We start from the raw sequence: 1,005,736 nt of genomic DNA, 5'->3' as shown, positions 1-1,005,736 counted from the left end.
GCTGAACTGTGTTATTTTTATGAAATTCCTGGGAAAAGATATTATTTTTGGAAATGCAAAATGTACATTAATCTGGCGCATATATGCCAGTTTGTGCTCCTTCCTTTTACATGACAAAATGATTCCGTTGACATGAATGAGAGCTGTATTGTTATGTTCTATTTTCACATGGGTTTATTATAACTATTTTTATGTTGTGAGCCATATTTTAAACTTGATGGATTTGAATATGGCTCTTTCTATCGACATTAATAACAAATTGAGCCAAACAAAACTTACGTGCAGCTTCATGGAAATTCCCATTATAGTCTTCATGTTCAGGTCTGTGTCTGTCTGTGTGTGTGTGTGTGTGTGTGTGTGTGTGTGTGTGTGTGTGTGTGTGTGTGTGTACACACGTACATGCATGTGTGTATTTTTAGAGAGACCTATATTTTCCAGGCTTTTCTGCAGTAACCAAAAATACAGTGATTTCACTGTTTAAAAACATGCATACCGTAATTTTAAAATCAGCATTTACTTTATTCTGAGACGTTTTCTAAACTGTCGTGCTGCTTTACCCATTAGTGTTTCCCTTGCGTGGCTCCATGTATCCTGGTCCTAACAGTCGATGACATCCATTTCCAAAAACTGCAATATCTTGTTTGCCATACAGATGACTTACCAGGGTCATGAGATGAAGCTTGAGTCATTCATGGCATTTTTCCTTCAGGCCTGATGGAATAGGAACTGTAACCGTAGAAGAGAAAGAACGTTTTGAAGAAATCAAGGAGCGCCTCCGCTTGCTTCTGGAGAATCAGATCACCCATTTTAGGTAAAGACAGAGGCTCCTGTTTTACAGTGGAAAAGGTTGCATTTCCTCACGACTCCATCCCATAAAAGATGAGTCTTTTAGCTTGTAAAGGCTGCAGCCTGTTGTAATTCTGCATAAGTAATATGCACTGTGCAAAATAACTTGGTCCAATAGGATGCCAAAACTTGCAGCTGCAGAAGGCATGAATATGTTCGTAGATGATAAACAGCTAAGTATTTCAACTCAACTTGCCCCCACAGTCACAGCAACAAGGAGAGGTCCCATATTTGACAAATAAATAATTGTGGGCAAGTAATTAAACACCCTGTGGTCTTATATCTTCCTCTTTCCCATTCCTTCTGCTTCATGCATTTTGCTATCAACTCCCATCTCTTCCTAGCACCAAGAAAGGCAGGTTTAACTTTGGGAATAATGGATTTCACCATCCTCAAAGCAGGGAGGTGAGCTGCCTCCTATCAATCTAGTCTTTTCATACAGTGGTCAGCCTCCAGTTCTCAAGATGAGACACGATGTAGCTCTCAATGCAAAGTCAATACCAGAGAGAATTTTTAGCTGCAATTCTCTCAAATAAAACAATGGAATTAATTAGTTATGCTCTGTGATTAGCATGGGATTATTAATTTCCCATCTTGAAATAAGTGGTCGTATATTGGTGAGTTCTCCTTTCCCCTCTGTTGCAAGGAGATGATCTTTAACCCTTCCTGATAGATGTAGTCACTCCCCCTCCCATCTGCCAGACAGATTTCACAAAATGGCAGGTCTGCCTGGCCCTTACAAGTCATCCTGCATTTATTTTTCGCTGTGGTTGAAGCATAGGGGTGGGTATCTACTCAGGCTTTGGAGCACATCACGAAGAATATTTCTGAGATTTCCTAACCATCCTGCTGAGGCACCTAATCCAAATGACTCTTTCAGGCTTTGATCCAGACTCTTGGCCCCCATGCAGCCACTTGAAGGATAGGGGCTTAATTTGAGGAAGTGAGAACAAAGCCTGTGCCTCTCGGTCTTGCTTATCGTCTCACTCTTGATTGTATTGGTATATTGGCCCATGTGCATTTGAGTTAATCTTTACAAATGGGTGTTTTTTCTAGGTATTGCTTTCCATTTGGCCGGCCCGAAGGCGCTTTGAAAGCTACTCTGTCCCTATTGGAAAGGGTAAGCATCCCACTAACAAAAGCAGGATAAAATTCCTTTGTTCATATTCAGCCATGCAGTAGCGTTTACACAGCGTTTAGATGTATGCATAGTTATATTAGATAATGTTAGAGTATCTGTTATTTCATGGGCATGAGTAGATTTTTGGTGTTATACAAAGTGAAGTCTAAATATTATGAATCATGGTCCTAATTCTCCATTCAGTTAGACCGATTTCTGTCCCAAGATGATGAAACAAGGGAACTAGGATTCAGTGGAATCGTGGTGGCATAAAACCGGTCCAATGGGACAGTGAATATGACTCTTTGAATTTAATGTTGGAAACTTGTCTGAATGTTCTAAAAAGCTTCATGTCACTGAATAAAGTAGTTGCTTGCAGAAATAGTACATGAATTAACTCTACAGTGACACCTTTGGTGGAGTCATCGGTGGGGTCTGAAGCTACAACTTCTGGATCCAAAAGCGTGAGTTTCTATTGCTTGATCTAAAGGATCAAGTCCATTGAGACTTTTAGACTTTGCTGCATAGGCTGGCCACTAGAGGCGGACAAAGAGCTACACTGTGTTAGTGTTGGGTACACATTCGTTTTTCGAATAACGATCAAAGATGTTTGTGCCTAGTGCCACAATAAATCGTTTTTTCTCGTGTCCAGGTTCTAATGAAAGACATAGTTACTCCTGTCCCTCAAGAGGAGGTAAAAACAGTCATCCGTAAATGCTTGGAGCAAGCTGCTTTAGTCAACTATACTAGACTATCAGAGTATGCCAAAATTGAAGGTAAGGCAATTTCTTTATGATATTAACACTTTTACTATGTTTCTGTATGGAAACTATGGCTAGCAATGATTTAAAACAATGAAGAAACTATTTTTTTGCTTGACAATAAAACTGAAGTCAAAGGAAATATGGAATTGGCTAGGAAATGTTTGTGTGGTGTTTGTTTTTGGGGGGATTTAAGAACAGAGGTTAGGTGAAATATTTCTTATTCTAGGAAAAAGGTGAAATGGTTAACAGAATCATAACTTCTTCTGAGTATTAGTGCGTTTGGCTAGTGGTACAGCATTCATTCTCGTGTCTTTGTTTTAAAAAATTGAGAAATATGTGGGATGTCATGTTTGTAGCTGAAACGGATAATGCTGCTGGCAGTAGAGTTCAGGGAAGAATCAAAATATAAGAAGCCAAGAAATGTTTTATTTCTGCTTCCTTGTTTGTAGCCAACTTAAAATGTCTTTTTCTGGGTTTTGTTTCACTGCCTTTGCTTTGTGCATAGTGGAAGTCATCGGTTGATCCCATTCTTGCATCAGATTTCTTTCTTGTCACTCTAAATCCAGCATGGCTGATATTATTGACCTTTTAAATTAGGGGGGAATAATAACTGGTGACCAGAGACACATGTAGCCATCAAAAAGACATTTTAAAATTTGCTGGAGGATATGTGTTTTGTTGGAGCTATGTAATCAGCTAGTTCCTTACATGTTAATTGGATTTCATTGTTACCTTGTTGGCTGCTATACAGCAATTTGAAACTCCTACACAACTTTATACGTGCTTGTAACTGAAAGCTGTATGTTCAAAAAGAATTTTCTCCCCTGGATTTTGGTTTTTTGTCATGTGTGAAATAGAAAGCTTTACTAAAGCTAGATTCACATTGTACGCCTTGAAGACATTACTGAAAGAAAAAAAATCACTGTCTGATTTGTTCCTTGCCCTTGTTTACATGAGGGTCTTGGTTATTATATGTCAAATTTTCCAGGTTCTGTACATATGTCCTCTCTTTTTCTATTTTTTCTGTCTGACAATGCAAATTGTGTACCAGTGGTAATGAATTCATTGTTATGCATCCAGTGAGAAACACTTAAGAATTGGGCACTAAAAGGATGTTTATCAACTCTTGACTTGGTAATGAGTGACAAAAATAGAGAAGGATTGAAGGTTTAATAAGCACTGTATTATCAGGCAATTTATCGAAGTACTCAACTTCACAGGATATGGTAATTGGTGTATTTTGTAAAATGCAATGTTGAAATATACTTGACGAGGATGGAGAAGGACTCAGAATCAAAAAGCAACTTTTGTTTTGATGGATGCTTCTACCAAATGCTGGCTTCCCTAGGTCCCTGTGTAAATATCGCTAACCTGTTGGTAAGATTTGCTCTCTTCTTTCAGATAAATCTATGCAAAAACAAACTTTATGATCTGTAAGTAAAAATGCATTCACTTCCAAAGTAGAACAGTTAGTGTGTACTTTCCTTTTGTGCCTCAATTCTTCTTGGTTCTGTTGATTATCTGCCCTCTTTTTCGCACTGTGACTTTTAGGTCTGGGAATACTTTGAAGCAACAAACTTTTTTTTTTCCAGCTCCCTTTTCAGAGAAATACTTCATTCCACACTACCTGCTCTTCTCTGCTTCTCTCCTCCCTTATTCGTGATTGGCCACAGCCACTTTTCTGTATTGCCTCTCTAAAAGTGGTTGTGACACCAATTTCAAAGCATGCTGGGATTGTTAATTCAAACAACCCAACATCCGCCAGCTGCATGCATCAGGTTTTCGCTCATGAGCATAGTCCACATCAAGCTACAATAGTCTGTAAAAACTAAATTACGTACATGTGATGCATTTCTCGATACAAATGTGATTTTGATGTTAAAAAGCTTCTATTTGAATATCCAGGCATTTAAGAAATACTTGTAACAGATGAGGAAATATTAGACGCAGCATTGCTTGAGGCTATGTTTATGAAGAAATACCTGTAAAAGCCTTAGATACTGAAGGCTAAAATCCTTAGTATCTTGGAGCCTTAAATCAGTAGAATTCTATTTCCCTCTATTCATGATGTTTCGATCATTATATTCTTGCAAACAATTCAAAACAAACCTTTAGAATCATGGTCGCAACCTCTTTTGTGACTCATGGGCATGCTGAATGGTTAATCCAGTAGATCTCCAATTTTAAATCTCCTTTTTTTCTTTTATCCTGTGTGTATCCCAAAATACTCTACAGCTATTTTCTTTTTAAGCTAATGTAACGTTTTCCTCTAACCTATGACCTATAACCTCTTTACCTCTGACCTAAGCCTCTTGCATGCCCAAATCCTCTTTTATAGGAAAAAAGAGAGAAATGTATGAGCATCCTGTCTTCTGCTTGGCCTCTCAAGTGATGGATTTAACCATTCGTGAGTACCTACCACCCTCCTCCCCATCCTGTCTTCACTCTTTCTGTTTTCATTACTTCAAGAAAATCCAGATCCAAACCAACTCACTTTCCTTGCTTCAAGTCTTTTAGCATTGGCTTGTCTGTTGCTTCTGTCTGTGAAACCCAGTGTGAGAAGTCCAGTCACTTTTTATCAGCCCGAAACAGGTTAGACAATACAGCCATTTGTTTGTGGTAAACTCAGATTGTCTGTAAGTTTTTTCAGTTATTCTTTATGTCTGTGACCTGAATGCATTTTTACTTTGCTTCTGTGTAACCCCAATTTGTAAAGTGCTTGTCACTGGTACACAATCAAAAGGTAGCAGCTACACTGGGGAACAATGAGCTAGAGGTCAGATAAAGGACATTTGGAAAAAGCCATCCCTTTTCCGGTGTATACGATTTTTAAACAAACCTGTGTATAAGATCATATGAAGCTGTCCTTTCTCTGTACATCAGATCTTACATGTCTTCTGTCTGTTATCTCTCAAGCAGAAATGCTCTACTTGTTCTCTTTCTAGATTTTATTTATTCTTTTACGCCAAGCTCTGGAGGGAACATACAAACCTGGTGCTTGGTGAGCTCTTGTATGTTCTCGGAGCTTAGTTCACTAAGTTTACTAATTTTCTATTTGTGCAGCATTTTCTTTCACCTCTGTGAAAGGAGCCTTTTTTGGTGATACCATGCTTCTGGGTGGTGGGAATCGCTGGGCAACTTTATTTTCTTTTCAAATGTCATATATCACGCATAACTAGGGGCATTTTGGTCCACTTGCTCATTAATCTTGCATATCTGTTCTTGTTTCTCTCTCTTCTCTCCTTGTTGCTCTCTCTCTTTCATATAGAGAATCAAAAGGATGCAGGTGAACAATTGTATATGCATTATAAATTGCTAGGACTGTTGAGTTTATATTTATCTTTGTTTTCTTTTCTAGCTCCTTAAGATATGTACTCCTATAGACTGAAGATGGAGTTGCAATAATACTTAAGGAGTTAATTTGTGCTGTCTCAACATACATAATATCTTTTACTTCTTCTTAAGACATAGGATAGATCAGAAGTATTTTATAGTGAAGATACAACCTGATATGGAGGGTTATTTATAGCAAAGATACATTTTCTCATTTTCCAAAGGAACTAAAACAAATTTTTGGCACAAAAAAGTTTGAATGATTTGGCCTTTAATGTAAATCACCGAATAAGCACACTTATAACTAAACTAATCTTCATTTTTGTTTTTCATATCTTCTGTTTTATGCCCTATCTGGGGGGGGAGGGGAATGGTTTCTTTGTTACTGTGTAACTAACACGACAGTCAGACAGAAGTTGTGTTTGTCTTTTTTGTCCGTAACATGTTAGTAACATGTAATGAAACAGGAGTGCAGTTCAGATAAATGCAACTCAAATGGGCTTCTTTTCAGAAGTGATTTTGGAATCGCAACCTGCCAGCAGTTTAATTACTGTTGCATACAAGGGCCTTTAGTTGGAAAGTTTTTGAAATCGGAACTGTTAGGGAAAAAAACCCTAAGTCATTATTCATTTGTTGTGAGGATATACTTGATTTCAAAACCTGTTTCCAGAAAGAAATTGGTTTGAAAAAGAAATACAGCCTCTGGGCTGCATGGGGGCCTCTTTCAGTAATATCATTAGGAGCGGCCCTTCTATAACTTCGGCCCAATATCTTTTTAGTTTTTGTTATGTTTGTCGTATTGGTAACAGGCCCTAGTCACAACCGCAAAAAGAATTAATTGTTCAGAAAACAAAGCGTGCATTTGCTTTTTACGTAAGTCCACAAGAAGCACCCAGAAATTGTATGTAATATTTCCAGGTGCATCCATTACTAATAATTACATTGGATTTAATTAAGCATAGATCCCAGTGGATCGGTAAAATAAGGACAATGGCCAACATCTTGTTAAAATCAGACACTGACTTATGACATGTTTAACATCAGGGAAAATAGGTGGGGTGTTTCAGAAGGTCCCATTTATCTAAAACACAACAGGATGGACATGCAGAGCCAAATCCTTTTGGCTTTACAGAAACCTCATCTATTTTGAGTAAACGGGGGTTAAATGTGAATGCTACTGCTCTAAAAGGTGTTTCTTTGTCTCAAGCAAGAATAAAATTGGGATGCAGCTATATTCAGTATAACACCCCCCGTGACACCCTCTTTCACTGCCTGACTCCTTCCCAAAGTGCACTTACATTCTCCCTTTCCCTTCAGAAATAATTTGTGGTCTTCATAGAACATTAAAGAGAATCATAGACTAAAGCCATTCAGGATTAATGACCTGTGTTAAATATTAATAAAACAAAAACTATCAACACTCAGGTTAAGGAATGTAAAAGGCTGGAAGAGTTTCCCTCTGGATACTTAGGGAAATTGAGGACTCACTGTTCTTTAGAAAAGAATAAATACTGAAGACTTACATCCCGAAAATACAGCAATTGTGAAATGCCGGGCAGTCATCAAAACGTCTCTGAGGATTTAAAGGGCCTGATTCCCATTTACACCAATACAGTGTTCATTGTTAGAGAGATGCAAAAGTAGCTTTTATTGCACATGCAAATCCAGCCCAGGGTGTTTAGATTATTTGACTTGGCAATTCATAGTTTGCAGTAAACGTGCTTCTCCAGCATGGTTGGACACAAGCACTCGTTTTACCCTCCTGCTTCCATGTGGGCTTTGGTACTTGGTTTCTCTGAGGAGAACAGTGAAGGTAAGAAAAGGAGCGGAGGAGGTAGCAGCCATAAATAGTAACAAGTGTGTTTGATGCAGATTCAGCCAGAGAATGAGACATGGGCATAAATGAATCAGTTTAAGGTCAGCCACAACTTTGTGACTGTAGCAGCACAGCCACAGCCCAAGGAAGCCAGGTTCCAATGAATGGGTTCTTGGCTGCGTCCGCAGTTTGCAAACACCCTCCCAGTGCCCGAACCAGTCCCCGTCCAGAGGTGGCGCATATTGTCAATGGTCCCCGCAACCAGACTCCTGGGCTGGCTCACCTCCAGAGCAGTAGCTATGGGAGATCAGCTGTGAACAAGACAGGGAGAAGATTGGCCCCACCCCAAATGGGACCAAGGGCCAAGAGCGTCCTTTTAATGCCTCATTTCCCTCCAGGTGGGGCAACGGGGGAGCCAGTGGTGGCCCCGACAGAGCATTCAAACTGCCCAGGCAGCGCCTCCTGGTGGAGAGAAAGCGGTTCCCCAGGGCAGCCAAGAGGAGAAATGAACAACATGGAAAGACAAGCAGCTCTGCTCTTCCTTCCCCACGTCCAGCGAGATCCTGGGGGAGGGAGTGACACTCTTGCTGGTCTCATCAGACCTCCCCACCCCTACACAGAGTAGATATTTTGCTTTCTGCTCGTGGGCGGGAGCAGAGTAGAAATGACGCGAGGAGTCCATGTTCCAAATTGCTGGGCAGGCTTTCTGCTATCATGGCACCTGTTTCTCTGCCCGTGATCTTGCTGTACAGGGCTGTTTCATACCTGAGTCAAGGCAAAGTCTTCAGTGCCCAGTGGAGTTGATCCGTAGCTAATAGAAAGGGTGCCCGTCAGCGTCCATGGGCTTCGGCTCTGGCCCCACACCTGGAGATGACATACAAATGGATGCCCCTTATCTGCAGCCTTGGACCAGCCTTTGCCAGGGTTCTTAACAGCAGCACTGCATCCTCCTATCTCCAAGCCATAGACCAGTACCAATTTATAATCCAACTCCTAATTTGTTTTTTTGTACTTAAAAATTCTCCCAGACTCCACGCAGCAGAAGAAATCCCATTCCCTGCCCCAGTGCCGTGCTGTGATTGAGTCTATTCCTCACTCTTCAAATTCTGCTCTGGTGATCCATGGATCTGAAGTTCAGTTTCCTCATGTCCCCATTCTCCTAATGGGCAAGGCTCCCCAGCGGATCTAGGTCTTGTAGGAGGCATCTCCGTACCCATGAGTAGGGGACACGGCGGAGCGTCACGTGAGGTGTAGGCTGAAAAAGGGGCCTGGCCTATAGAAGAGAATTGGGTCACGATGAAGCCAAAGTTATAAGACCACCCTGAACTGCAAAGGAGTATGGCGGACTCTAAGCATTATTGGTCTCCACTAGAGTGAGTCCTGGAACATCTTGCCATTCAGTGCTCAGTCAGTCAAATGTGAAAGGCATTCATTTGAGAGAAATCCAGCCACTCAGTTGCCATTTTGCTAAGCCCATTTTTGTATAATTACAGCAGGATGGATAACATGCAATGTTTAACAAATACTAACACTTTTAAATGAATTCCCTTAAGCCATTCTCACGCCCCTTCTTTAGTCGCTAAGTGATTCGGTTTTACCAGGATGGCTGTTCATGGATCTCGTACTCAAAAGTTGCACGCACGCGTTCATCATAACTGAGTTTTAAATTGGTGCGCTGACAGACTTACCCTGGAAGTGCTTGTTTGTGAATCCAGTTAGTGACCAGAAAAGTTGCTTTTGTGGTTTAGCGGATCAGCAACATAGTTTACATTTTTTAATATTCATGATCAATCCATAGAGTAAAAACATTGAAAAGAAGTTCCTCAGATAAAAGGGAATAACAAATAAATAAGGAAATTGCAATATGCAATTACATAACTTTACTAAGTAATTCCCTCAACAGTAATAGATATCCTTTTCCATTGTACGATTCAATCCTGTGATATGTACTACTACTTAATTCCCTTTGTTCTTTGAAATGGCATTATTGTATTTAATTGTTCACGTTATAAAGCCACCTGTAACTCATCTTACCTTATGATTACTAAAAGTTATTAAGACAGAACCAGAAAGGTCCAAATGGGTCATATTGTTCATCTTTCTGCAAAAGTCCCTTCCACTTCCGTGGGTGGAAAATGGCACACTGAATGTTAAAATGCTTCATTACTGAGCCTCAAAAGGGAGACAGTTATCCTTTGCCGCCATGGTGTCCAACCTGTTCTTGACTGGCCAAGTGGCTAGCATGTTGGATACCATGGCTTTACTTCCTTCTCCAAAGCACTGTGAATCTGATGAACAGTGCTCTCTAAGATATAAGTTTTATTTACTTACTTATTGGCCAAGATAATAATGTTTAGAAGTCAGGTTACATGTTGTGCTCTTGACCCATTGGGCTCTGGGCGTTAAGTTAGATAATAAGCACCTCCATCATCGAACTGAAAAAAAAGTTTCTGTAGGTTTCTAATTTCTTTCAATTTAGGAAACTACATTTTCTTTCGTAATAAAGTCTCTTTGGCTCATTGAGCGTCTTTTTTGACACATGGTAATTCACTTTCCCAATTTGTTAAAAGGTTCCTGTGCTATCTCCCCAGCTTAAATCAATTCTTATCTATATTTATCCTAACAGTGGCAGCTCTTTTTAACATGGCTCCAAGTTACTGTATGTACTAAAATAGTATTAAAAAAACCCTCAGCTTGTCAGGGCTGGAATATTTGTTGATGACTGCAAGATGTTCACCATAGTTATGCCTACAATATACAGGTCAATAATAGTTGTTTCCCATCTTTCACTCCAATTAAAATACCCACTGTTGTAGCTATTTTTATTAGTACTACAGGTTGGACCTCCCTGGTCTGGCACCCTCAGGACCTGGCCAATCCCGGATGAGAGATTTTGCTGGACCAGGGGAAGTCATTTTTGGACTTCTGCCACTGGCCCAGCAGCAGGCCTCCTGACATCCCACCTCTTGCCGGCCCCACTGCCCTGCCAATCCTGCTGGGCAACTATCGCTGCCCTGGCTCTGGGACCCACTGGGTAGCTGTGCACCCAGGCTCTCTGGGCAGCCACGCACACAAAGGCAGCCACATGCCAGGCCTCCCAACCCCGCTGGGAGCCCTGCTGTCATGCACTTGGCAGCCTTTCTGTCAGCTCTCTGTGGGTAGCCCACTGCCGTGCCTGCCCAGCAGGGGTCCTTGCTGCTCGCCCTCCACTAGGACCCTCTGGTTCTGCAACATTTGTGCCAAACTATGGACGTTGCCAGACCAGAGAATCCTGGTTAAGTACTTGTAGTACCATAAATCTGTGGTGTATTGTAAGTTTACATGATGTTTACTGAGTAAGGACACACCCAGCTTTGAAGAGTTTACCGTGTTTAGTGCGTAGCGCCCAAGAAATACTATCCAAACTATTGGTGCTTTTTTGTTTCTCAGTTAATATGTGTGTTTGCTTCAGCTTACTGGAAGCAAATGCTGCAAACTTTACTCATCTGAGTAATTAATACTCTTCCAAGTATTCCAGTTGCCAGACTATACCCTGATGCTAATTGTACAATTTTCTTACTTGTTCCACTGATAGCTGGGAGGCAACAATTTGCCAGATAGTGAGTGAGTAACAGGTAGCTGCTGCCATTCTGTTAATCATTCAGATTTTTAAGTCTCACCAGTTAGACGCACTTTAATGAACACGGTTCGCCAACCGGCGTCAAGCCCCGCTCGCCAGCCACGCGGTTCTGCGCTCTGCGCCAGCTCTTCCGGGGCGTAATCTACTCCCCATGGGCGAGTAGATTACATTATTTGTCTAGCCCTGTTAATGAACAATATAAAATATTTCCCAGATTGCTGCTAGACTAGAATAAAAAACAAAGGGGAAGAAAAGGCGTAAGATGGAAATCAAAGTGAAACTATACCTGCCCCACTAAATAAAAAATTGTAATAGTACTGTTAAATTTAGTAAAAATTGTAATATCAAGGTATCCATAAGTGTTCTTTTGGGAGATTACTGGCACTAAACGTTAACCCAAAACCGTAAAGAAACGAAATAATAATGTAGATAAATAACTATCTGGGACCACATCCAGCAAAGCACTTAGACTCCTGTGTAACTTTAACTGCCTGAGTGTCATTGAAAGTGGTAGGACTGCTTGTGTGTCTAAAGTTTAGCATGCGGGGTTTCTTTTTTTAATTCAGGGCCAATTTTTTTTTAAGTTTCTTTACATGACAATGATGAGGTCAGCAGAGACGGAAGTAACCCAGAAAGTATCAGTCCAGATGAGAAGTAGCAATTAGATTTCTTCCTGCTGATCCAAAAGGCAAGAGAAACAGCTACAGCTGGTTAATTCCCAGCAGCTGGTATACTCAGACTTCAAGCAAAACCCCAGGATTTGGCTCTTAACAAGTAAAAGAAATGAAAGCATCCAATGCTTGATGACTCAGTGAATTGTTTGGTCTCCTCATGATGAACCTGCCTTCATACATGGCACACTCCATCATGTGTTATGACTGGGCATGACAGTTTCTCCCGAAGAGAAGGCTGTACTAGGGGGGAAGCTGGGAAGGATTCAAGTGTATTCAGTGGGGCTGCATGAGGAATCTCTCTCACATCCTCAGATGGATGGAAACCACAATTTGCTGACAACTACACAACAGAAGTTCTCTTTTACACTATCTCCTGTACAGTTTTAAGTGACTTGCTCTGGCCTGCAGCATTAGCTGTCCTTTTGGACTCTGCGTTCATTCTTTTCCCCTCTTCAGCTTCTGATGCTTCCACCAAAAAAGAGAAAACCATGGAGGCTGCACTAGGCAGTCTTGTTCAACAGCTGCAGGATCCAGATGCCAATAAATCCCGAGAGATATTTTTCATCTGGGTCATTGTAGCCATTTAGGTCTGGAGCAATCTGTAGATATTTCAGCTCCTGGCAGTGCAGTAGCTGGAAACATATTTAGGCTGATGTAGGGTCAGATACCTTCAGGGCCTCTCCTGAATGAATTTTCCTTTGGCTTTGGTACTGTTTTGAGGAGCTCTCTCTCTGACACGCCAGTCACATTACAACACTATTTGGGAGGCAAACAGATTAAATTGTGTAGAGCGGCGTTGCCATAAGATGGCTAGTGGAAGCATCTGGGAGTCAAGATATAATAACTAGATATGAGAATTACTTCCCATCCTGGGGTCCTTACGCAAACTTACTTTTATAATATTTTGCTGTGAAATAGTCTCTACCTCTGTCAGTTGAATTTGAGGGCCATCAGTATGTAGCCGAGTTGAGTTCCTATTTAAATTTTGAATCACAATGAAAATCTGTAGCCTCATTCCCTAAAAGCATATAAATTCATTAGGTGGGGGTGTAAGGAATGGTTTTGAGAGAGAAGCCTCTCTGGTAGATGACATATGAAGACCAGGTTGTTTCTGGAGTTGATTGAATAGATTTGTTTCAGCTGTTAGCAGAAAAAAAAACCCTAATTTTTTAAGCTGAAGTTCTATATGAAAGCATTTTACATCTTAAAGGAATGCAGGGCATGTGGGTCTCAAACTGCTACTCTTTTAATGGATGGTTTATCAGAATAGATTTTTTGACACACTGATCATTTCTACAACGCTATCAGAACTGAAAACAACAAAAAGATCCACTTTGTGTAAACCAGCAGCCAAAGCCAAACTAACCCCCCTCCCAAAGCTTGGAAAATGCAAGCAAAATGGAAAGAACTTTTGGCAACAGAATGTCCAGATAAATATGCCAGATTCTGTACAAACAAAATTATTAAAATAGTCACAATACAGTACTTGGGTATTAAAAAGATGTCATTAAATATAACAGTAACGATAGCACCAATATATTCATCATATATGATTTGTCTATGCATATGCAGAAGGAAAGGCTATTTTCATAGAATTTTTGCTATGCTGATATTGTAAACTATATGACAGATGGGTCAAGTCCTGATTGCAGTATTCTAACATTTGGAATAGCAAGTAACATATTTGATAAAGCTGGCAAGTTTTATATATGATTCAACCCAGAATATAAAAGCCACTAGAATTCCAACTTGAAAATAATTAAATGAGCTGGAAACAATCAGAAGCCACACATTTTTTAAAGTGACAGATTTTTTTACATGTTTAAATTACACGAAGCATGCAAGAATATTTTATAGCTCCATTTTACCCACAGGGGTATTTAAGTCCAAAATCTGTAATTGATCTTTGCAAAGCAATTAATTCCTATGTTCATTGTTTCTATATTAAACCTCACAATAGGCACTGGGGTACCTTCCATGGGTAACCTTTCTTACCGTGGTGGGGTGCAAAAATCAGGCAATACTAGTTCAGGTTTCTCACCCACACCTAGACATTTCAAATTACTTCTTTTTTGCACTTGGCTACATGAAATACAATTAGCATTCAATTGAATGTTAAGCAACCCGATTACAAAGCAGTAGAATCTGCTGACTTCTAAAAGGCTATGTCTACACTTGCGTCTTCTTGCGCGAGTAATATGCAAATGAGGCTAAGCACTGAATATCGCCGAGCCTCATTTGCATAACTAATGAGCCACCATTTTTTTCAGAAGAGGCTCTTGCGCAAGAAGTAGCGTCTACACTGCCCCTTCTTGCACAAGAAAAACCCTCTTGCGCAATGCCGTCCTTCCTCTAAAGGAATAGGTGTAACGGCATTGCGCAAGAGGGTTTTTCTTGCGCAAGAAGGGGCAGTGTAGACATCTCCGTCTTGCGCAAGAACCTCTTCCACAAAAATGGCGGCTCATTAGTTATGCAAATGAGGCTTGGTGATATTTAACTCTTAGCCTCATTTGCATATTACTCGCGCAAGAAGACGTGAGTGTAGACATAGCCAAAATGTTTGTTGTCAAATGGTGTTATAATTGTGTAATACGTTAAGTAGCAATAAGCAGCTTATTCCGTTTATATTTTATCATTTCTGCTTTCTTTTCTTTCAAAGTTTGCATCTTTTAGTCACTGTTTATGAAGTCATATGTCTGTTTACTTTTGGTGTGTCTCTCTCCATCGCTCACAAACAGCTCGTCCATCTAAGCCTAAGCCACCGGCTGGGCCATCACGAGTCTCTCAAACACAGCCTAACATGATAAATCAGATACTCAAAGGCATGCCTAGACAAACACCAAGTACTGTAACAGTTTTTCTTTTCTTTTATTCAACCGTCTTATAGTTTAGTGGCTTTTCATTGGTTTAGTTTAGTTTAATATTAGGAAGCTTAGATCTACCTTGAGGATTCCTTAAACTATCTAGCGCGACCATATAGGCTTTTTAGAGCCGTAGAAATAGTAGTATTTATTTCAGAATGTCCACATTTTTTGTCTAGCAATGTCTGACATATGCAACATTTTCAAATATCAACGTCAGCACAAAATAACATTGTTGTTGCATAACATTTTGCATGATAACGATGAATATGTATGAGCTTTAAACAATGTTGTATGAAATGTTTGATAAGTATACGGTATACGTTTCACTTAACTGTCAGTGCTCCAGCTATCTCAACAGAATATTCTGATGTATAGTAACTTACCCAGAGAAATATTTAAAATAAGAAAAAAAAAGATTGACATCTGTTGGCTGCCAAAGTTGATAAAGCAAAATATTTTCTTTAAAGACAGCATCTCTGAGCAGTTGTTCTTATTAACACTTTTGTCTTTTAGCTGTGTTTGAGAACAGATCACTGCCATGAATGAGAGAACAAACTTACTGGGGTATCTAATGCTCCCTATACAGTCTATGTTAAAGCTCCCCTTGACTTCGGCAGGGTGGGAAGAGCACCCGTTTATTTTGGGAGGTCGTTGTAGCCTGTTGTTGCACAAAAGAAAAACACTGCCTCTGCTGAGGCACTTGCATGGATAAAAGAGAGAAGGACAAATTAATAATCAGCTCTCTAGTCAGTATTTGGCTTGATAAAATATTTGAAGGGAAACCGGGGACAAACTTTTCAAACTAGGGAAGAAGATAACCCTTAAGTTTGTATTTAGGGCCCAATACATCACAACGTCTGCCCAAAAAATACTTTCCTAGACTGGGGACGTTAGCACCGCATAAATAGCAATGATCTGATTTTTAAAGGAACCAAACCTCTATCGTGCCCATCACTTTCTGGTTTTATGCTCATCACTTTTTTAAAAATCCAGGACATAGATAGAGATCCTAACTGGACTTAGGTCCTTAATTTTAGGATTCCGATATTGAAAATGTTGTCCATTGTTTTTAATTAGAAACCATTTAATTGTAGAGATATGTTCAAAAACAGTTTCTGGTGAAATTCTGATCCTGAGACCATCAACATCAAAACACTCTTAGGCTTCCGAGAGGCCAAAATGGCATCCATAATGCTTGCAGGCCCTGATCCAGCAAAGCACTTACATTTGTGCTTAACTTTCAGATCATGCTTAAGTCAGTCGGGAATGATTAGAATTGTCAGTGGCGGGTGAAGGAGTTAGGTACCCAGCTCCAGTTGAATTTCAGCTGATTGCCCCGGTGCCTTTGAAAATCCAAGTCCCATGCCTTGCTGAACAGGGATGGACCTAAACAACTGTATACGGCATGCTTTGCTGAATTGGGCCATGAAGTGCAGCTCAATGACAGTTATTCCTAATTCTAGCAGCCTACCTTCCATTTTTTTTCTTTGTACTCCACATCTTTTGTTTAAAAGAAACCCATGTTGCTGTAATTTGGAGGCTGTAGCCCACAGATAATGTTCATAGGCTGTGGGTAGAGGGAATTTTGTTTTCAAATTAGAAATAGTTAATTTCATTATGAAGATAAAGTCACATCTTTGGGTCTTAGATATTTAATTCAATATCTGTAAGCCTTTGGTCCATGGTAGTCATCCATTTGCAAAATAATTTTATCACTCAATTGTAGGAGGAGACAGCTGAACTTGAGTTCATTTACAAGTTTAGTACTATCAACGTAGGCTTGAATCAAGATCTTAACTAGTTAACACACTAGAAAGGAAACTTCCCCACCTCTGATATCCACATCTCCTTATCCAATGCTGTGAATGAGACACATCCACTCTGACTTAATTAGCTTCATTAATACTGGTCCTACAATTAACAGGTAACTTCTTTTGTTGTTGTATATTCCCCAGATTCTGCAATTTCCACTCCAATTTTGGATGAGGTAGATTTTACCCATGAAAGCTCATGACCTAATAAATTTGTTAGCCTCTAAGGTGCCAAAGGACTGCTTGTTGTTTTTACAGTTACAGACAAGCATGGCTACCCACTGAGACTAATTCACTTTAAATTCACATGTTCAGTGAATTAAGATTAACTTTCCCGCGTGTTCTCATGGCGACACGCCCAAAGTCAGTTTTTTCCCCAGCTGTAAGCCACCAGTTTCTGTTCTTAGGGACCTATCTTGCTGGCTATGACTACACTACAGACTTGCAATGGCCTAGCTATGGCACTGCAAGGGTACGTCTACACTGTGGAGCTCTTTCGGGATACCGGAAATATCCCGAAACAGCTATTCTGCATCAATTGAAGCAGCCTGTTATTTCAAAATAAATTTTGAAATAAAGGGTGGCTTATTCCAACATCCCAGTAAGTTATTTTGAAATTTGGCGCTGTGTCCATGGATAAGCTATTTTGAAATACCATTGAAATAAGCAACTTATTTCAAGCTAAGGGACACACCCTTAGGTCTCCCCTGGTAGCTGCTCTACGCTATGAGAGAGCTTGGCATAATTAAAGCAACCGTAATTGGCAGCGGTAGTGATAGCAGCAGGAGAGCGCTCTCCACGCTGGTGCTTTTCTCTGTGAAACTTATGTCAGGCAGGGAGGAGTCTTTTCACACCCCTGACTGACAAAAGTTTTACCAACAAAAGTGCTAGTGTAGGAATAGCCACTGTTACATTTGGCCAGCTCCATGGAATCTTTCATTGATAGCTGGATGTTATTTAACGAATGATGGAATTTATATATGTATTTTGATTTCTAATGAAATATTCCAAAAGGCATTTCTCTACTGTATAGAAGACAGACTATATCGACGTATAAGTCTTAGTATGAGATGCACAGAAGCATTAATTTGGCTTCGTTGTAGAAGGATTGGAATTACTGCAGGATAGTTTGAAATATCTGTGTGTTTTCTCTGCCTTGCTTCAGTATTTGAACTATGTGAATCCTTTAATGGATTTTATGCTTTAAAGCAGTATGTTCCCATAAAACTGTACTTATAAACACGTATTCTCATCTGCTCTGTGTCTTTTCAACTTTTCTCAAGCATAAATCCCTTGTTTCCAGTAGAATTGTATTCAGGAGTAACCAGTCGTGAATTGGGCCTACAATTTTTATTTTATAGAGTTGGGTCCACTTACAAAGTTTCTACAAATTCAACATGTTATTACTGATTCCAGCGTTCCCCATTAAATAAATAAATATTATCTCTTAAATCTTTCTGAATAGGATCTTTTCAAGTGCATCCACTGCATATGATTGAAATTAATGTATCCATATTCTGTTGAACAGCTTATTTTTTTAAAACTCCATTTAAACAAAACTCTGAAAATTGTATGTACATGAAATATCTAAGAGTACAGTCTACCCAGAGAGATACATATTGTCAACAATTAACAGATCGATGCTGTCTCTAGGGAATTTGCTATTCTCATTTGAATGAATCAAGTGTCACCAACTCAAAATGGAAAGTAAAGCAATGCATCTAGTATTTTGAAAATCGAAGCTGGAGCACTGTGTTTTTATAATATAAATAACAAATGTGGCTTTACGGTTTGCTCGGTACTAATTATAGAGCATTTAACATTTGCATGAAAAGATTTTTTTTTTTAGTGTAATTAACTATTATGGGACGTTTTAAACCACTTAACCTAATGGCCATTCATCTAGCCTCTCCTATTTCACTCCATTTTAACTCAAGTTCTTGTACTACAGAAAATGTAGGCCGGTTAGTCACTCCTGCCAAAAAGCTAGAAGACGCAATACGTCTGGCAGAACTGGTAATTGAAGTTCTACAGCAGAATGAAGAACACCATGCAGAGGTGAGCAGCGGTGTTCCAACCTGTCTTTGGACAGGGGCGTGTTGGTTTGGGATAGCTGTGTCCATTTTGCTGTATCCCCCATGGGGTGAATGTTGAAGCACGCCACCTGGTTTCATATTCCTGTTAAAGCCATCTGGTCTTCTTAAATAACAGTTTCAAAATATATTTAGAGAAGAAATAAACCGGGGGAAGCCCGTTTTTAGCAGAGGGCAAGGGTAAAGCAAAGTTGACCAAATTCTGCTCGTGTCTCTGTTTCTGCATCTTTGCATATAGATGTCACTGAGAGCGGAAGCTGGCCAACTCACCTGACTAGTCACAATATAAAGTTTATCCACTATCAAGAAGGATCATGGGTTTCCAAAAAGTCCTAGGTCTCTACCTCCAAGCTTAACGAAATGAGTCCGTTTTAACGACCACTCAAACAGCATACACTTCTCACCATTCCACATGGTCGAAAGAATAAGCACCACAAATGTTCGAGCTGGTTTTGGCCTGTTTCTTTTAACAATTTTGGTTGTTTTGTTTTGTTTTTTACTTGTGTTCCTGGATGCGACAATTATCTCAAGTGCTTCTTTTGCTTGCTGTGGCTTTTCAGACAGCCACTCCTTTCTCAGCTTGTTTGGAGCATCCTGGCTGTAAGTTGCTGTGGCTGAAATAAATTGTTCCCTGCTGCTGATTATATGGGTGATCCAACACTTAGCCAAATAAGTAATAGCTTTCTTCTTCAAAGACTTCTACCAGAAAGATTCTTGTTTTTAATGGGACTTTCAAGCAGGAAATGCCTATCTCACTAAGTCCAAAATAGGTGAGGATTTCAGTAGCATAGGTCCTGATTCTGTGACCACTTAAACATGTGAGTGATTTCACTGGGACACACAGCCTCACTGAGGAGAATTTCATCTTGGTGGGACTACCCACATGACTAAAGTTACCTTTGTGTGTGTATAGCATCAGGCCCATAGTTCACTGCAAATCCAGTACTCTTTGATAAGTATTGTCAAGCTGAAAGTTTAAAGTTTAAAACTCCTACTTAGCAATGATTTGTTTGTAAGTTTAGTATTGTTATAATCATTCGCTATTTTCTTTTCTCCTTCACGTTTTTATATTGCATTAAATAAATTTGATACTTAATGTCACAGTCACCTAAAAAAATCATTCCGATGTATATTAAATTTATAGTACAATCTAACTTATTTCTACAACACAACCGTCCACAAGTCCCAACTAATGCCTGATTGCATATTTAAATTTCCTCCCTGTTTTTCTACTGTTCATTCAATCTTGGATGATCCTGGCAGGGGAAAGAGGTATGTGACTAACCTGAATGAAACGAGTCACCTCCTGTCATATTTCGTGCATGCCCTCTCGGTGCCATGTTTCCTAATGGGATTTTACCTGGGCTATCCTTGCTTTGTAACTTTGATCCAAGGAATGTAACAGCAACTTCAGAAAGACTGCTTGTGGAATTGGTAGCCCTCCATAGAGGGGTGAACGTGGGACAATATCCAGTCCACGCATGTAACAATGAGTCTATTTTACAAGCACTGCAGTTACATCCCCACACAACCCTACCTGCCTGGAATCTTTCCTCAGCCTGTTGTTACCTATGTTGTTCTGCATTTACCTGATCTATAGCACAGCACTGCAATAATGAAATAAGTAATAAACAGTTAGGATAATAATAGTCTTCCTTTCATTTTGTCTGTATGTAAACTGTGCTGGATATACAGTATTTATATATAGAGAGAGAATATACTGTGGAGAAGAGTGAAATAACCTTTATTTTCATTTATTTGGGAGGCTAGCTGTATGAGTTGGAAAGAGCAGAATGCCACAGAGCGACATGTGAATTGGGATAGTCTGTCGATAGAAAATGATACTTTATTCCACTCATTATCGACACTTCTGATCGTTCTTTCCTCGCAGTGTGTAGCTGTCTTTTCTCTCTCTTTTTTAAATTCTAGTTATTTTCAGAATGGCAGCAAGTTTTGAGGCAAGTGGCTATGATGCAGGGCACCCGTTCTGTGTGCTACATTGAGAAGATAAAAATATATTTCCTGGCATGGGTGGTGGGTGGAAGGCATGCCAAGCCCCACCCCTTCTGCCCAAGGCCCCGCCCACGTCAGCCCGTCCTTCCTGGCCCCGTGTAAAGATGGCCTGGCCCCCCCTGAAGGCTGGGGAAGCTAAGCGGCCACGCCGCAGCCCTAGCCTTCTCCACCAGCGGCCCTAGACTTAGGCAGTCGGACTTAGGCAGGTAGTTTTGGGAAAGTTGTGCCTTCCCTTGCCTATATTACCAACTGCCCATGCTTCCTGGTTCAGAACAGGAGGGTTTTGTTGGTGGCAGCGTGTTTGTGGCAATAGGGGGAAAGCACGTAGGCTCTGCTCCTACTTCTGATGGTGATCTGAAAGGGTGACATTCATCTCCGTCCAGAGGGCCAACACTGTCCTATTTTGAGAGGTCTAAAGGTATGTCTGCACTGCCATTAGACACCCGCATCTGCCCCATGCCAGCTGACTTGGGCTCATGCAGTTACACCCTCCACCCCCTTCATCCAAGGCCCAAGCCAACTTGCATTGCCAAGACGTGGGTGTTTAATGGCAGTGCAGACATACCTTAGGTGGGATTTAAACGGTGCAACGGAATTGTGCTAACCCCTGCCGATAGGGTGAATTTCTCCCCTGGGAGGGAAAACAGTCGATTGAATGTGGTTTTATCATGTGACTTTTATGGTATGTGCAATTATATCCACATTATTTCTTTTGTTATTGTGCAATATCTTGTTGAGATTTCATGAGATTTTGCAAAATAACTGCATTTTGCTCAAAGGAGACACCTGCAGGGATATTTATATGGAAGCTCAATTAGCAGGTGTGTTACACATGGTGACATTTTAATGTCTTGCCAGTATTGTGTATATATCATCATAAAAAATCTTTATGGTTAAGTTCATCATCTACTTAGGTTTTCCATGTTTTCTGCTTATATCAATGTAACTAAGTCTACCTTGTGGGATTAATTACTCCACATGAGTTTTCACATATGTTTTCTAGTCACCTGGAGTTAGTAAAGACCACCCGCAACCTGAGAGAGATGGCTCGTATGTCCCATTGGCTATTCCTCAAGAAAACAAAATTGTCACTTACTGGAGAAATTCCATCATGAGTGGCATTTGCACATTGGAATTAGCTTGCTTTGTTCTCGCATGTGTATGCACGTAAACATGCCAACGGCACACATTAAAAACTCATCAAACAAATCTGATCCGCCCCCCCCTCCATGGCCATTAATCTATGAGCAACGTTTTAAAAATGTTGGAGAAATTATTTCATTAGGTGGTTTTTCTTAGTCACAATAAGAAATAAAATTGCCCAGACAACAGTGCAGAAGAAACCTCCATTGTACATTATGTACACAACTATAATACATGAGCGCTATCGACTCATGTCTTTTCACTCATCAAGTGTCTCCCAAGTTGATTCTTCTCCGCCTGGAAGAATGAGTGTAAATGTCATAAGACCTAAGCCTTCATGTATTTTTAATCTTGGTCTCTCTCTATGTATATGTATGTATATGTATATATGTATTTTAATTCTTTGAAGATATGCATATATACATGTGTACTAGTGTGTAAGATATACGGTATTAGGTGTGTTTGTCAAGAAAGCACACTTTTTTTCCCCCTTAAATCACACATGAAACAGAGCAGGTAAGTAGATGGTTGCTAACATTGAAAGAGATTTTTGAATAATGAAATGTTACTGCTTTCATTGCAAGAAATTAACTGCCTCTCTATGGAAAGGGGAGGGTGGATCCCAGACATGAGTTGGAGAATTATGAAAGTAGAGCTTGATCATGCCAGCAGAAATTAAAGTATGACTGTGTTTTTTCGGAAGGATCACGTAATTTCTTTGTTCATTTCTTTTTAAAAAAATTCTCTCTCATGAAAGCAGGTTTTCTTGCAGGAATAAACATCCTGGGATTTGTTGGAGAAAAGATTATTTTTCTCCTCCCAAAATACACTTGACCCTCTTTAATCTGGCATCCCTGGGAAACAAGCTATGCCAGGTTAAAGATTTTGCTGGGCCAGGGAGGGCTCTGCGGGGGCTAGGTGTGAGGGAGGGATGAGGTGTTGAGACTGGGCATGATAGGGATGGGGTGCTTACCTGGCACCCTGCTCCTAGGGGCACATGTAGCTCCACCCTCTCACCCCCACCCACCCCCCGGCACCACTCTGCCACTATGGAAGCAGCAGAGAAAAGCCACAGGGGAAGCGTGTTGCTGCGCTGCCGTTCCCCCAGCGGGGGGCGAGAGAGCGGCAGTGCGCATAGCTGTTTCCTCCTCCATACCAGAGGTGTTCCCAGATTAGGGACACCCAGAGTAAGGAGGTTCAAGTGTAGTGATTTTGTTCCTCTTCCTGGACAGCATTCCTAGCACTCAGCTCCCTTTGATAAAAACTTAGCAAAGAGACAGCATTTTACATTCTTCAGAAACAAAGGACTCGTCAGGAAAAAGTAGCCTCATAAGTGTCAAACTCTTCTAAATTAGGGTGTGGGGTTTTTTTATATAATTTGCTTTAAAGGGACACTGGCAGCCACCATAGCCTTTATATTTTTTTTACCTTTTGGATCTAATTTGAGCAGAGGTTGAAATGAAAATTGATTCCTGCCATTTTTGCTTCAAAGGCGCTTGCTGTTCAAGAGTATTGTGTAAAAATACCGTGGCATCAAAGCGGCATTTTCACACTTTTCCTCCTTCCCCTTTTGGACACAAATCCCATAGAGAGACGCTCACAGCCCTCATTCACACTCAGCTGGGCTGAGCTACCTCACATTGTGCTGGGCAGTGTTGAGTAACAACAGGTTGGACCTCCCTGGACATCCAGACCACCAATGAGCCGGTCTAGAGAGTTTCCAGGGCTGGCTTACCATGAGGTGAACTGAGGCAGCCACCTCAGGTGTCAGACTGTGGGGTGGGGAGGGGGGGTGCCACTAGGACCCAGAGTGTAGAAAATTGTGTCTGCTGCTGGTGCATATGTATTCTCTCTGCTCTAGATGCACAGAGATGGTGGAGTGCCATGAGAGGAGTAGAACAGGAAGGAGGCAGAATTGAGACCTTTCAAAGTTTTGGCCCAAGCAAGGAGGCATGGGGGCATCATTTAAGCTCCCTGCTTCAGGTGCCAAAATGTTGTGGGCCGGCCCTGAGAGTTTCAGCCTGTACTCTACAAACATGTTAGCAAAAGTCCACGACTGCCTTTGCAGCTGACCCTGGGCTCCCTGAACATCCAGGGGAGCAGATTTTTTATTTATATATATATTTTTAGCAGTGATGCCTGACAGTTGTCAGTCTCCAGTCGGCCCAGACTAGGGCTGTGTGTTGCTATGTCGGGGAATTTTCTTTGTGCTGCTTCAGGGAGGAAATAAAACTGCCCCCAGGTCACTATCCAGGGTAGCATGAGGCCCTCCCCACAGTGCCAGCACAGAAACGCTACTGGGCCTGGTGAGGGAGATGGAGCCACAGTTTTTCCCATTCTCTGCCCTTTCCCCCCCTCATCCTGCCCACTTGAGCAATGGGGTGGAGCTACTCTGGCCGGGCCTGCTTCCCTCCACAGGCAGAGTGCGGTCCTGCACCGTGCCAGGGCCTGCCCTACGGGTCCTCCTGCTAGCACACGAGGCAGGCCTCGCCTACACAGTTAGGACTGTACCAAAAAAGTGGTTTTTGTTTATGCTCCCTCTAGAGTCCGGCTGAACTCTCCACCCCGCACTCTCCCACGGGGCGGGGGCTGATTCTTGGCTCTTTTCCGCTGGTTTTATGTTGGTGTGACTCTGAGGTCAGTGGAGACAGAGCCACATAACACTGGGAGAATGAAACGGAGACTCGGCCTCGTGGCTGTTCTGCTTGTGTAGTTAGAAGCTGAGCACCAGGGAGGGATTCTACCGCTGGCAGTAATGTTGTGAGGTACAGGTATCGGAATATGGCAAAATACCTTCCTTACTCTCATGGTGGGTTAATGTTAAGCTCCGCCCCATCCTAAACCAAGTGAAATAATAAGGCTTAATGAGCAAATGCTGCTGTCATTGTGCCCTAAGAAAAATAAACGTCCAGTCAGGTCTACTAGAAACTTCTTTTCAGGAGGCAAAAATACATATTCCTGGCTGACAGGTTCTCTTTAAACTGGCATGTTTATTCTCAGTCGTCTTTGTTTCATCTTTCTAGTCCAGTGCCTATTTTTTAGGTTTCCTTCTCTTGGAAATATGGGTGCTATTTCTTAGCTAGCTACCTTAAATCTTTGAGGAGTTTCCTATCACCTAAAAATTACTGCACACAGTCCTATTGGCAGCACCGCTCATACTGCATGTTCCCAGCCAGAAGCGATGACTAAACACGCATGCATGTGTTTGAAACACATTCACATCTGAGCCATGTATGATGTGAATGTCACTTCAGAGAACCTGTCCGGTGAATTTCAAAGTCCCATGTGCATGACAATGAGTTACTTCACTGATATTTTTTGGTTTTCAAGTGTATATATGTTTCCTGTCTCAGTAAGGTCCTGGCTTGATTTTGATGTTTTAATCTTGGTATCCTGACATGTCTATCTCACAGTTCTGAAAATGGTTAAAAACACATTCATAATAAGTGGCATTGTAAACTATGCTAATAAGTTTAAAGAGCTTTATACCTAACCATGTAAAATCACAGGTGCTGTAGTAATTTTTACTGGTGATGCTATTTCTAAATAAGAGTGAGAGATTTTAGGGCAGAGTATAAAAGTGTAGGCTTCTAGCATTTCAAGATGAATAGTCTTAGTGATTCCAAATAAATTTTAAAACCATTGAAAAACAGAGCAGAAAACCCACAAACACAGTGAAGAAACTCCCAGATTTCTATACCTTAGAATAAGAACTAGTTGACTTCTCCAGTAAACAGCATGATTCAAGACTCTTTTTCAGTGGGTTATTGTAAATTGAACAGACACTTTCTTTGTCATGTTACAACTGATTATTCTTAGAGTGCAAGTTCTGAATATACGCTCTGAGACATTGGTGTATCAAAATGGTAGGTGAATAACTTATGTCATATGCACTGTATGTGCAGGGTCTAATTGGAAGCACTGTTCTCTTTACAATAAAGCTAGTATGATGGGTTGCACTGTTTCTTTAAGGTAAATGGTCTCCTCTCATTTTCTGTGCTTTAATAAGACTAATACATTTCTAATACATTTATTATTGTTTTTTTCTACCAAATTTTAAGGCCTTTGCTTGGTGGTCAGACTTAATGGTTGAACATGCGGAAACCTTCCTGTCATTGTTTGCAGTGGATACAGATGCTGCCTTAGAGGTGCAACCCCCAGACACATGGGACAGCTTTCCACTATTTCAGCTCCTAAATGATTTCCTCCGCAGTGACTGTATGTATTGTATTTTGACCATTTATTTTTGATAGGGCAAGTCTGACAGATTATTGATGCTATTTCTGGCCTTTCCATTCTGTACAGATAACCCATCTTGTGGGATGGGCCTTTAAAACTGTTTAACTTTGTGATTGCCTTTGCGGGGGAAATGCTGCTTATATCCTTTATTAATTTGATTTTAATATAAAATCCAAAAACTTCTTTTCCTGCCTTTCATTTGCTCAGGCATTTGTTTAAAGTAAAGAGAAATTCTTGTTCAAAGTCAGGGAGTGGAACTTCTTTACTGTCCTATTCACTCAGGTCCATTCTGGTGAGTGCATTATTGATGGTTAGTAAATTACAGTTATTTTGATTAAGCATCTCTACATGCACCATATTTTACAAAATATGGGCCCCCATCCTAAAGCGTTTAATAAAAGGAAAGGAAAGACATCCAGGTTTTATATTAACTACAATAAATTAAATAAAATAGCCTTATATGCAAAAAAAATGCAAACAAGCCAGGATTGAAATGTTATGTTGCATGCTGGTAGGGCAGGTAACAATAGTTTCTTACTATACTTTTATTTATCTATTCTAGATAATTTGTGCAATGGAAAATTCCACAAACACCTTCAAGACCTGTTTGCTCCACTTGTTGTTAGATATGTCGATCTGATGGAGTCCTCAATTGCACAATCAATTCACAGGGGCTTTGAGCGGGAATCATGGGAGCCAGTAAAGTAAGGAAATCTCCTTTGATACAATCGGCGTTTGGGTGCAAATGGATGGAGATTCATACAGAGATGAATTAGTAAACGCTAGATTGGGCATTCAGCAAATGCCTTATATTTTCTAGTACAATCCTAAAAATATAAGGCCGAATTTGTTACAGGTTTTAAAGGTTTATGAAAGAAGCAATATGTGGGGGGCGGGCGGGTTTAGTGCCATGCTGACTTAAGTTGAACTCTCCACCTATACAAATGGAAAGATGAGAAACGTGAAATCCTCTCGTTTTGCATGGCTTTTTAGCTCTTATTGCCCAGTCTAAAAAGCCTTTTCCAATGCTGCTCTTAAATGCAACAAAAACCTTGCTTTACTGTGTTCGATCCAGCCCTATGCATTGGGTGGGTCACTATTACATTTTTTTATTTAAAAATTCACTTTTTTCCACCCACCCTGTGAAGGGATAGTGCAGAGATGTGCTTCGTCAGTTGAGCGCTACTGCTGATTTGCTGGATTGCTTTTTTTTTTAAATGCAATCTGTGAAGGGCCCCTGCGCAAGAGACTGCCGTAAAGTTATGTGCTTTCAGAAATACACGTCTTTAAACTGGGCTGGGGGAGATCCTGAAGGTACTTATCCTAAAGGTGTGCTATAAAACTACCATAGAGCAGAAATTAGTGCAAAAAGCATAAGAGACGATTTGAGCGGAATCGTTTATTGATCTCAAAGAACTGACAGCTTAAAACTAAGGAATGAATGTAACGAGAGCTCAAGCTCCTAGCCTAAGATCTGTGCAATTTTTAAAATATAAAGTCCTTTAAAACAATGCCAATTTTATAGTATAAATGATTATTCCTTAAATTTCTAAGTGTTAAGAGAATATTGTCCTCTTCCAAAAAGACATGGTTAGGTACTAGGAAGGAAATGTATCCTTTAAAAAAGTGGAGAGAGATTGATCTTCTCTGAAAAGTTATTAAGTAAAAGGGTGTGTTGTCTTTCAGTGTTTTCCATATCAAAAAGATTCCATATCGGCAAACAGATTTTGTGCTGAGAGTCAACCCTCCAAACACAATCTGAAATATGAGTATCCAGGATGGTTCGTTCTTTCTAGTACATCACCATCAGCAGTAAAGGTTCTGTGTGCCGAATAAGGCCCTCATTTACACACATGCAATCCCTCTTTTCAGTGGGGCTGCACCATTCCATTAGGTTAATACGTGAGAAGAAGTAGAATCCAGATCAAAGCCCTTTCCTGTCTTGGCTTTGCAGTGTTAACAGGGTTAAAAACACTAAAAAATCATTTTTGTCACAAAAATAAACAGATGTAACCCTGAAAATGCACAGAATGCTGATCTATTGAGTGGCCAAATGATGTGTTTTAAATGCATTTTAAAGCTAGCATTAGTTTTCATTTTACAGCATGACTTTAGTAATAGTTCCCTTATAAAATAGGTGCAGTCACCTCATTTAACCATAGTACATAACCCTGCATTTTTGTTGTTTTATTTGGTTTTAAATCAAATGTTTGAATATTTTTTAAAATAATGAATATTCTTGGCTTTAACTAACCTAAGACTCCAAACAGAGATGTATTTAAATGCATGTTTTTGTATCAATGATTTGGGGTTTCAAATGTTACATTAATTTTTTGGATATGTGGAACGTTATCACTTTCAAAATTCAAGCGGGGAGTTTCTGATTTATTAACACTGTAATTTTAATGTATCCTTAAAGTTGTGAAAACTTCTTCTCTTAGTCTAACGATGCACTTTGAGCAACCTTTATTAGTGAGTGCTGCGTAACTTACATGAACCAACTAAATAAGTATCTGTGTTCTAGGGTGGACTGGGATATTTAAAAATGCTTTGTCAAGGTGTATGTGTGATCTGTTCATGGAAAACTTATGTTCCTTTAAAGAAAACAATCATTTTTTAATAATTTTTTTCACTAACAAATATTTCATTCTTAATTTACCGGAGAGAGTTGAGAAAGATACCTCACTGGGATTTGACATAAGGGCATTTGGAACGTATCTGGGCAAACCACAGGGTACAAAAAGCACCATGTGAAGGAAAATATGGAATCTCATTCCAATCATTCGGATGATATCTGGGACATGGTTCAGAGCTAGATGTTAAGGAATCTTCGTTCTTCGGCTCCAGGGCAGACAGTGTGCTATTCTTCACCATATTGGATGTTTTCCCAAAAGCATTTTTTGGGGCTGTTCTCTGGCTTACGTTGTGCAGGAGACCAGACCAGATAATCACAAAGGTCCCTTTTGGCCCTAGAATCTATGAACCCACAGTCAGCCTTTGAGCAGACTCAATGTATTTAACTCTTTCTCCCCAGCTCCACCACGTACCTCCTCTTTCCGCCACCCATTCACAGTATGAGAGAGTTGATTTCTTTGGGCTATTTGTCCTGCTTTGCGGCTCTGCGAAGGTGACAATGCGTCACCACCACTACATAGTTCCCAGATGAACTTACGATAATGTTTACACACTGATATTTGCCCCTTTTTTTAACATTCACGGGAATCACTGCCCGGCATCTTGAGCTGGGGCCAATTGAGCTGGCCAGCCAGCTGAGAGAGGAGAATGATGCTTGGCAGCTGGGGGAAAGAGGAGCCGTAAACATCCTAGAAAAGGAGTCAATGCAGAGGCTGACTCATCGCCCATGAATGAGGAGTTTAAAAAGGCCAGCTTGTGGTTGGACCCTCCCCTTTGCACGGATCAGGCTTGGCAGCATATTTGCCTTTTTTTTTTTCCTTTGTACATCCACAAGAAAGACTGAACAAAACAGCATTCTAACACTGCAACAGTGCAAAAGGCAACTCACTTGACCTTCTCCTGTTACACCAATGAATGGTAATGTGGCAGCTACCGTGGAAATGATATTGCTAAAAACAAACCATCTTTGCCCTTGGAAATTCTGCACTGCTTTTACTCAGCTGTGAAGAAGGGCTTCCCACTTGGTCGGAAGAGGTGAAGCAGAAGATATGTCTCCTGCTTTAGATCTTTACATCAGATTATGAGAGTGAAATTTCATTACTTCAGGACAGCCAGGAAATAACTCAACAGTAGCCTTTTAAAAAGGCTTCTTTCTGCTCCTGATTACACTGAAATACGTGATCCTCTCTAACCTAACCTGATAGTGGCCTACAAGCATGTTGTTTTTATCTATTCATGGCTGGATGCTGTTCACCTAAGGCTACCTTAACTTGCTGTAGACTCATATCAACAGTAAAATAGAGGCCAAGTGATTAAATGTTGAAAACACTGAGGGAAAATATCCGTCAGGGCTGTGTATTGACTCTTGTGTACAAGCTCTGTGTAACTGTAGATCTTATACACAGGTGACCTACCCTGTACCAGTTTATGTGACTGGTAGGTGTGTGGAACACTAGGCACAGAACATGAAATAGCAAATCCAATCCTAGAGTGTGCTAGTTAGCTCTGATCCCAGGTTGGTTGTATATAAAGTCAGGTGAAAGGAAGGTTTATGCCATTAGCCTTTTTTTTTTCACTAGCTTCTCAGTGAACTCTGAAATCCATAGGTCCTACCAGATAGCTAAATGTGTCCTACATACAGAGCTGTTGGCAACTGAGGGTCTGTTGAGCAGACTGTCTGGTAATGATCACTGGTGCCCTTTTGAGTTGGTTTGGGAGGAAAATTCTACAGATCTCTTCTGGGAAACCTGAATGCTCAGAAAAGTATCTACTGTAACACTGTAAAAGTCAATGTATTTTAGTACAAGAAGGTCATTCTCCGCACTTCTTTTCAAGTTGAATTTTTAACCAAATGGCCATGCTTTCTTATGGATTAGTTGGTAAGCATGTTATAAAAGGAAAATAAAATGCTGTAATAAATTGTCCATCAGTTAATATAGATTGTTAGAGTCCAACAGGTTGCTTATAACTTAATCTCTCTGTGCGTCTGTTTCCATCTATAAAACGGGACTAATAACCTGAAAGAGTGGTCCAGTAGTGGGATAGATCACTGGATTGTGACTCAAGAGATCCGGTTTTTGTTCCCAGCTCAGCCACTGACCCAGTGGGTGAACTTGGACAAGTCACTTCCCTTCTCCATGCCTCAATGTCCCTCTTTAAATTGGGGATAATGGTACTGACCCCCTTTGTAAAATGCTTTGAGATCTACTGAGGAAAGATGGGCTATACAAGAGCCAGGTGGTATTGTCATAATCATGGCTTATACCTGTTTTCAACACTTTATATTCCTGTACCTAGAACCATCCAAAACACAGTCTGCTCATAACATTTGTTAATCATTCATAAACTATTTATAATATAGTAATATAACATGTGACCTGTTGCAAGTTGGACCAAATAGGTGAGGTTGTCCTGCCAGGAAGATGATCCTGGGGCAAAAAATGGCCTGCCAGGTAAAAGTCCTTGTAAGTTATTTACTGTTACGTACTGGACAACAAGCCACAGAGAACCAGTGCAGATTTTACTTCCAACCTCTCTGAGCAGTCTGGGGCTTCATAGGAAAACTGCTCCTTGAATTGGCGTAGCATTTACAGTCATCAAATAGACTTTCTAGAGGAATTAAAGGAACAAGTGATCTAAGTGATTGCAGGATACCGATGGGAACTGAAGGTTTACGCCCCACCAAGTCGCTTGATTTATTTATATGATCTGTACCTACGTGGGCTAACTCAGTAAAAGCTCCAGGATTTCTGCCCACTCTATGCTATGTCAATGGCATAGTCTGGCATTTATGATGTAGTTTCTTATGCATTTTTACTTGTTTTCTGTGGTCAATGCTACAACAGGGAAAGAGAACTTTTTAACGTGTTTTCATAAGGTACATTACCGAGAAGCCATTAGTCACTTCACACCATGACTGCGATGGGGTTTTGATCGCTAGACAATGGAGGGATGAATTGTAGAAGGTACAAGAAATGGGTGCAAATAGAAGAACAATGCACAGTGAACTGTGCAATCTGACAGAACTCCCCTTTCCACATAATGACTCCCCAAAGACCCAACCCAGCCTCCACCACTAATGTGTCATTACACTATTGAATTGGGGCCACAGTTAGCATCTTGTATTAAATAGCTATGGGATGATTTTTAGACGCAGCTTCCCATTTTGTAGGTATCGTTTTATGGTTTGAATAAACGCAGGCACAAATATTTACAGGTGATATTGCTGTCATGTACAGCTCTAGCTACCTGATTGCAGCTACAAATAAGATAATTAAATGTATAAATGTGAAAACAGTTGCACCTGCAACTTGTGAATGGAAAAGAGACTCTTTTCAAAATCAGACCCAGTGTGTTAACATTACGCAACATGCAGTACATTATTTTGCTGTTAAAAATTGTAACTTACATTTGCAAGGGCCACAAAGTATCAGCAAAATAATGTTTTGTATAAAAAACATATGTTTAAATGTTGAATACAGTATAGTTTTTTTTCTCTGGGAAATCATACATTACTAATACAATGTTTTAATGAATGACACCAGTATCTTGAATTTTTAGTATTAAAAACAAAGGTCTTTTTTATTTGTGTATTCACCATTTGGCTAATCTGTTTCAGTTGCTCTTCCTTATACATTTATATGTGATCCATTTCTTGCTATTTTTGATTTATTCAATATCAATATTAATTACATTGTCATACCATTCCTAAAGCTCAAACAATTTCTCAAACATTATGAAATGTGTGTATCATTTGAAAATCATATTCACCTTAAGAGGCATATACATGTCTGAATGGAAACGAGATAGTTTTGTTACACGAGAAGAGCGCTGGCGTAGGTTTCTTCATTCTTAAAGAGAACAAGCAGATAGTGTGAAGTCCAATTTACCAGTAACATAAATAAATCAGAAAGTATCTTTTTCACCCCACATTATTCCACAGAGAGCGGACTTTATTCAGAAGCTAAGAATGAAAATCCAAATCATTCTGCCTCTTGGCTATTTAACCAATGCCTTGAAATGCAAATATTAAGTCTTGTAATGATGCAGTTTAAAAGTATTAATGCATTACCCATTTTATATCCAGTATTGATAGAATTATGTTTACCTTTGTTTTCTGATATAATAGATTTATAATAAGAAATTAAGCTCAAAAATGTATTTTCACCTATAGAAAATTGCTAATCCATTGGAAGAGTAGAACGTGAGATTACACAGTTCTGCAGGATTGCTGTTAAAGTTGCCTAATAGACAATAGTTATGAAGGAAGTAGAAAAGACCTTCCAAAGCAGAGTTCTGGAACAACTATCCTATGTGTTCATGTTCCTGAACTAGATGGTTAAGGCTGGATTAATTTCTAAAACATCACATATTGTTTGAAAGCTAAGTGCCTGAAACTGTATTAATTCCAGTCAACACTACAGAATTAAGCACTAAATCTAGTGTCCTAACTCAGTTTTTACTGTCTCAAACTCCAAGTGGAAATAAAGGCACAGTGAAAATTGTGGCAGGACTCTTGGATTTGTCTCTGAAATGAGACTGGAAAGAATTTTCATTGTCTATGCCACACTATGTTATGTAAAGACAGAAAGCGAGAGATTTCTGAAGATGACTTGTTCATCAAAGAGCTCAAGGAATAAACTTCCCAAATTCTACAGCTTCCAGATACCAAAGGTCCATGAATGTTTTATTTGACATGTAAAATATCGTTATGATGAGATGCTTTTAAACCATGGTGATAGCGATTTCACCGATGTAGGGACCTAGTACATTAAAATATTTGAGATGTTTTGAAAATCATGGGCATGCAGTATTATTTTACTGCATATTGTTTCTGGAAGGCATATTGCATTAAATCATTTTGAGAGACTAAATCATTTTTGAAAGTTCTTTCATATAATAATTGTGCATCTTGAGACTGCTATTAAATTCATTTTTACATTCTTCAGAATTAACCACTGAGTACATCTCATAGCCCCATTTCTGACTATAAAGCATGCACATACAAATCTCATGCTTATTATTCAAGATCTGTTCCTGATTCTCTGCATACCACACTGAAAATGTACACCTAGATATCTGTGCACACCGTTAGATAGATGCTCCTCCTCTCTGAGGGTCTAGCAATCATGAACCTGTGGGGCTCCACAAAGGTCTGCATGCGTGGATACAGTTGCGAGATTGGGATTTTTCTCTTCCAGTTCATGTAACTGCATTCACATGCTCCAAATACAAACATTTCTGTCAAATTAGGATAAAGCAGGATCAATGGGGAGGTTCCATTAAGGATAAAATCCTGGCTTGACCGAGTACAATGGTAAAATCCCCATTGATTTCAGTGGCGCTGGATTTTACCCTCGATGTTTACTATTTTGAACCCCGATTCCAAGACACAAACCTTTAAAATTCCTGATAGGTCTTTCAGTGTAGCGGTTTCCTATATCCCTCCAATCTAAATGTTGGTATAAGAATTCAGATTTGCTTGCTCGTGGTATCGATTTTTTTAATTAAAAGCTACTTCCTGTGCTCTGAAATTGTATCAGGACCTGCAAATTAAGTTATTTGGTGTGGGTGTTTGAGTAGTTTGTTAATTTGCAGCTTTGTGATTTTTCTTCGTTGGTTGATTTTGTTTTTGTTTAAGTAACTTGCTTTTTATTGCAGACTAAACAAAACACCACACTTAAGCCTTCCATACCCATGCTTCTTTCTGAGATGTTTTTGCTTTAGTTTTTTGACTGTTGTCTCGCTGTGAACTTTGCAGATTTGTTTATGAGTGTCACGTGCTTCTGCTACATCTGCATTGTCACTGTTACGGTATTTTTCTTTCTGTCTGTTTCTTCCACAGGAGTTTAACAAGTAATCTGCCCAATGTGAATCTACCCAATGTGAATCTCCCTAAAGTACCAAACCTACCAGTTAACATCCCACTAGGCATTCCACAAATGCCTAGCTTTTCTGCACCGTCATGGATGGCTGCTATATATGATTCTGAGTGTGTATTGAGTTCACATTAGATCTCATTTAAATTTAAAGTAATCTTGGCATGGATATGTGTTGTTTGTTTCTGTGCATTATATATAACTTTAAAAGAGTGACAGAGATGGGTAATTAGCTATTTTACTAAATGAGGCAGCCCCTTATGTATTTCTGGCATGTACATTATACGTTTTTATAAATATTGAGACTTTGTCGTACGCCCGCTGGAAGCCTGAGCAAGCGTCTCACTTCACAAAATAATTGTTGACAATGGGGCGCAGTCCTGTTGGAATGTGAACTATCAGACCTAGAACCTGAGGTGACATGTCTCAAAAGATAGGAAGAACAAACTGCCGTGCAAATTGACTCATGTCCATGGACCAGATGTAGATCTAAAAGTGAGTTTTATTTTTCTGGATCTTCCTTATTGCCTGGAATCCTTGTGCAGCATCACAAACAAAGTCAGGGAAGGGCATCGAAAAGGGTTCATATGCATGATATCGGGAGCCTAATTGGGAATGGAATTCTAGCACCGCCATCCAAGCCGCGATGCTTCCCAATCATGTTGAATGTCCTGGACCAAATGTAGGAAATCAAACAGGGCCCGAGTCTCTACTAAGGAATCGTGAGAGCTTTACATTCCTCCGCCTCACACAAACCGGGTGACTGCCCTGTGACACTCAGTGGAGAGGCATTCCAGATGCCTGCTCTTCACTGTAGCGCGTGTGACTCGCACAGTGACGGCACCAATGGTCACAGCCGTTGAGCGGCGCCAGAGATTGGAACCAAAAGGGATAAATAAAGCCAGCAGGGAGGGTCGGGCGGTCATTCTAATCACATTTACTAGCACAACAACTGAGACTTCCTAAATTCTCGCCTCAGATTGCTGAGCAGTGACCGTGCAATGTTACACTGCACAAGGATCGTCTCAGCCAGGCACAGGGGCACTGGACAGTTACTGGGGCACATATCTCCTGTTGACAAGCCCTGTAGTATGGACACACTGGTGCTTAGGCTTGGAAACGCACGTACACACACACACACACACACACACACACACACACACACACACACATACAGCTTCTCACAAACTCCCACCACTCTCCGACTCCTTATAAACCCCCTCCCTGCTGCAGAAAGGCCCAACTCACCAGCACCACCCCAGGGGGTCACTTTGTTTTAACAGACGATACTTGTCTTCTCTCCCCACTCCTCCTGTCACTATCCCCTCCCCATCCTTCCATCCCTCCTAGCCTCTGGATGGGGAGAAATGCCATGCCATGCCAGCCCTGCAAAGCGCCACGGTCCCACAAAAGGACCACACTGCCAGGTTAACTTTAAACACATTCTTTGCGTGCTCCCCTGACTTGTGGCCTGCGACCTGCTGAAGCACATGAGCACCATGGCAGTCTGTAAAGGTCCACAGGTGCTTAATATGAAGCATATCATTTCAGCAAAGCTTTGGTGTAGCTCAGGGTTGCAATGCCCAGAATAACCTGTCAAGCGGCAGCGCCTCGGGGTACATCTGCACATCAGTTGGAAGGCAGAATTCCCAGCTTGCATAAACACACAAGCACTACATATAGCAGTGTGTCTGTAGTGGCACAAGCAATGACTTAGGATAGCCACCCAAGTAGTCTCCCTCGCCCCTCATTCCGCTGGCTATGTGCTTTCCCCCAGTGGGTGTGTTAAAACTGCTGCTTAGTTCACTCGCCTGTGAAGTGTGCTACACACAGCCTGGTAATTTAGCACTCTGGGTACTCTCAATTAAACTTGAAAACAAATGAAGTCTGATCTGCTTTTATCATCTTCTTATACCAGAATTGAGGACAGGCTGACATGCTTACTGATGTAACTATTTGTATTTAGGAATACATTGACACTTTACCCCAAAATGGAAAGTCTCCCATTAACAATAAATGTAGACCTTTTGTTCAGCAGGAAGGCGGGGGGGGGGGGGGGCAAATGTCCAGGTATAGGAAACTACACTTAATTTACATCTACACCTGGATTCTATGCACAGGTATCCTTTTAGAAAGCAATACTACAGAACTGGAGACAACACAAATGGCTTTTTATTTTAAAAAAAGGAAACATTAGGAGTAATTTATATTTCAAAGAAATACAACTCATATTCATGCTAAGTTGGCTGTATTAAAGGTTAGATTAGGCAGTATCTGTAAATAATACTTGAAAGTTTGTATTACTTTTTTTCTCTGTGCATGCTCTGTGATCTTGTTTTTGAAAAGATAAGAATCAAGACATGACAGTTAAAAGTTGACAATCTTCTTTAATAAAACTAAAGGTCAGGTGTGAAAGGCATTTTGCAAATTTCTAGCTGATCAAAGTGATGTTGGTGGTTTTGCACTAACAATTAACAGTTCATTTTGGACATAACATGGAATATTATTTTCCTCCCAGGAAAACCTAATTATGAGCTGTTGAAAAGAAGGAAAAAAAAATACTGAGAGTATTTTTTTTGAAAATTCTGAAACCAGATGGGTGTCATAATGTTGTTGTAATAAATACCAATTATTGCATTCATGTGTATTTAATTATTTAAAACATAAATTCATGCCATTCCAAAACTGGGATTAGATTAGAAAAAGTTTAATTATTCCCAAGCATAGGTCTCAAACTGAAGAAACCACAAATTTCGATAGGTTGACTCCCGGGGCTGTGCTATTGAAGTGACACAAAACAGTGTTTTGACTCAAGGTACCATGTAAGGAAATGCCTGATTCTCTATCTTTTCAGTGTCCCAGTTCCCTTGTACCCACTCGCCGTTCATTATTACGGACTTGTTTCAGTGTTCCCTCTCCCTTAGTGTCAGATACATCTGTTCCTACTTCTGAGCTGATGCGTTCTTTAAATTGTTACCTTCGTTAGCGCAAGCCCCCCTCCCCCCCAGGTCCCCTCTAGCATGTTGAGAGTATGGTTTTCACCTGGCGGTTGCCATGTATGCATCAGCTGTACTTCCCTCTGTAGCATTAACTCAATGCAGCTGGCATCTGTCACAATAGAAACACCCTTCCTCATCTGTTTCTATAGACGATGTCAGCACAAGTGGTAATGCATGGTGTGTTAAACATCTTATCAATTACTGTGTTAGCAATAGTGGTATGCGAGGAGGGGGTTGAAGCTCTTGAAGATCTCTTGGTAATTACCATGAAAAAAAAAAGAGAGAGAGGAGAAAAGGGTTATAGATAAATTTTTCTGCACCAACAAAACACAATCCAGGCCTGTATTTTATTCTGTAAGTGGAGGCTTTCGACACAATTCTAGTTGAAAAGAACCAAAGTAGCGACACACGACGAGCCCGAAGCACCCCATCTGTGCAGAGGAGTGGGTAAGACTATGCACTTTGAAAAGAATTCAGACTTTTGCAACAGACCCGAGACATTGCCAAAAAAATAAAATTAAAAAAAAAAGACAGAAATCTGTTGTCCGTAGATGCCTTCAAAAGAGGCTGATTTGCGAGAGGTGGAATAGTCGACCTAACCAAAACTCTTTCATTTGAGATGTCTAGTGTTCTTAGTTCAATTGATTTACCCTGATTTTTTTCCAGCTGTTCAAGAGATAAGGCGTGTCCTCGCTCACCACTTGTTAGCACTGTCCTTTATCTGGTATCCTTGGGGGGAAAATTTGGAATATATCATTTGAAGAGAAAAAATGCATGAAACCCTACATTTGAATAACTGCATACATTCATGTACTGTAGTTATTATCAGTCAAGGGTTTTCTGCTGCAAATTTGAGCCTTAATTTTGAATAATCACATATGCCCATGTGGTTATTAGCTAAGGCTGATTTTTACCATACACACTTTCTCCAGTTACTGTGTGTAATTCATAATTTTGTCTTCTCATCTGGTCTGGAAAGATTTGTGAGTTTTAACAGCAAGATAGATTAGGCAAATGTATGGTAAACCTCAAAAGCCTGATGATGGAGATTATCCAGCATTGTTCTGTGTATTAAGCCACTGTACGCCCTAAACTTGTACAAGAATGGTCTCCACATCAGGTTTCCAATAGCATGAGCCGGGATATGACTTCTGTTTTCATTTTACCCTGCCAGCAATGGATCAGGGACCTCTGAAGATTTGTTTTGGAAACTTGATGCCCTGCAGACCTTCATTCGGGATTTACACTGGCCTGAGGAAGAATTTGGAAAGCACCTAGAACAGCGTCTAAAACTTATGGCAAGTGACATGATCGAGTCTTGTGTTAAGAGGTACGTCCAGACAGCGGAATTGGAAGGGTTTCTTGTAGCATCTCATAAGAAATTCGGGGAGGGAGGAGGGAAGAGTTTCCCTCTCATTAAAAATGAGATGGTCATACTGTCTCTTTTGACTTGACCTCAGCCATCTTTCTTGTAAAACCCTTATTTATTCTCATCCAGTTTACCATCCGGTTGGTGGTAGCACGCTTTTTAGCTGTGCAAATATTTCCTCTAAAAGGCAACATCTTTCACATGTAGACTCTAGAGAAGGCTTATTCACAATAAGTCCGCAAGCTCCCCTCATTTCTGGCTTTCTCTGCTGTTATTTAATGTGTGCCTCCTTTGGAGTCAGTCTGTGTGACACATTTAAGCACAGGAGAATTGAATGCCGTAGAAGTAGCCACGCGAATGCAAACAGAATGTGAGGAATCATTAAAAAAGGGATAGAGGATAGGACAAAGACTATCTTATTGCCTCGATACAAATCCAGGGTACGCCCACATCTTGAATACTGCCTGCAGATGTGGTCACCTCATCTCAAAAAAGGTATTTTAGCACTGAAAAAAGTTCAGAAAAGGGCAACAAAAATGATTAGAGGTTTGGAACAATTGCCAAATGAAGAGAGATTAATAAGACTGGGACTTTTCTTCTTGGAAAAGAGATGACTGCAGGGGGATGTGATAGAAGTCTATAAAATCATGACTGCTAAACAGAAAGTGAATACGGAGAAGTTATTTACTTGTTCCCCGTAACACAAGAACTAGGGGTCACCAAATGAAATTAATAGGTAGCAGGTTTAAAACAAAGAAAAAGGGAAGTATTTCTTCACACAACTCGCAGTCAGCCTGTGGAACTCCTTGCCAGAGGAGGTTGGGAAGATCAGAACTTTAACAGGATTCAAAAAATAACTAGATAAACTCATGGAGGATAGGTCCATCATTGGCTATTAGCCAGGATGGTTGGAATGGTTCCCGTAACTTCTGTCAGAAGCTGGGAATGAGTGACAGGGGATGGATCTCTTGATGGTTACCTGTTCTGTTCATTCCCTCTAGGGCAGCTGGCATTGGTTACTGTCAGACAACAGGATATTGGGTTAGACAGACCTTTGTTCTGACCCAGTATCACCATTTTTATGTTCTTGTGGGCTCTCTCAGCACACTTGTGAAAACCACAGCTGCATTCTAGAAAAATACAGAAACTGACGGGCAAGGGAGATTGTACAATGAACCATTCAGGCTTAACGGCCGCCTTCGAAAAAAATCACCACAGCAAATGACGTATGTACCTTAAAGGAGCTCTTCCGAATATGTTAAGAGCTGTCATGTTGGTTAGGAAATATCAAGACTAAATTGTAACATTGCCCATAATTGTTTGCCTTTGGTTGGCTGGTTTCAGAGAGAAGTGATGGAGGCTGGGGGGGGGGAGAAATGAAATTTGCATCCTCTGTTATGAAAAGAAGTGAATGGCCAAAGAATAGGCAGAGAGGCAGGCGAAAGCCACCACAGGCATGAGCTAGGTCGGGGGACTCTCAGCCTCCATGGACTCCTGGGCAGGTGCCCATTCCCCTGGAAGGGGTGGGACCTCAGGTGGAAGGGGCGGGGCCAGGGGAATGGGCGGGACCTCAGGAGGAAGGGGCGGGGCCAGGCAGCCAGCTCTCAATGCTGCCCGCATCGAGGCACTTCGCCCCCCACCTCATCCTTCAGAACCATACAGAGCGGTGGTCTGGCAGCAATTTCAGGGGCCGCTGCTGCCCCGGTGGCAGCCAGGAGCCCCAGACCCCTTTGAATCACCATGTCCCGGGGCTACTGTCCCTTTTACCCCCCTGTTGGCAGGTCTGGGGCTCGGTTCATGGGCTCTGTGCAACCTTTTTTTGTCTTCCCTATTTTGGGACCACAGCCTCGCCCTCCACAAAGTGCCAAGGTCTGGGCTCAGTAATTGGCGCTCAGAACCAGTGACCATTCTCTGGAGTAAAGGCCAGCCCTATGGCTCCTGTAGAAATGCAGTGACTCCAGTGGCTGGATTCCAGGCAGCCAATCAGACCTGCAGCGTCCTGTCATGGACATCGACGAGATGCATTTTCCCACACGGGCTGCTTCTGCCTTCCCAAGCAGAGCTTGGTCGGGAACCTTTCAAGTTGCTTGCATGCTCCACAACCCCCTTCCCTCCCCCGCTGTCTTTGTAGAATCGTGCAAGGGAATTCAGCCATTGCAGGCCATGGGGCTGACGTCCCATTGTAGGCCTGCTTTTGTGCATTGGTGCTTCATCCTCCTTTGCCTGCTGGACCTCTCTGCAGGAGGTTGCAGGCAAAGGCAGTGGATAAAACACAGCAGTGCTCTAGCAGGTATAACCTTTTCACCATTCCTCCTGAGCATGAGACTGAGGGCCAATCTGGATAATCCCAGACTGGTGAAATTGCTCATCCCCAAGCACTCAGCTTCCCTTATACGAATCCTGTTTTCCGACCCTCTTGGAGGGCAAGTAGGAAGCGCCGTGTGCTGCCAGCGAGGGATACGAATGGCCTATGCTCTCAGCAGAAGCCTCTTGTAGCCTTGTCAGCTTGGTGGGAAGCAATTTGCATCCATGTGCGCAAGGGCCAGACAGCACCAGTCTCTTGCTACTGATTCCCTATACTACTCCATGGAGCAGGAAAGCCATGGCAGCCAGCAAGGTCAGCTTCCCACTGCCATCACAAAACAAACAAGGGAAAGGGAGCAAGAGAGGAAGACATGGGCAATGCCAACAGCCGGCATCCGTTTCCCAACACTGCCCCCAACCGGTCACAGCAAGATTTTCTCCCAGGCCATGTCTACACTCGGTGACTATTTCGAATTTACTAAGTTCGAATTCTGGGCACCCGATTTTACAAATTCGAACTTCCGTGACCTCACAATGGGGAAGAATCGAACATCGTCTGAGGCAGGCTCTGTTAATGGGGATATGCTACCTCGGACTCAGAGCCCCAGCAAGCACTCTGGGGAGCTGCGGGAGACCTACCGGGGGCCAATTAGTTTGAATTAGTGGCACCAGAGCATCCACAAATGTTATTTTGAATTTACATATTCAGTGTTACTCCTCATGAAAAGCAGGACCTAGAGTTCCAATTCCACAGTCCCTTATTCTGGAATAATGGGCTTGGTACTGTGGACGCATCACTTACAAATTTGATCTTGGGGGGGGGTGTTATTTTGGACTAAGGTCCTAGTGTAGACCAAGCCCCAGAGAGGTACAGACCTTCACTCACATGTAAACCTTTGCGTGTTGATAAAGAATCCTTCCTGATAACCCAAAAGGCATGTTTATTAAAGGAATTGGATTATGGATGCAGGTGGCTGGCGTAGTAATGGAGATTATTTCCTCTTGCACACTGCGTAAAATAACATTCGTTAACATTAGCCTTCGTTAAGATACTGTCAAACTAGGGAAATCCCTTATTCTATCTTGTCCTGTAGACCACACAGTAAGTCATAAAGATTTGTTAATTATGCTGTGCCTTCTTTAAAGATCTTGAGGTGATTGGGATACCTGTGGCATTAGAAAAGCTACCCTTTCATGCTTTGCCGGTGTACTGTCTGATCAAAATGTTGAATGTCTTCATTTGTTCCATTGTTTGACTCTGTTCTCGAGGCGCAAACTGAAAACAAATGTACCCATCTGAATCTCTAGGTTGCATTATGTAAACTGTAAATATTATATCAAGCTAATAACTAGCTGGAGTTGAGTGGTTCTACACCACAAAAAAATCGGATGTTATTCCTGAATTCGGATTGCTGCTGGCCTACTGCTAAATCCTTTTAGAAGTAAAGAGAATTCTTCAATGCTTGGGTTGGATTTCTGTGCTTCTCCATGCTTGGGCTTTGACGTAACTCACCTCCCAGTATGTGTCCATACAATACATCCAATGTGCCTCTCAACCCCATGAATTGTCTTTTCTTTTAACATAAATAAACCTTGCATTTATGTACTTTGGGGAGTACCTTGGGGTATTCTCTACCTCAGAGTACTTATATTGTATACTTCGGTTGCCCTTTTAAATAAATGTACTGTAATTAGAGACAAGTTCATGAGGATGCTTGAACATCTGTAGGACAGATCACGCTCCTCTCTCCAGGGAGACCCAGAAACCATGGTCCTGATCGTTTAAAGATTCCATTGCATTGTGTCTCCATCAGGGTGCTAACTGCTGTGCTCTAGCTAACATCTGGAGTAATGGTAATTACATCAGGCCCAATCCACAGCTGGCACAAGCCAAAGATATTGTGCTCCCTGGTCACAGCAACCGGGAATTTGGCTCACTCTACCCACCTCTATTTTCCCAGAAGTTCCACTTTGATGTGGTATTTTTCTTCACTCCTTCCTCTAACCTAGAGCTTACTCTTGCCCTGAACTGTTGGACAGCTGCCCCATTTCACAAGTGGCTGCATCTCAGTGTGTGGGAAATGAGTTCTCCTGCCAAGACCCTGACTCGGCTATCAGAGTCAAGCTGGCAGGCCCATGTGCTCCTACAGATCTGATTACAGAATTGGGAGCATCATTTCTAGATATCAGCCTACATTTGTGTAGCCCCTTCTGATCCTTGAAAGTCAAAGATATTAGGTGTCATTGATATTATTTGTTGTTTCTAATTCCAGGTTTCTATATTTGTTGGTACAGGCCAACTGATATACCAATTCTGTGTTGTATTTCTCGTAATTAACATTGTACTCCCTTAACTACAAGGTCCCTCTAACATTTTGCCTACAGAGAATTTAGGAAAGAGGAATCACTTCTCATTACACTAAAAGTATTACTGAAATATGAAATACCAGAGCTACTTGTGGCTAAGTATTTCAAAATTATTGTCGGCCAATCCTACTGTCTTTAATCGGACAATACTCTGATGAAAAAATTTTAAAAACTCGTTTAACTGAGTAAAATTTGGCAAGGAGAAGGGTGTGTGTGTGTGTGTGTGTGTGTGTGTGTGTGTGTGTGTGTGTGTGTAATTATACACATGCACTATTTTACAACTGACTTTTTGTAAAGGTATCTTGATAGGTATGGATTTGTTTTTCAAAGAATCGACTTATAGGAACATTTGTGAAAATTAAACAGAGATTCAGGCAAGCAGTAACATTGTGAAAAGATAGAATTGCCATAATCTAATAATGGACTTCCAGCTAAGCAGTTAAGAGGTTTGCAATCATCTGTTTTTAGTATCGTGTACCAATCGAGAGAATTTCCTTTAATTCATCATGTTTACGGTCTGATTGCATTTCAGCTGTAGGTATAAATTAGCCAAAACAGTCCAAATTACAGGTGTACATTTTTAACACTTCTTTTTGTAATCTCATCACACTGTTTACCAAGTATGAGAAAGCAGTAGTTTCTCTGAGACCGTTCCACACTTCCTCTGTAGCACTTTCTACACAGCGTGTGTGTGGTTTTTTTTAAATTGGTAAGTCCTTTGTAGTCAAACACATTTGAAGTAATTGTATTCTACCATTTATGGTAGCATTCGGTTTTCTCTTTCGCTAAGTGTTGTGTTCTGCATATTATTAGCTACTGTATCTAAAATGGTCTTTTCCTACTTTCTTTAATAGGACCAGGATTGCATTTGAAGTAAAGCTGCAAAAAACTAGTCGATCAACGGATTTCCGAGTCCCCCAGTCAATATGCACCATGTTTAATGTTATGGTTGATGCCAAAGCTCAGTCAACAAAACTTTGCAGTATGGAAATGGGCCAAGAGGTAACAATGCAGATTATTTTTATAAAATTTAGAAAAAACGTAATGAATTTTCCCATCTCCTATTCTGCTAGTCTCAGAAACATTCTCACAATTGTGGATTTTTACCCTACCATATAGAGTAGGCAGATGAATATTCAGGGTCTCTCCAGCAAATAAATCTATCTAATGGATATGGGCATTCAGAATTCCAGTCATTTAGTAGTGATTGTTGGCAAAGAACGTGATGTGTGTCAGGTAACTTTAAAGCCTGCTGATCCATGATGAATGTGTTTATTGAGTCTTAGCTCCACCTTGGAGCCAGGCAGATCTTTGCCAAAAAGATGAATGCTTACGTGTAGTCACCAGATTTGTAAGATAAGACTTTTGAGTAGACAAAAAGGAGGAAAACAAAAGTATGAAACTGTTTGTTTTATTAAAAAGACAACTTTCTAAAATATATTTAAATTCCACTTAATTTGACTTCCCCGAATATTGGCTGTAATCACCAAGTTTTATGATCCCAGTCGTCCAGATTCTTAATGACTCAAGGTTTCTGAAACAATCCAGTTTTAATCACTTGCTGATCCATCTTGTTCCTTGTAAAGACATTGTTGCAGCTTGAAATTTCCATATTTAATATTCAAAGTAGAGAGACATGCTAAACTGGGCTAGATTAAATGCATCATCATGATCATTGTGCTCCAGTGGCTTTAAGCTAAGTTAAATATTCATATACCAGGCTCAAATCAATTCAGAAATATTGCTTAGATCTCCTATCTTGTTGCCAGTGGGTGTCTCCGAGATAAGATCTTCCACTCTAGCTTTACAAGTTCAGAATTGATAATAAATCATTGCGAGTTGTTTATTCTTTTTAATTATCTTGTTCTGATCAATAATCCTCTTTCAGGGTGTGACCCAAAGCTCATTCGAATCAGTGGGAGTTTGGATTTGGGTCAGGCCCTTTCATTTATTTATTTTTAATGTTTTCAGTTGTAACATTTTGTTTGTAATATTCTTTTGGGGGGCAAGAGGAGACCCAAGCTTCTGATTGTTGAGTTTGTTTCCTTAGCCTATTTAGGGCACGTACTAAATGGATTCTCATCGGCCCAAGGCATGACTATAAGGCTGGTTGGTGCAATCACATGTCTACTCCCAAGTTTTTCTTCATTCTTGCCCTCCATCTCCACTTTTATCCCCCAGTTTTCCAACCCCACAACAGCCATAATAGCCCCTTCCTTATCACCCAGTAAGGTGAGGGTTGCAATGCTAATATTTTAATCTACTCTCCAACACACTGCAAATCAAGCATTAACCCTTAAGCCATGTCCTCACAATGGGGAAAATCGACACTGCTGCGATGTATCTTCCGGAGTTCAATTTAGCGGTTCTAGTAAAGACCCACTAAATCAAACTCAGAAGGCACTCCTGTCTGCACCAACACTCCTGCTCCTTGCAAGGAGTAAGGGAAGCAGATGGAAGCATTTGCTTTCATCGGTCTCCCACTGTGGAGATGGCGAAAAACTTGAATTAAGGTACATTGGCTCCAGCTACATAATTAACCTGGCCATAGTGGGTTGAATTGGTGGTAGAGGTGACATTTGTAAGATCAGGCAGACTCCCACAGAACATGGGATACGACAGGGCTAGCAAGTTAAGTTAATAAAAATGGTCAGGGTCTGTTGTTACCCAATAACATGAGGATCTGACAGCACTGGCAAAATCCAGAAGTAATGCTGGCGGGAGCTGCGTGAATTTCCTCATCTATCCTTAAGTCCTGCCGTTTCCATTGAACTATGTTTCAAGTGCATGGTGGAGACTACCAGATCCATTTTGCATTTGGCCTGGAGAAATCTAAAACCTTCAGAAATCAAAGCTCGACATTCACCCCCCTTAACCACTCAGCTATTCTCAGTTGCACCAAGAGTGAGCATAAGTCCCAGGAAATCTTTGTGTGCTTCTTTAAGAAAGTGTTTGGCATAGTAGCTCGGAGATAACTGAACTGTGGTGTGAAATTGCAGTTGCTGTGGTATGATAATTTTAACAAATAGCTGAACTAATAGACCTGTAAATCAGATGTAAATTATCAGTGCATAAGTTACTGTTTAGGGCTGCAGTACTCAGTACTCCTTTTGCTTTGCTTTGCTTTTTTTAATAAACATTCCTACCCTCATCTTGACTTTCACTGCTCATGCCACTCCATGTTTTTGCTTCTTCCCCTCCTCTCTGAGTTGTCTGAATGTCTGGGTTGAAACATTTTTATTTGGCAGATGAAAAGGATTGATAAAGATTCAGATAGAAGAGAGTGCGAGTGTGTACGTTTGTAATTATTGTGTTCAGAAATGCTAATCCAGGTATTGCATTCCAATTTTTAGCTAAAATTAGAGATGGTCATCAAATAAATTAAAAACATGTAACTAGTGAATTGAAAACCAGCTATTAATTTAGCCTCCTCAACTCCCTTTAACTCACTGGAGTGAGGCTCACCCCAATGCACATGGTCATATAAGGTTAGTGCTTCACTTAAGTCTTTCTTAATTTCTTAAAAATAGGACTTTAAATTATTCATATGTTTCAATTTCACTTCATGGGCCTTTCATGATTATCCCTCGTGTTCAAATGTGTATGCAAAATCTATTCTTCAAGCAACAAACAGCAAAGTGTTGGCAGGCAGTTCATGAACAAGAAAAAGGGCTAAAATTGTCAAAGAACTGTTCACTTGTCATAGTTTGCCCAATTCTAGTCAAAGTAGACACTACTTGGAAATATACCATCAATTTTTATCACAGTGAAAGCCACACACTAGTACAGAGAGTCTCTTTTGATCTATGATTTGACCTAACTTTTAACATTTTTACCTACAAGCCCTTTCTTTTAAAACTGTCTTCAGTTGTATCACTTTTCATTTACAGACATGAATTGTTTGATGCGTTTTAAAAGTATTACTCCACTGAACACATACCATCATCTCATTTCCATGTCTTTATATCTAAAGGCAGCTGTTAAAACATTTGGTAAACATACTTTACCATCTTAAATATTTATTTTTCCTCTGAATTTTTAATACCTCAATGGGTATAAATTTATGTATTAAATGTTTCTCAGTTGGTCTAGTATGTTTTTATTTAATATCCAAGGTCAGATGGTCCTAACAGAAATGCAACATACACACAATCTGTTACATGACAAGGCAAATATGCATCACGTGAAGTCAAGTTGAGTAATTTTAATATAGGGATTGTGGATTTTATTTAGTTGTCTAATAGCTAATTTTGATTAACTCTCTCAAAAGTTTTTGTTAAATTGAATGAAAAAGATCAATTCTCTGACTCAGATCACATGAATTCTACAAATCCTTCCTTTTCTTATGCCACTATGAAACAGACTTGTACAAAATAAGGATTTTCTTAGAAATCCTTTTGCCTCCAATTCACAGCACAAACTTTTCCTAGGTGGGTAATTATTTCAAGAGGAATGTCAAATGGATTTCATTTTCAGTGTAAAGATTGATCTCTAGTAGGTAAAAGTAATGCAAGAGCTTTGGCAGGAGAGCTGTGCCTATCTATTACATGCATAAAATTAAGCAGGTGATATTACCCAATCGTTTGTGCCAAGTTTCTCAGAAACGCTTTGCAGTCCCAGGCTTGGACAGCACTGCAGCCCACTGCATGACCAGCACAAAGCAGCTCTAAGGTCTTGTCTAAGCTAAAAGGAAGATCGACACTGCCACGATCAATCTTCCAGAGTTTGATTTAGCAAGTCTAGTTAAGATAGACTCATAGACTTTAAGGTCAGAAGGGACAACTATGATCATCTAGTCTGAACCCCTGCACAGTGCAGGCCACAGAATCTCACCCACCCACTCCTGGAATAATCCTCTCACCTGTATCTCAGATACTGAGTCCTCAAATGATGGTTTAGAGACCCCAACATGCAGAGAATCCTCCAGCAAGTGATCCGTGCCCCATGCTACAGAGGAAAACAAAAAACCTCCAGGGTCTCTGCCAATCTACCGTGGAGGAAAATTCCTTCCTGACCTCAAATATGGTGATCAGCTGAATCCTGAGCATGTGGGCAAGACTCACCAGCCAGACACCCAGGAAAAAGTTCTCTATAGTAACTCTTATCATCCCACCATTGGCCTATTTACCACTGATAGTGAAAGGTCAATTAGTTGCCAAGATCATGTTACCTCATCAAACCATCCCCTTCATAAACCCATCTAGCTTAATCTTGAAGCCAGATAGGTCTTTTGCCCCCACTACTTCCCTTGGAAGACTCCCTTAATCGAACTCAGAGAATGCCCCCCGCCAGCATTTGGTACTCCTCCTTTTGCAAGGAGTAACGGAAGCCACCTTCCGCTGTTGGGCTGCCGCCAAGCTCAGCTTAAGGTAAGCCAACTCCAGCTACGTAGTCTACATAGCTGGAGTTGCTAACCTTAAGCCAAGTTGCTGGGTCTAGTGTAGGCCTGGCCTAAGTCTAGCTTTGCCTGCCTTGTAACAAATACCAGAGGGAGCTTCCTTATACACACCCTTCCTCATACACACCCTTCCTTTACATGCACCCTTAGAAAGCATGGCCAGGAGAAAGGTGACCTGGCCAAAGCCTTTTTGTGTTCCCATCATGCCCCCTTGGGAACACTGGCTGTTTGAGAGCAGGAGACCAGCCAGAAGTATGGCCTCTCCAGAAGCAGAGGAGGGCAAAACATTCCCCTCTGCGATTTGCGGCCAACCAGAGCTGCAATCCTCGGATGCCTGCTGAGGCACCGGGACCTTCCCTGCGGACTGCAGGATGTTTTATTGCCGACCCCTGGGGTGTGTCTAGACTGCATCTCTCTGCCGACAGAGAGGCAGATTAGGCACATCAAAATTGCTAATGAAGCAAGGATTTAAATATCCCGCACTTCATTAGCATAAAAATGGCAGCCACTTTTTTTCGGCACGGAGCTTTGGCAGAGAAAAGCGGCAGTCTGGAGGCTGATCTTTCAAGAAATAAAGCCTTTTTCAAAAGATCCCTTATCCCTCATGAAATGAGGTTTACAGGATCTTTTGAAAAAGGCTTTATTTCTCGAAAGATCAACCTCTTGACTGCCTCTTTTCTCCGACAAAGCTCCATGCCGAAAAAAAGTGGTGGCCATTTTTATGCTAATGAAGCATGGGATATTTAAATCCCTACTTCATGAGCAATTTCAATACTTCTAATTTACATCCCTTTTCTGAAAAAGGGATTTAGTCTAGACTTATCCCTGATGTACGTACTCAAAATGGTTACACCCTCCCAGCTGCTTCTGTTAGGGGGTGCTGAAGACACTACTTGCAACGTGTCTTTCATCCACTGGCACGGACTCCCCACCATGTGGCCTGCGTCCCACCGGTCATCTATCATCCTGACCAAATTTCTGCAAACGCGGCACATCCAGAGATTCCTTGTGGGGCAGTTGGAGCAGAAAGGAAAACATCAGCTCCAGCAAGAAAGAGATGGAGAAACTTGCACCTCAGGTGGAAGGACACCCAGAGGAGTGGACAAGTCTCCACCCTCAGGAATGAAACTGAGCCCTCGTAGTAATTCTGAAGAGCACAAACGAGTGCACCACCACCTCCAGCAAGCGAGGCAAGAACTGCTCAGATTCCACCTCTGACCCTCACTGCTTGACGCCCTCCTCCCAGAGAGTCGCTGGCCCCTGCTCAGAGGAGTGCAGATGCCACACTGCATTCTGGGTGTCAAAGGGCTCCCACACGGCTGTCAAACGGGGGATGTTTGGGACAGATCGGTGGACCTAGGTCAGCCGCCACCTTGCCAACCTATAGCTGTAGCAGACAGGTACAAGCAGACATTACTGCTGTCTGTGGCTTTAATTCAGATACCTTCCCTTCTCCCAACCTTCAGCACCGGCACCCCGACTCCGCTCAGCCACTTCCTCTTCTGCCTCTACTCTCCCACCTCACTCCACTCTGTTGGGCCCTCAGCTGCGGTTCCCAGCTTCATCATCCTCCCGCTACCATGTGACACCTACCCCAGCTCTCCCTCCCAGATGAGAGAGCAGTCTTCCCCACCGGCGTGGGAGTCGTCACCTTCCACAGGTGCCTTCTGCTCTGTTTCCAGGGCTTCCCTACAGACAGAAGATGCTGTCGGAGGCGAGGTGAACGTGGACAAAATGCCACCTCTCCAGATACGTGCTGAGTTCCGTTACTATTCCTCGTCTCTTCCTACAGGTCCTGACCAAGGTGCCAGATGCACCCCCCATAATGCAGCCCAGCCCCTCTGGGTGCACCCTGGGTCTCAGCAGCTGCAGCTGCCTTTCCTAACTCTTGTGAGTTCTGCAGATTGTTGAAGTGCTGCCAAATGAGTACATATAATGTAGCTACATATATAAGAATATTTGTCGTGTAACTATGGTTACTATAAGGCATTGGAACAAGTTTTTGACCTACAAAGCAGGACTTTGAAACAAACATTTTTCAAGAAACAAATGGTGGTTTATATAAAAATAGCTTTTGCTACAGAACAGCCCCAACCTATGGAAGTGGGCGAGCTACATCCTGGTATTGGGGGCTCTCACCTTTCCTTGGTCTGTCTGCAACAGGCCTGGGCAAAATATGGCCCATGAGCCAGATCCGGCCCATCAAGCCACAGCATCTGGCCCACGGATGCAGCAGGGAGCCCCAGGCAGACTCCTCTGCTTGCCCCGCACACCACTCAGAAAAGCAGCTGTGGGGCTATTTCTCTTTCAAACCTGTGATCCCAGAGGGAAGGCGGGGAAGGTTTCAGGCGTAGCCCCCCCCCGCCCCTAACACAATCCCATTGGCCAGTTTCTGTCTGAATAACAGGCAGCATACACAGCACTATGCCCCCCTCAGCCTTCAGCTCAGTTATTCACACAAGCTCATGGCCCTGCAGCCTGTGCAGGCATGGGGCAGGCAGACAGGCTGGCTGAGAATCGTTTTAAGCTCTGTGGGCATTTAGCTCTGTAGGCAGGCAGGCTGGTTGGGCTGCTAGCTGGTAAGTCTCCTGGCCAGAGCCTGCCTCTGCCCCTCGCCTGCACCCATACCCCCTCCCAGATCTGGCACCCCAATCCTCTGCTCCAGGTCACAATCCCCTCCTACCCTAAGTCACAACCCAAACTCCTGCACCCCAGTCCCCTGCCCTTCTTCACCCAAACTCCCTCCCAGACCCCTCTCTCCTTCCTGCAACCCAATCCTTTACCTCAAGCTCCCTTCTACACCCAACCCCTACCCCAGATCCCGCACCTCCTCCATTAATATCATGGAAGAGTGCGGCCCTCGACCACTTTCCAGATTCTTGGAGTACCTTCCCCATCAAAAATTATTGCCCACCCGTGGTCTACAAGGTTCAGCCAAATGCTAATTCCATTATGCTTATTAAGGATCAATGTTCCCTCTAAGATTTTCCATATATACATGTTTGTGTGCAGCAGGAACAAGAACAACCCCATTTAAATTGTTCAGCTATTAAAAAAAAAAGTAGTTAAGATCAGATGGCTGAAACAAGGAAGGAAAAGATGGAACTAAACATTGCTAAAATACTGCAGTTAACAAAGCCCAGGCCAAAAAAGACCTCACCTGGGGAAAAAAAAACAGCCTTGGTCAAAGCGTAAATATAAAAATGAATCGCAGTATATAAATATAAGCAACTTAAATGTGTCATTTGTTCATAACTTGAAATTTACACACATGTACCCCAAAGCTCTTTGAAAGTGTAAAATCATTTTAAAAACAAAAAAGTTCAAAACCTCAGCTAGCAAAAGAGAAGCCAAGAAAGTTTAAAATAGTCTCTCATAATAAACACAGCAAAGGACCTCACATTTTCAAAAAAAAACTTTAAAAAAAATTATATATATATAAATTAGCTTTTTAAAAATTACACTGAAAATCCATTCAAATATTTTATTCAAGGTTGCAAAACTGACAGCTCCCCTTTATCTGGCCGTGAGCATCTATTGACAGCCTTCACTTCATTAGTTCTCTTCAAGTGTCCTGAGGCTCTCACAAAGCTGAACTTTTTTTCCTTAAGTGATTCATATTAAATGTAAATTAAATGAACATAAAAAGAGAAACCCAAAATAAACACCCTAAATCCCTTTGTCAATACTAAAGCAACTAAAACCATAAAAAATTATCATTAAAATAAAAATTTAAAAATAATTATGGATAGTCCTATAAAATACAAAAAATAATACTGTTTACTTTTTTTTTAAGCTCAAAAAAGGACACCAGTTGGGTGGTTTAAAAACAAAAACCAACTTAGTGCACACACACACACACACACACACACACACACACACACACACACACACTCTCAATATAAAACAATAAAGCCCAACTATTAAACTCCTACTCAAAATAGGGGTGGGAATGGCTAACATCTCCCTTACTAGGTGATGCTTATTCCTTACTGTCAGTGGCTGCTCCAGCTCCGTGGGGCCTGATGCGCCATAGACAGGGATGCTCCAGCCTGGCAGGATCGACCCCCACCCCAGCAGGGGCTGCCAGTGCAGCTGCTGCCCGCCACGTAGCTGCATGTGTGGCTCCTCCTCTGCTGCTGGATGAGCTGCTGCTGGCTGCCCATGACGTGGCTCCTGTTCTGGCCCCCGCTGGAGCTACCAGAATAGCAGCTGCCCACAACATGGCTCCAGCCCTGACCCCGGCCACGGCCGCCAAAGGAGCAGCCACTGGCTGCCCACAATGCAGCTCTGGCCCTGGAGGAGCAGCCATACCACGATGTGGCTCTGGCCACAGCTGGGGCCACTGGAGCAGCTGCCATGTGGCTGCACATGCAGCTCCGGCCCTGGCCCCAGCCGGGACTGCTGGCCACCTGCAATGCAGCTCCGGTTATGGCCCCGACTGGGGCTGCTGGAGGAGCTGCCTCCTGGCACATGACCCATAGTTCCAGCCCTAGGGAAGGGCTGAAGCTAGGGCCACAAGGTGGCTGCCCTGCTGCTCCTGGGGGGGGGCAGCTGCCCACCATATGGCCCCGCCCCAGAGCAGCTGAGCAGCCACTGCACAGCTCTTCTGAGGAGGTGGGCAGGAAGCAAATTTTTGGTGCATGACCCTGCAGGAGCACACCTTCGAGGGAACCCTGTTAAGGATGCTAACTTTTGGAGACCAGGGGCTGCACTACTTAACACACCTGCCCTAGTTCAATACCAAGACTAATAATCTCACATCCAGTTCTTAATTCAGGTCCCCCTATATTGAAACTGAGCTGTAAAATTGTACATATTGTTGCTGTCAGTCTTCCAGGTACAACGAAAACAAATCCTTATACTTTCTCATCAGAGACGTACAGTCGCTATCAACACACACCCTTTTACTGTCTATAAATATGAGATAGCAATCGCTGGTATTTCAGTTCAGGGTATTTTTTCATGTTTTGTTTTCCATTGCTTATCATTTCTGTGCATGCTGCTGCTTTTTTCATGAACCCATTGAATACACCCCACTTTTTTTTTGAAAATTTTATTTTATTTATTGCTTATCTTCATGTGTTCTTTTTCCTGTCTTCTGCACCTTCCTCTTAATTTCTGTCCCCAAACACCTGAAAGTTTGCTAAAGAGTGGGTAAGTGTGTCCTACATTTTATTTCTTTTTTCCAAGTACCTGTAATCATATGTTGTTGTTTTATTGCAAAATAACATGTAGAGCAGTTCAAACCGATAAAAACTATTTAGTAAATGTCAAGGAACCAACAGTTTGAATTGCCCTTTTGGTCTTTGTTTTCCCGAAGCATGACTAGTCTTTATAGCAGATTTCTCTCTTCCAATGTTATTTTATGTTAACATTTTAAAACAACATTAATGAAAATAGGGATGAAGATCAATACTTTAAAAATTATTTAAAAATCAAATGTTTTATGTTGGAAAACATATATTTTTCATTTCACTGAAAATAAGAATGTGGGTTTTGATGATTAAATCCTCTAGCTACAGTTTTTTCTAAATTAGCCCAAAAACGTTTTAGTATCTATTGTAGCCAGATCACACAGTTGCATCAGAGCTGAAAAGCTAAGTGAGGCTTGGTCCAGTGGGAGCCTGGAGGAGAGGTGCTATAGAAAAAGTAGGTGCTTCAAGTACTAGTACTGGTCAATCAGTAGGTGGCGCTCTTTCCCGTCAGCTAATGCTGGGCCAGAACAGTACTAGCAGCAGAGGGCGCTATACTGGTGGAGGTGCATGAGACGAAACCCGAGATATGTCAGGATCATAAAGGCATCAATTCCACAAGCATTTTAACGAGCACTTAACTTGAAGGACTTGTGTCTGTGCCTCTGACCTGGAACACATGCTAAATGGTCTGTGGCCACGGCATCTGGGAACGAGACTCCCAGCCCAGGCCTGCTGCCTTGTACTAGCAGGGCTTGAACGACTAGGCCAAAAATAGCAATGTAGACAGCCCAACACACCCCCTGGCTTCAGAGCCCAAGCTCCAGCCTGAACCACAATGTCAAAGTAACCACTATGCAGCTATTTTTAGCTCAAAGCCCCACTAATCCAAATCTCTGGAGCCAGGCTGGGAGCCCATCCCCAGAGCAGTACGGACACACCCTACGTGCATGGCTGAAACAGAGCCCAGCAGGTTCGGTGTCACTTTTTGCCAGTTTGGTGGGACTCCTCAAATGGTTCAAGATATTCCACTCGCTGCTCTGTCTGCAGAAATCCTTCTTCCCTGCCTTTCCTAAGGCCCCAGGCAGCATGACTGTCCAGGGTGGCGTTTTGGGAGAGCAGGGTGAGCAGCAGCCATTCATCCCGGGATGCCTTTTGCTTTTCTTCCCGTTCCCCCGATGATCAGGGAGCAAGGGGAAAGTACTTGGATTCCGTGAATTATTCCTCTGCTCCCTCCCTTCACCAGCCAGGAGTGAGGGGCATGCACGGAATCCAAGCACTTTCCTCTCGCTCTCTGATCGTCCGGTAAATGGAAAGAAAAGCAAGCCGCATCCTGGTAAGCACAGCCGCTGCTCCCCCACTCTCCCGAAATGATGCCTTGGATGGCTGTCCCCTTCGAAAATTGCCATGTACTCTCCCGGTGGTTGCTCTTTTCGGTAGGGAGTTAAATTATTCCATTATAAAATTAATTAGTCAACACTGGTGCAACACTGTAGAAAGCTCTAGAAGTGCTAAGTATTATATTAATATTTCTCATGGGATATGAGTGCCAAAGTCCTCCCCCTCTCTCCCGACACGTCCATTTAGCGCCTCTCAGTGCTTAATTTGTACCCGGGTTTCCCAGGGCTAAGCCCCGGCACCTCTAGGTTTGGCAGCTCATAGCCCTGCTACCTGTGGGCTTGCTGCATCAGTTATAAATGCTGCCTACGGAACCTCTTTCATTACAAATAAGTCACCAGCGTTGGTGTCCGCGGAGCTACATGCATACTGCAGAGGTTTGCCCACCTTTGAAAGTACAGACCGAGGCCCCTGAATTAAAAACCCTATGTATATGGCAGTAATTACTATCCACATCAGTGAGGCACAGAGTAATACACTGCATGTTTCTTAGCTAATACGATTACAAATTCTGCTTAGCATGGGAAGAGGCTAACAATCACAGTGCTGTCACTTGGATCAGTGCTAATATTTACCTCTGCCTTTCTCTTTTTTTTTTTCTTAGCACCAGTACCATTCAAAAATAGATGAACTAATTGAAGAAACCGTCAAAGAAATGATAACACTCTTAGTGGCAAAGGTAACCTTCGGCCGCAGGTGAAATGATTCGCTGTTAACATCGCTTTCTTTATGTAGGTGCATTTCCATTAAAATGTGACACATTAAGAAGTTAAATTGGTTTGTTGTTTCTCGCGGGGAAGATCGTGCATCACTCATTGCTTTCATCCTGACTCTCTGACGCTTGAGATGCAGTACGGCCATGGAACGGGATTAACAAATGGCGCCAAAAAGAAAAAGTATTCAGGAAACATCTATGTGTTTGCGTCCACCATCTTCTGTGCATAGAAACCCGCAGTCATGCACACAAGCTGTCCTCAGTTGTGGGCGTGATTAAATATAGCTAGAAATATTTCCTTCTGCATAGGCCATGGAGATAGCTGTCCGACAACACACGCAATGCATGCAAAAGTTGTGCCCATGAAAAGTTTGTAGGAGCAAGGTTGAGGTCCATGGCCTTGGGGTACCAGGAGACATTCCAAAATGTCTGTTTAGGTCATTAGCTCTTTAGGACTCTATGTGCATATACAGCACCTAGCATAGTCCTGACCTTGGGTGGGGCTGTCCATGGCAGTGTAGTATCACGTTCCCTTGTGTAGAAATTGAGTTTTAATGAGAGCGGTATGATATTTTAGATGCCTAAATTTAGCTCTGAAACCCTGTGGCTATGTCTACACTGCAAGGTTTTTGCGCAAAAATCTGTGGAGCGTCCACACCTCAAATGCGCTTTTGCGCAAGTAAATCAGCAGTAAAACGGCAGAACAGAGGGCTTTTTCTGGCGTAGGTAAATCTCCTTATACGAGACATAACTCCCTTTTGCGCTACAGCTATTGCGCAAAAAGGCAAGTGTGGACACTCCAGACGGGTTTCTTGCGCAAGAAACCGCTCTGGGAAAAAGCACAGGTGCTTTCATGGCCATTCTGTGACTAGAAAGCAGAGCTTTCTTGTGCAAGAGCATCCATGCAGCGTGGATGCTCTCTTGTGCAAAAGCACATCACTTTTGCGATGCGCTTTGAGGTGCGGACATGCTCTTGCACAAGAAGTTTTTGCGCAAAAACTCTTGCGCAAAAGGCTTCTTGCACAAGAAGCCTGCAGTGTTGACGTAGCCTGTGGCGATGAGTGCTAAAACAAATACGTAGATAGGTAGGGTGGATGTCCATACTGCTTGTTCTCTATTTTCAAACTGAGAACAGCACTGCAGCCCAGACGTCAGCCATCACTGGTACGCCATGTGAAGACCTTGAAATGTGGTCCCCCCAACTGATTCCAATCGGAGTATCCTGCAAGGCTGACCACTGGCACCTCCTTGTTCTCTCTCACTGGGAACATGAGCCATGTGACCTCCCTTCGTAGGAGCTGGTGTTCATGGACTCCCACGAGAGGGAGCATGAGTGCTCCAACATTACCCAGAAAGGAGGCAAGGTAACCAGTAGTACCCAGGTGATTGATAGCGTTAGAGGTAAGCTGTGTAGTGCCAAAAAAGGGGTGTGACATTTATTCCCTGCATAAATGCTCTGCAAGACTTAACCTGAACTTGAAATTCAGAATGATCGGTTACAGACAGTATGAGCTTGGTCCTGCTCTCACTTACATAACTGTAAACCTTGAGTTTGTTGGCATTGATCCAACAAACCCATTGTAAATCAGATCAGAATTTCTCCCTCTGAGTTTAAAAGTGATTGAAATCTTTTTCTTTTCAATAGTTTGTCACCATTCTGGAAGGAGTCTTAGCCAAACTGTCCAGATACGACGAAGGGACTTTGTTTTCTTCTTTTTTGTCATTTACTGTGAGTAGAGAAAACCTCTTTCTTGTTTTCATGATTGTTTGCTTACCTGTTTTTTACTGTTAATTCATTCAGCTCTTCTAATAGGTTACCTGGGGAAAAAGTCTTTCTCAATAAGCAAAGCTTGCTACGACCACACACAAAGCTTAATGTAAACAGCTGATAACCCTGGATTGCCATGCTGTAATAAAGTTAAAAGGCATTCAAACACCGAATTACAGTAGACAGAGAGAGCCTGGAGCACAGGACCTGGGGAAAGACCCTTACAGATTCACTCTCTGGTACCTGAAGTTGGCAACATTGTTGCTAGTGTTGCTAAAATACAGGCACTCCTAAGTACTACTAGGTACTACATATTTACATAAATACATTCCAGAAGGCTAGTACAAAAGGACACCCCTAGTCTCGCACAAAATAAGATGGTTTGACATGAATAGCCACGTTTTGTCCAAAACGTCTGGAACAAGGTACAAGGGGAGGTAACAAACAGATGTCATGGCGCATGTAAAGTGGTACGTAACTTGTTTGTCTCAATCTATATAACCGTGGGGGTACCTCACCGTAACCCTTTGTGTAGCCTGGGGACAGCGGAAACTTTTGCTGCTGACTGAGACTCACCTTACCACTGAGCACTCCTGTTGATAGACTTGCGTGTGCCGTTAGAGCTGTGTCTTGAGGACCACTCAACATGGCTGAGCGCCTTTGTCACTAAGCCATGCCCGTGGTCTTTCTGTGTGAGTAACATCAAGATCTGCTGAATTACCGGGCTGTGCTCTCTGCTGGGGCTACTAACTTTGGAGCTCCAAAGAAAGCAGCACTGAGCAGCAGTAACAGCTTAGAAGCCTTGACAGCAACAACATTCCAGCCTTCTCCATGTTAGGTGTTATAGCTACTCTTCTCAGCTGCAGCTGAAGCAGAGGAATTGCATCTTTTGTCTGACTTGCATCAAAGGGTTATCGTGCATTTCTTGCTTTATGTTTGTGCCATTAGCCTCTGTGGGGACGCCCATTTCAAGAAGCAAACGAATATGAAATGTGAACAGTCCCCTATTGTTTCTAAAAAAAAGAAGATAGGAAAAAATGACCTCTGGCTATACATTCTCAATGGACCTAGCCCCTGAAACCGTATTTGGTTTCTAAGTAAAATTGTAAAACTCAAATACTGCTCCTCCTACTAAGGGTATGTCTACACTGCAGCATTCTTTTGGGGAAACGGCCATTTTTCTGAAAAAACTTCACTTGCATCCACACTGCAATCGCGTTCTTTCGAAAAAAAATTCCAACATTGGTAAACCTTTCTACAAGGAAGAAGCCTTTTTCCGAAAGTACTCTTTCAGAAAAAGGCGTGTGTGATCAGGGAAGAGGGAGTTCTTTTGAAAGAAAAGGAAAGAGGAAAAAGCACAGGTGCCCTAGTGGCCACTCTGTCCATAGTAATCACAGCTGAAATGCGAGACAGCATCCATTCAGTGTGGACGCTAGCTTTCGAAAAAGCAGATTGCTTTTTCGATGCGCTTTTGCTATGTAGATGCTCTCTTTCAGAAGAAGGTTTTTTTTTTTTTTGGAAGATCTCTTCCAGGAAAACTTCTTTCGAAAGAAACCTGCAGTCTAGACATAGCCTAAATGTTGACCTGTGATGCTGACTGATTTGCTGGCAACAGAAAGGATGCGAATGGTATTCTTGTGTGAATACAGCTTGTAAACTTGTGTTCTGTTTCTACTCACAAACAGGTGCACAAAGTGCCAAGCTTTATTGTGGATTTATTTTGATAAGCCCAGAGAAAAGACACATAAAGATCAATTTTCCAAGGTCCTCTGAAAATGGACGCCATAAATTTTGGAAGCACATCTCTTTTTGCAACAGTAGAACTTTTCATCTGGGCTCAAAAATAGTTTGTTTGGTTTTTTACTCTGTGAGCTCTTGAGGTCCCTTCCAACCCTTCTTTTCTATTTTTCTGTTCTGTTTCTACTCACAAACAGGTGCACAAATACCTCTTTTGCCTCTGTCTGGGTGAATAATTTTGTGTGTGTGTTTGGAAACTGCTTTGAAAATTTGACCCATCAGGCCCCAATACAGAACATATGGAACCTCTGAATCTTCCGTTCACTAGGGATTGAACTGCTCCTGGGCAGGAGACAGGACTCCCATTACAGATACATGTTATCGATTGTCTCACCTGACCAAATAGCAGTGCTATGACCTCTCATTCTACCAGCCTCCATGAAACCATTTAAGTACGAATTACGTCTCGGTCCTGAACCAGGATTTGTATTCTCCTATTTCAAATTCCTGGGATTTTTAGAAGAGTGAGATCACGTACGACTCCCACTTATTTCATTGTCACCAGCACAGTGTCACGGACCTTGGTGAGACTGTAGTATCGTGGTCGCCAGGAAGAGCTCATCCGCAGTATCAAACTGATTGTCCCTATGAACTCGGCGTATGTGTCTTCAGCAGTCTCTTTGGTCTACCTCCATGAGATTAATCCCCCTTTGTGTTTTAGTGGTTCTTTATCCCACGTTCCCTTGTCCTTCTGCTTCCCCCTCACTGCCCCAGAATCCTCCTCAACACTCCAGTATTGTTAAAACCAAACAACAGGTCGTGCTCATTCCCAAGAGTTCCTCTCTTCCAGAGAGGGGTGAAGGGCTGAGGCTGGCTGCCTTCCTTCATCTTGGAGTGTCTTAGAGAAGATTCTGAGTGTGCTCTGGTGCCAACAGCAGCGGTTGTGGAGGCGGCAGCTTTTCAGGCATCGGAAGTGCCAGCATCAGCCTGGGTAGACCGTGTAATGTGCAATTCTTCCTTCTCTGTGACTCCAAGCTGTTCCTGGGAGGATGCTGCCTCTCTCACACCACCTCATGCTGTTTACAGTGAATGGTTTGACTTGTGCTGCTCCCTTCTACTGCTGTGTGAACAGAGTCCCTGTCTCCAGGCCTGAATCGTGAAGAGCAATGGGAGGCGGACGGAGATTGGGATTTCGACCTAGTGGCTACGGCTTGATTAAGCTGTGAAACTCTACCCAGAGTAACTCCTGACAGGCGACCTCTCTGGCCAGCTGTGGAAAGTAAATGACCACCCCACACTGTCACCAGCACCTCCCACCACAGGGCTTTGAATGGCACTTTCCAAGGACCCCAGCCCCATTGGTACCGCACCCAGGAATGCTCTGCCGAGCAAGACAATTTCCCACCCTATGAACATCGTCGTCTGTGTTTCGTGTCTACGGTGATACAGAGAGACGCCATCACTCACGACTCCCTGGGTGAACAAAGTGCTCTGGACCACGCCTTTTTAATTCTAGAAAGCCCTAATCCCCCTCCCCCTCCGACCGACTTCTTCCATTGCATGTTTTCCACTCAGAAACTACATGTACTCAAGGGGGGGGGGGGGTCTTCTGACAAGACAGTTTTATCACCCAGTAGGAAATCCTTCTTTTCAATTCTTGCCTTGAAATTCAATATTAAGGCACCGTGGTAAAGTTCTCACTAGCCCCTTCGTTATAAAGAGCATCGGAATGAAAATGCCCCTTTACATTTGGCCAGTCTTTTTTACAGTCGAATCTGTCTTGGGATCTCCAGTCCAGTCATGCAATGGGTGTCTGCCTGTGAAGTTCCACTGAGTCATAAGCAATGACAGTTGCGGAGGTGCTGTTTAATCTGGAGGGCCTCTTTCATTGAACAGCAAAGTATGACAATGACGTTAATTAAAAACAAAAGAGCAGACGTTACCCACGGGAGAGATGCAAAAGATCTTATCTTTGTTCTTCACAAATTTTTATGGTAAACTGAGACATTTCACAGGAAAGTCGCATCATTTGTGGAAAAACTGCAGCCTTGCAAAACTTACACAACGTCTGGTTGTTTGGAAACTTCACTACATGTAGCCAAATCTTACTTTAGAGAAAAAACAAATCATTATTCGCTTTGGGTTTCTTTGGGTTTTTTTAAAGAGGCTTCATTTTTTGTGGGTGAAGGGGAGACTGTGGAAGGAAGATGGAATTATTCTTGTTACATCTTTACTCACTGAGGAAGGATGGTCCCATAATGAGGTGCCAGGCTGGGATTTAAGAGAAGCAGGTTCAGTTCCCTGGTCTGCAGGAAACTCCCTATGGTATGTCTACACAGCCCGCATCCATGAGTCATTGAACCCACGTGGACAAAGTCAGGCTGGCGCTATTGTGCTAAAGGTAGCCATGTGGCAACTGTGGCTGTGCAACCCACCACGGTCTCCTGGGCTTCAGAACCCAAGATTGAGATCAATCCACAGTGTGTACGCTGCTATTTCTAGTGCTGCGACACAAGCTGATGACCCGGACTTGCTGACCTAGGCTGTGTAGACCTATCCTGTGTGACTTGGGCTTCCTTCTCCTCTCCAAGTCAATGGAAAAGCTTTCCTTCCACCAACAGGACAGAAGCCAGCTCGTTGACCGACTACCTGTCCACTTGGGGACAGCTGTGCTGTCTTACTTCCGCTGTGGGGTGTGAGGAGGAAAACCAGGAAGATTGTGAAGTCAGATGGGCCATCTCCTTACCACAGGGAGAATGAAACGTTTATTTTTCCTGCAGCTCTGTGTCTTGTCATGTCTAGCATTTCTTTTTCTGAGTTTTCATCCTGAAGGCTGGAAGGGATCATGATGCGCATCTGTTCTGAGTCTCCCGAGTGGTGCAGGCCAGAGAAAATCACTCAGTAATTCCTCCATCACGCCCACTGACTCATGGTACTGCCAGAGCTGTTCCACTCCTCTTTTTAAACCTTTCAGGTGTGACGCTTGTGGCCAGGGTAAGCTGCCGTGGGCTGGTTTTTTGTGCCCTTGCCCAATGAGTCGTAGACTCACTTGTTGCGTTTTTAAATATATCCAAGAATACATGATGGCTTCTCCCTGTTCCTTCACCCCAGTTTGGGGGGTCTCGGTGCTGGAACTACTTGAAATGGTACCTTCAGCCGTCGTCACCACTCTGGTCTTTTGTATCGCCTCATTTTGCTTAATTATTCGCACACACGCCCCCCTCCTCCTCCCCACGCACTCCATACAAATACATCCACCCACTCACACATTCTGTCTCACACATAGTCAGCCCCTCATTCAGGACACATAATTTATTCCTCCCAAGATGCAACTGTGCGCGTGTTATATTTAGCCTGTTTTAATGGTAGCTTTAGAAATATTTAGAAGCAGGTGAGCTTTTACACCCAAACAAGGATGGAGAGCTGTGCTTATCCTCATTAAAAAGCATAAGCTTCATGGAAGATTTCAGCTGTGAGCCTTCCAGATGGGCTGCATTCTGGTATGTTTGTAAGAAGGTCTCTCTCCATCCAGCTGGAAATGGCTCAGTTTGAAAAGTCAACCCTGGAACTCCTTTATGTATCCTTTGCTTGCTATGGCTGACACAGGCTTCTGTGTGATGTTTTAGGAAAGGCAACACAAAAGGAGAAAAGCTTTTGGTCAGGTAATTGTCAAAGATCTGTAAGCAGACCCTCGCCCCCAGATCATCAATACAATCACTAAGGCTACGTCTAGACGACTTTTTTTTTTTTTTTTGAAAAAAGATATGCAAATTCGGTGCTAATTTGCCTACCTGCTTCCGATCACTTTTTCAAAAGCGGGTTTTTCAAAAATGAAAGTAGTCTGGATGAGTGGGGGCTTTGGGGGGGGAAAAACACTTTTTCGAAAAAACCACTCTTCCTAAAAAAAGTTTACACGTTTTTTCAAAAAAGGGTTTTTTTTCCGAAACCCCCCCCCCCGCCTCCAGACTACTTTCACTTTTGAAAAACCTGTTTTTGAAAAAGCAATCAGAAGATATGCAAATTAGCGCTGGATTTGCATATTTCCTTTCGAAAAATATCCGTAGTCTAGACATACCCTAAGTGTGAACTTTGCAGCGAAGTCCATAAGAACGCTGTCAGTCGGGCTGTTGATCCCAGACAGGCAGGAATGCTCTTGTGTCATAGCCTCTTTTAGGGCAGTCCCCAGACTACAAAGGTTCTGCAGCCCATAGATCTGCCCTGTAATCTTTAACGTCAAGACCAGTGTGTGTGGTGGGAAGGGGGAGATCTCCCCATCCACACACCAGCAGCGAAAGCAGCGTTGAAAAATATGGGTGTCCCCTTTCTGCAGCTTGGGACCCTGCTCTTGCATTGTGTCCTGCCAATGGAAAAGCGCCCCCTGCTGAGAGGGACTAAGGATTGAGTGAATTCAGATACAAAGAGACGTTATTGCTCACTGATAGGTAGCTTTTGCCTCAGAGTTGTTCGTACTCGGACTGTTCTTCCTGGAATTGATTGTAAAATCTCTGAGGTTGAAGCTGAGGTTGAAGCTGTGGAATCTCCCTCTCTGGAGATATTTAAGAACAGGTTAGATAGACATCTGTCAGGGATGGTGTAGACGGAGCTTGATCCTGCCTTGAGGGCGGGGGGCTGGACTCGATGACCTCTTGAGGTCCCTTCCAGTCCTATTATTCTATGATTCTATGATTCTATGATTCATAGACTACTAGAACTGGAAGGAACCTCAAGAGATCATCAAGTCCTGTCCCCTGCCCTCATGGCGGGACCAAGCACCACCTAAATTGGGGTGAGGAACCTCAGGCCTGGGGGCCAGATGCGGCCCTCCGCTTGCCTGGATCTGGCCCCCGAGGCTTAGGGCCCTCCCCCAGCACTGAGGAGCCTGCGCTGGTGCTCCAGCCCCCCTGTTCCCCTTTTGGGGGCTGGAGCGCACAAAATCTACTAGGCTGGGCCCCCTCCCCCAGTCTCTGGTGTGTGAGGGGAATGTGGGGAGTGTCTTTCTTCTTCTCAGTCGGGGGCCACAGTGGGGAGGGGTTTGTGCGTCTCACTTGTGTGTGGGCCCCCTACTGATTTTTCTGTGGGTCAGCGGCCCCTGACCCAAAAAAGGCTCCCCCACCTCTGGTCTAGACCATCCCTGATAGATGTCTATGCAACCTGCTCTTGATGGAGCAATCCACAACCTCCCTAAGCAACTTATTCCAGTGTTTAACCACCCTGACCATTAGGAAGGTTTTCTTAATGTCCAACCTAAACCTCCCTTGCTGCAATTTAAGCCCATTGCTTCTTGTCTTGTGTTTTGAAAACAGCACAGAAATATATTTGCACCCTGAATAAACTTAGGAGAAACTGAGGTTTCCTGTTTGAGGGTGTTATCCAACACATGCCGAACAGAAGTCTGCAAACATAATCTTTCTAGCTTTGTTTGAAGAGAAATACTTGGAACCTGTTGAAATGGGAGCCGCACAAACTGAAGTTATTTGTGATGCGTTTTTGTCATTTTTCTGCCACTGTTTTTCCCGCAAAACTTGAATATAAATGTAACAGAAACATCTGAGCGAGCTCACTGCCATCGTGGTGGCCCTGAACTCTGGATGTAGAGGGCAGGAAGAGTGCATGCCTTCCCAGGCCTCCGCATCCTTGTGCCTCCATGGAGCATTGGATAGGGCACATTGGGGAGCCATGGCTGACTGTATTGGCTCCAGGGGTGATGGATTTCCTCATGATGTGGCTAGTTGTTTCCTCCAACTTGTCACGCTGTGGTAACAACTTCTGGAGACTCGGTTTGCATTGATTCCACTGCCGATCCCTTGAGCCATCTGTCCCCACCGCACCCCAATAACTGTTCACAAAAATACATTCCCCTAGCTTCTTTCCAGTCACATTAGGCGGCCAGCCTCCAGGACTCCTGTACGCACTCCAGCTTAACACCCCCGCGCTGCTCCGCTTGTAGGGGTCCAACCTCCTCAGTGATGTAAGCCTTGTAGAGCTGAGGATATCTGCAATAATAGATGCATTAGCAATGTATATTTAAAATCTGACTCCTGTGGCATGAGAGTTGAAAACAAGGCTCTGCTCATTGGCAGCATTAAGCCCCAGAGAAATAACGACATCTATATGTTTCTATTGGCTTTTTCCACAATCCCTGTACCTCCCCCTGCTCATGGGGAAAAAGGAGGAGAACTCCCACATCATCATCTGCTGCAATTTGTGCCCATAGCGACAGTAAAGCCACCTTTCTTCGGGGTGGAGGCGGGGGGGTAAAACCACCATTTCTTATACATTGAAATAGAAAAAAGGATGTTGGATTTCCTAACAGCATCAATTGTTCTAGTGTTATCTTTAGAGATCATTAAACATCAGTATTAGTCTAAAGTCTAGTTTTGTTTTGTTTTTCCTTTTCAGGTGAAGGCAGCTTCCAAATACGTGGACGTCCCCGTAAGCACAATTTAAACATTGCCTTCTGTCTTCATACTTTGCATTGTGTTTTGGTTGCACTGCACATGTAACAACCCCTCTGAGTGGGGTGTCGGTACTCAGGGCATTCCATGTGATCGGGATTCTAATGCTAGCACTGAAAGGAGGATGTGCGGCAGCCCCGTGCCAGTATTAAACATTGACCCCTGCAACTAGGCAGGAATCCGTAACCAATGGACTTCACCGAGTGTCGAACAGTTACTGTATTTACACTAGGGACTTGGGTCACTGCAAAAAATTAGTGACCGTGTAGTCTGTCTTTTTTTTTTTTTTTTTTTTGCATCCTATCATTTTTTTCCATTGAAACTTGTCTAGGTGAAATAGATTGTCATTTCAGCGAGAAAAATCCAGAACATGTTAGAGCTGAGCCAAAACATATCTCATGCACTTGCTAGCCTGTTTTATTTTTATTCTTCTAATTGCTGGCATATTTTACTCTTTCAGAAAGTATGTTTCATTTTAACTTTAGGGAAACGGTGGTAAGTTAACAATGTATGTATGGGAAAAAGCACTGATAAAAATAGAGCCACTTTGCTCATGTTTGCAGTTGTGGGGGGGGGGGAATGTGTGTCTATGTAGAGCTTGACACATAAGGAAGAGAGCCCTTCGAGTTCCTAGATAAAGTACTTACATTGCCAGAAATTCACATTTAAATTGAGTCAAAGAAGGGTGTACAAATGCTAGCTGGAGTAAGGGTTACTACTGGTAAACAAGGTTACATTTACAGACAGACTTTGAGCTGAGTATTTACAAATAAAAATGCGTAGACTTAAATACCCCAGCCCAAATTCTGCCCTCAGCTATACCAGTGAAAACAGAGAATAACTCCACTGATATGAATAAAATGTACTCATGGCCTTGAGCTAGAGAGGATTACTTCAATGTGTATGACACACGCCATTTCCCGCGGAAGTGATACCCACCTGATTGCTAGGATATGTGATAAATGTATCATGAACCTTGAACTTTGTCACCTGTGCTCCACCTGTGAATCAATAGCCCCAGGACTTACCTAGCATCCCAGCCTCTCCATCTTCAAAGAGACACCTTTTAAAAATCACCCTGGCCGAGGATCTGTCTGCACATGGAGGCGGGGTGTGTGATTCCCGGCTCAAGGAGACAAACTGGCTTTGGCATGAATCGAGCTAAAAACAGAATGGAGCAGTGGCAGCGCAAGCTGGCAGACGGGCTCACCAGCCCAAAGCCCGTCCCTAGAGTCTTGGGGTCAGGGCTAGCTCCTCCTGCCTCCCCCACTGCTACCACAGCCTGCTAGCTTGAGTGCGCTAGCTCAATCAGAACTAGCATGACGCATCCCCAGTTCCAAGTGTAGATCACCCCAGAGAAGTGTTTCCACCTCCTTACCCCAGATGGGGAATTTCCTCCCAAAAACGCCTTGGGTCCAGCGTGGGCAAGGTTCAGTCCCAAGCAAGGAAGAGCTTTTCTCTGAGTAAAAATGCCCTGGCTCTATAATTTGGTATCTCTTGGCCTTTGAGGGATGGACATGGGCCGTTTAGAATGCTGGGAAGGGGCTGCTTTTAGCTTCCCGGCCGGACTCAGCAGTCACACGCATGTGGAAGAGCTTGCGATGTTTGACCTTAAAGTCTGGGCTTGTAAGTCACTGAGGCACGTTTTGATCACTTTAGCTGATACGATGTTGCAAAGTTTTTTATTCGAGTCCCACAACTTGAACTCGTGTCCGACTTAAGTCGCCTAGGTGACTCAACTTGAGACTCGATTCGGGTTCATTGTTTGTGAGTTAAGACTCGACTTGAGACTTGCTAATCTTGTTAAATCGACTTGATGAAAAAATTGTCTGAAAATGCTGATACTGATGGCTTGTACAAAAGTAACTTGACATTTTTTAAATTAAGACTTGAGACTCAACTTGGGATTTGACTCGAAAGTGACTTTAGGGACTTGAGACTTGAACTGTAGTGACTTGAGACTCGACTTGGACTTGACAATGACGACTTGAAGACAACACTGCGACGTTGGGTACTGAAAAGCTATTGAGGGGGATGTAGGTTTCCCTTGCAGCCCTCCACAGTTGTCCTGCTACTGAGCATGGCATTTTGAGTCAGAAGGTTACAGGAAAGAATCCCAGTAGGATAGTATCTAACTCTCTCAGACATGTCCAAAATAATTTTTTTCCCTGTCGCAATTGGGACTGTGCAAAATAACCAATGCCGTTGTGTAGCGCGAAGGGTTTCTAGCATGTCTTGGGAAGATGCCTCGCTCCATGCTCATGGCTTACCTCATGTAAACTCCACCCTCACTCTAATAAACCCTCTCCACCCTGCCCTCAGCTGTTATACACACGCGTGCACGCACGCGCCTCCCAATAGACACATGCATGTGTGCCCACATCCCCAACTATCTGGACTCTGCTTGGTTTCAGTTCTATGAACACTCAGTAAATGTTCCAACTTGGTGACACACAACAGGGCATCTTGTCCCCAAAGCTTTCAAGTTGAATTCCTGTACCAATTGGTCTGACCAAGGTTGGTCCATGGTGAGATGGGTCTGGAGTCCATATTTCAACCTGTCCTTAAGTAGCTGTGAAGAATCTTTCTCATCACCAGAAAATTAAGAGGACAAAATGCTCCTTGAAGAGTTCAAACAGTCCATTTGCATGGTCAAAGTAGAGAATGGGAAAGAAACAACAGAGCTACAATACCTCTTACAATACTGTCCTTCATGCACATTTTATGTGATTGTATAGCAAAGCCAGCATCACATGGAGAGGACTGCACCATTCAGTAGGAAATACCTTAAAAATAACCCTTTTTCCATAGGTGTTTAGCTACAATATAGTAACTTTTTTTTTGTGAAACAAGTTGACATAATATATCTGGTTGGAAATATCAAAGAACAAAATGTAACTGAAAGAAAGCCTCAGGGGGGTAGCCATGTTAAAGTAGTCCTGTGGCAACTTAGGGTATGTCTACACTTGCTTCCTATCTCGAGATAGGGATGCAAATGTAGTGTACTGAAATTGCTAATGAAGCGCGGGACTTAAATCACCCATACAATGAGGTTTAACAGTTATTTCAGGCATTTTATTTCGCAATAATGAGATTTCAAAATGGCAGCCAGAGGCGATTATGCTAATTAAGCATGGAATATTTGAATCCCGCACTTCATTAGCAATTTCGGTACACTACATTTGCATCCCTATCTCAAGATAGGGAGCAAGTGTAGGCATACCCTTAGAGACTAATAAAAATATCAGGGCCTGATGAAATGCATCCTAGAATACTCAAGGAGAAGAGAGGGGTGGTATCTGAGCCTTTAGCTATCTTCTTTGAAAAGTCATGGAAGTCAGAAGAGATACCAGAAGATTGGAATAGGGCAAATATAGCACCCATCTATAAAAATGGAAATAAGAAAATCCCAGGAAACTACAAACCAGTCAGTTTAACTTCTATGCCAGGGTAGATAATGGAGCAAGTGATTAAGGAATTCATCTGCAAACACCTGGAAGATAATGCGATAGGTAAAAACCAGCATAGATTTATAAAGAACAAAATCATGTCAAACCAATCTGATAGCTTTCTTTGATAAGATAGCAAGCCCTGTGGATAAGGGAGAAGCAGTGGATGTGGTGTATCTAGACTTTAGTGAAGCATTTGACATGGTCTCCCATGATCTTCTTATGAATAACCTAGAGAAATACAACCTAGATGTGGCTACTATATGGTGGGTGCATAAATGGCTGGACAACCATTCTCAGAGTATTTATTAACAGTTCACAGTCATTCTAGAAGGGCATAACAAGTGGGGCTCCACAGGGGTCTGTTTTGGGACCGGTTCTGTTCGATATCTTCATTGATGATTTAGATATTGGCATATAGAGTATGATTATTATGTTGATACCAAGCTTGGAGAGGTTGCAAGTGCTTTGGAGGTTAGGATAGGGTCATAATTCAAAATGATCTGGGCAAACTGGAGAAATGGTCTGAGGTAAACAGGATGAAGTTTAATAAGGACAAATGCAAAGTGCTCCACTTAGGAAGAAACAATCCATTTCATACTTATGGAATGGGAAGTGACTATCTAGGAAGGAGTACTGCAGAAAGGGATCTAGGGGTCATAGCAGACCACAAGTTAAATATGAGCCAACAGTATGACAATGTTGCAAAAAAAGCAAACATGATTCTGGGATGCATTAACAGGAGTGTTGTGAGAAAAACCCAATAAGTCATTCTTCTGCTCTACTCTGCACTGATTAGGCCTCAACTGGAATATTCTGTCCAGTTCTGGGCACCACATTTCAAGAAAGATGTGGAAAAATTGGAGAAGATCCAGAGAAGAGCAACAAAAATGATTACAGGTCTAGAAAACACGAGCTACGAGGGAAGACTGAAAGAACTGGGCTTGTTTAATTTAGAAAAGAGAAAACTGAGAGGGGACATGATAGCCGTTTTCAAATATCTAAAAGGGTGTTACAAGGAGGAGGGAGAAAAAAAATCTCCTTGGCTTCTGAGGATAGAACAAGAAGCAATGGGCTTAAACTTCAGCAAGGGAGGTTTAGGTTGGACATTAGGAAAAACTTCCTAACTGTCAGGGTGGCTAAACACTGGAATAAATTGCATAGGGAGGTTGTGGAACCTCCATCACTGGAGATATTTAAGAGCAGGTCAGACAGACATCTATCAGAGATGGTGCTTGGTCCTGCCACTAGAGCAGGGAACTGGACTTGTTGATCTCCTGAGGCCCGTTCTAGTTCTAGTGTTCTATGATTCTATAGTTCTATTATATATATACTAGAGGGCTGCGCCGTCTGCTCGCTATACTTGCCTACACCCTCTCTGTGGCTGTTTTTGCATTGCTGAGAGAGCCTGTTGATGCTGATGATGTAAAGTCATCATTCTGTCACCCAGTGGGAACATTCTGTCATCCGACAGGAAAAACTTTTTTTATATAGAGGAAGAGATAGTATCATGAGCTTTAATTTGCAAAACCCAGTTCCTCAGATGAGATGATCTTCAGTGGAGAAAAAAACTCTAGATCATCTCATCTGAGGAAGTGGGTTTTGCCCACAAAAAAAGCTCATGATATTAGACATACATCTTTGTTAGTCTCTAAGGGTACGTCTACACTACAGAGAAGATTGAAGCTGCTGCTATCGATCTTCCAGAATTCAAATTAGCGGGGCTAGTGAAGACCGCTAATTCGTACTGAGAAGGGCACTCCAGTTGATGCCAGTCATCCTGCTTCCATGAGGAGTAAGGGAAGTCAAAGGGAGAGTGTTCTTCCCGCAACTTCCGGCAGTGTGGACAACGCCAAAAAGTTGAGTTAAGGTATTTCGACTTCAGCTACACAATTAATGTAGCTGAAGTTGCACAGCTTAACTGGACCTTCTCCCGTAGTGTAGACATACCATAAGGTGTCACAGGACTATTCGCTGTTTGTAATTTCTCAAAAAACAGCCTTTTTTTCAGAGTTCTCACTGACTATAGCCTGCCACCTGTATCACAATGTTTCCTGAAACCTGGAATCCATCAGTTAGCTGAGACAGGCCAGATTCTAATCGTACACAGGTTGAATGCTGGCATAACACCGTTAACTTACATGGAGCCAGCCTTCCTTTTCACCAGTGTAAGCGAAAGTACAATGGACAGTAACAGTGATTGAGCCAGTTTCTGTAGATGAAGTGCAAAGAAAACGATATTTGATTATGGCTTTTTTCTCTAGGGAAAAGAGACGCTACCCTGTTAGTGAGCAGAGACGCCATCTCTTACATCTAATTTCAGAAACTTGTATCCAAAAACTGCAACACTTTTAGTGCCACCATGAAACGGGCACAATCAGCATGCCGAACAGTGCTTCAAAGTATAGCTCTTGACTACTGCCGCATTTGTGTTGTCCTCATTGGTTTTCAAATTAATACCTTGTCATTGTTTCAATAGGTGTTAAGAAATCTTACTGGCATCCCAAAGGCTAAGCATTGGCCCTTTGCTTGATAATTGTTTGCTTTGTATTAAAAAACTACCTTCCTACTGCTTTCCAAACAGTCCTCATTTTCACCCTGGAAATTACACAGAAGTGTTAACTAACTTCAATTTACAGTGGCTGACAATCACATCTTAGAGAGAACCCATCCTTTGCAGTCTGAGGTAAATCACAGTAATGAAAACTAATGACACTCGTTATTAACCAACTTACAATGTGCCATGGAAACTTAAGGTTCTGTGGCAGGTCTCATAATGACTCACATTGCAGTATTTTAATGGGTTTCCTTTGAGATCAGTTTGATTTCAACATATCAAGCAGTGTGAACTCGAAGGGTTTTTTAATATATTTCTCCCTCTCCGTCTCTTTCAGTGACCGCTTCCTTTAAAGAAAAATATCAAAAGTAGCAGTGGCTTTCACAGATTTAATGTACTTATAAGTTAAGGTTTAATCCAAATGAATATATACGAAGATGTGTCACAGACATAACTACAGTTAAAAGTATCCTGGAAATGTAGCAATGATTTAGACATGTTGGGAAATTAGCTGATTTGTGATTTAACTAGTGTATTTTAAAATGTACATTTATGTTCCAGCTCAAGGCTAAGTTCTAAACAAAAAAATGTGAATTTGGTGTGAATAATAAAATGTTCATTGCTTACTACACACATTCTCACACCTTAGGAGAAGAAACAAGAGAGGAGTGTGGGGTGTTAGCTTTCTAACTTCATATAACAGAGGTTTTGCATATAGAAGGTGACACTGAAAAACCACAGCAGGATTTGTTGTTTCACTAATTAGGTCAACAATACCAAACATAGCACGAGAACTTCCTGGCATCAGTGTATCAAGGAAAGGCTTTATTCATCCGAGTGGCTTCCCTCTAGGCAAAACAAGCAAGAGAGATAGTGTGTTTACATGATCTTGTGCCGCACAAGCTGCATAGGCAGAGTGGCTGGCTGGCTTTGCGGCATACAAAGCAGCTAGCTGGGGTCTCTGATTCTGACACCCAAGTATTCTGTAGGTACCAAGCGGGAGAGTGGCACACGGTACCCGTTTAAGGACAAAAGGGAGCCTGAAGAGTGGAACAGCAGCAGGACTACAGAAAGGAGCTGCTGCATATGAAGATGTTCATGTTTTTCTTTCTCTCTCTTCTTTTCTCCCCTACAGAAGCCGGGGATGGATGTTGCTGATGCCTATGTGACGTTTGTTCGCCACTCTCAGGATGTCTTGCGTGATAAGGTCAATGAGGAGATGTATATAGAAAGGTTATTTGATGTAAGTAAATGCCTTCTCCTCCTTGGAAACCAAGCAGGAGACTCCTCCAAAATGTGACAAAATAAGACAGGAGGATAAGTCACATTTTGAGACAATTGATTGGTTATAGATTACAAAACCAAAAATCTTTCCTTTCCCTCTAAGTCTCTTATCTGCTGTCCGCCTGCTCTAACTCTGCACTCTGATCTACTGTGTCCTAGTCTTTCTGTGCGTGGTTTGTAAGATAACAGCATCTCGTAAGCCAACACTTACTATGTTAAGTCTGTGAGAAATCTTCCTATAAGAGGAACATCTTGGTCATTGTTCTTATCGTTAAAATCGGAGCCAGTTTTATGGCAGATGTGTTAGTCTGGGACCGTCTCTTAGGTATGTAAATTAATTGTTTCTGACTGTCCAGCATTCCAAACTTGGAACTGAATCTCTGTGCTAGATTTTTATTTTAAAAAAAAAAATGCCCAAAAGATAGCTGATGAAATCTGTATTTTCACGCTGCAGAAGGACTACGTTGTGGTGTCTAGCACCAGATGTAAAAGCTATAATATGGTCTCCTTGAGAAAAACGAAGTGGCGTTGCTGTAGTCAAAAGGACGGCGATATTTAGGAGTGTTGTTCCCTCCCCTTCCCCCTGCACCAAATTAATTGATAACTTGTAAAAGAGAACATTGACCTTGATGCCAACCAGCTACATTTATTTTAAATATGAATGCATGTTAACGGATGTACTCGTCTCTCTTTCTGTTGCTTTTGTCGTGTGACACACTTTCCATCCGTGTCGCTCTTGTTCGGTGAAGGTTTTATGTTTCTGGCAAGCACTTAACATGAATGTTTCAGTCCCTTATAGGATCTTTGTTTATATATTGATTTCTGTGACTCTGTAAAACAGCTTACATTCACACTTTCTTTTCTTTCACCTCTCAGCAATATCATTTTTCAGTCTTCTGGCTCTAGAATTTTAATAACTTTATATGCTTTGTTTACTTACTCGTTTGCTTCCCGAGTGTGTAGGGAAGGCTTTTTTTCCCAATCAAATGCCTTCTTTACTTGATATCCTTCTTTCTTCACACTACCTTTCCCTTAGAAGCCTCTTCTTACTTTATAATTCCCACTCTTTCTTTCACTGATCTCCTATCAGATTAAAATGGAACTTATCTCTCATGTCAAATGTTTTATCACATTATATCAAGTGGCATGAATTAGAGTCAAATAATCTTCCTGTGTACATCTACTAGCATGACCCATATCCACTGAGAATGCCTCATTCATGCATAAAGCACACTAGTGACTCCTTAATGCTCTATGCATGCTCGCTCTACAGAGAGTTGAAAGCACAGAATGGCAGAGATAAATCACCCATCCAGTAAGCACTGAAAAAAGGAGACAGTCATTTTCATTTTGCAGCAGGTCCATGAGTGCATGGCCCATCTATGCTGAATTTTATTCCATAAGCAGTAAATTGTCAGAGATCATCTGGGTTGTTCTTTTCAATGCCTTAGTTGCCTTTCCTTTGATCCGTTTCTTAAGACTGGCAGTTGTGTGGGGTTTAGAACTTTGTGTCATTAGTTCAAACCTCTAAAAATATGTAACTGACCTGAGGTTGTATTGTTTGATCTAATCATACATGGGTTCATAAGACCAATTTTTTGCTAAATTAGCAATAAAAAATAAGAATAACCTGATGAAAGGCGAAAATACAGAATTCCTACACACACACATGCATTTTTCATAATCTGTTCTTTCCCTACTCTGGTAGGCAGATAAATATGAAAATATTTATGAATAGTAATAATTCCTACAATATTTATTTTTAGACCTGTGTTTTTACATAGCTGTGTGCAGCCAGGACAGCATTGTGGAAGGGCAAGTCACTTTTTGTTCTAATATGTCAGCTTCAATTCTGGAACTAAATCCTGCCAGCTCAGTCCTCTGTGCCTCACTCAAATGATTCGCCTCATGTGAGTAAAGTGCCCAGGGATTGGCTCCTTTGTTTAGGTGCACAGGGTTGGAATGCACTGATTCCTTGGCTGTCAATAGTAGCAATCTTAATTATTTAAAACACTGTTTTAAACAGAACACTCTCACAATGGCCCAATCGTTTCTGAAATAAATGCGTATTTCCAAAATTCAGTCCTAAGATCAAGGAGAAGGTGCTTGGTGTACTGGTGAACTGGTAGCAACAGAGCAATTAAATTAGGGCCAAATCCTGCACACCCTTGATACTGGGCCCAGTGTTCAGGATTGGGCCTTTCGATATTAATTCACAACAATCGCCATCACCTAGAAAACGTTTGTCGCTGCCTGTAATTGAATTCTCCATGTGTTGGTTTTCTATACTCTAGCAGCACAGCATCAGTTTGTGAATGTTTTTTGATTGTTTCAGTCCGTTTTCCTCAATGTGCCCAACCCTGCTCCTATGGAAGTTAGTGGTCAACTCGTGTGGATTTGAATGGGTGCGGCATCACATCCATGTTTTTTGTTGTGTTTTTATATGCAGACATCTTGGTCTAGGTTTTATTCTCGGATATGCCCAGATTTTGGCCACTTCTGCCCACTGTATTGCTCGGAAGTTTGAGTAACAAAGCATACCAGTTGCATATTAAACCTGGAATATTCATAAAGCATTCATCCCGTAATTCCGTGGAGCTAAACATTGTGGCCAACTAGTTTTATCTTGCTTGTTAATCCCAGCAGCGGATTTCTATAAAACTGTTGCATTTTTCAAGGCAGTGTTGTAGGTTCAGCAGATATGGTTTTAAGAAAGATGGATATTGAATAATAAACATTCATATTTAGAACCTAGAAATATCCTTTTAAAAATACATATGAGCTGATTCTGCTCTCATTTACATCAGTCTGTTCTAGGGGTGATGCTCTTGCAGCCTAGAAGGGCAGAGAAGCGAGTGAGAATCCAGCTTTGCATTTTTAGTGTATCATGTTAATTCCCTTGCCATGTGTTGTAACCAGGCCAAAATCTTCCCTGTCACATGTATGCAACCTCATCGATCTCACTGCAATGGCAGGATTGTCAAAAATATAGGGCTAGGACATCCTCCCATGCAAGCCATTGGAAAAACGTTGGATTGATGCAAGACTAAGCCCATAATTTGGTCCATGAGGTGTTCTAGACTTTGTAGGTCCTGGGGCGGGGTTTACCCCTCCCTTTTCTCACCTGGTATTTCCGTGTATTTGCCTTATTTGGTTTCTACCGTAAGAAATGGCTGCATGCTATTAGTTACACCATGTTGCTGAAAATTTTTGCGCTAATATTCTCAGCGCTTGTTTTAGCTGTACTTGCATAGCAGGACTGTAGATATTGGTGCTTGCAGAAGATTAAAATGTAGACCACACAGCAGGATTAAGATAATCTCCTTTATTTTGTAAATTAGTCAGTTTTTTTCCCCTGGAATAAAGTCCTCGTCTTAATTTTTAATATCTGCATTCTCTGGGTCATTAAAGGAACAGATTGTGAAGTTCTCCGGGTAATCAAGAGCTAACTAGGATTTTTGAATATTATTTTATTTTTAAAGAGAGCTTATTTACTGCAGATTAACAGGAGGGCTTTATTTGGCCTGTCCCACTAAACTGATAATATTTTTAAAGAGGGAAGGTGGCTGAAGTAATATATTTTATTGGACCAACTCCTGTTGTGAAAGACACAAGCTTTTGAGCCACATAAAGGAGTTCTATGGCACTCAAAAGCTTGTCTCTATCAAATAAAAAAAAGTACTTCAGCCAACTTTCCCTCTTTAGTACCCTGAGACAAACACGGCTACAGTTACACCGCATCCAATATTTTTCAAGGTACAATACTATAACAAGGCCCACTGGTACCGAGAACTAGTAAGAGAAGAATTTAAGAACAGCTTCTTGGCGTGTGTTCATGTGTTGTTGATGGGCATGTCTCTGTGTGTGCATGTGGCTTGAAAAACTGTATAATGCTTTGAAAGCAGTTCTGCAAACTCAGCTCACTGTAACAGTTTGCAGCTTTGTCTCGGAAAAGGGATTTTTTTAAAAATACATTTGATTGTTTGAGATACAAACAAGCAGGGCCAGATGGGCTAGAGGTATGAATGCCATGGACCTGGAAAAAAGGGTCTTATCTTTCAGTCGTAGAGGCCAATCCTGTGTGGGTTTTGAAGCCACTCAGCCTTCTTACCTGAAGGCACTCAGCATCTTTCAGGATGGGCTTCTAAACAGCCAGAATTCCCTTTGAGGCCGAGGGAGATATGCCTGCAAAGATTAGTGCCTTCATGATAGTTTACAGATTTAGATCCACATATACAGCATATATATTTCCAGCCCATTTCGATTTAACCGACCACACAGCGATATGGTGGGCCTGTTGGTATTATAATTATAGTCTTGCTTTTTCCTAGCTAGCAACAAATTGATGTCTTGGTCACCGGAAAGTAGCTTGTACACAAAAGGCTGCCGAATGTCGAGAAAGCAGCTGAGGTTCTGGTGAATTTTGGACTATTGATGCAAACCTCTCAAATCCATAAATAGCGCAGATGGCATTTTTTTTTCTTTCTGATGATTAAGTCAATATCTTACAGAAACCCCCAAAACGTGCTTTTGATATGAGAGAATAAATCATCAAGAGAAGCTCCTAAGATTGCAAGAATCTAAACAAAAATTAATTTATTTTTTCCCTCCATGTACTTCTTGAAGACACAAGCTTGAGTAGAAGATAAGGATTAAAACAGATGTGCTTAGTGCTAGTTCATCTGCTTAAATCTAACAGTCTCTGAGATCAGTGATTAAAAAGCCATCTCTAACTTTGATGAAATCCACTGCAATGATGATATTCTGTCTTTGATAGCTTTCTTATGGGCCTCATGTCCGCTTAAACCGGACATAGAAAACATTTGACTGGAGATGATACAAGGATTATATGGGTCAATTATACACTTAATCTGCCTTCTGGGGATTAAATGTTCATAGATTGACTCTGTGTATTTGGCTTGTCCTTGGCAGTTATCAGATCAGTTAGGTTGCCCTTACTGAAAAGTCTGGGTAAGAACTTAATCATGCGGTGATACGGTCCTGAGGATGCAGTAGTAGTTACAGTGCTAACTGCTCTATACTTTTTGCAGAAGGCTTGACTTACCATTTCCCTGTCTCACTATACATTCAACTGTCGCCGAACTGTACGAGCAGACAGTAACAGCCTGATCAGTTTCAGAGGGGTAGCCGCATTAGTCTGTAATTTAAAAAAAATCTTAACCGAGTAGTCCTGTAGCACCTTAAGGTACGTCTAGACTACAAGCCTCTTTCGAAAGAGATCATCTAGACAGCCACAAAACTTTCGAAAAAGCGATCCGCTTTTTCAAAAGAGAGCACCCAATCTGGACACACTCTTTCAAAAAAGCCCAGTTTGCATTCAAGAACGTGTTTTTTTCAAAAGAGCTCTTTCAAAAAAAGGCATTCTTCCTCGTCAAATAAGGTTTACCGCTGTTGGAAAAAACGCCATGTTCTTTCAATTTAATTTGGAAAGAAAGTGACAGTAGTCTAGATGCAGGTGAATTTATTTTTTTGAAAAAAGGCTATTTTTTTTTTTAAAAAAACTCTGTCGTCCAGACATAGCCTTCGAGGCTAACTAATATATATGTAGTATCATGAGCTTTCAGAAGCAGGGTGTGCCCACGAAAGCTCATGATGACAGACAGAGAGAGAGAGACAAAGAGAGTCTCGAAAGTGCTACAGGACCACTCGCTTCTAAGGATAGTTGTTGTTAAATACCATCATGAAGCCACTTTGTATTTGCCAGGACAATTAGGGTGTTTTTTTATTTTGACACACGGAGCCAAATTGAAATGAGTGGGTTTGAGGAAGGTAGAGGAGGAAACTGGGAAGGGAAGGCAGATTAAGGCAGTCCTGACGGATGTTCTCCCCCATACTTGCCTGTAGGGGAGCTGGCCTTCAGTGTTGATAGGACAGTCATCCCAGCACTCGGTATCTGCATTGGGAGGCTATGATACAGCACTTTGAGATGGGGCCACGTGGCCCCTTCGCCTTCCCAACCTGCCATGGAGATCCCGAAGCACCTCCTGTTGGAACATCAGGGCAGGCACTGCCTCCCCCACATCCCTACCCTGGACCGGGCCCCAGAAGTGGGGATTAAGAGACCTGGCTCCTAGTCGCAGCCTTGCCATTGAATCCCTGTGTGGCCTTACTCCAAGTCAGCTCCGCTCCTTGCACCTCAACTTTGCCATCTCTCATACAAGCACTGGGCTTGCCACCTGGCCAGCCGCTTTATGCGACGTGTCCCCGTTAGATAGGGCAGCAGGGATAGGCAGCCATACCCAGGAGTCCAGCTGGAGCACAGTTCTGGAGAGCTCTGAGCTCTTGCGCATGCATGAGACAGAATTTGCTCCCATGTTTTCACAGTGCAAGTTATACTAAACATGAATGCCCTGCTGAATCAGCACTTAGTATATTTCCTAAATTTGTGGAAAAGAGCAAAGGTGATATGGACAGCACTAGAAGAAGCTAATGCAGCTGGCTGACTGAACCTTAGAAAAGGGCTACTTTTCTTCCTACATAGCAAGTCTGCTCAATGGGACATCAATTCTCCTACTTCCACTCTGAGACAGCCTCCATGCGCTGTTTCAGCTTTTCTCTAAAGAGTTAATCTGGAAGTGAATGAATAAAGCAGCTTGGCCTTGGGAAATGCTGCAGTTTGTTGTCGTTGTTGTTCTTTAAAAGAGATACTTTTAAAGCACCCTCAGTAGCCCTTGTGTTTCCTTCAATCAAGGCACAATGTTTGAATGAGTTGAAATCACATCAGCTGAATTTTTTATTCAGAGAGGTGCATCAGACTGGAAGCTCTGAGATTCATGGAAGTTGAGTAAAAACCGTAAAGTCCAGTGTGGTGGGAAATATTGTCCACATACAGTTATTGCTGCTATGGGAAAGGAAAACGTTATAGACTCTCCTTTATTACTGGGGGGGGGCATTAACCCAACAAAAAGACATGTGCCAAACCCGCATGCAGGGTCATGCTATTTCACAGCTGAGCCCTTCATCTTCTGGAGTTCATTTGCAAAGCGTGCTTAAAAAAAAAACAAGAGGTGTTTAATAGGCTTATTAATCACGGCGAAAGGGAAGCAAGGACTTATTTTCTTTCTGTTCCTGGCCACAAGCTGCCTAAGGTAGTGAGGACATGTTCTGGAACAGGGCCTAGCCTAGCAAATGTATTCCGTTAACAAGGTTTATTCTTTCATGAAGTATTCATTTAAGTAGGTTTCATTTAATTTATTGTAGGGGGACTCTTAATAAAATAAGTCCTAGATCTGTCACTGGATTTTACATGTGTGTAAGAGTTTTGCCTTCTAAATGTCTTTATCAGAACAGCTTTTCGTGTTGCAGGAGACATTTGGTGAAGACAGTTAATTTGTTTTCTCTTCCAGAGGAGATTGTTCCATTAATCATTCTAAGAAGTCAGACTGATTGCTCTGTTACTTTAAGGTCAGCATAGTCTTGCTAACATGATCTGCACGGTGCTTTTTAGTGTTGGAGAATTATTCTTTTTATGGCAGACTGTAAGCAACAGACTCTTTATTTTGCCATTAAAAAATACCCAAGGTACATTTTGTGGCAGGAACGTTGTCACGTTGCATTACCGAAGACAAATTGTTCTCAATTCTGAAACGAGAGGTCAGTTAGCTTAACAGAATAGTCTTTCCTGCTTAGCCAACCTAAACTGTTGGATTAGAGCTGAATGTATAGATTTGTCATTATGCAATACATACATGCGTGCCATAGAAGGCCCGCTTATTAAAGTTATACAGATAGTGGGATTTTCAAAAGTGCCTAGTACTAGGCACCTAACTCCTGTTGCCGGGGGCAACAGAGTGGGGTTAGGTGGCTGGCCACCTTAGGGACATAGTTGAACTTTCCAGAGAACCTGTTTGCATTTTCTAAGTACCTTTGAAAATCTGGCCCTTTGCACACTGTGCGCGATCTGCTGGTCTGTTCTTACTTCACAGTTGTTTTACCTGAGGTGAGCTTCCAGTTGATTATTCTAGAATGAGACCCTAAGGGCCCAATCGTCCATTTCTTGGGACTCTCCAAAAGCCCCACTGACTTCAACTGCTATTTGGGGGAGGGACAGCTCAGTGGTTTGAACATAAGCCTGCTAAACCCAGGGTTGTGAGTTCAATGCTTGAGGGGACCTTTTAGGGATTTGGGGCAAGTCTGTCAGGGATGGTGCTTGGTCCTGCCATGAGGGCAGGGGACTGGACTTGACTTGACTTGACTACCTCTCAAGGTCCCTTCCAGCTCTATGAGATAGGGGGGCACAAGGAAAGCACAACCGGATGAAAGGTTAAGGATGAAGGTAGCAGGAGTGCGGGGTGTAAGACACGGGAGTTAATTGTCCTGCTCTGTTCGGCCTTGGTACAGCTGAGTAAGAGTACCGTGTCGATTTCTGGGCACCATGCTTTAAGGGAAGAGGCAGACAAATTGGAGAAAAAGTCCAGAGGAGAGTGACAAAAATGACCAAAGGTTTAGAAAACCTGACCTGTGAGGAAAGGTTAAAACAATTGGGCATGTGTAGACTTGAGAAAAGGAGACTGAGGGGGACTCTGATGAGCCTTTAAATATATGAAAGGCTGCTATAAAGAGGATGGGAATCAGGCCCACCAGCGGTCTGCCCCAGGGCCTACTGATTCAGAAGGCCCAGGGTTCCCGATTGGTGCTGCTGCTACTATGGCAACCAGACCCCTTTAAATTGCCACCAGAGCCCAGGGCAGTGCACTCCAGGCAGTGCTGGGAACTGGTTGGGTGGGGCACAACATGGTCAGGGGAGCACTGAGGGCTGGCGGCCCCCCCAACTCCGCCCCTTCGGGGAGTGTAGAGCTGGCCTCCTCGACCTTGCCCAGGGGCTAGGCAATTCTGTCAGTCCCTCAATGGGAATCGATTGTTCTCTATGTCCACTGAAGCTAGGACACAAAGTAATGGCCTTAATCGACAGCAAAGGAGATCTTGGTTAGATGTTAATCAAAAACTTTCTGATTCTAAGGATAGTTAAGCTCTGGAATAGGCGTCCAAGGGAAGTTTTGGAATCTCCATCACCAGAGATTTTTTAAGAACAGGTTGGAGAAACCTCTATCAGGGATGGTCTAGGTTTGCTTGCTCATGCCCCAGAGAAGGGAGCAGGACTTGATGACCTCACTAGGTCCTTTCCTACCCTAGGGGTCTATGATTCTGCAGTCGATAGTTAGTTCTCACCTGACACCTAATAGTCATGATGCTCAGGTGAGAAAATATTTGAACATCAAAATCCAAGACTTTGTAGATAAGTCCATGGCAAAATGAACAATTCTGTTTCCCCCAAAAAATCCTATATTCCACTGGGCAAATCCTTTTTCCACCCCTTTGCGTGCATGGGCATCCCAGCATGCAGTGGGAGAGCTACACAAGATCCTGGTCACCACTAGGACTTTATTTTGAAATAACACCTCTTAGGTCAAATTAAGAAGTGGAGCGTCCAAACTAACAAGCCCGTTATTTTGAAATATCGGGCCAGAGAATTTGAAATCTGTTCTCCTGCTTTCCCCGGGGAATAACATTAATTTTGAAATAGTTATTTCGAAATAGCATGAGTGTGGAGACCCCGGTGCCACTATTTTGAAATAACGACTCCCCAGAATAATTCAAACTAATTACTCCCCAGTGTTTCCTGGAGCCCTAAGTCAAGACAGCACATCTACAATAACGGAGCCTGCCTCAGACTGATTTCGAGTCTTCCCCGTAATGTGGACGCGCTATTTTGATTTCAGTTATTTTGTGACATACTACACCGGTTTCAATTATTTTGGGAGTTATTAAATCAGTTTCAGTTATTTTGGGAGTTAGTAAATCGATTTTAGTTATTTTGAAATAGTTTCCTAGTATAGACATGCCCATGTGGAACAGGAGTCCCAAAGGCTCTAACTCTGTGGGTGCTCTGGGGCTGAAGCACCCATGGAGGAAAAACTGGTGGGAGTTGAGCACCTGCCAGCTGTTCCCCCATCAGCTCCTCCCCGTGCCTCCCACCCGCCATGATCAGCTGTTTTGCAGCATTCAGGATGTTCTGGGGGAAAAGGGGCAGAGCTAGGACACAGCATGCTCGGGGGAGCGGTAGAGAAGAGTGGGAAGAGGCGGAGCAAGGGTGGGAAGAGGCGGGATGGGTGGGGCCTTGAGGGAAAGGATGGAATGGAGGCAGGACCTGAGGCAGAGCCGGCAGTCTAGCACCCAGACACCCCAGCATTTTTGAAAGTCAGCACTTATGGGGCCTCCCCTTGTGGGTTTTTCCAAGGCAAGTCTGGGAAGAATTGGAGTAGGGGCTAAGCAGTTGGGTCTTTGATTGTCCAGATGTGCTGACCTAACCTCATGCACACTGGTCAGGACAGTAGGAGAAGGATCTGCGGAGCAGGGTTCCTTCTATCCCTGCTGTGAGCTGGGATGAGGGACGAGCCGTCGGCATTGACAGTAAAGAACTGTCTGATGTCCGACCGCTTCTTCGCGCCTCTCTCCCTTCTCTCTCTGCAGCCCAGTCCCCACAATTGCTCCCAGGGCAGTGGCACATGTTAGATTCGCAGCTGGAGGTCACTTTATTTCTCTTGATTGGTAGCTCTTTTCTTTCTCCAAGATTCCTTTAAGCCTTACCCTGCACTTATGATATCAGCCTACAAAAATGCTTACCAGGACCTGGGGGAGAAATGTCTTTTTTCTGTCCCGAAACCCCACGTCCAATACCAGGGGATCCTTTTCTCCCCATTCACTCTTTTCCCGTTCACAGTTAATACCTCGGCAGCCTTTAACTACACTTTTTGGAATGTGCAGGCTATACACGAGAACTCAATGAAAGGTTCCCAACTCCAGTTTGTGACGTCTGTTGATTCAGTTCTAGTGTTAAAATCTAAAAACCCCTGTACAATTAAAGTATTGTATAACATCCATTGCATCTTACTAATCAACATTACATCCAATTATACTGTCATTGTATTACACTGCATTGACAAACAAAAGGCTGGGTGCTTTACAAAAATGTTATGTAGCTATTATGTTTAACCAGGCTCTTTGGATGGGAACCTCGGTTTAAAATGTCAACATCTTTTCTTAAAAAAAAAAAATACAAATACAAGTGGAGACTCCTTTAAATGCAGAAACCAAGGTTGCAATATATTTTTCACCTTTTTATGCAAAAACTTTATCAAAATTGCAAATAATGCAACATTTGGGGGGTACAAAACCCTGGTGGGCAGTGATAACGTGTCAAAGGCCATGTCGCAAGCATGGTGCATTTTGTACATCTCTATCTGCCTGGGAGGAGGAAGTCCAAGTACCCCGGGGCAAAGTTTGCCCATACACCCATGCCAAATGAAGGGCCAGCGGCTATAAACACATATCACTTTACTCATCTGAGTCATCCTATTGACCAGAGTAGATAACCAGCATTGACTTCAGTAGGACTACACTTGAGTGGAGTGGTCTCGAGTTGCAGTGGGGGAGGTCTAGGTTGGATATTAGGTAAAACTATTTCCCTAGGAGGGTGATAAGGCACTGGGATGGGTTCCCTAGGAAGAGTGTGGAATCTCCATCCCTCAAGGTTTTTAAGTCCCGGCTTGACCAAGCCCTGGCTGGGATGATTGAGTTGGGGTTGGTCCTGCTTTGGGTGGGGGGCTGGACTCGATGACTCCTGAGGTCTCTTCCAGCCCTAGGATTCTACCAAAGGACATTTGGAGGGTTAGGGCCCAAACGAACCACTTGAAAAGGTGTAGGGTCTTTGGAATGAATTGCTGCATATGCTGAGTGGGGTTATAATTCATGAGTGAGGGGCTATATCCTACATCAGAAAATCCCCCGTTCCACCCTTCCGGGGCCAAAGGGCGACTGTAAGATCTCGTCCCCGAGAGGACCGCCCACACACAAACACAGGGGCTCCAGCTATTCCTTGGCTGTCATTACTCAGTCATGATCCAGAAGCAATTTAAGACCCAAATCATGCCACTGTCTCTACCTAGCAGAGCCCTGCCCCTACCAGGACCCTGTCTGGAGACAGCTGCAGTGTTTTGGGCCTGAGGCCGACGGGTGGCCGTGTCTTTTGCACCTCTGCACGGCTTCGTTTTTGAGCATTAAACCTGTATCCAACAGCATTCTTCTTGCATTGGACTCTTCCAGGCCCTGCTTTTCAGCCAGGAGAAGCATCATGAAACTTTAGTGGCCAGGGCTGCAGTTTTACATGTCATCAAAAAGTCAGCGTCGGTTTCAATGCAGCCACCCCGGGCGAAGGGATTGGTTCCATCACGTCTCAGGAAATGGCTGCCTCTCAGGCCCTGTTCCTACCAACGCACAAGCGCTTAACTTGGCCACGGCTGGACAGAGCCATTCCGGCGCCTCGGGCAGACAGGTTAATTGCGCCCCGGGTTGGGGGAGGGCACATGGCGCGAGAGGGAGGGCGCATGGAGCTGGCAGCGGCAGGATGCACGTGCCTGGCTCGACCCAGCCCGGCTACCACCGCAGGCACGAAGCCTGGGGCCACCTGGTGCAGGCCAAGCCTGGCCGTGCAGGGCCCCACAGCCGCGGGGGGACGGAAGCTGCTAGCCAGCCCGGTGCTGTGGGGTTTAACACAGCCCCCGCCCTGGGTGGCCGCTGCAGGGTGGCCACTGGGAGCTACTGCAGTCCGGGAGCCAGGTGCGCTGTGTGCCCCTTACAGCTGCCTTCAGGCGCCCCCCCATAGGTTGGCACTCTGGGCAGCTGCCCGGCTAGCCCATGCCTTAATCCGGTCCTGAACTCGGCTCGCCCAAGCCATCCCACCAACTTCAGCAGTGCTGTTCACCTGGGATGGGTTAAGCACATGCATAAGCATGTGCAAGGTCAGTTTCTTAAGCTCACTGAAGTCACAGAGGGTATGTCTACACTACCCCGCTAGTTCGAACTAGCGGGGTAATGAAGGCATACCGCACTTGCAAATGAAGCCCGGGATTTGAATTTCCCGGGCTTCATTTGCATAAGCGGGGAGCCGCCATTTTTAAATCCCCGCTGGTTCGAACCCCGGCGGCTCCCCGCTTATGCAAATGAAGCCCGGGAAATTCAAATCCCGGGCTTCATTTGCAAGTGCGGTATGCCTACATTACCCTCCTAGTTCGAACTAGGAGGGTAGTGTAGACATACCCAGAGTCTCTTTAGATGTCAAGGGGCTTTGGCTCAGGCCTGGCACATGGCGGGGGTTCCCCCTGTCCCGGATTCCTCACTGCCGGCAGTCTTCCCACACGCCTGAGTAGGTTCAGCTTTGTAAAAGTGCCATACGGATCCTTGTGTGTCCCGCTCTCCCCCTTTACCTTCTCTCTAGGCATAGAGAGATCTTCCCTCCTGGACAGCTGCCCTTCCCCTTCCTCTTATCAGGAGCTGAATCGCCTTGTTAATTGGTCAGTCACCAGGTGTTTATCCAATTACCTCCCCAGTTTGGCCCAAGTGAGGATGCAGGGTAGTGGGTCCACCGGGCGCCTTCCTACAGCCTCTTCATAGAATCACAGAATCCCCAGGCGGGTAGAGACCTCAGGAGTCATCGAGTCCAGCCCCCTGCCCAAAGCAGGACCAACCCCAACTCCATCATCCCAGCCAGGGCTTGGTCAAGCCTTTTCCTGTGATGTGCTGTTGAGACTGGAGACTGCTGCTTTTCCTGGCTCTAAAGAGGTGACAGCCCCAGGGGTTTGCTAAGCTAGACGGGACATGCGTGGTTAAATCCTGTGCAACTTTTTGGAAATGGAGAACCGGGGTGAGGAACCTACAGCGAGTGGCATGAGCAGAGCCATGGCACCCCACGTTAAGAATGAGCAAGGTGTCTTCTCCCTGCCCCCTCTCAGTGGGGAGCCAGGTCACTGAGTTTTGGGTTTGTTTTGCTTCTCACTTGGGGGCCAGCCAGTGAGGTTTTTTGGGTTTTATTTGCTCTTTGCTGCTCACTTGCTTGTGGCCCCCTGACTGATTTATCTGTGGGTTGGTGGCAAAGGTTCCCCATGCCTGCTGAAGAGGAAACTCTGTGGTTTACAAATTGCATGAATATGTAAAGCTCAGATTCCTTTCCCAACAGTCGCGCAACGGCTTGGCCCCGCTGCTGGGAAGGTGCAGGAGTTAATGCCTCCTGTGAGCGTTTTTTAAATTCTCTCCGTTAAAATCTGTGCTTGGATGATGCAAAGGAGCCGAATGGCTTCAAAGGCTCTATCGTTCCCAGTTAAGGATCCTTAACCCATCCCAGAGTGCTTAGCTGTTGCAGTACAAAATGTATTCTAATTGCCAGTTAATTGTATGCGGCACAGAGTCCTGAACAGGGAGGCTCTCTGTAAATGAAAGGATTAGGATGATTATGGTTTATTTATAATGTTAGTGCAAGACCAGCTATACACATACAAAATTCAAAGCACCTCCCACCCCCAAATTAGAGATGTCCTTTTCCATTAAAAATAATGGGAGTTACATAAGCACAGCACTGACGAGTCAATTTAATAGAGAATCCAGGAAGTTCTATATGGACCTTCCATTAGTGCTGACAGGAATGATATGCAAGAGACGCCTTCAAATCAAAGTCAAACCCAATTAAGGGTGAAACTGCATCCTTAACTCACCCTGTTAGTAGGGTTCCTAAAACAGTGGGTGATCCTCTCTTCCATGTGTACTGCAAAAAGCTGGCTGTACTGGAACACCGCTGCGTGTGAGTGTCAGCTTTCACTCTCTGAATTTCCTCCCTCGGTGTGGCTCAGGCAGACCATTCACATAATTCTCCCCCAAAAAAGTTTTTGTGGTTTCTTTTGAAAAAGATGATGTAATTCAATGCCATTTACATCTCAGACAGATGATTAATAGTTCAGGGTAGCGACTTGACCCTATTATGTAAGGCTGACACTGTGGTATTATTAAATAACAATACAAATGATTTTAATATCAAGACCCTTTGAGTTTATAACCTGCCCCCATAGTTAAAGTTTTCAATGTAAATGAGATTTCACAGCCAAGGAATAATACAGGAGGGAAAACAATCAGAAGTTACAGAGCCGCATGGTCGTACAGACTACTTGAAATGTAACCACAGTGAAATCATTATCGTAATATTTTTTTAAAATTGCTGAAAGGTAAATCTGTAGTCTTATGCTGTACCATAGATATTCATGGTGCTTTAACGATATAGTAGTAATAAATAAAAACCTAGCATGACTATTTAGCACTTACTTAGCTAAACATTAGCAAAAAAAAATTAAAGGGATATTGCTTATCAAGAAGAAAATTTGCCATTAACATAGGCCCCTATTCTGTAAAATCTTGACTTAATGAAGCCCTTCCCTTATGAGCAAGACACTGTTAGCTCTATTTTCTTAAATAGGGCATATATCCAAACTATTTCTGAAATGTGCAGTCTGTTTCTGAACATAACCAAGTTGGAAATTCCTAGGAGAAGGTAAGCTCCTATGCCACACATTGTTGCCAAAAAAGAAGTCATCGACTTTTATATTTTGAAAGACAAAATTCATAAAAGAATAGTGTGAGCGATAAAAAAACGTGTTTTGTAATAGAAAGACAGCTGTCTGCATACTCTGTAGGTGATGCCTTGTTAATGTGCAGTCTTATGGTGGTATACAGAAAGACAGCCACCTTTTTTAAGTATGCTTGTGGAATATGTAGTCACTCCGAGATCGGATACTTTATTGTATGGTCCATGTTGGTATAACAGAAAGAGAGCTATTTATATATTCTTTCTTGATACTGCCTGTGATTTTATAGCCTGTGGTGAGAGTAGTGGAGAATTTGATATAGACAATATTGGTGTATATCCGATTGTTTGTGAACATCAGAAGTTTTGAAACTTAGTTGTAATAGAGGAATATAAGCATAAGCTTGAAAGGCTAAAGAGTAGAAAGACCCACACATAAATGCTATTATGTACTTAATGAGGCAGGGTTTAAAAAAAAAATCAGCCACACAAGTTGGTTTTCTCAAAGAAAACGTATAAATAACAACCAGTGATTCAAACTGCTTTACAAAGAAAAATCAGGGGGAAATGAAGCCAGCACTTCACTTGTGGCATTCAGATAATAGTATTTACTCCACTAATCTTTTTGGCTTAGAGATTGACAATCAATATATTATTATCAACAAGCATTAACACACGCACAACACTCCCATTTCTCTTTTTCTTTCACCATGTCCCTAAGTCCTTTAAATTTAATTAAAACTGGACAGCCCTCTGAATAGTGCAAATTAAATTTAAAATAATATTAAATATTTGTACCAGGCAAAAATAAAAGCATTAGTTCGTGCCGTTGGTTGAAACACACACAAAGAGAGAGAGAGAGAAAAATTGAGCTAAAGTTAAAATAAAGTCTCTCTCCCGCTCTCTCTCCCAAGACTACTGTCTATAACATGTTGTTCCTTATAGAAAGTGGGATATGGTGGCATTTGCTTGATTAACTTGCTCGACAAAAGTGACAGCTGCTGTGGGTGCATGTAGATAAGCTGCACAGCACAGTTCCGCCTTTGTACATCTGTCAGCAAAAAAGGAAGACTAAAGAGTGAAAAGAGACAAATTGGTCCCAAAAGGCAATCCATTCAACTTAGGAGGTTTGCTCTATTCAAGCACTCACTGGGAATCTCAAGTACTAGGTAGCTTATTCAATTTCATTCATTCTTTAGAATGCGCCCACAAGTGTTTAATTTCTTACTCCGGCCTATAAAAGGGGCAGCTTTTTTTTTTTTATTGGAAGCACTCATTGTAAGACTAGCTGATCCATGCTTACAACATTAACGCATCGTTAATTTTCTGTTTAACTGGGGCGGCTGCCCCTCATCTTGGTACCTGTAATGAGGTAACTTCTCACTGACTTCTCAGATTGCTTTCTGCAAAACCCAGAACTATTCAGATCTGCAGCGCTGTGAACCTGAGCTGATGAGAGTAAGACGTGAAGGCCGGATCCTCAGCAGGGGTAAATGATCATAGCCCTGATGTTATAATTTGCATTGCCAGAGCCCCTACCAACCCTGTCACAAGCCAAGACACCTTTACGTTAGGTGCTGTACAAACACATGGAGCTTGATCGATTTACGTTAGCTGCAGGAGTTACCCCATGTCTGCCTGCTTACTTACGGTATGTCCTCAAACAATTTTTATTTTGGGAGAAGGATGCAAATACTGCGGCACATTTGCATACTTCCTCCGCTTTTTTTTCTGGAAGAGGCTCTTCCGGTATTTATCTGCATCTATACGCGGCCGAATTTCCTCATTGTAGGAGGAATAAGGGGTCTTTTGAAATAGGGGTTTATTTCAAAATTCAGCCGCGTATAGACATGGGTGAATACTGGAAGAGCCTCTTCCGGGGGAAGAAAAAAAAAAAAGCGGAGGAAGTATGCAAATGCGCCGCAGTATTTGCATCCTTCTCCCAAAATTAAAATTGTGTGTAGACATACCCATAGACAGGTTTCCTGGCTCAGAAAGGTAATCTTACTCTTCTGCAGAGCATTTAGTGCTAGTTTCTCAGAGATCAGCTTCCTAATGAAGCAAGAGACAGCCTTCAACCATGGCACCCCACAGTAATAATAACTAATAGCAGCAAAATATGATTTTCACTGAGAAAACAGCAAGAGAAGTTTATGAACAGGTGAGAAGGTGGGTCTAACATGTGGGTTGTGCTCAGCAGGGCAGAGACATTCCTCTTTCTGGGCATGTCTACACTAGGAAATTATTTAGAAATAACTACAATCAATTTAATAATTCCTGAAATAATAAAATCGAAACAGCATGTCCCCACTACGGGGAAGCCTTGAAAGTAGTCAGGGGCAGGCTCCGTTACAGTGGACACACTGCCTTCGACTTAGAGCCCCAGGAAGCACTGGGGAGTAATTACTTCAAATGACTCTGGGGAGTTGTTATTTTGAAATGGCAGCACAGGAGCATCCACACTACTGCTATTTCAAAATAACAAATTCAGAATTAGCGTTATTCCTCGAGGAAAGCAGGAGCACAGATTTCAAAATAATGAGCCCGTTCTTTCGAAATAACGGGCATGGTAGTGCGGACGCACCGCTTATTATTTCAAAATAAAGCCCTGGTGTAGACCAGGGCTCTGGGACGGTGGGAAAATGTCACCATCTGGGCAGTGGAGCAGACGACTGCCTGAGACACTTTGTCCAGAAGGACTATGATTCCCCAGAAGAGGAAAACGATAAGAACCTGTCTGGAAGGCCCCGCCATGAAGAGGGAGCCATCGAGTCAGAGAGAGGGAGACAGACCATGGAGAGTGCAACCAAAGAAGGGAGTATCTGACTGGTCAAGAGCGAATGCCTTGGTGAGCCACAAGGAGGCGCCCCAGTGGTGAGTAGTTACACTTCCATGGAAAATGACCGTTCTTTCCATAATGCTGTCGACTCCGCATAGAGCAGCCTTGATGCTGGTGTGGCTACGCTCTGTTCAGTGCAGGAGATGGGGAGGGGGAGGCCAGAGTCAGCACTGTACAACCTTTACCCACCCACTCCAACCAGGTTTGTACCCTGATGCCACATAGAGGTCCATGAGGACAAGCCAAGGGTTGCCAATCAAACCCAGATCTCTTGCATGGGAGTGCCCTGAATACCGACTGAGCCACAGGGCTGGCCCAGACCTGAACTTTATTAAAAGGAGAGAGTGTGAAATACAATGTTCCTGATTTTTCCACCTACTTGCGCCCATCTTCGTTATCGTCCCTGGGCAAAACAGGTGTAAACCTACCTCTGCCACTGGCAGTATTCTACATCCAGGTTGCATCGGTGTCAATGACCAGGCCAGGATGAAGGGCATGGGGACTCACTCTGCAGCTGAGAGATGCACGTCGGGTTTTAAAGGTTACCTGATACATTTTGCATGGGGGAAGCCTTCCACAGGAAGCCACGTGATTTTGCATGTGGAAGATAAAGGTGTGAAAGATGCACAAATCACTCCCTGGGCAGCGATCCTTTGGCTCAGTTGCCTTCACAAAGGTAGTACGTTCTGTCATTCCCGGAACACGTGGCCTGGGGGGTCATTTTTTTTCCTGTTCAGGTAGGAGAGCCAGGTCAGCTGTCTGGTGGTAGCGCATTGTGCTACTGTGCATAAGGCGGAGCATGAGACTCCAGCTCAGGCCTTCGCATCTGGGCTGGTGGGCTGAGGAGCAACATGGATCATGCATGTCCTGTCAGAGTGGATATGGGAAATGCCATGGTGTTCCCCTGTGGGAAGGAACCCTGAGAGACTCCACCAGGACCCCAGAGGATAGTATAGGAGCAGGAGGCTGGGATAATGAAGCAAGGTTGAGGGGAAACCCTTGAAGCCCAAGGGACTCCAGAGGGCCAGAAATGGCTTTACTCTTATGCCATTCTCTAGGTCGACTTTCCCAACGTTCCCTTGTACGATAAGCTGACTCACCTCATAGCATCAAACGCTGTGTTCTGCCTCTGACAATAGCACATGCTTGATGCTTCAGAAGTGGGTGAGCATCTCCCAGAATGCACCTGGCCGGTAGTGTATTTGGTAGTGTGGTGCAAAATCTTGCCTTCCCCTATAACGATCTACATGATGTTTTGCAGTCCCTCCCTTAGTATTCTTCACTAAGCCTGTGTGCATCTGTAGTGTGTGCAAATTGGCACCCTGCGTTGGCTGACTTCAGGTGGTAGGCTCCAAGTCATATGCTACATGTCCAGATAGGTGGGGTGTGAAGGAACAACTCGTGGATTGTGGTAAACTCATGTAACAAAGTAATGTGTATGCAAAGTCAGTTCTCAGTTGTGTGCCGTCTTGAGTACTAAAAGATTCGGGCATTATCCAGGATTGCAGACCTATGTTTCCTCAAAAGGAAAAACAACAAACCATCGTTTCCATGCACCGTGGTAACAGCCTAAAAGTAGAATTTGACCTCAGTCCCTTGTATTAATCAGAATGAGCATCTTTTCTCCCCTCCATACACTCGCTGCTATTGATTTCCATACTTCTATTCGATTGGCTCCTCAGCGGGTGTAAATCTGCCTAGCTCCTTTGACTTAAATGGAAGACCCTGGCCCAGTAAGTGGAGAGGAAGCGCACATGTGTGCATGGCAGGTCAAAGAAAACTGCCAAGCTACGTGGGAGGGGGCTGCTGTTTCACAGCCCGTTCCCGGGTCCGTTTAGCAATGAAATTCATGGCCGGCCGCGAGCATGTTCCCCCATGCGTGGCCTCTTCCTTTTACGTCGCCTTCGTGCCAGGCGGAGCGGGGGCAGCCTCCTGACGCCCAGCCCGTTACCTTCGGAACACCTTCCATTCAAGCCTCTTTTCAACGTTGCGAAACAAGTCCATGTGGCAGACAGAAAGGAGGGGGCAGCCTGTGCTTGTGTTTTCCAGGCACTGGCATGTCACAGTTTTAAACAAATTGGAATGGCTTGGCTTGATTCTGGTTGGCAAGGCAGGGCTGAAATCCGGGGTCATAGGGCAGAGTGGCTATGGTAATTGAGTCGTATCGCCCGTCGTTTGGCTCTCATGAGCATTAAAGCACATCATAATGGACAAACAACAGTGGTTAAAGCAAGCAGGTAGGATTACTATGTCCTTTTGTCAGAAGTATATAATGTCTTGTAGTCAGTTTTAAAGACTTCTCAACCCCCACTTCCCCCTCCCCCTCCAGCAGTCACCTGCTGAGTAATTTTGTATGCTTAATCTCTAGCCCTTAACTACAAGCTTTCTGCTAATTTGCGGCAAACGGGTCGTTTTGACACCAAACTGGGCAGTAAAGAATCCCTGACCTAGAAAACGCCATTCCGAGGCACTGAAGGCAGAAAAATATTCTTTCAGCCTCCTTGTAAGACATTTTGAATGAGACAAAATAGCTTGGACGAAACCCTGCTGCAGCCTGCGCTTAATGGTTTGCAAGGGAAAGAAAAAAAAAAAAACTTTCCGCACATCCCCGCTGCAACTTCCCCCATAAAACTTGTCACTTCGCATCGCCATCAGCCACCACAACAATCATCATTTCATGCCTATTGCTAATTGCGAGCACAGCTGAGACTCAGCGGGGTGCCCTTGCACAGTCGCAGGCCTTTATACCAGCCTCAATCTGTTCCATGGCACTTGTTCACACACAAAAAAACCTACCCGCAAAGGCAGAAAGAGGCAGAGTCACAGGTTTCTTGTAATCCCTCGGCTACCCCGCTGACAGCCCAGCCCCATACGCATTCCTGGTTTTGTCCTCCCCTTTACAAAAGCTGGAGTGACCTTAAGCTACTAGTATGGGAGCTTTTGAATGAAGAATACAACTCCTTCAGGTGCATTAAAAAGCAGCGCTGCATCTGGCTTCTGCGATGCTGTGTGCAGCACCCCTGGGGTGAACTGTGGCTTCCTGTAACATGTAAAATCTGAGTGTGAACTCAGGGTTCATGGCAAAGAACAGGAGGTCATGCCTCCCTTCAGACCTCGGCAAAGAAAACAGGCATTTGCAGATGTTCTTGGGGATGTGTAATGACACCACCTTCCCAAAAGCCCAGGCACCCAGCACGGGGTTTTGATCAAAACGTGCCACCGTCTGTGTGTGACTTGCAGGTTGATTCGTATCCATTTTTGCAATGTATAGGTTCAGAGGTGAGCCGGCTCCATAGCTCGGACTCAAAACGCTGCTCGTCCAGAAATGAAACCCCTCTTGCTCCGGCCGGCTGGGCGGTTGTCATGGTAATGTTGAAAGCCTACCAGGGGTCGTGCTTCGGCACCGTTTCCTGACTCTCTTCAAGAGATTCACGCTCTGCCTACTTCTGCCCTGGCAAAAGTAGCTGTCGGGTCTGGGGAAAGAAAGGGGAATGCTAGCCTGCCAGAGCAATTGGCATCCTTGGGATGCTTTCTGAAGATGCCAAGCGCCGTGTCCAGTCACTGCCGTTGGAGCGGTTCCTGAAATTCTTGCTGAGAAAAGAACTTAATTTTTAGTCCCTGCCTCGCTGGGGTAAAACTGCCCCTGAAGTTGGCAAGATCTGAGCAGAAACCAAGTTGGGACTCCAGGATCTGACTTGGTGGGAGTTTTGCTTAAGCAAGCAGCTCATGAAAGGGAAAAGCCCCATGGAGGTAAAGCTGGGATCCCAAAGGCCTGCCCTAAAATGGGCCACAGTTAGTTATGTCAAGGTTCAAATGGGTTCTTTACAGCAAAGCCAAATATTATAAATATATTCATGGTGGTGAGACCAACACGGTGCAGCTTTGCATTAGAAAATAAACGCGGCCTAACTGAAGGCTTGGCCTTGGTGAAACGGATCCATTTGAATGCACTTTAGAAATATGCCTGGGTGTTAGGAGCACAATTCCGTGCCGAAATCATTTCAATAAGCACCTACAAGCATTATTTGAACAGCGGTACCCCTGTTCCACTGGGTTATCTCCCACTCTTTGGATTCTGGGAGCATAAACGCATAGTGATAAACATAATTTGTTTGATTAGTTGTGTGTGTGTGTGTGTGTGTGTGTGTGTGTGAGAGAGAGAGAGAGAGAGAGAGAGCATATTAACATCTTTGGGTATGTCTAAACTACATGGCTCCATCGATGGAGCCATGTAAACTTGTTTACCCGACATAGTCAATGAAGCGGGGATTTAAATAATCCCCGCTTCATTAAAATAAAAATGGCCACCGCGCTGTGCCGACAATCAGCTGATCCGACACAGCGCATCAGTCTAGATGCGTTTCGGTCAACAAGGGAAGCCTTTGTCGACCACTCCCTTATGCCTCATGAAACTCCCTTCCTTCTACAGACACATTAACTCTAGCGATTGTTTCAGTATCAGTTTCACTTATAGCTCACTCTCTTTTATGCATATACACAGCTTAGATGCAACAACTGAAGAAGACTAATAAAAATCTAAAAAAATCGATATGATTTTTTTTTTAAATCAGAATAAGTATCTTAACCAGTGTCTCTTGAATTGTATCTGGTCTATTACTTACAGTATTGAAATCCTTGTGAAACTGATTGTTTAGAAATACACGAGACATTTAGGTATGTGTCCGTTGAAGTTTTATTAGCAAATGCTTTAAAGACTCGCATGACGGAAAGAGAGCGATCGAATGTAGGCTGGCAAACTCAACAGCAAAACTACCAACTCTGGGAGAAGAGTGTTGAAGTCGCTGGTAATTGGTGGTGATTGTATTGCCTGGACTGTAATGATGATTGGTTTGGAGAGTAAATATCTGATAGGTGGCTTTGTTTTTTCAAGATTGAATAAACTAGGAATTCACCTTCAGCAATGTTACGGTTCCATGCCTTGCTGGGAATCTAGCCGATCACTTTGGTCCTTCTGAGGGCTGCCATCTTGGATGGTCTGACTGTTTCCGTGGATACAAAGGATGTTCTATCCATTCAAGTCTGAGGTAGTTGTTTTTATGGGATAGTTAGACCCACAAAAGTTTGCATGGCACATTAACAGACAAAAGTAAAGACTGTTCTATGCCTCCAAGAGATTAACCTCTCAGTTAATGCATCAAGAGGCAGCAATAAACAAAGGAAGGTGGGTTGTGGATGGGAAGAATGAAATACAGCGGTGGAAGATCATAGACTGTTCTTATAGCTGCATACGCACCTGCTCTCTGACTGTTGTGTTTAATAGTTGAGTAAAACTTGGGGACAGTCTCCAAACAGGGCGAGTACGGAGAGCAGACATGGAACTGTAACTCAGAGGAAGGAGCCTTTTAAGGAGGATTTTATAGGAGGGGAGTGGTATTTTCTGGCATGCAGGCTCTTGGAAAAGAGAAGACTGAGGGGGGACATGATAGCAGTTTTCAAGTACCTAAAAGGGTGCTCTAAGGAGAAGGGTGAAAAATTGTTCTCCTTGGCCTCTGAAGATAGGACAAGAAGCAATGGGCTTGAATTGCAACAAGGGAGGTTGTTTAGGTTGGACATTAAGAAAACCTTCCTAGCTGTCCGAGTGGTTAAACACTGGAATAAGTTGCCTAGGGAGGTTGTGGAATCTCCATCACGGGAGCTATCTAAGAGCAGGTTAGATAGACATCGATCAGGGATGAGATGGATGGTGCTTGGTCCTGCCGTGAGGGCAGGGGACTGGACTCGATGACCTCTCGAGCTCCCTTCCAGTTCTAGTGTTCTAGGGTTCTGTGACAGCCATACGTCCTGGCTCATTTGAGCCAAGGGCATGGACCATTTGAAGAAATGAAACCTTTTTCCCAGTTTCTTTAGCGTCCTATTTGGGGCATTGGGTTGCAGTGAAGCCTGAGCAGATATCCCCTTTCTGTCAGGAACACAACATAAGCACAGATGCTTAGGGCGGGACCCTCGCCCCTCTCTGGCCACGGCACACCGGACAAAAGGGCCGGAGTGGCATCCAGCAAGAACTGCGCCATTGAAAGCACTGGGGAAGACAGCCCCAACGTTGCCTTCGGAGGCCCCCCTTCCAAAGCCTGGCATAGGACGCGTGCAGAGAATGGGAGTGTGGGCAGGAGGGGTGTGTTGGTGCCTAGCAGCACTGCAGTGCGTGACACAGCCAGGGGGATCCCAGAGTTGTCTGAAGCAGCCATCGATGTAGCCCAGGATTGTCAGGGCACAAATCTGGCTTGGTGCTCCATCACCTCCATTCCCTTGGGCGGTGAGACCTGTGCTGGGCTTCTCAGATCATCAGACACTCACCTGTAGATTTTAAGGCCCAAGACATCACTGTGATCACCCGTCTGACCTCCAGCATAGCAGTGGATTTTGCCTAGGGATCCATCAAGCCCATGCACTCTGAGCACCGGGACTAGAGGAAAACGTCCAATCTGATGTGCAGACTTCAGGTAACAAAGATGCCACCACATCCCTAGGTAAGTTGCTCTGATGGTTAATTACCCTCCCTGTAAACAATGTGTCTTATTTCCAGTCGGAAGGTTTAAAACAAACAAAATCAAGTATTTCTTCATGCAGCGCACAGTCAACCTGTGGAACTCCTTGCCAAAGGATGTTGTGAAGACTAGGACTTTAACAAGGTTCAAAAAAGAGCTAGATAAATTCATGGAGGAATTAGCCAGGCAGGTAGGAATGTCTGTCACGTAGGTTTGTTTGTTTGTCTCTAGCCTCTGTTTGTCAGAATCTGGAAATGGGTGACAGGAGAGGGATCACTGAGGATTACCTGTTCTGTTCACTCCCTCTGGGGCACCTGGCATTGGCCACTGTTGGCAGATAGGACACTGGGATAGATGGACCTTTGGTCTGACCCGGTATGACCGTTCTTATATTCTTAACTGGCCTAGCTTCCACTCCCAGACATTGGATCTTGTTAGCGCTTTCTCCACTAGATTAAAGCTCCCTCTACTGTCAGTAATCTCCTCCCCCAGTGGCATGGACTATAGATGCCAAGTGAAAAAGTAACTCCCCTTCCTTTTCACTGGCAGGTCTTCCGTTCCTTTATCCCGGACCTTTGTTAACAAGACGATTTATCAACCTCAGCCCCAAGAATCTCTGTGTTCTGGAGCCGCTCTTTGTCTGCCCTGGATCTCAGCTCTGTCCCACGAAAGCACACGGATCGTCCCCCTCAGCAGGGGGGTTGGAGCCTACTGCATGTAGAGCACAGAGTGCTGCGCTGGAGCTGTCCGCTGAGCGCCCACGGATGGCCCTCGTCCGGCTAGACAGTGCGACTTGGGGAGGAGGCGGAGCTGCACTTGTCATTCCCAGCTGATTCCAGGGCGAGCCGCATACCCTGCCAGTAGATAACGCTGCTTGAAGGATCACCTGGGAGAACCACTAACTCTTCTCCCCTGGCAAGGGCAGGCCGGCCCGGGGCCCAGGCAGTGAAACGGCCGTCCACACCATCCTCAGCATTGCGCTTCAGTCCTTACTCCTACCCTGGCTCATCTGCTTTCTCTGCTCCTGGGCTTTTCCCTGTTCCCTTGCATCAGGAACCTTCCTTGCAGGTCCCACTCAGACCCCCATCCCGTTCGCTCTCAGGAGCCCCAGCAGCTGTGTGTTTCTGTCCCCACTGAAAAGCAGAGACCTGCCTCTTATTTCCTGCTTCCCCTTCCCAGCAGGCCTTGTTCTCGGTCAATAGCCACATGCTCTGCAAGGAAACCTGGCACTTTGACTGGAGAAACCTTTTGGTCTAATTTTTTAATCCAGAAAATCACTTTCTGAAACCCAGGAGATTTGACTCCCCACCTGCTGATGGGGGCAGGAGCCAGGCGATCTTTGAAATCAGTCGAAAGGCTAGCGCCAGTGGTTTACAGTCCATAGATCAGACCAGTCCTGCTCCGGCTCACCCGTTTGTTCTCCCAGCCGTAGTAAAGGAACCAATTAAAACGAACCAGGGACCCTCGGCAGGGCAGCTCCCATGCACCACTTTTAGCCCGGTCCTCTGGGTCCAAACAGACTCCCTTGGGTCAGTCGGGCAATGTGCCAATCCTGTACTGTTTGTGCATTGCTGTGTGTGCAGGCCGCCTCACAAAACACACTACTAAGAAGGGGGAAAGGGGTTCCAACCATAAGTAGCCCATCGCATGTAACCTTACCACTAGTCTCTCGCACAATAAGCCTCTAGGCACCACACAATAAGCTTGAGTAGGAAAACTCTGGTTCTTTCTATAGAAGGCAGTAAATACAAACATTTACCGCACAGCAGGCAGGCAGGCTTGCTAAATGCTTTGTTAAACAGAGGAGGCTAAGTGTCTTACTGAAAAGCAGCTAAATCTGTAGTCCGTGGTGATCCTGGAGTAGGGTCATGCTACGTCGTAGGGGAGAGTGAAACAGGTGAGGTGTCTCTCTTAGGTCATGTCTACATTTCAAGGAAGATCGATGCTGCCATGATTGATTTTCCAGGGTTTGATTTAGCGTGTCTAGTGAAGACCTCCTAAATTGAACTCAGAGGGCTCTCCAGATGGCGCAGGTAATCCTGCTCCTCATGAGGAGTAAGGGAAGCCAATGGAGCATGTGCTCCCATTGACCTTCCGCTGTGTGGAGAGCATGAAAACGTGATTTAAGGTACATCAACTCCAGCTATGTAATTAGTTGCGTATCTTAAGTCGGCCTTCCCCATTAGCGTAGAGCTGGCCTCAGCTACTTCAGTGAGATCATAGGGCCCTGTCGAGCTAGCTAGAGGGCAGACTGGGAGCTGCTGGAAGCCGTTCATTGACTCAGCCAAATGAATGTGATCAGGAGTCCCGACAGGCAGTGCTGAATGTCACCCCGCTGACTAGACAGGAATAGGTGCAGTATAAGGAGCATTGAACACTGGGATTTGAACTACCTGGCGCTCTGGCTTTCAAGGGCTGAGGTAGGCTGTCACTTTGTGGGCGAGCTGCTGGGCCGTGTTTCTGAGCCTCGCCGGAGAGAAGACTCTTTCGTTATAAACAGTTAAAAGCAAAAAACAGGCCCTTTGCGTTCTTTCAGGTAGGTCTTCACCGAGTCCTGCTCGGCCCTCATTGGGGATTGTTGCTAATTGGCATGTTAATTACAAGCCAGCCTGATAACGGGCTGAAAAGTCACCTCTGCCGCGATGCCTATTAAACACTTGGCCTGAGTTAGGGTGCAGAAACCAAGTGGGAAGGGTGAGCTGGCCCCGAGGGTCCCAGGGAGAATGGGAAAGACCATCTGCAGGCTGGTCTGGAAGGGCAGAGCAGGAACAAAGTTTCAATTGACTTTGGACAGAAAACCTCCCCTGAGTCAGGGAAAAGAGGGGAGTCGGCCAGGAGTAGGTGGATTGCGAGAGCTCGGGAGCCCTTTTTTGGCTCCCTCTGAAAGCCTGCTGCAGACTAGGCAGCAGGGAAGTCGTACGGCTTCCCGGGTTAGGAAAGCAACGACTGGGCTGCACTGACCCCTTGCGAGGCTGGAGGGGACACTCAGATGCCACCGGGAAGGGTGCCCAGGACAGCACCTCGATAAGTCGGTGGGAGGAGCTAGCTGAGGGAATTTGCTGCATCAGCACAAGGAAATGTATTGAAAGAGACCCATTTAAAGGTGCATTCAGAGGCAGTTAGGGTCCAGGAAGCCCTTGAAAGCACAGAACCTGCAGCCATCTTCACCAGGCACCAATAGGCGGGGGGAGGGAACAGCGGCATGTGCATATATCCTGGAGAGAAACTAGTTGGTGAGGTTTAATTGTCCACTCTGACCTGTCTTCCCCATGAAGAGACATCCCCCTCCACGGCCCCTGCAGAGGGACTAGTCGCAGGACAGCATGCATTTGGGAGAAGGGGTAGCCAAGTCTGGAGTGGACGGCCAGAGCGAGACAGCAGGTTTAAGTCCGCACTTCTTCCCTCTAGCGACTCCCCCATCCCATAGCATGGCTAGGCTATGTCTCGGTTGTCTGCTGCTGGGCAGAAACAGATTTGCAAAATCCAACCCCAGCCAGATGCATTAGTACTAGAGAAGGAATGTTGTTAGTGCTGAAGCGTTATACCACCATGGGTCTGGCCAGCACTTTTTTGCACTAGTTTTACACCAGAGTAACTACACTGAAAGAAACAGAAGATGACTATGTAAAGCTGGTGGGACATCAATGCCTTGGCCAATTTTCATTTTTTTCCTTTGCAATTAACCTTTTGGGAGATGGGTGGGGACGGGGGAGGTTGAGTATCTAACTTAAAGATCTGATTGGCTGGAAGAACAGCACATCTCAAATGATGATCCCCAAAGAGGACTAAAAAAGACGCTTTCCCTGATGAGGATTTATACTGCCTCCTGCTTTACAAGAGAAATAAAAATAGCCCAAGTTTGAAGTGAAATTGACAAAAGAAGTGAACATCTAACAGACACAGGGCTGTCTTAGGGAGGGTGGGAGCGGCGCAGGGAGAGTATAAAAAGCATTTTTAACTAGCACTTCTTTCAATTTCCATTGGTCTCTGGGGCATGTATTGGCACATGTGAAGAAGGAATAGTATAGGAATGATGTGTGTGTGTGTGTGTGTGTGTGTGTGTGTGTGTGTGTGTGTGTGTGTGTGTGTGTGTGTGTGTGTGTGTGTGTGTGTGAGAGAGAGAGAGAGAGAGAGAGAGAGAGAGAGAAAAGTTGTGTGTGTACACACATCTCTGCCCAGGTATCTTTTGAATTCAATTTCAATTGTTGTGTTGATCATACAAAATGGAATGCAAACTGGTGATGTCGTAAGATTTGGTTCTCCCCTCCGTACCCTCCCCCCCCCCGGCCTTTTTTTATCCTGCCACTTCGGAGTGGTGCTGAGCTGTCCCTGAGGGAGATGGAGGAATATCTGAGCAGAGCTCTAACCCCATCGCCCAGCAGAGAGTCACCACGCTGCAGGGGCAGCCGTCTGCCAGGACACAGCTGTGAGCATTCTTCACAGGCAAGAAGCAAACTTTCAGCCCTTTGAGGAGAGCTATCATGTCAAGGTCTTGAAATGAGCTCTATTTGCTTTTACACCTTCCGTAATGGGGGGGGGGGGGCAAGTCTGGGGCAGATTGGGCAGCCAATTGTAGGTGCTGTATAAGCTCTTCTCTCCATGTAGCCTTGCCCTGCAGATACTCTGTATTAATATGATCAGGTTGCATTAGAATCCCCCTGGTCAGCTCCTCTTAGGGAATCCGAGTCTTCCGACGGCTGATTGGGTTTGAAATTTCCAAGAAGGTAAGTGGCAAAGAAATCTCCCCACTAGATATGGTTAGTGGCAGGGTCCTGCTCTTGGTGGAGGAGCTGTGAGAAATGCACTGGGATAAAGCTGACATCCTTGCTGGCAAATCAAATCACCGGCAAATGTGACAACGGCCTGACCGTACCGTGCATCGGCCAGAAGTGCTGTTGCTCTCCGTTACCATCCAGAGGTGTTCTCTGAACAAGCTGTGGATGGACAAGCTGTGCAAAAAGTCAGCCGTTCTGAGGTGCAGGTTTTATTTCATAATTCCCTTGCGGGGGGGGGGGGGGGAACCAGACAGGACGAACCTGATTAGAAATAAAGAAATGTTCATTCATTGAATTCTGCTTTTAAAAAATTCCCTAGTAATCCTGTCTAGTAATCTAACAGATTGGCAAATGGAAAAGGTCAGTCCTGATTGTCAGTGCCTGTTTGCAGCTTGTGTTTATTCATGATACTCAGGGGACGTGTTTGCTGGAGAACTCTTGTCTCTCTTTCAGCAATGGTACACCAGCACAATGAATGTCATTTGCACCTGGCTGACAGACCGCATGGACCTGCAGCTCCACATTTACCAACTGAAAACTCTTATTAGGATGGTAAAGGTAATATTTTTTATGTGATTTTGCAAATATCTTCACATTGGAAGCACTACGTGTGGTAGATTTTCTTAGAGGAAATGGTTTCTGCAGCCAAGCGATTAAATCATTAGTTCAAACAGTTTATATTGGATGCATATGATGATACTGCACGTACAAAAAATTAATCAAAAGGAATTTGAGAACTATATAGCTTATAAAAATACACCAAGCAACTATAAAGTAGTTATTTATACTGCAAGGGAAAAATACATTATTGACATTTAACCCTAATGGTGTAATAAGCATTCCAAAAAATAACTTTTTTATGAACAAACATATTGATCACACCAATTAATCCATTTTAACTGGGGTTTAATTAAAAAAATCCAACACTTGGTTGAAGGGAAATATTTACTCCCAGCAATATTTAAATATGTCGTATGCTTATTGTCAGAATGCAAATCATGATTGTTCTCGTAGTTAATTGAAGTCGTTTCTTTTACAATGGGTGTATACAATCAACTCTAAGGGATCACAAAGGTGAGATAACATACCCTGAAAGTAGCATTATTTTTCCTGTGCATGTGTGTGTGTCTTGGACTAATGATAATTATTTCAGTGTGAAATCACAGTGGTTTATGTGAAATAAGATCACAGAAGGGGGTAAATACGTTTTTTGATCATTTTAGGTTCTATTTGATGCTTTTTGGCCTAGTGTTTTAAAATGCTTGTATTTTCCAGTACACCAAGAACAAATCAAAGCGTAACTAAATTACAACTGAAATGTACTACATGTACTTTTCATAAATTGGAACAATAGGCACAAGCAAATAATCTCTTATTTGTTAATTAGCTGAAAATTTTTTTCTGGGTTTATTTTCTTGTAAAGCCAATATTGCTTTTGGGTAGCTGCTAGACCTAATTTGAGAATATTCTGATCCACAACTACTTGCTCCAGTTACTGTTTTATAGTGTGTTATTAAATTAATGGTATTAACGACAAGAGATTTATCTCGCGGTGATCAGTTAACGAGATTCTAAACCTAAATTCAGTTACCAAGAGGTTAATTTTAACTCTTAAGTACCCAGGAAACATTTATAACTTACCAACCGCTTCAGACTGTGGAAGGTATAAACTATTCACTCATGCACGGTGTTTTACAAACATAGTCAGTGTTTCTAATGTGCAGGACTCTACTTGTCTACAAGATTTGAATTTGGTAGATAGGAGTATTTAAAATATATGCATTTCCCTGGAATAAAGAGTTTAGGTGCCATGTAATCATGTCGCCTTTTTACGTGATGGTTAGTTTTCCTCATAAGATATAAACTATGTATGACAACAATACATTGCTAAAGGGAACTGGGTACATCCCAATTGACTTTGCAGCTTGTGCACCGTTAATACACTGGGCCCGATCCTGAAGGCCTTACTAAGACAAAACTCCCATGAAGGGGCCAGAATCTCATTTACACGGAGGCCACTTAACATCTCTCTTGCACCCCTTGTATTGAAAGTTCGGGTTATACCCTATATTGTGTATCTCTGCATTGCCACCGCGATGTACAATGTGCCCTTCGTGTGCGTGAGAATCAGGCTCTTTGATGTGAGTGGAGCGTGTCCAGTTCCAATAATGGCCCCGTGGGGCAGGCCCAGCTCCGCTGTTTGACTCTTGAAATGAAGCATGAGCAATCTCTCTTGGGGTGCGAAACGTGACTTTGCGCTGTTTGTCTCTCCCTCCCCACACGGCACTTCTCTCCTAGAAAACCTATAGAGACTTCCGATTGCAAGGAGTCCTGGACTCCACCCTAAACAGCAAAACCTATGAGACCGTGCGAAACCGGCTGACTGTAGAAGAAGCCACCGCGTCAGTGAGTGAAGGTGGAGGCCTTCAGGGAATCACCATGAAGGACAGTGACGAAGAAGATGAAGAGGATGATTAGATCGTTCTGCTGGTGGACTCGTAGCCAGTGCATGTACCTAGTCTATTGTTCAGTTAGCCACATTAGGAATTTTTCTGTCCGCTCTAAATACCCATGAGAAGTTTACCAATACAATTGCCATTTTAGCTGTGTGATAATAAGATTAGCACCTCTGTTTGATTCATTGGTTTCCTAATTTCATATCTATATGTCCATAAGCAATATGGAGCACCATTGTTTAATACTGTTAATGGAAAACTACATAAAATACGTGCTCGGTGTGTCCCTGTTATAATTAAAGTTTAAATGATGCTTCATTCATGTACTGTATATACATTGATGGTAAATTGTTGTGAAGATGAGTGAACCAAGTACTTTCATTTCTCTGTTTCTCTTCTGTGGATGCCAACTGCTTAAAATTAATAAAAACAGCTTTGTTTTTAAAAGAAAAGTGGGGCTATAAAAAATGAGTGTTTTGTTCTCTGTGCATTTTTTAAAAAAACAAACAAACAGCTGTTTGAATCATTCTGCATCCCTGTTAATAAACCATGCACTTCTCCTTAAAGATACCGTTAACTCGTATCGAGGGTGCATACCAATGGGTTAGTAATTCGGATTGCTATGACAGGTAAATCCTAGCATTATGGATATACCCATGCCATGATACAGTCCAAAGCAGTTGTTTTATGTCAACATTTGCCCCTCTAAGGCTCTGTCTACACTCGCGGCTTCTTGCATAATATGCAAATGAGGCAAAGCGTGCAATATCGCCGAGCCTCATTTGCATACCTAATGAGCCACCATTTTTTTCAGAAGAGGCTCTTGCGCAAGAAGGAGCGTCTACACTGCCCCTTCTTGCCCAAGAAAAACCCTCTTGGGCAATGCCGTTCTTCCTGAAAATTAATAGGTGTAACGGCTTTGTGCAAGAGGGTTTTTCTTGCGCAAGAAGGGGCAGTGTAGACGCTCCTTCTTGCGCAAGAGCCTCTTCTGAAAAAAATGGGGGCTCATTAGGTATGCAAATGAGGCTCGGCGATATTCCACGCTTAGCCTCATTTGCATATTACTCGCGCAACAAGCCGCGAGTGGAGACAGAGCCTAAATGTTACATCCTGTCAGTTTCAAATATCTGTGTTTGTAAAAAGGCGACTTTACCTACAATCTTAGACTATAAAAAGTGTTTATAACAACATAGGACCATTTAGTCCAGTAGATTGTTACCATAACTTAAATTCCTTCGTTTCACTATGTTTTTATATGTGTCATGTACATTGCATTTTGACCAGTAACTGCATGTCCTTGAGTTCCCCCCTCCAGAAGCTGTGTAAAATAGTGGTTCCATTTTGCTTTTGCCTTATACAAGCCAACAGTTGTAAAATGTGGGAACTGTGGCTTTTCAATAAATGACTATTCCGATGTCCTGAGAATAAACTATTGAGTCGTTTTATGTCTGCCTTAGATAAAAATGACAAGCTAAGATGTCAGAGCCCTTTCCCCGCCCTTCCGGAATAAAGGAGATTTGTTGTTTCTGTGCAGGTGTTTCTACGGTTTATTTAAGTAGGTTGTTTCCTGCTTCCCTTACGAAGATCAAGATGGGAAGGCATTGAAAAGGATACCGCTGCAGGCAAGGGCCAAACTGTATCTTCCCCAGATAACCAGGAAGGAAATTCACAAAGGTATTTAGATGCCCAGGTCCCATTGGTTTCAGTGGAAGTTGAGCCTAAATACTTTTGTAACTGACACTAGAGCTATGTCTACACTCGCGGCTTCTTGCGCAAGTAATATGCAAATGAGGCGAAGGGTGGAATATCACCGAGCCTCATTTGCATTCCTAATGAGCCACCATTTTTTTCAGAAGAGGCTCTTGCGCAAGAAGGAGCATCTACACTGCACCTTCTTGCGCAAGAAAAACCCTCTTGTGCAATGCCGTCCTTCCTGAAAAGTAATAGGGGTAATGGCATTGCGCAAGAGGGTTTTTCTTGCGCAAGAGCCTCTTCTGAAAAAAAATGGTGGCTCATTAGGTATGCAAATGAGGCTTGGCGATATTCCACGCTTAGCCTCATTTGCATATCATTCGCGCAAGAAGCGGCGAGTGTAGACATAGCCTAGGAGTTTCTGGCAGTTACCCTGCTTGTACCTGGGCACAACACTTTGTGATCCATTGTTGGTGGGGGGGACTCACCCAGCTTGTCACTTGCATTATTACTCTGCATACCTTGTTGTGGCACCATGCCCCTTGGCTGGCTTTGGTCCATGAAATCCCCTGGTCCAAGCCATTAAAAACAGGCATTCAGCCTCCGTGAGTACTTAAGGGGCCAGTGTCAAAAAGGAGGCGTAGACTCTGAACTGGACGGAGCGGGCCTTGCCATCCACGGCCGGGGCACTGAGTTTTGACAAGCTCCAATCTACAGGTGGGGATCAAAACTGGCTTATCAGACAGGTGAAGAGCTGGCGCTCGTGGCTGAGCCCCTAATAAATTCACCTGGGCCTTGGTTTCATGCTGTGCATTTTCCCATTGCCTTGGTAGGGAGTCACAGAAGCTAGCTCCCCCTCCGATCGCACCCGCACACAGAGGAGGTGCCCTAGGATGTAGCCAATGGCTCAGGATGTCGGAGGGGTGATTTCAGCCTTCCTCTAACCCCGTGGTTCTCAAACTTTTTGGCTCGGGGCCCACAACGCAGACCTTTCTGCAGACCACCATGCCGCAACTGGGGGGTCTGGGAGGGAGGGAAGGAGAGTGCAGGAGAGCTAAGGGGGTGGTGGGTCGGAGAGAGGGTGCAGGGGCAGGGTGGGGGTGCAAGTTCTTGCCAGGAGGCGGATGCAGAGTCAGGGAGTGAAGGTGATGGGGAGGGCGCTTGCCTGGTTGCATGCCCCTGCTGCTCCCAAGCACCGCCCCCCACTGCTCCCATTGGCTATGAGTCCAGCCAACGGGAGCAGCAGGGAAAGCCTCTAGGTGAGCAGTTTCCTACGCTGCTGTTTCCCCAGCCAGGGGAGGAAAACAGCAGCATGCGGAGCCGCTTCTTCCCCCCATGAGCCAGATCCGGCCCATGAGACTCACCCCCACCCCTACAGCCTTAAGCCTGCAGGACAGTCACACCCATGAGACTGGCCCCGTAGCCCAGGGGGTCAGGCTCGCCTGAGAGGTTGGCGAGTCACGCGGTGTCTGCGCCAATAAATGATCCAATGTGGAAAAGCTCCATGGCGACGGAGCCTCAGGCTGGGCGGGGCAAGGCCCCCCCCCTCCGCCCCCCCAACAGCCTGACACTGGGGCTTGGCCAGGGAACTGCTCTATGGCATCGGCCTCTTGGTGGCATTGCATAGAAATGTAGGGTACTTGAGCCAGTGGGAACTCAGCCACAGAGGAGCGATTGTATCTGGCCTCAGCAGAGAGGGCCTGGTACAGCCAGGGCCCACGCTGGCAATCCCCTAGTCCCCGTGTCATGCCCACCTAGGGCTGCGGCAGGGACTGACCCTGGAGCGCGTGTTCTAAGAGGCACAAGCCGCAACTGCCTGGCCTTAGCTCGACAGTGCAGACACACACCCCTCTCACCGCGGGACAGGCACTAGGCACGGCCAGAGCACTCCAGGCCATTCGTGTGGGTAATGGAGGGAACCTGTTAGGCACTGGGTAACACCTCTGAGGGCACGTCAAGAAGTTATTGTGAAATGACTTACTTGGGAATACTAACTGCTGAAATAGCTACTTCAAAAATAGCATGTCCCCGCTCCAGGGAAGTCTCAAACTCTGGCCGAGGCAGATACCGTCACCATGGACGTGCGCCCTTGACTTAGCGCCCCAGGAAGCACTGCGGAGTAATTACTTAAATGACTCTGGGGGATCGTCGTTTCGAAATAGCAGCAGCAGAGCGTCCACACGTCCCCATGTCGAACTATCATTATTCCTTGAGGCAAGCAGGAGTCAAGATATTGCCATAACCAGCCCGTTCTTTCGAAGTAATAGGCTGGGGCACGCGGACACGCTGCTTGTTCTTTCGAAGTACAGGGAGTGACTGTGTAGACCCGGACTCATTGGCTTTCTTTCTGAATGCCACAGAGCCAGGCTCCCGGAACGTGACGGGTGGAATTCCCATATTCCAGTGTTGCGGGGCTGAGCTGCCGTGGGCCTTGTTCAAACAACGGCAGGGGCTGTTCCTCCAGCCACGAGGGCAAAGCGCCGTAAGCTTGTTGGCAGCAGCCATGGAAGCTGGACTTGGGCTGGGTTGGCCTCTGAAGAACATGCCAGCACCTACCCCCGCCCTGCCACGGGACCCAGCTGGCCCTGTTCCTACCACTGCAGTGGAGAAACCAGCCTGGCTTCTACTCACTGGTGATTTACTCTGTGGGGCGCAGGAGCACGGCCCACGCAAAGGAACTGAGCACCGTGCTAGCTGCGGTTACTGCTCCGAACTGCTGTGGTCACCCAGGCCACTGTGGCAGCGGAATCGGGCAAAGGTGGCCGTGTGTATCCAATTTGCCTTGTTCCTGTTAATTATGCACAGCGGGGGGTGGGGAGGTAAGCACGTGGACTGGGGGCCTTGCTAACACCCACCTCCTGTAGCTCACTGCAAACACCCAGGCACAGAGACACTAGCAGTGCGGAATAGGGGTGGGTCCCTCAGCCCCCCCACCCTCTCCCCGGTGCGGCAGAAGTGGCCGGGTTCTAAACGGGCATGTTGGACTAGACCTCAAACCCCCGCAGCTTCAGGGTTTAGAAGCCTGAAGGGGGTTGCTAAACTGGCAAGCCCCACACACATGCATGTGCGCACCCCCACTTCTAAGGGGCATGCTGTGGGCCGTCTAGCTTAACCCAGTTCCCCACACAGAACACGCTGTTCGAGCTAAGGGCCTCTTTGTTTGCCTGGAGACACAGCACAGCTCACTCTGTCCATGGGGCAGAGGAGGCAGGAAGGGGGAGAACACCGAACCCCGCCCAACGGAGCTATGCCGGAAAACGTTTGAAGTGTAGACCCAGCCCAAAGCCCCCCCCCCTCCCCCCCGCGCATCCTTATGGAAAGGCGTCCGGCTCCCGGAGCCGTGTTTGGCACAGTAAATGCACGTGGCATGGAATCCACCATTTGTCTGACAAGTCTCAGCAGCTCGTCAGCCAATTTGTTCTACATTTCAGCAGCTAACAGTTGCCTTGCCTTCCTCGCCGGTATCCTGCATTTGTCCTCCTGCCCAGAAACATTGCTTTTCTGCCTCCCTGGGCACCAGAACAGCAGAGATTCCTAGTAAAAGAAAAAATGTGTCCCGGAGCATTACAAAAAAAGGCCTGGATGAAGCAACGAGTGTTGTGTCTCTTTAAACAAAATGACTTTTCTGGGCTTGCGTGAGCCACGTTGGGTTGTTTTTTGTTTGGCTGGAGGAGGGGGGGAGCTAATAAATAAAACAAATACACCCGCATGGGATTAAAGCATGCGCTACCAAAGCAGAAAAGGTCCATGGACCGACCATGCAAAAAGCGGCCCCGTGTAAAACCCAGCCTCGGCACCAACTGCTTTCATTTCACACGCGCTGCAGAGGCTTTCCTAGCGCCTGATATTAGCTCAGCTCAAGGCTGTAGAGGCCTGAGACGTTCCGATGGGGCGGTCGTCGGCCAAGTGACTGGACGGAGGCGGAATGCTGGAGCGCGTGGCAAGGTGACAACCATTCCCTTTTTCCCCGCCCCCCAAAAATAACCCTCCTTTGAGTTTCAGCAGAGGAGCCCGCGCTGCCTCAGAAAGGCGCTGCTGTCTCAGACTGCATGTGAAATGAGTATAATTATGCTTTGTTTATCAAGGCTAGCGCTGGATATGTTTAATAAATAAAAGATTGACTGTAGCACCTCAACCCACTGTGTTTCAACGTACCTCCTTCAGTTACGCTTGTGTAGTCGCTGTAGCTAAACATGCAGTGAGGTTCCCCCCACCACCCCATCCCCCACCTCCTTCATAGGCCACGTGGATTTCATCTAACATGGTAAAGCTGCGTTTGTTGAACTATGCAACGCATAGTGTGGGGCGGGAGGGAGGGAGTGCAGAGATTAGATGCAATCTGCCAGTAGAGTTCTGTGCCATGATAAAAATGCCTTGCAGGTCAAAACAAAGAAAAACACTGTGCAACAAATTAGTCGCAGGCAGTAGCTAATATGGAGCTCAAAAGATTAAAATTAATACATGCAACCACGAAAGAGTCGGAATAATGGGAACACGTAAGAAGATTAAGTCAATGACAGGGGCCAGAAGTCCAAAAATAAGATTGTGATTATATTGTAAAATTTGGTGGTGAGATGGCAAAAAGCAACTGTAAACATGGCAGATTTCACTCTGCCCATCACAGACATATTGGCTCATTTCCTATGCAATGAATACAGTTGTTGAAATAAACAAACATATTATGACTCAACTGTTCAATCTGAAAACAAACCAGGTGGTCAGAGGCTGACAAGATGGAGTTTTTGGAAGCGCAGACGTGCCGAGGAGCGTGCGGGAGTGTCCTGGCAGCTGTGGCCAATACGGCCATCTCGCCCGACGCGGCTGATAAAAGCTGTCCGGATATGGCTCTCGGCTACGTGGACGAGTCAAGGTGCAGGGGAGGCAGATGGGTTAAATGGCTCCGAAGCTGGACACCGATGAGGCCGTATCGATGGCCCTAGACCGAAAAGTGTTACAAAGAGGGTGCAAAAAGAGCGAGGTAGATTGATGGAGGACAGGTCCCTCAATGGCTGTGGGGCGGGATGGCCTGAGGCTGGGAATGGGCGCTAGGGGATGAATCACTTGATGATTCCCTGTTCTGTTCCATCCCTCAGGGGCGTGTGGCACTGGCCACTGTGGGCAGACAGGACGCTGGGCCTTTAGTCTGGCCGTTCTTATGTTACCAATTCTATGCAAGAATCAGCCTGTGGCTTTCTGGGTACATACAGACCGTTGGCTGAGGAGAGCAGCACATTCTGGGTACTAAGGTAATAACAAGGGTAAAATAATATTTTAAGAGGGATAAGGGATCTTTCGGAAAAGGCTTTATTTTCCGAACGATCCGCGTCCAGACTGGCGCTTTTTTCCGGCAAAGCTCCGTGCCGAAAAAAACCGGCAGCCATTTTTATGCTAATGAAGCGGGGGAGATTTAAATCCCCGCTTCATTAGCAATTGCGATACGTCTAATTTGCATCCCTTTTACGAAAAAGGGAAGCGATCTAGACGTAGCCCTGGGTTTGACGGCGCTGCGACGCAGCAACAGGCAGAAATGGTGGAAACACATGAACGCCCCATGGACCGATACAGCCATTGGTGCAAGGGCAATACCATTTCCCACCGCACCCCTCCACGTCCTACGGCTCAACATGTTGGTTTTACCGCCCCATCCACTGAGCTGCCCCCAGCATTGCCCAGGTGGGTTTTCTGAACGGTTCCTGCCATGGGCAGTTGATGATGCTGGGGAGTTCGATGAGGCAGACCCCCCACCCCCACCTACAGCTCCGCCCACTCTGCTGAGACCCCGCCCCCCCATGGGGAGGAGAAGAGATGCGAGGGGGCATGTGTGTGCCCCAACCTCCTTGGCCCTGGCGCACCGAGGGAGGGAGGGGGCCGTGCGACACGGCCCCTGGTTCTACAGCAGGTGGACTGTGCGTGGGGCTGTGCCTGGCGGTTTGGGACGGTTCTAGCACCGCGGGGTGTGACGGCGCGTTGGGGGTTCCCCGTCTCCTGCACCCCGAAATGGCACAAACAGACTGCACCAGCCGGTGGAATAGAGGAAGTTTATTGCCTCTCCAGGATACAGCACAGCACAGATGTAGTCTGGTCACAGAGCTGGGCTAGGATGCCTCAGGCCCCCTTGAGTTGGGGGGGAGACTGGGCCCTTAAACTCCAGCTCCTCTCCCTAGGCTGTCTCCTCCATCCTCACAGCCATCCAGCAACCAACTCACTCACCTCCAGCCCTGCCCCCCAGCCAGGGCAGCATCCACCTTCCTTTGTTCCTCTCCATGGGGGGTGTCTGGCCACTGGTTCAACAAGTTTGGCATTACCTTGGCCTAGTGAGGTTTTCCCTGCTGGGTCTTGCTCCAGACAGCAGAGGTCACCACATCCCAGCAAGTACCCCCACTACGTCACACGGGGACACAACGTCTGGTGTTAACTGACCGTTGTCGGTCGCCCGAGCACGTCCCTTTTGGCTCCATTTTAAACGTGCTCCCTCACTAATGGTCATCCGGCGCCATCCTCTGTGCCGCCAAGGGCCCTTCTTCCTTGCCTGTGCTAATAGAGTTGGCCAACTATAACCCCCTCTCCTTGGGAAAAGAAATGCAATGGCAGCCTCCACCCCCCCCGTCCCACCTTTTGCAGGCCCATGGATATTCACATCCTATGCGCTGGGCAGACTTAGCCGGCAGCCTCCCCAGGCAGTGCCCAGTTCATAGCACTATGGCTGTGATTGCTAGTATGCCTGTGTTCATGTAGCCATTGGCCTAGGGTGTGGGCTCTGGTGCAGGGCTGGGGATGAGTTTTGGGGGGTGGGGGGGGCTCAGAGCTGGGGCAGGAGGGGCTTAGCTTGAATGGCTCCCGGTCAGCGGTGCAGCGGGGGTCCTGAGGCAGCTCCCTGCTTCTCCTGGCACCGCAAACCCTGCCGCCCCGCAAACAGCCAGCACAAGGTTCCCAGTCAGTGGGAGTGTGGCGCTAGTGCTCAGGGTAGGGGCAGAGCATGGAGCCCTATGTGCGCGCACGCTTGCTCTCTCTCTCTCTCTCTCACACACACACACACACACACACACGAGCTGGCCCCACTGCCGGCCACCTCTGGGGCCCAGCTCAGTCTGCGGTGCCAGGACAGTCAGGGAGATGCCTTAGCCCCCCACTGCTCACCTGATCCCCCAGCAGCAACGCGACCTAGCGTCCGACATTCCACCCCCCAGTCCTGGGTCGCAACCCGTTGTTTGACGACCCTGCCTTAACCCCTAGGGCGCTGTGTCTGATTAAGAGAATTGCACAAGATCAGCCAGGAAAACTGTGGCAGAGCCCAGCCATCCTAAGACCTCGGCCATGGCTGTAACCACAAGGGACAGCCTTCTTCACCATCGCAGACAGCCAGGTGAGCACACCCCTGGGCCGAGCCCTAACACAGGACAGCACACTTTGTAATGCAGAGGATGCGACACCCATGCCCAGAAGCCTTGTTACGCTGGGGGCTGTACAAACACGCACTGGCCACCCCGCCCAATGAGCGTATGACACACGAGCCAGCCCACCCAAGCACGTCTCTAGGCTGTGGGCTCGCTGCTCGGGCCGGGCGTGAGTTTGTTTGAGTCACTGAGGAGAGACCAGCCCTGCTCTGCTCCCTTGTGCATGCAGCCGTTAGCTCTGTGAGCCACAAAGGCCCTGAACCTCCACGGTATTTCAGCTCCTATCTGCACACGACCTGGGAGTTAAAACGTGCCTTGCCGTGGCTGGTCTGTACCACACATGCCAAACGCTGGGAACGCGCTGCACTGTCCCCTTAACCCCGGGCTGCCATAGACCCAGGTGCTATGGAAAAGGAGTCACTGAGGTGGGCTCAGCATAAGACACGTTCCTCCCAACTTCGGCAGGGTCGGCGGCTTCCCCCCCCCCCACACACACACACAGCAGCACCCGCTGCAGGCAGGGCCCTGTGGGGACGGTTTCCCTCAGGCCTCCCACACGTGCGAAACTGAGTGCTTAGGCGCGGGAACTAGGATGTGGGGGCTGCTGCAACACTCCCCATTTTTGCATGGGTCCCAGGGCCCCGGTGCTGCCTTCTACCTCCATGCCTGGCCTTGCACCTGCAGCCCCAACTGCTGGACCAGCGCCTGGGGCTTTGGGCTCCAGCTACCTGTGCCTGCGGCTCTGCTCCCAGGGTCCCAGCCACCACTGGCTCCACACCAGGGCGATGTCTACACGCGCGGCTTCTTGCACGAGCAATATGCAAATGAGGCTAAGTGTGGAATATCGGCGCTCCTCATTTGCATACCAAATGAGCCACCATTTTTGCAGAAGAGGCTCTTGCGCCAGAAGGAGCTGTCTACACTGCCCCTTCTTGCGCCAGAAAACCCCTCTTGTGCAACGCTGCAACGCCGATTATTTTCAAGAATAACGGCATTGCACAAGAGGGTTTTTCTTGCGCAAGAAGGGACGTTGTAGCCAGCTCCTTCTGGCGCAAGAGCCTCCTCTGCAAAAATGGCGGCTCATTAGGTATGCAAATGAGGCACGGCGATATTCCACGCTTAGCCTCATTTGCATAGTTCTCGCGCAAGAAGCTGTGAGTGTCAACGTAGCCCAGGAGCTTTGCTCCTGGCCCTGTACACAGCATCCCAGCCTTCGCCTCCTTAACCCCATCCGTGGATCCCACACATCCACGCAGAGCCACAGCCCTGCTCCTGGCTCCATCCCCGGGGAGGGACACGGACTAAGGGGGAGGGAGGGAGAACCACTGGCTTCCAGCACCCCCCTCTGGAACCAATGCTCCAGCACCACTGCCGAGTGGTAGCGTAACCTGGCACGTGGTGGAGGGATCACCGGGCTACTGAGGCCTGGCACCCCTCTGTTATGCTGGGAGGGGTATACACTCTGCATGTGGGCATGGCCTGAGGGGCACTGTGACCCCTCCACACCCAGTCCCACACGCTCCCAGGTGGCCCCGCCCTGCTCCACCATGGGCGTGCCCCTCACTGCTCAAGCTGGTGGACCTGAGGGCGGGCGCTACTCCAGGGCTCCAAAAACCTCTGCATGGGCCCGCCTGCATTACCCCAACTAAAGCTGCCCCTACACCTGCTCTTCTCCGGCGTCCCAGCTGTCCTTGGGAGGCCTTTCTCGAGGCACGCTGCTGGGCAGCTTCCTGAACCGGGCCCTGAGAACGTAGCCATCACTGCGCCTACACAGCTGGACACTGCCGGGGCGTGCGGCTCTTATACCATGCTGCTCAGTACAGCAAGCACTAAACTAGTCCATCCGCCTCCCGCCCGCAAAAGTCATCAGGGGTTATAAAAATAACACACGTTGGCATCTCTTTGTTCCCTTTTAAGAGGCCAGCTCGGCCCAGACGCTGCACTCCATGCTGGGAGAAGGGGGGGTTCTTTCTGGCACATACACCGTCACAGTGGCAGCCCCACAAGTATGTGTCCGCAACCTTAAATTATTATCTGCGAGTAAATTGTACTTTGTAGGTAGGTCCCAATATGAGAGGGGTGTTATAAGATGTTTGCTTGCCCCGCGCAGCCGTTATGCACCCTTTTGACAGCCCACCTTGTGTCTGGGACGCTTGGCCGACATTGGGTGGTGATTGGGCCAAACGCGTGTTTAATTTCTCATTTCAAAATGGCTGTGTCTAGACTGGCCAGTTTTTCCAGAAAATCAGCCGCTTTTCCGGAAAAACTTGCCAGCTGTCTACACTCGCCGCTTGAATTTCCGCAAAAGCACTGACTTCCTACTGTAAGAAATCAGTGCTTCTTGTGGAAATACTACACTGCTCCTGTTCAGGCAAAAGTCCCTTTTGTGCAAAACTTTTGCGCAAAAGGGCCAGTGTAGACAGCTGAGATTTGTTTTGCGCAAAAACGCCCCGAAAATGGCGATCGGAAAAGCGTCCGTGCCAATCTAGATGCTCTGTTCCGAAAATGCTTTTAACGGAAAACTTTTCCGTTAAAAGCATTTCCGGAAAATCATGCCAGTCTAGATGTAGCTAATGTGTCCTGGACAAAGGGAACATGGACAAAAGTGAAAGAAAGTGGATTTCTTGCGCGCGCATTGTTTTGGGTTTTTTTTTTCATGCCACCTTTTCCCTTTTTAACCCTTTACCTGCCTTATCGCCCCATCCCCCCACAGAAAATTAGGAAGGTGGGGTGGAAGAATAAATACACTGAAAGAAGTGGGACCCGTCACACTCTCAAAAATTAAACTTTGCAACGATTCAAAGCATTATTAACAGGGTTTAAATACAACATTTTGAAATGTTTGCAATGGCAACAATTATTGACCATTGTGGTGGAGGTTCATTCTTCACCAATTTAAACATTCTTCCTAAAACAAAAGAGGCTTAGTACTCACCCACTCTGCTTGGTGGCATGAAGGGCTGAATCGTGGTCACCTGCTCGCCTTGCTATCCCAAACCCCTGCCAAGCACAGAGGCTACAATCGTAGCTGGGTCTTTTCTTGGGTCATTGCTAGAGAAAGAGGGGCTCCTTACTCCATGGATTATGGCTTCATTTTGGGCTCTCCACCTCCCCAACGCTGTTCTAGGTCCATGAAAGCCAGGTCAGCCTCTAGGCCTTCCGTACCACCGCTGTTGTTTTAGGCCAAACACGAGGCAAACCCAGTTTGCTTTCTCCCAGCTATAGTGGCCCAGCAAGATTAAGCAGAGCTGTCTGTTTTGCTCACTTGTCTGATGCCAGACACACCAAGCTCTTCTCGGTAAAAAGGTGCCATTTACATAGACCAATTGTACCCCATGCCGCTCACCTCATGGTATCCAGGGAGGCTGCTGTAGTGTGGACAGACTGCAGGGGATTTTACTGCCACATCATCCGCCGCCTCAGAAAATCATCTTCAGTGCAGGTGACAACCCCTGAACCAGTGTCCACGTCACCCGCACACCTACTGGGGTTTGCTGGCCCATGTAGTGGCACTTGGACCACTTACAGCAACAGGCAAGACCAGGAAAACCAGCTGCCTTTCTAGCTCGAGCTATAGAGGCTCCTAGCTAAGCTCCAGACATCCCAGGTTCAAATCTGCCCTGGGCAGTCACGGCCCCACTCCTGCAGGCACCACAAGGGAAGCATTAGGACACTGACTGGCCCCAGCTCCAGCATGGTTTAAATCCCCAAGCCATAGACTTTGAGGTGGACTCCAGCCCCCGGGGTAGCTGGCAGGGGGCGCCCTTGCAAGCGTCCCGGGCTGGACCTGCAGGCTCTGGGCAAGCGGGCACGTGGCTTTGAGAGAGCGCCTGGGCCTGCGGCCCCGCTTCGCGCACGTGCTGCGGCGGGGCGCGCGCCGCCCTGCAGGGAACCCGGGCGCCGCGCGCGCTGCAGGAGCCCGCGCGCGCTGTTCCCGGCGCAAAGCCCACGCGTGTCGCCCAGCGGATTGCACGCCCCGGGCACCCTGCGTCTGGCACAGCCCGGGGGCCGTCGAGTGACTGGCCTGGAGAAAACTTTGAACCCTCCAAGCCGAGGGGCGTCTCTCCCGCGGGACCCAGCACGTGGCCAGTCCGCGCCTGGCTGCACGTCTTATTTACAGCAGGGGCGAACGAATAGACACACGTGGCGCCCCCCCCCCCCCGGGCGCTTGCACCTCCCATGCAACCCGGCTGCTGTGGGTCTCCGTGGAGCCCAGCACAAAGCCGGCGAGCCTGGAAGCTCGAGTTGGGCCTCGCGGGCTGGTTGCGGGTCCCGCAGGGAAACGGGGTCGGTTCCAGGCGAGTTCCCGGCCCTGTTTTGGGAGGAGCAGGAGCCCGGGGTTTTCGCAGCAGGCTGGGGGCACGCGGCTAGTCCGGCCCGGCCCGGCGGCTCCTGGGAAGCCGGGTCAGCAGCCCAGCTTAATGGCCATTGCAAAAAATCAGGCAAACCGCCCCCTTCCCGCCCCGCTTTGCCTGCGATCTCGGGGCCCGTCCCGGGAACTGTCGGCAGCTCCCAGCGCGGAGTTTAAGACGCTGCCCCGTTCAAGGGGCTTCAAATGTCGCAACCTGCGGAGCCCACGGGCCGGCATCGGGAATTCACAGCGCGGATCCTCCGGGACGGGGAGGTCTCGGGAAGCCCGTGGGCGCCCGGCAAGCGAGGGGCGGGCGAGCCGGGTCCGTCTCCTCTCGCCGGCAAATTGCTGGCGCCGGGTTTTTAAACGACATTTCCCTCTAGCCTTGCGCTTCCCATCGACTTGTGGGGGCTGCCGCCTCCCTGAGCCTGTGAGTCAGCCCCGGGGAGGCCACGCGCGGGCCACGACTGCGGGACGAAGGAGATTTCGTTTGGGGGGCGAGAAGGGGCATCGAAGTGCAAAGCAAACGCGGCTTCGCAAGGCTGCGGGGGCGCTCCGGCTGCGGGAGCGGCGGGCCCCGCCTCTGATTAGCCCCCGTGTAAACGCGGAGCGCGCTGCGCCGCATTCCAGACGGGAGCGTGGCGGGCGGCCCCGCAATGAAGCCCTGTCGTGACTGGGGTTCTTGCTGCGCCGTCTCCCGAGCCTACGCGGGCTGCAGGGAAAAGCAGATGCGAGGGTGTTGCTTTTCCAGCCCGGGGCGGGGAGCAAGTCGCCGTGTGACCCCTTTCCAGCCAGGGACTCTAGCAGCGATCGGGGCGTTTCCCCCGCGGCTCGTTCCCACGGACAAGTGCAGGAAAACGCACCAGGAACAGGGCTGGTTGTGCCGAAAGAACCGGCTTCTCTGGACCCGGGGGTGCAGAGAGAGCTCAGTCCTAGCGCAGCGCTCAGCCCCCACCTTGGTGCCAGGTCGCTTCCTGCCCTTTCAGCACCTTTGCGAAGGAATCAAAACGCTTTTCTCCCTGTCCTGCCCTTCCCCACTTCGGCGGCTGCAAAGCTGGAAATAGTGTCCGCTGCGCGTTGCTAACGGGTGGGGCTCTGAAAATAGCCCTGGGTTGAAAATACCGCTGCGCCCGTTCTGCGCCGCGCGCCTTTTTTACACGGGCGGCGCAAGGACACTCCCGCTCCCGTTCGGAAAGTGAACGCGTGCAAAACACCCCAAAGAAACCCGCCCGGTGGTTTCCGTGGCTGAAATGACAGACGGGCTGATAATGCGCAGCGAGAAGGGCCTGAAAGAAAATAAGGGCCGCGAGGCAGCGCGTGGGCCCGGCTCAAATGCGCCCGGCTCGGGCTCTCCGGGTTGCGCTATAGAAGTTTTTCACAATTCAGTCGCGCAGGGCTCGGTCCCGGGGAAGGAGAGCCCAGTCGGCCGGCGCTTGCGGCAGGCGCAAATTGATACATCTCGGGAGGCCTTAAGGCGCACAGGGAACAGGCGGCCAGAGGGCGGCCGTGGGGTCCGGGCTGCGTCCCAGCCAAGCAGGTGGAATGTGCCTCCCAGCCCGGTGGCAGCAGCGTCCCTCCAAGCCGCCTCCCGCTGCGCTGAAACCCGCGCTTGGAATTCAACCCTGCGCGGGTGCGGACCCCACGTGGCGCGCTCGGGCCGGGCCGCACTGGTGGCCGAATCCAGGAGGCCTTGGGGGAGGGAGGTTACAATTGCCGGGGGGTAGGATCTTCTGCTCCTTGGATATCGTTCCCCAATGGGGCAGGCGGCAGCCTCTGGGCCAGGGTACAGCAGGTCTTCAAGTCGGGCCAGACACCCCTCCCTACCCTGGTTTCTTGGACAGCCGGGGGGGGGGGGCGATCAGCTGCCCAGGTTCCCTCCCACCCGGGGACTCTGCAGCGCCCGGCGCCAGGTCTCCTGCGCTGAGCTCCCCCCCACGCACACACCTCGGCTCAGCCAGGCCTGGGCGCGGAGAGCTGGGAGCCTTTACAAAGCCGGCTCCAAAGTGGCCCTGAGAAGGGGCGCAGTCCCGGCCAGGCGGAAGGGGGACAGGACAGCCCCAGCCAGCTCTGCGAGTCACCCCACCAGGCGGTTCAGGGTCCCCCGGCAAGATGCGCTGCGCATCAACCTGCCCCTCCCGCCCTTCCGTTGGGGGTCGACCCCGGGGGGTGCTGGGGCCCCAGCGAAGCCTCTTCGCCCTCGGTACAGGCTCCCTCTGTATTGGCTCTGCACTGCCCGGGGGGGGGGGGCAGTCTGTCTCTCCGAAGGTCATTCCTTGTGCTGGGCAAAGCCCCCTCCCCTCCGCCGGGCATCACTTTCGGCTTTGCAGCAACCCCGGGCGTGGGATGTTGTGACTTTCCCTTCCAGTCTCTCCGTGGGCCTGGGGTGGTTTGGGGGGCAGGGGGCAGGGGAGTCCGCGCTTATAGGACTCCCCGCCCCCGACAGCAAACAACCCAGAGGAGCGAGATGCGACCGGCCCTTTGCTTCCGCGGCCCAGCGAACCCCCGGTGCAGAAAGGCGGCAGGAGGTTACAACGAACACAAAACGCAGGAGAAAGTTGCGCGGGGCGGGGGACTGGGGAACGGGAAAGCGCAAAGCGAAAGCGCCCAAGAGCCGAGCTTGGTGCCCGGCAAGGGTGACCTGCAAAGCAGCCTCCGGTTCCTCGCCCCGGTTCCCAGCCCTCCTCTCTCCTGCCTGGAAATCAGCTCGTTTACAGAAAATATTTGTTTGCACTATTAGCTGGGACTGGAGTTAATTACTCGATGTGTGAGCGTGGAGTAAGCGGGATAAAAGTAGGCTCCGTGTTTATTGTGTGGGTGAGCTGCTGCGCGGCGCTTGAATAAGCTGCAATTAGGGTTAGATAGAGATTAATTAACATGTGAGTGGCAAGGTGTAAAATAGTTCCCAGCCCTCCGCTCGCTAGAAGCGGCAGGCGAGGGAAAGAAGTTTGCGAAGGCTAATTAAATACTTGGCCAAAGCCGGCGCGCTTTGGGGAGAGCGGCGCGTTAGCCCGCGCGTCTTTGGACCCAAATGTTTTCTTGCTGGCCGCTTCCTCGTAGGCAGAGGGCCCATTGTCATGCGGAGAAAGGCGGCTCATGGAGCAGGGACGGGAGGTGGAAGGTTGGCGGGGGGTGGAGAGTGGAAGAGGGCCCCGGGCCTCCAGGGAGGGTGCCCTTCCCACCGGTGGCTGGATTCGGGCTGCCTTCTCCCCAGGACTCAGTTTGTAAGGAGCCGGGAGGGGCTCACACAATTGTTACACACTCACAACTGAGGCCTGGAGCCCAGAGGGGCCAGGGAGCCGGCGTGGCACTCACTGAGCACCGCTTTTACCCCGGGTTCGCTGCCCAGCTGCTTTCAGAAATACCTGGGCCGGGAGGAGGGAGCATCCGGCTTTTCGTTTGGAAATCGACTTCCCTGTCTGCCTGCAGCCCCCGGCTCAGCTCAGCCTGCAGCCCCCTGGCCCCGGCTCTGGGTCTGCCTTTCGCCCAGCGGGCTGGCTGAAATGAACCAGGCGGCAGGGCGCCCCTTCCCCTGCCAGACCCCTTCAGGCCTCTGGGAGCGCCGGCGCCGCGTTGGGGACCGGCCCTCCAGCCCGATCGCCTCGCCCCCGGCCGTGCGCTCCCCGGGCTTGTTGTGGGTCGCAGGTGAAAGGGGCTGTCTGCAAACAGCCGGGTTCAAACGGCCCCGCCGGAGAAGGGGGCTTTTGTCAGCACGCCACAAAACGCTGAATTCCTCCCACCGGCTTAGGCGTGCGGGGAGGGGAGCGGGGGAGAGGCAGGGGCCTTTTCATGGCCGGCTTTCCCTCTGGCCAGGCCGCATCGCCCCCCTTCCCCAGCTCCCCCCGGCTAATCCTCCCCTTTCTTCGCGCGACGCACAAAACCAGGTTCCACGCCGCGCTATAGTGGCGGCCGGTGAAAGAGCCGGGGCCGGCTCTGAATCGGCGGAGGCAAATTGGTTCTGCTGAATAGCGCCGGGGAGGGGTCAGCGCTTAATCAAGCCCGGGGGGGGCTCTGCCAGGGCAGCCGGGCCCCCCCGCCCCAGGTGGTTCTCAATCAGACAAGCAGCCAGAGGTTGGTAAGCCCGGTCCCCTGCCCTCTGCCCCAAATCGTTGTCCGCTAACGCCCAGCCCGACAACCCCCCCGGCCCGCACTGGGGCTTCTCAACGAAACCCAGAGGAGCAAAGGGGAGCGGGTCCCCAGCCCCAGAGCAGAGGGGCCGTCGTGCCCAGGGGGCCCCGCTGGGAGCGCAAACTCCGGCTGGGGGACCCGGGGCAGCCCCCCGCCCTTCCTTGAGGCCTACGCCGCGGCGCACCCGTGCAGCGAAGGTGACTGGCCGGGGAAAAGGGGGGGGGGGGAGACTGAGTTTAATTAACATTAATACGCTGCCCTAATTAATGGGCTGCCGATTAATTGCTGCCCGCTGCCGAGGAGCGGCGGGTCGGTGCGGCTCGCGGCGGCGCCGAGCACAGATGGGCTGCACACAACTTGAGCGCGCTTGTGTGGCGGGGCTGGGGGGGGGTTGGGGTTTTTTTTTTCTTCCCAACAACCCTCCTCCTTTAAAAAAAACCCACCCCAGCCCCGCCGCTCCCTCCCAGCGGCTTTTCTAACCCGCGCCCGCTCCGCGGCGCGTCTTTCCGCCCGACTTGCCAGCCGCGCTCGCCTTCCAATTCGCCACATGCAACACGAGCCCTCGGCTGTGCCACTTGCTTTGGCTCCCCCCCTTAGAGGCTGGGAGCCCGGCAAGCGGGTGCCTCGGGCGAGCAGGAGGGGGGGCCGCGTCAGTCCGCTCCGAGGGACTCGCGGGGCGGCCGCCTGTCCCGGCCTGGCGCGGGGGAAGATGCGGGCTCTCCAGACGTGACTCCGCGCCGCTGGGACGCGCCTCGTCGGTGCTGGGCAAAGGTAACTGAGCACAGGCGGGACCCTGCCCAGGGAGAGCCGGGAGCGGAGCTGGAGAGCCCGCTGGGGTTGGGGGGCTCTGGGCTGCCCGTGCGGGGCTGGGAGGCCGCGGTGTGTAGGGGGGGGATGGGCATTAAGCGCCCCCCCTTGGGACTGTTGTGGGGCCTGGGCGTCGGACGGGGGAGGGGGCCACGGTGCTGCTCGCACTGATTTGTCTCCTGGCTTTTCTGGCCCGCAGAGCTGAGCCGGGGAGCGCCCAGCCGGGCTCGCGGCGAGCCTCCCCGCCATGGCGAGCTCGGCGGCGGTGGAGACCGTCATGCCCCCCTCCTGCCCGCGCCACGAGGCCCGAAGCGGCGCCGCCAACCCGGCCAAGACGCTGGCCTTCTCCATCGAGCGGATCATGGCCATGAGCGCCGAGCCCAAGCCCGCCTCGGAGCCCCGGCCGGGCGGGCTGGAGCCCGAGGCGGGCAAGAAAAGCCTCAGCCTGTGCCCGCCGCTGCCCTGCGCGCTGCCCCTGCCGCCGCTGCCCTTCGAGGGGCCGGCCAAGGCGCTGCTCAGCTACTCGGAGCTCTGGAAGAGCAGCCTGCGGGGCCCGGCCGGGCTGTGCAAAGCCAACTGCGGCGTGTGCTGCAAGGCGCCGCCGGGCCCGGCCCACGCGCTGCTGCCGGCCAGCCGGGTCATCAAGCCCCAGGCCATCAGCCAGGCGGCGGGGCTGCCGGCCAGCGGCTCCCTCTACTACTTCAACTACCTGGACGCCGCGTACCCCCCCTCGGACCTGCTGCCCGGGCCGCTCTTCCCCGCCGGCCTGCTGGGCGCGCAGCCCCCGGCCGCCGTCTCGGGCCCGCACAAACTCTTCCTGCTGGAGAGCGCCAAGCTGGCCGGGCTGGCGCCGGAGAAGTTCCCCAGCAGCCAGTACCCGCACAAGGAGCGGCTGCCCGGCCAGCTGGACCAGGTGATGAAGGAGAACACGGCGCTGGCCGGCGAGCGCAACGGCGTGAAAAGCCACGGGAAGGGCAGCGCCGCGCCGGACGGGAAGCCCAAGAACTTCACCTGCGAAGTGTGCGGCAAGGTAGGGCCAGGGGTCCCGGGGGGCGAGGGCAGAGCCGGCCTGGCTGGGGCTGGGGAGACAGGGCCTGCGCGCCCCTGGCCTGAGACGCCTCCCGTGTGCTTTCTCCTAGGTCTTCAATGCGCATTACAACCTAACGCGCCACATGCCGGTGCACACGGGCGCCAGGCCCTTCGTCTGCAAAGTCTGTGGCAAGGGCTTCCGCCAGGCCAGCACCTTGTGCCGGCACAAAATTATCCACACGCAGGTACGTGGCCCGCTCGCCACTCGTGTCCACACCCGGGCGATCTGCGGCAGAAGCGGCCCCCACGGGCCTGGGAGAGCGCTGGGGGGGGGGGGGGTATTCCCACGCGTTTCTGCAGACCCCGTGTCCTTCTCTTCCCCCAGGAAAAGCCCCACAAATGTAACCAGTGCGGCAAAGCTTTCAACCGGAGCTCCACGCTCAACACGCACATTCGGATCCACGCGGGCTACAAACCCTTCGTGTGCGAGTTCTGCGGGAAGGGGTTTCATCAGAAAGGTAGGGAGGGGACCCGCCGGGGCGGGGGCTTGTTTCGGTTCGGGGTTTCAGTGGGTCTGCTCGGGGGTCCAGCGGTGGGGAGGACGGCGAGGCCGCGGGGAGAGCTGATTGGGGGACGCAAAGTGTTTTCCCTGTGTCCACAACCGAGCGTGGCCCGGGCGCAGCAGAATAACGCCCAGCTGGCCACAGCGTTCGGGGCCGGGCTCAGCCCCATACACCGCGGCGCTCTCCGGGGGGAAAGGCAAATGGGGGGCCCAGTAGCCCCATCATTTGCGGTTCATACACACGGCGCTTGGTCTCGGGTCTCCCCGCGCCTAGCAGAGCGCACCAGGGGCAGGAGAGGCGGCCGGGGCCGGTGGCTGCCGATGGCCGGGGCCGGGGAGTTCCTGGCTGTCTTACCTCGCTGCTTTCTGCAGTGAGGTGCCGTCGTGCGGGTCCTTCTCCCGGCCCCTCCGTTTGCTCGGGGTCACCACGCTGACCCTGCCTCTCATTTTTGATCGTGTCAGTGGTAGGCGGCCCGGGTTTGACGCAAAGCGAGTTTGACAACTTCTTGACTCCCTTGCAGGACACTTCCTAATGAAGTCTTGCAAGTGCGGCCCTTTTCGGCGGCGGGGCTCCGCGGGGACAGCCGGGAGTCACCGCCTGCCCCTCTTCTCACTCTCCCTCTCTCCGGCAGGCAACTACAAGAACCACAAGCTGACCCACAGCGGCGAGAAGCAGTACAAATGCACCATCTGCAACAAAGCCTTCCACCAGATCTATAACTTGACTTTCCACATGCACACGCACAACGACAAGAAGCCCTTCACCTGCGGCACCTGCGGGAAAGGCTTTTGCAGGAATTTCGATTTAAAGAAGCACGTGCGGAAACTCCACGACAGCGCGCTGCCGGCCAAAGAGCTGCCCCGGAGTTTGCAAAGCTAATTCACGCCGCTTTCGGGGACTCGCCCGTCCTGTGCAAAGCGATCGAAAGCGGGTTCCAGCGAGGCCGAGCGATGTATCGGACCCAGCCGCCGGTTTCGCAGCCCGCTTAGCGGGGCGCTGGCGGACAGAATTCCGAGCCGCATTTGTATATAAGAGGAAATTTATTTAAAACTCCTTTGCCCCTGTGCGCCGGGGGATTTGGTTGTCTTGGGATGAGCGGGGAATAGCGGTTTTGTTTTAACCTAACTCCTCACAAGGGCCTCTCTGTAAACTATGTGCCAGCAGAGCCGTCTTTATATATGTCTGTACAATGAAAATTTTAATGTACAATCGAATAAGGAATATATCTATGGGATAATAAAAAGTCAATTAGTAAGGGGGCTTTTTTCCGACTTTCTACAACCACGGGCAGAGGTGTAAAAAAAAAAAATCTTATTCGATCGAGGTCCCCAAGCACGACGGCCCGTGTAAACTCGGATTTGCGTTCTGCCAGGGAAATGGCTGCGTGGTGTTGTTTTCGAGGCTGGCCCCGTTTCCAAGCCGCAGAAGCGTGAGAGCGAAAACTGGGCATGCGAAGGAGCCTTGTGAGACCGGCAAGGGGGGAAAAAAACCCAAAACAAGCGGCCTGGGAAAGGGCCCGAGTCTGAACTCAGTGTGTCGAGATGGGGGGGGGGGGAGATCACCTGTTTGCTTCACTGCTTCGTTCCTGGCTGGTCGCCGCTCGCCCTCTCCAACGCGAGAAGGGGGCGCGCCCCCTGGAAGCGGGGCCTGACCCAGCGGCTCGGGCCGCCCCTAGGAACGCGGCCGCAGAAGTCATCCCTTCCCACCCGCTCCTGCGCATTTGTCAGCGCGGGGCGACCCTGCTTCTCCCTGCCCCTTCCCGCTGCGCCGGGGTGTGGGGCGGCGCGGCCTTGGATCGTTCTCTCGGCGGCGGCGCCGGGGGAGGCGAAGGGGCGCAAGGAAACCCAGCGAGGGCGCAAGGGTGGGAGCGAATTCCTCTGCCCAAGGGGCCGCTTTCTGTCTCGGCCGGCCCCTCGCCTGCCCCAGCCCCGCTGCGTGGCTCGGTCCCTCGCTGGAAAAGCCCGGGGAAGGCGGCTGCCGGGGGCCGGGGCCGGTGACTTTCCAGGTCACCTTTGGGGCCTTTCAGGAGGGCGCAGTTAAGCCATTTCCCGACTGGCTCCCCTGCCCCCGCATGCTGATGAAATGAGCCCACGCTGGCTTCCCGAGTAATGACCCAAATGAAGAGCGAACACACAGCCCCTTCAACCCGCATTACATTAATCTAATCACTCCCAGCGGGGCCGCGCGACCCTTTTTGATCAGAATATGGATAATCAAGCGCTTGGATGCCACTGGCCGCTTCCGTCTCCGCTGCGCCCCCCCTCCCCCCAGCCTCCTAATAGGCGCGGGGCTATGCGGCCCACGTCCGGAGGACCAACATTATCCCAGCGGCGAAGGGACATGCAGCCGGCCGGGCATGTGCGTGCGGCTCCAGGCGTCCTTTCCCCCGCCTGAGTGAGGGGCTAATGCGGGCAGGCCAGCCCCCCCCCCCCCATACTGCTCCTTCCCCCAGCGCCCTTGCGCCAGAGGGGCCGGCTGACCAGAGTTCCAAGGGGGCTTGTCGTTTTTATTGGGGGGTGCAAAGTTTAACGCTGGGGCCAGGCCAGGGAATCCACCCACCGCAGGGCACAGCCTAGAGCGCCCCCCTCCCCCCGCAAAACACCCTGCGCTCCAACCCTGCCAAGCGCCCGCTGGGACGTAGCCTGGGGGCCGGGCTGTGCCCCTTCCCCGTCCGCAACCTCGGTGGGGCGGGCCCCGGCGAGCCCGCGCTGCGAGGCAGGCCTTGTGTGATGCTCCCTGTGCCCGACGGGGGGGGCCGATCCTGCCGTGGGCCCTAGTCCTAGCCCCTCGCTGCTCCGGGGGAGGTTTGGCGGGCAGGCCCAGGGCTTGGCGCCCGCCGAGAAAGGCTGGGAGACCACTTCCAACGGGGCCGCCTTGGGCAGCCCGGGCCGCACGCTGCCTTCCCCTGGGGGCTGCGGGGCAGGGCCCGGCTATTCATCGCCAGGCCCTGCAGTCAAATGAGCATCGCAACTGCTCCTTTCTGCCGCCTGGCCCCCAGCCCCGCGACGGGCCCCTGGGGCCTGGGTCCAGCCCCGCGACGAGCCCCTGGGGCCTGGCCCCCAACCCCGCGACGGGTCCCTGGGGCCTGGGTCCAGCCCCGCGACGGGTCCCTGGGGCCTGGGTCCAGCCCCGCGACGGGTCCCTGGGGCCTGGGTCCAGCCCCGCGACGGGCCCCTGGGGCCTGGCAGGAGGGCAGCGGGCAGGGGCCGTACGGGGCCCGCCGGGCCTGAACCCTGCCCGGGAAGGGAGGGGGGGGCGGCCCCAGGAACTGCCGGCGGTTCCCGCAGGTGTCACCTGGGCGTCTCGCTGCGCTTTGCCCGGCCCCTGCCTTCCCTGAGCGCCCGTCGCGGGGCGGCTGCCTTGCTCCCGGCCTGGCTCCGCGATCCCAACCAAGCGCGCGGCCCCAGCGGGATCGGGGGGGTTCGCTCCCTTAGAGGGATCCTGCCCGGGGCGAGCCTGGAGGCCGGCGAGCGAGCTCGGCAGGGGCAGGCTCTGCCGCGGGCCGAGGGACCCGGCCCTGTCCGGCCACACGCGGGCTGGATGGTCTAACACCCCCCTCCCCGGCTGGCTGGGGCTGCTCCCACCTCGGCAGCCCCCAGCGAGCCTCCCAGGAGCAGGAGGAGGGCGCTCACCCGCCGCCGCGCCCACAGCAGCTTGGGCAGGGCTGGTCGGCGGGATGGGGGGGGGGGGGGGTGGCGGTACCTCGCCATAAAAAGTGACATAAAGTTGCCAGCATTTCAGCCCCCCCCTTTGGGGTGCTCCCTTCGCCTGCCTGCCGGAGGGGCCCCCATCCGCTACCGCCAGCGTGTCCCCCGCATGAGCAGGAGGGGGCAGGTGTGCGGAGAAGCGGGGCGCCCCGCAGCGGGGGTTAGCCAGCGACCCCAAAGGCAGCCGCGTTGCCCTTTTCCCCGCACCGCGCTCTCCAAACGTCTGAGCAACCAGTCCGCTGCTCGAAACATGTTAATTGCCAGCGGAGCTCATTAAAGGCGCGCCCATGCAAACCCCGGCGAGGGAGATTACGGGGATAAAAGCGCAAGAATGAACTGTCAACAAGCGAGCCCATCTACACGACCAGCAGCACTCCAGAATGAGGCATTGGGAGGCAACAAAGGATTGTCTGGGACAGGAAGAAAGGCCGACCTAGACTTTTGTTTAGTCAACACAATTGATTACAAATGAGAGATTAACAGGATAGCCCCCGAGGTTTTTTTTTTTGAAGGAGGCAGAAGAGAAAAGTCCAATTAAGTCCACCGAATGTTAACTCCCTTGAGTTCCACGGCCAGCCCCGCAGAAATTCTCATTAAACCGTCCCTGGCGATCCCTTTTGGAAAGTAATTTGTCTCCCTGATGGAGCGGAGAAAGGGAGCCGGGGAAGGAGAAAGAAGCGCCAGTTCTTGGCACAAAGCGCTGCGGAGACACACGGGAAAGAGCCAAAGGGGGAGTTAATGAGCATCTGACAAGCCCGCTTGGATCCAGGCCTGGAGAGCAGCGCTGAAAAGATGGAATGGGCCAACAACTATTCTTTCTCTCAAACAGAAAAAGGCCAATCTGAAACAGGGCTGCACAGAGCTGGTGGGGAAGAAAAGAAAGCCCCCCCCCCTCCGCCCCAGAGGCTGGAGTGGAAAGCGCAACTGCCCCGTTGGGATGGAAAATGCATTGGCATGCCCTTGTTCAAACGCCTCTGGCTGGACAGTGGGGCCTTTAGCTAAGCTCTGCTACTCAGGAAGGAACAAGCCTTCCCAAGCTTTCCTGCCTCCTTCAGTAGTGCTTGGAGTGCAGGTAATGCAGGCTGGACCCTTCCTTTAGTTCAGAACTTTTGTAAGGCAGCAGACACAAGCCACCAGGCCACCCCTCCTCCCTTCCCCCAGCCACAGCAGGGCTCCTTTGCCAAGCAGCAGCTCCCAGCACACCAGCCTGGAGGGAGCCATTGTCACAGGCTGTCAAGACAAGGGGAAAGGTGAACAAGGAAGAGTTGTTTACTTGTTCCACTAGGGGGGGTCACCAAATGAAATGAATAGGTAGCAGGTTTCAAATAAACAAAAGGAAGTATTTTTTGTTGTGCAGTGCACAACCTGCGGAACTCCTTGCCAGAGGACGTTGTGAAGGTCAGGACTCTAACAGGGTTTCAAAAAGAACTAGATAACCATTGATGGACCTATCCTCCATGAATGTATTAGCCAGGATAGGGTCCCTAGCTTCTGTTTGTTGACAGGGGTGGGATCACTTGCTGATTCCCTGTTCTGTTCAGTCCCTCTGGGGCACCTGGCAGTGGCCACTGTCAGAAAACAGGATACCGGGCTAGATGGACCTTTGGTCTGACCCAGTTCTGTTTTAAACGCATTAGTAGACGTGTTCACATCCCAACGAAGGCAAAGTAGTTGCAGGTTTTAACATTTGTTAAAGCCCAGAGTTGACGTGCACCAGCTGACACCTGGTGGTGTCTTGTCTTCACTAGAATTTCAGCACCTCCGCTAAGGCAGTGGTGCGCAACCTTTTTTAATCCGCAACCCCCAGGGTTGAGAAGAAAAAAAAAGGCGCCAGGGCCATTTTGTTGCAGCTCCTTTAATTGAGAGTGCAAGTCTGCTCCCCTGCCACTCCCCTCACCCCCGTCGGGCACCTAGCCAGGAAAACAAAATGGAGGCTGGCCTGGCACTGTGACCTCCCCAGGAAGACAGCTGCGACCCCCAAAGAGGTCACACCCCATGGTTTGCGCACGGCTGAGCTAAGGCATTAATAAAATGCCTTGCTTCCCTAGTGAAGACATTTACCTGACATGGCACAATCACTGGTTCTCATTCAGCTTGCTAAAATGGGGCTTAACTGAGTCTACATTGGGGTAGAGTGGGGTTTGCAATTGAGTTAAGCTAGATCCAGGGAACAATTACAAATAAATAAGCTTTTTTCCTAGTCTAGACTAGTCCAGTGTGGGGCCCCTGACATCAGTTTGAAACTGGTTTATATTGATTTGGGCTTAAGTCAGTATTGACTTTGGTTTAGAAATGGCCTATCTAGTTAGCTGGAGTCAATAGGAGGCTCAAGTTATAAGCCTGTTAAGCCATTGTGTGTACACAGAGATTTCACTGTTGCAAACCCCAAATGTGTCTCTGGACAAATTGGTTTTAAAAGGGCACTTGTGTAATTTTCCATGAAGCATTTTGGTTTAAGACATATTTTTTTCTGAGTGCGTTACAATGAAACAGAAATCCAGAATTTGTGGCAGGTGTCTGTAACAAACCAATACTTATTTTTAATGCGGGTGTAACCCACACACCTGCTAGGTGTGGGGCACTGTCCCATCTAGTGGCACTGAGAACACACACAGACTAATAAGTGTGCCTCAGCCTTAGCTAATGGCAGCAGGAACTTTTAGCTCAAGCAGGAGAAGCTCATGCACAAAGTTCCAAAGGTCCCAGGTTCAATTCTGCCTGGCCACATTACATGGGGAAAGTTGCACTTTTGACTGCTTCATCTGTGCTCTGCCCACCTTAAAATTATGGAGTGAAATCCTGGCCCCACCAAGGGTACAGCTAGACAGCTGGGCTATTTTGGGATACCAGAGGTATCCCAAAATAGCTACCTGGCATCGTTTAAACGTGCCTGTTATTTCAAAATATTTTTCGAAATAATCAGTGTGCTATTTCGGCAACCCTGTAACCCTCGTTCCACGAGGGTTAAGGGATGTGTCAAAATAGCACAAGTTGCGCATCTTATTTCGAGTTTAGGGTGCTGTGTAGATGCACCCTGATATCCTGACCATTCAGTAACTTTAGCAAGTCACCAGGCCACAAACACTGGCAATACCAGATGCTTCAAGGCCACTATCGGTTACTGGGTTCAGGGCCAGACTGAGCCACATTGATGCCCTGGACCCTGGACTGCCTGGCCTGGCCATCATTGCTGGCGCGCGCGCTGGGCCATGCAGGGCCCCGCGGCTGTGGGGTGAAGGGCGCTGCTGGCCGGCGCTGCAGGGATGGGGGGGCCAGCGCTGGGTGCGCGGCGCCTGATGGCAGCTATAAGGGGCACCGCGCGCCCCTTACAACTGTCATCAGGTGCCCTCCATCGGTTGGCGCCCCGGGCAGCTGCCCAGCTCGCAAACCCCTCAGTCCGGCCCTGACTGGGCTAGATGGTGCGCTGGTTTTCATCTCATCCCCACACCGGTAACCCCTTTTATTGCCCAGCGACCACATCTTAAAAACAGGGTGACCAGAACCAAATAGGATACCAGGTAGGACACAAGATGGCTACTCACCTTTGGAACTGTTGTTCTTCAAGATGTGTTGCTCATCTCGATTCCAGTTGAGGTGCACGTGCCCTAGCTACTCCCCATTGGGTCAGATGCAGAGCCCCCTGAAGTGGTGTCGGGGCGGCGCCCTATATATGACCCTGCCGACCCAACCGCCCCTCAGGTCCTTCTTGCTGGCTGCGCCAGCAGCGGCGGAGGAGGGTGGCTAGAAGAACAGTGGCAAAGGTGAGTAATTGCCTTTTCTGCTCCGAGTGCTTGCTCATCCGTGTTCCAGCTGAGGTGATTCACAAGCCTTGCTGACTTGAGTCACGACCAGGGACATTGTGGGCTCCGGGGCGTGGAAGGGACCACCGACTAGTCCTGACCTGGGATCTAGCCACCAATGGAGGGTGTGAGTGACAGGGCGAGGCACTGTGAGCACGTCCTCTATCCTGTCCCATCCTAGGCGATATGACAATGCCAGCCAACGCTGGAGCAGTTGCAGGTAGAGCCGGGCGAAGGGTGCTATGTATGTGCATACTGGCCACAGTGACTGGAACGTCGGAAAGGGACGGTAATAGCCTGGTCAGAGTTGCAAAGCGGTGGTCTGGCTGACAAGAACAGCCCCATAGGAGCCAGTCATCCAGGTAAGGGCAAACCTGGCCCCCATGAAGCCGGAGGAATGCAGCCCCCACTGCCATACACTTGGTAAGCACCCTGGGCACTGTAGAGAGACTGAAGGGGAAGGCTGCTCACTTGGGGGGGGTGCAACAGTCTCACCAGGAATTGGCGATATCATCTGTGGGATGGTTTGATCACACTATGAAAATAGGTGTCCTTTAAGTTGAGGGCGGCATACCATTCCCCCAGCTCCAGGGCAGGAATGACAGAGCCCTGAGTGTCCATCCAAAACTTGGGACTTGTCACAAACTTGTGGAGCTCCCCAAGGTGGAGCATAGGGTAGAAGGCCCCCTTAGCTCTGGGGACAAGGGAATAACTGGAGTAGAAGCCCTTGCCTCTGAAGTCCCAAGGGAGCTCATCCACCGCGCCCACATCCAGGAGTGCACGCACCTTCTGAAGTAAAAGTTGCTTGTGAAAGGGGTCCCTGAAGAGGGGTGGGCAGGAGGGGCAGGAGGGAACAGAATGAGCTAGAGTAGCCCATTTCCACTGTCCAAAGGATCCAGTGGTCTAAGTGATGGGCACCCAGGTATGGTGCAAACAGGACAAACGGCTGAGGAAAGGCAGGGAAGGGTCCGGTGACGTTGCTGCTCCATCCTCGGGCATCCTTCAAGAGGCTCGTTTAGATGCTAACGGAGGTTTCGACTGGCCGATGGCACCAGAACAGCCTCTGGATGGTTTGTGGCCAGAGTTCCGTGGGTGCCGATTGGAGTCGTCGAGGCTGAGGAGGAAAGGCCTCTGTGGCAGAAGCTTGAAGAGCTTGTGCTGCAAAGCAGGAGTACGCATGCCCCAGGACTTCATAGTGTCCCTGCAGTGCTTAAGGCTATGGAGCCAGGAGACTGTCTGCTCTGCAAAAAGACCGATCCCATTGAAAGGAAGGCCCTGTATCATCTTCTGGGCCTTGGGAGGAAGGCCGGACGGTGGCTGCCAGGCGACCCACCGCATAGCAATACCCAACGCCAGGACGTGGGCTCTTGAGTCCCCAGCATCCAGGGAGGCTTGAAGGCAAGTCCTCGAAACAGCTTTGGCATTCCATCGGGCCAAGGGCAAGTTGTCTTCTGCCGCCTTCCCTTCCCAGTCCAGGGTCCCTACATCAGCTGCCAGTTACCTTCCACCTCAGGATCAGTAACCGCCTGCGACATCCCCTCCTGAGGATCCGACAGGCACCCCACCCACAGGACCAGTTGGGGGACTTGCAACTTGTGGGGCCTCCCCTGCTGGCCTCGAGTTCCTCCCCTGATGGAACGGTGGCAGGCATTTCCGTTTTGGGCCTCCCCTGCTATGTACTACTGGGCATTACAGGATCTCCTCCGCAAGGTGGTGATTTGTCTTAACCTCCCAGGAGAAGAGGTAGTGGAACAGGATGATCCTAGGGCAGACATGGCTTCTGAGGCCTCTTCCCAGGTGGACTTACCCACTAACAAGTTGTGGCAGCGTGTTGGGGTTCCTCCGATCCTGCAGCCATGTAGCAGCAAGAACAGATTCCACCAGCCAGTAGAATAGAGAGGGGTTTATTGCTTCTCCAGGATACAGCACAGCATAGGTGTGATGTGGTTACAGAAGGCTGGGCCAGGCTGCATCAGCCCCCTTGAGATGGGGGTCCCTTGGGCCCCTAGATTCCAGTCTCCTCCTTAGTCTGTTTCCTTCATGGTTCCAGCCCAAGACTCCTCGCTCCCAGACCCTGCCCCCAAACCAGGTGTTCGCCTCTGCCTCCCTTCCTTTGTCTCTCCCCTGGGGAAAGAGCCTTGTTATCAGGTGTCTGGGCTAATACACATGTGGGTGAGTCAGTGGAAATCACACATCACAGCACAGGGGGACACCGGATTACAGAGCAGACAGCACCCCCACTACGTCACACATATCTAGCTTGGTATCGTCCAACACTGTCTGGCAGACTCCCATCTCCGTTCCCCTGATGGCCAAGAGGGTGGAACAGGCGTACTTTGACCCTGTCAAGGGGTTTGAATGCCTTTTCACCCACCTCACACTATGCTCCCTGGTTGTGAAGGTGGTGAATAAAAAGGAGCATGCGGGACAGGCATAAGGCTCGTGTGCAAAACGGGGTTATTGTGCAACCCCCCCCCCCCCCCCCGCGTCCACACTGTTTCTTTTTCCGCAAAAAACTCCTTGTCCAAAAAGAAACAGCAGAAAATATGCTAATGAGATTGTGACTTATGCTAATGAGTCCCCCATTAGCATATTTTCTGCCGGAAGAACTGGCAGTGACGATGTAGCCGAACTGAAAAACTACTAATCTAATAATTTACGCAACAAAGAGCTGGAAGCAAAGCAAGAGAGCCACAAGTTCCAGCAGCTGTGTCTGGCGGTAAGAGGAACTGAGGAGTGGTTGGGCTGGCAGGGTAATATATAGTGCACAGCACCAGCACCACTCCAGGGGGTTCCACAACTGACCCAACGGGTAGTAGCTAGGGTAAAAACTGTCCGGCAATTGTGTATGTAGTGTGTGCACATCTCAACTGGACTATTGATGAGCAGGCACCTGGGCAAAGAATGGCCCATGGGCCAGATCCAATGGGAGCTGACTGTTTCAATAACAGGCAGCCATGAAGGGGCTCATAGTTATTCACAGAGCACATGGCTGCAGCTTGTGCGGAGGTGGGGCAGGCAGGGAGGCTGATTCAGGAACGGGCTGCTGGCTGGTAAGTCTCTTGGCTAGAGTCTGCCTCTGGCACCTCAGCCCCTCTCTTCCCCAACCCTCTGCCCCCACTCCACATATCCAAATCCTCTGCCCCGCCCCACTCCTACACCCATACCCCTTCCCTAGGGTTGTCAGGACAGTCCAATATTTGAGCTTTCTGTTCGGGAAACAAATTGAGAAAATATAAATATCCGGTATTTTCTAAATAAGATGTAATGTAAATTGTGATGTAATGTCAAGTGTGTCTGGCATTTTTGTTGAAACCATCTGGCAACCCCACTCCTCCCACATCCAGCACCCCAATCTCTGGCCCCTGATCACAGTCCTCTCTTGCCCTAGCTCACAACCCAAACCCCTGCACCTACTCTGTACCCCAATTCCCTTCCCCTAGGTCACACTCCAACCCCCACATCCCAGTCCAGTGCCCCAGGGCACAACTGCCTCCTTCCCCCAAACTCCCTCCTTTCCCCTAAACTCCCTTCTGTACCCCACCTCCATCCCAAACTCCGCATCTCCATTAATATCATGGAAGAGTGCGGCCCTCAACCACTTTCCAAATTCTTGGATTGGCCTCCCGTCAAAAATTATTGCCCACCCCAGAGTTACATAATGGACTTTTCAATACCATTACTTATGCGTCCTAGTATTTGGCTTACACTGAACAGCGCTGTTCACTGAACAGTCCACAGCTGGATTTTCTCCATGAGCGGTTACAGTGAGTTTAAGTTACTAACATTTTATCAAAGAAAAACAGAACGGTTTGCAAAACCCAACAAGGGGCATAAGTACCTGAAGCTGTGATCTCCAGTGTGTATTACCTTACATTTGTCGATGCAGCCACCTCACTTGGCTTGGTTAAGTCTCTCCCAAGTTCCTCAGAGGCTTCTATGCTCTTAGTAAATTTAAATAATTCAGGCCAGATCTACACTAAAGGGGAAAGTCGATGTAAGATGATCTAATCTGATCTCTCTCAGGCCATTCAATTTCCTCCAGAAGCCCCTATACAGAACACAGTGACTTCAGACAGACCAAAGCATTTCAGTCCTCAAAACACCAAACAGTTGTGTGCCACAAGCAGAGAGCAGGGGAGATGGTGATGCCAATGCACACTGAATGCTGCCGAATGAAATATGCCCCTGCATAAATTGTTTGAACAGCTTAAAAATTTCCCGTCAGTCAGGATCTTTGCCTGTCATAGGAACATAAGAACAGCCGTACTGGGTCAGACCAAAGGTCCATCTAGCCCAGTATCCTGTCTGCCGACAGTGGCCAGCACCAGGTGCCCCAGAGAGGGTGGACCAAAGACAATGTCCATCTTCCCCTCCCATGCCCCCAGCTTCCCTGCACACACCTCAATGCTTCTCTCAATCCCCTATACCGTCCATTTTCTCAGCCTCTCAATTCTAGGCATCCCTATACATCCTAGGCCCCTACCCCTCATTCAGCAGCTCCATCTCCTACCTCCATATGCATCCTCCTGTCTTCCCCACAACGGGCTATTCCAAGTCCAAGTAGCCAGAACCATGCCACTGACTCCCCTACACCTCACCCCCCAATAAATCCCTTTTTAACACCTCCTCCCATCTATGTCTGGTGTTGGGAGTGGGTCCGTTTCAAACCTTACTCTGCACACAAAGGAAAACAGATCTGGACAAGCATTGCCCAGGCTGTAGCCACAAGTAGAAGAGACAAAACACTGCATCCTGAAAACTACACAGAGATACCCTGTGGGCAGAGCATTTCTCCACTCTGGCTTCATGCACAGACAATCAGAGCTGGGGCTTCAGCCGGCTCGGCCCAACTCCCCCCATGCCCAGCAATCCACAGTTGAAGCTTTGTTTAGCCAATGAAGCAGCGTGGAAGGCGTAATCAACACACCTGTTCTAGTGCAGGCAGGATCATCTTCCCAGCTCTTCCTGATCCCATTTTCTTTTCTTTTGCCAACCCTCTGCCCCAGCTTTCTATTGGCCCTTTACAATCTGCTTTAATGATCTCATAGTAATCCACTTGCTACCTTCTTAATGCGGAACCTCACAGGTTATTTTAATGTTTTCATTATGAACATATAGCTTTGCAATTTTGCCACTAACCACAGCAACTAAAAGTCACTTCTCCTCAGCAAGGCTAACAAAACAAATCTACAGTTTCTAGGCTAAGCCAGTTGGGAAATATTTAGAGCCAAAGAAATTGAAGCATTTTCCAAAAGTGAATTTCAGGCAAATTTTCAAAACACTGAACTTCTGTTCAGCTTTTAGTTTGACTTCCCAGGAACAGAAATACAGGATGTGACAGTTTCTTTTTGGGGAGGCTGGTGTGCTTACCACTTTCTTAATACCAAATTTCAGAGATGTGGCAACTTGATTAGGCCCTGATCCTGCAAAATCTTCACACACTTTGGCTTTGTTTACACTGCAGGGTTTTTGCACAAGAAGCCTTTTGCGGAAGAGGTCTTCCGAAAAAACTTCTTGTGCGAAAGCGCATCCACACCTCAAAAGGCAATCGCAAAAGCCAAGTGCTTTTGCACATGAGAGCGTTCACACTGCATGGATGCTCTTGCACAAGAAAGCTCTGATTGCCATTAACTGAATAGCCCTTTGAGCACCTGTGCTTTTTCTGATTGGCTCTTTTTGTGCAAGAACCCACTCCGGAGTGTCCACATATGCCTTTTTGCACAAGAGCTATAGCACAAAAAGGAGTTATTCCTCCTGGGGAGAGGAATAACTCTATCAGCAAAAGCCCTCTGTCCTGTCAATTTACTCTATTTTTTTTTTTTTTGCACAAAAACACGCTTCAGGTGTGGAAGCTCCGCCAGTTTTTGCACTTTTGCGTAAAAACCTTGTAGTGTAGACATAGCCTTTATGAACTGTGAATCAATGGGACTGCTCACTGTGTTTAAAGATAAGCACAGGTACAAGCGTTGGCAGGACTGGTTCCTTAGTAACAGAAAGCATATTAAGGATAACTAATGTTCTCTGATGCTACTTTTGCTGGAAAGAAATTGCAGATGCCACTTTGAGTGACACAGAAGCAGGTGATTGGCCCTATTCCCAACTATTGAATGAAGATACCAAAAGAGTAGCAGGTTTCTAAAATCAGAATGAGATAATAAAAGAAGTTTTCATACAGGACACTGTGGTCTCACCACCCGTGTGTGTATGTAGGTGGCTAGAGGAGAATAGACTGGGTTAACGAGGAACCCAAAAAGTGATGTGCTCCTAGTAGATACAGGTATGTATATACAACAATGTCAACTCTATTAGAACATTGGAGGTCTATGTAGGAAAGGAGCACCGTCCAAAGAAAATCCTAGTCTTGATAGCTCAGATATATCAATTAGCTCTGGGCTAAATAACTAATGATTTAAGCTGTGACATCTTCATATATCAGCAGAAATTGGTATTTGTGCAATTCATACAAGAGGCTGCAGGTGGTTTGCCCTAGCACAATCAAAGAAAGTTAAAGACTTAGGTCCAGATCCTCAAAGGTTTTAATGCTCAATGGAAATTGTAAACAATGGAAGTTGAAAGCTTAACCACCTTTGATGAGCATCGTGTTCTAGGTTACAATGATATTGCATAGGTTAACCACTTGCAGGAGGTGGCCTTAAAGCATGCAGGTATTTTAAATTCACAGAGTGTACCTAGGAATCTTTACAATCATTCCTCCAAAATCCCATCAACTGTCACATAGTCTATTTCCTTCTCCACTGGTGCTCCTTGCCAAGATATTTTGCATAAATAGAAGCTTTCTGATTTATAAATCAGCCTCCTCCTCCTGATTCATTATGTTAATGATTCGGTATGTCACCAAGATTGGATTGTGGTATTACTGAATGAATCCAGCAGGAAAAAGCTGACTATAAAGGGGGAAAATAGCACAAATGTACTCAAAACACCTTGACAATCGGAAACTAACAGAAAGAAAACATGTGAAAAACCCAATATAAAGAGGCAGTGGCTCTTTAAACCATTCTAAATGCACTTCAGAGAAAAACGGCAAGAGACGTCATTCAGACACAAACCAGTTTGTATGGATTAGGTCTCACATTATTGTGGGCACTTATCTGCAGGGAAACACAATGACTAATTTATTGTTCCATTTGAATTATCATTGCTATTAAGTGATCACAACTATACAAAGATTTCTTTAGTTAGCGTTTTTGGCATATACTTTATGTCCGGCCCAGAACATTTAACCTTCCTTTGAAATATAAACATTCCCCTATTTTTCCATAGTTTAGACCTTGAATGAGCCTGTTCTGTCTCATTTCAAAGCTCCAGAAAAATGAAGGAGTAATGCTCCTTTTATAGCATCTTGGCTTTCGGCTTTCTTAAGCCTCATGTGTCTAACTTAAAGCAGCTCCATTGTCTCAGATAACCAGTTGCCTCTGTTTGTAAGAAAAGACTTTGAGCAGAAGCAAAACAACCATGTATTTTGAGGCCAAAGCAAGAAGAAGCATGCAGTCTGGATAGTAATTTAAACAAAGCTACAGGCATTCAATTCACTTAAGCAAATTATCCACCAGAACCTTTTACAGAACAAGAGTCAAAGAGCTTTGAATGATGTGATCGGGGACATATTCATGCCAATAATTGCAGATATAGAAATATAAGCCTAGAAACAAAACCTGTTTTGCAAAATAACCCAGCATATTTGACAGGTATTCATTGACTGTGGGCATAAACTGTAAACTGACCAAACAAGCAGTCATTTATTTAAAGGAGAATAAACATTATTTTTATTAATTTACAATATATTTACAAAACAATCTTATGAAATCTGGCTGTGGTTCTATTTCTGTCAAGAGCATGATGTAAACAAACTTCATGGTATTCCATGGCCTTTCAGATAGGGGCCTTTAATTCATATGAGAAGGAATCAGGAGAAAGAACAAACCAAATATTTTTTAAGCTTATAATTCCTGGGTGAAAAGTTATTGAAGGGGAGGATTATATTCCTTACTAACATATATGTAATATGGATGACAAATTTCTGTGATGTGGCTCACACAAAAGGCAATCAGAAAATGTGTGCCATGGGTGAAGTTTACAGCATTCTCAAGAGCTTTTTTAGCATTGTTTTTAGAAAGAATAACAAATCCCCCATTTGTATGTTACCACATGTTGCATGGACAAAAACTTCACATTGCACGTAGATCCAAAACGCATTTTTTTTTGCATCTGTCTCTTTCACAAGGGCACTTTAAAATCCATATGTTGCTGGTAATAAGATACCTTAGATAATCAACTACTTGATTGTGTCAATGTTGTGAAATAAAACCGTGAACACCAGACAGGTCACCTCCACTTTAGGTTTGACAGAATGTGATTTTTCTCAGCAATAAACTTCTGAAATTCCAATCTCCATACAAGACTTTAACTTCTTCAATTCAGTGTCTAATGAGAATTCAGGAGAAGAAATATTATTTTAAATTAGCAATTTTTTTGCAGATAGTCTCTTGTATTCTTGTACTCACTGGGCTAAATTCAGCACTGCATTGCACTTCAAAGAACCAATGTTAAATCAGTGGTGTTGCCATACTGGTCTTCTGAAGCCAGAGTAGCCCCTACCGTAAGCTATACATCTGATGTTACACAAAAATAATCATTGTGCCATGCGGCTCACACCTTACTTCAACTTCAAAAAATGGCAGCGCCACTTCAAATCTTTATAAGACTCGTAGGGACAAGTAACAGCTGTGTATCTTGTATAGTGGCTATAAATGTACTGATTAAAGTAAAAAATAATAATTTGTTCTCTAGTAAATAAATTCTAAGGAACACATTTTCCAGAAACAATATCTAAAATTACACTCAATTTCTAAAACTGTTTTTTAATGAACAGAAGTTCAAATGAGCATTTCTGACATCTCATTGACATCATTCACAAAAGCAGTTTGAGCACCCCACCTTGGTGTGTGAGGTTCTGTGTGTAAAACTGCAGCCTGAGGTGTAAAATTGAGCTCCCAGTCTCGATGGAAATATGGTATTGAATATAAACAACTGATGATACCATAAAAAGGATGAAATACAATTACAATTTAATAAAAATTCTTATTTTATAAATATTGTATCAAATTGGAAAATAACAAAAAGCTTGAGAAAGTATTCGGGAAAAAAAGGATTTTTCATCCAACAGAAATACCTAACTGCACTGCCTTCCCCGAACAGTGATCAAGAAGGTGTACAGCTAAGGAAATGTGGTGGTGGAGGTGATGACATGGGAATGAATCAGGCTGCGTTCTTAGGTTAGTATAATCGTTACTCATCAATGCATAGACTTAAAAAATAAAGTGATTCAGAATCCCTTCTTATGAGCACTCATCCGCACACAGTAAAGTCATTTGTTTTCCCCACCGCTTTTCTCAATATATTTCAGTAAGGAGCTTGGGGCCATGGACTATGTGGCTTAAGCTTTACTAGCACTAAAGGACATGCCAGGAGAACCTGAGAGAACAGGGGTAGTGCAGCATGTGCTGAGTGAAAAAAGCACTTAAAAATTTAAGAAAACTATATTAGCTAATTAAAAAAAGATGATGGTTACTCAGAGATGTGGATGGTTACTTGAAATTATATGCTTCAAATAATGGCCTGGGATCAGGAAAGCATCCCTATTCAGGACTGCATTTAAGCAAAGGCTTAAATCCCATTGGAGTCAGTAAGACTTAAGCACATGCTTAAAGTTAAGCAGATTTAAATGCTGTCTTTAATTAGAGCTGAGATACATGGCAATTTAAGACACTGATGACCAACAGTAACCCTAGCAAAATATCAACAGTGATTGACAATGTCTGTTAAATGCTGCATGAGCAAGCGTGATTGTCCTCAGTGCTGACAATAAGCCTTGAGCGCAGCACTCAAGTAAAGGAGGGCTTTAGTTCACTTCAGCTGCCTTGCAGTTTGTATTTCTGCCCCATTTCCTTTTGTTGTTCCACAGGCAGAGACATGCAGGCCCTTGCCATCTTTGCCTTCTCAGTTCAGGATGCTTTCCTTCTGTTCTTGTTCTATGGATTGTCCTGCATTGACTAGATATATTCCTTGACAATTTTCTATGCCCTAGAGTAGCTGTACTTCTGTTGCTTCCAAGGCCATAGCCTCTAAACAATCTGGAATTTCAATTTCCTCTGTCTCCAAAGGGAGGGTGAGTTTAGCATCATCAGTATTGTTTTCAATTTAAGCTTCAACATTCTGAACACTTAAAATCCTTACTGAATCACAACCCAAAAGACCTACAGAGGGGTAGCCCAGTTACAGACTAACTGGAACAACTTAAAAAAAACAACTTGAAGCACCTTAGACACTAACAAAACATGTAGATGGTATCATGAGCCTTCGTGGGTTGTGCCCACAAAAGCTCACGATACCATCTATGGATATGTCTACACTTGCACCCTCTTTTGAGAGAGGGATGCAAATGAAGACATTCGAAATTGCAAATGAAGCCGGGATTTAAATATCCCGTGCTTCATTTGCATATTCACGTTATGGCGCTATTTCGAAATAACAGATGCTGTTAAAATGTTGTTATTTCGAGAGAAAACCCTGCTCTCGAAATAACCCTAATTACTCATACAATGAGGTGTACCAGTTATTTCGAAAGAAGGGTTTTCTCTTGAAATAACCCCGTCTTAACAGCATCTGTTATTTTGAAATAGCGCCATAACACGAATATACAAATGAAGCATGGGATATATAAAACCCGGCTTCATTTGCAATTTCGAATGTCTTCATTTGCATCCCTCTCTCGAAAGAAGGTGCAAGTGTAGACATACCCTAAGGGTACGTCTAGACTACATGCCTCTGGCGACAGAAGAATGTAGATTAGGCTAACCGGCATAGGAAAATGAAGCGGTGATTTAAATAATCGCCGCTTCATTTAAATTTAAATGGCTCATCCCAGGAGGCATACCTGGGAGGTCAACAAATGCGTTTGATGTCGACCGCGGAGCATCCAGACTACTGCACTGAGCTGACAAACAGCTGATCGGCTCAGCACGGCAGCCATTTGAATTTAAATGAAGCGGCGATTATTTAAATCGCCGCTTCATTTTCCTATGCCGGGTAGCCTAATCTACATGCCTATGTTGCCAGAGGCATGTAGTCTAGACGTACCCTAAATGTTTTGTTAGTTGCTAAGGGTGTGTCTAGAGTTTTGTCGATAAAAGTGGACTTTCGTTGACAAAACTATACCTGCTTCTACACTACCGCCGAGTTCTGTCGACATAACGTCGACAGAACTCGGCAGTTTTGTTGATGGCAGTAAACCTCATTCTATGAGGAATAACGCCTTTTGTTGATAGAGTTCTGTTGACAGAAGGCGTTATTGCATCTACACTGTCCTTTGCGTCTACACTCTGTTGACAAAGCAGCTTGCTTTGTCGACAAAAGCCTGTAGTCTAGACGTACCCTAAGGTGCTGCAAGATGTTTACGTTTTTCCAAAAGACTGAATTGGGTTTAATTCAGCGATGGGGAACCTTTTTTGTGCCACTGCCTCACAGAAAAATCAGTCAGGGGCCATACACAAATATGAAAAAAAAAATCCTCACTGATGTGGCCCCCCAACTGAGGAGACAGACACTGGCTACATTCCCCTCACACACCAGAACCAGATGGAGCCCAGGCTAGTAAATTTTGTATGCTCCAGACCTGCAGGAAGATGGTGGGGGTGGGGGCCTTGAAGTGCCAGAGAAGGCTCCTCAGTGCTGGGGGGGCCAAATTCAGGCAAGCCGGGGACTGCATCTTTAGGTTCCCTACCCCACTTTTAATTGATTGAAATTAACTAAAATAAATAAATGTTAAAATATCTGAAGCTGTTAACTACATACAATCAAACACCCTTCATCTGGAAATACAATTCTTTCCCTGAATCAACATTTCACAATTTCAACATGTTTAGTTGTCATTTTCAGATGAACTGAAGCAAATACATTTCATGGGGTTTGAATACTACTTGGTTATTTTCACATTTTAGGGAGAGATTTTTCAAAAGCAAAAATCAGAATTAGGAACTTAACTCCCATTCTCTTTCATTGGGATCTTCTAAGGGGCCTTTGAGGATATGTGTACACAGTAGGGATGTTAAAAAGCAGGTAACTGGGTAACCATGTAACTGCTAAAATTTCAGTGGTTATACGGTTACATGCACCCACAGCATGGCGCTTATCGGCTTCTGGCTCTGCTCCTGCCCCATTCCTAGGGAACCAGCTGCTGCCCCACACTGCAGGCTCTGATATAGAACCAGCAGCACAGGGTGGCAGATGGCTCCCCAGGCGAGGCGGAAGCCTGCATGTGACCATTTATGATAACTGATAAGCCTAGGCTTATCAGTTAACCGTTAAACAGTTATCCTGTTACATCCCTAGTACACAGCAAAGAAAAACCTTCAGTTGGCCTGTACCAAGTGACTCGGACTCAGGGCTCTTTCACTGTTATGCAGACCTCTAGACATCCTTCCCATTGCAGGGTTTGTGCTCTATTCTGAGTCCAGATGTTTATGCAGCAATGAAACAGCCCTCAAGTCAGAGAGCACCAGCAAGCCCAAGTTTGCTGGTACAGCTAGTAATGAGTGTCTAGTTGCAGGGCAGACACACTCTGAGAATTGCTACCAGCTCAGGCAAGGGAAATGCTTATGTTGTGAATCCTGCTGGGATTTAAGCAGGAGCTTTCTGAACAGCATGATAGCATCTGGACTTAAGGTGGGCTTGAAAATGGGCACAACAGGATCTTCAGCACTCCTGGAATTCCGGCATCTACAGGACGGAATACCAGTTTTAAGGATCTCAATTTTCAAGTTGGGCACATGTAACTAGTCATTTAAATGCCTTTGTAGATGTTGCCCTGAAATCTTTGGCAGGATAGGGAATAGAATCTAGGTCTTTTCCTAGTAAATTAACCACTGAATAAAAATTGTTCCTTTCCCTCACACCTGCATCTGACTGGATTTACACTTTCAGAGCTCCAGAACTAGAAATCTGCATGCACTACTGTTAAATCAACTGTATGGCTCAGAACAACATTGTAATCTTAGAGAGCAAAATATTACCAATTTGTCTTTGTTGCAATTTTATACTTACTCATTGTTCTGTCTCAGTCTCTACGCTAGTTTTTTTTAAGCATTCTGCTTCTAAGATGAAAGCCTAATTTGATATTTTTGTAGTTATATAACGGTTCTAATATTTTGTGACATTTTGTATTGTGACACTATAGATGGAATTGTCATCGGACTGACACCCTTTACTGTTTATTCCTTAATTACAACTGTTAGCAACACTGCAGAGAAGCGTGCTAATCTGCCATCACATATTATGAAAACAACGTTATTGTTACAAACACCAACACCCACTCAACAGGATATTTCTAACATGGCAGTTTCTGTAAAAACTTATCAAATTAATGGACACTTCAATAAAAAAAGTTTCACATGAACTTTGAACATTTCCATGGAAAATGTAAAGTCATTTTAAAGTACAGCTGGAGGAAAAAATTTTTTGGCCAATCTTTAAGTGATTTAAATTCAGAAAATGAAGGGCCTGATCTAGCAGAAAATAGCTTCTGCAGGGGTTGGCCCTTGCAAACTGTTCAGACTTCCTGCGGTCTCCAGCTGAAGAGGCTGCTCCATATTCTGTGACAATGAATTCCTCACCACTAATCAGTCAGCAAAGGATAATTAAATCCTATTTGATTAATTAAATGCATGTAATGCTCTAGCGGCACATTTCAGAAGGTGCACCACTCAAGGAGCAATGCAAAGGCTGTGATCAGACTTGTTTGGGCTGTGACATTTTTGTAGAGGTTAGTAAGGGAGTAGAAGAAAGATGCTTCTAAATCATTCACTCATAATGCACAAAAAAAATAAGATAAAAGGATAGGACACCTCCCCCCATAAATACTTAACAGCAGGTGAGGGAAAGATAGACACCCCCCCCCACTAGCAAATAACAGGGTATGGGAGGCTCATAATTCCTAATAGTCTCTAGTAATTAATTTGGTTAGTCTGTATCTAACTGGAGTGGTTTGCACACCCCATTCCATATAACCATGTACATGAATTCTTCTTGACCGAGGGGAAAAGTAATCATCCTTTACTGAAATTGCTTTCTATTGAGCTTCTTTACTCAAGTCCCAATTTTGGAGGAACCCCGCCCCCCCGAATGTCCACCATGCATCTTCGCTATTGAAGAGTGAAAAAGCACAAAAACCTCCGAGTCATTTACTTGAAAGGATTTCATTCTGAATTGGGTCTTTCAGCATATGCAAAAAGCAATGGAAGTTGGCTCCTAGGCATACTAACTTATCAAGGGGTTGGCTTCAGACTGGGCAAGGACTGTCTTTTTTGTTGTGTTTTTACAGCACCTAGTACAATAGGGTCCTGGCCCATGATGAAGGCTCCTAGGCACTTAGCGAATACCAATAATTAACCATATGCAAACAAAAAACCACTTACTGGCCTTCCACATTTGTAGCACAAGGCTGAGAAACTGTCCTCAATCTGCCATAGAAAGCAAGCTCCCCACCTCCTTATTCCAGTATCTGCAATCTTTGGTGGGCTGCTCGACTGGGCTGGCTTTCTGCCTGGTTCTTCCCTACCTCCCATGGCCTAATCCATAAATGATGTCTGTTGCTTACATTAACAAAATGAAAGTGACACAAAGCGATGGCTTAAAACTACAAAGGAAACGTGTTAAAATATCACTTCAATGTCTACAAAATTAACTTCATGGCTGGATCCAACCCAGATTCACATTGGCTTTTGTTTTCACAAACCAGGCCTAGAACTTCATGTGGGAAGTCAGTCAGGGAAAGAGTGTGCAACAGCAGCTAGTGGAACAGAAACTGCAATTGCCTGTGGGGGAGACCAACACAGCCCCCACCTCCCAAATCAAGGTCACTGACATGATCAGAGAAAACTGGAAAACCTTTGCATCCTTCCACTGGGCTCCTATAGAGGATCCCAGCCATAAACTAAAGCTTCCCCCTCGACCTGGTGTAAATTGCTTGCCTCTGCCAGAATAAACTCCCACTGTGACAAAGGAGGTTAAAGAAAATAAAGGTGGAATCATATATAACATACTTAAATGTAAAAGTGAAGGATTATACATAGCCTAAGATTCCACTCATTTTAAAGAGGCAATTGTACTGGTGGGTTTCCACATACTAGTGTGTCTCACTTATGATCTTATAAAGTCATTTTCAAGAAGGATTGTTCCTCCCACCACAAGAATGTTATTCTGAGCTTCCTCGAGCTGGCAGACTATAGATAAGCTGAACTCTTCCATGCAGATACAACTAGAAAAATCCATCAAACATGATTAATTTTAATATACATAAATTTAAGTGCAATTCAATGGCCTTATATGCGGTTGTCTGTACTGGATTATTTTTCCCACTGAAGTCAAAAGGTAGTTTCTCTTTTGTTTCCTCTTCATCTTTGTGCAGCAACTTTTGCATGACTTATGTTATACTCTGAAGATTTCTTTTTCTTAAAACCAACAGGTGTTTGTGCTCTTCCTAAAAGAAACTGCTCCCACTTAGGAATAGATTCTTCTACTGATGCCCAATAGAGAGTCTAAGAAAGATATAATGCAACAATAAGTAATTTAATTTTGCTTCACAATTTAATCCATTTACCAGTTTATCACGAAACAGTACACACATGCAATGTGTTATTAAAGCCTGCCTTATGTGTGAAGCAATTAAAAAAAGACTAAACTATTTGGATACCAAATTTCCAATCCCTCACTTACACAATGAAACCGAAGTTGGCAGAATTTCACCTTCCAGAGTTAGTTATGCAGTGACTGAATCTGCCCTCTTGTGGTGGATACTATATTAGACAGGGAACTCATAATGGTAGCATCAATAGTCATGGAATTGTAGTCATGTTTCTGTAAACCATAAACATTTTCTCATGCCTAAATATTATCATTATAATTTTAGTTTAGCAAGGTTTTGAGATAAAAAATAAATTTATTGTTTAATGCTATAAACAAACAAATAATGTATTAATGCTGACAAAAATATTTGTGAGCTTAATTTTGCAATGAATAAATCCAGGATAATGTAATTGGTTCCAGTACTTAGCTCAAGAAAGAAAACATGCACAGCCAGCATTCTTGTGGTCTAAAAAACAGAGTAATAGCCAGAAGTTTCTGATTTCTAACCACAGCTCTGACATGCACTTGTTCTAGGGTCTTGGATAAAAGGTGTAACTTCTGTGTCAGTTTTTCCAACTGAAGAACAGAAAAAATACCCCATTTAACAGAGGCATCCTGAGCACATATTTTTAAATGTTTATGGATGAAATAATTGTAACTCCTAAATACAATTTATACTAATGGACCAAAAATACTTCAGTTAAGAGTCAGAGACTCAGGTCCAAAATTAGCAAATTATGTGCTTTACTTGAAGCGCTTCTTAAATGCTTTGTTCAATATGAGCTAGAAACTTCTTTTCTAGCAAAACATTTGTACATATCTTAAACATATAAATGTAGGCTTTTAAACAAAGAACAAACCATTTTTATTTACCTAGATAAATACATATTTTGGTGCCCACACGTGATACCTCGTAAATTACTCCTTTGGAAGTGCTGGACTATTTGGTAACTATTTTGGTTTATATGTATAACTCAGACATAGTTTCTATACATAATCTAAAAAGTATATTTACTCACTAGACTTTGTTTGAAATTTTATATGAAATCACATAAATCTATACTTGGACTGCTAAGTTAAAGACCCATTATAATCAATTGTAAAAATCACAGCGGGTATATGTACTAAGAGAGTGTCATATATATCCTCTGAAGGTTTTATTGGAAAGAATGTGGACAGCCAATTTTGTATATGAAAGATATTTTTCCTTTCTTGCTATTAAGTATCCTCTCCTTAAAATATATATGAAGATTAAATATGTGATTTTTCCCCTTGAAATAGTAACACAACTCTCCCATAACTCACACAATTGGGTGGGAAGGCTGAAGGCAAAAATCAATACTGCTTCTATCAGTAACCAATACGAATTGTCTGACTTTTATCCGTTTTATCCATACTTTAAAAGTATCTACACCATATTTTTTAAAATCTGTACCCATTTGGCGCAACTACTATCAAATTTTTCTGCAGAATTTGCTATGCCATGGTATACAGTTCTTCACAGTGATTGAACCAGTACTAGGAATGTCAAAACTCTCTAGTGTTGGGACTTCAGGCCTAATACAGACAGACGCTGCTAAAACCTTCCATGCATAGGTGACCATTTTAAATTATGAAGGACTAAAACTGTATTTGCAGCACACATGCAGGCATTTATGGCTTATGTAATAAGTATATCTTCAGAATACATTTAGGCCTTTTCCTGCAAACACTTAACTTTAGCATATGCATATTTCTACTGAACACTACAGAACTATTCATGTGCGTAAGTGCTTGCAGGACCATGCCCTGTTTTATAGACTCAGCTTAAATAGCTTGGTTCTATTTTTTTACTTTTAAGTAATTTGTCAGCCAGCACATTAACTTTATTTGCAAGTTGCAACTTAAAATATATTATAAACTTTTTAATACTATTTAATATTTTTACTAAAATAATCAGCTCATTGTAAACAGCTTCATTTCCCAAATTACTGTGCAGTATACATTATGTACATTTATATTTTGAGTCTGATTTTTATTTCAGTGAAGGGGGAAGGGCAGGACACGAGATAGGCCATATTTAGTACCCAACAAATTCAAAAAAGTCCCTATTTATTTTAAAGTTATATGGCCATTAAAAAAAAGCATGCTACCACCTTCATCACTATAACAAGAATTTTTAAAGTACAGTTTGGTTGATATAATTCTTTTCCTCTTCTAGGATATTCAGGACTTCAGGATATTAATTGAATGAAGGCACTAACTATAAGCAGCATCCTGTGTACTTAACCATGGCGGAAGTCACCCTTTTCTGTAGACTTATGCTCCAAAACAATCAATTCTAATTTTTTAAAAAATTATGCTTCTAGCCATAGTGGTTTGAAAGAAAATCCTGAAAATGTGAACCAACTGTGACTGCACAGTGATATCTTCACAAGTTCCCAACCATCCTTACACACAATAGCTCTGACAAGTGTGAACTTCCCCATTCATCTTAATAGGTTGTTGACTCAAACCTAAAGATGACAATCTGTGGTAAACTTACACTTTCAGTTTTTAGGATGGTATGAAATAAGCTGAGTTTAATATTGAAATAAAAACTACAAAGGTTCTGATTCTTGAATTATACATTTTCATATTTAAATAAATAAAACCTCAGGTAAAAAAATATTGGAAGCTGCTAGAGAATTTCCCTCAGGCTACTGCAAAATCTAGAGACTTTGACCCTGCATTTAGGTTCAGCCTACTGCACAATATACACCCCTTTGGCTATACAAGTCAATTTCACAATCAATTATTTTTACGTTATGAATATGCTTTAGAAAAAGGGAATTATTTTGTACATAGTAAATGAAAGGATGGAGTTTATTTCAGGACTCACTTCAATCTTAACAATATTGGGATGTGGCTGTAGATGTACTCCTGCTTGCAGCCTCTTTTCTGCTGCTTCTATATCCTGTTTAAAATAAGAGTTTGACAAGTTGCAGGTGACAATCAGGCAACATATACATTTCCTTGCCTTTTAAGTGAATTTAATTTACCTAAAAAGCACTGTATTGATATCTTTGGAAATTGAATTATGTTCAGCCATCAATCCTGTGGTCTCTTTGCTTTTGACAAGAACACTAATACAGTGGAAGCTTTGCAAAAGCCTGCTGAACTTTCTTACATTTCCTGGCTGTAAGAATTTTTTCTTTGCTAGATATGTTCCGATACATAGCTCCTACTACATATTTAATCTCGCTTCAAACAAAGATGATTTAGAGTTATACTATTTTTCTTATGACAATACAGAAAAAAGGAGAGTAGTTTTCACTGTGTTGCAGAGATTAATCAAAACATGTATTCTATCTACTGTAGCTATAAAGTAACTAAGCAAATTGTGTTCAAGATCTTGTCTTCCCCAAGACAAAGATGACTTGCTAATATGCATGCATAACATGTGCACAAAATTGTAGAGATGCAGCAAGCTGTTCACCAGACATTCAAACTCAGATGACAACACACCTCTCTTAGCTTTCTTATAAAATCTGCACATGGGGTTCCACTTGCCCAATAGACATGTGTTGGGTTCACAGAGGCCTAGATTCAATTTGAAAAGACACTTTTAAATTGTAACCCTTTCTTGTGGGCTTAGTTCCATAGCCAGGCACTGAAGGGATGGAGTGCAGGGCTTTTGGGCAGATGAAGAGATGGAAAGGGGCGTGGGAGATGGGTGAGAAGGAGCCAAGGAGAAGAGGGGGGTGGGGAGGAAAACATAGCAGATGGCAGAGTTGGGAGCACAAAGCAGGTGTGAAGAGCACACCATAAAAAAATAAATGAGTGAGGAAATTCCCCAAAGGGACTTCCCAAAGATATATTGCCACTGCTGCTCAGAACAGTGAGATTCTGGAGGAGCAGGTCTATAGGAGAACCCAAACACAATTACTCATACTGAGTAGTAGCCAACTGGAATACTTGTGTATGTGCTACTCAACATGAGTAAGGGTTGCAGAAACTGGCCTAAAATTCCTGCAGAACAAGATTAAAATAAAGTAATAGTTATTTCCTCTGCCCTCGCTTTGCTGTTGCTTATCATTTAATTCTACTATCTAATATGGCAAAATGTTTTGGACTATTATTTATATAAAAATTCTGTACACATTAAAATTACCTTTTTATCTCATGTGCAGCCAGAATGTCCTCCTGTGTTCAGTGGGACAAGAACTCATTTTTTTTTTACTCTATAAAGTGAAAACATCCATCTTTGTGGAAAAATTTTGGGCCAAGCTGTGCATTGTGGGGCAAGACTTGAAACATCTGCAGTTTGAATGAAACTCAATTCTGGTGCAAGACCCTCAATGCTACTTAGGTCCCAAACAGAGGCTGCACAATATGGGACTGCAAGCAAAATTGTCAGTCAGGCCTGTGTACCTGATACATGCTAAAGACAGGATCTCCATGCTGGTCCCATATAAGCGTGGAAGGTCACATTGGGGATAGGATAGGATGGGGCAGGACTGTGGGTCAAAGCCCTCTGGAGCAGATGTGCCTGCTAATGCCAGCCTTGGTCTGAAACAGTTGCTGTGCAGATTTTGCCTCCTTAGACTCTCTGTGCTCCACTCATTTAGGGCAATGTTTTCCCAACAGGGGTCCACAGATCATGGGGGTCCACAGGCCATACTCATCAACTCCTCCTCCTCCCTCCCAGGCAGACTCCTTACTTGCCCTGATTCTGTGTGGCTTGCAGAACTGATTACTAGCTCCGTCCCTGTGGCTCCTAGATGCATGGGTGGCCAGGGAGGATCCACGGACTACCCCCATCCAAGTGCTGGCTTCACAGATCCCAATGGGAACTGCGAGCAATGAGGGGTGTGTGGGTGGGGTGGTGGTGCTTACGGGCATGAGGGCAGTGAATGAAACTTCCCTGTCCACGCCTCCACCTAGGGGCCACAGGAACCTGGCTGTTGCTTTGTGGGAGTCACACTAAGTGCCATCAAGACTCGCACCCCTTCCTACCTCCTAACCTCCTGCTCTTGCCCAGAGTCCCCTTCCATAACCAAACACCCTCCCATATACTCCTGTGCCCCAAACCCCTCATCCATGGCCCCACCCCAAAGCCCATATCCCTAGCCGGAGCCTCAGCCCCCTACCCCAGCCTGGTGAAACTGAATGAGGATGGGAAAAAGCAAGTGACAGAGGAATGGGGATGGAGAGGATGGGGCCTAGGAGAAGGGATAGAGGGTCCCCAAATAAAAAAAGGGGGTCCTCTGTTTGCCAAAATCTGAGAACTGCTGATCTACAGCATGAATACCCAGCTTTTGTGCAGGTGTGGCAAATTTCACCCATTATATTCCCCCCATAACTCGTCTCCATATGTGTTTTTATAAACAAGGTTCAAATTAGCACTTATTTGTTGACAAGCATAATAAATGCAATTACATTTTTGCATACTGAAACAAGCTCATTATGATAGTAAATGTTATTGATATCTTACTGTAAACCTATAGTAAAGAGATGTAGTCTTGTAGTTATGCAGGATATTTGCCATCTACTATCATATTCCTCAAAATGATTTCTTTCAAGTGTCAAAAACATTAGTGTTCATAGAAGAAATAAAAACATATGTATGACCATCAAAACAAATAGTCTGGCAGGATAAAGCAGCATAAATAAGTCTAGATATATTAATTTTATACTAGCTTTAACAGACATACAGTACTGCAGATGCTTTCTGATAACAAAATAAAACAGGAAAGAGATCCATGCAGAATAATATATGAGAGCCTTGAAAAAACAGTTCATATTTATGTGCCAGCTTCAGAATATTGTTCCTGATACCAGGCACTGTACATTTCACAGTTACCATGTGGGGAGTTGTTGATTTGGCCTACTCAAAAATACACGGACATGATGAGGTGTTGATTTTTGCTTAAACTTAGAAAAAACAGAAATGCAAATAAAATTAATTCAGTTTTATGTGAGCTTAAAAAAAACCCTTCGCTTTCCCTCTCTGCCAATTGAAATTTTATGCTCACATAGCTCAAAAATGTCTGAAGCTAGAAATTTCAAACTTAGCTTGCTTTATAATCCATAAGAGAAAAAACGGAAATTTGAAAATACATTTTTTTTTACAAATAGGTTAGTATGTTTTCTCATAACACATTTAAAAAGCAGATATCAGGTTAAAATCCATATTTTAACAACAACACATTTCCTTTTCTGTGTTGTAAATTAACTAAAATTAACACAGCATTTGTACAATTTAATTTACAGTCTGTATATTTTTTATATTTCACCTATCTTGCAGAGTGAAAATAGACTGGGCATTTTCACATTTTGGTCTTTGTACGTTAGAAAAGAACGGAAAGGATTGGGTTGCAAACATTACTTGTAGAATGCTTGTTCCTTTTAAAAACATCTCTTTTCAATTGAAGGCTGTTACTGTCTTTAATCCAAGGCCTGAATGAACATTCTTAATCTTTATAGTCCACACTTAGATGCTTTACTTATTAAGTGCTGAGATAGCTCTGAAGACACTTCTGTAATGCTAGCTTGTTATTTATGAACAACAACAAGAAAGAAAACAGAAAACACTTGCACGTGCATAGTGTTTTGTTTTCTTGTTATTCATAAATCTTAATGTATTTGCTTTGCTATTTAATATATACCAGAAAATGTAAAGTGTGAAGTAACAGAATGAGCATTTTAGGAGAAAATCTGGGCCAACTACTATACTAACAATATTGTATACAAATGCTGAATTAACTCTTGACCAGTTTAAAATCTGATCTCATATATGGTGGTGTAACTCTGAAGTGACTGGCTTAAATGGAATTCTTCCAAGATTGTGCAAGTATAAATGACAGCTGAATTTGGCACCCTAAAATGATGTATGTATCAGAGCCTTCATTTTACTTTATCTCTGAGAAGGGACATGAACTGTTTTTCTTGTAGTCCTGGCCATTTTATTCAAAGTGTTACGGGATGGACTAGTGCTTAATATTATAGTATGCTAGATTCTGTCTTACTTGCCATAGGTTTTTGAACTGCTGACTTCAAATAAATTGGAGAGGGCTAGAAAAGAGAAATCTTCTACTCCTGTTTTTAAAAACAAAAATGCCAGACCAGGTCCCACCTAGCCACCAGCTATATGCAAAGGTACCATCTAATCTTTCAGTAGCCTCAATTTTTTTCCCAAGGCATACTGTACCTTTTAGTAAAAACATTATTTTGCTGTATGTCATTAAGTCAGTATTCTGGATGACAATAGACAGCAAATACACAAACAAGAGTGGAGCAACAAAAAGACACAATATCTAGGCCATGCCAATGTGATTTCCCTACTAAAATATTTGTACAACAGCTGCACTTGTCTGAAAGTAATTTATTTCCTAGTATAATAAACATTTATGTATCAAAATTAAATAGCTACAGAGATGACAATATTGGATTTGTTTTGCTCCCTTCTGTGTAAAATTCCTGTAGGAAGAAGTCAGAGTGGGAGGAAAATTCTCTGAGGGGAATGTAGCTCATAAAAACCCAAACAGATGCAAGTGAAAGGAGAATGATCCACCTTTTTGCCAAAACAGGTAATTTCTCCAGGCCATGACAAAGACATATTGGTGAAGTGGGGGAAAGCTTGCCTGGTGCTGTTAATGGTATACTTCTTGAGTGTTTATACACAGAGAACTCAACTTTCCAGTGTTGTCCAGCTTGTCCAATGTCCCATTCTCATTCTGATCCTATCACCTGCATGGCTGTTCCTGTTTGTTTGTTTTTTGCCCATTGTACTGTGGACCCTCCTTCATGAGAAAGGGCAGCCTTCATTTACTGTTATGTAATGGATATGGTGCCACCTATCAATCCCAAGATTTAAACAGGGCAGCACCTTATATCATTTTTCCACAGAGATCTGTTAGCCACCTCAAACCATCTATAGAAATACAAAACTAAAAACTGCTTGGATTATATTTTCAATCTTACTCTCTTCTATCTGAGTACTGTATACTCACTATAAATATGGTGTAAAACCAGTCCAAATACTAATATATTTTAATTTATTTTAAATAAAGATGAACATTGTAACTTGCTGGATTTTATCAAAGAACCTATTTTTAAGTGCTGTTCTGTGACGATATACTTAGTAATAGATGACCCCCTTTACAGTGTGCTCTTTCTTATGTTAGAAGTCTTCAGTTTCAAAATTCTAAGCTGACGGTTCAAGCAGCGGGTATCATATGTCATTTCCTGCAACCCAATTAAGAGCCTTCTATTGACCAAATTACCAGTTTTCTTTGAAGAAGCCAAGATATATGCAGAATTGAAAAGCATACAGGAAGGTTATAGCACCCCTAACTCTGAAAAGTACACAACGGATTAGTAGATGATCTGTCATAACATGCTCAATAAAAACAAATGAACAGAAATAGTTTGACCTTCTTCAAAGATAGAGGTGATGGATCCCCACTATTGGGGTGTGTCTAGATTACAGGGTTGTCTCGACAAAAGTGGACTTTTGTTGACAAAACTATACCTGCGTCTACACTACCACAGTAAGTCGACAGAAAACGGCAGTTTTGTCGACGGTGGTAAACCTTGTTTTACGAGGAATAACGCCTTTTTTCGACAGAGTTCTGTCGAAAAAAGGTGCTACTGTATCCACACTGTGCTTTTTCAAAAAAGAGCATCTACACTCTCTTTCGAAAAAATGGCTTGCTTTTTTGACAGATCTGTCGACAAAGCCTCTGTCGAAAAAGGCATGCAGTCTAGACATACCCTGGGAGACCAAAATGTTCCAGAGATGTGTCTATAAAACAAAGATACAAAGACACTGAAAAGATACTGCAACATCCAGTAGAAAAACAAGGTGAATATATCTTGAACAAGAATAAATATACCCTCTCATAAAAAAGAAGACATTAAAAGATTTTGAACAACCCAGAAAAATCAGACGACTCAAAAATAAAAAGTTGCTAACTGGAAAAAGGCTCTGGTCTATTCAGAGGCACCAACTTTCTCATTTCCCTGGGGGGGGTGCTTATCCCCTGCTCTGCCACAGGCGCTGCCCTCCCTCAATCCCTTCTCATAAGGCTCCACCCCATTCTGCTCCATGCCACTTTCTCATCCACACCACCTCTTCCTGCCCTGTTCTGCCCCCTTCCTCAAGAGCATCCCACCCTTGCTCTGCCTCTTCCTGCCCCTGCTTTCCCCCTATTCTCCTGCACTTCCTTTACACCACCAAACACCTGATCACTGATGGGTAGGAGGCAGAGTTGAGAGAAGGAGCTCATCGGCAGGGCCGCCAATGGGCACTGTGCACCCACTATTTTTTTCCACTGGTGTTCCAGCCCTGGAGCACCCACAGAGTTGGTGCCAGTCTATCAATCAAATTTTAACTCCAGCCTTGAGACTGAATCTAAGCAATGGTGTTTAATGATTATTTGGAAAAATGTGGATTTGATGAACAAATTCCCTGAATGGACATAGAACAAAGGTAGCAGGAAAAAAAAGACTGTTCTAGTTTCAAATGGGGTTTGGTTTGATCTTAGAACTGTCTGTCTGTCTGCAATGAAAGACTCAGTAATCAGACATTTAGAAGTTTGCTTGGGATAGGTCTACACAGCAATAAAACATTATATCAGCTGCCTTGGTCTCACAGGACTCTGGTTGCAAGACTATAAAACTGCAATATAGATGTTTGGCCTCAGGCTTGAGCCCAGATTCTGGAAACTCTACTATGGACCCCACCAGGCTCTCACGAGAAGGGTGTGAGGACTAGTTAGTGATGTCCTAGGTTATAAAGACTTCTTTAGTACATTTTGCACACATTCCAGAATCAGAACCCTAATATTTCAAATTTCACCTGAAAAACCAAGACACAAACGTAATCTCTGTAACACTACATTTCGGCATGCCACTTGACAGTCCCAGAAACTTACATTTAAAAGTGCTGTATTTCTTTTATAAGCTGCATCAGCTGCTAGCATTTGCAATGTCTTTTCAGTCTTTTTGTCCCCTAGATGAGTCTCCATCTGCTGTAGCAATACTGATCTCTGAGACAGTCTACAAAGGAAAATATTTTAATAAGTGGGCAGAACATTTTGCACAGTAGCTAGAATAACCTTTTACCTTAGCCAATTCTTTTGAAATTATGGGCCTAATTATGCCTGTTTCAGTGTGGGTGTGCTGCGGGAAGGAGAAAGTACTGGGAGACCCTTCCCGCTGTGCTCCTATGCAGTGAGACAGTCATAATGCTGCAATCAGCAATCCTCAAATAGGAAGGGGGCACACAAGCACTGAATATCTCCGATTAGGTATGCCAGGATGGGCTGAGGTAGTACAGGCATGGCAACACTTCTGAAAGTGCTCAGAAGCCAACACTGGGAGAAGAATGAGTAATATATTTTCTGAAAGAAATGTAGCAAGAGTCAAAGAACTCCCTGCAGCATCTCCAGAGACAACTATACCTCTTGCCCTATGCAGTCATATTTCCTCCAGCCCCCTCCACTCAGGTGGTACTTGGGAGCCATTCTTATGTGGGCCTTAGATTCTCAAGTGTCTCATTTTAAACATAAAATTCAACCCTGCTTACAAGTGCTAATCTAGATAAGACTATAGTCACATACATAACTAAATGATGGAAGTGGTATCATATGCATATGATCAAACATTTTTGTTTGTACTGCAGACTACCCCACCATTCTACATTGAATTCACTCAATGTAGCTGTATTTACTTACACTAGATATAAATATGACCCACGAATTTCAGAATAATTATTCTTTGTCAGCTTTCCCAGTCTGCAGCAACAATCCTCTGCTATACTAGTAGGCTGTGTCTACATTGGCACCCCTTTCCGGAAAAGGGATGCTAATGTAGACTTCGGAATAGCAAAATCCGCGGGGGATTTAAATATCCCCCGCGGCATTTACATTTACATTGCTGCCGCTTTTTTCCGGCTTGGGGATAAGCCAGAGAAAAGCGCCAGTCTAGACGTGATTCTCCGGAAAATAAGCCCTTTTCCGGAGGATCTCATTCCTTATTTTCCGGAGAATCACGTCTAGACTGGCGCTTTTCTCCGGCTTATCCCCAAGCCGGAAAAAAGCGGCAGCCATGTAAATGCAAATGCCGCGGGGGATATTTAAATCCCCCGCGGATTTTGCTATTCCGAAGTCTACATTAGCATCCCTTTTCCGGAAAGGGGTGCCAATGTAGACACAGCCATAAAGAATTAACTAATTTGCTAGGTATACTATCCAGTGAGAACTGGAAGATGAATATAATGGAGCTAACCAAACACCACACATTCTTTCATGCCAAGTGTTTATGAAAAGGCAGGTAACAGAGGTCAGAATTTTACAATCAACTTGTAAATATATGTTAATTATATTACTGTAGTCTTTATATACATAAAAACATGTACTTTCCCAAACAATATTTTCTGTCATAGTTCTCATACCCTGAGAGCTTAACTCTTAACAAATCTAATAAGAGGGTGGATTACTTTTCCTGACTAGTTTGTCAGAGTGTAGACAAACTTTTCTGACTCATTTTAATAAGATATTCATTTTAAAAGCTGAGTTTACAGTGAAGATAAACTGATATTTTAGAAGTCAATGTGAAGAAAATACTATATTGAATTGAAACCACAATTTGAGTTTTGAATGGCAGCAGAACCCAAGCTACTTGAATTGGAATTTAGATGATATATTGAGGTTAAATCTCAGGTCCTCAATTGTGCATCTCATCTGGAAGACAACAGTCTTGGAAGCCTATTGTCTGACTCAACAGTTTTTAAAGGAAGAGTGTCCCTTATCAAAATACCAACCTCTTGTTACAGGATTTAAATAGTGTAGGGGAGACCTCCACAGACTATCTCAACCAGCCAGTTCTTTGTAGTTTGAGAGATTTGGGAAGATCATAGCATAAGTTGCTACAACACAAGCCACAATCCTGAAACAGGTACTTACATCTCATCATGTCTTCTAGCAAGCTGAACTTCTTGAGCTAAGTAGGACGCCATCTTTGATTACTTATCTAAATGCCAACTTCACTCTACTGAAACAAAGTAAAATTAAAATTATTTCTCCAAAGAAATACATGAACACTTATCTTTTAAGTATTTAAGAATGCTGCATATTAGACAGACCTAGTTAGATGCAAGACACCTTCCTAAGTAACTTTAAAAAAAGTGAAATCAGAATTGTGAACGATAAAACACTATATAGACAATCACAATACTAGATACTTTATTTGTTCTAAATGCTGTATATACATTACTGACTCATGCTCACATCGTCTCTTGACTCTTATTACACCCATTTTATGTACTGGGGAATGGCAGCACAAGGGCTTGATTTTCAGCTATGTAACTGAATGTGTATTTACATGTCACTACTATACTAAAATTCTCATACAAACTGTGCATATACAAAGACCATTTAGATTAGACATGAAAATATGACTAGTTTAAAAACAAGAGAAAAAAGACAAGTCCCTATTTAAACATATATATTTAAAATGTTACTACGTTGCCTAAAAACCATCAGTGTCCATACTGAATGATCTGCATGGTGCTTAAAGACCTTATAGCAGTGGTGGGCTACCTGAGGCCCATTGGAGTTCTGTTTGTGGTCCATGAGCCATTTTGCTTATTGTCACCCACTTGCAGGGCTGCCAGATTCTGCTGGTTTTCGTCCAGCTTTTTTCCTAACAGTGTTACAAAAGTGACACACACATAAAGCAAGGGCACATGAAGTTATGTGCATGCTGATTGCACACAACATTGTTGTCAGAGCTTTGCGCTTCCTCTGCATCCAATCAAAGTGCTGCTACGATTCAATTCGCACACCCCGCTAATTCTAGGTTCGCACGTGCAGTTAGTAAAACTACCCTATCCCAGCAGACTGTCTTGGTTATGATAATTTTGAGGCCCACTGTGATGGAAGGCCACTCGTGCGGCCCACTCACTATCTTAAATTGCCCCCAAAGCATTCCCTGCCTCACTCCCAATAAAGGAGTGCCCTACCCTGTGGTTGGCTGTAAAACAAACACCACCTCAAAGGAGTCTGCATTCCTTTGGGTAGCCCACAAAATGAAAGTCACCCAGTTTACATGAAATTCGACTGCAACTGTGCACAGCGGATCTCTGGGGGAATAAAAATATCCAAAGTCTCAAACAGCTAGAACAGGGTGAGAGCAATCCTACTGCAGGTGGGCATGCACATGCGCACCATATACCCTGAACAACATGGGCAACATCAGTTGTATTCAGATAATGCAGTAACAAGAGATATTCAGCAGCAGTACCACTAACAGCTTGTCCTCCAATCCACAAGTCTGGTGTGTGTATGGGGCGGGAGGGGGAGGGAAATTTCACTTCTATTTAGGTCTCTGTATTGGGGATGTGACTAGTCGACAATCCGACGAGCATATGCTTTATCTGGTAACTGAGTAGTAACTTGATTAGTCCCTCCCCTCTGCAAGAGGCAGTGGGGGGGGGGGGGGAAGCAGGAGCCAACACTGGGGGGAGCTGGGTTAAAAGCCGGTTCCCCCAAAAACATCTCAGGGGGAAGAAGGGGAGAGGCAGAGGTGGATCCAGGGACCAGCGTGATCTGGGATTCAGCCGATTCCCAACTCAGACCCAGAAGCTGTGCCTCTGCCTTCTAAATGTATTAAGAGCCTGGTGGCTCTCAGGGCTGGCCTCACCACCAGGGCTACGTCTACACTGGCCCCTTTTCCGGAAGGGGCATGTAAATTTCACCAGTCGTCGTAGGGAAATCCGCGGGGGATTTAAATATCCCCCGCGGCATTTAAATAAAAATGTCCGCCACTTTTTTCCGGCTTTTAAAAAAGCCGGAAAAGAGCATCTACACTGGCCCTTTTCCGGAGGGTCTTATTCCTACTTCAAAGGGCACTTTTTCCGGAGGATCGGGGCCAGTGTAGACGCTCTTTTCCGGCTTTTTTAAAAGCCGGAAAAAAGCGGCGGACATTTTTATTTAAATGCCGCGGGGGATATTTAAATCCCCCGCGGATTTCCCTACGACAACTGGTGAAATTTACATGCCCCTTCCGGAAAAGGGGCCAGTGTAGACGTAGCCCAGGTGAACTGAGGCGACTGCCTCAGGTGCTAGACCGCCGCCAAGACAATAAAAGAACAAAAAGTCTCCCGTGGTGTGACAGGGGAGCGCACTGCTGACAGACATGTTTCAGATTAAACACAAACCTCCGCCACTCGTGATAGCACGTTTCACAAAAGCCCAATCCAGGCTCGTGGGGGCGCCACTAGGCCCCAGAGTGTAGGAAGTTGTGTCTGCGGCTGGGGCCGCTGTATTCGCTCCGCTCTATAGTCACAGAGATGGGGGAGCGCTGTGCGGGAGGGCGCAAGACACATCACAGGCAGGCGAGGGGCCCTGGGGGCGGCATTTGAGCTCCCTGCCTCAGGGGCCAATGTCGTCAGCCAGCCCCGGTTGACCTAACTTGAAATACCTCAACGTGCCCTTCCACCCTGCGCGCTCCGTTTTTTCCCTTCTTCTGAGGTTAAAAGAAATTAAAGCGTTTGCGTGGGCACCGCGCATCGGCCCTGGAGGCGCTCGGGGGCCCGGCGCTCCCCCAGACACTAATGGGCGGCGGACGGGAGGGAGATAAGCACCAGCTCCTGGCTGAGCCCCGCGCCCCGGCCGGAGCCTCCACACGCAGCGCCTCAGGGCGCTAACGGCCGCGCGGCGGAGCGGTTGGAGCCGCGCTTTCGTCACCCCTGCGGCCGTACCACCCTGTGCGGGATGGGGGGGGGGTGTGAGGCAGACCACTCCTCGCCGGGTCCTGTGGGCCGCCCGCAGGCACGTACCATTCGGCGTTGCCGGAGGGGAGGGCAGCTCCGACCCGGGCAAGCAGCGCCCCCCTTCGGCTCGTCCGCGACCGTCCGCGCGCCACGGTGGCCGCTCCGAGCGGTGGCGACCGCCGAGGAGGACGGGGGCGGGCGGGAGCCGAGCCGCTCCCTGCCATTGGTCCCTCCGCCTCGGTGGGCGGGGTCAGTCCCACCCTGATTGGAGGAGAGAGGGGTGGGGGGAACCAATCACACGCGGAGGGCGGTGGGCCACAGGGGCAGTTGGGGGGAGGGGCTAGAAGGCCCCTGTTTCCCGCCTAGAGAGGGTGGGGGGAGGGGACCAGGTAACTGTCTGTGAGGGGAACCCTGCCTCTCCCCTCCTGCAGCTCTCTGAGGGGCACGGAGATCGCAGACCAGGGCCCTCGCCACAGCCCGTCAAGCACAGTAAGTCGCCTGAGCGGGAGGGTCCCCTCCTGGGCGATGTCGACACGCGCGCCAGCAATATGCAAAAGAGGCGAAGCGTGGAATATCGCCGCGCCTCATTTGCATACCTAATGAGCCGCCATTTTTGCAGAAGAGGCTCTTGCGACAGAAGGAGCTGTCTACCCTGCCCCTTCTTGCGCCAGAAAACCCCTCTTTGCGCAACGCCGCCACGCTGCTTCGTTCCAGGAATAACGGCGTTGCGCAAGAGGGGTTTTCTGGCGCAAGAAAGGGCAGAGGAGACAGCTCCTTCGGGCGCAAGAGCCTCTTCTGCAAAAATGGCGGCTCATTAGGTATGCAAATGAGGCGCGGCAATATTCCACGCTTAGCCTCATTTGCACATTTCTCATGCAAAAAGCTGCGCGTGTCGACATAGCCCTGGACTGGTAACTGGTTAAAAGTCAGGAAAGGGAGGGTAGGGGTAAATGGTCAGCTCTCAGACTGCAGAAAGGTAAGGAGTGGTGTCCCCCAAGGTCCCTACTAGGACCAGTCCTATTCAACCTACTAATGATTTGGAGAAAAGGGGGTAAACAGTGAAGGGGCAAAAATGTGCAGATGACACTAAACTGCTCAACATACTTCAGACCAAAGCAGACTGTGAAGAGCTTCAAAATTATCTCTCAAAACTAGGTGATCGGGCAACAAAACGGCAAATGAATTTTAACACTGATAAATGCAAAGTAACGCACAATGGAAAACATAATCCCAGCTATACATACGAAATGGTGGAGACTAATGGAGCTATAACCTGTCAAGGGAGTGCTGTTGCTACACTTCAAAGGCGGAGGCACCCGATCAACTAATCGAATAGTCAATGCAAAATGCATCGACTATTCGTTTAGTCAGTTACTCGATATTTAACATCCTTGGGATATGATAGAGGTTGATAAAATCATGACAGGTGTGGAGAAGGTGAATATTTACTTGGTTCCATAACACAAGAACTAGAGGTCACCAAATGAAATTAATAGGTAGCAGGTTTAAAACAAAAGAAGTTTTTCTTCACGCAGTGCACAGTCAGCCAGTGGAACTCCTTGTCAGAGGATGTTGTGAAGACCAGGACTTTAATAGGGTTAAAAAAAACAAACCCCTAGATAAATCCACAAAGGTTAGGTCTATCAGTACTTATTATCTGGGATGGTTAGGAATGGTGTCCCTAGCCTCTGTTTGTCAGAGGCTGGAAATGGGTGACAGGGAAGGGATCATTTGATGATTCTGTGTTCTGTTCACTCCCTCTGGGGCACCTGGCACTGGCCACTGTTAGAAGACAGGATACTGGGCTAGATGGACCTTTGGTCTGACCCACTATGGCTGTTCTTCTGTTCCTATGAACTTGCTTGTTCTGTTCCTGCCACTCCCCGTCAGTCCTTCCCCCTCCATCCTTCACTCTTTCAGCTGGCTCAGGAGGGTTGGGTGCAGGCATGGGTCAAGGCTGGGGGGCTACAGGCTCTGTGGTGGAGGATGTGGGATCTGGAGTGGGGCCAGAAATGGGAGGTTCAGGGTGCAAGAGGGGGCTCCAGGCTGGGGGTGGAGCAGAAAGGTTTGGGGTATGGGAGGGGGTTCTAGCCTAGGGCATGGTGTTGGAGCATGGAGAGGAAATACAGGCTTTGGGGGGTTCAGAGTGCAAGAGAGGGCTTCAGGTTGGGTCATGGGCTTGTGGGGGAAGGGGGTGAGGCCTGCAACCCTAGCCAGGACCTCATTCCCTCACAACCCAACCACCAGTCCCAGCCCTGATTCACCTCCTGTCCTCCAAGGTCTTTTATCCCAGACTGGGGCACCTTCCCGCACCCCAAACCACTCATCCTCAGCCCCTACCCCAGAGCCTGAGCCCTCTCGCATGCTCCAACCCCTGTCCCAGCCCTAATTCCTCTCCCACCCTCAAAACTAGGGATGTGATCGAGTAGTTGACTAGTCAATTAACCAATAATCCTGTGCTTATTGGTTAATTTAGTTGACTACTCACATTTCCCCCTCCCCCTTGCTGCCTCTGTATCAGAGGCAGCAGCATGGGGGGAGGGCAGGAGAGGCTGTCATGAAGCAGCCGCTGTCCATGGCGGTGCTAGTGCTGGTAACAGACAGCATGGAATTGTAAAGGATAAATGATGTCAAACCAATCTGATAGATTTCTTTGATAGGATAACAAGTCTTGTGGATAGGGGAGAAGCAGTGGACGTGGTACACCTAGATTTTAGTAAAGCATTTGACACCGTCTCGCATGAACTTATCAGTAAACTAGGGAACTACAACCTAGATGGGGTGACTATAATTGGTGCATAATTGGCTGGATAAGCATTCTCAGAGAGTAATTATTAATGGTTCACAGTCATACTGGAAGGGCATAACAAATGGGGCTCTGTAGGGGTCTGTTTTGGGACCGGTTCTTTTCAATGTCTTTATCAACAATTTAGATATTGGCATAGAGTGTATGATTATTAAGTTTGCAGATGATACCAAGCTGAGAGAGGTTGCAAGTGCTTTGGAGATTAGGTCATAATTCAAAATGATTTGGACAAATTGGAGAAATGGTCTGAGTTAAATAGAATGAAGTTTAATGAGGACAAATGCAAAGTACTCCACTTAAGAAGGAACAATCTGTTTCACACTTATGGTATGGGAAGCAACTGTGTATGAAGGAATACTGCAGAAAGGGATATAGGAGTTATAGTGGACCACAAGCTAAATATGAGTCAACAGTGTGACACTGTTGCAAAAAAAGAAAACATGATTCTGGGATGCATTAACAGTAGCGTTGTGAGCAAGACACGAGAAGGCATTCTTCCAGTCTCCTCTGCACTGATTAAGCCTCAGTTCAAGTATAGTGTCCATTTCTGGACACTACATTTCAAGAGTGATGTGGAGAAATTGGAGAAAGTCCAGAGAAAACAACAAAAATGATTAAAGGTCTAGAAATCATGACCTGTAAGGGAAGACTGAAATAACTGGGCTTGGTTAGTCTAGAAAAGAGAAGACTGAGAGGGGAGATGATAGCTGTTTTCAAGTATCTAAAAGGGTGTCACAAAGAGAAGGGAGAAAAATTGTTCTTCTTGGCCTATGATGGTAGGACAAGAAGCAATGGGCTTAAATTGCAGCAAGGGAGATTTAAGTTGGACATTAGGAAAACCTTCCTAACTGTCAGGGTGGTTAAACACTGAAATAAATTGTCCGGCGAGATTATGGAATCTCCATCACTGGAGATATTAAAGAGCAGGTTGGATAGTCATCTATCAGGGATGATCTAGACCAGTGTTTCTCAAACTTTTTAAGACCGAGGAACACCAAACAATAATTTTTTTTATGGGGAACACCAAGGATTTTTGTTGAGAGAAAAAAAAAAGAAGCTTGCCCCTTTTAAGGACAGACATAACCCCACCATCCTCCTAACCACAAGGGATGAGTTTGCCCCCAACCCCCGAACTCTCTCTTCTCTGGTGCTGGTCTCTCCCCTGCAGGTGTCTGCCCTTCTGCTTCACCCCCAGAATCCCCTGGCATCTGCACCTTCCCTTACTCCTGCACCCTCCTGGTACTTCCTCCTTCCCTCACTGCCCCTACCCCTTGCCCTCTTTCTCCCTGATGCCCATCTCCTCACAAACCTCTGCCCCAGTTCCTCTCATGCCCGTCTGTGCCCTCACACGACTTGCTGCATCCCCACCTTCCTCATGCCCACCCCCCTTCAACCCTCCTCCCAGCATCTCCCCTTCCCCTTGCTTCCTCTTGCCCCCCATGCCCTTCCTCTCTCCTCTCCCAGCATCACCTTGTCCCCTCCACCCTCCCACCCGCACTGACACCTCCCTCCCTCCTGCCCTTTTCCTCATTGTCTCCATTAGCCACCCTGTCCCTTGGTGCCTTCCCCTTTCTTCTCCTGCCCTGCCCCCCTCCCCTCAGCACAAGTCCCTTCCTCTCCCACCCTCTTCTCCCTAATTCTCTCTGAGCCCCTCCCCTACCTTTTGCCTTCCAGTTTGTGGGGCTGGAGTCTGTGGTCGGGCCTACGAAGTCCCCACAGCCCTGGCCCCAGACGTTTCCAAGGCAGGACTGCTTCCCAGGCCTGGAGCTGGGCCGCCCACGGTGCTAATGTTAGTGCTGCATTCCAGTCCCCACACCAGCTTTTGCTCCTATTAGGAGGAGCGCTGGGGTGGGGGGGGGGGGGTGGGGGGAGAGGAGAAAGTCCCCACTCTCCCAGATCTGGCTTGCAGAGCACAGCAGAGAAAGCAGCTCTGTGCACTTCTGCTCCCCCAGCGGGGTGGGAAGGGGCAGGGGGAGAAAGGGCCATGCACAGAGCACACTGGCAGAGCCCAAATGTACCCCGCTCTGCAGTGCTCCAGCGGGCTCTACATGGTCTCTGCCAGGACACCAGTGGAAGCTCCCAAGAGCGGCTCACTGGCTTCGACCAGTGCCCCTTCTTCTCTGGCAGCGGTGGCAGCCGCCAGTGTATGGAGGAGGAGGTGTGACTGGGCTGGCGGTTGCGCACGGCAGAGGCAGTCCTGCAACTGGAGAGAAGGGCCACGCGATGGTGGGGGCTTGCCGGACAGCAGCGCGTACTGCATGGGAGCTCAGAGTTCTGGACAGTGCATGTCACTGTCAGCAGCCCTGGGTGCCTGTGCAAAGCACCAAGGGAGCCGCTTAGGTGCTGGGTGGAGGCGGGGAGTTGCTGCTGCGCCATGCTAGCGCTGGATGTCTTTAAATCCGTGACTGTCCCGGAAAGAAAGGGATGTATGGTCACCATATCTCTGCAGCACACCTCGGACTGCCTCGCGGCACACCGGTGTGCTGCAGAACACAGTTTAAGAAATGCTGATGTAGACAGTGCTTGGCCCTGCCGTGAGGGCAGGGAACTGGACTGGATGACCTCTGGACATCCCTTCCAGTTCTAGCGTTCTATGATCCCTACTCCAAACCCTTTGATTCCAGCTTGGAGAATCTTCCTGCACCTCAAATCCTCCAGCCCCACTCCAGATTTTACATCTCCAGTCAGAGCCCTACCCCACTCCTTGCACCCAACCCAGTCTGGAAACTCCTCTCATACTCTGAGCCTCTCAGTTTCACCCTCCCCCCAGCCCGGAGCCCCCTTCTGAATTCCAAACCCTGCACTCCCTCCCATACTCTGAGCCCCTGGCCCCCACCCCCAGAACCTGCACCCATCTGTTGGAGCCCGCACCCCTCTCACATCCCATCCCATTGCCACAGCCAAGAGTCCCCTCCTGTACCCTGAACTGTTCATTTCTGGCTCTACTCCAGAACCCTAACCCCCTTCCACAGCCTAACATCATTGAGCTAGCCCTGTGAAAATGAGCAAGTGATAGGGATGTGAGTGACTAATCGACTGGTCGGTTATTATCAGATAGTCGACACACTAGTCGACTAGTTGCTTCCCCCCCGCTATCTCTATCACAAAGAAGCATCAAGGGGGGGGGCAGAGGAGAGGGTGCTGGGCTCCCTCCAGCTTCAGCTCCATGGAAGGGGGCAGGGGCGCAGCAGTGGCGTTTCAGTCTTTGAAATTCAGAAGAACCCCAGCAGGGGCTCTTGTGCATTTCAAAGACTGAAACACTATGTGGATCATGGGTCTAGCAAGGACCCTTTGGCCTCGGGCTCATTTCAAAGGCAGAGCTCCAGTGGCACTTCCACCTTTGAAATGTAGCAACAGCTGGGTGGGGCTCTTGCTACATTTCAAAGCGAAAGCGCCCTTATCGACTAATCGAATAGTTGATTGAAATTCCATCGACTATTCGATTAGTTGATTAATCTAATTTTAACATCCCTAGTGAGTGACGATGGGGAGAGAGAGGGATGAGAGCTGAAATGAGTTGGAGGAGGGCCTTGGGGATGGGTCAAAGCCTTTTATGCAGGTTATCCCACATTTCTTTTCATGCACATTTTGTTTTATTTCATGGACGTAATAAAAGCAACAAGATCTAATCCATTGACTATTATATTTATACATATTTTCAGCTGCAAGTGATTTCCACAGTTGGTCTGCACAATTGAACCAGCTTGTTTTCTCAGTATCTTCTTTGCATGTTTTCTGAACCCCGTCTTTAAGCTATCTCATCACAAGCCTTTCTTAATGCATACGTTTTTTTTCTTATTTCTGCTTTGGTCTCTGTTTCTTTTCTGTTCTGTTCATTCAAATTCTGTTCTCTTCATTTAAGTAATTAAGTAGTTCTTTAAAGCAGTTGTTAATTTGCCCAACTCTATTACAACATTCTGGAAGAATAGTTAGATCTTAGTTTTATCTCTTTTATTCATTGCTGTCACTTGCAGTATGGAATTAGATGAAGACCTTTTTACAACATTTGAGGGAGGAGGAAGGGCCTGATCAGTTCTCATTAAATCAATGGCAAAACTCTCACTAAATTCAGTGAGAGAGCTGGATGAGACCCTACAAAATCTGCATCTTTATCTGCTTACAGCAATACCAGTTCTCTTCTTTAGGTGGCAGGGATCCTTCTTTGCTGTTTTGTTCAATGAATTTCAGAAACAATGCTGACAAAAGAGCTTTGATTTAAAAAAGCGCGAATGTCTTCTAATAAAATCAGAATAAATATGCCATTTATAGAAAGAATGCAAACAAGAATTTAAATGAATGAATGCTATTTTCTTATGTTATCCAGTGCTTCAGTGTAACAGCAGCAGAAACAAGATGAAAATAGTAATGTCCTAATTATTGCTTTGTAGTTGAAAATATATTTGTTTATAGCAGATGGGAATTTACTTTCACATTTAACATTTTTTTTTTTACTTAAATTGGACTTTTGCTATTAAAATGCTCTTTGTGAATCAAGGGACAATTTATCCAATATCTAAGCTTGTCAAGAATGCAAGCTTTAAACTGTGAGGCTGTTTATTATAATGAGAGAAAAAAAATGTTAGTAAAAAATAGAAGACCCAAATCCGTAAACTATTTTGAATGGGCAGTTCCTTCCACCTGCAAAAAGCATCACTGAAGTCAATGAGGCTCCCACACATAGCTCAAAATGTTCTTTAAGGCCCCAATTCAGCAAATGAAGCACCTAATTTTAAGCATATGAGTGACTACACTTACTTAAAGTTATGCACCTGCTTAAGAACCATACCTAGATATGTAAGATTCTTTTGCCTATGTTGTCTTTCATTTAAGTGTTCAATTATGCTTCATGGAATCACATCGACAAACAATGAAAAGTTTTAAAAGTTGTCACCAGGTTCTATTTTTGCAGAAAGATTGTCTTCTATTCATCTATACATATGTTTTCCCCAAGTGAATTTAGTGTTTATAGGAGGTACCATTTGGACAGTCCTGAAAATTAAACCCTCCATGCAAGGTCAGCAACACTGCTAGCTTCTGCACCCATCAGTATAGCTATGTCTACACTACAGAGTTTTTTCAGAAAAACGTCCGTTTTACTGAAAAAAACTCGCAGAGCGTCCACACCTCAAGCGTGTTTTTGTGCAAAAAAATCGAAAGAACAGAGGGGTTTTTCCGGTATAGGTATTCCTCATTCTATGAGGAAGAATGCCTTTTTGCAAAAGAGCTCTTTTGCAAAAAGCTGTGTGGGGAGAGGGAAGAGGGGTTTTTTTGCACAAAAAGAGGAAAGAGGAAAAAGCACAGGTGCCCTGGTAGCCATTCTGTGCATAGCAATCAGAGCTTACTTTTGAGAGAGCATCCATGCAGTCTGGACGCTCTCTTTCGCAAAAGCACATCACTTTTGCAGTGTGGACACGCTCTTGTGCAAGAAATTTTTGCAGAAGATCTCTTCAAATAAAAGCTTCTTGCGCAAGAAGCCAGAAGTCTAGACATAGCCTATGTCTCAGTTCTTAAAGTTAAGGTGCGGGTTAGGATCGGGGTTCCATTTCAGATTTTGGTAGTTGGGTAGCCCACCTCTTTATGCAATACACAGCGCCAAATTTCAAAATAAGCTGCTATTCTGAAATGTGCCTTAACCCTCGTGGAACGAGGGTTACGGGGACATCGGAATAGTGAGCCTGTTATTTCCAAAATCTATTTTGAAATAAAGGGCTGGTTCAAAATATGCGGAATAGCTATTTCGGGATACCAGAGGTATCCCGAAATAGCACCACAGTCTAGACATGCCCTCAGATGAGATTGCCAACAGGGGTGCAAATTGTGGGAATGGGATTTTTCTGTAGAGGCACCTGGTTTCACACAAGCAAAGCTGACACTATATATGCCAAGTTGAATTGCTATTACTTTACCACAATTTGATACTTACTTTATGTGAATGGATCTGATGAAAATATGAAAGTGTGTCAACTGTGTGTCAAAGTGTGTTCATTTGTTGGATACACTGAACCTCAACCAACTGATTTACCTTTGTGTTATGTGAATACTTGTTTAAATTAAAAAATCCTGGTGTTTGATTAAAGTAATAGATTAATTTTTTTAAATTTGGGTACTTAAAAGTTAGGCATTTATCTATACATTAGTGCCAAGTAACTAAATCAGTATTTACTGCCCAGCGAGCCACCGCTACCTGTAGTGTTTATTGATATGATAGTGTCATTGTAGTTTGCAGGATTGAGTCCTTAGGTACTATGATCCAGTCCCCACTAAAGTGCTTACATATGGAAAAAGGGGTTTAATTTTAGGCATCGAAATGTGAGCACATTGGCCACAGGTTGTCTCTCCACTTAATTTTTTCTCAATGTAAAAATCTTAGGTTGAGAAGGGGACCATTCAGAGAGAAATTGGTTAGGTTTAACACTAGATGGCACTTAAACACAACTAACAAGGGCACAGCTGTTTAAAATAATTGTAATACAAAAATAGTAAAATATTCTGTGGTAGCATGCAGTTAATTATAGTCTCAAAATGATGTTTTGGATTGATATTACTAAACAAACATGTATACAATGTAATTACAAACAAATGAAATAAATAGTATAGGCCCATAATTGCAAGATATGTTTTTGTTATAATAATAGTACACGCCTGTGTCAGTTTATATAGCTAGTATTTTATTTTGTCATTTTTACTAACTTTTAGTGAAATATAGTACAGTTTTATGAGCTTTTATTTATCAGTAACAATTTATATCGTCAGTTTTCAAAAATAATTTTTTTATGCATTTAGATTTCATTAAGAGGTTTGCAAAGGGAAAATCACTATAAAATGTGCTATATAAAAACCCAGTTTAAAATCTGCTTTAAATATTAATAAATATCTTAAGTATCTCTTTCATTGGTAGTTTTTCTTTTTCCTTACTTTTTTGCCCCTTTGGGATTGTTCATTTCTGTTGCTATAGTAGTTTTTAACATCTTATTGGCTGCCAAAAATCTATCTGTCCATATGCATTTCTAAAGAGCTGTCACTTTTAAAATATATCAGGCCTGTCGGACATTGACGGAACCATGGAATCCCATCACACCAGCTTGCAGCCATCATCTTGGATTCTGTCAGTTTTCCCCAACATCTGTTGGAGTGGATGAAGTTCCATAGCAGTTCAACAACCTGCACAAAGGCTTGCCCAAGGTTAGATGTATGATATTGCATTATCTGACCAATAATATGCAGCAGGCTGCTCTAATTTACCATAAGGGCTAGGGATACAAAGAATGCAGGAGTGCTTCAAGTGCAGGAGTGGAGTATGCCTGTAATGAGGAAACAAACACTGAGGCTACGTCTACACTGGCACGTTCTCATGGAAAAACTCTTTTGCAGAAGAGTTCTTCTGCAAAAACTCTTCCAGAAGAGAGCATCTACACTGGCATGTGCTTTTGCGCAAGAGATGTGCTTTTGCGCAAGAGCATCCATGCTGGTGTAGACGCTCTCTTGCGCAAGAAAGCTCCGATGGCCATTTTAACCATAGGGCTTTCTTGCGCAAGAAATTCATGTTGCCTGTCTACACTGGCCTCTTCTGGAAGAGCTCTTGCACAACAGGGCTTATTCCTGAGCGGGAGCGTCAGAGTTCTTGCGCAAGAAGCCCTGATTTTATACATTAGAATGTCAGTTTACTTGCGCAAGAACACGCAGCCAGTGTAGACAGGCAGCAAGTTTTTGTGCAAGAACGGCCGCTTTTGCACAAGACTGCGCCAGTGTAGACACAGCTTGAAGGTGCAAGAACTGACTCCTTACATCTGCCCCTTGCTTTTCACCTAACCTGGCACTTAATCTGCATGTTGAGATGGTTCACATCACATTACATTCAAGGTTAAGAATCCTTGGCATTTATTTTCAAGGAGAGATTATATTAATAAAGAAAAATTCAGGCTGAACATTAGGAAGATCTTTGACTGTGAAATTTTTTATGCTGTGTAATAGTCTCCCAAGAGTGTTGGTGCAAGTGGCTGTGAAATATAAACTAGATTGGACAATGCATGAGACATTCTGCTGTAAGGCCCATTGTCTGTTGTCAAGGGGATGTAATATGTAGCCTAGCAGTATTTTCTATCTTTTATTTCTCTGAAGTAGCTACCTCTGTTTTGAGGACTCCAACCAACCCTTGAGTAATAACATTAGGCGTTGCCTTTAAAAGAAAACTAAAAATCTATAGGCCTCAGTTGAATTTAACAGATGTACAGGTAGTAAAATGTTTTACAAGTAATTATGGAAAGTATTTACAGTAATTAGCTTGGATTTAATCACTTCTCAGCATGTTAGGATTGCAAATTACAGATTTATTTCAAACAACTCCTGTTGCCTGTTTCCCCTAACCTGATCATAGGAAACATAATACAAACAAATACTTGGAGATTCTCCATTTTCTGTTCATATTTTGAAGCATGTGGGATGGTGGTGATATTTAGCATGCCTCTTGGAAACAATGCTCATCTTACCAGCTTGGGCTGCTAAATACTGCTTACTTTATATGCCTGCAGGTCGTTAGTTTCATTGCACCCTGCAAGAGTGGCCACGTGAATGAGATAAGTAGCAGAGACCCATTAATTATAATTGCCCACAAACTTTACTGATGCATTGGTCTTTTTTTGTATTAGAACCCCAATGTGCTCATATACACTTTAAATTGCTATATTAAGGGTATATTTTAATATGCATGATGGGTAAGGTACTACTCTATTCATATAGAATAGGATTATACCTGACACGAGTAAGAGTATCATTGAATCATTATGGAATTATGACACACTTACAGAAATAGAAAGTACTTGATATTTTTTTAAAATATGCAAATATGGCTGTTCTGCTGTCCAATGTTAATAGCTTGACTTTTATTGTAAGTGGATCTGGAAAAAACAACATTTTCACACTTTGTTGCAATCCAGTTCTAAGCAGAATTCCCCAACTATTCCAGTCCCCACGTCTAGTTCTTATCTTTAGTCCTGACCAGGAATGCTCTTATTTTAGTTTGCCAGTTTAGTTTTTGAATGTTTTCAGTAGGAATTTCTTCAATCACTGAGAGAAATTACAGAAACAACAGAGTTTCTTATATTGTAATAACACATTTATGGATAATGAGTAAATGAACATGCAAAAACCAACCAACCAAACAAAACAAAACAAAAAAAACCCCAAAACAGTCAGCCTCCAATAAGTCTTTTAATTAGGTTGGTCTTATGGGAGTTTAGTTTTTCATTTTTTACCAAAAATGCCACTTTTTAAAGAGAGGTAAGTCAATCTTCTTAGAAAAGTTTAATACATGACTTTTCCCCTTACCAAACTTAGTTTTTTGTTGAATTATTTGAGTTCTCATTAAAGCTTCACAGAAATGTGCCTTCTATTGTATTTTCTCTAATAGATTTCTCAGACTTATGCCAATAATAAATTTGTCAGTTTAGCTTCATTGAATTCTAGACTCCTAGATTCTGCCACAGCAGATTATGAATCTAAGCATTTCTAAGCCCTTTCAAGTAGTTTTACCCCTTCTTTAAACACACTTTATGTACTCAGCAATTCAGTAGAAATAACTTGTCTTTCTGAGATAGTCTAATGGTTTGAGCAGGGGAGTTAGAAAACCTGGGTTCCATTCTTACCTTTGTTGCTGGCTGCTTAGCCTGGGCCAAATCATTTATGCCAGCATTTTAAAAAGTGTCTTTTAGTTGGAGATGCCCATCTTGAGACACTTAGATCCAGAGCCTTTTCTTGATTGAGACAAAGAGCAAAAACCAAGCCCACAGCATCTCATTTCTAGTATGTCCCAGTATTAGTTCAAAGGGAATTAGACACCTAATTCTCTTCATGAATTGCCCCCTGTATTTGTCCTAGTCTCTTCCTTTTAAGTCTGCCTGTAGACTGTAAGCTCTGCAGGAGAAAGACTATAGCTTAATCATTTGTCCATCAATATGCCCATTTATAGGACTAAATAAGTAACATAGAGTGATAGAATACAGCAAAAATGCACATTGTAGGACGGAGAATTGTCATGTTGTATTGTAGGTAGGAGCAGGGGCAAAGCAAGACAAGTGTGGCTTTAGTGTTTTATTAAAGCTAATCTGCACAACTTCCAAGTGTATTTAATCCTACAGATAATGCTTTCAGTGCTGCTCCTTTAGCTTTAAAAACACTTGAAAAGCCCAGTGCGGTCTAACCAGACATTTTGACAGAGAGGACTCCCTGAACCCCTCTGCTTGCTATGATAATTATTCTCCTGGTTGTCTGTTATCCTACAATATGCTTCTTTTTTATTCATTCATTCATCGTAGGCTTGATTTTTCAGCCTTATTCTCTTTGGGCATTTCTACACTGCAGCAAACTAACTTACATTATTTCAAAATAAGGAGAGCATCTATACAGCAAAACTGTTATTTGGAAATAATTTTGAAATAACGGGCTTCTTATTCCAAAATCTGTAACCCTCATTTCACAAGGAATAATGCCTATTTTAAATCATTATTTCAAAATAGGGTGTGTGTAGACAGTACAGCTGTGGTCATTTTGAAATAAGGGGCCTCCAAGGATTCTCACAGCTGCCCTGGTGGCCACGCTGTCCACACTCATCAGAACTCTATAGTTCCCCTTCCCCTGCAGCCCTTAAAGGTGCAGCCATAGGGGAAACAGTTTGTGGCATGACACGAGCCCTGCTAGCACCATGCCACACAGTAACACCCTGCTCTGCCATTCCTGCTGCCATGGCAGACACCAGTGCTCCATCTGAGCCTCCTACAGCTGCCAGCACAGCTGCAGCCAGCTCCCAAACCCCTGCCGGGGGGTGAAAGAGGAGGGCCCCATCCTGGCCTGGATCTCACTGAGGTCTGGAGAGGAGGCCAACGTCCAGGATCACCGCACCAGATGCAGGAATGTGGACATTTATGGATGGATGGCCGATGGCCCGGCCCAGAAGAGCCACATGCGCACTGAAGAACAGATGCACATGAAAGTCAAGGAGCTGAGGCAGGCCTACACAAAGGCCAGGGAGTGGACCTCCCGCTCAGGGTTGGTACCCGACTCTTGCCCATATTTCGAGCAGCTCCACTGCATCCTGGGGGGGGGGGGGGGGGGGGTTTCAGTCCCTTCTCCACCCCTTGTTGTGGACTCTGGGCTGGAGATGTCTGTCATCAGCCTCTCGGAGGGCAGGACTGTGGACAAGGAGGAGGAGGCCAGCACTGACAATACGCCTGCCAGCGAGGAGGTCAGTCTGTCCCTGGAGCTGGTACCCCGCTCCCAGGATGTCACCCAGGGCTCAGACGAGGCCAGGGAAGGCCGATCAGGTGAGTTCCATTACTTTCTGTAGACAAATGCCAGGGGAGGCGGAGGTTGGCGAGGGGCTGTGCGCTCCTCACGTGGCCTTTTCGACCTGGGGATCACATAGCAGCCTGTGCACGTGGAACACACAGCTGCAATGAGGCTGCCACAAAGGAACCTTGTGCTCCTGCTCACAGAGTTTCTGGAGAGGCCTGCCTTGCTCCCACTCCTCTGATGTAATGCCTTCCCACCACTAAGGCGGATGGGGTCATGGACACACACAGCATTGCCAGACACAGTGCAAGTTCATGCTGGCACTCCTGGGGCAGCATCTGCTCCCAGGCAAGCATGGCAAGGCGGAGAATGAGCTTGCTGGGAGGAAGGAAGAGGAAGGAACCCCAGTAACACCCTCCCCAGCAAGCGGCATCTGCCGCTCACACACATCTTCCCCAACACATTCCCCCCCTCCTCTCCCCATGGGATGTTGCCACTGCCAGACCCGGCGTGAGTGTGGCACAGAGGGAAGCCAGGTTGGCCCGTCACTCTCCTCCCACCTGCAGGCTCCTAACCTGGCTGGCACCTTCCCTTGTCTGCTTGTCCCGGGACGTGGAAGTAGTAAGGGTCCCCCAGGACATCTGTGCCTCTGCAGGAAAATGCCCACTGTCTAGGTAACATATGGCCTTGCTCGAAGCGCATCACCTCCGTCTGTACCGAAACCTTTCGGTGTCAGCTCACAAAACTAGGTAACTGGGCAAAAATATGGCAAATGAAATTTGATGTTAGTAAATGTAAAGTAATGCACATTGGAAAAAATAATCCCAACTACACACATAATATGATGGGGACTAATTTAGCTACAACTACTCAAGAGAGAGATCTTGGAGTCATTGTGGATAGTTCTCTGAAAACAACCACTCAATGTGCAGCAGCAGTCAGAAAAGCAAACAGAATGTTAGGAATAATTAAAAAAGGGATAGAAAATAAGATAGAGAACATCTTATTGCCTCTATATAAAACTATGGTATGCCCACATCTTGAATACTGCGTACAGATGTGGGTGCCTCATCTCAAAATATATATTGGCATTGGAAAAGGTTCAGAGAAGGCAACAAAAATGATTAGGGGTCAGGAATGGGTCCCATATGAAGAGAGATTAAAAAGACATGGACTTTTCATCTTAGAAAAGAGGAGATTAAGGGGATATGATAGAGATCTATAAAATCATGACGGGTGTGGAAAAAGTGAGCAAGGAAAAGTTATTTATTTGTTCCCATAACATAAGAACTAATGGTCACCAAATGAAATTAATAAGTAACAGGTTTAAAACAAACAAAAGCACATAGCACATAGCACACGGCCTGTGGAACTCCTTGCCAGAGGAGGTTGTGAAGACCAGGTCTTTAACAGGGTTCAAGAAAGAGCTAGATAAATTCATTGAGGTTGAGTCCATCAATGGCTATTAGCCAGGAAAGGTAGGAATGGTGTCCCTAGCCTCTGTTTGTCAGAGGTGACCGGGGGGGAGAGCGGGGAGAGTGTAGACATATGCCAGTGGTTCCCAAACTTTTTGGCATCATTCCCCCCCTTTTTGATTTTTTGAAAAACCCTCACGCGCCTCCTTCCCCCCCAAAATAGCAGCAAAACTTGTTGAGCAAAAAAAAAAAAAAACTGAGCGGGGCAGCAAAACTTAAGGAGGGGGGAGGCTGGGACACCTCGTGCTCCCCCTGGAATTTCTTCACTCCCCCCCCAGGGGGGCATGCCCCCCCCAGTTTGGGAAGTTTGGGAACCCATGACATACGCACCCATGACATACACTATGACTCCAACTTTAGCTTAGTTCTTCTGCTTGTTTTCTTTGACTAAGGACTAGTCCTTTCCCTGCTTATTGGCTTTAGTCCTTTCTGTCTCTCTCTCCGTCTCTCTCAACTTTTTGGCCTACAGATTGGCTCTTTTTTGCTCCTTGACTTTATTTTGCTTGTCATTCTTCTTCTGTGTTTAAAACAAACTACTCAAGAAAAATAAAGTATTTTCCTTCAGCTTTGTTGGGCCTTTCTCCTCCTGGGCTCCATCTCAGTATTTGGTTTGCAGCTGTTTTCTTGATTGCAACTGACTAAGTTGGAGTCTTTCTGGACTGCTTTAAAACTTTTCTATGCATCAAGCAGTTGCTTGTGTCAGTTCTTTAGAAGAGTTGTTTAGCTGGCTTTTCATGTGGTAGATACTTATGACTGGTGGTGGGATTGTTCTCTGGACACAGTATCTTCAAGAGATGTCTAATGCGTAATACCCTTCCATATGGGCCAAACTGCTCTCAATTGTATAGGCTAAATACAAAGCAGTAGCACGGAAGTAAATATTTTAATAAACTAACAGCGTTTGAACAATTTGAAAGGTGGAGTTTAAATTTACCTGACTTTCTGTGCCTCAAACTACAATGAGAGAGCGAGCGAGATAAACAATCAACAACAAATCACGTAACGTAGAAGTTTTACCATCAGCTTTGATTTATCTGTTAAGTCAGCCTGCTTGTGGCAGGCCCAGATGAAATGTAAGTGCATTATGTATAGATTCTGTTTAAACACAGGGAGTTGAATGGGATTGATGTTGTTTTTACCGTGTGTTGAAAGATCATTTTGGCCGCACGGGATGTATAATGTAAACTAGTGTTTGCGTGGATCACTATACGTGCTTTATAGTGCAAAATCCTACATTACATTATTTGTGGTTGGCTGTTTCTCTGAACCTCTGTCCAGAATAAAAGGCACTGAAAGGCAGGTTAAATGTAAGTTGTCTTTCAAATGCAATCAGTTTAAACTATTAAAATAACAGGAGGATGTAACAACATTTTCAGATTGCCCAATTGAATATATAAGACCTTTCATAGAATCATAGAATGCTAGAACTGAAAGGGACCTCGAGAGATCATCGAGTCCAGTTCCCTGCCCTCACTGCAGGACGAAGCATCATTTAGATCCCTGATCGGTGTCTATCTAACCTGCTTTTAAATATCTCCAGTGATGGAGACTCCACAACCTCCCTAGACAATTTATTCCAGTGTTTAGCTCTGTAAGTGATGAAAGATATGTACAGGATTATAGAACCAAAGCCTTAACATAGTTGGAAAGAGAATTAGTACTTCTACTGACACCAATGGGGTCAACAACAGGGCATACTTAAGATTTATTTTTCAATCCAGAGATGACCTAGTATTGGTGATTTTCTTTGCAAAAATGATGCAATCATTACATGAAGGGAATGGTAAAAAAGTAGGAGTATTCATTTAGGGTGTGTCTAGACTACAGGGTTTTGTCGACAAAACTAAACCTGCATCTACACTACCGCTGAGTTCTGTCGACATAACGTCGACAGAACTCAGCAGTTTTGTTGATGCTGGTAAACCTCATTTTACGAGGAATAACGCTTTTTGTTGACAGAATTCTGTCAACAGAAGGCATTATTGCATCTAAACTGTCCTTTGCGTCCACACTGTTATGTCGACAAAGCAGCTTGCTTTGTCGACAGAACTGAATGTAGTCTAGACGCTCTTTGTCGACAGAAGCTTTGTCGACAGTATCTGTCGACAAAACTTCTGTCGACAAAACCCTGTAGTCTAGACGTACCCTTATTGTCCACTGAACCATATTAGAGCAACAAATGATCAGATCCTTAGCTAGTGTTAAAGGGCATAGTTCAACAGAAGTTCTTGTAACATCTTCAATTTCCATCAGCTGAGGATTTGCCCAAAAGTTTTTAGCTAAAAAATTAATTATAGTTGAAGAAAGAGAAATGACACCTGTTTATATAGGCTACCAAGCAATTGGATTTAAAATGTGGGATTGTAATATAATTCAGGGTAGTTAGTAATACACACTGAACTTCACATTCAGGAGATATGGCATTTCTCTATGGGTGATTAATCTCTCAGAGTAATTTGTGATATCGTTTTAAGTCGTATATGCCTAATTAAAATGCTATATATCCAGTCCCAACTAAAATATATAACTCATAAATTTTATGTATTTTGAATTGAATTAAATTATTATATTTAGGGTCTTTTGAAGGGAAGATTATCTCTGGCCTAAAGGAGGCACAGACAAGTGAAGGAAACAGCTATCAAGTTCCTGGTCTTGCATGTGATATCTGCTCATAGGTGGTACCACAGAGTGTGTACAAAAATTCAGTACAGCAATTTGGAAGTAATGAGATACCACCATACAATGTAATCCTAAATGTAATTCACTTATTTATGTAAGCATAACTGTGTAATAAAGTGATCAAGTTATTAAATATAATTTAAATATAATCCTGACAACAAAAGGACATTTTTAATGTACCCTACAAATGTCACCTGATTATTTATCATATCTTCCTGAAAAATAATCTGGTTAGTTTTTGGCAAGTCTCCCATTATAGCTATGGAAAAGAACTGTGAGTGACAGAGTCATTTAAAATCAAGAAGGGGAAGTAGAACAGAAAGGAGTCAAGAGTCCATTACATAAAGCATTGTGTGTGTGTGTGTGTGTATGTGTGTGTTTAAAGCAAATTAAATTAATTTGATTTAATACAGATAGAATTACAAAATTCAGATCGTGGCTATACAGACAGTCAGCCCTTCTAGAACTAAGCTGAGTCATTAGGGACCTGCTTTATAAGACTTTAGAGACAATTGCTTGGCTTCAGTCAGCCAACTCCACCCATCCAGGGCACCCTGGCACCTTCTCCCTTTTAGTGCGTCTCTGTGGATTAAGGATGTTAAGGAATGGGTATTTTGCTAATTGTGTAGTTGATACAGTTTGTATCGACTACTAGGGATGTAAGCAACTAGTCGACTACTTGATAAACAAATGCTTATCGGGTAGTCGAGTAGGAACTCGACTAGTTGCTTCTCCCCCCACTTGTTGCCTCTATCAGAGAAAGGCAGCAAGTGGGGGAGCACAAGCCGGTGCTGGGAGGAGCCGACTTAAAAGCCGGTTCCCTCACCCCCCCCCCCAGCACTGTCTCTGTGGGGGGCAGGGGGCCAGTGGGGAAATGATGCGAGTGGGGATTGAAACAGTTCCGCTCGTGCTTGTCCCACTGCTGCTCCTCTCTCTTTGGAATGTACAAGAGCCACTTGCGGTTCTTGTACATTTCAAAGAAAGAAGCAGAGAGGGGAACCTGTGCCAGCGGGGACTGCTTTGCTCCCCACTGGTGTGGGTTCCTGCTGCCTTTCTCTCTTTGACATAAACAAGAGCCACGGGCAGCTCCTATACATTTCACAGGGAGAGAGGCAGGGGGAACCCACTGCGTCTCTCCCTTTGAAATGTACAAGAGGCACAGGCAGCTCTTGTACACTTCAAAGGGAAAGACGCAATGGGATAGCGAGTGTCCCCCTTATTGCCTAATCGAGTAGTTGATGGAAATTCCATCGACTACTCGATTAGCTGATTAATCAAAATTTAACATCCCTATCCACTACACCATTAATCGATAAGGGGAGGCTCGCTCCAGGACCACTGTGCCTCTGCATTTTAACTGTAGGAAGAGCCTGACAGCTCTTACCACATTTAAAATGCAGAGGCACAGTGATCCTGGACCTGCATGAGCAGGAACTACTCAGTCCCCACTTGTGCTGGGTCCAGGAGCCCCAGTTCACTATGGCTAGGAAGGCTGCGGGCAGGGGCTCGCAGCAAGCCCAGGCCACTGTAAACGGGATGCTGCCAATAGAGGCAGCGGGAAGGAGGGGCACATGGCACCATGGAGATGGTGCTGAGGGGAACCAGTTTTTCAGCTGGCTTCCCCCAGCACCATCTCCTGTTTCCACCCCTCTCTTGATGACTCTCATGCAGAAGCAGCAAGAGTAAGGGAAAGCAAGTAGTCGAGTACTCAACCACCCGATTATGTGTATTGGGTAATCGAATAGTTGACTACTTGCTAACATCCCCACTGTGGATACTTCTACCCTGCGTCTGGGAGCATGTTCCTTAGGTTAACTAAACAGCGAGAGAGAGGCTAGCTGTGCTCCAGCTAGCACCAAAAATAGCAATAGAACCTGTCGCTGCTTAGGGCAGCTATTTGCATACAAACCTGCCTAGACTACCTGGTTTATATTTGGGTGACTAGGCCCTGCCATCACCCATGCTCCCCTCCCCCAGCTACATTTTTGAACCACGCTAGGTTTGGCAGAGTTAGCGTATCTGTCTATCCAAGCTGGGGAGCCTGCTCCCAGCTGCAGTTTAGACATATCTTGTGTGTATTACACATTGAAAATAACGTACCCCTCTGGGTACTTAGCCTGCCACATCCTCTGCACAGAAGGCCCCGTGCACCTGTGAAGAGCCCTACTCAGTGGCAGTCTGCACAGGTGTCAAGTTCCATCAGCTCAGAGCTCATTGTGGGATCAGTACCTTCCATGTCCTGGCCAGGAGAAGGTACTCTGCTACATATTTAGAGAGTGTATGTGTCTGCCTGTGTCCATCTGGAAGTCTGCTTGTTCAAGAACTCCTTCTAAATGGTAAGAGATAGGCCCACAAAATTAGGTATGCAGCTTCCTCTTCTCCTAACTTAAATCAAGGCAATAGTTTGGTAGTGCCAGGACAATGAGATGTGCCTGGAGTGTGACCGTTTCTCATAAAAATGGAAAGGGTGGGGTTTGGTTGGAGAGACAGTTATACTGTAGAATGGCTACAGGGGAGCAGCCAAGGGACAGAGATGGGGACCGGGACAGCTATAACCCCATTGGGGTAGCAGTGGGCAGAAGTGGAGAAACACAGTTCTCTCACTATATATTTCAGATAATTTATCTCTTTGGGTATGTCTGCACTACCACCCTAGTTCGAACTAGGGTGGTAATGTAGGCAACCAGAGTTGCAAATGAAGCCCGAGATTTGAGTTTCACAAGGAGTAACGGTAGTTCGGACTAGGAAGCCTAGTCCGAACTAACTAGTCCGTGTCGCATGTAGCCGCGCGGCACGGAGTCCGCACTAGTGGACATTTAAAAATGGCGGCGCCCGGCTTTATGTAAATGAAGCTCGGGAAATTCAAATCCCGGGCTTCATTTGCAACTCCGGTTGCCTACATTACCACGCTAGTTCGAACTAGGGTGGTAGTGTAGACATACCCTCTGTGTGTCTGTCTCTCTCTGTCCACAAGCCAGGGGACATGCACCCCTCTCCCTGCTGCAGTTGCAGCAGCTATGGATGGGTGTTCCTCTGGCTGGGCTTGCCCTCTCTCTATGGGGCAGCCTGCTTCCTGAACCCCTCCTCCCCATCCCCATTCCAGAGCAATGATTTAACGTAGAAAAATAAAATGTATTTGAGTTGAGGACCCGAATAATGCTGCGTGAATCGTCTAGTAAATAAATATTTGGCAGTTTCCCACTCCTCAGTGAACAGCTGCTGCCCTGTATTCCTAGCATCAGGCGGTGCTGTGGATAGGTATAAATAACAGCACTTACATCGAGGACTGCTGGATTTCTGGATCTAAAGGCAATGGAGAACAGACAAAGAAGAAAACAAATGCTCCTCCTGAGATAAGAGTGCTTTGGTCTCTACTCTTTGTAATGGAAGGACAGAGGGACGTCAGCCCTGCAACATGCTTCTTTCACTCAGTTCCCTTTTGCACTTTCCCCATGGGATGTCTTGCCCTAAATAATGGAAGGCTCCCTCACAAGGAGGGAACGGAACAGGAGAATAATGTGAATCCTGAAAAGGCATTTGAGGTACCCACCTCTCTGTGCCTTGTGAAAATGCAAGAATCCCTCCATACTCTACCATGGAGGAAAAGAGAAGGCAAACATTGAGGCTACATCTACACTGGCGGCTTCTTGCGCAAGAACAGCTGTTCTTGCGCAAAAACTTGCTGGGTGTCTACACTGCCCGCACGTTCTTGCGCAAGTAAATTTACAGTACAGCGTCAGAAAACAGGGCTTCTTCTGGAAGAGTTATTCCTCTCCCCACGAGGAATAAGCCCTCTTGCACAAGAGGGCAGTGTAGACAGGCAACACGAGTTTCTTGCACAAGAAACCCCTATGGCTTAAAATAGCCATCAGAGCTTTCTTGCGTAAGAGAGCGCCCACACTGCCATGGATGCTCTTGTGCAAAAGCACATCTCTTGTGCAAAAGCACATGCCAGTGTAGACGCGTTTTTGTGGAAGACTTTTTGTCTTTTACAAAACAGTTCTTGCACAAGAAGCTGCCAGCGTAGATGTAGCCTGACTGAGTCACCTCTTTCATTAAACAGATCAGGAACTGGCTTTACCCTCTTAATGAGGGTGCCTCACTCTCACATTCTGAGGGGGCGGGTAATGAATGGGATGGATACTACCTTTTCTGGACATTCTAGCCATTCAGTTAACTGAAGTCTTTTCACAATGGTTAACTCTCCTGGCCAGTGGGTAAGCTAGGTGGGGGAAAGCATTGCCTTCCCAAACTGCCAGCCTGGTCCCACCCACATTCCACCCCGCAAAATGCCTACTGTAGGTGTACTGGGGATGGAGTGTTGCTGCCCGCAAGCACCCACCCTCCCTGTGCTCTGAGCCTGGACCGTGAGCCACCCGCCCTCCCCGTGCTCTGGAGCTGAGGAGGCTGGGGACGTGTGCTGCTCCAACTCCCCATGGTGCCATGGGAGAGCAGTTTGGCTCCTGTGGACGGGGCGGGGCCTGGGCAGAAGGGGTGGGGCTGGGGGTTTGCGTCCCCAGCCCTACCTTTACCCACCACCCACATTAACTCTTGAACCTAACCTTCGTTGGCTTGCCTGTAAGGGTTAAAAGCATAGAGAGTGGATCTTACAGAGTCTCCAGGAATGCTAGGGAAGCAGGAAGTGAGATGGCAGGAGGCCACGAGAGCCAATGGAAATAGTATGAATTTTTTAATTGGAAGCAGCAACCTTCTTGTACCAGTCTGTGTGTGACCAGAGCAGGGCAGGGAAATATGAACTGAGCCAGAGAGCAGAAGAATCCAGTATCCAGTGACATCCATGCTTTGGGAAGGACTAAATCTTGGAACAACCAATATGTGAGAAGAACAGTCAGACATGATCAGGTTATTTTCTTTATTTTTGGTGTAGTCCTTTTACTAAAGGGGCCTCTGACTTTTTTTTGGGAAGGATCCTGTGCGCTGCAATCTAGCCCTAGAGGCTACAACTCCCATCAGCCCTTGAGGTAAAAGGAGGAAGTGGGGCTTGTCCAGGCATGTTGGGAGAGGGACTCTCCATTTTTGGGGCAGGAACCAGGCTGCTGCAGAAGGGCCTTTGTTCCAGTCAAGGAGCTGTTGTGTTGCAGCTATAGCCTGGGATTGAGAGCCTGCGGGGCTTGGATTTAGCAGGCTGCTTCTGCGGCTGTTCATCGTCCTTAGAAGGGAGAGCCTCTGGCTGTGCCTGTGGCCGAGAAGGGCTACACATACCTGCACACAGGAGGAAACTGTAAGTAACTGGGCTCTTTGGGAAAGTGCTGCCTGGGACAGACCTCAGAGATACAGACTAACTCTGGGTCCAAAGGGAGACAGAGTGACCAGTCCAGGGAACAAGAGCTGCTGGCATTTGGTGGGCCTGCTCCAGTGGCAGAGGGGTTTTTGCAGGTGGCTGCTCAGCATGGACAGAGTACCTGAACATGGCTGTCTCCATTGCAACTGCAGATCTTCAAGCGTGCCCACGCCAGCAAGTGTCTGAGACTCTGAATCCAGAGGAGTGCACACTCTGGGGTGGGATAAATGGTGGCAGTGTAAATGGCAGATGGATAAATTTCCTTTCTTGCTGTGTATTTTTAATTGATTTTGTTCCATTTTAATCTGTTAAACCTGGTTTAAGTTGTTAAGTAAAGGTGTGTTAATTCTAATTTAATCAACTAGATATATCTTATTTATCATTGTTGTCTTGGAGTTAGTTCCAGGTTATTACTGGAATAATTTTATTCCTGGAGGCTCCCAAGGCACACCATAAGTGTGTACAGGGCCAGGTTGGTGGAGGCACCACCATTGTACATTCTTTGGGAGCAAGAGACTGCAGCAAGGGGAGTGATAGGGAATCCCCAACTAAACAACATATCCACTGGGGTACTCAGGATCTCCTTTTATGTTAAAAACATCAGGCGCCCGGGCACACACATGAGTGTGACCTGCTCCCAAGCAACTCTGGGAGGAAAAAGGGGAGTTACATTGGTTTGTTGGATTTCTCTGTGCTGAGCACTTGTTACTACTCCCCTTACACGGTAAGTCTCCAAACTGAATCCCAGGAAAGCAATTCTCTGTGTTTTAATCATTCTTTTTTAGTTGCTCGGACACACCTAGCAACCAAGTAAAGTTTCACCAAGTATATTTTCTTTGCTTTGTTAATAAAAATCGCCTTTTCAAGGCCATGATCTGATCTTTGTGTCCTAGATGGGAGGAGGTTTTGTGTGCATGGGCACTGCAAAGAGACTGCAAAGCCAACTATTAAGAAAAAAAATTATTTTTGTCAAGCTTTCTCCAGAGGGAGGGTTAAAGAGCTTGAGGGTACCCCACAGGAAGAAATTCCCAAGTGCATCTTTCTAGATTCACAAAGGGGTTTTTGCATTTGGGTGGTGGCAGCAATACCAATCCAAGTAAAGGAATCTGTAATCGTGGGGAGTTTTTAAACAGAAGCCTTTAGTGGCAAGGTATTTTAAAGTCTCTTGTGGGCCCCCACCTTCTGCACTCAAAGTGGCAGAGTGGGGAATAGTCTTGACAGGTGGCAAAGGCACTGTAAAAGGCACATTTTCCTATTTAGGGACCATGTGGCTGCTAAGTCCAGAGGAGCTGTGATAAGGCAGGAGAATTTCTTTCTGTTTTGATTGATCTTTGTTTTGCTCATGTGTTTTTGCCAAAGTATCGGGAAATACCTTCATATAAGAATCATCCTTGAACACTGGCAATTTATGATAGCACTGATGCGTTCTTCTTCACTTCTTGAAATAATCTGTGTTTCAGGCTTGCTTGGTGACATAATCCATTTACTTTTAGGAATGCAATCAGATTAGTTTTTTGGTAAACTGCTCTGAAGTGATACTCATAAAGCAAAAAAAAGTATGTAGAAGTCATGACATTTAGATTAAAAATACTGTAATCTGGGGAAATAACCTGTTTACTTTTGGTGAAAATCTTAAAAGGTAATTGGATTACTGGCTGCCTGCTAGTTCAAAATGTTTGAATGATTGGCAAACTACACTAAATGTAAAATAATATGTAATGATTTTCATTTTAGAGCACAGGAATCTTTTTTTCTATCAAGGACTGTTGACCTACAGGAAAAAAAATCAATTGTGGGTCACACACAAATAAAAAGCATTTAGTTTAGATTTAGAGAGAAATAGAAAATGTTCAGCTCACCTGCCCAGGAGGGCACAGAGGCTTAGGGCTTCCACCTGCAATGGGGAGAATTGGTGCTTTTGGTCTAGCTCAGTGGAGGCCTGCGGAGGCTCAGGGCTTCCCCCCACAAGTTGGGGCAAGTTGCTGCTCCTGATTCCAGCCCTGTGGGGAGCGGAGCATTGAGGTTTGGGGCTGCCCCTTACCCCCATAGTGGGCTGAGTTAGTATTTCTGGCTCCAGCCCATGGGGGAGGGCTGAGACTTGCCATGGGTTGGATGAAATTAAGCAATGGTCTAAATTTGGCCTGCAGGATGTAAGTCCCCAATCCCTCTCTTAGGGTATGTCTACACTACAAAGTTAATTCGAACTAACAGACGTTAGTTCGAATTAACTTTGATAGGCGCTACACATTCAAACCGCTAGTTCGAACTTAATTCAAACTAGCGGAGCGCTTAATTCGAACGAGGTAAACCTCATTCTACGAGGACTAACACCTAGTTCAAATTAACGAGTTCGAATTAAGGGCTGTGTAGCAACTTAATTCGAACTAGTGGGAGGCTAGCCCTCCCCAGCTTTCCCTGGTGGCCACTCTGGGCACCACCAGGGAAACTCTTCTGCCCCCCTCCCGGCCCCGGACCCTTTAAAGGGGCACGGGCTGGCTACGGTGCCTGTGCCAGGTGCAAGCCTGCCAGCACCCAGCCAGCAGACCCTGCACCTGGCACGGCACGAGCCAGCCACCCGCTGCCACCCAGCCCTCCGCCTCTTCCCGGGACCAGGCTGGCGGCTCCGGGGAGCATGCCCAGGGCCGCAAGAGGTGGGCGCCCGCCTGGTCTAGTGCAGACATCGTGGACCTCATCCACGACCTCCGCACTAGGCACAGGAAAGTGGCCGTCTAGGGCAGGAGAGCTGCCAGCCTAGCCACCCGGGAGCAGGTTGGCATGAAAATCAAGGTGGTCCACTGAGACCCCCGACCCTGAGCTTAGAATGGCTGTACTGGGTCAGACCAAAGGTCCATCTAGCCCAGTAGCCTGTCTGCCGACAGCGGCCAACACTAGGTACCCTGGAGGGGATGGACCGAAGACAATGACCAAGCCATTTGTCTCGTGCCATCCCTCTCCAGCCTTCCACAAACAGAGGTCAGGGACACCATTTCTACCCCCTGGCTAATACCACTCCATGGACCCATCCTCCATGACTTTATCTCACTTCTCTTTAAACTCTGTTCTAGTTGTAGCCTTCACAGCCTCCTGCAGCAAGGAGTTCCACAGGTTGACTATTTGCTTTGTGAAGAAGAACTTTCTGTTGTTAGTTTGAAGCCTGCTACCCATTCCTTTCCTTTGGTGTCCTCTAGTCCTTCTATTATGGGAACTAATGAAGAACTTTTCTTTATGCACCCTCTCCACACCACTCGTGCTTTTATAGACCTCTATCATATCCCCCCTCAGTCTCCTCTTTTCTAAGCTGAGAAGTCCCAGTCTCTTTAGCCTCTCTTCATATGGGACCTGTTCCAAACCCCTGATCATTTTAGTTGCCCTCCCCTCTCCCACCCTCTCTCTTCCCCTCTCCCACCTCCTTTTCCCAGTCTCCCCGAGTTTTGTTCAATAAAGAGAGTTTCTATTTTTGAACACACGTGTCCTTTATTTTGAACATCAGGAAGGGGGGCTAGGGAGGGGTAAGTGGAAGGAGGTGAGGGAGGAATGGGGTACGAGCCCCCGATGGGGAGGACTGGGCTGGCTCTGCGGGCTCCTCGGGGTGGAAACTCTCCTGAAGCCCCTTGATTGACCCCCCCCCCCCCTGGATGGCAGCCTGCGGCAAGTGCAGCCGGGCTGAGTGCTGTGATGTGCCGAGTGTGGGCACTCAGGGCACTCCAAGCCAGGACTGCTTTGCAAGCGGGGAACCCCTGAGAACTGTCTGTCCGGGGTGGGGGTCGGGTCCCTTTAAGCACAGCCCTCGGCTAGCCTCAGGCAGCAGCTCCACACTCTTAAGTCCTAATCTGATGCCCTGCCAGCAGTGCTTCTGGCCATCCTTAACCTCAGTTTAGGGTCCACTCAGTGTGGACATGCTAGTTCGAATTAGCAAAACGCTAATTCGAACTAGTTTTTAAGTCTAGATGCACTAATTCGAATTAGCTTAGTTCGAATTAGTGCTGTAGTGTAGACATACCCTCAGGGTTTGAAAATGCTTTACAGGGTAAATATTGTCTCCACTTTTAGATGCAAAATCGGTACCAAGTGGTCGAGTAGCTTGATTAGTGTCACACAGCCACTATCAGGTATAGCACCCAGCCTGAGTCCCAGGATGCTCCTGTAATTTCTAGGATTGCTGTCCCAGTAGAGCAGAAAAGGTCCAAATATATTACTTAGATTGTAAAGCCACTCAGGTCTGACACTGGCAAAGGAATCACGCTGGCAAACCTAAGACTGCAGGCATTCGCTAACAACTAAGCAACTCATAGCTGGAGACCAGGCCAGCACACCTGTATTTTAGTTTGGTCAAAATAGGTGTTAGCCTGGAATACAGCCATTGAAAGTGAGATAAATCCATGTAGCAATTTAGTTATTTTACAGAATCTAAATCTTAGAAGACTATTACAAAATAGGTAAGTTTTACTTGAGAACTTTGAAAATGTTGGTTCTGAACTTTTGAACCCAGGTGCAGGAATTGCCCCTCCTCTGCTCATCCAGAAGAAGGATCAAAATTAGATGGGCCACCAAAGAACATCAGAACACAAAGGACTAGTTTTATGTGCAAGGAAGATCATCCTGTGGACTTGGAAGCTGACTGAAGAAAATGAAACAAGTCACAGGAAAATCTTCCATCTCTCTTCGCTGTTTGAAATCTGACAGGACCAGGGACTTCCAGCTGAAGCCAGAGTCCCCATGGGGTTATCCCGAGTCTGCTCTGAAAGATACTTTGAATTGACAGCTCACTACAACTCAGTCACTCTGGGGATTTAGATGATATCTCATTAGTGTGTGAATGTTTGCTTGTTTTTGCTTGTAAATAACTCTCATTTCTTCCTTCTTGTTAATAAATCTTTTAAAATGTTTATTACAGGATTGACTACAGCTGTTGTTTTTGATGTAAGATCGAGGGTAACAGCTGATTTGAGGTAAGTAACCAGTCCATTGGGACTGGAAGCAGCTTGAATGTGGTGTGATTTGTGCTTAGGTAATCTCTTATCGTTAAATCTAGTTTGTGTGGGTGACAAGTTAGACTGGAGAATCTGAGGGGACTGTTTCTGACTCCCTGGTGAGTTCACACTCCCAGGAGTTCACACTTATTACTGGCTTAGTGAAATCTGATTATAGGACACACCCTAGATTTGGTTTTGACAGTTTGTGCAGAGGTTGGCACTTACCGGCATGAGTCACTCAAAACAGCATGACAGCAGGGTGTCTTGTGCTAGGTGGTGCCTGAACACATAACAAAAACGGGGCCCTCGTCCACCACTGCAGTCTGTAGGAATATAAGTAATTAGTATGAAACATAAACATATTTGACAGTGAAACAAAATTGGTAGCCTTAAAACTGCCTTTGAAAAATGCATGAACACCAAAAGCAATGTGATATACAGATAAGTCTAAGCAAAGTCCTGGCACCATTGAGGTCAGAGGGAGCATTGCCATTGACTTCACTGAGCACAGGATTTCAACCTAAGAAATCTTCCCTCTCTATTATGTATATGCACAGATATACCTTCATGTCAACAGGTAGTCTAAGGAAGAGTGTGCTAGTATGGATTGAGAATGCTAGACTCTTAAAAGTACACTTGCACTACAAACATTTGACTAAACTGGTATCATACCCACATGCTCCATTTCCCACTTTGTCATAACCATTGACCATGTCATTTCCTGGAGCAGCAAGCTTGTAACAGATGTTGTTCCCATTTATGTTCCATCTCTGGAATGAATAGTCTAGCAAATTAAAGGAGCCATATGAGTCTGGCAACAAACATTGAAATATACAGGATTGGCTTTGAAACTGTAGACAGGTTTGATGTATTAAGCATACTGGAAGGAAATACTGTTAATTGATAGTCCTGTGGCACCTTAAGGTACATCTAGACTACATGGCTCCGTCGATGAAGCCATGTAGATTAGTTTGTTCGGCAAAGGGAAATGAAGCCGTGATTTAAATAATTGCGGCTTCCTTTAAATTTAAATGGCTGCCCCGCTCTGCCGATCAGCTGTTTGTCGGCAGATCGGGGCAGTCTGGACACTCCGCCGTTGACATGAAAGCCCTTTATCGACCTCCCCGGTAAACCTCATCCTACGAGGCATAACGGGGAGGTCGATAAAGGGCTTTCAGGTCAGCGCAGGAGCGTCCAGACTAGCGTGCTGAGCTGACAAACAGGTGATCAGCTGTTTGTCGGCTCAGCGCGGCAGCCATTTAAATTTAAATGAAGCCGCGATTATTTAAATTGCGGCTTCATTTCCCTCTGCCGATCAGCCTAATCCACATGGCTCCATCAATGGAGCCATGTAGTTTAGACACACCCTAAGAGACTAGCAAAAATATATAGGATCATGAGCTTTCGTGGCAAAACCCACTTTCAGCTCATGATCCTATATATTTTGATTGGTCTCAAAAGGTACATCTACACAGCAGGACAAAAGTCAAATTAAGATACGCAACTTCAGCTATGTCAATTGCGTAGCTGAAGTCAAAATAGCTTAATTCGGCTTTTGGCTCTGTCTACACAGCAGGAAATCGAAGGAAGAACACTCTTCCTTTGACTTCCCTTACTCCTCGTAAAATGAGGGTTACAGGTGTCGGAATAAGAACTCCACCATCTCAACATTATTTCAAAATAATGGCTTGCTGTGTAGACACACATTTTGTTATTCCAAAATAACGCTGCTCTGTAGATGTACCCTAAGGTGTCACAGGACTACTCTTTGTTTTTAAGGTTACAGACTAACATGGCTACCCTCTGGGACTGTTAACTGGCATTGTTAAAGTAAATAAAAACATAAAACCCTTATTTTTCCCGATGGGCTCGTCTACACTGGCCCCTTTTCCGGAAGGGGCATGTAAATTTCATGAGTCGTAGTAGGGAAATGCGCGGGGGATTTAAATATCCCCCGCGGCATTTAAATAAAAATGTCCGCCGCTTTTTTCCGGCTTTTAAAAAAGCCGGAAAAGAGCGTCTACACTGGCCCCGATCCTCCGGAAAAAGCGCCCTTTTCCGGAGGCTCTTATTCCTACTTTGAAGTAGGAATAAGAGCCTCCGGAAAAGGGCGCTTTTTCCGGAGGATCGGGGCCAGTGTAGACGCTCTTTTCCGGCTTTTTTAAAAGCCGGAAAAAAGCGGCGGACATTTTTATTTAAATGCCGCGGGGGATATTTAAATCCCCCGCGCATTTCCCTACTACGACTCATGAAATTTACATGCCCCTTCCGGAAAAGGGGCCAGTGTAGACGTAGCCAAACTGTATAGCTATAACATATAGGCTGTGTCTACACTGGCATGAAGTTCCGGAACTGCTTAAAACGGAATACTATTCCGTTTTCAGTTTTTCCGGAAAAGGAGCGTCTACATTGGCAGGCTGCTTTTCCGGAAAAGCCCTTTTTCTGGAAAAGCGTCTGTGGCCAATGTAGACGCACTTTTCCGGAAAAGAGCCACGATCGCCATTTTTGCGATCGGGGCTTTTTTCCGGAAAAGAATGCTGGGCTGTCTACACTGGCCCTTTTCCGGAACAGTGTTCCGGAATAAGGACTTATGTCCGAGCGGGAGCAGAATAGTTTTTCCGGAATAGCGGCTGATTTTGTACAGTAGAGCATCGTTGCTTTTCCGGAAATTCAAGGGCCAGTGTAGACAGCTCGCAGCTTATTCCGGAAAAGCGGCTGATTTTCCGGAATAAGTGGCCCAGTGTAGACACAGCCATAGAGTTGTGTGCAGTGCTGGGGAGGAACAAGCAGTCATGGTACATGTAGATACTAATGACATAAGGAAGAATAGGAGACATGTCCTGGTGGCCAAATTTAGGCTGCTAGGTAAGAGATTAAAGTCCAGGACCTCCATGGTAGCATTCTCTAAGATGCTCACAGTTCCACGTGCAGGGCCAGTTAGATAGGCAGAACTGCAGGGTCTCAATTTGTGTCTGAGACAATCATGTAAGGAGAAGGGGTTCAGATTTATTAGGACCTGGGGAACCTTTTTTGGAAAGGGGGAGCCTATAAAGGAAGGATGGGCCCCACTTAAACCAAACTGGAACCAGATTGCTGGCACTTAGTTTAAAAACTGCTCTACGACCTTTTAAATATAAAGAGCTGGGAGAAGCCAAAGAGCATGGAAGAGCATATGGTTGGTATAGAGACATCCCAAAGGGATGATCTATTAATGGAGCATCTCTATGTCCTAGTAAGGAGTAAAGGATGGAAAATGATAAAATACAGGCAGAAACCGTCAAATGAAAAAGAGTCTCCATTCAATTGCATTATGTAATGGCAGACATTTACAAAGTGACATTTTTAAAGTGTTTATATACCAATGCTAAAAGTCTAACTAAGAAGATGGGTGAACTAGAGTACTTCATATTAAATAAGGATATTGATATAATAGGAGTCACAGAAACTTGGTGGGATGAGGCTAAACAATGGGACACCTTAATACCAGGGTACAAAATATGTTGGAAGGACAGAACAGGTCATGCTTATGTGGGAGTGTCACTATATGTGAAAGCGTAAAATCAAATGAGGAGAAAATCTTATGTGAACTACACTGAACTATACAATCTCTATGGATAGTATTTCCCTGCTATAATAAGAATATAGCAGGGATCTGTTACCGGCCATATGATCAGGATGGCAATAGTTACTGTGAAATGCTAAGGGAGATTAAAGAGGCTATTAAAAAAAAACAGTAATAATGGGGGATTTCAAATATTCCTATATTGATTGGATACATGCCACCTCAGCACTTGAAGCAGAGATAAATGATTGCTTCTTTGAGCAGCTGGTTCTGGAACCCACAAGAGGAGAGGCAATTCTTGTTTCAGTTCTAAGTGGAGCTCAGGATCTGGTGGTCCATGAGGAGGTTATAGCTGGACCACTTGGAAATAGTGAGCATAATATAATTACATTTAATATCCCTGTGGTGGGAAAAACATCACAGCAGCCAAACACTGTGGCATTTAATTTGAGAAAGGGGAGCTACACAAAAATGAGAAGGTTAGTTAAACAGAAATTAAAAGGTACAGTGCAAGTTTAACTGAGCAATGCAAGTGGTACCTAGACCACAGCAACAGTTAGGGTATGTCTACACTACCCTCCTAGTTCGAACTAGGAGGGTAATGTAGGCATACCGCACTTGCAAATGAAGCCCGGGATTTGAATTTCCCGGGCTTCATTTGCATAAGCGGGGAGCTGCCATTTTTAAAACCCCGCTGGTTCAAACCCCGTGCAGCGCGGCTACACGGGGCTCGAACTAGGTAGTTCGGACTAGGATTCCTATTCCGAACTACCGGTACACCTCGTTCCTCGTTCCACGAGGTGTACCGGTAGTTCGGAATAGGAAGCCTAGTCCAAACTACCTAGTTCGAGCCCCGTGTAGCCGCGCTGCACGGGGTTCGAACCAGCGGGGTTTTAAAAATGGCGGCTCCCCGCTTATGCAAATGAAGCCCGGGAAATTCAAATCCCGGGCTTCATTTGCAAGTGCGGTATGCCTACATTACCCCGCTAGTTGGAACTAGCGGGGTAGTGTAGACATACTCTAAAGACCAAGAGACCTCTATAGTACGGGCTGGGAGCCAGCTGACTTTTAGCTCAGAGGGTAGAGGCTCCTATACTCAGCTCCAGAGGTCCCAGGTTCAAATCCACCTGGTGGTGGTTATACAAGCTGCATGGAAACTTTTCAAAGACACCATAATAGAGGCTCAACTTAAATGTATACCGCAAATTAAAGAAAACAAAAACAAAAAAAGTGCCACCCTGGCTTGACAACCAAGTAAAAGAAGCAGTAAGAGGTGAAAAGGCAGAATTTAGAAAGTGGTAGTTAAATCCTAGAGAGGAAAATAGAAGGGAGCATAAATGTTGGCAAATGAAGTGTAAAAATGTAATTAGGAAGGCCAAAAAAAGAATCTGAAGAACAGCTAGCCAAAGACTCAAAAAGTAACAGCAGAAAAATGTTAGTACATCTGAAGCAGAAAGCCTGCTAAAAACCAGTGGGGCCACTGGAAAAATCAAGATGCTACAGGAGTACTCAGGGACAATAAGGCCATCGCAGAGAAACTAAATGAATTATTTGCTTTGGTCTTCATAGTTGAGGAAGAGGGAGATTTCCAAACCTAAACCATTCTTTTTAGGTGACAAAACTGAGAAATTGTCCCAGATTGAGAGGTCAGAGGAGGTCTTGGAACAAATTGATAAACTAAACAGTAATAAGTTCCCAGGACCAGATGGTATACACCCAAGAGTTCTGAAGGAACATAGATTTGAAATTGCAAAACTCCTTACTAACTGTTTTAACTTACAATTTAAATCACCTTCTGTACCCAGTGACTTGAGGATAGTTAATGTAATGCCAGTTTTTAAAAAGGACTCCAGAGGTGATCCAAACAATTACAGGCCAGTTAGTATGACTTCAGTACCGGGTAAACTGATTGACAATTATGTTCTTTCAATCACATAGATCAGTGTTTCTCAACCAGTGTTACGAGTATCCTTATGGGTACTTGAGAAAAATCTGGGTGGACTGAAATTTGGAGAAAACTGAATTTTTGTTTTAAGATTTACAGCGCTTTATTATTTTTGTACTTTTTACACCCAAAAATTTCATCACCCACCCGGCTACGATTAAGTTGTTTAAACAAATGTGTTGGAATGGTAGAAAAAATATTTGTGTGTCTGAAAACAGTAGGTCCTAGGGGTACTTATAATTTTTTTAAAAGGGGTACTTTATAAAAAAAGGATGCGAAACACTGACATAGATGACCATAATTTGTTGGGGAAGAGTCAACATGATTTTTGCAAAGGGAAGTCATGCCTCACCAATCTATTAGAATTCTCTGAGGAGGGTCAACAAGCATGTGGAGAAGGGGGATTCAGAGGATACTTAGATTTAGTATACCTAGATTTTCAGGAAGCCTTAGACTAGGTCCCTCACCAAAGGCTCTTACACAAAGTAAGCTGTAATGGGATAAGAGGGAACATCCTCTTATGGACTGATAACTGGTTAAAAGACAGGAAAGAAGGGGTAGGAATAAATTATCAGTTTTCGAATAGAGAGAGAACTAGTAGAGGTCCCCAGAGTTTGTACTGGGAAAATTTGAAGAGGGTACGTAATTACTCAAGATATTAAAGTTTGCAGGCAGACCTGAAAAGTTTCAAAAAGATCCCACAAAAACTGGGTGAGTGGGCAACAAAATAGCAGATGAAATTCAAATGATAAATGCAAAGTAATGCACATTGGAAAACAATCCCACCATATTAAATGATGGTGACTAAATTAGCTGTTACCACTCAAGAACGAAATCTTGGAGTCAATGTGGATAGTTCTCTGAAAACTTCCACTCAATATGCAGTGGCAGTCAAAAAAGCAAACAGAATGTTGGGAATCATTACGAAAGGAATAGTAATAAGACAGAGAATATCACATTGCATCTATATAAATCAATAGCATGCCCACCCACATCTTGAATATGGCATGCAGATGTGGTCACCCCATCTCAAAAAAGATGTATTAGTACTTAAAAAAGTTCAGAAAAGGGCAACATATAAATAGTTATGGGTGTGGGAAGGCTTCCATAGAGGAGAGATCAATAGGGCTGGAACATTTTAGCTTGGAAAAGAAACAGCTAAGTGGGAATATGACTGAGGTCTATGCATTCATTACTGGTGTGGAGAAAGATAAGGAAGTGCTATTTACTCCTTCTCATAACACAGAAGTTAGGGTCACCAAATGAAATTAATAGGGAGCAGGTTTAAAACAAACAAAAGGAAGCATTTCTTCACACAACAAACACACAGTCAACCTGTAGAACTCCTTGCCAGAGATTATTGTGAAAGCCAAGACTAAAAGGGTACGTCTAAACTACATGCCTCTGTCGGCAGAGGCATGTAGATTTGTTTTTTGGCAAAGGGAAATGAAGCCGCGATTTAAATGATCGCGGCTTCATTTACATTTACATGGCTGCCGCGCTGAGCCGACAAACAGCTGATCAGCTGTTTGTCGGCTCGCGCACTAGTCTGGACGTTCCCCCTGTCGACATCAAAGCCCTTTGTTGGCAGCCCCGGTAAACCTCATTCCACGAGGAATAACGGGGCTGCCGACAAAGGGCTTTGATGTCGACAGGGGGAACGTCCAGACTAGCGCGCGAGCCGACAAACAGCTGATCAGCTGTTTGTCGGCTCAGCGCGGCAGCCATGTAAATGTAAATGAAGCCGCGATTATTTAAATCGCGGCTTCATTTGCCTTTGCCTATGTGTCTAATCTACATGCCTCTGCCGACAGAGGCATGTAGTCTAGACACAGCCAAACAGGGCTCGAAAGAGAGCTATATAAATTCAGGGGGGATAGATCCATCAATGACTGTTAGCCAGGATGGGCAGAGATGGTGTCTCTAGGCTCTATTTGCTAGAAGCTGGATATGAGCAACAGAGAATGGATGATTCCCTGTTCTGTTCAGTCTCTCTGGGGCACCTGGCATAGGCCACTGTTGGAAGACAGGATACTGGACTAGAGGGACCTTTAGTCTGACACAGTACTGTCCTTATGTTCTATTGAGTTTTCAAAGTGCATTCATTAAATTGAAGCTAATATCCAAGATTATGACTGCTGAGAATGTACCATATTGGAATAAATTTAGCTTAAAAGGTGGGGGAAATAGTTGCTGTCTAGCCCATCCCTTTTAAGGTAGAGAATGGCTATTAGTAGCTTTATTGTAGAAAGTTTATTGTAGAAAGCATATAGGTTTTTTTTTTAAATAATGGGCATAAATTATTTGTCTGGCTGTGTTAAAAGCAAGATCTCCACTTCTGAAGGTCTGTGTTTGGATTAAAAAAACCCAACAAATGGTCTGGTAGCACTTTATAGACTAACAAAACATGTAGATGGTATCATGAGCTTTCGTGGGCATAGCCCACTTCTTCAGATGACTGGAGTTTTGAGTTTAGGATGTGCAGACCCAAAATAAATGGGCGGGGGGGGTGGGGAAGGAAGGGGTGAGAGACAGGGAGCAGAGGGTATAGAAAATTCAGTCCCTGTCTCCCAACCCTTCATTTTTTCCCCCCTCCCCCTTCTATCCTATTTATTTTGGGTCTGCACATCCTAAACTCAAAACTCCAGTCATCTGAAGAAGTGGGGTGTGCCCATGAAAGCTCATGATACCATCTACAGTACATGTTTTGTTAGTCTATAAAGTGCTACCAGATCATTTTCTTTTCTTATGTACAGACTAACTCAGCTACCCCCTGAAGCTTATTTTTGGCTTGTCAATCCATGAGAAACAAATGCCATGAAATGCAACTGAGAGCAGGCAATGTGAAATGGCAACACGGCATTAAGACACTGTATGCTTTTGAGTCCCTTTTATACACAGGTGTCTTTTAGAGCAAGAAATCAAACAGGAGTATTAATTATATGGAAATTTAATGCATCACACTTACCAGGCAGGAGAGTTGAGAGGTGGTTTAGGAAAATCAATTAAAATTGTGGCCTCTAATGCAGGCAAGATTTAGAATAACAGTGCTACAGACATTTAATCCAATGTCAAAAGATTAAGATGACCTTTCTAGAAAGTGCTCGTTGGACCTAAGAAGTAGGAAACAGAGTAACAGAGCTTTATATCTTGGCAAGGGAGCAGCGCAAGGACCGTGGCAGCCCCAGATATGTGGATGAAAGACAGTCTAGAAATCCATGGAGAATCTGTCAGGCTGACAGAGGCACTCATCTTGAAAGGAAGAGATGGGATTAGGAGGTGCCTCAGATAGAAAGCAGGGGGAATTGTACTACAGGCTGAAATTCACCCCTGTGCAGCAGGCTGGCACAAAGTTTGTGCATCACTAAGGTCCCACTTAAGCTCCTATGAGCTAAAGACTGGAGCACAGAAATTGGGATCATAGGCACAAAGACGACAAAACCTGGCTTATTTTCCTTACTTGAAGTTTCAAGTGTAATTTGCATAAATTCATGCCAATTGCATTTAACTGGCTTGCCCATTTGTATCCTGATACCTTTCTATTTGGCAAGCCTTTTATATAACAAAGGCTGTTTCATTTAATTTGGTTTATTGGTTGGAACACCCTCAATCTTCCTCATGTCAATGAAACAATGTGTATTTTCACTGTCGCCTCATTAGAACTGAAGATACAGCAAAGCCTCCCTAATTCACATGAACAACCGAAAGACCTGGTGTAAATAACTGAAATTTGTGAATTAGCGAGGAGTCCTACACAAAGCAGAGGTGCCACCTTGCAGAAGGTACTCTGTTCAGCTGACAAATTGAGTCCCAGTGCATTTACAGAGGTTCTCCCAGTGTATTTGGAAAGGTCACACAGCTGTAGCCATATGAGACTTTGCTAGATCAATCCACTATTAAAGTTGTGTGAAAATGTAGGGGGCTGTTTTCTGGGTCTGAATTCTGAGTAGTGCAGTTAGCAAAATTCATGGACGAAAACTCTTTCACTCCAGTACTCCACAAGGAACCAATTTAATATATTACTGTTGCTTCTAGAGACAATGTACAACAAAACAGACTGTTGCAAAACAGACAGAAGTGCCATGCATGGGCCCACTGGGAAAATATTGCTCTTGCAGATATTTGTTAGCTTTGTATAATTATAACACCTTTCACAAGATCAGTTTGGAAAAACATTCTGTTGTTGCATATTATTATTAACAACACTCTATTCTTAGATTTGTAAGGAAATACAATACTGATATGGTTATATATTTGAGGCAATATATTGCCATTAGGAGAATAGTAATGTTTTCCAGCTGTATACAAAACCTATATCCTGATACCAGACAACCACCATCCACTTCCTCTGAAAGAAAAGGTTTTCTTAGAGCCAATTTCACAGGCAGCAATGAATTTACAGTTCACTAAAAGACTTTCAGGCAAAGGCACAACATATGTCAAACTGGTTCCATGTAAGAGGTTATCTAGAAAATTGGATTTAAGTAATAAGGAAGCTTATTTGAAGCACTTAAATTCAGAAGGAAGATCTTTCTGTAACCCTACCTACTGAACTTTTAAGGACATTTATGAATGTTTTCCCCACTCATATCCTGTTTTGCAGTCAGAAGAGCTATTTTTAAGCATGCAGGAGGCTGCTTTCTCCACTTGTTAAAACTTCCGATAACCTTTTCTATGAGCAGAAGGGGAATGTGTGTGTTAAGTAACTGCCTTAACCCTTTCCTTGCGTGTCTTCTTTTCTGCATATAACTTGCAACTGTTAAAAACTAGACAAGATATAGTTTTGTTTTTGTTGTATTTTACGATCATGCACATAGCTGTTTAATAAACACTGATGGCCATTCTAAACTGGACGCTCTTCATACACATAGTAAATGTCCATTTTTCTAATAGCGTGGACTAAAATATCTCATCCCTTTAAAAGCTATATTCTATAAAGTATATTAAAACAATGAGTAGTCCTGTGGCACTTTAAAGACTAACAAATGTATTTGGACTTAAGCTTTTGTGGGCTGAAACCCACTTCGTCAGGTGCATCTGATGAAGTGGGCTCCAGCCCACGAAAATTTTTGCCCAAATAAACGTATTAGTCTTTAAAGTGCCACGTGACTCCTCATGGTTTTCACTGAAACTGTCTGACACAGCTACCCCTCTGAAATATTTATGTTTACACTCATGACATTTATATTAGGATGGATTACGGCAATAGGGAGGGAGCTGTTTTCTATATATATTCTATTTATGTTTAAGGTACCCGGGGTAGCTAGCATGGGATGGTGGCAGGGGTGGGGGTAGGGTGGAGTGCGAGAACACAGACAGCTAAATATATCTGTCAAATAGTTACAATCTCTTTTGAAAGGCTGCACTCCAGCACACATGGGGTGACTTTATTCACACCAGTGATACCAATATAAAACATGGGTGAGTTTTTCCTGTCTAATGCCTCTTTAGAATTGGTGGAAATTTAAATTTAAGCACTGGTTTTACATGGAACTAAATGGATACTTTGTTTGTGCTCAGACCAAGACAATTGGAAAGATGCTATGTAACACTTTCCACCAGTAGCTCTCGAAGTGTGTTATTAAAAAGGAGGGTAAAATATAATTATCTCCATTTTAAAGTTATTGCAGAAAAGTAAGCTTTTTCTGTGATGGCCTCAGTGCATCGCCACTTATGGGACATAGCACCTTTAGGCTACATCTAGACTACATCCCACTGTTGGCAGAGGGATGTAAACGAAGCACTTCGAAAGTGTAAATGAAGCTGGGTTTTAAATATCCCGTGCTTTATTTGCATAATAACGTAAAAGCGCTATTTCAAAATTGAAACTGCAGTCTAGACGTGGTTCTTTCGAAAACAGGGCGCTTTTTCGAAAGAGCCAGTAAACCTCACTTCATGTGCCCTTGCTTTACTGGCGTGTCACTGTAGCAATATCGGTAGGAAAAACAACTATCCTGATGGAAATCAGTGGAATCTGGCAACCCGGCCTGTGGGCAACAGTAAACAAAATGTGTCATGGGCAATGCACCCTGGACCGTAGGTTGTCCACCACTGCTGTAGCAGGTTCATAAGTTATGCAATCTGCTTATCCTCCTGTGCCTGGGGGAAGCTCCCATGGCTTCCCATGTCCTGCCTGACGTGCCTTCATCCCACAGGCAGAGAAGCAGTTGAAACTTCAAGTGCATTTGGCTTCCGTAAACCTTCTGACTGAGCCTCCTACCTTTGCGTTGGGTGCTTAAAAGCTCGGCCTCTGTGCCAACATCTATACAGAAACCTGAGCTACAACCGGACACTCCTGCCTCAGCTCCCTTCCTCGTGGTCACCCCTTGAAAGCTGTGAGCTTCAAGAGATCCCCATGACACTGCTCCAGAAACTAGAAAGGAAGGATTTGATTTGCCACAAGGGGTCTAAGGAGATGTATCTCCTTCTCCTTTTCTTCCCCAGACTCCAGTCTTACTCAGGATGGTCCTGCTTGCGCTTGTTAGCTGTAAGAAGAGCCTTGTCCTATCGCCACAAAAGGACAGTCTTTGAGAAGCTCAAGCAAATTATTTGTTGCCCGTTGGGAGCAGCCGGGGAACCCATTACTAAACAATCGCTTTCCCACTGGCTTGAGAGTTGTATTGTTAGTCCTTAGCTAGCAAAACATTCCCTCCAGTTTAAAGACACAGGCCAAGGCTACACTAGACCCTGCAGCTTGGCTTAAGGTACGTAACTTCAGTTATGTAAAATTCATAGCTGGGGTCGGCTTACCTCAAGCAGAGCTTAGCGCCATCTTCTCAGAGGGAGGCTGACTGGAGCAAACTCTTCCGTCAGCTTCCCTTACTCCTCACTGTGACAGAGCCGGAGGGGTCCGCACTGGCGGCCGGGGGAGAACCCCCCCCCGGCTAGAAAAACGGCCGCCGCGGCAGGCGAGCACACTGGCGCGGCGGCGCTGGGGTCCGGACGCCCCGCAACGCCAGCAGGAACCGGGAGCGGGAGGCGGGGCCGAACACGGGCGGCGGGGAAGCGGCCAGCTCTGCCGCCCCGGCTGACGCTCCAGCGTAGGGCACGGGAGCACGCCGGGGCAGCCACGGGGGTAGGGACGCCGACGGGGTGGGACTCACCGCCCAGATGTCATCCCCCAGCGACCACAAAGGCCGGGGACGCCCCGGCAGGGGGGGGAGAAGTGCAGCAGCAGACGCCCTGGCGTCCAAGAGCACCAGAACCCCGACCCCGTGGGCGGCGAGGAGAGACGGGCTCGGCATTTGGTGGCTCGCCTTGGGACGCGCCCGGCAACTCCAGCGCGGTGAGTGACCCCAGCCTTGCGCCGCTACCGGGGCAAGTCAGCGGGGAGTGGAAGGAGCCCGAGGCAGGGTCCTTTTGGCGCCCGTGGGTGGGCGAGTTGAGGGCAGCAGCCCCGTCCGCCGTGGAGGGCGACAGCTGGTCGCCAACAGCCACTTAGGGCCTCGGGCTGGGACCCGGAGGAGAGGGAGGGCCCAGGTCCCCCACTCCCCTTCCCCCGCATCAGCACTATCCACAAGCAATTCCCCGGAATCCTCAAACCCGCGCGGCCAAGACCGCAGGAGGACATTGGTCCAAGGTCAGGCCCCGCGCTGACGCGGCGACCCCCCCTCTCCCGTCAAAGCCAAGGAGGGGGGGCCCGACAAAGGGGTTGCCGAACCCCCTCAGTCGTTAGGGGCTGAGGGGTGATCGCCCCCTCACCTGGACACCAAGCAGAGGACCCCAGGTAGGGGCCAAAGAGACAAACCCAGACGGTGGGTTCGCAGGGCCTCGTCCCCCCCTCCAGACTTGCTCGGGGGCTGACGGGGGAGGGAGCGAGGAGGTTGCACCTGCACAAATCCGTCACACTCACCACTATGAGGAGTACAGGCGCTGGCCAGAGCTGCCCTCAGCGTTTGATTTACAGGTCTTCTCTAGACACGCTAAATTGAACACCAGAAGAGCGCGCTCTGGCGCATCGACTGAAGACATGCCCACTACAGTCACAGCTGCCTCTGTAGCTTGCCTGAGCCAGGTGCTCATGGCAGAGTGCTATGCCATGTGGCGTTGTGCTCAGACCTTTACTGAATATCACCCACTGGCCTTGGCATTATGCTCCCATAGTGCTATAGGCTATTCCTGACTAGAACGCCTCTCCCCCTATGCTCTCATGGGGACACTGATTGCTAATCTCCTCTCATAAGTGGAAACAGATGGGAGAAAGCAGAGTGACTTACCAGTATGTGTGGTGCCTCTGTGCATTCACACAATCCACCCACCACAGGAGTTCTTTGCAGGTCAGGACTCTGCAGGCATCAGAGAAGCATTCAGGTGTTCGGAGATGCCCTCCTTGATGCAGTTGGAACTGAGGGGAACATCTTAGCATGAGAGCGTTCCTGCATTCCCATGGCTTTTTATACCAGGCCACCACTTGATGCGAGAGGTCCTTGAAGTAACTCTCAGAGGACAGTTATTAATGGTCACTCCCCCCGATGTAAGAGGCAGTACAAGGATAGGGACAGGCTATGGCTAGGGATCTAGGCACTACAGTCATGCAAACAACAAGAAAGGAGAAAGATAAACCCAGATTTTTAGACACAGCTGAGCAAAGGTGTGCCTTATCATATGCCCACAGCTGCAGGCCCAGTTGCTGTAACTGTCCATGTGCAATGTAGTTGGGTCCCACCTGCAAACCTTGGATTTGAATTTGAATCTGCCTTTTGGCAATGTTAATGTCCGTTTGGACCTGGTCCGATCCTCTCACTGCATCAGCAGTTCTTGAGCAAGGTCAGATCTTATCAAAATTGACCAATCACTTTTCAAGGAGCACCCAAGAGATCCATAATCCATTCACCCAAAGAGTGTGCATCAAAGTCAGCCCGTAACAGCCTTGGTGCTAGTAGGCACATATTAATTAAGGGCTATACTGCCTGTGTAATGCTGTACTGAGGGGGTATGTAGGGCAGGGGTTTCAGGGCCAGTACCAGTCCTTAAATCCTTCTAGAGGCTCAGCAGACACCCCCTTTACTCCCTGATGCCTCCTGCACCACTGTCAATTACCATCACTCTGACTTAGTAAACCATTCATGGTTTAGATGCTTGTAGATGTGCCTGGTGTTAGAAGAGAATCCCACCTTCTTTTTCTTCTTTTTCCTTTATCTTTAAAGGAAGACATCAGGTCTCATGGGTTGTGTAGAAAAGCTAGAAAACTTGCCCCAAGTTCAGACAAAGACCTCAAACATGAGATGTCGAATAAAAAGATCCCCAAGTGTATTTTTAATCTGTGATTTCAAGAAGCCCTTCTCTTTTTGGTGGGCAGGGGAACTGATTCATGGGTTTTGAATGCTTGGGGTTGACAGTACAGCATATGCAAGTTGATAGTGAAACTTCCCCGTGACCAGGAGCCCAAACCGAGACTGTATCCTACAAAAGACATGAAACCGAGACCTCACCCTGGCACTGCCATGTCATAGCCTAAGGAGGCCGGGATATCCTTCCTCCTGCTAATATCCGCACCCTCGCACTGGGATTCTGCCCCCACCACTAACATCCGCGTCCTTGTGCTGGGATCCCCCGTCTCCAGCCAGGTATCTGAAAGTGAAACCTACCAGTTTTGCCCTGCTGGCTGCAGAAGCATGTCTGCTCGGTCAGCACGGTCGCATTGTGGTGGAGGCAGCCAGCATAGCTACTTGGACCAAGCATGCCCTCTGTGGCTGGGACTGTGTGAGCACTGGGGGCCTGGGTCCTGCTGGGTGAGTCCCCACACATCATCTGCCACCCGCCACCCTGGGCCAGCAAATAACTTTTCCAAACTTTTTTGCAGGCTGGATTGGGGAAGTGCTTGGGTCATAGATGACCCCCAGCCTGGGAGTTTGAGACTCCTGGTGCAGAGGGAGAAGGGGCATAAGATGATGCAACCCTCACCTACATGCAGAAGCAATGGGATAAGTAGTCTTCTTAATGCTCAAGACAGTGATGGAAAAGAAGCTTCTCAACTGTGTCACCCTGCATCCCATGAGCTTCTGCGGGGCCCAGCTTTGGAGGTATTTCCCCGAAGGAGCCCTTCCCTAGCAGGCAGAGGACTCACTGCAGAAGACATGCTGGGTGGCAGCTCTGTTTGCCTTTCCTGTGCCAGCCAGGGCAGGCTTTGTTTTAAGGAGTTAAATGATGAAAGATAAAAATCCAAGTTTGGGAGGAAAATTCCTCACTGTCTTGCTGAACCTCCCATCAGACAGAAGAAGCCATCAACTATTGTTTCATGACCTACCCCTATCAGTCTTTTGCTAAGGCAGTCCAACAAGTACATAATTGCAGGGAGTTGCCTTCTTCTACAGGACATTCACTACAGTCCATTCCCCCAGCTGAGTAACCACGCTGGCAGCCTCTTTCCAAGACTGGCCTGGCCGTTCTCATCCTCAGCCTGGCAGTGTGAGAGATCAGGACATTGCAGCTGTCACCTATCCTGCAGTTCAAGTCTGTCATGTCAGCTTTAGCGTTTCTCTCTCAGCAAACGTGCCGAAGAATCCCCTGGCCTCTCAAAGACAGGGTCTGCACAGAGCAACTCAGAACTCAGCAGATGCATTACAGAATTTGTCAGGCCATATGCTGAACTGATATTATTTCAGGAAGCAGGGAATGCCAAATTTATAACCAGTGTTATTTCCTGTAATGATAAAAACCATGGACCCAAATAAATTACCTTTCCCCTTGAAGGCACTCAATATTGTGAAGGCCTTTAAGACAGTACTAAGTGTGTACAGAAGAGAGCTCATGTCCCCTGCAGCTGGAATGCACAGCACAAAATAATGGCTCAGTTTTTTAGGAATGGAAGTGTAAAAAATGTAGGGAGATTTAGGCAAGTCATGCTGAATTACCCACAGTTGAATTTGGTCAATGCACAATCCAGGAATAATTGATATATGACTCTTCACTGCTTAAAGCGTTGCAGAGTCGGGAAAACATGACCAGTATGGACTAACAGCAGGCAGGAACCAGAAAGCAGGAGTGATCTGACGGCAGGTCTTGACATGTCAGTACAGCAAGCCCTGCGCAGTGCTCAATGTGTCTAAGTCACAAGATCAATATTTGTTTTACATTACAAATGAGCTAGGGGAGAAGAAAACCTTAATCTCATTTCATAAGAATGGCTCTATTATTGCTAAAAAGGACAGCCAGTAGGTGCTGGAGTTTTAAAAGGCTAAACTTATTAGCTCTGAGTACACAAGAAGTTGGGATTTCCTGATACTGTTATTTCAGGCTTAACGTTACTAGTGGGAAGTGTTGGTAAATCACTGCTTGTGGGGCCAAAGTCTCAATGAGTTACTGCGTGTTTCCCATTTCTGTAAGGTTCTGCAGCCATTTTCCTCCAGAACATGATGAAAACCCATAAAGTTCTCTCACGCTTTCCTTTCTCCCAGCCTCACCCTATTTTTTTCACATAATCTGATAGCAAAAGATATGCTGAACAAGGAAGTACAAGAACTCCACAGCACAACGGGGTCATTAATCTAAGGCCACGTCTACACTAAACCTGGAAGACCAGGTTAAGGTACACAACTACAGCTATGTAAAATATGTAGCTGGAGTTGGCTTACCTTAAGCTGAGTGTGGCGCTGTCTTCTCAGTAGGAGGCTGATGGAAGCAAACACTCCAATCAGCTTCCCTTACTCCTGGTGACTGGGAGGAGTACTGGTACTGACTGGAACTGCCCTCAGCATTCAATTTAGCTGGTCTTACCTAGACCTGCTAAATCAAACGTCAGACGATTGATCTCTGGAGTGGCAAATGGCTAAGGCTCAGTACTGAATTTGATTAGGAGATGGATAACTAGTAACGAAGGGCCCTCTCTCTCTCACTCTCTCTCTGCACATGCACAGCGCAGTTTACCCTGTATCCTGGCCTGCTCTGTGTGCACAGATCTGGCGGTGAGTGGGGTTTCTACAACCGTGCTTCTGTCACATATTCAAAGTATAACTTGTCCAGATGGGTCTCTGTTTAGCATTTGTTGTCTGTCATGTGCCTGATTCCATCTGTTCAATTCAGGATGGATTTCCTAGCCATTTCCTAGCCAAAGAGACTGTACAGCACAACAGTAACTGAGATTAGCATAATGGGACAAATGCCACCTCTTTTTCTAAAATTCCATGTTCCAAACAGCGCTGCTGAGATAGCTCCTAAGAAAGGAGAATCAGGCTTCTGTTTACTGTAAGGCTCCTTTATACCGTTCTGACCTGAAAAGGGGCCACTGGGCCACCATTTTTCCTCTCACCTGGGAGTGATGGTCACCAGTTTGCATGTGACTCACCAACAGATGCAGCAGCATTCTGTCACACCTTCCGGCAGGTCTTCTAGAACGGTGATTTTCAAACTTTTGTTCTCATGACACGGTTGAAGAAAATTGTAGATGCTCTCAACGTAACAATTTAACTTTTGACTAATGTGGGCTCGGGGAAGAATGAGGGGGCTGTGGCATAGGAGGGGGCTCTGGGTTCAGGGGGGCCGCAGGGCTAAGGCAGTGGGTTGGTTCTCATGGCTGGTCATGGGCTTACCTCCAGTGGCTTCTGGTCAGCGGCGCAGTGGGAGTGCTAAGTCAGGATTCCCGCCTCTTCTGGCACTGTGGACCATGCTGTGTCCCGGAAATGGCCAGCAGCAGGTCTGGCTCCTAGGAGGAGGCGCACAAGCAGCTCTGCATGCTGTTCTCGCCTGCAGATACAGACCCCCCCCCCCAGCTCCCATTGGCCAAGGACTGGCCATTGGGAGTGTGGAGCCAATGTTTAGGGTGGAGCCAACACATGGAGTCCTGTGCCCCCCTGCCTAGACTGGCTGCTGGCCTCTTGGTGATTCACAGTGCCAGGACAGTCAGGAAACCTGACTTAGCACCTCCACTAGTCATTGGGTTTCCCTGCAGCAAGGTGACCTAGTGCCCGATATTGTGTGACTCAGTCCTGGGTCACGACCCATAGGTTGAAAACCCCCTTACTAGGAGGTGTGATCAGGTGTCAAGAGATCTGGGCTTTATTCCCATTTCTGCCACTATTCCACAACAGTCCTGGAGGCAACTCCCATACCCTGCCTATCCCTCTGTTTTTCAGTCTGCTCCTCTCTAGGGCACGGAAATACAAATATTTGAGGCATAAATGCAGCAATACAAATATTTCTCAAAACCCCAGAGTCCTGAAAAGCTGGCAGCACACTGGGCTTTGAAAACAACAGACAGTAATTGTAGCGTATGCATGTGATTTCTCTGGGTATGTCTAGACTACATGGCTCTGTCGACAGAGCCGTGTAAACTAGCTTACCTGACATAGTCACTGAAGCGGGGATTTAAATAATCCCCACTTCATTAAAATAAAAATGGCCGCTGCGCTGTGCCGACAATCAGCTGATCCGGCACAGCGCGGGAGTCGAGACGCGGATCAGTCGACAAGGGAAGCCTTTGTCAACCACTCCTGTAAACCTCGTTTCACGAGGCATAAGGGATCGGTCGGCAAAGGCTTCCCTTGTTGACCGATCCGCGTCTAGACTCCCGCACTGTGCCGGATCAGCTGATTGTCGGCACAGTGTGGCGGCCATTTTTATTTTAATGAAGCGGGGATTATTTAAATCCCCGCTTCACTGACTATGTTGGGAAAGCTAGTTTACATGGCTCCGTCGACAGAGCCATGTAGTCTAGACATACCCTCTGACAGAGAGAAATCACCCTGGTGCTTGCATCAGAGGCTGCCCCTATAGTTTTTAACCTCTGTAATTCCAGAACAGCTGCAGTACTATGCTACCGCCAGCGGGGGAGCTGCTGAGCACTGTACCCACAAGCCCAAGCGATTGTTGTATGAGAATTAAAAAGGCAGTGCATGCACTGAATGGATGCAATCAGCAGAGAAGGCAAAATTCTGATATACAGAGATATGTTTGCAAAATATTTACAACTCCCAGATCCACTAATGGGAGCTATTGGCTCAAAAACACACCAACTGAAACAACCATTAACCATAAGGAGAGAAAGTTCTGCTGGGGGCAAAGCCTGAAGTCCTCACACTCTGATCAAGCCAACTCATTCATTAAGTCACTCACATGTGCAGTCTCATTGGCTTTGACAGGACTAGTCACATGAGTGAAGTTACTCTTGGGTGCAGTAGCGATGTGCTGGATCAGGGCCCTTATTCTTACTCACTGAAGTCAATGGAAATTTCATCTGAGTAGGGATAACATCATCAGGGCTTTGCATAGAGGAACATTCCTTCTCTAATGAAATGTACACCTGGACTTTAGTGTTGCATGCAAAGCTGGTAGAAGTAACAAATAAGTCTGTAAAATACATCAAAAACCATACTTTATTTTATGTATAGCAATACAATTTACATATTAAATAACACTATAATAGAATGATTTGATATAGTTTTAAACATAACAAAAAGGAGATTTTCAAGTTACCAAAAATCCCAAACCCAAAACAAACAACCCCCCCTTAAAATAAAAAACAAAATTAAAAGCAAACAAAAAATAATTTCCCTAAACCAAACATCAATTCTCTCCCTCCCACAATGAATCAATGAAACAAATTTCTCCAATGGCTGGCTAAATCTAATTCCTATTGCACACACTTTGACAATGGAATTGAAAGAAAATCCAACGTTCACAATCACTGCCTCCCCAAAAATTATGTGTGTTGAATTCTTTTTGGAATGTGATGATTGTGTTTCACTATTTCAATACACAGAAAATATGTATTCACATGTCCACCACAAAAAAAAACTATGAGGGAGTTGAAACTAGAAAAAAATTAGCTTTATATGAAAATATAAAATTCTATGATTATATACCATAGATACAAAGTTCCCAGAAGATGCTTACCCAAGCAACAAAATATTTACAGTTTTAATGCTTTCTGCTATTTAAAAATGAAGGAAAAGGAAATGTGAGTAGACATGAATGCTTAGTTCTTTAGAAACAATGGCTGCTAGCTAGTTTCAAATGTTCTAACAAAACAAACAAAAAGAGTCACTACCCCAAATGTTGGAGAGTTGTGACATTTTATAAAATTGACTATCTCCTCTTTTGGAGACATGTTTTTTCTTAAAACTCAAGACTTTTTTTTTAAATTATCATCTGTAGAAAATGCTTCCCGTTGCAAATATTTAACAAAAATACTAAAAACAGTTTAACAGCAAAGATAAAGTAGAGGCCAAATCTCTTCATTACTGTTCCTTCTCTTTCTCACTCCATTTTGTGTTTCTTCTCCTTAGCTATGCAAAGCCAATGCAGTTTACATTGTCAGAATGGCAACAAAGAGAAAGTGGGGGAAATTAAAGCCATGTAGTAGACTAACAATTACGCCTTTTTGCCTTCATATAAAAATTCACTGGCACCATTTGAACATAAACTGCAGAACACAGAAGTTGATGGCAGAAGAGAATGAATTTGAGAGCATGACGGCTAAATATTTTAAGATTCCTACATTTTATTATTTTTTCTTTAAGTTTTTGCTGACAATTAGTAATATGCATCTTTGGTAAAACTGATATCTATATTTTAACTTTTAAACAAAACTCATCTGTTTAAAAAACAGAAAAGGATTTACAACCAGGCAGTTGGGCTGTGTCATTAAAAATGTTGTTTTTCTAGTGTTCCAGTACGTCACTCTGGGCTGAAGCAATTCAAGCAGTCATATCTGAAGAAGAACTGAAACCTTGCTGATCCAATAAGTAAAGCCAGAAACACAGAATGGATCCACAATAGAGGAATAAAAGACCAGAATCAAACATAAAAAATAAACTTTAGCCTTTTTTTGTTTCCAAAATTCATATTTAGAAACAGACATTCTGAAATGCTGAGGACAAATGCTGCTTTAGAATGAAAGTTATTTAGCCCTGGGCCCTGCAAACACTCAATGTGCTCCACTGTACACTTGCGAGAACTGTCACTGACTTGACCAGACCTACTCCCCTGTGTAAAGTTTAACATACAGGTAAGTGCTTGAAGGATCAGGGGTTCTGGTGAACACCACTGATTTTTGGATGTTGTTAATAGACAGCAGCTTTTTCAGAAATTCTTGGTCAGTACTAAGGACTCAGTTCATCAGTGCTCTTCACTCACATGGTCTCCCAGCTGAACACACTTATAAAACATGGGGAACTATTTTCTAAAAAGCATATGTGCGTGCACTCACACAAACATCCCCATAGACACAGAGTTGTTTGCCATCCATTATTCCCCTTTCCCTCTGAGCGCAAGTGGTGAAGACCATAGCTTACAGCCAAGTAATGATTAAATTGTTCCTAATTCGCAGACTTGCACATCCTTTGAGAATTTCCAATGTTTGAAAGATATCACAACTCTACTGTAATAACGATTGAAATGTCATCACAATGCAGATAGGGACAGAGTGGTGACAGCAAAGATCTGTCAACTTGTTGCTCTGCACGTGTGGGATTTGCCGTTGGCGTGACAGACCAATGCCGGCATCTCATCATACCTCGGTAAGTAAGGATCTATTAACATATGTTCAGTCACATGCAGCCCCAGGTGCAAATCTTGTTAAGTCGGTAGAATAGCAGCTGTTTACAGTGGGGTCAATTTGGCCCATGCACTCTTAATCCTGACCATCACATGAAACTCCTAGCTCTACCCATCCTCCTAGCCAACAGGACACTACCATCCTTCTGGTTACTTACTTCACAGTTTTCTTGATTCTCATGAGAAAAAAAAATCCAGGGAAAAGTCAAGACATCTGTCTGAGATATTTCCCCATGGATTAAGACCTGTGTTAGTATTTCAGATATGGGAAAATGCTAATACAAATGCAGGGGTTTCAAAACCATCCACCACAATTCAACTCTGTTCCCACAGCTCATTGGACTTAGAAAAAAAAAGTGGTACAAATGTAAGGAATCATCCTAAGGAAAGTCATGCAGTGTATCATTAAAACAGCCCACTTCCACTGAGCTGCTACTTCCCCCAAAATGCAGAGTAACTGATTTCGAAATGGATTGAACAAATTCAGCTCTCTAAATACCTCTGTTAATTTGCAAGCCATTCTGTTCTTGTCAGGATTTGAATTATATTCCCCCTAGGAACTCAGATCTTTCAGATGTGAGCTGATCAAATCCAGTTCTGTGCCAAGAGTTAGAATTTCCTGGGGCAGCAGCCACTGCCAGCAGTGGGTGCATTGAAGGCTCTGGCATCAGCCCAGACTGGCAAATTAATGTCATTTGGAAGCTGCTTCAGCCCCAGCCCCCAGTGCAGACAGCAATGCTTGAAATGTGCTTGTAGGACTCCTGCTATTGAAGCAATCGGAAAGCCAATCTGAACTCTTAGGCCACCTCTCCACTTATCGTGCCGGAGACTGATCTTCTGGTGTTAGACCCGCTAAATCGAATGCTGAGGAGACCCTTAGTCAGCGCTTGTATGCCTCCATTTGTGAGGAGTAAGAGAAGCCATCGGGAGCAAATCTCCCTCTGCAAACAGGGTGCCAAGCTCAGCTTAAGGTATGTCGAGTCCAGCTACCTTATTTATGTAGTTGGAGTTGCATACCTTAAGGCAACCTTCTGGGTCTACTATAGACCTGGCCTTAGTGTATTAAACTGGCTGACCTTGGAGTGCCGAGCTGCCTAACTCTAACTATTGATGGTCCCACCAAAGCGTCATTTTGAGACCTCTTGACATTTTTTTATTGGAATTAGTTCCTTGCTGCTGGACATGGGATTTTCTGATAGAAAACACAAAGGTATTATTCATCGCTGTGAGCATCAGCAGTTATTTTGGACCACTAGTATCAAAAGGTTAAATACATTCAGATCAAATCAAGGTAAATGACATAGTTGTTATTGGGTGAAATCTTTCAAAGGCTCAGAAGTCTGGATTAACCAGGGCGGTCGCTATGAAGTGATCTCTCCATCACTACAGATAACAGGCCAGCTGCTCAGCCTGTGTGACGGAGCAGAGCTTCATTCATTTCAGTGAAGCTACACTGATTTACCCCAACTAACGATCGGGTCCCGTATATCTACTCTTAACATTATTTAAAAGTTCACTTTAAATGTCCTTTTGAATGCAAATGCACAGAATCACTAGCTTATCTCTAACCCTCCAGAAATCCAAATTAATAATTCAACGAAAGAAGTGGGGTTGCCTGGCAGATGCTTACATCCTAACAAGGGAATATTGGAAGCAGAGAAAAAAACAACATGGTTTTACATTTAAGTGAACAATATGCTGTAATATTTTGACAGCAAGTCCTGAAACAATACAGTGCCCTTTTTGTTTGATTGAAATTTAAAACTAATGAAAATAAACCTCTCTATAAGGGAGTATGCCTTTACATCTACACTAAACAGCTGAACTGTCAAATTAACATATCCAGTTTTAGAGCAAATCATACCTATTTAGCAAAGCTGTTAGGGATGTGCTTAGCTTTACGCAGGTACTTAAGGGTTTTGCTAGATAAGGTTGGACTTAAGTACTCTGCACAGGATTAGGGAACCAATGAGGGAATTACACCTAAATGCTCAAGATAACAACACTGTTTAAATAAATTAATTTGGGAAAAATTTTGGATTTATGTGGGAGGGAGAATGGAATCAAAAGGTTTGTACTAAATAATTAGCTTGGCAAAAAAATAAGAGGAAGAATGTACTTTTATAGGTAGTTATTTTTATTAGTTTGCTTCACCAGTAAATATGGATCAGTACTTTATGTTTTAGCACTAAAATATGAAAATTACACACCTGTAAAAATGGCATCTAACAGTTATGAAATTAAGAAACGTCTGTCTTCGCCATGTGACATACCAGTAGGTGTGAGGTCCTGTTCAAGAAATAGTAAGGAAATTAATGTGTTTAAAATATTGAATTGTTTAGTAATGTAAAATATTGTTACCTTTGTGTATCTGAAAACAGACCTTTTTTAGATTGTAGCACAGTTTTCGTTGAATTTGCTATGATGAAAATGAAAAATAAAACACTTTCCCATATGGCGGTTTTAAAACCTAAAACTGACATTTTTACTCTGAATAATTGGGGAAACTTTGAAGATGTAGTGTGACCATGTCGCAGGTCTGAGTTGTTCTGTGCATTTTTTTAATGTAATTTTATATGTTCTACGGAAAGCAATGCTTAGGCCTCAAAATATACAAAAGCAGAATCTGAAACAATACAAAAGCAATTGTTTCAGCTCTGTGAGGCTATTATACCTTCACCGTTGCTAGTAATCACCTGCCACATTGTATCAAGAAAAGATGACTATTGCTTATCCAATGAACTGGAATACAGAAAACCTACAACAATTAAAATGAAAGCAATAAACATTAGGTGTCTGAAGGGGTGCAGTATTTTTTGTAGAAAGAATCCATCTGGTCTAGCATTCAGGATTTAAGATTCAAGGGCCACTATCATTAACAAAACTTCACTGCATTTAAACTAAAAAGTAGCATGTTTGTTGTCATGGAATGTCACATCAGGGCTTGCTTTTGTGTTAGAGAATTAGAGGCAGTAACACTGATCAGATAGTGCAAACTAGGTAAAATTGCGGATCACTGTGTGAAATAAACAGAGGTGCAAATGCTCAGTAGGATACCATTAAGACATAAAATGGCAAAAAATAAATATCAAAACTTTTATCAGTGTAAAAAAGTAATTGGGTTATTGTATAACCTAGAGTCTGGCAAAAAAAGGCCTCAAAAAAGTTCACGCAGTCTTCAGAAGTTCTACAAATTAAGTGCCTTTTCAAGATTCCAATTAGACAAGAGACTCCATGCTTTCTGCAGGATCTGGTTCATCATTGGCCATCACAGCTCCATTTTTGTCCAGTGTCATGGGACCATTTCCATTTTCCTTAGTGCTCACCAAGCTTAGCATTGCCTTATAAAGAAACTGGTACTGTTCCTGGAATGAAAAGGACATATGGTGTCAATCCCCATGCTTTTTAAGAGAAGGCATTTCTACTTTGCATTTCCAGTATAGCTGATCATGAACAGTTATCAAAATGAAACCAGTATTTTCTCATGAATGTGGGAGGGCCAGTGAAATCACCAATATGGTTGCAACAATTAAATGTGGTCCCAAAACACAGGAATAGGTCATGCCCAACTAATGCACTTCACAGGCATGCTGCCATGCTTTCAAATTTACTTTCATCTTGCCGTTTTCTCCACCCAGCCAGTGCTACCATATCTGGCAAGTATTCAAACTATAGAGTTAAAATCCTCCCATTTTCAGGGGACATAACGAGAACTGTTGTTACCATGTGAAAGCATTCAGAAGTTATAGAATATGAAGCATTATTTTTGTCAGTTGTGTAGGGTTTTTTAAATCAATTTCATGCATACAAATTTGGATGCTTAAGACAGCAAAGTCTGGTCATGGCTAAGGGCTCAATTCATCAATGCACTGCACTTCATTCACATTGTCTCCCTGCTGAATACACTTATAAAACACTGGGAATATTTTCTAGAAAGCACATATAATACTGTGCTAATCGGGGTTCCTTCCAATTACACCAGTTTCTTTTTTTCCTCCATTTCACATAACAGTGTATTTTTACCAATGCTGCAGAATTTATAAGCAATGATTATGTAAAATGACAGAAAGAATGACAGAGACTTCATGGCCTTTGTGCATATTGGCTCTGAGTATATAATGGCCACTAACTACGTAGCTAGGCTAGATGCTCAGATGGTACTTTGGGTGAAGGAGCCCAATATGGCTACCTGATTCTGGATCTTAGTCTGGGGGATACTCTGAACTACACCAACTTGCTATGGTTTGGGGCCACCAGACAAGGACAGCTGAAGTACAGTGTATTATGGCCAAGTCCCACCTCTATCCCCTATGCTGGGATAGCATCGATACCCCCAGAGACTCTGACACATTTTCAGTACAGAGGGATTGGATTGGGCCCTGGAACCAGGCCCCTTCTTTCACTAGGGCTCATTCTCTTTGGTTCTCCTGAAGCAGTAGTAGCAGATTATTTTCAGAATGGGTTTAATGTAGCGGGGAGTCTGGGTGGGTTCATCTTCACTGCACCCTTATTTTATAACATTACATAGCTTATTTCGAGGTAACTGCATTGCAGAGCTTATTTTTTCAAAATAGCTTATTTCAAAACAATTTGGAAATAAAGCGCTATTCCGACAAATCCTTTAACCCTTGTGGAATGAGGGTTACAGGGACACCGGAATAGCGTGCCCATTACTTATGTCGGATCCGCACTTTACGAACGGGGCTTTCTCGTCCCGGAGCTCGCAGGCAGTGGGACTGCCCAAAGCGCAGCGGTCCCGCCACCTCGACCTCCGGGGCAAGAAAAGCTGCTCTGGGTGCCACTGGTCTGCTGGGGACCATCTCCAGCAGACCAGAGGCACCGGGAGCAAAGCCGCAGCGGCGGAGGGGTCCCGCGCCTCTCAGGCTTTGCCACAGCAAGGCCTCAGAGGCACGGGACCCCTCCGCCTCCCCGGCTTTGCTCCAGGTGTCCCTGGTCTGCTGGAGACCGTCTCCAGAAGACCAGGGAGACGGGGAGCAAAGCCAGGGAGCACGTGGGCAGCGGACAGCCCAGAAGCGCTGCGGCTGTCCCGCTGCCGGTGTGCTCCGGGGCTTTGCTCCCCATCTCCCTGGTCTGCTGGTCTCCAGCAGATCAGCAGACCAGGGAGATGCAGAGCAAAGCCGCGGAGGACCCGGGCGGCGGGACCGCGGTGCGTCTCGGTCCCCTGCCTGCGTCTCCCTGGTCTACTGGGGGGGGGGGGGCGCAGCTAGTACCCTCCCCCCCAGCAGTCCAGGCTTTTCTCCGGACGCCTGTGGTAGAGCAGCTGGGGCGCTGCCGGTTGGTCCCGCAGCGCCGCTCTGGGCGCTACTGGACCAACCCGGCAGCATCCCAGCTGCTCTGCCCCAGGCGTCCTGATTCAGCCGCTGCTGGTCAGTTTCAGCAGCGGCTGAATCAGGACGCCTGGGGCAGAGCAGCTGGGGTGCTGAAGGATTGGTCCAGTAGCGCCGAGGAGCGGCGCTACTGGAGCAACCCAGCAGCACCCCAGCTGCTCTGCCCCAGGCGTCCCCAAGTCAGCCGCTGCTGAAACTGACCAGCGCTGACTACAGGAAGCCCGAGGCAGAGTTGCTCTGCCCCGGGTTTCCTGGATTCAGCCACTGATCAGTTTTAGCAGCAGTTGACTTGGGGATACCTGGGGTTCTTAAGTTGAATCTGTATGTAAGTTGGAACTGGCGTCCAGATTCAGCCTGTTGAAACTGATCAGAGGCTGATTCCAGGAAGCCCGGGGCAGAGCAACTCTGCCTCAGGCTTCCTGTAGTCAGCCGCTGGTCAGTTTCAGCAGCGGCTGAATCTGGACGCCAGTTCCGACTTACATACAGATTCAACTTAAGAACAAACCTACAGTCCCTATCTTGTACGTAACCCGGGGACTGCCTGTATTTTGAAATAATGGCGCTTTTAAAGATGCAGATACCTACAGTATCCCAGAATAGCCCAGCTCTCTAGATGTAGCCTGTGAGAGCCTTGTAGCTGCATGAAAACACAAAGATACCCATTAAGCAACTTCCACTGCTTGACAGTAAAGGCATCAAGGCAAATGGACACCATGTTGGGTGAGGGATTTAATTCGAGTTTTACTTGTCAGCACAAGACTTATAAAGGACCAGTTTGATCCTTCACGGAAAGACTTACAATGTCCGTAAATACTCCAGGCCGCATAAGATTGATCATCTTTGCCACTTGGAAAACATCAACAGCATTTTCGTTCTCCAGCTGCTGGGACAGGGTGGTCAGGGCACACAGCGTTCCGGCTGACACAGCTCCATACCTGCAAACCATAACACCACCGTGTTCAGATGTGCAGAGGTGAACTGGGTGTGTTTGCAAACTGCCACAGAGCATGGCTCGAGGCTTACCCAAGTGCTACATATATGGTTTCCTTTATTTTTTAGAAATATTACATGTTCTATTCTAGATGGGCGAACAAGTCATTTGTAACCATTTTAATAAAAAAGCAGCATTAACCATGCTCTTGCTATCTTGAGCTAACTGCCGTTTCTCAGACAAAAGAATCATACCCAAATAATGTGAACCCTTTAAAAATACCCCACTTGGATGGCACAAAAGCAGAGTTACTTTTCATGTTCTTTTTGTGTAGCAGTGTTTCCATTATGTTGGAGCATATTTTATAGTATGTTTATGGGAACTCAAGCAAACCATACACCATTACAACAAAAACGAGGCTTAGTTCTTCCTCCTCCTCTGACAATTATGTAAGACAGTCTAACTCGGATGCTAAGTGGCCATGAGTCAATGACAAACATCTCATTAACACCCTTCTAAGGGGCTATGTCTTGTTTGTACGCAAATGGTTTAGCTCTTTATGGTGTGGCTCAAATACAAAGGCGTTTGAGAAATGCTACTGGGGCCAGTTCTACAGTAGGGGATAAGTTTGAATTAAATACGCAACTCCAGCTATGTTAACTGGACAGCTGAAGTCGACCCACCTTAATTTGAAGTTTGGCACTGTCCCCCCAGTGGGAGGTTGACTTCCCTTACTCCTTGCAAAAAGTCACAGTACTAGCGTCAATGAGGGTGCCCTCAGTGTTCAATTTAGTGGGTCTTTACTAGACCCGCTAAATCAAATGCCAGAAGACTGACCTCCAGACGTGGCCTGACACTGAGTCTCTGAGGCACCCAGTCAGAATTTTACCAAGGATTTGTGGCTCGAGAGCAATGTGGAATTTGTTGGTGTCAGGTAAAACGTCCATTCCAGGGATTGCTGGTATGCTGCTAGCTCCAGCCATGTCCATGGCAATAAGCTCACGGCAAAGAAATGCAAAAATGAGGTTAGAAGAATATTAAGGGTGCAAAGGATTCAAGCCAACTTTGAGTCTGCCTCCCCTTCCATGTTTGTATTGCAATATGGTCTTTAATTCCAGGACTACAAGTTATTATTTCCACGGGTTTCAGCCTCATTTCAATACGACGAAACGCAACACTGCCTCAACGTAGTGTATTTCTGACGACCACTGCAAACACAGTTTGGCCAAAAGTGAGGTATCCTTGCCTTTGTCAGCACAGGCCTTTCCTTATTTACTTACCAGATGAGACAGGGCTCCTGTGAGAACTGACCATCTTCATGGATTAGAGATGACATAGGAGCCTAAAGGAGACACCTAAGTGCCCGTGTAAGGCACGAATGGGCTGGTTTTCAGAAAGGCTGATTACCTGCAGCTCTCAATATCCTGAATTGATGCTCAACATCTTGGACAATCAGACCACAAGATCCTTAATTTGGTGCCTAAATAGAGGCAGCCATGTTTGAAAATTTGCATATAAACAGTCAGTGTTTAACATGTGCTATAAAGGTGGAGTTCTAGAACTTTTTAGAAAGTTTCTTCATCAAGTTGTCTACCAAGTACCTCTTAAATCCCACTTGCTGTTAGTATTTGCAAATCCATACAATTGGGATTAATCTGCAGTTGTAATTATTAGTGGATTATTGGATGCGGCTGTTGCACATACTAAAGAGAGATTTTCATTTTCAGCTACATTTGCTCAGCCTCCAAATCAAAGGTGCAATACACATTATATACTAGGCATAAAAATAAAAATCACTGACTACGACAAATAAGCCAAAAAAGCAATTTACAGAAGAATAACTCAGCACTTTTTGAAGCGCAGTTTTGAGGATTTGTTTTAGGCTTTTTTTTTTTCTGGGATGGAGAAGGAGAGGGGAGTCTAGCCTGAAATGCCCAAATCGATAATGGTTCTCATTTTGTACAGCACAATCTTGAATACTGCAAGAGCAGCAAAACTGCACTAGAGATTAGCCAAATCATTAATATTAATACTAATTCAACTCAAATTAATAAAAACTGCCCAAACCCCACAGAGCTTACACTATGCATTAGAGGCAGGCAGGGAGAAAATCCACTTGCCCCACCCAAACTATGCTTTGTAGAAGTTTGTCATGACAAACTATTGCAGTCACAACACAGGGATGTTAACAAAAAGGTTGCTTTGCAGCAGCAGAATGTTAAAAAGTGATTTTACATCTCAGTTATTAGCCTAGCTGTCCATGGCACAGCGTACGATAATGTTTTTGCAAACTAAGGACAACCTCAAAGATTTCCCCAGTAGCATTTCCCAGTGCTGGACACTGCCATGAATGTTTGCACAGCATCAGTAACAGTGACCGTGTGATGTAAAATTAGGACCCTCTATAATCAGCCTTTGAAATGTTACTGGGCACAGAAATGTTCGGTTGCTTTGCAAAACGACTTACGTGTGAGAAAGTAGCGATACCTCCTGTCCGAGGCAGGGAGGGGAAGAGGAGAAGAAGGGGAGTTTACGGCTCGCCCAGTTGATGTCAAAATGGCTACACAGAACAGTTTCAGGGAAGAGCAAAATAAACCCACTATAAACTAGGAACGTTAAACTGCATTTAATCAGCTAATCGAATAGTCGATGGAATTTCCATCAACTACTCGATTTATTGATAAGGGGAGAAACTGCAGAGCCACAGCGGGTGGCCAGGCATGTGTGGGGTATCAGCTGATTCCCAGCTTGCACCCGATCCCAGATGCTGTGCCTCTACTTTTAAAATGTATTAAGAGTCACTAGGTGCTTGGAGGAGCCACCAGGCTCTTAATACATTTAAAAAGAAGAGGTGCAACCAGGGGATCGGACACAAGTTGAGACAGCTGATTCCCAGTATAAACCCTGGTGTAGATCATCCTTGTAGATGTCTATCCAATCTGCTCTTAAATATCTCCAGTGATGGAGATTCTACAACCTCCCTATGCAATTTATTCCAATATTTAACCACCCCGACAGGAAGTTTTTCCCAATGTCCATCCTAAACCTCCCATGCTGAAGTTTAAGCCCATTGCTTCTTGTCCTATCCTCAGAGACCAAAGAGAAAATCTTTTCTCCCTCCTCTTTGGAACACCCTTTTAGGTACTTGAAAACTGCTACCATGTCCCCTCTCAGTCTTCTCTTTTCTAAACTAAACAAGCCCAATTCTTTCAGTCTTCCCTCATGAGTCATGTTTTCTAGGCCTTTAATCATTTTTGTTGCTCTTCTCTGGACCTTCTTCAGTTTTTCCACATTGCTCTTGAAATGTAGTGCCCAGAACTGGACACAGTACTCCAACTGAGGCCTAATTAGTTCAGAGTAGAGTGGAAGAATGACTTCTTGTGTCTTGCTCACAATACTCCTGTTAATGCATCCTAGAATCATGTTGGCTTTTTTTGCAACAGTGTCACACCGTTGACTCGTATTTAGCTTGTGGTCCACTATGACCCCTAGATCCCTTTCAGCAGTACTCCTTCCAAGACAATCACTTCCCGTTCTGTGTGTGTGAAACTAATTGTTCTTAAGTGGAGCACTTTACATCTTGCACAAGAAGCTTTTTTTGGATGAGATCTTCTGAAAAAACTTCTTGCGATAGAGAGCGTCCACACTGCAAAAGACCATCGAAAAAGCAATGCGCTTTTTCGAAAGATAGTGTCCAGACTGCCTGAACGCTATCTCGCATGTAAGCAGTGATTGCTATGGACAGAATGGCTACCAGGGCACCTGTGCTTTTTCTTCTTCCCTCTTCTTCCGAAAAATCTCCCTCTTCCCCATCCACACACGTCTTTTTGCAAAAAAGCTCTTTCACAAAAAGGCTTCTTCCTCATAGAATGAGGATTACCAATTGAGCAAAAAGCCCTCTGTTTTTTCAATTTACTGTTCAAAGAACGCGCTTGCAGTGTGGACGTAACTCAAGTTTTATCAGAAAAATGGCCGTCTTTCCGAAAAAACTGTAGTTTAGACATAGTAATTGTGAACTGTTAATAAGTACTCTCTGAGAACGGTTATCCAGCCAGTTATGCACCCACCTTATAGTAACCCCAGTCTAGAGCAATCTAACTCTGCATGTAGAGAAGACCTGACCTCAGATTTTAGGGTCTTGCCTGAAAGCTCCAAACATAATAAACTGCATTAAACTCAATGTATTTACCTTTGAAACATGATGATAACTGGTTGCAAGTTAGGGAGTACTTTGATCTTGGCGCTTAGCCCATGAAAACCCACCCCCTCCAGATGAGCGAGGACATTTTCCTCCATCTACCCCTTTATCCAGTGTACTATTTCTTCTGCAACCTGTACGTAAATGAGAAAAGGCAGATGACATACTCATCGTGAACAATGGTGGGGCCATCCCTTGTTAAGGCCTCTTCCTTGATTACATTGATAAGTTCAAAGGTGCTGCTTATGGGGGCATCTGGGTTTGGCCATTTGGGACACTGAAAGTGGCGTACTTCCAGAACGTAGTCATCCTGAAATGAAAAGCCATCCTGTTGTTAGCCACTGTAACGCCACATTCATACACTGAAGAATGCTGAGGTTTTATAGAATGACATTCCTCCCCATTCTGTTTGCCAATGAAAGAAACGAGAAGGGCCAGAAATGGAAATAGGAGTCTCATCTCAGGCAGGTGGGTAGCAACGATGGTATACACGTATGTGTGTATCATCCACACCTATGTGTCCCTAGCCTGTCTCTGCACCCCACACCACTGCATAGCCAGACAGGCTGGCCCACAGGCAGGGGCAGAAGAGAGATGCACAGCCCTTGTGTCCCAGATCTCTCTCTGAGTACCTGACTATGGAACCGACACTTTGTCTCTCTTCGAAGGATGGCATTAACCATGGTGCTCTTACAGAAGGAGAAAGCACAGCTGGCCAGCCAGCTGCAGCCCTTTCTTCTCCAGTTTCCAGCAGTGACTAATTGCAGCTGCTTTTATGGCCCTCTTGGGCCCCAATCGGCTGCTTTCCTTGCACGCACTCTAACCTGCTTGGAGGACCTTTCCAGGGATAGGTATGGCAAAACCATGAGGTTTCCAGTAGGGAGTCTTTGGGCGTAGGCCACTGCATTGCAAGACCCCTAGTACACTTTGAAAAGAGGTATGGAGCAAATAGTCTGCAGACCCGCAGGGATGCATGTACCACAGGTTGAGAACCACCAAGTTAGATCATAGAGCTCTTGGTGCTCCAGTTTATAGAGAGGACCAGGGTGTGTTGGTGTGTAGCATTTCTAGATGGGCTTCCATACAGGTTTTTTATACTAAGGTACAGCAAGTGCCTGTGTGATCCTTGCTCCTGCCTGATGGTAACACAATGCCACCTTCTCCCTGAATGCTGTGGAGGAACATCCTGCCTGCTGGACAATGCTCCTCTCCATCTCAGAGCCCACTGGCCATAAAGCCCTATGAGAAGCCACTTAGCTGCACAGAACCCTCCCCTGCACTCTGGCAGGCCATGTGTGTACTCAGCTATTCAATGGCTCTATTGTTGCCCATGCAGGAGTCAGTGAGGTCTGGGTGAATGCAGAGCTCAGCCAAGCTATGCAGCTCCGGCCTCTCTCAAGTTCCAGGAAGCCAAGTTTTGGTCCACAATTAATAATTTTGAATATATTTATACAATTAACTATGTTCCATTTCAATTCAGGGCCCACCTTCACATAGGTCTTTCTCTTCAGCGCCTCTCCCATTCAAAGGACAGCTCGTCAAACAAGAGAGGAGCAACTAAACATATCCAAACTAAAAAGGCTACCAAAGACAGGTATCAACATCTTCTCTGCAGCTAAATATACCTGCCATTGTAACCAAAGTCAAAGAACAGGCGTTCTCATACCATATAAATGTGGTTTAGCAAATCCAGAGCCAACAAGTTGGCTTCAAAACAGTTCATTTAGAAAATGTGAATTTCTAAAAGGGAAAATGAGACAGTGAATCTCAATGTCTTTTAAAAAATAAGTCATGTCAACCAATGTGACTGCTGCATGAAAAGCAAACCTCCTCACTCTTGAATCAGATAAGCAGAGATGAAATGCTCTAGCTCAGCCATCTACAGAACTGGAAGGCTGATAAGCAATCTTCCTGGAAATGAAACACTTGGAAAGTCAACTCTTGGGGAGTGAGAAGGAAAAGAAAATGGTAGCTGTAAATGACAGAATATTTTTTGCAAATTCTGTCTCACTGAAAGTTGAACTGATGGCAATAACACACTGTATGAAAGGCCTGGTCCAAATGATCTTATGTTGGGGGCAGGGGCGAGGGGAGGTTCTCTTTACCTGGGTAGCTTCAAGGATGAAATCATGGATGATAATTTGCTCTTCATTAGAGAGGCACAGTCTGTCTCTGCTGATAAGGGTCACGGTAAAAGTCTCACAGTTCATGGATTCCTCGCGACTTGGCCAGTACACAAACTCATCTTCTGCCTGGGGAAATGAAACAAACCGATCACTGCAGTCTTCCAAATTGCTTATTATGTATCGCTGAAAAATCCAGTGGATCCAAAACCTGATTTGATAGCTAGCTATGACCAGAAACTGATCTTTCAAAACTGCTTGTGTCTAAAAGAGATTCATTACAGTACTCAACAAGCCTCAAGTATCCCTCTGTGGCCTCCCAAATAATTCAAGTCTGCTTTTTAATTGGTTTCACAGGGAAATGATTATTTTAGTTAACTTAGACTTAACCTTTATGCAGACACAATCTTTCCCAAACTAGACCACCTGCTGTCTACCCATTACTCCCTTTCTTTTGCAGTCAGGCCAGGAACCTGTTTAGAAACACTCAGTGAACTTTAGAAATTGTTTGCTATTGTCTTTAATTATTATCTCGCTGTCAGGGGAGAGATTCTCACAGCTTTACTGTGCTTTGGATCAGCCGCTGATAGAACACTCATGGTTGTCATATCTAGGTGTTGACTGAAAAAAAGAAACACAAACATTCCTAGCCCTGAGGAAAACAGGTCAGCTTACTTCTGTGTAAACTTTATTCTGCTGAAAAAACCATCTACCGAAGGAGCAACAGTAAATTCTAAGTAAGGATAGCTCACTGATGGGAGGAAGAGGGTGGAAGGATTCAGAGTTTCGGTACTTTTACTGAGTAATCAGCTGTGGATTATACTCTCAAGAAAGTATATTTGAAAAAAGAATCAGGCATCCTAAGGCACTGGTCCAAAGAATGGAAGGAATAGTAGACCCAAGGTCCATGCCTGGTCTTGGATTTAAAGACATATGGGAGGCTGGCAAGAGCACAGAAGCTAATTGGACAGACTACATGGCATTACTTGTCTGTGTCTCTGAGGACAAGATCAGCAATTTGTTTTTCCTTTTGAAAGAACATGAGCCGTTATCTTCCGCAGCTATGAATCTATTGTCTCCCTCTGTGGCCAAGGGCAAGACTTTTGATGACGCTTTTGTTCCCACGTGCTTATGGGATTTAGGCTGGTCCTGCACTCACATCTGAAAATGTCTCCCTCAATCCACAGCAGTGGTTCCTGAAGTGTGGTCCGCAGGCTCGGGGCTTGCCCTACCCCTGCAGTGGAGAGCCTGCTCTGCTGCTTCAGCGTTATGCCCCATCTCACAGCAAAGTTGGCGCGCCAGCTTCATGCCATGAGGTAGGGGAGAGAAGTGAGCCCCACAGGCTGGATCCAGCTTGTGGGGAAAGGAAGCAGCTTTGCATGTTGTCACTCCCCTCTGCCCCCCAGCAGGGGGAACTGTCACCTGGAGGCTTTCCCCGCTGTTCCCACTGGTTGGAATTATGGCCAGCGGAAGCAGGGGGGGCAGTGCCTGGGAGCAGCAGGAGGCATGGAGCCAGTTAAGTGCCTCCCACCAAGACCCAGTGTTCCCACCCTGTTCCTGCACCCAACCTCCTGGCCAGACCCCCACTCCCAGTCCACTCTTGCACCCTATCTTTTGGCTAGACCCTGCACCTCCCCCACACTGCCTGCACCCATTTTGTCATCATGAGAGGCTGGCTGTTGATCTGCAAAAAGGTCTGCATTGAGCAGGGCAGGCTGTGGGCCAAAGTTTGAGCACCTCTGGTCTATAGAAGCGTATTCCAACAGTTCATAGTGATTTCACCCTTCTTCCTCAGACTGAGCTCACTCAACACAGCCATCAGTCTGCACTGTCATTCTTTCAGTGTCCGGCCCATAGGCACGAATTTCTGGGTGTGCCTTGCTTCTTTGTAAATGTGGCCTGCAAGGGTGTGAACGTACTTGCCATGGTCTCGCAAGTAAGTGGGGAAATCAGCCCCAGCCTTCCCCTGGCTGGTCAGAGCATTGGGGAGGAAGGGTTAGGCAGTGTGCTGCTCCTGACTTCCCCCGGCTGGCCAGAGCACGCTTAGTTGGAAGACCACGAGGATGCGTTTGCACCCTTCGCACCCCCCCGCCCCCGTACATACACGCCTGAGCGCTCTATGTTTGACTTCACCCACATGGACATTAACCATATCACAGAGTTTATGCCAATTTCTGGTGCCTGTTTCCAGGGCAACCCCCTCTACCCGCAACACAACTGAGGCAGAATCCAGCACCGTGTGCCTGCCAAGACGAGTTGCAAGGTATTTTCATATCGAGCCAGGAGTCACCTCTCCCATAGTCAGAACTGGTCAGCAGCCTTGCTTTCTGTGTTTTTAAAGGCTGGATCATCCTCTTCATTTTCACCGGACACATTCTCTCTTCATCTGTTCTTTTCCATTTGGCAGCACTTAGCTAAAATGCTTTCCCTTGGAATACCTGCTGATTGTCTTGAACCTCACTGCGCTGAAGAGGAGTACACAACCCTCACAACCTCTCTTTCCTTGGAACGAAGGCCATTCGCAGCCCTCACAACCTCTCTTGGAACGAAGGCCATTGTTTCCATGCCAATCTCAGCCACACGCCATTCACTTTTAGTCAGGCGCATATGAAAATAAATCCACTGCTCAGGCCTGAATCCCTTTCAGCACTCATTCTTCTTAAGCCTCTGCCAGTTAACCTGAAAGCTAGCATTAACACTTCACCCCTCTCACCTCCAGCACTTCAATTTTCTCTTTTATTTCCATCGGCACATACAACCACAACTGCTTTCGCCTTAATCAGAAACCATGTATTTATCCTCTCTTTGGTGTCCTTAACCCAAGGTCCCGTGCCCCCAGCAAACTAATTGCCTCTGTTACCACTTGATGGCCTTAACCTTCGCTTCTGGCACACAAATATCTTCACGGTCCCCACCCTTCATCACACAGGGCACAAACACACAGCAGTGAGGCATAAACAATCATTTTTGCTCTGCTCAGAGTGTGTTGTATGGTCTCCTTCAGTTCATTAGTAACTCAGTCCTGGCAGAGTACACTAGGCAGGCCCACCGATGGGCAGGGCAAAAGGGACAGTTGCCCTGGGGAACAGCGATTCAGAAGGGCCTGGGGCTCCCTGCTACAGCAAGGCGGCAGCTGGAACCCTGGGCCCTTTAAATCGCCGCTGGAGGGCTACACCACATGTTCCAGGCAGCTGCTCAAGGCTTGCTGGGGGAGGGCAGGGACCAGGGTGGCTCACTCCAGGAAGCGCTAATGGCTGGCTGGGATGGGGGGAGGGGAGGGGAGAGTAGAAGGGAGGGTGTGACACGGCCCGCTCTGAGCAGCGCTGAGTGCGGCTGCCTCCCAGACGTGCCCCTTCCACCTGAGGCCCTGCCCTTTCCAGGAGTGGAGCCGTCTCCCCCCACCTTGCTCAGGGGCCCAACAAATGTGTCAGCCCCACTGACACTAGTTGATGTTACCTATCCCCTCTAGGTTGAACCTTTCTAGTCCGGCACCCTCGGGACCTGACTGGTGCCAGACCAGAGAATTTCCCGGACTATGGGAGGTCAACATTGTCCAGCAGCATTACCAACATTTCCACAGCTGACTGGGCTCTTACAAGACATTGAGGGGCAAATTAGAGCTAAATAATGGCACAGAACACTGAGAGTCCGGACTGGTGGCTGTAAGAAATCTTTATGGGTGTCATGGCTCCTTCCCCACTCTGGCATGATAAATGCAGAAGTGGGGGCCAGCAAGTGTACCCCAAAGCCTTATCTACCAGGCTTTGGTATAAAACTTCCCCCAAAATCTTAAAAACCTAGATCTTGGGAATAACTTCCGCTGCCACCACCCAAATGTTGATAAAGAAATCAGGGGGAAGATCATTTGGGAAATCTCACCCCTAAGATAAAAATCAAGGCACACAATTAACCACTGCCAGGTTAATAAAAAGAAAAGAAAGAACTTTTATTATTACAACAATATTCCTGTTGCAAACATAATGACTAGATAGGGAGGTAACAAAATATACTCATGGAGAAACTCCATGGGCCTAGAACTTAGTTACAAAGAAAAGCCAAAACATCTTTTAAGCAGTGCCAGATCTCAGATCCCATACCCAATCCTTAAAACAATAAAACCTAACGAAACTACCTAAACTTTACCCTACTTACAGAAAATGAAGAATGGTGTCTTGGAGAGAGAGAGACATGCTTGTCCCTCTCTGTAGCTGCAGAGAACTCTTCCCGAGAGACAAAAGGAGAAAGGAAAAAACCCAAATTCCTTTGTCCCAGGTTGAAAGTCCCACCTACATTCCTACTGGTCACTCCACCTGGCTAGGTGTAGTTAACCCCTTAATCCCCAGGCTGCTGGCTAACCCTCATAATCATGACAATGGGACCCCGTGGAAACTTGGCCTCACCCATGATAAGTGGACATCTGGCTCACTCAAATCATGCCGGGCCACGGATGTTGCCAGACTAGAGCGTGCCGGACTAGAGAGGTTCAACCTGTATTAGATTTAACAGAAAGCAGCGACATGTTTGACTCTAACAAGTTTGTCGCATGAACCCAGGTTTATGCGTATGGCTCAAAAATGGCTACATTTGTAACAGAACCATAACCACATACATGAGTGACCCAATTCCTGCACACTGCTGTGCTCTGTAATTAAAGTATAGGATATAGGTAGTTACGTGTAAACACAGCAAGGAGCTGGTGGCACTTTAAAGACTAACACATTTATCAGTGTATTAGGGCATCAGCTTTCAGCACTTACCAAGCTCTGGTTGTCTGGCAGCATGACAATGATCTGCGCATTGTGATCCCAGATCATCCGCCAAAAGTCTTTAGTTGTGTGTGGAAGAGGATGCTGGGTTATGATGAACTCATTGCTCCTGAAGTAACCCTTATAAAGCAAAGACAAAACCACACAGTCCCTTATTGACACAGTACTTTTAAAACGTTAGGGTTTATTTATGGGAAGGGATCATGTTGTTTCAACTCCCACTGAAAACATCCAAGACAACTCTAATTTTTTCCGGTGCTATTATTAATATTTCTACACTTTCACTCCGAGTACACTTCCTCTTTTCAGAGTCCCTGTGGTTTTCATTTACTCCTAAGGCTCACATTTATTGGAGTGCATGCAATGGAAATATTCATTCCATAAAAAAATGTTTTGCATAATTTAAATATTTTAGACAATGAAATTTGACATTATGGAACTGTGTGAAAACTTCATCTTTCATACTCAACCATTATAAGCAAAGACAATTGTAGGACTCTGGTATTCAGCACCTTTCGGTTGATTTTGCTCTATAATTAAGTGCAGTTTTTCTCACCATGATATAAGAGGCATTAATGTAATCAGTTCCCTTCATTCCAGGCAGTGGTGCGAGACCCACCCTAGCACGTTCAGCTAGAAGATGAAAAAAAATGATCACAGTCTGGCCATGGCATGGTGCAGACAGCAGGAATTTCATGAGGTGGCTTTAACAAATCAGATCTAACACAACTCCCATCTCCCCCAGCAGCAGGGCTGCACTTTGACTGTGATAAAGCATTGCCAGCCAAAGCAGAATATAAAATGAAATGTTGTACAGTATTCCTACAAGGACAAAATAATTTCAGGAATCAGATTTTACTATAGCAAAAGATTTTCACAGCAGGCTGAATGATCAAATCACAGTATATACCATGGTGGCCGGGGATTTCAGATAATTCCTGACTACAGTGTTCCATTCGCCTCCAATTGCACACATAACCATCTCATTTATTTTGTTTCTCCGGTCTTTTTCCAGCACTGCTTTATGACTGTTTCTCTGACCTTGGGGCAGGCCGGCAGCTGTCTCTGCAGCTGAGGCAATCCCCATTGGATTAGTCACCCAGAAACATACACAATTCCCTCTACACATCTCATCTCCTCCAGAGGGCAGAAATGAGGTTTATATTCCCAGTCCCCAATTTTTTTTGAGTGCGCGCAAAATGTGCTACTAGGGTGAACTGAGCCATCCAAATGCAGTAATTTAATCTAGGGATGGGATAGTGTAAACGGTTCCAATGAGCCTGGGTTCATCAGTTAACCTTCATGGTTACACACAGTCCTCCCACCCACGCTGCTGCCTCTGCAGCAGAGGCAGCAGCTGGGAGTAAAGGGGAGGCAGTTCGACGAGAGCCAGTGATCATGGGGATCCTGCTTAAAAACCAGCTATCTGTGGAGCACTGGCTCACGCCTGACCGGGGCCAGCCCAAGCCATTCGTATGCCCTGGGCCCTGAGAGCGTGGCGCCGCCCCCGGAAGTGTGACGCATGTGCGTCTCTGCCCCCAGGAGCCCAGCGCATGCGTGGCCCCACCCCTGGGTGCGCGGCGCATGTGTGGTGCCACCCCGGGCGGGCAGAGCACGCGTGGTGCCGCCCCTGCCCAGCCTGGCAGCCCTGCACGGTGTCCTCTACAATAGGGCGCCCCGGGCGATAGTCCAGGTGGCCCGTATGTTGGGCCCGCTCTGCCCCTGCCCTACGCTGCTGCCTCTGATACAGTGAACTTTTCAGTGCTACATGTTTACCTTAATAAATGCATTAATATCCCTAATTTAATCATAGTCACTGCAAACAATCAACGTCAATCACACTGCGAGCTTTTACAGAGACGCTAACATGCATGTATGCCTGTGCTTCTGTAGATAACAAAGCCCCATATAATTATTCAAAAACTTTAACTCTGCAGATGAATATTTTGCTTGGACACTATCCCCAGGCCCTTTTGCCATAATCATTTCTAAAGACAGGACATCTTTGGCTGAACAAAACCTAACCATTCTCCTCTACTGGCAACTATGCCTCCTCATGCATAACAAACAGAATTCCACACAAAAAGTTATGCTAAGCAGTAATCAAACCAACGAGGTGAGCTTACATGGCACAACTGATGAGTTTCTGTTCTTCTCTTTGTTGCAGTCTTTTTGAGCGCTGAAGCATTCCACATACTTTGCGTTACACTGTGTGACCAGCTGAAAGAAAATAAGCAGGAATTGGTTGGATGTGGTTTTCACAGCCTTCAAAAAGAAGAGGAAAGTTTTTCCTTGGCAGTTTCTAGAAAAATACCATCACTGGAAGAACAAACTGTATGGTTAGATTTGTTTAAAGTACTCAAAATGCCAATAGGGATTATCCTCTTCCTAAAATACAGGACTTCTTATGGGATACAAAGGTCTCTACAGATCTCGCTTTGGCACACCTCAAAATGAAATTCCATTTCAAGTTGATTTTCACAGACCTCTCTAGATTTAGAAGCTTCAGGGGGTAGCCGATTTAGTCTGTACAGGATAAACTTAAAAAACAGAAAATGGTCTTGAAGCACTTTATAGACTAACAAAACATGTAGATTACAATTCATCCACAAATTCAATTCTCACACTGATGACCTCAATCAAGATAACGGATGGCTGGGACATTATCAACCTAACATACAAGGAAGGTGCCAACAACTCTTTGTCTGGGTAGATTCTTGCATTAGTACCCTTCCTATCTAATTGCTATCCTTTGATCCTTATCTGCTTCCTTTAACTATCTAATCTTTAGGTACTTATAGTTTACCAGTTCTGCTTCCTTGTTTTTCCCTTTGGGTATGTCTACACTTGCAGCCTAATTCGAACTAGGGCTGCAAATGTAGGCATTCGGAATTGCAAATCAAGCCCGGGATTTAAATATCCCGTGCTTGATTTGCATCTTCCTGGACGGGCGCCATTTTTGAAATTTACAAGCCCGAAGTAACTGCCCATGTCTACACGTGGCAGTGAAATGGGCGTTCGAAATAAAGTCCTAGTTCGAACTACCTGTTAAACCTCATTGCAGGGCAAAAAGAAAATTGTGCAGGCGCAGTGCACTCCTTTTGTGTCATTATACTCCTGAGAGGAGCACTTCTGATGGTACAGTTATTAGATCACGAGTAATTACAATGGGTTGATAACTGCTGGAAGCAGAAGTATGTTGTCAATATTGGAGCTGGTCCTAAACCTTTTTTTTCATACCACAAAAATAATTTCAAATGACCATTTCTCATTTTAAATGTTTATGGTAAAAACTCTAAAGAAAATTAAATGAATAATTCACTCAGTTTTTAATCAAAATTTATGTTTTGATTTGGTTCTTGAAAAAACAATTTAAAACTTCAATTTATTTTCTCTCTTTTCTTCCTGTTTATTTTGCCAGTGAAAGCAAAAGAATGCATCATAGTGAGAGACAATGTTTTGTTTTTTTCTTTCCGTTTTTTCCTCTACTTTGCCTTTTCCCACTCTTAACTTTTCAAAACTTCTTCAACTTCGAAACAGTTTGAGCGCCATAGCTCCAGAGTTATATTTTTCTCTTTATTCTTCTGTAATTTTGTCAGACATGGTGAAGATTTGAAATGTTGCAAAGTGGGGGGGGGGGGGGAAGGTAAAAAGAGAGTGAAAATTGTGGAATAAAACCTGTACATTATTAATTTTACTGCTCTGAGTGGGGAAAAAAGGGACAATAGGAGGGATACATTAAAATTACAAATTTTCACTGAAATGAAAAGTTTTGTTTTGAAACTTAGCACTAAAAAAAAAATTTAAAAAATCCAAAAACATTTTCATCTGATTTTGTTTTTAACAAAACCCCATTTTCAGCAGGAAAAGGTTCTAACTAAAAAATTTTGACCAGCTCTACTCATTAAAATAACAACAAGAGAAGAGCAGTTTAACAATTTCATCAAAGCTATCCCTCCCTCTATCAGCTATACAATGGACATTTGAGATGCAGGGGCTTGCCCAGCACCATCCAGCGCTCCTTCGGTGGTGCATGAGGGCTTCCTGAGCATGAATCCCCGTGCCCAGAGGCTAATCCACCATGCGTGGTAGCTCTAGTCATATGCGAAGTGGTGGACCCTTGGGACAAACTGTAGAACCTTGTAATAAAATAGCATTTAGCAACCTTCGTTACCTGCACTATTCCATCCCCATCAAGACTATTACAAACTGCTAAGCAAACTTGAAGCAGCCACTATTAAAAAAAAAAGAACTAGAAAAACACCCTATCAAAGGTTTCCTTCTTTGTTTAAAACTCACATCAAATGCTACGCCCCCCCCCCCCGACTTGCCAATTAATCCTTCCCTACTGATATTCCAAATCTCCAAGTAACTTTGAATAGCTGCCAGTATTTACCAAGGGTAACATTTTCAAATATACAAAAGTGCCGTATGCCTTGTCTGCACTTCCGATGGTGGGTAGAGTACAGATACTAGGCATGTCACTACACACCACTGGGGCAGGCAGCTGTGTCCACATTGATCACTACACTCTGTGGCTACATGCAGCAGCGGAAAGCTCCAGTGGGGGAAAGCAGTGGGAAAAGGCTCTACCAGAGCATTTTTCCTGGAGCCAGAGCCAGACTCTGCACTGCTAAAAGTACCAGTGTCAATATGAGAAGGGCTGCTAGAATGTGTAGAGAGCAGTGTAGGAGATACACACACCTACACCCACAGATCAGCTGTGTAGGGCATGCCACTCATTTAAGGTAGACCTCGCTGTCTACACTACCACTTAAGAGTGGTTGGGAATGCAGTATTTCTGCTCTTCATGCTACCTGAAGTGTAGCCATACCTTTAGGAGTCCCATTTTTAAAAGTTCCAAAGCAAGCTAGGTACCTAACTTATTGAAGTGTTTGAGACTCCAACTGACCCTTTGGAGTCTCAAAGCACCTAAGTCACTTTTGCAAATGGGAATTAGGTGGCAAAGACACTTGTGCCTACAGGAGGGGTTCTCAAACTTTTTGGCCCACAGCCCACTCTGCTCAACGCAGACCTTTCTGCAGACCACTCCTGATGATGAAGTGCAGGAAGTGGTGGAGAGGCAGGGTGCAGGAGTGGACTGGAGGTGGGGATTTGGCTGGGGGATAGGGTGCAGGAGCAGGATGGGGGGGAATCTGGGTGAAAGGGAGGGTGCAGGAGCAGGGTAGGGACATAGGGCCTTGGCTGAAGGCATTTACCTGGCTCTGGGCTTCCCCCTCCAGGTGACAGTTCCCTCAAGCAGGGGGAAGAGTGGCAGCACACGGAGCTGCTTCCTTCCCCCACTTGCCCTGCCCCCTACAGCAGGAAGCCAGCGCTGGTGCTCTAACCTCACTGTGAGAGGAGGAGTGCAGGGCTGGAGCGCCAGCGCAGATTCCCCGCTGCAGGAGTGGGATGAGCCCCGAGCCCATGGCCCACCTGCAAGATGGCTGTAGACCACTAATGGTCCATGGACTACACTTTGAGAACCACCAGTCTACACTAAACATGCACGGCTAGACCCGGTCAGCTGACTCGGGCTTGGGCTGTGGGGCTATAAAATGCAGTGCAGAGGTTCGGACTCACGTTGAAGTCTGGCCTTCGAGACACAGCAAGAAGTGAGGGTCCCAGAACCTTGGCTCCAGACCAAGCCCAAACATTTACACAGAAATTTTATAGGCCTGAAAACCAAGCCCCCTGTTCCTGAATCAGCTGACCCAGACCAGCCCTGGGTGTTTTATTGCATTGTAGACATACCCTTCAGTATTTTTGAATTTGTTGCCACCGCTCCCTAAAAACCAGTTTTATATTTATTATTTTGCACTTCAAAAAACATTGCACATTTGGAGAAAAAAAAAACAGACTTTTTCTATTTGGTTGTTAAGCATCTGGAATGTTGCAAATGCTACAGAAATCCAGGGAGTCTCACTAGTGAATTCCGAAAAAGGCCTATTCATTTTTTGAATCATTTGGCACCTGGTGTAATTTGTTTAACAGTTTCATGTCCTTAGCTGGTGTTTGTTTTAGGGAGCTTAATTGTGAAAGTAGGTTCTGCGCAGATTCACATAATGATACGCAATAGCGCAAAGTTTTAAATGTGTATCTAAAATGTAATCAGAAAATCTGAAATGACTGGAAGCATTTAATTCTTAAATGTGAGAAACTGGCAAACAGGGTTTTTTTTAGAGATACAAATTATCTGCAATGTATTACTGGAAAAGCAACAGCTATATGCAATGACAGAGTCACAGTTTCTTTTTAGAGTCTCAAGAAAACTAGTTTATCCCATATGTACAATACTGCGGTTTGTAATTGTGCTAATGTCACAATTTCCATTTGTTTTCACCAGAGATGGGTCTGAGACACCAAGTTTAGATCCGGATCTAGATCTAAAACTATTCAAATCTCAGAAGCGTTTGGAGTCAGCATTTTGGTTCGAGCTCCTTATAGAGCGAGGGGTCAGCAGCATAGTTCAATTGAGCATCCAATTCACGTCACACCAATGTTACACTAAAAAAACAAGTAACCCCGTGGCATCTTAGTGACTAACAAAAATATATGTAGTATCATGAGCTTTCATGTGCAAAACCTACTTCTTCAGATGAGCGGGAGTGGAAAAAATGGGAACCCAGAATTAATAACAGAAAAAGGAGAGAGCAAAAAAAGTACCTGTCAATCGTAGTGCCGGTGGTAATGAGACTAATTGAGTGGGCTAGAAGTGTCCCATACTTAGCTTTTGATATAAATGAGTGTTAAATGTATGGACGGCTGATTTTATAATGGGACACTTGGGCCATGTCTACACAAGGAAATTAGTAAATTCAACGTAACTCCCAATTTATAACAAAACTGAAATAGTGAGTCCATACAATGGGGATGCCTTGAAATCCATTTGAGGCAGGCTCTGTTAATATAGATAACACTACCTCAGACTTAGAGCCCCAGGAAGCACTGGGCTGTAATTAATTCCAATTACTCTGGGGAGTAGTTATTTTGAAATAGTAGCACCGGCACATCCACACTACTGCTATTTTGAAATAACTATTTCAGAATTAGTGTTACTCCTGAAAAGCAAAAAAAAAAAAAAAAAAAAAAAAAAGCAAAAGTACAGATTTCTAATTCCGCGGCCTGTTATTTCAAAAACATGGGCTTGGTAGTGTGGACGTTCCACTTATAAATTCAACTAGGGGAGGGAAAGTTATTTCAAAATAAAGTCTTAGACTAGACCAGGGCTTAGGGTTTTATGCTAGTATAACTCCACTGACTTCAATAGTGTTAGTCCCGATTTACATAATTGTAACAAATGTCATTCATTTTGAAACATCTACAAAATTCAGGGGTGTTGGAACCTAGCTATTTGGTTAGGTTCCTCCAGTTTTACTTATTAGATATGCTAGCAAAGACTCTCTATGTGACAAAAAGATAGAAGTGAGCGTGTGCATGAAATTACTCCTGGTGCCTGATAAACCATTACCTTGAATTGTTTCTCTAGTCGTGTCTTTCCCCCTATTCCAGGTATGAGAATGCTGTTAACATAACTATGCAGCTGGTTGGCAGATACTTCTGTCTCCTTCCCAAGGATGGCTTCCAACAAGGCATCATGAATAAAAATGTACTGCTCCTAGAAAGGCAAAAGCAAGCAGTTTAAGAGTTAGGAGAAAATTACACCAAGCAGAGTCATTAATGAAGGCGCATAGCACGTTTACGGAAAGAGTTACATTTCCTTTTTAAAACAAGCTCGGTCTATAAACACTGCTCAGGCTAGTGTATACATTCATGAGTATAATCTAGAAAACACTTAAAATGCCAAGAGAGGACTCAAAAGTTTACGGCCTTGAAAAAAGACATTCCAATTCACCAAACACCTGCTGAAATGTAATCCACATTTAGAGAGAAGTAACTGAAAACCCTATTTCCTTTTAGATCACACCATAAAAATGAACACTGCTTTAAATTCAGTATCACACCCATCTTTACCTCTGTCTGAACGAGGTAGTTGCGCTGTGTCCTGATGTGTTTCAGGAAACCTAGGACGTTAACTGTGCTTTTGTCTTTTATCTGTTGCAGCATGCTGTCTATCACAATGTAGGTACCAGTTCTGCCCACACCAGCACTACAAAGGACATGAAAGAAACACTGATAATTCATATGTATTAAATAAAACGTTAGCAATAGCAAATCAGAGTTCCTACATTTCTGTCCCCGAATTTTATTACAATATCTTGACCCTCCTGATCATTGAAGTCTTTAAGTAACATGCTACATGCATTCTAGGATTTTTATCACATTAAAATGTGTGCTTATTTTAGCTAGTTTTCCAAATATTTGTTTCCTTTCCCCTCTCTAGCTTCCTTCTGAGGGCATCTGTAACAATGCCCCCTGCTGAGTGCAATTGCTAACATCAGTGATTGTGGGTGAGATTCTGTGCAGGAAGTCAGACGAGTGGATCATTCTGGTCACATGATAGTTATTTTGACCTCAACATCTGTGAGAGTTCCCCCGTAACTAGCACTGGATGTGCTATTCATAGTGTAAACTGTAGCCACAGTGCTTTTTCTGTATGAAAAGTTATCTGCAAACAGGGTATTTGCCAATAACCGTTTGCCAAACTGTTGGGAGAAACATCTTTCAGTCCATGGGTGGTTTGCAAACTATTTCCCTGACTGGATCTTTGATTCATCTTCATTCATAGAGCAGGACTGGTCAGCCTACAGATCCATGATATCATTTCTACTCCCTGTTTGGACGGCTGGAACCTTTTAAACATACCTTAGTAATGTCCAGTGCAAACAGCAAGTACATGGTGTTGTACATACCATGGGCCAGCACCCTTGTTTGCACTTCAAGTTCATTCAATGCAGGCACACTGCATACGTGTTATGCATCACTTACACCCAATGGGATGAAGTGGTTCAAAAGCTTTGCACTGGGATGAGTTTCGTTCTGCTTTGAATTCGTGTGTGTAGTAAGCTATTGCATTTGCATGTTAATAAGAACCCACCTCTGGTACAAAGTGTGCCTCCCATGTCTTAGCTAGCCAGAGGGCCATACCTGCAGTGTACAAGCACGGGTCCCATTTCTGGGGTCCTGGCGGCTGACGATCTCCTCACAAAGGTTAGCACAGGCAGAGCGTATTCCGGCACGCCCATGTCAGGCCATTGCGTGTAGTGATACTGAATAACCGTTCTCTCGTTCTGCCGCCCTTTGGGGTTCCCCTTCTGACCCTGCACATCAAATGTACCCCACCAAGAGAGAAACATTAGGAGAGGAGAAGCATGGAACTATTTCAAACTCTAGCAACATGTCCCAGCCAGTGTCAGGCCAGGCTGACACGGAGAGTGGCCCTGCTCCCCCAGCTCTGCCTCCCATTCAACTCCAGGGCTCTGTTGCTATGCTGCTTGCACTCTACAATCCACACAAGAAATTAACATGAATGGAGGCTTGTGGTGGGGCAACTGCCTCACACTGGCAGGAAGGGGTTAAAGCAAGCTGGAGGGAGCCTGGCCAATCAGGGAGAGATTTTCAAAGAGCCAACCAGAGGATGGGTTGCTGAGGCAGCCCTGTATAAAAGGAGCTGCCAAGCAGAGAGTGAACAGTAAGGCCCTGACCAGGGAAGATGCAGGGCCATGTTCCCAGAGAAGCAGCTTTGATAGAGCAGTGCTAGGCAGGCTCGGGGGTTAGAGAGGGAGGCTCCAGCCTGATACCTGTCAGGTCGCTGGCCTTGCTACAAGGGCCAGGAGGGTGTAAAGAGTCACAGTGGAAGTGGCCAGGGAACTAGAGGCAGTGAAGGGGAGTAGAGGAGGGCAGGACAAGGCTGCTGCCAGAGGGTCCCTGAGTCAGGATCCAGAGTAGCGGGTGGACCTGGGATCCCCCTTGCTCCACACCTTGCCACCAAGGCGTGGTCAGTTGAGACCGTGGCTTGCTCCTGAGACATAGGGGCGGGGCTCGGATGCCACAGCGGCAGCAGAAACACAGGACAAGAGGCTACTTCAGTGAACACTGCTGGAGGGCAGTGTCCCGAGGAGGACGCCGTGGTCCGGGAGCGACACGGGTCCAGACTAAGGATGTTAAATTGGGTTTAATCAGCTAATTGACTAGGCAATGGAATTTCCATCGGCTGGTCGATTTGTTGATAAGGGGGGGAACTGCAGAGCCGCAGTGGGGTTAGCTTAGGAAACTGCAGAGCCAGCCCCCCTGCTGCGTTTGTGCTTTTAAAATGTTTTAAGAGGTGTTAGGCTCTTAATGCATTTAAAAAGCACAAGCACAGCGGGGGCGGAGGTGGAGGGGACTGGGCACGAGCCGGGAATCGGCTGATTCCCAGCTTGCGCCCAGTTCCCCAATGAGCCTCTGTCTCCCCCACCCGCCCGCAGAGATGGTACTGTGGGGGAAACAGCTTTTAAGCCGGCTCCCCGCAGCACTGGCTCCTGCTCCCCCCAACCCTTGCTGCCTCTCTCTGAGGGGGGCAGGGGAAGCGACTAATCGAGTCAGCAGTCGACTAGTTCCTTACATCCCTATCGTCCAGACTAGGAGTGTGGAGACCGGACGTGGGAGACACCGGCTCGAAGTAGGCACCCTGCTGATGAAAGGACTAATTCCCCGGAGCTACCAGCAGGAGGCGCCGCAGCAGTGAATCCAGCTCCATGACAAGGGGGTTTGCTCACCTTTTTCATTTTTGTATTTCTGACTGTGAAACGGCGGACGGTGTAGCAGGCATGTATTTTTGTGCTCTTCAGTGTGACTATAATGTTGCCGTATTCCTCACTATTCTCAGTTGGCCAGTACTGATCACATTTTCTCTGAATAAAGGGAGAATTAGATGGGTTGGGGTTATTTTGGTTCCAAAAACATACATAGAGATTATCAGGAAGGGTAAAAAATCACGACTCGTAATTTATATCTTTAGTGTGTTATTTATAAACTGTGTAGCAATACGTTATCTGTGCATTTAAAGCAAACGGGTCAAATTCTGTTTGTTTGTTAATCAGATGGCAGGATACAATGCATTGTATTAAATAAAAAGGGTAACCGTTAATAAGCTCCATGGTCCCTTACTCTTCCTTTTTCCACAAGGTTTGTAATCATGATAATGATTGCAGTATTTTGTTCCCAAATCATTCTCCAGAAATCTTCAAAGGTAGACTTTAACGGTCCCTGGGTAGCAATGTAGGCTTTTGCTTTGTTGTACCCCTTCAAAGAAAACCAAAATGCCAAGTAAGATGAAAGCAGCAGCATGGCAGACAGGTTAATAATTTACAGGCAACAAAGCGAGGTGACGTTCCTGTTCTGAATATTGGAAGCATTTGTAGCAGGAGTCCAGGAGAAGTCAGAAAACACAAACACTTCACAAGCAGCAATTGGTTAGATTTCCCCTTTATGAATGAATTTGCAATGAGAGAGGAGATACAATATTCAAACAACTTACATCAACATAGTTAGCATTAATATAGTCGCTGTGCTTAGAATCTTTTCCTGGTGAAGGCCTTAGTTTCACTCTACTGTGATCATCTAGGAGAAAAAAAACCAAAACAAAACAGTAGAGAAGCACTAAGGAAAAGAACATAAAAAAATCTGCAGGTAAACCATCCCATTTCCTTGATTATTATAGGTGATATTCACTTTGCTTGCATGTAATCCATTAGCGCAACAGTAAGGGGAAGAGTCTGCCCTCCTGTATCTGATGGCTTCAGACTACAAATGAGGGTTGTTTTTTGGTATATGACAGTTCCCTGTTAAAAAGTATGAAATTGGAAGACTAGGTGTGCTCTGAGTAGGGGGACCTATGTAAGGACAGCCCCTTTATTGTAGTATTGGCAAGGTCTTTATAAGGTGTCTCCATTCTCCTTTCTGTTGTTGTTTTACATATAATTCTTGCAACACTGGGCCTGTGCTATTAATCTCATTTTACAGATGGGGAACGAAGATATTGACATGGCCAAGGTCACACAGGAAATCGGTGGCGGAGCAGGGAATTGTACCTGTGTCTTCCAAGACCCAAATAGGCACCTTAATCACTGGGCCATTCCCCCTCTCAGAGGATGTAAGTCAGAGGGTTGTATTTTATATATAATTAAAATCAAGCTGGATTTGTCCCATTTGCATTTGGTGTTCTTGAGTGCAATGCTTTGCATTATGACCTTTACATGGGCAGCAATGCAGTACTGCTATAAAATAGGTGTTGACTGCTAGTCTCCCATCAGTTCTACATGAGAGATGACAACAGAGAAAGTTAATGCATCTCCCATCTCAGACCTCGAATAATTTGCAGTTCTGAAATGGACTTTGGCCTTACAGATCTCCAAAGGACGCTGAAAGTAACACCGACTGTCCACGTGGCTCTCTCCTTTGGAGCAGTTTGAAAGGTGACAGACATACCCATGCCGGCTTCAGCATATTTGGGAAGATAAAGAGATCCCAAGGATCATCAATAAAACACTTGGATCCACCACGAATCTCCCGTAATTCACTTTTTCAGAGATTAGCATATGGAGTTCTGGCAGTCATTTGATCTTAATTATTCAGTTGCATTGTCTTACGCAGACTGCTACATTTGTATACTAAATTTGCAATATCTAACACCAAAGAGTCAATATTCTTCCTGTAAAAAAGCGTGGATGAAACCCTGACCTCATTGAATTCAATGGCAAAACTCATACAGACTGCAACAAGACTAGAATTGTAATCGTTAATTGCTGTCCCTCTCCAATTACAATTATTTTTAAACAACCTGGCTTTTCCCACTCATGCGCTCACCCTCTTAGGAGAGAGGGCACTGTACAATTTAAGTACTGTATTTACTGCAAGTTCTTACTCACATGCTAAAATGTTGATGTATCTGTTTTTGTGCTTGTTATCGGGGTGATTGGAATGTTCTGCGGTGATGTTCATGTCGGCTGTACAGCGTTGCACTTCCTAGTGACAAAAGCAGTCAGACGAAAACCACATCAATGCAAAACCATTCTGTTTGTCTCATTTTACAGTAGGCCTGTGGAAATATGCTAGTGGTTTGATTTCTTTGTTGCAATCTTTCAGTGTAGTCCAGCAAGACACATTCTGATTAAATCAGGGATGTTAACTAAGTCCTGGTCTCTGATTACAGAATTAGGTCTCCAGAACAGGTGGAATTCACCCCGCTACAGAAGATCAGAGAAAGCCTTATGCACTAGAGCAGGTCAGATTAGGGTTTTCTCTCTCCCACAGAAAATGTTGACAAATTTAGTTTTCAAACAATATTTCAATTCAAAACGGCACCACTGGTCCTCACAGAAGTTATAGTATAGGTCAGGCCTGGGCACAATACGGCCCGCGGGCCGGATCCGGCCTACCAAGCCACAGGCAGGCTCCCTGCTTGCCTCACCCCACCCGCACGCTGCTCAGAAACGTGGCTGGGAGGTGGCTTTTCTTTAAAAACTGAGAGTGCTGAGGGGAGGAGGGAAGCTTTAGAAGCTGCTCCTGCCCGCAGCACAATCCCATTGGCTGGTTTGTGGCCAGGATCTGGCCAATGGGAGCTGACTGTTTCAATGACAGGCAGCCACTAAGCACAAAGGGTTCCAGAGCACATGGCTACAGCCTGTGCAGGGGGCGGGGCAGGAAGGGAGGCTGATTCGGGAACCACTGCTGGCTGGTAAGTCTCCTGGCAGAGCCTGTCTCTGGCATAACACCCCCTCCCTTCCCCAACCCTCAGCCCCCTCACTCCTGCCCCCTACTCCACACACACAAATCCTCTCCCCCTCCTGTACCCATATCCTCTCCCAGATCCGGCACCCCAAATCACAGTCCCCTCCTGCCCTAGCTCACAACCCAAATCCCTGCACCCCCTCCTGTACCTAGGTCACAATCCAACCCCCTGCACCCAGTCCAGTGCCCCAGGTCACAACTGCCTCCTTCCCCCAAACTCCCTCCCTTACCCCAAGCTCCCATCTGCACCCAATCTCTATCCCAGACCCCGCACCTCCTCATTAATATCAGGGAAGAGTGTGGCCCTCGACCGCTTTCCACATTCTTGGAGTGGCCCCCATCAAAAATGATCGCCCCCCGGTCTAGGTGTTATTCTCTATAAACTGAGCTCTCTCTTTAAAGGAACGTATCTTATGCACTGTTCTTTTGTTAGCTTTTTGCACAGGAATGACTTTCATAAAGAAAAAAAAGGTTCTGAAAAGTACATTAACTACAATTGACGGCAATGACTGAAGAGTAAAATAATTTTTTGAAAGAATAATGTCATGTTATCCATGTTTAGGCACATATATGTAGGCAATTCATCTCATTTACAAAACAGAACAAGGGTGGGAGGTACTAAGGGATTTATGCTCCTTAAAATACAGAGTTGTGCCCACTGGAGTTTTACAAAAATGTCTAAGCAGTTTAGAGACCTGACTCTTACTGACCTTCAATTCTCAGCATAATTCTAGCAAATGTAATTAAACCATACAATAGGGCTATGTCTAGACTGGCATGATTTTCCAGAAATGCTTTTAACGGAAAAGCACTTTTTGCGGAAAAGCATCCGTGCCAATCTAGACGCGCTTTTCCGCAAAAAAGCCCCGATCGCCATTTTCGCAATCGGGGCTTTTTTGCGGGAAACAAATCTGAGCTGTCTACACTGGCCCTTTTGCGCAAAACTTTTGCCTGAACGGGAGCAGCATAGTATTTCTGCAAGAAGCACTGATTTCTTACAGTAGGAAGTCCGTGCTTTTGCGGAAATTCAAGCGGCCAGTGTAGACAGCTGGCAAGTTTTTCCGGAAAAACTGGCCAGTCTAGACACAGCCTAGGGGTTTGTTAAAAAGGCAGAGTGGGTGTCTTCACCTCACAGCTTTAGCATTTACCTTCTGCCAGGCTCAGCTAAAGAGTGGCAAGGTTTGAGAGACTGTCTTGCAGAGTTTGCCAATCTGACATGTCCCTGTGCTAATAAGCAGCAATATGTAAATCAATGCATTCATACGCAATATCACCGTCAAGATAAACTTTCTTACATGTGCTCCATCACAACCTCAAAGCGTTATTACTCTTTCCCATCCAGAAAAAAGATCCTGAGTTAAGAGCTTAGCACCTTGGCATTAACATCATTATTTCATTTCTTTACACACTTTTTGAAGAAAAGTTCAGTGCCCCTTTGTTTAAATAGCTGTGGAAGAAACTATGTTGAGAAAGATTTTTGTGGGCCCCAAAATCCCTTCTCAAAAACCACTTCTCCCCAAGGTTATGGGGTGCCAAATTATTTTATACTAGAGGCTTAAAAAACAACAGTATAGAACCTGACTAATAAAGGAAGTCATTAGCAGTGCACAGCTGCTACAAAGATCAGGAGCTAAGGGACAGAGAAAATTATCAAGAGCAATGCTATACAAACAGCAGATGTAACGGAGTTCAGCATTATGCAGACATTTCACAAAGGGGCTGCACAGTAATTTTGATATTTTCCACAGCATTTACATTTTAAAAGTGCAAAGTCTACTAAAAGCAAGAACATTCTGTGGCTTTTATATGCACAAGGCGCTCCCCAGTGCACAGTTGCCTTTCTCTCTCTTCCATAGAGAGGAGAATACTACAGTCAAGGGGATGAGCTCAGCAAAGCCAAAGAAATCTGGCTGAATCCTAAGTGGACATAATTTCATTTCTAGCATGGAAAACATTTTTTCATAGCCATGTGCGTACCTGCTCTAATTCTGTCTGCCAGTGCCAGCGTGCAGAAGAGGGGAGGAACATGGCTCATTTCTAGTCATTGGTAAAACAAAAGGAGAAACGATGTAGCACTTTAAAAACTAACAAGATGGTTTAATAGGTGATGAGCTATTAAACCATGTTGTTAGTCTTTAAAGTGCTACATAGTTTTTCCTTTTGTTTTAGCAAGATCAGACTAACTCGGCTACCTCTCTCTTTCTAGTCATTGGGTTATACAATAGGAAATATCAGTTCAGTCAAAGCCACAATTGAAAAACTGATTATTAGTTTTAGGTGCATTTTAGAATTCAGCTTTTGCCGTTCTTCTGTAATGGTAGGGAACTTTAAAAAAAAGTCTTATGTTCATAATAAAGCTTTAAAAAAAGTCTCAGACAGGAAGCCATGTTGGTCTGTATTTGCCAAAACAAGGAGGAGTCCTGTGGCACCTTAGGGCATGTCTAAAAAAAGATCATTGTCATTTCAAATAACAAGGCGAGTGTCCACACTCCCAACCCTATTATTTCAAAATAATAATTCCGGCTTGTGAAGAGAAATAAACTTATTTCAAAATATTTATTTTGGGAGTTATTTCAAAATAACTTCTTTGGAAATAACCTGGTAGTGTAGACATATACTTAGAGATTTATTAGAACATAAGCTTTCGTGGGTAAACTCCTCATCAGTTTTGCAAATGAATTCTGGTTCAACTGTCTCCCTTTGTAATCAAAGTAACCAAAGTAGCCATCCTTCTGCAAAAGAATTTCAAAACCCGATTACAAAGGAAGACAGCTGAACTGGAATCCATTTGCAAATTCAGCATTATCAATTTAGAAATAAATAAGGATCTCAACTGGTTAATGCATTACAGAGGCAATTCCCCCTCTTTGGCTATTCACATCTCTGCACCAAATGCAGTGAATGACCCACATCCACCCTGACTTGATTAGCTTCAATCAACACAAGCAACTTCTTTGTTATATATTCTCCTGCTTCTGCAGGTCACCAAACAAAGACTTGATATGCCCAAGAGATAGCACTGGTATCAATGAAAGACTTCAACAGTTCTGGTTCTCTCTCTACACCAGGAACTCTGGCACAAGTTTGCCTAAGCTGCCTCAGTTACATCATCAAGATGGGACAGTTATAATCAGGGCTCGACAAATAATGTAATCTACTCACCCGTGGCAAGTAGATTACACCCCGGAAGAGCCGGCGCAGAGTGATCTGCACATGCGCAGACCCGCACGGCTGGAGAGCAGGGCTCGTTGCCACTTGGCGAGCCCTGGTTATAATTATTTTAATTCGCCACATTCACGTGTTTTCCAACATATAGCGAGACACAATCCCTGCCTCAAAGAGCTCACAGTCTCAGAAAACGTGGCAAAGGGATAATCAACTGTTTCTAAAACTATGATGATCATTTCTCTCTAAATGTTCCGCTTCAAAGGTGAACTTCCCACAGGATTCATGGTAGAGGTGGATCTTGAGCAAGTGTTTTATGCAGGACTGTTGCCTTATGATCTAGTTCAGGCAGGGTGTTCCCCAAAGAAGGGGCAGTGTAGAAAAAAGTACAAAACCATTTGTCTGAGGAGTGCACAGATAAGTTGGGGAGATCAAGGCTAACAAGAGCAGGTGGATAGGGAAACATGGTAAGAGATAACATCAAAAATATGGGGAGGAGCACAGTGATGAAAGGCCTGGAAGGAGAATATAAAAACCCAAAAATGTGGTGGAACAGCCAGTATCGAGAATCAAAGAGGAGTGTGCATTGTTGGAATGGCAGGTAAGAGCTCAGCAGCTATATTTCGTATTGGGTGTGGTGGGTATCAAAGAGGCCAGGAGCAGAAGTCTGTAGTCAACATTGACAGGAGACGATGTATTTAGATACAGTAGTACTCTAGTTACTTTCCCGCCCACAATGTCACTTTCTCTTCTATATATTCCACTGTGCAGTTGTAATGCATGCATGGTTCTGCTGCTTAATGTAAAACATGATTAATTTGGGACCAAAGAAATCCAGATATCTTTACTCTGTGCTTTTATTCAGGTAAACTCCACTATCAGCTTGACTGTGTATAACTAAGACCCTCAGGTTTTAAAAGGATTTGTGTTGGATTATTGCGGGCAATAGGGTTTGCAGTATTTTCTTTTCATTCTCCTTGGTCTCTTTTTAATTTATTTTAATTCAGGCTAGCTAGTGTACTGGTATCTTTTATGTTAACTTCTCAGAAGACACAGAAGATCAATGGATGCATGCTCTTGTTTTGTCCTTTTCAACTCATCATTGACAATTCAAGAACCCAAAATATCTGAGTTCAATCAACTGTCAGTTACTATAAGACGTGATATTCAGTACTAAAATGACTAACTTAGCTTTTAATGCTATGCTCTGTGCAAATGCTAATTGGGAACTAATACACCAAGGTTTAATGACTCGTTTTCATTGCTCTTCTGAAAGGAGTTACAGACTACTCTTAAAAAGTCAAAGAATTTTCACTAAATTTAAGTGCAAAATCAAATTGCTATATATTTGCCAATGTGAATTAATGAGCTAAAAATGTCACTGGAAGGACTGCTTGCAAACCCAGACTTTTGACGTGAATTTTGTAGGCATTACATGTCTCTCATTATTTATTGTCAGTTGCCTTCCTATCAGAAAATGAATAAGGAAAAGTTTTTACTTGTTCCCATAACATAACAACGATGGGTAGCAGGTTTAAAACAAACAAAAGAAAGTTTTTCTTCATGCAGCGCGCAGTCAGCCTGTGGAACTCCTTGCCAAAGGATGTTGTGAAGACCAGGACTTTAACAGGGTTCAAAAAAGAACTTGATGAATTCATGGAGGTTAGGTCAATTAATTGCTATTAGCCAGGATGGGTAGGAATGTTGTCCCTAGCCTCTGTCAGAAGCTGGAAATGATTAAAGGAGAGAGATCACTTGATGATTCCTTGTTCTATTCATTCCCTCTGGGGCATCTGGCATTGGCCACTGTCGGCAGGCAGAACCCTGGGCTAATGGATCTTTGGTTTGACCCAGTCTGGCCGTTCTTATGTTCTTATCAGCAGGTGAGTTGTAGGCATACAAACAGTGATTGGGAGGTTATGAGAGCGGATTAAAGGAGCTTTATTTACAGGCACATATTAAAAGATCAGTAGGTACAGTTGGATATTATTTCGCTATTTTCAGGATGAAAGCAGCCACTTCATTTATCACTAAGATCCAGGGGCCACAAAAAGGCTGGGGGAAAGGGGGCGTCAGTTGCCCTTTTAAAAGGGGGTGGTGAATTAAAAGGGCCCAGGGCCCCAGGATGCTGCTACTTCAGCTGTAGCCAGAGCCTTGGGCCCTTTAAATTGACACTGGAGCTCTGCAGGGTGCAGTCCAGGCAGTTACAGCTGGCCCTGCCTTTTCATGGGCAAGGCTAAGAGGATGTAGCCAGTAGCTTGCAAGGATCCACCGTAGCACAGAATCCCTTAAGAACCTAGCCCAGGTATAAATCCTTCAGTGTTATTCCACAGGAAGGGCAGCAGGGGGTGGGCTATACAGCAGCAGGGACCTGGTTGAGAAGAGAGCCTGGTGGTCCAGGTCAGCACTGCCGAGCTGTGCTGCAGGGCTAAGGCAGGTGGGTTCCCAGCTGCTCTAGCACTGCGCTGCACCCCAGACGCAGCCAGCAGGACCAGCTCTTTGGTGGGGAGGCCATGGTGTTTCATGCTCTATCCCTGCCCCGAACACCAGCTCCGTGTTCCCATGGCCGGGAACCAGTCAATCGGAGTAGGAGGGGTTAATGCCTGCTGGCCAGAGCAGCACACAGAGGCTCTTGCCCCTCCTCTGCCTACAAGCCAGACTTGCTGGCCACTTCTGGGGTGCAGCATGGTGCCAAGAAAGGTGGAGACTAGCCCGCCTTAGCCCTGCAGCACCTCTGACCTTTATCCGCCCAAGGTAAGCTTGCACCCCAACCCTGAGCCCCAATGCCCTACCCCAGCCCTCCCAAACCCAGAGCCCCCTCGTGCACCCCAGTTCCTCAAGCAGAGCCTGCACCCCCAGCTGGAACCCTCCCTCCCTGCACCCCATGCTCCTGCCCCAGCCCAGAGCCCCCTCCCACACTCTGAACCCCAACCCCACCTCAGAGCATTCACCCCTTACCATACCCCAACCTCCTCCCCTAGCATGGAGCCCCATCCTGCACCTCAAAACTCTTCATCCCCAGCCCCACCCAGAGCCTGCACAACAACTCACTGCCCCAGGCCATAGTCCTCTCCTGCACCCTGCACCTTTTCTTTCTGGTCCCAACCCATAGCCTACACCCCCAGTTTGAGCCCTCCCTCCTCCTGCACCGCAAGCCCAGTGAATGAGTGAGGGAAGGGGACAGTGAGCCACCAAGGGAGGGAGCTGTAGGGAGCGGGGCCTCACAGAAGCAGTGGGGCTAGGGTGTTCGGTTTTGTGCAGTTAGGAAGTTGGCAGCCCTACGCATCACAGTGTCTGCATCTTTGGTCTTTCCAGTCTCTCTTTCCCAAGATCAGTCCAATATGGAAATGCAGAGACTGGGATATTGCAGAGACTGGAGTAGCTTTTGGTCAGGTTTACACATAACACGTTTACAGGTACGTAAATATTAGTCAGGAGGGCGATTTTTCTTCTTTAATGACATTTTTGTATTGGCAAAGCCTTAGTGTTGATTCAAGTCTATGAGCAAAACCCTATCTTTGGCCCAGGTCTGTCCTAGGAGGCTGCGTCTGTGATAGCAGAGTGTGCCGATAGAATTATGCTAGCAGCATGGCTCTACTGGCAAACCTTTTCTCATGTACACTAGTCCTTAGGCCCAGATCCTCAAAGACAGGCGTGTCTACACTAAGGGGAACACTAACGCTGCCGCGGTTGATCATCTGGGGTTTAATTTAGCGAGCCTAGTATAGACCCACTAAATCAAACTCAGAGGGTGCCCCATCAGTGCTGGTACTCCTGCTCCTCATGTCAACCTCCTGCTGTGTGGATGGTGTGGAAATGTGATTGAAGATACATTTATTCCCACTACGTAATTTACGTAGTTGGATTTGCGTATCTTAATTCAACCTTCCGCTGCAGTGTAGGCCAGGCCTGAGTTGGCTAACTGCCACAGATGTCAGGAAAAGTTTGGAAACACAATGATTTCTCTACCTTCAACAGAGCTGTTCAGAACACAGAAACATTAGGGACAACCTTATAATAAAGATTCAGTGACACCCAAGTTGCAACAGCTGCCAGGGCAAAACAGATCCACGCCATGTCTCAGACGATATGGATTTATGCTGTTTGCTTATCTTTCAGAGCTTTCCGAGAAGGTGCCACTGGAGTATAAATATATTTTCAATTTGTGTGACGAGGGAGGTAGACAGCTTGTTTTCAGTTCAGCTGGCTGGCTCAGACTCCAAATTGGCAATGAATCACCATCCTCATGCATTCCTGGGCAGCAGACAGGTCTGAGAAGTTTACATTTACCCAATCTAATCAGTCCAGCAGCAGGGCTGACCCACCCACTAAAGAACTGGAGGTGGCAAATGAAATGATCTGATCTATGAAATCCAAATAGTGTGTTGTACTCTAAACATTCATAGCTGGCTCTTGAGAGATTTCCTGGCTTAACATTTCTCTCTTAGCGCCAAAGGACAAAGCTATCCAAACACAACTCACTCTCTTATTCTAGTAACATGCCCGAGGACAGAAAGAGTGGGTCTCCCTGGTGGGAGAAAGCTCTCTGCCTCCTCCAAGAGTGAAGCTCTATTGCCTTGTATGAACAGGAACATTCGGGGCCAAATCCAGCAACACCTCACAGAGTGACTGTGCAGACGGAGGTGGAAGATACCTCAGGTCCTGATTTTTTCCCTTCCTCCCACGTGGTCAGGAATGATCTTATGATGCACATACTTGCAGAAGCACCTTCCCAAATCCATGGCAGCGTTCCACAGAGCATTGCTGCTATGCACACAGGGTGTAGGACACCCAAATCCTACGCCAACGATGCAGTGTAGGCACAATGGACCAGATGCAATCCAGGAGCTCTGTGCCAGAGAAAAAAGTGCTGGAACAGTTTCTTAGCTAGCAATCCAATTGGATTTCATAGGACTTTTACTGTTATTCGTTTATATTCTTGGCGGGAGACCAGAAATACTACTTTAGAAATTGCAAGAGGAGGTTCAGAAAGCACTAGGGACAACCGTCCACTGTGGGCATTATTTTAAAAGGCAGTTTTGTTGGTCAATCAGGTTTTGAACTTGACTTACTAGTGACTTCAGAAATAATACATTTATTGTTCCCAAGGTTCATCGTACCCATTCTGCATGCCTTAGAAAGAAAGATGAGCTAACTAGACATAGGGTAGGTCTACACAACAGAGGGTTTTTTTGAAAAATGGCAGTCCACACTACAATCACGTTCTTTTGAAAGTAAATTGAAAGAACAGAGGGGTTTTTCCACTGGTGGTAATCCTCTTTTTGTGAGAAAGAAGCCTTTTCCGAAAGAGCTCTTTCGGAAAAAGGCATATGTGGACGGGGAAGAAGTTCTTTCGCAAGAAGAGGAAAGAGGAAAAAGCAATAAACTCAAAGCAAACTCCCCAAAACATAGGAGAGGATTTCTGCCAGAAAGATTAACCTAACAGAAGAGGACAAGAACCTACTACACAGGGCAGACCTCACTTGTTCCCAGCATGCTTGTTTCCCTCAAGTTTATTTCACAAACACACAAAGGGGAAAATTTCTTATTGCAGAATTTTTGAAGCTGCTTTGGGGCCTCCTCTCACACCCAAACGTCCCCATTCATTAATAGGGCTCTCTCTCTCTCTCTCTCTCTCGAAAACGGACTTTTTCTCTGTGCTGGGTCCAGGCTCCTGTTTTCTTTTTTCTACTTTCATTTTACAGACAGAAGGTAAAATTTTCAAAAATGCCTAAAAGACTTAAGAACATGAATCCTATTCACGAGGGTGAATCCCACGGACTGTTAATGGGATGTTGGCTCCTAAGGCCTTATCTACACTTACCGGGAGATAGGCGCTATAGGGATCAATAAAGAGAGTCAATGGGAGAGTTTCTTCACTGAGTTTCTTCTTCGAGGCACCGCAGTGAGGACGTCATGGTAATTCATATAGCTAGAGTTGCGTACCTTATTTCGACATTGCCCCCTAGTTTTGACCTGCCTAAGTTAGAAAGCCACTTTTGAAAATGCGACTGAAGGCTTCTCAGGCTGTGTCTACACTACAATAAAAAGTCAGAAAAAGATACGGAAATTGCGAACTGCAATTTACATATCTTTCTCCACTTTTCTTTCCAAAAAGGCTTTTCTGAAATTTGGCACGTCTACATGGAACCAAATTTTGGAAAAACTTCCTATTTCAGCATATCCCTTCTTCCTTGTACAACGAGGTTTACAGGGATGTCGAAAGAACGCATCTGCCTTTCCCAATTTTTTTTTGGAAAAGCGGACACATACCTTGGATGGGCATAGCTTTTCCGGGATACCTCCGGCATATCTTGTTATTATTGTTACAAGCATATCTTTACAAGCATATCGTTACAAGCATATCTCCGGCATATCTTGTTATTATCATTATTGTTATTTTCCGGCATATCTTGTTATCATCAATCCACCCAGGTCTCATTCTTCTCTTACACTGGTGTAAATCACAAGCAATTCCACTCATGTCTATAGGGTGAAACTGATGTGAGAGGAAAATCAGGTCACTCCAGGAGTCAACAAGAGTCCAATGTAACAAAAGGAAGCTGTGTTTCCTCACATATGTATCAATTCATTATCTTTACATGATGATCATTCTATTCATACTTCACTTCTCTTTTGGGACAAGAGATTTTATTTTTACTTGTTCTTAAGGAACCCTGTGCCAAATTCTGGTTTTTTTAATATCAGTATACATTTGGAGTAACTATACTGATTTTAAAGGAATTATTCCATCTGTAACCCGGTGGAGAGAGCTGAGTTTGGCCTACAGTTACTTCACAAAGAAAATTATTTCCCTTCATAGGGGATAGTGAACTCCTAAGAGGAGAACTAATTGGTTCTTTCTCCTGGTAAGTTCCCAGTAGCAGCAGTCACAGAGGGGACTTCCAGTATAAAGGGAAGAAGAGGATTATTACAGCAGTGTTTTCTGCTGCCGAAAACACAGGTGGAAGATGTCTAACGTTTGTTAATAGCAGTGATTTTGAGACAGCTGAAGCAAAGCCTATATTAAGTCAGATCAAGTTTACAGATGTGTAGCTGATTATTTTGAATAATTAAATGGTGTCAAAACCAGCTGTGATGAATAGCACTGGGGTCTCAATTCATAAATAATTGAGAAGACTGAGTCGCATTTGATCATTCTGATCAAATTTTGCTCTCTGGAGGATAAATGTTTGTCCTGAATACCATCAACATTGTTAAATGCCTCAATCTCCCTGCTCAGTCATCCAGCCAGCAGTCAATTGAACTAAATCACTTTAACACCTTGCACATTTGCTGTCCTCATGAATACAAAATGTTTATGACTTACACAATAGTTTTTGGGTATCAGACAATGCCGCTGATGCACAGACTGCAACCGAACCGCGGCAGTAAATGTTTTAAATGATCCCATAAAAGACGATTCCTGCATGTAGTCTTGTCTTTATTGCATTCAGCGACAAGGCTTTAGATATAGAAAACCAATTTTGTTTCGTTGTCGTGTTTGTAAATACAGTTGCCTTTATGATCCATCCATTACATTTTAAAATAGGCGTATCTTGATGAGTAGAACCCAAGCTGGTCTCCTTATGTCCTCAGTGAAGCCCATGGAGCAGCTGCATACCCTTTACCAGATTTCTCAGCTGAAAATCTCTCTGACATACCAAATCCCAGGGGTCGATATGCAGATCTAGTATAGACTCACTAAATTAACTGCTGATCGTGCTCCCGTCAACTACAGTACTCCACCAGGTAAAGAACAGTAAGGGACTGTTCAGTTTAGAAAAGAGGTGACTAAGGGGAGATATGATAGAGGTCTATAAAATCAGGAGTGGTGTGGAGAAAGTGAATAAGGAAAAGTTATTTACTTGTTCCCATTACACAAGAACTAGGGGTCACCAAATGAAATTAATAGGTAGCAGGTTTAAAAAAAAAGAGGAAGTTTTTCTTGATGCAGCACACAACCTGTGGAACTCTTTGCCAGAGGATGTTGTGAAGACCAGGACTTTAAAAAGGTTCAAAAAAGAGTTAGATACATTAATGGAGGTTAGGTCCATCAATGGCTATTAGCCAGGATGGGTAGGAATGGTGTCCCTAGCCTGTTTGTCAGAGGCTGGAAATGGATGACAGGAAAGGGATCTCTTGATGATTACCTCTTCTGTTCATTCCCTCTGGGACACCAGGAACTGGCCAGTGTTGGAAGGATACTGGGCTAGATGGACCTTTGGTCTGACTCAGTATGGCCATTCTCACGTTAATATTTCCAAACCTCAGTTATTAAAGGATTGAAAGACACTCCTGCTAGTGCTAGTTACTGAGTAACTATTCTCACTTCTTAGTTCCTGGGACTACCACCCTCACTCACACTGACAAGTGTTCATGAGCATCACTGAGGCTACCTATATTACTTGGCGTGCATGAGGATTACTTGTTCAATCGCTTATTGATCACTACGTTCCAAAACCTGTTTTTTATTAGGTGTGGAATACACTGAGTGTTGTGTACCTGTATTTGAAGAGATAAAGGGCTGTACTCTAATCTCAGGCACCATCTTCACAGAGGAAGGCCAAGAGGAGCATTCCTGTCAGCTTTCCTTATTCCTTACAACTGTAAGGAGTACCAGCACTGACCGGAGGCGCCCTCAATGTTCAATTTAGTGGGTTCTTAACTAGACCTGCCAAATCAAATGCCAGAAGATTGATCTCCAGTGCGGTAAATGGAAATAATAGAATAATAGAATACTAGGAGTGGAAGGGACCTCGAGAGGTCATCGAGTACAGTCTTCAGCCCTCATGGCAGGACCAAGTACTGACTAGCCCATCCCTGATAGACATTTATCTAACCTACTCTTAAATATCTCCAGAGATGGAGATTCCACAGCCCCTCTGGGCAATTTATTCCAGTGTTTGACCACCCTGACAGTTAGGAACTTTTTCCTAATGTCCAACCTCAACCTCCCTTGCTGCAGTTTAAGCCCGTTGCTTCTTGTTCTATCCACAGAGGCCAAGATGAACAAGTTTTCTCCCTCCTCCTCATGACACCCTTTTAGATACCTGAAAATTGCTATCATGTCCCCCCTCAATCTTCTCTTTTCTAAACAAAACAAACCCAATTCTTTCAGCCTTCCGTCATAGGTCAGATATTATAGGAATAACAGAAACATGGTGGAATACTAGGCATGACTGGAGTACAGGTATTGAAGAGTATGTGCTGTTTAGGAAAGACAGAAATAAAGGTAAAGGTGGCCGAGTAGCATTGTATATCAATGATGAGGTAGATTGCAAAGAATTAAAAAGTGAAGGAATAGAGAAGACAGAGTCTGTCTGGGCAAAAATCACATTGGGGAAGAAAACTATTAGATCCTCCCCTGGGATAGTGCTTGGGGTGTGCTATAGACCACCACGATCTAATTTGAATATGGATAGAGGCCTCTTTAATGTTTTTAAAGAAGTAAATACTAATGGAAACTGTAATCATGGGAGACTTCAACTTTCCAGATATAGACTGGAGAACAAATACTGGTAATAATAATAGGATTCAGATTTTCCTAGATGTGATAGCTGATGAATTCCTTCATCAAGTAGTTGTTGAACCAACAAGGGGGGAAGCCATTTTAGATTTGGTTTTGGTGAGTAGCGAGGACCTCATAGAAGAAATGGTTGTAGGGGACAACCTTGGCTCGAGTGATCATGAGATAATTCAGTTCAAACTAAATGGAAGGATAAACAAAAATAAATCTGAGACTAGGGTTTTTGATTTCAAAAGGGCTAATTTTAATAAATTAAGGATATTAGTTAGTGAAGTGGATTGGACTAAAGAATTTATGGATCTAAAAGTGGAGGAGGCCTAGGACTATTTTAAGTTAAAGTTGCAGAAGCTATCAGAAGCCGGTATCCCAAGAAAAAGGAAAAAATGTATAGGTAGGTGTTTTAGACCAAGTTGGATGAGCAAGAATCTTAGGGAGGTGATTAAGAAAAAGCAGAAAGCATATAAGGAGTGGAAGATGGGAGGGATCAGCAAAGAAAGATACCTTATTGAGGTTCGAGCATGTAGGGACAAAGTGAGAAAGGCTAAAAGTCAGGTAGAGAGTTGGACCTTGCAAAGGGAATTAAAACCAATAGTAAAAGGTTTTATAGCCATATAAATAGGAAGAAAACAAAAAAAGAGAAAGTGGGACCGCTAATCACTGAGGATGGACTGGAGGTTAAGGATAATCTAGGTATGGCCCAATATCTAAACAAATACTTTGCTTCAGTATTTAATTAGGCTAATGAAGAGCTTAGGGATAATGGCAACATAACAAATGGGAATAAGGATAAGGAGGTAGATATTACCAAATCCGAGGTAGAAGCCAAACTCGAACATCTTAATGGGAGTAAATCAGGGGGCCCAGATAATCTTCATGCAAGAATAGTAAAGGAACTGACACATGAAATTGCAAGTCCATTAGCAAAATTTTTTAATGAATCTTTAAACTCAGGGGTTGTACCATTTGACTGGAGAATTGCTAATATAGTTCCTATTTTTAAGAAAGGGAAAAAAAAAGTGACCTGGGTAACTACAGGCCTGTTAGTTTGACATCTGTAGTATGCAAGGTCTTGGAAAAAATTTTGAAGGAGAAAGTAGCTAGGGACAGTGAGGTTAATGGCAATTGGGACAAATTACAACATAGTTTTACAAAAGGTAGATCGTTCCAAACCAACCTGGTCTCCTTCTTTGAGAAAGTAACAGATGTTTTAGATAAAGGAAATGCAGTGGATCTAATCTACCTCGATTTCAGTAAGGCATTTTATACAGTACCACATGGGGAATTTTTGGTTAAATTGGAAAAGATGGGGATCAATATGAAAATTGAGAGGTGGATAAGAAACTGGTTAAAGGGGAGACTACAGCGAGTCACTGAAAGGTGAACTGTCAGGTTGGAGGGAGGTTACTAGCGGATTTCCTCAGGGGTCAATTCTGGGACCATTATTATTTAATCTTTTTATTACTGACCTCGGCACTAAAAGTGGGAGTGTGCTAATAAAGTTTGCGGATGACACAAAGTTGGGATGTATTGCCAATTCAGAAAAAGTTCAGGATATCATACAGGAAGATCTGGATGATCTTGTAAATTGGAGTAATAGTAATAGGATGAAATTTAATAGTGAGAAGTATAAGGTTCTGCATTTAGGGATTAATAACAAGAATTTTAGTTATAAGCTGGGGACACATCAGTTGGAAATAACGGAAGAGGAGAAGGACCTCGGAGTCCTGGTTGATCACAGGATGACTATGAGCTGCCATTGTGATATGGCTGTGAAAAAGGCTAATACGGTCTTGGGATGCATTAGGCGAGGTATTTCCAGTAGGGATAAGGAGGTGTTAGTGCCGTTATACAAGGCATTGATGAGACCTCATTTGGAATACTGTGTGCAGTTCTGGTTTCCCATGTTTAAGAAGGATGAATTCAAACTGGAACAGGTACAAAGAAGGGCCACTAGGATGATCCGAGGAATGGAAAACCTGTCTTATGAAAGGAGACTCAAGGAACTTGGCTTGTTTAACTTAACCAAAAGAAGGCTAAGGGGAGATATGATTGCTCTCTTTAAATATATTAGAGGGATAAATGCCAGGGAGGAAGAGGAATTATTTAAGATCAATACTAATGGGGACACAAGAACAAATGGATATAAGATGGCTATAAGGAAGTTTAGACTCGAAATTAGGCCAAGGTTTCTAACCATCAGAGGAGTGAAGGTCTGGAACAGCCTTCCAAGGGAAGTAGTGGGGGCAAAAGACCTATCTGGCTTCAAGGTAAAGGTAGATGGGTTTATGAAGGGGATGGTTTGATGAGGTAACATGATCTTGGCAATTAATTGACCTTTCACTATCAGTGGTAAATAGGCCAATGGTGGGAAGATAGGAGTTGCTACAGAGAACTTTTTTCTGGGTGTCTGGCTCCTGAGTCTTGCCCACATGTTCAGGGTTTAGCCGATCACCATATTTGGGGTTGGGAAGGAATTTTCCTCCATGGTAGATTGGCAGAGGCCCTAGAGGTTTTTCTCCTTCCTCTGTAGCATGGGGCACAGGTCACTAGCGGGAGGATTCTCTGCATCTTGGGGTCTTTGAATCATCGTTTCAAGAACTTCAATATATGAGATATAGGTGAGAGGATTATTCTAGCAGTGGGTGGGTGAGATTATGTGGCCTGCATTGTGCAGGGGGTCAGACTAGATGATCAAAATGGTCCCTTCTGACCTTAAAGTCTATGAGTCTATGAGGTCATATTCTCTAGACCGTTAATCATTCTTGTTGCTTTCTCTGGACCCTCTCCAATTTCTCCACATCTTTCTTGAAATGCGGTGCCTAGAACTAGACACGATACTCCAACTGAGGCCTAACCAGTGCAGAGTAAAGCGGAAGAATGACTTCTCGTGACTTGCTTACAACACATCTGTTAATGCATCCCAGAATCGTGTTTGCTTTTTTTGCAACAGCATCACACTGTTGACTCATATTTAGCTTGTGGTCCACTATAACCCCTAGATCCCTTTCTGCTGTACTCCTTCCTAGACAGTCGCTTCCCATTCTGTATGTGTGAAACTGATTGTTCCTTCCTAAGTGGAGCACTTTGCATTTGTCTTTATTAAACTTCATCCTGTTTACCTCAGACCATTTCTCCAATTTGTCCAGATCATTTTGAATTATGAACTTTTTATCCAGATTAGTCGCAACCCCTCCTACCTTGGTATCACCTGCAAACTTAATAAGTGTACTTTCTATGCCAATATCTAAATCGTTGATGAAGATATTGAACAGAGCCGGTCCCAAAACAGACCTCTGCGGAACCCCACTTGTTATACCTTTCCAGCAGGATTGAGAACCATTACTAACTACTCTCTGAGTACGGTTATCCAGCCAGTTATGCACCCACCTTATAGTAGCCCCATCTAAGTTGTATTTGCCTAGTTTATTGACAAGAATATCATGCGAGACCGTATCAAACGCCTTACTAAAGTCTAGGTATATCACATCCACCGCTTCTCCCTTATCCACAAGACTCGTTATCCCATCAAAGAAAGCTATGAGATTGGTTTGACATGATTTGTTCTTTACAAATCCATGCTGGCTGTTCCCTATCACCTTACTATCTTCCAAGTGTTTGCAGATGATTTCCTTAATTACTTGCTCCATTATCTTCGCTTGCACAGAAGTCAAACTAACTGGTCTGTAGTTTCCTGGGTTGTTCTTGTTTCCCTTTTTATAGATGGGCACTATATTTGCCCTTTTCCAGTCTTCTGGAATCTCTCCTGTCTCCCATGATTTTCCAAAGATGATAGCTAGAGAATCAGATACCTCCTTTATCAGCTTGAGTATTCTAGGATACATTTAATCACGCCCTGGTGACTTGCAGGCATCTAACTTTTCTAGGTGATGTTTAACTTGGTTTTTTTTTTCATTTTATCTTCTAAACTGCCCCCCTTCCCACTAGCATTCACTATGTTAGGTACTCCTACAGACTTCTTGGTGAAGACCGAAACAAATAAGTCATTGAGCATCTCTGCCATTTCCAAGTTTCCTGTTACTGTTTCTTCCTCCTCACTGACCAGTGGGCCTACCCTCTCCTTGGTCTTCCTCTTGCTTCTAATGTATTTATAAAAAGTCTTCTTGTTTCCCTTTATTCCCGTAGCTAGTTTGAGCTCATTCTGTGCCTTTGCCTTTCTAATCTTGTCCCTGCATTCCTGTGCTATTTGCCTATATTCATCCTTTGTAATTTGTCCTACTTTCCATTTTTTATATGACTCCTTTTTTATTTTTAGATCATGCAAGATTTCGTGGTTAAGCCAAAGTAGTCTTTTGCCTTATTTTCTATCTTTCCTACGCAGTGGAATAGCTTGCTTTTGGGCCCTTAATAATGTCCCTTTGAAAAACTGCCAACTCTCCTCAGTTGTTTTCCCCCTCAGTCTTGATTCCCATGGGACCTTACCTAAATGTGGCCTCAGTTTCACTTTGATGGAGGTGCTCCATATTTAAACTGCAATAACTCAGTAGTACCTTACTTCTCTTGGGCTACTCGAGAAGTAAGATATTATTCTGCGTGATTGATGTTAGCAAACCCTGGCCCATTCTGACTAGAAAAAAACAAAGCTGGCATACATCTTTGAAGGTGTCAGTAATAAGATGTAGCTGTTAAAATATCTGTATAATATGAATATTGTGGGCCAAACTGGAAGCCCTTACTCAGTTTTCAATCTGAAAAAAAGCCAATGACTTCAGTGGGGGCTTTTCCAAGTAAAGAGTATAAAACTGAATGGGGACTTTGCGATCTGGTCCAATATAATCAGGCAAGAGCAGAACTTTCCATTCCCATGTTTAACATTTCTTACTACGAGGCAAATTCTATTACCCGCTGTCACACTGAGTAGTACCCTTCTACTCTTGGGCTACTCAAAAAGTAAGGTATTATTCAGTGTGATCAATGGCAGCAAACTCTGGCCCTTTGTGACTCAGACGATTTGCTGTGAGTACACAGGATGTTTAGTTATTCTAGGAAAAGGCTACTTTATTAAAGGAAAATGAAACTTACCTCAAAGTCTTCTGAGAAGCCATGTTGGTTATTAGAATAGAGCTCACTGATGTGTTTAACAAACTGTTTGACAGGAATGGCTTCCATGTCATCTGTAGAAAGAGAAAGATATTCAGAGTTGCTAGATAATGTTTTTTTCTGTAAATACATCTGGTATTTTTCATATCTGAGACTGAGATCCACAACTCCAGCTACAACCTCAGGTCAGAGAATATTTTACTGATGACTCATCTGAGTTCTCTAGTGGCATGGTGTGTACTGTATATACTTACAACAAATCCTAGAATATCTACTACTGATATCTGTGTGCAAATGTTGACGCTATATACTTAAACCTAGCCATTTCAAATATGAATAGTATTTTTGGGCCTGTAAAGCATTTTTGCAAAGCTATTCTTCAGCAAAATCTAAGTTACAGTATTATTATACTTTTGGGAGTACCTTAATTAAAGGCATTTTAAAAATGAAAGTAGTTGTGAGTTCTCAAAGTGACAATAAAAACTGGAGCACTTTTGTGGCAACTCATTCTGTAAGAATCACGTAATGACCACCCAAAAGACAAAGTACACTTTAAAAAATAGGCCTTGTGTCACGGCTGACAGCTCCTGACTCAGCAGCGACACAGGTGCATTTCCTGTAGTGGAGACATTTCTCTTTTTAATGCACAGTACCAGTAGTATTCCAATGAATCGGTAATGAAATACTATACAAGCGTCATTAACATTCAATTGGAAACAAAGAACAGCTTGGATAGTGTCATTTGAGTTTTCACTTTACTCCAAACACTGTTCCTAGCATGGCACATTCATTCTGCTGGACTGCTAACGACAGAGCAATTTCGATTCAGTATGGCAATAAATCCTGCATGCTTTCAATGAAGAAGAAACTAAGCATTTTGACTGATGCCATAAAAGCCCACGGGACATTTCTCTTGAAAGAAGTTCCTCGGAAATCAAGACATCATGAAAAACCAGGAGAGAGCTGGTAAAGTTGGGATGTCTGGGGACCCACCTCTGACAGGGCTTGTTTAGAGGAACAATTAGCACGCAGCAAACCGGCTGTAAATCTGCAGCGCACTGAGGCTATGTCTAGACTACACTTCTCTGTTGACAGAGAGATGTAGATTAGGCACATCGAAATTGCTAATGAAGCAGGAATCTAAATATCCTGCTCTTCATTAGCATAAACATGGCCACTGCTTTTTTTCGAAACGGAGCTTTTTTGAAAAAAAAAAATGAAACAAAGAAACCAGCAGTCTATATGGGGATCTGTCGAAAAATAAACCCTTTTTCGAAAGATCCTGTAAACCTCATTTTTTGAGGAATACGGGATCTTTGAAAAACAGTGTGTGATATGGTTGAGTGCTACTGATTTTATAGAATTATAGAACACGAGAACTGGTATGGACCTCGAGAGATCATCAAGTCCAGTCCCCTGCCCTCACGGCAGGACCAAGGACCATTTAGATCATCTGTAATAGGTGTCTGTCTAACCCAGCAGTTCCCAACCTTTTCCAGATGGGGACCCATTTTGACAGTTCAGGAAGACTTGGTGACCCAAGGTAATTCAAAAATGGGCGGAAGAAGGGCGTCACAGCCACTTGGGGAGATACTTGGCGACCCTTTTGAAATGTAATGGCAACCCACGTTTGGGTCCCGACCGATAGGTTGGGAAACCCTGATCTAACCCATTCTTAAATATCTCCAGAGATGGAGATTTAACAATTTTTAGCACAGCTGCTCTGTTCATCTAGACAAGCCTTCTTATTTCCAGATTCTCAATATTGCTACATTAACTACTGCAACTGGTAAAATCACTTCATTTTCTGGGAGCAATCAGTTAACGTTTGCAGTATGACCCTTTGGAAAATGTAATGCACTACAACACAAGTGTGATTATTTTCAGCATGTGCAACTTACTGCCCGACAATTACTATTGTCTGATTGGATCATTCAAGGCACTATTCAGACATTTAATGTATTTTGCTGAAGATTATATGTGGCTTATGTTTACTTCAAGTACCTGTAAAATATTTTTCCTCCCATTCGATTTTGTGCTACCCCTGCATTTTTATCTGTATTCTCCTGCTTTTCAAAAATATCTACGTTATGATGGAAAGAAGTCCAAATATTTCTATAGATACTTAGCAAATTTTATAGAGAAACAAAGAGATATGTAACATTTATAGTATTCATAGAATCACAGAATACTAGAACTGGAAAGGACCTTGAGAGATCATCGAGTCCAGTCCCCTGCCCTCAGAGCAGGACCAAGCACTGTCTAGATCAGGGCTACTCAACTTTGGAAGCCCTGGAGGCCACAATGATACTCACAGCACATGCTGAGGGCTGCAACTTAAGTGTGGTTGCATGTACATGCAAATATATATGCAAATAGCTTCTTTCACACAATGCCCCGATGCTCCTGGCACCTCCTCTCTGGGGACTAGAAACACCGACACCCTGTACCCATCTGTTCCAGCCAGCTTGTCCGCTTGCATCTTTCAGTGTTCACCCTGACCGGGGGATGCCTCACCGTTGTGGAGCATCTTCCCAGTGGAGGCCATGTTCAAAGGATCCCACCTGCGGGCCACGTGTTGAGCCCTGTGTAAACCCAAACTGCACTGTGGGCCGCAAACAAATGGGCTGCGGGTCGCATGTGGCCCATGGGCTGCCTGTTGAGAAGCCCTGGTCTAGATCATCCCTGATAGATGATTTAGAGTGAAAGATTTTTGGCAACCTAATAAATCTCGAAGGGATCACTAGCACCCTAGTTCGAACTAGGGTGGCTAATGTAGGCATTCGAACTTGCAAATGAAGCCCAGGATTTAAATATCCTAGGCTTCATTTGCATGTTCCTTGGCGGGCGCCATTTTTAAATCCCCTTAGTTCGAACTGACTGCCCACGGCTACATGCAGCAGTCAGAAGTTAATCCGAACTAAGACGTTAGTTCAGATTCACCGTTACTCCTCCTGCAATGAGGCTAGTGTAGACATACCCTAAGATATCACATATGTTGTTTTTTAAGCAAAAGGTATGAATATGTGAGGTTCTAGTATGGGAAGAATTGCATAGATCCAGCACAGAAAGTGTGATTTTTCTCTGGTTTCTGGAAGTTACTAATGACTGTGTCATTAGTCCTCTATTTTCATTTTCTCGGGTAAGGTTTTGGGGACACATTTTGCATCTATTGGCAGTTTTAAACTTGAATCATCCTTAGAGAATAAATATTCTATTTCATCTACTTTATTTACAGAGGCAATTGTTAAAAATGTATTTGCAATCTGATCACCTCATCACAGTAATTTTGAACATTTAAAGAGAGTTTTAGTAAACAGCCTTACAATACAGATTCACTAGCATTTTAAAAGCTTACATAAAGTGATATTTTAGAATACAATAATATTTAATTAAGACACATTTATATTTTCCCAGCCAAGGCATTTATGAATTCATGGATCACAGGGACAGAAATACCAACGATATGTAAAAGAATTTTCCTCCCCCAAAAGCAATATATGTCCTGAGCTTCCGCAAAAATACCCAATGCCATGTTAAGAATTTCACATAACACACAAATCACAAGCAAATGCTATTAATTATTAATGGATTATTATTGTTTATTTGTCCTGCCTAGAGACCAAGCTGAGACCAGGAGCCTACTGCATTAGGTCGGGATGTCTACTTCAATTTTGCAGAGAGCAAAACTCCATTTTAATTATGGGTGTGGCCCCAGCATTAGGGATGTAAAAATGTAATTGGTTAACCAGTTACCCTGTAAGCCAGGCATGTCCAAAGTCCGGCCCGCGGGCCAATTGCGGCCCGTGTTCCGGTTTAATATGGCTCCACAGGTAATTTGGCAATATCTATCTTTTATGGCCCCCAACGAATCCATATGTATTGAGATGAATACATTGTAAAATCTCAGTTAATGTCAGTTGGTCTAAATCAGTTATAAATATATTTGGACACAACATGTATAGTTGGTGTTATGTTCCTGTTCATATTTTTTGAACTTAAAAGTTGACAGACAACCTTTATTACCAATAATATGTAATGTACTTTACAATGTTCCTGACATATATTTCAGCTTCTTGGATTTTTTTTTCATCTGGCCTTCAGATATGAAAGGCAGAGTGATTTAACACCTGTTTAGATTTGTCATCCATGTGACGAAATGAAAAGTATGCCGTTTGCAATAAACTTTGCATAAAATAGTTAATTTGCATTTAATTTTAATGGTTCAAAGAATGTCAGGCAAAATGGTCGGCCCTCACGCATGTTCACTTCATCAAATCTGGCCCTCTTTGAAAAAAGTTTGGACACCCCTGCTGTAAGCATTAGGCTTACCAGAATGCGTACGGTGTAACTGGTTAACCAGACCTTTCCCAATTTCCAGGGGATGGTCAGCAGCACCAGACCAGAACAGCCTTGTCTGAGTCTGGCCAGCCGGCGGGACTCTGGTCACGTTGGGGTGGGAGGCAGGGCCATGTGGTAGGCAGATGGGACCCTGGCCACAGCAGACAGGACCCCAGCTTCCCTAGAGTGGCCCCCTCCCCATCCATGAAAGGCAGGTTGGCCAGGAGCAGCCCCTAGCATGCCTACTCCACAGATCTAGCAGACCATAGCTCAGGTGGGACTCTAGCCCTGGTTGCCCTGCGCCGGCCCACCAATGGTTGACCAGTTAATGGGATCATTTTAATAGTTACCCGGTTAACTGTTTTGACCAATATTTGCATCCCTACCTGGCATACAATTACAATGACGAGCTCCCTTCAACCTATTGAATTCCCACTGACTGCAATGAGCATTTGGGACCAAAGATCAAGGACAGAATATGATCCTTGCGTATTAACTAAACTTTCAGCTATCATTATTGCTCAGTGACAATTATTGCTCAGTGACCTTTATACCCATAGCTAATTCTGCTCTCTCTTTTTTTCTTCCTTCCCCATGCTGCTTTCCATGCCTCTTCCCCCTTCTGTCTCTTTGGCTATGTCTAGACTACATGCCTTTTTCGAAAAAAGAGCATCTAGACTACAATCAGTACTTTCGAAAAAGTAAGCTGCTTTTTCGAAAGAGAGCACCCAGGCAGTCTGGATGCTCTCTTTCGAAAAAAGGCATTATTCCTACTAAAACGAGGTTTTCCGTGGTCGACAAAACCATCGTGTTCTTTCGATTTACTGTCGACAGAACACAGTGGCACTTTTTTCGAAAAATCCCTATGGTCTAGACAAACCCTTTGTCTCACTTCTCCTCTCTTTCCTCTGTATTTTCTCTGCCATAGCAACTCCTTAGTGACTCCATAGGCGTCCTCCCCATCCAGTTTCCCATCCCATTTGCTAAAAAGATCAGCAGTGAAATAATGAATAATGTTGACATGAAATTAATGGGTGACGGGGAGTTCACAGTTCTGGAGTGACTGTTTCTGCCTGCCTGTGGACTTGAGAAAACACCACTGTACCAGCCGTAACAAACACGTAGCATTTGAAAGCTTAACTTCTCCACCATGCAAGTTAGAAACTTCATAAACTAAAATGTTAAGATTCTACAGCATGTGAATATGCTATGGAGAGTCATAAATACATTGAGTGCTCTGGAATTAGCCAGATAGTTAGCATCTCTGTGGTAGGCACTGTACAGACACATGGCAAGACTCACTGGGTACGTCTACACAGCAACATCATTTCAAAATAAGTAGCTTTAATTTCAAAATAACTTAGTCCACATCTATACAGCAGGCAGTTATTTCAAAATAATGTCAAAATACTGCCAAGCTGGAGGACTTCTTACTCCGACTCCTGTAACCTTCATTGTATGAGGAATTAGGGAAGTCGGAGGAAGAGTGCTCTATTTCAAATAAGTGCCGTGTAGACGCTCTCAATTTCAATTTCAAAACAAGCTACGCAATTGACGAGGCCCAATTTGCATAACTTATTTTGAGTTAAGCCCTGCTGTGTAGACGTACCCTCAGTCTTAAAGGTCTCAGAACCATCATGATCATCTTGTCTGACCTTTTGCAGATTGAGAACCACATCTACCCACTCTTGTAACAGACCCATAACCTCTGGGCGAGTTATCTGAAGTACTGAAATCTTGATTTAAAGTTGTCAAGCTACAGAGAATCTAACATTTACTCTAGCTCAGACCAACAAGTGACCTGTTATTTATGCTGGAGAGGAAGGTGACCCCCCCCCCACCAGAGGTTTCCACCAACCTGTCCTGGGGGAAAATTTCTTCCCAGTCACAAATACGATGATCAGTTAAACTTTGAGCACGTGGCGAGCCTGGGAAAGAATTCTCTGCAGGAACTCAGAGCCCTCCCCGGTTTTTGGAGATATTTTTTAATGGCATATGCCATTGTGGGAACCCTTGTCATGTTATCCCGTCCATGAACGTATTGAGCTCTGTCTTGAAACAAACTACACCTTCCTTCCCGCTCCCTCTGAAAGTCTGTTCCAGAACTTCACTGCTCTTAGAAACCTTCATTTAATTTCAAGCCTGAACTTGTGGATGGACAGTGCATAGCCATTTGTTCCTTAGATTTCCTTGTAAGGCAGGTTCTCCATTCTTCTGATCATACTAGTAGCCCATCTCTGCACCTGTTCCAGTCCCTGCCTTGAAGAATTTATAATCTAAAAAGAAAGACAGACAAACTGACCCCAGAACCCTCCTCTCAGTCCATAAGTACATCTTCATTCTCCTTGACATACACAAGAGAGAAGTGATACTAAAGATATTTAAACCAATATGTCTTCAAGTACATTATCTAAATTGGATGCTGTGTGCTAGAAGGTATCCTGTTGATTTGCAGCTTTATTCTAAAATGTAGCTGGCACAAATTAATGTAAGTTGGAGCCATATTCTCGCCTCCCCCCCAATCTCCTAGTTAGGAGCACAAATGGACCTAGTTGAGGAGGGTGTGAATTTGGCCACAGCTAGCTTGGGAGATCTATGCTACCATACAGGCTGTACTAATATTGCACACTGTTGTCTGACAGCATGGACTCTGATGAGGTCTGTCTAAACTGAAGAATCCTTTCTGACCCTTTTCTAACTTAAAAGACGAATGTAGCTGGATACATGGAATGTAGTATTTTTTTCAGGTAGCTACAAGTGCATGGTTACGCTTCTCTCATCTTAAGACTAATGAGCCTCAGAGACCATAATTCTTCTAGTCAATGGAATCCTGTAATAGCTAATTAGGAGCCCTAATAGTTGCCCAGTGCATATTCCCTTTTGCACCGTTTACTTTTTCGCAGCCTAAAGCCACACCGACATTTGTTCGTGTCAGTATAGTATATACTTTCTACCAGACCTATAGCTTATTCAAAGGAAGGGAATAGTTTTAAACTGTGTCTTCATAACTAATTGCCAGTGCAAAGATGGCAGTTCTTTATGGCACAAACTCAGCCCTCTGTTACGCCATTGTGAACAGAACCAGCCCGTTTACACCAGTATGAAATGTGAGCACATTCTCTCGCCGTATTCATTTTCAGGAGGAAAACCATGCTTTCCATGGTGGTTTTCAACGTAGGTGAGCCTGGGGAAAGATCTCAGGGTTGGAAGGATTCATAATCAGAGATGGCTTCCAGTACTCTGATGTTACTTTGTGAGACATTCAAATAGGAAGCCAATTGACCAGCAGGATCTGGGATTGCTGCAGGTGAGACTTCTGATCTCTGTAGCGACCCTGTGGTCAACTGTGGGGTGATGGCGAGAGGCTCTGTAAGGAACTAAGATGTGCATGGGCAAAATTGTAACAATCTGGCTTTTCTGTAGCCATGTTGGAAGGCCTGTGCTAGGCCTGAACCAAAGCCGCCTTCTGTAGCCAGACTGAAGAGCAGCAGCCATTCCTGTAAGGTCTGGAGTCACATACTCACAGTTCCAGCTAAATTGTATTACAAAGTGTCACACCAGGCTGTGAGGAGGGACTTTGCCCTGATAGCTCCCCCACTGTCACCAGATAAAGAAGCAGATCTCAAGATGGGTAAAGAAATTTGTGCGTAACACCGTTCTGCCTGGCAAGAAACTGCTTATCAGTAGAGGATGTTGTGGAATCCTCATCCTATGAGCATTGTCATGACGCTTTCCTATTGTTTGACTGTGTGGTCTCTGTCTGGTTTGTAACTGTTTCTGTCTGCTGTATAATTAATTTTGCTAGGTGTAAATCAATTAAGGTGGTGGGGTATGATTGGTTAGGTAATTTTGTTATGATTGGTTAGTAAAATTATGCTAAAATAATTGGTTAAGGTCTAGCTAAGCAAGACTCAGGTTTCATTATATAAACTGGGGTTCAAGAAGGAAAAAGAGGAAGCAAGATCAGAAACAACAGAAGGAAGAAAAGACTGGAAGAAGACCAGGAGGAGGGGGGAAGACCTAGAAAAGAAGAACTCACCTCCAACATATAGCCTAAGACCAGAGAGACTGATATTGCCTGGCCAACAGAGGAAGTCTACCTGCCTTTATCAGGATTGGTGAGCATGACCCTGTGTGCTTAGCATGTGCATTCGGCTTGTTTGGGATTTGTCAATAAATAGAGTATAAGGACATTACTGTGTGAGGCTCTTTCAGTGGCTAAAGATCCTGCCAACCCATGGGTTGTTACACCCTGAGCCCTAGGAATTGGGTAAGGGTGGGTGTATAAATTAATAGGGTTGCACCTTGAGCCCTAGAAACTGGGATAGAGAAACTTGTGCGGGTAACAAAATGATGCAGAATGTATTTCAGAGGGGTGTAGTGCAACTCACTTCGCCCCCACAAAAGGAGAGTGCATTGCTAACGTCATGGGTCTGAGTGACATTCCCCTGCAGATCAAAAAAGAACCTGCATTTTTCACCCGGTTTCCTAAGAAATGGGAAGGGACAACCAACATAGCACATGAAGTAGATCCCTCCGGGAACTGATATGTCCAGTGTATTCTAACACTGTAACACTGGTACAGGCTGATATTTAAAGGCTGTCTAATTAACAGTGTGATTAGGAAGGAGTCTTCCATCTATGTCTGGCTTAATAAAGCTGCTCTGATGCGTACTCTAAAATAATCGGGGTCAATTGTCAGTTGTGCTTCCTGTCTCTCTGGTGTTCTTTTCAAAAGTCAGATACACTCTTTATTGTAGCTCATCAAAACTGTATTAATTTTGTTGGTTACCGATTCCATTTTGCTTTCCAATTTTCCAAACTTGACCTACGCTATGAAGGTCCCAGAATCCGCAAACCTCTGGAGATATGACCACTGGCTTGCATCACTGGCATGTCTCCTTTCGACTCACCTTGTGATACCTCCAGTGGAGGTCACCATTCATTCCCATAGCTTAGAAACTCCTCATTTCTCAGTGGTGCTGACTAGCCCAAAAAGGTGTCAGCATAGCGTCTAGCTTATACAAGAGAGTTTTACTGAGACACTGGAAAGAGGCACATCCACCGCTAGTCTCATAGTGGAAACCGGATTTAACGTCTAGCCAGATAATGGGGAAAATTCACCTCTCTAGTGAATGCTCCTTCTAGCCCTGAGACAGATTTCTATATTACAAAAGCCTCTTTCTGATCACATTTTATTTTAGGGCCATATGTCCCATGTTGGGGGGATGTCACATGATTTTTCCTCTTCTGCCTCTTTTTCCTGCCATCTGCTTTCCCTTCCATGTTCTATTGCCTTCTTCATGTTCCTCTCATTCTCCTTCCTCCTAAATTCTCACTTCGTAGAGATTGAGGGTGCTAATTGCACAGTGCTAAGCTACACTCCTCAATGGCGAGCTGCTCCCTTGTCTCACTTTCTATTGTGTGATAACCAGAAATTTTCAATGTTTCCCATTGGTTTCTGATGTCTCCTACATTGCCAGGTTTCTCTGCGTAGGCTCTCTCCCACCGGGAAACTTCTGTGAGCTGGTATACTGTACATTTGTGGGGAAAAAAAGGTAAACATTGCTATAATTTATTCTACACTACGTTGCTTGATCACAAAGTAAGTCCCCAATGCAGTCTCCTCTGAGAAGTATCTTGGTCTGATAGACTTTTTGTTTCATCGTTTTTTTATTTGGAGGGGCCATGACGCTAACATTGGGTGTAATTCCAGCAATCTTTTTGCTAAATCCTGGGTTTTCATGAAAATATGCTGGGGGCGTTACAGTGTTTAATTTTAAAAAGAAATGGGCAGAACAGCACTTGATAGTTCAGGATGTACCTATCTTGTATGACTGTATGTCAGAAAACTGTGTCCCTAAAAGTCATTTGGAGGAATGGGGGTAAACTACATTTCCACAATATATTACATAGTAAGTACATGACACAGAGCAATACTGAAAACTTGCTTTTATACATTCACCACAGTTGAATTAACTATGTAGCTTGCTGTTGAGATAGCTTCACAGTTAACTGTTTCACTGCCTGAATTGCATCTAATACAGGAAATGTTGCTGGTAAAAGAGAAATGTACAGGAGTGCTGATATACTGTAAATTATATACCTTGACACCCCCCTTGATTCTAATAAGGTCACGATTTCACCTCTTAGAACGGGGGCGGGCAAATTCCAGGCTGCGGGTCGGATCCGGTCTGCAAGGTTAGTCCCTGGTGCGCCCCCAACGATATGTTTACTTGCGCTTTTGCAGGTATTGGACAATGGCAGCTCTTTTTTGCCGTGAACGGTGATCCGTGGCCAATGAGAGCTGTGATCGTCTGATATCTACAAAAGCGGCAGTAGTCCACCAGGGAGTAACCCTGGTGAGCTGCTACTTTTTTATTGCCCACTCCTGCCTTCGAGAAACAAGAGCTTCTATAAAAAAATGTCTCAGTGTGACAGAGAGGTCTAGGCCTGAAGCCCCCTGCTGGAAGGGCCATACCCCGCCCCAGGAAAAAGAGCAGGAGAAATCCTCCAGGTGGGCTAGAGTGGCTGCTCCCCCCCGCCCAACCCTCAGTAGTTACTGAAGGGGGCAGGAAAAAACCTGGTCGTAGGCAATGTACAAGAAGGGGCACCTGAGATACCATCCACTCCCAGAGCCAGGAGAAAGAGTAGGAGCCAGTGGACACACACCCTCAGCCAGAGGGGGCGCTCGAGAGAGGGCGAGTCCTTTACACAGAGTCAACAAAATATCTTGGACTATTTTAGAAATACAACTATAGGAATGGAAGAATTTGCAACTAAGGCTATGAAGAGAGATGAGATTCGAAAGAGCCCAGGTCCTGCAACTGATGACTGAACTGTAAACCATACACACTGGGGAGCTGACACTCCACATGCACTCTTAATGTGAGCATTGCCTGAGTTTTGAGTGTGCAATCCGTCCCTGAATATTCTGTAAACCCTTCAGTTTTATATTTAAATTTAGTTGCAGCATATGTCTGTATGTGGGGTAGTGTTAGTTCAGCAACAGAAAGACCTTCCTTGTTAAAGCATTTAAAATAGGGATATATTAGAAGTGTTAGTGTATCCGGAAAAATTCATATTTTCTTGCAATACAAAAAAAAAAAAAAGTTGAAAAGATTAGGCAACTTGCTTAGGGTAGAATAAAGTCATAGAAGTGTCGTTAGTATTTCTAAGCTATCCGTAGATCTTTTCTAGACAGATCATATCTGCATAAATAATAAAAGTAGGGCAACACAGCTCGTGTCATCCCCAGAGTCTGAAATACATGCTGAAAACCCTTTCAACGTCCGCACCCTCCTGAAGTCAGTGACCTTAGAATTATTACAATAAATTGTAATTGTTGAGAGCCACATATCAGGGGGCACAATTCCTTTTTAACTTTTATGTTATTCAAACTGTATGCTTTCACAATTACGATTGGGTTTTAAACGATGTCTTTCAAACTGAAAGAGGAAAAAAGAAAAGATTTAATAAGAAAATATTCACACTCAGGGTAGTCCTGTTTCACCATATTAGAAAATCTGCACAAAATACCTTTCAGCAAAACTGTTGTGATCTACATTTTATTAATGAGATCAAATGAAGACTCGGGCAGATTTCTGACACTACAGTAATGCATAATAAAATAAAGAAAAGCAGAATATGTAAAATAAGGTGTGCTGTACTGCAGTTACATTAATCTCACTAATTTAAAGATTTAATCTAATCTAGCACTATTAACCATATGCCAATCAGAAACATGACGGACAATGTTAATGACAAACATTATACACATGTCATAATGAAATCTGAATTTTAAAACTGCATGTACAAATCTTAGATGAGGTCATCATTAATTAGAAAGAAAAAGCCATGCAACTGATCTCTTCCCCTTGAGCAGAAAGGAGCAACCAAACCCATTTTACTAACTTCTCTTCAACAGACTGAAATTGTGCAAGCTTTCTATTTGCATACACATTAAACATTATTTTATTAACTTTCTAAGCCTGTGACAGATCTCATTATTATTTATTATTTGCATTATTGTAGGATCTAGGACTACGACCCTATTGTGCCGGGCACTGCACAAACACTGAAATTGGACTACTCGTGCATTTAAAATTAAGCATGTGCATAAGTGTATGGAGGACTTGTGACTTAGTGTCTGAAAGCCAGTACTGAATTGTTTTTCCCAGCCTACCGTCATTTGCTGAATTTGTTTAAAGCGTTCATCACTAGTTGTGTTTTACATGTATATTCTTATTTGAACGTAATACAAAAGTTACACATGCTCTCCAAGGACTTGAGAATGCATTTCATGCACAACCAGAATTCCCACTGCCTTTCGGAGGGAGGGGGCTGCATGTGCAAGGAGTGCCGGATGAGGCCACAAACTGACTCTCCACAAAGAGATGAAGCAGCTTTCTCTACAACTGTACCCACAATGAAAAAGAGGAAGTAATGTCTGCGTTTCATAAAGCATTACGGGCTAGATTCTTAACCCCTTACTTACGCTGAGTGGCACATTCCCTCAGGTGTGATATTAATGTCAGCTGGACAACTTGTTGAGCAGCACCTTGCTAAGTGGGAGAAAGGCTGTGATTCAGGGAATTTGTGACTTCCAAAGACCTCTGTGACTTCAGCCCTGGTGGCTGGGAACAGCCGGGTCCCTCTTCCTCCCACAGTGTCAGAGAGCTGTGAGGTACCCCTCTGCCACGTGAGGGAGTGGGGCCCCCAACCTCTCATCTGCGTCGGGCGGGGGGGACCCTACAGCCCCCCAGCTGCCGGGGTGGCACAGGGTCCTGCTTGCAGTCCCTGGCCGCAGCGGGACCCCAGCAGCTCCCCACCATCATGTCAGGGCAGGGAGACCCAGCAGCTCACCGCCACGGTGTCAGCAAGGGATCCCTGCAGTTTCCCAGCTGCCACTCCCCACCATGTCAGCTGCAGGGGAAGCCCCACAGCTTCCCGCCACCAGGGAGGGGGAAGGGAGACCTTAGAGCTCTGAGCCCCCACAGTGAGGGAGGGGAGGGCTTGGAACTCCCAGCCCCCTGCATCTGCCCTGCACCTTCCCATTTTATCCTGGATTCTCTTAGTAACAGTCTAGGACAAGGCACCAGCTTCTGTGAATTCTTCTTTGTTGCCCATGACACATGGTGGCCGGTACGCTAAGTGGGAGAAGGCTTTGCCTTCCCAAACCACCATCTTAGCCCTGCCCACACTCTGCTGCCAGAACACCTATGGGTGCCGCCTGTCCTTCCTATGATGGAGCAGGGCTGGGGGCGGGGCTGGGGACTCCTCCCGCCCCGTTCTCCCACAACCCTACTTCACCAGCTGGCCATGCCGTGACCTGTCTCTGAGTTTTACTACAAACAGCCATAACAGAATCTGAGCCTTGAACATGAGTCATGGGATCAGAACGTGCTACCAAAGTATTTTTAAATGCAGAACTTCATTCACTACTGGAATAAATCTGTATTTTCATTTCTACCTGACATGTTTTCCAGGGATGGAAATCAAGAAGGAAGAAAAGTTTCAGTGGTGGCTTTACTGCTTCTAGAGTGGGTAGTAAGTTCTACACTGACTACAAAATCTGGAAGATCCACAGTTACTGAAGGTAAGTAACCGTGCTTTCTTCTGCAAACATAGGCCAACATGAATCCCACGGCAGGTCACTGGCCGGCAGTGTCTTCTCTGGATGGTGGAATTGAAGAGCTTCCACTGTCTCAACTGAACAGTGACTGTAGTATTGCTCTTCTAACCGTGGCCTGGCTGTCATGACACACACATAACGTTTACACAAGGGAGTGAGTCGCTCCACATTGCTGCCTGACACAGATCAGAGACAGGCACGCTTCTGAAGCAAGTGCTAGATGCAGTTTCTGTTATGAAGGAGGATGCCTTGATGTTCGAAGGAAAAGGCTCACTCGCCATTTTGGAGCAGATGAAAATGGCAGTGCATGATGCACTTCAAACTGTTGAGACAGAATGACGTAATCTTTGGGCGAGCCAAAAATGGTCACAGGGACAGCAATGTGGCTTGGTTCTGCTGTGGTAATAGCATAAAGCTCAGGATATATCCTGGGGTGTGAGTTTTTTCTCTCTCAGTATTGAGTGTGGCTTTGGGAAGACTAGCAAGGTAACCGAAAGGTTTAGGTGAAAGTCCAATACCACTCCCTAGGTGCACTTGAGTATCACCTGAGCAGCACCCTGTTCCTATGAGAGACTGCGTAAGGCGGTCCAGCCGTAAGAGCAAGTCAGGAGACATGGAGATGCCTGATGCTGTCAGCCGAGGTGATGGCCACCAGAAAGTGCATTTAATGGTACGTTAGTACAGGGAGCATTGACACAACTCCAAGTGCTTCAGCAAGATGGCACTGAAGTCCCATGAGGGAGCTGGGTCTCTGACTGTAAGGAGGCCTGTACAGAATTTAAATATCTTGAGTGTGAGAAGAACAAATGCAACCGAACCAGAGCAGGATGCATTAATATTGCTGCCAGGCGTATGATGGGAGAATTGAATGACATTCCCGCTTCTTCTAAGAGCATCTTTGGAATTGGCACCTTGACCGAGCCCAGACTGTTTTGCACGACACATACGTGAAATAATTTCCATTGTAGGGCACTAATTTTCCTGATGCAGAGATTCCAGCTCGGTACAAGAATGTTTTGGACCTGAAAGGAGCAGCCTCTCTCAGTGCCAACATCCAAGCCACCGTGTACAACTGCAGGCCTGGGAGCAGGTTCTAATCTTGGTTCTGAGCTATTGAGTCCAGGTAGGCCTGTAGGTTGGTAAGAAGAAGGTAGAAGGTTGGTTGGTCCAAAAACTCTCAGCCAGTAAGAGGTTAGCAAGATAACTGTACTCTAAGCCCTCTTGATCTTGGACACAACCCTGGGGATCAAAGATCAGTGGGAAAGCATACAGGAGTCCTTGAGACCACCCAAGAAGGAAGGCATCTTGCAACAAGCCCAGACTTGCACCTTTTCTGGAACAGAAGTTAATGCTTTGGTATTGTTCTTTACAATAAAAAAGTCTATCCCATGGAGTCCCCGTAGATAGAATAGGAAGTCCATGACAGTCTCCTTCAGTGGCCACTTAGGTTTGGTCACTGGGTGCCTGCTTAGGAACCTGGGCCCCAGGGAGGCGCAGAGCCAGTGGGGTTATCCCATGTCGATGTTACCACTTCTAAAACCTGATGGCCTCTGTCATGGCTCCTTCCCCACTCTGGCATGATAAATGCAGAAGTGGGGGCCAGCAAAAGTACCCCAAGGCCTTATCTACCAGACTTTGATATAAAACTTCCCCCCAAAATCTTAACAACCTAGATTTTGGGGATAAAATCCTGCTGCCACCACCCAAGTATTGATCAGAAAATCAGGGGAGAGATCACTTGGGAAATCTCACCCCTAAGTACTAACCAGGACACAAAAATTAACCAATGCAGGTTAAGAAAAGAAAAGGGAAAGAACTTTTATTATCACCACAATATTCCTGTTGCAAGCACAATGACTAGATGGTAGAGTCACAAAGTAATATACTCATGGGGAATTCCACCGTGGGCCCAAACTTAGTTGCAAAAGAGAGAAAAACCCATTTTAAATGCAGACATCAGCTCCCATTTCCCAAACCATAAAACAATAAAACCGGATTTATCTAAACTTTACCCTACTTACAGAAGAGTGAAGAGTCTATTCTGGAGGGAGATATTCTGTCTGTCCCCCTCAGTAGATGGAGAGAAATTGCCCAGGACAAAGGAGGGAAAAACTAATCATTCCTTTGTCCTAGTTTGAAATTCCTACCTACATTTCTATTGGCTGCCTGCCACCGGGTTTAGGTAAGGCACATAGTTAACTCTTTAGTCCCCAGGATGCTGGCTAACGCTCATGATCGTGACAGCCTCCCACGAAGGAGGTAATGAACAGGTGTGTCTCAGTTATATAATGCATCACTGATGGGTTTCTGTCAGGATTTACATCATGGAGTGATGCAGAACAAACAGGAACCCTGCGTAGGCTAGTCTGAAGGCTCTCGGCACCAGGATGCCCTGCGATCACATCCTTGTGTCTGCCAGTGGAATGAGGCAAGGTGGCTTTTGAACGCAAGGCAAACTGGATTTGATGCGCCTCCCAATCGCACCCTCATGTTGGCTGGCGTACCACGGGAGAGAGGTGTGTCGAGAAGCAGGCGGCAGGCTGGCATCTTTTACCATAACGTGATCTCTTCTTGGCCTGGTTGTCAGGGTGCCTGCATTGTGAGGATGGAACCCAGGATAATGTGCAGGTGTAATTTAAGCCTCACCCATTGCCTTGCAAAGCAGCAATGATAGACTCTCCAAGCATCTGCTAGGAACGAGCACTTCTCCTAAGCAGAAGAGGCACCAACTATGTCCAACCTTTAAGGGAATTGGTCCATCACAGAGGATGGGCAGGATGTGAAGCCTGAAAGTTTTGAGTTCTCCATGTTTGGGAGCTTTGGTACAGAGATTGTTTGTATCAGGTGAGAGAGGGGCAACTCGAGCCATCAATACGCTGTCAAGATGGGTTAACACGATCACAGCAATTGCAGATGGAGGTCATCAAAGGTGTGGTGGAGAAATTCAGAAGCTTTCACTGAAGCGAACAAAGGATATCACTCGGCCTTCACGCCCTCCTTCAGGGAGAAAAGGGAAAGCACAGAGCACAAGCACAGCCCTGACAGACCTTGCTACTCAGGAAGTCTCTGGTCTCATGTCCATAAGGCAGGCGTGCACCTCCTGTGTACTCTACACTGTTAGGGTATGTCTACAGTAGTGTAGACTAGGAGGGTAATGTAGGCATACCGCACTTTCAAATGAAGCCCGGGATTTGAATTTCATTTCCCGGGCTTCATTTGCATAAGCGGGGAGCCGCCATTTTTAAAACCCCGCTGGTTCGAACCCCGTGCAGCGCGGCTACACGGGGCTCGAACTAGGTAGTTCGGACTAGGATTCCTATTCCGAACTACCGGTACACCTCGTTCCTCGAGCCGAACTACCTAGTTCGAGCCCCGTGTAGCCGCGCTGCACGGGGTTCGAACCAGCGGGGTTTTAAAAATGGCGGCTCCCCGCTTATGCAAATGAAGCCCGGGAAATTCAAATCCTGGGCTTCATTTGCAAGTGCGGTATGCCTACATTACCCCGCTAGTTCGAACTAGCGGGGTAGTGTAGACATACCCTTACATACTTGAAGCACATTTACCTCAGAACCATATCCAATGATGACTTAAAAACCTGTTATGTTATCCAGAAAGTCTGACATGCATGGAAAAAACTCTAGTGCCATGCAAAGTACAGAATCAAGCAGAAAATGTCTGATTAGTAAATATCAATATAGTCTAAGGCCTGAGAACAATGTTGGTAATTACCATTGTTGGATTTCTTAAACCCTACCACATACATTCAACATGGGATACAAAGTGCCTGGCAACACAACAGACATTCCTGCTTAGACCAGAAACTCTCAAGAACCTCTGGCTCAATACATTTAGGCGAACTAAGAGCTTCATTGAGCCAGTCATTATGGTAAAATTGGTCAGAGTAGATAAAAACTCTTAAATTTGGCTATAGAGCCAATCATAACTGTATTAACCCTTCAGAGACTTTGGTAATGAGCTTGGAAACTACAATTTTTATCCTAACTCCTACAGAGACCAATGACAAAACTCCCATTTGGGGGATCCGAATTCTTACACTCCAGGGGCGCCTCAGGAGATCACTGAAGTCAGTTGAAGCCCTAGAAGAAGAACTCACTACACAGAATCATGCTGAGTTTAGATTCTTACATCACTTGTAACAGCCAGAGGGTGACTCAATTAATGGTCTCTCCTTTGTCCTGTTTTGCTCTAGATCAAACATACAGATAATTATGAATTATAATAAGGGCTTTAGCTTTCAGGGTAAATTTGCATAGATAAGAGCATGTCTATGGGCTAGGTTGTTTTATGCTCAATAATCAATGAAATTTCTGCAGAGTGAAGGGAGACAGACTATGGGTAAAATCACTCCTCTATTAGATGATTTTTCTGCTTGTGAACCTGCAAAACTGTTTTTTTCTGTTAGGAGCTACTGATGTTTTATTAAGAAGTTCTCAGAGCAGACGAAACGGTGGGTCTTGGCAAAGCCGTTACACATTTGAGCTAACTTACCTGCAATTGCACTCTGTGTGTAACTGGGTGGAATTTGGTCCACTAAACCCAAGGAAATAGCTGCATAGCTCACCAGGAACATATTGAAATACCTTAAGAGGGCACTGCTTAGGATGTGAGAAGCTAATAAGGTTACTTTGAAAGAACTCGCTTTTGTGAAAATGCCACTTTTTACTCTCAGGCTCAATATGGCAAGTAGGATTTTCTCGCGCTCTTGGGCAGCGTCCAGCAGAAAAAAGTTCAAAAGCAAAATCTTTTCATCAGAATTACAAGGGAATCAAAGGAAGATTTTGGTGTTCAACCTGTTTAAAGCATTTCAATGGGGACGGCTGCATAGAAGCGGCAACTGATATTAATAGAGAAATGACCCCGAAGAGCAAGTATATTGGGGTCTTTTCTATTTCTGTGGAAGGGAAAAAGTGTTTAGATGAGATCTGGACCATCCGAGCAGCCTAAGTAGCCATTTCCATGCTAAATTTCTATTTTTCTTTCGGAGGAAATGGGAGTCTAGTGGTTTGTGCACAGGGGTCAGCATCCCTAAGCTCTTCCCTCAGCTCAGCCCCTGACTTGCTGCATCACCTTAAATAGGTCACTTGGGGTCAGAGTCTCCATTATTTAGGCACCTAAATATGCTGATAGATGCTAACTCCCATTGATTTTAGTGGGAGTTGGGTGCCTATTTACATCTTTAAACATCTAAGAATCGTTTAAAATCTGGTCCCTATCTGTAATAGGCTTACTTTTTCCTTCTTCACTTACATGTCTGTGAGGATTAATTAATTCTAGAGCTGTCACGAGATTAAAAATATTAATTGGGATGAATTAATAGAACAATAGAATACCATATATTTAAATATAGTTGCATGGTTTCAAACATTTATTTCAATTACAATAAGTAGTATTAAGAATTATATTTAATACTTTAAATTTAAAGAAACAGTATTTTTCAAACTGAAGTGTAGGAGCATAAGCTTTCATGGGCAAAGACCCACTTCGTCAGATGCATGTCAAAGGTTAATTACTATTTACTCCTCCTAGGGGATAACTATTTTAACATCTGACGAAGTGGGTCTTTGCCCACGAAAGCTTGTGCTCCTACACTTCAGTTAGTCTATAAGGTGCCACAGGACTCCTTGCCGCTTTTGCAGATTCAGACTAACACGGCGACCCCTCTGACACTTGACAGTATTTTTCAATTCACCTAGTACAGCTGTGGTCAACCTGCGGCTCTTCCCCCCTTAAAGTGCGGCTTGTGAAGCCTCCCCCGCAGCTCATGAAGCAGCCCCTGTGCCCCTAGAAATGGCCCCCAGTTCCCTGAGCTCACAGGGTGCCGGGGAGCCATCCAGCATGGTGAAGCAAAATGGCTGGCCGACGGGAGCCTGATGTGACCAAAAAGCCAACCCTGAGGCTTTTTTAAAGGGGCAGTGTCTTTCTTTTTTCTTGAGTAAATGTGTCTGGGGCTTTTTTTTCCTTCTTGACAACACTTCTCCCCGGCTCTTTGCGCTATCTGCACAACTACTTTGGTTCTTTGCCTGTAACGGGTTGGCAGCCTCTGACCTAGTAAAAATACTGTAGTGCAATCTCTTCATCACGAAAGCTGAACTTACAAATGTAGAACTACATAGAAAAAATAATTGCATTAAAAAATAAAGCAGTATAAAACTTTGGAGTTGAAAACCCTCTCAGACCTACTTCTTGCTCTGTCAATCAAGTTTGGTTACCATTTGCTGTAGATAAAGCTGCCTGCTTGTTTAAAATGTCATCTGTGCTACAGATTCATATGTTCCTTCATGCTTCAGCCACTGTTCCCGAGGACAAATGTCAATACTATGATGGATTTTGCTGAATAATGATCCAAAACACAGTGGAAAACGAATGCATATTCATTTTCATCATCTGAGTCAGATGCCAGCTGCAGAAGGGTTTTTTGTTTTGTTTTTGTTTTGTGCTGGTTCGGGTTCTGTAGTTTCCATAGCTGAGTGTTGCTCTTTTAAAACTTCTGAAAGCAGGTTCCACACCTCAGCCCTCTCAGATTTTGGGTGGCACTTCACATTCTTAAACCTTATTCTTAAAACCATTCTTTGTGTTTTGTCATATCTGCTGTGAAAGTGTTCTTAAAATTAACGACATCTGCTGGGTCATCATCTGAGACAGCTGTAACATGAGGTATATGGCAGATTGTAGGTAAAAAAAAGAACAAGAGACATACAATTCTGCCCAAGGAGTTCAGTCACAAATTTAATTAATGCCCCGGTTGTTTGTTTTTTAACAAGCATCCTCAGCATCAGTGTTCCTTCGAATTATTTCCATCCATGCACGGAATACATTTTGTTATCTGCACCAAGGCATGTGTGGACGTGCACCACCAGTAAAAACATATGCTGCCTGCTGTAGGCAGCTGTTATCGCTCTGCTAATCAGCTAGGTGGCATTTGAATCTCTCCTGGGTGGCCACCCAAACCCTCAGTTTACAGGGAATACTGCTCAGTATGGAATGATGACCTCTGGTATGGTGCCTGAAGCATAAAGGGCCAACAAATGTTTACTATATCCGGCACCTAAATACCTTGCAACACACCTGCTACAGAAGTGCCAGGCAAACATCTGTTCTCACTTTCAGGTGACATTGTAAATAAGAAGTGGGCAGCATGATCTCCCCCAATGGCCAACAAACTTGTTTCTCTTAGCGATCGGCAGAAGAAGAAGTAGGACTGTGTGGACTTGTAGGCACTGAAATTTTACACTGTTTGTTTTTGAGTGTAGTTATGAAACAACCCCCGCAATCCCACACATTTGTAAGTTACACTTTCACGATAAAGAGATTGTACTACAGGACTTGTATGAGGTGAATTAAAAAATACTATTGCTTTTGTTTATCATTTCATAGTGCAAGTATTTGTAACCAAAAATAATATCAAGTGGCACTGTATCCTTTGTATTCTGTGTTGTAACAGAAATTAATATATTTGAAAATGTAGAAAAACATCCAAAATACTTAATACATTTCAAATGGTTTTCTATTGTTTAATAGTGCGATTAATTGTGATTTTTTTTTTAATGACAGTTTTCTGAGCTAATCATCGGAGTTACCTGCGATTAATCAACAGCCTTAATTAATCCATGTGCATAGAGTGCTTTAGCATCCTCTGGTGGAAGCCACTATTTAAAGTGCAAGTAATTAACATTATTATACCTAGTATACCCATGGTTGAACACATTCACTAAGATCTTCCCCCACCCCCATCAAAGGAGATCCCATTCTTCACCAAAGTACCAAACTCTCTTTATATTAATGCATTTGATTAAGAAAAGCATCAGCAGGTCGGGACAGATACTGAGAGAAGAATCCACTACAAATCAAGTGTCAAGGTATCTATCCTCTTGGTGGCTCCTGTGGCTTTAATGAAGCTTGAGTGTCTTTTCACAATTGCATTTTTGTAATGGACCCTTTCAGCTGTGACAGCAGGGGTCGGTTTTCAGTGCGTCAGGAAGTAAGACCAGCCTTCCTTGCTCTTTAGTGATGATGAAGCCAGTACCAAGTGGTCTAATAAGGACGCAGTTCATATACTGCATTAACTAGTATTATTTGTATTACCGTTATGCCAAAGAGCCCTAGTCGTGGGCCAGGAGCAATAGCTAACTAAATATGCTGGGCCCCCCGTTTTCAGCACCCTGCACCCAAGAGGGAAGTCAATGGTTAATCAGTAAGCATCACCTTATTGGGTGATGCTTACTGATTATGGTTAATGGGTGGGGCTGAAGCAGCCCCTTGTCCACTGCGGGCAGGTGGCTGCTCCAGCCCACAACAGGCAGGGGGCGCGTTAGCCCAGCTGGAGCAGGCCCCATCTGTGGCAGGCCCTGCTCCGACGGGCCGCAGGCAGCGGCACTCCAGGGCTATGTCTACACTTGCGGCTTCTTGCGCAAGTAATATGCAAATGAGACACAGCGTGGAATATCGCTGAGCCTCATTTGCATACCTAATGAGCCACCATTTTTTTTCAGAAGAGGCTCTTGCGCAAGGAGGAGCGTCTACACTGCCCCTTCTTGCGCAAGAAAAACCCTCTTGCGCAATGCCGTTATACCTATTCCTTTTCAGGAAGAGCGGCATTGCGCAAGAGGGTTTTTCTTGCGCAAGAAGGGGCAGTGTAGACGCTCCTTCTTGTGCAAGAGCCTCTTCTGAAAATAATGGTGGCTCATTAGACATGCAAATGAGGCTCAGCGATATTCCACACAGCCTCATTTGCATATTACTTGCGCAAGAAGCCGCGAGTGTAGACATAGCCCAGCAGTCCCGCACCTGCCTCCATCTAATTGGTTAACCGGTTAAACATAATGTTTGACAGGTTACCTTACTTAAATGTGATTTTATATCCCTAGCACTTATCACTCTATCAACCCAGATTCCAATCCAATCCTGCTTAGCCCCACTGTCACCCCAAAGTTATACTGATGCCCCTGCAAATCCCCCGTGGCCCTACATACCCTACCTCACTCTCCGTGCCTCTCTCAGCCACCAAGCCTCCCACCCCACCATGATATTGCCTGGTGCACCAAGGAGCCAAGACAGCCCGGCCAAGTCCTTTTTGTCCTCCTGTCTGCTCCTAGCTCCCCCCTATGTCATGTTCAAGTCTCCCTTTGTACGCCCCCAGTTTTCCATCTCTTCCACATCAGTCCGGCTGCCCAGCCTGTCTCAGGGGCTCTGTGCTGAGCAAAGGCAGTGAAAGAGGAGACAGGTTAGAAACTAGTCAGAACAGAACTAGCCTGCAGAAGCCCCAGGGCTTTTCCTAGCAGAGAACAAGTATTGAATGAAAAGAATGTGTCTCTTACTGCTAAACCAGGGGTTTGGAATCTCTACTCTCCCTGCGCCAGGATGCAAATGTCTTTGCGTTTGGAGCTGGTCAGGACTCTTGTTTTTTAGCCAGGGGGTCCCAACAGAACATGAGGCTGCCAGGGGGAATCTCAACAAGGTCTTATCTTCAAATGTTTCCTCTGCACAGTTATTAAATATTGGAGGCAACTCTACTCTCTCAGGTACTTAGCATTAGAAAAGGTACAGCGAAGAGCAACAGGAGCATGGAACAGCTTCTGGATGAGGAGAGATCAAACGCAAGTATTTTTTCATACTATGCACAGTCGACCCATGGAGATCATTGCCAGGGGGCGTTGTGAGGCCCAAAACTATAATGGGGTTAAGAAAAGAATTACTTAAATTCCTGGTGGATCAGTGGCTGTTAGCCAAGACGAGCAGGGATACAACGCCATGGGCAGCGGGTCCCTAAATCTCTGTCTGGTGGAAGCTGGAACTGGATGACTGGGAATGGATCACTCAGCAAACTGCTCTCTTCTGTTAATTCCCTCTGAAGCAGCTGGCATGGTCCCTGACCTAGATGCTGGACCTTTTGTCTGACCCAGTATGGCTGTTCTGATGCACTCATACAGCCCCCATTACCTCAGCCTCACAATCTTTAATGTATTTATTCTTGCAGCCTGCCAGTGAGGTAGGGAAATGCTATTATCCCCTTTAGAGAGTGCTAGCATACAAAAAACCAGAGATGAGTGTCTCTTCTTCTCTCATCCCCATCTCTTACAGTTCTTCGCTGTAACTGCGACTTAAAATGACTGACCAGCCTGTTCTGAAAGTTTCGCTCTCCTCGCCCTTTTGATCCTAATCCACCTTGTTCAGATGCTGCTTTGCACGGATGCCAACCCAGTACCCCTGCACAGCGCATCCCAGTCATGCTAAGAAGGCCCCACGTGGAGACTGGACAAGGCAGAGGAACAAGATCTAGACTAACATGGATACAAAGAGCTCTTTCTATTCGTACCTCAAATGCTGATGAGTTTGTTTCTGATCTGTAGAGGAGAGGGTGGATAAATCTCCTAGGTTATTCAGATTTGTGCATGATTTTCATCAGATGTGACATCCATGAGCTATCTAGGGTGGAAATGGCCACTACTAGAGAGGGAAGAGTGCCTCTTTGGTGGTGAAAGGACAGGACTCCACACCCATTTCCTACTGAATATGCCAGCGATGGAGACAGGTGGGTGTGACATGTTCTTTTGTTTATACAAGCAGAAGACACACGCTAATACTGTGACATATTCTGCATAAGGAAGGGATGGCCACGGTTCCATCTTAACATCCTCCAACTATCTCACTCGAGAAGGTTGGACACACATGTCCATGGACTGCAATTACAGAAAATGGAACTACAGCTTGAACCTCTCTAGTCCGGCACCCTGGGGACCTGACCGGTTCCGAACGAGAGAATTTTCCGGACCACAGGAGGTCAATATTGTCTAGTAGCATTACCAACACTTCCACTGCTTGCTAGGGTAAATTAGAACTAAATAATAGAACAGAACACTGAGCGCACATCTAGACTGCCTGCGGCTTTCGAAAGAAGATATGCAAATTGGGTGGGAATTTGCATATCTTCTTCCAATTCTGTTTTCAGAAGAGTTTTTTTTATTTAACAAAGCAGTCTAGATGCTTTTCTCCCCAAAAGAACTGTGTCTAGGCTGCTTTTGTTTTTTTGAAAAAACTCTTCCGAAAACGGGATCGGAAGAAGATACGCAAATTCCCGCCGATTTTGCACATCTTATTTCGAAAGCCGTGGGCAGTCTAGATGTGCCCTGAGGGGAAGACCTGGAGCCAATTTCGGCGCTCAGATTCACGTCAACGCAACTGGGAGAAAAAACTGGCCTTCTGGATGCTCTGCATTTCTCTTCTTAACAGATAACATTTTTGGTTTTGACATTAAAAAAGTTGTTCGGGGACCAACAGATTTATCCTGGGCAAGGTGTGAGTGTGTGTGTGTGTTTGTGTGTTGGGGAGGCGGGGTCCACGCTCCTGAAGGGGGCAGAGCTTTGGGCAGAAGGGACAGGTCTGGGGAGTGAGTCCTCAGCTCTGCCCGGAACATGCCAAGCCCCCCCCCTCCAAGCAGACATCAGAGCTGCCCGGAACTCACTGTGTGGCACACCAATTGCAATTTAAAGGGCCCAGGGCTGCACAGTGGCAGCTGATGGCTCCAGACCCGCCCCCCCACTTCCCATTGGCGGGCCCGGTTGAAACCAATGGGGTGAATTGTCTAATGAAGGCACAATATTTCACGGCGAGAGTCAAACTGCAGCATGATAATTGTCCCGAAGCAGCATGGACATTGCAAACCTCTCTGAAGACAAATCAGAATCTTGTGGCAAACACCCCTCGACAGCATCCCCCTCATTCAACCAGAGCCTGTCCACAAAACGCGTGACTTCATTCAATACTGAACAGGAGGCTGGGCCTGCCTTACCTGGGATAGGTATAATGGGAATACTCTCATTAGGGACCACTCGAGGTGAGCTGCTGTCCTCCACATAGAAATGAGCCGTCTGAAAACACTTTCTGTTAAAGGAACAGAAAAAAGTTAAGTGCTGTGAAAAATAGCATATAAAAATCCAGTCCACTGTTGCACATGTTCTACCTTGCCATTTCTAGTTACATACTGTCAGATGTTATAGCTCGTTAGTGAAAACATATGTAATCTGAATGTAATTATATTTGTGCTTTCCGTCTGAATTTAATTCACTGCTATCCGGCATATACCACCCTGTTTAGGAGCATACCATTGCTAAGTATTAGTCCACATTAAATTAAGCACTGAAAGTTTAGTGTTGGAGGTATACTACATTTCAAACACCCAATTCAGAAAGAAACACACACAATGCTATGGATCAGTTCTCCAATCAAAACTAAACCAAACCGTTCCAAGGGAATATGCACCTACTGTAAAACTTGACGCTGTGTAACAGTGGGCAGCATCTTTCACAGAATATGTAAGGCTGCGTGTTACCCCACTTCCGTTGCCGGCTCAACACAAACAAACTTTAGCTCTCTAAACCCCAATCCTCTTCACAACCTCCGGCTCACACTGAGTCCCAGATGCCGCTGTAGAAAAGCCAAGGGATGCTTAAGCGTGGGCCCCAGAAGCTGGCTCTTAAAAGGCCCAACAAGAAGTCAAATGCTAGAAATCCTGCAAGCAGAACTTGCATCGACTGTGCTGGTTTTACCTGTATTTAATGCAAAGCAGAGAGCACAGGCTGGTCATCCTAGAGAAGGCACTGAGCAGACGAGAAGCAAGAGATGCAAGGCGCTTCTGCATGGTGATGTTAACTGAGGCAGGGTTTTCCAACACCAGCGTCACTGCTCATTGCCGACTTAATGAGCTGCTTGAGGCTGGAACTGAATATTTAATGAGCCTTGCACCGTGTGAGCAGCTATTGTGACAAGAGAGGGGTCTGCTCTCTTCTGTCCGGGGCTCGTAACAATAGCCTGGCCCTACCCTACAGATCCCTCTCGCTGCAGCTTGGAACACACGACCAACCGGCTCCTCAGCACCTGTATAGCGTTAAAACACAGCCCTGATTAAACTTCCCCTTTCTGGGAATTGTTCCTCCTGCTGAAAAATATTTGCATGGAACTTTCTGCCCTGTCATGTGCGTGCCTCCAATTCTGGACATTGTGTTCTGCAGAGAAAGCCCACTCAAGATCGTCGGCTTTGCTGACATTGTCAAACTAATTTATGCTCCATTGTTTCATCCCAGATACAAACCGGAGTGCTCAAAAATCACTGACAAATTCCAACAAGGCTTCATGGCAAAAGAGGCCTCTAAAAGAATCTAAGAGCCCTCCAGATCCATGTTTGCACAGCAGTGTCATACTAGTTATGGCACTTTGTAAAGTATACAACAAGTAAGCTCACATAGGCAACCAGAAAGAGACATTTCACAGCATGGCGTGGTTGTTTTCTTGAAGTGGGCCTTTCTTTTCAAGGAGAGTGGCTTGTACTGTACTAGGGTTATTAATATGGTAAGCAAACTTTGCTAGGGAACACCATGGGGTGAAATCATATATGCGACTCCAAGATGCATGATATATTGCGTGACATTTAAAGAATTAGTTCATTTCCCTGCTCTCCTCAACTCTGCTGCTTTCTTTTTTCAGCAAAAAGGGAATTCCTTTATTTTTTGGCAGCCTTTTCTTTGGACAATGTGCACCCTGGGGGCACAGAGCAGAATAAATCAGTCACACACAAGGGGAGAAAGTATGAATATGAAACAGGCAAAATGTTCATGGTTTTGATGCATTCAGGACACTTTTCCCTTGAGTAAATTCTGCAGAAAATCCATGGAGATGTCTCCTGGTAATTGAGGGCTTAAAAATGCATACAGTTTCCCACATGGTAGTTTAATAAAGATAGACTTTTGTATTTATTGATCCTAGGGGTTTTTTTGGGAAGCGGGAGTTGGACTTAAAATACATATGAAATGATAGTCCTTTTTATTCATTTATTTATTCTCTTCTCACATATGCAAATTGTGTTGGGTTTTTATATCATCACAAGAGAATCATTTAATAAAAACACAAAATTACTGAATTCTACAGCATAATTACATTGTGTGATGTGCCTAATACACATACGCAATAATAGTGCAGTATAATATATACCTGTATTAGCAAAAATATATTAATCCTATGGTAAAGAGTTTGCTGGTCTAATTTCTGCAATAAACAAATACACATTTCTCTTTTTTGGATGTCTCTGTATAGCTGTCATTTAAAACATCATGATGACATAATCAGGTAGTGAGCCAAGTGCTTTGGCTAATTACAAATATATCCCACTACAACAAGTGTGTGTGAGTGTGCGTCTAGGCATGGTATTACACATACAGGCTTCCCTTGTAAATCCTTTTTTCAGATGCTCATAACTTTCTAAAAAACCTCCTTTTCGGCTTTAGATTTCTAATTAAGGTTGTGTCTACCCTTGAAACCCTCTAGCTCCACCAGAGCAGCAGTTCAGTGTAGAAGCTACCTACGCTCAATAGCGCTACTCCACCTTCATAAACGGTGGTTGCTCGACTTCGGAAGAATTCTTCTGTCAACCGAGTGCTGCCTACACCACTGCATCACTCAGGAGAGTAGATTTTTCACACCCATATGCACTATAGTGGAGTCAACCTAATTTTTTTTTAGTGGAGACCCGGCTTTGATGAAAGTCCATTCACCCATTTCAGGCAAGTAAAGGTGAGGCTGCTCTCCAGACTGATGGGTCCAAAAACCCATACAAAATAAGTGAGTCATTTCTAAAGAATGAGTTTTACAGACTCACAGTATGAACTTTCCTTAAAAATGAGGCTAGTAGGTCAGCTCCTTGGCATCCCTACAGTCTCCTTTATGGGGCTCAGCAAAGGGCTTGCGGTTTTTTAGTGCAGTCACCGACCCTCACCCCCACCACAGAGGCGTAGTCACCCATGGGGAGGATGTGGCAGGCCAGGATATATTCCAGTGATGTTGGCCAAAGGAGCAGCCATTTGGGGACGATTGTCCATCGCTGAACATTACAGTAGCTTAAAGCCTCCTCTATAATAAAGAGAGGGTCCCTGCACCCACCAATCAAAAGGTATATACAGCAAAGAAGGGTCAAATGACTTGCCCAAGGTCACACAGCAGGTCAGTGGCAGACTCATAGACTCATAGACTTTAAGGTCAGAAGGGACCATTATGATCATCTAGTCTGACCCCCTGCACAGTGCAGGCCACAGAATCTCACCCACCCCTAGAGTTAGGTATAAAACACAAGGCTCCTGAGTCGCAGGCCAAAGTCCTGGCCACAGTGTGTGCAGGATTGGGACCTATAATTGCCAACTGAATACTATACTACTTGTCTATTTGCTTGGGACATCAGGTGCAACTGATACAAAAGACTTACGCCAGACACTTCCTTGACAGCTCGAAGCAGTGTTTTGTGAATTAACAATTGAGCTTTGGCAGTGGCATAAATTATTGCTACAAGCTTACTGAAATACGGGTTCAGAATGACAGAAGCTATTTGACAGGGGTGATTTCAAGTAAATCCTGGTTTTGGTTTTATTGCCACCGAATATCCCTGCTGCAAAGTACCCAGGACTCTTTGTCTTTGAAAGAAAATCAGTGTGCAGTGAAGCAAACTCCTCCCCAGAGCCCCATATGCTTTTTAGGGCTGCTTTTCCCTGGGGTCATATAACCAGAGACCAGACACATAATTGTCACATATGGGGCAAAAATGGAGGAAATAATACTGTGAGATTACCATCGCCACAGAAGGGGAATGGTGGGAGTGTTCGCCAGTCTAAGATTATATTTTAGAAAGTTCTTCCCCCCCTAAGATCCTTTGGAAGAGAGCCACGGGCAAATATGATTAAAGCAAAGTAGCAGGATGCCATGTTTAGAGTCAGGGGAGGTGACTGCCTCCGCAGGACCCTGGGGGTTCATCTAGATCACGGGGAACGGTCGAAAGAAGATATGCAAATTCCACGGGAATTTCCATATCTTCTTCCCATCGCACTTTCGAAAGTAGAGCTCTCGAAAGTGAAAGTATTAAGATGTGGCTTTTTCGACGCAACCCCTTCCCCTTGTCAAAAAGCCATGTAAACCTCCTTTTTTGAGGAAGAGCGGCTTTTTGACAAGGGGGGGGAGTTCGCTGAAAAAGCCACGTCTTAACTACTTTCACTTTCGAAAGCTCTGCTTTCAAAAGTGTGATGGGAAGAAGATATGCAAATTCCCGGGGAATTTGCATATCGTTTTTCGACCGTTCCCCATAGTCTAGATGAGCCCTGGGCAAGATGTGGGAGGGCACTCTGCGCTCCTGCAAGGGGCAGGGCTGGGGGGAGCCAGCCCTCAGCACCGCCAGGACCACAGCTTGCACCCCCGTCAGCCCTCAAAGCTGTCTGGAGCGTGCAGCGCAGTGCTCCGGCGGTGATTTAAAGGGCCCAGGTCTCCGGTTACTGCCACAGTAGCAGCTGCTGGGAGCCCCGAGCCCCGTGGCACCTGCCCCCTTTTGCCCTTCCATCGGCAGGCCTGTTCAGGGCGATGCTGCCTTATCTTTGCACCACAGCATCAAAAGTCTGCCAAGGGACGAGCCTGAGCGGGTGTGTTAAAGGCGTGTCCCATCTTTGCTTAGCAAAATAAATGAGGGCTTGAAGCAGCTACTGTTCTAGTCTATTTTCGACTGAAAGCAAGATGGGGCACTTGGTCAGCATAAGGACCCAGAGGTAAGATGCTCCTGATTTTCATGCACGTGATTCAAGTTACCTAGCTAGGATCCTCCAGGACAAACGCCCAGCGCCCACTGAAATCAATGGGAGCCCAAGAAATAGATCCGAGGGCAAACTCTGGCTCTTAGTCCTTTGTCCTCTGAGCATCTTCGGCTCCTCACTGACGGCGAAGGGAGCGGCATTGCTCAGAGCCAGCCGGTCTGGGCGGAAGTGGGGGAGGCAACTGGCAGGCCTTGGAGTCGTTTGCCTCGGTCACAAGAATGGTGAGTGGCTGCAAACATGCAAACAAGCAGAATGGGGCTTCTCCAAATTCAGGGAGACCTGGCCCTGTGCGTTTTCAGTTTGGTTAGCGTCAGCCCGACTGGCTGTGGCCGTTAGGAGTTACTGCAATGTACCTCCTGAACAACAACCAGGACCCCTTGACTATTCTTAAAGCAGCTTCTGGCATTACTAGCTAGGCCGTTATCTGGCTTGTTGTACTTCTGCTGGGGACAGTGACCAGGTGAGGGGCAGTGTGTTAGTTGTGCACTTGATGTTGTTATTTGCATTACGACAGCATTTGAGAGCCCTAGTCACGGATCAAAACTCCACTGTGCTAGTTTACGCTCTGGACACTAAGTAGGAGGATGTGAGCAGCTTGGTCAGGACAGTCCAACAGGGTGGTGTTAGCAGACAGGCAGGTCTTACCCTGCTGGGGGTGATTATTACCCATAAGCACCCTTTCATTAATTGTGACTTTATAGAAACTACTTGGATTCATAAAGAAACTGCCAGTAAGTTACTGCAGCCCAGCCTCCTCCCACACTCGGACACTAACGTGTCTGGCTGCTACTGGGTGTGACATAGTGGGGGTACTTGCTGGGCTGTGGTGACCCCTGCTGTCTGGAGCAAGACCCAGCAGGGAAAACCTCACTATGCAAAGGTAGTGCCAAACTTGTTGAACCAGTGGCCAGACACCCCCCATGGAGAGGAACAAAGGAAGGTGGAAGGCTGCCCTGACTGGGGGGCAGGGCTGGAAGGGAATTTAGTTAGTTACTGTCTGGGAGATGGAGGAGAGCCTAGGGAAAGAGGCTGGAGTTTAGGGGCCCAGTCTCCCCCATCTCAAGGGGGCCTGAGGCATCCTAGCCCAGCTCTGTGACCAGACTACATCTGTGCTGTGCTGTATCCTGGAGAGGCAATAAACTTCCTCTAGCCCACCGGCTGGTGCAGTCTGTTTGTGCCATTTCGGGGTGCAGGAGACGGGGGACCCCAACGCGCCGTCACACTGGGAGATGGACCATACAGCCTAGAATGTATTTTCTGAGAAGCATCATGGTCTAGAAAGCAGAGAACATAGGAACGGCCACATTGGGTCAGACCAAAGGTCCATCCAGCCCAGTATCCTGTCTGCCGATAGTGGCCAATGCCAGGTGTCCCAGAGGGAGTGAACAGAAACAGGGAATCATCAAGTGATCCCTCTTGTCCCCCTTCCCAGCTTCAGGCCAACAGAGGCTGGGGACTGGTAGTCAAGAAACCTGAGACACATACCTAGCTCTACCATCACCCAGTGAGTGACCCAGACTGCAGAGAACAGGGCAGGGGTGGACTCCCGCTGGGTTTATTCATTTAACCTTGAAACTTGAATGTAAGACTTGCCACGCCATGGCAGGTTATCCCAATCTGCCTACAGCTGCGTTCTTTCCTTTTCTTTTGAAGTGTCTGGTTCTGGCTTCTCTTGAAAGCAATATGCTGGACTAGATGGCAGCTGGCTCCAAACCCTGACAGCAGTTCCTAAATTCTAGATCCCTATCTAGAGCGGAACACTGGAAGATGCATTTGTTTGTAATGAAGACAATAAATACTTATTCTGGAGGAACAAAGAGATGGAAAACTCCTATTCATAACACAGCATACACAACAGATGCTGAAGAACGACCGATGGAGAAATAGCTATAAAAATTCTTCATTCAAAATACAGTGGTAATGTTGCCATGAGTACAAAGGCGTTTGGGGTTTAGTCAACTGCTCACCTGTCCAGTGTTCGTGATTCAGGGAAATGAAATGTTTTTTTCTGTGCTGTATTGTCCTCCAGGAGCTTTGGTTGGTAGGACACATTTACCACACAGTTCAGAGTTCCACTCTATTTTTATTTTTGCTTTTCTGTTGTTGCCCTTGCATTTGCTCCTTCAAGTCTCCCAAGCTTTTAGAAACATTGCAAAAAGTATATGCTACATTTTCTCTCCATGACAGCTGCCCTCATCTTTGGGCATTTGTGACAGGGACAAAGTTTGTGTGTTTATGCACAAACACACACAAAAACTTATTTCACACTCTCAGGGTACATCTACACAACAACATTATTTCGAAAATAGTCCACGTCTACACAGCAGGCAGGTATTTCAAAATAATGTCAAAATACTGTCAAGCTAGAGGACTTCTTACTCTGGCTCCTGTAACCCTCAGGCTACATCTACACTGCGGGCTTCATGCACAAGAACTGTTTTGCACAAGAGTTCTTGCACAAAAGGTCTTGTGCAAGAGCGTGTCTACACTGGCATGTGCTTTTGCGCAAGAGCGTCCATGGCAGTGTGGACGCTCTCTTGCGCGAGACAGCTCTGATGGCCATTTTAGCCATTTGAGCTCTTGCACAAGAGGGCTTATTCCTCGTAGGGAGAGGAATAACTCTTGTGCAAAGAAGCCCTCTCTTCTGACGCTTTACTTTAATTTACTTGCACAAGAATGCATATGCAGTATAGATGCTCCTCAAGTTTTCCGACTGTTCTTGTGCAAAAAGCCTGCCGTGTAGACATAGCTTCATTGTACGAGGAGTAAGGGAAGTCAGAGGAAGAGTGCTCTATTTCGAAATAAGTGCTGTGTAGACGCTTTCAGTTTCGAAATAAGCTATTTCAAAGTAAGCTACACAATTGATGTAGCTCAATTTGCGTAGCTTATTTTGAGTTAAGCCCTGCTGTGTAGATGCACCCTAAAGGTGCAATTTTTGCATGTTTTCCAGCAAACAGAGTGCAGAGCCATGTCTGATGGAACACAGTACAGAGCATGCAGGAGGTTAAGCTTATCAGTTGTGCACCGCTCTGCCCTTTAAAGCAGGTTCACCGTTCCTCAGCGGACATTTGTCAGCATCAACATTGGCAACGACTTCTCAGCACAAGATCCAAAGACTGAAAGAGCAGAAATGCTGCAGATCAGAACGAAGTCACTGGCAGACCCGACTCTGGGAGTTTGGACAACAACTGCCAGCAGTGCGCAAAGCTCTAGCCAGGGTCATCAGTCACTGACTTTTATGAGCAATAAAACTGACTTCAGTATAAAAAGAAAATAGCGAGACAAAGAGAATATAGAAGCAGAACTGATGTGCTGAATATTAACAAGTGACTAGAGAGGAGCTATGAGATTACACACATCCTTTCCCCTTATGCTAAGAATTATTTGCATTCTCCTCCTTCATAAAGGGTACAATCGAGCTAAAATCTTCATCTTACGAGAGTATTTTGTTTCCAGTGTCTTCTTGGCTTAAAACCAACCAACAAACAAAAACCCCATCCTGCAGCACACTGGCAGAACGATATAAGAAGCTACAAGCACTCTTAAGAAACCTCCTCCAAATGGAAACAGACATCAGAGACAAGCAAATGCTAGAGATGTAATACCGAGAATGCTGCCTTCACACACAAACTGTGGAATTATGTAAACTTGGCAACATGTAAAGCAAAGAGCGAATGCGTTGCTGGAACAAGAGGAAAATTTCCCATTACATCTGTATAAGCTGGATTCTCCTGGGTCTGACTCATGAAGATGATTTTCCTTCTCCTCACAAACTAATTTCTGCCTGTTATCGTTTTCTTGTGCAAGGCAGTATTGTGGTAGTGTTAATCGCAGGATATTAGAGGGATAAGTTGGGTGAGGAATTATCTTTATTGAACTCACTTCTGTTGGTGATAGAGACAAGCTTCTGGGCTTACACAGAGCTCTTCAGGTCTGGAAACTCACCTTTGTTTTACAGCTCAGTGTAAACATAAAACTTGTCTCTCTCACCAACGGAAGTTGGTCCAATAAAAGATATTACCTCACCTACCTTGTCGTTCTTGTGCAGGGTAGGTCAGAAGAGCCAATACAGGACCTGAACAGATTTCAGAAGTTTCCGATGCTCTGCAATCTCTATCTGGTTATATTGGCATAAAAACAGACCATCCAATTCCACTTCAGTTCCTTTGGGTATTTCCTTACAGGAGCAAGTTATTACACACTCAATTAGTCCCTCTAACCATTCAGAATCACACAAGCTTTGCTAATCATCTTTTCACAGATGGAAAGAAAAACAGCACTTTTTCATAATCAGCTTTATGGAAAAGACAACCAACATTGAAAGATATTAAGCAATAATACTGAAGTAACCTAAAGAGTATTAGAATGCTCATTAACTGGGTACCCCTTATGCTGATATGAAAATTTCTTCCGTGCACGTTAACAATGTATCGCTACCTAATAATTAAAAACATGTTGGGGGTTCAATTAGCGTCTATGCCTTTACTGTCACTCTTCTTTCTATTCTAAAACAATCATAAAGTTGCTAAGCAGGTTAACATTTGGGGGTTTTAATGCAGAAATAACAGTATTTAAAGAGGCACCCAGATCCCGTTCTCTGTAGAGAAGTAGTTTATCATGCCATTTCCAAAGGCCAACAGGAACAAGCCAGCTGATGCCTATCAAATAGGTAAGCAAGGTAATGTTTTTCTTTCCCAAACAGGTTTGTGGTGTGTATATTCAAAATATGCACACGTGTTGTGAACAAGGAATTAGCCATATTAAATGCACCCCTGTTCCGCGTAGTGGTTAAGTGAAAGATTTATAGGGGTGCAGAATTCACTTCCTGTGAGTCTCTCATTCGACATGGGGCACACAAAGTAATTCATATTAACAGCACAAGTGTATTATGCTGAAATGATGTGTCCAGACTAGAGCTAATTTTACTGCATAACCTTTCTAAAAATAAGCTAAGCACAGAAGTGGCACTTATTTAAATATAAAGATACTGATTTCATGGATCACTCTACTCGCAATGCAGCAGCTTATAACACCCGTTTGGAGTGGGATGCTGCTTTTAGACCCAGTCGACAAGCTCCATGTAGTTTATACTTAAAGCTACAGAAGTGGAAAGTGGGGAAAAGCTTAGCATAGTTTGTGTCTGCTTAGCATAACTCTACTGTGCTCTGCCTCCGGCTCAGCTGCTCGTGGCTTTGCGGCACGAGGATGCTAGTGGGAAGAAGGGAAGGAATAAAATGAGGGGATAAAAGGAAGTAGGTGAGAATTAAAGACATGATCCCTATTAAAGAATACAAAGGGTTAAAACTGTCCACCTGCAAATCACTTTGTCTCTCAGGAGTTGTGACTTTTGGGTAGAGAAGGAGAGCTGAAGTAGTATGGTGCTGCCTGCTTGGAGTGGCACTCGGTCACTCCCTAGTGGCGGCTAGGCCAGCTAAAGATTGACATGCCTTCTCCAGCCTCGGCTAAGAAAAACAGGCCTATTAGCTCTGGTAGTAGAGGCTGGTGCATTAAGTTCAAGAGATTCTAGGTTTGAATCCCTCTGCTGACAGCCCCCCAAGGAGCATTGGTATTTTAAGTGGTGGTCTGTACTACGCCTCTTAAGTTACGTCTACATTGCGGAGCTATTTCAGGATACTTCCAGTATCCCGAAATAGCTATTCTGTGTCTTTTGAGCAAGCCCATTATTCTGAAATATAACGGGCTTGCTATTCGGATGTCTCCGTAAACCTCGTTCCACGAGAAGTAAGGGATGTTTTGGAATAGCGCTCTATTTCGAAATTTGATGCTGTGTAGATGAGCTATTTCGAAATTAATTAGAAATAAGCTCAAATTGCATAACTTATTTCGAGCTATGGGTGCAGTGTAGATGCACCCTTAGAGACTTGGGCAGAGTCCAGGGACTGGCGGGGAAAGTTGGTCAGGTTTTCACCTAGGATCATGTGCAGCTGCTCGTAGAAATGGTATGTGTGTGGTGAGGCACCAGACCATCCGTCTGTCTCCTTTGCTTTGTGGTAGGACTGCCTCAGCTCCTTGATTTTAATTTTGCACTGCTAGGGGTCCTATCTCCTCCATTGCCTTTGAGATCTTCATATGGCTATTGGCGTTTCTTTTGCAGGTTTGGAGCTTGGAGAGAATGGATTCCTCTCCCCATGCTTCGATGAGGTCCAAGACTTTCTTCACACTGCATGCTTGTGATCATGCCCCTGGGAATCGGAGCTCATGGGATGTCGTGGTCAGGTGCGGTGTCCTTGCAGTGCTGACCACACAGGAAATGAAATTCAAACTTTCCCAGGGTTTTTCCTGTTCACCTGGAGAGCAGTAAAGGTGCAAGTTCCAGCCAGAGCAGGGCACCTTCTGGAAGCCAAAAACCTCTACTTTTACCAACGTAAAGTCAACCAGGCAAGGCTGGGAATTGTGTTAATCCTCATGAAATCAGGAGTACCCAACATCGACTGCAGCAGCCCTTAAGGTTAGCAAGACACATCATTTAGAAAATCGACCTTATGCAGCTAAATTTGATCTAAGCTCCTAGCATAGACCAAGCCTTAGCCAAGGCTGTAGCCGACTTATCAGCCCCTAGTTGGCCTTGTCACCACGAGAAGGGGGCAAGTATTTTCAGTCTATATTCGTTGAAAACAAGGGATTCATTTGCAAACCTTGTTCCTCTGATGCCAAGAGATTGTACCAGACAGCCTTGGACTGTAATCTCCTTTGCTCAAAGGCTGTCTCCTTTTCTGCAGTGCACAGAGCCGAACAATGTGTGCAATAAACATTTACAAAAATGGTATTTATGTGGCTAAAGAGCTTTAGACATTATGACATGTGCATGGAAGATGATTTCACAACCCCCCCCTTCTTAACATCATCAGCTGTGCAACCAGAAAAAGTGCCCAGGTGGCCAATGATGTAATGCATTTACAAAGCCGCTCCACTGCAAATTGTAAGTGGCTAATTCTTAGTTTAACCCAGCATAAACATTTTCCATGCCCTTCTCCCATCTTCCGAGTGTCCCCTGAGAACAGCAAAGGCAATTGCAAAATCTTATTTGTGATGCCACTAGCTCCTGTAACACTTGGCAACTAATTATTCTCGTTGTGACCTTTGACAGTTACAAGAGTCAGAACCCCGCCTCCCCATCAATATCTTGTGTTGATGACACTTGGCAGTTTCACATGTGACTGAGGAGGTTTTTCCTTCAGTATTTTCCACCAAAAGAGAGTATGCTGTCAGGCATATGCATTGCCACCCAAATGACGTAGAGGAGAAAGCAAGGTATAAAAATCTATAGGCAGTATTTTAACATAGTCTTTAAAGATGAGGTATAGATGAGATACTAAAAAGCGTATCTGTATTCACGTTTTTCTCCATGAGCCAAACACGTATTTAGTGAAATGAATAGATGTGGAATGTTGCAAAGCTACAAATGTTGCAACAAATTACCTAGCTCAGGGGCAGGCAATAATTTTTGAGGGGGGGGGCCACTTCATGAATTTCAGAAGCGGTTGTGAGGCCACCCTGGAAGGGGCGGAACCAGGAGACTTTGCATGCTCCCCCACCCACAGACCCTGACTGGCCTGTGGGCACGGGGGCCTGGGAAGTCTTTGCCCCCTGCCCTGCCAGGGGCGCATGGCGCCTAGAGAGAATTGCCATCTGTTTTGAACATCTGGCAGTTCCTTCGGGTGCCGCGTGCCCCTGGTGGAGGGAGGAGACTTTGCATGCTCCTCCGCCCCAGGTCTCGATTGGCCTGGGGGCGGGAGGAGTAGCTGTAGACTGGATCGAAGGGCTTGGCAGGCTGGATGCAGCCCACGGCTGGATACTGCCTTGCCCACCCCAGCCTACCTAGTGCATTTTCTACTGTGTATCATGGGTTAAATTGGTAAGAGACTGATTTATCCAAGCAAATGATAGCTCAAGTAGTTTTATTAAAATGCTCACTTCCAACATGCTGAATACAACAGGCTATCAGAAAGAAGCTCAAAACTTTTCTAAGTAGGAACTGACTTTTCCTCCAAGTGCAGACTTGTATAGTAATTATCAGAACGCCTGTGATCAAAGTGATCTAACCAGACAAGCCATCAATAAATAGCAACACTATTCCATTGGTGCTCTGCGCAGGCCCCAAACACAGTATTGACAAGACTTGGATTTTATTTTGCATCAACAGCAATAGAAGGAGCATGCGTGATTCATACAGAGTAGCTAGTTTTATAAAGACATCCAACGAAACACACCTAAGAATAAGAGATAACCTACATCTAAATTTAAAGTACATGTGGTTGTGTTTTTAGTCCAGGTCCAAAAACTTAGTACAATCTTTTCCTGTTTTAATCCACAAACTGGGGACAGGAGCTTTCCTATAAAAATTGCAGTTCAGAAAAGATTTATATGAGAGTGAGCAGTCCACATTTCTTTTCTGCTTGGAAAATACACCTGAGCACAGTAAATGCTTTCAAAATACAAGGGTACATCTAGACTGCGGGGCTCTATCGGAAAAAGGTATGCAAATTGCACTCTGCAATTTGCGTACTTTTTTCCGATAGCTTTTTTGGAAGAGGCTTTTCCAAAATTTGGCCCATCTATACTAGGCCAAATTTTGGGAAAAAACCTCTTTCAGAAGAACCCTTCTTCCTTGTGGAATGAGGAAGACAGACTTCTGAAAGAGCGTGTCTGTTGTTCTGAAGAAAAAAAAAAAAAGCAGAAGAGCAAAAGCATTCTTTGGATGCGGCGGAGTTTTTTTGGGGATACCTCTGGTATCCTGAAACCGCCCCCCCACAGTCTAGGCGTACCCCAAGAGACCTGCTTTCCCCAGTGGTAGGTTTATATTCTCTTTAAATTTCAAGTAAGACGACAGAACAATTACTTGATATTTATTTGACGTCCTCTGAATGATCACCAAACCAGCTTTTGGCCCTAGACATATGTACAATTAAACGTATTTAACATTTAGGCTTAGTTTTCATCTCATTCTTGGGCACTGGCCATTTTTAGTTGGAACTCCAGACTCCTTAAAGATCCATTTGCTCTGGGGAGTCAAGACTGAGAGATAACTAGGAAAATCTTCCCAAGACTAATTTGGCCTATGTCATGTTCAAACTATTGAGGGCAGATTTTTCTTGTTAAATTTGTGGATAATGTGGAAAGTCTTTATTGATTGCATCTTTAAATAGGAAAAGGAATTTCAAGAATTTTGTGGAATATTCTATAGTGTCTTATTAAAAATTGGTTTCAAATGTATTGAGAAAACCCCTTCATCAACATAACACAAGATGCCAAAAGACAAGAGAAGCAGATGATGTACCTGACAGATAGAGTTGATGGGGTATGCAGGAAATACAATATTACTTCAGAAAAGAAATGTACAAAACCTGCGCCTCACAATAAAGGACAGAATTTTTGGTATCCAGATAGTCTTCTTTCTACGCCCATGCCTACGGGAGCTGAGATTTATGCAGGGACAGATAACAAACCTTATATGTTATATGTGTCTCTGAAGCAGAGGTCTGGGGAATCGTTAATCTCTTCAGTGATCAGTACATTTGGAGATTCAATTCCTAGTAGTCCTGGTGCCGATATATTATCGACTCTTCACAGTTCCAACTACGCCACAGCTATGTCTGGAGACTCACTTTTAATTAAGGCATTTCTTGTATGCTAAGGTTAATGAGTGTAATGAGGAGACACAAATACCAGACACATGACGATACATAAGTGATCAGAGAAACTGTAGAGAAATATTGAGCCTTGGTTTCAGCTGTTTTCAACCAGTTGAGCTTCACTGAAGCCAACAGACCTCTGCTAATTTACCACAACGAAGGGTCTCCCCAGTAACTTTAGCAGTCAATAGGGCAAATGCTCATTATATGGATTTTTCTATTCAAATAAACCCTACAAACAATAGCAACCCTCTGAAACAAATCCAAGAGTGTTTAGGCTCGTACACTAGAAAGATCAAATGAACACCGAAAAAGCTCACTGTAATTAATAAGCATGGGAAAATGAAGACAATGCTTATTTGGACTCACCCACTCTTCCTGACCTAATAGACACTGGCCAGATAATTTTTCAATTAAAAAAAAAGTCTAGAAATTTTACAACCAAATGTTGTTCCTGAGAATTTGATTCCTCAAGAGGCTTAGGTGACTGTGCTAGCTCAGTGGAAGATCAAGAATAATTTTGAAAGAGACAGGGCACAGAGGGAGAGCACAGAATACAAATTTTCAAACTATTTATAAAAAGGAAAAAAGAAACAAGAACATTTTTGAAGTCTGAGAGTTCAGTTCAAAATGCCTGGAATATTCCTGTCAAGGGAAAAGATGTTTGTTATGCAAAAGGACTGAAAGATCAAGGAACATCATTAAATGTTACAGTGAGAGTTAGAAATATGTATTAATAAGGCCCCTGATTGTACAGAAAGGTCACATTTTCATTTAGTAGCCAAGGATGGTCTGCTGTAGCAAATCACTTAAGCGTCACAATTCACTAAGAACCAGAAACTACCTTCATACCCAATTCTGTTCTGAGTAGACCTACAGCATGCACAGATAATGTATTGGCTTCCATTTGCCTCAACCTGTGTATTGAAACAGCTAACAAAATAATCATGTTGAAATGAATATCCTGCTTAAAGATAGAACTGAGTTTCAAATGAGTGAGATACAAGATAGGGAACTCACATCATTTACATTAATTACCAACAGGGCAGTTTGTGTCTTTAGATCTCTTACTAACTGATGATAGACTAGTTGGCTTTATTCTGTTTTATTTTGACTAATTTCTTAATGTTTTGCTCATTTAATTATAGCATTGGTTACTGTGGCACTGTCTGAAGATGGGTGGAGGAGATTAAAAAGCAGTAAACAATGAGGCTGCCTTTGAAGAAGATACAGGGGAATGTTTCTGAGTGCTGGTGTTAGAAAGAGAGCTGGAGGGACAAGTACCTCTTCATTGCTCTCTGCCAGGCAACAGGAAGCAGACACTCAGTTTCAGAAATCTTTTCCATTCAAGCCACATAAAGTGATCTCTGACCCCAAAGGCTGATATAATTTTATCCATGCTTTTTTGGGGGTCTGATCTTATTCTATTTTGTCATATCTATATCCCTAGTAAACCTGAAACAAAATACAGTAAAACTCCAATAGTCCGGCACTCCTGATAGTCCGGCATCAAAATGGCAAGAGCCTAGTGAGTGAGCCTCGGCAAAAAAAAGAGTCACAAGGTAACAGCATCAGCAGCTGAACTGAGCAAAAAGGGTAAAAAAGGTTTTAAAAAACTAAAACATTACAGTATACTGTATACAATATGTACAATAAAAAGGGTTAAAAACACTTTATATACAGTATATAATGTATACAGTATATATATAACCTGCTTATAGTACCTCCTGATAGTCTGGCATATCTGATAATCCGGCACCACCTAAGTCCCATAGGTTCCGGATTATCGGAAGTCTACTGTACAGGACTATGTAGCACTTTAGTAAACCTGTTTGTGACATCTTCCCCCTCATCTATATTTGCTTTCCACATTCTTATGTGACCTCTGGTAGCAATTTAATACAGATATGGTGGTGGGATTAGATTACAGCCCTGTGACCCACAGAGTGGTAACTATATAAAGGCTGTTACACCCATTCTAAGGGTACAGCTAGACTGCGGGGGTTTTTCAGTATACTGGAGGTATCCCGAAAAAACTCCGCCATGTCCAGGGAATGCGTTTGCTCTTCCACTTTTTTTTTACTAACCCATCCATTACATCCATTTCCACCTCTGTTGTGGTCTTGGAAACTCAGAAACATTTTCCCTCTGGTTTTAGTCCTGTGCCTTGAATTTGAAGTCTGTATAAAGTACAGATTAAACAGTGAAACATTTTGCCATTCTCTCTAGTAGCTGTGTCACAGACTTTTGGCTTCAGGTCTGTGATTTCTTGTCTAGATCACTCAAGTGCAAAATACCTGTTGACCCATTTATTTGTCTTCTAGCTGATTACAGCTTGACAGGATGGATAAATCAACTTGGTGATTTATGTCACATGCTTTATTTATAGCACAAAGTTATGCTCCCACAATGGACTCAAAAAAGCTGTCCAGAGACTGAACACTTGTATCCTATGGCTGCAAAGCTCATATGTTGGACCAGTTCTTTGCAGAGATCCAGGAAGCCTGAGAGTCCTTCCACGAACTCTTCTCAAAGGAATTCCAGCAATTCTCACTATTAATAAAACAAGCAGCAACTACAATACTTAAGAGGATTTTTAAAAATTTAATCTGGGTATATTTAATGTGTCACAGTTCTTAGCACTTTGCACCCACTTTGCATCCCTGTGTGGTGACCAATTTTTACTAGGGCGGGAATTCCACCACTGTTTATGACACCATTGTGTTTCACTCAGACACATTCAAAGGAGCTGCACCTACGTACTCCTGGTTGCAGTTAGCCAAATGCCCACCAATCCTTAGTTGCAGATCACAATTTATTTTTTTAAAACCATGAACAAACTCTGCAATTTGTAAAGGGAGCCACGTTTTATCATTCTCCCTCATAAAAGGGCAAATCGATCAGCTTTTGTAGGGCCAAGCAAGCCCTTTCACATCAGCACAAGACATTCAGTGCAAGATCATTTCAGCCGACTTAACAAAGGAGCCAGTTTTTCACAAGGGCGTGAGGCAGAATTCAGCATGTTTAATTGATATCATGGAAGAGTGCAGCCCTCAACCACTTTCCGAATTCGTGGAATAGCCCCCTATCAAAAATTATTCCCCCTCCCCCATCTTGGTGATCCCTGACAGATGTCTGTCTAAGCTGCTATTAAGAACCTCCAGTGATGGGAGATTTCAATTCCAGTGGAATTTGGGCACTTTGTTCCAGTGCCTACCCATGCTGACAGTTTGTTAAGGTTAACATTGGGCTTCAGAATTAAGCCTCTTTTGAGAAGGCTGCAGAGTAAAAGGGCTTTTGCCTCCAGAGATGCAGAAAGGGAATTTGCTCACACACTGAAGGAGATCTCCAAAACCAAACGAAAACTTAAATTCGGCAGACAACACCGAAATCCATAGGAACCTTCCCTCCATGATAAAACATGGAATTTTCATTTTCTAATGGTCCTGCCTCCAGGTTTATGTTCAAAATGAAAGTGAAATAGGAGAGTTACTCACTCCCTCAGATGTGCCCAGCTGTTTCGCATGTTGGATGCCACAGAGAAGATTACGTATTCAGATGCCGTGAGGTAAAGCAGCTGCTGCGAATGTGTATCAAATGGGATTCTTGTCCTCCGCTAGAATGCTCTGTGCATCCGGAATAAAGCTACCGGCAAGGAATACACGCTTCCTTTCTGGTAGACTCCACCTGTTGCTTCCAACTATACAATGGGGAACTTGTTCCATGTAGCTTTGTAGTGAACAATAACAGTGAGACTGAACTCTGAACCTCTGTTTCTACACATTCAAATGAATTCCCTTTTATACTTCATCGCAGGCCCATATGCCCCCAGAGCAGATGTAAATTAACATATAGGCCTTTCATGCCTCACACTAATGGCATAAGAACATTTTTTGCAGGGAATTTTTTTATTACTCAGAGCAGACATGGCACCTTCAAGTGTAACTCTCATTCAAGTGTCATCCCAATATAAAAACCTGCCAAGTCAACAGGCAACTGACATTATGTTACTCTAACACCACTTCCTAGTCCCTTCTTCCCATCGCATGCTATCATCTATCAAGGATGGCCTAGACGGTGCTTGGTCCTGCTGTGAGGCAGGGCACTGGACTTGATGACCCCTCGAGGTCCCTTCCAGTTCTAGGATTCTATGATCAACAAGTTGTTTCTACCTTTACTACAAGTGGTGGAAACAAGGACTCTGAAAATCTGCTTTCCTGAGACAAATTTATGATTCTGGTGTGAAGGCTAAAGATTCTCAGGTTCGGTGCAAAAACCTATCATGTTCTAGAGCAGGGGTCTCCAAACTACGGCCCGCGGGCCGGATGCGGCCCGCGAGGCCCTCTCATCCGGCCCGTGGAGACCTTTTTGTCTGGCCCCGCCTTCCGCGTGCCGGTGTGACGAGGCGACCCCCGCCCGTCCCTGGGGCGCCGCCGAACGGGCCCTTCTTGCCGCGGGGGGGGGCCCTGTCAGGGGTGTGCGGCGTGTACTCACGCCGCGCCGGGGCAGGAGAAGCGGGCCGCTCCGCTGACAAGCGGCCGCGCGGCGGCAAACGGCGCAGGGGGCGGGGGTTAGCACGGGCGGCGTTCCCCCGCCCAGACTGACAGGGCAGCCGGCCAATCAGGGGGCAGGATGGGCGGTGGTGGTAACGCCCGCCCGGCGACGTGTGGGGGAACGTGAACCCCGGCGAGAACTTTAAAAAGGTGACCCCTTCCGCCCGGGGGGGGGGGGGGGAAGGAGTGAGCGGTGGCAAGCAGGAGGGGAGGACAGCGTGCAGAGGAAGGGGAGAGCAGGGGGAAAAGCCCCCCCCCCCTTCTCAGGAGTCCAGACCCGACGGCCACCCAGACGGCAGGACCAGCTCCGGCGGGAGGGGTGGGCATCTGGATATACGACCGTCAGCCTGACGGACGAATCAAAGGTGACCGCCCCACGGTGGGGGGAGGTAGAGGGTCACACGAGGAGGGAAAGGAAGCAGCCCAGGGCAGAACTCGTTAGAGTTGGCGGGCTGATGAGTTACGGCAGGAGCCCCGTCAGCCGGACCGGAGCCAGCTGGTTCCGTGTCCTTAGGGCCCTGGGCTGGGGCCCGTGAGTGAGGGTGGGCCCGGGCCCCCCTTTCCCTCCCCTTCAGCACTGGAGGGAGTGCATGGTCAGAGTACCGGCCGCGCTGCGACAGAGGGCGCAATAGGCAACTGAAATTCCCCGTCGTGAAAGCGGCCCCCGAACTGCTGTTTGATAGTTAATGCGGCCCTCGGGCTGAAAAGTTTGGAGACCCCTGTTCTAGAGCAAGGAAGGAGGTCTCTGGCTGGGATGGGCCTGATGCATTATGGGACCCCACTGGAGGCATTACCATTGCTGCCCTCAGGAATGAAAAAAAATGTGGCGTTCTCGCTCCTTGAAGCAATCTGCATTATGGTTTGAATTGAGCCTCTCTTTTCCTGAGGAGCTGAATTGGCATTTGGAGCACATCGTGGGTGGAGTGGTTTCTGAAGTACCCAATCACCTCTGAAGAGACACTACGGGCCTGGTACCAACTACTTATTCAGCGACCATAATCATTACAATAAGCATCAGAAAGAAAGACTGGATTTATCCTACTGACTGGAGTCAAGTACTGCACGTAAGTTGGCTCAGTGGTGACAAATGTCACGTTTACAATAGGTTTTTTAACAGGAAAGTCCACAATTTATTTCCCAGGGACTGAAGCCTGATTATCTGGAGACTTAAATACGTTTACTGAAGCCTAATGAATAGAATTAACACATCATTTAAACAGGGACTAATATGTATGCAAATTAGAAAAAGTTAAAAAAAAATCACAGTTCAGCCCATAGTTTCAGAAAATGTACATTGAATCCTTACCAAATATGAATTTTTGCAATTCACATTCACAGTATCTTCAGATATATGTTGCTAAATAAGGTGCTTTGCCTAGGAACAATAGGTTGCATCAAATCCTGTTTTATATTTAAACTTGTGGAATTACACAATGGATTATATTGAAGCATGAATTGTATCAATGCTAATTGAATACTCCATTTAATGACCAAAATAAATAGGCAGACCAAGCCAGGCTAATTTCCATTTGCAAATATCCCTAATTACTATATATTCCTTTGGAAAATGGATATTGTATTTTATGACTGAGACAAACGAATCATTTATTCCTCACCCATTAATCTTCTTTTAATATTTTAATTTCTCTATGTATTAGATCTGATCTCAAAGTTACCCCTGGTAAATAGGCAGGGCTCGACAAATCGCTGTTTCTACTTTCCCATGGTGAGTACATTTCAGCCGGTCATCCCGTTTACTGGCGGCACGTGCATGCCCAATGTGGGTCTTGCGCATGCGCAGTGTGGGGCTGGCGAGTAGATTTTGCCGCCGTTTGTCAAGCCCTGTAAATAGGTATAATATTAACTATCACCAGAGTCAAATTATGGCTTATTTCCACATACAAATTATGTGAATAAAGTTCCTTTAACAAGAAAAAAAAAAGAATTGTTATGAAACATGAATAACTGCTATCAAAATGGAAGGGCGTGTATCACCCTGAGTATCCCAAAACATGTTCAAAACAGGTCTGCCTGGTATATGTATATTAAATGCCACTAGTGTTTTACAGGAGATTCCCAAAGGCGAAAAACAAAGACACAAGACAAGTATATTGTCATTAGGAAATGGAGGAAGTCAACCATTAGCTGAGACTATCAAAGTCCAAAAGGAGCTGGTTGAGGAAGACACAGATTGAAAGAAAAGCCCTGCAGGGTGAAGGACAGTGAAGAGAGTGACGAGAAATAGTTCATCTGAATGAAGATGAAGCCTGTAAGGATGCCAAGGTCTGGAGCGTCTTGGTTTGCTGCTGTGCAAATGACGGCCGTGCAAGATAAAGAAGCCGAGAGTCGGCTTTAACTTTCATACCCAGTTTTGCCAAGTTCTCTAAAATGCTGGGTACAAGAACAACCCCTCTGACATTGCAGATTCTGTTGTGGCTACATGGGCAAGAACGGCCATTTTAACTTCCCAAGATGGGCCTAAAAAGTGTCTTTATTCCCCTCCTGCAGGCTTGCAAAATGCTCATCTTCTGTTCAGAGCACAACGCCCCACGCTAACACTCCATATTTATAAACAGAGGCAGATTCAATTTTCCACACACTGTGAGTGACTCTCCCCAGTCCAGAGCCCATGAAAAGCCCTCCATAGCACTAGGCCAAGGGTAGGCGATAATTTTTGACAGGGGGCCACTCCAAGAATTTGGAAAGTGGTTGAGGGCCACACTCTTCCATGATATTAATGGAGGTGATACGGGGTCTGGGATGGAGGCTGGGTGCAGAATGGCGCTTGGGGTAAGGGACTGGAGTGCACGAGGAAGTGTGGGGTCTGGGAGGAAGTTTGGGTGACGGAGGCAATTGTGACCTGGGCCACTGGACTGGAGTGCAGGGAGTTGAGTTGTGACCTAGGGCAAGGAATTGGGGTACAGGAGGAGGTGCAAGGGACTGGGTTGTAAGCTAGCACAGTAGGGATTTGGGGTGCCGGATTTGGGAGGGGATATAGTTGCAGGAGGAGGCAGAGGGTTTGGGTATGTGGAGTAGGGGTAAAGAAGGGGAGGGCAGAGGGTTGGGGAAGGGAGGGGCTTAGGTGCCAGAGGCAGGGTCTAGCCAGGAGACTTACCCGGATGACTCCAGACCAGAAGGCCAGCACTTTTCAGACGCAGGCTCCCTGCCTGCCCCGCTCCTGCACAGGCTGTGGCCTTGTGCTCTGTGAATAACTACAAGCTCCCAGCGGGAAAGGGGCGTGGTGCTTCATGGCTGCCTGTTATTCAAACAGGAAACTCTCACTGGTCCGTTTCTGGCCAGAATCTGACTAATGGGATTGTGTTGAGGGTGGGAACAGCACCTGAAGCCTTCCCCCCTTCCCTCCTGGTCTCACATTTTTTAAAGTGAAACCGCCCCACAGCTGCTTTTCTGAGTGGCATGTGGGTGGGGCGAGGCAAGTGGGGAGTCTGCCTGAGGCTCCCTGCAGCATTCGTGGGTCTGATCCGGTGGTTTGGCGGGTCAGATCCAGCCCGCAGGCCATATTTTTCCCAGGCCTGCGCTAGGCCCATGTTAGCAAACAGAGGCTGGGGCAGGTAGTACTGCCAATGGTTCACAGCATTTTTATACCAAGGGGGTTCTACAGACCCACAGAACAGGGCCCTGCACAGGCCCAGAACAGGCCAACGTATTGGGGGCCATCAGAAGCAGACTAAGGATACAGGTGGTGCACTATGGTCTGGTGATGTTCCACTCTACTGGGATTGAGGGGACTCCTGTGCTAGTCCTGTCTCAGCCACTCAGCTGCTGTGGGACATTGAGGAATGTCCCTTTCCCCCTCTCCGTGCTTTCCTCTCCCACCCTGCATCTGTCTTCTCTGTTTGGACTGCAAGCTCTTTGGGACAGAGACCGTCTCTTGGTCTACGCATGCGCAGTGCCTGGAACAACAGGGCTCTGATCTCTGTGCGGCTTTTCGGTAATTCCGTATTACAAAACGACAACAACCAGGCCTACGGCTACTGTCCCAACCCATCTGTAGGAGTTTTGCCGGCTGTTTGTGGCTGGGGACAGTTCTATTCCCCGGGCCGCCTTTCAACCTGGTTCAATGGAGGATTTGTGCACAGAGGGGTGAATTAAGCCTTCTGTCTCTGTCAAGTAAGAGCATTTTTACTGGAAGCTAGTTGGAAATTTTCCAACCCAACGCTTTTCTGTCTGAGTCACAGACTTCAAGGTCAAGAGGGATAATTGTGATCATCTAGTCTGACCTGCACATTGCAGGCCACAGAACCTCAGCCACCTACTCATGAAATAGACTCGTAACCTCTGGCTGAGCAGCTGACATCCTCAAACCACGGTTAAAGGATGCCACGTTACTGAAAATCCACCATTTCCACTAGTTTGAACTAGGGATGTTAGAGTGTAACAGATCGACTGTTTACCCGATAAGCTAATACTTACTGGTTAATGATCTCAGCTGTAGAGCAGCGAAGTTACCTCCCCTGGAGCCAGTGGGCAAGGGTTGTCTGCTCCGCTTCCAGGTAGGTGGCTTCTCTGCTGCAGCAAAGCCTCCTCTTCAGGAGCCAGGCCAGCAGGCAGCTTAGCTGAGCTTTAACACAGCGCAGGTAACTGTGTTACTGCTGAGATTTTCACGGGTACCTTATTACACAATTTTTAATATCCCTAGTTTGACCCTGCAAGTGACCTGAGCCCCATGCTATATAGCAGGAAGGACAATAAGCGGACGTGGTTCGCCAGGGTCCATCCCAGATGCTTTATTTACCCGCGGCTCCCACTGGCTAGGAAGAGCGATCTGTGGTCACTAGAAATGCGAGTAACTTCCCTCCCAACCCCAAAAATGGCACAATCAGAACCTGAGCATGTGGCAAGACCCAACTGGCAGTTACCTGGGAAAGAATTCTCTGTAGTAATTCAGCCCTGGTCCACACTAGGAATTTATTTAGAAATAACTCCCCCTAGTTTGAAATAACAAGCAGAGCATCCACACTACCGAGCCCGTTATTTCAAAATAACAGGCTGCGTATTTAGAAATAACTCCTGCTTTCCACGAGGAATAACGCTTATTTGGAAATAGTTATTTTGAAATAGGAGTTGTGTGGACATTCCACTGCTGCTGTTTTGCAATAATGACTCCCTGGACTCATTCAGAGTAATTACTCCCCAGTGCTTCCTGGGACTCTAAGTGAAGGTGGAGAATCCTCATTAAGGAAGCCTGCCTCGGACTAGTTTTGAGGCTTCCCTGTAATGGGGACACGCTATTTTGAAATAGTTATTTCAGGAGTTATTATTTTGAAATAAGTTATTTTGAAATAATTTCCTAGTGTTGCCATGCCCTCAGAGCCCTCTATGGATTTTCTGTTTTAAAACAAACTTTTTGTTTCGGTGTGAAGAAGTTCAACTGAGAATGTGTGCACAGAAAGGTTACAATGTAATAAAGTCAAAATTGGGATGAAATAGCTCAATTTTTTTTCAAAATGAAACATTTAGATAGTCCTGAAATCAGTCTTTTTTTTCTAGAAATTCATTTTGCGTGAAATTTCATTTTTTGGTTCCGTTTTGGAAGAAATTTCAAAATTGGGAAATAACACAGGAAAGAAAAACAATCTGTTGTGAAGACCAGGACTCTAACAGGGTTCAAAAAAGAACTAGATAAATTCATGGAGGTTAGGTCCCTCAATGGCTGTTAGCCGGGATGGGTAGGAATGGTGGCCCTGGCCTCTGTTTTTTGGAGGCTGGAAATGGGTGAGAGGGAAGGGATCACTTGATGATTCCCTGTTCTGTTCACTCCCTCTGGGGCATCTGGCATTGGCCACTGTCGGCAGACAGGACACTGGGCTAGATGGACCTTTGGTCTGACCCAGTCTGGTCATTATGATGTTCTTATGTCTAACATTGACCTTAAAAGTAAAATTCAAATGGATTTTTCAATCATAAAATGCTGTTTGCTCTTTTTAAAAACAAAACAAACCCTTCCATATAATAAAATGCTGTTCTGTAGAGCAATCGGAGGAGCTCAGATATTAATAACATCTCACCGAAAGCCATGGAATTTGTGTGGTGCTGGAAATTTGCTCTTGGAAAAACTAGGATGATGTGGTCTGGTACTGTAGGTTAAGAAACGAGGCTTTATGAGAAGATCATCCCTGCTCCTTATTGTTTCATCGAGATGTCTGATCCATTTTATGGAGCCAGCCAGCTATACTGCTGGACTGATCTGAACATTCCTAATGCTATAATTTCATACCCAGAGTGTCTCATGTTGTGAAACTAACTAGTGTTAATATTGGTCCACATTTTGCTGTGGGAGTGAGAACATGGCCTTCTGGTTCCATGGAGAGGATGAAAACCTGATTTTTCTGGCAGCTTCTGGTATTTCACTGTTTTATAAGAAATGTATACTGGGCCCTTAGGATGCATCGACTTATATTATGGATATTTCATTCACAGTTCATCTGGGAGCGTCCTCTACAACTGAAACCAATCTCTTTATGAGAGACCATATCATACACATAGAGAGACTCTTCAGAGAATCCCATAAAAGTAGATAACCCAGCCACGGATCACACAAGGATAGAGTAATAAACCGTTCCTGGAAGCAAGGTAGAGCAAGAGACGATACTATTTTTTTTCTGATTTGCAAAATGTTTCAATTTTAAAAATTAAATATTTCACAAGAGTCATAATAATGACAGTTAATCCTCTTTTTTTTTAAATGGCTACTTTTCTCTTCACCCATTTAAAAAGTCTCATTTCATATTAAGGTTCCAAGGGTAAATAAGTGAGTAATGGATGTTTTTATAAATAACCAATGGATATACATTGTTAGAGTCCAATATGCTTATAACCATGCCTTATGTACGGCTGCAATGCCTTCTAACTACTGATGTGCTCAATCATCAGAATCACATATTATGCCTGACTGTCACACACTGTTTGCTTACCCTTTATAAACCAGCCATAAACAGAACCTTAATATGAAACATGATCATTTTAAGATAATGAACCAAACTGATCTGTGGTGCAACCCCTCTGACTTCAGGAGGGTTACTGCAGCGATGAATCTAGCATTTATAACAGGTGATTTCAGAATAAGAATTCTGAATGAACGAATGTGGTTAATTTCACATAATAAATAAGTAGGCAGGCAGTAAGTCACCCCACTCATTGGAAACTCCCCACCTGATCTGTACCGCCCTCACCTTCTCCCCTTCTCTGTTCTCTCCCCAGAAGATGGCGCTTCACGGAAACGTCGGGGTAAGCCCTTGGACTTTATTTTGTTACATTCTCTAAACAAAAAAAGACAAGAAGTGTATAAACAGGATTTTTCAGACTGGCTCACCAAAGTTCTGCATGAATTCAATTCCACTGGAAATGAATTGAGTGATCTACATGGAGGGAAAAAAAACCCCACATCCTCCCTTTCAAATCATACCTCTGAAATTCTCTGTACTTGATCCTCCCATTCAAATCATACCTCTGAATGTCTCTGTACTTGTCAGACTCATTTTTACACAACTAAGTTGAAAAGAATACACTTCAATATTTCACGCTGTCATAGTCTTTGGGGGAGATAAAAGGAATTCTACCTGGTTGTTAAAATCCTCTTCTACTGCTGAGATATTGACTATAATATTCACTTTGCATCCATGTCAAATATTTGATTATTTAAATATGCATCCACAACTTCTGTATCCAAAGCTAGCGAAGTCAATGGAAGAGCTCCCACTGACTTCAATGACCTTTGTCCTTAAGGTCCCTGTGCACTAGAAATTCACGTAAATGAACTAAGGTTCTGAAAGTCATAACAACATAAGAACAGCCAGGCTGGGTCAGACCAACAGTCTAGTTAGCTCAGTGTCCTGTCTCCTGACAGTGGCCAGTGCCAGATGATTCCAAAGAAATGAAAAGAACAGGACAGTTCTTGATTAATCCATCCCTTGTCATCCAGTCCCAAGTTTGGCAGCCAGAGGTTTAGGGACATCCTGAGCATGGGGTTGAATCCCTGGCCATCCTGGCTAATAGCCACTGACACCAAATCTATCTAATTCTTTCTGAATCCAGTTATTCCCCCTTTGGCCTTCATAGCATCCTCTTGCAACAAGTTCTGCAGGTTGATTGTGCATGGTGTGACAAAATACTTCCTTGTACTTGTTTAAAACCTGCTGCCTGTTACTTTCTGTAATTACTAGACTCACTTCTGTCGTTTCTGATTTGCCTGTTGTTTTACTCATTTTGTTTTGTTATTCAGTGTTCAAAAGGTTTCCAGTAAATTGATTTATACACAGGTATGCCTTCCATTCTCCCTTAACGCCCACATCACCTGTTTTGTCTATAAGCAAATCTTCTGCAAAACCACCTTTTTTGTATATATTTGTCTGCTCTTTCATTTGGGGTGGTAGACTGGTTTGAGTATGACATAATATAACTGAGGGTACGGCTAGACTGCGGGGGTTTTCGGGATACCAGAAAACTCCACCGCATCCAGGGAACATGTTTGCTCTTCCACTTTTTTTTTGCTGAAGAGCAAACACACTCTTTTGGAAGCCCCTGTATTCCTGGTTCTACGAGGAAGAAGGGGGTTTCCAAAATAGATTTTTTTCTCCCAACATTTGACCCAGTCTAGATGGGCCAAATGTCAGAAGAGCCTTTTCTGACAAAAGAATTGGAAAAAGGTAAATGCGGAGTACCCGCCCAGACCAAAGTAGCTTCCAGACACCTTAAGATAGTCTTTATTTGTAATTCTCCCCTTTCTTCCCCTTGGATTTTCAAGGAAAATATGCTAATCTTGTTCTTCCTATCCTATATCAAAATACGTATAAAGCTCAATCTAATATTATGGAATAGCTGTTAAAAGGAAATTCGATATAATGTTTTGGTAATTATTATGAACTAAGACTGCTAATATTCACGTGATCTAAGATTAGTTTATGCGAATGGAGTCTGCAAACATATTGTTTACAAGACAATCCTTGTGTGAGGAGACAGAATTTAAATGTGTAGGTTAATGGAGGAAAGTTTGTATATCCTGTTTCTTTTAAATAACTTCTTGTTACCTCAGCACAGGGCCCAGGCAGGTTTTACCATAAGGGACCCCAAGAGTTCATCTACTCCAGCTGGGGGAGGGTTTGTGAGAGGGCTATATACCAGAAGTTGGCTACTGAACATTCTGTAATATTAATTTTCTTTTTATTTGACTTCCTGTCAAAAGCATTTAAAGTCATGCACCTTGTTAATGATCCCTTGTTTTAGTATTCTTTCCTCCATAACATTTAAAAAAAAGATACTTGTTAATAACTTGAGTGACACAGTGGCACACATCCGAACAAGTGCGCATGACCTCAATATTGCTGCACAAGACAAAATTCACTCCACTCATGGATGGAAAATCTTAGAGGGAACACTGCTATTGAGATGAGTGAATAATAATTTCTGCACTTAAAATTCCTAAACAATTTTTTTTAAAACCTCTATATGCTTAACTAAAGATACCAGCTGCTAAATTTCTTAGACTTTTTTACAGTTCCAGAAATTTCCAGGAACCCGTTTTCTCTTTCTAAATTTCCTGATACCTTGGCTTGGCAAAGTCCTCTTTATCTCTTCTACCTTTTTTTTTAATTAGCAATTTTATTGATTAAATAAGCGAATCAACACCGCTCTGTCTAATGGGGAAATTGACTGTTCTTATATTTCTCATTTAAATATCTTGCATGGAAAAGTAAAACTAATGCTACTTAAATGTAGAAATGACAGAAGTGTAACAACAGATGGAAACAATTTTCCAGATCTCTCTCTCTGTCTCACACAGAATCAAGTCCTTAACAGATCATCTAGTATGTTTAAAAAGCAACTTTCAGCCAGTGAATCTCTCTTTCTCTCTCTCTCTTTTTTTCTTTTTGTGTCTAATGAGCATGAGTAAGTCTGTTCAAAAGCCTGAACATGCATCTCCAAGCCAATTCAGCAGCAGGGGGTCCATTACTATAACAACTGACAACTCCTGTGAATTCTCAACGGCCTTAAAGTAGCCATTTGGGAAATAGTTACCCAGTAAAAATTTGCAAAGGAATCGCTGTATTAGGTATCATGTGACAGGGCCCTCGCTGCACACAGCTGCACTTCGCTATGTTGGTCATTCAAGCAGAGAAAAAAACATGTCACCAGCATCACAGAACACCTGGGGTGCCAGAAGAGATCCTTTTTAGTTCCCCGCAGCAAGACCGGACCAAGCATCACAAGCTAACAATACACTGAAATAGCTGCGGCACACCGTACTTTGGAATTACAAGATTTTCCTCTAGACTTCACGTTGTTTTACTCTGAAAAGCCAAAACACAGAAAAGTATTTACACAGATTATCTTGTGTTAAAAGCATGAAGAGGGCCCAGGGAGTGATGCTAGAAGCTTGAACGAGTAACCAAAAGCTGCCCTGAGATTCAAACGTAAAACGCAACAAGGACCTGCCACGAGCACAATGAGACGATTTAGCTCTCCACCAAATACAAGAAGTAACCAGTCACAGAGCTCCTCCACCTTAGTGAGCATGAGCAGGACACCAAGATATGTCCTGAGTTCGCAAGTACACTATTTCTGTGCTGTTATATCTAATGACACCGAAACCAAACACAGGTCTTGCCTAAATTGGGGAGGGAGTTTGTGGTGGTGTAAACATACCCAACTCCCCAAAAAGTGAGGGCATGCATCGGATTCCTCAATTCCTCCTTAGAGCAGGTCTATATTTACTGGAAGATCGGAGCTGTGGTGATCAATCCCTCGGGGGTTGATTTATCCGGTCTAATAAAGACCCGCTACATTGATCACTGATCACGCTCCTGTTTATTCTGGCACTCCTTTGGAATAGAAGTGTAAGGGGGGGTGTCAACAGGAGAGCCCCGGCAGTGGAGCCCCTGTGTCAACTGGATTTAAGGTACACTGACCCCAGCTATGCTCCTAAGGTTGACATTGCCCTGTAGTGTAGATCTGCTCTTCTTTCAGTTGGCAGTAATGAGGTGGAAGGGCACTGCACATTCCCGCTGCTCCTTTGGTGAGGGATCACATGGACCAACCGAATCATGGGAAGGTGGACATGATGGACCGTGCAGCAGTGTGCATGGAGCAGTTGTAATGCATTCTCCCCATACCACGCAGCACTTTGTACCTTTAGACATGCAAAGTCCACAGGGTGCTCAGATACCCAGGTGAGGGGCTCCAATATAAGAACGTAGGTAGATGCTGTATTGACAGCCCTGCCTGCCAGTGCAGGAATGGAGAGAACATCTGGAAAAGTTGCTCAGGCTGGGAAAGGGGACGGCAAGGCAGAAAGATTGTTGCGGGGATGGGAAAGCAAGAGGCACGATGAATATAGGCATGGGGGGGGAGGACGGGGAAGAGGGGGAAGACAACACTATAAGGAGAGACTGAGCATAATTGGACATGGCTGCTTAGGAGTCCAACTGAGCTCACGGCTTTTCCCAAGAAGGTTTCCTCACCTCCAGCTTGTGAGGTCACATACCCTGGTCATGACCTACAGCTCCACTCTCTCCAGATTGCACCATCAGGGCTGCGGGAGGTTTTGTGCAGTCCCGATTGAACCATGCCCACATTTTTATTCCTTCCTGTACCAACACAGATGATTCTTGTTGGGGCTGGACTCAATGACCTCCAACCATAGTCTCTTCCAACCATAGGATTCTATGGTTTTCCAGGGCTTTCCTCATGCTCCTGCACATTTTTTTTGCATGTGCACCCACCATCCATGCTAATACCTGCACATCCATCTCAAACATAAGAACGGCCAGACTGGGTCAGACCAAAGGTCCATCTAGCCCAGTGTCCCGTCTGCCGACAGTGGCCAATACCAGATGCCCAGAGGGAGGGAACAGAACAGGTAACCCTCACATGATCCTTCCCCTGTCACCTACTTCCAGAGAAATAAGGACATGAGTGGAAGATACGTAGGTACAACTTTGTAAACCCTTTGAATACTTCTGTCCTAGGTTCTGCTGCTTCCTAACGTTTGTTAAAAATGCTAACGCTATACTTTTTACATGACAGGAATTCAGCCCTGAATTTGACCAATTACTTTTACTACACACATATGTGTAGTTTTCCTTTGAAAAATGATGTTTGGAAAGGTTGGTCGCAGACAAGATCTGGGTAATATGTATCTAGATAATATGTATGAAAAAGATATGTCAATATAACTGAGTCTTTAGTTGTAAACAAAGTCTCTAGTGAAGAAATATACCCACATGGCAAACTGAAAATCATACAGTAGCAGAACCCACACTAAAACAGATCTGTTGACCTGTATGATATCACACATGAAGAATTAAGTCCTTCAAGCACAAATAATGTAAAAATTAATTATAGTATTAACCATTAAGACTGTGATTCAGGAAAGCACATACATCTGTGCTTAAGTTCATCCCAATTAAAGACAACACTTAAATACAAGTGGCAAGTCTGAGAAACTGACCCACACTAAGGTGTCAATAGAAGTGGTTTTGGAACAAGCTGATCAATTACACAGTAATGTCGAGACCAGATGGTATTCCCACAAAAGGAATTCAGATGTGAAACTGCAGAACTACTAAGAGCGGTATGTAATCTTTCAGTTAATCAGACACCGCTTTCGAAAGTGAAATCGGAAGAAAATATGCAAAATTCAGAATTTGCATATCCTCTTTCAACACTTCTGCGTAGACTAGATGAGCCCTGGAATAATGAAAGGTATGGAGAAGTGAATAAGACACTGTTATTTACTCCTTCACGTAACACGAGAACCAGGAGCCAACCAACGAAAGGAATAGGCAGCAGGTGTAAAAAAACCAAAAGGAAGTATTTTTTCACATAACGCACAGTCAACCTGTGGAACTCCTTGCCAGAGAATGTGAAGGCCAAAACTATAACTGCATTAAAAAAAGAACTGGGTAAGTTTATGGAGGTCAAGTGCCTCAGAGGATATTAGCCAAGACTGTCAGGGATGCCACCTCATACTCTCTGTGCCTCGAGCCTCTGACTTCCAGAAGCTCGGACTGGACAGCAGGGGATGGACTGCTAGAAGATTGCCTATTCTGCTCATTCCTTCTGAAGCACCCAGTATAGGTCACAGTCAGAAACTGGGTTGCCAATTTTGCTTGGATGTATTCCTGGGGATTTAATCACATGACATAATTTTTAGGTAAAAATAATATTTTAATTCCTGGAAACTCCAGGCCAATCCTGGAGGGTTGGCAATCCTAGTCAGAAGATAGGATACTGGGTTAGATGGACCATTGATCTGATCCAGTGTGGCTGTTATGTTCTCAACATTAAGCATGTATTTTAATCTCATTGACTTCTGAGGAACTTAATCGCATGCTTAAGTGATACCCTCATAAAGGATCAGCATCAGTATTCCCTATAAGCTGTGTGCTTGTGTGGCCAATCAGAAGAGCTCCAAATGCTGCCCAGTAGATAAGCAGAGTACCCACAGCTAGTTTTTTTATTTCTGCAGGTGGTACACGTCAGCACATGCTTCGGTGCACGTAAAATTATTCTGCACATGAATGGAAAAAGCCACACATGTATGGAAAAGATTAGGGGGAACAATGATCAGCAACTCAAGTGTTGCAGTACTGCTGTACCTGCAACTTACTGCGTGTGAGTGCTCGCTTAAACCACTATTGTTTGAATTAATTAGAATCTAGTGAGGCTGACGTTTTAGACCAATCCAAGTAAGCCAATATTCTGCACATCAAGAATGACAGCGCGATTACATGGCCTTAGAATGCAAAGTTTCACAGGAAATGGAGCAGTAAAAACAGTTGCCATGTTCAAGCAGCCAGTTTTTAAAGTTCAATACAGAGCAACTTCAAAATAAAGTTTTTAATTAGAAGAAGAAAGTATTGTGGGTACTCCACTTTAAGGTCCAGCTGCCTGCCAAATTAATCTAGGAAGCTGGCAGAAAGGGAAGCCTGGAGAATTCTGCAGGTTTTATTGAAAGCCATTATTAATAGCGGCTGTGCCAATGCAAATTATATTTTGCGAAACAATAAATGGATCTCTCAGGTGATTGGCAGTGAGGCAGAGGCTCTATCCTCTCTAGGGAAATGATTCAACTCCATTTTGGAAACACTGAGCATTGTTACCATCTGGATGGAGGCCACCACAGAGTTTCTTGTGGAGAACAACTGACATCACAGAAATGAGCCTCTAATTAAACAGTCTCATTTCCTGGAAGATTCAGCAGCAGCAGCAAGAGCTAAATTACCCTTTCACTCCTAGAAGTGGCGTTTGGATGAATTGTGTCAGGGTAGCGCGGGAAAAGCTCGTAATGCTATTGCTCATTCAGCATCAGGGTGAGATTGGGCCTGCTGCCTCAGTGGGAGACAATGAATTAAGTCACCTGACAAGGAGTCACGTAACTAGGACCTGGTTGACTGACTGTAGTGAGTCTGTTCTGCTGGAAAGAAGGTGCCACTGCTGAAGAAGCCAAAGAAGTACCGTTGCTAAAAGGAGCATAGTGGCAGGGACAAGATACCCTGCAATGGGCTGACTTTTGGTTTCCAGCCACACGGCCAAGTTACTTGACTATGTAGCGATCTGGGAACAGCTCAGCTGGTTGTGTGCTGATTGACAGCACAGACTACCCAACAACTATGGATCCATCCCCCGTTCGTTTTGGAAAACATTGGAGCTGTACCAAAACCTTTCAGCTCTGACTCTTCTGTGGCCAAAACGTCAGTACTAGGTGCCATCAAGAGGGCAGGCAAAATTTTCCAAAGCATCTAAGTGACTTTTGACCGTACCTACATCCTATGGATTTCAGGAAGACTTAGATAACCAAGTCCCTTTGGAAAATGAGATTTGGGCACTTTCAGAATTTTGCCTAGCATCTTCCAAGAATGAGACATTCAACAGAGCCAGGAACATTGTTCAGTAAACTGAAAAGTAGGTTCTTTCATTAAACTAAGGAAGCCTTTTTAGAAATGATGTGAATTTGCAACAGAACAGTAATACTCACTTTTTAGCAAATGTAGCAGACAAAATACAATACCATGGCTACTCATAAGACAAAACCCATAAAATGATCAAATAATAGCTCCAGCACCGGTCAGACAGAAATTCCCCTCATTTCAGACAAGTTTAAAAACAGGCTGTGATGCAGAGTTTAATACTGACTGGTAGCTTTCCTAGAGAAAGTTCATTAGTAGTGATAATTAGGACAACTGTACTTGGCTCTTAGCACTTTTCATTTGTAGATTTACAGACACGGCTAAGTGCTTTATTACTAAGGCCTAGTCTACACTACAGCGGAAGGTTGAATTAAGATACACAACTCCAGCTATGCTAATTACTTAGCTGGAGTCGATATATGTTAAATTGTGTTTCTGCACCATCCTCACAGCGGGAGGTTGATGGAAGCAAATACTCCCATCGGCTTCCCTTATTCCTTGTGAGGAGCAGGAGTACCAATGCTGACAGAGGCATCCTCTGAGTTCAATTTAGTGGGTCTTTACTAGACTCACTAAATCGAACCCTGGAAGATTGATCGCAGCATACATGGCCTAATACACCAGTTGGGCAACAGGCACTGAGATATTAAGGGCCTAATCTTACTCCCACTGAAGTCAATGTGATCTCTGCCATGGAGTTCTACGACACTGCCACCAAATAGATAGTGGCTTGCCCAGGGTCACAGAATGATTCAGCAACACTATAGGAAAGAGAAGCAATCTCTTCTGACTCACTGTTAATGTCTGCAGGATGCCATTAAAAATCCATATTGAAAAAAGTTCCTATCAAACTTTTGCCTAAGGAAGTCACAATCTTTTCTTCCCCAAGCTACCTCAAAGCCCACACGATTACCAACAAGCTTCCTTTGCTCTCTGAAAGGCAGCAGCTGTGTTACTCCAGAAATCCCTCCTGAATGTAAACATATTAGCACTGTATAAGTAGCTTGATTTAATAAGAAAGGCAGTACAATATTCCTTCTTTGTCTTCAGGATCACAACGTTGACAACTGCAATAATTCAAAGGTGAATTATGGTATCCTCCAAAAAAGGGGGAAAAAAACTCTCAAGCTATACTTGTGAATTAATTTCCTCCTCGTAGCTGAAAATGAGAAATGGATATAATTTAGCTTCTATTTAAAAATTGCTGTTGGCTAAAACTCTAAAATGTTAATTGCTTCTTAATAGTGTCTCTGTATTTTACCCTTTTTAAACTGCTCTTGATAGCACCGTATTGTTTAGAATAAAAACAACAAACCAAAACATCAGACAAGACAATGAAAAGTCACCAGTCACACAAAATAGTTTCCTCCCCCCACCACTGCAAAGCAGAGACACGAGAACTCATTGCATATGTCAATATTTTATGTGTTCGTAGAATGCAGCCATCTCCCCAAACCCTACGACACAAAAATCCTAAGAGCAATCTGATATCAACATGCAGAACTAGTCACATCAACTCTTCACAGTCCTAATGACTAATAATACCAGTACCATCAGACAAAGGTTTAATCAGCAACCGGCTTTATTGACATCAGATCTCTAACCACAGATATGACTTGTACCATATCAGGACTCAGCAAGTACAGCAAATTGGCTTGCTGTATGAAAAGTTGTGTACAGTCTTTTGTGTGCATGTATACACACACACATCCTGGAGGCTGTATGTATGGAATACTTCCAGCAATTCTCAGTCTAAGTCCACACTTAACTTGCTGTGCTTGGAAAGGTGTTTGTCCATACTCCCGTGTGAGAAAGTTGTAGCGCAGTCAAGTGGCTGTGTAGATAGGGTTGCCAGATGGTTTCAACAAAAATACCGAACACTCTCCCCCCCCCCAAAATAAAACACCAGGGAAAAAATTCTGTTGGGGGGGGAAGGGGGGAGAAGAGGTGAGAGACCAAAGTTGTTGAGAAAAAAACCCCAAAACACCAAGAGTTATGCAAAAAAATAAATAAAATAAAACAGCATTGAAACAGCATGCGTGCAGAGTCAGAATCAGGATAGGAAGAGGAGGGGTTGAGCACTAAGACCCAGGAAAGGCATTGCTTCCCCTTGCTCAGGTCTTTAGGTTTTTTGCCAGCGGCCATCTTGTTTTCTTGGTCGAGCCAGAAGGGAGCTTCCCTGTGGAACCAGGTAAGCAGGGTGACGGGGGGCCAGGACCAGTTGCTAAGTGTGTCGTAGGGTTGCCAGGTCTCCGGTATTTTCGCCTCCTGGCTGGGAAAAAAAATCAGAAAATACTCGACATTTCAGGTGTCCGGTATTTTCTGAACTTTTTTACCAGACAGGAGGCGAAAATACCGGACTGTCTGAGTCAATACCGGACACCTGGCAACCCTACATGTAGACGAGCCCTCATAGCACAGAGAAAAGAAACCTGCTGGACACATAAGCATATCCAAATCTTTTGGTTTGTTCCCATCAGTACTTCTGTGAATAGCAATGAATTGCCTAGAGACCCTGTCTGCACGCCAGTGAGAGTATGTTCACAACTGGACTCTCGCTTTCCTTCAGTATTCCTGTGTGAACGGTCACTAGGGCACATCCTTTATGTAGCAGGAGTGGGCTCATGCAAGCACATAGTCCAGATAAGTGCTGTGATTGTTTTCCTTACCTGCTCTACTAACGCCCCTCATTCCAGGCATAAAACAAGGCGTCTGTTTTAGACCGTGTGTGAACAAGCCATTCCAGATCATTCCCCATTAGGGCTAAAGATCACGTGGCCAACCTCCTTCTCAAATGTGAATAAAGGGGTGAACAAGGCATACAATAGGGGAATGTGAAATGACGGACTCCTCATGCCTGCTACTCCAGCACCTAGAGATTCACAACCAATGCCAGCAAAGCCTCAAGCCAGTTCTGTTACAGTGCAAAGACGGGGTTTTGGTGGGGATGTAAAACGCCATTAAAAATGTAACCGTGTAACTCAGCCGTGGCCAACCCGAGGCTCATGAGCCGCATGCAGCTCTTCTCCCTCCTCCCCCCCGGGTGTGGCTCGCAAAGCTCCCTCCCGTGGCTTGTAAGCCTCCCCTGCGCCCCCAAACACGGGCCTCTCCTCTCGGCTCCCTGTGCTGACCTGGGTAGGGGAGCCGTCTGGTGCGGCCATGAAAGATGTAGAATTAAAGATGGCGGTGGGAGCCTGCTGTGGCCAAAAAGCCTCAAAACACGTTTAAATGAGTTTTCTTAAAGGGGCAGCTTTTTTTTTTTTACTTGACCAAACACGACCACGGGCTCCTTTTAAAGGGGCAGTTTTTTTTTATTTGCTTGACAACATTGCCCTGGCTCTTCGCGCTGGATCCACTGCTCTCTTGGCTCTTTGCCCAGAATGGGTTGGCCACCCCAGTGTAACTAAAAATCCTAGTGCACTGTGGGCTTTGCAGTATGAGGCTTATACATATAAGCAGAGGCCATTGGCCTTGCTCCCAGGCAGGCTTGGACTGCAGAGCCTGCAATGAAGCTGGCTCCCTGGGATCCTGGCCCCGCTCCTGGGCAGCCAGCATGTAACTGTAACAGAAACTGGTAAGCTGAGGCTCATCAGTTAACCGGGTAAACAATTACCCTTTTACATCCCTTGTTTCTGGTTGTCCTATGGCTAACCGAGGAAGCTACCAGCTCATTAGTCTGGGGTACCTAGCAATGGGATTTTTCTTTTTAGCTTCACTATGTTGACTCTTTATTTTCCCTTACAATAACATGCAAAAAAACCCAAAACTAAAACAAAAAATCCAACATAACCCTCTTTGCTGTGCAGCTTCATTAAAAATATGTTAAGCCTAAGAAACTGGGTGTAAAAAAGAGGCCAGAATTGCTGCATGCATGTTCCATTGTGTTTTCATGACTAGATGGTAGCAGTGCGGGCAAGAATAAAACGACCTGCACCTTCCAAGATCAATCACGTCACAGTCTCCTTCAGGCAAGGGGGGCAGGAAGCAGAACTTGCCCCCCACAAATCATACAGAAGTGGGACATGCCACACTGAAGAATCTGTAGCTGCAAAGATTTCCTACTGAGTACTCTACTGAAGTTCGATACCTTAGAACGTGAGAAAAGCTTGGAAAAACAGAGACTATCTTTTGCTCTTTTATTCTTCAAAGCATTCCCCTATATTTATATTAATATGAAACACTTAATTTACAGAACGTGAAATGACAGTTGCGAAGGATCAGAACAGTGTTAATTTTGTTATATATATATATATATATATTCACATACAAAAAAACCCTAAATAAACTAACTCCTTACTTGGACTGCTAGATACGAAGGCATCAATACAATACAAACAACCAGAAGGCTTTGCTCTGCTTCACTGTTCTATTTCTGTCACCTCTGTTCTCAAATCATCTAGTCTCTCAAATGCCCAAAAGTGCAAAAGTGAAAATATCAAGTTGTTTTACCCTCAAAATGCATTGCTAAAGGGTAATCTGTGTCTCGTCTGAATTCTCTAATTCTCAGTAGGAGTTTCCTGCTTTTCTCACACAAGAACAAAGAATTGCTGGACAGGAAAAGACCACTTGGACCAACATGCCTGTCCCCTTGAGGGTTATCTTCTCTCAACAACTGCTTTTTGTGCTGCATACTTCAATAGCATGTTTTCCCCTCCGTCTCCAACTGATTTTCATGCTTTTTGTGCGGATGACCTTATTTAGCAAGGTATTCCCTATGTTGCTTGTTTCACTAAGTACTTCTTTCTGAAGATCTAGTTTATCTTAATTTCTGAACTTTCAGAGTAGCTCTTGTGGGTGGTTTTATTTTATTTTAAATGCCCACCAAAGTAAACACGTTATTGTTCCTAAGGAAAGCAAAGACACTCAAAATGAAGTGTGGCCACTTCATTGCCAAGGCTCTGTACAGTCAGAAATATCACTGCATTCTAATGGCCCCGGAACATTTTTAAGAGTGGGGACAATCAAATCCAGCCCCCTTACCATTGTCCATCCCCACCACTCCCAGATGAGGCTGGGAGCAAAGCCCTGATATGCAGGGCCAGCAGAGCCCCTTGGTGCTAGACCAGGAACCTGGGGGTGCTGCAGCAACCCCCCACACCCCGAGTTCCCGCACCTATGCCACATACAATTGGTGTTATATACCTTGTTAACCTGTTTGCCTTTCTTATTACACTTAAGCCACGTCTCCACTATGGGGAAGATCAATGCTTCTGTGATCGATCATCTGGAGTTCGATTTAGTGGGTCTACTAAGACCCACTAAATCCAACTCAGCAGGCATCAATGTTGGCGTCAGTACTCCTGCTCCTTGCGAGGAGTAAAGGGAATCATTTGCTTCCATCAGCCTCCTATTGTGGAGACTGTGCAGAATCTCGAATTAAGGTACACTGACTCCAGCTACGTAATTAATGTAGCTGGAGTTACATAACTCATTTCAACCTTCCCCTTTAGTGTTGACTTGGCCTTACATACTAGTTTCTTAGCCTCAAGGATTTTCATACACACAATCTTAAATTAATTCTTACTTGGCATAGAGGGCAAGACTTTGGTTATTGACTCTGAATTTGTTATTTTATACTTGTTCATAAAACCTTAAGATTGCTCATTGTATGTTACTCTCTATCATACTGTTTCTGTCTGTAAAACCCCTTTTACTTCCATGGCGCTACATGGATGAGAAATTTGCCTCTTTGTGTATCTGGAGGAAAAACAGGTGAGATTTCAGCAATGTAAATAATGTAGTTGACGTTGAAGAACCTTAAGTTGAATGTTGGTGCCATTCCCACAGCAGGAGGTCAATGGTAGAAACGCTCCCATCGGCTTCCCTTACTCCTTGCAACAGCCAGGAGTCCCTGCTACATCGAACACTGGAAGAGGGACTGCCACAGCGTTGATCTTCCCACAAGTATGGATGTAAGTAAGGAACTTAAGTTCCTTTGAAATGACGTCAGTAATGAACACTGCACCCAAATCCAGTACCACTGATCATAGTTCCCACTAAGGTGCAAGCCGCGCAGAAAAAAATTCTTCGCCCACCCACCTCCTTTGCAGTGACATGTGGGGAGTAGCACTCACTTCTGGAAGGTGAGTGCCTCTAATATTGAGGCAGCAAAGCCGGGGAGGAGGGCAATGCGAGTGGTCGGCTCAACTACTCTTTCACATCCCTTGCTCCTGCCCCAGGGCTGGAGCTGTGCTTGGGGCCACAAAGTGGCTTCGCAACTGCCCAAAGCTGGAGCCAGGCTGTGGTGCGGCTTCTCCTGGGGCTGGGGCCCCCTGCTCCTCTCTCCCTCCCCACATCTCTCTTTTGCCCCTCAGAGCCACCCGCTCCCCAACCCTCTTTCTTCCCCATCTCCCCACATGTCACTGCCTCACCCCCAGCACCTCACTCCCTGAAAACCCTGGGCGCTGGCAGCAGCTTCCCTCGACCCTAAGTGGGGACTCTCAGCCAGCCCTGTGAGGAGCATCCAGGGGGCATTCCTGCCCTGCACACCGGCTGCCCCAGGGCACGTCTCACTTTCTCCCCATGACTTGTGGGGGGAGGTGCTACCTGGGAGAGTCTTTTGGGGAGCAGCGCCCCGGTGGGTGCCACGGCGGCACACGTCCGAACAAGCGCACATAACCTCATTGTTGGCTCAAAAGACAAAACTCACTCCGCTCAGGGATGGAAAACCGTAGCGGGAACTCTGCCCCTGAGGTGCGCTAGAACCTGAAACAGCCCTTTCCCGCTTCCCGCCTTGGTTACTCCAACAGAACACCTGGTCTAAAAGCCCCGGAGCTCTGGACTGGAGAGACAGAGATTTAACCAATAGAGAGCTGGTAGTTCCTGCCTTTCCGGACAGGCGCTCCAGGGCTTTCTGAACCAGCCAGTCCCCTTCTCCTTCAGAATCCAGATTCACTTCTAGAAAAAAACAAATGGTACATTCCACACCAGAAAAGCCCTGAGCTTCTCCTCAGAGCCTGTCTTGCACAGAAGTACCTGACCACGTAAACGCTATCCAAATCACTTCATCTCAACAGACCACAAAAGGTGCAGTGGCTTCAGGTATACCCAGAAAGATGCCTTAGAATCAAATCTGTCATTGGTCTAAAGTGAGATGAGTTCAGGGTTGCTAAACTATCATCCTCATTATCCAACCATCCCACCACTTAGCATACCCACCAGGATCTCTTCAAAAGAGGCAATCGGGAGGGTTTGGTTGCATTGTATTTTATTCCCATGGGCTTTACTATACATTTCATTACAGCAGTGTCTGGGCCCCTTCCTGATATTGCAGAGCTAATCTCCAAAACACTGTTATGAGGTAACAAGGAGGCCATTTTAGAGATGGCAAAACTGAGGCACAGGGTGCTAGAGGGACGTGTCCAAGCTCACACAGGGAGTCTGTGGCCAAGTCAGGCCTACAACTCAGAGCCCCAGTTCAGTGAAGCTTCTCCTCCGGAAGGTCACAACTGCCATGCACGTGTAAGCGATTTAAGGAGAGCTAATTGAGGAAACCCTTGCGAGTGCTACCACGAATCTCCTTTTCAAGACACATAAATCAATCCCTGAGACACTTGAAGATAGTTAACCCGTTCGGCTGCCCTAACACCTCTAGAGAGATCGAACGAACCCATCATCGTCACCGCCGGTAAAATAAAAAAGCACAGGGGCGTATGAAAAAGACAGTCCCCAAAGTCTTTCAAATCCCAATCGGAAGGAAACAGGCTCACCTCCAGTAAACCAGCACGGCAATAAGAAGAATGAGGCACACAAAGGTCAGGGCTGACACCACAATCAAGGGGATGATCCACTCCATTTTGCCAGGAGAAGGTCTGGTGGCCATACTGGAGCTATTCTTGTCTGCTGCACAGGAAGCATGGAAGGAATAGAATCAGTACCAGTAAAAGGAATGATGCTACAATGGATACATTTATACACAAAATTAAAACTGCCATCACTCCACTGTCACTCCAGTTTACATGACATGTAAATAATGGACCTTCAGTAAAGGGTATCACTCAATCCTTGACTTTCAGCTATGTGTTACAGCATGAAAGTATGGTACTTATACAACGCATCAAGTGGATTCTACTACTGCCCCCTAGTTCCAGTCTTAAGTTTACTTACCCACGATTTTAGGGCCAGATCCTGCAAACAGGATCCAAGTGTTACTCTTACCATCGTAAGTCACTTCCTCAGGTCAATAAACTAAGAGCTCTGCTTAGTGATTAAAGTTTGCAGGTCCATGTCCCTCATTTGTAATCACTTTGGGGCAGGGAATGTGCCTTAGAGCTTTGTAAACAGAGTAAGTAAAATTCATGTTAGTGTATGTATTAGCGTAATAATGGCACTAGGGAAAAAACCGAACACCCCGATCCAATAGCATGTCATAAAGTTTGGTGAACTGTTAAAATCTGTTGCATTAGTACATAGGAAGGAACTTTTAGAACGCTGATTATCAAAAAGAGTAGATAGATGGATTTTGTTGTAATTCACCGCAGAAATCCTTACCTCTCAGGTTTTACACAAAATAATACTATAGTAAGGTCCTGGCATCTGAGATCAAGGTGAGTCAGCAGAAATAACACTAGCATGATAGGGCCTTGCATACAAAGCCCTCCAATTTGCAAATTCACAAAATATTGAAAAGTAAAACTTTTTCACACAATAGCTTGAATGACAAGTTACTAGATGCCATTTCGGTCAATCATTCTGCCTTACTTAACGTACGTCTCCCTGGCTGCTCAGTAAATGGCCTCAGATCTGAACAAAGATAAAAAAAATACACACTTGACTTTTTGTTTATTGCCCCCCACCCCCCGCCATGTGTTTTCTTTGACTAGAGCAATTCCATGCCCTTGTTCTGTATTGTATTATCATCTCTTCTGAAACAGCAGCAAACCCTACCAGCCAAACATAATTGCCTTTTCCCCATAGGTAGGCAAAACACGGATAATTGGAAGTCACCAGATGTCACATAATATGAAGTCATACTCTATTTTAATAGCATTTAGATTATACTCCTCCATAGGCAGGAGTAAAATTCAAACAACATGGAAGTAAAGGTTAATTGTAAATGCTTTTGCCAGGCTGCTGAAAACAGAGCAAGACCATGGGCTGCTGCAAGCCCAGCAAGAAATCTCTCTGGCTTTAAGCAGTAGGCTGATGGAGGTAATGCCCTTTAGCAGGAAAGCCTAAATGAGGTGCTAATCAGAGGGATGTTGCAGGGGCAGCAAACGTGCACAGAGTGCAGAACTGATCACAAGAGAGATGAGTAGCCAGTATCATTCCCACACCTCTAACTTCAATGAATAAAGGTTGCAGAGGGTACCGGCTTTGTGCTTTGTCTCAGAAACATTATTGCCAGTTTTTATTTAGCACGTGTGTCCAATAGACATTAAAGCTTATCCATTTCACATCGTTTGCTTCAAATGCTGCAAAACATAAACGATGTGCCTCCGTGAAGACAAGCATTTCATTTCTTTTAATAGTCCAGAGTAAGAAAATCCTTTTCATCAGTGGAACTCTAATCGCCTTACCAACAATTAAGCACCACAACACATGGGGGGAGGGAAAGAAGTACTATTGATCCGAGTGGTAGAGAAGAGCAAATTAAAATAGATGGTCCCTTGCAACTTATTAGGTAAGTGAAGTATCACCAGCAACCAAAGACAATATTACTTCATCTCTTGCCAAGGACAGTATTACTTCATCTCTTTCATATGAGAGTTCCATACATGTCCCTCTCCTTATGCGCCAGTACAAAAATTTATATTTCAATTTGCATGAAAAAATTTACATCACTTAGCAAACACAGTCTGGCTTAGAGTTTTGACGTGCCAAATTAAGTACAATACCTCTGTAATATTCATGAGGGTTCTTTTACTTCTTCCACAGGGTGCCACAGCAAGCACAATTCACTTGTATTGAGGCAGAGATACCAAGTGGAAATGGCCAAGCAACACTACAGGTTGAACTTCTCTAGTCCTGCACTCTCTGGTCCGGCAACATCCATGGTCTGGCATGATTTGAGTGAGCCACGTGTCCAGTTATCATGCGTGTGGCCAAGTTTCCCGCAGTCCCGTAAAATTTGTTTACAGCCACCAGTCCTGTGCTGTTATTTAGCTCTAATTTACCCTTAAATGTCCTCTAACAGCCCAGTAACAGTGGAAGTATTGGTAATGCTGCTACACGCAGTTGACCTCCCGTGGTTTGGCAAATTCTCTGGATTGGCACCGGACAGGTCTTGTGGGCGCTGGACTAAAAAGGTTCAACGTGTAGAGAGAAAAACTCAGGTTCTTGCTTCTGAGGCGAAAGTCTAAGTGTTTTCCACTCCTTAAGCAATGTTTGGAGTGAACTGAACTAAAAACATCAGCAAAAGTCGCTATATGAGGACTGTTGATGCTAGAAGACGTTAGCAGTACATCTGGACTGCCAGCAGGTGTCTTCTTCGGGATAGGGGAAGAGAAGCAGATTAAAAGGCAGCATGCTGGGTACTGTGGAAAAATGTTGAAGAAACGATGCATGGAAAAGGAAGCTACACAGCTTTATCTTCTCTGCATCTATCAAAAATCAGCCTTTCAAGCTTTCGTCTTAAACTGAGAACTTCGAGCCGCGATAGAGCATATCCTTGTAACTGTGCCCAGGATATGCCTTACTTCGGCATTAAAAAAAAATCATGGACGAGAAAACTCCAATTTTGCTAAGAAATGTAAACAGTTTCCAGTGGCATATGTCATTGTTGAATTAATTCAGTTTGCCTTTTACTGGCTTGGAATTCATCCCAGTAGGAAGCAATACAAGCTACGAGAGCGTATCTGCTTCAGGAAGTCCTACACGAGCGCAGGCAGTTCACAATCTACTTCTCAGCGTGCCAAAGGGTGTAGGTGTCCACAACGGTCACTTTCCCGAGAAACACTTCTTCAGAGCTTTCATCTATGTCAGGAAATTGGGAAGGGTGCTCTGGCAGGGGGATTTACTGACAAAGGACACTGGGAGAAACAGGAATTCTACAATCAGAAAATTCTTGTCTCTAAAGCTTTCTCTGTGAGAATATCAAAATGTTTATTCTCCAAAAGGAATGCCACTTGTCACAATAAGCAATAGTGACCTGTAATATATTACCTGCCTTGCCTATGCCTTGCTGAAACTTTCCCTTCATCATCCCTTGACACTGCACAAACCTCCAGTGCAGAGGTTGTATTATACAACCCAGTCTGGTGGGTTGTATTAGTTTAGATACATATCGATCTGTTCTGATGCCAAAAAATGTGACTGTCCCAGCAGAGTTGTCTCCTACCATCCACTCATTCAAGTAGAAGGCAATTGTCAGTCGTTCCTTTGAGTAAATGAGATTGCAAACGATAGAGTATGGTCATTTAAGAACACTCCAAGATAACATCAGTCATTCTAAGGGCGGAAGTTTGAGAGACTTGAAAACGGCTTTAAAAACATCATTCCAGGGTTTTTTGAACTTATTTATTTATAGGCGTTTATTCAGTGCTCATTCCTCTAGACAACTATCACCCTGAAATGTCATTTCACTATTTAATAAACCGATGTTGATGATCCATAACCATAACGTCACATAATCAGGATTTACCCTGTTCTTCTGAACAAAATTTCTTTGTGTCATCTAGTTCTTCTATTTACCAGTGCTCAAACCCTATTACTGTATGCGTCTACAATTTGTCATGCAAAACAGCTCCTGAAAATATAACTTAATAATTCTTGCCACATATGGAGAAGCAGAATTACACAGATGTTTAATTATCCTAATGAGATTATCCCCAAAAGGCTTGTGTAACCTCAGCCCTGCTGAAGATTGGTCTGAAAAGCAAAACACTGGAGTCCTATATGGAGACTAAATAAGGTTTTGAATGCGTAACGTGATCTCACTCTAAAGCCCTCTTGTGAGCAAACTTGTGTGAAGTCTTGCAACCCAGTGGGAAATAGGGAGGAATTCCTATCAACTGGAATCCCACAGGGTCAGGATCTAGATCCATATTGTTTTCAAGCTATGCTCATAACCCAGTCAAAAGCACCACCAGAAAATATGTTCAATTTGTTGATGACAGGGGTGGAAAGTGAATACATTATCACACATCAAATAGTTTTTTATGTACGCTTCCAACATAGCAAATCAAAGTTCTGGGGATTAATATCAGCTGCTACCCCGTAGGAGTGAGTCATGCTTTTATGCGCAGAATATCACTATAACTGCAGCCCCTTTTAATTTCCAGATTTTTAAAAAATCACGAAGAATTCTGAACAGTGGTGTATTTCACAGTGGCAGATCCAGATACAATTAGGCGAATGCAAAAAAAAAAAAAACACAACAGAGAGGGCTGAACAAGAAACTGAAACCAGAGTGTGTGAGCAAGCCGGCAGGAGCAGAAGGAACCATTAACACTGGCAAATAACACCAGACAAGAGGGGACCGATGCCATTCGGAAAATAATGACATGGCCTCAGGAGAGGTATGTATGTGTGTGTGTGAAGTAAGTGCTAAAAGAAAATGAGCCTTCCTGCACTAATTGGCCTCTCGCTTTCCCCATAATTTCTCATGTGTTCCTATTCTCCTCCTGTCAACTGTGCCCAGGCGTGCTTCCCCTTTCAGTTATCTCCTTACGCACTGCTAATTTGGTTCCCTCTCATTAATTTTGCAAGTGTACATTGTTATAAAACAATGTTCTACTCTTTAAAAAGATGCAATCTCCACTCAAAACACCCAGCAAAATAACCTGACAGAAAATTTTGCTTTTCTGGTTCACTGGACAAATGAAGCATTGCTCCCCGCGCACACAAAAAAGGCTGCTTGGTCCTCTATAGCAGGGGTGGCCAACCTGTTACAGACGAAGAGTCAAAATAGTGGTGGATAGAGCGCAAAGAGCCGAGGGAAAAAAGTTGTTGAGCAAAAAAGAACCAAACAAACCACAAACCACCTTCCCCTCCCACCCCCGGACGCCACCCTTTTAAGAGCAGAGCAGGCATTGCCCTTTGAAGGTGGCCATTTTGAACTCTGCATGGGACACCGGCTCTGTGTCTCAGAGAAAAACATGCTGCCCCTTTCAGAGTCGCAAGCCATGGGTGCGAGAGCCGCAATTTTTTCTCTAAAGAGCCGCATGCAGCTCATGAGCTGCAGGTTGGCCGCCCCTGCTCTAGAGGCTATAATCAACTGCACAAACTTCCCTTGCTTGCACATCTTGGGAGTGCTGTGCACATTTCTTGGCCTGCGTTAGTTCTCAGAAACGCGTTAAGAGACACCCACCTGCACCAGCTACCTACGGATGCCAAATCTCGCAAAATTTGACCTAATGACATGTTCATCTCAATGTCCCAAACGCCACTTATGGCTTGAGACTGTAGTGTTGGCTCATGCAAGGAGTTTCATGGGAGACCACGACCTTCCTGCATGCACCAGTCATGAATGAAGGGTTTACCAAGATCAAGAGACAAACGAGGTAATGTTAGGGCATGACAGTAGTGTGACACGTGCACGGTCTATTGACATAACTGAGGGAAAGCTAAATGGAGTCTGTATTTAGTACTGGGAGGGAGTAGCTCCATCGTTGTGCTTCTCCCTAGAGGAAGCCCATTCCATAGCCTAGACCTCGGCCTGGGAAAGTTCCAACTCCCACACTCCAGCTGGGGCAAATGTAGCACTGACAGGTGGAACAGAACCTGGGACATCTGGAGCTTCGTGCATGAGCCAAAAGCCAGTTGGTTGATAGCTAAGGCTGGAGAGCAGACTCATTGTTCTATCTGTAAGGGGTCTCAGCGCCACTCAATGGCACCGTGCACCACTCCCAGGAGGTGTGAGGGTTACACTAAGTTCCATCAGGCCCCCAGGGTAGCTGTCATGGGAGGTGAGGTTATGACCTGCCTGTCCAGCAAGGGAAGAGCAATGCTCTAAGGATTCTGTGGTGTGGAAACCCAAAGCATCAGAGCACTCAGCTTCCACCTTTCACAGAATCCTAGGGCTGGAAAAGATCTCAGGAGTCATCGAGTCCAACCTCCTACCCATAGCGGGACCAACCCCAACTAAATTATCCCAGCCAGGGCTGGGTCAAACCGGGACTTCAAAAACTCTAGGGATGGAGATTCCACCCCCTCCCTAGGGAACCCATCCCAGTGCTTCACCACCCTCCAACTAAAACAGTTTTTCCTAATGTCCAACCTAGATCTCCCCCAGTGCAACTTGAGCCCATTGCTCCTCGTTCTGCCACCTGTCACCACTGAGAACAGCCTCTCTCCATCCTCTTTGGAACCTCCCTTCAGGAAGTTGAAGGCTGTTATCAAATCCCCCCTCATTCTTCTCTTCTGTAGACTAAATAAACCCAAATCTGTTAGCCTCTCATTGTAGGTCATGTGCTCCAGCCCCCTAATCATTTTTATTGCCTTTTGCTGGACTCTCTCAATACATTCACATCCTTTCTGTAATGGGCCCCCCAGAATTGGATGTAATACTTCAGATGTGGCCTCACCAGTGCTGAATGAAGGGAAATAATCACTTCCCAAGATCTGCTGGCAATGCTTCTTCTAATGCACCCTATATATGCCATTAGCCTTCTTGGCTACAAGGGCGCCCTGTTGACCCATATCCAGCTTTCATAGAACACTAGAACTGGAAGGGACCTCGAGAGGCCATCAAGTCCAATCCCCGGCCCTCACCACCAAAACACTACTCCGTCGCCCTAAAATTACCTTACTTAGACTCTTGATCTTGGCAAACCCTTCATTCGTGCACAGGGACTAGTACACGCCTCAGGACAGTTCATTAGAGCGTTCCCCACCCTGAGGCTGAGGGATGCTGTAACTCCCAATCTTCCACGCTTCCCCCACAGGAGTACCAGGGAACTGTCCTCTCAGGCCGGATGTGGTTCATCAGGGTTACCCCGGCAGGCTGCCAAATGCTTTATTTACCTGAGCGTCCACAGACACGGCCACTCGCAGCTGCTGCTCAGGTTAATAAAAGGTATGGCAACCCTCCAGGGATTACCCCTAACAAGCCATGTCCAGCCCGTGGGCCACTTATTGCTTACCCCTGTTCTCAGGGCTTAGCTAAGAGGGGCCTAAGTTGCCAAAGGGTTCTCCCCTCCTCCCCCCAAGGGAGCACAAGAAAGTTTCCTGGAAGGGATTTCTCCAAGGTTCTTTCATGGTAGGGCAGGGTGGTCTGGGTCCTTCCCACTCTCTTAGTTACCCTTCTTCCCTCATCCACAGCTGGTCACTGCCTTTCCATCCTCTAACCCTCCCATTCCTCACCTAAACAGCCCACGTGATCTATGTGCAAAACAGGATTAAAAAAAGCTTCCAAAGATGCAGAATCTCTTCCCGAGAGGAAGGGGAGCTCTCGTGGTTTCCTCTGCTGGTTTGAAAGAACCAGGTCTCCTCAGACATTTCAATTTCAACGATCTGAGTATAGTAAACAAATTCCTGGGGAACTTGCCCTTCTCAGCAAGCAGGGGTCTCTGCAGTCCTTGAAGGGGGCCACTGGACCCAAGATTCACATGATGACATGAAAGACTTCACTGAGGAGACACTGAAGGACAAGGCTTTTCCTCTCAGCCAAGACACAAAGATATGTAAAGGGATCCAGAGTCTAAGTCCTCCATCCTTCAGAGCTATAACAAGCACTGAAAAACTCTGGCACAGCAAAAAAGCCTTGGTCCTTCCTAAAGACTGATTCAATGGTCACTATGTTTGGAGAAATCCTCTGGTCTATTAGAGTACATCTAGAGTAGATCTGTTTGTCGGAAAAGGCTCCGCATTTTGCATAGCTTTTTCTGATTTTTGTTGGAAGAGGCTTTTCTGACATTTGGCCCGTCTAGACTGGGCCAAATGTCGGAACCCCCCCTTTCAAACACCCGCTTTTTCCTTGTAGAATGAGGACTACAGGTACTTCTGAAAGATGTGTTTGCTCTTCTGCAAAAAAACAGAAGAGCAAACGTGTTCCCTGGACGCGGCAGTTTTTTTTCAGGATACTGGAGGTATCCCGAACCCCTCCACCCCCGCAGTCTAGCCATATCCTCAGAGTCTAACATTTCTCCCCTGAGAGCCCAGGGACACAAAAGAGGACTCTACCTTAGAAAAGGTCTCTGCATGTCCCTTAAGGTTCATCTTCCACTTCCTCTTCTGCAGATTCAAGAATCTAGGAGCTTAACACCATCCATTTACGAAGCTGAAAAGAGGCTTGTTTTTGAACACAAGAGTGGCCATACTGGGTCAGACCAAAGGTCTATCTAAGCCCAGTATCCTGTTTTCCAACAGTGGCCAAAGGGGAGTGAACAGAACAGGTAATCATGAAATGATCCATCCTCTGTTGCCCATTCCCAGCTTCTAACAAACAGGCTAGGGACACCATTCCTACCTATCCTGGTTAGTAGCCATTGATGAACCTACCCTCTATGAATTTATCTAGTTCTTTTTTGAACCCTGTTAAAGTCCTGACCTTCACAACATCCTCTGGCAAGGAGTTCCACAGGTTGACTAATTTGTATGTGATGCCACCAGAGACTCAATTGCAGCAGATGTCAGAAAACGTTGTCACTCACATCTTGGTCTGGAGACTCTGGATCTAAGGTCTGACTTACAAACCTCTCCTTATCGCCTGTCTTGAGATAGCCTGAGCCAGAACATGAAGACCACAGCTGATCCAAATATGTCACGTCCCTCAGTCCAGCATGGAAAAACCTAGCACCATATTGGTTGTGACTTGTATAGGGTGACTGTCCTCTTGTTAGGTTTCCAGGATGATCCATTCCATGTTCTGTCTTTCCAGAAAGCCCACAGCCAACCTCCAAGTGAACAGTGCCCACAGACCTGATAACTGACTAGCAACAAGCCATGCTGGACTCCCGGGACTACACCTGATCTTCCTTCCTCTGCTCCCTCCAGAGATTGCTCAAGGCATATGGGCTCTCCATGTGTCAGACAGAGCGGGAGCAAGCCATGTCAGACTAGTGAGTCCCATCCATAATAAAATATGGCTGCGCATTAGCGTTTTCTCACCTTCCTCACACTCCGCAATGGGTCCCTTCTTTTCTTAACCCCCCTCCTTTACTCACACCCCAGAAAAATTGATGTGATAACAAACCATATGTCCTCTGATGGACATCGGAGCCATCTGTCCATTTCCTCTCTCATTTACATTACACTGGCAGTAAGCCATCAGTCGCTTTGCTAGAGCTTGCACAAAGGACATGAAATGTGGACAGCCAAGGAAACCAGAACATTAGGTACTGCTCAGCAGAGGGAGAGAAGAACCCAATGCCTCTGTTCAAGAGGCAGATTTGCCTTCACAGAGCAAGCTACTTGGATTCAAACTGAATTTCCACTATGTCCAATTCTTACGGCCTTACTCTCGGACACTGCACAGGAAAAAGTAGCCAGAGCACACAGACTCATCCCTGACAAAAAGCAGGCCTGGCTAACTGGGTCTTGCCGGCTGCCTACCAAGCGTTTTACACATGCATGGTGGGAAGAGCTGACTTTGAAGAAAACCATCAAGTGAGACCACGGACCAGAAGCAAGCAAGCTACAAAATCAGCAGCGTCGGCATAAAGAATGTCAGCAAAACTGGGGTTAGAGCACGACTGCTCCACTGCTGTTAATCTGTTTTCTTGCAGAACAGTTCTGAGTGGCAGCATTTGAGTTGGGTCAGCATTTCTATCGCAAACATCATTAAGAGTGGAGGGGGGTGATTTTTAGAAATTTGGCCGTGAAAATTGATTCTGAGCTGTAACTTAGCAGAAAAGGTCTGAATTTTAATCTTTATGACTGTAAAAAAGAAATAAATATTTAAGAGGCTTTGTCACGGTATTCTAAGTCCACACCAGCCTTGATGGAAAAACAAAATTATTCAACATAGTACAGTTCTGCAAAATGAAGTGATTTTTTTTAACAAACAAACTAACCAACCAACCAACCAAACATCACCCAGGTAAACCCAGTAATTGGATCCATGTGAGACTGCCTGTGCAGAATCCCTTTAACGTCCATGGATTCTGTCAAATGCAAAGGAGTATCTATATTGAGGTAGGCAATAATTTTTGTACGGGGGCCACTTAACGAATTTTAGTATGTGGTTGTGGGCAGGGCCTCATGTGGAAGGAGCAGGGCCTCAGGCAAAAAGGGCAGTTCCCTCTTGGTGCCCCCTCCCCACTCCTAGAGGGGGAGGAGACTTTGCGTGCTCCCCGACCCCGAAGGCCAAACAGGGCCTGGGGGCAGGGGAGTGCACGAAGTCATTCGCTGTTCAAAAATGGCTGGCGGCTCCCTCTAGTCTCAATTGACCTGGGGGTGGCAGAGTGGCAGGGTGAGCCGCAGGCTGGATCAAATGGTTTGGCGGGCCACATACGGCCCGTGGGCAGTATCTTGCCCACCCTTGATCTATACGAATCCATCGTCAGGACAGAGGCCTGTGTGGTGAGAAAGAAGCCATCCAGATACACTGGAGATCAGCTGTGAAAGCCTTATGCACAAATAACTTTACACCTCTGCCACAAACTTCGTATGAAAAACCGATGCCTACGACACAGAGGCCGTTGTTCAAAGAGAACGTCACATTTAGAGTGAGCTATATTAATTTCTAACAACAAAACTCCTCAAGCAGCCAACCATACTGGAGACTAATTTCTTGCCAAACTTCATTTTCCAGCTAGAAGCACACATTTTGAATTGCTGGCTGGGTAATTTCCTAACACAATAACCTCTCTCCCTTGGGTATTCCCCCCCCCCCCCAGAGTTCGAACAGCATTTATGGGCTGAGTCCTGCACCAATTTACCTTATTGCTGCTAATGGGATAAAGGAGGGGCAGGGGTCCAATCAGAGAGGACTCTGGTCTCTAAAACTTCAACAGATTCTGAAATAAGGTGGTAAATGCAGCTCCACCCCACCCCTCCCCAAGATCACTCACCGGGGTTAATGGTGATGAATCTGTTATCTGATGGATTTTCCTCTGGAAACCTGCGGTCACCAGGAAAAGCTTTTCTTGATGTTGTCTCTGGTCCCTTTGGGATTTTCTCGACGTACTGTTCCTTTGTGAATGCTGGTGGTGCTTGGGTGGAGGGGACAGGTTGGGGCTGAGTGTCTGGTTCAGTAATCCTCTCTTCGTCAGAACTCTGAGCTGTGGAGGAAACGTTTTGGGTTTCCTCTTGAGCAGGTATGGTTCTATTTCCTTCCTCCTCCACAGTTCTGTTAGGGGGAATGGTCGTTAGCGTGGGCTCCGTGTCATTTTGTACCTCAGCGGCCTCCGTCACTGCGCTCTTCTCTTTCTTTTCCGAATCTTTCTCCCCCTCTTCTTCGTGCTCCCTTTCGCCATCCTCGCTTTCGCTCTTCTCATCCTTCTCTCCTTCCTCCGCTCCCTCATTGTCTTTCGTCGGAGCGGAATCACTGTCCGGTCCTGGAGAAGATAAAGCCTCAGGAGTAGTGAGCACCGGCCTGACCGACTGTTTGCTGGTGGAAGCAGCAGTAGGAAGACGGGTCGGCCACACAGTGCTAGGAAAGGAGGAAATACCACCACCACTAAACCCAAGGCTGGCAAGCAATGTGCTGGTCACCACGGAGGCCACTGTTGCTTGGCTGCCACTGGAGGAAGGCCCCATTCCAGTTGCCATGGAAACAAAGGAGAAAGGAAGGCCAGAAGAAGTCCAAGTAGAAGATCCAGAACTGATGGGAGCCATGTCAGCAGAAGAAGCAGGAGAAGCTGTAGGCTTGAAGTGACCACCAGAAGGGACAAGGGAAGAAAACACACCAGAGAGAGCGTCAGTAGGGGTACCTGATATGCTACCTCGGCTCTTTTTTCCTTTTGTTTTCTTTTTCTTTCCAAACACTCCAGTCTGACCATTATTCTGTTCAAAACGAGACAAGGATATTTAGACACACTGGAGTCAAATCTCCCCAGAAACTTCACCAACACAAACATTGACGAGTCATACGGCAAAGGACACAGATTAGGCCTGCAATGCGTTCAGGTGCGATCACAGAACACGTACACGTACTCGAGGGAGCTTTGACGTAGCAGGTGCCAGGCGGACCCATGCCAGGCCGGCCTGCCAAGTGGAGGGAGGAGGGGAAGGAGGTAATTGCCCAGAGAACCATTGCCTGGGGTCCAGGTGATTTAAAAGGCCCCACGGGCCCTGAGCCGCCACCACCACTGCCGTGGTAGCAGTGGCCAGAAGCCCTGGGGCCTTTTCCAATGGCCTGGGCAGGTCTCAGAGCTCCTAGGTGCATATGGGGTGGTACTGGCAGCGGTGAAGGTTGCTGAGCAGGCACATGGAGGCTCTGGCCAGGCCGAAAGGGTGTACCTGGCAGTGCAGCCGGTAGCTTACTGGGCACCAGCCAGTGCAGGCGCAGCACCACCCAAATGTCATGTGGACGTGGCTTGGGGGGAGGGGGGGGTACTGACTTCCTCCCTGGGTCCAGAATTGCTATTGGAAGGCCTCGTGCCACGGCTTCACTGCTATTGTGCCTCACGCTCGCTTTAATCTACAGTGAACCCTTTGCTATCCGGCACTCTGTTAACCAGAAAACTTTGTTAACCGGCATTGCCCCCAGCCACAAAACTGTCACATCTTCAGGTGCACGGGCCTGGCTTGGTCTACCATGATTGGCTTCACAATTTTTTATTTAAGAAGCACTAATCATCTTTAATTCAAAATAGAAATATGAGACCAACTGCCTCACGCTACAAAACCACCAATATTAAAAACTCTAGTTTTTCTATTATTGTCCATTGGTTTTTCCTAGGTTGACGGAACCCTCAGATAACTGGAATTTTTAGATAACCGGAACGCCCTAATCCCCGAGTGTGCCAGATAACAGAGGTTTTACTGTAGTTAGCTCAAGTTATGTGTACACCAACAGCCGTCACACCTATGCCGTGCCTGCATTTGCCACTTCCCATCAATAACGAGAGTCATCGCTCATTACTCTGAGCTTCGTTTTGTACTCTGCCTCGCCCCTTCCATAGCAACTCCTGAAGGACATTTCCTGTCAGGTGGGGGAAGGAGCTTTTTTTTTTTTTTTTAACAAGTTTAATGAGTCTCAATAGATTAGTTCTCTAAACTGCCCACTAAAAAAAAACCTTTAAAATGTCCTATCACATTCATTTTACTTTGAAATAAAAGCTGCGTGGCAGCCACTACTATAATGCCCCTAATTTTGTAATAATGGCCCGGTTCCTGTAATCAGATCCAAACACGGGGCATAAAGAGCCCTGTGGTCCTTCCATAAGGATCCGATTGCAGGAGCAGGGCTTCCTTCTTTCCTAATTTTGCTATTTACCCTGCTCAGGTTGGCATTCCTCTACTAGGGTTTGGCACCATGGCACAGTCTGGAAAGATCTCAGCTCAGTACGAGGCATATGGGGCCTCCTTGTGGCCCCGAACTAGTGACCATCCCTGCCAGCCCTTTGTTGTTATCAGCACAAGTTGTTTCTACCCATCCTGCCCAGCTCACTTTGCCCCCACAACTCACCAGGAGGCGGGAGCTAGCTGTACCAGGAAAAGGGCTGGGCCAGTGTATTTTCCCAATGCAGCTGGGAGAGGCGGGGGCCGAACTGTGTCCCAGAGTAGCAGCTACTCGGGCTGGACTACAAGGTGATCAGCAGCCCTAAAACCATCAACTTCCTACACGCCCGATCTCGCCAGAATAAACACTGGCTTTACACCCGAAACCCATTCGATAACTTTAGCTGGTACGGTGCCTATAGTTATCATCCTAAAGGCACCAAAGTTCACTGATTTCTCCAAGGACACGGAACAAGGAGCTGGGATTAGAATTTAGTCCTGTGCGCAGGCTACTCCAGCATGCTGCACTTCTGCTTTGCCTTCCCACTTCAAGCCACAAAAATAAAGTGGGGGTGAGAGGCTGCAAATGTATTTATGAGGGACAGCAAACAAGGATAACAAGGATCTTCGCCCATGCCCTAACGTCTCTATAACCCCAAACATTTTTCGAATTCTAAAACCCTCAGTAAATTTAGACATGCTGCTTCTGCACCCGCGCCTCTCCCCGCCCCCCATTCCTGGTTTCAGCCAAAGCCAGGAAGTCGAAATGCTGCAGCAAACCAAGAAAGGCTGCTCTCATGTTATTTCTCGCCCAGCTGCCACCACAAAGCACCGGAGAGCTCAAGAGAGAGCCTGTTCTTCCGAGATCTCGAGTTCAAACTTTAAATAAGCCTCTGAACTTCAGGACGCTAATCAATTGGAACCTCTATAGCTTTGAGAAATTTGCTTTTCTCTGGCATTTGCTCTTAGCCTCAGAGCTGGGCTGAAGAATTGTATATTTAGTACATTTCTCCATTATCAGTGAAAAATGTTAAACATTCTTTTCTGAGGTCGGTGTTACCGGGGTGTTACCATTCAAAACATCTATTAGGGATCATCTAGATGGTGCTTGGTCCTGTCGTGAGGGCAGGGGACTGGACTTTCGAGGTTCTTTCCAGTTCTAGTGTTCTATGAAAATGGGACTGAGTGAAACCAGACATAAAGTACTTAGCAGCTTAAGTTCTCTAATATGAATTCATTCTGTATATTTGATTGACAATACCACACTGTACATAACTATGTTCTTTCAATAACTAAAACGGGGCATTCATTAGTGGTGTAAAATATATTCGCTTATTGCACTGGGTTTTTGGACTATTAATTTAGAAGAGCTGTTCAAAGTTCACCTTAGTTAATACTTACAGCCCTAAGGAACATGAAATAAAGGATTAAAATACATAATTTGCTAAGGCCTAATTTACACACAAGTATATATTTCCACAGCATTGGAAGACGGCAGATGCCATATGCCAAACCATTGTCTTGTACCTTCTGCATGAACCTCTGTTCATTTAGTTATTAAAAGAAATTAAGCATCTTCTCAGTCCTCATTAGGATTTGTCTATTTTCTCTACCATTTTCTCTGCAAAGAAAGCTTATAGAATCATGGAGCTATAAAGCTATTCCATGTGTGAAACAGGCTATTAAAGCTTTTGTTCAGGATTTAAATAAAATAACACCCTCCCAAATGATGGCAGTAGATTTACAACATTATGCTGCCACCTGGTGGGTATGACGGCTCAATTTACGACTGCTTTAAAATTTTTGGCAATGATTTATACCCACTACTTACCACTCCTGTTTTAACAATTCTGGTCCCCTCGAATATTCGAGTTGTGTTAGCTGAGAAATAAAGAAGGATAATTATTATGTGGCTTCAGAAGCTGAAAAATGCAGTTATTCTGCTAAACAACTTCTCATAAATTAAAAGCATATAAAAATTTCAAACTCTTGCTAGATAGGGTTGTCAAGCAATTAAAAATTAATCATAATTAACTGTGCTCTAATAAATATAATTTATTTAAATATTTTTGGATGTTTTCTTCCCTTTCAAATATTTTGATCTCAATTACAACACGGAATACAAAGTGTACAGCGTTCACTTTACATTTCATGTTTAATTACAAATATTTGCATCGTCTCAAACAAAAGAAATAGTATTTTTCAGTGCCCCTAATACAAGTAGGGGAGTGCAACCTCTTTATCATGAAAGGTGACATTATAAATGTAGAATTATGGTCAAAAACCAAATTCAAAAATAAAACCAGGTAAAACTTTAAAGTCTACAAGTCCACTCTGTCCTAACTCTTGTCGATTAAGGCAAACAAGTTTGTTTACATTTGCTGGAAATAAATAATGCTACCTGTCTCTTGTTTATAACATCCTCTGAAGGTGAAAACAGGCATTCACATGGCATTGTCCACCCTGTATCGCAAAATTTTTATGCCAGATCCACTAAAGATTCCTTTATGCTTCAACCACTATTCCAGAGGACACATGTCCATATTGCTAATGGGTTCTGCTCGATAACAATCCAAAGCTGCATGGACCAACGCGTATTCATTTTCGTCATCTGAGTCAGATGCCACCAGCAGAATCGATTTTCTTTTTTTTTTTTGGTGGTGGTTCAAGTTCTGTAATTTCCACATCAGAGTGTTGCTCTTTTAAGACATCTGAAAGCACGTTCCACACCTTGCCACTCAGATTTTGGAAAGCAACTTCAGATTTTTAAATCTTACGTTAAGTTCTGTAATTATCTTTAGAAATCTCACATTGGTACCTTCTTTGCGTTTTGTCAAATTTGCTGCGAAAGTGTTCTTAAAATGAACAACATGCGTTGGATCATCATCTGAGACCATTGTAACATGAACTATATAGCAGAATGTGGGTAAAACACAAAGCAGGAGAAAAACAATTCTCCTTCAAGGAATCCAGTCATAATTTTAATTATACTTAAAAAAAACCCCACCCTCAACATGGAAATATGTCCTCTGAAATGGAGTCAAAGCACAAACGGGCATATAAGTATTTAGTATATCGGGCATGTAAATACCTGCAATGCCTGTTACAAAAGTGCCATGTGAACACCTGTTCTCAAACTTGTTTTTCTTAGTGACTGGCTGAACATGAAATAGGACTGAGTGGACTGCAGGCTCGAAAGTTTTACACTGTTTTGTTTTTGAGTATAGTTATGTAACAATTTATATATTGCACTTTCATGATGACAAAATCACACTTCAGTACTTGTATGAAATAAATTGAAAAATACTATTTCTTTTTATCATTTTTACAGTTTAAATATTAGAAATAAAAATAATATAAAGTGAGCACTGTACACTTTGTAGAGTGTGCTGTAATAAAAAATATTGAAAAACATCCAAAATATACAATACATTTCAACTAGTATTCTATTGTTAAGCAGTGCAATTAAAACTGTGATTAATCACAATTTATTTTTTTTAAATTGTGATTATTTTTGAGTTAACTGGATGAGTGAACGGTGATTAACTGACAGCCCTACTACTGAGTGACAAGTATTAAGATGGTAACTACACACCAGTAAAAAACAAGTGACGTGAAGAAAATTCTGGTCCCAATTACCCCAGTGTAAAGTGCAAGTCAGGCCAATATTTCACCCTCTGGGGTGTCTGCAATTATTCATCTAAATCCATATTTGTGCCTAAATATGGATTTACAAAACCTATGTTGGCCTTTGACTACTGACCTATTAAATATATATTCTCGCTCAACCACAAGTTGGGTGAAAATATATGGCCCAGTTATACAGCAGGTCAGACTAAATGATAATAATAGCTACTGACCTTAAAACTTACTACATCTGTGTTCATTCCAATTTACGCTGGTACACATGAAGTCAGATTATAGTCCATGCTATTGAGAATTAATATTAGAGAGGCTAAACTTAAGGAATTGGGTTTATTGTAAGCAATGATACATCCCCAAGCTGTTGATTTGTGACAGTGGAGGAGAAATGTATTCCAGGTCCATTTGTCATGCCACATGCTGTGTACTGTTTGTAATTAGGTATGTGTTTATCGTTTGTTTAGAATACTTTATGTAAGTGAGAAATGTTTCAAATAAAACTTTAATACAATATTTTAAAACACTGCCTGCCATCATAAAACAGGTTTCTTCTGGTTTTTTATCTCTGTATAATTACTAGTTTATAAAGGGTGAAGGAAATATAAATTGCACATCATCTGCTAGACAAATTAAACGACATATTAACCATTCCAGTGAACTGATTTCCCACAGCACTGATCTGAATCTTGACCAGTTTAGAAACTTCTAGAAGAACGCAGGTGAGCATTAGAACAAACAGCTAAACAATCCAACTAGCGAGACAGAGGGGGATAAAACCTTCTGAGGGGTTATTTAAAAGTTAGATTCGGAAGCCAGTGTAAAATTGGAAGAAGTTGCCGTATAGGGAGGAGGGGAGGCTGAGGAGGGAACCATCAACGTCTCTCTCTGCCATACTGGTGTGTGTGTGGCCTCCATTATAGATCTCTTTGTGTAACTGGGAAGCTGTCAAAAAGACTCGATAATCAAATATGGTCAAATTTCAGCAGTTTGTTCCCCGTCACCCTTAGCATACAGCCCTGAGAGGTACGGCCCCCAGCATACAAGTTTCTGATCCTGCCGGGCATTTAAAACAAAGCCCTCAACTCTCCCCTCAATGTGCAGAGAAGAGCCAGAGTGAAGGGTGCCGCATACAGGGCATTTATTAGATATGAGAGTTTCCCCCACCCCACGCTGGAGAGCCCATCATTCTAGAGGCAAAGTGTGCACCTTGCAGATCTCAGAAGAGAATACTGTCTGGTGTCTATAAACAGTTTCAGCTGTTAAGGAGGAAGAAATCAACTAGGTTTGAAACCCTCACATTTCTCTAAAGGTCACCCTTAAAAAGTCTCCATTAATGTAATGGATAACGTCTGACTCGTGTAATTTAACTCTTTGCTTTTTCTTAGCTCTAGGATTTACAAGACTGTGTAGTTCTTCTGATTAGCTTGTAGGTGTGAAATTTCATTAAGGGTGAAATTCAGGCCCCACCCACAGCCTCTGTTTCACTTTGTGGGACTTGTATTCTGTGAGGGCTGGGAGAGAGATTTCACCCCCAAACCACAAAACTGAGATCAATACCAATGGAGCAGCGAGTGACAATCGTTTTCCTTTAAAAGGAAAAAAAAAGAAAATGTTGGCACTTGTTTTAAAAATCAAGTTCTATTCATGGTCTCGGACTTTTCACTCTACTCAGACTGACTGAAGCAGAAATGTCTGAAAGATAAGACGCTTCAGAGGGTAGCTGAGTTAGTCTGTACAGGAAAAACAACAAATGGTCTGGTAGCACTTTATAGATTAACAAAACATGTAGATGTTATCATTAGTTTTCGTGGGCATAGCCGAAGAAGTGGGCTGTGCCCACGAAAGCTCATGATACCAGCTACATGTTTTGTTAGTCTATACCAGACCATTTGTTGATTTTTGAAAGATAAGAGTTCAACAAGCAATTGAAAATATCTTTGTTTTGGTAATCAATGAAACTGTGACTCTGTGCATGGGGTTGTCTAGCTACATGCGAATTACAGCTACCAAGACTGAATTACTGACCCACGACCCAATTCTTGCTGCACGTGAATTACAGCTACCATCTATGTCAGAGGGCTATGCTACCTCTGATTTATTTTTTTAAATTCGGTAGCTAGAGGCTGATTCCAAAGAAGATTACGTATATTTATAGTCACTCAGATTTCTAAAGGCAAACATGCTCTACACCAGGGGTGGGCAATGGGATGGCGGCGATTCGCAGGTCCATTGATGCAGGTATGGGAGCTTGCAGCCCACAGAGGGCCACCGTTCCAGCCAGTGGGAGCTGCGAGAAGTGGCATGGACCAGGACACCACTTTCCGCAGCTCCCGTTGGCCGGGAATGGCGATTCACAGCCAATAGGAGCTGCAAGCCCCTGTATATGCAGAGGCGCAGGGAAATACAGTGGTGGCGGCTGGCCAATCAGATCCAGCCTGCAGGCCGGTTATTGCTCGTCACTGTGCTAAACTCATACACAAAATGTAAACATCATAATTAAACAAAGACTAATTGGTACAATATCAGCAAAAGAGTCTCATAGCCCTCAAAGCCAAGACCACGCTCATCTCCTTCTCCGGGAAAGTGTGGGCTAATACAGGAGAGTTGCGTATGCTCTGGACATTATTAAATCTAGGTTTCAATCCAAAGAATCACTGAGTGGGCTATGGAAAGCAATTGCAGGAGCTGAGAACCCACCACTGTAAAGAGTCTGCCAATCAGCCCTTTCTTTTGCTCAGCTGATCAGAGTTGCAAATTAGCTGTAACACTCAGACACCCCCTGGAATATCTTCCCATGTTCCCATTTTGGTCAGCAAGAGAAATTGGAGGAAAAAAAGGGAGGAAAAAAAATCACATCATTTTAAACAGATTTTTTGTCTTTCTTTACCTTGAAAAAGCATTGTCTGGCTAAAGTCACTACGCATGTCATTTCGGCAAACTGCTTGAACTCTGAACAGATAAAGGATGTCAGGTGAGACATGGCTAATGATGGCTTTCTGTTTAAAAGAAATAGATATTATTCAGATGTGCCCCCCCAAAGGGCTCTCCATCATGAAGTTGTACAACACAGCGCACAGTGCTAACACAGAACACATAGGACAAGGCTAGCTCTCGAGGGAGACAGTAACTCCGGTGCGGAGGCGTGGCCGCTGGCCCATGCATTACATACACAGCTAGGCTTCAGCAAGACCGAAGCGGAGCACAGTCCTGGCACTAGCTCTCCGCACAGAGGAGAGCTGCACCCACGCTGCATTCAGGACCACACACACATACATGCTCTTCCCGCTCAACAAGTGACTTGATCTTGTAAAAATTAAAACGCAAAAGGTGGTGGGGAGGAAAGGTTGTTTCCCATCAACTCCGACAGGGACAGAGAGCTACCAACCGCCCCAGGAACTAAGCCGGGAGCTTTATTGCGCAATAAGCTGCAGGTTTGATTGGAGGCCCCTCTACGTTGAAAATCTGCTCCGGGCTGGGAAGCAACTCCCAGCTCGCCATCACCATTACAAAGGGCATTCAAATATGCACATGGGTGCTGCACCGGGGCTGCCTGGCTGGCCAGCCAGTCCTCACTCTCTGTGTGCTCCTCCGACCCATTTGGCCAGAGATTGCTCCTCTCTCGGCCATGCAGTGGAGGAAGTTAACTGCCCTGGATATCAGCAAGGGGCTCCTTTCAAACGTCTCAAGCAACTGGACTGGCTAATGCCTGCTGCAATGCTACAGCACTTTGAATGGACATTGTATTTCACAGTCAAAGGATGTTTTTCTGCCATGCTGCTCTCTCTTAAACCCTGGCTCAATCCTTTACCTCCAACTCACTTTTCCAGGGCTGGGCTTGTTGCTAGTCACTTCGAGCTACCACTTCATTGCATTCCCTACATAGGTCGTTATTTTTTTAATATAAAAATAAGACACTGTATTTGTGCCCAGATTGTTTCTGCTGATTAACGTACTCCATCCTCATTACTGATGAAAAAAATCTCCCTTAAGCGTGTGAAGTTTTGACAAGAGAGAGGTTATAATACATCCTAACCTTGAGTGTCTTTCAATAGATTCCTCTCTGATTTCATGAAGTACATCTCTCCCTAATGTGACCCAGATAACAATGTCTAGTGGGGAAATTGAAAATATAAATGGAAATGAAGTAAAAGAATCTTCATCTGAGGGAAGAAGTATTATTCTATAACTGATTGAATGGGCCCAGAGGACTGTGTATTTGAAAAAAAAAAAGTGACAGTCATTAGGAATTTCTCTCTGTGCCGCTGCATTTTCATGTGCATATACAATTACTGATTTTGTTATTCCAGAGGCTTCCTTTGATTAACAATAAACAGAGACCTATGAATCTTGAATATATAACTTTGATTTTATATGCAGGGGATATTAAAGACGAGTACAGTATTTGCTTCCACTCGGACAAGAATGACAAACAGATCCAATCATAAATGGAGCTGGTGATCTTTCCCTCTAATATCTAATCAGCAGAGAAATCTAGGGCACATTTCCTTTTTTCCCCTACTTAAGCCTGAGAGTCTGAACCCTCAGCTTCTGGGCCCTGATTTTGAAACCACTAGGGACAGTCCCAAAAGCCTTCAACCTCTCTAATCTGGCACTCTCTGGTCCAGGAATCCGTGTGGCCCGGCATGATTTGAGTTAGCTGGATGTCCACTTATCATGGGTGTGGCCAACTTTCCCACGGTTCCATAAAGTTTATTTACAGCTCCCAGTCCTGGCTCTCTGTGCTGTTATTTAGCTTTTATCATTAGATGTCTTCTAAGAGCCCAGTAAGCAGTGGAAGTGTTGGTCATGCTAACAGACAATATTGATCTCCCGGGGTTCAGCAAATTCTCTGGTTTGGCACTGGTCAGGTCCCGAGGGTGCTAGACTAGAGAGGTTCGGTCCAGTAATAGATTTTGCATGATCAGTTCTTACTGTGGAAACAGTGACTTGAACATAAGCCAAAAGCCCACGGGAATGACATACTCAGGAACACTGGGTGAATTCAACTAGCACTGAATATGCAAAAAGCCATCCATTGCAATTTTGAAAAACTAACCATTCATTGAAAGATAAACGCTTTCATACCCCACCTTCTACTGAGAAAAGCACAAAGCAAGGCTAGCTTAAGACTAAGGTCATGTGCGGATGCGGTAGCTTTACCAGGTCCTTGTCACTGTCCTTGGTGAAAGTTTTCTCTTTTTCGTCTTCATTTTTAGTCCAGCTGTAGGAGATCATGTAGTTCATAATGGGAGGGTGGTAGATGATCTCGGGTTGGTTCCAGGTTACGAGCAAAGCTGTTCTGTTCACAGGCTGCACTTTCATGTTGACTGGGGGAGTGCTGCAAACTAAACAAAAGGGATCAAATATGAGGGACAGACACACACCAAGCAGGAGAATAACTGCAGATTTTGGACCCATGTACCTCGACTCTGTAATACCTTTCTCTACGTTACATTACACCCACAGGCATTTAAACCACTTCCCGTTGTTTTCCCGTGCCAAGCGCAGGAAAGGTAAGGGACAATAGGCCCCATTATAACTGTGGCCTTGGGCAAGTTGTTTAGGCTCAATTATTTCTTTCCCAAATGGGCACAAAGTCTCCACTCCCGACATGTGAACACATCCCGCCCTCTGCACCTGGAAAGCTCTGGGTGTCCACAAGTGCTCACAGACACTTTTACACCTTCGGGTCTTCGTTTCCCTGGGGAACTTTCCTGGGCTGCATTGCAATTGCCCACTGCATAAAATGGAAGCAATAATTCTTCCTGGCCTCGCCCGGCGCTGGGAGAATTAGCTAATGTTTGCAAAAGCTCTCTGAAGCTGCGATGCCCTATATCAGAGGTAAGTGTTATTACTGGCACACTAAATGGTTTCTGTTTCATGCCCACTGGTGCGTAATAAACTAAGGGTATTTTATATTCTTCCTCACCTGCTTTGCAGGGAAACACAGACATTATTTCAGATGTGGAGGTGGGGACAGAATCGCCAGGCCCCTGAGCAAGGTCGGGGGGGGGGGGGGGAAGCTTTGTGCTCCCTGAAGGAGCGGACTTTCAGGTAGAAGACGCGGGGATGAAGGAGGGGGGCTAGCATCCCCCTACTTGCCCTTCAGTGTCACCTGGAGTGTGCCACCTGGTGCTCCAGCTGTGATTTAAAGGGCCCGCCGGCACTGCAGTAGCAGAGATGGCAGCCAGAAGGCCCCGACTCTTTTGAATCACCGGGCCTCAGGGCAAGTGACCCTGTCCCCTCATCGGTGGGCCTGTTCAAATACCACAGAAACAAAAGAGCACGTCCATCTGTCCATAACTACCCGGGCAGCAGGCTTTGGGGCTCACACGTCCTACCCGCCTTCTGTGAGGAACATTGTGTGCAACCGTCGACGGACGTCTGCTGGAGGCCACGCCAGGAGACTGCTCTAGGGCCAGAGTGAGCTACGATCTGAGGGGGGAACGTCCGGGGAGGAAACCAAACCCTAGGAATGGCCTGGCTTGAGCTGGGCGACTAGTTATTCCACTGCCTACGGAAGAAGAGGCCCGAGTCTGGGCGCTGACCCAGTGCCTGCCCTATGCCGGCGCTCACAGAACACAATCCGCTCAGGAGAATACTTGTCTGACAATGGAAAGGGAAAGGCATCCTCATGGAGAACACTAGATGGCACTCGTATGCTGTCTATAAAGTACACACTGGTCTCCTGCTGTAAGGGCTACTGATTTTTCCAAGCTTTAAAAGAGTCATGATTAAAATATATAATTCAGGACAGATTCTCACACCCTCTTTCCAAATATAACCTTGAGCCACAAAAGAACTTCTCACAACGGTACCGCAACACACTCAGCAGGGACCAAGGGTCCAGCCATTGCTGACAGGAATGGCTCAGGGTGTCATCCGTGCCACTAAGCTTGTGCATTGTTACCAATATTATTCCTCCTCCCCACCTTTCCATAGCAAGTTACCACACACCTGCCTTAATGCTGCTGCCTGCACATACACACACCACATTTTACTCCTGGAGAATCACAGCTGCACTGAGGAGGGGGAAAAAAAGCCTGTTCTCAGATGTGGGTTACCAGTTGCGTGCTGCTGCATTACCATACACCCTTGGTTTAGAAATGAACATGTGCAGCAAATGTGCGTCGCCCGTATTTCCAGTGTACGGGGCTTTACAATATCTCCGGTGCATTCATCACTCTCATTTTCTAAGAGGAGGAGGGAACAGAATCCGGTTGTCTTTTAGAGAGAGGTTTGTGTAGAAACTGCTGTGCAGAGTGTACTATCCCTATTTACCAGTGTCCTGATCCCTGTGAACAGAGGTGGCCAACAATATACAGGTGTTTCTGCCCCTACCAAGAAAACGCCACTTCCAGAACCCCCTGGCAGGACTCTACTGAGCCACTGGTCCCAAGCAACAGTTCTTGCTCCTTCTTGGCCTCTCTCGTCTGTTCTTCTCTCCGACTTGTGCATTGGTCTTTCCCTACTTAGCCTTCCTGTGTGAGCCCGTGGCTGCATGAAGTTCACGTTCTGTGTATTAAACATGGGCTAGTTTACGTGGGGGCCTATGCATTCAAATTCTCTTTGTGCAGTTTTTTGAACGTCTGGTAGGCTGAGTCCCTCAGAGTCCAGGGGAACAGTCTCGTTCCCATCCAGAGATCAAGAGAGAACTTAACCCACACAATGACGGCCTCGACAGTGTGGGGATAGTCAGTTCTATGGTCTGTCGCTCTATGTTCACCAATTTCCACGGAGACTCTCACGCGGAATACGCACCTCAGTAAACCCTAAGGATATGTTTACACTAGCCCCCAGTTCGAACTAGGGAGGCTAATGTAGGCATTCGAAGTTGCAAATGAAGCCCGGGATTTAAATATCATTTGCATCTTCCTGGGCGCCGCCATTTTTAAATGTCCCTTAGTCCGAACTCCGTGCCCGCGGCTACATGCGGCACAGAGAAGGTAGTTTGAATTAGGATCTCTAATTCAATCTACCGGTACACCTCGTTCCACGAGGAGCCGGGTAAGCGCAGTGCATGACTTTCCTCACTCTGACGCCCTCCCTGATCTCACCCACAGGTGCTAAAGTACTCTGCTAGTTCGGAGCCCTCAAATGGTGGGAAATCCAGACCCCTGGCATGCTCAAAGGATACTGAATTCACAATGCTGCCATTTCACAGTAAAGAAGTTTGTGATTTAATAGGACTTTGTTTCAATTATTCTGAGGCACAAGGGAAGAATGTGTTATGATTACATATTAACTAGCGTGTTCTAATTCAGCATCTATTTTAAGGGTTTCAGGATTGATGAATGAACAAAACAGGATTTCCTCCTGCCCCTTTGTTTATAAAATGAAACATATGGTTTGCTAATTTAACCAAACCTGTTCAGGACACAATGGAATCAAGAACATTTGATCTGATAATTTAATTTGATGATTTAATCAGGACAGTACATAATAATGCAGCAAATGTCTGAAAGGAGAGAAGAAGTGCATAATGATTTGACTATATATAAAACTATTTTAGAGAGCCAGTTTTCCTTTCTCACTTGTGTGTGTGTTTTGCATTTTTGAAAGGAGAAAATTCACAGATTCTGAGTTTTATAAACCGTATTTTAGGATGCTAAAGAGCTCCCATTGATTTTGCAAAGTATACAGCTGAAGGACAAACACAAATGCAGAGAAGAAATGTGGGGAAAAAATTGTATGCGTGTTACTCTGGATTGAATCAGAGTACAGGAATACACTGAACAGAAACAAGATTTTTTTCAGGCAAAATGACCAAGCAAGCCAGTGAATTGATGATTCCTTAAAAAAAGCCATTTGACATTGAAATCACAGATCTCTGCTGTTTTTAGAGAAAAATATTACCATGCCTTCCCCTCAAGTTCAGCCATCATTATGACTATTTATATTACTGTAGCACCTAAGAGCCCCTGGCACAGACCCTATATTCCCTCTAATCATTTCCAGCCATGTGCAGATTTTTTCCATCCATGTGTGGAATAAGTTTTATGTGCACTGAAGCATGTGCGAATGTGCACCACCTCTGGAAACAATCAGCCTAGTTGTGGTTGCTCTGCTATTCAGGTGGATGGCATTTCAATCTCTCCTGAGTGGCTGGACAGCTTACAGGGAACACTGTAAGGTACGGTACAGACACCGATGAAAAGCTCCCAGAGATCTTACAGTGTAAGTATGAGACCAGAGACAGACAGCTTGGAAAGGCAAGGTAACAATGAGACAGTACTAGTCAGCGTGACAGGCAGCGATAAAGGGAGCATGGGGTGTTGAAATTGTTACAACACTAAAATCCGCCACAGCCAGTCCTCACTTTAGGACAAATTTATCTTCTCTGCCTCCGAGCACCATAATAGCTGAGCACCTGACAGACTATAATGCAGCACCTGTGAGGCGAGGCAGTGTTACTGTCCACAAGTCACAGAAGGGAAACTGAGGCACAGGAGGCTAAGGGATGTGTGCCCCCTTTAGAAAAATGTGGTGTGCCGCTGGCCTCCTTCCCCAGCTGTCACTGAGCTATGGCGAGCACCTGTGGGGAGTTCTGCCAACGGCATCCGTCCACCCTTGCATACCACCATCGCAAAGCCCAACACAGCGACGTGCACAATCCACAGGGCCCTCCAGGTCAGCCACACCACAGAGAACTATTTCGTTCACGATAGAAGCATTCCAGCGGGCAGGGACACGTAACATGAACGTAACATCTGCAGCCTCATCTCTGCCTTCACTGGAGTTCTACATTCCATGTGGCTACACAACCTCCACAGGGTTTTCCTAACTCAAGCCCCACAGAACCTAACCTAGAGGTTCAAGGCAGCCCTCCTCTGGGACTCTGGTGAGAGAGATGTCCCTGGTTTAGCAGGGATTAGGCACTGATGTAGGGCACAGAATCCTAGGGCTGGCAGAGACCTCAGGAGTCATCGAGTCCAATCAGCTGCCCAAAGCAGGACCCACCCCAACTCCATCATCCCAGCCAGGGCTTGGTCAAGCCGGGACTTCAAAACCTCTAGGGATGGAGATTCCACCCCCTCCCTAGGGAACCCATCCCAGTGCTTCACCACCCTCGTAGGGAAATCGTTTTCCCTAATATCCATCCTAGACCTCCCCCACTGCAACTTGAGACCATTTCTCCTCGTTCTGTCATCTCCCAGCACGGAGAGCAACCTCTCTCTAGCCCCTTTGGAGCCCCCTTCGGGCAGTTGAAGGCTGCTATCAAATCCCTCCCCCCCACTCTTCTGTAGACTAAGCAAAATCCATCAGCCTCTCCTCATAATCATGTGCTCCAGCCCCCTCATCATTTTTGTTGCCCACCGCTAGACTTTCTCCAATGTGTCCACGTCCTTTCTGTAATGGGGGGCCCAGAACTGGACACAATATGGCCTCGCCATGCCAAATAAAGGGGAATCATCACTAGTTGGTACCTATGGCTGACAATGGAGCTACAGGAATACTCACCTTATTCACAGATAGTGACATATGCGGTTCTACCGGGATAAAATTTCTCTCATACAGCACTAGCCTGCATTTTGCTTACGCTACCTGTGTTACTGAAAAACTACATAAGGAATGTTTTAAAATGTGAATGGAGTTTATTGTTTGTATTGCTTCCCCTTGTAAAGCCAGATGCCTTATACTTTACTTGGCAGAATTCGATTGTTAGAATTTTGTCTGATAATATAAATGTTTATATTTAAGAATTTATTCTTATTAATTTAAATTTTCAGAGCCTTCCCTTGCCCCGATTTTTATCAATTTAATTTTTCACAGTGGGGGAATATTAGGGATGGAGTGCCGTACAATGGGGAGGTCAGACAATTTAATGCTAGCAGATTCTGACGTTCAAAAAATTAAAGCTTTACGACAATTAAAATAGAAGCTGTCAACATCACAAGTCAAAATATAGGAAGCAAATGGTCTGAACTCAAGGAGCATTTTTCTTAACTTTGTAAGATTTGGCTCATTGATGGAATTTTTGTCCATTTGTGCAGGCACAGTGAAATTGATGTTTGATAGACATTTAACGATAAAAATCGCATCCTTTCAAGCCTACTTCCACTTGGACTCCAACAGTACAGTACAGAGATCCATCACAACCTAAAAATGTTCTAAGTTAGCTTTTCTATGCATAAAAATGTCACCACCATTATTTCTGGATGTGCTGTGTCTGCTTTTGTGAAGCGGAGCATCTCCTTCTTCCTGTTGTTTCTACCGCTGCCACACAGGGACATAAGACACGCTCAAGTCATGACCCTTTTGTGCATAGAAAAGCAGGGGCTGGTGGAGAACTCAAAACTTGCCTCTGCAAGGATGGGGAGTCCTGGGCGAAGGGGACTTGTGAAGAAACATGTGGATAGAGGAAAGGAAACATTTCTGAATCAAAGTGATTTAAAAAAAGCGAGAGCATTGAAGCTGCTCAGAAGTCTGGTATGTTAGAATAAATCCTGAGGAGATGGATTAGTGGGCAGAGAGCAAGTGAAATGCTGTAAGACAAGGAATCCATTTATTTACCACATGGCTCTGCAACTTACAACCTAGATGCAATATTATCTCATCTTAAGGGGCATATTATATATATATGTGACTATCAACAAAGTCACTGGTAATTTGGAAGAAAATATCTTAAATGCTTATGAATCAATGTCCTAACAGATAAAGCACAAGATAGACTATTAGTTGGTGTCTGCTACAGACTACAAAATCATACCACGGAACATGACTGGCACATTATGCACCTGTCTGCAGTGTGCAGGAAAAATGCAGCATGATCACTGAGAACTCAGTTGGAATGACATATGCTGGAAGTCTCATGCTGCCAGTATTAAACATCACTGGACTTCCTAAATATTAGACATAAGAAGTGTGCATCTAGTAGGACAGAATTCTATATTAGGGCTCATCTTGACCAGTAAAGAGGAACTGATCACAGAACTAAAAAGCAATGGTAATTCAGGTACAAGTATCACGACCTGATCAAATGTATAGCGAACAAACAAAATTAAGTCTAGACCAGTTTTTACACACATTTTAAAAGGGCCAATTTTACAAAGCTGAAATCAATTATAAGCCAGATCATTTGGGAGGAAGAATTTAATCAGAAAAATACAACTGATAATTGGGAATTATCATGTCACCCTGGAGGAAGAAGTCCATCCTACTTAAAAAACCTGGTTTAGTGGGGAAGTGAAGACAAACTATACAAAATAAAAAAAAAATAACAAAAAAAACCAAAGAAAAGTGAAGATAAGGGAATTCATTGGTAATGAATACAGGTCCAAAGCTAAGAACTGTAGAAAATTGATAAGGGAAGCAAAGGGACAAGGAGAAATCTATGGCTGGCAGAATTAAGGACAATAAAAAGGAGTTTTAAAAAGTATATGAAGAACAAAAAGAATCCAACAACTTGATGTAAATGGAAGAATGATCAATAATAATGGAGAAAAAGCAGACGTGTTCAATAAATATTTAGGTTTTATATTTGTGGAAAAAAAGAGATGATTTAGTCATAGCATCTGATACACTTTCCCCATCCCACTACTGGAGGAATAGCAGTATAAAGTAGCAGCTACAAAAGTAACATATTTTAAAATCAGCAGGTTCAGATGACTTGCATTCAAAAGTTTTAAAAGAGCTGGCCAAGGAGTTTAATGCTGATGTTTAATAAGCTTTGAAATACTGGGAAAGTTCTTAAAGCCAGGAAGAAAGCTACTGTTGTGCCAATATTTAAAAAGGGTAAGCAGGATGACCTGGGTAATTATGAGCCTGTCAGTCTGACATCGATCCCAGGCAAAATAATGAAGTGACTGAAATGGAACTTGATTAATAAAGAATTAAAGGAGGGTAATACAATTAATGCTAGTCAGCATGGTTTTATGGAAAATTGATCCTGTCAGACTCGCTTGATTTTTTTTTTTTTTGAGATGACAAGTTTGCTTGATAAAGGCAATAGCATCGATGCAATATATTTAGACGTCTGACTTGGTACTATTTGATCTGAGGAAGTGGGTCTGGCCCACAAAAGCTCATCACCTAATAAACCATCTTGTTAGTCTTTGAAGTGCTACATAGTCCTGTTTTTTGACTTTCCATTAAAAATAAGAAAGATGGAAGATTAACATGGCACACAGTAAATGGATTAAAAGGTGACTAGGTCTCAAAGTGTAATTTAAAGGAGGAACCATCATTGAACAGGTGTGTTTCTGGGGGTGGGGAGAGGGAACCTGCGGGGAATAGGAGGGGTGGCTCTTTTCCTCTCTCCCGGGTGTCGGGGAGGAGCAGGAGCGGCCGGCTGGCAAGACAGGCGGAGTAGCTGCTGTTGTCCCGGCAGTCACCTCAGAACGTTTTCCTGGCTGATTTCCGACCGGCCTGCTGGCAGGATTGCTGATGGGTGTGCTACCTGCCCAAGAGTTGCTCCTGGTCAGAGCGACAGGCTGAAACGCGGCTGCAAACAATATCAAAATCAAGGCCATTGTAAAGAGTAACCAGGCAAATATGAAACCCTCATCGTCTGTCGGCTAACTTCCCCCGACTTCCAATAGCCCGTGCAACGCATCACAATGCTTCCAGAGAAGTAAAACGCCCTGCACACCCCAAACCCACACATGCAGCACGTATTAAACCGACTGTATGTAGCAAAGGAAGTAAAGATTCTGCTTCCTTGCATTGGCATCACTTAGGAGTAACCCAACAGAAAACACCACCAGGCTTGTTGCTATCTGACTCACGCTCCATCCTGGAACGGCGGGTGGCTTACATTAAGAACAAGAGTCAGGTTATGAGGTTCATACACAGAAGTAACTCGGGCTTAAATACGTGAAAAAGCTCTAAGAGGCCGATTTACAACATCCCTGCCAGTTTGCTTTTACCAGATGCCTGTAACGCTTAGCGATGTTTTATTTGGTGTTGTTAAGTGCTGTGATCCTTGTAAGCACCATTATTAATACATAAGAATAATCACTTTTAAAGAGACACACTTTTATCCTGTTTCTCTGACTGTACTTTGCTGGCAGGCATCCACAGGCTACTGAGTGCACAGTGCTTGCAAATATTTGTGTTGATCTACTTCAATCTACAGGCAGAATGTAGCTAGGAGACAGACAATTCATCTTCCCTGCTCTTACCTTTGACTATGCTTCAAACAAGCAACATGGCTCTTGATCCTTAAGGAACATGGACAAAACCATGTGTTGTCTGATGTTCCATGTGAAACAACATCTGACACCCCCCCTAGTGACTAGGCTGGTAAAATGCTCTTACCAATTTCCCATTGAGGAGGCTTTCGGGAGCCAAGTTCTTGCCCCTTTTGCCGATGGCCCATTTCCTGCAGTAAATATCCAGCTAGCATCTGAGGCACAATTTCATGCACTGCTGCATGGATTTCTTTGTAGCATGGGAGTTCCCATGGCATTACTGTAACAACTCCTATGTTACTGGATGGCAGAAACTGTGGGGGAATTTTCTCCCCCTGGGACGGGATGGACCAGACCCAGAAGCCCCCTGCTGGAGGCTTGTGACCGTGCCATACCTTGCCCCAGAAGAGAAGCCAGAGAGAAGTCCTCCAAGCAGGCTAGAGTGGCTGCAGGAGGAACCAGACAGTCAGGGGCTAAGAGGGCCTATAAAAGGAGCTGGAGACCAAAACAGCAGACCGTGTGGGAGCCCCAAATGTGTGCAGTCCTAGGGACTGGCTGGCTGAGAGAAAGGTAGCACTGCTGGTAGCTCTGTGTGGAGAGCTATTGAAGATCAACTATGATGAGCCTTGCTAGATGTATAAAGTCCTGAGGTAAGGACAAAGACGTAGTTTCCAGGAGGGGATGCCCTGGCGGCACCACTCTCTCTCAGACTGGGGAAGTAGACTAAGAAGGATGGGGGAGGGACTTTCAGGCACTCCAGGTCTTCATAAGGTAGTGGGCAAGCGACCAAGGAGCTTGCGAACAGGACAGCAGCCATGGATGGTGATTGCTCTGCTGTTGTTACCTGCACAGCATGTGCCATGTTTCTCTTCCTCCCGGAAGAAAGAACAGATTTCATCTGCACTAAGTGCAAGCTGGTCGACATTTTGGAAGAAAAAATTAGAGGACTGGAGGCCCAAGTGTCAACCCTACGCTCGATCAGAGAGGATGAAGACTTCCTCGATAAAAGGCAGCGTTTAATCCTTCAAGCACAGCAGGCAGAAGAGCCAGAGAGGGCAGTATGGGACCAGGAAGAGAACTGGCAGCATGTAACTTCTAGAAGGGGAAAAAGGCCAGCATGGGAATCCCCCAGTGCTATAGAGGTAAGTAATCGCTTTCAGGCTCTCTCCACAGGCTCTGCAGTGCTGAAAGCTTTGGAAGGGACCTCACAAGGAAGAAATCGGAAGGGAACACCATCTACTGGAAGGCATGGGATGCGTAGTCCTAGGGATGGGGGTTCCACGACCACTACCCCCAAAAGAAAACGACGGGTGGTGGTAGTCGGGGACTCCCTCCTAAGAGGGACTGAGCCATCCATCTGCCGTCCAGACCTGGAATCTCGAGAGGTGTGCTGCTTACCGGGAGCTCGCATTCAGGATGTGACTGAGAGGCTTACCAAGCTGATCAAACCTTCGGATCGCTACCCCTTCCTGCTTCTCCACGTGGGAACTAACGATACGGCCAAGAATGACCTTGAGCGGGTTACTACGGATTATGTAGCGTTGGGAAGAAGGATCCAAGAACTCGGAGCGCAAGTGGTGTTCTCGTCCATCCTCCCTGTTGAAGGGAAAGGACTGGGCAAGGATCATCGAATTGAGGACGTAAATGCGTGGTTGCACAGGTGGTGTCGCAGAGAGGGTTTTGGTTTCTTTGACCATGGAACTCTGTTCCGGGCACAAGGATTGTTAGGAAGAGATGAGATCCACCTAACGAAGAGCGGAAGGAGCATCTTCACAGGCAGGCTTGCAAACCTAGTGAGGAGCGCTTTAAACTAGATTCGTCGGGGGATGGTGACCAAAACTCTGAGGGGAGCGGGAAAGTCAGATACCGGGAAGAAATGCAGAGAGGAACGAGGAAGAATGGAGGACCCCTGATTCGAATGGAGAAGATAGGGCGATCAACTGGTTATCTGAGGTGTTTGTACACTAATGCGAGAAGCCTGGGAAACAAACAGGAAGAACTGGAGGCCCTAGCCCAGACCAAGAAATATGATTTAATTGGGATAACAGAGACTTGGTGGGATGACTCGCATGACTGGAGCGCTGTCATGGAAGGGTATAGACTGTTCAGGAAGAACAGGCAGGGGAGAAAAGGAGGAGGAGTTGCACTATATGTAAGAGAGCACTATGATTGCTCTGAACTCCAGTATAAAGAGGGAGAAAAACCTGTTGAGAGTCTATGGGTTAAGTTTAAAGGAGCAAACAACAGCAGTGATGTGGTGGTTGGTGTCTGCTACAGGCCACCGAATCAGGTAGATGAGGTAGATGAGGCTTTCTTCGGACAACTGCGCGAAGCTTCCGGATCGCAGGCCCTGGTTCTCGTGGGGGACTTTAATCACCCTGACATCTGTTGGGAAACCAATATGGCAATCCAGGAAGTTTTTGGAGAACGTTGGGGATAACTTCTTGGCACAAGTGCTGAAGGATCCAACCAGGGGCCGTGCGCAGCTTGACCTTCTGCTCACAAACAGGGAGGAACTAATAGGGGAAGTGGAGGTGGGTGACAACCTGGGAAGCAGTGATCATGAGATGGTAGATTTCAGGATCCCGACCAAAGGAAGAAAAGAGAGTAGTAAAATACATACCTTGGACTTGAAAAAAGCAGATTTTGACTCCCTAAGAGACCTGATGGGCAGAATCCCCTGGGATGCTAACATGCAGGGGAAAGGAGTCCAGGACAGCTGGCAGTATTTTAAAGAAGCCTTATTGAAGGCACAGAAAGAAACCATCCCGACGCGTAGCAAGAGAGGCAAACCTGGTAGGAGACCGGATTGGCTTACAGGGGAAATCCTTGGTGAACTTAAGCACAAAAAGGAAGCTTACAAAGAGTGGAAACTTGGACAAATGACCAGGGAGGGGCTTAAATGTATAGCTCGAGAATGCCGGGGGGTTATCAGGAAAGCAAAAGCGCAAATGGAATTGCGACTGGCTAAGGATGTGAAGGATAACAAGAAAGGTTTCTACAGGCATGTTAACAAGAAGAAGGTGATCAGAGAGGGTGTGCGGCCCCTACTGGATGAAGGATGTAACCTAGTGACAGATGAGTGAGGAAAGCTGAAGTACTCAATGCTTTCTTTGCCTCTGTATTCACGGACAAGGTGGGCTCCCGGACTAATGCGCTAAGTGACACAAGATGGGATGAAGATGGACAGCCCTTGGTGGGTAAAGAAGAGGTTAGGAACTATTTAGAAAAGCTAAATGTACACAAATTCATGGATCTGGACTTAATGCATCCGAGGGTACTGAGGGAGTTGGCAAATGTCATTGAGGAGCCTTTGGCCATTATCTTTGAAAAGTCATGGAGTTTGGGAGAAATCCCGGATGATTGGAAAAAGGCAAATGTAGTGCCCATCTTCAAAAAAGGGAAGAAGGACGATCCAGGGAACTATAGGCCTGTCAGTCTTACCTCGGTTCCTGGAAAAATCATGGAAGGGATCCTTAAGGAATCCATTTTGAGGCACTTGGATGAGAGGAAAGTAATTGGCAATAGTCAGCATGGATTCACAAAGGGCAAGTCGTGCCCGACTAATCTGATTAGCTTCTATGATGAGGTAACTGGCTCAGTGGACGTGGGAAAGTCAGTGGATGTGATATACCTTGACTTTAGCAAGGCTTTTGATATGGTCTCCCACAATATTCTTGCCAGCAAGTTAAGGGAATGTGGATTGGATAAATGGACAGTAAGATGGATAGAAAGATGGCTAGAAGGCCGGGCCCAGCGGTTAGTGATCAATGGCTTGATGTCAGGATGGCGGCCGGTTTCTAGCGGAGTGCCCCAAGATTCGGTTCTAGGACTGGTTTTGTTCAATATCTTTATTAATAGATTGCACCCTCAGCAAGTTTGCGGATGATACTAAGCTAGGGGGAGAGGTAGATACGCTTGAGGGCAGAGATAGGGTCCAGAGTGACTTAGACAAATTGGAGGATTGGGCCACAAGAAATCTGATGAGGTTCAACAAGGACAAGTGCAGAGTCCTGCAATTGGGACGGAAGAATCCCAAGCGTAGTTACAAGCTGGGGACCAACCAGTTAAGTAGTAGTTCTGCAGAAAAAGACTTGGGGGCTACAGTGGATGAGAAGCTGGATATGAGTCAACAGTGTGCCCTTGTAGCCAAGAAGGCTAATGGCATATTAGGTTGCATTAAGAGGAGCATTGCCAGCAGATCAAGAGATGTCATTATTCCCCTTTATTCGGCTCTGGTGAGGCCACATCTGGAGTATTGTGTTCAGTTCTGGGCCCCCCTCTACGAAAAGGATGCATTGGAGCATTGGAGGATCAATGGGGCATTGGAGAGGGCCCAGCGGAGGGCAACCAAAATGATTATGGGGCTGGAGCGCATGACTTATGAGGAGAGGCTGAGGGAGTTGGGTCTGTTTAGTCTGCAGAAGCGAAGAGTGAGGGGGGATTTGATAGCAGCCTTCAACTTCCTGAAGGGAGGTTCCAAAGAGGATGGAGAGAGGCTGTTCTCAGTAGTGACAGATGGCAGAACAAGGAGCAATGGTCTCAAGTTTTGGAGGGAGAGGTCCAGGTTGGAGATTAGGAAAAACTGTTTCACTAGGAGGGTAGTGAAGCAGTGGAATGGGTTACCTAGGGAAGTAGTGGAGTCTCCATCCCTAGAGGTGTGTAAGTCTCGGCTTGACAAAGCCCTGGCCGGGTTGATTTAGTTGGGATTGGTCCTGCCTAGAGCAGGGGGCTGGACTTGATGACCTTCTGAGGTCTCTTCCAGCTCTATAGTGCTATGATTCTAGGGCCCCTGTTAAAGGTGTACCCTAGAAGAGTTTTGTGTGATTGCACACCTGGGGTGTGTGTGACTTGGCAGGAGGGTTGAGTCATGGAAGAAGGCTCAAACAGAGAATGCAAGCACACGCTACTCAGCCAGAGGGGCGCTTGTGGGATGTGTGTGCCCTCCTGTTACGCCCCCTAAATGTGTTCTCTGTCTCCCTCACACACGAGTCACACACACGGGTTTGTACACTATAGGGCAAATCCAGCAGGTGTCCAGCAGCGCAACTCCACTCACCACTGTTATGCCAGCTGAAAATCTAAACAACAATCTACATTCATGTATGACACACTACATATACACTTAGCATATATGGAGTATGACGCATTGCTTTTAAATGCATCTCTGTCTCTACTTACATCATATATTTGCACAGTATATTTGGCATTTAGCATAGCAGGTGTGATCAAGTGTAGTGACGCATGCAGACACAAAGAAAGGAAATAGGCCTTCCTGGTCCCTGATTGGCTGGTTCCTTTTGCAGCCACTGTAGTCTGCTTGGAGGACCTCTCTCTAGTTTCTCTTCTGGGGAGGGGTGACAATTCTGTAGCAACAATTCAGCCAATCTGTGCATTGCACTTTTTTTGGAAGATGGGGATATAAGCCTAGGGAGGTAAGATGAATCTACATGCAATACGCATGTGCAAGTAGGATGCCCTCATCAGAATGGCAAATACGCATTTCACTTAGCTTATCTGATCTTCCAGATAAAGGACTGGATCATGACTCCTCTTGGTCTGAAGTGTAAGAAATTTTGAGATTAATGGTGAATATTTTCAAGGGCTCAATGCCTGGCCCAGTAGAGGCACCTAGCCATACAAGGACAGGAGCGACCTAGACACTTACTTTCTAGGGATCCCGCAAGGAGGTCAACTCACTTCTTTCTAACACAGGTGAAGAGGAATGTGTGTGAAGTTGTAAAATGAAATATAATGGACTGAATGAGTGACACACCCAGGAACGTCTGGCTGAGAACGAGAGCTTCTAGTTAGGATAGGGTGGCTGCTGGAGGTACGTGGAGGGAAGGAAGGACAGAAATCAGATACCTTTGCATCTTTCCAACCTATCGAATTACAGTCGATTTTGGAAACCAAGTATGTGAAAGTTAGAAATCCACGTTAGGAAGAGCTTTCTAATGCTTTCTGGGAAGCCACCATCACTACTAAGCACCGCACGTCTTAAATGAATATCTCCTCCTAACACTGCAGAGGGGTAGGGAAACATCACCCTCATTTTACTGAGGTTGGAATCAAGGCACAGAAAGATGCACTGATTTCCTCAAGATACCGAGGCAGAGGCAGGAACAGATCCCTTGAGTGTGAGTCCTGCTACCTGTGGCTTTATCATGTTTTCTATGAAGGACAGAGGAGCCTGGTCTAGCTTCTCTTGGAACAGGAGGCCTGGAATGGAAAAGATCTATTTTCTCCTGGTGGAATACACAGTGCTCCCATTAGCACTATTAGGAGCTGCACATTCATTCCACGGGAGGATGCAATATGTGCAGAGTTAAATTTTTTAACAAGGTATTCGTGCCGCTCTTTAAAAGTAATGCCTGCCCGTGCTCAAATCTCAAGAGCACCAGGCAACATTATGAGGCTTCATAAATAACTCGCTCACGATCCAGCCACAGAAACATCACACCAAAGGAACACAAAACTAAGCTGGCAGGACACACCACACTGGAAGGACACCAGGAAGTTTATATGATTAAAACTTGATCTAACTAGGTTATTTGTAATGGAAAGGACAGTTAAGAGATGATGTGACTAAGGCAAAGTCTACAGGGGCACTTCACAGCGCTGTGACTTTCTGGCTCAGGGGTGTGAAAAAACACAGACGCACACATCCTCCCCCACTGAGTGCAGCAATTTACAGAGCTATAAAGGAAATATGTAAAGGACTGGCTGACTATCCGATAAGCAAACGCTTATAGTCAGTTGACTATACTAGTCAATTCCCCCTCCCTCTATCAGACAGAGGAAGCAAAGGGCGGGAGAGGGGAGGAAGGGAAGGGGGTACTTCAAAGTGGCAGCACCGCACAGCTGAGCCCGGGATCAGCTGTGTGGCGCTACCCCTTTGAAACACCACCTCGGTGTTTCAAAGCGGCAGCTTTGCGTTGAGTCCGGGGTCAGCTGGGGTGTCCCCAACTGACCCTGGATTCTAAGGAAATGCCGCGTGGAGCCCAGAATCAGCTGGGGAGTCCTCAGCTGACCCCAGCTCCGTGCGACATTTCAAATCGGCAGTGCCACTTGGAGCCCAGGGTTAGTGGGGGAGTCTTAAGTCCCATGAGGGCTCCATGAGGGCACTTCTGCTTTGAAATGCACAAGAACCCCCGCTGGGGATTCTTGTACATATCAAAGCTGGCACGCCCATGTGCACTCCGGAGTCTGCGGGACTTCCCGCTAGCCCCGAGCTGCACGTGGAGTTCCGCATTCCTCCTTGGAAATGTACAAGAGTCGAAATTCCATCGACTAGTCAATTAACCGATATTTAACACCCTTACTGTAAAGTGCTAGCGTGAACCAGGCTATGGCACTGGGCACTATGTGGTTAGCTATGCCCCTTGCAGAGGTGGTTTTTACAGGGAGAGCTCTCTCCCAGCACGTGTGCTGTGGCTGCACATTCCGTTTCAAGCGCTGCCGTGACAGTCAAGCGTAGACAAAGCATAAGGAATATACAGATCTGAAGAGGTACAACAATAAAAGTGACGCCACAGAGAAATTTGCAAAAGAATCTTAAAAGCAAAAGGGACTGAACAGAAACTAAGAAAAGACTCTGCGCCGCTCAGGGTGTTTAAGAGAAACTTTTTTTCCCCAGAAGGCCATCGGTGCTTGGAACAGATTTTACCAAAGACAGTAAGATGAGCTGCAACTGTGACCATATGGTAAGTGAATTGAACAGGAGTCTGGATCATTTGCATTTTCCCTAACGAACGATGAGATGGGAGGAAATAAATAATGTTTTATCATTTAGTTAGTGGTTTCAAATTAAGATGTTCGTAATACACGATTTTAAATTTGTATGTCTCGCGTATGCTGGTTTGGATAAAAGATTAAGTCTCCCGGGAGACAGAAATGAGCATTCAGGACTTGTTGCTATACAAGATTCTTTGTTTGCCCCCAACTTTTTAATATAGCTCTTTGCGAGAAGGAAGCTTCTTGCATGAGCTATATCTTTGGCGTTGCACATTGAAATCAAGGAGACTGCTTGCTGGCCTGGCGGGAATATTCATAAAACACTGGGCACTTAACAAGAAAAAACTAATTCTTCTTGTAACTTTAGTCCCTGCCATATGGAGGAAGTTTCCAATTCCAGTCTGTCTTGAAGCAATTCCTCGGACACTGTGCAGCTAATGAAATCCTTTTGTATCACATCCATTCATCTAGTGTGGGGCCTTCCCGCCTCTCTCTCACCTTGGATTTTTAAATTTAACATCCTGTTTCCTATATATCGTTTTGATCTTCTTTTCACATGCAGAAACCACCTGGGCTAGGTTCCTTGGTATTTCTATAGCTGGTGCCTCTTCACATTTTCCCTAATTTGTTTGTAACAAACATGGTCCAACTTTAACTCCAAGCATCCACATCTTAACATTTTCATTTCTACTGTATTCAAGATCTGCGGATGTGTTTCTTCCTCAGTTTTACACACAACTGCAGGCCCAATTGCAGTCTTGTAGACCTTTGCTTATCATGTCGGAACGTTTCGCCAATCAGAGAGCACTCCTCTCGCCCCTCTCCTTGGCTAAGTCTAGATTGCATCCCTTTTTCGTAAAAGGGATGCAAATTAGACGTATCGCAATTGCTAATGAAGCGGGGATTTAAATCTCCCCCGCTTCATTAACATAGAAATGGCTGCCACTTTTTTTCGGCGTGGAGCTTTGCCGGAAAAAAGCGCCAGTCTAGACACGGATCTTTCAGAAAATAAAGCCTTTTCCAAAAGATCCCTTATTCCTTATTTTAAGCCTCGTTATCTTCCCACAAGATATCATCAAATCTACCAATCATATGCTCAGTTTTATTTCGGAGGATCTTTATGCAAAAAGAAAAATAAAGCATACGGCAGATAAAATGGACAAGATAAATGAACCACATGGCTACACTCCACTCTGTTCTGGATATTATTGTTAATGCCTGAAATGGTCTGTCCCCAGCTGACTACATCTTCCCACATTCCTTCACCTGGCACCGCTTTCCAGAGAAATTAACCTTCTTTTGGATGGTCTGAAGGGTAGCCATGCTCTGATGCAGCCTTTCTACGGTACGTGATGCCATTCAGAACAAGAGGAAGACCTTCAAGTAGGAGATATTGCGTTCGTTACCGATGTCAGGCGCTATGACAGAGCGACTTTGAACACCTCTGCTTTGCTGGAGCAGTGCAGTAACTTGGACTCCAAATCAGTATTTGGAGCATTGTCCCACGTGTGACATATACAAAACCAAAACCCCGTCTTCTAGATAGTTGTAATGGCTTGGCGGTGACAATGACTTCCAAGCTGGGTGCATCTTGGCTTTCTGGCTACTCCCAGTGTAGTTGGGGACTTCAACCCCGCACTCCTAAAGCAGGAGCCTAGCTTCATCCCTGGGGCAACTGGCACACTAAACATGAAAAACATTTCCATGTGGAACACTAGAGCAAGCAGCCAGATACGGCCTTGGAGCTATTGTAGTGAAATGGTGACTGCTCATTAGTTAACTACGTCTCAAATCATAATTACAGGTGGTGCTCTACGCCCAATTCCCATTGGTGGCAGACTGCATCATCTGGGACTCCAGTGAAGAGCAATCGCACACCTTTGGGGAGGCAGTCAGCCACCTGCGAAAGAGAACTCTGACGTCAAGAGCACCTCCCCATGGGAACTTCGTTTAATTGTTGTGGATCTTACAGCTCATCTACTGAGACTGCGAGGTGACCAATATACATGCTTGATTAAGAAAGCCTTCACTTTCACCTTGCAGTCTTGTTAGATGAACTAGAAGGCTGACAACAACTCTAGCTAGCTATGCGTGTGCACAAACAATTGTTTAAGAGCCCAAAGCAGTAGCAGAAATACAGCCAAAGACTTCATTGCAAACCAGTTGCATTTTTAAACAAACTACTGGACAGGCAGCAACGTCTCCTTAACTCACACGCCACGTCACAACTTCCGAGTAGTCTGTTTTCTTTGCAAAAGCGGCACCTACAATTTGTTGGTATCTCTCATTTCCTCGGGGCTTATGAAAGGAAGGGATTTGCAGAGTTGGTTGCAAGCTCTTTAGTGAGAGGACCCTGTTTATGACTTCCCTCTTAAGTGTCATGCTCACTGATTATGCTAATAATCAGCGCAAATCACCCTACTGTAGCTCATTAAAAACTGCATAAGGAAGAGCCAAGAGCATAATGTGTGATGCTCTTAGACTAACACATAAATCTAAATGCAGGTGGACAAGTCAGAAAATACAGAAACCAATTATGATGAGGACATTTTTTGGTTTTAAACGCAAGTATTAATGCAAATGGAGATGGTCAAGGGGCATGAATTAAATATTCTGGTACACGTTAGCTGATTAATATTTTTATATTATTTGATAAGCTTGATAACTGGTTAAAGAATACCTTCAAATACAATGCCTATTTCATTTATTTAGATTAAAAATTGTATCTCTGACCAGCTCTCATTTTTAAGTCTAGACATGCAGTCCCCAATCCTGCAAACCCTTACATCCACAGCTTTCAAGAGGTGAGCAGCCTTATTCAGTTCAATCGACTAAATCACCTGAGGGTTTGAAGATGTAAAGGGATCGTCAACAGGTTATTTTAATGTTTTATTTGCTGGCTGATGTCCCTTCACCAGCATATCGTGTTCCAGCTGAGGTCATTCTGAACATCAGAATAGTACATTTCAGTGACTAGATTGCTACAGAAGGTTTTTGCGACGTAGCAAGCTTAAGTGAGCACTACAGGATCAGTTTCAGTGGTGTTCTCAACCAGAGGTGCTGATCCAGCAAGGTACTTAATCATGTGCCTAACTTTTAAGATAGATCAATTTTCCTAAGGAAATTAAATGTCAGTAGGTTCCACCAACAGAATGGAATAGGATGAGGGACATCAAAAGGAAATCCACTTGCTGAACAGTACCATTTGTTGCCCTGTATGGGGAAACATACATTCAGGGAAACTGGATGAACACACTGACTTTTCTGTTACGTATCTTCATGGTTGATTGTTCTGATTTGAATGATCTTTGGTATCAAAGAGCAGGAGTTCCAGTATTGATGGGTGGCATATCCAGAACAGGTCAGGAGAAGATACTTTATCCATGCACAGACACATGGCTCCATTTGAGTCTCAAAATGATTCTAAACACCCTGGAAATTCTATTTCTGTGCTCATTTTTCTAGAAAACAAAAGTGGCTTATTAAGAAAGTGCTACCAATTGTTTCCTCGATTTCATCGAATTTGACATAAAAACCTCACATAAACAGAAGTTTAAGATAGCTACTGCCAACCATTCAAAATATATCACCAAATAAGCCATTAAATATCTGTTTCCCCCTACCACTATCACACTGATACTGCAAATATCTCTTATTCCATGTATAAAGAGAAACTATAGTAATTTGAATATTATACTATGTTAGCTGTTGACAAATGCTAGTATTTTAATGGCAGTCACTGAACACAGAAGGGTTTTAAATATGGCAAGGCTTAATACTTTATGTTAACCTTACAGTCTTGTATTTGTATGCTAGACTCTCTCTGGCTATGAAACGTTCTGGGCTGCAGTACTTGTGCATGAATGACACTATAAAATGATGCACTGTATTTACTAGCTGAATAAACAATAGGTTTAGCTTTCACTCAAGTCATTGTGACTTCAAGTCTCTTTATTTATATGTCAGTAGTTCACAATGTGCCCGGGACCAGGTATTTCATTCCGCCATTCACCTCTGTCAGGGAAAGGGGTCAGGAATATTTGCATTGCTGTATCTCTGGAGGCAATACAACTCGACCCTACAGACTTTGGAGGGATGTGCGACAATTGGAAACACCGGCGCAACCTATTTATTTTTACGTTCATAAAAATGCACCCTGCTGCCATTGTCCCCTGGTATGTGTGCAGCTGGACAATTTACAACACGTCAACAGAGTCTATACAAATAGATTCGCACCACCAGGCAGCCTCCAAAGGAAAAGACCAAGCAAAAACAATCAATGGTTCTTTTCCCACTTGCGATGGAGCATCCACCACACGAGGAAGGGTTAGTGGAGTCTAGATGAACCAATTAACCTGATAGATTGAATGCTGAAGGGAAGCCCTAATTAAAGGAATAGGCTCATCTGTGCAGAAACAGTGTGGCCTGTATCAAGGCAGGAAGCTGGCTGCAGACAAGGGCGGCAGGGAAGTAGCTACAGTTACTCCCTGTGAGGTGGGAGTTGGCAAGCTGGCAAACTCAGAGAAGAAAGAAGCCAGATAGTTAGGAAGAAACCAGAGGCACTACAACAAGAGGTAGCATGGTACAGAAACCTTGGTTGCTTGTTATCGGGTGCCTGGCCTACAGGGTTGCCAGGTGTCCGGTATTGACCCAGACAGTCTGGTATTTTCGCCTCCTGGCCGGTAAAAAAATTCAGAAAACACCAGACACCAAAAATGTCCGGTATTTTCTGATTTTTTCTCAGCCAGGAGGCGAAAATCCCAGGTGCTTATCGGGTTCCGCAGGGGAGCTGTCCAGCCCAGCACAGGGAGGCAAGATGGTGGGCGGCCACAGGCAGCCTGTTAGGGCCAAAAAGCCTCAATAGCATTTTTTAAAGGGGCCACGCTGGTTTTTTTAAATTAAAAAACAATTTTTTTTTTTTGCTTAACAACTCTCAGGGTCCCCCCCCCCCCCCTTTTTTTTTGATTTGGTATTTTTTCAGAAACCACCTGCCAACCCTGCTGGCCTGGAACCCAGAAGGCTGGGCTGAGATCCCCGACCAGTCCTTGGAAGTGGCCAGGGTGTTGGAAACGCCAGACAGACAGCAGCTCTGGAAAGACTTTGAATTCTGCGGAAGGAGAAGATGGTAGGGCCTGGCTGGAGGGCCAAGCCACAAAGAACAGACTGCAGTCCCAGAAGCGAGAGGTAGCCTGGGAGAAGACCTCAAGAGAGTCTAGCGCAAGCCTAGCAGAACTAATTCCCAGGGCAGCCAGCAGGAGCTGCCGCTAGCAGACTCAATGATAGCGCCCAACATAAAAGGCCAGCAAAATGGGGGTCATCTAATGAGGAGGGAATACAAGCTCCAAAATCAAGGGCCTTCCACAAACAATGCTCAGCCCCCAGATGGTCACAACCCATGCAGCCGGTCAGCACGTTTGAACCGATCTCAGCTCTCACAAAAGCGCCATTGTTCGCAGATACTCCACTGTATACAGATTCAGGCCCCCGTTCCACAAGGCACTTCAACCTAACCTGAGCCCACGGTTGCACCTGACGAGGCGGTTTTGACCCACGAACGCTGATCCCCCCCATGCATCCGTGAGTCTTTAAGGTGCCACAGGACGCCTCGTGGTCTGTGAGCACGCGAGTGGTTCCATTCGGTTCGCGGGAACAACTCCCATGTTCAAGTTGGGCGCCGTGGCTCGCTGAAGCTGGGCCCTGGAGCTGGATTTAGCACAGTGAAGTCAATGTGGGTCTTCCCATCGACTCTACCGGGCTCTGCTCAATAGCCACTCTTTCAATTCCAAGACTAACTACTTGTGTGCACCTTAGTATTTGCAACATGCTGCCATAGCTGTAGGTTTCATGCTACTTACACGGGGGCAGGGAAGCACCTACATGGTCCTTTATAATCTTTAAAAGAGGCCAGTGAGACAAAGAGTATTCAGGCGTTCAGCCAGGGCAGTAAAACCTTCTGCACGATTACACCACATGGTCCAGAGGTACCTGAGCTATACGCACAATAAAAGCTAGTCAGTGTTGTCACTTTAACACAATGTGAACTATTAGCTTTCACGACTGCCCTGGGTAAATAATAGGCGCATCGTATCCACCAGAAGGAACAAATATTGGCACAGGATGCTGATAAAACACGGCTTGGAACTTTGAGGCCGGGGCCCAGCTTGGATGATTCTGACTGACAAGAGGTTGATCTCACTCCTGGCAGAAACACTTGGGCCCAAAACAGCCTTTTATGCGCCTCGCTCTGTGAGCAACAGAGCCCCGAGCGCCCCGCTTGGTCCCCGTTCCTTTGGGACGGCGAGGGCGGCGACAGAGCTCCACGAGAGATCGGCTGGTGGTGCCCGGCCAGGCCAAAGTGCCAGGGAGGGACGTGCGTCCTTGAATCCAAGCCACGGACGTGGACACCACAGCATAGTGAGGACAGACACACGGATGGATTTAAATGAGGATACTGAATTACTTCCAGGCCGGGAGTGGGGGGGTGGACACAGAGCTTCTTAATGCTCAATCTGTCACTAGCACCACGAGTGCAGAGCTCTAACGTATCACCCGTACCTTGCGGTAGCCTCTCCTCCTCCTGCCCCCCCCAAGACTCAGCGCGCTAAGTCCTGGTCCCCTTCCCACTGCAAGGGGATAGAGGGTGCAGAAAGGTGGGGATGGCACCCTGCCACACGTCCCAACGTCAGACCCTGCTCCATGAACCCGAGGCCTGGCACCATAATCGCAGAGCGTCGTATCTCTGGGAACCGTCCATTACAGGCTGCCACCGACTTTCAACGAGATCGGTTATCGGGACACCATCACAAGTCAGGGGCATCGTAACTTGTGCCCGCATTTACGACAGGCATCATGCGACATTGTAAATGTGGGGCCGAGGACATAAGTTGGGGGATTTCTGCCCCTTCCACACTTACGAAAAAAGTCATAAGTGTGGGAGGTCGTAAATTGGGCTTTCGTAAAGCGGGGGCCACCTGTACATTCTCTTAGCCACCCTGGCAACCGGCTACAACTTGTGATGAATAAACAGCTCCGCCCCACAACCTCAGTTGGGTACCAAGCGCCTTCCTACTGACCCCTCTGAGCCTGAAGGTGTTGCTAGGAAGCAGAAAACTCTCCCATCTTCTGCCAATTGGCTCATGGGAGAAAACACTCCTTCCTGACCCCACATGAGCAACTGGCTAGACCAGCGGTTTTCAGCCGTTGGGTGGCGAGCCAGTACAGGGTCGCACAATCTCAGGCCCTGGGTCACCTGGCTGTAGGATGACCCAGTAACTGGGGGGGGTGCTACGGCAGGTTTCCTGACTGCCCTGGCACTGCGGACCATGCTGTGCCCCGGAACTGGCCAGCAGCAGGTCTGGCTCCTAGGTAGGGGAGCCGCAGGCTCCGTGTAATGCCCCTGCCCTGGAGACTGCTCCTGAACCCCAGACCCCTTATTCCTGCTCTTCCTGCAGAGCCCACATTCTAGTCAAAAGATACAATGATGTTGGGTCGCGAGCATCTGCTTGTTTGCTTCAGCTGAGTCGCAAGCAAACAAGATTGAAAACCTCTGAGCTGGATTCTGTCCAGGGCACGTCTAGACAAGTTTTTACTTTTGAAACAAGATATGCAAATTTGGCGGGAATTTGCATATTTTCTTCCGATTGCTTTTGCAAAAGAGTTTCTTTCGAAAAAGCAAGCAGTCTAGATGTGGTTCTTTTGGGGAAAAACAACCCTTTTTTTGAAAGAATCTATAAACCTCAATTTTTGAGGAAGAAGGTTCTTCCAAAAAAACGAGTTTGGGTTTTTTTCCCCCCGAAAGAACCGCATCTAGACTGCTTGCTTAACAAAAAAAAAAAAAAAAAACCTCTTTTGAAAAAGTGATCAGAAGAAGATATGTAAATTACTGCCAAATTTGCATATCTTCTTTCGAAAATAAAACGTAGTCTAGATGTGCCATGTCGGTTGGGTTTCCAGTCCTAGTTTGGGCGGGTAGGGTAGGGCTGCTGGACCACAGTCAAAAGAGGCTCCACTGGGTTAAATCCCGAGAGACGGGGAAGGCAAACCAATCAGCACCCCTTCCCCCCAAGCGGGCCAACGGGTGCCAGAGATCCCCGAGGGGAGGAGCTATTATGCCCTTCATGAACGCCTGTCTCCCTAGCTGCTGGGACTGTCCCCTTCTATGGCCTGCCCCATCGATTTCCCCCACCACTGAGGCACGTGGGTGCCTGACCAGGATGCTTTCAGTAGTGAGGATTTCTCAAGAGGAATGACTAGCAAAGGCAGAGCGTCCCCTCTGCAGCTCAGCCTAATAAAACCGGCCCACAGAGCAGCCGCCTCCAACCTTTCTAAGCACAAGATCCCCCTTTCAATTTAAATCAATCCAGGATCCAACTTAAACTCAAATACCCTTGCCCCACCATCTTCCCCACGCCTTCTCTGAGGCCCTGCCCCTCCCTCACCTCCTTCCCCATGGCCCTGCCCGGCCCCTACCCCACTCCTTCTCAGAGGCCCTGCCCTGCTCACTCAGTGGAGATGTGGTGCTGAGGTAGGAAGAGGGGGAAACCCTGACAACACCATCCCCCTTTTTCCCCTCCCCTATCATGTACAGCAAAGCAGGAAGATCCGGGGGGGGAGGACGAGGCAGCTCCAAGGCAGAGGGCAGGAAACCATGGCAGCCGAAGTGCCAGCACAACATAATCTCCCGGCCAAACTAGTCAGGATCGTCTGTCAGAGGCTCCAGGACCTACCAACAGATCCCGATCGATTGGTCGGTGACCACTGCCTAGAAAAAAGCGGAACATCGAGGCACAAGGAGTGAAACTGGTGAGTGTATCCGAAGCAGACCGACAGCCTGGAAGAGCGTGTGGCTGTGAATACTCTTTTCCAAACAGAGGGCCATCTGTCTCCGGCAGCAGCAAACACTGGCTGCACTACAGGGAGGTGGAAACACACACTGAAGAAATGAGTTAGAGAACAACCTCTCCACAAGAGGGTTGGTCTATGTCCTGCACCCAAAGGTCTTATCACCTCATTCTAAAATTCTTGGCTATATTAAAAAATCCTTTATAGAAGTTCCAGATTTATCCAGTTTTTCTTTGAGTCCTGCCAAGCTCTTGGATTTCTTGTGGCAATGAGTTCCACAGGCTGACTGAATATTGTGGGGGAACTCAGTGATTTATAACTCAACTAAAACATAATAAAGCAGAACTAAAGTGTATCACTAAGTCTTGCTATATTTCTTTGGGGAACCTCTAGTCCAGTAATACTTAATTAAAAGCCCCATGTTAAAAAAAGAAAAAAAAAGATACATCTGTCATTTGGCAAAGGCAGTGAATTCCAATCTACCTTTGGAAGCCTCTGTGCCAAATGGATTTTCTAGGATGTCCATCACGTCATGGCTCCAAGCGTCTTTCACAGCAGACTTGGACACCACCCTGTCATTCAGACGCTGCTGCGGTCGAAAGTTATTCCTCAGATACTCCACAGACTTGACGTGATCTTGCTGTTCTGTGGTAAAGATGGAATAAAACGCCTCCAGCTGAACGCGGCCATCAGGGCAGGGAAGACAAAAAAAAAAGAACATTAATTAGAAAAACAATGGGGTGAAATCTGGTTGGCCGATAAGCATGTGAAATAGCAGGAAATGCTGATACCGAGACTGACACAGGAAAGCAACCAATTGTTCTTAGACTCTCTTGTCTTCAAGCAGTTAGTATGTGCCCAGACAACCCTTCCTGCCTATCCCTCCTTGCTTATATTATGTTGTTTCTTATACTGGCATACTCATTCATTGCTCGCAAAATCTTTCTTCTGCACATAGTCCCTGCACTAATACTGAGGGATGACTTTTAGGTAGGAGATTTCATTGATAGATTTCCAAGCCTGGTACAAAGGAAGGTCAATAGCATCACTCGGAGAAACAGAGACACAAAGTGACTTGACCAAAATCAATGGGGTATCCAGGACAAAAACCAAGTTCTGATCCCTCATCCAACGGTGCGTCCCCTGGGCCACGCTGAGTGTCCCCTTTCTCTCTCTGCCGTTGTCTACAAGAGACAACCCTAACCATGCTCCTGGCGTTTATTTTGTGTCATGTGCTTAGGTGCATTTAATTCTTTTGTATTTGCTGCAAGAGAACAGGTTGCTGCTTCCTATGCGGCTTGCAGAGCCGGGCTATTTTTAACTGTAACACATTCATTCCTAAGATATAATTGTAGTTTAAAAGAGCATTCCAGTAAGGAAAAATACCGGCAGGCTTCACTGAAAAGACTCAGTTAACTTGTTTGTTCAGTTGGCTGGTGAGGTCAATGCAGCATTTGTTCACAGCTTGTTATCTTTCAGAACTAGGAAGAACGACTGAGCAGGACAGCTAGGGATGCCAGGCACCCGGTTTTCGACCAGAACGCCCCGTTGAACAGGACCCCTCATGGTTCCGGCCAGCACCGCTGACTGGGCCGCTAAGAGTGTAGTCAGCAACGCAGCGGAGCGAAGGAAGCTCCTGGGAGCGGCCGGCGTGTCCCGGTGGCCTCTTGGTGCAGGGAGGCTCCAAGCACTGGCTCGGCAGCACCGACTGACCAGAAGCTGAGGCCAATGGAAGCTGTGGGCATGATACCTGTGGGCACAGAGCTGCCTGCTTGCCCCAGGGCCTAGGAGCCGGACACGCCGGCCTCTTCCGGGAGTTGTGTGGCGACAAGGCAGGCAGAGAGCTGCACCACCCACCGGGAGCTGCCGGAGAGAAGTGCCACCTGGCTGGAGCCCTCGCCCTGAACCCCCAACACGCAGCACCAGGTCAGAGCTCACTCCCAGAGCCTGCACCCCAACCCCTGCCCCAGTCTGGAGCCTCCTCCTGCAGACCGCACCCCAAAACCCTGAGCCCCCTCCCACGCTCCAAACTCCCTGTCTGCACCCCAAACCCTTCGTCCTTGGCCACACCCTGGATCCCGTACTCCCAGCCAGAGCCCTCTCTCCCTCCCATACCTCCAACACCCGGCCCAGCCTAGTGAAAAGGAGCAAGGGTGGGGGACAGTGAGTGACAGGAGGAGGAGGAAAGGAGCGAGTGGGGGCGGGGCTTGGATAAGGGGTGGACATGTGAGGGTGTTCGGTTTCGTGGGATGGAATCAGCAACCTGAAGCACACGGCACAAGGAATCTAATCCTGCCCTCCCTGAAGTCGGTGCTCTGGATTTCGGTGGGAGCAGGGTCTGTCCCAGGGACTCGAGTTTCTCTTGCTGCTTCATGCCATGCCGTAGTTTGAAAGCTCGTCCTGCCTCCTTCTCCGTAAGTGCATTTACACTAAGAGCGACAGAGAAGGAAGTGACAAGTCTGAGACATGAACTAAGGACCCAGGGACACACACTCAACCCTATTACGTTGTCAGCCGTATCATCGCTGATTGCTTCTCTCTCAAAAAAAAAAAATCCAAGAGAAGCTTAACAGACTGTCCAGGGTTGGGACTGGCCTCTGGGCGCCCACGGACATTACTTAATTGCCCTCACAGATCAGTGCTCTGGAAAGCCCCCATCAGTGCCACTGGCTGGGCTGCCCAGTCTGCCGCGCTCTGTCGTTTCTAGCTCTTCCACTGACACCGGTATGGTTTCTTCTGACCACTTGGGCAGGCCCATGTTAAACGGGCCCACTTCACTTCAACAGGGAGCACGGCTGGGCTACGGACGTGTCGTCGGCCCGCCACGTGAAGACAAAAACGTAGGATTCTTGCCACCGGGAGCATCCCACAGACCGCTGGAAAAGGGAGGATGGCAGGGAGGTCTCGTGCATCTGTTACCCTGCGTCTGGCAAGGCTGTAGCCAGGCTGGGGACTTAGAACCAAGTCGCAAGAGACATCATCTGCCCTCGGATCAATACGCAGCTGGCACCTTGCACCTGTACAACCTTGAGAGGACTGGGGAAACTGAGGTGGAGAGGGGGGCGTAGCGCACACTGACCAGCTCTCACTGACCCTGTGTTATTTACTTTATGCAGAGAGCTTCCACAGGGAGCCATTTCAGCTCTTTTTTGCAAGGCTGTGGCTATCCATGCCCTTTCAGAGATGGGCATTTCCGAGCAAGCCACAACGGCGATCAAGAAATTCATGTGCCCTCATTGATGCAGGCAACTGAAAGATGCCGGAATGAAGGCTGGGGTGAGGGAGGTGCCTAGGCTTGTTATAGCTCAGACGCACAACTACAATTAGCCAGACTGCAGCATAGGGGCGTGAACGGGTACCAGTTAAACGGTAGCCAGGAGCAGCAAGCCGCCCGCGGTCGGGAGCTGGCAGAGGCAGGCCCCACTGGAACGTCTCCAATCCTGCACCATGGACTTCCTAACTAGCACTCTGGGTAGTGCCAGTCATGCACAAGCTACATCTTTGGGCCTCAGATGACGAGGGGCCTCTAAACACAAAGAAATTGCTCGTTTTTAGTTGCAGCCTCGGCCTATATGCAAATATGCAACTTGATTATTTCTATTTTCATTGTCCTTTCTGTTCGAATAAGACACCTTTTTCTTGGTAATGCTATGGGGCCTCAAACTTGACATAGTTTAGGGACTCTCAACATGTCTTAATCCGGCCCTGACTGGGGAAAGCTAGGCAGATCAAAGGGCGAAGAGACTATTACCCTACACTTTGCTTAGAAGAGAGGAAGACGGGAGAGAAACCACATGGGTCCTTCTATTCCCTTTTGGGCCCCGACTCTTCAAAGATTTATGCACCTTCTTAACTGTAAGCACTGGGAACAGTCTCAGGCTGTGTCTAGATTACAACCCTCTTTTGAAAGAGGGATGTAAATTAGACAGATCAAAATTGCAAATGGAGCCAGAATTTGAATTTCTCGTGCTTAATTTGCTTAATCCCATGCTTAATTTGCAGAATGGCACGTTCTTTCAAAAACGGGTATTTCGAAAGTGAAACTGCCGTCTAGACACGGTTCTTTCGAAAAAACCCTCCTTTTTTGAAAGATCCTGTACTACTCAAAAATGAGGTTTACAGGATCTTTTGAAAAAGGGGTTCTTTTTTCCTGAAAGAAACACTTATAAATGGCTTTCAAAATACCCTTTTTTAAAGACTGCGCAGCCACCATTATGCAAATGGGGAAATTCAAATCCCAGTTTCATTTGCAATTTTGATCTAATTTACATCCATCTTTCGAAAGGCGGATGTAGTTTAGACATGCCCTCACTGAAGTCCATTGGGTTACTTGCATTGTATAAGGTCCCCAGAGAATCGAGAGCCTGCATACCAACTGCTCATACTCAGTTAAGCCTTGACGCTTCTACTTTCATGACATTAACCTGGCTTTTTAAACCTTTTAAAAGACCTTTTCCACTATTTTCTTCTTCCAGGCAACCTTGGCGAGGAGAAACTGCATTTGAACTGCTGCCCTGTCAATTTTCACTTTCCTTCTTACATGCTGATAGAAACCCCAAGTTGAAATGATTTATTACGAAAATATTATCTAACACAAATGAGCTATTAATTGATCCATCGCTGCTGGAAGAAGAGAGGAAGTGAAATTTGTGCCCTTCACGGAGAGCGAGCGCTCTAGTTCAAATGAAATAAAAAAGCTCTTAAGGCACCATTTTTGAGCAAGGAGGAAAGTGATCTAAAACTTGAAGTCACATAATTATAGACGATTAAAAACCCGATGTGTCCAGCTTTGTAAGTGATGGATATATAAATGGCAATTAAAAATACTAACTCCATTACAATGGCAATAGGATACTCTGAGCTATGCATTACGAGAGATAATGTTGTACTTGGGACCACGGATGGCACTTAGCTTTCCAACGCATTTGCGGGGTGACAGGCCTTGTCCTGCTTTGTTGTCTAATTATAAAGCGAGCTGACAGTGATGGAGCACGAAGACTGAAAGAGAGAAGCCGCCACAAATGGGCTCACTTCAAAACTGTCAATTTTACAGCAAGATACTTGGGAAGGATTTTACTGGAACTTCGGCAGAGCTTAAATCATATCACTTTTCCCATGAGGGATTACAGATGGTTTCCTATGGTTTGCGATAAAGTTAAACTACGGAAATGAATTAGACAGGGCTGCTTCTATAAAAGGAACAAATAATAATTACAGCACTGGCCAGGTTGGAACCTACATCCAATGTATATCCAGTGCATGCTGCAGGGGGAAATAACACTATTATTCCACGTTTCCTGTTAAACTCACATGGGAAGCTTGTCTACACACACAAGGACTATTTTATCTATGGCATTATAGGCAGTGCAAGCCCCGTGTGAGGGCGGGACATATAGGTATCGTCTGCACTCCTTGCTGTATTTGCTTTACTCACCTTCGTCTGGGATATTGCAGATTATGTAGCACAAATTGAAGCTCTCTAGTCCGGCACCCTCAGGACCTGACCGGTTCTGAACCAGAGAATTTGCCAAAGCACGGGAGATTAATATTACCTAGCAGAGTTACCAGCAGCTCCTCTGCTTACTGGGCTCTTAGAAGTCATGTAGGAGTAAAAAAGAGCTAAATAACAGCTCAGAACACTGACAGCCAGGACTGGTGGTTCTAAACAAACTTTACGGGACTGCAAAAAACTTGGCCACACCCATGATGCGTTGACATCTGGCTAACTAAAATCATGCTGGACTATGGATATTGCCGGACTAGAAAGGTTCAACCTATATGTTTATTTTATGACTTTTAAACCCAACTTTGTACTTCGGGATAATTTAAGCACTGTACCCAGATATATAGACACCTGTCCCTTAAACTGTATATTACATAATTTTAACATTTGTCTATGGAGTGTGTATACTGACTTATTTACATTTACTTCTAGGTAGATTCTTTGTTTTTACCAGAATAGCTTATTTTACAACAGCTTTCAACAACTGAAGCAAAACAAGACAATGAAAGGAGAATCTGACTTTAACAGGAAGCCTTTCTAAAAAGAATTGTTTTAAAATGCCAACACGTTTTTAATAGTTAAACACTTGACTGTATATGTTCATTTGTTATTGCAGGATTCCGCTCAATACAAGTTCCAGTCATTGCCTCAATCTACAAGAAGAGATGTGATGTGATAGTTTTCAAGATTTGTATAAGCTCATAACGGCAGCTTCACTAAACTGTAACAACAATTAAAGATGGCAAATTAATGGGAACATTTCTTGCGTGGTGTAATTACTTCAAAGTACTAAATACATGTCCATAGAAAGTTACTTAGTTTACTTCCAAAATAAACTTTCAATTTAAAGGAAGAAAAAAGGTTTCTATGTAAATATTTAGAGGATAGCTTAACTTTATCTTTAAAAAAAATTAGCTACATCATTAAAAGGAAGTCAGGTTTCATGTTGTATTATCTCCTTAAGTTTGATGGCTCATGTTCAGAAACTATATATATATATATATATATATATATATATATATATATAAAAACACAACCTCTAGTATTTCCTTTTTTCCCCAACAGATTCTTTTTGGTGTCCTCAAAATTAAAACCACAGTTTTTGAGTATTAGGGTGCCACACAGCATCCTAAACTTGAAATAAGATACGAAATATCTTATTTTGAAATTCTGCATATCTACACAGCGCCAAATATTGAAATAACGTGCTACTTCGAGCCATCCCTTAACCCTTGTGCAACAAAGTTTACCAGGATAGCGAAATAGTGCACCTGTTATTTAAAAAAATATTTTGAAATAACGGGCAGCATGTGTAGATGCAGGATAGCTATTTTGGGATACTGCCGGTATCCTGAAATAGCTGTACAGTGTAGACGTACCCTTAGTGGGCAAATCCAGATAGAGCTCTTACGGATGGCATAAGCTTACCTGGTGATAAGAAATGGAAACAGGCCTGCGAAAAACTATCCATTCCACAATCTCGCTACATGGTGGAGTTGTCAGAGAACCTGTATACCGATAATAACTCCCCAATGATGTGGGCAGAAGGTCTCTCAGCACAAAGGGATCCAGAAAGGTCTCTTTCTCTGTAAGAAAAAAGACAACTAAAATGATTCCTGTTTTACATGGCTTTAAAACAGGCATCGGATTTAAAATATGCAACAGTTATGATTAATTTAGTCACAGATACAAAACCCATGTCAGAAAGCTTCCTTAAGAGTTATTATTTGGTTTTGAAAAAGACACCCAAAACTTTCATCCATCTTGGGCCAAACATCAGTGTTCAATGTAGCAGGCCTAGCAAACGTGTGAAGCACACTTGTTTTTCCAACGGGTTTCCCTTTTTTAAAAACGTAGGAAAGAATAGAATATGGTTTTCAGCATGGCAGGAGAGAAGAAACTCGTTAAATTGCCATTCAACTTTTTAGACCATGGAGTATAGACCCAAAAAACACTATCGGTGGTGGGTGGGTGGAGCCAATTCATGTGACATCGTGCTCTCTCTTGGCCAGTTGGAGAGCATCACGTAACATACTGGTCCCACATCAAACAGTTGTTCCAACCCTGAAATAAGGCTAGTTACATTACACATCATCTCCCTCCTGGTGCAGCTAAGAATGGGAACCAGAGCCAGGTTGCCCATCCACTTTCCCCGGGGAGCTGTTGGGGCTCTGGGAATGAAGAGGAAGGCAATGTATAAGTTGGCAGAGTTATCCTCATCGAGTGAGCCTTTGGAAATGTTGCCCCACTCTTTAATTTGTCTCTATTAATAGGTAGCAAGGTTAAAACAAACAAAAGGAAGTTTTTCTTCACACAGCACACAGTCAACCTGTGGAACTCCTTGCCAGAGGAGGTTGTGAAGACCAGGACTTTAACAGGGTTCCAAAAAGAACAAGATAAATTCATGGAGGTTAGGTCCATCAATGGCTATTATCCAGGATGGGTAGGAATGGTAGCCCTAGCTTCTGTTTGTCAGAGGCTGGGAATGGGTGACAGGAGAGGGCTCATTTGATGATTATCGGTTCTGTTCATTCCCTCTGGGGCATCTGGCATTAGCCACTGTCGGAAGACAGGACACTGGGGTAGATGGACCTTTGGTCTGACCCAGTATGGCTGTTCTTATGTTCATATGTTACGTTCTTAAGAATTAACGAGGAAGTTTCTACTGTAATCACATTTTTCTATGCATCATTTACATATATACATAAACACCCTTCTAAATTGTACTCTTCACAGAGAGGAGGTTGGACTTGATGTGCTAATATATCTTTTCTATCTAACTTCTGTGAGTCTCAAGAGGCAGACAGGCAGGTAGCTAGGCAGCTGGGTTTTTCAGGTCTATTGTATAGTCACATAAAACAGATCTCACCATGCGTAATTCACACTGTCAAAAGTGACCCAAAGCCAGTGGCTCGCAGGGCTTAGGACCTTCACGGTTCAACAACATTCAAAAAAATAATATGCAAGAGGCGCCTCTGTGTTCTTTGTGGAATTCAGTTGTTTCAAGACCCCTTGTTCTCGCACCTCACAGACACCGTTTGGAGGAAAACTGACATTCCTTCACCTTGAAATCCAAACAAATACATGGTCCACATTCAGATTCGCTAACAGCTGCGCTTTTGTAACATTGACGTTTGGGAGCGTGCCCCATAAAAGAAGGAAAAAGCCATGAGCAGCCACTGTTCCTTTGCAGTTATCCCCTGCCGTCTGCATGACTAACAATCTGCACCTCTCACTACATCTATGGAAAAGGTACCAATAGGCTGCTTAAATAAGTGTTTTATGCCTATGGGCTCTCCAACAATGGAACTTCTCCTTTACAGAGAAAACATATCCTTCCTCACTTCCGCTGCTGGGCTCTGTCTTCTCTGGACGTTAGGCAAAAGTCCATATTCGGACGGACCCACAATAGTGCTTATCTAGTTTCATCAGAACTAATGAGCTACCCCACTTGGCCGTTCTGGTGGGGTTTCTCTTGGCTTAATTGGCTGCAAAGTGACGGGTAAATCTGCTGAAATAGGCGCTAAATTAGAACGCAGAGAGGCAGTGTTAAAAAGCTGCAGATTTCAATTCTACTAAACCCCCCAGTTTTCTAGTGGCCTTGATCACATCAAAGGAAGGTATATATATATCCCTGAGCACCGTTCCTGTAATCATATTTTTCTGTGCGGCCGATGAAAGATTGTAAATATGCGATGCACTGTAGGCATTTTAGATTGTGCTACGTAGCCACAACAGGTGTGCAATGTCTCTGAAGCATTCAGTGCTCCAAAATATGAATAATGCTATTCATGTTAAAGCAGATATGCTAAAAGAGCAGGATGGTCGTTTCCTTGAGAAAAAAAGCAAAAAAAAAAAAAAAAAAAAAAAAAAGCAGGCCACATTTTTAACCTTTAAACCAAAGCATTATCTCTTTATGAAAGAAAAAGTTTGTTTTTAAAAATAGAAATGGTCAAACATACCATTGACCAAAGTTCAAAGGGGACTCTAGCATGCGATTATAATAATTGCTGTGCTTTTCCCCGACATCCACATTTATATGCATACCATTTCAAATTCCATTTGCTCATTTCTACACATGAAAATCTGGTCAGGAAAAACTGGGGGTTCAGTTTTAGGTTCTGATTTTCAAATGCAGACTGTATACCCCCAAACCCACTCCTGCACCCTCCCCCCGACACCCTACCTACTTAGTGCATGCAACTGCCTGCATAAAATGAGGTATTTGCACAAATAAATTGGCAGTTATGGAACCTACTGGCCACTTGGACATACACATAACAAATGCATTGAGATGAGATATGTTCATAAAATGTAAAAACGGTCAGGCCTACATTCACCCATTTTAAAGTCTTTAGTTATAATTAACAGCCTGAATTTTTGACATCTTTAATCTTTTGTTAGACTGTATGAAAATCTGTAAAATGCTGGACAAATGTAAACATAAAACAACATGCAAGTATGGCATATTCCTTTATTAAAGTAGTACTGAAGAATGAAGCTCATATTCATTCCACTTTCAAGGATTTTTGTGCCATATGCTGACAATATTATATTTTAATAATTAATTGTTCATCAAAGGAACAGAAAAAGAACAGGGATGCTAAATTCAAAGTTATTCAAATTGCAAAAATGAATAATGTATGACTTTTATATTAAATACACACTGTATTAAGTAGTCTACATTTCATCCAAGTCTGTCTTTCATTTTTAAACATTTTGAACTACAACATGAATAATCAACCAAGGGAAGCTTATTTAGACAAAGAAATACCTTATTTGAATGCAAACTGAAAGTATCCTACTATGATTAAATTTTGGTTATCAATTAGGCAGATTCTTTTAAACGTCTGGAAAGTCAAAGTCAGCTGTGAAAGAAAAAATTTCTGGATGAAAAACGTAGCTTTGCTAACACACAGTTGAAGTGAGAAATGACATAACCCAGCGGTTTTCAAACGACGGGTTGTAACCCAGGACTGGGGGGTGGAATGTCAGGCGGTGGGTCCTGTGGCTGTGGGGGGGGGGGGGATCAGGTGAGCGGTGGGCAGGGCTACCTCCCTGCCTGTCCTGGCACCACAGACTGCACTACACTCCAGAAGCAGCCAGCAGTAAACCCGGCTGCTAGGTGGGGGCGCACAGGGCTCCACACACTGCTCCTGCTCTGAGCACTAGACCTGCACTCCCACTGGCTGGGAACCTGCTGCCGGCTGCTTCTGGGCACAGCATGGTCTGCAGCCAGGAGCAGTGCTGTTAAATAACGGTTAATTAGCTAATCGAGTAGCCAGGCTCTTACTACATTTAAAGTGCAGAGCCGCAGCATGGTTAGCTCCCGGGACCGGTGCAAGTCAGGACTGAACAGCCCTGGCTCACGCTGGCTCCGGGACCGCTGCGGCTCTGCCTTCCCTGCCCCCCACTCCCACACTATGGAGACAGTTCTGGGGGGAACCAGCTTTTAAGACGGCTCCCCCCAGCGCCAGCTCCTGCTCCCCTTCCCTTGCTGCCTCTGATACCGAAGCAGCAGCGGCAGGGAGAGCGAGTAGTCGAGCAGTCACCTGATTAGTCGCTTACATCCCTAGCCAGGAGAGGCAGGAAGTCAGTTTTAGCACCCCAGCTGAACAGAGGACCAGGAGTCAAAAATTTTCAATTGGATCACGAGAAAAAAAGTTTGAAAGCCACCGACAAATATTGTTGATTTTTACTTTTTTTAAGCTCCCACCGGTGTTGTAAATTTTCAGTAATAATTCCTAAGATTAAAACAAACAGAACATATACATTAGATTAAAACCATGGTACACCCACATCTTGAACACTGTGTTCAGTTGTGGTCACCTCATCTCAAAAAAAGAGATATTGGCATTGGAAAAGGTTCAGAAAAGGGCAACAAAAATGATGAGGGGTTTGGAACAGGTCCCATATGAAGAGAGATTAAAAAGATTTGGGACTTTTCAGCTTAGAAAAGAGGAGACTAAGGGAGATATGACAGAGGTCTATAAAATCATGACTTGTGTGGAAAAAGTGAACAAGGAAAAGTTATTTACTTAGTCCCACAATATAAGAACTAGGGGTCACCAAATGAAATGAATAAGCAGCAGGTTTAAAACAAACAAAAGGAAGTTTTTCTTCACTCAGCGCACAGTCAACTTGTGGAACTCCTTGCCAGAGGATGTGGTGAAGGCTAGGCCTTTAACAGGCTTCAAAAAAGAATTAGAAAGATTAATGGAGGTTAGGTCCATCAATAGTTATTAGCCAGGCTGGGTAGGAATGGTGTCCCTAGCCTCTGTCTGTCTGGAAATGGGTGACAGGGGAGGGATCATGTGAGGATTTCCTGTTGTGCTCCCTCCCTCTGGGGCATCTGGTATTGGCCACTGTCAGCAGGCAGGATACTGGGCTAGATGGACCTTTGGTCTGAACCAGTGTGGCTGTTCTTATGTTCTTAATACAGGATAATTAAAATACTGGAAGATGCTAATCTGATTAATTGCATGTGCTATATTTTAATAACTTCATATTTCATAAAAGCCCACTAATTTTATATCCAGATGCACCCTATTTGGCTGAAGAACCACACAATTATAAACATTTCTCAGTTTGAATGCTTTAATTATGAGACAAGAATAGTATATTTATTTGCACTTTTAGCACAGAGATGCTTAACTTATATAATAATTATCATAACTGCACTATCTACATAGTAATGCAAAGATGCATTTAGAGAGGCATTCCTTGAAAGCTGGCCAGCTTTGCTTTGGATAAATAGGCACTATTTTCAGTACTCTCTGTTCTTCCCTATAATTTCTCTAGGAACACAACTAACACTGCGTAGTTGTCTAATTACACAGAGGAGTATTTTCAAAAGCAACTAAGTGATTCAAAACCCTAAGTCCGTTCTCATATCATTTCAAGTCTCACTGAAAGTCTGGGGGACTTAGCCGTCTAAAGTCCAACTAAGTCACTTTTGAAATTGGGACCTAGCCCTGGTCTACGCTAGGGAGTTATTTTGAAATAACCCCCCCTTAGTTCGAAATAATCAGCGGAGCGTCCACACTACCAAACCCATTATTTCGAAATAACGGGCTGGTTATTTTAAAATCTTTACTGCTGCTTTCCCCAAGGAATAATGTTGACTTCGAAATAGTTATTCTGAAATAGCTGTAGCGTGGTGCTCTGGTGCTGCTATTTGGACATAACGACTCCCCAGAATAATTCCAACTAATTACTTCCCAGTGCTTCCTGGGGCTGTAAGTTGAGGTAGCGCATCCACGGTAATGAAGCCTGCCTCGGACTCATTTCGAAGCTTCCCCGTATTAGTGACACGCTATTTCGATTTTGTAAAACAAGGAGTTATTAAGTTGAATTTAGTTATTTTGGAAATAATTTCCCTCGTGTAGACATGCCCTTAGGGCTCTAAATCAGTGAACTGCTTTTGAAAATTGCACCCTCGTTTACCACGGCTACATTACTAAGTGCAGCTAATGTGAAGTGCAGACTTATTTTTATCCAGCGTCAACCTACCTATCGCCGAAATGCAGGACTCAACGCTGGAGGGGAAGGCAGCATCTCTTGAAACCGCCGAGACTGTCACCGCGCAGCACAGAACCGTGCTTCTCAACCTACTCATCCTTGCGGGATGCACATGCAGCCCACAACGTGTTTTCTGGGCTGAAGGCTGAGAACCACAGTGATTCCCACACAAGCCCTTCTGCCCAGAGACTGCTCCGCCGAGGGGGCCAGGAGGCAGCGGAACAGGGCATGAGGCAGGCAGCAGGGACATTGGACTCTGCTCTGCAGAGTGGGCGGCAGAGACCCCAACCATGGACACCACTTCATGGGGACCCCCAGCTCTGACCTCAATGTACCCTGGTCCCCACCAGCACCGTGAAGCCAGCTGAGGAGACTGCACAGACATTAGGGGTACTGACCAACTTTTAGAGCCGGGATGGCACGAGCCATTGAACTACCCTGTAAAGCTGTGGCAGGCAACCTGCGGCCCATCGGGGTTGTGTGTGTGGCCCAGGAGACATCTTGTTGACTGCTGCCCACACGCAGGGTCGCCACATTCTGCTGGTTTCTGTCCATGTTGCTTTTTCCTACCAGTGTCACTAAGGGAGGAGCATGTGATTGCTCACAACACTGACTGGCAGAGCCGTGCGCTCCCTCGGCACCTCCCGCAAATCCCAGGCACGCAAGTACAGTGAGCAAAACCGCCCTGTCCCGGGAGACTTGGCTCCGACACTCGTGTGGTCCACTGAGATGAGGGACAGCCTCTCATGCGGCCCACTCACTGGTCTAAGTTACCACTTCAAGTCAAGGGATGCTGCAGCCCCCCACCCCCGAACGCCGCTCGTTCCAGCCCCTATGCCTGACATGCCAAGCAATACGAGCAAAGTGCAGCCCCTGTCCAGCAGGGATGGAAATCGTTGGTGAAAACGGTAACCGTGTAACGGCTGAAAATCTTCGTGTTTACGTGGTTCCACGTGCTGCAGTATAAAGCTTAAGTAAACTTGACACGGCGGAACCCGCAGCGAAGGCCCGCCAGCCCCTGCCGGCTCTGCTCCTGCGCAGGCTTCCTGCCAGCTCCACTCCCAGGGAGGCAGCTTCAGAGTTTAACCGATAACATGAACCAATCAGCACTAGCTATCCATTAACAGGTTAACTCTAACATCCCTGCTGTCCGGTAGGGGAGACAGACCTCCCCTGGACAAACCCTGAGGTGAGCTGCAGTGAGTGCGTGCCACAGGAGGGACCGGGGACTCACCATAACCACACGCTGGCTGCCCCACGGCGCCCCAACCTCAGCCCTGCACCTTATGAAACACACCCGCACATCTCCCCCAAACAGCCTCCTTGCCAGCAAAGGATGCATGGCGTTGGCTAGGGACCAGGGCGGGCACACCCCCATCTCGTGTGGAGAGTGCTTAGATGCTATCAGAATGGGCACTACAATAAAAGACAGGTAGATGCCGCCATGTGCACTAGCCATGAATTCTGTGTCCCCCGCCCTCCAAAAAAATGCTTCCTGGATTGCCTCATTCAGTACTACACAGACCCAATGGCCGTTCCAGCCATTCCTGCAGCCTCCTCTACTCCTCGGTGCTAGATGCCCCTGTCGATACCAACCCAGGAATATGTACGTCAACAGAACACGTGGCATTCAGAAAATGAGCTAGAACCACGCCAAGTGGGGCTCCAATGTTAGATTCCTGTACTCAACCTAAAGGACAATTTTTTTCTTTGGAGGAAGAGAAGTGGAACTGGTTTATCGCTGGCATTGCCATGTAAACGTGGCAAAGCAAAGCAGCCACTGGTCTTCAGCCCAATGAAACGGCACCATGCACCGAATGCCATCGGTTGTCCTAATGATTTTCAAATCGTGGCTTTCTGCATAAAGCACTGAAATGGGCAAAGGGGGGGAGGGGAAGCGTCCGCAGGATATTGCCAAAGGAAAAACGAGTATCAGAGATTTTATCATCAAAAGAGACATAAAAATTATTGAGATTGCGACAGCTTGAAAGGACAATATGCTTTTAACACTCTTCTATTCCTAGGCAAGCTGAGACTCGCATGGGCGGCTGGAGACACACCTGGCCTCTTGCTGCAGTGGTATTAAAAAGCAAAGCAACATCGCTGTCTGCCTCATGGGCTTCTTCCCAGCACCACACTGGAATAGTGTCATGAACAGGGAAGCGTAATCGAGTACAGATAAGCAGAGTGCACCTTGTAGTCTTAGGTGTGTATCCCGAAATAGCTTAACAAACCGTCTGTTATTTTGAAATATTTTTTGAAATAACGGGCACGCTATTTCGGCATCCCTGTAACACTCGTTCCACGAGGTTTAAGGGATGTCTCAAAATAGTTTATTTTGAAATTCAGCAGTTCTACACAGCGCCAAATTTAGAAATAACGTGCTATTTCGAAATAGAGTAGAAATAAATGACACAGTTTGGGCTATGCAAATTGTGTATCGTATTTCGAGTTTAGATGCACCCTAAGTGAGCACCATCCACCCTGACTGAGGCAGAAGTTCTAGGCGGGGAAAAAAGGATATGATTAAAGATTGTATCAAAATGCAAATGTACGTGGGGCCCAAATTAACATTGCACAGACAGTTTTCATTCCGCCTCTTCCTAATTTTAATGCTTGACGCCGAAGCTTTCAGAACATTTTCTTAACATTCTTTTGTGTGTCATTGCATATGGTGGTAAATCTACCTGAATGCTGCCCTGGAGAACTGATATATACATCAGCCCATAGGCTCGCTATTAAGCTCTTATTGGTGGATCTTTCCTGAGCTGAGACCAGTGGGAATTCCTTGTAAATGATTCAGTCGCTTGCAGTTATGCATGGAGGCACTGGTCAGTGTAAAAGGTGTCAAGTCATTATCTCTGCTCTCATCTTCCTTTCTTTGCTTCCTTCCTCTGCCTGTTCCTTACACAATGATCATGTCCAGGGCTCTCTCATGCCGTGGCTCTTGGAAAGCAACAAGAGCACAAGAACAGCCCAGAAAACAAACCAGGGTGCCAAGTCATCCTCCCAAGCCGCTCACACTCGTTTTCATTCTCCCACACTCTTATGACCTTTCCCCCTCCAAACTCCACTGGGCGTTTGCCTTCTTCAAAGCTGCACTTTAAAGATGAAGTCCCAAGACAACCCTCCTTTTCCTTCCTGTGACCGGCAGTTCTTCAATGCAGAGAACAAACAGCTTGTCAGTGGTGTTATGGCTCACGTTAAAAACAAAAGAAAAAAAAAACCTGTCACGCTGCTAATGGTGTTTTCTTCTTCTTGTGCCTGGTGGTGCGATAGATCCACAGGATAACTAACACTGTCTGGATTGCTTCCTTTTTAGTGCTGATTTATTTTTAACAGGTTATTCAGCGCCTTTTTACCTATGACAACTTCAGTGATGTGCAGCTTACTCGCTCCCTATGCCTTTTTGAAGCAATCCAGTTGCTCACTCTTCTTCACCATGGTCTTCTCTCCCCAAGCACCTCCAAATCTTAGGGTACGTCTAGACTAAAGGCTTTTGTCTACAGAAGTTTTGTCGACAGATACTGTTGACAAAGCTTCTGTTGACAAAGAGCGTCTAGAGTACATCCAGTTCTGTCGACAAAGCAAGCCGCTTTGTCGACATGACAGTGTAGACGCAAAGGACAGTGTACATGCAATAACGCCTTCTGTGGACAGAACTCTGTCGACAAAAGGAGTTATTCCTCGTAGAATGAGGTTTACAGCCGTCGACAGAACTCTGCGGCAGTGTAGATGCAGGTCTAGTTTTGTTGACAAAACCCCACTTTTGTCGACAAAACCCTGTAGTCTAGACACACCCAAAGTGACCTTCGTCTAACTCCTCCCTCCCTTGTAGGGGAAGACATAAAATCAGTGTTGATGGCCCACTGTGGCTTACATGATGACACTTCTTAATAGTCAGAGGCAAGAGGGGGAGACAAGTAAATTCCCAGCTTACTGCTTAAACAAGCAGATGTACAAACAAGCAGGAAAACTCCTACCAACCTTCAGATAAGCCAACCTGCCACCCATGCAAGTGATTCACTTTCTGTTTGTCTGAAAGCCTTTGATCTTGCTGTACACTTTGATTTTCAGTGCTTGGTTTAACAAGGACAGGGAATTCATAGAAGCGTGTTTCCAAACAGGTCAAAGTATCTGTACTTCTACTGAGACCTTTCTGCTGATCTGTGGAAATCTCCAGCCAGCAAAACACAGGTTAAGAAAGAAAAGCAGAAGGTGTCCTGCTGTTGCTGACAGAAGATTTGGTGGGGGCGTGGAGTGGTGTTGAACAAGAAAGAAGTCACGGTCACCAGAAATTCTCTTCAGGAAATACAGTATCCTGAGACGACTGACACCCATTAGGGGGACGAGCTCCCTAACTCAAAAACTTGTCTCTTTCACAACAGAAATTGGTCCAGCAGAATATATTACCTTACCCACCTTGTCTCTCTAAGGGCTACCCATAGCTCAAGACAGCTTATTTCGTAATTTGGTGTGGTCTACACAGCACCAAATTTTGAAATAAGTCGTTATCCAAAACCCTCGTGGAATGAGGCTTAGAGGGATGTCGGAATAGCACGCCCGTTGTATTTCAGATTGCTGTTAAGACACAGGATAGCTATTGCGGGATATCTCCAGCATCCCAAAATGGCAGTGTAGACGTAGCCTAAGTGGCACAACAAAATGAGTAAATCAGAAATACATGGAAATAGAAAAATCCACTCTGTTATGGAACAGTTCCCCCAGGTCTCTCTGAGCCGAGTATTGTGGCGGCAAGTGAAAAGCTAACTTGTCCCGTTGTGGTACACGTGCTCTGTCTGAGAACAGAGGGGCTCAGGACTCATTCTGGAGGGAGCAGCTAACATCTAGTCTATGCTCCTCATGTTCGACAGTATTAGGAGTCAGGGCTAAGAGAGACTCCACCCTCCCAAGGACAGTTGATGGGAGGAGGAAGGACGCATGGGGCTGTAGACTGGGAATGATTTGTTGGCAGGGTCATTCACACGCTGCCAGGTCACATCGAGAACCACGGTGTGGTTACCCAGGATGTAACTTCAACCAGCACCTCGCAGAGTTTAAAAAAACCACCGGCACGGAGCTTTGTGGTCCATCTCCGCAGAGCCACCGAGAACTGAAAAAGCCCCAGGAGGCCATGAAAAGCCACTTTTAGCAGGTCAGCATCAGGAAGCTTGCATGGCTTCTCCTACCTCAGGCTGAATCTCCTCTGTGGGAGGGGGTTCCACTTTTCAAGCCTGCCTCACAGGAGAACCATCAGAAACAGGCCCTATGGGCGGTGGGTGAAGTAAGCCCTCAGCCCTGCCTCCAGCCACGCCCCTTCTGGCCAGGCCCCACTGCCCACGGGCGCCAAGCCACTCCCATGGGTGCTCGGGGGGCAACAACACTCCGCCTCAGTAGGCCTACAGCAGGCGTTCTGGGGGCGGAGTGTGGGCGGGGCCAGGCAGGCAGTTTGGAGAGGCAGCGCCTTCCGCTGCCTCGCAGACCCGCCCCCCGTGACAGGCCCATGCATAGTATCATTAGCACATTTTGGACCATACACAAATCAAGAAGAGCAAGAATATCGTGCACCTCTCTGAAGGGCAAGGGCCACCACCCTCGGCAAAGCCGAAAACTGGAAGGTGTGTCAACCTCAGCATCAGGCATCTGACAGCCCTGAGAACCGCTGCCTCTCAATTCTCATGCCTTCCCAATGCTTTGCAACGGAGGCTCCCGCCATTTGGAAGCAGACACAGCATGGGATGGGAACACGGTATGAGGCAGGACGGCATGAAGCAAACCTGAAAATTTGCCATATTGTTAGGATGTTTGTCACATCACTAGTTTTCCTTCCGGCTAAGGCACTTTATATGGCTCTTCTTATAAAATTAAGCTTAATATGACATTAAGATTCTAGCAAATTAAGCCTGGAGATAAAGGGGGGAAAACGTGAATTCGGAGCAGCGACTAAGCCTGTATTGATTTTTATGTGTACAGTTCTCTATCATCATTGCTAAGCCGGTGACACTGTGAAGGGCACAATTATTTATGTTCCATCAAATTAGTGAGTAATTCAAATCCCTGACGAAATCTCAAGCTCAAATTGCTTCCACAGGAAGCATTTTCTGACATTTAAAATGTTCACTTACCCCGGGAAGGACACTGAAATCTAAGAAAAACTTTACAGGAGAAAATGGAAAAACCACATGCAATGGTATGTATAACAGCACCAATGTTCCCTCAATTTTTTTTCCATCCATGTGTAGAACAAATTTTGTTGTGTGCACCAGAGCATGTGTGGATGTGCACCACCAACGGAAACACATGATGCCTATGGTGAGTGCTCAGCTAAGCAGCTGGGTGGTATCTGAATTTCTCTAGGGCTGTTGCCTACGTGCTCAGTTCACAGGGAACACTGAACAGTACCATTATTTCGTAAGAAATGGGATTGTCTTTTTGGCGTGTTTCTGTACTACCCCTTGCACGATAGGGTCCTCAACCAATGCTGGAGCTCCTACGTCCTACCACAGTGCAAACAATTACATGAAAAGTACCATTATTATTAGGTGAATTTTTCTATCAAAACAGCATGATAATTGGTGAGTTGACACCATTATTTGCTATGTGTTGTTGTTTTACCGGTGGGGAAGGAGAAAGAAAACAGCCAAAGCTGCCATAGAGGCTCTTAGTTTCAAGAAAGATGACCTTAGTCTACCACTGATCCCCCCAGGAACCCTAAAATTTCAGGATGGATCCCATGGGGATGGGAGGGTCTCCACTGGAGGATCCTGATAAGAGTTCTTTTCCTCCTTAGTCCCTTCCTGAGAGTTTTATGGCAGCACGAGCTAGCCCTGGTATTTAGGCCAGCCTGGGGAGAGACGACCTGGAAGATACCACCCCCATCACTTTCAATAACTGTTGGGGAACATTTCTAAAACAGACTTGTTATTTATTGATTTCCTTTTAATCCATGGCACGCTTAGAGTAAGCAATGGCATGGCAATCAAGAAAGCTTTGGGGTGACATATAACTAACTCATGAGCAACACGGCCACCCCAAAGTTAAGGATCATACACTATTGCTATCTTATCTAAACATATACATACGCACACATGCCCTTGGGTATTACTGCCATAGCAGTAGCTGGACAGCCAGAGTCTACAAATGGCTGAGACATTCAAGTTCTTCACTTTGCCCTGTTCCACCTTCTTTTGTTTGCATTGCTTGTATTCAGTGATGCGCTCTCTTCTCCTTTCCCTCCCCCATTAGCAAACTGTCCAAACCCCATAAGAGTTTCCATCTAACTAACATACAACTCAGTTGGTGTCCATATTATGTGAGCATCAGAGTTTGAGTGCGCATAACTAACAACAAACAGTGGGCTGCTTTAAGAAACAACCGCGGGGGATTTATTTCAACTCCTGTATTTCTTACAACCCTTGTATTTATTTCAGTTTATAAAAATATATCCACATAAGGCACTCGGTAAACAACATCAAGTAAAGCAATGAAACCACTTAAAGTAGAACTGAAACTGTCATGTGTATTACTACTCTACTCCCATCTCTGTATCCCTTCCTTTTTTTCCCCTTTTCTCTTCAAGCATCTGAGGAAGTGAGCTGTATCTCACGAAAGCTTGTGCCCTAATAAATTTGTTAGTCTTTAAAATGCCACTGGATTTCAAGGTTTTTTGGGGGTTTTGGTTTTCTTTTTTGCTGAAACAGACTAAGAAAGAAAGAAAGAAAGAAAGAAAGAAAGAAAGAAAGAAAGAAAGAAAGACATCTAACTCAAAATAATGTAGTAAGAGAACCTAGCTGTTCCCCTCCCTTCTGAATGTTCTTTTTCCCACCAAAAACAAAGCTTTAAGCAGCCACAAGAGGAAGGAAAATGAGATTTTCCTCTCTACTTTCTTAGCATTTTAAAAAGGAAGTAAGTTATTGAAATATATCAATCTATTTCCTCTCCTTGGAATGTTAGTAGTCTTCTGTGCATTGTGAGTGAAACCAAAATAAATATCTTTTATCCACCCACATTCTGCTGTGTCTGAACAGCTCCAAGAATTTCATTATGTGGCCATGGAATCCCAAACTAGGGACTGGGTCACATTGTTCCAGACTTAATCTGTTTGGGAACGGGGTACTGTTACTAAACATGAACATGATCATACACTAGCAGTTTCCGCAGCAGCAGATTTGAAGGAAAAATTAAGCGGGAAAGGAACGGGATGTGTTAAACGCTGATCCACTTTTGCTGGCAGGAGAGGGCCTTGAAAGAGAGAGAAGGTAGAATAGAAACCTAAAACAGCTTTTGGTTCACTTAAATGGCAGCTTGACTGTACAGTCAAATTACCCAATCCCAAAAAATCCTAACTGCCCACAACTCATCCTTGTTTTTTTGTTTTTGTTTTGTTGGCCAGCCTGTTTCATAACTCAGTGGGAACTTGATAATAATATCTATTTTTGTGAGAAACAACACAGTTTTTCAGCTCACTGTGTAGTGTTTATTTCACAGCAGAACACAGCAATTTATAAATGGCAAAACCTATGGAAAATTCTCTAAATGAAGGATTTTGTGGTATGTTATCATTTAACCCCTATTTTTCACTTTCACCAGATTTATCGGTGTGCACAGCTGCAATGTTAAATGGTTTTGAAAGCAGAGCAATTAATCCAAAATCCTATTTGTTTTAATCTAACACTGTCAACTAGTTTTAGGTTTCTAGTCAAGAGAAAAAAAATGTTTGTTAAGCTCTGTGGCACCCGCTAATGTCTAAAGACAATCCTACGAAAAGGTGCAAAGATGTTTTATTGTGGTACTATAGACAGAACAGAGATTTATTATAGTACCTAACGGCATTTCTGCAGATGCCTTTCGAATTATAATGAGATTATTAAAACTTTACAAATCATGATATTAAAACTTGACAAGGGGACTTTGGAAGTGGCGAATCTGATGTCACTGCTAATGACGCATTACTAATGATAAGGTTTCAGGATAATTCCTCAGTAAAACTAGTTATAAAAATATAAAACATATTAATATTTATTTCAGTACCTGCAGTAAGTTCAAGGATAATAGCTTTGCATGCAACAGACCAGCTGACTGATTATATTTCACTAGAAAGATGTTCATCTGATGCAAAGTTTAATTAATTTTCACAGATAGTTAATTTTCTGTTTCATTATCAGCTCCCTAAATTTGAAAGACAAATAATTTATAAACAAATAGAAACTTCAGAGGAGTATTTTTAGACCAAACGCAAGATAAATAGCAGGCGTGAAGCCTCTGCACTGCATCTGAAGTACTAATATGAATGATATATTGTACTAAGTTTTGATTTATAACTTACACATTCTAAAACACTGACTGAAAAGAAACAAATTGTGTACTGTTACCCCACACCTGTTTTCAGGTAACAAATGAGTCTGATCGGTACCAATCAAATAATGGCTTTCATGCCCTTCAACATCAGTGAATGAAGAATGGACATCTCAATATGTCCTTTGAAAGATGACCTGATCCCTTAAGGACAAGATGCTAGCCCCACTACCCTTCCAGAAAAAAAAAAGTTTAAGTAGCTACTTACCATGATGTACGACACCCTTCAACCCATGGATAATAGGATCCAGTGCTGGATTGTCCCTCTGACCGACCTACATATAAAGGATACATGATTGGTTAAATCTATTCTGGCATCAGACAGAACAGTCTCAGTTTAATCTTCTCAAGAGGAAAAAAAAAGATGTTATCTAGCAAGCGGCTTCATTCTCACATTTACAATGGCTCCTCAACCAATGCTGACGATATGGTATAATGAAATAAACGTGAGGAAGGCTGACCCAAAATAATGTCTTCAGAAGATGGGACAGCATTAGAAATGTTAAAGCCCCAGCAGCACCAAAAACAGCTGATTTCTCCTCACTTTTCTTCCTCTGATTTTTACATATAGAAAGTTCTTAAAGTTACTGCAGAACAGTTGGTTACACACTGAAGAGCACCCGATCCCCATCTCTTGTAAGTCAACATTGCTCCACAAAAGTCAACAGAGCTGCATCAATGTATACCAGAAGATCCAGCTCTAAGTGGGGGTTTTTTAATTTATGTTTGTAAAATAATTTCTTGAAAGGCCCTTGGGAAGAGCGAGAGATAAAGGCAATGTCAGGTGGAGCCCAGGCAATTGTCTCTGAAATTCGATAATGCAACCCTGTGGTCCTGGAGCAAAAATTTCCATCGGATTCTTCTGAACAAACCACGCACATCCTCAGCAGAGATGATAGAGCTACCATCCATAGAGGGGACTAAACCCAGCAGACACAGGGACGTAAAACTCATCATTCATAGAATCACAGAGCTGGCAGAGACCTCAAGAGGTCATTGAGTCAACCCCCTGCCCAAGGCAGGACCAACCCCAACTAAATCATCCCAGCCAGGGCTTTGTCAAGCTGAGACTTAAAAACCTCTAGGGATGGAGATTCCACCACCTCCATAGGTAATCCATCCCAGTGCTTCACCACCCTCTTAGGGAAATAGCTTTTCCTAATATCCAACAGAGACCTCCCCCACTGTAACTCCCCACCTTCCAATCAAACACAACTTAAACTAAGGCGCCATTGCTGTCACTTGTTTGCTAAGCAAATAACTGGCAACCGATAACGTGAAAAATGTTGCTTTTCCTCCCATTCATTCAGTGTCTGAAGAATAACTTACCAGTTACACTAACACACCCATTATTTAACATTACTCACCGATTTAATTTTGGGAAAGAAATCCTGGCATGAAATTGGTTAAGTGCTGTTTTGTGCCAACATTGGATATTTAAACTTTGAGAGTGTTGGTTACTTTAGAACGGGTGTGTAAGTTACCACTCTCTTCTAAAGAAAAGCATATTCTGGATATTTATTTCTGGAGGCCAAGCTGGGGGGTGGGGAGAAATCTGTTTAGATTAGAACTGAAACTTTTTTTTTTGGAAAAAGTTTCACCGAATTGAAAACCACAGAACAATTTCATTTTGAATTGGCTGAAATGTTTTAATAGACTCAAATCTCCTCCTCCCCTGAGTTTTTTTAGGGGTTTTCCAGATGGAACTATTAATTGACTATCACCTAAAATTTGCAAATAGTTTCAGAAAAATGCATTTTTCAGCTACATTTCTATTCTACTGCATTTCAGGCGATTGCAGCACTTCTAAGGGTATGCAATATCTGAATAATGTCTGCTAATTATCAGGGTGCTTTTGAGTGGGTGGGGTTTTATTCTCTATTTCCATTGGAGAAGATGGGGAGCCAACAGGCAGGGCTACGGAAAGGCGAGAGAGAAAATATTTTTGTTGAGAGAGAGGGGATTCCTAACAGAGACAGATCTTCTGCCTCCATGTAGTGCTACTGCTGTTTCATCTGTAGAAGGAAAAAACGTGGGATCCCAGGAGCTCCCCAGCCAGCCACCCACCATTTTTATCTACCTGAGATTTTCCACGTTTCGTGAGTGTTCATCTCCTCAGCTAGGGAGAAATGGCTCCTCTCCCTTCCGACCTCATCACTTTCCGGCATAGTTCCCTGCCATCACTATGTCATCCCCACACAGATCCAGGCCCGAGAACACGTGCATGCTTCCTCTTCAGACGGGTTAGAGATAATGGCTACATTGATCAGTACCACAGTTTGAACCTCTTTTATTTTAAGGCAAAAAGCACTACAGAGGAAACATATTGGAAACAATGAAATAACCCACGTGCCTGCTTACTGGTTTACCAGCATTAACCCCACCCCAAACATGGCTTCTGGCAGGAACAGTCCTTCAAACTCCAAGTGCGAATCCTTGTGCTCACTAGGCCCTGGGTTACATTGGGGCTTTATTTGGAAATAACACCTCCTTAGGTCAAATTAATAAGTGGAGCATCCACACTGCCAAACCCGTTATTCCGAAAAAATGGATCGGTTATTTTGAAATCTGTGCTCCTGCCTTCTTTGAGGAATAATGCTAATTATTTTGAAATAGCAGTCATGTGGACGCTTCGCTGCTATTTCAAAATAACGACTCCCCAGAGTAATTCCAACTAATTACTCCCCAGTGCTTAGTGGGTCTCTAAGTCGAGGTAGCATGTCTGTAATAATGGAGCCTGCCTTGGACTAATTTCGAGGCTTCCTCATAGTGAGGACACTATTTTGATGTTGGTATTTCGGCAGTTATTATTTCAAATGTAATTATTTCAAAATAGTTTCCTAGTGTAGACATGTCCTAGGAACAAGCACACTCAGAACGGAATTATAAACATAGTTTATACAGTTTGGGGGTCTTTCAGCTGGAGTTTCCAGGAGCAGGATATTAGTAGAAAATGGGTTTCTTCCCCCGGGCATAGCTTCCAAGTGGGTGGATTCAAAATGGATTATTTGCATTCCCCTCACTCCCAGCTACTTGCTAGGAAATCCACTTCATACGTATTGTTCCAAAAAAAGCCCTCTGCAATTCCTATGACTTTCCAGAGGTTGCATTAGTCAGGTTCCTAGAGAAGTTGCGTACAACTCCACAATAACAAGTACACAATTGTATTTTTAATACAATGAGCCCCAAAGGCATTTCGCCTAATTCAATAAGGTTTAATTTAATTCAGTCAAGTTCATTGGGGCTATTGCAGGAAATTGTCTGTCACACGCCGCACACTACCACTAGCTGAAGGTGACACCACTCAGGCCTGGAGCAGCCGGCCTCGTAAGGTGCGTCTACACTGTGCTGTTATTTCGAGATAGCTAGCGTTATTTCGAAATAACAATGTGAGTGTCTGCACAGCCATTCCGTGATTTCGAAATAATTTCAAAACAACTGACGGCTTATTGCAAAATCTGTAAACCTCATTCTACGAGGAATAACGCCTCTTCCGAAATAGCCATGTTGAAATAAGGCATGAGTAGACACTGTGGAAGCGGGAAAAGGAAAAAAGGGGATTTGTGTGCAGTCACTTCACGTTTGTTAGCAATAGAGTAAAAGACAGGCTAACCCTATTCCTAAACCACGCAAGAGTGGTAAAAGATGCTTTCTTCGCCTTGCTTTGGAAGATAAGGTTGGAATGCTGACTCCAGCCGGAACCTTGAAATAAGGTTGCTTCTAGAGAGAGTATTGTATAAACAAAAAAATAACGGTTAGCCGTTGATGTATGTAACAGGGAAGTATATATACTCGTCTTTTATTGCTTGTATTTTGAAGATCTGTCTAAGGAACCCCTTCCACCCCTGGCCACCTCCCGGTCCGACCGCAGTCTTCCCTTGCAATTGCTCAAAATAAACCGCCTCTGATTTGTTGCTTACAAACGCAAACTGAGGACTTGTTTTCTTCCACAATTTGGTGCTGTGACTCAGATGGCAATGCCCGGCTGAGACAGCGGAAACTACTACGGACCCTTCCCCTTCGAACCCGAAGGCACCAAACAAGAGGTAAGAGACCTTTTGAAATCTCTACCGGGGTGTCGAAGGAGGACTGCCCGTGGGGCTGTCTGTTTCTTTTGGGCTCACGCCATGCGAACTTATTAAATCTGCAACAAGGTCAGATGCAAAGCGGTGCTGAGGAATTTTTGCTGCCCTCAAATAAGGTTAGTAATACGGTGCTGAGGAATTTTCGCTGCCCTCAAATAAGGAAAAGGTTGTATTAAGTCCGGACATAAAGAATTGAAGTTATGGTTAAAAAAGATACATCTAAATATGGGAAACGAACGAGTATGAGTGAATAAGTGAAAAGTAAATGCCGCTGAACAGGTCTGAGACTTAAGCTGACTCCAGCCGCACCAGGGCTACCCCATGAGGGAGTCCTGAACGCAAGGGGGGTCAGCCAAATCTCGTGACCCAGTGGCTATATATGAGGAAGTGACTCTCCTTATTTAATGAGCTGCTGATAAGGTCTGCATCTCGAGACCCAGTGAACCCCTTCTCTGGAGTGTGTGAAAATAGTTTCTTATGAGCCGCTGAGCGGACAGGACTCCCCTATGTAACTGAAAATGGGTGGGAGTCAGTCTACTCTAGGAGGAAAAGGGACTTGGACAACTGCATATGGGACGGTGCCAATAGCGCAGCAACAATCTGGAACACTTACAAGGGCCAAACATGAGGAGAGACTAGGGCAGCTGAAGAAAGCCACGGGACTTATTACTGAAGCACAGTTAACTCAGGGACAGGTCAGTCCAGGAGAGCCAATGAAAACAGAGTGCGGGTTTTTGAATGGGAAGCAGTGATCTTCCTGGGGCAGTCTGTGTGTGACCAGAGCAGAGCTGGGAGAGATGAGTTAAGTCAGGGAGCACAGCATGGAGTATCCAGCTACGATTACCAGGTAGCTTCAGAAAAAATACTGGACACACTTGAACGGGGGGCGGGGGAAGAGGGACCAGCTGGGAGGGCAGCAGAGCTGGCTGGGAGGAGGGGGAGGGTCGGGGGCAGTGAGACTGGTTGGGGGAGATCAGGGGGAGCGGGGATGGCTGGGGAAGATCGGGAAGAGGAAAACCAGCTGGCAGGAAGCAGGGCTGGCCGAGAGGGGGTTGGGGGGAGTGAGGATGTCCAGGAGAGATTGGGCGGAGTGAGGCTGGCCGGAAGAGGGAGCAGAGGGGCGAGAATCGGCCAGCGGGGAGTGGGACTGACCCAGGCACATGTAGATCCCAGGGCTCTGCCTGTCACGTGCACGGTCCCCGCGAAGCACGAGAGAGTCCGGCTACGGCTCCACAACGCGCTTGAACAGCGCTCAGGAGCACGGCCAGGGCTTCTCCTCCTCCCCAAGGCATCACTCCTACGTCAGATGCAACCAGAGGCTCCCAGCGCTCATTGCACCCCACCTCCCAGCCACACCTTCCACCCGCATCAGGCGCCCAGATGGAAAACCAGAAAATACCGGACATTGCACATGTCCGGTATTTTCTGATTTTTTTTTAACTAGTCAGAGGCCCCAAAACCGGACTGTCCTATTGAATACCAGACACCTAGCAACCCTACATCCAGCAACATCTATGCCAGGGGTGGCCAACCCGCGGCTCACGAGCTGCATGCGGCTCTTCAAAGAAAAAATTGCTGATCTTGCACCCGCACCTCTGAAAGGGGCAGCGTGTTTGTCTGCACAGGATGCCAGAATGGCCACCCTTAAAAGGGCAATGCCTGCTCTGCTCTTAAAAGGGCTGCGGCCAGCCCCCCCCCCCCCTTTTTTGTTCGACCAAATGTGGCGGCCGGGACTTTTCTTTTTCCTCAACAACTTTTTTCCCTTGGCTCTTTGCGCTGTATTTACCACTATTTTGGCTCTTCATCTGGGTTGGCCACCCCTGATCTATGCCATGGAAATGACTAAACCTTGGATATGTGAGTGGAACAGGAAATGTTTAGTCAGACGAGATCAGATTATTTTCTTTAATTTTGGCTTTGTTGGGCTTCTCAATGGTGAGCTCATGTGCCCCCCCATATGATGCAACTTTTAAACTGAACCCCAAGGAAGCAATTCTCTGTGTTTTAATCTTTCTTTTTTTTCGTTGCTCTGTCACACCTAGCAACCAAGAATGTTTCACCAAGTCTGTTTTATTTCTTTTGTTAATAAAAATCATCTTTTTAAGATCACGATTTGATTGCTGTGTCCTAGAAGGCAGGAGACTCTGTGTGCATATGCCTATAATGGCAAGGTCAGCTATTAAGAAATTATAGGCTATTTTTAAGCTCTCTCCCGGGGGTGGGTTAAAGAGCTTGAGGGCACCCCACAGGAAGAAATTCCCAAGTGCATCTTCCCGGATTCTCAAAGGGGTTTTTGTATCCAGGGTCAGGGAATCCCTTGGGGACCTTTTCGCTTTTAAACAGAAGCATTTCGTGGCTGGGTATTTTAAAGTCTTTTGTGGGCCTCCACCTTCTGCACTCAAAGTGCCAGAGTGGGGAAATAGCCTTGACACTGGAGTTCAAACAACATTGACTGCTGCATCTACATTATTGGGTTAGTTTTTAAACCCACTCTACCTTTAAAGTGACACAGAGTTTCTCAGGCAAGCCCCTTGATTGCCTTTGTCAGGTTTTATGCCGTTAATACTCATTTTGCTATATTTTTAAAAGTGTTTTTTCTTATAGCTGCTGCATGAGGCCTACATTAAGAAAAGGAGAAATTAACTCAAGAGGACATAGCAATGCACTGAGAATGCACCAAATGATATCAGATGCATGAAGCAACATCAGACCAATGAAGTATACGAGAACCAAAAAACAACAGACGTATTTCTTCTCCATCCTCTTCCAGTTCTAATCATCTCAGGTGCTTCTTGTCCGAGTGCTCAGCAAAACATTCTCAGGCACAAGTGTGAGTTTTTAAAGTATGAACCGTTTCCCTCGGAATGAGAAAGGAAGGGTGACCCAGTGGTTTCACCACAACCTGGGAGACGCATGTTCATTTCTCCTTTGATACGGTCTTCCTGCAAGGCCTTGGAAGATCCACTAAAGTCTCTCTGTACCTCAGCTCCTCATTTGTAAGATGGTCGTGATAGCAGGGCCCTGCCGCCCAGGCATGTTGTGAGGAGAATTTAAAGATGGCGGTGGCTCTCAGATAATATAGGAAGGGGAAGATACGTTAGAGAGGTAAATCTCTTGAACAGTGTTCCCTGATTGTGGGCGTCTGTTACACAATAAGAGGGGGGATAAGAAATCTTTGAAAATGAGACAATACCAATGTAAAAACCACAAACATCGGCAGTAAACTCAAGCTAAGTCTAGCACTGAGTGCTGCAAGCTGAGAGAATTAAACTCTTGTGCGTCAGTCCTGTACATTTTGCGCTGTGTCCTTCCTGGATTGCTCCAAGCCCATCATTGCTGCCACTAAAATAACTTTAAAAAAAAAAGTAACTCATAATTTAGTTTGTGAGTCAAAGAGAACAGAGGTGCCCAAGCACTAGACTGGGGATTGCTTTATGAGCTGGATAGTTAAACTGTAAAGCGTACAGACTTTTATTTGGTTGGCTTTGTTTTTATTTCTGGTGACAGCTGCAACTGGTTTGAAACCAGGGAAGAGACAGAAAGAATCCTGAAGGTAAAAAACCTCCCAGATGGGATTTTTCTGTCCAAGTTCATATATTTTTAGACTTTGACAGTGTCCCTTTAATCGGCTGAGGTGCAGCACCTATTCTAGCTCCAGCTAAGGAAGTCTTTCGAAAGTGTCTTCTGAAAATGTGCAACAAAATGAAATGGGGACTCAGGTACTGTTCAGGGAAAAGAAATATTGATGCACCTGTGATCAAATTTTCTGTTCATCTGTATCACGTCATGTCTCTTTAAAAATTTGTGTGCAAGTTGAATGCCATGTAGGAAGATAAGGTCATTGCAGAGCACTCTGGGTAGGGTTGCCAGGTGTCTGGTATTAAACTGGACAGTCCCGTATTTTTGCCTCCTGTCCGGTAAAAAAATTCAGAGAATACTGGACACCTGATTTTATTTCCTGGCCAGGAGGCGAAAATCCCGGGTGCTTATCGGGTTCTGCAGGGGAGCTGTCTGGCTTCGCACAGGGAGGCAAAATGGCAGGCAGCCACTGGCAGCCTATTAGGGCCAAAAAAGCCTCAAAAGCAAAGCATTTCTTAAAGGAGCCATGATGTGGTTTTTTTTTTGCTCAACAACTTTGCCCCCCCCCCCCTTTTTTTTCCCTCAACAGAATTTTTTCCCAGTGGTTTTTTTTTTTTGAGGGGGGGGGGAGGTGGTATTTTTTCTTAAACCATCTGGCAACCCTAACTCTGGGAGATGATCCTGTTTTTTTAGCCAGAATTTTTGCTTTCCTCTCCATTTTCTCCCCATCTCACCACTACTGATACTCGGTTTGCAAGCTTGTTGACAAAATTGCAAGTAATAAGCAGATGGCTTTTTCCACGGGAGAAGAGGCCTGACTCCCCCTCCCCGCAAAAAAATCTGATTTCCTATTGGGATTGTTTGGTGCTTTTTGAAGATTAAATGTGTTTAAAAAACCATAGATAATCAGGAGAAAAGGTCTTTTCCTGCCTGGTGTCGAGCTGACCTAAATCAAAGATAAGATGATCAACTGCTTGGGAGCAGTGCATGGAGGCACCAACTCTCGGGTTAGTATCTCCTCTCCAGCATGGTGGTCATTCAAGATCTGTTTCGCATCTCTTAAGCCCTATGTCTCATGTGCTGTAACAGTTCAACCCCTCAGAACAAAAACTCAAGTCTTCATACTTCCCTTCTTCAAAAAAAAAAAAAAATTGTCAAGTTTCCTTTATTTTAATTCCCTTTGGTAGCAACATGTGGTTTTGAAACCCAAAATGCCTGGTTCTCACTTGTGTTGTACCAGGCACAGAAACACAGGACCTGCCATGCTGGAGCAGATTACAGATCCATTTGGTCCAAAACTATTTATTAAAACATATTTTCTAGGGCAGGGGTTTTCAAACTTTTTTTCTCGTGATCCAGCTGAAGAAAATTGTTGATGCTGTGACCCAACATCATTTGATTGGAGTGTGGAGGTGAGAGCTTTGGGCTGTAGGAGGGGGCTCTGGCTTTGGGGGGCCAGGGCTGGGGCAGGAGGGGCTAGAGTGGCTCCCGGTCAGTGGTGAGAGGGGCTAAGGCAGCTTCCTGCCTCTCCTGGCACCGCAGACCATGCTGGGCCCCAGATCAGACAGCAGCAGGTTCCCAGCCATCGGGAGTGTGGTGCTAGTGCTCAGGGCAGAGGCAGTACATACAGCCCTGTGTTCTCTCTCACCAAGAGCTGGGCCTGGCTGCCGGCCGCTTCTAGGGCCCAGCACAGTTTGCGGTGCCAGGACAGGCAGGGAGCTGCCTTAGCCCCCCACTGCTCACCTGATCCCCCTGCAACCACGAGACGTAGTGCTTCACATTCTATGGCCTCAGTACGGGGTCGCGACCCATCGTTTGAAAACTGCAGAACTAGGGAAATGTGGCATTTTTCCATTGTCCTTACAAATGTCTCATCCTTTCTTGAATCCCTGGCCTCTATCTTATCTTGCGGCAATGAGTTCCACAGGCTAACTGCATTGTGTGACATCACAGTGACTGGTGCTTTGTTATGCATTATTACAAAGGTCACATGTAGGGGCTGGTGCATCTTTGTTGCTCCTCATGCGTGCTTCCTCTGACAGTGGCCTGCAATCATTTCATAAGGCTTGTTTTCCCCCGTGCTGGGACCAGTGCATGAACTCAGTCCCATTCCCTACTTACTGAAGGAGACCAGCCAAATGAAGATTTCTTTAGCATGATCATAAATGAACACCTGCTACGGTTGTTGTTTGGAGGTGCTCTCAGAATCAGATGGATTAATGACGTGGAGACAGAAAAAAATAGCCTGGAATTTTCCTAAAAACACCCATAGAACTGCTACAAGACATTGTGTTTACCGAATACGAAGCATCCGTTGAAGTCTACCTAACGTACAAAAGCTCCGCAGGAAACAGGATAGAATACTTGCATGTATCATTTATAATTGAACAGTGCCTGTAATCCTCTTTGACGGAAACAAATAGGTAACCACCACACTAAGTACAATGGAAAAACAAACATTGCCTTGGCATTTAAGAATATCATTATGCTGTTTCCTATGCTAATAGAACTGTCTCACCTCGGGGTACAGAAGAGATGAAGGTAAACTAAGTACATACCATCTCTTTGTTCATCACTTTCTCCGTGCTATTTCTATTCCCCAATGCACATGCCATTATGGATAGTAGGAACTGGTTTGTTTTAATGGGCTAAATAAAAATATAAAATGAGCATCTTGACTCTTACATGGTCTATATAACAGGGTAACGCACAAGTGATCACATCCCAGAGACATAAAACAACCCCACCAACGAATGCACAGTGCATTCTTTGAGGGGGTTTATTTTCAGAAGCAAATAAAGATCATGGTTAGAGCGTGACACTGTACAGTTAGTATTTACCCACAGTTCCAATTTCCAACACTTTGAATAGGAAATAACTAGGATCTCCAATAGCTTCAATATGGCCATGGTTGATCAATGATGAACTTTTTTAATGGCAACAACATTAGGACTTTTGAATGGTACCTGCTTGTCTCCAAGCATGTCCCTAAGGGTATGTCTACACAGCAACATTATTTCAAAATAACTGAAGTCATTTTGAAATAACATAGTCTGCGTCTACACAGCAGGAAGTTATTTCGAAATAATGTTGAAATACTGACAAGCTGGAGAACTTCTTACTCTGACTACTGTAACCCTCATTGTACGAGAAGTAAGGGAAGTCAGAGGAAGAGTGCTCTATTTCAAAATAAGTGCTGTGTAGATGCTTCTAATTTCTAAATAAGCTATGCAATTGATGTAGTTCAATTTGCGTAGCTTAATTCGAATTAAGCCCTGCTGTATAGACGCGCCCTAAGCGTGCATGCCGTCAGCCCTGGTCTCTGTATCAGTAGGAAAGAAGTCAAAGAGGGAAACAGGGATCCTCTAACCATCATGTTACTACTGCTCAAAAGACAAAACGTCTAAAGAGCATGCGTAATAATGGGACAGCTAACAGAACTGACGGCTAGCATCACAGGCTACATTGAGGTTAGAGATTCTGGGGGGTTTATTGAATGCAGCTAAAGTACTGGTACTGAATCACAAGTAAAGATCATCAACAAACTCTATAGGCTGTTTTAGAAGTGTCTGAAGCATAACACACCATGGTTTCTAAATTCACTGCTATGCTTTATTATTATCCTTTAAGTAACTGCTGTTTTTTTTGCTAGCTTGATATTTTAAAGGAAAAAGAAAATCCGTTAAAAAACAAACAAGGAGTCTCTTACTGCTTCCAAAATTACAATATTTTTTCCAAATTTACCAAAATCCTGAATTCATAAAAGCCCAGGCTAAGAACATTCAAGTGAAGTCAGACCTTTCTGCAACCTAAAAGTGATTCTACACATCATAGGGAACACCTACATAGCACAGTTATTTTGAAATAATGCGAGGATCTAATAACGGACGGTTTACTTTGAAATCTGTAAACCTCGTTCCACGAGGAATAACGCCTATTCCAAAATAGCAATTTCAGAATAGCAGTCGTGTGGACGTTCCACTATTGCTATTTTGAAATAGCTCCTCCCCAGGGCCATTCAAAGTCATTACTCCTTATTGCCTCCTGGGGTCTTACATTGAGGTAGCATGTCCACATTAGGGAAGCCTGCCTCAAAATAATTTTGAGGCTTCCTTGTAGTGTAGACGTGCTATTTCGAAATAAGCTATTTCAGAGTATTTCTTCCGGAATAGCATATTTTGAAATAAGTATACAGTGTAGACGTACCCCCAGTGTAATGAAAAACAAAAACAAAAAACTCGGTCCAAACAATGGGAAGCACGCGTGGATAAGTTCGCGAAACAGATGAATTTCTTTCATTTATTTATTTATTTAAAATATTTTTATCCCGCCTCTCTATTTAAAATATTCAAGGTGGCTTACAACATTTTTAAAAGCACAAGAAATAAATATAAAGTAAAATATTGGACCTCAAAGGGAGGGGACATAAATATGTTCAAGTCTTTGTTCAAACCAAGTGAGAAGTCAATTCCGCACTCTCTAGTGCTGCATCACACAAAGAGGGTCTTTTGTAATGTTTATATTTGAGTTTCTAATGAACTCTGGAAAAAACCCAAGCATCCATGGGTTGCAAGAGCCGACTGCGATTTCCTAGTCAGGCCTTCTAACAATGCAGGCTAAAGAACACCCCCAAATCATTTCTTTTCAATTAGTGCAGATTCATTAAAAAAACTCCAGTCTGGATTTAAGAATTGCCGGAGACAGAGAATTCAGCATGACCCTTGCTAAACTGCTCCAATGGTTAATTACTCTCACTGTTAAAATGCACACTTTATTTCCAGTCTAAATTTGTCCTGCTTCAACTTCTAGTCCCTGCTCTGTGTTAAACCTTTGCCTGCTGGATGAAGAGCCTATGATCAAATATTTGTTCCCTACGAAAGTACTTACAGACCAGGACAAGATACCCCTTCACCTTCTCTTTGCTGAATTAATGGATCAAGCTCCTGGAGTCTATCAGTATATAGCATGTTTTCTAATCCTTCAGTCATCTTGTGGATAATCTCAGAACCCTCCTCGGTTTATCAACATCCTTCTTGAATCACTGACACCAGAGCTAGAGGCAGTATTCTAGCAGTGGCTGCACCAAGGCCATAAAATAACCTCGACATGTGAGGTTCCCCCATTTGCGTATCCCAGGATCACGGTAGCCCTTCCAGCCACGGCATCGCTCTCGGAGCTCATATTCTGCTTATTCTCTACCATGACCTGCAAATCTGTTTCAGAATCACGACTTGAGTCCCATGCCCTATAAGTACAGCCTGCACCTGTCTCCACTCAGAATGTAGACATACGCCGATACACTGAGTCAGGGAACAAAAACGGACAGCTGCATCCACAAAGGGAGTGGGATACTTGGTCTCCTCTTTGATACCCTTGCTTGAGCAAGCTGCATCATGACCCCATGCACGTGAGGAGGGAAACAAGAGAGCTGGCTGCTTGCCCGTTCCTAGCTTCCTATTTTAGGCCACGCCTCCAAGCTTCGGCGACGCTCTCCGCAGCCAGTCCCCATCCGGCAGTATCAGGAGGGAGCACCTCTAGGCACTACAACGAAGGGCCATGCTCACCTCCGGTAATAAACGCCCCTTCCTAACGCTACATGAAGAGTACCGAGACTAGCAGGAAGGAATGCGTCTTCCTTTACAAGCACAGCTAATAGATCTACTGAGTCTCAGGGTGGGGAAAGAGAGAAGATAAATCTCAAATCCATTTTCAATCGGTGTGAAATAAAAACTTCTCTCCCATTTCCATCCAAAAAATCTGGCACTGAAGCTTGTGAGACTGTCATAAATTTGCAGCCATCGCTTTCAAGCTCATTAAAGGGGCTCACATAGAGTATTACAAAGCTTTCCCAAAGCAAGTACTATGCCAAAGTGTACTCTGTTGAAAGCTGAAATGACATGCGTTTTGTATAAGACACAGGGAAAATTAATGGCAACAATTTTGTAAGACTCTACCTGAGCCTTTCCCCTCAGAATAGGGTTATAATTTACTTTTCTCTCCCTATACAACATTTGGCCCTTGACTTAGAAACTAATAATCTTCAATCTATCAAGTCTTACCCATCTGCTAAGTAAACTGGCCAAGACGATCTGCATGCCTTGAATTTGATAAAGCCAGCTGCTCCCATTAGCATTAGCATCCAGAGACCATCCCGCAGTGTTGAAAAAGACGCCACCTGCCAAGGATGAACGACTACACGGTTAACTGTGGCAGCTGAAGTAAATGACAAGAGGGGAGACCACTCCCCAGACTGCAAGGCTCGCGAGCCATTCAGTTTGCCTGTGAAGTCCACTGCCCATAAGAAAAACGGAGTCCGGTGCATCTGGACAGGTTACAAAGACACAAAACTATTAGGGTATGTCTACACTACAAAGTTAATTCGAACTAACAGCTGTTAGTTCGAATTAACTTTCATAGGTGCTACACATACAAACCTCTAGTTGGAATTTAATTCGAACTAGCGGAGCGCTTAATTCGAACGAGGTAAACCTCATTCTACAAGGACTAACGCCTAGTTCGAATTAAGTAGTTCGAATTAAGGGCTGTGTAGCCACTTAATTCGAACTAGCTGGAGGCTAGCCCTTCCCAGCTTGCCCTGGTGGCCACTCTGGGCCAAACCAGGGAAACTCTTCTGCCCCCCTCCTAGCCCCGGAGCCCTTAAAGGGGAACGGTCTGGCTACAGTGCTTGTGCCAGTTGCAAGCCTGCCGGCACCCAGCCAGCAGACCCTGCACCTGGCACGGCACGAACCAGCCACCCGCTGCCACCCAGCCCTCCGCCTCTTCGTCGGACCAGGCTGGCGGCTTCCAGGAGCCTGCCCGGGGCTGCAAGAGGAGGGCGCCCGCCTGGTCTAGTGCGGAGATCATGGACCTCATCCAGGTTTGGGGGGAGGCCTCCAATGTCCACGATCTCTGCACTAGGCACAAGAATGCGGCCGTCTAGGGCAGGATAGCTGCCAGCCTGGCCACCAAAGGCCACATGTGAACCCAGGAGCAGGTTTGCATGAAAATCAAGTTGGTCCAGTGAGACCCCCCCCACCCTGAGCCCTGAGCTTAGAACATAAGAATGGCGGTACTGGGTCAGACCAAAGTAGCCTGTCTGCCAACAGCGGCCAACACCAGGTATCCCGGAGGGGATGGATTGAAGACAATGACCAAGCGATTTGTCTTGTGCCATCCATCTCCAGCCTTCCACAAACAGAGGCCAGGGACACCATTCCTACCCCCTGGCTAATAGCACTCCATGGACCCAACCTCCATGACTTTATCTAACCTCTCTTTAAACTCTGTTATAGTTCTAGCCTTCACAGCCTCCTGTGGCAAGGAGTTCCACAGATTGACTATGTGCTGTGTGAAGAAGAACTTTCACTTATTAGTTTTAAACCTACTGTCCATTCCTTTCCTTTGGTGTCCTCTAGTCCTTCTATTATGGGAACTAACGAGGAACTTTTCTTTATCCACCCTCTCCACACCACTCATGCTGTTATAGACCGCTATCATATCCCCCCTCAGTCTCCTCTTTTCTAAGCTGAGAAGTCCCAGTCTCTTTAGCCTCTCTTCATAAGGGACCTGTTCCAAACCCCTAATCATTGTAGTTGCCCTTTTTTGAACCATTTCCAAGGCCAAAATATCTTTTTTGAGGTGAGGAGACCACATCTGTACACAGTATTGTAGATGTGGGCGTACCATAGTTTTATACTTCCCCTCCTCCTTCTTTCCCTGGCTTCCCCCTACCAGCTCCCTCCTCCCAGGTTTCCACCTCCCCTCTCCCACCCTCTCTTCCCCTCTCCCACCTCCTTTTCCCAGTCTCCCCAGAGGTTAATCCCCCCCCCCCAATTTTGTTAAATAAAGAGAGTTTCTATTTTTGAACACGTGTCCTTTATTTTTTACATCAGGAAGGGGGGCTAGGGAGGGGTAAGTGGAAGGCAGTGAGTGAGGAATGGGGTACGAGCCCCCGATGGGGAGGACTTGGGTGGCTTTGCAGGCTCTTTGGGGTGGAAGCTCTCCTGCAGGGCCTCCTGGATCCTGACAGTCCCCTGTCTGACCCCCCCGGATGGCAGCCTGCGGCAAGTGCAGCCGGGCTGATGTCCGAGTGCTGTGACGTGCCGAGTGTGGGCACTCAGAGCACTCCAAGACAGGACTGCTTTGCTGTCCCTCATTGACATAGATAAGCAAGCGGGGAACCCTGAGAACTGTCTGTCCGGGGTGGGGGTCGGGTCCCTTTAAGCACAGCCCTCGGCTAGCCTGAGACAGCAGCTCCACACTCTAAGTCCTGGTTCCGGCCAGCCTTAACTTCGGTTCAGGGTCCACTCAATGTGGACATGCTAGTTCGAATTAGCAAAACGCTAATTCAAATTAGTTTTTAGATCTAGATGCACTAATTTGAATTAGCTTAGTTCAAATTAACTAATTCGAACTAAGTTAGTTTGAATTAGTGCTGTAGTGTAGACATACCCTTATATATTAGCCCTGCTAAAGAGATCACATTGTCCTGTAAAATTCCAAAAGAATCGACGTGGTTAAACAATCTATTCTCTCATAATCAGCTGGACAGATATCAGTACTGTACTGAGGGAGGTCAGAATGCTCCAAGTTTGCCCCTATTTTAGTTCAAGAACAAAGAGAGCCACATGAATGCATACACTAATCCCTAAACTAATATGTATTTTAATATTATAGCTCCTGATTTTGGAAAATTCAAGGTGACCGCAGTCCAATGAAATACGGATGGGGAAAGGATGTGACACACTGCTGATCAAATGGCCAGACATGAGTCTTTTGGGCCAGATAATTTGACAGCTATCTAATTGCTTGAGAGACTTTTATTCTTAACATGATTGAATGATTGCACCTTAATTCTGGTCTCCTGTAGCATGAAAGTGTGAGATTCCTCACAAGGCCAGAATACGTGTTCTATTACGTTGCGCAAAACACGCCCCCCCACCCTTTTGGTTTTTTTGGGAAATCTACCTTCTTAAATCTCCTATATCTGAATTCATGCACCATTCTTGAATGAATAGATTGATGGATGTGTATCAATGAACAGTGGTGGAAGATTTTCCTGGACTGGGGTGGGCAATAATTTTTGACGGAGGCCACTCCAAGACTTTGGAAAGTGGTCAAGGGCCACACTCTTCTGTGATATTAATGGAGGGGTGCAGGGTCTGGGATGGAGGTGGGGTGCAGAAGGGAGCTTGGGGTAAGAGATTGGCGTACAGGAGGGAGTGTGGGTCTGGGAGGGAGATTGGGTGAAGGAGGGGGTCGTGACCTAGGCCACTGGACTGGGTGCCCGGGTTTGTGTTGTGACCTAGGGCTGGAGCTAGGGACGTAAGCGAATAGTTGACTATCCGTTAAGCATATGGTTATTGGATAGTTGACCAGTGACTCAATTAGTTAGTTCTCTCCCTTGCTGCCTCTATCAGGATATGTCTAAACTAGCCCCCTAGTTCAAACTAGGGAGGCTAATGTAGGCATTCGAAGTTGCAAATGAAGCCTGGGATTTAAATATCCTGGGCCTTATTTGCATCTTCCCGTCCCGGCGTCATTTTTAAATCCCCGCTAGTCCGAACTAACTGCCCACGGCTAAACGCGGCAGTCAAACTAAGTCCTTAGTTCGAGTTAACGTTTGACTGCCGCATGTAGCCACGGGCAGTTAGTTCGGACTAGCGGGGATTTAAAAATGATGCCAGGATGGGAAGATGCAAATGAAGCCTGGGATATTTAAATTCCGGGCTTCATTTGCAACTTCGAATGCCTACATTAGCCTCCCTAGTTCGAACTAGGGGGCTAGTGTAGACATACCCTGATAGAGGCAGCAAGGGAGAGAAATAACTAGTTGAGTCACTAGTCAACTATCCAATAACCATATGCTTAACGGATAGTCAACTATTCGCTTACGTCCCTAGCTCCGGCCCTAGGTCCAGCCCTAGGTCACAACCCAAACCTGGGCACCCAGTCCAGTGGCCTAGTTCACAACCCCCTCCTTCACCCAATCTCCCTCCCAGACCTACACTCCCTCCTGTACGCCAATCTCTTACCCCAAGCTCCCTTCTGCACCCCACCTCCACCTCCATCCCAGACCCTGCACCCCTCCATTAATATCACAGAAGAGTGTGGCCCGTGACCACTTTCTAAAGTCTTGGAGTGGCCTCCGTCAAAAATTATTGCCCACCCCAGAGAGAGGCAGGAAGGGGAAGGGAGCAGCAGATGGTACTGGGGGAGGGGGAGCTGGCTTAAAACCTGATCCCCCCCCCCCCAGCACCATCTCAATGGGAAGGCAGGGGCATAGCAGGGAACTGGTGGCGCTTCCATCTTTGAAATGTGAAATGTGGCAGGAGCCCTGCTCTTGCTACATTTCACAAGGAGAAGCTCCGTGGGGAGCCTGGGTAATCAGGGGACTCAAGCAGTCGCTCCTAACCCCGTGCTCCCTGCTTTGGAAATCTACAAAAGCAATGTGTGCGTCCGGGACTCTTGTACATTTCAAAAGCAGGAGCATGGCGCCATGGTGAGTACCCCTGGCCCTGTGCTCCCCACAGCGCTTCTGCCTTTCAACTGTAGCAAGAGCCAGCGGGGCTCTTGCTACATTTCGAAGGCAGAGGCACCCTTATCGACTAATCGAATTGTCAAAGCAAATTCCATCGACTATTCGATTAGTTGAGTCATCTAAATTTAACTTCCCTAGCAGGGCTCTGCACCACCCTCTTCCCTCCCCATTGTTCTGGGGCCAGAGAGAACGGGGACATGCACCCGCCTCCTTCCCTGGTGCTCCAGGGCTGAGGAGGCTGGGGCCATGCGCTGCCTGCCCTACAAGTGGTGCTGGGTGGCGGGGGGCACTGGGGCACGGAGCTAAGCTACAGTTAGTTCTGTTGATTTTCCACCATTCTGAGTATTGAAAGGTCCTAGAAGGATGCGTACTTGCTTGTCTCCTTCCCAGCCCCCTCTCCCCCAGAAATATGCACATCCCCTTTCCCCACCCCCTGTAAGTAACATGCACATCACACACAGGTGTAGCAGAGTGGAGGTGCTTACCCACATGTGACATATGAAAGAGAGAGAAGTGTTTGCCATACAGTAGCAGGGGTACATGGAAGAGGCACCTCGTACCACAAACCTCCTAAGTCACAGCAACTACTGAAATCAAAAAGGCCCCTTTAAGACAAAAAACGTGACACTAAACCTTAAGGCAGTGCGCATGCTATTTCAAACAGATATTGCCAGGACCTCTGATTAAAGAAATACGTATTAGATCTGAGTTAACCTCCAGCTATGGCCGATTGTATCTGGTTCAGTAACTCGAAGACGAAGTCCATTGAGTCAAGCCTGTTTTTCTGAGCTCCCTTGGTTTTCAGGTGTGAATAACCCTTCCACGGGTGAAGAAAATAAGCAAGTCTTGGAGGCACAAACGGAGAGGGAGGGTTCCATTCTGACATACAGCAGCTCCCATGGAAGTTTTATATATTGCAGTGTAAAAAAAAAAAAAGGCAGCTAATGGGTCTTCCGATGATTATTTTCAATAGAGTAATGGGTGTGCATTGATCCTTCGAGCTAATTCCACTTCAAATAATGCATCTCCGAGTGCGGGCTGCATAGTGATGTATTAACTTAATACATCACAGCTTTGTGGAAAGTATTTAAAATGAGATATTAACTAGCAGCGGCAAGAGGAGGCTGCTAGCAGGACGCTTCTTTTTTTGAAGGGAAAGTTAAAAATGGTTTAAAACGCTACTGAACTGGCGTAACATATTTTAACCAAGCCTCCTGGCTGCTCCTCCGCTAGTGCACTGCCGTTTTCCTTACAGCAGGACGAGAGATGGCATCAACCCCCCACCCCCGTGCATGCTTGCCGCCTTGCTCCGCAGCGTGATTGCCACAGCCAGGAAGGCCCTGAGTTAGCTGCAGGGATACCAGGCAAGCAGACCAGAAGACCGGTGACGTTGGAACGTTTCCAGGTCCGAAGCGGTCTTGTTTTCAGTCTCTGGGTATGTCTACATTGCATTCCTCCTTCAAGAGAGCAATGCAAATGCAGACAAGCGAAATTGCAAATGAAGCGCGGATTTGAATTTCCCGCGCTTCATTTGCATAATTGGGGACGGCCACTTTTCTGAAATAGCGTATTTCGAGAAAACAAACGTGGTCCATGCTGGCTTATTTCGAGAAAAAAACCTTCCTTCGAAATAACCCTTACTCCTTAAAAAATGAGGTTTAAGGGTTATTTCGAAGGAAGTGTTCTTTCTCAAAATAACCCCGCGTGGACCGCGTTTGTTTTCTCAAAATACGCTATTTTGGAAAAGCGGCCGTCCGTGATTATGCAAATGAAGCGCGGGAAATTCAAATTTGCGCTTCATTTGCAATTTCGCTTGTCTGCATTTGCATTCCTCTCTTGAAAGAAGAATGCAATATAGACATACCCTTTGTGCCCTCAGCCCAGCTCTTTGGTTCTAGAGAAGGGGTTCTTGGGCTACGACCCAGCCCACTCAATGCAAACCTTTCTGCGGACTGCCAGCCAACCACCTGTGATAATAAAATGGGTGCAGGAGAAGGCGAGGATCTAGCTGGGAGTTAGGGAGCAGAATGGGCTGAGGTTGGGTGGGGGGTCTGGGTGAGAAGGAGGGTGCAGGGCCTGGGAGGAAGAGTGCAGGAACGGGGTAGGGTTGCGGGGTCACAACGAGAGAGGTTTGCACAAGGGGGATGGGGTTGTGGGGTCTGGGCATGAAGGGGCCAGGGGCTGCTTACCTGGCTCTGTGCCTCCCAAAGCTCCTAGCCACCACCTCTGCTGCTCCCATTGGCCGTGGTTCTGGCCAATGGGAGCAGCGGGGAAAGCCTCCACACAAGTAGTTTCCTGTGCTGCCTTTCCCCTAGCTGGGGTGCGGGGGAGCAACAACATGTGGAGCCACCTACTTCCCCCACAAGCAGGATCCAGACCGCGAGGCTCGCCCCCTCGCAGTGGACAGCTGGCGCCCCAAACTCGCCACAAGGGGGTGGAGGAAGGGAATGCCACTGGCCCGGAGCCCACGGCCTACCTGCAAGATGGTCACAGACCACTAGTGGTCCATGGACCACCCTTTGAGAACTACGGCTCTAGAGTTTGTTCTGGTTCACATATTCTAGCCAGGTTTCAGAGTCCTCAGCGGGTCTTTTCCAGGATCAGTCTCTCTCTTTAGGGCAGGGGTGGGGAACCTTGTTGGGTCAGGGGCTGCTGACCCACGGAAAAATCAGTGGGGGCCACACAGAAGTGAGAAACCAAAAATAGCCCCAAACCCTCACTGACACAGCCCCTGACTGAGAAGCAGAAAGACACTCCCCATGCTCCCCTCACACACCAGAACCTGCGTAGGCCCAGACTAGCAGATTTTGTGTGCTCCAGTCTCTCAGTAGGTGCCGGCTCCCCAATGTTAGGAGGGGAGCTCTGAGCCTCGGGGGCCGGATCCAGACAAGGCGGGGGCTGCATCTGGCCGACGGGCCTGAGGTTCCCCACCCGTGCTTTAGGGTAATCAGAATTCCTTGTAGTTGTAGAAGACCCCCACCCCCTTAGATTCCAGTTTCACTTACGCATTAGGTAATCTTTCCAGGATAATCTTTTGCTTATGGTCCAGACCTCTGCTTGGCTGTCCATCTAGAGCTAACATTTGAGCTGGCCTTGTGTTCCCCACAATGACTGCAGTCTGTCCATAAGTCAAACCTCTGTAAACAGCTTACTCCCAAATCTCCAGCACGCCATCCACACAGAAATCACATACAGCTCCATGATATAAACATGCCAACGAGATATTCTGACTAGCTACAGGCAGTCCCCGGGTTACATGGATCCGACTTACATCGGATCCCTACTTACGAACGGGGTGAGGCAACCCCGCACTAGCTGCTTCCCCCCAGCAGACCAGGGAGATGCAGAGCGGCTTTTCTCAGCAGACACCTCAGCTTGAGAATAAAGGACTGAGGGAAGTGAGGTGTGGGAGAATAAAACTGAGCTCTGGAGAAATGTCTGGCTAGAGTTTCCCCTACAATATGTACCAGTCCCGACTTACATACAAATTCAACTTAAGAACAAACCTACAGTCCCTATCTTGTACGTAACCCGGGGACTGCCTGTATTTATAAACAGCATAGAAAATCTTTGACAAAGGGCAGAGATAATGTTCCACATAATAAACTCTCCACGCCTGCCCATTTCATTGCACCCTGGCTACCCAGACACCCTTGTTTGTTATTCAGTCCAGTAGGGATGTCGGAGAATGTACTAGCACCAGTCATTTTATACAAGCAGTTGGTTGCAACTCTAATGTATTAAGGAAAGAGGAAAGAAACAGTAACGTCAATGAGAAAACATAGAATGTCTTTATATTTCACGCCAATGTTTGCCAAGGCCACATGCTAATGCAGGATGCAGTAAGTCAAGAAGCCAGGACTCTGGACCCCAATGTAACTAGTTAAGTGCAGTTTAATTACTCAGCTCAGAGTATTTTCCATATTTCTATGTTAATCAAATACTCAGTGCATGCCGGCAACTGACTGATCAGTTCACTATGCCAGGCAATTCTTCACTGTCACATAGAATATAAATGCCTTCCAGTACCGTAAGTTATGTAAATACTTTTATTCTTTTTTTATTGGCTTTTAACCATTCACTGACCTAAATGTTAACTCCATTCACTGACAAAGCAATACAGTGAGCCCTAATTTCTCAAAAATGTTCCTAAGGCTGCTTACAGGACTGGTTTAAAAGCACTAACTCAGCATTTTCATCACAGACTGCTCAGATAGCCCATGTCGATGCTAGGGCTTTATTTCAATCTTTAGTAGGGTTGCCAGGAGCCTGGTTTTCGCCCGGACTGTCTTTTATTCGGGTTCCCCATCCAGTAAAAAAAACAGAAAATACCGGACATGTGAAATATCTGGTATTTCCTGTTTCCCTCGGACGGACGGAAGCCCAGTGGGGACAATTTTCCCCTGCTGTGTCTGGCAGGGGAGCAAGACACGCGGGAAGCCCGGCGGGGACAATTTTCCCCTGCTGCATCTGGTGGGAGTGAGGGAATAAGGAGCACGGGGCCATTTAAAGGCGCAGTGCTCCCCCTTTTTTCTTAACAACTTTGGTTCCCCCCCCTTTTCTTTGCGCTCAACAACTTTGGTCTCCCCCTTTTTTTCCTCAACAGAATTTTTTCCTGTGTTTGGGGGGGGGGGGGTATGGGTGTTCGGTATTTTTGGTTAAACCATCTGGCAACCCTACCTTTAGGTCGAATTAATAAGCAGCACGTCCACACTACCAAGCCTGTTATTGCGAAAGAATGGGCTGCTTATTGTGAAATGTGTGCTCCTGCTTTCCTTGAGGAATAACGCTCATTTTGAAATAGTTATTTCGAAGCATGGATGCTTCAATGCTGCTATTTCGAAATAACGCCTCCGCAGAGTCATTCAAAGTAATTATTCCCCAGAGGTTCCGGGGGCTCTAAGTCTGCGGTAGCGCGTTCACATTAGCCTGCCTGGGACTAACTTCGAGGCACAAGAGTAGACACCCTAGTTCCATTTTGTAAAATCAGGAGTCATTAAGCCGAATTTCGTAATTTCGAAAGAGTTTCCTAGTGTAGACGTGGTCTTGCAGTAAGTGGAAAGCTCACTAAAGGTTAAAACAAACAAACAAGCATCCATCCGATACCCCCAGCTGAAAGAGGACACGCTGATAAACGGTAATTTGAGCAGCTCAATAGAGTATTTAAAACACACCCCAGCTCTGCCGAAGACAAAATTTAATTATGACAAAAAGGAGACAGCTCTAGCGGTGGAATCTCAGTCCCAGGAAAGCTTGATTGATAGAATATGCTATTTGCAGCTGAGCAAAAAGGAAAAAGCAGCACGTTTATTTAAAGCAATTTTGGTACACTGTGCCCACTTGCTCTCCTTTGAGAAAATAATATGATTTCTTCCTACAGCATGTAGTCTACTTATTTAAGCAGCAGTGCACAAGAGCTCTCAATCCGACCAGCAGTTCAGCTGGAAAAATGGCACACCAGGGGGTAACATTTTATTGGGACTAAGTCTATTTTTATAAAAACTGCCATCAGTAAGAAACTGTGTTCTCACGGCTTCAGGAAGGAACTTAGCTGGGCCTGTTTTTAGCGTTGCTGCACTGTGTCCAACTGCAGGGACCTCAGGGGACAAGAGCGATTGCACCGAAAATGGGGCAGGGAAGGGAGTTTCGCCATGAAAAGAGAGAGCGCGTTACAGGTGGATTCCCAGCGGAGACCCACGCGTCTCACTGAAGAGGAGCGTTATATGTTTGGAGAGTCCCACGTTGAAGTGCCAAAGTGATATTTAATTTTCTCATGTTCATGGCTCCAGCTGGGTAGAGGTTGGTCTGTGCCACCGAGAAAAAAACATGCAAAAGGTTGGGTGGACCAGTTCAGAATCCCCGCAGCGGGGAGGAGTTTGTAAGGGGAACGCCAGGGCAACCTCTCCAGCGCCGAGCGCCAGGGGTAAACCAGGGATTGCCAGCGCTCTTCCCTCCCTGCTGCCACACATGCTGGCCACAGCTTTCACTGTTGCTGCCAGGCACAGCTGTTACAGCTGCCTGCTGCCACCTTTCATTCATCTTGGAAACCTGCCACTGAAGAGGCTCTCTCCTTCCCTAGCGCTGACAATCCACTCCTGCTGCCCCGCAGCACGCTCCCCCCAACCACCACCAAGCTCACGGCTCCCAGAGCTGGGGTTACCAGGTGTCCGGTTTTTGCCCAGACAGTCTGGTATTTGTGGCCTCTGTCCAGTAAAAAAAAAAACAGAAAATACCGGACATGTCTGTTTTTCTCAGACAGAAGGCCAGCGGGGACACTCTTCCCCTGCCGTGTCTGGCAGAGGAGGGAGGGGAGGGGGAGAGGCGATTTAAAGGCGCAGTGCCTTTTTTTTTTTTTTGTTCAACCAATTTTTTTCCCGGCATGTTCAGAATTCTGTGTGAAAGTATCTGGAAACCCTACCCAGAGCGACCATGGCTTCCAAGTGGGAACTGATACAGAAAGTAAAGCCGGCAGCTCTGACTCAGAACACATGCAAGGGGCAAGCGTGCTGGTTTAAATAACAGGCATTTTTCTGACCACAACCTCCCCTGTCCCCAGTTCAATTAACAAATCAAGTGAAGATAACTGCCTGGAGGACTGGATTGAGGGGAGACATGACTCAGATTAGAAGTTTATAAGAAAGCTGATGTCAAAGGGTACAATTCTACCCAAGATCCATTGGCGACATCAGAAAAGTTGGTTTCTAATAGGGATGTAAAATCCCATTTAATGAGTTAACTGGTTAAATGTCAAGTTTAACCGGTTAACTGACTGTACGGGGATGGGCGCAGCAGGCAGGGGCTACTCCAGCCTGGCTGCTTCCGATCTCGCGCTGGGCTCCCAGCCCATGTGGGCTCGCGGGCTAGGAGACGGCAGCCTTGCGCGGGGCAGAAGTGGCAGCCGGGGAGAGGGGTGCTGCTCCTGGGTACCGGTTAGCATTCCCATCCCCAGTTTCTATTATTATTCTCATTTAAGAGGCTACTTTGAAATACGGGAACCACCACAGACTGGACTGGCACCAAGAAAGGAAACTCAAATGACATGCTCAGATTTTCCACTTTGCCATGCTAACCCAGTATTTCCAGCCTTCAGACAGTCCTCTGCCAGGCGCTTCCCAGCCACATCCTGTTGGGAAGAGAAAAGGGGAGACGGCTAATCTTGGAAAGGAGACTTGGCGTGTAAGTTTCTCTCCCCCAACACACGTTTCTCGTGGGAGACACTTCCCGTTTCTGATGCAGTTGTAAGTCATGTGGGTTCACATGCCTGCAGGACTCTCACGCTCCTTCTCCACCAACCCCTGTTTTAGATCAATGGTGCTAATTAATCTTTTCTCTGCCACGGGAGGACAAATTAGTCTGTCAGCTCCATTGCATTCTAGCTAGACGTGGCGTTTCCCTTTAAGCAAGTTCCTCCTATTTTGCTGCAAACTTTTCAACTGGTTTAGGTTCCTGCAGGGTCTTGCCAACGTCATCTCTTGAGGGGCTTTGCTCTTGCCCTTATTGGAGATGGCACATGCGGGTGCAGCTATCTACACTTCTGCAGGAAAGGGGGGGAGACTAGACATAGACTCACATGGTGTCACAAGACACCCCAGCAATAAAAATTCCTTCTAACACCCCTACAAATAAGGCTCGAAACACCTCCAGCTCTATTCTTTCCAAATTTCCAGTGATTCCTTCTTTTCCATTCACCCCCATCCTCTATCCCACCAATGCACCCCTTCCCCAAATATCCTCCCTCTCCTCCAAAACACTTACCACAAGCCTGAACTTCTCCCCAACTTCCTTTCCACAGCGCCCTGACCCGTTGTTTCCCACCCCTCTATGTCACACAATCTCAGCTCCTACCTATCCCTCCGATTTTGTCCCCCCCTCCCCCCCCCCCGCCAAGATATCCCAGCAAGCCTGGATCCTTCTCTCCAAGGAACCTACAGATCTTCCCTGAGGCTGTACAGGACCCTAATTTCTCCCTCATCTTGTGTCGTCAGGAAGTCCCTGTGCCCGTAACCCAATCACTTTCTCTTATCGGGGTGTCCTTCATGGCAGTGTGAAGAGAAGACAGAGCAAGAGCTGCTGTAGGGCAGTATTTCCCTTTTGTGCCTTCATCTGCCCACCTGGGTTCTCCTGCGCTGTGCTCAGAGCCAGGGGGCGGCCAAGGAGTTAGCTCCAGAGACCAGGCTTCTGGCCTGCGAGCAAATGGACAAAACCTCTCCCCTAGCAGGAGACCCAGCCCAGAAACTCAACCAAACTGGCACAGAACCCACCACAAGACAGGCCAGGAGAGGCAGAGGCAAGGAGCTGGAGTTGGGCCCTTCAAACACAGATGGCATCCCCCGTGTTCAGCTGCTTTCTACATTGTCATGCGGCTCATGGGCCAAGGGCTCCAATCCCTTGTAAAGCTCTTCCTCAATTTCTTCACATCAGCCTCCCTCCACCTGCCTCCCACTCAGCCTCCTCTCCTGCTGCTTGTTGGTCAGGCGTCCTTCCTCGGTTTCTTCAGACGGCCTCCCCAGAAACCCTGCAACTCCCCACCTCCCCCATAACCCTTGAAAGCTAACGAAGGCCATTGTGAATTCACGCAACATTTGCCTCCCCCATTTTCTTGTCTGTGCTGCATTTACACTGGATTGTAAGTTCTTTGGCGCAGAGACTCTCTCTCACCAGGGGCCTGTCATAGAATCATAGAATCATAGGACTGGAAGGGACCTCGAGAGGTCATCGAGTCCAGCCCCCCGCCCTCAAGGCAGGACCAAGCTCTACCTACACCATCCCTGACAGATGTCTATCTAACCTGTTCTTAAATATCTCCAGAGAGGGAGATTCCACCACCTCCCTTGGCAATTTATTCCAATATTTGACCACCCTGACAGTTAGGAATTTTTTCCTAATGTCCAATCTAAACCTCCCCTGCTGCACTTTAAGCCCAAAGTCTACCTTAGAGGGTCTGGAGCAGCACAGCTAGAGTGCCTACAGCCCTCACCTCCTCGAGCAGATGCAGTCTAAGGTGACGGAAGGGGATTTCCTGACTTTCCACTGAAAGCCTCGTTGCACCACAGTGGCCTCCTAACGTCTTCAGATCTTGCCCCAGTGAAAGATTTTTTTTCAACTTGAAAAAACAAAAAAACCATCTCTCCTTATTGCGTGCGATATTACACACAGCCTGGTGAAGATCACAATTCCAGCTGTTTATTTTGACTCGTTTAGAATGACCTAACTCTATTTAGTCTGTAGCGCTCAAAAGACATTTCCAACAAATCTCTTGCTCTGCATTTAAAGGAAATGGGAAAATAATTGTGCAGAACAAAAAAAGAAAAGCACTTAAAATACAAGTGCATTAAAAGACTGGAAAACATTCAGTTTACGGCAGCCGTTTCTTTCTCTTAAAATACAAAGCAATATTGAAGCTGACGTGCTCTTGTCTCAAGATGTTCTACATTTCAGAAGTGGTGCAGCTCTTTGAAGGCTATTCAATTAAAATGAGTATCTGATAGTCACAGAGTCATAATACTTACCATGGTATTGTAAACTTCACTCATCTACTCCTGCCATTTCCCCGAACCACTAGCTTTCTTTGTGCCCGTATTGATTACAGCCAATAGCCAGGTACCATTTTCTCCCTCGCTGCCTCTCTCAGATCAGAAAGCTGTCTTCTTTTCCAAGATATACTTCAAAATAACCAACTAGGACTCAACTGATCTAATTAAAATCCAGATCCATTAAAAACAGAGCGAGAAAATCTGATTACAACAAGATGCTATCTGCACAATATGTCTTGTTGTATTCTCAGCAAGAGGCAAATTATCTGCTAGTGAGCGTACCTAGGATAAATTTTAGTATTTTGGGGAAAAAATGTGTGTCTCCTCCTTTAGTTCCCCTTGACTCTTTTCTGGCACTCTGCCTGTTAGACACAACATCCCTGTTTTGTTTTCAGGTGTGCACCTCCTTCTCACCGACCACGCCAGGTCCTCCAGAGTTGGTGACCTTTTAGAACATTAACGGTCCCTTCAGAATGGAGAGGGGTAACTAGTGGTGTCCCCCAAGGGTCAGTCCTGGGACCAATCCTGTTCAAATTATTCATAAATGATCTGGAGAAAGGGGTAAGCAGTAAAGTTTGCGGATGATACCAAACTGTTTAGGATAGTCAAGACAGAAGCAGACTGTGAAGAACTTCAAAAAGATCTCACCAAACGGAGTGATTGGGCAACAAAATGGCAAATGAAATTTAATGGTGATAAGTATAAAGTAATGCACGTTGGAAAAAATAACCCGAACTATACTTACAGTATGATGGAGGCTAATTTGGCTACGACAAATCAGGAAAGAGATCTTGGAATTATTGTGAATAGTTCTCGGAAAACTTTCACACAGTGTGCAGTGGCGGTCAAAATGGCAAATAGGATGTTAGGAATTAAGAAAGGGACAGAAAATAAGACACAGAATATCTTACTGCCCCTGTATAAAACTATGGTACGCCCACATCTTGACTACTGTGTACAGATGTGGTCTCCTCACCTCAAAAAAGATATTTTGGCCGTAGAAAGGGTTCAGAAAAGGGCAACTAAAATGATTAGGGGTTTGGAACGGGTCCCATATGAAGAGAGGTTAAAGCGACTGGGACTATTCAGTTTAGAAAAAAGGAGACTTAGGGGGGATATGATAGAGGTCTATAAAATCATGAGTGGTGTGGAGAGGGTGAATAAAGAAAAGTTAGGTATTAGTTCCCATAATAGAAGAACTAGAGGACACCAAGGGTGTGTCTAGACTACATGCCTCCTTCGACGGAGGCATGTAGATTAGCCAGATCGGAAGAGGGAAATGAAGCCGCGATTAAAATAATCGCGGCTTCATTTAAATTTAAATGGCTGCCCCGATCTGCCGATCAGCTGTTTGTCGGCAGATCGGGGGAGTCTGGACGCGATGCCCCGACAAAGAAGCCTTTCTTCATCGACACAGGTAAGCCTCGTGAAACCAGGTTTACCTGTGTCGATGAAGAAAGGCTTCTTTGTCGGGGCATCGCGTCCAGACTCCCCCGATCTGCCGACAAACAGCTGATCGGCAGATCGGGGCAGCCATTTAAATTTAAATGAAGCCGCGATTATTTTAATCGCGGCTTCATTTCCCTCTTCCGATCTGGCTAATCTACATGCCTCCGTCGAAGGAGGCATGTAGTCTAGACACACCCCAAATGAAGTTAATGGGTACTGGGTTTAAAACTAATAAAAGAAAGTTCTTCTTCACACAGCACGTAGTCAACCTATTAGCCAGGGGATAGAAGTGGTGTCCCTGGCCTCTGTTTGTCAGAGGCTGGAGAAGGATGGCAGGAGACAAATCGCTTGATCTTTGTCCTCCGGGGCACCTGGTACTGGCCACTGTCGGCAGACAGGCTACTGGGCTAGATGGACCTTTGGTCTGACCCAGTACGGCCGTTCTTATGTTCTTATTAACGGTGTAATTGGATTCAGGAGCACATCACACACCCTGGTCAAGACGACACCTTAGCATTTTGTAGTGTGATTTCGGAGCAGCTCAATCATCTGGCAGTGTCAAGTCTCTGACCTCTGTACACTGACTGTCTCTCCTTTTTCTGCCAACGGCTGTCCATCTCCGGAGGAACGTCCCCAAATTCCTCTCAAGGTCTAGCACTTGAAACTGACTTGAACCTTATGTTTCGTCCACATCAGTGTTTTGATGCAGCAGCGTAGCTACACAGATGATACGCTAAAGAGGGACCGACAAAAACTTCACCTGAGAGGTATAGTGAGATGGTAACAGAGAAACAAGCTACTCACAGTAGCAGAGAAAGATGGAATTGTCCAAACTGTAAAGTAAAGTATCTTGCATCCTTCCCCCCAGTCCTCACCTACTGCATGAATACAGCAGAAAACATGTCAATGATGCAATCACAGCTAACTGGGATTGAGAGTATTTCTATAGCTCAGCAACAATAGTGGCTCTATTAAACAGGTGGGGTCGGAGTCAGCTAGCCAGCACACCTAGACACGCAACTAAGATTTTTTCTAAGATCTGCATTTTCATATGGCACTGCCATGCACCGACCCCATGCCACCTGGCTGGTCGTCCCCATCTCTCTCCCCCTCTACCCACCATCTGTCCTGAGAGTAAAATGAATGCTACTGGGGTATAGCGAATATGTCAGGATAATGAGCTGGTTTGGGATGGAGGAGGAGATCCACAACACGGGGGCCTTCCGGAAGACTCTGATAGAAATATTTAATGTTCATTTTCATTTGGATATTGTGGCAGGTTCACTCACTTTTCCTTTTCGCCCAGCTCTTCCTTCCTGGGTGGCCTCTGGGGGGAAGCAGCTGGCTGCTCCGATGTGCCCCCTTTGGGTGTGGTGGTATTTTTCAGGTCACTGCCCTTCAGCAGTGACCACTCCATAGCTCGTCCGCACCCCCCTTCCAGGGGAGAGTCCATGTTGTTGTAGTTCAGGGTCCTTCTTACTCCTGGGGACCCCTAGTTCTTCCTCTTGGGGACTCCTAGTTCCCCTCGCACTGTCCTGGCCTCAGGTCCCCTGCCAGCCCCTTAACAGCCCCTCCGGGCAGGCCACAGGATCTCTAGGCCCCTACTCCCTGGCCGCAGGCGCGCCTCTACCTTCCCGGTTGCCTCCCGGACTTATGGCCTGGGGCTTCCCTTCCTCCTGTGCAGCTGTGGCTGCCTCCTATGCAGTCCGGCCCTTTAGGGCTGCCTCCTATGCGGCACTGGGCCTCCGTCCGTGTAGCCTGTGTTCCTCCTGCCTGAGCCTCCCCAGTCCTGCCCTCCTCCAGGGAGCCTCCTTTTTCCCTGGCCGTCAGGTCTTAACTGCTCTCTCCTCCAGAGCAGCAGGCAGGTCACTCTCTCTCCTCCCAGGAGCTGTTCTTATAGCCCTCAGCTGGGCCCTCCTTATGGCCCTCAGCTGGGCTCTCCTCCCTCCAGCTCCTTGGCCCCTTAAAGGACCAGGGCAGGGCAATTTGTATCTGTGTGCTCAAGGTTTTGAGAAAAGACCACCTTAACCATAACGTGGGATGGGTGCTCCTGAGGTCTCTTCCAGCCCTAGGATTCTGTGACGGTTACAGAAGGTAAGCTTATTATCCAAGACACGACAAATCTCTGTGGTTTTATGGAGCAGCAGAAGGTAAGAGTTTGTGAGCCATAGCCTTGGTAATAAGCTGCCAAGAGGAGAACTCTCCAAAAAGTTAACAAAGTTTAATTTGATCCGTGTGCACTTTGAGAGAATACTTCACATGTCTGGTTTATCTCAGATATTGAACTGTGTGGCTGCTCTGCATCTCCTGGAAATAAACGAGGATATAAAATTAAGCGTTTTAGCAGCTTGGAATACAAAATGCAGCGACGTTTTTGAAAAAATAATTGATGTCGTCTATGTTTTATACAGGAGGATTTCAAATTATGTTGGAGGTTTTAATAGGATCGAGACGTGACACAGAAGTTAGCCAAGGGGCAAGATAAGCAGAAGGAAACTTAAAAAAAAAATTGAATTGACTGCTACTAATATTCAGGAATAAGTGTGATCTAATATAGATCATAGATGAAATAGACAAAGAAATATTCACTGTTACCTGACAAAGCTTGGATTTCTCATCAATACTTTGCCATATTCTCTGCGGCTGTTTTTTAAAATATACATTTGCTTGCATTAGCCTGAGGGAAAATGTATCTGGAGGCATAATGGAATTCAGTCATCTAGATTCCAGTATAACACGACCCTGCTTCTTCCAAGAGCCCCAAAAGTAAAGAGAATAAAGCTTGCAGATTACCTGGAATAATATCTGTGGTATTAAGGTAATGTATAGCACACTATAAAGAGACTTAGATCCAAAGTTAATCTGTTTTTGCAACATTATTCACAGCAAGTGAAGATTAATTTTAAATTGAAAAATTTATTTTACCAGGAGCAAAACTGAGTTTGCAAAAGCCTAGCTGCTTTCTAATATAGCACATCGTTTTACTCCCGTGATAAAGAGGAGTTTGCCAAATCTGCAATTAGACCTAATTAATTTGATACAGTAGATATGATGCAAAACTAGTACTTCTCTCCTGTTATTCTCTTCACTCTGACACGTAATACATTTTTTGTCAACACCTAAGTGAAAGCTACTATGATTGGAAGCCAAATAAATATGTATCTCACACTATCAGCACTTTTTCATTGTCTCTGCATTTCTCAGCCTGTTTTTCAGAGAGAGAGATACCAAACATCATGGACAGGTAGAAAAATTCCTGCCCTATCTTTCCAACTCTAAAAGCTTCCCTTTCAGAGTTGTCAAGAACCGGTTCACGCAACCTTTGCTTAAAACATGAAAGACAGGACACATGGTTTTAACACTGGGTGAAGAATAAGGCAAGGTTGGCAATCCTTTGCATTATTCAGCTCCAGTAGAACTCAATGCTCACTAGAGCATACCCATACTTTTGGGCTGGTTTGTTCAGAAAATCTGAATCCCAGCATTACTATAGAACAGTTTGGAGAGAGTGGTAAAGGCCTACCCTAAGAATCACATTTAGCATTTTAACACCATCTCCAGTGGCTTTTAAAATTGGAGCAGGATTTACCCACGCCAGCCGTGAAGTCCTGGTCCCATTCACGATGGTGGACGTTCTACACCCAACCTAAAAACGACTAAGATTTCACTCCAGCTGGGCAACTAGAACAAATTTGTTGCAGTTTGAGCTCATCAAAATAAAACAAGCAACTGGTTTAGATAAATTACGTCTGAGGTCAAAGCCACTCTGAACACACATATAAAAACCATTCCCATGTAGAATGCTATTTCTGGAAACACTGGCTATGGCACTGAAAGGAGAATGCTAGGAAAACTAAATTACATACCGTTTCTAGAATGCTATAACAGCTCTGTGCTGTTTCACAGCTGTGTGGGTGTCCGAACCCTGAGACCTCACTGAAAAAGTGAAGCATGCTTGTGCATAGCATGGAGATTTAATATTCCCTGTTTGAAGTTTCATTTCACACTCACAACTAAGGCCAAGAACTGAATCTGTACCTACTTATTATGATGAGTGAAAAGTATGGGAATATTGTCAGATTCTCATTGTTTGGATCAAAATCTAGACAAAACCTAGAAGATGCAGTTCAGTTCTGATCGGATTAGGTATTAGCTGACTCTCAAAGGCCATGTCTACATTACAGAGAAGATCAAAGCTGCCACAGTCAATCTTCTGGGGTTTGAATTAGCAGGTCTAGTGAGGACACAGTCATTCTAACTGAAAGGGTGCTCTCGTCAATGCTGGTAGTCCTGCTCCTACGAGGAGTAAGAGAAGTCGAAGAGAGAGTATGCTCCTATCAACCTCCCATAGTGTGGACGGCACCAAAATGCGATTTAAGATACGTCAACTCCAGCTACGTTAATTAACATAGCTGGAGTTGTGTATCTTAAGTCAACTTTCTCCTTTAGTATAGACCAGGCCAAAGAGACAGTTAGAGACAGGAGGGGGCAAATAAACAAGAACAGATGGCAAAAATGAATAGTCCTGTGGCACTTCAGAGACTAAAAAATATACAGCACCTTGAGCTTCCGTGGGCAAAACCCACTTCATCAGATGATGAGCTGGCGTGGAAGTAACAGAACCAAGATATTTATGACAGAAAGGAAAAATATAAATATCTTGATTCTGTTATTTTCCACCCCAGCTCATCATCTGAGGAAGAGGGTTTTACCCACAAAAGCTCATGATACTGTATATATATATATTCGTATTAGTCACTAAGGTGCCACAGGACTACTTGTTGTTTTTAAAGTTACAGACTAACACAGCTCCCCCTCTAAGATTAGATGGTAGCAGTTTCACATTGGGCTTGACCTTGCAAGATGCTGTGGTATTCTAGCCCCATTCCAGCAAAGCAATTAAGCAGGTGTTTAAGCATGTAGGTAGTGTCACCGGGCTCAAAGGGGCTACTCACATATGAAAAGTTAAACATATGCTCAAGTGTGTGGCTGGATCAGCGCTCGAGTGTTCAATACTTTACAGGGTCAAACCCATAATCCCCTATGAGCTGAAATCATGGAGTTTCACACAGCTTTGCTTGCGCGTGCTCTTTTCCAAGGTGTTTTCAAAGCCAGGGACGATTTAACTCACTTGTAGCTACCATCCCTTGCTGTGTGAGGGCTCGTTCAAGTTCCCAACTGGGTAGCAAACTCCATCCCCCATTTACATACACTTTGTTTATAGTCCTTAGGACACACATTTCAGAAATAGGCAGGCTCTTGTACAGCTACCCATGTGCTCGATATTATGAGAAAGGTGTGTGATTGGGGGTGCTAACCACTAGGCCACCCTGCGTCTGACCTCTTGCTTCCCCGACAGGGCAGCATAGAGGCCTGGTTCCTGGCCTTGAGACAGGACTCCACTGGCATCTACTCACATCTGGGCCCCAGCCCTCAAGGGCAGGGGAGGGACCCAGGGCCTCTCACTCCACCCAAGATCCTGTGTGAACCACCATGGGTAGGGTGTTTGTGGCAGACACTAAATTCCCTACACTACATCCCTTCAGCTTGGGGCATGGTCTCCATAGCCCAAATAGCCTATAGCTGCTCACCTGGAGTAGCGCCCCCTGTGGACCTTTTACAGCATCCTGCCATTGCCTCAGGTCCCTGGAGGAGCCTGGCCCCACAATCTCCTTCCAGGCAAAGAGTCAAGTTCACTCATTGCTGGGTGCTCCCCAGTCTGCTTAACAGCTTCTCTCCGTCAAGGATGCTTCTCCCACAGCTGGGAGAGGCTTGTCGTGACACTCCCTGCACAGAAACGCAGAACGGGAAGGAACCTCGGTAGGTCACCTTCTCCAGTCCCATATTGAGAGGGGGGCTAAGATACTATCTAGACCACTCCTGACAGGTTTTCATCTAACCTGTTCCTTAAAACCTCCAATGAGGAGATTCCACTACCTCCACTAGGTACCTCCACTAGCTAATTTCTTCCAGTACTACCCGGAGAGTTAGGAACTTTTTCCTAACGTCTAACACCGAAGGCTCCCTTGCTGCAGTTTAAGCCTGTTGCTTCTTGCCCTGTCCTCAGTGGTTAAAAAGTCTGCCCGCAAACGCTCACAATACATATATGTTAGTCTCTAAGGGTATGTCTACACTTGCACCCCAGTTCGAATTAGGAATACAAATGCAGGCATTCGAAATAGTCAATGAAGCGGGGATTTAAATATCCTGCGCTTCATTAGCATGATCTTGCCGGCGTGCTAGTTCGAATCACAGCTGATTCGAACCAGGAAGTGTGCGCCGGGATGTGTTAGTTCGAACCAAACCCCTTGGTTCGAACTAACGTTACTTCTCATTTTCTCATTTTTTGAGGAGAAACGTTAGTTCGAACCTAGGGGTTTGGTTCGAACTAACACATCCCGGCGCGCACTTCCTAGTTCGAATCAGCTGTGATTTGAACTAGCGCGCCGGCAAGATCATGCTAATGAAACGTGGGATATTGAAATCCCCGCTTCATTGACTATTTCGAATGCCTGCATTTGCATCCCTAGTTCGAACTAGCGTGGAAGTGTAGACATATCCTAAGGTGCCATGGGACTACTTGTGTTCCAGTGTGTGACAGGGCGCTATGGGCCCGCACTTTAAAACCCCCCGCGCCGGCCCTGTATGGGGAGCGGCAAACTGGAGCACACACATGCGCGGCATGCTTGGATGCCGCCAAACAGCTGGGGGGGAGGACGTCACATGACATTACGTCCCGGGCATGGTAAATTCTCCAGCAGGAGTTCGGGGGCCGGGGCGCGGGAGGGGGAGGCACGTAGGGAGATATGGTGGGCGGGACGAGACGTAAGGAGGCGGAGTTTGGAGTGGAGCCTTAGGACAGAGGCACCAGGAGGGAGAGGCAAGACACTTAGCCCGAGCGCGGGTGGTTTAAAAGGGAGGCAAACAACTGTTGCAGGCGAACCTTAGGTAAGGGGGAGAGGCAGCAGCCCAGGGCAGGGCAGTTGGAAAGTCCGCAGGCTGGTGTGTTTCGGAGGGAAGCCCTGCCAGCCGGACTGGACCCAGATAGGTCTGCATCCTTAGGGCCCTGGGCTGGGGTCTGTAAGTGAGGGCAGGCCCGGAGCCCCCTCTCCCCATCGCCATAGACAGCATTGTCAGTTGACTCCCTGAACAGAGTAGGCTGCTCCCACGGGAAGACTGAGGACAACTACAAAAACTGTAAGAACACTTGTGTGGGTGAAAACACAGGACGGGGGGGGGGGGCGGGGGGGGCGAAGGGGCAACCGGGGCAGGGTGGCGAGAACGTGTTATGCAGCGGTTAAGAACAATTTATCACCCTCCTCTTTATAAAATCATTTACATACTTAAAGGCTGTGTCTACACTGGGCCACTTATTCCGGAAAATCAGCCGCTTTTCCGGAATAAGCTGCGAGCTGTCTACACTGGCCCTTGAATTTCCGGAAAAGCAACGATGCTCTACTGTACAAAATCAGCCGCTATTCTGGAAAAACTATTCTGCTCCTGCTCGGGCATAAGTCCTTATTCCGGAACACTGTTCCAGAAAAGGGCCAGTGTAGACAGCCCAGTAGTCTTTTCCGGAAAAAAGCCCCGATCACGAAAATGGCAATCGGGGCTCTTTTCCGGAAAAGCGCGTCTACATTGGCCACAGACGCTTTTCCGGAAAAAGGGCTTTTCCAGAAAAGCAGCCTGCCAATGTAGACGCTCCTTTTCCGGAAAAACTGAAAACGGAATAGTATTCCGTTTTAAGCATTTCCAGAAATTCATGCCAGTGTAGACACAGCCAAAGACAGTTATCAAGCCTCTTCCCCATCTTCACACTACATCTTCCAAACTAAACAAACCGGGTTTTTTTTTTCAATCTTTCCTCCTAGGTCACCAAGACCAATTTCTGTTGCTTTCCTCTGGTCTTTCTCCAATTTGTCCACAACCTTCCTAAAGTGTGACTCCCAAAACTGTAAAACCACCCAAGCCTCTGCATGTAAAATAATTATATGTTGCATTTATTTGTACAGTCTGAACTCTCTTGCCCGTGTATCATTCTATAATTTGTAGGAAGAAACATGGGCAAAAGAGTTCTTTGCCAGATGGGTATCTTGGTCAAATATTTGTAATAAATACATAAAGATTCTTTATATTCTTTCTACCACAGGGATCAGACTGAAATAGGACTAAAGCACAAACTAGCAATGACCTTTTATTTGTATTAAAAATGTATAACCTGTTGTCCAAGAGGAGTTTTTATAACATTTGGTATGGTAATCAAGAAATACTATTTGGAACTTGGCATCTTTAGATTTGAGACCTGCAGTAATATTTCTTCAGGCAGAACAGCTTACATTTAATAAGAATAACTTTCTCATTTGAGTCAGGAGATTACATTTTTAAAGATATAAAGGCAAAGGAAGTCCCATTTTTACTCATATACCATACTTATTCCGACTTTACAACCAATCTCTCTTTTATGGCACAAAGCCCAAAGAGGAGAAGAGATTCTGAACACGTCTATTTAAAATGCGTCATTACGCTAACTGGTAGTCAGAGACATCTGAAGACTCTACACATTTGTAATTGCCGAGGATGAAATGGAGGCCACACAAATCCCTCCGCTATTCCATGGGGCTGCATGAGCGTCCTCACACAAGGGAGCTGACAGCTTCCGTGGGGCCCTGGGAAAGGTGTGGGGAGACCCAGCAGCGCATTCCTGGATGAGGCGTGGTCTCAGGTGGAAGGGACGGGGCCAGGTGCCTCCCAGAATGTAGCATGACTCCTACCAGCGCTGTTCAGAGCGTGATGCCTTCAGGCCCCAGCTGTCAGAGCCACACAGAGCACACCGTACAGTGCCCCCAAGAATGTGTTTAAGGGTCTGGGGCTCTAGCTGCCACTATTTCCACAATAGTGGTGGTGGCAGTTGGGAATGACTGGGGATTTCTAATTACTGGCTGGAGTAGCTGGAATTCCCCCCTCCCAAGTTCCTCTGCACGTCATCCACAAAAAATCCAATTGCTCGGGCTCTGTGTGGGCCAAATTGAGCATGATCTTCAGGTAACTACACTGACTAGTTGGGACTGAACATACATAAAACAATTAGGGTTGCCAGATGGTTTAACTAAATATACCGAATCCTCCCCTCCCACCCCGCCAAAAAAAAAACCCACCAAGGAAAAAATTCTGTTGAGGGGGGCAAAAAAAAGGGGGGGGACCAAAGCTGTTGAGCTAAAATAAAATAAAATAAAATATATAAAAAAAAGGACCCAGAGAGCAAAAAAAAAAAAAAAAAAAAGAGAATGGTCCCTTTAAGAAAAGCCTTTGAGGCTTTTTGCTGGCGGCCATCTTGTTTTCCTGATCCGAGCCAGACGACAGTGCCCCTGCAGATCCAGGTAAGCAGGGGATTCGAGAGGCCCAGGGGGTGGGGGGACAGGGGCTGGGTTTAGTTGCTGAGTGTGTGTAGGATTGCCAGGTGTCTGGTATTTTTGCCTCCTGGCAGGGAAAAAAAATCGGAAACTACTGGACATTTTAGGTGTCTAGTATTTTCTGAATTTTTTTTTTTTTTTACCAGACAGGAGGCAAAAATACTGAACTGTCCGGGTCAATATCGGACACCTGGCAACCCTAAAACAATGATTACTCTGGGCACCAGGGCAGACTCTTTAGGAGAGCAGACAAAGCTGATCTCCACAAAGTGGTTGGCCATAAACCGGGCAAGAGAACACAGTGAAAGGGATAGACACAGACACTTACAAGTACTACTGCCCTTCCATATTTGCAGTGGAGACCCATTCTATCACGACTCTGCACACATTATGATCGTTAAAAAGAGAGACGGTTCCTTATTTCAGGGTTCTATTCGTGTCTTCTCTCTCAGACACAAAAAGGATCAGGTTTAGATCCAACTGCAACCTGGACTGTGATATTCCTATTGAAGAAACGATTGCTGATTGTCCCCAGGGAGGAGGAAGGGCTCTTTGGATGGCAGAGTAAACTGATGGAGTCCACCAACCTTGCACTGCTACAGACACAAAGAGGAGCATGACAGTGTGTGAACTCTGCACTAGCAGGGCCATAGATGTTGATAGGCAGCTCTGATCTTAGTGAGGGAGTTCCTTGACCTTTTTGCATGGAGCCAGGCTAATAAGGAATGCATTTGGTCATGCAGCATTCACATTTCTTTGTCTACACCAGGGGTGGGCAATAATTTTTGTTGGGGGCGCAATCCAAGATTTTGGAACATGGTCAAGGGTCGCAGTCTTCCAGGGTATTAATGGAGGAGGTGCAGGGCCTGGGATGGAAGCTGGGTGCAGAAGGCAACTTGGGGTAAGGGATTGGGGTGCAGGGTCTGGGAAGGGGTATGGGTTCGGGGGAGGGGCAGTGAGTTTGGCTTTGTGGGGGAAGGGCTGGGGTTCCACTAGCAGGCTTTGGCCAGGAGACTTACCTGGGTGACTCCTGGCCAGCAGCCCAACAGGTTTCTCAGGCAGCCTCCCTGCCTGCCCCGCCCCTCCCCAGGCTGCAGGGGCCATGTGCATTGGTGAATAAGAGCCTGAGGGGAGGGGGAAGTGGTGCTTTGCATGCTGTCTGTTCTTCAAACCGGCAGCTCCTGTTGGCCAGAACCTGGCCAATGGGATTGTGCTGGGGGCGGGGGGAAGCACAGGAAGCCTCTTCCCCTTTCCTCCAGATCAAAGCCGTGAAACACAAACAGCTGGCAACTGCCTTTCTGAGAACCATGCAGGAGGGGATGGCAGGGAATCTCCCTCAGGCTCCCCACTGCATCGGTGGGCCAGAGCCGGTGGCTTGGCGGGCTGGATCCAGCCCATGGGCAACATTTTGCCCAGCCCCGAGTGTGTGTGTATGGATGTGTGTGTGTTTGTAAACATGCTCATAAAATGGTGCATTAAAAATACCTCTTTCATGGAGACAAAAGCGTAAACAGTCTAAAATTGTAATTTGTTAACAAAGCATCAATTGCAAGAAACATTAAGGGTTGCTGTAGTTAGGGAATATCCAACTAATTTGTTCTTTTATTCTGATAATTATAATCAGCAGGCATCCTTGGTTATCAATCTTCTCTAAACCACACAGGGTGTGAGATAATATGACTGCTATGATTGACTACTGTAATTTTTACATATTAGACATCTAAGCATTGGTAGCATGAGTCTGCTAACGAAACACCCATCAAGTATATTCTATCCATTTAAAAATTTTTACTGTATAGCCACAAAATTAATTTCTATTATTAAAGGCAAGACACTCATAACTCACAGAGAAACAAATTACTATGTTCAGGAGGCTGACATTTATAGACACTATAAATAATAGACACTTTAACTACTTACGCTCAACAATCTGTTGCACCTGGTATTTAGCTGTGACACTCTGAGAACCTTAACTCTAAGCCCTGGAGAAGAGCTCTGTGTTGCTCGAAAGTTTGTCTCTGGTCAGAAGTGGGGCCAATAAAAGATCTCACACACCTTGTCCCACTATAAATATTCCTATAGGAACGACACTGTCCAGCATTTAAAAAATAATACAGAGGCAGTGATTCTCTATTGAAAAGGGAAGATATGAAAAGATGCGGAATGCGTTTTAAGGGCAATATTTAAAAATCCAAAGCATCTTTTAAAATAATGGGATAATTAAAGTAATGCAATGTAACAAATTAGGATGTAAGTGAATCAAGTAAGTGATTCCAATTAATCTATTACATTAATTGATTAATAATCACATGAAAAAGCAAAGGTGGTGCAAGTCAAAACCACTTACATGCCATAAATAAAAAGACACCAATCCTGACATGCAAAGGAACGTTACAGAGCATGGGTAAAGGAGTCTATTCTCCATTCAGTACTCATGACAATCCCATTAGTTTAAATAAGAGTTAGCTTAAAACTCTGAGAAGAGAAGATATCCCACCAAATGTTAGAGATGGATTCAAATCTAAATCCAGAATCTTTTCAGTAAGGAAATAGTTTAATAGTTTTTTGTTCCTATCATCAGTAATGTTGGCACTCTCATTTAAAAAATCAAAGCGATGGAATATGGTGTCTCACTAAAAGCAGGTAGCAGCAAAAAGTCATTAGACAACCCGTCACCACTGTAAGTTATCCCCTCTGTTAATACAACAGGAACAGAGACATGGAAGTCTAAGGCGATAGTTATTTCAACACAAACTTTAATGAACACTAGAACCTAAGGAGATATCTACAGTGAATTAAAGACAACACACAATTTCACTCCTTTCTCTGATTGGGAATAAGCTGTATTTCTACAGATTAAAAAAAACAAACTAAACCAAAAAAGCCAAGCCGAAAGACCGACTTTGCGTTCTGCTATTTGGTTAAACATAGCAGAGAGAACCACATTCTGTTACTCTTTGACAAGAGCATGTTCTGTTTAAATCTGATCCTAAACCAAGCTTTAATTGAAGGTTTTATATTCTGGAGGTCATCTGTTCGTGGTCCTTGGTTTCGTACTGCAGCATCCCATTGAAAAATACCATGGAACGATTTCTAAAGCAGGAGAAAGGAGGGCAAACGGATTGTTTGAGCCCAGTGGAAGATAAGTGCACAAGATTAGCTTTCTGCACTACACAGTCGGCCTGTGGATAGAAAAGTTTCCACACAGCAGGGTGCAGCCGTCATGATCCAGAGATTGCAAATGCCTGTTGGCAGAACAGAGGCAAGCAGAAGCAGAGAGACACCTTTCATTCCAGGAACGGTCAGTTTCAGTCGTCAGAGTCTACCTCTCCGACACATGCATGTGAACATCACTGCACACCAGCTATGCTCAGCACAGTCTTTCTAAATGGATCAGCCTGAAACACGTCTAATGGATAATCACTAACAGTGCACAGCGATGTGAACAAGAGAGCCAAAACCCACACTCCTCTGGGGATGAACAGGAGTTGCATTTGTCTGAGGTATATGGGAGCAAGCCTTTCGAGGACTTTGCAAAAATTCAGATTCTGAGCTCTCAGGAGTCGGGCCAAAGTAACTCTGCAGTGTTTGTACCATCAGTATTTTCCCCTGAATCAAAAGAACTTCTGAAGTCTCGCAACTAAATGAAAGGCTTCGATAGGTGTTCTTTTGCTCAACATTCTGGAATATGAGGCCACTTATGTAGGAGATAAAATATAGCTTTAGGAGTTAAGTTTCTAAAAAAATCTTTAGACATTTGTTTTAATACTAAAACATTTCCTTATTAGATCAATTCCAAACAAAGAAACTAAATTAAGATATAGCTGCAAATATTAAGCACTCAGAAGTCAAGAAACACCAAAGTTTCACGTTTATTTAGATACCTAAGGGTATGTCTACACTGCAATGCTATTTCGGGATATCGGGGTATCTCGAAATAGCTATCCCACGTCTTCATGGGAAGCCCATTATTTCGGGCTCGCTATTCTGACATCCTTGTAAACCTCATTCTATGAGGAAGAAGGGACATTTTGGAATAGCGTTTTATTTTGAAATTTGGTGCTGTACAGATAGAACCAAATGACAAAATGGCATCAAAATAATCTTATTTTGAGTTACGGTGCAGTGTAGACGCATCCTAATGGTGTGGGCTGGAAAATATCCCCTCCCCTTTCCACTTTTGTCAAACATATTTTGCTGTTTTGACAAAAGTGAAAAAAACAACAACATGATTTGCTGGGAATTTTCTCAGGAAAATTCCATAAAAGGGCTCGATTGATTCAAAACCTAGTTTTTCCAACCAAAAAATGTTTTCAATTCATAATTTTGGATGAGCCCTCATGTTTAAGTGTAGGCGCCTGCGTCTGAAAATGTTAGTCAGAGAGAGAAATGCTGGAGATCTGTTTAGTGCTTTGTGCTTAATGACCCAAATGCTAGTTGAGATATTAAGCACATCTCAGGATTTGCTGTTTAAACACTTCGGAGGGCAAGCTCTCATCTTTCCCAGGCCTGTCTTTGAATGATTTTCTCTGCAACTATACACACTAAAGGGAAGCAGAGATGTTTTCAATCTGCAGAGAGGCACCTTTGAACACTAACTTTTGACCGCAGGATCTCAAGCTATTTCTTAGAGCTGTATTAACAGTGTATCTTCTCTTCGAACCGTTTAGAAGTTCACAGATCACAGGGCCTGCAGGTAGGGTTGCCAACTTTCTCACTGCGGGAAACTGAATACCCTTGCCACACCTCCACTTCTCCCCTTCCCCAAGGCCATGCTCTGAAGCCCCACCCCCGCTCCCTCCAGCCTCCCTCCCTCCCTCTCCCACACCCTCACTCACTTGCACTGGGCTGGAATGCTGGAGGGGTGAGGGCTTCTGGGTGTGCCAGAAATGAGGGGTTCAGGGTGCAGAAGGAGGCTCCAGCTGGAATGTGGGAGGGGGTCAGAGCTCCAGATGGAGGTGTGGGTGTGGGTTAGGCTGGACAAGGGTTTTGGGGTGTAGGAGAGGGCTCCAGGCTGAGGCGGAGGTTGGGGTACCAGCTCTGGATTGGGAAGGCAGGCTCTGGGCTGGGGCCAGATATGAGGGGTTCAGGGTGCAGGAAGGGGCACCAAGCTGAGACAGGAAGTTCAGGGGTGCAGGCACAAGGAAGGAGTTTGGGTGTGGGAGGGGGCATGGGCTTCAGATAGGGTTGCTAGGTGTCCGGTATTTTCTGATTTTTTTTCCCCTGCCAGTAGACGAAAACACCGGACTCCTGGCAACCCTACACACACTTAGCAACTGGGCCCAGCCCCCGGGTCCCTTCCTGCCCCCCCCCCCAAGCCCACTGGACCTCCCGCTTACCTGGATCTGCAGGGAAGCTGTCTTCTGGCTCGATCAGGAAAACAAGATGGCCACCGGCAAAAAGCTTCAAAGGCTTTTTTTAAAGGGGCCATGCTGTTTTTTAAATGTATTTATTTATTTGCTCAACAACTTTGGTCTCCCCCTTTTTTTTCCTCAACAGAATTGCCCCCCCTTTTTGGGGGGAGGGGAGGTTGGTATTTTTAGTTAAACCATCTGGCAACCCTAGCTTCAGTCAGGCCAATGGGACCTGCGAAGCCAGCGCTTAGGGTGGGGGCAGCAGATGGAGGCCTCTGGCTGTACCTCTGCCTAGGAGTGGAAGGGATACGTCACCGTCTCTGGGGAGCTGCGTGGGGCCAGGTAGGGAGCCTGCCAGTCCCAGCACCAGGACTTTTAATGGCTGGTCAGTGGTGCTGCCTGGTGCCACCCCCGTGCCGTTTCCGGGGTGAACCCCGAACAACGGACACCCCTCCTCTTGCTGCCTGGCTCCCTGCTCCACTTGCTGGCTTTGGGGAATCCCATTCACAGGGGCCTGACTCCGTGCACCGCGTAGGGTAATTCTTCCTGGCTGCAGGGGGGGCTGAAAGTTAGGCCTTGCAAACCATGCGCAGCCTCTCAGCCCCCCTTGGGAGCCTCACCTTTGTGCCTAGCTTCACCTTTGGGGACCTGACAGACCCCTTCATCCCTGGACGATACTTGCACGACTCGTCCTTACAGGGGTATTTGAAAAGCAAAGGAATTCTGAACACGGTTCTAAAAACGGTTTTTTATTGGACCGTCTCTACTTGTTCAGCCACTTGTGACATAACCACTAATCACGGCTGTTTTCTTTTTCAATGGTAAAGCACATTTAGACACCTTCCTTGTGGAAATAAGAACCCTGTTACCTCCCCCTGAATTTCGGTGCGATCGAATATTTAACGGGTGCTTTGGGATTCAGTATTGTGTCTTCTCACAGCGGTAATCAAGGGCTGAAGTACTCTCCACAATAATGAATCTACTGTACGCTTGGAAGATGAATATTTCAAATGTAAAAGCAATATGTTTGTTTTGAACACATTTCAGTTTGGCTTTAATAAAGCAAGTAGTGAAGTGTGCAATGAATTACAGTGTGATACGGGTTTTTTTTTTTTTTTTTTTTAAAGAGCAGTGCAATTTGGCTGAATGCATTTAACCCGTGTAACTATTCATTTGAAATGGGACTTGTGCGTATGCCTTATATAAACTAATACGGGGCTGGCTCAAGGGCTGCTAAGGGGATTTGTGGCCTGTCACTTCCTGGTTACCAGGTCACCCCCTGGCTCGTACCACAGTAACTTAGGCCAGGGTCCCCAAAGCACATAAGCATTAGGTTAACCCGTATCTCAGGGGTGGGGAACCTAAGGCCCGGGGGCTGGATGCAGCCCCTGGCTTGTCTGGATCCAGCCCTTGAAGCTCAGAGCTTCCCCCACCATTGGGTAGAATTACCAGGTAGGGTTACCAGGTATTCAGAAAAAATACTGGACATTCCTGATGGAGAGTGGGGGAGAGAGGGACCAGCCGGGAGGGGAGGGGGGCTGGCTGGGAGGAGCAGGGGGGTGGGAAGTAGGGCTGGTGGGTGGGTGGGGGCAGCGGGGCTGGCTGGGGGAGATTGGGGGGGGGAGTGGCCAGCAGGAAGCAGGGCTGGTCAGGGGAGGGGAGCAGCAGGGCTGGCCAGGGTAGATCGGGAGGAGGAGAACCGGCTGGCAGGAAGCAGGGCTTGCAGGGAGAGGGTTGGGGGGAGCGGGGCTGGTTGGGGGTGGGTGGGGAGGAGGAGAGAATTGGCCAGCGGGAAGCAGGGCTGGTTCGCGGGCAGCGGGGCTGGCCAGGAGTGATCGGGGGGGGGGAGGGGTGGCCAGCGGTTAGCAGGGCTGGTCGGGGGAGAGGGGTCGGGGGCAACGGGGCTGGCTGGGGGAGATCAGGGAGGGGGTGGCCAGCGGGAAGCAGGGCTGGCCGGGGGAGGGGGACAGCAGGGCTGGCCAGGGGAGATCAGGAGGAGGAGAACCGGCCGGCAGGAAGCAGGGCTGGCCGGGAGGGGGTCCGAGGGAGTGGGGCTGTCTGGAGGGAGGGGCGGGGGGAGAGAATCGGCTGGTGGGAAGCGGGACTGACCCAGGCACACACAGATCCTAGGGCCCATCCCACGCATGGTCCCGGTGAAGCACGAGCGAGTCCAGCTACCGCTCCACAACACCCCTGACCGGCGCAACCAGAGGCTCCCAACACCGATCGTACCCCGCCTCCCAGCCACTCCCCGAGCCCCCACCAGGATTCCGTCGGGCGCCCAGCTGGAAAACCAGAAAATAACGGACACTGCACATGTCTGGTATTTTCTGAATTTTTTTACCGGACAGAGACCCAAAAACCGGACTGTCCGGTGGAATGCCGGGCACCTGGCAACCCTGCATTGGGGAGCCCACACTGGTGCTCCCTGCTTTCCCCCCACAGGGCTTGGGCGCAGAAAATCTATAAGCCTAGGCCTCTCCAAGGCTCTGGTGTGTGGGGGGGATATGGGGAGGGTCTTCCTCCTTCCTCAGGGGCTGCCGCAGTGAAAGTTGTGTGAAGCTCCCAATTTTTCTGTGGGCCAGCGGCCCCTGATTCAGAAAAGGTTCCTCACCCTGATAGTCTCATTTCAATGAAGCCTGCCCTGAACCACTGCACTGAATGGAGACCTAGCAGAGGTTGATACCTGGTCTGCACTGCAGAGCTAGGTCGAGGTCAACTGCCTTGTGTCAGCCTCCCTCCGTAAGCATCTGCGCTTACACTCCACGCCTGCTGAGGTAATCCCCCCACGAGGTCAACTCACTAACTCCACCTCCTCGAGCGGCACAGAGCAAACACAACGTGGTGAGGTCGCTGGTGTGTCGGTGTCACCCCCCCCCCCCCGAGACTCTACCTGGTACAGTGCTCCAGGTGAGGATACGCACTGCTGACCCACGGCTGGGGGTGCAGACATGCACAAGCGATGTGATCCATCGCTGCAGCGGCTCCATGCGGACACAAGGTAGGTCGACTTTGTAAACATGCCCTGCGATAGCCACCGCCGCCAAACAGCGGAAGAATCCTATTTCAGATGTGAAACATCCTGGTCTCACTCCAGATCCTAGTGGGAGACTATTGCACACATCATAAAACAATCTCCATCCAGTCGGCCGAGGTGGGTGTGGGAATATCGTTTATTGGATTAACTTCTGCTGGAGAGAGAGACGTTTTCCAGCCACAGAAAACTCTTTGCCAAGTCTGGCAAAGGTACTGGGAGCTTCACAGCTAAATACAAGGTAGAACAAATTGTGCAGGGCAAGCAGTTAGCAGATACTGTAGGGGACGGTTGAAGATGGAGAGGCCTGTAAGCACCTCTGCAGACAGTGGATAAAAAAAGGGGGAAGTAGTGGGTTACAGATTCTTGAAATATACAGTAAATTGCTCACACTTTTTTGAACAGAAGGATAATAGAGAAATGGAAAAGCTTCTTTTACTAGCAGTACTTTCGCTTTGAAATCATGATAGGGCGATAGGCAGAATGACCCAAATAGCAACGTAAGAGAGATACCCAGTACATAATGGTTTTAAACACACCTTCCCTTCCCTCCTGCCCCAGGGCCTAGGCTTCTAATCATCACTGAATGCCCTTTTTAATATATCTGATTAACTCAGCACATTATCCTACAATAAGCTTGTTAACGGATGATTTAAAATAGAAGCAGAAAATAGCCCTGCTACAGTCATAACAGGTCCGGCCTGTACACAGCAGAGCCCACTGCCTCTGAGGGCCCCCACACATCCCTTTTGAATAGGGAAAAGTTATTTACTTGTTCCCATGGTATAAGAACTACGGGCCACCAAATGAAATGAATGGGCAGCAGATTTAAAACAAAGAAAAGGAAGGTCTTCCTCACACAGTGCATAGTCAACCTGTGGAACTCCTTGCCTGAGGAGGTTGTCAGGGCTAGGAATATAACACGGTTTAAAAGAGAACTAGATAAATGCATGGAGGTTAAGTCCATTAGCGGCTATTAGCCAGGATGTGTAAGGAACGGTGTCCCTAGTCTCTCTCAGGAGGTGGAGATGGATGGCAGGAGAGAGATTACCTGGCTGGTTCACTCCCTCTGGGGCACCTGGCATTGGCCGCTGTCGGCAGACAGGATACTGGTCTGGATAGACCTTTGGTCTGACCCAGTGTGGCCGTTCTTATGTTCTTTGCTGCCTCAGCAGTTTACACATTTACAAAACTAAATGTTTGCTAACATCCCTAGTCTGCTTCCTATGCATGCAAGGAGATGAACTGGCTCATCTGTAATGAATGATAAAATGAGTTCCGACTCCTACGAGAGGCACAGAGCCAGCTCATTCATGGGAGAGTAAACTGGATTCACTCCTGCCTTGCGCATCGCCGACAAGCTGCTAGGGTGAAATCTGATCAAGGCTGAACAGGGCATAAGTCAGACTTCAATGGCACACAGGCCTCATGCTGGCCCTCGGCATGGGGTGGGGGGGAAGATTTCAAATAAAATGCACAATATTGTCATTCAGATCCCGGTTGGAGAGCACAGTCGGGCAGTCAGAAAAATAAATACTGCTTTCCTTTGTACACTGAAACCATCTGAGATGGAGCCCTTGAGAAACAATCAACATGGAACTCCCCGTGGTAGCATTTTTAGAGAATCATTTTTTTGAGTAGTATAACCAAAATCAGGAACAAACCCAGATTAACACCTATGAATACATGCTGCTTGCACCTGCATGACTTTCTCATTCAACTTAACCTTGTAGTTTTATTCACTCTTGAGGTCAACTGCCCTGACAACATTTAAAATAAAATAAATTAAGGCTAGAGATGAGTTTCAGAAAGCAATGAAACAAATACAGACGTCACCAGCACTCATTACAACCAAGCTGTAATTGCTTCAATTTAGTCAACTTCTGATCCAATACACTATACTTGGAAAGTGCCCTTGAAACATAATGAATTCAATAAGGAAAATTCTTATATGGTCTAACTTAAATTATTAAAAAGGCGGAAAAGAAAGGTTCTTAATTATTTAATATTTCACCAATAATTATATAGCTCAGTATAATATTCACTTACTGGGGAACCTGAACGCAGAAGGAACATTTGTGAATATCAGTCAAGCACAAAACACCTGCCAGACCATAAATTCAGAGCGCTACACACACACATCCAGTGCAACACTGCATTCAAACCTTAGGAATAATTCAAGTTTTCAATTAATGGCAAACTCTAGCAAATCAATTACATAATACAATATTTATGTAGCAAAACAGGCCCTGCTTAATTTCCTTTTTGTATGTAAAAAACAAACTTTGTTCCATAATTAATCCAACAGTTACAAACATTCCTAGGTAGTGAAGAGTGAGAAGGGTCTATTTACCACACAAAAACCAAGTGTCTACAAAATTGAAAGCTATGGCTCTAAGATCTCAAGGAGAAGAAGTCGACCGGCGCATCCTGGAATTTTCTGGGCAGAAATTAAAGAACCGTTCTTCAAGGTGATTTTAAAGTTATTGAAAACATCAATATGAGGCATCAATATGAGGAAGGTTATTTGCATAATGCCCTCAAAGAGTGATTCTTAAGAGACGTATTCAGCACCTAGTAGGAAAGAGGGAAGCCTTCTCGTCTCTCTCTTTTTGGGGGGGGGGGGGAGGGGCTGGTCTAAGTCAGGATTCACTAGCTCCCACTCCGTGATAACCTCAGCATGCAATGTGCAGCTAGATTATGACCACAATGGAAGTGCAGTGGAGCAGAGAAGCAGTCTTCAGAGAGCCAGAGGTGTTTCATATTTAGACATGCATCATGGTTTGCAAAGGTTAATTACTATTTACTCCTCCTAGGGGATAACTATTTTAACTTTACAGCTGTTTATTTTGTTTTAAGTCAGATTGCAAAGGTCGTTAGAGGCTTTTTCCTTCTCTTCTTTGAACCGTGGAAATACAGAAATTCCGTATTTCACCGTTTCCCTCTCCCCTAACCTCTAACCCTCCAATGACTTACTGAAGTGCCTCTGTAACCCATTGGTCAGCATGCCTCATGCGTCCCTAATCCACAGCGGACACAAATCTGGTCCAGCCGACAGCTGTGCACTATTCTTTAGTTCAAGACACATGCTTTGAGCTCTAGAGTCTCCACGGTTCAGTCCCTTGTGTTGGCCAAGACAGCAGCTGTCATGCTTAACACTGAAGTCCACGTGGCTGCTCCAGCTGTGGAGAATTTAACACAAGTTTAAATCTTCGCAGGATCAGGGCCTGGACAATTCGACTGTGAAATGCTGAGGGAGATTAGAGAGGCTATAAAATAAAAATCTCAATAATAGTGGGGGATTTCAACTGTCCCTATTTTGACTGGATACACGTCACCTCAGGATGGGAAGCAAGGAAGTTTGTTGACACTTTAAACGACTGCATCTTGGAGCAGCTGGTTCTGCAACCCGCAAAGGGAGAGGCAAGTCTTGATTCAGTCCTAAGTGGAGCACAAGCTCTGGTCCAAGAGGTGAATATAACCGGACCCCTTGGAAGTAGTGACCGTAATCTAATTAAAATGAACATCCCAGTGTCAGGAAAAACACCACAGCTGCCCAACACGGTAGCATCTAATTTCAGAAAGAGGAGTTATACAAATTGCTAAACGAAACAGTCACCAGGACCCAATGGCATGCACCCAAGAGTTCTGAAAGAACTCAAATGGGAAATTGCAGAACTATCAGGTGGTTTGTAACCTATCCTTTAAATCAGCTTTTGTACCTAATGATTAGAGAATAGCTAATGTGACACCAGTTTTGAAAAAGGGCTCTAGAGGTGATCCTGGCAATTACAGGCTGGTAAATTTAACCACAGTACTGGGCAAATTGGTTGAAACTATAGTTACGAACAGAATTGTCAGTCACCCAGATGAACATAATTTGTTGGGGGAAAAAGTCAACAAGGTTTCTATAAAGCAAATCATGTTTATTAATCTACTAGAGCTTCTTGGGAAGGGAGGTGGGGGTCCAACACGCATGTGGAAAACGGGGATCCAGTAGATATAATGTATTTTGATTTCCAGAAAGCCTTTGACCAGGACTCTCACCAAAGGCTCTTAGCAAAGTAATCTATCATTGGATAAGAGAGAACATCCTCTCACAGACCAGTAATGGGTTAAAAGATAGGATACGAAAGGTAGAAATGAATGGCCAGTTTTCAGAATGGAAAGAGGTAACTAGTGGTGTCCTGCAGGGCTCCATACGGAGACCAATCCTATTCAACATATTGATACGTGATCGGGAGAAAGGGGTAAACCGCGAGGTGTCAAAATTTGCCGATGAAACTGAACTGCTCAAGATAGTAAGAACATAAGTGAAGTCCAAAGCAGACTGAAGAACTTCAGAGGGATCTCACTAAACTAGGTGACAGAGCAACAAAATGGAAGATGAATTTTTTGTTGATTAATGCATATTGTCAAGTATCAGAGGGGTAGCCGTGTTAGTCTGAATCTGTAAAAGCGGCGAGGAGTCCTGTGGCACCTTATAGACTAACTGAAGTGTAAGAGCATAAGCTTTCGTGGGCAAAGACCCACTTCGTCAGATGCATGTCAAAGGTTAATTACTATTTACTCCTCCTAGGGGATAACTAGTTTAACATCTGACAAAGTGGGTCTTTGCCTACGAAAGCTTATGCTCCTACACTTCAGTTAGTCTATAAGGTGCCAAAGGACTCCTTGCCGCTAATGCATATTGGTAAGTATAATCCCAACTATACATATAAAATGATGAGGACTAAATTAGCTGTTACCCCACTCAAGAGAGAGATCTTGGAGTCACTATGGATAATTCTCTGGAAACATCCACTCAATGTGAAGTGAAAAAGCAAACAGAATGTTAGGTATCATTAAGAAAGGGATGAGAAAGAGAGTATCTTATTGCTCCAACATAAATCCATGGTACGCTCACATCTTGAATACTGTGGTCATCTTATCTCAAAAAAGATATCTTGGAACTGGAAAACGTTCAGAAAAGAACGACAAAAATGATTAGAGGGTTGGAAAGGCTGCCATATGAGGAGAGATTAAAAAGACTGGGACTTCTTTATTTAGAAAAGAGGAGACTAAGAGAGGGGGGAATATGATAGAGGTTTGTAAAATGACTGAAGAAAGTAAATAAGCAAAAGTTACTTACTTGCTCCCATAAGAAAAATACTAGGGGTCACCAAATGAAATTAATAGGTAGCAAGTTTATAACAAACAAAAGGAACTATTTCTCTACGCAGTACACTATCAACCTGTGGAACTCCTTGCCAGAGGATGTTGTGAAGGCCAGATCTTTAACAGAGTTAAAAAATGAGCTAGATATATTTATGGAGGATAGGTCCATCAATGGCTATTACCCAGGATGGGCAGGAAAGGTGTCTCTTGCTTCTGTTTGTCAGAGGCTGAAAATGGGCAGCAGGAAATGGGTCACTTGATGATTCCCTGTTCTGTTCATTCCCCCTGGGGAACCTGGCATTGGCCAATGTCTGAAGATAGGATATTGGGCTGGCTGGACTATCGGACTGTCCCAGTATGGCCATTCTTATGCTCTTATCTTTGGTTGTTTCACATCGTTCATTTGATACTACTCTATTTGTGACACCTCAATGGTGTTGCTTCAACACACTCACCCCAATTTATCCTCCAATCAGAAAAGGATAGCCTCTCTTCTGATGTAAAGTGGCAAAAAAGTGCACCCGACTGAACACCACTTCAGTCTCATTTAACCCACCAACCAGCATATGCAGCAGTCTCTGAAAAGGATGGCAGATCTCAAGTGTTATGAGCCAGCAAATGAACTAACAGGACATTTATGTTCATCAGACTATATTTTTTAAGAAAAGGAATGCAGAAATTCCCAACCTGTTACCCCGAGACTGCTACAGAAAAACCGACTGGAGTTATTGATTCATCTGCTGGCTAATTATGTCTGAATTTCAATTTTTCTACAAACAAACGCGTGTTTACATCAGTCTGTTAACATGCTGAGAACCTGAGCAATGCGCTTCAGCAGCAAAGTAAGTTCCATGATAAATGTGATCTCCAATCTGTGCACCAGTCAAGTAGGTATAAAATCAGAATAATTCATGCACAAATTTTCATTATGTTTCTAAGCATACTTATTTACATTTTAAATCACACATTAGACAATATGAAATATCTTTCATGTAGTCAGGTGTGAGCGAGAAAACAGATGCACCCATTAAGTAAGAAACAAGTCAATGAAGACAATGAATGAAAAAGAGCCGGCGAACTCTCGGTTTTAGTACTGGAACCGCTGTGGGACTTACTTGAAAAAACACAGCCATGGCTCCTATTATCCGGTTTTCTAAAATTGCTGCTCCAAAACTGTCAAAGTCATCAGGATTGTAGAAGTAAATCTGCATCTGTAAAAATTAAAAAACACAAGTGAATCAATTGGCTAGTGGTGTAACTTTTAACTCGAGTGGCATGCAGTGCTACCCTTTGATCAATTGTTACAACTCGGAGACAGACAATATCACAGAGCAGAATTCCTTTAACTAGCATTTTGATGAACGGTATGGCTGCTATACCGGGACAGTGACCAGGGAACAGATTCAATGCAATGAATTTTAATAACAAACCAATGGCTAAACAGCGCATCCAGCCTGTTTAGATGGCAAACCCAAGTTTTCTGCCAGCATGCTCACATTCCCTTTTTCATTACAGGCTTTTCTCCAGTTCTATTACAGCGGCTATGCAAGTTTATCTTGAAAATCTTTAAGGTTTTTTTTTAAGCAGCATTTTAATGCAGCGCATTACTTTTCTTTATTTCTAAAGCAATTCATGAGATTCAAATAAAGGAGTATCAGTATCAATGCATTTTTATGAGCCTCTGATAAAAAGGACTGTCAGCTGGTGCTGCACTTTTCCCTGATTTTAGTTAAACATCAACCAATTTTGCCTCAAGGGCTCTGGCAACAGAAGAATTCTGACTGAAGAGCATCTGCACACCTACTCATGCACAATCATTGGCACATTAGTTACAGTGTGTTCCAGTGGTGCGGGCACTGCATGATGAATCAAAAGACTTTGGTTCGATTCCTGGTTTTGCCACTGGCCAGCTGGATAACCTTGGGCAAGTCTCTTGACTTTTTCCTTTGCCTTAGACTGAAAGCGCTTCAAAGCGGAGACAGTCTCTTACAATGCATCTGTACAGTGCCCAATTCTGTCAGCCCCTAATCCCAAGGGGTCACAGGTAATGTATGTGCTTGTTCTGACATTGTTTCTGTCTCCGATGGTTCTGACAAAGGGCTTGTGCTCTTCTGAGATTGCGCAGTGGAACAAATCCTACCATTGCTTCTGTAGACATATCAGTGCTCTCCCCCGCTTTCCACAGCTTCTGCACGTGGCATGCTGCCTCAACTGGCAGGCTGTTACTACAAACACGTCAAAAGCTCATTTAGCCTCCTCAAAGTGAAAAATAAGTCTTAATTATCTTCCTGGGATAGCTACCAGCCATGTGGAGTGAGTCCCAGATTTCTGGCAGCGTGCACTGGTCGTAAAGGTGCAAAACTATAGCAGCACCTGCACACCTAACGACACATTAGCATAGGGAGAAAAGAAGAGGCCCAGAAGATCAATCCGTAACAGTGGAAATAAAGAAAACTACCATTCAGATGCTTCAGAACAACTGCAAAAATCCACAGGAAAATACCCTCGCCTGGAGTGACGGGAGGTGGGTTTTTTCCCTTCCCAGACCTCGAATAGCAATGTATTTACAGAGCTCAGAGATTCTGGCAGTCTCTCACACATGTAGGGCCTCCAGGTTTGGCCAGTTTTTGACATGAACCAATTGACTAAGAAACAGCCATTCATTGATACTGAAATTAAAAACAATTCATTTTAGGTTGAACGGCTTAAGGTTCATTTAACTGATACAGGCTGCCGCTCACTCGATGATAGTAAATTACATTTTACTTCCTCTTAAACCAGACTATAATTGGGTATTCCTCCCGCAAAAATATTTTAATATATGGGCCTCATCAGAGTTTATGAAGGAAAGTTTCATTCGGCGAGTTAGGATATTTGCCAAAATCATTATACAGCAGGCCATAATATTTGAAGAAAATTAACTTTTTAAATAGACTTTTGGATAATAGTGCAAATGGCTTTGGTAGAACGGTCGTGTGGAGAGCCTCCATCTCAGCTCTGCAATTGCAGCATCTAATCAACAGTATATACCTGCCCTGATTACCACATGTGTGGAAACATTTTCATGGCGCTCCCCTGATGTCTTTCCACAGAGGGGGGTGCTCTTAACGGCATCACTCAAATCAAGGGGAATTGTATTGTATGAGAAAGTATTTTCATTTGTCACATACTAACAGGCCTACATGATCCTCCAGCTGGAAGGAATTTAGGAGTAGAGTCTGCCAAGAAATTTAGCTTGTGCCTGCATCACACAAAAGCAGTGTGAAGAGGAAAATAACACTGCCGGAGTAAGTACTCAAAAGTCCAGTTCAGATTACAGTTGAAACCTTTTGGCTGTGTCTACACTGGGCCACTTATTCCGGAAAATCAGCCGTTTTTCTGGAATAAGCTGCGAGCTGTCTACACTGGCCCTTGAATTTCCGGAAAAGCAACGATGCTCTACTGTACAAAATCAGCCGCTATTCCGGAAAAACTATTCTGCTCCCGCTCGGGCATAAGTCCTTATTCCGGAACACTGTTCCAGAAAAGGGCCAGTGTAGACAGCCCAGTAGTCTTTTCCGGAAAAAAGCCCCGATCGCGAAAATGGCGATCGGGGCTCTTTTCCGGAAAAGCACGTCTACATTGGCCACAGACGCTTTTCCGGAAGAAGGGCTTTTCCGGAAAAGCAGCCTGCCAATGTAGATGCTCCTTTTCCGGAAAAACTGAAAACGGAATAGTATTCCGTTTTAAGCATTTCCGGAAATTCATGTCAGTGTAGACACAGCCTTTGTGCATTGGTATGATGACACAGGTTGATCATGTGATCATAGACTACTTCCTGCCGTAAAATCATGTCCTTTTTTCTACAATTAACAGGTGTAGCATCTTCTCACTCATTTCTTTTATACACATTTCATTTTCAAACTAGTCTCTATAATATTATTATACATTTTTATAACGGGGGTGCATGAGGACTAATTGAAGCATCACTGTGCTAGGCCCTGTACAAATTCAGCGGTACACCATCCGGCTATGTCTACACAACAGCGTTATTTTGGAATAACTGCTATTATTCCAAAATAACATAGTTTGCCTCTACACTACAAGCAGTTACTTCAACAGAATGTCGAAATAATGTCGAGCTGGAGGACTTCTTACCTCGACTCCTGTAACCCTCATTGCACGAGGAATAAGGGAAGTCGGAGGAAGAGTGCTCTCTCTCAGACTTCCTGCTGCGTAGACAGCGCCAAAAATCTGAAAGACGCTATTTTGATTTAAGCTACGCAACTGAGGTAGCTCAAGTTGTGTAGCTTATTTTGGCTTTAGCCCTACTGTGTGGACGTGCCCTCCCTGAGCCAAAGAGCTTACAATCAAAATAGACAAGACAGATACAGAGGAGAGAAAGGTTAGAACACACGAGCAGGGTGACCAGAGAGATAGGAGCAAATGGCATGCTAATTCCATTGGGGCTTTTTCTGGAAGGTGGTGGTGGGGAGGCGGGGGGGTTAAACAGGAAGCAAAGGGAAGGGTGAGAGGATAGTGTAGGCATCTGGGGTGAACACGACAAGGCAGGGGAAAGAGGACAAGAGTAACTAGTGAGGAGTGAAGCTGAAGTAGAGAGACTGGACAATGGGAAGAGTGAAGCAAGTAAACAATCAACACAGGGCAGAGAAGTCCAGCAAAAAAGGCATTTTCTGACTGTCTAAAGGTTTCTCCTTTGCCTGCTCCTGCCAGCTGGAGTTTGGCACATCTTCACTAATAGACATTTTAACGCAATGTTTTCTACCAGCAGCACAGACCTCGTTGGGAAGAATTCAAAGAAAACACAATTAGCTATACAGCTAACTTTACTGTATACCTTGGTGACCTAAATATGCCAATACATTTTCACTATTACTCATTGTTACATACTTAATACAATGTGCGGTGCATTTCAGGTATCAATGACTTTCAATGGACTCTGTCTGGAACTAACAAGATACTGCAAACGTGCATGAAAGGTTGCAGAAAAACCACAACCTCTCACTAAAGAATATTTGAGAACTAGAACATGCCCAAGGGAACAGAATTAAGGTTGCCTGTGTAACCTTAACTGTGACCTTCCCTGACTTTTGAGTGCTAGAGTGGGCAACCCTGCTGTAGGCTTTTGTATGCAACTTCCTACAGGGCTCTAGTTTTATTTAGAGAGAAAAAAAAAACCTCGGGAGTAAAAAACCCAAATAGCAGCAGCTTTTCCTCCCAGACTCTGAACCTCTTCACACTTGGAAGACTCTGACAATCTTTACAAGTGTATGTTCCCGAGTCCCATGTTCCAGGGAGCCTTCCTGACAGCTTTACAGCCAAAAGCCTTCCCAGTGACAGTTCCTAAAGGCCACGAAAGTAGAGCTCCTTCTTGCTCAAAGTACTAGACTTACTACCTCAAACTTCTGAAACTCCTTAACCACTTACAAGGTTTGCAGGGGCCTGAACAGACCTTCAAAATATTTCACTACGTGGCTCATACAGGCAGTACAAGTTTCTTAGCTGCATGTTTAACGTGCTATGCAAACTACACCATGCATGCCCAGTATGAAATTTTCAGTGCCTAACGTAGGCCATGTCTTCACTAGAGAGAAGATTGATGCTGTGGCAATCGATCTTCTGGAGTTTGATTTAGTGGGTCTAGTAAGGTCCTGCTAAATCCAACTCAGAGGGCGCCAGTACTTTTGCTCCTGCGAGGAGTAAGGGAAACCGACAGGAACATTTACTCCCATCAGCCTTCCGTTGTCCAGTGGGCAAACTCACCCACTCGGAGTGTGGGTTACACTTCAGTTGCAGAGTTTAATAAAGAAACATTGCAAGAGTGGAAAAGGTTTTTATTTTTCACTCTCTTTATGCTCTAATGTAGCTGGATTGTTTTTCTCAGACTTGACAAAGATTCACTTTCCAGGAGAGACCAAGCCTGAGTTACGAGTGAATGAAAACAAGGAGCGCGAGTGAAACCCCGTATGTCACAGTAACCCTGGAGATTGTTGTCCATACTGCGAGTATGGTTTGTAGGCAGAGGGTTGCCTCTTTCTCCAGCCCTGGAAATAACTAGGGTCAGACTCAGACCGCTGCTTGGGCACTTCTTCAGGGCAACATTGATCAGTGGCATCCACAATCTTCAGCCGAACCCCCACAGGGCCACATAAATCCAACAGGCACACAAGTGGACCCAGGGCTTCCTTGCCAGAGCCTTTCTCCTCCTAGTAACTCTTCCCCAGGGCCTATCACAAAAATCAGCTTACTTCCTGCACCTTCCCTCCTCGGCTGAGCTCCGTCAGCCTTTGCAGGTAGGGTTGCCAAATGGTTTCAGAAAAAATAACAATCCCCCCCCAAAAACCAACCCCCCCCAGTGTGGCCCCTTTAAGAAACGCGTGGTGAGGCTATTTGGTCCTAACAGGCCGCCCGCCATCTTGCCTCCCAGTGCGGGGCCGGACAGCTCCCATGCGGAACCCAGTAAGCACTGGGGTTGCCAGGCTGCCTCCGTGTTGAGCCAGACAGCCCGGGATTTTCGCCTCCTGGCCAGGAAAAAATCAGAAAATACCGGACATTTTAGTGTCTGGGATTTTCTGAATTTTTTTCCACAGGACAGGAGGTGAAAATACTGAACTGTTCAGTTCAATACCGGACACCTGGCAACTCTATTTACAGGGGTCAGGTGCCCACCCACAAATCACTAGGATTACCAGGTAGCTTTAGAAAAAATACTAGACACACTTGATGGGGGAGGGGGGGAAGGGACCAGCCGGGAGGGGGCTGGCTGGGGTTGGGGGCAGAGGGGATGGCTAGGGAAGATGGGGGGGGGGGGCGCGGAAAGCAGGGCTGGTCGGGGGCAGTGGGGATGGTTGGGGGAGATTGGGGGGGTGGCCGGTGGAAAGCAGGGCTGGTCGGGGACAGTGGGACTGGCCAGGGGAGATCAGGAGGAGGAGAATCAGCCAGCAGGAAGCAGGGCTGGTCGGGCGGCGGGAGTGGGGCTGGTTGGGAGGGGGGGAGAGAATTGGCCAGCGGGGAGCGGGACTGGCCCGGTCACATGCAGATCCCAGGGTGCTGCCTGTCCCGCGCATCGTCCCGGCGAAGCATGAGCAAGTCCGGCTACAGCTCCACAACGCGCTTGAACAGCGCTCAGGAGCACGGCCAGGGCTTCTCCTCCTCCCCAAGGCGTCACTCCTACGTCAGGCGCAACCAGAGGCTCCCAGCACCGATCGCAGTCCCGCCTCCCAGCCACTCCCTCCGCCCGCGCCAGGCTTCCATTGGGTGCCCAGCCAGAAAACACTGGACATTGCACATGTCTGGTATTTTCTGAATTTTTTTACAGGGCAGAGGGCCCAAAAACCGGACTATCCGGTTAAATACCGGACAGCTGGCAACCCTACCATCACCCTATCAGCTCCACACCACCCAGACCCAACCTACTCTAAACAGGCTTCAGAAGACGGTTGCGGCTGGCCCCAGGCTCCTTAAAGGACAGGCCTGCCTGGTTCGTGTTCACACACATTATTAGTTCTTAATGCCCATGAAATATAAGGTCTACTATTTCTCCATCCTGATCTCATTCAATACAATCAGCTGCTGATTCCAAAACTCTCTCAAAGTCCAGGGCACCCGCGTAAGCCCTCAAAATAAGCCCCGCTGTTCTCCGGCCTTTCGACACAGCATAACAAGGAAGTGGCTTGCTTTTAATTTCTGCTGGTCGCTGTCTTTTTGCTCTGCTTTCAAGACAGAGGAGCTATCGCTAGACATCTCCCTGCCACTGGTCAGGGCTGCAGAGGAGGAGGAGGAGGAGGCATTCACCTCACACAGCGCATATGAAAGTCAAACCAAGATGAGCATGAAATGGCACCCAAAAGGTCCAAGAGAATTGAAAGTGATTGTGGAACCCAAGCAAGGAGACTTCTCCACAGCCGGATGCAAGTGTTTTTACACAATCGTTGAGAGGTTTTAAAGGAGGCTGCGAATGCTATTGCCCCCTTGCAACCTCCCAGGACAAATTACTTAGATTAAAAATCAGCAACAGCTTCATTGCAGTGTCACAGAGGTAGAATAAAAAAATGTTCAGTGGTACCAAGGAATGCCAGCTTGTGGATGAAGATCATCATAATTAGCTTCCTCCTCATTCCCTTCCCTGGCTATACAGAACTAACATGCAATTTAAAGTGGGGGGGGGGGGATAAAATAAAAAAAGCTTTGTAGGCCAGCCAATTTTCTGGTGACTCAGCCAGTTAGGTGCAAAGGCAACAGTTATGTGGGATTTTTTACATGCTGTGTTAGCGACTCAGAACATTTTTAGAAGAATAGAACGCAAAGGGATTGCGTGTAGACAGCAACTTTGCACAGAACATTGAAATACAAATTCTGAAATATTTGCTTTATACAGTGGAGTTAATCACGGAATATACGAACCCTTAATTATTACCTTTTGCTGCTTGTCCTCCAAGAAGGAATTATTCTCCACCCCGCTACAGCTGGATTTAAAATGGCTCGCACAAAAAATAAATTGTATGCTAAGCCTCTGAATCATACATGATTTTGTAGTTGTTATTGAAAGCTGGCATGCAGCTAATTTATTCTGCTTTAAATATGTGCACAGATTTGGAGGGAATGGGCTGATGTCATCCATTTGATTAGACATATAAATTAGCTAGGGCCACGTTCTAATCTTGATTGCAGCAGTGTAAATCCAGAATAATTCTACTGCAGTTAGTGGAATTACCTCAGATTTACACTGCTAATCAAGATTGGAATTTGGTCGCTGGATTTATTAGTCTTCTTAATATATGTAAAACTTCTGGTTTGTAGCATGGTCTGTGAGGGGAGAAGGATTATATGATTTTTTCCCCCAATACCTTTATAAGGACTTGATGTATTCAAACAGAACTGACAGAAGGAAGTAAACTGGGCACATGCGCATCTTCGTGTTAAGATAAGAAACTGATAGGCACTGCTGTTTATTGTTAACAAAAGTCATTCACTGTCTATCGGTATGTCTACACTAGCCCCCAGTTCGAACTAGGAAGGCTAATGTAGGCATTCGAAGTTGCAAATGAAGCCCGGGATTTAAATATCCCAGGCTTCATTTGCATCTTCCCGGGCGCCGACATTTTTAAAAGTCCCTTAGTCCGAACTCCGTGCCTGCGGCTACACGCGGCACAGAGTAGGTAGTTAGAATTAGGATCTCTAATTCAAACTACCGTTACTCCTCGTATTCAGATTAGACCCAAACAGCTCAGCTCCCAGGGGAGTGTGGACAGATTACGTTATGGGCTAGGAGGAGTGCAACATAAAATGTAGGGGCACCACTCCCCTATGGGCACTGAGGAAGATACACGATTTGGCCTACATTTTGCAAGACGTCATCCTAGATGATTGTAATGGGCCCTTCTGACACCAATCCTACAAGATACTCAGCAGTCCAGCAAGTATGTCAACATGTGAGCAGTCTTACTAAGGTTGCCAGTTGGTTTAACCAAAAATAGTGAATCCCCTCCCCCACACACATACACACAAAAACAAACACCGGGAAGGAAGACCTAAGTTGTTAAGCCAAAAAAAAAAAAAAAAGGTGTGTGTGTGGGGGGGGGGGGGGGGGGCGGCGGGGGGGGTAAAACGGCATGGCCCCTTTAAGTGAGAGAGGGGAGAGGTTGAGTACTAAGACCCCAGGAAGCCATTGCTTCCCCTTGCTTCAGGTCTTTGCTGGTGGCCATCTTGTTTTCCTGATCGAGCGCCCCCCCCCAAGTAAGCATGAGGCCCAGGGACAGGGGGAGCAGGGGGCCAAGAGGGAGGCCAGGGCCCAATTGCCAAGTGTGTCATAGGGTAGCCAGGTGTCCAGTATTTTCGCCTCCTGGCAGGGAAAAAAAATCAGAAAATACTGGGCATTTCAGGTGTCCAGTATTTTCTGAATTTTTTTTACTGAACAGGAGACGAAAATACTGGGCTGTCCGGGTTAATACCGGACACCTGGCAACCCTAAGCCCTACTCAAGTCCCAGGATAGCTTGAATCTCTCTAGTCTGGCACCCTCGGGACCTGAACGGTGCCAAACCAGAGAATTTGCCAGACCACGGGAGGTCCATATTTCCTAGCAGCATCACCGACACTTCCACCATCTACTGGGCTTGCAGAAGACATTTTGGGGTAAATTAGAGCTAAATCACAGCACAGCCAGGAATGGTGGTTGTAAACAAACTTTATGGGACTGCGGGGAACTTGGCAATACACATGATAAGTGGACATCTGGCTAACTAGAATCATGCTGGACCACGAATGTTGCTGGACCATAGAGTGCCGGACTAGAGAGGTTCAACCTATAGTCAATGAATGAGTGCAAGAGAAGTTAATGGATTTACTCATGTGGTAAAGCTTTGTTGGGTCGAGGCCAGTAGACTCCGCACCTCGAGGGTTAAATCCTGAATGAGAAGTAGTTCGGCATGCCAGACTCTTGATTTGTACTTTGAGCTATAGCTATTTCCCACACTTGGCTCCCTGTCCCGAAAAGGAAGTGGTATTCTCATTTCCATAGAGGAGTTGTTACACAGTGCAGACAAATTTGATGCTAAGGACTGTGCATTATTTTCCTCTTGTGGAGATAAAAATGAATGGAACAGTTTCAGTGTTTATGCTTTCCCTAACATAGAACTTTTTTTTTCTTTTGAAATTGCTTTGTACTCCAAGTAACAGCCATATGATTCACCATGAAATGAAGTCTGGAAAATCGTTTTGGATAAATGGAACTATAAATTCAACAGAATTTCTATGACAGCATAGATGGCAACACTCTGCCACAAGTAAAATGTTATAAATCATTCAAAACAAACAAGAAATCAGCAATAAATCTTCTATTTTAAACCATGCTACAGCCCAGCATTATGGCATTGTGGTTATGACCTCACCACTGCTTCCCATTTTTGCTCTTCGTCCACTTTACACTTGTTTCTCCTTCTACTTCTTATATTTCTTCCAAATGCAGGAAATGCTTATTCCAGTGACATGTAAACAACATTTAACATACCTAACACATTTTAGAATATTTTAAATATGGGCCCTATCTGATTTAGAATTTTTTGTGCTACTTTTCTAGTTCATGTCCTTGAACTACGACAGGTTTTGTCACATTATCTTCTTATTGTGTGTTTACCAGGTTCTCTTTAAAGTCATGAGGTGGTAAGTTTACGATCTGTCAAACTGAGTGGGCAAAGAAAGTGTCATACACATGCCAGAAACGATGGCAGGGTGGGTGCATGTACAGCACTGAGCTCAATGGAGTCCTGGTCCACGAACAGGACTTTTAGGCACTAATACAAATAGCTACGTGCCAGCAATGCCCCTCTGCCATGTATATTGGCCAAACCAGACAGTCTCTGTGACAGAGGATAAACAGACACAAATCAGACATCCGGAATGGTAACACACATATACCTGGAGGGTAGCATTTTTAACCTATCTGGTCACAAAATCATGGATTTAAAAGTAGCCATTCTGCAAAGGAATTTCACCTCCCAATTACAAAGAGAGACTGCAGAACTGGCATTCATCTACAAATTTGACACTGTTACCCTGGACTTGAATAAAGACTAGGGCCGTCAATCGACATGCGTTAATGCCTGAGACCAGGATTAAGGCTTTACATTTTTTAATGCATTAATTGCAGGGGGTTAATGCTACTCTGCCCCTTTGAAGTGCCGCTGCGGGGACTTGCTGTGCAGAGCTTGGGATCAGCTGGGGAGTCCCCAGTTGACCCCACGCTCCAAGGCTGCCCCTTTCAAATGCGCAGCGAGGCGGCGTTTAAAAGGGGCAGCCGTGGAGCCTGGGGTCAGCTGGGGACTCCCCAGCTAATTCTGGGCTCCCTGTGGCAGCGGAACCTGGAGTCAGATGGGCACTCCAGCAGATCGCAGGCTCCTAATGTGCTGCCCCTTTGAGGCGCTGGTGCGGCGTTTCTAAAGGGCAGCACAACGCGGAGCCCAGAATCAGTTGGGCATTCCAGCTGATCCTGGGCTCCGTGTTGCACTGCCCCTTTGATGCGCCTCCGCGGTGCTTCAAAGGGGCAGCACTGTTTGGAGCCCGGGGTCAACTGGGGACTCTAGCTGACCCGGGGCTCCACCTTGCACTGCCCCTTGGAAATGGGGAAAATGCTTCCATTGACTTCTCTTACTCCTTACAAATCAAGGAGTACCGGTGTAGACTGAGGCGCCCTCAGCATTCGATTTAGCGGGTCTTTATTAGACCCGCTAAATCGAAGTCTAGAAGATTGACTGCTGCAGCGTCGATCTTCCTGGTAGTGAAACCATGGCCTTAGTCTCTAAATAATTGCCACTTCGTTTAAATTAAAATGGCTGCCGCGCTGTGCCGATCAGCTGTTTGGCTGATCACGGGATGAGATTTACCGGGGAGGTCAATAAATGCCTTTAATGTCGACACGGACCGTCCAGACTACAGCGCTGTGCTGCCAAACAGCTGATCGGCACAGCGCAGCAGCCATTTTAATTTAAATGAAGAGGTGATTATTTAAATTGTCGCTTCCTTTCCCTTTCCCTAGTAAACAAATCTACATGGCTCCATCGATGGAGCCATGTAGTCTAGACGTGGCCTAAGGTGCCACAGGAGTCCTCACTATTTTCATATTGACCATAGCACAATTAATCCAGATTTATATCACCTTAACTGAGACAAGAATTTTGCACTTAGCTTTCTCACAAAATTCTTATCTTCTGTTCTTATCTCCTGACCTGGTGACCAAGCACTTTGGCTGTGTCTACACTGGCATGAATTTCCGGAAATGCTTCAAACGGAATACTATTCCGTTTTCAGTTTTTCCGGAAAAGGAGAGTCTACATTGGCAGGCTGCTTTTCCAGAAAAGCCTTTTTTCCTGAAAAGCGTCTGTGGCCAATGTAGACGCGCTTTTCCGGAAAAGAGCCCCAATCGCCATTTTTGCGATCGGGGCTTTTTTCCGGAAAAGACTACTGGGTTGTCTACACTGGCCCTTTTCCAGAACAGTGTTCCGGAATAAGGACTTATGCCCGAGCGGGAGCAGAATAGTTTTTCCGGAATAGCAGCTGATTTTGTACTGTAGAGCATCGTTGCTTTTCCGGAAATTCAAGGGCCAGTGTAGACAGCTCGCAGCTTATTCCAGAAAAGCGGATGATTTTCCGGAATAAGTGGCCCAGTGTAGACACAGCCTTTCTTTGCAACACTTTAATGGCACCCGGTCATGAACTCACATGATATTGTATAGGGATGTCACTGTGACACATGTAACATACATTATTATGCAACATTACATTGCATGACTTGTAGCAATGAGCCATGTAACTCATTCAAGAGTTGGGAAAATTAGCAAGAAACTATTCTGAGGTGGAAGTTTCGTTTCCATCTTAGTCTCTGAATTCATGTGTCATCCACTTCCAAATGAGTATTAACACATCAAAAGAACTACTCTTTTAACATTTTGCTTGAATAAATGGGGTCACAAAAGGTAACATATTCAAGTGAATATGAACAGTGAGTGAAAATTCAAAGCTTTTGGAAATTGCACAATTTTCTCAAGAGATGTTGAAACCTGCCCATCACCACATCTGCAAATCCACTTGCAAACACAGACTCTCCAGAGCAAAATCAGCTGGAAAATGTCCAAGTGGTTCTTCCACGGTTGTGAAATGAAACACAAAGCTGACGCCTGCCCACTTCCTCCACATGCCGGCACCTTTCTGCAGAAATCCCTGGGAAGCTCTCCTGTTGGACTACCCTGCTTCAGTCTGGGTATTTTAGGGTTCCTCACCCCTCCATCACCTTTCCTGTGTATCGATCTTTAAGCAGCACTCCTAAGGAAGCTCTCGGGCTCAAATTTCAGTCGATAGGCCCAAGTTCAGCCCAGCTCTTCAGCCCATGCTTCATCTCAACAATCCCATCCCTCTTTTGCAAAGCCTCTAGACATTGCTCTCCAATTGAATCTTGAAGCTGACGGAGAGGGAGGCTGTTCACAAGAGGGACGTGAGGCTATTCAAAAGAGGAATGTAGTTGGGGTTGGTCCTGCTTTGGGCAGGGGGCTGGACTCAATGGCCTCCTGAGGTCTCCTCTAGCTCTACGATTCTGTGATTCTATGAAGTCCGGGCTTCAGTGCTTTGCTGCATCAGCTCCCATCAGTAACCCGTTTTGGACAAATCTCACCTGAGCAGGTGCAAATGCCCTGAAGCTTCCTCCAGGATTAGCATTTCCACCTAGGAAGGAAGGATGGGATTTGGGGATCATGCCCAGGGTGGAGTATCCCCTCAGTAGCACAGATAATAGCCAGTGGGCTGAAGGGCAGGGCGACCAGGACCTCCCCAGCGTGCTACAGCACCACTGAGACTGCAGGACAGGGGCTGACTCTCCAGATGGCAACCTAGCTATGTAGGCTACATGCTGCCTCTTGGGAAATACAGGTTGAACCTCTCTAGTCCGGCACTCTGTGGTCCAGCAACATCCGTGGTCTGGCATCATGTCAGTTAGGCGGATGCCACATTCCTTCAGTCCCATAAAGTATGTTTGCAGCCACCAGTCCTGGCTCCCAGTGCTCTGTGCTAGACAACACTGACCTCCTGTGGGTCAGCAAATTCTCTGGTCCGGCACTGATGGTGCCAGATTTGAGAGGTTCAACCTGTACCGTCATTGTGGGAACTGGCTCTCCTTGTTATGCCAGGCTCTAGTTCTGGTGCGGCCTTGGGATAGGGGATCGCTACAAACACACACCTTCAAATCAGGACATTCCAACATAACTGGAGCGAGAGGGGAAATCCAAGGAAAGTTCAGGAGTGGGAGGCAGTTACTTCGGAGTTTCCTTTGACCCTGGGGAGAGGCAGTGGACTGACGGCTGAAAGGACCTCAGCTATAATTCCCAGCCTAAAAGTTCATAGAATCCTAGAAATGGAAGGACTGGTCCTGCTTTGGGCCAGCAGATGGACTCAAGGACTCCTGAGGTCTCTTCCAGCCCTAGGATTCTATGATCTAAGGACCTCAAAAGGTCATTGAGTCCATGCCCCTGCGCTCATGGCAGGACCAAGCACCATCTAGACCATCCCTGACAGATGTCTGTCCAACCTGCTCTTAAATATCTCCAGTGATGGAGATCCCACAAACTCCCTGGGCAATTTATTCCAGTGTTTCACCACCCTGACAGGTAGGAAGTTTTTCCTCATGGACAACTTAAGCCTCCCTTGCTGCAGTTTAAGCCCATTGCTTCTTGTCCTATCATCAGAGGCCAGGGAGAACAATTTTTCTCCCTCCTCCTTGTGACACCCTTTTAGATACTTGAACACAGCTATCGCTTCCCCCCTCAGTCTTCTCTTTCCTAAACTAAACAAGCCCAATTTCTCCAGTCTTCTCTCATAGCTCATGTTTTCTAGACCTTTAATCATTGTTGTTGCTCTTCTCTGGACCTTCTTGGTCCTGCCATGAGGGCAGGGGACTGGACTCGATGACATCTCGAGGTCCCTTCCAGTCCTAGTATTCTATGATTAGACACTTCTCGTGTCTTGCTCGCAACACTCCTGTTAATGTATCCCAGAATCCTGTTTGTTTTTTTGCAACAGTGTCACACTATCGACTCATATTTAGCTTGTGGTCCACTATGATCCTTAGATCCCTTTCTGCAGTACTCCTTCCTAGACAGTCGCTTCCCATTCTGTAGGTGTGAAACAAATTGCTCCTTCCTAAGTGGAGCACTTTGCATTTGTCCTTATTAAACTTCATCCTGTTTTCTTCAGACCATTTCTCTAGTTTGTCCAGAACATTTTGAATTTTGGCAATATCCTCCAAAGCAGTTGCAACCCCTCCAGCTTGATATCATCTGCAAACTTAATAATCTTACTCTCTATGCCATGATCTAAATCATTGATGAAAATGTTGCACAGAACCGGTCCCAAAACAGACCTCCTACAGAACCCCACTTGTTATTACCTTCCAGTATGACTGTGAACCATTAATAACTACTGTCTGAGAACAGTTATCCAGCCAGTTACGTACCCACCTTACAGTAGCCGCATCTAAGTTGTATTTCCCAAGTTTATTGATAAGAAGGGTATGTGAGACGGTGTCAAATGCCTTACTAAAGTCTAGGTATACCACGTCCACCACTTCTCTCCCTTATCCACAAGGCTTGTTATTCTATCAAATAAAGCTATGGGATTGGTTTGACATGATTTGTTCCTTACAAATCCATGCTGGCTGTTAGCAGTCACCCCATTATCTTCCAGATGTTTCATAGAATCATAGAATCATAGAATAATAGGACTGGAAGGGACCTCAAGAGGTCATCGAGTCCAGCCCCCCGCCCTCAAGGCAGGACCAAGCTCCACCTACACCATCCCTGACAGATGTCTATCTAACCTGTTCTTAAATATCTCCAGAGAGGGAGATTCCACCACTTCCCTTGGCAATTTATTCCAATATTTGACCACCCTGACAGTTAGGAATTTTTTCCTAATGTCCAATCTAAACCTCCCTTGCTGCACTTTAAGCCCATTACTCCTTGTCCTGTCCTCAGAAACCAAGAGGAACAAATTTTCTCCTTCCTCCTTGTGACACCCTTTTAGATATTTGAAAACCGCTATCATGTCCCCCCTTAATCTTCTTTTTTCCAAACTAAACAAGCCCAGTTCATGAAGCCTGGCTTCATAGGTCATGTTCTCTAGACCTTTAATCATTCTTGTCGCTCTTCTCTGTACCCTTTCCAATTTCTCCACATCTTTCTTGAAATGTGGCGCCCAGAACTGGACACAGTACTCCAGCTGAGGCCTAACTAGTGCAGAGTAGAGCGGCAGAATGACTTCACGAGTTTTGCTTACAACACACCTGTTGATACAACCTAGAATCATATTTGCTTTTTTGGCAACAGCATCACACTGTTGACTCATATTCAACTTGTGGTCCACTATGACCCCTAGATCCCTTTCTGCCATGCTCCTTCCTAGACAGTCGCTTCCCATCTTGTATGTATGGAACTGATTGTTCCTTCCTAAGTGGAGCACTTAGTTTGCAGATGGATTCTTTAATTACTTGCTCCATTATCTTTCCTGGCACAGAAGTTAAACTGACTGGTCTGTAGTTTCTTGGGTTGTTGTTTTTTCCCATTTTTTATAGATGGGCACTATATTCGCCCTTTTCCAGGCTTCTGGAATCTCTGCCAACTTTCACGATTTTTCAAAATTGCTGCTGGCTTTTGTTTTATTTTGTGTCTGGTGTTTCTCTTCTCATTTCTCCCCCTTCCATTCTGATCAGCATCTGGATTTGTGCCTCAGATCGCCAAATTTCTAATTTCTGAAAATTTGGACACAAAGTAACAGCACCGGAACCTCCCAGATCCTGTGTCTTGTCTCTCCTCCCCTCGCTCCGCCTATTCCCCAAGGCCACACCCCCTGCTCACGCCTCTCCGCTCCTCCCATGTAGCTTCTCTAGTCTCTCCACCTCCCTCCTGCTGCCAGCTGGCCTCTGGGGCTGGCTTGGGAACTGGAGCCCGACACGGAGACTGCCTGTCTAAGAGATTCAGGGAGGAGGCAGTCCTGATGTTGCAGGGCTGGCGTGGGTTGATGACCTGGGGATGTCTCTGTCTCTCTGCCCACGGTAACGACTTTTGGTGCCCAGTCAGTACACCTGACTGGAGACTGTGCAGGTTGCCTTTTGACTGGCGTTTCTGATAAAAAACCTGATACCTTGCAACATTTATGCCCCTCCCTCTGTTTCTCCTCTTTGCACTTACGTCTCTACTCTCCCTTGGAGGACCCTCCCTATGTTGTCCAGTCCACGACTTCCCCATCAGTGAGCCATACTTGCAGTTCCTATTCTGACCATGCCTTATGGTTGATGAGCATGAGCTCAAGACGGGTCCCTCTCTAGGCCAATGCTCAGGTCTCCTGCAGCAGCCTGGACTATTTTAACAGGGTAACAGGAAAGGACCATTTCTTTCCAGGGAGCCCTGCCCACAGTGGGTGGAGCAGCCGTGCTAGCACTTGGGCGTGAGTAGGCATTCCCACGCCGCTGCACACAGGAAAGGCTCCTGATGGATATGGTGCAAATTTACACCCCCTCCCTTTTATTGTTCACCTCCACAGCAATCTGTGAACCCCATGTAACCTCTCTCAGGCGCCTGGCTGTTCTCAGGGTTTGCAAGCCTTCTCTCCTGCTATTTTAGCAATTCCCGCAGATGAATTGAAACCTTCCAGCTCAGGTGAAGGCCAAGGGGATTGCGCCAGGTCTAGAGAGGGCCAACCAGAACAGTTGTTGCACACACAAGTGAGATGTATACCTCGTTGTTAGTGCCATCCACCTAGCACTCACATGTTCCTTGGCCCGGACCTGGCCCCAAAGCATGTGCCCTTCACTGAATTCCTTCCAGCGGGAGTGGTGAAACAAGAGCCAAAACACGAAAACCAACTTCGCACAAATAATTTCCATCCCCACGGCCCGCGTTCCTTGCCACCTGCTCTATTTCGTGTTTACCGCAGACAACTAGAAATACCCAAGATAAAGGACTTGAAGAGTCAAACTTCGTGCAGTTTTTGACAGCGCGCCCTGAATAATACATAAAAACAGCTACACTCTTATCCCTAAAACCACAGGTGTGAACCAGATGTCATGCTTATCTTCTCCTGAGATTAGAGCAAACAAACAGACGCCTCCAGAATATCAAGTAAGCTGGGGATCAAGAAGCCCGGAAAATATTAAAATGGCATTGATGTTCCAAGTATGAATAATAACTTACAAATCACAAATTCCCTTTGGAGCATGAGTTATAATATACTTTTATATAAAAGCTACAGGCTTTTTAGTTATTCACTTTTTATATTGCTATATTAACATACCACAAAACGGAGGCAAAGAATGTTATTGGCCTAACTCTGAAATTGTGACTTTAAGCCGGAAAAACTGACCATAATCTTTTGTTTGTGGAGAGCTATTGCTATACGCACTGTACTGTATATAACATCAACTGCTGAGAAACTACTTTGTCCTCAAGGCAGAATTAAAGACAAAGCCTTGGCCTTAGGTTTCCTTCTGTTGTAGGTTTAAGATAGGGCCCAAAGAGACACACAAACCATATTCACATACCAAACAGTGACAACGCCAGTCCGCCTGGTTAGAAAATACTTGTTCAAGTTAAATGTCATTATACAAGAAATGAACTAAAAATAGGGGGGAAATGGTGGTTTAGCTTTAAATCATGGGAATCACCAATGGAAAATACCAATTTGGTGACTTAGCCGTTGTCCTGACAGAGCAAAATGATTCTGAGGAATTTTGCCCTGTTCAGTTTTATGTGAACAACTTCTTCTTTCTGGAGACTATTCTAGTGGAAATTCCATTAGGACAGTGTTACTGAAAGGGGGCATGATGGGAAATGCAGCAAGATGGGACAATGTTCCCTCTTCATCCCCAACCAGGACAAAATAATGAGGCAAACTAGGAGAGACATTTTGAAAGCGAGAGTCATACTAGATTTTTTTTTCTTATTTTAGGCCTCATGGTTTGGTCTAATTTCTCACTTCCACAAGTGATTCATCCACAGGCAGCCCTGCTTTTCTGTGCGTTGCCAGGGCTGTTGTCTCTGGTACCACATACATTTTCAGCATCTCCTCAGCTTCTCCCTTGCTTCCATCTCTGGTCTTTTCTCTAGCCCACCTTTCTTTCTTCCCCGTTGTGTTCCCCACCCTACTTTCCCTTCCCAGGCTATCAGCAGTCGTTAGCCTAATGCTAACCCTCTAATACTAGAAGACAGCATGGTGGGTTAAGGCATAGGCCCTACAGGCCCCACAGCCTAGAGTCATGTGATTCCACCATCAGCTCATCTTTCATTTAGTAAAAACAAGTTTCTAGCTCTCTTGGATGTGGAGAAAAGCTGGAGCCTGGGATCTGAGTAAGAGCAGTAACTGTCTGCCTGAGTCTGCAGAGAGCCTGAAACAATACCGCTGGTAGTGGTGAACTGCACTATTCATCCCAAAAGGGTGTTAACGCCAGACCCACGGGGATTGGGAGGAGGGAGGACCAGCTCTTCCCTGGGCATTGCATATGGCAAGAGAGGAAGAGCTCAGCAGTCCTGGCCTGCTCAAAGGAAATACACCCCAGCTGTTAAAATCCAGGGGAGATTCTCTGGAAGGGACTAGCTCTACTCTCGGCACCATACTGCTTCTCTGGCAGAGGGGTCCCTGTCATCACACTCCAAGCGATGGGTGGTGCCACAACGTGGGGTGGGGTGACGAGGGTCGAGCCCCCATGTTGTGATGTGCCAAGGACCCCAACTTGCTTTGATCCAGCCTGAGAGAGTCTTCAACCCCGGACGCCTGCAGAGAGGTAACTGTAAGGAGAGTGGTGGTAGGGAGAAGCGAAAGACACAGATACGTCTCAGAGCAGTCCCCTTGTTTGCCCCAAACCAGCCATTCACTCTACCGGTCCCTAACCACGCCAATAGCTCTTTTTTCTTCTTCATTCCCTGCAACGGGGACCAGGAACTTTCCAGAAGCCAGAAAAGTGGAATTTGGCCCTTGTCATCATTTTGGGATGGGGTCACTCGCGATTTCTTCTCCCATCTCCACAGAGCACTGGGCCTTTCCTCATCTCATATGAGTTCTACACTGGTGCGACTCCACTGACTTCGCCCGTGTAAATGGGTCAAGGATCAAGCACTAAGACTCTTCCTACTCCCCGACTCTCTTTGCAGAACAGTTCCTACAGCTATATCCTATAACACTACTGGCATTAGGAGCCTGAGTCACGACCCCAGCCGGGTCCCTCATTGCTCTGGCTTTTTGAAATTTGTAGCCGAGGAAGTTTCAAGTTTATTTCTGCACATTTGCACGTCATTTCTGCGACTTACCAGGACACATGACACAGTAATTCCTCTTCACACAGCGAAGCTGACATTAATAGGTGTTGAGTGGCAAAATCCCATGAGCCACTTTATAATATAGAAACTGGGGTCTACACAAGAATATTATTAATGGAAATGCACCATGCTGTTAAATATTGTAATATGGGAACTTTTGTCATGAGGCCTGTTAATGTTTAAGTACCTCACGCACTGAAGACATTTATACAACAAGCAGTAGATGAATTTTCAAATAGATACTTCTGAGTAATTACCCTCTTGAGATGACACCAATTGCTAAATAATGCCTCAGTCTAATAGCACATAGCTCTTCAGAAATGAACAATTCTGGGGACTATTAAATCTCTCACAAACGTAACAAAGATGATGATAAATCCCTTATGTTCCGTTTCTGTTCTTCCAGGGATAAGGGAAGGGCCAATTTTCCTAACTCGTTAACTGGACTTTCTGTGGAGTAGCCCTCCACAGAGAACTACTGAGAAAACGACTGGGTAGCTTCACCCATTGGTTTCATGGGACAGGAATATGCAAAATTCTATTTTCAGGCACGAGCCCGCTAGTCTGTAAGAGCCGATTTGGCACAAACACCCAGGAAACGCGCCCATGGCTAACGTAGGAAAGATAGGAAGGAAGAACACACTGATGGAAGCTGTGGCGTGCCAAAGACGCTAGAGAAAAACAAGCTATCGGGAAAAATAAAATGCTCCAAGATTCATAGCGTGGATCCCTGAGAGTACAGAGAGAACTACTGTTTAAGTATCAATCAGCATGGAGGGGGAGCAGTAAACAGAAACCCCATTCAAAACAAACTAGGTCAGAGTATGAGGGTTATGGAGTATGAAATGGAGGGACAGGTTTCAGGAGGGATTTGATTTTTGTGGGACTCCTGAAGTGAAAAAATATCAGACAAACGTAGGCCTCCCAGAATGTAGCTCTGACCTTTATGCATGCTCAGTAAAGATATTTTCTACTAGAAGATTTGCCTGGCGTTGCTCAGGTGCTTAACTCAAATAAGTTTTTTTTCTTCCATTTTAATCATTGCTATGGGATGGGGATGGGGAGGAGAGGTTCAGGATGCAGGCTGCCCCAGGAACAGAGGACAACCTCAGCCCTCTGTCACCACAAAAGCTTTGGCGAGGTGAGAAACACCTGTCCATGGCCACTAAAACTGCAGTGGGCACAGCTGGGGAGGAAGGTCCATGTTCCCCGGCTTGGGGACAGATAGACACTGACAGACATGCACACTCTCTGAAATATGTAAATAGCTGTCCTTTTCTCCACCCCTGCCGGCCCAGTGGGGTTACATCTGTCCTGGTCCTCCTTGCTGCCCCCTATGGTCATTCTACAGTATAACTGTCCGCATACCAGACCCCTCCCTTTCCATTTTCTGAGGAACAATCAAATTCCAGGCACATCCCATTGCTCTGGCACAACCGAACCCAGATCTTGCTTTAAGTTAGGAGAAGAGGAAGCTGCCTACCGAATTTGGTAAGCCTAGCTCTTACCATTTAGGAGAAGTTCTTGAACAAATGGACTCACAGACGGACATATATTTCTAAAATATCTAGTAAGATGACAACTCTGCCTGCCTACTGCATTACGGCAGAAAGCGATCTAGGGGTTATAGTGGACCACAAGCTAAATATGAGTCAACAGTGTGATGCTGTTGCAAAAAAAAAAAGCAAACAGGATTCTGGCTGCATTAACAGGTGTGTTGTGAGCAAGACACGAGGAGTCATTCTTCCACTCTACTCTGCGCTGGTTGGAGTATTGCGTCCAGGTCTGGGCACCGCATTTCAAGAAAGATGTGGAGAAATTGGAGAGGGTCCAGAGCAGAGTAACAAGAATGATTAAAGGTCTAGAGAACATGACCTATGAAGGAAGGCTGAAAGAATTGGGTTTGTTTAGTTTGGAAAAGAGAAGATTGAGGGGGGACATGATAAGGAGGAGGGAGAAAACTTGTTCATCTTGGCCTCTGAGGATAGAACAAGAAGCAATGGGCTTAAACTGCAGCAAGGGAGGTTTAGGTTGGATGTTAGGAAAAAGTTCCTAACTGTCAGGGTGGTCAAACACTGGAATAAATTGCCCAGGGAGGTTGTGGAATCCCCATCTCTGGAGATATTTAAGAATAGGTTAGATAAATGTCTATCAGGGATGGTCTAGACACTACTTGGCCCTGCCATGAGGGCAGGGGACTGGACTCGATGACCTCTTGAGGTTTCTTCCAGTCCTAGTATTCTATTATTACTTACAGTTTATAAAACAACCTGGAGAACAATGTTTTCATAATCCAGCCTCCAGAAGCGAAAGGAGCTACCTACAGCTCTCCCCACATGGGCAGAAATCTCCCTCTTACAATCTGAACAAGTGAAGAGAAGCAGCAGAGATGAAGAAAAATAACCCACCTTGGCTTCTCATTGCAACCTCTGTTTACTGCTCAAAAACATTTTGTTCCAAAGCCTCTAGGTGCACCAACATCAATTCAGATTTACCGTCACTTCGATTTAGTGGCTATCTCTTCTTCAGCGTATTGTCACAATAGCAACGATTACCAAATCGTTGTTATTGTGAAGAAGGCCAAATCCTCAGCCAGAATAGCAATGCATCTGAGCGACACCAGTTTGCACTAGCTAAAGATCTGTCTCACACATCCGACAGCTGCATTACCACTTATCAGCCTGCTATAAAACGCTCCTTCATTTGGTTCTGCTTTGCATGATGAATGAAGGGAAGAGGCTTGCTTGGATCATTCGGTGAACTGCACCTTGCATTGTACTTTGTTTCTCTTTAGAAAATAAATGTTCCATTAAAAAAGAGAAAGAGAAAGAGAGAGAAAGATTAATCTGGGAGTGGCAGATTTTATGCAGTGATTGAGGACTTTACCTACCAAGGCTCAAGAAGTAAAGGTGGGGAAGTATCGCCAGTATTTTTAGCTGCAATAAAACAGTGTTTTAACATATTTACGTGTCAATGCAGCTTCAAAGTGTGATGCATTCCCATGAGCATCTCGCCCACAACTGGAGCCCAGCTGAACAATAAGTTATGCTGGCTGGTTGCCTCTCCAAACTCTAATATTGAAATTCCCCTCTAAACCTGATCCACAGCTATTATGTGTGAGGGAGTTTCAGATACGACTGTGCACAGCTGGGAGAACGTGCCAGGGGGTCTCAAACTGCTTTTCACCAGGACCAGGGGACAAAGGAGAGGGGGCAACCTGGGCCTGTAACCTGAACGCTGATGCCCAGGGCTGACTCCTTTGGACTTCTGCTTTGGCCCCAGTATGTCTAAGCCAGCCCAGGCAACCCCATTAAAATGGGGTCATGCTAGTGTTCCCTGTAAGTTGTGCACTTGGGCAGCCAACCAGGAGATATTCAAATGCCACCCAGCTGACTTGCAAAGTGACCATAGCCTGCAGCATGTGTTTCTGTGTGTGGTGCACATCTGCACCTGCCTTGGGACACTTAAATTTATTCTGCATGTGGATGGAAAAAAATTAGAGGGAACACTGGTCATGACGCATGCTGGGGTCTCAACCCATAGTGGGGTTAGACAAACAACAGCCATGTTATGAACTCATTCATGTGGCCCTGGTGTAAATGGACATCGCAGCTAACAGGAGCTACTGGCTCCCTCAACTCAGGCCTAAATTTGACTCTTGGAGGAGTCCGGATTTCTGACACACCAGCTGACACTGATATTTGATTGTTTCTTGGGTCAAAATACATACCCGAGCCACAGAAAGCACGACCTACCCTGCGTTATTCTGCAACAACACTAACTCAACACACAAGTAAAATGCCCTCTGAATAGGAGAAGGTCTTTCCAGGGCCCTATAAAATCCCCCGGTGCGAGGCTCTCAGACCTTTGGGAAAAGGCCCTTTAAATGCAGTTGGTTGCAGCTGGAGTCTGCTGCCTGGATGGATGGTCTTGGCACTGTAGTAAATGGCATGTCATCGAGAAGGACCCCACCAAGGTTGTATTATTTCAGTAGGCAGAGAGTCTGTATCCGCAGAAACATCGAGGAGTCCCGTGGCACCTGACAGACTCACCGATTTCGTTGGGCTCAAGCCTTTGTGAGCAGAAGCTTCCGCAGCGGCATCTGACAAAGTGGGTTTTGCCCATGAAAGCTTATGCCCAGACACACGTGTGAGTCTGTCAGGTGCCACGGGACTCCTAGGTCTCGTTGTTCTGTGTTTGTTAAACAGTGAGCTCAAGGGTGGGGAACCTCAGGCCCGGAGGCCAGATGCAGCCCCTGGCTTGCCTGGATCTGGCCCCTGAGGCTCAGGGCCCCCCCTCCAGCTTTGGGGAGCCTGGGCTGGCATTCCAGTTCCCTGCTGCCCGACCATGAGGCTGGAGCACACAAAATCTAGTAGGCTGGGCGAGGGGAATGTGCTTCTCACATCTGGGCAGCCCCCAACTGATTTTTCTGTGGGTCAGCGGCTCCTGACCCAAAAAAGATGCCCCACCCTGACTAAGGATGTTAAACCCTAGTCAACTATCTGATAAGCAAATGCTTATCGGCTGGTCAGTCGACTAGTCAATTCCCCCCCTTGCTGCCTCCATCAGAGGCAGAAAAGTGAGCGGGGGGAGAGGGAAGACTTCAAAAGGCAGCGCCATACAGCTGAACCCGGCTCAGCTGTGTGGTGCTGCCCCTTTGAACGCTGCCACGGAACCCAGAATCAGCTGGGGAGTCCCCAGCTGACCCCTGGTTCTGGGGAAATGCTGCGTGGAACCCGCGGTCAGCTGGGGAGTCCCCAAGGGATCTCGGGTTCCGCTGAAAGGCCAAGCGGAGCCCGGGGAGTGTGCTTCCGCTGGGGACTCTTGTACGTTTCAAAGCTGGTATGCCCGCGTGCAGCCTGGAGTCAGCGGGACTTCCTGCTGGCCCGGGGCTGCACGCGGTGTTCAACATTCCTCCTTTAAAATGTACAAGAGCCCCTTACTGGGGCTCCTGCTATTGACTAGTCGAGTAGTCGATGGAAATTCCATCGACTATTCAACTAGTAAATTAACCGCAATTTAACATCCTTACCCTTGACCTATCACAATATGGTTCTGCTACAAGACTGGGCCACTGAGGCAGTCCAGCAAATCAAATAAATAATAATGCAAGTAATAAAGTTTACTTGGTGTGTGGCATATGCTTCTGAGATCTTCAGATTACAGGAGCTTAAAAGGCAGTCAAGGATTGTTACACTCTCTCTTGTACAATAGGCAATGGTTACATGGGGGGGGGGGGGGGGTGCACTTGAAGAGTCATAGGTGCCCTAATATGTAACCAATAGCCATAATTGCCTTAATCCTGAGAAATGTACTGCTCCCTCCCATCCTCATTATGATGTGACTGCAGTCACATAACTATATAAGTCAAATAGATTCTTCCCTCTTACTTATTTTCATGTAAACACCAGCAAGACACAAAGGAGCACAAACTGTCACCTGCAGTAAAAGCACCATGCATTGTACTAAATCTGCAATATATAAACCAAATCTCCCTCCGCTAAACCCTTTTATCAAACTGGAATTTTGCCACCTTTCCACCAGGGAACAGCCATAGTGTTAATATGCATTTAAAAGTTCAGAGCTGCTACATAAATATGAAAGACTCTGGGGAAAAAAATCCTCCAAGCTTAGGGAGGTAAGGGCTTTCTTTTCAGCGGGACTCTATGAGAAGCAATGCGGTGGTTTTCCCTTCCACAGACACATGACACGTACACTGACAGATGGTCACAGACCACTCGGCCCAATCTCTGAAACCCCCAGTGATGTTAGCTGCTTGCCAGGCCTTTACTGAATGGTTTTTAAGAGCCATTCTTAAAACAAATCCAACTTTGGTGTCTAAAATTAAGACTGTTGCAGTGCAATATATATTGGACAAACTGGACAGTCCCTATCAGAAAGAATTAATGGACACAAATCAGCTATCTGAAAATGCAACACACAAAAACCTGTTGGGGAACACTTTAACCTCCCTAGACACTCATTAAGGCTACGTCTACACTATGAGTTTTTGCGGCAGAAAATATGCTAATGACAGACTCATTAGCATATTTCTGCAGCAAAAACTCAAAGTGTAGACAAAGCGTAAGGGATCTCCAAGTTACTGTTTTGTTTCAGACCAATTCCAAAAGCCAAATACACAGAGAAGGATTGGAACTCCACTTCATTCTCAAGTTAACTCTCATGCTAATGGTTTAAATCGCAATATCGGTTCGCTCACACATAACCAACCAAACAATAAAGGTGTCAATGGTTCTTGATGTCTGTATAGAATCTGGCATTAGTACTCTTCCTTTCCTAATTCAAACCAATGGTTTTTATCCACCTCATTTACCTATTTAGTCTTTAAGATGCTAATAGACTATTTGTTGTTTTTAAGTTTTTCCTGTTACAGATTGGCTTGGCTAATCCTTTGAAACTTATCTACCCAACGTCCTCTCCCCCTGCTCCAATTTTTTTCCTCCTCCCGCACCCCCTCCCTCCCCCCGCTTTCCTTATTTATTCTTGGTTCTGGACTTCCAACACTCTGGTCATCTGAAGAAGTGGACTGTGCTCACAAAAACTTATGGTACCATCTACATGTTTTGTTAGTCTATTAAGTGCTACCAGACTATTTGTTGTTTTTTAAGTTTTTCATGTTACAGACTAACTCGGCTACTGCTCTGAAAGAGTCCATATTGTTAGAGTTTAACAATGCCATGGAGCATAATAAGAAGTGGGAGGCGCAATATCAGGTTTAAATCGCTATTTCAACAGTTCAACGGCACTGTTGTTGATCGAGGGTCCTAGCGGAGCGATCAGTACAGTTAGCGATGATACAGTCCATAACTGCCAACATAGAGAGGCAAGCAGAATCTGTTATTGTGGCTGTTTTCAACAATATCTTCTGACCATACTTCTGTGAGTGGCACCTCATTGCTGTTCCTGTGCTTACATTAAAGTCTGGCATTTGAAGTGGTGTTAAGCTGCAAGGGAACCAAAGACCTCAGCTGTTTGGTCAGTCAGGACTGGAACGAGAACACCAGATCCAAATTTCCTCATCCTCATGGGAAGTCCGGTATTAGCTTTCATTGGAATCCCTTTGTGTCTGAGAAATCACCCAATCACTAAGAACAGAGGAGGAACTCAAGACAGCATGTAGTACCCTATGCTTCACTGCTATACAAACTGAGCAGGTAAAAGATACAAAACACAAATTGCCGGTTTTATTGTGAAAAACAATCTCTTCTCACAGGGGCAGATCCTGAAGTCTTGCGTCCATTTCTGGGCCCCTCATTCTGGAGTCCTGCATCCAGTTCTGGGCCTCCCCATTTACAGAAAAGGTGTGGACTCATTGCAGAGGGTCCAGCGGAGAGCAACAAAAATGATGAGGGAGCTGGAGCACATGATTTTTAAGGAGAGGCTGAGGGATTTGGGATTATTTAGTCTGCAAAAGTAAAGCGTGAGGGGGGATCTGACAGCAGCCTTCAACTACCTGAAGAGGGGCAGTGTTCCAAAGAGGATGGAGAGAAGCTGGTCTCAGTGGTAGCAGATGACAGAACAAGGAGCAGTGGTCTCAAGTTGCAGTGGGGGAGGTCTCGGTTGGATATTAGGAAAAACTATTTCACTAGGAGGGTGGGGAAGCACTGGGCTGGGTTCCCTAGGGAGGGGATGGAATCTCCATCCCTAGAGGTTTTTAAGTGCTGGTTTGACACAACCCTGGCTGGGATGATTGAGTTGGGGTTGGTCCTGCTTTGGGCAGGGGGTTGACTCAATGACTCCTGAGGTCCCTTCCAGCCCTAGGATTCTGAGAAGCCCTCACTCTAAATCAATGGGAGGCAACTTTGCCAGATGGGAGTGTAACAGATTCAGTCCTGTTAGCAAGCGCCCCTTAGCGGCTACAAGGGGGCTCGCAACAATGCCCTCGCCCACTCGGGGTGAGATACAGACCAACTGGCAGTTGAGGTCAGGGTTCCCCCCTTGCCCGGGGTTCTTCCACTCCATCACAGGCTAGCCTCCTGTTGCAGGATCTAGCCTTGAAAAGGTCCAGCTGCCTCTTGGAGCTGGCCCAGGTGCTGATGCTCCCAGCCAGCCCAGAGTTCTGGCCAGATTGAGCTCCAGAAAGGAACTAACTGACCTTCACTCAGCAGCTCTTTATATAACAGGCTGCCGAACCCTGATTGGCTGCAGGGCTGGCTGCCCTTCTGCCCTGCTTGGAGGTCCTCTCCACTGTCCCTGCTGCTGGCCAGGGTGCTGAACGGCCTCCAGTGGAAGATGTGCTCTATCCGCCCCATCACAGGGACCCACAGAACTCACTTTGGCTACGTCTAGACTACATCCCTTTTTCGTAAAAGGGATGTAAATTAGACGTATCGCAACTGCTAATGAAGCGGGGATTTAAATCTCCTCCGCTTCATTAGCATAAAAATGGCTGCTACTTTTTTTCCGCATGGATCTTTCTAGGAAAAAAGCGCCAGTCTAGACACTGATCTTGCGGAAAATAAAGCCTTTTCTGAAAGATCCCTTATCCCTCTATGAAATAAGGGATTCCAGAAGTTGGGGATAAGGGATCTTTCTGAAAAGGCTTTATATTCTGCAAAATCAGCATCTAGACTGGTGCTTTTTTCCGAAAAAGCTCCGTGCGGAAAAAAAGTGGCAGCTATTTTTATTCTAATGAAGTGGGGGAGATTTAAATCCCCACTTCATTAGCAGTTGCGATACGTCTAATTTACATCCCTTTTACAAAAAAGGGATGTAGTCTAGATGTAGCCTTTCTGTTTTCCTGATGTAGGTGAAACAGCAATGACAGGGGAGTTTTGCCTTCAGAGGAACTGTTGGAAGCCATTTAGACCTTTTCCTGTATCACAAGACTTTCTACAATCCACAAAGTCAAGAGTGAGAACGCCAAATCATTCAACTGCCGTTCATCGCAATCAAACTTAGCAGGTCTCACTTAGGACAAAGCCTTTTAACTTTCTTGGCTTATCTATTGGCTATCTGACTTGACACTAGTTTCTGCGCCTACAAGGAGAGGGTATTTTTAAATTTTCCTCAGATAAATTATTTCCCAAATGGGAAAACGCTGGTTTTAATGAAATGCAACAGCCTTAATTGATTGTGAAGGGAAGTAAACTTTGAGATAAACACTGCATCAATAATTCACTGCTTTCCATCTGGGGAACTTCTTCCTGAATTGGAAATCTCCGAACTGAGCCATAATGCACATTATTTTCGCAGCCACTTCAAAAGTTCAGTGTTCTCCAGATCTACTGTATCTGAAGCAGAAAGAGGCTGGAATGATTGATTTGACTGAATATTTAAAGCAAAGTGGTATAAAGCTTTTCTGACCCCACCCACTGTCCTCCATAGAGAAGCTCAGTTTGCAGAATCGACTCCAGCTTCAATATTGGTCCAGACACCATCTATGCATTGATGCTTATATTTTCCCTATCTTACCCTCAACCAGAACTTGGATCCATTTTCCTTATAGTCCGTGCCATCCTCTAAAATCATAGAACACTAGAACTGGAAGGGACCTTGAGAGATCATCAAGTCCTGTCCCCTTCTCTCATGGCAGAACTCAGTACCATCTAAACTATCCCTGATAGATGTCTATCTAACCTGCTCTTAAATATCTCCAGTGATGGAGCTTCTACAACCTCCCTAGGCAACTTATTCCAGTGTTTAACCATCCACACAGTTAAGAAGTTTTTCCTAATGTCCAACCTATACCTCCCTTGCTGCAGTTTAAGCCCTTGTCCCAGCATCAGAGGTCAAGGAGAACAATTTTTCTCCCTCCTCCTTGTGACACACTTTTAGATACCTGAAAACCGCTAGCATGCCCCCTCTCAGTCTTCTCCTTTCCAAACTAAACAAGCCTAATTCTTTCAGTCTTCCCTCACAGCTCATGCTCTCTAGACCCTTAATCATTCTTGTTGCTCTTCTCTGGACCTTCTCCAATTTCTCCACATCTTTCTTGAAATGTGGTGCCCAGAATGACAGCAAGGAGCACTGAGAAACCCACCCCACCACCACTTACCTGCAACACTTGCCCGGGTTCAAAATACATGACCCACCCAAGCCGTAACACATGAGAAGTCCCCTCATCTTTCTTTTCTTATGCAATGCACTCTACATGGGGTTACATGCAGGGGCTCTCTTTTTGAGCAGGGTATCTTGCACATTACCTTACTGCTCTGCGATTGGCATTAGCTTCCCAGTGATCCCCAGGGGAAGTTTAAGATGTTAGGTCCCAGAATGCCCTAAATGGCCTGGGACCAACTTCCCCGACAGACTTCCAAGCCCTATTGCACAGCCGGGGTCAGCATAGGTGCTCAGTAATGTTCCCTCTAATTTTTTCCACCCATGTGTTATGTGCCCTGAGGCCAATGTGGATGTGCACCACCAGAGAAACACACGCTGCTGGATGTGGGTGCTCTGCTAATCGGCGGGGTAGCATGTGAATCTCTCCTGGGTGGCTGCCCAGGCACTCAGCTTAGAGGAAACACTGGTGCTCAAGTTGGATCGCCCTCCTTATGAAAGAGAGGCGGCAGCTGGTGGGGTGTTCTCTCAGTGTACACAGGAATTTGTTTCCAGCCTTGCTCCAAAATCACATCAATTTGTGACCTTCCTGGTAGGGTGCAAAAGACACACGTTTGATATGAAATTTTGGAGAGGCCGTGGGTGTGTACTACTTGCAATATGGAAGGGAACATCTGTAGACAGCTGGCTGAATCATGATTTGAATGGTGCTAGGATTTTCTTGTATTATTAGTGATGTCTTATGGCATCTAAAGCCTTTTTGACTTTCTTCTATCCTCATTTACATCTAAACATATAAATACCAACTCGACTGGACGAAATAGCACAGTCCCAATTGATTCCAAACCTGGACCTTCCACCTTCTCACCACATAGCTAGTTCCTATAGCTATCAATCCAGAACACAATCTGATGTCCAGTGAAGTCAAAGGAAGATCTCCCACAGCTTTCAGTGCCAACGGAACCCAGCTATTATTAAAGTACAAGGCTGACAGTAATTCCATTGGACAAATTCAACGGTAATCATGATTCCTTCTTATTCTCCTTTAGCCAATTTGTTAGTTCCTTGACAAGTGATTTTGTTCCGATCACATCTCTTATTCAGGACAGTTATTGAATTTCCTTATGTGCCCGAAAGGAAAGCCAGGCAATTTCATGTAAACAACTCAGTGTAGCAGTTTTCATTTAAATGTAATATTCAGGAACGACCGCGACCCTTTGAAGGGAATAGTGTTGATTTAAAATGTAAGTATGTGCAATACATTCAGCAAAGGCAAAAAAAAAAACCCCATATACGTTTGTGATATGCTATATGCTGGATGTGTGTATACATTAACACTACCATTTTTTAAAAAAGCAACTGCAACAGAGATCTCTATTTTCCTCTTCTATTATACAAAATAAACAGAGACGCATAATGAGAAGGATAGATTATGCTTGCTTTGTGTTCTCTATCACAATTTTTATAGGACCAAATCAAACAGACAATGGAAATGGGTTTTGCAGTTTCACGATGCCTTGTGGTTATCAAGTGATAAATTCCTAGCTGATGGCCACCCCTCCCCCTTCCCCAGACTCCAAACAAATGTTTCCCACGCTCAAAGGAAAACTTTTTTTTTAGTTTTTTCTTCTCTCAGCATTGGCAATCTGGGTATACAGATGTCAGCAGCTGCAGCGCAAAGCAGGACAGACCTTCTAGGATACGGTTGTAATTTTTGCTCTTTACATGACAATATCCAGAACCCACACTGCCACTGGCCTCAAAGAACTGTGTTTACGGAACATACCCGAACACACCAGGCCATGCGATGCACACACTGAGGCTCTGGCACACAGAATCCAGGGAGCTCCACTAGAGGGCTCATAAGCTATTTTAATGGGCTACTGCCCTATTTCCATACACAACAGATGCAACGCACATCGCTTTGGATGTCTGACTGATGTGTTCCAGACTTGTGCTAGGATTAACAGTCCTACGCATGAAGCCTTCATACACTGGAAAAGCACAGCACAAGCTGATCCTAAAGGATGTGTCCGTACCTTTAAGTGCTTAGGCCCTCAACTGAGACTGCCAATGACAATTGCCGTTTCAGGCCATGGAGAAGTCGGGACAGTTTCTAGGGGAAGGCCCCGAACTGGAACTTGGGGGAGCTGGGTTCAATGCCCTACCTGTCCCAGACCTCCTGCTTGTCCTTGAGCAAGTCAGAACTGCTGTGTGTCTTTCCCTGACTGCAGGATAGGAGAAAGTCCCTTTCTCCCAACTCTTCTGTGTCAGCAGCCTCCCTCCCTACACATGGACACATCACCCAGCCGACAGGGCACTGATTTCAGCTGCACTCTGTAGACGTTACTGCAGCACAAACAAGATTAATCACAATAATCCTGTGATGTAGACATTTGTCCACAAGACACCCCCCTGAGACCATCAAGTTGGCTTACAGGCCGCACACCCAGCCAGTCTTTCAGTTACTCAGAACCTAGGCTGGATTTCAGCTAGCGGCCTCAATGTCAAATGCTCAAGAGTAGAGGTGGGTGATAAGCCAGACGAGGCTTGCCAGGGTTAGCCCCTGGCAGGCTGCTGGCACTTGACTTGCCTGCACCTCCTCAGATATGGCCATTGAAAGGATACGGCCATTTGCCATGGGTCCCGATGGCCACGGATCGCCACTCGCGGCCAATGGGAGCTGCAGGAAGATATGTCCTGGTCCTCGTCGCTTCCCACAGCTCCCATTGGCCGGGAGCAGCGATCGGCAGGAAATGGGAGAGCCATACCTGCAGAAGCCCAGATAAATAAAGCACTGGCAGACTGCCAGGGGCTAACCCTAGTGGACTGAGTCCAGCCTACGACACGGTTATTTTTCACGGCTACACCAGAGCCTACTGCCAAGCCATTGAACTGTCTAGTGAGTCCAAGTAGAGAAAAGTACCTAATTCTGTTTCTCACAGAGGCCAGCACAAAGGAAACAATGTTTAGGGTTAAGTTCGTGAGGTTAACATTTGTCTCCTAACTGGCAGGCATGTCAGATGGTTTGTATCTGTTCCCAGCAGAAATTCTGCAAAGAAAGGATGGAAGAAAAGAATCAAGTTTTATGTTTTCGCCTTGCCGTCAACTGCTCCGCCTCTCTGACAACTCTTCCTAGACTAACTGGACTTTGGACTTAAGAAAATGTTCTGCTTCTAGTAAAGAGGACAAATGGGTCTCACCGTAAATATTTCCACTGATCGAATTTGAGTCTCGTTAAAAAAAATCCTTCTCTCTCACAAGATGCATCAACAAAAGTACTGCAACTGGTCAATCAAAGCATCACCCATGTGCTACCAGAGTGAAATTGTAGGAGAAAGGGGCTAATTAATGAAGAGTCATAATGCACCATGTAGGGTACTGTAATGGGGCTAGGCCTGAAGGCCAAGAGGGTCATAGAGAAGTCCTCCAGGAAGCTAGAGTGACTAGGAAGAAACCAGCCAATCAGAGGCCAGGAGGGACTATATAAGAAGCTGCAGGACTAGAGGCAGCCCAGACCTGAAGGGAGAAGGTCAGGGATGGCTGGTTGGCAGAACCAAGGACAGCTCAAAGTGGGGAGCTGTTTACAGCACTGTCTCCAGGAGGAGAAGCCCTGAAGGCACCACTCTCCTACCGAGTGGGGGGACAGACTAAAAGAATGAACTGAACTGAGAGGCTACAGAAAGCACCGGGATGGGCCTGGGTAAAGTATCTATCCTAGAAGAGGTTTGTCATTGCACACAAGGCTGCGTGACTTGGCTGGAGGGCGGAGTAGCTGCAAGGTGTGCAGGCACAGGAGGTAAGTGCTGACCCCGTCATACGTACAGATGGTCAGACTGAACTACCGGGGGTGAAGTGTCTTTCCAAAAGTCCTTGGCCAAGAGGGGGCTAGAATTTAAGACTCCTAACTCCCACTCCTATGGTGCAAACACTGAACACAAGTGACTTTACAAATTCATTTGGATTTCCTGGCAAACCATATTTAGCCAAGGAGAGTGGAGATGGAGGGGGAAAAAAATCATGTGCATCATCTGTTTCTTATGTCAGCTGAGTGCTCTACTACTTTGCTTATTATGCTAAAGGTACGTGTATACTGCGTGGGTTTTTCAGGATACCAGAGGTATCCTGAAAAAACTCCACCGTACCCAGGGAACACGTTTGCTCTTCCACATTTTTTTTGGCAGAAGAGCGGATGCGCTCTTTTGGATGTCCTGTCTTCCTCGTTCCACAAGGAAGAAGAGATCTTCCGAAAGAGGGTTTTTTTCCTCCAAAAATTGGCGCAGTGTAGATGGGCCAAATTTCAGAAAAGCCTCTTTCGGAAAAAAAAGCAGAAAAAGCAAATGACGGGAGCATATTTTGCATACCTTTTTCCAAAAAAAAGTTATAGTATCTACATAGCCTCAGAGTTTATTTAGGCCCTTGAAGTCTTGCAGCTATGTAGCGATTTGCGGGTATGCACCAGCATGAGCTGTTGGGTGGATATATTAGTATTCACCTACCCACACATGCACACATTTAACACACATGCATGTAAACATCTATATGAATGCTGATATGTCCCAAAAGTGTAATGGGCAGCATGGGCAGTATTAACTTAAATGGAAAAAGAATCAAACCTCTCTGAAAGTATTCATCTCATATGCCACAGTTTAGACACAGACTGATTATTTCCTGCCTCTGATAGGACTCAGTTTCAAGATTTTCCTCTGTACATTCTCTGAGATTAAATCTACAGTGCAGTTAAACACCTGCGGCTGGCCCATGGAAAGCTTAGGCTAAGAAGCTGTTGAATTGCGGTTTAGTCATTTTGGCTCAGGTGGGAAGGTGGCAAAACTCGGTCTGCAGTCTGAGCCCCAACCATAATAAAACAGCTTCACAAATCTAGCGCCTATCAGCTTCAGGTGTGTAATGCCATGTAGACATACTCTGAGTCAATTACTTTTCTCCTTCTGTTGGTGTGAGCTTTTCATGAAACAGGTGGAGAAAAGTTCCCCTTGTATCTCGTTTGTGAAAACGAACTCAAGTGCCGGTGGACAGTACCTCTATATTAAATAACTTGCTCAGGAGAAGAAAGCAGATTAGCCTGAGCTTCCAAAACTTTAAGGGAGAACACAACCAAAAGTACTAAACAGAGACATTCTGCAGCTGTGAAAGCAACTATTGAACATTAAGGGCTGCTCAATGGCTTGAAAATTAACGACCTACAAAAATATTTAATGCTAAGAGTAATCTGAAAAAAGTTTTAATTATACTAAATGATAAACGGCTGCTCAGGAAATGGAAATTAAAAAAAATATTTAATACATATAAGCACTTAGTAGCTGAGAACCCATTCCTTATTAAATGTATTTAACGGGCACGGCTACCACGGTGCAGAAAAAGTAGGTACTTATAAAATAAACCTAGTGTTTATGGGCACTGTAGTTCAGGAAGTGACCTCTTTACAAGATATATTTAATGTGTAAAGCCACTGCATCTAGGTCATACTGCTACATAAAACCAGCATTTATTTTTCAAACTTAAGCTAATGTTTAACACACTCAGTTAACCAGGCACCTGCCAAATTCATTTCCTGTCACGGTAACTGAAATGGCATGAGTCCAAACCAGCCCCCTCCGCGGAGGTGAAAAGTTTGGAAATGCTAGCGCCAACACCATCATTAAACGGAGACCAAAAAGTTTACAAAGTTCTGTCAGTATCCATGAGTTTTTCTACACTGAGCTGCATGCGAATGCTAAGATGTAGCTGGGCCCTCTAGGTGCAATCATTAAATAATAATTTCACAAGCTAAGTAACTACAAGACACAGTAAGGTCATGCGCTCTGGAGAGCACGAGTAATATCAATAATAATAATCATAAACTTTTTTTTATTTGAATGTGGTAGCACTTGTATCATTTGATATTTAATTCTTCTTCTCAATCATTCTGCAATATAGGTGCTACTGAAAGCCAAGTAATAGTGTGTGTGTGTGTGTGTGTGTGTGTGTGTGTGTGTGTGTGTGCGCTTTTAACCTCACTGATTTCAGGTTGCCCCACTATCCCTTTAAAGGTTACATCTGAGCATTTATTAATAACGCCTAACACTATACACAGACACAGGTGTTTTCATACAAGCAGATGCTGCTATACCTTTTGTGGACTCTCTTGTGAAAATAGGGCCATAATGAAGTATCACATGACTTTCAGCTTCTCTGGTAGCGTTCCCGTTCCACTGGCCTGTACCATAGACAACGTGTAAGACTCCATTACAAATCCAGGGGCCACGTTCTTTCCCGTGTCATAGGACACGACTTTGCAGAGTAGGCACTCAAGGTCAAGTCTTAATTCTTGCAGTCTATTTAGAATCCTCAGGCTTATCCCCTCTGTATGCGCTAAGCGCAGCCACGTTCTCGGGTTTGGCAGACAAGCTGTTCCGTCTATCAGGACAACTCCACAGATGGTATCCGTGCGACAAAATATTCATCATGTCGTATTCTTAGCGTGTGCAATTTCACCCATTGCTAATTTTTCCTGCATTTGGCAAGAGCCCTAAGAAATTACTGCTACTTAAGGAGAGATCCATTCCCAAGCACAGAGCTTTAAAAAGAAATAGAATAAAGACTCCAAAAGTTTAAAAAAAGTTGCTCTCCCATGTAATTGTAAAACAAACACACTGAGCTGAAACTTCTACCTTTGGTACTGATTTTGAACTTCCATTTGGTCTCTCATGCTTGCTTCCTCCTTTCCAGTTCACATATTGTATTTCCCTTTGTTTGGTATGTGCCATATTCCCTTTGCTTTCGCTCTCACTTCTCCTTATTTATGATCCTTATTTTGACCAAAGTCTCAATAAACTTGCTTCAGGGGGACTTTTTATGTTTTTTATCCAGGTAGTTGCATATCTAAGTGAACCATTAAAACTGAATCAGTTCAGTGAGTCAAACCAAATGACAAATAAACTAAAATGAGTAAAAACACGCCTAAGGCAACAAACAGATGACTTACGTATTTCACTTATTTTTAACATTTCGGTTCTTCCCCGTCCCTTTAGTCCTTTTTGTGGGGGAATGTGACTCCTCCCCCGCTCCCACAATCCAAACTACATTTTCAGTTCCGAATGCTACATTCACATTGCATCAAGGAACACACAGCCACAACTTTTCATGCTGTACAGACCCTACAAAAAAATGAGCTGAGTTTTGCCCACCAAAGCTCATGATACTCTATATTTTTTGTTAGTCTCTAAGGCGCTACAGCACTACTCATCTTTTTTTAAAGTTACAGACTAACACGGCTACCCTCTGAGGCCCTACAACAGGGGTGGGCAAAGGGGCCTCCATGGGCTGGATCCGGCCCACGGAGTCCCTGCCGCTACCCATCAGGGTCTGGGGGTGGGACGGGAGCACACGGAATCTCCTCCCGCCCTGCGAGGGGCGCAGTGCTTCTAAGCACTGCACGCTCCTTGCAGGACAGGGGTAGGGTGGGAGGAGACTTCTCCCGCTTCCTCCCATCTCCAGGCCAATCGGGACTTGGGGGTGGGAGTGCTGCTCAGCTGGTGCTTGACTCTAAGAGTAACGCTCCCTTGCAGGGCAGGGGCAGGGAGCGAGAGACTTCACATGCTCCCCATCCCCAGGCCCTGATTAACCTGGGGGCAGCAGGGGGGAGCGCACGAAGCCTCCTCCCACTGCCAGGGGCACGGGTACCTACAGGGAACCACCAGCTGTTTAGAACAGATGGCGGGTCTCTCGGGGGGGGGGGAGACAAAGACTTTGCATGCTCCACATCCACAGACCAATTACAATTAGGATCTGTGGCAGCACGGAAGTGTCCTGGTCCCGCCCCTTCCACCTGAGGCCACGCCCCTTTTGGGGTGGGCTGGGGACACTTCAGAATATCTCAAGTGGCCCCAGATCAAAAATTATTGCCCACCCCTGCCCTACAAATTTAGGGGGACTGGTTTCATGGCCCATAAACTCCCATGGATTGGAGTTAGCTGCTTTCTGTGCAGCGCACCTCATTCACCAGTTCCATCTGCAAGTGGAGGCAGGGTGTCTTATTACCAGGGCTCAACAAATAATACAATCTACTTGTCCATGGCGAGTAGATTGTAACCCGGAAGAGCCGGGTTCGGGCAATCTGCGCATGCGCAGATCACCGGACAGCGTGGCTGGCGAGTGGGGCTCACCGCGGTTTGGCGAGTCCTGCTTATTACTCCTATTTGTTATGTAAGAACCTTAAAAAAAAAAAACTCTCCCAACTGATAATCTACTCCTTGTGAACTCAGGGCTAGGGTTAAGATAAAATTAATTGGAAATTAGAATCTCTGAAAGAGCAAGCTGACATACAGAGCAAAAGCTACCAAGCCCTCCTTCACGGAGTGATCGATGTGACTGTCATCTACACAAATTTTCAGTGGTTTTCAGTACTGTAACTTTTATGCTGAAAGCCAAAACATTAATAAAGCAATTGAAGTAGTGGGCATGTAAGTCTATGAATGTCACTAGCAAGGTTTCACATTGCCACTTTGCAGTAATAAAGTACTTCATACATAGTGCTAGGGCTGAACGTTACTATTTTTATTTTTTATATGAGGTAGCAGAGACAGGAATGCAAGTAAATGGAGGAGAAAAATGAAGGCAATCCCAATTAATCATTTCTTCTAGTGACGTTTTAATGCATTATTGTTACAATTATTCTAAAATGTCCTCGGATGATCATCACACCAGCTTTCTCGAGAGTTCATTTTTCACAGAGTGAAAGTTTAACAAGCAACCTCTCTGGTGAGATTTGATTTCTGAAGGTGCAATACCCTTTCATCCCTCCCCCTTTGTGGAAAGCTGCACAACTTTCAACGTTGAAATAACAGTTATATCATGCTTTGAATGCCACCTTTCCATTCCTTACATTTGGTGACTGGTTTCTTCCCCTTGGACTTGCTTGCTACCTATTCCCCAATGACACCCCCCGCCCCCCACTGCAAGTTCTGCATTTGCAGGAGACTATTTTAAGACCCGGGGATATACAGTACACTGTCTGGTATTCTGAAAAGCTAGAAACATCCTTCAATGTTCTGCAGTTTTTTACAACTTAGTGAAATAACCTGCCCATGCCTCAGCATAATTAGTTCCCCAGTCCTTCTGAGATGCATAGCCTGAAGTTGTTTGGGGCGCTCATTTGCCAGGGAACACTTAATATTCTCATCCATCCCTCGAATCAATACAATGCCACCATGTTTTTCACAAGGTGGCAGCGTACGAGGAAGAGCCGCATGGACTAAGTTAATTTAAAAGTAATAGAGTGAGATTGGTCACATTACTTTTATCGAACTGACAGTGCAGGCTTAGTGCGATCAGAGTAATTAATTCCATTTCATGGAATCACACATAGAGAAAGGCCATAAAAGTTGCTGGACATATTCTTCCAAATCCACTAAATCCAAGCTCGCTTTCATTTAATGTCAGGAACATTTGAATTTTTAAACAGTGTATTAATGAAACAGTGGGGAAAATAACCAGATCAATCCTACCGTCTGCTCAATTACCACAGGCCCCAAAGGCTAAATACCCAGCCAGCAGAAATGGGTACGACTCCACTGGGGTGGCAGAAAAACAAAATTATGGACCAAGTCCTCAGCCTAGGCCATGACCCAGCTAGCTGAGCTGAGCCCTGGGAGATCCAAAAGGGAGGCTTCTGATATATTCAGAGAAATTAGATGAAATATACTAGCCATGGCCAAACCATGGCTCACAAGCCACATGTGGCTCTTCCCCCCCAAAAGTGCAGCTTGCGAAGCTGCTCCTGAGCCCCCCCAAACGACCCCCAGCCCCCCTGTGCGCACCAGCTCAGCAATTCAAAATGGCGCCCAAGAAGGCCGTCGACGGGAGCCTGATGTAGCCAAAAAGCCTAAGCTTGCTTGCTCCTTAAAGGGGCATCCTCCTTTTTTTTTGCTTGACAATTCTGGTGTGGATCTGCATTTTTTCCACTGCTGTTTTGGCTCGCTTTGTTAAATAGGTTGGCTACTCCTGAAATATACAGATACTCTTGCTGGGAGTCACACTATTTGATGCCTTAACCCCCAGGTCGATAACACGCAGGAACCTGAGAGCACAGAGAGAGAAAACAGGATGCTCCCTAAGGCAGTGAGGCACAACTTAAGTGCACCTGGCTTTAGCCTCTCTTTTATAGACTGAATCTCCTCACATATTTTGCTACGACTCTCTGTAGCCTGCAGGATGGAGAGGGGTAACTAGTGGTGCCCCCCAAGGGTCAGTCCTGGGACCAATCCTGTTCAACTTATTCATAAATGATCTGGAGAAAGGGGTAAGCAGTGAGGTGGTAAAATTTGCGGATGATACCAAACTGTTTAGGATAGTCAAGACAGAAGCAGACTGTGAAGAACTTCAAAAAGATCTCACCAAACTGACTGATTGGGCAACAAAATGGCAAATGAAATTTTATATGATAAGTGTAAAGTAATGCACATCGGAAAAAATAACCCCAACTATACGTACAGTATGATGGGGGCTAATTTGGCTATGACAAATCAGGAAAGAGATCTTGGAGTTATCATGGATAGTTCTCTGAAAACTTCCACACAGTGTGCAGCGGCGGTTCAAAAGGCAAATAGGATGCTAGAAATTATTAAGAAAGAGATAGAAAATAAGGCACAGAATATTTTACTGCCCCTGTATAAAACTATGGTACACCCATATCTTGAATACTGTGTACAGATGTGGTCTCCTCACCTCAGAAAAGATATTTTGGTCTTGGAAAGGGTTCAGAAAAGGGCAACTAAAATGATTAGGGGTTTGGAACGGGTCCCATATGAAGAGAGGTTAAAGCGACAGGGACTTTTCAGTTTAGAAAAGAGGAGACTGAGGGGGGATATGATAGAGGTCTATAAAATCATGAGTGGTGTGGAGAGGGCAGATAAAGAAAAGTTATTTATTAGTTCCCATAATAGAAGAACTAGAGGACACCAAATGAAAATTAATGGGTAGCAGGTTTAGAATGAATAAAAGAAAGTTCTTCTTCACACACCGTGTAGTCAACCTGTGGAACTCCTTGCCAGAGGAGGCTGTGAAGGCTAGGAGTATAACAGAGTTTAAAGAGAAGCTAGATAATTTCATGGAGGTTAGGTCCATAACAGGCTATTAGCCAGGGGATAGAAGTGGTGTCCCTGGCCTCTGTTTGTCAGAGGCTGGAGAAAGATGGCAGGAGATAAATCGCTTGATCATTGTCTTCGGTCCACCCTCTCTGGGGCACCTGGTGCTGGCCACTGTTGGCAGACAGGCTACTGGGCTAGATGGACCTTTGGTCTGACCCAATACGATTGCTCTTATGTCCTTATGAAGCCTGGGATTAAAATATTCCAGGCTTTATTTGCATGTTCCCGGGCTCCGCCATTTTTAAATGCCCAGTAGTTCGAACTCCCTGCCCACGGCTACCCGCGGCACGGGCTAGGTAGTTCAAATTAAAGCTCCTAATTCAAACTACCGTTACTCCTCATTGCAGGATATTTTAATCCTGGGCTTCATTTGCAAGTTTGAATGAGTACATTAGCCAGCCTAGTTCGAACTAGGGTGGCTAGTGTAGGCATACCCTTAGGAACTAGGCAATCAGGCAGCCCGGCTCAGTTCCACAGGAGCTCAGACCCCACCGTCCTGGACAAAGGCTGCTGCCACCCCATGCTACTGTCTCTGTATCAGGGCGACAGGCAGCGAGTCCATGAGGGGAGCTGGTTTTCAAACTGGCTCCACTCACAGACCAGCTCCTGCTTGGCACCCTGTGCGGCTGCCTCTGATACAGAGGCAGCAGTGTGGAGTGGCAGGGGTCTCCTCAGGAGTGGGGTGGGAGTGCACTGTCTGCTGCCCTCCCCCCCCCCCCAGGGACTATAGAACAGTTGAGTAACCGATAAGAATTCATGAGATTACTCGACTATTGAATTAACCGATATTTAACATCCCTAATCTGTCCCCATACATTTTTCTACCACTCCCTTATATAGCAGACCTGCACTAACTCTCATGCCAGGAGCACTTTTCGGCCACAGGGACAGGAACTGGATTCTCCTTTCAACTCTCTTACCTTAATGCATTTCAAATCCAGAAGAAACAGAGGCTAGGCACCATTCTAGCTAATAGCCACTGATTGTCCTATCCTTCATGAATTTATCTAGCTCTTTTTCAAACACTGTTATAGTCTTGGCCTTCACAACATCTTCTGGCAAGGAGTTCCATGAGTTAACTGTGCATTGTGCACTTCCTTTTGTTTGTTTTAAACACACTAATTCTTAATTTCATTTGGTGACTGCCTACTTCTTGTGTTATGAAAAAGTAAATAACTCTTCCTTATTTCCTTTTTCTAAACCAGTCATGTTGTTATAGACTTCTATCATATCCCACTTAGTCATCTTTTTCTAAAATGAAAAATCCCAATCTTATTAATCTCTCCTCAGTTCCATACCTCTTATCATTTTTGTTCCCCTTTTCTGAAACATTTCCAATTCCAATTTATCATTTTTGAGATAGAGAGACCACACCTGCACACAGTACTCAAGATGTGGCTGTACCATGGATTTATATAGAGGCAATATGTTACTTTACCTTTGATTATGCTCGTGTTATAATACTCAAGGACTTCAAGCATGCACAAATGAAGTTAAAGAAACAAAGAAGATAGGATTCCGATTCAATGGAAAGAAATGTAAAACCATGATATTGGGAGTAGGGACGTTAAAATGTGTGTATTTAAGTAACCGTTTAACCACTGAAAAAGTCAGTAGTTACATGGTTAAAAGCTGGTTCCCCACTGGTATTGGCTCCTGCCAGCCGCCCTGCATGGAAGGGGGAGGTGGCTCCCTGGGAGCTGGTGCACACAGGGAACCGGCTCCCCGCACGTACCAGAAGCCTGAGTGTAACCATGAATGTAAACTGATGAGCCCAGGCTCATTGGTTAACCATGTACATGGATACACTTTCACATCCCTAAATTGGAGACCGTGGCTTTAAACATAGGAATCAATGATTAAGAGCTAGAGAGGGTAAATTGATTCCAATATCCTGGAAGCACAATAAGCCAAGATGGTACATGCACTGAGGAAAGAAGAATAAAGATCGGCAAAGCAAATGCCGCCTTCGGGAAACTTAGAAACATTTGGAAACTTAATACCGTATCTGTACACACAAAACTAGGCGCCTGCTTAGCCGTTGTTGTCACCATAGCAACCTACGGGCAGCGAAACCTGGCAACTTCAGAAAGCAGATGCTCAGCAGTTAGGTGTGTTTCATCATATCTGCTTGCAGGGACTATTGGGAAGAAGCTATGAGGAAAGCAAAACAAACAATGAGATCAGAAAAAATGGCTAACGCAAGGTCTCTATGACAAATCATTTCTAAGAGAAGACATCAATGGCTGAGGTGTGGGTTAGGCATGTATCATACCTGACTACCGATTATGGCTCTCAATTGGAAGAATACAACAAGAAAGAATAGACCTAGGATGACTTGGAAGTGTACGATTATCAACAACAGAGAAAAATGCAATCTGAAATGGGAGAATTTATGTCACACAGCAGCCGATAAGCAAGCATGGGGGATATAGGGAGCCCAATGTGCTGAAAAGCACAGGATGGACGAAGGTCGAAGGTATAATAGCTAACCCTATTAGAGGGTCTCCAAGGAGTCAATTTTAATTGTGGCATTCACAAATACAGTTAGTCACACAAAACTCACATTACCACTGGACTTGGCAGGATTAAAATTGTATTGGCAAATGTGGATAAAATATCGATTTTCTCAAACTGAAGAAAAAACCTTTCCACTGATAATCATCAACATTTGCAGATAGGCAACGTAACAAAAATGCTGCTTAAGAGTTTATCAGACTTTGATTTCAAGATATTTGCTTTGTTGTATACTTTGATGTGATGTTGACAATTTATGTTTTAACAGTGACACAGCTTTAACTTTTGTGAATCTCAACATTTCCTGTTGTCACATAATTACAGGCTGACACCCTCTATTGTCTGACAACCCCCCACCCGCCATAATTTCATGCAACAGTGAAAATGTAAAACCTGAAAAAATGCTGAAAATATCTATACTGTCCATCAAAATTATTAAAAACTATTCTGCCAAGCCCACTGCCCTGAAACGTTACACCTAGACTGACCTCCTACAACATTCAGAGCCCTCAAATTGATAAATTCTTCTCCATGTGAAATTAAAACCTTCACCCGACAAACAGCTTTGCACCCAAGGATGCATGTCATTTCTACGAGCTTGCTATTTAAATCATGTTAGACTTTGAGTGAGATATAGGAGAAATTTAAGCTGCAGTACATTTTAGTCTCCATCATGTCAGATTTACAGTCTTGGAGTAAATCACATTGCCAAGACAAAATGTCTTCGCTTAAATCAGATTTGTTGCTTCCTGCCATAGTCTAAAACATTAACAAAATTGGAGTTCTAGCTCATCATAATAGTTTCATCCTTGGTTGGCCAGGAAGGCTTCAAAAATCTGACATTCAAAGAGGCCTCAACTCCCTTTTCATGGTAAGAAAGTCTGTGCCTTGCTTTTTATGACTGCAGGAATGCATGTGCACATGGCTTGTGCAGGCAATAACCACAAGTCCCTTAGCTTTTGGGATAAGTACACTCATGTACTTGGGCCCAGAAACTATTTTTAATGGACTCTCTACTCCACTCCACTCCACTCCACCTTGCAGCTTTCTGCTCCTTGGTGTCACATACAAAGATGCAACCTGGGATGAGGGCACTGACCTCATTTGTAACGTGCTTTGAAATCTACCGAGGAAAAATGCTAGAGAAGAGTAAGAAACCAGATGGTTATTAATAGTTTGCAAAGGGACAAGGAGAAGAACTTAAGAACGGCCATCTTGAATTAGACCAATGAGCGACGTAGCACAGTATCACGTCTTCTTACAGAGGGAATGAATGGCACAGGGAATCACAAGGTGATCCATCTCGTCCATTCCCAGTTTCTGCTTTCTCTGTATCTTTTCAAACTCAAAGACAGCTTCTCTGAGAGGAGGTGGCCAGAAATGCACACAGGTGTGCACCTACCACGCATCTGCACCATGGTATTATATTTTCTGTTTTATTAGCTAAACCTTTCTGAGTGGTTCCTAACATGGTTAGTTTTCCTGCCAGTGACTGCGCACTGACTGGATGTCTTCAGAGAATCATCCACAGGGACTCCGAGATCTCTCTCTCGAGGGGGTAGCAACTGGTTTAGAGCCAATCATTTTGCTGGGATTATGTTCTCCAACGTACATTACTTGGCACTGATCAACGCGGAATATCATGAGCCATTTTGTTGCCTCATCAACCAGTTTTATGGCAATAACTCCGGTCAGTGAGCTTTGGACTTAACCACCTTGAGTAATTTTGTATCATCTTTGAATTGTCACTTCACCATTTGCCCTTTTTTTCAGATCAAAATATACTGAAGAGCAGGGGTATCGCACAGATGTGTAGGGGATATCGGTATTGACCTCCCTCTACTTTGAAAGCCATTATTTGCAGCTTTTGTTTCCTATCTTTTAACCAGTTATGACCCATGAAAGGACCTTTCCTCCCATCCCATGACCATGGCTATCTCTCGGGGGCGTTGGGCCTGCGGCAACCCCCTCCCACAGGCCTCTGCTCCCTCCCTTTCCCCTAGCTCCGCCTCTCTCTGCTCCTGCCACGCCCCTTCCCACTCCTGCTATGCCTCCCCCTCCCCTGCTAAAATTCAGAGGCAGAAGCGCCCTTATTGACTAATTGAATAGTTGATGCAAATTGTGTTGACTATTCGATTTGCCAATTAATCGAAATATAACATCCCTAATTCCAATTGTACTTAACAGTGCTAATGGACAACTATTTAGAGAACCTTGCGATTACTACCCTGTACACAGGCTGGGAATCAAACTAAGGTGAAAAGGCAAGCTTAGAACTTGGATGAAATCTGGTTTCAAGCTACGCCACTTCCTATGCCAGTCCAAGTGGTCAGGTCAGATTTGTGATTAAAAACACCAGAGGCTCACACTGGCTTGCCCCACCAACAATTCATCTTTTTTTATCTCCCCTCCTTGACATTTGAATTTTGAATGAATGGAATTCAAGCACATGCTTCATTCCTTTCCTGAACAGCCGGCAGCCCAGTGGCGTCTTGACCGAGTCGGAGGCTCCTCGATGCTACGGCAATACCGGAACCATTGTAATTATACGAAGCTTTGAAGCTAAACTCATAGTAGTGTTTGTGGTTGGACCAAGTGGCAGTGACATCTCATGGGCTGCGGTTGCAAAATGGCCACCCCAAACGATGGGGAGCTCACTGAATAAGCTCTGTCCAGTTTCCGCCAATTTAAAAGGGCCGTTCTCCCAAGATTTCGGTCACCTCCAAACCAGAACAAGCCACCCTTCTCTTTCTCAATCTGATCCAGAGCTGTAGGAGCTGCCTCAGATGCAGTGCATCCAATCCATCCCCTTCACAACATCGACAGCGACAGCGAAGAACAAAGACAACGGGCCCTGCTTACAGGAGGAGGGACCCTTTCCCAGGAAGCGGGGACTGTGAAAAAGATTTGGGAGGAGTGGCGACTCCTCAGTTCACCTCTCTCAGTGCAATATTACAGCCACACGGGTGCACGTGACGCTTGAGTGCAGACATGGGGAAATCTTGAGCAGGAGGAAGGAGGTTGGTCTACCTCTGCATTTGGCAGTGGTACAAGCCCAGCTGGAAGACTCAGGAAGGCTGAGGAGCAATGGGAGAGGCTTCAGATAAGACCCATGAGAAGAATTAAAGGACTAGAAAACCTGCCTTATGGTGATAGGCTAAATATATTGAGATCCCTGAACCTAACAAAGAGAAAGTTAGGAGAAGACTTGGCATCGTTTGTAAGTCTCTACCCAGGGTATACGTATTTGACAACAGGCTCTTCCACCTGGCAGACAAAGGCTTAACGTGAGGCAACGGCTGGGAGTTGAAGCCAGACAAATTCAGCCTGGAAATAAGGTGTCTGTTTTTAACAGGAAGGGTAATTAACCAGAGGAGCTACTGACCCAGGGTTGTGATGGACTCTCCTCCACTGACACATGGAGATGCATGTTGGTCTAAAAGCTCGGTATTAGGGGTGATCCGGGGGCAGGTTTTCAAACTTTGTTCCCCATGACTCGATTGCAGAAAATTGTTGAGGCCATGACCCAACATCATGTGATCAGAATGTGGGCTCCGGGGTGGGGCTGAGGATGGAGCTTTGAGCTGTAGGAGGGGGCTCTGGCTTTAGTGGATGGGGTCAGGTCTGGGGCAGGAGGGATCTACCTGGAGCAGCTCCTGGTCAGTGGTGCAGCAGAGAGCGGGGGGCAGCTAAGGCAGCTTCCTGCCTCTCCTGGCACTGCAGACCATGCTGAGCCCCAAAAGCAGCCAGCAGCAAGTTCCCAGCCAGTGGGTGCGCAGAGCTAGTGCCCGGGGCAGGGGCAGTGTGTGGAGCCCTGTGAGATCTCCCCTTGCCCCCCACCTAGGAACCAGGCCTGCTGCCGGCCGCTTCTGGGGCACAGCACAGTCTGCGGTGCAGGATAGGCAGGGAGCTGCCTTAGCTCCCCCCCACTGCTCACCTGATCCCCTCGCAGCAACGAGACCCAGCGTCCGACATTCCACCCCCCAGTCCTGGGTCACGACCCGTCATTTAAAAACCCTAGACATGACCACAACGGTCCCTTCTGACCTTGGAAACTACGGATCTAAACATGTGAAAGATTCTCATGTGTAAACACTCCTGTCGCTGTCAGTAACACCTGAGCTCTCCAATGAGCCACCGAGGCCCCTCTGGGGGAAGCACTAGAAAAACACAAACTTTGCAAAAGCAGCCCCAGCCTCCAGGAGCAGCAAAAGAAAGAATTCGATCAACAGGAGTGAGGGCAGGGTTAAAACAGACCAGGGTGCGCTCACAAACTGCAAATGGTACAAGCACAAACTGTCCCAGTGGTACACGTGGCTGCCTGCCCAAAATTTGAGAAGGACGAGGCTTGAGACTCTAAATTTGGCCCATCCCTTGTTTAACCTCCCTCCCCAATTTAGTTTTAAACATCAGTGTAGACAGGGTAAGCAGACACTGTATCTAGATTTCCAGTGGGGGGTGGGAGAAGAAGAAAGACAGACAGAAAGAAAGACAGAAAGAAACTAAAATGCATTAGTCTAATATGCCACCCACTGCATGCACTTTAAGACCTAGGGAGCCGTAGCTTTTCATATCACTTGTCTAGTGCACTCTGTAATTTGAGGCACATGTTGCGGGGGGCCCGGCGTGACATGAAATGCTCAGTGCAGCAATATTACAGTAATCTTTCAGCAGGCGTGTCCCCTTCCTCATTTTAACGAAAGAATCCTAAAACCTGCATTCCCAACAGGCTTTAATGAAAGCCATCCGTCACACGAGAAGCATTCGGTGACCCACAGGAGATCAGCTTGGAATCAAGATCACGCTTCTCTAGGAATAGGACAGGAGATGAAATCATTAAAAATGTAGAGTCTGTAATCAGTTTATCACTGCAGAACGAGAACACTTCCCACCGCAAAGCTGACCCCGTCAGCAAGAGATCATTCTGAAAGAGCAATGCTCCTAAAAGATCGGAAAGCAGCGTCATTAGAAAGCAGCCTGTACAATGATGCTCCTGGGTCGGAGTGTTTCACCAAAAACAAGACCTTTACAAGAATAAGCACTAGGAATTCCCCTAGTGGTTCAAGCGCGAAGCCTTCTCGTGTCCTTTTGCCTTCAATGAAAAGAGAAGGTGCTCAACAGCACCCCGGATCGGGCCCCCGGCTAGCTCCTGCCATCACGTTCAAATGACACGGTGATGTCAGTCTCTCCCGAAGCACCATCTTTCAAGCCCTGGGAACTGACACCGGCTGCCTATTTCTGGAGGAACGCGGCATGAGGTGCCAGGCACAGGATCGTGGTATTAGTTAATTATGGCACTGCAATTTTTCCGCCTGAGGCATTTTCGAAATAAACTGCAGCAGGGCCATGCGGTTTGCATTGCAAAAGTGAAGGTGGCTTCCAACCATAAATTATCAGGCCCATTTTTCAGCACCGAGGACAGTTTAAAAAAAAAAACACGTTATTTTAGAAGCAGGCATTTCCATAGGAGTAGCAGTTCAGTGGCTTCAGACTGATTCGGCTCCCACTCCACCCTCTACCACACACACAAACGCCTTCCCTCCGATTAGCCTGCAGCTCATCTCCTTCCTCTCATTCCCTTCCCCATAGAAAGTTCGCACATCCTGGCCAACCTTATGGCTTAACGTGAAGCAACAGCTGGGAGTTGAAGCCAGACAAATTCAGCCTGGAAATAAGGCATCCGCTTTTAACAGGGAGGGTAATTAACCAGCTTTCCTTTTTCAGAGACGTTCTCGAAGCTGATGAGGTCTACGCTGAGGGAGAACTGTCTGAAAGGGCTGTCTGAAAAGCCACGAATGCCTGACAGGAGCATTTCATGTCCCGGCGGTTTAAAGGCGTGGGGGAGGGGGGAAGGTCGTTCACACCTGTGGTAGCAGTTATTCCCGGGAAGGAGCATTTCCTTTAACAAACCCAGAACGGCCACACTGACCGCAGTGCTGGAACACCGCCCTGGGCGTTCGACCTGTGCGAGGAATTAACACGGTGACGCGCTCCTTTCTCAGCAAACCATCCCCATTAATCAAAGCTCTTCAGCAGGTGCTGACAGTCCTGCTCTAATCAATCAATCAGACTTCCACACGGCCGCACGGACTTTGTTAAATGGAAGCTGGGTTTTACTGAGAAATCAGTTTCTCTTCCGAAACGTGGCTCTTGAGGAAGCAGCTTCTGTTTCTAACAGGAAATGTGATTCTCTCTTCTCCCCCACCAGACACATCCTGAGACCTGGGGGGCATGGTGGGTCACTTCTCTCATTCCACCCGGAATGCTACATACAATGTGTTTGACAAAGTCCTGCTGTGGTTCAGGACTAGGTTACTTACCAGGGTCTACAGTCACGTTGGTGACTGTGGAGTTTTCTGGTTGAAACCCATTGACCATTGAGTATTCCAGCCCCCAGCTTCCCACTCCGTTTCTCTATCCACACTTCTGCGCCCTTCTCCAGGCCCGCCGCACTACACCAGACTTTGGGACCGGGAGAGATGTCACCCTTGCAAGGGGGTCTATGGGCTGCCATGAACGTCTCATTTTGTGCACAATGCCCAAAGCGGCACTGATGACTTCCCTTCAGGAAGGCCTCCCCCTTCCCCCACGTACACACAATGCAAACAGTGACAGAGAATACGGCCTCCCCAGACAGGGCAATTCTAGAAGCATTTATCCCTTCAAAAGCAAGTAGGATTGAAGGATGGAAGAAGGGTGGGTCTCTTCTTGGCGCTGCTATAGACTTTCTTGGAGGCTCCAGCCAAGCCAACCTCTCTGTTCAGGTTCCTCACGTTAGTGGTGTAGCGGCCAGCTAGGTCAGTCCTTCCCCGCCCAGGCGGACGTCGATTTCCAGGAGCTCAGCAGCTGAGAAAGTATCATCTTTAAGGTTCTGCAAGGGCTGTGTCATCTCCCAAAGGAGGACTGAATGTTGTGCAGAGATGGGTGAAGAGGAGAGAACCCTCCCAAAGCAACTATTAACACCAGGAACATGCCTTCCCCACTGCACAAACGTAGCCTCCTGGATGGCCCCACCCAGCAGATATGGCTCCCACCCTCTCAACAACAACCAACTTCATCCTCCACCCAGCCCAGAACATCCCACTGTCCCTTATCAATACATGCAACCCACATTCCTTGGCGGCCACAGAGGATTGTGGGATAGGATTAGTCCAGTTGAGGTGAGGGGCATTTTGCTCGCCTGTCCTAAAAACAATTTATTTTTGGGTCACAGCTCAAAATGCCTCAGAACCCCCATCCTGGGGGGTGGGCAAATTTTTCAAAATGTGTCTAAATGGGTTAAGAGACAAACTTCCATTCTGAAATCCCACCCGGAGCCTCTCTGATCCTTTAGGCACCTAAAGACCTTTCAAATCGGCTCAGAAGTCACTAAGGTGCTTTCGAAAATATCGTCTAACTGTCAGGGTGGTCAAACACTGGAATAAATTACCCAGGGAGGTTGTGGAATCCCCATCTCTGGAGATATTTAAGAGTAGGTTAGATAAATGTCTATCAGGGATGGTCTAGACAGTATTTGGTCCTGCCATGAGGGCTGGGGACTGGACTCGATGACCTCTCGAGGTCCCTTCCAGTCCTAGTATTCTATGATTCTATGATCTATATTTGCAAAGCGCTTTTTCTACCATCACGAAGTCAGCAGTTGAGAATACCATTTGGCTGTGCAGAGCGCATTTTATACTCGTGGTATCTGAAAACTTTAGGCAGTAATTAGCTTGTTACAGATAAAACAGTCGGTAACAGTGAATAAATCATCACTCCTTTTTTCTGACCCAAGCGCTGCTCGGAAAGGAAAATGAATTCCACCCGACACAAAAAGACTCCAACTGAAATTGCATTGAAATCTAACACTTTTCCCATGGTGACAACTACCGTGTGACTACTATGCACTCTCTCAGTTAGGAGTTTATCACAACTAACATTATGTACCCACAGCTAACGGCTCCACTCCAGCCTACAGTCCGGTCTGTCTTGTCACCCACCCTGCCGGTGTCAGGAAGGAGTCAGAGATCAACAATAACAACTTATGGCAAAATAAATGTTGTCTCGGGAAGATGTGCATCTTCACACGGCTACTGGCCCGCGAATAGAACAGGGTGTCTTTTGACCACCAGGCTCCTGGTGAAGTTAATGTGGGTGCTATCCATGCAAAAAACAGCCCACAGACTCTCATCCATCCCACAAGGCGCCCTTCAGGGGTAGACCCCTGTGCATGACTGGAGCCCCTGTGCCATCTTGGGTTGGGAGGGGGGGGTGAGGACCCAAACCTGCCCATGCAGAGCATCTTGCAGGATTGGGACAATAGTCTCATTTTCTAACCCCTGTGTCCTCTCACTCCCTTGGCATATCGCCGAGGATGTTACTGTTCCTCATTGTTTGCTTATGTCCAAATACCCAAACCCATCACCCAGTCTGAGGAAACATTTGAAGGTGAAAGGGAAGGGGTGGGAATTTACACTCACCAAGAAAATGAGCTTCCTGTCACTGCTCACGCATGCACCATTCTCACTAGCAGGGGAGCCAACAGCATCGCCTGGCCTCTGGGCCACGGCGGGAGGTGGCTCCCTGCTCCCGGAAGAGGAGGGGCCTCAGGGGGAAGGAGTGGGGCTGGGATAGCCCCCACCAGCGCCACAGCACTGCACATAGCACACTGCCTGGGGCACTCGTGGTGATTTAAAAGGGCTGGGGCTCTGGTCATCATTACTCCTGCAGTAGCAGTCGCCAGGAACCTGGCCTTTTTGAATGGCCACGCCCCACGTGGCATGCCTGCTCATTAACACGAGTGGCAGTCACCCCTGATTTGAGAAGAGGCTGGACTCCCAAGTGGCAACGGATTATTCCTACACAGTAACATGAACATACGGACCCGGTCCTGCCTTCCTTGCACGCTGCACAACCCTCTAATCAGTTCACCGAGCTGTCTGGGCACCCAGATCAACCTTCATTTCAAACAGTCCCAGGGACCAAGAACCAAGGCATGACTCACCTAACCTGAGCGTGTGCTCAGTCAAAGAAACCCAAAACCTCTTTCTGAATCAGTACCTTCCATGCCTTAAATTGAGATACATAAACCTCTTGAACATCATTAACCTAGCCTGGAAATAATCAATAGATAATTATTTTATGTGTAAGTATGAAAGGCAAATGTCTAATATATTAATTGTCAACTCCCTTTCTGTGCGAACAGCTGCCGTAACCCACAAGATCAATTCCATTATGGATATTTACCCAGCGATCTGTTCAAAATACACAGAGGCATCACTGATGATATTGACTGCCCCTCCTTAAAACAGATAGTAATGTATACTTAAATGCATGGATTGCCAAGGCCATTTTTAACCTTTGTAATGTACTCTTGGCTGAAAGGAAATCATTGAACGTCACAATATAAAGGACACAATTTCAATTTACGGGTACTAACAACAAAGGAAAGCCAGACAGTTACAGATATATCAATACATAGAAGGGGGGAAACAGGAAATTTTTCTATTTTAAAATACATAAGGATACGAGGGAATTGTTTGAATTGACAGGATTGAGTGCGCCAAACTAACACACACACACACACACACACACACACACACACACACACACACACAACCCTAAAAGTTGCAGGAGTCCAGAAAATAAGCTAAGATGAGAGTTTGACAAATGAACCTCTTTTTAGAACAAGAGGAAGCGATATCCCAGCTCTGACTAGTCCCAGACTCTGGTATGTTTGAAAGCCAAAACCAACTTTGCGGTACGGGCCCATCTCTAGTTTCTACTCGATGCTGCTGCTCGCCAACCAGAGAATTGGCAGAAGGCGGGACAAGCCTTATCCGTTAGTTTGGGGCCCCATGAAAGGGTGGGCACTTTGCTGTGACCAGCTTCCACTTTGTGCTGCAGAAACTGGGCTGTCCTTAGCATTTCTGGGTCCGATGCGGGACTATGAAACTGGTGTCCCTGTGCCTGGTGGCGGGGCGGCAGGATGGTTTTTAGAGCTGTGACTTTATACTCTTTTATAATCTTCAGCAACACACTCATGAAATAGCTTTAAAGCAAATTTTAAACTGAGGTCCTGTCGACTCTCACAGAACATCGAGAACCTGACAGAATAAACCTGGGATTGGCAAAGGTCTGTTAAGTGGCGCCATTACCACTGGAATGGCTCTTTCCCAGGGGCAGGGTTCTGCTCCTTGCTCTGGCACAGGCTTTTTTCAGTTTTCATTTAACTAGATCCTTTCTGAAGGAAGCAGAGCTTCAGAAAAGGGTTAGGAAGAGGCAGACAGGTGGACATTAAGACCCAGCAATGCCCCAAATTTCTAGGAGCCCCACACAACTGCATACTCTGCATATGGGTAAGGACGGCCCACTGCAAAGATACGGGCTGTCAGGGAGCTTGCTGCTTCTCTGTACAGGCCTAAAAGCTGCACTAACATGCACCTGTTGGGAATGGGTCTCCTAAGAGGCCAGCGAAGGCTTGTCGCGCAATCTGGCTATGCTTCCTTCTTGTTCTGCTACGCTCCCTGTATTAGGGCTGGAAGGAGGGAGCTGTGAAAGCCACAGAGCTGGAAGCATCCGGATCCCTTTGTGCCATCCAACAGGCAAGTGGGGAGAGGAACAAGAGTCCTCTCTTTGCACTGGAAGTGCAGGGAATGTGCGTTCGCTTCAACGACAAGTGGGAATAGGATGGCAAAGCAGAGTAAGTTAGTTACTAACAGCTCCGGTGAGTCCGACTGCCATCAGAACCAGCACTCTCAATTTATACGCATGATAAGGATGAACTACTCTAATGTCTATGCCTCTACTGAGGCTGAAATAAGCACTACCGGCCAGAGTACTGGCATGCGTGCTATTTATTTGTACCGTGGGAGTATCTGGAGACATAAAACGAAGGAGCACGGCCCCTTTGCGTCAGGCCAACCACACGCGCTACGTATGCTAGTTTTACGCTGATTTCCCCACGGCCATTCCCAGTATCTCCCCCATTGAAATTTGACTCTTCGAGAACAAGGAAGGGACAGAGAGAAACAGCCCCTCTCCCAGCAGGTTTAACACAGGCCGATGCTAGGGGAATGACATTCGAAGGAAGGTGTGTCATATCCGCTTCCAGCAACCTGATTCACCGATTCGCTCAAGCTCCCATCATGACTTACAGCAAGTGCCTCACCTGTCTGGAATTCAGCTGCCTTCCTCAGAACAGAACGTGTGTCAAATACGTTGAAGGTCCTATTCAAATCACAGCGTCCTCTGCCAGGGCTGATTTCCTGTCCCATCTTTCACGCCATCATCTGCTTAAAATTGAACCAACCCTACTAGAAAAGAAGCACTAAATTTTCCACCCTCTAGTGAGCCACCAGGAGGGGAGGATGCTCATACATGCCAATTAGTATGTCTCAGAAACGTTCCCCACCCTTGCTGTCCCTGGTCTCTTGCAGTGGACAGGAACCTACGGCTGGGGGCTAGATGCGACCCTGGCTTGTCTGAATCCGGCCCCTGAGGTACTAGGCTGCCACCCACCCGGGCTCTGGTGTGTGAGGAGAACATGGGGAGTGTCTTTCTCCCTCTCAGTTGGGGACCACGTCAGTGATGGGTTTGGGGTTTTTTTTGCTTCTCACATGTGTGCTGCCCCCAACTGATTTTTGGGGGGGTCAGCAGCCCCCAACCCAAAAAAGTTTCCCCGCCCCTATTCTCATGTATTTGGGGACTAGCCCCCATGCCCCTTTGCCAGGAATGGGTTGGATTTAACCAGATAAATGGGCTCTCCTAAGCCATAGCGCCTCTCTCGCCTTGATGATAGAAGCTGACCCTGCATATGAAATGGAAGCCCACAGATGAGCGGAGGGCACCGTAATGACTTGCTTAACGTTGCCGATCTGATCTTGAAAAATGCAACTTTAAGCAAAATGATATTAAGTGAATTCCCCATAAGAATTAGTGTAAAGAGGGAGGATTGGATTCCAGGAATTTTTTTTCGTCAGACAGAAGACATTGTGTACGTGTTCAGTCAATGTTCTAAACGAGTTCGAATCAGAGGATTGTCTGGGGACCTGCTCATAGCTCTGCAAGCTTCTCCTAAAGCAGGATTACTCAACATGCGGCCCGTGGCCCACTTGTTTGTGGTCCACGATGTGGTTTGGGTTTACACAGGGCTCAACATGCGGCCCGCAGGTGGGATCCTTTGAACATGGCCTCCGCTGGGACCACGCTCCACAACGCCGAGGCGTCTCCCAGGTGGGGTGAGCACTGAAAGATGCAAGCGGACGGGCTAGCTGGAAGAGACGGGTACAGGGTATTGACGTTTTAAGCCCTCAGGGAAGAAGTGCTGGGAATGCTGGGGCATTGTGAGAAGAGCTTTCTATTCATGCCCATCAGTGTGAAAGAAGCTATTTGCACATATTTGCATATATAGTTGCATGTATGTGCAAGCACACTTAAGTTGTGGCCCTTGGCATTGTGGCTCCTGGGGCTTCCGGAGTTGATTAGCCCTGCTCTAAAGCAACAGGGCTGGTAGCCATCGGGCTATTTCCCGGGGAATGTCTGGCTGCATAACCGCCAACCTTCCAAAGTACCAGGGGTTCTCAACCTCCCGGTTCTGCCCCAGACTCGCCCCCATCTTTCCTCTCCCCCATATGCTGTCAAACATGGGGGCAGGAGGCACCGCGTGCGAGGAGGAGGCAGTGCGCTTCCTATCTGTAGCCATCAGCTGCTTTGGGTCATTCAGAAGGCTCTGGGGGAGGGAGCTGCCGTACTGCATCCTAGCTCCTCCCCTTTCCTCCCAGGGCCTCCTGAACACCTCCAAACAGCTGACGACTGCAGGTGGGAGGTGTGGGGTGGGGGAGAGGAAGGATACATGGGCCCATGAGCAGGTGGGAGACACTGGGGTGGTGGTGAAGGGCATCTGGTCGGAGCCGGTTACCAGCCCACACTGGTTCCAAACCCTCCCCTGCTAGCAGGTGAAAACACTGTGCAACTTTTAACGAGTCCGTCCCCTTCACAGCCGAGGGATGGGAAAACAAAACGTTAACCAGGACAGCACGAAGGGAAGCGTCGTGGTGCTAGCCTGCTGCACATTTCCTGTGATTCACAGCAGCACTCAACCAATGGATTTTCCTCCACCATATAAATTCATTTAAGATGTTCACAGCTTGGGGACCAGGATGCTCATTCCTAGCTGCAGCGTGCATCTCTCCGGATGTTTACACACCGCCTATTATTTCAGCTATGCCAACACTGTGTCTGTGGCGCACACAGGAACGCCATAAATAATTCAACGTGATCAGAGAAGAGGTGGGGAAGAGGGAAATCTGTGAACAGGAAGACATAGAACGATGTTCAACGCAGGAACATTTTGGTGTTATTAACACCCTGGGGGCTTGGGCAGAAACTCAACTTCTAAAGAGACGCAGACAATCTACTGTTCTTTGCTTTTTCACTTCTCTCGCAGTTTGGAGAGTGAGAACCTTGAGGCATTCCAGCCGTCTCTTCAACCCAACTGTGCATCACTCCCTGAATCCCAGATTTACATCTTTCCTACACATGGCACCAATTTAAATCTTTTAAGCACCTCCTTATATAAGCCTTGACAGGAGAGATAAATTTAACTCAATGAGAGTCCATTGTCACATTAGAAGATGGATACAATAAAAGAGAGGGAAGGGAGGAAGGACTGATATCTAGAGTTCCGCAGGAATTATTCGATTTATGCGGCACCATAAACAAATGTATTATCTCAACTCCCAGACTGCTGTGACTTCACACAAGCAAGGTAAAATCAAGTGAAGAGCAGACCTTAAATACCATTTCAAGGATAAGGCATCGACATATTGATTTTCTGACGGCTGTTATCTGATGCCTATCTCTGAATGTCAGGTGAAGCTCTGTTGATTGCTAGCAAGACATGTCGGGTTATTGGGATCTGAAAATCATCCTTGCTAATTATGCCTCTGGCCTCTGCCCCCCCCCCCCCCCCCAGTACCCGCCCTGCTCCAGAAGTCACCTGGTTTAACTTGTGTCTGCTGCACCCAAATTGTCACACACAGATAATCACTTGACAATCTTTGCAGCACTTATTTTCACTGGCCATGTTGAAAAAAAGATCCTGGACTAATTGTGCTTATAATGTAACGAGATGCTATGTCAGATGCACATTTTGCAATGCTCTTCAGCAGTGCTTTTTTTGGTTTAAAAAAAAGAAGGGTGCTGGGCCAGCATTGCCCTTTTAAGAGACGCAGCCCCTTTAAGACATGCTGACTGTCGGACATTTTCATTACAGAGGCACCCGGCAGTACCATCACAAAAAAGCACTGCTCTTCAGCTAGGGAAGGCCAAAACGTTTTATAAGAACATAAGAACGGCCATACTGGGTCAGACCAAAGGTCTATCCAGCCCAGTACCCTGTCTGCCGACAGTGGCCAGTGCCAGGTGTCCCAGAGGGAGTGAATCGAACAGGTAATGATCAAGAGATCTCTCTCCGCCCTCTGACAAACAGAGGCTAGAGACGCCATTCCTTACCCATACTGGCTAATAGGCATTTATGGACTCAACCTTCATGAATTTATCTAGTTCTCTTTTAAACCCTGTTATAGTCCTAGCCTCCACAACCTCCTCAGGCAAGGAGTTCCACAGATTGACTATGCACTGTGTGAAGAAGAACTTCCTTTTATTTGTCTTAAACCTGTTGCCCATTAGTTGCATTTGATGGCCCCTAGTTCTTATATTATGGGAACAAGTAAATAACTTTTCCTTATTCACTTTCTCCACACCACTCATGATTTTATAGACCTCTATCATATCCCCCCCTTAGTCTCCTCTTTTCCAAGCTGAAAAGTCCCAGTCTCTTTAATCTCTCCTCATATGGGACCCGTTCCAAACCACTAATCATTTTAGTTGCCCTTCTCTGAACCTTTTCTAATGCCGGTATATCTTCTTTGAGATGAGGAGACCACATCTGTATGCAGCATTCCATATGTGGGAGTACCATGGATTTATATAAGGGCAATAAGATATTCTTCGTCTTATTCTCTTTCCCTTTTTTAATGATTCCTAACATCCTGTTTGCTTTTTTGGCTGCCTCTGCACACTGTGTGGACGTCTTCAGAGAACTATCCACGATGACTCCAAGATCTCTTTCCTGATTAGTTGTAGCTAAATTAACCCCCATCATATTACATGTATAGTTGGGGTTATTTTTTCCAATGTGCATTACTTTATATTTATCCACATTAAATTTCATTTGTCATTTTGTTGCCCACTTAGTTTGGTGAGATCTTTTTGAAGTTCTTCACAGTCTGCTTTGGTCTTAAGTACCTTGAACAGTTTAGTATCGTCTGCAAACTTTGCCACCTCATTGTTTACCCCTTTCTCCAGATCATTTATGAATAAGTTGAATAGGATTGGTCCTAGGACTGACCCGTGGGGAACACCACTAGTTACCCCTCTCCATTCTGAAAATTTACCGTTTATTCCTACCCTTTGTTTCCTGTCTTTTAACCAGTTCTCAGTCCATGAAATGATCTTCCCTCTTATCCCATGACAACTTAATTTACATAAGAGCCTTTGGTGAGGGACCTTGTCAAAGGCTTTCTGGAAATCTAAGTACGGAATCTAAGTATAGAAAACTTCATTCGATGAGAACAGGTCTTTTTAGGAATGAATATTTCTGTGGAAAATTTTCATTTCCTTAACTTTGCTACAGGTTTGCCAAGCCCCATGAACTGAAACCTTTTGGGGTTTTCCTTCTGTTTGGGGTTTAAAACTTTGTTGTGGTGCTTTTCACCGGAAAAAAATGACATTCCTTTTTCTCATACGTTTTTCTTCAATGGCATCTCTTGGCAGTAGCTGCCACAGGAGTAGCTGTGTCAGTCTGGCGGCCCCAACCAATTCTTGGAGAAGGCTCTTTCTGTGAGGTGGTAAAAGAGCTGGTAAGGGGGACTGTTTGCAGTGGAGGATCTTTCATGGGGACAGTTCATCGTTGCAGCAGGGAAGGCAAAGTTCCCCCACGAAGCAAGGCGACTAGAGGGTAACTAAGCAACAGAGACGCTTCTCACTTTCTCCTTCTTTTCCACGAGTTTCTCTGCCTCAGGCAAGATTTGGGGAAGTGGGCCCAGGGGGAGGATCCAAAACTTCGAAGAAAGATGCCTTCAAGCCATGGGAAGGGCTAAGATTAAAGGAATTGCACTGGTTTTCCTGTACTCTGGCTCAGGAAGTAAGCACTCTATTGGCTTCATGATGAGACTGCCAAGAAACAGAACAGACTAGTTTTCCCAGCAATGAGAGAGTGCTTGGTTCTTGCGATGGACAATTCAGTCTACTGAAAATTCCTACCAACTGGAGAATTATCGCACAAGTCTATTCATCTCCAAGACTGTCTAGGACCAGGAGACCTTACACATTTTTGCAGGACTGATAATCCTTCCCTCTGCTTTACTTTAAAATCTTTCTGCCTCATGTTTTCAGGCCAGATGGCACACAGACCTCTGAGCTTGACCCATCGATTTGTATTTTTACTTTCGCACACCACAATAATGTAGAACAATCTGAATTCTTTTCCAGCCATAGTTCACACATGCCCTCTTCTGCAAAAACGGGGACTCTTGGAAGGATAAGTATCAAAAGTTGATGCTAATTTTGCTGCCCAATCTCTTCACATTGCATGATTCATTAGCAAAAGACAATATGCCTCCTTCCATAGTCACCTCGTATTTTGTTTCTTCAAGTTCTAGAAGAGATGGCAAACAATAGGAGCAAATGCTACTTTTGGTGATGTCCACGTAAGGCAATGAGGTTGGCTAGGTCGTGATGATACACTCAAGTCAATCTGGTCTTGTGATCTAACTAGATATGGAATGGCCCACCACATCCTCTGAGCCAGGTCTGCACTACAGAGTTTTGATGGCGTATGTAGGTCAGTCAAAGGAGTGAAAAAATCCACACCCAAGACCAACGTAGCTATGCCAGAAAAACACCCAGTATAGAAGCTACTGTACTGCCAAGAGTCCTTTTGCCAGTATAGTTTGTGTCATTCAAGGAAATGGTTTATTTCTCTGACTATCAGTAAAAGATCTCCTTATCACAGTAGCAGCTATGTCTCCTTGAGATGGCTTGGCCAGAGCAGAGATATCCATGTACTGTAATGTCCAAGTCTGTCTAGTATAGTCTAACTTCAGCCGGAGTCATTTCTAGCCACATATGTGTGACGGTGGAAATGCTCAGTGCTTCCTAAATATAAGCCCTGCCTTGCTTTCATTTATGTTACAGGGCAATAAATCAACCACCTGATGTCAGATTTAACATTCAAAATGACCTTCTCGGTCCTTCGGCTCGCCTACAATTTGCTGAAAACATCCACCCTCCCATCTATACAATAGCCTGTCTCTGACACCGTAAATTAGCGTAAATAACCCGCACTCATGTATAACCCACACCCATGCATAACCCGTGGTTTTTCCTGAATGTGTAAAAAAAGTTTTAGATAACCAGGAGACGTGTATAACCTACGGGTTATATATGCTACTTTAAGGTAATTGCACATACCAGGATAAACTGCAACTTCTGTTAGGTAGCCAACCTGATGCCAGCGGGGGGAACGTAGAGCGCAGTGCAAGCGAGAAGGCCGGCCTGCGGGAGAGGAGCTGCACTCGCGCCCAGGCTCCGCACAGCCACAGCCAGAGCCAGGCGCAACTCAACCTCCTACAGGCGGGGGGAACAGAGAGCACAGCAGGTGAGCAAAAATAAACTTGTATACCCCGCGGACATGTATACCTGTGGGGGAGGGAAGGGGTTTGTAAAAACGTGTATAACCCGCTGGTTATATATACTAATTCACGGTATTTCGTTGCTGATTCCTGGATGCCCATCATGGAGTCACCAAGATTTCTGAGTGTGTCCTCGAATAGCTCCCTCCCTGTTCCTAACATCTATGCAGGGAGCCCATGATGAGGGGGCTGTAAAACTCAACCAGATGCAAAACCTGACATCTGAAAATCCCTCCTCGCTAACATCATTTCCTTTCATTGGTCTGAAGGGGAAGGAGTCTACTGTTTTCGTTGGAGTGTCTGCGAGACTGTAGTTCCAGTAACCACATTGACGTTTCATGGTTGGTAGGGTCAGACTCCCGTTGTTTGTCAGTGTTTGTAACAGAGAGCTTACTTTCCCTTGCAGATGACTCATTGCTCTTCAGCTGACTCAGACTTGCCCCAATTTGTTTTCACTTGGGAAGTCTGTCTGTACATCCTGCTACGTCCCAAAAGCCATTCAATTTTACGAGGATGCCTGTGGCTTCTTCCAACTTGAGAGCATCTGTGCCAGCATTCCCAAACCAAGAATGCCAAAAGGGAACTTAGGCGTCTCTTAGCATCACATTTCTCCTCCGTCTTTCAAAATCCAAACATGGTCTGCTACATCTGTCATAGACTCACAGTCAAACGGGTGCAGCAGAGATCAGCCTCGGGTCTGGTTCTGCTCAATATCTTCATCAACCGTTTCGATAAAGACAGAGCACATTTATAAAGTCTACAGATGAGACCACGCTGGGAGAGGTTGCAAGCACTTTAGAGGATAGGATTAGCATTCAAAATGATCTGGACAATCAGGAGAAATGGTCTGAAGTTAATAGGATGAAATTCCATAAAGAAACTTAGGAAGGAACACTCAAGTGCACACAGGCAGACTGGGAAATGACTGCCTAGGAAGGAGTGCAGCAGAATAAGATCTAGGGCAGCAGTGAACAACCTGTGGGTCATGATCCCCTTTGGGGTCGTGGCTGTCTTCCGGGGGGGAGGGGGAGATTTGCATCGCCTGCTGCAATTTTGTTTTCCCAGCTCGGCACCCAACATACGCAAGGGGGGGGGAGGGCGGTGGTGCTGCACCAGTGCTTTAAATTAAAGGGGGTTCCCAGCGCTTTTTTTTTTTGCTCAACCAAAATTTTCCCAGCTCTGGGGGTCGCGAATTTAAAAAGGTTGAGCGCCACTGATCTAGGGGGTCAAAGTGGATCACAAGTTAAATGTGAGTCCACAGCGTACACACTGTTGCAAAAAAAAAGAATACATCATTTTGGGATGGATTAGCAGGAGTGTTGTAAGCATGACATGAGAATTCTTCTGCTCTACATCACACTCATTAGGCCTCAGCTGGAGTATTGTGTCCAGTTCTGGGTGTCCAGAGAAGAGCAACAAAAATGATTCAAGGTCTAGAAAACATGACCTATGAGAAAAGACGGAAAGAATTGGGTTTGTTTAGCCTGGAGAAGAAAAGACTGAAGGAGGTTGTGGGGAGAGGGGCACAGTACAAGAAGCAATGGGTTTAAATTGCAGCAAGGGAGGTTTAGGTTGGACATTAGGAAAAACTTCCTGTCGGGATAGTTAAACACTAGAATAAATTACCTAAGCAGATTTTGGGATCTCCATCATTGGAAATTTTTAAAAGTAGATTAGACAAACATCTGTCAGAAATGTTCTAGTAGTCCTACCTCGTAGTCCTTGTTCTCTTGAGGTCCCTTTCTAGTCCTACACGTCTATTATTCTCTCTCTTCCCCAATCCCCCATTTCTTCTAAAATCAACTACAGTGAAACCTTTGTTATCCGGCACTCTGTTAACCAGAAAACATTGTTAACTGGCACTGCCCCCAGCCACAATACTGTCACATCTTCAGGTGCACAGGCCTGGCTTGGTTTACAATAATTGGCTTAACAATGTTTTATTTAAGAAGTACTAATCATCTTTAACTCAAAATAGAAATGTGAGACCAACTGCCTCACGCTACAAAACTACCAATATTAAAAACCTGAGTTTTACTATTATTGTCCATTGGTTTTTCCAAGGTTGATGGGACCCTCAGATAACTGGATTTTTTAGATAACTGGAACACCACAATTCCTGAGCATGCCGGATAACACAGGTTTTACTGTATTCAAAAATCAAGACAGAAAAAAGCTTGAGTACTCCTGTGCCATTAACACACCCTTGTGGGTTTTTGTGGTACTTTAGTACTCCAATATCTACTGTGAACTGCTACAAATGAGCCATGGATTTAGCCACCAAAACATCACAACAGAGATGCTAGCGTCTTTTGCAGATACGCAAACTGTCCCACACATTTTTCTGGCTCCTGACAATCCAGCATTTCAAGTAACAGTCCCATTGAATCTGTGAGTTTCCATTTAAACAGCTCTTACAACTCAAATTCGCCACAATTTTTACCGATTTTTCTCCAATTCAACATAACTTTCCTTTACAACAGGAACAGGCTGTCAGTCTCCTATCTCTTACGTTTACCTCCACCTGATCAGTCTTTCCACACTCCTATTAAACCGGTACACAATGAGGGATTGACGTCAAGAGGGAATGTATATTTCTTAGGCGACCATTAACATATTGCAATTGTAGCGCTGGGCTACTGATTCACAACAAACCACAGCAAATCCTTAGAGGAAGCAGGATATTCCCACCCAACGCTGAGAGAACCACATCCGTGTCTAGAACATTGAATGGCTCCTTTAAAACACAACTCTGCATGTGCCTGTCGTTTGACGAGCAACTGAGAGTTATCTGGGTCCGGCAGACAGCAAGACACCATCACAACAAACTGTTCTTCCTCCCTTCCATTTTGTCCTGGTCTCTACATGAACAGTCCCACGATACATTAACACTTCCACCAAGCACATTTTCATTTCAGACCAGCCTCTCATGTTTCCTCTTAATTATCATAGGGCATTCACAGAAAAGATCAGCCAGATGGAGATTAAATATTTCACTAAGAGAAGATGAAGCATTCTGCACGAAAATGGAACCTTTATTGCAATAAAGTCATTAATTAAAGACTCAACCGATTCCCCTAAGACGATACAGGAAGCACTAAAGGAAATCACAAGAGGAAAGGGCACCAGCTAGGCCACGAAAAAGAGGAAGGGTGGGGGGGGGGAGTAGACCATTACATAAGGCTTTGCTTCAGTTCAACATGGGCTTGGCATCTCAACATAGGGAGGCACCGAGGCAGTAATGTAGTCAACAAATATATCAGTATTTTTAGAGAAGTAACAGGCGACCCAGGAGTGGATGGGGTGAACAGAACTGCTTTACTGCCCACACACATTTACCTCGGATAGTCACCACAAGGTCCGACTGGCAACAATTTGGCACCAATTAAACCCTTTTATCTATTTTAGTATGTTAATTCACATGTCTATCACTACTTTCCCTAAATCCTTATTTAGAATGTTAACTCCCATACAATGAATATTAACCAGCAGGTGATGAATATTATCATACCCGCCCCTAATTACTATTTACAAAATTTCTAATTAAATCAACACTCTTCTACACCACAAACTTTCGAAATCGATAGGTTAGACATTACAGGAGATGTAACCCTGAAAATATCTTATACAACGCCAACGAGGCTAAGTAAAACAAACAACAAAGAAGAGCAACTGCATACTTATCTATTCTTCTAGGCTACAAAAATGAAGGGAAAGAGCGTGTTTATACATCAGGAAGGATAATACCAATTTTGGCCGGACTTTTAATCTATCTTTCCAGGCTGTAGAAACAAAGGGAAAAAAAATTTCAAGGGTAATTTGTACTGTGGCTGAACTCCTTATCCACCAATGCTTAGCTATCCCAGACCTCTATTCTATTTTACATATCCCAAGAAATATGATGCCTTAAAAATTAGATGGAGCAGAACTATTGCTGCTGACAACCCCCCCCCCCCACACACACATTTCAAGAGGAGAAGAGTGGGGGGAATGGCTGGAGAGGAATGGAGGAGAAATTCCCCTTTCTTTTTGGGTGGCCTCTGCCATTTAGTATGTCAGGGCCTTGTGGGTGAAGCAATGGCTGAGGTTTGCAACAAAACAGCCTGCCAATTTGCCACAAAGAACAATTAGTCCAGGAAATACTTGAGCCCTCCCTTCCTTGCCTGGAGGAGTAAGTCACAGACAAAAGAACAGATGCAGAGCACACTGATGAAATTCCTTCACAGGTACAAAACACTGCTCGACTCTACTGAACTTGGGGCTAGGTCCTCACACCGTGAAGGGACTTTGTAGCTCTTCCGCCAGTCAATGGGAGCACTAAGCATCTCCATTGACTACAACAGTGTTTCCCAATTTTATTTGGCCACGGAACCCTTTTAAACGCGAAAGAATTTTGTGGAACCCCTAATAACAGTCTAATATATGGAGCTGAAAAAGTAGACCACAAAGAAGTAAGGATAATAATAAACAAATGCTAAACAAGGTCATGAGATCAACATTTATTTTAATTGCACACATTTAAAAACAAAAGTCACATAATATTAATTATTTTTTTCTCGCAGAACCCTTATTTTCACTTTGAGGAACCCCGGGGTTCCATGGAGCCCCATTTGGGAAACACTGGACTATAAGATTGGGCCTTCAGAGAGACAGTTACAGCAAAAAATCTTTCTCTGCTCAAAGCCTCCTGCTGTGAGATTTTCCCAATTGTCTCTTTAAATTCCCTCCGTCATTTACTGATTTGCGTTCTGCCAGATGGAAGCAAGGAAATTTCAAGAGCAACCACCAAATGAACTCTCAGGAAAACAGAGCCACTCCTGTCCACCTGTGTCACGAGAACACTGTACTGCGGCTTCGAGCCAGCTGCAATATTTTAGCAATGATATTACTCTCCGAGGTGCAGCATGCCGACGGTAACAAACCCAATGATTGGACGATAAAGCAGCATGGTAGCTCTAACAGTGGACTCCAAGAAAACATTTAGCGCTAGGCTCTTCTTTGCATCACCCCCCAAAGTACACAAATGTGAAAAGGTTTGCCCCAAACACTAATGAAAAGCTGCTTGCACAAAATGAGTCTAAAATGAGAGACTGAACCAGGTCTTGATTTTAACACTGAAAAGACAAGCATTACTCTCAGCCCCCTGGGTTTTTCAGGGGCCTTATAACTATATTATATGGCCACAGGGATGGCTCATGGTATTAATATTGACAGTAACAGTAAACAAATATACTAGATCTCTTTTTATTTCCTCTGGAAAGAGCTTCATTGTATCGAATCACACACATTTCTTCTACACCAGACACACACAAGTAGCAATAGGAAACAAAAGGATCATGTGAAGCTAATGGGCCATATGATATCGGTAGCACCACGTGATACATTTATGGGAGACAATACAGACGTTCATATTGGAGTAACCAGCTCCAGATTTGGGCAACCAGGGAGTTAGTTTTACTAGTATAATCCAAGGAGAGAACAAACAGGGAGTTAGAGGAACAACACAAAGACTATGTGGGACTATGTTCCAAGATGTGTATTTAAGGAAGAATAAGAAATGCCCATGCAAATGATTGCTTATGACGATAATTTAGAGAAATGCGTCAGTCACCATAACGTGGAACCCTTCCTTGGGAAAGGGCACAACTTTAACCCCTCTCTTGAGCTGTGTCCAATTAAAAAGAAAAAAAGAGAGAGATCTCCAAAAATGCACAATGCAGCAGCCTGCATGTGCAAAATCAGAGCAGTGTTTATAGGAGGCCGGTTGAGGGTGCCAGACAGTACAAAGTTTGCTCATGTAAGATTAATGGGATTAGGTCTCTCTGGCATATTGCAGTATGGCCCTTGGAATAAGATTCTCATTTACTAAATAAATTACTGTATATTACTGTATAATGGCATCCACATTATAACTGACAATTAGAGCCATTAAAAAGAAAGCTCATAAACAGCCGCAGCTCATATAAAATTAACACAGCCATGATTAAAATTACTCCTCCGATTTCTGCTCTTCATAGAAATAATCAGCATTTTGCATGAAAATGAATAGGGCGCAACTGAAAACATCCCCGTCATGCGAAGACAGAGGTGTTGGATGGTGTTAGCAGAACGTTACACGTCTATCATTAGCCTGCCTGTGATGCTATATACCTGTGCTTCTACCATCAGGGGCGGCAGGTATCATAGGTAGGGGAAGGCTTTGTCTTCCCAAACTGCCATGCATGGGCACTGTCCACACTCCACCCCCAGAACACTTGTTGTAAGCGTAGTGGGGTGGAGCGTTGCTTCCCATGAACGCCCATCCTGCATGTGCTCTGGGGCCAGGAAGGCTGGGACTGTACACCCTCCTGCCTCTCCGTAGTGTTGGGGTGGGGGGCTGAGGCCATGCGCACCCACCTCCCCATAATACCTGGGCAGAAGGGGTGGAGTTGGGGGCAGGGCTTGCCTCCCCCAGTCCTATCGTCACCCACTGCCCATGTCTACCATATTAGCAGGTCCAAAAGACTGCGTGACCTCTGTGTCCCAACCTCCACAAAGGCCAGGCTATTAAATAGTGCGGCGGTGAAGAGGATTAAAGTTCCGCTATTATTACTGTTGGATCCAACAGGGAGGTCCTGCATTCTGTGCTGGCTGGAAGGGAGCTTCTATTTTATTTTGTATTTTAATTTTGTCACTTCACAATTTAACGGCTTCTTGGCGTTGGTATACAGATCTCAGCTCTGACTCTCAGGAAAAAAATGAAGCAATGAGAACAGAACAGACACACACATCAGCAACGCACTGAGATGAGGAAAACACATTCAAAACTTTCAAGGAAATGTTCCCTAGTCAAGTCCAGAGCCCACACCTTCCTCAGAATTATTGACACTACCCAGGCCTTGTCTCCACTTACTGGAGGATTGACACTCCGGCTATCCATCTTCCAGGGTTTGATTTAACAGGTCTAGTAAAGACCTGCTAAATCGAATATGGAGGGCACCCCGGTCGATCGTGGTACTTGTGTCACGAGGAGTAAGGGAGGTCAACAGGACGGTTTCTCTCGGCGGTCTCCCGATGGAGTTGGCATCTTGCATTATTTTCTCCACCAGAGTAGGCCTGGCCTAGGAGGACTGCTGTAACCTTCAGCATCCCAGACTAGCTGGTGACCCTGCCCAGAGACAGATTCTAACACAAAGAGTGGGAAAGAAGCGATCGCTGCAATACACAGGGCCCACTGGCATTGGTACCATAGCCTTATCATGTGGCCAAAGACAGACATTTGGGGAGCATGGAACAGCTACCATAATGCTAGCGTTCACCACTCCAGACCTGTACTCTGGTGATTTCAGATACCGCCAAGTTAATAAAGGCCAGGCAGGCACGGAATGAGCGAATGTCTGCAAAAGAAAATCTAAGGACCAGGTAAGCAGTCGAGGCCACATCACGAAACCAGCCATTTAAAATGTTTTTAACTGTACTGAACACAGATAACAATTACACTCAGTATAAACAGAAGTACTGAAAATACAATGCCTTTATCCGATTGGCCTTTGAAGTGCGAAACAAAAGGACACTCTCATATACCCTACCGAGTAATTTAACATATAAATCACAAAAGATACGATCCAGATGGGCGTCAATGAAGGGGACCAATTACCACAGCCCGCCTCCCCATCTGACCCATTAGTTGTAACAACACCAAACAAACAACATGGTCAAACCATAAGGCTCTGCACCGCATCTGATGTTTCTAATTAGTTTCTGAAATCAGTGCATGCGCCTCCCCAAAAAGACTAACGGTTTGTTGGGCTGGGGCATGCTCGTCTGCACTGGATGTTTACAGAACGAAGCCTATGACTGACACTGAGCCACCGTGGTCCCGGGGGAGGTGCCGTGGAACTAACGGGAATCTGCAGAGGGCACATCTGGTTTGCCAGTTGGGGTAGGAGATCACTCGCTGTCACCTGCATGTGTAACCCACACACCTGCTGGGCGTGGTGCACTGTCCCATCGACTGGCACTGACGTGCAGAGGGAACGCTGAGTCTGCACTACACCCTTAGCTGAGAGGCAGCTGGCTTTTAGCTCATGGGGGTAGCACACGCGCGAGGCTCCGGAGGTTCCAGGTTCAGTTCTGCCCGCAGACGACCAGCATTGCCCTTGGATATTAGAACAGTGCCAGACGTGGAACACAAAGCGCCCCTGAGTATTCCTCAGCTGACTGGCCTGTGTCTATGGGCCGAGATGAGCGGGGCCTTCATTGTATGTCCCTCCCCATCCTTTTTTCATTTAATAGCAGGCCTGGAAATGCCACCACTAGGACACAGCACCAGGTTTCTGGCCAGAAATTGCAAGTGTCATGAAGTAAGAGCTACAGGTTGCATCTCCCTAAACGGGGACTCTCGTCCCGCAGGACTGTGGATGCTGCTGAACGAGAGAGCCACGAGGCAGGAGGGCCAGCAGCTGAGAGCCCTGCGAAAGGTGAGGTCAGTGGCAGCAGGGCCTCAGCAGCGGGGAAGGGGCAGCCTGCGTGTGCCGGCCTGGCAGCGGGATTGTGCCAGGGCAGCCCGAGCAGGGCTGCATGCCGGGACAGAGCCGCAGCAACCTGGCTGGCAGTAAGACTGGGCCACGGCAGCCCAGCAGAGAAAGCCCATCTAGGGCTGTGGTAGGTCAGCCGCCCAATCGGGGCCGTGTGCTGGCCGGCAGGGGGGCCGTTGCCACAGCAGCGGGGCCAGGACTGCATGCTTCCATGCCGGCAGTGGGGCTGGAGCACCAGCTATGGCAGAGAGGCCGGGGCAGCCATGTCGCCTGTCCGGCAGCAGGGAGGGGCGGCAGGGTGAGGGGGCTGGTGGCAGGAGACTTTCCGTGGTCCGGCAAGTTCCTTCACCTGGGACCACTCATATCCTGAGGGTGCCGGAGCAGTGAGGTCCAACCTGTACTTGCAAGGAGCATTACGCAAAACCGGTTCCAACTTCCATCCTGCAAAAACTGAGCAAGGCCCTTCTGCCAGGTGCCTGCTGCTGCGTTAGGAGTAGTGGCCTCCGGGCCACTCCTGAGTGCCCACTCAAACCCAGGGGGCCTCATGGGCTGATGTTTCCAAGAAGGAGCCCTGCAGCCTGCCTGTGCAAAAGGGGCTCAGGCACCAAGCCCACGGCTCAGGCCCGACCTTTGAAACGTGTGTCTTTTCAAGAGACGCTCTCGGGAGCAGTGCGAGTGTGGCTCTCGCTCAGCGCAGTCTGACAAAGAGCAGCCACTTGCAAGTCCACGTGGGAGCCCCGAACGAAGTGTTTAAAATCCGACTTTAATTGCAACCAACCACCGCCTTCCCAAAGACAGCCGATGCGAAAAGCACCCACTGCACAACCTAAGCGCAGCAGCTCTCAGCTTTGGGCCAAACCACACACCCATTCAGGCCCGGCCTCTGGGCAAGGCGGATGCCTTGGGCCCCATGCATTCAGGGCCCCACGAGCGAGTACGAGGCAGCTTTGCCGATGTTTCCGAGGGGCTCCTCTCCTGCAAAAAGTGGCCTGGGAGAAAGCACAAAACCGCTGGTGTGAACATGCAACAAGCGGGCAAGGCTGGCTGGCCCCATTCGTGGAGCAAACAGGGAAGCTGGCACAGGTAGCAGCTCTGTCTCCCGAGATGACAGGCAGAGCAGCCGTCAGCCAGGAAGGACCTGCTGCACCTCACTCGACTGCCGCCCATTTCTCCGTGTCCTCGCCACTCACCTCCACAGGGAACCTCTTGCCGTTGATGCTGTGCTCCGAGCCGGCGGATCCATTGCTCTGCCCCCAGTGAAATTCCACTTTCTCAGCTTTGAATCTCCCTGGCAGCCCGGCACCGCTGATGAAATAGTCGTCCTTCAGAAGGATGGCAACTGCACACACAAGACAAAGAGAGGGACACAGATTTTTAGAGTCTTGCTTGGCTAGCGCGGTAACGATTAGTGATCATGAACAAAATTGCCCGATTACGGTGGCTTTCTTTTTCTCACTGTATCAAGCCCCGCGAGGAAAGACAAGCGCTCCTATGAGCGACACAGGTCCATTAGGGAAAGGTAGTGCCCGTGGAAACAACGGGGGAGTACCAAAGTTTCTTCATAATCTCAGGAAAAACTTCCTTGCTGCAAGAACAGTGGAGCAATGGTGGTTTTTCACAAGGCAGCTGCAAGCTGAACGCTTGGGCAGCCACCCAGGAGAGATTCAAATGCCACCCAGCTGATTAACAGAGCGCCCACCGTGCCCACAGCAAGGAGCACGTGTTTGTACTGGTGGTGCACGTCTGCACAGGCCTCAGTGCACATAAAAGTTATTCTGCACATGATGGAAATAAATTAGGGGAACCGTTGTTGGCGACCCTTCGGTTTTGGAGGCCATATTGACAGGGGTTAGCACTAGATGACTGCTGCAGTCCGTGCTATTCCTATGGTTCTATGATGCCATCAAAAGCATGAGCCAAAGAGTAACCTTCTTGTCTCAGCTGGCCAGCAATGACTACAGCATCTTTCCCCCAGCTATCAGACTGCTCAAACCTCAGCCAGCCCCGTGCCAGGCAGCTCTAGCTCTGCCCATGGGATTACATAAAAGCGCTAGATAAATCCATGGAGGTTAAATCCATTAATTGCTGTTAGCCAGGATGGGTAAGGAATGGTGTCTCTGGCCTCTGTTTGTCAGAGGATGGAGATGGATGGCAGGAGAGAGATCACTTGATCATTACCTGTTCAGTTCACTCCCTCTGGGGCACCTGGCATTGGCCACTGTCGGCAGACAGGATACTGGGCTGGACGGACCTTTGGTCTGACCCAGTCTGGCCGTTCTTATTAATGTACCATTTAGAGTAAGGGACAAATATTTAATTTCCACATTCATTTGTATTTTACATGCCCGTAGCAGCCTGAGGCCCTAACAGAGAGCACTGCCTGTAAGTTTAGTGTCTACCATGAGGAGTGCGTAATGAAAGCAGACAAGAGGTTGGGAACAGAGGAGTAGTATTGTGTCGATTTTAAAATCTGGGAACCGACTCCGAAAATCCTTGTTACAAACCCCCTGCCTAACAGTGAAAAGGGTTTTTAAAATGTAGCTATCTATGTCATAATTGTTATCCCAAAGAAGTTCTCCTCAAGTAGCTAGGCAGCACCACCTACTGCATTTGGGCCCCCAGGACCCAACAGCCTCCATCTTCTGCCATCTCGATCTACTCCTTTTTGAACAAGTGCTAGGCAATGTAATGTGAAACGACAAACTTTCAGCTGGCGTTTTTAAATCTCCGCTGGAATTCAGTCATCAGTGTGACAGGATCGGGCCAGACGGATACAGCAAAGTAACAGAAAGCAGGTAAATCAGCCCCAGGTTAAACAAGGCCCCGTTTCTTTGGGAACTGAACAAGGAAAATAGGAACAATAATGTCACAATGGCTGCTTTCCTTCCTGGAAGCTCAAAAGGGATGGAGGGATCTTCCCCATTCCAGTCGGAAAAAGTCCCCAGTGGAAAACATGGTCAATGAGTAATTTCAGGCCTTTTTAACCAAACGGTGCCATCACAATAGAAACATATGGACTCAATCATATACATCCATTTTCATTATGCACCAATGGGAAAGTTCTGCTCTGTGCGGACAAACAACAGAATAGCTGTGAACCACCATGGAATGACAATCGTCCAGGCTAGACTCTCTCCTGCCCGGCAGCTGTGAAGGAGCTAATGAAACTTTCCTATCTTGCAGGGTCAGAACAAGCTCTGCCCAGCAGCAGCTCCAAAGTTGTACCACTGATACAGTGGAGCTTCATTCCATATTTCCCTGACATACCCTCTTAGTGGTCCAGCTGGCTGGGGAAACATAGGGACAGGCTCTAGGCTGCTGGTACCAGCAGGAGTTCACCTCCAACATGGAGAATTCTCTGCTCCCCACCTATCAAATCTGGACCTCCATCTTTATTTTAAATTATACCTATTCCATCAAAAAAAAAGGTGACTGAAAGCTATGCCATGCTTCCCTGCCCCCCACCAACTAAGTAGCTTTAAAAATATTGCAGATTGCATGCAATCGGCTATAAATCCCATCCATAAAATTGCATATGAGGAGGAATCCGAGAAAGCAGATTCATGTGCATCTGTTACAATGCACAGTGGGGATTTCAGTTGCATCTTATAAATATTTCATAGCATCTAAATCATTTATGGCTCTGTCAGGGGTCATTTTACTTGTTTTAGATGAATAATTAAAAGGATAATTAGGAGGACGTACAATCTGAAATGTTCATCTAATTGTTCATTTTACAGTATTCCTTACTACCCTGTGTTGTATGACGTGCACCCGCCACCATTCCATTGCCTTGGCAGCATTGTTACGGCCAACAGAAGTTTCTTTATGTAAACTATTTCTAGCATTACCCAGAACTGTAATATCCAAGTACCGCCATATAAGACTGCTTGATACTTTATATTCACACATGGATTTAGTCAGGGAGCACAGTAGAAAAACCCACCCATGGAAAGCCATTTCAAAGTAGGCAGGTCATTCATCTGGTTTTACGCTAGCCAGGCCTGTTTTTCAAAGTTTGTCTTCTGCCCTACACTGAGACAGAATCATGTATCATAGATGGGGGATGCCATTTTGAAGAGTGTCACACAGACCCTGTTCCTAGGGTTGCCAGGTGTCCAGTTTTGAACCGGACAGTCCAGTATTTGAGCTTTCTGTTCAGGAAACAAATTGAGAAAATATAATTGTGAAAATATAAATGTCCGGTATTTCCTAAATAAGATGTAATGTAGATAGTGATGTAATGTCAAGTGTGTCTGGTATTTCTGTTGAAACCACCTGGCAACCCTAACTGTTCCTGGAAGCACCGGAATGTCTAGTTTTCTAGGAATGCATGAGAGGCCACCTGAATTCAAAACAGTATTACTAATGTCCGGACTTAGATTTAAAAAGACTAGGAAATGCAGAGTTAAGGCTGCAGACATTTAAGGTATGTAACTGTATGTCTTTTCTTACAAAGCTTACAGGGATCCCAGAATAGTGTATTTAATCACTTCAAAACTGCAACATGAAGCGCAAGTTAAGGTTGCAAGTTTAAAGGAGACAAAAGTTAGGAAATGCTAACATTAAAATGGAATTTTCTAGAGTTATTCATTTTTCAAAGAAAAACCAAAATGCCACACTGTGGAGTTACTGGACGAACACATCAGCAAAATGCTTTTCTCAACAGGTCCAGGGTGGCTCCCTCAACTTGCAAGCCTAAGGAGATATGCGGCTTTTACCTTGCATGGTGTGTTGTGAATTCATTTACTCTCTGCAGCAAAGTGGCACGCTGGATGCTTGCTGCCTCCTGGCCTTCTCTCTGGATGCTGCTATGCAAGCCTGAAAAAGCATGCCAACAGCACTGTGCATGCATAAGGCATGGTTTTCAGTGGGTTATTACTCCAGTTAATTGGACCAATTTTCACTGGAACACTGAAGGGCAGTTCTCCACAATTAGGGCTATTTCCACATCAATTTTCAACTCTCTTCCTCGAAATAGTTTGTGACCAGAATAGTCACAAATAGAACTTTTATGTGAAGAGGAAAATGGATTTTTTTCTGCTCTCCTGATGCTCTGAGACCCGTGAATTGCTCGTGGTCCAAACACTTTTTATAACTTCCCTCTCCTGATCCACAGAAAACAGGGCCTGTTACAACATACAGCTGCCAAAGATAGCTCCTTACTTGAAACTGTAGAGGCTCATAATTTCAATGCCAGAAATTACTGATTCATGCCCTACTGTGTCAGCCAAAAAGGTGACCCTCGCATATTAAAACCAGTGAACAAAACCGCCCCCCTTGCAGTTATAGTTCGGTAAGTTCCATTCCAAAAGGGAAGAAATTTGTCAAGTTCTAAGTGACGAGGGGTTATAACAGCCACATTTATAAGCTGTAATAGGAAGTGCGGCTCCACTGGAAAACCTAGGAACAACAGGGCATACAATAAGAATATTCGGCATTACGTGTGGCCTTTGGGTTGCCAGATGGATTAACAAAAAATACCCCTCCCCCAAAAAAGGGAAAAAATTCTGTTGAGCAAAAAAAAAAAAAGGGTGTGTGTGTCATGTTACTGGATTTTAAGGGGATCAGACAGGTCAATATTGCACCTGTGCAGGAAGGGTGTTTGCCCCAAAAGTTGGTACAAAGGGGGCCATGTGAGCTTATGTTCTACTGATCCTGTAGATGCTATTCATGTACTCGTATGATAACTGTGTGTGGAGTTACAAATATGTACTCTATGTTGATCCTGGAAGGTTCTCTGTCTGAGGCAGAGCAATGGGCAAGGAATGCTCAGCCAAGGGCTATAATAATTAGCAAGGTGCCAATACACCCCTCAGGAATGTGACTGATACCTGCAAACCAGCCAAGGCTGAAGGGCTGCCAGTATGGGACACAGGGATAGGTCGTTGGACCATGTGACCTTCTCTGGCCAGGAAGATGACCGGGGAGGTATATAAGTGTCATGTGGCACCCTCCATCTTTTGTCTTGAGTTCAGCTCCTCATCTCAAATGCAGCCTTGCAGGGAACAATGAGCCGGGAAGAACGGTGGACCCATCCTGACATAGGATGTACACCAGAGACTTTTAAGATAGCAGTTTATAATAGCTCCGCTAAGAGCCTGTTTCGAGAACTGGATGATTCGGTGCATGCAATGTATTTTCTTTAACAACCTCTCTCTCATGCTTTTCTTTCTTTTAGTAATAAACCTTTAGATTTTAGATTCTAAAGGATTGGCTCAGCGTGATCTTGTGGGTAAGATCCAGAGTGTAGATCGATTGGGATCTGTGGCTGGTTTCTTGGGACCAGAAGAATCTGTTTGGGGAAGGTGAGATTGGGTTCTATAACCCTTCATGAGTGCGTTAGGCCCGGGGCTGACTGGGGCACAGGAAGAGCTGGGGTGTCAAAGGGGTTTTGCTTGTGAGGCTTCTGGCTGGCCAGATTGGCAGCTGAAGCGCTTGGTGTGACTGGTTTGTGGCCTATTTGGGAAGGTCTCCAGTCTGGGGCTGTAAGGAGCCCTGAGTTTTGAGCAGTTTGCCCTGAGCGGATGCCCACAGCTGTGCCCAGACCTGGCCCAGTCCGTCACGGGGGGGGGGGGGGGGGGGGTGAGAGGAACCAAAGTTGTTGAGGAAAAAAAAAAAGGGCACTGCGCCTTTAAATGGCCCCGCACTCCTCATTCCCCCGACAGACGCAGCAGGGGAAAATTGTCCCTGCCAGGCTTCTATCCGAGGGAAACAGGAAATACCGGACACGTCACATGTCTGGTATTTTCTGTTTTTATTTTTACTGGACGGGGGACCTGAATAACGGGCAGTCCGGGCGAAAACCAGACACACCTGGCAACCCTATGTGGCCTACATGTAATGGTTTTAGCACAGGCCTGGATACAATACAAAACTGAGCCCAGAGACGAGGGGGCAAGGGGGGAAGCTTTTAGAGCTGCTCCCACCCCCAGCACAATACCATTGGCTGGCTTCTGGCCAGAAACTGGCCAATTGGAGCTGCCTGTTTCAGTAACAGGCAGCCCCAAAGCACAAGGGGCTCCTAGTTATTCACAAAGCACATGGCTGTAACCTTTGTGGGGGGCCGGGGCAGGCAAGGAGGCTGATTCAGGAACGGGCTGCCGGCTGGTAAGTCTCCTGGCCAGAAGCTGCCTCTGGCACCCCAGCCCCTCCCTTCCCCAATCCTCTGCCCCCCACTCCTGCCCCTCTACTCCACACACCCAAATCCTCTGCCCCCCTCCTGCATCCATACCCCCTCTCAGATTGGCACCCCAATCCCCTGCCCCAGATCACAGACCCCGCCTACCCTAGATCACAACCCAAACCCCTGCACACCTTCCTGTACTCCAATTCCCTGCCCTAAGTCAAAATCCAACCCCCTGCTCCCCAGTCCAGTGCCCCAGGTGACAACTGCCTCCTTCCCCCAAGCTCCCTTCTGCACCCCACCTCCAGCCCAGACCCTGCACCTCCTCATTAATATCAGGGAAGAGTGCGGCCCTCGACCGCTTTCCAAATTCTAGGAGTGGCCCCCATCAAAAATTATTGCCCACTCCTGTTTTAGCAGCACCTAAGGGAAAGCCGTAGCATAGATCAGTTATAGTGATACAACTTCTGATGACAGTATAGTTTATGCCACCGGTCTCAGTTATCCCACAACAAGCACTATTATACTGCATCCACACTGCAGAGGTTTGCCAGTAGATCTCTACATAACTAAATCCGGGTATGTCTACACTACCCCGCTAGTTCGAACTAGCGGGGTAATGTATGCATACCGCACTTGCTAATGAAGCCCGGGATTTGAATTTCCCGGGCTTCATTAGCATAAGCGGGGAGCCGCCATTTTTAAATCCCCGCTGCTTCGAACCCCGTGTAGCGCGGCTACACGGGGCTCGAACTAGGTAGTTCGGACTAGGGTCCTATTCCGAACTACCGGTACTCCTCGTGAAACGAGGTGTACCGGTAGTTCGGAATAGGCACCCTAGTCCGAACTACCTAGTTCGAGCCCCGTGTAGCCGCGCTACACGGGGTTCGAAGCAGCGGGGATTTAAAAATGGCGGCTCCCCGCTTATGCTAATGAAGCCCGGGAAATTCAAATCCCGGGCTTCATTAGCAAGTGCGGTATGCATACATTACCCCGCTAGTTCGAACTAGCGGGGTAGTGTAGACATACCCTCCTTGAGTGGGACACAAGGCCTTAACTGAATGTCTTTGTACATGCCCACTGAAGTCCTGCACTCAGGGGTTACCATAGGGTCCTTTATCTGCTAGGGAAAACCTAGCAACACAGCATGTATGTCCACATCCGTTTAAAATCGATCTTTTCATTCCTTTTTAAGTGAAATATTGTCATAATGTAACAGCAAAAGCAATGTCTGAATCAGACAAAATCTGATAGTTAACGAGTGTCTTGGCTACGAGCTTTGCCTTGGACCCTCACTTCAGCCAACCACTCACTAACTGTCCTCCCCGTACATCACGAATGCTTAAATAGGCATTTAAAACTGATTGACTGTGTCAATATGTAATCATAGAATCATAGAATAATAGGACTGGAAGGGACCTCAAGAGGTCATCGAGTCCAGCCCCCCGCCCTCAAGGCAGGACCAAGCTCCGTCTACACCATCCCTGACAGATGTCTCTCTAACCTGTTCTTAAATATCTCCAGAGAGGGAGATTCCACCACCTCCCTTGGCAATTTATTCCAATATTTGACCACCCTGACAGTTAGGAATTTTTTCCTAATGTCCAGTCTAAACCTCCCCTGCTGCACTTTAAGCCCATTACTCCTTGTCCTGTCCTCAATAACCAAGAGGAACAAATTTTCTCCTTCCTCCTTCTGACACCCTTTTAGATATTTGAAAACTGCTATCATGTCCCCCCTTAATCTTCTTTTTTCCAAACTAAACAAGCCCAGTTCATGAAGCCTGGCTTCATAGGTCATGTTCTCTAGACCTTTAATCATTCTTGTCGCTCTTCTCTGTACCCTTTCCAATTTCTCCACATCTTTCTTGAAATGTGGCGCCCAGAACTGGACACAGTACTCCAGCTGAGGCCTAACTAGTGCAGAGTAGAGCGGCAGAATGACTTCACGAGTTTTGCTTACAACACACCTGTTGATACAACCTAGAATCATATTTGCTTTTTTTGCAACAGCATCACACTGTTGACTCATATTCAACTTGTGGTCCACTATGACCTCTAGATCCTTTTCCGCCATGCTCCTTCCTAGACAGTAATATGCCGGTCCCATGCTTCTTGTGCCAAAAAGCACAGCAATTTACTCCAAAATCTGCCACTGCCTTCCACCCAACCTACTTGGGTTGCTGCTTTACCAAACGTTGAATTCAAAATTCCTCCCAGCAAAAAACATCCGGTGAACCTCAGGAATGGGGCAGGGCCTGAGAAAACATGGGAGGAGCTAAAGGTGCTCAAGCAACATGACGACAGGCTCCTACATCACCTGAGAACAGACAGGAATGCAAAAACAAACGTGTGCGCAGCTCTGAGAAAACACCACACAGCACTACAGGGAAGGGACCGCTGATAACAGGTGTCCTGAGAGGGTGTGACAGGGTGAACCAGTCCCTGAGGCACCCTCTGCTGGAGTCCCGGTAATCCTGTCATACTCTGCCCCAGAGAAACCATAGAGAGGTCCTCCAAGCTGGCGAGAGTGGCAGCAGAGGAAAGAGCCAATCAGGGGCCAGGAAGCTCTACAAAAGGAGCTGCAGGAGCACAGGCAGCTCAGCGGTCCTGGAGCTCAAGCACTGCAGACGATGAGGCTGGCGGGCTGAGGAATCGGTCTCCAGTAGGAGATGCCCTAGAGACACCATTTACTCCGAGTGGAGAACAGACTCAGGGGAAATGGAATTAGTGACACTAGACAAGAGGGCACCATGATGGGCCCCTGGTAAAGCTGCACCCCAGAACAGGTTTTGAGTGGGTCACACAGAGCGTGACTTGGCCAGAGAGCTAAGCAGCCAAACGGCTAATGACAGGGACAGTACAGGCGCACACTCGCCCAGATGGGGGCGCTCGCGGGAGCCACGTACCACCCCGCGACAGAAGGGTTCACCTGTCATCAAAAATCCACCCTCTAGCATGCACAATTCAAACATGTTGGCAGGGCCTTTCCAAGAACCCAGTCTGCTCAGCATACGCGGGGCTCTTTAGCATTGGTAGGCAACCTGGCTAGGAGACGGAAACCCGGCCCTGCAGATGAGATTATCGTCCCTGGGTGATAACAGAAGCTGCTGCGGAGGGGATGGCCATCCCCTGCGTTACTGGCCATGACACACAGAGGACAATTCCTGGCCAGCGATTCCCGTGGGTTGTGTTTAGTTTTCACTGGGATGTGACTCTCTGATGCTCTGCAATGTGAGAGACTACACAAGCACACCGTGCCTCTGAGGAAAAGCCTGCCATTCATTTCCAACTGTAGGAAATTCAGAGACACTCCGTGAACACGCAAATCCCGCCTGCAGCAAGGCGGTGACCAGCCTCACCCCTCACGCTCTACGCAGTGTTTGTTTTTTCTCGGTGTTTCTAGCAAAACCTTTTTCCTCTGCAAGATTGGATGCCTGAGAATGTTACTTCCAAGGTATATTTCAGGCATAAGCCTTTGCAGACCCCTGCCCTGTCAGAACCTCTTTGCTAGAAGGGAGACTCAGCGCATTAAAGAAGGCACAAACATTTCTGACTCTAGCCGACAGGTTCATACATTCATTTGCATTGATTTTTTTATATGTATCCAAAGGGCAAAGCACATATTTCTATTTCAAGAGGAGAACCATGTTCTACCCCCTTCTCTTTTTAATTATGGAAATGCATATCCAGGAGGTCTGGGCTAGAGGTTGAAGCAAAGGACTGGGAATTGGGAGATGCTACCAACGTTTTATAGGATGTTGGGCAAGTCATTTAACCCCTTGGCCTCAGTGAAGTGAAATGCAGCTACTTATCTATCTCCAAATGGTAATAGCAGGCATGAGTGACATTTGCAATAACATTAACAACAACAGCATTTGCAGTTGACATTTGCATTTTTGAGATTCTTAGATGAGAAGAAAAATAGAAGCAGAAGCTATTTTCTCTTCTCAGCCATGCCAGACAAACTTTAATAATACTTGTCAAGGACCGAGCTTGGTTTCTCAGAGGGCTCTCACCACTGGTTTGAGCTCCTATCTTGCCCCGTGGACCTGATCCTGCACCTTCTCCTTCCTTCAAATTCACCTCTCCGGGCTAGGCCCTACAAGCAGGTTTATTCAAACCGTTTTTCACTTCTGGCCAATTAGGGTGTGTCTAGACTACAGGGTTTTGTCGACAAAAGTGGACCTTTGTCGACAAAACTATACCTGAGTCTACACTACCACCGAGGTCTGTCGATATAACGTCGACAGAAGTCGGAAGCTTTGTCGATGGTGGTAAACCTCGTTCTACAAGGAATAACGCCTTTTGTCGACATGAGTGCCTTATAACCTTTAACGTATTCATCCTCACAACACCCCTCCGAAGCAGGCTATTATTCCTGTATTACAGATGGAGAACTGAGGCACAGAGAGGCTATGTGACTTGCCCAGGATCATATGGGAAGTCTGTGGCAAAGAAGAGAAATGAACCCATGTTTCTGCAACCCCAGCCTCCATTAACTCGAGGAAGTCTCAAAATCTCCTTGTCGTCCAAAGGAATCTGATTTCAAGGTCTCTGGCTATTACCTATGGTTCTGATCCAAAGCCCACTTAACTCAGTGTTAGTACTCCCAGTCTATACATCCGGTCACCCAGAGAGTGCATATACAATCCCCAATGGTGTATGTGAGCAGACCCTTTACTAGAGAAACCTGATCTGAAGTACAGCAGAGACACAGGCAGAATATTAACCAGGATATAAACATAGATTTAATACCTAAAACTGAATTAATTACAGATTTAATTCAATTACCTAAAAATTCTTGACCTTGACAACTGAAGAGGCAGACCTTACAATTTCGCCTTTTCTACAGTATCCAAGTGCAAGAAAATGCAAACGACTCTGTAGCTAAATTAACCTTGGTCTTTGGGTGAGCTGTGGAGATTTTGGTAGAAACAAGAAATGTCGTCAGACTGTTCTTTTAGAAAACAATTATAGAAATGGGCCAGGAGAGAAGTGTAATTACAGGTCAATACTCGGCGCTGGAATAATCCCCACAATATATTCATCACAACTACAAAACTGCGCACATCTGTTGCCCTTTCGGTGCGAGAACCTCCAAACTCCCAGGCTACGTCTACATTGGCAAGATTTTGCGCAAATACTCTTTAATGCAAGAGTTTTTGCGTTAGAGTATTTGCGCAAGAGAGCGTCTCCACTGGCATGTGCTTTTGCACAAGAGATGTGCTTTTGCGCAAAAGCATACATGCCCAATGTAGACACTCTCTTGCGCAAGAAAGCTCCAATGGCCATTTTAACCATCGGGCTTTCTTGAGCAAGAAATTCATGTTGCATGTCTACACTGGCCTCTTGCGCAAGAACAGTTGCGCAAGAGGGCTTATTCCTGAGTGGGAGCATCATAGTTCTTGTGCAAGAAGCCCTGATTTCTTACATTAGAACGTCAGTGTTCTTGCGCAAGAACTCGCGGCCGGTGTAGACAGGCAGTAAGTTTTCGTGCAAAAGCATTCGCTTTTGTGCAAAATCTTGCCAATGTAGACACAGCCCATGTCTTTTCTTTTAGTCACAAGAATATGTTGGAGTCCTGCATTTTGGCGCACTTCGCTTCTGGACTCTTGATCCTCCCCTAGCTGGTAATTCATGGTTACACCTCACTGCAATACAGCCCTTTATTGTGATGTTCACTTGGCGGCCAAAAAAAGGATGGATATTGGGGATGAACTTCAAAAAAACAGTTAAAACCTGATCCATAGCACTAATTGTGCATGGACTGCTGATGTAGCCACCTTGCCAACTATACAGAGAAGTTCTCATGTTAGGATTAAATAGAACAATGGGAAGCTTTTTTTTTTCACTTATGGCTTGAATTTTTAATTGAGAAAAGACAGGCTTGTTGTGACAAACAGCCAAAAACCTACCAGTTTTCCCAGTGTTTTTCATCCATGTCTTGTTAGAGGATTCACTGTCGAAACCATCAAGCTGTAATTCTTGATACTCTTCTCCCACACGTGCCTGATGGTCTACAATGTCTATTGGAGACTGGTGAGTGCCTCCACAATCCACACTTGAAGTAACCCAGTGCTCAGGACCATATGTACCTGTTAAAAGAAAAGACCAACAACTTATTGTTCTGATGGGGCAACAGTTAAAAAAACAAACCCCTCCCAAAGTAAGGGCAACAAGCATTTTAGTTTCCAAGGTAACTACACTGCTGCTACATTCCCTGCATATAACCTATGAAAAGAGTGAAATCCATTAACTTTCTGCAGTACTGAAATTTTGCCCCTAGCAATAAGCAACTGTACTGGTATTTCAAATTGCCCTTCTATAAAATTATCTGCTATTCACCAATCCCTTCATGACTGAGTTATGAGTTAATTTAGTGTTAACGGGAATGTTAAAATAGCTAGAGAAATAGCAGAAATGTATACAGCTTACCTGTTTCAATCAGATACTGAATATACTAATAACCCCATAACTCTAGTTTCCATGACAGATTATTCAGATGATACAACCTTAAACAACTGCTTTTTTTGAGGTTCTAGAATTGGGCAACTAGGGGGAGAACTTAATTTAAATCAAGAGAGAAACAAAGTGTGAACAAACTTGGGTGGGTCAAAAATCAACTACAGAGAGGAGAAATGGTAGAGATGAATGATAGGGATGTTACATTGGGGTTAGCTGACTAATTGTGTGGTCAATACAATTTGTATCAACTACACTAGGGCTGTGTCTACACTGGCATGAATTTCTGGAAATGCTTAAAACGGAATACTATTCCGTTTTCAGTTTTTCCGGAAAAGGAGCGTCTACATTGGCAGGCTGCTTTTCCGGAAAAGCCCTTTTTCCGGAAAAGCGTCTGTGGCCAATGTAGACGCGCTTTTCCAGAAAAGACTACTGGGCTGTCTACACTGGCCCTTTTCTGGAACAGTGTTCCGGAATAAGGACTTATGCCCGAGCGGGAGCAGAATAGTTTTTCTGGAATAGCGGCTGATTTTGTCCAATAGAGCATCGTTGCTTTTCTGGAAATTCAAGGGCCAGTGTAGACAGCTCGCAGCTTATTCTGGAAAAGCGGCTGATTTTCCGGAATAAGTGGCCCAGTGTAGACACAGCCAAAGAGTCAATAAGGGGCCACTCTGCAAAGCCACAGAGGGGGTACTCCCAGTGCCAGCTGGAGCCCCTATCCACAACAGCAGCCCCTGCCCACGGTGGGGGGCAAGGGCGACAGGGGTTGCTTCCCAGCAACTTTCCCATCCACCCCCTGCTGCACCAGAGGTGGGGAGGGAAGGGAGGGGAATGGCAGCACTGCAGAGACAGTGCTGGCGGGGGGGTGGGAACTGGCTTTTAAGCTAGCTCCCCCCAGCACCGGCTCCTGTACTCCACCCTTGCTGTGTCTCATTCAGAAGCAGTGGGATTTTGGGGGGGGGGGGGGAGAGCGAGTAGTCGAGTTCTCCACTCGACTGCCTGATTAGTTTATGCCTATCAGGTAGTCGAGTAGTCAATTACACCCCTAATGAATGACAGCACAGCTCAGGGAAAAATATCATCATGCTCTTCTACCATTTATCCTCTCTCAAGCTTTTACCTTCCTCGCTACACAAATCTATTTTCACATAATTCCTCAGATGATTAAATGACTCTTCCAAATCTCCCCCGAAAGAGTCCAACAGTAGCACCGTGACCCACCAAGGACAGTACATCTGGCACAGCAGTGTTTGCTTCATATAGGATTGCTGCCAAAGCAGAAACCGTGCCACAAACTGACACGTTTCCCTCCTCCCTCCCGTTGCTTTTATACACTGGGTGGGGGAGGGTTGTTCGGTTTTTTTTATAGCTTGTGAAGTGAGGTAAGTAACACTCACATCCGGCTTAACATAGGAGATATCAGATTGCATCCTGTCCTGCCCCTTGTGCAAGCACGAGGCAAGGAAGCAAAAGAGCTATTCCAATTTTTAGTGTCCTTGACTGAGTCTCCTGATCATGGGAGGTTGGTGATGGTAGGGTTGGGGATGGCAAGCTCCCAACCCCGCCCTTTCTGTTGAGGCCCCACCCCCATGGGAGCTAAGCGGTCTCTCCACCCCCTCACCATGGGGAGGCAGAGCAGCGTGCCCCCCACCAGCCTGGAGCATGGGGAGGGCAGGTGCTGGGGGCAGCAATACTCCACCCCCAGAATGCCTACTGTAGGCATTCTGGGGTGCAGTGTGGAGGGGCCAGGCTGACCGTTTGGGAAGGCCATGCCTTCCCCTGCCTCCCATACCAGCTGCCCACGCTCCTGGTTGAGGGAATTTTCAAATCCCATTCCCTACAAAGCACACTCACATTCCAACAGGTTGTTCTAATGCAGGCCACATACAGGGAAACCTGATATTAGGTGCGGTATTCACATTTTAACCAGAAGTGCCCTGTTGGCCATTTTGCCAGCTTGTAATTCACAACGGGTTTTAAAAAATCATCGATGGTCTCTGCCTATTTAGAATTCCGCAGCTCATGATTTAGCTTTTACTTTTACTAAAAGCCGCGAGAAGGAATGCCGAAAGTCCTGCCATTAAAGGGAATGTAATTATTAAATCCTATTCCCGTAAAACTAAACATGTTTGGTTTCTACAGGTTGAACCTCTCTAATCCGGCACTCTCTGGTCTGGTAACATCCAGGCATGATTTTAGTTAGCCAAAAGTCCGCTTATCATGGGTGTGTCCAAGTTTCCTGTGGACCCATACAATTTATTTACCCTCAGTCCTGGCTCTGTGTTCTGTGCTGTTATTTAGCTCTAATCTATCCCCTGATGTCTTCTAAGAGCCCAGTAAGCAGTGGAAGTGTTGATAATGCTGTTAGACAATATTGACTTTCCGTGGTCCCACTAATTCTCTGGTTTCGCACAGGTCAGGTCCCCAGGGTGTGGGACTGGAGAGGTTGAACCTGTAGACAGATGTTCCTTACAAAAAGGGTTCTGATGCCTAACTGTTTTGTGGCAGACTAGTTAGCCACTTACACAGCTTAAAAGCAAGTTTGCATTAAAATGACAAGGAAATTGTTACATTTCAAAAGCTCCAGGGGTGCAGTTAACTCTTCAGCTCTCTCTTGTTCGTATTGTTACAAATGCAGACAAAGGTCTGGATTTCCAGAGGGCTCAGCCCTGGCCTAACAGTCCCTCCACTGAAAACAATGGGCGTTCTACCACTCAAACGGGATTCGGTGGCTTTTGAAAACCCTGCTATCATCAGAGGGGCTGCTTCGCAGTGCCCCCTGCTGGGCCAAGTTTGGCACTGCAGTTGTAACCTCCATTGGGCAGATTTGAACCTGGGATCTCTGGAGTTGAGTACAGGAGCCTCTCCCCTCTGAGCTAAAAGCCAGGTGGCTCCCAGCTGAGGCTGTATTGGTCTCTTGATCTTAACTGTTGCTATGGTCTACGTACCACTTGCATTGCTCAGTAACCACACTAGGTGTGTGGGTTACACAGTCACTCGCTGCTTCAGTTCACCAACGGTGACAGCCCAGGCTGTACACTCCGAATCAATCTTTGAACAGTCAAACTGTAACCAACTCAGAATGGAGCTGGCTGCTCCGTCCAACAAGCCAACATACCTCACAGGCAAGTCCCCAAAGCGAATGCCTGGAGTTCTGGGCTAGTTCTGAGGCACCCTTCCTCCGTCATAGTCAATGTTCCCTCTAACTGTTTTCCATCCGTATGCAGAATAAATTTTATTATCTGCACGAAGGCATGTGCAAATGTGCACCACCAATAGAAACACAGGCTGCCGGCTGTGGGCATTCTGCTAATCAGCTGGGCAGCATTTGAATCTCTCCAGGGCAGCTGCTCACGCACTCAGCTTACAGGGAACACTGGTCAGTCTCACCCAGAAGTCTTGGGAAGAAGCATGAAAGCCATCTGAAATGTCCTGCTGGATCCCAATTGGTCAGTGTCTCCTCCTGGCCCTTCTTGATCACTGGAGGATTATGTCTTCATGGTAGCTTAGCCTGAGAGGGTTGCTCCTGAGCGGCTGAGTGTCAAGGGCAGAGAAGGCCCCACAGACTACACAGCACCTACCCACAATGCTTTGGGCAACCACAGCAATCAGGGGGAGTTTTGCTTATGAACATTTGCAAGGCACATGCGTTTCAAAAATCAGAACTATGGACGGTATCGATCAATTTGCAGTGAAAACGTCTTTGTCCATTTCATTTGTCATATGGGTAAAATTCCCAAAAGTGCTTCAGTGACTCAGCAAAACTAAACCCCATCTTGAAAAAGTGACAGACACTTTGGAGCATAAGTTCCCTTGACTTTCTATGAGATTTATGGCTCAGATATTTAGGTCCCTACTGATGTTCCCTCTAATTTTGTCCATCCATGTGTGGAATAATTTGTGCACCAAGGCGTGTATATGTGTACTACCAGTAGATATACATGCTGCTGGCTGTGGTAGCTCTGCTAATCAGCTCTGCGGCACCTAAATCTCTTCTCGGTGGACGCCCAAATGCTCAGCTTATAGGGAAAACTGATCCCTGCCTCCTATGAAAGTTAGGGAGCTAATTCATTCTTGAAAAATGGGAACCGGGCTCCTAAATCACTTGAATGCTTTTGAAAATTTTACCCTCTCCGTATGGCTTTAATAATTGATAATCTCCTTCTAGACAACTACCAGCTCCCTCTGGATCTAAATCGAGGCTTTACTAACGGCAGTGCAGCTGCATCATTATGTGATAGTATTATTCTAATATGCCTTAACTGCTTCCATATTGGTGCTAAATTATTTAAAAAAAAAAGTCATGTAGAAACACTGAGTTATTCAACACCACAACTTGAAGTTGTGCAGTGGTTGTGAGTCCTGCCAGGGCATATCACTATCACAAGGTTAAGTTGAAGACCGGCTATTTAGAATCACCATGGGATTTTAAAACCTGCAGATTTCCTATTAATTTTCTTTCAGAACTGTTTGAAATACTCTAGTTCCAATAGTTGCATTCTAGCGTGGCACGCAAAATGCAACGCACAATATCATCTGCCTTATAATGCCAACAGTTGGTCCATCATGGGAAAAGTAAGGCCAGATTCCCCCGCAGGAGTAAAGCAGCGTAGCTCTGCTCACTTCAATGGAGCTATGACAATTTTTAGCAGCTCAGGCTCTGTCCCATATAATTGTTACTGAACAGTCTGAAAAGACGAGAAAAGAGACACGTTTTTCTTTTAGATTTTGAAAATCAGGGAAAATAAATAATACTGCACACCCAGGAAAAATGAGCTTAGCACCCAGTACAAATGGAATCAAGAGGTTAGCCCAAGAAGATTTATTTATTCGCTCATAACCATCCGAAGGTTTACGTCTAACAGCTTGCTGTTTTCCATGTACATTCAAGTGGAGTTTTAATTGAAACTGATCTTCCACTACAGATTTCAAATTAATTCTTCTTCTAAGTGTCTCATGCTCCAGACACCCTGGCCTTGCAAAAAACCTACATCATTAGTGGAGGAAATAGAACACTTTCTAAGCTTGCAGGTATTGATTACCTATTCCCTACATCAAAGCACAATTGCCATTCTGCACTGTATAAATCTCTTCCACGTTAGACACGTTATAAAGTACTGAGAATTATATCATTAATCATTCGCAGTTGCACCTGTCCCGCTATATTGAATTCTTTGTTTTTTAGAACTTTAAATAAATGCTTTTAAATAAAAACATGACACTAAATAAAGATTGCATTTAACTTAACCCTAGTAAAAAAAAAAAAATCATTGCATCTTGCGGGTGACATTTACAGGGCTGAAACAGACTCATGTAAAAGTATTTGCATTTCATTTCATCAGCAACAAGCCTCACTATTTTAATGAAGTAATATTTGGGTTGTGTGTGAATTGGGGTTTTAATCGCTCCGCGTTCCAACCTTGATGCACTAGAAGCCCTCCTCTACTCCCACACAATACAAGTTGCCACAGGAACCTCCCAAATGACATGTGAATTATAATAAAATCGCCCCCCTCCCCGCCGTCCTTGAGTTCTCGTGCCAGAAGAAGCATCGCAGAGAAATATTATAGACCTGCATGGCGGTGACCTTTAGCATCGTTCCTTATTAATGTTAGCGCCCATTCTGTGCTAAGCACTTTCAAAGCACGGGAGGAGAATGCCCTTGCTCTGAGAAGCTCTCCATCTAACCTGAATAAGCCTTTGCACCAGATTGTGCTAGGAAGTCCATTAAGCAACATGTTACAGTAACAACAGATTCATGTCATGTGCTATGGTACAAAAGCCACATTAACCCCATGCCAATGAAAGATGGGGTGAAGGGGAGCAGGAACAAGAAGATGAGGATTAGGTAACTATTCACATAGGCTATGTCTACACTGCGGGCTAAAATCAAGCTAAGACGCGCAACTTCAGCTACGTTAATTGCGTAGCTGAAGTCGAAGTAGCTTAACTCGGCTTTAGGCGCTGTCTACGCTGCAGGAAGTCGAAGAACACTCTTCCTTACTCCTTGTGAAATGAAGGTTACAGACATCGGAATAAGAAGCCCGTTATTTCGAAAGTATTTCAAAACAACAGGCTTGCTATATAGACGCCCACTCTGTTATTTTGAAGTAATATGAGTTGTTTCAAAATAAGCGTGCAGTGTAGGCCACTGGGGGACGTGGGGAATCAAGAACAGAGATGCTGCTGCTCTTTCCCCATTTATTTTGCATTATTGGGAAAGCTTCCTTCTCTTACTAGCCATTGGGGACTGCCTCTCTGATGCCTGCCTTGTTCAAAGTTAGCAATGCCTCCTGGCCCTGTTTCTCTCTCCTTGGCTGACCTTCAAAACATCCCTGCTACCACAACAGGCCTGGTAACCCCAGGACATGAAATTCCTCCCACGCAGAGTGGTTTTCCGCCCCGCTGTAGGGGTTTACAGATCTTCCATGGGCCAGCAGCCTCAGAATCCAATTTAGCATGATTGGTCTCCAGTGACTTGACCATACTCCTATTGACGTTAATGGCAAAACTCCCGTTGACTTTAGCGGTATGGGCTCAGAGCCTAGGTCAGATAGGAGTGCAACTATCTCTTATCATAGGAATTCAGGCATCTTAAGCAACACATACCAGCTTCTTTCATCTCTGCTCATTAGAAACAACTTGTCGCTTCCTCACCAGGTTCCGAAATGAAAATCAAGTTTCCCTCCAGACGAGGAAACATTCTATGTTCAACCCGCAGATCTAAAACCTTTTCTTATGCTAAAATTTTCTACCAGCTACTGCAGGATTTTTATTAATAGACTTTTAATATATAAGCTGTTCTTTAAATAGAATCCAAAATTACCTTGTTTTTCTTCCTGCTACTGTACATCCCAAATAATGACTACGCTTCACTAATGAAAAACCATTAAAAATAATGAATTCAGCCAAAATCTAATTAAAGCTGATATAAACTTCCATGGATTTTTTTTTCCTCAGTCAAATGTATTTATTTTTCCTTTGTGAAATTATTGTTTAAAAATATAACTTTTTAAAGCTGCATTTGTTTTCCAACTTTGAAATTTCGCTCATTTCCATTAACTTTCCAATTACCAGCTCAGTTATTTTTATGGAAAATTGTGGTCTTCACATATTTCTTTACATAACAATAGACTTCATTTGACAAATGGTTTGGTGGATGTTCCCCATTCACAAGTTATTGTATGCTGATAATTCATTTCCCAGTTGAAAAAAAATCGGATACAACATTTATTTTTCTAATCTCATTTTACTTGCACTTAGACACAATTCATCTCACTCTGAGCCCCAAATCTAGTATACAATGGGCCAATTTTTAATCCCGCTCACACAACAATCTCAGGGTATGTCTACACAGCAGGGCTCAAGTTGGAACAAGCTACACAATTTCAGCTATGTCAATTGCGTAGCTTAAATTGAAACAATTTATTTAAACTTTTGGCGCTGTCTGCACAGCAGGAAGTAGAAGGAAGAACATTCTTCCTTCAACTTCCTTTACTCCTCATAAAATGAGGGTTACCATTAGTGAAAAGAAGAAGAGAGTTACCATAAGAGAAAGAAGTCCTCTATCTTGACATTATTTCAAACTAAAGGCTTGTAGTGCAAACGTGTACTGTTATTTCAGAATAACATCAGTTATCCCAATATAATGCTGCTGTGTAGACATACCCTCAGGGTACATGACTGCATTGACGCTTCAAAAAACCTTAGTTTCCAGTAGCAAATGGGAGTCACACTTGCAAAGTGACCTGACATTTCTTTAATTAGGCTTTAGCTACAGTTAACTGAGGTTCAGTTATTTTGGTTAAATGGTGGTGGGGGAGAGATACCTACTCCATCCCTGAAGGGAAACCACTCAGTAGTAACTAACTATGCATCTACACTGCACTTGTAGCTCAAAATAAGCTACACAATCTGAGCTACACAAATTGTGTAGCTTACTTCAAGTAAATTTTGAAATGGCTTATTTTGAAAGTCGGCACTGTCTACCCATCAGTTATTTCGAAATAAATTGCTATTCCAAAATGTTCCTTACTCCTTGTGGAATGAGGTTTACAGGGACATTGGAATAGTGAGCCCGTTATATTTCAAAATGATGGGTGTGCTCAAAAGGCGCGGAATAGCTATTTTGGGTATCCTGAAATAGTGCTAAAGTACAGACGTAGCCCAAGAGTGCAGACCAGAAGTGATAGTGCATGAGACCTATAGCTGTGCAAGGCAGATATCAACACAAGCATCGAAAACTGGTTGTAGGAATAGACGTGTACTTCTCATTTCTCACAACACGTCCCTTCTCCTCTTTGATCCATATATCCAGCCCGCTTGTATTACTCAACTAGTCTGTGTGGCTTTTTAGATCCTACCTGATTTAGGTACTTCTGAAAATAGAATCCTTGATTCGTGATGGCATGACAGCTCCCATTCCAAGTCAGATGAGGACCACAAAATCTGTCAGGGATGGTACTTGGTCCTGCTGTGAAGGCAGGGGACTGGACTCGATGACCTTTCAAGGTCCCTTCCAGTTCTAGGAGATCGGCATCTCCATTCATTTATAAAGCCCTGGGCAGTGGCAGCAGCTTCTCTCTGCCCCTGTGAGGAGCAGCCTGGAGTAATCCCTGCCCACACAGGCTGCCCAGGGAGCAGCACTCACAGCTGCACTTTGCACAGCTGCACTTTGTACTTAGAGGGTGGGATGTTCAAGGGAGCGCAAGATAGGTGCCCCAACACCACCGAAACCAATGGGAGCTGCCGACTTCTACGCTCCTGTGGACATCCCAGACTTAGCACTTCCCTGGGAGAAAAGATTCCAGCAACCTCGCCACATGCCTCAAGACTTCCCCATAAGCACAGCAACATAAACGTTCTTGAGACGCTAAGGTTAAGGAGGCACCTAAAGAAGGAGGCGCTCAAATGGAAAGAGTTAAATCATGGAGCAGCCCCATGTGTAGCGTGCATCTCAGAACCAGACCCGAAGATTCACAGCACCATGAGTTTCTCCATTGAAGAAGGACCAGAGGAAGACAGACAGGAGGAACGCAGAAGACTGCATTTAGACACGAGGCAAGAAGGAATGCTTCAGATGACTGACTTACCTCTAGCTAAGGAATTTGCCACAAGACTATAAAAGTCTTGACATAATCAGAGGCATCTTTCAGAGACCTTTCCATCCCAGAAGAACCAGTTGAGTTGTCAACATTATTATGGGGGGGGGGGGGGGGCGGAGTTGCTGAAATTATCTTGCCTTCATCTAAAAAGAACTACTAACACCAAGAAATGGAGAAACATGGCAAAATAGTTAGAGGTCACGATGCTGCTTTGAACAAAGATTCCAGGATTTCCTATTTGGAGGGGGAATGGGCTTTTACATTTTATTATTCTCTGTCATCTCTCTGTTTAACACAAGAGGCTCATGCTTGCAGAAAATTCCAATTACCGCTTGAAAAATGAGAGCTCTAATACCAAGAGCAAGATGTTGGAGAGTTGCACTCAGAGGCCCAAACAAGGCTATTAGCATCATATTTTGGTCTGCAAGCTCAGTACAGAAAAGAGTGCATGAGAAGCCATAACAACAAACAATTGATGGCAGTTCTTTGAGAATAACACAGCTGAAGGAAACATCTACCAAGGACAAGATCCAATGAGAGGTATTTGAAATTGCAGTCCTTGGCACGTAAACTCTAGCAGAGTCCTTCGTAATCAAAAGGTTGCTGGGTAACAGAATAAGAAAGGTTTGGCCTGGAGAATAGACCGACTAGAAGTATTAATCTTTTTACAATTGCTAGCCAGTCACAATGTTAATAACCGTAACTAGCATGCCTAGAGGAACATCTAAATATTTTCTTGTTATGAGTAAAGTGCATCTAAAAGAGATTGATTCTGACCATGATAGTGCTTTCACCATGTTTAATCCCACGTGCAGAGATCTGCAAACCTAAGAGCCTCAAAGCCATGTTCTTAGATGCATGTTTTTCCTGTGCTGTTTCTAACTTTTAAACCACAAGTCAGGGTGATTAAAACATTTTGCATTTTCACAGTTATAGTTGCAAAGAATTATTGTGGTTGCATTCTTTAGTGACATAAACTGTTTCACAATTACTTTTGGTTGAAAGCTTACTAACATATGTCTTTTCTTTCCTAGTATTCTCAAGACAAATACACATTTTATGTACATGTTACACACATGCATGGGTATAGAAGCATATTCACAGACATATATAATTTATAAATGTTAATTTTCTTCTTGATGGTTGTATGAGACTCTCTTGAATCTTATATGACGCTTCCATGTTTCTGATCATCTGCCCAGCACACAAACACGTGATAAATAGCCAACGTAAGAAAACATCAAGAACCTCAGACAAATCTTGTAGGAAGCTTGTAGGAAAGTGAAATTAACATCATTAACAAAACAAGCTTTTTATATAAACGTTCTAAGATTCAGCACTCATGAGCTAAATAATTTACAACCCTAAAAGGGAAAATGGCATTAGCGTAGGTGTGGATAAATTGCTTTTTAAAAATAAAGGGGAGTCACTTGCATTAAACTGCCAAAAGATATGACTGATGTTTTTGTGAGTTTCTGACCTTTATGCAATATTTCAGCAACGCTTGCATAGCATGTAACATGCAGAACAATAGTATCAATAAAATTAATATGCAGAACTTATTGAGTAGGAGAATAAGTTATTGCACAGAATGTGCATATAAGTAGCCAGCGACTGAGAATGCATAAATTTACATACCCTATTTTTCATAATTTGCTACATTTTTAACATGTATCTGACACATCGCACAATTCACTGTATCGCTGTCTGTCTCTGTGGCCTTTTAAAAACTGCCCACCACTGAGGTGCCTGTAATGAAGGAGGTGATAAGTTACAGCACAAGGAGAAAGTACAAGATTAATTGACGTGGCGAAAGTATAAATTTGCTTTTTTGAAAGTTGAGTAAAAAACCCATTAAGCATATAGGGAAAAAGGCCTATACACTTTAAAAAAAAATCAAAATAGATAAAATATGAGTCAATATAAATCTTAAAGAAGAATTAGTATATAGAGGTGCACTGAGTCTGAGCAGTGGCTCAGTGACAGTGCTTGGCTTCGCTGCAGGGAAGACGTAGGTTTAAAGGATGGATTTGGATGTGTATTCCTCCAGCGGGTAGTTTAGGGAAGTGCTGCCGAGCACTGTGTACGTGCAAGGTGACAGTGCCTCGTATATTGCCTACCTAGCAACGACCTATAGCAGGCTCCCTCTGGAGTCGGCCATCTTGTCCCTTCTCTCTGGAGCAGTGTTTCTTAAACTTTTTAAGACCAAGGAACACCAAACAATTTTTTTTATGAGGAACACCAAGGATTTTTTGTTGACGAAAAAGAGAGGGGAAAAAAAAGGGTCGGGGGGAAAGTTATTAAGCAAGAAAAAAAAAGATCGCCTGCCCCTTTAAAGGTGACCATTTTGAACTCTGTTGTTCTCCGCAGCACACCTTGGAACATAGTTTAAGAAACACTGCTCCGGAGGGATGATGTGTTGCTGGGCCTGGAAAGCAAAATGTGTTCGTATCTGTGTCTCTGTAGTGGCCTAGAAGCCCTCCTTGTGCTAGGTGATAAAGAAAGCAAAGAGCTCCTGCCCGAAAGAGCATACAGTAGAACACAAGGTCTGAAGACGGTAGGGTGGGGGAAGATGGAAACTGCTCCGGGGCCCACCAATACAAAATGCCACTGCCGTGGGAGAGGCCAGAGCCCTGGGGCCTTTACATTTCTGTTCGAGCACCGTTCCAGGTAGCATTGAGGGTTACCTAGCCACAGCCCTGCCCCTTCCGTATGAGACCTCCGCCCCCTTCTGGGGGTATGGAGCAGCCCCCTCCCCGCCATCTTGCCCATGGTATCAGTGAGGCTGTCAGTCCCATTGCAGTTGAACTGGTCCAAAGCCTAGGACTTCTATAGCTACAGCTCAACATCTCTTTTCATGTAACCATCCCACCGTACAGCTATCACTGCTCCGCCTCCCAACTACCCTAATTCAGCCTCCTCCCAGTTCACCCTCTCAGGAAAATAAGACTGGGGGGCAGGAAAACACTCAGATTCCTCACATGCGGAGGCCAAGGAAAAGAAGGAAATTCAGGCAGCGTCTCATGGATGGCAACTGATCCCAGAGGAGCCAGGCTCAAAAGGGCATGGGACGCTTCTGAAGGAAGAGCACGTTCAGCATTTTCCAAAGGGGTTCTTATGCAGTCTCCCTGTAACAGGAAGTGCAGCACCAAAAAAGGCAGTGGGGGAAGGCCTCAAAGCCAACCCTGAGCTGGGGAGCTGCAGGGAGCGTTTACGGTGGGGTCCTAGAGTGGGGGGCGGGGGGAGCACACTGCTATAAAGTGACTCTGGGCACATTACCTGGGGAATGACGCCTACAGAGAGTAGAAAGCCTCCTGAGGGAGGACCCTGGCAAGAAAAGCCAAGGGAAAAGCCTCTGGGAACTGTAGCCCACATGGGGCACAGAAGCTATTTTGCCTGAGTTTCTGTTTAGCCAAGAATTTGCTCTCTGAGAAAATGGCCTGCGACTTATCCTGGCAGGGCACTGGCCTTGGGAGCTACCTCACTGGATTGCTATGCTGAGTGAAGTATACAGATAAGAGTAATGAGAATGATTTAAGCACAAAAGCAGGAGCCAGGAGCTCTTGCATTCTAGCACTGCCTCTAGCCACATCTCCTCTTACCGGAAAATTAACACTCTGGCGATCAATCTTCCGGAGCTCGATTTAGCGCAGTGGTCCCCAACACGGTGCCCGTGGGCACCATGGTGCCCGCAGGGGCATTTGTGTGCGCCAGCCAAGTGCTCGGGGCTGGCCTGGCCCCGGGCAAGTAGTGCATGCATGGTGCCGGAGCCGGCCCCGGGCGCATGGCGCACGGTGAGTGCCGCAGATTGGCCGCCTGCGCTCTGGGCGTGCAGTGCATCGGGGGGGCGCCGGCCCCGGGCGCGTGGCACTTGGAGGGGGCGCTGGCCTCGGGCGCATGGCACTTGGGGAGGGGGGTGCTGGCCCCAGGCGCGCGGCGAATTGACTGCCCGCGCTACGGACACGCGGCGCTTGCGGGGGGGCGCCGGCCTCAGGTGTGCGGCGCTTGAAGGGGGCACCGGCCCTGGGCGCACAGCACATGGGGGGGCCCCACCCCCGGGCAAGCAAGTGTCCCAGCCCTCTGGCGTCCGGCGGGCGAACGGCCACGCCCCCTGGCAACCGGCAACCTCAAATGGTTGGGGACCACTGATTTAGCGGGTCTAGCAAAGACCCGCTACATCGAATGCTGAGGGCAACTCTGTCAGCGCCAATACTCTTCCCTCTCTTGAGGAGTAAGGGAAGGCGATGGGAGCATTTCTCCTGTTGACCTCCCACCGCGGAGATGGTGCCAACCTCAGTTTAAGAGGCACCTGGACTCCAGCTACATTATTTATGTAGCTAGAGTTGCGCGCCTTCAGCCGACCTTCTGGATGGACTGTAGACCTGGCCGCTGTCTATGACTTCCTTCTACCATTGTGAGCAAGTCACGTGACTTGAGTGTCTCTCTCCATCTACAAAATGGAGGGATTTTGAGAGCCTTGATGAATGTTTGTCAGCACTATGGAGATGAAAAATGCTGTACTAGTGCAAAACCATAGTTCCCTTATGGACTTGCTTGCAAGCTCTATAGATGCGTACATAAGGCAAACCAAATACTGTAATTATTTTTTCAAGTGTTAGAACAATAGCTCTGAAAACTTATTTTCTCCAAGGAATGCACTTAGCAGTCTTGCTCGCAATGATGGAAACTGCTAATGTAAACGATACCTCACAGTAAATTAATTATTTTCCATCCAGGCTGGGCTGTGGGAAGGAGAAAGTGCTGCAGTTGGCTCAAGGCCAATTGATGAGTAGCCAGTTCAAGCCCTTACTTCCCTGGAGCCCTGGCTCTGGGAATTGCCCTAAAAAACTTCCTTCCAAGAACTTTCTATTTGTATTGAATTTTTGCAGGCTACGGATTAATAAAACATTGACTGAGAGCACAGACCCATCTATAAAGGGAATTAACAGAGGTAGGGAGGAGTTATATCCATGCAGCCTTTCTGAAGGCAAAGACGGAATGGAAACCCTCACGATTTCTAAGGAAGCCTGCTTAAAAAAAGAATGATTGTCTCTTGCTGGCGCTTTGGCTTCTTAACTTCAAAAATTTACAAAACCAGAAAAATCATCCGCATAGCAGGTGGGTTAAAAACTTAACTGCCTCTTGCTGCTCCTAATCTGATTAAGAAAGGGCTGCACTGATTTGGCCTTTCTTGTTAACTATATCTCAAGCAACACGTAAAAAACCAGTAGTCCTGTGGCACCTGAGCCCTTATACCTCAATAATAAGCATCCACAATACCGAGACCGTTATTTTGAAACAACACCTGCTTTCCACGAGGAATAAAGCTAATTTCAAAATAGTTATTTCAAAATAGGAGTCGTGTGGATGCTCGGGTGCCACTATTTCGAAATAACGATTCCCCAGAGTCATTCAAAGTAATTACTCCCCAGGGCTTCCAGGGGCTCTAAGTTGAGGTAGAGCTTCCACAGTAACTAAGCCTCCCTTGGACTAATTTCAAGGCTTCCCCATATTATGGTCACGCTATTTCAAAATTATTATTTGGGGAATTATTTCAAAATAAGTTATTCCGAAATAATTTCCTAGTGTCGACATGCCCTTAGAGCAGTGTTTCTCGAAGAGGTCTGCGAAACCACTTTGAGAAACGTGCTAACTGGCCGCACCGGTATACTTACCTGCACCACCCATTGGCTTTGGTTTGCCATTTGCAACCAAGGGGAGTTGCGGGACGCGGTGGCCCAGCCCATGTTGCTTCCCACGGCTCCCCTTGGCTGCAAACAGTGAACTGGAACCAATGGGAGCCACGAGGCGATGTGGCCGCGGCACCGGTAAGCAAACAAACCAGCCTGGTGAGCTAGCATGTTTCTCCAAGTGGTTTTGCAGACCACTCTGAAAGACACTGCCTAAGACTATGTCTACACTGCACTGTAATTCAAAATAAGATACACAATTTGAGCTACGCAAATTACGTATCTTATTTCGATATAGCTTATTTCATAATTTGGTGCTGTCTACACAGCCCCAAATTTCAAAATAACCCGCTATTCCAACATGTACCTTACGCCTCGTGGTATGAGGTTTACAGGGACGTCAGACTAGCGAGCCCGAAATAACAGGCTTGCTGTAAGATGTGGGATAGCTATTTCGGGATATTCCAGTTATACTCTGAAATAGTGGCTAGCTATTTTCGGATACTCCGAAATAGTGTTGCAATGTAGACGTAGTCTTAGAAACCAACAAAAATATATACAGGCAGTCCCCGGGTTACATGGATCCGACTTACATTGGATCCCTACTTACAAACGGGGTGAGGAAACCCCGCACTAGCTGCTTCCCCCCAGCAGACCAGGGAGACGCGAAGCTAGTGCCCCCCCCCCAGCAGACCAGGGAGACGCGGAGCAGCTTTTCTCAGCAGACACCTCATCTTGAGAATAAAGGACTGAGGGAAGTGAGGTGTGGGAGAATAAAACTGAGCTCTGGAGAAATGTCTGGCTAGAGTTTCCCCTACAATATGTACCAGTTCCGACTTACATACAAATTCAACTTAAGAACAAACCTACAGTCCCTTTCTTGTACGTAACTCGGGGACTGCCTGTATAGTATCATGAGCCTTTGTGGGTATGACCCATGTCATCAGGTGAGTTGAAGTGGAACAAGCAACTCTTGCGTATCTTGAATGTGACAGAGACCGATTTGACCGAAATCTTATTTTTGAAGTGAAGAACAGATTTGCCTACCCTATCCACATAATACTGCCCCTGTAACTAACAATTATTGATTTTGCTGTCCCTCTCTCCAATATATGCATACTAAGTAGTCCTCAAAAAGGTTTACGTGTGATTGCCAGCTTTTAATTAGTGACACTAAATGCTCCCTAGACTCACCTATCGTCAACATTCAATCTGTTTTTCCACCATAAATGTAACAGCAGTAAGGATTAGAATAAACAAGACAAGAGTCCAATACTCACCTCAGGGCTTTTTTAGGGTTTCTTTAAACAGACAGATGTAGGAGATGCACAAGAGAACTGAGCTGACAGTTTTATACTTCAGTCTGTTTCACAATTACCATTTTCAAAATGCTACTTTCAACTGATTCAATTTTCAGGGATGTTTTGGGTATACCAAAATTGTAGGCCCAGGATAAGATGCCTTAATACGTCAGATTTTGAAAGGTTGGGGCCATAGCAGTTTCTGAAAATCCAAGATGAATTAAGGTCATGAGTCACTTTGGAACATTTCGGCCAACATGTTTAAAAGGCTACACGGGAGAGGCGGAGGAAATAGAGTTTGCATCAGAACGGAAACTTCCACAGGACCTGCCTGCTTTAGACAAAACCCTCCAGGTTGCTAACAAAGGGCCAGTGTAACCCAGAGCAGTTTGAATCCTGAGAAAACACCTACTTATAAAACGCCTGCCATCTTGGCCTACACACCAGGGCTTAAATCCAAGTCGAAGTTTACGTGGTCCTGCTTCAGTGCAGAGGGCTGGACTAGAGGACCTGTCGAGGTTCACTTCAACCCATCGTTGCTAAGCTGAAAGACCTTTAGGAGCTAAAATACGAATTTCTACAGCCTGGTCCCAGCAGCCATGCTCCACAGCTGGGACAAAAATCGTGTATCCTTGTGCAACTGGCACAAGGCAGGCATGCCCCACAGGCTGAGCAGTGAGAAAGATTACTCCTCCACGCCATCAACCATTAGGAACTCTGCTGCCATCCAAGGTCAGCAGAGGCAGCTTGCGTGTCCGTACACAGGGGAGGAAGGTGTTTGTGAGACAATCACTGCTAAACGCTATGAAGCAGCATGAGATTCATTGGTTCAAATTAAAAAACAACGAATGGTCTTACACCTGAAAGGCTAACAAAAAATGTCAATGGTATCATGAGCTTTCGTGGGCACAATCCACTTCTTCAGATGAATGGAGCAGGAGGATGAGAGACACAAATAAATAGCAGGAAAAAAAAAGTAGAGATAGGGAGGAAAAGAGAAGGAAAAAAATCTTGTCAATTAGAGTGATAAACGGTTCAAATTCGTGCCCAAAGAGAATTCCCCTCCCTCTCTTTATTTACCTATTATAGCTCTTTGGGGCAGAGACTGTGCTTTTATTAAACACTGTCTTCATGGGGGGCCCTCATTGCCAACTGGGTGGTCTGGGCACAACCATAATGCAAATAAATAGTAATAATTTAAAAACAAATGCTAACTGATTGTTAAAATACTGCATGGATAAACTGGAAAGTCAACAACCGGCCCGTAAGCCAGCATTCTTACTTGGGGCGAAGCAGAAAATAAATGTTAAGAAAAAGACAACACAGTCAATAGAGGCTCTTCTTGGACAAGGTCACTGGGGTAAAAGTGACTTTGTACCGCATTGGTTTGGGGATGCGGTCCTCATGATGCAGAGCTAGAATTAAAACTGAGCCAATGCTTTTTCCTCCTCCCTCCCCCACTCTTTTAATTCATTTGTTTGAAAGTCTTGTCCTCTGTGAACATAAGAACGGCCATACTGGGTCAGACCAAAGGTCCATCCAGCCCAGCACTCTGTCTGCTGACAGTGGCCAATGCCAGGTGTCCCAGAGGGAGTGAATCGAACAAATAATGATCAAGCGATCTCTCTCCTGCCATCCATCTCCACCCTCTGACAAACCAAGGCCAGTGACACCATTCCTTACCCATATTGGATAATAGCCATTTATGGACTTAACCTGCATGAATCTATCTAGTTCTCTTTTAAACCCTGTTATAGCCTTCACAACCTCCTCAGGCAAGGAGTTCCACAGATTGACTATGGCGGGTGGAGTGGTTTCTAACTGTAGAGCAGTCAAGTGATGGAGGGCTGCCTATGGCTGCAAAGTATCATGTCACTGTAGCCCATTATCTCAACGTACCACATCCTTCCGGAATGAATGGCATGGGAAACAGCCTCCTCAGTGGTCACAGGTCTAGAACTCAGGTACGGCCTGGGTTCTAGTCTTTTAACCACTTGATCGTTCTAGGCCCAGGTCCCACTTTTCGTAGCCTTTGGATTCCATGTACCTCTCTCCTCTACTTGCCTCCGTCTGGAAGAAACGCCATGGATTTCAAGCTTACATGAGTCGGACAGCAGCAGTGACTCGCCCTCAGGAAGTGGGGCTCCATACAGCATTTAAAACCAACAGAGCAGCCGCAATCAATACATGTTGGCCAATCCCATGCCCCATTTTCTCCCTTCACGCCACTGACCCAATGCCAACCAAGCAGCAACAGCAGGCAACCCCCACTTGCAATTTCCGGGCATGGGCGAGGAGGGAAAAATTGCTGGAATTTGCTGCATTCTGGCCATCCCCAGATGGCCTCTGGGTCCTAGGGGGCCCTTGCCTGCTAGTGCAAGTTAAAGCAGCATGAAAGCTTCTCTAACCAAGGCAGAGAATCAAGGAGCCGTCTTCAGTAGCTGCTCCTCAGCACAATTTTCGTTTTTCCCCTTGTCTGCCCTCCGGGACCCAGGCAGGGGAGCCCTGCAGTAGTAGGAGCTCCCTGAGGTTCAGGCAGAACCAGACAACCATGGGCGGTGGGTACCCTAGGCAAGGGAAGGCCTTCCCAGACTGCCTCACCTAGCCCCACCATGCCCAGCCATGTGCCCTGCCTGCTGGCCAGTTCTCCAGAGCTCTGGGCTGGGGCTGTGCTGCCTGCTGGCTTGCCGGAGCTGGGAGAGGTTGGGAGGTGCTACCCTGGAGCAGGGAGGGGGCAAGGGCCAGCAGTCACATGGGTGTGGGGGGGAAGGGTCCAGCAGGTCACAGTGCTGGGGGGGGGAGAAATGGGCTCTGGCGGGTGGGGCTGAGGGAGGCTTGCAGGCCACTTCCTACCCTGGCCCCCCAGTTTAGCAGGGACACAGGGACTGGGGTTACCAGGGGAAGTGGCAAGAAAGTACCAACAGCTGGGAGCAGTGCAAGGCAGCTGGGCAGGCCACGCCCCCTATGACGGGCAGGTCCGTAAGCTGGCAAGGATGTGGACTTTTCATACATGGGGGGACCAAAGTCCCAAAGACCGGATGCAGCCCTAGAAGCTCAGGAAACCCCTCCCCCTCGGGGCTCCAGCTGTCTTCACCCCCATTGCCCCACCACAGAGCTGGAGCGCACACAACATCTACTAGGCTGGGCCACCGTAGGCTCTGGTATGCAAGGGCAATGTGGGAACCCTCTTTCTGCTTCTCAGTCGGGGGCCACATCGGGGGAGGGGTTTGCTTCTCACTTGTGTGTGGCCCCAACGGATACATCTGTGGATCAGTGACCCCCGACCCAAAAAAAGGTTCCTCAGCCCTGTTTTAATGGATAATGAGACAGACATTTTCTCTAAGACCGATGCCCTTGAAGGCCACCACAGGTCTTTGGACCACTGGCTGGTGCCAGTGCTCTACACTGACACTGGTGTACGCAGAGAGCACTGCATGGCTCGAAAGGCTGGCAATGTCCTCTGCTTTTGCCAGGTCTTCCCGTCTGAGCGACTGAGCAGCCTTGCGCCAGGCAGCAAGCTCTCCTGGCCTCGGGCGGAAAAGCCGGGAGGGCAGGAAGGAGGCAGAGGGGTTAGCCTTGAACACGTGTCTCTGACACCGCGTCTCCACGGCCCCCTCAGGGCAGCCCAGAGTCAGCAACGCGCCCAGATGAAATCGATACAGTGTATCAGCGAGCTTGTGTTCAATCCGCAAGATATTGGATTTATATAGTGTTTGCAGAGCACATTAAAAGATCATCATCGTCATGTCTTTCCGAGACAGCCATAATTATTCAGGCTGTCATTTTATCTCACCGGCGCTTTTGAAAAACTACTTAATATTAGCAAACCCTCCCTAAAAACAACGTTTTGGTTGAGGGAGTAATCTGCCTATCAGTACACAGCCATACCTGGCCTTATCTGCATTACCAATTCCCTGCTGATTGAGTGGATTCATTAACAACACCATCTCTGGAGACTGAAATGAAGTCTCATTCTTCGTATCACTGGTGCCTTGCTGTTTGCTTTTGCTTCACAGTGTGCACACAAGTAATTAACTTACTATGCTCCACTAGCTTCTGACACATTACTTGGCATAGAAAAATTCACCAGCAGGTAGTTAAGCATGCAACACATTTTCAGTCAAACGAACTTCATAACAGAAGACTACTTAGGAAAGTGCAGCTCTTTCTAACCCAATATGGAGGGATTTGTTAACACACCCGACACTGATTGTGCCAGGAGGAACTGCGTGGGGGAAAACGTCACCTTCTGTGTGAATGTTTTTCAAAATGAAATAAGCTACTTCGGGGGTGGGGGAAGGAATGGGCAGAGAGTGAAGAAGGATCATGGAAAGGATGAAGATGTAGGAATCCGACTTGAGCTGTCCCTACTAATATGCGACATAACAAGGACAGACACGAGAGCCGCAGAACAGAGAAGAAAAAGGACTAAAAGCAAGGCAGACATGGAAGGGCCTCACTTGAATGCCGAATCATTGATTTTATCAGTGTATGGGGAGACAAAAGACAAGACATATCAACTTCCGTTTAAATGCGGGGCAATCTGATACTTTCAACTCAAGCATGTGGTACGGTGCCTTTTGACTGATCCGAAGACTTCCTTGCAAAAAAGAAATGTGCTTATGAAGACCCAGGTCCTACAAACACTAAGAGACCTGAAGCATGTGCAGAACGCCACGGAAGTCCTGTGAGTTCAGTGATGTTACGCGCTTACCTGTTCGTAGGATCGGAGCCTACAGCATGGGCTGCAGATGGATGAACCCCCGTGACTGCACAGAGACACATTTCAGCCAATGCTTCATGGTCACTAGGGTCTCATGGCCAACAAAGTGAGGGGCGCCCTGGTTCCACACCTTCAAAAGGGGTGGGACCTCCGGGGGAAGGGGCGGGACTGAGGGCCCCTGAGCGCTGCTCAGACCACGACATGCCCCCCCCCGCCAGCCCTCAGGGCTGTGCAGAGCAGCTCTGCCATGACAATTCAAAGGAGCCCGGGGCTCCGATCGCAGTTGCAGAATCAGCAGCCAAGAACTCCAAGCCCCTTTCAATTTCTGGGCCCGGGGAAATTTAACCCTTTGCCCACCCCCTTGCCCTTTGTCCACCCCAGGTCGGCAAGACCAAAAAATGAAATTCTGACCCCACTAAAGTCTATAACAAAATCCCCACGGGCTTCAATGAGGCTGGAACATCACCCTAAGGACACAAAGATTATGGGAAGATTCATGGGTCTCCCTTCTGATCAGGGCATGTACCAGGCTGGCACTTGAACCTTTTAAACCACTGGTCAACACAGCCGACTGCTCCATGACTGATTTGGGGTTCGTTCTATGGCCTGTGTCATATGGGAGATCAGATTAGATAGGGGTGGGCAAAATACAGCCTGCAGTCCACAGCCAGCCTGCCAAATGTTTCCTTTCGGCCCGCCAGGACTCCGAGGGGCCCTACCAGTCGGCGGTGCCATGGGGGGGGTCAGGCAGGCTGTCTGCTGTGGCCGGCCATGTCGCTCCCGGAAACTGGCCAATGGGAGCTGCAGGGGCAGTGTGTGCAGGCGCAGACAGCACATGGTGACAACGGACCGCCCTCCTCCAAGAGGCATGCAGAGACATTTGCCAGAAGCAGCCAGTCACTTTGAATGGCAGCCTGCCCGTCCAACTGTGCCACTGACCAAGAGCCGCCTATCGTAAGCGCTTCCCAGCCAGTGCCACAGCCTGCACCTCGCACTCCCTTCCGCACGTAATCTCCTTTCCCCAGATTAGAACCCCCTCCTGGGCCCCAACTCCCTCCAAGACCCTGCACCCCCAGAGCTTTCTCCTGCACCCAAACTCCATCCCAGACCCTGCACCCCCTCCTACGCTCCAATCTCCCCAGAGCTTCCTCCTGCACCCAAACTCCATTCCAGACCCTGCACCCCCTCCTACGCTCCAATCTCCCCAGAGCTTCCTCCTGCACCCAAACTCCATTCCAGACCCTGCACCCCCTCCTACGCTCCAATCTCCCCAGAGCTTCCTCCTGCACCCAAACTCCATTCCAGATCCTGCATCCCCTCCATTAACACGATAGAACATGCGGCCTGGGACCGCTTGCATAATTCTTGGAGTGGCTCTCACGGCGAAAATTATTGCCCATCCTGGAGTATATGATCACAATGTTCTCTTCTGGCCCTTGAATCTATAAACCTAGTATGAGATACACATGTCTAGCAATCTGGGCATTACGGAAAGAATGATCAAGGTATTTACTTTATACCACCCTTCCCTTTATTTTCAACTCCTTGTTGGGGACAAGAGCAATCAGTATTTCAAAATACTAGACTAAAAGCAGAAATCTGACCAATGTAAAGGTCTGTTTGCAACATGATATTACTAGCCACAAGTACACCTTTCGGTGACAAAACTCTTGCTGAATTCTAGCCCGAAAGAAATACCACATCATTGGTGGCCTAAATTCATGAAAACAGCAGCCTCCAGAAAGGAACGGTTCTTCCTAAACAAAAAATTGCTTTGAATTAATGGAAATGGTTACTCAAGTCTGTCCAGAAAACATTTTGTGTTTTTCTTCCTCATCTCAAACGGCATTTGAATTTCTTTTGCGGACAATGCTTAGCTGGATTTAAAAGACCGTGGGTCCACTGATTCTCCTACAATAGGGAATTTCTCAGAGATACCAGGGCTTTCCTCTTTGCTTGTGAGAAAAGCATTAGATCTGAGACTGACAGAATTCTCCGGGATTTGTGTGTGCTATTTTCATCCATTTGCAAGCAGATTTCAGTATTTTATTTTTATCCTTTAAATCGTCTCATCTGAATATCGTTCTTCTGTCAAATCCATCACTTTCAGTTTCCTTCTCATGGGGGGTTCTATATAGAAGGGCATATAAAGCTAGTCTTCTTTCTTATTTAATGGAAGCGTTTTGCCAGCCTAGCAAAATGAATGCTTGGAATTCTAAGGATGGATCGTGCTCAGAGAGAACAAAGTAGTGGAAATGTGAAAAGGTGGCACCAATCACAGAAAAGCCGAGGGAATCTAGGCTTAGATTGTTTGGGAGTGAGACGAAAAGAAACAGCCTTTTAAAGTTGGAAATGGAGGTAAGAGAAGACTAGATGGTTGGCATCATACAAAAGGACTTGATTAGCTGCCCAGAGTCTCTGGAGAGCTGCTTCAAGACAGAGTACAATGGACAACTCAAAAAGCCAGCCTCATTTGGGGCCACAGCTGGAAGAAGAAAATTGTATGAGCATGTTGTCTAGAAAGCCAATCAAATCTCCCTTCGCTTTTTTTGGGGGGGGGGGGAGGGAGTAATCACAATAACGTAACATTCCATGTTCAGGCTTGATAATGCAAAAAGCTCTCAAGTTAAAGACGTTTTCAACTCCTCTGAAGTTACTTTGGAAAATAGCTCACTCAGGTGCTTTTGAGCATTTCACCCAAAGCCTTGTTAACCAGCTGTGGACAATGTTAAATTAGTGATTACACATGCTCCATGGTTAAGGGTCATATGTTTGTGTCTTGTTTCCAATATCCATTAAGCGTGATAATACCTGGACTCCAGCTTTGAGTCTGTCACAACAATGGCTGCTCATGGGTTCATGTGACTATTTAAAATCAATGATTGCTTCTAACCAATCGTCCTGAGCAGCAGAGGTCAGCTGATATCCAAAGGACAGAGGAACTCCAGTATAATGCTTCTTGCCCATGCAAGTATTTCCCCATTCTCTATCTTTGTTGCCCCTTCCACCATTTGTCTTGTCCAGACTGTAAACCATGGGTTCCAAACTGGGGGGGCATGAAGAAATTCCGGGGGGGTGCGAGGTGATCCAGCCCACCCCCATCAAGTTTTCCTGCCCCGGTCACTTCCTTTTTTTCCCTCGTGTTTTGCAGCTATTTTTGGGGGAGGAGGGCATGAGGGTTTTTCAAAAATCAAAAATGGGGGCGTGATGCTGAAAAGTTTGAGAACCACTGCGGTAAACTGTTCAGGGCAGGGATGGGCTCTCCCTGTGTGTTTAGATAGCGCCCATGACCACAGGCCGCTGATTTCAATTGGCACTATCACGACACAAATGATAAATACGGGATAGTGGCCAGCTGCCACTTAACAGCATAACGGCAGGTAAACAGCACCACCTCTCCATTTCAGCACATGCTCTGAATCTGCACTGGTTTGCTGTGGCTTTATGTGCATAGTAACTTAGGGCATGCAAGTTTCTAACCCAGATTCTTAAGCCCTCCCTTAGTTATAACTAGGGATGTAAAAAGACATTTACAAATGTAACCGTGTAGCGGCTAACAATCCTAGTGGTTACACGGGTACACACGCTGCGGGCTCTGCTGTATAAAGCTTAAATAAGCAACAACTGGAAACATGGAAATCAATGAACAGATTTTAAGGCCAGCGATGAGAATTACGCCATTGAGTCTGACTTCTGGCATCACACAGATAGTGATACTTTCACCCATTTATGCCTGAATTGAACCCAATTTTTGGTGTTTAGCTGAAGCGTATCTTCCAGAAAGTCATCTTGTCTCAATCTGAAATTTTCAGGAGAATCCACCATTCCCAATGGTAGTTTGTTCCAATAATTAATCACTCTTGCCACTTTAACACTGTGTCTTCTGTTCCATTGGAATTTGTTTTTGTTGAGCTTTTCTCGGCTAAATTAAAGAGCCCTTTAATACCCAGAATTTTCTCCCTGCGATGCTACAATTTACCACGTGGTGAGCTGCCCAGTGGGTACAAAGGTTGTGGACATCTTGGGAAATCCAGACAGACTGATGTGCAGTGCTAGGAGGAAGCTAGTGGACGTGGCACATGTAGGTATCGGTGACACAGGTCCTGGAGGGCAAATTTAGACTGAGGTAAGAGATTCAAGTCCAGGTTCCTCCATGGTAGCATTCTCTGAACTGCGTCCAGTTATACATGCAGAGCCAGGCAGCGAGAACTGCACTGGATCAACGTGTGGGTGAGATAATAGTGCTTGGAAGAGGGATTTAGGGCTTTGAGGAACCTTTAGGGAAGAGAAGAGCCTATACAGGAAGGATGAACCACCTGAACCAAACTCCCCTACCGAGCCGCACAAGGGGATGGGGAGAAATAATTCCATGGCGTGTAGCAGAGATCAGTGGAGTAGAAGAGACAGGGACATCGATTCCACCTCTTCCCTCAAACTGCATGGCATTTCCCCCGTTCACCCAGTCCAGGGACTCCAACCCGCCGACCAAAGCTGCTTTTCCATCTGGGGAGAGCCGGGTTTCTAGTAACGCCCCAGTGTCTGTAATCAAGAGGCTGTATGATAAGTAGGCCATGGATGCTGTAGGGCAGGCCTGGGAAAAATATGGCCCATGGGTAAAATACGGCCTATGGAGACAGCAGGGAGCCCTAGGCAGTCTCCCCTGCTTGCCACCACAGCCCTGCATGCGGTGCAGAACAGAGGCTGCAGGGCTCAGTTTCTGTTTTGAAACTGGAGGAGAGGGAGGAAGTTTGAGGAACCGCTCCACCCGCAGCACATTCCCATTGGTCGGTTTCTAGCCAGAAACCAGCCAATGCGAGCCACTTGTTAGAATAACAGGCAGCTAAGAAGAATCACATCCCCTCTCCTGGCTCAGTTATTCATGAAGCACATGGCCAGGCAGGCAGGCAGGCTGGAAAACATTTTAAGCTCTGCAGGCAGGCAGGCTACTTTGGCAGCTGACAAGTAAATCTCTTGGCCACAGCCTGCTTCTGGCACCCTAGCCCTTTCCTGCCCCAACTCTCTGCCCCCCGCCCCTAACATATCCAAACCCTCTGTCCCCCTCTTACACCCACACCCCCTCCCAGATCTGGCACCCCAACCTCCTGCCCCAGATCACAATCCCCTCCTACCCTAAGTCACATCCCAAACCCCTGCCCTAGGTCACAAATGCCTGCTTTATCCCAACTCCCTCCCAGAATCCAGTCTCCCTCCTGCACCCCAATCCCTTACCCAAAGCTCCCTTCTGCACCCAACTTTCATCCCAGACCCCGAATCTCCTCCATAAACATCATGGAAGAGTGAGGCCCTCAACCACTTTTGTCCCCCCATCAAAAATTATTGCCCACCCCTGCTGTAGGGCAATTCAGTCCTGAGACTAAATCAGATTTTTCAATTTTGCAGGGCCAGGCTTGAATGGGTCTAACTAAAAGGAAAATTTTAAAAAAGCCTTCCGTGTTTTTAAATGTCTCGATTTTGGGAGGGTCTTCCTCATGATTTGTTAGGCGCTGGGGTTGGCAATATTGCAAAATCCATAACCAATGACAAATGCCAAAAAGATGCCAGCGCCACGAAGAAACAAAAATCCTTCCAGACATTCCACGCGACCAAAAACCTGAGTAAGCGCACAGGACTCATGCCAGGCCCTCCGGGCCAGCCACCCGCCGCTGCTCAGAAGGGCTGCAGCTATTTCCTATTGGATCAGACCTTTATTAGCCTACTAACCTAAAAAGGCACGACTGTAGATTGGTTTTTAGTCCATGATGTGTTTACCCCCAAGCGGCACCTCAAATGCATTGCACAGTCTAAACTAGGTGAGGGACGTTTTATAAAACATCATGTATTTGGATCTTATTCAAACCTTTTAGTAGCGATACACCTCATATGCAGATTTTTCCTGTGAAACAACAACAAAAATACACGTGCCGTGGTGCTCAGTTTGAAGTCATGTGTTAATTTTGTTGGTAGAGGTCTGCTGTTATATATTTTTTTTCAATTGGTGAGTTTCAGGATTTGCACTGTGTTTCATTTATGCCATTAAAAAAAAAAAGCTGCGTTGTAAAAGGATTTGAAGGTATGTGATAGAACTGTAAAAAGAACTCCCTACATAACAGGTAAATCATAGAATCACAGAATCCTCAGGCTGGAAGAGACCTCAGGAGTCATCAAGACCCAACCCCTTGCCCAAAGCAGGACCAAACCCAAATAAATCATCCCAGCCAGGGCTTTGTCAAGCTGGGACTTAAAAAACCTCTAAGGATGGAGATTCCACCCCCTCCCTAGGGAACCCATCCCAGTGCTTCCCCACCCTTCTAGGGAAATATTTTTCTTCATATCCAACATAGACCTTCCCCACTGTCATTTGAGACCATTGCTCCTCATTCTGCCATCTGTCACCACCGAGAACAGCCTCCTTCCAGTAGTTGAAGGCTGCTATCAAATCCCCCCTCACTCTTCTCTTCTCCAGACTAAGACAGACCAAATCCCTCAGCCTCTCCTCGTAGGTCAAGTGCTCCAGCCCCCTTATTCTGGTTGCCCTCCTCTGGACCCTCTCCAGTGTGTCCGCATCCTTTCTGTAATAGGGGGCCCAGAACTGGAAGGAAAACTCCAGATGTGGCCTCACCAGTGCTTAATAAAAGGGAATAACAACTTCTCTAGATCTGCTGGCAATGCTCCTCCTAATGCACCCTAATATGCCATTAGCCTTCTTGGCTACAAGGGCACACTGTTGACTCATCTCCAGCTTCTCATCCACTGTAATCCCCGGGTCCTTTTCTGCTGAACTGCTATTTAGCCAGTCGGTCCCCAGCCTGTAACAATGCTTGGGATTCTTCCGGTGTTCCCCATTCCATCAGTTTTTCATGGTAATATAAACAAGAAAAAAAAAACAGTGTTCATTCTAAAGTAATTTGCAGGTAACCGTTTATACTCAGAAACCTAAAAATCTAGTAAATCGGTAAACACAAATTAATTAAATTAGTAGCTATTGAGACAGACCTTGACCATCTATTTTACTTCACCTGACCATTAGAGATTAACGTCACAGTTTCAGTTTATTCCTCAATTAAGTGGCATACAGAAAAACCTCAACAACCTTCTATTCTATTATGCATATAATGCAGCGTAATGCTCATGGTAGGATAGCTTGGAAACGGAGCAATGCAGCAGACCAGCACAGATCCCAGTTTCACTCACCCAAGGGAGCCTCCACAAATGTCCAAAAGACGAACTAGCGTTATAGGGCTTTGCTTAGAAACACACAGCACGCCCACAGCGGGGCACTGTCAGCCACATGGCCGTGCTTTTGTGAGAACGTCAGTTCACTGTAGATTTGTTTGCACTGTTCTGAGATCACATGTTGGTGAACCTTTCTTTTGCTAGGCCCCAACTCAGCAAAAGCACTTAATACAAATTTCAACTTTAAGGCTCAAGCACAAGCCTGAAGTTGATTTAGGTTGAATTGACATGGGTTTATTCAGATGCTTACATTTAAGTGTGTGTTGAAGGGCTTTGCTCATTCTGGGCCATAGAACCAGTTGGGGACTTTGGCACAAATTCATCTCTAAAATGTTGACATTGGGGGGGGGGGGGCAATATAAGAATGCCGACAAGGTCCACTCTGATTTCTTGCATGTGCAATCCACACACCTACAGGGTGTGGGTCACTTTCCCACGTAGTGGCACTTAGACCACTTACAGCAAGAGAAAGAATGAGTTGGCGCTGCGGCCTTAGCTGAGCACTAGCTGGCTTTTAGCTCATGCAGTAGAGGTTCATGCACTGGGCACTGGAGATCGCAGGTTTGGTTCCGCCTACTGGTGTTACACATGCAGAATACACTGATTTACCACTGACCACAAACACAAAATGACAATACTGACCATGGAATTTTTCCAGGAAGGGGTTAAAAGTCCTTCTCTGCAGCGCTCATAGATCTTTGCAGCAAAGTAAACAGCTACACAGAGATGGGAATGAACAAACTGTTCAGAAAAACCATTATAGGCACTTCCTATAGCATGCGAAGAGCCACGTGGAGCTGAACTTGCACACTGGGGGTAGAGGCAATGAGACAGATTGGGGGATACTTTCATGCAGAGTTGCCCACCTACTTACAATACTGTTAATCCTGAATGCTCAAAAATAAGGAATCATGCTCCCCACAAGCATGCCACTGATTTTTAATCAGAGTTGTGTTTTTTTAAAAGGGTATCTCATTTTGGGTCAGACGATGTTGTAAAGGCTGGGTCTTCAACAAGGGTTCAAAAATGAGCTACATACATTCATGGAGGAGAGGTCCATCAATGGCTATGAGCCAGGATGGGCAGGAATAGCGTTCATAGCCCCTTTTGGAAGCTAAGAATGGATGACAAGCGAGGGATGACTTGATGATTCTCTGTTCGGTTCTTTCCCTCTGGGGCACCTGGCATTGGCCACTGTTGGAAGACAGGATACTGGACTAGATGAATCTTAAGAACGGTCGGTCGTACTTGGTTGTACTAATGTGTTGGTTCATAAAAACTGCAGGTAGAGGTTCATCACATTTTCATGCAGTTCTTGCAGCCACAAAACTTTGTTTTCCCCATGAAATGTGTTTAATTTTTATTTGAGCACAAGATTCCAGCTCTTGGGGCACAAGGAAAAACACCAAATATTGTGAGATTTGCAATAAAATTACAAGAATTCACAACATTTCCTGTGGCCCTCTAGGCCTTTTCCATTTTCATTGACTCTCTGGTGCATTATATAGTCTAACACCCCGTATTACGCCCCTCATCAATTTTATATTAGCCAGTCTTTAAAAGTTTCAATCAACAGTGCTTTAATTTATTAGATAATAGTGCACCAAACAAGGATGCCAAACATAACTTTCTGAAAAGCTGTCTCTCTACATTCGTTGGATAACAATGCCAAGTATGAAATTCACACGTAATGCACATTTGCTTTTGGAGTAGAAAGCCTTGGTTAAGTAGTGTAAGTTCCGTTGTTTCAGCTGAAAGCCCTTATCACGGGCTTTCAGGTAAATCAATTTGATACTCTGAAGCTGGCTGCCAAAGTTAAATTAAAATAGGTATAAAATGTAAATAGAAATTCTTTTTTTCACAAAAAGATGCACCTGAAAAAATCCCGAAATTGCCTTCAAGAGAAAAGGATGAAGCTTTCGTGGCCATTTGTTCTAAAATGTGTAATGAATTTAGACATTTCTTTTCTGATGGAAGAAATCTATTTAATGAGATAAGACCTATTAAGAGAGCAAGAATAAACTATAATGTAGAAAACTGTTCATTAGCTGATGCTTAATTGCTCTTGCAGTTGGCAAAGAAGCAGTAATTGCTACACCTAAAAGATCTATATTTAGAAATTATATGTTTTTGTGCACCGCATAAAAATAATACAGGATATCAAATAAAAATGTAGCCTCACATATAAAATATCATTCACCTGGAACTGAACACATAAAACGGCAAAGTATGGGGTAGGAAGAAGAAATATTGATCACAATGAATTTTATTGCAGACATTTCTGAAACTAGACTTCAATACATTTATAGTAATTTATTCACGATGGTCTCACTGTTTGCTTTTTTGTTTATAAATATTTACCATACATTAGCTTCATAAAATAATTATGTAATATTCAAAGTAAAGAGAAGATATTAGCCCCCTAGTTATCTATTTTCCCATTCTAATCTGTATGACACTATTTTAAATTTAGCATTAGACTTCAACTCCTTTCAGTGGAACATCTAGGACTGCCTTTACCAGCTTTTTCATGCAGATGCTTACAGGAAAGCGACATCTTTGTGTACGTGGTTGTCTATCTGACATGGCTCTGGTGATGATCCTGATTTTGGTTCATCAATTACCACAAGACAGCTAATTCTTTTGCCTATTTGAGTGATACAAGAAGGGGGAATAACAGCCATCTCAATGTTTTTAATGTGAACCCCTACAAATCTCAATTTATTCACTATAGGAAGACGCACGCATTTAATGTTTGGCTTAATAGATGGCTTTTCAAATAGATGCAGTAATAAATTCTATTGGCAAATGTTGAGCCATAAAGGACTTCATTTCACTACTTTTCAGAAGGTGGGTATTTGTTTCCAGGAGAAGATCCACTGAAGCCCAAAGGAACACCTGAAAATCGGTTGGCCAATCACCATGCTAGAGATTCTGCTTCAGAGCATTTCATCACATCCCTCTGATGCAATCTCTAAGCTTTCCAAGGATCTGGCCAAGACAGCAACATGAGTAAACAAGGTCACAGCACCATTCTGTTGGCCAGGCAGAGATAATGCAAATGGTTCACGGGGGAATCATTGGGAGTATGCAGTAGAGGTAGCAGCTACTTAAGTCTATGGAGGGTATATGCACCCGCTTTTATCCAGCAGTTTTCAAGCGCATAGTTTCATAATGCTCCTGGAATCACAAGCAGTGGCAAAGATGGCTTTGTGCTATCAGTATTTGACAAGAAAGCTGCTACTCCACTTTGCCGAGTAGATACTGCTCTAGCTGCAGCTGGCTCCATTCAGAGGTCCCAAAAGCTTGGGTAAAGCATAGCATGCTCTACACTGGGTTGCTATTTAAGTCTTCTTGGATGCTGACTGCTTTCTTTGCTGGTGTTAAAGAGACATCCACAACTTAAAAAATAATCACATTTCTTGCCATTCATTCTACAACTAACAGCCATGTTTATTCTAGCTAAAAGAGATGAAAGGAAAAAGTATATTTTCTCATATACCGACACGCCTTACCAATCCCCCTTCCATTGATGGTCAATGCCTGGCTGACATCAGGAGGCTAAAACAAGTTTTTGCAGTATCCCGCAACAAGGTTTGCTTGATATGTACATAACTGGGAACCTTATCCACCAAGACATCATGGCTGCTGGACTCTCTCTCAACCAGTGACCGTGGAATCAACAGTGGGAGCCCAAGAGCATGAAGGGAAAACGATGAAACGCAGGCGAGAAAAGCACTTCCCCAGACCTATGAAACCACACTGGCACAGCAGTCAAGTGCAGAAACAGACAGGACTTTTCGCTCAGTTTGTATTTAAATTGACTGGATTTCAAGGGGACAATGTGCCTTTGAGTGATGCATCCTCTGACTGTTCTTCTGAAAACCCCATAAGGCTCAGATCCTAGTTCTCTATATAGGCACCCGAGTGACTCGTATTCTAGTGCAGAAGGTTTCATGAAGCCCTGCGCATTAATGATCTCAAACAGTAAAGTCTTAAACAAGATTTTAACTGCCCAAAGGGCCTTTCATGACTACTTCTTATTGGACAATATTCATCTCCATGCAAACAGATCAGATTAGGAAAACTTCCTAGTTTAGAGTTCCAGGAGACTTGCAGTAGGACTTTGAATACAATCTCAATCCAGTTCTGTCTCTATAATAAAATCGAAATTTGCCAACTTTAAAGTCATGGCTCAACCTTTTATGCAGGCTTTTGTCCCGAGTGAAAGCGGTGTTGGGTTAAGCAGAGAAATGGGACGATATTTCAAATGACATTTGTACAAATCTTAGGATGGTCACTGACAGTACATATGCCACCGGAGGCTGAGTTTTTAAACACTATTTTAAAATTTTCAAACAAATTATTTTTTTAAGGCATGGAACTTTAGAGTTCTTTTTGTGAGAAAGTATAAATATTGAACAATATAAACACACTATTAACATTTATCATGTATACTTGCACATCCTGCAATAAAAATTAGTGCTCTGATGTGTGCAATATGAATTTTAATCCCTGGGATAGCATTCCATCATAATTACTACTCCCATTCTACGGATAAGGTAAAGTTAGGAGGAGGATATTCCTATAGAATGAGTAACTGGTGTGTCATTTCCAGAGGAAAACAGATTCAACGTCTATTCTACTTAAACTGAGTGTGTAAGTCACAATGGTATTTTTGTATTTATAAAGTTTTTTTTAAAACCCAAACTTCCATATCAGATATTATTCCAAATTTAAATACAATTTGTTCATCACTGTAGTCATTAGCTAAATGGCTCTATCTTCCTTTGGGATGATCATAAACATTAAAATTCAATTTATTTAACATTTACTTCTCATAACGGGGTGGGTGGGGGGGAGGAAATGAAGAATTTCCTGGAAACAATAAAGCACTCTTGAGGTCACAAAACAGATGAGAATTAGGTCTAACAGTCTCTTTTGAAGGCTAATGATGTGCATGAATATCTACATCCAACCATACCCAACACAAACCCAGTACTTATATGCCATATGGGTCCAATTCTGCAACTTGTATGTATATGAGTTTCTCAAATATATATTTCGCCTTGAATTCTGGGGGGGATTCACATAAGCCAGGGTTCAAAGACATGTATCTTTGTGAGATACAGATATAGACAGGCAATACTGTTATTGTAATTGGTAGAAATTAGATTTCACACACCAAAGCAGTGATGGTGGGGTTGACGTTTCCTTAGTCGAGGATCAGCCATAATGTTGATTGTTAGCTTCAAATTGTGCTGTAGTGACCACTGTATGCTGGCCTGCTGATGGGGACGGGAAACTGCCCCAGCGCCTTGCGATTCACATGGGCTGAGCCTTCTGCCCCAGGCTCCGCCCCTTCCGGGAGCAAAGAACCGCCGCCCTCCCACCTTGCTCACGGGCCCGTAGAGGCTGTGGGCTCCCCTGACTGTATGTGAGAGGTTGAGTCACTCAGTTATTACTGAAGTCTCTAGTCTTCCCTCTGAGGTGTTTGCATTGTTTAATCAAACCTCTGATAAATGCATTCTTTGCACTTCAATTGATTTCTTTTCAAAGCTCCCTTTGCCATCTGATTTGTTAAATACTGGCGGACTCCACAACTTGCTGACTGAAGCTCCCTTGCGTATTTACCCTCTCCCCTGCAGGGGTATCAGATTTCACTGCAGATTATTTTTCAATGGACAACTGCTAGACTTTACTTTAGCATTTATAAATGTATTGAATGAATTGCTTTTAATTATTCCAGTGGAGTCTACTTTTACAGTGGCTCTTTAGTTTGACAAATAGAGAAATATTACTGTGAAAAGCATTTTTTTAAAATCCATACCCTGGCTTCTAGCTGAACAAATCTGAAATTTAATATACGGCATTTGCGAGTGTGTGATATGTATGACAACAGCGCACCAACTCTCTGAAGTGTGTATAGGTAGCAATATTTTCTAACGTACTTTGAACGGCCATTCTTATTTTGTGTTTTCACTTCAGTATGTTCTCATTCTCGTTTAGCCAAGGTTTAAAATCCCTGTTTGATGACTGGACTATTACATTTATTCTGTTTTTTTTAAATGTCCAGTATGAAGAAAGCTATTAGGACCAACTCCTGAATTATATGAAACCTGGGGGTATGGGTAAAGTCAGCGTTATCCACATTTAACCCTGCTAGTAAGGTTCCTTACAACATTGTTATGAAATTCACAAAACATCCCTCACGTAGACTCTGATGGGTTTCGTTGTTAGTCTAATACAAATTACTTTATAAGGAATAATACAAATGACTTTATAAGGAATAAAGTAACAGGAAGGTGAAGAGGATTCCTTTTCAACAGCCAAATCCGGGAGGGATAAGAATGGGAGACAGAGGAGATGATATATGGAAAACTGTCTCAAATTTTACACTGGAGCTATCATGTATCAAAATTACTACCTTTTACTACATTTGGAATGCTCACTATTTCCTTAAAGTCTTTTCAGACATTTATTAGGTTTCGCAGATCAGGATTAAAAGATAGAAACAGCAAAGCCTGAATGTTACAAAATGATAGTTGGACTAAATAGGTCTCTCTGATAGCTATTCATTGTACTTCATGATACGCCTACCAGACCACAGATCTAAAGAGGAAATTACCTACTCTGATAACACAAAATGTAGCGATAGGCTAAGGATGTAACAGTGCACACGTCTAAATGGCTAACCGACGTACCTGGGCTCAGTGGTTAACCTTCATGGTTACTCGCAACTCTCCCCTCCCTCGCTCCACTGGCTCTATGAGCTGCTCCCCCACAATGTAAACATGTAACCATTTAACATTTCAGTGGTTACATGTTTACCCAAATGAACGCATTTTAACATCCCTCCAAAACACAGCAACCGAATCAACTTCCTCCCAATCTTCTATAGAAACTAGGGATATAAGAAAAAAGTCGCCTGCCCCTTTAAGGGTGGCCATTTTGCATTCTGTTGTTCTGCATGGCACACCTCCAACTGGAACACAGTTTAAGAAACAGTGATCTAGATGATGATTGGTCCTGCCACAAAGGCAGGGAACCGGACTTGATGACCTCTCGAGGTCCCTTCCAACGATTAGGGGGCTGGAGCATATGACCTATGAGGAGAGGCTGAGGGAGTTGAGTCTGTTTAGTCTGGAGAAGCGAAGAGTGAGGGGGGATTTGATAGCAGCCTTCAACTTCCTGAAGGGAGGTTCCAAGGAGGATGGAGAGAGGCTGTTCTCAGTAGTGACAGATGGTAGAACAAGGAGCAATGGGCTCAAGTTGTGGTGGGAGAGGTCCAGGTTGGAGATTAGGAAAAACTATTTCACTAGGAGGGTAGTGAAGCACTGGGATGGGTTCCCTAGGGAAGTAGTGGAGTCTCCATCCCTAGAGGTGTTTAAGTCTCAGCTTGACAAAGCCCTGGCCGGGTTGATTTAGTTGGGATTGCTCCTGCCTAGAGCAGGGGGCTGGACTTGATGACCTTCTGAGGTCTCTTCCAGCTCTATGGTTCTATGATTTTAGTATTCTATGATTCTATTACTAGAAATAATATCACTTTTCAGAATCAATCTAACTTTCAGCAAGAGACCTCTGTATGAGCAACTTGTATGTTCTTCAGCTCACTCAGTTTTTTAATATCTACCAGCAAGATAAGGAAGCAGAATAAAGACTGACACTGTAAAGATATCTGTACATCTGTCTCTTCATAGAAATCAGATAGAAATATCCTATTAAGGAGGTATAGTAGAAATTTTCCAAACTATGTAGTGCTGTCTCACAAACTCAGGCCAGAATCATAGAATCCCAGGGCTGGAAGAGGTCATCGAGTCGAGCCCCCTGCCCAAAGATCAACTGTGAAAACCTCTGACAAAATGATTTTGACAAAATTCAAAACAAAATTTGTTTTGTTCAATTTGAAATAAAAAAATTATACAGTTCTCACAAAAATCAATCATTTGTGACATTTTTTGAAACAAAAAGAAACAAACCCCGTTTCATTTAAAAATGTTCAGGAAAATAAAATTGGCCTTTTTGACCTATTCTACCTTTTAAAGCATTTAGTTCATCCCCCCCCCCTCCTCCCCAACACTTTATCAAGTGCCATCCAGTATTTTATCTAATTGAGTTTTCAATGACTCAATTAACCTTTAACCCTGCAATGACTTATGTATGGACACATCTTTTTCCATTAAAATCTGTAAGACTAATTCCGCCTGCATCAAGATAGTTTAAGCAGGAATGGAGATTTGATGGAAAGTCCGCTGCTTATCTATGGGAGGCTATTCTCAAGTTTAAAACAGGGGTCTTGCTACCTTAGTAGCCATTTCAATTACTAAAAATGAGGATTAGTGTCCTGATTCATTTAGGTGGAAAAAATGGCCCCCACGAGTGAGACGAGTTCACATGATTTGGAAACTATTCAACATTATACACTTTAAACAAAGTTGGCGTTTGATACGCGGAGACCTCTGTTTGTTAGTTTCATGGCAAACATTCTAAGAAACTGACGTCAAAGTGCAGGCATTTATTAACTAAGTACAGAGAAAAACCTGAAACACAAAAAAAGTTAATTAAATGATTAAATACTGTTAACCAACACCTATCTAAGTCTCTTAGTGAGATGATATCAGCTAGAATCCCTTGGGGGTATGTCTACACTACCACCCTAGTTCGAAACAGTGTAGCCGCGCGGCATGGAGTCCGCACTAGCGGACATTTAAAAATGGTGGCGCCCGGCTTTATGCAAATGAAGCCCGGGAAATTCAAATCCCGGGCTTCATTTGCAACTCTGGTTGCCTACATTACCACCCTAGTTCGAACTAGGGTGGTAGTGTAGACATACCCTTGGTTAGTTGGACCTTTTCATGGTGAGGGAAGGGTGAGTTTGTGGCTCGGGCCTGAGATGTGAAAGATGGTTCCTTTTCCTGCTTTTGACGGACCAGTGTGAGGGGGAGAAAAGGGAGGGTTTTGAAAGGCCGAGGAAATGCATTGCCGGTTAACGTCCTTGCAATTCCAGGTGGTAGGTGAGCCACAGGCAGATGCTTTGGATAGGCAGGTCAAGCACACAGGGGCTCTAGCTCATTTCCCCATCTGGAGCATCATCAGATGAATCTGGTCCCTTGAGACGTCTCTTGAGCTGGGCAGAGTGGATGAGCTCCTTTGTCTCACGGTGCTGGTGCTGGGGGGTACAGGTTATGGATGTAAATGCACCTGAAATAGTTAACCAGTTAAACAAACCATTTAACTGGTTAACTAGTCATCGGCTGCGGGTGAGGGGCTGCCCGTCAAAATTCTATCGGTTACACGGTTAACCGCAGGGCTGCCGGCTCTGTGGGGGCTTGCCGCAGGGGCTGCTTTGGATCCCTGGGGCTGGGAGCTGCTCCAGCCCAGCTGGCCCACCGCAGCCAGGATCCTGCTGACCAGGCCGTCGTGGGTAGAATGGTTGTTCCTGTCAGCTGGGCCCTCCAGAACACCAGTTACCCAGTAAGCGTGCCTCAGGAATCCCCCAAAGACCGTAACCGGGGAACTGATGGCTTCCCTTAACTATACACTGACTATTTTATGCTATAAACAGAATTTGCTTCTATTTCATCTGAATTTCAAGCTTGAGGTTGTCGTATCCTTCGTTGAGGTACCGTTGCAGTCACAGTAGGCCACTTCCCCCCATGCTGAACTTTCTGTTACTTTAACCATACACAGAAAACGGATTCAGAGGGGGAGCCATGTTTGTCTGTAACTTTAAAATCAACAAGTAGTCTTATGGCACCTTAGAGACTAACAACTCTCTCTATATAGTATCAGGAGCTTTTGTGGGCAAAACCTACTTCCTCAGATGAGCACTTTGCCCATGAAAGCTTATGATACTATATTGTTAGGGTCTAAGGTGCTACAGAACTACAGAAGCCAGAGCAAGCAATGTGATCGTTAGCGGTCCTTTTTTATACTGTAGTGCCCAAAGCCCCCACCCCCCACACATACACTGGGATTGGGGCCCTGTTGTGTTGCTGTACAAATGCAGAAGAGAGAATCTTGGCCTTGAAGAGTTTATACCATGGGTTCCCAAACTGGGGTGTGTGCCCTCTGGAGGGGCATGAAGAAATTCCAGGGGGGGCGGGCACGAGGTGACCCAGCCTCCCCCCTCATCAAGTTTTGCTGCCCTGTTCAGTAAATCCAATCCCAGCCTTCTCCATGAAGGTTCCTATATTTGGACCTTTTCAGACCCCAAAAGCCTCTATTACTGTAGCCCATTCCCATTCTCTCCTGGTAGAAGGAAATATGAAATCTTCCCTCTAGCGTTGACAATTCTGGCTGGGGTCATGGACTATTTTCATCACTTACCTCCAGCAAAGACCACTCTCTTTTCCCTCGTTTTTCCAGCATGTTGTTATTGGCCCACCCTGTTAAATGCTACCCATGTCTTCAGTGAACACAAGAGAAGGAATGCAGAAGAAATGGCACTAAAGTGCGCTGATTTGAAACAACAATTCAAAACCAAGCTCACCAGTCATTTTCCATCTACGCCTGCTACCGTGCACAGTATTACTTCAGTCCTCGCATCACCCAGAGTCCTCGCCAACAGTGAACTGGGAATAGTCAGTCTCCCCTGGAGGAGAGATGCATCAGCAGCATCCAGGGGCCTAAACACCTCCCCCCTGAACACAGGAGACTTTCCTCTGCCACCTAGATGTCCAGAAATCATCAGTGAACTACTAACCAAAGGAACACTGTACTACTTTGCTGGAAAATGAGAGGGCGTTTTCAGCCCACACCTGTTCCATTTTCGTGTTCTTACACAACGCTCAACGAGCATCCATCCATGCTAGGTCCTAGGAGTTCTCATAATTACTAACTTTGCCCGCCTGTTAGCATCACCCATCCAGTGTTTAAACCAATTACAGTTCTCTATGTCTCACTGCTTTTCAATAGGGAAGGAGACTTCTGAGTACCTAAAGCATCTGGGAGTCACTTTATATGAAATATTTCTGAGTTCTCCAATTTGGATTTCTCATCCTTTCAGCTCTTTGCTTAGTTTCAATTCCTTCTACGTTTTCAATAGATTCCATTTTGCTTCTTCAAGTTTGACCTTCACTTATTAACCATATTTCAGATGACCATTCCAGCCTCTTCTCCCCCTTTCCCTCCCAGATTTACTTCTGGTGCAGTGCTTCCCTCATCCATCCTGGTGCCTATATTTTCCTCTTTTATCAAGGCACATAGGCCTTGACTTTTGCATTCGGCTTCAGTGAGGCAGGATTAGCCCCGCTCCCCCGCCCCCACTACACAGGTGCCACCTACAACCTTTCTGAGGGTTTTTGGAAAGCTGTATCCGCCGCATGGCCCGGAGAAAGACAATCCAGTCAGTAGTGCTGCTTCAGCTGTGTTTGCACAAATTGGTGGGAGAAAAAAAAATAAACCCTTCATGTTGACAGGAACTTTATTTAGTGTTGGGCCTCTGACTGGAAGTCATAATCGTTTGTGCTAATAATACCTCTATTTATCATGAGCTATTAATATTTCCAAAGTCGGAGTGGCAGCCAGATAGCAGGAGAAAAACATCTCAGAATGGAGACCAACAGGTCCACTTTCACTTCCTTCTTTTCAATCTTCTGGAATCACTAGGGGGCTGTGCTCCCTGCTTCCTATGCTCGACAACCTCCCCCTCTCTCAGGGGGTAAGCAACCTCGGTTCGCCCCCCGGCCAATGGGGAGGGCTGGGCCGAAGCCGCAGCGACAAGGCCCGTCTCTGCCACTGGCAGCTGGGGAAGGCTGAGGCTGTGGTACCCAACCCTGGCTCTCCACGTGGAGGCCAGAGAAGGCCGGGCTGACACTGGGTGGGGCGTGGCTCCAGGGATGAAGGGGCGGCGCTGGACTTTACCTGCCTACCCGCCAGCCTGTGGACGCTGTAATGTGAGGACGTCACTCTGTTGTCCCACGGGAAACATTTTTTTACATATACGGAAAGAAAAGAGGCAGCATGTGATGTTTCCCAGCATACACAGAGAGAAGTTAGGTTAAAAACTAAGCACTCTTATTGGAATGTGGCTAAGTAACACTACATTATTTCTAGGAATTCTCAATGACAGCAAACCAAACTCCCAATGCGTAACAAAACAAAGCAGGCTGCTCCCTAAGACACAGGCGCAGCTCAACCCACCTTATCCTAGCTGGGCTGGCTATACGTCGACTGCTGGTCAGCCCAGCGTCCATTAGCCTGCAAGCAAGCTCAGGGAAATCCTGAGAGTTTGAAGTGACAGATTGCAATTGCTCGATAATCCACAAAGCATGTCACCATCGAGCTCAAGTATTAAGGTCTAGGGATATAAAACTTCCCCATAAAGTAGACTGCCTCTTTAAAGTCGTGCAAACCAGGTACACGCCCATGTGTGTATGGGCATGAGGTGTGCATGTATGCATTTACCAGATGTCATAAATGCCCATTTTGGATTTATCCAAACTGCCAGGGGCACCTTATTTCCCTTTTTCAGTGACTACACACGAGTAATCAGACAGTTATGCCAATGCAGCCTTCACTCATGAGCAAAATCTGCTTTTACCGTGATGCCAACACTTCAGAAATGGCCAGCTGGCTGCTGGAACAGCCACGCCATCTATGGACGTGGTGGGTCCCTAATGTGAGAGGTGGACACAGACAAACCACCCGATCCTGGTTTCCAAACCATTTACTTTTTCTAACTGAAGACACCTCTGTGCAGCAGAACTCGCCGTCCTTCATGGCACTAAATGTCCCCTCCAGAAGAAGAGGAGGAAGTGGCCATTCTGCCCGGAAGCTGCACACTTACCCACGGAACAAGCCCCGAAGCTCAGAAATCTTTCCATTCCCACGTGTTTCAACAAGCCGGTGGCTTAGCGGTTGCATTTGGCATAGCAGCTGCATCCCTCTGTATTCCCAAAACAGCTACTGAGCGGGAGGATGAGGGGCTGTTGGGAGGATTTATTTTAGCAACTTCAAGCAACTGAGCCGTCTGGCGGGGAATCCGTAGGTGAAAACTGACCTCTGTCAACACAGCGGCTGAGCTTGGTGCAGCTCCATGCATGACAGTGCTTGCGGGTGAGGACGAGTGGCTGGTTTTCTGTTTGGTGTCCTCCCGGCGGTAAGAGCCAGACAGCGGAGGGAGGGAGGGGAAAGCGGTGTATGCTACAAGAAGCCTGGTGGAATGACCCTGCCATACGGGAAGGCTAGGAGAACTGGGTGCATCCTAGATGTTCCTCTCCCTTCAGCTCTTCTTTGTTCCCACCTCCTTCTCCCCATATGTGAGTTCCAACGTCTGTACAACCTCTGTTCTATCTTCCACCCCTGGATCGCCCCATTCTGCACCAATAGGGCCCTGGGGTGGCCACCTCCTTGCTCGCTAGGCTGCAGGGCGGGGACAGAGGCAAGGCGTGAGGCAGGGAGTCCAATCTGTCTGAATACAAGGCCCTTACAGCATTCCATGGCAGCCAGGGTGTGCAAAGATGGAGGAATCACTGCTGCCTCTGGACAGCCTGGGTAGATGGGCAAGATTCCAGCAGGGGGGACTGTTCATAAAGATACCACACCCGGGCCAGCCTGCTGCAGAAATCTGAAAACCGGAGGGAGCCAGTTCTTATCCAGGCAGGATTCAGCAGTTCAGCACAATCTGTGGGGTCACTTGGAGAGGGAGGATGGTAGGGACAAGGGGGTGGTCAGATCTTTTCATTTATTTTGTGACTATGGAGTCTCTTGTCTTTATTCGGTTTGTCTAACAAAACCGCCTGTGGCAAAACACCACGTCTAAGAAATGCATCATCTGAGGTAGGCCACACTCAGGGCAACAGGGTCTGGCTATCCCAGTGGTTCTGCAACTGTTAGGGTTGCCAGATGGTTTACCCAAAAATATCAACCCCCCCACCCCCTCCAAAAAAACAGGAAAAAATTCTGTGGAGAGGGAAAAAAAGGGGGAGACTAAAGTTGTTGAGAGAAAAAAAAAAGGATTTATTAAGCAAAAAAAATTAAAAATTAAAAATTAAAAATAAAACAGCATTAAAACAGCTTTAAGTGCCTGCAGACTCAGAATTGGGATAGCAAGAGAGGAGCAGCTGAGCACTACGACCCACGGAAGGCTTCAGTTCTTTAGGCTTTTTGCTGGTGGCCATTTTGTTTTCTTCATGGAGCCAGAATGCAGCTTCCCTGTGGAGCCAGGTAAGCAGGAGGGTTGGGGGCAGGGCCCGGGGACAAGGAGCAGGGGGGATGCCGAGGGCTGGGCCCAGTAGCCGAGTGTGTCGTAGGGTTACCAGGTGTCCGGTATTTTCACCTCCTGGCTGGGGAAAAAAAAATCGGAAAATACCCAACATTTTAGGTGTCCGGTTTTTCTGAATTCTTTTTACCGGACATAAGGCAAAAATACCAGACTGTCCGGGTCAATACCGGACACCTGGCAACACTACCAACTGTGGGCCAGGTCCCCCAAGTGGGTCAGGAGCCGATTTTAATGGGGTAACTGGGGCTGACAAAAACTTCCTGGGGCCCCACTGTCTGCTTCTGCTTCGGCCCCTGGGGCTTCAGCTGATGGGACTAAGTTACAGGCCCCAGGGTAGAGCAGAAGCCATTGGACTTTGGTGCCCTACACCAGGCCACAGGTCTCTGGTACACTCAAGCTTTGGTGTCGCCTCTCCCCCACCCTGCACACACACCTGCAGTCATGTAGTGATTTGTTGTCCGAAGGGGGTCATGGGGCAGTAACATTTCCCTGGGCTGTCCTGATGGGGGACCGAGGCTGCCACCGCAGTGGGCAAGTCCCAGTCACACATTACCTGTCTCCGTCTATTAGGGGGCTTGTGAACTGAATCCAGCATGTGGTGTCCAGGCTCGTGTACAAGAATATATATGGTTTATTGACAAGCGCCAAGCAAAACAGACTTCCCTTCCCAGATTACAGTTCATCACAATCTCCTCCATCAGCCCCTGGAACACACGCCTGAGTGATAGATGAACCTGCCACGGTGCCCTGAATGGGAACAGATTCGGCTGCCAACACACCGACAATGGATGGTAATTCCAAGCGAAGGGCCCTTCAGTAAACGAACCCTCCCGCTGACACATAACTAGAGCAAAAGGGCCCCCATCCATCTCCTCCGGCCTCGCCGCACAGAGCCGAAGGGACCGTCTCTCGGTCAGCCAGGAGCAAAGCCGCAAAGAACTTTACAGACACCTTGCAATGAACAGGAAGGCGGGGCAGCCATGGGAGAAGGAGCAGGTACACTCCCAATGCCCAACACCCCTAAGCAAGCAGGCAGCTGCCTTCTGCAGTAGCTGTCGTTTTGTACCATTGCTAAGGGAAGCTCCATTTAGAGTACCCTACAGGGGTCCTTTCTGCAGGTCCTCACTGTGAGGATGTATATGGCGGGGTCAACAGCAATGGGGCATGGTTGGGGTTATTTAGACAAATATTGCACTTCACTGCTGGAATTTGAGAATCGAGAGTGAGTCTACCATGCAGAGCATGTAAATCAAACTGGAGAGGAAAAACACGATATATTAGAGTTCTTTAACGTGCCATATGATATCACAAGAATGGTCATACTGCATCAGATCAGCAGTACAGTTAGTCCAGTATTTTTTCCTCCCAGCAGTGAGATACTTCAGAGGGAATGAAGTACTGGTCAGAGTAGGAGTCATAATTACCAGACAGAGCAGAACCAGGAATGGAAGCTGAGGGTTCAAAGACCAAGATCAGATGCCAAATACCAGAGCCAAAGGTCAAGCTGGAGTCTAGGGTCAGTAGTTGGAGATCAGGGTAAAAGCTGGGATGGGTTACTAAGGATTAGAGGCAAGGCGTAGGGGCAGAAAAAGAGGCAAGGAGCAAGCATGGAGCAGGAGCATGGTGGGAACAGTGCAAAGGCAGGGGGAAGGCAGCAGCCAGGAGCAAAGCAGGACACAGGAACAGGGGTGGATGCAATAGTCAGGCAGAAGTCAGGAGAACAAGAGACCATCCTGTTGCTCAGACAAGCCTCCTGTTTCTCCTTCAGCTTCAATAATTGGACAAGTCGGTGGAGCTGGGCAACCGTCCAGCTTGAGTGCCTCTTGCCTGGGGCGTAGCATCCCTGTTCATTTGGTTTCAGTAGTCTTTAAGACCTGTGCCACCACAAAAGGAGCAGTGAGTTCCAAAGGATGATTGTGCAGGTGGGTGAACTAGTCGGTGCTGGGTCTATGCGTGAGGGCAGGGGACTGGATCTGATGACCTTTCAAGGTCCCTTCCAGTTCTAGTCTTCTATGAACTACTTCCTTATATTGATTTTAAATTGCTGCCTATTAATTTCATTGGCTGATCCTTGGTTCTTGTATTATGTAAAAGAGCAAACACCAGTTAGTTCCCTCTTCACTTTCTCCAGATCTTTCATTATTTTATAGATCTCCACCACAGCTTCTCGTAGTCATCTTTTTTCTAAGCTGGTCAGACCCGGTCTTTTTAATCTCTCTTCCAGTGCAAGCTGTTCATGTCACAAGGATTTAAGCAGGAAACCAATATGGGATGGTAAGTAGGATATTAACTCATCAAACCCTTTCTCAGCTGTTGCTCACAATTAACATCCAAGGTGATTTCCCCCTTTTTATTGTATTGTCTAAAAGATGTCAGCAGCACCAGCAATTGCAAAAATGAAAAAGGGGGGGGGGAGAGAAAGGGGGAGTTAACAGGTAATTGAAATGGCTTTAGAGACTGCGAATAAAAATAAGGCGTCTGGAAGAGGAAAATTCATTCAAGTCTACCATTGCCACAAACAAGTAAGACTGCCTTTAGTCAACGGCTATTTGACAGTGCCCTGAAACGCATTGATTTTCCTGAAGCAACTATTAGAGGGGGAGTTCTTATCTGCTGAAACTTTTTTAGATGACTAACTTTACAAATGGAGATTGCAAGGCAGGAATATCTAGTGGTTAGGAGGGGTGCGACATTTAGCATCACACCGATCGGATCATTTGTATCCTATAGAATAAGAGGATTTTGGTGGACGTTATGGCAAAGTCAATCTGATGAATATATTCAGCACTAAAATCCCGCTGTAATCTCAAGAAGAGCTGTAATTGACAAATGTTTATGAGTTGTATCAATTAGGAGACAACTCTCTCACCAACGCAGAAGGTGGAAATGTATGCAGACAGCCCCAAAGAAGCCCCTTCTCGATTAAAAATGACTTTCAGCAACACAGAAGATGGGTTGTTAGAACTGTGAAAAGTACAAGAACGAGCCCCGCAATAAAACACAACAATGGTGACATAGCTTATAGGGATTTTCACTGCTTCTGAACAGCCTACCTCACTACATCTGGCTGCTGTGAATTGGCTCAGGGGAGGTAGAGGGGGGCGTTTGTCTGACAGGATTCTTGTGCTTGCTTAAGATGCAAATGCTTCACTGAAAGACCTTTCACAGTGGAAGGGAACACTCCTTACACCAAGGGGTCAGGAGCCCAGTCGACTCTTTCTCTTATCCGAACGCAACGGCCGGCAATGCTGCTTACCTTTTGTGAATTGCGTGCCCGTTGGAGTTCGATGCTGGTGAACAGCAAAGCTAGGGCGACTTCTGTATCTGGCCAGTCGAGCCGCACAATGTTGCTAGCATTACACATGGTGGTGTCTTTGTACTACCACGATTGCCATGTGTGCATTTGAAGATCTGTTTTATGTTGTTATGCAATTGTATTTCTTCATGGCGACTTCATTCATGATGCCATTCAAACCGCAGACTTTGCCCAAGGCAACCGAGGCATGATCACATAAGAGGAGAAATGAAAACACAAAAATCCTGCAGCAGGACAGGAGGAGGAGGTAAAAATCCCCCTTCCTTTCTCCCCCGTGGCTGTAGTTATAGCAGAAGAAAAGTTTCTCCTAGCATTTGTGTGATATACTGTAGCCAAGAGATAAATCCATCTTAAAATTCAGCAGCCTAATACTGTTCTGGCAACACCAGAAGCAACCTAGCCACTTAGTATAGCTCTATGCTTTTACACAACAATATATTTAACTCAGTTAACCTCTTTCTCTTGAAGGAAAAAATGTGTGTACTTAGAAAATTAAGAGACAAGCTGCATAAAAAAAAATCAAGGCTATGCTCCATTCCGTTATATGAAGCCAAAAATGGCTGCCTTTTGAGATTCAAGCTGGCCTTGAGTTTTAAATTAATTTTTGCTGCTACTGGTTGCACCATGTCAGAGCAAGTCAATAGGCGGGTTACATATTTGACTATTTTCAGCAGGGTGTTAGTCTGTATCTGCCAAAGCAACAAGGCGTCCTGGGGTACATTCAAGATTAACAGATTTACTTAGGCATACGCTTTCATGGGTAAAAGCCAGTGCTACGGATATCTTTAACACAGAACAATATAGAACTAATGGGGTGAAAACAGATGATACCTCTCTAGTCCAGAACCCTCAGGACCTAACCCGTGCCGAATTAGTGATGTACAATCCTGTTTAATTAGTTAGCTGATTGAACATTATGTTTAACCGGTCAACCAAGTAAGCGGGGGCAGGCTGCTTCATCTCCCACCGGTTAACTGTAACCTGTAACCCTTGCCCGGCATGGGTGATGCTTACCAGTTAACCCATTAGCCATTCACATCTCTATGCCAAACCAGAGAATTTGCCTGACCATGGGCAGTCAATATTGTCTATCAGCATTACCAACACTGCCACTGCTTGCTGAGCTCTTGGAAGACATTTAGGAGCAAATCAGAACTAAATCACAGCACAGAACACTGAGCCCCAGTTCTGGTGGCTGTAAAACTTTCTGAGAATGCAGGAAACTTGGCCACACCCATGATAGGTGGACATCAAGTTAACTAAAAATGTGCCGGACCATGGATGTTGCTGCATCAGGGAGTGCCAGACTACAGAGGTTCAACCCATATTATAAACGAAGACAACTTGTATCCCAATAACCCAACTTGGAACAATCCTCGCTTCCCTTTTAGTTCAAGATAGTTGGTCCAGGCTGTTCCCATGACCTGGGAACAGGATTCTTCTATGTGACTTTCTTATAAAATCATAGAAAACTAGAGCTGGAAGGGACCCTTGAGAGGTCATTAAGTCCAGTCCCCTGCCCTCACGGCAGAACCAAGCACCATCTAGACCATCCCTGAGAGATGTCTATCTAATCTGCTCGTAAATATCTACAGTGACAGATTCCACAACCTTCCTAGACAATTTATTCCAGTGCTCCTCAGATGTCCACCATGTCCTATGCACCCCAGCCTCAAGGACTCAGTCACTTGAGTGTGTCACCAGAAACGCCAGCAAACCAGCTCTGGGACATGCCTGGGTCAGACTGACAAAGTAGGGGGCTGTTGGGCTATGGAACGAAAGGGGCTGGAAACTAATTGCGCCAGGCGAGACAGAGGGGACCATGTCACTGTTCTGAGGCTCTCCTTCTAATCTAGTTACATAAGCCAAACATCAAGCAGCATTAGTGATCACTAGCCTGAGGACTGGTTTCAACAAAAGCAATCAGAGCATTTCTTGTGGCTGACCCACCTCCCTGGAGGAGGTCTCGTGATGACTCACGCTCCAGAATCCTTTGCCCTCTTCATTCCCACCCCCAAAACACTCACCCAGACTGTGATTATTTCTCAGCTTGACCACAACAATCTCCTCTTTTCAGACTGCCCGGGCTCCGGCCTCACCGCCCCCGCCATGCCCTCCCGGCCATCTGTCTAAAAAGACAGCTGTAGAAGACAATTTGATCTGTCTGATGCCCTGCCTGCTTCCAGCTTTTCTTCAAAAACCTTCACAGTGCTTCAGAGGAGGAGAAGAAAGTGGGGGGGGGGGGGCAGGGGGCAGGTGTAGAACAGGGGAGGGCGGAGGTTCCAGCATTTTCATACATTGGTCATCATACATTGTTCTTACCTTTACAAATGTTACTAGCGGCACGAGCACTCGGAGCCCATGATCAGCTGCTTCTAGAATTTCCGCAGTTAATGGCGAATTATCAAATGGGCTTCTACCACACTGTCACGCAGTAAAATATGGTGCCATGCAACAAAAGTACATTGATTAGCTGCCCAGTAGTGCATGGTAGCTGGGACACATCTTAAAGTTCACTATCAGCTATCAAATGTGAGCCTCAAAAGCCTCGCATTGACCTAGTGGCTTCACAGCATCCACAAAATTGCAGGAACACGCATCTTCCCCTGTTTTGGCCAATATAGCTAGCATGTGTGTGTGTGTGTGTAAACCATATTACACACACATGAGCAAATTCGCTAGTGAGCTGGAAAGTGGTTGAGTAAAAGCCCTGCTCACTGTTCTTGCCATCAAGTTGTGGGGATGCATAAGATCAGAAAACAAGCCTAAGAATCACTAAGGATTCAACGTTTAATTACACCCTTGTATTCCATTAGTGCTTTGCTTGTAACTTGAAGCTCTAGCATGAAAAGTACAGTATAGCATCTTGCATACATTCCCGCCTGGGTTCCATAGGCTCTCGTAGAACCAAAAGGTGCCAAAATTGAAGCAGTAAAAATATATAGGTCCACACACTGCCTCTGATATCTTAATGATTACAACATTAATGCTGCTCAGGCTTAACAGAAGAAACATGGGAATGTCAGAAGGCTAATGTTGCAGAGAGCTGCTGGATTACTGTTAATCATTTCAAACCGGACAGGCATTGAATGAATTTACTGTACTCTAGAGTGATAGGCACAGACGGTCCACCAAGAGCCTTCACTCTTGTTTTCAAAATAGTTTTGCAGGTCGGTACCGAAGTGAGTTAAACATCTAATTTATCACCTTTTGGGCAGCGATCCACATGGAAACAACTCAAATCCAAGGGACAATTTGGCTCAATCAATGGCCTTTTCTCAAAGGAAGCAAATAATTAAGAACATATGGAAATGGAACAAGCGGGTCACGTTTCCAATGAACGTTTGGTCTACGTTCTGGGGAATACATTTCGGTTTCAACAGAGCTGAAGCGAGTCAGTGGATTAAAAGAGGATTGAATTCCCCTATAAACTCAGTCCCTTTCCTTCACAACCAATATATTTTCCACAGCCTTTTTTTCCCCCAAGTGGCAGTGAGAAGGAACTAGAGAGGCCAGGACACTGCTCAGCCTTTTATCCCCTCGGGCAAAACCACAATGAAACCACAGGCCGCATGCGCCAACAGCCAAACACTATAACTTTCAAAAGCTCCTCAGCGCAATACGACAGGGACCATCCCTCGAAGGAAAAAAAAAGTTCTCAACAATATTTTTAAACAATCCCCGACAATGGCGAATAGCCTGCAGAAAGAGTTTTCTGCAAGGTTCACATCGGACGTGTTCTTTCCAAGACATAGAGCTCTTCACACACTAGAAACAGTTGACATATTTAGGTGTCTAGCTATGGTAATAGAAAGTGTCAGGTTAAACAAGTAAAAGCGTAATAGCAAAACTAGTTTAAAATGTGTACATCAACGTACATTGGCTTTGATTATAGCGGCAATCAATCATGGGGCTTGGGATAGGACTGACAGTTTATTGTATCTGGAAATGTCATGGTACAGTTGATACCTTTATAGAAACGTATAAGGCTTGAAAACATACAGGGCATTTCTTTTCTTTTTTTTCCTATGAGACATGACAGTGTCCCTGCAACAATGCAGAGTGACTTGGCAATGTTGGGCCATATCAATCGCCCACGGAATTCTTCCCGTTGACTTCCATGGGAGCTGATTGAAGCCCTAGAGGAGGGATTTCATTTCATGTTGGCCTAGCTTCTTTCTCCTTATTTGATTTGGCTTTGCCCAGACCACCAGAGATATTGCTGCTTCTCCTGGCCAGATGTGTATAGTACTGCTGATAAAACAGCTGCCATGTTTCCTGCTTCAAGGGCCAGTGGAGTGACCCATCTACAGTTTGCAGGGGAGGCTGCAGGCTGCCTAGGAGCTGGTGCGCACCAGAAGAAGAGTTGAACCCTAACAGAAACAGGTAAGAGGATGCTTCACAACTAACTGGGTAGGCACTAACATCCCGAGTCTGTTTAACATTCGTACTGTTTAAGCCACAACTCATCTTCTGTGCCGACGCATGGGGGACAAGTGAATGCGGGTGGAAACAAATCATTTCAATCTGAAACAAGAGCCCATGTAGGATTTTCAAAGGCTCCTAAGTAATTTAGGAGCACTAGCGCCACTGATTTTCAACAGACATGTGTCTCGTGTTCCTAAAGCATTTTTGGTAAGTCTATCCCTGAGTCTTATGGAATTTTTAAAAATCTGTAGCTGATAAATGATCAGCCATAGTAAACTATTGTCATACCCCTGTTAGACCCATAAACCAAATCTATTGACAAGAAAATTAGTATTATCTAGTGACATGCTTTGTCTGCTCCGACGCCCCATACAGCAATTGGGAGTGAAAAACTTCCCAGGAGTAAAATTTAACGTTACACTGCCGCTATTATCCAGGTATTTACTAATTACCAAGTATCAGAGGGGTAGCCATGTTAGTCTAAATCTGCAAAAGCGGCGAGGAGTCTTCTGGCACCTTATAGACTAACCGAAGTGTTGGTTCGGTTAGTCTGTAAGGTGCCACAGGACTCCTCGCCGCTTTTACTAATTACCACTTAATCAATTCTCACGGCCATTCATTAGTGAGCACCAGTTTTTATAACCTGTAGTGTAAGCGTGACAGCCCCTATGTTGGCCAATACACTGGAATTCAACTGTGCACCACAATGGTGATAGCTTGAGCTAAATCTCTCAAGCGTATGTTGTAACAAGCTCAGGCTTCAAGTGCACATGAGGGGACCTATCACACACACTTATCAGTCAGAAGTCATTTGAGTGTCTCTGTTCTGACATCAGGGTATGAATGTACTCCAATTCCCCCAACTTTTAACTTTCTTTTGTCTGCCCACTGAATAGCTGCAGAATTCTTGTATCTGTATTCTCAGTCCCTTCAAGATGGTTTTTTTTTGTGCGTGGGGGGGGGGGGAAGAAGGCACGATCAGTTGTACTTCTGCAAACCTGACCTTGGCAAAATTTGTTTTGGTTTTAATATCTATTTGTTACACTACTGGACATGGGTATCCAAAACCCATGCAGTATGGTCTTCCAACTGTACACTTCACTAGTGATTATCTGATGAACAAATTCTTCTCACTCAAAGACAAATATTCTGCCATGGATCCTCATGCACAGTTTTTAGGAGAGTGGAAACTTGGGGGAGCTCACAAAAAGTTGTTCCAGAATCTCCATTCTTTTCATAAAAGGCCCAAATTCTGTTTCCACCAAAGCCTCTGAGAATCAATTTCAGTAGACCATGAACAATGTTCCCTATAAGCTGTATGCTTGTGCTGCTGCTCAAGAGAGTTTTGAATGCCACCCAGACTATTAGCAGACCATCCACTTCTACATTTTTTTCCATTTCTACGGGTGGTGCACATTTTGCACATGCCTCAGTGCACATAAAATTATTCCCCACATGGGTGGAAAAAATTAGAAGGAATATTGACCATGAATGTTTTTTCTTGTGTTTACTCCCTAGAACTTTCGTACTTATGTGATGATCACCATCTTGGCTGACATCAGGAAATGAAATGGAGACTACCAGGGTTTAAAAGCCATGAGAGAATACGGACGCAGCTAGAAGCAGAGTTTCTTGTTAAGAATTCTAACACGCTCATATCCTCTCTGGATCAGGAACACAGGGACACATGACACACACTGACCAGGTCGCACAAGTATCTCCATCAAAACCAGCAGTCATCAGTTAAAGCAGACTTGTGATAAATATACAAAGGAAAAAATGGAATCTATACCCTTGAAAAGTCTTTCAATGTTTATATGTTGCGAGGAGTCTCACGATAATCTGCTGAATGAAAATATTAAAAGTAAATAAAAATCAGGACCGCCTAATCTTATCTTCACCTGCCTTCTGCTGTTGTCCGCTAGCGCTGGTCTTATTTACAGTTTGACATCTGCTTTAGCCTGCAACAGAAAGCCCTCAAAATATCCTTTGTGCTTCTGTCTTTCAAATGAAAAAAATTACCAGAGAAATCAATTAAGGGAGATAAGAAGAGAAATAGACCCCAGAATCTTGGTTCAGTAAGTCATCTGCTTACTGTGCATTCCACAAAGACCAAAGGTTTGATGGTAATTTTCTGTGATGCATTTTCCAATAATCCATGGCTGTGAGCGTGAGTACTGACAGGAAAAAAAAGTGTGGTACTTCACAGCCACATAGGATCAGGCCGTTTTAAGATCGTTTATTTAATTATGCAAATGCTGCTCTTGTGACAACAAGAAAGACACTCAAGCTGAAACCCTACATTCGATAATAAAGTTCATACCCAACTGAAGATTCATTACCTGCTGCATTGACTCTAGCTGTTACCATATTATTATAGCTTTGCAGCAGCAATGTTTCAGAGTAGTTAAAAAAAAAACCCAGAAAGCCCTGCCCTTTATTTTAGCTCTTTTCAGCTACATGTTTGTGTGTGTGTTCCTTTCAATGATCAACAATCTTCTTTCTGTTTCAAATTAGCCCGTTTACACGGCCTTGCTCAGGTTATCAAGAGGGCGTCAGTGCAGGGGGTGTGGAGGTGAAGGACTCAGGGTGGGGGGGTGTGAAGAGGGGCTCAGGTTAGGAGAGGAGTGAGCTTCATGCCAAATTTGGTGGCCCTAGCTCTTATTGTTTAGGAGGAGTTCTTGAATGGACTCACAGACGGACAGACAGAAGGACACACGAACGCTCTCAAGTGTAGAATAGATAAATCAACTCCTATTTCCTTTCCCCATTTGATGGTAAAGAGCACACAGAAGACAAGGCATGGATTTTTCCCATTTCCTTCCCACAGTTATCATCCGGAGGGCATAGCTAAACTACATTCCTCTTTTGAAAGAGGGATGTAAATTATGCAGATCAAACCTGCAAATGAAGTGGGGATTTAAATATCCTGCGCTTCATTTGCATAATCACGTCACAGTGTTCTTTCGAAAAACGGTATTTTGAAAGTGAAACTGCTGTCTAGACACGGTCCTTTCAAAAAAAAAAATCCTCGGAGTACAGGATCTTTCGAAAAAGGGTTTTTTTCCCCCCAAAGGAGCCGTGTCTAGACAAATAGCCTTTTTCGATAGAACACTGTGATGTAATTATGCAAATGAAGCACGGGATGTTTAAATCCCCATTTCATTTGCACTTTCGATGTGCCTAATTTACATCCCTCTTTTGAAAGAGAGATGTAGTTTAGACACAGCCTAAATGACAACCCTACGTTCAACCCGGAGAGCCAGCTGGAGGAATTCTTAACCTAAGTTCTACAACCTTAGATCAGGGGACATCTCTGCCAGGCAGTCATACGGAGGAGTGGCAAAACAGTATTTTTAAAAGAGCTGAATTAGTAAGCTGATTTTTGTGTTAACTTTAGCCACCATTTTGCTGCACTGCCCACCATTGCGTCAAGATTAATGGCAAAGAAGAAGCCAGTCATGCTGGAGATATTCCAGCAACTCCTTGGTAGGGTTGACAGGTGTCCGGTATGGACGCAGAAAGTCCGGTATTTTCACCTCCTGTCTGAAAAAAAAAATCAGAAAATTCTGGACATCTAAAATGTCCAGGGTTTTTTTTCCCGTTTTTTTTTTCCCGGCCAGGAGGCAAAAATACCAGATACCTGGCAACCCTACGACATACTCGGCAACTGGGCCCAGCCCCCAGCCTCCCATCCCCCCCGACTTCCCTCCCCCGACTCTTATCCCCCTGTCCCCGCTCGTAGGCCCCCTGCTTACCTGGGGGTTGCTTGATCAAGAAAACAAGATGGCCGCCAGCAAAAAGCCTTAAAACCTGAAGCAAGGGAAAGCAATGCCTTCCCTGGGTCTTAGTGCTCAACCTCTCCACTCTCGCACTTAAAGGGGCATGCTGTTTTACTTTCTTTTATTTTTGCTTAACTCTTGGGCTCCTTTTTTTTTTCCTTCTCTACAACTTTGGTCTTCCCTCTTCTCCCTCCCCCAACAGAATTTTTTCCTCAGTGTTTTTTTTTCTGGCGGGGGGGGGGGCGGTGTTCAGTATTTTTGGTTAAACCATCTGGCAACCCTACTCCTTGGCCCTAACAACCCCTCTTCACGCAGTAGTTTGCTCATTTGAACAAGAAACAAGTAAGTGGGTTTTAAGCCATAAGGCCTTGGGGTAGAGACTGCCCTTTTATGTGTGTTTGGGGAGCACCCAGCACAACAGAGCTCTACCAGGTTATGGTCTGGATACATAAAAGTGTTTCTTTTGAGTTGAAAAGTCTCTTTGCGCAAAGGAACAAACCACAGCAGTTGGTCATCTGAAGACGTGGGTTGTGCCCATGAAAGCTCGTGCTGCTACTTATCTTTTTGTTGTTAAGTCTCTCAGGTGCTGCAGGACCACTCGCTTTTTTTTTTTCACTTGGTGGAACAGCAGTGTCTCTCAGACAGGCCTGGGCTGTAGGGAGACACTACACACTAAAATGTCCGCTCGCTGTAACATTTCATCAGAGATTCGGTCTGTTCTGTGAGATGCAACTGTGACTCCAGTATGGGCTGCTACGGCTCTAACTAGTACATTCAAATGTCACTGCCGGAGAAATCTCACTTGCAACACCACACGTTCTACATGTCACACTTGTGTGAAGAGCCTATATTTGGCCTTCATTTAAAGCTTTTTTGTGCAGCTTGCTTTTTTTTAAACCAACCCGTTCCTATTCACAACGGAGCTCTCTCTCACACCCTGCACATGCATCTGTCTACGTGTAGGGCCTCCTCCGTGCAGCACCCCCCGTAAAATGAAGGAAGGAAATGGACCACAGAGCCCAGGTAGATGGGAGCGGGAGCTGGCCAGGAGTCTGGCGGCCACAGTGTCCAGCAGCTGGGGCCATGACGAAGCCAGGAGCACCGCCAGTGCTGGGAGTGTTGCTGGGGCTGCTATCCAGGGCCAGTAGCATTGCTGGGGCCCAAGGGGCAGGCTGGCAGCATGGGGCCTGAACTGACCATCCCAGGTGCAGCAAAACTCCCCTGTGCGGGACTGGTCAGGTCCAAAGATGCCAGAGCAGAAGGATCCAACCTGTATTACAATATAATGCCCCGATCCTGCAAAGACTGATGCTCAGTTGGATCACCCCAAGGACTGCATGCAAGGCTCTTACTTACATGGCATCTCTCCTGGGGCCAGGTTGCTACCAAATCCCCGCACAAGTGGTCTGTAACCAATAGCCCCAACCAGTGCTCAGTACTTGTGCCCAGCAAACCTCCCTCTCTGCTCTCCGGCCTTCAACCGTCTCTCTCCACTCGCCTTTCCTTTTCTCCTCACTGGCCTGCGGCAGCCCCTGGTGCTGCCCCAGGCTCTTAACTGACCTGGCTGGGAAGATCTGGTCTGGAATGGGAAAGTCGATCCCAGTTTCACAGGGGGGCCAGCTGTCTCTTCCGGAGATTCCATGGCTCTGAGACTCCAAAACATGGTCACAGAAGCAGCCTCCCAATCCCAAGCCAGCTCTTCCGCTAGTGCAAAAATCAGCACAACTCCAGTCGAGCCAGCAGATGGAAGAGAATCCGACGCAAGATGTTTTAATGTGCCCGACCTTACCCAAAGCAACAGCTATAAGGAAATTTTACATATGAATGGGCAAGGAGACAGACCACCTCCATTCTCTCTTGCTCTGAACATGAGAACAGCCATGCTGGGTCAGATCAAAGGTCCACCTAGCCCAGTACCCTGTCTGCCAACAGTGGCTAATGCCAAATGCCCCAGAGGGAGTGAACAGAATAGGGAATCATCAAATGATCCCTCCCGTCATCCATTTCTCGTCTCTGACAAACAGAGGCTACGGACACCATTCCTACCCATCCTGCCTAATAGCCATTGATGGATCTATCCTCCATGAATTTATCTAGTTCTTTTTTGATCCCTGTTGAAATTCTAGTATTCACAATGTCCTCTGGCAAGGAGTTCCACAGGTTGTGTGTTGTGTGAAGAAAAACTTACTATTGTTTGTTTTAAACCTGCTACCTATTAATTTCATTTGGTGACCTCAAGTTCTTGTGTTATGGGAACAAGTAAATAATGTTTCCTTATTTACTTTCTCCACACCAATCATGGTTTTATCGACCTCTATCATATTAATCGCTTCTCTTTTCCCCTCAGTCTCCTCTTTTCTAAGCTGAAAAGTCCCAGTCTTATTAATCTCTCTCCATATGGCAGCTGTTCCAAACCCCTAATTGTTTTGTGGCTCTTTTCTGGTTGCTTTTCCAAACCTCGACAACAGAAAAGGTAACTCACGCTGGAAGACGATACAAACACGACTCACCCTGTCTAATGGGAACATGTCGCACCCGGCACCATTTCAACGCAATACAAGAAACCTGCAACACTGCAGGGCCGTGATGGGAAACGCAACCGGCTGCATGGCGCGCTCATCGCTTCAACACCCCATTTCGTTCCAAGGTACCAAAACGATAATAGACTTGATTCTAATTGGATTGTCTTCAATGAGCCAATTTAAGTGCTAAGTGCTTGCGAATTATTCAGCATGACGTAGCAATGCAATGATCTAGCCTCTGCAGGGCAGGAAGCTGGTTGAAAGCTACAGCTCCTGAAGCATACGAAGGAGAGGCGAGTCGTACTTGGCCTGGCTCCACTAACCAAACTCCGAATGTTTCAACAGCTGCAATGTGTCTCCATAGCATTAGCTGGGGCTCTGACCTAGAATGCGATCACTGTCAGCCAACACCTGATTCAAATATGATTTGCTGAACAATGCCCCTTTAAGGCTCATCTCGGGGTAATTATTGGTTTTACAGCAGACTAAGTGCCGGCGATGCTACATGGAGAATTATACAGATTTGTGAAATATCCGACCTAATGACAAGCCTTAAATATTATTCCAAATAAGGGGTGGGAAACCTATGGCCTGGGGCTGAATTCGGTCCCTGGCTTGCATAGATCCGGCCCCTAAGGCTCAGGGTTCCCCAACTCCAGCATCGGGGAGCCTATGATGGTACTCTAGCCCTGCCCCCCGCCAAGTAAGCACCCCCATCACCCAAACCCCTCACCTTCACCATGCTCCCACCCTCACCCCCTCCTCTAGCGCACCCTCCCTCCCACCCACCCAGACCCCACGCCCACTTCCTGGCAGCCCCTCCCACACAATGAATCCCTCATTTTGGCCCCACACCAGAGCCTGGGGGGGGGACCCACAAAATGCACTATCCTGGGCTTTGGTGTGTGAGGAGAATGTGAGAAATGTCTTCCTGATTCTCAGTTGGGGCCACATCAGTGAGGGATTTTTTGGTTTTGCTTCTCACTTTTGTGCAGCCCTCAACTGATTTTTCAGTGGGCCAGTGGCTCCCGAACTAAGAAAAGTTCCCCACTCCTGTTCTAAATTAACCCAGTTTGTATTTTGGTGGTCAGGGTAAAAAGATCAGCATTATCTTTTAGAGAACTATTGATGTTTAAACATTTATAGAACTATTTATAAATTCCACAAACATTTATAGAACTATTGATGTTTAAACATTTTACATTTTTATTCTGGTGCAGTTCCAGTCACCCTGCCTTACAAGTGCAAATTAAAGATTTCCTTGCCTCATCTCAAACAAGATATATTGGCATTGGAAAAGGTTCAGAAAAGGGCAACAAAAATGATGAGGGGTTTGGAACGGGTCCCATATGAAGAGAGATTAAAAATACTTGGACTTTTCAGCTTAGAAAAGAGGACACTGAGGAGAGATATGATAGAAGTCTATAAAACCATGACTGGTGTGGAAAAAGTGAATAAGGAAAAATTATTTACTTGTTCCCATAACATAAGAACTTGAGGTCACCAAATGAAATTAATAGCTAGCAGGTTTAAAACAAACAAAAGGAAGTTTTTCTTCACACAGTGCACAGTCGGCCTGTGGAACTCCTTGCCAGAGGATGTTGTGAAGACCAGGACTTTAACAGGGTTCAAGAAAGAACTAGATAAATTCATGGTCTATCAATGGGTCTATCAATGGCTATTAGCCCGGATGGGTAGGAATGGTGTCCCTAGTCTCTGTTTGACAGAGGCTGGGATGGGTGACAGGTGAGGGATCACGTGATAATTATCTGTTCTATTCACTCCCTCTGGGGCATTTGGCATTGGTCATTGTTAGAAGACAGGTCACTGAGTTATATGGGCCTTTGATCTGACCCAGTCTGGCCATTCTTATGTTCTCTGTTGTTCTTTTTTCTCTACAATACACAGTTCAACAGAGAATGCTTATTTTAGAGTTAATGTATCAGTGCTCAGTTGCTAACACAGCTTCATTGAAACGTTCTGTAGTATGTGTTTCCATCTCTGGCCTACATAAGCTGAATTTTATGCCGATGTTTTATAGGCTCATTGAGACGACTGCAGAGTGCTGTGAAACTGAAAAGTAGAAAAACAGAACAACCCAGGGATCGGGTAAGGTTTCAAAACAAGAATCGTTTCCTGGTACGATAGCCATAGAAGACTGTCAGAATGTGTCTGTGGCATAGGGTTTTAGTGCAAACGCCATGGGGGCTTAGGAATTAAGCTCCTCTAATGTTCCTGGTTGACTTGACTTTATTCCTTGGGTCCCCAATTTGTTAGAATTAACATCAATGGATGAGTAGTTTATTGTACTTTATTTTGCCACATATTTTCTAATCCACATTAATTCAGGAATTGACTGCAATTATTTTTGCTATTCAGCTAGGGGCAGTGAACACAAATAGAATTGGCTGGAATTCAATGTCATTGCATGAGATTTTCTCTATTGTTCCCTTAGATGCAGATGTAAAAGTGGGTAATGTTAAATCAAAATAGCACCGATACCATGCAATTTCCAATGGTTTCCCTAAAGGTCTTCTTGCCTTGCTGGAAAATTAGTTTTCTTTTCTTTTAAATACCTAAAAATAATCAAGGAAGAATACAATTAAAACTTCTTCCTCCCTTAGCAAAATGTCAGGAGGCGAATGTCTCAGATGCTCATCTTTCATTTACGTTCATGAGAAAACTTCTAAACTAAGATTAGCAAGCTTTGGGTATTCATCTCTATCATGAAGGCTGTGCCCATTATAATAAGCTGAAGAGGATATTCCACCGTTCAATTTGCATAATGACTCCTGTTCTCCCAAATCCTTCTGCCTTTTGTGTTACACACACTGGAGAGGCTTGCGAAGGTTGGGTTTGAGACCTACTCTGCGGTTTCTTTAGAATTTGCTGCCAGATGAGCAACAGAATGTTTTACATTCACAGCTACTTAAACGTTCCGTTCCCCCCACCGCGAGAAACAAAAGTTTTGCCCAGTCAAGTGGAAGCCTAAACAGCATATTACTCACAGTAGCACTCTCCTTTAGAGAACGCAAACGCCCTTCGCAGGGCATGGACGTATCTGATCGTCAACAGTGCCAAGCAACAGCATTTACAGTGCCCAACTTTTAGCGCGACAAGGTGCATACGGCCATTGCCTCTGAATGTGTTTTTGCATTATTGACATGACAGCTGTCCTTCACCTAAAAGTCTGCTCTCCAAAACAACCCAGAGACACGGCAGATATTACCAGACTCTCCCTTGCCTACAAATGTAACCACTGTTAAAAGTCCCAGCTTGCTTCTCAAAGCTCTCCTTACAGCTCCAGTGGACAAAAGAGGGACATCGCCACTATATTCCTGAGACCAGGAACCATCTTTTACTTTTTTTTAAAACTATCCGGCAGCATTAAAGGAGGAAAGAGTGGGGATTCGAAACACCCAAAGGAAGCTTGCCCAAATAAAAATAAAAAAATCCACACTCCCTTCAGGCAACCGCTTTCGTCTCTGCTGGCTGTGCGATTGACTGCGCTGTTAAAGACCATCTCAGGGCCCTAGGAGTAGTGTACTGAGGACCCTGTCTTACCAGCTGCTTCTGACTGAGTGCCCCCTGCTGGAGGGGAGAATCTGTACAGGACCCCCACTTCTCATTTTCTCGGGGGTTCTTTGAGAGTCACAGAGGCTCTCCCTTGTTAACAAAATCCTGGCGGGGCTAATTTAATGCGAGAGCTTTATACAAGCCCTGAATTCCAAGCCCAAGTCCATTCCAAAACCACAAGAACAAGTCCATCTGAGCTCAGAATGTTTTTTTCTACCATTGCAACACATTTGTTTAAACAACTTAATCGTAGCCAGGCAGGCGATGACATTTTTGGGTGTAAAAGTCCAAAAATAACCAAGTGCTGTAAAACTTAAAACAAAAATTCAGTCTTCTCCAAATTTCAGTTGTGTGGACGTACCCCCAGACTTCTCTCAAGTACCCCTAAGGGTACTCGTACCACTGGCTTAAAAACTGATTTGAATCATTGCTGTGAGGTAAGACTGGGCAGGAGGGGTTCAGGATGCAGGCTGCCCCGGGAAGAGTGGCCAACCCTGGCCCTCTCTCACCGTAACAGTTTGGGGCCAGGTGAGACGCGCCTCTCCATGGCTGCTGCAGCTCCAGCGGGCACAGCCAGGGGAGGGGTGTGTGTCGACCAGCTGGGGCAGGTCCAGGTTCGGCTGCCCCCCTGCGTTCCCCAGCCAGAGTGAGGAATGCAGCAAACTCTGCACTTTCCCCTGGCTCCCTGACACAGGGGAACAACCAGCAATGCTCCTATATCAATCAGGGGGGAGGGGGGAGCTTCAACCTTCCCACCTTCCCTAAAAGCCACCTGAGTGGTGAGAGGCTCAGGACTGGGATAGTCCTGGAGGGAGAGGCCATACCCCCAGCCAGCCCCTTTCATCTGCCTGGTGATTCTGTATGATTTGATGAGAAGCAATCCTATTCCAGACACATCCCCCTGGGCCTCTCTAGATTAGGAAGCAGCCTATTTCTCTTTCTCCTCCAGTTTTATGTTCTGAATTCTCAGAACCAGTTTTAAAATGCAACCTTCCAGGAAGAATATTTGACGGTTTATCGCCTTCTCTGCGTATCGCCGAGGAAACATAACCACAGATTATGCGATTAACAGCAGTGGGAGAAGAACAGGCTATGATTTTGGGCCAATTTGACGTGATTTGAGTCATCCATGTTGCCCGTGAATCCTCTGGCCTACACACCGGCACTGGAAAAGAGAAGCCGTGGAGGAGCAGAGCTCACTCCGGAGGTAATGAGCTCCAGGGGGATGAATCTAGCCGCCTCGCTTGGAAGAGGTCCCCAAAGAGTAAGATTTTATTTACTCCGCTTTAAAATGCCTCTAGTTTGACAGCCTGAGGAGTTGTGGTGCGGGGAGGGGAGAGAGAGACTCCTCCCCTTTTTAACCCTTCCCGAGTGACCTCCAGGGACTCTTCAGCTGCAAGTAGCCCACTTGGAAAAATTCAGGTTTATATTTAAACACCTCCATCTCGCTGTTTTTTTGTAGACGATGAAAAGCAACTGGGAATCATGGCCAGGCTGGCTGTTTCTCTCCCTGGTAGTTATTTTCCAGGGCTCTAATGCAGGGCAAGCTAATGCCTATAATAACACTTCAATGAGAGCAAGGGCGCTTTGAACTCCAGGGTGTTTTTTTAAACATTTTATTTTAAAACATCTAAGACCAAGGGGCAGTGGGAGACTGGTAGTGGGGGAAATACGAGGAGGCTTGCACGCCTCGTGCACACAAGCCTCGTGTGGTCTGCGACAGTCACCATGCCCCCCCCCCCCCCCCCCGGTGCACACGGTATCGTTCCTTTCCACCCCTTTGTGGCGGAGACACCTCTGCAAGCAACACGGCGAAGGAGTCAGCTCAGGCCATGGATCATCCTGGACGAGGCCGTGTGAGCAGAGCCCTGCAAATCCTCAGATCTTTGCTTTACAGCCACAGGGATCCACAGCCGCAGCTCCTTTTGTGGCTACCAACTTTGACTCCATGCAGGGCTCCAGGGGTGAGTCGCGGGAGCTGGCTGTGCCAGGCAGAAGACACCTTGCCCCAGAGCACAGGGGACAACCAAGGCCGGCGGCCATGACCGCTCTATCCACCACAACCTCGCCCTACAAGCTCCGGAGATGCCAGTGAACTTTAGTGTAGCCCACAGAGTGGCCAATAGCTGGAGCACTATCCAAGAAGAGAGAGCAGGAGAGGAGAGAGTCAGAGCTTTGAAGACGCTGCAGGCTACCAAGCCGGACAGATTTCTTGTGATCCACCGCACGGATAAACGTGTGCTGATGGGAGGGAGAGACAGCACCCTGAGTAATAACAAAGCCCACATGCCAGTCAGTTGTTGTCTACATCCAATGAAGTCCCCCAGCCTAGTCAATAGAAAGCTGAACAATGTCTTTCCACCAAGAGGCGTTTTCTTCAGCATACCACAGCAGATGTGTAATGGTCTCCAAGGGAAGGCGCACGCTGCACAGGGCCAGGGCAAATGCCCCCGTGTTGCCCTCTTCATGGTCCATTCCACACGTGCCCCTCGGATCTAGTCCTCACCCTGCCCCAGGGATGGCAGGGGTGGGAGGCAGGAGCAGCAGCGCAGGCTCCCCAATGCTGGGGAAGAGGGGAGTCCCAAGCCTCAAGGGCCAGATCCAGACAAGCCAGGGGCTGCATCTGGTCCCCGGACCTTTGGTTCCCCACCCCGTTATACAGCTATCTACAACACAGAATATAGCTACACTACAGAGTTTTTCCACAAAAACTCACAGAGCGTCCACACCTAAGGCACATTTTTGCACAAGAGAATCGAAAGAACAGAGGGGTTTTTCCGGCTTAGGTATTCCTCTTTCTACAAGGAAGAACGCCTTTTTGCGAAAGAGCTCTTTTGCAAAAAGGTGTGTGTGGACGGGGAATAGGGGCTATTTGTGCAAAAAGAGGAAAAAGCATAGGTGCCCTGGTGGCCATTCTGTGCATACCAATCAGAGCTTACTTTTGAGAGAGCATCCATGGAGTCCGGACACTCTCTTTCACAAAAGTGCGTCACTTTTTCGATGCGCTTTTTTAGTGTGGACATGCTCTTGCACAAGATCTCTTCCGACAAAAGCTTCTTGCAGAAAAAGCCTGCAGTCTAGACGTAGCCACAGAGGGTAAAAAAATCTGTATGATCCTGAGGAACTTCAATTTGAATGAGATAAGCTGGAGGTCTCCTGATACCAGTACTAAAACATTCTTTGAACTTGTATACACTATACATGAAAATATCCTAACTCAAGTGTGGGGCACAACATGGGAGAATTCTATACTGGTCCTTGTCTTAGGTAAGAAGAGCTGATCACAGAACTAAAAATGAATGACAGTTTAAGTACAAGCGAAAACAATTTGAGCACATGAATGTCATTCAACCAGAATACAGTCCAGAGCAATAATATATATTCTTAGTGCTTTAAAAGGACCACTTTCACAAAGCAGAAAACAATTATGAGCCACCTCAGCTGGAAAGAAGAATTTTACCAGAAAAACGTGAGTGATCATTGCGAATAATTTACAGACACCTTGTCAGATGCCCCAAAAAGACAAAGAAGATGGCCATATTGATTTAAAAGGAAGTGAAGGAAACTATAAAAAGGTACAACAAATGGAAGAAAGGGAAAGTTGATGATAATTAATATAAATTGGAAATTAGGAATTGTAGAAAATTAAGAGAAGCCCAAGAACACTAGGATAACTCTGGCTACCAGAGATAAGGACAAGAAGAAGGTGTATGTTAGAAACAAAAAGGATCTGACAATGGTGTTGGTTCATTAATAGACAGAAATAATAGAAGTCTCAATAGCAATGGAGAATAATAAGAAGTGTTTAGTAAATATTTCTGTTCAGTATGGGGAGGAGGAAGGAGATGATGTAGTCTCACGATATGGTTATAACAACACTCACCTGTTTCACTAGAATAGAGATAGAAATGTAGCCGTGTTAGTCTGGTGTAGCTGGACCAAAAAAGTGCTACATATTCCTGTGTTTTGTTCCTGTTTCACTAGTATCTCTGGGGGATTTTAAACAGACTCAAACCTTTTTAAATTAGCAGGTGCTCATCATTTGCATTCAGGAGTTGTAAAAGAGCTGGCTGTAGAGCTTACTGGATTGTTAGGGCAGGTCTACACAACAATTCCGTTATTTTGAGCTAAATTCGAAATAACAGATGGCTTACTCTGATATCTGTAAACCTCATTCCACAAGGAATAACACCTCTGCTAAAATAGCTATTTCAGAAGAGCAATAGTGTGGATGCTCCACTGCTGCTATTTCGAAATAGCTCCTTTCCAGGGCCATTCAAAGTGATAACTCCTCAGTGCTTCCTGGGACTCTAAATTGAGGGAGCGTGTCCACATTAGGGAAGCCTGCATCGGACTGATTTCGAGGCTTCCCTACAGTGTAGATGCGCTATTTCGAAATGAGCTATTTTGGAGTATTTCTGCTGGAATAGCTTATTTCAAAATAAGTGTGCAGAGGAGATGTACAGGAAGTCCCCGACTTACGCGGATCCGACTTATGTCGGATCCGCACTTACGAACGGGGCTTTCTCGCCCCGGAAGTCGGGGCGAGAAAACCCCGTTCGTAAGCTGCTCCGGTGCCCCTGGTCTGCTGGAGACCGTCTCCAGCAGACCAGGGGCACCGGGCGGGTTCCCGCGCTTCTGAGGCTTTGCCAGAGCAAAGCCTCAGAGGTGCGGGGAACCGCCGCTGCTGCCGCTTCAATCTGGGTGCCTGTGGTCTGCTGGGGACCGTCCCCAGCAGACCACAGGCACCCAGATTGAAGCGGCAGCAGCAGCGGTTCCCCGCGCCTCTGAGGCTTTGCTCTGGCAAAGCCTCAGAGGCGCGGGACCCCCCCGCGGCTGCGGCTTCAGTCCGGGAGCCTGTGGTCTGCTGGGGACGGTCCCCAGCAGACCACAGGCTCCCGGACTGAAGCCGCAGCCGCGGCGGGGTCCCTCCCTCTGAGGCTTTGCCAGAGCAAAGCCTCAGAGGCTCTGCTCCCCGTGTCCCTGGTCTGCTGGGGAGGGGGGGGGGGCGCAGCTAGTGTGCTCCCCTTCCCCCAGCAGACCTGGCTTTTGTTTTGGACTCTGGGGCAGAGCAGCTGGGGCGCTGCCGATTGGTCCTGCAGCGCCCGCTCTGGGCACTACTGGACCAACCCGGCAGCACCCCAGCTGCTCTGCCCCAGGTCCTGATTCAGCCGCTGCTGGTCAGTTTCAGCAGCGGCTGAATCAGGACGCCTGGGGCAGAGCAGATGGGGTGCTGCTAGGTTGGTCCAGTAGCACCCAGGAGCGGCGCTACTGGAGCAACCCAGCAGCACCCCAGCTGCTCTGCCCCAGGTGTCCCCAAGTCAGCTTCTGCTGAAACTGACCAGCGCTGACTACAGGAAGCCCCAGGCAGAGTTGCTCTGCCCCGGGCTTCCTGGAATCAGCTGCTGATCAGTTTCAGCAGCAGCTGACTTGGGGACGCCTGGGGTTCTTAAGTTGATTCTGTATGTAAGTCAGAACTGGCGGTCAGTTTCAGCAGTGTCTGAATCTGGACGCCAGTTCCGACTTACATACAGATTCAACTTAAGAACAAACCTACAGTCCCTATCTTGTACGTAACCCGGGGACTGCCTGTACCCTTAATATGAATTCTCAATCATGCTGGGAGCCCAGGGGAAGTTCCAGAAGACTAGAAGGCTCATGTTGCACCACTTCCTAAACAGGGTAAAGGGGATTAACTCTGTAATCATATGACTGCCAAAGTCTGACACTGATACCAGGCAAGATCATGGAGCAGCTGCTACGACTTGATTAATAGAGAATTAAAGGAGGATAACAATTAATTCAAATAAACATGGGTTGATGGACAATACATCCTGTCCAACTAACTTGATTTTTTATGAAATTACATGGTCAGTTGATAAAGGTAAACATGTTGACATAAATACTTAAACTTCCTTAAAGCAACTGATTTAGTGCCATTCGATATACTGATTGAAAAATTAAACCAATAGATCATTAACATGACACATTTTAACAAATAAACAACAATGGACTCAAAATGTAACAAAATCATCGAGCAGGCCTGTCTCCAGCTGAAATATAAAGAAGAGGTACCTTTTTAACAGGCATCTGAAGAAGTGGGTTGAACTCACGAAAGCTCATGATACCATCTACATGTTTTGTTAGTTTTTAAAGTGCTACCAGACTATTGGTTGTTTTTTAAGTTTTTCCTTTTTAACAGTGAGGGTAAATAAACAAATTAGAACAAGTTACCAAGGATTCTGGTCAGTGTTCCCTCTAATCTTTTCCATCCATGTGTGGAATACATTTTGTTATGGGCACTGAGGCATGTGTGAATGTGCACCACCAGCAGAAACAATACCTAGCTGTGGATGCTCTCCTAATCCGCTGGGCAGCATTGGAATCTCTCCTGAGCGTCAGCACAAGTGCCCAGCTTACAGGGAATGGTGGTTGTGCTGGACTCTACCATTGACTACGTTTAAAATCAAGATTATTGGATCTTTTTCTAATAGATCTGTTAGAGCAGAGTTTCCCCATTTTATTTGGCCATGGAACCCTTTAAAACTCGAAGAATTTTGCAGAATCCCTTAATAACAGTCTTATAATATGGAATGTTTGAAGTACTCACTTTTTTCTTTAAAGTTTTCAATAAAATTAATAAATGCTTAAATATTAGTTATTTTTTTAAATCATAAAATGTTATTGTAATGGAATTTTCTCACGGAGCCCTTATTTTCACTTCGAGGAACGAAACACCATTTGGGAAACACTGTGTTAGAGGAATTATTTGGGGGAAGTTCTATGGCCTATGTTCTACCGGTGGCCATATTGGACCGCAATAATACCTTCTGGCCAAGTTTTATTAATCTATGGCTCCCAGAGATATTGCCTGTGGTTGCAGCATCCGTCACAATGTGCATATCTAGAGATAAACAATGATGGCCATCACTATGCAACACTGCTTTTAGTGAGTAGTCACAGATCCACTGCCAAGAGGGGGGTGAAATGATCTGGGCAAAACTCAATGCCTACTTTAGGGAGCAAAGGAATAAAGAAACTGAATTCTGGATACAGAATTCAGAGATGGCTATGTTAACCTGTGTCAGCAATAGGATTGCCAGGTGTCCAGTATTGAACCGGACAGTTTGGTATTTTCACCTCCTGTCCGATAAAAAAAAACAACAGAAAATACATTCTTAATTTTTCCCAGCCAGAAGGAATTTTTTCCTGGCAACCCTAGTGCTTACAGGGTTCTACAGGGGAGCTGTTCGGCCCCGCGCAGGGAGGCAAGATGGCGGGCGGCTGCTGGCAGCCTGTTAGGGCTAAAGAGCCTCACCACGCGGTTATTAAAGGGACACACTTTTTTTGCTTAAGAACTCTTTGGGGTCTTTTTTTTTTTGTTCGGTGTTTTTTCTGGAACCATCTGGCAAGCCTAGTCAGCAAACAAACAGGGAGTCTTGTGACACTTTAAAGATTAACCTTTTTTTTAATGCCATAAGCTTTTGAGAGTGGCAACTCTTTCACTTCACGCATCCAATGAAGTGAGTGGCAGCTCATGAAAGCTTATGCCATAATAATTTTTTAACTTTAAGTTGCCACTGGACTTTTTTTTGGGGGGGGAGGGCGGAGGGGAGGACACATAATGAATGATCGAGCAGACAGTGACTTGGATTCTGAGTTCACTCTCAAGAAACTGGCTTACTAAGCTCCTATGGCAGTGGTACCCTCATGCCATCTGACCCTCTGTCTGAACAACTAAGGCATTGTTAACAAGCCCACACACACTAAATGAGTGAAGAAACTGTAACAGCCAAATGTGGCAGCAGAGTAATTGAAAAAAAATGTTAATAAAAGTTATTTATTCAATAAATGATAAAAAGAGCAAGAGGATGAGATACACAGCAAGGTAGCACTAAAGATCTTCCGAATTATATTCTACGTTGGTGAAAATAGCACTGAATTCATACTCTGCAGACTTCTGCAAGGATTGAAAACTCTGCAGAGCATAGAGGGTTTGTTAACTAGGAAAAATCATCATTATGATTGTTCTATTTCTCTTTTTATAATTTCTAGCCTTGATTTAAAGTTAAGGGAATGAATAAAAAAAATGAGAACAACCTACCAAATGTACCATACAAAAAGAAAAGCCAAGAGATCAAAACAGAAACATCAAAGTCTCTTGATATCTCACTGGTCTTTAATGTACAAAAATCAATCATAATGACGAAATCCTTTATTTGACATTAAAGGGTAATTGTTTTGTGCTTAAGTGAATTTGTGGTTTCAATTCAGTAAGCAAAACCTAATTCTTAAAAATGACATTGACTGTGGAATATAGATCCATAATTAAATTTTAATTTAAAAAAATAGAGGCAAGGAAATACTATCTATATTGTGTCAATTTGCTTTTCAGACACATATTGTTTTAAACAAGGAACATTAAATATTTATATTGCTCTGTAGTGCAGAAACAGCTGTATTAAATATAATGATTATCTAGAAGGTAGTTCACAGATCAGGAAATTCCGCAATGTGTGTTTTTCTCTATCATTAAGACAAAAACCACCTTTTTTCCCCATTAAAGATGTCACCTTTCATCCCAAAGAAAACTATAAACAAATTCCATGAACAGCATATGACTTCATGCATCGTGTGGGATGCCTTAATACATGATTAACATCTTTGATTTTTCTGCAGCTTATAAAATCCAATGAGAATGCTCTCATGGAAATTCCAGTTTTCAAAGGCCATTTACTGTAGTGACTTACTGGTGTTATTTATGTTTTGTAGCCTAATAATTCTAACATTTAAAATGTGTATCTTTTAGTCCCAAAAGCAACTCCCTCAAGCCAGCTTCCTTATTACACCTTGTGGCAAGAAAAATGGAGATGACATTTCAAAGATTCATGTATATCAGCAGGCAGAGAGTGAATTGGGCCAGAGAGGATATATTTCATCACAAACAACTGCTGTGCAAGTTTTCCCAATGTGCTTAAGCTCTTAGTTGCATGGGACCTAAAATTCTGAAAATAAGCACCTTGATTTTCAGTAACCCCGATCATCCACAAATACCACTGAAATCAGTGTAAGTAATAAGTGCCCAACATCTTTGAACATTAAAGCCACTCGCACTTCAACAGAAGAATTTTGGAACTGGTAGAAGATATTAGAATCATAGATTTGGAAGAGACCTAAGGTGCATAGGGTTGCATTAGTTGAAGCATTGCCTGCAGATCTGAGGAAGGTGGTTATTCCCCTTTATTCCACACGGGTGAAGCCCAATCTCGAGTAATGCGTCCAAACCTGGGCCCTCCATTACAGAAAGGATGTGGACACATTGGAGAGAGTCCTGTAGAGGGCAACAAAAATGATGAGGAGGCTGGAGCACATGACTTACGAGGAGAGGCTGAGAGATTTGGGCTTATTTAGTTTGCAGAAGAGTGAGGGGGGATTTTGATAGTAGCCTTCAACTACCTGAAAGTGGTTCCAAAGACGATGGAGAGGGGCTGTTCTCAGCGGTGACAGATGGCAGAACGAGGAGCAATGGTCTCAAATTGCAGTGGGGAAGGTCTAGGTTGGATATTAGGTAAAACTATTTCCCTAGAAGGGTGGGGAAGCACTGGGATGGGTTCCCTAGGGAGGTGGTGGAATCTCCATCCCTAGAGGTTTTGAAGTCCCAGCTTGACAAAGCCATGGCTGGGAAAACTGAGTTGGAGTTGGCTCTGCTTTGGAAAGGGGGCTGGATTCGATGACTTCCTGCGGTTTCTGCCAACCCTAGGATTCTACGATTCTATGAACACTCTACCATGTTGTCCAAGCTGTACAGCAAACCCACCAATATCATAACCTCATACAGCACGGCCTACAGTAAGTACTCAATCAACCCTGAGTGAACAAACACAAAAACAGCAATACTAAATGCAAAACAGAATACACTGTGTTCGGTGATAGTAATTATTTATGATACGTCAGAGTATTACTAGCTAATATTCAGCTGTAAAAGTAATAAGGAGGTCTCACTACATTCAGCACTTTTATTTACCTCTGTGCTGAGAAACAGATCACGGAGGGGTGGGCAGAAACTGTCCCTGTGGGTGAATTATGGGATTTATCGCTCAGCAGTGATTGGATTATTGAAGTTTCGATGCATTTTTATTTTTCTGAAAGTTTATTAGATTATGAGAAGGCACCTCAAACCCAGATCATCATTATAAGAAACCAGTAAACGGACAGAGTAGCTCCTAGATTACCAGAGAATACTTACAATTTAGGTGAAATGCAACATGGGTTATTTACAGTCTTCAAACGATAGCCCGACTGATGTATGGACACCACTCTGATGGTAGTCGGTATTAATGTTGTACAGATACAATTCCTACATACTCAATCCTCAATTCCAGGAATCTTTCAAATAATATGGATCTTGGGGACTCATCTCATTGGGTGTTAGGTGCCGAGGAACTTTTGAAAATCTCACAGCCTAAAAAAACTTTAAATATTAGCCTCTTGCTAAATAAATATCTGTAGTATACACTAAGGCAATCACTTGGAAATTGAACTTTGCAAAAAGCAATGAACAAAACATTAACATCAAGTCCTTAAACCAGTTAAGAGGATTCTGCTAATTTCCTTTTTCTAACTTCAGAAGCCTATGCAGGAGTTTGCAATGCATTTTTTTTATTAGACAAAGGGCTTTCTCTAATCCCATTTCTTTTAGTCTTAAATATGACCAAATAGCTACAAAAAGAGAAAGACAACCAAGTGTCTTTTAAAAAAAAGTTACATAGTTTTATAATATGCTCCTTAAACATTATGTAAGTATAGTGCATGATTTTCTGGAAAACTATTGTACACAGGCTGAGTGTGAAATATGAACTGAATGAATAAATTTCAGAATAAAGGAACATTTCAGAATACCTTTTAAAAGTGGCAGTGGATGTGTAGAGGTGTTGTCTAGTTGTAGGGAGATTTTATATGTATCCACTATATATATATATATATATATATATATATATATATATATATATATATATATATATATATATATATATATATATATTACACACATACATACACACACACATACATACAGTGCTTTTTTTTTGTATAAAAAAAAAGGTGCCGGTACTCCAGGGGAAAAGTTGTTGAGCTCTGACTGGAGGCGCTGGTACTGCGTCTGGAGGTGCCAGTACTGTGTACCGGGCAGTACCGTCGCAAAAAAAGCACTGTGTTTATGTTACACACACACACACACACACACACACACACACACACACACAGCTTTTTGTATATATTATTTTATGTACTTATTTTTGCCTTGTCTGCCCATTACTGTTTTAACTGGAGTTGGGAGTAATTCATAAAATGTGGGCTTTTCACTAACACAGTATCTGTTAACCAAATCATTCAGGGTCAATGTTACCATATGGAAAAAATGTTCTCCAGTGTATATAAAATCAATTTAATGTTTCTGAGTACACAATTCATTGTAATGTAAAAGTTTACCTGCCCTACATTTCCCGTAACAGGTTTATCAATTTTTAAGCCACCCAGTGTATAGAAATATTTAACACCATGCACTAAATGTTAACCAACATTTAAGAGCAATGAAGCATGCCAGAAGATACTTTGGGGCTCAGAGATGCAGAGCTGACCAAGGGAGCTAATCACCTCTACATGAGAGAAACATCAGAAGGAGATGAATGAGGCTGAAGAGCTTTGTGTTTAACTCTTCCCACTAGCCATTCCAGACTGAAGATCTGAAGATGCAATTACCAGACAGTGAAGTAGGCTTTCCAAGGAATGCTTGCTGTGAGGATGCCGGAACAAATCCGCCTTCTCCCACGGAGACAAACTGGATGGCTGGCAGAACAACTGTGAGGCAATGCAGCCTCGACATGCCATTAACACTGGTTCAGAAGAGAACAAAGGGCCTTTACGCTCTTCTCCTCCCTTTTTATAGGGAGACTTTCATTTTACTGGAGACTGTGATGGTCTCTCAGTCCAGCTGAAGTGGTCAGTCTTGGCCACCCATGCACAAGTTGGACATTCACAAACTGCAGGGTCTGGCCTCGACCTATTGTCTATCTGAGGTAACCTGGAACCAAGATGACCAGTAGGAAGAAAGGGGGGTAGGAACCAGCCAGTTGACTGGGGTGTTGCTTTCAAGTAATCGCTTTTGCCCCCCCACATGTTTAGCAAGTCTGGGGCAGGCTGGTGACCAAGAGGAAGATGAACCCGGAGTCCCGTCTCCTTGCAGACACATGCCAGGCTAGCCAAGGCCTCGACAACGTCTGAGGCCAGAGTAGCTTTCTGGCCGACGGAGGGGTACGCATGCCCAACAAGCAAAGGGCAGCCTAGTGTTTTCCACCCATGGAGCCTGGTGTTTCTCTGATCAGAGAAGAGCCCAATTCTGTCAATGAGGATGTCCTACGTAGAGGCCTGCACGTCCAAGGAAAGGCACACCATTTGGAGCCAGAATCTGTAACACAAAACCACCTCTGATTCGACCACCCTTCACCACTGAGTCCCATCATATTTGCAGGAAGCATCTGGCTGCTTCGATCACTTCCTCCACCAGGACACCAAGCTCCTGATCCTGATCCTGAAGGAAGAGTCCTGGAACTTCTGGAAGCTGCCCAAGAGGTTTAATTTGTATCGGTTCAGATCATTCACCACCCAGAATTTGATTAAAATGTATTCAGCGGTTGAATACATTTTTCTGCCACATAAATCAAGTTTTTGGGGGTAGAAGCAGTGGGAACCTGTTTGTCCTTTTCATTGGTCTCTGACCCCCCCCCCCCCCCCCCGCAAGTGCGCAGGGGGAGGGAGGATGGGTACACAAGTACTTGAAACCTCAGTTTGGCTCAAAGTATTTTTTCACAGCCCCTTTCGAGGTGAGTGGGATAGAGGATGGGGTTTCCCATGGAGCCTTAGCAATCCTGAGGATCCCACCATGTACAGGAAGGGTGACCCAGCAAGTCTGGAGGCTGAGAGGACACTGAAAAAGGCGTCCTCCTATTCAACCATCTCCTGCTCTTTCAGCTTCACTTCTCAGGCGCCTGCCTGAGAAGGCTTTGGTGTTCTATAAAATCACCCAAGGGGCTGGCTTTGGAAGGTCCTGTAACTGCCTCATCTGGGGAAGAGGAGGCAGCCCTGGCCACCAGTGGAGGCACCAAAGGCTCAACAACTGCTGGAGAGGGAGGCTTCAGGGTGGCCACCGGACCCTCCACCCTGATCTCGGAGCAAGCTTCTAGACCTGGTGTTGGCTGGGCCATCGATCTTTGCTCCAACATGGCCACTGATACGGATGCACGCTGTGAATGTTCTCTCCTTCTGGGTGCGAGGCGGAAAGTTCCTACAGATCAAGCAACGCTCCTTGATGTGCAATTCCCCCAAGCACTTAAGGCAGCTGTCCTGGGGTCACTCGTGGGCACAGGTCTGCCGCAAGCAGAGCAGGGCTTAAATACAGAAGCTTGGGGCATGCCCTCATTGGGGACGAAGTCCCCACTGGGACCTTACCTATCAGCTAACTATGCTACTTAACAATAACTACAATCAAGCAAAGGCCCAAAGACATGAAGTCCAATGGAAGAAAACAGCTAACTCTTGGCAAGCAAGAGAGGCGCTCCAACTGACCACCATGGACGTGAAAAAGGAACTGAGAGGGTGTGGGATGACAGCATGTATTCAGAGTGTCACGGCTAAACACAAAGTGGCACCGTTTGTTTAGTGTAAGTAATTAACATAGATTTCAAAGGGTCATCCAAGGTGAAGGGGCCTATTAGCATCATTTGATACTTAAAAAAGAATCAAGTATCGAATGGAGACACTAGACTTACCAGTTGTTCTAATAAGCGATATCATTAAATCCCATCATTATCTTCTCCACTCCTCCCTCATGACATCACTGGAGAGATATTAAATACACCACTTCACCTAGAATGGCCTCTTGACACATGTGTTAAGTACTTCTGCTAAACAACCTGTTGCATCTTACATTTAGCTGTGACGCTGGTACTTTTCCCAGCCCTGAAGAAGAGCTCAAAGCATTATACCCAGAGGTACACTCTTTTCTTAATCTGTGTATTATATAATTGTAGCAGTCGCTTTAGTAAAATTGTCAATTCCTATGTTTGTCAGAATTGGCGTAAAGGTAGGAGAAATTTAACCAAATGAATCTCTCTTGCTGCCAAAATTCCCAAAGAGATTCATCTTTCTGAAGTGACAAGGTAAGCGATCTCAGAAATATGTAAAGATCGGACTGATAGAGATGAATAAAAACTAGGAAAAGTAAGAATTTAATAATGTTTTCTATTAGTGAGCCTTAAGCCTCCTTACTGAATACGAGGCAGAACTACTCAAAAAGGAGTAAAGTTAGGTGACATGAGGGTCCATTTTCAGCTTGGACTCTAAACTACTCTTGCATGAGTGTGTAAAATGGCAGGTGCAAATACCTGCATCCACACATTACAAATACAGCTACAAATTACAAATACAGGTTAGTGCTATAAAAAGGTCTAACAGCTGCATATGCATGTTAGCCAGAACAAACGCATAGGATGTTAACGTTTCACCGCAATTCCAATGAGTGTAATGACCTTCTCTAGGAGTAGGCTGCCATTTAGAGGGGGCTCCTGAAAGGAGATCTAGGAGCTGATAGACACAGAACATGGTCTTACAAGCTAAAAGCCAAGAACATCGGGCTCCTGCACTGCCTACACACTCTCACTTCTCTTTTAAGGTCAATTATTCTCTTTAATCTCTGAAAACACAGAAGTGGATAATTTGTAGATAATATATCTAATGTATAGATAATTTATTATCCATACATTTTTTTCCTCTTGCTTTGTACAGGTCATGGATGGGTGCCATATAAAATTTGACTTCAAATTCAGGCTCGCTAACCTGAAAAGGTGCAGAAACTCCAAGGAAGACTCAAGAAAGTGCTCTCGTTGATACTTTTATATCCATCTGCTTTAAAAATTCCATTGTATGATCTATTATGGTAACTCGGTAGGTCCAGTGACTGCCCACTATAATACTGACAAGCACGGATGATATTTAAAACGTGTTCACAAACGTTCGACATTGTTACAGCTTATGCAATGACTAACAGCGTTTGTAACTGCAAAATGTGAGTGCAAGTAAGAGCTTTTACAAAAGGAGAGCTGGTCTTCTCACAATGTTGCCAACTCTCAGGATTTGATCACAAGTCTCATACTTGTTTTGCTTCCAGGCCCAGCTCCCAGAATCATGGGATTATGTGAGAATCTCTGCTTTCATTATTTATTTTTAAATAAATACATTTTTAGTCCTCCTGTGTATGGGGGGGGACGACCTCAAAACCATATACTGAGTATACCAACAAGACTCAAAAGCCAGGAGGCACATAAAATGAACCACAAATTGGTTATTTTTTAACCCCTGATTCTTTTGGGGCCTGGCTTGATTTTTGAATGGGGGAAGCTGGCATTACCGTACTATTGCGTATTAAACAGTTCAATGTCCAACAGCTACAGTGACAAAAAGAAACGGGCTCCAGACTAGATATTTGGCCCTTGATGCAATGCAGCGCTGCTTAAATTATGGATTGCCTGGTGCACAAGTCACAGTCAACAATCACATAAGTAAGTAGTCATGTATCTGTACACACACATTCTGCCAGAGTGGGTCAGGCAAGGGAGAACAAAGATGGAGCCTTGAGAAACCCAGAAGGGGTTGAGGAGGCTCAGAGACCAGTATGAGTAGTAGGGCCGGAGACTGGGGACACAGTACATGGCAGTAGGGAAAGCTGGAACACGACAAGAAAAGGCAGTTGAGTGGGAAACCAGTAAAAAACTCAATAGACTGAACAGGGCTACAGGTCTTGGCTAGGCTTTGTAATTAGACAGGCCTACTAGGCTCCTGGCTCGAAGTAGGCAGGTTAAGCCCACAACACATTGGTTGCTTTGGAGAGAAGCATCAAAATGTAGGAAATGGGGCAGCTTGACACAGCTGTGTCTTTCTCCTTTTTTGCTGCTCCCAGGATATACTGCTTTCCAGAGAGTGTCCAGCTTAAGCTACAAGGCATAATAAAATTGTGGCCATTTGGCCAAAATCTAAATATCTGTTTCCACCTCAGGGGCTTCTCTGTCATTCATGATGGTGCCTGCTTTGATAAAGTACTCAGAGATCCATGGACGGCAAGTGTACATAACGGGAAAGAATGATTTTCCTCATTTCATTACACACACACACACACACACACACACACACACACACACACACACACACACACACACAAACACCCACCTAAGGATGTGTAGCAACCCGGATTTCCTGCTACTTATTCTCCTAACCCTTGGGCACAACTCCTTCCCAGTGGAGAATTACAGTAAGAAAGGCAGAAAACCTGCCCCAGCTCAACTCAACCCCGAACGTTACTTTGTGCTGGCACACGGGGTCAGATAATTGTAGGTCTGCGCATGGGGTCATGGAACTGGATTTCTCTGACTACACAGGGATTCAGATTTATGGCTATACAGTTTTGTTCACTGTAATTGCAGCTCTGACTCTGGGATTTACTAGCATTTGTCACCTTAAACAAAACCTTTCACACTGTCTGAATGTATCTGGATGTGTGCAGGAATGTAATGAAGCTCTGCTTCCCAAACAGCCTGAATAGCCCATCAGAGGATTTATTTGAATTTATAGGCAGCAGCCAAGTCATATATTACTTTCTTAAATGTCTTACATAAGCAAAAATGCACAGCTGGGCTACGGGAAGTTCAACTTACCAATTCACCACTCTTCATAAAAGTATAAATTGTTTAAAGGAACTTTTCAAAAGGAGATTTGGTAAATACACTCTACATTGTAAGTGGTAAAGATAATCACAGCCTAGCTAATGATTTTCTTGAGCATACAGTACTATTAGTCAACCACAGCTTTGGACAGCCTCTGTTGTGTGTATCCTGCAATCCATGATGGATCTACCATGAAAAGGAATTCCACTGAATTTTCTGGTAACCTTCTACTGAAGTGAATCAGCTCTTAAAATAAAATATTCTAAATTCTCCAGATTAGGGGCTCTCCCCTTTGTTAAAATACATTGGCCTATGTTGATGCTTAATTTACAAAATTAGCTATAGAACAATGTTAATCAACACCATAGCTAATTTTATGAAGCACATGGTGATTCACAACAAGTAATCCTGTCCTACTTTAGAGATCAACAAATATATATTATATATAGTCTCAAATATATATTATATATAGTTCCTGAGCAAAACCCACTTCTTCAGATGAGCTTGAGTGGGTATGTATGTATACAGTGGTATCCTTCCTGTCTTAGCATCTATCTATTTACTTTGATCTACTTAGGTTTAAGTACCCATTCTCCAGATACTTAATGATGCTCTGTCTCACACCCCTCCTCCTTTTCTCTTTCCTCTCCTTCCCCGCTCCTATTTATTTCAAGTTTTCATATCCCTTACTCATAACTCCAGTCATCCGAAGAAGTGGGCTGTGCCCACGAAAGTTCATGATACCATCTATATGTTTTGTTAGTCTATAAAGTGCTACCAGACCATCTGTTGTTTTTTTCATACACACAGAGTTAGTTTTCAAGGTACCACAGGACTACTCATTTTTAAAGTTACAGATTAACATGGCTACCCCGCTACGACAGTGATTCATATATGAAAGCAAGATAAAACCACTGGGCGTGCTCTGTTTAACTGCCGCAAGAAGAATGTGTGCAATGTACAATACGCAGAGAAATTTCCAAGTTCAAACTTCCTTGCAAAAAAATAGACCATTTCATAGCGGGTTCAGGAAAATAAATGGGACCTTTGATTTTGCCAAACTTGCATAGATCAGCTGTCACTACATAACATTTTCTAGTGCTAAAGCTTTCTGTAACTACAGAAATATTCTTTTTCCCAAAATACACTAGTTCTAATAACCCAGATAACAGCTTTTAAATTTTTAACACACACAGAAAGAAGCATATTCCAATTAGGACTTCTTCACCTGTACAACATCATGTTCGTAGGGCATTAATATGCACTTCATCAACAGTTGTTGATAATGATGTGTCACCTATCAAGATAACAGTCTGGATGTAATAACATCTGTTACATTCCTGTGTTAGGAAACTGGGAACATAGTTTTTGAACACATCAAATTTGACTTTTAATTACCCTATTACACCTTCTGTTCAGATATTCGCCAGCATTAACCCATAAGGTCATTTCAAGTATTAAGAACAATAAAACTCATTCCTGTAAAGTTAAATGTCTCCATCTGACTGAAACAGAAATAGGACTTCCATGTAAAGTCGTCTCTCTCTGGCAATTAATATTCTCTTTCACAATTCCGGACTTCAGATGTAATGAATTGTCCTGGTGCAACTTTATATTAGAAAGAAATCACATACATCAACTCAGGTCAAAGAATTAAAAATAATTGGACTAAGTGTACTAAATTTTAATTTCCATAATTTACATACTAACATGCTCCAGTAATTTAAATAATGTAGGCTTACTTTTAATATTTTATTATTTAATTAAACGAGACATCTTTTGGTAACATATTCAAAAGGCACATAACTAAACATGTCGCAGGAAGAGCTGTACTTTATATATAAATTGTCAGCCAGTTTTCATCCATTACTTTCCACCAAGACGGATCTTTCTGTTCATAATTGCAATATGTCCATTCTAATTTAAAAGAATCAACTAGTTATCATAGCCAACTTTTTCCTCAGTTTCCCCATCTCCTCTCAACGATCACACAGGAAAAGAATGGCTTATTTAATGAATTTAAAGTTACAACTGCAAGCTGGTGTTCCCGTGATCCTGAGATTTCAAAAGAGTTGCTGAAAATATCCACTGAGTTATTTGCTTCATGTTCCTGCCTATGCAGGATCGTTCTTTATACCATATTTTCTAGTGCTCTATTTAACCCAGTTTTAAAACCTCACAAAAGACTCCTACACCACAACTTTATTGACCTTGTGGTTACCTCTTCCCCATCATTAAAGCTGAGAATACAGAAGTCAGGGTGTAAAAGGGTTACCAGTGCAACAACACACTTCACTGATGAAATATATGCAGAAGTGCCTTTGAAACAGATACCAGTCAACACAAAAGGCCATACAGCAGTTTTTAATCAAGAAAAACTTTCATTGCTCACTGAAGAACCATAAGACAGTTGATTTAGCACAAAGCGTGAATGTGGACAATATGGGCTTATGTAGTGTTACCAGGTAGTCTCAAAAAAATACCGGACACACTTGATCGGGGGGGAGGAGGGAGGAAGAGGGGAGCGGGGCTGGCAAGGAGCGGGGGATGGGAGGAAGGGGGAGAACGGGAAGCAGAGCTGGCGGGGGAGGAGGGGGTCGGGTGCAGCGGCGCTGGCCAGGGGAGATCAGGGGAGGGGCAGCCAGCAGGAAGCAGAGCTGGGAGGGGGTCAGTCGGGGGCAGCATGGCTGGCCGGAGGAGATCGGGGGAGGGGAGGCCGACGGGAAGCAGAGCTGGCCAGGAGGAGAGGGGGAGGGTCGGGCGGAGTGGACCTGGCCAGGGTGCAGATCGGCCGGCGGGCAGTGGGACTGACCTGGGCACGTGCAGATTCCAGGGCGCTGCCCATCCTGCGCACGGTCCCGGCGAAGCGAGTCTGGCTGTGGCTCCACCACGCGCTTGACCAGTGCTTAGGAGCAGGGATAGGGCTTCCCCTCCTCCTCACACACAACCAGAGGCTCCCAGAGCCGATCGCGCCCTGCCTCCCAGACTTTTCTCCCCTCCCTTTCCCCCCCCCCCCCCCGCCAGGCTTCCGGTCGGCACCCCACCGGAAAACCAGAAAATACTGGACATTGCACATGTCCAGTATTTTCTAAAAAAAAAATACTGGACAGAGGGCCCAAAAACCAGACTGTCCGGTAGAATATTGGACACCTTGCAACCCTAGGCTGACACCCATAAAGAAATATTAAAAAATTCAGCTGAAGTCGATATACTTACTGTGATGTTTTCTATGCAGTACGGTCAGTGGGGGAGCTGCTCTCCTATCAACTCCCGCTACTCTTTGTGTCCTGATGGAGTACCGGAGTTGACGGAAGAGCGCTCAAAGTTTGATTGATCATATCTAAGCAGACACAATCAATTGACCTCCGGTGGATCGATCACTGCAGCATCGATCCACCACGTAGTGGAGACAAGCCCTAAGAAACCAACGTCACATTTCCTGTTTCTAAAATACCTTGCACTCACTAATCAATCAGCACTGCCAGGAGTAGGCAAACATCTCCATTCTACAGACTGCCTCAACCAGGTGAAATCTATTCATCTTCACGCTTACAGGGCCCTGGCCACCCTACAATCTGAGCACCTCGCAGTCTGTAGTGTGTTTATCCTCACAAACGTTCTGCAAGGTAGAGCAGTGCTATTATCACAGGGGTGGGAAAATTCTGGCCTGCAGGCTGAATACGGTCTACACAGTTAGTTCCTGGCAGGCCCCCACTTCTGTTTACCTGTGCCTCCACAGTTATCATGCGATCACAGCTTTCGCTGGCCGTGGATCACAGTTTGTGGCCAATGAGAGCGCAGGAAATGTTGTCCCAGTCTGTGCCACTTCCCAACACTCCCATTGGCCGCAAGTGAAGGTCCGCAGCCAATGAAAGCTGCGATTTCCTGATACCTGTGGAGGTGGAGATAAATATAATAACGATGGCCCAGCAGGGACTAACCCTCACAGGCTGCCTTTTTTTTTTTTTTTATTGCCCACCCTTATAGTATCCCCATCTTATAGATGGTGAACTGAGATGCACAGAAGCTACAAAACTTGCATGGGTCACATAAGAACTCTGGGGTAGAACTTGGGATCGAACCCAGGTTTTCAGAAACCCTGCCTACTGGCTTAAAGCTACTGGCCTTGGAACATTACCTTGGCCAACATCGTACAATGAACAAAATTAGAACTCATGAGTTTAAATGCACTGCAGCAAGCTTAATATTTGATGTAAACTATATGTAAAAAGAAAAAAATCCCAACAATGCCTTTTATTTGCCTCCCATTTTAAAAAAGGGTTTGCTAGAACACCAAAACTTGTCTTCTCTTCATGTACGGACAATAGCAACTATCTATGCCGGTGTCTCACTGTCTGACTGCGTACCAGCCTATGCTTCCTAACACTTTTCCCAAGCCTCTCATTTTACTTTGCTTAATGTGACAGTGAGGGAGAAAAAGCTATTTTATAGAACCTAAACCCAGGTGATTTACTAGAAAAACCATTTCACGGCTACCAAGTGCAACTGCACAATGCTCAAAACAACAGTTATCATTGACTGCTGGAGATGCTGCCACCCTGCAGGGCTCTATAATGCTCATTACAATGCCATGGATCTGCCACTAGTAACACAACAAAGGAAAATTCATTTACGCGGCCTTAGTGATCCAGAGTATGAAATATATTGAAAGACATCCAAACAGGCTTCTCTATGAACCTGAACAATTGGGAGAGCGCTAATTCTTGAGGAATAACGTTAGTCCTCTAAAAATCTCTCTCAAAGCAACTACTAACAGCTTCTGTGACAGCACGTTACCATTCATGTCTACCAACACAACACAACACAACTTGTTAAATTAATTCGATTTGGCTTAAAATTTACATTTTATAAAAATAAACATTTCACCTAACCAAATATGTCAACAACCCAACAGAAATGCTGCTATAAAATTCCAGTTTTGCAAATCCCAGGCTTTTCAAATTAATGAAGGTTCTGAAAAGAATGACATTGCCTTAAAAATCAGGAAATTTAAAAAAAAATAAAAACAACCTTGGGTTCTTTCTGTTTGCTTTTGGCTCTCCAGCTCTTAGTGGGAGATTGGGTCGTGTTTCCCAGTACCCCTCCATGAACACCAGGTCTAGAAAATTCCTTTTCCTATTAAAAATAAGATTCCCATGTATTCAACCAGCTCCTGGAGCTGGCCTTTTGTGTGCGACTCCCGAAAAAATAGTGAGAGTTGGGGAACACTGAGCTCATGAACGTGACAGTGAAATGTATTAAAAACTGACTAAGACCCTGAGCTGACAAAGAGAACTCTACAGGTGCTGCTAAGAACCCCATTCACTCCAATGGGACGCCATATACAAAGGTTGGGCTACATGGTTCTCTTGCCAGGATCAGAGCCTGTGGAACAAGGGGGAATCATAGAATCATAGAACTGGAAAGGACCTCAAGAGATCAAGTCCAGGCCCCTGCCCTCACGGCAGGACCAAGCACCATCTAGATCAGTGCTTCCCAAACTTTTCGGCATCACACCCCCCCTTTCTGATTTTTGAGAAACCTTCATGCCCCCCCCCCAAAAAAAAACTTGGGGTGGGATTGATGGGGTGTATGTGGCTGGATCACCTCACGCCCCCCCTGGAATTTCTTCATACCCCCCCAGGAGGGCACGTTCCCCAGTTTGGGAACCCATGATCTAGATCATCCTTGACAGGTGTCTGTCCAACCTGCTCTTAAATATCACCAGTGATGGAGATTCCACAACCTCCCTAGGCAATTTATTCCAGTGTTAAACCACCCTGACGGTTAGGAAGTTTTTCCTAACGTCCAACCTAAACCTCCCTTGCTGCAGTTGAAGCCCATTGCTTCTTGTCCAATCCTCCATGGCAAAGGAGAACATTTTTTCTCCATCCTCCTGTGACACTCCCTTTTAGATACCTGAAAACTGCTATCATGTCCCCTCTCAGTCTCCTCTTTTCTAAATTAAACAAGCCCAATTCCTTCAGCCTTGCCTCTTAGCTCATGTTTTCTAGACCTTTAATCATTTTTGCTGCTCTTCCCTGGACCTCTCCAAATTTCCCACATCTTTCTTGAAATGCGGTGCCCAGAACTGGACACAATACTCCAACTGAGGCCTAATCAGCGCAGAGTAGAGCAGAAGAACGACTTCTTGTGTCTTGCTCACAGCACTTCTGTTAATGCATCCCAGAATCATGTTTGCTTTTTTTGCAACAGTCACAGTTGACTCATATTTAGCTTGTGGTGCACTATGACCCCTAGATCTCTTTCTGCAGTTCTCCTTTCTAGAGAGTCACTTACCATTCACAAGTATCAGAGGGGTAGCCGTGTTAGTCCGAATCCACATAAACAAAGAGAATTCCTGTGGCACCTTATAGACTAACAGATTTATTGGAGCATAAGCTTTTGTGGGCATCTGACGAAGTGGGTCTTTGCCCTCGAAACTTATGCTTCAATAAAACTGTTAGTCTATAAGGTGCCACAGGACTTCTCATTGTTATTGTTATTTAACATTCAGGCAGATTGTTCCTTCCTAAGTGGAGCACTTTGCATTTGTCCTTATTAAACTTCATCCTATTTACCTCAGACCATTTCTCCAATTTGTCCAGATCATTTTGAATTTTGATCCTATCCTCCAAAGCAGTTGCAACCCCTCTAAGCTTGGTACCATCTGCAACATTAATAAGCATATGCTCTATGCCATCATCTACCAACCTACTATCAATTGTCCATAAATGCAAATGGAAAACTTAAATTAACCCCCCCCCCCATTTTTAGTTTTAATCATCTATGGTATTTCCAGTAGCATACGTCAGCAAATGTGTTTTGGAGGATGTTTTTTAAGACAATGTATGTTCCTAAGCATTAATGGATTGAACTCCATGATATTTTATAACGTTATTCTCTCAAATTCAAAATTCTTCTTGAAAATAAAATGATAAAATAGCATCTAAAAATGCAGATCATAAGGGAGGTCTATACATTTGTTTTTCTGTTCATCTCTTTACTCCAATTCCTGAATGAATTCCAAACATACGTAATCCCTGTTGGAGTTAAATTGTGTATGGCCACTATAGTTCACATTATCCAGCGAAATCTGCAATGGATACATTCTTCTATCTCACAATACAGTTAAAACTTGCAGTCCCACCAATTTAGCTAAAGGCAGATTTGCATTCATCCAATTTCTCAAGCAATTCTGTGTCATTTTGCCTAAAGCACTTCAGAACTCTTAATTTTTTTAAAGAAGTGAACGACTGAAAGGAAAAGAGTGAGTTTACTTCCAGATGCATAATTCCAAAGAAGAAAGTAGAAAATGAAAACTACTTTTCATCTTTTATTGGCGGAGTACATAGCACTTCATTATTTACTTCATGCCCATCAATTGCACGCATGGACTGACTACAACCTTGACCAAACCTTCACGTATTTAAAGAGACCGGCCCATCCATATATCAATAGTCTAGTAATGGGGAGGAGCGGGTTTCAGCTAAAAAACCAAAATATTTTCACATCTTTTGCCGTCTCAGAAATGTGGAGGCATATGGTTTAAGACTGCTGCCCTCCACAGTGAACTCCCACTCTCACTGGAAATGAAAGAATGGTCTAAGCAGCTCTGGCTGCTTTAATTATATGAGGACCCAAGACTTGGCATGAAGTCTCAAAGGGTATGTCTACACAGCAACATTATTTCGAAATAACTAGCATCATTTCAAAATAACGTAGTCCTGTGTCTACACAGCGGGCAGTTCCTTTGAAATAATGTTGAAATACTGTCAAGCTGGAGGACTTCTTACTGCGACCCCTGCAACCCTCATTGTACGAGAAGTAAGGGAAGTCGGGGGAAGAGGGCTCGATTTCAAAATAAGTACTGTGTAGATGCTCCCAATTTAGAATGAAGCTATTTCGAAATAAGCTACACAACTGACGTAGCTCAATTAGTGTAACTTATTTCGAGTTAAGCCCTGCTGTGTAGACACACCTAAACAGAATCAATATCAGCAAGGTCAGAATTTAGCCCATTAGCATTAAAACGTCTAGGGTCTTAACTCAGGTTTAAAGTGTATTAACAGAAATATGGGCCATCTTCTCTCTTTTATGGGTCAACTGTTGCCGCAACAAAGACAGACTCTTTTCTGGGCCGGTGATAGAGTATCTCCAGGTGTTTGTGAGAACAATTCTAGCATCTCCTCCCAGAGAAGAGGAATAGTTGTTATAAATCTCAGCACACCTGCATTTTTACATAATGCAAGAAAGCAGTGGTATTTTGTAAGTACACCAAAACTTACACACTGAATTTTCACACTTTTGGATTGGCTGCAGGCAGTTCTTCTGTATCTAACTTTCCCAAAACACAGAGTTTAGCTCACAGATATGCCTGTGGTCTATATAAGGAATGATAACTGTATTTTGCAGTATCTCACTGGGCTCTGCGATTCTTTTCTTGCGCACTCAAGCCTGGAGCTAAATTCTGTCCGAAAAGCCCCAGGTGGTAAACAATAGTGAGCAACTGCTCGCATAACTAATCTCACTGAAGTCAGCATGTCTACCCACATGAGTCAGCATTCAGTCATCTGAGCACAAGGGTTACAGTCTGATCCCAAATCATTTCTACTAGGGCACAAAACGTTTTCTATTCTACCTGCCCCCAAAACACCTTAGCCAGATACACCCCTTCAAGCCTCGCACTGAAGGTCAGACAGCACAGGAAGGGGAAAACAGCAGCGGAGTGGCTTGGCAGTACAGCACCATCAGGAAGTTTGCACCCAGGGGACCGCTGCTTCCCTACCCCTAGGCCTAACACTGAGTGTCTAACATCCATAACTCATAGCAGCTTACAATATTTTCCTACTGGCTATCCAGAACACCAAGACACACAAAAGTAGGTTTTCTTTTCTCCCCCTCAATGGAAAAATTTCCCTCCCAGGATTTCTACTTTGGCGACATGCTCCAAGTTCAACTGAACACACAGCCTCTGGGGATAACGGCCTCCCTTCCTGCTCCATCAGCCCTTGACCTCTCTATTGAGATGGCCAGCTGTGTGGGCGGGGAGGCGGACGCGTGTCCACGGCAAACTGAACAAAGAAGCCTGAACGCACTTCAAAGAACAAGGGCACAGTGCCTCAGAGTAAAATCAATAGGAGTCAGGCATCCAAACACCTTCGAGAAGCGGAGCCAAGTAGCTACTAGATGTTCCCTTTGGTCTCTCCTAACTTAGATTCAATTTTTGCTTATCACCTACAAGTGAAAACCATCTCATTACCCGTCTCCCAAACATCCCAGATCTTCTCTTTTCCCATTCATTTTTAGGAATTCAACACAGGCCTTCTTTTTTCCTGCAGCAACCCCATTCTCTCACCCTCTTTTGTGTCAAATAGGCAAAACAGGCCAAAAATATGAAGCTTCCTCTTCTTAGACTGGGGCAATGGAAGATTCCACCTTTTCCTCGGGCAGCTGTTCTTAATGGCACTTTACAATTGGTCAACACAATCATGCCTTTAAAGCTGAGATCTTTACGTCATCATCTTTGCTTACTTGCCAGAAACATGGAGAACTCCCTCTGGTGGTTTCTGTGTTCGCAGAGAAATAATATATTGCAAGTTGGTATTAAATTCTGAAATATTTAGTTGAAATTAGTGACTCGGATAAATCTGGAGGGTATAAATTCAGACTTGTAACTTAATATATTCAAGAGCTGCCTCAGGGCCCCCATATATTTAAAAAAAATAGAGCTACTGATTTTCTGCACATTTAGAGTGAAATGACGGACCAGATTCACACAGGTGGGTCTCCCAACAAGCATTTTGTGGAAAGGCTGCATCAGTTCAACCTAAATCAGTTTTTAACATAAATCCGTGTCTGTCTGTGGACACTCCAACAGCAATTCAGTTTAAACTTGTTCCCAGATGATTTAAGTGAAGCAAAACAAGTCATTCTTATCCAAAACCAACATCCACTACTGTGCACTGGTTTAGCTAAATGGGGTTAAATTCATACAATAAGTTACATTGGTGCAACGTTCTCACGTAGACATATTCTGAGAGACCACTAATTGTGATCTTATTGGATTCTTCCAAGCATCAAATGTGCTGAAGTCTATATTTTTGGTCCTGACTTTCATATTTTAAGAGGCAGAGCATGAAAAAGGCCATCTTCAGTGTGACATGCAACTTGTCGGGTTTTCACAGGAAAAAATCTACTCAGATTTTTCTTGGAGGAACAGATAATTTATCTTTCAATGTACAACTGCTATTAGGGTCCCATGGTTCTAGGCACTGCACACATACATGGTAAAAATATTCCCTGCCCAAAGCAATCTCAAGATCAATGATTTAGAGGGGAAACAGGGAAACAAAGGGACATGTCCAGAACACACACAGATCACTGGCAGAGCCAGGAACAGAACCCTATTCACTCTAAAACCCAGCTTAATGCAATATATGCTGGCCATCCTGCCTTACAACAGAGAATCAATAGGGGCAACCAACTCATTCAACGTTTCCTGTACATATGTATTAGTGACTAGAGATATTCCAACACAAACACTTACATTTAAAAATCTTATGTGGATTTTGCCGCAATCCTGAGAGTAATTTGATTGCATACAAACATTTTTATGTGCATCTACATGTAAACGTGACAAAGCCACACTATGGATCCTGCATGTTTCAGGCTATTTAAATGGAAATTGCCCCCATTAGTCTCAAACCAGTAACGTTAAATCTCAGGAGATAGGAAACACGTCAGTATGAATAAAGTAGAAGGCATGCATGCACATTAAATAATTTGGTGTTGTCTTATTGAAATTTCAGAGTTTAGGGGTGAACAAAATGGGTACTGGTTTTCTGTAAACTTTTTATATCATGGACCTAAATCTTCCTTATCTTTTATAATCATTATAGTACTATCTGCTTGGGAGCCCACTGTATTAGGCTCTCTGCACATACAGAATAAGGCCACGTCTTCAAGCCGCAGAAGATCGATGCTGCTCTGATCGATCTTCCGGAGTTTGATTTAGCAAGTCTAGTTAAGACTCACTAAATCAAACTCAGGGGGTGCCCTCCCTGGTGTCCCATACCATGAGTAAGGGAAGCCAATGGGAGCATTTGTATGTACCTTAAGCCGAGCTGCCGGGTCCAGTGTAGACAGGGCCTAAGAGACAGTCTCTGCCCTGGAGTTCTACAAATCTGCATAGACCACGGGGTTGGGGAAAGTCAAATAACATGCAAGTGAAATAGTATGTAAACATCACACTAGTTCCATATTTTAAGGATTTTTTTGTACCACCTTGCCTTTTGCATAACTATTATATTTCCATGGCTCCAAGACACATTATGTCTAATGGTACAATTTACACTGGTATCAATAGCCTTTGAATGTCTGCAATCATGATCATCACAATCACCTGACTCCTGGAGGTAGGACTTTAAGATGTGGGATAATATTGAGAGAATAGCCACATGGGAATATAGATCAGTAAACTACTCCCTCAGCTATAACAGAATATCACAGATTCATAGAATCATAGACTTGGAAGAGACCTCAGCAGGTTTTAGAGTCTAACACCCTGCCCAAAGCAAGGCCAATCCCAACCCTAAGTATAGCTGGAAATAGCTGTCTGTAATAGGAAAGAGATTGGCAGAAATAAAAAAGAAACAAACAGATCTAGGAATTCCCTTTAAAATTGGAGTTTAGAATAAGTCTCTCTCTAATTCAAGATAGAAATGTAGCCGTGTTAGTCTGGGGTAGTTGAATTCTCTAATTCAAGAATTTCAACACAACTGAGAATCACAGTTACATATATAATTAAGGATTCCTATTCCCATAGCTACAAGATGCCACTATCTCATTGTGATCCCCACCAACAGCAAAAAAGGCAGACACAAATAGTGTTCCCATATGTTCATACGACCCCACGTACATTTCTGAACAAGTTGTGCATTTCAGCTTTGAGCATCAAGTAGAAGGCTATATCAATATCACATGAAACTTTCAATATTTAGTTTGGTGTTTACAATTAATGCCATAATATTAAGAAGAACTCTGACACACATAGTGAAAATTCTCTCCTCTCCAAGTTCCACTTTTAACAGCACAGATCTCAGGAACTACTTCTCTAACCTAATGAGCCTTGGCAGCCATTCAAATTAAACACTCTATTGTGCAAGGAGCTAATTATGCCGAGATTAAACCCAGAGACGGATGGGGACATTTACTGTTCTTCTAGCAATTTTAACAGACCTCAGGACTAAAGAATACAGCTTGTTTTTCATACTTTTGAAAGATGTCACTGACAAGCCAGTAAAAAAGGCATGTTGTGTCCACATGAGGTTGACTTCATCTTAAAAACTTTATGCAACTACTCGTGGTACATTTTGATTACCAACTATTTAATATTATATGTTACGTTGCACTATTCCTACTGTATCAGAATGTTCATACCGTACTTACCTTGTTCACATCCAGTAATCCCCCTAACATTTTTTGTAAGCAATTACATGTACGTTATTCTTTTTTCCTAGCCAAGCCAAAGGCCAGGTCTACGTGAATCAATACAGCTGTGCCACTGCAGCATGTCTGGAGAAGATGATCTAAACAGATGGTAGAAGTTCTCCTGCCGACATAGTTCTGTGCACACAAGTGCTTATATCACTCAGGGCATGTGTGGTCTTTTCACAGCCCGAGCGACATAATGATGTCAATATAGGCTGTAATGCAGACAGAGCCTAAGTAACAACGACCATTTTTTGCTCATCTAGCATGCTAATGAGATATTACAGTGTTCTACTTGCTAAAGCCTTTCCATTCCTCAAAATCAACCAATTAGCTTTCTTTTTGTGGTGCTACTGATAATCTGCAATGCCAATGTAACCAGAGAGATGGGGCTCGACTCTTCCATCACTTCCATACTGTAAAGCAGAAGAAGCTCCACCGAGGTGTCATGGACATAAAAGGTAGGGATGTTAAATGGTATTCAATCAACTAATCGACTAGTCGATGGAATTTCCCTCAACTAGTCGATTAGTTGTTAAGGGGGGAAGCACAGAGCCGCAGCAGGGTTAGCACCCAGCCCTGGAGCGAACCCAGCTGCAGCTCTGCCTTTTAAATGTATTCAGAGCTGCCAGGTTCTGAATACATTTAAAAGGCTAAAGCACAGCGGGGGGGGAGGGGAGAACCAGGTGTGAGTTGAGGGGGGGATCAGCATTGGGGGGAACCAGCTTTTATGTCGGCTCCCCCCGCTTGGTGCCTCTCTCTGCTAGAGGCGGCAAAGGGGAGAACTGACTAATCATGTCACTAGTTGACTATCCGATAACCATATGCTTATTGGATAGTCAACTAGGTGCTTACATCCCCAATAAAAGGTGCGAGAAGAAAATTGCACCCTCATTTCTATTGCTTGCACATTGAGAAGTCTGTTTCTGCAAGGTGCTGCTATGCACCTCTTGCAAGAAGTCGATCTTTTGCTACTCTCACTTCAGGCAAAAGACTCTGAAGTCATGTAGGAGACACTCAGTGCCTGAACAGATCAAGCCCAATGGAAGTTGAAGGTGTTCTGTAAGTTTTAGGATTCAGCCCTTGCACCGAAGTGAAGAACACCAAATTAAGGCCTAATCTGCACTCAAGGGGAAGGTCAAATCAAGATACATAATTCCAGATACGTTAATTACATAGCTGAGTTGACATAACTTAATTCAAGTTTCCTGCCATCTTTACAGATGTTTGCTCCCATCTACTTCCCTTACTCCTCACAGGTTCATGAGTACCGGCTGCCAAGGGTAACGTCCTTCGAGTTTGATTTAATGGGTCTTAACTAGTCCCGCTAATCAAACTCCGGATGATTGATCAAAGCAGTGTCAATCTTCCACTTAGTGAAGACATGGCCTATGAGGGTTAATCCTGTATGGTGTCAGTAAAACTTCTCCAAAGCAGTTCATCAAGGGACTGGCAAAGACTGGTGCTGAAACAGCAACGGGAGGTGGTGTTTAACCAAAAGAGTACACCTTACATTTGAGATATTTTCAGGCAATCTCTTCAAAGAAAGGGCTGTGTCTCTAAGTTTTCATTCCCCGTGGCATAGCTTGGGCAGAAATTCCACCCAATGCCCACACACTGCTTTCTATCGTCATATTGTTCTCTTTAAAAAGATCAACACATATCTATGAAAGCCATACTGACCTCAGTGGGACTGCACAGGTGTAAGTCAGTACAGAAACCAGCTCAATATTTGCAAGTAATTATTATCTCAAGCAAGACACCCCAGTGTTTTGAGGGCAAAGCAACATTACTATTACTAAATGGAACTGAATGTGTAACAAAATAAATCAGACCTAGGAAAGTTGCGTGTGATTATTAATATGACATCAATCAACAAACTACACTTAAATGCATTGTACTGAAGCAACTACATAATTAGCCGTTGAACACGAATGATTTCAGTGAGAGAAAACAGCATGGAAGGTAATTGTTTTTATGAAAGAAGATAAACAAGTTACATGGGATGCAGAGGAATAGAAATGGGAATATTGTAACATTCATATTAATCAATATTGTAACTTGGTGAGTTTTTAATTTCTTTAAATTTTGTATGCCTGCTGTCCAGCAGAACGCCACCATTTCAAGAAAAACAGTCCCACCTACGTAACTTAAAAGGACAAGTTTGAGTTTTCCCAATCCCAGGTGACATTTAGCATTTTACTTTTCTCCGTTTCAATTTTATTTCCTGACAATCTTCTGAGTGTTCAAATTTCTGATAGGACTGCTTGACTCCATTCTGCCTCATTCAAATAAAAGTAGAGAAACACCAACATATAATGAAATATTGATTTGTGTTCCACCAATTGACAGACCCGATATTCTAGAATTACCGTATATATGCAAACTTAAGCCTGTTTGTTTTAGAAGCCGACCCCCAAAACTCCAGAGAAAAAATGGTAAAAAGTCACTGGCCCTTTTAAAAGCCGACTCCAGAGTACAGACTTCTAGGGTCAGCTCATTAGCATCAGCACTGGCCGAGGGACTTGCTGGCTGCAGGTATGGAGTCTCTCAGATACCACTGGCTGCTGTTCGCTGTTCCCACCCAATGGGAGCTGAGGGGCTTTATGCTAACAGCCAGCAAGTCCTTCAGACGGTGTTGCTTCCCGAGTCACAGGAAGAACCTGTTCATAAGCCAACACCTGCACTTCACAGCAGGATTTTTCCCCAAAAAATAGTCAGCATGCGATAGTTTGTAGAGGAGTTCTAAGATTTCAGATAATATGGGGAAAGAGATCAAGCAGGCCAGCTTCTCTTTTTCTTTTTTACTACAAAGGAAAAATCTGCATTATAAATTCTTGTTAGTTCTGACTCCAGCTACAGATTTGTGATATAGTGACCTAATACATTTTTAAAACAGACCAAATCCAAATTTCTTAAGCATTGTTAGATGGAAACCCCACTTTACCTTATCAAGGGCTCTCAGGATATAGACTCAAGAATTTGCTGATTAAATAGCATTCAGTTATGGTTGTTATTCTGGGAATACTTCCTAAAATCCTCCTCTGAGCCAAACCCTTCCTGACCAGAACGTGAAAGTCTTGAATTTGACATCTTCATGAAAAAAGCATCATCTTGATACAAAAAGGAGCTAGAAATGTTATAGGCCAATCTTACAGCATCTTCGTTTGGTTTAAGACAGACGATAGCTGACCAAAACAGTTGCGAAGAGCGGGAGGTTTCTCAGGAGGAGGAAGCTGTACGTTCTTGCAATTATGCATTATTTTGGTCAAGAAGAGTTTATAAAACTTTCACGTAATATTCGGGTACTGCATCCATGAATATGAAATACAGCTTTGGAAACATTTACAGATGCTCAGATAATTTTCCCCAGCTTCATTTTCTCTCATACTTGTAAATGCAAGAACTATAACATAAATAAAGTATTTTTCTATTTCCAATATGGATATTTGGGATTAGACGTGTATAGTTAAAGTTGTATTAACATTTGTGTGGATATCATTAGTTTGCCTGACTCATCCACTGGTTCATTAATAGCACTTTGAGTTTCTTCTTTCTTAATTGCCAAATGAAAAGTTTTCCTGTTTTATTTCCTTCCATCACCACCCCCTATTCATATGCTCTTGTTGCTTTAGTGAATTTTAATGCTTTTTCTGTCCTTTCAAAGGCTAATTGTCTATCATCTTGAATAACAGCATTTAAGTAATGAGTGTTCTCATCTCTTCAGTATTTTTTCCCTAATTGGTGGGTAGGGTGTAATAAATGATTTTTTATTTCTTTTTGTGTTTTGTTTTGTTTTTCATGCAAGTATTCTGTTCTATGACCCTCTGAGGACTAATTTAAGAACTACCCATTAAGTTACTGGTGACTCTCCCATATTAGCATTTGTCTCTTTAAAGAGCTTACATTTTCCCTTTCATGATAGCCTGAATTTTTTGTCTTTGAGAAAAAGGATGCATGTTCAAAGTTCGTTTTCTTCCAGAACTCCTTCCTTCATTTATTCCCCATTCTGCTTTAACTGGAGTGTGATTGCAGAGACTAATTGATCCAGTATCATTACTTAACTCTCCCAATACATCTCTGGGAATAAAGACCTGGCAAACATGTGCCTAAAGTTAGTAACAACTGCTTACGGCACAACTGGAAGGTCTTTGGATACTACTATAATGAAAACAGAACAAGAACCCATGTAGAATAGAATCAATTTAGAAATGGAAAGAAAATCAGTAAAAGGATCAATATGGATAGCATGCATTTTGGTTTTTTTTTCCCCACTTTCCTTGGACTTGGACCTGGTGTACTCTATATCAGAAGGTCAAAGAAAGATACACAACTCCAGCTATGTGAATTACATAGCTGGGTTTGACGTATCTTGCGTCCCATTTCCAAGCCATCCCCACAGTGGGAGGTGGAAGGGAGTAAATGTTCCTGTCGGCTTCCCTTGCTGCTTGTGAGGAGCAGGAATGCCGGTACCAATAGGGGTGTCCTTCGAGTTCGAGCTAGCAGATCTATACTACACCCACTAAATAAAATGGGCAGGAGCGACCGCATAATGTAGATGTGCCCTTATTAAAGGCTCCATTGTTTCTGTAGCTTTTTCGTAATACAGGAGAGTCATGTGAGGAATAAGCTAAATGATCTCATGGAACAAGGCTGAAGTCTCCAGCAAATAAATATTGGCTTAGTAGCTTGGCAGATTGTGAGAATAAATCACTGAAGATTAATGCTGCCTCCCCGTTGGAGTATAAATACAATCTACTATGAATTTATTATTTATATTAGGATGAACCATCACACTGTAGCCATTATTTATTTGTTTTTAATTTGAATAGGATGGAAATTAATGTGCCAGCAGTACACATGCCTCAGATGTTAGCTAACCCGCCTGCTAAAAGAGCACATCTTTTCTGTCTGTCAGTACAGTCTTTAACATAGGTGCATGTCTGATAGGAAAATATTCTTGGTAAGGCCTCTGTTAGGGATCCAATGTTGGTGCAGGGATCCACCAGCACATGCGGAAGGAGGCACTTCTAAGTGATTCAGGAGGCCTCTTTCTCCACTAGGTTTCTTAAATCCTCTTACGTTTCAGGAACAAACAATTTTATTTTGTCCCCCAGTGTCATTAGCAGCAAATTTCCTATGCCATATATGAAGCCGAGTTATTTGATTAATGAAAATATAATGAATAATTATAAAACAATAAAACAATACACCATATGCTTCCTTTTGCCTCATGCAAATATGAATACCTCATCTACTATAGTGCTCAGATAAATTTAATCCATGTAAGTAATAGTTTGAAACTTCAATTGCAGAGCACAAAGACGACTCGCAACAGCATCAATTATTCTGAGCGCATCTACGCACGGAAAAAGAACTGTGCTGGACTCAAAAATAGAAATGAGGAAGGGAAATAATACTCACAGGAAAACAGTCTCATAGAACTTCATCTCTACCAGAATCAGCAGCTGTACTCTCCCTCTTTAAAGAGCTGCCCTACCGGGTCTAGTTGGACGCAGATCGAGTTTCCCAGAAAGGACTCAAATTTGATTGGCCCTGCATCCTAGGGGACCATCCCAAAGTGCCCATGCAATTGCAAGCACCAGGTCACAGTGCCTTCTTGTTTGGGGGCCCTTGGCAAACTTGCCCTAGACTGCTCAATAACCGGTCTCATGTAAGCCACGTGCACTGTACCGTGGCCAAAGGCAGAGACATACACCTAGGAACAAAACCAACCAACCAAACAAACAAAAAAGTAGGATGCGTTAGCAGAATGGGAGGTGGCATTTTGAACAGCAGGGACTCTGGAAAGGACTCAGGGGTCATGGTGGATAACTAACTGAATGTGAGTTTCCAATGCAACGGAGAGGTAAAAGTGCTAACATTAGGGAGATGAGACATCTTGTTTTTAAAGGGGCAGCCCCATATTTAAGCCTGGTGTCCTGACTTTCTTAAAAATGATCAAATTGCCCCATATTTTCTATCCTCCCAATATCAGTACTGGCAGGTCCTGTTGCTGGATAGATCCCTGCTTGCCAGCAGCCCACCAGCAAGGGGAGGATCCAGTGGCCGACTATGGGAGCAGGTGGGCCTAGCTGGTGGCAAAGTGAAGCTGCGGCGTGTGGGGCTGGCCACTCCCCATGGCGCTCCATCAGCTCAGTGCGCATGTGCTGGCTCTCTGCCAGCAGGGCCCCATCCGCCATTGCATATCCGGCTAGTACTGGCCACATGCGGCGGTGGCTGGGGAGGGTCGGCAGGAGCCAGTATGTTACAGGTCACCTCTCCTGCTCACCCACTGGGCCTGCTCATAACAGGAGTGTTGTGGGGAAGACCCGAGAAGTCATTCTTCCACTCTACTCTGCACTGATTAGGCCTCAGTTGGAGTAGTGTGTCCAGTTCTGGGCTCCACATTTCAAGAAAGATTTGGAGAAATTGGAGAAGGTCCAGAGAAGAGCAACAAAAAGGTCTAGAAATCATGACCTATGAAGGAAGACTGAAAGAACTGGGCTGGTTTAGTTAGAAGAGAGAAGACTGAGGGGGACATGATAGCAGTTTTCAAGTATCTAAAAGGGTGTTACAAAGAAAAGAGAGAAAAATGGTTCTCCTTGACCTCAGAGGATAGTACAAGGAGCAATGGGCTTAAACAGTGCTTTTTTTGTAAGAAAAAAAGTGCCGGTATTCCAGGCTCTAAGTTGTTGAGAGAGAAGAGAAAGAGGAAAAAAAAACCCACCATGCCGGGGGATGCTTTTTTTCCCACAAAGATGGCAAATTCAGGACTTCATTCTGGTCAGAAAGGTTTTGGCTCAGAGGAGGATTTTAGGCAAAAGCTGATCGGTAATGCTATAAACCACACGCATTTCCCCTCTCACCTCTGCCACTAAATTTTTTAGCAGGCTGGCCAGCAGCCCAGCTCAGTCTTGGCTTGTGATGGATCCTGGACCTACTCCTGCTGTGGCTCTGCATTAAAATTGTATTTGAAGCTAGGTGGCCAGACACAGTTCAAGATCATGCCGAGTCCAGGAGCTCAGACCCCTCCTCCTCCCCAGAGAGAGGCTGCTGCCACCACATGCTGCTGCCTCTGTATCAGAGGCAGCAGCACAAGATGACAAGCATTTTAAACTGGCGCCCTTTGTAGACCAGCTCTCTCCTGGCACCTAGCGCTGCTGCCTCTGATACAGAGGCACCTGTGCAGAGTGATATGGGGCTCCTCGGGAGTGGGGCTGGAGAACACTGGCTTCCGGCCCCGCCCCTGGCTACTAGAGAATAGTCAAGTAACTGGTAAGAATTCACGAGGTTACTCGACCATTCAGTTAACTGATATTCAACATCCCTAATCCACACGCTCTCACCTTTTCAATGCATAGGTCTGCTCTGCACTACAAGGAGTTGCTGGTACAGTTATGCTGGCAGGGTCTCTAGTATTGACTCTGCTACTGAGGAGAGAAACGTGAGTTTTTTTTAATCTTGTAACACACCACCCGCCTGAACTCTGGTCTCTCAGGTCCATTTTCAAGCTGCATTGGACAGTGTCTTTTAAATTAATTTATAATATGCCAAGCATAAAAGACGGACAATCTTTTAGAAATAGGATTTGATCAGAAATGAAAAAACAAGCTGTGCTAAAACACTGACAGAAGCCACAGCTTCCAAAAATGGACTGTTCCACAAATGGAAACATGAAGTACCAATATTCTCTCTCATCTCGTCAAGTCCCAAGTTTGCTTTGTTTCTGATTACTAATGAGATTAGATAAAGCTTTCACAGACTGAGGTAATACGTAAATAGTGCAGAACCTTTTCCAGCTTTTGAATGTTCCCATATAATATTGTATAAAATCCTACAAAATCTTTCCACCGAGCCGTTAATCAACGGCACGACCAAAAAGTGCTCATGCAGTAAGAAATCTAATCAACAGAAACATTTTCCAGCTGAGATTTTATCTGAAACCCTGACAATTTTCTTGTCACACATTTAAACCTAGACCATCATTTCTGAAGTCTTTTCCATGAAAAGCTAGTTACACGTCCTGGGTCAATATTTTGTCTGAAGCCCTGCTCTGTCTCCTTTACCCGGAGTAGAGGGGCCAGGATCAGGATGCAGGCAGCACAGAAGACAGCCATAGAGCTGCTCCATTACAATGTCCTCACAAGCCACGGAGGCGGCATGTTGGGGGCAGGAAGGGGATGTAGGAAGCTGGGCTACACAGAAATTCCAAATATGCATGTAGGGCAGCCCAGGGTTAGGGTTCTCAGGCAAGGGGAGTGAGATTTATTGTCATTGGAGGGTTGAGGGATAGGAGGAGCAACTGGAGCTGGTGAGACTCATTAGCTAGAGTCTAGAAGAAGGGAGGGACCCCATTGTTTCTAACTGCTCCTGACCCAATTATCAGCACTCTGACCCCTCCAGATCTCATTTTCAGCTCTGCAATCTCCACATGCGCATGAGGTAACTTGGGAGCACAGTCCCATACAATATATCCATTGCAGGGCACTAGCCCATGACAACCCCCCCAGTTCCTCCTCTCCAGAGGCTTCTGTAGCTCAAGACAGGCCCCCAGGAACACGTGTTGACACAACTCAGCAGAGGGACTGCTTAAAGCTCCAGCTGGCCAAAGTGGAGAATTCTGTGCTGCACCAGAACAATTTCTCCCCTAGAAACGCCAATGCAATGCTCTGGTGGCCTGCCCTGGCCAGCTAAGAATGTAGCTCATGATATAATGAGTGCATTCCGTTTAGGGTTGCCAGATGGTTTCAACAAAAATACCGACCTTCCCGCCCCCCCAAAAAAAATACTGGGGAAAAAAATCTATTGAGGGAGGAAAAAGAGGGGGAGACCAAAGCTGTTGAGAAAAAAAAAGGGGACCCCAAGAGTTATTAAACAAAATAAATAAATCAATAAAAACAGCATTAAAACAGTATGGCCCCTTTAATTGCATGCAGAGTCAGAACAGGGATAGGAAGAGGAAAGGTTAAGCACTAAGACCCAGGGAAGGCATTGCTTCCCCTTTTTTGCCAGCAGCCATCTTTTTTTTTTTGGTCGCGCGAGAAGGGAGCTTCCCTGCAGAACCAGGTAAGCAGAGAGGCCGGGGGCGAGAGACCGGGGGCTGGGCCCAGTTGCTGAGGGTATTAAAGGGTTGCCAGGTATCTGGTATTTTCACCTCCTGGTTGGGAAAAAACAGAAAATACCGGACATTTCAGGTGTCCAGTATTTTCTGATTTTTTTTTACAAAAATAAATCTGCTGGAACAATTTACACCAGGGCTACTCAACATGAGGCTTGCTGTCCGTGTGTTTTGAGGCCCACAAAGGGTGGGTTGGGTTCACGCGGGGCTCAACACACGGCCCGCGGGTGGGATCCTTTGAACATGGCCTCCACTGGGAACACACTTCACAACGGCAAGGTACCTCCCAGGCGGGGTGAGCACTGAAAGATTCAAATGAACTGGCTGGTTAGAACAGACGGCTACAGGGTGTCGGTGTTTCTAGCCCTCAGGGAGGAGATGCCTGGAGCACCGGGGCATTGTGGGAAGTGCTGGCTGCTTAACCTTGTGGGCAGAGCCCGAGAGGTGCTGAAGGGCTCACACTGGTCACGTTTGGGTCTGGCACCATGACTTAAGGCTTAATCTTTGTATTTGTGTTGTCAGTGTGAAAGAAGCTATTTGTATATATATTTGCATGTATATGCAACCTCGCTTAAGTTGCGGCCCATAGCATGTGCTGTGAGTATCACTGGCTCCCAGGGCTTCCAAAGTTGAGTAGCCCTGATTTACATAGTAGGGATGCTGAAGTCCCTGAAACCAACTGCAAACCGAGTATAGAATAGAAACCAATTCATGTAAAGGGGTGCCGCCACACCTCCCCATGGCCCTAGTTCTGGCATCTGAGAAGGCTCCTCAAAGAACCATGAGAACTCTAGGGCCCTCCCCCTCATGTCATTGAAAGGATTTTTCTAGCATCTGGAAAGTATGAATGACATTGCCACTTGGCTTCTCCCTCCCTTCACCTGTTGCCCACGGAAACTCCTGGAAGATCGTCTGGAAGACAAAGACTTTGTGCTGGAGAGACTGGTCCCAGATAGAGAAGAAAATTTCACCTGCGTCATAAGAAATGTCAACTGCCTGAAGCATCCAGTGGAGTAAGAAACTGACTGATTCAAATCTTGCTCAGAATGTAGAATTTAGGTGGTGAGTTTATTTCTTAGGTAATCAACTTTGATCTCTGTGCCTGCTACTTACAATCGCTTAAAATCCATCTGCCTGTAGTTAATACATTGGCTTTATATGTTATCTAAAACTGTGCAGTTTTTGGTTCAAAGCTTGGGTAATCTCAGCTCAAGTGAACAAGGGATCTTGCATGCCCACTTCTGTCTTTTGTCTGATCCAGATGGTGCATGGTCCTATCATGAGGGCAAGGGACTGGACTTGATGAGTTCTTGACATCTGGTATTCTATGATTTTGCTCACACTGAATGTCATGCATATGGACCACTTGTTAATGCTTCCATTCAAAACACACATGTAATGACACAGGTCATTTCTTCCCAATCACAGTCCTGACATTAAGTAACCTAATTTCACATATAGGCCATTTAGTAGCCTAATATGGATTCTGCATGCTAATTATAATATTCAAATTTGAATGTTTTGGTCAGTTCACAGCAGTACTATCCTTGCACAGATAAATCTAAATATGTGGTACTATCAAAACATAATAGCCTCAATTCTCTATTACAAAAATCCCTTTGTTACATCAGACAGAGATTTAAAAAAACCAAGTTCCCAACTTCAAACGGAAGTGCCAAAACGTGTGACGTATCATTCACCACATCTTTTGCTAGCTACATGTGTTCCTTTACTTCACAAGAATAAGCATTTTCTGGCTATGTTTTTCAGCAGTATAATTCAATTTGTTTACATTTCATTAGCTAAAACGGAAGTGTTTTCATTTACTTGTTAAAATGCAAATTGTACTGCCTTCCAAATCCATTTTTAAATAAGAGATACCTTAATCATTTTGGAGCTGTATTTAGATACATTCTGTTATCAGGGACTGGAATATACCATTGAAGTATACAAACCTAAGGTAACCCAGTTAAAATACAGCCACCAAGTTTAAAGTCATAAAAATTCAGGTTTTCGATCCAGTCGTCATTCTCTGATCAAAGAGTCTCCAAAGACAGCCTTTAATAAATAGAAAATCTAGCGTGTGTGAAGTGTGCTACTTTGAACTCAAATAGATAAATAATTATGTTGATTTTAATATTTTTTCAAACTTCTTAAAACTTTTGGTCCAAAACGCATGGAACTGGATGGGTCAAAAATGGGTAATGGGATTTGCGTTTTTTTCACCTTCAGATCACTGATGTTCACTTCCAGACTGCATTACTTTTGCTTTCTGATATATGCTATGTGTGAAATAAGTGGCCGTTCTAGCCTTTGTTCCTAGCAGGCAAGTGTTAACTTTCTACTGCTGCAACTTTTCAGGGAGAAATTCCCAATATTAAGGGACATTTTAATCTAGCTGAGAAAGGCACAACACGAATCAATGTCTGGAGGTTAATCAGAGAAATTTAAATGAGAATCCGACCATAAAATCTTAACAGTGAGAACAAACTACAAGGGGCAGTGCTGGATATTCCATCTATTGATGTTTTCAGATTAAAATCGGATGCCTTTTTGGAAAGTATGCTTTAGCCAAGTACAGGTTATTGGGCTCAGAACAGGGGTAAGTAACATCTAATGGCCTATACGATACACAAGCTGTAAATAGTGTGTTGGCCTTAAAATATGACTCCATACCCACGTTCTGGCGTGTTTCCAACCAGCATAGCTTTGCCGAGGGCAGAAATCGGGGCTAAACCAGCCCCGAGGAAGGAAGTTGACTTTGGGAGCTATGTTGAGCTGCAAGAAGAGTAATCCTGGCAACAGCCTTTGTAGCTTAATATCCAATAAAGCCCAAGGATCCACAGGCCATAAGGCGAGGTGACTCTCATCTGCTGGATGAAAACTGGAGATAAACCAGATATTCAGTTCCACCAGTCCCAACTGAGGCAACGCTGCTCTTCTGTAACAGTCGCGTTAAAAACGAGCCATGGCTTGTGCTCTTCCCAGAGTGGATTGGTGAGCTGCCATCAGCTACGTAACAGAGCAAATCAACCCACTGGAAAACCAGGCTGGTGCTGACAAGGGGCGGAACGTGGAGAAGAACATGCTCTTTGCCTGCTGTCATGCGGAATTTTGCAAGCGCATAAACTGGAGTGAAGTATGTGATTTGTGTTCCAGTGGTGCCTAGAGAGAGACACAGTGGATGAAGTCATATCTTTTATTGCATCAACTTAGGCAAGGCATGGCCCTCTAATATCCTGGGACCAACACCACTACAATCTCACTGCATACAAGTAGAAGGCCTAGAAGTCTAACTGAGGTCAGAACCCCATTGTTCTAGGTGCTGTCCAGATGCCTTTCGTGGCCACAAATCATCGGGCTTCTGACAGGAGTAACTGGAAGAAATAGAACTGCTGTTACCAGCTTAATTGGATGCCGTTAAGAGTTTTTGATCAAAATGTCTTGTAGCCCTTTCTTTGAGCCTTAAACATAGAAATGGGGGGCACGTTTCCCTGCTTGGATAGCTGTACACCAGCATTGTGAATGGGGAGGCCACACAGTGCAGTTGCCCCCGGGCCTGGCAATTTAAAATGACCTGGGGTTCTGGGCTGCCTTTGCTGATACCACAGCAGTAGCCAAAGCCTTGGGCCCTTTAAATTGCCACTGGAGCCCCGGGGGATGCTGAGGGCTGGCTGGGGGCACCCTTCCATCCGAGGCCCAGTTCGTTTTTGAGGACCCAGGGCTAAGGTCCATCCCCCACATTGCCCAGTGCCCGGAGAAGTTGTCTCTCAGCCCTGGCATACAGGTAGGTAGTAGTAACAATAATCTATTTGAGCTAGCAATTGAAAACAGGCTTGGGCTAGCTATTTCAGCGCTCGCCCATGTAGACTAGTATGCAATGGTTCCTTCTGGCACTAAAAGCTGTGAAACTACATCCTTGCTGGCCAGCTCTGCCCAAGATTTCAAGAGGCACGGAGATGGATGAGTGGAACAAGAGGGCACAGCCTGTAGAGTTGCTCTCTGGGCTGCCGATATCCTGTGGGCTGCTCGTACTGGAATTAAACCCAGCATCGTCCCTATTTTGATTGATCTTGTATTTCCTGGAGCAATAACTTGCAAGGTGTTTTTTTTAATGGTGTTTTTCATTGGGTTGCATTGCAATGCACTAATGTCAAATTGTTGACCATATGAAATAAGCATAGATGTATATGTCTTTACCTAGTCCTGAGTTTTCTTGGTTCTTCATTGATAGAATACGTGCAGAGTATACTGTGCAGTTTCGTCTTTGCCCTGTATATGTTTGCAAATAATGACTACTACTCAGCTATGTTATAGACTGAGGCCAGGCCTAGCATAAAAGGGGACGTCGAAGCAAGATACGTAGCTGGAGTCAACATACCTTGTTTCGCGTTTCCCTGCTGTCCCCACAGCAGAGGGGTGATGGGAGCAAACGCTCCCCTCCACTTCCCTTGCTACTTGAAGGAGCACCGGCAACCAGTGGGGGTACACTCTGAGTTTGATTTAGAGAGTCTTAACTAGACTTGCTAAATCGAACTCCAGAAGATCAATTGCAGCAGCGTCCATCTTCCACAGAATGAAGACATAAGCAGAGGTTCCATCGGCATTGTCCAGGTAATGAGAAGAGTTAACTGAACAGTGGGCAGATTGCATTGTTCCTGCTCAGCTAGTAAATGATTCAGACTATCCCTGCAAATATATTCCAAGCAGAGATTCATTATATGCTAACTCTCTAGGAAAGATGTTATTTAATTGGTAACCCCAATGGTTTTGGGCACAGTGTGATATCATCCTTTAAAATCAGATATAGAGATCCAGAATTAATTAGGATAGACTACAGAATTAAATACAGTAGGAACCAAAAAAAAAAAAAAAAAGCAACTTGTGGTCAAATGGCAAGGGAGAAAGAGAGAGAAAGATTTTTCTAACTAAAACATGAAGAGTCAGATAAGACAAAATGGACAGAGAAATTATATTCTCAGGTATGAAAAACATTGTGTTTTGTCTAACACATTATTCTCTGGGCCATGGTAATTATGTATTTGTTATTACTTCAATGACTTATTTATTTTTATTACATATCTTGATCAAACTCTCACACCCACTTCTAGGACAAGGTAAGTCAGTAACAGGCCCACAGGTACAAAGGTGGACAGAAATATATGGACAGCAATGTAGACTCTCCCATTCCTCGTTTTTTCCATCAGATATTCTGGAGAGTCAGGAACTTCTTTTGGGATTCCTGAAATGTCCTCTTTGCATTTCAACCAATCCAGATGTTCCGGGTGTGTTATGATTTTGGGTTTTTAATATGTAACTATACAATGTTTCTTCAAGATGCACTGATGCTCAGAGAGATACTGCACTGCGCATCCTTCCACCCCCCTTTTTTGTTTTCCTCACGTAGGGAGCAAATGTTTCACACTCATTGTTCCACGTGGTCATAGCTTGTCAGGCGGCAACAAAGCACAATGCAAATCTGGTGACTCACGCTAGACAGTGTCAACAAATCCCTTCTCCGGCCCATCGCAGACGGGTTCTGAGAAGTCCTCTACTACGAGAAATATAGCCTTTAGTTAGTTTTGAAAACAGTCGCTAGGCAAACAACCTTTGGAGAATGTGTGTAGGATTGGATGGACTATACAAAAAGCAAGCTCCTTAAAGCCTAAAACTAGCAAGCGGCAGAACACAAACAGCAGTAACATCTTCCAACAATGAGAGCAGTTGGAAGTTGCATCTTTCAACAATGAGAGAAGCCACAGACAAGGCCACCAATGAACCACTCGTAACCACGAGAGATAACGCTTATGTAGTGAAGAAGGACCACGTGACACTCCAATAAGCATATGAAAAACTGTGAATTAATACTGAAGACAGAAACATTTGCAAATGCTTTTAAAATTGGAAACCTATTTCCAGATTTTCAGAAATCCAACTGGAGGATTAGTAATGCTGTACAAGTAGTTAACGACATACATATGTCTTTTAAATCTCACAAGACTGGGTTAAGCTCAGTTTGACCTAAGCCTTATGGGGCTTTTATTTTGCATTTCTTGAGCATAAGTCAGGGATAATTATCTTTTCCAAATACTGTTTGGATTCCCATGTGGCCATACAGCTGTCAAACATTCTAAACAAAACAGATTTCCTGATCTCATACCGACATCTTCTCATAGGAATATTCTCCATTAAAAGACAGCAAAAACAAACAAACAAACCAACCACCAAAGACCACAATTAAATGAAACAAGGGATAAGACCATTTTACAATGAACGAGAGAGAACTGAAAGGCGGAAAATGTATGCTCACAAACTCTAGTCATCTTTACTAAATTCAGTGTAAGAAAACTGCAAAAGAATTTATAAGCAAGAACTTGACCAAATGGGGAAAATTATATCAATATAGCTGCTAATGTGGACACACTTTTATCCATAGCACAGTAAACTTCCGATAATCTGGAACCGTTAGGACCCAGGGGGTGACGGATTATCAGATATGCCGGACTATCGGAAGGGGGGGCTATGAGGGGTCTTGGGTGTAGTGGGGGGGATGCGCCCCTCGGTGCTGCGGAACCAACCTGGCAGCACCCCAGCTGCTCTGCTCCAGGCGTCAAGTCAGCCGGGGGCAAAGCAGCTCCAATTGTCCGGCTGCCCGGAGCACTTCCGGGTTCCAGATGGTGCCGGACCATTGGATGCCGAACCACTGGAGTTTTACTGCATCAGGAAAGTAAACTGGAAACAAGCCACTGTTATTCCAAAGAAGACTATTTGCACAAAGGAGTTAAAGCAGTATAATTATACAGGCAGTCCCCGACTTACGCGGATCCGACTTATGTCAGATCCACACTTACGAACGGGGCTTTTCTCGCCCCGGAGCTCACGGGTGGCGGGTCACCACCTGTGTCCTCCGGGGCGAGAAAAGCTTCTCCCGGTCTCCCTGGTCTGCTGAGAGGGTCCAGCAAAGCCGCTGGACCCCCCCAGCAGACCAGGGACACCCGAGCAAAGCCGCCGCCTGGGCGGCTTTGCTTGTTTGCCCGGGAGCAAAGCCGTCCAGCGGCGGCTTTGCTCTGGTGTCCCTGGTCTGCTGGGGGGGGGGGTCCAGCGGCTTTGCTGGACCCCCCCAGCAGACCAGGGGGACAGGAGCAAAGCCGCGGAGCACGCCCGAAGGGGGACAGCTCAAGCGCACCCGGGCTGTCCCGCTGCGGGCGTGCTCCGCGGCTTTGCTCCCCGTCTCCCTGGTCTGACCAGCAGATCAGGAAGATGGGGAGCAAAGCCTTGGAGCACGCCAGCAGTGGGACAGCCGCGGCGTGCCTGGACTGTCCCACTGCCCACGTGCTCTGCGGCTTTGCTCCCCGTCTCCCAGGTCAGCAGACCAGGGAGATGGAGCAAAACTGTGGAGGACTTGGGCAGTCCCGCCACCCCCGTCTCCCTGGTCTGCTGGGGGGGGGGGGGTACAGCTAGTGCCCCCCCCCCCCAGCAGACCAGGCTTTTCTTGCCTACCCCTGGGGTAGAGCAGCTGGGGGCTGCCGGGTTGGTCCTGCAGTGCCGCTCCGGACCAACCCAGCAGCACCCCAGCTGCTCTGCCCCAGGCATCCCCACGTCAGCCGCTGCTGAAACTGACCAGCGCTGACTACAGGAAGCCCGAGGCAGAGGTGCTCTGCCCCAGGCTTCCTGGAATCAGCCGCTGATCAGTTTCAGCAGCAGCAGCTTGGGGACGCCTGGGTTTCTTAAGTTGAATCTGTATGTAAGTCAGAACTGGCATCCAGATTCAGCCGCGGTTGAAACTGATCAGTTTCAGCAGCGGCTGACGCCAGTTCCGACTTACTGACGGTATGTCTACACTGCCCTCCTAGTTCGAACTAGGAGGGTAATGTATGCATACCGCACTTGCTAATGAAGCCCGGGATTTGAATTTCCCGGGCTTCATTAGCATAAGCGGGGAGCCGCCATTTTTAAATCCCCGCTGCTTCGAACCCCGTGTAGCGCGGCTACACGGGGCTTGAACTAGGTAGTCCAGACTAGGGTGCCTATTCCGAACTACCGGTACACCTCGTTTCACGAGGAGTAACGGTAGTTCGGAATAGGACCCTAGTCCGAACTACCTAGTTCGAGCCCCATGTAGCCGCGCTACACGGGGTTCGAAGCAGCGGGGAATTAAAAATGGCGGCTCCCCGCTTATGCTAATGAAGCCCGGGAAATTCAAATCCCGGGCTTCATTAGCAAGTGCGGTATGCATACATTACCCCGCTAGTTCAAACTAGCGGGGTAGTGTAGACATACCCATACAGATTCAACTTAAGAACAAAACTACATTCCCTATCTTGTACGTAACACGGGGACTGCCTGTAATGGTAACCAAAGTTGTAATGCCAGTACATTTCCCCCATATAGACAAGCCCCTTGGTGGGCTTCCTCTGACATAAGACAATGCAGATACAGGAGACGTGTGAAGGATGGCTGCAATACCACACAATAATGCAGCAAATCCTCAACTTACCGGTTCCTATGCGCAGATGGCTTTGAACACCTGATGCAAGAATAATCTCCAAAAATAGAGCCCAGGCAGGAATTCCTCTGGAGCAAGAAAGAAGCCTCTCCTATGACGCTTCCCTCCCTCCCATGAAGCGTCTCTTGGAGTCGAAGAGGTCAGTCTGAAGCAGAATGCCCACCTCATAGTGGTTTAGTCTCAACTTCTTTCTGTTCAACGATCAAACGTCAGTGTCCTCTTTTTACATATAGATACAGAGATAATGGAGACAGAGGCCCAACTGGCAAGGAAAACCCAGCTCGGTTTTTGATGCTGGTATCAAGCCGGTGGATTTACTGCAGATTTACACTCATGTTACAAAGAGTAGAATTGGCAAAGTATGTCCACTTCTAGCGTGGTTGGAGTGGAGGAGCCATGTTGGGCTAGTTGACATAGACTTGTTTATTAGGGAGAGGCTACCTCTCTCTAATGATGGGAAACAATTAACTAGGATGAACTATAACTATGTTTCAGAGGGGTAGCCGAGTTAGTCTGTAACAGGAAAACCTTAAAGCACAAGAAATAGTCTAGTAGCACCTTATAGACTAGCAAATCACATAGATGGTCTCATGAGCTTTCATTGGCACAACCCATTTCTTTAGATTACAGTCATCTCAAGACAGCAAAAACAAACAAACAAACCTCCAAAGACCACAACTAAGTGAAACAAGGAATAAGACCAGTCATCTGATGAAGTGGGTTGTGCCCATGAAAGCTCATTATACCATCAACATGTTTTATTAGTCTTTAAGGTGCTACCAGACTATTTGTTGTTTTTTATAATTATATGGGCTTGCATACTTCAGGAGCCTGTGGGGAAAAAATTATGTGTTGGCTGTCAATTCACAAATTGGGCCTATTGTTTTGTTTTATTTTATTTTGCTACAAGTATCAGACATTACATGTTTAAAATTGGTTTTCTGGAGCACTACTTAAAATATTCTAATGTCTTTGTCTTACAGCTTCATTAATCCATTTCTAATTCATTTCTCAGGTTTACTCAACAGCTGCGTCTGATGGAAACTCCAAATCTGGATAAAATTAAAGCTGCTACACTACTAAATCGCTTTCTTTTTAAAGGCTTAAAAATGCATGCTGCCTTGTGCTACTTAACACCGCTGCGGCTTGTAGGTTAGTATTTTACTTGAAGTAATAGATGGAAGCCTGAAAAAGGAAAGAAAAAGTAATCTTTTTATAATAAAAATGTACAAATGTGTAAATATAATTAATGTGTGGCTCACATACAGAACAATGACTTCCCATGTGTATTCTTTTATTTGGATTGAATCTGTAACTGCAACTTTCGCATGCAGTATTGTGAGGACACAAACTTCTTTATCCTTGAAAGTAATTGTATTACCATATCCCAGTTTCAAAGAGCAATGAAAAACATATGTTGCTCAGTTGACTATTGTCTGTATCAAAACATGACAAAATAAATCAGTTTTTCTGCCTGATTTTGCTTATGCAGAACCATTATCAGAAATGTGGTATGTCTGTCTTTGGGTATGTTTCAGGTACACGGCATAGTTCTCCTCTCAGACAGCATTGATTCCTAATCTAGCCAGTTCTGCCCTAGTGTATTATTAGTATACAAGTAATGAGTTGAGAGAGTTTAATAAGAGCTGAATCTTTCAGCCTTCTCTAAAGATGGCCTTTGTATACTATTCCTGTATAGCAGCACTGTTCTCCAATGCAGGGAATGTTACACTAATTGAGTATGCAGGCAGGCGTTCTCCCCATTTCTGATTAATTAGCACCACTCTAGGTCTTCACATCAATCTTGTGAAAACCACTGTGACTGATCTTGTCTCACTTGGAGCTGAAAATTACTCTGCCAATAGCGTAACATAATACTTTTGGTATAAACAACAACAAAGACGGGCCTCTTTGGTGGCACCATTTCTTTTATGTTGCACATTTCTCCAACGCTTGTGAAGGCAAAGGACAGGACTTCAAGTGCAGCCACATGGCACGACAGTAAAATTAAGCCAGGACGTCAAGGGCTTATCTTTACAACGGGATCGTCGATCAAAGTCACATTGGGTTTTTTTTCAGGCTCCCAGTCTGACAAAGAGACAGGATCACTTGTGCCAAGTGTGCTCTAGAAACGTTCTGGAGACCAAGACTCACATGGCACTACTCAGCTCTGACACCTTACAAAGTAGGTCCCTCTGCTACATTAGTCGTGTGGGGCTTATTGGGGCGACCTTTAAGTGTGGAGAAAAACTTTTTTCCCCTCTCTAACCTCGTCCCCCCACAACAGCCATTTTTAAGAAATGTAGAATAATGGCTTTTTATGAACTAAGAAATGGTTCACCTCATCTTGTCTGTTAGCGCTGGCACGTCACAGGGCAGAAAGCTCAAAGAGCTCAGAATGAAGGAGGATGATTTCAGGGCGCAGCTGGAGTTTTAGGCAGGATTTCCTTACTGGTCCAGTCCACTTTGATCAGGTATATTTCATCTCGCAGCCTGGCCTGAGGCAGAGTGTTCCTGCTTCACCCTGCTTCCATTCCCATTATTTTACACATTCAGCTTTCTGACACAGCAATCATCTCCCATCTCTCAGACCACGCTGCCTTATTTGGAATTCGCTTACTAGTTCCACCCCAAGCTTCCTAAGCTCCTTAAGCTGCATGTTTCCAAACAAACCAGTGAGAAAGGTTCTGTATTTGGAGCTGGTCTTTATTTAATCTTTTCACTGCACGGTAGCTTTTCCAACGGAAAGTCCCTCTGTTTTATTAGCCATGCTTAGAGGAAAGACAATTTCGAGAGCATTCATCCCGCCTGTGCCCCCACATCCCCGACCTCACAACCATGGAAGGGCATCGTCTAACAGGGTTCTTCCTCTGCTTCCGGTGTCTGGCATTCCCCCTTCCTAACCCACCAGGCTGGGGTCTAGGATTCCCACAGCATTTGGATGCAGAACCACTTGCATGTCGTCTGTGAAGAGCAATATCCCTTGCCCCTCAGAAAGAACGCAAGAGAAAGTTTTACGCAAGGATCCTTAACAAGCCTTTTCCCACGGGCATTCCTGTCGGATGTGGCAGTGCGGACCATAAATTCTCAAGTCTTAAGAAAAAGAACGTCAGGTTGGGGCACACTCTCCTTGATGGTGTCCATTAAAGCGAATGGGTGGGCTGATCTCAGCTCCTTCATAAATGTCTTTTATCATGCCAGCAGAAGTTATCTTTGCTGAAATAATGACTAGCCTCATGGGGAAAGTATTAACCGCCCTAATTGTTCAGGGACAGCCTACCAGTTATTATGAAGAGGCAGGCGTTTTCCCAGAGTTCAAGAGGACATCTAGCTTCCGTCGTAAGCCCCGGTGGCTAAAGGAGACAGCCACAGTTCAACAGACGGAGGAGGGGATGGATAGCTGTGGGGAAGCAAAAGTCCCCCAAAGCAAAGGGTGGGAGCTCCTTTCAGGAGCGTATGGAGGGGCTGAGCTGGGCAGCACTCTTCAAATCCCTTCCTACCCCAACCTAACCTAATTGTAACAGTCCTAAAAGATTTTGGCGTTGAAAAGTATCCTGACCGGAAAATTACTCTGAAGGCAAGAAGAATATTTCTGCACAGTCTGAAGAAAACGCAAACCATTCCTGAGTGACATGTCATGAAAGGTTATCTGCAATTTCTTGTCTCACTCAGAAGCAGCCAATTATTAACCCTCACTGCATATAGTTAATGTCTTACTAAAAACTCAGGTACCACCTAGACCAGGGGCGGGAAACGTAAGGCCCAAGGGCTGGATCCGGCCCCCAAGGCTCGGTGAGCCCCCTCCCCCCTGCACTGGGGAGCCCACGCTGGCACTCCAGTCCCTCCATTACCCTGCCCTGCGGGGCTAGAACATGCAAAATCTACTAGCCTGGGTCTTTCTAGGCTCTGGTGTGTGAGGGGAACGTGGGGATTGTCTTTCTCCTCAGTCAGGGGCCACATCAGTGAGGGCTTGGGGGGTTTCTCTTTTGCTTCTCATTTGTGTGCCACCCCCGACTGATTTTTCTGTGGGTCAATAACCCTCAACCCAAAAAAGACTCCCCAACCGTGACCTAGAGTGAGATGAAAACGAGCAGGTTAGTAACAATGGTCTGAATCCTGCTTCCACAGCTTTCAATGGGAGTTTATAACTGGAAGCAGGAATGGGTAATATTTATGTAGGCATGTCGCCCCCTACTGGCTTACAAAGAACAGATGAACACAGCGGTAGCTCTCTTTAGTCACAGTCGTAGAGAGCTACGTTTCTACAAACGAAATATGTAAGCTAGGGATGTAAAATTTCGATTAACTGGCTAATCAAATAGTGGATAAGAGCGCCTCCCCCTCTGAAGGCTGTTGCTACACTTCAGAGACGAAAGCGATGCAGAGAGCACGGGGCCAGTGGGGAACTTAAGCAGTCCCCTGCTGGGCCTGTGATGTTTCAAAGCAGCTATGCCGCACAGAGCCCGGGGTCAGCTGATCCTGCGCTCCATGCGATGCTGCTGCTTTGAAATGCTGTGTGCAGCCTGGGGCCAGCATTTCAAAGTGGCAGACCCCTGGCTCCATACGGCACTACTGCTTTGAAGCACCTCCACTTCCCCCTCCCCCCGCCTCTTTCTGATAGAGGCAGCAAGGGGGAGGGGGAAGTGACTAGTAGACTAACATGTCGACTATCCGGTAAACATTTGCTTATTGGATAGTCAACTAGTCGTTCACATCCCTAATATAATCCAAGTGCTGCAAGTATAAGAGTAGTTCAGCTGAGAAGAGGTGGTAGGTTCTTCACCAAGGTTATAAAATGGTCCCAACTGACGCCTGGTTTTGATCACCTTTGGAAATTGAAGAAATATCCCTGTTTTCACCATTTTAGGGCCTGTGACAGTGTTAAAAATGTTTTTTTCAACTGAGATTTTAAAAGACTTCAAAAATGGCACATTTAAAAACAGGTTTGCAAATGCTATTATTTTCACAGCTCCTTGAAGGAAGCCCAGAACCCAGTAGACATAAATGGGAACGCAGAGTCCAAAGCTTCTAGATGCACAATCCAAGCCATAGACAACACTATTTAAAGCAAAGATGAGGTTGGCATTGACTAAAAAAACCAAAAGGAACTTTTTCAAGAAAAAAAAAAAAGACACAAAATATTCAACCAATACCGGTAGTATTTGACAACTGGATATGATTCTCTGCAGCAGATAAGAATGCAAAACCATATACAGTCGACTTCCTATAATCCGGAACCTATGGGACCCAGGTGGTGCCGGATTATCAGATATGCCGGAGTATCAGGAGGTACTATAAACTGGTTATGTATATACTGTATATAAAGTGTTCTTAACCCTTTTTATTGTACATACTGTATACAGTATACTGTAATGTTTTCGTTTTTTTAACCCTTTTTTACCCTTTTCGCTCAGTTCAGCTGCTGCCGCTGTTACCTTGTGACTCATTTTTGCCGAAGCTCAGTCACTAGGCTCTTGCCATCTTGATGCCGGACTATCAAGAGTGCCAGACTATTGGATGCCAGACTATTGGAGTTTTACTGTACACCAAAATAAAAAAGTGAAATATAAACAAAAAATACATAAAAGCCTCAGCAAGCCACAGGTCAGAGATCACGTTGGGTTGTAGGGTTGCTAACACTGATGCTATTCTGGGGAAAAAAATTTCCCAACATGACAATGTCATTGTTTTAAAATCTATTTAAACTCTCCGGATTGCTTTCAATAATCACCGGGAGATTATGCCAATCCCAGGGGACTCCAGTCCAAACCTGGAGGGTTGGCAACTCTGTTGGATTGGGATGAAGTCTGTATTACTTCATATGTGATAAGAATAAAGTGGATGTTTATTATATGGGATTTACGAGGTCTTTATCCGTTACCTTGCGTTTCATTGCTTGGATTTTGTACATGATGTGGCAGCTAATTAGATTCTTCTCGCTCCAAAGTCCTCACTGGAGTCTGAACCAGAGGGTTTGACTTTGGTAATATTCATGTGACAAGTCGCCATTTACTGATCTTTCCTACTTTAGTTCAGATTCAACACTTAGGACACCATCGTGGAATTATGAATTCCACTTGCATAGTTCTGTTGGCTGCAACAGGATTCCCCTCTTGAGTAGGGCTCCTTTTTCAGGTTCTGCAAGACCCGGAGCAGGACTGTATCAGTAACAAGGAAAATCTGACATAGGGAAAAAGCCCTGTTATGGAGAGGTGTATTAAAAGGTCAAACCAGCAAACAACAGGGGCTCAGGGACAAATAGAAGGATTTTCTAGGCTATGCAGTTCTTGCTTCCTTATTTGATCTAATCACTTAAACTACATACACCCTTCTCCCAACGTCTATATTTCCATACAGTCAAGGTTAGCCTGAAAATACATTTTGTTTGCTGTTCAAAATGACTTGCCTACAATTGGTTTCAATGGGACCGGCGGTAGTAATATAACCAGCCACTCATCCAACGAGAAGGTGTCAAGACAGCATATTGCCACAATTCCCCAGACTTCTATTTTCTTCCACTATGACATTCTAAGTACGAAGATTCAATTAAACAGGTTCTTTAGACTTACTCATCCAGCATTTTATGAACCATCTCACCTCTTATCGGGCTCAACCAGATATTTATTTTAACAATAAGGAGTTTTTTCTAGGATTCACTGAAGCCCTGAGATATTCAACAGGACCATTTACCACCCTCTGCTGCCATTTGACAAAGTGCATTCAGAAAATGTGAGGTATTCAAAGGTTAATTTGGATGAATGTCAGTGATTTTGCTTCCTTTTCTCAATCTTTGATTTACAGACTCCCAGAAAGGCCCGTTTTATAATCCTCCGCTGCCCACGTTGAGACAGATCCCGTACATGAGAAGGTGGAAAAAATTCCACTTCAGCCACATGCTCTATTCTGCTCCAACTCTGGGGAAGCACCTCCATGCAGACTTCACAAGGTGCGGAGTCTGCCAAGGTTGAGGGGTGCAAGAGAGAAGGAGACTGCCAAATTCCCCCTTCTCCAGCTCCTCACACCAGCAAAGGAAACCTGAGGAAGTCACCGGTTCTAGTAACTGCTGCTGTTGCTCTCTCCATATTACAGAACCCCTTGGCAGTGGGAGTTCAGGAGGACGGCGGCTGTGCTCAGGACCGTTACTGGAAGAATTGTTCCTGCAGGGCACCAGGTGTCAAACAGCCCAAGACCCACACAAGACGCGGTCAGCCAGCCAGTGGGTTAAGGCACTGGCTCCCAACATTTTCTATACTGCCGAGAGGCAATCCCATTCACCAATTTTTGCAAATTTGCATATGCAAATAATGAATAAGCAAATATGCAAATAAAATGTTGCCGGGCCATCAAAAGCTCCGGCCCCCAGAGCCACTGTGAACAGCTAGTACATCCCGGTCCCCTGAACCCCCACTACCACCCATACCCCCTAAAGCTCCCTACCCCTCCACTAGCCCCCAGCGCCAGCCACTGACCCCAGAGTCCCCTGTAACCAACCCCCCCATGCTAGCCTCCCACCCTGAGAGCCCTCCAGTGCCAGCCCCACATCCCAAACACCTCAGTGCCAGCCTCCTGCCCCTTAGAGCCCACCACCAGACCCCCTAGTGCCAGCTTATTTCCAGAGCCCTGCTGCACCCAATCCCCCCAAGACCCACCAGCGCCAGCTCCCAGTCCCCAATATTAACTTCGTCTCCAGACCCCCCAGTGCCAGCCTTGCCCCCACAAGCCCTCAACCACTAACCTTCCTCCAGAGTCCCCCAGTGACACCTCCCCACCCCGGATGCCTCAGTGACCCCCCAATGTCAGCCCCTCACCTCTTAGAGCCCCCCAGCACTAGCCCAACCCCCAGAACCCACAGTGCCTGCCCCACCCCCCTCACCTACCCTGTGTGGTCTCCCAGCCGCCAGGTGAGCTCTGCTGCCCAGGTTGCGGCTGATCTCCTGCCGCGCACTGAACCACGCTTCCGCATCCGGGAGGAGACCACACTGGTTGGCTAAGACACAGGGCAGGACACACCTCTCCCAACAGCCACAATGGGAGGGGAGGTACTGGGCAGTGTATCCCAGCCCCAGCCCTAAGAGCCATTACGGCCTGGCAGCCAGCGATTCACAACCCAGCGCCAGTCCGTGGCCCGGAGGTTGGGAACCTCTGGGTTAAGGGAGACAAACCTCTGCTCAGTCCACACCAGAGGCAAACCCCAACCCTCTGCCACAGAAGGTTAAAAGTTCCAGCAAGAAGTTTCAAGTTGCCATATGCCCGCAGGTCACTACGGGCTGTGCAGAAGCTCCCCATTTGTTGCTGTCACAGACAAAGCCACGATCCATTAGCAGACACAGAGACACAGACTACAGCCACGCTGGAGTGCAGCAGCACCCGCATGCGGTTTTCTGCATCCGGGCTGTTAACCTAACATCTGCCTGAACAAGGGAACGAGTAACTGAGATTCACTGCTCCCTTTCCCAGGTGGGTGGCTGTTCTTTAGGGAACGATGGGCAGGGTAATGAGGTCTGCAGAGGTAGCTAACCTGAAGAGGAAGCCAAGTGAAAGGGAGATGCAAGGTAGAGAAGATAAAAATGCCATTTTACATGCACACCGCAATTAAAGGCAAAGAGTAATTTAAAAAAATGCACACGTACTTCATGTCTGAGGCAAAGCCTCGAGCAACACAGAGCTCTCCAACGGGAAGAAACTAGGGATGTTAAAAACTGCAATGTAACCGTGTAACTGCTAAAAATCTGAGGTTCCACGCGCTAAGGGCTCTGCAGGTTAAAGCTGAAGCCTTCAGCCAGGAGTGAGATCACCAGCCTCCGCCCGCCCAGCTCCCAGAGACCAGACGTCGCTGCCACAGTGAAGCCACCACCCTGGGAGCTAGTCGAGTTTAACCGCTACCATTAACCGATAACCAGCAGTTTATCGGTTAAACGGTTAATTGGTTAAACTCCAGCATCCCTAGCAGAAACATTCTGAGTCAGACTGATACCTCGCCACCTTGTGGCACTAATAGCCTGAGCCCCCCAACACTACCCCCAAAACAGAGGATATCTGTATCTCTGAAAGCAAATTCTAGTATCAGAACTTAACGCAGTGTTCTGGTGTTCATGTGAACAATCACCCAATGACTAGAAAATGCCAGGAAATATCCTTTTATTCCATGCCCGCCACCTGTTTTTTGGAGTGGGTGGGGAGGGAGAGAGAATGGGAGGGAGGCAGAGTGGAAGAGAAAAGCAAAAAAGAAGAACTAGGGTGAACTAAAAATGTGACAGCCAGGCCTACGCTGCCAACCACTGCCTATGTGGATCTGTGGTGTGACAAAGGAGGAGGCCTGGCTGACAGAGTTGTGCTTAGTGTAGATACCTTCATATTGGCAAAATTGGTTTTACTAGTGTTGCTTATGTCGTTGGGGGAGAGGGGGAGAGAAGGGATGGAATAATTACACTGCAAAGGGGTGGTTTTGCCCGTCAGTGGTATTGAGCAGGGGCACTTGGCCGGCACGTTATACTAGTTGAACTATACAGGCACAGTGCTTCTAGCGTAGGCCAGATTTAAATCTTCAGAAGCCAGGCCCTTCCCCGTCCAGATCCAGTCCCTCTGTATCATCGACCCAAAATACCGTAGCATCTACAGGAGCAAGATCATCCCGGAGGAGGCTCAGCCAACCTAGCAGGACTGACCATTACAACACAAGTCCCATTTTTGTAATTCTTGAGTTAAGAGTCGGTTGCTTTTTTTCCCTCTTAGTCCCCATTGTTCCCATAAACAAGACAGTTAACATGGGGAAGAATAAGGGTTTCAGATTCTGAAAGCTAGTACAGGTTGGACCTCCCTCGTCCAGCACCCTTGGGACTTAGTCGGTCCCGAATGAGGGATTTTGCTGGATCAGGGGAATTCGTGACTCCATCAGGGAGTCGTGGCTGATGGACTTCAGGCTCTCCCGCTGCCAGCCAACGGCAGTAGACTCCCTGCCCTGGGCCAGGTGCTGCTGGCGGTCCAGCCCAGCCACCTAGCTCCGCCCCCCTCAGCTGGACTATGCTGCTGGTCTGACACAGCTGCGGGGCACTAGCCACTGGACTCCTAGCCCCCGCTGCTGGGCTCCCAGCTCTTCTTCTGGCTGCTAGCCCCTGATCCTGCTCCCTGCTGCCGTACTCCCAGCTCCTGGAGCTCTCTTGTCCAAGGGCTTCCTGCTCTGGTAGCATTTGCGATCAAGCAGAGTACTGGACCAGAGAGGCTCAACCTGTATCAGAGTGACACCAGATTTAAAACCACATTTCTTATCTGAGAGCAGTGGCACACTCGACTAGCTGCTAACGGGCACTCTTGGATCGGCCGTCCAAGGAATACGAAGAACCACGACGACATTGGAAACAAAATATTCCAGTGCAGACCCTTCAACATCTGATGTGAAAATAATTTTTGCTCTTTTGGGTCCAGACCCAAGGATTTCAACCAGACACTTCTTATTCAACTTCTTTGCTCATAAAAAGCAACAATGCAATTTCTCACAGCTCTCCAGCCTCTGAGGCGCTCAGTAAGAATACAGAAATTTCAAATTCTTCACCCGAGTTCCTCCAGTCTTGAACTAAAACTTACAAACTTTGGAAATCAAAGACAAACAATCTTTTAGTAAGAAGCTGGCAGCTATGAGAAAGTCTGGCATCGCTCGGTGAATCAAACGCTCTCTACTTTATGAGGCGAGACCAAAAAGGAAAAACAGCATAACCACTTTCCAGCCAATGGGATGAACAGTGAAGTTTTAATGACTCCAGCTTTATTTTTAGTTCTTATAACAGAAGATGGTTGCACCTCCACTCTAAGTGTCATTTACACATCACTACCATCATTTCTGCAAAGCCTTGTGTGCTCTCAATCCCGTTTCTTGGAAATACTGTTAGAAACTTTGTGTTTTGCTAGCAGGTCTCTGGCGGAAAACTACACAGTTCAAATGCTTCACTTTCAAATGTGAATTTCAAATTGCATGGTTGATTATATTGATGCATTCATGTGAGAAAGGAGTAAATCAAACTGTATATTGTATTATTATAACAAATATTAAAGGTTTAATTGTGGCTAGTGTTATAGAATCATAGATTCATAAAATACTAGAACTAGAAGGGACCTTGAGAGGTCGTCAAGTCCAGTCCCCTGCCCTCACTGCAGGACCAAGCAACGTCTAGTTCAGGGCTACTCAACACACGGCCCATAGGCCACATGCAGCCCACAGCCCCTTTGTTTGCGGCCCGCGGATGGAGCCAAAACAAAAAGGTAGTCAATATGATGGTCTTCTGTTGATATGAGTTTTAGTAGTTAAATTTCTGGGCCATCATTGCTCATTAAAAGTGCTGTCATATGGGTGGCAATTGGGTAAATATTGCATTGTATTAATATCAGCAGAACTAACTTAAGTGGGGCCTGAATGTTGATGTTGTGTAGTCTTGCCTTAATCTTTATATTCATACCTGTCAGTGTGAAATTTTATTTGCATATATATTTGCATGTACATGCAATCACACTTAAGTTGTGGCTCTCTGCATGCACCGTGAGTATCACTGTGTCCCCCAGGGCTTCCAAAGTTGAGTAGTCCTGATCTAGTTCATCCCTGATAGATGTCTGTCTAACCTGCTCTTAAATATCTCCAGTGATGGAGATTCCACACAACCACCCTAAGCAATTTATTCCAGTGTTTAACCACCCTGACAGGAAGTTTTAGCTAATGTCCCACCTAAACCTCCCTTGCTGCAATTTACGCCCATTGCTTCTTGTCATCTTGTATTTTTAAAAACAGCAATTTGTATATTTGCACCCTGAAAAAACTTAGGCGAAACTGAGGTTTCCTGTTCTAGGGTGTTGTCCAAAATCTACTCAACAGAAGTCTGTAAAAATAATCTTTCTAGCTTTGTTTGAAGAGAAGTACTTGGAACTTTTCCCATTACTAAAGGAAATGGGTCTGTCTGAACTGCAAAACCTTTATATTCTTCAAAGAACATAAACAACTAAACTTGAAACTCCCCTCTCCTTTTTTTTTTTTTTTAAGGAAATTCACATAAAACTAAATGATTGGATTTTTATCTCCCTGCAGTAAGTTAGTCTTAAGGAAAAACAAGTATTATTGAAAGACTGTAATCCCAGAGTTGGACTGAAGTAATTTATTTAATATATAGCATAGCTAGATGACAGAAGAAAAGAAATGCCCCGTTTTAAATAAAAATGAATAGAAACTTTCTGGAATAACTTCCATCTTTAAAGATAAAATTGCTATTTGAATTTACATGAGCAGAATATAAAATGCTTTCCTCGAGATTTTCTGGAAAGTAGCTACTTGCTCAGAAGATGCTGCTTGACAGGAACCATTTTTTATTTTAAATTGCCAGACACACTTGCTACATTTTGGAAATTTTGGTTTGGTTTAAGTGCTGTGGTGGGTTTCATCACTCTCCTGCTTCTTTCAAAAATAAATGATGCCCTACAACGAAAGGGAGGCCGCTCCAGAGCTGGCGGAATAATGTACATCACACATCTGCAATAAAACAGAAAGTTGCGCCACCACCAGAAGAGTGAGGGTGTGTAACTCGGGATGTATATCATGCCAGTGAGGCAGAGAGGCTGAAATTCGGTTCATGTCTCAAACTTCATCCCACGTTTAAGGGTGAGCCATGGCTTTGCAGAGCATTTCATATGCAGTCACTGCGCCAATGTATGGTCTAGAATTGCACCTATTGCCACTCCAGTGGCCAAGGAGCCACACACGTAGCAGCTTGGAGCATGGAATCAGGATATCCTCTTCTCATTTCTCACTCCTCCCTCCCAGCCTCCCAACACGTACAGTTCCCACATCTCCACTTGCGGAAAGATTGACGCTGTGGCCATCGACCTTCCAGTGATTTATTTAGCCATGTGGCTGAGTCTCCCTGGCAGCGGGGTGGCCTAGTGGTTAGGTCCCGGAATTAGCTGGCAGAAAAAGGGTTGCAGAACCCTGCTGGTGGTGCCCCGCGCCAAGGAACTCTGGCCTGCTATATTCATATAGTCCTTAAATTTGGGGCATGGCCCCACAAGTCCAGATTCCCCCCCTAGTTAGGGTTCTAGGAGGTTCCCCCCTTTGTCCCAGGGGTGGGGTTGGAGGCTAATTTGCTCCAGTGGCTGGCAAAGTGGATGGGCTTTGGTTTGTGTCCTGCAGACAGTGTAACCGTGCTGCTGTCTCCTTGCTGGTCAGCCCCTCACTGAGCCTGGCTCCTTCCTTTTATCCTTCCTCCAGGCCTGGCATTGGCTACAGGCAAAGTGGGGCGGGGCAAGCTGGGCCAAAAGGCTTTGTTTAACCCCTGTGATGCCAGGCCCTCCTGTCTTCATTCCCTCTCAAGTGGGTCTAGAAAAGACCCACTAACTCAAACACTGCGGGCACCCCCGTTGGCACCAGTATTCCTACTCCTTGCGAGCTTAAGGTACGTCGACTCCAGCTTCGTTTTTTAAGTCGTTGGAATTGCGTCCCTTAAGCCAGCCTTTCCCCTGGGCGTGGACACGGCCTCAGTGTCATTGCAGAGAGCTCAGCTCAGCCTACAGCCTTTGCACACTGGGGGTACTGCAAGGTTATGCCTATGTGGATCCTCTGGCAGTGGGAGAAGTTCACTTAAGGGGTCCAAAAATGCATTTACCAAAGTGTAACAGGGATAACATCTTTCTCAAGAACTCAGCAACATAAGGAAGCTCTTGTATCGCCTCAGGTTGTAAAATAACAAAAAGAAAGGCCAAACATTGACCAGGAAAAAGACCAGCCATAGCTGAGAAACAATCTGGAAGTTGGAATAAGGGATAATGAAGGAGCCAAGCATATGTCATTAGCTCTTCCAATGACTTTGTTCTTCTGTAGAAGTCAGCGCACACACACAAATTGTGGTTAGGTTCCAGCCTTGAGTCAGATCTTGCTAATCAATCTTGCATATGGTGATTCCTTCTTATGCATAAAGGCTGTGTGCAAAGCATTTACTAAAAATTGTAGGAGTGAAATGATAATCTGGTGTGTGAAATGTGGATTGCGAGCAGGAGTTTCAAAACGCTTAACACGAAAACAAGTCCCACGATCAAGGATATTTGCCCATATTTTATTTAATAAAGATAGAGCAACCTTAAAATGAGTCGAAAAATCAGTGACAGAAAAGACCTGTACTTATTCATCTTCTTTCGTCCCTGGGCAAGACTGTTCCCAAGAGTTTATTCAAAAGCATTTTTAGATCTTAGGAAAAAATATTTAATCCTATAATTAAGTGCTAAAGCCAGAAGAGCAAGAGTAATGGATGTCTGCAGCTAAATATTCTAAACAGACTTTACAAAAATACCTTTAAAGACTTTCTCACGGGCTTCTGACAGGCATGAGGTCCCAGGAACCATGGAGACAGCTCAGTGGCAGAATGACTGCTCAGATCACGGAGGAAGCAACATCACAAGGCTAGGAAGTACGGCGGGGAGCAATCAAACTGCAACTGAGGTTTAAAATAATACTTGAAAACTCTGCAGTGGAGACAGATGCCTTTAAAGGACTCCAGTGAACTGGTATTAAGAATTTCCACAGGCCAACTTTACATTACAACATTTTCCCTTTAAAACACAACGAATAGGTTCTGCAGCACTTTAGGGACGAACAAAAAATGTAGATGGTCTCATGAGCTTTCGTGGGCACAAACCACTTCTTCAGATGAACATTTTCCCCCGTTATTCATCCCTAATCCCCTTGCATGCAACTTCTTCCAGGACTCTCAGGCTATGTCGACACTGCAGGTTTTTGTCAGCAGAGCGTATGCTAATGAAGCGCTCATTAGCATTTTTTGCGCTGTTATTAGCATATTCTCTGCCGATGCTTTTTGCGCAAGAGGTTTTTGCTCAAAAAACAAGCAGCGTAGACAGGTCCGTTTTGCGCAAAAAAAAACCTTTTGCCCAAGATCCTGTATACCTCCTTTTTTGAGGCATAAGGGATCTTGCACAAAAGACCCGTCTACGCGGACCCGTCTACGCGGCTTGTTTTTGCTCAAAAACCTCTTCAGCAAAAAACATCGGCAGAGAATATGCTAATGACAGCGCAACAAATGCTAATGGGCGCTTCATTAGCATACTCTCTGCCGACAAATACCTGCAGTGTCGACACAGCCTCAGTTATGCACTTAGTTCATTAAATAATCCCTCTGGGGCCTGATCTGCAGAGACCTTTCTACCCCAGCTACAAGGCTCAGTTCCTCTTCAAACTGCAGATTCAGGCTTTTAGCTGAGGAGGTTCGTTCCCTGGGGTCAGCCACCTGCCCACTATGGCTCCCCTCTCACTTCCACCTCCTGAGGGGGCTGTCAGGAGGATTTATGTATTTAATTAAAGAAGAAGCCACGCCCTGGAATAGGGGTATATATAACGACAATATATTCAAATGCTTTTCCTCTCCTTGGTATCTTATTGGGGTTCGTTATGAGGAGAATTTAACACAACGTGTGTCTAATTGCTTTCCTTCTATGTATCCTATTACTCCTGTCCAGGAGAGCCGACAGTCATGCCGGGCCCCTGGGCAAAGTAAGAGGGGGCAGATTCATTCATCAACTCTCTCTTCAAGCAACACTTGCAAGCCAAGGGCACCATCTTGCTTGCATTTAGGAGGATGGGAGTTTTGCCACAGATTTGAGGGAGAACAAGATTAGGGCCAGACCCATTTTCCTTGATGTTCTTTGCCAATAGGCTCTCATATTGGTATTGCATGTCTACCATGCATAGAGACGGATGAGGCACTGTGCCCACAGGCACTCTGAACACAAAATACTTGGGAAATGTTGGCTATGGCTTTGTGGGAAGCAAAGCACCAAGTCAGGCAGTTAAAGGAAGTTAAATATATTGACAGCAGCGGTGTGTCTAGGTTCTCAATGTTGTCAGTTTTCATTTCAATCTGTAAGTGCTATTACATAACAGGCACTCAAGGATGTGCAAAATATGCATGTAAATAAAAAGTGGTTTGATGCCTGTAAAACTTCAGTCCTTTCCTTGTCACGCTGTAAGGTTTGTCACATAAAACAGTCAATCGTAGCAAACAAATTGTAGGGTAAGATCCTGCAAGTTGTTTAGTGTCCTTATGTCTTAAGTATCATTCTCTAACAGTAATATCTATCTGATAAGATAAGCAAGATGCCAGGGTTAAGAATTCTGGCTATACTGCAGCCTGTGGTCAGACTCCCATTGGCTTCAACAGAATGTCCCCCTGGAAGCTTTTGGCAGGTGTGAGAAAGCCGCCTCTATCAGAGGCAACAGCGTGAGGCGCGGTGGAAGGGGCGAGAGGTGGGAGCCGGTGGTTGTGGGGAGCGGCTTTTAAACAGGCTCCCCGCAAGCACCGGCTCCCAGGGAGCCACGTGCCTCCCATGTGTAAATGCTGAAACTTTCAGTGATTACAGGTTTAGCAAAATAAATGCATTTTAGGATCCCTAGATGAAGTGGGCTTTAGCCACGAAAACTCATGATTCCATATAATTGGTTCATAGGGTGGCTGAGTTAGTCTAACTGGAAAAACTTAAAAAAATCAACTAATAGTCTAGCTGCTAGACTCTTCCATATATTTGGGTTAGTTTCTAAGGTGCCTTAGGACCACTTGTGGTTTTTAAAAGTTACCAACTAACACGGCTATTTATCTGAGATCATTTAGGGCCAGCTGATGTACTCAGTGCTGGACTGAGACCATCAGATCACGTTACCACCTCGCACGGCTAAGAATCAGGCCTCTCTCCCAAGTAATGCTGCATGTAAAGGAGCAGCCTATCCCAGTGTTTCTCAACCAGAGGTACGAGTACCCTCAAGGGTACTCGAGGAAAACCTGGGGGGTACGCCAATACAACTGAAATTTGGAGAAAACGGAATTTTTGTTTTAAGTTTTACAGCGCTTGATTATTTTTGTATTTTTTACACCCAAAAATTCATCGCCTGCCCAGCTATGATTATTGTTTAAACAAATGTGTTGCAACGATAGAAAAAAATCTGTGTGTGTCTGAAAACTGTAGATATTGGGGGTACTTATATATTTTTAAAAGGGGTACTTTATAAAAAAAGGTTGAGAAACACTGGCCTATACAGTGGAAAAACTTCCCAAAGGCTCTCCAAGGGTCTGCATTTCCCCCACCCACCTCTGTGACAGCACCAATGCCTCCTACTTTGAGGAGGGTGTGGGCCTTCACCTTGACACTAATTAATTACCCACCAACACCAGAACCTCACTGTTCAATTTGTGCAGCAGCAGGGGACCATGCCCAGGATACCAAAGCCAACTCTCACTTTCTAGATTTACTCTGCTTCTGTGGAAACAACCGACGCCACGGGAATATTTATTTTCAGCCTAAAAATCATCACTCCACGTTTATTTGCATTTTTAGCTTAATTACCTCTAGCTTGATGTTATACTTGAGAGAGTTCTAATAAGAAGTTAAGAAAGAAGCCGTTCCTTTCAAACGCTGCCTCAGGTTAGTACAATGGCCCATTAGCCCACTTAATGACTTTTTGTCTGCAACCTTTTGTGTGCCTGTGCTGGAGTCAATGTAAAGGGAAGCCTGGAAGCTGAAGAAATATTATCAGCCTCCTAGATTTAACCCATTCAGATCTATGCACCTTTTAATTATCAATACAATTTTCCAGACAGGCAGAAAATATACTTCTCTAACCTCTCCGTACCAACACCTCATATTTTACTTGCTGTTCAAATGAAAAGAACTGAAACCCAGGACTTGTCCTTTCTACTTGCAGCAGCATTTTTAAGATGGTTTGACTGAGTAAGTATGAATGATCCCATTTCATTCTTTGTGATATTTCACAGCACTTGTGAGACTCACTGTTTGGAGTCAAGAAGGAACGTGTTATTTTTTCTACGGTTACCGGTCAAAGAATCATTTGTGGTTTCAATAGGATAAAGGATCTCAAGGCACGGCTATTAATTCCGAGCATTTCTTATTGAGAAAGGCAGCAAGCTGCCTTCTTTTTGCCACAGTGCTTTATAAAATTGTTCCTGTTCCCTATTGCTCTACCTGCTTCTTCATACTTCAGCTTGAACTTAATGGGTGAGATTTCAAACTTCAAGAAAGACAACACGTTTAACGCTCACCACCCTCTTCCCACCCAACGCCCCCCAGTGATAAGGGTCCCTTACTTCCTGACCTTAGTTCAGGCCTGAAGAAGAGGAAAAGACTGCTTTACATCAGCTTTCCCAGCCTGAATTCTGGAGCCAGCTAGGGACTAGAGCCAACACCCATGTAAACTACAACAGCCCAGGATAATCTACAGTAGCACTCCTCTAGGGACTGTTGTGCCAATCCAGGTAGAACCAGCTCTGACCACATTTCCCCCTCCCTCCACACCTTGTTGAGTCAATGGCACATCCTTACAGCAAGGGTTTTGGAAGAGGCGAGGGTGAAGATCACATGGTGCCAGAAATGACTCTTGCATCCTGGAGCTGGGTTCCACGGCCTTTGTAGCCCATATTTACCAACACAGCTGGTGTACAGCCAAATAACCCCAGGATCAGGTTCGACATGTTGAATAGACCCGTACTTGCTTCAAGTGAGAGGTGGACCCTCTGTCTTCTTTCCTTACTGAGGCATCGATGTGGTTTTACACACCATAGAGCGAACATGTTGAAGCATGGGGAAGTGCAGTCTTGCACCTCCTTAAATCTCACCCAGGCACTTCAGGAATGTACACTGTGTCGCTTGTTGGAAAATGGAGCCCCTCCCACAGAAATAAGCACTTTTACTTACACATCACGTAAGTCCAAATGAATGTTTAAAAAAAGCAGCTAAAACACGTCTTCAATTAAATATGTAAGCATCATTTGGCAGACAACCCCATTTATCCACATTAAACACTTATTAACTGCTGTTCTATCAATTGATTTATTAGATTATCAGTTCGTTATTTGTTTCAACAGAAAAAAAAAACCAAGGTGCATTTACTCAGTGCATAATTACTTATCTTGGGGTGTGTCCTGCTGCAAAACAGACTTCCCCTTGCTCCAAGTGCTTTGGGTGTCATCCGGGAACGGACAGAAAACAGCACAATGCTACTAAATGAGCATTTTCTAGATTAAGTTCACAGGACCAAAACAATCACACTCATTCAGTCAGAGCGAGATCGCATGTCTCGCATTTAATTCATCCTATTTCTGAACACCCTCTGGAGTACTGACATCCTTCACTTTCCTGTGCAAACTCATGTGTTTTACTTTCCGTTGAGGAAGCTACAAATAGAAACCCTAGAAAACATACATAAGAAGCAACATCCTGCCTGTTAACTTATCAAATCCTCTTGTACAACATCGTAACAGAAGAAGGATATATAATACTCTTTTTCTGGACATCAGTTCACAATGCTATTTTCTCAAAATATCCCCATCAGCATGAAAGGCTTTATTATTTATCGTGTTACTGTTTCTCCCTCTTCACTGAGCAATGGGCCTACCCTGTCCTTGGTCTTTTCAATACAACACATGCACCACTGAAAGCAACAACAAAAAAAAGACACATTCCATGCTAGTTTTATTTAACAAAAACTAATTCTAAATTACAATCAAGAGGAAAAATGACTACATAAGAAACAGCCATTCTGAATCAGACGATTGGTCCACCTAGTCCAGTACCCTGTCTTCCCATAGTGGCCAATGTCAGATGCCTCACACAGAACGAGCAGAATAGAGCAAACAAGTGATCCATCTCCTATTGCTCAGTCGGAGGTCTAGACACCCAGAGCATTCCTGCCCACCCTGGCTAATTACCATGGATATGTCTATCCTCCAGGACACTGGGCGAGATGGACCTTTGGTCTAACCCAATCTGGCCGTTCTCACATTCCTATCCCCAGCAACAGCTAGTTTAGACTCCATGGTTTTGTATGCACGGTTAGGGTTATATATTTCAATGTATACTGTGCTTTGCACTGCACACTGAATTCTCAGTGCCATTTTGTTAGCTCAGTCCCACCTGTGGTCTGGTGACTTGCTAGCGTTTCACTTACCAATGTGTTCCAAGCCTCCTCTATTGCCACCTCACTCTGTGACAGCTCCTTGGGGATGCGTTAAAAGATGTACTGACAACACCCATGCACTGAAGGATTTCTTTGGGGGGCAAGGCAGCTCTGCTGTACGTTTTAGAAGACCATTAGCATCAGTGGCCTTCAGCAAGCTTTCATCTACACGTTTTGTCACAAAGACGAAAAAACCAAACAACCCTGTCTTGTGATTAGAGCACTGGGCTATCCCCAGACGTTTAGGTTCAGTTTCTACCTCTGCTACACGTTTGTAATGTAACCTTGTGAAAGTCACAATTTTCTGTGCCTGAGACTTTCACCTGGAAAATGGGAGAGAAGAGTAAATCCTATCCCCGCTCTTTATGGGTCTCGCCTTTTATATCATAAGCTGTGCAGGGCACCTCTTAAGGACTCTCTCCCTGTATCTGTATTGCAGCTAGCACAACAGAGCCTCTAAGAAACATAATATCAGTAATTTATTTTTAAACATACAAAACAAAAAGAGGATTTATTGAAGTTAGCTGGATTACAAGAGCAGAAGTGAGAACAAAATAGGCCCAAGTCAATAGCTCCACATTTGTTACCTGAATGTCACAGAGACATTGGATAAAATAACTGAGGTTTTGGAGAATCAAGGTAACTTTCAATGTAATTATCTAATGTCAGGGGACATGACCCTGTTTCTGGTAGCTGGGAGGGTTGAATAATTGGAGTTTGGATAATCGAATGTTTGTCTTTTACCACTTATCTTACAGAATACTGTACAGCTTTCTATTGAAAAGCTTTCCCTGAAAAGAAATTCCAAGATCAAATGAGCCCAGAGACCATTAATTTGACACAAGCAAAGCACTGCAACAAGCTCTTTTGTGCCAAACCACATACTGTTTATCTGTCAGACAACAGAAAAGTCTTTTGTAACCAGCACAGTCAACTCCTCCCTCTAAAGACTGTATTGTGAAGCTCATAACTTCAGCAGTAGTAGCAACATCCACAGTTCGCACTGTGTTCCCAGAAAGCATCCCAGTAGAGCAACGTGCTATATTTTTATCTCTGAAAATGAAGATCCAATTTTTTTTAAATCACCAGAGAGTAGGGATGTAAAATCCCATTTAAATGGTTAACCAATTCAAGGGGGAGTTCAGCGGGTAAAGGCCACCCAGATGGAGAAGCCCCTTTCCTGCGCCCCCCCCCCCATGCTGCAGGCCAGAGCAACCTCCACCTACGGGGTGCCCGGGCTTGCTGCAGACAAAGGCTGCTCCAGATGGACAGTTAATCCACCCCCCTGAGGCAACTTCTCCACTTTCCTGAAAGATTGATACTCCAGTGATCTATCTCCCGGGGTTCGATTTAGCGGGTCTAGTAAAGACCTGCTAAATTGAATGCTAAGGATGCCCCTGTCAACAACGAGGAGTAAGGGAAGTTGGCTGTAAAGTTTCTCCTGTCAGCCTCCCACTGGGGGCTGCCCCAGAAAAAAAAAATCGAGGCATTATATGTCGACTCCAGCTACACAATTCGTGTAGCTAGAGCTGCGTATCTTGCATCGATTTTCTCCACCAGCGGAGACCTGGCGTGGGAGGACAAGGTCTTCCACCAACATAGTGCTGTCGACGCTGTTATACTGAAACATAGCTCAGACCTGTCCTTGTACTTCAGCGAGATGGCAAGGAAACCAGCAGAAGGGAGCAGCAGCTATTTCTCCTCTGACCCAGTTACTCCTCTCGCTGGTCGTGCCAGCATAGCAGCAATACTGCTGTGTTATTTTACAAGGGAATAATCTCCCTCCCTCATTGAGATAAACTATTAGGTGATTGGCTTGTCAAACACTGCAGTGATAGCGCGACCCTAGAAATTAATGTCATTTCACGCTTTATGCCACAAGTCCACAGGTCCCACCTGAAGAATTAACATGCCCTATGGGAAAACACTGATTTTGGGCATCTAGGGATTACACCAGTAAAACCTAACTAATTGAACCCATCTGCAAGACTAAGACAGGCAAGTGTGGCTAATGGGTCAGATAGCTACTGTGGACCCAAGGGCAAGTTCTTCGCTTCCAGAAGAGGCAGAGCCTCAGGTGGAAGGGGTAGGACCAAGAGCAGCCAGCCCTCAGTACTGGCTGGAGTGAGGTGCTGGGCGTTCCCCCCGGCCCCAGCTCTCAGAGGTGCCATCAGCTACCACCACTGCTACTGTGCCCCTGTGCAATTGTCCTCTTCGCCCCTGACCCGTCGCCGTGCGTGTGGCAGAGCAGAAGAGGAGGTTGCCTACTTCCCCCCCGTTTCCGTCCTCCCCTTCCTGAAGCACTACGTTTGCTACTCTATTTTATTTAGGACGGGTTTTTATTTTATATATATATAATGCAACTGGCTACAAAACATCTCCACTTCACATAGTCCTTTTCCTCTGAAGCGAGCTCTGAAGCTGCTGACTCTTTTCTGCCACCTTGCTTTCATTCATGTGTCCTATCCCATTTATCAGAGTAAGAAACTGAAGCTTCACAAAGGAATCACCCAAACAGACAAGAGAGACCAGGCCCTGCATTGCGAAGACATTGTAAATACGCCCTTGGCTGATAAATTTTTACTTATGACAATATTGGCAGTAATTTGATGCAAACAGCAGGAGAGTCAACTTTGAATTATAGCACCAAGGGACAGAAAACAGCTGCTTTTCTTCCCTCTTAACCCATGAAATCTCTCTGTTTTGAATCTTAATAGAAGTCCAAGATTTTTCCCTAGGAGCGTGGCTTAAACCAGTGATCAGAATAAGCGAGGCATGATAAACAGCCGCGGCGCTACACCCCCGCCAAATGAGGGCTGCACAGGTTCGGCTGTGGAAACAGAAAGGTCATTCATTACTCAGTGTGAATCAACAGACGGCACATTTGAGATAAATAGTCATTATAGGCCTACAACACACATTGAAGTTTTCTGCTCCATTGATGTACGCCACATGACAGACTCTCTATTGCTCTTTCAATATTAGTTATTTAATCTCGGCTAACAAAGTACGTAGGCCCCTTACTTTTATTGTTGACATTCCTAAGCCTGGAGATCTCTATTTACCACGTAGACCATCATGACAGGAAGGGCAAGAATCCCTTTATTTCCTCCATCTTGGAAGAAACTGGATTCACTATTGTTTCTTATTTGTATTGTCGGAGTCCAGAGGAGCCCCAGCTGTGGGCCGGGGCTGTGTTGTGCCCCTCTCTACCAATACAGAACCAAGCCAGCTCCTGCCCCAGAGAGCTTGGGATCTAAGACAGGAGATGAGACACACACAGGGGAGTACAAGCGAACAATGCAACAGTACTGCATGAAGGACAGTGAGCTCAGCACGCCAGCAGCCTGATTCTTATCAAGCAATCGCCAGGCCTCACCACAGAATCGAGTTTCCAGGAGAACTCTCAAAGAGAACAATGAGTCAGCTTTGCGATGTTTACAGGGAGCTTCTCCCAGGCGCGAGGGGCACCGGGGCAGAAAGCCGAAGATCCTTCCTTGCAAATTCAACAAGTGGACAATGGAGGCTATTGATTCATCTTGCACTTTTGTCCTCACTTGCCTCTTACGAGGCCTCAGAAGCGGACTGGGGCCGGTGAGCTCCACTGGAAAACACATGATGGGTAACAATCCATCTCCGCCAGGAGACGCCAGAAATTCCAAGCCTCATGCAGGTGCCAAACCGCTGGCTCTTAAACAACGACCTGTCACAAAGCTTTCCCATAACGACCAGAGGTCCAAAACAGAGGAGAGATGCTGGCAGACCAGGGCCAGCTCCTGTCAAAGGCACTGACAAGTGCTGAGCTGCGAACCAGTCTGCTTCGCCTGTGTGTTCTTACCGGCATTAGAGATAGAAGAATGGGTGCTTCTTAGAGATAGAATGTGCTTAGTGTAGAATAAGTGTAGGTTGCTGCTGGCCCCTTGCCTCTCCTCCCCCCCACATTTGGGGGCCCCATGACCCTTTGTGAACCCCACACATCACCCCTGCAATGATCCCCAACTGGTTAGCTCCAAAGGACATGAAAAGCATGTATATTGTAGCAGCCAACATCATCTTTTGGAACCTAAGACTGGATCTCATTTGTATATATATGTTTACCTGCTTGAACCTTGTCATTCAGTCATTTCTTTTTCCTAGTTAATCTTTTGTTTGTTACCTCACCAGCTACAGAGCATTGACACTGGTTTGAGATCTAAGGTACAACTCACCTGGGATAAGCAATTGATCCTTTGGGACCAGGAGCACCCTGAAGATTGTAAGAGCCTACCCCAAAGGCAGACTTGCCCCGGTCCTTGTGACTTAAGGAGATTACACTTGATGCCTGGTTGGTGAAATCTACCTGCAGGACACACAATCAACGGTTTGGTGTCCTGGCTGGTGGCAGTCTGCCCTAGGGTTTCTAAAACTAACTTGGTTTTTCATTTGTTCAGTATCGTGAACAGAAAAAGAAATCAACATTTTTATGATTGGTATGTAATGCTTCCAGGTGGTCATATTTCTACCACACCGCAAGCCTTCTAATCGCACGTTTCCCTGTGATAGTAAGAATGCAAGCATGATAGGCAACCCCCTCAATATAAACAGATCAAAGGGCCAGATTCTGAGACTTGAACTCGTGTTGAGATGTATAATTAAAATAAATAAATAAAATAAAAATTAAGTCAATAGACAGATCGCGTGACCAAGCCAGTCAGTGGTACAGCTTGAAGCAGAACATGATAGCTCCAGCATCCCAGAGCAGTGCTCTATCATTAAAATAAAAGGCACTACAGGTTGAACCTCTCTAGTCTGGCACCGTTGGGACATGACCGGTTCCAAACCAGAGAATTTGCCAGACAACGGGAGGTCAGTATTATCTAGCAGCATCACTGACACTTTCACTGCTTACTGGACTCTTAGAAAGACATGAAGGGGTAAATTAGAGCTAAATAACAGCACAGAACTCTGAGAGCCAGGACTGGTGGCTGTTAAACTTTATAGGACTGTGGGAAACTTGGCCTCACCCAGGATGAGTGGGAATCTGGCTAATTAAATTCATGCCGGACCACGAAATGCCAGATTAGAGAGGTTCAACTTGTACTCATTGCGAGTCAAAGTATCACAAGTGGCCCCAAACGTTATTTCAGCACCAAAGAAACCCATGTGTGTTTGAACAATATACTATCCACTCTCTTAGCAAAACCCTTCACTATTTTGTGAATTGCACTGGACTTCAGTTATACTACCATTGACTGCAACAGCCCAATCATCCTTCAGCCTTATTATACTTCAGGGCACTTTTTTGGTGATGGGAGGCCACTAAAAATATATTCCAGATGAAACAGCGACATTTTTTCCCATGCAGTCTTAAAACCTTTGAACGATTTATAATCCGACTCTCACTTCTCAGAGAAAGAAGATCAAGATATCTTGGCTAATCAACTCACTTCCCTCATCCATGATTCCCACATCTACTCTCAGACCCGTGCACGAGGCTATTGTTTAAATCCATAGGAATTCAAGTTTTATCCCTAATCCCAGATTTCAGTCCTCCAGATACAGGAGTACAACTCAGTTTGTGGCTCTTTTGCTTTACGGCCCAGTTTCTGCAATCAGACCTCGGTAGGTGGACCCTTTGTGGCTGTAGAGGGAACAAATGAAATTAACAGGTCTCTGCAGGAGTGCAAGGGTCCACCCCGTGTGTCTGATTATCAGATGAGGCAGCAGTTGGCACAGTCTTAAATAGCCAAGGAAACGCTCTCTTTCATTTTATTTCTGTATTGCATCATCTAGATATGCAGCAGCAGCAGCTATTCATTTCTGCGGGGAAGGGAGGAAAATGCTGAAAGTTCTGAACGCTCTGCAAACTTGCCTATTTATCCCGTTCTATACATTCAAAATAAGACACCAAAGGTGCAAATTATTTCCTGTAAATTTCAGCTCTTCATTTACATGTCAGATAGCAAACATAGGTCATAACTCAACCATTGGAGTGCAAACCATCCAATTAGTCCAATAGAGTATGTCGCCGAACATATTAGAAACAAATAATGACCAGCAACGAAGCCGCCTGAAAGTAAGGGAAAGTCAACTGAGCATACGAAGCCACATGCAAGGATGAGTGCCAAGGTTACTGGGAGTAAATGACATGAGCAGCAACGTGACACAGAGCATTTCGTGCAACCACACAAGTCGGCTGCACTTACACTTTCAGCTTTATAGCTAGAGGCAAAGTGTGTTCTATGAAAAATAAAACCTTCCTAATGATTAAAGGAAAACAGCTTAATTCTGCTTTAAAAAAAAAATCTATGCTTCTTTGCTGTCATTTAACAACTGGTCGGAAAAACTTCAGCACATCGTCCAATTACAAGCCAAACTGATAGCCGTATTTACACAATTCTTTAATCAGGTGCCAGAACCCCACACATGCACAGCAGCCTTTCAATATTCCAAGAAAGGGTTCGGAGACGGAGGGCCCTCACTTCTGTAGCACCCTGGGACAGATAGGAGTGCTGGACAGCATCGGTAACTAAATGGTTAAACTCAAGTAGCTAGGAGGTGATGGCAGGGAACCAGGAGAGCCAATGGGAAAGGGTGCTAACCTTTTATTCAAAAGATACCTCCCTGCTGTTTTCTTTGTGGGAGATTTAAGTTAGAAGCTGGGGAAACAAGATTAATTGAACCAGGCAGAACTACAATGCCTACCAAGAATACTGGGCATGGACTAGACCTTGAAATGGACTAGACCTTGAAGCACTGCTCATGAGTAGATAGGGAAATGTCTATTTAGTTGCAATCAGGTTATTTTCTTTGTTTTGTTGTTTGGTTAAACTTTTCTGTGCTAAGTCCATGTGCCCCACTCCCAATACACTGTATCTAAGCTGTCGCCCAGACATATCATTTTTCTCTGCGTTTTAATTGGTTCTTTTCTGAGTTGCTCTGTAACACCTAGCAACCAAGTATGCTTTCTCACATGCATCTTTTTGTTTTGTTAATAAAATCACCTTTTTAAGGCAATGATTTGATTCTTGGGACCTGGGAGGGTAAGAGGAAGTCTGTGTGTGTGCATGCCTAAGACTGAGAGGTCAGTTATCAGAGACTGCAGTTTGTTTTCTCTCTTTTTCCTTCAAGCTCTCTTGTGGTAAAAGAGTTTGGAGTACCCTTCTGGAAGAAGTCCAAGTGTTTCTTCCTGGGTCTAAGAAGAAGGTTTTTTTTAATTTTCTATGATTCTATGATTCTATGAATATATACTTGATGGTGGCAGCCTGTCTCCCAAGGCCAGGGAATCTATGACCCTGGGGAGCTTTTAAGCAGAAGCCTAGAGAGGCAAGGTATTTTAAGGTCTTTTGCAGACCCCCACCTTCTGCAGTCGGAGTGCCAGAGTGAGGAACAGCTTTGACACACCCTCTTGTACTCAGCCACAGAACAGAGCTGGCCCCTGCCTCACTTTCCCTTAGTTTAGAAATGGAACTTAGCCCTGTCAATCTTCCTCTGTAAGGCCAGTCCTCCACTTGAATTACTTGCCTTTCTTGGGGCTGAAAGGAGTATAGCTCCACCCAAAGTTTTACCAGCCCCTATTGAGGGCCTTGCACAATTGTCCCAGGAGTTTGGGCCTTTCTCTCAGGGCCTCTCCTGCCCCCTCTTCTGGTGCTGGCCCTTTTACAGGTTTCTTCCCTTCCTTCTTCAACAGAGCTTCAGTCAAAACAAGACCGCGAAGCCAATATCCCTGTTACTATTGCCCCCCCAGTTAGGGCTCTCATCTCTCTATCCTCCCTGTGGAGGGATAGTAGTGGAGTCTGGCCTACTGTCCCCTCTATCCCAAGGTGGTATAGTCAGGGACTGGTTTGTTCAAATCTCCTATGACATCATTGGGCTCCTTCTTACCTTGGGACCTTGAAGGTACTTCCTGCTTGGTAGTCTTCTGATGCCTCTGGCAGAGAACTGCGTTATCTGGGCAGCTTCCACCAGTCTGACACCATGGAGCTCTTTCACTCTGAAGCCAAGTCTCCACTCACTGCACAGGAGATCGATCTTGTAGGCATTCAATTTAGCAGGTCTAGTGAAGACCATCTAAATCAAATGCTGAGGGTGTCCCTTGGTTGGTGCCAGTATTCTTTGCAGTCGGGAGGAATAAGGGAAGCTGACAGGAGTGTTTGCTCCCATTGACCTTCCACTGTGAAAACCGCACCCGTCTTGGCTTCAACTACATTATTTATGTAGCTGGAGTTGCGTAGCTTTAAGCCAACCTTCCGGGTCTAATATACATTTGGCCTGAATCTCCCTGGGAGTCACCCTCTTCTGCCTGTGTTTCCTGTTCTCAAACTGCCCATAGCCTGAAAGTGGGAAAAGAAAATGCTCCTCCTTTTTAACCCTTTAATTCTGTTTCTTTGTAGAGTCTGTCAGCCCATCAGAGGTTCCTAAAGTCCCCTTTCTTTCCTTGGCACCTCTTCCTAGTTACACGACTCTCGCCTAGAAATTAAACCAGAGTTTTGCGGAATGGGAAACTTTGGACACTGGTTTCAAATCCGGGTTTCTGAAGTTAGGCACTTCAGCATCCAGGTTTGAAATGTTCAGCCTATATTTATTATTAAGGCCTAGTTCTATTACCTAAATGTGAATCCAAGCACCCCAACAATCAGCGATTCACTGGATTCTGAAGCATCACTGACAGAACAGCCATAAAACACTGTCCGGCATTTACAGTGTCTGGTGATCTTCCTGCTAGAGGTACTGGAATCCCAGCTTCCTTAGGCGCCGAGGAAAATCCCACCCTCGAAGTTCAACTTGAGCTTCCACTTGAAGAGAGTGTGTTTGGGCAGCTTCCAAGTTCTGAGCCTGTGACTTTGCCAGGGCTGGATTCTCAGATGTTGAGTTTTCAGTGGTGGCGTGTCTGGAGCTAGTCCATTTTGCAAGTGGGCATTACATCACTAGTACCCGAAATTTAGCAAATTCGGTTCCATCCATGCTGGGCAACAGTTAAGATGCTCCAGAAGTTTTTACAATTCACCTCTCATAATGCCTAAATCAGAGATAAGGGGAACCACCTTGTTATCACTTCACAAGATTGAAAGGCCAAAGGTGAAACCTTGCCCCCAATTCACCTCTCATTAACAAGCAGATAAAGATGTAACTGGGTTCCCAGAGCATGCAGTCAAGTGGACCATCAGGAATAAGCTATAACAAAAACTTTTACCAACACATCCATTCCTCTTTGCAGATCAACCACTGTAACACAGGAGAATTCTTCCAGCCAGAGGGATTTGGGTGGGAAAAATTAGTGAGAACATTTTACAAACTTCTCCCATTGCTTGTTTTTTATCCCCAAGGACAGTAAGATGGGTATACGTATGAATCTCCCTTTGAAATTGAAATTCCTTGAAACAAAAACTCCAGCCAGGTTTGCTTGCCTCTGGCAAAAGGATAAACTTCCATTTTATATATCACTATATCTGAAAATATTCACTACCTATTATCAGTAGTTCAGAAGCTGGAGTAGCCGTTCCTGTTTTAAATGCCTTAGCATGTCAAGCAACCTATGCCACTTCTAGAGTTAACATGAACATTTTGTGGTGGTGAAAATAGAATTCCCTTTCCCACAAAAGGCCTTATTTTTAAACCATGTTATAAAAGATTCTGAGGAAAAAGACAAGGGCATTAGCTGATCCATTTTTCATGAGGAAGATTGGCCAAAGTGTGTGGGGGGGAGGGAAGAGGGTTGTTTTTTGTCAGCATATTAAGGGTCACTACACAAAAGGCCATCCAATATTATTGTCACTGAAAAGCTACAGGCAAGCTTAAAAAAAAATCAAAAAAAAATCTGTGGTTTGGAAAATACTCTTCTGCTTAAATTAAGAGCAAAATCTCTGGTCCATTAGTCCTAACAGCAAAAGTACAATGCAGAATACCCTCAAGGATGTTGTTTCTGAACTGTCTCCTTTCCTTTAAATGGCTGATTTATATTTCTTGTCTCGTTGGTTTTTAGAAAGATGGGAAGGATTCCTTGGAGGATACAAAAGATTTCTTTTGCTGAAAAACGCCACTATTCTGCATCTGTCCCAAGATGCAGTTTTGAGAATTTCCTTTGGAAAACTATTAGGACTGCAGTAAAGGGATCACCCCTAAAGCCTAATTTTGCCCTAATTTTGCAACCACACTGACTGCAATGAATTTCCCAGAATGGGTTATTGGAGATAAATCATATACTTTGGGCTTGAGGGTCTGGTTCTCACATACATTAAGATCATGTTGCATCATTCCGGAAGCATAAAGGAGCTGGAAAATGAGTGTGCATTACAAACTTTGTAACATTTACAAAACCTAATACATACACAAAATTTCATTCAGAATAGGAAGCCAATCTACCCTGAATCTCATCTGAAATTCTACAGGTGACGTGTCCCTTCTAAAAAGGGAGTACTCACATCTCTCTGTAGTTCTGGACTGAATCCAGAGGAGGAAACAGAAATAGCCCCGGAAAAGCTCTCACTGGTATTTCTGACCAAGCAGGTACCAGAAATCTCACAATAAAGCCTCCTTTGGAAAGATATGTGGTTTAAAGAGACTTGGGCATTTACTGAGATTCCAATAAGCATCTAAGAATTTTGATTATTTGAACCACACACTAAATCTTGCCAAGCTTTCCCTCTTTGATATTATATTATGAAATCTGTATTTTAGAGTGCCCAAAAGTGTGAAGAATTTCAAAATGGATCATAAGATATTCTAGCTAAAACATGTTGTTACTTGTGCTTCAGTCAACAGCGCATTGATATTTGAATAGGTAAAAGCTACCCTTCAACTTCCGGAGATGACAGCTGACAACTACACTCTTCTGGCACAAGGGTGAAGCTTATTTCTGCAGGAGCCAACTTTCTCTGGCTAGTCTGAGACTGGAATTAACTCCCAGGAGCCAAGAACGATCACAAACTGCCCCATCTTCCACACCAAGTACAAGGCACGTTTCCCTGAGTTGTCTCCTCCAGCCTACCAAGGGCAATATTTTGGGCGCATGGGGGAGGGGAGTGGCAGCTTTTCATCATGTTCCCCGGACCAGTGTTTCTCAACTTTTTTTTTTATAAAGTACCCCCAGTACCTACAGTTTTCAGACGCACAATTTTTTTTCTATCATTGTAACACATTTGTTTAAACAACTTAATCGTAGCTGAGCAAGCTAATTTTGGGGTGTAAAAAGTACAAAAATAATAAAGCGCTGCAACACGTAAAACAAAAATTCAGTTTTCTCCAAATGTCAGGTGTGTCGACGTACCCCCGAGGGTACTTGTACCACTGCCCCAGACGCTAAAAGAATGAGGGGAAAGTGCTTGCATTCAGAGCATGCCTCTTACAGCTGGCTGGTGAGCTCCCTTCACTGGGGACTGGCTACACAAAAGTGAGAAGCCAAAAACACCCCACCCCTGCCTCAGACACACGGTCCCAGGGTACATCTAATTTGCATATCTTCTTCCGAGCGCTTTTTCAAAAGCGTTTTTTTTTTCGAAAGTGAAAGTCTGGACGTAATTTTTTTCAGAAAAAACCTCTCTCGAAAAAACTGCTCTTCCTAAAAAAAGGAGGTTTATTCGGTTTTTCGTAAAAAGGCCCCTCCCCCAAAAAACGCGTCCAGACTTTCACTTTCGAAAAACACGCTTTCGAAAAAGCGATCAGAAGAAGATATGCAAATTAGCACAGCATTTGCATATTTCCTTTCGGAAAAAAAACGTAGTCTAGACGTACCCCCAGAAGGCACCTCTCCACATTTCCTTGCCCTCCACTGGTCTCTCCAATTTGTCCCCACCCTTTCTTAAGGGGAATAATCACTTCTCTAGAGGCAATGCTCCTCCTAATGCACCCTAATCCGTCCTTTGCCTTGGGTATCCAGCTTCTCGTCTGCTCTAATCCCCAGGCCCTTTCCTGCACAGCTGCCGCTCAGCCCCTTAGCCCCCAGCCTGTAGCAATGCTTGGGCTCCTTCTGCCCCAAGTGCAGGACCCTGCGCCTGGACAGTGGGCTTCAGTGACCAGGACTGAGTCAGGCTACAGATTATTAATTTGTTCTTGCTGACAAAACCACACACACACACACACACACACACCCACACACACCCTCCCCCCCGCCCCAACCAAAAACTCACACACACACACACACCCACACACACCCTCCCCCCCGCCCCAACCAAAAACTCACACACACACACACACACACACACACTCCCCCCCGCCCCAACCAAAAACTCTCACACACACACACACACCCCCTCCCCCCCGCCCCAACCAAAAACACACACACACACACCCATACACACCCTCCCCCCGCCCCAACCAAAAACTCTCTCTCACACACACACACCCATACACACCCTCCCCCCCGCCCCAACCAAAAATTCACACACACAAACCCCCTCTCCCCCTTCCGCCCCAACCAAAAACTCTCTCTCACACACACACACACACACTCCCTCCCCCCCCGCCCCAACCAAAAACTCACACTCTCACACACACACACACACACACACACACACACACACACACACACACACACGAGGCAGGGAGCATGAGCCAGGAGCAGAAAACCATCCTGCCCCAACCAAAAACTCAAGACAGAGAAGGTGCATGACAGGAAATTTAAGTGGCTTTGGTTTGTTTATTCCCACATCCTCTCTCATTCACGGATAAAATCTGGAAGGAAGGAGGCTTTTTGTCTGTGCCATTAGTAGGGGTGGTTTGTTTTAAGCGTAAAATAAATTACAATGTGAAAAACACTGCCTGACCGAGCAATGGCAAGCCACCAGGTGGCCTGAATGGCTAACACACTTTCCTTTCACGGGCAGTCTCTTGTTACTCCTACAGGAGTTTGTTCACAGAACTCCTATTTAAAAAAGGGGGGAGGGCTGTGGATTTCAGAAGTTTGCTCTGAGTCATCCTTGCCTGATTTGGGCGAGCAAGCTCCCAGAACACTACTAACAGAGTCTTTCATTTTCCAGGCTTTTTAGAAAGAAAAGCTCCCTAATAGAATGAGGTTCCGCTCAAGCAGAATTTGCTGTTTGTTCTTGCCTCTCCAGCTGGTCAGGAGGTTTAACAATGGCAAATTGGCTTACTTGCTGCTTGGGGTCATGGAGAGGTGAAATTAGCATTGAAAGAGAGGCAGTAGTGTCTAGCAGTTAAAGCGCAAGACTGGGAACTCTGAGACTCAACCTCAGATCAGCCAAGGACTCAGTAACACCCCTTCGAATCTGTGGTTAAGACACTAGCAGAACAGTACGCATGTGAGTAATATTTATCCACTTGCTTAAAGGTCTTAGTGATGCGGGGCCAAAATTATTCGGCATTTTCTGTAACCTCGCCAGGGTATTGAGAGATTTACTTAACGTTGGTAACACGATTTGAGGCCCTGGAATGAATGTGCGTATCATAAATATTATTAATACTTATTATCATATTAATACCATAATTAGCTACATACGGCCTCATGTTTCCCAAACTGAAGTCCACAAGCAATCTTTTCAATACATCCTTAAACCACTGGTAAGTTAACAAGGCACACAAAATACTACTGCTGGTACAGTATATCTTGCAGTGTCCCCTTCCTGGAATATACTTTGCTATGATAGCACATGAGAACAGAGATGTCCATTCACCTCATATATGTTTTCAGTCCTCTGTGTTCCCCCCTCCAAAAAAAAAAAAAAAACTCAAAACAACAAACAAGCCAACTACCACCCTTCATTAGGGTTGCCAGATGGTTTAACCAAAAATACCGAACACCCCTACCCCCCCAAAAAAAATTCTGGGGGAAAAAAATTCTGGGGAAAAAATTCTATTGAGAAAAAAAAGAGGGGGAGACCAAAGTTGTTGAACAAAAACAAACAAACAAAAAAGGCCCCCGAGAATTGTTAAGCAAAAGAGAAAAAAAGAAAAAAAAAGAAAAGAAGAACAGCGTGGCCCCTTTAAGAAATGCTTTTGAGGCTTTTTGGCCTTAACATGCTGCCAGCAGCCATCCACCATCTTGTCTTACTGCTCTGGGCCAAACAACTTCCCTGCGGAACCAGGTAAGCACCCGGTATTTTCGCCTCCTGGCCGGGGGAAAAAAAAATCAGAAAATACCGGACATTTTAGGTGTCCAGTATTTTCTGAATTTTTTTACCGGCCAGGAGGCGAAATACCGGACTGTCCGGGTTGATACCGGACACCTGGCAATCCTACCCATCATCCACTTCTATTGCCTGACCCAGCCACGTACAACTGGGTAGGCACTAACAGAATCCTTCCTCCCCATCATTTTTAGTAGCTTTCCAAAACCATGCAATTCATTGGTGCAGCAACTGGAAGGCTACAGTTCATCAGAGAACATCTGACCTCCTGTGGCCTTAGCAAGTCTAGACATATCCTATGCTAGTTGCAACATGGACATAGGCAATGGATGCCCACTTAGAGAACAGTTAGCTAATGAAGACTGGCACAGGCCAAATTGTAAAAGCAAAAAGGGTGTTTAAGGTGTCACAACACAGGATTAACACATCCTTCCCCGGACAGAACAGCTACCCGAACAGAAATCTCTTCCAAGGGCAGCTGGACTTGTTGAAACTGAAACAAACGCATGGTATATTTTATGCACAGCATGTCTGATGAATCACTAAGTGCAATGAAATTATTTACAGCGGGTATCTATCTCTACAGCAGTCACGCTTTGCCAGCTGCCTCAGGTAACTAAAACGTAACCCCCGTATCATCCACAATACACACAGGAAGATTCAGAGGAGACTGAGCCAATGTTGTCTAATTGCAAAGGTAACAGAATATATAATATGCTAACATTACACACATACACACACACACACTTGTATATACACATTAGGGTAATCACTTGTGTATGATGGTTACAATTGTTTTCTAAAATCAGTGCAATCAGAAAAATGACCCTGGATAAAAATCAATATACAATTTCTGTTCATTCCAATACAGAGTGTGCTAGTTCCAGGCTTACAGTAGGAAAAAAAGGGATAAAAATATTTTCTCTTAGTAAGAATTCACATTTGAGGAAACAGCTGTTAAACAGCTTCTCTGGATCCTAGTCAGAGACAGGAAGGTAGCAATTATTCTGACCCTACAAAGAAAAAGAAAAAAACGGTGGGGGGGTGGGGGGGGGCAAAATCTTATTTGGTATTACCGGTCTTGAAAATAGAACTACTTCCAATGCCATTTTTAAATGAACTGCACCACCAGCTAACTCAATCATATTCATTGAAATCAGGTAGCCGTGATATAATCATGCATCCGGATTGCACTAATTTGAACAAAGTGCTATTACCATAATCTCCAAATATGCATTTTCTTGCAAAGCTGCCATTATTTGTAAGTATCTACTGCCCTGTCAGGAAAATCAGCTGCTGACATTGAAGACCAAGTGATAACACAGTTTTCTACTGCAAGGCACATGTTACACAAAAGCCTTTTTCTAAAAGATTGACCCTAGTACTCAATTAAATCATTCCTGCTACACAGTAACTAACAGAAAGGAGATCTAACACGCGCAGCTAACAATGAACAGTAATGTAAACCTTTAGATCTGAATTTCATTATAATGATATTCTGGTCCTGGGACAGGAAAAAAAAACGTAAGTGGTAACAACATTCGAATTATGTTAGCACGCTTTAGGAAGGGATTTTGGTTTTTGTTTTGTTTCTGGAATTTTGGAGGGAAGCCAAAGTACAATTTTGCCTCACTTGACTGACAAAGCTTGCTATACCTTTAATTAAATCTATTACTGTGTGCTGCCTCTGCTAATAAGAATCAGGAATAAAAATTAATTTTTTAGAGCAAACACTCTTCCCTCTCCCCACCGACATACAGTATGACATATGTGTGTGAGAGAGAGATACTGTATGATTACGAGAATCAACTTTAATACAGAAATAGAAGACCAGCTATAGTCCGAACAAAAAAATGGATTTAAAGGAGACTATAAAATCAGACAATGCTAGCAATGCTGCTTCTATCCCATTAAGTGGGGAACCTCAGGCCTGGGGGAGAGATGCGGCCCTCAGCTGCCTGGATCCTGCCGCCGAGGCTCGGGGTCCTTTCCAACACTGGGGAGCCCGTGCTGGTGCTCCATTAAATCTACTAGCCTCCCCACCCTCCGGGCTCTTGTGAGAGAAGGAAATGTGGGGAGTGCCTTTCTCCTTCTCAGTTGGGGGCCACAGTGAGGGACTTTTTTCCCCCTGCTTCTCACTTGTGTGCGGCCCCCGACTGATTTTTCTGTGGGTCAGTGCGCCCCCCCACCCCCCCGCTATAGAGGCTCAGACAATAGTGATGAGCATGAACTTACCACCTGACGACAAAGATGGAGCTTTGTGGCTATTCTGGCAGGGTCTGGTGGCCTACGAAAGCCATTGGGGAAGGTTACAGAACATGCTTTGGAGGTGCAGGCATAAACATAAATAAGGAGTTGCTATACTTGTTGCCAGCTGGTGACATTTTCCGTACCGTCCTAGCTCCAGACTCAGGTGATGACACAAGGAAGTTTCTCACCTCTCGGGTTGCAGCGCAAATCCCTAATGGTTCCACAATCAACGGACAAACTGCCCCAGCCCACCAACAAACATAGACATGGCATCGTTTTTGAGACAGGTCTCATGAAATTGTGCAGTGCCTGATTTGTCGCTTTTGAACAACGAGGGGTGGCAATCCTGCACAAGCTTCCCAGGGAGCCCAAACCAGAATGCTTCCAGGAGAGGGTAAATGAGCCAGAGGTCTGCGTCCCTCGGTGGGAGACGTCCAGCTCTCTGAAGAACCCCCTCATCTGTGGGCAGCTGTGGCAGAGGCACGTCAAAAAAGCTGGAGAGCTGCCCAGCCCAGTCCCATCCAATCCTCGCATGGGATTAAGTTTGCAATAAAATGCTCTAACAGGAAATCAAAGGAAAGACCCTCTTGCAATCCTCTGGTAACCAAAGGCAGCCCAGACTCCTGGCTCTATCTTTCATCTTGGCACTTCTGCACATCACTGTGGTATCTAAGAGCCTTCCATAGACCAAACCTCTGCTTGAGGTGGGGTCTCTTTCAGGCGGCGAGGGAGGGGAGAGGTTGGATGTTGTCAATGCCTGTCTGGTCATAGGGGGGAAGCTCGATTCAATTTGCCGAGGTTACTGCAGCAGGTTCTAAAGGGGGACAGGCTCTGGATTAGTCTACACTCCCCTTGAGTTCTCTAATCTCCAATCCCACAGTCAGCTAACAAGACTGAAAACCAGTTCTGTTGACCTCTGGGAACAAGAATGATCAAGGCTTAGGCTACTTACGTAGATTACAGGGCATCTGAGAACTTTAGTACTCAGCTGCCGGATGCAGAAAGGAAACTTTCATGTGAGGATGGTGGGGAGAGGGGGAGGGTCACATCCTGTGCTCCCTTCTGGATTCTACCCATAAGAACCCTAGCTCTATCTTAAATATCAGATTCTGGATGACTACATTAATACACTCTTACTTTTTGGGGGGAATGTGAGCAGTTTGTATTCTGGGTTTCTACATGCAGGAGGTGCCGGTTGTTTCCTCATTCTGCACTACCTACAGATGCATGGAAGGAGAAATCTACAAAGAGGAAATGAAGGATTAAGACTAAACGAGCACCTGCAGAGCACAGTGTGATCCTGCCCTCTTACACACTGGTGTAATTTGCATGTTGTTACCCTGTTTCTATAAGATTCGGGAGCCTTCCTACCGGACCAAAACAAAATAAAATTTAAAAAACCTAACCACTTTTTCACTCTTGTTCAACGTATGCTAGCTAGGTCTTATTTTCACTCTAACAAGGCTGATCACAGGATTCCCTCGGAGGACCTTGGAAAGGAAACAGATTACCAGCACCTTGATTAAGAGCTGTCGGTCACCGGCATACTCATTATGCAGAGCGAACAGATCTCACCAGTTCCAACAGGTAACGGAATTCTAAATTGTGCGCACAAACCTTTTTTTTTCCCCCCCTTCCCTTGTTAAGATTCAGCCCAGGTTTGCTGCAGGAGGGGATTGCATTGACAGGTTTCTGAAGTCAAACACTGCCCAAAATATACCAGAGCCTTAGCTTACATAACCTGCCTGTTCCATGCACCAAGAGCTGTATCTGCCTGCAGATCAGATAGTGCATCTTCATATTAATCAAATATGCTGGCTCTAATTGGATTCTCTCCCTAATCTCTGCAGAGACCCAGCTGACAATACTGAAGATCCATGTCGGCTGATGCTTGCAATGGTTCATATTCTATGATGCACATCCAAGAAGTTGGCAAGGTATCTTATGCAACGAATAGTGCACTGACTACCATGCGGAATTTGCCTCTCCTGGTTGCCATTGAGACGAAAGATCTTCTGTCGAGGAAGATCAAGCATCACTATGACAAGCAACAATGTAAACGTGAACCAAAACCGTGTCTTTATTTACCAAACTAATGTGCACGGTGGTAATTAACACTCTTCGGAGATGCTGGTATTCACCTTCAGAAGTAGCGTGTGGAATAAAAGACATGCCAATCACTCAGTCCCAGGCAACACGTCTCCCCATTATGTCGAGTTTTTAAGTCAGATTTCAGAATCAAAATGCTCTTTTAAGCTATTATGAAAATCGGCAGCTTCTTCCAGGCTTTCAAATACCGAGGTGCACTTTCTGTGCCAGGTTCCGTGCTGTTTGTCCCCGGTGATGCCCCACATCCTCCCAGCAGGTTTCTGTGCCACTGTCGATGTGCAGAATTGGTGCGCCCCGCAGATTCCTTTGCTTCTCTACAGAAAAGTGGCTTCTGACAAGGAAGCAAGGGAAAGCCACAAGCGCAGGTATGTACGCTTCCCCAGCAGCACAGACATGTTGCCCCCCCCCCCTGCATATGGACCCCTCAGGAGCTGCCTGCACCCAGACTACCTCACACACAACCCTCTTACCACACCTGGATTCCACCCTCTACTAACACCACGTGGATTCTCCCCGAGCATGGGGAACTCTGGCAGTGTGCTGGGCTGTAGCCAATCACATGTGAGGGGGTAAGGATGACAGAGACTAAGAAAACCCTCCACACCAGGACATGTCTCTGGACGCCTCTGAGCCTCCTCTTGGCTGCCATAGTGGCACAATGGGGCTATAATGGGTGGTGGGGGAGGAGGGGAGAACAGAATCAAGCCCCATTCTGCACCTGAGTAACATCTGGATGCACACAGTAAGAATCACTCACTGGGAGTTATGGGAGTATACCCAGGTGTGTACAGGATCAAGCGACAAGTCCCAAGGGTCAAGTTACAAGTCACCAGACTGCCCAGCTGGAGGCTTCCTATTTGTTTAGCAATTAAACTATAAATGCTAATCCAATCAATTCCCTGTCATCTACACATTTTTACTGCATTAAAAACAAACAGCAGTTTTCTTTCAGTACAATATTTCAGTAGAACAAATTGTAATAGACAATGGGACTCAGGCTTCCAATAGCTAAAATGCCTCATCTGGAAAGCAGGGTAGGCTTTGAATTTTGAACCCAAGAAAGTTGGGTGCCAGCCAAAAGCTTTGTCCATGCTAAGACAGCCATCAGGTCATGTAATTATTCATTTCCCTTTAAAGTGACTCTCAAAATCTCCATGTTTTCTGTATTTGAGTAAGGTATTGATTATGACAAAGTAATTAACAAGTGAATTCACAGCTTCATGAGGAAGCTTGAAAGTTCTGCAATACAATAGTTGTATCAACAGTTGTATCAACAGGTTGTATCAACAGGTGTGTTGTAAGCAAAACTCGTGAAGTCATTCTGCCGCTCTACTCTGCACTAGTTAGGCCTCAGCTGGAGTACTGTGTCCAGTTCTGGGCGCCACATTTCAAGAAAGATGTGGAGAAATTGGAAAGGGTACAGAGAAGAGCGACAAGAATGATTAAAGGTTTAGAGAACATGACCTATGAAGCCAGGCTTCATGAACTGGGCTTGTTTAGTTTGGAAAAAAGAAGATTAAGGGGGGACATGATAGCGATTTTCAAATATCTAAAAGGGTGTCACAAGGAGGAAGGCAAAAATTTGTTCCTCTTGGTTTCTGAGGACAGGACAAGGAGTAATGGGCTTAAAGTGCAGCAGGGGAGGTTTAGATTGGACATTAGGAAAAAATTCCTAACTGTCAGGGTGGTCAAATATTGGAATAAATTGCCAAGGGAGGTGGTGGAATCTCCCTCTCTGGAGATATTTAAGAACAGGTTAGATAGACATCTGTCAGGGATGGTGTAGACAGAGCTTGATCCTGCCTTGAGGGCGGGGGGCTGGACTCGATGACCTCTCGAGGTCCCTTCCAGTCCTATTATTCTATGATTCTATGATTCTATGAATACATAGGCACTACAGGGGCCCAATAAACATTTCACATTTGTAAACCAATCTCCTCCGTGTTGCTAAGAAAGTAAGGAAGGGATGGATTTTCAAATGCAACATATATGTTTGTACTATTTAAACACATGCCTCTTACAAATCATGTCAAAAAACCACTTTGTGTCTTGCCCACAGGTGTGCATTAACTTGCCAATGATTTTCCATCTTATTGTGGAGATAAGTAATATGCAAGCCTTGCAGTTATTTACACTCTCATTTATATGCCTTGGTAATTATTTTTGTTGTTGTTGGTATTTACTGGGTGCAGTTTCCTTTCTATTCCTTGGAGATACTGACAAATTAAATCAACTGCTTCTTCAACGACCACTCTGATAAATAACCAAGGCCCAAAATGGAGCTGTTCAGTTAGAAACGAAGAGGTGGTTTGTATGAAGCAGATGTTTACAGCTTTAGCATTACATAAAACCACAGCTCCATGCAGAAGAGAAAGGTGCAAACTGGAAAAAGATCACAATGTGACTTCCCGAACTGTTATTTGGCTAGAGATATCCGGGGAGGGACAAATCCTCTTCGTTACAAGACGCTCTAGCAAACATCAGGTTTGAAGTTCACAAAACAACGTCCCAGGCTCGGTTACGTTATTTTATCTTCCAGCACTGTCCTCATGTAGCTTTTAAATCTTGAGCTTTCCAGTGTTGCTTGCACACCAACCTTCACTTCTCAACCTATAAAAAGCAAATGGGGCAATTTTCTCCCATCCCCACCCCTGCTGAGACATGACACCAAAGACATCAAAGCAGCATCACCACAGACTTTCTACAGTGTGTCATGGAAGGTAGCCAACCTAAGCGTAGGGAAATCACAAATGAAGATGCTATTGTGTAGGCCAAAGTTCCAGCATGTTGGATTAGAGGTGGTTGGAGAAGTGGCGGGAGTGATAAAAATTCTGCTGAGAAGACATTTGGGGAAGATGTACCACTCTTCCTTCTTTCAGAGTCCAGGAGATACCGCCAATGTTAAAATCAGTAGTCTACAGATTACATGTCAATATTAGAAATGGGGTTGTCCTTTTCCTTCAACGCCCTCAAACTTAGCCCTATGTTCCTTTTACATCCAACTCCATACTATCTGCTAAATGGTTCTACCAGCATCAAAAGAGATCTATGAATCTCACCTCCCTGAAGTTGTGCCACCTTTACCTCAAAACATCTGCAACAATTCAGAACAGGTCGCATCAGAGAAGACTCAGTCCTGTCCTATTTGCTCCGCTAGTTTATTTTGTGTTTTCACAGACACGACCCCTCACTTTGCTTTCCCTGTTTCAAGCTGTCCCCACAAGAGAAGGGCATAAGGTGCACTTGTGCATGTGAATCATGAGCAGTATCTGCCACAAGTAAAATGAAGTGTGTATTCTAATTAGAGAAATCATCTTCATAGATTCGCTCTTTCCATCCTAACAGCTTCCCTCCCAGATGACAAGTTTCTAAAAAAAGATACACTTCTCAAATTACCAGAATATTGTCAGGGTCCTGACTACCCACACAAATGATCAAGCTTACGGTACAGGATGCTGCTACTTTATCCATTTCCTAAAGACTTTGCTCCTGTTGCTAGCCAACTGATTTACCAGCAAGTAACTTCACGTACTGTGACAGTTTATTTTAGGAATACGTATCGCTGTCTCGACACACTGGCGCAGCATGCCTCGGGGTTAGGGACTGAAACCGAGAATCACAACTCCTGAGTTCCACTGCTAACTCGGTCACTGAATTTTAATGACACCTGGCTGGATACCAGCAGCTCCCCAAAAGTAGTTTATAGACCACCCATCGTAGCTAGACCATTAGGTGGTAACTTAGGAAACTAGCTGACCAAGCTGTGCTGGCTCTCCTTGTATTGGGACAGATGTTATATTGCACCAAACACAGCTTAAAAAAAAACACATTCCACTTTTCCTGAAGTTACTGTCCAAATACGCAGTTGCTGTTGTTCTTATGAGCATGTTATATGATAGCAAAAGGGAGAGAAGGAGGCCTGAGCCATTATAAATAGAAGATGTGACTCGTGAGACACTCCCTCTATTAAGACTTGCCCACAGCATGAAAAACGAGTGCAATCCTATGCTCTAAAATGCAGATATCGTATACTCAAACTAGAATGATATGCAATTAACATGGTACACAGTAAAGGGATTAAAAGCTGTCTAACTGACAGGCCCCGAAGTGTCTATGGAATGGATGGGTTTCAAGTAAGGTCCTGCAAGGACTGGTTCTTGACCCTACGCTATTGAACATTTTTCGAAGTTACCTGGAAGAAAACATGCAGGCACCACTGACAAAGTTTGCACAGGACAGAAAAATCGGGGGCATGGTAAATTACGAAGAGGAGAGTTCACTGGCCTAGTGCGATAGGGATTTCCTCATTTCCCAGAAGGTTAGTCACAAGCAAACCACACGTGTTTTAATATGGCTAAATGTCAACATATACTAACTAAAACCTAACAACTATCAAAAAATAACTTGGAAAAAAATCAAGATAGGGCTAGATAACACCCCTTCACGAAAGAGGAAGCAAAGTATTGCAAGAAAGCTCATACTTAGAGACAAAACCTGCATTACCATCTTAGGGCGCAGCACAAGTGACAAGAGCTCAGAAGAGACACGGGGGAAGCAGTTCTTGAACACTGGGTCTCAAACCAACACTTTCATCAAATATTGAAGCACAACAAGCATTGTTATTATGTTCCACAACAGAGTGCTCGAAACCAAGTGCACCAGCTTCACTAAAAACTGTAAAATACCTGGTTTTAAATCACACCCAAAAACACTTTTGCTTATTACATTTTTAACCATTTGTTAAAAGATTCAAGCTCTTGTCATGTACATGCATCTCGAAGCAAGTGCCGTTATTTAGGCGAACTACAATTTATTTCTTCTGCATACAATTCTTTTCAATACAATCCATTCCTATTTGTGCCAGCAAAGCCAGTCGCAGGACGAGGGCTTAATTTACTAGTGCTGCAATACAAGATTTTAGCCTCGTCGTCCTTTCATTATTAGCGCCTTTTTGGCCTCTATTCCTGCAGAAGCAATCACTCACATGTGCCATGTTTTGGACAATTTGTCTTCTCTGTGCCCATGACAGAAGTGACATGCCTAAACACACGAAAGATTTAACGCAAGTACAGGCAGTCCCCGGGTTATGTACAAGATAAGAACAAACCTACAGTCCCTAAGTTGAAATTGTATGTAAGTCAGAACTGGCATCCAGATTCAGCCGCTGCTGAAACTGACCAGCGGCTGACTACAGAAAGCCCGAGGCAGAGTTGCTCTGCCCTGGGCTTCCTGGAATCAGCCGCTGATCAGTTTCAACAGCAGCTGAATTTGGACGCCTGGGACAGAGCAGCTGGGGCGCTGCCGGGTAGGTCCCCACAGCGCCGCACCTTAGCGCTACTGGACCAACCCGGCAGCACCCCAGCTGCTGTACCCCAGGTGTCCCCAAGTCAGCCGCTGCTGAAATTGATCAGCGGCTGATTCTAGGAAGCCCGGGGCAGAGCAACTCTGCCTCGGGCTTCCTGTAGTCAGCCGCTGGTCAGTTTCAGCAGCGGCTGACTTGGGGACGCCTGGGGCAGAGCAGCTGGGGTGCTGCCGGATTGGTCCAGTAGCGCCAAGGAGCAGCGCTGCGGGACCAACCCGGCAGCGCCCCAGCTGCTCTACCCCAGGCGTCGTCGGCGAGAAAAGCCTTGTCTGCTGGGGAAGGGGCGCGCACTAGCTGCGCCTCCCCCTCCCCCCAGCAGACCAGGGAGACGTGGGTGGCGGGACCGCCGAGACGCGCCACGGTCCCGCCCGCATCCTCCGCGGCTTTGCTCCGCGTCTCCCTGGTCTGCTGGGGGGGCTCCCCCCAGCAGACCAGGGAGACGCAGAGCAAAGCCACGGAGGACGCGGGCAGCGGGACAGCCCAGACGAGCCGCGGCTGTCCCGCTGCCGGCGTCCTCCGAGGCTTTGCTCCCCGTCTCCCTGGTCTGCTGGGGGGAGTCCCCCCAGCAGACCAGCGAGACACGGAGCAGCTTTTCTCGCCCCGGAGGACATGGGCAGCGGGACCGCGGCGCATCTGGGCGTCCCGCCGCTGCCGTCCTCCGGGGTGAGAAAAGCCCCGTTCGTAACTGCGGATCCGACATAAGTCGGATCCGCGTAACTCGGGGACTGCCTGTAGATGTCATGCAAGTAAATTTTACTCTGTGTGCACAAATGATTGAGGGCGTTGCTATTGCCCTACGAGGGCTGAAATACAAGCTGAACACCCACGGAAAACGTGGCCAATGATGTATTTAAATTTAGGCACTATGAAATGATGGGATTATTTAAAAACTAATTTATGCAAAAAATGCGTTCCTCCGAGAGCGCTCTCATACATCACTGTACAGAGTTCAACAAATTATTTTCCATACATTGTATCGGAAGTTCTCTGTGCTCAAAAAAAGACATCAGTGTTCCAAGCCCTGGCATTTACAAATGCTTTATTCAGATTTATTTGCCGACCAGATAATTATATCATCACAAAAATGAAACAGAAGAAGAACAAAGTACCCTGACGTTCAAATATCAAGGCATTTCTGGATGCTGCTCACCATTACTCTCTGGCCCAGTTCGACAGTAATTTACTTCCTGTGGAAACCCATTTACTTAAATGGGCTGTATGTCAGTACAGAACTTAATCCACTAACTCTGAAAAGAAATGTAAAATTACACGGCATGACAGACTGTTATTCTATTATTGTTTATATGCTGCTGGAGATACAAAATGTATCTGAATACATTATGTATTGAAAATTGCTGTGTCTCTACCCTGAAAAACATATCTATTAAGGGGGGGGAGTGATTTTTATTGAAGCTACTCTTAGATTTAGTCCTACCTCATTATTAAATACCACAATTAATTCCAATGAAGCAATGCCAAGGGTCTAATATAGCCATGTAAAATCAATGCACTTGGATTTTTGCACAAAGGTCCATCTTTAAATGTCCATGCTGCTTTTGATACCATCGTTTAACATGATTCACTGCTCAGAGACTAAGGGTATGTCTACACTGCCACCCTAGTTCGAACTAGGGTGGCTAATGTAGGCATTCGAACTTGCAGGAGGAGTAACGGTAGTTCGAATTAGGAGCTTTAATTCGAACTGCCTAGTCCGTGCCGTGTGTAGCCGCGGGCAGGTAGTTCGAACTACGGGGCATTTAAAAATGGTGGCGCCTGGGAACATCCAAATGAAGTCCGGGATATTTAAATCCTGGGCTGCATTTGCAAATTCGAATGCCTATATTAACCACCCTAGTTCGAACTAGGGTGGCAGTGTAGACATACCCTCAGAGAGGGTAAGCCAGGATCACACAGCATAAACACGGACAGACTACCGTCAAGAGTTCCTCATCAACTGACTGCACCACCGCCACCACCATTTTTAAGTTGACGAGTTTGCCATTTTTAACATGACTGCCATTCTCTACCTTTTTCTCTAAAATGCGGTACTAAACAAAAACCGAAAGCCAACAGCGTGTATTAGCTTGAAACTGATTCATACACTGCCTAGGTTGTCTACTTTTCATCAACAGGGTAGACGGCAATGCTTGAAGCTTTAAGGACTATCACCTCATGGATCATCTGACAACTGCTTAAAAAGATTGCTGGCACAACGACACAATGGACCATAAAAAGAGCAACTGTTCAACAATCTATGCTGTAGGGCAGGGCTACTCAACTTTGGAAGCCCCAAGGGACACAATGATAATGGCAGCACATGCCAAAAACCACAACTTAAGTTACATGCAAATATATATGTAAATATATGCAAATAGCTTCTTTCACACTGACAGGCATGAATACAAAGATTAAGCCTTATGCTGTGGCACCGGACGCAAATGTGGCCAGGGTGAGCCAGTCAGCACCTCTCAGGCTCTGCCCACAAGGTTAAGCAGGCAGCACTTCCCACAATGCCCCGGCGCGCCTAGCATCTCCTCCCTGGAGGCTAGAAACACCGACACCCTGTACCCGTCTGTTCTAGCCAGCCCGTCTGCTCGCATCTTCCAATGCTCACCCCACCTGGGAGACGCCTCGCCGCTGTGGAGCATGTTCCCAGTGGAGGCCACGTTCAAAGGATCCCACCCATGGGCCGCATGTTGAGCGTAAACCCAAACTGCACCGTGGGCCAAAAACTAATGGGCCATGTGCCGCGTGTTGAATAGTCCTGCCGTAGGGGGTGTCCAAGAACACAGACTAACAATTTCAGAAGGAACTGGTACTGCCTACTGCTCCTGTGAACCAAATATGGAGGCATTTCTAAATCTGCATTACTAGTGAAGACGGTAAAAGCTCTAACGTCCATAGCATCGATGAACTCACATGAAAGAGCTCCCATGAAGGCTTTAATATGTAGGAGCAGCCCGAGGCCGGCTGCAGCACCTGGCGCCCCTGCCTGCATGAATGGCCGTGACGTCATCACGGGGCGCCTCAGTGCCCCGTGACATCATCATCGGGCACCTGAGCCAGCTGTGCCCTAGGCAGCTGCCTAGCTCGCCTAGGCTCACGGGCCGCCCCTGTTAATATGATAACATTTAATGAGTAAGTCACCAACTACTGTGCCACAATCTGATTAGGGACAATTTAATTCACAAATCACCTTAAATGAGAGAGAGTAAATCCTTTATGGACCACCACAGATCTATATGTGGATACTAACTCCTTCAACTCATACATACAATGGTAAAATCTTCCCCATTTTCTCTAAACTTGGTTCTGCTGGTAGAAAGTAGCTGATATTGTAAATTAAATAACTCCCCCACCCTAGCCACCAATAGATGACAAGAATGTAAAAATACCATTAATAACTAGCTTGTTCACTGTAATTAACACCTTCACAGCCACCTTAGCATGGAAAGATTGGCATCCTTAAATACAGCTCAGCAAGGTGTTATTTACTTAAGGAAAAAGAAAACATTCAAGCTTTAAGTGAAATAAAATTATCTGTTATCTCTCACAGCTCTCGGGAATAGATTTACAGTGGTGAATTTTTTCAGCCTACATTAAAAAAAAGGCTTTTAAAAAGCCCACTCGAAACGTAAGGTACTGTCTATCACTTTGGCAGGTTCTGTCTTTTGGGGTGTTCGCCACCGAGACAGCAGGCAGATCTCAGAGAGTCTCAGACGCCGTACCGTGGCTGTGCTGAAAGCATCATTGAAAACAGCACTTGATAGCCAGTCTCAGACAAATGATGGGCCTTCTGGACAGACTCAAGAATTCATCACTGCCATGACAGTCAGGCACTGTCTGCAGCCACAGGGTGGGTAGCACAATAGATCAAGTATTGGGGACGGGCTTGGAGGAGGTCAACATTCCATTCACCCGGAATAGTCATTCATGTCTCCAGGAGCTTGAGAGAGGAACATTTCCATCTTGCTATAGGGTTTCTATGCTGGAGCACCTGAGATCCCTAAACCTGCCCAATTTCATGTCTCTCAGAGAACCAGGCATTAGTGGTGTAGTTATTTACTTGTGCCCATAACATAAAAACGAGGGGAGGGGGTCACAAAATGAAATGAATAGGGAGAAGATTTAAAACAAACAAAAGGAAACACTTCTTCACACAACACACAGTAAACCTGTGGAACTCCTCGCCAGAGGATGTTGTGACAGCCAGGACCTTTAACAGGGCTCAAAGAGCTGGATAAATTCATGGAGCAGAGGTCCATCAATGGCTATTAGCTAGGATGGGTAGTAAGTGTCCGTAGCCTCTGTCAGAAGCTAGGAATGGGCGACAGGGGAGGGATCTCTTGTTGATACCCTGTTCTGTTCATCCCCTCTGGAGCACCTGGCATTGGCCACTGTTGAAGACAGGCACGGGGCTAAACGGACCTTTGGTCTGACCCAATCTGGCTGTTATTACGCACCATTATTGGATGGAGGGGCTACAAATATAGACAAAATGACATACTTCCGCCTGTGATTTTTGCAGCCACGCTTGACCCTTTCAGACGCGACGCCAGCTACACTTCCCAAGGTCCTGGCCACTGCACTGCAATGCGCGCTCCACAGAACTCTCCTGAGAGCCCTTGCAAACAGCAGCGGGGGCAGAATAGCCATTTGCTGATTGCAGCACCAGCTGGCACCACTTCCTACCTGTGTCAGAGCACGGATGCTGGCTTTAACTTTTAACGCCCTACGGAGCTCTGGGCCTGGATCCAGTCATCCATTCCGGAGATGCCGGCCAGAAGGACTTGGGCAGAGCCAGTGTGATAATCCTGGACAGCCTAGCAGTGTGTTTGTAAGATATAAAGCCAGAGAGTTTTGCAACAGACGGTGCAATAAAAGAGGCCCTTTGGGCTTCCTATACTTCACTCCCTTTCTGCATTGCAAGGCCCTTTGAAGAGACCTACTTAGTGGAGAGGTGGCCCTGCTCCTCATGCCATTCTGCCTGAATTCCAGTCAGTGGAAAAGGCTTGAAATGAGATTTCCTGGCTCCAAATGAGAGCTTGGCCTGTGGATTCCTTTCTCCCTTGTGTGAAACTGATTTTTCCCCCCCTTTTGCTCTACTGGATTTGTTCCCCTTATCACACTGCAAGGTCCACCTCTTCTCATGAGAGTTGGGTTCTTTTTTAAAACCTATCCCTGCCACTCAGAGGTTGGTATCCATTTATTTTAGATGAAACCTACTGTTGGTTATTTAACCATCTCAAGTCACTACCACCTAGAATTCTAATTCATATCAGCACACAGAACAAGCATCTGCTAGCTACAATATCTGACTTTTTTTCCCCCAACCCCAGGAATATGTGCAGAAAACACCCTTGTACCAAAGTCTTCACCCAGAAGTGATACATCCAAAAAGGATATTTTAACAAATCTACACTGCTCCTTATCTATTCCAGTCTGCACTGTGAAATAATTACATCATCTTGGAAAATAGCTTTTGCTTGTTTTTTGTTTTTTGTTTTTTTTTTAAAAGAATGTATCCTTCATGCACGTAAATCTGGAGCATGTTCTTGAAGAGATGATAACGTAAATGCTGACTTTAAAATATCTGACAGTGTCCCTTTCAGTTCTAAAAACACCCCCCTCTAATTATATGCAAAGTACAGGACACTGAAATATTTTATACAACATCTTCACCCAAGCAAGGTAATTCCATAGCAGACATGATAATGGCACGAAGGCATAAAATAACTTTTTCCCCTGACTGCCAAACAATTACAGATGACAAGTGGTAGATGATTACTCCAAGTACCTGTCATACAGCAGTAAGATCTCTTTCTACTTCCCTCCCCATCCCACTCATTAAAAGGGCTGAAAACTAGAAAACTGCAGGGAAGGGAAAGGAAGAAACACACACACACACACACACACACACACAATCAATAGCTATTTGGATATTCTCTTCAGAAAGCCTACTAGTGATTAATTTGCTTGACTTTTACAACAGCTGGTAAAGGAAAGGAAAAAACGCTTGAATGTATAAATTGTTTTGTCTAAAATGCTTTAAGGATCATTTTGCAGATCCCATTTTGAGTAATTCTCGCCCATCTTCAGCTGTAAAAGATTCTCTTGCACAGGTTGTGAACACTTTAAACAGAAAAGTATCTTCAATAAGTCGCTTCCTTTTCAGGGCAAGGAACAGCTCTTTCAGATTACCATTTTTGGCAGGTGAGTTGAAGAGTAGTTATGTGATTGACATGGGAATAGGATAACAAGGAGTTGCTTTCATGCTTATATTAGCCTAAATCTTCAGTTACAGCTATGAGCATGCCCAGAACCCTACCCTGACAGGCTATTCATGCAGGCTGGTGTATTTAAAGGACCTTCGAATTTCAATGGACGTTGGGTGCAAAAGGCCAGGTTTTTAACAGGTATTTAGGTGCCTAACTCCCACTGATCTCCCTAGAAGTAAGGTGCCTAAATACCTTTAAAAATCTGGCCCCAGTTCCCATTGGCCATTCTGAAATCCTATCAGTAATTAAAAGAAGCATATCAATTTGATTTTTTTTTTTTTACCAACAATAACCAGGAGATGGGACCAGCAGGGTTCAACTAGCCATAACAAAGTTGCTTCTTGGGAGCTTTCACTTAACAATGCAGGAAACTCACTTGCGGCGCCGAGGAGAAAAAATAAACCAAGTTCCTTTTCTCATCAGCATAATACAAATACACCCAAAACGCTCATCGAGCAACTTTTTCTATTACTCAGGCAGTTTAGAGAGCTTGGCAGAGGATACAAACATTTGCAAACATACGAATATTATTAATTTTGACCTAAGCAGCCATGTTTCATTCATCCATGTTTCATTCTAATCAAGAGACCACCACTAGTTCTGGGTAGCTTTGCTACACAACGCAGAGGGAGGAAACTCAGGTCAGTTTTCGACAGAAATTTACCATCCCTCTTCATGGCTGCCTGTCTGTAAGCCCAAGCTGACTTCTCCCTGTCATTCAGCATATGCCGACTCCGTGGTAGGGCAAGCTCTCTTCTAACACCCAATGGAGGAGAGACAGCCGGCTGGGTGACAGTCCACATACCCTGCCTTTTGTTTGCTAATGGTGGAGCGAATCGTCAGTAATTGTGTCTTAGGATGCAACAAAGAACCCCCTGGCCCAGGCAGCTTGGCATAGCGAGGATGGATGGATACGAGCTGGTACAGCCTCAGTCCAAGAAATCCTCGCCAGCGCAGGGCAGCGTTTTGCATTGTGAGCCAACACGCCATGACCCACTGTAGGACTTGTCCCTGAAAAAAAAAAGAGCACAACGAATCCTGACCTGCTGCTGGCTAGCACATGCTGCTAAGGAAAGCAAACGTGTAACTGGCATAGGCTTGCACACCAACCAAGGCGTGCATACTGAATATACCAAGGAGGTATATGCAGTATGGGGTGGGCAATAATTACTGGGGTGGGCAATAATTTTTGAAAGGGAAGTAAGATTTTGGTCAGTGGGCAAGGGCCGAACTTTTCTATGGAGGGGGTGCAGGGTCAGGGATGGAGTCTGGGTGCAGAAGGCAGCTTGAGGTAGGGGTTTGGGGTGCAGAAGAGGGTGAGGGGTCTGAGAAGGAGTTTGGGTGAAGGAGGGGATTGTGACCTGGAGCAGGGGATGGGGTGCAGGGTCCGGGAGGAGGTAGGGATGTAGGAGAGAATTTGGGCCTGGGGGAGGGCTTTGGAGGGGTGCAGCATCTGGGAGGGAGTTGTGACCAAGGGGAGGGTGAGTGCAGAGGGTTTGGCTGGGGACCTGGAGCAGGGAGTTGGGGTGCCAAAGGCAGACTCTGGCTGAGAGGTGCTTACCTCGGTGCCTCCCGGCCAGCAGCCCAGCAGGACCCGGAGGCAGGTTCTTTGCCTGCTGCAGCCTCAGGCTGCTCAAAATGGCTGACTGCTCCCTCTCTGCTCCCTGTGTGGCACGGGGAGGGGGAGTAGGGGAAAAGTCTTGGGTGCTGCCCGCCCCCCTCACCCCCCCACCCAACCATCGCAGTTCCCGCTGGCCCATTTCCAGCCCACAGGAGCTGTGATGATGGGGCGGGGGCCGTGCTTCAAGTCTCTTTCCCACCCACCCCCAGTAAGAGAGCCTGCCTCAGGGTCTTGGCAGGCTACATTGCAGGCTGCATCAGAAGGCTTGGCAGGCCAGATTTGGCCCCTGTTCTATTAGGACATTCTTTATTGCACTAAGAGTCTCTGTGTGCCCACTTCCTTCCCTCAAACCCGGCTCCTCAACAAAGCAGTCAGTCTCGCCATTCACAATGTGTTTTGGACTCAAGGACAAGCTTATGGAGGAACACACTGGGCTCCCCGCAACTCCCATCCCAGCTAATATACCCAAATGAAGCATATCTGGGTCTGCAGGACCCTGAAGGACTATGTACAAACCTACCGCACCTTTCCATCTCCAGTGCAGCCAATTCTATCATGGAAAATATTGACGAGGTTAATCTGGAAGTGACACAGATCACGGTGTTCAGAACAGATTAATGGTGCAACGGCTCTCAGTTCTGTTTGGTGCACAAGCACTCAACTTTCCTTTACATTTGCTGTATGTAATAACCCATCGTTTTCTCTCTCAGAGATCTGTCAGAGCACAAATGTACTTCTACCCTACATAATGATGGCAGACAGCGACAACATATTGATATATGGTGCCATTTCCTCGCCAGATATGAATATTACATTAGCTGAGTTATCACTATAGGGTTCTGACCTTCAACTATCCAATTTTAAATTCATTCATTTTCAAACTATTAAACGGTTCACGTCAGAGATATTGACGGGGCAAGGGTAAATTTTCCTGACGGTGTTTAAATCAAAACAAACCCAGGGATCTATTAACAGAATTCAATTTTTTTCCCTCCCTGGATTTAAAAAAAAATGGGGAGGAGACAAGGGCAGGAGAGCATTTTGGTTTGATTTGGGCTGATCCTGAGAAGTCATCTGGAGTTGTAGGCGTTCAGCGCCTCTCAGGTTCATGGCCTTTCTGTCCTACTGTTCGTTATGACGTAGGGGATATGAAAGGTTAACCGGTAAGTATCACCCTAAATCGATAATGTGTACCGGTTCCAGGTAACCACAGGGCCTAGAGCTGCTCCAGGCCTGCGAGGCCTACCACAGGCAGGGTCTACTCAGGCCAGCTAGAGCAAACCTTGTCCATGGCGGGCCCACCCCCCATATGTGTAGACAAAGCTTGCATCCAACAACTGAAATTGGAGCAGGTGTCAGCCCAGAGAAGGCTAGACTATTACGTACCATGGAAGGACTCGTGTGTACCATTGCCCCAGGCAGGGAAATGATAAACCCAGATAATCCCGGCAAGTGACCTGCGCCCACCTGCAGCAGAGGATGGTGAAATACCCCCATCTGACATGGGGGGAAATGACTGCCTGAGCCCCCCGTGGGCAATCAGACTGAGCAGGTGAGCGAGAACCAGCCAGCCAAGCACATGACAAAGAGACGGTTTGGTGCTACCTTAGAGCCCTCTCCCTCCCCGACCCACGTCTATGGTCAATTCTTTTAGAGGAAAGGGCTAAAACAAATCCCCATGGAGGGCAAGGACAATCCCTTCCTGATCTGTTAGGAGCATAAAACACACTGCCCCTCACCATCACAGGCAACCCAGACATGCAACGGCCCTCATGAATCCCTCCAGCTGTCTCTTAACACTAATTACGTTGTTCATCCCCATAACGCAGGAGCATCTGGCACACTGCTAACCACAACATAAAGAGCTACGTGTGTTCCTCCTAGAAGAAAGATTTTGGTGTTTGTTTATTTCTTGAGGAGACCACCAGAGACCATGCCTGACCTTAAAACCCTGGGAGAGTGCACCCTGAAACAAGGAACCCAACCCATCCATGGGGCAAAGGCTAGCGGAGAAAGTTGCTTTTCACATTTGTAATACTAAAGGGACTAGGAGCAGAGAGGCAAAGCAGGGTTTCACTTAAGCATTCAGGTTCTAGGTAAACCTGGGAACTGACGTTGCCAAGGAGCAATCGTATTCTATCTTAATCTGGTTTGTGTGGAGTTTGCACGTCTACATTATAAATCTGAAGCGTTCCTACTTGGAAACTGTGCCACTGCCCTACAACTCTGCGATAACCAGGATTTGGGGATGCCCAGTTTAGGAAAAGCCACACTCCTCCAGTAAAGCCTCCTAGTAATAGACAAGGTTCTTCTAGAACAGGCCCGGGTAAGGTGCAGCCCGCCAAACCGCTGGATCCCGCCTGTGGACACAACAGGGAGCTCCCTGCTTGCCCTGCAGCCTGCTCAGAAAAGCAGCTGCGGGGCCATTTCTCTTTCAAAACTGTGAGCCCGGAAGGGGGGGGGGGGGAAGGCTTCAGGCGCTGCCCCCAGCACAATCCCATTGGCCGGTTTCTGGCCAGAAACTAGCCAATGGGAGCTACCTGTTTCAATAACAGGCAGCACACGAAGCAGGACACTCCCCTCCCCTCCAGCTCAGTTATTCATACAAGCACATGGCCTTGCAGCCTGTGCAGGGGCAGGGCAGGCTGGCCGGCTGGTTGAGCTCTGAAAGCACAGAGCTTAAAAGCTGTTACGCTCTGCAAGATTTAGCTCTGTAGGCAGGCAGGCTGGCTGGCTGGTCGGGCTGCTGGCTGGGAAGTCTCCTGGCCAGACCCTGGCTCTGGAACCGCAGTCCCTCCCTTTCCCAAACGTCTGCACCTTCCCCCACTACTGCCCCCTAACTCCATATACCCAAGCCCTCTGCCCCCTTCCCGCACCTATACCCCCTCCCAGATCTGACAGCCCAATCCCCTGTCCCAGATCACAAACCCCTCCTACTCTAGGTCCCATCCCAAACCCCTGCACCTCAGTCCACTGCCCTAGGTCACACCTGCCTCCGTCACCCAAAGTCCTTCACAGACCCCACTGCACCCCAGTCCCTGAACCCAAACTCCCTTCTGCACCCAACCTCCATCCCAGACCCTGCACCCCTCCATTAACACCATGGAGGAGTACAGCCCTGGACCACTTTTCAAATTCTTGGAGTCCCCTCCCCATCAAACATTATTGCCCATCCCTGTTCTAAAACCAGCCAACAACTGTAATCCTGAATTCCCTAGCAGACACTAGCATAGTTCCTTCCTCCTACCTGAAAGTTTATGAAGTCTTGACATCAGAAGTGCCTTCTCCAATCCTCCCTCTCTGCCACAGCTTGGATTCTCAGATTTTACACTCTTTTTCTAACGGGTCTCAGCGAAAGCCAAGAAAAACACTGCCTGTTAAATGGCATCATTAGACTCACATGACTTCTTGTGATACATGTGAAGTTTTCAGCCTCCTGCAGACCAAACGAACCTTGCAGTTAGATAGAAACTGGTAGAAACAGCTGCTTTGTTCTGTGCTCTGATCGTTTTAAAAAAAATCAGCCTTCAATGAAGAAGGCATGCTTTGCTCAGGGTAAAAATAAATGGGAACGAGAGAAGCAAATGAGTGAAATTAGCACATTACCAATGTTAGTGCTTGTGTGGATAGACAGCCAGGTATGTGTTTTCACAAGCATATCTCCATCCTTCCAACCCATCGCACACCTCCTTCTCCCAGGGGTAATCCCCCTACATCTCTACGTAAGGGGCCCCACCAGGTATGGAGAGGCTCATCTTAGGGTCCAGTTTATTGCAGTGACTTCTGTGCCAGTGTTCACATGTAGAGAGGAAAGGGCAGCTCCTCCCCCATTTCTGGTTCAAAACAGGGAAATGTTGAAAAGGGTGAGATACACTAGTTAAAGCTGGATTATGCCTTTTGGAGGGGGAGGGGATGAAGGCGGGGCGGGGATTAGGGAGAAGGAGAATAAAAGGGGTTTTTGACTCTCTGTCTGAGAACAGTGATAGAAATGTAGCCGTGTTAGTCTGGTGTAGCTGAGGAAGTGGGTCTGGCCCACGAAAGCTCATCATCTAATAAACCATCTTGTTAGTCTTTAAAGTGCTACGTAGTCCTGTCTTTTGTCTGAGAACAGGCACTGAGAGGTTAAATCAGTGTGGGCAATAATTTTTGGCCGGAGGCCACTTCAAAAATTCAGAAGGGGTGGGGCCTGATCCAGAAGGGGGTGGGACCAGAATGCTTCTGGGATTCCCCACCCCCAGACCATAATTGGTCTGGGGGTGGGGGAGCCCCTTTGCCCTGTCCCTTCCCACTAGGCACCCATGCCCCTGGGAGGGCGGGAAGAGGTTTCACACACTCCCCCGCCCCCAGGCCCTGATTAGCCTGGGATCGGGGGGAACACGCGAAGCCTCCTCCCGCCCTACCCTGCAAGGAGCACGTGCCACTTCAAAGCTTCACGTGCTCTCCTGCCCCCAGGCCTAATTGGCCTAGGAGCAGGGGGGCAGCAGGGCCTCTGTGGGCCGGATCAACCCACGTGCCAGGACAGATCCGGCCCGCGAAGGCCCTTTTGCCCACCCCTGGGTTAAATCTAATGTCCTTTTGTATGCACCTGAACCGCTGAGTCCAGCAAATGGAAGGGGACTGTTAGCCCCTTACTCAAACTCAGTGGGTGTTTTTGGATGGCCAGCTCCCAGTCCCAAAAGGGGAAGGGTCCATGAGAAATCAGAGCCCTGAGACTGACAGTCCCCAGGGAAAATGGGAAGAGGCCAACACTCCAGCTCAGCCTGGTTGACAGGTTGGACAGGGCGATGAGGGAATCGGGAGGCCAGGTCCCATCCTCCATGTGAGCTGGGATTTTCTGCGTCTCTGCGTCGGAGGGGGCCAGAGCTAAGAAGAGCAAGCTGTGCTAAGACACAGACCTGCAGTGACAGAGCCAGAGGGGAGAGAGGAGCAACACAAGGAGCTGGAGGCTGGCAAAGCAGCACAGTTTGGAGCTGGGTGTGGTGAGCAGCTGGGACCAGCAAAGGGGGAAAAAGAGGCTCTGTGCAGGGAGACGCCACCGGCCAAGAGGCCCTGCAGGCCAGACTTGGAGGGGGATTGTAACTCCAACGGGGAGAGGGGTCAGCCACCTAGAGCCTGAAGTCGTGTGGTCACTGCCAGAGCAAGTGTGTCCAGCCTGCAGCCCTCCCCCCGCAGCACAGCCAGAGAATGCCCTGGGACCTATAAGGAACAGACTGTGAACTGTTCTTACGCTCTGCCAACTGCTGTTTGTAATGTCCCCGTGCTACAGAGCAGAGCTGTGTGTTCTCATTTAACCTCTCTCATTTTTCCTCGTTCATTTCTTTTTAATCAGTTGCTGTTTAATAAATTGTATTCGCTTTAAACTGTATGTAATGATCAGTGGGTCAGGAAAGCATCCAGTGTGAAGAGAGCACCCCGGAGTGGGGACACCCTAGCCCCTGCCCCAAGTGACTACAAGGTCAGGGAAAACCTGGGCCCAGCTCTTCTTGGGATTTCAAGGACTCCGCTACTCAGGAGAGTGGAAGGGGAGCCCTCAGGGTCAGGGAGGCCGTTGGGTAAAGGAAGTGGGAGGGGGGACTCAGATCCTTTTGTTGGTCCATTTCATCAGTGTGGTATAGAAGCCAGGAAAGTTCCCCACAATAGCGGGACCATTCCCCCCGCTTACATAATGGAACAGCCACATTTTATTAAAAATGTGCCAAACTTTTTGCACTTTGGACCTGATCCAAATCTTCTGAGTGTCCATAGAAAGACTTGCACTTATTTCAAAGGATATTGGATCTCCTTAAGCAGCCCAGCATCTATAGGCCATAACATGTTAGCAAACTCCCCAAAAATATTTATTCACCTTCAGAGTGAGCGCTGGCACGAGACGCGTCAGACCAAAGGAGAACGGTTACAAAGTTCCAACATGCCATGCTACAATGCTGTCATAAGAAGAGATCACATAGGCATTCTAACACACACAAGAACCACAGGCCTTATTTCTCACACCACAAACAATCCAGGGGGAGATTTTGTAAAGACATAAATGGCATCTCGGGGTCTAGCTCACAGTGATTTTCACAAATAGCTTTTGGCTTTCTTGGTGCCTTTCCGCAGGAGTTAGGCATCTACTTTAAAAATTCCCCACTCCCTCCCCCTGAAACCACTGGACTCATACATTTTAACAGTCTCTAATTTCCAAGAGTTATTTGCAAGCTCTGCTATGAATTTGGAAAGCAGAGCGCAAAAGGAAAGCATTTCTATTTGCTTCGAGCAGTTCAGCTACTGTAGCATCCAAATCCTCTGGGGATCTGGACGATGAGCAAACACACGTCCAGCTTTGTCCACTGAGGCAGCAGCATGTGCAGCTACACCCGGGAAGAATTTGTTCCAGAAAGTCACATTTCTCCACAACTCACTAGCCAAGAGTGAACCAGAAACAACTTTCAGAATTTCCATGGCAACGGTGGGTTCCTTTTACAAACTCTGACATCACTGGACAAGCAGCAGCATATAGAGATTTGGTATCTCATGGCCAGGTAATGTTAGTAATTTTTATTTAAAAAAAATGGTACCCAATAAGACACCCAATGTGGGATTCAGCATGGCCAATACTCAGTCCTTATCTTTGCAGTCACAGCTTCAACTAAATGGAAGAAAACTGGATTTTTATGGTCAGTAACCAATGACCTTTAGAAACTCTTCAAACAAAACTGAGATCCCGAGTATATGTGATCATGAAAGCTATGGCAATTTCATAGAATCCTAGAACACTAGAACTGGAAGGGACCGCAAGGGGTCATCAAATCAAGTCCCCTGCCCTCACGGCAGGACCAACCATCTAGATCATTCATGATAAATGCCTGTCTAACCTGTTCTTAACCTCTCCAGTGATGGAGATTCCGTAGCCTCACCAGTCAATTTAACTTCCCTTGTACTTACATAATTTCAAATCACGTAAGTGACCCTCTACCTGCCGAAAACTTTTCCAGTAGTTCCAGGAGGATACGATGTTTTTCACTTCATGCCCTGAATACCTTTGTAGTGTTTCTATGTGCAGTTCCCGCATGGCTGCATTTCACTCCAAAGTCATCTCAGTGTATTTTGTGTATTACATGGCAGTTCAAGTCTGCTAAATGCTGTAAACTCTTACTTTCACCAGATGCCTTAGAACTGAAAAAGGTGATCAGATTTTATTCAGAAACAACTGCAGAAGAATTTCAAACGAGCAGCAAAAGAAGGGTGTCTACACTTGCACCCTCTTTCGAGAGAGGGATGCAAATGCAGCTGAGCGAAATTGCAAATGAAGCACGGCTTTGAATTTCCCGTGCTTCATTTGCATAATTGCAGACCGCCGCTATTTCGAAATACCCTATTTCGAAATAACAAGCGCTGTCTAGACACGGTTATTTTGGGAGAAAAACCTTCTTCCGAAATAACCCTTCTTCCTCCTACAATGAGGTTTACCAGTTATTTCGGAAGAAGGGTTTTCTCCTGAAATAACTGCGCCTTGACAGCATTTGTTATTTCGAAATAGCGCTATTTTGAAATAGCGCCACAACGCGATTATGCAAATGAATCACAGGAAATTCAAATCCGTGCTTCATTTCCAATTTCGCTCAGCTGCATTTACATCCCTCTCTCGAAAGAGGGTGCAAGTGTAGACATACCCGAAGAGAAATACAATTAGAAAATTAATTACACCATGAGGTATTGAACTGAAAATTAATTCTGAAAACTTTCACTGTAGAAACACTTATGACATCAGTAACAAATGTCTGAGTTTGGGTTCAACCAACCAGTTTTCACGTGACACACAGGAGGAGTATAATGGATGCTATTCTAGAGTCTGGTCTGGGATGGGTTTAGAGGTTTCAGCCTTATAGACAGCATGTGCCTCATTTAACTCAGGAGTAATTCAGTGGAACAACTCATATGATCCAAGTTACTTGTGTGTTTAAGTGTTCGCACACTTGGGGACCAAGTGAGCTATTGCAAATTAGGGATGTAAAATCCCATTTAAAAAGTTAACTGGTTAAACTATATGTTTAACTGGTTATCTGGCTGGCCGCATCACGTTGCAGGCGTGGGAGTGAGGGTGGGGGCACTGAAACAGATCCCTGCCCATGGCGTGACACAGTGAGCCCGGCCAGGCTGGAGCAGCATGGCCAGGCCCACCCCGCCGTGGACTCCTCCAGCCAGATCAGCCCACGCCCGCCTCACTGTGGACTGAGTAAGAGGTGTTACCACTGAGGGTTATAGAATCAGCACTTCCAGACGCGTCTGATCTCTGGAATCTTGCTACATTCTTTGAAGCAATAAAAACCCTGCTGCCATATATTCCTTGATCTAACGCAATGCTTGGGAAAGCAGAGTACAAGGACATTTTCTAGGTTCCACTCCCCATCCCGCCCCCTTAGCCTCCAAACCACATTAGAATGGTTTCAAGAAGCAGACACACACTGTGCTGTCACCACCCAAAGCTAGTTGGCGTGAAGGTCTGAGCAGGGTTGCCAGATGGTTGAAACAAAAATACCGAACAAATTCTGTTGAAGGGGGAAAAAAAAGGGGGGGGGACCAAAGTTGTTGAGCAAAAAAACAAACAAAAAAGGACTCCAAGAGTTATTAAGCAAAAAAAATAAAATAAAATAAAATAAAATAAAATAAAATAAAATAAAATAAAATAGCATGTCCCATTTAAGAGTGAGTGCAGGGATAGGAACAGGGGAGCGGTTGAGCACTAAGACCCAGGGGAGTCATTACTTCCCCTAGATCTTTTTGCCAGTAGCTATTTTATGCCGGCAGCCTTGCGGAACCAGGTAAGCATAGGGTCTGGGGTCAGAGGGCTGGGGAGGATTGGGGGTGGGGGAGGCCGGGTGCTGAGTGTTTGTAGGGTTGCCAGGAGTTTGGCATTTTGCCTACTGGCCGGGGGAAAAAAAATCAGAAAATACCAGACATCTTAGGTGTCTGGTATTTTCTGAATTTTTTTTATCAGACAGGAGGTGAAAATACCAGACTGTCCGGGTGAATACCGGACACCTGGCAACCCTAGGTCTGAGACGGAGACAGCCTTGACTTCACTGAACTGCTCCGATTTGCAGGCCTGTGAGCAGAACTTCTGTCCTGATCTAGGTAAGCCTGTCTGAACTATCACCATAGGCCACGACCTTGAAGCCCGGAAGAAGCTCACAAACAGACATGTCACACCACCACGTTTTCTGCTCTTCAACCCTAGAGAGAAGCCTCAGGAAGACAGAAGGACTAGGGGGACCTGAGAGTTTCTAATCCAGTGCAGTTTGGGGAAACAACAGAGGATCATGTAAAGGCCACAACAGTCAGTCCCAGTCCTTGCGCTTGCTTTATTTGCTGAGTGTTCACCTGCAGGACAAATTCACCTCTTGGAATCAATAGGTTAATGCAGCAGATTTCATCTTGTGGACATCTGATGCTAGAAACTCTCCCATGGACCTGGCTGGGTCACAGACCTGCCCTGAAACAATTACAGCCAATTGTTACATGGAGGGCAAACATTAGCACACTATTAACAAGGGACTGATGGAAATCAACTCCCTTCCATAGGCCAGAGTGGGAAGGCAGCTGCTTTTTACTCACATCCCCCTATTTTCAGTCTGTGCTGTTTTATTTCCTTTTCCTGGACATACAGCTGCTAGTTTACTAGTACCAAATCTCCTTTCTATTGCCTGGAGCCTCCCATGACACCATCTGGGTAAAGGTGAAGTTCAGGTCTGCTATATTTTTCATCAGATGAAAAATGTGATGATGGTTCAATGTAAACCCCCGGGCTGCTTATCCCACCCCAAATCCAAAATCCAAACCAAAGAAAGAAGCAGAGGCAGCTGTACAAGACATGCCCAGGTGCTTGGGGTTCGGAGCAATGTTCCCACTAAGATTTTCCAACTGTGAGCAGAATGAGTTTTGGCTCGTGCACCGATATTGAGGTCACGTGTGCTGGTTTGGATGTGGGCCACTGTGGCACCCAAGTTATTAACACACACAGTTTCCGGCCATCGGAGCAGCCTCCCCCCACCTTCCCGGCCATGCAGCATGTCCCATTCCCAGCTGCCAGAACAGGCCCCCGCCCCGCCCTCCCCCCCGCCACGTGGTAGCCCCAGTCCCCCGCCCCAGCGGCTCCCTTACCACACCGTCTCAGCCGATCACACCCGCCAGAGCAGCTGCCTGCCATGTGATTACTGCTGCGCGGCTCTTTTGGGGTGCGTCTACCCAGCGGCGTTGTTTTGGAAAAACAGCTGTTATTCCAAAATAACAATACGAACATCTACACAGCATTTCCGTTATTTTGAAATAAATTTGAAATAACGGACAACTTATTCTGACATCTGTAAACCTCATTCCAGGAGGAATAACACCTCTTCTGAAATCGCTATTTCGTAATAGCAATAGTGTGGATGGTCCACTGCTGCTATTTCAAAATAGCTCCACCTCAGGGCAATTCAAAGTCATGACTCTAAATGAAGGTAGCATGTCCACATTAGGGGAGCCTGCCTCAGACTAATTTTGAGGCTTCTCTGTAGTGTAGACATAATATTTTGAAATATGCTATTTTGGAATATTTCTGATTATTATTTTGAAATAAGCATGCAGGGTAGACCTACGCTAGAGGGGGAGAAGGAGGAATTTTTTGTGCACGGCTGCGCAGGTACACACCTTAGTGGGAACTATAGTTAAGAGTAATTGGCTTTTAGAAGAGCTGATAGAAAGCCTAAAGATGACCCACTTTGGGATGCAATGAGCAGGAAGTGTTGCTGCCCGAGGGCCGACAGATGTTTTCAACAGGCTCTTCCCTCACATTGGCAGACCACCTGGAAGTGGCCTGTGGGCCACAGCTGGAGAACCCCTGGATTCAACTATTTCATGCGACGGATTCTGCTTAAAAATAAAAAGCCAAGACGTCCTTTGAGACTTTAAGCTATGCATAGACATTTCACATTGAAAAATTCTTGGTGCCGTTACAAATGAGCTCAGCTCATTACTTTGCCCTATCCCCACACCTATGACTAATCATGCAAGATTTAAGTCATCACTAATACTAAGAATAGAATTTGCAATTTTCTTTAAATTACTTCCCACCAGTTTTTTTTTTAAACTGAAATATAAAAAAGTACCTGCTCAGCAAAGTCGGATTGTTGTACTTCATTGAAAACTCAGAGGTAACCTCCAGGAAGGTTATCAGAAGTTTGAGAGGTTTTTTAATTTGGCACCAAAAGGCATAGGGTTTTGATGTTTAAAATGTTATACTCAATGAGTCAATTGTGTGGAAAGATAGACATGAGTGCCCAGTACTGTTTCCCTTACTCGCTAAATTAGGGCTAATTATACTAGGGAGACTGACAACTCACTTCGGCGTTCTATTTAGTACTGCAGCACCTAAGCACCTTTGAAAATTTGGGCCCAAGACTTTGTGAAAGAGACCCAAACTTAGCCGCTGTACTCTCCACAATACTTTCTAAAACACCAGCTGAAGGCAAACATGGTCTCCATTTTACGACTCAATGTGCTGTTTACATTAGCATTGTGCCTTATATTTTACCTTTTTTTTTTAATGCGTTCAACATTCAGTGTCTAGCAAGTAGTATTATGTCTGGTCACTTATATACCAGCCATTTATCTAATTGCAGATTTCCATTAAGATTTCTACTAAATTCTCTTTTCCACTAGCATTGATTCATTCAAATTCATCTCCTTGCAAGTGAAGTCCCATATAGCCTCCATAGTATCATTTCCTCAGAGTTAGTGGCGTCGCTTTGATTTAAGCGAGCAAGAAAATAAAATCTTTATGGCCGTGAAACTCATTTAAAGTGTAAGATTTTGAAAGACCCTTACGTTACTGAAGGCATGAAGCTGCAGTAATCTGTTTTTAAAGCTGTGGCATTTGTAGTCCTCTGTTTGCACAATTGCCAATGCTTTACACTTAATAGCCACTTTCCGTTTTTAAAAAATAAAAAGGATTGAATAACAGGGAGGATTTGGAAATTGACCCTCATACTATAAACCTAAGTTTAAGTCGTTTATTTATAACATATTTCTTATACAGAGAAAGCAAATATTTATTTATTTTTGAAGCATTAATATTGAACATATTAGTCAGTTCATTTTACCTTTATAAAAACCTCTGTTCATCAACTACTCATACAGCTAGAAAGACTATCAAGTAAGTCCCAAACTAAATGAAACTTCTTGCCTTAGCTCTCTACCCAGTGACTTCCTTGCATCCTATTGCTAGCACGTTATTCTTGTGTCAGTTGTATCATTGTTAACTGATCTAACATTACATTTATTTCTGATTCCTTCCTCAAGTATCTTAAAAAAGTATCAGATGGACAGCCGAGTTTGTTAGTCTGTAACTGGAAATACAATAGTCTAGTAGCACCTTAAAGACTAACAAAACACGTAGCTTTCGTGGGTACAACCCACTTTTTCAGATGACTGGAGTATTGAAAGTCCAGATCCGAGAATAAATAAGGGAAGGCAGAGGTGAGGGGAAGTAAGGGGGGAGGGGAGAAAAAAAAGAAAAGAGACAAAAAAATAGCAAATTGGATTGTTCAAGTTACAAGAGGCTGGTAAGAACAATTTGCACCTCTATAAGTACCCATTGGTTGGGTAAGTCATTAGGATGTGGAAGGTAGTGTGCAAGCCAGCCAATATCTTTATTCATTCCTCCCTGATAAGAATCAAACTTGTGAATGAAGTTAAGTTCCAACCCTTCCCTGTGTATTTGGCTTGTGGAATTGGCCTGAAACAACAGGGTGACTTTGAGATCCATTAATGAGCGTCCAGGCAGGTAAAAGTGTTCTCCAACAGGTTTCTGTGTGTTGCTTTTTCAGATATCTGATTTGTGTCCATTCATTCTTTCCCGTAGAGACTGCGCAGTTTGGCCAATATGCATGGCAGTGGGGCATTGTTGGCATTTGATGGCATAGATCACGTTAGTGGATGATATGTGCCCTTTCAGAAATGGATCAAAATCCTTGACTGATTGTCAGGGTTCTACATGCAATCAAGCAGTGCTCATAAAATGTCTTTTTGTTCTCTCTGTTCACACCAAAGACTGAGGCTATGTCTACACTGCTCAGCTTTTAGCAACAAAGCTGTGTCGACACAGCCCTGCTGCTAAAAGTCAGTGTGTGTGAATGCTGTTTGTAGGCACTTTTGCCAACAAAATACTTCTAGTCCCCACAAGTGGAGAAAGTCCCTGCCAACAAAGCGGTGTTTACATTTGCATTTACCATAGCAAAACTTTTGTAATGGGGAGAGCGGTGACCAAACCTGTGAATGACAAAAGTTTTGTCGATTAATTGCAAGTACAGCCAGTCCTCGAGTTGCAAACGGTCGACTTACGACCTTTCGCATTTACGACCGAAGCTGTCGTAAATGGTGGACTCCAAGTTACGAATGTGATCCGCGCTTATGAACAGTGCAGTCGCATGTAACTCTATGGGGTCCGACTTACGAACAAACTGAGTTACGGACCAATTGCTTTGTCCGTAACCGGTTCGTAAGTCGGGAAGGGGCTGTATATACATAACTTGAGTATCTCCCTTGCCAACTTTTCTAGATTCAGCACAGGTGTTGTGCTCTTCAGTAGTATAGTAACAGGGGCCTTACCTACAATGGCACTTTTCGTCACCCAAAACAGCCTTTTGTTGACAAAACAATGAGAGTGTACACACTACAATGCAACTTTTGTCAGGGGGGAAACATCCAATTTTGGTGACAAAAAAAGCTTTCTATCCCTGCGAGAGACTTTTTTCTTCCCCTCCCTTTATTGTCGACAAAAAGCCAGCGTGGACTCTATTTGCTTTGTCAAGAGAACTGGCTTCTGCCAGTATCCCATAAGGCCTGCCCTAATGGCTGTGCTCAGGGTTTTGTGATCTCTGCAGCCCTGTAGGCATGTGCCCCTCCCCCTTTCAAAGCTCCAAGAAGTATCTGACAGCTGAGTGAGCTGCTTCATTTGGGGAACAAACGGAAAGAGCAAATCATTGGAATGCTCCCATTCTGCTCTGCTAGAAACAGGGAAAGGTGGAAAGACTGCTGTGCTTCTTTGATATTCCTCAGCCCAGAGAACTCATGAGCTACTTATGATGCTGCTCCCAGCTGCTGAAGGGGCTGTGGGAGAACTCGGAGAGAATCCCAAGAAATGCAGAGATAATTCTGCCTTCCCACAACACGGCACTATGCTTTGCTCTGTTGAGAGGGGTGCTTGCAATGTGGCCATGGGATGTTGACAATGGGAGGCAGAAAAAATCAGTCTGACCCATTTTCACTTTTGTACGTCGACAGCACTTTTGCAGCCAAGCCTTCCCAGTGTAGACACACCCTAAGGCTTTGTCTATACTGAGTTACGCAGCTTATGTTGTTCACAGATGTTTAAATACACCCTGCACTCCCCCCCCCCCCCATGACAAAAACTCTGGGGTGTCAAGTACCACTGTAAACAGAGGGGACAGTGTTTACACTGCCTGACTTTTAGCCACAGGGGCACAGCAATTAGCTATGTTTGCACTACATTCTTGTTCCCAAAAGGCATACTGGATACTAAAATAGATGTGACTGGTTTTAAAATAAAACCAATTCTTAATGACTGAATATGGTTCTTAATAACAAATCAGGGCAAACTACGTCAAGTTAAGCAGTGATGACTTTACAGAAAAAGTTTGTTAAATTAATATTGCGATTTCGAGCCTCAAAATTTGTAAATGCATGTGTAGTTCTTTTTATTTAAAAAATGCATTTAACTATGACATACTATTTTTTTTTAACTAATGTCACCCAGGGTACTTCTACACAACAGGGCCAAAGTCAAATTAAGCTATGCAACCTCAGCTACATCAATTGCGTAGCTGAAGTCAAAATAGCTTAATTCGGCTCTAGGTGCTGTTTACCCAGCAGGAAGTTGAAGGAAGAGCACTCCTCCTTTGACTCCCCTTACTGCTCATGAAATGGGCGTTACCGTGGGTCAGAGTAAGAAGTCTTCCAGCTTGACGTTATTTCGAAATAAAGGCAGTGCAAATGAGCTCTTGTAGTGCAGATGCGCTCTTTGTTATTTCGGAATAACGTTAGTTATTCCGAAACAACACTGCTGTGTAGACGTACGCCCAGGGTTTTCAGAACCCACAACAGGAGCAACTTAACTAGGTGGTGTCAGGATTAAATCACTGAGGAACACAGCAATTCTACCTGATAAGAGATTAATGCAAATAAGCATGCCCCACCGAAAATGGCTTTTTATTAGATTTAAGCACACACAGACATAAACAATAGAGTTAAAACACCCCAGATATTTTCTGGAACGGTACTTAGCAATTAATAGTGGATTTGCTCCCTGGGGAGAAAAGACATCAGAAAAACCTCTCTCAGGGTGGCTTCACAGGACTACTACAAAGTAGCACTCTATTGCTAATCCCTTTTGTAAATGTTGTCTACAAAAGACACAGGTCATCATGACCTCTGCTGGATCATCACTTTTCTAACTTTCAATAAAGTTGTAATATCAGTGGCATCTGGACTCAAGGTTTTCAAGTCTCACTTCTGTACATTTCTTTCCCTCCCTCCCATTCTGAAACTGCCAGCTGGTTTTGACCTTGCCTCTAAAATCCTGCTTTCCAATTAACCCTTAACTCTGTGCTGTTCTATTCTATCAGTCCATGGTGGCTGACTGCACATGTTATGGTTGCAATTAGTTGGAGCATCTTCCGGGGGGTATACACTCTCCTTGCATGCAGAGAAACAGCCTCAGCAAAGCTGGGGGCACGCACAGGATAGATGTACCTTTTATCCACTTCAACAGGACACACCTTCTCTCTTCCCGGCTCAGTGAGCCAGAGTGCAGAGGCGGGTTGGGAAGAGGAAAAACAGCCATGTCTCACCCATGCACCACCTCTCTTCCCTTCCGAGCGGCACTGAGAATTCTAGAAGCCTGTGACGCTTTGCATGCTGGGAGCCCAATAAGCACAAAATAGAGGGGGAGAGAAGAGCGCTTGGTGGCTTCTCCCTTTCCCCTTCTCGCTCAGGGAAGCCAACCAAATTGCTGGGCCCCTGGACAAGGTGTGGGGCTAGCTCTGTGCTCACAGATGGGGCAGGACCCCAGGGAGAAGGGGAGGAGTTGGGGGCAGCCCACCCTCAGTGCTGCCCAGATCATGCCCTCCCACCGCCTTCCTTCTTCACAGCCCTCAGCACTGTTTGGAGCGTGTCGCCCGCATCTCTGGAAGGGATTTAAGAGGCTTGGGTTCTGGCCTTGGGGGCCGAGAGCCCTGGGCCCTTTTGTATCACCAGGCCGCAGGGTGGCTGTCCCCTTTGCCCCCCACCCCTGTCGGTGGCCTTGCCATCACTTTATCCAACACCACAGGACTATAGCTACAGTCAAGCGCCAGCGCTAAGCAGTGCTTCAAAAAAATCAATATACCCACAAGGAACTCTGTCGTCTCAGCTGCAGCAGAGTGGACTTTTTATTTATTTTCCTTGCCATTTTCCTCCTCCTTCACTTTCCAATGCATCTTGAAATGGGTTGGCTAGCACCCTCCCGAGGAATAGGATGCACACACGAGGCCTCCATCATCTACAGATCCATACATCTACACATCATCATTTCTATTGAATATTTCCATTGACTGTAGGGCTCATATTTATCCCTAGTCAATTAAACTGACTGTTCCATGTTCTCCAGGGAATTCTTATTCCCCCTCATCACATAGAAGAACAGCAAAGTGCACTTCCGATATGAAGCCTTTATAATTAACTGTTTACACTGCAGTCACATTGAAAGGTCTAAACCAGCTCCGGGCTCCAGCTAGCAAGGTTCTGTAAAAACATATAGCACACGACAATTGCGTGTCTCAATGAATTCACGAGCTAAAAGGAGATGAGACGTAAACTGGTGGGTAAAAGAAATAAGCAGGTTTTATCAGGAACATACCCTCACATCAAAATTCTCCTGCTGATTACACCTCTGGATTACAAGCATGAAATTCTAGTAACAGTATTCACTACACGCATTTTATACAAACACTATCATTGGTCGTGGCTTTCTTATCAGGGTAGCACGTGTCTGAGTTCTTCAGTTCATGCTATGGACATTCCCATTTCTTTATCAACTTTCAAAAACCCAAACACCTGAATTTTAAATTTTAATATGGATATTTTAAAAATATTACATTATCCAGTGAAATGGGCTTGAATATAAAAAAGACCATTTCCCTCATTATTTACATTACAGTTGAAAGTACTTATTAAAATAAGCAGAGATGTCCGTATGCCAGGCAATCAACATTCAAGAATGTTAAAAATGCTCAGTATCCTGCAAAAGACTGTAGAGCATTATGCTCTTTTAAAAATGGTGTAGTTTAGTAAAACCATCTACAAAGTAGTCATTTTATTATATGCTACTTTGATAAGAGGCATCAGAAAGCTCTTTTCTGTTGCTATAACACACAGGTGGCAACTGTCGTGAAATCATGATGTAAAGCACACACCTAGGTGTGGTCACTGTCTCATGTAGTGGCATTTAGACCACTTACAGCGAGAGATAAGAACAAGGGAGCCATTACAATGACACCAGACAGGAAGTCGTCACCATATCTTCCACAATTAAGGTTCTATCATTCAGTGATTAATTGATTGCTACATCCATGTAGGTCCTGACTGACTTTAGTGGATTTTTGTTCAAGCTTAATCCAACAGGATTGGAACTTTAGATCGCAAATTCAGTAGGGCTGGGATTGTAACCTCTAAATAGTCACCCAGCACTGAACACAATGGGCCAGATTTTCAAATGTACGTAGATGCCTGAAAATGCAGATGCCCAGTGGGAAGTGCAAAGTGGCCCGCTGAATTTTTAGCCATCTAAATACCTCTGAAAAACTGGCCTAATGTGCCTCTTACCTTCTTGAGACTTCTCTAGATGCTACCAGAACTCAAATACTGATGACCTAAATTAGCAACTATGCAACAACTCCAAAGAAATGTCAGTTTTGGTTTTACTAGGATTCAAGCTCTTGTGTACTCTGAATTCACATTCCAACTGCGGATCATTAATTCAAACAGAAAATTCATCGAAATTCATAAAAATCTTATTGAGATTGCAAAATTATTCCCACAGTGCTATAGATGGGATGGGTGTTTAACAGACCTCAGGGCAGGTCATTGGTATAAATGAATAATCAGAAGGCTTAATCTTGCAAAAAGAGGCACCCAGAAAACCAGGCTGTTTCTGCAGGGTATCCTATGGAAATCAATGGCACAGCAAGTAAGAAACAGGCATAACTGTTTGCAAGTTTGGACGCAACTCAAAAGTATGTCTTCCACAATACATAATTCTTGTACTGGTCCTCTGTGCAGGGGAGTGTGCCTCCTTACAAGTGCATTTCTAAAACTGGCTATTACAAGCAGACCTTGTTTAGGTTTCACCCATGTGCTTCCAAATATGTCGCTATTCAACAGAACTGGCAAGGAAACCAAATTGCTGTCTGTTAGGAAATCCCAATAGTTCAAAATATTTTCCTACACCATTGGGATGACAAATCAAACATTTAAGGGTTGTCACAAAACTTTCCAGAACTCAGTGTTGATTCCGACCAGAACGTTTAACTTTAAAATGTCACCCAAAAAAGATCACTTTCCTGTGGACATTTTTGAATAAGCTACATTTTTCCAACATACTGAACAATGTCATTTAATCAAAATCCAACTTTTTCCCCCGGAGAAGAACGCCGAATTTTCAACACGTCAATTTTCCATTTGTCACAAAAATGTTGACTCATTTTGCTCCTCACACGTTTTGCAATGTGAAGAAACTGGTGTGAGACTCTCAAACAGCAGGGACGCCTGGTTGAAGATTGAAGATTAGCGCAGAGCTGGGGTGTGTCCAAAATGGCCACTTCCAGAATGAATAAAAGTTGTCAATTTTAGAGACCAAAAGAGATGCATAGGGAAAGCTTTAATAAAAGCGCAAAAAGAGGCGGAGTTCATCCGCTTTTCCTGTTGTTCACAATTGTCACATTGTGCTTCCCGCATCTGTTAGTTGCATCTACCTTATCGCATTCTTCAACTGTAAGGTCTTTAAGGAACAGGAACTTCGCTACATATTTGTACAGTACAACAGGGCCCTGTGCTGTGCCTAGTGCTTCTAAGCACTACCCTAATACAAATAATCAACTGCACTACAGATACTGGAGATCCCTAACATAACCGGGAACTGTCAAGTCACAGATTTGCAGAGTGAATATTTCATCTTCTATGAAAACAAATTCACTCCCCACAGACAGCAGAATTATTACAGGGTATTTGATAATCTCAGCAGGATAGCTGTGTTAGTCTGCAACTTTAAAAACAACTTTCTAAAGTGGTACCTTAGAGACTAACAAAAAGTATATGTCTAGTATCCGTGAGCTTTCGTGAGCAAAAACCACTTCTTCAGATGAGACGCTCTTGAGGGGGGAAAAAAGAGGGGAGCCTCAGAATAAAAAGGGAAAAAGAAAAAAAAATGACCCATGGATTGTAGTACTGCTGCTAATGAGGCTAATTGAGTGGGCTGCTAGTGTCTCATACTTAGCTTTTGATGTCAATAAGGTGTTAAATGTAAGAAAAGCTGGTGTTAAAATATTTTTACCCCGCCTCTCTATTTAAAATATCCAAGGTGGCTTACAACATTTTTAGAAGCACAATAAATAAATATATATAAAGTAAAATATAGGACCCCAAAGGGGGAGGGGGACATAAATATGTTCAAGTCTTTGTTCAAACCACGTGAGAAGTCCATTCTGCACTCTCTAGTACTGCATCACACAAAGAGGGTCTGAATTTCTGTTCCTCAGAAAACAAAACTAAAAGTCTGAAGAGTTGTGGAAGTAGGGAACTATTTGGGAAGGAAATGTCACTTCTGGTTAGAAGCAGATTAACATCTGGAACGTAAAGCCATTTTCACACCCCAAGGGTGAGAAGAACGGAGCATGTGCTGTGAGCCGAGGCAACCTAAGACCCAATACACCTTTAGAAGAGATGCAGCCAACAGAATGTGAAGTGATTTAAACTTTCTGTGACTTCACAGTAGCCGTTACCTCAGGGCTATAAGCTTGTTTTTCTACCTGAGACACAGAAAGCCAAGCATATATACACTTAGCATTCATTCCAGTGGAACGTGACAGTACTCAGGACCCCACAAGAATGAACCCACAACGCCTAAAGTCTCGGCAATATGTAATAAGCCAGTTAAGGCTCTGCTCTTATAAGACACAGAACAATAAAGTCCATGGCAATTAAAGGCAGGCACGTCTTTCAGGACTGGGCCAACAGGCATCAATGGATGGCAGGTATGGAGAGAGGTATGTAGCTGTAATTTTATTATGGCAAACAGAGATAGCAACAGGAAACGAGGCAACCTTTTTTGATTGGTTACACCCAGCATGGTCCACCTGTCAGTCTTAGTCATCTTCAGTCTTCTATTTACAGTATTGTTTTCTCCTCTGTTGAATTCTAAGGAAGTTTATATGCTAGGGCAGGCGACAGCATCTCAAAAACCCGAAGAACAGAAGTGCCCTATTGTTCCTTCAGTTCTCTTTGGTAGCTGTGATGCGTGTGCCTGCCATGTGGCATTATGTCAGCGAGATCAGAGTTATTACTGCAGTGGGGAGAAAAGCCGGGCCAGAACATCATCAAGTAGAACTTCACCCCTGCAAACTAACTTGTCAGCATGCCAGGCAGGAAAATGCAGGTGCTCCTCACAGGTAGGACACCCGAGCTCAATTGTCCGCTCCTGCTACAGACTACCTCAGACTCAGTCTCTCTTTGCACCAGTTCCCCATTTGTAAAACAGCATTTCCGTACTTCATAGAGGTACTGTGAGGATAAATACATACAAGTCTGTAAGGTGGACCAGACAAATGCCTCTGATAGAGCTGAAAGTGTGCTCTGGGTAAATTTTAGTTCAATAGAACCTTAGAAGGTTTAGACCAAATGAAGACACCATACAGGTGGGGATCTCGGAGAACTTAACAACAGACACTCAAGAATTGTCTTGAGATGGAGAAAAACTCAAGGCCTGATCCATTGCCCACTGGCACCAATGGAAAGACTCTTGTCAATGGGAAGACTGAGGGCAGGTCTACACTAAAGGCAAAGGTCCAATCAAGATACGTAGCTAGAATTGACGTACCTCATTACCAGTTTCCCCACCATCCCCACAGTGGGGGGCCAAGTGGAGAGCAAATGCTCCCGCTGACTTCCCTTACTCCTCGCAGGAGCATCGGCCACTGACTGGTTGCCTTCTGAGTTCGATTTAGCGGGTCTTAACTAGACCTGCTAAATTGAATTCGGGAAGCTCGATTGCAGCAGCATCAATCTTCCGCTTAAGGAAGACACACTGCCCGAATTTAAACCTTTCCGTGCTGTCAAACGTCACTCAAGGCACAGACAAGGCCACATTCACCCAGTCTATCTTCAGCTGCTCAACCCTCAGTGGTCTTAGTTCCCATCAGTTGTCAGTAGTGTTCGAGGGAGTGGGTCTTTCCATTGTCCCTTTTGTATTCCTCCACCAGCCAGGGCAGATGCTTCCGCCCTTGACGACAGCATCTGCCCCAGCTGGTGGAGGAACACAAAAGGGACAATGGAAAGACCCTCCAGTGACCCTCTGAACTATAGTGTAGCATTTTAACACCTGGAAGGGTTACCCAAGCCCAACGCGAATGAAAACGGAGCAATAGGCCAACGAACTACAGAAACACAACAGAGGAGCCATTTGGGCAACGGCTTGTTCATCAGACCCGAATACTGAAGGCTTAATGGCTGCACAATGCTGGATGGTGTTTATCCCTCACTGACAGTTCAGCCCTGGAGAATAATGAGGGCTCTACGGGTGTGTCTACACAGCAAAGTTATTTCGGAATAATTATGTGAGCCTCTGCACAGCAATTCTGTTATTTCAAAATAATTTCGAAATAACGGACGGCTTATTCCGACTTCTGTAAACCTCACTGTATGAAGAATAACACCTATTCCGCAATAGCTATTTCTAAATAAGGCATGTGCAGATGCTCTACTTCTGCTATTTTGAAATAGGTCCATTTTAAGTTATTCCTCCTGGGGCTCTAAATCGAGATAGCATGTCTACATTAGGGAAGCCTGCCTTGGACTAACTTTGAGGTTTCCCTGCAATGTAGACGTGCTATTTTGGAATAACTATTCCGGAATAGCTTATTCTGAAATAACTGTGCAGTGTAGACATAGCCTGAGGATCTCTTACTTCCCATCACTTCTCAGCAACTAGGACAGCAACAGGAAGCAGGACTTCCTGCTTTTCACTAGCCAATTGGGATAATTCATTCCTCCGTCCTCATTAGGAGCAAATTAAACTCCAATTGATCTGCCCACTGAGCAGAGAGGGAGGGTGGAAGTGAGGGCAGGAGATAGAGCACTCCTAGCAAGCATGAGTGCAGGAGACAGGAGCTTCATTTACTTTAAACCCACTTGCCTTCCCAGTTCCACAAACGGGTTCACGGGGAGATCTGATGTCTGTATGCTGCAGATTGATGTGCCTCGTAAATAAGTCATCCCCACTGCCAGTCAGTGCCAGTGGTCTCCCTCCGCCTGCACAGCTTGGAAGGCTGCGTGCCCGACCCTTCAGAGTTCAGGGGAAAGTTGCAAAACATTTCAAGAAAATCATTCAAGGGCTGCTTGAAGATGTGATTTAGATGCACAGCTCTGCACTCCGCTGCAGGATTTCATATTTATTTCATTGGCTGTTTTAAAGCCTGCTCCTCCAGTTCCGTGGGCACACGCGGGCTTTGGTGAGAACCTAGCCATTGAGAATGAAAGGCTAATGCACTGAGCTTTCCTTGCTGCCCCTCCCCACACCTCACATCCCCTTTACCCCTGGAGAAAAACCCAGCAGCACTTCTGGGCCTTGCAGCATGACATTAGGGTCAAAGACTGGGTTTCCCAAACTGAGGCCAGGTCTATACTCACGGGAAGATCGACGCTGCAGCATTTGATTTAACGAGTCTAATAAAGGCCTGATAAATCAAATGCTGAGGGCACCCCCATCGACCCCGATGCTCCTCGCTGTTCCAAGGAGTAAAGGACGTCAACGGGAGCATTTCTCCCATCAATCTCCCGCTGTGGAAATGGCACCAAAGGTCTGCTTAAGGTACGGTGATGCCAGCCATGTTATTTACGTGGCTGGAATTGCGTATCTTAAACAGAACTTCCCCTGTAGTACAGGCCTGGCCCAAGGCAGGAAGTGCTCACCACGACTGGAAATCCCCTCATTGAATGCCTCCCGCCTCCAGGCCCTTCACAGTTGCAATAACACAGCGGATTGCCAAGTTAACAAGGACTAGTGTTCCCTGTAAGCCATGCCCTCGTGCAGTCTCTCAGGAGAGATTCCAATGCCACGCTGCTGATTTGCAATGTGCCCACTGCTAGGATTTTTGTTTCCTCTGGTGGTGCACATTTGCACATGCCTCTGTGCACATAAACTTATTCCACACATGAAAGGAAACAATTAGTGGGAACACTGAGCAGAACCTCTGTATCATCTGCTAAGGGAGGAAAGATGGTCTAGAAGAGAAGACACTAGGGTGAGATTCAGGAGACTCAAGTTCAATTCCCAGCTCAGCCACATACTTCCTTTTACTCCTTGGCCAACTCACTTAACCTGCCAAGTTTCTTGTTGATAAAATGTAGATTTTATGCCCCTTCCTCAGAGATGTTGTGTGGATAAAAAAATCCATTGAATGTGATGCACTCAGATGTTATAGTGACAATAAACAGATATGCACCTAGCTAGCTAGAGGTGACGCCTACAGAATTACCAGGTAAGCACCCAGCCTCCAGCCTGAGGAACATGTGACACCTTTAAGAACTACATTAAACATTACACTATTGGCAGTTCACGGTTAATAGCCATTCGCTGTATTTGCTTGCTAATTTTCATGGTTAGAGAATATCCTTTCCCAGCTATATTCTCTATCCAGACACAGGCTGACATTTCAAGGACCATAATGTTTTGTTGCTACATTTTGCAAGATGGAGTTCCTGCCTGGAGGGCAATTCCTGGAGTAGAGCTACTAAGAAGATTATCTTAGAACTGCCTTTTTTTAAATCATGGCCACGTTACACAGTAGCCACCCCGGGCCTCGAAAAGAAAAGAAAGAAAAGCAATGCAGCCACTTCTTCATAGGCAGAAACATCTGTACGACTCAATCCATCTACGCAGCATGAGGAGTCCACGTCTATTCTGCAACTAACATTCGGATTCATTCCTTGATTATTTCACGCTTGGGCTATTGCAATAATGTTGGCCTCAGACTACTTCTTTTATCCCCTCTGCAGACTGTTCACAGCCTTCCTGCTTGCTTTGTTTTCCACCGCAGACTCCCTGCCGCTCACAATCCACTCCCTTATTTATTCTGCTATATTTTGTCAGTTATATATTAAACCAAGATTGGAAGTTCAATGTCCTGGCTGCAATCTTTTAAGTACCTCCGGGCACTGGTGCTCTCCTACCTTCTGTGCATTCTTCAGCACGTTTGTTGTGCTTGCGCTACCGCTGTTTTCTGATTGTGTCGGCTCATTTGCACATTTAAAATACATCACTGTTGTACACTCATCTCTATGCCAGTGGAATTTCTCCTTAGAAAAAGGCCAGGAACATTTTAGACTAAATTCTCTTAGAATGCAGGGCTGAGATTTATTCTTTTAAAAATGAACATTTAACTCTTTGCGGTGTTTGAGCTCATTTTCCGGTGTTTAAAGTACTATAATTAGAACTTATGTCAATTTTCGGCCAAACATCCAATTCCAGTCATAATGAAAGCGTTCAATAGAACAAATCACAATGTATGGCAATACAGGGTTAAAGGGTTGTGTGTCATTAACACTGTTCTGTAGCTTTCTATTTCGGTAGAAATAACGAGACCCATGACTGCTCTGTGGCAAGTGAGAATTTCAAGATTATACGGGGGCTGCAACATGCAAATCTGTAAAATTCCCATCTTACTCTCCAGCTTATGTTTATTATACTGAGACAGGCAGAAGCCCCATGAAAGAACTCAAAGCCCAAGAAGATCTTGCCCTGGTTCTTTGCTGAAAGCCAGCTCATAATCACACTTCCACTGCAGAAAGGGCTTGGATTCAGTAACTCAAGGTTCACTGTTGAGCTAGCCACCTCCTCCACTACACCCACTGCAAAAGCAGCGTTTCAGTCACAGACTTACTGGCTGTGTCTAGACTGGCCAGTTTTTCCGGAAAATCAGCCGCTTTTCCAGAAAAACTTGCCAGCTGTCTACACTGGCCGCTTGAATTTCCACAAAAGCACTGACTTCTTACTGTAAGAAATCAGTGCTTCTTGTGGAAATACTATGCTGCTCCCGTTCAGGCAAAAGTCTTTTTACGCAAAAGGGCCAGTGTAGACAGCTCAGATTTGTTTTCCGCAAAAAAGCCCCAACCGTGAAAATGGCGATCGGGGCTTTTTTGTGGAAAAGCGTCCGTGCCAATCTAGACACGCTTTTCCAAAAATGCTTTTAACGGAAAACTTTTCCGTTAAAAGCATTTCCGGAAAATCATGCCAGTGTAGACACAGCCACTGTTTTTAGAAGCATCGGAACGAAATCAGTCCACCATTTCAAGAGGAGCATTGGTGAGGTAAAAAATGGCAACTTTACTTGCAGCGATGTTCCATCCAGATATTATTCCAGGCAAGTAACCAGGATATCCGCAATCATGTTGGTTGTATTTGGAATAAACCATGAGTATTTCAACCATAAGAGGAGAGAAGGAAAACAGTGTTTCTGGTGTCTAATAAAGAAACCACTTGGCCTCTGTGAAAATAAGTGGAAGCCTGTCTACGCTGAGATAAACTCCGACATCCATCTCAGAATCTCATCAGCTGACTCACAGATTTAGACCGTGGGGCTAAAATCTCGAGTGTGAGCCAAGTCTATAAAATCGCAAATCTCTTATCATAACGTACCTATGACATAACATTCATGCTCTAAGAGACCTTGTTAGGAGGTGAGGTAGGAACTTGTCAACGGACAAGTGAGAGAGTAACACGTCTCTTACTCCGGAATGGATATCTTGAGGCAGAAAACAGTTGGAAAGAAACTTCTGAGGCTCAAAAACCCAGCAGGGAAGCTTTTGCTAGGCAAGGTTGTAACAAACATAGGCCAGATCCCCGGAAGGGAGAACAGAAAAACTCAACAGTTCAGCTGACTGACTGCACGCTCCATTCTTGTACCACAAACATATACATCTCCCACGAATGTCTGTAATGCTTGGAACTTCGGAATCATGATGAGACACAGACACAGCCTATGGCTATGAATTTCTGTACGGGGGAATCTAGAAAACCATGTGTTTATAATCTGTGGTACAATTTCACCTCCACCTCTCAGCAGAGTAGTGAGCAGTCATGCAGGGAAGGGCCACACCGTCGTTTCCATGAAACCAGCTCTGAATAATAATCCATTGTCCAGCCCAAGGAGAGACAGTGGAGGTCCATAAACTCTGATGGAAAGACACTGAGGCCTTGTCTGCTCTTGAAATGCTGCAGTGGTGCAGTTATAGCACATCAGTGCAGACCTTATCTATGCCACCAGGACGGGGTCCCCCAATCAGCATTAGTAACCCACCTTCCCAGGACGCGGTAGCCAGGTCAATGGAAGAATTCTTCCAATGGCCTAGCACTGTTGATGTTGGGAGTTGGGTTGGCTTAACCATGCCGCTCAGGGATGTGTGGATTTTTCACACCCGCTGAGTGACACAGTGAAGCCTATTGAATTTGATAATTGAAGACCAGGCCTCAGAAAGAGTTGACAACCCTCCAGCTATATCCTAGAGTCTTCTGGAATCGGTATCCATTCCTCAATGAGTGCTGAAAGCCATCCGGGAGGATTTAATAGGCTGTTTTAATCAACATGATATTTACATCATGTTGGGGAGGAGGGAGGAAAGCTCCTGAAACAGCCTCAGTCCTAGTTGGCAACTCTAGCCTCAGAAGACCAGAAGTTGCCAAAAACATTGTGGCTCTCAAACATCAAGCCAGGAGGTAGTACCAGCATGCTGACTACTCAGGAGTCACTGGGGACTAAAGGGCAGGGAGAAGCCTTTTACAAGCAGGCTTGGAACGGAGGATTTTTATCCAGAACTTGCGAGAGAGCCTTAAGCTGGGAGGCTGTCTGGGAACACGAGGGGGGAGGCTGGGAAACCGAAGGCAACTGATGAGCAAAAAAAAAAAAAATTAAAACAGCATAGCCCCTTTCAGAGTGCAATCAGAGTCAGAATAGGGATAGGAACATGGGAGCAGTTGAGCACAAAGACACAGGGAATGCAGTGCTTTCCCTTGGTCTTTAGGATTTTGCTGGCGGCCATTTTGTTTTCTTGATCAAGACAGAACACAGCTTCCATGAGGAACTAGGTAAGCAGCGGGTCCAGGGATGGGGGGCTGGTTGTGTCGGGGATCCAGGGGAGGCCAGGAGCTGGGCCCAGTTGCCAAGTGTGTCGTAGGGTTGCCAGGTGTCCAATATTTTCGCCTCCTGGACAGGAAAAAAAAATTCAGAAAATACCAGATATTTTAGGTGTCTGGTATTTTCTGAATTGTTTTACCGGACAGGAGGCAAAAATACCGGACTGTCCGGGTCAATAGCGGACATCTGGCAACTGTACCTCAAACCAAGTGAGTACCCTAAAAGCACAACATAGAAGTCAGTGCTCATGCGTAGACAAAGAGAGTCAACCGCCAAGTCATTCCACTTCCATTTCATGACAAAGGTGGATATTAATAACAGAATCGACTGTTCGCTGATCTAATTGCCTTTACAAGTGACAGCATCATAGTAGTAGCTTCGAGAGGACTCAGGGCAGACAACCATTCACCTCTGATTAGTGGAGACAGGACATGCAAATCTCAATTTACTGCTCAGTTCAGCAATTAACAGCAGTATTTCTTTGGCCTTCTAACTTGAATTCATGTTTTAGAACATTAGCTGGAGAGGAGACTTACTTCTAAAATTCTTGGCTGTAATGCAGATTTTTCTGGATATTTTGATGAATATCTTCAGAATCTTACAATACAAAGAGTGTACAGACTTCAGATTTTTGGTCAACATCAAGTTATGTTATCTTGAGACAGAGAGGGTGTGTCTAGACTACAGGGTTTTTCAAAAAAAAAAAGTGGCCTTTTTACTAAAAAACTTCCCCTGCATCTAGTCTGCTGCCGCATTCTTTCGAAAATAAATGGAAAGAACGTGGCAGTTTTTTCAACTGCGGAAAACCTCATTTTACGAGGAATAACACCTTTTTCTAAAGTGCTCTTTCAAAAAAAGGCGCTATGTAATGCAAACTTTGTTTTTTCGAAAGAGAGCATCCAGACTGCCTGGGTGCTCGCTTTTGAAAAAACAGCTTGCTTTTTCGAAAGTACTGATTGTAGTCTAGATGCTCTTTTTCAAAAGAGACTTTTTCAAAAGTATCTTTCGAAAAAGGCTTGCAGTCTAGATGTAGCCCAAGAGAAAAAAAAGTAACCAAGGAAAACAGATCATTAGTTGCCTCTCCAAACAGTAAGTCTGCGTGATCACCTCTCCAGAAGTCACTATGTGACAGTGGTGTCCAATGCCATTCATATTAGCTATTCATCTAATGAGAACACCACATGGGCAAAAGAGCTAGAAATTCAGACATTTACAAAGGACAAAACCAAGTTACATTTCATCATATTTTAAACTATTTGTTGTTCTTACAGCAAAGAAGCTTTAGTGATCTTTCCTGCTTTAATGCCAGAAATTGCATTCAAGAAAAGCAGCTGAAATCTCAAATTCAAGGTGGATCTCAGTGGTTATATTTTAAATACTGTATCTTAAAGGACAACAGAAATTGCTGTTTAATGATGTTCGCATTCATATATAGCAATGGCTGCTAAAATGACAGCAATGAGCAAGATTTCTTTTCTTAATGGACTTTTTTCATCGTCAACCCAGTGTGAGTAAGGCCTATTTTTCTCTTCTGTCAACTTCCATTAATATTATTAGCAATTGCACTTATATTCAAAGGAGAAAGGACCCTAAACGTTTAGAGTAGAGAAAACACCACTCAGGGTTCTGCAATACTACATTCAGTGGGGGTGTTGAGAGCCATTGAACCAAACTATAAACCTCGCATCTGATGGAAACTACTTCAAACTAGTTCCAGCACCTGGAACAACATTGTCTAGGAACAGCTACCAAATAAGAGCACTGAAAATCTCTCTCTCTCTCAGACAGTGTTTGGAGTACTCATCTACATGTCTCTGACTACATTTCAGAGTCAGATATCTGGAGGACCTAAGAACGAGAGAGGTGCTTTGAACACACTGCAAGATTAAACACGATGGGGAAACCCCATCCATTTCATGCATAGGGTTTCCTGATACTCTTCATAAAAATCAGTTCAATAGACACACAAGTAGAGAACATTTTGTACAACTTGTGCCAATGCCAGCCTGCCTTGTTCCCCAAGAAGTCCCCGTGGTTCCAACCAGTTCATTGGAGAGGCTCATGAGCTAATTCAGCAAAGGAGACATCAACACAGGAACGCACAACCAAGCATGCCTGCAGCCACAGCCAGCTTTGAAACTGGAGCTGCCAGATATCAAAGATGAGCCTCTAGTATTTGAGCTGGCCGCCAAAATGGTCCAGGAGATGCAGTCGTGAACTAAAGCTCTGATATAGGCTCCCCACCCTTGGGGGCCACACTCTGACCCTGTCCATGCCGGGTTGGGGAATCAAAATGGTTGGCACTACTTTGCTTTCTAATTTTTTCTCAATATCTGGGTGGAGGTTTCCTGGTTTGAGCAAAGGAGCGAAAGGCTTTGTTTGGTTGGATGGTTTTTTCTACTTGCTGCTTTTTTTTTAAATGTACTGAAATGATCTCATTAGGCCATTCAGTAAATCACCCCTTCTTCACATGTCGCTCATTTGTCATAGACATTTCTCTGGATTGTGGTTATTAAGAGGGATGTTGGTATGGGTTTCTTTTTAATGGATGTGGCTGTACTTACAGTGAAGGCATTTTAAATTACTATTGATTAATTAACAAGTATCAAGGCCCAGGAAGTTGACAGTAAAGTACCAGATTTGGATCCAAAAATTGTATCTTCCATCACATCCCATAGGCTGAGTGATAAAGTGACATTCGCTGACAGAAAAAGAATGTGGAAGTTGCAAGTCAAAAATTTGGTTTACTCTTTTGATTATGATCCTTTGTGAAGTACAGTAGACAGCCCAAGAAAGTGCCGGTCAAAAAGCTCTCAACCTGGAACACTTTTCCATGTTGTGTATCTATCAGAGACTTCTTTTTAATTTAGAGGGAGAAAAGACAGAGAAAGACTTATGAACTTGCCCAGAATTTTCCACATTACTAAACTGTCAGTTGTCGTAATTATGGACACGGGGCATATGCCACATTTAACCTATTAAATATGGGAATAAGGATATGTGGGACAGACATTTTAGGACCCGATCTTGCAATTCACTGAGTACAAGCAGACTGCTGGTCTCAAACGGTGAAGTCCTAGGCTGGTGTGACTAGCTTTCCTGGTGTTCAAAGGGATTGCTCACATGAATAAAGATGCACAAGGGCTTAGGAGGTTGCAGAATCAGGCTCTGCAGCGGTAACCCTCATTAAGCTAGAATCCTCATTCATTTAGGTTCATTTATTCTAACGGGTATTCTTGCTCTAATATTTTAGCCAAATGTCACAGAATCTCTTTTGAATTTCTGTAGCCAGATTTGACATACACACAGGTACACAATGTGTTGCCAAAGTGCACACAGAAAGTGTTTCCCATTTAAATGGAACTTTGGATACTAAGCGCTGAAGTTCATCTCCCTCCTCTCTTGTCAGTTTACAAGGCCCTGCTATCTTCTTTCTTTTCAGTAGACAAGCATTCGTTTCTGTGGCTGGCTTAAAGAGCGGATGGCACACGTTTTATACCGTTTCTCTTGATACACCGTGAGCTTCGCCTCCGTGATTATGACAGAAGCCATTAAAAACAGACCTTGAATTTGCACTTCATTTAATTGCTATCTGTTCTCTCCCCCTCCTTCTCAAGATGCCACTTCTCTCACGCAAGTTCTGATTTAGCCGCTCTACAATTAAGGGCATACAAGAATAGCCCAAGAGCTGTGTTGGTAGATGATGGACTACATCGTTTTGTAAAAATGCAACAGAATACCTTCGCTTGTACAACTGGATAAAACAGTTTGTGGACCACATTTCTGGGCCACCCACACCTAGAGCGCATGGAGAGCATAGGCAGGCGTTCCACTGAGATACAGGGGAGATGGATCTAGGAACCTTTCATCACTGTAGTATCTGAGGGTATGTCTACACTACAAAGTTAATTCGAACTAACAGCCGTTAGTTCGAATTAACTTTAATAGGCGCTACACATGCAAACCGCTAGTTCGAACTTAATTCGAACTAGGTAAACCTCATTCTACAAGGACTAACACCTAGTTCGAATTAACTAGTTCGAATTAAGGGCTGTGTAGCCACTTAATTCGAACTAGTGGGAAGCTAGCCCTCCCCAGCTTTCCCTGGTGGCCACTCTGGGCACCACCAGGAAAACTCTTCTGCCCCCCTCCCGGCCCCGGAGCCCTTAAAGGGGCACGGGCTGGCTTCGGTGCCCGTGACAGGTGCAAGCCTGCCAGCACCCAGTCAGCAGACCCTGCACCTGGCACGGCACGAGCCAGCCACCCGCTGCCACCCAGCCCTCCGCCTCTTCCCGGGACCAGGCTGGCGGCTCCCGGGAGCCTGCCCAGGTCCGCAAGAGGCGGGCGCCCGCCTGGTCTAGTGCAGACATCGTGGACCTCATCTAAGACCTCTGCACTAGGCACAGGAAAGTGGCCGTCTAGGGCAGGAGAGCTGCCAGCCAGGCCACCCAGGAGCAGGTTTGCATGAAAATCAAGGTGGTCCAATGAGACCCCCGACCCTGAGCCCTGAGCTTAGAATGGCCGTACTGGGTCAGACCAAAGGTCCATTTAGCCCAGTAGCTTGTCTGTCAACAGCGGCCAACACTAGGTACCCTGGAGGGGATGGACCGAAGACAATGACCAAGCCATTTGTCTCGTGCCATTCATCTCCAGCCTTCCACAAACAGAGGTCAGGGACACCATTTCTACCCCCTGGCTAATACCACTCCATGGACCCAACCTCCATGACTTTATCTCACTTCTCTTTAAACTCTGTTCTAGTTCTAGCCTTCACAGCCTCCTGCAGCAAGGAGTTCCACAGGTTGACTATTTGCTTTGTGAAGAAGAACTTTGTTACTAGTTTGAAGCCTGCTACCCATTCATTTCATTTGGTGTCCTCTAGTCCTTCTATTATGGGAACTAATGAAGAACTTTTCTTTATGCACCCTCTCCACACCACTCATGCTTTTATAGACCTCTATCATATCCCCCCTCAGTCTCCTCTTTTCTAAGCTGAAAAGTCCCAGTCTCTTTAGCCTCTCTTCATATGGGACCTGTTCCAAACCTCTGATCATTTTAGTTGCCCTCCCCTCTCCCACCCTCTCTCTTCCCCCTCCACCTCCTTTTCCCAGTCTCCCCAAGTTTTGTTCAATAAAGAGAGTTTCTATTTTTGAACACACGTGTCCTTTATTTTGTACATCAGGAAGGGGGGCCAGGGAGGCCAGGGAGGGGTAAGTGGAAGGAGGTGAGGGAGGAATGGGGTACGAGCCCCCGATGTGGAGGACTGGGCTGGCTCTGCGGGCTCCTTGGGGTGAAGCCCCTTGATTGACCCTTCCCCCCCCCCCCTCGGATGGCAGCCTGCGGCAAGTGCAGCCGGGCTGATGGCCGAATGCTGTGATGTGCCGAGTGTGGGCATTCAGGGCACTCCAAGCCAGGACTGCTTTGCAAGCAGGGAACCCCTGAGAACTGTCTGTCTGGGGTGGGGGTCGGGTCCCTTTAAGCACAGCCCTCGGCTAGCCTGAGGCAGCAGCTCCACGCTCTAAGTCCTAATCTGATGCGCTGCCGGCACTGCTTCCGGCCATCCTTAACCTCAGTTCAGGGTCCACTCAGTGTGGACATGCTAGTTCGAATTAGCAAAACGCTAATTCGAACTAGTTTTTAAGTCTAGATGCACTAATTCGAATTAGCTTAGTTCGAATTAACTAATTCGAACTAAGTTAGTTTGAATTAGTGCTGTAGTGTAGACATACCCTGAGTGCCTTATAATCTGAAGTGGCTGTTTGTGCTCACAGCATTCTACGAGGCAGGGAAGAGCTATTCCCGGTTTACGTGAAGGGACTTGCCCACGGTTAATTGGCCAGTCTTTCATGAGGCCAGGGATGGAGCTCATATCTCCTGAGTCCCAGCTCAGCAAGCCACCCTCCAGGCAGACCCATTATTGAAGAGTCCCTGGTGACCTGTTCTGCCCCTGTAACTGCCCCCTTGCCCTGTGCACGGCAGCAGGCCTGCTATGCCCACAGCTCTCCAATCTGGCCGTATGACCAGTCACCAAATGTGTTAGCCTAGAACTGCCACCACTCTGAGGCCAGGTCTAGACTACTGGAGAAACTCAACCTAAGAGACCCAATTCCAGCAGTGAGAATACCATAGCTAGAGTCGACGTACTTTCGGCCAAATTTCTGCAGCATCCTCACTGTGGAAGGTTGATGGGAGAAACTCTTTGATCTTGTGGAGTACTCGAGTCAATGGGGGCACCATCAGCGGTCGATTTAGTGGGTCCTTACTAGACCCACTAAATCAAACTCTGGCACATGGGTCTCTGGAGCATTGATTTCGGGATAAGTGTGGACGAGGCCTGAGTGCCTTCCAGCATGGAAAGAATCAGGGTTTCTCACTGAATTTAGTATCAAACAACAGAGCTGTTCAATCTAAAAGCAAGAGCCACATAGATCTGTGGGGTCTCTGTGGAGCAAACAGTGCCCATCAACACTGTGGCTTGCATGCTGCTGACAGTAACAGTGAGGACATGCAACGTTCCATCCTTGCCTCCAACTGTTACATCACATTAAAAGAAGCTTAAATGTCTGAAAGTAAATTACTAATGGCACTCCCCCGACCCCAGCAATTGCTGTAGTTGCCCCCGGGAGGTTCTACAATGATGAAGAGAAGAGGACGTGGTCTGGATATTTGTGAATGAAAAGGGAAGTGTTTTTCCAGGCTACGTCTACAGAAGAGCTTAAGGACACTTTCTTCCCCCGACACAGGGAAAACCAATCTCTATTCGCCTGATCACTTAACCTAGCCACCCTAACCACAGCCAAAAATCTCTGCCCAAGAGACATCACACCTGAAAGCCAGGCAAACTGCTCCACCACACTCCACGCATGAAACAGTCCAAGACCGGGGGGGAAGGAATTAAAGTAGCCTCCGCCTCATCCCACACGACGTGGGACAAATACATGCTCAGCATCCCCGTCAGCTGACACTCACAAGCTCTCACCTCCCCAATGGGCAAATCTTAGTGTCATGAGGTAAGAAGGAACGTCCTCTCATGGACCAGTAAGTGGTTACAAGATAGGAAACAAGGGGCTAGAAATAAATGGTCAGTGGAGAGAGAGAGAGAGAGAGAGAGATGGGAGGTCCCCAAAGGATCTGTACTGGGACCTGTGCTGTTCAACATATTCATAAATGATCTGAAAAAAAAGAGGTGAGAAGTCGGAAGGCAAGTTTTGCCAACAATACAAAATTACTCAACATGGTTAAGCCCAAAGCCGACTGTGAAGAATTACCAAGGAGCCCACAAAACTCGGTGACTGAACAACAAAATGACAGATGAAATTCAATGTTGTAAGTGCAAGTAATGCACTCCACTACACTTATAAAATGATGGGCTCTAAAATCGGATGTTACTACTCAAGAAAGATCTTGGAGCCATGGGGGCTATTTCTCTCAAAACAGCTGCTGAATGCGCAGCGGCAGCCAAAGAAAAAGCCGACAATGTCAGGACCTATTAGAACAGGGATAGACAATAGAAAATAACATAATGCATTGTGGCTACATCTACACTGGCCCCTTTTCCGGAAGGGGCATGTAAATTTCATGAGTCGTAGTAGGGAAATGCGCGGGGGATTTAAATATCCCCCGCGGCATTTAAATAAAAATGTCCGCCGCTTTTTTACGGCTTTTAAAAAAGCCGGAAAAGAGCGTCTACACTGGCCCCGATCCTCCGGAAAAAGTGCCCTTCAAAGTAGGAATAAGATCCTCCGGAAAAGGGCACTTTTTCCGGAGGATCGGGGCCAGTCTAGACGCTCTTTTCCGGCTTTTTTAAAGCCGTAAAAAAGCGGCGGACATTTTTATTTAAATGCCGTGGGGGATATTTAAATCCCCCGCGCATTTCCCTACTACGACTCATGAAATTTACATGCCCCTTCCGGAAAAGGGGCCAGTGTAGACGAGCCCTATATGTATTCAGTCCATGGTGTGTACACAATACCTATGGCACGTCACTCCATCTCAAAAAGATTAATTAAAATCAGAAAAAAGCTGAGAAAGGTAACCAAAAAATTCCCTAAAGATATGGAACAAATTCCATATGAGCGGATTTCAAAGTCTTGACTATGCAGTTTTGAGAAGATAGAGGGAAGGGGATACGCTAGGACAGGATCCATAAAATCATGAAGGGGAGAGGGGAATAATACTTTACTCCTTCACATAAGAAGAACCAGCGTTACCCAATTATATTACTAGGTAGCACGTTTGAAACAACCTTCAGGATGTATGTCACACAATGCACAGTCCATCGATGACACTCATACCCACCGCAATTTGTGAAGACCAGAAGTACAATGGAGATAAAAAAAAGAGTGAGGTAAGTTTGTGGAGGATCGGTCCATCAATGGTCATTAACCAAGATAGTTCAGAATGCAACCTCATGCCTTGAGGCTTCCTATTTCTCCAAATGTCAGAAACTGGGACTGGGTGATAGGGAATTGATCACTTAATAAATATACCATGTTCTTATTCATTTCCTCCAAGGCACCTGGCATTGGCCACTGTCAGAAGACAGGCTCCTAGATGGATCATTGGTTTGAGCCAGTACCGCTGTTCTTGTGCCTCTATTTCCCAATTTAACTTCTGTTATCAGCAATAGTGACAAAGGGGTTCTAATTAGATAACACTAATCAGGTAGAACTGCATGAGATTGACGACTGAGGAGGCCCTATCTGTTCTCTGTAAAACAAAACAGATTGGCTATTTTCCCTATAGAAGCAAGAGATTTATCGATAGACACAATAGAGCAAAAAAGCCAATAGATAATGTGCAATTAAAAATCAGGTCTATATATTTTACACTGACATGTATTTAAAATGGTTGGTAAGAGTTTTTACTGGAGATAAGCAATATTAGTCAAAGAAAAAACTGAATAGTCATGATGTTGAGTTTAGAACATTGTCACATGCAGAGACATTTTATAAACTGTAGGACTGATTAAAAACAAAACCCAGCATCTCAGGCTCAGAGTTTTCATATCTATGACAGCAAACTCATTCCAACAGTGTTTTATTTGTCTTCTTGAAGCATTTTCCTTTTATTGGCGGCAATGAATATTCCAAATGCATTTCTAGATAACTAAAAGCAAGGAAACATGCCAAATGCCATTTAACCTGTAATTTTTGTATAGTTGGTAGAGGATAGATAAGAATTGACAGACCATCCATTTTAAAATACAGATTTTTTTTCCCTTGATTTGATTGCTTCTACTATCAGATTATTTACTTGAAAATCCAATACAGAAGCAAAACTAGCGTCAAGCCTTTTCCTCTTCATTAGCCGGTATTCTCAAAGTTATTAAAAATTAGAGTTCATTTGACATAGGCGTATTTTGTTTCCATGGCCTTATTTGCCAATGAGACAGCATCTCCGATTATGACATCAAATGAAAGGGAAGTGTGACACCTGATGTTTCTGTATATTAATGGATGAATGCTAACCTAGTCATGCCGTTTCCGTGAAAGTGATAATTTATTACTGCGAGCAGAATTAGCAGTATTATGCAGGTTATAATTTTCCTATTTGGCTGACATCAGTATTCCAAGTACTTAGAAAACCAACTGTATCCTTTAGATAAATCCAGTTCTATATACTGTGGAACCAACATCCAATGATTTAAATACATCACAAGTTCTTCTGAAAAAAGTTATGCGAAATTAATAACACAATGGACCCTCAGAAAGAAGCAAGTGTGTGGAAACACTTTCTGCAAACAGAACCCTGGCTCCCAACCTGATTTGTTTTTCTTTTCTCCTTTTCCCCTCTTCTTGAAGAGCTGGTCTGCAAACGAACAGGAGCAAGTCTGCAACTACCCAAAAATTGCACAAGCAGGTGGCTTGGTACAAGTTACTTTGTATCTTGACAAGTAGTCTCAAAATTGAGCCAAGATGGCAGGATTTTCTTAGCCTGGGGTCACCAATGATCCCTGTGGGGGTGGGGGCTGTGTGTTACCACCCCCCAAGTGCTGAGCTTCCAGGATTACTGAAGGGGAGGAGTCTGGCACCACCCAGAAGCCGCAGTTGTGCACTGCCGCACTCCTCATGGCAGCAGGAGCCGCCAGGGAAACGGCGCACACAAGGCAAGTGCACTTGTTCCGCTTCCTCTGCAGCTCCTGCTGCTGCGGGGAGGCACAACCGCTACCGTCATACCGCACCAGCCCCCTTACTGATCTCTGAAGCCAGGTCCTTGGGGGATGGGGTGCCATGGTGCGAGAGGGTGGGACAATGGCAGGAAGAGGCAGGGCGTGGGGGCCAGTAATGAACATCCCCTTCCCTCCCCAGCCCAACGGGAGTCATGGGCTGGATCCCAAGATTGCTCTGACGGGAGACGACCCACAGGACGGGAGTTTGAGACCCCATCTTAGACCTTTCTTACCAAGCCAATAAAACCAACAAAAGATCCACCTAATTCTGCTTTCTCTGTATCCTAAACCAAGCGAATAAGGATACGTGAAAACAACAGGATAAATAAGCCACATGAATTCTCCTGAGCTGGAGTGCAAACCATGAATTTTGGGGGTAGAAGCAGATGACACAAAAGTTGCCCCTTTATCCTGCAGCTATAGGAAACAATCAGGCAATCAAACTGCATCCCTGAAAACAGGATCGCAACCGGGCTTGGTTGAAAATTTTGCAAAAGGACATTTGGGGAGAGACAACTTTGGCCAACCTGTTTGAATAAGTAAATTTAATCTTGATTTTGTGCAGTCTGTAACCCCTCAGCTACCATAGTCCTTACTCTAGAATGTTGAGCTTTGATAGTCAACTTATGATCCTTTTCACTGTAAACATATCCCAGTGCGGTGGCAGTATTTAAGGAGATGATCAGAGCTGAACCATTCAATGTGCGTAATGTTCCCCTGGGAACAACAGACGTGGTATGGCCGAGTGTTCAGAAGTTAAGTGGCTGATCACTACAGGGAAAGGCTTCCAAAAGGCTCAGTGATGGAGTGCACTGATTGTTAGCCTACAAGGCAAAGGGAGAGCTGGTATAACCTACACTGCTTTGGTGGCTGACAGACTGGAGGTGTCAGGGGGCTGACACCCCATTAGGCACCACAAATCTCACTCTTGCTGGAGCAGGGGGTACCAAGGAAACTATCAGTCTCGGCCCTCCAAGAACATCACAACGCTTCACTGCCATTTTGTGGCCAGTGAGTGGGGGAGTGTCGCAGCTCCCCACAGGAGCCAGCTATGCAACCATCATCTCGCCTTCCACACTCAAGGTCAGGATAGGTCAGTCAAGCTGCTAGCTTCTCAAGGGAGTCACTGCGAAAACAGAAGTAATGAAGCTCGCACAACAGAAGTCCAATTCCCGTTTCACGTTCCTGAAGGGGCTGTAACAACAAACCGTATACAACAATCGCTTCAAACAAGTAGTTTGGAGATTGGCACAGGCACATTTCATTCCAATACCAAGAGAGTCAACTCACCTGAGTATGCCCAGTAAGGGTCCCCCGAGGCCTTACGCCGCCGTATTTGCACAGAACTACCATGTCTGTTTTCATGCAACGAGCCAACGTAGCCTTCAGTCAGAGCTGAGAAGAGAAGAGAACAGCCGCCATTAGGAAAATGAAGTTCACCCTCTAAGGGTGTGATGCTGTTCACGAACAGAGACACTCCTTACCCCAGAAAGGTTCACAATCTAAAGAGACGACTCAGGAGCCAGGACATACTGGGAAACCCCAATGACTGAGTTACCTTCAGAATAGGTTTTTGTTGCTTCTGAACAACGATCTTTCCAAGGAAGGAGGGGAGGTGCAATGAGGAGAGAAGGAAGTGATGGATGTTCAAGATGCCAATGCCATTGGAGGAAAGGGGAGAAGGCGGGTTATGCTTTCAGGAAGGAACTGCCTTCTTATTCTGTGTTTACACAATAGCACCTAACCAAATGGAATCCTCCTCTGTGATTAGTGCTACAGCCATACAATACAGAAGACAACACAACATCCACCCAGACCTTGGGTTTACAGAAACGTGTGTACACAGAGCCTTGAATCAGGCATACTCTCTGACGAGAGACTATTGGGCTACTGTGATACAAATTCCTAGGCAACGTGCCCCCTGATTGGTTTGCCAACAACTCTCACCTTAGACCTGACAAATGCGCCACACACACACACACACACACACACACACACAAAGTTTATCCATAAGGAACAACCTGAAAGATGTCAATAGAGAGCTCCTAAATTGCAATGGTTATGAATCTTGAGGAGACGAACGTACAGGTAACATTTAAAGAACAATCTATTTTAGAATTGTGCATCCATCTGTCTGTGAGTCCATTTGCTCAAGAACACCTCCTGAAGGGTAAGAGCTAGGACCACCGAATTTGGAATGCAATCTCCTCTTCTCCTCGCTTAAAGCAGAGTCAGGGGTTGGTTGTGCCAGGAAAACAGGAAGTGCCTGGAATGGGAATGTTTTCCATTCCATGGACAGGGAGGGGCTGTTTGGAGGGATGCGATATTCACAGTGTCCACTAGGGGCAGCAGCACCACCAAAAGAATAGCCAGCTGAAGCTGAGATCCCCCATCTTGCCTGCTACCCGACTGGGTAAGTGCCCTCCACTCCACCCCAAACTCCCTGGGAGCGAGGAGGGAGAGGGATAAAGTCCTTGGCAAGCTCCGGGAGAAAGAAAGGCCCTGCCAGTCCCCTCTCCACACCAGGAGTAAGCAGGAGGAGGGAGAAAGCCCCTCTTGCCCCCCCGTCCCAGGCCAGGAGAAGGAAACAGTTCCCACCAGCCCACAGGGACTAGTCAGAACCAGCCAACTCCTTTCCCTGACTCCTGCACCCCCACGCTGAGCCCTTCTCAATCTCAACCCTCACTCTCACACTCCCTGCATCCCCAACTCCCTATCCTGAACCCTCCCTCAACCCCCCCCACCCTGACTCCTGCACCCCACCTCTGAGCCTTCTGCGCTGAGCCCCCCACATCTCCAAGGCGATGCCCCGACTCCTGTACCCCCCCCCCCTCCCAATCCCATGCCTGGAAGGACCTGGGGAACACCGGGTAAATCTGCTAGTATATTTACATTACAAATAAGCGTTCAGGATTTGGAATAATGATAATTAGTCACCAGAGTCAATATGTTCAGGCAAGAGGCTCTTGTCACCCCTCCCTGGCTGGCTGGTGATGCAATGTTAATTAGCTTTGTGCAGTCCCAAGTCTTTCAGTGGAAAACTATCGGGCAACCAGAAAACAAATGAAAGCTCCTGAAGGAAGCAAAGGGGTAGGAGGCTTTACCTTGCGTGTGAGGAGAAACAAAAAACCTCCTTCAGGAGGCGGCACTCGGCATCCCGTCTCTGAGAAGCCATATTGGGAGTGGGGATGGACAAATAAAAACCGAATCCTGGGAAGCCGGACAACTCCACAAGAGAATGAAATTGGTGTGGGGGAGGGGAAAATGAGGAGACCTGTTTTATTAGCGGGGAAAGGGAACGGCCCCCTAAGCGCAGACCTAGGTTTGCGTTTCCTGATTCTGGCTTGTGCCATATCTGCTGGTTGTCATCACTCCCTCTCCTGGCTAGTTAAAGCTTGGCCCTTTCTTCCATAAGCCGACTTCTGTTGTATTTTAAGGGCTCACAAGCGCTGTGTGTCATCCAGGAGCAATGGTTGAAGGTAAAATAAGTCAACAGGGGTACAATGCCCCTCCGGGCAGTTTTGTGAGCAGCCAGTGCCAGGGTATGGGTCCCATAGGGACAAAATTCAAAGGGACACCATGCGCAAGGCGAAGACAAGCGTAACCCAGCGGAGTGACTAAAAGGCCAGTGATATCCGAGAACTGGCCCCTCCACCCCACCCAGAGAAGCGCAGGGAAGATTCCTGCTGGTTGGAGGCAAGCAGGAAAACAAGGTGACTCATGGTTCTGGGTGCCCAGAGAACAGTCACATTCCCTGCCCTTTCCTAAGAAAAACGAAACAATCTGAAGAGCTGCGGACATGCCCCCGTGTGGCGCACAACAGGTTAGCTTCGGTGTTTGCAATGGAGCTACGCTGACCTACACCAGTAGAGCATCTGCTCTGGACATTTAGGCCGTTGACAGACTTCCTGTCTAGCCACTCCAAGGGTCGGGGTGGACTTGCTTTACTAGGTGTGCACAAAACAGTAGTTGCTACAGGAAACACAGAGTGTAGCCAGATTCTTGAGATACCTATGGCATCAAGCTCGATGCTTCAGATACTGTATTACACTTGCTTCCCCTACAGCCCAAGCGACATTTTAAAATCCCCAGCCAGGCAGTCCTCCAGTGGCCCAGGAGTACCCTCTCTAACAGGATAGAGGTCTTTGGCAAGGTGGAGATTAACTGGCTATCCGGATGACGGCTTGAGAACTTCATGGAAGGCACGTCACACGACAGTAGCTCTCCATCCCACCCAGCATGGAGGACACAGACCCAACCTTCCAGCCAAGAAGACGGAGGGGAGGTGTCAGGAAGCCACCTCATGTACAACCCTATGACCAGCACGCAGCAAAGAGATTCATGAAGAAGGAACCGCTAACATGGTTTGCTTTCATAAAGTGAAGAACTTGAACCCACCAACTGAAACAAAAGAGGGAGCCACCAAGTGCTTCCAGGCCTTTTTCTTGTTATAGTTAACACCTGCTTTTTTCTCCTTTTAAAGAAATGCTCAGCTTTCCCAAAGGGGCAACTTTACACATGCAGATACTGCGTGTACTGCTTCCATCCACTTGACTGAATCAAATCTGAGCTGTCCGAGTTCACAAATGTCAGGAAGCTAGTCTGAAATGGAATTTGCCTCTCTCTGTCACCACACACCGCCGCTGCAAACCCCCGGCCTATAATAAATGCACACATAAAAATAAAACCTGCTTGGGAAGGCAACGAGAACTGTCTAGGCATTATTTGAAAACACAGCCGAGCATCGTGTGACTCAACAGCAATTTCTCTCTGACTGGTCGCGGTTCAGTTATTTAAATCAGCAAGGTACTAATTAAATAATTCCCAGTACTTAACTTCAGTTAGGTGTACAAAAGGTTACCGCATATAGCAGCCGTACCACCGGTGCTGCATGCCCGTCACTTCTCTAGCCAAGCACAGCAAGGCGGGGCTTGAGCAAACCGTCCGGGAACACCAAGTATGGGCAGGTCTATTCAGTTCTTCCCATTGCCGTGATACCCGACTAATACCTGTTTGGTACGAAGGTGAGTGGAGCTGGCTGGTTTTCAGTAGCAGACGTACTCGGGCTCCCTGTCTACACAGCACCGCCAAGAGCTTCACTCTACGGCAGGGCCGATTGATTTCTGCAGCATGACCTAGGGACGTGAAAGGTTAACGGGTTTCGATTAACCGGTGGGAGCTGAAGCAGCTCCCTGCCCACTCTGGTCCCGGGGCTGCTTGAACCCTGTGGAGAAAATTTAGTGTGGTCATGCTAGGGATGTCAAATCCCATTTAACTGATGAGCTGGTTAAACAATTAAAGGAGAGGGATGGCAGGGGTACTCCAGTCATGTTTGCAGCGGGAGCAGAGGTGGAGTAGAGGGGGGGGTTCCAGCGGAGCTGAGGTGGGGCGGGAGGGTCCAGCCCAGCAGCAGGCAAGGGGAGGGGTAGGAAGGCTGTTCCAGCCCAGCCAAGTTGGATTGCCCCCCCCCCCACCTTTAATCGGTTAACCAGTTACACGTATTGTTTAACCGGTTCACCAATTCAGCGGGATTTGCTATCCCTAGCACGGCCACAGTAAGTTTTGGGACCAAGTGGAAGTTCTGTGGCCGTGGGAACGGCAGAAAAGACTCACCCCAAAACATAGGAGAGGGCTCCCCCAGGCCCATTGGAACAACCATCTGGACAAATTGTGTTACCGAATGACAATTGCAAGTTCCGAGTATTTTTCACGCAGATGCCAAATGCCTGGTTTCCCTGCAGGATCCAAGTGTGAAGCTTCAGCTTAAACTGAAGAGCCAGGGGCCATGTGGCAAGGTTTGGATTCAACAGGTCATATCCCCACTTCCTGTCTACCTCCTCTCCTCCCTCTTGCTGACAAGAGAGCCAGGGTGTCCAGGAGCAGGAGAAGACATCTGTGGGAGTCAGAAGAGTGACATGGAACTCAACAAGGAGCGACTGTGGGATAGACGTTTAGGCAAAGCAGTTGGCAGGCCCTCACGAGAGGCAGCAGCCGGGGAACAGGAAAAGAATGTTGGTGGTTCTGAACAATGGCAGGAAGGTCTGACTTGGAACCACGTGTCCTGGGACATGTGCACTGGCAATATCGGTCACCCAATGCCTCACGACAGGGAGGTAGGCACTCCTGACTCCCTTGAACATGCACAGCCACAAGAGGCATGACAGCAGACAAGATGGATTTTCCAGGGAAATCTGCATTTCTTCACCTGGAAGAAAGATGATGGACAGCCACCTCCATGAGAGGTCAAGTTCTGCTCCTAAATCCACAGCTGCCAGGCCCTGGCAGGCTCTACCGCAAAACAGGAGACAGACTGGGTCTATAGTGTGGGGATTCTACAGGGAAACACTCCAAGTCAGCACCCACAACTTAAAATCAATCGGAGAACTCTTTGTACTCTTAGCCCGAGCAGCCCAAGACGCAGCGTGGCAATTCGGCGGTATGGCTATGAATCATGCTATTGATTTTCAGTATCTCCTGTGCAGAAAATTAAATTATGTAAATCTAGGCCTTTACAAATCTCTTCCTTTAATGTGAAATTGAACATTTGCTTAAGTCAGCATCTTATTTATGCAATTAAAACTTGACATCCTTATGAATATATGCAGTTTTAGGCTTCCGCACAGATTTATAATTAAGTGTCTTTCTGCATTTTTAAATCAGAGAGCAGCCACATTAGGCAACTGTGGAATGCTGCTGAAAAGTTCTGGCAATCGAAGCCAAAGAAGTAGCTCAAGTGTTGATTCACAGAACTGCAGGATGGAATTGGATTGCGTTACATTGTCGGAAAGTTGACCTTAGGTTAAGACATCGTAGTAGAACTCAGAAAACTGGAGGCCAATCCCTGAGTCTCCCACAGACTTTCTTCTGGGTAAGTCGAGCCTGAAACAAAAATGGGGTAGTGACTTTTAAGTACGTCTACACTGTAATTAAGAAGCAGGAGCTGGCTTGCACCAGCTGGCGCAGGCTCTCGGGGGAAAGGGCGGTTTAATGGTGGTGTAGAAGTTTGGCTCTAGGACCTGTGAGGCAGGAGGGTAGCTCAGGCTACAGCCTGAGCCTGAATGTCTTCACCATCATTAAGCAGCCCCTTAACTGGAGTCAACTGGCTCAGCAAGGAGTTGTTAACTACACTGCAGACATACTCTCAAAGCTCAGGACAATTGACGAGGGCTTGCAGGGCTCACGCTATGAGCGAAAAGTTGTAAACATGCCCCACTTGGGCTCTGAAGCCCAGCAAGGGGGGTGGGCTCAGAACCCAAGGGGGAACATTTACACCATTGGTTTTTACCCCTATGCCATGTGCCCCAGGGTCGGGGAGTCACTGCTGCAGCTCTTATTGCAGTGCAGATATTCAAAACCGGTTCCCGCGAGCTCTGGCTCCCGCCTTCCCCGCTGCATGTAAACATGGAACTACTCAAACTACTGAGCGGTTACATGTTTACATAAATGAATATTGGTTAGCGTCGCCAGGCCAGGCCCACCCAAATCGGGGTGGGGGCCCCACGATTCCGCGGGCTGGGACTCTTGACCCAGTTGGGTTTCTGTCGGCCCAGCCTCAATGCTTTCCTGCTGGCACCACACACTGCTGCCCTGGTCTCCAGCCCCGGCCGGGAGGGGAGAGGGGGGGCGGAGGGGCCTCATGGAGCAGTTAGGGCAGGGCTAGGTTTAGAAGGGAGGTTTGGAAGGGAGGCCGGAGCTCAAGTCACCACCGGGCCTGTAGCCGGTGTGCCCCAGTGCCTGCTGACCAATAAAGGCGGGGGGAGGAGTATAGGCCCCTCGTCTGATCTGCCCCCTTCTTGGTTACTGGATCCCTCCTGCTCTCTTCCTGTGGCACTGGAGTCCTCCTGCACATCTGATCTTCCCTACCTTCCATCCCTTCCCCCTGGCCTCCTTCATTGCACCCCCCCCCCGCCCCCGCCCCCGGAAGCTGGGACCCACCTCATTCACTTTTCCTGTCCTAGCCATGCCGCAGCTGGGTACACATAGAATTGTGCATACACCAAACCAAAGCTGAAGGCAGATGCACACAGCTTTACACGTACCAGCATTTTGTGGGCCGAGAGTTTCAACGAGAATGCCCATTTACAACACATCAGGCCCCATTTGGCTTCATGTGCACCAATAGAAAATTAAACCCAGAGCAAGTCCACAAGCTGCTGCTGCTCTATCAGTACCTATCAGCAGGAACAGCGGCCACAATTAATGGAGTTGTGTTGGCTCCTTCATAGCTACTCTCTGTAAGAAGGTGACGATCCCTATAGATCTCACTGTGAAATCTCTCCCATGCCTAATTCACTCTAATTTTCCATTAGCACTAAATTTCAGATCCCACACAACAGTCTAAAGGGTATCAATCTGTGTCCCTCTCCTAGAGCCAGCCAAAGCAATGAAATTCCGTGCTGTTTATTTAATATTCTGATCAGCTTCCCGTTTGTTCTGTCTCGGTATATTAAGTTTTCAACAAAATGGATTTGATAAGTGCCCTCAAAGGCACAATAAGGTAATTCCTTCTTGAATACTCTAGTGATATTCAGAGTTCACATGAAAATACAGAATTTTATCCCCTATCTACCTTTTATATAAAATTATTATAATATTTGGAGAGATTATACTCTGGGTATTAGTGTTCAAATGATATCAAACAGTCATCCGTGTAAAGGAAAAAACCCTTTAAGGCGGATATTTAATAACGAACAATTTCATCATTCGTACATTAGGTTGCGTTAACTCAAACCACATTATGGGCCAACATTGAACATTTGAGGCCTTGTCTACATTAGAAAAGGTGCACAGCTGTGACTAAACGAATTAGAAGTTGTTCTGGTGCAAACCCCCAATGCAGACAAACAAACCAGTGGATTTTCATTTTGTAATTGACCGAGGCAAGCTGATTTAAGCAAAGCGTTAAATTGGGTGAGTGTGTCTACAGTAGGGACTTGCACTACTTTGACTAAATCGGTTTAGTTAAACCAGTGCTACATTTGTCATGTAGATAAGCCCATCAAGACGATTTATGAAAGTTCAACTATTACGGCCTTAGCCCTCTATGATGACGTGAAGTCTATAAAGAGCACAGTGAAAAATCGTGTTAGCGTTTCTGCCATAAAGGGATTTCATTATCCAGACTGTTAGTAATTACTCCTGTGTTTAATTCAGGCTGCACAAAGGGTTTCTGCAGTTAGGTTTGGGGTGTTTTTATATGTGCATACCAAAAAGTTACTGGATTCACAACTACACTATTTAAGTTAGACAGGGATTTTAAAATATTAGAAGTTAAAAGAGTATTCACAAGATCTAATTCCTCGGGTAGACCAGGGCTAACAGCTATGAGCCATGGCAGTTAACTATCTGTGAAACAAGTCTCATTTTAAAAACAGCATCCTTTAGATTAGGTGCACTGGCTTCATTTTTCATCAGATACTAATAAAGAGAGACAGGTAAGATGTAGACATCACAAGACTTAACTTTTTCACATGTTCCACTACAGCAGCATTTAGCGGGGGAGGAGGATGTTGTTAAAATTAAAAATCAGATTTTTTTTATTTTAAATCTGATCTCTTGGTTTTTTTAAATCATGAATATTAAGTTTCTCATTTAAAAACAACAGTGACAGTTAAGTCTCATCACACATGGCACCCTACACTGACTAAGGAGGTCAGATGATGTGCAGCTGTATAGTCATGTAACTGCGTCAGATTTTAGCAGTTACACAACATAGTCCCCAAGGGCAGGGCTATGGGGAGCTCTCCTGGGGAGCCCCCTGCCACCCCACATTGCTGCCTCTCTATCAGCAGCAGTGTGATGTGGCAGCAGCCCCTGTCCACAGGCGGGGGGGGGAGGGAGGAGAATCCGAGCTCTCCAGGGACAGAACCAACAGCGCAGGGAGAGGGACAAGTGGCACCGCGGAGCGTGAGGGGTGCAGGCGGGAGCCAATACGCCCGGGGAGCTGGCTTTTAAGCCGGCTCTCAATGCGTGCTGACTCTGTGGACCTGCCTGCCCACTCTCCTGATGCCTCATACAGAGAGAATCATTGCTAGGGGAAGCCGGCTTTCAAGCTGGCTCCCCGCCAGCACCGGCTCCATGGTGCCGCCTGCCCCTATGGTGCAAGGGAGGCTGCCATGAAGTAGCCTCTGTCCCCAGGGAGCTCAGGCCCCCCCTGTGGCCAGGGGTTGCTACCACCCCGTGATGCTGCCTCTGACAGGGAAGCAGCAGTCCAGAGTGGTAGGGGGCTCCCTGGGAGTGGGGCCAGAGCGCACTGGCTGCCAGACCCGCCCCCAGGGACTATCTAATAGATAACTGCAAACATTTGAGGTGGTTACACAACTACTCAATGAGACGCTCTCTAAGAGAGGCAGGGATGGGATGTGTGTAGTTGACAGGACTAAGTGACAAGCCCAGGCATCTCAGTTAATCGTAAGGTCGTCTCCACGATGACACCCGTAACACTGACAATCTCATAAAAATGGATGGATGGCGCTAATCCATCCATCCAGCCTAGCTACTAGCTATTGCTTCTTGAAATTGGTGGGGCTTCTTGGCTTTCAATTTCTGTGTCTCAGCAGACTAAAAAGGAACATGTGCTAAGACGGACACGAGCTGGATGAGGCTGTTTTTGTTTTGTGCCTATATCGTGGTGGACCTTATATGGTGGTGGACCTCAGCATGTAGTCAACCTGTGGAACTCCTTGCCAGAGGAGGCTGTGAAGGCTAGGACTATAATAGAGTTTAAAGAGAAGCTGGATAATTTCATGGAGGTTAGGTCCATAAAAGGCTATTAGCCAGGGTATAAAATGGTGTCCTTGGCCTCTGTTTGTCAGAGGCTGGAAAGAGATGGCAGGAGACAAATCGCTTAATCATTGTCTTCAGTCCACCCTCTCTGGAGCACCTGGTGCTGGCCACTGTCGGTAGACAGGATACTGGGCTAGATGAACCTTTGGTCTGACCCAGTACGGCCATTCTTATGTTCTTATGACCTTGGCCAACCATGGAAGAGGTGGTGTTAAGACATTGTCTTCAAGACAGAGACAATATACAGGAAAGGACGGAGACACATGGAAAGCAATAGTGGAGTTGAGTGGGCTGAAAAGAAAAAGGGAAGACGCTATCAGCACACATACAGCTTTCTAGGTTCACCCACACTTCTGCCACAGAAAGCGTCCTGGCTTCTGGGCGTAAAGAGGCCCCATCTGGAAACATTCTGAAGAAATTCATTCTCGGGGTGGAAAAGGGAAACACGTCAAGTGTAAGCAGGGCAAGAAGATGCAGGGCCTAACTGTAAGAATAAAACATTATAAAGGAAAATTGCTTATTGGGACAAATGATGTGGATGAAGATGTAGATGTGGCTAAGGGGATCAACTGCTTTGTAACAAATAATTCACTCGGCAATGCATCATTCTTCAAGGCTCTCTCTATGCCTTTTAGTAGAAGTATGATTTGACAAGGCAATTCCCAAGCTATTTGCTGTGTTGGATGTTGCTAGAAAAAAAAGAAAAAACCCTTTAGCTTAGCTAACTCTTATGGCTTCTTTAATTAGTTAACCAGGTTTAGAATCTATCACCCAAGTATACAGCACAGACAGATGCAGTAAGAGAAGTCTAGAGTTACTAGTTGCCACTGACCGTCATTTTCTTACTTTGTTACACAGAACTATGTTATTTTGGAACACGATGGCCACAGACCATAATGGCGATGCCATAAGTCTATTCCCTATTTTACTTAAGCGTAACTCGGCTTTCCCACAGTAACTTCACCCTATACTTGTTTTCCAGTGGGGCTTACTCCAAAATTAAGTGCACTCTAAGTACAGTCAGTCTTAGCTTTTTGGTAAATTGATTTAAAAATTTTTTTTTTTTGAGATTTAAAGCGTGATTTAAATCAATGATTTAAATCGCTCCATTCTGGCATTTAGTGTTCCAGATGTTTTATAATAAATACCACACAATAGGCCAGAGGGGGAGGAGGGAAAAGAGAGAACAATTGATAGGAAACCAATGTATAATGGTTAACAGTATATTTGTGCAATTAAAATCAAAAGGGATTCAATCCATCTTTCCAGTCCCTCTCAGAGGAAGCTGCCTCAACAGAACTAGGCCATTTGCCTCAACTATTTTATCAGCCTCTTGACAGCAAATAAATCTACAAAACATTTCAGGTGCAGCGAGTCCATTTTAATACTGCATTGCTTTTAAATAGATTTCTCAACCACAGAACCAGGCATTTTGTCCAGATGATCTTATCTCTCACCAACAAAGAAAGTCATAGAATCATAGAACCATAGAGCTGGAAGAGACCTCAGAAGGTCATCAAGTCCAGCCCCTGCTCTAGGCAGGACCAATCCCAACTAAATCAACCCGGCCAGGGCTTTGTCAAGCTGAGACTTAAACACCTCTATGGATGGAGACTCCGCTACTTCCCTAGGGAACCCATCCCAGTGCTTCACCCCCCTCCTAGTGAAATAGCTTTTCCTAATATCCAACCTGGACCTCTCCCACCACAACTTGAGCCCATTGCTCCTTGTTCTGCCATCTGTCACTACTGAGAACAGCCTCTCTCCATCCTCTTTGGAACCTCCCTTCAAATGACATATGGTGGTCAGGCGGAACCAACAAATTCTATTCCGGGAAAGACTTCTCCCTTCAAATATACTGGAGTGACTTTCCTCTGCTTTTCGGATAAAAGACTAACTCTGTTTTCCAGAGGATGGACAGATAATTTTCATGGATGGCTCCCATTAGTGAACACTGGAAGTGACTCAATGGGAGAAGGAGTACCCTTGAGCTGAGAATCAGCCTTACTGTGTAGCAGAGAATTGCCCTTCAGGTCCCCTTAGGGTGAATATCAGCTACAGATCTGTTTGTGTAAATGGCATGGGACCATCGGCTCTATTCATTCTTGCTGCTGCTTATGTACCTGACGTATGATGAGGCGGCAGCGCAGTGGCAGAGAACATCAAGAACATCAACGCAGAGCACAGCAGGCCGGACAGGCGCTAACCAGCAGATTGCAAATTGAAGATGAAAAATAGTTCAGGGAACACAGTGTCACGTGGTGGGGAAATAAATTAACCAGTGGAATTCAAACTACTGGCTCCTAGGAGCTGCTGCATTCCTCCTGCTTGGAACGTCAGCCCTCGCAGCTGGGTGAGTTAGAAGCCACTGAATTCGCTCGGCTGCGGTTTCCGTTATCCCTCCGCATCAGGAACACAGCTCCCACAAGCAGCAGGGCTGCTGTAAACAAACCACTGCACATCTATTCTCACAGCACAAAAGCAAGGGTATTGTAACAGCAGGCGGAGCCCTTCAAGGACTGACAGGGGAGTCCCCCACTGTCGGGTGGTGAGACCTGACTCTATGCCAAGGGAGAGCCTCCACTTGGCCTGACGCCCAAGTCATGGGTGTCTCAGGGCAGCTAGCTGCTGCCAGGGACAGTAGATGAGCTCCAAGGAACTGGGAAGAATGAATCCAAATCCCCATGGTCATGGCCAGGTTTTACAGACCTCCCTCTCCAAACCTCTCCGGCTCTGAGGGAAGGCAGCAGAGCCTTCTCAGCCAGGCAGCCTCAAGTTACACTAATGACCCCATTCAGGGGGCTTCAAACAAGGGAGCCTGGGGCAGTCGGAGGGGGGCAGGGGAGGGAGAGGCCGGCTGCCAGTTTTGTCCAGGGAGGCTGCTGCAGGATTACAAGGAGTTTGGGTTTGTATGAAGCAGTTTACAACCCAGCTGGTATCAGCGCTGTGACATGCAGCACGGCCGGTGATGCTGGGCTGCCGATCCAAGTTGTCGGGTAGTTGGAATCGCCTGCGGAACCCGCATTAGGCCTAAGCAAAGCTGGACAGATACCCAGAGGTGCCAAAAAGCCAGTCATTTGCCACCTTGTCCCCAGCGACACAACAATTCAACTAGCCACCCAAGAGCCCCGCAGCTGTCCTTTGTCCCATCACTCTGCCAGTGGATCTGCTTCATGACCTTACACCAAGGGTGGGGAACCTAAGGCTTGGGGGTCGCATGTGGCCTGGATCTGGCCCCTGAGGGTCAGGGCTCCTCCCCCCCCACACTGGGAAGTCCATGCTGGCGGTCCTGCCGCTTGGCCACCCTGCAGCACAGCACACAAAACCTGCTAGTCTGGGCCCCTAAGGTGTGTGAGGGGAATGTGAAGAATGTCTCTCTCAGTTGGGGGCCACATCAGTGAGGGTTTGGGGTTTTTTTTGGGGGGGGGGGTTGTTTCTCACTTGTGTGTGACCCCTAACTTACTTTTTCTGTGGGTCAGTGGCCTATGGCTCAAAAAAGGTTCCACACCCCTGTCTTAGACCATCCCTGATCACCAGAAGCTCTAGACAAAACCAAAACCCTAAGGACAGTTTGGTTTTATCCAAATCCAGAACAAACATCTATCTCCTTACACTGCCCCCTTCCCTCTGTATATTCGACACACTTTAGGCTAAGCATGTAGGCATTTCAAATGCCGAACTCGAGACAGCTTAACAAGGGGCTGTCTGCAAGGTGTGGCAATGCACTTCAGAGGGGTGTAACTGGAGTACTCCAACTGCCCCCCTTCGGCCTTGCTGATGTGCGCCAACAGCTTTCGATGGTGCTCTGAGGCGGAATCATCGGAAACAGCACACTGTGGTCACTCAACGAGCGAGCAAAATAGCACGCCCTCAGCAATGCATACGGAGAATGATGCTCTTCTCGTTCACGTTGTAAACGAGGACCGGTTCCGCTGAACTCAGTGGACCCATCTGGGTGTGAAACTAAAATGGGATCAGCGTCCGGCCCACAGTTCGGATTTTCTAGGGTTCCTGTCAGGCTGTAAGGGTTACATACCTTGCCAGTTTCACAATTTATTTAACTGTGGGAATGAAGTAAAACCACATTAATCTCTTTCTAGTTAGGTTCACTCTTGGTTTCCAGGCACTAACACTGGAGCGGCAAACTCCAAAGGGGCATGGTTACAACAGAGAATAAAAATTTGCTATTAATATATTTTGTAGGTTATTTTTCTTTCAATTTGCAGTCAGGTCTCAAGGTCAACAAGGTACAGAATGATCCAAGGGAGCAAATTAAAAGGCAAGAAAAACCTTTTAAAAACAAGTTGAGTGTCCAATTGATAGGCATTAGTGTTTCTGTATCTAGACCAGGTCTACACTAAAGGGGAAGGTCGAATCAAGATACCCAGCTCCAGCTATGTTAAATACGTAGATGGAGTCGATGTACCTTAATTCAAGTTTCCCCACTGTCCCCACAATGAGAGGCTGATGGAAGCACTTGCTCTGGTCATCTTCCCTTACTCCTCCCAAGAGTATCAGCCACCAACAGAGGTACCCTCAGTTTGATTTAGCGAGTCTTAACTGGACCTGCTAAATCAAACTCCGGAAAATTGATTGCAGCAGCAGCACTTTTCCGCTGAGAGAAGACATGGCCCTAAACATTTATTTCATGCTGTTGATGTTTCATAGAGTGAAGGCATCTTAAACTTCTTATGCTGGCAGTATGTAGCACAGATAGATATCGCCAGCACTGGACTACACCTGGAAAATCCAAATTTATTTTTATCTTAAGATGATGTCCAAAGCCTCTCCCCCCCCATCCCCCGAGCAAAATACTAAATTGAGTTAAAGTCAAAAGATTGTATCATTGACCAGGCTTGGGGTGGGGGGTATTAGGCATATTTTCCCATCTTTTCCGAACTCCCCCTTTTCAACTCGTCTTTCAGATAAATCATCTTGCTCTTTCCGTGGAAAAGCCAACCACCAGCTGTCAGCAACGAGGAAGAAACTGTCCCTTGGGCAGATGATCCCATAATTCTCTGACACGTAGAGGTTTTTGCACCTTCCTCAGCCACAACAGATATCTGACAAGATACTAACCCAGAGAAGCCATTCCCCAATAAGGTGCCGTGTACCCTTGTCTCTATTAACATCGGAGCGTCACCTTTGCTGGTCAATGTTACCACTGTACTTAGAGGAAGACCAGTTCTGTCAGTCTAGAAACAGCAGGGCCCAATGTCACATGGGGGAAGCAGAGTGCACAAGTAATACAAACCCGGAACACTCTGGTCTGGCAACAGCCATGGTCCGGCACAAATGTTGCTGGACCAAAGAGTCCCGGAGCCTGGAAGTGGGAGTTGGCCAGGAGCCACAGCTGGAACTGGCAGCAGGGTGGAGACACCCCAGCCCTGAGGAGACCCGGCTAGAGCAGCAGCATGGCCAGATCCCACAGTGGAGCCCAGCAGCAGCGGGGCTAGGGCTAGAAATAGAGCTGGCTGCAGGGACAGGCAACAGTCTGGGAGGCCGGCAGCCGGGGATCACCTTGGTCCAGCAAATGCCCTTGTTTGGGATGGGTCAGGTCCCCAGGATGCCAAACCAGCCAGTAGTTCTCTTACGGTGTTCCCCAAGCGCATACGGCTCACTCCGGAAACATGCAGGACTATGTAGCACTTTAAAGACTAACAAGATGGTTTATTAGATGATGAGCTTTCGTGGGCCAGACCCACTTCCTCAGATCAAATAGTGGAAGAAAGTAGTCACAACCACTATTTTCTTCCTCTGTTTGATCTGAGGAAGTGGGTCTGGCCCACGAAAGCTCATCATCTAATAAACCATCTTGTTAGTCTTTAAAGTGCTACATAGTCCTGCATTTTGCTTCAGCTACACCAGACTAACACGGCTACATTTCTATTACTATTCCGGAAACATGACATTTCTCGACAGTGGTAGGGAGTTTCGATGCCCTGCAGCGGTCTAACTACCTCAGGAACCCAGCAGAGCTGAAGCAGGCTAGAAGATTATTCTGCCTACAGCGAGGCCATTGGCAGAAGGGGGCACAAAGAGGAGAAACGGGGCTCAGAGGAACCCCATGGACAAAAACGATGTTAGTTCCAATACCGGCTTTGTAACCCACTAGAAATGCTCTATCGCCATCAACAGCACATTCTGAAAATGGGAGGCAGGATCAAATGGATCCATGCAGTGCTCCATTTTAGGACTTGGATGGTTTTTCCATCTCCGGAACAGTCTGGAAGACAACGTTAATTCCGTATTCGTGACAGTTGTGGCCAATGCCAAGCGGAAGGAATCGTAGACACTATAAAAGATGCCTCAACAATATCAAGTGATCTGGCAAGCTCGGGGAGATGGGCAGATGTAAGGGAGATGACCTCCTATAGGTAAGCGTACGGTAATGCCCTGGGGCAGAAATCATCATGTGTGTCGCTACAAAGCGGGAGACTGCCGTTTCTAAAACGGCGCTAGCCAAGGACCGGGGGGTTGTGGGAGAGTAACAAATCAGAAGAGAAGTCACGCTGCAATGCCACTGCCAAAAGACCAATCCCAACTGCAGTGGCGCATGCACAAGGCGCTGGAGGTACCAGTGCGGCTTTTGAGAGACTCCGGAGAAGCTGCCGGCTCCGTGCTTCATGCAGGTTGAAGCCCCGACTTTGAAAAAAGAAGCGTAGCACATAACAAGAAATTGTAAAAGAACAAAACGCTTTGCACTTGCCTCACATGCACCATCTCCCGTGAAAGGCTCCCAAAGCCCTTGGCAAACATTAATTAACAAGGAGAAGTATTATTATCCACATTCCTATGTGGGGAAAACAAAGAACAACCCAAGGTCAACACAGAGCATCAGTGGTGGAGGCAGGAACTAGCCTTGCATTCTAATCACTAGGCTATGCAGCCTTCTGAAGTCAGAGGCACAGCAGAACACAGGGTTGTAGGAAGGCCTCTATTGGAGGAACGGTTTTGTCAATCGCATGAGAACCTTTAGGAAAAAACAAGGAACTGGCTTTTATTACATTAACCAGCGCATCTCCGACTCGGTGACGGGCAGCTGCGACCTAGCAGGGCAGGAGGTGAGGGCCAAGCTAGAGATGTGCAGGGAGGTTGCTATGGCACAGCCTGAGTGACAGAGAAAGGAGGGGTGGGGGAGAATGGGCCATACAGTGGTGTCTTCAGTTGGCGGGAGGGCTGTGCTGCAGCGAGGGCCCGCCGGGGACTTGTGCCGGGGAGAGAGAAGTTAGCCCAGCCAGGGCATGGGCCTGGGACAGGTTTCTATCACTAAGCCAGTCAGCTCTTGGTCGGTGCCTGTGGGCATGCTGTCGGAACGACACTCGGCAGGGAGTCGTGGCGTTCCAGGTGCTTGCGGGCAGCATCCGCACCATGAAACGGCTCCTCCCCAGCCAACACTTCCCCAGCTCAGCTACTGGCAGCACGGTCGTGGAGACCAAACGGCTCTCTCGGCCCAAGCCGGGGTCTCTCGTTCCTGCTGGAACTAGTGAGTGGAGGGTGCTCCAGCGCCAGGGCGACGAGCCTGACAATTACTAGGAGTATTTCGTTCTCTTGGGGGCGGGAGGGGGAAATGCCAGAAGAACCGTGCCCATGTAACAATGCTGCACTTCATGCACAAGCCACAGCAGTCTGCAGAACGTACTTTCTTAAGCCTCAGTTCACCGGTCATGAGTCACATCCCTCCGTGCTGGACAACCCCACAAAAGCAGCAGTGGGTTGAGCTTGTCGCTCACAGAAACCTTTTCACCAGGAACTCTGCCAGCTTTCGGAGAGCCAAGCTGATTGACTGCTACAGGTCTGTCTCCTCAAGAGTAGATTCCGCCAGAGATTTAAGTATACGATCTCTTGGCTCTGTAGCCCCACTTGAGTTAGGAAGCCCCAGAATGGTCCCTAGTATCCATGGAAAGTTTAGTTACTGGGGGGGGAAACCCTACAAGCCCCTGAAAACTAGTGTCGCTGTGCCTAGCTGGAGAACGGGTCCCCTAGCTACTCCGAGCTCAGGACTGCAAGAAGCTAAGTGGCTCCTGTGTTCTATGCATTGTTACTTATCCACAGCGGAGGGGCGGGGGTGTAATTAAGGACACTGCCAACCTTAACTTGGAAGTTCCTTGCTTTTGTGGGTTTCACAGTTGCTGTTTTTGTATTCTGTACTTTGGTTCATGGGAAGCTGTAACAATATTTCTTCCTCTTGTACATCTGGTGTCAGTGTTAAAAATAGATTAATCCTTTCATACAATACCACAAAGGAATCTTGTAGGGAACATCCAACAATCTAGGTTGGCCAAAAAGCAGCTATTAACTTAATACCAGCACAGTTATTCAATTTTACTACCACCAACTTCAAAAAGCCATTATAATTTTAGGTAAATGATTTTCTTGAAATAAAACCCTAATGCATTAAAAAGTGACAGCACGTCAGATTGTTTTGTAAGAGCACTGCTCATATTCATCTTCACTTTCTAGCGACACAGTACTTGCTGCAGCAAAGCAGAATTTTTAAACAATAACACCGTACAGACTGCCAAATGCTACTCTTCCTCTCAGTTTAGAAGCATTAGGTGAGTATTTACTTTTATTTGCCCGACATTCTACATATTATATTCTGAGCTTTACCAGATTTGCTGGGACCATATGGGTAATCTGATTTTGAATCGAAAAAAAATAATCATACTAGACTTCAGTAATACATTGTCCCAACACTAAATGCGATTAACTTTAAAATGTTTTGTGCGGTACATCCCTAAACACACACATGAAATAACTCTGCATGCTAAGTAGCCAACATATCGAGTACCACACAAGATATTCACAGCCGGTCTCTGCCCCAGTGGAGTATTCATCTTATTGTACTACAACCCTAACGGGATACAAAATAAGCAAATACATTTCTGTTTGCGTCTGTTTCTTGTTACCTTTCAGTACTTGTCATCTTTGGTGCCACTTGTAACTAATGGAAGGGGGAAAAAATGATCAGACATGATTTAATTTGACTCTGCTGCTTCAAATTTTACCAAATACAAATAAACCTCCGTGCATTTTTTAAAGCAGCTTAACATATAAATGTTGACATCTGGGCAATATTAGATTCTCAATGCCCTAATCTTTAGAACATCCTTAGCTCCTGCTTCTTGTAGCTACAACGGGGGTGGGCAATAATTTTTGCAAGGCGGGGGGGCACTTCACAAATTTTGGCAGTAGTTCCAGAGGACCATCCCCAGAAAGGGTAGGGCCTCGGGCAAAAAAGGGGCTGTTCCTTCTAGGCCAGAGGTGGGCAATCATTTTTGACCAGGGACCACTTCAGAAATGTTTGAAGTAGCCCCAGTCCGCCTCAGAAGGGGTGGGGCCCTCAGGTGGAAGGGGGGGGGCCAGGACACTTCTGTGCTTCCGTGCCCACAGTCCCTAATTGGGGTGGGGGTAGGGTAGCATGTGAAGTCTTTGCCTCCCTGCCCCGCCTCAGAGAGAGAACTGCCAGCTGTTCTGAACAGCTAGCGGTTCCCTCTAGGCGCCTGTGTCCCTGGTGGTGGGCAGAGACTTGGCATGGTTCCCCCGCTCCAAGTGAATCAGGAAGTGGCGGCGTGGGGAGCATGCAAAGTCTGCCGCCACCCTGCCAAGAATCATCATGCTTAGAGTCACCCACCAGTTGAGCCCCTTGCAGGGCGGGAGGAGACTGCGTACTTCCCACAGTCCGATTGGCCTGGGGGCAGGAGACGCACAAACTCTTTTGCTCCCTGCCCTCCAGCGCGCGGAGCTTAGAATCAACCACCAACAGCGGGGGAGTGGCAGGGTGGCCGCAGGCCAGATCAAACAGCTTGGCGGACCGGATCTGGCCCACAGGCTTGTAGCCAGACATGAACCCCATCTTGGTTCCCCCCCGCCCCAGAGAGCAAGAGAAAGGCAGTCAGCCTTTGATGCCCTGGGAATGCAGGTGTGCTGCCTGTCCCTGACTCTACCATAAACAGAAACCAGACAGTAAATGGGCTAGCCAACGACTGGAAGGCCTCCCGTTGCCATGATGGCTAGTACCAGTAATTGACACGCCTGCACTGTCCCAGGAGAGGAATCTTCGCCCATCACATACCAGAGATGCCCATTGTCTGCATTTTCCCAGGTGTGAATTATGCTTTGCACCCTTCGTGGGAAACTTGGCATTCAAAGCCATTTTTCCTAATTGGCCACTTGAGACAAGGAAGAAGCCTACATGACCCAAGGGGTATAAAGAGGGGTTTAGTAGCCCACCCCATTTGAGCTCCAATCATCTATACCTGCTGGCAGGTATTGATTATCTCCCAAGGTCTGTGGGACGCCCAACCTCGCCCTACTTCTTCCCGAGGGATTGAGAGAAAGACGCTGGCCATGCCAAGTCTGGAATGCAGGGGTGAGAATATATACCTGCTAGGTGTCTATTTTGCATGCATTTAATAAGAGCTCAGAGAACCAAAGGGGTTTCATGGTACCTGTAAGTGACTTCTTAGTGTAATTTCTGTCCTGTCCTTTGTAGTGGCCGTGTTATCTGTAACACAGCAGTAGCATTTAACAACTAAGTTTACCCTGTAACAATAAAATAGTAACTGTTTAAGCTTTAACCTGACTCCTTCAGTTGCTGTAACAGAACCAAGCACAATTTAAAAGAACTTCAGCCGGTCATAAGGGACTCACTGCGCTGACCGTCGGCTGACGAGGCTGTATGTCACCCACCCCTGCGCTAGCACTGCTCAATGCATCCGGCTGTTGTTTACTTTCCGGTGCCCCTCCTTTACGCTTTACAGCCCCACGCAGATGACAATTAACAGCTGTTGGTGGCACAATGCTTAGTGAACCAAAACTTTTCAAATTCAGTGTTTCTGAACTCACCTGGGCTTTGGTTCGCTCCGATTAACGCCACTGTTCTGGAATGGAATGGCTGTAAATTGCACCAACAGCCTCTTGGGATGAGTTTGGAGTGTCCCCCCCCCCTTTTCTTCCTTCATTTAAAGCTACATACTTTCTTGTGAGCAATTGGATAGCCTTCCAGTGACGCTCTTTCCCTGGACTATGCATCCTTGGGCAGGGTCTCCTGAGACGACTTAACTGCTCCTTCCCTCCCGCTGCCCTGGAGCACCCCGTCCTGTACTACCTTGGGCAGGAAGAGGGTAAGAACGCACAGCCTGACTTCCTTCTGGGGGAGCTTCCCCAGAGCCCGCTGTAGCCAGAGGGAGCTACGGAAGCTCTTTGCTTGGGGAGCTCAGGCCAGGTTGTGGGTGCAAGAGGAGGGGCGTTAGAACTAAGGCCAGACAGCATCTGGATTAAGCGTTTCATGCAACGGAGAGGTGACGTAACCACATCCCCACCGGTACATTCCCGTGAACCGGTGACCGCCTCGTCACCCTTAGCCAGCACCGGGCCTCTCACCTCACAGACCCACGGTGGGGACCATGTTGTGCTGCATGGCCTCAAAGCGAGCTCCCGAAGCAGCCAGCTACGCGTAGGCGCTGGCACTTGCTGCTCCAGCCTTTCAGGTGGCGCCCCCTGGAGCTTGTCCCTGGCTTATTCTAAGAGGGGTGGTTGAGATTCTGTGGCCTGCACTGTGCAGGGGGTCAGACTAGATGATCATAATGGTCCCTTCTGACCTTAAAGTCTATGAATCTATGAATCTATGAATGCCAATTCTGCAAGCTCAGGTAGCCTCCTGACTGATGCTTTTGGGGTAGCTAACGCCACTAATGAGGGACAGTCCTTGCCTCCAGAGGAGGGTACGATCAGCAGCAGCAACCTGAACCTGCACCTAAGCAAGGAGGCTTACCTCCTTCTCCATCTGCACATGTATGTGTGCAGGGGCTGTCCTCCATCTGACCCATGGGATGTGGCAGTAGGAACACTTCGCCTTTCAGTGTGACGTCGCTTCAGACAACGGGTGCGAGAACCCTTTGCAGGTGAACATACAAGATAGTAACACACAACAAGATGCCACCCAATCTGAGTTGGTGAGTTGGAGACAGGCGGACAAAAGCAACCCACCACGGCATGGTCCCAGGGAGGGCAAAATGCTCTCCAAGGAGGCAGGAGAACAATCCCTTCCCTTGCACGAAATGCCATAGGAGCAGGCAGAATGGCTCCATTTAGTCAGAAGAGTGTATTCCAGGTCAAAGCCATGTTCAGAATCTCCCGTGTACTGTCTGCGCAAACTTTCCAAAGCCATCCCTTGAGCAGTAACTTGCTAACACGTTCAAGAATCCAGAAAAAAAAGGGGGGGTGAAAAGGGATGTTTTCCAGCTAGTTCTTAACTGGGCCTTGAAGGTCAACCAACATCTAACAGATGTGCCCTGTTCTGAACGGGGAGGATAGAGCTGCTGCTAACTGTTATTGTCAGGACACATCAAATGGAGCCGTATGTCTATAAGGGTTGACAGCGTTATACAAGTCTCGTGTAAAGCAACAGATCTTCTATTTTCAGCAAAAGCTGAGGTTTGCTGATCATGGCCAGGGCGTTCGAGAATTGCCTTTTGTCTTGGTTTTAGAGAAGTGTATTCAAACCAGCTTATCTTTGAAAAGAATGATTGTATCTGACACGTTGCTGTCCTACTGATTTCACAGATAGTGGTTATAATTAACATGAAAAACTACAAGTTAAGCACGGGACACATTTAGCAGAAAAAAAGCCTCTTCTTTTATCTCACAAAGAAGAACATCATACCAGAAAACGGAGAAATTTTCAAGCCCATTGTAGGTATTTTTCTTCCCCAAGCGCTCCCCTTGCTCTATCAAATGTCAGTTTTTGTTCCCAGTTATAGATCCCAAGAGAAATGCAGAGACTGGCGCTGTAAGAGTGAGATGAATGGAACAACTGTCATCTCAAAATAAAAAGGGACAAAAATGCTAAGATTACACGTTGCTTTAGACTTAAGTTCTGGGTGTAAAGGGTTTTCTCCTACAGGACTCTGCCTAGATTTTTCAGGAAGCTAACAGGGTTAGTTCCAAAACAGCTATGCTGCAAACCAGGAATTGTCCTATTGCAGCCCAGGTAATCCAGTATACTGACCAAGTAATACAATGCAATGTTCCGTGCTAGCTCAAAAAAGCAACTACAAATTCACAAGAACATGAGAACAGTCATACCGGGTCAGACCAAAGATCCATCTAGCCCAGGATCACGTCTTCAGACAGTGGCCAATGCCAGGTGCCCCAAAGGGAATGAACAGAATGGAATCATCAAGAGATCCATCCCCTGTTGTCCTTTCCCTGCTTCTGACAAACAGCAGCCAGGGACACCATCGCTGAGCATCCTGGCTAACAGCCATCGATGGACCTAACCTCCATGAATTTAGATCTTTTTGGAACCCTGTTAAACTCCTGGCCTTCACAACATCCTCTAGCAAAGAGTTCCACCGTTGACTGCGCGTTGCATGACGCAGTATTTCCTTTTGTTTGTTTTAAACCTGTTGCCTACTGATTTCATTTGGGAGCCCCTAGCTCTTGTTTTTCACAGGAAGAAGTGACCACACTACTAGGCACTTCTTCTGATAGTCCGGCTCTGCCCCAGGCGTCCCTGATTCAGCCGCTGCTGATACTGATCCTGATCAGCGGCTGACTCCAGGAAGTCCGAGGCAGAGCTGCTCTGCCCTGGGCTTCCTGGAGTCAGCCGCTGGTCAGTTTCAACAGCGGCTGAATCGGGAGGCCTGGGACAGAGCAGCTGGGGCGCTGCGGGGTTGGTCCAGTAGCGCCGCACCTCGGCGCTGTGGGGACCAACCCGGCAGCACCCCAGCTGCTCTGACCCAGGTGTCCCCAAGTCAGCCGCTGCTGAAACTGACCAGCAGCTGAATCCGGGAAGCTGGGGGCACAGCAGCTCCAATGGTCCGGCTGCCCGGAGCACTTCCGGGTTCCTGATGGTGCCGGACCATCAGGAGTGCCAGACCATCAGATGCCGGACCATCGGAGTTTTACTGTAGCAGGTAACTTTTTAGCTTACTGCCGTACCTGATGGTAATCTTGGAGCTTAAACAGCAAAAGGGTTTTTTTGGTTTTTCTGAAGCAAAAGAGGGGGTGGGGGGTTGTACAACATGTTCCTGATCAAACCTGCCACAATTTCAGAGTACCTGGTACCTATTTTCTCCATAAACAGTCACACGCATAAAACTCAAGGTCTCAGCATTGTATAATACTATAGATAACTTCCAGAAAAGGAAAGCCAGCATGCAGACATCCAGAGCTCTGTAAAGTCTATATTAGTTACATCTACCCGGAAGTTGTAGCATAGAAATTGTGTCCATGTTCAGCATTTTTATTAGAGGTTTATAATGCTCCGTATTCTCCTGCCCTTCTCTCGTGTACTCCCCCTCAAGGCTTTTCTCATGTAGGCCACTAGTTCAGACTCAACCCTGAGCTCACAGAAAGCCGTTATTACTAGCTGACTGCTCACTGAGCCGCGTGATCACATTTGGTAACCCCACAATGTTAACACAGCCTTGTGGGGGAGTCTGAGAGAGACCAAGTACAAAGGCCTCCAATTTTCTATCCAACAAAAACCACTGGGTGTTTTATCACCTACTCTCCTGGTAAAAGTGCACACTCAGGCCATGTTTTCATTATGTGGAACACTGACGCTGCCACAATCGATTTTCCGGAGTTCCATTTAGCGGGTCTAGTAAAGACCCACTAAATTGAACTCAGAAAGCACCCACATCGGCGCCAGTACTCCTGTCCCTTGCAAGGAGTAAAGGAAGCCAATGGGAGCTAACACTGCAGAGACGGTACACAAACTCAAAATAAGGTTTGTCGACTCCAGCTATGTAATTAGCATAGCCGGAATTGGATATCTTAATTCAATGTTTCTCTGTAGGGTAGACCTTGACTCGTGGTCTCTTCCCTAGAGGTGTGCATTCCAGAACAGGCTTGCAAGACGTTGGCTTTGGTTGAGGAACGTAACTCTTCTCTCTGCAGAGAGAAAGGCATGGCTTCCCAACTAGCATACAAAATATGTCTACCCTGCCAGCAGAAGTGTGACTGGAGCACACACTAGGAATGTAATAGTGTAGTTGATTAACCGATAAACAAAAGTTTATAGGTTAATGCCATAGACTATAAGCATTCCCCTCTTCCCTCACCACCAGCAAATTTTTTAGCAGGATGGCCAGCAGCCTGATTCAGTCCTGGCTCGTGCCAGGTCCAAAACCTACCCCCACTGTGGTTCTGCATTTAAAGTGTATTAGGATCCAGGTGGCCAGGCAGCCTGGCTCAGTTCAACTCACACCGGTTCCGAAAGCTCAGACACCCCCGCCCCAACAGGAGCTGCTGCCGCTCTGTGCTGCTGCCTCTGATACAGAGGCAGCAGCATGGAGTGGCAGGGGCTCTTCCGGAATGGGAGGGCTGCCAGTCCCTCCCCCCCCCCGGAGACTACAGAATAGTCCAGTAACCACTAACAATTCATGATATTTAACATCCCTAGCACAGCATACCCAAGCTAGCTTTGAGGGAGAGCAGCAAAACCATGGCAGCAGGGCCGACGCAGCCCTGTTATATACCCCAATGGCCGACCCATGCTGCTGTAGCGTCACTGCTTTTCTTATTGACACTACCAAGGTCCCAGCTAGTGCAGGTACAGCTATACGGGCTGCAGTCACACCTCTGATTCCAGGGCAGACACTCTCCTCCTCCCCTCCCCCACCCCCCATCTAACAACTTGCAATAGCTTTTAGTGTGTGCTACAGCCTTAAAACAAATGAGCCAGGAATGAGCACAGAGCTGACAGTCACCCAGGAAAGCAGCAGGCCTGTTTCCACAGGGCTCCTGACACCAGAGACCATTGCTGTTTGGTTTCCTTAGCAACGGCAATAAAAAAAAAAAGAGGAGGAATAATCTTCAGTCTCCCGCATTAGCCATGGAGGCCAAGCCGGGGGCAGATGAGCATTAACTGCTGGAGAATATGTTGGCCCATTATCCAGACCTTGGTGCTCCAATAACTATGTTTGAGCCCACAACTTAAACATAACAGCAAGACAAAGAGGACGTACTATTTTCTGGGTTTGTATCATGTTATAAATTAACACAAAGTGATGTTGATAGAGATTTTTAAAACTATCCAGCATTTTGCCCTTGACTAATCTCTGCAAACGAAGAGAAATCTAGTCACGTTCAACGTGAAGAAAACTTATTTGATGCAACTTCAAGACTAGGTTCAGTTAGAACGTTAAACGCGCTCACAGAGTCTTCCTGATTCCTTGATACAGTGACGGGCAACTCAGACTAGTGAGTGGACCATGTGAGAGGCCCTCCTCCATCTCAGTGGGCTGCACGATTGTCGTAGCCAGGTCTCCTGGGATAGGGTCGGTTTGTTCACTGCACGTGCATAGTTAGCATTTGCGGGATGTGCCAACTGAACTGTAGCGGTGCTTTGAGTGGATTCAGAGGGAGAACATGACTTTTACAGGCTGTGTCGTGTGGAATCTGGCAGCCTTGTGCATGAGCAACAGTAAATGGTAAAACAATGGAACCCTGATGGGCTGCACGTGTACGGGTAGGGTCAGACTCCTGATTACTGCATGCAGAAAAAAAGCTCAGAAACATGAAGTAATAAAAATACAGATCCTGGATTCAGAAATCAGCACCATACTAAGGGGGTGAAACCTCGACGATCTGTATTATTTGGGAGTTCAGACAACACGATCTCTAATGGTCACTTCTGGCCTCCAAAAAGAAGACAGAAGGATCAGCACAAGCTTAACAGTATTTTGTAGAGCTTGTATCCATTTAACTGCATCTTTAGCATGGAAGGCACCCTGCGCCTTTCAGCAACAAACAATCTGCAACCAACAACTCAAACTGTGGCCACCCCGTCCCTCCTGATCCTTGCATAAAGAAGATTCTCCCATTTGGATTTAATGTGGCTATTGACAAAATTAATCTACTGCTATGTTCTTCGGTTGACATATGGTTGCAGTGCTTTACTGCTCTATTAATCCTGTTGTATCTTTTGGGATAATAGGATACTGTTGTTACTAAATAGTATGCTAATAGTTTTTCCTCTAGTATTAAAAATATGCTGCATTGTCCTGTTCTAATTAAGTTGAGATTAGTACTGAAATAATGGTTTATTATTTTACCATAGGCACTTTACTGCATCAGTTGTACTCAAACTGCTATTATGACTTTGTAGCAATTAACTCTTATGCCATTATCCAGAGTCTAACACTTAACTGGGAGAAAGTAGGGAATACTTTCCCATTGCGAGATCTTTGCTTCTGATTTATTAGACATCACCTTCACAATATAAAATTTAGATTTAGTCAGTTTCTCCTCTTCTCAGGAGAGTGCCCCATGCAGCTCACCATGAGCTTAGTTTGGCTTAATTAGGAAGGAAGATTTTTTTTAATGTGTGATGAGCTTTATATTGACTCCCTCTAGCACAAGTCTCTCCATTTTCATGCTTCCCGTAAGATCTGAATGGCCAAAAATCTTCCCTCCCATCCCTCCAGCTAATTGAGAACACACTGCGAAGTAGGTTTGTTAAATGGCATTACCATGAACTATTTTTATATTGATTTTCATTGCTCTGTTCCATCCCTGCTTGTATCCATTTGCTGTATTGTAAGGTTCCGATTTTGGTTTTTAATTGAAGTCACTTAGTAGAAATGTGTATATGTAATGGCAACAGAGATGAGAATTTAGGGCAGGACACAGCATTGGTCTGATGTAATCAAGAACAGAATCTGGCCCAGTGAACATCCTGATTTAGAAGTCTGATTTTAATTATCTAAGTACGGGTGGAACCCCTCTAGTCCGACACCTGACTGGTTCCGAACGAGAGAATTATCCAGACCACGGGAGGTCAGTATGGTCTAGCAGCACTGCCAATACTTCAACTGCTTACTGGGCTGTTAGAAGACATGTAGGGGTAAATTAGGGCTAAGAACACTGAGAGCCCGGACTAGTGGCTGCAAACAAACTTTATGGGACTGTGGAAAACTTGCTCACACCAATGAGAAATGGACATCTGGCTAACTAAAACGATTAGGGGTTTGGAACGGGTCCCATATGAGGAGAGATTAAAGAGACTGGAACTTTTCAGCTTGGAAAAGAGGAGCCTAACGGGGGATATGATAGAGGTCTATAAAATCATGACTGGTGTGGAGAAAGTGAATAAGGAAAAGTTATTTACTTGTTCCCATTACATAAGAACTAGGGGGCACCAAATGAAACTAATGGGCAGCAGGTTTAAAATAAATAAAAGGAAGTTCTTCTTCACACAGCGCACAGTCAACCTGTGGAACTCCTTGCCTGAGGAGGTTGTGAAGGCTAGGACTATAATAGGGTTTAAAAGAGAACTAGATAAAGTCATGGAGGCTAAGTCCATAAATGGCTATTAGCCAGGATGGGTAAGGAATGGTGTCTCTGGCCTTGGTTTGTCAGAGGGTGGAGATGGATGGCAGGAGAGAGATCGCTTGATCATTACCTGTTCGGTTCCCTCTCTCTGGGACATCTGGCATTGGCCACTGTCGGCAGACAAGATACTGGGCTGGATAGACCTTTAGTCTACCCAAGTATGGCCGTTCTTATGTTCTTAACTACAATCATGCCAGACAATGGATGTTTCCAGATCACAGAATTCTGGACTAGAGCGGTTCAGCCTATATTTAAAAGTGAAACTATGCTAAGCAACACCTATAAAATAAACCCATTCATTCCAATATGGTGTGCCCGGCATCTCAGCACAAGAACCTAAAAAGGCCCAATAGCAATGGGTGTGATAGAAGCATTTCCTAACATAGCTGCAGCATGGTGGTGGGGAAAACAGCCAGGCAACCTGCTAACCTACAGATCACCAGATGGCCAACGTGTTTACTGGCTACCCTGAAAACTGAGAGGAGTCGATGGATGTGTAAAGAGGCAACTGGACCGACCCATCCGCATGGTCAGATAGCACTGCTGAAGTCTGAAATGCTCCATTTTACACAGTCACATCTTAGTTGCCTGGTTTCATTGGCAGAGCCAGATCATTAACATTTTAACGATGTGTGCATGTCTATGTCTGTTCTGTTATTGAGATTAATGGCCAGAGCCAATGCCTTCCTCCAAGCAGTCAAAGGTCTGTAATACGTTATACAGCTGCTCTTCTAACTACTAGTTCGGTTATATGGCCCTTTCTGTTTTTAAATTATGCACAGATTTCAAAAAAATGCTAGCACAAAAAAACCATTAATATGGTACCAAGGTGCTTTAAAAAAATCAATAAAGCCAGCCAGTTTTGTACACTCCTCCTGAAGTTTTGGACTCTATCAAGCAATTCCAACTTCAGTACATGTTCCAAGTCCATCTGTATTGAACTCCAAGCTTCCGCAACAATTGAGTAAGCATCCCAAAGACCAGCATACCTATGCTCTAGAAATCACAAGGATTTAGCAAAGTATTTTTTTCCTCACTGAAGTGCAATCTGTTAGCCATTTTTCAGCTAGATTTCAGTCAGCTTTTTTTGCTATTTGGCTACTCAATGTCTAGTTCACTGTATTCCCACATGGCTAGTTTCAAGCTCATTGCAGGTAGTCCTCACTGTCTCTATCCTCCTCCGCTTCAGTGAGAGGCTGCGGATCAATATGCATTTAATTGCACTTGTGTTACTGAAAGCATTGTTGGGTAGCCACACTAGGTGTAAACAGGCAAGCAACAGAAGTTATGGACTTATTCTTTATAAGTTTTTTTTAATTAAGGTAAGTTACAACTCTAAAGGTCAGAATTCAACTCCATATGCTGACAACAGAGAAAGGAACACAATTACTGTAGAAATGCGTATGAATTACAATATACTAAGGAGGCACATGAGTGCTTCTCTAGTTTAGCTATAATTAAATGTGAACTGGGGAACCACCAGAGAAAGAGGGCTGATCGACACTTTCAGTTTAGACTTCCAACCGTGGCCAATGCCAAGTGCCACAGAGGGAAGGAATACAACAGATCATCATGAAGCGATCCGTTCCCGATCACACATTCCAAGCTTCTGGTAAAAAATTCACACTCCTGAGCTCCACTTCTATGCCAAACTAACTCTTGATGTAGGTACAGCTAGATCAGCAGACGAATGCTCTTCTCAACCTAGCTACCATTGCTTGGGGAGATGATGTTCTTACCACAACAGGAAAAAACACATTTGTAGAGTCCTGCGTGGATACAGCATTGGTATCCACCATCCATACCTGCACAAATGAGCTGCAGATCTCTGCACTGATATCTGTGGATGCGGATACCTGCCAACATAAATGGAGTATATGCAAGTTTGCGAGATTCTGGATCCAAAATGTGTATCCGCATCTGTAGCTACAAAAATAAGCTGCGAATATCCACATTCACTTCCACAGATGCAGAGACTTGCAATAGAAAGCAGATACCTACGGATTTGTAGGCTTGCCAGATGCTTTCACCAAAAATCCCAAACATGGGAGGAGGGGAAACCAAAACACACACACCAAGAGACCAAATTTGTTAAGAAAAAAAAATTACATGTCCAGTGTTTTCTGTGGGTTTTTTTGTTTGGTTGGTTGGTTGGTTTTTTTATCCGGAGGACAGGGGACCAGAAAAAATGGGCTGTCAGGGCAAAAACCGGACACCTGGCAACCCTACGGATTTGCAGGGCTCTACCCATTTATTGCTAGAAGCTACAACCACATCACAGGAGGATGCCAACATCAGGCCATATCTATGCTACAGCAACAGAGCTACGTTCTACATCATCGTGAAATTTCAAAAGCATGTTGTTTCGCAAGGAACATGCCAATCCTTACTTTCCATCACCGATCCCTGCAACACAAGGGAAGACTTGAATTCCCAACCGGAAGGAAACCCATTCTATCCCAAGCTGTTATTACGAGTTGCTCCCAGGCAGTTTCTAAAGATTCCTTTGGAGTTTTAATTGTTGCAGCTGCATTTGGGGCAATTCCCCCTCCTACCCCACTGGTAATTGGGGATCAATTTCTATTGCTTGCATGATGTTCAAACCCTGAACCAGCCCTGAATACTCAGCTACAAGGTGACAGACTAATCAAGGCTTTAATTGGAAAAAGTTTCTCCATCTTCTTTACTTGGCCTTCGGCTTGTTTCAGCCCATCTCACTTCCTGAGCAAAAAGGAGAAACAGATAAGAAAACAGACACTCAGTCAGACTCTGATTCAGCTGCCCAGTGCATGGCAGCGATTCCCTGAAGCGTACCACAGAATGGTTTTTTTTTAAAGAAGCTATTTAAATATCAGGGAGAGAAAAAGAACAAAGAGAAAGGAAAATGCAGCTTCTGACTTTGATGCTTGCAATTTCGTTGCTGCAAAAACTAAGCAAATGACCCACAAGGTTTCAAGCCACTCTAGGAGGTTTCAATCTTATAGCAGAATTAGGGAGTTCTGGCATGTTTCGTTTGCCACGCTGCTCATAGGGTGTTTTAAGAAGAGTCTGTCCAGCTGTTTTAACTAGACATTTATTAGTCAAGAGGCACACAACACACACAAAAATGGGTGGAACTCCACACCTTAGCTTAAAATCCCCTTCATTGTAAGAGGGCTCAGCAAATCTATGCTGGATAAATTGGCACTTCGGTTTCACCAGTAAGAAGCTGCAAAGAGTGAAGAAATATTGATGACCACACTTTCCCCATCAGGCTCTTAAGCGTGTTGCTTAATGTGCTTTAAATTCGTTCTTCCTCTTGCATTACTGAACTTTGACAGGTACTGTACTTAATCCAAAACCTGGCTGGATTCCCTTTAACGGCCCAGTTGTGCACAGATAGAGAGTGCCCCCAAACCCTGCACTCTCGTAGCAATCTGTGGCAAAATCACTGCCACTTATGCTAGCCATACGTAGCTAAAACCAAACCTACTTTTCATCCCTGTCAACGTATTTCTTCCTTTTACCAGCTAACCAATCCATACCTTTAGGATGGTTTTGCATCCACGGCGCTATATCCATTTTTGGAGTGTGTGTGTGAGGGCAGTGGGGGATATCAGACCACCAGATCTGCAATCAAAGAAGATACTTGGGCAATTTCTTTAACCCATGTGACACCACCACGTCCCCCCTGCCCCCCCCCCAAAATAATGTTTCTTCCCCTCTTCATTTCTGAATTAAGGCAGTGTAATTGAAATGTCCTAAAATGAGTCATTTTGGATAACAAAGATGCCAAGGCTGACTCGTGTGGTTTAAGAGAGGGCCAAGTTCTTAAATGCAGTCTATTTTTGGACCTATGACTAATCAGAGACACAAGAGAAATTCAAATACCCAACCACCTGATTTCACCAACAAACCATGCAATTGGGCATCTAAAGCCACAATTTTGTGCCTGGAATCAAATGCGGACACTACAATAGAAGCCAGGGTGAGATGCTTTTAAAAAGTCTGTGCCTAAACGTTACAGATTCTGAAAGCCTGAAGAATAATCTTTTTAAAAAGTTTCTTCAGTTTGAGAACTGCACAGAGAAACACTGTGTTAAAATGTACCAGAATGTTTGAATACTGGAGGCTTTTTAAGCCCATATCCTACCAGTATGTCTGTCGTTTTAGTCGTGTACCAATTCCCTTGTAACTGACATTTCCACAAATTCCCCAAGAATTGGCCCTCTGTATCTCTGACTTGAAAATTCATGCACCCAGCTTCCAGCTGGGAAATCCAGTGGCTCCTACAGGACAAACATGCATCACAGTAGACAGCTAGCATGCACAGTAACCGGTTCTTATTTCTCCAGCCTGTTCTCCATAACCCTCCTATGGTCCTTTTGTTGAGACAGCGGGGAATGAAGAGGTGTCACCAGTCTATCGCAGTACAAGATTCCCTCCTGATGATCCAACTCATCTAGGACCCTAGCAATGCCGCACTGCTCAGCGGTTTAGGAATTATAGCACCTAGACAGATGTGTCTTTCGAACTGCCCATCGCTAGACCACCTCCATGGTATGCATTTTCAGGTGACATCAGGCCTCTGTTTTGTATTTTTCATTATGTTTTGCCACAGACTTCCCTGGGGCCACGATTTCATCCCCCAAGTGACTTGATGAATGAGCTTCTCTAAAAAACTAACACAGTTGCCCGGAGCCCTTCTTGAATCACACCACTGTCCGAGCAGAGCAGCTGTTGCCGTCTATACAATTACTTTGGATTTGCAACAATGGAAGAGCAAAATTTGGTCCAAATCATTATTCGTCTCGGTTCACGGTCTCCCAGCTTATTAACATTTCATTCATGTGGGGGTTTTATTACCTTAAATAGTTCAGATTACCAACAGCACCTGCATCTCCACACACACAAGCTCCCCACCTGGAGATTGAATGCTGCCTCCACGCTAACCGCCGGGGCAGATTGTGCACTCCATGACACCCGAGGAGCTAGGAAGACAGGCGCTTCCATTAAATAAATGCTTAGACCTATGTCACCCAATGCACGACAGCCAGAGGCAGTGTTCAGAGAGGTGGCTGTGACAGCTGTTTTCAGCAAGAGCAGCAAGGGGTCCTATGGCACCTTACACTAACAAACCCATCGCAGGCTGCAGAGACCTTCCTCAACTCGTGCCTCTGATGAAGCAGCAGCATGGTTTGTCTCACACCTGTTCACGGTGTTATGGCTGCCTGAAACTCGGCCTATCCACACCTCACACTTCTTTTCAGTACCAGAGGAGATGCTACGTCAAGGGCTGTGGAAATAAACACACCCGATTCACTGGCAAGGCACTTGCAGCTCTGATGCTGCAGCAGGTGGAAAAGCCTCCGCAGCATAACAGGGCTGGTCTGGACAAAGAATAACCGTTAGATTGTGACCCACAGTGGTCTATCTGCCTGAGAAATGTCACGTGAGCCACGTACATAGTGAGGTGCTAGTCCTGCCTCAAGCCTTCATCCACACAGGCCTCTGCGATTCGATGCCTGGAATTCACCAGGAGAAAGCAAAACAATTCAGTCGAAATTCAGAGAGCCAGCCCCTGCGCACTCACTTGTTCCGGGTAAATGAGCTGTCCCAGGCCATAACCGTGCCGGCACCCACACAGCTGCGCCTAGTGATCTCGGATGCAGGGAGAACACGAACGTGGCCTCACAGCACTGAAGGGAACCTCCTTGTATTGAGCCACTGTAAGCACAGTACCTTAATACAAACAGCCCTCTAAATTCTGCCCAGCCCCAACATTTTTGTTGGTCTCCGGCCCCATTGCCCTGACCGGGCTGCTGATCCTCCTACCACTAGGCCCCGGGGCCCTCTGGTCCAGGAGTATTCGGGGTCTTGCCAGACCACGGATGCTGCCAGACCAGAGAGTGCCATTTTCAGAGGTTCAACCTGTATCTAATTCTTTGTATCACTGTTGCGCCCAGGAGCATGGAGTCATGGCGCAGGGTGCCTTGTGCTAGCTGCTGGACCAACACAGAACAAGAGACATACACTCCTTGTCCCACCCGGCTAACAAGGGACATAGACGACACCTGCCAGACACAAACAGACAGGAGTGGCCCTAGACTAGCTGCCAGCAGCTGGCACTCAAGGCGAACCATGCAATCGGCGCCCCCACCTCCAAACCCCTCAACGATATTGCACCACCATTTGGCGCCCCAGTGCATCCCATTTAACTTGGCGCCCTACGCAACCGCCTAGTTCGCCTATCTGGACGGGCTGCCCCTGCAGACAGACCAACGCAAGCACAGGAAACCATGGGACATCACTGGTCAGCACAACAGGCAGCGGCCTCAGCACACCGGCTACCCAACTGAAGGGTTTCCTCTTCAGCTCCACCGCCGGGTAAAACAGACGCCCATTCTTTGAGGAAGCCAGGAGCCTGAACCACTAGAACCTAGTCAAGTCCCATTTTGGCTTAAAGAGCGTCTCTCCACCAGCCTGTTTCTCCCTCTCTCGGCAGAGCAGGGTTCTCTCAACACCCACCTCTGAGTCTCTCTGGCCTCCACTGACAAATATTTCGCAATAGCACCTTTGTGACGGGACGCAGGTGTGGTGTCTCCGACGAGGCTCCCCCCATCAGCCAGCCAGGCATCGGAGGGGCTTGCCATCACTGGTCTGACCCGACCTAGAGGAGGCTGCATTGAAACTGCTCTGCTAGTCCAACATGCCAATGCCTCAGTCACGCTGTGGGGGGGGGGGGGGGGGGGGGCAGGCCCATCACCACACAGCACTCCTGCACACTCATTACAGCAGCATACGATGCCCACGTCTCTTCCCCCCAAAGTCATTACAGTTCATCTGGAAACTTGCACGTTGTATGAACAGATTTAATTATTCCTCCCACACTAAGTGCACTTGACAACACTGCTTTTCCTCTGCCCCTTAACCTCGCTCGGTCAGGTCGCTCTGTAGCTCCTCACAGTCCCGCCTGTCGTGATTAACCTACATAATTCCGTGTCATCCGCCAATTTTGCAGCATCACTGTCCATCGCCTTTTTCAGGTCATCGATCCATACCAAGTTAGTCCTAACACACGGTATCGTTAGCCTTTTACCATGATGCAAGCCGAAAATTTCTTAGTACTCCTTGTTGTCTATCTCTGCACCTAATGCAGTGCTTTCAAATAGTCAAATAGTATTTAAGGAGGCAGAATTTATCGCTGGGAGAGAGGGTTAAAAAGTAAAAGAGAAGGCAGACGTGAGGTATTTGTTGGTCAGCGTTTGTGACCGTCATGGTTGGGAGAGTTGTATGACTAAGACAACATTTTGTCTAACACCAGCAGGGGGAGGAAATTATTTTTCTTTAAAAAAGTTACAGAGCATTTTTCAGTACACCTTCAGCAGCACTCTTGCAATGTGCAGTTGTACTCATTAGCCTCATCTGTACCCCAGTGAAACGCATGCTAAGGGTGCACATCACGCTAACTGCTCCTTGCAGGCAAACCCAGAGCCCAAGAAAGTCAACCGCAGAGTCTGCCTGTACAAAGCAATGGTGCAAGATCAAAGACTAAGGACGCAGTAGGTGGATGTACACACAGGCTGTGTCTAGACTGGCAAGTTTTTCCGCAAAATCGTATGATTTGGCGGAAAATCTTGCCAGCTGTCTACACTGGCCTCTTGAATTTCCGCAAGAACACGGACGATCTCATGTAAGATCGTCAGTGTTCTTGCGGAAATACTGTGCTGCTCCCGTTCGGGCAAAAGCCCTCTTGCGCAAATCATTTGCGCAAGAGGGCCAGTGTAAACAGCACAGTAGTGTTTTCCGCAAAAAAGCCCCGATTGCGAAAATGGCGATCGGGGCTTTTTTGCAGAAAACCGCGGCTAGATTGGCCACGGACGCTTTTCCGCAAAAAGTGCTTTTGCGGAAAAGCATCCTGCCAATCTATACGTGCTTTTCCGAAAATGCTTTTAACAGAAAACTTTTCTGTTAAAAGCATTTTCAGAAAATCATGTCAGTGTAGACGTAGCCACAGCATGTGCCTCTGACAAGACACGTTGACTTTCCCCTATGTGTGAAAGCGTCACCCCCTTCAGCTTCACACACAGAAGCAAAATAGGGCAAGAAGAAGTACACACCCTCCACTTGCACATAATACTCCTCCAACAGAGGCACATGTTAGAGCTGTGAGGAGGTGGGAAAAGCTACCTGGAGAACAAGCGTTCTAATCAGAATGACAGGCTCACTGAGTTCATCTTGAGAGGTCAAGAGAAAAATTAGCGCAGCAGGAGGGAAAAAAAATGAAGAAAACAAACAAGTTTCAAGCAAACCTGGGAGATGCCAAAGGGGCTTGGTGCCAATCATCACTGATGCAAATGATGGAATGTGTCAAGGAGAAGGTCATGTGGGAAATGTAATTAAATACCGTGGAAGGGAAGGTCAAGACTTCCCCACCCACTCATGAGCCAAGCAGCACAGCCCAGGATATATTCGTGTAGCTCCTATTTGCTCACTCGCCGTTTGACATTATTGTACTAGTAGGAATTACAAAGCTATCAGCCCATCTCGGCTTGTTACAGCTTTCCACTCAATTGTCGCTCCCTTTCCGTGCAGGCACACATCAGCTTTCTTCTAGCCACACAAACGCAGCCTAATGGAGGAGGGACTGCGAGCGGATCTGTCTTTTCAAATTTGCTTGACTGATTTGCCAATAAGTTAGCCCCTTTCCTCACCAGGACAGCCAGCGTGATAATGTCAGGCCAGAGATTTTCCGTGTAGAGGACACCCTCTCCCTGTGCTGCAGTTGCTTAGCTTTAGCTGACGATACCCACCTCATCATTATCCCTGTCAGACTGCATCGACTTCTTTAACGGCAGAGGCAATAGCAGCATCGTCTAGAGCTAGAACGCAGTGGGCCGCAACAGAAAATCTGGCCCAAGAGGTGAATCCAAAAATACGTACATGGCTCCTTTGCAGCAACAGGGCTGTGGTTGGTGAACACAAAAGCTAGTTCTGGAGTGAATGGTGAATTTGCACTTCCAAGTTTGTGCATTCTAGCTGCACACGCCACGGACAAAAACAGGCCGTTCGAGCCCATCCTTTAAAATAGCCCGTTGTCAGTGTTTTGGTAACGTTTTCACGTCACCACTGAAACTCCAACTGAAAGTCACTTTTCCAAAGGTAGTGGCCATTCCCCACTTCTGTGCTCAGAAGACACCTTCCAGTACCACCACTGGCCACCTCCCATCAGTTCATTTCCAAGAGCTTCACAAAGGAGGACAGTACCGTCGTCTGGAACAGGCAAGCATTCCCAAGCACTTAGAGCAGAAATAGAACCCACAAGTCTCAAGGCCGAGTCCAGTGTTCTGTCTACTAGACCACGCAGACTCCTTGACCACCCACAGGGAGTGAAGCCCCACCTGCCTCCGCGATGACTTTGACCCTTCTGGGAAACCAGTAGGGTTTGGCTCTAAGCACAGACCTTTACTCCTGTGCTGTTCTTCAATTCTAAGCTCTGAGCCAGCATTTTCAGCCAGAACTATGGGAACTAGCACATGCTGTAGAATCCTCATCACCACAGCCGGATGGGCTCCTGTTGTCACCTTTTCCACTTCCCGCCCCTCACTTATTTGTGCTCACAGACAATGACCGGAATGGACTCCTGAAGTCCTCACTTCGGTAATGCAGTAAGGAGGTTGGAAGCAATCGATCCCTGTAATGTCTGGTCCATGATACAGCCCTCTACTTCACCGAAGTCCCAACTGTCTTAAAAACAACACAACATACCCAGGGTTTTAAGGATTTCCCCAGAGGGTGAGTGAAGACTGAAGTCCACTTTTAATCATCTCCTACTTCGTAGGGTTCTCTTTCTGTAGCACAAAACCCTAGCAGACACTTAAGAGCTCTCCCAACAGCCCTTCATTTGGAGTAGGGATGGGAACGGGTAACCGGTTACCTGGTAACCGTTAACAGCCCCTGGGCTGCGAGCCAGCAGTTCAGCATGGGGCTGGAAGCTGGGGAGCTGGAGCAGCCCCTGCCCTGTAACTTATATGGCTAACCTGCTTGTTTGCTCATAGATATATATAAATGTATTATTTCCTTAGGGTTTTGGATTATGTTTATTAGAAGAAGTTATGGTAGGTTTGTGTTGGCAGTTTGGCATGCACATAGGAGACTTACAGGCCATGTTCTGTATGCTGAGCTAAGGCAAAGTTAGTATTTTTGTCTGTGCCCTATCTGGGTAAAAGGACCATCAGCTCACACACATTCAGGACCTTTCCCCTACAAAGATGGTGGTAAGACAGAGGGACTTTCCATGGCATAGGGGCTTTCAAGTATACCCTAAAACTTGGCAGGTACATCATGACTTAGAAAAACCCAAAACAAGCGGTCGAGACCAGACCGAAAAAACGGGTAGGACAGAAATAATAAACGTGAGAGACAACCACAAAAGGCCCACAGTAACAAATAGACACATAAGATAGTAAGTTGAGATCAATGCTGTGCTGACCTATTGGAAAAAGACACTTCGCCATCAGTAAGGTGAGGAAATATCAAGAAGGAGAAAAGAAAACATCCCCGACTGAACATGCATCTGACATAACATCAGTGTAACAGGTTAGCGGCATCCCCGCCTATGGGAGATGTTGCCCTTGGGAGGTGCCAGAATGAGGACCCTGGTGATGATGGGGAAGGTGATGGTGATGAGGAAGATGATAGCTGACACCTCGAGTTGTTCTACAAGGAATGGGGTGAGCATATGGTATGGAAATATCGATGCACGTTCCTGATTTATCTCGTGACATTGGGGAGTTTGTGACTGTGCCAAACGTATTACTAAACTCTGCTTGGAAACAGACACAAGTTCCTACAATGTGAGCGTTGCAGCTGTGCACGAGGGTTCCCAATACAATAATTGATGACTGGATCTGATCCTGGAACAAAGGACCTGTCAACCCTGAAGGTGGTAACTGGAAATTCATAAGCAGTCTTAGATCAGACACCGGCCCGTGGCACCTCACCGCCCTCTCCCATTTAATCAGTTGAACAATTAAATGAGATTTTACATCCCTAACTGGGAGGCGCAAGCTTTTCATTCTGTAGTGCTAACCCAGAACATGGCCTTACTGTGCTAGCCCCTGTGCATGCAGGTGTCAAGCAGTCTACACCCTGCCCAAGATCTTATAAGTGGCAAGACCAAGGGGATATTGTTTTCCTCACTCACCGGGTAATGGGGCACAAACCCATCCGGTAACCAGCTCGGCCTGACTGACCCAGCTCTTCCCCATTTCTCTGTGAGCCCCCATTACACCATGCAAAGAACATGGACCATTGGACTCTCCATGCTGAACCAAGGTGTAGCAGGGCAGTCACCCCGCTCCAGTGAAATAAAGGTTTAACCCAGTCTTGGGAGAAGTCTGGGACCATGGTCCAACCAGGCAAGGGCATGTAGTAGCCAATCAGGGCCCAGCTGGGGCAGTATAAACAGGGGCTGTTAAGCTCAAAGACACACTCTTGCTCCAGCTGTGGAGAAGGAAGGACCCGGCTGCCTGGTGAGCTAGAGAGGATACCTAAGGCAGTGCTGGGGAAGGATAGGCAGGGCTGGGGAGCTTCAGCCAGGCAAACTCCCAGGCAGAGACCTTACGGCTTGAGGGATGCTAGGGCTCAGGGAGGCAGCCACAGCCCTGGCCAATGAGTGGCCATATCAGACTGCAGTTTGCCCCTGGGGTAGGGGGTTGGTGGCAACGTGGGTATAGGGGGTTGGAATTCCTGAGAGGGGAAGGCCTCAGAGTGTGGGGCACTGCTGCAGGGCAGTTTTATAAGGAAAGAGGCCAGGAGAAACACGGGCCCTGAGGAGTGGTGGAGACACTCCAGGGCTGAAAGAGCCAATTCCTGGACAAATCAGCAGGAGGCACCGCAGCGGGGACTCTCAAACCCCTATACAAGGTCAACCTCACTTCAGGATCAGGGATGTACAATCCCTAGTAACTAGTTAACCGGGTCATTGCTGAATCTCCCACCGAGGTGCAGACAGGGCCTTCTCTGGCTGGGCTGCAGAGCCTCTACCTGAGCAGGCCAGGGCAGGGAGCTGCTCCAGCCCCCACAGGTTAGCCCGACCGGTGATCCATTCATATCCCTGTCCAGGTCTACCTCCTGGTTGATCCTACAAGCAACGAGCCCCACCCACACACACGGCCACATGCTGTGGTTGCCCGAGTGCATCACGAAGGTGATACCGCTCAGTGCCACCTGGCTAAGAACCTCCTGAATCCACGTCTCCCACGATTCAGCCGCGCCACCACTCTGACCAAATGGAGCGTAGAATTAGGAAAATGAAATCATGCATAGCCAGCTTTAAATGTCATAAAATCTGGCTCCAGTACAGTAGAAAGGAGGGATAATTCAGATACAATTTCTTCTCCAAAAGGTGCCTCTATCCCTTTCATCTATTTTTACAAGAGTGTAGCTGCCTGGAAATAAACGGCAAATACTCTGTTTAAATGCTTCAGTGAGTATATAAATGGGGTAAAGATGCACTGTTAAGCAACATTAGTGCACTATTGTTGTATCAGGACCACACACAAAACACTCAATTTACACCGGCCTCCTCCTTCCCTCCTCCCCCCGGCCGCCCCATACCCATTACAGCATTAATCCCTTGATTTTTAGTTATTTGGCACTGCATTGCTTTTAAAATGTTGCTCGCCATATCATAACCTTTAATGCAGCGAGAAAATAACTATAAATAATTTGCTCATGCATACATTTGCCAAGAAACTGATTACATGCATCCATGAAACATGCATCCAGCCATAACAACTAGTTCCAGAAAATGACCCAAGCAGCTTGGAAAACAGAAAAAAAATACTGCTTTTTTGAAAGTCATAGAAACACACAAATACACAGAATTCCTCTGCATTGACCCTGTATACAATTAGGTTGAGGTTATTAGGGCCGTCAGTTAATCACAATTCATGCATGCGATTATTTGTTAAACCTAGTTAATTTGTTCTGCGTTAGTTGCGATTAAATCAGATTGTTGAACAGAATACCAATTAAATGCATTACAAATTGTTTTTCTACCTCTTCAAATGTATTGATTTCAGTTATCAATGCGTGGAGTGCTCACTCTGTATTTTTATTGCAAATATTTGCACTGTAAAAAAGAAAAAAAATAGTATTTTTCCAATTCACCTCATACAAGAGTCCACTGAGTCCTATGTCTTGTTTAGCCGTTTGCTAACGGAAACAAGTTTGTTTATATTTACAAGAGTTAATGCTGTCGACTTCTTATTTACAATGTCTCCTGACAGAAAAGACATTTGCATGGCACTTTTGCAGCTGGTGTCGCAAGGTACTCCTGTGCCAGATACACTAAACATTCTTATCCTCCTACATGCTTTGACTTGTCAGCTCTGAATTTTACATTATTTTATCATAACTGCACTCAAACATAATTCTAGCATGCAAGTATGACTTTCCAATATGAAGAGTTGCTCTACAGCACCTGTATGAAGTGAACCAAATTGTACCATTTCCTTGATCTATTTACAGTGTAAATATTGGTAATTAAATACTGGTAATCAATGTGAGCACTGTCCATAGAGTTGCCAACCCCCAGAACCGTCCCAGAATTAGCATCCATCTCCCAGTGACCACCGAAAGGAATATAGCAGATTTTAAATAGGATATTGTAAGAAAATGATATTGTCATGTGTGGTGGGGAGGAGAGGGGGAAATCCCCTGGAATAGCTTCAGTTGAGCCGACAACCCTAATGGTACGTCTTGTTTTCTGTGTTGTTACTGAAATTAATATATTTGAAAGTGTGGGAAAACATCCCAATACATATAATCAACTTACATAGATCTTAGATTATTAACACAATTAAAATTGTGATTAATCACGACTTCTTTACTCTCGTGATGAACTGCGATTTTTTTAAATCGTTTGACAGCTCTAGTTGTTATGCTACCATTTGTGTAACGTGTTGTTTGTTGGGCATAGATGTGCAAAATGTCATGCTGAAATGCTACATGTTCCAACAAGAGCACAAGCAAATACGTGCTCCCCAAAGATTCAGAGGCCTTTGCATGCAGTCTTCTCAAATCACGAGAGGAAGAAAATCATGTGGCATGAGGGGAGAGTGCATTGGAACACATGGAGAGAAATATGTAGCTGCATGTGAACATGAGAAAGGGTGCAGGAGAAAAGACTGCAGCTAACTAAGCTGTACAATTCATTTAGCTATAGATTATTCAATATAAGCATAGACTGGTGCATTTCTAATTGCTGAGGTTCATTAGAGGACATGACTTTTCCTGGCTAAACTAGAAAACTTTCATTCCTATCATTACAAGAATAATTGAAATCTTGTTTCCATTAGAGTGTAGATGGGTTTAAATATCCTCCTTCTAGAAGAGAACAGCATCTAATTTAGTGCTCACACAGGCAAGGGAATACAAATGATGCGTTTTATGCTCCATATACCTACGGAACAACATTTTGTCTTGAAATATCTAGACAAGGAATATGCTGTGATTATGGCACCAAGTAGGCACAAGGAGAGCAATAACGATGGGTAAATCGCATATTGGGCTAAAATTGCAGTAAGGGAGGTTTGGATTGGACATTAGGAAAAACTTCCTAACCGTCAGGGTGGTGAAACACTGGAATAAGTTGCCTAGGGAGGTTGTGGAATCTCCAGCACTGGAGATATTTCAGAGCACATTAGACAGACACCTGTCAGGATGATCTACGGCAGCGGTCACCAACCAGTCGATCAGGATCTACTGGTAGATCTTGGAGCCTCTGACAGGTGATCTTGACTGGTTTGGCCAAGAGGCTATCAAGTGTGGGCACTTCAACTGCCCCTCCCCACACTGCTGCGCAACTCCTGCCCTTTGCTTTGGAGCGGTTCCCCTCTCCCACCCTGTGTTCTATTTCCACAGAACGGATGAGGCAGGAATAGGGCTTGGGATGGAGGGAGTTTGCTGGTTGCTTTTGAGAGGAGTGCAGGGCCAGGGCAGGGGGAGCCTGCCTTAGCCCCATTGCACTACCTCCCAGGAGCCACCTGAGGTAAGCAGTATCCAGCTGCACCTGTCCAGTACCCCATCCTGCACCCCAACCCCCTGCCCAAGCCCTGGGCCCCCCTAGACCCAAACTCCCTTACAGAGCCGTACCCTGAACCCCTTCCTGTACCCCAACCCCTGCCCTAGGCTCAGCTCAGAGCCACTCTTACATTCTAAACCCCTCAGCTCAAGACCAGAGCCTGCACCCCCACCCTGTGCCCCTGCCTGATGAAAGGCAGGAAGGATGGGGGAGGGAGGAAGAATGGAGGGAGCAAGGGCAGGGACCCGGAGAAGGGGTACAAAGGAGGCGGGACACGGGTATTTAGAGTTGAGGTAGATCTTGGATTGCATTTCAATTCAAAAAGTGATCTTGTGCTTAAAAAGGTTGGAGATGCCTGATCTACAGGGTGCTTGGCCCCGCCGTGAGGGCAGGGGACTGGACTTGATGACCTCTCGAGGTCCCTTCCACAGTTCGAGGTCCCTTCCAGTTCTAGTATTCTATGATTTAATGAAATCCGTACCATCAATTCAGTTGAATTCAACCAACATCCAAGTGTCTTACACAATTAGGCTAAATGTAGGGGGGTGGGGGGAGAAGACAAACCGAGAAGCTAGATAAATCATTAAAATCCACAAATTCCAAACTGGAGGCTCAGCCATTCAATCCTCCTTCTTGCAATATAACCCCAGCCCCACCCCATCAGTCCCCCTCACCACCATCCCAACCTGACTTCAATGGGAATTCCATGCAGGAAAAGGCTGAAGGATTAGGACACATCTTTTGTTCATCCACGTTAGCAATTTTGCTCATTCTCGCCTGTATACTTTACATAAAAGCTAAAAAAGCAGCTCATGAAGAAAATTAGTGTTTCTAGTCCCTGTTTAAAGGTAACGCAGTGTCCTCATTTCTCGTTTATGCTCAACTCCTTGGTATTCTGCTGTGTCGCATCAGCAACTTTTATTGCTTGTTTGCAGATTTAGGCCCCAATCCCAGCACACACACTTAAGCACGTGCTCAACTTTCAATGACATTTAAGCATGTAAGTGCGTCACGAGAAGCCCAAAAATGCACGTGCTCCGTGTGTGAATTGGGACCTACCTCTTAACAACTGATAAAAGGTGTGGTCTGAGGGTCAAATGCTGGAATGTTAATTTTGTATCTTTCTGTACACAGGCAATTCATGTAGCTTCTCTGCTGCAATTTCCTAATTAATAAAATGGGGTATTTGTGTGCGCCAGCAGTATAATTAACATTTGTAAAAAGTTTCAAGATTGGAAGTGGTAAGTAGGGGCTTCAAACAATGCACAGTCAACCGGTGGAACTCCTTGCCAGAGGATGTTGTGAAGACCAGGACTTTAACAGGGTTCAAAAAAAAAAAAAAGAGCTAGATAAATTCATGGAGGGTGGGTCCATCAACTGCTATTAGCCAGGATGGACAGGAATGGTGTCCCTAGCTTCTGTGTGTTAGAAGCTGGAAATGGATGCCAGGAGAGGGATCATGTGTTGATTCCCGGTTCTGTTCACTCCCTCTGGGGCACCTGGCATTGGCCACTGTCGGCAGACAGGATACTGGGCTAGATGGACCTTTGGACTGACCCAGTCTGGCCGTTCTTCTATCGCACTTAGAGGAGATCTGGTGTTCCCCACTGTCAGTGCTTGGATCCAAGGACATAAAGCGGACACTGCCCCCACCAACCTATTTCTTTGTACACAGCCCTGCTCAGGCACCTGCTCCAGTTACCTGCTTCTTCTACAGATTCAACAGCCAAAGCAGAGAACGGGCTGGAAACGATTGCTCCCGCTGGAAGGAAGGGGGTGGGGGATAGAAATTCAAATTTGAAACGCAGAGGACTTGCAACCTGCCAGCAAATTGGTTTTGGCTCCATTCAAGTCCCAGCTTTCTTTTCCATCTCACCCGAGGATTTCTGTTGAATTCCCATCAAACCTCTGAGTTGCTGTGCTTGGTGCGCGCTCTTCATGGTCGCTTCCTTTGAGGCCAGGCCCGACTCTCAGGAAGTCACCTTGACAGAACGCCGGTCTTGTTATTACCACCAGTAAAAGCTACCGTTGGAACAAGCAACGTGGAGAGGATGGGAGGGGGAGAAGGACCTTATATACATTCTCTGCCTTAACCTTATTTTGGGAGCTCTTTTCAAGTTGTTACTTGTATGGAAATTGCTCCATGTTCCCTTGTCATCAGCAAGGCTGTTTGCTGTTCTGTTGTTTTCTCCCTTTGTTCTCTTTTTATTTCAATGAGTTAAGCTTATCTTATGCTTTTGTTTCTCTGCAGTAGTAAAACTCTATTATGATGCTTGGCAGACAATTTAAGCGACTGTGACAATCATCTTTGAAAAGGGAATCTGCTGTCATGAACCCTTTCTGCATAACTAAATATTCAAGCCTCACATCAAGCTCGTGATTTCAGAAAAACACGCACACGCACTACTTGTGCAAATGAGAGGCATGTGCAGGTAGTATTTGCAAGGGATGGATTTTGTACGAGAGGTAGACGATCTCCTTCCGTCAGGCTCCTCCCCTCACCCCTTAGGGTAATTTATATGGAGCAAAGTGAAGCAATTATAGACGAGAGAAATCCGTAAGGGCTGCTCCAAACTCCACACTGTGGATGTGCAGCTTACAGCACCCATCTGTTGCATCCGCTGAGAACAGAATCCTCCAACCCCAAGCATTCACTGCTTATGAGTCAGGCTAACAGAAGTCATGAGCTTGGCTTAAAACCAGGGCTACTCAACCTGTGGCCAGCGGCCCCTTTGTTTGTGACCCACGGTACGGTTTGGGTCTACGCGGGGCTCAACATGCAGCCCGCGGGTGGGAGCCAAAACAAAAAAAGTCGCCAACAGAATGGTCTTCTGTTGATATGCATTTTAATAGTTATATTCCTGGACTGTCATTGCTCATTGCGAAGTCCTGTCATACGGGTGGAAATCGGGTCAATGTCGCATTTTATTCATATCAGCAGAACTGACTTAAATGGGGCCAGCGTGTTGTGTAGTCTTGCCTTAATCTTTGTATTCGTGCTGTCAGTGTGAAAGAAGCTATTTGCATATATTTGCATATCTATTTGCATGTATATACAACCACACTTAAGTTGCAGCCCTTGGCATGTGCTCTAAGTATCATTGTGGACTCTGGGGCTTCCAAAGTTGAGTAGCCCTGGCTTAAACAGTTGGGAGTGGTGGTTGGTCTTGGAGGTTTTTGGGAAATAATCAATGTCAGGTTCGTCCTGTTTCTTTCCTTTCTAGCTTTGGAGGCTTGGGGGAGGGGGAATCAATGTTTCCCAGCTTTGCCCACATCCATGAGGGCTAGAAAATCTCTTGTAAACAATCAAGTAAGCCAAGACTGTGACAGTTTGATGACTCCATGAGCTGTGGCTTTAAGAACTCCCCCTAGCATGAGGCTTGCAATGAAATGCGAGGGGATGGGACAACGAGATCCAGATGCCTCTCCATGATGAGTTACTCAAGCTTGCAGCCAGCTCCGGCAACTTGAACCCTAGTATATCCAGCTGTGTTAGACGAGGCCCTGGAAGCCGCACAGGCACGAATCATAACATCTGGGGCCTTGAAGGTGATGCTGATGCCCCAAGCGAGAGACATTCCGGTGCCAGGAGCTGCCCGGACCCACATGTACGACTGGCCCAGAAAGAAGCAGCCGCACAGAGAGAGAGAGAGAGAGAAGACAGCTTGCAGGGATGGGGGTGTCTGATCTCTGATGTGGTCGCAGGAAGTCCACTTCAGTGAGCCGGGACAATGGCTGTCGACTCCTACCTTGCCCCTCATCCACTCACGACCACCAGCCGCCTCCTGCCACCACAGCCTGAGTGACAGGATGGGGAAGTAGGGGCAGGGGAGAAAATAGGGGTCCTGACTTCTTTTGCCAATAGAGAGACTAAGTGATCAGAGCTGCTCAGCAGGAGAGTGTGTGTCAGAACCACTAGCCTGGAAGGAAGAAACAGGACACCTTGTCACTCATTTGCGTTCCTGTAGCATGGGAGAGCCCCAGGCACGAACCAGACCCATGTGCCAGGTGCTGCACAAAGCAAACAACAAAACAGTCCCTGCTCCCTGGTCACAGAACAGCCCCGTTTCAGAAAACTTACATCAAAACCAAAAGTCGTTCAACTGGCCCTTACGCCATGAGGCTGTGCCCACACCGGCAACTGAGTGACAAAGCTTTTGTTGTTCAGTGCGGCTCACCCGCAAACAAGACAAAAGTTTTGCTTTGAAAAATTGAAACCCAAGCATGTTTTTAAATATGGAATTAAACCGGATGAGAGCTTGTTTCTTATTAGCTGTAAGTGGCCTTTCATCAATACCGTGATTGCCTTTTATTATTGCATTATAGCACTCGAAAGCCCCGAACAGGATCAGAAGCCCATGGATCCAAGGGTGGTATCAACATAGGGACACTCAATCCCTGCCTGTAAGAGCTTACTTTGAAGAAAAGATGCATCAAGTGGATGCCCCAAATGGAGGGACGCGGGGAAAGGAGGACCAGTGTCGTGCAGTTATAGACAAGCTAAGCTCACTGCTCAACCTTTAAAAGGGTTCCCGCTTCTGAATGCAAGACTAAAATAAGCCAACAGGTATCAGCAAAGCCCACGGAGCATCTGCTAGCCCGGCGGCTGCGGGCGGCCCATTGAGGTTCTGCGTGAGGCCCGTGCAACGTTTTGTTGACTGTTACCCAGCCCAGAGTTGCTACGCTCTGTCGGCGGAGGGCTTTCCCTGCTGCTATTCCGGAAGTGACACACACGTACAGCCAGGGCACGTGAAGTGAGGTGCATGCTGAATGCACACAACATGTGCTCCTCCTACATCCAATCACAGCACTGCTACGGTTCCATCGGCACTCCCCACCCTGCACGTTCTAGGGACTCAAGTGCGGTTTGCAAGACTGCCCCAGCCCGGGAGATGAAACTTGGCTATGACAGTCTTGCGGCCCATGGAGATGAATGAGGACCACTCATGCGGCCTGCTCACTAGCCTACGTTGCCCCTCGCTGTACTAGCCACCATCAACTGACAGGTTCCTACCGGCATGGGAGGAAGGGGGACACTGCATAACGGGGAGGCATGGAGGAGAGCAGAAAAACGCTCGTAGGAGAGAGGACTAAATCAAAACATGGGCACTGGGGTGGGAAGATGTAGGAGCAGATAAACAGGAGGTTCCAGAGCTATGAAGAGAGCAGACAACAAAAATTCAGTGTAACGTGGTCACCAAGCACTTTCTAGCTTAAATCAAGCAAGGCACAGTCCTACAGACCACCACGCTGGGAGACGATGTCTGAGTAGCTAACTGGACATGGCATACTGAATACTTCTGCTGCTTATTCCCACCCCGGTTCCTTTACACTGCCATGTGTATCCAGCCCCTCCATCCCCCAGGAGGGAGCAACATTGTAAAGAAATGTGCGATGCAAAAACCCAGCGCTGTTAGGTTTGGGCTGAGTCTTCTAGTTAAGATGAAGCGTTCTCAAAAGCCATTTCTCAACATACGCGTAATGCCACAGCCTCTAAAAATAACTGACCAGACAGGCATATAACTCATTCTGTCTGCCTCCTTCTCCCTGACACCTTTGTAAATTGCAGCTGCTGAGTAATAATGAACCATGTGCCCTGCCATGCACTGTTCCCCACACTAGCAAGAGCTATCATCGTGAGCCCATCTAACAACTTGCACTAGATTTGTCCCGTACAACTACTCCAGGCAAATATTAGTTGAGTTAGATTTAAACAATTTTATGGAGCACCCTCAAACATGGAGTTTCCAAACCGCCTGGCTCATGTCACGTAAGAACATAAGAAGGGCCATATTGGGTCAGACCAACGGTCCATCCAGCCCAGCATCCTGTTTGCTGACAGTGACCAACAGGTAATCCTCACATCATCCCTCCTGTCACCCACCTCCAGAGAAACAGAGGCTAGGGACACCATTCCTACCCATCCTGGCTACTAGCTATTGATGGACCTAATCTCCATGAATCTAGCTAGCTCTTTTTTGAACCCTGTTAAAGTTCTAACTTTCATCACATCCTCTGGCAAGGAGTTCCACAGGTTGACTGTGTGCTGAGTGAAGAAAAACTTCCTTTTGTTTGTTTTAAACCTGCTGCCTATTCATTTCATTTGGTGACCCCTAGCTCTTACATTGTGGGAATAAGTAAATAACTTTTCCTTATTCACTTTTTCCACAGCGGTCATGATTGTATAGACCTCTATCACAAAGATCTAATGTACTTTTAAGCTCACTTAGTGCGGCAACCCAGAAGCCCTACACCAATGCTTCTGGTGTAACCAAAGGGAAGCCACATTTCCAGTTGGCAGGAGACTGGTGGCAGAAGTCCCACCTCCATATACATCAATGGCCAAACAGATTTGTGTGTGAACGTGCAGCAAAAGAACTGGTTTCATAACTAGAAAGGTAAGACAAAAAGTTTCTGTCTCATCGTCAAATGAAGAAGAATTAAAGTTGGCAACCAAGGCAAACGGGTTTCCTGTTTGGATGGAGACAGTTTCTTTAGTCTCCTGAGATGAAAGGCAGCATGACCTATTACACAGTGTTCCTGCCACATGTTCCTTCTACTGAGTATTGTCAGGCTGTACCGTTAGCCAAAGAAAATCACATATTTCCTGTTTTTTCTTGGAAGTCCTTTTTGCTTCATCTTGTAATTTACTCATCAGTACTAGCCAAGAAGGGTTGTTCATCAAGGGACAGACGTGGAAACCATCTGGATTCGAGAAACAGTAGGAGAAACTCTATAAGCAAGAGCTAGATCCGGGTTAGAGGAATTACTATCCCCATATAAGCCTCTTCTGTCTTCACAGCCGAACCGTCCTGGTTAACCTCAGACTACCAGTCCGAGTTTTAAATGAAGAGAATGCAGGGAGCTGCAGGCCACCCCATGCTGCTGCCTCTGTATCAGAGGCAGCACTGCAGGGTAGCAGGCAGGAGCCCATCTACGCAGAGAGTTGTTTTTAAACCAGCTCCTGCCTGCCACCCTAAGAGGGGGGCCAGGAGCCGAGAGCGCACCAGCTGCCAGCCACGCATCCAGGGAGAGCATTTTAGCAACCATGTAACCGCTAAGTATTATTGTAGTTACACGATTACTAAAATAAACAATTTCTAACATCTCTACATACGCTGGGCCTGAGTCACTCAGCGCACTGAGGAGAAGGGCAGAAGAGAAGGACAGACTCCAGAGGGCCGGAAGTGCTTTCATTTTAGCCTTCCCAACACCACTTCTCACTGAAAGTGAGCCCACACTCCAGTTCCTGATTCTGCAGGGCAGTGCGTGCAAATAACCAAAAAAGCCCACCTTGCGGGTGGAATGGCATGGTGTTTTCATGTTCCTTGAAATAAATATTTGAGTGCTTATGCTTGGATACCAGTGATCTAATTTGGACAGGAAGTCACCACATGACAGCTTGGTATTTTACCATCTTGTATAGATAATAGCAACGTGCTAATCACACTCTTGCTGTCATCCATCAGGCTGCTAGGTTTATACAATGTTACAAATCAAAAGACAATTTTTTATTGTCTCACGCCCCCCTACCCAAACACAAAAAAAGCCAAACACACACACACTCTCTCTCTCTCTTCTCAGACAGGATGCAGTTATAAAGGGAGCTTAGACTCAGAGTAACCACAGGACCAAAGGAACTGTTAAATTACTTGTTGAACTAGACCGAGTGGTTAACCAAGTTTTACGCAATGCACCACAAGTTTCCTGAACAGGGTGGGGGGAAATGTTGTATTTGGATTTCAGACCAAGTTGCCCTTTGCACTCACTGCAGTTTCCATTTCTGCTTGTAGAGTAGCTGTTAAAGATGCCACCCCATGAACTCCCTGTAACCTACAGTCTGGGCCTTCCACATAAGCCAGCCAGGCAGTTTCCGTGATCTGGTCTGGCAGATGGAGGACGCGGGCTGCGAGTTTTCCTGAGGAGATCTGAAAGTCGGCTGTGGTCATGGGGGGATTTTCCTTCCCTCCCCACCACACTTAATATGACAAAAGGAGGGTGAGGGGGGAAGAGGGCTCTTTCTTCTACCAGCCACTTGCCACCTGGGAATCTGTCTCTCCTTTCTCAAAGAGACAGCAGGGAGAAAATCTGGCATCTTTCCATAAGGGACTTGCTTCTTTCGTTAGCACTTTTCAGTGCTGTTGTTGCAGGGTTGACCCCAGAATATGAGGGAGACAAGGTGAGCGGGAAGGATAAGCTTTTGAGATTACCTCAGCAACAGAAATTGGTCAGATAGAGACATTACCTCACCAACCTTCTCTCTCTTTCCTTCTTCTGTGTGAGAGAGAGAGGTGGGCAAGTAGGGAACAACCAAACCAGGCAGACCTATATAACCCACAGGCATACACAGATGGTAAAAATCTCTCTCCTTTAGGAGCCAAAAATTTCACTGGTTTACATACACTCAGTATGACAACCCTACAAAATTATGTAGGCCTATGTTATGTTGGTATATAGCTGCCACGGTTATTTAATAACTTGTGCGTGGCCACTCTCTGCTACTTACATCAGAGGTGTGCATCCTCACCAGGAGTGCTTATCCCAACCATACGGCCAGTGCGGGGCACCGTGGGATAGCTTCTGAATGCCAGTAACAGTCAACATAAGCAACACAGAGTCACGGACCCTGCATCAACCTAGCTATGTCGACTCAACGTCTTTATGAGAAGTGTCACGTCGGCATAGCGGGAGTGCAACTTTCATGTAGACACTTACATAGCTAGGTAGATGTAAGCTGCCTCGTGAAACCTTGCTCTGTAACATAGACCATGTTTCAGTTTTCATCCTTTATCGTAATGCACAAAACAGCTCTGGAGATGCAAAGATACTCTAGCTATTCTAGCTGCCCAACAGAGAGCTCTTCATAAGTAAATAAAGACATGGAGCTGTGCTGTACTTCTTTCTCTTGATAATGCTAATTACGCAATAAAAGGAGACTTGATTCCAGAAAAATTGGTCTGTAAAAAAATTAGAAACAATTCAGCATTAGGAAGGACTTCTTGACACTTTCTTGCTCCAAGGACACTTGCTCCATCCAGTTACAAATTTAAAAGAAAATGAAGACCTGCAAAAGCTACCATCAGGGACATTCGTCTGTCTGTTCCTTGAAGACTTCCCAATAGTTGCTATTCCACTAGGAGAACACATCCAACCAATATTGCATGGAATAGCCAAAGACGACTTTGAAAATTAATTACACAAAGACACGTCTGTCAGTACATCACACGTAGTATGTCTCTTTTTACTGGCAGACTCTAAACGGAAACTGGATTGTATTGCTCTGGCATTCAGAGGCTTCCGTTAGTTATTCATCCCTGGAAACTTCACACTTCCCTGTGAGTCCAGCAGCCCTGCCGTGCTTCCACAATCATGTCCGTCCTGTGTTCACCACATCCCAGTTACGCTCACAAAGGAGCACTCGAATGGCCAAGACAAATGGCAAGATGCTATAACAGCTCATAAGAAACCAAGATAAGCACATATAGTTGCACCATTTCTCGTGAAAGCTTGTGACTACATGAGAGATATGCAATAGGAGCAGATGAATTCCTCAGCAGCACAGATCTTTAATGCAAAAAAAAAAAAAGTGCTCTTCACATTGAAAAGGGAAAGATATCAAATGAAAACAAGTCAAGTGCTCTCTAAACAGAATGCTTGTGTTTCACACACAGCATCAACAGCTCTTCAAGGTGTGACGCCAGATTAGAAGGCTGTAATAACAGAATTACTATTTCATAACGAAGGGATGTTTTACATCATTCTGATCTGCTAAAGTAACATCCCTACCTTAACACAAAAAAAAAACAAATTGACCAGAGAAGCCTTGAGTGGGCCCATCAGCCTTAATTTTGTGTTTCCTTGCTTACTGCAGCTTGTGTCCATTTCAGTATTATTTTTGCAGTTTTAATGTCTTGGCTTTTTTTAAAACATACATTTAAAACAAAAAGGAGCACACAAAGGTTTACTGTTGAAGACCTCATCTGAAAAACAGACTGAAACCCAGTGCCAGCGCATCTGCCAGACACACAGTGTCGCATTCTAAAAACCCTGATGATACGTCTCTACAGACATGAATCAGCGGACTAGCAGCTGTCTCATTCACACCATGCTCGAGTTTCAGTTTTACCAATGAAATTAATTTAGGCCCAAATTGCATCTTCCGTCACACCCAGAGAACACTCATTGACTTCCAGGGCAGCCTAACACGTGTATGGGAGAACAGAATTGTGACCTTCGTTTTAATTTGGTCTTCTTACTAGATTGCCAATTTAAGGACTAATTGTGGGGTCTCTTGCTCCCGTTAGATAGTAGCTGACGTCACGCTGAATTAAGATACTGCTCAGTGAGAGTAGGGGATGTGAAACGCAGAGCTCTCTGACGTATTGCACTGGCCCGCGTGAACCCTACTTGCGCTAGCCAGTACAAGGAGTGCGCCAGAGGAGTCCAGAGGGAGGAGTCTGAGTGCAACACTTCAGAGCACTTCACAGTTCACACCCCCATGCTCTGCACAGCAACATCAGGTAGACAAGCCCTTTCCAGTATTGTTGTAGCCAGTGTCACTACTGTATTACGCACGGTCTTACAACATTTATCTTAGGTCCGGCACAGATGAGTTTTTACTGCAAGTGATCCTGGGGGAGGGAGCAGTGATCCTCGGGGAGGGAGCAGAACAAGAAGCCTGAGGCTCGGGATAGAGTCCATTCCCGAGGCAGCACTGGTCCATGGGAACTGGGCATTACTTTGGGCTGAGAATCCTGAAAGAGGGTACTAACTGCCCTGACCGCTGTTTTGGCTACCACCTCTGTTCCAGGACTGGGGCATGTGTGTAAAGAAGTGCAGAGGGCAGTCTGGATGTGTATTGCATTTTTTTTGCTTCTTCTTCTTCTTCGGCAAGCTAAGTTTCAGGCCCCTCCTATCTGCTACTTTTCAGAGAGGCGATGCTGTTGTCAGAATGGGATACTGATTTAAGAAGGGCCAGCAGTGTGTTAAAATTTTTTAATAGCACCTAAGTGACATACAAGCCCAGGTCATATTTACATCCAGTGTGCTCATTTGAATGGGAAACTTTTGGAAACCCTAGTGTCTCTCCAGCCATGACAGAAGTTTCACTTAAACCCCTTTGGCGAGGTGGTTGATTGAAACAGGCTTCTGGCATGGGCTTAACTTGTCACTGTTTAAAAACCATGGATCTAAGCTCATGGGAGGCCGGTCCCATTCAAGAATCTTGCAACATTATTGATCAAGAGAGACTCCTTAAATGGCAGGATACAGTATATGGTGAGGACATTTTCCAACTTTAAAAATACACCATCAGGGCAACAGCCCATAACTACGGAGAAGGCCACGAGTAATAAGCAGCTAACGCACAAGAACGGTGAACGGAACACAGACAGGATCTTAGATTTCTCAGGAACATAAGTGGCTCTGTTGGAGGCTGGTGACCAGATGTTATTTCTATGCTTTTCTCGGGGATCTGCTGGCCCCGTGCTTCCTTCCTGACTAACGACAGCCCGACACTCACTGAAAACGGCAATATCCAGTCTGCGTGCAATCTGCCCTACGAATCTAAGCCTGAAATTAGCAGTGTTCAGAAAGGCTCTTGACTCCTATGACAGTCTGGGCTGATCTGTTATTGTTAGGCTGGCTCCCTGCAATTTGGCCTTTCTGCAACGCTGACTGAGCCACGCTAATGCTCCTATTCTAGAAAAATGGATGTCAGATAATACTCAGAGGTTTAATTCAACTATGACTGACTTCATGACAGAGAGCCCAAAAAAGCAACAGCCTGGCGCACCTGCGGAGAGAGATCAGTTTCGCCAGAAAAGCCATTACATTTGCTATTAAGATTGTAAAGATACAGTGAGTAACGCAAGGTATTTGCCTTGATTTAGTTCTGTAATAGATTATTCCTCTAGTCATATGTTCTTTTTGCCATCTGAGGGAACGCCATCATGAGTTAACTCTGTTGCCTCTTCCCATGATGGGAATTCATGCTTTGAAAGATTTTGGGGATACCTCGTTACAGTTTCTGTTTCATGGACTCCCAGATGGCAAACATCTTCCATCCCTACCTGCTATCCGGCTTCAGGTGGTGGAAAGTTTTGCTACCCGGGTTCTTTAAAATACCCCCATTTTCTAACCCATTCCTCCTATTTTACACTCATTACATGCGCTTTCTATTTGTTTCTTACTACTCTCTGAATGGCTCGACTCCTGAGCATAAACTCAAGACCTTTAGGGATGTTCAAATGAGTTTATTCAAATCTCTCTATATATATACATAAAAAAAGAAACATTTTCCTGCGGGCCAACAGGGTGATGTCATCATGACACTCCGAGTCCTGTTGCCCCTCCCCGGCAAACAGAAGTCACAAAAAAAGACACTATGACCAAGACGACAATGAGTGGCTAAAGCGGGAGGGTAAAGCTTGCTCTCCTCGCCTGTGCCTTGCCTCAGGCTGAGGGTCGGCCTCCAACAGTGCTTCCCTTCACCTCCCCATCCCACCGCCCCCAGGCTGCTGCGGCTGCTTGTCCTAGAGAAGCCGAGACACGAGCACCTCAGACAGACCTTGTCCCAGGCAGCGGGTCCTGCAGTGTCCTGGCGCGGCTGTCATGATAGGCAGTAGGAAGATAGGAAGAACTCTCTGCAGCTAACGGGGCATGCCTGACCAGTACGCAGTGGTGCCAGCTCCCGGCCACCTCAGCCACCAAACCCCAGCAGCCCACAGGGACCAGGACCCAACCCCTGCTCGGGGCACATCACGAGAGCTAAGTGGGGCCTGCAGGAGACCAGCTGGTTCCCAGAGCAATGGACCACTGAACCAGGACAAAGTGCCCCCGACCCTGCGTCCCTGCACCCGCCCGCATGTGGGGCGAATGGGAAGGGCCAAGCTGGCCAGGCTGCTGCAGATCTCTAGCGCGCTCCCCACCGCCGCCAAGCACGGTGCTTTCTAGCTGTCGGCGAGAGACAGAGCAACGGACGAGTCGGGGGAGAGGATCCCCAAGGCACTGCAGAATCTTGGCCATGTGGCTGAATTTCACATGAGTTCCCACAGGGCCCTAGCGAGTGCAGGGTGTTTAGAGCCAGCCTGGTCGGCAGCTGCTGACCTTCTCTCTAAAGCTGGCTTAGGGCAAAACTGGCCAGCGTGTGCTTTAATCGTTTAGCTTCCCCTTTTCCCTGCATTTACAGTGCCACAACAGCCCCTCTCAAGGTCTTGCTATACTTTGTGTCGGTTCCACGTACCATAAGCCAATACCAATACACCGCCCTCTGGCTTCTCTCTCTCTCATAAGCCACTCTCCGAGATGCAAACGGTCGAGTTACGACCGTTCGCACTTATGACCAAAGCTCCCATGGAGCAGTCGTAAAGGCGGTCCCCGAGTTACGAATGCGACCCGCGCTTACGAACAGCACAGTCGCATGTAACTCAATGGGGTCCGAGTTACGAACAGATCGAGTTACGGCCAAGTGTTTGGTCTGTAACTCATTCGTAACTCGGAGAGAGGCTGTATATAAAAAAAAATCTTTTCCGGCAGGATGCATCTCACTGCCCCTCCCCCCTCAGCCACCCGACCTCCTCCCTCCCTCTTCAGTGCCCAGGAGGGCAGGGCGGGAGCCGCGTGGTCTTTCCCCCCTCCCTGGTGCTCGGGGGAGGCGGGCAAGAGTTGTGTGGCCTCCCCCCTCCACAGCACTCGGAGAGGAGCAGGGTGAGAGCCTCTCCCCTCCCCGATGCTCTGGTGAGGCAGGAGAGAAGTTGGCAAGCATAGCGAGCAGGGGGTACATCCCCCTACTAAACTTGCAACTGCTGACATTTTTGGCAGTTATACACTGGGGGCGCACTCCTGTCTGCCCCCTCCCCCAGCTATTACCTCGGATACCAGTAGCAGGTATGCACAGCGAGCAGGTTTTTGTGCACTGGCTCCTGCCTGACATCTCCTCCTACGCTGCTGCCTCTGTGTCTGAGGCAGCAGCATGGGAGGGGGGGCATGGGAGGGAGCTGTGTGTAAATATGCACACTAAGCAATGAGCCCAGCCTCGTCGGTGAACCGTGTACACAGTAATACCTTCACATCTCGATTCTGAAGTGCTCCACTCTTTTGCTAGGCCCCTCACATCCCTATTGAGGGGAAGGGTTGGTATTTGCATTACTGTTTTAAGTGCGAAAGAGTTAAAGAGCTCAAGTTAAAAAAGTCACGCGTAGGAGGGGGAGACTTGAGAGCAAAACTATTCCTTCAATACTGCAAGCTCAATCAAACCCATGCCATCCAGTTGTGAGGCTGCCGATGCAGCGCTAGCCAGAAAAAAAACGTGATGAGTAGAATCGAGACAATGAATATAAATGTAGCTTTATGACAGCGACTGCAAAGCCTGTCTCATGAGGGCCATACACACATTGCTTTATTATACTACAAAGGGTAACCATAATCATGTATAAATATTCGTTAAGAATCACATCCAGGTTTTGATAAATGCACGATAACCCATTTAAGTATTTTAAAAATTGATGTCTGAACCCCTTCAAAGCCAGTGAAAAGTGCTTCCACTTGTTAAGCATTACAGGAGAAGTGAAGTATGAAGTTTGGAGGTTAATCAGCCTCCGAGACATGATGAGCCAAACAAAGCTTTAGGGGAAAAAATTAAAAGATCCACCTCTTGCAAATGAAATTCATCGTGTGATCTCCCTCAAACTTTCAACAACATCCAACCTGAGATGAAATGAGGCATGTAGAATTTTTGATGGATTGGTTTGATTTGAAAAATTCAGGCTGTGCAGGGGAGCAGGGTTAGCTTCTGAAGCATGGATGGGGGGAAGAAAAAAAAAGAATGGATGTGGAGTAGAAAGTTGGCTTCAGCTTTAATTATGACAGGATTAGCATCCCCTCCAGAATTTGACTCTGTACAAAGTTGTAAAGAAATATCTAACAGCTGCTGTACATTTACTGGGCACAAAACACAGCTGAGTGACAGATATCTGTGGCAGACGAAGGCTCTTTTTTGTTATGCAACACTTAGCAATGCATGAACTCTCACGTATTTTTAACTTCTATTTAACTAAGTGCATAAGAATAAATGGGTGGGTTGGTGATTTAAACTCACTCAATACAACTGTACTTTTCAAAGATGGTATAAGCTTTTTGGATAATTCCATCTTCATTGAAATATAGATGATACTTTTAAACAAGTATGACTTCCCTATGAACAGAAAAAACAATCAGATTCCATTTTTTTATGTCAAGAAATACTTAATGTTTCATCACCTTATTAGCTAGCCATAAGCCAATCCTAAATGTAAAGAGGGAAAACAGTTCGAAAACATATACAAACCTCACAACAAATATAAAGTTAAATAAAAATACGAGCAATTGCAAAGTATGTCTTTACATAACATTTAAATATTCCACTGCCCTGTAAATTCATTGAAGCCCCCCAACTTTCAGAACAGAAATTGTGTTCCATGCCATATACCTGAAAGATGTCTATGGATAGGATGTCTTTATTTGAAAAGTTAATTTTGTTCTAAAAAACCAAAAATTCTATTAGTGTGTTCTAGGCCCTCAGAAACTCAATGGCTGAGGATCAAAGCTCATTTCAACATCTGATCGGTTAACTGGGACATCGTCATTATGCATCCTCTAGAGACCTCAGGTAGTATTTAAGGGTGCCCCAAAAGAACTGACTGTAATTCTTTCAGTTCATAGTGTGAAATCCTTATCCTGCTGAATCAATAAAAATTCTACCACTGACTTCAATCAGCCCAACTTTTCATCCATCCATTTCCATGCCAAAAGAGAGACCATTATGCAGATCTCTTCCATTACACAGACCCTCTAATGTCACCCAGCAATTCTGACATCAAGCCCATATCTGGTGGTTGAGCTAGCTCACATTCCCCTCCCCCTCACAGCAGCAGTGGACACGGGAATGCCAGGGTCGAGCACAGAGACCGATCATGTGTTGGACTTAAGATCATGGATTTTAATTCGCTGCTGTTAGTTGATGAACTACCACATCTCACTCGATGGTTGTAACTAATGGAATAAAACTAGCAACAATGGAAGCTTTAAGTTGGCATCTCTGGTAACTTGACATTCATTCCTACTGTTCAGCACCTCTCTCCTTCTTTGACAGTTAGCTACCCAGACCCACCGTGCCTCTCCTTTCCTGTTCCACAGCGTGGACGTTTCACAGCATGAGCTGGGTCAGATACTGAAGAGCTGGGTGCCAGCAATACCCCAATTCAATGCGACCCATGCCTCCTCACAAACCCTCCGAAGAGCCCCCAATACACCCTGCACACGCAAGTGGCAGTAACAATTCTGCAGAACCGTTGGGGACAGGCCTTGTAGCAGAAATTTGCCCAAACCCACCCGCTAGTCCAGGGGTTCTCAAATTTCGTTGCACCGTGACCTGCTTCTGACCACAAAAATGTCTATACAACTGGGGGAAGGGAGGGGGGGACAAAAAGCCTGACCTCCTCAGGTTTAAGCCAGCCCTGGCAACCCATTCAAATGGGATCATGACCCACTGTTGGGCCTCAACCCACAATCTGAGAACCGCTGCCTAGATTAGCCCAAGGTGCAGCGCACGGGAACAAGATAGCATCCCTTCAGGTAGCTTGCGAGCCATTTAGTGGCACTCACTGGATTTTGTGTCATAGAAACAGCCCAAAACTACAATCAGAAGAGAAAGATGTAGATAGCTAAGCTTTGCCTGCTCATGTAAATGCGTATTTAGGACCCACACGTACCCACGTGGTTTCTTCCTATCGTTTTTTGTTGCGTGAAGAGCAAGAGACATCACAAAGATGGGGCAGAGAGAATGTTTCCACAAGCCACCAATGAGGCTGATGTTTCCTTCACTTCATACCTCACGCTACACAAGGCAGAATTGAGTCTTTAGTCTTGTAAGCATCTAGGGGTAGCATGTCATATTTTATATGCTGTTCCATGAACAGTTATGGTACCATGTAAACTCCTGTAAATGTGTCTAATAAAAATTTAGTATTCATTTATATCTTGGTATTTCATCATATAATTGGCATCAAAGCCTTAGCTTTCTGTTAATAAATCATGGTTTATAATATCTTGCTGCCAAGTGTACTTTGAATAACCCAGACTTGGAAGGAGCTATTAATAAAACAACCAAGGTAGGAGTCTATTAACCTCAGCACAGGAATAAGAACTGTTTTAAAACTTTTCTCTTGGAAGTACTAAGATTCAAAGCCATAAACGCACATTCAAAACTAGGCCACTTTAAATGTAATATGCACCAAATAAATATTCTGTCAATTTTATGTGTAAGAACAAAGCTTTATGTTATGGCTGATAGCAATTCCAGATAGAGCATTTGGGTGGTGGAGTGAAACCAGCTAATAAAGGATTGCTGTAGTGCAACATATTTTTAGCACAATACAGCACACATCTTGAAAACCCTTCAGAAGGCAATTTGTGATTTTTCTTTTGCGATCTCGCTAAGTTTCAAGTAAAACACTAATATCCAAAGAACAAGATGTATAAAAACCTTCAAAGACTCCTCTCAATACTTTTTTTAAAAGTTGTCTACTTTGGAACACTACACCTTCTCATCTTTACCCAAGTTGCACTGCCAACCAAAAGTCTGATGAGCACGAAGGTGGCCTGCTGCAGAGAGAAGATGCTGTCCATTGCAATCTCTACTTGATTTGCAGCTGTCAGTTGGTCTGAAATGATTATCTGACTAGGGATGTAATAGTGTAGTCAATTAACCGATTAACCAAAAAGGTTAACGTTATAGACCAGTGTTTCTCAACCAGTGGTACGAGTACCATAGGGGTACTTGAGAGAAGTCTGGGGATACGTCAAAACAACTGAAATTTGGAGAAAACTGAATTTCTGTTTTAAGTTTTACAGCGCTTGATTATTTTTGCACTTTTTCATTGCCCGCCGGCTATGATTAAGTTGTTTAAACAAATGTGTTGCAATGGAAGAAAAAAAATGTATGTTTCTGAAAACTGTAGGTACTGGGGGCACTTTTTTTTTTAAAGGGGTACTTTATAAAAAAAGGTTGAGAAACACTGCGATAGACCACACGCATTTCTCCTCCACCACTGCTGCCAGTAAATTTTTTAGCAGGCTGGCCAGCAGCCCGGCTCACGCCAGGTCCAGGACCTACCCCACTGAGGCTCAGCATTTAAAGCCTATTAGGAGACGGGCAGGCAGGCAGCCTGGCTAAGTTCTGGCTCACACCAGGTCTGGGAACTCAGACCCTCCCTAGATAGGGGCTGTGCAGGGTGACAGGCAGCTGGTCCGTAAGGGAAGCTGGTTCCTAAACTGGCTCCCCTGGCGGACCAGCTCCCCACTGGTACCCCACGCTGCTGCCTCTGACACAGAGGCAGCAGCACAGAATGGGAGGGGGCTCCTCAGGAGTGGGGACTCCTTGGCAGTCCACTCAGAATAGTCAACTAATCGATAAAAATTCATGAGGTTACTCAATTTAGGGATGTTAAATTGTGGGTCATCAGGTAATTCAGTAGTCGATGGAAATTCCATCGACTACTCGATAAGGGGGCAAAACTGCAGAGGCACAGCGGGGTTAGCTGCCAGGCTCTTAATACATAGAGACATAGCAGGGGACCGAGCGCAAGCCAGGACTCAGCTGATGTGATGCTGGGAGGATGATGGGTGGGAAGCCCAGGAGGCAGCAGGGGCCTGTTTGGCTGCGGGGGAAGAGAAGGCAGCAGGGGCCGGGAAGGGAAGGGAGACAGTGAGGCCTAGGCACTGTCTGCGGAGCCACTGTTTTAAGTGCTCTTCCAAAAACAGTCCCATTGGAATCCCTGCACACACTCCTGGCCCGTTCTCTTTACCGTCACACAGGCTTGCCTAAGTCCACCGGTTTCCATCCGCATCCATTGACCCTAGCAGTATGACTGAAGTGACACGCATGTGACGCAAGAGCGCGCCACGCAAGGGGCGTGCTGATGGCACACAACATGGACAGAGCCGTGCTCCTGCGGCAGCCAAGCCAAGCGCTTCTCTGGGTCAACTGACGCACCCTGCACATTCTAGGCACGCAAGCGCAACTGGCAAAACTCCCCTCTCCCGGGAGACCACCGGGGTTACAATTATCTTTGCAGCCCGCTGAGATGGAGGAGGGCCCTTTGTGCGGCCCACTCACTAGTCTGGGCCCTCGCTGGTGTAGAATATGGTTTTACTGGAGTCATTTTTGTATTGTTAATTAAAGGCCGGTGGAGGTGTTTGTCTCATTGCAGCACACGCTAGTTTGCTGAATGCTTCTGAAATACAAAGGAAGAACACTTGCATCAGTTTGATCAAGAACTGAGGGTCATCCCCCCTTATCGTCCGCTCTAGTTGCTTTTGGCAGCTTGCCCAGCGCAGATAAGGCAAGCTAGCAACACGGAGGGATTGTTCCCCGGGGCATAGTCTCACTCATGCCAGTCACCAGCAAGGCAAGCCAGTGCCTGGGCGGGCAGCAAGCACTTGCACAAAAAAGAGGAGATCTGGGATGCACATCCAGAGAGCAGCAGGACTGTGCTAGTTTAAGGTATCCATAGCAATGCTGTGGAGTCAAAACCAAACCTGCGCAGCCAGTAAGGAGACTCAGCACCGTTTGTGCCTACACTGCTGCTAGCACAATCCAATAGCGAGACTTCCATGGTCTCTCAAAAAGCAACGAATAGTCCCGGGGCACCGTGGAGACTAACGAAAACGGCTGCCCCTTTGAGACGTGGCTTCTGATCGATGCTTCCACCAGGAATGAAACTCACAGCCCAAGGAAGACTGCCCCCGCAGAATGTAGATGCTGCTCGAGATAGCTGTGGAAGACACTGACCCTTAGACGGATTAAGGGTTGAAATCAAGGAGACCTACTTGGCGACAAGAAAAGCAGCACCAAAATCCTTCAAAGATCATTCAACCCATGAAAAGGGGAACCATCTGCATTAGGTCTTGGCAAGATCCCCACCTCTGCCAAATGTCACAGCAGCTGGCCCAGGGCAGCATTCGCTTAAACGACTTCAGTAAAGCTGTGTCGATTTACGTGAAAGGAGCATGTGGCGGCCTCAGGAAACAGTCTTTTGACTTTCTCCCTCCCCTCCCTGGAATACTTAGCACCTCTCTTATAGGTTTCAAGTCGAGTACAGCCTCAATGGTATCTTTAAGGTATTACTGCTGATGCCCTCACTGAGAGGGAAGTGTCCATATCGCTGTTTCCTTGGTTCCAGTTGTAAGCACATGCCTTGAATGCGGAGATGAGGAATAAGTCTCTCAGGTGTAAGACATCAAAAGTCTTAGCATTCCAGCTCCAGCGACTGGTTAAAGAGAAGTAACCCTCTGGACTAGCACTGAAGAGAGGAAGTAGTACTTCTCCACAGTCTTCAACTAAGAAGCAAGAGGGTGAGGGAGGGAAGGGGGATACAGCCGTGCATTAGGACAGAGAGAGTATGTCTACACTACAAAGTTAGTTCGAACTAACAGACGTTAGTTTGAACTAACTTTCATAGGCGCTACACTAGCGCTCCGTTAGTTCGAATTTAATTCGAACTAACGGAGCACTTAGTTCGAACTAGGTAATCCTCATTCCACGAGGATTAAGCCTAGTTCGAACTTACTAGTTCGAATTAAGGGCTGTGTAGCCCCTTAATTCGAACTAGTGGGAGGCTAGCCCTCCCCAGCTTTCCCTGGTGGCCACTCTGGCCAGCACCAGGGAAACTCGTCTGCCCCCCCTCCCGGCCCCGGACCCCTTAAAGGGGCATGGGCTGGCTACGGTGCCTGTGCCAAGTGCAAGCATGCCAGCACCCAGCCAGCAGACCCTGCACCTGGCACGGCTCGAGCCAGCCACCCGATGCCCCCCAGCCCTCCCCCTCTTCCCGGGACCAGGCTAGCGGCTCCCGGGAGCTTGCCCGGGACCACAAGAGACGGGCACCCTCCTGGGCTAGTGCGGACATCGTGGACCTCGTCCACGATCTCCGCACTAGACACAGGAAAGTGGCCGGCTAGGGCAGGAGAGCTGCCAGCCTGGCCACCCAGGAGCAGGTGTGCAAGAGAATCAAGGGGGTCCACTGAGACCTCCAACCCTGAGCCCTGAGCTTACAATGGCCGTACTGGGTCAGACCAAAGGTCCATCTAGCCCAGTAGCCTGTTTGCCAACAGCGGCCAACCCTAGGGACCCTGGAGGGGATGGACCGAAGACAGTGACCAAGCCATTTGTCTCGTGCCATCCCTCTCCAGCCTTCCACAAACCTTGGGTAGGGACACCACTCCTACCCCCTGGCTAATACCACTCCATGGACCCAACCTCCATGACTTGATCTCACTTCCCTTTAAACTCTGTTCTAGTTGTAGCCTTCACAGCCTCCTGCAGCAAGGAGTTCCACAGGTTGACTCTTTGCTTTGTGAAGAACAACTTTCTGTTACTAGTTTGAAGCCTGCTACCCATTCCTTTCCTTTGGTGTCCTCTAGTCCTTCTTTATGGGAACTAATGAAGAACTTTTCTGTATGCACCCTCTCCACCCAACTCCTGCTTTTAGAGACCTCTATCCTGTCCCCCCTCCGTCTCCTCTTTTCTAAGCTGAAAAGTCCCAGTCTCTTTAGCCTCTCTTCATATGGGACCTGTTCCCAACCCCTGATCATTTTAGTTGCCCTCCCCTCTCCTAGCCTCTCTTTTCCCCTCTCCCACCTCCTTTTCCCAGTCTCCCCCTGTTTTGTTCAATAAAGACAGATTCCATTTTGGAAGACATGTTATCTTTATTTTGTACATCAAGAAGAGGGGCTAGGGAGGGGTAAGTGGAAGGAGGTGAGGGAGGAATGGGGCACGAGCCCCCGATGGGGAGGACTGGGCTGGTTCTGCGGGCTTCTGGGGGTGGAAGCTCTCCTGCAGCCCCCCAATTGCCCCTCTCCCCAGATGGCAGCCTGCGGCAAGTGCAGCCGGGCTGATGGCCGAGTGCTGTGATGTGCCCAGTGTGGGTAGTCCGGGCAATCCAAGCCAGGGCTGCTTTGCAAGCAGGGCACTCCTGAGAACTGTCTGTCTGGGGTGGGGGTCGGGACCCTTTAAGCACAGCCCTCGGCTAGCCTGAGACAGCATCTTCACGCTCTAAGTCCTCCTCTGATGCCCTGCCGGCACTGCTTCCGGCCAGCCTTAAGCCTGGTTCAGGGTCCACTTAATGTGGACGCGCTAGTTTGAATTAGCAAACGTGGGCCAAACGTGGATTTACATAGTGGTATTATGATAATGGTTCCTGATGTTGTTAGCTTTTCTGATTTCAGCTGCCCATTGAGTGGATATTTTCAGAGAACTATCCCCAAAGAATCCAAGATCTGGCTTCTTTGCGATCCGCTTATTTAGTCCTATCATTCTGTACACAAAATGGGGTTTATGGTTTCCAAAGTGCGTTTCTTTACACTTCTGCATATGGAATCCTGTCAGCCAGTTCCTTGCCCAGTCTCCCTGTTTCAGGAAGATCCCGTTGTAGAATTTCACTGTCAGCTCTGGACTTAACTGAGGAATTTTGTATCATCTGCCAACTTGGCCTTCTCCCTCTTCACCCCTTTTCCAGCTTATTTATGAATCCGTTGAATAACATTAGCCCCAGTATTGTGTCTTGACGAACCATGCTATTTATCTCCATTCTGAGACGCGGGCGTTTATTCTTGCCTTTTGTTTCCTATCCATTAACTAGTAGCTGACCATAAGAGGACCTTCCTCTTATCCCCCGACTCCTTACCTTGCCAAATGGCTTTCTAAAAGCCCAAATACACCATATCCCCTGGATCACATTTGTCCACAGATCTGTTGACCTCACAGAAGTCTAGTGGACTGGGGAGACAGGATTTCCCCTTACAAAAGCTGTGTGTTGACTCCTCCCAACATACTATGTTCAACAAGGTGTCTGATGATTCTGTTCTTTTCTATAGTTTTAGTCCAAATTTGCCTGCTACTCTTTTTAGGCTCCAGGGGCAATCCTGGGAATTGTAGGCCAATAAGCCTTTTTAAAAAAAATCCACATCACACTAGCTATCCTCCAGTCATCTGGTAGAGAGGCTGATTTAAGCAATAGGTCACATAGCACAGATGTTAGCTCTGCAATTTCATTCTTGAGTTCCTTCAGAACCCTTGGGTGAATACCATCTGGTCTGGTGACTTCTTACTGTTTAATTTATCAATTTGTTGCAAAACCTCCTCTAACACCTCAATCTGGGACAGTTTCTCAAACATCTCACCTCAAAACAATGACTCAGGTGTGGGAGTTTCCCTCATCCTCTGCTGTGAAGAGGGACGTAAATAATTCATTTAGCTTCACTGGAATGGCCTTGTCTTCCTTGAATACTCCTTAGCACCTGTGTCTCCCAGAGGGATCTTCCCCTCCCCACCAGCAGATTGGTTGGCAGGCTTCCAAATGCTGATGTACCTTCCTATGCACTGGTAGTTTGTGTCTTTTTGCTAGTTGCTCTTCAGGTACTTTTTTGGCCTGCCTAATTATACTTTTGTATTTGATTTGCCAGAGTTTGTGCTACTATTGACTTTCCAATTTTTAAAAGGATGTCTGTTTCAGATCAAAGGACATTAACTATTTAGATTAATCAACTAATCAAATAGTTGATGCAAATTGCATCAATTATTCGATTAGTCCATAAGGGCGCCTCCACCTTTGAAATGTAGCAAGAGCCAAGAGGGCCCTTGCTACATTTCAAAGGCGGAAGCGCTACGGGGAGCATGCGGTAGGCAGGGGACTCAAGCAGCCCCTTGCTGGCCCCGTGCTTCTTCCTTTTGAAATGCGTAAGAGCCTTGTGTACATTTCAGAAGCAGCAAGTGCGGGGCCAGCGGGGGACTGCTCAAGTCCCCTGCGGGCCCAGTGCTCCCTGCACACGCTTGCTTTTGAAACGTATCACAAGCCCCGCTCTTGCTACATTTCAAAGGCAGAAGCGCCACCAGATCCATTCCGGGCTCCCCTGCTCCCTCCGACAGAGACGGTGCTGGGGGGAGCCAGCTTGTAAGTCAGCTCCCCCAAGCACCGACTCCTGCTCCCCCCCTTGCTGACTCTCTCTGATAGAGGCAGCGAGGGAGAGGGAGAGAGTGACTAGTTGAGTCACTAGTCGACTATCGGATAAGCATATGCTTATTGGATAGTTGACTAGTCTCTGACATCCCTATTCTGATCACCTCTTATTCTGTTTACCCAGAGTAGCACGTTTGATCTTTTTTGATTATTATTTGGGGGTAGGTGCGCATAGTGTCAGCCTCTATTGCAGCTTTAAAAAAAAAAAAAAAAAAAAAGTTTTCAAAAAGTTTGAAGGCATTTCACTCCTGACTGTTCCTCTTAAACAGCCTCCTCATGTTTGTATCGTTCCCCCTTTTCGAAGTGAAATGCTATGATGAGGGATTTCTTTGGGCATTTCTCCTCTACAGGGATGTAAAAAAATAGTGATTGTGGCAAGTACATCTACATTCTCTGCTTTGAACAGCTCCCGTGTGCCAGTTAGGTCTACGTCAATAACTGCCTCCCACCCTCCCCCTGTGGGTTCCAGGACTGGCCGTTCCAAGCAGTCATTAAAAGGATCTACAATTTTTCTCTGCTTCCCATCCTGAAGTGACATGGAACCAGTCAATAAAGGAATCCCTCATTGTTACCGGCATTCGTCTTCGTAGCCTCTCTAATCACAGCATTTCAGAATCGCTGTCATCCTGCTGCTCAGACGGTTGCTAATGTCCTGCTATTGCTATCCTCTTATTATTCCAGCCCGGAACTTCTATCCTTAGAAATTCGGCATACGGTTTGCGTCACTGAGGCGTTTTACCATATTTAACTCTATGCTTTCTTTCACCGCCCCATTCCCCCTCCAGAGCTACCTACTCTGCCACTTCTACACACTTTTACCTCGGTATTACCGTGTTCCATTGATTGTCGCTGCTCTACCATGCTCAGTAATGCTTTTTATGGCAATAGTCTCATTGAAAACCTGGCTCTCTAGTTCACCCACCTTAGTATTTCGATTTCTCGCGTTTATAAATGTGTCAATATTTAGTTGTCTGCCTTCGTGTGATGGAACTGACTGGGATTCTTGACCGTTTCCTGTCAGCTCCTATATGCACTTTATCAGCTTCTATTCTCTCATCTGTACGAGGTCATAGACTGTTCCCTTCAATGAAGCCTACCCTATGGGATGCGACTGTCCACCCTCCGCTTCTCTGCAACGACTGGTCTTTCCCCAGTCCTTGAAGACTCTTCTAAACTTATTACTGTTCTACATGACAGCCATCTGGTTCCATTTTGGCTTAGGCGCAGACCACCCTTCCTGTACAGGTTCCTGCACCTTTCCAAAAAAGTTCTCCCCAGTTCCTCAACCTGAAATCTCCCTTCCCAACCCGCCGTTCCGTGCACTCATTAAAACACAGCAGTTCTGCCTGTCTGAACGCATGAAACGGGAAGCATTTCAGACAATGCTGCCATGGAGGACCTCGACTTCAATCTTTTACCTAAACACCTACATTCGGCCTCCCCAGGACCACTTTCCCAATGTCACTGGTACCCACACCACATTGCACTCCTCCTCACCCAGCACGGCATATGAGTTTACCCAGCTGTCTTAAGATGGCAATCTGCGCACCCAGCAGGCAATTCTTCCAGTCATCACAAACCCAACTGCTTATACTAATCGAATCCCCAATTACTATTACATCTCTCTTCCTAGGAACAGGGGTCTCTTCAATGCAAGGATACCAGGACATCAAAAAGCAGGGTCTCCACTATGGGATCCTTTCCCTTGGCCCCAGTTTGATGTTGTCCTTAAGGAAGGTTTTCCTTCTCCACAGTGCGGAGTCCACAACACAATTTTGTTGCTTGAACTAGGAGACCAAGTACACAGACAAACCATTCCTAAGCTAGAGCGCTTTATCAAGCTCATCTGTTCCCGGATGTCATGGAGTTGTCACCAGCATCCCAGGTGTGCAGAATTTTTGCAGACGTGGAGTCTAACGAATGCAAGGAATCACGCCCACTCCAGACACGCAAAGCAGACAGAAGCCTCCACTAATCAAACACGCAAAGACTCCTACAGCTTGTATCAACTGACTGCTGTCACATACACACTTAAAATACCAATATAAAAACACAGCTGAATCTAGACACAGAGAGACACAAAGAGGACAAACTGCAGTTGCATGGAAAAAATGGAACATGACAAACTGCTGCATATTTTAAATGCCTCGGGGACACAGAACAACTAAGTCAAGATACATATAAAAACACCCAAGTAACTCTTGCCTGGCATGTATGAACCAAGACCGTAGCCACAAAAGTTTAAACATTCTCCAGCCACTGTACCCACAGCCTGTCGTCAATTCAGCTTTTTCCCACGCAGAGAAAAGCTCTTAAGAAGGAATCACTTCAAATACACAGACACGTGAGAGAAGTCGCAGAATAATTTGCCAAGAGCAGAAATCAAATTAAAATGGGGCAAACAAGGAAGGTCATCGGGAAGATGGGCAAACTGCACGTGCATCTCTGTGGTGGCAGCGGTGGGGAGACAAAGGAGAACAAAGCTGGGGTTCCTAAGTGCTAAAATCCATGATTAACTGATCAAAATTGTTTCAGAGGGGTTGCTGAGTTAGTCTGTAACAGAAAAAACTTAAAAAACAACAAATAGTCTAGTAGCACCTTAAAGACTAAATGATGAAGAAGTGGGTTGTGAGATGAAAGCTCACGATACCATCTACACATTTTGTTAGTCTTCAAGGTGCTACTAGACTGATCAAAACTGGCTAGATGTCATCCCGGTCACTGGACACTCAAAAGGGTCTGGGCTCTTTCTAAAGACAGATGAGGACAGTCCCTGCCTTGAAGAGCACAAGATCTAGAAACCAAGCATGTTCAGTATAGGACGAGAAGCACAGAAGCCCCTAGTCCTGGAGAACTAGGGTACTTGCTGTAAGAATGTCTGAGATTCTGATTTTCAAAACGAGACTGAAGGGAGTTAGGCATTAGCTTCAGAGGTGTAGTGAGGGTCGTAGGTGCCAGGGGGCAAAGGGAAAATTTGCGCCCCCTCTTGGCTGCTGCCACCACATGGCAGGGCCCCAAACCTGGCACACAGATAAGCCCAACCCTGGGAGGAGTGGGGGAGGAGCTTATACCATGTCTTCTCCTGCCCCCTCTAGTTTTGGGCTGGGCCCCGCATGCACTAACCCACCGGTGGAGATGAAGGAGGGTCGGGCGGGGGGGAGGAGAGGCAGGGAGGAGGCTCCAGCCAGCACCAGCGGGCGGAGGAGGAGCAAGCAAGCCGAGGGATGACAGAGGGAACGGAGGGGGACTAAACTGGTGGCCCTCTAGCGTGGCGCCCGGGGGCAACTGCCCTACCCTTTGCTACGCCACTGATTAGCTTCCAGCTGAAAGTCAACAGGATGTCTAAAGCCTCTCTCCGCTAGATCAGCTAAGTTTATCATAGGAAGATCTGGCTGCTGCCATCATCATGAGCTTGAGTCACTGCAGGACAAAATTCCAGCCATGAGGACTACATGGGGCCGCACCTTAGATCCCTATGAAGATAGGAGGTGGTGAAGAATGCAAGCATTCAAACATCCTGCAATCTCTCCCTGCTCCGCAGCAGCAGGACACCAATACCCCAGGGCTACGTCTAGACTGGCACGATTTTCCGCAAATGCTTTTAACGGAAAAGTTTTCCGTTGAAAGCATTTGCAGAAAAGAGCGTCTAGATTGGCACGGACGCTTTTCCGCAAAAGCCATGTTCGCGATCGGGGCTTTTTTGCACAAAACAAATCTGAGCTGTCTACACTGGCCCTTTTGCACAAAAGCTTTGCGCAAAAGGACTTTTGCCCGAATGGGAGCAGCATAGTATTTCCGCAAGAAGCACTGATTTCTTACATGAGATCGTCCGTGTTCTTGCGGAAATTCAAGCGGCCAGTGTAGACAGCTGGCAAGTTTTTCCGCAAAAGCAGCTGCTTTTGCAGAAAAACTTGCCAGTCTAGACACAGCCCAGGATATTAGCACTAGGGAGTTATTTCAAAGTAACCCCTGGTAGGTTGCATTTATAAGGCGAGAGTCCACACTACCAAGCCTATTCTTTAGAAATAAAGGACTGGTTATTTCAAAATCTGTACTTCTGCTTTCCTTGGGAAACAACGCTTATTTCAAAATTAGCGTGGAGACTCCAGTACTGCTACGTCAACGTAACGACTCTCCACAGCAATTCAAACTTACTCCCCGGTGCTTCCTGGGGCTCTAAGTCGAGGTAGCCCGTCCACATTAACAGAGCCTGCCTCAGACTAATTTTGAGGTTGCCCCGTAGTGTGGGCAGGCTATTTCGATTTGTTATTTTGGGAGTTATTAAATCCATTTTTGTTATTTCAAAATAATTTCTGAGTATAGACATACCCTTACTGAAACATTCACGGGAGGGTGAGTTAGTATTCAATTCTATGATTCCCTATTTTGGGGGCAAGGACAATTTGCTAGGATGGGCTTTGCTGTTATTTTTAAAACTAGGACTATACTTAGTTGCTAAGCACAGCACTAAAACCTCCGATTAAACTTTGCATATTACAATTAGAATAATTGTTAATTTCTTTTACTACAGCACATAGGAATCCTGAGGTGGTACAGACAATAAAAAGGTGAAGGAATCTTTGCCCATGAGAGTTCACCATTTACATGTCAGGCGCAGGATGCATTGGGCAGCACTGGGACAATGAGGAAATCAAGGCAAACGGCATAGCAGAAGAATAAATACCAGCAAGGACGAGTCATAGCAACCGTCTTCCGGCCTATTTCTGTTCTTAACGGATGACACATGTTCTCATGGCAAACAGCAGTTCCTGCCACCACACCCACTACGTTATGTTCAACAACTTCTTGGCTGGTCAAAGGAAGTTTGTTTTTAAAAGACACGGCTCACTAGACATTCAGTCAAACCCATCCGTTATTTCCCAGTGTTCTCTTGCCTCACCACTCCCCAGCCAATTTGTGGTTTTATAATCGACCTTTCCGAAGCGCAAAAAAAAAAGAGCATCTCTCTTCGCTTTTGCTGGGAGAAAGGCACACAGGCCAAGACGACTTACAGTGCAGGTGACCTTTCAGCTTGGAAAAGAAGAGACTAAGAGGGAGATAGGATAGAGGTCTATAAAATCATGAGTGGTGTGGAGAAAGTGAATAAGGAAAAGTTATTTATTTGTTCCCATAATATAAGAACTAGGGGCCACCAAATGAAATTACTGGGTAGCAGGTTTAAAACAAATAAAAGGAAGTTCATCATCATCACAGCGCACAGCCAACCTGTGGAACTCCTTGCCTAAGGAAGTTGTGAAGGCTAGGACTATAACAGGGTTTAAAAGAGAACTAGATAAATGCATGGAGGTTAAGTCCATAAATGGCTATTAGCCAGGATGGGTAAGGAATGGTGTCCCTAGCCTCTGTTTGTCAGAGGGTGGAGATGGATGGCAGGAGAGAGATGGCTTGATCATTACCTGTTTGGTTCACTCCCTCTGGGGCACCTGGCACTGGCCACTGTCAGCAGACAGGATACTGGGCTGCATGGACCTTTGGTCTGACCCAGTCTGGCCGTTCTCATGAGTAAGTGACGCACAGTATATGGGAACATCAAATATCTAGAGTGCAAAACCTGTCAACACAGGGAAAGTTTTCTAATCCCATTAATGCTTTAGGTACGGCTCTTAAAATACTGTTAGAGAAAAGCAAACCACAATGCGGCTGTCTTCACTGATGAGGCCCTTTGGTAGCAGCGTGCCAGAGAGCCAGGGGTTCGGTTCAGTCCATTGACTTGACTTCGCCATAACGAGTTGTACTGTGAAGCTAGAGGCTTCCCATCCTCCCATTCTGTGATATACCACCAATGAGCAAGAGCCAAATTCAAGCTGACTAATGCTTCTGGGTGTCTGCCTCGAGGCACAACGAAGGACCCCGCGTTTCAGATGTGAAGCATTTAGGGGTAGGAAACCCTTGAAAATAAAGCCATCGTTGAACCGGGCACACAAAAAAATCGATTCACTCTGGAATCTCTTGCCAACAGAACGTGGCCCAGTAAGAGACATTACCTCAGGATGGGTGGGAACGGTTAACGGTTGAGGCTTACCAATTCCTGTTAAGTGGAAGGGCTGGAGCAGCTCTCCACCGGCCATGGGGGCCCACAGCAGGCAGGGGCACTCCAATCAGTTGGACCAAGCAGCACTTGTCCATGGCGGGCCTGCCCCGGGGCTGCTCCGGCCTGCTAGCTGGAACAGCCCTTGTTGGCAGTGGGCGGGGGCAGGGGAGCTGCTCCATTCTGTTTGCAGCGCCCCTGCTCATCCTGCCCTTTATTCAGTTCACCAGTTCAAGTTCATGTTTAACCGGTTAACCAATTCAACGGGATTTTACAGCCTCACATTGCACCCACCTGGTCACTCTAAAAATCACACGGCAGTTTGGAAAAGCCATGTCTGTTTAGATCGCAGGGTCCTTGGGGTAGGGACTAGCTTTTTGTTCTATTTTTGTGCAGTGCCGGGCACAGTGGCATCCTGGTCCACAACTGGGTTTCGCATGCATTCCCATAATACAATCCAGAAAATAACCGTTCAAACTCAGGCGTCCAATTTGGCAGTGGCTCTTCACTACTGTCAGGGCTCCAATGCAGACCGGTGTCCACTGTAGCAGGGAGATGTTGGCTTAGGCCCAGGATTTGGGATGGCTTCTCCAGGCACAGATCACCTCTTAGTGCGGAAAGGGTGTCCGCGACCTGATTAATGATCATATCACATCTGAGGGCAACTGCAACTCATCAACTACACGGCAAAGCAATTATGGAAATGTGTGTTTTCTTTAGCGCTCTTCATTGAAATGGGCTTTGTCCTTTGAGAAGGGTCGGTCAGTTACCCTGCCTGTCGCTTTCCAACTCTGAGCACCCGTTTCTTGAGTCTTTTCTTTGAATAAGCCAAAGCTCCTCGTGCCACTAACAGCCTGTGTCTGGGCAGGGCTGATGCCCCATCTTTGTGCCAAGTCCTGCTGCCTGTTACCCATCTAGACTAACAGAGCAGGCCCCTTCCTTCGGGGCTGCATTATCAGAACGTTCTGTATGTGGGGCAATCGAACGGGATAGGCGCCAGTAGAGGGTGTGGCGGGCTAGGAGATGCTACCTACCATCTATGAATGCTGATCTGTAATAACTATATGAATTTTGTGTGTTACCTGGTCAGTCAGGCAAAGTTGTTGTATCATGGGGGTGGAACAATTAGACTTCTAATCTCTACAGGTATGTCTAGACTACATGCCTCTGGCGACAGAGGCATGTAGATTAGGTTACCCGGCATAGGAAAATGAAGCGGCGATTTAAATAATCGCCGCTTCATTTAAATGTAAATGGCTGCCGCGCTGAGCCGATCAGCTGTTTGTCGGCTCAGCGCGGTAGTCTGGACGCTCCGCGGTTGACATTAAAGGCATTTGTCGACCTCCCCGGTATGCCTCGTGGGATGAGGTTTACCGGGGAGGTCGACAAATGCCTTTGATGTCGACCGCGGAGTGTGCAGACTAGCGCGCTGAGCCGACAAACAGCTGATCGGCTCAGCGCGGCAGCCATTTAAATTTAAATGAAGCAGCGATTATTTAAATCGCTGCTTCATTTTCCTATGCCGGGTAGTCTAATCTACATGCCTCTGTCGCCAGAGGCACGTAATCTAGACATACCCTAGATGAACACAGTGATGTAAGGAACTGTGGTCTAGGAGGCAACGGATGGCCTCTAAAGGTTAGAAATCTGGCTTTGCTAGAGCTATGAGCTTGAAGGTCAACAAAGAAACAGCTGTACTCAGCAGGGGCGGGGAGGTGGTTTTCTCTTGTCAGGAGCTGCCTCAAAAGGCAGGCTGATCACACCCACCCCAAAGGGAGCCCGCATCAGCTGGGCCTTCTCCGACCCAGAGAACGGTAGGTTTTAAAGGCATGACAACATGCATATAAAGCTGATTGTTTTTAAAATGTTTTCTCCACGTGCTTTTTCCCCACCCCAACCCCCTCTCGATATTTGGCACGAAAGAGGCCATTTGGTCATTGCTAACCAGTCTCTCTGCTCCTGGAAAAGGGCCCAGGACTGCAGCGTCTGAGCCCAAGGTGGACGTGTTAAGGGAAAACTGATTAGTACCAGGAAACTGCCCCCCAGATCCAAGGCTGTCAGGCAGCTCATCCTACCTCCTTACTCGTCGTTTTGAGCCTGGCATCATAGAATCATAGAATAATAGGACTGGAAGGGACCTCGAGAGGTCATCGAGTCCAGCCCCCCGCCCTCAAGGCAGGACCAAGCTCCGTCTACACCATCCCTGACAGATGTCTATCTAACCTGTTCTTAAATATCTCCAGAGAGGGAGATTCCATCACCTCCCTTGGCAATTTATTCCAATATTTGACCACTCTGACAGTTAGGAATTTTTTCCTAATGTCCAATCTAAACCTCCCCTGCTGCACTTTAAGCCCATTACTCCTTGTCCTGTCCTCAGAAACCAAGAGGAACAAATTTTCTCCTTCCTCCTTGTGACTCCCTTTTAGATATTTGAAAACCGCTATCATGTCCCCCCTTAATCTTCTTTTTTCCAAACTAAACAAGCCCAGTTCATGAAGCCTGGCTTCATAGGTCATGTTCTCTAAACCTTTAATCAGCATGCCTGGCCCCAGGTTACATGCAGGCCTGCCGGCTTTTCAAGTTAAGCCTGCTGGAGGAGAAAGAGGAGAAAAGTCTCTGCTTACTGAAGAGCAAGGCTCTGCATCTTCTCGGCTCTTGGCCAGCAAGGTGCAGGACTGGCATGCCATTCCAGCACAGCTACAGCAGAGACAACAGCCCCAATGGGCATGGAATGAATACAGGACATTGCAGCAGTTGGGGAAGAGAAAATCCCTACCTTACGATGTAAGAATTCACTTCTACTCCTCCCAAAAAGTTTGGCAGCGCAAATAGACAGTTGGCACTATCAGCTTGGCAGCTTTAAATCAACATCCCAAACCCCTTAACTATCATCTGCTCCAGATAAAACTTTATGCTGAGATATGGCCAAGTGTTAAAACCCAAAAAGTTTGCTACAATCAAAAGAGTGCAGCAGAACCCCATGTATGGGAGAACCGTGATTATTTTGGATTTTAGCTTTACAGTATTTTGGAACCTATGCAGAAAATATGCAACCTAAATGTTCAGGTTCCTGCTCTTACTGATTTGCTAGTGTTGGAAGGGAGTGGAGTAAAATTTCAGTAGGGGTTGCTTGAATTGAAATCCAGTTTCAAAAGGAAAAACGCTTAGACATCACCCAGAAAAAGAAAGCATCCCTTTTCAAAAAGTACTCCAACAATAGGAATTCATTTTCATTTTACACTCTGTAGTTTGCATGTAAATCAACTGTCTTGGCTCTTGTGTGAGTATACATTAGCTGAATGCCTTATGTTACAAGAAAAAGAGCTACCCCTTCAAATCCTACACAATGCTAACCAATCGGCCCTTTTGTAACCTCCCCACAGAATCTGTACTCAGAGATAGCACTATGCCATGAAACATAAAGATGGAAAAGCTTTAAAATAAGGCAGCAAGTTTTCAAGAAGGAGAAACTGCACCTTATTTTTTAAAAGAACTAAAATGGCCAAAAGCAAAGATCAGGTTAAAAAATGGAGAATGAAAAATGGTGGTGTGAAAATCAAACCTATGCCAGAAAATCATCTACATTGTGCGAAGGGCACACACACACCTTGGTAGCACAGACTGTACAAACAATAAGCGTTAACACTTCTGTCACTCAACTTTTGGTGGTGGAGATGGAGGGGAAGATACAATTCCGGCTGCCATTCCATGCTATGGCCTATTCTTCACCTGTATGTATAAGGCCACGCTATATCACTTGGGTCCCGATGGGTACATCTAGATTACATCTCTCTTTAGACAGAGGGATGTAAATTAGGCACTTTGAAATTGCAAATGAAGCCGGGATTTGAATTTCCCATGCTTCATTTGCAGAGTCATGTAATGTCACTCTTTTGAAAAAAAAAATCGCCATTTCGGAAGTAAAACCGCGTCTAGACGCGGTTCTTTCGAAAAGGGAAGGCTTTTTTGAAAGATCCTGTAAACCTGAGGTTTTCCCTTTTTGAAAGAACTGTGTCTAGACCGCAGTTTTACTTTTGAAATGGTGCCTTTCGAAAGAGTGCCATTATGTGATTATGCAAATGAAGCATAGGAAATTCAAATCCTGGCTTCATTTGAAATTTTGAAGTGCCTAATTTACATCCCTGTCGAAAGAGGGATGTAATCTAGACACAGCCTGGCTACATCTACACTGGCATGATCTTGCGTAAAAACTCTTTAGTGCAAGAGTTCTTAGGTTCAATTCCCAGCTCCACTACTGACGTCCTGTCTGCTCCTCAGCGCCTCAGGTTCCCTACCCATAAACCAGAAATAATGCTTAGCCAACACTCAAGTGTTTTGTGGTATCCTATTGGGAGAAAGCATGGTATCAGTAGAACTGAAAGGGACCTTCCAAGGGTATCTAGTCCAATTTCATGTATATTCATGAAAACCTCAAAGTATTATTACTGCATGTAATAAAGTCCTTTGATGGGTGAAAGAATTCCCTTGTAAATCCTTGCATATAAAGATATTATGGCCCATGTAAGAAAAGACTTGGACCTGTTTTACTCTATTGACATAAAATAGCAAAACTCAATTAGATCAAGTAAAAAATTGGCCCAGGCAACAATTTTGCCATGACATATTACCATTTATTTTTGTGAACCACTTGCCACATTACTGTCTGTACAAATTAACAAAGGCATATCAACAACAGACTTATGGACAAAAAGGCCAGATTTTCTAGAAGATATAGTCACATGCAAAAGCTTCTCTTTAGACATCAGAAATGAAGAAGCCAGATTTTCAAAAGTCTTCAGAACCCAACAGCCTTAACTGAAGTAAGTGAAACAGACTGTAGAGGGAATTGATGGGTTCGAAACAGCAGGGCAAATAATAGGATTTTTTTCAGTTCTTCAGCAATTTCAGAAAGTCGTTTCTGTTGAATGAGGTGTCTCAGGATTGAAGTTATTTTAAATGTGACCTCTTACAATTATTTTGAACCTTTAGAGATAGAATTCAGGACATTTTAAAATAAAAAGTAGTTTACAAACAAAGCAAAAAGTTTTGACTTTTTCCAAAGTGTTTTGTTTTCCAAATGAACAATTCAAGAAAACCAACAGGAATTAGCTAAACATTCCTGAGTCACCAAACCTGCATTTTTTGCCAGAAAAAGGTTCCAACACAAAGTTTCACCAAGCTCTGGTCCTGAGCACTTGTGGAAAAAAAGCTAGCCCTACAGTTTCCACATAGCTTTCTTATTTACCCTGAAATACTTTACAATATTTCTGAATCCAACTTTTTTTAAGTTTCATTTTACTATTACAGCCAACGCACTCCTCTGGTGGCATATACCAGTTGTAATGAAATCAAGATAAACTCACGTAAGTAAGGTCAATGAATAGGATGCTAAAATTGTGCACAGTGGGGAGTATAAATGCATCCCTCCCAAACAAGCCAGCAGAGTTTCTCCACATCATTAGAGTCAGTGTTACCGCAGAGAAATTACTACTATATTGTTCACAAAAAGAGTAGCTTTAGAATGCTTAATCACTGTTCTAGTGCAATGGAAAATTTATATACATTTGTGTTGGCTTACAACAAAGTAGGGATATAAAATCCTGTTTAATTAGTTAACCATGAGCTTAACCCATCGTTTAACCAGTTAACTGGCTAAGTGAGATTCTAGGTGGTGGACTGTGCAGGCTGGGAGCCGGCAGCTCTGTGCGGAGGCCGAGCACGGCTGGAGTAGCCCTCCACCCACAGCAGGCTGCAAGCAAGAGAGCACCAGTTAACAGTTACCCTATAAGCATCACCTGGTTAACTGGTTACCCGTTCAAATCCCTTACAACTAGACACACACAATATTGCTACGTTGGCACTTGTACATTTCACTATGCAAGTACAGGTGTACAAGCCAGCAAAGGCTTTAAGACGGAGTCTATTTGCACCTTGGGTAGTCCTTTACAAAGTGCAGAGAACAGGGCTGGCAGCCTTGCTCCCAAAGGGGTTTCATGGTAGGCTCTTTATAAAGCTTTACACTGCACATCCCGCAGTGCACGTAACCACCAAGGTTTTTATGGTAGCTGCCAGGCTACCATATTCCCTGCTTTTTAACATCCCTGTCCTGTACTCGTGTTTTTTTGAAGCGCTCCCTCCACGATTATTTAAGGCTAGTAGATTGACCCAGCCTCTCTCAGGTTCCGAAATCAATTAATACTCGTTTTTTAGTCAACAAAACGAAAATGTCCAGGCTTCATTTAAATCACTGCTCTGTGGAAGGGCTGGGGAGGAGGCAGTAGGCAGGCTGCCCCGGGGGAGAGGACGACAGTACCGTAGCTTGGGACCGGGGGAGAAGCATCTCTCAATTGCTTCTGTGGCTCCAGCAGGCACAGGCGGGGGAGAGGTGCATCGCCCAGCTGGAGCTGGTCCGGGTTCGGCAGCCCCCTGCGCTCTCCAGTAAAGAATGCAGCAAATTCTGCACTTTGCCCTCGCTCACTGGCGAAAGGGAATAGCCAGCCATGTTCCCTTATGAAGCGGGGCAGGGGGAGAGCCCCCTTGCCCTCCCTAAAGGGCACCTGTGGGGTGGGAGGCATGGGGCTGGGGCAGTCCCAGATGAGGGGGAATGCCCCTGCCAGCCCCTGTCACCTGTCTGCTGAGTGTGTCTCTTTTCTGTTTGGTTTTATGAGAAGCAATCCCATTCCAGGCACATCACACTGTCCTGGCACAACCAACCCCCGGCCTTGCTTTCAGTTACAACGAGAGGAAGCTGCCTACCAAATGTGGCAATCCTAGCTCTGACCATTTAGAAGAAGTTCTTGAACACAGACAAACAGACAGACAGACAGACCAACTCTCTCAAATATGGAGTAGACGTTGGCCGGGCTATATACTCCCCTTGGTTTGTGAACAGAAGCCTCGAGGGCCATCAACGTGTCTGGTCCCTGTAAATAGAGCATTTACTCGCCAACCGACAATAGGCTCGGTTTCACCTTGTTTGTTTCTGAGAAAGAGGATCATTTCTACTCTTCATTTAATCTATTTCTGTACCAGCCTCACAGTCGTTCAGAGAACAGTATCAATATTTGAGTTCATCTGCTTGACTCTTTAAAAAGAATCTCAACGTGACAGGCCTGCTTCTCCTCTCACTGAACACTGACATGGCCCCAGTTACTTACACTGGCTTCACTGATGGCATTTCTGGGTGATATGGGTGTAAGCAAAATGGGGGGGGGGGTAAATCTGACCACAAAATCTCCAGAGGAGCAGTTGCTGTTTCAGAAGCCTCTCTGGGCCCAAATTCACCGTCAAGGCACAGGAACACAAGAACGGCGGTACTGGGTCAGACCAAAGGTCCATATAGCCCAGTATCCCATCTGCTGACAGTGACCAATCCTAGATGCCCCAGAGGGAGGGAACACAACAGGTAATCCTCATGTGATCCCTCCCCGGTCACCCATTTCCAGACAAACAGAGACTAGGGACACTATTCCTACCCGTCTTGGCTAATAGCCATTGATGGACCTAACCTCCATGAATCTATCTAGCTCTTTTTTGAATCCTGTTGAAGTTCTAGCCTTCACCACATCCTCTGGCAAGGAGTTCCACAGGTTGACTCTGTAGTAAGTAAAGAAAAAAAAAGGAAGGTGGCATGTAACGTGTTCAGTCGGCCGCTACCTAGAACAGTCCTGCACACGTGGGTTATGCTTTTTTCCTTTTCTTGAACAACTTACTGGTTTAAGGGTAAAAAACACAAACAAGTAGAAATAAGGTATGCAGACTTGCTGAAGCCAATGAGAATTTTAGTATTGACTTCCCTAGAGCCAGGATGTTAGCCACTGCCTATTAGAAAAGAGAGAACTAATGAGTACACTGACCCAAAAGGACATCTCTTTCTAACCTTTGGAAATTTCCTGAGATTGCCAGCTGCCCCTCTTTCTGCAGCCCTAAGATTAGAGCCCGTCTCTGCAGCATCTGGGTGGAGATACCAATATATACTATTTGCCTGGAGTGAGAAACTTTTCCCTTACGAAAATAGCCATTTGCTTTGTTTGAGACAGTGTACGCAGGAATACGCACCAGCAGGGCTATATCTACACTGGCGGGTTGTTGTGCCAGAAGTATGTAAATGAGGCTAAGCGTGGAATATCGCCGAGCCTCATTTGCATACCTAATGAGATGCCATTTTCCTGGAAGAGGCTCTTGCGCTGGAAGGAGCTTGTCTACACTGCCCCTTCTTGCACAAGAAAAACCCTCTTGCGCAATGCCGTTATTCCTGAAAATAATCAGCGTAGCGGCATTGCGCAAGACGGATTTTCTTGCGCAAGAAGGGGCAGTGTAGACAGCTCCTTCTAGCGCAAGAGCCTCTTCCAGAAAAATGGCGGCGCATTAGGTATTCAAATGAGGCTCGGCAATATGCCAAGCTTAGCCTCATTTGCATACTTCTGGCACAACAACCCGCCAGTGTAGACATAGCCCAGGTGCTGCATGCTAGGACAGTAAGGAATAGCCTCCTTCGTTTCCACTGGCCATTTTGGCAGAGCAGACGTGAAAAACAAACCGAATCCTGGTCCTGCTGAAGTCAAAAGGCCAACTCCCACTGAAGTCATTGGAGAGAAGATGTCACCCGTGGCAGTTAAAAAATAATGTTGGTTAAAGCAACGTCCATTTCCTAAGACAGCTACAGCCCAAAGAGAACCAAATACTTCTGTGAGTGGAGGGGACTGGAAGTGTGGAAGGAAGCAGGCCCCAGATCAAAGGGCTGAATTTTAAAATTTTAACCAGACATTTCCTATTAACTCTCAGCCTGAAACAGAGCTTCCCCCATCAGGCCTGTTCCATCCTCCCTCTCCATCCTGCCCCTCTCAAATAGCTTATTATGCAGAGAAGTCCTTTATAGCCAAAGTTAGTGAAGAGCTTTTCTTGGCATCCCTTGTCAAACGTAACTGACTTTGACCATACGGGCTTCTGACAATTCTTCTGGTTTGCTAGAATCCAAAAAGAACCAAAAATTGTTTCTGCAACTAAGAATGCTCAAAATAACCAGCACAGTAGTTTTTATGTGGCAGGCAAGCTACACTCTGTCATTTTGACAATTGAAAGCATCCTCCATACTGCTGACCACAAGACTCCAATTAGATCATGGTCATTGGCAGAGAGCGGACGCTTTAAAGAAGTACTTCAAGCTTTGGTATCCTTCCCTTTGAAAAATGCTCCAAATGAAGAAGCACATTGGCACATGCTGTGTACATGCCAGATTGCGCCTAGGGGAAGTTTTCCATGTTACCACACATTGGACCTCCCTTGTCTGGCATCCTTGAGACCTGACCAATCGCAACGGAGGGAGTTTGCCAGACCAGGAGAGTCGATCTGCCAGTCCAGCTGCCCTGGGATTACTGGAACTCCTTGGCCAGCTGCTGCTCCCTGCTGGTCCGGTTGCTGGACCAGAGAGTCTCAGACCAGAGAAATTCAACCCGCAGTCATTTGAATTACTACAATGCTTCACGTTAGGTTTTGGAACACCCCACATTTCAAAGGAACGCTGCCTGCAAAAATGTAAACCTCAGCATCGGTTCACCTTGCACGCTCACATGCATCCAGGATGGAAACTGAGTAACTCTGGTGCTGTCCAGAGTTTTCTGAGGTCACAAAAACCTCAGGAAACACAGAAACCCATTCTGAATGGCACTTTAGATTTCAACAAGTGTTGCCCCCGCCTCCTTATATCGTTTGAGGCTCTCAGAGATTGGGCAGCTGTTGTCAGCCCCTTCTTCCTTGGCTTCTTCGGCTTCCTCTACCCTGGTAGCTCGAAAGAGTTGCCGCCGCAGGGCTTTGATACAACAGTGCGGCCACGGTGCCAGTGCGGGAAGAGAGCTCGGCCAAAGCGTTAGGGAAACCACCCGCACAAGGCGAGAAATTGCTGGCGCAGTAATTTGCCAGTGCAGACAAGGCCTTAGCAATGCTTGAACCGATGGCCTCATTCTATACCTGGAGACTTGCTCAAACTAGGCAGAAGGCACGCAGCCGGCAGATACAAACTGCACCACTGCCCTAACTCTGACGGCATGGAGGTCTCGGATCACAACCCAGACTATCGAACCCCAATCTCCCTCCCTCTCCATCACCCGGAGCTCAGCTAGTTTGCCTGGGGTATTTTGAAGTTATAAAAAGTATAGAAGCAGCATAGGAAGTTTTTAAGTTGTGTAGCATCCAAAGCATTTAAATTAGCAAATAGATCAATTCATTGATCTCCGAGGGGCAGCCGTGTTCATCTCGAACTTCAGAAACGAGTAGTCCTGCGGCATCTCTGGGTGTGCCTAGACTACCGGGTTTTTTCGAAAAAAGTGGCCTTTTTTCGAAAAAACTATACCTGTGTCTAGACTACTGCCACATTCTGTCGACAGTAAATCGACAGAGCGTGGCGGTTTTGTCGATTGCGGTAAACCTCATTCTATGAGGAATAACGCCTTTTTTGAAAAGTCATCTTTCAAAAAAAGGCGCTATTGCATGAAAACAGGGCTTTTTCGAAAGAGAGCATCTAGACTCGTTTCGAAAAAGCATCTTACTTTTTCGAAACGTCTTCTTGTTGTCTAGATGCTCTTTTTCAACAGAAGCTTTTTCGAAAGATACTGTCCAAAAAGCCTCTGTCAAAAAAGGCGTGCAGTCTAGACATAGCCTTAGAGACTAACCAATGTATATCTAGTAACATGAGCTGCAGCACATGCGTTGGAGTGGAAATAACAGAATCTAAGATACATGTAACAGCAACAGTAGTTGTTCATCATAGGACCCATGTTAATGAGGCTAACGAAGTGGGCTGGATACATCCCATTCGAAGTGTGCAAAAGCACGAGGGACCAAGGACTTACTGCCTACAGAGAGTGGGAGAGCAAGTCATAATTTCCCATGCACATGAACTGCCCAGTCTCGGGCGGAGGCCAAGGAATGGGACCGGAATACACACTTCTACACCTGCGCTAACAGCCCTAGTTCCCCACCCTGTACTACCTGTAAAGAGTGACAGGATCTAGGGTACACAGGGAGTGGCCAGCCGCAGGAGGGTGGCTCCAGCCGTGCAGGGCCGCCGGCTCTGCCAGCCCCACACATTTTGCAAGTTGGCAGCCCCGTATGGGGCCAGAAGCCGGCAGGCTGAAGCGTCACCCGGCCTACCCTCTTAGTTAACCACTTAACTAATCAAACTTTCTGCTGCGAAGTGTTTTAAGAAGTGTACCGTGCAGGGCTCAGCTTTGCACATGGATTTTTTTTTTCACTACTACAGCCAAGTCCTTCTCAAGTGTATAGATAAGAAAAATACATATTGTACTCACCATCCCACAGTTTAGACAGATTTATGTGCAGGGGAGAAAATTAAAACTAACAGCTGACACCTATTCCCTGGCTTTTGTTTAAAGTTTTGAGAGGGAAACAAAAAGTTCGTTCTTTAGATAAACGCTAAACGTTACTCCCATGTGCAAAGGATGCTGGATTCAAGCTACCAAAGCATCTAAGGAGTTTGCACCAATTCCAGGGCCGTCGGAGAGGTGATTGCAATTCACAAGAGGGCGTGATAGATCTGCACAGTAGACGCGTGCCCATAGGCCTCTCATTGCAGCTGGAGTTCCTTACAGCAGGGCACTGGACACACCTGTGACGCTGCAGTCACTGCTCGACTCCGGATTAAGTTTGCAAGACCATTAGGAAGACCCTTCACAGTAGTTTCACTTCCTGTGGGCTGTAACATACATCGCTCCCTTCGGGAGCTGGGTTCAGGATGGTGTTGGTGGCTTGTATTACCTAAGAGGTCCGACTGGATCAGAGGTGGGAAAAAAGCGGCTTGTGGGCCGCATGCGCTTCACTAGGCTTAGCCCCTGGTGGGCTGCCAGATACCTTATTGCCCTGCGCTGCAGCAGGAACGGCTGCTTGCTGCCCCATTGCCTGCGAGTCACCATTCCCAGCCAGCAGATGTGCAGGAGAATGTTCTGACGGACCACGGGGGCTAATCCTGTCAAACTGCATCTGACCCTCAAGCTGCTTACAGCCCACCTGTCATGGCTCCTTCCCCACTCTGGCACGATGAATGCAGAAGTGGGGGCCCGCGAAAGTACCCCAAGGCCTTATACCAGGCTGTGGTATAAAACTTCCCCCCAAAACCTTAAGAACCTAGATTTTGGGGATAAAATCCACTGCCACCACCCAAGTAATGATAAAGAGACCAGGGAGAGACTACTTGGGAACTCTCACCCCTAAAGTAAAACCAGGACACAAAAATTAACCAAACACCAGGTTAATAAAAAGAAAAGAAAGAACTTTTCTTATCACCACAATATTCCTGTTGAAAGCAGGTGACTAGATGGAAAAGTCACCAAGTAATACTCATGGGGGAAACTCCACCATGGGCCTAGAACTTAGTTACAGGGGCGAGCAAAAAACTTTTTTTTTTTTTTAAAGTGCACAGACATCAGATCCCATTTCCCAAACCATAAAACCGAACGGATTTATCTAAACTTTACACCCTACTTACAGAAGAGTGAAGGGTCTGTTCTTGGAGGGAGACATTCTGTTTGTCTCCCTCAGTAGCTGGAGAGAAAACTGCCCCAGAGTCAAAGGAGGGAAACCCCAACAATTCCTTTGTCCCAGTTGGAAATTCCTACCTACATTCCTATTGGCCAACTCTACCTGGCTTAGGTATAGTTAACCCCTTAGTCCCATCTCTCATGATCATAACACCACCCGGGATCTCGATAACCCACCCGGGATCTCGATAGCCCAGTGGTCCTTTCTGGTCTTCAACCCGGACTCTGACATTAGGCAGCAATCTTTTCTGCATTGGGTTCTTCATCTCTTTTCTCCACGGTCACATTACTCGTCTCAAGAGACGGACTCTGTCTTAGGACCTGGTAGGCCTATTTGAGTATTATATGCTGCAAAAATACCTAGCCTACATTTAATTGTATATTCATTAATAGTGTTTCCCCAACCATCTTCACTAAAAGTTAGGGTCATCTCTCCCAAAAGTCAAAGGAAGCTCCTGCATGTAACAGGCTGTGGGAAGAGATGTGCTAATAAAATATGGAAATTCAATACAGGTCGAGGAACCATTAACAGCAAACAAGAAGGTAGACTGTATGTGTGTGTGAGACAACTTGCTTGGACCATTTAATTTCAGTTTATCTACAACAAAAGCCAACCAATTCCAACCAACCAGCTACCCCTTCGCATGGAAGTAATCTTCAAGTAAACTACAGTGTATGTTAAGGTTTAAATAGTGTTTAAAGCTAATTACGGTATTTAAAATTACAGTATTAACACTGTAAGCTCTACATAGTATTTAGGCTCCTTTTCAATACAATTTACCGAGTTTTCTATAAATTAAATCTGGCAATAGATTGCCTAACAAGCCCTTAATCTCCCGTTAGTGTTACACACTCTATGCGTGAGCGGTTACTGGATAAGACGACAGCAGATGACACTACGCGAGTAGTACACTTCTTGACATTTGTAGAACCAATTAAACCTGTTATACACAATAAATGGCTGTTCTTTCGATCACCACTGAACATTTAGGCCTACGTGAGGTTCCAGAAAATCCTTCCAGAGCTGCCTGATCCGACCATCTGTTCAGTTAGACTAATAATGCATGTCTAGAGTCTACCACAGAGGTTGAAAGTATCAGGAGGGATTAATGGTGAGATGTATGTTAATAACTAAGTTATTCAGAATGGAAGATGGTTAGCACCTGAGGGTACTGAAAGTTCAGAAGTCAAGTCAATTCCCTTTTGAACCTCAGGCCAGCATACAGAACAATATTTTAACAGCTCTTTTACCATCCTGCTCCTAGTTATTCTCCCATTAAAGAGTGTAGTAAAACTCTACTGAGTCTGGCTGGATTCCAGTACATTAAGATACTTTTATATTTTACTGCTTTCATTCCAATATGGATTACTAGGATATTTATGGCTAGTTTTAAAGCAGTATATGCAGGAAAAACAGCAACAACTAAAATCCACAATGCACCAACAAACCAGAAGGAAGGGAACTTTTCAAACCATTTGTCAGTTCTCTCTGCTTTGGGAAAAAAGCCCCGACAGGCTAAACCTCACTAGTGAGGCAACTTCCATGGTGCACCATGATTTTAGGAGCCAGATGTCCACTTATCATGGATGTGGCCAAGTTTCCCACGGGCCCAAAAAGTTTGTTTGTGGCCACCATTCCTGCCTCGCAGAGTTCTGTGCTGTTCTCTTGCTCTAATAAGCTTTCTAAGGGTGTGTCTAGACTACCTAGTTTTGTCGACAAAAGTCCACTTTTGTCGACAAAACTATACCAGCGTCTACACTACCGCTGAGTTCTGTCAACATAACATCGACAGAACTCAGCAGTTTTGTCGACACTGGTATACCTCATTTTACGAGGCATAACACCTTCTGTCGACAGAACTCTGTCGACAGAAGGTGTTATTGCCTGTAACATTGCGTCCAGACTACGGAGTTCTGTCGACAAAGCAGCTTGCTTTGTCGACAGAACTCAATGTGTCTGGACGCTCTTTGTCGACGGAAGTTTTGTCGACAGTATCTGTCGACAAAACTTCCGTCGACAAAACGCGGTAGTCTAGACGTACCCTAAGAGCCCAGGAAGCAATGGGAGTGTTGGTAATGCTGCTCAATATTATTGACGACCCATGCTTCCAGTCCACAGGTTTTTTAGCAGGCTTCCTGCTTCTAATGTACTTAAAAAACATTTTGTTATTTCTTTGAGTTTTTGGCTAGCTATTCCTCAAAATCTCTTTTTGCTTTTCTTATTACATTTTTACACTTGTTTTGACAGTGTTTATGTTCCTTTCTATTTATCTCACTAGGATTGGACTTCCACTTCTTAAAAGATGCCTTTTTGTCCCTCACTGCTTCTTTTACATGGTGGTTAAGCCACAGTGACTCTTTTTCAGGTCTCTTGCTATGTTTTTTAATTTGGGGTATACATTTAAGTTGGGCCTCTATTATGGTGTCTTTAAAAAGTTTCCATGCAGCTTTCAGGTATTTGGCTCTAGTCACTGTGCCTTTTAATTTCTGTTTAACTAACCTCCTCATTTTTGTGTAATTCCCCTTTTGAAATTAAATGCCAGGGTGCTGGACTGCTGAGGTGTTCTTCCCACCACAGGAATGTTAAATGTTATTATATTATGGTCACTATTCCCAAGCGGTCCTGTAACGGTTATCTCCTGGACCTGATCCTCTGCTCCACTCAGGACTAAATCGAGAATTGCCTCTCCCCTTGTGGGTTCCTGTACCAGCTGCTCCAAGAAGCAGTCATTTAAGCCACTGAGAAATTTTATCTCTGCTTCTCTTCCTGAGGTGACATGTATCCAGTCAATATGGGGATAATTAAAATCCCCCATTATTATAGAGTTCTTTATTTTGGTAGCCTCTCTAATCTCCCTCAGCATTTCTATGTCAGTATCGCTGTCCTGGTCAGGTGGTCGGTAATATATCCCTACTGCTAATTTCTTGTTATTGGAGCATGGAATTACTATCCATAGCGATTCTATGGAACATGTTGATTCATTTAATATTTTTATTTCATTTGATTCTACATTATCTTTCACATACAATGCCACTCCGCCACCCACCCGGCCTGCTCTATCCTTTCGATATATTTCATATCCCGGTATGATTGTGTCCCGCAGATTGTCCTCAGTCCACCAGGTTTCAGTGATGCCTATTATGTCAATCTCCTCCTTTAATACTAGGTACTTCAGTTCACCCATCGTATTAGTCAGACTCCTAGCATTTGTGTAGAAGCACTTTAAAAATTTGCCACTGCTTATTTGTCTGCCCTTCCCTGATGCATTGGATTCCTTTATATGCGGTTGTTTGTCTGCTCTGGCCCATGGTTTGTCCTCTCCCCTCCTCTCTTTCTGACTACAGCTTAGAGATTCTCTATCAATGGATTCTCCTCTGAGAGAAGTCTCCATCCAATTTATGTGCATCTCTGCACCAATTGGCTTTCCCCCATCTCTTAGTTTAAAATCTGCTCTACGGCCTTTTTAATGTTTAGTGCCAGCAGTCTGGTTCCACCCTGGTTTCGGTGGAGCCCATCCTTCCTATATAGGCTCCCCCTCTCCCAAAAGGGTCTCCAGTTCCTAATAAATCCAAACCCCTCTTTCCTACACCATCGTCTCATCCACACATTGAGACTCTGAAGCTCTGCCTGCCTACCTGGCCCTGCGCGTGGAACTGGAAGCATTTCCGAGAACACCACCATAGAGATCCTGGATTTCAGTCTCTTTCCTAGCAGCCTCCAGGACAGCTCTCCTACCGTTCCCTACATCATTGGTACCTACATGCACCATGACCACCGGCTCCTCCCCAGCACTACACATAAGTCTGTCTAGATGCCTCGAGAGAGCCGCAACCTTCGCACCAGGCAGGCAAGTGACCATACGGTTCTCCCGGTCATCACAAACCCAACTATCTATGTTTCTAACGATTGAATCACCCACTACTAACACCTGCCTCTTCCTAACAACTGGCATTCCCTCCCCCTCAGAGTTATCCTCAGTGCGAGAGGATACCGCAACATCCTCCGGAAGGAGGGTCCCAACTACGGGATGGTTTCCCTCTGTTCCCATTGAACGCTCTGTTCCCTTGAGACTTTCATCCTCCTTAAGAGCACTGGGGCTCTCAAACTGGAGGTGGGACATTACTACAGTGTCCCGGAAAGTCTCATCAACATATTTCTCTACCTCCCTTAGCTCCTCCAGTTCAGCCACCGTGGCCTCCAAAGCCCAAACTCGGTCTCTGAGGGTCAGGAGCTCCTTGCAACGGGTGCACACATACGCCACCCGCCCACAGGGCAGGTAATCATACATGTTACACTCAACACAATAAACAGGATAGCCCCCACTTTGCTGCTGGGCTTCTGTCTCCATTTTTCTTATGAATAAGTTTAAGTCTAAACTGGGCTTATTAAATGTCTAGAATATAGATTATAAAAGTTATGTTTAAAGAAGGTCAGAAGTCACTAGTGCCCTCTCAACTCCCTCTCCAAACTTCCTGTTATCTGCTCCTGTTCGCAAGCTCCCTGGTCGCTGACTCACAGGCTTATAAAGCTCTTGTAGCCCCTCCCCCTGACTGAGGCTTAGCCAATTAACAGAGGCTTCTAGATTTCAACCTTTCAGAAGCTCCTTCAAAACAAACAAACAAACCAAACAGACAAACACAAGCTCAGCACACAGCAAATAACCCCCCCTCCCCCACACACACACACAGACAGCCACTTACCACAAGGGTCCCGTATTTACTCCTCTTTTACCTGTAGAACTCCCTCTCCAAACTTCCTGTTAGCTGCTCCTGTTCGCACTTGAGGTGCTCCACCACAGTCCCCTTCCTCAATCCCCACACATGGCCTCCTCAACCTTGCCTTGAGCTACCACATGATCCCCAGAAGGCATCTGTGAAAGCACACATGATACCCCGGGGACAAACCAAGAAAGATCACAAGGGAAGTGAGGGAGAGAGCATTGGCCGACTGCGCAAGGAGAGAAACTGAAGGAACATAAGCGCTAGATTTCCACCAAAGAAAGATGAAGAGACAGAGGCAAAGAGGAACACATGCTACAGCACTGGGTCAAAGTAGCCTGATTGCAAGCAACTCTATTACGGGGAGAATATAAATAAAAGAGATGAATTGAAGACAAGATTTAATAACTCAAGGCCTGTGCTTTGCATTTTAAACAACAAAAATCCCTCTGAAGCCATCTAAGTATATCAAGTCACCCCAACTGAACTACCCAAAGAAACTTTTCACATCCCTTCAGTGATTCATCTTTTACAGAGATTACCCAAATCATGCATAGCTATTTGTCAGCAAAAGCCATTCACTCATAATTATCAGCAAACTCCAGTTCGAATGAGAGCTGCTGCCATGTTAAATATGGACACGAAACCAGATAAGAACCATGAGCTTTAGAGTGCTGCTCTTTCTTGGGCTATGTCTAGACTGCAAGCCTCTTTCGAAAGAGCCTCTTTCGAAAGAGAGCGTCTAGACTGCACGCGGAACTTTCGAGAGAGCAAGCCGCTTTTTCGAAAGAAAGCACCCAGTGAGTCTGGATGCTCTCTTTCGAAGAAGCCCTATTTACATTCAAGAACGCCTTCTTTCGAAAGGAGCACTTTCGAAAGAAGGCGTTCTTCCTCGTGAAATGAGGTTTACCGCCGTCGAAAGAAAAGCCGCGTTCTTTCGATTTAATTTCGAAAGAACGCGGCTGCAGTCTAGACGCAGGTGAAGTTTTTTCGGAAAAAGGCTACTTTTCCCGAAAAATCCCCTGAGTCTGGACACAGCCTTGGAGAGAAAGTTTTTCTTTCACCTTTCCCTAAATTCTAATCTGCGCAACTAAGGGTTCCAACATTTCTCATCAATTCAGGTTCCTATCCTCCCAACTGTGGCTTTCAAAAGAGAAAGAAAAAACAAAACAAGACATCGACAATTAGTTATATTTAATCAAAACATCTGCTAGGAATTACAGCCCTGGGTTAAGTTCCAACAGAAAGGAATAACCTTTCAACAGAACAAGGAAAAGTTACATTTGGTTCTATGTCGTCTCATGTCCAAGTACTGATAAATTTAGAATAAAAACCTAAGCTTTTATCCCAAGTATCTGCATTAGTTCGAATTAGTTTTCAGAGTTAAGTCTTTACAATAGTAAAGGGTGTGCCGTACTTCAGAGCTAGCAAGGGAGATACTCAGTGGGTGGTTCTCAATGATATTCGACCTGGGCCTCCTCATTTGTGTGTCGGCAGTCATTTATGCCCCACCCCCATACTTCCACAAGGACATACACCACCAGTCAGCTCTGAAAACAGTGTCACACCAGCTCAGTAGGAAGGGTGCCAATGTAAACAGCGGTATTTGTCAACAGCGCTTTTCACAGAGGACGTGGTGCTCCGTTGCCACCTGGAACTGGCAGCTGGAGCTCGTTAAAAGAAAAAGTGCACACAGCTCGTACCTGCCTTGGGAAGCCTACCCCATGGTTTGAGAACCGCTGCTTTAAACAAAGGCCCTGACATGCAGTAGGTTTAATTTCTGCTCCTAGCGCTGTGTGCCTTAAGTTTCTGACTTCCACGCAGCAGAGTCCAACTACGGCCAACTGCATCCGAGAGAGAATATAACCTGGTAGATCGGGCAGTGGAGAACTGGGGCTTTCATCCTCAGTCTTCCTGAAATCCCATCAAGCTGTTACGAGGTCGCTATCTGCACATGCCTCGCTGGCTTGTGGCCACATCCAAACCTCAGCCCTTAATCATGTCCCTGCAGTATTGAGTATGGGGCTCCTCAGCCAGCTATAAGCTTGCAGCTCCACTGAACCGGTCCGATCCAGAATGAACTAGGTCAGGCGAGTGCAGGAAACAAAGTTAAAGAAGAAAGGAGGAATTCCTAGATGGCAGGCAGAGCAATTTTCAAATTCCTTGCCTTGGGAAAATGGCTGCTCTGAGAGAGTCTGTGGTTGGTCGTTGCTAAAGTATGTGCAGACCTGCTACGAAATCAAAGAAGCAGAAGGACAGAGAGAAATAAGGTGACTACACACACAGAACAGGACATGAGCACTGCATACAGGGCACTTACCCACCCTACCCTACCTTCAATCTTGACCGCAGATTTCTCTTTCCTGAGGAAAGCATGGGTCTTAGTGGATCATCCCTGGAGGACCAGGGAGAGGAGAAGTTCAGTTGGAGGGGAGCTTGAGAATACATTTTTGCCAACCAGAACACAGAGAGCTCAAGAATTTTGTAACAGCTTCAACTCCATGAGCTTCGCCTCGCCCCAGTGGAAAGGCGCCTTCCTCGAATTCATACCCATGAATACAAGCGATGACGAGTGAGTCAAATTCCTATTGGAAATGTACCAGGATAGGTTACCAATGAATCTTGTTCTAAAAGGCAACGTACGTGGCAAAAGAGAAAGGTTGTTCTGGGCCTTCACTTTAATAAGATGTTTCACAGTAGTTAATAGTGTTTCCCCATCCAATTGCACTGGGAGGCATGCAGAGTACAGGAGACGTGGCAGAAAGACCCTTCCTCTCCAATATTTTCTGTCACCATATTTTCAGTCCAATTTTGGGGGGGGGGCAACAAAATCCCTCCCATGAACAATAAGATCACGTTATTTGTCATCGGCAGGGCTCGACAAATAATGTCATCTACTCGCCTGTGGCAAGTAGATTACAACCCGGAAGAGCCGGCACAGAGCGACCTGCGCATGCGCAGAACGCAGAACTGCACAGCTGGCGAGCAGGGCTCGCTGCCACTTGGCAAGCCCTGGTCATCAGCATGTTGTAGCCAAGCCAATGCACTCCAAGTGGGGGGAGGAGGGATAACTCAGTGGTTTGAGCAGTGGCCTGCTAAACCCAAGGTTGTGAGTTCAGTCCTTGCAGATGCCATTTAGGTATTTGGGGCAAAAATTTGTCAGGGATGGTACTTGGTCCTGCTGTGAAAGCAGGGGACTGGACTCAATGACCTTTCAAGGTCCCTTCCAGTTCTAGGAGATTGTCTATCTCCATCACTTTATTTAAAAAGTGCTGGGTCTTTGCCCATGAAAGCTTATGCTCCAATACATCTGTTAGTCTATAAGGTGCTACAGGACTCCTTGTCACTTTTGCAGATCCAGACTACCTCTCGGATACTTGCGAAAATCCAGAATCCCTCCAAAAAAACCTCTGACTCCAAACTCTGTCACGTATCTGTCCCCATCCCCACTGTCTTTGATATGTTAGTGTAGTGATTACAAATTGCATCGAAAGCTTTGGAATGAGCCATTGGTCTTCTTTCGTTTGGGGGCCTAGCATCGTTACTGCAATAGGCCACACTGCAACACAAATAAATAAAGCTAAGCACACCAGCTAATGCGGTTCACCACAGATTGATGTTTATTCTGATGCTTTGTCAGTTTACTAATCCAGCAAAACCATACAGACCAGCGTTATCTTGTGTGTGCAAGCAAGAGAGATTATTAGGAGGAAAAGGAACTTAAAAAGGGTCTGTAAAAAACACACCTTCCGTGTTTCGGAAGGGGGAGGAAGAGAAAGCCTGTCAGAAAATTTCACATTGTGAGACTAACTTCAAGCTTTGCTTTTGGGTTTGTTTGGTTTTTTTTTTTTTTTTTAAAAAAAGGCATTTTCACATGTTCTGAAACCATGTTTGCCCCAGTCAATAATGAAGTCCTGAATAGGTGGTTTTTTAATGTTTTCAGCAGACTATTCTCAGAAAAGTGGATCGTGCATGTGCTTCTCAAGCTGTTGACAGAAACTGCCCCTAGAGGCCAGGACAGCACTGGAGTTCTGAGTAAGACGAATGGATGTCCTGATTCTCTAAGATTTTCTGCTTTTCTATACTTGCCATCTCTAACTTTCAATGGTAATTTCAACTCCCCTTTGCTTGGGGAAAAACAGTTTTTAAAAGGTTTTACTAAACTAAGGTAAACATACACGTTTCGCTACGTCTTCCAGGCTGGGCAGTTGAATAATGAATATTTAACTGTTTTGTGGTAGAAAGTCGTCTGAAAAAATAATGACTCGATAGGGATGTTAAATTGCATTTGGAAAGTCCATCGACTAGTTGATCAGCAGGCGAAACTGTGGAGCCTCTGTGGGGTGAGCTCCTGGCCCCGGGAGCTAACCCCGCTGTGCCTCTGCCTATTAAATGTATTAAGAGCCAGCAAGAGGCAGCAAGGGGGGAGGGGGAGTGACTAGTCGAGTCACTACTCAACTATATGATCAGCTTATGCTGGTCTGATAGTTGACTAGTCGCTTACATCCCTATTACTTGATACACTGTCCCATACTCACGCCCTCCCTCCCACCTTCCTCAGAAGAGCGAGTGGAAGGGCTTAAGCATACAATATTGGTTCAAAAAGCTACATTACAAGGAGAGATGTTAGATATCGATTAACTGAATAATGGTGCAACCTCATCAAATCTTAGTGATTGCACGATTATTCGATAGTCCCCGGGGGGGGCAGCCAGTGCACTCCCAGCCCCGCTCCCTGGAACCCCCTGCTGCTCCGCACTGCTGCCTCCGACAGAGGCAGCAATGCTGAAGTGCTCATGGGGAGGCAGCTTTTAAGCTGACCCCTCTGAGCACCAGCTCTTGTCCTTCCCCCCACTTCTATGGGAGGCAACACGGGGGGAGCAGGTGACTCCGCAGAGTTGACACAAAGCCAGATGCAAAACCGGCTTCCCACCTGTATCAGCTCCTGCCTGCCCCCACACCATCTGCGCTGCTGCCTCTCTATCAGAGGCAGCAGTGTATGGGAGGAGCCAGCTTAAAAGGCAGCTCCCACCTCCCCCCCTTTACTGCCTCTGAGGGGGGAGGAGAGCATGTAATTGATAGCAGTAACCGATAAGCCCAGGTTTATCAGTGAATCGTACAGAGTCAACTACACACCGACATCCCTAGTTAAAAAAGAATATTAATGTTGTGAAGAGGGACACTCACGAGAAATGAGCGTTATGGTTGGGCCAGCAACATGAACTCCTCACCCTTGCACATTGGCATGACAGACAATGGTTAGCTCCGTGGTCAGATAATCCATCTTCGAATGGGTTTAGCACAGGGGTGGGAAACCTTTTTTGGGGTCAGTGGCCACTGAAAAGTCGGTTGGAGGCTGTACAAAAAAGAAATTTAAAAACCCCTCACTGACGTGGCGCCCTGACTGAGAAGAAGACAGACACTCCCCACATTCCCCTTGTATGTCAGAGCCAGGGGGGACCTGCCCAGTAGATTTGGTGTGCCCCCAGCTTTGTGGTGAGGCAGCTAGGGGGTAGGGACGGGGGGGGAGTGCCAGCACGGGCTCCCCAATGCAGACGGGACCCTGGAGCCTTGGGAGCCGGCCCACGGACCAGAGGTTCCCCACCCCAGGTTTAGCATGTTCACTGCACAATTTGGGTGGTGAGGAAAGTAGGCAAGATTCCTGCCGGCTGACTGACCTACACGTTTACCCATCTGAAAATATAGATCTTCTGCAAAGAACTTCAAATATTGACCTTTAAATTGCTTCTACTGTGCTCAACTTGAAGACTTTTAAAAAAGGTTGCACCTTGATACCGCTCAAGTCTCGCTTTTTAGGAGTGAATTCCTTCTTTGCCATTATGGGGGAGTTGGGAGACACAGAAGCCCTGCTCCTAATGTGAGCTACTGTGAGGCCTGGTGCAGGGATTAAGTCCTTGCTACTGCTCTGTTTTGATGATGGCATCATTAGGAAAAAATGGGAAGTGATTTTCTGCTTTTGGAGGTAGCACAAAGCCTTTCCAGCCTGTGACTTACAAGCCCTGGACGTTATTTTCACTTCAACAACTGCAGGCGAAGAGCAGTCGAGAATGGATCGTTCTTCTCAGCTCCTATCACTTTCTTCCAGTTTAGCTATGCTGCGTCAGCTAAATACATCTGCCGGGGAGGCCTCATTACACTGTCATGGCCCCGTCGGCCCATTAGGGTGGCCAGGTGTCTGGTTTTGAACCGGACAGTCCAGTATTTGAGCTCTCTGTACGGGAAACAAATGGAGAAAAGAGAAATGTCCAGTATTTTCTAAAGAAGATGTAATGTAGGTGGTGATGTCATGTCAAGTGTGTCTGGTATTTTTGTGGAAATCATCTGGCAACCCTATGGCCCACCGAGCAGCAGCCTGCACATTTACTCAAGCTGAATGAGGGGGAAAAAAAGTCACCTGAATTAGACACCGAGAAGCCGAGAACAATTCACAGCTCTGCCCACTCCCCTCGGTATCCAGTGACCAAGGATTTCCGCTCCGACCCCGGCTGGCCATGCCTGTCTCTCATCAACACCGACTCCAGACATCCCCCCTCTGTGAGCCTTGCCAGATTAACCCAGCACTGGGCCCCCCGACACACACACACACACACACACACACACACACACACACATGTTGCCTATAGTTAACTCACGCCCAGCCAGGTTAATCAGTTACTGGCTGCAGGGACACTGTTAACCCCGTAGTAGCTGTACCAGAGGTGTCAAAACCTGTGGAATTCATTAACCACGTTTCAGCAGGGTATCAGAGGCAGCAGCGTGGGGTGGTAGCAGCGCCTGTCTGGGGGGAGGGGGGGTCCAAGCTCCCAGGAGAGCAGCCTCTGTCCATGGGAAGCTCAGACCCCCCGCGAACAGGGCCTACTGCTCCAAAGCAGCCTCTGGCCGTGGTGGGCCCAGGCTGACCGCGGGATGCGGAGCAGCCTCTGTACACAGCAAACCAAGGCCCACCACGGGTAGAAGCAGCAGCGCGGGGGCAGCTTCTATCAGGTAGCAGTGCAGGAGGGAACAGGCGGCACTGCAGAACAAGTGCCGGTGAGGAAACTGGCTTTTTAGCTGGCTCCTGCTTCCCCGCTCCCTTTGCTGCATCTGATACAGAGGCAGCAAGGGGGAGGGGAAATGTGAGTAGTCCGCTTGGTTATTGGTTCGTCATCTAATGGACTCCTCGTTCACATCCCTAACCACCACCACTTGTAAATGCACGTGTTAATGCATCCCGGATGGGAAGAGCTTTTCATTTAGGCATGCAACCACCAGAGTGAGCTGCAAAAGACGACCAGTTATTAGTCCACATATTGTTCAACCACAAAACCTACTGCAACCCAAAAGATAACTTAGGCCTGTTTAACAGGTGTTGACAAGCAGAACTTGCAATTTCACTGGATAGTCAAAAACTGTCCACATGTGTATGTACAAGGTCTCTGCACTCCTGCGAACCTGGTCTGTGATAAATACAGGCTTTAGAGATATTCTCACTTGGAGAGAACTTACACAGTTGACTATTTGCAGGGCAAACGAATGCAATCAAACACTAAAGCTTCAAGGAGATTAGAGAGCTGCCAAGGTCTGAACTAGATCAACAGCTTGAAATCAGCTCATTCAACAAAGCTTTGACAGTATTACACCGGCAAAACAAACACACCAACGGCATTCTCATCAGACACCGCATTCCATTCCATTCCATTCCAGTAGTGCCTTTTGCTAGTTCCAAGAGGGAGGGGTTATCTTGTTACACTGCCATTTCCACGGAGACGGGAGGGAGGGAGGGAGGGAGGGAGGAATCATATCCTTTGGGAACAAACTATAATCCACCCTTGGTTGCAACCCAATGTTGATGTGGTTTCATATCAGAGGGCAACATTTTTACCTATTAGCTGATCCTCCAAAAGCTTTAAGAGTGAGTTTCCAAAAAGTAGAGGCTGACAGGAGAAAAGAGTAAACATACGGCCCAGACAGGTTTTCGTCGATTACATTGTCTTCCCTAGTACTCTACACACATAAAGCAATGGAGTTAACAAGTCCTGTCAATAGAACCCTGCAAATCAGCAGATATTCACGTGAGAGCTGCAGAGCCATGGACGTGGATACAGATATCCAAAGCTCGTTTTTTGTGGCTATGGATGTGGATACAAATTTTGTCTGCAGTCTTTCTTCGCTCTTTCTTGGGATTTTGAAATAGGGAGAATTCTGCTCATCTGACCAATGCTCCCTTCCTTTAACAACGCATTTTTTTGGCTCCTCTAGAATGCTATGCAAAACCAACAGGAAAAACAGATTCTATTAAGAATTTGATTCTATGTGTACAGCTTGTCTACGATGTTAATTGAATGACAAAATCTTATGTCATTCACAGGTCCCCCCCAAACCCACCACCGAAAGAAAAAGATTTTGCCACAATTAGTAGCAGCGTATATAGCTATTGACAACATGAACCCCACTCTTAGCATGGAAGTGCTGGCAAACACCGTTTATACTGCCCGACTTTCAGCACCACGGCCCTGTCGACACGACTGTGTCACTAAGGCTGTGTCTAGACTACATGCCTCTGTCGTCAGAGGCATGTAGATTAGACACATAGGCAAAGGCAAATGAAGCCGCGATTTAAATGATCGCGGCTTCATTTAAATTTACATGGCTGCTGCGCTGAGCTGACAAACAGCTGATAAGCTGTTTGTCCGCTCAGCGCGCTAGTCTGGTTGCTCCCCTGCTGACATCAAAGCCCTTTGTCGGCAGCCCCGTTATTCCTCGTGGGATGAGGTTTACCGGGGCTGCCGACAAAGGGCTTTGATGTCGGCAGGGGAGCGTTCAGACTAGCGCGCTGAGCGGACAAACAGCTGATCAGATGTTTGTCAGCTCAGCGCGGCAGCCATGTAAATTTAAATGAAGCCGCGATCATTTAAATCGCGGCTTCATTTGCCTTTGCCAAAACAACTAATCTACATGGCTCCGTCGATGGACCCATGTAGTTTAGACGAACCCTAAGAGCTATCTAGTGTAGACGAAGCCTGGATGTTCCCTCAGTGTGTTAACCAGGAAAAAGAATGAACATCCAGGAAGAAAAAAGTTAAAACGAATCCAATATTTACCTAGGGTTGTCAGGTATCCGGTTTTGAACCGGACAGTCCAGTATCTGAGCTTTCTGTTCGGGAAACAAATTGAGAAAATATAACTGAGAAAACAGAAATGTCCAGTATTTTATAAATAAGATGTAATGTAGATTGTGATGTAATGTCAAGTCTGTTGAAACCATCTGGCAACCCTATATTTACCCCAAACATTTTGTTTCCAAAAAGCGTGTAAACATGCTGGTTGGACGGTGACATATACTCAAGAAAACATTTCTCTAGTTAGCTTTCTAAAGTTTCAAGATCAGAAGGGACCATTATGATCTCATCTAACCTCCTACATAAACTGAGCCAGTGGATAGCCATCAGCACTGCCAAAAAGCATCTATTGCTATTGTTTTGGCCACAACATCCGATGCCCACATTTTAACAACAAATGCTGTTCCCAAAACCATTGTGTTCCAGGGTTGCTAGCCTCTTTAAGGGCAGTGGGGGCACAGGCTAATCATGAGGAACTATTTAAATCTCAGGGAATAGTTAGATCTAGGCCTTTAACTGAACAGCAGGCCCTCCCCCCAGACCCAAAAAAAGGCCATCAGCTAAGGAGAAAGGTTGACAGAGCGTGCAGTTATCCTAAGGCAGAGAAGCTCCCAGAATCTACAGCCCCCAAAAAAGAGGTTGTGAGCCCCCCCTCACACAACATATGTACCTAACATACGAAGCCATGGTAGGGCAAACTACAGACCAGGGTTGATACACACGGGCCCCAAGGCGGAAAGATGTGCAGGCCCCTAAGCCCAGGGCCAAATATGTTTCCAATTTATTTGAAGTTAACAAATGAGAACCACGGCATGGAACTTTGTCTCACACCCATTTGGGTTGTGTGGAGCTCAACACGAGCCATGAGAGAAGGGAAACTGAGTCAGAGCATCTGTAGCACCACAGTAGGTCAGGTGGAGATATGCCTTCTGACACACACAGAAATAACACTGCTGCTTTTCAAGCACTTCTGAATTAACCATTAACTGTTGTGGGTATTCAAGAATGTTAACGTCTCGAATAAAAACAGCATTTGATGGTTCTTAATCACTTGAAAATTACTGTTTCAGAACCACTCCTGAAATGCTTTTCAAAGCTCTCTCAGCAGCTGGGTTTTTCAAGCAGGGAGGTACCTTGACAGTATGATACAATATGACCTGTTTCATGAAGCAGCCAAATAGCTAAAATCATTTACTTTCATAACACTGGTTAACATCGGAAGTCTCACCGAGATCAATTTTAATCTGCCATTTATTACTACTTCAAGAACTCTACATGCCTTCCAGAGACTCTACAGTAAACCCTTGCCCTTTTTATCTCCTTCATACCTGAGATCACAAAAGTAATATAAGTCACCAGCTTTAAGAAGATATTGCTTTCCTGTTGACTCGGCTTGCTTCCAAGCAGCTTTGCACACAAAGGTATCACTGCATTACATCATACAGACCTTTTCAACTTGCAGTAAGAGGCAGTCGTAATGAATACAAAACAGCTGGAGAATGGGTTTCAATTGAACAAAACATTTTGGCAGCTGTCTCTAGATGATATCTTTTGTTTTCTTGTTAATGGACTGCCACCAGGAATGTTTCATTAAGTTAACGTTTTATACAGGTACAAAATAAGAGAAAAAAGCTTGACTTCATCCAGTAAAATAATTGAACCTTGAACCATTACATAAAAATATCCAAAACCTATATGTGACTGTGCAGACATTTGGTAAAGGAAAATGTTACAGTGAATCAGTGACATTCATGACATATACTGGCTTACTCCTGAAAAATCATAAAAACCAACAGTAGCAAAATACGGTTGCAATGGAAACCGTGGAAAATATACTCCTCCACTGAGCGACACACAACCCAAGGTTGGGGAAAGGGGAGCAAAAACAAAGAACAAGAGCCACACAAGTGATCTATATAAGCCAATTTTGTTTAGATGAAAAGTTCACATTTTCCCTTCACAGTATGTGGAAGAACATATGTTGTGTGCATGTTGCGAATTACTAAAGCAACAGATGCACATTTTGCCAAAACAGAAGGCTAAAGCCAAGTAGCACAATCACCTACATTGTTACAGATAGAGTTCATATGAATTTTAGCTAGAAAATAATTTACTTTTTACTGGAAGACACATGCTTTTCCACCACTTGGCTCAGATTCAGGAAAGTGATTAAGCACAAACTTAACTTTCAGCATATGCTGAAGCTTTTTCCTGGAACTAGAATCTTGAAAAAAAATACCGTTTTTTGTTTTGATCAGTAAGCAGAAGTGGTGCCAATTTCGAAGCAGAGTTAAGCAAGGTGCAGGAAGTAATGCAACATGACACCCCTTTGATGGTGTCATTGGGGGTGAAGAGAGATCCTGCAACCTCGGAGGACATGTCTTCACTTCCCAGAAAATCAACATGGCGGTCAATCTTCCAGTGTTTGATTTAGCAGGTCTAGTGAAGACCTGCTAAATCAAATGCTGAGAGTGCTCGTCAACACCAGAACGCCTACTCCTCGCAAGGAATAAGGAAAATTCGACAGGAGCATTTCTCCCTTCGACTTCCCACTATGGAGACGCGACAAAGGTCAAATTAAGAGAATTTGGTAGCTAGAGTAGACTTAAGGTAGCTGGAGTTATGTACCTAAATTCCACCGATCTGGTAAGTACAGACTAAGTCTGAGTCTTAGAGCACAAGCTGCTACTGCCTGAGCTAGAACATGCAGCTCTTTTCGCCTATGCTGTAGCAAACTTTGAGAACTACAGGTAACCCAGCCACCACTAGAGGGAGACAGAGTGCTTCTGGGATATACTACCATAGGACCTTGGGGCAGTAGTTCTCAGCCAGGGGTACGTGTACCCCTGGGGGTACACAGGGGCCTTCAAGGGGATTCATCAACTTGGAGTATTTGCCTCGTTTTACAAAGGACTACACGAAAAGCACTAGCCAAGTCAGTTCTAACTAAAATTTCAGACCGACAATAATTTGTTTACACTGCTCTGTGGACTAGACACAGGACGGTAAGTACAATATTTATATGACAATTCATTTACTTTATAATTACGGTAAAAAGGAGAAAGTCAGAAATTTTTCAAAAATGTCTGTGCTTAGACTATTTTGTCTTTTTAGGTTTGATTCTGTGTGTTGAAGTGAGGTGAAACATGGGGGTACAGCAGACTCAGGAAAGCAGTACAGTCTTCTGGGAAGCACTGCCTTAGTGGTTCCTATCGACACCAAGAATGGAGTCGAAACAAACCACTCAAGCATTGGTGCAGGGGATACTGAGCAGGCAGCATCATCTTTTACCAGCGACATCTTTGGGAACCAACTGCTATTACGATGTGCTCAGGAATAGGCTGGGGTGCAAATGAGCCATTTGCTAATGCCCACTTCTCCAAAAGGAATTGTGGTTCATTAGAAGAATAAGTTCATCCTTGACCATGGAAGAGTAGACCCAACCATGCTTCCCCAAAACACCTCCCATCGTGTTTTGGATTGCTGTAGTTTGACGCAACGCAGTGGACTGCCAGACAACACTGCAGCTTTGTGACAATGCAGATGTAAGAGACTCTTGGACAAGAACCTGCTGTTTGCCAGTAATCTGGATTTTGCTCGACTTTATGTCGGTTGAAATCACAGGATTCAGCCCTCAGAGGCTAGCCAGACCACCTTTGCTCCCGAGTTTCAAGAAACATCATTGTCTTTAAAACCATTACCTTCCTTGCTTGCCTAAAGTTCCCATCTGATATCTCACACTAATCCCCTAAAACAGCAAGTCTCACCAGGAAACAGACACAAAGGATTCTGGGATGCATCTGAAGACAACCACTTGTGGAAAAACTGGATGGGAGGCGGGGAGGAAATCAGTCAGTTAATACAAAAATGGAGAACCTCAAGCCAACTGGGGATAATGACATGAGCAAGTTATGCCAAGATAGACCATTAGCGCTCTATCTAGGTAGGATAAAACTTCCAAGGGAAAATCTGGATGTCCTGTCCCCAACAGCAAGCATAGCAATTTTATCCTTCTGGAGTCTTTGTCATAAACCTGATCACTTCAGCATCAGAGTCTGTTAATGGAAGAGGTTTATTGTGTACACACACATACACACACACGCACACGCATGCGCGCCTTGAACCTAAGACCAATGTAACTTTTAATAATTTTTCTTTTTACTTAATTCAATAGGTAATCAGAGACCCTGACTCTACAATTCATTCATCACCTTCAGAATCTCAACCACTCTGATCTCAAGTTAGTAGCAATTCATTCTTAAAGAGCCATGGGCAGGAATTCACCACGTAGGGTCCAGTCTTCTGCTATTTCAAGTACCTAAAAGGGTGTTACAAGGAGGAGAGAGAGACCTTCTTGTCCTCGGCCTCTGAGGATGGGACAAGAAGCAATGGGTTTAAATTGCAGCAAGGGAGGTTTAGGTTGGACATCATGGAAAACTTCCTACCTGTCAGGGTGGTTAAACTCTGGAATAAATTGCCCAGGCTAGGGACGTTATGGAATCTCCATCCCTGGAACTATTCAAGAGCAGGTTAGACAGACACCTGTCAGGGGTGATCTAAATGGTGCTTGGTTCTGTTGTGAGGGCAGGGGACTGGACTCAATGACCTCTCGAGGTCCCTTCCAGTTTAAGTATTCTGTGATTTTCACACATTACTCCCCTTTGGGCTTCTGCAGATCTAATGGGTCACATTAAGAAGGACACAGTTAGGGTCAGCTTGGTCTTATCTCACAACTCAGTGCATCCACGTGTTGGGATGGGAGAAGTGAAGGGAACCACAGACATAGCAAAGGGACTGAGTTACACAATTGTGTCTTCTTTAAAAAAGTTTCCAAGTTGATAGCCAACCCCCTTGTAACACAAACAGTTTGTAGGTTTCACACAGATGTCGAACAAAACAGCTCTTTATATACACACAAATGTTCTGAGCCAGATTTGTTTTAATGCCTGAGAGGACCGCAAGCAAAAAAAAAAAAAAAAAAAAAAGAAACACACACACACACACACACACACACACACACACTTCAGACACCTGCCGCGCTATCGGCTCCACAACACAGCAGAAACTTAGCTTCCCACATGCATTTCCAAAGACGTTCCCATTAATTGCTAAGACCATTGTCCAGCTTTCTTCCTGCGTCACCGTCACCCTTATGTTAAACCCGCTACACGAGCACACAGAGCAGAGAAAATTTTTCACTCCCCAGGGAGAGATTCTATTGCCCCGGCAGATAAGCAGGGTGCCATGACGCACAAGTATCCAGTGCTAAAGTTCGCTTTAGCATTCTGGCCATTTGCCAGTAGAGACGACATTCAGGACTATTTCTTTCCGTGCTTGCCTTCGAACAACATTTGTTCAAGATAGTTCGGCCTACTGCGGGTTTTACTGGCGACATGGTGCCAATTTACTCCAACCTTTTGCAACTTGCACTGGCCTACTGAACCCAAATTTCTGCCTTGGTGTTCACTGCTAGGCATACTGGACCCTTAATGATCATACCAAAACAGATATGTTTAGCCCCCAACAGGAGAAGGAACCATTGGGAAGTACTTTCCCTTCTTACTGGTTTTGCAGTAGCTCGCAATCTGAATATGTACCCAGAGTCCCTACTGGGCTTGTACTCATGCAGGTCCATGCATTGCATCTTTCCTCCCACAGTTAGCCAGATAACTAGATTCAAGCTAGCACAGATACTGTACCCATGCTACAATTGACACTTGTGTGGGGGAACAGACATACCTTTAGAGACAATCGAGCCCCGCACATATAGTAGTGTGCGACATGTTTCTACATTCTTCTAGCAGCCAGGAGTGTGTCTACACTGCAGCTCTGAGGAAGCTTCAAAGCCCAGGCAGCCTCAATCATCTGACGCATGGTAGCTCACTAAACATAAGCCAGGTCTACACCGGCAGCGAAAAGCGATGCAAGAGCACATAGCTGGAGCTGATGTACCTTGCATCGATTTTCTGGGGCAGCCCCACCGTGGGAGCGGGGCAACAGGAAAAACTCCCCCGTCAACTTCCTGAAATTCCCCTTAGTCAGGAGGAAGAAGGGGTCGACGGGAGCACCCTCAGCCTTCCATCTTGCCAGACCCGCTAAATCGAATGCCAAAAGATCGACCTCCGGAGCGTCAATCTTCCTGCAAATGCAGCCACAGTAATATCAATGCCACAGCTTGGAGACTCAAGCTCACGTAAGTCTCTGGGATACAGCTTGGGCGTCTCGCCTCAGTTCTGCCAGAGTCACAAGAGCCACACTGCTCTTTTCAGGGCACCAGCTTGAACCCAGGTAGAACTCATCTTGCTCAGAGCTGCAGTGTAGACCCACCTCCCAAATCCCAGTTCAGTCAGTGACTTAAAACCAAACAAACCATCACCCCACCCAATGGAATGGGCATGTCTTTGCACAATGCATGAGATTCACATGCATGAAATTGCAACGTCCTCGGGCATGTACATTGACTACTGCAAAACACTATGAAGACCTTCTCTCACTCTACTCTGCACTGATTAGGCCTCAGTTCGAGTACTGTATCCAATTCTGGACACCATGTTTCAAGAAAGATGTGGGGAAAATGGAGAAAGTCCCAAGAAGAGCAACAAAAAGTGATTAAAGGTCTAGAAGACATGACCCATGAGGGAAGACTGGAAGAATTGGGTTTGTTTAGATTAGAAAAAGAGAAAACAGAGGGGACATGATAGTAGCTTTCAAGTGTCTAGAAGGGTGTTACAAGGAGGAGGGAGAAAAATTCTCATTGGCCTCAGAGAATAGGATAAGAAGCAGTGGGCTTAAATTGCAGCAACGGAGGTTTAGATTGGACATTAGGAAAAACTTGGTAACTGTCAGGGTGGTTAAACACTGGAATAAGTTGCCTAGGGAGGTTACAGAATCTCCATCACTGGAAATATTTAAGAGCGGATTAGACAGCTACCTGTCAGGGATGTTCTAGATGGTGCTTGGTCCTGCCGTAAGGGCAGGGGACTGGACTTGATGACCTCTCGAGGTCCCTTCCAGTTCTAGTATTGTACAATTCCATTAAGCCCTTGTAGGTTTACAACACTGCATAAGTAATGAACAGTAGTAAAGAATTCTCAAGGTCCATACAACAAACGTACACACATTCTTAAAAATGTGTGCACCAAGGTGTATTTTATTCTCTCTCTCCGAGTTACTCATAAAAATGTGTTCAAAACACCAACCGTTTTTCCTCCTATGTAAATAAATCTCCGGGCCCTCTAATGAAGTTAGTGGGAACAGGCTGGAGTCCAATGTTTGTACACACGTTTGCTATGAGCTATTAACTCCTACTCACAGAGCTAACCTCTGCTTCTCTCGTCGTCACCTTCATGAATATGTTTTGTCAAAGCACACAGTTGGCAAAAAACAATGAATGAATGACCATTACAAATCCATTTGGGCTACATCATTATCAGTTTAGACTGCAACCAAATCCCATTTTCCCTTTGCAAATTCAATTCCCATCAATAGCCCCATACATCACTGGCTGCTCATGTTTGCTGCCTCATTTTTTATGTTAAAAAAATTGAAAGATTACTGCCAACATAATAGGCCAACTGCATTTTCAATTCCCAACACATGTGCTTCAGGGGACAAATCACAAGGTAAGGGGGAAGAAATGCAAATGAAGCCACTGTTATCAGCAGTGTATTGCCCTACTTTGTATCTCCAGCCACGTACTTGGGAAGAAAAAAAAATATATATCAACTGTGCTGTCATTCAAGTAAGTTCTTTTATCAGCCTACTCAATATTAGTTCACTTTATTCTTAATTTTTGAGCTATTTGCACACCACACAATAAAATGAAGCTTTGCTCTTTCTTCCCACATATAATGGATCTTCATTAGCACTAACTTGCCAACAGTGACGAACGTCTAACGTGGAATTATTGGTTTTAAAATACCGCTTTCCAAGTACTGCAGCCACCAAGAGGAGAGAGACACCTTTCCCCAAGGAGTTTACAGGGCTGCACGATACACATGGAGGGGAAGAAGAGGGAATTTGAGGGAGTCACAGATCAAGTCAATTTCCAGGGAAAAACTAATTCAAACCTTCTTAGAAGAAAACCCGAGTGAATCCCTAGTAAAGCCCAGGAGGCAGCGAAACTACTCTTGAATGCAAGTTTGTGTAATATTCTGGGTCAAATTTCCGCACGCTCATTATTCTAATAACGATGCTAGCTGGCCATTTCTGGTAAACAATAGCTTATTCATAGCGGGATGCTGTGTACAGCTAACAGGAAGGCTGAACACAATGATCAAAGAAGTGATTCTCCATTATGCTTCCACAGAGAATTAGGACGCAGAGGTAATACCTGCTAGTCTTTTAGAGGGTCCATTCTCCCACCCATGTGCAGAAGATTTACACAGATAACGCCTAAAAGTGCTAATTGGAGTTCTCTCTTTAAAGCCCCTTTGTATCCCAGGGGTAAATAGAGCCCTTAGTGTATTGCTCTTAGTATAACGTAGTAAAACCATCTAATTTTGCTTGCTTCCAAATATTTATTTTCCTGACACACAGGTGTAGGCTTGATAATTAAGTTGGCTGCTCTCTCGCATGGCTGAGCAGTTGACCATTTCTAACAGAGCTCTAAAAAGCTGTATTTTTCCACCCTGATTTACAATCCAGTGAGTCATCCAAGAGCTGCCTCCAATTCAATATCTGAATGTGAGACGGGGATTCAGAACAGGTGGGGAACCTCACGGCCGAGGAACGGATCTGGCCCGAGGCTCAGGGTTCTCCTGTTGCCCCACTGTGGGGGTGGAGCACACAAGATCTACTAGACTGCCCCACCCCCCCGGCTCTGGTGTGCCAGGGGATTGTGGAGATTGTCCGTGACGTGTGTATTGTGGGTTTTATGCCTCTCACTTGTGTGCGGCCCCCAACTGATTTTTCTGTGGGTCATTGGCCCCTGACCCAAAAGGGGTTCCCCGCCCCAGTTTAGAAGCACAGTGCTAGCCATATTTGTAAATAGGAAGCCATAAAGATCAAAATTCTATGGGACAAAAAACCATTCTTCCCAACCAACATTGTATGTTAGCAGCACTGAAACCAGCAATGAAAGTGTAACTCGGATAAATGCTACTGCTCAATTGTTTTTGTTAAGACTATCGTGTTGGGTCAACGCTGTAAACACTTACGCACCTGCGTCAGTAGATGGACCCACATGCAGAGTCGTGCGCAGATACGAAATTTCATATATGCATCACATCCTCTGATGCGAATACCCGTGGATACAAAACAGGGATCTGTGGATTTGCAGGGCTCTATCCATGTGCGTCACCCCATTCACAGCAGCAGGGCAACCGAGAGCTAAGTTACAAAGTTGCGTGTCTGCAGCAATAGGGCCTTCCTCAACACAGGCTTAACTTTTTGCTTTGTGTATGGGTGATACTGAAGAGGGCTTTGTGAATTTACAATTTAAAACTTGGGTTTATAAGTTAACAAAACCAGCTCCCATAAGCTCATTTTCCATTTGCAATTATAATCATCTCCAGTTTAGAATATCCACCACATTTTACTCTTAATTAAAAATGACACGTTCTTGCAATGTGAATTAACAATTCAAATGGTATCTATGCAAATTTGTTATGCCTTTGATCCCGCACCCGCTTCATGCAGAGTCCTGCGTGTAAGGCTTTTTTTTTATATAAAGCTGGTATAATTTCACTTCATGCCTTTTGCTCCTTTCTCTATACATAATATTTCCAACCTAAGGTGGATTAGGAACATAAGAGATGCAAATGGTACAACACAAGCCACTCGTTTATGGACAGTATCATTCATTTCAAGTACAGCCCGTTTGTGAACAGATGATTTTCCACCATTTTTTGTAAAGCACAGTCCACACAATGTATGTGGCAGAACTGAAGTGCTCAATGGTGGCACAGCTCTGCTCCCGTTGGGAGTCCAAGGAAGTTTTACCACCCCCTTTCCTGAGCACTAACATTATGAATGAAGAAGGTAACAATAAAGTAGCAAAGGCCAGCTCAAATCTTCTTCCTGGACCTACCCACTCCCAACATTCCAACCTCTGGACCACTTCGTCCCCTCGCTCTCTGAACCAGCATCTCTCCAGCTGGGTTTGAGAATTCTCAAGCCAGCTTTTTCCTTTGATATTCCCTCCACAGCTGAAGGACTTTCCAGCCAGGCTTGATGTCCGGTGATTTGGGGGCATGGCCATCGTCAATGGGCATTGTCAGACTACTCCTCTCTTTCTGCCTGGAGTGCACCACACATTCTGGTATCACTCTAGATATCTAGGTCGAGGTTTGTCGGACTTTTTTCTTGATTTTGGAGCTAGGCCCCAGAGCAATATTAAAAAGGAAACTACAACAGCACAGGAGATTTTTACAAGTGTGTGGATGTAGTTCAGTATGGATTTTATGCTGGGGAAGTTTCAAATTTAGCTCTCAGAATTAGCAAGGTTTTTTCTTTTGCGCGCGCGCGCACACACACACACCGAGTCAGGACTGACTATACATTACTTGGCTAGTTTATCTGCTATTCATCACGGCAACAGAGGTCTGGCATTCCTACAAGAAGAATCAGGCCGGAGTGAAAAGGCAACGGTATTGTAAAAATAGAGTAAAATAACCCATAGTACACCAGAGGACTTTTCTTTCTTGCTGCTAGTAGTGAACTCCCTCCGAAAGGATGCTTCCTCAGATCTCCTATAATCGGGTTTCTTTGCAGGAGTAAGGCCTCTGGCAGCAAGAGAAAAATAGGTCTGCAGACAATAAGCCTTCTTCCAGTGTAAGCTTGCAAAATGAAGTCTCTCAGAAGAGCAATTAGCTCTGTATACCAACTCTGAAAACAAGCAAAGGCAGCCATCTGCTCCACAGATAAGATGCATCTAGTGATCATCATTACAGACCTGAAGGTGAACGACTCAAGTTCAAGAGGGCAGCACCAGGCTACAATCTGAGCATATATTTATAAAGCACATTACCTGTGTCAGCAAGAGGCACAAGAAAAGCAGACCGTATCTCCAGACAAGATCTGCAGCTTATCCATCACGAGTACACACCTTGAAGTTCAATTACACAACAAGACACGGGAAAAGGGGGAAAAGCCTCCGAATCATCACAAAATTAAAAATCGTGGCGCATTTTGTAACTAAGTCCCGAGTTCAGATAGGTATTCACTGGGTATTTTAAGAACGCTTGATTCTGTGAAGGTCTTTTCCTGGTGCAGTCCGCTTAGCTAGTTTAGACAGCATGGTCTCTTGGTGCACACGTGTCACTTTCATTCAAGTTACTCGGACTTGCATTCTGCTGACAATGACGACCCGTGTACTACACTGGAACAAGGAGGCGGCAGGCTATCCACGCTGGCTCAGGGAATACGGGGAGGAAGTATTGTCACCAGCACGAGTTTCCTCCTTGGTCCACAGGGAGCCTATGCAAATTCCCCAATGCTTCCATCCCAAGCCTGGATCTACAGGGACGATGATGTTGGGGGTCAGTGGGTGAAAGGTCTGGCTAGCTGTGACATGCTCCTCTCCCAACTGAGTGAGATATTTGCTAGAACAATTGACACAAGCAGACGGCCGCCAGTGGGAACTAATGCTGCCAGAATGAGGGTCACCACAATGCCGAGAGAGGGGTTCTCTGGGCAGCTGATTTGGAATCCACCAGATTTCCACATTGCAGGAAAGTTCTTAAGTACCGGCTTCCCTTCCCACTCCTTCCAGCCCCTCACCACCCAGCAAGCACACAATGGAAGCTCTGAACTTGTTAGAATTGGAACCCACTGTCCCCAACTCCAACTGGAGCAAATGTTTAGGGGAGAGCATTTCCCCCATTTTATTGGCCGAGTTCAGCATAGGTTTGGAGCCAGGCTTGGAGAAGCGTGTTAACTTACAGAGATGGAAGGAAAAGACCGAAACATGCCACCGCTCCTGGGTTACTATGTTTGAAGAGAAATGGCTACTGAGTGCCATGGTCACCTGGGAGTTAGGACAGGTCCGAGGGCCTTACAAAAAGCTCCTTCCCACTGAAAATGTGGCCAGCCCCACATGGGATGCTAAAGAAAGGGAGGTCACAAGCAGTCTTGGTGCCCACCCGCCCACCCAAAATGCATGGGATTAATCCCACAGGACAGCAAAATAAACCCCAACGGTAGATGAGCAGAAAATTGGCAGAAACCCAGGATGTACCCCCCTTAAGGAGTGGGCCAAATCGCTCGCCTCCCTCCGATTAAGTCATTTGTTCTCTACTAAATCTCATCAAAAACCCTCTACCTGGTACTGTAATTGGAAGGGTTTAAAATAGATAATTTAACCTTGGGAGGATGTTCGTTTTCACTGAGCGCATCCTTCCAATCTAGGAAGCAGACAATCCCTTTCACCTCAGCATGTCTCTCTTTAATTGTGACAGCAGCATGAGAGAATTCATTTCAAATAGCTGATCAAGCCATGGGGGAATATTAATATCTAAATATTTAACAGATCGTGAGGCCTATTTAAATGAAAACTTGGGTTTACAGAAGCTGTTCCTCTCTGCCTGACAGAGTATGAATACCTCCGCCCCAGAGTAGTTTGCTTTGCATGGAATACGTGCCTTCGGTGACAGTTTATCAGGCAATGAAGAAAAGATCTGTTACTATGTGGGTGTCCGGTTCTTTACTCTTCAATCCCTGCATTACCTCTGAAAAGATCCCAGGCACTTGGTGTTTTCTCAAGGAGTATCACCAAGTTCAATGCAGAAGTCTATACCATGGATTGGGAAGCTAAGGCGCGGTGGCCGGGATACGGCCCCTGAATCTCAGAGCCTGCCGGCCCACCCCCCCATGCTGGTGTTCCAGTTACCCCATGATGCCGGTGCACACAAAATCTACTAGCCTGGGCCCGCCTAGGCTCTGGTGTGTGAGGGGAATGCAGGGAGTGTCTCTCCTCCTCAGTTGGGTGCCACGTCAGTGAAGGGTTTTTGTCTTGCTTTTTTTTGCCCCCAACCCAAATAAAGTTCCCGCCCCTTGGTCTATAGCCACTGAAGCCAGCACCCTCCACAGCACCAAGAGCAGAAGACATTCTGAACATGCTGTAGGTCACCTACCTAACAGGATGACACGCATACAGCACTGACTAACCACAGCTCGCGTACATCACTTGGTGCATCATTGAGCAGAACCCGGGCCCAAGGCGTGGCCAGACCATGGCGTGGTATTCAAGTCACTAATCATGGCCAAAAAGACTCCTGAGTGATCTACAGACCATCCCTTCTGCAGAGGATCATGCCCTCAATGGAATCCATGTGAAGCCCAGTACTGGGCCCGCTAAAGCCCATTGCTACCCACAGTGATGACTGTCACGTTGGGGCAGGACCTCATGGCGCTTATGCCACCCATGGGATCTGCACAGGTAGCATCCACAGCCCCTTTACAGAGCTTTACCAGCATCACCTAGGCCCCACCATCTCCTCCAAACAGAGGTTGACAGTCCTACCCGTGAGTCCATCAGACAGAATCAGCTGTTAGTCCATAAACGCTCAATCCACCACCAGAGCAGCTGTCAGCAGGCACAACCAAGCACTCCTTGATGGAGCAAGGCATCCATCTACTTTCCACCAGCAAAGGTGCTCAGATACGGCAATGATGGTAGGTCGTGGGGAAGAAAAAACAACCCACCATCACCAGACTGGCCCTTGGTTACTCCTCACCCCCTGCTCCCTCCTCCCCCCTAACCTCAAGGAGCCAAATGAAACAGGGAGGAGGATTTAGTGCCATTCATGCTCCCAACAGCTGAACCTCACTGTGGCCCAAGGTGATTCACTCCTCCACCAGGACAGACCTCTTTGGGTTGCTCTCCTCCACCATGCATAGAATCACAGAACTGGAAGGGACCTCGAGAGGTCATCAAGTCCGGTCCGCCGCCCTCACAGCAGGACCAAACACTATCTAGATTATCCCTGACAAGCGTCTGTCTAACCTGCTCTTGAATATCTCCAGTGACAGAGATTCCACAACCCCCCTGGGCAATTTATTCCAGTGTTAAACCACCCTGACAGGTAGGAAGTTTTTCCTCATGTCCAAGCTAAACCTCCCTTGCTGCAGTTTAAGCCCATTGCTTCTTGTTCTATCCTCAGAGGGCAAGGAGAACAATTTGTCTCCCTCCTCCTTATGACACCCTTTTAGATACTAGAAAACCGCTATCACGACCCTCTAAGTCTTCTTTTTTCTAAATTAAGCATGCCCAGTTCTTTCACTCTTCCCTCATAGCTCACGTTTTCTAGGCCTTTAATCATTGGTTTTTTTGCTTTTCTCTGGACATTCTCCAATTTCTCCACATCTTTCTTGAAATGTGGCTCCCAGAACTGGACACCATCGTCCAAATGAGGCCTAATCAGCGCCGAGTACAGCGGAAGAATGACTTCTTGTGTCTTGCTCACAGCACTCCTGTTAATGCATCCCACAATCATGTTGGCTTTTTTTGCAACAGTGTCACACTATTGACTCATATTTAGCTTGTGGTCCACTATGACCCTTAGATCCCTTTCCGCAGTGCTCCTTCCTAGACAGTCACTTCCCATTCTGTAGGTGTGAAACTGATTGCTCCTTCCTAAGTGGAGCACTTTGCATTTGTCCTTATTAAACTTCATCCTGTTTTCTTCAGACCATTTCTCTAGCTTGTCCAGATCATTTTGAATTTTGACTCTATCCTCCAAAGCAGTTGCAACCCCTCCCAGTTTGATATCATCTGTCAACTTAATAATTGTACACTCTATGCCATGATCTAAATCATTGATGAAGATATTGAACAGAGCCGTTCCCAAAACGGCCCCCTTCGGAACGCCACTTGTTATGCCCTTCCAGCAAGACTGTGAACTGTTAATAACTATCCTCTGCGAATGGTTCTCCAGCCAGTTATGCACCCACCTTATAGTCGCCCCATCTAGTTTGTATTTCCCTAGTTTATTGATAAGAAGGTCATTCGAGACTGTATCAAATGCCTTATTAAAGTCTAGGTATACCACATCCACCGCATCTCCCTTATCCACAAGGCTTGCTATCCTATCAAAGAAAGCTATCAGATTGGTTTGACATGATTTGCTCACAGCAAGATGGCTCATGAGTCTGGATTGCCCATCCCCCATCACACTGCTGCTCAGCCTACTGCACAGCAAGCGTTTGAATGAGCTGGAGAATAGCCCCGGGGCCACAAGTCAGAACCAGGATGGAATGGGACAGCAAATCCACCTGCCCTACAGTCTCAAGCCCACAATAGAAGGTGCTGCCAACACTGGGGGGGGGGGGGGGGGGGGGGGGAAATCAGTGCTTCCACATGCAAAAAGAAAAAATAATGCACACATGCTGCTCTTGGCAGAGTGAAGATCCAGACGGAATCTTTGTCCACTTCTGACCCAGCTAGTCAATGCTCCCGAGAGAAAGGAAGCTATTGGCAGGCTTTCCATGCTTATAGCCCCCCGCTTCCCCCCAATTCCTATTACTGGGATATAGACATACCACCCAAAATAGAGAAACAGATGAAAACAGAACAGAGTATACAACATTATGCAGGCAACCTAGAGGTGAGAAAAACGTAGATTCTTATCTGCGCACAATGGGTTATGTGTCATGCCAAAGTATATTTCACCATCTTAGCAGATGCTCAGAATTAAAGACTTGTCTCCACTACACCGGGAATTGATGCTGCAGCAATGGATTCGCCAGTCATTGATTTACTGCATCTGCTTTGAGGCGATAAATCAATCTCTGAGCGCTCTCCTGTCAATTCTGGTACTCCACCAGGGCGAGAAGCAGGGCTGGCATTGACAGGAAAGCAGCCCCTGCCGACCTTACCGCACGCAAGACGCCGTAGTAAGTGTATGGAAAATATTTTGCAATATTTATACATTAGCACTGAAAATCTATTTAATTATAAAGTGTGTCTTCATACACTGAAATCAACCCCAAATGCTTTTCTGTACCATCGGTTTCCAGTGTCAGCTATTTTTGGCTCTGTACAACCATCTCTGGAGCCTAGAATTCAGAAGAGCTGTGTGCGTAGCTCAAGTCATATAGATTAGAGCGACAGCAGGGGTAAGTGTAGACAAGGCATAAGTTTCTTTTGATATTAGTTTCTAGCCTCCATGCCCCAAGACAAACTTGTGGACACAACGGATGAGCCATAACCCACAGGTCTCAAGTTTTAACTTGCCTGTTCTGGGCTTAACTCAGATTGGAAATCAGACACTTGCAAAACACAATCAATCCTGGCAAACACCCAGACACTTGCTGCATGTCACAGCTACATTGTCTCAACTTGTGGCATTCTCAAGGATTGCACAAAGAATTCTAGGCTGCAGACACTACTGTTCTGAGCCAAAAATGGCTGAAATTGGCAGCCAGGGGAAAAGAAAAGCGTTTGGGGTTGATTTGAATATATTAAGACGCACTCTATAATTAAATGGATTTTCAGTGCTAATACACATGTATTACACAATCGGCCGGCAGACATCTCTACTGCGCCTTTCATTGACTTGGAAAAAGCAGTACAGGTAGTAAAATGGGAATATACAGAAGAAAGAAGAGCGACCTGTGACCACATACAAAATTGTGCTAATAGTTTTTCCTCTTCCAACTGGTTTGACTCATGGGATCTTTAATATAATCTTTATAGCGTATATTAAAAGCACAGTACTTAAAAATGTGCTATTTCCACATGGTCATTCGGCATCACCACCGATTTCCAAATCTCCGGAAACTTACAGCATGGGAGCTTTCCAGGAAGCAACTGCCAAGAAGCAACAGGGCCCTTGATCAAGCTAACCTGTAGTTGTCAATAGCTGGTTTTTTCCCTTGTCAGCGCTGCCGAAAGTCATTCACTCATCTGCTTTCTGCTACACCAGACTTGAAGCACGAGCTCCCACTGAATGCAGTAAGACGCGTTGCCGTAACAGAAAGGGGTGCTCTGCGGGGCTGTCGCCTGACCCTGTAGCATGTCAAGGCGGCTGCTCGGGACAGCCTCTCGCTACTCTAAACGGAGTTCTTCAACAGAACGTCCCCACCAGCTTTCAGATGTCACCTGTCAGGGGCGACTAACTCGCCGCTGCTTCAACTTCACCGCTTCAGGACCAACGGGCTCCAACTTCACCGCTTCAGGACCAACGGGCTCCAACTTCACCGCTTCAGGACCAACGGGCTCCAACTTCACCGCTTCAGGAGCAACGGGCTCTTGCATGAACATACAGTGGAAAATCTACATCTTCCTTAGCCAGCATTTCACCACCACCTAACACAGGGTAAAGCTAGGCCAGGAGACCCCACCAATGGTCTACAGCAGGGGTGGGGAAGCTCAGGCCTGGACCGGATGCAGCCCGTCTTACCTGGATCCAACCCCCGAAGGTCAGAGTTCCCGCCCTCCACGTTGGGGAGCCTGCTCTGATGCTCCAACACACCCCCTGGGGCAGAGCACACAAAATCTTCCCATTTAGCAACGGGTCCACGAATGGCATTGGTTGGTTTTAGCGTTGACACGACACATGTATAAAAATAGACTGTAGATATCGTGTTGGACTAGTCGTGTAACCGCATGAAATCGGAGCAATTATACAACTATTCGACAGTCCCCAGGGGCGGGTCTGGCAGCCAGCATGCTCACAGCCCTGCTCCTAGGGAGCCCCTGTCTGTGGGGGCGTCCGGCCTTTGAAACTGCCTGGCCCACCCTAGGAGGTTGCAAACAATTTTGAAAATGCTGCAGATCCAGGCAGATTAAAAAATAAACAAACAAAAAAATCCACCTCTGACTCAAAGCTCGGTATCAAAGAACAGCTGTTTAGGGTAAAAATTGTAAAGAGGATATTTATAGTACAGTATTCTTATACTAATTCCACTGAAGTCCTCCCATTCATTTCTGTGTATTTGTTCTTGACTAGATTTATCAATCCACCACTCCTACAAGGCCATGTGTACAGTTAAAATACGGAAAGTGCTAAGGAGACCCTTAATGCCATGCTCTGGCCATACAGAGCAGAAAGGCCAGGGTTGAAAGCCACCACACACACACACACACACACACACACACACACGGTCTCTGCTTTATTCCCGGGATGAGAGCTACAGCAAGGGCGTGACTTCTGTTTACGCTGCTTCTTCATTCCTCCTCTGACACAAATCACTGAAGAAACCCGAGGGGAAATATGAACAAATTCATCAATGTTCCTACACAGATAGCAAGCCGGCTAATGGCTGCATCGATTGCTTTGCTTGACATCATATGGTACACTGGATCAAGTGGTCCATACAATGAACAGGAATGGAGACAGTGTGAGTAAAATGGCCTAATTCACTCGTCGCGTAGCAGGAAGACCTGGTGTCTGTCTGTCTGTCTGTCTCTCTCTCTCTCTCACACACACACACACACACACACACTCACACTCACACTCACACTCACACTCACACTCACACTCACACTCACACTCACACAAAGCCTACGCATTTCATCTGTTTACTGGATCAGAATGTCACATGGCAAACTCCAATACGGTCCCTAAGTACGACGGCCCCATGACCCACAAAAGATACCATCTCTTCCTCGTGCGCACACATATTATATCCATCTCATCGGGAGGAAGAAAATGCCAGGACTGCAGTATTCTGCTGGGCACTCTCAAGCCGTTATCACAATTGAGAGGCAAATTAAAAATTGAAGATTAAGACTACAGACTTATTTAGTAAATTAACTTGGCACTAATAGAGTGCCAATAAGATAAGCTGCTGCAGTTATCCATTCGTAATGTACATTCTGTGAGTACTTACCTGGCTCTACAGATTCACCGAGCATCTGAGAAGGTGGAACAAGGGGAGGTTTACAGTAATGTTCACTGTCATTTTTTCCTATCAGTGTGGAAAAAAGTTTATCATGTGCAGATGTGCACCACCAGTAAAAACACATGCTGCCGGCTGTGGACGCTCCACTAATCACCCAGGCGGTGCCTGACTCTCTCCTGAATGACCACCCAAGGGCATGGCTTCCAAGGAACACTGATTGGGAATTATGGCTGGGGAAGAGATCATGGTGAGTGAGAGCCCTGAAATTTAATGCTGATTAACTGAGTGAACAGTCACAGAAGTGCAAGGGTCAGTGACCACAACAGTCATCGAGGCTCACATTCTTGAAGGGGTGTCAGTTCCTAATTCTGATTGATTTCAAGGTGAGTTAGGCATCCGGATCCACCAGGATCTTGGCCCAGAACTCTAAAATCAGAGGAAAGCTGCATGTCTGGAAAACCACGTACAAGACTCCAAGATCCAGATAAAAATGAGCTGAAGATGAACATTCAATTTAACATTTAAAACAAGCTAGTTTAAAAAGAGAAAGATCACATGGCTTGTACTGCAAACACGTACAAAGGCATAACAGGCACTAACTAACTCTGCTCCCAGATGAACCGCTTGAGCGGGATAATATTACTGCTTTTATTATATAACCAGCTTGAATTCACACAGGACGGGTATGACGAAAGTACCGTCAAGCCCTTATTACCTTTAGATGCCCGAATGCGACGTGTGTTGGGTCTACCTGTATTTTTATAACCCAACTGGTCATCTGGTACCTACACGTACATCCCTTTATAGTTCTAAGCAATTTGTTGAAAAGAAATGGTCTGAAGTTTTGATCTCAGATCCAAGCATTTTGCATGTTACTCAACTTGCCTTCAAAGTTGAATAAACGGGCTCTTCATCAAAGCAAGGCAGTCAGTAATTAGGTTTTCTAGCAACAGGATTAATGCTCTTCCAGTATTAAGGGAACAGAAGCTTGCTTTCAATACCACAATAACCACTCTGGCCCATGTCTACTTTGCTCCCCTAAGCCGTTAGCCTTCCCGAACCAGTAATATAGAGCTTGAGTTGCTGATAGCTACAAGGAAGCTAAGGCAACAGATGAGGGAGCTCATCACAAAAACCACCCTTTGATGGGAATGCAGGTTTATTTGGTTTGGCTTTTAAGGCAAAATAGAAATTGACCGGTTGCCTATCTGAGAACATGGTATTCCTGGTGTAACGCAGGTCAAAACCTGTGGCAAAGAATAGTAGAATAGTAGAGGAAATCCTGCGAAGAATAGTAGAGGAAATCCTGGCCCAGATTAATCAACCGGGTTTGCCAGCGAATTCAGAGAGGCCAAGATCCACCAGCTGTATTTTATTTAAATACGGGACAGACCGAATAACGTAACGGTCTTTCAAGTACTGGTTTAACATACTAAGGGTATGTCTACACTACCACCCTAGCTTGAACTAGGGTGGCAATGTAGGCAACCGGAGTTGCAAATGAAGCCCGGGATTTGAATTTCCCAGGCTTCATTTGCATAAAGGCAGGCGCCGCCATTTTTAAATGTCCGCTAGTGCGGACTCCGTGCCGCGCGGCTACAGGCGGCACGGATTAGGTAGTTCGGACTAGGTTTCCTAGTCCAAACTACCGTTACTCCTCATTTCACGAGGAAGCCTAGTCTGAACTACCTAGTCCGTGCCGCGTGTAGCCGCGCGGCACGGAGTCCGCACTAGCGGACATTTAAAAATGGCGGCGCCCGGCTTTATGCAAATGAAGCCTGGGAAATTCAAATCCCGGGCTTCATTTGCAACTCCGGTTGCCTACATTGCCACCCTAGTTCGAACTAGGGTGGTAGTGTAGACATACCCTAAGAGCTGCACTTTTCTCACTCCACAGGAGAGATAGGGCACTCCCAGCAGTGCAAGCACACCACCCCCCCCCCACCCATTCCCATCTGGGGGCGGATGATGACTGCTGTCCGGCAAGGCTCTGTAAGATGGAAATACAGATGAACGTCTATAGACTGAGAGTGACTGCGGACGTTCCACGACTGCAGAGACACGGTGGAGGGCTGCAGTGGGGCTGCCCAACGTAGCAAGCAAGGAGGTAGGGGGGACTGGCAGGGCAGCAAGGCCAGTGGCACGCGGGGTTGATGGCCCATTTAGGGGGGCCAGATCTGACTTCCCTTGGTCTGGAAATTCCCTCACGCGGGATAGGTCAGTTCCTGAACCAGGGAGGTCCACCCTGCAGTAGTTAAAGTCTCCATATCCAGACAGCTCTTGGGCTTGGCTGAGGTTCCCAGTCAGGTTCAAGGACTGAGGGAGGACTTGTGCTCATTGGAAGCTAGGGCAGGACCACTGAGTTCATACTGAAGACAATCATCATGAAGATAGTAACAATTTCTGCATGACCCTCTTGTGCAAAGAGTTTGTACTAAGGACAGAGAGAGGACAGTTCCTGAACCACCTTCCCCAATTCCTGAGGCATCAAGCCCCCCCATCTTACTACACCCATTAAAAAAAAAAGTTTTTCCGGTGGGACGACAGAGTAACGGCATCACGTCATTCTGCATGCCGCAGCCCCCTGGCCCTCAGCCACCCGGCCTCCCTCTCTCCTCCCTGCTGCTTACCCATAGTGGGGTCGGCAACCTATGGCTCATGAAATCTAAACGTGGCCCTTTTGCCTTCAGGGTGCAAGGAAGGGGACTGCTGCTGCTGAGAAGGACGGGGGCAGGGGGCAGGACCGGTGGCATAGCAAGGGAAGGCAGGGGGGCCAGCTGCCCCCGGGTGCCATGCTACGGGGGTGCCACTTTAGCTGCCAAACGTTCTGCAAGCAAGGGAGCAGAGAGCCCCGAAATGAACAGCAGGACGCGGAGGGAGGGGCACCTGGCAGGAAGAAGGGGCCTTGGGGGAAGCAGCCCATGAAAGTGTCCCAAGCTGCTAGCCGGGCTAGGGTGGGAGCGCACAGCCCCCCCGCGGCGAGCCAAGGCTGGCGGGCCACTTGCTCCCTGCAGACAAGCCACCGAGGCAGGGCCAGGCGGCGGGAGCGGGCACTTCGAAGGCCTGGCCAGGAGCCCAGTGCCCCGGCTTAGGAGCCGCTGCCACCCCCCACTGCTCCATTCAGTGCCCGGACTGGACAGGACCGGGGGCGGGAGCTGATGGAGCAGAGGCTGGGTTCCGTCCCCCACCTGAGTCCGAGGGGTGGAGGGCAGGGCGGGGGCTGGCCCACGCAGCTCCCCGTGCCTGTCAGGGAGGGGAAGGCGAGTCCGTGCGCCAAGAAAAGCCGAGCGTCCCCCAGTCCTGCCGCAGAGCCCGGGCCCCAGCTGCCAGCGCCAGCCCGCTGCACCCAGACACTGCCCTCGTCGCTCATTGGGGCGGGCTGATTTTGCCTTTGCCCTGGCACAAAACACCCTCGCTAGGCCCCTGGACAGGACTGCGCTGCGAGTGGACGCGCATTGGTGAAGCCGTAGTGGGGGGGGGGGGGGGGGAGAGAAAAAGGGGAAATAGGGTGCACCCTATTCTGCTGAGGTGCCACAGCATCTGGCTGAAGCTCCAGCAAGCGCCACCTGGAGGATGGCTGCTGTTTTTAAGACAGCTGATGGGGTCGCCGGTGGCAGGACACACAAGGTGGGGAGGGAGAAGGAGCCCTGGCTGGCGGAGGAGCAGGGGAGGCACCCTGGCTGGCCCTCACCAGTGGCCCAGGGGACTGCGGGGTTCCTAACCCTCCCCCATGACAGAGGGGTTGGCAAGTGCAGTAAGCAAGGGGCGCAACGCCCTTGTTCAATAAATAAAATGACAACCGTGTCAGAGGGCTACTTGCAGTTACTTCCAGATTCTCAACAAGGCAACACCGGCGTCATCTCCGATCTCAGGAGAACCACCACTTCGGGCTTTGGCCCGTTGGGTTTTTTCTGGCAACTCGAGTGGCCTCTATGCAAAACTATTTCATTGACAATAGGGTGACACCTTCCGCCATAGGACTCAGTGATGTGGACATACACAACCAGACTCTCAAAAAAAAAAAAAAGTGCACGCAGGGGCCAGAAATCAATGGGCAGTAAGAGAGGTCCTTTGAGCAACTGGGAGAGGTCTCGGCAGAGCTGGGCCATACAGTCTAAGACTCAGATGCAGGGAGTCTGAGCAGGGCAAAGCGAGGACTCCATGCATACGGCTCCCTAGACTGTCTTTCTGCTGGCTGCTGTCCCTGGAGAACGTGGTCAAGCACCTTGGTGGGGGGGGGGGGGGGAGGAGAAGGAGGCAGAGCTGCCACTGGTGGTATAATTTGTGTCCCAAGAGCTATCCAAGGGGGCACTTTTCTGAGAACACTATTTCCTTCTTTAAAATCATGTGCTTAAAATCCCATGTACGTGCCAAAAACAGAATATTCTTTATTGCCTTCACGTCCCATTGTAAAACCAACCGTTAAAGCTGTCAGTCATATCTGATATTTTATTAGGAGCACTGGAAAATAAACACATACAAGAATTAATGGGTTTGGCAATTAGCTTGCCCGAACGAAGCAAGTGACCTAGTTCAACGAACAGAGTTTTACTGAAAAAGCCCTTCCTAGTAGTTAAAACCAAATGAAATTGCTTCTTATTGATTTTAATTTACACTGAAACACGGCTGTCTCTCCAACAATACCAGAAATGGAAGCCACTATAAATGAGTACAAGATGTGATAAGATAGATGAACTCTTCAGCAATCAAGACCACAGATGACCTCCAGCTTAAGAGAGTGGTTTCAAATATGAGACTAGGTATGAATCAATATGTAAGTTTGCCTTAATCTTGTCCGTAAGCATTGTAAGCGCTGTGTCTTGCATGTAGACACACTCAGACACCCAGCTCTTGCAGAGAGAGTCTAAGGGCCCCAGAAGAGAACGGAGAATTGTTCACTCCTGCCCCCGCTCTGCACACATGGTTTGCTGTGCTCTTCAGTACACAGCAATGCAGGAACTGGATTGAGGATCCAATGGATAAGGCTACTATTCCTAGGGACCCTTAAGCTGCCATTTGGCTGCATGCGTTTTAGACTAAAAGCTACACACTGAGAACCCCTCTTCCCCCCCCCCCCCAAGGAATTACACCAGTACATTTGCAAGGCGAGCAAGGGAAACTGACCCACTGAAAGTTATTGGGCCCGGTCACATCTGGCTTCATCTATTTTGCTGTCCAGCATGGTCTTCCTTCTGGTAAGTGAATCATCTGAACCAAGATTTGTCAACATGAGAAACAGCAGCACACACAACAGCGATTGGCCCTGACAGACGAAGCCGACATGGCAGTACAAGGGAACTCCAGCGAGAGCTATGCGAACTGCTGTCTAATGCCCTCATCCTGCGGAGCGCTGTGCATGCCACGTGCCACTGATGTTCATGGGAGCTGTATGTGCTCAGCACGTATTTAGGACCAGGTATTAATTCAAGCCTGGTCTACACTTGCAGCTTTGGTCACCACAACACCCCTTTCTGGTGACAGAACCCAGGGAGCGCACACATTGTGACGTGACAAGACTTTGTGAGCAAAGTTACGCTCCCATTTTTGGGGACAAAAAACTTCCACCTCCACACAAGACTTTTGGCTCTTCTCCTCCCTTTATTGTCGACAATCACGCAGTCCCCCCTATGGTAGGTTTTTTGTCAAACTTATTGACCTCTGGCATGTTTCCCACAATGCTTCATTAGCCACTCTGGTCAGTGCTTTGAACTCTGCTGCTCTGCAGACACGCATACCAGGTGCCCCCCACCTGCTGTCCATGGGAAACTTTAAAAATCTGTTCTCCTGGTGCCTGGGTCATAGTGTTTTGGTGTTCCTGGCCGGGGTACCGATTGCTCAGAACACTCTCCTGCTTGGAGCAATGCAGAGCTTTTGGGTCTTATCAACGTATGGGATGAAGAACTGGTGTAGTCACAGCTGGGAGCAACCTGTAGGAACTGGAACACGTACAATCGCATTTCAACAGCCCTGTGTGCGACGGGGTACGAGAGAGACCCCCTACAATGCAGAGCCAAGATCAAGCAACTGCGGCAGGCTTACCAGAAGGTGAAGGAAGCAAACAAACGGCCTGGTGCCATTTCTATAAAGAACTGGACACAGTGATGAGTGGGAACCCCACACCCCAGGAGAACGAGGATACACATTCTGTGAGAAGCACTTGTCCCACAGATGGAAGCTATTGGTGAGGAGGTGGAAACGGAGGAAGGGCTTGGGGTCCATCCAGTGGCAGCAAGCATGCCAGGCAAGGAGGAACTGTTCTCAAGTCCAACGTTTGAGGACTCTCAGCAACTGCACGAGGAGCCTGAAGGAAGTCAAGAGACACGGGGCCCTAAGGTAAGGCAAGAGACACAAGGTACACTGATGTGGAGGAGGGATAGGTGGTGCAGAGGGGGGCCATGCTGGGCACAAATTTAATTTAGTGCAGCTGAAGGAGGGTCACAAAGATGCACAAGCACAGGTGGAATGGGGGAGGAAGGGCAGGGAGAAAGAGGCAACCTGGGGCATTTAGTTGTCCCAGTGCAGGTAAGGGAGGGTCATAGCAACCATGCAGGCTGTTAGTTGCTATGTGTCGTAAGGGGATGGACAGGCTGGCCAGTGAAAGCAGGGACTTGGAATACTCAATCTTTCATGATTGTTAATCGTTACCTTTTCCCGACCAGACCTCGAGCTGTCAAGCCCCTTTACCAGCAGACTCCATCAACGAAGGAAAACACCCAGGAAAGCTGGTCAAGGATGGGTGACGTCCTTCAACGCTTCAAGCACAGCAAAGGAGAGAAGGAAAGATCTCCCGAGGTCTAAGTGGGGGGCGGGGGAAACACACAAACCACTCAGGGCATGCTACAGCTCATGGAAGACCAAAATGAGATTGTGACAAATATTCTCCAGGTGCAGAGCAACCAACACCAGAGACCCCACTGTCATGACAGACAGAACTCTCTTCACAGCAGCCGGCCCTCCATGCCCACACCTCAGCCCATGGACACAAATGCAAAATTCTCTATCCAGTAACACTCTCTCTATACCCACACACATTTCCCAATCAAGGAATGCCTCCAGCACACCCCACTCCCCATGAAAGCACTTGTGACTTGAAGAGCTGGACACTAACACCATTGTGAGATTTTCCAGTGAGACTCAGCCTCCCTTGCCACTTGACATCCTGACTGAAAGACCTTAATGAAGACAAATGTCTTAAGATGTGAGTTTAGTTGGTGAGACACAGCCCACATGAATCACTCCGGCCCCTGTGGAAGTCTGAAATATCCCGTGGGTCTCAGGGGAATGCCTCGCTTGGAAGCGGTGCTGCGAGGCGCGAGGTTTTAATCACGTTGACGCCAACGCGGGAGAGAGTTGCAGGATCCATGATGTCTCACTGCAGCTCCTGCAATTTGCAGCAAACTGTCATTCAAGTGGCACAAAGATACGACAAACCCAGGGCAGGGTGGGAAGCCCAGAGGTGGCCGACAGGACATTTGCCTCACGTTCCCAAAATGCACAGGACGACGTTGCACGTGCCCATAGTGTTTAGAGGCTGAAAGTGCCGGCAAGAATTGTGGAACAGTTACCCATACTGCTTTGCTCAAGCAACAGGGTGCTAGCAATGTGGCCGCAATGGGAGGCAGAAAAACTGATTGGTCGGTTTCAGCTTTCAATGACTTGTGCATGTCGACAGCACTTCTGTCGCCAACCCCTCCCTGGGTAGACAAACCCACAGTAATGCAAACATATTTGCTCCTCACAAGCAGTGCCCTTAAACTAGCATCAGGAGGAAGTCATGCGGTAGGCTCTCTTAAGTGAAGTGCACCAAGAGGCCATAAGCTACCATATTGGGCCTATTCATCATCATAGATCAACTTTTTTATTTTGCCCCATTGGCAAAGGGTGCCCTCATAAGCAGCTGAGCAACTTTGGACAGGTTAGGATGGGTGTCCCCTGTGAGCTGTGTGCTTAAACATCGTCCCCGCAGATTCAAATGCCACACAGCTGATTATCAGAGTGCCCACAGCTGGCAGCTTGTGTTTCTACTGATGGTGCACATTAGGGAAGTGATTGGTTAACAGGTAAGCATCACACCTACTGGAGGATGCTTACCAGTTATGGTTAAGCAGTGGGGTCCAGCAGGGACCAAGGGCTGCTCTAACTGACCTGGAGCAGGCCCCTGGCATTTAATTGTTTAAACCTCACAATTAATGGGTTAACTCAATGGGATTTTATATTCCTAGCACACATCCCCACATGCCTCTGTGCACATAAAGGCTGTGTCTACACTGGCATGATCTTGCGCCAAAGCAACCGCTTTAGCACAAAAACATGCTGCTTGTCTACACTGGCCGCGAGTTCTTGTGCAAGAACACTGATCTTCTAACGTATGAAAACAGTGCTTCTTGTGCTAGAACTATGATGCTCCCACTCAGCAATCAGCCCTCTTGCACAACTGTTCTTGCACAAGAGGCCAGTGTAGACAGGTAACATGAATTTCTCGCACAAGCAAGCCCAATGGTTAAAATGGCCATCGGAGCTTTCTTGCGCAAGAGAGCGTCTACACTGGCACAGATGCTCTTACACAAAAGCACATCTCTTGCGCAAAGGCACATGCCAGTGTAGACGCTCTCTTGCGCAAATACTTTAACGCAAGAACTCTGGCGTTAGAGTATTTGCGCAAGATCATGCCAATGTAGACGTAGCCAAAGTGAATGCTATATCTGGATGGAAAGAATTAGAGGGAACACTGGTTAGGATACAGTAATTCCTCATTTAACACTATAGATGTGTTTCAGAAAATGATCGTGTTAAGTGAAAACGTGTTATGCGAGGTCAATTTTCCCATTGAAAATAATGGAAAAGGTAGGGGTTGCGTTTCAAGCGGTGGTGTTTGTTGGAACTGGGCCATAAGGTTGGGGGACAAGGGGACTGGGTTACAGCAGGGAGGGGAGGGGTCTGGCTCTGGGGAAGGGAAGGGGAGGAGAGGGCAGGGGGATTGGGTTGGGAGTATGCCCCTGTGACGGGTCTGCTGGGACCCGCACTGCATCCGGCTGTGGGACAGGTGGGGTGGGGGGTCGTCACCAGGGAACAGTGTGGCAAGCAGCGAACCCTCTGACGCTTTGCAGGGAAGCGGGGGAAGCCCCGCACAGCCACCAGCAATGGGCCAGCTGGGAAAATCGTGTTGTTCTGGGGACAGTCGTGTAATTCAAAAAACGTTCCCTAAAAAAAAAATCGTGCTATCACGAAAACATGTTAAGCAGGCACATGTTAAATGAGGAATTACTGTATTTCCATTCGGATGGTCTCGCAAGCCCAAGCCGAAAGCAAGCACTCTTTCAAGGGACTTTGGAAGAAGCCAACCCTGCTCCCACCTGGGTCTAGTGGAAATTGCACACTTCTAAAGGCAAAAAGCTCAGCTGAGGACACCCTGCTTCAGATGTCTAGCAGCAGCATCTTGGCACTGGACATGCATGTGTTAGGAGACAGCAGAAGAAGAAGTCTGGCTCTCTCATGATCCCTTCTGTAAAGGAAGTGCGCAAACGGCCAGTCATCAGAGAGATGCCCTCTCAACAGTGGTCCTCTCCCCAACTCTCAGCTGTCTGAAAGAACCCAGAGGAAAACAATATGCACATTGGAAGGGTAGGTAGGGTCTTCCTAGAAAAATCCCTCGCCTGCGAAGGGTTACATCCAGAGTAGAGCCAGCACTGAGAATGGCATCTGCCATGAAAGCACTGAGCACAGGTACCCTGCACACTCCCTAACCTGCACTACTCTAGGGAGCCATGTCCTGTAGTCCATGAAGCTCCTACCAAGACCACCACAAGGGCTGCAGGCCTTCGTGTGAGCTCTGCTGTCGTCATTCAAGGAGGTGCACAATAGAAAGCAGAGATCTGTCGGCCAATGGAAGAGGGGTGGGCTTTTGGCCTCTAGTCCCTTCCAGCAGCCATAGGCCAACCCGTGACTGTTCTAGTAACAGAGCTGCATTATTCTAGTCTATTAACTGTAAGGCAACTGGCATTCTGCGAGCTTGTCTGCATGGCTGCTCCATGTAGCCAACTGGCTGTCGTTTCTAGAGCACCGCAGTGTGCTGTACACTAATTGGTCCACGTGGACTCGGCTGGTGAGCACCAGAAGCTCCCAGGCGTGTATTAACGTAGCACTGAAACAGGTTAGCTAGGCTGTCGTCATCCTCGTGTCTGCGCCTTGCCAAGGCATCAAGTGCATAAACAGCACTAAAGAACACGCATTGGGCTTGGCTCACAGAGCCTAGCTTTTTAAATCAAGGCCCTAAATACTGGCAAACCCAAAGAATAGAGACTTGGGACTTGAAAACAAAAAAAACAAACAAAATACAAAGTTACGGTATTGTAAGTGTATTAAAACACATGCATGACGGCTGCTATGTTCCAACCAAATTATGATTGCGAGAATTTCATTCGACATACTGAAATTAACAAAACCCGTAGTTTTAATGTGTAGTTTTTTTTATCCGACTCTCCTCCCCACAGACCAAGATGACAATGGACAGAACCTCAGCTGGTGTAATTTGTCATTGCTCCATTTAACAACTGGGGCGATGACAGTTTGCATGGGCTGAGGATCCGCACCATGTGAAGAGGAAACGTTACATGATCACACATTGGAACCCGGGCTTTACAGAAAATAACAATGCATTTATTCACCGTAAACAAAAGAGGAACATTTTACTATGCATCAACACTGTAGTAAGAAACAATTAAAAAAAGTCACAGTTTCTGAAACTGCTGTCACTAAGCCCACACAGTTAACACTTAAATAGCTAAAAATTCAGGGAGGTGTTGCTTTGAAATACAAACAGTTATACAGAAGTCACATAATCTGATGCAAAACCCTCGGGCACAGAGGGAAAGGGAAAATAAACAACTAATTTTAGATCTTGAGTACTCTCATTAGTGATTCTCACCAATTAGAATATGATGCAACTGCTGTCAACAGGCACATTTTAGGTATATTTTAAACGAGTGTTTTGAATATGTATGCCTAAATTTTACTGTAAAAGCAATATTGGAACTATTAACTGGTGAGCAACACAGATGCTGACCTATCAAGCTGCGTGCTGGCTCTCCCTGGTTGAAGGGAAGCAGTGCATGAGAAGTATTCCTGCACCATGAACCCCAGGTTTTACTGTTCTTCTTCCTAGCTTGCTTCGATAGTACACCTAGAATAAAATTGCAGAAGCACCTAGAGCCACTTAAGAATCTTTCAGCAGGATTCAGGAGCTTTTGACTTTTCTACCCCTTGTTTTTGGGTGTAGGTAGACAGGCATCTAAGCAACAAGCAATTTTGAGTGCCTCAGTTTTCTAGTGGCAAAAACTTCGAGTCTGATTATTAGAAGGTCAGAACTCAGCACTTGCTTAGGGGAAATAAGTCAGCCCCCATTGTCGTACCTCATGTTAGGCTGCCAAAAAAAAGTTAAAAAAGCACTAGTCACTTCTGGAAAAACAACCTTGGCCATCTGAGAACTTTTTTCATTTTGGGACATCTTATTAATCGTTGCAATACCTCTGCAAAAAAATCTCTAAAGAGCCATTTTTAAGACCAAGCAGCAGAAGCTATGGTGACTGACTCTCCAATTGTGCAGGGCAGCATTCTGAATGCGCCATAAAATATGGCACCCAAAGGATCTCCACAAACGGCAGTCTTTGATGGCACTAAATGGGCAGCCTTGCTGAAGAACACTTAATGGGCCCAGCTCACTTGCCTTGTACCATGGACAATCATTGCCCAGTATAAGGTATAATCACTGGCATCAGCACCAAGTTAGTGGAACACTGCAACAATCGGAACACAAGTGTTTTACAACGTGAAATTTGCCTCTTTTTGGGAGGGGACTGACAAAGTTGCCACAAATTGTGCCTCCTTCAGCTTGAGTCCTTCGAAATCCTTTTTTCCGCCCCCCAAGAGGGGAGGCTAAAAAGGAGGCTCAGGACTTGCTTTTGAAGGTAGGTGGAACAGCCATGGAGCAGAAATGCCAGTTAAGGCTGGAGAATGATGAAGTGCAATAATCCAATACTCAGGCACTTTCATGTGGGTACATTCTGAAGCACTGGTTTGATTAAAGCACTGTGGTATTGTATCACTCTCTTCCCCTCTGAAGGCAAAAAAAAAAATCTGTACTACTGTCCATTTTTGTGAGCAAAAGAGATCAGATAGCTTTCCTCTTTTTCGCTACTAGAATAAGCTGGCTGTCAGACGAAGAGCTTTAAAAGCATTCCATCAAAAAGACAGGCAGGCTTTTTATCGGGGGAAAAAAGAACCAACAGCTGCCACATGATCAAATAATGGCCAATATTTTGCTCCCAAATACCAGTGCAGCTCCTCCTGCCGCCAGGTTTCATTCCTCAAGTATCTGCTAGCACGGAAAAGGATATTCAAAGCAGCTTTGTTAAGCTAAATATCCAAGTCTCAAAAAGCCTAGATTTTCTGTACATGCGTTCCCATGCTATGAATGCAAGAGCCCTCAAAGCAGTGACTGGAAGAGAATACATCTCCTTGGGCATTACAGCAACATTTATGCACTGCAGAGCCCCGCATCAAGTGAGATTTCACACATCACCGCTGCTGGCAGGTGTAGGTTGCAGCTAGGAGTTCTATGAAATTGTCCAGCACTCGCCAAATTACTTGATTTAGCATTCTGGACGCCAGCTCCCAAACATACCTAAACAGGCACGAGGACACAAAAACAGACACCTGATTTTACCATTAGTGAAATTTAAAATTAGCTTCTCACACAATGATGGTTAAGTTGAATTTGTTAATTAAAAATTAAGTGCATACCTTACCTTGCTTGGAATGTCCTCTCTCCCTGCCCTACCTCCCGCCACGTTCCTGTGTCTCCCCCCCCCCCCCATGTCATTCCCATATGAATAAAATTAAAGAATATGGGGGGGGGGGACAGGGAGGGAGACAGAAGAACAGCAGCAGCCATCTCACTGACTAACTAGAGCAATGAAAAAGTATTCCCACACCTTGCTAGCTTTTGGCGAGAAGACAAATGAAGAGGTCATTATTTAGACTGCAAGTTCATCAGGCAGGATCTGTGTCTGCCTCTGTGCAGCACCCCGATCTAGTACAAAAACCCTTATCAGCTACACTCATGTTAGTTTTCCTTGCTTTCATTGAAGGAGTATCAATACACAAATGGAAAAACTAGGGCTGCCAACCAGAAGAGCTGGTCTCCAGTTCGCTTCTCAGGTGGGCAATATAACTGGCTTGCCTCCTTAGTACCGAAACTCAATCCGAGTAGGGGACACACAGTAGTTTAGGTTTTCCACCTATCCTTGGGCTTGAGAACATAGTAACCTTTCAGGGAGATGCAGATGCCAATGTTAACTAAGAGTTACTCTGCTTACCTCAATGGTGTTAAGCCCAGGTCGGTGCTATGTAAAGAAAAGAAAACCCAGGCCTGCAGTTTTATTCAGGCCAATAAAGTGACTGGCAGCTGGCTTGAGGTGAAAGTACAGCCCGGTCTCAGGTTTAGAAGGTAAGCCAGCACCTGAAAGTATGGCTACGTGCCTAGTGAGGTGGTTGGCACTTTTGGAAATATCTTACCAGGATCCTCAATACCCTTAGAATACCAGCCCTCAGGGTTCCGGATCTGGCCTGGACAGCAGAACACGTTGATTGAAATATTTAAATGCCCTCTAATTAAGCCTTCAGAATGACCGCCTGCTGCCATGTGAGTATAAAGAATCACAATTTGGTCAGAACGTAACAGCACCCATGATGTACATTTTGTAATAAATTAAACTACGGTAACTTAAAAGCAAACAAGAAATAGCCTCGTTCTCTTATCATGCCTCATATTAAGGTTATATATTAATCAAGTGCAGTTTTATTACTATACCCTTATGCTTCCAGCCACATTATGCCCCATGTTCAGATGGCTGCTCAAAAAGAAGCTGTCAAGAGATTAACATTTGTTCCAAAGATAGCGGAGATGAACTCAAACAGCTTCCAATTATTAACCAAAAAACCCCAAACATGCAAGTTAGCATCAACATGAACAATGCTGTCTTTCCAAAAGCTATCAGCAGGTTAACCCTTAACTGCCGCTCATAGGATCTTCATGGTATTTTCTACAATTGGACAAAACAAAAACTATTCAAGCTACGAATTTTTAAAAAGCGTAAGGCTTTAATTAAGGAAAGAATTTCACCCCAGGTAAAATGCCAGCTGCATTAAGATACAATGAGGACACTCAAGGAAAGCCTCATCATACGGACAGTGAGATTTCTTAGGCGATCACGAATTGAAGTGTTCATCCACCTGTCCCGGGAGCATGGACCAGACAGCACAACTTCACAACTCAGCCAGGAACTACTTGTCCAAGAGCCAGTGAAACAATCCGAAGCTGCTGTACAGATTAGCGGACGAAGAACATTATGCAAATACTAGATTATGCAAATCCCTTATTAGGCTCCTCTTTTCCCTAAGTGTGATGGAAAGCTATTCACACCAGTTTCCCGTAACACATATTGAAGTTGAACTCTGAAGAGAAAGGTGGAGTGTGGCGGGGGGGGGGGGATAGGAGGAGAGAGTGCACACATGATGCTACCTTACTTCTTTACTCTTAAAAAGCAAAAAAACCACCCCAAGACCCAGAATAGGGCTGGATCTCACTAGTGGAGAACAACTGTTATACAGAGCCTATAAATCTGATCAGGTAAACAGCATCTGCAGCACCACCACACTTCTCTGATATCCCAGTTTTATTCCAGCCTCTGAAAATACTCTCCCACACTCCTTTTAGACTGAGTTGCTCCCCCCACCCCCTAAAAAATAATCACACTTGCTGTAGCTGTTGAGTAGACTCAGCTTCCAGCATCACTTGAAGATTTTACAAAGCTCTCTCCTGGCACTGTTAGCTGTGAATCAGCTTCTCTAAGCCTGCTAACGATATCAAAGCTCTTCCTTAGTTCTCTCTTCAGAAGCATACCAGCAAGCTCATCTCCCAGTGCACAGGACAGGAGAGGAGAGCATTTGACATTCTTTATCAGCAAGGACTCCATTAGCCACTTCCTGGAACATAAAGCATGTTTAAAAATACACTGAAAATAAGAATCATTAAGATGTAAGACATGTCATCTTCATAAAAGCCACAGAACTAAATCAAGTCTTGGAGAGCCCTCTCCTGTACATTCCATATTCTCTGTGAAAGCAAAGCGCATGCGTGTGCACACAGACACCCCCACACACCCTTTGCGCTAGAAAAATCCTGGACAACCAAGCCCAGTCTTTCAGCCTCGTTAAAGACTTTAAAAGCAGCATTTGATTAGCTCAAAGGCACAAACTCCCAGGAAAAGAACAATACTAGAGCCCCACACGTACACACCGAGAAGTTAGCTCTTCACTCGGCATGTATGAAGACTAGAAAGCCACCAACGTCATGCCTAGGGTTGCCGGGGTCCGGTTTTGAACCAGACAGTCCAGTATTTGAGTTCTCTGTTCAGGAAACAAGTGAGAAAATAGAAGTGGCCGGTATTTTCTAAAGATGTAATGTCGATGGTGATGTAATGTCAAGTGTGTCTGGCACTTTTGTTGAAACCATCTGGCAACCCTATTCATGACTTTAAAGAGCTGGAGGTCGACATATGCTAGGTCAACAGTGAGCTAAAAATGGGTTAAAAATTAGGTCATTTAATTTTTTTAAATCACCTTCTTCGTTAACACACACACACACACACACACACACACACCTACCTCTCCTACGGAAACAGAAACAACCTTATAGCTCCATAGATGCGAAGTTCAATACTTTTACTCCTGACAAATGAGTAGTGGAGCACAGACATACCTTACTGGAGCTTTGGGGATAGCTGAGTTAGTCTATACAGGATAAACTTAAAAAAACAACAAATGGTCTGGTAGCACTTTCTAGACTAACAAAGCATGAAGATGGCATCATTCCTTCCTGGGACAGAAATGATCCTCAGTGAAGCGCTGACAAACAGATTATAAAGGATGCTAATGTATGGTTCATATTTAGGCCCTTTCTTATTCATTGGCACCACATTAGCTGCATGAGTGATCAAACCCCATAGCAAGAAGTGTTTTTCCTCTTACTGTTTGATTTATTAACCGTTGCAATTATCGGTGACAAGTTCACAGTTAAATGTACTGCACTAGCACTGCAGGAAGAGCAAATGCTTCCAATATATTCCTCATTGTTACTGAGGGAGAACAAGACACTTGTACAAAGGTAAAAATTGTTACAATTCTGTTAGCCGACTGCTGAAGGTTAAAGGGTTTATTTTCTGTATGACCTCACTTGATTTTTACAATGTTAAATTGTCCTCGTTCTATGTTGCTTCACTAATGAAAACGATCTAGAAAGGAAAGGGGGAGAGAACGTAGTGATCTGTATCTCTGGTTTAAAGGTAACTGGAAATAAAGATTTGCTACATGAACACATCTGCATCCCCGAAGCTTCTTAAATTCAGTTTTTTAAAAAAATTGGAAGGGATTGTTTTGGGTGCTAGTAGTTGCATTTTGGCATGAATTCCCCACTAATGCCAATTTTGACAGTTTGCCATTTGGCGTGATGAACACCGGGCACCAGATTTTGTCCTCCACGGCTCTCACTTTTGCAGCTTGCCTCTGGCATTTCTCATGTACCAAGTCTCCATAGAGAAGGCTACAGTGGCCTTCCTGGTTAATGCTAACTTGCCCAACAGTGTGACTGCTGTTGGATTTCATTATTGTACGTTTTCTTTCAATGAGGCCTAACATGGTAGCAGCATCTGAGAATTACATCCACAAAAGCCAAGTAGCTTGCTTTCCAAGAAAAGCCTCCGTGATGAACAGCATCTGTAAATATTATATAGCTATTTCACAGATATGTATGTTGTTAAGTCATTTAGCTACACATGGTACATGAACACGGGCATGCAATGGAGCATATATCCACATCAACCTATAATGAAAATATGATCTAGCTTGAACTCCATTGATATAAAATTACTCTTACAATATTGTCATATTAAACCTACATCAGAGCTTGTTTTCCTGAATTGTTCTTAGAACCTGCTTTCTAGATGTAATTACTGCATATTATACATCAGACTCAGAAAGAAAGGCCTCTCAGAGCTGAAATAGAGAAGAAATCAATACAAGAAAGATAAATGTTTTTCCTCAAGAGCTGCAAAATTTCAAATAGATGGAGGTTTTAACTCTCACTCTGGCTTATTTTATTTTTGCTTGAAGTCATTTTATTATCTGATAAGTTACTGAAGTGATTGGAATATACAGTCCAGTTGCCCTGTATGTATTTAAAATGAGAACTGAAAGTTACTAGAAAGCTTCCAGAAAACTCTGAATGTATCCTGTAAGTTGCCTACAATACAAGTTACATCAGAAGGTTTGTGTTACAGCTTTCCATGAAGACATAGGCTGACTTTAAAAAAAACTAATAAAAATTAACAGAAAAAGCATGCAGCTAGAGCCTGCAAGACATGAAAATTGGCTCTTTCTGCAATAAGCTACTGAAGTAGGTTTTTAAAATATAGCTCCAGACTTTTGAAAGTCAGTGAAGTCCAAACCACTACTATTTAAATAAAACAAACCACATCTGGCTGAAAATACTGTAGCTACGCAAGTCATAATATTTGAAGCAAAAGAAGTTTAAAAAAAAAAAAAGATAGCCGTGTGCATGTGATAGCACTTCGTGCAGAATCCATTTCCTTGTTTCCAGCTACTTCCCCACAATAAAGATTGTCCTAAGACAGGAATGGGGAAAACTGGAAACCCCTTAGATATTTCTAGAGCAACGTGCAGGAAGAAATACAGCTACAGCTGACATTCTCAGGGTGCTCTAAGAAACCGGCTTCACATAGGTGCAGTTAGCAACGCCCCTTTAAAACCTCAAGGGGCACAGATATATTGTGGCAGGAGTGGGTGTTGTAACCCTTGGCCAGAGAAACTGGGCAGCCTGAGACCTTGCTCTCAGCTGCCTCTGGGCACCCTGAGTGGCTGCTGCAAGCCAGCAGATGCGCAGGCCAGTGGCCGTTGCCACACCCACTCCAGACAGAGCCACGCTCCGGAGAAGTTCCCAGGAGTGACACGTCCATTCCGGAGCGTGCGCGGGGGGCTCTGTGGGGAGGCGCGGGACGCAGCCCGGCTCAGCTGCGCCTCTGGGGGCAGAGCCGCGCCACTGCAGCTTTGAAAATGGCAAAGCAGCCTCCTGCAAAGGCTCCCTGACATTTTAACTTTCCTTAGCTCTGGGCTCCATTCACACGCGCCCGGCTCCGTTCGCCACGCGCCTCGGCAGCAGCGGGGGGCTTTTGCCTGGGACCCCAGCGAGCCTGGCAGCTGTTCAGGCAACATCTGGGTGGGGGGATCCCAGCCCCATGGGGGGGCAGCCCCGCGCCCCTGAAGGCTGTAGCCCGACTCCCTCCCCGCCGGGGGAAGTTTCCGCATCGGGCTCCGCTCTCGCCCCCTCCTCTGCCCGGCTCGGAACAGAGCAGCCGCCCGGCTCTGCCCGCACCTCGCCCCGCCGGAGCCCGGGCAGGCTCCGACCTTTGTCCCGCCGGCCCCAGACCGCATCCCCGGCCGCCACCAAGGTCAAGGGGACGGCGGCGGAGCGCAGCCGAGCGGCGCAGGTGGGAGGCCCCGGGAGCGGCGGGGCACCCCTGAGGCTGGGGGCGCGGGGCAGCAGGGAGCCTCCCCGGGGCGCCCCGGCAGGGCCCGCTGGAGCCAAGGGCGCCCCGCGCTCCCCCGCTGCTGCAGCGGGCTGGGCGGACTCACGCCCCGGGCTGCCCGGCTCGGCTCCGCGCTCCGCCGGGGCAGCACTGCGCCAAGCCGAGCGCGCCGGAGGGAGGCACCGGGCGCCCCGGGGTAGGCGCCGGGGAGTGCGCGGTGGGGCGGGCGAAGCCCAGCAGGGGAGGCGGCCGGGGGCAGGGGAGGCGGCCCCCATCACACACACGGGGGGGGGGGCAGGTTCCCGCAGCCGGTCCCGCTCCCCGCGCGGGGGGGGGGGGGGAGTTGGGCTAAGTGCGGGGGGGGGAACCAGCCCCAGCCGCCTCGCCAGACAAAGCCCGGGCAGGGCGCAGACCGGCCCCCAAACACCCCCCCCCCAGAGTGGGGCTCGCCCGCCCGGGGCTCGCGTGAGCTGCCCCCCACCAACCCCCCCGGGCGCGGGCAGGCCGGCGCGGCGCGGCTCACCGGGGAAGCACACCACGTAGTGGAGCACGGCGCTGGCGAGTTGCAAGCCCACGATCCACCCGCACGGTCGCAGTAGCCTCCGCATGTCCAAAGGCGCGCATCGAAAGGGGCGCGGGGCGGGAACTTGTTGACAATCCAAGTTGCGCCCCGCGGGGCGCGGACACCCCGGGGCCCCCGCCGCCGCCCTGGCGGGGGGATGCAGCCGGCGCAGGGGGTCCCGCAAGCGCCAGGCCGGGAGCCGCGGAGCTGGGGGGCGGGGGAAGGGGGCTCCGGGCAGCCCGCTCACAACTTCAGTCCCCGGCGAGCGGCGGGAGGAGAAGCGCCTCGGCGGGGCTGGGGCTCCTCATGCAGGCAGCGCCTGGCCGGGCCACGCCATGGCTGCAGCGGAGCGCGGGGGCTGGCGGCGGGCGGGCGCTCAGTCCATGCCCCGGGAAGTTGGGGCTCCGCGGCGGGCTGGGCGGCGGCGGGCGGGCGGCAGCGGGGCGCGCTCCATTCTGCCCTGCACAGGAAGTGCCATGTGAGCCCGGCGCCTGGCTCACACTTTAAAGCGGAGAGAGGCAGAGAGGAGGCGGGGGCGCGCGGGGAGAAGGGGAGTCGGGTGGTTGTGCGCGCCCCCGGGGCTCTTAAAGGGGCCGTGCTCACATTTTTTTCTCCTTCCCCCCCCCCCCTTTTTTTTTTATTTCCTCTTCCCCCCTCCCTTTGCCGCTCCCGCTGATGGGAACCCTGGAGGAGTTGGCCGGGGAAACTAAGGGGTTAGTGAGCGGGCCGTGTGTGTGTGTGTGTGTGTGTGTGTGTGTGTGTACTCACACCTAAGCACCTCTGGGGGGGTGCACACACGTGTGTCTCCCTGCACACACGCTCTTGCGCACTGTGCAGCTTGTGTCTCACGCCGCGCACACTCGCCTGCAAACCCCTTTCGATACACACACACACACACACACACACACACACACACTCTTTTCCCTCCGAAGGGGGCGAAAACCGGCGCGGTCCTTCCAGTCCCTTTGCAAATCAGACCTGCTGCTGCATATTTTTTCAATTTCCTGACAGCAGGGGGGGTTTAAAGCAATATCGATCTATTTGGCAGGAGCCGGGCTAACTAGCGAGCCACCACAGCAGACAGCAGGACGGATGGGCTGCCGTGTTAATCGGATCCAGAACAATCCTGCGACGAAGGGCTGGCGGCGGGCGGTGCATGTGTTAAGGATCCCCGGTCCCTGCTGCCCGGAGCAGCGTGGGGTTAAAAGGAGCCGCGGGGAGGATCAACGCCCGGAGGCCGGGCAGATACTTGGGAGCGATTTCCTTTTTAGCCCTTTCCTTTAAATAACAAAACAATCCGAGGGAAATGGGAGCGCGGCTTATCTGTAATGAGTTCGGTCCCTTCCTTTCCGCTGCGAGATGGTATCACGTTGGAGCGAGCAGCTCAGTATTTTGCCTTTCTACTGCTTCTAACTAGGGCCGGCTTGGTTTTGATTAAATGTGTAATTGAGTCCAGATCATTTGCCATTTGCAATTTAAAATTCTTCACTCTTATCTAAATTGTATCTGTTTGAAGTTATTTATGTTATGACGCCGCCCTCTGTATACACTGAGCGTCCTGCTAGCTCCGGGAGGGAGTCTTCTATCATTCCTTTGGGGATGGCCAGAGACCTCACACCAAATAAAAGAAGCACAGAAGAGACCCCAAAGGTCCATCTAGCCCAGTGTCCTGTCTTCCCACAGTGGCCAGTGCCAGGTGCCCCAGGGGGAGGGAACAGAACCGGGAATCATCAAGTGACCCATCTCCTGTCACCTATTCCCAGCCTCTGACAAACGGAGACTAGGGACAGCTTTCCTAAGCACCCTGGTTAATAAGCATCAATGGACCTAACCTCCATAAATGGAGCTAGGTCTTTTTTTGACTGTCCTAGCATAGGCTTTTTAACCAAGACAAATATTTCTTTAAATGCTACTTTCAAAATAGACTTGACACCTACTCCAGCAATAGACAGGGAAGGAACTTTACAGGCATGGGAAACACACACTGCGGAAGTGTTAGAAGAATGTTTAAGTGGGGGGGATGTTGTAGGTGGTTCTGGGGTTCCTAATACGACTTCAAGCCAGGGGGTGCGGCAGTCCCCCCAGCACTTCTAGCTCCAGCCCTGCTGAGTCAGTGGGCTGAACCGAGAAGGAATTATCTTGAGTATTAACTTGAGCTCGGCTGGCTTTGGTACCTTCTGTCGGCACTTGAATGTCATTCCGATACAGTTTTTGTCTGATATTCAAAAAATACCTTATTACAGGATTTGTTTTTCTCCAGTCAAAGAAGAGCTACAAATCACATGACGTACTGGGACTGGAATGGGGCACTGCTGCTTTTGTTATTTGCTGGCATTGGCTTACCCCTATGGACGTGCAGTGCCTTTCACCTAGGAGTCCTTTTCAAACCCTAGTTTTATATGGGGGAGGGCGGATGAAAGGGAAGAAGGAACAAAGCAAAGGAGGATGTTACTTACCCAAGCAGTTAATGAAGCTGAAGTTGTGTATTTTAATTTGACTTTGTCCTGTAGTGTAGCCGTACCCTAGGGGCCTGGAATGCAGCAAACCCCTCTTCCAATCCTCCCCGCTGCACACCCGGAAACAGCCCTGCACTGCCATGGGAAGGAGACTGAGCCCCGAGCCATCAGGCTCACGTGCAGCAGGTCGGATGCAGAACAGGGTGGCTATAACAAGGTTCAAAAAAGAGCCAAAGTGGGCAGGGATGGTGTCCCTAGCCTCTGTGTGGCAGAAGCTGGGAATGGGTGACAGGGAAGGGATCACTGGATGATTCCCTGTTCTGTTCACTCCCTCTGGAGCACCTGGTACTGGCTACTGTGGGAAGAGAGGACACTGAGCTGGATGGATCTTTGGTCTGACCCAGTCTGGCCGTTCTGACGTTCTTATGTAGTATAGCCTGGAAGGCCCCAAATTCAGGAGACACAAAGATACCTTAAGTCTGCCTTTGCCCTCTCTCCCTTTCCTCACTCTAGGTTGTGCCTGCCATGTAGTACAGCTCAGAATTAGGGGCTGATCCTGCATTCCTTGCACGCTCAAAACAGCCATTGAGGTCATGAACATTTTGGGTACACAAGGAATCTCAATTCAAGGCCCTTGCAGAGTGACTAACCCACAACCAAAACAAAAGACCCAAAGGCCTGAAGAAATGGACAAACACCGTAGGCACTTGAACAATTCTCAAAGTACATCATTTTTGTCTGCATGATATTACTTTCTTTCGGGTAGCTTGAAAATAAGGAAGGTAAAACTATGAAAACTGTATCCATTTTCTCTTCCTGTGCAAATGAGGATGTGGGGGAGGAGGAGGGGACTCACACCTGTTTTGACCTTAGGGATTATGAACAGATATTCAACTAGTCTGCTCCTATTGGTTTGCTCCAGAAAACCTGAGCAACATTCTCACTTCGAGCCTCATATCCCTGACCTAGCCAGAGTGATAGGCAAAACAGGTGCTCTTACTTTAACAAGGGCTAACTCTGTAAAATTACAGCAGACTGGTGTGCAAAACCAGGCCTGTAAGTGGAAGTTCAACAGGTGACGCTATTTGAGAAAAGCAATTAAAAAGCAATTGCATTCTCATAAGGGCAGAACAAAGTAACTGTGGGGTTTTTTTAATGCAATTTGCATTAATTATTCTCACTGATGCAAAATCATTAATGAACGTTACTGGGACCACAGTGTTTTATTTTAAAATATTGATCATTTTACATTAGCCTATGTCTGTCTAGACTTGTAAGTTAAAATCCTGAAACTAACTCCACATCTTGAACTTGGAGTTTTGATTTATACGTTCCCATCCTTAGAACAAACACACACAACTGAGATACAAGTAGGTAAGCGTTCGGCATTGGCGCCGGCATTCAGACAGCAAATTATCCCATATATCTTCGTAAGGCATATTTTGTAAACAGCTGTGCCCCATTAAAAGAAATGGAGGAGGTCAGACTAGAAGATCCGAATGCTTCCTTCAGGGTCTTAACATCTATGAAAGATTTAGAAAACGAGAGAAAAGTAAAGGAGCTGAACTCTTGGTTCCACGTGCCAAAGGTACAGTGTACATAACAGTTTTCCTACAGCTGCCGATCAATCATTACATCATCATCTATCAAATAAAGACCTGTAGTGAGGGAAGCAACTTTCTTTTTCCATTAGCATTTGAGATGGGTAGGAGAATGGTACAGATGTATGACAGAGGCCCGGAGAATGGTATGCATCATTGTTAAACGTGCATCCATTTCCTGCAGCGTCTTTTTGCCGATGGCACATTGTCAAACAACAATAGCTAGGTAGGAATCTTTCCCTTGATAGTCCAAATAGAGAAAACTGCCGCGACAGCACGAAATGCTGGATTTAAACTGATGCCACGTTGCTGGGAGAAGTGTGCATTTAGGACAGTCGATTCGTTCCCATTGTTTAAAGTGACTACTGCCATTGGGTGTGATCACAGTAACTGCCACTGTGAGAAAAGAGGAGAGCGGACTTTAAGGGGAAATGATGCATGGAGGACTGGACTGATGTAGATTCTGCAAATCTTGCACTATTTACCATTAAATATAGTGGGCACTGGTCAAGGTGAAAGGAATAGGATCAGCATCTCTGTCTGGTTTGCATGGACGAGTGAATAATGTATGAAAACTTTTATCATCTTGTTTGAACAGGTAATATTTTCACCCTGCCTTCCTTGACATATGGGCATCACTCCTGGGAAAGGAATGACAGTCTGTTAATTTATTTGATCAGACAAGGGAAATAATAGAAAACTGAAACCAAGACTCACATTTGTCATATATTTGAATTAGCGAAAAGCTGAAGAAAGCAGAAAAATATTGCACGCCGTTCAAATACGAGAAGGATTATTGAATTGGAAGAATATTAATAACATTCATCATTTCCAAACCAGGCTTGTTAATCTGTATAATGACTGTACAAAGAACTGAGGGAGGGAGGGAGAATAAAAACGGGGCTGGCAGGGAATTAAATCTGCATGTAGCCACTTCCATTTTGGAACATTTGAAAACAAAAGGCGACTTCTTTCGCTGGTGCAAAGCAGGATAGCACCGATGGATTTCCACTCACTGATGTGGCTCAGATAGAGAGAGCAAGAGCCCGTCACCATGATGTACCTTAGAGGCTACAATTCAGATTACAAGGAGTCATGTGTGTTATAAGATTGCAGATGAATTCAGCAGCCTTTATTTCTGACCGGTATTGCAAAGGAAGGAACGGAGAAGTGCTGAAGTTGGAGTTTCATGGATTATTTTATCAGAACAGCTACTTTCCCATAGCCTCAGGACAGATTCATTCCTCTTTAAGTGTGTTGTGAGGCATTAAAAGTCTTACATGGCATCTGAGAACCTGCTGAGAAACAGACGTGGAAGGCAAGCAAAGTAGCTGGAAGAAAAAAGGGCCTTTATTTCAGTGTAATCATAGCAACATGCTGGGTTGTTTGATTTATGGAGACATAAAAAATAGATTAATCCAGAAAGATGCATGAAGCAAAATGGAATGAAGAGTGTTGATAGGTGATGTGAGCTCTAAGTAAAGACATATTGTTCTGTAGGTCATGGATTGCTGCAAATATCGTTTATTAGGCCGCACATCTGCCACCTACCAGTGGTAGATGGATAATGACTTCAGAACATTTACTTGTCTGATACCCAAACATATCTCGATGGGCCAACCCCCCCTAATGTTTGCAATGGTTCTGTTGAGTGACTAATAAAGCTTCCTTTCTCCTGGTCTATCAAGAGACCCCCCCCCCCTCCACAGGCTACCCTCAGGATAACATCTTCAGAGCAAACAGCTGTTCGTTCGCTGAGATATCCACATGGAAGCCTCGTGCTGGTCTTGAAGTCACATGGAGCTTTTTTTAACTAAGTCCCCAAAATGGTTTTGTTCTATGAATGTCAGCGACTGGCACAGCGGTGGGGCCGTTTGATTTGGGAGTTGAATTATTCAAAAGGACCTCTAGTTTAGTGTACTGTGGTAGCCCACAGACAAGGAACTCAGTAAGATTCTTTTGGAGGGGAAGAGAAAGAGGCACAAATTCCCTCTTGTTATAAAAAGATAGTTAAGCCCATTTGTAACAGGGGCCACCCATTTGTGGGCAACCCTCCGTGGCCAAGGGGTGTCGGGTAAGTTCTTTGCCTGGCTGTCTGGTACTTCCTTGTTCTCTGGGTCACTTCCCCTGGATGCTGCCCTGTCTGGTCGTCACAAGGTTCTGAGGCTAGGATCTGACTAGCCCTATCCGTGGTGCTATCAGTTCTTATATTCAGCTTGTGCCCAGTCTTTGGCCACTGGACCTGGGCCTCACCCAGGTTTAAAGTTCAGCTTGCACTTGGAGCTGTCTATAGTGCTGCTGGTTTCCCAGTCAGTATCTGGGTCAAGCTCCTGTGAGGAACTGCCAGGACCTAGCCCAGCAGCTTCTTTTATACTAGTCTGCTGGGCCCTGATTGGCCACCTTGGGACAGCCACTCTATCCTTCCTGGAGGACCTCTCTTCTGCTCCTTTTGCTGGCATGGGGTGTGGCAAGGCCTCTGGCCTCCTGTAGGGGGAATTGGGGCCTAGTTCACCCTATCACACCAATGCAGTGGCAAGAACAGAACAAGAATGTTAGGGCTTGGCTACAATACCACTTACTTCGGTATAACTTAGTGGGAATAATAATCCACATCCCTGGGTGGCATAAGTGATGTTGACCCAAGTGTTGACGGAGACAGCGTCTCACGCCAATATAGCTATCGCCACTCAAGGATGTTGCGTAATTAAGCCGACGGCAAATTGTTCTCTCCCATCGGCTTACAGCCTCTTGACTAGACACACCACAGAAGCGCAGCTGCATTGGCGTCAATGTGCTGCAGTAGTGTTTCTAGACTAGCCCGTAGTGAAAATAGCTGAGTCCAAGGACAAGATGAATGGGTGCAAAGTGGGGGCCAAAAGGGTGTCAAATGAGAATGTCGACATTTTGAGAGATCATGGGCAATTTTAAGTTAGCAAAATGCTCCCCGATGCTGAGGAAGGTGGAAGACGTGTGTGTTACACTAGGCATGAGGAAGTGACCTGCAAAAAGCCAGGAAGTTTGGCTAATCTCTTAATGCAACAGCGCTCATTCTGAAGTGGTTGGTTGGTTGTGAATTTCTGAAAAGATCAAGGGAGCTTATGCGGCCAAGATAATCATCATGGATAACAAGTGCAGTTATTAGGTATTCAGTGAGTGATCCCTCGGCACCCTACACAATAAAACATAAAAGACATAGAAGTCTGAAAACATAAAAAACCAAATCTCTGAGCTGTGTGGAAGACCTTCTGAATTTTTTTTAAAAAGGTTTAAAACTCTTTAGAAGGGCTCTCCTGGAAGTAATTTTAAGGTTGAAAGGAGGGACACTGCACAGAACGGGATCTCTTGAGGCAAAAGAAATGAACAGCACTCATGCCGAAACAAGCCCCATCTTCCAGCAGTCCTTTACCTCCAGAGATTGGGATGGCCAGAAACAAGAAAAGCAGGAGGATGTCCCATCTTTTACAGATTCCAAACCTCCCAACCAAAGCATTAAACTCAACCTTTGCCCACCCCGGCAGCCAGGGAAAGGAACAGAGCAGATGGGCTATGTCTCTGATGCGCAGACTCCATTGCACACTCACCCTCTTCAGCGAATCTACCAGGAAGATGGATCATTCCCACTCGTTGTAATTAAGAAGTTTTGTATGTTCAAATGGCAGGGGTAGTGTCTAACGGGGGGGGTGGGCAATAATTTTCACAGGGGGAGCCACTTCATGAATTTGGGTACGTGGTCACGAAGTCGCGGCCTAGCTTCCCCCCGGAGTCGTCTGAGATGGGAGACTTTGAATTAAAAACACAGCAAAGGGCTCGTGGCTGCTGGCCCCACCCCCACCACGTTGCCTGGCAACCACCAGGCGCTGCTACGACTATTTAAAAGGCGCACGGCTCCAGCCCCTGCCCGGTAGCGCTGCGCCCAGGAGTCGGGAGCCATTTAAATAGGATCCTGCTTGCCTGAGCCACCACCTGGAAATTCAGTGGCATCGGCAGATGCAATCCGAGGGCCCGATCCGGCCCCCCCCGGGCCACATTTCTCCCAGCCCTGGTTTAACCCCTTCACGTGCTCTTCATTTCAGCCTGTGTACGGAGAGACGGGTATGGTAAAGAGACATATTGGCCCCAACCACACATTTGCCCCACCAAAGGTGTAAGATGCGATTCCTCCTTGCCTTGCTTCTTGTGGGCACCTTTACACCCATGCACATCGGGTCCCTAATAACCCTGCACCATTGCAATGTGCAAATGATTGTGCAGCAAAAGTGATTCAGGCGCATGTTGGGCAGCTGCTGTAAATCCTTCATGAGCTCACGGACACCTGGGCAGAAACACCCTTTCTGGACTTCAGCCATGCTCAGCACCCCTCTGGCATTTGGCCTGTGGCTCCAGCTGGGGGATTTCGCTCTCAGTGCCGAAGAAGAGTTCAGCCCACTTGTGACTTACACTTCTCTGCCTTCGCAATGAATGGCCCTGCTCCTGGGAGTACTCTGGAAACTTTACCAGTTACTTAGCTGTAGTTTTATGTGAATTTCTCTCCGTTTGTGCGGTAGGAAATTGCTGTTGCAACAGATCCGCCTGTACTTTAGCTAACAAGCCCCCATTAAAAAGAAAAGGGATTCCACCACTAGAGCCCCATTAAGTGAATGAGCGTCGATAGCAAACAGACCCTCCGAGGAGAGGAATAAAATTGGCTGCTCACAGTATGCACACAGGCATCAGTGCAGCTCAAGTGTTGGGACATCCCCATAGGCATCAATAGACTAGGTAGGTAATAAATGCAGATTGAGGCTACTGTGATTTGACAGCGCAATGAGTCTTCTGGATTCTGTAATTGTAGGCGTTTATTTCCCCTTGCTCTACTGTCAGCCAGTGGCAGGAGGATACTCCTCCCGGAAAAGGACCGTGTTCTATTTTGGCTGGAGTCCATCAGCGCCACTCCACACTTGGTATAAAGGTTTCATGAGTGACAAGATGCTGCCCCAGAAGGTAAACAGGCAGCACTCCCAATTCCTGCCAACTTACCTCCCTAATGCAACTGCATTGATTTTCATTCAGCATTTCATTTGCATGTGTAATGAAAGGCCAATGACAGCCCTACTGTCCCTGGCTCCGGCTCCACTGACCTACATGACTCAACATTCATGTCAATGAAGTTACCCCATTTGCACTTGGGCTTGAATGTCACTAAAGCAAACAGGGATGCGATCACATATCATGAAAATGTGTGATCTCCTTGAGTGCTGACCAGCTTTCACCAAATCATAGAACCCTTGAACTGGAAGGGACCTCAAGAGGTTATTGAGTCCAGTCCCCTGCCCTCACGGCAGGACCGAGCACTGTCTAGACCATCCCTGACAGGTGTCGGTCCAGCCTCCTCTTAAATATCTCCAATGATTGCGATTCCACAGCATCCCTGGGCAACATATTAACATCTGTTTTACTAGGATGGGGAGGCAGATGGGAGATTTAAATCATACAAAAAGAACAACATTTTGGGGGCCAGATCCTGCTCTCACAATGGGTAAATAACTTCCCTCAACTGAAATTCGTACTAGTATCACCAACTGCAGAATATTGCCCTCTGACTTTAAGAAAATCTCCACCCTACATTTGAACAAAAATTATTTAGAGTATAAGACAGATAGCTAAAGAAATGTTTAATAGATGCTGGATTAACAAGGGAGGAAATAGTTTAATCGCGGCTGAGATCAAGGCTTCCAAGAGGAAATATTTAGCATAAATACATGAAAGATGGATAGAACATAAATGCGGCCAGGTCCTCCTGGGTTCCTGTTATTCCAAGTGACTTTTGCAGGTCCAGGTTTTAAAAGAGCAAATGAAATCCATGAACACCACGTTTACTTTGTCATCTGGTAAAGGGTCAGCATTCAAAGGAGGGACTTTGGAAAAGAGACCTTGAATGTTAATTCTAAGATTCTTCCATTCAAAAGACAATAGGAGAGCCCATCATTCTTTGCAGCAGCACGAACAGGGAGAGAGTACTTTTTTTGCAGGTTTTTTGTTTACTAAATACAATCAGATGTAAAACTGCTGCTCTCATGGGGGCCAAGCTGAATTTCAAATGCTTCTGAACCGGGATGTATCCTAGGTCCATTCTTAACTGCTTACTTGCCAGTCTGCCCGCTCTAGGTATTCTAGGTAGTTGAGACCACTAGTACCTTGACCCTGCCACAGCCTATTTACTACACCAGAGAGTCTCTGGCTGTGTCTAGACTGGCCACTTTTTCCGGAAAAGCAGCTGCTTTTCCGGAAAAACTTGCCAGCTGTCTACACTGGCCACTTGAATTTCCGCAAAAGCACTGACGATCTCATGTAAGATTGTCCGTGCTTTTGCGGGAATACTATGCTGCTCCTGTTCGGGCAAAAGTCTTTTTCCAAAAATCTTTTGCGCAAAAGGGCCAGTGTAGACAGCAGAGATTTGTTTTCCGCAAAAAAGCCCCGATCGCAAAAATAGCGATCGGGGCTTTTTTGCGGAAAAGCGCGTCTAGATTGGCCACGGACGCTTTTCTGCAAAAAGTGCTTTTGCGGAAAAGCGTCCTGCCAATCTAGACGTGCTTTTACCAAAATGCTTTTAACGGAAAATTTTTCCATTAAAAGCATTTCCGGAAAATCATGCCAGTGTAGACGTAGCCAGAGTCTCTGTTTGTCTGGTTCATAAAACCTCCTCTTTGTAACTTGATTGCTCTGTGACGTCAGCTATCACAGTTCTCTGGTATCGCCGGGAGGGGCGAGCTGTGTAGCAGACAAGGTTCTTTCTCTTAAGCGCTAGTTCACCTGCTGGCTTCCTGGACAGCTCCTTGAGGAAGGGTAGGACAAGTGAGGGAAACAGCCTTGAGTTAAGAAAATCTCTTGGTTTCTGTGTCCTATTCTGAAGTTCTCATGGTGTGACAGTTCCTGGCACGTCATCACCCTGTGCGATCACAGCAAAGCAAAAGGAGAACAACCGTATCTAAGCAGGCTCCTGCCCTTGCATTGCCATCTATTCTCATTGCTCCATCAGCCCGATTCACGTGTTAACCCTTTGTCCAGTTCCCTTACGCGTGGCCAGCCTCTGATGGCAGTGGTGAGTTGAAACTAGCCTGGGTATATTTCTCCTTGGCCATGTCTACACTATGCATTTATTTCAAATTTACTAAGTTCGACTTCTGGGCACCTGATTTTACAAGTTCAAAGTTCCGCGTGCTCACTACGGGGAAGAATCGAACGTCGTCCGAGGTAGCACATCCACATTCATGGACCCTGCCTTGGAATCTGAGCCCCAGGAAGCAGACGCTCCCAGAGGCCAATTGGTTCGAATTAGCAGCACCGGAGCATCTACACTAATGTTATTTTGGACATACAAGTTTGGAATTAGCATTACTCCTCATGAAAAGCAGGACTATAGAGATCAAATTCCGTGGCCCCTTACTCCGGAATAACGGGCTTGGTAGTGTGGATGCATCGCTTAGAAAATCGACCTTGGGGGGCTCATTTTGGACTAAGATCCTAGTGTAGACATGGCCTCTGGGTTTACCAAAGGGTTTACCACTAGCTCTAGCACATAAGCTAGTGTGCTCTTCAATACAAAGCTAGGGAGCTCGGAGAAAAGTGCACCCCAAACTTCAGGCATCCAAAAATTCTCTTCGCCCCCAGCTTCACTCTGGCACGAAGGCGTAGGGTAGTTTAAATGGCCGATTTGGAACCGTTCTGCACAGTGGAAAGGAGCTATGTTTCTCTCTGGCTCCTGCACGTATTTGATTTGGTTGATACCAGGTCAGAAGGTACGAACATCTATATGCTCGTGCACTTCAGAAACCATTTTTTGCCTTTGCTATGTCAAAGGGAAGGCCCATTTCCCAGCACATTATTAACAAAGCACCAGTGCAGCTCAAAGCTATTACACTGGGATATTATCCAGCAAAACAACATGGACTGACAAACAATGGCTAGCAAGTACTGGCTGCCACTCCAAGAAAACTAGGGTTATTACTGAATAATACCCAAGAGCTCTCTGTAGCTTCTCTCTCCTCCTCCATTGAAAGAGCTGTTAATAGACAAGTTGATATAAAGAAAAAGAACAAAAGAACGTACAGGTGAAACCTCTGAGGGTCCTGAGCATTACAGTACCTCCCCCATCTGATTTACGGCCAAAGTCATCTCCCACCCAGCTGTCGAGAAGAGTGAGGTGGGTCATTTGGAAGGAAAGGAAGAACAATGACCAGGTTTGTAACATGTGAAATGAGAACTCTACTTGTTATCATCAAAAGCAAGCCACAAATTGGCCTATACAGCTTTTGGAAGCCGTAGAGACATGCCTGTATGTCAGTAGTAAAGTTGGTTGAAAACCAGATAGGGCTGGTTTAAAAAAAAAGTTGTTTTCAGTTCACAGGGTTTGAAATAGAGTAATTGGCATTGCTTGCATTTTTCTGATTTTACTTTGTTTTGTTTTTTAAAGTGGTCATTATTATTTTTCCTCCGTTTATCCCATTTTCCTCTTCCTCCCCTCTCCGTTTCCAAACTGAATGTAATAACACGTACGGTGACCACGGTTGGTGGTGGTGGTTGTTTTTAATTTGATCTTTTCTTATTCTAACGTTCACACTGTGAGACAGTGTCATTCTGTCTTTTTGCCAAACTGTAACTTGTCCAGACTTGAGGGAAGCTTTTGAAAAATTACAGAGTAGCAACAAGACAAAAGGAAAAGAGGAAACGGCAAATTGACTCTAAGCATCATTAATTCTATTGCATTTAGTGACAGAAAAGAATAAAAGAAAGATGAAAAACAGATGGAGAAAGGGGGAGAGGATCAAAGATAATTCAGGATTTCTGGTTCGATAGAAACAAAAGATGTTTTTATAATAAAAATCAGAACATTGTTGTGAGGGCCTGTCTACACTCGAAAATTATTTTGAAATAACTAAATTTGAAATAATAACTCTCAAAATAACAAAATTGAAATAGCGTTGTTTCCTGAGGAGAGCAGGAGTACAGATTTTGAAATAACCAGCCCATTATTTCGAAATAACGGGCTTGATCATGTGGACGCTCTGCTTATTATTTCAAAATAAGGGGGGTTATTTAGAAATAACTGTCTCGTGTCTCTCTCTGGGATCCCTCGAATTGGGTAAGATTTTCCCATGCACACCTATAGCCGATGAGTGTGTAGATGCGAAATTAAGCCATTTCATGCTTAATTTTATTTTGTCTTTGATCCTCTCCCCCTTTATCCATCTGTTTTCATCTTTCTTTTACTCTTTTCTGTCACTAAATGCAATAGAATTAATGATGCTTAGAGTCAATTTGCCGTTTCCTCTTTTCCTTTTGTCTTGTTGCTACTGGCAGTGTGTGCATATGAGATTTCTATCTCCAGTGGCACCGACACCCGCAGTGCCAATACGGGCCCGGGCACGCTCCTTACATTGGGCTCTTTGATCTTCTTCTTTGACTCTAGGGAGTCTCCATCCCTAGAGGTGTTTAAGTCTCAGCTTGACAAAGCCCTGGCCGGGTTATTTAGTTGGAATTGGTCCTGCCTAGAGCAGGGGGCTGGACTTGATGACCTTCTGAGGTCTCTTCCAGTTCTATGATTCTATGATTCTATGAGACGTTCCTTGACCTCAAAGTGTCAACATTCTTGATGGTGATCTTTCAGATCCTTCACCTTCCTCTCCCAGGTGTCAATGTCAATGCCACACTTTACCAAAGTGTTCTTAAGAACATTCCTGTCCACCATGAGACCTCGTCCCAGTCCTCAGCTAGAAAATCTGTTAAGGCAAGCATGTGTCAGGCCTTGTGACCACGTGACCACACCATTGTAGCTTCCTGTGGGCGACTATTGCCGCAATGCTGCGAGAGTCAGTCTCTGTGAGGACACTAACGTCGATTTGTCTGTTCTGCCACATGGTGCCCAATATTCTCCTCAGGTACCATTGGTGGAATTTCTCCAGATCTTTAATATGTCGTCTACAGGGAATCCAGGCCTCAGCTCCATATAGCAACGTTGGGATGACTATGGCATTGTAGACATCCATCTTGGTCTGTGTCTTGATGTCATGGTCATCGAAGACTCACCTCTGTAAATGTCCATAAGCTGTGCTGGCACTGGAGATTTGATGGAAGATTTCATCGTCGATTAATTCTACCTGTCCGTTTCGACATGGGACCAGTCTACTTGTCCGTATCACAAAGGCACCAATCTACCTATGTCGATATGGATCGTGAACCTTCCATCTGCGAGATTCAAGCAGCCACACAAAAAAATGAAAGACAACAAGGCCACAGGCACTGACAGAATCCCTGCTGAGATATTCAAAGAGAGAGGACCATCCCTGCTATATGCCTATATTCCTTCTTTCTGGAGAGACGAAACCATACCCAGTGAGCTCAAACACCGTCTTAGTGACCATCTTTAACAAGGGTGACAGGATGAACTGCAGAAACTACAGAGGGATATCCTTGCTCTCAACCACAGGTAAAATTCTTGCCTGAGTCATTCTGAACCATCTCCTTCCACTGGCTGAGGAAGTCCTTCCAGAATCACAATGTGGCTTCCGACCAGGGTGAAGAACTATCAATATGATCTTTTCTGTCCACCTAATGCAAGAGAAATATCAGGAGCAACATCAGTCTCTGTATATGGTGTTCTTTGATTTGATGAAAGCATTTGACATAGTCAACCATGAGGCCATCTGGAAGATCCTGCAACATTTTAGTTGTCCACCAAAATTTGTCAGTATTATATGTCTCTTACACAGCAACATGCAGGCCACGATACTCAACAATGACGATGCAACTGAACCAATTGACGTAAGGACTGGAGTCAAACAAGGGTGCATGATAGCACTACGCTATTTAATATCTTTTTGGCAGCCATATTCCAGATCATTGGAGATGACCTCCCAGGCAGACTTGAAATAACCTACAGGATGGATGGCAGCCTCTTCAGTCTGGCCCGCTTCAGAGCCAGACTCCAGTCTGAAAGACTTAATTTTAGTTAAAAAGCCATTCTAAAAAAAATCAGACAAAAATGTCAGTTACTTCTAGTCAATATATTTTCACTTGTATATTACTGTCATGAGTGGGTACAGTCTTCAGTAAAAACTAAAGCTTAATATCTTCTCACCAGAGCTGCAGACATCTGTTTGAGTTCCTACAGTCAGAGCCAAGACTGAGGATAGTTGGTTTAATGCAGCACTTACCAACAATTTGTAGAGATCAGGAGATTGTCAAGAAGATATCCAGTGAAATATGGGGGTAGCCTAGTGCAGTAATTCCCACTAATGGGCAGTGATCTTTGATCGCTCATTTATACACTGCAGTTAAACTAGACGAGAATCAGCCCCACAGGAAACTCAGTTTTGTCTTTTTTTTTTCTTTTTTTTTTACAGATTTCTTGGTACATTAGCATATAAATCATTGCTCACAAACCAGACTAACCTGGATCAGTGATCCAGATAACAGCTTTTCTAGCCACACGTAAGCTTTGCCCATTAACCATTGTCTCAGAATCTCTCTAGCACAGAGAAAATGTCCAGTTGCACGCACTTAAAACACTGTCTCTCTCCGGCATATGCCTGAAGGAAAGCATCTCCCTTCACTGGACCTGGGACAGTATGAGCAGAGTGCAAACTGGAGGGAGAATCACGGCCCGTTGACGTCAATGGCAAAACTCCCTTTGCCTTCAAGCGGGTCAGGATTTCACTCTGGATCTGTATAAGCTCCCTCGCTGTCCCTGCTCTGCAGGGACACTCACAGTGGGTCATTGCTTGGTCCCTGCACCTGACCAGGAGTGCGCTCAGCTGTGGAATGCTCCCTGATGGGTGGTCTGCTGGAGTCCTCTTGTAGGGCCAAGCCCAAGAACTATTTATTCCACCAGCTTTATCAGTGACCTTTTGGGGGTGGGGGGCCTTCTTTTGTTTTCATCTTTTCCTGGAAATGGGTGGGTGGCTTTTTTGCCTGCTTTTGGTGGGGCAGAAAGGCCTTATCCTGCCTTTCTAAGCAAACTCCATCCTTGGGGCGGCTTGTGTTGGCTGTGCTGTTGCTTCCCAGGTGAATGCCCTCGCCCCTAAGCCATGCCAGAATCTACCCCACCTCCCTATTTCCAGAGGGTCCCTTATCCTGCCTTCCTCTGATTGCTTCCTGGATAGGTGGGAGGAACTGAACCCATCACCCTGCACTCTCCAGGTAAATGCTCTATCCTCTAAGCCACTCCAGAACCCAACCCACCCCCCTATCTCCTGAGATCCCCGCTTGGCCTTCACAAAGAAACAAATTCCCCCTCACAGGCTTCAGTGTAGTCACGTCTTCAAGGCCAGCAGGGTTCAGTATGGACTGACTAGACACTAAAGACAGGATCGGGCACCCCATAACTGGGGGATTGGCCCCATCTTGTTCTGTGGCTTGGGTTGTTTGGGAGCTATTGCCCTGGTCTGGGTACTAGATCCTTCGGTTCGGGTTGGCAGCCTGTTCAGCGTGGTTGAGCTTTATTTCTGATTCAAATGCTCCGTATTGATTTTATCGGCCTGCACTTAAATGATGTCCAGCAGGCACCTTATTACTGTAAATAAAATGAGATAAATAACTTGGCTTTATTTCCGCTGTTAAAGTGTCTGGCAGCAGCCACCTCCACACTTAACTGAGGAGCGGATGCTATTACTGCCAGTCTCCCACAGGGCAGCTGTCCAACTCCAGCTGGCTGGTGCATCCGTGACTGTGATCTGTCAGAACGGGCTGCTCCCCTCTTGCCCGATCAGAACAGACACCCACTGCACATCACCCCAAACTACATCCTTCCTGGCCTTTTGCTTTAGTGGTAAGCAGTGCTTTTTTTGTAAAAAAAAAACAAAAAGAAAACCCTTTGCCGGTACTCCAGGATGCGTCTAGACTACAGGGATTTTTCGAAAAAAGTGGCCTTGTTTCGAAAAATCTTTACCTGCGTCTAGACTGTTGCTGCGTTCTTTTGAAAGTAAATAGAAACAGCGGCAGATATAGGGCAGGGCGAGCGAGGCGGCTGCCCCGGGCCCCACGCTTCAATAGGCCCCGCACATGCACCCCGCGCACACTACTTCCGGTCGGCTGCTGCCGAGACGCATGCGCGAAATGCTACTTCCGGTCGGCTGCTGCCGAGACGCATGCGCGAAATGCTACTTCCGGTCGGCTGCTGCCGAGACGCATGCGCGAAATGCTACTTCCGGTCGGCTGCTGCCGAGACGCATGCGCGAAATGCTACTTCCGGTCGGCTGCTGCCGAGACGCATGCGCAAAATGCTACTTCCGGTCGGCTGCTGCCGAGGCGCATGCGCGGGATGCTACTTTTGGTCGGCTGCTGCCAAGGCGCATGCGCAAAATTGTGCCTCCCCGGACCCCGCGTCGCAGCCCTGGGCCCCGCAAAATTATCATCCGCCCCTGATAGAAAGAACGTGGCAGTTTTTTTTGACCGCGGAAAACCTCATTTTATGAGGAAGACCCGCCTTTTTTCGAAAGTGCTCTTTCAAAAAAAGGCGCTATGTAATGCAAACTGTGCTTTTTCGAAAGAAAACTTCCAGACTGCCAGGGTGCTCTTTTTCAAAAAAGTGGCTTGCTTTTTTGAAAGTACTGGTTGTTGTCTAGATGCTCTTTTTCGAAAGAGGCTTGCAGTCTAGATGTAGCCTCTGGAGAAAAGTTGTTGAGCTCTGACTGGAGGTGCTGGTACTGCGTCTGGGGGTGCCGGTACTGTGTATCGGGCAGTACCGTCGCAAAAAAAGCACCGGTGGTAACTCCAAAAGACACAAGACGATACACTTCCAACCCTGATCTTTCTCCCTAAGTTTGACTGCTCCTCTGTCATGGCTTCCTGCTCCCCTTGATGCTGAAAAATATCCAACCTGCTTTGGAGTTTACAAGGGGCATCTGCTATAGTGACTCAGAAATCGCTACTCTGCCTCTTTATGCAAATTTTGAGCACCTGACCTAAGCATGGGTCAATAGAGATATCCCACATCCCTAGGCAGGGCGCTAAGGTTGCTGACTATGTTATAGGATAATTGCATCTTAAAGCCTTCTATTCCAAAGGTGGGAACTATTCAGGTGGATTGCTATTGGCCCAGTAGCCTACGGTAAAAGGTCAAACGAGGGCTTCTGTTCAGATCAACAGCACTGAAATCTCATAGCCCAAAGAAGTAGAATATTCACAGTATCAACTGATATCAGGAAATTTCCACTCTCTCAGGCTGTGATTTCCTGCCGGGACTTGGAAGAATCTAGCCACCTCTGAACTAGAAAATAGACCTCATCCAGTACAGACCCAAACTTAGAGCCAGATATTCAAATACTTCCATTCTACCTCTACCCCAGCACCCCAAAAGTTGAAGGATTTTAGATGTGGAGGTATTGTGCTGGGCCCATCTTTGCTTTAAGATAGGCATGTAATAAAAATTACATTTAAAAAATGGTATTGCAAAAACAAACTAATACATTTTAATTAGGTAATGCAAACTCTGTTAAACAGAGTTGTGAATATTCATTTAAATATGTTATGAAAACAAGCAATTAAAAATAGTCAAAATAATGAGTAAAAATAAGATGCCAAAAAAATACATAAAGAGTACTCAAGCAGAGAAGAACTGAATTAGGGTAGTTTAAGTCAGAAGCTCATATGCAACACATTGTATTTTTTGTGTTTGGAAGAGCAATGCATGCTGTGAGAGGGTGTTTTGAACTTCATTAAAGGATCATCTACGTACACAACAGTAGTCCTGTGCAAATAAATGCAGTGAAGCAAAATAAATATGTTTTGAGGAATGACTGACTAGCAGTAGTTTGTTAATTAATTAGAACAAAGCGAGAAGTCTAAACAGGCAACGCATATCTAAAGAATAAAGAAAGGCCAAATTTGCCTTTACATCTACTGTTCTCGCTCATTCTGCTCTTTGTTAATTCTTTTGCTCACAGTTTTTGATTTCTTTAAGCACTGTTGCTCACTCTCATGATTTTATCTCAGCTCTGTCATATCTCGTGTTTCCTTAAGAACCAGCTTGGAGAGTCCTGTAATTACAAGAGAATCTTGGCTTTCGGTTAAAAAACAAAACAAATAACCTACCCCAGAAAACAAAAGTAGTTCCCAGCCCACATAGTTGTGGAGAGAAACGGGAGAAACTTGAAAAATGTGAGCCCGGTAAAGTCAAATACTAGAAGGCAGAAATGGGAAACTCAGAATTCAGTGTTGGCTTCCAAAGAATGAGATTGCAAACATCTTTTTGAGGGGGAAGTATCTGAGGCACGAGAGGGGAGGGGGAAGCAATACTGTTACAGTATGTGCACATGTAACCCTGACAGACCCCAGCTGTCAGAGGGGTGGGATCGAACCTGGGATCTTGGGAGAGAAACACATGAGTTGCTACTGCATAAGCTAAAAGCCCAGGGCCTTTTAAGGCTGCAGCGGATGCATTAATTTCTAAGGGTACGTCTACACAACATGGCTGAAGTCGAATTAAGCGACGCATCTTCAGCTACGTGAACTGCATAGCCGAAGTCAAAATAGCTTCACTCGGCTTTAGGCGCATCTCCGCTGCAGGACGTCGAAGGAAGAGCGCTTTTCCTTCGACTTCCCTTACTCCTCGTGAAATGAGCGTTACAGGAGCGGGAGTAAGAAGGCCTCCAGCTCGACATTATTTCGAAATAACGGCTTGTCGTTATTTCCTTGAGTCATTGTTATTTCAGAATAACGTTGGCTGCTATGTAGACGGACCCTACGTGGGCTTGATGCCACTGGGGTGGGGCAAAGCACTGTGCACTCAACGGGCAGGCAGCTGACATGTAGAGTCCACGAATAGAACTTCCTCGCCAGCTGGAAGAAGAGTCCACCCTACCCAGCCCCACAGCACACCCCAGAGCAGTGACCTTCCGGCTCTTTACCCTCAGGCCACACGTTGAATTAAAGCAGACGATCTCAGGCCCCCACCTATTGAGGGGCAATAGCCAGTGGTATCAGCTCCTGATAACATATGAGGACCTCAAGTCTCACCCTGTAAAAGCTTTTCCTGGGACACCCATCCAGGGGAGGGAGGAGGGGGGTCTGTGCACAGCACTTATGCCACTGTGGGAAGACGGACCCAAAAGGAAGCTGGAGAGTCCCTCCAGGGAGGTAGGCGCTACAGGGAAGAATAGCTGGAGGGACTGGGACTCCAGAGGGATCCCTAATTCCTTCCCACAATGCGTTTGTTCCCTCTTACATCTCGGTCTCCCTCCCCTCCTGCCAGGTTGGGCACCCATGGGTGCTGCTGGCAAACAGACTTGGTTTTCCTGCCCTCAGTTTTGACCTCACAGCAGAAATGTGCATGTTCTTGTCAATTAAAATCAGAGAAACATTGGAGGCGTCACCCACGCGCTGCCCAAAACCCAATTTTGATGCCAGAGCCGATAGCGGCTCTACAGCAGGGGTGGGCAAGATACAGCCCACGGGCCATTTGATCCAGCTCAGGGCCCGCCCGGCCGCTCCCCTGCCCTCAGGCCAGTCGAGACCTGGGGGCAGGGGAGCGTGCAAAGTCAGTTGCTGTTCAAAGTGGATGGCAGCTCCCCCCTCCACCAGGGGCATGTGGCACCTTGAGGGAACAGCCCCCTTCTACCCAAGCCCCGCCCCTTCCACCCGAGGCCCCACCCCTTCCACCCGAGACCCTGCCCCTTCTGCGGGGGCAGCCTGCAACCACTGTCAAAATGATTGCCCACCTCTGCCCTACAGGATGGGGGAGAAGGCAGGGAAAAGACAGTCTGGGAGATGCACAGCTGAGTAGCCCCTGTCCCCATCCTGGGCAGCTCCCCATCATCTAGCATTGCTGGGGGCGGAGCTCTTGCTTAGGTTCCAGGATGCTTTTCTTTGCACACAGGACCGCCCAAAGCACACGTGCCATACAGTGGCAATTGCACCACTAGCGGACACAGTGGTGCTCAGGTAGGGAGATGTGCCGGGTCAAAACAGGCCGACTCAGCAGCTTGGTGGTTAGTTTTGTGTGGCGAGGACTCTCCGCACCTGCCTTCTTTCTGTGCAGTCAGTTATCTGGGGCTTTACCGGTGGAGAACTCACGTCTCTCCCTTTCATTTGCACATTGAGGAGTGCCACTGGGGAGCTGCTAAATTTCAGGAATCCATTTATCAAAGCGCGTGAGAATCGCTTTGGTCTTGGCATCCTCTAGTGAACAAATTACCATTACGTGCCTTGCAGAGCCCTGGTTATCCAACACTTAGTTTATAATCCATAGCCCTCTGCCCTCTTGCAAATAACTCCTACTGCCTACGGACAGGCAGCCCATCCAGTCTTCAAGAAGTTTCCTATTTGGGCTTGTCTATGTGGGTTGTATCTCCCCAGCATGCACTTTTCTTCTTAGGTTCTTATACAGTGCCCGTCACCATAGCATCTGGCAATGACCTGTTTGTTGCGTAGGATTATCTGTCTACGGGGAGAGTTTGTGCTGTGTCATTTCCAGGATCACGGCCGTGGAGGTTCAGCGTCTGGTTTTGAACGACGAGCCACCCGCCACCTTCCTAAGGGATTCTCACGCTGGCTGGAAGAGCAGTGTCCAACCAGGTTACCAGAGACAGGGGGCGCTCTGTTAGGGTGGGAAGCCAGACACATTCACTTGGCAAGGCTGCTTCTGTTTATTTGTAGACACTGGCCTTCTTGCTCCTGCAGGCCCAGTCCCACGAGATTAAAAAGAAAATCCCATTTTCCTGCTTCCTTAAAATCAGCGCCTTGCAGACCCACATCTGGGCAGGCCAAGCAGGGCCCTGTCTCCGTTACGCAGAGATTCTTCTTGGTGGCAAACTTCCCCCTGCCTCTCCTAGACTGTTAACCCGTCCAGCACTGAGAGGCGTGAGGCCTCCGCTAAGGGAGACCAGAAAGAAAAATTCTCCCCTCACTCTTTGCCCCTTTGTCCCAGCTGCAAGGCTGCCCCATCTGGCAGGCCAGGGATCGCTGCCCACCTCCTCTCAGTTGTCAGCCCAGTGAGAGCAGCCACAGCACACGGAGCCCGACCAGCTGATTATTCCTAACCTTTGGTAACTCTGATTTATGTCATGTGACCGAGGTCAGGACCACTAAAGAACAAGCTCTAAGTGCTCCTGTGACTCCTCCTGTTTTATTACAAGCCCCGCCCCTCTGCCGTAGGTGCTGGAACTAGGGGGATGGGAGGGTGTGACTTGACGTGGTGTCCTTTATACACAGGGTTTAGAGCAGTGTTTCTTAAACTGTGTTCCACGGCACACCGGTGTGCTGCAGAGAACAACGGAATTCAAAATGGCTGCCCTTAAAGGGGCAGGCAATCTTTTTTTTCTCAATAACTTCCCCTGGCCCTTTTTTCCCCAACTTCCCAGCATGCCCCAGGGAGAGGCGCAATATAGCGGGAGAACAGGGTGAGGATGGACATGGATTGAAAGGCGCCATCACCTAGTCATGCACCCTGGGAGTCAGCAACATGTCCTCGCCAGTGACGTTGCTTTCACAGGCCCCTAGGACGTGCTACACCTTGGAACAAGCCCGTTTCCTATGGGGCATCAAATAAGGCATCAGGCTTGTAAAAATGTGTGTGTTCACAAGGCATAACCCGGAGGGGGCATCTAATCCGCCCATCAAAACACTGATTCTTTATTATAAAGTAGCCTGCATTGCCTTCTGCTTTCATTTGCCATTGTAAATATAACCCGCGGGTTATATTTGCTAAATTACGGTAATCGATCACTAACTTATCACAGATGGCAGGTCGTTTCACTATTAACATTGGAAGAGTTGGATTTTCACAGAATAGTGTGCCAGAGGTGGCTTTTTCTTGTAATGGTGTCAGAGCTGCATATGCCGTGACCCGTGCTCGGATTTTGGTGCTCAAACCCAGGAAGTCGGAATTCACAGGGGGACAGTTTAGAGCACCCAGTTGTGTCTTGTCAAACTGGGCCATGCTGGGCCTGTCTACACTAGGAAATGATTTTGAAACAACGACACTGGCAATAATTACTCCCAAAATAAAAAAGTCACGATAGCGTATCCCCAGTATGAGGGAGCCTCGAAATTAGCCCGAGGCAGGCTCTGTCACTGTGGACTCACTATCATGACATACAGCCCCAGGAAGCACTGGGAAGTGATTGCTTTGAATGACTCTGAGGAGTCATTATTTTGAAATAGTGGCACTGAAGACTGCTATTTCGGAATAAGTGTGATTCCCCCAGGAGAGCAGGAGTACAGATTTCGAAACAAGCGGCCCGTTCTTTCAAAATAACAGGCTTGGTAGCACGGATGCTCCTCTTATGTTTTCAAAATAAGGGGGGGATATTTCGAAATAAAGCCCTAGGTTATGTCTAGACTACATGATTCCGTCAACGGTGCCATGTAAACTAGTTTACCTGACCTAGTCAATGAAGCAGGGATTTAAACAATCAGCTGATCCGGCACAGCGTGGCAGTCTAGATGCAGATCGGTCGACAAGAGAAGCCTTTGTTGACCGCTCCTGTAAACCTCGTTAAGGGAGAGATTGACAAAAGCTTCCCTTGTTGGCCAATCCACATCTAGATGGCCGAGCTGTGTCGGATCAGCTGATTGTCGGCACAGCACGGCAGCCATTTTTATTTTAATGAAGCAGGGATTATTTAAATCCCCACTTCATTGACTAGGTCAGGTAAACTAGTTTATATGGCTCCGCCGACGGAGCCATGTAGTCTAGACATATCCCTAGTATACACTGAGGCTTAGGGTGCGATTCAGAGGTGGCTCAGGACGCCTGCATATCTGTGAGGATCTGGGCTTAAATGGTTTACGGCCACAAGTCCTATTGCTTTTCTATGGGACTTCTGCTCCTAAGTCCCTTGGGCACTTTCAGAAGCTCACCCTGCATAAGAGAAGCCACAGGCTTGCATGGGGAGCGGTGTGCATAGACCCCCAGATTCTGTGTGAGCTGCACCATGCACCTTTGTGGCAGGAGTCCACTTGCATGGTTCTGGTGTCGGATCAGGGCCTTACTCATTTACTTTGTGGGGACGGGTCTGTTTTCACACATTCATAGCCGAGCTAGTCCCGTTTCCTCGCCATGGTTTTCTCTCTCTCTCTAAATAGGCAAAACACTCAAGATTCGAGCTTTAATGTTCACTTTCAGAAAGCGCTGTGAATGGATAACCATCTTTGTGGAAATATGGGACAAACGTTTAAATTAACCCCTTCGCTGCTGTGTAAGCATCCTAGTGAAGAATCAGGACCCTTGTGCTCTAAGCTCTTCATCGTTTGGGAACACGGAGGCCTCTGCCAGATAAAATGCCACACTGAGTGAGTGGTTTAGGCCCAGTCCGCCCACACGGCTCAATGCCGTATCATGGCCTTACGTTTTATCCAGTCTAATTGACTTAAGGCATAGGGAGAAGCATCCCTCTACTACACCTCATTAAAGCAATGCCGGTGGAGGATCAGGAGAGGAAAAGCCAGCCCAGTATTTTTCAGGACTAGTTTAAAAGAGAGTCGCAGTGGATTTTGACAAGCGTTTTGTGGCTACATCTCTGAGGCTCGCTGTAAACGAGCAATTGTTTAGCAAAGGTGTGGAAACAGAGACTTCCTAAAAGGCTTTAGAGTCTCTTCCTAAGTATTCAATGTACCAGAGTTTTGTCTTGCTTTGTAATATCATGTGATGAATTTGCAGCGGTGCTTGCTTTTTAATTAGCATTTACACTGCAGCAGGATTGGTAAAGATAGAGAAAAAAATTGCCCCAAGAGCCAGTACAGCACAGACTCAGGGCAAGTTTTCCAACACTGACCTGCTATTATGCAACACCTTTGGCCAGAAGATGTGTGAATTTCTCCAGGTGGTGGATAATTCAGTTTCCAAATGGTCCATTATGATGGTGGCTTCCCCGAGGTGGGTACTGATCTCCTAGATCAACGTAACACAAGCCACTGTCCAGCTTGGTCCCGCAAAACACAGAGACATGTGTGTGACTACCTCTGATTTCTACTGGACCCCAGACTTCACCGAAGTGAGCACGTGATGAGGTGGCTTGCTGAATCAAGGTCTTACTGGGTCATGGCTAGCTGCCCAGCTCTATCTGTCCTCGACGGCTTGGAAGCTTGCAGGTATAGTTTCATCTTTAGCTGAGAGGTACGGATGGGAAAGACAATTAGCATACTCTAGACTGCAGACCAGAAGTGGGTCTTGGTTATCAGGGAAACCAATTTCACCTGGATATTCAAAAAATGCAGGGCAGCAGCCAATAGGCAGCCTTGGACGAGTCAATTCACCTGTCTGCCTCAACATCTGTAAAACGGGAGTGGTAATACTTACATCCCTGTTGGTATGTTCCTTTTTATGGGAGTTATAGGTGAATAATGATACCCCCTATATATAGAGGGCTCTTCCTCAGAAGACCTCAAAACACTCTGCAACGGTCAAGATCAGCCTTGTTACACATGGTGGGGGAAGGGGAAGTGAGGCGCAGAGTCCAAGCGACTTACCTAAGGTCCCCCAGCAGGCCTGTGAGGCTGTGTCTACACAGCCGGGCTTAACTCAAAATAAGCGACGTAAATTGAGCTACGCTAATTGTGTCATTTATTTTGAAAGAGCTTATTTCGAAATTGGGAACGTCTACACTGCTCTTATTTCAAAACAGAGCACTCTTCCTTCGACTTCCCTTACTCCTCGAACAATGAACGTGGCAGGAGTCGGAATAAGAAGTCCTCCAGTTTGACAGTATTTTGAAATAACTGCTGGTTGTGTAGACACGCACTTTGTTATTTCAAAATAATGTTGCTGTGTAGATGTACCGTGAGAAGCCCAGGAATGGATCCTACGTCCGTGTGCTAGTTAGTAGGTAGCACTGCCACTCCAATGTAGGCCACTAGCATGAGGTACATGATTATTACCCTGTATCTTTAGACTGTATGAGCACAGTCTCTCAGCATTTGCCAGACTCCCACGTTTCCGTCTCAACAACCAGTGGCTTTGGTGTGAAATCTGGAATGAATTCTCTGCAGCCGTTCTCCTTAAAATACTGTATATCGCAGAGCTACTCTGATAACTAATTTGTGAACACGCCAAATCCTGCAGCCCATACTTATGCGAGTTATCCCACTGAAGTCCATGGGACTACTCCCTTGAATATAAGGCCTGCAGGATCAGGCTATGTGCAGCTGTCGGGACATGCTAGGGCTATTATTTGATAGGATATTTTATTTTACTGCAGGCATGTGTGGAAATTTTGGGTGGCTTGAAATGATTTTGTGGACTCCTCAGTAGATGGTAGCCGGAGCAAGAACTGAAACTTGCAAAGAATTTTAGAAGAAGTAAAACGCTCTGTTTTGGAATGTAACCAATTCCCCATCTAAAATGTAACAGCTCTTGCTAGCAGCTAAACTAGTGGCCTTGTAGACATCCGGTTAGGGAGATTTTACGTTTCTCATAGGGTTTTTTTTTTTTTTTTTTTTTAAAGCAACTCAGCCAGGTCATTTCTCTCACTGAGCAGGCATTGGTTTACATTTGAAATAAACCACTGTCAGTCCATATCACTGGCAAATACAAAGTTTGTCCATTTTTTTACCAGCCAGTGCAGTGAGTGGATCATTTTTATATCAGGAAGAAAGAGAAGACAGACAGCAGGAACATAGTGATGGAAAAAGGAAAACGATGCTATTGGCCACCACTAAAAACGGAGGAGCTCTGAACTGTTGGGATGTTTTGGAAGCTCCATTATTATTTAGGAAGCTCCCCAGCTTTTCACAGAATCAAAGAACTGGAAGAGACCCTGAGAGATCATGTAGTCCTGTCCCCTGCCCTCCTGGCAGGACCAAGCACCATCTAAGATCATCCCGGATAGATGTCTGTCTAACCTGATCTTAAATATCTCCGGAGATGGGGATTCCACAACCTCCTTAGGCAATTTATTCCAGTCGTTAACCTCCCTGACAGTTAGGGAGTTTTTCCTAATGTCCATCCTAAACCTCCCTTGCTGCACTTTAAGCTCATTTCTTCTTGTCCTATCCTCCGAGACCAATGAGAACAATTTTTCTCCCTCCTCTTTGTGACACCCTTTTAAATACTTGAAAACCACTAACATGTCACCTTTCAATCTTCTCTTTTCTAAACTAAACAAGCCTGGTTCTTTCAGTCTTCCCTCGCCCGCTCATGTTTTTTAGGCCTTTAATCATTGTTGTTCCTCTTCTTTGGATCCTCTCCAATTTCTCCACATCTTTCTTGAAATGTGGTGCCCATTACTGGACACAATCCTCCAACTGAGGCCTAATCAGCGCAGAGTAGAGCAGCAGAATGACTTCTCGTGTCTTGCTCACAACACTCCTGTTAATGCATCCCAGAATCATGTTTGCTTTCTTCACAACAATGCCATACTGTTGACTCATATTTAGCTTGTGGTCCACTATGACCCCTAGATCCCTTTCACAGTGCTCCCTCCTAGCTAGTCACTTCCCATTCTGTACATGTGAAACGGATTGTTCCTTTCAAAGTGGAGCACTTTGCAGTTGTCCTTATTAAACTTCATCCTGTTAACCTCAGACCATTTCTCTACTTTGTCCAGATCATTTTGAATTTTGATCCTACCCTTCAAAGCCCTTGCAACTCCTCCCAGCTTGGTACCATCTGCAAATTAATAATTGTACTGTCTATGCCACCATCTAAATCACGGATGAAGATATTGAACAGAACCGGTCCCAAAACAGACCCCTGCGGAATCCCATTTTTAACGTCCTTCCAGCATGACTGTGAACCATTAATAATTACTTTCTGAGAATGGCTCTCCAGCCAGCTATGCACCCACCTTATAGTAGCCCCATCTAGGTTGCATTTTCCTATTTATTGATAAGAAGGGCATGTGAGACCATGTCAAATGCCTTATTACAGTCTAGTTACACCACGTCCACCGCTTCTCCCTTACCCACAAAGCTTGTTATCCTATTAAAGAAAGCTGTCAGATAGGTAACAGCAAGCATGGATTTGTAAAGGACAAATCATGCCAAACCAATCACCTCATTATCTTACAGATGTTTGCAGATGGCTCCTTAACTATTTGCTCCATTATCTTCCTAGACACAGAAGTTAAACTAACTGGTCTGTAGTTTTCTGGGTTGTTCTTATTTCCCCTTTTATAGATGGGCACTAGATTCGCCCCTTTCCAGTCCTCTGGAATCTCTCCCAACTTCCATGACTTTTCAAAGATGATAGCTAAAGGCTCAGATATCTCCTTTATTAGCTCCTTGAGTATTCTAAGATGCATTTCATCAGACCCTGGTGACTTGAAGATATCAAACTTTTCTATGAAATTTTTAAGTTGTTCTTTTTCTATTTTAACTTGTAAACCCAGTTGCTGTGTCTACACTGGGCCACTTATTCCGGAAAAGCAGCTGCTTTTCCGGAATAACTTGCCAGCTGTCTACACTGGCCACTGGCTTTTCCGGAAAAGCAATGACGATCTACTGTAAAATTGTCAGTGTTTTTCCAGAAAAACTATGCTGCTTCCATTTGGGCAAATGTCCTTTTCCGGAAAAACTGTTCTGGAAAAGGGCCAGTGTAGACAGCACAATAGTCTGTTCTGCAAAAAAGCCCCGATCGCGAAAATGACGATTGGGTCTTTTTTGCGGAAAAGCGTGTCTAGATTGGCCACGGTCGCTTTTCCGGAAAAAGTGCTTTTCCGGAAAAGCATCCTGCTAATGTAGACGCGCTTTTTCCGGGAATACTTATAACGGAAAACTGTTCCGTTTTAAGCATTTCTGGAAAAGGGTGCCAGTGTACATGTAGCCACTCTCTTTCCACTAGCATGCACTGAGTTAGGCATCCATTCAATCAATCTTCTTGGTGAAAACAAAGTCATTAAGCACCTCTGCCATTTCCAAGTTTCCTGTTATTTCTCCCTCTTCACTGAGCAATGGACCTACCCTGTCCTTTCTCTTCCTCTTGCTTTTAATATACTTGTACAACGTTTACTTGTGACCGTTTATGTCTCTCGCTAGACTGAGCTCATTTTGTGCCTTTGCCTTTCTAATCTTGCCCCTGCATACTTGCATTGTTTGTTTATATTCATCCTTTGTAATTTGACCTAGTTTCCATTTTTAAACTACTCCTTTTTGATTGTTAGATCAGGTGAGAACTCCTGGTTCAGCCAAGCTGGTCTCTTGCCATACTTTCTATCTTTCTACACTGTGAAATAGTTTACTTTTGGGCCCCTAATAATGTCCCTTTGAAAAACTGCCAACTCTCTTCAGCTGTTTTTCCCCTTAGTCTTTTTTGCCATGGGAGCTTACCTGCCAACTCTGAGCTTACCAAAATCTGCCTTCCTGAAATCCATTGTCTGTTTTGCTGGTCTCCCTTCTATCATTCCTTAGAATCATGAACTCTATGATTTCATGATCACTTTCACCCCAGCTGCCTTTCACTTTCAAATTTTCTACTAATTCCTCCCTATTTGTTAAGTCAACTCTAGAACAGTGTCCCCTTTAGCAGCTCTCAACCGTCTGAAATAATTGAAAATAAAAAGTCTCCAAAGCAGTCCAAGAACTTATTGGATAATCTGGGCCCTGCTGTGTTAACTATCCAGACATCTGTTGGGAAACGGAAGTCCCCCATCACCACCAAATCCTGCGCTTCGGATGATTTTTAGTTGTTTTTAAAAAGCCTCATCCACCTTGTCTTGCTGGGTAGGTGGTCTGTAGTAGACCCTAAGCATGACATCACCCTTGCTTTTTACCCTTTTTAACCTAACCTAAAGGCTCTCAACAAGTCTATCTCCTATGTCCTTCTCCACCTCAGTCCAAATGTATTCATTTTTAATATATAAGGAACACCTCCCCTCTTTTATTTGTCTCCCTCATTGTGAAGGACCCTGGGAGATTCAGTAAAAACAAACAAAGCAAAACAACCAAAAACTGGTGCTCTGCTAGCAAAATCTTCATTTTTGCCACTGGAAGGGGCTCTAGGACAAAGTCTTATCCTTCACTTTCCAAACTCCCCCAAAAATCAGCTGGAGCTTTGAGGGAACAACATTCGGCATTTGTTCCCAATCTTGCACCTGTGTCCCAACCTTGCAAGGTGCTCAAATCATTATAGCCATTAGGTGAAGTTTGCCCTGGTGCAGGAGTTTCCTGGCCCCTGTATGCTCTAGTAACAGGTTTTATTTCACCTGGAGTGACGTGGGATGACGGATGTTCAATTAGAACACAGGCTGCTCCTGCTCTTTTCTTCTGGGGGAGGGGAGAGAAGAAAGGAGCCAAATTCTCTCCGAGCCGAGGACTGTGTCAAGCTGTACGCCTCCAAGGTTATCAGAAAACTGGCTGTGCTTTCCCATTTTGACTCTATCCCAATCCTGTTTTGTGGTTAAAGGAAACATGTCCTAGGGCTGTAGTCACTGCATGAGGAGGCCTATAATGAGCTGCATGTCTTCCACCCGCATTTAATAATAATTAAAAATAGCGTGTCTACAAGGTCCCATTTAAGCAGCAGACCTGCTAATTGCAGACATAAAGCATTTGCCAACATTAGCCCCATCTCCTCAAGTGCCAACAGCAAACTGTGAAGCCCTGGTGAAATTGCTGGGAGCTACAGAGCTGTGCTTGCTGAGCAAAAGACGTCCAAGGGGTGGGTGAAGAGCATCATTTCAAGCAAACATTGAAGTGGTAGTGTATGAGCAGACTCCATTCTCTTTGGCCCTGATCCTGCCAACACTGATGCATGAACTTAACTTTACTACTAGGAGTAGTCTACACACGGTATAGAATTTGAACACATGCCTAAATATTTGCAGAATGGCAGCCTTAGAGTAAAACCGAGGCGATCAGCATCAGCAGCAGCAGATTTTGGCCCCAAAGGAACATGTTGGTCAGGATAAGTGTCTCTGTTTTATTAGGATCCGCTGTGTGGCCCAAATATTTGGTGAATCCCCATCATTTTTTCATTAGTCCACCTCTCAGAATGTTAAAAGCAATTCCGATCAGGGATATCAGAGGGGTAGCCGTGTTAGCGCCACAGTGTAGACGGACCCTGTCACAGACTATTTGAACTTTCAAAAAAGGCGACACTCCTGAGAGGGAGTGTATCAGTATCTACCAATTCACGTTGTACTAATGTGTTATATATTAATACAATGTGAGTTGGTAGATACTGATACAGATACCCTGAAATTAGAGTTACCATCTTTGAACTTTCAAAAAAGGTCAGATATGGTAACTCTAATTTCAAGGTAACGTCCATTATCCCAAAATAGCATTCTGTACGTCTTAATAGCAAGCCCATTATTTTTAAATACATTCGAAATAACGTGCTTGTTATTCCGATGTCCCGTGAACCTCGTTGCACATGGATTAAGGCACTCATTGGAATAGCGCTTTATTTCAAAATTAGAGCTGTTTAGACAGTGCCAAATTTCAAAATAAGCTCTCGAAATAAGCTATGCAATATTGCATAGCTTATTTTGAGCTACTCACTACTTGTAGACCTACCCTAAGGGTGCATCTATACTGCACCATTATTTTGAAATAATGTGAGCATCTACACAACCATTCTGTTATTATGAAATAACGGACGGCTTATTCCAAAATGTGTAAACCTCATTCTACAAGGAATAACACCTATTCTGAAATAGCTATTTTGAAATAAGGCATGTAGAGACGCTCCACTGCTGCTATTTCGAAATACACTCTCACCCGGGCCGTTCTAAGTTATTCCTCCCCAGTGCCTCCTAGGGCTCTAAATCGAGATAGCACATCTACATTAGGGAAGCCTGCCTCGGTCTAATTTTGAGGCTTCCCTGTAGTGTAACTATTCCAGAATAGCTTATTTCAAAATAGCCGTGCAGTATATTGAAAACAATTTAAAAAACAGTGAATAGTCCAGTAGCACCTTACACTGTGTCTAGACTACATCCCTCTGTCGACAGAGAGATGTAAATGAGACGCTTTGAAATTGCAAATGAAGCAGGGACTTAAATATCCTGCACTTCATTTGCATAATTGTGTCATGGCACTCTTTCGAAAAAGCACCATTTCAAAAGTAAAACCGCATTCTTTCAAAAACGGCAGGCTTTTTCAAGCTTTCAAAAAATCCTGCCATTTTCCAAAGTACCACATCTAGACCACGGTTTTACTTTCAAAATGGTGCTTTTTCGAAAGAGCGCCATGACACGATTATGCAAATGAAGTGCAGGATATTTAAATCCCCACTTCATTTGCACTTTCGAAGTGCCTCATTTACATCCCTCTGTCGACAGAGGGATGTAGTCTAGACACAGCCTTAGAGACTAACAAAAATGTAGATGGTATCTTGAGCTTCCATGGCCACAGCCCACTTCTTCAGATGTATGGACCAAGAGGTACTGAGTTACAAATACATGATAGAAAAGGATGGGATGGGGAGGAAAAGGGAAGGGGGGGGGGAAAGTGAGGGGAGTTAGTTGGCTTCCTCTCTTTACAGGGAAGCTAGGAACTCGCATGGCTTATTTAAGTCATTTAACTGTCTATGTAAACAGTCAAATACAAAATCATATTGCCCTCAACTCTTGGTATAGGTAAGCAAAATACAGCTCCCAGGGTAGGAATAAAGTACATTTGTGAATTATCAGTGGAAACGAGGATTCCTTCCCGCAGCAGCTCAAAATTAATTGCACATTCGCCATTAGCTCCCAACAGCAAAACAAACTCCTACAGTACATTTTCCCGGGGAATTCTGAACCTATCTGGTAGTCAAGGTATCAGTACCAATTTGAGGTGCAAGCCTGCATCCATTTACACACGTTTAGTGTTACTCACATTAGTAGCCACAGTGAAGTTCATGCAGCATGAAGTCATGGGCATTTGCCAAATAATAGTCTTCTTTGAAGCCATAACCCGCATGCAGTGCATCCAGGATGTTAATGCAAAGGAAGGGACCATTTCTGTGCTGCGGTATCCGTGCACTGAACCTGTGAGAATTTGGGGCAGGCTATCACCTCGGTCTGAAAGGCATCACAAAAATTAGCAGACTTGGCATGGAAGTTGTCATTGCGCAGTGCTGGGCATGCCCATCAGCTCCTTTGTCGGAGTCACCTACATCCTCCTCCCCTCTTCCCAGTCATCATGCCAGGCACCAAGGGCTTTCCATTGGTCTTACCATTGGTCTTTACCAGTGACCTCTTGTGGCTTTTTCCTATCAGACTGGCTGTGGGGCTACGTCTAGACTGCATCCCTCTGTTGACAGAGGGATGCAAATCAAGCACGTTGAAATCGCTAAAGAAGCAGGGATTTAAATATCCTGTGCTTCATTAGCATAAACACGAACAGGAGCTTTTTCGAAAAAATGACAGTCTAGAGGCAGATCTGTCAAAAATAAACCCTTTTTCAACAGATCCTGTACAAAAGGGTTTATTTTCAACAGACTGCCGTTTTTTTCAAAAAAGCTCCGTTTTGAAAAAAAAGCAGTGGCCATGTTTATGCTAATGAAGTGCAGGATATTTAAATCCTTGCTTCGTTAGCAATTTCAACGTGCCTAATCTACATCTCTCTGTCGACAGAGAGGTCGAGTCTAGACACACCCTGGGGCTGTGTCTGGACTGGCAAGTTTTTCCGCAAAGTCAGCTGCTTTTGCGGAAAAACTTGCCAGCTGTCTACACTGGCCGCTTGAACTTCTGCAAGAACACTGACTTCCTACTGTAAGAAATCAGTGCTTCTTGCGGAAATACTATGCTGCTCCCGTTCGGGCAAAAGCCCTCTTGCGCAAATCATTTGCGCAAGTACTGTTTTGAGCAAAAAAGCCCCAATGGCTAAAATGGCGATCGGGGCTTTTTTGCGCGTCTAGATTGGCACGGACGCTTTTTGCGTCCGTGCCAATCTAGATGCGCTTTTCCGCAAATGCTTTTAACGGAAAACTTTTCCGTTAAAAGCATTTGCGGAAAATCATGCCCGTCTAGACGTAGCCTGGGTGTTCTGTATTGTCTCTGACGGCCATGTTATTTCTGACCGTGGGATGGATGGTGACCCTAAATTAAATCAAATTAAACTAAATTACCTCTTTGGTCTCAACACAGAGGCACTTTTTTTTTCTGTAGGATGCACCCATTTCTCACTTAGCTCCCCTCCTCCACCAGAGGCCACTAAGATCCCGTTACCACAGTCCCAGGGGGTATTGTTAACATCTGCTCATGAAGACCCAATCTGGGAAGACTTTCGCAGCATAGCAATGGTTTTATTGAACCTGCACAGCACCCAACAGAGCCACACTCTATCTTTATACACCAGTCATCAGTGCTGGTTATATTGCTAGGAGTCGGGCAGAACCACGACCTTTCATTTAAGATAGACGCTCTTCCATGGAACCAGGCAACAGAAACAATAGCAGCCTCCACCCAAAGCACTTGCATGGGTCCCTGCCCAGAACAAGGGCACAGGGAAGAGCACTTAGGGACAGGGGTTTGCTGGGTATTGTTTTGGGAACATTAGCATGTCTCCAGAGGAAACGCGAAAAACAACAGGGAAGCACCAGATGGCCACAGAAGCAGGAGTAGCAAGGGAGGGGGAAAAAAAAAAAAACCAACCACTCCACACACAGATAATTTTCGGCTGAGTACTGGCCGGAAAGAGGCTTGAAGCAGAGAAACGGTCTCCTGGTACGTTCAGGAAAACTGGACTTCGTGCATGTTTTGTGCATAAAACAAGGTGACGAGAGAAATACCCGACTCTTATCAATTTTTCTTCCCTCAGAGCTCAAGAGTGACAGACATTGGTAATCGACACGCTTGTGTTTATACAGACACTGCTGTTTATCCAGAGCTCTTGCGTCTTTGCCCTCACAACTCACCCTGTGATGCCGCTTCCCTCAGAAGGGTACGGCTGCATTGCACTCCGCCCTCAGCTGCAACCCAGCGTGTGCTGAGCCTGTCGGCTGAGCCTTAATGTGCAGGAAACCTTTGCTAGTTCCCATCGGATGGAATGGCTATCTTGCGGTGCGTAGATCAATGAAGTTTATATGGTGGTGTAGGCCTAATCTCGGGCCATTTCAACAACTGAAGCACCTGACGGTAGGATACTGGCCACGTTTCATGACAGCTGTGTGTGGTGCGATTATGTCTGTTGGGTTTATGTGCAGGGGGGGTGGAGAAAAATCAATGGAAGCGTCTTTAAAAGTCAGGTGGCTGAGATAAAAAGATAGTCGCTGTGACAGTCCTCGCTCAGGGCCGGTTGGTAACAGGCCCGCTGATGGGGGCGGAGGGGATGGAGGGCATCCAAGTGGGGAAATTGCCCCAGGGCCTGGCAGTTGAAAAGAGCCCAAGTCTCCCACTGCTGCAGCAGCTGGTGCCCCAGGCCCTTAAAATCATCACTGGCGTGTGGCGCCCTCCAGGTAGCGCTAAGGATGGGGAGGGGGAGGTGTGCGGTGGTCCAGGTGGCACTGAGGGTTGGCTGTCTCTGGCCCCACCCCTTCCACCTGAGGCCCCACCCCTTCCAGGACCATGAAGCCAGCCCACTGACCTTGCCCAGGGTCCTGGCAAGGCTGTTGGCTCCTCTGGTTGCTAGTCGTGTTGTCTACCGGTTAGGGGTTAGGCCTGGCACTTACAGGGAGAGTTGTCGGTAGAGGAGCCCCTCCTACTCCCACCTCCCACCCAGGGCCCTTTAAGGACTATCGGGGATCTGACAGACAGGGAACCAAATATCCAGCACTCACTCTTGGTATCATGGTCAAAAGATATTGTTCCTGAATAAGGATTTGAGATTGGTGCACCAACACGGTCATAGAGTTAGCGCCCACCTGTGTGTGTATCTGTGGTCTTTATATCAGTCCCAGCCCTACCACTGGACCCTACGAGGGGTGTAGAATCCCATTTAATTAATTAACTGGCTAAACAGCAATCATTACGCTCAGACCCAGTAGCCAGCCTGGAGTTCTTCCTTGCTCTCCAGTCCCTACTAGCACTGAGCTGTCCATTGTGCTGTGGATCCCTTTGCTACCCACACTCCTGCAGCTCTAGCAATGAACTGCCCCATCTCTGGCATTCTAGCATCTTTTTATAGAGCCCTTCTGGGCCCTGATTGGCTGTTTCCAAGCTTGCTAGAGTAGCTGCAAGGGAAGACCTCTTCACTTGCTCCTTACCTGGGATGAAATGTGGCAGTACCCAGAGGCCTCCAGCAGGGAGGAATTTCAGCCCAGTCCACCTCATCACAAATACATTTAAATTACGTGGGAGGGGAAAGTCAGCTGGTGAGTTATATCGCTGTGGCAAGTAACCTTTGCTAGAAAAGCGGCTATGCCTTGCTATTTTCTTTGCCTAGAAGATCAGATTTTTATTCTGGGAAACTTTTGTGACCCTTTGTTTGCTTCCTGCGAGGGGGTTTTGTGCCGCTAAAACGACACTGTCGTGCATCAACTCAGTGCGTCAACTCAGGGCTCGCGAAAGGCGCCGAGTCAACAGGCTTGGATGCGGAACGCCTCCAGCGTATCCATAGGACCGAGACAACACAGGCCATGGCAGTCAAGTGGCAACACTGATCTAAAAAGACCATCTCCTGGAGCGGTCCAAGGAGATCCTGGTCTAAGACATTGCCAGCTGCGCAGGCGGTAGGTGGTAAGGGTAGTGATGGCAGTGGAAAGGGACGGACCATCAAACCTACTCCCTGTTGGCATCTAAGCAGCCTGCTCCCCAGAGTCAAACCCCACATCCTGTCAGGCTGAATCTGAAACGGCGACCGAGAAAGTAAATGTGTTCTCAGGCCTGTGTTTCAAGAGGTTGAGCCTGTTCGATGGCTAGAGGTCAGTCACAAAGGCACTCTGCTGGCTTCCGGGGCGGCGGGGGGGGGGGGGGGAGGGGAAGAGACGTCGTTACCCATCACTGGCAGCAGAACTTCCTGACTTCTTGTGGTTGAGATCACATAATGCCCCACCATCACCAGAGCTGCTGGCCCCCAGCAGAGTCACACAATGCGGCTCCGCTGTGGGGTGGGTTCTGAAGACGTCTCGTTCCAGGAGCAAAAACCAGTGCCCTACCCCCGCGGGAGGAATCTCTTGGGAGCGGGGTAGGAACACAAACCCCCGCGGGTTACACGCGAAAAAGGGAAACGCGGCAGTGCCAGTAGGACCCACTCTACAAGTCTTGGGCTGGGGGAGGGTCCCTGGGGCAGCCCCACCGCAGTGCTGCAGGACTCGTGCTCACACGCAAGTACATCGGAGTCCAAAGAGACCCGTTAGCCTCTTCCCCAGCCCGCTTCGGTTCAGGGCTCCACTTTGGTCAGGGCGGTGGATGTGGTGCAAAGCCGGGCGTGTCAGTTAAAAAAAAAAAATCGCTCTTCGTCAGTTCAGGGGAGTTTCCACACCCCCCTCGAGACGGTCTCTCTGGTCTTGGCCTCACTAGCCTGGTGGGCTCGTCTCCCTTTCAGGTCAGGACTTTAATTAGCTCTCCCTCCAGGGGCTGTGTGATGGCGGAGTTCTTCCTTTACTGGGCTTGGAGCCTCCCTCCCTGCCATCTGGCCAGCCTCCCCCCGCATCTTCCACAGGTGGTCGAACACCCGGCTGGGACAGAAGGGAGCTTGCCCACTGTCTGCACGGCTCCTTGTGCAGCAATGGCCTGAGGATTCCTCCTCCTTCCCTCTCCCAGGCACTAACTATTCCCCGGGCCCATCTTCCTCTCACCCTGCATCTGCTTTGGGCTTCGTTTCCTTCCCCAAACACCGGAAGCTTGGTAATTGGCCTCCCTGCCTGCCTCCTCAGGCTGCTGGTGCCCCTTTACTGCCCACGCTAGCGCGGCAGTGCAGAGACTTCACCCCCCCCCCCCGCACTGTCCAGCAGTGCTTTCTGCCCCGGCCTGCCAGCGAGTCTTCTCTGCCCAGCTCCCTGCAGAAGTGCCTCCTCTGGTTGGGTACTGGGGAGCAGCTCTCTCCACAGCTGGCTTCCACACCTATGGCTGTGGCAGACACCCGGAATTCTGCCTCTTCTTGTGACGGAGCCTCTGGCCGAGCCTTGCAGGGGAACGGAAAGTCCAAGAGAAAACAGCCTGGTGTCCTCAGAACAGGGTTCGTGGCCTCACCTCTGGGCCCTGTGCTCCTCACACCATTCTTCCATTATCTTCATCCCCGTCTCCAGGGCCAGGACTCTCCCGACAAATCCAAATGCAGAATGTACGAACGCAAACCAATCAACTCTTTGGGGGCTTGAGTTCTTCTCCTTCGCCGCCGCTCTCGCCTCCTCAGAGCACCTCAGAGGGTTCTCTCCCGGGGAGTCCAGATCCTGCCCTTTTAGCAGAGCTTGCTACACTCCCACTGGGAGCTCGGGCTCTTTCCTGGAGTTGCCCCAGAAGCACATAGGAAGTTTGAGCGCAATGTTGCCTCTAATTGGTTTCCAGCCACGTGTGGAATAAATTTTATGATGTGCACCAAAGCTTATGCAGATGTGCACCACCAATAGAAACACAGGCTGCCGGCTGTGGGCGCTCTCAATCAGCTGGGCAGCATTTGAATCTCTTCTGGGTGGCCACCCAAGTGCTCAGCATACAGGGAACCCTGTCCCTGGGCTGTCTCTTCTCAACCTCGATAATCTCGGAGTGTGACAAAAGAGCGCAGCACTCGCTCCCTCTGGCCCCTTTCTGCTCTCCACCTCCTGCCTTTCAAATCACCTCCCTGCTCGGCTTCATTTTCAATGGGACCACACTTCAGCGGCAGCCAGATAACGTGTCTCGGATTTTCACCATCCTCTCTCTCGCAGAGATCCTAGTTCTGATACTTTATCAGATCTTAGTTGGGTCTTGGCCCCTTGGCATCTAATGGGAAAGTCTCAGTAGGCCAACGAGTCACACCTCAGCCTTCTGTCACTGTAGCAATGCTGCCTGCATGATATTGGCTTTGCTTGATCAGTTCTGAAGCAACAGGCACTCACCAGTGCTACTTGGGAGACTAACATAGCCTAAGTGATGTCCCTGTTAGAACTTTATCCTAGTTTGGGGGCACGTATTGTCCATACGGCTAATAATATTCCCTCTGTTATTTTCCATCCCTGTGCAGAATAAATTTTGCAATGTGCACCAAGGAATATGAAGATGTGCACCACCAATAGAAACACATTCTGCTGGCTGTGGGCATCCTGCTTATAGCTGAGCGACACTGGAATCTTTCCTGGACAGGGAATACGGCCCTTTTAATCTTTCCAATCTTGCCCATCTGTGGAGCAATTGGGGTCCTCTTCCCTGAATTGCTCTACCTCCAGTTTATTTATAGCTCTTCCTGCTCCTAGAGTGGATTTATACATGAAGCAGGCTTAACATAAAAAGCCAATGCAAGTTACTTACTTTTTTTGGACACAATATGCCTGTCGAGGGGCATGCTCCCCTCGGGCGGACTCCCGCTGTCAAAATCCCCCACGGGTCCATTTATCAGTGTGTGAATGGCCCGATGGCCAGAGTTTGAGTCCCAGATCCCCCTCTATAGGGGTCAGTGCAGCTCAGCAGCCTAAGTCCCTATAGCGCTCCGCCCGCCCCCCATGGGGGTTACTATGTCCCTAAGGCATGGTCTTAATAGAGCCCCTCTATCGGGGTCAATATGGCCCAGTCTGTGAAGTATGCCCCTCTATTGGGGAAAATACGGCCCCGAGCCCTAGTCCTTGTAATGTTCCCCTCTATCACGGTAAATACGGCCCCGAGCCCTAGTCCTTGTAATGTTCCCCTCTATCGGGGTAAATACGGCCCGGAGGCCTAGTCCCTGCAGCGCTCCCCTCTATCGGGGTAAATACAGCCCCGAGCCCTAGTCCTTGTAATGTTCCCCTCTATCACGGTAAATACGGCCCCGAGCCCTAGTCCTTGTAATGTTCCCCTCTATCGGGGTAAATACGGCCCGGAGGCCTAGTCCCTGCAGCGCTCCCCTCTATCGGGGTAAATACGGCCCCAAGGCCCAGTCCACAGGCTCCAAGGGCTACCTTTGCCTAGGAGCCATGCAGAGGGAGGAGCAGGGAACCTGGGCTCTCCCGGGTCCCAGCCAGGGCCCTATGGGCAGTGGCTCAGTCCACTGCTTGCTCAGCAGGGGGTCCCTCCCCGCAACACGCTGAGCACTCGGGGTTGCAATTCCCCACCCTGGGCCACTTCCTAGCGCCCCACGTCTCCCCGTCACCCTACCTGTCGCCGGGGCTGTTGCGGCTACTGCATCGGCTTGGGCTGCATCGACTCCTCGGGGGCTCTCTCAGCAGGTCCTTCCCCTTCAGCGGTCAGGCTGGAGTGAGCTGTCTCAGGGCCTTTTATACCCTGGCTCACCTCTGAGCATGCCCGGCAGGGCCGTGGGGGCGGGGCACTGGCAGCCAGCTGGGCCCAGCCCCCAGTCTGCTCTACAGTGCAGGGCCGAGGCGCCATTGGAAGAATGCCTCCAGTTACTGACCAGTCCTGCATGTGCAGCTCTTTCCGCATTCCTGCTCCTTCTAGTAAGTGTCTGTATTTCGGCAGGTTTCCCCTGGCCACATACAGTCCAGGGTAATGGTAATTTTCTGATTTCCTTCCCAGGTTCCTAATCTAACTCCGTTGGTGTTTTTATGTCTCTGTCCTCAGTCGTGTTCATACTTAACGGCTACATCTAGACTGGCATGATTTTCCGCAAATGCTTTTAACAGAAACGTTTTTCCGTTAAAAGCATTTGCAGAAAAGAGTGTCTAGATTGGCATGGACGCTTTTCCACAAAAGCACTTTTTGCGGAAAAGCGTCCAGGCCAATCTAGACGCGGTTTTGCGCAAGAAAGCCCCGATCGCCATTTTTACCATCGGGGTCTTTTTGCTCAAAACAGTTTTTAGCTGACTACACTGGCCCTCTTGTGCAAAAACATTTCCAGAAAAGGGCTTTTGCCCGAACGGGAACGTCAAAGCATTTGTGCAAGAAGCACTGATTTCGGACAGTAGAACGTCAGTGCTTTTGTGCAAAATCAAGCGGCCAGTGTAGACAGCTGGCAAGTTTTTGCACAAAAGCAGCCACTTTTGCGGAAAAGTTTGTCAGTCTAGACACAGCCAACAGGTTTCGAGCTTCGTCTCCACTTTGCCAGCGGTTCTCAAAGTGTTGTCTGTGGACTACCAGTGGTCTGCGGACCATTTTGCGGATGGGCCACAGGCTCAGGGCTGCCCTTCCCCCCAGAGCAGAAAGCCCGCACTGGTGCTCCAGTCCTGCACCTCCCCGCAAGGTTGGCTTCTTGCTATGGGGAAGGGGAGGAGGCGGAGCTTCAAGCCTCACGGGTCAGATTCAGCTCATGGGGGGAGGAAGCAGTTTCATGAGCTGCCCTTCCCCTCCCTCTAGCTGGGGAAACAGCAGCACCGGAAACCACTCACTTGGAGGCTTTTCCCACTGCTCCCATTGGCTGGAATCCTGGCCAGACCCTCCTCTCCCAGCCTCCCAGCCAAACCCGGCACCTCGACTCCCTCCTGCACCCATTTTGTCCTCATGGGTGGTTGGCTGGTGGTCCGCAGAAAGGTCTGCGTTGATCAGGGTGGGTCACAGGCCAAGAAGTTTGAGACCCACCGACTTAAGCCACCTTCTTTCCCATAGTAAGTACATTAGAAAGCTCAGTCTAAAGTTTCCTGTTAGGAATGTCGCACGGATGAGCCGCAACAAGGATAGACGGTTTCTCAAAAGTCAAAGTGCTACTTCATTACAAAGCGTGTGCTGTTAAAATGAGCATCTCCTCTTCCTCCCGCCTGACTTCAATCTTTACAACAGGTTATCCCACTGTTACCCTGTTCACGACAACCCTAACATGCTTTTCTTATTCACTGCTGACTTGTTACTTGAGATTTTTTTTTATTTGACTCAAAAACTAGCTGCTGACTTCCCACTGTTCAAATGGTACCTTCTCCGATTCACAGCCAGGAAATCCTTCCCAGTGTAAGAGTGATGTTTGTAATCTAGTGAGACATAACCAAAAAAAGGTCTTTTGATTTTCCATGTTGTTGTATCCTACCGCTCATGCCTACTGCTTAATACATGCAGGCTGCGTCTAGACTGGCATGATTTTGCGGAAATACTTTTAACGGAAAAGTATTTCCGCAAAAGCGCGTCTAGATTGGCACGGATGCTTTTGCGCAAGAAGTACTTTTGCGCAAAAGCATCCATGACCAGTCTAGACGCGATTTTGTGCAAGAAAGCTCCAATTGCCATTTTAGCCATTGGGGCTTTTTCACGCAAAACAGTTCTTCCCTGTCTACACTGGCCCTCTTGCGCAAGTATTTTTGCACAAGAGGGCTTTTTCCCGAGCGGAAGCATGAAAGTATTTGCGCAAGAAGCACTGATTTTGTACATTACAAAGTCAGTGCTCTTGCGCAAATTCAAGTGGCCAGTGTGGATAGCTGGCAAGTTTTTGCGCAAAAGCTACCACTTTTGCGCAAAATCTTGCCAGTCTAGATGCACCCAGTGTCACAGTGCCCGTGATTGCTGGGTGCTTTTCCCCCCATGAAGTTGCCACAAGTAGAAAACAAAACAAAAAAAATCCTACATTTCCTGCCTGAAGAAAAATGTTTAAATAACACCAAGGTGGAGATCATACTCAAGATGGTACACAAGGTAACCTGGCAATAAACTGACCAGGTCACCGGCAGAAGGGATGGAAAATGGCCTTTCCATTGGAACAGAGGTGCCGGTGAAGAAAATGAAGAAAACCCTTTTGACGAAACTGAAAGCAAAGGTCTTGATCTCTTGTGTTCATTAAAGGTTTTCTAGTGCCCCGTCCAAGCGTTTCGTATTAGCCCTGCATCTTAGGCCGATTCGTGGGACGTTGGTGTTTCAGCATGAAAATAAAAGTTCATAACTGAGTGTCAGGCTACATCCTTCTGTCTTCCCATCTTCTAAGATGTCAGCTTCTGGAAACTGCCTTTTTTAACCCAAGGATCAAGTCTCCCAGTGGCCGCTTAGTTTATGTTCATTTATCATCGCAAGCCTCGTGGAGTCATTGAAACTGGCAAGCATGAATGAGCTGGACAGGTGAGCTCTGACAGCCATTCTTGGCAGAGATGCATGTCATGGATAAAACGGAGCAGCATTCTTATTTTTAGACGTGAGACTCATGAAAACCTATTCTTTCATAACCGAACTCAGTGAATCACATCCTCCACTGCTCACTCCTCAAGAACACAAGAAGAACATAAGAATGGCCATCTAGCCCAGTACCCTGTCTGCCGACAGCGGCCAAGTCCAGGTGCTCCAGAGGGAGGGAACACAGCAAGTAATCCTCACACGATCCCTCCCCTGTCACCCATGTACAGAGAAACAGAGGCTAGAGACACGATTCCTACCCATCCTGGCTAATAGCCATTGGTGGACCTAATCTCCATGACTCTATCTAGCTCTTTTTTGAACCCTGTTAAAGTCCTAGCCTTCATCACATCCTCTGGCAAGGAGTTCCACAGGTTGACTATGCTAGACCATGTAGGGCCTTTGTTATATGCATGCAGCGAGAAGTGCTCATAAAGTAGTTTATATGTTAAAGCCACGTGCTACTAGATCCCCATCTAATGAATGACCAATCTGAACTGTAACAACCATATTTTTGTTAACTGTTAATGCCATCAAAATACGGGCTACTAAAGTTAGAAGTAATTCTGATTTAGACTGAAATGAATGGACTCAGGCAGTTACACTCCAAAATGTTGTCTAGCGACTGCTTTTTGCCTGTGAGACAATGTGACTCCACAGTGGGTGACTCAGCAGAACTAGAACACAGGTGCAGGCTACCGCCAGCCAGGGTTTCTCCTCAAGGGAAGTTGATAGCCAGAAAACAGAGCAGCAAAAAGTGGAACAGGAACTTATCTACTTGAGATCCACCCAAGAGCTCTCCCACAGGCACCTCATCTCCAGGCGTGAGTCACCTGTGGCATGCGAATACTTCGTCAGTGAGACCAGTGCAAATTGGCAGTGAAGCAACTGGAATCACCTTCCTCATCTGGGGAATGTCTGGTGTAAAGGGCGAGGCCGGGTCCTTGTTTCCCCTCATCCCGTGCCGAACCCCCCGAAGCACAGGTCATATCTGGGACTGTCTGAGAAGGGAGACACGTGGCCAGGGTCTCTAGGTCCCTGTGACAGGCAGGAGCGGCCTGAGGCCGGCTGCGGCAGCTGGCGCCCCAGGCGGAAGGTGCGATCGGCGCCCCACCTGCACGGCCGTGACATAATCACGGGAAGCCACGGTGCCCCGTGATGTCATCATCGGGCGCCCGGGCTGGCGGCGCCCTAGGCAACTGCCTAGTTTGCCTAGGTTCATGGGCCGCCCCTGGTGACAGGGCATCTGCCCTGCCCTGGCCCTTTAAGGGCCTGAGTGAGGGCTGCAAGTGAAGCCCCCGCTGAGGCAGCTCTGGCTAATGAGGGCCCAGCTGAGGGCTGTATAAAGAAAGCCAATGCTCTGGCTCGGGAGCAGGAGGGACCTGACTGCCTGGGAAGCAGGAGGCTTCCTGGGGGTAGAGCAGTGCTCGGGGGGGGGAGAGGGGAGGCTCTGGTCAAGCAACCCCCCAGGCTGCAGGGCCTGAAGCAGCCAGGGTAGGCAAAGGCTGCAGGTCCACCCCCCTTGGCCAGTGCTGAGTGGCTATTACAGATGGCCATTTGCCCCGAGGCAGGGGCTAGATGAGACTGACAGTGGGTCACTGAGGCAAGGTGGGGACAGGGGAACTGGGTGCTCCCTGGGAGGAGAATGGGGGGGCCACTTGGGAGGGGAGGACCCTGGAGTGCGCAGTTGAGTGAACACTCCCCCCCCCCGAAGGGGGCACAGAGAGAGTGGAGCAGGCACTGCCAGAAGGCCGTGTCTGGACGAGGACGCCGTGGTCAAAGAGGAACATGGGGAGACCCCAGCTACAGGGAGGCGTCCAGCAAGTCCACACGCTAATTCCCAGAGCAACCCGCTGGAGGTGCCACGGTGGTGAGTCTGCTCCGGGACAGTCCCCAAGGGCCGTGTTCTCAGAGCTGCTGTGGTACAGACTCAATAGTGCTTTCTCTGACTGAGGTTAACCGTTTGCTCGCCAAGGAGGAGCTAGCGACCCCTCCGCCGTATCCCAGAGCTTTGCAGTAGCTGTGTAGCTGCATCACAATGTGGTACTGCCCCCGACACACCCTGCAACTGTCAAACTCCCCTTTTGTTTAGATGGGGGGAGGGAATTTGCTCTTTAATTCTCATTTGTCACTGTCTCCAAAAGGTTTAACCACCAGATGTGAGCACAGCTTGAGGGTGCTTCCTTTTAACGCCAGCAAATCTGTTCTCCGGGTTCGTCAACGTCTCCGCTTTTGGCCTCGAAGCTGACTTAGGCCAGGCTAGAGCTGCAGCTTCATAGGCACGGATGCCCCTTGTGTTCTCCACATACTTTGGAAAATGAAGCTTGAGTGAAGACCCACAATTCTGACTTCCCACCCGTTGTCTTTTAGCCTCGCCCTTGGTTATTGTGGCGGGTGATTGACTGTCCTGCGCCAGGGCTGACAACGTTAAAAGGGACTCCTCTGCATTGCCACAAGGGGATTTTGAGCAAGGGAGCTGCTGGCTGCAACCCACCCTCCCCCCTGCTTTACGAAATGGACTTATGGCCACAAATATGCATGACTCAAAGATGCTTGGGACAAATGGCCTCCTGTAACCCATCAGTTTTTTTAAGGAGATATATTTATCTCATAGAGCTGGAAGGGAACCTGAGAGATCTTCCTATCCAGTCCAGTCCCCTGCACTCACAGCAGGACCAAGTACCATCCCTGACAGAATTGCCCCAGATCCCTAAAGGGTCACCTCAAGGACTGAGCTCACACCCCTGTGTTTAGCAGACCAATGCTCAAACCACTGAGCTATCCCTCCCCTTCCGAGCCTAATCTGCTAGCTCTGTAGATCTCATTTTGGGGTCTGTAGCATTCTCGTGTGCAGCATTAGATACATGGAGTGTGGAATGCTTTATGGTTTGAAATGTGCACAGGGAAGCCATCAAGGGGGCTACCCTCAACGTCCAGATAACCAACTGTAAACACCCTCTTTTGTCCTTTAAGGCTTTGCAGTGGTTGGTCTCAGGAAGTCTCATGTCCGCCCCAACAGGTAAGGGTGGACTAAGGAATTGTCTATGGAAAGGCGGTATCTATAAAACAACAGGAAGCTAGGAGTTTCTTTGTCTTCGGCTGGCATGGGACACCCAGCAGGATAACTAAAGACCGCAGGGAAAAGGAGCTTTCCTGGTTTTGGAGGCTAAGCTGCAGTAAGAACAGTTTTAGGGTGAGTTTGTAATAAAGTTTGTACTGAGGTTTCAGTGTTAGAATTAGCGAAGCGTTTTGTTGTTTTAAATTTCTAATCTACTTGGCTCTGCCTGTTTTCACTTACAACCACTTAAATCCTCCCGCTTGTACTTAAGAAAATCACTTATTTACTATCAAACCCAGTGTAAATAATTACTACGTGGGGGAGCAATGGGGGTGCACATTCCCCCTGGCATTGTTGGAGGGCGCTTACCTAAAAAATGCATCGTGCGTTGTGATCCCATTGGGGATTGGTATCCCAGGAAACTGGGCCCCAAACTGCATTTTCCTTGGACCTGCAGGAACTCTGTACTGCTTCTGCGGGGTTGCAGTGATCTCAGCTCTGTGGCTTGGCTGGGGGAGACCAGAGAGCTAGCACAGTAGGACAGGGTAGTGAGATGCCCCAGAGCGCAGGAAGGTGAGTGTCAGTGTCTGTCAGCCCCCCCAAGGTGTCTCCTGTGACACCCCCCCCCCCCACATACACACAGAGCTAATGCAAAGGAAAGGCAGCATGGCTCTGTGAATGGGGCGCTGGAGCATGACTCAGCAGAGCTACTCCTGGTTTTGCTGCGTGGCCTGGGACAGGTCACTTCTCTTCTTGGCCTCTGTTTCTCCTCTCATCCTGAATCGGGGGCTCCCCGTTCTAATCCCTTCAGGCCTCCTCAGGCAGCAGGAAGAACAAAACAAGCATCTCCTACACCCCAGACACATCCTCTGACCGCTGGAGTAAGCATGCAGGAAAAAAAATGCTCCTCTTTCCTTGGGCCGAGGATTGCGCTAAGGCAGAGGTGGGGGAAGATACGGCCCGTGGGCTGAATCCGGCCGGCCCTGCCACTCCCGTGCCCCCAGGCCAATTGAGATCGCGGGGTGGGCGAGTGTGCAAAATCATTCACAGTGCAATGTGGCTGGCAGCTCCCTCTCGCCACCAGGGGCGCGGCACCTAGAGGGAAACGCCCCCTTCCACCTGGGGCCCTGCCCCTTCCGAGAGGCTGGCCTGCAACCACACATGAAAAATCGTGACGTGGCCTAGGCCTGTGACATGCATCCTACAGGCAGACGCTGCAGTGCACTGGGAGCCAAGCCTCCTGTTCTATCCCTGGTTTGTTGTACAACCTTGGACAAGGCACTTCCTCTCTGCTGGCCGAATTCATTCTGGGTGCAACGCCACTCGCCGCTTCAGCCAGATCTCGGCAGCTTAGCTTCCCCTGTCGGTTAAGTGCGAATGGTGACACTTATCTACAGCCCAGCAGGCTCAATACTTTGTTTATAAGCAGGTCTCGATCCTTGGATGAAATATGCCCCACGGATCATAAACTTCTGGGGCGGAAGAGCCCTCAGGAGTCATCGAGTCCAGCCCTCTGCCCAAAGCAGGACCAACCCCAACTCAATCATGCCAGCCAGGGCTTTGTCAAGCCAGGACGTAAAAACCTCTAGGGATGGAGATTCCACCCCCTCCCTAGGGAACCCAGCCCAGTGCTTCCCCCCCCCCCCCGCAGAAAAAAAGTTTTTCCTAATATCCAACCTAGACCTCCCCCAGTCCAACTTAAGATGTGCCACACTAGGGCTATGACTACACTCGTGGCTTCTTGCACAAGTACAGCCATTCTTGTGCAAGAATCTGCAGAGCGTCCACACTGTCCCCCCACTCTTGCACAAGGAAATTGACAGTACGGCGTGGTAAGAGAGGGCTCCTTGCACAAGAGCTGTGCTCTTTTTTTATCAGGTGTAAGCCCTCTTGCACAGGAGCTCTTGCGCAAGAGGGCAGTGTGGACGCTCGGCAGGGATTTCTTGCACAAGAAAGCCCTATAGCTAAAATGGCCATCAGAGCTTTCTTGCGCAAGAGAGCATCCACACTGCCATGGGAGCTCTTGCGCAAAAGCACAGCGCACACATGGCAGTGGACGTTTTCTTGCACAAGACTTCTTGCACAAGAACCCTTGCACAAGATGTTCTTGCACAAGAAGCTGCCAGAGTAGACATAGCCTAAGTGATTAAACACTATGCAGAGGGAACGGAAGTGGAAATCTCCCAGGAAGGAGATTAGGCCAGGCAGTACATGCACTTCGCGAGTCAGGGTACGTCTAGACTACAGGCTTTTCTCGACAGAGGCTTTGTCGACATATACTGGAAAAAGAGCATCTAGACTACAACCAGTTCTGTCGAAAAAGCAAGCTGCTTTTTCGACAAAGTGTAGACGCTCTCTTTAGAAAAAGCACGGTGTGGATGCAATAGCACCTTTTGTCAACAGAACTCGGTCGACAAAAGGAGTTATTCCTCCTAGAATGAGGTTAACCGTCATCCACAACACTGCCGCGTTCTGTCGACTTACTGTTGGTAGCGTAGACGCAGGTATAGTTTTGTCAACAAAAGTCTACTTTTGTCGACAAAACCCTGTAGACTAGACACACCCTCAGAGACTGGAGCCTTTAAGTACCGAGGACAGATGGCCATCGCTGGTAGCATGCTTGCCAGTTTTAGGGGCTGAGGGCATGGCTGCCCCTGCATTGAGAAAGCAGCAATCAAAGAGTGACCACTGCAGGGAGGGGAAGTCTACAACAGTTCAATTGCTCCCATTTTAGAACTGGGCAATTGTCGCTGGGCACAGTGGCTCAGCACTGACACACCAGTTAACCGTATAGCATATGGATTGCCACTCGGATCCTGCAGCCAGCCCTTGCAGCCCGGACCCCCTGCTTCCCTGCTAATATACTTTTACATCAGTATTTTTCTCACTCATCTCATGTTCTAATAACAGTCAGAACAGGGAAGGAGGGGACATAAGAAAACCCAGAGATGAAATGCACCCATCGGAATACACAGATAATTTTGTCTGGAGAACTAGTGTCACTTACCTTTTGGAAAAGAAAGACAGAACATCCTTAGATGTCACCCTTGCATTTTCATAATCACATTTAGAAAATGTATTGACCCCTCCACTTTGTTTCTGGGTTTCTACGAGACTAGCCAACTTAGAAAGACCTCAAGAACTATTATAAAGACATTACTAACTTTCTTAAGCTTTAGATTTCCTAAGACCTATTCCAGGTCCATACATCCGAGAAGGAAAGGGTTAAAAAAAACCTATCACCCAGTTTTTCCTAAATTCCCAATCTAAACTAGGGCACTTCTAATCAGTTCCAGAGTCAGTTTACTACACAATCCATTTTGTAAATTACGCCAGTCTTGCCACTCAGGTTACTTGAAAAGTTAAACTGGAAGCAATAACATTAGGCAGATGCTAAGCTACGGCTCGTTTGGGCAGCAAGAAGAGAGGGAGAAGGAAATCAACAACAACTAGAAGCAAAAGCGAAGTTCACGTTGCTGGTTTGGGGCATGGCAGTGGAATTCTGCCTGGTTCTCCTGTCAGAGCTTTATAGTGCAGTTCCAGCAAGTCAGGCTCCTCAAAGCCGTTCTGAGATGAGTAACACAGAATGTTGTGGTTCCAGGCCTAAAGGCAGGGATTGGAAAGCTAAGCTAGATCCATCTATGCAGCTTTCTGTCAGCAAGAGCCACCCACCATGATCCGCAAAGACTCCTTCAGGTCATGTGTTTTATAAATGAGGCATTCTGCCCTGAAGAAACTGACACACCAGATGCCAGAATGGGATGTGACTCAATCTAAGGGCCCCACGTTTTCCAAGACGTTTGAATTCACTAGGCTGTGTTTAAATTCAGTTTGGTTGGATTGCCTATGAAGCCTCACAGCCAAAGTTTTAAACCACATCTTAGATCTACCTCACCCCTTGACAGCACCATGCAGCACTGCTAAGCCTTCCTTCTCCTTTGGATTTGCATGTCCCTTCCCCCCGCCCCCAATAAGTAGGACACGCAGTAGCCCTATGCAACAAGCATTCATATTTTCTTGTAAATCCTCAGGGAGGTTTCAACCCCAGAGTTTCAGCAACCATAGTACACCGCTCGACCTACTGAGTGAAAGGAATAACCGGGATTTGCTAGTAGCAATAGTAGGCTGTTATCTGCCAGAAGACCAGCCGGAGGAGGCTGCCACAGACACTCCATCTGTAGATTAAAGTGAGCCGTATGTTTCTTAGATGCAGTCTCTCTTCTGTTTTCAGATCTGACATGTGTATTGCACATGGTTCAAAGGATATAGAATTTTGGAGCACCAATCTCAGGTTTGTTGGGCTAGTTTGCTGTTGTTCTTGTTCCTTCTGACCCTTCCACTCAGCTCCAGCTGCCACTGCTGCACCTGTTTCTGGTCCCTTGACTAGGCTTATTGCCTTTGGCTACAGGACGTTTGCAGATTTATTCTCCTCCCAGCTAGCTTTAGCTAATAGCAAAACCTGGCACACATGGGGTCTACCTGGCCATGCTGAAACCAAGAGACAGAACATAAGAACAGAAGAATGAACCAAAGGTCCATCTAGCCCAGTGTCCTGTCTTCCGACAGTGGCTAATGCCAGGTGCTTCCAGAGAAAATGAACAGAACAGAGAGTGACCCATCCCACTGTCACTCATTCCCAGCCTCTGACAAACAGAAGCTAGGGCACCATCCCTACCCATCCTGGCTAATAGCTATTGAGGGACCTAACCTTCATGAATTTATCCAGTTCTTTTTTTGAACCCTGTTAAAGTCCTGGCCTTCACAACATCCTTTGGCAAGGAGTTCCACAGGTTGACTGTGTGTTGTGTGAAGAAAAACTTCCTTTTGCTTGTTTTAATCCGGCTATCTGTTAGCACAGGGAGGAAAGCCTTTGCATAAGGCAAGGTGGGGGCATTACAGCAACACCCAGTTCTTGTTAATGATGTAAACAGCCTTTATTAGTAATGTTGATTAAATTAAACTCAGTAATATCTTTCTGCAAATAGACTGGGACTTTTATGATGGCTAAGGATTGGATGGGGGCCAGTTTTACTGTTCAGTTGAGCTACTTGCTCAGTGAGATTAAGGATGGCAAAACTAGGATGTCCATTGTTAAATAATTCAGGCAATTTAGCAAATCTGTATATGGAAACATTACCATTTTACTAGTGACATTGTTATATTAGAGCACAAAGAACATTAAGTCTAGAATAATGTAAATCATTAATTCTGGTTAGTAAAACTAGCATGATTTATTTTACAGAGTGAGCTGTTTAGTCGTAAACCAGGATACCTCTTCAGAGACTGGATTTCAGTTTTTACAGCAAGCTAGCACATGGTTCAGTTCAGTAGCACCTGGACTGACAGATCCATCCCATGTAAGTAATGGAAATGTAGCACCTTAGCAAGTTCCTCATGCAAGCCCTTGCAATACCCCTCATTGACAAAGAGAGGACATTTCTTGCACTTCAATTTTGTGTATTTTAAATATGTAGTTGTAGAATTTGCATCAGCCAATTCCCACATTTGTACATTTGGTAATTCTGATGAGAAATGTATTTGGAATAGCAAAGGTAGAAGTGTTGCTAAAGTTCAGTGTATTCTAGTGGGGAAAATCATTTAATTAAAGTAAGTGGATTGATTCTAGGGTGTTTGGACGCTGCTTCTGGACAATATTAAGTGAAGGATAAGAATGAATTTTGTTAACAAACATGGTAAATGATATAATCTCTGATGGCTGAACTGCGTGCAGTTCTGGATGTCCAATCTTTAAGAACATAACAAAAGAATGGCTATATTGGGTCAGACCAAAGGTCCATCTAGCCCAGGATCCTGTCTTCCGACAGCAGCCAATGCCAGGTGCCCCAGAAGGAGTGAACAGAGGAGTTTCAAGTGATGCTTCTCCTGTCATCCATTTCTAGCCTCCGACAAACAGAGGCTAGGGACACCATTCCTACCCATTCTGGCTAGTAAATATTGACGGATGTAACTTCCGTGGATTTAGCTAGTTCTGTTTTGAACCCTACCTCCTCTTTTTTTTTTAAAGAGGAAAAAAAAAAAAAGGAAAAGTACAGAGAAGAGCAAAAGTGACTAGAGGTAAGAAACTAGAGGTTGCATATGGATATGGGGATAGCTTAAAAAGACAGGGACGATTGAATTTAAAGAAGGGAAGGCAGTGATATGATAGAAGTCTAAACTCATGACTAGCGTGTGTCACTACTTCATAACACAAGAACCAGGGCTCACCCACTGACATTAATGAGCAGGGGGGTTAAAAAAGCCATAAGGAAGTATTTCCCCTTGCACAATGTACAGTGAACCCGTGGAACTTGTAACCAGGGAATGTTGTGAAGGTGTAACGGGGTGTGTATATCCCGCACTGGGTCAGGAGGACTTAATGCCCCGGGGAGGGAGGAAGTCTCACCCCCTTTCCCCAGCCATTTTGGGCCATGCTCCAAATGCAGGAACAGTATAAAAGGGAGCAGCTCTGCTCTGTCTGGGCTGGATGCTGGAAGGGAAGGACCTGCTGCAAGAGCTCCACCCCAGCCGGAGAGCTGGATGACGGGAACCGGAGGACCCAGAGACTCTGTGGCGTGTCCCCATCCTGACTCTGGTAGGAAGCGACCCAAGGAGGGTGCATGAGTGATATCTCTCACCCGAGTGAGCTTAGCAGTGGGATTCCCTGCTGAGCCAGTGGCAGAGCACTCTGCCACTAACAGGGCCTTGGTTAGGGGTCTGGTGGAGTAGGGTGGGCCTGGGCCCCCCTACTGGGGGCTGCTGTCCCAAATGGCTGTCGTTAGCCAGTAGGTTCTGCTACCCTGTACTGAGGGCTGTGCTACTGACTCTAGCCATTGGGCTGCGCTGCCTCAGGATAAGGCTTGTTTGTGATGTGACAGTAGTATAACTGGGTTAACAAGGAATGACCTCAGGCCATGGAGGATAGGTCCAGCAATGGCTACTCACCAAGAGAGCTAGGAATGCAAACCAGTGTGCTTGGTGCACCTAAATCTTACCGCTAGAAGCTGTAACTAGAGAACAGGGCAGGGGTTACTCGATAATTGCCTTGTTTTGTTCTTTTCCTCTGAAACACCTGGCTCTGGCCACTGTTGGAAGACAGGATGTTGGACTAAACAGACCGCTAGTCTGATTGGGTATGGCTGTTCTGATGTTTCCAAAGAATCCCCACAGGATCATGCAGCATTTTAGTAAATATTTATTTCCAATTTACTGTTATTACCCAAGTTCCAGGTCAGTGACGACTATTCCCCATACAGCGAAGCACTTTTTTTTGCTTCATGCAAAGCTCTATTACCTAGCTCATGGGCTAAGCTACAGAAATACTAGACGAGAAAATCCTGCAGAATCGTACAGCACTTGTTGCCTGGAGGAAGCAACAACCTTAATTTAATTCACATTGCGTGCCCTAGCATTCTCTCGGGCAGCCGCAGCATAGATGCAAAATTCCATGTTATTTGTGTAACCTTATCTACATATTCCTTCACAATCCACCTCTTTTGGAAAAAAAGAAGTTAACTACAGCAATCCAATACACACGCCCAAGTATTGGATAGTTATTTCCTAGGGATGTTAAATATCAGTTCATTGAATAGTCGATTAACCTCATGAATTCTTATGGGTTCCTTGACTATTCCATAATACCCAGGGGTGGGGCTGGCAGCCAGTGTGATCTGGCCCCACTCCCAAGGAACCCTCTTCCACTCCATGCTGCTGCCTCTGTATCAGAGGCAGCAATGTGAGGTGCCAGGCAGGAGCTGCTCCATGAGGGGAACTAGTTTAAATCCAGCTCCCTTTGCAGACCAACTGCTTGATACAGAAGCAGCAGCGCGGGGTGGCAGCAGCCCCTGTCATGGGAGGCAGGGGCTAAGCTCCCAGACCTGGTGCGAGCCAGAACTGAGCCGGGCTGCCGGCCCGCCCGACTCCTAATACACTTTAAATGCAGAGCCACAGTGGGGGTAGGTCCCAGACTCGGCATCAGTCAGGACTGACAAATTTACGCTGGGGGAGGGGGAGTGGCAGGGAATGCATGTTGTCCATAGCATTAACCTATAAGCTTTTGCTTATCGGTTAATCGATTACACTATTACATCCCTATTATTTACAACAATAAATCTATTCTGATGAAGATTTTAGTTTATATTGTACCATGCACTTTCGAAGGAGCAGCATGAAAGGTACAGGTGAAAGCCATTGGTACAGTTATGCAAATGTAAAGGTCATAATAGGCTCTCTGAGACTTCATATTTTATTCACACATTTGTATATAATGACATTCTGTGGCCAGGTCTCCCTGGTGGCAGGGTGGCCTAGTAGTTAGGTCACAAAATTACCTGGCAGAAACCCTGCCGCCAGTGCCCCAGGCCTTGGAACTCCAGCCCTCGATATTAGTATAGGCCTTACGTTTTGGGCATGGCCCCAAAAGTCCAGATTCCCACCTCAGTTAGGGTTCTAGCAGATTCTCCCCCTCCCCCTTTTGTGCCAGGGGTGGGGCTGGAGGCTAACTTGCACCTGCAGCTGGCCAAGTGGACGGGCTTTGGTTCCTGTCCTGCGGACAGTGGAATTGTGCTCCTGCCTCCTTGCTGGTCAGCCCTTAACTGAGTCAGGCTCCTTCCTTTTATCCTCCCTCCAGGCCTGGCATTGGCTACAGGTGAAGCGGGGCGGGGCTTGTTGGGCCAAAAAAAGGCTTTAACCCCTGTGATGCCAGGGCCTCCTCTCTTCACTCCCTCACATTTTCCAGTTCAATTCATATGTAAAGGTCACATGAGCCAGATACCTTCAGCTGCACGTATCTACTAAGTAGTTGTCTATGTCCTAGTAGAAAAAGGCAAATCTTGCGAGTAATTCAATACTTCAGTTGAATTGAAGGAACATTCCCAGTGGCTTGTGGCTTTCCTGGTTTCCCTGAATAAATTTCTGATTTCAGACTTTGCGTCTAGGATGCATTGATTTGCCACGTGGAAGTGAACACCTGTTCCATATTTTTGAAGTTTCATCTTTATTTAATGTGTTTAATTAGACCCAAAGATGACTCGGTTTGGGGACATGTATGCAGCACCGCAACACTTGCAAGTCCAGAGTGACCGCTCTGAAAATGCTTTAGCTTCCTTTTTCACACTGACAATGCACCCACCTCTTGAGCCCCCCTTCATGAACCGGCCATGGTGCTACCATTCTCTTTGGATACCAAGCCCGCTCCCCGAAGGCCCTCAGCTTGCATCTGTGGCTCAGCCCTCCATCCAGGTGACACATCCAAAACCCCTTTCAGGGCATAACAGACACGTGAGGTGGAAAGAATGCCTTGTCCCTCAGGGCCAGTTATAAAGAAAAGCAGCTTTTTACCCTTTCTGGGTTAAATTTTCTCCCCAGGGATTGAATCGGCAATGTTCCTTTTTAACCTCCACCACTGACTACAGCTAGGCCTAGACCTTGTCTGACTCCTCAAGCTTCCGCTTAAGGTTTATCCCCACTCATGCCTCTGGCTCCAGCTAGCAACTGACATGCTGACCACATGCAGCTTTTTACTTCCGTCTTCTGGGCTATGATTGGTTGTTGTCGGCCCCTGGATTTCATCAGTTTTCAAAATGGCTGCTCCCACCCCCTCAACAGATACCAGTTTTCTGGGGCAAGGTGCAGCATATCCTCCACTAGGGGGCCACACAGGCCTGGAAACCCCCTCGCATAGATGTGGCCTGGACTCGTTACCAAATTTTTAGTGTACTTTGGCACTAGCATTTGTCAACTGGGTAGACTTTTCAGTGGACTTCAACGGAAAGTAACTATTTACCCTTTGGCCACTGCAGCGGGAGCCATACTGGATAATCCCCTTCCCATCTAAAACCATGCTGCAGTAAAGAACTAATCCCTTCATTTGTGTATTCTTTGCTGAGCCTCTTTTCCATCACAGTGACCCCTCCAGTGGAAACGTGTTACAGGCATGCTTTCTGAAATGGTATTAAAGTCAGTTTGTATAATCTACACTAGTACAGGCCAGTATTGGTTCGGGGGAGTGTGTGTGTGTGGGGGGGGGGGAGTGTGTGTGAAATGATTGAAAAGTGATTTCCTTATATGAAAAAAAACCTGGGGAGAAAACTTGTTGAAGTGAAGAGTTTTCCTGGCCTGGAGTTTTACTGTGGACAAATTAGAAGTTGAATTTCTCTAGTTTGTGCAAATCATTTTGAATTATGACCCTAAACTTCAAAACACTTGCAACCCTTCTCACCTTGGTATCATCTGCAAATTTAGTAATTGTACTCTCTATGCCATCATCTAAATCGTTGATGAAGATATTGAACAGAACCAGTCCCAAAAAGACCCCTGAGGAAACCCACTTGTTATGCCCTTCCAGCATGATTGTGAACCATTAATAACTACCCTCTGAGAACAGTTATGTACCCAGTTATGTACCCACCTTAGAGTAGCTCCATCTGAGTGGTATTTTTCTAGTTTTTTTATAAGAAGGTCATGCGAGACTATATCAAATGCCTTACTAGAGTATAGAAATACCACATCTACTGTTTCTCACTTATCCACAAGGCTTGGTATCCTATCAAAGAAACCTGTCAGATTGGTTTGGCGTGATTTGTCCTTTACAAATCCATGCTGGCTATTACTTATCACCTTATTATCTTTCAGATGTTTGCAGAGTAATTCCCTAATTATTTGATCCATTATCTTTCCTGGCATAGAAGTTAAACTGACTGGTCTGTAGTTTCCTGGGTTGTTCTTAGTTCTCTTTTTATAGATGGGTACAGTATTTGCCCCTTTCCAGTCTTCTGGAATCTCTCCTGACATCCATGACTTTTCAAAGATGATAGCTAGAGGCTCAGATACCTCCTCTCTCAGCCCCTTGAGTATTCTAGGATGCATTTCATCAGGCCTTGGTGACTTGAAGACATCTAACTTTTCTAAGTGATTTTTAATTTTTTTTTATTTTATCTTCTAAACCTGCCTCCTTCCCACTAGCATTCACTATGGCTACGTCTTAACTACACCACTCTGTTGGCAGAGGGATGTAAATGAGACGTATCGAAAGTGCAAATGAAGCTGAGATATAAATATCCAGCACTTCATTTGCAAAATGGAGCTTTTAAAAAACCCGGCAATTTAGATGGGGTATTTTTGACAGAAATGCCCTGTTTCGAAAGATCCTATACTCATTTTTTGAGGAGTACAGAATCTTTCAAAATGGGGCATTTCTGACGAAAATGCCCTGTCTAAACTGCCAGGGTTTTTTCAAAAAGCCTCGTTCTGAGAAAAAGTGTCGACCGCCATTATGCAAATGAAGCACGGGATATTTAAATCCCGGCTTCATTTGCACTTTCGATATGTCTAATTTACAACCCTCTGCTGACAGAGCGGTGTAGTTTAGACGTAGCCATAGTGAATGCTAGTGGGAAAGGGGCAGGTTTAGAAGATAAAATTAAAAAATAAGTTAAAAATCACTTACACTACGTCTACATCTAACTTTTCTACCTTAGGCATTCCTTCATCAGTCTTGTTGACAAAAACTGAAGCAGAGAAGTCCTTAAGCACCTCTGCTATTTCCAAGTTTCTTGTTATTGTTTCTCCCTCTTTAATGAGCAATGGATCTAACTTATCTTTGGTCTTCCTCTTGCTTCTAAAATATTTATAGAAAGTCTTTTTGTTACCCTTTGGCTGCATCTAGACTGGCAAGATTTTGCACAAATACTTTTAACGGAAAAGTGTAGGTTTCACATAAAAGTGAGAATGAACTTAATGCTGTAGCACACTGAAGAGACAAAAGAAACCCATGTATAATTTTAAATGGAGTTTACCTAGCTTTGAACAACTTAATTCATCACTGTGCATTGGGGAGGGCAGTACTTTAAAATGGGTTATTTCTGATCTTTCTAGATATAAAGAATAATCGAAGACTCTGCCCAATTTTTGCTCAAGTTACTCATAAGGGAGCCATTAGAAGCTGCAAACTGTTCACAGATTAAACACAGACCCTGTCGAGGTGTCTTCGAGTAACAAAAAAGTCTAATTCAACCACAGCTGAATTTGTGACATTTTTCAGCCTCATTCACAATGTCTTTTGCACAGTTTCATATAAAAATGATTATTGCACAAATAGCATTGTGTTGCCCAAGAGGAGAGATGCAAGTAAGATTTAAAAGCCTGCATCATACACCAGCTGTGACCCCATTTTAAGAGCACCTTAAAAAACCCCACACAACTGAAAACGGATTATCAATACAAAAGAGTCAACATGGGTAGAATTTTACGGGCCTCCTTCCATGACTAGATAAAGAGGATTAAAATTTACTGCTAGGCAGAAGAGAGAAGATTATTATAGAGAAGGAAAGATTTTGTTCCCTCCACACATAACCACATGTGGAAAGAGGAACCATTCAGTCCCAAAGAAACACCTGCTTCTTTCTCTCTTTACTCATCTGCACAGATGAAGGACACTTCGCTTTGTTTCTGGGTGGCTTCTCTTTACAAATACAACACAAAAGCAATTTACAAACTTGTAGACTATTCATTCTTATTTATTTTATGGGAGCACCTAATCGGGATCTAAGCCTCAAAGTACAAAACACACATTGGAAAAGACCGTCCCTCCTACCCCCTGCAAAAATCAAAGAGCATATGAAGGGAAATGGAAAAAAGGGATGAAATATAGATGTAAAGTCATCATAACTACTTAATATTTACCATTATAATATGTAAAAGTTGTAACCCTTGCCTTTTTTTAGGCATTAATTTTTAACCTTAGTCTTGATCTGAGTTCCATAGCTCCTAAATATTTGAAAATGTGAAAGGCATTTTTGAAAATGTACCCCTGTTCATTATCTGATGTATGCTTATTGCAATAATTTTTAAGTCTTGCATGTTAAAGATGTATTGCTTTTATCGCTTCCTTTTTTTGTCTTTAAACCTACCTTTATTTCTCTGACATACACAATTTTGTTATATTTAATTTAAGCATTTTCTACTTTTATTTACTTTGTTTAAATTTAACCCTCTCTTTTTATAAAGATAAAACAAGAAGTATTTGATAAAGAGAATGAAGTCATTTTAACCAGATTGACTCGATTACATCTTGTTATTCAATTCCCTAATTAAAAGGATGACATTTTTGTTTATATAAAGCTTCTAAAGAAGATAAAATTCTCAGCCAAAAATATATTAAATCTCTTCCAGAGTAAATTTAAAGTCAGAATTGAACTTCATATGTTTGAGTGAAAGGCCAGTGATTCACTGCGTCTGACTAATTATACTAATTTGAAAAATAGTGTTCTTTTAAATTCATTAAGATTTTATGACTATAGCGATAAAGGTTTCAGGTTTGGACGGAAGAAAGATTATAAATGTAGAGCGTCAATTTATTTTTCTTGAACTTATTTAAGGCTGCAGTACTGCAAGACATTTAAGCATATGCTCAAGGGTACCCTAGTAAACTAATGTGTAAGTGCTTTGCTTTAACATCAGCTTTCATGGGACATAAGGCTTTGCTGAACTGTGGCCTAGACACTGACGAAGTTTGGACAGGTGGAGCACAGTTCCTACTGTCTCTAGGACAGCAGTGGGCAACCTATGGCCCAAGGGCCACATGTGGTCCCATTGGGGCTCTGTGTGTGGCCCACGAGACAGTTTGTTGAGCTGCCTATGTGCAAGGTTGCTAGATGACACTGGCTTCCATCTATATAGTTTTTTTTTCTACTGGGATAACTAAAGTGATACGCACATAAAGCAGGGGCACGAAATGAGGTACATGCTGATTCCACACAATACTGACTGTGAGAGCCATGTGCTCCCTCTCCATCCAATCAAAGCGCTGCTACGGTTCAGTTAGCACCTCCCGCAAACTCTAGGTACGCGAGCGCAGTCAGCAAAACGACCTTATCCCGGGAGACTGTCTTGGTTACAATCTTGTGGCCCACTGAGATGAAGTTGGGCCTCTCATGCAGACCATTTACAATATGAGTAGCTAGGGAGATATAGGAGCTGCAACTTACAAGCTTTTGCTCCAATAGAATCTTAACAAAGCTCGGTTGTTGCCAGTTGAATCAGAGTAAGAGTAATACATTCACATGTGTTTTCAAACGTTGCATCTAATCCTGGCACTTTTCAGTAGGCTCTTCCATTCATGTGATGAAGATCTTTTCAGAACTGGACGATATAAAGAGCCGGTTGTGGTCTGATGGACTGTTCAACAAGCATTCAACATTTCATGGGAAGTTCCTTCCACAGAAAAACTAAGCCACAGAAAGTAGCTGTCTGGTGTCGATCGAGATAAGAACGGCAATAATAACAACAAAGAATTTGCTGGAGCTAATCAGATTAGTAACCTGCCTGTCAGTGGCTCACATCCCAAGTCACCAAGGTAGGTTTATTATGAGTTTTTTCACCTATTTTGTTGCTAGCGCTTTGCAAGTAATTCCACAAGTTGGCAATAGTGACAGATGCAAGATGTCGTCAACTCAAATAGCAGCAGCAATGCCAACTCAAGACAAACATGGCATATGCTGATTTTGGACCTGATCTAAAATACAGCCAATGGACGTCTGTCCCTTGACTTCTCTGCACTTTGGATTAGATCATTTAGGAAGGCATTTCCCCCTCCAGATAGCATCACACAGTTCAACAGCTGTATTACAGCATGCTTCCTTTTCCTCTAGGTATCAGGTAAAAATTAGTGCTGCCAAAGGACTCTATATAGGAGAACTGTGTACATGGTGGGAAAGGGTGCTTCCTGGCCAGCATAGGTGATTACAGATTTAATTACTCATTATCCTAGTGCTATACATCTGAGTTCTAATATAATCAAACACTGTCTGTTACCAGCCATAGTATTTGTTTGTAAATGGTTACTAGATCAAGTGCCAGTAGATGGCACTCAAGAACACATAGCATAGTTTTTTGGTTTGGTAGTACCAAAAACAGTCGTGTTCCTTGCAAATGGCTTCCTTTCGGCAGTTCCTTACCCGGGCTCTTAAAAACAGCAATCTTTAAGACAACAGCTTTTAACTGTTATAATGGGAGGAGGGAGGCATGGATTGGTGTTCAGGTTTCACTCCTGTCAGGACACAGCCCAAACCAGGCGTGCTAATGATCCAGCCAGCAGACCAATTTAGGGGAAGAATCCTGGTGAAATGCCAGCTGAGCTTCATTTAGTATTTGCTAGGAAGAAGTGTTCTATTTATGCACAAGCACAGATCTAGAGTTAGTCACTTTTACTCAGTTACTTCTTATTCCCCTTCACCACTAGTTGGCAGTACAAAAACACACCATCGCAGCAACAGTTTTGCTATTGGTTAAGAATTCCTAGAAAGAGAAAATTCTGACAAAGTGTCTGAGACTAGCCAAATGCCAAGAGGAGGCGACATGGAACAAAATATATCACTGAGTCTTGAACTCTGGTCATCCAGGATGTATGAGGAGGCAAAATGGGAGTTTGAGGTGCATAATTTCTATGTTGCTGACCCTGGTAAAGATTCTAGTGCACAGACCGCTCGCCCGCCTTTGATTGGTTTCCTGTCTGCTCTCGGAGATAAGAGGAAGTTGTGAGGATCGAGTAACTAACAAATCTCCCCTCTGACGCAGAAGTGATTGCCAAATACAGTACGCGAAAGAAGCTGGCCCGCACGAACACAAATGACGCACGTAGCCTTGGGACCAGACGTCTTTACGATGTGTAAAGTGTAACGATCGCCTTTTCAACGCTTTACGGAGTTAAGGTTGCATTTAGCATGTTGGTGATCCCAGGCCTATAAAGCATTTTGATATTGGAGGATATTTTGGCTGAATCATGCCATTAATTCTGCCATTGGGTGCTCTTCTTAGTAAACACTCGAGGCTTTTGGTTCCCATCATGGGGAAAAACACCTCCTAGGTACCCTTATCCTTTAAGTTACCCCCACAGCATTCTTGAAGGGGTTAAAACAGGTTAAGTGGGCCAATTATCCACCGAGCCTGTACCCTGCTGGGAAGCCAGGGATCAAGGATGCTCCATTAAGGATGAGGCTCGCTTGAGCAGGGTTCCTATAAAGCTCGGAGGTTGAGAATTGCAGCAGCCTTCAGGGAAACATGCAGTCACTCCTGGACAGGAGGGAAGGTTAATAGAGATGATTGTGTCTGGCAAGAAGCCAATGGGAACAGTCGCCATGGGGAGGGGAAGAAGTTCAGACCGGTGGGTAAAACCATGGCTCCCGGAGGCTAGAAGAAGGAAGCAGGATAGAGCCCAGGGAAATAGCCACCAGGCCTGGGTGCAAGCAGATGCGAGTTGCAGAATAGTTCTGGGTTCTAGCGTCTCCTGCCAGCCAGCGGTCAGTAGCACAGCCTTGGGTGTAGAATGGTAAAGGGACAGCTTGTCCAGAAGGACAGGGTTGGCTTTAGGAAGTTCAGGGCCCGATTTGCCGGGGTAGGGCTGTGCATGCACCGTGCGCCCGGGAGCGGGACCCTTTTAGGCACGGGGCTCCCCTTTTAGGTGCAGGGCCTGATTCAGGGGAATCGGCCTAAAGCCGGCCCTGCAGAGGGACACAGACAGACCCCAACAGGTGAAAATTTAAGTGACCTGGCCAGAGGGCCAAATCCTAAAGAAGCGCAACAGCTTGGCACCCGCCTCTTGCAAGTGGCCCCTTCTGGTCAGGGGGGCCTGCAGTTTTTTAAACCAGCCCTGCTATCCAACGGGACCCCCAGGACTTCTACAACGGCCGTGGCTTTGCCCTCAGTCCATTCTGGCCCCAGCACTACAGCTGGGCCCCCTGTCAGTTCAGTCCCCTTCTAGGGTGGTTTGCTGCTGTCCAACAGTGGCCTAGGGGAAGGACTGAGGCCCACCCACTACCAGCCCAGTACCCATCCACCACTACATCCCTTTAGCAGAATGGCGTTCGTTGCTCTGGGCGGGCCCTGCTGACGGAGGCGAGGGCGGTTGCCCTGGTACCTGGTGTTTCAAAGGGGCTAAAATCTCCCAGGTGCCTCTGCTGCTACCAGAGCCCTGGAGCCCTTGGAACGGCTGCTGGAGTGCTTCACGGCTTGGAGGGCTGGGGCCCAGCGCCGAGCTCTGGTGGGCACTAAGGGCTGACTGTTCTCAGCTCTGCTCCTTCCATCGCAGGCCCTGACCCTTGTGGGGGGCACAGCGACAGCCCACCCCCCACAACTTGCTCCTGAGCCCACAGTGGCTGCCCGCCCAGCCGTCTTTGGGCCACTTCACTGTGGCTTCAACCTTCACTGACACCTTTTCCTTAGCTCAGGACTCTCCTGAGTTCCGGCCCAGCAGCCTTCCACAAGATCTTCCAGTCTCCACTTGCACTGAGCTGTCCATTGTGTGGCAGTTCCCTTGAGCTATTCAGCAGTACTATCTGCATTCCTTTCGCTCCAGCAAAGAATCGCCTCTCTCTGGCTCAGCTGCTCCTTTTTACAGGGCCCTCCTGTGCTCTGATTGGCTTCTCCCTACAGCCTCTGATTGGCTGTTTCCTCTGCAGCCACTCTAGCCTCTTTGGAGGACCTCGCTACTGCTCCTTTCCGAGGTTGAGTGTGGCAGGACCCTTATATCTTCAGCAGGGGCCTCTGGGTCCAATCTATTCTGTCTCAAGAAGACGTATCCTGAGTCCTGAAGGGCGAGATCGAGACAATGTGCTGAGTGACTGCAGGAACAGGCAGCAGGCAGCGGAGAGCTAATCCCTAGGTAAACGATGCAGAGGTGCACCAGTGGGGAGTAGCTCCTCGTGACTTGTGGCAGCCTCCTTTCCGAGTCCCTCTTCAAGGGGCTTCTTAACTCTCAAACATCTTGCCCCTTCACACTCCATCGTGGGTTTCTCCTCAAGCCCATCTGTGTTCCGCCTCATCAGGCCACTCTCAGGCCTTTCCTACCGTCGTTCTGTTCCCAAATTTCAGATTCACTCGCAGTGGCCTCTGTACTTCACTCTTGTCCCAGGTTTCCCTGCTGGAACCTGCACACTTCCAGCAGCCTCTGTACTCCACACTGTTCACCCAAAGAACTCACCGTCCATGGCTTCCTGATGCGTGTCTAGGGCCATTAGCTGAGCCCTGTTCAGGTGCGGCTCTTTATTAACAAGGGTTGGCTGGCCCCAGATCTCTGGCCCTGAAGGGACAAGCCACCCTATTAGTTTCCAAGAAAAGCCACATGCAGAGATGCCATCCTAAATAAGCCATGATCCAGTATAAAATAACCCCTTGAGTTACGTCAGTGCTGACGATGTGTCAAAACCACAGGCTTCCCCCAGAAACTTTTCTCCAAAATGAGGCCATTAGCTCTTCTCTACGGTCGTAGGGAAGTTCCAGTGTAGGTGCTTACTCTACCTGTCAAATATTCCTCCCACAGCTGGAGTTGGAGAACTCACTCTTCACTCTTCTACTTTAAACAGCCCCTTGTGGCCACTGCCTTGCACCTCCCCAGAGTGGCTGCATTGCAGCAGCAGACACATATCACGTGCCCTGTGGACACCAGCCTGGAATATGCAAAGATGAGAGTCATGCCATGAAGTGGAGAGTTCTGAAAGCAGCACCATAAGGATCCACGGCCCGTGATGGCAGCGCTATTGGAAGCTTTGGGCTGCGCATGGATGCAGTTTTAACGGACATGGGGTAAAAATGCTGGTAAACCGCAGGAGCCTTTTGGATACTAAGATGCCCATTTCTGCAGTGGAAGCGGTGGCAGTACTGGTGGGAATTCTTTGCCCGATTTCTCGGAGACAGAGAGCCTGTAGCAGTCTGGAACAGCACATGCAGCTTGCCAATATTCACAGAGCAGCCATGGCTGTTCTGCTTCTCTGTGTAAGTGCACCCTCAGCTTGCTGAGTCATTTCATTTCAGCCAAGAGGATAGGGGGCATTCCCCAGGGTATAAGCTGGACGGTTCAATGGCTCTGCAGCCTTTTATACTACTGTGTTGTGAAAGCAACCACTCCTGTTCTGCCCACACCCAGCTTCCAGCATGGAAATCACTCCCGGCTGTGCAGTGCCAGAACTCTGGCCAGCCACTCTTGAACTACACTGCCGAACAACACAAGCAACTTCCCAGCCCCAGGCTTTCTGCTAGAAATGCACGTCTTGTACTGCCCATGGCTTGTGGTTGCTTCCCCCGATTTGCAGTGTACATTCTAAGATTGTACTGATGTTATTCATTTCCCTAGGGTGGTCAAGGGTTTAAAAATTAATGGTGATTAGTCACACAATTAAACAATAAATGCCGTTTTAAAACTATTTTGGGCTATTTTGTACATTTTCAAATGTATTGATTTTAATTTCAACACAGAATACAAAGTGTACACGGCTCACTTTATTTTTGATTGCAAATATTTGCACTGCAAAACAACAAAAGAAATAGTATTTTTGAATTTACCTACTACACGTACTGTAGTGCAATCTCTTTATAATGCAAGTTGAATTTATAAACGTAGAATTATGTACAAAAAATTGCATTCAAAGGAAAAACCATATAAAATTTTACAAGTCTACTAATTCCTACTTCTTTTCCACATACATAAAATTTGTTTACATTTGCGGGAAGTAAGGTCGCCCACTTCTTGTTTATAGTGTCACCTGAAAGTGAAAATGGGCATTCACATGGTATTGTTGCAGCCAGCACTGCAAAATATTTGTGCCAAATGCACTCAAGATTGTATGTCCCTTCATGCTTCAATCACCATTCCCTAGAACATACATCCATGCTGCTAACGGGCGCTGCTCAATAACAATTGAAAGCAGTGAGGACCAATGCATGTTTGTTTTTATCGTCTGAGTCAGATACTGCCAGCAAAAGATTGATTTTCTTTTTTAACGGTTAGTTTCTGTAAACCCAAATCAGAGTTGCTTTTTTAAGACTTCCAAAAACATGTTCCACAGCTGGTTGCTCAGATTTTGGAAGGCACTTCAGATTCTTAAACCTTGGGTTGAGTGCTGTAACAAACTTCAGAAATTTCACATTGGTACCTTCTTTGAGTTTGTCAGATCCACAGCCAAAAGTATTTTTAAAATGAACAGCAAGGGTTGGGTCATCATCCAAGACCATTGTAACATGAACTGTATGGCAGAATGTGGATAAAACACAGAGCAGGAGACATACAATTCTTCCCTTACAATACAGTTAACACCTTAATTTTTTTTAAACAGGCATCATTGCCATGGAAGTATGTCCTTTGGAATGGTGATTGAAGCACTAACAGGCATGCACCTATTTAGAATATCTGGCATGTACCTTCCAGTGACCACCACAAAAGTGCCATATGAATGCCTGTTCTCACTTTCAGATAACACTATAAATAAGAAGTGGGCAGCATTATCTCCCGCAAATGTAAACACATATGTTTCTCTTAGCAACTGGCTGAACGAGAAATAGGATTGAGTGGACTTGTAACGTTTTTACATTGTTGCAAAGTGCACTCAAAAACTAAACAATCGGCATTTGTATGTTGCACTTGCACTACAAAGAGGTAGCACCGTACTTGTCTGAGGTACATTAAAAATACTATTTCTTTCATTTGTCATTTTCACAGTTCAAATATTTGTAATAAAAATATCAAGTGAGTAGTGTACAGTTTGCATTCTGTAGTATAACTGAAAATGTAGCAAAGCATCCAAAATATTTAAATTTCAAATGACATTCTATTGTTTAGCAATGCAATTAATTATTTTTAAATCATGATTAATTTAATTGTGTGAGTTCACTGCACTTAATTGACAGCCCTCAGCTTCACATACAATGTTTGCTACATCGATGTTACTAGGACAATAATGACCGGCACATTATGCATTATCACCCAAGGCATACTTTGCACAAAATGTATTATAGTCTTGAAAAATGGGTGAGCATAGGGTTATAGACAGTCACAGGACTACAATCTGCAAAGGCACCAAGGACAACAAAAGAAGGAGCTGGAGAGAAGTGACTTATCTATGCTGTCACAACACCACCACTCAGTAATAAGTTGTTCATAGAGCAGGAGCCTCGGGAGAGGACAGAGAAGGTAAGATGAAACGAAGGCACTCTACCTCCACCATCCGTATGAATTTTTCATGGTTACAAGCTTTAAAAGGTAAATTGTGAAATGCAAGAGAGAGGCAAAAAATGAACCAAGTTTGTCAAGATATTTCATTGTAAAAGGGGATGAGAGCATTGTAGGAATTCCTGCCACCCATCAATGCTTTAAAATTTGAAGCATAATGTTTTCATAAAAGATCTCTAATCTTCTCAGATTTGCTCAGTCCAGCATGCAGCAGAGATAAAAAGAAAAACAATCTCACTGTGATTCTTTAAAAACAAAAAAAGCAAATGAAATCCCTCACTAGCAAACATCTGCCCAATACCTTGATTACCTTTTAATTGGAGGTCTGTAATTTGGGGATTTACTTTCTTCACAGTTCACCAGATTCCTCAGAGACCATTTACAATTAGTGTTCCTACTAAAGACAAATTAGTCAGCAAGTTAGCCTGATGTCCCAAGTCTTTTGAATTGTAGAATTTAACTGGATGAATAAGAGATGAAGCCATTAAACTTCAGGGGCTATGTTAGAAGAAAGCAGAGTTTACTATACTGGAGCATGGATGTAACTGTTAATTGTCCTAAAAACAAATAAGGCAAGGAGAAAATTTTATTCAAAAAGGTGAAATTTTGTTCAGTTTTCATAATCATTTATTAAAATCCCCAAAGCTTATACAAAACGTCTCTCTCTCTTGTGAATAATTCTCCTAAAGCACATTCATCCTCAGGATACCTATATAAATAGGAGCCTTTCCCAACCTGTTCTATTCTAGTTCACTCCTGATGCCATCAAAACTCACCCTTTTCCTGGATTTTGGCTTCATAAGCTATGAGGGTATGTCTACACTTGCACCCTATTTCTAAATAGGGATGCAAATGCAGACATTCAAAATTGCAAATGAAGCTGGGATTTAAATATCCTGCGCTTCATTTGCATAATTGCGTTAGAACATAAGAATGGCCGTACTGGGTCAGACCAAAGGTCCATCTAGCCCAGTATCCTGTCTGCCGACAGTGGCCAGCACCAGGTGCCCCAGAGAGGGTGGACCGAAGACAATGATCAAGCGATTTTCTCCTGCCATCCCTCTCCAGCCTCTGACAAACAGAGGCCAAGGACACCATTTTATCCCCTGGCTAATAGCCTTTTATGGACCTAACCTCCATGAAAATATCTAGCTTCTCTTTAAACTCTATTATAGTCAATAGCTATAGCTATAGTCAATAGCCTTATGGCGCTATTTCGAGTTAGCGCTATTTCGAATTAACAGATGATGTGTAGACGCGGTTATTTTGAGAGAAAACCCTTCTCTCAAAATAACCCTTACTCCTCGTACAATGGGGTTTTACAGCTATTTCAAGAGAAGGGTTTTCTCTTGAAATAACCACATCTACATAGCATCTGTTAATTCGAAATAGCGTTAACTTGAAATAGGGTCAGAACACAGTTATGCAAATGAAGGGCAGGATATTTAAATCCCGGCTTCATTTGCCATTTCGAATGTCTGCATTTGCATCCCTATTTTGAAATAGGGTGCAAGTGTAGACACACCCTGAGAGGGTGTATCAGCCCTCCACAGGTGCTGCAGGGGTTAATCCTTTCCTCTGGGCTGTGGAGGCCACACCCCCTCAGTTCTGCTGGGCATGCTCCAGCTGGAGACACGCTATAAAAGGCGGCAGAGCAGTTCAAGTTGGGCTGACTGCCGATGGGGAAGGAGGTGTACTGCTGACTTCTAGGGGAGAACTGCCCCACACTCCAGGACACGGAGGCCAGCCAGAGGGAGATGGGCCTTGACACAGGCTTGGGATACAGCAGGGAGGGGAGAGACTGTGGAGACCCAGAGAGGGCATAGTGCAGGGTATTGGGTATGAAGCAATCTAGAGAAATGTTCTGGGGAAGTGACTGTAGAATCCAACCCAGGCTCAGTGTGCATTCCACGAGGAGTACAGCTAGTTCGAATTAGAAGCCTAATCTGAACTAGCTACTCCGTGCCGCGTGTAGCCGTGCTGCACGGGGTTCGAACTAGCCGGGATTTAAAAATGGCGGCGCCCGGCTTATGCAAATGAAGCCCGGGAAATTCAAATCCCGGGCTTCATTTGCAAGTGCGGTATGCCTACATTACCCCACTAATTTGAACTAGCGGGGTAGTGTAGACATACCCTGTGTGAGCTGATCAGTTTCTCTCTCTGCTGCTTCCCTTTTCTTCCCTCCAGGTAAGGATTCGGTCCTCTTGGCTCTGGGTTGTCAGCTGTGGTGGAACAGGTTTGGACTCAGGCTTCAAGTCTCCCATGGAGGCTATTAAGCCCTTCGTCTTGGGGTCCAGAATGGGTTTGTGCCCTCTGTTACCGCCCTGTTTAAGAGAGGTCCCATTGCGCATGTTGTCCATAGCATTAACCTATAAGCTTTTGCTTATCGGTTAATCGATTACACTATTACATCCCTATTATTTACAACAATAAATCTATTCTGATGAAGATTTTAGTTTATATTGTACCATGCACTTTCGAAGGAGCAGCATGAAAGGTACAGGTGAAAGCCATTGGTACAGTTATGCAAATGTAAAGGTCATAATAGGCTCTCTGAGACTTCATATTTTATTCACACATTTGTATATAATGACATTCTGTGGCCAGGTCTCCCTGGTGGCAGGGTGGCCTAGTAGTTAGGTCACAAAATTACCTGGCAGAAACCCTGCCGCCAGTGCCCCAGGCCTTGGAACTCCAGCCCTCGATATTAGTATAGGCCTTACGTTTTGGGCATGGCCCCAAAAGTCCAGATTCCCACCTCAGTTAGGGTTCTAGCAGATTCTCCCCCTCCCCCTTTTGTGCCAGGGGTGGGGCTGGAGGCTAACTTGCACCTGCAGCTGGCCAAGTGGACGGGCTTTGGTTCCTGTCCTGCGGACAGTGGAATTGTGCTCCTGCCTCCTTGCTGGTCAGCCCTTAACTGAGTCAGGCTCCTTCCTTTTATCCTCCCTCCAGGCCTGGCATTGGCTACAGGTGAAGCGGGGCGGGGCTTGTTGGGCCAAAAAAAGGCTTTAACCCCTGTGATGCCAGGGCCTCCTCTCTTCACTCCCTCACATTTTCCAGTTCAATTCATATGTAAAGGTCACATGAGCCAGATACCTTCAGCTGCACGTATCTACTAAGTAGTTGTCTATGTCCTAGTAGAAAAAGGCAAATCTTGCGAGTAATTCAATACTTCAGTTGAATTGAAGGAACATTCCCAGTGGCTTGTGGCTTTCCTGGTTTCCCTGAATAAATTTCTGATTTCAGACTTTGCGTCTAGGATGCATTGATTTGCCACGTGGAAGTGAACACCTGTTCCATATTTTTGAAGTTTCATCTTTATTTAATGTGTTTAATTAGACCCAAAGATGACTCGGTTTGGGGACATGTATGCAGCACCGCAACACTTGCAAGTCCAGAGTGACCGCTCTGAAAATGCTTTAGCTTCCTTTTTCACACTGACAATGCACCCACCTCTTGAGCCCCCCTTCATGAACCGGCCATGGTGCTACCATTCTCTTTGGATACCAAGCCCGCTCCCCGAAGGCCCTCAGCTTGCATCTGTGGCTCAGCCCTCCATCCAGGTGACACATCCAAAACCCCTTTCAGGGCATAACAGACACGTGAGGTGGAAAGAATGCCTTGTCCCTCAGGGCCAGTTATAAAGAAAAGCAGCTTTTTACCCTTTCTGGGTTAAATTTTCTCCCCAGGGATTGAATCGGCAATGTTCCTTTTTAACCTCCACCACTGACTACAGCTAGGCCTAGACCTTGTCTGACTCCTCAAGCTTCCGCTTAAGGTTTATCCCCACTCATGCCTCTGGCTCCAGCTAGCAACTGACATGCTGACCACATGCAGCTTTTTACTTCCGTCTTCTGGGCTATGATTGGTTGTTGTCGGCCCCTGGATTTCATCAGTTTTCAAAATGGCTGCTCCCACCCCCTCAACAGATACCAGTTTTCTGGGGCAAGGTGCAGCATATCCTCCACTAGGGGGCCACACAGGCCTGGAAACCCCCTCGCATAGATGTGGCCTGGACTCGTTACCAAATTTTTAGTGTACTTTGGCACTAGCATTTGTCAACTGGGTAGACTTTTCAGTGGACTTCAACGGAAAGTAACTATTTACCCTTTGGCCACTGCAGCGGGAGCCATACTGGATAATCCCCTTCCCATCTAAAACCATGCTGCAGTAAAGAACTAATCCCTTCATTTGTGTATTCTTTGCTGAGCCTCTTTTCCATCACAGTGACCCCTCCAGTGGAAACGTGTTACAGGCATGCTTTCTGAAATGGTATTAAAGTCAGTTTGTATAATCTACACTAGTACAGGCCAGTATTGGTTCGGGGGAGTGTGTGTGTGTGGGGGGGGGGGAGTGTGTGTGAAATGATTGAAAAGTGATTTCCTTATATGAAAAAAAACCTGGGGAGAAAACTTGTTGAAGTGAAGAGTTTTCCTGGCCTGGAGTTTTACTGTGGACAAATTAGAAGTTGAATTTCTCTAGTTTGTGCAAATCATTTTGAATTATGACCCTAAACTTCAAAACACTTGCAACCCTTCTCACCTTGGTATCATCTGCAAATTTAGTAATTGTACTCTCTATGCCATCATCTAAATCGTTGATGAAGATATTGAACAGAACCAGTCCCAAAAAGACCCCTGAGGAAACCCACTTGTTATGCCCTTCCAGCATGATTGTGAACCATTAATAACTACCCTCTGAGAACAGTTATGTACCCAGTTATGTACCCACCTTAGAGTAGCTCCATCTGAGTGGTATTTTTCTAGTTTTTTTATAAGAAGGTCATGCGAGACTATATCAAATGCCTTACTAGAGTATAGAAATACCACATCTACTGTTTCTCACTTATCCACAAGGCTTGGTATCCTATCAAAGAAACCTGTCAGATTGGTTTGGCGTGATTTGTCCTTTACAAATCCATGCTGGCTATTACTTATCACCTTATTATCTTTCAGATGTTTGCAGAGTAATTCCCTAATTATTTGATCCATTATCTTTCCTGGCATAGAAGTTAAACTGACTGGTCTGTAGTTTCCTGGGTTGTTCTTAGTTCTCTTTTTATAGATGGGTACAGTATTTGCCCCTTTCCAGTCTTCTGGAATCTCTCCTGACATCCATGACTTTTCAAAGATGATAGCTAGAGGCTCAGATACCTCCTCTCTCAGCCCCTTGAGTATTCTAGGATGCATTTCATCAGGCCTTGGTGACTTGAAGACATCTAACTTTTCTAAGTGATTTTTAATTTTTTTTTATTTTATCTTCTAAACCTGCCTCCTTCCCACTAGCATTCACTATGGCTACGTCTTAACTACACCACTCTGTTGGCAGAGGGATGTAAATGAGACGTATCGAAAGTGCAAATGAAGCTGAGATATAAATATCCAGCACTTCATTTGCAAAATGGAGCTTTTAAAAAACCCGGCAATTTAGATGGGGTATTTTTGACAGAAATGCCCTGTTTCGAAAGATCCTATACTCATTTTTTGAGGAGTACAGAATCTTTCAAAATGGGGCATTTCTGACGAAAATGCCCTGTCTAAACTGCCAGGGTTTTTTCAAAAAGCCTCGTTCTGAGAAAAAGTGTCGACCGCCATTATGCAAATGAAGCACGGGATATTTAAATCCCGGCTTCATTTGCACTTTCGATATGTCTAATTTACAACCCTCTGCTGACAGAGCGGTGTAGTTTAGACGTAGCCATAGTGAATGCTAGTGGGAAAGGGGCAGGTTTAGAAGATAAAATTAAAAAATAAGTTAAAAATCACTTACACTACGTCTACATCTAACTTTTCTACCTTAGGCATTCCTTCATCAGTCTTGTTGACAAAAACTGAAGCAGAGAAGTCCTTAAGCACCTCTGCTATTTCCAAGTTTCTTGTTATTGTTTCTCCCTCTTTAATGAGCAATGGATCTAACTTATCTTTGGTCTTCCTCTTGCTTCTAAAATATTTATAGAAAGTCTTTTTGTTACCCTTTGGCTGCATCTAGACTGGCAAGATTTTGCACAAATACTTTTAACGGAAAAGTGTAGGTTTCACATAAAAGTGAGAATGAACTTAATGCTGTAGCACACTGAAGAGACAAAAGAAACCCATGTATAATTTTAAATGGAGTTTACCTAGCTTTGAACAACTTAATTCATCACTGTGCATTGGGGAGGGCAGTACTTTAAAATGGGTTATTTCTGATCTTTCTAGATATAAAGAATAATCGAAGACTCTGCCCAATTTTTGCTCAAGTTACTCATAAGGGAGCCATTAGAAGCTGCAAACTGTTCACAGATTAAACACAGACCCTGTCGAGGTGTCTTCGAGTAACAAAAAAGTCTAATTCAACCACAGCTGAATTTGTGACATTTTTCAGCCTCATTCACAATGTCTTTTGCACAGTTTCATATAAAAATGATTATTGCACAAATAGCATTGTGTTGCCCAAGAGGAGAGATGCAAGTAAGATTTAAAAGCCTGCATCATACACCAGCTGTGACCCCATTTTAAGAGCACCTTAAAAAACCCCACACAACTGAAAACGGATTATCAATACAAAAGAGTCAACATGGGTAGAATTTTACGGGCCTCCTTCCATGACTAGATAAAGAGGATTAAAATTTACTGCTAGGCAGAAGAGAGAAGATTATTATAGAGAAGGAAAGATTTTGTTCCCTCCACACATAACCACATGTGGAAAGAGGAACCATTCAGTCCCAAAGAAACACCTGCTTCTTTCTCTCTTTACTCATCTGCACAGATGAAGGACACTTCGCTTTGTTTCTGGGTGGCTTCTCTTTACAAATACAACACAAAAGCAATTTACAAACTTGTAGACTATTCATTCTTATTTATTTTATGGGAGCACCTAATCGGGATCTAAGCCTCAAAGTACAAAACACACATTGGAAAAGACCGTCCCTCCTACCCCCTGCAAAAATCAAAGAGCATATGAAGGGAAATGGAAAAAAGGGATGAAATATAGATGTAAAGTCATCATAACTACTTAATATTTACCATTATAATATGTAAAAGTTGTAACCCTTGCCTTTTTTTAGGCATTAATTTTTAACCTTAGTCTTGATCTGAGTTCCATAGCTCCTAAATATTTGAAAATGTGAAAGGCATTTTTGAAAATGTACCCCTGTTCATTATCTGATGTATGCTTATTGCAATAATTTTTAAGTCTTGCATGTTAAAGATGTATTGCTTTTATCGCTTCCTTTTTTTGTCTTTAAACCTACCTTTATTTCTCTGACATACACAATTTTGTTATATTTAATTTAAGCATTTTCTACTTTTATTTACTTTGTTTAAATTTAACCCTCTCTTTTTATAAAGATAAAACAAGAAGTATTTGATAAAGAGAATGAAGTCATTTTAACCAGATTGACTCGATTACATCTTGTTATTCAATTCCCTAATTAAAAGGATGACATTTTTGTTTATATAAAGCTTCTAAAGAAGATAAAATTCTCAGCCAAAAATATATTAAATCTCTTCCAGAGTAAATTTAAAGTCAGAATTGAACTTCATATGTTTGAGTGAAAGGCCAGTGATTCACTGCGTCTGACTAATTATACTAATTTGAAAAATAGTGTTCTTTTAAATTCATTAAGATTTTATGACTATAGCGATAAAGGTTTCAGGTTTGGACGGAAGAAAGATTATAAATGTAGAGCGTCAATTTATTTTTCTTGAACTTATTTAAGGCTGCAGTACTGCAAGACATTTAAGCATATGCTCAAGGGTACCCTAGTAAACTAATGTGTAAGTGCTTTGCTTTAACATCAGCTTTCATGGGACATAAGGCTTTGCTGAACTGTGGCCTAGACACTGACGAAGTTTGGACAGGTGGAGCACAGTTCCTACTGTCTCTAGGACAGCAGTGGGCAACCTATGGCCCAAGGGCCACATGTGGTCCCATTGGGGCTCTGTGTGTGGCCCACGAGACAGTTTGTTGAGCTGCCTATGTGCAAGGTTGCTAGATGACACTGGCTTCCATCTATATAGTTTTTTTTTCTACTGGGATAACTAAAGTGATACGCACATAAAGCAGGGGCACGAAATGAGGTACATGCTGATTCCACACAATACTGACTGTGAGAGCCATGTGCTCCCTCTCCATCCAATCAAAGCGCTGCTACGGTTCAGTTAGCACCTCCCGCAAACTCTAGGTACGCGAGCGCAGTCAGCAAAACGACCTTATCCCGGGAGACTGTCTTGGTTACAATCTTGTGGCCCACTGAGATGAAGTTGGGCCTCTCATGCAGACCATTTACAATATGAGTAGCTAGGGAGATATAGGAGCTGCAACTTACAAGCTTTTGCTCCAATAGAATCTTAACAAAGCTCGGTTGTTGCCAGTTGAATCAGAGTAAGAGTAATACATTCACATGTGTTTTCAAACGTTGCATCTAATCCTGGCACTTTTCAGTAGGCTCTTCCATTCATGTGATGAAGATCTTTTCAGAACTGGACGATATAAAGAGCCGGTTGTGGTCTGATGGACTGTTCAACAAGCATTCAACATTTCATGGGAAGTTCCTTCCACAGAAAAACTAAGCCACAGAAAGTAGCTGTCTGGTGTCGATCGAGATAAGAACGGCAATAATAACAACAAAGAATTTGCTGGAGCTAATCAGATTAGTAACCTGCCTGTCAGTGGCTCACATCCCAAGTCACCAAGGTAGGTTTATTATGAGTTTTTTCACCTATTTTGTTGCTAGCGCTTTGCAAGTAATTCCACAAGTTGGCAATAGTGACAGATGCAAGATGTCGTCAACTCAAATAGCAGCAGCAATGCCAACTCAAGACAAACATGGCATATGCTGATTTTGGACCTGATCTAAAATACAGCCAATGGACGTCTGTCCCTTGACTTCTCTGCACTTTGGATTAGATCATTTAGGAAGGCATTTCCCCCTCCAGATAGCATCACACAGTTCAACAGCTGTATTACAGCATGCTTCCTTTTCCTCTAGGTATCAGGTAAAAATTAGTGCTGCCAAAGGACTCTATAAAGGAGAACTGTGTACATGGTGGGAAAGGGTGCTTCCTGGCCAGCATAGGTGATTACAGATTTAATTACTCATTATCCTAGTGCTATACATCTGAGTTCTAATATAATCAAACACTGTCTGTTACCAGCCATAGTATTTGTTTGTAAATGGTTACTAGATCAAGTGCCAGTAGATGGCACTCAAGAACACATAGCATAGTTTTTTGGTTTGGTAGTACCAAAAACAGTCGTGTTCCTTGCAAATGGCTTCCTTTCGGCAGTTCCTTACCCGGGCTCTTAAAAACAGCAATCTTTAAGACAACAGCTTTTAACTGTTATAATGGGAGGAGGGAGGCATGGATTGGTGTTCAGGTTTCACTCCTGTCAGGACACAGCCCAAACCAGGCGTGCTAATGATCCAGCCAGCAGACCAATTTAGGGGAAGAATCCTGGTGAAATGCCAGCTGAGCTTCATTTAGTATTTGCTAGGAAGAAGTGTTCTATTTATGCACAAGCACAGATCTAGAGTTAGTCACTTTTACTCAGTTACTTCTTATTCCCCTTCACCACTAGTTGGCAGTACAAAAACACACCATCGCAGCAACAGTTTTGCTATTGGTTAAGAATTCCTAGAAAGAGAAAATTCTGACAAAGTGTCTGAGACTAGCCAAATGCCAAGAGGAGGCGACATGGAACAAAATATATCACTGAGTCTTGAACTCTGGTCATCCAGGATGTATGAGGAGGCAAAATGGGAGTTTGAGGTGCATAATTTCTATGTTGCTGACCCTGGTAAAGATTCTAGTGCACAGACCGCTCGCCCGCCTTTGATTGGTTTCCTGTCTGCTCTCGGAGATAAGAGGAAGTTGTGAGGATCGAGTAACTAACAAATCTCCCCTCTGACGCAGAAGTGATTGCCAAATACAGTACGCGAAAGAAGCTGGCCCGCACGAACACAAATGACGCACGTAGCCTTGGGACCAGACGTCTTTACGATGTGTAAAGTGTAACGATCGCCTTTTCAACGCTTTACGGAGTTAAGGTTGCATTTAGCATGTTGGTGATCCCAGGCCTATAAAGCATTTTGATATTGGAGGATATTTTGGCTGAATCATGCCATTAATTCTGCCATTGGGTGCTCTTCTTAGTAAACACTCGAGGCTTTTGGTTCCCATCATGGGGAAAAACACCTCCTAGGTACCCTTATCCTTTAAGTTACCCCCACAGCATTCTTGAAGGGGTTAAAACAGGTTAAGTGGGCCAATTATCCACCGAGCCTGTACCCTGCTGGGAAGCCAGGGATCAAGGATGCTCCATTAAGGATGAGGCTCGCTTGAGCAGGGTTCCTATAAAGCTCGGAGGTTGAGAATTGCAGCAGCCTTCAGGGAAACATGCAGTCACTCCTGGACAGGAGGGAAGGTTAATAGAGATGATTGTGTCTGGCAAGAAGCCAATGGGAACAGTCGCCATGGGGAGGGGAAGAAGTTCAGACCGGTGGGTAAAACCATGGCTCCCGGAGGCTAGAAGAAGGAAGCAGGATAGAGCCCAGGGAAATAGCCACCAGGCCTGGGTGCAAGCAGATGCGAGTTGCAGAATAGTTCTGGGTTCTAGCGTCTCCTGCCAGCCAGCGGTCAGTAGCACAGCCTTGGGTGTAGAATGGTAAAGGGACAGCTTGTCCAGAAGGACAGGGTTGGCTTTAGGAAGTTCAGGGCCCGATTTGCCGGGGTAGGGCTGTGCATGCACCGTGCGCCCGGGAGCGGGACCCTTTTAGGCACGGGGCTCCCCTTTTAGGTGCAGGGCCTGATTCAGGGGAATCGGCCTAAAGCCGGCCCTGCAGAGGGACACAGACAGACCCCAACAGGTGAAAATTTAAGTGACCTGGCCAGAGGGCCAAATCCTAAAGAAGCGCAACAGCTTGGCACCCGCCTCTTGCAAGTGGCCCCTTCTGGTCAGGGGGGCCTGCAGTTTTTTAAACCAGCCCTGCTATCCAACGGGACCCCCAGGACTTCTACAACGGCCGTGGCTTTGCCCTCAGTCCATTCTGGCCCCAGCACTACAGCTGGGCCCCCTGTCAGTTCAGTCCCCTTCTAGGGTGGTTTGCTGCTGTCCAACAGTGGCCTAGGGGAAGGACTGAGGCCCACCCACTACCAGCCCAGTACCCATCCACCACTACATCCCTTTAGCAGAATGGCGTTCGTTGCTCTGGGCGGGCCCTGCTGACGGAGGCGAGGGCGGTTGCCCTGGTACCTGGTGTTTCAAAGGGGCTAAAATCTCCCAGGTGCCTCTGCTGCTACCAGAGCCCTGGAGCCCTTGGAACGGCTGCTGGAGTGCTTCACGGCTTGGAGGGCTGGGGCCCAGCGCCGAGCTCTGGTGGGCACTAAGGGCTGACTGTTCTCAGCTCTGCTCCTTCCATCGCAGGCCCTGACCCTTGTGGGGGGCACAGCGACAGCCCACCCCCCACAACTTGCTCCTGAGCCCACAGTGGCTGCCCGCCCAGCCGTCTTTGGGCCACTTCACTGTGGCTTCAACCTTCACTGACACCTTTTCCTTAGCTCAGGACTCTCCTGAGTTCCGGCCCAGCAGCCTTCCACAAGATCTTCCAGTCTCCACTTGCACTGAGCTGTCCATTGTGTGGCAGTTCCCTTGAGCTATTCAGCAGTACTATCTGCATTCCTTTCGCTCCAGCAAAGAATCGCCTCTCTCTGGCTCAGCTGCTCCTTTTTACAGGGCCCTCCTGTGCTCTGATTGGCTTCTCCCTACAGCCTCTGATTGGCTGTTTCCTCTGCAGCCACTCTAGCCTCTTTGGAGGACCTCGCTACTGCTCCTTTCCGAGGTTGAGTGTGGCAGGACCCTTATATCTTCAGCAGGGGCCTCTGGGTCCAATCTATTCTGTCTCAAGAAGACGTATCCTGAGTCCTGAAGGGCGAGATCGAGACAATGTGCTGAGTGACTGCAGGAACAGGCAGCAGGCAGCGGAGAGCTAATCCCTAGGTAAACGATGCAGAGGTGCACCAGTGGGGAGTAGCTCCTCGTGACTTGTGGCAGCCTCCTTTCCGAGTCCCTCTTCAAGGGGCTTCTTAACTCTCAAACATCTTGCCCCTTCACACTCCATCGTGGGTTTCTCCTCAAGCCCATCTGTGTTCCGCCTCATCAGGCCACTCTCAGGCCTTTCCTACCGTCGTTCTGTTCCCAAATTTCAGATTCACTCGCAGTGGCCTCTGTACTTCACTCTTGTCCCAGGTTTCCCTGCTGGAACCTGCACACTTCCAGCAGCCTCTGTACTCCACACTGTTCACCCAAAGAACTCACCGTCCATGGCTTCCTGATGCGTGTCTAGGGCCATTAGCTGAGCCCTGTTCAGGTGCGGCTCTTTATTAACAAGGGTTGGCTGGCCCCAGATCTCTGGCCCTGAAGGGACAAGCCACCCTATTAGTTTCCAAGAAAAGCCACATGCAGAGATGCCATCCTAAATAAGCCATGATCCAGTATAAAATAACCCCTTGAGTTACGTCAGTGCTGACGATGTGTCAAAACCACAGGCTTCCCCCAGAAACTTTTCTCCAAAATGAGGCCATTAGCTCTTCTCTACGGTCGTAGGGAAGTTCCAGTGTAGGTGCTTACTCTACCTGTCAAATATTCCTCCCACAGCTGGAGTTGGAGAACTCACTCTTCACTCTTCTACTTTAAACAGCCCCTTGTGGCCACTGCCTTGCACCTCCCCAGAGTGGCTGCATTGCAGCAGCAGACACATATCACGTGCCCTGTGGACACCAGCCTGGAATATGCAAAGATGAGAGTCATGCCATGAAGTGGAGAGTTCTGAAAGCAGCACCATAAGGATCCACGGCCCGTGATGGCAGCGCTATTGGAAGCTTTGGGCTGCGCATGGATGCAGTTTTAACGGACATGGGGTAAAAATGCTGGTAAACCGCAGGAGCCTTTTGGATACTAAGATGCCCATTTCTGCAGTGGAAGCGGTGGCAGTACTGGTGGGAATTCTTTGCCCGATTTCTCGGAGACAGAGAGCCTGTAGCAGTCTGGAACAGCACATGCAGCTTGCCAATATTCACAGAGCAGCCATGGCTGTTCTGCTTCTCTGTGTAAGTGCACCCTCAGCTTGCTGAGTCATTTCATTTCAGCCAAGAGGATAGGGGGCATTCCCCAGGGTATAAGCTGGACGGTTCAATGGCTCTGCAGCCTTTTATACTACTGTGTTGTGAAAGCAACCACTCCTGTTCTGCCCACACCCAGCTTCCAGCATGGAAATCACTCCCGGCTGTGCAGTGCCAGAACTCTGGCCAGCCACTCTTGAACTACACTGCCGAACAACACAAGCAACTTCCCAGCCCCAGGCTTTCTGCTAGAAATGCACGTCTTGTACTGCCCATGGCTTGTGGTTGCTTCCCCCGATTTGCAGTGTACATTCTAAGATTGTACTGATGTTATTCATTTCCCTAGGGTGGTCAAGGGTTTAAAAATTAATGGTGATTAGTCACACAATTAAACAATAAATGCCGTTTTAAAACTATTTTGGGCTATTTTGTACATTTTCAAATGTATTGATTTTAATTTCAACACAGAATACAAAGTGTACACGGCTCACTTTATTTTTGATTGCAAATATTTGCACTGCAAAACAACAAAAGAAATAGTATTTTTGAATTTACCTACTACACGTACTGTAGTGCAATCTCTTTATAATGCAAGTTGAATTTATAAACGTAGAATTATGTACAAAAAATTGCATTCAAAGGAAAAACCATATAAAATTTTACAAGTCTACTAATTCCTACTTCTTTTCCACATACATAAAATTTGTTTACATTTGCGGGAAGTAAGGTCGCCCACTTCTTGTTTATAGTGTCACCTGAAAGTGAAAATGGGCATTCACATGGTATTGTTGCAGCCAGCACTGCAAAATATTTGTGCCAAATGCACTCAAGATTGTATGTCCCTTCATGCTTCAATCACCATTCCCTAGAACATACATCCATGCTGCTAACGGGCGCTGCTCAATAACAATTGAAAGCAGTGAGGACCAATGCATGTTTGTTTTTATCGTCTGAGTCAGATACTGCCAGCAAAAGATTGATTTTCTTTTTTAACGGTTAGTTTCTGTAAACCCAAATCAGAGTTGCTTTTTTAAGACTTCCAAAAACATGTTCCACAGCTGGTTGCTCAGATTTTGGAAGGCACTTCAGATTCTTAAACCTTGGGTTGAGTGCTGTAACAAACTTCAGAAATTTCACATTGGTACCTTCTTTGAGTTTGTCAGATCCACAGCCAAAAGTATTTTTAAAATGAACAGCAAGGGTTGGGTCATCATCCAAGACCATTGTAACATGAACTGTATGGCAGAATGTGGATAAAACACAGAGCAGGAGACATACAATTCTTCCCTTACAATACAGTTAACACCTTAATTTTTTTTAAACAGGCATCATTGCCATGGAAGTATGTCCTTTGGAATGGTGATTGAAGCACTAACAGGCATGCACCTATTTAGAATATCTGGCATGTACCTTCCAGTGACCACCACAAAAGTGCCATATGAATGCCTGTTCTCACTTTCAGATAACACTATAAATAAGAAGTGGGCAGCATTATCTCCCGCAAATGTAAACACATATGTTTCTCTTAGCAACTGGCTGAACGAGAAATAGGATTGAGTGGACTTGTAACGTTTTTACATTGTTGCAAAGTGCACTCAAAAACTAAACAATCGGCATTTGTATGTTGCACTTGCACTACAAAGAGGTAGCACCGTACTTGTCTGAGGTACATTAAAAATACTATTTCTTTCATTTGTCATTTTCACAGTTCAAATATTTGTAATAAAAATATCAAGTGAGTAGTGTACAGTTTGCATTCTGTAGTATAACTGAAAATGTAGCAAAGCATCCAAAATATTTAAATTTCAAATGACATTCTATTGTTTAGCAATGCAATTAATTATTTTTAAATCATGATTAATTTAATTGTGTGAGTTCACTGCACTTAATTGACAGCCCTCAGCTTCACATACAATGTTTGCTACATCGATGTTACTAGGACAATAATGACCGGCACATTATGCATTATCACCCAAGGCATACTTTGCACAAAATGTATTATAGTCTTGAAAAATGGGTGAGCATAGGGTTATAGACAGTCACAGGACTACAATCTGCAAAGGCACCAAGGACAACAAAAGAAGGAGCTGGAGAGAAGTGACTTATCTATGCTGTCACAACACCACCACTCAGTAATAAGTTGTTCATAGAGCAGGAGCCTCGGGAGAGGACAGAGAAGGTAAGATGAAACGAAGGAACTCTACCTCCACCATCCGTATGAATTTTTCATGGTTACAAGCTTTAAAAGGTAAATTGTGAAATGCAAGAGAGAGGCAAAAAATGAACCAAGTTTGTCAAGATATTTCATTGTAAAAGGGGATGAGAGCATTGTAGGAATTCCTGCCACCCATCAATGCTTTAAAATTTGAAGCATAATGTTTTCATAAAAGATCTCTAATCTTCTCAGATTTGCTCAGTCCAGCATGCAGCAGAGATAAAAAGAAAAACAATCTCACTGTGATTCTTTAAAAACAAAAAAAGCAAATGAAATCCCTCACTAGCAAACATCTGCCCAATACCTTGATTACCTTTTAATTGGAGGTCTGTAATTTGGGGATTTACTTTCTTCACAGTTCACCAGATTCCTCAGAGACCATTTACAATTAGTGTTCCTACTAAAGACAAATTAGTCAGCAAGTTAGCCTGATGTCCCAAGTCTTTTGAATTGTAGAATTTAACTGGATGAATAAGAGATGAAGCCATTAAACTTCAGGGGCTATGTTAGAAGAAAGCAGAGTTTACTATACTGGAGCATGGATGTAACTGTTAATTGTCCTAAAAACAAATAAGGCAAGGAGAAAATTTTATTCAAAAAGGTGAAATTTTGTTCAGTTTTCATAATCATTTATTAAAATCCCCAAAGCTTATACAAAACGTCTCTCTCTCTTGTGAATAATTCTCCTAAAGCACATTCATCCTCAGGATACCTATATAAATAGGAGCCTTTCCCAACCTGTTCTATTCTAGTTCACTCCTGATGCCATCAAAACTCACCCTTTTCCTGGATTTTGGCTTCATAAGCTATGAGGGTATGTCTACACTTGCACCCTATTTCTAAATAGGGATGCAAATGCAGACATTCAAAATTGCAAATGAAGCTGGGATTTAAATATCCTGCGCTTCATTTGCATAATTGCGTTAGAACATAAGAATGGCCGTACTGGGTCAGACCAAAGGTCCATCTAGCCCAGTATCCTGTCTGCCGACAGTGGCCAGCACCAGGTGCCCCAGAGAGGGTGGACCGAAGACAATGATCAAGCGATTTTCTCCTGCCATCCCTCTCCAGCCTCTGACAAACAGAGGCCAAGGACACCATTTTATCCCCTGGCTAATAGCCTTTTATGGACCTAACCTCCATGAAAATATCTAGCTTCTCTTTAAACTCTATTATAGTCAATAGCTATAGCTATAGTCAATAGCCTTATGGCGCTATTTCGAGTTAGCGCTATTTCGAATTAACAGATGATGTGTAGACGCGGTTATTTTGAGAGAAAACCCTTCTCTCAAAATAACCCTTACTCCTCGTACAATGGGGTTTTACAGCTATTTCAAGAGAAGGGTTTTCTCTTGAAATAACCACATCTACATAGCATCTGTTAATTCGAAATAGCGTTAACTTGAAATAGGGTCAGAACACAGTTATGCAAATGAAGGGCAGGATATTTAAATCCCGGCTTCATTTGCCATTTCGAATGTCTGCATTTGCATCCCTATTTTGAAATAGGGTGCAAGTGTAGACACACCCTGAGAGGGTGTATCAGCCCTCCACAGGTGCTGCAGGGGTTAATCCTTTCCTCTGGGCTGTGGAGGCCACACCCCCTCAGTTCTGCTGGGCATGCTCCAGCTGGAGACACGCTATAAAAGGCGGCAGAGCAGTTCAAGTTGGGCTGACTGCCGATGGGGAAGGAGGTGTACTGCTGACTTCTAGGGGAGAACTGCCCCACACTCCAGGACACGGAGGCCAGCCAGAGGGAGATGGGCCTTGACACAGGCTTGGGATACAGCAGGGAGGGGAGAGACTGTGGAGACCCAGAGAGGGCATAGTGCAGGGTATTGGGTATGAAGCAATCTAGAGAAATGTTCTGGGGAAGTGACTGTAGAATCCAACCCAGGCTCAGTGTGCATTCCACGAGGAGTACAGCTAGTTCGAATTAGAAGCCTAATCTGAACTAGCTACTCCGTGCCGCGTGTAGCCGTGCTGCACGGGGTTCGAACTAGCCGGGATTTAAAAATGGCGGCGCCCGGCTTATGCAAATGAAGCCCGGGAAATTCAAATCCCGGGCTTCATTTGCAAGTGCGGTATGCCTACATTACCCCACTAATTTGAACTAGCGGGGTAGTGTAGACATACCCTGTGTGAGCTGATCAGTTTCTCTCTCTGCTGCTTCCCTTTTCTTCCCTCCAGGTAAGGATTCGGTCCTCTTGGCTCTGGGTTGTCAGCTGTGGTGGAACAGGTTTGGACTCAGGCTTCAAGTCTCCCATGGAGGCTATTAAGCCCTTCGTCTTGGGGTCCAGAATGGGTTTGTGCCCTCTGTTACCGCCCTGTTTAAGAGAGGTCCCATTGCGCATCTTCTGGGACTTAAAGCTAGTGGCCGTTCCCAGCCAATTGCATGTCTTCTGTCTGGATCAAATAAGAGATACAGACTTAAATTTAAACTATTTATTTAAGGTACAGTTAAGCTTGTCATACTCATCATCAATCCTTTCCTACAGAAACCACCAGATTTAGGCATGGATCTGACTGAGCCATGTTGATACACATCATGCTGGAGATCTATCTTCTGGTATTCGATTTAGCGGGTCTAGTAAAGACCCACTAAATCAAATGGTCAGAATGCTCCTGATTGGTGTCGGTACTCCTCGATTCTCAAGGAGAAAGGGGAGTTGACGGGAGCATTTGCTGCCATCGACCTCTCACAGGGGCCACGACATCAAGCTCGGTTTAAGGTACTTCAACTCCAGCTATGTTATTTACATAAAACAAAAGGAAAAACTATGTAGCACTTTAAAGACTAACAAGATGGTGTAATAGGTGATGAGCTTTTGTGGGCCAGACCCACTTCCTTCCAGAATATGATCTGAGGAAGTGGGTCTGGCCCACGAAAGCTCATCACCTATTACACCATCTTGTTAGTCTTTAAAGTGCTACATAGTTTTTCCTTTTGTTTTAGCAAGATCAGACTAACACAGCTACCTCTCTATTGTTATTTACATAGCTGGAGTTGCATACCTTAAGCCAGATCTTCCCAGTAGAACAGATCCTAATGTACTTGCTTGCTCGCTGTTTGCCTCCACTTCCAATCAGATGTCCCAGCGCCTTGACACGACCCTGAATGTGTATTTTCTAGCCCACATATGGGGAGCAACGCAGCAGGAAATACAGTAGCATTTCATGACCAATTTTTAAACATGTTTGCAATTTTTTCTATAAGTGCTCTTCCCCCTCCTCCAGGCATGGGGGTGGGGAATTACAGCAGAAGGGAGACAAGAAGGGATTTATGTAGGTGGAAAATAACTACGCTCTGAGCTACTGAGGCATTCCTCTTTCATCTTTTCCTTCCTCTTTGAGCATGTAGCTGGTGGATACAGCACATCAGAGAGAACTTCATCACAGACAAGTTGTGTAAGACAGAAAAAATATCACAAGCCTGTCATTAATTGTCTGTAAATACACTCCCCCAACTTGAGTAATCAGACGTCAGGATCTCTGCCTGGTTCTCCCGTCTCTTCCGCGCTGTCTCTTGACAAAGGGGGCGTGTGCACTGCAATCATGGGTGGGATCTCAGCTCAGGTAGCCACACCCCAGCTAGCTTTAATCTAGCTTGTGCCCAGGATTGTCTGGGGCCAGAGGTTTTGAAATAAACACAGCAATGGGCTTGCCCTTCCTGGCCCCCGCCACCGTGTTGCCTGGCAGCCCCCTGGGGTTGCTGTGGCTATTTAAAGGCTTGCAGCTTCTGCCCTGGCAAGGATAGCACCATGACCGGGAGATGGGAGTCATTTAAATAGGATCTTGCTGCCTGAGCCACCGCCTGGAAATTCGGTGGCCCGAGCAGCAGAATATAAATAGAAAGCAGCCAGATGCAATCTGCAGGCCAGATCAAAGTGCTAGGTGGGCCGGATCCAGCCCCAGGGCCGCATCATGCCCAGTCCTGCACTAGAGCAAATATATTGTTTGCATGTGGATCGCCCTCAAGTGCAAAGCACTTGTTATTTTTCCAAGTACAGTGGGTGTAGTGACTGTAACTTGTAGTGTGATGTTATTGATTGAAATATTAGCCATCCGATTAAAATGCGGCACGTGGCCAGAAAGGGTTAACCAGCTCCGGGGCTGACCTTTAAAGACTTGTTGGGAAGACGCATGAATGACAAGTGGGTAGTTACATTAGGTTGGAGCAGAACTTTGAAATGCAAACTTGCGTTGTTAGGCCTGGGAACAGTTGGTGTCTGCTCAGGTCTTATGATGGGAACAAACAATCCTCTGTCTGCTACTCTGATTCAAAATCAGTAGGGAATATTAACAGTTGTGATGAAACGTAATTGAAGCAGTCTTATTGTGCATATGTCTCTTTGAAGGTGGTGGTAAATTGTATGTGAACTGTTCAGTGCATAAATGACCATGTGCTAATTGCCAGGATACTTGGGAGACCGAAGGTGATGTCAAAAACCTAATCTGCTCTCCTGGACCAAGAGGCTGCTGCAAAGGTATCGAGTCCCTTTGGACAAGATCCCTTTTTGGTTCCTATGTGCTTGGATGCTCCTGGGGGAAATCTAAGCCATGAGGATCAAGGTCCCAGTCACTGGCTGGAATCACGCTGGATGTGGATTTTGGACTCTAATCACGGACTAGATAATAAAATAACTTTTTGCAGCTACAAGATTCCCCTCTCTGTTCTGGATCCGAATCCCAAGAATGGAACTCACATCTGTAAGTCATTGGTGGGCCACCTGTCCATGGCAAGCTCTGAGAGAGAGGAAGAGGAGTGGGGACATAAGAACATAAGAACGGCCGTACTGGGTCAGACCAAAGGTCCATCTAGCCCAGTATCCTGTCTACTAACCGTGGCCAACACCAGGTGCCCCAGAGAGGGTGGACCGAAGACAATGATCAAGCGATTTGTCTCCTGCCATCCCTCTCCAGCCTCTGACAAACAGAGGCCAAGGACACCATTTTATCCCCTGGCTAATAGCCTTTTATGGACCTAACCTCCATGAAATTATCTAGCTTCTCTTTAAACTCTATTATAGTCCTAGCCTTCGCAGCCTCCTGTGGCAAGGAGTTCCACAGGCTGACAACATGCTGTGTGAAGAACTTTCTTTTATTCGTTTTAAACCTGCTCCCCATTCATTTCATTTGGTGTCCTCTAGTTCTTCTACGCAAGTCCGTAAGTGCTGGGAGGGAGGAGGAAGTGAAGGACGTCAGTGCGGGGGGAGGCGGGAGGACCGACAGAGGGTGCATGAGCCACAGGTGGAACACCAGTGGGCCACCATTGCAATCATGCATCTCACTGGGACAAAGGCAGGCCACTCATGAGGCCCACTCACTAGTCTTGGCTGCCCATCGCTGCTGTACGTATGCTCATCTTTACACCACTCTGCTGTCTCTTTTTAAAAGAAATCTTAGGTTCGTTATTAAGAATTGGCTATAAGCATGTACTGGAGAGAAGGTCTGTGATTGATCCTTTGGGATTGAATCCCAGAACACGAGAACTGGAAGGGATCTCGAGAGGTCAAGTCCAGTCCCCTGCCCTCACGGCAGGACCAATCACTGCCTAGGTCGTCCCTGACATGTGTCTGTCTAACCTGCTCTTCATTATCTCCAGTGATGGAGATTCCACAACGTCCTTAGGCAATTGAGTCCAGTGTTTCACCACCCTGACAGGTAGGAAGTTTTTCCTGATGTCCAACCTAAACCTCCCCTGCTGCAATTTAAGCCCAATGCTTCATGTCCTAAAGATTGGAGGAACTTTATTTGGCTGGGGTGTCTGGGTGCTGGCCTGAGGCTGGGCAGTTTAAGGGAACTGCCTGGATTGGACTCTGGTTGACCAATATGGTAATACAGAAGGGCTGTGTCTAGACTGGCAAGTTTTTCCGCAAAATCAGATGATTTTGCGGAAAAAAACTTGCCAGCTGTCTACACTGGCCCCTTGAATTTCTGGAAAAGCACTGACCATCTCATGTAAGATCGTCAGTGCTTTTGTGGAAATACTATGCTGCTCCCGTTTGGGCAAAAGTCTTTTTCCGAAAGACTTTTGTGCAAGAGGGCCAGTGTAAACAGCAGAGTAGTGTTTTCCGCAAAAAAGCCCTGATCGTGAAAATGGCGATCGGGGCTTTTTTGCGGAAAACCACGTCTAGATTGGCACGGACGCTTTTCCGCAAAAAGTGCTTTTGCGGAAAAGCATCCTGCCAATCTAGACGTGCTTTTCCAAAAATGCTTTTAACGGAAAACTTTTCCGTTAAAGCATTTTCGGAAAATCATGCCAGTGTAGACGTAGCCAAGCTGTTTTGCGCTGACTTGGTGACTATAAATACTGGAATAACCACCAGTTTGGAGGATTGGTCCTCCCACCTCTTGCAGTGCATCTTGAGAGACCACAGCTGGTTCCGCTGAGACCCCGCCAATCACACATGGGATCAAATCTCTAAAGATCATGGTCAGATTTTCAAGGGCTCAGCCCCCAAAATGGGAGAGGGCAGGTTCTCAAAAATCTTAGCACGCAGCTGCTCCTGTAGGGATACTTGTGGCGAGGTTATCGGACCAGTTTGGCACCCAATATGCTGAGCCCTGCTGGCAATTCCAGCTGTGTCGATGAAGAATCTTTGCTGTTTCTGCTCCAGCAAGGCTAGTGTTTTAAAAGCGAGGAGGAAGTGAGGAAAAGGCCGCTCATCTTGGAGACAGCTTTTTCTTCAGCATGTCATGCCTTGCATACAAATGGATGCACCTGCAAATTCTGCATGCACTGTGGAAAACCTGGTCATAAAAATAATTTTCTCCGAAGCCATGGCTATTAAATATTTTTTTTCCTACCAAAACATTGTTCTGTTTTCATTTCCCTTTTGTTATTATTTACCATCACTTCCCCAGTCCCAGGACTGGGTAGCTATGGTAGCAAATAAAAATAAAAGTTCCCTCAAATGTTATGACATGACATTGTGACCTATTCTGAAATTGCCATAATAAATGAGAAAATTAAGTGGCTACAGTGAAGAGCTCAGCATGTGGCACAGTGAAGGAACCAGCTCACTGAAGGCTGGGCTGTGAGTAATAAGGGATGTATCCTAATGTTGTTGATGGATAATCGGAGAAAGCACTTTTGCTGTATACGCTTCTGCTTTGATATTGCCAGGAGCCCTCGCTTGGGCAGGTTTGTAACCTGAGCAGCAGCAGTGGATTATTACTGATTTGCATGAGTGTGAATGACAGGAGAATTAAGCCTGTTCTGTCCTTCCATGATCCAGTCGGTCTTCCCTATTTCCTTCCCTATTTCTCGCTTCCCTCTGAATCTGGCTTGCGGGCTCAGCAGGGTTCTACTGGCAGAGCCATCCTGGCCTTAGGACAGTTCGGGGCGGCTGCCTCAGGCCCTGTGCTTTGTGGGGCCCCACAGCGGCCACCTCAACCGTCCTATGGACTGGCCTGGGGCAGGATGACAGCAGCATCCCCCCCCCCCCCAAACTCATCATGGTGGTGGGAGCTGGAGCAGCTTGCTCTGCTCCACCGCGCTCCAGCCCACTGTGCACAGCTTCTCCATGGCGACAGGCGGCAGCGTGCCCCGACCCCAGGCCGCTCGGCTCCCACCACTGCAGTGAGTGCGGGGGGGGGGGGCACTCAATCTCCCCGCCTTAATGGTGCAGGGGAGGGGTGGGGCAGGGCCTGAGCGGGATTACCCTGGGACCCAGACATGGGGCACCTGAGGGGGAAATTGCTCCAGGCCCCGCAGACCCTAGGGACGGCCCTGACTACTGGGGTGAAATACGTAAGGTGACCAGATGTCCTGCTTTTAAAGGGACAGTCCTGTATTTAAGCCCTCCTGCAGGTGTCCTGACCTCTTTTAAACAACGGGCCACCTGTCCCATATCTTCTGTGTCTCCCGTCCCAGCAGCACTGGGGGGTCCTGGCGGCCGGCCAGATCCCTGCTCACCAGCCGCCTACCCCCAGGGCTGAGTGGGCAGGGGCAGTGGCTGATGATGCGGGTGAGTGCGCGAGAGCTGTAGGGCACGTGGGGGTGTCACCTCTCCCCGTGCAGACCGTACAGAGCAGACGGTAAATAAAAAGACTCCAGCACCAGGGTCGTTCTTGGTTTCTCCCTCTCCTGGATGTGAACGTTTGCACGGCGCGGTTCCGACGGCCTGCTGTTTTATCCGGCGTCCCATATTCAGCACAGGGACAGATGGTCATTCTAGAAATACTCAGTATGAGGCTGCTTCTGATCTTGCAGTTAAGACTGTTGAGCACACATATCCAAGAGCTGGATAGTGTCTGTGATGGTCCCGCAGGGCTGGAATATTTTCCTTTCAGTCACCTGAGGCATATCATGATAATAAGATGATGGTAAAAAACCCAAAAGGTTATTAAATTCTGACCAATACTACTTGCCCTGGGACACCCTCTGCTAGGTGGCATACCTTACGGTTCATGCTTTCCACCAGTACCAGTGGGGCTCTGTTGTCTGAGGTAACGTACAGACCGTGTCAGACCGTCTCTGCCTCAGTTTGCAATCGAAATAGTTCAGCCTGGCAGGATTATTTCCATGTTGAGACAGGCCCGGCGTGGTTATGTGCTTTATCCCAGGTCACAGAGAGAGCCTGAGGCAAAGGCAGTTTTCTGAGTCTTAGGGACTGTCTGCATAGACAGCTGTGCTGCCGCAGGAGGTCTGGAGAAGACCCACTCCACAATGGGAGGGAGCTCTCCAGCGTAATAAAACCACCTCTGCATGGTGGCAGCCCTGACAGCAGAAGCTTTCCCATTGACACGGCGTGTCCACACGAGGGACTCGGCAACCTTCTGAAGACCAAGCTGGTACCACTGTGGTGGGCAGCAGGGAGAACAGCTCTGACCTCCGGTCCCTGGCAGACTCTGGTGACAAGCTTCCCCCCAGGACCACGCTCTTCCCTAACCCCACGGTGTGGCTTTTTGCACGGCTGTGCACGACTGCTGGAGCCCCCCTTGTTGTTCTTCTTCACTTGTGCTTAGGTTGGTGCAACTTATAGTGTTGAGGGGGGAGGCTGGTGTATTCACCCCCCAGCGCGTCATCCGTAGTGTCACCATAAGCTGTAGTGTGGCCATAGCTTTAGTCTGCTTTTTGTCAGCCCTGATGCTGCAGTCTCAGAGCCTTTTCAGTGGTCAACTTTGACGTTTCTTTTCTCCCTGGCTTTTCCCATAAGACAGTGGCCACAGTAACAGACAATAATTCAGAGGGTCCTTGACTTAGTCCATGCGGGTGGAACTGCCTTTGATTAACACAACCTCGGCCCAATTAAGTTCAGCTTTTTGACTTCCCTCAAATGTGATTCATTCTCAGTATCTCCCAAGCCTTGGCATGGTTCTATGAACAATAGCTGGAATTGTCCATGGCTTAGATTTGCATACAGATGTTACCTTTTTCTTGCAGTTTTGGTAACATGGCATAGCTAGAGTGAATCACTGTGGCCTGGTCTACACTTGTGCAGGAAGGTCATCTTAAGGTACACAACTCCAGCTACGCAAAATGCATAACTGGAGTTAGTATAGCTTAACCCTGGCTTTGGTGGTGTCCACGCTGTGGAAGGCCAAAGGGAGCAAATGCTCCTGTAGGCTTCCCCTACTCCTCACAAAAGGAGGAGTACCGAAAGCCAGCAGGAGCTGCCTTCAGCGTTCGATTTAGCAGGTCTGTGCTAGACCTGCTAAATCAAATGCCAAAAGATCGATCTTCAGATAAGTATAAATGTGCCCTGTGTAACTGCAGGCTAACCATCACTTCTAGTGAGTTGTCCTCTTGGGAGAGAGTGGTGTGTGTGGGTAGGTACAGTTTGGGGCCAACACCTGCAGAGAAGTTCGAATGTGTAAGGGCTGGAAGCTAGAGATTGACAGTAGAAGAGGAATCAGGTCAGACCTTCAGCATCCTTACTGTGGAGCAAATCACATGAAGAAAGAATGCACCTCCAAATTGGCGAGATCCCAAAATCTAATAAATGCTAGGGCTCAGCTCCTCCCCCAGTGTCAATCAGTGTAGCTTTAATGGAGTGTGGCAGGCCCCTTCCACCTGCCCTCTTAAGTCCAAGGCCCCCTGGCCCAAGTCCACAATGCAGTTTTATAGCTGGCCCTTTAAGCAAGGACAAGGCCCTCCAGCCTGAGTCCGCAATGTAGTTCAGGGTTGTAGCAGGGACGCACCCCAGGTAGGGGGCCCCGAGCCCATCCTACTCCACCGGGTGCCAGCCCAGGGCCCTGTGAGCGACCGGGTAACAGGTCACTCCCTCGGTAGGGCAATCCGGCCGAAACACACCAAGGTTCTCTAGGCAGGAGAGGTGGCTCCCGCTCCTGCCCTGGGCCACTTCCTACCTGGTTCCCTGGGGTTCCTTCCCCTGTACTTGCCCAGCTTGCTGCAAGCTCCGTGCCGGTGTCCCCTCGGCAGGCAGTCCCTGGGTTACACCAACTCATCTCCGCGTCCCTTCCAGCCTCTCCTGGAATCCCCAGTAACAGCTGAGTGGGAGCTTCCCTGCACCAGTCCTTCTCCTCCAGCTGTCTCCCCAGACTGAGTCCTTCCCAAGGCTTTTATAGCACAGCTACAGCCCGGGCATGCTCGGTAGAGCTGTGGGGGAGGGGCCTCTGCAGCCAGGTAACCCTGGCTGGGCCCTGCAGGTTCAGTGTGGGGCTGCCTCATCCTGTCACATGGAGCTACACTGACTTTCACCAGCTGAGGGCTTTTTCTCAGGGTTTGAGATTTGCTTTTGCTTTCCATGCTTTTGATACAATTGGGGGGTGCTATTGAGAGGAAGGATGCCCCAGTAGCTAGAACCCTAGCCAGTGATTTGGGAGATCTGGATTTACTCTCCCGCTCTGCCACCAATTCCCATGGCAATTTTCAAAAAGCCAAAGCACCTAATTTCCATTGATTTCCATAGAAGTTAAGCAGTGAGCCCCTTAAGATAAAACACCATGTCATTTTCCTGTGACTCAGTTCTCCTTTGGTAACATGTGGCTAATACATCAATAGTATTATGAGGATAAAGGTCTTAAGGATTCTCAGGTGCTTCAGTAAGAGGGTAATGAATTCTTTGAGACAGCTATATAGAAAATATGATGTGGTCTAATTTGGCTACAACTATTCAAGAGAGACATCTTGGAGTCATTGTGGATAGTTCTCTGAAAACATCCACGCAGTGTGTAGCAGCAGTCAGAAAAGCAAATAGAATGTTAGGAATCATTAAAAAAGGGATCGAGAATAAGGCGGAAAATATCTTATTGCCTCTGTATAAAACCATGGGGTGGCCACATCTTGAATACTACTTACAGATGTGGTCACCTCGTTTCCAAAAAGATACCTTGCAATTGGAAAAGGTTCAGAAAAGGGCAACAAAAATGATGAGGGGTTTGGAACGGGTCCCATATAAAGACTTGGACTTTTCACTTAGAAAAGAGGAGACTAAGGCTATGTCTATTCTGCAAGCTTCTTTTGGAAGAAGCTTTTCCAGAAGAGAGCTTCCAGAATGGCTTATTTTGAAAGAGAGCATCCCTACAGCAAAAGCGCAACGAAAAAGTGATGTGCTTTTTCAAAAGATAGTATCCGCATTGATTGGACGCTATCTTGCATTTAAGTTGTGATTAGTATGGACGGAGTGACCATCAGAGCACCTGTGTTATTTCCTGGAGGCCTCTTCTTTTGAAAGAACTCCCTCTTCTGTGTCCACATGTGCCTTTTTCTGGAAGAACTCCATGGTGTAAATGTAAGGGGACTGTTACCCCTTACTAAAACTCTGTGGGAGTTTTTTGTTTGCCAGCTCGCAGTATCTGAAGGGGAAGAGTTCATGAGACTGACAGACCCCAGACTCTATTTGGAAAGCAGCCAACACTCCAGCTCAGCCCGATTGACAGGTTGGACAGGCCAGTGAGGACAGTGAGAGGCCAGGCCCCGTCCTCCCTGTGAGCAGGGATTGTTCTGGGTCTCTCTGAGCAAGGAGAGAGCTGAGAGAGCAGAGCGAGCTGTGTGCAGAAGAAGTCCAGCCAAAGGAACAGAGAGCTGAGACACTGCTAAGAGGAGCAAGCTGTGCTGAGGGGCAGTTTTTGCAGCAGCAGAGCCAGGCATACACAGCTCAAGGAGTACAGATCCTGTGTTGAGCAGCAGACTGGCAGTGCTCAGAGAGCCAAAAGGAACAGAGAAGCAACACAAGGAGCTGGAACTGGCCAAGCAGCACAGCCTGCAGCTGGATGTGGTGAGCACCTGGGACCAGCAAAGTGTGAGGAAAGGCTCTGGACTGGGAGAGGGGTCTGGCCACTTCGAGCTTGAGACTGTGTGGTCACTGCCAGAGCTAGCGTGTCCAGCCTGCAGCCCCCTGCAGCATATCCAGGGCCTCTAAGAAAGAGACTGTGGACTGTCCTTACACTCTGCAGGCGGCTGTTTTGATGTCCCTGTGCTACAGAGCAGGGCTGTGTGTTCTCATTTAACCATTCTCATTTTTTTCTTATTCTTTTCTCCTTAATCAGTTGTTGTTTAATAAATTGTATTTGCTTTGAACCTTATGAAGTGATCACTGGGCCAAGAAGGCCTGCAGTGTAAAGAGAGCACCTCGGAGTGAGGACACCCTAACTCCTGCACCTAGTGACTACAAGGTCGGGGATTAAGCCCCAGGAAATCTGGGCCCAGCCTTGTTGGGGTTTCAAGGGCTCTGCTACTCAGGAGAGTGGAGGGGGAGCCCTCAGGATCAGGGAGCCGTGGGGTAAAGGAAGTGGGAGCGGGGACTCAGATCCTTTCGCTGGTTCATTTCACCGGGGTGGTATAGAAGCCAGGAAAGTTCCCCACAGTAGTGGGATCATTCCCCCGCTTACATAAACATACCCTAAGGGAGAATATGATAGGGTATGTCTACACTAAAGCGCTAATTCGAACTAACTAAGCTAATTCGAACTAACGCATCTAGAACTAAAAACTAGTTCGAATTAGCATTTTGCTAATTCGAACTAGCGCATCCACATTAAGTGGACCCTGAAGCGGGGTTAAAGATGGCCGGAAGCTGTGCCGGCAGGGCATCAGAGGAGGACTTAGAGCATGGAGATGCTGTCTCAGGCTAGCCGAGGGCTGTGCTTAAAGGGTCCCAACCCCCACCCCGGACAGACAGTTCTCAGGGGTGCCCCGCTTGCAAAGCAGTCCTGGCTTGGAGTGCCCTGAGTGCCCACACTGGGCACATCACAGCACTCGGCCATCAGCCCGGCTGCACTTGCCGCAGACTGCAATCTGGGCAGAGGGGGCAATTGGGGGGCTGCAGGAGAGCTTCCACCCCCAGAAGCCCGCAGAGTCAGCCCAGTCCTCCCCATCGGGGGCTCGTGCCCCATTCCTCCCTCACCTCCTTCCACTTACCCTTCCCTAGCCCCTCTTCTTGATGTACAAAATAAAGATAACGTGTCTTCCAAAATGGAATCTGTCTTTATTGAACAAAACTCGGGGAGACTGGGAAAAGGAGGTGGGAGAGGGGAAGAGAGAGGCTGGGAGAGGGGAGGGCAACTAAAATGATCAGGGGTTGGGAACAGGTCCCATATGAAGAGAGGCTAAAGAGACTGGGACTTTTCAGCTTAGAAAAGAGGAGACGGAGAGGGGACAGGATAGAGGTCTCTAAAAGCAGGAGTTGGGTGGAGAGGGTGCATACAGAAAAGTTCTTCATTAGTTCCCATAAAGAAGGACTAGAGGACACCAAAGGAAAGGAATGGGTAGCAGGCTTCAAACTAGTAACAGAAAGTTGTTCTTCACAAAGCAAAGAGTCAACCTGTGGAACTCCTTGCTGCAGGAGGCTGTGAAGGCTAGAACTGGAACAGAGTTTAAAGGGAAGTGAGATCAAGTCATGGAGGTTGGGTCCATGGAGTGGTATTAGCCAGGGGGTAGGAGTGGTGTCCCTGCCCAAGGTTTGTGGAAGGCTGGAGAGGGATGGCACGAGACAAATGGCTTGGTCACTGTCTTCCAGGGTCCCTAGGGTTGGCCGCTGTCGGCAGACAGGCTACTGGGCTAGATGGACCTTTGGTCTGACCCAGGACGGCCATTGTAAGCTCAGGGCTCAGGGCTCAGGGTCGGGGGTCTCAGTGGACCCCCTTGATTCTCTTGCACACCTGCTCCTGGGTGTCCAGGCTGGCAGCTATCCTGCCCAAGCCGGCCACTTTCCTGTGCCTAGTGCGGAGATCATGGACGAGGTCCACGATGTCCGCACTAGTCCAGGTGGGTGCCCGCCTCTTGCGGTCCCGGGCAAGCTCCCGGGAGCCGCCAGCCTGGTCCTGGGAAGAGGGGGAGGGCTGGGGGGCATCGGGTGGGTGGCTCGATCCGTGCCAGGTGCAGGGTCTGCTGGCTGGGTGCTGGCAGGCTTGCACCTGGCACGGGCACCGTAGCCAGCCCGTGCCCCTTTAAGGGGGCCGGGGCCGGGAGGGGGGCAGTAGAGTTTCCCTGGTGTTGGCCAGAGTGGCCACCAGGGAAACCTGGGGAGGGCTAGCCTCCCACTAGTTCGAATTAAGGGGCTACACACCCCTTAATTCGAACTAGCTAGTTCGAACTAGGCTTAATCCTCGTGGAATGAGGATTACCTAGTTCGAACTAAGCACTCCGTTAGTTCGAATTAAATTCGAACTAACGGAGCGCTAGTGCAGCGCCTATGAAAGTTAGTTCGAACTAACGTCCGTTAGTTCGAACTAACTTTGTAGTGTAGACATACCCATAGAGGTCTATAAAATCATGACTGGTGTGGAAAAAGTGAATAAGGAAAAGTTGTTTACTTATTCGTACAATAGAAGAACTAGGAGTCACCAAATGAAATTAATAGGCAGCAGGTTTAAAACAAACAAAAGGAACTTTTTCTTCACTCTGCACGGTCAACCTGTGGAACTCCTTGCCAGAGGATGTGGTGAAGGCCAGGACTTTAACAGGGTTCAAAAAAGAGCTAGATAGATTCATGGAGGTTAGATCCATCAGTGGATACTAACCAGGATGGGTAAGAATGGTGTCCCCAGCCTCTGTTAGTCTGGAAATGGGTGACAGGGAGGGAGCATGTGAGGATTACCTGTTGTGTTCCCTCTCTTTGGGGCATCTGGCATTGGCCACTGTTGGCAGACAGGATATTGGGCTAGATGGACAGTTGGTCTGACCCAGTGTGGCTGTTATGTTCTTATGATTTTGTATGTTGCTGGAACAGTTTACTGTGAATGTATCTAGAACGAGACACTAACAGCAGAGAACTTCCATGCTCTCCTTGGTCACTTAAGAGATTTACAAAAGCATACATGGCACTTAGGTGCCTAGGTCTCATCAACTTCCACAGGAGCCAGTGTCACTCATTGTGCTTTGAAACAATTTGCCGTAAAAATCTCATGATTGTCTTTTAAATATTTGAGCTTATGGTGTGCCTTTGGTCAAAATTTCTCCTCCTCACATTGTGGGGTCATTTGCTAGATAGATGTTGTCCACCCATCTTCCAACCTTCTAGAGTTGGTGGTAGAGCCTGGACTGTATCTGATCTGCACAACCTTTGACATTAACCGCACTGTTATTGTTAACCTGGCAGCTCATCTATTTGTCGTAACAGGCGAGGTTCACCTGGCTTGGTCAGAGGCGTGCGAGCTACATTTCCATTCAACAACTGGCAATGGGGAGATTCAGCTGATGGCTTTCTACACTGCTGCCCCAACCTTGGGTTACACAGGACAGGGGCACTTCCTGTATTGGGCTTCATAGGAACGTCATCAGCTGAAGCTACTGAAGTGGGCGCTGTATCAGTCATCTCCTGGGCTGCCTTGGTGATGTATTCTTGCTGGCCCTGGCCCCCACTCTATGGATCCATAGATCTCAAGGCCAGAAAGGGGCCATTAGTTTGACCTCCAGTCTAGCACAAGCCAGAGAAGTCCCCCAAAATACTCCTTAGGGCATATCTTTAAGAAAAACAGCCTACTTTGATTGTAAAATAGTTCAGTGATTGAGAACCTACCACAATCCTTCCCATGGTTAATTATTCTCGGTTAAAAATGTATGCCTTATTTCCGGTCTGAATTTTTTGCCTGGTTTCAGCTACTGGTGGATCATGTGATACTTTTTCTCTGCTGCATTGAAAAGTTCATTATTAAATATTTGTCCCCCAGGTAGGTATTTATAGCCTGTAATCAAGTCACCCTTTAATAGTCTCTGGTTTTTTTAAATTACAGACTAACACGGCTACCCTTCTGAGAGTTTGTTGAACTGAATAGAATAAGTTCCTTAAATCTTTCACTATAAGGCAGTGTAATGGGGCTAGGTCCTAAGGCCAAAAGGGCCATAGAGAAGTCCTCCAGGAGGCAAGAAAGGCCCTGGAGTAACGGGCCAATCAGGGCCCAGAGAGGACTACAAAAGGAGCTGCAGGAGTAAAGGCAACTCAGTTGCAGCCCAAACTTGAAGGAGGAAGGTCAAGGAGGCAGGCAGGCAGGCAGAACCAGGGACAGCTTCGGAGGACACTGTCTCCAGCAGGAGAAGCCCTGGAGGCACCCCTCTCCTATGGAGTGGAGGAAGAGACTGAGGGGAAACAGACTGAGAGACTGGACTCAGAGAGACACTCTGCAGAGGGTACCGGGATGGGCCCATGTTAGAGGTATACGCCGGAAGGTGTTTGAGTATCACACAGGAGTGCGACTCGGCTGGAGGGCTGAGTAGCTGCAAGGCTTCTTAAAACTGAGGCAGTGCAGGAACTGGCACTTGGCCCAATGGGGATACTCTTAGGGGTTAGGGGAAGTGTTGTCCCATGACAGGCAGGTTTTCTACCCTTTAAACATTCTTGTGGCTCTTCTCTCACTCTAATTTTTCAACTTTCATTGTGAATTGGACACCAGAACTGAATGCAGTATTCTACCCTCACATCAATGCAAACAGAGGTAAAACAACCTCTCCTCTTACTTGAAATTCCAGTGTCCATGCCTCCAGTGGCGACATTAGCTCTTTTGGCCACAGCATCCCAGTGGGAACTCATGTTCAGCTGATTTTCCATCTTAACTCTCAAATCTTTTAAAAACACATTGCATCACAGACTAGAGTCCCCCATCTTTTAAGTAAAGCTTCCATTCCTTGCACCGAGATGGGTATGTTTACATTTAGCTGTATTAAAATACACAGTTCGCTTTGCTCTAAATCAGTGACATGTCCTCTTCATTATTCACTACATCCCGAATTTTGGGGTCATTAGGTGATGCATCCCTATGTAGGACACATGACTCTTTGGAATCAGTACAGTTCTTAATGTGGAATATTACTACAGCTGAGAGAAATGCACTGACCACAGTTTTAAGAAGTCAACTATTTTAGTAGCATGTGCATAGTTGAAACACTGATTGTCGTAGATCAGTGTTTCTAAACCAGGGGCACAAGTACCCTTAGGGGTACTCGAGAGAAGTCTGAGGGGTACATCCACACAGATGAAATTTGAAGAAAACTCAATTTTTGTTTCAAGTTTTACAGCGCTTGCTTATTTTTTTACTTTTTACACTCAAAAATTTCATTGCCCACCCGGCTACAATTAAGTTGTTTAAACAAATGTGTTGCAATGGTAGAAAAAAAATGTGTGTGACTGAAAACTGTAGGTACTGAGGGCACTTCTAATTTTTTAAAGGGCTACATTATTTAAAAAAAGATTGAGAAACACTGTCATAATGATGGGGGGAAAGTAGCACACAGAATTGAGTGGGAGTCTTTCAGCTGACTTTGGAGAGCTCTGGCCTTCTGAACTCATCTACGCTGTAAAAACAGCTGTTCCATGCATTGTGCTACAAACCAGAGAGCCTGCCTAGCTTCATATGCACAACAGGAATTCACTCCGTTCCTGGACTTCCACCTTTGTGGCTTGGAAGGGAGAATGGAAGCTGGCAGGTTTCCCAGTTGCCCTAAAGGAACACACATGCTGAATCCAATAAAGAAAGGTGATTGATTAGTGCTGCTAGCAGGGAATGCATAGGTATTCCTGCTAGAGGATCTCCCCACAGCGGTGCCATAATGATGTGTAAAATCAAAGGTATGGAATGGGGACATAAAGTGCAGCATCTGGGGAGCACACGTACTTGAGCCCACTGAGCTGTAGTTGCAGCTTGCTCAGTGTCATGCGTCTGCTTTGAACTGCAGCAGCTGGCCTCGGGGTGCTGCTGGACGCCTGCATGCCCACTGAGGAGGCTTTTTGGGAAGTTTAGCTGGCAAGCCAAGGCTTGCTGAGTTTTCACCCTGGCACCGTTGCTAGTGGCTTTTTTCTTAGCATAGGAGGGGCAGCTTTCTAGCTGGATTCTGCTTATGTTACTTGAACGGCCTAACGAGAAATAAAATCAGCAAGGAAGTGAAAGTCCAGAAATCTTTTAGTCCCAGGCAGCAAAAAAATGTTATCTCATCAGATCTTGGTCAGCCTCTCAGCTTCCCCCTCCTCCTGCCTAGGATGAGCAAACTGGAAAAATCACCTGGCCTCAGCAGTTTTGCTTCAGCAGCAGCAAGTAGGTAGAAGTGGAAGTTTACTAGCTAATTCCAGCATTTTCCTGGGCCCTTAACATTGTTTTTAAAAGGGGATTTGAGGGAAGAATCGGTGAAATTTGCAAGACTCTTTTTAAAAAAGTAGAGATGGGTGAGGGAATGGTGGAGAAACTGGTTGAGAGAGCTGGGGGAAAGTGTTTTAATGTTTTTGAGTCAGCACTAGAAACACGGCAAGTGATCTCTTACGGTACGTCTACACTAGCCCCCTAGTTCAAACTGGGGAGGTTAACAGTTTGAACCAGGGAGGCTAATGTAGGCATTCAAAGTTGCAAATCAAGCCTGGGTTTTAAATATCCCATGCTTGATTTGCATCTTCCCAGCCGGTCGCCATTTTTTTAAATTTACAAGTCTAGACTAATTGCCCACGTCTACATGCGGCAGGGACCCTGGTAGTTTGAAATAGTTCGAACTAGGGCTTTATCTGTTATTCCTCCTGGAATCAGGGTCCCTGGGTTACAGATTAAAAAAATAATAATAAAAAAATGGAAGAACTACCGACTGTATTTAGGAAAGATTTGCAAGGACTTATGCTCCCATAGTAAAAGTTTATTTTTGCCATATGGCTGTAGGAAGAAAATGTCGTTCATCTCCATCGAATTGTATGATTAGTACAGAATTCCTTCTCTCAATAAGCCTTTGGAACAAATCTCTAGAATATTATTTATTTTTGTCAGTTCTTCAGATACACACTGGGTGGTTTTGGCAATTGTAAAGTAAAATTGTTTCATGGTGAAAAGGTTGCGTTGTTCCTGGACATTCCCAAGGGAATGCAATTATTCAGCTGTCAGCTTGTCATATAAGCAGCAGATCTTAAATCTTTGTGCAGAATTCTCTCTTCTGAGTCTGTGCAGGTGTCACAAGCTAGCACTGCAATGTATATTTCACTTATTCTAATAGTCATTAAAAATTGAGCAAAACCAAATGAATCTGAGACTCACCTATTCTTACTCATGAAGAGCTCAGTGAACAGAGAACTTGCTGAACAGATGGATAATTAGGGCTGTCCAAAGTGTGTTTTAAACCCTCCCATGTTAATAACCCCAATTGTGTGCTTAGTCCCAAGCTATAAGAAAGGGACACTTTAGATCATTTGAGGTCTCTAGGCTGTACATAGAACTGCTTGCCTTTTCCCGATTTTTATCAGCAAGACAAAATGAAGCAAAATTATAATAATTTTAACAAGGATCCAGGTTCCTCCACTCAATCATGTGGAGCAGTACCTTCCTCGGCAAACAACACCATTGAAATCAGTGGTGTTGTAAGATGCTCTCACTGACATGGCCCTATAGTTATAAACTTTTTATATTCTATAACACGTCAGCGCCTCGTATGCTCCAGAATAGTCACTTAGGGCAGGATCATTAAAATGTAACCGTTCTCCAAAGCAGTTTGCAGTGCATCAGAAATTCTAGCTGGAGAGAGACTCTAGCAGGAATCCCTATGCATTCCCTGCGAGCTGCAGGGCAAGTACAAGATGCTCAGTGAAGGCTGTGTGGAGGTACTACGTGAAAGGCTGAGGATCACTGACCTTTTAGATTGCCAGCTAGGTCAGTTCTAGGGGTATATCTCCCGACAGTTTCTAAATGGATAAAAAGAGGCCAGGGTATATATCCAAATAAATTTCTGGACTCTGCTTACTTGCCCCTAGGCATCAGTGACTCCCCCCCAACCCCTCAGACAAGTGAAATGTTTGCAATGCACAGATCTGTGAGGATTCATGCTCCAAAATGTAACTTTTTCCTCTCAGTATTGGGAGTCCAGGGAATAATGTGTTTAACTATATTGATTTCCCCCTCCTCTCTTTACCTTTCTTCCCATTTGATAAAACAACAACTCTTTAAAGTAGAGAAGGGGGTAGGCAGAGCGGAGAAGGAAATCAGAGGAGCCTCGTGCAATGCAAGAAATGGTGGCTCAGGTAGAAATGGGGGAGAACGTTGCTCTCATCCGTTTTGGATCCTGTGCAGGTTCTGACAGGTTAAATCCTGACGTCCATGCTGTGAACTGTCCCTGTATTCTGCTCGCTAGGATGTGTGGAGAGCGGTTCTTTCCAGCAGCAGCGAGCCTGATTGACAAGAGAACATATAAACCGAAGAGAAAGGCCGGGGAGAAATTTTCGTTTTATTGTAGTCAATGGAAAAAAACCCAGGGTGTAAAGGAGAATGGGTGGCCATCTGGGACCTACCTCCTTCATCTTCATTAGGCCCACAAGCGCTGAAGCAAAGCTTTCTTTATATGCTTATTTTGCCCGGAGTTTCTTCTCTCTTTTTGTTTATAAGGCAATGGTTTGTCCTCCAAACCAGCTACAGAAAGTCCTCGTGTACATGGGCACTGTACCCTGTGTTGCCTCTATAAAGAGACTACATTAAGCTCCCTCCTTGTCACTGTACCTGATTCTATTTGAAAATAGCAATCCATGTTCTAGACTTCTATTTTATGCCTGCCAGGGTGGTTGAGCAAGAAAGAGTGAAGCTCTGAGGCATACCTGTGAAATGCAAAGAAAAACCTGAAAATGCAAAAAAGAACCCTCAAAGATCGCACAGATATCTTCTCTCACAGGAAACTTTCTGAAGGAAATGCACTATTAATAGTTTTTCCATATGTCGAATTTTCTATGCAAGGTACATACAATATTTGAACTTAGGGTGATCTATTCTCTACATGTAAGCCTGCATCTGCCATTATGATTGCGGGAACTTCATATGTCCCCCAAGGTAATGGGCATTAGACCTTTTAAAAGTACTTTTCTAAAACTTGCACTTAAAATTCACTAGTACATTAGAGATGGCAATCTACTGTTATTATAAGGACGGATAATGGAAAAGCTGATGTCTAGATGGAAGAGATTGGTCTCATTATGTAACTAGATGACTCTTAATTAGGGAATTGGGGGATAGACTGGTGATCTGTATAAAAGTAGTGTGCAAATGACCACAGAGCAAAGGAACAGTCAGCAGTGAATGAAGGATTTGAGAAAAGGGAGAAATGACATAAAAAATAATCTCCCGAGTTGAAGGATATTTAAAAGACAGCGTTCTGGCAAAATCTGTTCTTTTTAACATCTAACCTGAAAGTTTGCCCTATCATAACATGCCTGCTTATCCACAAGAAGAGTGGCTGTGTCTAGATTGCCCCCCTTTTCCGTAAAAGGGATGCAAATTAGACACAGTGCAATTGCAAATGAAGCGGGGATTTAAATCTTCCCCGCTTCATTTGCATAAACATGGCTGCCGCTTTTTTCCGGCTCGGGGCTTTGCCGGCAAAAAGCGCCAGTCTAGACGGGGATCTTTTGGAAAATAAAGCCTTTTCCGAAAGATCCCTTATTCCTCTTAAAATCAGCCAGTGACTCTATGTAGCAGAAAAATATTTTTTTTCACAGATTCCTCAGAGAATCTCATTCTTTTTGTATCATTACTGTTATGCTCGAGAAGCTGATGTTTACAGAAGGGGTGGGGGAAGACATGGGATAAATCCTCATGGCAAACAAAAGAGTTGGGTGCTGTGTATTAGCAATCGTCCTAACCCAGAATGCAGGCGAGTCATCATTTCAGTTCTGCGCTAGGCGAAGGCCAAGCAAGTGCAGTCCTTAAATTAACCTGATTCTGCAACCTGATGGGAGAGTACCTTAATGGAGAGCGTAGAGCCAGATTCCTGAGAGGTGCTGGGAGTCAGTCCCATTCTCCTACCTTCACAACTCCCAGATTTCATGCTGCTCCAGAGGTAGGGGCAAGTGTAGACCCCTCTAGAGTAAGTTAGAGCAGCCCAATCTCTAACTATGGCTGCCTCCGGATGGCCTGTGACACTAGGGTCCTCCTGCATTAAGGGAATTCCACAGCAGGCTTTTCCTGTTTCTTAAGGGCATGTCTACACTGGGGAGTTACTTGGAAATCACTCCCCTTATTTCAAAGTAAGGTGAGTGTCCACACTACCAAGCCTGTTTGGGTTTGTTATTTTGATATCATGATTCCAGCTTGTGAAGAGGAAGAAACTTATTTTGAAATAATTATCTCGGGAGGTATTTTGAAATAACCTGGGGGTGTAGACACAGCCTCAGAGTCATTTGTCTTCACCAGAGTGGCATGAAGGGGTTCCACAGGGGCCCGGATATGGCCCTAGCCATAAGAAGAGTGCTCTTGGCCATAGGTCTGCCGCTGATGATCCCGGCCTATGTTTTCTTTATGGATTTGTGACCTCTAGGTCTTGAGTGGCTCAGCCGGCTGGATCTGGTTTGTGTCCTGTGGTTAGATTGTGACCACTAATACTGAGCTTCTCAGAAGTGTGGAACTGGCTGATACTCACATAGCATGAAATACTTCAGTTGTCACCTCGAAATCTGTTCTATTAAATCACCTGGAAAACTTCCCAAGTCAGCAGCAAGGCCAACTTTTTAACTACCTACAGCAAAGATTCTTACAACCTGGAATCAGCCTGGCTCCTCAGGATGCACTCTTCCTGGGCTGATAGCATCCTTTCTATGCATAGTCAAAGGGCATGTCTACACAGCAGTTTTTTTGGAATAACGGCCGTTATTCCAAAATAACTATATGAGCATCTACACAGCAATTCCGTTATTTCAAAATAATTTCGAAATAACAAACGGCTTATTCCGACTTCTGTAAACCTCATTCTGTGAATAACGCCTATTCTGAAATAGCTATTTGGAAATAAGGCGTGTGTCGATGCTCCACTTCTGCTATTTTGAAATAGCCCCTGGGGCTCTAAATCGAGATAGTACGTCTACATTAGAGAGGCCTGCCTCGGACTAATTTGGAGGCTTCCCTGCAGTGTAGACATGCTATTTCGGAATAACTGTGCAGAGTAGACACAGCCAAGGAGAGCAGCATTGCCAATGATACATGAACAATAGCACATTGGTTATGAGTATTTCATCTCTGTGTCTTCCACGGACATGTTTCGGCTAGCTTCTTTCTCGATACCTTGGGCTGACCTCTTCAAGGGCTTGTTTCGACAATAGCCCTTACATCTTTTCTGGTCAGGACTCTGCATGCCTCTTCTGTTTAATAAGCACTTTCTACTTCCCTTTATTGTTGGAGCTCTTGGAGGTCAGCTGCTACAAATTCTAAAACAATAGGATCCTCTCGACAGAGGCTATTGAAAGACCCAGTAGTTACCCAAGTATGCTACTTTCCAATACGTGACCAGTGACTCATGAGAATGACATGTTTGTGTAACTCCAAATGACTCAATCCATGGGACATGAGACAGGGAGGAAGGCACCCTTCTCTGGATGGCCGAATGATTGATAGCAAGGCTGCTACAAATCCCCTGGATATCATTACTATGATAGTACCTAGAGGGCCCATCCAGGACTGGGGTCCAATTGTGGTTGTCCCTGAGCATACTCAGAGGGAGATGTTCCCTATCTTCAGGAACTTACAATATAAAACAGAGAAGCCAGCTGAGGGGATGAGAGAAAGGAAGGATTATTCTCCCAGTTTCCCAAGTGGGAAACTGAGGCAAAAAGAGACGTTAAATGATCCCTTCCCCAGTCACACAGGGGAACTGGTAAGGAGAGAGAGAGTGCGTAGGAATCTGGAGGGGCAAGAATTTTGACATGACACTGTCGCTCCTAAGCAACAACTTGGGCCATAACTGAGGTTGTTTGTCTGGCTCTTCTGTGGTGAGCTGACCTTCCTCCGTGAAGTAGGACATCCCAGAAAGACGACTAGAGCGTGTAGAGGTTTTGTTTGCCTAAAGAAGGCCTAATTGAGTTCTTTCTATGTGAAACTTAATTCCCCTAGCAGAGGACTGGGGAGTCTTTTAATCCTGACAAGAGTTCAGCTCTGGCATAGCGTTTCCTGTCTCGGGAGTCCTCACAAGCAGGGCCCTTATGGCAGCGGCAGGAACGGGAACGTGGAGATGATGACGTAGGAGGGCCAGCTCAGAGATCAGTTCCCATATAGCACCTTACCCAACTCTCACACACGTCAGTGCAGCATCACCCCTGGCGTTGATTTAAAAATTCTCTGGTGATTTGTTTTCCTAGCTTCTATTTTCTTCTTTATGGCAATGGCAGAGCCAAATTTAATACTCCAGGCAGAAGGCTGAGGCCAGGTTTTTTTGTCCTAGAGTCATTGTTGTAAGAGGGACTTTAGCTGGGTGAGCCCCTCTGGCTTTGCGGGTGTAACTCAGAGGCCCTGTCAAGGGTGAGTGAAGTCTGCTCTACAGCCTTAGATGAGAGCCAGGCGGCTTTTAGCTTGCCAGGATCTGGCCCCCAGGCTCAGGGCTTCCCCCAGCATTGGGGAGCTTGTGCTGGCACTGCAGTCCCCCCCCGCTGACCCACTAGGGGGCTGAAGCACACACCGTCTACGAGGCTGAGCCCCCCTATGGTCTGGTGAATGTAGGGAGTGTCTTTCTCCTCTCAGTCAGGGGCTTTTTTTTTTTGCTTCTCACTTATGTGCAGCCCTCCAACTGGTTTTTCAGTAGGTCAGCAGCCCCTGATCCAAAAAAAGATTCCCCACCCCTGTGGCAGAGAAACAAGGCTATAGCCACTAAGGTCCCAGGTTCAATCCCAGCGTCTCTACACAGGAAAAGACTTGAGAGAGTCTGTCATGGGGTCGACTCACTACTGTGGCGCCTCCTGCTGGTAGCACTGGGAATTAGCTCTCTTGTCAGCAGGGCACCTCCCTCTGGCTGGTGTCTCGCCCGTCAACGCCACTCTGTCCAGGTTTGGACTCTGGACCCATGTCGCTCCCAGACCGAGGCAGGGGTGGATGAGAGTGCCGCGGGGCCCGGGGCAGCCGTCCCGCTCGCCCTGCCCTAAATCCGCCGCTGGACTGAGGCATCCTCATTGGGACATTGCCCTCCTGCACTGCCCACTACAGTGGTCTTTTGTGTCCCCCCAGGGGGTTATCAGCAGTCCTTCATCTAGCACCTGCCACTGTGGCCTACTGCAGCCTTAATCTAGCCCCTCACTTCAGAGGCAAACCTCAGTCCTTTCAGGCTGCACAACAGTGGTGGCTAGATTCTGTGTCAAGGGCAAAGGGGGGGACCCTGGTCCACCCACTACTCTGGGGCCCAGCCAGGGACCCTCTGGCGGCAGCCTAGTCCTGCCATCCTCTACTCCCCTTCACTGCCTCCTGCTCCCTGGGCCACTTCCCCTTTGCACCCTCCTGGCCCCTGCGGCAAGGCCAGCTGCCAGGCAGGTCTCAGGTGGGAGTCTCCTCTAGCTCCCTTGAGCCTGCCCTGCACTTCTTTCCCAAAGGTGTTTCTCCAAGAGCCAGGTCCTGGACCTTCCCTGGTCAGGGCCTAACTGACTTTCCCTGCAGGGCAGCTCCTTATATACAGGGCTGCCCCAGCCAGCCACACCCTGACTGGCTACTAAAACGCTTCTCCCTAATTGACCAGGGCTGAACACAGGCTCCCCCTTTGCCTGCCTTAACCCCTTCCAGCCAGAGTGGGGCAGTCGCCCCACCACAGGGACACACAAAACAACAAAGAAACAACAAGCCCATTCAGTTACCCAATGAAATCTAGAAACCAGTGGCTGAAAACTCCTTTCTCAACCCACTGTGCTGACATATTTCTACAAGTACTGTTAGGAAAAATATCACCTGCTTCGGGGGAAAAAAATCGACCTATGTTAGGCAGTGTACATAGAAATGATAGTCCTTGTCCAATGAGCTTACCATCTCAGTATCCGACAAGAAACAGCATAGGGACACAGATGGGAGAACAAGGAAACAAGACAATATTTGTCAAAAACAATACTTGTAATTTATTTTCGTCTTGCTAGGGTTAATCAGACCCCTAATGATACATTCACATAAGCTTTTGTGGCTTAATAGTCACTGTTTGGTTGCTTTGCATTAGTGTTACAGAGTGCAGGATAAGAAAGGGGGAAATATCCCATGAGACACAAGAAATGCAAAGGGGAAAACGCTTTGTTTGTGAAGGTATCAGACTCTGAGAAAGTACATAACCCATGGATCATTGGCACGATGGACGGCAATGGCTCCAAAAGAGCCATTGTGTTAATGTAAGCTGATGAGCGAGGGTGCTGCCTCTGAATACTAAAAATCCGTCTGAAATCCTGAACACAGCAGAGCTCGAATGTCAGCGCCGCAAGCACTTGTTATTGAAATAAAGAACAATGATGGTAAATTTGGTCTGAAATGCAGAAGTGGTTAGTCTAACGTATAATGATGAACTGATTGTTTGCAAGGACTCTTTGGGGTTGGGGGGAAGCACTGATGATGGACTGCTAAAACCAGCATATCTTGTGGGAAAGACAGAGATCAAATGTCTTCATATTACTGAGCAACTTTCCATGGGTGGCAACAAGTAGAATAGCCCAAGGGAGATGCAACTCATCCTCCATCAGCACTACTGCTGGACCTCAGTTGCAGGTTTTGGTGGGGGAAATTTTTCTTTTTTATGTGCCCTGGGCAGGATCCAGGGTGGCTGAGGAGACAGCATGTGGTATTCAGCTCCTTGGGTTCTTCAGGAGTCACTGATGAACCCAGGAAGCCAAGTAACACATACTGCTGGCTCAGCTGCCCTGGAATAACGAGCTGAGGTTCGTCTCCCAGAAGAGAGAAAAAGAGACGAGCGTTTGAATTTTCCAAGAGTGGTGTGGGCAGGGCCGCATTATGACTTTCGTGGGCCCTAGGCACTTTTGCCTTCATGGACCCCTTCCTCCATAAAAAAAAAATAATAATTTTTTTTATATTTTACGACTGCGTTGGTATAAAGACGAATATAATCCAGGCTGGATTATATTCATCTTTATATCAACGCAGTCGAAGTATGTATCTGGCTTATTGCATGAAGTAAACTGCACTGAGGCTAAGTGGGCCTCCTATCCGCCATCATTCAGTTGGCGCCTATGGCCGAGGCCATATTGGCCATACAGTTTACAGTCACTAAATTTCTCACTATAGTACAAAATAATGGCGCATATATCAAAGTGTTCTCCATTTTGATTACTTAAAAGGTATGTGTTATAAGTAATTTCATCAGTAAGTTATCTATTTAGGTTAGGGATTACCTTATTTAAATAATTTCTTAATTTTGCAAATACGGGATTGTTATTTTTGATATAACTGTAAATACTTCAACATTTTATTTTTCTTCTGTTTTAGGCAAAATGTAATGGATTTTCATAGGCTCTAAAAGTTTCATTTTTTTCTGATGTGAGAAAAAAAATAAAAAGTTTTCTTCGACCCTAAAAGTTCATTTTTTTCTTCTGATTTTAAAAGAAACTAAAACATTTTCGTGGGCCCCTAAAAGTATTGTGGGCCCTAGGCACTGTGCCTACTGTGCCTAATGGAGAAGTCAGCCCTGGGTGTGGGGATAGCTGTCATGACTATGGCCAGCCCAGAGCTCCTACGAGCAGATTGGGTGGGGAGGAGTTGGGGGCTCTTTTGACTGTGGAGGTGGGGCTCCACCTACCTCTCATGATCTTTTATAAGTGCTTAAGTGACTTAGGAGTGCAAGTCTTATTGGTTTTCAGTGGAAATCGTGCCACCAAACCTGTAATGATTACATTTGGAATAGAATTTGGGACTTCCTGATTCTTCATCCCATGCTTCCTGTCAGGCCACACCTCTCATGGAAATACATCTTAATCTACTATCTCCTTGAGAGAGTTTGTCTGTCTGTCTGTCTGTCTGTCTGTCAAGAACTCCTCCTACACAGGCAGATTCAGGACCACCAAATTTGCTATCCAGCTTCTTCTGGTCGTAAATGAAAGCAAGGTCAGGGTTTGGTTATGCCAGGACAATGGGATGTGCCTGGAATGTGATTGCTTCCCAGAAAACCACGCAGAAAAGAGACAGGCACGGGAAACCGGCTGGTTAGAGGTAACCCCCCCCTGCAGGACTGTGTGGCAGGAGGTAACCTCCCCTCCCGGGTGGCTGAGTGGGGTAGATAGTTTTGGGGAGGCAATGCCTTCCTTAACATAAGAACATAAGAACGGCTGTACTGGGTCAGACCAAAGGTCCATCTAGCCCAGTATCCTGTCTGCCGACAGTGGCCAGCACCAGGTGCCCCAGAGAGGGTGGGCCGAAGACAATGATCAAGCGATTTGTCTCCTGCCATCCCTCTTCCGCCTCTGACAAACAGAGGCCAAGGACACCATTTTATCCCCTGGCTAATAGCCTTTTATGGACCTAACCTCCATGAAATTATCTAGCTTCTCTTTAAACTCTATTATAGTCTTAGCCTTCACAGCCTCCTCAGGCAAGGAGTTCCACAGGTTGACTACACGCTGTGTGAAGAAGAACTTCCTTTTATTAGTTTTAAACCTGCTATCCATTAATTTCATTTGGTGTCCTCTAGTTCTTCTATTATGGGAACTAATAAATAACTTTTCTTTATCAGCCCTCTCCACACCACTCATGATTTTATAGACCTCTATCATATCCCCCCTCAGTCTCCTCTTTTCTAAACTGAAAAGTCCCAGTCTCTTTAGCCTCTCCTCATATGGGACCCGTTCCAAACCCCTCATCATTTTAATTGCCCTTTTCTGAACCCTTTCCAAGGCCAAAATATCTTTTTTGAGGTGAGGAGACCACATTCCTTCTCTTTCCCACATTACCCGCCACCCATGAAGCTGCAGTGTTCTGATGATTGTAATTAAGGACATTGTCATAAACTGGAATTTTTGATTCCTAGAATGAAAAGAGGGGGCAAAAAGAAATAAAAGATTTCAATGCAATAAAAATATGAATACATTTGAGACTGCTGAGCGATTCCCTTTCTTTTCACTTCTTCTTACTTCTTCCATTCTACGGGCATGAGAAATTTACCATTATAAACCCAGAGATCAAAAGCTGATGCATGAGTTACTCTGGGCGGGAGAGTTACCTTGGCAGCAGAGAGCTCTAGTCAATTATGTCTAAACTAATTAGAGCTACAAAGACAATATAGCCTAATGAAAAAAATAACCATTGCAATGTCATTCGTAGCATCTTGTGGACTTTATATGAAACTTTTATTTATCAGGGCTGATTTTATGTTCTCCGTCCATTTCCAAAGGTCTGATCACAGTTGGGCAATTTCACTCCACTCTACAAGAAGCACAGTAAACTTGATGAAACCGGGCAAATTTAGAAAATGAACTATATTTCTACAGGGAATAAAAATAGATGTCTTGCCTAAATTCTAGACCTGACACCAATTTGTAAGGTAGCTCTTTTGTATTTCCTCCCATCCTAAAGTAGCTCAGGGACTCCACTATACCAATAATATATGTCATAAATTCCAACAAGTGGGACAGAATCAACTGCAGATCAATGCCTTTGAGAAAGTTCTGCTCTCTTGACTAGCTCACATTGCTTATCAGGAAGTTCACAAACCCTTCCTGTTTTTGTATTATTTTTTCGGGGGGTATGTGTGTGGACTACTCAAGAAGAGGAACCTGACAGGTTTTATTCCATTTCGGGGGAGTGTACAGCTTCCAACCCCCAGCCATCCTGTAAACAACTGGGATGGTCTATCTAGTCACAGAATCTGCACATCTCCCAAAATCAGTATGACACACGACCCACCCATAGGGAGACCCTCTACGCCGCTGCAGTGGCCCAGACCCACTGATGGGAGTGAGCAAAGGTGGCAATTTCTCCAGGGCCCAGCAATTCAAAGGGACCTGAAGGTCGTGGCTACCGCTGCTGTGACTGCAGAAGGGTTTTCCGGAGCCCTGAGCCCTTAAAATCACTATTGATCTTCCTGTCTGGAGTGGAGACTTCACTAGAGTTTTGAGGAAAGAGCTGCTAGGGGATCTTTTAAATCAGGTAAGGCAGCATGGAAGGAACTCCATGCAAAGCAACATGGCTTCAGACTGCATGAGCTTCTCAGCAGATTTACTACTGGTGGCCGAAAATACATGCCAAGGATTCATCAGATCAGACAAACGCTTTCCTGAATCCCGAGGCTGGTCTTGTACTCACAACAGTGAACAGGAATCAGTTGTATTGGTGTGGATGGATCTAGGGATCTCGGCAAGAAATAATTTCACAGACCTGCTTAGAAATGCATCCAGACTCTGGTTAGTTCTGGAATCTGCCAACTCACAACGACACAAATGGATATATCATCAGTGGATTTCTGCGAGAGATGTACCCGTTTATCCCAGGGCTTAAGTTGGTCCATAATCTCTCAAATACAACAATAAGAATAGTGCATGTGCTCTTTCAGAGGAATTTAAGTTGCTACTTTAAAGGTATTTATTTGTGTGTATGTGTGTGTGTGTGTGGATTAGCCTTCCTTAGCTGGTTTTTATTGCTTCTGTCCTTTAACCTTTGTTTTTCTTTATTTTACTCTAAGCATTTCCTTTTCCTCCTGGAGCCCACATCTTTTAGTCTTGCCCTGAGGCAAAAAGTTTAATAGTGTCAAAACCAAAAGGGAGACCTACTTTGAACAGCTAGTAGCCAGAAAGCGGTGTTTGGTACAGGATAGTTTAGTACCTTGGAAAATTGTTCTAACAATATAACGCTTTGAGTGATAGAATGTTAATCACAAACAGGTTCATTATCACCATGAAATGAATTTTTGAATATATAAAATGTGTGTATATATAATGTGTAAATGTAGAATTCAACCATTCAATTTTAGCTTCATATTTTTACACCTCTGTCTCTCATTATGCATTTTTCTTATTATTTTATTTGAGGACAAAATGGAACAGTGTATTTATTATTCATGATGTGAGATTTTGCTTTCTTATTTGTCTCTACTGCTTTTTAACTCTTTTTGTGATTTAGGGTTAGCTTCTACTATAACATGTCATCCCACATTGGTAGAATGGAAAAGCTTGTCCCCAATCCAGAAATGGTTAATGACCTATGGAAAATACCTAGATTGTTTTTGAAAAGCTGGATTGGATGCACAGACATCAGTTTCCTTTGCAACGTGACTAACTAAGCAAGCCAGCAGGGTGTACTTGTCTTTACGTGTTGGATGATTAAATAAAGCATACAAAAAGCATTCTCCAGCAATAATATTGATAAGGTTTTGTTTAGATTTATAAATCGTAAATCAAAACTGCCTGACATGTAGGCCTAGCCAGATTTCATGGTTCATTCCTTTACCATTGCAAGACAAACCAAAACCCTAAAGGTAAAGCCAAAAGGCACACATACCTCTTCAACTGTTGGGTGTTTTGCTTGTTCAGCTCAAGTTGCGTAGATTGGGGGCATCTCTATTCTATAATATATTTTTCTTGTTGTTCGAAGAAATAACTTGCCTAAAACTCTGTGTCTCCCCTTTCGGTTGCTTCACATTTGTGCGATTATTCATTCTTCTTCCATCCTCTCATGCCTTACCTGTCATGAAGTCAGGAAGATGGCTACCAGTATTTCTTCTCAGCCAGTTCCTTAAGAATCTTTTGGATGAATATGATTGATCCTTTTTGCATTATAAATATTTAAATTATCTAAATATTCCCTTACCTGCCTTTTGTTAAATCTATAGCAAGATATTCCCAGAGACTTATTCATATTTATCTCACTAAGTTTCATCCTTCCTTCACCCTTTATATTAAAGTCTGAAAAAAATTGAAATATTCAGCACTTTGTGGCCAGTATGATTCGACCTTTCTATTGATTCAGCACTGGTTTTTGTTTTCCTTTTACCAGAAAATGTATTTATAAAATTCTCTTTCCTGATTATCCCCTTATCTAAAATTCTGTTTTGCCTCTTGGCTTCCCCTATTGATATCCTTTGTATCAATCATTTATATCAATCATTTATAAATCTAAACAAAACCTTAGCAATATTATTGCTGGAGAATGCTTTTTGTGTGCTTTCTTTAATCATCCAACACGTAAAGACAAGTACACCCTGCTGGCTTGCTTAGTTAGTCACGTTTCAAAGGAAACTGATGTCCCCCGCGGATTTGCCTATTCCAAAGTGCTACATTAGCATCCCTTTTCCGGAAGGGATGCCAGTGTAGACACAGCCCTTACGTACTTAAAGTTATATCTGTGCATACACCTTGGACCAGGGCCAAAGCTTCAACATGGATAAATTAATTTTAGACAGACAGCAAATTAGTGTAGATTAAGATTAAGGATGTTTCTAAATTTTGAGTTTTGAAGGATGCTAAGTTTCAAGTTTTGAAGGATTTCTCTAAGCTTTAAATGGACAAAAATGAGAGAAATCTTTGTGTGTATCTGGTCAAACATATAGGCTACGTCTACACTGGCACCCTTTTCCAGAAATGCTTAAAATGGAACAGTTTTCCGTTATAAGTATTTCCGGAAAAAGCACGTCTACATTGGCAGGATGCTTTTCTGGAAAAGCACTTTTTCCGGAAAAGCATCCATGGCCAATGTAGACGCGCTTTTCCGGAAAAAAGCCCTGATCGTCATTTTCGCGATCGGGGCTTTTTTACGGAAAAGACTACTGTGCTGTCTACACTGGCCCTTTTCCAGAACAGTTTTTCAGGAAAAGGACTTTTGCCCGAACGGGAGCAGCATAGTTTTTCCGGAAAAACTCTGACAATTTTACAGTAGATCATCATTGCTTTTCCGGAAAAGCAAGCGGCCAGTGTATACAGCTCGCAGCTTATTCCAGAAAAGCGGCTGCTTTTCTGGAATAAGTGGCCCACTGTAGACGCAGCCATATTGTATAGTATCTATGGACAATTATAATTTGCTAATAGCTGAACTACATTCCTTCTCATTTGTACAAATGTTGTTTTGCAAAGTGTTCTGCATAAAAGGTTACCTAGAGGCCACTGTAGACTCTGAGCCAAATCCGGCCACTCTCATTGAGGTTTAACTCTTCTCGACGTCAGTGAAAATGCTGAGTAGACTCTGCAGAATCTGAATGAAGTGCTCCAGCCAGCAATCCTCAGACTTGCAATTCTCTTCTTGGTCATTTGAATAAATAAATGTTTCAAATAGGAGTCTGGGGAGTTTGATATATGAAGCAAGCACATACATAAATGTAAACTCTTCTTTGTAAATGTTCGTTTTAGGTTCACTATAGTGTGTAATATGGGGCTATATTTTTTAATATTAATATAATTGTTTTAAAGGATTAAAATACCAATATGAACCAGCTGTTAACATTTAAAAGATCACACAAATATCAGCTATTTTCAGGGTGGCTATGGAGATATTGACCTTATTTATTAGTCTCCCTTTCAGAGGTTGTGGTTTATGGTTTTGGGTTAATAGGTAATAAAAATCAAAGCAAAAACACCATTAAAAAAGAAAGCAGTTGCACCCTAAAAAAAATCTTAACTCTGTGGAGTGTGAAAGTAGTATCGCAATGTAAATCCAGAGAGCTTTGCAGATTGTAAGGCATTTTTGGAGAAGGTCATGCAATTGATATTGATATTTACAAGTATGGTTGAAAGCTAAGGTGTGAGAATATGTCACATCATCTGTCTGCAGACTTGTCATTTAAGTAGACTGGTCCAAGATTACACCACCTTTCTCTTCTCAGCTTGTTTAATTGGTATAGCTCTTTGTGTGTACCTCATTCCTGCATAGCTATACTGCAAAATGTTTTCCTATGTTGTGTGTAACTACAACTATCTTTGTATATTTGGTAACACATAAATCACTCATAAACTGAGGTACTTTGTGCTGTTTCTTACTCCAGAATTAATGCATGCAGAAATTACAAAATTGTGAAAAATTAGGCTTAAAATGGAAATGCAGATGCAATATTAATTACAGGAAAGGCAAAGTCTCTGCTGTTATTAACTATTGTCCAGATATATGATACCAAAAATATCCTGTTCTTAATTACTTTATTCTGAATCAAGAGTGATATATAAAACAGAACCATCAAATACTTCATAAAAGGACTACATGCTGAGTACATTGCAAAGATCTATCTTACTCCGTGAGGTTATTGATATGAATTACACTTACTGCACTTTTGTTAATGCCATTTCCATTTGGTATTATCATGTGTTCTAGAAAATACACATGGTTGGATAGATACCTCACACAGGCAGAAACTGTAATGCCATACGAATGAGTGTGAAAACTGGCATGCTGTGAAAGATGATAAACAGAGATGCAATAGCATGAAAATGGGGCTCTGAATAAAAGACTTAGCCTGAAAAACACGACTTTAAACAGTTTATGTAACCAGAGTATAACATTTTCCTATTTCACTTACTCACCATTAGTGAGATTCTTCAGAAAAAAAGAGTTGAGACTAGCAAAGGGAGAAAATAAGCAATTATTCAGTAACAAAACAAGATTGCTGCATGAGAAATGGCCATAACAATGCGCTGCAGCTGTTCACACAGTTTCATTTGGTTTATATCGATCACTATACAATGTCTGCATGCAATAAAATATTTTAGTCACTTTTGCAACATAGAAATAAATATAAATGTGTAATGATATACTGTCTGTATGCTTTCCAAGGGTAGGTTTGCCAGCAGCATAGTTTCCAATTTGTCTGCCTTCTTTCTCAAGTAAAGAGAGCTATTTTCTACCAAGAACAATTAAAGTAGCAAATAGACTATTTGGGATCCAACTAAATATAAAAGTGGAGATTCCTAAATATCTATGAAAATATGGCTGCCAAATGCCAGCGTGATAGTTAAGTAGTTCAAGTACTATGGCCGACAATACTAAATGTGCAAAAACCTGATGGGCCTGACTCACGATTATTTCTCTGTTTTTATGCAGATGTAACTCCACTAATGTCATTACTATCACAGTGTAATCCTGTAACCAGATCGGTCATAATAATTGAGTAAATGCAGGGGTGAATGGCCCTCCCATTTCTTCTATCAAAAACATTTAGCTGGTATCAGCTAGGGATGTAAGCGACTAGTCAACGATCAGATACGTGTATGTGTAGCGCATACACTTATCGGCTAGTCAACTAGTGATTCGACTAGTTGCTTCCACCCCCCATAGAATCATAGAATACTAGGACTGGAAGGGACCTCGAGAGGTCATCGAGTCCAGTCCCCTGCCCTCATGGCAGGACCAAATACTGTCTAGACCATCCCTGATAGACATTTATCTAACCTGCTCTTAAACATCTCCAGAGATGGGGATTCCACAACCTCCCTGGGCAATTTATTCCAGTGTTTAACCACCCTGACAGTTAGGAACTTTTTCCTAATGTCCAACCTAAACCTCCCTTGCTGCAGTTTAAGCCCATTGCTTCTTGTTCTATCCTCAGAGGCCAAGATGAACAAGTTTTCTCCCTCTTCCTTATGACACCCTTTTAGATATCTGAAAACCACTATCATGTCCCCCCTTAATCTTCTCTTTTCTAAACTAAACAAACCCAATTCCTTCAGCCTTTCCTCACAGGTCATGTTCTCTAGACCTTTATCATTCTCGTTGCTCTTCTCTGGACCCTCTCCAATTTCTCCACATCTTTCTTGAAATGCGGTGCCCAGAACTGGACACAATACTCCAATTGAGGCCTAACCAGCGCAGAGTAGAGCGGAAGAATGACTTCTCGTGTCTTGCTCACAACACACCTGTTAATATATCCCAGAATCATGTTTGCTTTCTTTGCAACAGCATCACACTGCTGACTCATATATAACTTGTGGTCCACTATAACCCCTAGATCCCTTTCTGCCATACTCCTTCCCAGACTGTCACTTCCCATTCTGTATGTGTGAAACTGATTGTTCCTTCCCAAGTGGAGCACTTTGCATTTGTCTTTATTAAACTTCATCCTATTTACCTCAGACCATTTCTCCAATTTGTCCAGGTAATTTTGAATTATGACCCTATCCTCCAGATTGGTATCATCTGCAAACTTAATAAGCGTACTTTCTATACCAATATCTAAATCGTTGATGAAGATATTGAACAGAGCTGGTCCCAAAAGAGATCCCTGCGGAAGCCCACTTGTTATGCCTTTCCAGCAGGATTGTGAACCATTAATAACTACTCTCTGAGTACGGTTATCCAGCCAGTTATGCACCCACCTTATAGTAGCCCCATCTAAGTTGTATTTACCTAGTTTATTGATAAGAATATCATGCGAGACCGTATCAAAAGCCTTACTAAAGTCTAGGTATACCATATCCACCGCTTCTCCCTTATCCACAAGACTCGTTATCCTATTAAAGAAAGCTATCACATTGGTTTGACATAATTTGTTCTTTACAAATCCATGCTGGCTGTTCCCTATCACCTTGCCTCTTTCCAAGTGTTTACAGATGATTTCCTTAATTACTTGCTCCATTATCTTCCCTGGCACAGAAGTTAAACTAACTGGTCTGTAGTTTCCTGGGTTGTTCTTATTTCCCTTTTTATAGATGGGCACTATATTTGCCCTTTTCCAGTCCTCTGGAATCTCTCTTGTCTCCCATGATTTTCCAAAGATGATAGCTAGAGGCTCAGATACCTCCTCTATCAGCTCCTTGAGTATTCTAAGATGCATTTCATCAGGCCCTGGTGACTTGCAGGCATCTAACTTTTCTAGGTGATTTTTAACTTTTTTTTTTATTTTACCTTCTAAAATTATCCCCTTTCCACTAGCATTCACTATGTTAGGTACTCCTACAGACTTCTCGGTGAAGACCGAAACAAAGAAGTCATTGAGCATCTCTGCCGTTTCCAAGTTTCCTGTTACTGTTTCTCCCTCCTCACTGACCAGTGGGCCTACCTTCTCTTTGGTCTTCCTCTTGCTTCTAATGTATTTATAAAACATCTTCTTGTTTCCCTTTATTCCCGTAGCTAGTTTGAGCTCATTCTGTGCCTTTGCCTTTCTAATCTTGCCCCTGCATTCCTGTGCTGTTTGCCTATATTCATCCTTTGTAATTTGTCCTACTTTCCATTTTTTATGTGACTCCTTTTTTATTTTTAGATCATTCAAGATCTCGTGGTTAAGCCAACGTGGTCTTTTGCCATATTTTCTATCTTTCCGACACATCGGAATAGCTTGCTTTTGGGCCCTTAACAATGTCCCTTTGAAAAACTGCCAACTCTCCTCAGTTGTTTTTCCTCTCAGTCTCAGTTCCCATGGGACCTTACCTATCAGCTCTCTGAGCTTACCAAAATCTGCCTTCCCAAAATCCATTGTCTCTATTTTGCTGTTCTCCCTTCTACCTTTCCTTAAAATTGTGAACTCTATGATTTCATGATCACTTTCACCCAAGCTGCCTTCCACTTTCAAATTCTCAACCCATGGCTGCCTCTATCAGAGAGAGGCAGCAAGGCAGGGAGCAGGAGCCGATGCTGATCCTTAAAAGCCAGTTCCCCCCAGCACCGACTCCGTAGGTCGGGGACAGGGGTAAAATGGCGGCACTTCTGCCTTTGAAATATAGCAAGAGCGAGGCTGTATTTTCATTACAGCCTCTTTTTTTAACATAACATGTTTAAAAACCTCTGGCTGGTCACTCGGCTCTGGATTTCAGCCATAATCTCTTTAGAGCATTTTTCTCCATATCTCAGCAAAGAGAGATGGCTCATTATTATGCAAACAGGAGGAGTCCTTGGCGCAGGCTAATTGTTACAAATCATCTCTTTCAGATCTCTATTGTATCTTACCGAACACTGAATATGCTGTAGATATAGTTTATATCAGGCAACAAGAAAAATACTAAACATCATGCCAGGAAAAAATAATCATTTGTTTTCAATAATATATTTTTGTCTGATTAATTAAAAAAAAAACAACAGAATATTTCACATGATAACAATTCTCTATTGTTTAATGCCTTTTCCAGTTTTGATGATAGAGGATAGGTAATGACTTTATAATTGAAGATTCCATCTGATTCGGGTTCTTACACCTTCTCTATCACTGTGATATCTCACGTCTCGTGGGGTACAGCTAGACTGCGGGAGGTTTTTGGGATACCACAGGTATCCTAAAAAACCTCCACTGTGTCCAGGGAATGCGTTTGCTCTTCCACTTTTTTTTGCAGAAGAGCAAACACACTCTTTTGGAAGTCCCTGTATTCCTTGTTCTATAAGGAAGAAGGGGGTTCCGAAAGAGGTTTTTTTTTCTGACATTTGGCCCAATCTAGACAGGCCAAATATTGGAAAAGCCTCTTCCGACAAAAAAAATCGGAAAAAGGTATGCAAAATGTGGAGCATATTTTGCGTACCGTTTTCCAACAAAAACTTGTAATCTAGCCGAACCCTTGCTGTTGTAGTCTGATTATTGTTGGAAGCAAAGGAGGAGCAAGGAAAGAGTGGATGTTGTTCTCTTTCTCACCTGTTAACGACGTTATTTGCTTCCCTAACTGTTAGTGTTATTGTTAGTTTCCTGAGTGAGTGCAGACACAGGTGGACACAAGAGGCGGGAGAGGCGTGTAGTGTAGACACAGCCTTACTTACTTAGACAAGCACTCTATGCTATTTAAATGTCACCATGAAGCTTGACTGTTTGTGGAATTAAAAGTTTACTTGGATGTCTTTGTTGGCATTTGTTGAATATCTGTGTGGACTTGTTTCCTTGCCAAATCAGAAGGCTTCAATAGCATTATTAGTTTCTAGAGTTCCAACAGTTTTCCGTAATTCCTCTGTTACGTCTCACATTAATTTTGATTTTCTCAGAAGTCAATGTGATTGCTATATAAATTGGCCTTCTAGTCTGAGCTGTACGATCGACAGAAAAAATTTCCGCCAAGGAATCATATAATCATAGAACACTAGAACTGGAGGGGACTTTGAGAGGTCATCAAGTCCAGTCCCCTGCACTCATGGCAAGACCAAGCTCCATCTAAGTCATCCCTGACAGGTGTCTGAATAACCTGCTCTTAAAAATCTCCAGTGATGAAGATTCCACAATCTCATAAGGTAATTTATTCCAGTGCTTAACCACCGTGACAGCTAAGCAGATGTTCCTAATGTTCAACCTTACTTTAAAAATTCACAAGTGATTCAGAGTGGTTTCTCTACTGCATGGCCATTAGTTAGAGAAAAAGAGGGGTGGCACCCTTCTGTCGGAATAAGCTACACAATTTGTGCTATGTAAATTGTGTAGTTTATTCTGAGTCTTAAGTCGAAAGAGCATATATTGAAATTTGGCACTGTCTACACAGGGCCAAATTTCAAAATAAGACACTATTCCCACAAACCCTCATAGAACAAGGGTTACAGGGATACTGGAATAGCATGCCCGCTATTTCGGGAAATAGCAGGCACTTTTAAAGATGCGGTCTTGCTATTTTGGGGTACTTCCTGTACCCCAAAAGAGCAATGCAGTCTAGACGTACCCTAGGAAGGTTCATTTGGTTTTGAATCTCACCTAAAAAATTTACTAAATTTAATGAAATATATGATTTAAAACTTATTAAGAACTTAATACTGAAAAAAGTTATAGCTAATGTCTAAACCACAGGTTTAGAGCCAATTATAAAGCTTCATCCTTAGAATTCAGTTCTTAAATGGCAACCCTTTCTTCCCCCACATCAAAGATATTAAAATACAGACTTTAACACAACACTCTCTTTATAAGCAGAAGTTTGACAATTCTTGTTTATCAGAAATACAGATGACAGTTTGAAATTTCTCAGGACTTTTTAACATCGGCCACAAAATGTGCTCTAATGAATAATTTTATGAGACAATGCTTAGGGTTGTTTAAATCTGGGAAATATTTTTTTCTGTTTCCTTCCCTATGTGGACTTTACACATAAGCATCTACACAACCACACTTTCACGCCTTTTAGAAAAGCTGGTATGCCTCCAACAGCTCATAAAAAGAGAAAGAAAAAATAAGATAACAGGGATTTCCATACTCTTCAGCTCTTGTTGAATTCTTGTAAAGTAAGAGCTAGAACTGAAGGCAAGGAACTAGATGGTGATGTTCTGTTGGCATATTGCTTCTTGCTAGCATATACTTGGTTTCAGGGACAATAGGGAAGAGCTGCACAGAACTTTTCGTTGGTGTCATGACATCCTTTCTCAGGATGGTGGGTCTCTGAGATTCTGGAATGTGAGGCTAATCCCAGGTAGCTTGTTGACCACAAAGGACAAGATTTCTAGACCATCTCGTTGATTCTTATAGTTTACGAACTTTACCTACTCAGTCTTCATCCAAGGTCTTCAGATATATCAGTTGTGAAGCTTATTCTGGAGTCATGCAACTTGGTCCAACCAGGTTCAAATTAGGTCATCTTCTAGCAAACATCAATTTGAAAAAGTCCCACTTAAATTAACAGTGTAAAAATATTCAGTGTTTTATATATTGTAGAGACTGTAAGTCTGTGACACCTTCCCCCTCATAAAAAAATCATAAATTGGCGACAAGAGACCCTTCTGAGGAGCTGGCATAGTTTTAGCTGGCTGAAAAGATATTGAAATGACAGCATGTTGCCAGATTTCCGGAAGTTCAATATAAAAATCCCATAAAATAGTTTTTTGAAAAAAAGCCATAGAACAAGTAGTCACTCAACATCCACCCATCAGCAATGTTTGAAAATACTTTGAACTTTTGTTCAGTGTGGTCAAATTCAGTTCCCTCTCAGAAGCAAGGGCTTTACAGTAATCTTTCTGTTTTGGAGCTGGGCTGTAAGTCAGACGCTACATCTAGACGGGCATGATTTTCCGCAAACGCTTTTAACGGAAAAGTTTTCCGTTGAAAGCATTTGTGGAAAAGAGCGTCTAGATTGGCACGGATGCTTTTCCGCAAAAAGTGCTTTTGCAGAAAAGCATCCGTGCCAATCTAGATGCGCTTTTCCGCAAAAAAGCCCTGATCACCATTTTTGCGATTGGGGCTTTTTTGCGCAAAACAAATCTGAGCTGTCTACACTGGCCCTTTTGCGCAAAAGTTTTGCGCAAAAGGACTTTTGCCCGAACGGGAGCAGCATAGTATTTCCGCAAGAAGCACTGATTTCAGACAGTACGAAGTCAGTGTTCTTGCGGAAATTCAAGCGGACAGTGTAGACAGCTGGCAAGAAGAATAGCTGTTCGGAAGAATAGCTTTCTTTGCGGAAGAATAGCTGTTCTTCTGGAAGAAGCTGCCAGTGTAGACATAGCCAAGCTGTTTATCTTCTGGATGTTGTGTCTGTCTAGAAGAAAGCCATTTTAAAATCTATCAAGATGACACCTTCAAAATGTAATAACAAAATGTTTTTTTAAGTATATCAGGAGCAGGAAGCCTGCTAAACAACCAGAGGGGCCCTTAGATGATTGAGATGCTAAAGGAGCCCTCAAAGATGATAAAGTCATTATGGAGAAGCTAAATGAACTCTTTGCTTCTGTCCTCATGGCTGAGGATATTGGGGAGATTCCCAAACCTGAGCCGTTCATTTTAGGTGACAAATCTGAAGAATTGTCCCAGATTGAGGTGTCATTACAGGAGGTTTTGGAACAAATTGATAAACTTAACAGTAACAAGTCACCGGGAACAGATGGCATTCACCCCTGAGTTCTGAAAGAACTCAAATGGGAAATGGCAGAAATATTAACTGTGGTTTTTAACCTATCCTTTAAACCAGTTTCTGTACCTAATAACTGGAAGATAGCTAACATGATGCCAAAATTTAAAAAGGGCTCTTGAGGTGATCCTGGCAATTACAGATGGGTAAGTCTACCATCAGTACCGGGCAAATGAGTTGAAACTGTAATAAAGAATAAAATTGTCAGACGCATAGATGAACATAATTTGTTGGGGAAAAATCAACATGGTTTCTGTAAAGGGAAATCGTACCTTACTAATCTACAAGAGTTCTTTGAGGGGGTCAACAAACATGTGGATAAGGGGGATCCAGTAGATACAGTGTACTTAGATGTCTAGAAAGCCTTTGACAAGGTCCCTCAGCAAAGGCTCTTAAGCAAAATAAGTTATCATGGGATAAGAGGGAAGGTCCTTTCATGGATTGATAACTGGTTAAAATACAGAAAACAAAAGGTAGGAATAAATGGTAAATTTTCTGAGTGGACAGAAGTAACTAGTGGGGTTTTCAAAGGGTCTGTCCTGGGACCAATCCTATTCAACTTATTTATAAATGATCTAGAGAAAGGGATAAGCAGGGAGGTGGTAAAATTTGCAAATGATTCCAAATTGCTCAAGATAGTTAAGACCAAAGCAGACTGTGAAGAGCTTCAGAAATAGCTCACCAAACTAAGTGACTGGGCAACAAAATGGCAAATGAAATTTAATGTTAATAAATGTAAAGTAGTGCACAGTAGAAGAAATATTCCTAACTATATGTACAATATAATGGGGACCAATTTAGCTACAACTACTTGAGAGAAAGATCTTGGAGTCACTGTGGCTAGTTCTCTGAAAACATCCACTCATGTGCAGTGGCAGTCAAAAAAGCAAATAGAATGTTAGGAAGGATTAAAAAAGGAATAGCGAATAAGACAGAAAATATCTTAATGCGTCTATATAAAACCATGGTACGCCCACATCTTGAATACTACATACAGATGTGGTCACTTCATCTAAAAAAATATATCTTGGCATTGGAAAAGGTTCAGAGAAGGGCAACAAAAATGATTAGGGGTTTGGAATGGGTCCCATCTGAAGAGAGATTAAAAAGACTCAGCTTAGAAAAGAGGAGACTGAGGGTATGTCTACACTACAGCACTAATTCGAACTAACTTAGTTCGAATTAGCTAATTCGAATTAGCGCATCTAGACTTAAAAACTAGTTCGAATTAGCGTTTTGCTAATTCGAACTAGCATGTCCACACTGAGTGGACCCTGAACAGAGGTTAAAGATGGCCAGAAGTAGTGCCGGCAGGGCATCAGATTAGGACTTAGAGTGTGGAGCTGCTGCCTGAGGCTAGCCGAGGGCTGTGCTTAAAGGGACCCGACCCCCACCCCGGACAAACAGTTCTCAGGGGTTCCCCGCTTGCAAAGCAGTCCTGGCTTGGAGTGCCCTGAGTACCCACACTCGGCACATCACAGCAGTCGGCCATCAGCCTGGCTGCACTTGCCGCAGGCTGCCATCCGGAGGGGGGGCCAATCAAGGGGCTTCAGGAGAGCTTCCACCCCGAGGAGCCCACAGAGCCACCCCAGTCCTCCCCATCAGGGGCTCGTACCCCATTCCTCCCTCACCTCCTTCCACTTACCCCTCCCTAGCCCCCCTTCCTGATGTACAAAATAAAGGACACGTGTGTTCAAAAATAGAAACTCTCTATTGAACAAAACTCGGGGAGACTTGGAAAAGAAGGCGGGAGAGGGGAAGAGAGCGGGTGGGAGAGGGGAGGGCAACTAAAATGATCAGGGGTTTGGAACAGGTCCCATATGAAGAGAGGCTAAAGAGACTGGGACTTCTCAGCTTAGAAAAGAGGAGACTGAGGGGGGATATGATAGAGGTCTATAAAAGCATGAGTGGTGTGGAGAGGGTGCATAAAGAAAAGTTCTTCATTAGTTCCCATAATAGAAGGACTAGAGGACACCAAATGAAATGAATGGGTAGCAGGCTTCAGACTAATAACAGAAAGTTCTTCTTCACAAAGCAAATAGTCAACCTGTGGAACTCCTTGCTGCAGGAGGCTGTGAAGGCTAGAACTATAACAGAGTTTAAAGAGAAGTGAGATAAAGTCATGGAGGTTGGGTCCATGGAGTGGTATTAGCCAGGGGGTAGAAATGGTGTCCCTGGCCTCTGTTTGTGAAAGGCTGGAGATGAATGGCACGAGACAAATGGCTTGGTCATTGTCTTCGGTCCATCCCCTCCAGGGTACCTAGTGTTGGCCGCTGTTGGCAGACAGGCTACTGGGCTAGATGGACCTTTGGTCTGACCCAGTACGGCCATTCTAAGCTCAGGGCTCAGGGTCGGGGGTCTCAGTGGACCACCTTGATTTTCATGCCAACCTGCTCCTGGGTGGCCAGGCTGGCAGCTCTCCTGCCCTAGACGGCCACTTTTCTGTGCCTAGTGCAGAGGTCATGGATGAGGTCCACGATGTCTGCACTAGACCAGGCGGGCGCCCGCCTCTTGCGGACCTGGGCAGGCTCCCGGGAGCCACCAGCCTGGTCCCGGGAAGAGGCGGAGGGCTGGGTGGCAGCGAGTGGCTGGCTCGAGCTGTGCCAGGTGCAGGGTCTGCTGGCTGGGTGCTGGCAGGCTTGCACCTGGCACGGGCACCGTTGCCAGCCCGTGCCCCTTTAAGGGCTCCGGGGCCGGGAGGGGGGCAGAAGAGTTTCCCTGGTGGTGCCCAGAGTGGCCACCAGTGCACGCTGGGGAGGGCTAGCCTCCCACTAGTTCGAATTAAGTGGCTACACAGCCCTTAATTCGAACTAGTTAATTCGAACTAGGCTTAGTCCTCGTGGAATGAGGTTTACCTAGTTCGAATTAAGCGCACCGCAAGTAGGAATAAGAGATCCTCCGGAAAAGGGCTTTATTCCGGAGGATCGCGCCAGTCTAGATGCTCTTTTCCGGCTTTTCCCCAAGCCGGAAAAAAAGCGGCGGCCATGTTTATTTAAATCCCGTGGGGGATATTTAAATCCCCCGCGGATTTCCCTATTCTGACTTACCTGCTTTGCATGCCTCTTCCGGAGAAGGGGCCAGTCTAGATGTAGCCCCTCTTATGCTTGGAGACAGCTGTGAGTCCTCCTACAGCTGTGTTAATGTTAGGAGGCTTGGGTTTCATTATCAGCATTTCTTAAGGTAAAGAAAAATATCATGCTCTGTCTATGTAGCTTAGAGGTATTCTTTTGTGTTGGACTCAGGACGCTCTGTGCAAAATAGTGCCCATTTATAAAAAGGGAAATAAGAACAATCCTGGAAACTACAAACCAGTCAGTTTAACTTCTGTGCCAGAGAAGATAATGGAGGAAGCAATTAAGGAATCCATCTGCAAACATCTGGAAGATAATAAGGTGATAGAGAACAGCCAGCATGGTTTTGTAAAGAACAAATCATGTCAAACCAATCTGATAGCTTTCTTTGATAGGATATCAGGCCTTGTGGATAAGGGAGAAGCAATGGTATACCTAGACTTTAGTAAGGCATTTGATGTGGTCTCGCATGACCTTCTTATCAACAAACTAGGGAAATAAAACCTAGGTGGGGCTACTATAAGGTGGGTGCATAACTGTCTGGACACTGTTCTCAGAGAGAAGTTATTAACAATTCACAAGCAGGCTGGAAGAGCATAATAAGTGCAGTTCTGCAGGGGTCTGTTTTGGGAACAGTTCTGTTCAAACTCTTCAGCAATGATTTACATGATGGCATATAGAGTACAATTGTTAAACTGGCAGATGATATCAAGCTGGGAGGGATTGCAAGTGCTTTGGAGGATAGAGTCAAAATTCAAAATGATCTGGACAAACTAGAGAAATGGTCTCAGGAAAACAGGAGGAAGTTTAAGAAGGGCAAATGCAAAGTGCTCCACTTAGGAAGGAGCAATCTGATTCACACATACAGAAAGGGAAGTGATTGTCTAGGAAGTAGTACTGCCGAAAGGAAGTTAGGGGTCATAGTGGACCACAAGTTAAAGGTGAGTCAGTAGTGCAACACTGTTGCAAAAAAAGCTAATATGATTCTGGGATGCATCAACAGGAGTGCTGTGAACAAGACACGAGAAGTCATTCTTTCGCTCTACTCTGCAATGATTAAGCCTCAGCTGGAGTACTGTGCCAGTTCTGGGCACCACATTTCAAGAAAGATGTGGAGAAATAGGAGAAGGCCCAAAGAAGAGCAACAAGAATGATTGAAGGACTAGAGAACATGACCTATGAGAGGAGACTGAAAGAATTGGGCTTGTCTAGTTTAGAAATGAGAAGACTGAGAGGGGACATGACAGCAGTCTTTGGGTATCTAAAAGGATGTCACAAGGAGGAGGGAGACAAATTATTTTCCTTGGCCTCGGAGGATAGAACAAGCAGCAATGGGCTTAAACTGCAGCAAGGGAGGTTTAGGTGGGACATTAGGAAAAACTTCCTACCTGTCAGGGTGGTCAAACACTGGAATAAATTGCCCAGGGGTTTTGTGGAATCTTCATCCCTGGAGACATTTAAGAGCAAGTTAGACAGACACCTGTCAGGGATGATCTAGATGGTGCTTGCTCCTGCAATGAGGGCAGGGGACGGGACTCAATGACCTCTTGAGGTCCCTTCCAGTTTTATGATTTTATGAAAATATTTGACTTTATGGAAAATATTGTGGAAATCTTTAACATTTTTTTAAAAAATTATGCTGTCAATAAAATATATATTAGACTTTTTTACTCTTTATAGATTGTTTTAGTCATGGGAGATGAAAGAGCACAGCTCGAAGAGACGGAAGTTCTGTGGTCAGCAGCTGCAGCTGCCGAGCTAGTGAAGAAGGCTCATAAAAGGCTGTGGCGCTGTTACTGAACTCACACAGTCATTTGTGGACGTGTTGTGGGTACAGTCATGGGAAATACACACAGTGTAACTCAGAAGGCATGTGGGGATGACAGTTTAATAGGGAGGAATGACTGACTGGGATCACAGAAGAGTCTGTTTTGACTGGATGCTGGGCTATTACTACGCCGAAAACATGAATACTGTTGCACTTTGAGAAAAAAAAGAAATGATGAGTTTTAAGTCAGGAGACTGGCCTTAGAGGGGAAGCTGTTGAGTTGTCCACTACAGATTGTACAGTAGCTTGAGGGAAAGGTTTAGGGGAAGACAGAAATGGCATCACAATCTAAAAAATATTAAAAAGACCAGCAGCCAATAAAGGGATACTGTAAAGCTGTGAGGCCCAAAAGTTGCTTAAAATCGTCATAATCTAGTAGAGCATATTCTCTGGATTCTATGTGCCTACCCTAGAAAAACAAAAAACAACAAAAGATTGTGTTATACGTGAGCTCCAAAAAATAAAACAGTAGCAGCTGTAGAAGCAGGGACTATAATGTTTTGCTGCTTTTCTGATGCACTGAACCCTCGTCTCAGAGCTGTTGGGCTAAAACAAGATTAAACACTTTGGCTATGTCTACACTGGCATGATTTTCCGAAAATGCTTTTAACGGAAAAGTTTTCCGTTAAAAGCATTTTCAGAAAAGCACGTCTAGATTGGCAGGATGCTTTTCCGCAAAAGCACTTTTTGCGGAAAAGCATCCGTGGCCAATCTAGACGCGGTTTGACGCAAAAAAGCCCCGATCGCCATTTTCGCGATGGGGGCTTTTTTGTGGAAAACACTACTGTGCTGTTTATACTGGCTCTCTTGCGCAAATGATTTGCGCAAGAGGGCTTTTGCCCGAACGGGAGCAGCACAGTATTTCCGCAAGAACACTGACGATCTTACATGAGATCGTCAGTGTTCTTGCGGAAATTCAACCAGCCAGTGTAGACAGCTGGCAAGTTTTTCCGCAAAATCATGTGATTTTGCGGAAAAACTTGCCAGTCGAGACACAGCCTTTAGGTTAGTGTCAAAACCCAGTAGAAACTTGGTGATGAGGAAAAGAATCAGAGTTTGCCATATGGCGAGAAAAGAATTGATAAGGAATTTATTTTTAAGATTAAATAAGGTTCTTATTAATACCACTATTATTTCTGCTTAATGATTGTTTTCACTTCTTGGCCACTGAGAAAATGTGATGGCAAGAGACAGAAGAGTTTGTTTGACTTTCCCATAGGAGAAAATATACATTCTGAAACACCGTAAATTCTAGGATTTATGCTTTTTACATATAAAGCAGTTTTATACAGGGATTACTGGACTTCATTGAAAAATAACCTACAATCCCCATTAAACATGATGTGTGAGACAACTTCTCAAATTTTACTTGGCAGGAAAAACTACTTTAAGAATGACCTGGCACACTGAAGAACTGAGGTTGGCAAGGACAAGATATTGAGGACTTGTTTTATTGCTAAGGATTAGGGAGAGAAAGTTTTATATTTTTCCATTTTAAACAGTAAACAGCTGAGTATAAATGAAGAAAAATACAGTGTCCCTACTGGGTTAAAAGAGTGTGTTCCCAGGATCTCTACTCAGCTTGTCTTCAAGAGATTTCATGCTCAGCTGAATTTTAGGAACAAATTATCTAGAAACATACATCACTTTTTGCTTCATGTGTTTGCATTTCTTTCCTCCCTTAATAGCAGAATATTAAAGCCGTCTTTTGGTAAAGAAAAGCTTCTGCTCCAGCAGTAACCCACCTCTTCATCTGTTTTGTGTAAATTTAGCAGTTATAATTCTTTATGTAATGAGTAATCTCTGGTGACAGAGAGAGATTATAGCATTAGAAATAGAGAATTATGAGAAGAGCTATTGGTAAAATTCAGGTTTTACAGTTTGTTTTAATACTGTTCAATAATACTCATGTTTTCCCCCTTCATCAGAACTTTTTGACATGCTTAGCCAAATTCTAGGCTATGCCATTTTGCTGAACTCTGGGTTTTTTTCAGTGTTATTTTCAGTACAGTTTTGTGTTTTACACTCTCATGAGTACATACATTAAAGACAGAGAGAGAAAAGACATCCTAATTTTAAACATGCCTGCATCTTCAGCCATTTCTGTGTGCTCACTCTCTGAAAGGAGGAAGAAGTACCTTTAAAATGCCACGTACAAAAAGAGGGAGACGACAGATGAAAAGATAAAGAAATATACTTGCAAGGTGAACCCTTCGCTATCCCTGGATTGTGAGTAGTATGTGATGCCAGTGACAGAGAATGCATCAGAGGTAAGCTTTTTAATCCTTTATCTGATTTAGTTTAAATTCTAGGCTAAGATTTTCAAATAGGTTTAGAGATTTTTGGGTGCCCAATTTGAGACACCTTGATATAGGGGTCCCAACTTTTTAATCACACAAAACTGAACACTCTTGCCCCATCCCCTTACGCAGGCCCTGCCCCTGCTCCAAGGTCCTGCCCTTTCACTCCACCCCCGCCCTCCCTTTTGCTCACTCTCCCCCACCTTCACTCCTTTGTTCATTTTCACCTGGCTGGGGCAGGGAGTTAGGGTGTGACAGCAGAGCCGATAGCCTCCGCAGGCCCCTGGCCATGATGGGATGGGGCCTGGCTTTGCACTCCTGGAACGGGCACAGCCAAGGCTGGAAGGGGGGGAGCCAAGGGCAGCTGGCCGTCAGCGCTGCGGGATGTGCGGAGCACCAACCTAGCCCTTAGTCTTCCCCAGAGCACACAGTCCAGCAGTCCAGCAGCTATTTAAAGGGCCTGGGGCTTCGGCCGCTGCCAATGAATTTCTGGGCCCTGGGGCAACTGCCCCTGTTGCCCCCCACATTGGCAGAGCTCTGAGGTGGGACAAGAAATAAGAGGTATGGAGTGTAGGAAGGCGCTCCAGTCTGGAGGCTGGGTGTGGGCTCTGGACTGGGCTAGGGATGAGGGACATAGGTTATAGGAGGGAGCTTTGGGGTTGGGGGCTCAGAGAGGCATCTCCGGGCTGAGGCAGGGGTTTGGGATGCTGGAGGGCTACAGGCTCTGGGCTGAGGGTGCCGGGTCCAGGGTGAATCCAGAAGCGAGGGGTTCAGGATGCAGGAGGAGACTCAGGGCTGGGGCAGGGGGTTGGGATGCTGGAGTACCTCTCAGGCTCAGGATAGTATGTGCCTTGGGGTATGTGTCTTGGCCATCCCTCTCCAGCCTCTGACAAACAGAGGCCAAGGACACCATTTTATCCCCTGGCTAACAGCCTTTTATGGACCTAACCTCCATGAAATGATCTAGCTTCTCTTTAAAGTGGGGAGCCCCCTTGGCTGTGCCCCCTCCCAGGAGGTGAGGGACATGTAGCTTCCAGGGAGTTGCATGGAGCAAGGTGGTTCTCAACTGGTGGTCCATGGTGACTTTTTCGGTGGTCCACAAGAACATTGTCCAAAGTCACACGACATGGGCAGGCACCAAAAATCTGTTAGTAAGAAAAATTTCAAACCAAAATGTTCGTTGTCTGCTCTTTTTTATCATGTCTCAAAAAGAAGGTGGTCCACGAAAATGTTTTGATTGGCCTGGTGGTCCGTGGACTGAAACAAGTTGAGAATCACTGCTCTAATCTTTTCTATGCGTGGATCGATTTTTTCCATCCATGTGCAGAATAAATTTTTATGTGCACTGGGGTAGGTACAAATGTGCACCACTAATAGAAACAAAACCTAACTGTGAGTGCTCTACTAATCAGCTGGGCAGCATCTGAATCTTTCCTGAACAGCCTCACAGGCACACAGTTACCAGGGGATACTGCTGCTGACTGGAGCTGACAGTGTCTTTTTTCAACAGAACTTTCTGGGCACCTGGTAAACGGATGCTGGAAGGGCCTGTTTTGCAAAGGATTTGTAGTCAGAGCTTTTGGGAAAGCAGATCCCTTTGCAGTGTCTCAAGCTGGTCATCCAAAAATTGAGGTGCCCAAAATTCAGCACCAGGCAGGCAAGTCACCATACAGTTCTCCCGGTCATCACAAACCCAGCTATCCACATTTCTAATGATTGAATCTCCCATTACTAACAACTGCCTTTTCCTACTGACTGGAGTTCCCTCTCCGGAGAGGTAACCTCAATGGGAGGGAGGGAGGGTCCACAACATTGATTTAATGACGAGGAGTCCTGTGGCACCTTATAGACTAACTGAAGTGTAGGAGCATAAGCTTTCGTGGGCAAAGACCCACTTCGTCAGATGCATGTAGTGGCTCTACATGTAGCCACTACATGCATCTGACGAAGTGGGTCTTTGCCCACGAAAGCTTATGCTCCTACACTTCAGTTAGTCTATAAGGTGCCACAGGACTCCTCGTCGCTTTTGCAGATTCAGACTAACACGGCTACCCCTCTGATACTTGACAACATTGATTTAATTTCCTTTACACACAAATTTGATGGGAGCAGTGTAACACCAGCAGACCCCAGTTATTAGCGGGTGGAATCAGATCTGCAGCCTGTAGAGCTTACTGCAACTCTACTGCATAAGCTGAAAGCCAGCTGGCTAGTAGCAGGCCTGCCAGCAGGGAGAGGGGCAGGGGTGGTGGGAGAAGGGGGCAGTTGCTCAAAGGCCTGGAGAATCAA

At 45.6% G+C, this 1,005,736-nt stretch overlaps 4 protein-coding genes and 3 long non-coding RNA genes across 31 annotated transcripts in view; 5 read left to right on the top strand and 2 right to left on the bottom strand.

Moving 5' to 3' along the window:
- Window positions 1-106,623, top strand: part of CADPS (calcium dependent secretion activator) — a 422,307-nt gene extending 315,684 nt beyond the window's left edge. For 2 of the 12 annotated variants that reach the window (XM_075938476.1, XM_075938474.1), the window contains 16 exons: window positions 710-811; window positions 1,903-1,966; window positions 2,619-2,742; window positions 5,999-6,016; window positions 18,799-18,905; window positions 26,158-26,314; window positions 26,898-27,039; window positions 34,815-34,961; window positions 39,022-39,177; window positions 44,742-44,889; window positions 56,483-56,557; window positions 58,239-58,322; window positions 66,498-66,530; window positions 73,695-73,802; window positions 103,841-103,945; window positions 105,686-106,623. In XM_075938476.1, coding sequence (XP_075794591.1) covers window positions 710-811; window positions 1,903-1,966; window positions 2,619-2,742; window positions 5,999-6,016; window positions 18,799-18,905; window positions 26,158-26,314; window positions 26,898-27,039; window positions 34,815-34,961; window positions 39,022-39,177; window positions 44,742-44,889; window positions 56,483-56,557; window positions 58,239-58,322; window positions 66,498-66,530; window positions 73,695-73,802; window positions 103,841-103,945; window positions 105,686-105,865 — 1,750 coding nt within the window. In that variant the 3' untranslated portion in view covers window positions 105,866-106,623. Of the gene's footprint in view, window positions 1-709; window positions 812-1,902; window positions 1,967-2,618; window positions 2,743-5,068; window positions 5,138-5,998; window positions 6,017-18,798; window positions 18,906-26,157; window positions 26,315-26,897; window positions 27,040-34,814; window positions 34,962-39,021; window positions 39,178-44,741; window positions 44,890-56,482; window positions 56,558-58,238; window positions 58,323-66,497; window positions 66,531-73,694; window positions 73,803-103,840; window positions 103,946-105,685 lie in introns of all 12 variants that reach the window. The other 10 variants (XM_075938483.1, XM_075938484.1, XM_075938485.1 and 7 more) reach the window with 10 other exon arrangements.
- Window positions 106,624-123,851: 17,228 nt separating this feature from the next.
- Window positions 123,852-127,255, top strand: FEZF2 (FEZ family zinc finger 2). The gene is made up of 5 exons (XM_075939745.1): window positions 123,852-124,176; window positions 124,412-125,242; window positions 125,352-125,486; window positions 125,627-125,759; window positions 126,436-127,255. Exons 2-5 carry the CDS (start codon window positions 124,460-124,462, stop codon window positions 126,681-126,683), a joined length of 1,299 nt encoding a protein of 432 aa, XP_075795860.1. The 5' UTR covers window positions 123,852-124,176; window positions 124,412-124,459; the 3' UTR covers window positions 126,684-127,255.
- Window positions 127,256-148,657: 21,402 nt separating this feature from the next.
- On the bottom strand, window positions 148,658-163,973 carry CEP15 (centrosomal protein 15). 7 transcript variants are annotated; one of them, XM_075938467.1, is made up of 5 exons: window positions 163,823-163,973; window positions 160,947-161,034; window positions 158,916-159,039; window positions 151,877-151,951; window positions 148,658-148,928 (listed from the first exon to the last, which is right to left on the bottom strand). In XM_075938467.1, exons 2-5 carry the CDS (start codon window positions 160,997-160,999, stop codon window positions 148,785-148,787), a joined length of 396 nt encoding a protein of 131 aa, XP_075794582.1. In that variant the 5' UTR covers window positions 161,000-161,034; window positions 163,823-163,973; the 3' UTR covers window positions 148,658-148,784. The 7 variants fall into 7 exon arrangements, with proteins under 7 accessions (XP_075794582.1, XP_075794583.1, XP_075794584.1 ...); XM_075938468.1 differs by having other exon boundaries at window positions 160,947-161,031; XM_075938469.1 differs by lacking the exon at window positions 163,823-163,973 and adding an exon at window positions 163,465-163,702.
- A 127-nt stretch (window positions 163,974-164,100) lies between these two features.
- Window positions 164,101-214,616, top strand: LOC112546378 (uncharacterized). Its single transcript, XR_003090063.2, has 4 exons — window positions 164,101-164,245; window positions 173,601-173,744; window positions 192,196-192,250; window positions 213,382-214,616. It is a non-coding gene; the product is annotated as an uncharacterized LOC112546378 (long non-coding RNA).
- PTPRG (protein tyrosine phosphatase receptor type G) lies at window positions 212,073-872,660 on the bottom strand. Of its 8 annotated transcripts, none has more exons than XM_075938465.1 (31): window positions 872,090-872,660; window positions 734,715-734,819; window positions 536,762-536,941; window positions 524,909-525,057; window positions 454,054-454,149; window positions 401,006-401,072; window positions 385,351-385,508; window positions 378,903-379,095; window positions 352,870-353,054; window positions 350,597-350,705; window positions 345,899-345,948; window positions 342,555-342,627; window positions 341,694-342,179; window positions 330,510-330,642; window positions 315,067-315,153; window positions 288,843-288,934; window positions 263,044-263,135; window positions 244,448-244,544; window positions 243,058-243,140; window positions 242,688-242,822; window positions 242,297-242,431; window positions 240,687-240,859; window positions 239,613-239,748; window positions 239,110-239,256; window positions 233,765-233,858; window positions 232,195-232,271; window positions 231,630-231,758; window positions 226,855-227,001; window positions 224,917-225,059; window positions 220,420-220,555; window positions 212,073-217,637 (listed from the first exon to the last, which is right to left on the bottom strand). In XM_075938465.1, exons 1-31 carry the CDS (start codon window positions 872,172-872,174, stop codon window positions 217,491-217,493), a joined length of 4,119 nt encoding a protein of 1,372 aa, XP_075794580.1. In that variant the 5' UTR covers window positions 872,175-872,660; the 3' UTR covers window positions 212,073-217,490. The 8 variants fall into 8 exon arrangements, with proteins under 8 accessions (XP_075794580.1, XP_075794581.1, XP_075794574.1 ...); XM_075938466.1 differs by having other exon boundaries at window positions 342,567-342,627; XM_075938459.1 differs by having other exon boundaries at window positions 341,694-342,627.
- Window positions 243,540-244,078, top strand: LOC112546379 (uncharacterized). Its single transcript, XR_003090067.2, has 2 exons — window positions 243,540-243,672; window positions 243,927-244,078. It is a non-coding gene; the product is annotated as an uncharacterized LOC112546379 (long non-coding RNA).
- Window positions 871,624-873,628, top strand: LOC142830899 (uncharacterized). The gene is made up of 2 exons (XR_012906428.1): window positions 871,624-871,762; window positions 873,177-873,628. It is a non-coding gene; the product is annotated as an uncharacterized LOC142830899 (long non-coding RNA).
- The last annotated feature ends 132,108 nt before the right edge of the window (window positions 873,629-1,005,736 follow it).

The sequence above is a fragment of the Pelodiscus sinensis genome, chromosome 11 (assembly GCF_049634645.1).
Source record: "Pelodiscus sinensis isolate JC-2024 chromosome 11, ASM4963464v1, whole genome shotgun sequence".
Taxonomy (NCBI): Eukaryota; Metazoa; Chordata; order Testudines; family Trionychidae; genus Pelodiscus; species Pelodiscus sinensis.
Note: the sequence above shows the minus strand (reverse complement) of the source record. Positions and strands in the feature narration are given on the sequence as shown.

Bases quoted from the DNA above. Each gene is read 5' to 3' on its own strand.
- FEZF2 (XM_075939745.1), top strand. From the start codon at position 124,460: ATGGCGAGCTCGGCGGCGGTGGAGACCGTCATGCCCCCCTCCTGCCCG. The intron at 125,243-125,351 runs GTAGGGCCAGGG...GCTTTCTCCTAG, and splicing joins CCTGCGAAGTGTGCGGCAAG to GTCTTCAATGCGCATTACAA. The intron at 125,487-125,626 runs GTACGTGGCCCG...CTCTTCCCCCAG, and splicing joins ACAAAATTATCCACACGCAG to GAAAAGCCCCACAAATGTAA.
- CEP15 (XM_075938467.1), bottom strand. From the start codon at position 160,999: ATGGCGTCCTACTTAGCTCAAGAAGTTCAGCTTGCTAGAAGACATGAT. The intron at 151,952-158,915 runs GTAAGTTTCTGG...TATTTTAAACAG, and splicing joins GAAATACAGCACTTTTAAAT to GATATAGAAGCAGCAGAAAA. The intron at 148,929-151,876 runs GTGAGTCCTGAA...TATCTTTCTTAG, and splicing joins CCAATATTGTTAAGATTGAA to ACTCTCTATTGGGCATCAGT.
- PTPRG (XM_075938459.1), bottom strand. From the start codon at position 872,174: ATGCGGAGGCTACTGCGACCGTGCGGGTGGATCGTGGGCTTGCAACTC. The intron at 288,935-315,066 runs GTGAGGGCGGTA...TTCCTTTAACAG, and splicing joins AGAACAGAGAAGGGGAGAAG to AAAGTGTTTTCAGACGGCTC. The intron at 232,272-233,764 runs GTAAGCTCACCT...TTCATCTTCTAG, and splicing joins AAACTCATCAGTTGTGCCAT to CTGAACGTGCTAGGGTGGGT.